The sequence below is a fragment of the Mobula hypostoma genome, chromosome 13, assembly GCF_963921235.1.
Source record: "Mobula hypostoma chromosome 13, sMobHyp1.1, whole genome shotgun sequence".
NCBI classification, from domain to species: domain Eukaryota; kingdom Metazoa; phylum Chordata; class Chondrichthyes; order Myliobatiformes; family Myliobatidae; genus Mobula; species Mobula hypostoma.
The window spans coordinates 67,222,210-68,375,642 of record NC_086109.1 but is presented as its reverse complement, the minus strand read 5'-3'; the positions used below and the strand labels follow the sequence as shown (position 1 = coordinate 68,375,642).

The 1,153,433-nt window shown below is 42.8% G+C and overlaps 4 protein-coding genes and 1 long non-coding RNA gene across 18 annotated transcripts; 2 read left to right on the top strand and 3 right to left on the bottom strand.

Moving 5' to 3' along the window:
• Positions 1-171,176: 171,176 nt before the first annotated feature.
• Positions 171,177-397,230, top strand: fkbp16 (FKBP prolyl isomerase 16). The gene is made up of 7 exons (XM_063065903.1): positions 171,177-171,207; positions 188,509-188,597; positions 357,243-357,460; positions 365,671-365,843; positions 380,254-380,331; positions 395,859-396,014; positions 396,099-397,230. The coding sequence occupies exons 1-7, from the start codon at positions 171,205-171,207 to the stop codon at positions 396,183-396,185; spliced, it is 804 nt and encodes a 267-aa protein (XP_062921973.1). The 5' UTR covers positions 171,177-171,204; the 3' UTR covers positions 396,186-397,230.
• Positions 268,318-280,062, bottom strand: LOC134355658 (uncharacterized). The gene is made up of 3 exons (XR_010020143.1): positions 279,894-280,062; positions 271,369-271,460; positions 268,318-268,523 (listed from the first exon to the last, which is right to left on the bottom strand). It is a non-coding gene; the product is annotated as an uncharacterized LOC134355658 (long non-coding RNA).
• A 23,651-nt stretch (positions 397,231-420,881) lies between the features above and the next one.
• serf2a (small EDRK-rich factor 2a) lies at positions 420,882-430,631 on the top strand. Its single transcript, XM_063065904.1, has 3 exons — positions 420,882-420,994; positions 426,194-426,302; positions 426,835-430,631. The coding sequence occupies exons 1-3, from the start codon at positions 420,988-420,990 to the stop codon at positions 426,911-426,913; spliced, it is 195 nt and encodes a 64-aa protein (XP_062921974.1). The 5' UTR covers positions 420,882-420,987; the 3' UTR covers positions 426,914-430,631.
• A 12,065-nt stretch (positions 430,632-442,696) lies between these two features.
• Positions 442,697-534,150, bottom strand: rasef2 (RAS and EF-hand domain containing 2). The gene is made up of 17 exons (XM_063066526.1): positions 533,763-534,150; positions 494,144-494,293; positions 482,061-482,151; positions 480,915-481,004; positions 479,495-479,572; positions 476,449-476,564; positions 470,449-470,517; positions 468,841-468,922; positions 467,762-467,826; positions 466,232-466,451; positions 463,662-463,781; positions 455,558-455,702; positions 454,383-454,464; positions 448,265-448,379; positions 444,338-444,457; positions 443,967-444,043; positions 442,697-443,141 (listed from the first exon to the last, which is right to left on the bottom strand). The coding sequence occupies exons 1-17, from the start codon at positions 534,074-534,076 to the stop codon at positions 443,045-443,047; spliced, it is 2,031 nt and encodes a 676-aa protein (XP_062922596.1). The 5' UTR covers positions 534,077-534,150; the 3' UTR covers positions 442,697-443,044.
• A 100,046-nt stretch (positions 534,151-634,196) lies between these two features.
• On the bottom strand, positions 634,197-1,096,948 carry sema4ba (sema domain, immunoglobulin domain (Ig), transmembrane domain (TM) and short cytoplasmic domain, (semaphorin) 4Ba). 14 transcript variants are annotated; one of them, XM_063065887.1, is made up of 19 exons: positions 1,096,745-1,096,948; positions 934,369-934,477; positions 893,873-894,323; positions 826,987-827,183; positions 778,349-778,474; positions 760,622-760,938; positions 690,784-690,944; positions 688,150-688,212; positions 687,968-688,066; positions 687,765-687,876; positions 683,885-684,001; positions 682,700-682,842; positions 673,218-673,399; positions 664,609-664,759; positions 654,383-654,593; positions 652,267-652,382; positions 650,948-651,105; positions 647,017-647,111; positions 634,197-640,787 (listed from the first exon to the last, which is right to left on the bottom strand). In XM_063065887.1, the coding sequence occupies exons 6-19, from the start codon at positions 760,737-760,739 to the stop codon at positions 639,985-639,987; spliced, it is 2,529 nt and encodes an 842-aa protein (XP_062921957.1). In that variant the 5' UTR covers positions 760,740-760,938; positions 778,349-778,474; positions 826,987-827,183; positions 893,873-894,323; positions 934,369-934,477; positions 1,096,745-1,096,948; the 3' UTR covers positions 634,197-639,984. The 14 variants fall into 14 exon arrangements, with proteins under 14 accessions (XP_062921957.1, XP_062921960.1, XP_062921958.1 ...); XM_063065890.1 differs by lacking the exon at positions 778,349-778,474; XM_063065888.1 differs by lacking the exon at positions 893,873-894,323 and having other exon boundaries at positions 826,987-827,186.
• Between the last annotated feature and the right edge of the window lie 56,485 nt (positions 1,096,949-1,153,433).

Here is a 1,153,433-nt window from a genome sequence, read left to right as displayed (position 1 = left end):
ATACATCACTTGATAAAACTAACCAACTTGCCAGACAGCACCAGCTGATCCAGTAGGAGTTTTCCAACCACTCTTCAGTTTGAGTTAAGCATTCTTGTTCACCAAAGAACATGAACAACAGTATGGGGCCTGCATGTTTTCCTTTCCTCTGTGCACGCTGTTGCCTTGGGTTATTAGGAAACAGGAGCAGGAGTAAGCCAATCAGCTCTTCCAGTCTGTCGCACCATTCAGTAATATCACAGACTAAGCTTCAACCCTACTTTCCCATTCCTTTCCTATGTTCCTCAACTCCTTTGTAGTTTAAATATCCGTCAGTCTCCACTTTTAATATATTCAATACCTTTGTTTCCACAGCACTCTGAGTACAGAATTCCAGGGTTTTGACAACCACAGAGAAGAAATTCCACCTCATCTCTGTCTTAAATGGATGACCCCCTTATTCAGAAAATGTGCCCCTGTGTTCTGGATACCCTTTGAGTATCTGCGTTGTTAATCCGCTTAGTCATAGTGTCACCAAGTGCAACAATACAGAAATGGGCCTTTTAGCCCATTTAGTCCATGCACCTGATCTTCTACCTAGCCCTATCTACTTTGAGATGGACCATATCCCTCCAAACACTTCCCAACCATATACCTATCCAAATCGCTCTTAAATGTTACAATTGAATCCACATCTATGACTTCCTCTAGCAGTTTGTTCCACATTTACAGTAGTATAGGTCCTACCCTGGCGTTTATACATATCAATAAGATCACCCTGTGTTCATCTAATCAGTAAGGAGAAGTCCAGCCAGCTCAAGTTCGCTGCATACTCCAACCCTTTTATCCCAGATTTCAACCTAATGAACTTTCTTTTCACTGCCTCCAATACGTGAATTGCTCTTAAATATGAAAAGCATAGCTATACACAGAACTTCAAATGTCACCTCAATGAATCCTGTAAAGTTGCTTCTCCATTTTTCTACTCTATGCCCTTTTCAATAAAAGCTAACACACCATTACACTTTCCAAATATTTGCTGTACCTGTAACTACCCAAAGTTCAAAGAAAATTTTATTATTAAAGTACGTATTTGTCACCATATGCAACACTGCGATTTATTTTCCTGTGGGCATACTCAGCAAATCTATAGAATAGTAACTACAAAAGGGTCAATGAAAGATCATTGTGCAGAAAGCAACAAACTGTGCAAATGTAAATATAAATTAGACAACGGGGTGACCCGTTGGGGCACCCTTTGAGAGAAGGGTAGTGCAGACTAATGTGACCAGAATGAACATTAAATTTTCCTGAATGCTATTGGTATCGCTTTGCTTTGGAAACTGAAGTGGAAAACCTCAGTTTATTAAAGAAGAATGATGCGTAGCAAAGCAAATATAGCTCCTCCTCGTTTAACAAAGGACGCTTTTGATGGCATCATTTCTGGTTTATCTGCCACCCTTGTGCCTCTCATTGTCACTCTGGAGAGGTGCACTCCTTTCATCCCCTGTCTCTTCATCTCTTCTGCTGTTTGTTGTTTGTCTCTGATCCTGGAGACGTGCATGCCTCTCCTCCTCTGACCTTTTTTTCTCCCGACTCTTTGATCCTGGAGTCGTGTGGCCCTGGCCTCATCTGATTCTTGTTCTCTCCCTCTCCTTGCCGCTTCCTGACGACATTTGGTGTCATCTCTTGTCTATAATGTCCCCCTTCCCTTTCCACATGACATAACTAGGCTGACCATTTTTTTTACCCTAATGCTAGATAGAAGATACAAAGCAGTAAAATCAAAGGATGCCGATTATTCTTGATGATGTGGTTGGCACTGTCCTAAATGGACGTGATATAGTCACCGCTGTCCTTTGACTGCAGCAAAGGGCTTTATGGGTGTCTCGAAGTACACCATTACAATGAGATTTAATTATCTCTTATTGATGGGTGGCAGTTAGATCTGTCCCAATCCTGCACATGCTGAACTTTGCCTGCATTCTGTAAGTTAGCGCATTTTAATTCGATTTAGCCAAAAAAAGTGCCGCTGTAATGCACCGTTTGCGCTAATTGGAGGCCACAAACAGACAGACAGAGCACGAGAGTTCTAGCAGTATATAGATAAATACCAATAAATAATGAGAACATGAGATAATGAGATAGAATCCTTAAAGAGAGATCATTGGTTGTAGAAATATTTCAATATGAGGCAAGTGAGTGTAGTTACCCCTTTTATTCAAGAGACTGAGGGCTGAGGGGTAGTAACTGTTTTTGAATCTAGTGGTACCAGTCCTCCTGAGGCCGTTATACCTTCTACCTGATGGCATTGGTGAGAAAACGCCATGATCTAGCTGGTGGGGATCTCTGATGATGGATGCTGCTTTGCTACGACAGTGTTTCAGGTTGATGTGCTCAATGGTTGGGAGGGCTTTACCTGTGACATACCGGGCTGAGTCCACTACCTTTTATAGGATTTTCCATTCAAAGGCATTGGCGTTTCCATACCAAGCCTTGATGCAGCCAGTCTATATATTTTCCCCTACACATCTATACAAGTTTGTCAAAGTTTTAGTTGTCATGCGGAATCTCCGCAGACTCCTAAGGAAGTATAGGTTCTTCAGGAGGAGTAGAGACTACCTCAGGAGAAGTAGCCCTTCTGATGTTTATACATATCCTGAAGTCTATAACCTTTTAGTATTATATGGACATGGAGTTAGATTCCTTTTGGGGGCAACAAATTTTAGTCTCACTCCATATAAACTTGCTTTTTCTTCCAATGTGTTTAACCTCACATTTCCTTACATTATACCCCATGTCTCAACTTCATATCCATTCACTTAACTTAAGTATCTCCCTTTGGCCCTTCATCCCTTCTCAGAAACCACCAATCTTTGTAACATCAGTAAATTTGGCTGCAGTGTACTTAGTTCCTTTTTTCAATTATTAACATAGTTCAAAAGTAGTTGCAGAATAATTGTTCAATATACAGTAGATTGTAAATAGTGGTTGACGAATTGCTCAGTTTGTGGCCTGGATGTGTGTCATCCCCCACAAATTAACAGATTTATTTCAGTTTCTCCAGGGTATTTTCCTTTAACTCTGTGAAACCCCTGGACAATTTAGTAGGATTAGCAATGCCACACCCAAGTTTAATGCCTACTCCTGAGTAACCCTCTCTCTCTTGAATTCTGAGCCCTTTTAAAGTCTTCCATTCATAGGCAAAACTCTTCAATAGAAGTGGGTGGGTGGAAACAGTAAACACTACTCCAGAAAAGTTAGTTTTCAACAGCACTCTTGTGCTAAGTATGTAGCTGTTCAATTTGATGCCTCCAGGTAAATTTAACCCATAGTAAGATTTAATAGCCCCCAACCTATTGGCTCAAAACCAGATTAACAAATAGGCAAGTTTAATTAGTGCAGCATCCACCTAGATATTGTTTTCAATCTTTCACCACAATAACCTCAATGGGATTAGACCAATATTTCAAAGTGACAAAAGAACCAAGTTTTTCTAATAGTCTCCATTCTCCCAATTTCTCCACAATTATCTCGTCTTCTGCTGACATGTCTTCCCACACAAGAGCTGCTGTTTTCTTTTCCCTCTGGAATTGCTGACAGGATCTCAGCCACGTTTGCTCTACCTCCTGTCCTTCCCTTTGCTATAGACGGGGTACATGAAGTCTATAATGGATCTCAAAGCATTCCCTTCACCCCCGCTTATTGTCCAGTAACCTATTTTCCCCCTGCATGCTCATCAAATCTCCCCCCAGCTGCTCTGGCACCCACCTCATTATAGGTAATTTAGAGCAGCTCATTAACCAACCACTGAAGAAAGAAACCAAAACATTTGTGAGAAACCCATCTACTCAGAGACAAGAGCGTGCAAATTCCACACAGCCAGGATAAGTTTGTACCTGGATTGCTGGAGATGTGCAGCAACTGTTCTCGCTGATGGGCCTCTCTTCTCTTACCCTTGTTCTAATTGTGCAGAACCTTGATACAGTCGTAGCTAGCTTCCATGTTAAAAATCAAATGAATGAGCACATTGTCGTCAAGATCTTGAGCAATGCACATAAAATGCTGGAGGGACTCAGCAAATCAGGCAGCATCAATGGAGGAGAATATATAGACAATGTTTTGAGTGGAGACCTTTAAGTTGCTTTGTCTCCCAATTAAGTTTAGGATTAATTTGGGGATTGCTGGGCAGTGTGGCTTGAAGGGCTGGAAGGGCCTATTCCGCATTGTATCTTAATAAATAATAAATAAATCTGTACTGTTTCCCCTCTCTCTGCCTTCTTACTTTTGATGACCTTTGACTCATACGAGAAATCGAGGAGGTGATAGGTAGGAGTTACCGGGAGGTAGTCACCATTAAGTTGCAGGAGGCAGGTAACTGAGGGACTGTCAAGGAAAGGGAAGGGAAATCGGCAGCCAGTATAGAGTACTCCCCTCAATAAGTATACCACTTTGGAAGATCTACCAGGGGCGGGGGGAGCTGCGGCAACCGGATCTCTGGTACTGAGTCTGGTGCTGAGGATCATAAGGGAAGAGGGGAGAAGAGGACTGCAATAGTGATAGGGGATTCCATAGTTAAAGGAGTAGGCACGGAATCAGTGGATGCGATAGAGACGCCCAGGTGTTATATTGCCTCCCAGGTGGCAAGTTCATGCCCATCTCGGATTGGGTCCATAACATTCTAAAGGGGAAGGGTATGCAGCCAGAAGTCTTGGTACATATTGGCAGCAATGAAATAGGTAGGAAAGGTGAGGAGGTCCTGAAGAAAGAATTTAGGGAGCAAGGTAGAAAGCTGAAAAGCAGGACCTCCAGGGTAGCAATCTCTGGATTGCTGCCAGTGCCACGCGCTATTGAGGGCAAGAATAGGATGATTTGTCAGATGAATGACTAAGAAACTGGTGCAGAGGGCAGGATTTCAGATTTCTGGATCATTGAGGTCTCTCCTAGGGAAGGTATGACCTGTACAAAAGGGATGGGTTACACCTGAACCCAAAGGAGCCAAATATCCTTGCAAGCAGGTTTGCCCAAGCTGTTGGGGAGGGTTTAAACTAATTCAGCAGAGGGATGGGAACAAGAGTGATAGGGCTGAGGATGCGGCAGCTGGTATATAAACAGAGGCTGTGTGTAGTGAGACTGACAGGAAGGTCAGGCAGATGATGGGGCAAAATTGCAGTCAGTGGGATGAAGAGCAGTGTAAGAGGGGGACAAAACTGAAAAGGGTGTCAGATAGAGGACTGAAGGTATTATACTTGAATGCACACAGTATACAGAATAAGGTAAGTGATCTTGTACTGCAGCTAGAGATTGGCAGGTATATTATGTGTATCACTGAGTCATGGCTGAAGGAAGATTATATTTGGGAGCTTAGCATGCAAGGATACACATTGTATCAAAAGGACAGGCAAGTGGCAGAGGGGTTGTCATGGCTATATTCATAAAAAATGAAATCAAATCCATAGAAAGAGTCGAGATAGGGCAGGAAGATGGAGAATACTTGTGGGTAGGTTTAAGAAACTGCAAGAGTAAAAAGACACTGATGGAAGTTATATACAGTACTTCAAACAGTAGGCTGGATGTGGGCTATAAATTCCAATGGAAGGTAGAAAAATCAAATCAGAAGGGCAACGTTACGATAGTCATTGGAGATTTCGATATGCAAGTAGATTGGGAAAATCAGGTTGGTGCTGGATCCATGGAGAGGGAATTTGTAGAGTGTCTACTAGTTGGCTTTTTAGAGCAGGATGTGGTTGAGCCCCCCAGGGGATCAGCTATTCTGGATTTGCTGTTGTGTAATGAACTGGATTTGATTAGGGAGTTTAAGGTAAAGGAACCTTTAGGACACAGCGATCATAATATCATTAAATTTACCCTACAATTTGAGAGGGAGAAGCTAAAGTCAAATGTATCAGTATTATAATTGAGTGAAGGGAATAACAGAGGCATGAGAGAGGAGTTGCCCAAAGTTGATTGAAAAGGAACACTAGCAAAGATGACAGCAGAGCAGCATTGGCCTGTATTTCTGGGAGCAATATGGAAGGTGCAGGATGGATACATCCCAAAGAACAAGAAGTACTCTGAAGGCAGGATGATGCAACCATGGCTGACAATAGAAGTCAAAGCCAAAATAAAAGCAGAAGAGAGGGCACATAATAGAACAAAAATTAGTAGGAAGTCAAAGGATAGCAAAACTTTTTAAAACCAACAGAAGGCAACGAAAAAAACGTAAGAGGGGAAAAGGTGAAATAGGAAGGTAAGATAGCCAACAATACCAAACAAGATGCGGAAAGTTTTTTTTTCAGATATATAGAGTTAACGGGATGTGAGAGTAGGTATTGGACCATTAGAATATGATGCTACAGAGATAGTAATGAGGGATAAGGAAATGGCGGTTGAACTGAGTGAGTATTTTGCATCAGTCTTTACTGTGGAAGACACTAGCACTATGCCAGAAGTTCAAGAAGTAGAGAGTACGGTTGCTATTACTAGGGAGAAGGTGCTTGGAAACAGAAAGCTCTCAATGTAGATAAGTCACGTAGACCAAATGGACTACACACCATGGATCTGAAAAATATAGCTGAGGAGATTATGAAAGCATTAGTAATGATCTTAAAAGAAACAATAGATTCTGACATGGTTTTGGAGGACTGGAAAATTCCAAATTTCACTCCACTCTTCAAGAAGGGAAGGAGGCTGAAGAAAGGAAATTATAGGCTAGTTAGCTTGACTTCAGTGGTTGGGAAGATGTTGGAGTCAATTGTTAAGGATGTTCTTTGGGGGTATTTGGAGGCACATGATAAAACAGGTCAAAGTCAGCATGTTTTTCTTAAGAGAACATCTTACTTGACAAATCTTTTGGAATTCTTTGAGGAAATAACAAGCAGGATAACCAAAGGAGAATTGGTGGATGTTGTGCACTTGGAGTTTCAGAAGGCATTTGACAAGGTGCCACATAAGAGGCTGTTTAACAAGTTAAGAGCCCATGCTATTACAGGAAAGATATTAGCATGGATAGTGCATTGCTGATTGGCAAGGGGCAAAGAGTGGGAATAAAGGGAGCCTTTTCTGATTGGCTGTCGGTGACTAGTAGTGTTCCACAGGGTTGTGACCGTTTCTTTTTACATTGTATGTCAATGATTTGGATGATGGAATTGATAGCTTTGTGGCCAAGTTTGTAGACAATACAAAGAAAGGTGGAGGGGCAGGTAGTGATGAGGAAGCAGAGAGGCTGCTGAAGGCCTTAGATTAGGAGAATGCCCATAGAAATGGCAAATGGAGCATAGTGTCAGGAAGTGTATGGTCATACCATGGATGTTTATTTATAGTAATTGTGTTATATAATATACTGTGTGATGCGTCTAGTGTGCAGGAGTAGTGGGTACTGCTTGTCACTCTCACTTTCAGCTTCCACCACTGCCTAGCGGCCTTGCAAACAGGAGCGGTGGATTATAAGTCTTTCCCTGCGAGAACATAGCCTCTCCAACAGCAAGCCTCATGTAGTGCCTCCTCGCTGGCAACACACAGAATCTAAACTTCTTTCGGACTCAGGCTGAACTACAGAGGACGGGGAGGAGATCTGGCCCCTATACCCCACATAGCACACAGGCCCACCGGTGTGCGGACACGCCCTGGTGCTCATGAACCAGCTCCCCAGCTATGGGTAAATTGCCCCATTGCTTTGTGGGCAGCCTCGGGGGAGACGAAGGCAAGGAGAGTAAACCCAGACTGCAAATCCAGAGTGGAGCCCTTAAGGCAGCTGGATGTTGCTGCAGCCAAGCTGGTGCCAAATGTATTGCTTCGATATCTTTCCTTTGGACTTACAGTGGTGAGGCTGAGAGGGGGGATCTTGATGACTGAGCATCTCAGGATCTCTAAATCTTCTACCCAGGCTTGTGATCATGATCATCGCACCCATTGTCCTTCAAGACAGACAGATGCCTACCACAGTTGAGATGCTTCCTCTGTTGAGCTGGAGTTTATAGCCAAGCAGGGAGGAGTGTTGTGTGTTTAATATTTCAGTAGTATGTGAATAATCTTGTATATACAGTATATTGTTTGATCAAGCATTCTTTTTTGTTTCAATAATTAATTATGGGTTATATGTAAAATACGTTAATTGCATACTTCATCATGCTACCAAGTGATATGGACATGCCTCACTTAAAATAAAGACAAAGTTACACCTGCATTTTGGACTCCTGTGTCTTCCTTGAATTAGTTGAATATCTTGAAGTTACAAAACAAAATGGAAGGAGCTCAAGTGCAAAATGAAGGCCGGTATGGGTTGGCTGGGCTGAATGGCAAGTTCTTATGTCATATATTATCTTGTCCAGAGAGCTATGGATTCTAAATCATAATGGATATGCAAGCTCAAAATAGATTTCTGATGAATCAAGGGTTACGGGAATTATGGAGTTGACGTCAAAATCAGAGTAGTCATAATCTTACTGAATGGTGCACCAGACTGTATTGCAAAATCTGTTCTTATTTATATTTTTATTATGTTCATACGCTGAATTGAAACGAACTTTCATTTTGACACCACAAACCTTCATTTTCATCGAAGGCAACTTACAGTGCCATGAAAAAGTATTCAGCCCCCAACTAATTGTTAACATAAATGAGTATTTCAGCCATGGAATTTGATCAGTTCAACTGAGAATATTTACTTGTTGATCACAATCTCCTTTTTTTTTCTGCAGTAGAGCCTAAAAAACAGGGAAAATTGTAAAGCAAGAATTCAAAAACTGAAATGTCAGCTGTTCCAAAGTATTCATTTCCCTTTGCTCAGTACTTAGCTGAACCCCTTCTCACAGCTATTACAGCCAGTCGTCTTTTTGGATAAGTGTCTATTAGCTTTGCACAAAGTGACGGAGCAAGATTTGTCCATTCCTCCTTGCAAAATTGCTCAAGCTGTGTCAGGATAGTTGGGGAATGGCAGTGGACGGCAATCCAGAGGCTTTGCCAGAGTTGTTCGATCAGGTCAAGGTCAGGATTCTAAATTGGCCACTCAGGACATCAATTTTCTTCATTTGAAGGCACTCATGGTTGCTCTGGCAGTGTGCTTTCAGTGTGCTGAAAGATGAACTTCCTCCCCAGTTTAAGCTTTCTGGCAGAGGCTAGCAGATTTTTATCCAGGATCTCTCTGTATTTAGCAGCGTTCATCTTTTTGGCTTCAACACTACTGCTTAATGTTGAGGCCAAAGAGTTCCACTTTAGTCTCATCCGACCACAAGATCTTCTTCCACATCTTTACAGTATCTTCTAAGTGACACTTTGCAAAGAAATCCTCGATAAAAACATGCTAGCTTCTGCCAAAAGGACTAAACCAGGGAGGAAGTTTGTCTTTCAGCAGGATAACGATCCAAAGTACTCTGCCAGAGCAATCATGGAGTGTCTTCAAATAAGGAAAATTGATGTCTTTGAGTGGCCCAATCAAACTTCTGACCTTAACACAATCGAACATCTCTGGCAAGACCTCAAGATTGCCATTCATTGCTGTTCCCCAACTAAGCTGGCACAGCTGGAACAACTTTGCAAGGAGGAATAGGCAAATCTTGCCTCATCTTGCAAAGCTAATAGAGATTTATCCAAAAAGACTACTTTCTGTAATAGTTGTGAGAGATGGTTCAACTACGTTCAAAGCGAAGAGGGATGAGTACTTTTGAACTGCTGAAATTTCAGGTTTTGAATTTTTAGTTTCTCATGCTTTACAAGTTTCTCTGATCTTTTGGCTCAAATGTGGAGAAAAAGAGCAGGTGATTCACACACGAAAATTCTCAGTTAAGTTGATCAAATTCCCTGGCTGCAGTACTCATTTATGTGAACCAAGGGTTGGGAGCTGAATACTTTTGCAAGGCACTCTATGTGGTCAGTTTTCTAACAAATTCCAATTATAAATACAAGAAAATCGAGGCTGGGAGTAGAGTTATTCATGCACACTCTGTATGTAGAGGAAAAACCCAAGTCAGTTTATTAAACTAGTTCAGGTGATATAAAATAGTTTAGAGGTTAATACTTCCAACAATTTCTGTTGTAATATCTGATTAGCAGTAACTCCATTTTTTTTTTGATTTTTAAGTCATGCTGTTGTAAACAGGCTATACTTGAACAATCTTCCACATCATCAGGAGGAACCGATGACTTAATTCTCCTGGACCACAGCTAATTTATACAGACCCTGAATCTTTGCAATGTCCATTACTCTCACCAATTTCTTGATCATTGCAGGAAGTGAATTACATTGCCAAATTGCCGTGATGGTGGAGACAACAGGAAGAAGCAAAATTGGATCGTCCATTCATACACCTCAACCAAAGTACACAAACGTGTAAAGGGAGATCTTTTCAGTGAATTTTAAATATATAAATCCATTTATAAAAATGGATTAGAATTTTAGCAATAATTATACATCAAGCTAACTCCCTCATAATATTTTAATTAAATGGTATATGAAAAGAAATGAATATTGTTAATGCAAGAACGTTGATAATGTAAACCCAAATTTGGTCACAAACATAATAGGTAAAAGTAGGCATTTCTGTGCTCTGCAATGAGGGGCTGATAAAGCTCTTATTGTTAAAGTTGCTTTCTTTGGCTAAGGAATGGGACATCAAGTATTGATTATTTTACCGATGTACTGCCATCATTGCAGGCTAGATCGCTTAATTGGTTTAAACCACAAAAAAATCTAGCCTTACGTAACTTCCTTTTCATTTTATTTCCAAAGTCCTTGACTTTCACATGAATGAGAAAAAGCATTCATGAAAATAGCAAGCTCTGCAGTGAGTAGGCAGCATCCAACCTCTTGGCTCTGCGGATAACTGCGGAAAGGTGAGTCATAAGATATTGCTGAATGTACCTGTGGTGACGCAATGAATAACGTAGATGCCTGTACATCAGGAGATTGTGGGTTTAAGTCTCAGACGCAGAATGTAAACTGGGCTTTGTGTAGGATGATGTTTTCATTATAACTCATATATTCTGGATTCATCAGAGAAGTTTGCTCTGCTACAAAAGCAAAACACTGCAGATGATGAAAATCTGAAAAGTAAATTGAAAATTTCAGCAGGTCAGGTGGCTGCATTGAGAAAGAACAGATGTATTGTATTCTCTTTCTTTAGAGTTAGAGATGTTTAGAGATAGTCAAATTTTACAGTGCTGAGGTACATCATGGCCTGGTATGGCGACACCAATTCAGAAATGGAAAAGTCTACAAGAAGTGCTGGCTACAGGCCAGTCCATCACAGGCAAAGGCCTCCCCACCACTGACTACATTTACAAGGAGCACTGCCACAAGAAAAAGAAAGCAGCATTCAACATCAAGGACCCCCACCATCCAGACCATGCTCTCTTTTTGCTACTGCCATCAGGCAGGAGGCACAAGAGCCTGGGGTCCCACCACCAGATTCAGGAACAGTTATCATCAGTCAACCCTTAGTCTGCTGACTCAGTGTGGATTATTTCGCTCACCTCAATGCTGAACTGATTCCACAATCTTTGCCTTCACTTTCAAAGACTCTACACCTCATGTTCTAGTATTATTTACTTATTTCAAAGGTCTAAGGTTCATTTATTATCAAAGCGTACAGTTTTGAAATTATTCTTCTCCAGGTAGCCACGAAACCAAGAAAGAAAAGAACGGCAGCAGGACCATCTACCCCTAAATCCCTCCTTCCCACACAAAAAAATGAACAAAAATAGAACAGGCACATTGACCCCCCAAATCCCCCTCCTCACACACATAGAAAAACAAGAAAGATCAGGCAAAAAACACAGAATACCAAAAAAAAAATCCTAAGACTGAAAAAGTCCAGAATCCCCAAGTCCACATCCAAAACGCAGAAAACCTGGGCAACATTCTCCCTCTCCATAGTGGAGCGATCTCACCAGTGATAAAAAGGCAGTCTCCCTTCTCTGTAGCATAGTGATCTCCCCAGTGATAAAAAAGCAGTCTCCCCTCACCGTAGCAGAGCGAACCCCTAGTGATAAAAAAGCAGTCTCCCCTCACCGTAGCAGAGCGAACCCCCAGTGATAAAAAGGCAGGCAGCCAGCAATTCAATCTCCCTTATTGCTTTAATCAGCAAATAATGGAAGCTTTAACCAGCGAAATGGAGTCAAATATCAGCTCGCAGCCTTCTTGCCCCGAGGTTCCTGGATGCTGCCTCTGACTCCCAGAATCCCCACAGAGACTGCAGAGTGCAGAAACACCAAAGTGATCTTGTGCATATTGGCGTCAGTCTTTGTTTATGGGTGGTTTTTCATCAATTCTATTGTACTTCTTTAGTTTCCTGTAAAAGCCTGCAAAAATGAATCTCATGTTAGTAAATGGTGACGTATACACACTTTGACTTTGACTTTAACCTCTTATCTCTTCTAGCTGCATATAGAGTTTTAACTTGTTTTCTACTTCTCTGCCTTCTTTTCTCTCCACATCAAAACTTGTTAATCTCTGACTTCCATCTCTAATAACTGGCTATTAATTGATTACTCATTTTATCTCTCTCCAGAGATACTTCCTGACCTGCTAAGTATCTGCAAGATTTAAAAAAAAAATTTTGTTGGTGCTCTTTGTTGTTCTCGCCATCAACCAAAATGTTGTGTATGTAGCCTGGTTACACAACAATGCTATTAATAAATACGCTGGAGACAGGAGCTAAGTTACATGGTTCTTTACTGGCATAATCCAAACTCAGCACACACGTACAGATCAGTACGTGCCTAATAGCGCATTCAATGACGTGTTACTAAAACATAAAGTAGTCCCTTATTATAATGTAGGCTACACGGTACACTCCTCCCCTTTTTTTTAATAGTGTATCAACTGTTGTTAAACAAATATATTTACCCTTAACATACAAATGCCTACCATTTGTTTACTTAGTAACTTAATAATATCAAATTGTAACAAAGTAACGTAATAATATCAAATTATAACAAGCCTTCTTTTACTTTTGGTCTAAGACCCATATAACTCAAGTCTCCGGGGTGGGGGGGGGTCTTCTCTGCCTCTCCAGGTAAAGTCAGTCAATAAACTTGTTTGTTTTAATACAGATTTCCATATAAAAGTCATGAAAAGTTGACCTCTGAGCATAGGGAGTTAAGAAGATATGCGCCTCCAACTTGCTAAGAGTACTAGGCAGAAGATCGCCTCCGTATAACGAAGACTCCTCTGTGCAGCTGTCCTAGATATATACACATCTTTGTGCTATCGCTTGTCTTCCTTACCCATATCTCATTTGTTCCAACTGAGCTATTTATACAGCCGATCTTCGTATTCTCCTTAGATTCCAAATAGATGACCTTTATGATACCATCTCTTATTGTAATATAACTTTCCATCTTCTATCCGTGGTTCATATCTTTGTGCTGGTGATTCAGCAGGAGTGCTGGGAAGATGCTCAAGAGAAGACAGAGATGCTAGCCTTTTCGGAGAGTTTGCAGATCTTTCATTATCTGTTCATCTGTTAACAAGTAATTTAACTGCACAGGTGGAGTTACTAAAACATAAAATAGTCCCTTATTATACTGTAGGCTATACAGTACACAAAACAAATTATTTAGTCATTTCTTCTTACAAATCTGCAGCACTTTTTGACATAACATTCATTATACAGTCAAAGTACTTTTTTGGTTTATAGGGGATGTCCTTGGATAACAAAAGAAGCAGTAACAATTGCAACTTCCTTTTTCATGATTAATAGCAAAATGTTTATAAAATTAATGCTCGCTTTAATATGAATTTTGGATTATCTTAAAGCAATGCAATCAGTTGTAGAAATCTTTCAAAGTCAAAGTTCAAGTTTATTATAATATGCACATATATGCGTAGGAGCAATGAAGCTCTTGCTGCATCAACTCATAGACATAGAACCAGATAAGCAGCATTTGCAAGAAAATCAAATTAAACAAAAATTATACTCAATTTTTATAAGGACACAATTCGAACATAAACACGAAGTCCATTTTATTGCAAAGTGGTCAAAGTGATCATGGTGTTATCATGATTAGGAGTATGCTGATTGATTCAAGAACTGAACGGTTGAAAGGAAGCAACGGTTCTTAAACTAGTTGGTGTGGGAATTCAAATTTTTATACCTTCTGCTGCCCAGTGGTAGCTGGGAGAGAAGGACATGGCCCAGATGGTAGGGATATTTTGATGATGGATGTTGTCTTCTTGAGGCAGAACCTCCTGTAGATATTGCAGATGGTGGGCGTAGATATGCCTGTCATGTATTAGACTGAACCTACTACACTCTGCAGTTTCATATTTTCATGAGCATTTGAATTGCCACTACAGGCTATGAAGCAGCCAGTTAAGAAGTGTTCAACAGTATACAGTATCCATAGGTTAGCTGCCTAACTTCTTATCTTCCCTATGCCCCCTCCCACTGTGTAGGTTTCAGTGAAATGAAATGGAAGGAAACAAGGTAAAAAAAATAAAAGCACCATTGGTTTCACTAACGCATGGAGCAGAAATTCAAATTTTGGTCCTGAAGTCAAATATGCTTAAGAGCCAAACCCAGTTTCCTTCTTCCAGAAAGGTTCTATTCCTGGACATATTTCCACCGCTCTCCAGGATCTCATGACAATAGTCATTCTATACTGACGAGCTTGGACACTTAAGGACTGGGACCAGGTTGTCCTCATTGGACCATTCCAGAGACAAGGAGGCATTCAGCATAGAACCCCTCAGTCCACATAGTCCAGATCATCCATCAACCACGCATTTACAGTGAACCTACACAAATCCCATTATTTATTTCCCCCATGTTCTTATGAACTCCCCACAGATTTGGCTGCTCACATGCATACTAATGGTAATTTACAATGGCCAAGTAACCTGCCAATCTGTATCTCCTTGGGGTGATGGAGGAAACTGGAGCGGCCACACTAAACCCATACAGTCACAGGGACATGTGCAAACTACACACAGACAGCTCTGGAGATCAGGATTAAGCCTGGATCTCTGGTGTAGTGAGGCAGTGTCACAGTGCAGACCTGATCATTATTTGGCAATCAACACACCAATTGTCCTCTTCCAAGCCCATGAAGTTATTTTGCAATTTGTGGCCAGTTAGATCCAGTTTGTTTAAGAGGAACTTTTAGTTAAAACTAAACTGTATTAATTTTGAAGTTGTAAGTTATTTGGTTAAGATAGATTATGTGTCAAATTCCAACTAAATATTGTCACAAATGCTGAATATTCTGAGGTTTGCACATCTAGCAGTTGATACTTGTGCATCTGTTAACACCGACAACCCCAAAGACAATTTTTCAATATCGCTTTATATCTTAACATGTACACTTCCATTTTATTAAGCACATCTACATAAAATGCTGTCATGGGAAAGCAGTATCCATCATCAAAGGTCCTCACCACCCAAGCGATGCTCTTTTCTCACTGTTGCCATAAATTAGGAGTTACAAGAGCCTTAGGACTCACACCACCAGGTTGATGAACCCTTCAACCATCAGGCTTTTGAAAAAAAAGAGGATAACTACATTCATCTATTGAGATGTTCCCACAACCAATGATCTCCCGTAAAGGACTTTTATGTTGTTATTTCATGCTCTTGTTATTTAATACTATTTATTTATAATTGCATTTGCACAGTTTGTTGTCTTCTGTGCTCTACTTGATCTTTCTTTGATTCTGTTATAGTTAATATGCTATAGATTGGCTGAGACTGTCCACAGGAAAAATAATCTCATGGTTGTATGTGGTGACATATATGCACTTTGAAGATAAAATTTACTTTGAACTTTTGACTTCTATACCTTTCATATCAGTCTTTGTTGAGTGTAATTAAATATGTCATGCATTTAGCAACAAGGATCTGGAGTTGGTGGCGGGGAATGAACTGGGATATCGATAAGTGAAGGGGACCTCAGGAGGATATAATCAGAGAAGAAAACCATAAACTAGAATAGGAATGAAAATCACTTTTAATCAATGTGGAAAATCCATGCTGAACCTACATTGAATTTAAAGCCTTTTGAGGTTCAAAATCCCAAAGTCTACTCAGTTGCCTCCAAATGCACTGAGGAACACATCAACTGTATGGTAAGATAAATATGATTAATGATTCGAGTCAAAAGCCCTATTAAATGAATGAGGCTGTTAAAATTAATAATGTGACATTTTAAAGCTGTGAGGTAAAGGTTAGAGCTGTTGCAGAGAAGTGAAACTAAAAGGTGAATTTTGGAAGTGATCAGCATATCAGACATTGTCTGTGGAGAGAGAAATGGAACTCATATCAGAGATGAAAAACTTTTCCACAGAACAGCTACAAATCACACCAGTGAGTTACCTGCAACTGTTGAATTCAATGTAGTGTCCCGAAGGGCACAATTTGCCCAGATGGAGGATGAAGTGCTGTTTCTCAAAATTTGGGCCTCATTGAAACAAGGAAGAAGGACACAGAGAGGTCAGAATACAAACGGGCTGGAGCATTAAAATAGCAGGCAACAAGGTCACACTTGCAGACTGAGCGAGTGCTTTCTCCTAACTAGTCATTGAATCTGTAATGTTGAGATCACATTGTGATCACCAAACGTATTGCAGTTCACTAGACTGGAGGAAGTGCAGGTGAATCACTACTTCACCTGAGAGGATTATTGGGACCCTGAATATGGTAGCAGCAGGGGCAAAAGAGTTGGAGTTGAGAAAGTGTAGGGAGGAATTGATCAAGGAGTCATGAATCAATAATGAAGGCCTGTTTTCTCTGTTTGCATCAGAGGTATTTATCCATCTGAAATATTAGCTCATTTTTTCTCCCTTGATGGACAGTGTCTGATGTGCTAGCTACTTCCCTTATTCTGTTGTTGGTTTCATTTATTTGCAGCAGGGGTGTATGGGGTGTCAGGGAGGGGTAGTACCTCTGGTGGGGGAACATGTCGCGTCCTTTTCAAGGTAGTTAGTCCACCTTTTGTCCCCACCTGCACTCTTAGTCCACCTTTGGTCCCCACCTGGCACTCATCTCTCACCTGTGGCTCCCCGTAGCTGTTTGCATGTGACAGTGGCCACACCCCAGGCAACGGCTTCGACAAGCCAGCTAAAGCAGGTGAGGGTAGCCGACGGGTCTCAAACCCTTGGTGAGATAGGGAGTTGTCTATCCCAGCATGTGAAGACAGAGTCCAGCAGATTGAGCAGACGAGACCAATGGAAGGTTCAACGGTCAAGAAGGCAGTCTCTGCAAACGTCGTGGAACGTGTAGAGCAGAACATGACACAGAAGACATCCTGGTCATCTACTGCGCCTAGTCCCATCTCCAGCCATCTTGACTCTGTCTTGCTACTGGATCCAGATGGGAATTGGGAAGAGAGAGTGAGGCTGACACTGCATAACTCTCCCTCACTTACATCCAAATCACGCGCTAGTCTCGACGTCGATGATGGATGAACAATTTGCAGCAATTCATTAATCTATCAATCAGAAGCTTCACAAATAGTATATCAACTCTGGTCTTGTCACATCAGGCACATTACTTCCAGCTATATATCCTTCCCGCACTATCATTGTAACTTAGAGCTCTCTTGTCTTCTCATTTTCCTGCTTCTGAATTCCAAAGAAGGGTCTATGATCTGAAAGATTAACTCTATTTCTTCTTCCTAAATGCATGTCATATTTACTATCTGTTTGAATTCTATCCAACAAAGACTACTATGAAAGGTATAGAAGTCAATTAATGACTGTTTACAACTTTTTCCTGTTTACGTTTCAGATTTTCAGCATCTGTGGTTTAATCATCTTCAACCTCTTTAACAATGTTTCTAGTTGTCTTCTTGCAAGCTTGTTCCCTTACTTCCATATTATTCCTCCCAGACACTCCAGCAACTGCTGCTCTGCCATCGTCCATGCTAGTGTCCCCTTCCAATCAACTTTGGCTAGCTCCTTTCTCATGCCTCTGTAATTTCCTTGACTACATTGTAATACTGATGCATTTGACTTTAGCTTCTCTCTCTCAAATTGCAGGGTGAATTCTATCGTATTACGATCACTGTCTCCTAAGGATTCCTTTACCTTAACCTCCCTAATCAAATCCAGTTCATTACACAACACCCAATCCAGAATAGCTGATTCCCTAGTGGGCTCAAGCACAAGCTGCTCTAAAAAGCCATCTACAAAGCCATCTACGATTTCTACAAATTCTCTCTATTGGGATCCAGCAGAAACCTAATTTTCCTTATTTGAATATTGAAATCCCCCCATGACTATTGTATCGTTCCCCTTTTGATATGGTTTTTCAAACTCCTGTTGTAATTTGTAGCTCACATCCTGGCGACTGGAGGCCTGTGTATGACTCCCATCAGGGTTATCTTACCCTTGCAGTGTCTTAACTCTACCCACAAAGATCCTACATCTTTCAGTCCTATGTCACCTCTTTCTAAGGATTTAATTTCATTTTTTACCAACAGAGCCACACCCTCTGCCTACTTGCCAGTCCTTTTGACAAAATATGTGTTCCTGGATTTTAAGCTCCTAAACATAATCTTCTTTCAGCCGCAACTCGGTGATGCTCACAATGTCATACCTCCCAATCTCAAATACCTTATTCTGTATACTGCAATCAAGTATAATACCTTAAGTCTGTATTTGTTACTCTTTTTGATTTTGTCCCACTGTTACACTGCAACTCAGCCGACTGACTGCCATTTTGCTCTGCTGTCTGCCTATCATTCCTGACAGTCTCACTACATACTGCCTCTGTTTATATACCAACTGCCCCATGCCCAGCCCTGTCACTCAGTTTCCCATCCTCCTGCCAAATTAATTAAAACCCTCCGAACAGTTAATAGCAAACCTGTCCGACAGGATATTGGTCCCCCACGGGTTCAGGTGTACCCTGTCACTTTTGTATAGGGCACACCTTCTCCAGAAGAGATCCCAATGATCCAGAAATCTGAAACCCTTCTCACCTGCACCAGTTCCTCTGCCACATGTTCATCTGCCAAATCATCCTATTCTTACCCTCACTGGCATATGGCACAGGGAGCAATCCAAAGATTACTACCCTGGAGGAACTGCTTTTCAGCTTTCCACCTTGCTCCCAAAACTCTCTCTTCAGGACCTCTTCCCTTTTCCTACCTATTTCATTGCTGCCATTGTTTACCAAGACTTCTGGCTGCTCAAGCTATCCCTTTAAAATGCCATGGACCTGATCCAAGATATCCCTAACTCTTGCACTTGGGAGGCAATATACCATTCTGATGTCTCTATCGCATCTACTCCTCTAACTAAGGAGTCCCCTATCACTACTGCAGTCCTCTTCTCTCCTCTTTCTTCTGAGCCACAGCGTCAGGTTCAATGCAAGAGATGGGGTCACTGTGGCTCCCTCCGGGTAGGTCATCCTCCCCAACAATATCCAAAATGGTATAAGCAAAACACACAAAATGCTGGAGGAACTCAGCAGGCCAGGCGGCATCTAAGGAAAAGAGTATAGTCAACGTTTCGGGCCAAGAGCCTTTGGCAGGGCTGGAGAAAAAATAAGCTGAGGATTAGATGTAAAAGGCAGGAGAGAGAGAAATACAAGGTGATAGGGGAAACCTGAAGGGGGTGGGATGAAGTAAAGGGCTGGGAAGTGATTGCTGAAAGAGACAGAAGGCCATGGAAGAGATAAAAGGAGGGAGGAGCAACAGAGGGAGGTGATGGGTGGGCAAGAAGATAAGGTGAGAGAAGGAAAAGGGGATAGGAAATGGTGAAGGGGGTGGGGGGCATTAGTGGAAGTTTGAGAAATCAGTGTTCATGCCATCAGGTTGGAGGCTACCCAGACGGAATACAACCTAAGAGTGGCCTCATCACAACAGTGGAGGAGACCATGGATAGACATATTGAAATGGGAATGGGAAGTGGAATTAAAATGGGTGGCCACTGGGAGATCCCGCTTCTTCTGGTAGACAGAGTCTACGTGCTTGGCAAAGTGGTCTCCCAATCTACATTGGGTCTCGCCGATATACAAGTGGCCTTACCAGGAGCAGGTGAAGAGACCACAGGCGAAGTGTCACCTCACCTGGAAGGACTGATTAGGGCCCTGAATGGTAGTGAAGGAGGAGGTATGGGGCAGATGGAGCACTTGTTCCGCTTGCAAGGATTAGTGCCAGGAAGGAGATCAGTGTGGAGGGATGAATGGACAAGGGAGTCACATGGGGCGCGATCTCTGCAGAAAGCAGAACACGGCGGGGGTGTGGGGAGGGAAAGACGTGTTTGGCGATGGGATCCTGTTGGAAATGACAGAAGTTTTGGAGAATTATGTACCGGACACAGAATGGTATATTCAAAGTGGTATATTTATTATTGAGGGGGATAAGCCATGGGGGTACTCTACACTGCCTGCCAATTTCACTTCCCTCTCCTGACAGTCACCTAAGAACTTGCCTCCTGCAGCTTAGGGGTGACTAACTCCCTGTCACAGAGATCCCTGGCAACGACTGATCCCAGGTGTAGAGGAATGGTGGACTCCCATGTAGAGAATGAAACAAGAGGTTGTACATAGGAACACCAACAGGACATTGGTGACACGATTGAGCAACACCGCGAGACAATTCATTCTCAACACAGGGACTCTGCAATGAGCCCGAAACAGGAGTCCACATTAAATAATTATAAAAAGCAGAAACCCTGTGCCAATCACAGACAATGTTACGAGATTAATCAGAAAGCACAAGGGCTTAACGACTCTCGTTAAGAAAACAATTAGTAAATACAGGTGCTCGAGAAACCTCAAAGCCAACACTCTACAGTATGCTGTAAAGGCCCACAGGACTCCTGACACTCCCTGTAGCTCCTATCTATCACCTTCTCTGCCGGCGGCGATGGTGGAGTGGATACAATAGGGTCTTCTAAGAGCCTCTTAGATAGGTACATGGAGCTGAGAAAAATGGAAAAGCTATGCGCTAGGAAAATTTTAGGCAGTTCCTAGAGCAGGCTGTATGGTAGGCACAACATTGTGAGCAGAAGGGCCTGCTATGTGCTGTAGATTTCTATGTTCTATGTTCTCTAATTCCTGTATGATCCAAAGGTCATCGAGCTGCAGCTCCAGTTCCCTGATACTTTCTCTGAGGAGCTGCAGCTGGTTCAGCTGGTGCAGATGTGGTGCTGGTAGCTTCCCAGAATTCCCACGTCTCACATACGCAACGCAGACCCTGGAGCCATCCTCATGCTCTATGTGCCAACAGACAGAGAATGAAGAATGAAAAAGCAGAAACTTACCATTTTTACTCAACAGAGGGTTCTCCACCGTCTTATCACTCTTCCCATCGCAACCAACCACCAGCTTTCTTCACACTTACCTTTGCTTTCTCATCCTGAACACTTTCCCCAATCACTGTTATCATCATACCTCCCATCATCTCTCCAATGTTCACTAGCACAGTCATCTTCCCCAGCTCTGTCCCACTTCCTGTTTCCCCTTTCATAGATTTTAATTACCTCTCAATGATTTTATTGCTTTCCTACAACATAACTCTATAATATGAAGGGAAAATTTACCAATAATCAATTCAATTCATATCTTAATGATAATGGTTTTGAGATGACAAAAATGCTATTATCCTGGTGCCCAAGAAAACTAAGGTAACATTCCTTAATGACTACTGCCTGGTGGGTCTGACATCCACTATTAAGAGGTTGGTCAAGGCATACATCAACTCCAGCCACCCAGACAACCTTGACCCACTGCGATTCACCTATCCTTGAAAGAGGGTCTACATTTGACACCATCTTCTGACTCTGCTCTCTGCAGCATCTGGACAGTCAGGCCACGTGTGTTGGACTATTGTTTATTGACTACATCTCTTCCTTTAAAACTATAACTTTAAGCAAATACATCTCAAAAGCCCTAGATCTGGGTCTCAACACCTCCCTTTCCAACTGGATTCCTTGACTTCCTGGCCAACAGACCACAATCAGTAAGGATAGGCCATGATTATCCTCGAAGCTGGTGCCCCACAAGGTTACATCCTCAGCCCCCTACTCTACGTATGACTGCAGAGCCAGTTTCTGCTCAAAAGCCACCTACAAGTTTGTAGATGACACAGCGATAGTGGGACGAATCTCAAATTAAAATGAATCAGAGTACAGAAATGAGATAGAGCTTTGTAACATGGTGACAAAGCAACAGCCTTTCCCTCCATGTCAGCAAAACAAAAAGGGAAGGGGGAATGGTGAACATGCTTCTGTTTACATCATTGATGCTGTGGTCAAGAGCATTCAAGTCTTACATGGACATGACCAATAGTCTGCCTTGGCCGAGTAAGCTCACCAGCTCCTCAGGAGATTAAATAAAATTGACATATTCCCTTTGATCCTCACCAATATGTTATTGATGCCAGAGAAAGCATCCTATCTAGGTACATTACAGTTTGGCACAGCAATTTCTCTGCCCGAGATTGCAAGACAGTGCAGAATTGTGGGCACCTCATGGAAACCAGCCTTTGCTCTGTTTTTACTTCTTGCTGCCTCAGTGAAGTAGCCAGCATAATCAAGGATCCATCCACCCGCTCCAAAAATTCTTTATTCTCCCTCTTCCTTTGGGGAGGAGACAACGAAAGCCTGAAAGCACGTATCACCAGGCTCCAGGGCAACTTCTGTCCCACTGTTATAAGGCGACTGAACAGTCCCCTAATACAATAAAATGGACTTTTAACCTCACAATCAGCCTTGTAATGGCCTTGCAACTTATTGTCAGACTCCACTGCACTTTTTTCTGTAACTGTATCATTTTATTTTGCATTCAGCTATTATTTTCCCTTGTACTACCTCAATGCATTTTTGCAGTAAAATGAGCTGTATCTCGGTACACGTGAATGAATTTATCCACTTACTACATTGCAACAGCTGTCGTGCATCTTCATGTAACATAATACACTGAGCTTCAAGTGTGATTGTAATAGATTTGCAGACCTCAGCTGAAACCATGTTTGGAACACACATAAGAATCAGAATCAAGTTTATTATCACTGTCATGTCGTGGCGTTGGTTGTTTCTGTGGCAGAAGAACAGAGCGAGACATAAAAAAATACAATAAATTACAGGTGAATAAATAGTGCAAAAGTGGAATAGCAAAAAATAAACACAAGAGATTCTGTTGAGTCCTGATGAAGGGTCTCTGTAACTTCAAAACATTAAACTAATTCAAAGGAAGACACAGGAGTCTGAAAATCAGAATGAGGTTTAATATCCCAGCACTTGCCATGAGATTTGATAACTTAGTGGCAGTAGTACAATGCAATACATGATAATACAGAAAAAATAAATAAGTATATCTATTACAGTAAATATATGTACGTATATTAAATAGCTAAATTTAAAATAGTGCAAAAGCAGAAATAATTTAAAAAGTGAGGTAGTGTTCATGGGTTTAATGCCCTTTTAGGGTTGGATGGCAAACAGGACGAAGCTTTTTTCGAATCGCTGAGTGTGTGCCTTCAGGCTTCTGTACCTCCTTCCTGATGGTAACAATGAGAAGAGAGCATGCTCTGGGTGATGGAGGTCCTTAATAATGGATACTGCCTTTCTGATGCACTGCCCCCTTAAGATGTCTTGGATACTATAGAGGTTCGTAGCCAAGATGGAGCTGACTAATTTTACAACTGTTTTGAAAAATTTTTAAATGCAGAACTAACTTTGAGTTTACTTTAAGTGAGGCACACAGGTATCACATGGTAGCATGATGACGTATTCAATTCATGTACGTATTTATACATATAACTCGTAATGAATTATTTAAATGAATAAGAATGCTTAATCAACCAATAAATATATACAAAAGATTACTCAAATATTATTGAAATGTTAAATAAACAACTGCCTTAGCCAGTAAATTTGACCCTTTATTCCCCTCCAAGGATGCAGCCTGAACGGCTGAGTTCCTCCAGCATTTTGTGTATCTTGCAGGGAAATAGCAAGGTAGTGGACACTAATATAAAAATTAGGAGATGACGTGTCATATGCCTTTCTGGTGTTTGCACAGCTCTACATTTTCTGAGGCTCATTAAAGATCCATTGCTGTTGCAGGAGGCTCGTCTAGACCAGTACCTGTTTGTTTCCTCTCCTTTTCATCTCAATGATCTCAGGAGGATATCTCAGAGTCAAAAAAACAGTGGAAAATAACAGGATTTCATTATATATTTTTTCACTAGTGCTTTTAATGATGCCAGAAACATAGATTACCTCATCTCCAGTCATCATCTAAAGCTCTGCCCTTCACCTCCCTCCCTCTTCCTATCTTGTTCCCTCCTCTCCATCATCTTCAATGAAATCCAGTGCCCACAACTATTGGCTCAATTAATCCACACTAAGAATATGGGCTGAACACATGAAATTGGGACTGCTTGGGTCAGCAAAGTGGTTGGTGTAGAATGGTTGGGCCTGTATCTGCGATGTATATGCTCCATGGCTCTCTCTGTGACTCACAGGAGAGTTGTAGTTGCCTGTACTTGGCTTCCCTCTTCACTAACGAGCTACTTAGGAACTCAAAGACGAATTGACAAGAAGCTCAAAATCCAATTGTTCTAAAACTTCAACCATAACTCTTCTGGACCAGCATCACCCCAGTGTATTCCTGCTCTTTGTGATTTACATTAGAATTCTCCCACAAACTCTGATTACCTTGTGCTCAAAACCCAGCATGTAGTGTGCTCAGTATTGTGATATATACCAGGAGGGAACTTCTCTACTGGGGCCACGTGAGTTTGACAGAAGATTTTTTGAATGGTCTCCAAGAAGAACAAGAATCTTTGATGATGATCTAAGAATGATGTAAAACATTTTATCTCACAAGGAATATCAAACTGAGATGCATACCAATACAGTTTCTGCACCACACACAATCACACACACACACACACACACACACACACACACACACACTTTATCCATATCCCCACATTGCCATTTCCTTATTCTGCTCTCTCCACTTCCCATATCAGGTCAGCCATCCAAAGCACTGTAATGAAGAGGTCATTTAGTGTATTTCATTCCCTCTTCTTAGGCTAAGACAGCAGAGAACAGGAGAGAAGCCAACAACATAGGAGGAACGCACCATTAATTTCAGTGTCCTGCCATTGTTATAGGGAAACTGAGGCATACACCCACTTCGCAAGAAGAGGCAATGCAAGATATGGCTGGTATACTCATTTGCACTATATTATTGACCCCACTACATTTCTAATATCGACATCACTAATACTCTATGCATTGTTGCATCACCATTAGGGTGATTTGGGGGCAGCTTTTAAATGCAATTATCTTCTGTAGTGTTTTTCCAAGGTATGAAGTGAGGGATCCTCTTTCCCCCTTACTAGAATGTGCGCGGCCGTTCCGAATGAATATCGATTATGTGTAACTAGGGGGCTGTGCACAATCTGGATTTGTTGGAGACAGCCATGAGAAGCGCAAAGGAACATCTGGCGTAACTTCTGAAATGCCTGCTTCGCTGCCGCTGCTACTGTGCGATCGGGAATCTCCGGAGACGAAGTTCCCAAATCCTCGGCTTTGTGTATCGCCTGTTACCGGGTCTGGGGTCGAAGCACTTGGCAGAGATGGTGCTCCGTGCTTGGTGTTGAAGAGGTGGTCGGAGGCTTGGAGTTTTCAGACGGACTCGGAGTCAGACTGTGTTCAGATGCTTCCAGGATGCTGCATCAGCAAGTTGGCAGCGCTGGAGGTTTACCGTCTGCGTGAGATGATGGGACTTTCAAGAGACTTTGAGACTTTTACTGTGCCATGGTCTGTTCTTATCAAATTATGGTATTGCTTTGCACTGTTGTAACTATATGTTATAATTATGTGGTTTTTGTTAGTTTTTAAGTCGGTTTGTCATGTGTCTTAATGATATTATTCTGGAAAAACATTGTATCATTTCATAATGCATGCATTACTAAATGACAATAAAAGGGGACTGTGTGTCCTCATAATCATAATCATACCATTATGCAGGAAAAGCTGAAGACAGGAGAGGCATATGGATAGGTTGTGGGGCACAGGAGGAAGGCTAGAGGGAGAGGAGGAATGGGGGCATTGATAACTAAGAAAGTAAATCATGGTGTCGAACATTCACAGCACAAGTACAGAGATTGGAACTGCGAATGCTGGAGGGGTGGTGATTGACGGGTTTGAAGATTGTATTTATACAGTAAGTTAGACTGGTAAAAACCTTGGGGAGATACACCATTCACTGGCAGGCTGTAGTATGGGACGGATCATGGAGATTTCAGTGAAGAAGTTCACCAGCGGAGCAGGTAAGAGTGCCCATGCATCTATACCCACCGGAGGGGTCCTTCTCCAAGTTATTGCAGGAGTGGTGCAGAAGGGATGAGGGGTGAACAATGTCTTTATGCTTCCATGAAATCTTATCTTCGGGCAGCCAGAGGGCTCATCTCTGCCACACAGAAGCAGCTTGAAGCTCCTCACCATTCGTGTTACAGTGGCACAGTGGTTAGCACAACGCTTCACAGTATCAGCAAGCCAGGTTCAACTCACGCTGCTGTAAAGAGTTTGTACATTCTCCCCATGACCGCGTAGGTTTCCACTAGGTGCTCTGCTTTCTTCTCACAGTGTAAAGGCATACCGGTTTGTAGGTTAATTGGTCATTGTAAATGGTCCTGTGATTAGATGAGGATTATAAGCATAAGACCAGAGCATATAGCAGCACAATTAGGCAATTTGGCACAGCTGACCGGGCGATGTGGATCAAAGGGCCAGAAAGGCCTATTCCGTGCTGTACTTCAATAAACAAACAAACAAACAGATAAATAAATAAATGATCAGGAAGGAACAGATGTCACTGAGCAGAGAGATACCACTCTTCAGCAGATCATTGGATATTGGACAGTGAAATGCCACTCTCAACTAATCAGGGATGCAGTCCACGAGTGGCTCACTGCTCTCCTACATCGATGGTGATGTGATGTTTGGGAAGTCATCTGTCCTCTGACTAATATGTGCAGTTTTCATTTATACGGTGTGTGCAGCAACATGGTTTGTGTGACCAGTGTAGTCATGGGCGCAAACCTGACACCGGAAAAAGGTCAGAAACAGTAGTGCAGATAACATGTGGTAACGTCCAGTCCAATTTCACAATTTCAACAACAAAATCACCTTTAAACAATCAGTAATACAGTACACTCAGGGGAAAATGGATTTTTGGATTAATCAGCCCCACATAATCTAATTCCCAACATTTAGCATAACCATTGAACAAGTTCACAATTTGAAGCAGCAATATTGCAATTATTTTTATTTCATGAAATATTTCTATTTTAGTTGTGTTGAAAATAGAAGCAATTGGTATTTATCAAAATGATTACATAAACAGTTTAGTAAACATCTCATAAACACGAGAGATTCTGCAAATCATGGAAATCCAGAGTAATTCATAAAAGTGCTCAAGGAACTCAGCAGGTCAGGCAGATCAGGAGCATCTATGGAGAGGAATAATCACTCAACATTTTGGACCGAGACTGTTCATCAGGATACTTCATTGCTACTCCTGATGAAGGTTCTTGTCCCAAAATGTCGAATGTTTATTTCCCTCCATAAATGCTCTTGATCTGCTGCGTTCCTCCAGCACTTTTTGTATGTTACTTTAGCAAACATCTTACCTGGTTTTTGACACTATCTATACAGAAGATTGTAGTTGTATGTCACCAGGTAATAATTTTTCTTCTCTTGAGAATTCAGTGGAATGCTAATTACCTCTAGGGATCAATTATCAAGGAACTGGTAATCCCTTGTGGTTTCAGGTAGTTTAACCATTCCTTAAAACCATTTGCGTCCACATAATTTTAAATGCATCACTTTCTCTACATGTGTCCTTGTACACAAGTCTCGTCCTTATCTAAGTTCAGTCCAAATCTCCCTCTTACCTAAGTTCCCTCAAAATGTCCCTTTTATTTTACTTATTCCTATATCCCCTTCTTGACTATAAAAGTTCATGCTAAATCTTCCACTTAACTGAGTTCCTTCTATATCTCTGTCTCACCCAAGTTCACTCTAAATGGCCCTCTTATCTGTTCTCCTTAAATTTCCCTTTTCCTAAATTGACCATAAACCTGCCTCTTATTTAAATTCACTCTACTCCAAATTCAAACTTATTTAACTCAAGTTAGTTTACCGCCTCTTTGTAAAGATTTGCCCTGATGCTGCATAATTCAGTCTATCTATTTATGTATTTATTGAGATATAGTGCAGAGTAGTTCCTGCAACCTCTCAATTTAATCCTGGCCTAATCATGGAACAATTAATGATGACTAATTAACCTACCAACTGGTATGTCCTCGGACTGTGGGAGGAAACTGAAGCCCCCAGAGGAAGTCGACATGGTCATGGGGAGAATGTACACGGTCCTTACAGTCTGCAGCGGGAAATGAACCTGGGTCACTGATACTGTAAAGCATGTGCTACCATGCTGCCCTGACTTACTGGGTTAAGTTAAATGATTTTAGTGTGTAAACAGCTTTGCATTGCCCAAAAGTTGGTTCGATTTGAGTCTTTCTTTCTGGCCTTTTGTACTCTTTTGATTAAATCTCTATTCTGCCTTATAAGTAAAAATGATCTAACCGATTGCATCACCGTCTGGTGCGTCCGGTGTGGAGGGTAACTGCACAGGATCAGTAAAAGCTGTAGAAAGTTGCATACTCAGCCAGCTCCATCGTGATCAATAGCTTCCCCAGCATCGAGGACATTTTCAAAATGCCATGCCTCAAAAAGGCGGCATCAATCATTAAGGACCCCCATCACCCAAGACATGCCCTCTTCTCATTGCTACCATCAAGGAGGAGGTACAGGAGCCTAAAGACACACACTCAATGCTTTAGGAACAGCTGCTTCCCCTCTGCCATCAAAATGCTGAATGGAAAATGAGCTCAATATATTTTTTGCTCTCTTTTTTCACCACTTAATTAATTATTTTTTTAAAAAATTATCTTTCTTATTAGAATTTTTTTTATTATTGTGTAAGAATTTATGTCAATGATATTAAACCTCATTTGGATTTGCTTGAGTCTTTTGATCTCACTCAAATAAATCTAAGGTAGGTATTTTTGTTTCACCGAAATATCACCGTATCTAAAGGGACTTCATTTATTTTCTTTGTCATAAAATCAAGGTATGTGTGGGTGTTGTGTGACATTATACAAGCCAATAGTTACACTGAAATAACTTATCTTTCCCAAATGGAGTTGTTTAAATCTACTTGACTTCAAATGTCAGTTGAACTCTTCAAATGGTTCAGATTTACAGCAATCATGCAGGTAAAGGCAGAAATGTGAGGAGGCAATACCCAGATCAAGTTTTCAAAAATTCAAGATCCAAAGGACATTTATTATCAAAGTATGTATGCAGTATACAGCCCTGAGATTCGTCTTCACAATCATGAAACAAAGAAAAAAATGAGTGAAAACCACAGAATATAAAATGCCAAACCACAAATAATTGAACCAGTCCAGGCATATTCAGTTCAGCTCATTTCAGTTCAATCTAGCTCTGCATTGTTCATTAACTTCAGGCCACAGGGCCTGTTCTGTCCCGATCAAAATTGCACAAGATAGCAACAAAAAAGGAGCGACTAGAAATTAGAAACACATTATAACGTGAAGTACAGAGTCCAATCCACAAACTGTGTCGGTGAATCTGTTGGTTATTTGTGCCACTAAATTAAAAATATAAACATAGTAGTCTTGACAGATAGATCATTGACAACAGACTAAGCAGACTTGGGCAGATCAACCTCTGAACTATAAATGAAATTCCTGGACTGCCAACATATATAGGCAGCAACTGGTAATAGTGGGTTAATGAATTATCTTGCAGTAAACTTGAAAGTTGATTATAATTTAAAAGCAGCTTGCAATTTACAACAGAGTAGACATTGCTGGAAATAAAGGTTGTTGAACATGTTGTGATGACTGGCCAATAATGATCAGAATCCAGGCTGACAGTATAATGTAGTAATGAGGGAGTGTTGCACAGATGGGGATGCCGCATTGTGGACAGGAGCTTTAGCAGAGGTGTTACGGTGGTGTCTGGAATCCTGGCATGTTGGGCATTTAGCAAAAGCATTTGTGGAACTGTGCTAACTACAAATGTAGCTGTGATGTCATTCTGATTTCCTGGGATTACTAGGATGAATTCCACTTCCCTTGGTTCTTTTGAGTCACCATCTTCAAAGAGCAACTCCAAACTGGCTTTCATATATTCCTGTTGTGCATTGAGAGTATATGAGTATATGCCTCAAGATTGATGGCTTCCTTCAGCAGGAAGCTCTCAAATGGAATTGAACCATCACTGGTTGCCCGTGCAAGAACATTTTGGCATTAATGCATCTAGCGGATGTACCTTTCACAGAACTGACTTCTTTTCTCACCAGTATATTATGTCAACTGGCACTCTGACCCTGCCATTGGCTCTCCAAAGCTCACCTAATCCACTCCAAGAGTTCTTGATGCCCTCTTCATTATGCTGTATTTGTAGAAATAGTGTACATTTTCTCCCCCCAACACAAGTCATGTTTTTCAGAGTGGCTCATGTTGCTGTCTACAATACCCTTCCCTTCTTTGTCATTTGTGTGACACTTCACCACATATATTTTCTGCTGTTGGCCATCCAGTATTTCCAGTGGCTTTAGACAGGTCCACAGCTTTGCATGAACCTTGTGCATTCTTGGAGATTTAACTCTGTCAGTTCTTCATGCTGGTCGCCCAGGTACCAGAAGCACACTTCCAATGGGAAATATTTCCAAATTTGCAAAACTGCAATTACCTCAGCAACTTTAGTTCCACTAAGCAGTTGTTAAATATTTCTCCCTACCCATGATTACAAGTAATGAACTGGCAACAGTCAATAATTTTATATCCAGACTGACTTCTGCGTGTTGGCATTGCATCTAATGTATTCTCCAAGGTTTGATATGAGGCTGTTATATAATGATACAGTTCTCTATCCCTCTATTTGTATCTTGTATTTGCATGACCAACTCAACATTTATTACTTAGAGGTACAGCAAGGAGTAGGCCCTTTCAGCCCCTCAATCTACACCACCATCAACCCACTAATTTAACCCTAGCATACTCAAGGGACAATTTACAATAAGCATTAACCTACATCTTTGGACTGTGGGAGGAAACCAGAGCACCCGCAGGAAACGCACACATTCACGGGAAGGACACGCAAACTCCTTACAGATGATGACGGAAATGAACTCTGAACTCTGACACCCTGAGCTGCGATAACATTGTGCTTCACCACTACACTACCATGTTGTGCAACAGTGCAACGATTTTTCTCTGGCACCTCTGTTCTTTTGGCAGGTTTCTTGCCTGCGGATTCAGCAGATCAGGCATCTCAGCATGCCTCATGGCATGGTATCTCACTTGAAACACACACACGTTATCTTAATGGGAGGGATTCCACCCAGTGCTTAGAATTTGGATTCAGGCATGGTGTCATCATTTCGTGGTATTATCAACTAGCATATGCCATTATCACTCTCTAAGATACTAAAGCAGATCAAACCAGCAAAATGCCATAATAAAGACCAAACCAATACCCAGAGAAGCATATTGGAGCTTGCTTAATCAACACCAATAATAGGTGTGGTGCAGTGCTCCGGCAAGTGGATCCAATCCATAGATGACCAGCATGCCAGAGATTCAGGTTCAAGCCTAACCTTGGATGTTACCTTTGTGGAGTCTGCACACTCTCTCTGTGACTGCATGAGTTTCCTACAATGAATACAGAACAGAGAACAACACTGGGCAGGAACAGGCCCTTCAGCCCATCATGTCTGTGCTGATCATCAAGCCAAATTAAACTAATCCCGTATGCCTCCAGTCCATGCATGTTCATGCGCCTATCTGAATGCCTCTTAAACAGCACTATCAAGACTGCTTCCACTGTTAATTTCCTTGTACATCCCAAAGACATGCAGGTTGGCAGGTTATTTGGCTATTGTAAATTACAACATTGAACATAGAACCGAAAAGCACATATGGACCCTTCGGACCACAATGTTAGAGCTGACCTTTGAGCCTACACCAAGATACATCCAACCCTTCCCTTCTACACAGCTCTTAAATGTCCCTGATGTATCACATTCTACTGAGGGTGTGCATTCCTACCACTATATAAAAAAAACTTATTCTGAAGAGTTCCCTAACTTTCCTCCAATCACCTTAAAAGGATGTTCTCTGGTATTAGCCATTGCCACTCTGGAAAAAATGTACTGGCTTTGCTTGTAATCTTGTACACCTTCACCAAGTCGCTGCTCATCCTCCGTTATTCCAAAGAGAAAAGCCCTGGCTCAACTCAACCTGTCTTCATAAAATACATTCTCTAATCCAGGCAGCATCCTAGCCAATCTCCTCTGCATCCATTTTAAAGCTTCCACATCCATCCTGGTATGAGGTAACCAGAGCTGAACATAATACTTCAGGTATGGTCTAACCAGAGTCTCACAGGGCTGCAGCATTAGCTTGTGGTAAATTGTCCTTATTATTGGGATGACTGGTAGAATCTGAGAGGATTTGATGAGAATGTAGAATTAATGTAGCGGAGTAATCAGTGGTCGATTGTTGGTATGGAGTCAGTGCAACAAATAGCTCATGTCCATACAGTATTTATCTTTGACCTTATGAAACTAATATAATAATAGGAACCTAGAAACAGTTGGTCATGCAGTACAATTCTTAAAGGGGCGACCACTCAATATATATAAATCCCGTAACTTACACTTATCTTCTTCTGAGTTATAGCGGAGTAGCCTGCAGAGATCACAGCACATATCAGGTTTATTTGGAGTCTTCAGACTTCAGTCATGAGTGCATAGGCTGCACTTCTTGAACGTCCAACCAGCAAACTTCTGAATTTCTTTCTAATTCCTCATGGAGTTGATGAAGTCACGTATTCTTTTCTACTTTGTCTCCAAAGCATGGAAATGGATTGCCAAGCTGCTCAGCATGGAGGTCAGACCGCTTCTCCATGATGTCAGTCATCAGAAACTTCTTGCCCCAGTCAGTGAAACTGGATTAAACTTTTTGTATTTCGGGAAGTATTGTCAGTATTAGTGCATTCTAAATCCGACGACATTTTGGCAATTACATTGGTTAAGTGCTTGTTTGCTGATTGAAGAATATAAGAGAAACATGATTGCAAAGTCATGAGTGAGTTATGAAGACATTTCTCATGGATAGGATATGGTGAAAGCAGGTAGAAACCAAGTTTTTTAGTACAACACTGGATAGTGGTAAAACAAATTAAGAGATATTGAAAATGTAAACCATTTTTTCAAAAAGATAGCAAAACATACTAAGGAGAATACAACTAACCTGAATTAAGGTTATATTTGAAACTGCTATAACTTGGAATTTGTACCTTAATGTTTTCCACTCATGTGACTAGGCTTTCATCCCTTTACAGAAAAGTTTGGCAATACTTTTGATAATCCCCTAAGCAGCGATTTAGTTTAAATCATTCAACCCATTTGTGTTCTCCGGTGGTTACAGAGCCACTGAAATTAGTCAGTCAATTAAAATTGAATTCAATGTAACTGGCTCTGCTTCCAGCTTAGAATGTAGATAGACTGCCGAAATCTGTTCCAGAGTTATGAGCAAGAACAAGTTGGCATTACCACATAGATCTTTTGGCAGGTGTTGGAGTTCAGATAGAGTAACATCTTACCTGAATCCAATATATGGGAGGAAGGTGAACATGCAAAAGTGTGGTCAAACACCAATGTAGTTTGTGGACATTGCTGTGTATGGAGACATTGCCACTTTACAAGAATGATTACAATTCATAAGTGCACAAGGGATATAATAGTTCTTTGAGTGGAAGTTGATAAAGTCATACTATATTTTCATTTTTAGGGAGAATAACATCAAAAGCAGAAACAGAAGGTTATCAGCTGGGCTCCAGCAGCACTCAGTTAGAGTGTAATTGCAACATTTTGGCCAGTCCTATCCATGTTGGTATATACTTTTGATATCAACAGGGGTTCTGTCATTTCTCTTCCTTCCTATTCCACCCCACCTAATCTCCAATGACCTTTGATAAGCATTTCTTCTAATACAAAATGCCAACCTTCCACTGGAGAATCACAGATAGGGAAGCTGACTTCATTTAATTCTTTAATAAATTCTTTAATAAATTAATGACTTAATTCCTTGGTATTAACAGACAAAAAGTAAACAGTTTACTGCAGTTTAGTGAGAAAGTTACAAATGGAAGTCCCACAGTAAATAAGACCATAAGATATAGGAACAGAATTAGGCCATTTTGTCCTTCGGGTCTGCTCTGCCATTCAATCGTGGCTGATCCTTTTTTCCATACTCAGTCCCACTGCCGAGTCTTCTCCCCATACTTTTTGATGCCATGTCTAAACAAGAACCAATCAAGCTCTGCCTTAAATACACCCAACAACCTGGCCTCCACAGCTGCCTGTGATAATAAATTCCACAAATTCACCACCCTTTGGCTAAAAAAACGCATCTTTGTTTTAAATGGACGCCCCTCTATCCTGAGGCTTTGCCCTCTTGTCCTAGACTCCTCCACCATGGGAAACATCCTTTCAACATCTACTCTGTCTAGGCCTTTCAGCATTTGAAAGGTTTCAATGAGATCTCCGCTCATCCTTCTAAATTCCAACAGGTACAGAACCAGAGCCATTAAACATTTCTCGTATGATGGCACTTTCATTCCCAGAATCATACTTGTGAACCTCCTCTGAACCCTCTCCAATGCCAGCACATCTTTTCTTAGATGAGGAGCCCAAAACCATTCACAATACTCAAGGCGAGGCCTCTTCAGTGCCTTATAAAACCTCAGCATCGCATCCCTTCTCTTGTGTTCTAGACCTCTTGGAATTAATGGTAACATTGCATTTGCCTTCCTCACCACTGAATGTATCTGCATGTTAACCTCTAGGGTGTTCTGCACAAGGACTCCCAAATCCCTTTGCATCTGAGATTTTTGGATCTTCTCCATGTTTAGAAAATAGTCTACACATTTATTTTTTCTACCAAAGTTAATGACCATGCATTCTCCAGCATTGTATTTCATTTGCCACTTTCTTGCTCATTCTCCTAATCTGTCTAAGTCCTTCTGCAGTCTTCCTGTTTCCTCAACACTACCTGCCCCTCCACCAATCTTTGTATCATCTGCAAACTTGGCAACAAAGCTATCTATTCCATCATCTAAATCATTGATATATAGCATAGAAAGAAGCGGTCCCAACGCCAACCCCTGCAGAACACCACCGGTCACTGGCGGCCAACCAGAAAAGATCCCTTTATTCCCACTCACCACCTCCAACCAATCCGCCAATGCTCTAAGTATGCCAGTAATTTTCCTGTAATACCATGGGCTCTTAAGTAGCCTCATATGTGGCACCTTGTCTAGTGCCTTCTACGTTTGTAGAAGAACAAATATACAACATCCATTGCATCCTCTTTATCTATCCAATTTGTAATCTCCTCAAAGAATTCCAACATGTTTGTCAGGCAAGATTTCCCCTTAAGAAAACCATGCTGACTTTGTCCTATCTTGTCCTGTGTCACCAATTACTCATAAACTCATCCTTAACAATTGACTCCAACATCTTCCCAACCACTAAGGTCAGGCTAACTGGTCTATAATTTCCTTTCTGCTGCCTTCCTCCTTTCTTAAAGAGCGGAGTGACATTTGCAATTTTCCAGTCCTCTGGTACCATGCCAGAGTTCAATGATTTTTGAAAGATCATTACTACTGCCCCCACAATCTCTACTGCTACCTCTTTCAGATCCCTTGGGTGTAGTTCATCTGGCCCGGGTGATTTATGTACCTTTAGGTTTTCCAGCTTTTTGAGCACCTTCTCCCTTGTAATAGTAAATTACACTCACTTCTCTTCCCTCACACCCTTCAATATCTGACAGACTGCTAGTGTCTTCCACAGTGAAGACTGATGCAAAATACTCACTTACTTCACCTGCCACCTCCTTGGCCAGGGTTATTATTTCTCCAGCCTCATTTTCCAGTGGTCCTATATCCACTCACATTTTTATATACCTATATTTTTTATGTTTTATATACTTGAAGAAGCCTTTACTATCCACGTTGATATTGTTTGCTAGCTTGCTTTCATATTTCATCTTTTTCCTCCTTCTTTTAGTTGCTCTCTGTAGGGTTTTAAAAGCTTTCCAGTCCTCTGGCTTCCCACTAATTTTGGCTTTGCTGTATGCCCTCTCTTTTGCTTTGACTTCCCTTGTCAGCCACGGTTGTAATATTTTGTCATTTGAGTATTTCTTTGTTTTTGGAATACATCTGTCCTGCACCTTCCTCATTTTCCCCAGAAACTTATGCAATTGCTGCTCTGTTGTCATCCCTGCCAGCGTGTCTTTCCAATTTACTTTGGCCAACTCCTCTCTCATACCACTGTAATTTTCTTCACTCCACTGAAATACTACTATGTCAGACTTCACTTTCTCCCTATCAAATTTCAAGTTGAACAATCATATTCTGATCACTGCCTAACACAGTCTTCAAGGAGCTGCAGCTGGATGCACTTCACACAGACATAGTTCCATGAGAGACTTTGGGCCTCCCATGATTCCAACATCCAGCATGAAGAACACACAAAGCTATTAACTACACTAGGTACAGTTAGATATAAAAAGGAACCGTAACAGAAGCTTACCCAGAGGCAATGCCTCTTTCAAGTCAAAGCCTCCTTTGAGCCAAAACCTGACACTTTTACTCTCACCACTGGCCTACTCCCAACAATGGCTGCCCCGCTGGTCCCTTCCGTACTTTTAAACAAGCGTCATCAACCTACCATGAACCTTATCGATGTGACCTGCTCCTGCCTCTGATTGGACCATCGGAGTAATGTAGGAGACCAAGAATTATTTGGAATTGGAATTGGAATTTGTTTATTATTGTCACATGCACTGTTGGTACAGTGAAAAGCTTGACTTGCATACTGTTCATACATATAAAATCATTACATAGTTTATTAAGGTAGTACAAGGTAAAGCAATAACAAAATGCAGAATAAAGTGCAACGGCTATAAAGAATGTGCACATTTCCTACATGTGCACCTGATACTGCATAGGGGGTCAGAGATTTTCAGTACTAATGCTTATCCTAAAACAGCAAGGAAAGGAATTTCACACATACAGATTAAGCTCTGGCAGTCTTAAGAGGGAAATTAAAACTGAACTTGCATCTATGTTGTGCCTTTTCCTGCTGAGTAGGATGTTGTGAAAGAGAAGCCTGTTGTGACTGTCAATGAAAGCCACTGGAGAGGCACACTGCTGGTAGTATAGAAGTCTTTATTCAGTACACACAAGCTTACAGTATTTGGAATCATTCTGGAGGGAGGCTCCCTGACCCGACATTACATCACACTTTTATATGCTAAAGATTGCAGGACACTTTCTATAGTTATAATGTGTTCATAATGCTTCCTTTGAGTAACATATAATTTTCAAGCAACACACACAAAATGCTGGTGGAACGCAGCAGGTCAGGCAGCATCCTTAGGAAGAAGCACAGTCGACGTTTCAGGCCGAGATCCTTCGTGTTTTGTGTGTGTTGATTGAATTTCCAGCATCTGGAGATTTCCTTGTGTTTGCGTTGTATAATTTTCAAGCACCTAGATATCCACACCAACACACCCAAAGTGAAAGTTAATCACTGCTGTCTCTGAGCTGTATTCATGCGTACGCAGACATCTTAGGCTACGTTCACACTACGCCGGATAATTTTGAAAACAAAGCCTTTTCTCTTCGTTTTGACCCTCTGTCCACACTAAAACGGCATTTTCATCCCCCGAAAATGGAGATTTTCAGAAACAGTCTCCAGAGTGAATAAATCTGAAAACGCCTAATATCCGTTGTAGTGTATATGGGGTAAACGGAGAGATTTAAAAACGCTGTCATGACAACACCACAACAACAATGCTTTTTCTGCTTCTGCTTGGTACTGCGCAAGCACTGCCGAGCGGCTGTTATAACGCGCAGTCGGTGTGAACGGCGTGAGAGTTAAATTGTAAAGTGAGCTTCTTTGACTATTTAAAAACGCTGTCATGACGTGTCGGAACAGATGGCCGCAGCGCGGCATTTCGTTGTTTTCTTGAACGCAACCCCCCCCATATAACCTAACAATTTCAGAACAGACGGCAACAAGACTGAAGCCAGAAGAGTTAGAAATGTACTCACCAAATACTTTGACCCATAGCTTACTGAATAAATAAGTATACTCACTTTGCCCTGTTTTCTGTCCTTGCTTGTATGAAGGTGGTTTGCCTATTTATGCAAGTACTTCTCTGACAATAGATGTGTAGCAGCGTAATGTAACATTGTATGGAAATACAAGATAACACTGGTGCAGGCATGTTTTATACATTTAACAAGGTGCTTTATTAATGCAACAGAGTTAGTCAGTTTTTCAATGTTCGTCGTCAGCCGGGTCATACTGTCCATGAACTCCCTGTCGGTTGCCTCCATACGCTCCAGTATTTGTTTTTTTTTAATTTTAAGTCCTCCTGCGCGAGAGCCAAGAACAATTCCTTTGAAGTTTTTCTACTCTGTAACTGGACAAACGCGCACCAAGTATACCGTTTCCTCTTCGCTTGTTTTCTGTGTGTCCTGCGCGTGCCCAGTAGAGGAGATTCGCCCAAATATCCGTGTTAGTGTGGACAGAGATACTTAGTGTGTACGCTTGTCATTTTTACTCGAAACCAGCATTTTCAAAATTATCCGGTGTAGTGTGGACATAGCCTTAGGTGAATGGGGTGCTTATTGCATTTATGCATTGGCAGACATCTCAGATCAATGGCGTGTTTCCTGGTTTGAAATCAATCCCAGTCTGCAGCTCCAGAAAGACCATTGTTCTGAGCAGTATTTAAAATTCAATCTACAATCCACATTCAGATCTGAAGACTGGTTACTGTTGAAATTAGTAATTGCCATATTTCATATCTCCAGAATACACCCTAACAAAGCTCAATACAATCAATTAGTTATTTTTTAACTTTAAATCTTTTGCATGATGGCAATCGATTCTGTCTGATGGCAACAGGTACAGGAGCCCACAGGCCCACACTTCAAAGTTGATCGACATCTACCCCACTGCTATCAGGTTTTTGAACAAACCTGAAAAACCTTAACACTATCATGGATTATCTATTTTTCCTCTCTCTCAATCTTGTCATGTTTGTATTTTTGCTTACTTTGCATGTCATTTGTGTATAATCTATCTATCTATCTATACATTACTAAAATTCTTATTCTGTCTATCTGTTTGTGCCCTCAAATTAACCCAAATGGTGCATTAAAGTGGCACTTTTTCACGAAGTGGACTTAAAATGCGCTAACTTACAGAATGCATGCAAAGGTCAGGGTTATATATGTATAAAATTGCTCACTTGTCAACAGGCCCCGCTTTCCACACCCGATTCCAGCTTTCATGGAAACCACGACGCGACACCATGACGCATGCGGATGGCCAGCCTCAGCAGCGCCTCACAATGCTTACAGCAGTGACACCAACTGCAGCAAAAGGGCAGGGCAATTCTATTTCGAGCAATCACATTCTGCTAATCACCATGGCACAGATCAAACTGTGACCCATCAATAAGAGATAATTAAATCTTATTGTAATGAAGTACTTCGAAACATCTATCAAACCCTTTGCTGCAAAGGACAGCAGTGATTATATCACGTCCATTTAGAAGAGCATCAACCACATCATCAAGAGAAATCAGCTTCCTGGAGGCTTTGGTGTTACTGCTTCCTATCTTCTATTCAGCATTAAGGGAAAAAAAATGGCCAGCCTATTTATGCCACGTGGAAAGAGAAGGGGGACATTATGGTCAAGAAATTATGCCAAACGTCATCGGGAAGCGGCAAGGAGAGGGAGAGAACAAGAATCGGATGAGGCCAGGGCCGCACGACTTCAGGATCAAAGAGTCAGGCCAAAAAAGATGAGAGAAGAAGAGACAATGGAGGAGAAGCATGCACATCTCCAAAATGACAACAATAGGCACAGAAGGAGGACAGAACAAGAATATGATTAGGCCAGGGCCACACGACTCCAGGATCAGACAGAAAGAACAAATGGTAGAAGAGATGAAGAGACGACAGATGAAAGGGCTGTGCGTCTCCAGAATGACAAAAACAGGCACAGAAGGAGGAGAGAGGAAGAGACAGAGGAGAAAAGGAAAGATTGACTCGAGAATATGCAGCAAAGAGTAATTATTACGAGAGTTGCTGAAGACAACAATGCCCGCTTTCAACAACAATACCTCGACGTAGAAAGAGCAAGGCAAAATGCACGACTCGCATGCCGTAACATTTCTGCTGATGTTGGTATGATGACCAGAGTATGCCCTCACTGTCGTGCCTTCCTATTCACTGGAGAAGCTGCAAATTTCTGCTGTATGAAGGGAAAGGTCAGGATAGGCAATTTACAACCTCTACCCAATGAACTCCTCAATTTATACAGCAATGATGAACCCATTGCAAACAAGTTCAGGAAGAACATCAAACAATACAATTGTCTCTTCCAAATGACATCCTTTGGTGCCAAAGAGGTCCTTCCAACAAGGAATGGATGGAATCCTTCTGTGATTATTCAAGGCCAAATCCATCATTACATCGGACATTTAATGCCAGACCCAAACAAGCAAGACTGATTCCTTCAAATTTACTTCATGGATCCTCAAGACTGCGTAGAATTGAGAATGGGGATACTACAGAATGATGGAATTCAACGTGAGATTGTTGAATTATTGGAAAACCTACTATGACAACGAAACCCATACATTGCGTCCCTTCGACTTGCAAAAGAACAAATTCAAGGCATGCCAGAGGCGTCCATTGTCATTGATCCTGACCAGAGACCAGCATTTGAACATGACAGTGCGACTACAAGAGAAGATTTAATGCACAAATTTCCAATGAAGTCGTCGTCATTATACCGAGCAGCACCGAACCTGAAGCAAGATCACAGCACATTGTGTTGAAAGAACGAGGAGTTGATTTGCAAATAATTTCAGAGTCCCATCGCTCATATGACAGCTTTCAATATGTACTTTTCTTTCCACTTGGAGACGATGGCAGGCATCATCAACTCCGAATGATAAACAACAAGAAACAGATGGCAATGCGTTCTTATGCGTATTGAATAATGAACCATGAGAATGAGTTTGATAACCTTCTCAGAGGAGGACATCTACTCCTGCTATACTTGGTCGATATGGCTGCTAAGATTGAAGGTGAGAGGCTGAGCTACATCCGAATGAATCAAGCAACCTTGAGATCAATAACATACAGAGGCCTGACTGATGCATTGAATGATGACGATGATATCAGAGACATTGGAATGCACATCATCCTCTCCTCAACATTTGTCGGTGGACCGAGATACATGATGGAACGATGTCAGGACGCCATGATGTATATACAGAAGTATGGTAACGCCTCATTGCTCATTACAATGATATGCAGTTCAAACTGGTCTGAAATCTGACAGCAACTTTTTCTGCATCAGCAACCAAATGATAGGCCGGAGTTAATCGCGAGAGTGTTTGACTTGAAGAGGAAGTTGTTCATGAAGTACCTCACTGGAACAGATGGTCTCTTTGGTAGGTGTATCGCTTACATTGTAAGTGTGGCATACCAATAGCGGAGTCTGCCTCACTTGCACTGTCTGCTGTGGCTCAATGAGGCATCCAAGCCGAGACCACAAGATTCTGATAGATTCGTGCAAGCAGAAATACCAGACCCAAATGAAGATCCCGAGCTACGTGAATTGGTCTTGAAGCACATGATGCATGGTCCGTATTGCACCACTAAATCACTATGTTGGCAAAATGGTAGATGCAGTAAGAGGTACCCGAAGCCATTCATTGAGCATACAAGGTATTGGGAAGATTCATATCCTGCGTATAGGAGACGGTCTGTGGAAATGGGAGGATTCGTAGGTTATCAAGTAGGACGACAAAGTTGAACTATAACTTCTATAATGCCCAACTATTGAGGCTGTTCAATTGTCATCTAAATGTAGAAATATGTTCATCCGTCAAGTCCATCAAATACGTGATCAAGTGTACCATGAAGGGGAGTGATCGGGCAATTTCTGGGGTGAATAGAGAAGACAAGATCACACAGTGTTTGACAGGCAGATATATCGGGCCTTCTGAAGCTGCCCGATCGATACTTGGGTTTCCAATTCATGAGAGTTGTTTGCCTTCAAGTGCACCTTCCCCAACAGCATCAAGTATTCTTTCGAGATAATGCTGCTGTGCAACTGAATAATGATATGGCAAAAACCACTTTAACGGAATTCATGGACCTTTGCACTCACAATCCATTTGCAAGAGCCCTGTACTATCCGGATATCCCCAGATTCTACACTTGGACTAATAAGAGATGGGAAAGAAGGAGAATGAGGAAAAGAGTGGAGGAGTACTCTGGGATTTTTGAAGCAAATGTTCTGGGTCAATGGTATACCATTTCTCCATGAAGTGGTGACCTGTACTATTTGAGACTTCTTCTTCATCGCATAAAGGGGCCAGTATCTTTCAAATCATTGAAAACACATGATGGAGATATCCTTCCATCATTCAAAGACATCTGCAGAGGGAGAGGATTGTTGCAAGCTGACCATTATTGGCAACAAACTATGGAAGAGGCTGAGGGAACAAGAATGCCCAGAGCAATGAGAGGTTTGTTTGTCATCTTGCTAACAAACACTGAAATCAACGATCCATACCAATTATGGAACCGGTTCAAGAATGCAATGTCTGAAGATTTCTTACAAATGGAGAGGAGAACTATCAATGATCCTAATATCATGATCGGTGAGAGGCATCATGGACAAGCTCTTCTGTATTTCCAAGAGAAATTCAAGGACTTGGGAAAAACACTTGAAGAATATAACTTGCCGACACCAGGAAACAGTACAATTACTCAAAGTACTGGCAATCTGGAATTATTGCGTGAACTGCAATACAACAGAGATGAACAGCAGGAATTTGTTTCACAGAAGGAGCTCCTATTGAATAATGAGCAAAGAGAAGTATATGAATATGAGTGCGACTGCTTGGAAAGGAATCTCTCTTCAATGATTTTCAGTGATGCACCAGAAGGAACGGGCAAGATATTTATCATCAACTTGATCCACACTAAAGTTAGGGGAGATAGAGGTGTTGCTGTTGCTGTAACATCATCCGGTATTGCAGCAACATTGATGCCTGGTGGTAGGACAGCACATTCAAGATTCAAGATACTCCTCGAAGTCAATGAAGATGCCCTTTGTAACATTGATAAAAACACCAATACTGCAAATTTACTCTGAAATGCAAGGCTTATTGTCTGGGATGAGTGCCCCATGATTAGGAGGGAGAGCTTCAAAGTCATGGATGGAACTCTTCTTGATGTATGCAGCAAGGATAAGGCCTTCGGAGGTATTTTAACTATTTGCTGTGGTGATTTCCATCAGCTTCTAGCAGTTGTGAAATGAGGAAATGATGCTGATGTGGAGAATTCATGCATAAAAAAATCCTACTTATGGAGAAGCTTCATCAAGTTTCAGTTGAAGAGAAACATAAGACTGAGTGAGGGAGAAGGACGATATTCTGAGTTCTTATTGGATGTTGGAGAAGACAAGATTGAGAAAAATGAAAATGATGAAATTGAATTACCTGAAGATATGATTCTGCCAGCAAAAACTATGGAAGAATGTATTGATTTCATCTATCTGACAATCAACAATCCTGCAGAACTGTTCTCGAGGAATTCTATCTTGGTTCCTCTCAATGAAATGATGCAAAAAATAAACTTCACATGCATTAGGCGCTTCCCTGGAATCATGAAAGAATACTGTTCCTTCAATGCCGTAAGTGAAGGAGCTAACACCACTCATTTTCCAACAGAATTCCTTGATCTGTTCGAACTTTCTGGATTGCCACCACATAAACTGGGACTGAAGAGGGGATCTCCCATCATTTCAATGAGGAACTTGGATCCACCAAGGCTTGGCAATGGAACGCGAATGATGGTGGAAGAACTACACAACAATCTGATCGTAGCCAAGATAAACATTGCTGCGTTCAAAAATGACATTGTCATGATCCCAAGAATTACTCTCAGTTTATCAGAAGGGGAAGATGTCCCTCTTCAGTGGAGCCAGTTCCCGATACAGTCATGCTTTGCTATGACTATACATAAGGCGCAAGGCCAATCCATGGAGAATGTCTTGATTTATCTGGAGAAACCGGAATTCCAGCATGGTCAGCTGTAAGTGGCTTTAAGCTGGGGAGAAAGAAATGGAAACGCTAGAATATTCTTGAAGGGTGGCAGATCAACCAGAAATTTTGTCATCAAAAAGTGTCCTTTGTTAAACAAGGAGGAGCTATATTTGTCTTGCTACGCATCTTTCTTCTTTAATAAACTGAGTTTTTCATCTTTATTTTCCAAAGCAAGGTGATAGCAATAGCATTCAGGGTAATTTAATATTCACTCTGGTCACATCAGACTGCACTGCCTTTCTCTCAAAGGGTGCCCCAATGGGTCACCCGGTTGTCTAGTTTATATTAATTTTAACTTTTCAGGATCAAAGAGACATACAAGACATAAATGGGCTCTTCAGCCTAATTGGCCCATAACAAACAAGATTCCGATCAAAGGTATCTCCATTGCCCTCTTTTGGCCCATAGCCTTCTAAACTTTTCTTAATAATTTTCCAAGAATCTGTAAAGTTAATTTATATTGATCCTCTTCTTGTAATGTACTGCGCTGTTGCTGAAAATAGCTAAGTTTCATGGCATTCATGCCCTCTGTATGAATGCCTATAGCAGCAACAAATATGAACTTGATGCAGATTTGTAACTTGAACTCGATGTGCTGGTGTCCAGTGATGACAACAAATAAATAACCCATACTCAGGATAAATATTGGTTAGGTCACAGCAGAATCCTCTTCTACAAATGTTAATATGGGATTATTTAATATTCACATGACAGGGCTTGGATGTGAACTCAGCTTATCCTCTTATCCAAGCAATGACATGTTAGTTACTACAGTATTCACTGAGCAATGCATTGTAACATTGGCCCAATCTATGTGTTTAAATCTCTAGTGTTTGAAATTATAGAGCTTAAAGCAACAAAGATTCAGCCTTCATAAAATATAAGAAAATAGGAGCAGGAGAAGGCCATTCAGCTCCTCAAGTCTGACCTGCCATCCAATGTGATAATAGATAATCTGCTCCAACACTAGTTCCCCCAAAACTGCAATTCTCTGATCTTTCAATATCTTTACCTCCTCTTCAAATACCCTTAACGATCCAGCCTCTACAACTTTTGAGGAAGAGAATTCCGGAGATTTGCCACCCTCTGTGAGAAGAAGTTCCAACACACCTCAGCTTCGAGTGACTGCCCCTAATCTTGCAACTCTTTTCCCTCAGTTAAGGTGTTCCCAGCTACTTTCTCATCTCCACTAAGGGTCTTATACCTTTTTGATAAAATCACCACTTTTCTTCTAACCCCAAAGAGTATACACTTAGTAACCATTTGTATTAGGTACTTCCTGTATCTAATAAAGTGGCTACTGAGTATGTGTTTGTAGTCTTCTGTTGCTGTAGCCCATCCACTTCAAGGTTCAACATGTTATGTGTTCAGAGATGCTCTTCTGCTGTTGTAATGCATGGTTATTTAAGTTACTGTTGCCTTCTTGTCAACTTGAACCTGTCTGGCCATTTCCCTCTGACTTTTCTCATGTTTTTGCCCACAGAATTACTGCTCACTCGGGTTTTTTTTTTGTTTTTCGCATCATTCTCTGTAACCTCTAGAGACTGTTGTGCATGAAAATCCCAGGAGATAAGCAATTTCTGAGTTACTCAAACTACCTCATCAGGCACCAACAATCATTCCAGGGTCAAAGTCACTTAGATCGCTTTTCTTCCCCATTCTGATGTTGCTGAACAACACCTGAATCTATTGACCATGTCTGCATGCTTTTATGCATTGAGTTGCTGTCACATGATTGGCTAATTAGATATTTACATTAATAAGAAGGTGTATAGTTGCACAGTACTATGCAAAAGTCTGAGGCACATGTAAAATATTCTGTAAAGTGAATTCGCTTTTAAAAATAATGAATTGAAAAGTTTCTAAATATCAAAAAATTACAATAAAGAGTAGTAAACAGTAAAAAGAACTAAATCAAATCAATATTTGGTGTGACTACCCTTTGCCTTTAAAACTGCTTCAATTTTCTTAGGTACACTGCCATGCAGTTTTATAAGAAAATCAGCTGGTAGGTTGTTCCAAGTGTCTCGGAGAAATTGCCACAATTCAGACTTCAAACTTCCTGCATTTTCACCCAAAGAGTTGAACTGCACATGCATGTAGCAAGGGCTGTATATCTCATCTCCTTCTACCTTAGGACTTTGGCTCTTTCACTTGCTTCTGTCTCTCCAGGTAATCCCAGAAAGCCTTGATGATGTAGAGAACAGGGGTTTGTGGAGGCCATACCATCTAAAACCATAGCAACAATCTAATGTGCATAAGACTTTCACGCAGACCTCTACCTAATAAAGTAGCCACTGAATACTTTTGGCCTCTTATCATAGGAGACCTTTCATTTCATTTAACAATTTTGCCTCTAAAGTTCACCTATTTATTAATCCCTGTTGAATGAAATTTCAAAGAAATGGGTCAAGGCTTTATTCAGGGAAAGAACACACTTGATATAGTCCCGGTTACAGTGCCACAGGTTCAAAGAATTTCATCACTGCTTCAGCCATAAAAAAATTCAAGTCTTCTGAATTTCTTATCTCAGCCATTGGTTTCCTTGACCTGTAAATAGGAACTGAAGCTTTGTTTTCTCCTCTTGAATGAACCAGGAGTTTGATGCCTGAAGTTGAGTGGAAATCAAACTGTTGTTCTTCCATTGTTCATTGATTATTCTATGGTTTCCTGCTGACAGGATGTTGAACATGCAACTTCCCAAAAATGACCAAACTCACTATGATGATTCACTAACTCTGTTCTTCTGTATGTGTATGTAATCCTGACAACGAGGGTTGCGACGGGATGCAGGATACTTTAAGTTTTGAGGGAACTTCCTTCAGCTAATACAATTTATTCATGAGAGTGATTGATTGTATCTGCCATTATTGAAAATCAGAAATTTAAAAAAAATCTCATTATTGTCCTCTCAATTCCAAAGTCAAAGCACAAATCACTAATAGTCCACCAAAAATATAGTCACGATTATGATGTCAGGCAATTCATTCTGTTAGATACACAACACTGACACAAGTGTAATTCATATTTTGCCAGTGATAATCCACTATTAAATAGTCAGAGCTTCTGTATTTGCGATCAGTTGCCATCTGGTTTCCTTCAGGGTGTCAAAAAGCAACTAGGGGAGTGTAATGATTGCCAGCATATCAACAATACTTCTATAGATGTCTTGTCAATGACTGCAGTAGTACAAGGAATGATTGATAAGTTCGTGGCCTAAGGTAAGAGTTGATTTTAGAAAACCTAGAACATTTATTTTTCCTACATTTACACACTTAGCCCAGTGGTCGTGAAGCATACGGATCCCTTCTTTGTAGAAGTCAGTGTCTTGGACTCCCAGAAGTGGTCCACAGCAGGGGTGATTGATAAGTTTGTGGCCTAAGGTAGAAGGAGATGAGTTATTAACTTCAAACTTTCTGCATTTTCACCCAAAGAGTTGAACTGCACATGCATGTAGCAAGGGCTGTATACCTCATCTCCTTCTACCTTAGGCCACGAACTTATCAATCACCCCTGCTGTGGACCACTTCTACAAAGAAGGGATCTGTATGCTTCACGACCGCTGGACTAAGTGTGTACATGCAGGAGGGGACTATGTTGAAAAATAAATGTGCTAGGTTTTCTAAAATTGACTACTTCTACCTTAGGCCACGAACTTATCAATCACCCCTTGTAGAAAGATAGGCCATCTTGAGAGAAATAGATCGTGTCCACAGAGAGTATGCTTTTGGGTCTAAGAGAGTCGAGCACTGCTTCATCTGTTTGCTGAGAGAGATTTGTATGCTCTGTGGAAAACAACAACTTTGGAAGAGTAGCGTTAAATTGAAGGAACTGGAATGTTCTTTGTGATCTGTTGGTAAGTCCTTCTGTCAAAAGAAGTTCTCTGAAACTTCGTACAGAAATAAAGAATAAGTTGTTAGAACTCTCCACTTAGTTCAGAAATGACACTGACCACCCCCCCCCCCGCAGATCTGTCTCATCAAATCAATTACTTACACCTCAAGGGTAGTTTGGCTTCTGAGCTGGTGTAAAGTATTTCAAAGTGAGTTCTGACAGAAGGTCTCTACTGTAAAAAGTTAACTTTAATTCTCTTTATGTAGATGCTGTCTGACATATTGAGTTCTTCCAATATTTTCTATTTTATTTGATAGTTAATTTTATTTGTTTTTCTTTTTTTATCTGACATTCAGTTCTAATAGCCGGAAGTCTCTTGACCTGAAGCGCCAACTCTCTAACTTGCTCCATTGATGCTGCCTGACCTGCTGATTTTTTTTCAGCAGTTTGGTTTTTCTTTTGCTCCAAATTCCAGCATCTGGATCTCTTGTATCTCCTTTTTTAATAGTTGGTAACTTGTGCACCACCTGACAATGTAAGGGCATAATCTCATGGATTCCCACGTAATAAAGGAAAGATGGAGGTTTTTTCTAATAACTTAGAAGCATTGTTAGCTGGCTGAAGGGTCAAACTAGATGCAACAGCAGACACAGAGCAGACTGTGACAACTGCAGCAAACTGCCCCTTGTTGAGGGATCATTGCCACCACTGGCTGGACATACCCCTTGAGGTTTCATCAAATAATGTCCTGCCTCACATCACTGGGACACCACAATCTCATCATTGATCATCTGACAAACCACACTAATTAGAAATACATTCATTGCCCAGTTAAATGTTTATTGACCATTTGTTAAAGAGTCTTTGCACTTATCTCTGTATTTTATATAATTAACCAACAAGGGTGTTCAAAGCAAATGAAAATACTGAAATGAAATCTTAACCTGATGTGCTCAAAACAATTTACAAGTAATTATAATTCAGGGAGATTCTGAAAATTCTAGAGGGTGTTAAACAAAGACTGTACCACACACCTTTTGTTCAATATGTTTACACACATCTAAGCATGATTAGAAGCATTCTAAATACTTTAATTTCATTGTAACTTTATACATTTAATCAGAATATTCACTCAAAAAAGTGATGCACAGCTGCACCTGGGGGACGGGGGGAAAGCCATGTTTTCATAAATGCACAATATGTCCTTTCATATGTCTACAGGCTGTGGGTAGAGACTAAAGTGAACCTTAAGTCTTTTTTTCTCTCTCTCTCTCTGTTTCATGGTCTTGCAGAACTAGGTAAACCCGTTTCTATTCAAGCATTCCCAACCCTTTCTTGCAATTGTATACTCAGAGAAGTGATTGCTTTAAGGCAGCCAGATGCTAATCAATGTGTTTTCCAGGCACATACGTCTGGCTGCCAGTCAGTAACTGTATGCAAGCAAGTTTGTCAGCAGTTTTGTGTTGCATATTTTTCTTGGCCAGGTTCTCTGGTAGGTAAATGGCCCTTTTTTTCCCCAGAATATTTCGTGAGAGCAGCTCATACAGCATTTATGAGAAAAACCATGATTAACAACAGCTCCTGCCCAACCTGCAGTGTTTTATGTGTTGAGTTGGCAGCAAATCTAGATAAAATTAATATCTGGTTGTATGATGGAGTTAATTTCTAACTGCTTTTGTATAACAGAATTATTGCATAGTTTCTATTTTCATATGTTCTCTAAGATGATTGAAATGTGCACATTGACTTTGACAACACTATCAATTCCATAGCCATATAATTTTAATTGTGATAACACTGGACAACAAATTTTTCCAAAAGTGTTGCTTCCTCAGAATTTTTTATTTGTTTATAATAGACTGCTTGAAGATGAACACAAATATAATTTCAGACTACTTGTATCACGTAGGAATTTGGAGAAACAACAAATTAACTTTTATTGAATATGTGTTTAATTGCATAATAGTGCTGATGCTTTGCAATAGTTCAACTAAATTAAACATATTTTGTTAATGATTTTCATTTATATCAGTGTTTGAGGCTTCTCGCTTAAGTGTCCAACAATAATTCACCAGCATTGATGGATTCCAGTTGCCCTGGTATCTTTTCTCCATGACCACAATGTCCTGGTGAAACCTTTCACCATGCTCGTCACTAACAGCACCAAGATTTGCAGGGGAGAAGTCTAAATGGGAATGCAGAAAATAAATCTTTAGTGACATGTTGCATTTCATGGTTTTATATGCTTCAAACATGCTTTCAAACAGCTGCATGTAGTTTGGTGCTCTGTAGATGCCGAGAAAAATTTCAACAACTTCCTTGAATGCCTTCCATGTGATTTTCTCCGGTCCCAGTAGAAATTCTTCAAATTGCCTGTCATTTGAAATTGGCCTGTTTGATTTGTGGACCAACAAAAATGCTTTCCTTAATCTTGGAATCAGTTATTCTGGGAAGCATCTGTCTCAAATATCAAAATCCTTCATAAAAATTTTTGTGCCTGGAGATAGCAAATTCCATCCTTATAGTCCTGATGATTTTCATGATCAGTAGCTAAAATTCACAAGATACACCTAAAGGTATTCAGGAAGCAAAATCTTTGTTGTCCTGTGTAATTTAGGATAGGTTTCTAAAAAACATGGGAACAAAAATTAAAATTCATCAATGCATTCTTGGAAACATGACCTAATTTTCTGAGCATCAAGTTACGTTTCGATAGTAGTTTAAATTTAATAAAACATTCCAAAGCACGCATAAGATAAATTAATTAAAGGGAGATTAAGTGATCAAATGAGGTAGGATTCTGATGATATCCTAAAGGTAGAAAGAGAAAGAGGTTAAAGGAAGGAACTTCACAATTCCAAATCTAGGTCCCTGACAAAGTAAGCTTCTCAGAGGGTTGTGGGAATGGATGCTAAACACATGCAGAGCAATGAAGTGATTTGTATATAAAGATCATATTTACATCAGTCTTCAATATACTTAATGATTTAGCAACCACAGCTCTGTAGGATAATTAGAAAGATTCGTAACCTTCTGACAGAAGAAATTCTGCCTCAGCTCCTTATAAACAGACTGTATTTATGCTGAGTCAGTACTGCCTAGGATGAGTTTATCCCTCAATCCTCTCAAGTCGCCCATTACCTACATGATTTCCTCTCATTCTTCTCAATTCCAAGAATGTAAGCCCAATCTACTCAGTCTTTTCTCTCAAAATAATCTCTTCACTCCAGGAATCTATGGCATAAAACTTCCCTAGACTGCCTATAGTGCAAGTAAAACTTTCATTAAATACGGAGAGTAAAAATGTATTTGGCAATCCAGGTGTGATCTCTTTAAAGACTTATTCAACTGTAGCAAAGTTTCCCCAGATTTCTATTCTACCAGTATTGCAACAAAAGGATTAGGGTAACAGTTACTTCAGAATTATCATACCATGATAAATTCGATGTTTGGTTTTGAAATTAAGAATGTTAATAAAATTATTCGGTTATGTGATAAAATTTAATGGGATGAAGCATAGAATAATGTCAGTAAACTAGTCAAAATATTATTGGTTATAACTATAGGTGACAGGAGAAGGGTTCCAAGAAAAATCTGTCTTAACCCGAGGCTGATTTATATCCTGAAGTGGAAAGAGCTTAAACTTAGCAGATAATAAAACACCGATGACAAACAAGGTAAGAAAGGAAATAAAATGAAAGGAAAGAACAAAAAAAAACAGAAATGGTGGGAGTGATTCTAGGGGAATGGACGGATATAAAGAATAAGGATGTAAGAAGTATCAAAGGAAATAAAAATAGTAAAGGAAGATAAGCACAGGAAGAGAACATGAAAAGAAACAAGAAAGATAACAAGAGTAACAAAAATAATTTTTTACATTTTAAGGGTAGCCATAGATATTTTGAACCTCCTTAAAAACTAACAATTGTAGGTAATATTAAGAGAAAATACAGTCTTAATGAGTTATTACTGTTTTCTGTCTTTATAGTAAAACATGATAAAATCTCAATTTCATAAGAAATTAGTGAAGAATCAAGAGCTAAAATTCATTATTATTAAGGTGAACAAAATAGCATTAGTAAAATTAATAGTAACAAGGTCTGATATATCTTCAGGATCTTTTGGCCTCAAGATAGCACTGAGGAAATTGCAAATATTTAAGTCATTACTTTTTAATGTGCTCCAAATTTGGATTTGTCCCTTTAGATTGGAAAACTTAAGGGAGAGAAACTGAGAAATTATGGGCCCATTAATCTAGCATCTGTTGTAGGAAAGCCAGTGAAATGTACAATTAAGGACAGATTTCTTGAGTGCTCAGAGGAATTTAAATTGATTTACGAAGGAAAAGTGACTTTTATATGCCTTGTTGAATTTCCTTGAGCCAGTAACTAAAGTAATGGATAGAATAAGGTTTAAAATTGGAAAGTATAGAATGTGGACATTGGAAAGTATTCAATAATTTTCCATATAACATGCCACTAAAATTGGAAATTGATGGAACTAGGGGAAAATTATTAAACTGTATGAGACAGTAGAAGGAAAATATCAGAAATATTTGGTAGATACTGAAATTGAAAGAATGTGACCATGCTAACTGTGTTGGACCTTTAGATGATGGAAAAGAGAAGTGAGCAGTATATCCAAGTTTGGCAATGATAAAGAGATTGTTAACAATATAACAGATGTAGATTGGAGCATAAGGTAACAAAAAGGCATTATTTTAAGTGAATGGATGCAACTTTGGCAGATAACCCTCAGTGCAGCAAAATAGATCAAAATATGATGGATCTGAATGCTAGTTAAGTGGTAAAAAATCAGAATGATCACTTTTCAAGAGATTCAGAAGGCATTTACACAGATCATTACAGTATAGAGTGAGATGCATACCATCCAATGACAACTCAAAATGGCTTGTAGAGTGTTTGTCTTTATAGGTCAAGAACTACAACTACAGTTTAGATTACATGTGGAGAATTGAACATGTTCTTGCACAATACTACCGAGAAAGTAACTTTTCTAGTCAGAATGTGGCCTTGATTCAAAATAATATTACGTTGTCACAAAGAACTAGATTATAAATGGATAGTGCATAAATTAGGCTTGTATTCTCTGGAACATGGAAAGGCAATATGAATGCATCTTTAATTAAAAAGGGTGGATAGAGAGGAGCTTTTTTCATTAGGTGGAAGCATCAAGAACAAAAAATATCTTGAAATCTGAGAGAAGTTTTGAAAGATTTCCTTCTGTGAAAGTTGGATCTTCCTCGCTCAAAAACATTTATTGTAGAATTAATCATTTTAAATTTCAGATCAGTAGATTTATGCTTGCTAAGAGTATAAAAAGACTTAAAACCAATACAGGTGATGATGTTAAAGTACAGATCAGACATTATAGCACTGAATGGTGGACCAAGAATTGGGAAATTGAACACCTTTTCCAATATTCCAAATGTCTCTCATTGTAATTCTGTTTAACATTCACTGTTTAGAGAAGAACAATGCAAATTTCTCTGAGTTCTTCAAAACTCAAGTCACACAATATATGTAAATGCTTCCTGCATGAAGTTGATGACTTTCTAATCCAGGTTTAGTGTAGTTGTAGAGAAATGGCATTACTGCAACTATTCAAAGTATAGAAGCAGTTGCATTTTTTCTTTCAATTAAATCTAGTCAAATCTGATCTGATGGAAGCTTTGGAGGTAAATTGATGCATTCATATTGCCTCTCCATGTTCCAGAGAATACAAGCCTAATTTATGCACTTATTTTATCTGGCTTGTTCATAGCGAGGTGCTGGTTAATTGCACTGTCTGTGCATTAGAATGTGGACGCATTGAACAAACTGCACGCCAGATGTTGATGTACTGAGTCCAAGCCAGAGTACATGATAAGGAACAGGATGCAGTGGGTGTCTAACCCTAAGCTTTAGCAGGGCTAGGCATTGTGACAACATTCATTTGAATGGACAGAACGGTAGCGTAGTGGTTAACACAACACTTTACAGCACAGGCGACTAGGGTTCAATGCCTGTAAGGAGTTTGTATGTTCTCCCCATGACTGTGTGGGTTTTCTCCAGGTGCTCTAGCTTCCTCCCACAGTCCAATGACATACCAGTTGGTAGGCTGATTTGTCATTGTTTAGGCGAGGGTTAAATCGGGGGATTGCCAGGCAGTGCTGCTTGAAGGCCCAGAAAGGTCTACTCTGCACTGTATTTCAATAAATAATAAAAAATAAATTACTAATTAATTGACCTTTAGATTAGATTAGATTATGAGGACACACAGTCCTCTTTTATTGTCATTTAGTAATGCATGCATTAAGAAATGATACAATTTGTTCCTTCAGAATGATATCACAGAAATACAAGACAAACCTAGACTAAAAAAAATGACAAAAACCGCATAATTATAACATATAGTTACAACAGTGCAAAGCAGTACCGTAATTTGATGAAGAACAGACCATGGGCACGGTAAAAAAAAGTCTCAAAGTCTCTCGAAAGTCCCTTCATCTCACGCAGATGATTGAAGGGAGAAACTCTCCCTGCCATGAGCTTCCAGCGCCGCAAACTTGCCAATGCAGCATCCTGGAAGCACCCCGATCACAGTCCGACTCTGAGTCCGTACGAAAACTTCGAGCCCCTGACCACCCGTCCGACACCGAGCACCGAGCACCGAGCACCATCTCTGCCGAACACTTCGACCTCGGCCCTGGCAATAGGGAATAGGCAAAGCTGAGGATTTGGGGCCTTCCCCTCCAGAGATTCTCGATCACACAGTAGCAGTGGCAGCGACACAGGCATTTCAGAAGTTTCTCCAGATGTTCCTCCGTGCTTCTCACATCCATCTCCATCAAATCAGGATGGTGCACGGCCCCTATTTAACAAATACGATATCAATTCGGAGCAGCCGCGCGCACTGCATTGCGCCGCCATCTTCTCCTCCCCCGCCCCTCCTTTATTGTAAAGATAAAAAGTACACAGGTAAGTTTTATTTACTTAATCTTTTTTAAATCAAAAAAATTCTAATACTTAAGACTGTTTTAGATTGCAAACAACAGGAATTCTGCAGATGCTGGAAATTCAAGGAACACACATAAAAGTTGCTGGTGAACGCAGCAGGCCAGGCAGCATCTCTGGCCTGCTGCGTTCACCAGCAACTTTTATGTGTGTTGCACTGTTTTAGATTGGATCTCTTTTTAAAATTTTAATATCTTCGAACAATTCTAAATGCTTTGTGTCATTAGAAGTTTAAGAATTGCTCAGACCTTTTACAGAAATGAATTGACGATACATTTGCAGTATGGTCTGGTGTAGGGTCTCCAGGTCTACCAGATGAGGCCTAGTTGGTATGAACGGATGCCTCTGCCAGACATATGTCTGCAGCAGCCGGGTCTCGGGGAGACTGGACTCATGGGGCCACAAGGAGTTAGAGCAGCCAAAGCAAATGCGTGGAGGGTGGTTGAGCAAACACGGGCAGAAGGATGGATCAAATACGACCTGGCTGATTGTCTTCTTTGAAATATCACTTTGGTACTTTTATGTTCAATTGCATAGAAATCTAGATCCAAGTATACAGATTGTTATTATAATTGTCCTCTAAATACAGAGAGACAAATCAGAGCCATAAGAACAATAAAGCACATTTCACCATCTGTGTCAACTGAATAGGTTTGCACTGTTTCACTCGTGTTATGTAGGCAATGAAACCAGTGCACAGCAAGTTCCTAGTGCAACCATATGATACTGTTCAAATAATCTCTTTGATAATGGTTGGCAAGTTCAGACAGCACGTCTCAGACAACAGCACTTGCTTCTGTAAAGGTCTGATAAGTAAAAGACGCAGCACACAGACCTTTGAAGTAATGCCATGGGATTTGTTATGTCCTGAAAACTTAGGTCAGGTCTTGCTTTAGTATCTCATCTACATGAAGTGCACTCTGACTGTACAATGCTCTGCTTAGTACATTACCATCTTGAATGCTCTCAAAACTCCAACTTGAAACTCATACCACCGATCCTTTGCCTTGGAGGTGAGAATCTAACACAGAGCCAACGTTCTGACTTGATTTCAGTTACCCAGGATATAGAAAATAAGGTTAGATTTTAAAATGTAATAAGCTTAGAAATTAATAAATTTCACAGCAGATAATGTGAGGTGTTTGTTCTAGAAATAACTGCATTAATTAGTGAATAAGTTAGAAAAAGCTACATTAAATATGACTGAGTACAAAGGAATTTCAGACTTTAATCCAGACAGTTACAAACTGCTGATTGTGATTATTGAATGCCAACGTATTGTTGTCAGCCACTGAAATCTTTTGACATTATCGAAGCAACTTCTTTCCGTTCTCTCTTGGATACTGATGATCATTCTCTCTTATTGCATTCTCCTTTTAAAGTTGGAAGGACAAACTCCGAGGTAGAGTACAAAGTAAATGGCAGGATACTTGGTAGTGTGGAGGAGCAGAGGGATCCACAGATCCCTGAAAGTTGCCTCACAGGTGGATAGGGTAGTTAAGAAAGCTTATGGGATGATAGCTTTCATAAGTCGAGGGATAGAGTTTAAGAGTCGTGATGTAATGATGCAGCTCTATAAAACCCTGGTTAGGCCACACTTGGAGTACTGTGTCCATTTCCGGTCGATTCACTATAGGAAGGATGTGGAAGCATTGGAAAGGGTACAGAGGAGATTTACCAGGATGCTGCCTGGTTTAGAGAGTATGCATTATGATCAGAGATTAAGGGAGCTAGGGCTTTACTCTTTGGAGAGAAAGAGGATGAGAGGAGACATGATAGAGGTGTACAAGATAATAAGAGGAATAGATAGAGTGTATAGCCAGCACCTCTTCCCCAGGGCACCACTGCTCAATACAAGAGGACATGGCTTTAAGGTAAGGGGTGGGAAGTTCAAGGGGGATATTAGAGGAAGGTTTTTTACTCAGAGTGGTTGGTGCGTAGAATACATTGCCTGAGTCAGTGGTGGAGGCAGATACACTAGTGAAGTATAAGAGACTACTAGACAGGTATATGGAGGAATTTAAGGTGGGGGCTTATATGGGAGGCAGGGTTTGAGGGTTGGCACAACATTGTGGGCTGAAGGGCCTGTACTGTGCTGTACTATTCTATGTTCTATGTAATTTGTGAGAAATTTTGATGGAATAGATGAGGCAAAACACTGACAGAAGGATCAGTGACAAAAGGGCAGGAGTTTTATATAATGGGCAAACAAAAAGGAAAATACTTTGCTGCAACAAGCTGCTTTGATTTGGGTTCCACTGTCTGAAGCGGTGATGGAAGATGATTCTCTTGTACTGTTCAAAGGGAAATTTATTTATATATGAAGAGGGGAGCCATTGCAGGACTGCGGAGTCAGGGCAGGGAAGTGAGACTTTATTGATAGCAACACACATAATGCTGGAGGAACTCAGCAAGTCAGGCAACATCAATGGAGGGAAATGACCAGTCAATATTTCGTGCAGAGACTCTTCATCAGGACTGGAAAGGAAGGGAGAAAAAGCCAGAATAAGAAGTGGGGGCTGCGGGGGGCGGGGAGTACAAGCTGGCAGATGGTAGGTGAGACCAGATGAAGGGGAAGGTGGGTGGATAGGGGAGTGGAGGATGAAGTGAGAAGCTGGGAGGTGATAGGTGGAAATGATAAAGGGCTGAAGAAGAAGGAATCTGATAGGAGAAAAGAGTGGAGCATTGGAGAAATTGAAGGAGGAGGGGCACCAGAGTGAGGTGATGGGCACATGAGGAGAAGAGAATGGGTAAGAGAGGAGCCAGAATGGTGAATTGAAAAGGAGAGAAGTGGGAGTGGGAAAAATTACCAGAAGCTAGAGGAATCAATGTTCGTGCCATCAAGTTGAGGGCTACCCAGACGGAATATCAGATGTTGCTCCTCCAGCCTGAGTGTGGCCCCATTGTGGTAGTACAGGAGGCCATGGATCAACATATCAGAATGAGAATGGGAAGAAGAATTAAAATGGGTGGGCAGTGGGAAATTCTCCCTGTCATGGCAGACTGAGCAAAGGGGCTTGACAAAGCGGTCCCCCGATCTACGTCAGATCTCACAAATGTACTGTAACGGAGGCTGCACCAGGAGCTTTGGACACAATGGATGACCCCGACAGACTTGCAGGTGAAGTGTTGTCTCACCTGGCAAGACTACTTGGGGGCTGGAATAGTGGAGGAGGTAAAGGGGCAGGTGTAACACTTGTCCCGCTTGCAGAGAGAAATGACAGTGGGGAGGGATGCATGGACAGGAGCGTTATGGAGAGCACAATCCCTGCAGTAAGCAGAGAAGTGGAGAGAGGAAAGGTTGCCTTTAGTAGTTAGGATCCCATTGAAGATGGCAGATATTTTACATCATTGATAACTTTTTCAAAGAGCCAATATAAACAGAATAGGATGAATAACCTCCTTATGTGAAATATGATCCATTCATTTTATGATTAAGCTGTGAAATAGGAGATACTGCCATCCTGAAATAAATGCCACCACTGTTATTGGGTAAACATGTGCAGAGCAGCAAGGAGCATAAATTCTGCTGAACCATAAGCAGTTTTCAGTGAAGCCTAAATGCATTCTAGGAAAAACAGAACTAAAACTTGCAGCAAGCAATATTTAAGTAATTACAGGCTAACCAATAAATCATGGCAATGAAAAAAATAAAGCTGAGCGCGCAAAACATAATAAAGTGGGGATAATGGATTCGTTCTCTGCTGCAGAGTTCTATACAGGCACTTGACTAAGTATGTAGCTCATTTAGAGAGCCAATATACTGTAGGTGACAGGGCCTAAATGCCTTTCTTTCATGATGGAAACCTCTATAAATCCATGAGCCTGAGTCGTGGAAAATAAAATGCTCTGATGTATTTAGATGTCCAGAAATTGGACGCTTTCATTAGTACCTTTTTCCCATGAAAGTGGTTTGATTATGCCAGCGATCATTTCTGGGTGAAACGGTGTCGATTAGAATAGATCCATGTGCAACTCACCTCAGTGTGTCTGAGGGTTTCCTAGGATTAGTCAGGCACCCGATGACACCACAGGTTGCACGATGTACAATTTCTCCATTGCCAACATAAACTGAACTCTTTGGGCGTAACCCTCAAACTTTGCTGAGCAGTCACAGCAAATCCACAAGAACATTGACCATAGATTGACAGTGAGGCATTGGTTTTGACATCAAAGTGTTTGGCATACAAAATCTGTCATCAACAGTAATCTGCAGGAGGAACTCGGCAGTTCAAGCAGCAGTTTGGGGGAGAAAGGAACTGTTAACGTTTAGCTTTGAGCTCTTTCAGTCCTGCTGCAGGGTCTCAACTGACAATTCCTTTCCTCAGACAGATGCTGACTGGCACACCGGGCTCCTTCCACAGATTGTTTGTTGCTCCAGATTTCAGCATCTTCAGTCTCTTTTGTCAGCGTCAGGCAGCCTCAGTTTTCAGCGTTCAGGATAATGGAAACAGCGTCATCGGTTTTACTGCTGGCAACCTTTTTGGTTCACTCACATCAGAGCTGTGTGATTGGTTCACACTTGCCCCTTGATTATCATGCATACCACAGTGGTATGAGGCCTCAGAAGCGTAATACTCACCTCAAGCAATTCATTACAGGGGGTTGCCCCCTGATAACGGATATTCCTGGATGCTCCCCTCCCCATGTTTCCCTTCACTTCTGTGAAATGTGCTAATCTCCATGCATCAGAGCTTGTCTTCCAGTCCCTTTGACCATCTTGCCACTGGCACAAGCTGAGCTTTCATGTTCATCTGATACCCCATGTGCAATGACTATTACTTGTTAAAACCATCCATGCAAGGACAAACTCAGTTAATCCATATGAAGTCCCCTCTGTGGATTCTGTTGTACTTCTTGCTGCATCAATAAAGCAGCCAGCATAATCAAAGGCCCCACCCACCCTGCACATTCTCTCTTCTCCTCCCTTCCACCGGGCAGAAGATATGAAAGCCTGAAGGCTTTTGTACAAGTTCAAGGACAGCTTCTACCACTGTTACAAGATCTCCAGTTCTCCAGTACAATAATTTTTTAAAATTTTATTGATGTAACCAGGTGACTGTTGGATCTTACTCAGTATTGTTAACAGTGTACTTAGGCATCCATCCGGGTAATGCTAGAATAATTGTCTGTGCCTTTAAGGGAGACGGTTATTACACACATGCAGGATAGTGGGGAGACCATTTTGTTTCTGCTGAAGACGCTGGTGGGGCGTTGGAATTGAGTTCCTCCCATAGACTGGGCATGGTGAGGAAAGGTGAGCATTAATTGACAATATCCATGTGAATTCGTTTATGTTTGTTGGCGGATCGAGAATATCGGTAATTTGACATGCTTTACATGTGGATGCTTTAGATTTTCACGAGTAAAGGCGTCGACACTGGATCGCGTGGCTTATGCAAAGTTCCTCACCATCCAAGTAGGTCAGACTTCCTGTAATTTAACTACCAGGCAATACCTTGTAAAAATTGTGCCAAAGTGTACCTTTTGTCTAACTTTATTGTATTGGGACTGATTGTGCATGTAACTGCGTAACATGAATGTTTAGTCTCTGTTCGGAAGTTCAGCACATGTGTACATCTTAGTGAGATGGACTCACTTACAGTTTTTGCTGTTATGTATAAGATGCAGGGTGGGTGGGATTCTAATGTTGTTTGTATTGTGTTCCTTCAGGATTGCCACTACCGTATTAGTATTGTATTAGTTCTGGTATTTTTATACTGCATACGCAATTTCGTTCATGCACAAGGGTGTGGATGGAAAGTTAAACTGAGATTGTAACAGCAAGAACTGGTTGTAAATTCATTCGCTTTGTTATGTGACCCTCTTCTAGCACTTAAACATCTAAAACAGATAAAGGAATTAAAACCCGAAAAAGTATTTGTTGTCCTGAGTGTGTTCTTTTCCCCAGGCTACATTGAGATGCAGAATAGGCCCTTCCAGCACTTTGAGCCACACCGCCCAGCAGTCCCCTGACTTAATCCTAGCTTAACCACAGGACAATTTACAAAGACCCATTAACCTACCAACCGTAGGTCTATGGACTGTAGGAGGAAACCGGAGCATGTGGAGGAAACCCACGCGGTCACAGGGAAAACATACAAACTCCTTACAGGCGGTGGCAGGAACTGAACCAGGGTCACCTGTACTATAAAGCATTGTGCTAACCACTACACTACTGTGCTGCCCTCTTGATCTCTTGATCACACAATCTATCTGTCATAAGGTGGTGGCTGGGACCGGACCCATGTGCAAGACACAGACACTGAAGCCAAGGCAAGGCTTCAGGCAATGCAAGGCGAGATGAGAACTTCAGGCGAGGCGAGAGTTACCGGCAAGACAAGGCAGGGCATCAGGCCGGGAAACAGAAGGCAGAGGAAGGGATACAAGGAGTATAGACAAGAACAATCCAGCAGCCACGCCCTGGTCTCTGAAGATATTTATGCAGCCTGCCCCAACGAGCATCAGCTACCTCAATTAGAGCTCAACAAGAACAGAAACAGGGTAGACAGGAAAACTTGGAGCAAGGGTCGATGGACCGGACCGTGAACTGGAATATGGACTTCACGGACCGGACCATGACACTATCTCTTTATGGTCTTGCACCTTATTATTTACCCGAGCTGGACTTTCTCTGTAGCTGTTACATTTTATTCTGCAATGTTATTGCTCTAACCTCATTGCACTGTGTAACGATCTAACCTGTATGAACAGTGTGCCAGGAAAGCTTTTCACTGTATCTCGGTATGTGTGACAATAATAAATCAACTTCAATTCCGAACTGGATTGTAAGAACCACAGTAGAAAACTGTAAAAGTGATAGACTTGGAGATTTCTCCACTACCAAATCTTGGGATTTCGCATCATCAGACATTGACATCTTGCCCTGAGTGAAACACAGAAGGTGGGAAACTCAAAGAATAAAAAAGGGGTAAACATTGTTTTCCATTTTTCATTTGATAATGACATAGTAGGTCATTTGGTCCATTGTATCTATACAGGCTCTCAGAAGTATTCCATTCCTGTCCATTCTCTCATACATGCTTATCAGCAAAAATTCTCTCAAAAGCCACCTACATTTGAGGCAATTTACAATTTGCCTATCAGCCAGCACATTTTTCGGATATGAGGTGAAACAGTAACCCTCAGAGGAAAACCACTGGGAGAATGTGCGGACAATAGACAGAAAACATCTGAGATCAGGATTGAAATGCTTGGAGCGTAGCCTTGTTGAAACCAACATCCTATTTCATTAGAGGGATGAGCTATTTTATGACATCATTATTTGAAGAAGAAGCAACAAGACTGGACTCAAAACAACAGCAGCATCAGAAACATTACCAGGAATATCGATGCTGGGGTTCTCAAGTACTCCACAGTGAAAGCTCACTTGGAAAAAAGCATCACAAACAGCTTGATGTCTATCAATCGCCAAGACCAACAGAATGCCCATAACTCCTGACTGCCTGGGTACACAGCAGTATTATGTAGCACCAGTAAGGAGACTCTTGGCTTCTCCATCAACAAACGTCAGGAATGATTGGATGAGAATGATCAGGAGATACTGCAAATGTGAGGTGTTCTCAGAAGGAAGAATTCCAACATGCCAGAAGAAATAAGCAGATCTACAGGCAGCTGAAAACCGAAGTCGAAGTCAGAGGCAAGTTTATTGTCGTATGTACAAGTACATGAAAAAAATGGAGGGCTATGTGTGAGGGAGTGATTAGATTGATCTTGGATTAGATTAAGGAGTTGGCGTAACATTGTGGGCTGAAGGTTGTGTACTGTGCTGTATTGTTTTATATACGTGCAATGAAAAACTCACTTGCAACAGCATCAAAGGCACATCATATTGTATAAGCAGTTTTCACAAGAAGATCCAAAATTAAACATAAATTATACAAGAAAGAATACAATGACAAAAGGAGTCAATTTTGTTGCAAAATGATCATCTTGCTGCTACACTGTGGTGTTTGATAGAAAACACATGACCTAAAGAGCAAGTGGTGGATGGAGAGGCTACAGAAAGTCCAGTAACCTGCTGATAACTATGATAACTATTCTTCATGGCCAGGCCTGCAAGAATCCACCCTGTTAGAGCCAAGAATGGCTGTGAACATCAAGAACAGAGGCAGTCAGCAGTCTTTGGAATGTCTCTGGCAGGAGCGTGAGATTGTGGTTTGTGACAGGAGTTCGCCCTACAACTTGGCATGAAAGAACTCCTGTCGCAAACCACAATCTCACTTCCCATGTTGAGGTACAGAAGGACATGCCAGGGGACTTCAGAGGCACTGTTTTCAGGGCCATCTTTGGGAAAGGAAACAAATCCAGCTGTGACGACCACAGAGGAAACTCCCTGCTGTCTTCCATGAAATAAGTCACTGGCAGAGCCCTCCTCCCAGTGTGGATTTTATCCATCTGGCGGAACAATGGACATAACATTCAATGAGGGGCATGGGGCATTACTTTATTAAAGACGAGAAAGTCTTTGAGCCTATTAATCACAAACAACAGGAATTCTGCAGATGCTGGAAATTCAAGCAACACACATCAAAGTTGCTGGTGAACGCAGCAGGCCAAGCAGCATCTATAGGAAGAGGCGCAGTCGACGTTTCAGGCCGAGACCCTTCGTCAGGACTAACTGAAGGAAGAGTGAGTAAGGGATTTGAAAGCTGGAGGGGGAGGGGGAGATGCAAAATGATAGGAGAAGACAGGAGGGGGAGGGATAGAGCCGAGAGCTGGACAGGTGATAGGCAAAAGGGGATACGAGAGGATCATGGGACAGGAGGTCCGGGAAGAAAGACGGGGGGGGGGGTGACCCAGAGGATGGGCAAGAGGTATATTCAGAGGGACAGAGGGAGAAAAAGGAGAGTGAGAGAAAGAATGTGTGCATAAAAATGAGTAACAGATGGGGTACGAGGGGGAGGTGGGGCCTAGCGGAAATTAGAGAAGTCAATGTTCATGCCATCAGGTTGGAGGCTACCCAGACGGAATATAAGGTGTTGTTCCTCCAACCTGAGTGTGGCTTCATCTTTACAGTAGAGGAGGCCGTGGATAGACATGTCAGAATGGGAATGGGATGTGGAATTAAAATGTGTGGCCACTGGGAGATCCTGCTTTCTCTGGCGGACAGAGCATAGATGTTCAGCAAAGCGGTCTCCCAGTTTGCGTCGGGTCTCACCAATATATAAAAGGCCACATCGGGAGCACCGGACGCAGTATATCACCCCAGTCGACTCACAGGTGAAGTGATGCCTCACCTGGAAGGACTGTTTGGGGCCCTGAATGGTGGTGAGGGAGGAAGTGTAAGGGCATGTGTAGCACTTGTTCTGCTTACACGGATAAGTGCCAGGAGGGAGATCAGTGGGGAGGGATGGGGGGGACGAATGGACAAGGGAGTTGTGTAGGGAGCGATCCCTGCGGAATGCAGGGGGGGGGGAGGGAAAGATGTGCTTAGTGGTGGGATCCCGTTGGAGGTGGCGGAAGTTACGGAGAATAATATGTTGGACCCGGAGGCTGGTGGGGTGGTAGGTGAGGACCAGGGGAACCCTATTCCTAGTGGGGTGGCGGGAGGATGGAGTGAGAGCAGATGTACGTGAAATGGGGGAGATGCGTTTAAGAGCAGAGTTGATAGTGGAGGAAGGGAAGCCCCTTTCTTTAAAAAATGAAGACATCTCCCTCGTCCTAGAATGAAAAGCCTCATCCTGAGAGCAGATGCGGCGGAGACGGAGGAATTGCGAGAAGGGGATGGCGTTTTTGCAAGAGACAGGGTGAGAAGAGGAATAGTCCAAATAGCTGTGAGAGTCAGTAGGCTTATAGTAGACATCAATGGATAAGCTGTCTCCAGAGACAGAGACAGAAAGATCTAGAAAGGGGAGGGAGGTGTCAGAAATGGACCATGTAAACTTGAGGGCAGGGTGAAAGCCTATTAATCAGTCAATTTGGAGAATCTTCATGTGACTGCCCTCAGATTTTTATCTCTATCTTATGCCAGCTACTCTGCAGCATGCAGGCTGTGATTTTATCTGTTGACTCCTAAATAGATGAAGCATAAATAGACATTATCGTCTGTATAATGAAGGTCCTCTGCCAAAATCCTCCACTGTACAACACCACTCTTTTGCAATAATGGTTCACAATCAGTCCTTGAAAAACATAGACCATCTCCTGTTTCTTGGGAGCCACCTCTCAACAAAATCTTTCTTCACACTAGCACAGGTTGAGGAAAAGAATACATGATGATCAAAGTTCAGGGCTTTCAAAGCATGCTTGCCTACCTGTGATTCCCACTCTCCTGCTTGAACTTCCTGCAGAAGAAGTGTTGAGGAAATCATAGTGAAGTGATGGTGATGCCTGGTTTTCCATTCCAGAACATTCACCAATGGCAACTCCACAAGTAAGAAGCATAAACACTCATGAAACAACAGAATAATCAACAGAGTGTGAAATGATTTAGTTTTGAAAAAATTTAGCTCCTTGCCATCAGTGGCATTCCTGAATGACCTAAGTCTTCCCTTACATAGCAACTACATTATATTGCATACTTCCTGTCAGGAAAATTACACAATGCCAATATCAAACATTTATGAAGATGTCACCAGAACCAGGAGGGTTACTTTGTATAAACTGGTAGCATAAACTTGATGGCTGAACTATTTAATGCGTTAAAAGAATTTGAAAGAGTCAACATAGAGAAAGCAATTCCCTTGGTGGGAAGCTAATGGGGACATTAGAACTGGTAGCTCAGAAGTGAAGTCAGGAAGCATATTGTCACACTGTAAGAAATCTGGAGCAGTCTCTCCTTAAAAAAACGCTGTGAGTACAAGACCAATTAGAGAGGTTAAGGATAAAATAGCTTTTATGTCAATTAAAACTATGAAGCATTTTGAAGCTAAGATGGTTAATAGAGCTTGGTTGCAGATCTGCCATACTCTATTTGGATAGAGCAGCAGCTTCAACAATAGAATGGCCTATTCCAATCCCTACTTTGCAACACCAATGGCAGTGCAGTGGGTAAGAGGATTTTTGTTCATATTTTATGGTATTAATTTCTGAACTGTAAATTAATCTCTGCCCAGATGACTGAAAACCAACACTATCTGTTAATGGTAATATCACCGATTTCCTCATGTATGCCAATGAATCATTATTCCTCTTAGGTAATATGGGTTCAATCCTGAAATTGGGTGCTGTCTGTGTGGAGATCTTATGTTCTCCCCATTTCCTCCCGGTGCTCTGATTTCTACCCACATCCCAATGATGTGCCAGTTTGTAGGATAATTGACCCCTGTAGTGTAGGGGTGTGGTAGAATCTAAAGGCAATTAATGAGGATGAAGGCAGAATTAAAACTGGGATGAATGTAGGATTAGTGTAAATGCGTGTTTCACGGTCAGTGGGCTTAAAGGTTTGTAACTTCTACAATTCTGTTTTGTATTTGAAAGCAGGTATATTATACCCTCTACTGTGCCCTACTGTCTTGTTTATTATTTATTGTAGTGCCTGCACTGTTTTGGGCACTTTATGCAGTCCTGGATAGGTCTGTAGTCTAGTGTAGTTTTTGTGTTTTTTCTTACGTAGTTCAGTGTAGTTTTTGTATTGTTTCATGTAGCACCATGGTCCTGGAAAATGTTGTCTCAATCTTACTATGTTCTGTATCAGCAGTTATGGTTGAAATGACAATAAAAAGTGACTTGACTTGACTTGTATTACATCTTCAGTCAGCATCTTAACTTCTATTTCTCAGCGTATACAAAGCAGGAGTGCCTACACAGTCTAGATTTAAGATTAGCAATCAACTGGTGCATAAAGCACCTATGAAATCCTCAAATACTGCATCCAATGATCTGCAAGAACAGCAACATGTCACCAACAAGTGCTGCTCCTGAAGACTGAAGAGAAAACCTGGAGATGCTGGAAATCCAAGCAACACACACACACACACAGTGCAGGAACTCAGCAGGCCGGGCAGCATCTGTGGAGAAGAGTAAACAGTTGATGTTTTGGGCTGAGACCCTTCATCAGGACTGGAGAATAAAAGATGTGAAGTCAAAGTAAGAAGGCGGGGGAAAGGGAGGAAGAAATACAAGGTAGTAGATGATAGGTGGAACCAGAAGAGTGGGAGGGGTGAAGTAAAGAACTGGGAAGTTGATTGGTGAAAGAGATAAAGGACTGCAAAAGGGGGCATCTGATAGGAGAGGACAGAAGGTCATGTTAGAAAGGGAAGAGACAGGAGACCCGGAGGGAGGTAATGGGCAAGTAAAGCGGTAAGAAAAGAGAGGGAAATGGGAATGGGGAAAGGTGAAGTGGGGGGTGGCACTACCGGAAGTTCGAGAAATCAATGCTCATCCCATCAGGTTGGAGGCTATCTAAACGGAATACAAGGTCTTGCTTCTCCTACCTGAGTGTTACCTCATTGTGGCAGTAGAGGACCATGGACTGACCTGTGGGAATGGGAATGGGAAGTAGAATTAAAATGGGTGGCCACTAACAGATCCTGCTTTTTCTGGCAGACGGAGCATAGGTGGTTAGCGAAGCAGTCTCCCAACCTACTTCGGATCTCAACAATATACGGGAGGCCACACTGGGAGTACTGGATGCAGTCAATGACCCCAACAGCCTCATGGATGAAGTGAAAAGGGAAAGAACTGGCTAGTGTCTAACTTGAAAGACCGTTCGAAGATCAGCCATACTCTGACGGACTGAATGGCCCTCTCCTTTATTTTCTGTTTTCAAGATGCATTTAAACTCAATGCAACATTGTGAAAGCTATGTCACTGGGGGAGTTTGTCAATGGAAGTAGAGTCATCATTGAAAAATCAGGGTATTGAGGGCTATGAGGAACTGGCACAGGATGTGAGGCCTGGTCAGATCAGCCAGAACAAATATGGAAAGTTGGAACAGATTTCACAGACCAATGGCCTACTCCTGCTCATAATTTCTTCGATAACAATGTATTCTGGCATAATAGTACAGCTGAAGTCAGAAGTTTACATACACCTTAGCCAAATACATTTAACCTCAGTTTTTCACAATTCCTGACATTTAATCCTAGAAAACATTCCCTGTCTTAGGTCAGTTAGGATCACTATTTTAAGAATGTGAAATGTCAGAATAATACTAGAGAGAATGATTGATTTCAGCTTTTATTTCTTTCATCACTTTCCCAGTGGGTCAGAAGTTTGCATGCAGGTTGTTAGTATTTGGTAGCATTGCCTTTAAATTGCTTAACTTGCGTCAAACGTTTTGGATAGCCTTCCACAAGCTTCTCACAGTAAGTTGCTGGAATTTTGTTCCATTCCTCCAGACAGAACTGGTGTAACTGAGTCAGGTTTGTGGGCCTCCTTGTTCGCACACGCTTTTTCAGTTCTGTCCACAAATTTTCTATCGGATTGAGGTCAGGGCTTTGTGATGGCCACACCAATACTTTGACTTTGTTGTCCTTAAGCAATTTTGTCACAACTTTGGAGGTATGCTTGGGGTCATTGTCCATCTGGAAGACCCATTTGTGACCAAACTTTAACTTCCTGACTGATGTCTTGAGATGTTGTTTCAATATATCCACATAATTTTCCTTCCTCATGATGCCATCTATTTTGTGAAGTGCACCAGTCCCTCCTGCAGCAAAGCACCCCCACAACATGATGCTGCCACCCCCATGCTTCACAGTTGGGATGGTGTTCTTCGGCTTGCAAGCCTCACCTTTTTTCCTCCAAATATAACGATGGTCATTATGGGCAAACAGTTAAATTTCTGTTTCATCAGACCAGAGGACATTTCTCCAAGGAGTAAAATCTTTGTCCCCATGTGCACTTGCAAACGGTAGTCTGTTTTTTTAATGGCGGTTTTGGAGCAGTGGTTTCTGCCTTGCTGAGCAGCCTTTCAGGTTATGTTGATATAGGACACGTTTTACTATGGATATATATACCTGTCTACCTGCTTCCTCCAGCATCTTCACAAGGTCCTTTGCTGTTGTTCTGGGATTGATTTGCACTTTTCACGCCAAAGTACGTTCATCACTAGGAGACAGAATGAGTCTCCTTCCTGAGCGGTATGATGGCTGCGTGGTCCCATGGTGTTTATACTTGCGTACTATTGTTTGTACAGATGAACGTGGTACCTTCAGGCGTTTGGAAATTGCTCCCAAGGATGAACCAGTTTTGGTATCATTTTCTGACCTCAATCCGATAGAATATTCTTGGGCAGAACTGAAGAAGCATGTGTGAGCAAGGAGGCCTACAAACCTGACTCAGTTACACCAGTTCTGCCTGGATGAATGGAACAAAATTCCAGCAACTTACTGTGAGAAGCTTGTGGAAGGTTATTCTAAATGTTTGACCCAAGTTAAACAATTTAGAGGCAATTCTACCAAATACTAACAAAGTGTATGTAAACTTCTGACCCACTGGAAAAGTGATGAAAGAAATAAAAGCTGAAATAAATCATTCTCTCTACTATTATTCTGAGATTTCACTTTCTTAAAATAGTGATCTGAACTGACCTAAGACAGGGAATATTTTCTAGGATAAAATGTCAGGAATTGTGGAAAAACTAAGTTTAAATGTATTTGGATAAGATGTATGTAAACTTCTGACTTCAACTGTACAATTAACCTGGCCCTTTAAGACCAGTGAGTTTAATTGCTGTAGGCAGTCACTGAAGGTAAATTGCAGGGTGTTTTCATACACAATTATAGATGGTACTCGTTTACTGGTAGATTCCCTGTTTATTCCCGGCTTGTTTTTATCAAGTTGCAGTTTTGATGCATTTACATTTCTATGTTTAACCCGGTGATGCAGGGAATAGAACTCAAACACTGGTGCCTGATGATGTAGGGCCCAAGAACTTACCGTGCAAAGCTATTTTCAGAATTTACTCCTAATTAGAAGCTTTGTTGTTATTCCTCTCCGTGCCTTGTGGCTCATTGGGTGGCAGCTTTGCCATTTGTTTAGCATTCTGTTTTTTACGAGACCGAGTTGCTCGCTCACCGCTCGAACCTAGCACAGATGGAAAGCATGCAAGGAGTGGCTGGATTCGAACCCTGGACCACTCACTTTGAAGACCAGTTCTCATGCCACTACACCACTGGCCAAACTATGAGAGACTCTAATGGGGCGTTACTTCTCAGCCCTGAAGTACCAGTCCTTAGCCAAGAGTTCAGGGACAAAGGATGACAGAAGTGGCTATTCCCCATGGAGATGGGCTGTAGAGAGTTCCCAGCAAGGTCAGCATGGAGGTTGCTGTCTGCGCTAGGCTTTGACGAAAAGAGCAAGAACCAAACAGCTCGCAAGATGGGGGAGGAAGTAGAAAGAGCCTCCTGCCGGGTATGGAGTAGGCGAGAGGAGTTGAGCTGGAAGTCAGGAGCAGATGGGCAGTAACTTGCCTACCGCTGATGACCTGCCAACTGGAGAGTGTAGTGGTTAAGGGTTGAAACACTCTATGAAGTTTGGGCACCACCTGACAACATCTGCCCCGGCCAAAGGCTACGTATACCTCATCAGGTAACGGTAGAGAGCACCCCAGAGTATGATGCAAGCAAATACAGCTGGGTTACAGTTCATCCTGGTTCTGTACAGAATTATGTTAAAGCTAAACTTAGACAAACCTGTGTTATTATAGCCTCCAACACTAATATTAGTAAGATACTTCTCAAATCAAAAACCGAGGTTAATTTATTGTCATAGCACAAGTACATGTATGCACCACATACATGCAGAGGATCAACATTCACAAAGAAAACAAATTAAATGTAAATTACACAAAATTATGCAAGCAAGATCTTCTATCTATCTCTTGAATACAACTAGAACAAGCAAAAAGAGTCCATTGTAGTGTAGCGTAGTCAGAGTGTTGCTAAGGTACTGATTAGGATTGCCCAGGTTAGCTCAGAAACTGAAGAGTTGAAGAAAAGTAGCTCTTCAAAGTTTGTCCTCCATTTACCTGTCTTCAAACATTTTCAGACTCAGAAAAGTTATGCCTTTTAATCCCCATCTAGCAATAAATATCCTTGGTGGTATTCTCTGCAGTCCTGTTCGTGAACTGTGATAGCCCCCAGGAGGCACATTCTCCAGAGTACAGTTATAACTCGTTTACCTCATTTACGATGGGTGTGTGTGCGTATTCCCAGGACTGAGCTGAAGCTACTATTTTTAGGTCTATGTTCTGTGTTACCTGGTGCCATTAACTACCTGCAGTATAAACTGTATGCAGCAATTACCCTGCTCCCTCCAAATTAATCACAATATATACAGGACAATGACTTACAGATGAGCTCACGGCTGAAAATAACCTGACGGAGTTGATAATCCTGCCGTTTGTTTATCATACGCATCAGTGCCGGCACTGGGTATGAAAATATCATGGCAATGGAAAAAAAACACACAGCTAACAAAATTGAATACACTATAGATAATATTGGAAAGCTCTCTGTGAATTAAAGTTATTTTATCACAGTCACAGAACTTAGGCAGGTGCTTGTAAGCTGTTGTGTTTTGTTTAGGATGATTTTTGAAACTCCATTAATTTAAAAATAAATGGCTCTGATTTTCCAGTTAATTATTTATTTTTTTTATTAAAGGAAAACACCCACATTTGCATAGGCAGGTTGCTGAGGGATTCAGCCCCGCTGTTCTCTGATACCCCTTCTCCGTACCTCAATGATTGGGACCAAGCTAGCATTTCCATGGAGTGGCTTGTATCCCCTTCACTCCACAAGCTTGCTGGGAGATGGGGTGGGGTCTGCTGGCTGGTGGAGCAGGTAAGGAGAACATAGACATTTCGGATTGCTTTCTCCAGAGGGAAGATCTGATAGAAGTTTGTAAAATTAGGAGAGACATAGACAATCAGAAACTCTTTCCCAGGGTAGTAATGCTAAATTCTCGAGGGCATAGCTTTAAGGTAAGAGAGAGAAAACTGAAGGGAGATGCCAGCGAGCTTTCTTTTAAACACCGATAGTGGCAGGTGCAGTGGTGGAAGTAGATATGAAAAAGGTGTATAAGAAGTACATAGACAATCACATGGATATGAAGGGAATAGAGAGATATGGATCACATTCAGGCAAATGGGATAGTTTTATTTGGCATCATGGTCAGTCAACCCAGATATTATAGGCTGAAGGGTCTGTTCCTGTGATGTAACGTTCAGATATTTCAGGATGAATGCAGAACATAATTAACTTCATGAAGGAGATTTGTTCTTCAAGATTGGCTGCCTTGCAGCATTGCTGCTAACCAGTATCCAAATTGGAATTCCCAAATCAGAAACCCGGAAGTCGAGGCCCATTGGGGGGAACCGGAGGCTGCGAATCTCTGCGGGACAGCTGAGGAAGTTGAAGCCCAATATCTGCGAGCTCGAGTCCACTGGAAGTTGGAGACCTATCTTGGGGTTAGAGGACTATGAATGTACATGGATGGGAGTGAGGAAAAGGTCTTGTTTTGCCGTTGTTGTTTAGTTGCTTGTTGCAGTCTGTTTTGTTGTGCTCTGTGGCCTGCTCCCGACCCAGCCTCAGCTGTGTTGGTTGTTAATGCAAAAGGTGCGTTTCGCTGCATGTGTCGATGTACAGGTGATAAATAAACTTCGAATCTTGAATCAAGAATCTGTTGGCAGTGAATATTTTAAATCAACCTGTCTTAAGGAACCAATCATTCCGAAATGCGATGAGCCCCACACCCACCACATGCAGCATGCAGACAGTGTTAGCATAAGAGATGGGAGTGGTGTCAATCCTGATGATGTCCTAGCACACTCTTATCCATAGTTTATAAAAAACTGCACAACCTCCACAGAAGAGTTCAGAGTCTGTCACGTACAATCAAGGTTTCAAGCAGTAACATACTACAACCAATTTACCTCAGTATCTACAGTAGCTACCTTGTCAGAACATTGCAAAATCAGCAAGTCTATCTTGGTAGGTCTGTCACAGTGATTCACCCTCCAGACAATTCCACCTTTCAACTCAGCACCGTCAGCAGTTGCTACATTTTTTGCTAGCTTCAGGGATCTGTCGAATTCATGTATACACTTCCCTCTGCTTCTGCCAGCATATACTCTGAGTTGCTTGTCACCCTGCCTGTACCCAGTGACAGAGTATCTTGATTTATAATTTAAAATATACTTTTTTCATAAATATATACAGGAAATACAATTGGTACACATCTTTCTCTACATTCATTGTCTAACAAATCATTACATTCTCTGACAATATGTCAAAAATGCTTCTGTTTCTTCCTTAAACAACACATCCATGAACTGTCTGAGAGACCCTTAGACAAGACCCAGTCCCGCAGTGTCCAATGAGGTTGTTCACCCTTCCACACTGAACTTTTGTAGTAGCTGTATGAAGATTTAGTGTGGCCCTCAGCTCATTCTCCTACACCTTGGAACAAGATTGCTGGCACCATTTGCTTGCAGACATCTACGTCACTGGAAAACCAGTGAGTTTCAGGCAGACCAAAGGGCATCTTTTGCCGAGCTGATGATCTTCCAACATTAGCTGATGTTTGTCTAGGTTTACATCCCTGGCAAAACCCATAGAACACAGAGTCCTCTGTTACACAGCTGCTTGAGATGAATGTCAGCAAGTTCAGGAAATCTTTATCCATCCCTATGCTTTTCTCTCAATGTTCATTTAACCAGTATTTATTGTTCCGTTCCTAGTTGGGTCAAGGCGGTTTTGATGAGCCATTATGAACAGCTCCAGCCTGCATAGTTGGAATGTTCCTGCAGTACTAGAAGGACAATAATGTATCAAAGGAAAAATATTTACAATCACAAAATGGTCTAGAAAAAAGGAAAAACTAAGTGTATAATATTAAAATAAAAAGCATTACCTGTATAAACAAGAGAAAATGTACAGATGCTGGAAATCCAAGCAACACACACAAAATGCTGGAGGAACTTTGCAGGCCAGGCAGCATCTATGGAAAAGAGTACTGTTGACGTTTTGGGTTGAGACCCTTCACCACTGTGCTTTTTTACATGGATGTTGCCTGGCCTGCTGAGTTCCTCCAGCATTTTGTGAGCATTATCTGTATAACAGTGTTCTTTGATTCAGTCAGCATTTTTTTTTCTGCCTGTTACGCAAGACAGCAATGGCGGTCCTCCGTCTCTGAATTTCCTTGGCCATCTTAGCGGTGTTCAGGGCTTCTTTCATCGTGCCAGAAGCTTCTTCTCATGGCTGACAGTCAGACATGCAAGTCCCGTGTGGAGACTCGGGAATACAGTTGCACACAGATATAGAAGGATTCTTCATTGCTGTTTCCTTAGCAGATTTGTTTGACCTGTCAGGGTCGTTAGTCCTGAGGTAAACCTCCAAACTTGGAGGATGAATAGAGTAGTTTTAGTCTGACCTCTACCCTTTGACCTGTTGGGCATGGCTGACCCTACCAAGAGCCAAAGCATAAAGCCCTGACTTCAGCCAGCATAGCTCTCTGGATCATTGAGGTATGCAAGCCTCCAAACCTCTTGGGGAGTCACAAATTTGGGTCTTGCTAATTCTACTAATTGCTGTCAGGAAACATGTGGTGAGCTTCTGCTGTGAGCTGTTGCCATGTTGCTGATTTACATACAGCCAAGCTATATTCCACCTAGCTTACACACAGTGATTTACAAGTTACCCAGTTTAACTACTGCCCTATGAACACTCATCCCTATTCATATTTCACCTGATTTACATTCTTCTTGATTTTACTCTCAATGAATATGCCACTGTTCTTTCTCTGCTCATAGAAACAGAAAAATAGGTGCAGCAAGACATAAATCAGCCCTTCGAGTCTGCTTCACTCTCCAATACATTCATGGCCAATTCTCAATCTCAATTCTCAATTCTCAATCTCCATTCTCTCCCATGTCCTTCATGTTCCTTGTGACTAGAAATCTACCCATCTTCTTACCTATATTTGGCAATATGGTTCTCTACAACTAGAAACACTACAGGTTTAAAAATTCCTGCAGGGTAATATTCCCTCACCAACCTGAATAACATTTTTCCACATTATGCTGCAATTGCCATGTATCTGTCCATTCACTCTGTTGTTATGCTAACCCTAACCCTACAGCTAGGGGGAAATGTCCCCTGCTTCCAGTCTGTCAAACTCTGTCAAAACTTCATAGATTTCAGAGATACCCCTTGCATTTCCAATCTCCGGTGAATATAGGCCAAATTGACCAAAATTTCTCCTCATGACAGTCCAACTATCCTAGGAATCAATTTACTGTTCTCTTGCTACACTCCTTCTATGGCACGTATATCCTGTCTTAGATTAGGAGACCAAGTTGCACACAATGCTCTATGTGTGGTACCACCAAGACTTCACGCAGTTGTAGCTAGACATCCTTGGTCCTTTGCAATAATGGCCAGTATACTGTTTGTCTTCTTAACTACCTGCTGCACCAGAAATTATTGGGTTACAGAGACTAGAGCATAACCCAGATCTATTTAAACGTGAACATTTCCAATTTTGCTACCATTTGTAAATGATACTGAGTCTTTCTAGGATTGTAGTCCAACCAGCCTGAATAATATTTATCCACCGTGTGCTGCACCTGCCAGGTAATATTCTGCTTACTCAACTATTTGACCAAATTTATTTTCTATCTGTTTCAATCCCTGCTGATTTGCATCCTCTGCAATGCAACTTCTTGATATGTATACCCACCCATTTAACAAATGCACCCAGTTAACACCCTTCTTGATTTTACTCTGCACTGAGGTTAAGCAGAAGTGAAATATGATCCTGTTTAAACTGGTCTGTCAAACCTGTCATTTATTTTGTGATTAAGGCTGTTCAGGTTTAAAATTACTCCCTTCACCCCATATCTCCATTGTGGATTAGCTCTTGTCTGTCTGCCTTTAATAAGTTATCAAGTCAATGGTATTAAATCAGATGCTTTCTGGATGGAGTTTGCATTTTCTTCCTTCGGATGCTCTGGTTTCATTCCACATTGTGAAGAAATGAGGGTTGATATGTAAGTTGCTCATTGTATGAGGGTGAATGGTGGAATCTGAGGGGAGTTGTGAGTGTGAGAGAGTAAACTGGGAGTAGTGTATGGTCAGCGTAAGTTGATGTATTTTTCATGTCCATAAGATGATAAGACATAGGAGCGAGTCTGCTCCGCCATTCAATTATGGCTGATCCTTTTTTTTTCTCCTCCTCAATCACAGTTCCCAGCCTTCTCCACGAAACCTTTGATGCCATGTCCAGTCAAGAACCTATCAATCTCTGCCTTAAATACATGTCCTGTGACTCTGAGTGTCTAAAATGCTTTTCACCCACAAAGAGTGGGATGTGTTCAGGAGGCTTACTCATTGGCTAATTGGTTAAGTGGTGTAGGTTGGTGGCAGCGAATGGAGGAGGTCAATGGACATGATAAGAACTATACAGGAAACAGGATTGATGGAATTGCTTTGAGATTCAGTATTGTTTTGATAGCCCAAATATCCTCCCTCTGTTTGGCGTTCTAAACCTAGGGTGCATGGACCCTTACTTAATGGTATTAGTCAATGGCATAAAAAAACTTTGTAAGTTCTCGCTTAAGTAACACAAAATTATTTGAAGACACCAGGCTGTAGCACTGAATGACAACCATCTCCATCTAGATCCCCTCCCTACCTGTCCACTGAAGCCTGTCTATTGTAACAGCGAGGTAACACAATGAATCCCGTTTAGACATACTGCAGGTTAGCCCCGTTTTCTGCTCTCTTTCTGTACCTCCCAAAGTTCCAATTCAAGCATCTGCTTTGAAAATATACACTGATAAAACCTCAATGGTAGCCCATGGTAGAGAATTCCAATGGTCATATTTATCAACCCACCCCCAACAACCGAACCCCCTCCTCATTTCTACTTTAAGTGGGTGAACACTTATCAGAAACTAAGCCCTCCAATTCTAGATAATCAGAACTGGAAGCTCAGTAGGTCATGACCTGATAACAGGACTTGCCCGAAACGCTGACTGTTTATTTCCCTGCATAGATGCTACCTGATCTGTTGAGTTCCTCTACCATTTTGTATGTGTTACTCTGGATTTCCACCTTCTGCAGAATCTCTTGTGTTAAGGAGCAAAGTGCTTTCAGACAAGCTCATGTATAAAAACAAAACATTTCGGAATTAGCCTTTGCTTCTAGCTCCATTTAACCTCCAAACAACTGAGAAACTCACTCTTGTCATAACATGATTTCATGTGGACTCTCAAATGGCAAGAAGCAAGTGCTAACTTATTTAGCTTCTGTAAGAAAATATGGGTAGAATTATGCTTGCTACCGTTTAGAGTTATAGTCATACAGTACTACAACTCAAAAACAGACCCTTTGGCTCATCTAGTCGCTAAACCGGTCTTCTGCCTCTCAGTGAAGAAGTGATTTAATGATTTGAAACAATATGGGTCTGACTGACTCCATTTGTGTGAAAGTCATGTAAAAATCTATTTCTTGAGCAGTGCTGTTAGGTTTCCCCGACATTTTCAGTTTCAGCACAAGCTCACAGTTCCAGTAGTTAGTCCTGTAGGTGTGAGATTTGTAACCAGCTCCTAAAGTGACACACGACAGTACCAACAACTCCCTTTTAGTTAAATAGAAGGACTGATACTGAATGAATTGACTATGCTTGGAGCTGGGAGAGAGATTCTGAGGTCAGAGGGATTTGGTCAGGCTACTGAAGAGCAGAGCCTGCACAAGCAATAATCTTTATATGGACTTGAGGGGGCAGGGGGTAAGAGATGTTGGTGGGCACAGACATCATTCTGTGTTACAACCGGGTGTTCTTCAAATTATTGCTTATAACGTGGGAGGCTTTTTGGGCTCACTCTCAAAGCAATCCTCATTTTATTTTAACTTTTGGAGATACGGCACAGCACCAGGCCCTCCTAGACCAAAGAACCTATGGTGCTCTTGCACCCATGTGACCAATCAATTACTAATCTGTACATCATAGGAATGTGGGAGGAAACCAGAGCACCCAGGAGAAACCCACATGGTCACGGACAGAATGTATAAACTCTTTACAGACATCGGCGGGAATTGAACCACAGTCACGGGTGATGTAATGGCATTACACTAAATGCCATGTTATCGCTCTCACTTCCATCAACTTTGCCCATTTTCTGCCATCCACCTGCACTGTGGGTCATTTGCAGTAGTTATTGAACCGACCCACCAACAGGCATGTGGGATCTGTGAGGAAAGTGGATCATATGGAGGAAAATCCACATAGTAACATGGAGAACATGAAGCTCTACCAGAGGCCACTGGAAATGATAAATGAGCCAGGTTTGATGGAGCAGTGAGGTAGTTAACACAACAGGCTGCAATACTATGCCAACCACAGGCTAGAGGCTACTAATGAAGATATGGTATGAATGCCTACACTCTGTTGAAGCTTGAAATGCAATCAAATATGACAAGAGTTCAGAGCAGGCCCAAGCGCTGAGGGAGAGATACGGACAGGCAATGAACAGTTCACAGGGCTTTAATAAGAACTGTGCTGAACTGAGGAAAATAATAAATGGCAGACCAACAGGGCCGCTAATTAAAAACTCTCAAGCTAACCAAAAACTATGCTGTCACTGCAGCTCAAAGACAGTAACCTAGACTGAAATTAATACCACTTCTTTAACAGTGTCTATCTAAATCACCAATTTCCTTTCCAGAAATGTGGACTGAGGTAAGTAAGGAGTGTTGTCATCGCTGTGCTTCTTTCTTTTTCTTTTTAAATCTTTTTATTGAGTAAGTATACAAAAAAGGTAAGCCATATAAACATTAATACAATGTTAAAGTATAATAAAATTCCAAAAGATAACAATACCAAAAAGAAAATACTACAAACAATGTAATTTAAGCATAAGAAACCAAGATAACATAATAGTATACTAGATTTTATATATATCAATGGAAAAAAAAAGAAAAAAAAAACCCCAAAAAAAAAACCCACCGTGCAACTAACTAAAAGCAAAGCAAAGCAATGGGCTAACTTGAAACCAAACAGAGTTAAACTTAAAATCACGTCCTCAATCCCGACCTCCATTAAAACAGTGAAGAAAAAACAAGAAGGGTAAATATTACATTAAATGAAAATATCGAATAAAAGGTCCCCAAATCTGTTCAAATTTAAATGAAGAATCATAAAGGTTACTTCTAATTTTCTCCAGATTCAAACATAAAATCGTCTGAGAAAACCAAAAAAAGGTAGTTGGAGCATTAAGCTCTTTCCAATGTTGTAAAATACATCTTTTCGCCATTAAAGTAAGAAATGCAATCATTCTACGGGCTGAAGGGGAAAGATTACTAGAAATTTTAGGTAGTCCAAAGATAGCAGTAATAGGGTGAGGAGAGATATCTATATTTAATACCTTAGAAATAATATTGAAAATATCTCTCCGTCATCGCTGTGCTTCAATTAAGATTTGACAAGACTGAACCCAAAACGTAGAGAGTCAAATCCAATTACAAAGAAGCCCTAATTGGCTGGAATGTGTATAATCTTAGTTGTGCAAATGACATTTTTTTTCGGCTGCCCACCTGCGAGAGCGCCCAGACTCCATGGCCGTATGCACGTTTGTGATAGGGCTCCCCTCTCTAGGTGCAGCTCCCAAGGTGCCCAAGGCCTGGGCCTGCTGGAAGTTGTGAATGAGAAGCTTGACCGGTATGTTTCGAGCTGGAACCCAAGAATGTTCCTCCAGGCCACGCTCCTCCCAATCAATGAGGTACTGGACATTACTCTGCACCCAGTGAGATGCCAGGATGCACTACGCTGCACCCATTCACCAAGTGGGGAGGACTGGGGGTGGTATGGTTGACTGGAGAAAGGGGGAAGGAAGTCACCTGATTGAGCTGGGAAACAAGGAACAATGGATGAACCTTCATGGATGATGGTAGGTTCTGCTGGCAGCCTTCTCCACTACGAAAGGTCCAATGTAGAAGGGGGCAAGCTTGTGGTTCTCTACTCTTAATGGAAGATCTCCAGACGTCAACCAGAATTTTCCCCCTGGCTTGAGAAGCCTCACCTGCCAGTAGAGCTGATCGGCCTGCTGGGTGTACTGTTTCTGGGTATGCAGCAGAGAAGCCCTGGTCCGTCTCCACATGTGCTTGTAACGTTGGACCAACTGTTCAGCAGCAGAGACTCCTGCATCAATCTCCTGGTGAGGAAAGAGTGATGGCTGGAACCCCTTTTAGCATCAAAGGGGGACATGCCAGTGGAGGAAGACGAGCTGACTTTGGACTGTCTCTGCCGAAACCATTTGGGAGCTCCAGGTTGTGATTTTGGAAGAGACAAGGCAGTGCGCAGCTGTCTCCAGTCCCTGATTCAGTCTCTCAGTCTGGTTGCTGGGTTTAGGGTGGAAAATGACAAGAGGGTGGCTGTGGCTCTGAAAAGAGAACAGAAAGCTTTACAAAAATGGGGCAAGAACTGCGGTTCTTGATCAGGCGCTATGTGCTGAGGAAAGGCGTGCAGCCTGAGCATGTGCTAAACCATGAGGGTGGCCATCTCGTGAGACGATGGGAGCTAGGAGAGCGCAATAAAGTGGGCTGCTTTGGAGAACTAGGCCACAACTACCTGATTGTTTGTGTTCTCTTGTGATGGAGGCAGACCAGTGATGAAATCCATTGAGAGGTGGGGCCAAGGTGGTGAGACACAGGCAGCGGGGAGAGAAGACCAGCAAGGCACTGATGTGACGTTTTGTTCAGAGCACAAGTGGGACATCTTGGAAAATAGACTACTGCCAAAATCATCTCCTTATAAATTCCAGGGTCTGTTGAAGCCCCTAATGGCCAAACAGATGGGAAGAGTGACCCCGTTCCAACACACTGGGGAGCAGAGTAACAGATTCAAACCGTTGGTTGGAAGGCCCCCCAACCGGACCAGGATCCACTGTTTGGAAGCCTTCAGCTCTGTTTCTACTCCCCAAATCTCCAAAGCAGCCATGCTTGTCAGGAGAAGGATGGCCTCTGGATTGGTCTTAGAGAGTTGAAATGGTGGGAGAAGGCATCAGCTTTAGTATTCTTACTGCCAGGATGGTAGACGAGGGTGAAATTAAACTGGGTGAAGAAGAGAGCCCAAGGGGCTTGACAGGAGTTGAGCCTCTTAGCATCCTGAATGTAAAAACGGCTCTTGTGACTTGTCCATATCAGAAAGGGGTGCTTTGCTTCCTCCAGCCCATGTCACCATGCCCGTGGACCTCCTTGGCAGCCAGAAGTTCTTGGTTCCTGAGAGCACAGTTACACTCTGCAGGACTTAGATAACGGGAAAGAAAAGTACAGAGGTGCAGGAGATCATCTACTGAAGAGTGCTAGGAGAGTACAGCCCAATGCCGACATCAGATTCATTAACCATGACGAAGAATAGATGTGATGTGTCTCTGGATGTTGCAAACTGTGGGAGTGGTGAACCATTGCTTTAGCTCTGAGAAAGTTTGGTCTGCTTCACTTGTCCACTGTAATCCTGAAGAGGTCTTCTTAGTGAGTGCATTTATGGAAGCCACATTGGAACTGAAGTTTCTGATGAAGCGGCAATAAAAGTTTGCAAATCCCATGAAGTGCCTCACCTGTTTGACCATTGATGGTTTGTGCCACTTTGTGACTGCCTGAACTTTGCAAAGGTCCATTTAAATACTGGAAAGTGTGAGGAGGTAGCCTAAGAAGGACACCTGCTCTCTGTGGAACTCAGACTTCTCTGGCTTGGCATAACGTTTGTTCTTGAAGAGCCATCTGAGAACCCTCTGGACATGCTACATGAGTTCCTGGCGAGAGCGGGAATGGATCAGAATGTCATCCAAATACACAAAAACAAATCGATTCAACATGTACCGGAACATTGTTGTTGACCAGGGCTTGAGAAACTGCAGGGGCATTGACCAGGCATAATGGCTAGTGGGGCTGTTGAATGTTGTCTTCCACTTGTCTCCTTCTCAGATGCAAACCAGGTTATAAGCATTGTGCAGATCTCTCTTAGAGAATATGATTGCTCCCTGGAGATGTTTAAATGCAGAGGCAAGCAGGGGAATATGATAACAGTTCTTCACCGTGATGCTGCTGAGGGGCCACAATGCAGGGACAGAGCACACTACCCCTCTTGCTCATAAAAAGGAAGCCTGCACAGGCTGGTGAGGTGGATGGACAGATAAACTCTAAGGCCAAAGCCTCCATGCTGTATTCTTTCATAGCCTCCATTTCAGGACGAATCAGGGAAAAGAGCTGGCCCCAAGGAGGACTAGAACCAGGTAAGAGGTCAATGGCGCCGTCATACAGCCATTGGGGAAGCAGGGAGGTGGTTCCCTTCCTAGTGAAGTCCTCAAGAAGGTCAGCATATTCAGCTGAAACACCAGAAAAGCCCGCACTAGAAGTTAGCTCAGAAGAAAATACACTGACAGGGGCTAGAGCTGGACCCAGATAGGCAGACAGGCATGCCGCTCCCCACTCTTGGGGAGTGCTTTCAGGGACCAATCGATCTGTGCGTTGTGTCAAGAGAGCCAGGGAAGGCCAAACACCAGTGGTTAAATCAACAAGCTAGAAGGAGAGCTGTTCCCTATGTTTGCCCTCTAGCAAAATTTGGAGTTGTACTTAGGAAAAGTGGATCTTGCCGGTGCCTAGAGACCAACCACCCAGAGCCTTGACATCAATATTCTCTCTGAATTGTAGAGCGGGAACTCCCTATCTTTGAGCCTCAGAGATATCCGTGAGGTCCCCAGTTGCCCCAGAGTCAATAAATGCCAGAAGCTCACGGTAGGGAAGCTAGGAGAATTATTCGATTATGGAAAGATTCTTGCAGGGAGAATCAACCTATCAGAATTACTCTTCTTACTGACAGGTCTTCCTCTTTTATTGGACACTTGGGACATGATGGCCCAGACATGTCCTGCACGTCCTGGAGAGCCACAGTAGAAGCAGTAGAATCTGCGATGATCTTGTTCCTCCTGAGATAAGTGCAGACCACGCCCCCCCCCCCCCCCACCTGCATGGGCTCCTCCACAGACTGTGTACTGGGTGTTGAGAGAGTGGGTGAAGGCTGATGAGTAGGAGGCTCGGTACCTTCTCCCTCTGTGCCTCCCAGCTGCCCAGTTTTCTATTTGATTGGCCAGATTTATTAAGTGATCCAAATTGTCCTGGTCATCACCCCCTGTGATCTCATGCCAGACCTCTGTGCTCGGCCCACATTGGAAAGCAGTGATGACGATTTCTCATTTCACCCTGTCTCAGCTGCAAAGTGTGCAGAACTTTACTGTGCAGTCTCTCACTGACCCTCTTCCTTGGCGCATGTCCAGGAGTCAGTGGGCAGCCTCCTGACCCCATAATGGAAGGTCAATCACTCCCTTAAACTCAACTACAAATTGCTGGAAGAACTGGGTTGCAGGGGAACCTTGTTCACAATTGGCATTGAACAGGCTGAACGGGGGTCCATCTAAGAGATTCACTATGAGCATCATCATTGAACCAACCTGGCTGTGCTTAGAAAATCAGCTCACTCTGGGTAATAAAGTTTCTGCAACCACTGGGCTCACCAGAGTATCAGCCTGGTGGAGGAATGCTTGGTTCAGATTTGGAAACAGCCAAGGGAATCGGGGCCTGAGTGGCTAAGGCTGGTGAGACGGCAATAGAGGGAGATGGAGGAGGTGCCATAACTGGAAGTGGGGCTGTCCTGGCAGAGAGCCACTGAATAGCAGCAGGGAGAGCAGTAATGGCTGCCACTTGATTCTGGCTGTATTTTGTGAGCTGCTGAACAGTCTTTGTAAGTGCTACTGCTTGTTCCTCCAGCTCGGACTGGGTTTGATGCTCTGAGAGTAACACCACGAGAGCCAAACCAGCCCAGTTGACAAGCAAAATCTCTCCGCTGGGTCCATTCTGACGGTGAAGTCTTTCTGACAGGAGTTCAGTGGTGGCCCAAGTGCTAAGGGACATGGAATGAACAGTCACTGGGCTTTAATAAGAACTGTACTGAACTAAGTGAGTAATTCTTGAAGTTTTGTTTGTGAGTCAGCTATTAGTACGATGTCATCAGCATATCTGATGTTATTTATATTATGGCCTGCAAGTGTGAATCCTTTGATGTCTTTGATACTTCTTAAGATATTTTCACTATACTGGTTGAATAAGTCTGGCGAAAAGGCACAACCTTGCCTGACTCCTCTCATGATATTCACATACTCACTCATTTCTCCTTCTATTCTGATGGATGCTGTCTGGTCCCAGTATAAGTTTCTTAAGAAACGTATATCTTTCCCACCTATATCAAGATCTTGAAGCATTTCCAGAAGATCTTGCTGGAACCTAGAGGTAGACCTCAGCTTATGTACATCAAAAGCACAACCAGGTGGCTACACATCGAGGAAATGGAAGTCATCCAAAAAACGAAGCCTTAGATCTATATGGAAAACCATGGTCACCAAAGTCCGCATTGGATACAGTACCTAGACAGAGAGACACACTGAACTAAGGAAAATAATAAGTGCTCGGCCAACAGGGTCGCTGACTAAAAGCTCTCAAACTAACTGAAACCTACGTCATCATTGCAGCTCAAAAGCAGTATCCTAGAACTAATTTAATACCGCTCCTTTAACAATGTCTATCGAAATCACTATTCTCTTTTTCCAGAATGTGGACAAAGGTAAGCAGGAAGCATTATCATCACTGTGCTTCAATCAAGACTTGACAAGACTGAACCAAAAGGAAGAGAGTGGGATGTTTGCATTCTCACGTGTGTGATTGCCGTCTTCTTCCTGCAAAAGTGCTCAGACTCAGCGGCAGTTATCCCATAATGATCATGCCTGCTCCCGTGGGCTAACGGAAAAACAGCTAAGGACTTCCCACCCTGCCCTGTGGGTGGAGTTCAGGTGACCTCCTTAACACAGCAACATGGAGAAAGCAAGTGTGGTGTAGCAGAGATCAGCACAGTCAACCTGTAAGGTCCGGACGCAAGAGGCATATCCTTGACCTTCATTGGCAAATTGCTCAAGGTACACATAGGCAAGGTTGAGACTGAGATAGCAGGAGGTGACAGCTCTCAGTGAGGACAGAGAGTGCAAATTGAATGTTGTTCCTGTATGCTGCATGGTTTCAGGGTTCTGTGTACTCAAAGAGAAACTGGTCTTTCAAACTGGACAGGAGATGAATGGAGATGAATTTTCCATGGACTGATTCTTTTAAGAGCTGTTATACTGGACAGAACGTGCTGGTTGAAGTCAAAATCCTGTTGCAAATTGAGCCGAGTTTCCCACCAGGTACAATGACACCTGGAGAGGTGTACAGTACCGTTCTACTTCAGGCTGAGTCAATTTCAAACTGCGCACAGCTTTTACTGGTGTTGTGTGAAAGAAATCCTAGGTGTCTATGCTAAAATATGTTATTTATGGAAATATTTTGTTCATTTGAGATTAAGATGCACTGCGACCTACTGTGACCATTAGCTTGAACGGTCATGCAGCTGCACGACTGGGTCTAATCCTGGGTGGAACCAGCGTTCATATGATTTCCCAAGAAAGCCAAGAAAAGCAAGCAAAATCAGGAATCCCCATTGATTTCCCCCTCCATAGCCCAAGGGTGAAGAACACATGGAACACCTGCACTGCCGCACGTCACCAGGGCTCAGCAAAGAAAACACGAGCAGCAGCTGAGTCCTTTTGCTGTCTCTATCTCAAATGATCAGGGCCCAGAGGAAACTGTTGCAATAATTAAATGTCCAACCAACAGGTGCCAGAAAGGGTTGCAGATTCAGTGTTTGTTGTTCAGCAGACATTACTGGCACCAGAATGCAAATTTGATTGATGCTGCGTTACACCATTAAGGACTCTTGAAACGGCAGTGCCCTGACAAGGTGGCATCCATCACCATCTGGGACATGCCCTCCTTTCATTACTACCATCAATGGAGGAGGAACAGGAGCCTGAAGACGCGCACTCAATGCTTTAGGAACATTCTTCTCCCTCTCCTGTCTAATTTCTTAACAATGCAAGAACCCTACCTCACTTTTCTTCTTTTGCACCAGTTTTTATTTCTTATTGTATCTTACAGATACTTTTATTTAATGCACTGTACTACTGCCACAAATCAACAGATTTCCCAACATAAATCAATGATAATAAACCTGACATTGATTCTGCAACGCAATTCGGGCACTAGGGATGTAATTTCTCACTTTGCATCATTAGCATGTGCCAGACCATTGCTTCTCCACTCTCATTTACTCTCATTTAGCAGGCTGAATACTGTTGGAAGGTATTGGACTCATGGTCACTACTTAAAAACAGGCACTTGCCCATTCACGGTCAAGTGAAATTACTTGCTCTCGGAGTTGAGTCTTTGGAATTCTCTTCCTTCAAGAGCAATGGAAATGGAGCTTTTGAATGCTTCTAAGGCAGAGGTAGCCAGGTTCAGAGTCGTGTAATGTTACTGGAGGGTAGCAGGGCAGGCTCAAGAAGCTGAGACACCTACTCCTAACTTACATGCTAGTTTGTAAAGAATTACATAGATCTTAGTACAGCTCTCGTTTTCTATTACAGTTCAGAATTATCCAGTGCAACAGTATTACGACATCAGTACTACCCGGGTAGTTGTACGTATACAAGAGTCTTTGGGAACCAACATGACAGCAAGTGCTGCCTAGTGTCAGTGAATCAGGATAATCAAGATGTAATGAATGGTGGAGCAGCCTGTGGTCCTCTGCTCCTTTCTAACTGATATTAGTGTGTACAAATGTTTGCATATTCATGGACTGTATGTACAAACGTTTATACTTAAGCTTATAGTGCATCATAGAAAACTATAGCATAGAAACATCCCCTTCAACTCATCTAGATTGTGCGAGCCTGATTTTCAGCCTAGTCTCATCTACCTGCACTCGGATCGTATCCCCCTTATCCATGTACCTATCTAAAAGGCTACAATTGAACCCACATCTATCACTTCCATTGACAGCTTGTTCTATACTCACATCACCTAGTCTCAATTAACCTGAGGGCAAGAAGTCTACATACACTCACTCTTTCTATACCACTCATAATTCTGTATACCTCTATAAACTCTAAGCTTGTGTCCACATACAGGTATGTATGCAAGTATGCATGTATGTATGTGTGGGCATATGTTTATATGCACTCTATGTATTTTTTATTTTATTTTATTGAGATACAGTGCCGAATAGGCCCATCCGACCCTTCGAGCCGTGCTGCCAGCAATCCCCCTACTATTAATCCTAGCCTAATCACGAGACAATTTACCTCCCATCCGCTACATCTTTGGACTCTGAGAGGAAACCGGAGCACCCGGAGGAAACCCATGCGGTCACGGGAGAACGTACAAACTCCTTACAGGCAGCGACAGGAATTGAACCCTGGTCGCTGTAAGGCATTGTGTCAACCACTATGCCACCGTGACGCCCTAAGTTTGTAAGAGTCCATTAGTATACATATCTATAAAAATAAATCAAACACATTTTAAGAGTCTGCGGAAAATTCACTCTTGGGTTAAATGACACTAGACACTCAGATCTCCCATATCTCCCATATAGCGTTAAACAGTGTTATTTGGGGGGGGATTGCCTATACCGGAAATTATGTTCTCAAAAGTCACCTCTTGGGTGCACTTGTTCTTACAGAAGACCATCTCAAAAACACCATGGCAAGAGGAGGCCAGTTTTAGATTTAATGGTTGTTGGGTAAATGAAGAATAATTGGGGGGAGGGGGGAGGGGGAGGTTCCATTTGGAAGAGTGGTGGAGCAAAGCACAGTCTAAAAGCACTCTGCGAAACAAGACCGTATTTAGCACATCTTGCTCATCTCAGGTTATATAGAGGAATGGTTGAGTAGGAAAAAGGCCAAAATTTATCAACCCTGACAATATCTTAGCTGTTATGGTGAAGATTTGTCTTCCAAAACCAGCTGCAGTTCTCACAAACATCCACTTGATGAAGTATTAAGTTGCGCAGTTATGTTCCCTCTACAGTGTCAAGTTACTGGCCTTAACTGTACGGACTTCAATATCATGCCTGACAAATATCTGTGGACATTGGTCTTGATCCAATGTTCACAACCCCTTGGAGGAAACAGTTCTAGATTTCTATCATTTTTTGAATGGAAAAATCTTTCCCGAGTTCCTCCAAAATGGTTCTAATTTCTGGATTCTGTACTTAGGTCTTGATTTAGGTCGTCAAAAGAAATACTTCCAGATGTTAGATTGATTGATGCCTAATAACTCTGTAATGTGATCCATTTTCTGTGAACAATGCATCACTAGTGAAAATCAGAGACTGCGTATTCTGGGAGTTTTGTTCAAGGTTCTGCTATGCATCTACATAACACAGAGGATATTAATGTACTCCACGACCACCAACAATGTGCAAAGCCTCTCCAGGCACCACTTCAGTAGTGGCTGTTTGCACAGTACTCGCGCAGTAGCAAACTTCCAACTCAGATTTATTGCTTTCTGCATTGTGACTTTAACGTGTCTAAGCAGGTCTCAGGTACGTGCCGGAATTCAGAATCAGAAAGGCTGTTTTTAAAATACTGACTCTCTAGTTTTCCCTTAGGTCACCAACCATCAGAGCAGTCGATAGTCATCCCAACTTTCTTCCCTCCCTCTGGAGTTTTTGCCTCCTGCATGTAAGAGATCTGACCTAGGGTCGAAGGGAGAAGATATAATGTGTTTCTGGTTTCTGGTTACTCTTTTTTTTTGTTTTTGTCTTGTGTGATTTTGAATTGGGGAGGCCTGCATATTATGAACACTGAGCTGATCTGAATACGCTGGACTCTTTCGATCTTATGTCTTTATATTTTGTGCTTTTTACTCGTTTTTTTTGCTGCCATTTATGCGATTTTTTTCCACAAGTGGGGGGTTGACGTTTCTCTTTAGATGGTTCATCGTTATTTTTTGTTTCATGGCTGTCTGTGGGGTATATGAATCTCAGGGTTGTACACTGCAAACGTACTTTGATAATAAATGATCTTTGAATTTTGATTTCTTTTCTGTGTTCTATACTGGCAGAGTATATGGGCCCACCTCACTTCAATTGTTTAACATGATGGTGCTGATCCTGTCAATTGGCTAGGCTGTAAGCTTTTTGGCTCCACCCCACCAAATCACTGTTAAAATTCCTTAAACAAATCCATTTTCAGTTCAGCTGAAGGGTCTCAAGTAGAGACTCGAGTCTCAAGAAAAGTTGACTCTCTCTTCCCTCCACAGCTACTGGATAACCTACTGAGTTCCTCCTGCAGCTCATATTTTGCTCCACCTCTCTGTCTTCCATTCTCAGTGCATACAATGCAATATGACTCAAAATGATCAATGGTATTCTATTGATTTTTAGAGTATATCTATCTTGTATGCTAGCAACTGTTTCAGTCTCCGAAGAGCACACTGGCACTGCCCCTTTAATAGCATACAGTCACAAGAATAGGAGAAGACATGAGATTAAAAGCAGGAGCTGGCTAATGTTCCCTTCAAGCCTGCCCCAGCATTCAATGTGATCATTGCTGTTGCACCCCAAACCTCAGCTCCACTCCTGTGGCTGATCCCCTTAGCCCTCAGTTCCTTGGTCTTTGAACAATTGACACACCTCCACCTTCACTACATCAACCTCGATAACACTAAACACCTTGTCAAAACCATTCTAAAATGTTGTTTAATTTTTTTGCTTTCAAATGGAAGTCGGAGCCCAGAGTAAGGAGAATTATCAAAGAATGGTTACAACAGAGAAAGAGCATCGTGTCCACAACAGTTCTCAATGAAATCTAGTTGCACCCATTGGTCTTCTGTACAAACAGACATATGAGCAGCTATGCAAATAAATAAGATTCTTATTGATCTCAATTTGAACCTGAAAATTGTCAGTTTTTTTTTACTTCTGCTTGTCCTAAGCCCTACGTAGCTTTTACCAAAAGCACCTGTGCCCTACAATGAAGTGATAATACAGATATATAGCACATGAATGTGGAAAATAATCTTGTTTTTGTTCATTCCTGTGTCGAAAATAAAAACTCAACACTAATCTGCAGACAGGCTGAGTCATCTCTTACTAAATTCTTGGGATGTAGATATATGTTTAAGTTCAGAAACCTCAGACAACACTCAGCATCAAAACCTGGCAATTCAGAAAAGATTTTTAAATGCCATTTGGGTCCTTGTATTTAAGTTTAATTCCTTTGACTCTAAGCCGATCAACATCGTTTTGAATATCTGTTGAAAAAAAATGCGTGTGCCAGTACATATTCATTGCAGTTCATATCATGGGCCCTTTTTACTAATGGAGAAATTCATGGAACTGACACTTACTTTACGCAGAAAAATGTAAGAAGTTGGCTGGCCTAACGCAGCAGAAGGTGGAGGTAAGAGTGCTAATGTATTCTTACTTTGTATACTTTGGCCTTCGGTTTTGTTCTATAAATAACTTACTGCAGTTGTGGCAAGGAGAAGTCGAGAATTCTCACGAAAGCAGCAATTGGTTGTTTTCTTTTTAAATCGCATAGAGAGAACAAATACTTTGCTTGCAGGCAAACTTCCTTGCCAGCACCCAATTAATAAAAGGGAGACCATTAAATTATCTCAGTTGGTGGTAGGGCAAATTCTTGCACCCAATTTTAGGGCTGAAGCTAATAAAGCAGCATTGTAAGTCATCCTAATGTTGTTTATAAAAAGCATCAGAATCAATGCAATATTCTGCTACATGGTGTCCAGAATGGTTTTGATGGGGTTCTTTCTATAATGCTGCACTTCATTACATTCAGTGCTACTGTTGGTATCTTAAGTTCCCACAGTTGCCAGTATTTAGCCTGGTAGCTGTGACCTCAGGAGGCATCACCTCCAGCCACAGCAGAGGCGAATGTAGACGGCAATAATAGGAAATCGGGTTTGGTGGTGGTGGGATTGAGACAGCAGGAGTGTGTGGTAGGAGAATGAACTCAGAATCAGAATCAGGTTTATTATCACTGGTATATGGCATGGATATATTCCAGGGTATCAAAGTTCTCTGGATATATTTATGAGATACAGTGCCCCTGAAAGTAGGTTCCTTGTGAAAGGGATTCTCCAAGGTCACATATTGGCATTCCTAATATGAGATACCCTTGGAGGATATTTTAAGAATTAAAGTTATACAATATCTATAGGCATCCGTTAGTCTCATGAGACCATGGATTTGCACCTTGGAAGGTTTCCAGGGTGCAGGCCTGGGCAAAGTTGTGTGGAAGACCGGCAGTTGCCCATGCTGCAAGTCTCCCCTCTCCACGCCACTGATGTTGTCCAAGGGAAGGGCACTAGGGCCGATACAGCTTGGCACCAGTGTCGTCGCAGAGCAATGTGTGGTTAAGTGCCGTGCTCAAGGACACAACACGCTGCCTCAGCTGAGGCTCGATCTAGCAACCTTCAGATCACTAGACCAACACCTTAACCACTTGGTTGCACATTAGGGAAACCTACAACAGAGAATCAACACACACAAAATGCTGGAGGAACTCAGCAACCAGGCAACATCTATGGAAAAGAGTAAACAGTCTACGATTCGGGTCAAGACCCTTCTTCAGGACTGAGAAGGAAGAGGGAAGGTGTCAGAATCAAAAGGTGAGGGTATGGGAAAGAGGCCAACTAGAAGGTGAAGGGTAAAGCCAGGTAGGTCAGAAAGGTCAAGGGCTGGGGAAGAAAAAATCTGACAGGAGAGGAGAGTGGACAAGAGGAAAAAGGAAACGAAGCAATCCAAGGGGATGTAATAGGCAGGTGAGTGGATGTGAAAGGTCAGACTGAGGAACAGAGAAAGGGTGTGGGGAAATTTTTTCACCGGAAGGAGAAATCACGCCATCAGGTTGGAAGATACCCAGATGGAATATAAGGTGTTGCTCCCCCGCCCTGAGGGTGGCCTCATCTTGACCACATAGAGGCAAATACTCAGTGCCCACACTGCCTCCTCCTGTGTGATGAAGGAAAGGTAGGTGATATCTGAGCATGGATCTTGATGGCTCCCAGAATACAGCAGTGAGGACAAACTGTGACACTTGGCAAAGATCAGCATCAGAAGCCTGGATCCTGAGGCCAGGAAGCCACGAATGACAGTGACCATGACCCTGACCTAAATGAGGAAAGTCCTCAAGCAAGAGATGTGAATTTGTATTTGACGAACAGGAAGTCACATATTTCTGTGAAATTGAAATAATTGCTTTGATAAAGGGCACAGTTTCAAGTGTGAAGCAAATATTATTTGTTCTGTGGGTTAATAAAACTTAAGATAAAAATATATTTAACAATTCAGATCAATAATCTGTCATCAGAATTGATGAAGGCCGTAGATATAAATTATAACTACTTCTTTGCAGATGCTGCCTGATCTGCTGAATATCTGCAGCATTTTCCATTTTTAGTTCAAATTTCCAGCATTTTCAGTTTTTTGAGACTGAAAAAAGAAGTTGAAAATCATACATGAGATGACATTTGGTCATTGTCCGGTAACGTCATTTGGTGAAGTTTCCTCTGAAAAAAAAAATTTCTAGCGCTAGTTAGGATTGAATCTCTCAGTTTTGCGCTAAACCAGATTTAGCTCATTTTAAACAGGATGGCATATTTTTTTTTTGCTTGGAACTTTGAAAAGGGCTACTTTTATTTTAGCAGCTTGCTAGCAGGTGGAAATCAAGCTGCAATAGTAACGTACAACTAAAGTGTAGTTACAAAATATATTAAATGAAATAATGACCTTTTGGCAATTGATCAGAATTAGAATCAGAATCAGAATCAGATCTATTATCAATGACTTAGATAATGTGAAATTTGTTGCTGTTTAGTGGCAACAGTACAATGCAAAGACGTAAAATTACAATACATTAAAAAGATAACTGGGTGATGCTCTTGAGTTCATAGGCCGTTCAGAAATCTGACAGCAGGGGGAAGGAGCAGTTTCTGAATCACTGAATATAGGTTTTCTGGCTCCTGTTAGTATTAACGAGAAAAACGTATGTCCCAGATGACGAGAGTGCCTAATGACAAAGAAGGCAGCCTTCTCAAGAGACTGCCTCTTGAAGATATCATCCATGGTGAGGAGGCTAGTGCCTGTGATGGACCTGCCTGGGTCTATGATCCTCTGCAGCCTCTTGCCATCCTATGCACTGGAGCCTCTATACCAGGCTGCAATGCAAATAGTCAGGATGCTCTCCACTATATCTATAGAAATTCAAAAGCACCTTGGTGGTGACATATCAAATCTCCTGAACCGCTGGCATGCCTTCTTCATGATGAAAGCAATGTTTTGGGCCCAGGGCAGATGTACATAGAAATATTAAAAGTTAAAAGAACCAGGGTGCTGCTCACATCTGAGTTTGTAAGCTGGTCCAAATGAGGAGTTTTGTGAAGGTCTTTAAAAGTGAAGGAGAGGACCAGGGAGGGCAAAAGAGGTCAGATATCAAGACCTTAGTAAGGTCTACGGCAAGCTAGCTGCAGAAAGCTATGAGACCCAACTGCAGAGTGAACATTTTGACCCATCATCATGGTATGTGAATGGGAAAAGGAACTTACTGTGAAGCACGAATATGATAAAATGAAAAAAAAGCAAAATGGAATTTATTCTTCAAGAAGGTAGTAGAGAGAAGTGAACTTTGTGCCAAAAAATATTGTACTTTGGCAGAAAGCTGAATTTTGAAGCGGTGCAGCTCTTGATTTACCTTAAATTCCCTTCGCAGATTGTGGCTTGATGCACTGTATGTATGTATGTGATACCTTAAAATTAATATTGTGAATGAGAGATTGTGAATGAGAGATTGTGCATGAAAATATAAATGGTTATTTTATTTCTATCTTAGAAGTAAATTGTACTTGTCTTTCAATGAATAAAGATTTATACAAAAGATATACATTTTGTAGATTAATTAGGTTGTTAGCATTTGACCTTTGAGCTAGAATTTCATTGGATGAAGGCTGACTGAGGAGAACACACATTCACTGAGGGAGTGCTGCTTTGTACTGGTTTGTAGTTGAGCTGTTTAACCAAGGCCCAGTCTGTCAGCTCAGATGGATATAAACTACCATGTGGCACCAATTCAATGAAACTGTGCATTCCTGCATTTTTAAAACACCTCCATTACAGAGAGAAGGGTATAGGTAGGATGGGTGATGAGGTCCTGCGAAGTGAGTTCAGGGAGTCAGGTGCTAAATGAAAGGACAGAGCCTCCAGGGTTGTGACCTCAGGATTGCTACCCATGCCATGTGCTAGTGTGACCAGAAATAGGAAACTCATCTAGTTTTACACATGGCTAAAAAATTGGGGCAGGAGAGAGGGCTTCAGATTTTTGGACCATTGGGCTCTCGTCCGGGAAAGATGGGAACTGTACTGAAATGATGGTTTGCACCTGAACTAGAGGGGGACTAATATCCTAGTAGGAAGGTTTGCAAGTTCCTCATCGGGGTGGGGGGGAAGGAGGGTGGTGAGGGTAAGTTACAGTTGTAGGGGGACGGGAACTAGAGCTTCAGAACAGATAGTGGAGTAGTTGTAGAGAAAGATGTTGTTAAGCTTATGTACAAAATCAAGAATCAGAAGGTCTAGCGTGTTGGGACCAATGTTTTGAGCTGTGTACATTTCAATGCAAGGAGTATTGTAGGAAAGAAGATGAACTTAGGGCATGAATCAGCACGTGGAATCGTGACATTGTAGCCATTAGTGAAACTTAGTTGTAGGAAGGGCAGGACTGGCAGCTCAGTGTTCTGGGGTTCCGTTGTTTATGACGTGATAGAAAAGGAGAGATTGAGGGGGTAAAGGTGGCATTACTAATTAGGGAAAATGTCATAGCAGTGCTCAGTCAGGACAGACTGGAGAGTTTATCCCGTGAGGCTTTATGAGTAGAACTGAGGAATAAAAATGTATGACCACATTAATGGGATTATATTATAGACCATCCAACAGTCTGCAGGATTTTGAGGAGCAAATTTGTTGAGAGGTCGCTGGTTGTAGCAAGAAACATAATATTGTGATAGGAGGTGATTTTATCTTTCCACGTATTGACTGGGACTCCATACTGTAAAAGTGCTGGATGGGAAAGAGTTTCTCAAATGTATTCAGGAAGGTTTCTTTAATCAGTCCATAGAATTCCCAACTAGAGGGAGTGCAATACTAGATCTCCTGTTTGGGAACGAGACAGGGCAGATGACAGAGGTTTGTCATCTTTACATCTAGTGATCATAATGCTATTTGTTTCAAGTTAATTATGGAAAAGGATATGTCTGGTCCTTGGGTTAAGATTCTAAATTGGAGAAGGGCCAATTTTGGAGGTATCAGAAAGGATCTGGCAAGTGTGGATTGGGACAGGTTGTTTTCTGCCAAAGGTGTACTTGTTAAGTGGGAGGCCTTCGAAAGTGAGATCTTGAGAGTACAGAGTTTCTATGTTCTTGTCAGAATAAAAGGCAAGGATAACAGGATTAGGAACCTTGGTTTTCAAGAAATATTGAAGCTTTGGTTAAGAAGAAGAAAGAGGTGCATAGCAGGTATAGGCAGGCAGGAACAAGTGAGGTACTTGAGTATAAGAAGTACAAGAGAACACTTAAGAAGAAAATTAGGCAGGCTAAAAGAAGATAAGAAGTTGCTCCAGTAGACAAGGTGAAGGAGAATCCTAAGGGTTTCTACAGATATATTAACAGCAAAAGGATAGCAAAGGACAAAATTGGTCCAATGGGAGATCAGAGTGGTAATCTATGCATGGAGCTGAAACAGATGGGGGAGATGTTGAATGGGTATTTTGCATCTGTATTTACTTGGAAGATGGACGCAGAATCTACAGATGTGAGGGAATATAGCGGGGAGGTCCTGGGCCCTATACAAAGTACAGAGGAGGAGGTATTTACAGTTTTGAGCTAAATTAGGGTGGATAAATCCCCACAGACTGACAATGTGTTCCCTCAGACCACGAGAGAGACTAATGCAGAAATTGCAGGGGCCCAAGCAGGGATATTTAAAGTGTCCTTCGCAACGGATAAGGTGTCAGTTAATGTTGCTCTGTTGTTTAAGTAAGGCTCTGAGAATAAGTTAGAAAATTATAGGCTGGTGAGCCAGACATCAGCAGTGGGCAAGTTATTGGAAGGTATGCTAGGGGACGGGATACTGTATATAAGTATTTGGATAGACGGGCGCTGATTAGGAATCGTCAACAAGGCTTTGTGCATGGTAATTCATGTCTAACCAATCTTATAGAGTTTTTTGAGGAAGTTACCAGCAAACTTGATGAAGGCAAGGTAGTTGATATGTTGCCTACATGGGCTTTAACAAGGCATTTGACAAGATCTCGCATGGGAGGTTGGTCAAGAAGGTTCAGTTGCTTGGCTGGAAGGTAGAAAATTAGATCAGCCTTTGGCATCATGAAAGAAACCAGAGAGTGGTCGTAGATGGTTGCCTGTCTGACTGGAGGCCTATGGGTAGTGGTATGCCGTACATATCGGTGCTGGGTCCATTGTTGTTCGTCATCTATAACAATGATCTGCATGTTAATGTAGTTAACTGGATCAGGAAATTTGCAGATGACACCAAGATTGGAGGTGTATTGGACAGAGAGGAAGACTATCAAAGTTTGCAGTCGGTTTGGATCAGCTGGAAAAATGGACTGAAAACTGGCAGATGGAATTTAATGTAGACAAATGTGAGTGTTAAACTTTGGGAGAACCAACCCAGGGTAGGTTTTACACAGTGAGTGGTAGGGCACGGAGGATTGTCATAGAAAAAAGGCATCTGGGTATACAGGTCCATAATTCATTGAAAGTGGAGAGAAAGAAAGCTTTTGGCACATAGGCCTTCATAAATTAAAGTACTGAATACAGGAAATGGGATGTTATGTTGAAGTTGTATAAGATGTCAGAGAGGCTTAATTTTCAGAATCAGAATCAGATTTAATATCACCAGCATATGCTGTGAAAGTTGTTAACTTTATGGCAGCAGTACAATGAAAAACATGGTAAATAAATATAGAGAGAAATAAAAACTGAGTAAATATATATTAATATATATAAATATATATTAAATACTTAATTAAAATAAGTAGTGCAAAACAACAGAAATAAAAAAGTAATGTGATAGTGTTCATGGGTTCAATGTCCATTTAGAAACTGGATGGCAGAGGGGAAGAAGCTGTTTCTGAATCGGTGAGTGTGTGTCTTCAGGCTTCTGTATCTCCTTCCTGAAGGTAACAGTGTGAAGAGGGCATGCCCTGAGTGGTAGGGATCTTTAATGATGGATGCCGCCTTCCTAAGGCACTGCTCCTTGAAGATGTCTTAGATACTATGGAGGCTGGTCCCCATGATAGAGCGGACTAATTTTACAAGTTTCTGCAACTTTTTTTGATCTTGTGCAGTAGCGTTCCCCTACCCCTACCCCCATACCCGACCATGATGGAGTATTGTTTGCAGTTTCAGTCACCTACTTACAGAAATAGTCAACGACCTGGACCAACTCAGTGCTATCCATGTTGGAATGGCTGTGGACAAGATGCCAGACGAAGATCAGTCCAACCCCAGCTCCTGAGTGGACAGAATCATGTCTCCCCCTCCCAGGCCACACTTCAGTCAGAAGTTTGAATGCCGTACAAAACAACAACCTGTAGGAATGATGTAAATAATGTTGAAAGAGAATGGAGAAAATTTACAGGGATATTGCTGGGACTTGTGGACCTGAGTTATAGGGAAAGGCTGGCTAGGTTAGGACTTTATTCCTTAGAACGTAGAAGATTAAAGGGAAATTTGATAGAGGTATACAAAATAATGAAGGTAAATGCAAGCAGGCTTTTTCCACTGAGGCTGGTTGAGCCGAGGACTAGAGGTGATGGGCTTAGGGTGAAAGGTGAAAAGATTAAGAGGAACATGAGGGGAAACTTCTTCACTAAGGAGGTCATGAGAATGTGGAGAAAGCTGCCAGTGCAAGTGGTACATGCTAGCTTGATTTCTATGTTCAAGAGAAGTTTAGATGGGTACATTGATGGCAGGGGTAGGGAGGGTTATGGTCTGGATGCAGGTCAAGGGAATGAAGCAGTTTAAATGGTTTGCCAAGGACTAGATGGGCTGAAGGGCCTGTTTCTGTACTGTACTATGACACTATAAAGTAGAAGATTGAGGGGAAATTTGTTAAAGGTAAACAAAAGGATATAGAAAGGGGTAAATGGAAGGAGACCTTTTCTACTGAGGTTGGGTGAGACTACAACAATAAATCTTTGGTTAAGGATGAAAGGTGAAATGTTTAAAAGGAATTTAAGGGGAAACTTCTGCACTTTGAGCGTGGTGAGAGTCGAAGGAGCTGTCAGCACAAGTGGTAGATATGAGGTCAATTTCAAATGTAAGAGAAATGTGGATAGGTAGATGGGAGAAGTATGAAGGGCTATGGTCTGGGGACAGGTCAATGGGACTACGCAGGTTAATAGTTTGGCACAGACTAGATGGGCTGAAGGGCCTGTTTCTGTGCTGTGGTGTTCAATGACTATGATTCTGTGATGGAAATTCACTCACAACTATAAAAAATCAGCTGTTGCAAAGCAGCCTATTTCTGAGTAGAACATTTCCGGCTGCCCTTGTTGTGAAATATGTACCTCATTGTTAGACAGGATTTTAGTTGACTCTGGCCTTTTCTATCCCTGCCAAGTAATACTGATTCTTGATTAACATTCTAAATTTATCTGCAATAAAATTTTGTGAAAAACATGTTATTTGCTCAGAGAAGCAACCTCATTTTCCCTGAAACCATGCATGACAAAAGGCAATGCCCAAATTGCACTCTCGAGTCTCTCTAAGATTTGCGAATTCATATGACCACCAATACAACCTTGTCAGTATTGTGCCATGACTACTTTTGCGAATCAAGTCAGGGTCTAAATTACTCTGAGGGTCCTCACTCCACATCGCTGTTTCTGATCTCTGCCACACCTCAGAGTTTGCTGCCTGTTGTTGCCTTAGGGAAGGTCACACAAACTCCACATTCTAGGAGAGGAGATATTATCTACATTTCCACTAGCCTACAGGAGCTGGCAGAGCAGGCTCAGAGAACTGCCTACTCTGCAGATTCCTCCAAAGCAGAGCACGCGGAAACAGCATTCATGCACTTACTGAGGCCCCCTGACAACCTCTTGCCAAACATACCTGCTTGTAACACTGGATGGTCTCCATGGTTCCCTTATATAAAGAATGTGCCTCTAATGAGTCCTGTTTGTCATCAAGCTGTCTAAATTTTCCTGACCCTGGAAGGCCTCTTCCAGCAACCACACCCAAGTGACACTGCCATCTAGACTTTGAAATGCATCACCATTCTTTCAGCTTCACTGGGACTGAATCCTGGAATTTCATGTACAACAGCGCTGTGAAAGACTGTAGCAGTCAAGTACGTGATCTTCCAACATAATTTCAGGAGCATCCAGGGGTAGTGTCATAGGATCTTACAGCACAGAAACAGACCATTCAATTCAAAAAGCTAGACCCATTTGGCTGCATTTGGCCCATATTTATCTAAATCTTTCCTATCCACACACTTGTGCAAGTGCCTTTTAAATGTTATTTAATATACCTGTCTCAAGTACTTCCTCTGGCTGCTCATTCCATATACAGACTACCCCCGGGGGGGGGGGAGAAAACATGTGCATTCACCATATCTATACCCTTATGATTTTATACATCTCAGTAAGATCATCCTGTATTCTCCTATGCTCTAATGAATAAAGACCTGATCTGCTCCATCTCTCTACAATTCAGTCCTCCGTCACATAGCAGCATCCATATATTCTTTTCTACACTATTTCCAGCTGATTTGCATACTTCTTACAGCATGGTGACCAAAACTGAACACGATATTCCAAATGTAGCCTCAATAATGTCTTGTACAACTTGTAACGTAACATCCCAACTTCTACACTCAGTGATCTGACTGATGAAGATCAGTGTGCATAAGTCTTCTTCATCATGCTATCTACCCAAGACACTAGTTTCAAGGAAACTGTGTTTTTGTGCTCTTAAATGCTGCTGTAATGCAACACCCCCCAGGGCTCTGCCAATCACTGTGAAAGTCCTACCCTGACTTCCCAAAATGCAGCACCTGCCTTGGTGGCCTTGCCAAAAATGCCCAGGTCCTGAAACATATATAATCAAAAGCTAGCAGCAACACTCACTGATATTCTGAAAATTTGTATTGTGAGCCTGCCCCTCAAAGATAACAGCAACTGAGCTAAGTGTTGTCAACAGTGAGAATATGAAACATGTCAACAAGTTATGTTGCACTGAAGTGAACATTGGTTCCACTGCTGTGTTCAACACAACAGCACTGCTCTGCGAACATCATAATTAAGATCACACTCTTGATGCAACTATCTCAAATAACATTCAGTGACTTGTCATATTGCAAGAAATTGTGTTGTTCAATTTCTAGGTCAGTCTCCTAAAACTAGGTAGCAATTTTTATTCACCAGAGTTTATAGTTAATTTGATTTTCTTCCTGATGATAAAATGTATGGCTATTCATAAAGCAGTGACTAATACAGGAATTGTTAATGTTTATTTGTGATTAAGGTAAGCCATGCTTGACCACAGTCAAATAAGTGATGAAATAGAATCAGGAAGCTTCTGCCAATATTCAATGGGTTACAGAGCAAATGTAGCAAGAGAGATAGAGTGAATGTGTCAAGTTGATAGCATTTTGTCAAACTCAGTTGGAGATTGTACACCGTTTAAGTAATTGGGAAAACAAGAACAGTACTACCTCCTGTGACATGGTGGGTTGTAGGAATGGCTAAGTAAAACAGGATTTAGGATTTAAGCTAAATACAAGTTAACAATGGAATCTCAAGAGAAAAGAAGATGGATCTAGGTTTAGTCTTAAGGGTAATGGCAGAGGGGGGAGATACAGATGAGAAACCTGGAGCAGAGACACTTAGTGTTCTTCAGGATATGGTGAAAAGATCCCACAGGTACAGAGCGCTTCTCTGGTATAAAATCCTGTTAATTGGATTTGGTGCATATTCTATATTATCAATTTCCAGCAACTTGTACATGAATGCTTGATCTTATCTCCAAGGGTGAAAGATCTTTTTCCCTAAAAGTTTAGGAAGTCCTCTCCGCATCTATAGACTCTAAATCTAAGTGACACAAGACACAGCAGATGCTGAAATCTGGAGTGGCACACAAAGCGTTGGGGGACTCAACAGCTCTGACAGCATCTATGGACAGAAATGGACAATTGACATTTCGGGTTCAGACCCTTCATCTGGATCATCTCTTCCCTGGGACTAATGGAGGAAGACTCTTGCCCTGTCAAATAGCATGGATTAGAGAAAAAGCTGACAGATTTTTTTTCTATCAGCTTACTGATACACATAATTTATTCCTGTCCACTTACATGGTGACTCAAATTTACTCAGAAATTCATACCAGAATTTAAGTTAGGCAAGACCTTTGTGGATGTAAAATCAGTCAGGGCCTTTGACAAATTTGAAATCAGACAGAATCTTTGAGGAATATTAAGGAAACATGAAATGGGAAATCATGGGGCTTAAAAGTATCCTGAAATATCTTTAGCAAGAAGGATTAAAGAGAATTCAAAGGCATTATATACATGCATCAAAAACAAGAGGATGAATCAGAAGAGGGTAGGACCACTTGAGGACAAAAGAAGCCATTTATACCTGGAGCCAGTGGAAGAGGTAAAGTACTTAATAAGATTTAGGAGTGCAGCAGTAGTCGGAGCACACCCAGCACATCTTTAAGAAAAGAGCCAAAATAAACAAGCTAATTAATTACGTGCCACCCGGCATGTAAATGTCAGCCTAGATCAGAGGCGACTGCCGATTTCACTTGCTGTACGCGATGTTCACTCCTCTTTCCAGGGCGCTGGAGCCTTTACCTGTTCCATTGTTTGGTCAATTTAAACGCCAGCCCAGACAGGCTGAAAAGACAGGGCTGTCAGGATCGAGGTGACATGCTGAATCTACACAAACTTCTAATAAAGTATAGGCGATGCCGTGCTCTCTTTGTAATGACAGTTACGTGCTGGTCCCAGGACAGATCCTCTGACACTTTTCAGAGAGAAAAATGTTGATCCTTAATGCCGAAGAATTTAAAGTTATTGACTCGCTCCACCTCAGTTCCTCTAATGAAGACCGGCTTCTGGGCGGCACCTAATTAATTAGCTTGTTTATTTTGGCTTTCTTCTTAAAGATGTGCTGGGTGCGCTCCAGCTACCACTGCACCCCTGAGAATCAAGATTCAAGATTCAAAATTGTTTATTGTCATTCTTCAGTACATGAATGTAAAGGAGGATGTAATAATTGTTACTCTGGGTCTGATGCAGCATAAAAAAACACAATAAGCATAAATAACATAATAAAATACAAAAAAGTGCCCAATGCAAATAAATATAAAAGCAATAAGTATGAAATACAAATAGTATATATAAATAAAGTGCACATGTGGGAATTCACCAAGAAGAACATGGATGATAGCAAGATCAGGGTTGATCTTACTGGTATTCTAGGGCATTGTAGCGGTGTGCTACACACAGCGCTAGAATAACGACACGTAGTCGGTGAGTTGGAGTTGCGATAAAAGAGATTTATTCAAACTTTGCGGCCTCCTTTAAAGCCTTCCCATTCCCGCCCTCCCTGGGCAGGACTGCTGTGGGGAATGCATATTCGCAGACTTTTACCGCGTGCGGGATTTTTCCCCTGCTGGTAAAGATGGCCTGGCGCCCTTTTTGGGGCCGGCCTCTCTGCCAGCACGCACCGGTTCGTGTGTGCTAGAAAGTGGGTCACCACATAACTCCACCCCCGCCCCCAGAACCGGCGATACATCCACCAATGTCCACAGTCTGGATCGGCCTCTGTTTGGGAGGTCTGCCCCTGCGCCGCGGTGCCTGAGCCTGGACTGGCTGCGCCAAGTCCACATGGGTTGGTTTGAGTCGGTCCACCGTGAAAACCTCCCCTCTCCCCCTCTATGTCCAGCACGAACGTGGACCCGTTGTTCCTGATCACCTTAAATGGCCCCTCGTAGGGCCGCTGTAGCGGTGCCCGGTGTCCGCCCCGTCGTACAAAAAGAAACTTACAGTTCTGCAGGTCTTTGGGTACGCAGATCAGGCTCTGTGCGTGCTGTGAAGTGGGTATGGGGGCCAGGTTACCAAGCCGCTCACGTAGTTTGGGGCTGGTATGAACTCTCCTGGGACGACCAGGGGTGCGCCGTACACCAACTCAACCGACAAGGTGTGCAGATCCTCCTTGGGCGCCGTGCGGATTCCGGGCAGGACCCAGTGAAGTTCGTCCACCCAGTTAGGCCCTCCAGGCAGGCCATGAGAGCCGACTTCAGGTGACGGTGGAAACGCTCCACTAGTCCGTTCGACTGTGGGTGGTAGGCAGTTGTGTGGTGTAGCTGTGATCCTAAAAGGTTGGCCATAGCTGACCACAGGCTGGAGGTGAACTGGGTGCCCCTGTCGGAGGTAATGTGGGCTGGTACCCCGAAGCTTGCTACCCAGGTTGCGATCAGTGCTCGGGCACAGGATTCGGAGGTGGTGTCGGTGAGTGGGACTGCCTCTGGCCATCTGGTGAACCGGTCTATCATAGTTAGGAGGTACCGTGCTCCTTGTGACACTGGCAGGGGCCCCACGATATCCACATGGATGTGGTCGAACCTCTGGCGGGTGGGTTCGAACTGCTGCGGCGGAGCCTTGGTGTGCCGCTGCACCTTGGCCGTTTGGCACTACATGCACGTTTTGGCCCATTCACTGACCTGTTTACGCAGTCCATGCCACACGAACCTGTTGGCGACCAGCCGGACGGTTGTCCTGATGGAGGGGTGCGCTAAGTTGTGAATGGAGTCGAAAACCCGCCGGCGCCAGGCTGCTGGGACGACGGGGCGGGGTTGGCCAGTAGCTACGTCACACTGTAGGGTCCTCTCACCTGGGCCTACGGGGAGGTCTTGGAGCTGCAAACCGGAGACCACAGTTCTGTAACTGGGGATCTCAGCGTCTGCCTGCTGTGCCTCTGCCAGCGCTGCATAGTCCACCCCCCTGGGACAGGGCCTGTATGGTCGGTCTGGAGAGTGCGTCCGCCACGACATTGTCCTTTCCCGAGACATGCCGGATGTCCGTCATGTATTCGGAGATGTAGGACGGATGTCACTGCTGGCGGGATGACCAGGGGTCGAACAACTTAGTGAACGCAAAGGTAAGTGGTTTGTGGTCCGTGAACGCTGTGAAGGGCCTACCTTCTAAGAAGTACGTGAAATGCCGGATTGCCAGGTATAGTGCCAATAGCTCCCGGTCGAAAGCACTGTATTTGAGTTCGGGTGGTCGTAGGTTTTTGCTGAAGAACGCCAGGGGTTGCCAGCGACCCTCGATGAGTTGTTCCAGCACTCCACCGACCGCTGTGTTGGATGTGTCCAGTGTGAGGGCAGTAGGAACATCCGTTCTGGGGTGCACTAGCATCGCAGCGTATGCCAAGGGTTCTTTGGTTTTAACGAAAGTGGCTGCAGCCTCTTCGTCCCAGGTAATGTCCTTGCCCTTACCCGACATCAGGGTGAACATGATTCGGGCTGCTGAGGGGAGGAAACGGTGGTAGAAATTCACCATACCCACAAATTCCTGCAGGCCTTTGATTGTGTTGGGTCGGGGGAAGTGGCGGACCGCGTCTACCTTGGCGGGCAGCAGGGTTGCACGGTCTTTAGTAATCCTGTGGCCCAGGAAGTCGATGGTGTCGAGTTCGAACTGGCATTTAGCCGGGTTGATTGTAAGGCCGAATTCGCTCACTCGGGAGTAGAGTTGACGGAGGTGGGACAGATGCTCCTGACGACTACTGCTGGCTATGAGGATGTCGTCCAAATAGATGAATGCAAAGTCCAGGTCACATCCCACCGCGTCCATTAGCTGCTGGAACGTCTATGTGGCATTCGGAGGAATTCGAAAAGGCCGAACGGGGTGATGAGCACTGTTTTGGGGATGTCTTCTGGATGTACCGGGATTTGATGGTATCCGCGGATGAGGTCTACCTTGGAAAAGATCCTTGCGCTGTGTAGGTTTGCTGCGAAGTCTTGAATGTGCGGCACAGGGTAGCAGTCTGGAGTTGTAGCCTCGTTCAGTCTGCGGTAGTCACTGCATGGTCTCCAGCCCCCCGTTGCTTTGGGCACCATGTGCAAGGGGGAGGCCCATGGGCTGTCGGACCGTCGTATGATCCCCAATTCCTCCATCTTCTTGAACTCCTCCTTCGCCAGTCGGAACTTGTCCAGGGGAAGCCTTCGAGCACAGGCGTGGCGGGGTGGTCCCTGGGTCTGGATGTGGTGCTGTACTCCATTTCTGGGCATGACTGCCGTGAACTGTGGTGTCAGAACTGATGGGAAATCCGCCAGGACCCTGGTGAATTTGTCGTCGGACAGCGTGATGGAGTCCAGGTGTGGGGCTGGCAACTTTGCTTCACCCAGGGAGAACGTTTGAAAAGTCTTGGTGCGGACTAATCGCTTCCCTTGCAGGTCGACCAGCAGGCTGTGGGCTCGCAGAAAATCTGCCCCCAGGAGTGGTTGGGCCACGGTGGCTAGTGTGAAGTCCCACGTGAACCAGCTGGAGCAGAACTGTTGCCGCACCGTGCGGGTGCCGTAGATCCGTATTGTGCTGCCATTTACGGCCCTCAGGGTGGGTCCCGGTTCTCTGTTGCGGGTGTCGTAACTCGTTGGAGGTAAAACGCTGATCTCTGCTCCAGTGTCGACCGAAGGGGCGTCCCGACTGCTTGTCCCAGACATACAGGATGCTGTCCTGATGGCCAGCCGCCGTAGCCATCAGCGGCGGCTGGTCCTGGCGTATCCCGAGAATTTGCAGGGTGGTCTACAGCGGCGGGCCTCTGTGCCCCACCGCTGGTGGTAGAAGCACCATTGTTCGTTGGGCTCCTCACTCCTGTCGCCAGGTTTTGTAGGCGCTGCTGCAGGGCTTGGTCTGATCTGCCGTTGGGCACACAGCTTGGTGATCTGTGCGACGGACGCCCCTCTCTCCTTCCTGGTATCCACAGCACATCTGCCCGGGCCGCCACCTCCCGGGGGTTGCTGAAATCTGCGTCGGACAGCAGCAGGCCTATGTCCTCGGGCAGTTGCTCTAGGAACGCCTGCTCAAACATGAGGCAGGGTTTGTGTCCTTCAGCCAGGGCCAGCATTTCGCTCATTAATGCCGACGGCGGCCTGTCTCCCAAACCATCCAGGTGCATTAAGCGGTGTGCTCGTTCGCGCCGTGGGAGTCCAAAAGTCCTTATGAGCAGGGCTTTGAATGCTGTGTATTTGCCGTCCTCCGGGGGCGACTGTATAAACTCCTCAACTTGTGCAGCTGTCTCCTGGTCGAGTGAGCTCAGCACGTAGTAGTAGCAAGTGGACTCCGAGGTTATCTGCCAAATGTGGAATTGGGCTTCTGCTTGTTTGAACCATAAGCGGAGTTGCAGCGTCCAGAAGCTTGGCAGTTTTAATGAAACTGCGTGAACAAATGCAGCGTCGGTCATCTCTGGTCCGAATATTGTTTGGGCCGTCGGGGTCACCAGTTGTAGCGGTGTGCTACACAGACTGCTAGAATAATGACACATAGTCGGTGAGTTGGAGTTGCGATAAGAGATTTATTCGAACTTCGCGCCCTCCTTTAAAGCCTTCCCGTTCCCGGCCTCTCTGGGTGGGACTGCTGTGGGGAATGCATATTCGCAGACCCTTACCGTGCAGGGGATTTTCCCCCTGCTGGTGAAGATGGCCTGGCGCCCTTTTTGGGGCCGGCCCTCTGCCGGCACACACTGGTTCGTGTGTGCTAGAAAGTGGGTCGCCACAGCATGTTGATATCAAGAAGAAAGCTCTTGTAGAACATTAAAGTGGATAAGTTCCCAGGGCTTCACAAGATCTATTTCAGATTATTGAGAGATGCAAGGAAGGAGATTGTTGGACCCTTCACTGGGATCTCTTATCCTATTTGGATACAGCCAAGTCTCAGTGGACTGAAGAATACCCAGTTGCCCTTTAAGAAGGGGAATAAAGGAGAACCAAATACTACAGGCTGATGAAACTTATTTCAATGTACATAAATTATTAGAGAAGATTCTTAGGGATAGAATCCACTCACATCTGGAAAAGTATAGATTTATTATGGATAATGTACACAGATTTGTGCAGGGGAGGTCATGTGTTCCATCTTAGTTGAGTTTTTTTGAGGAGGTCACGAAGCTGATTGATGGGGAAGGACAGTGGATGTTGTGTACATAGACTTCAGTAAAGCTTTTAACAAGATTCCTCATTGTAGGCTGATCCAGAAGATTAAGGCACGTAAGATCCAAAGAGACCTAGATTCAAAATTCACTTGGCCTTAGAAGACAGAGGGTAGTGTGCAGGGGTGTCATTCTGTCTGGTGACTCTACGAAAACCAGTACTGGGACTTTTTTTTTTGATATTTATTGGTATCTGCATGAAAGTGTCAATTTGACTATCAGTAAGTTTGCAGATGACACAAAAACAGTTGGAATTGTAGCTAGTACAGAAGGTTATCAAAGATTTTATCAGCATAGACTAGACCAGTTGGAAGAGGGGGAAGAGAAATGGCAGATGGAATTTAATCTGGGCAAGTATGAGGTGTGGTACTTTGGGAGGTCAAATGCTAGAGGAAATGGCAAGACCCTTAAGCGCATTGATGCGCAAAGGGATCTCAGGATGCTCCATGAAAGTAGCAACACAGGTGAATAAGGTGGTAAAGAGGCTTATGAATGCATGCCTTCATTTGCCAGGTTGAGTGTAAAGGTCAAAAAGTCACGATGCATTCGTAAAATACTTTGTATTCACTACATTTGAAGTACTTTGTGCAGTTCTGGTCACCATATTACTGGAAAAATGTGAAGGCCCTGGAGTGGTTAACCAGGATGTCACATGAATTAGAGTATTTGCTATATGGAAAGGATGGACACACTTGGATTGTTTTCTCTGGAGCATCAGAAACTGAGGGATGACCTGATGGAAGAACAGTATATAAAACGAGAGACACAGATAGTACAGACTGTCAGAATCTTTTCTCCCGAGGTAGAAATATCAACTGACCCATGACATAGCTTGGGAGGGGGAATGTTTGAAGGAGAAATATGAGGCAAGTTTTTTTTGTACAGTATGTGGTAGGTGTCTAGAACTTACTACCTGAAGAAGTGATGGAAGTAGGTACAAGAGCAATGTTTAAGAGCCATTTGGACAGACACATGAACAGTTAGGCACGTAGGGATGTAGACAATGTACAGTCAGATGGGGTTAGTTTGGACTGGATTCAGGATTGGCATAGACATTTTGGGCTGAAGGGCTTGTTCCTTTGCTGTACTATTCTATGTTCCATGAATCCAAAACCTAGATTAAATCTCCCCTCTTTCTTGTCCACCCCCACCTTAAGAGTTTTTGAAAAGCCATGACTGGCAAATGGAGGAGGATGATTCCTGATGATTCATGATTCCCTCTGATACTGAGATTAATTCATAAGTTGATCTTGTTATATTTGCCTGAGTCAGTGATGGAAGCAGATACACTAGTGAAATTTAAGTGACTACTAGACAGGTATATGGAGGAATTTAAGGTGAGTGGTTATATGAGAAGCAGGGTTTAAGGGTCGGCACAACATTGTGGGCTGAAGGGCCTGTACTGTGCTGTACTATTCTATGTCCTATGTTCTATGTTCTAAAGATTAGTTGCTTGGAACATCAACTTTTTATGTTGCATCCTCTATACCATAGACCAACCAGCCATGCATTGGTTTTAAAGTTCTCATCCTTGTGTTTAATTTCGTTCATTCCCTCATCCCCCACCACAGTTCTAACAACACTCTGTCCTCCCCTAATTCTGTTCTCTTGTGATTCTTAAGATGCTTCCTATCCAACCTCTCTGATCTCCTCTAGCATACTGCTGAGAAGCAAGTCTTCGACTGCGTTCTTAATGATAATAAGTACTTCATTAATCCCAAGTGGGAAATTCTTTCGTTGCAGCAGCAACATTTAAAAACACACTTAGCAGTGTTCAGACTTAACTATTAATAATGTACAGAATAATAACATACTCGATAATAATGTACCAGTGTGCAATAATGTGTAATAATAATGTACAAAATAATAAAGCAGAGACTACTGTACTATGATGTGTTTTCTCCAGCTGCACAGAGATGAACTGTTGTATATGCTTACTGTATTTAGTAGGAAAGATTTTCTTAACAATCTTTGTGACAGTGGAGCTGAATGAGACTGTTGGAAAGGTCTCATATTCATAGGTCATGGAGAGGATGTGCCAGATTGTTTATAATGAACAACAGAATCAGAATCAGGTTTATTATTACTGGCATGTATCATGAAATTTGTTAACTTAGCAGCAGCAGTTCAATGAAATACATAATATAGGAGAAGAAGGAAAATAAACAAATAAATAAATAAATAAATAACTGTATATGTATATTGAATAGATTAAACATCATGCAAAAAGCAGAAATACTATGCAGGTGCCCCCGCTTTTCGAACATTCGCTTTATGAAACCTCACTGTTACGAAAGACCTACATTAGTACCCTGTTTTCGCTTTCAGAAGGTGTTTTCACTGTTACGAAAAAAATTCAGCGCGTGATAAAAAAATCAGCGCGCGAAAAATATCAGCACGCAATAAAAGGCAGCACGCGATAAAAAGCAGCACACACCCCAAGCAGCCGCTGTCCCCCGGATTCGGAACGGCATTGCTTAAACACGTGCCTGTGAGCAGCCATTTGCAAGATGAGTTCTAAGGTATCGGAAAAGTCTAAAAGAGCTTGTAAGGGTGTTACACTTAGCGTAAAACTAGACATAATTAAGCGTTTTGATCGTGGTGAACATGAAGAGCTGATGCAATTGGAAGAGGAAAGGATAACAATCGAAACCGAATGAGTAATGATAAAGTACGACTTTAATTTTGAAAGGCTACGTCGGTTTAGGGGATATTTGCAGGATGGTTTCAGTCCTTACAAAGAACTGTATGATAGAAAAAAGTGCGAGGCTTAGCAGTCAAGCAAGCCTTCCACATCAGCCACAGCAGACGACGAACCTCGACCTTCGACATCGAGGCGGGCAGTCATAGGAGAAGATGAGCTGCCTGCTCTAATGGAAACAGATGATGAGATGACACCCCAGTGTCCCACCACCCCAACACTCAGGCCGCGGACAGATACTGTACCGATTCGCGGAGAATGCAGCAGTAGCCAGGAGGCACACAGCACATCTTTAAGAAAAAAGCCGAAATGAACATGCTAATTAATTAGGTGCCACCCCACACGTAAATGTCGGCCCAGATCAAAGGCGATGCAATCAGCAATCGGCACTGATCTGGGCCGACAATTACGTGCCGGGCAGCACCTAATTAATTAGCATGTTTATTTCGGCTTTTTTCTTAAAGATGTGCTGTGTGCCTCTCAGCTACCGCTGGACCCCTGCGTGCTCCGCGGCAATGTATCGCTCGGTGGCATGGAGGGTGGGGGCCACTGCCCCACCCAACCTGCGACTCAGCCTAACACACCACCATCCGTGCGCTCGGCGCTGTCTCGATTCCGGTAAGTGATACTGCACTGTACATACATTATTTCTACTCTATATCGGCTGTGTAGTTTTACGTGTTATTTGCTGTGATTTGGCAGCTTCATAGCTTAAAGGTTACTGGAGAGTGCTTGCGCGTGTTTTTGCCAACAGCGCTTGCGTGAGATTTTCGCTTCGGCGAACAGTGCGGTAATGATTGTGGAAAAGTATTTCTACTTTATATAGGCTGTGTATTTATCATATCATTCCTGCTTTTACTATATCTTACTGTTATTTTAGGTTTTATATGTTATTTACATGATTTGGTAGGTTATTTTTGGGTCTGCGAACGCTCACAACATTTTCCCATATAAATAAATGGTAATTGTTTCTTCGCTTTACGACATTTTGGCTTACGAATCGTTTCATAGGAATGCTCTACCTTCGGATGGGGGGAAGCCTGTATATTTAAAAAGTGAGGTAGTGTTCACGGGTTCAATGTCCATTTAGGAATCGGATGACAGAGGTGAGGAAGCTATTCCTGAATCGCTGAGTGTGTGCTTTCAGGCTTCTGTACCTCCTACCTGATGGGTAACAGTGAGAAAAGGACATGCCCTGGGTGCTGAAGATCCTTAATAATGGATGGTGCCTTTCTGAGACACCGCTCCTTGAAGATATCCTGGGTACTTTGAAGACACTCTCTCGTCTCCATTGGAGTTTGTTTAGTGACCTCCTCTCCACCACTAACTCAAAGGAGTCCAGATTGTAGCCAAGGATGGATCCAGCCTTTTTGATGAGTTTATTTAGTCTTTTTGCATCACTATCTCCGATCTTGCTCCACCAAGGTAAAGCAGCAAAGAAGACTGCACTCGGTGCAACAGGCTAGTAAAAGATCTCCAATATCCTGCTGCACACATTAAAGGATCTCAGCTTCCTTAGAAAATAGAGTCTGATCTTGTAAACAGCCATGGTGTTGGTTTTCCAGTCAAGTCTGTGGTCAAGGTGAACACCCAAGTATTTGTGCTCCTCCACCACCACAACCACTTCTTTGTCTCCTAATATCTTATGACAACCCTTAATGTCACTTCTTTGACTCATGAGATGTTTTAAAGGTGCTATATAATTGCAAACCATTATACTTGTCATCAAAAAAGTCTATTTATTATCTTTAAAAATCTTCCATTAATAATTCCATTATTGTGATATTTATGATTTATTATTATATTTTTGTATTTGCATAGTTTGTTGGCTTTTGCACATTGGTTGTTTGTCTATCCTGCGAGGTGCCATCTTTCATTGATTCTATTGTGTTTCTTGTATTTTTCTGTGAATGACTACAAGTAAATGAATCTCTGGGTTGTGTATAGTGACATATACAGCATGTACTTTGATAATAATTTTCATTTGAATTTTGAACTTTGAACTTAGTCTCAAGCATTCAATATCCAGGACAAGTACCTGGGGGAAACAACATTTCAAAGGATACTCTCTTTAGAAATTGGTGTTACAGTCAATATTTGGCCAAGGAACAAATGCAACATTAACCAATCAAGGAATAGGAATGTCCTATGAGGACATAGGAGCCTTTACTGTATTGGAGGGATGCGGTCTGATAGCTAACTCAAGTGCTGGTCTAAAACAGGCATTATTAGGCACTTTGCTTCAGCCAGTGCATTGTGCAAAGGAGACACGGGGAGGACAGTTGTAGTTATCATAGGGAAATGCCAATGTAGGTACCTCTTTAAGAATATGTTTTCTGATTAATGGGTTGGTGCTTGCTGTATGAGAACCAGCAATTCACTATAGAAGTCAATACCAGCATGACCAATGCCAAAACGTGACTAACTTCAGCCTGTTGAAAGGCTCCTGGTTAGGAAGCAGGTCATGCCATAGAAATAAGACAGTGATGTAGAAGGTCACTGCTTAAAAATAAAGTGTCATCCACGTAAGACAGTGATGAGGAGAACATTTTCCCTCTCACAGTATCATTGGTTTCTCCTCAAAGAGAAGTGAAAACTGAGTCTTTGAATATTTTTAAGGTGAGGGAAATAGATATTTGATAAGCAAGGGGTGGAAGGTGACCTGAGGTAGACGGGATATAGGGTTGCAGCTCCAATCAGATCAGTTAAGATCTTGTTAAAGAGAGAAATAGGCTTGCAAGACTAAGTGCCCTCCTCACTCTCCTAACTATACGTTTGCTTGCTTATTTAGAACTGTGTAAAGGGCTATAAATCTATAGACCTCCGTATTGCTCCTGTGTTCTCATACAGAGAAAAAGAACCTGAAAAACAGTCAACTAGCATTAGTAATGGGGCAGCTGTAAGTACACAATAGCCTTCAGGAATAAGAATTGCAGGAAAGTAACATTCATTTCAGAGCATTAGAGGCGCGGAATAAAATGGCAAATATCAAAGAAACAACTGGGCTCAATCTCCAGGTCCTTGTCAGTGATAGAAACTTCGCATTTATTTTTAGAGAAAATTGTTCTTTTAAAATTGAAAGGAATCATGGGAAGCCTGACATAATTAGCTTTGACTGACACTTTCTGGATAGGATTTTCCCATTCTAATCCGCAGAGATAATCTCCGCAGATGCCTTACTGACATTGTTTGGTGGACTTGTAACACCATTTCAGCTCTTCACAGTATATCCCTGTGTATGATTGTTTTGCTGCAGAAGTGTTGGACTGTCCGTTAAACTAGTTCACCCCTGTATTACGTCTTATGGTATTAAGTTTATAAGCAGAAGACTAATTGATTGATGTCCTCCGAGAGACTCTCCAACTGAACATTATCTTCCAAATCTCAACAAATCAGGAACAGTTTACTGAAACTGGGAAGAAATAGGTTAATTGGATGAAATGTTCTTGCACTGTGTGCATCCATCAGCCTGTACAGATGGTGAGGCCTTGGTAGAAGAGGATAAAAAGCTGTCAGATAATTGGGCAGATGTGGAAGAGGCTCAGCACTGTACACAACCAAAGGTCTGTCCAGATGGCAAGGCTATGGTTGTTGAAATGGATAAACAGCACTTAATGCTTACAGCAGAAAGGCTGGAAGGACGAGAAGCCATCAACGATGCAGCTTTGAAAACTATTAAAGAGCCCAACATGGGATCTGAGCGACTTAAAGAGGCAGAACAAACAAAAGTGGACAAAGTTCCAAGCTTTATTAAAGCAGTTAGGTTCCAGCTGCCTCCCAGGACGATAAGAGCTTCTGAAGCTGATGATTCACAGGCCCCATTTTTTGAGATCGATGGCCTTGGAGAATGTTGCCTCAGCACTTTTAGGACTACTTGTCACTCTGAGAATTGGATTGGCATCACAGGCAAGTACTGACCCCCTGACCTCGAGTGATTAACTCGGCTTTAATCTATGTTAGATGTTAGAAACAGTCATTCCATTAGCAATAAACAGAACATATGTATATAAATATCTGATTCAAATGCATGCAGTAAATGATACTTTTGTTTTAATTGTTTAAAAAATTTTATTTAGAGAACTAAATCCCAATACATGAATGCATAAGTGAAAAAAGATGTTCTCTTACCATCATTACAATTTTTTCAAAAAAATCTTTATTTTGCAAATGATTACTTTTCTAGACCCACACAAGTAGATATGAATTCAATTATTTTAATGGCCAACATAAAAACTGAGGCTCTTCAAATGTAGAACAAGTGTCTAAACGTAAATATTTCACGTTTAATACTGACTTTGGATCACACATTTTATTTAATTACAAAACACTTAGATTTGTATGACTTTATATTTCACTGGAAGCTGGTTAAATGATTTTAGTTGAGTATTTGAAACAGTGTATTATTAACAATTCTGCCACTAAACACTTCATAATGTATTGTTTCCAAACAGCTGTGATTGTTGTAAAAGTAGCACATTACCTTAAGCCTGATAATGTGGGGATTAAAATTAAAGTTAAATTGAGGTGTACCTTTGGCTGATGTGTTGTTGCACACAGGCACCAACTATCAGCATAATGGCCAATAGACCATTGTGCTGATAGTCTGGCTCTTAGGGCTCGCTGATGGAAAAGGACTATCTCAGGACAACCACTGTCCAAAGGGCTGATGCAGGGTTGTGGCACAAAATACTGCCAATTCCTTCCCCCACAGAAGCTGCTCAACCTGCTGAGTTCCTCCAACAGCTTACGTTTTAATAAAGTGACGATCTTTAGAATCAGAATCAGATTTATTACCACCAACTTTTGTCATGAAATGTGTTGTTTTGCGGCTGTAGTACAGTGCAAGGCATTAAAAAATACCATAAATTACAATAATTAATTAATTAACTAACAAACAAGCAAGCAAATGAATAATTAAACTATGCAAAAAGAGGAATACTGAGGTAATGTTCATGAGTTCATGGACTTTTCAGAAATCTGAGGGAAGAAGCTGTTCCTAGAACATTCAATGTGGGTTTTCAGGCTCCTCTACCACCTCCTTGATGGTAATAATGAGACGAGGGTGTGTCCCAGGTGATGAGGGTCCTTAACAATGGATGCCATGTTCTTGAAGCATCACCTTTTAAGACGTCCTCAATGGTGGGGAAGCTTGTGCCCGTGATCTTGCATTTTCTGGGGATTTTTTTATACATCTTACTGCACCAGGAAGATTAAGGTAGTAAACTCTCCTCCCCACATCACCCCTACAATGTCTGCCTCAGTCACATTGGAGTCTAGTGGAGCAAACTTGGCAATGTGCAATATTTCTGCTCAGTTGCTTCAATTAAGCAACAAAAGCATATTTTGCAGACTATAGTTCAAGTTCAAGTTTCTTGTCATTCAACCATATACAGTACATGTATACCGCCAATCGAAACAATGTTCCTCAGACCAAGATGTACAGAACAGTGCATGTAATTCATACACAACACATGAAGTAATATAAACAAATAATAAGGTGCATTTGCAACCACAAGTTAAAAAGCAAGCAGTATAATGCTACTGGCACTTCATACGTAATGAGACCAGGGTGTTTGTAGGGAGTTCAGGCATCTCACGTCCTAGGGGAAGAAGCTTTTTTCTATCCTAGCAGCCCTGCATATGCAGTACTCTTGATAACACTTTTTGATGGATGGAAGAGAGACTTTGACGACCCTCTCAAAAATCCTCACAATCTTTTGTGGGGACCTGCAGTCAGATGCCTTGTACCAGATGGTGATGCAGCTTGTCACCCTCTTGAGCACCAGGATGATGGCTGCTGCCTTGAAGCCTCAAGGAACAGTAGACTGTTCCAGGCAAATGTTAAAGATGTCTGTTAGAACCTCTGTTAACTTGGAAGTAGTCTCTCAGCACCCAACCGGGTATGTTACCAGGCCCACAGCTTTACATGAGTTGACCCTGGCTAGGGTCTCCCTCACAATAGGGTCTTCCTCTTACTCTAAAATCTACCCTCGGCCATGCTGCAAGAAAGACAGGGTTTCCTGGCCTCCATTAATGATCATTCTGACAGAATTGTGATTAATAGTTAATTTAGGTGAAAAGAATGAGTCTATGGGGCAATTTTATCCCCAGGAGGTGGAAGGTTATTAACAGCAGTCAGGGTATCTGTTTTCATTGACATGAATGGAATGCAAAATTAGTCAGATTACAAAACTCGTTTCCTATCAGGTAGGTTGGATTGAAGTTGCCCCCAAGTTTCTTGAATTTACAATTTTAAAAAGCTGGCCTACTTTATAGCTTAACCCATTGAACTGCAGCCAAAGAATAAGGGCTTAAAACAGATAAAATGCTGATGAATTTAGAGCAGCCCAGCAACCACAAAGATCCAAAGATATACATCTTATTGAGCAAAGATATCTGATCAAGTCCTAACGATCTGATCTCACACATTAGACTGAAGGCTGTTTCTTCTTGTTCCCAGTGACCTACAGAACAACAAGCGTTCATTTTCTTTCAACACCTTTACATCCAGCAGAGTATGCTTTGGACCATTTTTGAACTTAAACTCATTTTTTACATCTGCAGATTGGTGACTTGCCTCTGATTTCCTTGTCTAGACAGATAACGGCTAGTGCTTTGTTTTTTTTACATCCTGCTCCCTCCCATTCTGATTGGATGCCAAACCCGTTTCTAAAGACTGGTCCTTTGATTTCCCGTTCTTCCCAGCTCCAGAATAAGGAAATTACCCCACCTCTACTCCCAACAGAAAATATTCTCAAAGTGAGCTAAAGGTAAGAGTCTCTAGGCTTTTGCTTCAGTGACCCTGCCTTTTGGTCACTCTTGGGACTAGATGTAGATGCTATCCAAATAATAATGTCCTGGTTGGAAGTGTTCAAGGTTGGAATTTGGATCAGTCATTAGTGGGTCATTTCAAACATCTGAATGGCTGTAGGTTTTTTTGTTAAGATAGGTTGCATTTTATTCAGTCTGCTACAGACCTACTCCTCATTCACAGAAAGTAAGCATGTTGTCCATAGTGTCTGACAATGACAGGAAACCTGTGCGGAAGAGTTGTTAAAGTGGAAAAGCCACTGCACTGGGGCAGTTCCACTCTATTGACCTCAGAAGTCCAGGTCCAGCGGTACAAACAAGCATCAAAACTTGGGTCTTCCTTGATTCCAGTGGACGACTATGATATCTTCTGTGCTGAGTCATGCCCTTTGCTCACCACAGGGCATCGCAGTTCTGCCTTCTTGGCTGCTGGAACTCACTGTAGATCTCATCAGTCCAGTCCGCCAGAGATAACTTCACACGCTAGCGCAGACTGGTCCCTATCTCACCGGAATATGAGGCCGCAGGCAATTCCTCACCTGGTTTAGTCCACCTGTCGAAGTGGTGTATCGGGATGCGGCAACTGGATCACACAAACAGCTACTTGGAACCACAAGTGTGAGCTGAGTGCCCGATGGGGACCAAAGATGAATCAGCTGCCCCAGAATGGACACGACAAACCTTCACCGGAGGTGCTACCCCTTAAATGCCATTAAGTAGGAAATTTTGTCTCATTTACTGCAATAACAACAATGTGCAATGACTGGAAGCTGTAATATAGGCTCTTATTATATAGCACCCGTGACTAAAATAAGAACATAAGAAATCAGAGCAGGAGTCGGCCTCTGGCAAGTCAAGCCGGCTCTGCCTTTCAATAAAATCATGGCTGATCTGGCCATGGATTCAGTTCCACGTACCTGCCTTTTCCCCATAACTCTTAATACTCTGCAAAATCTACCTAACTATGTCTTCAATATATTAATCTTAGATAATGCTTTTTAATTCAGACAAAAGATCGTGGTCCTAAATATCCCTTTTGCCAATCACCTGTCCAGCTCTTGGCTCCATCCCTCCCCCTCCTGTCTTCTCCTATCATTTTGGATCTCCCCCTCCCCCTCCCACTTTCAAATCTCTTACTAGCTCTTCTTTCAGTTAGTCCTGACGAAGGGTCTCGGCCCGAAACGTCGACTGTACCTCTTCCTATAGATGCTGCCTGGCCTGCTGCGTTCACCAGCAACTTTTATGTGTGTTGCTTGAAATTCCAGCATCTGCAGAATTCCTCGTGTTTGTGGTCCTAAAATGTTAGCTCTGTTTCCGCAGAAGCTGCCTTCCAATCTGAGCATTTCCAGTGTTTTCTGCTTTTTATTTTTGTGGTCTTGCAGTTTGGGGAGTATTGCTATACAGTCAGTAAAGAATTTAACTCGTCTTCCAATAAGGAGATATCCCCATGGATATCCACCAGGGCCCCACTTTAAATAAAGCACATACAATAATTCTATTAGTTATATTTGTTTGGAAACTAGAAGAAGGTTTTCAAGCAGAATTTATTCAAGCAGAATGGCATTTTAGGTAGAATGACTTAGTTTTAAAATATTAAGGCTCAAATTTTCCTGAGAATTGCTGACAGTTAGACATGTAACTGCTTGCATTTCCTTTGTAATTTTCAGGAAGTTCGGGGGAAACCGCAGAAACCAAATGCAGAAGTCTCAAACTTCCTGACTGCTATCATCTTTGTCATTCTGACTGAAATGTAGGGATGGGAGCTAACTTTATATGGCTTCCTGGCAGTTACAGTGAGAGATCTGACCCATGAACCTCTGCCAGATTAGACTTGGTGCTTGTAAAACAACTTCCATTTCAACGGGGAAGAATAGCTTGGCAGGAGAAAGGCAAGTTTCAGCTCCCTTCCATTTCAGTCAATTTAAATGTAGTCAATATATTTAATGGTTTTTGCATTTAAACTTTTTACATTTTAGTTGTTTTGGACAGTTTTGACAGCCATTTCAGTCTATGGGCATGACTTATGTCACTGCCAATGCACTTAGGTGGAATTTCTTGGTCAGATGCCTTTCACTGCACAGAGCCTTGCCAACCAAGTTAGAATGGACTTCACTCAGGAAGTTCTTGGTGGAGGGGATCCCCTCAGACTAAATCTGTATTTAGTGAGGACAGGTGTGGTGAGCTTAGGCCATTTGTAATTCTGAGGAAATTCCAGTCCATTCATTTTGTTAATAAATTGACAGTAGTCCTTGCTCGACTGGCAGTGAGAGTGGCCTTCTCAGTCAGATCCTCCCTGCATGCCTGGAGCCTCACTCCCACCATGGATTGCCTGTGGGTGACTGTCATGGGGAAGAGACGGTAGCTCACATCTTTGTGGACTGTGGGTTCCACACACACACACATATCAAGTGCTGCTGGCAGATCATCAACTGGGTGAAAGATACTTTTTGGTCTGTCCGAAACTTGTTCGTGTGCCAGCACATCAAGATGTCCATGGAGGAAAACTGCCATTCTAGGCACAAAACAGCACATTCCAGACTGCAGGAGTACACGCCGAGGAATGCACTGAAGCTCGGAGTTGCCAGCAGGAGGGCTCAGTGGAGAAGGACCACAGTGTAGTGTTCTTCTCTGACTGGAGAGGTAGGGGCCAGTTGAGCAAGGAAGTCTCTTGATTACTGTAGTGGTATACCACCCAGGGAGCCCCATGAGTGGCAGGAGTGCTATTGATGTGTGTGAATGTAATTAAACAGTATGCAAAGCTTTGACTATGAATGTTTCTTTCATGATTAGAATAAAGTTTATTTTGTTTTAAGAAGATTGTAATCCAATAACTATAGTAAAAGCTTGTATATAATTTTTTAAAAACTATTTTAAAATCAGATTACTATGGACATACAGGAGCGAGGTATACCAACTAGCTGAGTGGGGCTGTAGGAACAACCTTGCACTCAGCAGCTGAAAGACCAAAGAGCTGATTGTGAACTTCAGAAAGGGTAAGATAAGGGAACACAAACCAATCCTCAGTGGAGAGAGTGAGCAATTTCAAGTTCCTGTGTGTTAATACCTCTGAGGATCTACTGGGGTCCCAACATATTGATGCAGCTATAAAAAAGACAAGATAGCATCTATATTTCATTCGGAGTTTGAGGAAAGCATTCTAAGAGATTGCATCGTCATCTGGTATGTGGGGTGAGGTGGCGGGGAGGCTACTGAACAGGATGGAAAGAAGCTACAGAAAGTTGTAAAATTAGTCAGGTCTATCATGGGTATTAGCCTCCAAGACTTCAAGAAGCGGTGGCTCAGAAAGACAGCGTCCATTATTAAGGACCCCCATCGCCCAGGACATGCCCTCTTCTCATTGTCACCATAAGGAAGGAGGTAAAAAAGCCTAAAGTCACACACTCAGTGATTCAGGAACAGCTTCTTCCCTTCTGCCATTTGATTTCTAAATGGACATTGAACCCATGAACACTACGTCACTTTTTAAAAAAATTATTTCTATTTTGCACTACTATTTTTAATGTAACCATCAACCAAACTTCCAAATAGCCAACCCGAGCTATCAATATTCCATAATATTTCAAACCTCACACTTGTCTACATTAAATTCCATCTGCCATTTTTCAGCCAGTTTTTCCATCTGGTCTAGATCCCACTGCAAGGTTTGATTAGCCTTCCTCGCTGTCTACTATGCCCCCAGTCTTAGTGTTATCTGCAAATTTTCTGATCCAGTTTAATGCATTATTGTCCAGACCCCAGATCATTGATATAGGTGATATACAACAATGGAGCCAGCACCAATACCTGTAGCACATCACTTGTCATAAGTCTCCAGTCAGAGGCAAGCATCTATTAACACTGCCTGGCGTCTCCCACAAAGTCAAAGCCTATTCCAATTTACTACCTCTTCTGAATGCTGTGCATCAGGTCCTTCTTAACCAACCTCCCATGCAGGACCTTATGAAAGGCCTTACTAAAGTCCATGTAGACGACATACACTGTCTTGCCTTTATCAACTTTACTGGTAACTTCCTTGAAAAACTATTAAATTTGTTAAACATGACCTATCATGCACAAAGCTAGATTGACTATCCCTAAATCAGTCCAAGTCTATCCAAATACTATATATCCACTCCATTAGAATAACTTTCAATAGCTTATCCATTACTGATGTCAGGCTTACTGGCCTATAATTTTCTGGCTTATTTTTAAAGCCTTTCTTAAACAATGGAACAACATTATCTATCCTCTAATCCTCCGGCACTTCACTTGTGGCTAAGAATGTTTTAAATATCTCTGCTAGGACTCCTGCAATTTCTGCACCAGCCTCCCACAGGTCTGAGGTAGCATCTTGTCAAGCCCTGGGGACTTATCCACCATAATTTGCCACAAGATAGCAAACATCCCCTCTCTGGTATTCTGTATGTAGTCCATGATCTCACTGCTGTATTGCCTCACTTGTATAGACACTGTGCATGTCTCCTAAATAAATACAGATGCAAAAATTCCATTTAAGATCTCCCCCATCTCTTTCAGCTCCATGCAGAGATTACTACTCTTATCTTCCACAAGACCAATTTTATTCCTTACTATCCTTTTACTCTTAGTATATCTGTAGAAACCTTCAGGGTTTTCCTTCACCTTGTCTGCTACAGCAACCTCATGCCTTCTTTTAGCCCTCCTGATTTCCTTTTTAAGTGTTCTCTTGCATTTCTTATCCTCCTCAAAAATCTCATTTTTTCTTTCCTGCTATGTACCTCTTTCACTTCTTAACCAGGCCCTCAATATCACTCAAAAACGAAGGTTCCCTACGCTAGTTATCTTTGTCATTTATTCTGACAGAAACATATAAAAACCATGTACTTCCAGATTTCACTTTTGAAGCCATCCCAGTTAGCAAGCACACTTTTGCCTGAAAATAACTTGTCTCAATCACATTTGCCAGATTCTTTCTGATACCATCAAAATGAGCCTTTCTCCAACTTAGAATTTCAACCTGAAGACCAGAACTATCCTTCTCTATAATTACCTTGAAACAAGTGGCATTATGATCTAGATGCAGTGTTGCACTGCATTGTGTTGGGCACGTGGCCAAGTGGTTAAGGCGTTTGTCTAGTGATCTGAAGGTTGCTAGTTCGAGCCTCAGCTGTGGCAGCGTGTTTGTGTCCTTGAGCAAGGCACTTAACCATACCACACATTGCTCTAGTGTCTGTGCGAGGAGTGGCGCCCCACACAGATTTCCAATCTGTGCCTTGTAAGGCATGAAAATGCCCGACGCAGGCCTCTCATGGCCTGAGTCGATGTTCCCTCCCCCCTCCGCTCCCACCAAATGAACTTCTGTCATTTCAATTTCTGTCAATGAGATCTGCGCCATCTCATTCCCTATCACACTCCCTCTTGTTGGAATTTCTCTGTATTAATTATGAGAAATTGTATTAATTAATTGACACACTTGACAAACTCTATCCCATCCAGTACATTTTACAGTATGGGAGTCTCTTGCAACAGTCTGAAATCTCTCTATAAATTTTCTCATCTAAATCCCATTGATAATTGGGTGATCTATAATATAATTCCATTAACATAGTCATCCCTTCCTTATTCCTCAGTTCCACCTATATAGCCTCAGTAGATGAGCCCTCTCATCTGTTCTGTCTGAGCGCTTCTGTGTTATTTTCCTGAATAGTAATGCCACCTCACCCCCTTTAATCCCTTCCGTTCTATCACGTCTACGACAACAGCTCCCCGCAACATGGCGATTAGCACGACGCTATTACAGCTCTGAATGTTGGGGTCCAGAGTTCAATTCTAGCATCCTTTGTAGGGAGTTTGTACGTAACCCCCCCACCACCCCCGTGGAATGCATGGGTTTTCTCCGGGTGCTCTGGTTTCCTCCACTGTCCAAAGAGGAACAGGTTAGTGGGTTAATTGGTCATTGTGAATTGTCCCGTGATTACATCAGGGTTAAATCGGGAGTTGTCAGGGTTGCTGGGCGGAGCAGCTCGAAGGGCTCAAAAGCCCTGTACCACACTGTACTTCTAAATAAAAATAAATTTAAAAACTGAACTGCCAATCCTATCCCTCCTGCAAGTAAGTCTCATATGACTACTATATCATAATTCCACATGCCAATCTGTGCCCTTAGCTCATCTTCCTTTCCTACAATACTCCTTGCATTGAAATAAACATGACTCAGAACGTTAGTCCCACTACGCTCAACCTTTGAAATCCTGGTTTTGTACGTAGGCTTAACAACACCTTTACTCACAAGCACTCCACTATCTGCTCTGGCGCTCTGGTTCCCATCCCTGCAACTTCAGTTTAAATCCGTACTTCCCCACCGCCTTCCCTCACCCCTGCAGCACTAGCAAACCTTCCTGCAAGGTTATTAGTCCCCCTCCAGTTCAGGTGCAAACTGTCCCAACTATACAGGTCCCACCTTCCCAGGAAGAGAGCCCAATAATCAAAAAATCTGAAGAACCCCCCCCCCGCCCGCACCATCTCCTTAGTCATGTGTTAAAATGTATTATCTTCCATTATCTTCCTATTCCAGGCCTCACTAGCACAGGAAACAATCCTGAGATCTCAAGCCTGGAGGTACTTATGATACATAATACTTAAGCATTCTTGTATATGTATATATATACACACACACACGCATACATACATACGAGGGGTGATTGATAAGTTTGTGGCCTAAGGTAGAAGGAGTCAATTCTAGAAAACCTAACGCATTTATTTTTCAACATAGTCCCCTCCTACTTTTACACAGTCCAGCGGTCGTGGAGCATACGGATCTTGGACCTCTAGAAAGCGTCCACAGCAGGGGTGATTGATAAGTTCGTGGCCTAAGGTAGAAGGAGATGAATTGTACAGCTCTCGTTACATGCACATGCAGGTCAATGCTTTGAGTGATTATGCAGAAAGTTTGAAGTTATTAACTCAACTCCTTCTACTTTAGGCCACGAACTTATCAATCACTGCTGAGGAGTTATTAATTGATGAATTATAAGTTCTGTGAGATTCTTGGGTTGTCTTGCATGCACTGCTCTTTTGAGGTCTATCCACAGATTTTCGATGATGTTTAGGTCAGGGGACTGTGAGGGCCATGGCAAAACCTTCAGCTTGCGCCTCTTGAGGTAGTCCATTGTGGATTTTGAGGTGTGTTTAGGATCATTATCCTGTTGTAGAAGCCATCCTCTTTTCATCTTCAGCTTTTTTTTTACGGATGGTGTGATGTTTGCTTCCAGAATTTGCTAGTATCTAATTGAATTCTGGACTGGGTATTGAGCAATGAGGAAGGGTTAATTAGCAATCTTGTCGTGAGAGGCCCCTTGGGTAAGAGTGACTATAATATGGTGGAATTCTTCATTAAGGTGGAGAGTGACATAGTTAATTCAGAAACAAAGGTTCTGAACTTAAAGAAGGGTAACTTTGAAGGTATGAGACGTGAATTAGCTAAGACAGACTGGCAAATGACACTTAAAGGGTTGACGGTGGATATGCAATGGCAAGCATTTAAAGATCGCATGGATGAACTACAACAATTGTTCATCCCAGTTGGCAAAAGAATAAATCAAGGAAGGTAGTGCACCCGTGGCTGACAAGGGAAATTAGAGATAGTATCAATTCCAAAGAAGAAGCATACAAATTAGCCAGAAAAAGTGGCTCACCTGAGAACTGGGAGAAAGTCAGAGTTCAGCAGAGGAGGACAAAGGGCTTAATTAGGAAGGGGAGAAAAGATTATGAGAGAAAACTGGCAGGGAACATAAAAACTGACTGTAAGAGCTTTTATAGATATGTGAAAAGAAAAAGATTGGTTAAGACAAATGTAGGTCCCCTACAGACAGAAACAGGTGAATTGATTATGGGGAGCAAGGACATGGCAGACCAATTGAATAATTACTTTGGTTCTGTCTTCACTAAGGAGGACATAAATAATCTTCCGGAAATAGTAGGGAACAGAGGGTCCAGTGAGATGGAGGAACTGAGGGAAATACATGTTAGTAGGGAAGTGGTGTTAGGTAAATTGAAGGGATTAAAGGTAGATAAATCCCCAGGGCCAGATGGTCTGCATCCCAGAGTGCTTAAGGAAGTAGCCCAAGAAATAGTGGATGCATTAGTGATAATTTTTCAAAACTCTTTAGATTCTGGACTAGTTCCTGAGGATTGGAGGGTGGCTAATGTAACCCCACTTTTTAAAAAAGGAGGGAGAGAGAAACCAGGGAATTATAGACTGGTTAACCTAACATCAGTGGTGGGGAAACTGCTAGAGTCAGTTATCAAAGATGTGATAACAGCACATTTGGAAAGCGGTGATATCATCGGAAAAAGTCAGCATGGATTTGTGAAAGGAAAATCTTGTCTGACGAAATCTCGTAGAATTTTTTGAGGATGTAACTAGTGGAGTGGATAGGGGAGAACCAGTGGATGTGGTATATTTGGATTTTCAAAAGGCTTTTGACAAGGTCCCACACAGGAGATTAGTGTGCAAACTTAAAGCACACGGTATTGGGCTTAAGGTATTGATCTGGATAGAGAGTTGGTTGGCAGACAGGAAGCAAAGAGTGGGAATAAACGGGACCTTTTCAGAATGGTTGGCAGTGACTAGTGGGGTACCGCAAGGCTCAGTGCTGGGACCCCAGTTGTTTACAATATATATTAATGACTTGAATGAGGGAATTAAAAGCAGTATCTCTAAGTTTGCGGATGACATGAAGCTGAGCGGCAGTGTTAGCTGTGAGGAGGATGCTAAGAGGATGCAGGGTGACTTGGATAGTTTAGGTGAGTGGGCAAATTCATGGCAGATGCAATTTAATGTGGATAAATGTGAAGTTATCCACTTTGGTGGCAAAAACAGGAAAACAGATTATTATCTGAATAGTGGCTGATTAGGAAAAGGGGAGGTGCAACGAGACCTGGGTGTCATTATACACTAGTCATTGAAAGTGGGCATGCAGGTACAGCAGGCGGTGAAAAAGGCAAATGGTATGCTGGCATTTATAGCAAGAGGATTCGAGTACAGGAGCAGGGAGGTACTACTGCAGCTGTACAAGGCCTTGGTGAGACCACACCTGGAGTATTGTGTGCAGTTTTGGTCCCCTAATCTGAGGAAAGACATCCTTGCCATAGAGGGAGTACAAAGAAGGTTCACCAGATTGATTCCTGGGATGGCAGGACTTTCATATGATGAAAGATTGGATGAACTAGGCTTATACTCGTTGGAATTTAGAAGATTGAGGGGGGATCTGATTGAAACATATAAAATCCTAAAGGGATTGGACAGGCTAGATGCACGAAGATTGTTCCCGATGTCGGGGAAGTCCAGAACGAGGGGTCACAGTTTGAGGATAAAGGGGAAGCCTTTTAGGACCGAGATTAGGAAAAACTTCGTCACACAGAGAGTGGTGAATCTGTGGAATTCTCTGCCACAGGAAACAGTTGAGGCCAGTTCATTGGCTATATTTAAGAGGGAGTTAGATATGGCCCTTGTGGCTAAAGGGATCAGGGGGTATGGAGGGAAGGCTGGTGCAGGGTTCTGAGTTGGATGATCAGCCATGATCATACTGAATGGCGGTGCAGGCTTGAAGGGCCGAATGGCCTACTCCTGCACCTATTTTCTATGTTTCTATGTTTCTATGAATTCATTCTTCCCTCTACCAGTGAAATGTTCCCCGTGTCACTGGCTGCAACACAAACCCAAAGCATAATCGATCCACCCCCGTGCTTAACAGTTGGAGAGGTGTTCTTTTCATGAAATTCTGCACCGCTTTTTCTCCAAACATACCTTTGCTCATTGCGGCCAAAAAGTTCTACTTTAACTTCATCAGTCCACAGGATTTGTTTCCAAAATGCATCAGGCTTGTTTAGATGTTCCTTTGCAAACTTCTGACGCTGAATTTTGTGGTGAGTATGTAGGAAAGGTTTTCTTCTGATGACTCTTCCATGAAGGTCATATTTGTGCAGGTGTCATTGCACAGTAGAACAGTGCACCACCACTCCAAAGTCTGCTAAATCTTCCTTAAGGTCTTTTGCAGTCAAACGGGATTTTGATTTGCCTTTCTAGCAATCCTACGAGCAGTTCTCTCAGAAAGTTTTCTTGACCTGAACTTGATCTCCCCCGTTCCTGTTAACTGCCATTTCTTAATTACATTACGAACTGAGGAAACGGCTATCTGAAAACGCTTTGCTATCTTCTTATAGCCTTCTCCTGATTTGTGGGCATCATTTATTTTAGTTTTCAGAGTGCTAAGCAGCTGCTTAGAGGAGCACACGGCTGCTGATTGTTGGGACAAGGTTTGAGGAGTCAGAGTATTTATAAAGCTTTGAAATTTGCATCACCTGGCCTTTCCTAACGACGATTGTGAACAAGCCATCGCTCTAACATGCTAATTAAGGTCTGAGACTTGGTAAAAGTTATCTGAGAGCGCAAATCTCTTGGGGTGCCCAAACTTTTACAAGGTGCTCCTTCCCTTTTTTTCGCTCTAAAATTGTACAAAACAAAAATAATACACTAATCCTGCTTAAAATATTGAAAAGAATGTTTCATCTTTAACTTTATTACTTTTGGAGATCAGTTCATCTTCTACTCACTTAACTATTCACGGTAACAGAAATGTTGACCGGGGTGCCCAAACTTTTGCATGCCGCTGTATATAAGATGGACAACTGAAGAGAAGAAGAAAACTGTATATAGGTGGTTTAAGCTTTCCAGTTTGTTTAAATAATTAATTTTGGGTTTATATTTAAAAATACAGTTAGCGTGCCTCACTAAAAATAAGGATAAGCCAGACCCACATTCCCAGACTCTCGTATATTTCTTTGAATTAGTTTTAATTAGTTGAAGTTACAGAACCTAGCATTGCCAATAAGATATTTATAAAACAAATGCAACACGGCTATCGACCTGTTGCAGTGAGACTTTTGAAACAAAAGAAAACACAGTGAGACCAACATTGAAATAGAGTAGTACGTATTCTTTGGAAGGGAAGACATGATCAAGTTTTTTTTTAAAGCCTTAACCGGAGAATTCAGGGTTTTTGAATTGAATTGACTTTATTTCTTACAACCTTCACATACATGAGGAGTAAAAATCTTTACGTTACATTTCCATCTAAATATGCAATGTGCAATCATAGTAATTTATAATAATTTATAATAAATAGAACAGTCAACATAACATAGAAATGCATTCAAATCAGTGTGAGTTAATCAGTCTGATGGCCTGGTGGAAGAAGCCGTCTTGGAGACTGTTGGTCCTGGCTTTTATGCTGCGGTACCGTTTCCCGGATGGTAGCGGCTGGAACAGATTGTGGTTGGGGTGATTCGGGTCCCCAAAGATCCTTCAGGCCTTTTTTTCACACCTGTCTTTGTAAATGTCCTGAATCATGGGAAGTTCACATCTACAGATGCGCTGGGCTGTCTGCTCCACTCTCTGCAGAATCCTGCGATTGAGGGAAGTACAGTTCCCAAACCAGCCAGTGATGCAGCCAGTTAGGATGCTCTCAATTGTGTCCCTGTGGAAAGTTCTTAGGTTTTGGGGGTTCATAAAGAGTGAGTACTGGGTGATAATAATCATTAAAAAACAACAGAAATGGTGACAAGTTGACAAGTTTGATTACGCAATGGTAATTGGCTCATGTATACTGAACAGTACGATGAAGCAAATGAAATAGCCAGTCAGAGGTGAGTGCCAATTTTTGCTAAGTACATTGGATTTAAGGGCATACTGTTTGCTTTGAAATTTGACTGCTCTAACCAACTATCTGAAATAAGCTTTTCTGATATTGTCAGAGCGATGCAGGAACACTTAGAACCAAATCCATTGCTGATTGCAGAGCACTTTAGGTTTCATAAGCAGAAGCAAAAGGAAGTAGAATCCACTTCAGTGTGCATGGCTGAATTGAAGAGATTGTCTGACCATTGTCAGTTTGGTAATTGGCTTAATGATGCACTAAAAGATTGTTTAGTTTGTGGAATCTTAAAAGAATGCATTCAAAATGGCTCCTAACTAAAGCACAACTTATATTCAAATGAGCGGTGGAAATCATTGTTTCAATGGAAATCGCAGACACAGACACAATTGAGTTGCAGTCAGGAATGAAAGTGAGCATGAAGTAAATTGCAACATCTTAACAGGAGTCGGCCTGGCCAGACAAATTGTATTAACTATTATAGTAGGGTAGCCGGCTGGTGACATAGTGGCATCTGCGCCGGACTTCGGAGAGAAGGCTTCCGAGTTTGAATCCAGCTGGCCCCCTTGCACGCTTTCCATCCGCACTGGGTTGAGCGTCGAGCTAGCAACTCGGCCTCATAAAAATAAGAAAGCCCACTAAAAAAACACCATCATGACGGCGTCTCGATGACTCCACTCAGAGTTAAGGGCTTTCTTCTTCTTCTTCTTCTTCTTCTTCTATTATAGTAGGGGCTCACGAACACCAAACAAATATAGATTTAAAAACAAAACTAGCAGAAAATGCAACAAAGTAGGACACAAACAAAAAGCATGTCAGGCAGACAAAAATAAATGGACTGCATAGGGAAGAAAAAAAGACAAAAAGTCATTTTTCATTTTCAAAAAGCGCACCAATCCGCATGCTTTTGAGGAAATATCTGATAATGATGAGAGTGATACAGGACTGTACAGATTTGAAACTTACAGTGTGAAAATTAATAATAGACAAACCATGTGACTTATACCAGTCATTTCAGTCATTCCACAAAATGAGTTTGAATGACTTTTCAAAGATACCAAACTGAAGCCTGCAGATATTCAACTAGGAACCTCTAGTGGAGAAAAGTTAACTCCTGTGGGAATGATATTCGTACCTGTGAAATACAATAACCAACAAGCCACATTGAGCTTGTATGTGGTGAAGACAGAAGGATCAGCATTGTGGGGCTGTGATCGCCTGAAACAACTACAACTTGATTGGAGATCCGTCCACCACTTTCGTGCTACATCCCCTGCAATTAAGCCATATGAAAGAGAATTAAGAAAGATACTAGATGATGCCACAGGACAAACAGGTGTTGGTGCCAATCTTTGTGTATTTGGTCGGATAGCATATTAAACCAACAAAGGACTATGCTGCTCAGAGGAATTGTGAAAGTGTAAAAAGCAGAGGTCCAATTACAACAGTTTTTGTAGCCAATATATCTGAAAAAGCTTCTGATATGTTAATCAGGCAGTTACTTGTAAAATGTGGCTTGGTTTCAAGCTGGAAGAGAGTTACGGAGCTTCAGGGAAGTTGCAAGCATTCAGCTTTTGTGAGTATAAACATGCATTGAAGTCATTGTATGAACTGCAAGTGGTAGACAAAAAACTGCTTGTAAAGTGGATGCAAAGACCAAAGCCCAGCTGGATGAATGGAAGGTCAAAATGAAAAGAGTCAGTGGAGACACAAAAACAGAGAATCTGTCACTTGATATTGTACATGAGGAAACCAAGAGGAGAGATCAAATTGTAAAGGGAACAATAGAAGGATTAATAAGGGAATACTCCAGTGAACTAAATCCACTTTCCCAAGATCAAGATGCACAGACTAGAGGAATAAAAAAGGAGGGAGGAGATGGAAAGGAAGAATGTGAATGAGAAAGAGAAAGGTGTGAAAGAGAGAAGGAACATGAGAAAGAAAATGAAAGGAAATAAAGTAGGTACAGAGAGAGAAAAAGAGAATAAAGGTGCCCAGAGCTGTCAAAACCACTTCCTGCCATCTCAGAGTAAACTCCTACAGCCAGCATGAAGGACGCCCCAGAACATGAGATTGGTTTCACAGCCGCATGCTTCACCTGCCAAGCAAAGTGATCCCCCTTGTCAGGAAAGATTTTATCCCACAAGAGTAAGAAATCCTCCCCAGTGATTAAATCTTTAAGCCTGAATGGGACAATTTAAAAAAATTGTCTATTAGTGGGCACCTGTATATAGTAGTTGTATTATATAATATACTGTGTATATAGTTGAAATGCATTCTACATTGTATTGAGTTTATAGCTAAGCAGGGAGGAGTGTTGAGTATTTAATATTTCAATCATTTTTGAGTAATTTGTTGTTGATTAAGCTTTCCTGTTTATTTAAATAATGCATCACGGGTTATAAGTAAAAAGACACTCAATGGATACGTCATCACGCTATGACATGATATGTAAGCACCTCACTAAAAGTAAAGACAAGCCAGACCCACATTCTTGGAATTTCATGAATTTCTTTGAATTAGTTTTAATTAGTTGAAGTTACAAAACATTGCAGTCCTGTCCTTTAACTTAACACCTAACTCCCTGAACTCACTTTGCAGAACCTCATCACCCTTCCTACCCATGACATTAGTACCAACAGGAACCACGATCTCTGGCTGCTCATACTCCCGCTTAGTAATGCTGTGGACTCAATTGTAGATGTCCCTGACCTTGGCACCTAGGAGGCATCATACCATCCAGGAATTACGTTCTTATCCACAGAACCTCCTCTTTGTTCCTCTAACCACTGAGTACTCTAATATCACAACCCATTTCTTCTCCCCTTCCCTTCTGAGCCACAGAGCCAGATTCAGTGACAGAGACCTGGCCACTGTGTGTTCTTTTTGCTAGATCATCCCCGCAGCAGTATCCAAAGTTGTATAGCTGTTATTGAAGGGAACACCCACAGGGATACTCTTCCCTGGCTGCCTATCCCCTTTCCCCCCTCCTGACAATTACCCAATTATCTGTGTCCTGCACCTTGGGGGTAACTACTTCCCTGTATGTCCAGTCAATCAACCCCTCAGCCTCTTGAATGACCCAGAGTTCATCTAGCTCCAGCTCCAATTCCTGAACACGGTCTACAAGAAGCTGCAGCTGGATGCACTTCTTGCAGGCGTAGGCGTCAGGAGCACTGGATGTCTCCATGCCTTTCCACATCCTGCAAGAGGAGTATTCCATTACCCTGCCTGGCATCCTTGCTGCTCTAACAGTGCAAAAAGAAAGAAGGAATGAAAGAAAGAAACAAACAAACAAACAAAAAAAAATCTACCTAAATCCTTTGCCTCTCCTCGCCAGAGCATCAATGAGACAAAGCTTGAATTCATCACTCTAAAACTGACCCACTCACATAATGACCACTCTGTTTAAACCTAACTTCTTGTTATTGGACCTCATCAAGTGCCTAGTTATGCACACTCTGCCTTCTAGTGAGGTGCGATGCACAGAATTTCTTGACTGCCCCGCACACTTCTTTTGAAATTTCTTATATTCACAAAATCCAAGTACTTTTTCAGACTTAACTGAACAAATATCCTACTTAATGCAAGTTGTAAAATTAATGTCCTAAGGTGCAACTCAATACCACTGATACAAAAGATATTTTATATTTGTGGTTACTCAAATATAAGTGAAAGTTGAACTAAGGCTTCACTTCGGATAGTGAGAGCAATTTGGGCCAAGATCAAAAAAGCAGAAATTCATATCTGCTGAACATCTGAAAGCACCTCTCAACCCAGGAAGGATATTTAAAATACAATCCCTGTTTTGATGTTGGCAAAAGAAACCACAAGTACATTCATAGGAAGAGCTTATTAAACACCAATGAGATAAAAGACCAGATAATCTGCTGCTGGGTGACAGATAATGGCTAGGGCCCAAGGAAATTCCCCTATGCCTTTTCAGATTATTCACATCCAATTTAAGCTATAGAGTTTGTGTAATATCACTTTCAGAGCACAACTCATTCTGCAATGGCAGCCTCATTTATAATTTACTCAAGTTCCTGATGTATGGCATGAACCATTGATCTGACCCGGGGTTATTCCACTGAGGCAACGCTGACACCACCTCTTTTTTCCATCTATTTATTCCATGTTCTGAAATTGGTTTCCAAGCCAAAGACATGCTCCATGATCTCTGAGCTCACAAATGGTAAAGCTAACCTGCCTCATGTGGGGAGGCGTTGCGACTCCTCCAGTAGAACTTACATATCAGGCTGCGCATTTATCTTTAAGCCATGTACAGCAGGATTGAAATAAAATCATCCTCTTGATTGGGTTCATGATGGAATTAACAAATCACAGGCAGAGAAACATGAACAAGAACAAGAAGTTACCTGTGGCACCAATTGATATGGTTGACGTATCTTCAGATCTTGTCATCTTAGGCACACCTAGTCCATTGGTCCCAGGCACAGTAACCTGGAAAAGACAGCATGTTGAGAGCTTCGCATTGCCTTTAGCCAGCGCCAAGAATGTGAATGGTGTACAATTTGCTGCAGTAGTTTTCCTCTATGCTTTTATTTTACAGACGTATGAAATATACCCACCTTATTACTAAGGGATGAGTTCGTACTCATACTTACCTACTACAATGAAAGAGCTAAGTTCTACTGGATTTCCTCACAATGGCACTTGCAAAATATTTCAGGACTGAGCCAAGCAAATCTCCCTGAGCAAAGTCATCCTACAGATAAATGTCTGAAACTAAAGTCATTATCTGCAGCCCACTCTACTAACTATAAACATGGCCACCCTGCCTCGAGGTTAAATTAAACCTGGCAGTCATCATTGCCTTGCGTGACCTTCAGATAAGATTGGCTCCCTTATCTGCTCTATCACTGAGACAGCATCTTTCTTCTCTGTGCTTGTTTCCAATCTGTCTCAGCGCATCTGGTGCTGAAACCATCACCCATGGAAGACCGATCTCGGCCACAGCTTCACTCTGCTGCCTGAATCCTTTAACCACCAAACTCCAAAATATCCATGTCTTTACCTTAAATTTATTCAGTGACTCTGCCTACATTGCTGTCTGGGATACAGAATTCCAAAGATCCAGTTGACTCTCAGAGTGGGATCTCCTCCTCATTTCCATCTTAAATGGGCATCTCTTTATTCTGAAAGCATACCCCGCAGATCTGGAATCCTACATGCTGGGCAACTTCTCAGCAACCACCCTGTCAGAGCCTCTCACAATTATACATGCTTTAAGAAAATCCTTTCTCATTTTTCTAAATTCTGATAAGTACAGGCCCAGGCTGTTCTGAATCCAAGCACTTCATACCAGCAATTAACCTTGTGAACCCGTCAGTACTGTTTTTAATGAAACATATCCCTTCTGGATATGGGAACCAACCTTGTAACACTGTATTGCATGTGTTTGCTAACTAAGGCTCATGCTTTTAAAAAATATTTTTATAATCAATCCCTTTTCAATAAAGTTCAGGATTGCAATTAGCTTACAACTTCTTCCTGTATCTGTGTGGACAATTTTGAGGATCGGGCTGTACTACATCATCCTAAATTGCTGAAAGAAAGAAGAAAATAAAGAAATAGGATGGCTGGGTGGAGGGAAGAAGGAAATAGAACAGGAGGAAGGAAGTGAGGGAGAGGTAGGGACAGGAGGAGGGAGAAAGACTGGAAGTGAGCCCTTGTGATGACCTCAGAACACTGCATAGATCAAGTACTTTAAAATGTAGCTGGTGCTTTTATTTACGGAAATGCAGCCGCCAGTCAGCACACAGACAGCTCCTGTAATCAGCAAATGCAGCAAAATTTGGATAATCTGTTTTATATAACTGTTGTATTACAAGTTTGCAGCTAATTTCTTAGAGATTTTAACAGCACATTTATAACTTTTTTTTCAAAGTTAAGAGAACGCACCCTCCAGTATGGTGAAAAGTTGGCCTTCAAGGTTGCATTGGCTCTTTTGCTGCTGTTTTCAGGGCAATTTGCAGTCAGCAGTATAAACTGGGTTGGTCTGTGGAGTTTTGCAATCCTGATTACCTCTAGTGCAGCTTTTTTTTTATCTGGGGTGGGCACCAATATAATGGTTCAATCATATTGAATTTTCAGATGATTGGCTAATTCAGAAACAAATTCTGAAAGAAGGACAAGGCAAAGTTACCAGACCTGATGTTGGTCAAGAAGTCACCATAAAGCTGCTGGGAGTGCTGGAAGATGGTACAATTATAGACCGCGACCCAAAGCTTACTTTTCTCCTTGGTGATGGTGACGTTATTCAGGTCAGTCTTATTTCTAATTATTTATATCACTGTAAATATGCTGTCTTTATTGTGCTACTTCTTATCATTGCCACATGTCGTTGCATCCATTAGATTGCAGCCTTGTTACAACTGATTAAGGAAATGAAAATCGGCCTGGAAAATGAGGGATAGTTAAAGTAAACCCTGAAACTGCTACATAATTAAAGAAAGTCCATGAACTCTGAAAGGGAATAGGGGATTAACATTTTTGGAAGGATTTTGTTGCAAGATCCCAGATTAACTTGGTTGGTTTCTAGCAATTTTTCCTACTAATGCGATTGACTGTTCGTTATTCATTTATAAAATTTACTTCTTCATAGAAGTGGAAATTAATGCATTGAACTATATTAGTAATGTCTCTGGTTTATCTTTCAAATGTTGACTTCATTTATCACACATTCTTTATTTAGAATGACAGAACAGTCAGAACATGGAACTGAAGGCTTCCTTGTAGGTGGTTGCTATGTTTGAACAAAATATTACTTTATACTATTAGATGAGGAAGATTTAGAATCTGAAGCTGTGAAAAATCAAATCTGACAAAGAATTGACAAGGGCATTATACTATTCATGTTCTCAGGGCAGGCAAACTATTTTCTAGGCTATCAGTTTCATATGATAACATAGCTTTTTACAAGATTGAAACTGGTCATTGGGTGCAGCAAGAGTGAATTGTCCATATACTCCTCTGCCCTACTTCAGCTCAATATGATCTACAATCTCTTTCTCTGAGGAATACCCACTTCAATGCACAGGGTTTAACAGGTAAGGTAGACAAACTCGGAGTGTGGATTGGCTCTGAGAACTGGGATGTTATAGCCAAATCTGAAACATGGTGGAGAACAGGGCAGAACTGGCAGTTCAATATTCCAGGATACGTATCTACAGATGTGACAGAGATAATGGTAAACGAGGGGGCTGATTACTGCCATTTTTTATTCTAGAGGGCATTGTTGGGGAATTGTCTACTGAGGCCTTAGAACCTTGAAATAAAAAGAGCAAGGTCACTTTAGAGGGGTTATGTTATGACCCCCAGTAGCTAGTGGGAATTTGAGGAGCATGTGTGAAGAAGAAATGAAGAAGTAATTGTAAGAATAATAGTGTTTGGTTAGTGAGAAATTTGACTGGACTATCCATAATGTTAAGAACTTGGATAGGGTGGATTTTGTATAACATATATCACAAATATTTCCTGAGTTAATATATAGAAAGCCCTACTCAGAAGGGTGCAATACTGGACCTTCTCTGAGGGTATGAGGTAGGGTATGTAATAGAAGAATTGTCAGGAGCTCTTAGTCACTAGTAACCATATTTCTATTAGTTTTAAGATAGTGATAGAAAAGGATAGGACAGATCTGCAGACATAAGGCCATACAGCCATAAGACATAGGAGCAGAGTTAGGTCTTTTGGACCATCAAGTCTGCTCCACCACTCTTTCTTGGCTGATTTACTGTCCCTCTCATTCTCATTCTCCTGCCTTCTCCCTGTAATTTTTATGCACTGACTAATTAAGAACCTATCAACTTTTACTTTAAATATACCTAATGACTTGGCCTGCACCTTCGTTTGTGGCTATGAATTCCCCAGATTCAATTGAGATATCCCTCTGTTCTGAGGCTCAGCCATCTGGTCCTAGTTAAAGTTAAAGTCTGTCCCGAGCCTTTGTGGCCCATCAGGCCGGTGCTTATGATGGTTTCTGTGGCATGAAGCGACTGAGAGTACGAGACTCCACCCCCTCCCCCCGGATAGGACGCCAGTCTGTCACGAGGTTAACCCCCGGCATTTTGCTGGTACCCATCTTCAGCTGGGTGGACCAGAGCAGTGTGTGGTTAAGTGCCTTGCTCAAAGACACAACACACTGCCTTGGCCGAGACTCGAACCCACGACCTTCAGATCGTGAGCCCAATGCCCTAATCACTTGGCCACGCGCCACACCATCTGGTCCTAGACTCACCCACAATTGGAAGCATACTCTCCACATCTACTCTATCCAGGCCTTTCAATATTCGATAGGTTTCAATGAGATCCGATCTCATTCTTCAGAAGTCCAGCAAGGACAGACCCAGAACCATCAAATACTCCTCATAGGTTGAACCTTTCATTCCGGAATCATTTTCGTGAAACTCCTCTAGAGCCACTCCTATGCCAGCGCATCTTTTTATCTTTTTTTTAGATAAGGGGCCTAAAACTGCTTACAAGACATCAAGTGTAGTCCGACTACTGTATAATAAAATTTTAGCATTACATCCTTGCTCTTACATTCTAGTCCTCTCGAAGTGAATGCTAGCATTGTGTTTGCCTTCCCTACCAACCATTCAAACTGCAAGTTAGACTTCAGAGAATCCTGCACAAAGACTCCCAAGCCCCTTTGCACTTCCAATATTTGAAATTTTGCCTCATTAGAAAATAATCTACACCTTTATTGGCTGCCAGTGACTAGTGGTGTTTTGCAGGGGTCGGTGTTGGAACCACTTCTTTTTATGCTGTATATCAATGATTTAGATGATGAAATAGATGGCTTTGTTGCCAAGTTTGTAGATGATACAAAGATTAGTGGAGGTGCAAGTAGCATTGAGGAAACAGGTAGGATGCAGAAGGACTTAGACAGATTAGGAGAATGGGCAAGAAAGTGGCAAATGAAATACAATGTTGGAAAATGCATGGTCATGCACTTTGGTAGTGGAGATAAATGTGCGGGCTATTTTCTAAACGGGGAGAAGATCAAAAAATCTGGGACACAAAGGGACTTGGGAGTCCTTGTGCAGAACATCCTAAAGGTTAACTTGCAGGTCAAGTCAGTGGTGAGGAAGGCAAGTGCCATGTTAGCATTCATTTCAAGAAGTCTAGAATACAAGAGCAAAGGTATGATGCTGAGGCTTTATAAGGCACTGGTGAGGCATCACCTTGAGTATTGTGAACAGTTTTGGGCCCCTCATCTTAGAAAAGATGTGCTGGCATTGGAGAGGGTCCAGAGGAGGTTCGCAAGGATGATTCCAGGAATGAATAAGAGATACATTTGATGACCCTATGTCTGTACTCACTGGAATTCAGAAGGATGAAGGGGATCTCATTGAAACCTTTTGAATGTTGAAAGGCCTAGATAGAGCAGACGTGGAAAGGATGTTTCCCATGGCAGGTGAGTCTAGGACAGGAGGGCACAGCCTCAGGATAGAGGGGCGCCCTTTCAAAACAGAGATGTGGAGGAATTTCTTTAGCCAAACAGTGGTGAATTCATGGAATTTATTGCCATGTACGACTGTGGAGGCTAGGTCGTTGGGTGTGTTTAAGGCAGGGACTGATAGGTTCTTGATTGGACATGGCATTGAACGTTATGGAGAGAAGGCCGGGAAATGGGGTTGAGGAGGAGAAAAAAAAGGATCAGGCATGATTGAATGGCAGAGCAGACTCAATGGGCCAGATGGCCTAATTCTGCTCCTATGTCTTATGGTCTTATGTTCCATCAAAGTGCATGATCACACACTTCGTTACACTATGTTCCACCTGCCACTTCTTTGCCCATTCTCCAAACTTATTCAAGTCTTCTGCCAACTCCCTGCGTCATCAATACTACCTGCCTCTGCACCTATCTTTATATAATTTGCAAACTAGGCCACAAAGCCATCAATTCTGTCAACCAAATCGTTGATGTATAATGTGAAAAGAAGCAGTCCCAATATTGACCCCTGCAGAACATCCACTGACTCTCCTTTATCTATGCTGCCTGTTATTTCTTCAAATTTCAACAGATTTCCCTTTAGGAAAGCATGTTGACTTTGGCCTTCTTTATGATGTGCCTCCAACACCCTGAAAAATCACGCTAATAATGGACTCCAACAATTTCCCAATCACTGAAGTCCGGCTAAATGGCCTATAATTTACTTTCGTCTGTGTCCCTCCATTCTTAAAGAGTGGAGTCCTCCAGTCCCCCAGAACTATTCCAGAATCTAGTGGTCTTGAAAGATCATTACTAATGCTCTTACCATAATCTCTTCAGCTACTTCTTTCAGTACCTTGGTGTTTAGTCCATCTAGTCAAGGTGATTTATCAACCTTCAGACCTTTCAGCTTCCCAAGCACCTTCTCCTGAGTAATAGTAGCTGTATTCACTTCTGCCACTTGAAACTTATGAATTTCTGGCATACTGCTAGAGATTTTCACAGTAAAGACTGATGCAAAGTACTTATTAAATTAGTCTGCAGTTCCATTGTTCTCCAAGACTACATCTCCAGTGTCATTTTCCAGAGGTCCGATTTCTGCTCTCTCCTCTTTTTTACTATTCGTATATCTGAAGAAGCTTTTGGTACTGTTTTTTATATCATTGGCTAGCTTACATTCATATTTCATCTTTTCTCTCCTCATGGATATTTAGTTCCCTTCTGTTGGTTTTTAAAAGCATCCCAATTTTCTAACTTCCCACCTTATCCCCCCTTGTTCAATCCCTTCCTACCTATGTTCATGACACTTCTCACGCTCTTAAACTTTTCGATGATTTTAAGTTCCCTGGCCCCCACCGCTTTATTTTCACCATGGATGTCCAGTCCCTATATACTTCCATCCCCCATCAGGAAGGTCTCAAAGCTCTCCGCTTCTTTTTGGATTCCAGACCTAATCAATTCCCCTCTACCACCACTCTGCTCCGTCTAGCGGAATTAGTCCTTACTCTTAATAATTTCACCTTTGGCTCCTCCCACTTCCTCCAAACTAAAGGTGTAGCTATGGGCACCCGTATGGGTCCGAGCTATGCCTGCCTTTTTGTTGGCTTTGTGGAACAATCTATGTTCCGTGCCTATTCTGGTATCTGTCCCCCACTTTTCCTTCGCTACATCGACGACTGCATTGGCACTGCTTCCTGCACGCATGCAGAGCTCGTTGACTTTATTAACTTTGCCTCCAACTTTCACCTTGCCCTCAAGTTTACCTGGTCCATTTCCGACACCTCCCTCCCCTTTCTAGATCTTTCTGTCTCTGTCTCTGGAGACAGCTTATCCACTGATGTCTACTATAAGCCTACTGACTCTCACAGCTATCTGGACTATTCCTCTTCTCACCCTGTCTCTTGCAAAAATGCCATCTCCTTCTCGCAATTCCTCCGTCTCTGCCGCATCTGCTCTCAGGATGAGGCTTTTCATTCTAGGACGAGGGAGATGTCTTCCTTTTTTAAAGAAAGGGGCTTCCCTTCCTCCACTATCAACTCTGCTCTTAAACGCATCTCCCCCATTTCACGTACATCTGCTCTCACTCCATCCTCCCGCCACCCCACTAGGAATAGGGTTCCCCTGGTCCTCACCTACCACCCCACCAGCCTCCGGGTCCAACATATTATTCTCCGTAACTTCCGCCACCTCCAACGGGATCCCACCACTAAGCACATCTTTCCCTTCCCCCCCCTCTCTGCATTCCGCAGGGATTGCTCCCTATGCGATTCCCTTGTCCATTCGTCCCCCCCATCCCTCCCCACTGATCTCCCTCCTGGCACTTATCCGTGTAAGCGGAACAAGTGCTACACATGCCCTTACACTTCCTCCCTTACCACCATTCAGGGCCCCAAACAGTCCTTCCAGGTGAGGCAACACTTCACCTATGAGTCGGCTGGGGTGATATACTGCATCCGGTGCTCCCGATGTGGCCTTTTATATATTGGTGAGACCTGATGCAGGCTGGGAGACAGCTTTGCTGACCACCTATGCTCTGTCCGCCAGAGAAAGCAGGATCTCCCAGTGGCCACACATTTTAATTCCACATCCCATTCCCATTCTAACATGTCTATCCACGGCCTCCTCTACTGTAAAGATGAAGCCACACTCAGGTTGGAGGAACAACACCTTATATTCCGTCTGGGTAGCCTCCAACCTGATGGCATGAACATCGACTACTCTAACTTCCGCTAATGCCCCACTTCCCCCTCTTACCCCAACTGTTACTTATTTTTATATACACATTCTTTCTCTCACTCTCCTTTTTCTCCCTCTGTCCCTCTGAATATACCCCTTGCCCATCCTCTGGTTCCCCCCCGCCCTTGTCTTTCTTCCCGGACCTCCTGTCCCATGATCCTCTCGTATCCCTTTTGCCAATCACCTGTCCAGCTCTTGGCTCCATCCCTCCCCCTCCTGTCTTCTCCTATCATTTTGGATCTCCCCCTCCCCATTTCAAATCTCTTACTCACTCTTCCTTCAGTTAGTCCTGACGAAGGGACTCGGCCTGAAACGTCGACTGCACCTCTTCCTAGAGATGCTGCCTGGTCTGCTGTGTTCACCAGCAACTTTTATGTATCTTTCTAACTTCCCTCTAATTTTTGCTCTATTTCAGTATATGCCCTCACTTTACATATAATATTATATGCCCTCACAGGTTAGGGTCCTAAATTGGAACAGGTCTAATTTTAGGAGAATTAGGCAGGATCTAGCAGAGGGTAACTGTGGACAAAATGAATGGATAGCAAGTGGAAGGCTTTTATGAGTATGCTATCAACAGTCCAGATGCAGCTTTCTTCTGCTAGACTGAAGGGTGAATTTGGGAAATTTAAGGAACCTGGACTGATGAGTGACATTGTTCAAGAGAAACGAGGAAGGAAACATTTATTTTTATATATTTAAGAGAGACAGTGCAGAACAGGCCCTTTAAGCCTCATTGAGCCATGCTACCCAGTAACCCACCTATTCGACCCTAGCCTAATCACAGGACCATTTACAATGACCAGTTAACTTACCAACCAGTACATGTGTGGAGTGTTAGCGGAAACGGGAGCACCTGCAGGAAACCTACACGCACATGGAAAGAAAGTACAAACTTTCTGAAGAGGACGCTGGAATTGAACTCCAAATTCTAATGCCCTAAACTACAATAGCATCATGCTAACTACTATATTGGTTTAAGTGTTGGGGATGATGAATCACTTGATAACACTCACTTCTGGGGACTCTGCAGTTCATGTTCTATGTATTATTTGTTTACTTTTTTTACTGTTTGCACAATTTGCTCTTTTTTTGCACATTGGATGTTTGATGGTATTTGCTGTGTGGGTTTTTCTTTGTGGATGCTATTACGTTTCTTTGTCTTTTGGTTGCCTGCAAGAAGTTGAATCTCAAGGTTGCATATGGTTTAATAATAAATGTACTTCTAACTCTGACTATAAACATGATTAAGAACACTCTTAAGAGGGAAATTAGGAGGGAAAAGAGTATAACAGGGATCTGGCAGGTAAGGTTAAGAAAAATCCAAAAGGTTGTATAACTATATTAAGAGTAAAATGGTAGCTGGGAAGAGAGTAGTTAGTGACCATCAGATCTACCTGCGTCTTGAACTGCAAGAAATGGTGGGATTTTTAATAAATATTTCTTCTTGCTGTTGATCAAGAGATAAAGGAAACAAGTGGTGGTGTATTGGAGTATGTTTGTATAACTGGAGAGGAGGAATTTGAAGCCTTACAGCACATTAAAGTGGATAAGTACCCGGAGCCTGACCAAGTGCAAGTTCTAATGTAATGGGCAGCTAAAGAAGAAACTGCAGCAGCTCTTGTGGTGATATTTGCCATTGGTGAAACTTCCAAGGACTGGAAGGTGGCTAACTTTGTTCAGTTCTTTAAGAACGGTAGTGAGGACAAGCCATTTTACTCTTAATGAACTATAAGACAGTCAGCCAATCATTAGTCATGGCGAAGTTACTGGAGGAAATTCTGAATGACATGATCTACCAATAGTTGAATAGACAGAGTCTGATTTAGAGGAGTCAGCATTGCTTTGTCTGTGGGACATTATGCTTGACAAACCTTTTAGAGTTTTTTGAAGAGGTAATGAAAAAGATAGATCAGTGTAGGGCAGTGGATATTGACTACTTGGACCTTGGCTAGGTCTTTGACAATGTCCCACACTGTAGGCTGGTCTGGATGGTCAGTTCCCATCCAAAGTGCCACAAGAATTGGTATTGGGACCCTTGTTAATCATCATTTACATGAATAATTTGGATGTCAATGCATAAGGATTAATTAGTAGGTTTATAGATGATACAAAATTAGGAGATGCTGTTAATAGTGAAGAAGGTTTTTGTAGATTACAAGGGGATCTTGATCGGTTAGGGACTAGCCAAGGAATAGGAAGTGGATATCAATACAGACAAGTGTGAGGTGATGCAATTTGGAAAGTCAAACCAGAGCAGGATTTATGATAAAACATTAGGAAGTGTAATGGAACAAAGGGATCTAGAAGTACAAGTGCATAGTTTGCTACAAGCTGCATCACAGGTGGATAAAGGCAGTTAACCTACTGGACTTCATCAATCAGGGTACTGAGTGTAGGAAATGGGTTATTATGTTACAGTTGAATGTATAAGCAATGGTGAGGCTGCACTGGGAATGCTGTATTCAATTTTGGTCACCTTGTTATTGGAAAGATGAGGCTAAGGTGGAAAGGAAAGAGTGCAAAAAAGATTAGTAAGGGTATTGCCAGGACTAGAGGACTCGAGTTGTAGGGGGAGTTGGTCAGGCTCAGTCATTATTCTTTGAAAGTAGGAGAATGAGGGACAACCTTATGGAAATGTTTAGAATTATGAGAGGCAGAGGTAAGGTGGATAGTAACTGTCTTGCCCCACCCCCACACCCTGCGTAGGGGAGTCCAAAACTAGGAGGGATAGATTTAGAGTGTGAGGGGAAATATTTGAAAGGGACCTGAGGGGCGACATTTTCATGCAGAGGGTAGTGAGTATTCTGAATGAGCTGTCTATGGATATGGTTGAGGCAGTAAAATGGTATCATGTGTGACGAAAAACCAAGTTATCAGAAGATTGATGCTAATGAGAGAGATAAGTGAGACAATGGAGAAACATTCACAATGTTAATGAGAGAGGAGAGAGAGATAACGGAAAGAGACACCAGTCTGAGTATTGACAGACCGATTGCTTTGAACCTGAACTGTTTGAAGTTTGATGGACAGGCGATACCCCAGCAGGGGGATAAAAGGAACAGGTTTGCTAAGGCAACACACACCACGAGATCACGAGATAATGAGACCCTGGAAAAGCGGTGTGCCCCCACAAGTTGGTGGAAGTTTGGAGGTCTGGTCGCGGGAACCGACCATAGACGCATAGGGTGAAAAGGTACGATTGGCGGGAACCTGGTGTGTGTGTCTGCCCTTGCCTGGGTGCCGGGTTCACCGCGGAAGAATGGTCGTATCCAGAATGGAGGGGTCACAGTCAGTGACCACAGAAGACATTAAAAGGGTTCGCCCGAAAGCTAACTGCGAAGGACAAAGGTCTGTCTGAATCAGATTTGCATATTCTCCCTCACTCCAATGGCACAACAGTGATTACTGCGAACTGTACTAAGCTGAACTGAACTCTGCGTCACTTGAGACTGATCATTTTACCCCTAGACTGCGATAGAGCTTGTTTGATTCCTATTACCCTAGTTCTGTGTACATGTGTGTTTTATCATTGCTAATCTGTTGCATTCATATCCTTACGATTAGAGTACTGTGTTACTTATTTCTTTAATAAAACTTTCTTAGTTCCAGTAATCCAGACTCCAACTAAGTGGTCCATTACTGCTGGTTTGGCAACCCAGTTACGGGGTACGTAACACATGTAAGAAGTACTTGGATGGGTACATGCAGGGGAGGGACCTAGAGGGATATGGGTTGAACGCAGGAAATTGGGACCAGCTGGATAGGCACTATGGTCAGCATGGACCTGTTGGGCTGAGGAAGGGTCTGTATCCATGCTGATTTGCTCTGTGACTCTGTGATTCTCTTGTGTGCCTAGATACCCGTAGTCTGTCCATGTAATAGTGACTTACACGTTCTTACCAGAGTAAAGAAGTTTCACTTGATTTCAGTTTTGATGAATTCAGATCTTTAGTTCTTTATTTTGGACTTGCCATATTAAACCCCTCCATGATTTTCAAGTTCTCAAACCAGCTTTTAATGCTGAAGAAGAGTGAAATGCAGTGATGGGTGAATTCAGTTCCTTGTGGCTGATCTAACACTAATTACATTTGCCTATCACCTTGATTCCTTAGCATGCTTAACTGGTATTTAACAAAGCTCTGTCTAAGTATGTTGTGAGGTTTTATTGGTACTGGAAGTGAAATTGGTTTATTATTGTCACACATACTGATATACATAAAAAACTTGTCTTACATACTGTTCATACACATGGAGTCATTAAAGGTGGGAGGAGAAGATGGCAGCGCGACGCAGCTTGCAGCGGCCACTCCGGTGAATGATATCTATTATCTGTCAAGTAGGGTGCCGTGCACAATCCTGATTTGATGGAGACAGACGTGAGAGCACAGAGGAACATCTGGTGAAACTTCTGAAATGCCTGTTTCGCTGCCACTGCTACTGTGTGGTCCAGAATCTCCAGAGGGGAAGGCCTCAAGTCCTCGATGTTACTTGTTGCTCGGCGGCCGGGGCAGAGTCAAAGCGCTCGGCAGAGATGGTGCTCGGTGCTCGGTGTCAGAGGGCTGGTCGGAGGCTCGAAGTTTTCGGACGGACTCAGAGTTGGCTACAATCAGGTGCTCCCAATGTATCGGCAAGTTTGTGGCGCTTGGAGTTTATGGCAGGGAGAGTTTCTCCCTTCTGCTGCCTGCGTTAGATGATGGGGCTATCAGGACTTGAGACTTTTTTTTACCATACCCATGGTCTGCTCTTTATCAAATTACGGTATCGCTTTGCACTGTTGTAACTATATGTTATAATTATGTGGTTTTGTCAGTTTTAGTCTTGGTCTGTCCTGTGTTTCTGTGATATCTTTCTGGAGGAACATTGTATCGTTTTTTAATGCTTGCATTTTTAAATGATAATAAACGAGGACTGAGTGTCTTCATAATCTAACAGTGCATTAAGGTACGACAAGGTAAAACAATCACAGAATACAGTAAAGTGTAGCAGATACAGAAAAAGAGCAGAGCAGGTAAATAATGAAGTGCAAGATCACAACAAGTTAGTTTGTGCGGCCAAGAATCCATCTGTCCTTGAAGATGTCCTTGAACCTGGTGGTATATGCTTTCAGGCTTTTGTATCTTCTGCCCAATGGGAGGAGGGAGAAGAGAGAATGTCTGGGCGGGTGGGTCTTTGATTATGTTGACTGCTTTATTGAAGCAGTCAGAAAAACAGACAGAGTCCATGGAAAGGAAGTTGGTTTCCGTGATGTGCCAAGCTGTGTCCGCAGTTCTTGCAGTCACAGGCAGAGCAGTTGCCATACCAAGCTGTGTTGCATCCAGACAGGATGCTTTCTAAGGTGCATTGATAAAATGTGCTGAATTTATTTAGCAGCACACACAAAATGCTGGAGGAGCTCAGCAGGCCAAGCAGCATCTAGGAAATAAACAGTCAATGTTTCGGGCCAAGACCCTTCAGCCACATGTTGAACACAGGATGAAGGGTCTCGGCCCAACACGTGAACTGTTTTCTCTTTTCCATGGATGCTGCCTTGTCTGCTGAGGTCCTCCAGCATTTTTGTGTGCTGCTTGGATTTCCAGCATCTGCAGATTGTCTCTTGTTTCCAAACTTCTTTAGCATTGTGAGGAAGTAGAGACGTTGACGACCTTTCTTGGCTGTGATGTCTATATAGTCTAGCCTTTTTCTAGCTTTTGAGGGGATGAATTGTAGATTTCTCCTACTTTTTGTGTGTAAATGTGCTTCTTGACAGCACTTCTCATGTCCTGCCCTTCATTTCAAGGTTACAATCCCTTGTTTCTGATACTATCTGTGTCTCATCCTGAAAAAATATGTTACTCCAACTACCCTAGCAAATCCTTGACTGACCTTACAGCATTTTACATCATTCCTTGGCTTGCATGTGTGTTTCAGTGAATACATTAGCATATGGATGCTATCTTCAACATGTAATATTTTCTTTGAAAATTTTTCTCCTTTCTTCAGAATTCCTCTTGAAGGGTAATTCCATAGTTCTGTAAGCAGCCATACAAGCTAATTTTCACCAGCAGTATCCTACAAAATGCAGTGGTGTAAATATCCAGAGGGTATGTTTGTTTCTAGTCAGAAAATACACAGAATGTAGCACACACTGTGAATGCCTTATACTGTACAATATTTTGCATTCAGTTGAAAAGGCAGGTGGAGCTTGTTAAATACTTTATCCCAAAAATAGCATTTCCACATTCCTCAGATTCTTTAATACTGCATTAAGGTGCCGAACAAAATCACATAAAGTTGTGCAGTTGGATTTAAGCCACTTGGACTTTGGACTTAGGGGCTATCACTATAATAAGTGTATGGCCGGTGGCATATTGGTACTGCAGACACTGTTGCTGCAACATTTGATGCACTGAATAAACTGTGAGGGTTTTGAATGCCTGAGCAGGCTTTAGTCGTAAAAGAAAGGCTGGTGCCAAAGTTAAAGGTTGGCCACAAATGAACCATTGAAACTCACAGCAGAACATTCACAGCTCATCCCAGTGTCTTTCATGCTGCAAAGAAAACATTCTCCTTTCTTTTGGCGGATGCCTTGCATTATCATCTGATGCAGTGTCAACCACCTTAGAGAAGATAGTAACGCCAATGCAAAACGTTGATCAGTATTCAGGATCTGAAGTTTAGTAGGTTTGCAAACATAGGAATGAAGTCTAGGATTCTTGTGACTACTCTTTTTGTACAGTAAGTCCAGTTACAGATGCACATAAATAATGAATACAAGAAATTCTGTAAATGCTGGACACCCAGAACAACATAGAAAAAAATGCTGGAGGAACTCAGCAGGCCAGATAGCATCTATGGAGAAGAATAAACAGTTGTCGTTTCAGGCCTCATCCTGACTGAAATTTGACTGTTTATTCCTCTCTATAGATGCTGCTGGATCTGCCAAGTTTCTTCAGCATTTTGTGATTGTTGCACTTAAGTGATCTTTTAGAATTCTCAAGCTTTATTTGCAAATATCATGAGTTGGGTGATTCTCTGCCTGAAGTTCTGATGCTGTTATGATTTTGCTGTATATGAGATAATAAAGTTTGTGCTGCACTAAAATAAAGTTCAACATGTTTGAATCAACATATCACATGGTGAGAGAAGATTTGATATCAGACTTCTTTTGAGAGTGACATGCCAGTTTCCTCTCAGAGCCATCAGACATCTGTCGAGTAGAGACAGGGGGACTGGACAGAAGAAGAAAGGATATTTGGCAGTGATTTCACCTTAGAATACCACTCAGTAATCTGTAGCTCGGTGACCATACACAGAGACATTGGAAAATTCATGGAGTTGAACCCATTCTTTCAATGGTATCCAGAGACTAAACTTGGAAAGGCTTTAAGGAAAGGAAAGACAATAGAATTTGTATCTTTTGTAAATACAGCTGATCTACTCTTTACTCTCTTTTCTTTCTACACCCATGACTGTGTGGCTAGGCACAGCTCAAACAGCTTCTATAAATTTGCCAATGGCACCACTGTTGGCAGAATCTCAGATGGCGATGTTGACATATTAAGAAGTGAGCTGGGTCAGTTGGTTGAGTGCACTCAATGTCAGCACGACCAGGGAGCTGATTGCAGAGTTCAGGAACAGGAACTCTGCAATCAAACTGAGCGGTGTGTGGTGAAAAGGGTGAGCAGCTTCAAGTTCCTGGGCATCAACATCTCAGAGGATGTATCCTGGGCCCAACACATTGATGCAACCATGAAGGAGGCACGCCAGTAGGTGCTATTCAGGTGTTTGAGGAGATTTAGTACATCACCGAAGGCTCTTGCAAATTTCTAGGAATGCACTGAGCATTCTGACTGGTTGCATCGTAGCCTGGTGTGAAGACTCTAGTGCACAGGATTGTAAGACATTGCACGAGGTTGTAGACTTAGCCAGTTCCATCACAGGCACAACCCTCCCCACCAGTGAAGATACCTTCAAAAGATGGTGCCTCAAGAAGGTGAAATCCATCACAAAGGACCCTAAACATCCAGGACATGCCCTCTTTTCATTACTACCATCGGAAGGGAGGTACAGAAGCCTAAACAGCCACACTCAATGTTTTAGAAACAGCTTCTTCCCCTCCACCATCAGACTTCTGAATGGTCCATGAAACCTTGAACACTACCTATTATTCCTCTTCTGCAATTTTTTTTTAAACTTAAGATCATTTGTTGGTCTTGTACTGTGATGATGATGGTCGGTTCTTCACTTGCGAAGATCAGGAGGGAAGAAGAGTCCCCAGGAGCGACGGCATGATCGTTGGTGACGTTAGAGGCCAATTCTGGATCTGCAGACTCTGGAGCAGTAGGGACACGGGAACAGCTGGGATGCAGGTGCTTGGGTAGTAGGATCCTTCCTGTGTCTCCTCTTCTCTTCTGGATTCCTCAAAATTCTTGGCTGCTCTGTGGGTAAGCGATCTCCAGCGGTCTCTGTACAAGCCAGCTTCTGCCACTCATTGACCTCAATATTTGCCTGAGAGAGATGCTGCTTAAGTTGGTCTTTGTACCTCTTGTGCGGGGCACCACGATCTCTCCTGCCCTGAGAGAGATCTCTGTAGAGTACTACTCTTGGTAACCTGGAGCTGTCCAGGTGAAACACAAGGCCTGACCAGCGGAGCTGCTTGACCAGCAAAGTGGCTTCAATGGTTAGAATTTGAGCCTTCTCCAGGACCTCGTTGTTGGAGACACGATCCTGCCAGCCAATACCCATGATGGAGCAGAGGCAGCGCTGATGGAAGCACTCAAGCAACTGGATTTGCTTGCGGTACAGGACCCAGGCTTTAGAGCCGTATAGCAGTGTTGTGACGATGGCAGCCCTGTACACCTGGATTTTTTGTGGACAGATGAAGCTGGTGATTCTTCCAAACATGTTTCTGGAGTCACCCGAAGGCACTGCTGGCTCTGGTGAGTCGCTTGTCAATGTTGCTTACTAAAATAGTGTTGTTGGAGATGACACTGCCCAGGTAGGTAAACTGCTCAACCATGGTGAGAGGGTGGGACGTCAATGGTGATCCGAGGTGGGTTGTAAACGCCACGAGGGGGCTTCTGATGGGGCATCATTGTTTTATTTAGACTGACCTTTAACCCGAAAGCCCTCACAGTCTTGGCAAACTGAGTGACTGCAGCCTGTAGTGTGTCCTCTGTGTGCGCGAGAAGATCCGCATATAGTAGCTCAAGAATAGGCTCTTGCATGATTTTTGTTTGGGCGAGAAGGCGGCGGAGGTTGAAGATTATTTCCGTCAGTGCAGAACCAAATGTAGGTCCCCTTTCACTTCCCAGAGCATCATGCTGAAAAAGAGGGCAAAGAGCGTTGATGGCAAAACATAGCCTTATTTCACATCTGTACTGATAGGGAGGGGCAGGTATCCGGTGCTCAACCAGGGGCCGTGGTCGAGTGGTCGGCAACTTGACCGGCTCCGCCACTGGACTTAGTCTGGTGAGGAGGGTGTAAGGACACCCAGCAGGGCTAAAAAAAACAAGACCTGACAAAGGGCGGACGAGCTCCTTGTGAGCCATCGGCCATCTTCCGTGGAAGAGATTAAAGCCTCACCACGTATCTATGAATCATATGCTATGCGCCTAGTTAGAAGAGACACGATGAACTTGGGCGCTGCACCGTGTGCCTGGACCTGCTCAAGGCCTCCGCCTAAGGAAGGGCCGAGCTCGAAGAAGTGGCTGCGGCTGGAGGCTGACACGGCCTCGGGCTCGAGCTCAGCAGGTGGGGCGGCGGGTGGTGCCAAGGCGGCCAGCGAGAGCAAGGTGGAGAAGCTGTACTCGGTGCTGTCGTAAGATCGAAGAAGATGGAGGTGCATAGCCACCAACCCCGGATTCGGGATGGCACCCACTGACTGACTGACTGACTGATAGGGAATGGGTCAGACATGTCACCGTTGTGTTTAACCTGACCTCTTTGGCCTTCATGAAGCTATTGCAGGATGGTGAGGAATTTCAGGGGACATAGTGTGAACGGGTTTGAGAGTTTGCTGCGGAGAACGTCTCCACTCTTTTTGTACACTTCCGCAGGGATCCCACCAACGCCATCAATCTTGTACTGTACTGCTGCAGCAAAACAACAAATTTTCACAACATAGGTCTGCCATAATAAACCTGACTCTGATTCTGATTTTGTCCTTATGTCCTTGAGGACTCACACTCGGATGGTGCTGTAATGGGTCACATTTTAGTTTTGTGTGATGCCACAGTGAAAGGCATACAAGAAACACATGTATAAAAGCATATTCTCCAACCATGTTGGGAATACTTAAAATGGTATTTTTCACCAGGAGCTGCAACAAATCATAGGCTTACTTTGAGTGCTGGGAGACAAAGTACCATCAGATGTGATGATCAGCAGATAGACACATACCCCCAAAGGGGTAAGTTTTACTTTCAGAATTGAAGGAAAAGAGTTCCAAAATTAACTCCAATGGTTTCATTAACTTACAGGGATGCAAGCCTTTACAAACCGTTCAAACATTCAAGATCAAATCAGGTGAATAATCATAGAAACATAGAAACATAGAAATCTACAGCACATTACAAGCCCGTCGGCCCACAATGTTGTACTGACCATGTAACCTACTCTAGAAACTGCCTAGAAATTCCCTAACATGTAGCCTCTACTTTTCTAAGCTCCATGTACCTATCCAAGAGTCTCTTAAAATACTCTATTGTATCCCCTATCATGGGAAATTGTTGTGTACATACATCTATTGATGCTTCTGGACACATCTTCAGTGATGTTCCTGGAATCATCAGGTGTTTCGGGTCTTTCAATATCATACAGCCTTCTCCAGGTGACCCAGCCGGGGCTGATCATACCCCAGCTTGTGTCCAGATGGCTAGCTACTTATGACTCCATGGCTCCCCTCTTTTGAGCCACAGCCATCTTGAGGCCCTCTCTGCCGCATCGATGGTACTGCGGATGGCTCTCCTCTTCCTCTCTCCCTCGATGCCCAAAATGCTGAAGGCCCTAACTAAAGAATGGGCTATGAATCCCCTACAACCAACCTCCACTGGGAGACACCTCACTCTCCATCCAGCCTGCTGACAGTTGCTGACCACTCCTGCGTACTTGGAGAGCTTCCTTTCAAAGGCCTCCTCCAAGCTATCTTCCCATGGGACTGTCAGCTCTAGCAGCACCACTTGCTTAGTTGACTCAGACACTAGGACAATGTCTGGTCGCAGGGCGGTGGCTGCGATATGGTTGGCGAACTTCAGCTGCCCTTCGAGGTCCACCAACAGCTGCCAGTCCCTTGCAGAGGTCAGAATGCCTGCAGATGTTCTTTTGGCAAGTATTGGCTGCTCCCCAGCTCTGACAAAGGCAATGATCTGCTTGGAGGGTCGGGACCGCTTCGCCCACTCAACTCCTGCGCTGACGGCTTCAGCGATGGTCTTCAGGACCTGATCATGCCTCCACCTGTACCGTCCCTCACCAAGTGCCCTTGCACAGCCACTGAGGATGTGCTCCAGGGTTCCTTACTTGGAGCACAGTGGGCACGCAGATGACTCTGCCTTGTCCCATGTGTGCAGGTTTGATGGGCTTGGAAGCACATCGTACACTGCCTGGATGAGAAATTGGATGTGGTGTGGTTCGGCTTTCCAAAGATCAGCCCAGGTCACTTTCCTCTCAACCGCATTCTCCCACTTTGTCCAAGCTCCCTGTTGCTTCATTCCCACCGCTTTGCAGGCTCTCATCTCCTCCACTACTGCTCTCACCTCCTCCTGAACTAGACAGCGCCTTTCCTTCCTTCTGGTGTCCATTTGGGGAGTTGGAAAGGATCCTAGCCCAGCTCGGCCTCGTGTGATCACTCCCACCAGCCTCCTGTGACGCAGTCTCACCTCTGCCTCCTGAACAGCTTCCTCTGCCCTCCACTTCCTGCCAGTACTTACTTGGATCCCTGCTCTAGCCACCTTCGGGTCACTTGAGTCCCTATAAGAAAGAATTAACATATGAAAAATGTTTGATGGCTCTGAGCCTATACTCACTGGAGTTTAGAAGAATGGGCGGGGGGGGGGGCATTTCATTGAAACCTAATGAATAATGAAAGGCCTAGATAGAATGGACATAGGGAGGCTGTTTCCTATGGTGAGGGAGTACAGGACCAGAGATCACACCCTCAGAAACCAAGAACATCCCTTCAGAACAAAGATAAGGAGGAATTTCTTTAGCCAGAGGGCAGTGAAACTGTGGAATTCATTGTCATAGACTGCCGTGAAGGTCGTCATTGGGTATCTTTAAAACAGAGGTTGGTAGGTTTTTGATCAGTAAGGGCATCAAAGGAAACAGGGAGATGGTAGGAGAATTGGGTTCAGGAGGTTAATAAATCAGCCATGATGGAACAGCGGTGCAGACTCGATGGGTCGAATGGTCTAATTCTGCTCCTGTGAGTTATGATTTTATGGAATTCTAGTCCGGCTTCTTCAGTCAGTGCCACAAAATATTGAAAGTGCATAGCACAAGGTTTAACATAAGACGTCCACTTTAAATACACCGATGACTTAGCCTTCACGGCCACTTGTGGTAATGAATTCCATAGATTCACTACCCTCTGGCTAAAGGAATTTCTCCTCATCTCAGTTCTAGATGGTTGTCCCTCTATTCTGAGGCTGTGTCCACAGGTCCTAGCTCTTCTACTATAGGAAACATCATCTCCACATCTACTCTGTCTAGGCCTTTTAATATTTGATAGGTCTCAATAAAATCCCCCCCTCATTCTTCTAATCTCCAGTGAGTTCAGGCCCCGAGGCATCAAATGCTCCTCATATGTTAACCCTTTCATTCCCGGAAACATTTTCGTGACCCTCCTATGGACGATCTCCAATGCTAGCTCATCTTTTCTAATTATGGTCTTTTATGTTCTAGTCCTCTTGAAATGAATGCTGACATTACATTTTCCCTCCTTACTATTGACTAAGTAGGCAAGTTAACCTTTAAGGAATCTTGCATGAGAACTCTCAAGTCTCTTTGCACCTCTGATTTTTGAATTTTCTCCACATTTTGAAAATAGTCTGTGCCTTTATTCCTTCTACCGAAGTGCATGGCAATATATCTCCCTACACTATACTCCATATGTCACTTATTTGCCCATTCTCCTGTCTAAGTTCTTCTGCAGACTCCCTGCTACCTCAACACTCGCTACACCTCCACTTATCAACATATTGTTTGCACACTTGGCCACAAAGCTATCAATTCCATCATCCAAATCATTGACATATAATGAGAAAAGAAGCAGTCCTAATACCAAACTCTGAGGAACACTACTAGCTACTGGCAACCAGAAAAGACCCCCTTTATTTCCACTCTTTGTCTCCTTCCAGTCAGCCAATCTTCTATCTATGCTGTAATTGTTCCTGTAATACCATAGGCATACCATAGAGTTTGATGTGCAGTCCATCTGGTCCAGGTGACTTATCTACCTTCAGATCTTTCAGTTTCCCAAGCACCTTCTCCTTAGTAATAGCAACTCCATTCACTTCTACCCCATGACACTCGAATTTCTAGCATACTGCTAGTGTATCTCACAATAAAAACTGATAGAAAATACTTATTAAATTATTCCGCTATTTCTTTGTCCCCCATTACTACCTCTCCGACATCATTTTCCAGCGGCCTAATATCCACTCTTGCCTCACTTTTACTCTTTGTATATCTGAAAAATCTTTTGGTATCCTCTTTTATATTATTGACCAGATGACCTTCATATTTCACCTTTTCTCTCCTTATCGCTTTTTTAGTTGCCTTCTGTTGGTTTTTAAAAGCTTCCCAATCCTCGAACTTCCCACTAATTTTTACTATATTATACGCCCTTTTTTTTGCTGTTATGCTGTCTTTGACAACGCTTGTAAGCTGCAGTTGCCTCATCTTCTATTTATAATACTTCTCCTTTGGGATGAATCTATCCCATGCTTTCCAAATTGCTCCCAGAAACTCCAGCCATTGCTGCTCTGTCATTATCCCTGCTAGCGTCCTCTTCCAATCAACTTTGGCCAGCTCCTCTCTCATGCCTCTGTAATTTTCTTTACTCCATAGTAATGCTGATACATCTGATTTTAGCGTCTTCCTCTCAAACTGCAGGGTGAATTCTTTCATATTATGACCACTGTTCCCTAACAGTTCCTTTACTTTAAGCTCTCTAATTAAATCAGGTTCATTACTCAACACTCAGCCCAGAATAGCTGACCCCCAAGTAGGCTCAACCACAAGCTGCTCCTAAAAGCCATACTGTAAGTATCTTTACAAACTACATCTCTTGGGATCCAGCACCAACCCAACTTTACCAATCTACCTTTATGTTGAAATTCCCCATGACTATCATAGCATTGCTCTTTTTACATGCTTTTTCTATCTCCCATTGTAATTTATACCCCATATCCTGGCAACTCTTCGGAGGCCTGTATATAACACCTATTGGGGTATTCTTACCCTCAAAGTTTCTTAACTATATCCATAAAATTCTACATCTGCCAATCCTATGTCATCTCTTTTGAAAGATTTGATTTCATTTTTTTACTAACAGAGCCACCCCAACCTGCCTCCCTCCCGCCTACCTGCCTGTCCTTTCAATACAATGTGTATCCTTGGACAGTAAGTTCCCAGCTATGATGTTTTTTCAGCCATGACTCGGTGATACCCACAACTTCATACCTGCCAATCTCTAACTGTTCTACATGATCATCTGCTTTATTCCGTATACTACATGCATTGAAATACAACACTTAACCTGTATTCATCACCCTTTTCAAATTTGCTCCCATGTTACACTCAACTCATCCCACTGACTACAATTTTGCCCTATCATCTGCCTGTCCTTTTTCACAGTGTCACTACAAACTGTATCTACTTGTGTGACAACTGTCCATTCCTCAGTCCTATCACTCTGGTTCCCAAACTTCTGCCAAGTTAGTTTAAACCCTCCCCAACAGCTCTAGCAAACCTGCCCACCAGGATATTGGTCACCCTCGGATTCAGGTGTAATCTGTCTTTTTCCCCAGAAGTGAACCAATGTTCCAGAAATCTGAAACCCTGCTCTCAGCACCAATTCCTCAGCCGTGCATTCATCTGTCAGATCATCCTCTTCTACCCTCACTGGTGCATGGCACAGGCAGCAATCCAGAGATTCGGCTTTTTGGTTTTCTACCTAATTCCCTATATTCTCTTTTCAGGACCTCCTCTGTTTTCCTACCTTTGTCATTGGTACAATATGCACCGTAACTTCGGGCTGCTGACTCTTACCTGTTAAAATGCTATGAACATGATCCGAGACATCCTGTCCCTGGCAGCTGAGAGCAACGTAACGCCTGAGTGTCTTTTTCACATCCACAGCATCTCCTGTCTGCTCCTGTACAATGGAATCCCCTGCTGCTACTGCATTCCGCTTCTCTCCCTTCCCCTTCTGAGCTACAGGGCAAGACTCAGTGCCGGAGACCTGACTGCCATGACGTTCCTCTGCTAGGTCACCCCCTCAACAGTATGCAAAGCTGTATACTTGTTGCTGGGAACAGGCACATGGGTGCTCTGCACTAGTTGCCTATCTCCTTTCCCTCTCCCGATGGTCATCCACTCCATCACCACTGTGTGTACAGCAGTTTCTATGCCTAAGTGCAGCATACACAAGAAAGTCTCTGGTAGAAGTTACCCTATATACATGCGAGAATAATTTGCTTTTAACAATCAAGTTTCTAAATTGATATATTGTTCAAAAGCATGATGAAAGTTCTCAAATTATTGAGATAATTTTCTCCTATTTATACAGTCTTCTTTGTGAAACTTTGTGGAACAGATCTTCAGGTCTTTTGCTACAAAATTTTAACCAGATGTTTGTATGCAAATATTGGCATAATCAGGGAACTAGGATTTAGATGATGTATCTTTTGTTGAGTATCCAAACTATATTCCTTTGACACTCTGAGTTATTAGTGTTGTAATTGGACCCTATTAAACAAGCTTTATATGAACAGCACCTGCATTAAACTGGATTTTCCTGATCTAGATCTTAGGGTTGAATTTACAAGCATCAACAGTTGGCCACAACATCTCCAAGCGTGGTTCATCATAGTGCAACTGAAGTTGGGTTAGTAGATATGTTGCAGTTAGATTTCTCGAATGCTTTTAATATGTTGCCTCATAAAAATTTATTGTGGAAGCTAATTCCCATGGTGACAGAGGTAATGTACTGGCAACCATTGAAGACCGGCTGACAATATGCAAAATACACCACAGGGATTAGTTCTGCATACTCAATGTTTTACAATTTATGTCAATGAGATGGATAGTGGCTGCAAAAATACAGTTGCTAAATTTGCATATAATGTATGATAAGTAGGAAAAAGAATCTTAAAGAGAACATAGTCACGAGTAAAAGGGATACAGATATGATAAGTGATTGGGCTAACAGATCAGGCAAACTGAGTGGGAATAAAAAGGGATCTAGTGCTTTCCTGGCGTTTATGATGAATAAACTCTCCTCAGGCTTCCAGCTGGGTACAGGTCTTGATTATAACTGGCGTTTCGATGACGAACTCTGCTATCTTCATCCCTGATCCCTGATGAAGATGGCAGAGTTTGTCATCGAAAAATAGGCTATAATCAATACCTGTACCCTGCTGGAAGCTGGAGAAGAGTGGGAATACATAAAATTATAGTTTATGGCAATTCAAAAAGAAATGATGAATAATATCTGAATGATGAGAGAATACAGAGTTCCAAGATGCAATGGGAACTTGGTGTTCTGGTGCATGAGTTGCAAGAGACTAATATAGAGCTACAAAAAACAAGTTGGGAGAACTACATGTATGTTATTTTTTATTGTGAGAGGAAATTAATACAAAAATAAGGTTATGTTTAATTTCTGTAGGATATTCTGTGAAAGCATATATGAATTATTGTTTAGTATTGACCTCCTTAGCTCAAAAATGATGTTAACATATTAGAAGCAGTTCTGTGGTGGTCTGTCAGCCGAATTCATGAATTGAGCAGATTGTCTTATGAGGAAAGGTTGGGCAAGCTGGGCTTAGAAGAATAACAGGAGATTTGATTAGGAATGGCAGGGTGAATATAGAGAGGATACTTCTTCTCATGGAAGAATCTAGAACTAGTGGGTCACTGTTCAAAAAAAAGGAATCATCGATTTGAGGCAGAATTGAAGACAGTTTTTTTAATCTCAGAGTTTCAAGAATTTTTGGAACTCCTCTCTGCTAGAGCTGGTGGACGAAGGATCTTTGAATATTTTTTAGCACTGAAGACAGTTTCTTGCTAAGCAATGAAGTGGAAGAATACTGTGGATAGACTGCAATCATTCCTCACTTCTATCAGGTTCCTAAACTGACCAGAATACACCCTAATTCTACTTTCAACTTTATTTTCCTAAACTTTCTTAAAATGTTTATTTTTGTTTATTTTGTTATATAAGTTTTGTATAATTTATGTTCAATTAAGAATTACTTATGGTTGTGATGTGTGTAAAAAATAGTGCGCTGCTATAAAAAGCTCATTTTCATGGTATTTATACCCTGGGTATTTATGCCTATGACAATTAACTTGAACCTGAACTTCAAAATCAGAATTAAATTTATTATTACTGTCTTATAAGAAGTGAAATTGCTGTTTTTGTAGAACAGTACAGTGAAAAGACATAAAATTACAAATAAATAAATAGTGCAAAGGAAACAAATTAATGAGGTATTGTTCAAAGTACATTTATTATCGAAGTATGTATACATTATACAACCTTGAGATTCATCTCCTAACAGGCAGCCATGAAAGAAAGAAACCCTAAAGAACGCATTTTTAAAAAGACCATCAAATACCCAATGTACAGAGAAAAAAATCAAATCATGCAAACAATAAAAGCAAGCAAATATAGTTCTGAACTGAAGTCCACAAATCATCTGTCCACAGCTTCTTATTTCAACGCAGGGCAGAACATCGAGCCAAACCAATCCATCCCTCGCCTCGGGCCCCGACGTCTGATCTTTTCAATCTGGCCCATATCATCCAAACATTGGATTACATCACTTCAACATGCCTCGATTTGGCCTATGCCCAACCTTCCTGACTCAGCAAGGCACTTAAGTCATCGTCGTCCAAACTTTTGGTTTAGATGCTTCAATACACTCTGAGGCCTGGGCCCTGCCACCTTGATTCGGCTTGTACCTGACCTTTCCAATTGCTAATGGGTTCACAGACCATTTCTTGCTTTGTAGTATAGAACTGAGGCAGCCATGATGTTTTTGAATGGTACATGGGAATTGAGGTTGGCTGGCCTATTCCTGCTCAAATTTTTACATTTAATGTTTTCCTGGTGTCAGCCATGCACCTATGACCTTGTGTAGTACTCACTTCCTTCACTGCAATAAGTCGCATAAGGTGCAGGCTTTGACCCATAATCATCACTGAAAAGTAATGAAGAAAATCAGAAGCAAATAGCGTTGGGATTGGCAGTGAGATGCCAATGAAACTGATTGTACTGAAACATCAATTTCTTGCACACAATTGCCTGACTTGGCTTTCGGTGCGCAGGATAGTTGAAACATTGCACTTTGCCCCTGAGGTAAGCAGTTCATGGATTTTGAGAGAAATCAGATCTGAACTGCCTGCTGCCCCCACTGTCCCCTTGATCAGCCTGTGTCTCAACAGGTAGGGCCCCTTAGCCTTGAAATTCCATTGTATCAGGCCACCAGGTTGTGGGGGGAGGGCACCTAATCACCCAGAGCACTCCCACTTGCCAGAACCCCAGTGTATTTCCCCAGTTCTGTGGCAGTTTCTCTGCAATGGTCCTGTGGCTATCGAAGGAAGCATCTTTAGGATCTCATAAACTTCCCAATGATTAGTGTGACTCCACATGCAGCTCAAGACGGGACGTCCCAGGTCCTGATAAGTGCAACCCACTATGATGTTGTCCTAGCAAATATCTGGCTGAATGCACACTATCTTCCAGTGATTGAGTAACAAGAATGAAACACACAGTTGCATTGTGAGAAGTGATAATACATCAAAGTTATTTTGTCACGCTCACAGGAAACCATCAAACAACCTGGCCTCCCTGACCCCTCAGATCAAGGGCTTCCAGTACGGCCTCACTGCTGTGATACCGTCAATTCATTAGGCACAGCATCAATACATCTGGCGCAAATTTGAGCATGATGTGAGCACCGAGCTCATTCTCATTGCCAAGTTGGCTCTTTCATCTCGCTTTGCCAAGGCTTCGTTTAAAAAGCTCTTTGATTTTTTATATCAGCTAGCTCTTAGCATTGCATCTTTGTTCTCTTGCTTTTTATACAGTGGGAAGTCATTCAAAGTCCATGAAACAAAAAGCCAAGAGCAATGGCAGTAATGGCAGCTGGCCAAACACATTGAAAGTAATGAAAGAAAAATATGTGCTAAACATCCTTTCAAAGAGTAAATTTCTTCATGTAATTCATCTCATGCACGCTTCATAGTTTGTCAACAATCCTGTATTTGAATGGAGAGTATATAAAATAAGTTGGGTTAAATACAAATTGTAATGAAAAATCCAAGTTAGTTGGCTCAGTTTTGTTGGTTCTCCGATACACTGTTTCTGTTCTCGGAGTGAATTCCAGCTCCAAAAGTTGAAAGCCATCCAGTACTATTTACTGCACATGGAACTTCCTTATTAAGAGAGTATCTATCACTAATTAATACATATTGAGGTGGGCTTTGGTGAGGTGAACTTTGTGCTTGATGCCCTGTACCTTTGTGATATCCAGGCTTGAGATCACGATGCATGTTTCCGGTTTATCTCATCACATATTCTCCTTGGATCTCTTTCCTTTTCTCTTAGAGAATTACATGGCTTGAGGGGGAAGGGGCTAGAGCAAAAACAACTTATATTACCACAAAGAAAAAGAAACTGTGGATTTTGGAAATGCCGGAAATGCTCATCAAATCAGTCAACATCTTTGGAAAGCGAAGCTGTTGATATTTCTGATCAAAGACATTTGATCTGATGTTTTGATTCCTGGTTGGGATGAACATGTGGATAGTCATTTGGTACTATTGACCTCTGATTTTTTTCTTCTGTAATTCATGATGCTTCAACCCTCATGGTGTGTTGGGCAGGTTTAACGAAATAGCTGGTCTGTTCCTGCATGCCAATCTTCTACGTTCCTGTTCAGCCACCATACTTTTAGATCATGACAACCCCACCACCCCTGGTTTGGAACATAATGAAAAAAAATCTATAACCTCATTTCTGAAAAGGTTAAATGACCCAACCTCACCAAATACTTAGAAACCTTAAGGCCTTATGATATAGGAGCATCAGTATATTCAGCCCATCAAATCTGCTCCACCATTCAATCATGGCTGTTTTTATCAACCTGTTTTCTGGTCTTCTCCCTAAAAATTGTAACCCCTTTATCAATCAATAATGTATCAATCTCTGCCTTAAATACACCCAGTGATAGCTCTTTGTGGCAACAATTTCCACATATTCAACACCCTGTGGTTGAAGAAATTCCTCCTCATCTCAACCTTAAAGGGACATTCCTTTAGTCTGAGTCTGTGTCCACAGATCTTGGACTCTCCTAGCAATAGAATCCTTCTTACAAAATGCCTGAGCAACTCAGCAGGCCAGACATCATCTATGGAAAAGTCGACATTTCAGGCTATGACCCTTCAGCAGGATGAAGGATCTCGGCCTGAAATGTCAATGGTAGTCTTTTCCATAGAAGCTGCTTGGCCTACTGAGTTCCTCCAGAATGTGTGTGTGTTGCTTGGATTTCCAGCATCTGCAGATTTTCTCTTGTTTGTGAATGGAAGCATCATCTCTATTTCCACTCTATCCAGGTCTGTCAGTATCCAGCAGATTCAAAGATATCACCACGACTCCTTCATCTTTCTGAACTCCATTAATTACAGGCCTGGAGACATTAGCATTCCTCATATGTTAAGTCTTTCATTCCTCGGGTAATTCCTCCGGACTCTCTCCCAAGATAGCACATCCTTCCTTAGATACAAATCCAAGATTGCTCACGATGTATAAATGCTTTCGGAAGCATTCAGAAGGTAGGTGCATTACAGCTGAATTTTTATTTTAAAATGCTGGTTGCTAATAGCCTAACTTGGTGTACAAGTGTAAGTATGGTATAAGAATTTAATCTACCATGTGATGTGACTTCCAATACACTGTTGTAGCAGCCATTGGTGTTTCTTGAGAGTTTGTTGCCTTCAATAAAGAGAACTCTGATGGTTGCATTACTTCTATTACAGCACAGGGCCGGCCCTTCAGCCCATCAAGTCCATGTCAACCATAAGGTATCCATTCACACTAATCCTACATTAGCCATTTTATTTTCGCCATATACCCATCAACTGCCCCTAAAACGTGACCCACCCACACAGAAGGGGTAATTTACAATGGTTAGTTAACCTACAAATCTGCATGGCTTTGTAATGTGGAAGCAAACTGAAGACAATAGACAATAGGTGCAGGAGTAGGCCATTCGACCCTTCAAGCCAGCACCACCATTCACTGTGGTCATGGCTGATCATCCACAATCAGTATCCAGTTCCTGCCTTATCCCCATATCCCTTCACTCCGCTATCCTTAAGAGCTCTATCTAACTCTTTTTTGAAAGAATCCAGTGGGAACTCACATAGTAACAGTGAGAATGTGCAGGCTCCATCCCGACCGCACTGGAGACCGGGGTTGAACCCAGTCTGCTAGCTGCTCCACAGTGCTGCCTTGTTAGTGTCTTAATAATCAGCAATACTGAACATCCTATAGACATTACAAACCTCAGTGAAGTAAAAATCTTATTGGAGGAGGAGCCCAAAGCCACACACTCAACATTGGTCTAATCAGAGGAGATGACGAGACGGCTACAGGGACGAGGTCCAGCACCTGGCTGCGTGGTGTGCCGACAACAATCTGGCCCTTAACACCCAGAAGACCAAGAAGATTATTGTGGACTTCAGGCATGCCAGGAGTCACACTGACATCCCCATCTACCTCAACGGAACTGCAGTGGAGCGTGCATCAAGCTTCAAATTCCTCGGTGTCCACAATTCCGAGGATCTCACCTGGTCCCTGAACTCCTCTATCCTGATCAAAAAGGCGCAACAGAGCCTTTATTTCCTGCGGAGAATGAAGAAAGCTAACCTCTGTCCCAGGATATTGACGAACTTTTACTGCTGTACCATTGAGAGCATACTCTCCAGCTGCATCTCAGTATGGTATGGCAATTAGATTAGATTAGATTATGAGGACACGCAGTCCTCTTTTATTGTCATTTAGTAATGCATGCATTAAGAAATGATACAATATTCCTCTGGTGTGATATCACAAAAACACAGGACAGACCAAGACTGAAAAACTAACAAAACCACATAATTATAACATATAGTTACAACAGTGCAACAATACCATAACTTGATGAAGAACAGTCCATGGCACAGTAAAAAAAGTTCAAAGTTTCTCGAAAGTCCCACATCTCACACAGACGGGAGAAGGAAGAAAACTCTCCCTGCCATGCCCGACCACAGTCCGACTCTGAGTCGTCTGAAAACTTTGAGCTCTGATCAGCCCTCCAACACCGAGTACCGAGCACCATCTCTATCCGAACGCTTCGACCTCGGCCTCAGTCACCAGCAGCAGGCAAAGCCGGGGATTTTGGGGCCTACCCTTCGGAGATTCTCGATCACACAGAAACAACAGCAGTGAACCAGGCATTTCAGAAATTTCTCCAAATGTTCCTCTGCTTCTCACGTCTGTCTCCATCAAATCAGAATTGTCCACAGCCCCTATTTAACAGATACGATATCATTTCACTGGAGAGCTGCGTGCACTGCGTCATGTTGCCATCTTCTCCTCTCGCCCAATTGTCCCGTATTGGACCGCAAAGCACTCCAGCATGTGGTGAAAACTGCCCAGCAGATTATCGGCACCCAATCATGGTAGATGAGAACATCTGCCATAAATGCTGCCTGGGCAGGGTGAAAAGCATTATCAAGGATGCATCTCACCCTAACCATGGACTTTTTACTCTCCTCCCATCCGGTAGGCACTACAGGAGCCTCCGCTCCTGCACCAGCAGGCACAGGAAGAGCTTCTTCCCTGAGGCTGTGACACTGCTGAACCTCTCATCACAGCGCTAAGCAGTATTGCATCTGTGTTGTACTGTCTCAGTACTTTTATATTTGTGTGCTGTAGCACTTTTTTTATTCACAGTTATTTTGTAAATAATGCTATTCTTTGCATTTCTGGTCAGATGCTAAATGCATTTCATTTGCTTTATATCTGTACTCGGCACAATGACAATAAAGTTGAATCTAATCTAATCTAATCTAATCTAATCTAATTTTAGGAACAGCTTCTTCCCTTCCACCATCAGATTTCTAAATGGTGAAAAACATGAACTAAATATGAACACTACCTCACTATTCCACTTTTGCGGTATTTCATTATTCATTGTAACTTACATCAATATTTATGTCTTGCACTGTACTGCTGCCAGAAAGCAGCCCATTTCACGCCATATGTCAGTAAATATAAACCCGGTTATGATTCTTCTGATTCTGATTCTTTTGCAATATGGCATGACTTGCGTTCCTAGAAAAGGAACCACATCGAAATTTTCCATAGTCCGAGGCCGCATCATCTGCATGTGTCAAGAAATATGAAAGAGAAGTCTGTGTTTTTCACATAATTTCTATTACTCCATATCTCTATATTTTGTGTAGTGTTGTTAAATTCTGTCAGGGTGAATTTCTGTTGTTATGTACCCGGTAACTGGGTTGCCAAACCAGCAGAAATGGACCACTTAGTTGGAGTCTGGATTACTGGAACTAAGAAAGTTTTATTAAAGAAACAAGTAACACAGTAGTCTAATCGCGAGGATATAAATGCAACAGGTTAGCAATGATAAAACACACATGTACACAGACCTAGGATAATAGGAATCAATCAAGCTCTATCGCAGTCTAGGGGTAAAATGATCAGTCTCAAGTGACGCAGAGTTCAGTTCAGCTTAGTACAGTTCGCAGCAATCGCTGTTGTGCCATTGGAGAGAGAGAGAGAGAGAGAGAGAGAGAGAGAGAGAGAGCGAATGATGATATGCAAATCGGATTCAAACAGACCATTGATATTCCTTGCAGTTAGCTTTCGGGCGAGCCCTTTTTAATGTCTTCTGGGGTCACCGACTGTGACCCCTCCATTCCAGATACAATCGTTCTTCCGTGGTGAACCCGGCACCCAGGCAAGGGCAGACACACACACCAGGTTCCCGCCAATCGTACCTTTTCACCCTGTGCGTCTATGGTCGGTCCCGCGACCAGACCTCCAAGCTCCCACCAACTTGTGGGGGCACACCGCACTTCCAGGGTCTCGTTATCTCGTGATCTCGTGGTGTCTGTCTTGCCTTAGCGAACCTGTTCCTTTTATCCCCCTGCTGGGGTATCGCCTGTCCATCAAACTTCAAACAGTTCAGGTTTAAAGCAACCGGTCTGTCAATACTCGGAACTGTGTCTCTTTTCGTTAATCTCTCTTGTCTCTCATTAACATTTTGAACGCTTCTCCCTTTGTCTCTCTTATCTCTCTCATCAGCATCAATCTTCTGATAACTTGGTTTTTCGTCACACTGTCACCTGACAGCTGCAATGCAGTGGTCATCTGTATATAAAGTTTCTCACTCATCTTATGAAAATGTGGAAGTTTATATCCTGACTATGGTTATAATTCAGAGAAATATTGAAGTTAGATTAACATTAACTGGAAAAGCACGGACTGCTTTCTGCTGAATGCTATCACCTGAAGACCACAAAGCCAAGAAGATGGTTGGAGAGGCAATATGTCAGGCTCACAAACCCTCTTTGGAAAGCTGATAGGATGAGTTAACAAAGAATGTCCAATGGATATACAGCATTTAAAAAAGAATTTAATCACTTTCATCTGATTCTACTGAAAAAGCCACAGAGATACTTGGGATTAATAACAATGTAGCTACATTGTCCAGACACACATCTAAAGATAATGATTAAAGGATGGTCTGGTGTCATGATAATCGCCTAGAAATTGGATTATGTAGGTGTACTGTATTTTTTAGTCACTAATTGCTCATGATTTGACTTTACCTGTGTAACCTCTTTAACCCCACCTGACTCCCGTTGTCTAGAGTGAATAGCCGTCAACCCCCATCAAACAGTGTAAATGCTTGGTGCGGATACGGTGTAAGACCCCCACATATCAGCAGCGACACCTATATCAAACAATAGACAAAGTGCAAGTAACGAAATATACTTTATAGCAATTCGTAATGATAGGTTAGTAGAAACAACTTAAAGAAAAGGTGCCAAATAAGTAAATTTATCAGTTTTGTGTACATAATATTTTAATACAATAGACAATAGACAATAGGTGAAGGAGTAGGCCATTCGGCTCTTCAAGCCAGCACCGGCATTCACTGTGATCATGGCTGATTAACGTAAATACGTTAGAGCTCACGCCTCTGATTCCATCCACAACATCCTTTCGAGACTTCGGCCACCATCCGAACCCCCGAGGGCCAGTATCTGCTGCCCTGGAACCGCGGTCCATTCCCGCACATCCGTCCTCTCCACTCACATCTCGAAAAAGCCCCTGATCCTCAGCTCAGCACACACATACAAGATAGCATAACATGACTTCCATTGGCTAGCAAACAAATACAATTTCCATTATCACTAATTATAACCCAAACATGCTACCACAGAGAACCTCTTAAAAGTAAGTAAAGGCATCCATTAGTCTTGCGAGACCATGGATCTGCGCTCAGAAAGTCTTCACGCTCCAGGGTGCAGCCCGGGGCAAGGTTGTATGGAAGACCAGCAGTTGCCCATGCTGCAAATCTCCCCTCTCCACGACACCAATGTTGTCCAAGGGCAGGGCATTAGGACCCATACAGCTTGGCACCAGTGTCGTCGCAGAGCAATGTGTGGTTAAGTGCCTTGCTCAAGGACACAACACGTCCCCTCAGCTGGGGCTCGAACTCACGACCTTCAGGTAGCTAGTCCAATGCCTTAACCACTTGGCCACATGCCCACTCTACAGAGGACCCCTTACTCAGCCGTTAACAGTACAAGAAGCCAGTTTATTTTAACAGTTCAGAGAAGCCATTTTGTAATAAGCAATTAACAGGTAATAGTCCATCTAATATTACTGAGAACCCTACACGTAGTGCAGAGCTTGTTGCCAATCATTTCCAAGTGTCCTCTCTCTGCACTTAATGTCATTCTTTGTGTGGTACGCATTTTCATCCTAGAGCTGGTGGCTCCTTACAATGACTATCAATGAACAATTCAGTAGAAGCACCATGGCCTAGTTTGTTCCATTTCTTGCAACTTAAAGGAACGTTGTATTGACATTAAGATACTGACTAGTCACATTCAGTATCAATTGCAGGAGTTTCAGGTCTGTCCCAATATTCACAGAGTGTGCTTTCCTAATTTTTAGCTACTGAGATACTTTGCTCAAGGGTGCTTCAGTGGTGAGACCAAATCTCCACTCTGTTACTGGAGACTTGGCTATGACCATGGCTGGTAGATTCCAGAAGGCCCTTCAGAGCAGTAGGTGGAGGTACACTTACCAGCAAAGTGTGCACTCCCAGAGAATCTTCAGAGTTACCACATCCTACCTGGACCTATAATAGCCTTCCAAGGTTATCAGCACTGAGGTGCATGACATTTTACAGGAAGTCATTTGGCCACTGTCTCATGCCTGAATCTTTCTCTTCATGGAATTCAACACCATGGTCACTCTGAGCTTCCTCACGGTGAGATCATTCCAAACATATTCCTGATCTCATGTCGGGATTCACAAATAATTCACACTGATTTCAGTAGGACTTGGGGTTGTCAGCATTGCTGGCTTCACAGAGTGCACCCGGACACCGTCTATGGTACTCGTGATGAATCTGCCCCTTTTCATCAATTCAGGAAGTTTCACTGTCTCAACACAAACTTCATTTTGGACTGTGAGAGGGTTATCTCCTCCCAAAGCATGCCGCCTTATCTCAATGAAATGCACATGATGTCATGTGTGGCGCCAAGCAGAGCTACCAGACGGATGATGCTAATGAGAGATAACGGAAGACAATGGAGAAACATTCAAAATGCTAATAAGAGAGAAGAGAGAGATTAACGAGAAAGAAACATAATTCAGATATTGGCAGACCGTTTGCTTTGAACCTGAACTGTTTGAAGTTTGATGGACGGGTGATACCCCAGCAGGGGGATAAAAAGAGCAGGTTTGCTAAGGCACGAGACACCACGAGACCCTGGAAAGAGCAGTGCGCCCCCACAAGTTGGTGGGAGTTTGGAGGACTGGTTAGCGGGAAATTGGTCAGAGGCTCACAGGGTGTAAAGGTACGATCGGTGGGAACCTGGTGTGTGTGTCCACCCTTGCCTGAGTGCAGGGTTCACTATGGAAGAACGATCGTATCCGGAACGGAGGGATCACAGTCGATGACTACAGCAGGATCAGAAGACATCGAAAGGTCTGCCCGAAACCAACTGCATCTCTCACTCTCTCTCTCTCTCTTTCTCTCTCTCTCTCTCTGTCTCTCTCTCTCCAACGGTACAACAGCGATTACTTCGAACTGCACTAAACTGAACTGAACTCTGCTTCACTTAAGACTGATCATTTTACCCCTAGACTGCGATAGAGCTTGGTTGATTCCTATTAGCCTATTTCTGGGTATATGTGTGTATTATCATTGCTAACCTGTTACATTTATATCCTCGCGATTAGTGTACTGTATTATTTATTTCTTTAATAAAACTTTATTAGTTCCTAGTAATCACAGACTCCAACGAGCGTTCCATTTCTGCTGGTTTGGCAACCCAGTTACAGGGTACATAACAATGACTACTGGACTTCCAGCACCGATATTTGGCAGGCATCAATATCCTGGGAACAAAGGCTACTTTATACTTCGAGACCCCAGAGATTGCAGATGCTGAGATCCAGGGCAATAACCAATCTGCTGGAGAATCTCAATGGGTGAAGCAGCACCTGTTGAGGGAACTAATTCCAGATGAAGTGTCGCAAAACATCAGCTATTTTCTTCTACAGATGCTATCTAATGCGCTGAATTCCTTCAGTGGATCAATTGCCTTTACTGTTACTTTCTTGGCTGCTCACACCAAACAGAGAAGATAGGTGCAGATGGAATAAGAGCTGTGGAAGTTTCTGGTGCCCTTCTAATGGCTTTAGACATCCCTGGTATCCTTCCTCTTGTTCCTGATGATTTTAGGAACCTGCCTTATGATCGTCCACTACTGGTCCTCTTCTTGCTGCACAACCCTGGCACAGGCTGGTGTCTCATGTTTGAAAGGTTGTCCAGGATGGTGTGAAGTCTTCATGTGGTACTGAGAATTTCCAACATTTTCCCTTTTTATTCCAGATTTCTGGAAACTGCAGATTTTAACTTCATTTACGGTGGGTCTTATGGAGCTGGGATGGCTGGGTGGAGATACATCTCTACCAATGGAAATGTAAGGCGCTCTTTTCCTCTGCTAGCCTGCAGGTCACCCTTGGGCAAGGTGTGGTACCTGCTTAGCCCTCCGTGAAGTCATGAGAGCAGGTGGTGGATGGTCGTATGAGCAGCTGGTGTATATCACAAGTCCTGGTTTTCTGGTTATGCGACCACTAACGCCAGGCAAACAATCTCTGAAGAGTATTGATAATGGCTGGGGTCACCTGTCTTGAAAAAAATCACTTTTCAGAAGAAGAGAATGCCAAAACAATCATGGTCAAGGAAAGACCATGGTCACCCACGTCGCACAACATGGTCCATAACAAACAAATGTATGGAGCTGCATTTAAAGAGAATGGGCAGTAGTTAATTGGGATTTGGTCACTCGAGGCTGAGCTTTTGATGCCTGCACCATTGCCAAGCTACCCTGCAGTACAGACCCAGCAAGCATATAGACTTCTTCAGCACAGGCTTCATAAGGCACCAACACACTAACCTAAAACACCCACTTGGAGCACAGGGAAGTCCTGGAGCCTATGGGTGTTGAGACAGAGCTTGAAGAACAGTAGCAGCAAAGGGAAATGGAGTGAGGGGAGAGTGCCAGGGAACACCACTGTTCAGTTTTCACAGCCTCATCTCCCTCACTGAGCAGAGGAAGGAAATAGTGCTAGCAAGCTCTATGAGGGACTCCAGGGGCATTTTTCCGAAGAATCTTGCCAGATCATTAAATTTGATAACCCATTCGTTTCCAGCAAAAATATTGCTGTTCCATCACCATCATTGGGTCAAAATCCCAGACTCACATCCTCAAAAATCAGTGGGATAGTCTTTACCTCAAGGATTGTGGCAACTTAAGAAGAGTACTCACCACCATCTCCTCAAGGGTAATTAAGATGACTGTCAGATCATAAGTAGGAACAATAATAAGCCATCCAGCCTCTTGAAACTGTTCCTCCACTCAATGAGATGATGGATGTTTTGACATTTCGTAGGTCTTCTACCTCTATAACCCGTGATTTCTATAACAAATGCAATTTTATTTAGATCAGCCTTACGTATGCCCAAAACTCTGCAGCCACAGCTCTCAAAGGCAAAGAGGTTTCAAAGACAAAACCATCTGAGACCAAATAATTCCCCCTCAATGATGACATGTTATTCTGAGATAGTGCCCTTTGCTTCTCAACTCCCATATGGAAAGAAACATCCTCTCAGTCCTTCTCCAGAGTATTCCTGGAAAACCATCTATCTCACATCATCATCAACTCTCTTTGATTTTCCCACCACCCATCTACAGGTACACCAGGGATAATTTACAATTGGTGGTTAACATACCAGCATGTCTTTGGGATGTGAGAGTAAACTAGAATATCAGGGTGAACCCAGTTACAAGGAGGACATGCAAATTCCACGCAGACATCACTGAGAGCATGGGACACTTGGGAGGCAGCTGCATCAAGTACTATGCAACCAGTCCTCACTGAGCACGTGGTGAAGCTAACTGATTCCAGACTAATCTGGAAATGAAAGTCATTCTATGAACTTCATCTTTGGCTTGGCTGTGTGAAAAAAGAGAAGTTTCTGCATTAATGTAAAGACCACAGGATGAGCATAACAGATGAGAATGATGAGAACTCTGAGCAGTATCAGAACAAATCTCAATCAGGCAAGTGGAAAACACTTCTGACATGTGCATTGCTGGTGGGGAAAGTCTTTGACAGATCAGAAGAGCTACTCACTGCAGGATATCCAGACTCCAAAGTACTCTTGCAACTGCAGTATTTTTATGACTGACAGTGACGTTTCTGGAAAATACTACACTATTTGTGTAGTATTCATTGACGGCAATGTCATGACTCTCACAGGGATTTGACTATACTCTTCCTTATTGGAGATAGTCACCGCTTGAGTCTTGTACTTGCTAATTATTAGCCCAAGCTAGTGTGATGTCCTGATTTTGACACGTTTTAGCATTGAAGGCTTCACAAACAGCATAATGGAATTGTGGAGCCCACTCCTAAAAAACAGGCTAGAAAAGCTTTAAACACTGAAATGGTAAGTGTTTTGTTTTTGTTATTATTAAAGGTGATAAAAGAAAATAGTTTAATGTAGATAAGATGGCAACCTGCGATAATCTGACTGAAGGGCAGAATAGCTCATGGTTCTCTCCTGTTGTTTTGTTCCTTGTCACTTAGTGTAAATGTTCCTCCCAACTTTTGTTAAGTCCTCAATAAGTCACCTACACATTTATGTTATCCTTAGAAATTGAAATTGTGCTCTTCTGCCTCAAAATAGAGGCATTTATTGCATTCAGAGCAGTCCTAAAGGAGAGCTTATCTTGAGTGGAGATACGAGGGGTGATTGATAAGTTTGTGGTGTAAGGTAGAAGCAGATAAGTTATACAGCTCTGGTTATATGCACATGCAGTTCAACTCTTTGAGTGATTATGCAGAAAGTTTGAAGTTAATAACTCATCAGGGGTGATTGATAAGTTCATGGCCTAAGGTAGAAGGAGATGAGTTATTAACTTCAAACTTTCTGCATAATCACTCAAAGCATTGAACTGCATGTGCATGTAACAAGAGCTGTATAATTCATCTCCTTCTACCTTAGGCCACGAACTTATCAATCACCTCTGCTGTGGATACTTTCTGGAGAACCAAGATCCGTATGCTCCACGATTGTTGGACTAAGTATGTAAATGTAGGAGGGGACTATGTTGAAAAATAAATGTGCTAGGTTTTCTAAAATTGACTCCTTCTACCTTAGGCCATGAACTTCTCAATCACTCCTCGTAAGGGTAAAGGATTGGCTAAGGTCCAAAATGAGCTGGCTGGCTGATCCATGAGGGATAGCAGGATAAAAGCGTCTATGACAGACATACTTGTGCTGACTAATACTTCATACTTGTCAATGATCATCAATCATTCACAAATCTTTCAACAAACACAACTTTGGCTTTGTCTTCCACAAGATATCTAGTGTTCACATTTGTCAAGACTTCATCATTTGGAGTGTTAATGTAAACTCCATGTGATGAACAGCCTTGACAAATTTCTCTCTTTGAACACTGAAGCCAAAAATAAAGCTAGTCATTTCTAAATTATCTCCACTGTGGCTTTGGAGCCATTTATTTATTTATTATTTAATGAGATACAGCACAGAATAGGCTCTTCTGGCCCTTCGAAGCATGCTGCCCAGCATAGCTAACCATAGCCTAAACACAGGACAATTTACAATAACCAATTAACCTACCACTGGTAGGTCTTTGGACTGTGGGAGGAAACTGGAGCACCTGAAGGAAATACATGCACTCGCAGGGAGAATATACAAACTCATTAGAAGCTGCAGCAGGAATTGAACCCAGCTGCCTGTATTGTAATGCACTGTGCCATGTTACTACTACATTACCATGTTGCCTCATACATTCTCCATGTGATCCTAAAGAACTTCAATACAAAACAAAAATTCAGTAGTTACAGTTGAACATAGCTAACAATTTGCTACCAGTCAAAATAGGTGTGTTGTTCATTGGAGGTGCAAGGGAATCAGAATGACGTTTGACATCACTGGCATATATCATGAAATTTGCTGTCTTTGCAGCAGCAGTAAAATGCAATATATAATAATAAGAGAAGCATATAATAGTTAAATTAAATAATTATTGCAAAATAGAAATAAAATGTAGTGACAGATTCTTGAGGGAAAGAAGTTGTTCCTGAATCATTGAGTGTGTGCCTTCAGGTTCGTGTACCTCCTTCCTGATGGTAGCAATGAGAACAAGGAATGACTTGGGTGACGGGTGTTGTTAATGATGGGCTCTGCCTTTTTGAGGCATCACTATCTTGGATACTATGGAGTCTAGTGCCCATGATGGAGCTTACTGAGTTCGGAACAGTCTGCAGCTTATTTTGATCCTGCGCAGTAGCCTCTCCCCCATGCCAGACAGTGAAGTAGCCAGTTAGAATGCTCTCCACGGTACATCTGTAAAGAATTTCAGGTGTTTTTGGTGACGTCCTAAATCTCCTCAAACTCCTAATGAAATGTAGCCACTGTCATGCCTTCTTAGTAGCTGCAACAATATGTTGGGTCCAGGTCAGGGGTTCCAACCTCTTGGACTGAATCCATTGAATGTCCATTGAAGGCAGTTTGGATGAATTTTATTGAGCTGGAAACAATTTTGCTTTGACTTTCTTTGACTCCTAGAGTCATTGAGAATTTTGTGCTGAAGACAAAATCTACAAGGTGTTGCCAAATATGTTGATAATTCACGCACAAGTTTTCATTTTCATCTTTTAGCCACATGAATGATCACTTCAACAAAGCTTGAATGTTCTTAACAAACCAGAGCATAACTCGTAACAGTGAAATTTCATAAGGAAACGGTTGTTATGGTGTTCTTCTAAGTGAGACCAGATTCTGGAATGTTATAGATGAGAAATTATTTAACCTGGATAATGACAAGTTTATAGATTATTTGTTCTGCAGCTGTAGGTAATCATGGCAACCCTGGTTGCCATGAGAACGTGGAGTCAACCTTTGACTTGACACATTGCCATCTTTCTGACAAAGTAACTCCCTACATTTTTGTTAGAAAATTACAACATTTTGACCCAGTGGCAGCACTATGGCATCCATATCAACTTACTGTGCAACAGTGATCCAAGTCTTTATAAAGCTGCCAAACCCAAGCAATGCAGAACTAAACAGGCGAAATTATTCAGACTTTGGGTTCAGCCTTAAAAAAAAATCCCACCTGGTTGCAACTTTAACTGTTGCAGAATTATCAACAGTCTGTAAATATTTTCTATAAGCAGTACAGTATATTACCACAGTTTAGGCAGAAAAAATGATTCCATTCAATTGTTGACGAGTGCCCTAGCCTTTCTGTAATAGTAGAAATATTACTCCATTCCTGCACTGATCTAAACAGCTTTTCCAATATGTTGGATAGGAGTGATAGGAGAGATTCAGACAGTTCAACTTAGTAAGTATTTATTATGGTCAAGAAAAATCAGTATTTATCTGAGTACCAGAGATCCAAGTCCATAGACACTGCCCAAATTGTCATTTTTATTCCATCATTAGTCAAGCAGTGATTGTTTCTGACATCAAACCCTGAATTCAAGTCCTTGATAAATATATATTAGATTATGAGGACACCCAGTCCTCGTTTATTGTCATTTAGCAATGCATGTATTAAAAAATGATACAACATTCCTCCAAAATGATATCACAAGAAAAACATAGGACAAACCAAGACTAAAACTGACAAAACCACAAAATTATAACGTATATTTACAACAGTGCAAAACAATACCATAATTTGATAAAGAGCAGACCATGGGCACGGTAAAAAAAAAGTCTCAAAGTCCCGATAGCCTCATCATCTCATGCAGGTGGCAGAAGGGATAAACTCTCCCTGCCATGAACCTCCAAGTGCCGCCAACTTGCCGATGCAGCACCATTGGAAACACCCGACCGCAGCGGACTCTGAGTCCGTCCAAAAACTTCGAGCCTCCGACCAGCCCCTCCAACAAAGCCCCTCTGAGCACCATCTTCTGCCAAGCGCTTCGACCCCACCTCAGCCGCCAAGCAACAAGCAAAGCCGAGGACTCGGGGCCTTCTCCTCCGGAGATTCTGGACCACACAGTGGCAGCAGCAGCGAATCAGGCATTTCAGAAGTTTCATCAGATGTTCCTCTGTGCTCTCAAGTCCATCTCCATCAGATCAGGATTGTGCACGGCACCCTACTTGACAAATAACAGACATCACCACCAGAGTGGCTGCCGCAAGCTCTGTGGCACCGCCATCTTCTCCTCCCACAGCTAAGTCCCAGCTGCTAAGATCTCTCTGGGCCTCAACATGAGAATCTGGCTTCTTTTGGTTCCATTCTAACCCCTGTCGTGCTTTCTCCTAATTCATCCTGTGTAGGATATCCACATTATACTTGCTTTTTCCTGCTTCAACAAAATTGTTCATCATCCATTTTTTTTCAGGTTTTACATCTTCCATACCTCACCTCAAACTTTTCCAACCCCAAACTATTGTTTCATCGCTCACTGTTATCCTATCCAAAGCCCTTGAATATATTACCTCCCAAATCTGTGCCCCATGTCTTCTTCCTTTACATTTGCATCCCTTGAATCAGATTTCTTGCCCTTTTGAAACAGATATAATCTAAGTTTCAAACAATACTTTCTGTAGAAAACCATTTCTCTTCATTTGATAGTGGAGTTGGCCATCCCATCTTCCTCTGACAGCTGTTCTGAGTTGGCTAACTAACTGGTTTTTCCTTCCATTTACATTTGTGGTCATAGCCCATCTATTACCTCTAGTGGTTTTCTTCCCACTCTCACATAGTCATAGTCATAGTCACAGTCAGAGTCATAGTCATAGTCATACTTTATTGATCCCGGGGGAAATTGGTTTCCGTTACAGTTGCACCATAAATAATAAATAGTAATAGAACCATAAATAGTTAAATAGTAATATGTAAATTGTGCCAGTAAATTATGAAATAAGTCCAGGACCAGCCTATTGGCTCAGGGTGTCTGACCACGGGGTTCCACTAGAAATCTGTCTTTCACTCATTTCTATATCCCATGTGCCTGGTGGTGGTGGTTCTCCATTGTGTCTGATGATGATTGGAGACCTGTGTAGGAGAGTTTTTTTTGTTTTTTTTTTGGCGTGCGGGCCTGCACATGTGCGTCTGTGTGTGCGTGCGTGCGCATCTGTGCCTGTGTCCGTGTGTGCATCCATGCTGATGGATTTTTCATGGCTTTTTACAAGGCGTGGAGTGAGAGGGAGAGACTGTGTGGCCAGCCACTCCTCACACAGACATTTTTGCAGTATTTTTCCCTTCATTTTACGAGGTCGAGTTGCGATCTCGGAACTCAACCCGGCATGGATGGAAAGCGTACTCGGGGGCGGACCTGACTAGTTTCGAACCGGGGAACCTCTGCTCCCGGGTCCGGCACCGATGTCGTTGCACCACCGGCCGGTCCCTGTGTAGGAGAGTTTTAAAAGTGAAAAGCCATTGCACTGGGGCAGTTTCATTCCCTTGACCTCAGAAGTCCAGGTCCAGTGGTACGAACAAGTGTCACAAACTGGGATCTTCCTTGGTTGCCGTGGATGACCATGACACCTTCTGTGCCTTGTCATGTCCTTCGCTTTCCATGGAGCATAGCAGAACTGCCTTCTGGTCTTCCTAGCTGTAGGTCTTATCCACCCAGTCTGCCAGAACTTACTTTGTGTGCCTACTACTTCATGTGCCGACTGCTCCATCAATGTGGCATTCGAAGACAAAATAACAACTAGCTGGTAAGCTGGTAAATTGGTTCAGCTTCCAAGCTAATGGTGATGCCATTCAGCTTAATGTTTCTGACACTCACCCAGGATCCCCAGTTTTTGCAGCTCCCATTCAATACTGCAAAGCCAGCCATTTTCTACAACTGTGTATGTGGAAGAATGAAGCCAATGTATTTGGTATTCCCACAAACCCAGCTCCCTGGCAATATTCCAAGGAAATATCTGCACTAGAGCCAAGCCAGTTCTTCTGCCATCTTTTCACTTTGTTGACACAGCTGAGTTTTCATCCAGATTCTTGTTCCAACATGACTGCTCATTTCCATCTTTATTATTCCCAAATCTCTACCCCTGCCTCAGCTCATCTGCTACTGGAACTTTCCACCAGTCCTTTCCAGATCTGACTATTACAATATCTTATTGGTCAGCTTCCCACCCTGTCCCCTGCAAAAACACACCCATCCAGGCTGACTTCTCTTTCTGAATTAAAGCATACACAATAACCACATTCTACCGTGGCCTGATAACTCCTTAACTTTTCAAGTTATCACCTTGATCTTCACGATTTTCCCATGATCAGAAACTCTGCCACTACACTCCACCCCTGTTATCTCCAACAATCTCTGCAGCCACTTCCATCTCTGAATCTCTGAACTCTTCTCATTCCAAAGCATTTTGCTCACTCTTGAATTTAGTTACTCCAGTTGTGTATTCAGCTGTCTTGGCTGTAGACTTTGGAATTTCCCCCATAACATGCTCACATCTTAACCTCGTTCTCTTGAATTTCTTTCCTAAAACCTACCTCATGACAAAAGCTCTGCTCATCTGTCCTAATGAGTCATTCTGTGGCTTGACGAGCTTTTGCTCTTGGTTTATATAATTTCTCTAGAGGCCCTTGATAAATCCAAGGGGTTGCTTCTCATCTGAGCTCTTGGCAAGGAATAATACCGCATCATGATCTAACCTTATAAAACCCAACACAGAAAGCTCCTTGCTTTGAGCTTGATGCAAATGAAACAGATGTTAGGAATTCAGGTGTGGAATACAGCGGCAAAGATAGGGAAAATAATTACTTCAGCTCAGTGCTACTAAATATACAACAGAGCAAAACCTGCACAACATGCTCCACTTCCCAAATTCATTTTTATTTAATTTCAACAAAACTTTAACGTTACTGATAAACATTCTGCAGGTCTTGGAAATCCAGACTAACAGGCACAAGATGCTGGAGGAACTTAGTCCTGATGAAGGATCTCAGCTTAAAACGTCGACTGTTATTCTTTTCCATTGATACTGCCTGATCTGCTGTTCCTCCAGCAACTTGTGTGTTTAATGTTACCGTTCCAAGGACAATTTTATTCAGCTTTATATTGCTTAAGTCAGGCTGAAAATTAGATCCGTTGCGACCTTAATGTTATTGCTATGAGGATACATTTCTCAGCTTGCCATGCCTTAATTCGGTCTGAGAAAAAGAACCATGGCCCCTCTGTTCCACCCACCAAGCATCCATCTATACTAATCTAACTTACCTTGCTCAACCTTTTGTGTCAAGGCATTGAAAGTGCTCACCCAAATACTTCTTAAATTCTGAGAGACTACCTACTTCCACCAATCCCCACATTGTGCATTTCAGATTTCAACCACCTTCCTCAAATACACTCTAAATCTTCTACCCTAATCATCAAACTGTTTCCTCTGGTTATAGGCACATCTGCAAAGAGGAATCATTTTGCACTATCTACTCTGCCTATGTCCCTCATAATTATGCATACATCATTCATGTTTCCCTGCAGCCTGTTCTGGTCCAATGAAAACAAACCAATCCTATCCAGCATCCTTTTTTTTAGGGAACATTCACCTCTTTGAGAAGTGCTCATGGTGGTTTTTATGGCAGGATATTGAATGATAGACACTGTGAATTCCTAGTGTAGAATTGCTCCACCATTTCCCACTCCAGATGGTAAGTGGTGGGTGGAGACTCCAAACCTCTTAAGGCAGCCTGAAAATTAGCAGGCCTGCCTGGCCTTTGGGTCACATCTAAATTCTGGTCAACCTTTTTCCTATTTTTTTGGAATACCTGAATGATAGCATAATGTCAGATGAGCTGGGTAGGTTTAACTCAATAAACTACTGGTTACTTTGTCCCCAATTTATTTCTCCATGCTTTTCATAGCATTGTACAAAATAAAGTGCTGTACTTTGTAATGTAAATTATGTGAAGAGAAATACTGAGAAAGCTGGAAGTGAGAAGCTTCCTCAAGGGCAAAAAAATCCCACTGGGATAAATATATATCAGAAGGAGGTCTATCCACTTAGGCTGCACAAGACCCTAAAGATGTCAGGATCTAAACTTCCTGGAATTAATGTCGATATCCCTGAAAATAGACACAGATCTTGAGGAGAGTGTTCGGTCAGCTTGGCAAATAGAGTAATTATCAACTTGTACTTCCTGACCTCTTCAACAATCGCAGTGGGTCAGGCTGATTCTGTGGAGAGAAATGAACAGGGAACTTTCAGCTTGACACCTAGGACTAGACTCAAGATGAAGGATCTCGACCCACAACATTGACTGGCATTTCCTTCCATGGATGGGGCCTGATGCGTTGAGATCATCTGGATGCAAATTTTTAGCTTGAGGCCACATTGTGTCCTATTTTGATACTTCAAACAAGACTTTGGGCAAGCATTCATTTTCACCAATCCAGCATTCAATGGGATTTGCTTTACAAATCAATGTACATGCCTTGGGAACAGCTTTCATGGTCAAAGAGCACACTGATCTAAGTTTTGTGGCAGCTGTCTCCAGCCTCTTTTACAATCACTCAATCACTACATTGAGCTGGCTGGTGGTGTAGTGGCATCCACACCGGATGTCGAGGTCCTAGATTCAAATTCTGCTGGCTCCTTGCAAGTTTCCATTCTGTGCAGGGTTGAGTGTTGAGCTAATAACTCGGCCTTGTAGAAAGCAGACAAAAACACTTTAAGAAAAAGCAGGGCTGCCGCCCGATGCATCACAAGGCGCAGAAGGGAACAGCAGTATTCACGACATTAGTCACTTTGCCACCCGAAATTCTGAAATTACTTGCAAAGTAGTGACTTCATTACCCAATCAGAAAAAGAAGCCAACCATTTTATCCCATTTTCAGTAATTTCATAATTATTTGATATATGTGTTCCAACAATTTAAGGTCTCCACCGCCTAACAGCCTCGTATGGAAGACCAAACATATTTGCTGGAAATTCCTACAAAGGTTTACGAATCTTACTTTGCAGATAACAAAGGAAATTAGGCTCAAGGTTGATAAACTTACACTTTTTGTTATTTCTTACAACTGAAGGACATCCCAAAGAGCTTTGATATGAATCAAATACTTTTGATGTAGTTAATGCAGGAAGTATTGCAGCCAGTTTGGGCACAAGATTACACCAACAAATAGTGATAAGATGCTCTTTTTCTAGATGTCATTTGAGGTAAAATTGTTGCCAAGAACACAGGAAGAACTCTCCCTCTTTTCTTCAAATTGTGACATGGAATATTTTTGCCCAATTTTGGATAACTCCATGTCCATGATGATGAATAAAATTATAGCTCCTTCTCAGACTAAACCAATACTGAAGAAGTACAATGAATTTGAAACTGTTCCAAAAATAATACAAGGATCCAAAACACTATTGATGTAGGACAAAGAAGTGAAATTGAATTCCACATTTCCTCTGCTAAAACATTTATTTGGAACAAATGAAGTGTTAAAGATTTCATGCTAATGCAAAAAGAAATGGATAAGTTCCTCTCTACTGAAACGAATCCAACATATGCAAAGACCCTGTGAGGTTCTATGACCAGCTTTATTCCCATATTGCAAACCTGAGTGAAGGATGCTTTTGTTCAGACAAATTTATCAGCCATTAAATTGCTGCTCTTGGAATTTTTTTGTAATCAGAGAAGGTGCATTTAGTGCTGGAGGTGAGGGGAAACACTATGTGCAGATGAGGTGTGCTGACTTCTGATTTAGCCCATTATCCTGCTAACCTTTGGATGACTGATGAATGTGGATTTGTGTCTGCTAAGTTGAATAGCAGATACCAGAGGTTTTCTGAAACCATTGTATTGATTTACACAATGCATTGCTTTCATTTTCCTGACATCAAAATATACACAGTACACCAAATAACTCTGAACTGTGTTCGCACATCTCGAAGTTTGAGGCTTCAGCAAAGGTCAGCCTTCATCAGCTGTGCCAGCCATACATATAAGTTGTGTTCTAGTCAAATTGGAAGCTTGATACTAAGTTGTGAGTAGCTCACAACAGGAATCCTCCTCACCATCTGTAAGGAACAAGTCAAAAAACTGGGGAATTGTCTCTATTTGCCTCAATGGATGGAGTTGTTTGGTAACTGGGACGAAGCAGGTTCCTTGGTCAACAGCTTACCTACATTCATGCCATCCTTTGTTAGTCTACTTTGGCTGCAGTATTTATCTCCTATAGGATGCAGTTCCTAAACTGAAAATCTTTACAGCCTTGAAAGGCAGAAGTAGCATGTACGTGGGATCACCATCAATCTCCCTTCCAACAACACCATCCTCATCCTGGATACATACCACCATTCCTTCTTCCTCAGAGAGTCTGTGGTCTCTCCACCTAACAGCACTCATGGAATAATAGATTATACAGTGTGAAAACAGGCCATTGAGTCCAATTCATCCATTCTCACTAAGGTGCACTATGGAAGTTCCTTCATTATGTGAGATGCAATGGGTCAATGATTACCCACTATTCAAGAGAAACTACTGATTGATAATGAATGTAGGCTGTGCCAACAACGTATGGCATCTATAGAAATTGTTTTAACAACAGCTTTATTGCATTACGACATGAATTATATTGTATATTCTTATCTTCTCTATATTTACATATCCATTCAATAGTTATACAGAATTTTAAAGTCTTAAAATCAAGTCTAGGATGGTATGAGTCTTCAGGTTGTTGGAAGATTTTGCACAAAATATCTTGTGCTGTGCCAATCACTTGGCATTACTGAATAACCCATAGTCAATGGCTTATTCATGGTTTAGTAATCATCAACTATTTATTCTTCATTTCCATATGAGGGTAATGAGATAGTCTACTGATAGACAAATCTCTCTCCAATAGTAATCAGTGGTTATTTGATGTAGGTCAGAGTTTTCTTTGCTCTGCAGCTACTTTTCTCTGTATCACAGAAATGCATGATAAAATAATCATCTGACAACTATTGGACTGGTATTCTAGAGGCCAAACTTCATGGCTCAGAAGCCACTAACAAAGCTGGAGGTATTAAACCCTATTCATTGAATAGAATTGGAGCTAAAAGCCTAATACAAATAATAAGACATAAAACTATAAGATATAGGAGCAGAATTAGGCCATTTGGCCCTCAGGTCTGCTCCACCATTTCATCATGGCTGATCCAATATTCCTCTCAGCTCCCACCTCCTGCCTTTTCCCCATATACCTTCATGCTCTGACCAATCAAGAATCTGTCAACCTCTGCCTTAAATATACATGAAGACCTGCCCTCCACAACTGCCTGTGGCAAACAATTCCACAGATTCATCACTCTCTGTCTGAAGAAATTCCTCTTCACCTCCTTTCAAAAAGGACACCCCTCTATTCTGAGGCTGTGTCCTCTGGTCTTAGACTGTTCCATCATAGAAAACATGCTCTCCATGTCCACTCTGTCTAGGCCTTTCATCATTCAATAGGATTCAATGAGGTCATCCCTTATTCTTCTAAATTCTGGTGAATACAGGCCCAGAGCCATCAAATGTTCTTTATATGGCAAGCCATTCAATCCTGGAATCATTTTCATGAACTTCCTTTGAAACCTCTCCAGTTTCAGCACGTTCTTTCTAAGATAAGGAGCTCAAAGCTGCTCACAATACTCCAAGTGAGACCTCACCAGTGCTTTATAAAGTCTCAACAATACATCCTTGCTGTTATATTCTAGTCCTCTTGAAATGAATGCTAATATCGCATTTGCCTTCCTCACCACAGACTCAACCTGCAAATTAACCTTTAAGAAATCCTGCACAAGGACTCAAAATTCTCTTTGCATCCCATTTTTTAAAAATTTTCTCTCCATTTAGAAAATAGTTAACCCTTTCATTACTTCTACCAAAGTGCATGACCATACACTTCCCGACACTATATTCCATCTGCCCATTCTCTTAATCTGTTTAAGTCCTTCTGTAGCCACTCTACTGACTCAAAACTACCTGCCCCCCTACATGTCTTCATATTGCCTGAAAACTTTGCAACAAAGCCATCAATTCCACTATCTAAATCACTGATATATAATATAAAAAGAATTGGTCCCAACTCAGATCCGTGTGGAGAACCACTAGTCACTGGAAGCCAACCAGAAAAGGCACTCTTTATTCTCACTCTTTGCTTCCTTCCAATCAGCCACTGCTTTATCCATGCTAGTCTCTTTCCTGTAATACCATGGGCTTGTAGTTGTTAAGCAGCCTCATATGTGACACTTTTTCAAAGGCCTTCTGACATAAGTACACAAAATCAACCGATTCTCCTTTGTCTGTCCTTCTTGCTATTTCTTCAAAGAATACCAACAAATTTATCAGGCAAGGTTTTCTTTTAGGAAACTATGCTGACCTCGGCCTATTTTATCATGTGCCTCCAAGTACCCAGAGACCACATTGCTAATAATCGACTCCAATGTCTTCCCAATCACTGAGATCAGACTAACTGGCCTTTAGTTTCCTTTCTTCTGCCTCTCTCCCTTTTTGAAGAGTGGAGTGACATTTGCATTTTTCCACTCTTCAGGATCTATTCCAGAACTTAGTAATTCTTGAAAGATCATTACTAATGCCTCCACAGTCTCTTCATCCATCTCTTTCAGAGCCCTTGGTGTACACCATCTGGTCCAGGTCACTTATTTACCTTCAGACCTTTCAGTTTCCCAAAAACTTTTGCTCTAGTAATGGTAACCACACACTTCATGACCCCTGACATCTGAAACTTCTACCATACTGCTAGTATCTTCCACAGTGAAAACTGATGCAAAATACTTGTTCAGTTCATTGGCCATTTCCTTGTTCCTCATTACTACCTCTCCAGAATCATTTTTCAGCAGTCTGATATGCACTCTTGCCTCTCTTTTACATTTTATGTATCTGAAGAAACTTTTGGTATCCTCTTTAATAAAATTGGCTAGTTTACTTTCATATTCCATCTTTTCCTTTTTAATGACTTTTTAGTTGTCTTCTGTTGGTTTTGAAAAGCTTCCCAAAATTCTAACTTCCACTTAATTTTGCTCTATTACATGCCCTCTCTTTAGCTTTTATGTTGGCTTTAAGTTCTCTTGTCAACACAGTTGTGTCATCTTGCCTTTACAACACTTCTTACTTTTTGTGATGTATATATCCTGTGCCTTCCAAATTGCTTCCAGAAGTTCCAGCCACTGCTGCTCTGCCATCATCCCTGCCAGTGTTCTTTTCCAATTAATTCTGGCCAACTCTTCTCTCATGCCTCTATAAATCCCCTTACTCTACTGCAATACAGATACATCTGGTTTTACCTTCTCCTTCTCAATTGTCAGGGTGAATTTGATAATATTATGATCACCTGTCTCTAAGGGTTCCATTACCCTAAGGTCTCTGGTGATTTTGAGGCTGCTTCACTATCAGACAAACCCATCTGTTTGACTTTGGGAAGGAAATCTTCGGGTCTCATCTGTTTGGATGATTAACTGTATACTCCGATCCACAGCGATATGTTCAATTGCAGACAGACAGCATCATAGAGGGATACAGAAAGAGGGCCTTCGGTCCACCACCACCCATGTCCACACTGACCATCAAACTCCCATTTACTTGATACTTAATAATCCCATGAAATGGTCTAGTATGCCATTCAATTCAAAGATATCTATGGATGGAGAATAACTACTGACCTTGCCAGTAATGTTCTCTAAAATAGTAAATAAAACATGGTAATTAGGGATTAGTTTATTATTTTCTCATGTACTGAGGTACAGTGAAAAACTGTTGTTTTGCTGTCTATCCATGATGTTCACTTCGTTACATCAGTACATTGAGGTAATGCAAAAAAATACGCAATTACAGAATGCAGAATACAATGGATTATTGGGCCACTGGCTAATCGGGGAATCTGCCTATTTCGGACAAGTCTTAAAGAACAAAATCAAATCAACAAAATAGCCAGGATTCCCTTTGTTTATTTGGGACACTATGCCACTTCATTGGGATAGGAGGTAATCAATCATGTGCACTTGTGTGGTCATTAGGCACTTCACCAGGTTTAGAGTGAACAGTTGTGTGTGCATTGTTATCTTATCAGTTTAGGCCAATGGGTGTCAATTCAAAAAGCAGTAATTTTTGATAATTTGTCTTTTTTTAAATTTTGACTTTAAAATGTGTTTGAGACCCTTGCCACAAGAAGATTTGACACTAGCTCAAAAAAATACCTTATTGGACCAAATTAAAAGCCTTCCGCCTAACACCACTGTCAGATGGCAGAGATAACTGGAGAGCCAAAATCTACACTTGCATGCTTGACACATCTGCAAGATAAACGGCGAAAAGAATGGGCATTACACGAGGGACAACAGAGAACATCCCAAAAACAAAGTGTGAAGGTACGCATCCAGATGTTGAAGCTGCCCTCAGTCAATGGCTTTTCATTTGAATTGGTTGAGGTGTGTGTGTCAGTGGACCAATGTTACAAAGCAAGTCAGAGAGCTAACTAAGAAGTTAGGTCACAAAGATGTTAAAGGAACAGATGGTTGGTTGTCTTAATGGAAATATAGGCACCATATTAAATTCAAGAAAGCACACTGCAGGAAAGGTCGTGCTGAAGCTGTTAAGTGTAGAAACATGGAAATCTACAAAACTCCCTGACTTGCTTCAAAAATGTTGTGCAGATGATATCTACAATGCAAATGAAACAGACCTTTTTTGTCCTGCTATGCTGGACAATTCCTTTTGCTACAAACATGCAAGACTATCAAGTTCAAAGAAAGCAAAGGATCGCATAACTGTGTTGGGACTGATAAAAAGAAACTGTTATTAATTGTGGAATGTGTTAATGAATGGAGAGCTTACCAATCAAATGTATGCTAGTATGCTCTGATGAACTCCACTGTCGGTAAACATTACGAACTAATACACAGTTTTATCATACTGCATTATATTGGTAGTATTCGAATTAGTTCTGTATTTCATCTAAGTACATAATTTGTTATTCAGTTAAACAATAGTTTGTCTTTTTATACCTTTTTAACTACTTCCATTAAACTTCAGATAATTGTAGCCATCACTTAATTGAGTCAAAACGGACTGGCCCGACGTATCCCAATTAATCAGAATTCACAGTACAGTGTTGCATTTACAGACAATATCGTGTAAGGCCATGACGAGGTAGATTGTGAGGTCAAGAGTGCATCTAATTGTACAAGTGGTCCATTCATTAGTCTTCTAACTGTAGGATCAAAGCTGTTCTTGAGCCTGCTGGTACCTCTATTCAGATTTTCACCACTTCTGATACAGCCGTTGATTCAAAGTGGAATATTTGTGCCAGTAATATTTTACTCAATTAGATTTTCTCCATGATATGAACTGTTATTGAATCTCCATGTCAGTATGTATCATGTTGACCATGAGTAATGTGAGAGAGCACCTTCGTTAAACTCATTGGGCTAGGTAGTTATGAACCACCATGCCTGTCACTATCCTGTGAGACAAACATGGAGTTATTGGTGTTGCCCAAAGCAGTTTTAATCCAAACTTTGAGATCTTTGGAAATTTTGAACATTAATGTGGGTGGGTAGGCCAGAACAAAAAGAAGAAAACTTTGACATCTGGCAAAATCATGTCCCATGGGCTTAGTCTATTGTCAAGTCTGTTAAGAACTATTTATGCTTCTGAATGTTCCTGTCAAAAGCAATTAAATTCATTAAAATCTTAAAGGAATTTAGAATGTATTAAGAACCTTTACAACATTAAGCATTAAAAACCACTTTTAGACATTTAAAAGCATTTATGCAAAATTAATTAATTGCAAAACATAAATTAAATTTCCATTTGCCTTGCTTCTTCACACTGCATTCTGAGCCAGCAAAAGTGTGCAGGTGAATGTTCTTGCATATCTGCTGATGAACCATAGCAAAGTCACACTACATTATTCAGTTCAGTAAGAAGTGCAATATCAAAGCACTACTGGAAAACTGCTATCCATGGCCAGCGGGGATTTCCTACTCACATAGGGACTGCTCGCATTTCCCAACAAATTCTGGTCCAATATGTTGTTCGTGGATTTGCATTTATAAAGCACCCTTCTCTCCTGTCCTTTCTGACGCTCTGAGTCAAACAATAATTTTAAAAGGGTTATCCTTGTTTTTGAACCTCTCTACAGTGGCACTTCCCTCTGTTTTTGTAACAAAACATTCTTAGTCCCCAATTCAGGGGTAAAAATATGTCAAGAAGACATTTTGAGAAGTCATTGGAAGGTCTGGGAAAGGAAGCCATAAAGTTTATAGATCAGCTGGTTGAGTCATGTCACAGCATGAACCTTGCACTCAACAATAATAAGATCAAGGGATTGATTGCGGACGTCAGGAAGGAGAAATCAGGAGACAACACATCAGTCCTCATCGAGGGGGTCAGCAGTGGAAAGAGGGAGGATCAGCATCTTCGTATTGCAATCCTAAAGAAGGCACAGATACATGCGGCTATGCTTCATCATGGATTTGAGGAGATTTACTACATCAGCAAAGATCCTAGCAAATTTCCACACATGCACCATGGAGAGCATTCTGACTGGTTGCGTCACCACCAGGAATGGAGGCTCCGCTACACAGGATCGAAATTGACTACAGAAGTTTCTAGACTCAGCCAACTCCAGGGGCATGTCTCCACTGTTGAGAACATGTTTCAGGATGTGTTGCCTCAAGATCCATCACTAAGGATCAGCAATATCTGGGACATGCTCAATAGTACCATCAGGGTCGAGGTACAGGAACCTGAAGAAGCACCATCTTCCACTGCCATCAGATTTCTGAATGGTCCCCGAACCCGTGAATACTATCTCATTATTCACCTTTTGCAATATTTATTTATTTTAATTCTTATTGTAACTTAGAGTGCTACTTATGTCTTGCACTATACTGCTGCCACAAAATAATAAACTTCATGATGTACTGTATGCCAGTGATAATAAGCCTGATTCTGATTGTGGTGGACAGTCCAAGACTGTGGGAATGAGACACCAGCATCTCACATTGAAGGAGGTCAGAGTGGTAAGAGTGGTAAGTGGAGGCACATACTCATGTAAGATTGCCAAGCTTGGGAGACAGAAGGCATTATTACAGGAGATGCATTTGATTGTGAGAATGTGCTGAGAAATGGCAGATTGATATGTACCAGACCAAAAGTACAATGATAGCAAAGATGGGCAAATTTGAATTTATGCACGGTGGCATTTAGGAGGCTGAGGGGGAGACTATTGGTAAGATCAGATCTGGCCATAACGACGACAGCGATGAGTGCTGAATGACAGTGCCATGAACTTAAGGAGCCAGGATATATTTCAAAAGTAGAAAGGGTGGAAATGGATAGGATTGAACGCTTGAGTATTAAAACAAATACTGAAGTTAAGGGTTGTTAAACTCAGCCCAAATGAGCAATCGTAAACGTAAATGAAATGAGTTGCTATGGTTCAGGTTCTTTGGAGATCGTTCTGTGGCATATGAAACAGTTGAGCAAGACTGAGTCAGCCAATATGGAAAACGCACTTAATGATTCTTTGCTTGACAATGAGCAAGAACTGAGGGCAGTCATGTCAAAGATAATAGGGCAAATTCCTTTTGTAATTTACACCAAATTCATACTCGTTATTTAAAGAATATCTTGACATTCAAAAGCCAATTAATATGTTGTCCAAGAATCAATATTATAACACTTTGACAACTTGGAATTGATTGTAGCTTGTTCAATCAAATAACACATTTATATTTTCACATTATCCGCAGGCACTTGAATACTGTGCATTCTCAATGCAATTGGATGAAGTTGCTCTTGTGATTTCTGATGGAATGTATGCCTATGGTCACATTGGGAGGTAAGATTAAGTTTCATTCCTAGATCTGTGCTCTGAGAGCAAAAGGGAACTGGATATCAGGACAAGTAAAAGTTATGGAGAAGAAATTGTGAACGAAGATTAAATTGCTCATCTGCAGTTGAATGTAATATGCCTCAGATATGGGAAGGAACCCTTTCTTGCAACATGTGTTTTATTGTATTAAAACTTTGAGAAAAAAGGGAGCAGGCAAATTGCTTATAGAGATAGCAAAGGTAGCTTATTATTTAATTAAATTGACCGTTTACTGAGTAAGTAGCTGTTCATTGACAAATGCAACAAAGTGCTGCTATTTCTAAAACTTCGGTTAATGCAGTTTAGAAATACTTCATTTATTAATGTTAAATAGTCATCCACCAACAGGAAGCTGCAGATGTATCTTCCAGTTGATCAGCATTCTTGGTTCTATCAGATGAGATATTTTACATAAACTACAAGGAAATCTTTTGCAATGCATGCGTAATGTGGAAATAGATTAAGTTTGTGGTTCGGAGCTAATCTTATACATAAAGACTGTTTATAACTGATCACATGCAGTATGTGTTTGCATTTGTGACTTTGCTGACTGTTTATTTGTACCCCTGTGCTTGCTGCCCATCAAGGGCTTCCAATTTTGCTTTTATTCCTTCAAAGCCCTTGCCTGGAGGCTTACCAGACTGATTTCTGGGAAGATGGGATTGCTATATGAGGAAAGGTTGGAACAACCAAGTCATTATTTGCTGCAGTTTACAAAAATGAGAGGAGATCATGTTAAAACAAAAATCCCGACAGCGCAAGAGAGACTGGGTGTGGGGAAGGTGCTCCCCCACCCCAGGCAGAGTGTCTAGAATGAGAAAACACAATCTCAGATTACAATGCAAGAGCCTTAAAACTGAGATAATGGGAAATTACTGCACTTGGTAGGTGATGAATAGGGGATGATCTCTGCATAGAAGCTGTAGAGGCCTAATCCCTGAATATATTTAAGGAAGAAAAAGGATGTATTTCTGTATACAAAAGGCATCACAAGATATGGAAAGGGAGTGTGAACATGATATTGAGGTTAATCACTGCATTGAAAAGACTGGATGTGCTAAATGGCCTGTTCCTCATCTTGTGTTCTATATTTCTAAGTCTCTGACTGCCTCTGTCTGTTCCACCAAGATCTTTTGTGAACTTCCTATTCTATTTTTCATGTACATCTCTGATTTCCAGAACTCAACCAGACAGTACAGTGCCTTCAACTACCCAGGTAACAAAGCATCTACCCAGACACTAAACCAGCAACCTGGGCACAAAACCAGCCACCCAGGTGCTAAGCTAGCAACCTGAACACCAAGCCAGCTATCCAGACATGAAACCAGTGACAAGGGGCATTACACCAGTGATCTCCACAGTAAACCAATCAACCAAGCAATAAATTTAGTCAACTGTGCACTAAACCCAGGAAGTTAACTCCTGATTTCCCACTTCTTAAGGAGGTTCCAAAAATGTTTGCCCTTAATATCTGCTTTTCTAGCTCTGAGTTAAATTCTGTTTGATTACACTCCTGAGAAGGTTTGTGAAATAGTGTGCTCCATAAAATTTAGTTGTTGTTACAACCATTGATCGAACTCCAATCTGTTTAATGGTGTAATAGAGCAATGCAGTAGTCTCCTGGTTGACTTTTGAAATAGCCAGCAAGACAATAGACAGAAAAATATAACTGGCATCATTCCAGATATGAACATAGCCATCAAACTCAATCATGGCAGAGATGTACACAATTCAGAAAAACTCTCAACACTAATATTTTAGGACTTAGGTTTAAATTGTGAGAACTGTCCCACAGATTGGTTGGCAATGTCATTTGTCATACTCAAAGTGTCAGATCTCCAAGCCAGTGTCCCACACTTGGCCATTATCATTCACGGGTAGGTTCAATCTCGCCAGTAGAACAGACCTTCCAGAGAGCGCAGCAGAAAGTTCATATACTGGTGGGATGGTGAGGATCCGGACACAACATCATTGGCTCCAGAATCACTAAAGTCACATAGTACCAGCTCAAACGTGGGCAAAATAGAACTCACATGTCCCCTCATGTTCCATTCCAGAGCGCCAAGTTAGCCAAGGATGAGGAGGAATTTCTTTAGCCACAGGGTGGTGAATCTGTGGAATTCATTGCTACAGACTGCTGTGGAGGCCAAGTCATTGAAAGTATTTAATGCGGAGGTTGATAGGTTCTTGTTTAGTACAGCTGTCAGTGGTAAGAGTACCTTGAATGTTGACAGGGGTGATGAATTTAGTCTAGAAGAAAAAAGAAAAAGTATGTAAAGCTTAGAAGCTAGACTCAAACAGAGCCCTTGAGGACTTATAAAGAGGCCAAAAAAGAACTCAAGAAGGAAATTAGGAGATCCAGGAGGGGCCACGAAAAATCCTTGGCAAATAGGATTAAAGAAAATCCCAAGGCATTCTATGCATAAATCATGAGCAAGAGGATAACGGCGGGGCGGGGGGGGGGGGCTCCACTCAAGGATAAAGGGGGGAACATTTGCTTGGAGGTGGAGGATGTGGGTGAGGTCCTTAATGAGTACTTTAGATCACTATTTACCAAGGAGAAGCATGTGCAGAATAGAGAGATCAGTGCAGATGGTATTGATACACTGGGACATTTTGTGGTAACGGAGAAGGTACTGTTGGGTGTCTTAAAGAGCATTGGGGTGGATAAGTCCCCAGGACCTGATGGGATATACCCCGGGTTATTGAGAGAGGCAAGAGAAGTGATTGCTGGGGCCTTTATCAATATCTTTGTGTCCTCTCTAGCTATAGGTGAAGTCCCAGAGGACTGGTGAGTGGTTAATGTTGGTCCATTATTTAAGAAGGGAACCGGGGGTAATCCTGGAAACTATAGACTGGTGAGTCTCATGCCATTGGTTGGGAAGTTACTGAAAAGAATTCATAGGGATAGGATTTATGAGTGTCTGGAAAACCATATTAAGGAGAGCCAGCATGGCTTTGTGCTGGGCAAGTCGTGTTTTATTAACTTGATAGAGTTTTTTTGATGACATGACAAGGGTGATTGATGAAGGTACAGCTATGGATGTTGTCCCTATGGACTTTAGTAAGGAGTTTGATAAAGTTCCTACGGGAAGCTCATACAGAAGGTGAAGACGCATGGGGTCCATGGTGAATAGACCATTTGGATTCAGAACTGGCTTGCCCATAGAAGACAGAGGATAGTGGTTGATGAGACGTATTCTAGATGGAGGTCTGTCTGTGATTAGTAATGTTCCATTGAGATTTGTACTGAGACCCATGCTGCTTGTGATGTACGTATATAAATGACGTGGATGAAAATGTGAACAGGATGTTTTTTTTGGTGAGGGAGTTTAGATCCAAAGGGCACAGCCTCAAAATGGAGGGACACCCATTTAGAACAGAGATAAGGAGGAATTGATTTAGCCAGTGGGTGGTGAGCCAGTGGAATTCATTGCCACAGGCGTCTGTGGAAGCCAAGTCATTGGGAGAATTTAAGGCAGAGGTTGTCAGTTTCTTGATTAGTCAGGGTGTGAAAGGTTATGGAGAGAAAGCAGGAGAATGGGGTTGAGAGGGAAATGGATCAGCCATGATGAAATTACAGAGCAGACTCAATGGGCCGAATGGCCTAATTCTGCTTCCATGTCTTTTAGTTTTATGGTCTAAAATGTAGATGGTGTGTTAGTAAATTTGCAGATGATATCAAGATTGGTGGTGTTGTGGATAGCATAGCAGCCTGGCAAAGAATATAGCAGGATTATAGATCAGTTGCAGATAAGGGTAGAGAAATGATAGATAGAGCTTAATCCAGCCAAGTGTGTTTCACCTTGGTAGTTCAAATGCAAAGAGTCAATGCACTGCTTAGTGTAAGATCCTTAACAGTATTGATGAGCAGAGGGATCCTGGGATCCAAGTCATAGCTCCCTGAAAGTGGGTAGTTAAGAAGGCATATGATATTCTTGGTTTTATTATTCAAGACATTGAGTTCAAAAGTCAGGAAGTTATGCAGCATCTTTTTAAACTCTAGTTAAGCTGCATCTGGAATATTGCATACAGTTCTGGTCGCCTCCTTATAGGAAAGATGTTGAGGTTTTGGAGAGAGTGTGGAAGAAGTTTACCAGGATGTTCCCTGGATTAGAAGGTATGTGCTATAACAAGAGGTTGGACAAACTTAGGATGTTTTTTTTGCAGCGTTGGAGGCTGACAAAAATCTGATAGAGGTTTATAAGATTATGCAAGGCATAGATAGAGTAAGGAGACAGTATCTTCCCCACCCCCCCGCACCCCCGGGTTGAAATGTCTAATACAAGAGGGCATGCATTTGAGGTGCAAGAGGGTAATTTCCAAGGAGATGTGAGGGACAAGTTTCTTACACAGGGAATGCACAGCATGGAATGATGCTAGAGGCACAAACATCAGAATATTTTGAGACTTTTAGATAGACACATGAATGTGAAGATAATGGAAGAATATAGGCAGAAAGGAATAAATTAGTTAGTCAGTTGAATACTAATTTAATTGGTTCAGCACAATTTAATCGGTTCCTGTGCTGTATTGTTCTATGTTTTATGTTGTTCTACTTTGTGGGGAGAAGGCAGGAGAATAGATTGGAGAGGGATAATAAATCAGCCATGATGGACTGTTAGTACACATACAATTGGCCAATTGGCCTAATTCTGCCCCAATATATTATGATGTTACAGCTGGTTAATGGGGGTTGGTGAAAGAAAATCACCACCAGGGAAGAATAACAGGCTGGTCGGCCATCACCAATCAGCATATTACAGATTCGTTCCTGCTCGGTAGCACTGAGTAGAGCGACCAACATACAAATCCAAAATTTCATCTTTGCACTGATATTCTCTGTTTTCTACTGAGCCAAGTGGGATTGTTTCGGATGCAATCCAGCAACTCCAAACTGTCTTTTGATGAGGCACTGTGAGGCAGTAGCAGTTGCAGAATTATATTCCATTATCATCTCTAATCTCAGGTCTCTGACGTCACCATGAAATAAGGTCATTACATTGTATTGGAGATGGTCTGTGAGTCACTATCACAGAGCAAATGAGTATTGCATTTAAATTCTCCAAGGACAAAATCAGCTTCGGAATATGTGTTAACCTATATGTCATTACCTCACATGCACAAGTGATTTATTTACAAATTCACATCAAGATTTGTCATACTGCTTTCCTCCTTGACAGAGTGTGTCACACTACAGAGCAATTACTGATTCTGTCTATTAATTGCTTTTCTCCGACACTTGAGCTTTCTGCTCTGCATCAACCAGGTGTCATTTCGTACTGCAGACTTACCAGTGTCACCACCATCTCATCTCCGTGTGCTGTATTTGTTCATCAGCCTCAGTACTCCCATTTTTCTCTGTTGCTTAACCCGCTTCCCTTTTCTTCCTCCTAATGGGTTCTAAAGGATACAAATAATGATCTTGCTTTTGCTTCACCAGCCTCCCTCCACTCTCTCCTCTTGTGCTGTGGCAAACCGGGGAAATTTTGAAGTCCGCAGCACGTAAGTAGCTCTGAAGCATAGGTTTGTGCACAGTGAATTCTAGAATAGAAAATGATCTAAATGATAATTTATGCTTAGACTTCACCATCCTTGGAAAAACAGTTGGTTTAAAGCTCCAATCTTCTGTCCTTGGACTCACTTTACACTGCACACTGTCGGAGCAGTGCTGCCAGGATAATCAAGGACACGACCCACCCAGCCAACACACTTTTCATCCCTCTTCCCTCAGGGAAAAGGCTCAGGAGCTTGAAGACTCGTACGGCCAGATTTGGGAACAGCTTCTTTCCAACTGTGATAAGACTGCTGAACGGATCCTGACCCGGATCTGGGCCGTATCCTCCATATCCGGACCTGCCTCTCGGTTTTTTTTGCACTACCTTATTTCCCATTTTTCTATTTTCTACTTATGATTTATAATTTAAATTTTTAATATATACTAATTTTTACTATTTTAAATATTTTTAATATTTAATATTTGGTAATCAGGGAGCGCAGAATCGAATATTGCTGTGATGATTTACGTTCTAGTATCAATTGTTTGGCGACAATAAAGCATAAGGTAAGAGTCCATGCAGATCTTTCAGCAGCACTCCTTGAGGCTGGATGGTTGTGTAATTCTGGATACATAACCCTTTCTAGATGGTACCATGTCATCATGCTCCTCCAATTTCTGAATCTTTATTTATTTAGTGACACATTGCGGAGATGGCCCTTCCTGCCCTTTGAGCTACGCTGCTGCAGCAAGCCCTGACAAACCTGATTAACTCTAACCTAACCACAGGACAATTTACAAACCCACCCGGTACGTCTTCGGATTACAAGAGGAAATTGGATGACCTGGGAAAAACCCACGCATTCCACGAGGAGGGGGCACAGAGGCTCTTTACAGGATGGCACTGGAATTGAACTCTGAACTCTGAACAGCTGAGCTGTAGTAGCATCGTGTTAACCACAACGCCACCGTAGCACCCTGCCCTAAATCATCCTTATTCCTTGGGGAGCTTTCAAATTGAATCCTCTGTTTGATTTTCATCGCTGAGGCCCTTTGCACTTCCTTTATCCTACTCTTTAATAACAAGTTTTTGCCCACCTCTTTCCAATCTCTCCCATAACTATTCAGACTAGTTTATTTCTCACCATACTTTATACTTTATCATCGCCAGACAATTGGTACTAGAACGTACAATCATCACAGCGATATATTTGATTCTGCGCTTCACACTCCCTGGATTACAAATATTAAATATTAAAAATAGTTAAAATTAGTACATATTAAAAATTTTAATTATAAATCATAAATAGAAAATAGAAAAATGGGAAGTAAGGTAGTGCAAAAAAACCGAGAGGCAGGTCCGGATATTTGGAGGATACAGCCCAGATCCGGGTCAGGATCCGTTCAGCAGTCTTATCACAGTTGGAAAGAAGCTGTTTCCAAATCTGGCCGTACTAGTCTTCAAGCTCCTGAGCCTTCTCCTGGAGCAAACTGGGACGAAAAGTGTGTTGGCTGGGTGGGTTGTGTATGCACCATCCCTTGAGTGACATACACTGTTATCATTATACTTTTGACTAAATGTAATTATGCCATTTCTCTTTAACTTGCTAAATTTCCCTCAACCAGAATCAGATTTCAACTCCACATCTCTTCACTATTTAGATGAAACTATAACATATAGTCCAAATTATTAAATTCATTAGGTCACAGGTCCAAGCCCAATTCAGAAAGGTCCCTTGCAATAGAACAACTTCCTCTTTCCCTAGTACTGGTGCCAGTGCCCCTTGAATAAACCCCATTCCGCAAATCTTTGAGCCACATATTCAACTGTGTAATCTTATTGAATTAAATTGAATTGTCTTTATTACTTACATCCTTCATAGACACGAGGAGTAAAAATCTTTATGCAACGTCTCTGTCTGAATGTGCAATGTGAAAATTATAGTAATTTATAATAAATAGTAGGTACAACAGGATAGTCAATATAACATGGAAATATAGTTGTGTCAGTCTGATGACCTGGTGGAAGAAGCTGTCCCGGAGCCTGTTGGTCCTGGCTTTTATGCTGCTGTACCATTTCCTGAATGGTAGCAGCTGGAACAGTTTGTGGTTGGGGTGACTTGGGTCCCCAATGATCCTTCGGGCCCTTTTTACACACCTGTCTTTGTCAATTTCCTCAATAGTGAGAAGTGCACATTTACAGATGCGCTGGGCTGTCCGCACCACTCTCTGCAGAGTCCTGCGATTGAGGGAAGTAAAGTTCCCATACCAGGCGGTGTTGCAGCCAGTCGGGATGTTCTTAATTGTGCCCCTATAGTAAATTCTTAGGATCTGGGGACCCACGCCCAACTTCTTCAACTGTCTGAGGTGAAAGGCGTGGTTGTACCTTTTTCAACACACAGCCGGTATGTACAGATCACGTGAGATTCTCGGTGATGATTATGCCGAGGAACTTAAAGCTGTTCACCCTCTCAACCCCAAATCCACTGATGTCTATAGGGGTTAGTCTGTCTCCATTCCTCCCGTAGTCCACAACCAGCTCCTTTGTTTCTGCGACATTGAGGGAGAGGTTGTTTCTTGACACCACTGTGTCAGGGTGAGGACTTCTTTGTAGGCTGCCTCAATATTGTTTGAGATTAGGCTAATCAGTGTAGTGTCATCAGCAAATTTAATTAGCAAATTGGAGCTGTGAGTGGTGATACAGTCATGGGTGTACAGAGAGTAAAGGAGGGGGCTTAGTACACAGCCCTGACGGGCACCTGTGTTGAGAGTCAGTTGGGCAGAGGTGAGGGAGCCCACTCTTACCACCTGCAGGTGATCTGACAGGAAATCCAGGATCCAGCTACACGAGGCAGGGTGAAGGTTGACGTCTCTGAGCTTCTTGTCGAGCCTGGAGGGAATTGTGGTGTTGAATGCTGAACTGTAGTCCAAGAACAGCATTCTCACATAAGCATCCTTCTTCTTCAGATGTGTAAGAATGGTATGTAGAGCCCTGGCTATTGCATCATCTGTCGGTTGGTTGTGTCGATAGGCGAACTGTAGGGGGTCCAACGTGGGTGGTAGCATGCTGCAGATGCAGTTCTTGACCAATCTCACAAAATATTTGCTCGTTATTGAGGTGAGTGCAACAGGATGCCAGTCATTCAGACATATTAGCTTGGTCTTTTTAAGTACCAATGGTGGATGTTTTGAAGTAGGAGGGCACTCTACACTGGGAGAGGGAAAGGTTAAAAATGTCTGTAAGCATACCTGCCATTTGCACCGTGCTCATCCTGAGTCCCCATCCTGGGATGCCGTCCAGTCCCGCAGCCTTGCGACTGTCCACTCGTCGGAAACACCTGTGCACTTCAGCCTCAGAGATGACTAAGTTGCCAGTCGCATTATCTACAAGCCTCCTCAGGGGCTCAGTACTGGTGACATCGAATCAAGCGTAAAAAAGATTTAGCTCATCTGGGAGAGAGGCAGCGATGTTGGAAACTCCACTGTGTTTAGCTTTGAAGTCTGCGATGGTGTGCAGACCTTGCCATAGGCTGCGTGCGTTGTTGGTGGAAAGTTGTGTCTGAATCTTGTCCCTGTATTGTTGTTTCGCTGCCTTCAAGGACTGATGCTATTCCAGTGCTACTTACTAGCTCCCTATATTTCACTTATAATCATTCCTTTGAGCAACCCTTTCTACAGAATTTAATCCCTTGCTCAAACGCTTCTGGCTATATTGTCAATGATATGCTGAGCCAGATATGCTGAGGATGTTCTACGAGTCTGTGGTGGCCAGTGTGATCATGTTTGCTGTTGTGTGCTGGGGCAGCAGGCTGAGGGTAGCAGACACCAACAGAATCAACAAACTCATTCGTAAGGCCAGTGATGTTGTGGGGATGGAACTGGACTCTCTGACGGTGGTGTCTGAAAAGAGGATGCTGTCCAAGTTGCATGCCATCTTGGACAATGTCTCCCATCCACTACATAATGTACTGGGTGGGCACAGGAGTACATTCAGCCAGAGACTCATTCCACCGAGATGTAACACAGAGCGTCATAGGAAGTCATTCCTGCCTGTGGCCATCAAACTTTACAACTCCTCCCTTGGAGGGTCAGACACCCTGAGCCGATAGGCTGGTCCTGGACTTATTTCCTGGTGTAATTTGCATATCACTATTTAGCTATTTATGGTTTTATTACTATTTAATTATTTATGGTGCAACTGTAATGAAAACCAATTTCCCCCGGGATCAATGAAGTATGACTATGACCATGACTATGACTACTAATGACCTTCCTACTGTCATAAAGACAGAAACGGGAATGTTTTCTGATGTTCACAGTGTTCAGTTCTATTTGCAACTCAATAGATAATGAAGCCACCCATGTCGCAAGACCAGGATATCAGTCAGCCAAAACTGATAATCATTGACAATGTTCAACAAGAGAAAGTCTAATCAGCTCCCATTAACGTTCAATGACATTATCTTCTTCTGATTTCCCATCAGCACTGTGGGGAGTAGAAAGGGTTAAGGAATGGGTCATCACTGAATGGAAAGTTATATTTATGGATAAATACTTATGCTACATGGGTAAGTCAAGGATGGTTATTCTGTGGCCAGTGACTCACCTCCTAAGTCCACCAGAACAGCAAGGCAAAAGTTGGAACTGTCTAGGTGAGTGGAGCTCTAACATTACTCAGGATCCTTGATACCGAAAAGCAGCATATTTCATTGGCACCCATTCTTTCCTTTGGGAATCGTCTGTGGGGAGCTTACACATTTTCTCCAAGACCTTGTGGGTTTCCTCTGGGTCCCCTGGTTTCATCCCACATTGTTGGTTAATGAGTCATGGTAACTTGGTTCCAGTGTGCCTGTGATCGGTAGAACCTGGAAGGAGTTGATGAGAATGTGGAAGAATAAGAAATGGGATGAATGCAGGGTTAGTGCAAATGGGGAACTGATGGCCAGCATGAACATGATGGGTTGAAGGGCCTGTTACCATACCTCTCTATAACTCCCTCTGTGTTGCCTGGATGATGCAGCTGCGGCTTGTACTATTTACAAGATGTGTCACAGCTCACCTAGGGTTATTATAGCAACACCTCCCAAACTCTCAATCTTGACCACCAACAAGAATAAGAGGAGCAAGCAAATGAGAGGAGCACCTTCTGCAAACTCTCTTGAAAATCCCCAATATGCAGCTGGGATAAATACCTGGAGCTTGGGTCCCACTCTGCACAGGAGCACCTTCACCAGATGGCATGTAGTGGCTCACGAGGGTAGTGCTTCATCTATTTCTCAGCGGATGTGGAAAAGTATTGATCTTAGCAACACTGCCAACACCTTGTAAAGGATCTTGATTTAAATTTACTGCATTTTCTTCAGATTTGTAAGTGAGATTCTGCCATGATGGGGTTAACATTCTTGCTGAGTGACCGTGACCCTTTGGAACCTTTCAGACCTGTATATGATTTCCAGGTGCTGGTTAGCTAATCTTTGATCATTATACCATTCTGTTAATGCTCTCAAGTTAAATCTATTTCATTTAAAGAAATTTTAAACAGTTCTTAAATAAATGTTGAAGGTAGCATTTCAGAGGAAAACATACAGTCGATTACCACTGACCCAAAAACATTCCTTCAAAGCTGAAAGTAAACTTTGTACTGGTGAATGTGTTAGACTTGAAGCAAGGCCAATATTAAAGAACAAAGAAATGAGTCTTTCTACATAACAGGCAGACAACTGGAAAGAAGCAAACAATAATTGTCTCATTTGACTACTTCCAGTAAAAATCTTAGTTCAATGCTTTTTGGCTTGTGCTGCCTATCCTCAACAGTGGAACAACTAGTAATTGGCTAACATCATAGGCAAAGAGTGATTTATTGTGAGAAGAATGTTATAAGTGGGAGGTGGGGGGGAGGATTCAGCTCCTTCTTGTTGCTCTAGTACTCAGAAAGATAATGGCAGTGTATGGCTGATGAGGGTGACAATGCAAAGAGACAATCAATAACAGGAAGTCCGCATTGCTGTGGAAGGCTCAGCACTATTCTGAGTTCCAATTGTGACCAGTGATGTTGAAATTCTCTTCATGTTGATGACCCTATACTGATATTAATACATCTTTTCATTTCCCAATCCACTCAAAGGTAATAAATATTTTTATGAAGTCGCCTACTTTCATGCTCTAATACATTCACTCCGAGCTATTTCGTAGCACTTTTACCTGACCGCTGAGCCATTTGACCTTTTCTCTTTCTTGGATCTTTTCTATCGAGGCAGTCCTATTGTAAGTACACTGGCTGGAGTTAAGTTGACGAACCTTGTAGGAAAGGGTAGGCCTTTGTGTCACAAGGTCAGGTTGATGCCAATGAGCTGGGAGATGTGCCGCACTAGAAGTATAACTTTACACTGTACATGACGTTAGTTCATGGGAGGTCAGGATCACAAAGTGGGTTCGGACAGCCAGTGAGCTCACGGGAGTGCTGTCTGGGAATCTTCATTCTGCTTTTGGCAGCCTTTCCTTGAAAGCTTGGCAGTAGTTAAAGGTTACAAAAATGTCTTTTAAAGTTACACTGCATAACAAAGAAACTGTTAAAAACAGATAATGCACTGAAAGAGGTATTTGATTTACATAAAGAGAAAGCTCAAAGATAATCTTCAAACAGAGACACAAGAAAATGCAGATGCTGGAATCTGGAGGTAAAACAAACTGCTGGAGGAACTCAGTAGGTCAGAGTCAATAGGACAGTCAATGTTTCCTGAATATTAAATCTTAAAATGCTTACACAAATGGGATTTGACTGCTACTTTGCACAATTTCACACTCATTTAGCACAGGAGATAGCCATTTGAACAAAAATGCCTGAAATGATTCTTTAAACAATGAGAACTTCAATGGTACATTATGATGACCCTTTAAATCAGTCAAGATTAATAGTAATAGCTGTGTGGATTGGTGATAACATATCCTCCTCGCTGATAATCAACACTGGCTCACCTCAAGGGTGTGTGCTTAGCCCACTGCTCTACTCTCTGTATACACCTGTGTGTGGCTAGGCATAGCTCAAATACGATCTATAAATTTGCTGATGATACAACCAGTGTTAGTAGAATCTCAGGTGGTGACGAGAGGGTATACAAGAGTGACATATGCCAACTAGTGGACTGGTGCCACAGCAACAACCTGGCACTCAACGTCAGTAAGACAGAAGAGCTGATTGTGGAGTTCAGGAAGGGTAAGACGAAGGAACACATACCAATCCTCGTAGAGGGATCAGAAGTGGAGAGAGTGAGCAGTTTCAAGTTCTTGGGTATCAAGATCTCTGACGATCTAACCTGGTCCCAACATATCGATATAGTTATAAAGAAAGCAAAACAGCTTTCTTACTTTATTAGGAGGTCCTCCTATACTTTATTAGGAATTTGAAGATATTTGGCATGTCAACAAATACACTCAAAAACTTCTATAGTTGTACCGTGGAGAGCATTCTGACAGGCTGCATCACTGTCTGGTATGGAGCGGCTACAGCACAGGACTGAAAGAAGCTGCAGGGTATTATAAATCTAGTCAGCTCCATCTTGGGTACAAGCCTACAAAGTACCCAGGACATCTTTGGGGAACAGTGTCTCAGAAAGGCAGTGTCCATTATTAAGGACTTCCAGCACCCAGGGCATGATCTTTTCTCACTTTTACCATCAGGTAGGAGGTACAGAAGCCTGAAGGCACACACTCAGCGATTCAGGAACAGCTTCTTCCCCTCTGCCATCCGATTCCTAAATGGACATTGAACCCTTGGATACTACCTCACTTTTTTTAATATACAGTATTTCTGTTTTTTGCACTTTTAAAAATCTATTCAATATAGATTTATTTAGTTTATTTTTTTTTCTCTTCTATATTATGTATTGCATTGAACTGCAGCAGCTAAGTTAACAAATTTCACATCACATACCGGTGATAATAAACCTGATTCTGATTCTGATTCTGAAACACTTAGTTGCAACAAAACATATCAGATAGCTACACATATCAAAGTTGCTGATGAACGCAGCAGGCCATGCAGCATCTCTAGGAAGATGTAACTATTTACTTGTGAAAGTTTTAACATTTACTACTAACCATCAGTCTTATGCCATCAGTATGTTTTCTCTGAATGACAGCTGTCCCCTCCACATCAGCTCAGCTAAGTGCAGTGGATTCTAATTAATTGGGAGACATTGGGACCATTACATTTTGGCCCAATTAAGTGGCTGCCCCAATTAGCCAAAGTTTAATGGAAACACTCAAAAACATACTGTGTAAAAAAGACAAACTGAGAAACAAATTATGTATTTCAAAGGATGTCAGAGTATACTTATTATCAAATAATGTATAAATTACACAGCCTTGAGATTTGGTTGCCAACGGGCAGCCACAAAGCAAGAAACTCAAAAGAACCAACTTTAAAAAAAATGCAAGTCCAATGTGCAGAGAAAGGGAAAAACCACACAAGTTATGCAGACATTATAAACGAGCAACAATATTCTGAATCAAAATGAGTCCTTGGATCCATACTCCGGAGAAACCCAGAGCAAGCCCAAACCTCGGTATCAATCCATTATACTACCTGGCATGGACCACAGCAGCTGTGGGCAATCTTCATAGCCATGCAGAGAGGCGTGAACTTCGCGGGAGAATGAGAGAAATCAGCTCTCGTCTCCAATCCCAATGCCCTGTCTTTCCAGTTTATCGTTTAAATTGTCCAAATGACATATCATACCTCACACTAGGACTTGGGCATCATTGCAGCAAAATTCTCAATTGCGCAGTAACAACAGCAGCGAACTGGCGTTTCAGAAATGTTTCCAGATGTTCCTCTGTGCTTTCACGTCTGTCTCCATCAAATCAGAATTGTCCACGGCCCCTATTTAACAGAAACGATATTTCACCGGAGAGTTGCACACGCTGCGTCGCGCCGCCATCTTCTCCTCCCGCCCGACAGTATAGCATTGTGTGGACAAGTCATGTCTTACTAAGTTGATTGAGCTTTTCGACAAGGTAGTGACGATGACTGATTAAATGGAGCTGTGGATGTTGTACATATGGATTTTAGTAAGACATTTGAAATTACGCCAAAAATCAAGAAGTTACATTGCAGCTTTATAAATAATTAGGTCATATCAGGATATGGCATACAGTTCTGGTTGCCTTATTATAGGAAGGATGTTGAGGCTTTGGAGAGAGTGCATAAGAGGTTTACCTGGATGTTGCTTGGATTAGAGGGCATGTGCTATAATAAGAGGCTGGATACACTTGTGTTGTTTCCTCTGGAGCGATGGAGGCTGAGGGGAGATCTGATAGAGTTTCATAAGATTATGAGCAGCAGAGACAAAGTAGACAGACAGTATCTTTTTCCTAGGGTTGAAAGATCTAATAGAAGAGGCATTCATTTAAGCTGAGAGGGGGTAATTTCAAATGAGATGCGAGAGGCATGTTTTTTACAGAGACCGTGGTTGATGTCTGGAATGCACTGCCTGGGATGGTTGTAGAGACAGATACATTAGGGACTTTTAAGGGACATTTTGATAGGCTCATGAAATGAATGGATGCAAACGTTGTGTAGCAGAAGGAATTAGTTTACTTGGCCATTTGATTACTCATTTAATTGGTTCAGCACAACACTGTGGGCCAAAGGCCTGTTCCTGTGCTGTAATGCTTTATGTTCTATAGTCTATGAATCTCACTGAGAAAAGAGTGTGCATGGTAATAGTATCTACAGAATTGAGTGCAAAAAACAGCAGAATGGTGTAAACGTCACACTGCAATCTGAATTAGTGCCACAATGAACAAATCTGAAATGACAATAGCAGAATAGTTGAGAGGTATGTGTGAAAGAGGTGATCGTCTCAGAGTCTGAGGAATAAACTGTTCTTATGTCTGGACATCTGACTTTGAAGCTCCTACATCTTCTCCTGGAAGACAGCAGAAAGAAGTAGGGAGTGGCCACGATGGTTCACTTGCTTGACTGTAACATTAGGCTTCATAAGGCAACATGCCATGAAAGTGGATGGTAGGAAGAGATGAACCTGTGATGGGCAGGCTGTGTTTTCACTCTCTGCAGTTTCGGATGGACAAGAGCAGGGCAGTGGTCATACCAGACTGAGGTACAACCTGTCTGAATACTTTCTATAGCAAATCTGTAGAAGTTCAAAAGAGTTCTCATGAGCATCCCTAATTTTTTTGAGATGCCTCAGAAATTAAATACATTGATGCTGTTTCTTAATCATCACAGCAGAATAGGGCAACCAGGAGAGGTTGTTTTTGATATGGATGCCAAGAAGTTGTTAACTATCTCCACAGCAGCTCCATTGATGCGAATGTGTATGTGTTCATGGGTATATTGCATTAAAATTTGTGCTAAATCAAAAACCTTAGTATCTTAGCAGTAGCTTCATAGCTGAGAATTACTGAACGAAGATTATTGGTACCTTTACCTTTAGAAACATGTTAAGAATCATTTGTTTGATGACTGACAAATGAAAGCATTTAGCACAATATGACTGCATTAATTAATTTAATTGGCAAATCACCATGGCAGGTTGCAGCTGGCCTCCACAATTGCTTTCTTAAAAATTATGCAGAAGTTTACTGCTTCTCAATTTTCACTGGATGTAATTGATGCTTATGCAATTACATCCAGTAATCGTCAATCAGCCCCCATGAAGGATCTTGGCCTAAAATTTTGATTGTTCGTTTCCCTTCATAGATGCTACCTGACCTGCTGAGCTGCTCAAGCATTTTGAAAACGCAAACACGAGGAATTCTGCAGGTGCTGGAAATTCAAGCAACACACATCAAATTTGCTGGTGAACGCAGCAGGCCAGGCAGCATCTCTAGGAAGAGGTACAGTCGACGTTTCGGGCCGAGACCCTTCGTCAGGACTAACTGAAGGAAGAGCTAGTAAGAGATTTGAAAGTGGGAGGGGGAGGGGGAGGTCCAAAATGATAGGAGAAGACAGGAGGGGGAGAGATGGAGCCAAGAGCCGAACAGGTGATAGGCAAAAGGGATATGAGAGGATCATGGGACAGGAGGCCAAGGGAGAAGAAAAGGGGGGGGGGAACCCAAAGGATAGGCAAGGGGTATAGTCAGAGGGACAGAGGGAGAAAAAGGAGAGTGCGAGAAAGAATGTGTGTACATAAATAAATAACGGATGAGGTACAAGGGGGAGGTGGGGCATTAGCAGAAGTTAGAGAAGTCAATGTTCATGCCATCAGGTTGGAGGCTACCCAGGCGGAATATAAGGTGTTGTTCCTCCAACCTGAGTGTGGCTTCATCTTTACAGTAGAGGAGGCCGTGGATAGACGTGTCAGAATGGGAATGGGATGTGGAATTAAAGTGTGTGGCCACTGGGAGATCCTGCTTTCTCTGGCGGGCAGAGCATAGGTGTTCAGCAAAACGATCTCCCAGTCTGCATCAGGTCTCACCAATATATAGAAGGCCACATTGGGAGAACTGGACGCAGTATATCACCCCGGCCGACTCACAGGTTAAGTGTCGCCTCACCTGGAAGGACTGTCTGGTGCCCTGAATGGTGGTAAGGGAGGAAGTGTAAGGGCATGTGTAGCACCTGTTCCGCTTACAAGGGTAAGTGCCAGGAGGGAGATCAGTGGGGAGGGATAGGGGGGAACGAATGGACAAGGAAGTCGCGTATGGAGAAATCCCTGCGGAAAGCAGAGAGAGGGGGGAGGGAAAGATGTGCTTAGTGTTGGTGGTCCCAGCTATGCCTGCTTTTTTGTTGGCTTTGTGGAACAATCTATGTTCCAAACCTATTCTGGTATCTGTCCCCCACTTTTCCTTCGCTACATCGACGACTGCATTGGTGCTGCTTCCTGCACGCATGCTGAGCTCCTTGACTTCGTTAACTTTGCCTCCAACTTTCACCCTACCCTCAAATTTACCTGGTCCATTTCTGACACCTCCCTCCCCTTTCTAGATCTTTCTATCTCTATCTCTGGAGACAGCTTATCTACTGATGTCTACTATAAGCCTACTGACTCACAGCTATCTGGACTATTCCTCTTCTCACCCTGTCTCTTGCAAAAATGCCATCCCCTTCTCGCAATTCCTCCGTCTCCGCCGTATCTGCTCTCAGGATGAGGCTTTTCATTCCAGGACGAGGGAGATGCCCTCCTTTTTTAAAGAAAAGGGCTTCCCTTCCTCCACCATCAACTCTGCTCTCAAACGCATCTCTCCCATTTCACGCACATCTGCTCTCACTCCATCCTCCCGCCACCCCACTAGGAATAGGGTTCGTCTGGTCCTCACTTACCACCCCACCAGCCTCTGAGTCCAACATATTATTCTCCATAACTTCCGCCACCTCCAACGGGATCCCACCACTAAGCACATCATTCGCTTCCCGCCCCCCCCCAGCTGCTTTCTGCATGGATCGCTCCCTATGTGACTCCCTTGTCCATTCGTCCCCCCCATCCCTCCCCATTGATCTCCCTCCTGGCACTTACTCTTGTAAGCGGAACAAGTGCTACACATGCGCTTACACTTCCTCCCTTACCACCATTCAGGGCCCCAAACAGTCCTTCCAGGTGAGGCGACACTTCACCTGTGAGTCGGCTGGGGTGATATACTGCATCCGATGTGGCCTTCTATATATTGGCGAGACCCGACGCAGACTGGGAGATCGTTTTGCTGAACACCTGCGCTCTGTCCGCCAGAGAAAGCAGGATCTCCCAGTGGCCACACACTTTAATTCCACATCCCATTCCCATTCTGATATGCCTATCCACGGCCTCCTCTACTGTAAAGATGAAGCAACACTCAGGTTGGAGGAACAACACCTTATATTCCTCCTGGGTAGCCTCCAACCTGATGGCAGGAACATTGACTTCTCTAACTTCTGCTAATGCCCCACCTCCTCCTTGTACCCCATCTATTATTTATTTATGTACACACATTCTTTCTCGCACTCTCCTTTTTCTCCCTCTGTCCCTCTGACTATACCCCTTGCCCATCCTCTGGGTTTTCACCCCCCTTCCCCTTTTCCTTCTCCCTGGGCCTCCTGTCCCATGATCCTCTCATATCCCTTTTGCCAATCACCTGTCCAGCTCTTGGCTCCATCCCTCCCCCTCCCGTCTTCTCCTATCATTTTGGATCTCCCCCTCCCCCTCCCACTTTCAAATCTCTTACTAGCTCTTCCTTCAGTTAGTCCTGACGAAGGGTCTCAGCCTGAAACGTCGACTGTACCTCTTCCTAGAGATGCTGCCTGGCCTGCTGCGTTCACCAGAAACTTTGATGTGTGTTGTTCAAGCATTTTGTGTGTGTTACTTAAAATTGCTCAACAAGTTGTGCAAACTTCAGGCAATTGCATAGTGTTTATTACCATGTTTCTGAGAATGTTGAAGCCACGCTATTTGAGCTAAAATATCAGTCGAACAGATTAATTTGTTTTATCCATTTTCAGACAAATATTTTTCTGTTGACTCTTTCTAATGCAGAATTTGTCCTCAATCCAAATGCATCAAGAATTAATGACTGTTGCCCAGACAATGGGTTTCTGCAAAACCACAAGTTTAAACAGTGATAAATTGCCTCTAAGTATGAATCAGGTATTAGACATCGATCACAGATTTGGTTCTTCAGCATAATTCCAAGCGGCATCATTCTTTCTGTTCCCTTTCTATCAATTCTACCACTTGGAACTTCGTCCTCTCTAATGCCCTGTTCAGGTTAGAGAATATTTTGAACTAGCTGTTCTGGGGAAAAACAAGTGTTGGAGCTGAATCCACATACATAAACTGCACAGACTCACCGCGTGGCCTGGCGTTTTGATGTCTTCTGGTGCGGCCTAAACAGTGTGAGCTTTCAGGGTGTGGCCCCACGCGTGACCTGGCTTCTTGCTGATGTCGTCGACTGAAACATTGCAGGAGACTGAAAGAAACCGAGACAGCGGGCAGTGTGCGCTGCTGTTGGAAGAACGCCCTTGCACTCGAGTAATCCCTCTCTCTTTCTCCCTCTTTGGTGGTGGGTGAGAACCTATTGGTCCTCGAGACAGGGACTTAGAGAAGTGATGCTGCAGATTATGACGTTGAAATGGTGAGCCGCTGGTCCCCAACTCTCGTTTGTGGCAGGAGCAATATCTCCTCTCCTTCGCTAGTGATTGAGAGCCTGTCTGAGATGTTGAGGTGTTGGGATGAACTGTAGTTTTTGATGAACTCTAGATCAAGGTCTCTTTGGGGGGATATGCTATTGCAAAGTGGGGGGTGGAGGGGTCAGTGCTTTTGCTGGAGAAAGTGGCGGGAGGGGGAGGAGGGGCTTTGGGGTTCTAACATATTCTGTCATTCATTCTTTGGGGTTTTCTGTGTCGTGGATGTTTACAAAAAGTAAGAATTTCAGGTTGTATACTGTATACATTCTCTGATATTAAATTGAACTACTCATCTATTGAAGTATGATTTCAAGGAACTGATGGCAATGAAATTTGAAAGGTTTCTAAATTGGCTAAATGCTTCAGAACAAGAAAACTGACCAGATACCAAGTATAAGATCAACCACATTGGGTCCTTATTTGTACATTGTTCTATTGGTGTCAATTGTAAATCATCCATATATTCTATTGCCATGGCTGTAACGTGTAGTACTTCCAGAATACACTGCAGTAATTCACCATGCTTCTTCAGCACATCCCCCAAACTCTGTGACCAGCACTATCTAAGAAAGGTATTGGCAGTAGGCCTACGCATGTACCTGTGCAGCCAAGTTCCACTCACTCCTGAATGATATGGCTCTGTTTTTAAGATTATTTCCCTTGATTTCATTTGTCAGCTTTGGAAGACATGATTGCCTTGAAAATCCTCCCTGGTCAATAGATCTAAACACATTTGATTGTAATGACGCTGCATTTTGTTATGCTTTGAACTCTGTTCCATTGACTTCAGTAGAACTATTACAGAGGCAACATACAATGCACTTTTGTTACTTTGTATGATCTGATGAGGAATGAACTTCTAAGCAAGGTGCTCTGTACTTTTCCTATCCATTTAATCACATAGAATAGTACAGCACATTACAGGCCCTTCGGCCCACAATGTCATGCCGACCCTCAAACCCTGCCTCCCATATAAGCCCCCACCTTAAATTCCTCCATATACCTGTCTAGTAGTCTCTTAAACTTCACTACTGTATCTGCCTCCACCACTGACTCAGGCAGTGCATTCCACGCACCAACCACTCTCTGAGTAAAAAACCTTCCTCTAATATCCCCCTTGAACTTCCCACCCCTTACTTTAAAGCCATGTCCTCTTGTATTGAGCAGTGGTGCCCTGGGGAAGAGGTGCTGGCTATCCATTCTATCTATTCGTCCTATTATCTTGTACACCTCTATCATGTCTCCTCTCATCCTCCTTCTCTCCAAAGCGTAAAGCCCTAGCTCCCTTAATCTCTGATCATAATCCATACTCTCTAAACCAGGCAGCATCCTGGTAAATCTCCTCTGTACCCTTTCCAATGCTTCCACATCTTTCCTACAGTGAGGTGACCAGAACTGGACACAGTCCTCCAAGTGTGGCCTAACCAGAGTTTTACAGAGCTCATCACCTGAAACAGATTAGCCTTTATTCAAGGTTGAAAGGACCTACCGAAGATATTTCTGCAGCAAGGACATGGCTGTTTCCGTAATAGGTGGGAAGGTGGCACAGCACTTCATCCTGTTGCCACATACCTTCAGTAACACAGGTTCCATATGGATTTGGGAGGTGTCCACGTGGAGTTTGCAGGTTCTTTCAAACTGTGTGCTCCAGTTCTCACCCACATCACAAACATGCTGGCAGGTAGATGAACTGGCTGCTGTAAATTGCTCTGCGAATAGGTGATTGGTAGGAGCACTGGTAGTGGATTATCTGCAATTGGTCAGTTTGTAGTTGATTGGTGTCTTTTTGAGAGACATTCCCAGCGAGAAAACTTATGCAGAACTTGTCACAGTTCCAGAAGTCTGCTGTTGTGTCAGGAATTAGCATCATATCTTCACCTCTAAATTTCAACTAAACTTTAATATTCTCAGTCAAGAGAGACCAATTGGGTTGATCTTCAATAAAATCCAGCCCACGTTTTTGGGACATGGGAGGAAACCTACATAGAGAGAATGTTGAAATTCTGTGTAGAGGCCTTGCTTACTTGTTCTACCATTTGCTCCACAAGGTATTGACTAATCCAACACATTCTCAGCCATGTTCATCAAAATTCAGCAAGTAATCACTTCAGAAAATACACTAAAAATTCTTCTTGTGCGAGTTACATTTGAAAGTACCTGAGGCCTAAACCTAATCGCATTGTTTCAAAGCAAATTTTTAATTTGTATAGAAGGATGAATTAGATGAAAAAACATTTATTTGTGCCAGCATAATTTTGAGTTTAATCTTATACCCAGTGCACTTATTATGCAAGGCACTTAGTGTTATTAAGGATCCCACCCATCCATCCAGCATCCTTTTTGACAGACTATGGTGAATGAAAACAAGAATGGTCAGGATGAGAAACAGATTCTACCCTCAGGCTATCAGGCTTCTGAACTCCCTGCTGCATCTTATCAAAGAGTCACTGGTTAATCCGTTCCAGTACAATATTTAATATTAATGCACTTTAGTTTGTTATTTATGTGTGATTCATCTGTAGATTTTATCCTTACCCTCATAAGTTATTGTGTGTTATGTTTACTACTTTTTTTTCACTCTGCTTTGAAGAAACATTACCTTGTTTCTATATACATTATATGGTTATATACGTTATATACACATATATAGTTAAACTTGACTTGATTTGATACTTTACCTTCAAGAGTATTCAACAGCTGAACAATTGAAAACATTTACAGAAGGCAGTTAATGTTAAACGTCTATTGACAAAACATACTCTGTTCTATGTCAAGTATAAAATGGCTAACTATTAGAAAGAAATAGAATAAATATGCTGGGAATTTTAAATAAAAGTAAAAATGTTGGCAAAAGGGAACCTGAATCTGTCAGCAGAAAAGACAAAATAAGATTTCTAGGCTACTTTTTGTTATACTGGGAGTGAAGAAACAAAAGTTAAATAGAAAAATTAATGAGCTAGTTACAACTCTCTCAGTGAACTACGAGCCTCCTCTAAACAGCACGTTATGACCAGTGCCAAAAATAACATAACTTTGGATGAACAGCAGATGCTCAAATGCGAGTTTAATCACTTTTTCTCATCTATAATAGACGCTCCAAAAGGGATCTGTGGTTCCTTTTTTCTAAAGTACAGTGAATGCGCAAATAGAAATTTTGCACAAACTTAATTCATAACAGGGCTTTGACTTAGAATAATGGAGACATCTGTTTCCTGCCTCCATCAGTTCCTCCACCAACTATCAAACAGAACTTTCATTAGGATGATATTTCACATTGGTTCAGCAAAAAATAAGTAAGTTAAATATTTAAGAAGAAGTTTACAGGAAAAAAAATGCATTCAAGCTCTGTTTATATATTCCTGGTAACTTTTACAAGGACCTGAAATTCTAGTGGAATTAGACTGTGATGAATGGGAAAAAGTGTGCGATCTGGAGTGGGTATCTACAATTTTAGGTGGAGGAGAGGGTGAGCTGCCTTTACTGTTCCCTGATTTGGTGGTCATGATAGTTAGGGTGTATCCTGGAGAGATGTGAATATGGCAGATATTAATTCAAGCAACAGCAGTCTCCTGTTCTTACTGTAAATGTAAGTAAGTTCAGGAAGCTTGGAATTAGCCTTAAATTCTCATTGTAAATTGGAAGCAGAAATTTGAAGTTAAACTGGCCCACAGACTAAGAGATCTCATACATATCGACCAAACATTAAGACAATGGGGTTATGTCAATCGGTTTGCATCAAACCAGGCAACATGGTTAAGTTTTTTGCGCTACTGTGACTGATTTCAAGCAAACAGACCACTTAGCATATCAGATACAATCACAAGTACATTTGCAGACAATCGCAGATCTATTGTTCACTCTGGCATCTGGCTCTCTGCCTTCAGAAGCTTTTAGAATATCATTGTCAACGGGGGTGTTTAAACATTCAGAGGTGTCTCCCACTGTAAATACATAATTCAGAAAAAGCATTATCAACCCAAAATATTGAAGTAAACGATGTCATCAGAAATACTGAGATAGTTCTGAATCACCTGCTGTTACCTGTGAACTTAAAGGTATTACAATGTGATGTTGTTTTGGGATAGTGAGCCTCTACCCAAAGTGTCTCCATGAAAATGCCTGCTTGTTGATCACCAGCTTCAGTATTTCTCTCTGGTGACGTCGATCACAGTCACAACAATGCTGAGGTATTTGAGTCCTTTGAATATTTCTCTCACTACACCAGTTATAGGATCAATACACACTGTAGCTACTGAAGGCTTGGATGGTTCTACATTAGACCTGTAGTACTTGCTGTCAAAGATCAGTGAAAACTAATAACAGATAAATAACTTTCAGATTCTTCACTGAGTTTTCCATCAGAGGAGATGAGAAATGAGAATTTTACTAAAGCCCATGGAGTGAGTTGAGTATTGTTGTTAGAGCAACCTGATACTGCCATGAGCTTTTGACCAGGTAGAAACTTCTATTACACCTGAAGAGACATAATCACCTGTCCCCAAGTATGGAAATGATTATTGCTCTTCATCAACCCATCTTTTTTTGAGTTGGCATTTCACCAAATTAATCTGTCAGCAGAGTAGGCAATGGCATTTCTAGATTTTTTTTGTTTAAATTTGTAGTAGTGAGGAAGTAGTAAAGTTAATGAGTTTAACGTGGCTCTCACTAAGATGGTAACTTTGACCATTATATTACCAGTGTCAAAAGTAACACCACCCCTCTACTCTTAACTCCTACTTTTCCTTTAATAAGTGCATTGCATTGATATCAGGGATTAGCATTCATTACCCAGTGTGATGGGGCTTATTTCTATTTGCTTCTCTAACTAGAACAATACAAGACAGAAAATGAACATGGCACAGCATAAAAAGGAGGCCTCTTTTCTTTCTGGAGCTAATTCTGGCTTTCCAGGTCTAAATTCAGTTCAAGTCCAAGCAAAGGTTCAGGTCCGGATCTAGGACCAGGAGCAGAACCAGAACTAGATCTAGATCCATGTTCAAGTCAAGCCTAGACCCAGACCCAGAGTCAGGTTCATGTTTAGGTCCAGGGACACACAATGATGACCCTTCAGTCAAAGGTGTAAATTTGCTAACCATGCATGTAGAAGCCAGAAATGTTGATGGAGTTATAGGATTTCTCACCTGGCCTAGTCAGGCCTATCTAGTGTGTATCAGTATATGCATCATGATGTGCCAACTATTGTATCATATCAGACTCCAGACTGCTTCCAGGGAACTCAGTCCACCCATCTCTCTCTTAATGAGCAAATTCACAAACAGTCCATTCCACTAAATTGAGAATGCATAGTCATTGAACAAGATGAGGAACATGATTACAGAGACTACCTCTGTCCCATTTAGGAACAAAGTCTCCTTTTAATGACCATGACTTAACCTGCATCTGTATTTTCTAAATATTTTTTGTGCAATAAGAAGGATATTCAGTAAAATCATACCTGACTGGACTGAATTTTACCGATTAATTTCTGTCACTGTGAAAATATCCATTCCAGTGGGATAGAACAATGAACACACTAACTGTCACACAACAGGAGAATTGTTCCCCAGTCTGTTTTTAAACTTAAATGAAATCATACTAATTATTTTTAAGCTTTAATGATTTTAATTAGCTGCTGTACTCCTAATGGTGATGGCAATAATTCAATGAAAATATAATTAATTTTGTATGAAATGCTTTGGGATGTTTGGAAATGTAGTTCGAGAACATATAAATGCAAGTCATTGTAATGACAGGGCAATTATTATATGTCCAATATTCATCTGCAGTCTGTTTTGCAGTCGTATTAAATAAGTCTGAACAATCACACTATAAATAACATAGAAGCTGTTTAAGATCCCAAATGATTTGCTTGCTGCAGGGAAGGAAAGCTGTATTCACTATCCAATCTAGCCTGCAAAATTACTCAAAGCAAGTTACAAAGGGATTGGTTTGTAATGCCCTCAATGAGATATGCAGCCTTTTCCTCTTAATCCAGTTCTGAAAAAAAAATCAATCTACACTGAAGGAATTGTAAAGTCCAAATTAAAACAGATAAATAGCTGTCTATGTTGGAGTTATTTGTAGCAATGAGGAAGGACTGCAACTGTTATTTGCAGAAGTCGATTTACTTCTCTCTTCTTGGGATCTGTACACCAAAATGCAACGTTGGTACATGCTGTCCAATATGAAGATGAGCAACTTTTCCCGAAGGCATTTTAGCCTATTGTATACACTGCCGTCAGGTGATAATCCCAGGATGTTAACAGGAAACACCAGATGACCAGGTAAATATGCCCTGATGGTGATTTGGAGAGGAACCTGGAATGATGTGTTCTTGTGCCCTAGTTGCCCTCACCCTTGTTAGTACTGGTTTGGAAGGAGTTTCTGAAGAAGGCCTGGCCACTTACCTGACTATACTAAGGCAATAGACTGACATGGGACAACTTCTTTCCCTGCCCATGGTTCACCATTTCCTTAAAAAATCATGTTTGGAAGACTTCAATCGGAAATGCCTACTCTCTATTTTTAGATTATGAAGACACGCAGTCCTCTTTTATTGTCATTTAGTAATGCATGCATTAAGAAATGATACAATATTTCCTCTGGTGTGATATCACAAAACACAGGACAGATCAAGACTGAAAAACTAACAGAACCACATAATTATAACATATTGTTATAACAGTGCAACAATACCATAACTTGATGAAGAAGTCCATGAGCACAGTAAAAAGTTCAAAGTCTCTCAAATGTCCCACATCTCACGCAGATGGGAGAAGGAAGAAAAACTCTCCCTGCCATGCCCGACCACAGTCCGAATCTGAGTCATCCGAAAACTTCGAGCCTCCGATCAGCTCTCCGACACCGAGTACTTGAGCGCCATCTCTGTCCGAACGATTCGGCCTCAATCTCGGTCGCCAACAGCAGGCAAAGCCAGGGATTTTGAGGCCTTCCCTCCAGAAGATTCCCGACCGTGCATTAACAATAGCAGCGAACTTGCGTTTCAGAAGTTTCTCCAGATGTTCCTCTGTGCTTTCACATCCGTCTCTATCAAATCAGTATTGTCCACGGCCCCTATTTAACAGATACAATATCATTTTTCACTGGAGGGCTGCGCATGCACAGCGCACTGCTCTCTCTCCTCCCACTCTTCTTTCAGTTAGTCCTGACGAAGGGTCTCGGCCCGAAACGTCAACTGTACCTCTTCCTAGAGATGCTGCCTGGCCTGCTGCGTTCACCAGCAACTTTTATGTGTGTTGCTTGAAATTCCAGCATCTGCAGATTTCCTTGTGTTTGTGTCATATTGAACTTCTTATCTGCCTAAGTGGATGCTGTATTGTGCAAGGTTTGTTACCCCATGATCGATGTGGTGTTGATCTGAATTTCAAGTGTGTCTGTTGGCTTACATGCTGAATTTTCTTGGCTTTGGTCATGCTTACATAAACGTGGATCATCTGTACTGCAGAGAAGCTCTGGAAGATATGCACACATTGGTAGTCCAAGAATGAGTACATCCAGCAATATTCCAGCTTTTGAATATGAGGTTAATCGGTAGTATCATATGAAGCAGGGGAGTCCGGCCTTCCACAAGAAGTGCAGATACTTCCTTTAATATTGAGAGTTCCTCTTTATGTTTGTTTGTGACCAGAGGGATATGTTTTTTTGAAGTGTGAAAGCTAGGTAGTCTGCAAGCTTTCTGAAGGTGGTGCTGTATGTTGCTATGCTTCTATAAAAACATCACTTTGGAATAGTTCATTCGGCAATCTGTCAACTATCCTCACTGTTTGTACACAGCAAAGAGCACAATGACATTATCAAGTTGTGATATAATAGTTTTTGAAATGTAGAAGCAACAGTTTCTACATCAAAAAAAAATTACGATAACCACCACCAAGCAAGTGTCTCACCAGTGTCGAAATGCAAAATTAAGAACAATTTTGTCCGGTGGTCATTTGGATACTTTGATGTATATCTAGTTCTTGAAGGTTTTATGTCATAGTTGTTTGAATGCTGGCTATTTGTTGAATCTGTGATCTATTACTTTAATTACTTTACCCGAGCTGAGCTACCAATGTGTTTCCAGTCTTCACTGAATACAATCAAGATGAAAATAACATAAATTTCTCTCACATAAATTCACTTGACCTGGAACAGTCATAGACCTATTCATTAGCAGCTAGACATTGATTTTAATGTGCAGGTCTCTGCATATTGTGAATTACTGTCAGAATTTCTAAGGTTGATTGATGGGAGGCAGACACAGATACCAGTTTGTTCCAACTATTCTTTTTTCAGACCTCAATTCTTTGAATGCAGTAAAACTCTAAAAATCTGGCACCCTTGGGGCTTTAGTAGTGCACGTTTCCAGGACTATTAAACATTACTCATATTGACATCTAAACACACTTTTATTTCAGGTTTTATTTCACATTTTATATCTCAGCTCTGCTCAAAGACTTACATATATTCCTGCTGTTCCAGATCTCCAAGTGTAGCTCTAGCAGCACAACTAACTCCCATCCCCAGCCACTCTCCAGACCCTGACAGCCCTCCAGACTTCTCGTTCACACACCAACCTACTGAGTGAATCCAATGCTGAAACATCAGGATTTCCAAACTATCAGAGTTTTACTTCACTGGTAATTCAAAGGCAGTAAGGCTTGAGTTACTGAAAGGCTACTGGATCAGTCATGAGTAATCAATGGTATGCTGGCATGAGATAAATACCTCATAGGAACCCTTCTCGATATGCCTTATTCTGTTTATAATCACAATTTGTACTGATTTATTTCCAAATAATAATACAATCCTTTGATCTCAGGGGAATTTTTTCTCTTCACTACTCTCATGGAAATAACATATTTTACTGCAACTTCAGATCGCTCTGTTCATGTAAAGAAGACACTATATGTTTTGCTTGCTAGGCCCCTTTGAAAAAAAACATGACCATTGACTAACTGAACTGAAAACAGAGGATCTGGTCATTATCCTGTTGTGACACCTTGTAAAATGTTTTCAGTATTTTGAAGGTTACAAGTGCTGCGATGTTTTAAAAGCATTAAGCAGTACCTGAAGCACTTTGGAAGTTTCTGAGGTCACAAAAGACCCATGAGAATTAAAGTTCTTGCCTTTATCAATTAGTTTTGCCCATAGTTGTATAACATGAACCTAGAAGGTCAGTCTAGGATAGGACCTGTGCTGATGGACGCAGCATTCTTTGCTCACTGGAAGTATAGTTGTATTAGAGTTCAAAGTTCAAAGTACATTTATTATCAAAGTATGTATACATTATACAATCTTGAAATTTGTCTCTGCACAGGCAGCCACAAAACAAAGAAACCCAAAAGAATCCATGAAATAAAGAAGATTGTGAAATACCCAACCTGCAGAGAGAGAAAGCAAACAAATCATACAAACAATATAAGTAAGCGAACAGAATTCAGAGCAAAAGTGAGTCCATAGATACAAAGCCCTGAGCGGATAAAGCAGGCCACAGGCTCAGCCTCAGTTCAGTGCAGAGCCGAGCAAACACAGAGCCCTCAGACATGGAGCCCTGAGCAGGCAGAGCAGGCCACAGCCTCAGCCTCAGTTCAGTGCAGAGCCAAGCAAACACCGCAGAGCCCTCAGACATGGAGCCCTGAGCAAACGGAGCAGGCCACAGCCTTAGTTCAGCGCACAGCGGGTAAATGTCACAGAGCTTTTGCCTAGTGTAGTGACCATGAAGATTGAGTGCTAACTTTTTAGTATCAGAAGTGATTAAACATGTTAATATTCCATAGAATGGAAATGAAAAGCAGGCTGGTTTCTAGAACAGGCAGCTGATGACCAATGTCTGTCTTGCGCAGCTGAAAATTGATTTTCTCATTCTATTTCATAACAATCATCTAAAAGATAAGGTGAGAACTGCATAAATTGTCTACAGTTTATAAATGATATAACATTAGGATTTGGCCATCAATTATCAAGGAGCACTCTGCTGTCGGGTTCTAAGGTTGTCAAGCCAAGGAGTGGTAGTGGGGACAAGCTCCCACGACCTAAAAGTGCTCCTCATGGCATGCGCCCAAATAGCCTCTGACAACCAAGTCCAATCCCTGGTCTTCTCGTGTAGCTAAGCTTCTCAGCCCGGCGGAACTGTTTCTACTGACAGAAGGGGCGAAGGCGGGTCCTGGTGTCTTAAAACCAGTGCTTCGGGTAGATGGAACTCGTCAGCCTGGGAAGGCAGTCCATCTAAGAGAGGGAAAACGCTGATTTCAAACCTCCGCTGCCTTGAGGCCATAACCACTCACGGGAAAGGCTTTGGGAGTAAACCCTGAAGACAAATCCGGAGCTGGAGTCCATAAGGCAGTCCGAAGTTGCCTTCAACTTCGTTCTGGCAACTTGTGTAACAACACTGGTGTCAAGCTGTATCGGCCCTTGCCCTTCCCTTGGACAACATTGGTGTCGTGGAGAGGGGAGACTTGCAGCATGGGCAACTGCCGGTCTTCTGTACAACCTTGCGCAGGCCTGCGCCCTGGAGAGGACACTCCAGTAGACTTTCCAGATGCAGATCCATGGTCTCACGAGACTAACGGATGCCACCACCACCACTCTGATGATTAAAGCACAGAAAAGGGTTGGATTCCTGCTATTCTCTCCAAAAGATCATTGAAAAATGAAATAGACAAGTTTCCTTTGGTACAAAATACTTAGCTTTTGTTAATACAGTAGCTTAGAACCTCCTGTGAGCCTGAGTGAGATATAAGACCAGAAGACCATTAGTCTAGGCCCAGAATTAGACTATTCAGCCCATTGTGTCTGCTCTGCCCTTCCATCATGGCTGATTTATTATCCCTCTCCACCTCATTCTCCTGCCTTTTCCCCGTAACGTTTGACATTCTGACTAATCAAGACCCTATCCACCTCTGCTTTAAATATGCCAATAACTTGGACCTACAGCTGTATGGCAATGAATTCCACAGATTCACCACCCTCTGGTTAGAGAAATTCCTTGTCTCCTCTGTTCCGAAGGGACGTATTTCTGTTCTGCTAGTTGGCCTCTAGTCCTGGACTCCCCTACTGTATGAAACACTCTATATCCATTCTATCAAAGCCTTTCAATATTCTATAGGATTCAATGAGATCTCCCCTCATTTTTCTAAACGCCAGTGAGTACAGGCTCAGAGCTATCAAATGTTCTTCATGCATTAACCCTTTCATTCCCAGATACATTTTAGTGAATATCATTTGGACCCTCTCCGATGCCAGCTCATTTTTTCTTAGCTAAGGGGCTCAAAACTGCTCACAATACTCCAAGTGCAGCCTGACCAATGCCTTATAAGGCCACAGCATTATATCCTTGGTTTTATAGTCTAGACCTCTTGAAATGAATGCTAACATTCTGTTTCCCTTCCTTACCACCGACTCAACCTGCAAGTTAACCTTGAGGGAACTATGCTGCTATGTCTTAACCCCTAAAAAGGGGTTTGAGATGCCAATGTACTGTTCCCTTACATCTGTCAATAGCAGTACAGAGAGTTTGATCAATTTCTACTGCTTACTCAGCATGATTGATAAGTGCATCAAGTCTGGTACACTATAGCTCAAGCAGGTGCTACGCTGCGATATTCTTGAGTGTAACACAAACATAGCAGGGGGTAGACCTCATGGTTTATGGGCACTGCACTGGAAACCTCAGTTGATGTGATACACTACACAAGAGATGGCCAGGATTGTTGCTTGAGAAAAACAATGGGAGCAGGCATAAACAGTAGTCTCTGTCAGCAGTCAAGCTCCAAGCACCTGGGTATAGAGCTGCAATATTCATTGAACTCAGACCATTGCCAAGGGTGAATGGATCTCTCAACGCCATGTCTGTCCAACTACAACACCAGTTTTTCAGCAGTTTCTTCAGCAAAGGCCTCCCAACAACCTCCATAAATCAGGACTTGTGCTTGACCTTCGCACGCACCACTGCGTCTTCGTTTTATATTTCTGTAAGCCTCAGATTCACTCAGCACAGCTTGAACCATTGCTGGTGTTGCACTACCAGAAGTAAATGATTTTTACAATGTTTATACAGTATATAGACAGCTTTCCCGCACAGTACAAGATGGCTTCACCACCATACCCGACAGAGACTATGATCAGCACAGTGGAGTGAGAAATTACTGGGACTGTGGCCAATGGTCATTAAAGAATGATAGTCTCCTCAAACTGATTCCTTCCCTCATGTTCCACTTCCATCCTGCTCTAATATTTCCTTCCAGCTCACAAGCAGCAAGCTGTGTGAGTACATATCTTTTGCAGACGTCTCGCTTCCCTCACCATCTTCGCATTACCACAATCCAACCCTTTCAAAGAGCTAGGAATTACAATCTAGCCAGGAAGAAGGACTCAGAGTCATTCTTCTTAACATGGCTGAACGGATGCAGGCAGCCAAAATGATTAAGGGTCACTTTGGAAGGAGGTCTGAGCTTGTGGAAAGGGATAGTGGATATGTACGCTCCTTGGAGGGCAAGATTTGACCCATGTTCTTCTGCAAAGGAGGATATTGTTAGTAGAAAGGAAGGTAGGGGTGCACAGTGAATTGGAAAGGCTCCCTGGTACAACAGAAAGGTACATTGTCAAAGAACATGTAGGAGACCAGCAACAATCTTGCTCCAGGCTTTACGTGGAACTTTGAAGACATTGTTTCCAACTTACGATTGATTGACAACTCTGCTAACACTCAGGGAATTAACAATAAAGTTGTGTCAAATGGCTGATATCTGAGTTTCCATTGCAGCATGAGCAGGAGCCTCCCAACATCTGGGTGCTAAAGGCAAGCTCAGATACTTATCATATAAACCCAGATTACACAGCTGTGTCTACAGAAGCAGTTGAACATCAGCCTCCTCTCTATGGACTCTGTCTATACATCTCGCTGCCTCATTAAAGCAGCCAGCATAATCAAAGACCCCAACCACCTAGACATTCTCTCTTCTCCTCTCTCACACCGGGCATAAGATAAAAAACCTGAAAGCACGTACCACCAGGCTCAAGGACAACTTCTAACCCACTGTTACCATGCTCTTAACGAACCTGTTATGTGATAAAATGAACTTCTAACCTCACAGTTTGCCTTGTTATGATCTTGCAGTGTATCGTTTATCTGCAAATCACGTTCTCCGTAGCTATTACACTTTATTCTGTATTGTTATTGTTTGTGTTGTGTAACTGTTTGTTGATTTGAGCTACTCTCAGTGGCCACTTTATTAGGTACAAAATGTTTGTGATCTGCTGCTGTAGATCATCCACTTCGAGGTTTGGTGTGTTGTACATTCAGAGATGCTCTCCTGCACACTACTGTTGTAATGCGTGATTATCTGATTTACTGTCACCTTCCTGTCAGCTTGACCCTAGCTGGCCATTTTCCTCTGACCTCACTCATTCAAACAGGCAGTTTTTGCACACAGAACTGCCACTCACGAGGTGCTTTCTTTTGTTTTTCCACCATTCTTTGTAAACTCTAGATTCTGTTGTGCATGAAAATACCAGATCAGCAGTTTCTGAGAGACTCAAACCACCCCGCTGACTGGCCGTGGCAACTTTTCCACAGTTAAAGTCACTTAGATCTCATTTCTTTGTCATTCTTATGTTTGGTCTGAACAGCAACTGAATCACTTGACCACGTCTGCATGTCTTTATGCATTGAGTTGCTGCGACACGAGTGGTTGATTGGATATTTGCATTAACGAGCAGGTGTACAGGTGTACCTAATAAAGTGGCCACTGATTGTATATAAATAGTATGCAAGAAAAGCTTTTTTGCTGTACACGTGACAATAATAATTGAAGATCATCGCATTCAGTATTCTGAGTTGCATATGGCCTGTCTGAGAGACAGTAGCTCCATGGATCTGCTGTAATTTCTCACACTGACAGAAAATGCAGTCTAACCTCTTTAAATTACCAATGTCTCTGCTACTACCTCTCAGCCAGCCAGACCAGATCTTTGCAGATGATGTCAAGAGGTAGGAGGCAAAGCCCTCTGTTGACACTTTAGTGCAGTTTGGCATATTTTGCTTTTCTGTGTTTGCTTTGACCTGTTTGCTTTATGATGGCTTTTAGCTTTGCTTTGTGGTTGTGGAGGCTGTGATAGTCAGTGGTGAGAGGTTAACCTCTGGATATGTGAGTGAAAGGGGAATTGGCACTCCATTTACTGGAAACATAACAGATGAGGTGTTTACAAACAGACGAGGTACAGAGTGCTTGCCTCTCTAGTTTTCATGTTCTTTACTTCTCGTTCTCTGGCTCCACATGAGGAAACTCCTGATCGCAGGCTGTAGAGGATATAGCAGAATGCCCACTCTGCAGAACGTGCAGGGTGTACTCACCAGGTCAAGCAACAACTGTGGAGGAAAAGAAGAACACTTGGCACCCTAGATTTTTAAACAAGTGGCTTTTCAAAAGTCAATGATGACCTTTAATTAGTACTGGGAAAACTTGCCTCAAATATCAACAAATTTTAAGATGGCAGAAAAATGGAAAAGGACTTTATAGAAAGGTCATAAATAGCACGGAGGGAATAAGAGATGAATTAACTTAAAGGTGAAGTGCCAGGTGAAAGAATGATAAGACATAAGTGAAGAAAATAGAAATGGCTGGAGGAGATTAAATAGGGTGACATGAATGATTGTCTGTGATTAGTAGGAGAATGAAACTCTGAATCTACCATCAAGGAGGAGGTCCATGGTCCATGAGTCCAGAACTAGGTAGCCTTCCCAGTTGAAATCATGGAATCATAGGACAGAGCATGGAAACAGGACAGGGAGGGCAGAATGGGAGCTGGGTGGAGAACTGAGATGTTAGGGCTTAGTTCATCAATAAATAATAATATATTTTCTGTTTGGGCCTTCCACACTTCATCTGCCACCATTGCTTTCGTTCTATGCAGTCGTTGTGATGTATGTGGGTTATGCATTTAGCAATCAGGAGATAGACCACGTTTGCCAGAAGACTTTGGCTTCCTGTGGTAACTCACATGCAGGTGACACGGGTCTTGAGCACAGATTGAAGGAACCATGGCTTTACCCACTGATCAGTATTCAGTTTGTTCATTTATAAGCTTTTTGGCATCTCTGGCATTTACTGTCCATTGTTAATTGCCTTTGAGATGGTGGTGGTGAGGCACCTTCTCAAAGCTTTCAGATAAAGGTGCTCCCACACTGTGCTGTGCACAAAGATCCAAGATTTAACTTCAAACACGATGAGGCAATGGTGACATATTTCAAACTGAGGATAGGGTTGGACTTGTAAGGGAACCTGCAGATGATGATGTCAGATGCGTGAAGCTCTTGACCTTCTTAGTGGTTTGGAATATGCCATGAACACTACCTTGCTCTCTCACAGTGGCACTTCTTATTTATTATTTTATTGTAATTTATATTAATTTGTTCTGCCTGCCCTGTACTGCCGCCCCAAAACAACAAATGACTACATAAAAACAAAAAATTCTGCAGATGCTGGAAATCCAGAGTAACACACACAGAATACTGGAAGAGCTCAGCAAGCCAGGCAGCATCTAGGGAGGAGGAATAAATCATGGACATTTTGGGCCAATACTTTTCATCAGGACTAGAAAGGAAGGGGGAAGAGGCCAGAATGTTGGGGCGGGGGGAAGAGTACAAGCAGGCGGGTAGGTTGACAGAGGTGAGATGAAATGAGAAGCTGGGATGCGATAGGTGGAAGAGGTAAAGGGCTGACAAGAAAAGAACCTGATAGGAGAGGACAGTGGATCATGGGAGAAAGAGGAGGAGGAAGGGCAGGAGAAAGGATAAGAGAAGAGCCAGAATGGGGAATGCAAAAAGAGGGAAGGGGGAAGGGCAAAAATTTAATGACTAATGTCGATGACAATAAAGTTGATTTTGATTCTGGAGTAAGCAAGTATAAAAGTTAATCTTACAGACAATATGTGGGGAGAAGATTAGGGTGACAGATGAAGCATGAGTCAAACGGATTGCTTTGTCCTGGATGGTGCTGAAGTATGTGAGTGCATTCATCAGGCAAGCGGAGGAAATTTCTTCAAACTCCTGACTTGATCCTTGAGTTCTAAGGAGGTGAGTCACCCTCACAGAACACTTCCCTCGGTCCCTGTACTTAAAGCAAATACCTGCTGATGCTGGAAGCCTGAAAAGAAAGTAGATAATGCCAGAAACACTTAGCAGCTTCAGGTCAGTGGAGGCCCCAGGATCCTTACTGTGGGAAACTCATTGATGGTAATGCAGTTGAATGTAAAGGGCAGGTTGTTAGGTTCTCTCTCCTTAGTGATGGCCATTGCCTAGCACCTCTGTGGTACATGTATCACTGTCATGTGGTAAACAGAGCTCTGGTAAACAGAGGCTTATAATGGTCTAATAGTAAGGGGGGGGCGGAGTCATCACTTCCCTGGCTATAGGTTGACTCATTATAGAGCCTAATGGCCGAGGGTAAGAATAACCTCATATAGTGCTCTTTGGAGCAGCGCAGTTGTCTTACCCTATTACTGAAAGTGCTCCTCTGTTCAGCCAAAGTGGCATGCAGAGGGTGAGAAACATGGTCCAGAATTGCCTGGATTTTCCGTAGGGTCCTCCACAACCTCTAGTGTGTCCAGTATGATTCCTGGGACGGAGCCAGCCTTTCTAATCAGTTTATTGAGCCTGTTGGCATCACCCATGTTGATGCCATTGCCCCAGCACACCACCGCATAGAAGAATGTACTGGTGACAACAGACTGGTAGAACATGTGAAGAGAGAGCCCATGGAGAGGAGGTTGGTTTCCATATTATGCTCAGCTGTGATCCAGCCATTTGAATGTTTTCCTCCTGATTTCACTCCTCTTAGTTTTACTACAGCACTTTGTCACACTCATTTAATTTCCATATTGTTGGGCAGATCCTGCTGTTGTTCTCAAGCAATGATGTAGTCAAGTTTGATTTCAGTGCACTGGCGGCTCTGTTAGTTTTGGTGCATACATTTCCCCTGATGTCCCTCACTGATTTATACCGATGCACTGTAGAAAGCATCCTATCTGGATGCATCACAGCTTGCTAAGGCAACTGCTCTGCCCCTGACTGCAAGAAATTTAAAAGCTGTGAACGCAATCCAGCACATAATGCAAACCAGCCTCCCCTCCATGGATCCTGTCTATATTTCCTGCTGCTTCGGGAAAGAAGCCAACATAAGAAAGGAGCCCATCAAGCAAAAGGTACAAAAGCCTGAAAACAGACTCAAGGACAGCTTCTTTCCTGAAGATATCAAATTGTTGAATGGAATCTCATGCAGCAAAAGATGAAAATTTAAACTCTTGATCTTCCAATCATGCTTTGCTCCTTGCATTTTATTTTTTTTCTACCTGCACTGCACTTTCTCTGCAACAGCAACACTATATTTTGCATTTGTTTTCCTTTTACTACCTTGTTGTAATTACTATATGTATGTCATGATCTGTCTGGATGGCATGCAAACAACATCTTTTCACTGTATCTCGGTACATGTGACAATTATTTATTTATTTACTGAGCGACAGGGCAGAATAGGGCCTTATGGCACTTCAAGCTGTGCGGCTCAACAAACCCCCCGTTTAATCTAGCCTCATCCCGGGACAATTTACAATGACCAATTAACCTACCAACCAGTACGTCTTTGAATTGTGGGAGGAAACCCATGTGGTCAAAGGGAAAACACACAAACTCCTTGCAGGCAGTGGCAAGAATTGAGCCCAGGTCGCAGGTACTGAATTGAATTGAATTGACTTTATTTCTTACATCCTTCACATACATGAGGAGTAAAAATCTTTGTCTCCGTCTAAATGTGCAAACGTGGGGCTGAAATGTCGACTGTACTTTTCTCCATAAATGCTGCCTGGCCTGCTGAGTCCCTCCAGCATTTTCTGTATGTCGCTCAGATTTCTAGCATCTGCAGATTTTTCTCTTGTTTATGCTACTGTGTCACCCCAGTTTATTAAATAATAAACCGATGACTAATACCAACATGCCTGCTCCCAAGGAAACCCATCAGTCCCATTCCACAGCTTCTTTCTCTATAATGTATTCTCTCTCACATGCTCATCGAGTGCCCCAAACTTTCTATTTTCTATTACCCATCTACACCAGGGGTAATGTGTAGTAACCTGTTATCTCAAAAGTCTTTGGTATGTGGGAAGAAACTGGAGAACAATAGCAAAACATGCGCACGCACGTACACTCATGCACACACACACATACACGCACACACACACACACACACACACACACTCACACACACACACACACACACACACACACACACACATGCACACACAATATGGAAACATCTCGCAGACAGTACTTAAGGTTAGGAACTAACCTAGGATACTGGTGTTGTGAGACAGCAGCTCTACCTACTGCACTATTGCCCCGTCCATAGCAGAGTGAAAACATAAGGTTCCAAGCTTTGGTAAATTGCTAATGACATTTTGAGCCATTTGATTGGTTGACAAGAGTTTGCACAAATTGCCAAAGACTTCTCCAATGTAGTTTAAGTGGACTTGACCGTATCATGTGGTAAACCAGAAGCAAGTGCCCAACTCTGACATTCCTCTCCCTTTAGTATTTCTATTGGGGTCATTAACCACAGCAAATATGTCAGTATTGCAATCTTAAATAATTGTCTGTTCCTTACGAACGTCAGCATTCACCCACTGTGGAACAAATTAAACTGACCTGACGTGTGAAACTACCACACAGTCCATCTATTATATGAACAGTGAAACCAAGACCCCCCTTGAAAAGTCAGCCTGACTCACATCTGGTTTGGTCCACAGACCCAGCTCTGTTGCTATAATCGGTACTGAATAGTTGAGTTACTTTTCAAGAGGCTTATAGAATGGCATTGGGGGCAAGGTATCAAGTGAGAAACTACACCACAAAAATCCTACATTCTTTGTTTCAAATTATTATCTCAGCACTCTGCTCAGGATCTCAAATCAACCTCTCAAAGGAAATAATTGGAGAAGGTATTTCAGTTTGCTCCATTTTATAATAAAAAATAAGCATAAAACATGCTGAAAAGATTGAAATTCATCTGAAGTTCTGTTGTGTAAACATCACTCTGTTTATTGACTGAGAATGCCTTGATTCCAAACTTGTGTAGTTTCTACCGAATACAGCTGGGTTATATTAAGTATTTTAAATAAATTTAATTGAAAAATTATAGTTTTATTTGAAAAGCACCATAACCCTGAGATTTTCTATGAATCACAGAGCCTCCTTCATCTAAACAAAAGCTTAGTGATTTGAAAAAGGCAAGTAGGTTATTGCCTGAAAACCTGATCTCATCACATTGGAGTGAAGAAAAGACACAAGGCTATTTTTCTCAGACATGCTGTGTTAACAGAGAGACTTTGCAGAACACACTAATGTATTTTTGATTCTTTGTTTGTATTTTTTTGTCACTGATGCATCCATCATCAAATATCCCCACCATCTGGGCTATGCCATCTTCTCACAGCTACCAACAGGCAGGGGATACAGAGGCCTGAGGTCACAGATTTGAGGACAGCTATTTCCCTTCAACCATTCGGTTCCTGAACTAACCCTGCATAACCTTATCACTATAACCACTTTAATAATTTTGTTTTTTTTTTGTTTTAATGGTGTTCTTTCTTGTAAAAATTCTGTATAATTTCTGCTTAATTTATGCTTTCTTGTGAATGCTGCTGATATGATGTATATGTATACGTACATGCATACTTTGACAATAAAACTGAACCTTTGATGCTTTGTAACACAAACATGCCTGAATGCTTGGATTTCCAGCATCTGCAGATCTTCTCTTGTTTGTGCTTCGATGCTATGTGTCTGTGATACCGCTGCAAGAAGTTTTTAGTGTCACCTTTGCATAAATGTATTTGTGCATATGACAATAAACTAGATTTTGATTTTGCCTTTGAAAGACTGCTGATCCCTGGATAGGAGCCTTGAGAAAAAGGTAGTAGAATATGAACACAATGTAATTGCTTCTGCTGTCTTATTAGGTCAGTAGCTCTGAATTGTTCGGACAGAAACAGTGAGAGACACACGAAAAAGCTCCACATCTGAGCCAGCAACTTGGAGGTGGTGTTGCTCTGATAACATTGTGGCTTTCACCTTTCCTTATGGTGAAAAGTGCTCTTTGAATAATTCCTACTGAGTTGCTGTCACATGCCAGCATGGTGGAGCAACTGTCAGCTGAACTGCCTAGCACTCCAGTTTCTCATCTCATTTTTCTAGAAATGTCCATGCATGGAGTTTCCCCTGAGAACGTGTGTCTTTCCCCCAGATGCTCTGGTTTCATAGAGTTGTACAGCATAGAAACAGGCCCTTCGGTCCATCATGTTCATGCAGACCTTTATACTCAACTGTGCTAATTTTAATTGCCTGCATGAGTTCTGTTGCCGTGTGGGACTGCCAACATCCCAAAAGCATGCCATTCGGTAGGTTAGTTGGCTGCTGTAAATTGCCTCTGGTGTATAGATGAGGGGCAAATCTGGGAGGAATGTGGTGAATATAGAAAGGAATTAGTGTCACATAAATAATTGATCATGTTCATTCAGTTACGTTTATTTATTTATTTATTTATTTATTGAGCTACAGCGTGGAATTGGCCCCTCGAGGCACGCTGCCTAGCAATTCCCTCATTTTAACCCTAGCCGAATCACAGATCAATTTACAATGACCAATTAACCGACCAGCTGGTGCATCTTTGGACTGTGGGAGTAAACCTTCACAGTCACAGGGAGAACGTACAAACTCCTTATAGCCAGCGACAAGATTGAAGGCTTAGTTTAATAGATGAGCCTTAAATGTAACAGATTGAACATGAACCCAGAGAACTAGGCTAAAGGCATTATAATTGATGACATGGAATGGGCTTGTTGGACAGGAGGGCCTATTACTATGCTGGGTGATTCTGTGAAATCCTGTAGGTAATGAATCCTGCAGCTAATGTAGACAAGCAAATGGATTTAAGGAAATCATTTACAGCAGGCTCACGCTGGTTTCTCTGAACAGAATGCATTGAGATACCTTAATATTCTCACAGCTACATCCATGAAAATGGTGAGATTTGCATCAAGCAAGTATCTTCAAACATGATGGATGGGTTAAGAGTCAATCGCAGCTTTGATCTTGCAGTGCATGTGGAAGTCCATCATATGAAGGACAATGTATGCACTTTCTCACCACTTCCACTTTCTCCTTTATACTAGCCTTTTCTCTGCACCACTCTCAGTTCTGATGCAGGAGTTCATAAGAAAATAAGAAACATGAGCAGGAGTAGGCCATCTGGCCTGTCGAGCCTGCTCTGCCATTCAATAAGATCACGGCTGGTCTGGCCATAGACTCATCCCTACCTACCTGCCTTTGCCCCATAACCCTTAATTCCCCTACTATGCTAAAACCTATCTAACCTTGTGTTAAATATATTTATTGAGATAGTCTCCACTGCATCTTTTGGCAGAGAATTCTACGGATTCACCACCATCTTGGAAAAGCTGTTCCACCTCATCTCCATCCTAAACCTACTCTGCTGAATCTTGAGGCTACATCCCCTAGTTCTAGTCCCACCTACCAGTGGAAACAACTTTCCTGCCTCCATCTTATCTACCCCTTTCATAATTTTATATGTTTCTATAAGATCTCCTCATCTCTGGAATCAACCTGGTGAAACTCCTTGGCACAGCCTCCAAAGCTAGTATATCCTTCCTCAAGTAAGGAGACTAGACTGCACACAGTACTCCAGGTGCAGCCTCACCAGTACCCTGTACAGTTGCAGCATAACCTCCTTGCTCTTAAATTCAATCCCTCTAGCAATGAAGGCTAAACATCCTATTAGCTTTTTTGATACCCTACTGCACCTGCAAACCAACCTTTTGTGATTCATGCACAAGCACTCCCAAACCCCTCTGCACAGCAGTATGCTGCAATTTTTTTAACCATTTAAATAATAATCTGCTCTTTCATTTTTCCTTCCAAAGTGGATGACCTCACATTTACCAACATTGTACTCCATCTGCGAGACACTTGCCCACTCACTTAACCTATCTATATCTCTCTGCAGTCTCTCCGCATCTTCTGCACAATTTGCTTTTCCACTCAATTTAGTATCAACAGCAAACTTAGATACACGACACTCCCTTCTTCCAGATCATTAATTTATTTCGTGAATAGTTGTGGACCCAGCACTGACCCCATGCGACACACCGCTCACCACTGATTGCCAACCAGAGTAAAACCCATGTATCCCAACCCTCTGCTTTCTATTTATCTTATGGATTAGCCTTTTATGCGGTACCTTATCGAACACCTTCTGGAAATCCAAGTAACCAATATCCATCTTTTCCCCTCTATCCACTGAGCTTGTTATATCCTCAAAGAACGCTAGTGTTTGTCAAACAGGACCTGCCTTTGCTGAATGCATGCTGCGTCTGCCTAATGTCTTTCCAGATGCCTCACTATTTCTTCTTTAATGATAGCTTCAAGCATTTTCCAAACTACAAATGTTAAACTAACTGGCCTATAGTTACCTGCCTTTTGCCTACATCCTTTTTTGAACAGTGGCATGACATTCTCCATCTGCCAATCCGCTGGGACCTGCCCAGAGCCCAGAGAATTTTGCTAAATTATCACCAAAGCCTCTACTATAACTTCTGCCACTTCTTTCAATACCCTGGGATGCACTCCATCAGGACCAGGGGACTTATCTATCTTCAGGCCCACAAATTTGCTCAGCACTACCTCTTTATTGACAGCTATTGTATCGAGGTCCTCACCTCCCTTCATATCCATTACATCTCTCTTTGGCATGTTAGACATGTCCTCCACCATGACTGACACAAAATAATCATTCAAAACTTCTGCCATTTTCTCATTACCCAATATCAATTCCCCCTTCTCATCCTCTAAGGGACCTACATTCACTTTAGCCACCCTTTTCCACTTTATATCATTATTAAAAACTTTTACTATCCGTTTTATATTTTGCGCTAGTTTATTTTCATAACCTAGCATCCCTTTCTTTATTGCTTGCTTAGTGGTTCTTCGTTGCTTTTTAAAGTTTTCGCAATCTTCCTAAACAACCCAAAATGTGAATAATTCTTTTCTTCTCATGGATGTTGTTCGACCTGATGATTTCCTCGAGCAGATTGTTTATTGCTCTAGATTCCAGCATCTGCAGTCTCTTAAGACCTCTTAATGGATGAGCTGATTACATAAGTTCTTGTCATTGCCGATCAGCAATAAGGCATTAACTATGCCTTCTGTTATCTTGATATCAAGCTGTGTTACAGATTGAAATGGTTGGCTTCAATATCAGTCAATTTGTGAAAGAAAATCAAATCAAAAGCATTGAAGATGCAGGAAATCTGAAGTAAACCCAGAAAATGCTCAAGACACTCAGCAGAGTGGGCAGTATCTGTGGAAAGAGAAACGGCGTTAATGTTTCAGGTTGAAATCTGCATTATAAAGAGCTTCTTTGACCTGAATGTGAACTGTTTTATCTTTCCACTGCCTGACCTGTTGAGTGCTTCAAGCACTTCTTTGCTTTACTTCAGAGTTGTAATTCAAACTTGACAATGGGGTGACCAGTTGGGGCACCCTTTGAGAGAAGGGTAGTGCAGTTTGATGTGACCAGAATGAACATTAAATTTTCCTGAATGCTATTGGTATTGCTTTGCTTTGGAAACTGAAGTAGAAAACCTCAGTTTATTAAAGAAGAATGACGCATAGCAAAGCAAATATAGTTCCTCTTCATTTAATGAAGGACACTTTTGATGGCATCATTTCTGGTTTATCTGCCACCCTTGTGCCTCTCGTTGTCATTCTGGAGACGTGCAGTCCTTTCATCCCCCGTCTCTTCGTCTCTTCCACTGCTTGTTCTTTGTCTCTGATCCTGGAGACGTGCATTTCTCAGCTCCTTTGTCTCTTCCTCTCTCCTCCTTCTGTGCCTGTCTTTGTCATTCTGGAGACGTGCAGCCCTTTCATTCCCCATCTCTTCATCTCTTCTGCTGTTTGTTGTTTGTCTCTGATCCTGGAGACGTGCATGACTCTCCTCCTCTGTCTCTCCTTCTCTCATCTTTTTTTGTCCTGACTATTTGATCCTGGAGTCGTGCGGCCCTGGCCTCATCTGATTCTTGTTCTCTCCCTCTCCTTGTTGCTTCCCGACGACGTTTGGCGTCATCTCTTGGCCATAATGTCCCCCTTCCCTTTCCATGCGGCATAATTAGGCTGACCATTTTTTTACCCTAATGCTGGATAGAAGATATGAAGCAGTAACACCAAAGAATGCTGATTATTCTTGATGAAGTGGTTGGCGCTCTCCTAAATGGTTGTGATATAGTCACCGCTGTCCTTTGACTGCAGCAAAGGGTTTGACGGGTGTCTCCAAGTATGTCATTACAATAAGATTTAATTATCTCTTATTGATGGGTGGCAGTTAGATCTGTCCCAACCCTACACATGCTGATGGTGATTAGCAGAATGTGACCCCTCGAAATCAAGCTGCCCTGCCTTTTTGCTCTGGTAGGTGTCGCTGCAGAGGCTGGCCATGTGCATGCGTCGAGCTGTCGTGTCCCAATTTCCATGATGGTGGATCAGCTCTCGGGTGAAAGCGGGCCTGTTGATTTTAGCGAATGAGCAATTTTATACGAATATATAACCTTGAACTTTGCCTGCATTCTGTAAGTTAGTGCATTTTAAATTGATTTAGCGAAAAAGATGCCGCTGTAATGCACCATTTGCGCTAATTGGAGGTCACAAACAGACAGACAGAGCATGAGAGTTTTAGTAGTACAGGTTTCCTCCGCCGTCCGAAGGTAGAGAGTTCCTATGAAATGGTTCGTAAGCCGAAATGTCGTAAAGCGAAGAAACAATTACCATTTATTTATATGGGAAAATTTTGTGAGCGTTCGCAGACCCAAAAATAACCTACCAAATCATGCCAAACAGCACATAAAACCTAAAATAACAGTAACACATAGTAAAAGCAGGAATGATATGATAAATACATACCCTATATAAAGTAGAAATACTTTTCCACAATCCTTACTGCACTGTTCTCCGTAGCGAAAATCGCACGCAAGCATCGTCGGCAGAAAATCTCACGCAAGCGCTGTTGGTAAAAACACGGCACAAGTGCTCTCCAGTAACCTTTAAGCTAGGAAGCTGCCAAATCATAGGAAATAACACGTAAAAATACACAGCCGGTATAAAGTAGAAATAATGTATGTACAGTGTAGTATCACTTACTGGAATTGGGAAAACAGCGCCGAGCACACTGATGATGGTGTGTCAGACTGAGTCGTCGCAGGTTGGCTGGTGCAGTGGCCCCCACCCTCCAGGCCGCCGACCGATACATTGCCGCAAAGCACGCAGGGGTCCCGCGGTAGCCGGGAGGTACACAGCACATCTTTAAGAAAAAAGCCAAAACAAGCATGCTAATTAATTAGGTGCCGCCAACAGGTAATTAATTAGCATGTTTATTTCGGCTTTTTTCTTAAAGATGTGCTGTGTGCCTCCCGGCTACCTTTGCATTCTCCGCGAATCGGTACAGTATCTGTCCGTGGCCTGGGTGTTGCGGTGGTGGGACACTGGGGTGTCATCTCGTCGCCTGTTTCCATTAGAGCAGGCAGCTCATCTTCTTCTATCTCTGCCTGCCTCGATGTCGAAGGTCGAGGTTCGTTGTCTGCTGTGGCTGATGTGGAAGGTCTGCTTGACTGCTAAGCCTCCCGCATTTTTCTATCACACAGTTCTTTATTAAGAACTCAAACCATCCTGCAAATATCCCCTAAACCGATGTACCCTTTCAAAATTAAAGTCATACTTTATCATTACTCATTCGGTTTTGATTGTTATCCTTTTTTCTTCCAATTGCATCAGCTCTTCATCTGTCAGTTCTTGGTGATGGGATGCCAAAACCTCTTCAACATCATGTTCGTCAGCTTCCACAAGCCAAACTCACATTGTCCTTATTTCGTTCACCACGATCAAAACGCTTAATTATGTCTAGTTTTATGCTAAGTGTAACACCCTTACGAGCTCTTTCAGGCTTTTCCAATACCATAGAACTCAGCTTGCAAACGGCTGCTCACAGGCACGTGTTAAAGCAATGCCGTTCCGAATCCGGGGGAGAGCGGCTGTTCGGGGCACGCTGCCTTTTATCGCGCGCTGAATTTTTTTTCGTAACAGTGAAAACACCTTCTGAAAGCGAAAATAGGGTACTAATATAGGTCTTTCGTAACAGTGAGGTTTCGTAAAGCGAACGTTCGAAAAGCGGGGGAACTTGTATGTAGATTGGATTTGACAAAGTAATTCCTGGCATTGTGAAAGAGGAAAGGGAAAACATAGTGAAGGTGGACGTTGTCCTGATGATCTCCTGCAGTTCAGGATTAGAAATATTAGCCTCCAGTGATGACCATATTTCTCTTTTGTGTCACTAGGATGGCTTCCTCCTTCAACAATTGTTGACCAGCATTTTACCTGGGCAAAGCACACAAAATGCTGGAAGAACTCAGCAGGCCAGGCAGCATCTATGGAAAAGAGTAAACAGTCAACGTTTTGGGTCAAAACCCTTCATCAGAACTGCCTGAAGGGTCTCAGCCCAAAATGTCAACTGTTTACTCTTTTCCATAGATGCTACCTGGCCTGCTGGGTTCCTTCAGTATTTTGTATTTTGTCTTGGATTTCCAGCATATGCAGATTTTCTTGCATTAACATTTTACCTGGACCTTTTCCATACCTTCTTCAAGACACATGATCTGTTGCCAGGGGGTACATGCAGTGGAATGCAGGCAGGGTTGGTAGGCAATCAAACAGACCAATTTGTCAGTGGCTCAAGCATCTTAGGAAGACATCCTTAAGTCATGCAGAACCTTCCTTCAGAGAAGTGGGGCCTTTATAATGAAAAGGAACTCGGTGAAGTTGTCCGTGTGAGGTGATCCAGATCCATACGGCATCAGTTTAACTAAAAATTCTTCTTTAACAGTTTCCATATTGTTTTACTTCCTTGTTACAGTATATTATTAGAACTTCAAATGTAATTGATGCATTTTTCGTCCTGACTGAAAGCTGAAATGTTACAATCAATATATTAAACTTGACTGCAAATACTCACAATAATATTGCAATGTCTGAGGAAATTAGGAATTTAGAACCCAAAGCTGCAAAAATTTTCATTGCTTGACTCCACACTTCTTTCGACATATGCCTAAATGAATGCCTTGCAAATAATTATGAAACTTGGACTAAAATACTTCAGAAAATATGCTATGATGGTTTAGAGCAAGAACCATATGCGAGAAAGGGACTTGCAAGTTTCTGCAGCTCGAGTAGTGTGGCTGGAAGCTTTTACTGATGCGGCAATCAAAGATGGTTGTCATCTCCTTAAGGTGTATGCTCACAGATGCAGCATAGTGGAATGCTTGTGGAGGAGGGAAAGGCTCCAGGAGAGAGAGCGAGGCCTCCATGTTTAATTCAGAGGGACATCGGAGTCTCGGTAACTGAGACAATAAGTAACCCAACCTGAAGGGGCTCTGAATGCAGTGGGGGTCCAAGAGAGGCCACCAATGAAATAACATGGCCAGGGATGACACAAGGAGTCTACATGGGTGAGAATCCTCCCAGTAATGTAGCAGATCAGAGGAAATTTTATGATCTCTCAGGATATATCAAGGCGAGCTTATTATCAATGGAAATAATGTACTATCATTCTGTCACTAATGGTCCATACTGCACCATTATACACTACCTCACATGTGACATTCATCCCTCAAGAAAACTGAAGTGTCCTAAGATAGCATATTGACAAAAAATACTCAATGTCTCTCAATGCATCCACTTGGAGTTTAACAGCAAGTGGTACAAGCGAGGTCATCTTGCACATGTAGTGCCCCTACATCTGCAAGAGACTGTCCCACATCTTATGAGCAGAAGGACCATTAAGTCCCAACTACCTCTGCATTGAGGGCAAAAAGCTTATGAGCATTTTGATCATATCTGCTTTGACTATCTTAAAACTTAGGAGTGAAAGTTAATTTCACCTTTATTTTCTGTTTTGTCTTTACACTGTGTTGGGATAAGCCCTTCCCAGAAGAGAAGATGGAAAAGGAGGGAGGCCAGGAGTGTGGTGAAAGTGATGTTGATAAAGTTCACAGTGCACATTACATCTGATAATCCAGAGAACCTCCTCAGGAAATGGAACTGTAAGGGGTGGGCAGGTAAAGTTAGTGAGATACATTTCACAGGGAGATACAACTTTAACACTGGGAAATATGATGCAGGAGATCCAATAGGTTTCAATAGGTGCATTTAGTGTCAGAGAAATGTATACACATACACACATGTGACATTCATCCCTCAAGAAAACTGAAGTGTCCTAAGATAGGATATTGACAAAAAATACTCAATGTCCCTCAATGCATCCACTTGGAGTTTAACAGCAAAAAAGCAACAGCACCCTCCACTGAGCACTCAAACGTGCAGCAAAGCATCAATAAAGAGACAGACTTGCAGTACCCCAAAGACTACTCGTTCACCTGATAATACGACATGCCACAGGCTCTCCTTCTCTCCCTGATAAAGGGGTGTCCCCGTTTCACAATGGGGGGGGGGAGGAGACATAACAAACAACTCGCTGATTTACGATGTTAAAAGTCTGTTGGGTCCCTTTTTCCAAGCTCCACCCAGCCACACTGGCCAGAGAATGACCATGAGGAGTCTGAAGATGAAATCTTTATGACAAGACTAGTGTGGATGCACACACGGATCATGAACACAGTTCGGTCTAGGTGAGGAGGTGAGGGAATCCATTTCCAAGCTCTTCCAGGATCTAATAAGACCCAGGAAGTCATATGATCTTGCTGCTTTTATGCAGTCTCACCTGATAGATGCAACCAGGTTGAAGTCTGCCCTCTACCACAGAACTTGAAGTTCAGGAGCAATATGCCACCAGCAAGCAGATGGTGTCTCAATGTGCAAAGAATTGTTTCCATTGAGCAGCTTGTGGTGCCACAGAAGCAAAGGAATTCATGAAGAAGATGTTGCCTTGCACAAGCAGAGTGATGCCACTTGCAAGCAGAACACAGTCCTACAGAAAGAGAGGAACAGTACAGTACAAGCTCATGCATCTCTCACCTGCCTTGACTGCACATGATGCTGAGGGAGGGCTGCCAGTGGTATCACAACTGTGACTTCTATGGAATGGGTATTGCGACTAAATGTAGAAGAAAGCATTCACTGTCAGTTTCAGCACACTCTGCAAAATCTGAAAGATGCCTGAGCATTGTGTTAGTCTTAGAGGTGACCTGTCAGATTTCCCAATAATTTCAACATGGCGCCAAGCTGCCGTCTCCATTGAGACTGTGGCTCAGGCTTAGTTGATCTTGGGGCCAGAGAGGGGAGTTGGCAGTCAGGTTAGAGTTCAGAGACAGCGGAATTGGGGATGTTAGAGGTCAGATTAAAGTATAGGGACAGGGATATGGAGAAATTAGAGGTCAGACTTGAGGAGGCACAAGAGGCAGTCAGTTGGTACGCCCAAAGTTTGAGCCTGGATTTCAGGATCCCATCACTGGTTCGTCCAGGAGTCAATACTGAAGATCAGATCCCGGAAGTTGATCGGAAGTCTGGAAGTGGATACTCAATGGCTGGAGGCTTTTCCTAGAGATGAAGGACTATCTGTGTGTGTGGGTGGCTGGGAGGGAGGACAGGGTCTTATTTTGCTGTTGTTGTTTTGTTGCTTGCTGTGTTCTGTTTTGCCATGTGCTCCCTTGTTCTACCAAGTATTTTTGGCATACAATATTGGTGCCAAATTGTGTGGCTACACTTGTAGGCTGCCCCCAGCACATCCCTAGATTGTGTTGCTTGTTAATACAAATGATGCATATCACTGAATGTTTTGATGTACATGATAAATAAATCTGAATCTGAGCATTGCTTTCATATACACCATTACAAGAAAGCCCTAGTCACACAGTGAGTGTTTAAAGAAAGCAACAAATTACAATCAAAAGTCCCACTTTATAATAGCAAGGTGGAATCATGTAGTGTGAAACCGTCAATGTCATTGGTTTATGAAGGATTCCAGGAAAACATTAGTACTAACATGAAATATACACAGATGTAACATGGGTTCATCTTCAAGTTGGGTTACAATCTAACTCAAGGGAATAGTATTTAGGTGGAATTTGTGCACAAAAATAAATGGCAATGAGTGTAATTAGAGTAGAACAGAGTAGTTGGCAAGGGTTCAGTCTAGTGGGTGCTGCTGGCCATCATGGGTGGACTCTCCACTGTCAGTAGGTGTCTAATCCTATTGCTAGGAGGCTTGGTGTTTTAGATAAAATTCACCGAAAAAAAAAAGTGGTACAAGAGAGCTTATTGTAGGCTCTAGACTTTATATTGCTGTCAATGATCACAAGAAATTGCAGAGAGTTGTGGACCCAGCTCAGCATACCACGGAAACCAGCTTCTCCCCATGGACTCTGGAAGTACTTTCCACTGCCGCTGTACAGCAGCCAGCATAATCAAAGACCCCTCCCATCTCGGACATTCTCTCTTCTCTCTTCTGTTGAGCAGAAGAAACAAAAGCCTGAAAGCAAGTATCACCAGGCTCAAAGAACTGTTAAAGGACTATTAAATGGTTCCCTAGTATGATAAAATGTTTTCTTGACCTCACAATCTACCTCATTATGATCTGGCACTTTCTCTGTTGCTTTTGCACTCTATTCAAAGATAATCTTTGAATAAAGTGTAAAAGCAACAGATCACAACTGGACTTTGATTTTGCAATCCACCTCGTTATGATCCGATACTTTATTGTTTACCTGCACTACACTTCCTCTTCTAAAAGTTTACACTTTATTCTGCATTGTTATTGTTTTACCTTGATCTACCTTGTGATGACAAACCAAGTTATCAGAAGATTGATGCTGATGAGAGAGATAAGGGAGACAATGGAGAAACATTCAAAATGCTAATAAGAGAGAAGAGAGAAGAAACACATTTCCGAGTATTAACAGACTGGTTGCTTTGAACCTGAACTGTTTGAAGTTTGATGGACAGGCGATACCCCAGCAGGGGGATAAAAAGAACAGGTACGCTAAGGCACGACACACACCACGAGATCACGAGATAACGAGACCCTGGAAGAGCGGTGTGCCCCCACAAGTTGGTGAGAGTTTGGAGGTCTGGTCGTGGGAACCGACCATAGACGCACGGGGTGGAAAGGGACAATCGGTGAGAACCTGGTGTGTGTGTCCGCCCTTGCCTGGGTGCCGGGTTCACCGCAGAAGAACGGTCGTATCCGGAACGGAGGGGTCACAGTCGGTGACCAGAGAAGATATAAGAGGGTTCGCCCGAAAGCTAACTGCGAAGAACATCAAAGGTCTGTTTGAATCAAAATTTACATTCTCTCTCTCTCTCCAACGGCACAACAGCGATTACTGCGAACTGTACTAAGCTGAACTGAACTCTGCGTCACTTGAGACTGATCATTTTACCCCTAGACTACAAAAGAGCTTGATTGATTCCTATTACCCTAGTTCTGTGTACATGTGTGTTTTATTATTGCTAACCTGTTGCATTTATATCCTTACGATTAGAGTACTGTGTTACTTATTTCTTTAATAAAACTTCATTAGTTTCTAGTAAACCAGACTCCAACTAAGTGGTCCATTTCTGCTGGTTTGGCAACCCAGTTACGGGGTATGTAACAACCTCAATGCAACCTGATGTGTATGAGTGGTATGCGAGACAAACTTTACACTGTATTTTGGCACATGTGACAATAATAACCCAATTCTAATTCCAATTCCAATTCACACCAGCTTATGTTTAAGCTTCACATGAGTCTTTGTTCATTCTTTTTTTTTTATCCAACAGTATCAATATACCCTTCATTCCATTCTCCCTTCTTCACATTCCCTTTATTGTTTAATGGAGCCAACATGTGTTTAAATTACTTCATGTGGTGGTGAATTTCAAATCTACTGAATTCCTTTCCAGATTTATTAGTGATGATCTTATGCTTATGGTCTCCATACTGGGGGAAAATCTAAATCTAAGTCTATTGGAACTGGTAAAATGATTTAGCTGTGGGCTTCAACCATGGCTGTTAATTCCTTATGAGTAAGTAAAACATTAGAAAAATAGGGCTCTGTAAAATCAATATCAGAACAAAAAAAAATCAAAGTTTCAGTGCCTTAATTATTCCGGTTATAAATGTACACATATGTATGATTTCCAAAGCCCCAGTGAATTACCTTTTCGTGGTAACCAATTGTAAATATGACTTACTTTTCAAGTTATGCTCTTGAACTCCTCCTACGCTGGTACACTGGTGTAGAAGAAAATGTTGCAGACTGAGGGCTTTGTGTTCAAGTATTCAAGCAATATTAATTTCACAAGGGCATCCTACTGGAGTTTGATGTGGCTGCATTTTCTTTATAGTACTGGCTAAAATTTGCTTGTGTGCATTCTTTGGTGGTTTTACTATTCTTATTCCACAAATTTTCTTCAAATGAATAGATAAGACCAGAGAGTGGTCTTTCTCTCGATGGTGGGAAGAGTTTGCTACTGATTCTTGAGTTGGAGAATCTCAGAATAAAAAGCGTTGTGGCAGATTAAAATGTAACATCATAACAGCGACTGTTTGTTAGTCTTCTCTTTTGCTGTGAAATGGATGACTCCTCCCTGTTACTTGTTAGGGAGGGAGAGAGCCTGTGGCATGTCGAACTGTCGGGTAAACAATAGTTTTTGTTAACTGCAGATCATGGTCTGTCTTTGGGGGCTTTGCTTTTGCTTGGTGGGCAGTGGGCTCTGATGTTTTCTGCTGTAATTGGTAAGAGGGAGAGAGGGAGGTTGATGTAATGCAGTTGCTTGTGTGTGGGGTGGGGGAAGAGGGGCTTTGGAGTTCCAGTATTTTTCTGTGGTTCATTCTTTGGGAATTTCTTCTGTTTTCATGGATGTCTGCAAAGAGTAAAAAGTTCTGGTTGTATACTATATAGATTCCCTGATATTAAAATGGAACCATTTGATGAAATAACATTGAAACTAACAAATTCTTGCAGAAAGTAAAATTAACATGTTAACATGTTAACAAAATTACATGTACAATACTACTTATTTTTGTGAAGGATGTATTGTTATTTGATTGCAATATTTACTGACCCATAAGATAAAAGTCCACTGTTGTGACCAATGATTTTGATATGTACTGGATGTCTTTCAGTCAAGATGGATGGAATTGCTGAGAAGCTTGCAGTACAGAAAGAGACAATTGGTCAATTGTTCTACAGCAATGTCTATTCTAATCCTATGCCTCCTCACATGATTGTCCACCTACTACTGCCTACGTATCTCTTCCTCTCTCAGTTATTAGCTAATTGCAGCAAATACATCAGAGTTTACCATGTAAAATTAAAGAGTAGGGGTCTGGGGACAAGGTGCTGACGTGGACAGAATCTTGGTTGGTCAACAGGATCCAAACAGTAGGAATAAATAGATCCTTTACTGAGTGGCCAGCAGTGACTAGTGGGGTACAACAGATATAGAACCCCAACTATTCATGATATAGAGTATATTAATGACTTGACAAGGGAGTCAAGTGAAATGTATCCAATTTTAGATTAGATTAGATTACATTCAACTTGATTGTCATTGTGCCGAGTACAGATGCAAAGCAAATGAAATGCATTTAGCATCTGACCAGAACTGCAAAGACTAGTGTTATTTACAAAATAACTGCGAATAAAAAAAGTGCTACAGCACACAAATATAAAAGTACTGAGACAGTACAATACGGATGCAATTTTGTAAATGACATAGAACAGGACAGCAGAGTGAGTTTGAGGAGAAAGAGTAAATTAGGACAGAGGTTGAGGGAGTGGTTAGTTACACAGTATATGTAGTATGATGTGGGGTATTTCATTTTGATGATAATGGCAGGAAGGAAGATTATCAACTGAATGGTAACAGTTTAAAAAAGGGGGACTGCAATGAGACCTGGGAGCTTTCATCTACCTGTTGCCGGAGGTAAGTATGTATAGTGGGCAACTAAAAAGGCAAATTGTACTTTGGCCTTCATAGCAAGAAGGTTTGAATAGAGGAGCAATTGTGTCCTGGTGCACTTATAAAGGGCTTTAGTGAGACCACACTGTGAGTATCATGGAGAGTTTTGCTTGCCTTATATGAGGAATAATGTTCTCACTATTGAGAGTGCAGCAGAGGTTTACCAGACTGATTCCAGGGATGGCAGGGTGTACATATGAAAAGAAATTGGGTCATTTAGGCTTGTGTTCGATCAAGTTAACTCGAATTAGAGGGGATCTCAAGTAAGCCTACAACATTCTAATATGAACAAGCTAATCAAAATGTAGGAAGAATGTTCCTGGTGGTGCAAAGTCCAGGTAAGGGTTAACATCTAAGGATATTGGCTAAGTGATGTAAGCCAGAGGAGAAACTTCTTCTCCCAGAAGGTGGTGAAGCTGTGGAATTCTCTACCATGGAAAGTAATGGAAGCAAATCATTAAATATCGTCAGGAAGGAGTTAGATTTTTTTAAAGATGAGAGGGATCAAAGGATTGAGGGAGAATGCTAGAATAGACCATTGAATGTAAATGATCATCAAGGGTTGAATATACTACTGGTTCCATGTTCTTTTTAATTATTTGTTGTTCTTTTCTGTGCCTGGGGGCGCATCAGGTGGCACCTCAGATGGCAACCTTGCCTTTTCTTTAGCATCTTTCTGTTTTTTACAAGGCTGTGTTGCTAGCTCGACACTCAGCCCAGCACAGATCGAACGTGTACAAAGGAGCTGGCCAGATTCGAACCCATGACAACTCACCTCAAAGTCTGGTGCTGATGCCACTACACCGCCGGCCAGCATCTTGCTTCTTGGCCTTTCGGCTAAGATCAAGTGCAGTAATTATTGATGGCTATAAAAATACTTGGAATTCAAAGATATTACATCATCTGGTTCCTATGGTTCACAATTGTAGTAACATTTTCAAATTAATTTGTCAGTTCAATTTCTCATTAATAATCTCATCTTCAGTGACAGATTCTAATATCTTCCCAATGACGTTTGTTAGGGTAATTCCACTGTAGTCAGTTGTCTCAATGGGCGTTTATTGGAAATGGAAAGAAATGTTTTAAAGGTAGCAAGGAGATAAATGTTCTAACGCATATTTAAAAGTTAATTCCATCAAATTCTATAGTGATTCCCACTGAACTGATGCACAAGTTCATCAAGCCTAAATATCATGTGCCTGTGTTCCAATTTCTGAGCTTAAATCACAGCCTGTTACAGCTGTGACCAATCTGTTTTCAATGGGGCCTGTGGTTGCCAGCACCTACACTGCATTACAGAGCCAAGTAAAACATCATTACACTTGGTGCAATAGTCAAGAAGGCTCATTCTGCCAGAGACTATTTGCAGTAGAACCAAAATAAATCCTGCACATTGATTCACCTACTTTAACAACGGCAGTGACAAACATTACCTTGGACCAAATTCATAAATTCTGCCATTGGCGAAGTACCAGATGAAAGCTAGTGATGAAAAAATTAATACTTTAGCTGTCTATTGATTCAACAGTTCAAGACAGCTCATCACCAAATTCTTGAGAGCAAATAGAGATGAATGATAAATGCTGGTCTTGCCAGCACTACCCATTTCCTGTAATTTTTTTTTCTAAAAATAACAGTGCTTAATTAATATTACTGTTTGATTTTCCAAGAGGAAACAGGGAACTATAGGTGAAGTTTCCTAACATCCACCATGAGGTTGATGTTGGAATCCTTAATTAAGAAATAGTCAATAGGAGTCAGGTGAACTTGATATGGCCTTTTGAAAGCAAAATTGAATTTGGCATACATTCAGTTGAGTTTATTGAATATGTAACTGGATGTACATTATCAATAATGGAAAACTAGTAGATATAGTGGACTTAAATTTCCAGAATCTATTTAATAAGCTATCACATAGGTCACTGTTACACAGGGGCACATATTATTGAGCCTCTTATATTAACATGATGGAAAGCAGAGATTATGAATTAAGAGGTAAATTTAAGCTTAGCAAAAATAAACCTGTGAACTGTCATACAGGTCATTTCAGGGCTTCAACATTTTACAATCTAATATTATCTTTTAGATGAAAAAATATTAAAGCTTTCTGATGACACACTGATAGGTGGGAAAGTTGTAAGGACACATATGGTCTACAAAGGGATATAGACAGGTTAACTAAGCAGGCAAACTTATAGCAGATGGAGTATACTGTGAATAACTGTTTTGTCTACCTTGCTAGGAAGAATAAAGATAATAGCATTTAAATAACCTATAATATTGAATTATGGTGTTTATAGAAAGTCTGATGTCCTTGTACAAAAACACTGGAAGTTAGCATGCAGATAGAATGAGAACAATCACCACGTTGGCTTTTATTATAAGAGGAATGGAAATAAAAAAGTAAGGTAGTTTTGCCTTTGGGCTTTGATGTGACTATACCTGGAGTACAATGTATAGTCTTTGTCAAAACTTTAATCCCTTTGCATTCTGCACCACTTTAATTTTTTAATATATCTATAAACTATCTTGTAGTGATTTCTACATTTCAAGCTCTAACTCTCCTAGTCATGACATAGCCATTAAAAATTACTGTTTTAATAGTTTTTGGTCAGAGCACCCTGAGGAAATACATGTGGTCATGGGGAGGATGTACAAACTCCTTACAGACAACTGTGGAATTGAACACGGGACTCTGGCACTGTAATAGAGCATTCTGCTAACTGCTGCACTACCAGAGTGTTGTCAGAAAGCTAAGACATATGAGCCAAAGACCCTGGAGCTGAGTTCAGCTTCCTGCTCTTAAAATTGCCTGTTTGGAGACTGGACTGCAATGCAATGACATTCAAATCAGATCTCACTATTCCAGAAATTGATAAGAGCACCTTCAATCACAAAATACTCTTGCAGGGATGATGCACTTTCTGTGTCAAATATGTGTAGACTCTTAACCTTCTCATTCAGAATATTACTGTGGGTTTTAGGAAATGATCTGCAGTGCATATGTCATTGGGCAATTTCACAACAAAAGGCCAGACATGCACTAAGGCAGGTTCTTTTAATAATTTTTCTCCTTTCCCCTACATTGGCATCATGGTAGCACAGTGATTAGTACAAAGCCCTACAAGTACAGGCGACCCAGGTTCAATTCCCGCCACTGCCTGCAAGGAGTTTGTACGTTCTCCCCGTGACAGTGTGGGTTTCCTACGGGTGCTCCCATTTCAGCCCACAGTGCAAAGACCCACCAGTTGGTAGGTTAATTAGTCATTGTAAATTGTCCCATGTTTCGGCTAGGGTTAAATCGGGGGTTGCTTAGTGGCACCTGAAGTACCTATTCCATGCTGTATCTCAATAAATTAAAAAAAGCTATATAATGGTATCTATCCCCTTCACCCTACCCAACTCATACCCATGTTCTCCAATTGCTTGATACACTGATTCCTACAAATCTCCATTTGTCTTAACTCTACCCCTAAATTTCTGAACGTTCCATGAACCCATGGACACTACCCTGTTACTCTTTATTTTTAATTTCACGGTTTAGTCATTTATTTTTATAAGTTATTGTAATTAATGATCTTTGCACTGTATTTGTGTGCACAAAGTAACACATTTCACATCATATGTCAGTTATAATGAATCTGATTCTAATATGACAATTATAAACCAATATAGCATTTAATTTGCTGATCAGTCTGTCAACTCCCCAAATACGTATATGCTTGTATGTGATCACAGTCAGAAATCAGCTTATTTCATGCTTCCTAAAGTCACAGAAATTAAATCTATTGACTTTATGTTTAACCTCATGAAAAAAATGTGCATAAGTGAATATAAACCATACCACCAGATTTTTTTTGTAATTTATTCTTTATTGAATTTCATCATCAAACAAAAATTTCCATAAGATGTATTTCAGATACTGTACATATATATCACATAATCATATTTGTCACAAATCACATAATATTTATCTGAGGTGTACACTTACAGAAAGGAGAGGAAAGAAAGAATAATTGAAAGAAGAAAACTATGTACAGAGTAGGGAGTGATTTTTTTTACAACATATTCATTGACTTGTGAGAATAAAATCAGGCCTATGAGGTGTTATATAGTTAAACCATTTTTCCAGTATGAATAAAATTGTTCCAACTTATGATTAACAGATGCTGTTATCTTCTCCATTTTGTAAATGTCCATTGTAATTTCCATCCATACATTTAAAGTTGGGTTCTCCTGAGATAACCATTTCCTGGTAAGGGTCTTTTTACCAGCCACCAGCAGTACATTCATTAAATATTTATCTATTTTCAACCATTCTTGAGGTATATACCCAAAATATATGGTCTTACTCTCTAAGGGTATTTCACATTTAAAGATGTCTTGTAGGGCATTATGTATCCCACTCCAATAATCTTTGATAACGGGGCATTCCCAGAAAATATGATAATCATTTGCATTTTGATTTCCACAATTTCTCCAGCAAGCAGGGGAGTTACTACTATAATGGGATTTCTGAGAGGGTGTAATAAAATATCTTATTAAGTTTTTCCACCCAAACTCCCTCCATTTCTGTGAACTGGTACACTTCCATTGATACCTCCATATTATTGTCCAGTCTTCCTCAGATATTATTATCCCTCCTTCCTTCTCCCATTTTGTTTTAATGTATGAAGTCGAATGTGTTTTAAGATTTGACAAAGCCTTATAAACACTTGAAATTATTCTACTACCGTTGTCTGAATTATAGAGCTATTATTTTCTAAATAGCTCTATCAGGCATGTACTTGCCTTGGTTACATTTTTAACCATTCTATTAACATACCATTACATCTGTAAATAGTGGTAAAAGTCTTGTTTTTCTAATAAGTGTTTCTCTTTGAGCATTTCAAAACTGAACAGTGTTGCTTCTTTCATTATATTGCAAATAGCTGTTATTCCTTTAGCTGTCCAGTCCTTAAATCTAGCATCCAGTTTATTCGGCGTAAAATCTGAGTCATATGCACACCATTTAAGAATTGCAATGTCTCTCTCTCGTTTATATTCTTTTGTAATAGTTTTCCATATTTTAAGAGTCCATTTCACCCACGGGTTGTCAATATTATTTATGTTGTAGGTTGTTATCAGCCAAAATTGCTTGTATGGGATGGAAGGTATCCTCTCCTCAATGTTTTTCCATTGAGCGCCACATGATGGGTTGCACCAGCATATCACGGCTCTCAACTGTGCTGAAAAATAATCATCTCTAAGAGAAGGTAGGCCCCACCCCCCCCTTTTCCTTGGCTAATTGCAAAGTTTTGAGACAAACCCTAGGCCTTTTACCTTGCCATATATAGCTTGATAGCATCTTATTCCATTCATTGAATTGATTTTGATTAATCTCTATTGGTAGGGTCTGAAAGAGATATAGTAGTCTGGGCAGTATATTCATTTTAATAGATTCAATCCTTGAACTGAGACCAAGAAAAGGAATTAGGTTCCATCTTGTTATATCTTCCTTAATTTTTTTATATATATGCTGATAGTTGCACTCTGATAATTTTGCCAAATCTTTTGGCATCATGATGCCCCAATATTTGATGGATTCTGTTTGCCATGCCCAAGGATATCTACTTTCAATTTCTCTTGGTGGCCTATAGTTATATGAAAGTAGTTGGGTTTTATCTATGTTGATCTTATATCCTGATAATTGGCCATATTGTTCAGAGTTGCATCAATTTAGGTAAACAGTATGTTGGTTGCCCTAGACAGATCAAAGTGTCATCCGCGTAACAGGCTAATTAATGCTCTGTCCCTTTAATAGTAATTCCCCTGATATTTTCATTTTGTCTGATGTATTGAGCTAATGGTTCCAGATATAATGCGAAGAGTAGCAGTGGCCATGCACAGCCCTGTCTCGTGCCCCTTTCTAGGGTAAAACTATTAGATAAATATCCATTGATTTTAATCTTGGCAGTAGTATTATCATATAGTGCCTGTATAGTTTTAATAATTGTCATGTAGACCAAACCTATATAAAATTCTGTAAAGAAAATTCCAGTTAACCGAACCAAATGCCTTTTCAGTGTCCACACTTATCACTATTGCTTCAATTTCATTTTTTTAATATGATCCATAATGTGAAGTGTCCTTCGTATATTGTCTCGTGTTTGGCGTTGTTGTATAAAACCTGTCTGGTCATTATGTAACACATATCAAAGTTGCTGGTGAACACAGCAGGCCAGGCAGCATCTCTAGGAATAGGTACAGTCGACGTTTCAGGCCGATACCCTTCGTCAGGACTAACTGAAGGAAGAGTTAGTAAGGAATTTGAAAGTGGGAGGGGGAGGGGGAGATCCAAAATAATAGGAGAAGACAGGAGGGGGAGGGATGGAGCCAAGAGCTGGACAGGTGATTGGCAAAGGGGATACGAGAGGATCATGGGACAGGAGGCCCGAGGAGAAAGACGGGGGAGGGGAACCCAGAGGATGGGCAAGGGGTGCAGTCAGAGGGACAGAGGGAGAAAAAGGAGAGTGAGAGAAAGAACGTGTGTATAAAAATAAATAATGGATGGGGTACGAGGGGGAGGCGGGGCATTAGCGGAAGTTAAAGAAGTCGATGTTCATGCCATCAGGTTGGAGGCTACCCAGACGGAATATAAGGTGTTGTTCCTCCAACCTGAGTGTGGCTTCATCTTTACAGCAGAGGAGGCCGTGGATAGACATGTCAGAATGGGAATGGGATGTAGAATTGAAACGTGTGGCCACTGGGAGATCCTGCTTTCTCTGGCGGACAGAGCTTTCAAGTCTCTTACTAACTCTTCCTTCAGTTAGTCCTGACGAAGGGTCTCAGCCTGAAACGTCGACTGTACCTCTTCCTAGAGATGCTGCCTGGCCTGCTGCGTTCACCAGCAACTTTGATGTGTGCTGCTTGAATTTCCAGCATCTGCAGAATTCCTGTTGTTTGTGATCATTATGTATCAGTGTGGGTAGAAACCCTTCTAATCATTTGGTCATGATGGAAGTAAATATTTTGTAATCCACATTAAGAACAGATATTGGTCTAAATGACCCACCTTCCATTTTATCTTTGCCTTGTTTCGGTATAGCTGAGATTATCGCCTCCTTCCAGCTGGGTGGCATTTGCGCCCTTCTCAGGGCCCAGTTCAGTGTGGGGAGTAAAACAGGAATTAACTCACTTCTAAACTCTTTATACCACTCTGTCGTATATCCATCTGATCCTGGTGACTTGCTTAATTTAAGCCTACTAATTGCAGTTTTTAGTTCAGCTTCAGTTATGTCAGCAGTCATCGTTCTATTTTGTTCCTTGTTTAAAGTGGGTAACTCTAAAGAATTCAGGAAGGTGTCAATTTGGGTTATGCTTCCCCCTGGAACTTTGGAATATAAAGTTTTGTGAAACATTTCAAAACCTTCTTGAATTTCACTTAGCTTATTTTTTATCACTTCTGTTCTTGGATCCCTTATTCTATGAATTGTATTTTCTGCTATCTTTTTTTTAGTTTCCACGCCAGTATTTTCATAGATTTAGATCCACTTTCATAGTGTCTCTGTTTCAGAAACATTAATTTTTTTCTAATTTCTTGTGTTGCCAAACTATTAATTTCATTCCTATTTTTTAAAATTTCCTCTAGTGTATCCTGTGCCAAACTCAATTTGTGTCTTTTTTCTAGTCCCTTCAGCTTATTTTGTAATTCCTCTAATGTTCTATTCCTTATTTTTTTCTTATATGAAGATATCACTATGATTTTCCCTCTTAAGGCAGCTTTCAGAGTATCCCATAGAATGGGAGGTGAAACCTCTCCATTATCATTGAATTCTAAGTAAAGACCAATTTCTTTTTTAATTTGTTCCTTAAAATAGGGATCATTGAGTCGACTTGAATTTAGTTCCCAAATAGTATTCTTTGGCTGTAGGTCAAAATCAACAGATAAATATATAGTTGCATAGTCACTTACATCTATTGTCCCAATTCCAAAGGTGATTATCTTGTCTCTAGCTTTTCCAAATGTTATGAAATAGTCTATTCTTGTATATACGGAATGGGGGGCAGAATAATGAGTGTAATCCCTTCTGTCGGGGAAAAGGTTCCTCCATATGTCATGCAAAAACATCCTCAAAAAGAGCGTTAACTTTCTTATGTAAGGACTTTGTTTCATAAGTTTTTCTATTGGAAGAGACTAACCTTGGTTGTAATTGTAAATTTAACTCTCCCCCACATATCAAGAGACCTTCAGTTTCTGTTACCATAATATTAGTACTTTTTTGGAGGAAACTAATATCACCTCCTGGGTGTGCATATATATTTAATAAAGTAACTGGATTTCCATCTATATTTCCCCTTACCAGAATATATCTGCCCTCCTTATCTCCCATTTCGAATACTTTTTCAAAATTTAGCTTACTTGAGATGAGAATAACAACTCCTCTTCTATGTCCTGATTTATATGAGGAGAAAAACAGATTAGTGAAGTCCATTCTCTTCAATTTTCCATGCTCATTATCACTTAAGTGAGTTTCCTGTAAATATACTACTTGGGCTTGTTCTTTTTTCATTTTTGATAGAATTTTACTGCGCTTGACTGGATTCAACAGCCCATTAACATTAAAAGAAATTAATTTTACTTTGTACTTTGCCATGTGTATTTATCTGTTAGTATATCATTGAAATTTGCAGAATATAACTTAATCGAGGTACTCCCTCAACAAATAAGAGCCAAGAAATGCGAATAATTTTTAAAAAGGTAACGAAGGTGTAATTCCAAGGCTGGGGTCTCTAGATGACCCTGGGATAGGCTAGAAGAAAAATCTAGCCGTGGGGGTTAGCCCCTTCTACCTGTGGGTTGAGGGCCCCCGTTGCAGTACCTATAAAAGTAAGTAAAAGAAACAATGTCCATTACACAGAAATTATTTCTGTGTATTCCTCCCATGTATATATTCTCATTTAGGTGGGGAAAAAGGAATGAATAAATGAATTTTTAAAAATTGAGTAATATAAAATCCACATTATAACACGTATTTCTCGAGATAGGCATATCACTGTCTATTTTTGCTTGTTTAGTTTATCAGCACTTTTAAAGTTAGCCAAATCTTATGGCTCTTCTGGAGGAGGTGAGGGCTGCCCTCGGAGAACTGACAGTCTCTTCCTAATATCCTTCTCTCGCCCTGCTCCCGTCCCCTGCTTCTAGGTTCTCTTACTATTTCCCAAGCAGCTCGGGACAACTGCTCAGCCAGACTTTCCCTTGGTTTGACCACACTAATGGACAGTCCTCTGTTGTTCATGTCTGTAGTCGCCTCCTCCACCATCTTGTACAGTCACATCCCTTCTTGGTAAAATACCCTCAGTTTAGCAGGGTACGGGGTCTGGAATTTAATCTTTTCTTGCTTTAATATTCGTTTCGCTTGGGAATATTCCTTCCGTTTCTGTAGGACCGCCGGGGGGGTGGGGGGGGGGGAAGTAATCATGATCAAAGTATATTAACATCCTGTTCCAAAAAACCCTCTACTTACCCCAGGCCCCTCATAGAATCTCCGCCTTGCTCTTGAATCAAAGGAACTTAAGTACTATTGAGTGTGGTTTACTTTGTCCGTCTCCGGGAGGCCGCTGGACGAGCTAACGATGTGCCCTCTCAACTTCAATCTCCGTAGTCTGGGGAATCTCCAGCGCTTCCCGCAGCAGCTTGTCTACAAAGTCCATCATCGACAGTCCCTCCGCTCCTTCGGGAACATTATAAATCCTGAAATTTTTCCGTCGCGATCTTCCCTCCTGGTCAAACAATTTACTTTCCTGTTGATTTAATAATTTTATCGTCTTACTTAGTATTTGTTCCACGTTTTGCACGCAATCTTCCACCTTCTCAATTCGAGTCTCTGCCACCGCTATTTTCTGATTGACGGTGGCGAGCTCTGACTTTATATCATTGAGTTGCTGTTTTATATCTTTTTGGACTTCCCTTACCTCTTCCAGAATCCTTATCATATTTGCCGCTTCACCCGCGCGAGGCCCGGCGTCAGCATCGCCGCCAAGCGCACGTGTAGGAGAGCCGCGCGTTGCCCCCCTCTCTTCCACAGGCTCAGCAGTGGTGCTTTCTTATTTCCATTCTTGCCCCCTTTATCAATTCAGATATTTTCGAAAGATCTTATACTTGATGGATTAACGGGGTAAAATATGCGTTTTTCCGGAGGAGCAGTTGATTTAAGCTGCCGTTCTGAACGATGACATTATCGGAACCATACCACCAGATTTTAAAAGTATTTTTCTCTTCTTAACCAGACTCCTTAGCATTATCATGTATTTGGCAGTCATTATCTTCAGTCCTGAGTTGTATATGCTAAACTTTTAACTCTGGAATAAAATCAGAATATTTTGGACTCTACAGGAGGAGTGTGCACAGTACTGATTCCCTTGCTCAAGAAAGGAGCGTTGGAAGCAGGCCAGTAGAGATTCAACAGATTAATTCCTGGAAAGAGAGAATTTTCCTATCAAGAGAGATTGGACTGATTGGGTCAGTAGTCAGTTTTCTTTAAAATTTAGAAGACTGATAGGTGATAGCTGGCAGGTAATCATTAGGTAAGCATATAAGACCATAAGGAGGCATGAAAGGGTAGATATTGTGATGTTTTTATTAGTAGGAGAGCCTCGAACATAAGGATATAGTTACCAGTCAAGGGAGTAGTCATTTAAAACTGGATGTGGTTTTGAGTTACTTGGAGGAACACAATAAAATAGGCCAAAGTCAGGATGGTCTTCTTAAAGAGACATGTTTCCTGACATATTTGTTGGATTTTATTGAAGAAATAACAGGCAAGATAGACAAAGGAAGGACTGTGAGGTTTACAAGAATGTTCCTGGGAATGAAAGGGTTAATGTACGAGCTGTGTTTGATGGCTTTCAGCCTGTACTCTCTGGAGTTTGGAAGAAGAGTGCTCATTGAACCCTACCAAAAATTGAAAGACCTAAATAGAGGATGTTTCCAGTAATGGGAGAGTCTAGGACCAAAGGATACAGCCTCAGAACAGCAGGATATCCTTTGAGAAAAGAGATGAGGAGGAATTTCATTAGCCAGAGGGTGGTGAATATGTGGGCTTCATTGCCACATATGGCTGGAAGCCAAATCATTGGGTATATTTAAAGCACAGGTAGATAGAAGTACATTTAAAGCAAAGGTTGACAAGTTATTGATAGTAGGAATTTCACAGGGAGAAAGTAGGAGGACGGAGATAGGAGGGAAAATAAATCTGACCTGATCTTAGGGTAGAGCAGACTCAATGGGTTGAATGTTCTAATTCTGTTCCTACGTCTTATGGTCTTACAACTAAAACTGAGGTATATAGAAATTCCTTCTTACAAACGGTGGTGAGTCTCTGAAACTTCTTACCCCAGAGGGTGGTAAACGCTAGATCATTAGAATTATTTAACGTGGAAGTAGATAATAATTTTTGAAACAGCAAGGATTTAAGGGCTGGCAGAAAAGGAGGGATTGAAGCCTGAGGCAGATCGAACATGGTTGTATTGAATGACAGAACAGGCTCACGGAGCCAGCTGACTCTTCCTGCTCCTATTTGCTTGTGTTCTTATGTGCTCAGCAGGTGAGATAACATCTGTGAAGAGAGAAACGGTGTTTGCATTTCAATTTGATGACTTTTTGTCAGTAAGGTGAAAAATGCAATATCAGTAACTTAAAGTTCTGATCACATTACATAATTTGAGCCTCTTGCTAAAGGTATGATGACCCTTGGTGCATAGCCGACTTACAGTATCTCTACTGATGTCTTTAATTTGTCTTCAGGTCCTTGTATTTGAATACCTGATGTTAAAATATTTTGCATCTGTTTCAAAGATGAATAGATAAATGGTGTGAGAACCGGTTTCACAAATCCGCAAAAGCATTCAACCTTGTAATGTTGGGTAAATGAACTTTAAAAGGTATGTGTCTGTCATTGCCGAATCGGTTCTTTCATTGATGTATACATGCTTGGACAAAAGAACCTGAAATATAGTCATCAGTAGGGCTGTGCATTAGTCAGAGATGTGCATGCCCCCAGTACACTTTCCAATGGGTTTCTGTGACGTCATTGCACAAGACACTCACTCTGAAATTGCCATTTGTTCCGCTTGTCAACTAATCAGAAGCAGACAGCAGGTGCTGTGTGGGAGAGCTTAAGAGTCAGCAGTAATTGAATCTCTGCTTTTTTGACCTGATTTATGATGTTGCCAGGTAGAACATTGCAACAGGGCTGACTACAAATGTCACAAGAGAAAAACCTGCGTCAGTCTGAATTGTTCTCCCTAGCAAGGTCAGTGGGCTCAGCTTGTTATGACCGCCTCTGTGAATCTAGTAAATCCTAATCACACCAACCAGGAAGCTCACTACCCTGCAACCAAGGTTTTACTAACATGCTTTTTATGACCTTTTGGAAGAATTATGCCTTCATTTGTGTTAGAGAATAAATTCTCTTCTACAGCACAAAATGGTGGTTGGGGCTAATAATTTGATGTATACAAATACTTTCAATTCATATTTTCAGATTTACATATCAGTTTTTGATCAGTATTCTTTGCATATGGTTTTATAAGAATTACCCTATTTGACCAGAGTATTGACTGTACATAATTACAGTGGGTCTTTATTCGGGCACATGCTTGTTAATCTCACCAATAAGATTTCCACCCCATCAACGTACCAAAAGGCTCCTATCAAAGTCTTTCACTATAACCTTGGTGAAATGGATCCCTTTATCCACCTCAGCAACTACAATGTTTGACGTGATTGAGTACACAAGCTGTCTTTAAGGCCTCTTTTTCATTATTCAAAAGTTAGCCGACAGTTACAACTTAGAAGATTGCAGGTTCACTCAGGAGACTTGAAATATAATCTAAATTTAGTGCTGTACTGAAATTATCATAAATAAGTTATATGATAATTTTTATAAAACTTGCTACTAGATTTGGGTAACATATGCAAGACCACCATTATTACTTATCTCTTGTGGTTCTGGCTCTAAGAAAGTTTTACATGTGAATGGCTCTTTTGGCTATGTAATTTGGTGGCAGTCTGGAGGCATACTCAAATCAGCCCTGGCAAGATTAGCAAATTCATCTCTTTTAAGGGCATAAAGAAATCAATTGAGCACATCTGTTGATTCCCTGGCAGCATCGCTGTCACTTTTCACGGTTCACTGGACAAAAATCTGTAGATGTTATAAATCTGAAATAAACACAGAAAATACTGGGAATACACAAAAGGTCAGGTAGCATCTGTTCAGGCAGAAAAAAAAAACAAATATTTCAAGTTGATGACCATGTACCAGAGCTGGAAAAAGTTAGAAATCAAATGTATTTTAAGTTGCAAAGATGGGCAGGAGCTGGAGAAAAGCAAATGTCTACAGAGATCAAGAGTGACTGAATGATTCAAGTGGTAGTAATGCCTGCTGTGAGGAGACTATTGAACTTTTTTTTAAAGTCTTTTGGGCAATGAAGAATATACTGTGATAAAAGCAGGCAATGTTTTTTTAATAAAATATGAAATGTTGTGCCTTGTATGGCAGAAAATGTAATAAGACAGAAACATTGTAACTTGCACTACATTAGCCCTGGGCTTTCATTAAACAACTATATTGTCGCTGGGTGTGGTTGTTGGATCTAAAATACATGGCCAACATCCAGCTTACTATATGGTGTCTCTGAAGCAATTATAAAGTCAGTAAAATTATTTCTCTCATCCTCAGCTCAGTCTCCTTGTCATAAACTGTGTTCATTTGAACTGGTTTTACCATCAGCACCTGGATCCCAGCCACAAGTTGGAACTGAATGCAGAAGTCACCCCATGATGCAGAGGCTCCACCCAATAATTACAGATAAAAGCCTCAGGCCTTGGCGCTATCATGGAGGGGGACCTTTATCTGAGATAATTACCTCTAGTTCTGTGGAAGGCTGCATGTTCACAGCTTGTATGCTTTTTAAAACTGGAACAGCAAATATAAATGAAAGTTTTAAAAAATGGAGATTCTTGAAGCTTGAAGTAGAGCAGAAAATTCTGGAAACTCTCAGCAGGTGAAGATTACTTGGTCAAAGGTTTAATGGGCAACTTTAGAAAGAGTGAGAGAGAGAGAGAGAGAGAGAGGGAGAAAGAAAATGAACAGAATCTATTGGGGGGGCAGTTAGAGAGAAAGAATAGAAGTATTATGAATTTCGGAGCTTTTCGACTTGTTCAGCATATTGCGCTAATGGAACAGTCAATGTAAATTTGAGCCACCTCATCTAGAATCCCCATGCTTTGGTCTCAGTTAAATGATAAGAATATTGTCCACAATGTTTGAAGTTAATAGTTTGGAAGTTCCAGTCAGTAGCAAGCCGCCCCCAGATATTTGCCATTGCCATCCACATTACGTTTGTAGTTACTATATCAGTGGAGGATCTTCTGGTGCAAAATCCTGAATGAAGCCAGCACCAATCTGGTTCTAATTAAATGGTATTGGACAAAAAAGGTTAACACAGTATCTCAATCACTTCAGATGCTTCCTGACATGTTGAGTCTCTCTGAATCTGTGGTGGTTGGAGATATTCAAAGGAATTCTATGCAGCACTGTCTTGCGGAGCTGTACCTGGCAGTCCAAAGCGCCAGAGAATCGGACAGTTAGCTAAGACACATCCCTGGGCAGAGCCAGCTATCAAAATTATCAGAGTTTGAATGCATGTGAATGTCTCCACTTGGAATTACCCAAAGGATCTCGACTCGAAGTATTGACCATCCGTTTCCCTCCATAGGTGCTGCCTGGCTCACTGAGTCCCTTCAGGGTTTTTACATGCCACTTAATTTTTTTTATTGGCCACTTTCCTTGGTACTGTGAATGACATCATTCAGTGGAAAATCCACCCCCCCCCCCGCCAACACCTTTGCTCGTGACGGAATAGTTTTAGTGAGTCACATTTGGTCAAATATTGCCTTATGTTTGGGGAAGTCACTCCCACCTCTGGAATTCTGCTGAAACGAATGGGTGAACACAAGAACAGATCATTCAAGTTAGAAATATGAGTCACAGGAAGTGTATGCAGAGATTATAACGAGGGCCCTTACATTTTATGGAGTGAGTGTTCGGAGCAGTTAATTCTGGAGCGTTTGTAGATCTGGGGGGACGCCCAGCTTCTCCTGACCACAAGAAGATCGATGAAGGAAGTTACCTCTTCCATATTTCTGTCCTCAAGCCCATTTAGCTGCTGGGATCTTCAAGACTAGAATATTCAACCAGCTAATGGTAAAGATGGAAAAGAGATTAAATCAAATGTTTAGAGAGCCTCAAATGTTTAAATGAGCAACTCAGGGAACATAGTATCCATTAACCTGCTGTGCAGTCTCCATGAAATGTGGAAATATGCAGATTTAAGTTGGATTGGGCATGGGTTGAGTACTATTTAAATCTTTACACCTACCTAGACACAAACACTCCCATTTCATAGATGATTAAAATGACTCAAGGGCAAGTTTGTAGGGAATACAATAATTAAAGTAAATGAAAAGATGAAGGGGCAATTTTTTTTTACAATTTAATTGCAAGAGTACTTGGGCTCATTTTGCTAAAATGGAAAATTTAGAACTAGTGTTGGAATGCTTCTTCTCCCTTCTTTAGCAGTCCTGATGAAGGGTTGCAGCCCGAAACATCAACTGTTTATTCCTTTCTGTAGATGCTACCTGACTTGCTGAGCTCCTCCAGCATTTAGTGAGTGTTGCTCTGGATTTACATCATCTGCAGAATTTCTTGTGTTTGGAATGAGTGTGTGGTGGGGATGGAATGCATGATGCAGAAAAATGACTGTGGAGAGCAGAGTTGTGTCTGGGCAGCTAACAAAACCAGAAAGAAATTTTACATATTTTAAGAATAAGTGCCTCCATTTAAAAAAAAGACTTGTTTACATCAAGTGAGAGGGCAGGAGACCAAAACAAATCCTAATTATAATGATTAAGAGCTAAACATTTAGTTTATATCTGGACTGGGATAGATATAAATTACATCTTCCATGATTTGATAGGCTCTTCCATGGAATAACTTTAGTTGAAACCACTTCTGCATCGCCTGAATCTGTACTAGGACTAGGTGTGTGGATGTTTTTACTTTGATGTGAAGCTAAAATAAATAACCATCAGTTATCGTGGAGGGTTTGGCACACATTAGCTATGAATCCCATCCAGGTGAGGAACAAAAACAATGAAGTAAGCCTTAGGTTTCTGTTCTACAATTCCACAGACATCTGTATTTTTAATATCTGGGCAATGATAGGATTAGCAGGGTATAATATAGCCAACTTTAACCCAACTCAATAATAAACATTGGCAGTTAAAATAGTCATGTCCTCTTACACCTCCCACTGCTGCCCTCCTCTGGCTTGTAATGCCAACCTTCTCTTTGAAAGGTTCTTGTTTAAATATGCAAATCAGTACTTTGACATCATTAGGACCTGTTTGGAATGGTGATCATGGGTTGTCCACACTCAAATCTGCTGATAGGAGAGCCCCAGAAGTTATGTTATTGTCTTTGCTTTCCTTGTGGGCTATATGTAGCAATAATCTTAGAAAGCAACCTTCATGCCAAGGGCATCTCTCCCTCTCAGTCCTTCGCCTTCCTGCTGAAAACACTTACCTGTGTTCGGTGAATCTATGGGCTCCTGCTAATAGAAACAGTTTCTCTCTTTCAAAATCTTTCAGCATATTGAACTTTGTAAAATCACCTCATGACCTTCTCTGCCCTGTTATCAATCACAGCTCTGCTAGTCACTCCACCAAATTGAAATCATTCATGCTTGGTTTTATCCCGCTGCTCATGTACTTTCTCCAAGACCGTAACATAAAGTTAGAGATGAGGTTTTAATTAGTGAATTAATCAGTATATGGCTAGCATAACTTTGTTGCTTTTATGCTTCTTTTTAATAAAGCTAAGAATCTCATTCATTACTTTAGCAGTGTTATCAATGCGTCTTACTGCAGCCAAAGACTTCTGCATGAAAACTGCCAACTTTCTCTGTTCCCGGAACCCTTTCGAAAGCATAATATTCATATTATCCTTCTTCAGTGCTCTTTCCAAAATACATTACGATTCAGCTATTCTTTCATTTTGTTTTGTTTCAGTTGAATGCTTTTCTATCTTATATCTTCCCTCTCCTGAAGGCATTTACTCAGGCTGAGAAACAGTGAAACGTGCCTCGGCCAACTGATCCCGATTCACATTTGAGCCTTGTCAGAGAGTGCTTACATGCCATTCAAAAGGGGAGAATGGATCTGGGTTCTGTCACCACCCAAAAGGGATAGATGCAGATGTTTAAGCAGAAGGAATGCTGGGGCTGCTTTTTGAGTCTACAGAATAGGAATCTGAAACTCTTTTCCACTGACACTATTTTGTTTCAGCAACAGATTCATAGTGTCTGTATTCCAAACTCCTCCAGATAAGCCACTGACAGTTGTTAAGTCTGACCTCACACTTTGAGAGAGCGCTAGTGCTGGGAGGTGAAGACTGCAAGACAGACAGCGAGGTTGACACTTGAAGGAAAGCCCAGCAACAAAGCATTATGCGGACAGAGATGCAGGGAGTTAGAACATCTGGGTTAACGGGCGTTGGATCTGGAGATTATATCATGCAGAAAGTTCTTCTGTAGTCAAGAATGAGACATAAATTCTGTGGTTACAGCCATTTTATTAGAGGTTCATAACTAAGAAATAACAGTAACCTACTCAGGCGCCTGTAAGAAAGGAGCAAAGAAAGAACAAAGGAGAAACAAAGAGCCTTGCCTTGTAGTCATCTTTATACGGAAAACCAGCTGACATTGGACAGATAAGAAAATTCTTTCGATAAGAACAGCTTAGGAGACAGTTCGAGCTATGCTGGCACGCTGCAGGCTTACAAAGGAACTACTAAAAATATAGAACCAGTTATATTACAAGTTACTGAAAATCCACAGAACATTTACAGACAAGCAGGTTATTAAGTTACAAGGAAAATGGAAATTTCGATGCTAATCCAACACTTAAGATACAGGAATCCTGACATAAACTATTTTGTGATGGAGTACACAGCCCAGAATCCACTGTCAATTTCGTTTGAGGCCCAATCAGTGCATGCACCAAATCCATATCCTCAAAGATCCTGGAGATCTGGATGTAAGCAGGGTTCATACACAAGGACCATGCTCCATATGAATGCACTTCTGCCTAGATTAGACAGATTAGATTATGAAGACACCCAGTCCTCTTTTGTTGTCATTTAGTAATGCATGCATTAAGAAATGATACAATATTTCCTCTGGTGTGATATCACAAAACACAGGACAGACCAAGACTGAAAAAACTAACAAAACCATATAGTTATAACATATAGTTACAACAGTGCAACAATACCATAACTTGATGAAGAAGTCCATGAGCACAGTAAAAAGTTCAAAGTCTCTCACATGTCCCAAATCTCATGCAGACGGAAGAAAAACTCTCCCTGCCATGCCCAACCACAGTCCAAATCTGAGTCATCCGAAAACTTCGAGCCTCCGATCAGCTCTCCGACACCGAATACTGAGTGCCATCTCTGTCTGAAAGATTCGACCTCAATCTCGGTCGCCAATGGCAGGCAAAGCCGGGGATTTTGAGGCCTTCCCTCTGAAAGATTCCCGACTGCGCAGTAACAACAGCAGCGAATTGGCATTTCAGAAATTTGTTCAGATGTTCCTCTGTGCTTTCACGTCTATCTCCATCAAATCAGAATTGTCCATGGCCCCTATTTAACAGATACAATATCATTTTTCACCGGAGGGCTGCGCACGCCTAGCTTCATTTTGTTGCCTGAAGGTGATATAATCTAGACATCCCCTTCCAGATATAGAAGCAAAGCTCGCATTTCCTGCACTTGCAGTTGCTTCAAGCATCTCCTCAAAATGAAGCCAGAGTTTGCGACAAAATTATTCCTGCATGCTTAGAAGGAAGGCTGCTCCTGCAGAAGGTATCGCAGTACTGCAGCACTGTGAACTAATGTTCACAGGAAATTTAACAGTGAACATAGACCATGGAAATCATAGAGTCCAGGGCCAAACTGAGATCATGTCCAGGTGATCATCATAGAAAGTCACTGAGAGTGGAAAAGAGAGGGACTTGAATTAGGCCAATGAGTGGAGGAGTTAGGGTGTGCTGATTAGGCCACGATTTGGGGAAGTGGGTAATTGAGGGCAGTCAGATGTACAGCTTGGCAGTCTGCATTTGAGAAGAATGGGCCTGTGGTCTACATAGAAGAATGAACACAAGAGGAAGCCTGTGCCATCCCTTTGAAAAAGACATCCAAATTAATTCAACACTTTCAGTTCTTTCTCCTAATCTCCACAAACGTTCTAAACAGTTCCCTTTTGAAAGTTACTATTACTGTATATATATGTCTATTTTAAAGCAATATGTTCCAGGAATGATAAGACATTCTTTTGACTATGGACACAAAACCAATTGGGCACAAATTACTTAAATGTCAGTGAACTGAAAACATTCAGCTCCCTGGCCCAGAAAGACCCAATCCAAGCAATCAGGACTAATGAAGGGTCTCTGCCTGAAACGTTGACTGTAATCTTTTCCATAGATGTTGCCTGGCCTGCTGAGTTCCTCCAGCATTTTGTGTGTGTTGCTCAGATTTCAGCATCTGCAGATGGTTTGTGATCAGACCCAAGCCAAACCTTGCTTGTCCTTGCTTACAGGGTGCTGCCACTGAATTGAACTAGACACTATTTAAATGCAGAGTATAATTATATAGTAAACATACTACACATAAGTGTACATAAATAAGTACACACACAAACACACACACACACACACACACACACACACACTGGTACTGTTGACTGTATTTACACCTTCCTTACTCTGAACTTCATATTAAGAATTGCTTTTAGAATTCAGGAAATGTTTGATGCAACAAGAGATGTGTAGGGATAGGTGACTGGTGTGTAAGTACATTGGATCAGTCCTCGATTCGATTTTGAGAGAAAATGGGTCTCTTTTGCCAAATATTATCATTTAATTTGAATTAATTTATATGGTTTCCTTCCAATCTTATTTTATATAAATGTGAATTGGCAGTAGATGATTTTTCTTCTTTATTTATATAGATGAATGCAAGTCGTATTGCTTCGGGAGTTGGTTCCTAATGGTTTTTTCTACTCTCTTTTTTCTTCTTTTTTTTTCCTTTTCTTTCTCTTGTAGTTACTGGGTTTTTTTTTCTCTTTCGGTAGTTGGGGTTCTCTTTTTCCTTCTTTTATATTTTTTCATTATCATATTATTCTTTTTTGATAAGTTTTTTCTTCAGCTTTATTAACTGTATATATGTTAATTTGCTGTAATCTTGTACCATTTTAAAGCTGTAGAAGATTATGTATCAATAAAAAGATTTTTAAAATGAAAAATGGATCAGAGGGTTAGAAGCTAGGGAGGATTAAGTAACTTGTGAGTTCAGGGTGGATGAGGTTCAAATGTGTAGGTGTTTAGAGAGAATGGTTAGTTAGCATGCGTCTCAAAACTAAATAGATTATTTAAAGGGAACCCACCTTAAACTGGTTCCCAGTATCTGGTCAAGATGGTTCAACACTCCTTCGATCACATCTCCTGGATTTATCATGGAACTATATGTTTCACTTTTTTTATGTATTTTACTTTTGTTTTCATCTTGGATGTGATTCTGGAACTGTTGGAGCGTGTGATTTGCTGTTTGGAGATCATTTGTGTGTTCCAGTTCTCTGCAGTCTCGGAGAGGATTCTGGGAGGCAGAGGCAGCATGTGGGAACCTCATAGCAGGCAGGTTGCAAGCTGATATTTGACTCCATTTCGCTGATTAAATGTTCCATTGTTCGTGGATTAAAGCGACGAGGGAGATTGAAACATTGAGGCAAATTCAGAAGCTTGAAAATCATTTGGGTGCTTCAGTGCTCCGCAGTCTCCAAGAGACAGAGACAGGTATGAGAGACTCGTAGTGAGAAGCCTGTGGGATGAAGTTTAAGCTGTTGCTCGACCCCCTTTCACCAATCAAAGCTTCCGAGGTTCATCTATTAAAGTGAGAGAAATTGAGGCATCAAAGCAAGTGCGGAGGGTGATGGCTGCCTGTCTTTTGATCACTCTGCTATGGAGAGGGAAAGGTCTGCTACTGGGACCAAAGAGTGTTGCCCAGCATTTCTGCGTTTTGGATGTGGACTTGGACTACAGACTTTTTTTTCAGTCTTATAGTTTTTATATTCTATGTTTTTTGCCTGCTTTTTCTTGGATTTTTTTTTTGTGCAGGAAGAGGGATTTGCGGGTTCCGATTTGTCCGTATTTTTATGCAGGAGGAGGAACGTAGGGGATGGTGTGCCTGTTCTGTCTTGTTCATCTTTTTTGTGCAGGGAGGGGAATTTGGTGGTTGATGTACCTGTTCCATTTTCCTCATTTTTTTGGTGCAGGAGGAGGGATTTGGGGGGGCGGGGTTCTTGCTCCATTTTGCTTTTTTGTGTGGGAGGAGGGATTGAGAGGGGTTGATGTGCCTGTTCCATTTTTGTTCATTTTTGTGCAGGTAGGGGGGATTTTGGGGTTTGATGATCTTGCTACTATTCTTTTCTTTCTTGGTTTCATGGCTACCCAGAGAAGAATTATTTCAGAATTGTATACTTTGATAATAAATGAACCTTTGAACCTTTTGATAGTCCTGGGTATGACTCTAAACTGCAACTGGTGATGAGGCTCTGATTGGGAACTTTCAGAGCTTTGGGGAAAGTGGAGGTACCCCTTAGTCATTCATTGCTCCCAGGGCCGCTCTGACCCGGAACAGTAGCACCTACAAGGGTTCCTGCTCAGGATACGAGCGAAGGCCAATGGCGGATCCGGAAGGTTCAGTAACTGAACTTATGATGGAGAAGGCGGATGAGCTAGGACCTCAAATATCAACAGCTATAGTACAGGCGGATGAACATTTGGGAAGAGAAATAGTGATTTCTTTAGTTCGCCTAACGGAAGGCAATAGCAAACCACCGCTGCTAGATACTAGGTTTCCTAGAATCTATTTGCTAAGAAAACCATGGTCAAACTCACAAAATGTATTGCACAACAACAGCATCAAGTGGATCTTCAAGACAATTTTGAAGATGCTTCGTTCAGTAGGGTTGATTCTGGACAGCAGGGGATCCCCAATCATCATCAAGCTACTGCTTATAAAATTCAAATAACACAAAAGAAAATTATTGCCACTTGGAATGTAAGAACCCTATATCAAGCAGGAAGATTGGACAATATGATAAATGAAATGGAAAGACTAAAGATTAACATCAAGGGAATTAGCGAAGTTCATTGGACAGGTGCTCGAACATGTCAGAATAGAAATAAAACACTAATTTATTCTTGTGGAACATTCCATACAAATGGAGTAGGAATTCTTATGGATGAAAATATGGTCAAAGTGTTTTAGGACATTGGGCAATATCAGAAAGAGTGCTCCTTTTTAGATTTAGAGGAGAACCATTTGATTGGATTATGAGGACACACAGTCCTCTTTTATTGTCATTTAGTAATGTATGCATTAAGAAATGATACAGTGTTTTTCCAGAATGATATCACGAAAACACAAGACAAACCAATTTAAAAACTGACAAAAACCACATAATTATAACATATAGTTACAACAGTGCCAAGCAATACCGTAATTTGATAAGAACAGACCATGGGCATGGTAAAAGTCTCAAAGTCTCTCGAAAGCCCCATCATCTCACGCAGATGGTGAACCTCCAGCACCGCAAACTTGCCGATGCAGCATCCGACCACAGTCCGACTCTGAGTCCGTCCGAAAACTCCGTGCCTCCGTCCAGCTCTCCGACACCGAGCACCGAGCACCATCTCTGCTGAGCGCTTCGACCCCGGCTCCAGCAACAGGCACTAGGCAAAGCCGAGGATTTGGGGCCTTCCCCTCCGGAGATTCTCAATCGCACAGTAGCAGCGGCAGCGAAGCAGGCATTTCAGAAGTTTCTCCAGGTGTTCCTCCGTGCTTCTCCCGGCTGTCTCCATCAAATCAGGATTGTGCACAGCCCCCTAGCTAATACATATCGATATCATTCGGAACGGCCGCGCGCGCTGCGTCGCACCGCTGTCTTCTGTATAGCAATTATACAGGTATATGCACCAACAACAGATGGAACAAATGAGGATATAGATAAATTCCATGAAGAGCTTGAACAAGCAAAAAATGGATGCAAATCTCAAGATATTGTTATTGTTATGGGAGATCTAAATGCTAAAGTAGGACAAGGTGCTGATGGAAATACCAGAGAAAAATTTGGACTGGGAAAGGAAATAAAAGAGGTGAGAAATGGGTAGAATGGTGCAAGATGAATAATCAGGTCATTATGAATACCTACTTTAAAAACCATCCAAGACGCTTGTGGACCTGGAAAAGTCCAGGTGAAAACACCAGAAATCAAATTGACTTTATTACTATAAACCAAAGATTTAGAAACTCAGTTACTCAATGCAAAACATATCCAGGTGCAGACTGTAATGGTGACCATAACCCATAATATATCAGGTAAAAGTAAAACTTAAAAAACTAAAGAAGCAAAAACCTGAACAATTCCTTGACTACTTGCAATCAATTAAAGAAGAATACTTAAGACAAAAATTTACAATTGAAGTAAGGAATAGATTTCAAAGTCTAGAAATAGAATCTGTTGAAGATGATAGCAATCATGTAGAAAAGAAGTTTAACTCTCTAAAGAATGCCTTGGTAGAATCAGCAAAGTCAGTGATTCCTAAAAAATGAAAAAAGCACGAAGAATAAATGGATGACAGATGAAATCAAAAATCTAATAGAATTAGATAAATCCTATAGAATATAAGTCCTTAGATAAAAAAGTTAAAAGCTTATGTGAAAAAGCCAAAAAAGAATGGTTAAACCAGGAATGTGAGCAATTCGAGAGAATCCCTATTACTGATCCAAAAAGGTTACATCAACAAATCAAGAATATCACTGGTAAAAAGCTCCTCTGTTCTTCAGGTGGATGTTTGAAAGCAGAGGATGGTACCATTATCATGGAGAAAAATGAGATTATGAACAGATGGACTGAGTATATTCAGGAATTGTATAAAGATGATCCAGGTGAAAAACCAGAAATCAAGAAGAAAATTGAAGGTCCAAGTATTTTAAAATCTGAAGTTTGTGATGCAATAAATAAGATGAAGAAAGGAAAGGCAGCAGGTCCTGATGAATTAGTAATAGAATAAATTATCGCCCTTGAAGATTATGGAATTGAAAAACTTACTGATTTAATCAATGACATTTATGAGACTGGAATAATACCAGAAGAGATGAAAAATCAGTATTTATCACTCTTCCTAAGAAACCTGGAGCAATAGAATGTGAATTACATAGGACCATAAGTTTAATGAGTCATATCACTAAGAAACTTCTAAGAATTTTGATGACAAGAGCTAAAAGTAAGATACAAGCTGAAATAGATAAAGAACAATGTGGTATTGTGCAAGACGAAGGTACTAGAAATGCGATATTGATGTCAAGGATACTATCAGAACGAGCTAGTCAAGTGCAAAAAGATTGTTTGTTTTATCGACTACACAAAAGCATTTGATAAAGTGAAGCACGATAAGTTATTCAAAATATTACAGGAAACTCTAGATCTAGATTCAAAAGACCTCCGCCTAATCAGAAATCTGTACTGGGAACAAACTGCCTCTGTAAGAATAGATGGAGAAGTGAGTCAGTTTACAAAAATCAAGAGGGGCGTTAGACAGGGGTGGGTTTTCTCCCCTGATTTGTTTAATGTGTACAGTGAAACAATATTACAAAAATTAAGAGACATCTTGGGAATCAGAATTGGCAGTGAAAACATCAATAATTTCAGATATGCGGATGACACTGTGTTAATTGCAAGTACAGAGGAAGAACTGCAAAACTTAATTGATATAGTTGTTGAAGAAAGTGCAAAAATGGGTCTATCTATCAGCAAAAAGACAGAATGTATGGTGATATCCAAAAAGAAGGAGAATCCTACCTGCAGGCTGAGAATAAACGGGGAAGACATAAAACAAGTACAGAACTTTCGCTACTTAGGAAGCTGGGTGACATCAGATGGCAGGTGCAACTTGGACATCAAAAGAAGAATAGGGATGGCAAAAGACACCTTTACGCGAATGAAGAGTATACTGACCAACACTAAACTAGGCATGACAACCTGCCTCAGAGTACTGAAATGTTACGCTTATCCAGTTATGTTATATGGCTCAGATTGTTGGACAATATCTAGTAACATGAGGAAACGAATTGTAGCAGTAGAAATGTGGTTTTTGAGGAGGATGCAAAGAATATCATGTACAAAACGAATATCTAATGAGGATGTCATGAACAGAGCAAACACAAAAAGAGTAAGAATGTATGAGATCATGAAAAGGCAATGTGACTTCATTGGACATGTGATTAGGAAAGAGGAGTTAGAATGCACAGTAATTATGGGAAAGATTGAAGGGAAGAAAGCAAGAGGAAGACAAAGACAAATGATGATGGAGACAACAGCCAGAGAACTGGAAATGAATACCAATGAATTGATCCACTTGACCCGAAACAGGAGTGTGTGGGCCATGGCAGTCAAAGCTCAGACTGGGCATGGCACCTGATGATGATGAGGAACCTTTTGAACCTTTGAGTATTGGACTAGGACTTGCCCAGGAAGGTCCTCCTTATGTTGTGCATGGAGATATTCCACAAGAACACTCTAAACAAATCTCAGAAACAGAACCCAGTAAAACATTGAACCAAGTATATATCCAAGATCTTTTATCAGTTCGATGTATCAAGGACCCCAGAACAATTGCCGACTTTAATACAATCAATGTACATTATTATTGTTAATGTTTAATTTTCATGGAAATTGAATCACGTAAAGCGCGAATGAATAACACTTCATATTTCACTTCCAGGCAATGATGTTTTACCAACATGATTTGTTAGTTTTCAAAATGATATATCTTCAATGACACTTTTGATTTCCTTGGATGGATGATAATAGCATAACTAAATGAAATTTAAAATTGAAAAACTCACTTGCAGGTTTGTAAACATCTTATGCCTTTTTTTTTGCGGAGATGGGAGATTAATGGGGTGGCCCACTGGTGGATGAAACCACTGCCGCACAGCTCCAGTGATGTAAGTTTGATCTGGATCTCAGTGGTACCTGTGTAGAGTTTGCATGTTCTCTATTAGATCATGTAGGCTTCTATGGGTGCTCTGGTTTCCTCTGCATTTCAAAGGCAGAACAGTTGAGTATTCTGTAAATTGACCCTGGTGTAGGCGGGTGGCAGGAGATTGGGATGGGGGGGGGTAACTGGAGGTGTATGGAGGGGGTATAAATTACAGGGAAATAATGGGGCAACGTGATGAATTGTTCTCAAAGCCAGCATAGATTCCATAATGAACAGCCTGCTATGTCTTAAGAAAAGACATGAAATAAAGATATAATTTTTCTTCCATAAAATATATGAAGCTAGAAAGTTGGACCACATGGCAAAGTCATTTTATCTAAAGTAAATTGAATTAACAATAACTTCAAGTGAATTTGCATCAATTGCAAATTTAGACAAAACAATTCCTCTCACATCAAGTCATGCACCACATGAATCCACATATATAAACATAAATTGGAATTCAGAGCTGCACACAAATCTCATGGAACAGTCTCTCACAGAGCTCATTGAGCTACATTCTTGCTTTCCATGCTACTTAAAGAGACCCTGCTGCTGATCTCCTGACATGTGAGGACAGCTTCAGAAGTGATTACAAGCTTCTCAAACACCATACAAAGTCTATAGTTTTAATGATATAACTAACAGCATTTAGATGTTGAGATCCTCATTCAATGGGAGCCTCAGTGTGACAATGCTGGCAGCACCCCATTACTGGAGGCTTCAGAATAGGCTTGGCAGATCACTCACAGGATCTGGGACCTTGGGTTCGGAGCTGAAGACATGTTGATTTGTGAACAGCCTATCATGTAATCAAAAGATGCCACATCCTACCCAGATCTAACTTACCAAAAATATATTCACTGGCTTTGTCTTCAAAGACTGCTGTCACAGAGATATGTGACATCCTGAAAGGACAGCCATCAGCCACAAATGAATGGCTGTCTCCATGACGACAAGCTGAAGCTGACTCTCAGTTCCCTGGCCCTTGGATCATTCCAGTTATCAGAAACAGATCTATTCCATTTCTCTCAATTTTCAACACTCTACTGTATCACAGAGGTCATCCAGACTCTTCACTCAAGGACAGCTTCTATCTCACTATTATTAGACTCCAGAGTTGAAGATAAATTCCTGTACTCTTGATCTTTTAATCTATTTCATCATGGCCCTTGCATGTTACTTCTCTAGCTGCACTACACACCTTCACTGAAGTTACAATATTACACTCAGTGGCCTTTAGGTACACCTGCTTGTTAATGCAGAAATCTAATCAGCCAGACCTGTGGCAGCAACTCAATGCATAAAAGCATGCAGGCGTTGTCAAGTGGTTCAGTTGTTATTCAGACCAAACATTAGAAAGGAGAAGAAATGTCATCTTAGTGACTTTATTGAATGCTATTTAAGTAACTTTGACCATGGAATGATTATTGGTCCCAGATGGGGTGGTTTGAGTGTCTCAGAAATTGCTGATCTCCTGGGATTTTCATGCACCACAGCCTCCAGATTTTAAAGAGAATGGTGCAAAAACAAAAAAAAATCCAGTGAGTAACAGTTGTGTGGGTGAAAACACCCTGAGAAGTCAGAGGGGAATGGTCAAACTGCTTGAAGCCTATAGGAACGTGACAGCAACTCAAGTAACTATGCATTACAACAATGACATGCAGAAGAGAATCTCTGAATACACAACATGCCAAACCTTGAAGTGGATAATCTACACAGCAAGAGGTACCTAATAAAGTGGCCACTGAGTATACATTCTGCATTCTGTTTTTTTACCACTTCATTTTACTTACGTATGTGATCTGTCTGGAGGCACGCAAAACCATATCTTAGACAATGTGTCAATAGCAAACCTAGGCAACACACACAAAACACTGGAGGAAGTCAGCAGGCCAGGCAGCATCTACAGAAAAGAGTACAGTTGACTGCTGAAGGGTCTCAGTCCAAAATGCCGACTGTACTCTTTTCCATAGATGCTCGCTAGCCTGCTGAGTTCCTCCAGCATTTTATGTGTTTTGCTTGGATTTCCAGCATCTGCAGATTTTCTCAATAATAATAGACCTATATCAATTCCCAAGTAGGAAAAATCACATTGTTTTGGATTTTTGTGAGGGCACTGGGATTACATTGTCCAATGCAAGCAGCAATGCTCAAAAATATGCAACTCCATTAATTGTCCAGACTTTAGATCAACTTAAAGGATTTGCACTCCCTCAATGGTTGTCTTTTTTGAAGTTGAATATTTCTCTTCTTTGTGGAACTTTAAGAAGATTTTTGAATCTTATTGTCTGGAAATCTTTTCCCATGACAGAGTTCAGAACAAGGTGTCTGTCTAGTGAATCGCGAGTCAGGCGGACAAACAAAATGGCCTCCCATTGCAGCCAACTAAGTGGCTCAATGGTGCAGACATTAGTCTAGTGTGGTCTCTGGTATTGATTCACTTTGCCTACCAATGAATTTGAAGTTCATATGGAAACAACACAAGCAATACCCCTCCTGTGGTTTGGGGTGACTGCTGTGAGTGGCCCAGGTGACGGAAGCATACAAGAAGGTAGGATTCACTGCTGGCTGGTAACTATCTATTTTGTCCCAGGTTTGAGATTTTGGTCTTCAAACACTCCGCTCTTCAGACAGCCGCAGGCTGTGCTGGAGTACTGAAGCTTTAGTAAATCTCATCATCAGTGCCTGACTTCACTGAGAGGTGGTTCCTGGGGTATGACTCATGGACCTTTTCCAGATAACAGTATTGTAGAGCAGGGAAAGGTCATGGTCTCTTGGTTCCACACTCTCTGTCATCTCCTTTATTTGGCCAGGCAGGACGAACAACATGCTCACCTTTCCTGTATACATCTGCCTTCCATCTCTCCCTCCCTCCCTCCATTCTTCCCTCCTTCTCCTCCTGGATTTAGGTGAGATGATAAGGGAATCTGCAAAGACAAAACAGAAGATAGTTGCACATAAAACTCGCCCTGAAAATCCATACAAAAATGCAGTAACGTCTGCAGTAATAAAGTTGTCTACTCTGGATCAACTAAAAGATGTTGCAGTCATGATGAATGCTTGATGTCTGGAAAACCTAATTTGGCTATGAGGTGGTTTATGTCTTAATGCAAGAGGAGAAGGTTCATCTTGTCCAATTAGTGAGGAACCAACTTCAAAGACAGCATTCCCTTCATCACTGACATGCAGGTGACCTACCTCCTTACATTTTTTAATGCATAGATTATACATTTGAGGGCATGACTTAAATGGGTGGGGGGAATGTGATGTAGGAAAAAATGGGGTGTGTAGAGTGTGAATGGAGTACACGTGTATGTGCATATATGCACGTATGTGCGTATGTACAGATGTGTATATAAGGAAGAGAGAAGTATTATTTTGACATTTCTCATGAGATTAATTAGTTACCGCATTGCTTCATTGTGCAGGGATTCTTGTTCTTATGGGAGACCATTCAACCCACCTCCTGCCTAACTCTTCATTTGGTGACAATGGACTCATTGGTATACAGGACCTCCTTCCTGACATGCATCTCAGTTATAAGAATTTTATGTCTTTCATCTAAACCTAAGAGTCTCTCCCGCATTCCTGCAGGTTCTTTCTCCTCCTTGGCAGCCGTCATATTTGATACTGACATCTGGTTGCAATGAGGAGAGTGTGTTCCAGGGGTGGTGCTTTTGCTTGATTGTCATACATCAATTGTCACACCACCACAGGGAACTGTAAGTTTTATGCACAATTCAAGTATTAGTGCTTCATTCTAGATGTGAACCACCCTAACCCTGTTTCAAACTTGCCCCAACCCCCTTTTCTCAATCCTTCAAGCTAATTTTTACCCATTTTAATTTTGGGTATATTCCAATGATTGCAAATTTGAGCAAATATTGACATTGACAAATACAGTGCAATGTTGGGGTGATTTTGAATATTCAAACCCAGGGATCACTATTGGCAATTTACAATTCTAATCACCACCATTGCATGGAAACTAATTCCACTAAAATTAAAGATATTCTCTCTCATTCTCTCTCTCCGTCTCTCTCTCTCTCTCTCTCTCTCTCTCTCTCCCTCTCTCTCTCCTACACTTTAGTGCGCAGATCCACTTAGGATAGATAGAAGTATTGCTGAACAGTAATGACTCTTTTATTACGTAAATCTTTTCAGTGTATCATCAATTAATCATTACTTCAGGTTTTCAAAAACATTGTTTTATTTGATGAATCACGTAGGATGCTATTTTCAGTACAAAGATTTTATAATTACTTTTCATGTCTTACTCCACCTTTTAAACTGTGCAGTATGAAATTGAAATCAGTTAATCATAAACATTTTAAACAACGCATTACAATGCTGTTCTGAAAATATTAAGCTCCATTATTAATCAAAAGTTGTTACGTGCCAGCTGTCTAGGTGGTATGCAAGCCAGAGCAGTACCATGTGGAGAGCAAGCTGTTGCCTATGCAGTAGGCTCCCCCTCTCCACACAGATGATGAATCCAAAGGAATGGCAGACACTGCTACAGTTTGGCACCAGCAGTGTCGAAGGAGTTGCCAATGAGTGTTGAACTCAACATAGGACTGCCTTAGAGATTCCAGCTCTGGATTTTTCTTCGGGGTTTACTCCCAAAGCCTTCTCCATGAGTGGGTATAGCTGCAAGGCAGCAGAGATTATAGATCAAAGTTTTGCTTCTCCTGGAGGAGCTGCCAACTATAGCTGATGAGTCCCATCTGCCTGAAGTCATTGGTTTTAAGGTGCCGGTAACCCACCTTTGCCCCTTCTCCTGTCAGTAGATATGGTTCCACCAGGCTTAGTAGCTAAGCCACACGTGAAGGCTAGGAGTTGAACTTGGTTATCAGGTCTATTTGAGGCAAAAGCCATTGGGAGCGTTTATCCTCACTACCTTCCCCAGCTACGAAAACCTTTAGGAACCTTTCTAATTCTTCTAAGTCTTGGTTAATGAAAACAAGTTTCCAATGTACCTTCACCACTTTATCTACTTGTGGTGCTGCCTTCAAGGATCTTGAACATCTCAACTAAAGCCTCTCCATTGCCAATGGGCCTTAGTACTCAAAAATAAATGTTTTAATTGCTCAGTTGGCACATTTAGGTAATTATGCTTCAGATAAGGAAGCATTCCAGAGGTCATAGTTTTATTTTTCTGTGGTTGTGGGAATCATAATCATTAGCATAAAGCACATGTTGCTTTACTACACTTTAGGGTTCAATAGATAGAACAGCATTTTGGAGTACATTACTGCCCATCTAGCCCAAGCCATTTTGAGGTTAAGACCTTATCTAGCCACCAATATTCTTGTGCAAGACTAGTGGACCATGGTAATTCCCACTTCGGAAAGGGCAGGACACTGTCTGTCTTCTACACAGAGCCAGCCTTGAGCTTACAGCAACAGAGCCAGGTGTAGGATTGCTGAGAAACATTGATAGGTTTGAGATGGGGAGGGATTAGAAGTGTAATTCTGGATATTGATCACATAGGTATTCAAATAAATCAGTTTTGTGAGGGGCCCAGGAGAACACTCCTACCCTTTATGATCCCACCTAAATACAAATTAACATTTATTTTTTGCTTCAGTTCAATGGAGATGAAAATCAGCTGGGAGAAATGATATCTAGTTGATCTGCAAAACTGGGAGCTTGCTCAAAGTGCAGCAATGTGGGTAAGCCTGAGTAAGCTTGTTGGTTTTCACAAATAAAACAGCGGAGGTGTCTTATGGTTAAGGAAAAACATAGCAACTCATTTATTGAATGCCAAAAAAGCTGAACACCAAGTGTGGTAAAATTCCTTCACATAATTACCTCATCACGTCAGACCAGCCTCTTAAAGTGAACCCCAGCTCAATGTTGGTGATTGTGAATTCTGTACATTTCCACAAATCACATTGCCCCACACAGCCCCCCCCCCACCCACCCAGAATTCACTAAGACAGGCATTGTGAGCCTGTCTGGAGCTCAGTCCAGTCGTCCAGCTTAGGTCCTATGTTCCATGGGTGGAGGAACAACAGGTGCCTCTGGCTTATCCAGAACTGTGTTGACACACTCTTGGCCATGTCGTGACAGCATGGGCATTGTAGTGGAATCCTCCACGTCTTGGTGGGCTGGTTTAAGGCAATCTACCAAAACACATTCAGGTTTACCCCTCTTATGTATGATAAAAGCCTTTTCTTTTCATTCCAAAACACAGAACAGGCCACTGTAAGAGAGCCTAAGGGGATGTCGGTGTGTTTTATGATGGACAAAAACAAATGAGGCAAGATATAGGTCAACAGTAACCCAAGAGTTTTGTATGCCACGTTGTGAGGTAGGAGTAAGTGTAAAGGAATTGAATTTACAGAGGAGGGTGGAATGCTGTTGAGAGGCCGGCCAGGTGGCCATGGCATCTGGAATAAAATCACCCGACACTTGTAATGGCTGTCCGTACACCTACTCAGACATGAGCGACTGCAGGTTCTCATGTAGAGCTGTCTGAGCCTCAGCAGGACCCACAGAAGATGATCATGTCAACAGGGAAGCTTCAGAGCAGCCTTTAAGAAGCAGTTAAACCACTCTTATAGACCATTGGACTGAAGGTGATATGCTGTGGTGTGATGTAGCTTAATGCCAAGGTTCTAGGCCATCGCACCCCAGTGGTCTGATATGAATTGGGGACCACCCTCAGAGGGAATATCAGATGGGGTTGTGAATCATGCAGTCCAGGTGCTGATGAATATCCGAGGCACATTTGTGGCCATCTTTGATGATAGGGGTTCGACCTCTGTCCACCTGGGAAGGAGGTGTGTGAAACTACGGGAGGAGGGAAGAGGACCAACAAGGTCCACATTGACATGATTAAACCATCGCTCAGGGACCTCAAAAGGTGCCAATGGCATCTGGACATGACGGTTAATTTTTGCACAACGGCACTCCACACAACTGCAGTCCAATCACACACGTCCTTTCTTAGGCAGTGCAACCAGTTTCTGTGAGGTTATGTAGGCCATTTGGTGTTGCTGCCGTGCAGACCAAGAGTCTGATATTTTGGTCATCGCATGCACGAGGGGCTTGTGGTCAAGGAACGCTGTGAAATGGCGACCCTTTAGAAGAAAATGAAAACAATGGACAGCTAGATAGAGATGAAGAAGCTCATGATTGAACGTGCTGTATTTCCTTTTGAGGGATGGAGCTGCCGGCTGAAGAAGGCAAGTAGCTGCCACATGCCTCTGATCAACTATTCATGCACAGCACTCACAGCATAGTCTGAAGCGTCAGTAGTAATGGCTATAGGTGTGTTGGGGAGGGGATGCGCCATTGGGTCGCATTGGAAAAAGTTTGTTTGGTATCATCAAATGCATTGCTCATGTCCGTTAAGCAGTCAAGCACTTGCCTATAACCACACTATACAGGGGAAGCATTATTTCAGCAGCTCTTGGAATGAAGCGGTGATAGAAATTCACCATGCCTAAAAACTCCTGTAGTTTTTTAGTAGTGCAGGGCAATGGGAAATCCATAATAGCAGCTCCTTTTGATGGAAGGAGCTTTGCACATTCTGCGGAGATGCGATGCCAAGACAGTCAATGGATGATAACCCAAACTGGCATTTAGCAGGGTTAATAATCACTCCATGGTGGCTTAAGCACTCAAAAAATATGGGGAGATGAGAGTCATGTTCAGATTTGGATGCACTGGTGACAAGTATGTCATCTGGGTAAACAAAAAGAAAATCTGTCTTTTAATACAGAATCTATCAGCCATTAGAAAGTATGTGCTGCATTTTTCAGTCCAAATGGCACACACATAAACTCAAAGAGGCCAATACAGGGCAAACAAAATTAATTTTCCGGCTAAACCTGCCAATTAGTCTTGGATGTTTGGGACCAGGTAACGGTCGGGGAGCGGTGGCCTTGTTGAAGTGTTGGTAATCGCCATATGGGCAGCAACCACCATTGGACTTAGGAACCATATGGAGGGGCAAAGCTCAGGGGCTATTTTCCAAGTCACCCATCGTGCCCTGTAAGTCTGGATCCAGCTGCCATTGGCAGCCTCCAGCGAGGTTTCATCGTTCTTTGCCTTCTCATCAATAGGTGACGCTGGCAGCACAGTCACCTGAGCACCCATGTCACACAGGAAGCATCGCCCTGAATGGATGTCCATAATGAACAGTAGATAACCTTGGCAGCTGGAACCCATGGTGTTCACAGACCTCTGATTTCCTGATGCACTGGCACTGTCAAAGCTGCAAGGTGGTCAGCACTTCCTAGTGTTCATACCAAAATAAACATTGTAAAAACACAGGCCTGGAATTGTATGTTTTGCTGCCACAAGTATCCTCATGTTGGGAGCTTTTCTGACCAGGCTTTTTGAGGTACAGAAAGGAGGAGGAATGATGCACCACTGCCTAGCTAACTATAGACTATTAGCTATTTTAGCAAGCTCCATATAGTCCTGCATGGGTGAATTAGCAAGGACTATGCAAACTTGATTGGGCATTTGCTGAATGAATAGTTCTTTAAAAATAAAACAAGGATGGTGATTTCCCAGGAGAGAGAGCACATGGTCCAAGCTTCAAAGGCCTAGCAACTCCAAGACCAGACAAAGAGAGCAGCTGTTTGGCGCTCTCAGACTCCAAAGGTCCAGAAGTGTGTAAAAGGTGAGCTTTCAGCTATCGGCATTATCGTGCTCAGGTGGGTGTTCCAGCACACTCGCTACTCCTACAGCCATAGAGTTGCTGAGCCAAGCTGCCACGTAGAAATATTTGGCGCTGTTGGCTGAGATTTCTCACAGCGCGAATTGGATCTTGGCCTGCACAAGCCAAGCAATGGCATTTTGCTCCCAAATCTCCAGCAATTAAAAAGTGACTGCATTGGCTGATATGTTCAATATCTCTGAAATCATCCTGGAGCATCCTGTTTGCGAAAACACGAAGGCATTTTACGATTAAGAAGAAACGTAGCAATTCGTTTATTGAACATTAAAACACTGAACACCAAGCATTGTAAAAGTCCTTTACGTAATTACCTCATCACATCAGACCTGTCTCTTAAAGTGAACACAACCCATAGTTAGTGGTTGTGAATTCTGCATGTTTCCATTAACTACATTACCCTACAGGCTAAATGCTTCACTATATCCATCAGGGGCACTGTGACACACTTGGACCTTGGCAATTAGTCCACAATAGACCAGGACTGAGTATCACATTGTTCTAACTTGATCAATGGACAGCAATTAGTTATGTACACAGTTCATCTGGAGAGTTGGTGATGGGCAATTTTTTCCAATAGTTTTGAACCTCTTGGTTCATTATCTTCATTTGAGCAATCCCAAAGCCAATTGCTTCAGTGATGACACTTACAAAGTCATAGATGACTTATACTGTGCAGTAGTTAAAGTTCAAACACATGCAGTTTGCAAGTTTTTTTTTACCGTGTGTTTGATCTTGGATAGAACAATGGAGTCTTCCATTCCATTTTCAAACTTAAGTGCTGAAAGGTTTGAAGTACTCAACACAGAAGAAGGCTATTCAGTCCTTTAAAGCTATTCTAACTCTTCGAAAGATTGACCCAATTAGCCTTACTCCCTGACTCTTTCTGTATAGCGGTTGCAAACTTTTCCCTTTCAAGTACCCTGCTGAATTACTAAATATGCTTTGGCCAGAGTACTCAAGACTAAGATTTTATGTGCAATATCCTTATATTGCTTGCTGCTGAAAAATAACTCAACATGAGTGATTAAATACAGAACTCAGTGAAAAAAATGCTAGATTAGCTCGAACATGTTTCTGTACTGAAAAGTCATGTTCTTGGAATCATTCCCATGCTTTGCATGAAGTGTAACTAAGCACCTTTTTCCCTGTTAATGGCTCTGTTGGGTATGGAACATGATAACGTAACTAATAATCCTTATATAAATTTCCCTCAACTGTATCTACAATAATAGATAGCTATATGTGCAGGCAGAACAACATTAGAGAAGTTGACTTGAACAATGGAGCTCTGAAGCAAGCCCTTCCAGCTTGAGATAACCATTCATATGCTGAAAGTGTGCAAACATAATCTGTTGTTATCAGAATACTCTTTCAGACATTGCCTTGCATCTCTGTTCTAAACCAAAGTAAAATTGGCATCAGATTAATTGTGGCAATAATGACGAGTTTGCATGCCCATTAAAACACATGAAAGTTGAATTAATTCTAAGTGCCATTATTATAAGCAAATATAGTTGACACCTTGCCTGTTGTCCCTAGAGCACACTGCTAGAGAACACACAATGCTGTTGATGGGACAACACATGATTGATTATCATATCCTTGGTGTAAACTTAAATGTTCCAGATTGTTGTTAATTGGGGTTTGAAAGATTATTCTTCCAGTCTTTCGGGTGCCATTGCCCAAACCCAGATCACCATAAATTCAATTATTTTCTCTCTCATTGAATGGTGAATGTAGACTAAGTACAGCAGAAAATATTTATCATGAAACTTCCATGGGGAGAGACCAGATAACTCTGTTGGCACTGGGACTTATATTCATACATTTGGTCAAAGATATTTGAATACCGTGTTTACTGTAAGCACAAGAGATTCTACAAATGCTGGAAATCCAGAGCAACTCATACAAAATGCTGATGAAACTCAGCAGGTCAGGTAGCAGCTACTGTGTTATAATGGAATGATGCCAACCAGGTAAAAGGATTAAACAATGATAATCTCCTAACAAAATGCTTAACTGTTTCTGAAGATTACCAAGAAATATAACCCTGTTTTATCTTTGAAGTTCTCCTTCTATACTTAATTACTAGGAGATTTTATGGTAGAAAAGCAAACTTTTTATGCATGGATAAGTTATCCATCTAAAAACTTAATGCCAACATGACCGGTTCAACAAAAGAACTTTAAACCTTCCCTCAAAGCTTAACAACGCAACTTTATCCAACTATAGAATATCAACAAGATACTGCAAGTTCAGACCTACAATGTGACATCAAACTCTCCAAAGTTTCCAGAGCCACACAAGATTATCAGCAGCATATCAATGAGATCAAAAAAATGTGACAATGAAAATGGCCAGTAAACAATGAGTCCAATTCACAAAACCAACCAAAGTGGAGAATCAGCACTATGACAGCTTTATGAAAAATATTTCAATATTCTCAGCAGAGGAGACAGAACTCTACAAGTTTAAAACTGACAAATTTTTATAGATTTTTTCCATATCAGTGAAGTAATTTGAAAGTGCTGCTTACAAGTTAATATCTTACTTAATCTCTATAATATCACCTAACATATTCAAAAGAAGAAAGCCCAAACTTATTTCTGATATTTACAATGAATAATTTATTTCATATCTCCATGGTAGTTGCTGTACTTACCCTGAACTTCCACCATGTGTTTATTCAGAAATTATTTGCACAAAAAATTCCCTTCCAGTTTCCAAGAATTGAACAGTTTCCCAATTCCATGTATCTGGGAGGGTGGGGCGTTAGCAATGACCAGAGTCCACACCTTGTCGATCACATGTAAGGCAACTTACAATGTCATTTTTCATGGAGCAAACTTGGAAACTTGGAAATAACTAAATACAGAGAGAGTAGAGAGCACACCAACCTCTAAAGAATGTTTCTGTCTTTCACAACCACGGATTCTGCTGCAAGGTCGACATGACCCATAGGTGGGCTGCACAGCAGATTTGGCAATGGTGTTTGGGAATATGCATATTCCATCTAATTACTGTTTTATTATGGCGGTATTTAACTCCCTCCTTTTTGTTGTAGCCTTGTGAAAACTTGAGAAAGCACAGCAACATTACACTCCCTGCATTCCTTCACCCTTGTCTGAGAAAGAGGAGTATCGCGCTGACTGATGCTGGAGGCGAGCGGTATTCATTTAGTATTTAGATATTGGGTTCAGCCGCAGTGTTGGCATCCAGTTTTAAGTTTGAGAGTTTTAGTCAACAGCCCTGTTAGCCTAGCATTTATTGTTTTCCTTTCCCTTAAAATCCTGCAGAGTTCGCGTTGAAATCTATGAACTGTTGACTCACTTCAGTGTCTCTCTGTCTTGGCCCTTCGGTCATATTCAAATGCCTTGCTACTGACCTTTGAGATCCTCCATGGAATTCTCTCATCAATAGGAGGAAATTACCTTCTCCTTCATAAGTTTATTGATTCTACTCATTCTCCAACTGAGCACCATCTATCTGCATAACATATTTGTTCTACATTGCTTTGTTCCCTTTATCTAGACCAGGGGTTCCCAACCTAGGGTCCACAGACCCCTCCGATAAATTTATTTTATCCATGGCATAAAAGAAATTGGGTCTAGACATTGCTTGGCTGTTCATTCATTAAAAGTTCAAAGTTCAAAATAATTTTATTATCAAAGTACATATAAATCACCGTATACAACCCCTGAGTTTCATTTTCTTGTGGACATACTCAATAATTCCAATAACCATAATAGAATCAATGAAAGACCTCACCAACTGAGCATACAACCAATATGCAAAAGACAATAAACTGTGCAAATACAAAAAGAAAGGAATAACAGTAATTAATAAATAACTATCAAGAACATGAGATGAAGAGTCTTTTAAAGTGAGTCCATCAGTTGTGGGAACATTTCAGTGATGGAGCAAGTGAACTTCAGTGTCACTTTCCCCTTTGGTTCAAGAGGCTGATGATTGAGGGTTAATAGCTGTTCCTGAACCTAGTGGTGTGAGTCCTGATGCTCCTGTACCTTCTTCCTGATGGCAGCAGTGAGAAGAGAGCATGACCTATGTGGTGGGGATCTCTGATGATGGATGGGATGGCATCACACATTACACTCTGTGATGCCGCCACATTTCCAACCTGTTTCAATCAAGTCCTACAAACCATCTTTGCAAAGATTCATTGGTTCTCTGTTTGAAATGGCATCCACTGAGAGAAACCTTGCTACCTCTTAAGTAGACCTTCACATTGAGGATCGCCCTTTAATTCTGTGGATTCTTATTGGCTGGTGAGGCTACTGTGGGAGCCTACTGTCTGCCATAGGTAGGGCAGAGGTGTTTAATAGGATGAATAGTTTGGGTAGTGATGGATTTCTTTTGCCTTATTCTTTTGTTTCACGGGTGTTCCTAATGAGTAGACTGCAGGTTTTCTATTTCTTTAGCAGTAATGAGGCAGTGATATTCAGAGGTCATTCCTGTAAAATCGGAAATGATCCACATTTTCCATTGACTTGTTGTGAACCCTGCCTGTACATTAAGTTTTGTGGATGTTAAGAATAAGGCCCATTTTCATATGAATGGGTCAGCAACGACTTGAATTTGGCCTCTGCACATTTGCAATTGCAGTCTGGACACTGCAGGTTGAAGACCAACAATCTTCAGTTCCATCACTTGAGAAGGACTGTGGACCATGTTTCTCATACTTGCTACCTGCAGAAATGTGCCCTTAACTTATATCTGTTGTATGAGTTCAAACAATCTGTGATGTTAACCATTGAGTACACAGCAGATCCAAACATTGTTTACCTAGAACCTTCAGCACAAAAATAAACCTTTAGATACTACCTAATTTCCTACTTAACAGAAGCTTCAAGTTCCAAGCAACCTGTTTCAAGAACAGTAACTTCCCTTTAACCATTTGGTTCTTTAAACCAGTCTGCACAATCCTGATCACTACCTCTGTAAAGCAACACAATGACCACTTTGGTAATATTGCACGGCAATGGACTTTGCCTTATTCTGTCCTAATTGTGTTCTTGCCTGTATAATTTGTGTTTAATTTGTGTTTTTTTTTTGGTGAACATTACGTATCTGATTCTATGTGATGCTACTGCAAGTAAGTTTTTCATTGCGTCTGTGCATATATGTACTTGTGCATGACAATAAACTCAACTTTGACTTTTTCAAATTTGCCTTATTCTAATCATCCTATTCATGTTGCCTCCATACTCCATTCTCTAATAAATGTATCATACCAACTGCTTTGTTCATGTTCCACAGTCCATACTCTGCCCGTCAATCACTGGAACAAAAGAAAACATTTGGAAATGCAAATAAGTACGGCAACATGGCACAGCAGATAGAGCTGCTGCCCTGTAGCTCCAAAGACCTGGATTCAACCCAACCACTGATGAACTTGCTGCGTTCTTTCTGTGACCATGGAGGTACCCCCTCCGGCACTGCTGTTTCCACCCATTGAAGCGTCGAGTAATCCAGCATGGAAACGCCCTTCAGCCAAACTCGTCCTTGCCAACCATGGTGCCCACCTACTTGCCTGCGTTTTGGCCCATATCACTCTAAACCCCTTCTATTCATGTACTTATGTAAATGTCTTCTATTATTGAACCTGACTCAGCCATTTCATCTGGCAGCTCATTCCACCCTCAAATCCCTTATATATCTTTCACCTCTTAAACCTATGCCTTCTAGTTTTTAGTTCCCCTTCCTTGGAAGAAAGACGATGTGAATTCAACCTATCTATACCTATCCTGACTTTATACAATCTCTGTAAGGTCTCCTAAATTCCAAGAAATAAAATCCTAGCCTGCCCAGTCTCTCCCGCAACTCCGTCCCTCGATTCCGGGCTGCATCCTCATCAATCTTCTCCGCACTTATTCAAGTTTAATGATGCCTTTTCCACAACATGTTGACCAAAATAATACTGAATACTCCAGGTGCAGTCTTACTGATGCCTGGAATATCTGCCATATAATGTCCCAAGTTCTATACAGAAGGTGAGCATGTCAAATGTCTTCTTCACCACCCGATCTATAGTACCTGTAATGTCACTTGCAGCAAATCATATACTTGTTCTCCTGGGACACTCTATTTCGTGGCATTCTTATGTTCCAAACACATTCTGGTAAATTAGCCAATTACTGTAAGCAATAAAGAATCAAAGGGGAGTTGGAGAACATGTGTGAGAGAGAATAACTAAGGTGAGCTAGCAGAGGGTGAATAGGACTGATGAGATTTCTCCCCTGAACCCAACAAGACCCCCTACTATGTTGTTAAAAGGTTATGGTTGGAGGGAGGACAAGATGGCGGCACGACGCAGCGTGCGCGGCCTCTCCGGTAAAATGATATCGTATTTGTTAAATAGGGGCCATGCACAATCCTGATTTGATGGAGACAGATGTGAAGAAGCACGGAGGAACATCTGGAGAAACTTCTGAAATGCCTGCTTCGCTGCCACTGTTACTATGTGATCGAGAATCTCCGGAGGGAAAGGCCCCAAATCCTTGGCTTTGCCTGCTGCTGGTGGCCCGGGATGGGATCGAAGCGCTTGGCAGAGATGGTGCTTGGTGCTCAGTGCTCGGTGTCGGAGGGCCAGTCAGAGGCTCGAAGTTTTCGGACTGTGGTCGGGTGCTTCCAGGATGCTGCATCGGCAAGTTTGCGGTGCTGGAAGCTCATGGCAGGGAGTTTTCTTCCTTCTACCGTCTGCGTGAGATGTTGGGACCTTCGAGAGACTTTGAGACTTTTTTTACCGTGCCCATGGTCTGTTCTTCTATCAAATTACGGTATTGCTTGCACTGTTGTAACTATATGTTATAATTATGTGGTTTTTGTCAGTTTTTCAGTCTTGGTCTGTCTTGTGTTTCTGTGATATCACACTGGAGGAACATTGTATCATTTCTTAATGCATGCATTACTAAATGACAATAAAAGAGGACTGCGTGTCCTCATAATCTAATCTAATCTAATGTTTCCCACACATTGGTGAGGAGGGTGGTGAGAAACATTCAGTGGCACCATATGCCTGATTGTCTGAGCCCTAGAACAGAGGCAGAAGTTCTGATTTCTTGGTAAACTTGATGACAGTTCCATTGGACAAAAAATGGTGTGCAAGCTTCTCGAAAAAGCAGGGGTACATTTTAAAATTACGCACTGGCCTATTAATTAATAAATCTGTGAGAATTTTCATTCCATCCCAAAATTTTTCATTTACTCAAACCCCTCCTACAATTTTTAGCCTGCTAAGAGCAATTAGGCCCAACTGAGAAGGATTCTTGGGGCTGGGCCTAGCAGGAAGCTTGCTTTCATTGCCATCCTTGCTGTTCTCAAGACCTGCAACTTTTACGTCAGATCCACAAAATATCACTTCGATATGAAAAGAAAAACACATAATTACTCAGCTGGTTTGTTATTTTTCTGCCTTTTTAATCAACTGAAAGCAGCGTACTTTGGAGCTCATCATTAAAATGGTGCACACAAGGTGGTTGGAGAGCATGTGGAAAGTTTTATTATGTTTTGAATAGCCTTATTAGTTATCAGTCTGTTTTTATGAGGAGACGGCTGGAGCATAATCATTAGTGGAGTACAGTAAATATTCATAGTGTATCAAAACCATGAGGGGTCAATCCTGATGGAAACATTCTATCCAGATGTCTCACTATTTCTTTCTTAATGATAGCTTCAAGCATTTTCTTGACTACTAACATTAGCTAACTCAGATTCAACTTTAGATTTACTGTACACATGTACATCAAAACATACAGTAAAATGTATCCATTGCTTTACCAACCAACACACCTCACAATGTGCTGAGGGCAGACTGCAAGTATTGCCACACGTTCCATCACCATGCTTGGCAGAACAAAACAGAACATACCAAGAGACAAAGCAACAACAGCAAAACAAACCCCGTTCCTCCCTCCAAACCACCCAAGCACATACACAGTTCTCTAACTCCAGGACAAGGAACTTGTCTACACTATGCTTAGTAACTCCAAAATATAGAACTGATTGAAAGAAAAAGATGGGAGCCCACAGATGCATGTCCCAGCTTTGCCTTTATTTTAGTGAGGTACACACTTATGGTGTGGTGGTGTAATGACGTGTAACGCTCAGGTATATTGGCTCGTATATGTCTAGGGGAAATCCCACCCAGCGCCTGCCTCGACGCTTCCCACGGAGTCGGTTGCCGCCCGAATCAATCCCAAACATCAATCATCAGCCAGCACACCTAGTACGTTTTACCAAGTACACTTTATAGATATTACTAAGTCTATGACATTAATGTAAATTCGATACAGAAAAGAAAGTAATGAAAAAAAGGCGCCAAGACTTATCAAAGTCCAAGTTCTTCGCACGCAACCGTTGGAGCTCAATCGATTCCTGATGACCACCCGGATCCTGTTGACTCACAGCTCAGGACCACCCGAAGTGATAGACCGGAGCCTTTCCGCACGTCCACCATCCTTACCGTCTCCCCTCCGACTCCCTGCCAAAAACCCCCGCACGTCCACCGTCCTCCTCGTCTCTCCTCCGACTCCCTGTCAAAAGCCCCCGTCCACCGTCCTCCCCATCTCTCCTCCGACTCCCTGCCAAAAACCCCCGCACGTCCACCGTCCTCCTCGTCTCTCCTCCGATTCCCTGCCAAAAACCCTGTCCACAGTCATATGAGACAGCATTATCATCCGAAAACAAAACGATACATGAACACCCATTGGCTAATAGCACCCTGCTGTCTGTATTAACCCAAGCAAATGTCTAGCTGGCGACTTTCTCAGCATTTAACATAACAAAGAGGCCATTTTAAATTTAACATACAAAAAAAAGAAAGACCCCATACAGACATATGCCATTATTGTTCTTTTACATAAAAACCCAGAACAAATTATGTAAACCACAAAGAATATTTATTCAAACAATATTTTTACATTACTCAAATATTACTGAAATATTAAATGCACAATGCTCCTCCCGCTTAACTATAAGCTCCAACTCAATTTAAAATGCAACTCAATTCAAATATGTAATGTTTTACTCTCTAGTCATCTACTTTATATATACACACACACAGTACTGTGCAAAAGTCTTATGCACACTAGATTGTTTGTATAGTTTCAGATGGTATGACCTCCACAGAGCCCTGATCTCAACATCGTCGACACTGTCTGGGATTAGCTGAAGAGACGGAAACAAGGAAGACAGCCAATGTCTGCAGAAGAACTGTAACAAGTTCTCCAAGATGCTTGGAACAATCTACCAGCCGATTTTCTTATAAAACTGCGAAGGCCGTGTACCCAAGGGATTGATGCAGTTTTAAAGCTAAAAGGTGGTCACGCCAAATTTGATTAGTTTTTTACTGTTTACTGCTCCTTATCTTTTTGATATTTAGAATCTTTACAATTCATTATTTCTGAAAGCATCGTTGCTTTACAGAATTTTTACATTGCCAAAGATATTGCACAGTACTATATATACACCATATACTATATAACATAGCTACTTTATAGACATCCACAGTAAATTTTAAATTGTCCTCTCCAGGACTAAGGATTTAATCACTGTGGAGGATTTCTTTCTCTTGTGGGATAACACCTCTTCTGACAAAGTTTGGTGGTGGGAGGTCACTCTGGTAACTGAGACTTGTAGCTGTGAAACCATCCAACACTTCAGCTCTCAGCTTGGATGGTACAACAACCCTCAATCCCCACATAAAGGAACCCCCGTCAAGGGCAAGTTCATCCCAGTGCTGGTAAAAATGAGGGAACTGGTGTTTCTGAGGAATGTCCTCTTTTGTAAATTTTTCAGGTATTTCCTTTTCGAAGGGTAAATAGGACAATCCACCAGCTTCTCCATAATTAGATGTCAATCTTGAATTTGATCTTGTAATTGTGTCCTTAAAGGAACAAAGCTCATCTCTGCATTTGTGCTGTTGGTGTGGATGGAACACCCTTCTGTCGATTGAAAATTAACACTATAGACAACAGACAATAGGTGCAGGGGTAGGCCATTTGGCCCTTCGAGCCAGCACTGCCATTCACTGTGATCATGTCTGATCATCCACAATCAGTACTCCGTTCCTGCCTTCTCCCCATATCCCTTGACACCACTATCTTTAAGAGCTCTATCTAACTCTTTCTTGAAAGCATCCAGAGAATTGGCCTCCACTGCCTTCTGAGCATTCCACAGATCCACAACTCTCTGGGTGAAAAAGTTCTTCCTCAACTCCGTTCTAAATGGCCTACCCCTTATTCTTAAACTGTGACCTCTGGTTCTGGACTCCCCCAACATCGGGAACATGTTTCCTGCCTCTAGCGTGTCCAATCCCTTAATAATCTTATATGTTTCAGTCAGATCCCCTCTCATCCTTCTAAATTCCAGTGCATACAAGCCCAGTCACTCCAATCTTTCAACATATGATGGTCCCGCCATCCCGGGAATTAACCTTGTGAACCTAGGCTGCACTCCCTCAATAGCAAGAATGTCCTTCCTCAAATTTGGAAACCAAAACTGCACACAGTACTCCAGGTGTGGTCTCACCAGGGCCCTGTACAACTGCAGAAGGACCTCTTTGCTCCTGTACTCAACTCTCCATGCTATGAAGGCCAGCATGCCATTAGCTTTCTTCACTGCCTGCTGTACCTGCAGTGGTTGATGATTGGTAATGAGAGTCAACTCTCTCCCGTACAAGTACTGGTTGAAATGTTTTACACCACAAACAAGACTCAAGGCCTCTCTGTCAATCTGTTTGTAATTTTTCTCTACAGCGGTAAGGGAGCGTGATGGGGTGTTCATTTCTGTCACTCATAACATGTGACATGACTGTACATATACCATAAAATGAGGCATCACGGGCAAGCTTCACTGGACGATGTGGATCAGAATATGTGAATACAAGTGTCTAACATCACCATTTCCTTTACCTTTTGGAAAGCCACCTCACACTGCATTGTTCATTGCCATTTCTTTCCAATTTGTAGCAATAAGTTCAAAGGGTGAAGTACTATAGCCAGTTTTGAAAGGAACCTGTTATAGTAATTGACAAATCCTAAAACGGACTACAACTGTGACATGTTTTTATCCTGGGGTATCTACCACTACTTGAATTTTCTCAGCAGATTTGTGCAGTCTTTGTGTGTCAATGGTGTGACCACAGTAAGTGATGCTTGGTTTAACAAATTCACATTTGTTGCATCATGCTCTGAGCCCATAATCTTCAAATCTTTTTAAGGATGCCTTGAGCTTTTGGTAATGTTCCTTCTCATCCTTACTGATAATAATGATATCATCCAGGTAACACTGACTACCTGGGCAGCCTTGCAGCAACTCATCCATAGCTTTCTGCCAGAGTGCAGCTGCCCCAAGTATATCCGTATTATATTGATGAAGTCCTTTGTGAGTGTTTATGGTGACCCATCTCTATCTGCTTATTCCATCTCCATCTGTAGGTAGGCCTTAGTTAAGTCCACTTTGCTGAAGTGTTTTCCTCCAGAAAGATTTTCAAAGATATCCAATATCCTGGGCAGAGGGTATTGATCTACCTTTAGTGCTAGGTAGTGCTACCTTAACCCCACCATAGATCCTGACAGTCCAATTCTTCTTGCTACTGGGACCACTGGTGTTGTCAATGGGTTCCACTCAATCTTGTAAATAATTCTTTTAGCATCCATGAAATCTAGTACATTGGCTACCTTATAGCAGATTGTATAAGTAAGTAGATGGGCTTTGTAAAACTTGGATGTGGCATTTCCCTTTAACACTAATTTACCATTCATATGTTTGACTTTTCCAAACCCATCCTCATCACCACTGTTATGTTTTGTAATTTCGAAACATAAAATTAATTTAAAGAAAAATAGAGCAGCTCAGTGATACGTGTCCCAGTTTCGTCTTTACAAAAGACAAGCAAGCAGTTATAGTGTGGTGGCGTGATGATGTAGTCATTCACGTACTTTTACATATAACCTGCAATGATTTGTATAAGCAGCAAAGAATGCTTAATCAAACAATATATTTACAATATTACTCAAATATTATAGAAATATTGAATACACAACAGTCTACTTTTAGGCCTGCTAGTTTGCTTATCATTATCTCTTTTGTGACAGCGATTGTATTGAAGTCTTCACGTCCCATTCATCCATAACATCTCTCTTTTGGCATGTTATGTCATCTCAAACCATCCCAAAATACTTCACCTCAAAAGAAAAGCTGATCTGGATAAGCCAATGTGGCAGTCAATTTTCCATCTGTGAGGATCTGATTGATTCCAGATTAAGTAACTAGTTGACCAGCAATGTTTGAGGGCAGGAGATTAATCAGGACACTGCAAACCACAACAACCCACACACCCTCCATGGTGTTGTGTGTTATCAAATAATCCTTCAATCTTCAATCTTCAATCTTCAATCAGCCCACCTCAAATTAACCCCTGACTTGAAAAGAAGAGAAATGCAATATGAGAAAGGAAATTAAGGGGATATTGCTGAAAAGAGGTTTGTAACAAGAAAGGTGAGTCTCTGATGAAGTCGCTTTTATTCCGGAGTAATTTACCATGGGTGAAAAAGAGAGCTTATGCAACTCTTGATGAAACCTATTAATGTAGGCTTCGAACAGCTATCAATGACTTTACCTCAGTTTTATCCTTTCCAGATCTACTTATTCAAGTTTGAACTTTCATCTCACAATAAAGGCTATAAACCAGAAAACAACCAGTGATGTTATATTATATTTTTATTACCAGTAGCAACACATGCCTTACAACTTGAAACCTTAACGTTGCCCCTGGGCAAAACACTACTGTAGCTGACAAAATGTAGCCAAATTTACTCCAATCTATGAAAATCCTATACAAATTGAAAATTAACTTCAGATGCGGGATTGAAATGAAACAGAAGTGAACTCCATTTTGAAGGAATACCATCTTAAAATGTTTGAATGATATTGCAATGGCAAGAAGTTCATTTAAAGTTTACAAGTCACTTTTAAGAAGAAGGGGACAATTATTCAAAGACTTTTGTCCAGATCTTCATGAACCCCAAGTCATATTTACTTACTATTCTTCCTTAAGCTGTTCTGGATGCCATTACACATTTAAAATTCTCTTCTTTGAATTCAAGTTCCTCAAATGTCCCTGACTCTATAATTCATTTATTCTTGCAATCCTTCGAGATTTCTGAATCCCCAGTTCAGGTTTTATGTGTATTATTTATTTCCTTCCAGTCTAACTTGCTTTTGGCCTTCTACTATCTCTCCTCTCAATTAATGTTCTTAGAACTGCATAGTTATTTGCTTAATCAGTCGTAGTATCTGTTTATGTGACTTCATGCCAAATTTTCTTTACTAAGATTGTTGTGAAGTAACTTGGATGTTTTACACGTTGTTAATGCAGTTATCCTTTTACAGTGAGGTCTGTTCAATTACATCTAACTACTTTGACATTTTATTAAACGAGCATTTTTTAATCAATTGTAAAGTCCATGCCTTCTTACTTTACATTGGCTTCCAATAAATCACTTTGTGTTGTTTAGGTATCGTGCTGTAAAGGTCAGTACCTGCCTCTGATTTCGTCTTATTAAAGAGTAATATACTGACATTAATAACAGTAATAAGCCAGCCAACAAAGTTCTTTTATCCATCAATGCTTTATATGCATAATCATTCTCCAAATGTAGTCTTACACAATCTCTTCCTGCAGACAATGAGTTCCTGTATTTCCAAAGTCTAAGCTGATATATTCAGAGTTACAAGTAATATTTTATGTTTACTTGTAGCTAACAGCTTTCATGATGTCATTTTGATTTAGAGTCACATTTAAACAATTCTTGCTTTATTCTAGAAAAGAAAGGTATAAAGGGTAAAATATGTGAACTAGCAATCAGAAACTAAAAAGAACAAAAATTCAAAAAAAAACTGCAGATACTAGAAATCTATGCTCGGTGGCCATTTTATAAGAGAGGATACCAAAGTATTCTCAGATATATAAACAGTAAGGGAGAGACAGGAGTGGATATCAGACCGGGGAAAATGATACAGGAGAGGTAGTAATGGAGGACAAAGAAATGACGCACAAAGTTATTAGGTATTTTGCAAGTGGATGGCACATGCAGAAGGCCAGAAATGCAAGGGTGTCAGTGGGCAGAAGTGAATGTAGTTGCTATTACCTGGGAACCTAAATGGTCTGAAGATAGATAAGTCACCTGGACCAGATGGACTACACCTCAGGGTTCTGAAAAAGGTAGCTGAAGAGATTCTAGAGGCATTAGTAATGACCCTTCAAGAACCACTAGATTCTGAAATAGTTCTGGAGGACAAGATGTCAATCCACTCTTTAAGAATTGAGGCAGGCACAAGAAAAGAAATTTTAGGCCAGTTAGCCTGATTTCAGTGGTTGGGTAGATGCTGAGTCCATTATTAAGGATGAGGTTTCAGGGTACTTGGAGGCACGAGAAAAAGTAGGCCAAGTCAGCATGGTTTCCTTAAGGGGAAATCTTGCCTGACAAATCTGTTGGAATTCTTTGAGGCAGGATAGATAAAGGAGAGTTAGTGGATGTTGTATCCTTGAATTTGCAGAAGGCCTTTGACAAGGTGCCACAAATGAGGCTGCCTAACAAGATGAGAGCCCATGGTATGTTACAGGAAAGATACTAGTATGGATAGAAGATTAGCTGACTGTCAGGAGGCAAAGAGTGGGGATAAAGGGGGCCTATTCTGGTTGGCTGCCGGAGACTAGTGGTGTTCTGCAGGGGTCAGTGTTAAGACGACTTCTTTTCATGTTTGGATAATGGAATTGATGGCTTTGTGGCCATGTTTGCGGATGATGTAAAGATAGGTGAAGAGACAGGCAGTGTTAAGAAAGCAGGGAGTCAGCAAAAGAACTTTGATTGATTGAGACAATGGGCAAAGAAGTAGCAGGTGGAATAGAGTGTAGGGAAGTGTTTGGTCATGCAATTTGGTAGAAGGATTAAAGGAGTAGACTACTTTTTAAATGGGGAGAAAAATCAGAATTCAGAGGTGCAAGGGAACTTGAGAGTCATCATGTAAGATTCCCTAAAGTTTAGCTTGCAAGTTAAATCAGTGGTAAGGAAGGTAAATCGAATGTTAGCATTCATTTCGAGAGGTCTAGAATATAAGAACGAGAATGTAATGCTAAGGTTTTATAAGGCATTGATCAGTCTGCACTTGGAGTATTGTGAGCAATTTTGGGCCCCTTATCAAGAAAAAATTGTGCTGCATTGGAGAGGAATGAATGAATTGGCATATGAGGAGCATTTGATGGCTCTGGGCTTGTACTCGCTGGAGTTTAGAAGAGTGAGGGAGGAATTTCATTGAAACCTAGTGAATATTGAAAGGTATGGATAGAGTGGATGGGGAGAGGACATTTCTTATAGTGAGAGAGTCTAGCACCAGAGGGAAATGCCTCAGAGTAGAGGGCTGTCCACTTGCAACTGAGATTAGGAGGAATTTCTTTAGGCAGGGTTAGTGAATCTGTGGAATTCATTGCCACAGACAACTGTGGAGGCTGAGTCATTGAGTATACATAAAGTAGAGGTTGATACATTCTTCATTAGTCGGGGTGTCAGAAGTTACTGGGAGAAGGCAGGAGGATGGCATTCAGAGGGATAATAAGACAGTCATGGTGGAATGATGGGGCAGACTTAATGGGCTGAATGGCCTAATTATGCTCCTCTGTCTTATGGTCTCATTAGTTACACCTGTTAGTGCAAATATCTAATCAGTCAATCATCTGGCAGCAGCTCAATGCATTAAAGCAGGCAAATATGGTCAAGAGGTTCAATTGTTGTTCAGACCAGACATCAGAATGGGGAAGAAATGTGATTTAAGTGATTTTGACCATGGATTAATTGTTGTTGCCAGGCAGTGTGCTTTGACTATCTCAGAAATTGCCAATCTCCTGGGATTTTCACACACAACAGTCTCTAGCAATTACAGAGAATGGTGCGAGTAATGAAAAAACATCCAGTGACTGGAATTTCTATGGGTGAAAATGCCTGCTAATTAGAGAGGTCAGAGGGGAATGGCCAGTCTGGCTCCAGCTGCCAGGAAAGCCACATTACCTCAAATAACCATGCATTAGAACAGTGGCGTGCAGAAGGGCAGCTCTGAACACACATCATGTTGAACCTTGAAGTGGAAGGGCTACAGCAGTAGAAGACCATGAACATGCACTCAGTGGCCACTTTTATTAGGTACTGTAGAAACATAGAAACATAGAAAATAGGTGCAGGAGTAGGCCATTCGGCCCTTCAAGCCTGCACCACCATTTATTATGATCATGGCTGATCATCCAACTCAGAACCCCGCCCCAGCCTTCCCTCCATACCCCCTGACCCCCGTAGCCACAAGGGCCATATCTAACTCCCTCTTAAATATAGCCAATGAACTGGCCTCAACTGTTTCCTGTGGCAGAGAATTCCACAGATTCACCACTCTCTGTGTGAAGAAGTTTTTCCTAATCTCGGTCCTAAAAGGCTTCCCCTCTATCCTCAAACTGTGGCCCCTCGTTCTGGACTTCCCCAACATCGGGAACAATCTTCCTGCATCTAGCCTGTCCAATCCCTTTAGGATTTTATACATTTCAATCAGATCCCCCCTCAATCTTCTAAATTCCAACGAGTACAAGCCCAGTTCATCCAGTCTTTCTTCATATGAAAGTCCTGCCATCCCAGGAATCAATCTGGTGAACCTTCTTTGTACTCCCTCTATGGCAAGGATGTCTTTCCTCAGATTAGGGAACCAAAACTGCACACAATACTCCAGGTGTGGTCTCACCAAGGCCTTGTACAACTGCAGTAGTACCTCCCTGCTCCTGTACTCGAATCCTCTCGCTATAAATGCCAGCATACCATTCGCCTTTTTCACCGCCTGCTGTACCTGCATGCCCACTTTCAATGACTGGTGTATAATGACACTCAGGTCTCGTTGCACCTCCCCTTTTCCTAATCGGCCACCATTCAGATAATAATCTGTTTTCCTATTTTTGCCACCAAAGTGGATAACTTCACATTTATCCACATTAATTTGCATCTGCCATGAATTTGCCCACTCACCCAACCTATCCAAGTCACCCTGCATCCTCTTAGCATCCTCCTCACAGCTAACACTGCCACCCATCTTCGTGTCATCCGCAAACTTGGAGATGCTGCATTTAATTCCCTCATCCAAGTCATTAATATATATTGTAAACAACTGGGGTCCCAGCACTGAGCCTTGCGGTACCCCAGTAGTCACTGCCTGCCATTCTGAAAATGTTCCGTTTATTCCCACTCTTTGCTTCCTGTCTGCTAACCAATTCTCCACCCACACCAATACCTTACCCCCAATACCGTGTGCTTTAATTTTGCACACTAATCTCCTGTGTGGGACCTTGTCAAAAGCCTTTTGAAAATCCAAATATACCACATCCACTGGTTCTCCCCTATCCACTCTACTAGTTACATCCTCAAAAAATTCTATGAGATTCGTCAGACATGATTTTCCTTTCACAAATCCATGCTGACTTTGTCCGATCATTTCACTGCTTTCCAAATGTGCTGTTATCACATCCTTGATAACTGACTCCAGCAGTTTCCCCACCACCGACGTTAGGCTAACCAGTCTATAATTCCCCGGTTTCTCTCTCCCTCCTTTTTTAAAAAGTGGAGTTACATTAGCCACCCTCCAATCCTCAGGAACTAGTCCAGAATCTAACGAGTTTTGAAAAATTATCACTAATGCATCCACTATTTCTTGGGCTACTTCCTTAAGCACTCTAGGATGCAGACCATCCGGCCCTGGGGATTTATCTGCCTTCAATCCCTTCAATTTACCTAACACCACTTCCCTACTAACATGTATTTCGCTCAGTTCCTCCATCTCACTGGACCCTCTGTCCCCTACTATTTCTGGAAGATTATTTATGTCCTCCTTAGTGAAGACAGAACCAAAGTAATTATTCAATTGGTCTGCCATGTCCTTGCTCCCCATAATCAATTCACCTGTTTCTGTCTGCAGGGGACCTACATTTGTCTTTACCAGTCTTTTCCTTTCTACATATCTATAAAAGCTTTTACAGTCCGTTTTTATGTTCCCTGCCAGTTTTCTCTCATAATCTTTTTTCCCCTTCCTAATTAAGCCCTTTGTCCTCCTCTGCTGAACTCCGAATTTCTCCCAGTCCTCAGGTGAGCCACTTTCTCTGGCTAATTTGTATGCTTCTTCTTTGGAATTGATACTATCCCTAATTTCTCTTGTCAGCCATGGGTGCACTACCTTCCTTGATTTATTCTTTTGCCAAACTGGGATGAACAATTGTTGTAGTTCATCCATGCAATCTTTAAATGCTTGCCATTGCATATCCACCGTCAATCCTATCTATCTTACCAGTCTATTTGCCAATCTATCTTAGCTAATTCACGTCTCATACCTTCAAAGTTACCCCTCTTTAAGTTCAGAACCTTTGTTTCTGAATTAACTATGTCACCCTCCATCTTAATGAAGAATTCCACCATATTATGGTCACTCTTACCCAAGGGGCCTCTCACGACAAGATCGCTAATTAACCCTTCCTCATTGCTCAAAACCCAGTCCAGAATAGCCTGCTCTCTAGTTGGTTCCTCGACATGTTGGTTCAAAAAACCATCCCGCATACATTCCAAGAAATCCTCTTCCTCAGCACCTTTACCAATTTGGTTTACCCAATCTACATGTAGATTGAAGTCACCCATTATAACTGCTGTTCCTTTATTGCACACATTTCTAATTTCCTGTTTAGTACCATCTCCAACCTCACTACTACTGTTAGGTGGCCTGTACACAACTCCCACCAGCGTCTTCTGCCCCTTAGTGTTACGCAGCTCTACCCATATCGATTCCACATCTTCCCGGCTTATGTCCTTCCTTTCTATTGTGTTAATCTCTTCTTTAACCAGCAATGCCACCCCACCTGCCCTTCCTTCATGTCTATCCCTCCTGAGTATTGAATATCCCTGAATGTTGAGCTCCCATCCCTGATCACCCTGGAGCCATGTCTCTGTGATCCCAACTATATCATAATCATTAATAACAATCTGCACCTTCAATTCATCCACCTTATTACGAATGCTCCTTTCATTGACATACAAAGCCTTCAGGCGCTCTTTTACGACTCTCTTAGCCCTTATACAATTATGTTGAAAGGTGGCCCTTTTTAATGCTTGCCCTGGATTTGTCGGCCTGCCACTTTTACTTTTCTCCTTAGTACTTTTTGCTTCTACCCTCACTTTACACCCCTCTGTCTCTCTGCACTGGTTCCCATCCCCCTGTTGTGAACTAACCTCCTCACGCCTAGCCTCTTTAATTTGATTCCCACCCCCCAACCATTCTAGTTTAAAGCCACCTCAGTAGCCCCTGCTAATCTCCCTGCCAGGATATTGGTCCCCCTAGGATTCAAGTGTAACCCGTCCTTTTGGTACAGGTCACGCCTGCGCCAAAAGAGGTCCCAATGCTCCAAAAACTTGAATCCCTGCCCCCTGCTCCAATCCCTCAGCCACGCATTTATCCTCCACCTCATCGCATTCCTACTCTCACTGTCGCGTGGCACAGGCAGTAATCCCGAGATTACTACCTTTGCGGTCCTTTTTCTCAACTCCCTTCCTAGCTCCCTATGTTCTCCTTTCAGGACCTCATCCCTTTTTTTACCTATGTCATTGGTACCTATATGTACCACGACCTCTGGCTCCTCACCCTCCCACTTCAAGATATCTTGGACACGATCAGAAATATCCCGGACCCTGGCAGCAGGGAGGCAAACTACCATCGGGTCTCTGGACTGCGTCCACAGAATCGCCTATCTGACCCCCTTACTATCGAGTCCCCTATCACGACTGCCCTCCTCTTCCTTGTACCTATGTTTTATGTATTATTTCTTCAGTCTTCTGCACCATTCAGTAAAATCGTGGCAGATCTGATCCTATTCTCTGCTCCATTCTTCCCCTATTCCCAATTTCCATTTGCTTCCATATTACCAAAATGTATCTCAGCTTTGACTATATTCAGTAACTTAGCCTTTTCTCGGGGATAGAGGATTCCATTGATTTGTGACCTTCTTCTCTACCTCATTTTTTAATGGGACCACCTCATTCAGAAACAATTACCTTGGTTCTAGGTTTCCAGACAAAGAAAATATCTCTTCCCATTGTCTTCTTCGTTATGCTTTGTCATTCTTAATTGTTTCACTGAAATCAACACTTCTCTTCAAAACTCCAATGAGTGGTCCAATAGAGACACAAGAGACTGTGGCTGTTCTTCACCTCTGCATTCTCCTCTAATGGTTTCCATTCTAACCAGCACTGGTTTCTGCTTCTCTCTCTCCCAATCTTCACGCTCCCATCCACTCACCCCCACACCTTGCTCCATCTGTTGTTTATTCCTTTCTTTGTTTATTTCCTCTCCCTCTTTGTCCCCATCTATCAGTCACCTGGCACAGTCTTGCACCTCTACCCCACTCACTTCCTAGACCGTCATCTTACGTTTCTCCTCAGTCCACCAATCACCTCAGAGTCATTTCTTATCATTCCCTTTTCCTCTCTGTGCTGGCCATCTCACCTCTCCACATTCAGCTCAGACATTGACCGTTTCTTTCCTCTGGCTGATGCTGCTCGACCCACTGAGTTCTCCCAACAGATTGTGTGTCGCTCCAATGAGTGGACAATGGTCTCTCTCCTCATCACTCTCTCACTCCTGCAGTCAATCCAGTGAACCTTCTCTGACCTGTCTTGAACATAACTCTCTTAAAGAGGATTACAAATCACTACTTGTGTCTCCAGTTGATGTCTCACAAGCAGATTCAACTGAGAATATTTGAAAAAAGTAATTTGTGGTCAGTGAAAGTACAGAGGGATTTGGAAATCCCCATGTACAGCTTGTCAGCACAAAATAATGAGGTAAACAATTGATCAAGAAGTACAATGAATTAATAACAGTTTTTAAAGTAGACAGCTAGAATAAAATAGGACAAAGCTTGTTGCAGATCTACAACTCCCTGGTCTGGCCCTGTCTGGTGTACTGCATATAAATCTGGGCACTGCTTCTTAGAGATCCTTCAAATGAGTTCAGGACAGTTCCAACAGGAAGTTACCAAGACTGTAAGGGTTAGATTACGTGAATACATAAACTATTCCTGTATTTACTGAAAAATAAATGGTTCTGTGAGGTTTTGGCTGAGACTCTCAAAAATTTGTAAACAACTGATCAGATGGGTAGAGACAATCTACTTCCTTTGATAAAGAGCTTTGGAACAAGGGCCAAACTTTTTCCTTCATTCAAGATGCTATTTTAAAACCTAACTATTTGGTTATATCTCTGCCCTATTTTCTCCTTATGAGGTTATGTGTTAATCTTTGCTTCATAATTCCTCCTGCGCAGCACTGCAGCATTCTATTATGTTAAAGGCAGATTATAACACAAACTATTTTGTATCAATAAATTAGAGTCAGATGACTCTAATTAGAGAGAGGTTGTTTTGAGTAAGATATGAAAAAGAATGTAATATTTTTATTTATCACAAAACAGAGAAGGGGGTAAACTAGTTCAGAAGTTTAAGCAGGACAATCAATTCCCCACCAACTTTCACCCCATTCCTATCAACTGCTCCCAGGTTCTAGACATTAGGGGCAATTAACAGTGGCCAATTAACATTCTGACCACCATATATTTGAGATATGGGAGGAAATCTGAGTATCCAGGGGAATCCCACCCAGTCATAGGGAGAACACTAACAGATGGGATAAATCCCCGTTACTGGAGCTGTGGTACCAGTGCCATTGAGCTGTGTCCTTGGTCCAAGAACATCATTCCCTTTAAACACAAATTTTGAGAAGTCGGTGAGTTCCTCAATAAGAAGCATTCAGTTAGACAAATCCTGAATTATTATCACCTGAAGCCATGTCATAGTTCTTCAACAGATCCTACCCACAATATGAGGAACAGTTCTACACACTTGCCCCGTACTCTTTCGTACTGGAAGTACAAGTGAATTTTCCACATTTACAGTGGTTCAAAATTGGTATTAAGTCAGTTTTACATACACCAGGAAGCACAGATTTATTATAATCTATAGAGGGATTTTTTTTCATTTCATTCTCACTGATATCTCTATGTATTTTGTGTTTTGTTAAATTTTGTAGTGTAAGACTAAGTAATGTTTTTTTTAAAAAAAAGCTTATTTGGATCATTCAAATGATTGCCTGTTTTCATTCCATTTACAGGCTTCTTTGTTTCAAATTTTGTTTGCCCGTTTTTGTACTTGTCAATGTGGTTGTGCTGTGGTTGGAGCCTGAGATAAAGAAAGGCTAATGTCCAGGATTAGGAGAGTGGAAATAGTCCGGGCCAATCAGTGTGAGGGATCTCAGACAGAATGCAGCGTCTGAACCCAATTAGGTCTGTGGTTAGGCTGACGATCAGGGGAAACTGAGAAACGTGATCTGGAGAGAGCTGGATGGATTAGAGATGGGGTTTACATAATGGGTGGCATAGGGGCAGGGCTAGTACAGCTGCTGCCTCATAGCACCAGAGAACCGAGCTTAATCATGCTGTCTGTTTAGGGTTAGCTGCATCCTTTATTTTTAGACAAACAAAGCCAGGTGTAGATTAGGTGTTAAGAAATGTTCTTTAGCCACTGTTGTAGGACATCCTGAATATTCCGCTGCTCATGCATTGGGTATCAATTTGATCAATGGCTGGGAAGTTGATTGCATCTTTGTACAATTTATTAAAGTAATGCAGCAATGTGCATTAGAACTTGGTCTGGAATAAGCCAACGATTAAGTTTTCTTCATGAACTTATAAGTTTTTTTTCTTGTGTAGTCCTTAATATTTTCAGAACAAGTTACATAAATTCCTCTCTTATAATAAGCAATCAAGATTTATTAAAAAGAGATTTCAACTCTAGTTTTTTTAAAAAGTAAAGCTGCTGCATTAAATTCAGGAGGTAAACATTTACAGACTGCACCCAGGAACTTCCATTTGACTTGTGGTTAATGTTGTCATCTAGGTCTATAATCAGCGACTCATTAAATCAGCTGTATGATTATAGTTATTATATACTTCTTTGGAGATTCTGGACAGCTCATAGAACCACTGGGGTTTATCATTTCAGTACAGTTCACAATTGTTCTTCAGCAGATAGTTCAGCAACATTAAGTTGATCAGTGCTGCTCCTGTGATACATTGGAGTTGTACACCAAAGCCATCAGCTGTACACTATAGCTCCTCAGACCCTCTATTATACATTCCTGCACCCCAGTTACATTGGCCAGGGAACATCATTCTTACTCTATCAGCAGGCACAGTCCCTGATGTGGTTTATCATTTTTGTTATCATACTCTTATCTCTGCTTCCTGTCCATTAATGCACAAGAGTCCTCCTCATCAGAATACTGAGGTTTAAGTCGGATGGGGTGCCTTATGATCCAGTAGTTTCGGCTCAGGTCCAATTCCCCTTTCTTTACTTTGTGTGTTGCACCTGATCTAAAGGCTATTCTTAACCAGACTTCATCTCATAATATGACAAGCCTCTTCGCAGACTTGACAGCATTCTCAGTTTTACCACCACATTGTGGATGATGTCACTTGTCTGAAGCTCCATGTCTCAACAAGTATAGCTAATTCTTCAAATAAATTATGATCAATCACAGGTAAATAGGATGTCTCATATTTCCTACCTAGCTACTTGTACTTGAAGTCAATCTCACCACTCCAGTAAAGTTAGTACGAGTGTGATCACTTGAGTTGATTATGATGTTTCCTTAGGGGTTGTCTATTGGTAGGTCCTCAGGGGGATGTAGAGGCCGATTCGAAATGCACATATTCTGGTACGATGTCGGCAAGAACACATAGTGGCTGTAGTTAGTGACTGGGTGTTCTGGGTGCAAGAGCACGTGGTGCTGTAGTTAGTGACTGGGTGTTCAGGTGGCAAGAGCACGTGGTGGCTGTAGTTAGTGGCTGGGTGTTCAGGATACAAGAACACGTGGTGGCTGTAGTTAGTGACTGGGTGTACTGGGTACAAGAACACATAGTGGCTGCAGTTAGTGACTGTGTGTTCAGGTGGCAAGAACACGTGGTGGCTGTAGTTAGTGACGGGATATTCAGGATACAAGAACACGTGGTGGCTGTAGTTCGTGACGGGGTGTTCAGGATACAAGAACACGTGGTGGCTGTAGTTAGTGACTGGGTGTTCAGGATACAAGAACACGTGGTGGCTGTAGTTCGTGACGGGGTGTTCAGGATGCAAGAACACGTGGTGGCTGTAGTTCGTGACTGGGTGTTCAGGATACAAGAACACGTGGTGGCTGTAGTTAGTGACTGGGTGTTCAGGATACAAGAACACGTGGTGGCTGTAGTTAGTGACTGGGTGTTCAGGATACAAGAACACGTGGTGGCTGTAGTTAGTGACTGGGTGTTCAGGATACAAGAACACGTGGTGGCTGTAGTTAGTGACTGGGTGTTCAGGATACAAGAACACGTGGTGGCTGTAGTTCGTGACTGGGTGTTCAGGATACAAGAACACGTGGTGGCTGTAGTTCGTGACGGGGTGTTCAGGATACAAGAACACGTGGTGGCTGTAGTTAGTGACTGGGTGTTCAGGATACAAGAACACGTGGTGGCTGTAGTTAGTGACTGGGTGTTCAGGATACAAGAACACGTGGTGGCTGTAGTTAGTGACTGGGTGTTCAGGATACAAGAACACGTGGTGGCTGTAGTTAGTGACGGGGTGTTCAGGATACAAGAACACGTGGTGGCTGTAGTTCGTGACTGGGTGTTCAGGATACAAGAACACGTGGTGGCTGTAGTTAGTGACTGGGTGTTCAGGATACAAGAACACGTGGTGGCTGTAGTTAGTGACTGGGTGTTCAGGATACAAGAACACGTGGTGGCTGTAGTTCGTGACTGGGTGTTCAGGATACAAGAACACGTGGTGGCTGTAGTTCGTGACTGGGTGTTCAGGATACAAGAACACGTGGTGGCTGTAGTTAGTGACTGGGTGTTCAGGATACAAGAACACGTGGTGGCTGTAGTTAGTGACTGGGTGTTCAGGATACAAGAACACGTGGTGGCTGTAGTTAGTGACTGGGTGTTCAGGATACAAGAACACGTGGTGGCTGTAGTTCGTGACTGGGTGTTCAGGATACAAGAACACGTGGTGGCTGTAGTTCGTGACGGGGTGTTCAGGATACAAGAACACGTGGTGGCTGTAGTTAGTGACTGGGTGTTCAGGATGCAAGAACACGTGGTGGCTGTAGTTAGTGACTGGGTGTTCAGGTGGAAAGAACACGTGGTGGCTGTAGTTAGTGACGGGGTGTTCAGGATACAAGAACACGTGGTGGCTGTAGTTAGTGACGGGGTGTTCAGGATACAAGGACACGTGGTGGCTGTAGTTCGTGACGGGGTGTTCAGGATACAAGAACACGTGGTGGCTGTAGTTAGTGACTGGGTGTTCAGGATACAAGAACACGTGGTGGCTGTAGTTCGTGACGGGGTGTTCAGGATACAAGAACACGTGGTGGCTGTAGTTCGTGACTGGGTGTTCAGGATACAAGAACACGTGGTGGCTGTAGTTAGTGACTGGGTGTTCAGGATACAAGAACACGTGGTGGCTGTAGTTAGTGACTGGGTGTTCAGGATACAAGAACACGTGGTGGCTGTAGTTAGTGACGGGGTGTTCAGGATACAAGAACACGTGGTGGCTGTAGTTCGTGACTGGGTGTTCAGGATACAAGAACACGTGGTGGCTGTAGTTAGTGACTGGGTGTTCAGGATACAAGAACACGTGGTGGCTGTAGTTCGTGACGGGGTGTTCAGCATACAAGAACACGTGGTGGCTGTAGTTCGTGACTGGGTGTTCAGGATACAAGAACACGTGGTGGCTGTAGTTAGTGACTGGGTGTTCAGGATACAAGTACACGTGGTGGCTGTAGTTAGTGACTGGGTGTTCAGGATACAAGAACACGTGGTGGCTGTAGTTCGTGACTGGGTCTTCAGGATACAAGAACACGTGGTGGCTGTAGTTCGTGACGGGGTGTTCAGGATACAAGAACACGTGGTGGCTGTAGTTAGTGACTGGGTTTTCAGGATACAAGAACACGTGGTGGCTGTAGTTCGTGACTGGGTGTTCAGGATACAAGAACACGTGGTGGCTGTAGTTAGTGACTGGGTGTTCAGGATGCAAGAACACGTGGTGGCTGTAGTTAGTGACTGGGTGTTCAGGTGGAAAGAACACGTGGTGGCTGTAGTTAGTGACGGGGTGTTCAGGATACAAGAACACGTGGTGGCTGTAGTTAGTGACGGGGTGTTCAGGATACAAGAACACGTGGTGGCTGTAGTTCGTGACTGGGTGTTCAGGATACAAGAACACGTGGTGGCTGTAGTTAGTGACTGGGTGTTCAGGATACAAGAACACGTGGTGGCTGTAGTTCGTGACGGGGTGTTCAGGATACAAGGACACGTGGTGGCTGTAGTTCGTGACTGGGTGTTCAGGATACAAGAACACGTGGTGGCTGTAGTTAGTGACTGGGTGTTCAGGATACAAGAACACGTGGTGGCTGTAGTTAGTGACTGGGTGTTCAGGATACAAGAACACGTGGTGGCTGTAGTTAGTGACTGGGTGTTCAGGATACAAGAACACGTGGTGGCTGTAGTTCGTGACTGGGTGTTCAGGATACAAGAACACGTGGTGGCTGTAGTTAGTGACGGGGTGTTCAGGATACAAGAACACGTGGTGGCTGTAGTTCGTGACGGGGTGTTCAGGATACAAGAACACGTGGTGGCTGTAGTTAGTGACTGGGTGTTCAGGATACAAGAACACGTGGTGGCTGTAGTTAGTGACTGGGTGTTCAGGATACAAGAACACGTGGTGGCTGTAGTTAGTGACTGGGTGTTCAGGATACAAGAACACGTGGTGGCTGTAGTTAGTGACTGGGTGTTCAGGATACAAGAACACGTGGTGGCTGTAGTTCGTGACGGGGTGTTCAGGATACAAGAACACGTGGTGGCTGTAGTTAGTGACTGGGTGTTCAGGATACAAGAACACGTGGTGGCTGTAGTTAGTGACTGGGTGTTCAGGATACAAGAACACGTGGTGGCTGTAGTTCGTGACTGGGTGTTCAGGTGGCAAGAACACGTGGTGGCTGTAGTTAGTGACGGGGTATTCAGGATACAAGAACACGTGGTGGCTGTAGTTCGTGACTGGGTGTTCAGGATACAAGAACACGTGGTGGCTGTAGTTAGTGACGGGGTGTTCAGGATACAAGAACACGTGGTGGCTGTAGTTCGTGACTGGGTGTTCAGGATACAAGAACACGTGGTGGCTGTAGTTAGTGACTGGGTGTTCAGGATACAAGAACACGTGGTGGCTGTAGTTCGTGACGGGGTGTTCAGGATACAAGAACACGTGGTGGCTGTAGTTCGTGACGGGGTGTTCAGGATACAAGAACACGTGGTGGCTGTAGTTAGTGACTGGGTGTTCAGGATACAAGAACACGTGGTGGCTGTAGTTAGTGACTGGGTGTTCAGGATACAAGAACACGTGGTGGCTGTAGTTCGTGACTGGGTGTTCAGGTGGCAAGAACACGTGGTGGCTGTAGTTAGTGACGGGGTATTCAGGATACAAGAACACGTGGTGGCTGTAGTTCGTGACTGGGTGTTCAGGATACAAGAACACGTGGTGGCTGTAGTTAGTGACTGGGTGTTCAGGATACAAGAACACGTGGTGGCTGTAGTTAGTGACGGGGTGTTCAGGATACAAGAACACGTGGTGGCTGTAGTTCGTGACGGGGTGTTCAGGATACAAGAACACGTGGTGGCTGTAGTTAGTGACTGGGTGTTCAGGATACAAGAACACGTGGTGGCTGTAGTTCGTGACTGGGTGTTCAGGATACAAGAACACGTGGTGGCTGTAGTTAGTGACTGGGTGTTCAGGATACAAGAACACGTGGTGGCTGTAGTTAGTGACTGGGTGTTCAGGATACAAGTACACGTGGTGGCTGTAGTTAGTGACTGGGTGTTCAGGATACAAGAACACGTGGTGGCTGTAGTTCGTGACTGGGTCTTCAGGATACAAGAACACGTGGTGGCTGTAGTTCGTGACGGGGTGTTCAGGATACAAGAACACGTGGTGGCTGTAGTTAGTGACTGGGTGTTCAGGATGCAAGAACACGTGGTGGCTGTAGTTAGTGACTGGGTGTTCAGGTGGAAAGAACACGTGGTGGCTGTAGTTAGTGACGGGGTGTTCAGGATACAAGAACACGTGGTGGCTGTAGTTAGTGACGGGGTGTTCAGGATACAAGGACACGTGGTGGCTGTAGTTCGTGACGGGGTGTTCAGGATACAAGAACACGTGGTGGCTGTAGTTAGTGACTGGGTGTTCAGGATACAAGAACACGTGGTGGCTGTAGTTCGTGACTGGGTGTTCAGGATACAAGAACACGTGGTGGCTGTAGTTCGTGACTGGGTGTTCAGGATACAAGAACACGTGGTGGGTGTAGTTAGTGACTGGGTGTTCAGGATACAAGAACACGTGGTGGCTGTAGTTAGTGACTGGGTGTTCAGGATACAAGAACACGTGGTGGCTGTAGTTCGTGACTGGGTGTTCAGGATACAAGAACACGTGGTGGCTGTAGTTAGTGACTGGGTGTTCAGGATACAAGTACACGTGGTGGCTGTAGTTAGTGACTGGGTGTTCAGGATACAAGAACACGTGGTGGCTGTAGTTCGTGACTGGGTGTTCAGGATACAAGAACACGTGGTGGCTGTAGTTCGTGACGGGGTGTTCAGGATACAAGAACACGTGGTGGCTGTAGTTAGTGACTGGGTTTTCAGGATACAAGAACACGTGGTGGCTGTAGTTCGTGACTGGGTGTTCAGGATACAAGAACACGTGGTGGCTGTAGTTAGTGACTGGGTGTTCAGGATACAAGAACACGTGGTGGCTGTAGTTAGTGACTGGGTGTTCAGGTGGAAAGAACACGTGGTGGCTGTAGTTAGTGACGGGGTGTTCAGGATACAAGAACACGTGGTGGCTGTAGTTAGTGACGGGGTGTTCAGGATACAAGAACACGTGGTGGCTGTAGTTCGTGACTGGGTGTTCAGGATACAAGAACACGTGGTGGCTGTAGTTAGTGACTGGGTGTTCAGGATACAAGAACACGTGGTGGCTGTAGTTCGTGACGGGGTGTTCAGGATACAAGGACACGTGGTGGCTGTAGTTCGTGACTGGGTGTTCAGGATACAAGAACACGTGGTGGCTGTAGTTAGTGACTGGGTGTTCAGGATACAAGAACACGTGGTGGCTGTAGTTAGTGACTGGGTGTTCAGGATACAAGAACACGTGGTGGCTGTAGTTAGTGACTGGGTGTTCAGGATACAAGAACACGTGGTGGCTGTAGTTAGTGACTGGGTGTTCAGGTGGCAAGAACACGTGGTGGCTGTAGTTAGTGACGGGGTATTCAGGATACAAGAACACGTGGTGGCTGTAGTTAGTGACGGGGTGTTCAGGATACAAGAACACGTGGTGGCTGTAGTTCGTGACTGGGTGTTCAGGATACAAGAACACGTGGTGGCTGTAGTTAGTGACTGGGTGTTCAGGATACAAGAACACGTGGTGGCTGTAGTTCGTGACTGGGTGTTCAGGTGGCAAGAACACGTGGTGGCTGTAGTTAGTGACGGGGTATTCAGGATACAAGAACACGTGGTGGCTGTAGTTCGTGACTGGGTGTTCAGGATACAAGAACACGTGGTGGCTGTAGTTAGTGACGGGGTGTTCAGGATACAAGGACACGTGGTGGCTGTAGTTCGTGATGGGGTGTTCAGGATACAAGAACACGTGGTGGCTGTAGTTAGTGACTGGGTGTTCAGGATACAAGAACACGTGGTGGCTGTAGTTAGTGACTGGGTGTTCAGGATACAAGAACACGTGGTGGCTGTAGTTAGTGACTGGGTGTTCAGGATACAAGAACACGTGGTGGCTGTAGTTCGTGACTGGGTGTTCAGGTGGCAAGAACACGTGGTGGCTGTAGTTAGTGACGGGGTATTCAGGATACAAGAACACGTGGTGGCTGTAGTTCGTGACTGGGTGTTCAGGATACAAGAACACGTGGTGGCTGTAGTTAGTGACTGGGTGTTCAGGATACAAGAACACGTGGTGGCTGTAGTTAGTGACTGGGTGTTCAGGATACAAGAACACGTGGTGGCTGTAGTTCGTGACTGGGTCTTCAGGATACAAGAACACGTGGTGGCTGTAGTTCGTGACGGGGTGTTCAGGATACAAGAACACGTGGTGGCTGTAGTTAGTGACTGGGTGTTCAGGATGCAAGAACACGTGGTGGCTGTAGTTAGTGACTGGGTGTTCAGGTGGAAAGAACACGTGGTGGCTGTAGTTAGTGACTGGGTGTTCAGGATACAAGAACACGTGGTGGCTGTAGTTAGTGACTGGGTGTTCAGGATACAAGAACACGTGGTGGCTGTAGTTAGTGACTGGGTGTTCAGGATACAAGAACACGTGGTGGCTGTAGTTCGTGACTGGGTGTTCAGGTGGCAAGAACACGTGGTGGCTGTAGTTAGTGACGGGGTATTCAGGATACAAGAACACGTGGTGGCTGTAGTTCGTGACGGGGTGTTCAGGATACAAGAACACGTGGTGGCTGTAGTTAGTGACTGGGTGTTCAGGATACAAGAACACGTGGTGGCTGTAGTTAGTGACTGGGTGTTCAGGATACAAGAACACGTGGTGGCTGTAGTTCGTGACTGGGTGTTCAGGTGGCAAGAACACGTGGTGGCTGTAGTTAGTGACGGGGTATTCAGGATACAAGAACACGTGGTGGCTGTAGTTCGTGACTGGGTGTTCAGGATACAAGAACACGTGGTGGCTGTAGTTAGTGACGGGGTGTTCAGGATACAAGGACACGTGGTGGCTGTAGTTCGTGACTGGGTGTTCAGGATACAAGAACACGTGGTGGGTGTAGTTAGTGACTGGGTGTTCAGGATACAAGAACACGTGGTGGCTGTAGTTAGTGACTGGGTGTTCAGGATACAAGAACACGTGGTGGCTGTAGTTAGTGACTGGGTGTTCAGGATACAAGAACACGTGGTGGCTGTAGTTAGTGACTGGGTGTTCAGGATACAAGAACACGTGGTGGCTGTAGTTAGTGACTGGGTGTTCAGGATACAAGAACACGTGGTGGCTGTAGTTAGTGACTGGGTGTTCAGGATACAAGAACACGTGGTGGCTGTAGTTAGTGACTGGGTGTTCAGGATACAAGAACACGTGGTGGCTGTAGTTAGTGACTGGGTGTTCAGGATACAAGAACACGTGGTGGCTGTAGTTAGTGACTGGGTGTTCAGGATACAAGAACACGTGGTGGCTGTAGTTAGTGACTGGGTGTTCAGGATACAAGAACACGTGGTGGCTGTAGTTCGTGACGGGGTGTTCAGGATACAAGAACACGTGGTGGCTGTAGTTAGTGACTGGGTGTTCAGGATACAAGAACACGTGGTGGCTGTAGTTAGTGACTGGGTGTTCAGGATACAAGAACACGTGGTGGCTGTAGTTCGTGACTGGGTGTTCAGGATAGAAGAACACGTGGTGGCTGTAGTTAGTGACGGGATGTTCAGCATACAAGAACACGTGGTGGCTGTAGTTCGTGACTGGGTGTTCAGGATAAAAGAACACGTGGTGGCTGTAGTTAGTGACGGGGTGTTCAGGATACAAGGACACGTGGTGGCTGTAGTTCGTGATGGGGTGTTCAGGATACAAGAACACGTGGTGGCTGTAGTTAGTGACTGGGTGTTCAGGATACAAGAACACGTGGTGGCTGTAGTTCGTGACGGGGTGTTCAGGATACAAGGACACGTGGTGGCTGTAGTTCGTGACTGGGTATTCAGGATACAAGAACACGTGGTGGGTGTAGTTAGTGACTGGGTGTTCAGGATACAAGAACACGTGGTGGCTGTAGTTAGTGACTGGGTGTTCAGGATACAAGAACACGTGGTGGCTGTATTTAGTGACTGGGTGTTCAGGATACAAGTACACGTGGTGGCTGTAGTTAGTGACTGGGTGTTCAGGATACAAGAACACGTGGTGGCTGTAGTTCGTGACTGGGTCTTCAGGATACAAGAACACGTGGTGGCTGTAGTTCGTGACGGGGTGTTCAGGATACAAGAACACGTGGTGGCTGTAGTTAGTGACTGGGTTTTCAGGATACAAGAACACGTGGTGGCTGTAGTTCGTGACTGGGTGTTCAGGATACAAGAACACGTGGTGGCTGTAGTTAGTGACTGGGTGTTCAGGTGGAAAGAACACGTGGTGGCTGTAGTTAGTGACGGGGTGTTCAGGATACAAGAACACGTGGTGGCTGTAGTTAGTGACGGGGTGTTCAGGATACAAGGACACGTGGTGGCTGTAGTTCGTGACGGGGTGTTCAGGATAAAAGGACACGAGGTGGCTGTAGTTTGTGACTGGGTGTTCAGGATACAAGAACACGTGGTGGGTGTAGTTAGTGACTGGGTGTTCAGGATACAAGAACACGTGGTGGCTGTAGTTAGTGACTGGGTGTTCAGGATACAAGAACACGTGGTGGCTGTAGTTAGTGACTGGGTGTTCAGGATACAAGAACACGTGGTGGCTGTAGTTAGTGACTGGGTGTTCAGGATACAAGAACACGTGGTGGCTGTAGTTCGTGACTGGGTGTTCAGGATACAAGAATACGTGGTGGCTATAGTTAGTGACTGGGTGTTCAGGATGCAAGAACACTTGGTGGCTGTAGTTAGTGACTGGGTGTTCAGGTGGAAAGAACACGTGGTGGCTGTAGTTAGTGACGGGGTGTTCAGGATACAACAACACGTGGTGGCTGTAATTAGTGACGGGGTGTTCAGGATACAAGGACACGTGGTGGCTGTAGTTCGTGACTGGGTGTTCAGGATACAAGAACACGTGGTGGGTGTAGTTAGTGACTGGGTGTTCAGGATACAAGAACACGTGGTGGCTGTAGTTAGTGACTGGGTGTTCAGGATACAAGAACACGTGGTGGCTGTAGTTAGTGACTGGGTGTTCAGGATACAAGAACACGTGGTGGCTGTAGTTCGTGACTGGGTGTTCAGGATACAAGGATACGTGGTGGCTGTAGTTCGTGATGGGGTGTTCAGGATACAAGAACACGTGGTGGCTGTAGTTAGTGACTGGGTGTTCAGGATACAAGAACACGTGGTGGCTGTAGTTAGTGACTGGGTGTTCAGGATACAAGAACACGTGGTGGCTGTAGTTCGTGACTGGGTGTTCAGGATAGAAGAACACGTGGTGGCTGTAGTTAGTGACGGGATGTTCAGCATACAAGAACACGTAGTGGCTGTAGTTCGTGACTGGGTGTTCAGGATAAAAGAACACGTGGTGGCTGTAGTTAGTGACTGGGTGTTCAGGATACAAGAACACGTGGTGGGTGTAGTTAGTGACGGGGTGTTCAGGATACAAGAACACGTGGTGGCTGTAGTTCGTGACGGGGTGTTCAGGATACAAGAACACGTGGTGGCTGTAGTTAGTGACTGGGTGTTCAGGATACAAGAACACGTGGTGGCTGTAGTTCGTGACTGGGTGTTCAGGATACAAGAACACGTGGTGGCTGTAGTTAGTGACTGGGTGTTCAGGATACAAGAACACGTGGTGGCTGTAGTTAGTGACTGGGTGTTCAGGATACAAGAACACGTGGTGGCTGTAGTTAGTGACTGGGTGTTCAGGATACAAGAACACGTGGTGGCTGTAGTTCGTGACTGGGTGTTCAGGATACAAGAACACGTGGTGGCTGTAGTTCGTGACGGGGTGTTCAGGATACAAGAACACGTGGTGGCTGTAGTTAGTGACTGGGTGTTCAGGATACAAGAACACGTGGTGGCTGTAGTTAGTGACTGGGTGTTCAGGATACAAGAACACGTGGTGGCTGTAGTTAGTGACGGGGTGTTCAGGATACAAGAACACGTGGTGGCTGTAGTTAGTGACGGGGTGTTCAGGATACAAGAACACGTGGTGGCTGTAGTTAGTGACTGGGTGTTCAGGATACAAGAACACGTGGTGGCTGTAGTTAGTGACTGGGTGTTCAGGATACAAGAACACGTGGTGGCTGTAGTTAGTGACGGGGTGTTCAGGATACAAGGACACGTGGTGGCTGTAGTTCGTGACTGGGTGTTCAGGATACAAGAACACGTGGTGGGTGTAGTTAGTGACTGGGTGTTCAGGATACAAGAACACGTGGTGGCTGTAGTTAGTGACTGGGTGTTCAGGATACAAGAACACGTGGTGGCTGTAGTTAGTGACTGGGTGTTCAGGATACAAGAACACGTGGTGGCTGTAGTTCGTGACTGGGTGTTCAGGATACAAGAACACGTGGTGGCTGTAGTTCGTGACGGGGTGTTCAGGATACAAGAACACGTGGTGGCTGTAGTTAGTGACTGGGTGTTCAGGATACAAGAACACGTGGTGGCTGTAGTTAGTGACTGGGTGTTCAGGATACAAGAACACGTGGTGGCTGTAGTTCGTGACTGGGTGTTCAGGATACAAGAACACGTGGTGGCTGTAGTTAGTGACGGGGTATTCAGGATACAAGAACACGTGGTGGCTGTAGTTCGTGACTGGGTGTTCAGGATACAAGAACACGTGGTGGCTGTAGTTAGTGACTGGGTGTTCAGGATACAAGAACACGTGGTGGCTGTAGTTAGTGACGGGGTGTTCAGGATACAAGAACACGTGGTGGCTGTAGTTCGTGATGGGGTGTTCAGGATACAAGAACACGTGGTGGCTGTAGTTAGTGACTGGGTGTTCAGGATACAAGAACACGTGGTGGCTGTAGTTCGTGACTGGGTGTTCAGGATACAAGAACACGTGGTGGCTGTAGTTAGTGACTGGGTGTTCAGGATACAAGAACACGTGGTGGCTGTAGTTAGTGACTGGGTGTTCAGGATACAAGTACACGTGGTGGCTGTAGTTAGTGACTGGGTGTTCAGGATACAAGAACACGTGGTGGCTGTAGTTAGTGACTGGGTGTTCAGGATACAAGAACACGTGGTGGCTGTAGTTCGTGACGGGGTGTTCAGGATACAAGAACACGTGGTGGCTGTAGTTAGTGACTGGGTGTTCAGGATACAAGAACACGTGGTGGCTGTAGTTAGTGACTGGGTGTTCAGGTGGAAAGAACACGTGGTGGCTGTAGTTAGTGACGGGGTGTTCAGGATACAAGAACACGTGGTGGCTGTAGTTAGTGACGGGGTGTTCAGGATACAAGAACACGTGGTGGCTGTAGTTCGTGACGGGGTGTTCAGGATACAAGAACACGTGGTGGCTGTAGTTAGTGACTGGGTGTTCAGGATACAAGAACACGTGGTGGCTGTAGTTCGTGACGGGGTGTTCAGGATACAAGGACACGTGGTGGCTGTAGTTCGTGACTGGGTGTTCAGGATACAAGAACACGTGGTGGCTGTAGTTAGTGACTGGGTGTTCAGGATACAAGAACACGTGGTGGCTGTAGTTAGTGACTGGGTGTTCAGGATACAAGAACACGTGGTGGCTGTAGTTCGTGACTGGGTGTTCAGGATACAAGAACACGTGGTGGCTGTAGTTAGTGACTGGGTGTTCAGGATACAAGAACACGTGGTGGCTGTAGTTCGTGATGGGGTGTTCAGGATACAAGAACACGTGGTGGCTGTAGTTAGTGACTGGGTGTTCAGGATACAAGAACACGTGGTGGCTGCAGTTAGTGACGAGGTGTTCAGGATACAAGAACACGTGGTGGCTGTAGTTCGTGACTGGGTGTTCAGGATAGAAGAACACGTGGTGGCTGTAGTTAGTGACTGGGTGTTCAGGATACAAGAACACGTGGTGGCTGTAGTTAGTGACTGGGTGTTCAGGATACAAGAACACGTGGTGGCTGTAGTTCGTGACTGGGTGTTCAGGATACAAGAACACGTGGTGGCTGTAGTTAGTGACTGGGTGTTCAGGATACAAGAACACGTGGTGGCTGTAGTTAGTGACTGGGTGTTCAGGATACAAGAACACGTGGTGGCTGTAGTTCGTGACTGGGTGTTCAGGATACAAGAACACGTGGTGGCTGTAGTTAGTGACGGGGTGTTCAGGATACAAGAACACGTGGTGGCTGTAGTTCGTGACGGGGTGTTCAGGATACAAGGACACGTGGTGGCTGTAGTTCGTGACTGGGTGTTCAGGATACAAGAACACGTGGTGGCTGTAGTTAGTGACTGGGTGTTCAGGATACAAGAACACGTGGTGGCTGTAGTTAGTGACTGGGTGTTCAGGATACAAGAACACGTGGTGGCTGTAGTTAGTGACTGGGTGTTCAGGATACAAGAACACGTGGTGGCTGTAGTTCGTGACTGGGTGTTCAGGATAGAAGAACACGTGGTGGCTGTAGTTAGTGACGGGATGTTCAGCATACAAGAACACGTGGTGGCTGTAGTTCGTGACTGGGTGTTCAGGATACAAGAACACGTGGTGGCTGTAGTTAGTGACTGGGTGTTCAGGATACAAGTACACGTGGTGGCTGTAGTTAGTGACTGGGTGTTCAGGATACAAGAACACGTGGTGGCTGTAGTTCGTGACTGGGTCTTCAGGATACAAGAACACGTGGTGGCTGTAGTTCGTGACGGGGTGTTCAGGATACAAGAACACGTGGTGGCTGTAGTTAGTGACTGGGTGTTCAGGATACAAGAACACGTGGTGGCTGTAGTTAGTGACTGGGTGTTCAGGTGAAGAACACGTGGTGGCTGTAGTTAGTGACTGGGTGTTCAGGATACAAGAACACGTGGTGGCTGTAGTTAGTGACTGGGTGTTCAGGATACAAGAACACGTGGTGGCTGTAGTTAGTGACTGGGTGTTCAGGATACAAGAACACGTGGTGGCTGTAGTTAGTGACGGGGTGTTCAGGATACAAGAACACGTGGTGGCTGTAGTTCGTGACGGGGTGTTCAGGATACAAGAACACGTGGTGGCTGTAGTTAGTGACTGGGTGTTCAGGATACAAGAACACGTGGTGGCTGTAGTTAGTGACTGGGTGTTCAGGATACAAGAACACGTGGTGGCTGTAGTTCGTGACTGGGTGTTCAGGATAGAAGAACACGTGGTGGCTGTAGTTAGTGACGGGGTGTTCAGGATACAAGAACACGTGGTGGCTGTAGTTCGTGACTGGGTGTTCAGGATACAAGAACACGTGGTGGCTGTAGTTAGTGACGGGGTGTTCAGGATACAAGGACACGTGGTGGCTGTAGTTCGTGATGGGGTGTTCAGGATACAAGAACACGTGGTGGCTGTAGTTAGTGACTGGGTGTTCAGGATACAAGAACACGTGGTGGCTGTAGTTCGTGACGGGGTGTTCAGGATACAAGGACACGTGGTGGCTGTAGTTCGTGACTGGGTGTTCAGGATGCAAGAACACGTGGTGGCTGTAGTTAGTGACTGGGTGTTCAGGATACAAGAACACGTGGTGGCTGTAGTTAGTGACTGGGTGTTCAGGATACAAGAACACGTGGTGGCTGTAGTTAGTGACTGGGTGTTCAGGATACAAGAACACGTGGTGGCTGTAGTTAGTGACTGGGTGTTCAGGATACAAGAACACGTGGTGGCTGTAGTTCGTGACTGGGTGTTCAGGATACAAGAACACGTGGTGGCTGTAGTTAGTGACTGGGTGTTCAGGATACAAGAACACGTGGTGGCTGTAGTTAGTGACGGGTTTCAGGATACAAGAACACGTGGTGGCTGTAGTTCGTGACTGGGTGTTCAGGATACAAGAACACGTGGTGGCTGTAGTTAGTGACTGGGTGTTCAGGATACAAGAACACGTGGTGGCTGTAGTTAGTGACGGGGTGTTCAGGATACAAGAACACGTGGTGGCTGTAGTTCGTGATGGGGTGTTCAGGATACAAGAACACGTGGTGGCTGTAGTTAGTGACTGGGTGTTCAGGATACAAGAACACGTGGTGGCTGTAGTTCGTGACTGGGTGTTCAGGATACAAGAACACGTGGTGGCTGTAGTTAGTGACTGGGTGTTCAGGATACAAGAACACGTGGTGGCTGTAGTTAGTGACTGGGTGTTCAGGATACAAGAACACGTGGTGGCTGTAGTTAGTGACTGGGTGTTCAGGATACAAGAACACGTGGTGGCTGTAGTTAGTGACTGGGTGTTCAGGATACAAGAACACGTGGTGGCTGTAGTTCGTGACTGGGTGTTCAGGATAGAAGAACACGTGGTGGCTGTAGTTAGTGACGGGATGTTCAGCATACAAGAACACGTAGTGGCTGTAGTTCGTGACTGGGTGTTCAGGATAAAAGAACACGTGGTGGCTGTAGTTAGTGACTGGGTGTTCAGGATACAAGAACACGTGGTGGCTGTAGTTAGTGACTGGGTGTTCAGGATACAAGAACACGTGGTGGCTGTAGTTCGTGACTGGGTGTTCAGGATACAAGAACACGTGGTGGCTGTAGTTCGTGACGGGGTGTTCAGGATACAAGAACACGTGGTGGCTGTAGTTAGTGACTGGGTGTTCAGGATACAAGAACACGTGGTGGCTGTAGTTAGTGACTGGGTGTTCAGGATACAAGAACACGTGGTGGCTGTAGTTAGTGACTGGGTGTTCAGGATACAAGAACACGTGGTGGCTGTAGTTAGTGACTGGGTGTTCAGGATACAAGAACACGTGGTGGCTGTAGTTCGTGACTGGGTGTTCAGGATACAAGAACACGTGGTGGCTGTAGTTCGTGACGGGGTGTTCAGGATACAAGAACACGTGGTGGCTGTAGTTCGTGACGGGGTGTTCAGGATACAAGAACACGTGGTGGCTGTAGTTAGTGACTGGGTGTTCAGGATACAAGAACAGTGGTGGCTGTAGTTAGTGACTGGGTGTTCAGGATACAAGAACACGTGGTGGCTGTAGTTCGTGACTGGGTGTTCAGGATACAAGAACACGTGGTGGCTGTAGTTAGTGACGGGGTGTTCAGGATACAAGAACACGTGGTGGCTGTAGTTCGTGACTGGGTGTTCAGGATACAAGAACACGTGGTGGCTGTAGTTAGTGACGGGGTGTTCAGGATACAAGGACACGTGGTGGCTGTAGTTCGTGACTGGGTGTTCAGGATACAAGAACACGTGGTGGCTGTAGTTAGTGACTGGGTGTTCAGGATACAAGAACACGTGGTGGCTGTAGTTAGTGACTGGGTGTTCAGGATACAAGAACACGTGGTGGCTGTAGTTAGTGACTGGGTGTTCAGGATACAAGAACACGTGGTGGCTGTAGTTAGTGACTGGGTGTTCAGGATACAAGACACGTGGTGGCTGTAGTTGTGACTGGGTGTTCAGGATACAAGAACACGTGGTGGCTGTAGTTGTGACTGGGTGTTCAGGATACAAGAACACGTGGTGGCTGTAGTTAGTGACTGGGTGTTCAGGATACAAGAACACGTGGTGGCTGTAGTTAGTGACTGGGTGTTCAGGATACAAGAACACGTGGTGGCTGTAGTTAGTGACTGGGTGTTCAGGATACAAGAACACGTGGTGGCTGTAGTTCGTGACGGGGTGTTCAGGATACAAGAACACGTGGTGGCTGTAGTTAGTGACTGGGTGTTCAGGATACAAGAACACGTGGTGGCTGTAGTTAGTGACTGGGTGTTCAGGATACAAGAACACTGGTGGCTGTAGTTCGTGACTGGGTGTTCAGGATACAAGAACACGTGGCAAGAACACGTGGTGGCTGTAGTTAGTGACGGGGTATTCAGGATACAAGAACACGTGGTGGCTGTAGTTCGTGACTGGGTGTTCAGGATACAAGAACACGTGGTGGCTGTAGTTAGTGACGGGGTGTTCAGGATACAAGGACACGTGGTGGCTGTAGTTCGTGATGGGGTGTTCAGGATACAAGAACACGTGGTGGCTGTAGTTAGTGACTGGGTGTTCAGGATACAAGAACACGTGGTGGCTGTAGTTCGTGACGGGGTGTTCAGGATACAAGGACACGTGGTGGCTGTAGTTCGTGACTGGGTGTTCAGGATACAAGAACACGTGGTGGGTGTAGTTAGTGACTGGGTGTTCAGGATACAAGAACACGTGGTGGCTGTAGTTAGTGACTGGGTGTTCAGGATACAAGAACACGTGGTGGCTGTAGTTAGTGACTGGGTGTTCAGGATACAAGTACACGTGGTGGCTGTAGTTAGTGACTGGGTGTTCAGGATACAAGAACACGTGGTGGCTGTAGTTCGTGACTGGGTGTTCAGGATACAAGAACACGTGGTGGCTGTAGTTCGTGACGGGGTGTTCAGGATACAAGAACACGTGGTGGCTGTAGTTAGTGACTGGGTTTTCAGGATACAAGAACACGTGGTGGCTGTAGTTCGTGACTGGGTGTTCAGGATACAAGAACACGTGGTGGCTGTAGTTAGTGACTGGGTGTTCAGGTGGAAAGAACACGTGGTGGCTGTAGTTAGTGACGGGGTGTTCAGGATACAAGAACACGTGGTGGCTGTAGTTAGTGACGGGGTGTTCAGGATACAAGAACACGTGGTGGCTGTAGTTCGTGACGGGGTGTTCAGGATACAAGAACACGTGGTGGCTGTAGTTAGTGACTGGGTGTTCAGGATACAAGAACACGTGGTGGCTGTAGTTAGTGACTGGGTGTTCAGGATACAAGAACACGTGGTGGCTGTAGTTAGTGACTGGGTGTTCAGGATACAAGAACACGTGGTGGCTGTAGTTCGTGACTGGGTGTTCAGGATACAAGAACACGTGGTGGCTGTAGTTAGTGACTGGGTGTTCAGGATACAAGAACACGTGGTGGCTGTAGTTAGTGACTGGGTGTTCAGGATACAAGAACACGTGGTGGCTGTAGTTCGTGACTGGGTGTTCAGGATAGAAGAACACGTGGTGGCTGTAGTTAGTGACGGGATGTTCAGCATACAAGAACACGTGGTGGCTGTAGTTCGTGACTGGGTGTTCAGGATACAAGAACACGTGGTGGCTGTAGTTAGTGACGGGGTGTTCAGGATACAAGGACACGTGGTGGCTGTAGTTCGTGACTGGGTGTTCAGGATACAAGGACACGTGGTGGCTGTAGTTAGTGACTGGGTGTTCAGGATACAAGAACACGTGGTGGCTGTAGTTCGTGACGGGGTGTTCAGGATACAAGAACACGTGGTGGCTGTAGTTCGTGACTGGGTGTTCAGGATACAAGAACACGTGGTGGCTGTAGTTAGTGACTGGGTGTTCAGGATACAAGAACACGTGGTGGCTGTAGTTAGTGACTGGGTGTTCAGGATACAAGAACACGTGGTGGCTGTAGTTAGTGACTGGGTGTTCAGGATACAAGACACGTGGTGGCTGTAGTTAGTGACTGGGTGTTCAGGATACAAGAACACGTGGTGGCTGTAGTTAGTGACTGGGTGTTCAGGATACAAGAACACGTGGTGGCTGTAGTTAGTGACTGGGTGTTCAGGATACAAGAACACGTGGTGGCTGTAGTTACTGACTGGGTGTTCAGGATACAAGAACACGTGGTGGCTGTAGTTCGTGACTGGGTGTTCAGGATACAAGAACACGTGGTGGCTGTAGTTAGTGACTGGGTGTTCAGGATACAAGAACACGTGGTGGCTGTAGTTAGTGACGGGGTGTTCAGGATACAAGAACACGTGGTGGCTGTAGTTCGTGACGGGGTGTTCAGGATACAAGAACACGTGGTGGCTGTAGTTAGTGACTGGGTGTTCAGGATACAAGAACACGTGGTGGCTGTAGTTCGTGACTGGGTGTTCAGGATACAAGAACACGTGGTGGCTGTAGTTAGTGACTGGGTGTTCAGGATACAAGAACACGTGGTGGCTGTAGTTAGTGACTGGGTGTTCAGGATACAAGAACACGTGGTGGCTGTAGTTAGTGACTGGGTGTTCAGGATACAAGAACACGTGGTGGCTGTAGTTAGTGACTGGGTGTTCAGGATACAAGAACACGTGGTGGCTGTAGTTCGTGACTGGGTGTTCAGGATACAAGAACACGTGGTGGCTGTAGTTAGTGACGGGGTGTTCAGGATACAAGAACACGTGGTGGCTGTAGTTAGTGACTGGGTGTTCAGGATACAAGAACACGTGGTGGCTGTAGTTAGTGACTGGGTGTTCAGGATACAAGAACACGTGGTGGCTGTAGTTAGTGACTGGGTGTTCAGGATACAAGAACACGTGGTGGCTGTAGTTAGTGACTGGGTGTTCAGGATACAAGAACACGTGGTGGCTGTAGTTAGTGACGGGGTGTTCAGGATACAAGAACACGTGGTGGCTGTAGTTCGTGACTGGGTGTTCAGGATACAAGAACACGTGGTGGCTGTAGTTAGTGACTGGGTGTTCAGGATACAAGAACACGTGGTGGCTGTAGTTAGTGACGGGGTGTTCAGGATACAAGAACACGTGGTGGCTGTAGTTCGTGACTGGGTGTTCAGGATACAAGAACACGTGGTGGCTGTAGTTAGTGACTGGGTGTTCAGGATACAAGAACACGTGGTGGCTGTAGTTCGTGACTGGGTGTTCAGGATACAAGAACACGTGGTGGCTGTAGTTAGTGACTGGGTGTTCAGGATACAAGAACACGTGGTGGCTGTAGTTAGTGACTGGGTGTTCAGGATACAAGAACACGTGGTGGCTGTAGTTAGTGACTGGGTGTTCAGGATACAAGAACACGTGGTGGCTGTAGTTAGTGACTGGGTGTTCAGGATACAAGAACACGTGGTGGCTGTAGTTCGTGACTGGGTGTTCAGGATACAAGAACACGTGGTGGCTGTAGTTAGTGACGGGGTATTCAGGATACAAGAACACGTGGTGGCTGTAGTTAGTGACTGGGTGTTCAGGATACAAGAACACGTGGTGGCTGTAGTTAGTGACTGGGTGTTCAGGATACAAGAACACGTGGTGGCTGTAGTTAGTGACTGGGTGTTCAGGATACAAGAACACGTGGTGGCTGTAGTTCGTGACTGGGTCTTCAGGATACAAGAACACGTGGTGGCTGTAGTTCGTGACGGGGTGTTCAGGATACAAGAACACGTGGTGGCTGTAGTTAGTGACTGGGTGTTCAGGATACAAGAACACGTGGTGGCTGTAGTTAGTGACTGGGTGTTCAGGATACAAGAACACGTGGTGGCTGTAGTTAGTGACTGGGTGTTCAGGATACAAGAACACGTGGTGGCTGTAGTTAGTGACTGGGTGTTCAGGATACAAGAACACGTGGTGGCTGTAGTTCGTGACTGGGTGTTCAGGTGGCAAGAACACGTGGTGGCTGTAGTTAGTGACGGGGTATTCAGGATACAAGAACACGTGGTGGCTGTAGTTCGTGACGGGGTGTTCAGGATACAAGAACACGTGGTGGCTGTAGTTAGTGACTGGGTGTTCAGGATACAAGAACACGTGGTGGCTGTAGTTAGTGACTGGGTGTTCAGGATACAAGAACACGTGGTGGCTGTAGTTCGTGACTGGGTGTTCAGGATAGAAGAACACGTGGTGGCTGTAGTTAGTGACGGGATGTTCAGCATACAAGAACACGTGGTGGCTGTAGTTCGTGACTGGGTGTTCAGGATACAAGAACACGTGGTGGCTGTAGTTAGTGACGGGGTATTCAGGATACAAGAACACGTGGTGGCTGTAGTTCGTGACTGGGTGTTCAGGATACAAGAACACGTGGTGGCTGTAGTTAGTGACTGGGTGTTCAGGATACAAGAACACGTGGTGGCTGTAGTTAGTGACTGGGTGTTCAGGATACAAGAACACGTGGTGGCTGTAGTTAGTGACTGGGTGTTCAGGATACAAGAACACGTGGTGGCTGTAGTTAGTGACTGGGTGTTCAGGATACAAGAACACGTGGTGGCTGTAGTTAGTGACTGGGTGTTCAGGATACAAGAACACGTGGTGGCTGTAGTTAGTGACTGGGTGTTCAGGATACAAGAACACGTGGTGGCTGTAGTTAGTGACTGGGTGTTCAGGATACAAGAACACGTGGTGGCTGTAGTTAGTGACTGGGTGTTCAGGATACAAGAACACGTGGTGGCTGTAGTTAGTGACTGGGTGTTCAGGATACAAGAACACGTGGTGGCTGTAGTTAGTGACTGGGTGTTCAGGATACAAGAACACGTGGTGGCTGTAGTTAGTGACTGGGTGTTCAGGATACAAGAACACGTGGTGGCTGTAGTTAGTGACTGGGTGTTCAGGATACAAGAACACGTGGTGGCTGTAGTTAGTGACTGGGTGTTCAGGATACAAGAACACGTGGTGGCTGTAGTTCGTGACTGGGTGTTCAGGATACAAGAACACGTGGTGGCTGTAGTTAGTGACGGGGTGTTCAGGATACAAGAACACGTGGTGGCTGTAGTTCGTGACTGGGTGTTCAGGATACAAGAACACGTGGTGGCTGTAGTTAGTGACGGGGTGTTCAGGATACAAGGACACGTGGTGGCTGTAGTTCGTGATGGGGTGTTCAGGATACAAGAACACGTGGTGGCTGTAGTTAGTGACTGGGTGTTCAGGATACAAGAACACGTGGTGGCTGTAGTTCGTGACGGGGTGTTCAGGATACAAGGACACGTGGTGGCTGTAGTTCGTGACTGGGTGTTCAGGATACAAGAACACGTGGTGGGTGTAGTTAGTGACTGGGTGTTCAGGATACAAGAACACGTGGTGGCTGTAGTTAGTGACTGGGTGTTCAGGATACAAGAACACGTGGTGGCTGTAGTTAGTGACTGGGTGTTCAGGATACAAGTACACGTGGTGGCTGTAGTTAGTGACTGGGTGTTCAGGATACAAGAACACGTGGTGGCTGTAGTTCGTGACTGGGTGTTCAGGATACAAGAACACGTGGTGGCTGTAGTTCGTGACGGGGTGTTCAGGATACAAGAACACGTGGTGGCTGTAGTTAGTGACTGGGTTTTCAGGATACAAGAACACGTGGTGGCTGTAGTTCGTGACTGGGTGTTCAGGATACAAGAACACGTGGTGGCTGTGGTTAGTGACTGGGTGTTCAGGTGGAAAGAACACGTGGTGGCTGTAGTTAGTGACGGGGTGTTCAGGATACAAGAACACGTGGTGGCTGTAGTTAGTGACGGGGTGTTCAGGATACAAGGACACGTGGTGGCTGTAGTTCGTGACGGGGTGTTCAGGATACAAGGACACGTGGTGGCTGTAGTTCGTGACTGGGTGTTCAGGATACAAGAACACGTGGTGGGTGTAGTTAGTGACTGGGTGTTCAGGATACAAGAACACGTGGTGGCTGTAGTTAGTGACTGGGTGTTCAGGATACAAGAACACGTGGTGGCTGTAGTTAGTGACTGGGTGTTCAGGATACAAGAACACGTGGTGGCTGTAGTTAGTGACTGGGTGTTCAGGATACAAGAACACGTGGTGGCTGTAGTTCGTGACTGGGTGTTCAGGATACAAGAACACGTGGTGGCTGTAGTTAGTGACTGGGTGTTCAGGATACAAGAACACGTGGTGGCTGTAGTTAGTGACTGGGTGTTCAGGTGGAAAGAACACGTGGTGGCTGTAGTTAGTGACGGGGTGTTCAGGATACAAGAACACGTGGTGGCTGTATTAGTGACGGGGTGTTCAGGATACAAGGACACGTGGTGGCTGTAGTTCGTGACTGGGTGTTCAGGATACAAGAACACGTGGTGGCTGTAGTTAGTGACTGGGTGTTCAGGATACAAGAACACGTGGTGGCTGTAGTTAGTGACTGGGTGTTCAGGATACAAGAACACGTGGTGGCTGTAGTTAGTGACTGGGTGTTCAGGATACAAGAACACGTGGTGGCTGTAGTTCGTGACTGGGTGTTCAGGATACAAGAACACGTGGTGGCTGTAGTTCGTGACGGGGTGTTCAGGATACAAGAACATGTGGTGGCTGTAGTTAGTGACTGGATGTTCAGGATACAAGAACACGTGGTGGCTGTAGTTAGTGACTGGGTGTTCAGGATACAAGAACACGTGGTGGCTGTAGTTCGTGACTGGGTGTTCAGGTGGCAAGAACACGTGGTGGCTGTAGTTAGTGACGGGGTATTCAGGATACAAGAACACGTGGTGGCTGTAGTTCGTGACTGGGTGTTCAGGATACAAGAACACGTGGTGGCTGTAGTTAGTGACTGGGTGTTCAGGATACAAGAACACGTGGTGGCTGTAGTTAGTGACGGGGTGTTCAGGATACAAGGACACGTGGTGGCTGTAGTTCGTGATGGGGTGTTCAGGATACAAGAACACGTGGTGGCTGTATTTAGTGACTGGGTGTTCAGGATACAAGGACACGTGGTGGCTGTAGTTCGTGACTGGGTGTTCAGGATACAAGAACACGTGGTGGGTGTAGTTAGTGACTGGGTGTTCAGGATACAAGAACACGTGGTGGCTGTAGTTAGTGACTGGGTGTTCAGGATACAAGAACACGTGGTGGCTGTAGTTAGTGACTGGGTGTTCAGGATACAAGAACACGTGGTGGCTGTAGTTCGTGACTGGGTGTTCAGGATACAAGAACACGTGGTGGCTGTAGTTCGTGACGGGGTGTTCAGGATACAAGAACACGTGGTGGCTGTAGTTAGTGACTGGGTGTTCAGGATACAAGAACACGTGGTGGCTGTAGTTAGTGACTGGGTGTTCAGGATACAAGAACACGTGGTGGCTGTAGTTAGTGACGGGGTGTTCAGGATACAAGAACACGTGGTGGCTGTAGTTCGTGACGGGGTGTTCAGGATACAAGAACACGTGGTGGCTGTAGTTAGTGACTGGGTGTTCAGGATACAAGAACACGTGGTGGCTGTAGTTAGTGACTGGGGTGTTCAGGATACAAGAACACGTGGTGGCTGTAGTTAGTGACTGGGTGTTCAGGATACAAGAACACGTGGTGGCTGTAGTTCGTGACTGGGTGTTCAGGATACAAGAACACGTGGTGGCTGTAGTTAGTGACTGGGTGTTCAGGATACAAGAACACGTGGTGGCTGTAGTTCGTGACGGGGTGTTCAGGATACAAGAACACGTGGTGGCTGTAGTTAGTGACTGGGTGTTCAGGATACAAGAACACGTGGTGGCTGTAGTTAGTGACGGGGTGTTCAGGATACAAGAACACGTGGTGGCTGTAGTTCGTGACTGGGTGTTCAGGATACAAGAACACGTGGTGGCTGTAGTTAGTGACTGGGTGTTCAGGATACAAGAACACGTGGTGGCTGTAGTTAGTGACTGGGTGTTCAGGATACAAGAACACGTGGTGGCTGTAGTTCGTGACTGGGTCTTCAGGATACAAGAACACGTGGTGGCTGTAGTTCGTGACGGGGTGTTCAGGATACAAGAACACGTGGTGGCTGTAGTTAGTGACTGGGTTTTCAGGATACAAGAACACGTGGTGGCTGTAGTTCGTGACTGGGTGTTCAGGATACAAGAACACGTGGTGGCTGTAGTTAGTGACTGGGTGTTCAGGATGCAAGAACACGTGGTGGCTGTAGTTAGTGACTGGGTGTTCAGGTGGAAAGAACACGTGGTGGCTGTAGTTAGTGACGGGGTGTTCAGGATACAAGAACACGTGGTGGCTGTAGTTAGTGACGGGGTGTTCAGGATACAAGAACACGTGGTGGCTGTAGTTCGTGACTGGGTGTTCAGGATACAAGAACACGTGGTGGCTGTAGTTAGTGACTGGGTGTTCAGGATACAAGAACACGTGGTGGCTGTAGTTCGTGACGGGGTGTTCAGGATACAAGGACACGTGGTGGCTGTAGTTCGTGACTGGGTGTTCAGGATACAAGAACACGTGGTGGGTGTAGTTAGTGACTGGGTGTTCAGGATACAAGAACACGTGGTGGCTGTAGTTAGTGACTGGGTGTTCAGGATACAAGAACACGTGGTGGCTGTAGTTAGTGACTGGGTGTTCAGGATACAAGAACACGTGGTGGCTGTAGTTCGTGACTGGGTGTTCAGGTGGCAAGAACACGTGGTGGCTGTAGTTAGTGACGGGGTATTCAGGATACAAGAACACGTGGTGGCTGTAGTTCGTGACTGGGTGTTCAGGATACAAGAACACGTGGTGGCTGTAGTTAGTGACTGGGTGTTCAGGATACAAGAACACGTGGTGGCTGTAGTTAGTGACTGGGTGTTCAGGATACAAGAACACGTGGTGGCTGTAGTTCGTGACTGGGTGTTCAGGTGGCAAGAACACGTGGTGGCTGTAGTTAGTGACGGGGTATTCAGGATACAAGAACACGTGGTGGCTGTAGTTCGTGACTGGGTGTTCAGGATACAAGAACACGTGGTGGCTGTAGTTAGTGACGGGGTGTTCAGGATACAAGGACACGTGGTGGCTGTAGTTCGTGACTGGGTGTTCAGGATACAAGAACACGTGGTGGCTGTAGTTAGTGACTGGGTGTTCAGGATACAAGAACACGTGGTGGCTGTAGTTCGTGACGGGGTGTTCAGGATACAAGAACACGTGGTGGCTGTAGTTCGTGACTGGGTGTTCAGGATACAAGAACACGTGGTGGCTGTAGTTAGTGACTGGGTGTTCAGGATACAAGAACACGTGGTGGCTGTAGTTCGTGACTGGGTGTTCAGGATACAAGAACACGTGGTGGCTGTAGTTCGTGACGGGGTGTTCAGGATACAAGAACACGTGGTGGCTGTAGTTAGTGACTGGGTGTTCAGGATACAAGAACACGTGGTGGCTGTAGTTCGTGACTGGGTGTTCAGGATACAAGAACACGTGGTGGCTGTAGTTAGTGACTGGGTGTTCAGGTGGAAAGAACACGTGGTGGCTGTAGTTAGTGACGGGGTGTTCAGGATACAAGAACACGTGGTGGCTGTAGTTCGTGACGGGGTGTTCAGGATACAAGAACACGTGGTGGCTGTAGTTCGTGACAGGGTGTTCAGGATACAAGGACACGTGGTGGCTGTAGTTCGTGACTGGGTGTTCAGGATACAAGAACACGTGGTGGGTGTAGTTAGTGACTGGGTGTTCAGGATACAAGAACACGTGGTGGCTGTAGTTCGTGACTGGGTGTTCAGGATACAAGAACACGTGGTGGCTGTAGTTAGTGACTGGGTGTTCAGGATACAAGAACACGTGGTGGCTGTAGTTCGTGACTGGGTGTTCAGGATACAAGAACACGTGGTGGCTGTAGTTAGTGACTGGGTGTTCAGGATACAAGAACACGTGGTGGCTGTAGTTAGTGACTGGGTGTTCAGGATACAAGAACACGTGGTGGCTGTAGTTCGTGACTGGGTGTTCAGGATACAAGAACACGTGGTGGCTGTAGTTAGTGACTGGGTGTTCAGGATACAAGAACACGTGGTGGCTGTAGTTAGTGACTGGGTGTTCAGGATAAAGAACACGTGGTGGCTGTAGTTAGTGACGGGGTGTTCAGGATACAAGAACACGTGGTGGCTGTAGTTAGTGACGGGATGTTCAGCATACAAGAACACGTGGTGGCTGTAGTTCGTGACTGGGTGTTCAGGATACAAGAACACGTGGTGGCTGTAGTTAGTGACTGGGTGTTCAGGATACAAGAACACGTGGTGGCTGTAGTTAGTGACTGGGTGTTCAGGATACAAGAACACGTGGTGGCTGTAGTTCGTGACTGGGTGTTCAGGATACAAGAACACGTGGTGGCTGTAGTTCGTGACGGGGTGTTCAGGATACAAGAACACGTGGTGGCTGTAGTTAGTGACTGGGTTTTCAGGATACAAGAACACGTGGTGGCTGTAGTTCGTGACTGGGTGTTCAGGATACAAGAACACGTGGTGGCTGTAGTTAGTGACTGGGTGTTCAGGATGCAAGAACACGTGGTGGCTGTAGTTCGTGACTGGGTGTTCAGGTGGAAAGAACACGTGGTGGCTGTAGTTAGTGACGGGGTGTTCAGGATACAAGAACACGTGGTGGCTGTAGTTAGTGATAGGGTGTTCAGGATACAAGGACACGTGGTGGCTGTAGTTCGTGACTGGGTGTTCAGGATACAAGAACACGTGGTGGCTGTAGTTAGTGACTGGGTGTTCAGGATACAAGAACACGTGGTGGCTGTAGTTAGTGACTGGGTGTTCAGGATACAAGAACACGTGGTGGCTGTAGTTAGTGACTGGGTGTTCAGGATACAAGAACACGTGGTGGCTGTAGTTCGTGACTGGGTGTTCAGGATACAAGAACACGTGGTGGCTGTAGTTCATGACTGGGTGTTCAGGATACAAGAACACGTGGTGGCTGTAGTTAGTGACTGGGTGTTCAGGATGCAAGAACACGTGGTGGCTGTAGTTAGTGACTGGGTGTTCAGGTGGAAAGAACACGTGGTGGCTGTAGTTAGTGACGGGGTGTTCAGGATACAAAAATACATGGTGGCTTTATTTCGTGACGGGGTGTTCAGGATACAAGAACACGTGGTGGCTGTATTTAGTGACTGGGTGTTCAGGATACAAGAACACGTGGTGGCTGTAGTTAGTGACGGGGTGTTCAGGATACAAGAACACGTGGTGGCTGTAGTTCGTGATGGGGTGTTCAGGATACAAGAACACGTGGTGGCTGTAGTTAGTGACTGGGTGTTCAGGATACAAGAACACGTGGTGGCTGTAGTTCGTGACGGGGTGTTCAGGATACAAGAACACGTGGTGGCTGTAGTTAGTGACTGGGTGTTCAGGATACAAGAACACGTGGTGGCTGTAGTTCGTGACTGGGTGTTCAGGATACAAGAACACGTGGTGGCTGTAGTTAGTGACGGGGTGTTCAGGATACAAGAACACGTGGTGGCTGTAGTTCGTGACTGGGTGTTCAGGATACAAGAACACGTGGTGGCTGTAGTTAGTGACGGGGTGTTCAGGATACAAGAACACGTGGTGGCTGTAGTTCGTGATGGGGTGTTCAGGATACAAGAACACGTGGTGGCTGTAGTTAGTGACTGGGTGTTCAGGATACAAGAACACGTGGTGGCTGTAGTTCGTGACGGGGTGTTCAGGATACAAGGACACGTGGTGGCTGTAGTTCGTGACTGGGTGTTCAGGATACAAGAACACGTGGTGGCTGTAGTTAGTGACTGGGTGTTCAGGATACAAGAACACGTGGTGGCTGTAGTTAGTGACTGGGTGTTCAGGATACAAGAACACGTGGTGGCTGTAGTTAGTGACTGGGTGTTCAGGATACAAGTACACGTGGTGGCTGTAGTTAGTGACTGGGTGTTCAGGATACAAGAACACGTGGTGGCTGTAGTTCGTGACTGGGTGTTCAGGATACAAGAACACGTGGTGGCTGTAGTTCGTGACGGGGTGTTCAGGATACAAGAACACGTGGTGGCTGTAGTTAGTGACTGGGTGTTCAGGATACAAGAACACGTGGTGGCTGTAGTTCGTGACTGGGTGTTCAGGATACAAGAACACGTGGTGGCTGTAGTTAGTGACTGGGTGTTCAGGTGGAAAGAACACGTGGTGGCTGTAGTTAGTGACGGGGTGTTCAGGATACAAGAACACGTGGTGGCTGTAGTTCGTGACGGGGTGTTCAGGATACAAGAACACGTGGTGGCTGTAGTTCGTGACAGGGTGTTCAGGATACAAGGACACGTGGTGGCTGTAGTTCTTGACTGGGTGTTCAGGATACAAGAACACGTGGTGGCTGTAGTTAGTGACTGGGTGTTCAGGATACAAGAACACGTGGTGGCTGTAGTTAGTGACTGGGTGTTCAGGATACAAGAACACGTGGTGGCTGTAGTTAGTGACTGGGTGTTCAGGATACAAGAACACGTGGTGGCTGTAGTTAGTGACTGGGTGTTCAGGATACAAGAACACGTGGTGGCTGTAGTTAGTGACTGGGTGTTCAGGATACAAGAACACGTGGTGGCTGTAGTTAGTGACTGGGTGTTCAGGATACAAGAACACGTGGTGGCTGTAGTTAGTGACTGGGTGTTCAGGATACAAGAACACGTGGTGGCTGTAGTTAGTGACTGGGTGTTCAGGATACAAGAACACGTGGTGGCTGTAGTTAGTGACTGGGTGTTCAGGATACAAGAACACGTGGTGGCTGTAGTTAGTGACTGGGTGTTCAGGATACAAGAACACGTGGTGGCTGTAGTTCGTGACGGGGTGTTCAGGATACAAGAACACGTGGTGGCTGTAGTTAGTGACTGGGTGTTCAGGATACAAGAACACGTGGTGGCTGTAGTTAGTGACTGGGTGTTCAGGATACAAGAACACGTGGTGGCTGTAGTTCGTGACTGGGTGTTCAGGTGGCAAGAACACGTGGTGGCTGTAGTTAGTGACGGGGTATTCAGGATACAAGAACACGTGGTGGCTGTAGTTCGTGACTGGGTGTTCAGGATACAAGAACACGTGGTGGCTGTAGTTAGTGACGGGGTGTTCAGGATACAAGGACACGTGGTGGCTGTAGTTCGTGATGGGGTGTTCAGGATACAAGAACACGTGGTGGCTGTAGTTAGTGACTGGGTGTTCAGGATACAAGAACACGTGGTGGCTGTAGTTCGTGACGGGGTGTTCAGGATACAAGGACACGTGGTGGCTGTAGTTCGTGACTGGGTGTTCAGGATACAAGAACACGTGGTGGCTGTAGTTAGTGACTGGGTGTTCAGGATACAAGAACACGTGGTGGCTGTAGTTAGTGACTGGGTGTTCAGGATACAAGAACACGTGGTGGCTGTAGTTAGTGACTGGGTGTTCAGGATACAAGTACACGTGGTGGCTGTAGTTAGTGACTGGGTGTTCAGGATACAAGAACACGTGGTGGCTGTAGTTCGTGACTGGGTGTTCAGGATACAAGAACACGTGGTGGCTGTAGTTCGTGACGGGGTGTTCAGGATACAAGAACACGTGGTGGCTGTAGTTAGTGACTGGGTTTTCAGGATACAAGAACACGTGGTGGCTGTAGTTCGTGACTGGGTGTTCAGGATACAAGAACACGTGGTGGCTGTAGTTAGTGACTGGGTGTTCAGGTGGAAAGAACACGTGGTGGCTGTAGTTAGTGACGGGGTGTTCAGGATACAAGAACACGTGGTGGCTGTAGTTAGTGACGGGGTGTTCAGGATACAAGAACACGTGGTGGCTGTAGTTCGTGACGGGGTGTTCAGGATACAAGAACACGTGGTGGCTGTAGTTCGTGACTGGGTGTTCAGGATACAAGAACACGTGGTGGCTGTAGTTAGTGACTGGGTGTTCAGGATACAAGAACACGTGGTGGCTGTAGTTAGTGACTGGGTGTTCAGGATACAAGAACACGTGGTGGCTGTAGTTAGTGACTGGGTGTTCAGGATACAAGAACACGTGGTGGCTGTAGTTAGTGACTGGGTGTTCAGGATACAAGAACACGTGGTGGCTGTAGTTCGTGACTGGGTGTTCAGGATACAAGAACACGTGGTGGCTGTAGTTAGTGACTGGGTTTTCAGGATACAAGAACACGTGGTGGCTGTAGTTAGTGACTGGGTGTTCAGGTGGAAAGAACACGTGGTGGCTGTAGTTAGTGACGGGGTGTTCAGGATACAAGAACACGTGGTGGCTGTAGTTAGTGACGGGGTGTTCAGGATACAAGGACACGTGGTGGCTGTAGTTCGTGACTGGGTGTTCAGGATACAAGAACACGTGGTGGGTGTAGTTAGTGACTGGGTGTTCAGGATACAAGAACACGTGGTGGCTGTATTTAGTGACTGGGTGTTCAGGATACAAGAACACGTGGTGGCTGTAGTTAGTGACTGGGTGTTCAGGATACAAGAACACGTGGTGGCTGTAGTTCGTGACTGGGTGTTCAGGATACAAGAACACGTGGTGGCTGTAGTTCGTGACGGGGTGTTCAGGATACAAGAACACGTGGTGGCTGTAGTTAGTGACTGGATGTTCAGGATACAAGAACACGTGGTGGCTGTAGTTAGTGACTGGGTGTTCAGGATACAAGAACACGTGGTGGCTGTAGTTCGTGACTGGGTGTTCAGGTGGCAAGAACACGTGGTGGCTGTAGTTAGTGACGGGGTATTCAGGATACAAGAACACGTGGTGGCTGTAGTTCGTGACTGGGTGTTCAGGATACAAGAACACGTGGTGGCTGTAGTTAGTGACTGGGTGTTCAGGATACAAGAACACGTGGTGGCTGTAGTTAGTGACGGGGTGTTCAGGATACAAGGACACGTGGTGGCTGTAGTTCGTGACTGGGTGTTCAGGATACAAGAACACGTGGTGGGTGTAGTTAGTGACTGGGTGTTCAGGATACAAGAACACGTGGTGGCTGTATTTAGTGACTGGGTGTTCAGGATACAAGAACACGTGGTGGCTGTAGTTAGTGACTGGGTGTTCAGGATACAAGTACACGTGGTGGCTGTAGTTAGTGACTGGGTGTTCAGGATACAAGAACACGTGGTGGCTGTAGTTCGTAACTGGGTCTTCAGGATACAAGAACACGTGGTGGCTGTAGTTCGTGACGGGGTGTTCAGGATACAAGAACACGTGGTGGCTGTAGTTAGTGACTGGGTGTTCAGGATACAAGAACACGTGGTGGCTGTAGTTCGTGACTGGGTGTTCAGGATACAAGAACACGTGGTGGCTGTAGTTAGTGACTGGGTGTTCAGGATGCAAGAACACGTGGTGACTGTAGTTAGTGACTGGGTGTTCAGGTGGAAAGAACACGTGGTGGCTGTTATTGGTGACGGGGTGTTCAGGATACAAGAACACGTGGTGGCTGTAGTAAGTGACTGGGTGTTCAGGATACAAGAACACGTGGTGGCTGTAGTTCCTGACTGGGTGTTCAGGATACAAGAACACGTGGTGGCTGTAGTTAGTGACGGGGTGTTCAGGATACAAGAACACGTGGTGGCTGTAGTTCGTGACTGGGTGTTCAGGATACAAGAACACGTGGTGGCTGTAGTTAGTGACTGGGTGTTCAGGATACAAGAACACGTGGTGGCTGTAGTTAGTGACTGGGTGTTCAGGATACAAGAACACGTGGTGGCTGTAGTTCGTGACTGGGTGTTCAGGATAGAAGAACACGTGGTGGCTGTAGTTAGTGACGGGATGTTCAGCATACAAGAACACGTGGTGGCTGTAGTTCGTGACTGGGTGTTCAGGATACAAGAACACGTGGTGGCTGTAGTTAGTGACGGGGTGTTCAGGATACAAGGACACGTGGTGGCTGTAGTTCGTGATGGGGTGTTCAGGATACAAGAACACGTGGTGGCTGTAGTTAGTGACTGGGTGTTCAGGATACAAGAACACGTGGTGGCTGTAGTTCGTGACGGGGTGTTCAGGATACAAGGACACGTGGTGGCTGTAGTTCGTGACTGGGTGTTCAGGATACAAGAACACGTGGTGGGTGTAGTTAGTGACTGGGTGTTCAGGATACAAGAACACGTGGTGGCTGTAGTTAGTGACTGGGTGTTCAGGATACAAGAACACGTGGTGGCTGTAGTTAGTGACTGGGTGTTCAGGATACAAGTACACGTGGTGGCTGTAGTTAGTGACTGGGTGTTCAGGATACAAGAACACGTGGTGGCTGTAGTTCGTGACTGGGTCTTCAGGATACAAGAACACGTGGTGGCTGTAGTTCGTGACGGGGTGTTCAGGATACAAGAACACGTGGTGGCTGTAGTTAGTGACTGGGTTTTCAGGATACAAGAACACGTGGTGGCTGTAGTTCGTGACTGGGTGTTCAGGATACAAGAACACGTGGTGGCTGTAGTTAGTGACTGGGTGTTCAGGTGGAAAGAACACGTGGTGGCTGTAGTTAGTGACGGGGTGTTCAGGATACAAGAACACGTGGTGGCTGTAGTTCGTGACGGGGTGTTCAGGATACAAGAACACGTGGTGGCTGTAGTTCGTGACAGGGTGTTCAGGATACAAGGACACGTGGTGGCTGTAGTTCTTGACTGGGTGTTCAGGATACAAGAACACGTGGTGGGTGTAGTTAGTGACTGGGTGTTCAGGATACAAGAACACGTGGTGGCTGTAGTTAGTGACTGGGTGTTCAGGATACAAGAACACGTGGTGGCTGTAGTTAGTGACTGGGTGTTCAGGATACAAGTACACGTGGTGGCTGTAGTTAGTGACTGGGTGTTCAGGATACAAGAACACGTGGTGGCTGTAGTTCGTGACTGGGTGTTCAGGATACAAGAACACGTGGTGGCTGTAGTTAGTGACTGGGTGTTCAGGATACAAGAACACGTGGTGGCTGTAGTTAGTGACTGGGTGTTCAGGATACAAGAACACGTGGTGGCTGTAGTTCGTGACTGGGTGTTCAGGATACAAGAACACGTGGTGGCTGTAGTTAGTGACTGGGTGTTCAGGATGCAAGAACACGTGGTGGCTGTAGTTAGTGACTGGGTGTTCAGGTGGAAAGAACACGTGGTGGCTGTAGTTAGTGACGGGGTGTTCAGGATACAAGAACACGTGGTGGCTGTAGTTAGTGACGGGGTGTTCAGGATACAAGAACACGTGGTGGCTGTAGTTCGTGACTGGGTGTTCAGGATACAAGAACACGTGGTGGCTGTAGTTAGTGACTGGGTGTTCAGGATACAAGTACACGTGGTGGCTGTAGTTAGTGACTGGGTGTTCAGGATACAAGAACACGTGGTGGCTGTAGTTCGTGACTGGGTCTTCAGGATACAAGAACACGTGGTGGCTGTAGTTCGTGACGGGGTGTTCAGGATACAAGAACACGTGGTGGCTGTAGTTAGTGACTGGGTGTTCAGGATACAAGAACACGTGGTGGCTGTAGTTCGTGACTGGGTGTTCAGGATACAAGAACACGTGGTGGCTGTAGTTAGTGACTGGGTGTTCAGGATACAAGAACACGTGGTGGCTGTAGTTAGTGACGGGGTGTTCAGGATACAAGAACACGTGGTGGCTGTAGTTCGTGACTGGGTGTTCAGGATACAAGAACACGTGGTGGCTGTAGTTAGTGACTGGGTGTTCAGGATACAAGAACACGTGGTGGCTGTAGTTAGTGACTGGGTGTTCAGGATACAAGAACACGTGGTGGCTGTAGTTAGTGACGGGGTGTTCAGGATACAAAAATACATGGTGGCTTTATTTCGTGACGGGGTGTTCAGGATACAAGAACACGTGGTGGCTGTAGTTAGTGACTGGGTGTTCAGTATACAAGAACACGTGGTGGCTGTAGTTAGTGACGGGGTGTTCAGGATACAAGAACACGTGGTGGCTGTAGTTCGTGATGGGGTGTTCAGGATACAAGAACACGTGGTGGCTGTAGTTAGTGACTGGGTGTTCAGGATACAAGAACACGTGGTGGCTGTAGTTCGTGACGGGGTGTTCAGGATGCAAGAACACGTGGTGGCTGTAGTTCGTGACTGGGTGTTCAGGATACAAGAACACGTGGTGGCTGTAGTTAGTGACTGGGTGTTCAGGATACAAGAACACGTGGTGGCTGTAGTTAGTGACTGGGTGTTCAGGATACAAGAACACGTGGTGGCTGTAGTTAGTGACTGGGTGTTCAGGATACAAGAACACGTGGTGGCTGTAGTTAGTGACTGGGTGTTCAGGATACAAGAACACGTGGTGGCTGTAGTTCGTGACTGGGTGTTCAGGATACAAGAACACGTGGTGGCTGTAGTTCGTGACGGGGTGTTCAGGATACAAGAACACGTGGTGGCTGTAGTTAGTGACTGGGTTTTCAGGATACAAGAACACGTGGTGGCTGTAGTTCGTGACTGGGTGTTCAGGATACAAGAACACGTGGTGGCTGTAGTTAGTGACTGGGTGTTCAGGATGCAAGAACACGTGGTGGCTGTAGTTAGTGACTGGGTGTTCAGGTGGAAAGAACACGTGGTGGCTGTAGTTAGTGACGGGGTGTTCAGGATACAAGAACACGTGGTGGCTGTAGTTAGTGACTGGGTGTTCAGGATACAAGAACACGTGGTGGCTGTAGTTAGTGACGGGGTGTTCAGGATACAAGGACACGTGGTGGCTGTAGTTCGTGATGGGGTGTTCAGGATACAAGAACACGTGGTGGCTGTAGTTAGTGACTGGGTGTTCAGGATACAAGAACACGTGGTGGCTGTAGTTCGTGACGGGGTGTTCAGGATACAAGGACACGTGGTGGCTGTAGTTCGTGACTGGGTGTTCAGGATACAAGAACACGTGGTGGCTGTAGTTAGTGACTGGGTGTTCAGGATACAAGAACACGTGGTGGCTGTAGTTAGTGACTGGGTGTTCAGGATACAAGAACACGTGGTGGCTGTAGTTAGTGACTGGGTGTTCAGGATACAAGAACACGTGGTGGCTGTAGTTAGTGACTGGGTGTTCAGGATACAAGAACACGTGGTGGCTGTAGTTCGTGACTGGGTGTTCAGGATACAAGAACACGTGGTGGCTGTAGTTCGTGACGGGGTGTTCAGGATACAAGAACACGTGGTGGCTGTAGTTAGTGACTGGGTGTTCAGGATACAAGAACACGTGGTGGCTGTAGTTCGTGACTGGGTGTTCAGGATACAAGAACACGTGGTGGCTGTAGTTAGTGACTGGGTGTTCAGGATACAAGAACACGTGGTGGCTGTAGTTAGTGACTGGGTGTTCAGGTGGAAAGAACACGTGGTGGCTGTAGTTAGTGACGGGGTGTTCAGGATACAAGAACACGTGGTGGCTGTAGTTAGTGACTGGGTGTTCAGGATACAAGAACACGTGGTGGCTGTAGTTAGTGACTGGGTGTTCAGGATACAAGAACACGTGGTGGCTGTAGTTCGTGACTGGGTGTTCAGGATACAAGAACACGTGGTGGCTGTAGTTCGTGACGGGGTGTTCAGGATACAAGAACACGTGGTGGCTGTAGTTAGTGACTGGGTGTTCAGGATACAAGAACACGTGGTGGCTGTAGTTCGTGACTGGGTGTTCAGGATACAAGAACACGTGGTGGCTGTAGTTAGTGACTGGGTGTTCAGGATGCAAGAACACGTGGTGGCTGTAGTTAGTGACTGGGTGTTCAGGTGGAAAGAACACGTGGTGGCTGTAGTTAGTGACGGGGTGTTCAGGATACAAGAACACGTGGTGGCTGTAGTTCGTGACGGGGTGTTCAGGATACAAGAACACGTGGTGGCTGTAGTTAGTGACTGGGTGTTCAGGATACAAGAACACGTGGTGGCTGTAGTTCGTGACGGGGTGTTCAGGATACAAGAACACGTGGTGGCTGTAGTTAGTGACTGGGTGTTCAGGATACAAGAACACGTGGTGGCTGTAGTTCGTGACTGGGTGTTCAGGATACAAGAACACGTGGTGGCTGTAGTTAGTGACTGGGTGTTCAGGATACAAGAACACGTGGTGGCTGTAGTTAGTGACTGGGTGTTCAGGATACAAGAACACGTGGTGGCTGTAGTTAGTGACTGGGTGTTCAGGATACAAGAACACGTGGTGGCTGTAGTTCGTGACTGGGTGTTCAGGATACAAGAACACGTGGTGGCTGTAGTTCGTGACTGGGTGTTCAGGATGCAAGAACACGTGGTGGCTGTAGTTGGTGACGGGGTGTTCAGGATACAAGAACACGTGGTGGCTGTAGTTAGTGACTGGGTGTTCAGGATACAAGAACACGTGGTGGCTGTAGTTAGTGACTGGGTGTTCAGGATACAAGAACACGTGGTGGCTGTAGTTAGTGACTGGGTGTTCAGGATACAAGAACACGTGGTGGCTGTAGTTCGTGACGGGGTGTTCAGGATGCAAGAACACGTGGTGGCTGTAGTTAGTGACTGGGTGTTCAGGATACAAGAACACGTGGTGGCTGTAGTTCGTGACGGGGTGTTCAGGATGCAAGAACACGTGGTGGCTGTAGTTAGTGACTGGGTGTTCAGGATACAAGAACACGTGGTGGCTGTAGTTAGTGACTGGGTGTTCAGGATACAAGAACACGTGGTGGCTGTAGTTCGTGACTGGGTGTTCAGGATACAAGAACACGTGGTGGCTGTAGTTAGTGACTGGGTGTTCAGGATACAAGAACACGTGGTGGCTGTAGTTAGTGACGGGGTGTTCAGGATACAAGAACACGTGGTGGCTGTAGTTAGTGACTGGGTGTTCAGGATACAAGAACACGTGGTGGCTGTAGTTCGTGACTGGGTGTTCAGGATACAAGAACACGTGGTGGCTGTAGTTAGTGACTGGGTGTTCAGGATACAAGAACACGTGGTGGCTGTAGTTAGTGACTGGGTGTTCAGGATACAAGAACACGTGGTGGCTGTAGTTAGTGACGGGGTGTTCAGGATACAAGAACACGTGGTGGCTGTAGTTAGTGACTGGGTGTTCAGGATACAAGAACACGTGGTGGCTGTAGTTCTTGACTGGGTGTTCAGGTGGCAAGAACACGTGGTGGTTGTAGTTAGTGACTGAGTGCTCAGGTGGCAAGAACACGTAGTGGCTGTAGTTAGTGACTGGTTGTTCAGGTGGCAAGAAAACGTTGTGGCTGTAGTTCGTGACTGGGTGTTCAGGATGCAAGAACACGTGGTGGCTGTAGTTCGTGACTGGGTGTTCAGGATGCAAGAACACGTGGTGGCTGTAGTTAGTGACTGGGTGTTCAGGATACAAGAACACGTGGTGGCTGTAGTTAGTGACGGGGTGTTCAGGATACAAGGACACGTGGTGGCTGTAGTTCGTGATGGGGTGTTCAGGATACAAGAACACGTGGTGGCTGTAGTTAGTGACTGGGTGTTCAGGATACAAGAACACGTGGTGGCTGTAGTTCGTGACGGGGTGTTCAGGATGCAAGAACACGTGGTGGCTGTAGTTCGTGACTGGGTGTTCAGGATACAAGAACACGTGGTGGGTGTAGTTAGTGACTGGGTGTTCAGGATACAAGAACACGTGGTGGCTGTAGTTAGTGACTGGGTGTTCAGGATACAAGAACACGTGGTGGCTGTAGTTAGTGACTGGGTGTTCAGGATACAAGAACACGTGGTGGCTGTAGTTCGTGACTGGGTGTTCAGGATACAAGAACACGTGGTGGCTGTAGTTCGTGACGGGGTGTTCAGGATACAAGAACACGTGGTGGCTGTAGTTAGTGACTGGGTGTTCAGGATACAAGAACACGTGGTGGCTGTAGTTCGTGACTGGGTGTTCAGGATACAAGAACACGTGGTGGCTGTAGTTAGTGACTGGGTGTTCAGGATGCAATAACACGTGGTGGCTGTAGTTAGTGACTGGGTATTCTGGATACAAGAACACGTGGTGGCTGTAGTTCGTGACTGGGTGTTCAGGATACAAGAACACGTGGTGGCTGTAGTTAGTGACGGGGTGTTCAGGATACAAGAACACGTGGTGGCTGTAGTTAGTGACGGGGTGTTCAGGATGCAAGAACACGTGGTGGCTGTAGTTAGTGACTGGGTGTACTGGTTGCTCAATCTCTCCTGTCACAGCTGCCACTTCTTTTCTGTGGCAGAGCAGAAATCGCTCTCATGTCGTGCAGCCCCCTCTTGAACAGATTTCCTCGAGGTATATCTATTGAGTGTAAAGTCTTCACAGGTTTTAGATGTGATGTTGAATTTCTTCTGGCTGTTTTTGATATTATCTTTGAAGCACTTCCCTTGCCTACCAGGGGCCTGCTGGCCTTCCTTCAAATGGGAGTAAAGGATCTATCTCAAGAGCCTTTACCCACACCTGAATTACGTTGCCATGCCAATGATTCCTTGGTACAGTTGTAACTAACAATTAACAATTAATACATTCATTCGTCCAGGTGTTGTCTTGAACCAATAAAAACAATCTCAACCCCATGAATACAACCTTCTATGCTTGTACGCGTTGAATGAGTAACCACTGCTATCCTATTTACTCACTGTCCCTTATATATTAGATTTTCTCGTGCAGTTAATTCCTCAAAGAGTGAACAGAGCTTAGACCATCCTCACTAAAATGTTTGCACACAGTTATTATTAAGCTATTCTTAACACAAACAAGAGAAAATTTGATGATGCTCGAAATCTAAGCATATTCTTAATGTGTTATGTCTAACCAGAGCTGCATTATGGTGATTAGTTGCTTCCAGCTGAGATGTAACATCGCAGGTATTAACCACAGGTAGGTATGTCCTGCTCAGTGCACCTGTTAGTAGCATTGTGTTTTATATTTTATTTACTCAGCATTCGGGACGTGTCATTGCTGGTAAGGGCAGCGTTTATTGCCCATCCCTGATTACTTTTGAACTGAATGATTTTCTCGGACATTTTAGATTCCATATTAGGTCTGGAGTCACTCATTGACTAAACTGGTAATGATGGCAGAATCTCTATCTGGAAGAACATGGATGAGTCAGATAGGTTTTTACACCTGTGACCATTCCTAAGTCATTCCGATTTCCCCTATTTGAAGAAACTAGCCTTAGCTTTAGCTGCCATGATGGGATTTGAACTCAGGTCTCCAGATTATAAAACAGCCCTGACTCAGATTCAGATGAGTTAATTGTCATATACCCCAGGGTACAATGAAATTTCTTGCTCTCTAATGTAAAATACACAGACCATTTATAGATGGACCATAAATCGTGGATTGCCAGCAACACTTAAATCTTGATAATTAAGTGGTATTAATAAATCCGGTAAGATGGCAGTAGGTTTATGCCATTAGCAAGTTGCTTCTTGGTGGAGAAACTGAAGGAGTTGGACTTGGAGCGAACTATGATACTGTCTTGCAACAGAGAGGTGTCATTGCGTGAAGATGTGCAGTCTAACAGCGAGCAATAATCTTAAGCGCTTTTCTTGTGATTGCAAGACCCTGATAGACATTGGTGTTCTGCAATGCTGCAAGTCCAATTTATTGGTGAATGGAAAGAGCGGATGGCGGGGAAGCTGCATGGCCTTAGTCATAGTAAGAGCTGGGCCCCAAGCCACAGTGCCACATGTTTGCAGCCGTCCAGGGGAATGCATCAGAGTTGGGCACTCCACCAAAGTGCTGGAGGAAGTGTGGCGTGGCAATCCTGCTGGAGCCAGTGCTGCCCCCCAGTGTTTGACTGCAGACTGCTGCAACATTCATATACTCAGGGATTGGACTATATTTTTTGTGTGACTGTTTTACTGCTATCTTATAAATGCTTGCTATTTTATCTGTGCTATCTATGATTGCTGGTAGAGCAATTTGCACCTTGGCCCTGGAGTAATGCTGTTTCATTTGGCTGTATTCATGGGAATTCATCTATGGTCAAACAACAATTAAATTTGAACTTGAACTGACATACAACAATAAATATAAGATAAAGATTAATTTTATTTGTCATATGTATATCAAAATGTACAGTGAAATGCATCATTTGACTCAAATCAAATCAGTGAGGATTGGACAGCACACAAGTGTCGTCGCACTTTCGACGCCAACATAGCATGCCCACAACTCACTAACCCTCACTGTACCTCTTTGGAATGTAGGAAGAAATCAGCAAACCCAGAGGAAACTCAGACAGCCACAGGGAGAACATTCATACTCCTTGCAGTCAGCGGTGAGAATTGAACCCCAATCGTGATCATTGGTTCTTGTAAAGTGATGTGTTAACTACTGCGCTACCGGCCACCCAATGACAAGCACAGAACAGGAGAACGGTGCAAAGGTGGCAATGCAGACCTGAAGTAGTGCAAAAAGAAATACTAAGCCGTCTGTAACAGAATAACAGAGAGAGGTAAAATTAATAGTGTGAGCTGGGTTAATTAATAGGTAGTAACTTAACTATTGTACCACTAACATGCTCCATATCAGGGCTGAGTTCTAATGAAGGGTCTTGACCCAAAACATGGACTGCTTATTCAATAAGTTTCAATAGGTACATTTAATGTAAGAGAAATGTATACAATATACATCCTGAAATTCTTTTTCATCACAAACATGCACATAAAACGGAGGCATGCCCCAAAGAATGAATGACAGTAAAAAGCTAGAACCCCAAAGCCCCCCTCAGCTCCCACACACAAGCAGCAGCAAGGTAACAACTCACCCCCACCAGCAAAAATAGCATCAATGCCCTCCACCGAGCACTCAAGCGTGCAGCAAGCATCAATAAAGACACAGTCTTGCATCACCCGGTAATTCGACATGCCACAGGTGCCATCTCTCCCTAATAAGGTTCGTTCTCTCCCCATTTCACAGTGAGAGGGGAGACATAACAAACAGCTCACTGATTTATGATGTTAAAAGTCTGTTACATCACTTTTTCTGAGCTCCGTGCCCAGTAAGTCGGACCCAGAAAGGCTCAGTTCTCTGGACCCACAGCCCGCTGCTCCCGATGTTCCGTGTTCTCTCGCGACACCTCAGTCAGTGGCACCGGCCTAGAATCAGCACGTCTCCAGAGCCATGAAAATCCAGCACCCTGGAGCCACGCTAGTCTTCCAGGCCGTGTCCTTAGGATATCAAAAAGCAGCCGGTTGTTAGGCCCTGAGAGCGGATCCCACTCCCGTAATGAACCAAAGTCAGAGTGAAACTCCAGGACAAGGTCTTCAAAAGAACCGTGAAAAGGAAAAAAGAGATATCAAAGATAGAAATAGAGCTGTTTCTGAAGATGCAAGCAAAGAAGTCATTGTTTAGCGCCATTTTGACTTTGCTCCGACCCTCCAAGTCCATAGATTCCGTCCCATAGATGCAGCATGACTCTGAACTGTGTTTTACAGGAGCACCATTGAGGGCATCCTGACATGTTCCATCTCCATCTGGTGTGGGAGCAGATGAGCATCAAATCTGAAGCCCCTACAAAGGACTGGAACAGCTGATAGGATCATAGGGGCCTCCCTACCATACATCAGGGACAGTTAGGACCGCCGCATATACAGGGCCCTTAGTATTATCAAGGATCCCACCCATCCATCCAGCATCCTCTTTGACTTTCTACAGGAGACTCCGATGCAAAAAACAAGAACAGCTAGGACGCTCCTCCCTCAGGCCATTAGGCTTCTGAACTCCCTGCCGCATCGTATTCGAAGTCTCACTGGTTAATCTGTTCCGCACCTTACAATATTTAATTTGTGCACTTTAGTTTGTTATTTACGTGTGATTCATCTGTAGATTTTATTCTTACCTTCGTAAGTTATTGCGTGTTGAGTGAACTACTGTGCACTCTGGTTCAGAGAAACTTTGCACCTTTTTCTTTACACCCTGGTTCAGAGAAACTTTGCCTCATTTCTATATACATTGTATGATTATATACATTATGTGCATGTATATAGTTAAATTACAATCAACTTGTCTTGACTTGACCTGCTGAGTTCCTCCAGTACTTTGTGTTTGTTGCTCCATTTTTCTTTATGGTTTACCACGAATTGTTTTGTACATGAACACTTTGTCTAAAGGCACCAATATCTTTTATTTAGCAGCTTTTTGAACAGTTATATCTAGGGTCGATGAATTGTTTCAACTCACAGTACATCAGTTCGCCCCACAATGATAGGTCAAACATGTCATAGCAAACACAATGGCAAAGCATTGCAGCTATTATCAGATTGAAGACAGCCAGCAGCATTAATTACCCCAGCAGCGATTCCATTGGTTCCACTGTTTGATAATAGTCTAGAAACATGCCAAAATAAACTCCAAATAGAGGCAGAAATAGATAGCGAGATATTGTGATTTCCTGTTGAGTTCCCAGCTGTTCTGGACAATTCCGGTCCACAAAAAGAAAAGCCTGTGTGTTTTTAAATCAAGCCTCTGATCAACAGAAGAAAGAACTTGCATTTCTGTAATGCCATTTGTGACCCCACCAGTGAGGCACTTCTGTGGAGCAACTTGTTCTGCAGACACAAGCTCCATCTTTCTCCCTGGCGTCATTCCAATGAATCTCAATATCTTTCCTATCATTTAGGCTGTCTAGTCCTATCTTTGTAACACATCCAGAACAGTAGATTCCAACTCTGCTCTATTGGCAAAAGTATTACATGATACTTTTTTATTAATTTAATTTTCATGATCTGGGTGTTACTGGCAAGGCCACCATTTACTGCTCAACGACAATCCCGGTGCCGAAGAAGAGCAAGGTGGCATGCCTGAATGACTATCGACCTGTGGCTCTGACATCAATTGCTATGAAGTGCTTCGAGAGATTGGTTATGGCACACATCAACCACAGCCTACTGGTCAACAACGACGCTTTGCAATTCGCCTACGGGAGCAACAGATCAACGGCAGATGCCATCTCTCTGGCCCTACATTCCTCCTCAGAACACCTGGAGAATAAGGATGCATACGTAAGGCTCCTTTTCATTGACTACAGCTCTGCCTTTAATACCATCATTCCAAATAAACTGATTCCTAAGCTCCGGAACCTGGGCCTTAGCACTCAGATCTGCAGCTGGATCTTCAACTTCCTCACAGACAGGACCCAGGCTGTAAAAACAGGGGACAAGCTCTCCTCTACAATCACTCTGAGCACCGGTGCCCCACAAGGCTGTGTACTCAGCCCCCTGCTGTACTCACTGTACACCCATGATTGTGTAGCCAAGTTTCCATCAAACTCAATATATAAGTTTGCTGATGACACAACAATTGTAGGCCGTATCTTGGGTAATGATGAGTTTGAGTACAGAGAGGAAATTAAGATCCTGGTGGCATGGTATGAAGACAATAACCTATCCCTCAACGTCAGCAAGACGAAGGAATTAGTTGTTGACTTCAGAAGGAGTAGCGGACCGCACGACCCAATTTACATCGGTGGTGCGCAAGTGGAACAGGTCAAAAGCTTTGCGTTCCTCGGGGTCAATACCAAGCAGAGTTCACTGCCAAGAAGGCCCACCAGCACCTTTACTTCCTGAGAAAACTGAAGAAATTTGGCCTGTCCCCTAAAACCCTCACTAATTTTTATAGAGGCACCGTAGAAAGCATTATTCTAGGGTGCATCACAACCTGGTATGGAAGCTGTCCTGTCCAAGACCGAAAGAAGCTGCAGAAGATCGTGAACATGGCACAGCACATCACACAAACCAATCTTCCGTCCGTGGACTCACTTTACACCGCACGCTGTCGGAGCAGTGCTGCCGGGATAATCAAGGACACGACCCACCCAGCCAACACACCTTTCATCCCTCTTCCCTCCGGGAGAAGGCTCAGGAGCTTGAAGACTCGTACGGCCAGATTTGGGAACAGATTCTTTCCAACTGTGATAAGACTGCTGAACGGATCCTGACCCGGATCTGGGCCGTACCCTCCAAATATCCGGACCTGCCTCTCGGTTTTTTTTTGCACTACCTTACTTCCCATTTTTCTATTTTCTATTTATGATTTATAATTTAAATTTTTAATATTTACTAATTTTAACTATTTTTAATATTTTTAATGTTTAACATTTGTAATCCAGGGAGTGGGAAGCGCAGAATCAAATATCGTTGTGATGATTGTATGTTCTAGTACCAATTGCTTGGCGACAATAAAGTATAAAGTATAAAGTATCCCTAAATGTCCTTGAACATATGGAAGCACTGTAGCATAGCAGTTGGTATAATGCTATTACAGTATCAGAGGCAGTACCGCTTTCTGTAAGGAGTTTGTACATTCTCCCTATGACTGTGCAGATTTCCTTCCACATTCCAAAGACATATGGTTTAGTAGGTTAATTTGCCACATGGGTTTATTTGGATGGTGCGGGTTCATTTGGCCAGAAGGGCCTTTTACCATACTATAGCTCTGAATCAATAAAATAAATAAATGCATTGATGGTGATATACCTTCTTGAATCACTGCCATCCTTCTGGTAGATGCGCTTCCAACAGATTGGGGAAGAAGTTCCAGGATTTGCACCCACAGCTGTGAAGGACTGGTGACATAAACTCAGTGGCTTCCTTATAATATATAGGGGGTACTTAGTAAAGTGGCCATTGAGTGGATCCTCATGGTCTTCTGCTGCTGTAGCCCATCCACTTCAAGGTTTGATGTTCTGTGCATTCAGAAATGATCTTGTGTACACTGCTTTTGTAATGCATGGTTATCTGAGTTACTGTCACCTTCCTGTCAGCATGAACCAGTCTGGCCATTCTCTTCTGAACTCTCTCATTAACAAGACCTCTCTCATTTTCACCCACAGAACTGCCACTCACTAGATTTTTTTTTAAAAATTTTCAATGTCCTCTGTAAACTTTTGAGACTTGCGCTTGAAAATCCTAGGAAATCATCAGTTTCTGAGATACTCAAACCACCTTGTCTGGTACCCTGCAATATCTCCACAGTCAAAGTCACTTAGATCACATATCTTCCCCTTTTTGGTGTTTGGCCTGAACAACAACTGAACCCCTCGACCATGTTTGCATGCTTTCATGCAAGGTGCTGCTGCCACATGATTGGCTGATTGGATATTTACATAAATGAACAGGTGTACAGGTGTATCTGATAAGGTGGCCACTGAGTGTCGTTTGGGATGATGTGCTTTTTGAGGGGGAACATGTAGGTGCTTGTGTTTCCAGGCACCCATTTCCCTTGTACTTTATGGTGAAGGTCACTGGTTTGGGAAGTTTTGTTGGGATGGAGTTAATTCTGCCAATAATACACATTACAGCCATTGGTGGTGGAGGAAATGAGCATTTAGGGTGGTAAATGGTCTGGCAACCAAATGGGCAGCTTTGGCCTGGGTGGTGTTGAGCATCTTGAGAGTGATTGGAAGGGCTCTCAACCACATAAGTGGAAGGTGTTCCATCATACTCCCGACTTATCCCTTTTAACTGGTGAAAGACTTGGAATATCAAGAAGTGAGTAACCTTCCACAGGTAACTTTGACCTGCTCCTGTAGCCATGACATTTTATGTTTGGTCCAGTTGGGTTTCTGTCAGCGATAAGTTTTCACAATATTATGGTGGGGCATCCAACAAGAGTAATCCCATTGGATCTCAAGAACAGCTAGTTAGATTCTCTCAAGTTGGAGAAGGCATTTCTATGATGCAATGAATAGTTTGCTTGACTGTTGTCTAAGCTTCTCTGCATGCAACTATGCAGTGCTTTGTTGAGTAGGGTGATTCAAATGGAATTAAACATCAGTGAACATCCCTCTTTCTGTTCATAAGATGGAAAGATGGTCATTGCTGAAGCTGCTGAAGGTGCTTCTGACCGGCCTTCCTGGTCTACACTTCACAAATTCAACATTATCCAACACCAATGTGACCTAATTCACAGCCACCCTTCTTCAACATTACTCCATTGGTTAGATCACCATGCTAGGGCATCAGAGAGAACTCTGGCTTTATTCATATCTGAGAAACCACACAGGTCTAGTGACCCATCTTCAGTAGTGCACTGAAAAGTCGGCCAAGGTTTTGGTCCCTTGTGATGTTAGAAACTTGAAATCTATTCTAGGTGATGAAACTCCTTTCATCTGTTTAAGTTGCAGTTTAGTCTTGATTTTCGTGCTGCAAAACTTGAATTAATAACTGATATAGAAATATAGTAAGTAAATGCTTAGGAAATGGATTGCCAAATCATTTTTATCAAATAATTTATATCACCATGTGAATAACCAGATAAAATAACACATACAGAAAACAAGTTCAAATGGGGCCATTAAGCTTAACTCAGAGGGTTGTTGACTTCTACTAACTTTACATGATAGAGTTCCATTAAAGACATTCTAGATAGGACCAGTGTTGATAATATGATGTTAAGGAGCCATATTGCATGACACCACAATTCACTGTGCAACGTAATTCAATTTCAATCATACATGAAACATACAAAGAAATTGGGAGTCATGGTAAGTTGAGCAACGCTGGTGATTTTCCTTCTGGACCTTCCACCACGTATGAGCTTGCTAATGCACAGAGGAAGATAAGTGTATACAGTGGTAACAAACACTAAATGCCGGAGGAACTCAGCAGGACATCTGTAGATGCTGCCTGGCCTGCTGAGTTCCTCCAGCATTTTGTGGGTCTTGCTTGGATTTTCAGCATCTACAGATTATTTGTATACGGTGGTTTTCAACAGTATGCATTTCAGGCCTGGATGGCATTTTATGGATCTTCACCCATGCCCATGAATGGTTTGCACTGCCTTTGTGGGATTCATCTCAGTGTTACTTAAAAGGGAACTAGCTAGGCAGGTCCTAGCCGGTAGACTTGACTCTGGGAAAATGTGACAAGTAGGTCCTCCTTAAGGAATATATAGAAACATAGAAAATAGGTGCAGGAGTAGGCCATTCGGCCCTTCAAGCCTGCACCGCCATTTATTATGATCATGGCTGATCATCCAACTCAGAACCCCACCCCAGCCTTCCCTCCATACCCCCTGACCCCCATAGCCACAAGGGCCATATCTAACTCCCTCTTAAATATAGCCAATGAACTGGCCTCAACTGTTTCCTGTGGCAGAGAATTCCACAGATTCACCACTCTCTGTGTGAAGAAGTTTTTCCTAATCTCGGTCCTAAAAGGCTTCCCCTTTATCCTCAAACTGTGACCCCTTGTTCTGGACTTCCCCAACATCGGGAACAATCTTCCTGCATCTAGCCTGTCCAATCCCTTTAGGATTTTATACGTTTCAATCAGATCTCCCCTCAATCTTCTAAATTCCAACGAGTACAAGCCCAGTTCATCCAGTCTTTCTACATATGAAAGTCCTGCCATCCCAGGAATCAATCTGGTGAACCTTCTTTGTACTCCCTCTATGGCAAGGATGTCTTTCCTCAGATTAGGGGACCAAAACTGCACACAATACTCCAGGTGTGGTCTCACCAAGGCCTTGTACAACTGCAGTAGTACCTCCCTGCTCCTGTACTCGAATCCTCTCGCTATAAATGCCAGCATACCATTCGCCTTTTTCACCGCCTGCTGTACCTGCATGCCCACTTTCAATGACTGGTGTATAATGACACCCAGGTCTCGTTGCACCTCCCCTTTTCCTAATCGGCCACCATTCAGATAATAATCTGTTTTCCTATTTTTGCCACCAAAGTGGATAACTTCACATTTATCCACATTAAATTGCAACTGCCATGAATTTGCCCACTCACCCAACCTATCCAAATCACCCTGCATCCTCTTAGCATCCTCCTCACAGCTAACACTGCCACCCAGCTTCGTGTCATCCGCAAACTTGGAGATGCTGCATTTAATTCCCTCATCTAAGTCGTTAATACATATTGTAAACAACTGGGGTCCCAGCACTGAGCCTTGCGGTACCCCACTAGTCACCGCCTGCCATTCTGAAAAGGTCCCGTTTATTCCCACTCTTTGCTTCCTGTCTGCTAACCAATTCTCCATCCACATCAATACCTTACCCCCAATACCGTGTGCTTTAAGTTTGCACACTAATCTCCTGTGTGGGACCTTGTCAAAAGCCTTTTGAAAATCCAAATATACCACATCCACTGGTTCTCCCCTATCCACTCTACTAGTTACATCCTCAAAAAATTCTATGAGATTCGTCAGACATGATTTTCCTTTCACAAATCCATGCTGACTTTGTCCGATGATTCCACCGCTTTCCAAATGTGCTGTTATCACATCTTTGATAACTGACTCCAGCCGTTTCCCCACCACCGACGTTAGGCTAACCGGTCTATAATTCCCCGGTTTCTCTCTCCCTCCTTTTTTAAAAAGTGGGGTTACATTAGCCACCCTCCAATCCTCAGGAACTAGTCCAGAATCTAACGCGTTTTGAAAAATTATCACTAATGCATCCACTATTTCTTGGGCTACTTCCTTAAGCACTCTAGGATGCAGACCATCCGGCCCTGGGGATTTATCTGCCTTCAATCCCTTCAATTTACTTAACACCACTTCCCTACTAACATGTATTTCGCTCAGTTCCTCCATCTCACTGGACCCTCTGTCCCCTACTATTTCTGGAAGATTATTTATGTCCTCCTTAGTGAAGACAGAACCAAAGTAATTATTCAATTGGTCTGCCATGTCCTTGCTCCCCATAATCAATTCACCTGTTTCTGTCTGTAGGGGACCTACATTTGTCTTTACCAGTCTTTTCCTTTTTACATACCTATAAAAGCTTTTACAGTCAGTTTTTATGTTCCATGCCAGTTTTCTCTCATAATCTTTTTTCCCCTTCCTAATTAAGCCCTTTGTCCTCCTCTGCTGAACTCTGAATTTCTCCCAGTCCTCAGGTGAGCCACTTTCTCTGGCTAATTTGTATGCTTCTTCTTTGGAATTGATATTATCCCTAATTTCCCTTGTCAGCCACGGGTGCACTACCTTCCTTGATTTATTCTTTTGCCAAACTGGGATGAACAATTGTTGTAGTTCATCCATGCAACCTTTAAATGCTTGCCATTGCATATCCACCATCAATCCTTTAAGTGTCATTTGCCAGTCTATCTTAGATAATTCACGTCTCATACCTTCAAAGTTACCCTCTTTAAGTTCAGAACCTTTGTTTCTGAATTAACTATGTCACTCTCCATGTTAATGAAGAATTCCACCATATTATGGTCACTCTTACCCAAGGGGCCTCTCATGACAAGATTGCTAATTAACCCTTCCTCATTGCTCAAAACCCAGTCCAGAATAGCCTGCTGTCTAGTTGGTTCCTCGACATGTTGGTTCAAAAAACCATCCCTCATACATTCCAAGAAATCCTCTTCCTCAGCACCTTTACCAATTTGGTTCACCCAATCTACATGTAGATTGAAGTCACCCATTATAACTGCTGTTCCTTTATTGCACACATTTCTAATTTCCTGTTTAATACCATCTCCGACCTCACTACTACAGTTAGGTGGCCTGTACACAACTCCCACCAGCGTCTTCTGCCCCTTAGTGTTACGCAGCTCTACCCATATCGATTCCACATCTTCCCGGCTTATGTCCTTCCTTTCTATTTCGTTAATCTCTTCTTTAACCAGCAACGCCACCCCACCTCCCCTTCCTTCATGTCTATCCCTCCTGAATATTGAATATCCCTGAACGTTGAGCTCCCATCCTTGGTCACCCTGGAGCCATGTCTCTGTGATCCCAACCATATCATAATCATTAATAACAATCTGCACTTTCAATTCATCCACCTTATTACGAATGCTCCTTGCATTGACACACAAAGCCTTCAGGCACTCTTTTACAACTCTCTTATAATAGATTATTTACTGTATATATTATGAATAAGATGTTTCTTTGAAATAAAAAATACAGCTTTCTTCAACTCCATTTGGTACTCCATAACTCCCAATGAGTTCACAATCGTAGTCTATTCACACCATTGATGAACTGTTTAACCAGTCTCACAACCTACTCTCACCAACACCAATCTACCAAACTGCTGGCCTCACCCATTCACCAACCTCTTGGCTTGATCATTCTCCTTCCCACCACTAACTCAACACCACAGTTCCTTTCCCTTTACCCCACAAGATCATTACCTCCTCCACATTAGCAACAGCCTCAGGCCTCTCTCACCTTTGCGCAATACAAGCACCTCAAACCTTGCTTCCTGGTCTTCTGCCTTTCCAGGTTCTACAATGGCAAAGCATGTAAAGGACAGGCCTTTTGTGTGTAAAGTCCATTCAGTAACGTACAGTTGCTCAGGCATTAAGTGTTAATTATTGGCCCTGAAAAATCTTTCCCCAGGTGCGTTTTGTCCCAAAGAATGTTTCCAGTATTTTCTGATTTTATCTTTTGACCTTCTATGCAGAGAAGAACATATGAAATAGAAGCACAATTTGGCCATTCACCAACCAACCCCGCCATTTCTATTATTGAGGCTGATCTTTTATCTTAGCGCCACTTTCCAGTAATAACTTCATATTTCTTGCTTCTCTTTTTATGTAAAAATATATCAGTTTCTTGTTAAAATACTCAGTGGCTGAGCCTCCAGAGCACCCTGGGGGAGAGTATTTCAAAGCCTCGGTATCATGTGACTGGTGATTTTTTTCTTTTCTATCTCCTGAATGGCTGATGTTGCTCCTGGTTCTGCAGACCTTAGGCAGGGGAAACAATGTCAGTTTATAAGACCATAAGATATAGGAGCAGAAACAAGCTATTTGGCCCATCGGGTCTCCTCCACCATTCAATCATGGGGTGATCCAATTCTTCCAGTCATCCCCACTCCCCTGCCTTCTCCCCATACCCTTTGATGCCTTGGCTAATCAAGAACCTATCTATCTCTGCCTTAATTGCACCCAATGACTTGGCCTCCACAGCCACTCATGGAAACAAATTCCACAGATTTACCACCCTCTGACTAAAGTAATTTCTCTGCATCTCTGTTCTAAGTGGATGTCCTTCAATCCTGAAGTTGTGCCCTCTTGTCCTAGACTCCCCTACCATGGAAAATAACTTTGCCATATCTAATCTGTTCAGGCCTTTTAACATTTGGGATGTTTCTATGAGATCACTCCTCATTCTCCTGAACTCCAGGGAATACAGCCCAAGATCTGCCAGCTGTTCCTCATATGGTAACCCTTTCATTCCTGGAATCATTCTCATGGATCTTCTCTGAACCCTCTCCAATGTCAGTATATCCTTTCTAAAATAAGGAGCCCAAAACTGCACGCAATACTCCAAGTGTGGTCTCACGAGTGCTTTATAGAGCCTAAACATCACATCCCTGCTCTTATATTCTATGCCTCTAGAAATGAATGCCAACATTGTATTCACCTTCTTCACAAGCGACTCAGTCTGGAGGTTAACCTTTAGGGTATCTTGCACAAGGACTCCCAAGTCCCTTTGCATCTCTGCATTTTGAATTCTCTCCCCATCTAAATAATAGTCTGCCAGTTTATTTCTTCCACCAAAGTGCATGACCATACACTTTCCAACATTGTATTTCATTTGCCTCTTCTTTGCCCATTCCCCTAAACTATCTAAGTCTCTCTGCAGGCTCTCTATTTCCTCAGCACTACCCGCTCCTCCACCTATCTTTGCATCATTGGCAAATTTAGCCACAAATCCATGAATCCCATAGTCCAAATCATTGACATACAATGTAAGAAACAGCGGTCCCAACACCGACCCTGTGGAACTCCACTGGTAACTGACAGCCAGCCAGAACAGGATCCCTTTATTCCCAGTCTGTTTTCTGCTGATCAGCCAATGCTCCACTGATGCTAGTAACTCCCCTGTAATTCCATGCACTCTTATCTTGCTAAGCAGCCTCATGTGTGGCATCTTGTCAAAGGCCTTCTGAAAATCCAAGTACACCACATCTACTCCATCTCCTTTGTCTAATCCAAGTACACCACATCTACTGCATCGCTTTTGTCTAATCCAAGTACACCATATCTACTGCATCGCTTTTGTCTTTATCATCCTTTATCAACCATGTCAAGTCCCATAAGGAATTTGTGTCTTTCAATGAAATCAACTCTCATGATTCTAAATTGTAGACTATATGACCAGTCTACTTCATCTTTCCTTAAAGGAACAGATCTGTATTTCAAGGGACAATCTGGTACACTGTCTAACACAAGTATATCCTTCCTTGAGAAGAGCAACTGGACCTGTTAACAAGATTATGTGGCCCTAAGTAACCGCTCAATAACCAAAATTCAACGTTTATTGGCATATGCACAAGAACATGTATACACAGATGCAATCCAAATCTTATTTTCAGCAGCATCACAGGCACATAGCAAGTAAGTTTTTCACTGCACCTGTGCACACATGTACTTGTGCATGTGACAATCAATGACTTTTGGTACTTTGAGCAGTTTAGACAGGAAACATTCAATTTCCAAACCAGGTAAGTTCGAAAGATCAAATGGGTAATTCTGCAACTTGACTCACATCCTCATTTTATGATATCTCTGAACCCTTTTGCTACATACAAGGCAGAAGCCAGGATGGTGATGGAATCCTCTCCAATTGTCAGGATGAGTAGATAAAAAATAGGAGCAGGAGTGGACTGTTCTTCCCTCTGGGCCTCCCCTCACATTCCTTTTTTTCAATGCTATATTCCCATTCTCTCCCCATATTCTTTGATGCCTTTGTGACTACAAATCAGTCTATCTTCTTTTTGAATATATTCAGCATCTTGGCCTCTACAGTTTCCATGGTGGAGTATTCCTCAGGTTCACCACCCTCTGAGTAAAAAAATTGCTCCTCATCTCAGACCAAATGGTTATTTCCCCGTATGCCATGAATGTGATCCCTTGTTCCGGACCTCCATCCTCTCCAAATCTATCCTGTGAAATCCTGTCAGAGCTGTGTACGTTTGAATGAGATCTCCTCTCATTTTCCTAAATTGTAGTGAACATGAGCCCTGTCAATCCAATCTCTCTTCAGATAGTAGTTCCATTGAACCAGTCCAGCGAACTTTCTTTTCTTCAATAAGAAGACAAACCCGTGCACAGTATTCTTGCCCAAGTCCTGTATAATTCTATCAAGACAATCTTGTTTCTGTAATATTACATAATAGCTGCGTTCAAAATGCTTCACACTTATATTGATAAGGCACTTGGTTTGATTGGTATCCATCCATCACATTAGGTACCCATTGGCACAGCATGGATGTTTCTGGGGTGGTCCACATGAGTGAGTGAGGCTTCCATCATTCAGAGCTGACTATGGATGTTGCATCCTCACTGTCTAGATACACAAGCTTGGGCAGTACAATATGGAGAACAAGCTGTCCCATGTAGCAGGCTTCCCCTCTCCATGCATCTGATGAACCCAAAGGAACAGCCGAGACAGATATAGTTTGGTACCAGCAGCATTGCTAGCGTTGCCAGTCAGTGTTGAAAATGTTGGGCTGTCTGAGGGAATTCGGCTCCGGAATTTTCTCTCAGGATTTACACCCGAAGCCTTCCCCATGAGTGGGTATAGCCACGAGGCAGAAGAGGTTAGAAATCAGACTTTTCCTCATCCTAGATGAGCTGTCAACCGTGGCTGACGAGCCCCCGCCTGCCCGAAGTGACTAGTTTTAAGGTGCCAGAAACTGTTCTGCTGAGCTTAATAGCTAAGCCACACATGACGGCCAGGAGCGGGATTTGGGTGTCAGAAGCTAATTAAGGTGCAGACCATTGGGAGCATTTAATAAGTAGAGAGAGCTTATCCCCATTACAACCCCCCCCCCCCACCCCCGGTTATAACAATCTTAAGGAACCGCATGATTGACTTCAAAATTGTACTTTTATAACATTACCTAAACCTCCAGCACCTAGGTGGACCTGCATGGGAACATCATGACTTGCAGATGGACTGCCACTACCTAATTATCCATAGCATCAGATAAGTCTGTTCCCCTGCTCACTGGGCATGGATGAACTTGGCTGTGACCTACCATTTTGAATAGTCTGTTGACATTCCATTCCACCTCACCTATGGAGATTGGTTAAGCCTGACAAAGTATCAGAGCTCCGCAGATCTACTGAAAATAAAAGGCAGCTTAAGGCACCTCTTCAAAGACCGGAATATTATTCTTGTCCAGTGAATAGAACAATAGCATTGGCTTGTCTCCAGTCTTTTTGGCAGCCTGCTCCTTGTGGATTATTTTCTGCACTTTAGAGAACCTTTCATAACAACAAAACATTGCCGATAAATACTTTATACAAATACCCACACCTCATTCAAAGGCAAAGTACGTAAATAAACACTGTAAAGAGTTAACATTCTGTAGAAGCAAATAGGACACAGATTGTTAACTTACAATGAACTTTTTATATCCTGTGATATTGCTATCATTGATTGTACACACACACACACACACACACACACATATGTTTGTATGTGTGTGCGTGTACAATCAATATATATGTGTGTGTCTATACATATATATACACACACACATACACATGCATGTGCACATAAGCAAAAACACTTGCTGATATTGGGTGATGCAGAATGTCTTTATGTCTTTCTGCATTTTGCATTGAAGGAATATCAGAGTTATAATTTGGATTTTAGCATTTCAAAAAATATGCTGTTTTTTCACAAACTACAACTTCATAATACTCTGAAGAATGTGTCAGCCAGGAAAGAACTCCTGAAGTATGGCTGCTGTTGTAATATTGGAAACTTTAACCAAAATGTTTGGATCAGTTAGTGTACTCTGTGTCAGACGCTTTGAGTTATGTTGAGGTTAAGTACAATGATTTATTTCAGGACATGGTGAATTGCAGTTGTTATCAACATGCCATAACTTTTCACCCAACAGCATCCTGAAGGGCTGGAAGGGCCTGTTCTGTGCTGTATCTCAATAAAATAAAATATAAGTAAGTAAAAAAAAATTATCAGCAATAGATCCACTTGTGGCCCAAGTAATCAGGCCCTCGTTTTGCGCACAATGTCATTACACCAACTTAAATTAAATAGTTTGGGTTACAGCTGGCTCGGTAAGGCATGAGGGGAAAAAGTCCAAGAGAGTGAGGGGCTACAGATCATGAACTGAGAAAGAGGTTTGAGTGGGGATCCCCTTCCAGTGAACATAGTACGATAAAGAAATGTTATGGTCGGAGAATTGGGTGTGGAAGAAGATAGATTTTGGTTTCAAATAATTAATTGGTCGAGAGAAATTCAGATAACCAATGGGATGAAAAAGTTGCTTTGTAGTTATAGACTTTAATAAGATCTGCTGTAGCACTATAATAGACTGAATTTTGAATGTTTGAGAGTTTGAATGTTTTGGAACCATGGGAGTTTGATGGTGGAGATGGGGAGTGTGGCAGGGAGGGGAGGTAGACCTGAAGAAGAACAAGTGAAGAAATATGTCAATAGCTGCCCATCTGAATCTAGTTTGGAGCTTCAGACTGAGAGCTGATTTCTCATAAACCATGCAGGATTAAGCCCTATTCTCTGCAGGAGTGGCCTGTGGAGTCCAGATCAATCCTGGAAGTGGTGTCGAGATGTGTGATGCATGTTGTTAGAAATGACTGTGCAGGTCTAGAATCCTCTTGTGGTTTATGCATTAGGAACATGGAGCATCCGGCAATGAGAGTCACTAACTTCACAGAACATCCTGTGATTCTAGTTGGTTTTTTTGCAATATTTCATGGGAAATGGAGATCGTAACGCACAGAAACAAGGTGTTATGCAAATTTAGTCTCTCGCCATTCACGTCTGAAAGCTCCTGTCAGATCATGCCATAATGCTACAACAGATCTTATCAAAGTCTATGAACAGAAGACAGTTTATCTCTTCCCACCACTTTGGAACTACCTTCAGCCTTGATGTGGCGAAGTATACCTTCCTCATCCAACAGCTAGATTGGACCCCATGTACAATTCTAATTTAATTGATCATGGTAGTGAAAAAGCCTTCCCTCAAGGATCTATCCTTAGAGGATCCTATTTCATATCAACATTCTGTCCTTTAGCATACTATCAAAAAACATTTCACGTTCATATTGACTCCTGCTCAATGTTTCTAATTGTCATTCTAATTGTCCCACAGCAGCTGATCATAAATTACTTCCAGTTGAATATTCAGAAGACCAAAACCATTTTCTACAGTTTCTACCTCTAACTCGCTCCCAAGTCATTGATCTGTCCCTGGCTTTTGTATAAGGCTGAGTCAAAATGGCTATAATCTTAGTGCTTGACGCTGAAATGCCCTTCTTACTCTATATCTTGCTGTTACTAAGACCCTCTATTTCACTTTCTATTAAACTGCACAATTGCACAGATGCTAAGAAACTGTTGTCATTGCCTTTAGTATCTCTGGACTCAGGACATTCCTCAGCAGACTTTCTCTTCATTACTGGGTTGTCCAAAATAGAATAGACACCAGCATGTGAAAGGTGACTGCCCTCCATCCTGGAATAGACAATAGACAATAAGTGCAGGAGTAGGCCATTTGGCCCTTCGAGCCAGCACCACCATTATGGCTGATCATCCACAATCAGTATCCAGTTCTTGATCTTCCTGCAGCTAATGACAGCTACATGGGTTCTAGATTCTGGAGTCCATTTCGTAAAGTTTTTCCACCTCTCTTTCCTTCTTTAGGGTCTTTAAAATGTTATCACAAATCGCTCTCTGTGTCTCAGTGGCCAGTTCTGGTGGATAACTCTATTAGGAATCACCATGTACTGTTTTATACTGGTCAAGGTGTTAGGTAAATATAAGCCACTGCTGACTTCATAGCTTAGCCCCTTGACAGTAGATTTCCAGCTTTCTGCAAAACACATGACCACTGGGTGAAAAACGATTACTATTGTTTCCCTTTCATTTTAGGGCTCCTGATATCCCTCCGGATGCAACAGTGATCTATGAAATCCAGCTGCTTGATGTTAGAAATGCTCCAAACCCAAAACAGCTGTCACCTTCAGACTGCATACGGATCTGTAAGCAGAAACGAGAGCGTGGAAACTACCACTTCCAGAGAGGTGACTACCATGGCGCTGTAAAGTCATACAACCTTGCACTGGACATCCTGAATGTTTCCACAGAACGTAAGGCACAAGCATTAATAATCTTTTGTTACCATATTTTGTATTGTTTTGTTCTCATTCTCCTTTCCCTGTTTAAACTTCCTCTGCTGGCCTTCTGCCCACCACTCTACTGACAGGTGTTACTGGTGACTCAGTCAATAGCACTCTTGAATCAGAGTCAGAAGATCGTGAGTTCAAAGTCCCCTGTAGCAACTTGAGTATAAGATTTAGGCTGATACTCTAGTGTTGTAGTGAAGCTATATTACATGGCTGGAGGTAATTTCATTCAGAAGAGGACTTGACCTACTTTCTGTCTGTTCTTTCACGCTATTTGAAAGAAAAGCACAGAAGTTCCTTATACTTGTCATCTAAGAAATGGGTTATCAGTTCATTATCACGTTGATAGTTGTGGGATAAATTCTGAGAATCATAGAGTCACAGAATGTCATACAGCAAGGAAACAGATTCTTCAACCCATTGAGTCCACACTGAACTTCGACCACCTATTTACCGCACTCCCACTTTATTCTCCCCATGTTCCCATCAACTCTTCAAAAATAGACACAGTAGCATAGTAGTTAGCACAATGCTTTGCAGTACCAGTGACCCAGGAGTTTATACATTCTCCCTATGACCATGTGGATTTCCTCCAAGTGCTCCGGTTTCCTCCCACATTCCAAAGATGTATCTGGTTGATAGGTGAATTGGTCTTTGTAAATTGTCCCGTGATTAGGCTAGGATTAAGTCGGGGGATTGGTAGGTGCTACACCACCTAGCAATAAATAAATAAAATCCCACCACTTGCCTACACTCTAGTGGCAATTTCCAAAGAAGCCAACTACCTAACTACCTGTTTTGTGATGTGGGAGGTCATGGGGAGAACGTAAGACTCCTCACCAACAGCACTGGAAGTCAGGATTGAACTTGGATCACCAAACTTGTGATGTAGCAGCTTTGCCAGGCACATCACTGTGCCAACCTAAGGACTGTACATGTTATTTTCAGGTTATCTCCCATCCAGGATTATGCAGGTCTGAGATAATTCAATGTAATGTTCTGGTTAAGATTTCTACTGCTATGCTATGAGGTATTTCATTTTAGTAGTTTTCTGTAAAAGCAGTGTGTCCTGCTGGTAGAATGTTTTGCTTTTGGATAAAGATAAGGAGCCATGTTATTCAACTTAGGAATGTTGTGTCAGCCAATCAGGATGGTGGGATCGGGAGAAGGTTCTAGAAAGAGCTGGGCAGAGATAAATTTGTCGCCGGCGTGCTGAGGTTTGTGGTCTTTTGGCGGGAGATACGGAGAAGAGAAGATCAGGAATATGCTATTGCAAAGAATGCTTCGCGAGATTAAGGAGTCCAAAATGAGAAGTTCTATCAGTGATTAGTGATGAGAATTCAGTGCCGTGAATAATGGCTATACCCAGCTTTTGGAAGAGATGAGCTTCAACAGTCATATGAACATTTTAAATGCTGGTGGAACGCAGCAGGCCAGGCAGCATCTGTAGGAAGAAGTACAGTCGACGTATCGGGCCGAGACCCTTCGTCAAGACTAACCGTGACTAATCCTATCGATGCTGCCTGGTCTGCTGCATTCCACCAGCATTTTGTGTGTGTTGCTTGAATTTCCAGCATCTGCAGATTTTCTCATGTTTGCATGTGCACATTTTGACTGGTCTAACTGTAATGGGCCCTTTTATTTTCTTTCTTTCTTTTCTTTCTCTTAATAGCTATTAGATGAAGCCGAAATTGATAAATATACTTTATAAATTTATGCTGGTGTATGATTTGTCATTTCCTGGCAGCCGGTAATTCTGCATGGGTAGTATTTACACAGCATTAATCGGAACATCCCAACTTTCCTGTTTGGTTGAAACCCAGATCATACTGACCCTAGAGGTGTATTGTTATAAGAGTGGCCTTCTCACCGCTGAGGCACAGAGCTGTTAGCAGAGTTAGCTACTGAGCCAAGATTGCATATGAGCCCAATGAGAAGATTACGTTAGCTTCTGAGGTCAGGAAGGAATCAGGCACTTTCAAGGCATGTTTAGACATGGACCTGAATCAAACCGGACACATTGATACTGTCAATCTAGAACTTCACAAACTCTAACCCTATGCAACAAGGTCAAGAATAGCAAGATTTAATTTCACAATGAAAAAGCATTATAGGAGAGGCCGTGAGCACGTACCTGCCTGGAACTGTTGGCTTTTTGAGACAGTGGCAGGAAATTTAGGGAGTAAATATAAATACTGGGCTTCCTAGTCACACCCATGTTGTAAGAGTGACTTAAAAATTAGAAAGCATAATTCATACACTGACCTGTTACAGAATAAATGACATGGCCATCACATATTGTATATTCATGCAATCAAATCTCATTCACTGACAAGAAAACATAAGGTTATTGCAGGAATGCAGGTTATTAAAATAAATAGACTGAAATTTAGCCAATCTTCTCTGACAATGCTGTGTTCTTAGGGTGCCAAGTTACAAAGGAAAAATTTTCCAGGTGGGTCTCATGGCTTTTGCCAAAACCCAAAGAGAAACAGGGTGCCCTAATGGAAGAATATTAAGAACGGGTGTAAGCTATTAAATTGCTTGAGCTTGCTCCACTATTCAATTTGTGGATGAACTAAACCTTGGGTAAACTATATCTACTTTTCCTGTCCACCCCTTAATAAGTTTAACTGAAACAAAATCTAACAATATCAGCCCTGCAAGTTCTAATTGCCACATCACCTATGGTCTTCTGCAACAGGGAGTCCAAATTGCTATTGTATTTTGTGTGGGAAAAGAATTTTTCACTTCGTGCTGACTGCTATTTTGAGATCTCTCTCCGTCTGAGAAGAAAACCACAGGTGTAGGACTAATGGAGCTGAGTGTTATACAAAACAAGATTTTACACTTGTTTGTTGCACTCCGGATGTCAATGAAAAATTGGGAGAAATATCCTATGCTACACCAGGCCTTCCAGCACTTCCTATAGCCTTTGATCAAATCAACCTTCGGTCTCCTATTTCAATTATCCTGTCTGCCAGGAGTCTTGCCACAGCTACAGCAGGAGAACAGGATAATCCCCCAATTATGTGCAAACCTTTGAAATGCCTTGAACACACACACATGAAATGCTGGAGGAAATCAGCAAGCTAGGCAGCATCTATGGAGGGGAATAACCAGTCAACACTTTGAGTTGCGAGCCTTCATCTGTACTGGAAAAGGGGTTGTAGGTGTAGAAAGAACCCTAGCCCACTTGGATTCCTAAATTCAGATATTTGAATATTGTAGGAAGGGACCCACATTCAGTTAATGGAAATGAAAGCAATACCATGCATTTACTCTTTAGCATCCAAAGGGTCTGAATGTTAAAGCACATAACCAAATTAATGGATTTAATTGCTCCAAGTTTGTGTACTTTTGCACTTAATTTCATTTTTTAAAAATTCATGTGCAAAGGAAAATTGTGAGATTAGGTTTATTTCCATGAAGCCCATGATATTTCTTCCACTTCCCCAGTGCGTCTGACATGTCAGCTGGGAGGATCTAATATTCACAACATTTAAAGGTCCGCAATGTACCTGACACAGTCATCATTCACATCTTATACCCAATAAAAGCTTCAAATGGAACCTCCTCCCCTTCAATTTTACTTTGCCCTCACTATTGCATATAGTTCACCAAACTCAGCACATCACTGCAGCAATTATTCTTGAGAAGCAACTTTAAAACAGAACATACTGGAAATACTCAGCAAATCATGCAATAGTTGTGGAGAGAGAAGGAGAATTGATGCTTTGGGTCAATTATCCTTCATCAGTTTCACAGCTTTCCAATGCCTGCAATTTTCTTGCCTTTCTGATTCCTAAGAAGCTATTATTCAATAAAATCATAAGATATAGGAGCAGGATTAGGCTATTTGGCCCATTGAGTTTGCTCCGCTATTTCATCATGGCCGATCCATTTTTCCTCTCAGCCCCAATCTCCTGCCTTCTCGCCATATCCCTTCTTGCCTCGACTAAACAAGAATCTATCAACATCTGCCTTAAATATACCCAATGACTTCGCCTCCACAGCCATCTGTGGCAACAAATTCCACAGATTCACTACTTAACAGTATGGACCCCCTGCTAACTGGCCTGGTAATCTCACAATGTCAATTATATTTTCTGATACTCCCATGTATCTATTATCATGTGTAATTAACCTGTGTTGCTTCTACTACAGGGAGCTTACCCATAGTTTAAACTTTAATGGATAAAAACAAATGAAAAACGAGGCCTACAAAAATCTAAAACATTGGAAAGGTTGATTTGAATAGTTGCTTTCATTCTGCACCAATGTCAAATGTTGGTGATGACAGGCTGCTGTTGTGTGGCTCCTGTACGGCCAGCTACAATCAGAAAATAAACACCCAGGATCCACCTGGGGCTTCACTCATATGGGCCACCACAGATCCTGCCAGGTTTCCTATCAGTGTGTGACTTGAAGACTTGCAGCTGCTAGATCCTATCTCAACTCAATTATCAAGAGGAACCAATGATCCTTGACATAATGATTCATGGTCTCCGGACAGCCCGACTACTGGTAGCCCACCTTCTACCTACCTGTAACCTATATCTTTGAATAGAAATAAGAAATAATGTCAAAAGGGAAGAGATTGGAAGAGAGTAATGTAAAACTAACAATCATCATATTCATCTGAGCACAAATTTTATGCCAATGGAACCATCAGCTGATAACTTTGCTTTAGATTGTGCTGCTCATTGCTGAACCACTTCAGCAGGGCAACAGTTTCAGTGATAACTTTATTAGGTACCTCCTGCACCTAATAAAGTGGCCACCAATGTCTTCTGCTGCTGTGGCCTCTCCACTTTATTGTTCAACATGTTGTGCATTCAGAGATGCTCTTCTGCACACCACTGTTGTAATGTGCGTTTATTTGAGTTACTTTCTAGTCAACTTGAATCAGTCTGGCCATTCTCCTCTGACAAGGTATTTTCACCTACTGGACTGCTGCTCACTGGATGTTTTTATTTTGTTTTCATGCCATTTTCCTTTAGAGCAGGGGTTCCCTACCTTTTTTTATGGCATGGACCAATACCACAAAGTAAGAGGTCCATAGACCCCAGGTTGGGAACCCCTGCTCATGAATGTTGTGCATGAAAATCCCAGAGGTCAGCAGTTTCGGAGATACTCAAACCACCCTGTCTGGCACCAACAATCATTTCACGGTCAAAGTCACTCAGATCACAATTCCTCCCCATTCTAATGTTAGGCCTGAACAACAACTGAACCTCTTGATCATGCCTGCATGCTTTTATGCATTCAGCTGCTTTCATACATTTGTATTAATGAGCAGGTGTACAGGTGTGCCTAATAAAGTGACCCACTGAATGTATGTTCATCTGTCTGTGTCTTTGAGTCATACAGCCCAGTAAGAAGCCATTCTGTCCACTAAGTCTGCCCGTAAAGCAAACCTCCTTCCACCCTACCCATTTTATTCTCCCAATTTTCCCATCAAACCCTTCCCCCAACACACCTCTCCCCAGATTAATCCATTCACCTGCACACCAGGGGCTACAGTGGTCTCTTGACCTTCTAATCCAAGTATCCATGTGTTTTACGAACGTCAGGGGTAACTGGTGCTCCCAGGAGAATCACAAACAAGAGAAAATCTATAGATGCTGCAAATCACAGTAATGCACACAAAATGCTGGAGGAACTCAGCAGGCCAGGCAGATTCTATGAAAAAGAGTAAACAGTCAGCGTTTCGGGCTGAGATCCTTCATCGGGACTGGAAAGAAAAAGAGATTATAAGTCAGAATAAGAAGGGGGTAGAAGAGGAAGAAGTACGAGATAGTAGGTGATAGGTGAAACTGGAAGGGGGAAGGGGTGAAGTAAAGAGCAGGGAAGCTGAGTGGTGAAAGAGATAGAGGACTGGAGAAAGGGGAATCTGATAGGAGAGGGTAGAAGACCATAGAAGAAAGGGGAGGTGGAGGAGCACCAGCAACCAGAGAGAGGTATTAGGCAGGTAAGGAGATAAGGTGAGAAAGGGAAATGGGAATCGTGAATAGTCAAGCAGAAATGGGAGGGTGGGTGGAAACGGCAATTGCTGGAAGTTCGAGAAATCAATGTTCATGCCATCAGTTTGAAGGCTACCAGAAAGAATATAAGGTGTTATTCCTCCAATTTGTGGCTCCCTGGAGGAGCCCACATGGTCACAGGGCTAACACTCCAGCTCCACCATTGAAACTGCTCACTAATGCTATACATCAGAGGTTCTACCAGAATCAAGTTTATTTTCCCTGACATATGCCATGAAATTTATTGTTTGGTGGCAGCAGTACTGTGCAAGACAAAAAATTACTATGAATGTAAGAAAGTGTAAATAAATAAATTGAGCAAAAGAGGAATAGTAATGAGCCCCTCTGCCACCCTGAAAGGTGCTTAGGTCGAATATGTTTCCAGTTCTGATCTACCAGGCACGTATGGAACTTTTGAAGCTTGGAAGCAATGTGGGGAGGTAACAGTCCTAGTCCCTTGGATTTGACGTCTTGATCATTGAAATGAGTGAATGAACAGAATCTTTTCGACTCATATGTGGAATAGAGAAGTAAATTCTGGGCACTTAAATAGGACTGCAGAACAAAAGGTCACGGGCATGAACTGGTAGTAGGCAGGTTCAGGGCATAATACACATAGAACCCTTTGTGTCCCCACAATAGTTTAAAGCACTTCATGTTCAGTGAACAGACCATCTTGTGCTATTAGAATTGTTGTGTAGGAAAGCATGACAGAAATCTGCACACTATTATGAGACAAATGACTATTTCTGGTGTCTTGACAAAATGATAAATATTTATCAGAACAGTCTGTAAACTCTGTGGCTCTTTGAGCAATGCCTGCAGTTTTTAACATTTTCCAAACAAGGACACAGATTTAGCAGCTTAGATTACACAGCCCTCTTTAGATACCACATCAAAACATCAACCACAAGTATTTACTTAAATCCTGCACTGGGGCAAGAGCCCACAACCATCTAACTGAGGAAGAGTGGTACTATTATGTCAAGCAACGTCCTGTCTACGAACATCATTTCCTAGAGATCAATGTACAGAATGAGCAAGAGGATAAGGTAGGAGTGGGATATTCAGAAGTCACCTGATCACAATGCTACCATTGTTGTAACCTCCTCCATTTCTACCATATTCCCTGCTTCATCTCCACAGGGCTCTCTCATCTACTGACTGACCTGCCTTCATATCTCAGCCTTGCACTCTGGAGATCCCTCCTCACACTTCTTCACAAGTCCAGTGTCGGAGACCTCGGTCCAACCCTGACCTCAGATACTGTCCGTGTGGGGTTTGTACATTTTCCCTGTGAGCACTTAGGTTTCCTCCCCCAGCACAAAGACGTAGGTTAATTGATTCCTGTAAATCGCCACTGGTGTGTAGATGAATGGTAAAATCTGGGAGAGTTTGTAGAATGTAAGGAGATTGGTATTAGTGTAGGACTAGCGCAAGTGTGTGGTGATGGTTGGTGTGGACCCGGTACAGGTGTGTTCCAATGCTGTATCTCCCTATGAATCTAAAACCTTAAGACTTGAAGAAATTTCTTTATTTCACACTTCCCATTTCATCCTAATCGCAATTTGTAAAGCCAACTGTTACTGACTTTGCATTGAACATAATTAGCAGAAATATTGTTTGAAGTATTTTAGGTATGATGTACTTAATTGACTATTGACTATTAAGTATTGACTATTTTCTTCCTTCTTTGGATCTGTGGTCTTGTACATGGAAACTAAAACCAAGTGAAGCAAAGGAAAAATGCAAATATAACATTGACTGTTTTCTATTTTAATATTACCTTCGTACTTCTACATAATGGATGAATTGAATATTAATATTTAAACCTGAATGGTAGAACTTACTGCACATTGGGAAACAACTTGGTTTCACTGTCTTTGAGACTGAGAAATTGACAGATAAATCAAATCTCCACATCTATCAGAAGGAAGTGTGACATTAACATCGGCAGCTTTCAGTTTAAATATGAAACAGGAATTTATGCTGGGAAATGTGAACATAAAAATTTGACAAAGACATGGCAACAGCAAGGAAATGCAACTTATTCAGCAGGAAATGGATAAAGATCAAATGAAGTTTTAATGCTGGACAAGTTTAAATTTTGAATATGTTCTTAATATCTGTGTTTGTTTCATGTTCCAGTTAAACCCAGTGCTCAGGAAGCAGAAGAGCTCCAGGAAGATGGGCTAAAGTGTCTCAATAACTTGGCAGCTGCCCAACTTAAGTTGAATCTCCATGAAGAGGTGATTGCTTCCAGCAATGCTGTGCTGCACCTAGATCCCAACAACGTGAAAGCATTGTTCAGGAAAGGAAAGGTTCAGTATTTCATAAACAGAATTCCCCTTAACTCGGCGCTTGTGCCAGAAAAAGATGACTGTAAGAATTGCTTTTTTGTCTTTAATGTAATGAAAACATTAACCCATTAACTTTAAATGGGTTTATTTCTCCTGGACAGCAGAATGGGAAATCACACTTAATACATTTGAAATATTGTCACTAATATTCATCCAGAAATATTCCTGCTGCAAGGGTTAGAAATGTTTTGAGAAAATATTTAATTACTCAGGTTTATTTTTAGTTTGGATACAAAATCAATCAAACATTTTCAAGCCCACGGAGATAACATCTTACTCAAGTTTAATTGTTTTCTTTTGGTTGTAAAATTATACCCAATTTCACATCACAAAAGGGCAATTGAATGGAATTTATTCTACTGGTCAATTTTTTTTCTCCTTAAGATCCTAAAACCTCACTTTTCCTGATCCAAACCAGGGCTTACACTGAAGAGTTCTGGTGTTTAGGCAAGACTGGTGGGATTGGACAACCATGTCTCTAGATCAAATTAAGCTATTGAGCATGTTTACAAATAACAATTACAGTCTGTGAATCAGACTGCAGTTAATTTATACGTGGAAGAGGAGAAGCTGGTTCTACATTGACTATCATACTGGGACAAAATGGATACTGCAATGTCCTCATAGAATCAATGAGCATAGAAACAGGTCCTTCAGTACATCAAATTTGCACATTATGTCAAGTAGCCATTTACACTAATTCTACTATTTTTCTGTTCATGTTACCAACATCTCTCCCTGATTCTACCACTTACCTACACATAGAGATAACTTGAAATGGGAGTAAGTTAGAGGACCCAGAGATAATCCACACAATTGAAGGAAAAACATGCAAACTCCACACAGACAGTACCTGATGTTAGTACAGGCAGTAGGCAGCATCTATGGAAAAGAGTAAACAGCTGACATTTCAGGCCGAGATCTTTCATCAGGACTGGAAAGAATGAGGAGAAGTCAAAGTAAGAAGGTACGGCTCCTCCCACTTCCTGCAAACCAAAAGTATAGCCATGGGCACTCGCATGGGTCCCAGCTATGCCTACCTTTTTGTTGACTACGTGGAACAGTCCATGTTCCAAGCCTACACTGGTATCACTTCCCAACTCTTCCTACGCTACATCAATGACTGCACTGGTGCTGTTTCCTGCACCCACACTGAGCTCATCAACGTCATTATCTGTGACTCCAACTTCCATCTTGCCCTCAAATGTACTTGGTCCATTTCCAACACCTTCCTCCCCCTTGCCTGGTCTCTCTGTCTCCATCAGAAGGTGATGGCATTTTTACAAGTGACAGGGTGGGAAGAGGTATAGTCCAGGTACCTGTGAGAATCAGTGAGTTTATAAAAGATATCGGTAGATAGACTATCTCCAGAGATCAGGTTGGAGGAGCAACACCTTATATTCCATCTGGATATCCTCCAACGATAGCATGAACATCAATTTCTCATACTTCTGGTAATGGCTCCCCACCCATCACTATTCCCCATTCCTGTTTCCCTCTCTCACCTTACCTCCTTACCTGCCCATCCCCTCCATTTGGTGCTCCCCTCCTCCTTCCCTTTCTTCCATAGTATTCTATCCTCACCTAACAGATTCCTCCTTCTCCAGCCCTTTATCTCTTTCACCAAACTCCAACCCCTGCCCCTCTCCTGGTTTCACCTATCACCTGCTCCCCCGTACTTCTTCCTCCCCTCCCCTCCCCCCACCTTCTTACTCTGACTTCTCCTCTTTCTTTCTAGTCCTGATGATGTGTCTTGGCCTAAAACATTGACTCTTTCCTCTTTTGCTGCCTGGCCTGCTGAGTTCCTCCAGCATTTTGTGTGTGTTGCTTTGGATTTCAGCACATGCATATTTTCTCAAGTTAGTGTTAAATCCAGATTGCTGGAGCTGTGAGATGGCAATTCTACCAGCGACACCACTGTCTGCCCTTACTACTGAAACAATACAAGCCTATAAATTGGGTCAGGGCAGAGTCATAGAGTCATAAAGTACTACAGCACAGACACAGGTCCTTCGGCCCATCCAGTCCATTCTAACCTGATCTTCTGCCTAGTCCTATCTACTTGTACAAGGGCTGCAATGTTCCATACCCCTCATATCCATGTACCTAGCCAAACTTCTCTTAAATGTTACAAATTGAATTCACATCCACCACATTTTAACAGTTTTTGGATCTACACACCCTACATCCCATCTCAGAAGCATATCTTCTCTGGTCCAAAAAGTACCTACTGTCAACATCTCCATTATCTTGAATGTATTGCTTCATAAAAAGAAAGCTGACAATGGAGACTCCTTAGATAATTGTGAACAAAAAGCCCAATTTTATACCATCCTCAAGATCTCTGGATTACACATGTGTTGAATACATTGTCAAAATGAGACAAAGACTACTTAAAAATTGACCCTTAACATCTTTTACTTTGTTTAAAAGCTCGTGCCAGTAACCAATGAGGAATTTATGCATATGAGAATAATGCCTTTGCAAGATGTTAAGAACAATAGCATTCAGAATGAATGTCTCACATGTTGAAAAACTACTAAATGAACTTATGGGAACGATTGAAGGGAAGAAAGCAAAAGGAAGGCAAAGACAAATGATGATGGAGACAGCAGCCAGAGAACTGGAAATGAATACCAATGAATTGATCCACTTGACCCGAAACAGAAGTGTGTGGGCCATGGCAGTCAAAGCTCAAACTGGGCACGGTACCTGATGATGATGATGATGATGAAATGAACTTAGTCGGGGTCAGGCAGCTTCTGTGAATGGAAATGGACAGCCAATGTTCCCTTTTCTAGTATTTTTTTTGCTCCAGATTCCAGCATCAGTAGTCTCTTATGTCTTTAAAATCTCGCAGGCTTTTCTTAAAGAGGGTGTTAGCATGGAAAATTATTTTCACCTTGGATTGACCTCCATGGTTTCAGAATACTCCATGAAATTTGCTATTGTGCTGTCTTCTCAGCCCATATAACAAACTCCACTCCATTTCAAAATGAATTACAAGCAACAGGAGTGGAGAGTCTGATCCTGTAATTTTTTTTATTTCCTACTTGGAATAATATCCCAACTAATATTCTATCGCTGCACTTTACAGGCAAAGTTCTCGAATGACAGGGCTGGGCAACCACGGCTGACAAGGGAAGTTAAGGACTGCATAAAAGCCAAGGAAAGGGCCTATCAGGTCATAACAATGGGAAGTTGGATGATTGGGAAGCTCTTAAAATCCAACAAAAGGCAACTAAAAAAAACTATAAGAAAGGAAAAGATGAACTATGAGGGCAAACTAGCCGATAATATAAAGTAGAATGCCAGAAGGTTTTTCAGTTATATAAAGAATAAAAGGGATGTGGGAGTTGATATTGGACCACTGGAAAATGATGCTGGCGAGGTAGCAATGGGGGACAAAGAACTGGCAGATGAACTTAATAAGTACTTTGCTTCAATCTTTACTGTGGAAGACTCTCGCTGTATGCCAGAGGTCCGTGAGTATCAGGGAGCAGGAGTGAGTGTCATTGCTATTACAAAGGAAAAATTGCTAGGCAAACTGAAAGATCATAAGCTGGATAAGTCACCTGGGCCGGATGGACTACATCCCAGAATCCTGAAAGGGGTTGCTGAAGAGATAACAGAAGCATTGGTCATGATTTTTCAAAAATCACTTGATTCTGGCATGATCCTGGAGGACTGGAAAAGTGCAAATGCACTCCACTCTTTAAGAAGAGAAGAAGACAAAAGAAAGGAAATTATAGGCCAGTTAGCCTAAACTCAGTGGTTGGGAAAGTGTTGGAGTCCATTATTAAGGATGAGGTTTCAGGGTACTTGGAGACTTATGATAAAATATGGCAAAGTCAGCATGGTTTCTGTAGAGGGAAACCTTGCCTGAGAAATCTGTTAGAGTTCTTCAAGGAAGTAACAAGCAGGGTGGACAAAGGAGAGGCATGGATGCCATTTACTTAGATTTTCAGAGGGTATTTAATAAGGTGCCTCACATGAGACTGCTGAACAAGATAAAATCCTATGGTGTTACAGGAAATATATTGGCATGGATAGAGGAATGGCTGACAGGCAGGAGGCAGTGAGTGGGAATAAAAGGGGCCTTTTCTGGTTGGCTGCCTGTGACCAGTGGTGTTCCTCGGGGGTCAGTATTGGAACAACTACTTTTCACATTGTTTGTCAGTGATTTAGATAGTGGAGTTGATGGCTTTGTGGCAAAGTCTGTGGATAATACGAAGATTGGTGGAAATGTAGGTAGTGCTGAGGAATCAATGCAATTGCAGCAGGACTTTGACAGATTGGAAGAATGGGCAAAAAAATTGACAAATGGAATGCAGTGTTGGAAAATGTATGATAATCCATTTTGGGAAAAGGAAAAATAGTGCAGCCTATTATCTAAATGGGGAGAAAATTCAAACATCAAAGGTGCAAAGGGACTTAGGAGTTCTCGTGCAAGACTCCCAGAAGGTTAATTCACAGGTTGAGTCTGTGATAAAGAAGACAAATGCAATGTTGGCATTTATTTCAAGGGGAATAGAATATAAAAGCACGGAGATAACGCTGAAGCTTTATCAGGCCACACTTGCAGTATTGTCAACAATTTTGGGCCTCTTATCTCAGAAAGGATGTTTTGTCATTAAAGAGGAGGTTCACGTGGATTATTCTGGGAATGAAGGGGTTAACATCTGAGGAGCATTTGGCAGCTTTGGGCCTGTTCCCACTGGAATTTAGAAGAATGCGTGGAGATCTCATTGAAACCTACCGAATGTTGGGAGGACTAAATAAGGTGGATGTGGAGAGGATGCTTCCTCTGGTGGGGGTGTCCAGAACTACAGGGTACAGCCTCAAAACTGAGGGGCAACCTTTTAGAACAGAAGTAAGGCGGAATTTTTTCAGCCAAAGAGTGGTGAATCTGTGGAATGCTCTGCCGATGACTGTGGTGGAGGCCAATTCCATGGGCACATTTAAAGCGAAAGTTGGTAAGATTCCTGATTGGTCGGGGCACCAAGGGATATGGTAAGAGGGCAAGAGTATGGTGTTGAATGGGATCTGGGATCAGCCATGATGAAATGGTGGAGCAGACTCAATGGGCTGAATGGCCTAATTCTGCTCCTATGTCTTAAGGTGTTATTACATTCATCTTTTTTTATTTGATATGAGAATGTATGCAATCTCCTACATTGAGTTATCTATTTCTCTCTCAGCATTCCCTGCCTGACAGTTTGTATTTCACAGAGTCCGAGAAGCTTTAAGAATGGGATGTTTAATAGTGAAGGCTAATAAAGAGTTTGCCTGGGGTGGTGGGATTACCAGTACAATGCTTCCCAGAATAAATAACTTGGCCTCTCACTGTGACTAAATACCAGGCATGCACCAATAAGCACAATTATCCTAAAACACAAAAAGCCCTCTTTCCCCATCCTGTGAACACACCTTAAAGAATAATAGCTTCTAACAGATATTGCCAAAACATTTATCTCAAATCCTTGCACAACACAACTGGGTCAGGGTAATAAGCCCCATGTACAAACTTAAATTAGATAGGACAGATGCTCACGCTCTATAAAGTGCACATTAGCCTACATATTAACCATTCATAATTCTCGGTTGCTTGGAGCTAGTTGCCATGTAGATTTTCTGCCAGTACACATCAGCTTAAAATGACATATGGTTGTGAGGCAAATTGCAGCTTATTGAACTGCTTATCCCTCAGTCTTGATTTCTTATCTCTGACTTATACGAGCACTCTGACAAATTGATTTGCTTTTGATGAGCACTTATCTTCTATGTTAATCAGAAACAGATGCCTTTCTGGTGCTGATCTAACTGCATTGACAGTTCTTTAATAATTTACAGATTTGCAGTCACAGCTAGTTGATGGCAAAAGGGCACCATAGATTCAATATAATTTTATGAAGGTGTGTTCAAGTTGCATATAGTACAACACACAAGGGCGTCAACCGTGCGGTGACGGAGAAAGATCATGACCTCCAATGCATGTGATGTCATCAAAATGAACAGTCATGGAAAATAAGCAGAACTGATCAAGGACAATGATTGCAGTCCTGTAAGAAACCAACAATTTCCATCTCACATTTCCAGTGGTGTGTGGTAGACAGGAACTCAGAGGATTACAACATAATAATAATTGAAGATGATTCAACACATTTATCCAAATGAACCTGCATACCCCTTCACTCATGGACTGTTTCAATTGGAGTCATTGAAACAAGCCCTTTGGAACCTGAATCAGAATAGATATTGACACATAAGAGCAATTGTGGAGAAAGCACGGCAGCACCTCTACTTTCTCAGAAGTTTGCGGAGATTTGGCACGACATCTAAAACTTTGACAAACTTCAACAGAGTATATTGACTGGCTGCGTCATAGCCTAGTAGGAAACACCAATGCCTTTGACTGGAAAATCCTACAAAACAGTAATGGATGAAATAGATTCGGCCCTTTTCATCGCAGGTAAAGCCCTCCCAACCACTGAGCACATCTACATGAAACGCTGTCATAGGAAAGCAGCGTCCCACCACCTCTCTTCTCGCTGCTGCCACCAGGTAGAAAGTACATGAGCCCCAGTACTTTGACATTAAATTTACTTTGAACTTTGAACTCTGAGGTACAGTGACCACAGCCATTACCAATACTCTCCGGAGATTGTCTGCCTGACGTCAGTGGTCACATAACCAGGACTAGTGATCTGCACCAGCTGCTCCTAAGACCATCCACAACCTGCTCGCATGGCTTCACATGACCCTGATCGGATGGGAGTGGGGGGGTGGAGTGTGGCTAAGCAGGTACGACACTTTTCCCAAAGATAACCTGCAGGGTAGTGAAGGGAAGAAGCGCCTTTCACCTGCTTTGGCAGGGATGTATCTCCACCCTGCCACCCAGGACTATGTGGAAGGGAAGGATTAGATTGGTCTTAGAGTAGGTTAAAAAGAGAGCACAACATTATGGGCTGAAGGGCCTGTACTGTGCTGTACTCTTCTATGTTCTATATTATTATACTGGGGAACTATTTATTAATAGTCTTATATCAGTGGAGTAGAAACTATCCTTAAGCCTGCTGGAATGCGCTTTCAGGCTTTTGTATGTTTTGCCAATGGAAGAGGTAGGTGACTGCTTTACTAAGGTAGTGAGAAGTACTGTGATGTGTCGTGTCCACAATTCTCTACAGTTTCTTGAGGTCACATGCAGAGCAGTTGCCATATCAAGTTGTTCTTCATCCAAGTAGGATACTTTCTATGTTGCATCAATAAAAATTTGTAAGGGTTGACAGGAACATGCCAATTTTTTTGCCTCTTGAGGAAGTAGGAACATTGGTGAGTTTTTTTTAGCCATTTCTTTGGAACCTCATGACTGCTGACCATCAATTACCTATCCTTGCCAATTCCATTACCAGCACTTAGGACATGGCCTTCCACACATTGCTGATTCAAGTGTTTGGTAAATGTTGTTTAGTAAAAATGTTGTTAAATGTTGCGAGAGTACCTGCCTCCATGCTATGCTGTCCAGTTTCATTATATGCCCTGTGGTTCAATTCAGATTCTGACTTATTTTTCATATGTACATCGAAATATACAGTGAAACATGTCATTTGCATTAACAATCAACACACCCAAAGATGTGCTGGGGCAGACCATATGTGTCGCGACATATTCCGGTGCCGAGATAATACTTCCTCAACGTTCAGCAGAACACAAGCAGCAACAACAACAGCAAAACAAGCCCCTTTCTCAGCCCTAACTCACACACATAGACAAGCCTCCAAATCCAGGACAGGCCGCCTCTGGACCGGCAGATGTCAGGCCTCCAACTTCCAGACCCTGGCCTGGACTTGCAGACTCATAGACATCAGAGCTTTGCCCTCTGGGCTTGCTGGCTTCACTCTTCGACATTTGGGCTTCTACCACCAGACTCCGGATTTCGACCATCAGCTTTGTCCTCCAGACTTCTGGGTATGGACCCCAGAATTTACTGATCTCATGTTTGACCTTCAGGCCTCGACCCCAGGACTTGCCATTCAGAGGTTTGACCTTTGGGCCTCTGATTATGGGTTTGACCTTCAGACCTTAATTGCTGGACCCTCACAAACCTCCAACGCTGGTGTCATCAGCTCTGGTGACTTCTGCCCATAAGGCTCTCAAACCCCAACTCACTGACCTAGCACTATGTTAGCCAGGCTAAGCATTAAGGAGACAACTACATCAAGTGGTCACGACGAATCCTCAAACTACATAGAGTTGTCCACATATTCTGCAGTGTTTTGGAGTCTGGTAGTTGAGTTGTTGGGTTGGTCACAAGATTTGTCACGGTATGGTCTCCCCAAACTTTCCCCAGGATTCGCCAGTGCTATGGAGAAGGAAGGAGCTGAATTCATGGTATAAAAGAGGTTTTGTACTGTGTGTTTATACAGGAGGTTTTGAGGTGAGTGGAAAAGTCTGGTTGCTGGTTACATGAACTACTTCTTAATATATTGCTGTCTCTCTTCCAGTGGAAGGAAGGGCATTATTTAAAAAAGCCTGGCAACCACAAACTCTGGGAGAGTATTTCAAAACATCACATGCAACCGCATGTAGACGTTTTTCCTGTCCATTGTTTAAATCCCTCTTCACTCTGTGTGTACCTCTTTCTGGATCCTCTGATTTTTGGATTCATTGGCCCAGAAACTGATATGAGCTGGATGGTATATTGCATAATGCATCAGCTGTTGTTTCAGATGCAAACTGGAGCAGCACCCAAGATCCAGGTCCATGCTCAGGTCAAGAAATCATAGATTCCATTAGCTTTCTCCTGGCTTCAGCCATCTCTTTGAAACTGATCTGACATTCAACTTCACAATATTCACCATAGAAGTATTTAGTTTACCCAGTGTATAGCATTGCACATTCACTAAACTCCTCGATAAAAAGAAAAAGGGTAATTTTTTTCTCCATTTCATCGCCTAATTAATATCCCCTTCATACCTTCTTTGAATTTCAGCATTATTTATTAATCTTCCAATCTTAATTTCACAGGTAAATAAAAGACACAATTCTGCAGATGCTGGGAATCTCACACAAAATGCTGAAGGATCTCAGCAGGTCTACTACTACTACGTCGATTCAGGCCTAGGGGGCCAGCGTCGGGCACGATGACGGACTCTCCACTTCTCCCTCTCCCTCATCAGTGTGTTCAGTTCATCTACATTCTAGGAGCTGTCTTCTAGGAGCATGTTGACCATAGTCTTGGGAGGGCGCCCAGGGTTCATCCTCCCGTGCTTGGGCTCCCATACGATGACTAGGCTAGCAGGTAGCTCGGGGTGGCGTATACAGTGCCCCACTAGTTGCAGTCTTCTCACCTTGATTTTAGTGGAGAGCATCGGTAGATTGTTATAGAGCTCGACGTTCATCATGTGCTGTTGCCAACTCATGTCAAGAGCCATCCGGAGCATTCGCGTATAGCAACCATCCAGAAACTTTCACATCGTCTTGGTGAGTGTCCACGTCTTGCATCCGCACGTGAGAATGGACTCTATGACTGCGATGAAAATCCTCTTTTTAAGCCCTCTGGTCAGGTTCGACTTCCAGATTTCCTTCATGTCATTCATAGCCCTCCACGCCAGCGCCTTCCGTATCTTTATGTCCTTCTCCAAACTCATCATTCTTGACCTGAGGTACTTGTAGTCAAAGACTTTCTAATGGTATCATTCTCTACAGTCTTGAGAGTACCTTCATCGCAGTTAAATGCCATGTACTTTGTCTTTTTAGCGTTTAGGTGAAGTCCAACTTTATTGCACTAAATTTCCACTTTTGTCAGTAGCTGCTGTGCTTCCTCCATCTGGTCAGACAGCAGGACTATGTCATCTGCAAAATCGAGATCTGTGAGCGTAACTGGTCTGACCCTTTTGGGTCGCCCTGGTTTTATGGTAAAACCAAGCTTGTCATGATCTTTCGTGGCTTGACGTAGAGCGTAATCAAGGACGATTATAAAGATGTAGGGTGCCAGAGTGTCTCCTTGCAGCACACCAGCTAGGAGCTCGAACACTGCTGTTTCTCCGTCTGGTGATACAACTTTCGCCATGGTTTTGGTACAGCTGGACTCTATCGCTCTCAGTAGATGGTCTGGCACTCCGCAAGCTTTCAGGATCTTCAGCATTATACCTCGGTGAATGGAGTCAAAAGCTTTGCGAAAATCGATGTAAGTAAGCACGGCTGGTAGGTTGTTCTTATTGACTTCCTCGATGGTCCTACGGAGAACAAGTATTTGCATTACTGTTGTGCACTTCTGCTGAAAACCATTCTGATTGAATCTTAGCTTAGGGTCAATGGCGGTGCGAATCCTGTTCAAGATCATCTGATTGTATAACTTTGCTAAGATGCAGGTCAAGCTGATACCGCGGTAGTTATCTGTCTTTATGAGAGATCCTGACTTGGGGACTGGGATAATGTTTGAGAGTAACCACTGTTCTGGTTTGTCGCCTTTCATCAGTGCTGTATTACATATGTCCAGCAAGATGTCGTCCAGGTCGCAGTTCTTCAGGACATCTGGTGGTATCCCATCTGGTCCAACACTCCTGCCCTGTTTGAGTGCATATTTGGCCTTCTTCAGTTCCTCAATGGAGAATGGGCCGTCATCGATGTCAACTTGCGTTAGTATCGTGGGTATGTCCTCTTCTTCTTCCATGATCGTTGAGGGCTTCCCAGCAGGCTCTTAAAGTGGGTAAACCATGTCAGGACATGATCCTCTGCTGTTTTACCACTTATTTGACCTGATGGGGACTTCTTCCGTCTACTGATCTCATTGACTAGGCGCCATGCTTCTCCATGCTGCTTGTCTTCATTAGCAGCCTCTACCTCTCTAATCCTCTCAACTAGTTCCTCTTCCTTCAGTCGGTCGTAGGTGGCAAAGAGATTCTTCTTTGCTGTCTTGAACTTGTCCCTTAGCTCTTCTGTTTTGCTCCTTCTAAGGTCGGCATGACAAGCATTGACCACACTTCTTGCTGCGATGACCTCAGGATGTTTCGAGATCCGGCTCTTCCTGATTCACTTCACAGTAGGCAAACTCTTTGTTGCATCTGTGTGTGGTCTATGAGCCGTTGATAGCAGTCAGTGGCAGCCTCTTCCTCCTCCCTTTCCAGTGGGCCGAAGCGATTTCTCACCTCCATTGTGTACTGGGCTTGAAGAATAGGTTGTGAGCAGAATGCCTTCCAGTCTACCTTCTCCTTGCGACCTGTGGCTTTGGGTTGCCTCAGGCTCAGCCTCACTTGCATTGACACTACTCTGTGGTCAGAACTGACTGAGTTGAAGGTGCTGTAGGCTTCTGTGTTGATCACACTATTACGCCATTTTGTTCTTACGAGGATGTAGTTGAGCTGTTTCCTGTAGATGGAGGCTCTGTTTTCGTATGTCCACAGTTTACCAGCTCGCTTCTTGAATTGTGTGTTGGCAGCAATGAGACTGTGTTCCTGGATGAAATCAACTAGATATTGTCCATTTCTGTTGGTAAAGTCTTGGTATGAGTATGGAACATCTTCCGGTCTGACCTGGGCATTAAAATCGCCGAGCACAGCCAGGAAGTTATGTGCTGGTATTGAAGTGACAGCTTCGTGAAGTTTACTGTAGAAGGCCTTCACCTCCTTCTCTTCGCTGCAGTTGTGCGGGGAGTAACAGCTGATGACAGAGGTCACCGGGTTTCCATCAAATTCCACAGTAAGGATTCTGTCACTGACTGAGACTACTCCCCTCAGTGCCTTCTTCGCCTTGCTGTTCAACATCAGCCCTACTCCACCTTGTGCTGACATCGTCATCGGCTCTCTCCGTGCAGACGAGGTGATGAGGTGCATCCCCTCTACCTCTGTGAACCTTATCTCTTCATCAGGGTGTACATGACGGTGTTCTTGGATCCCCAGGGTGGAGATCTCGTAGCTGCTTGCCTGTAAAGCCAACTCTGTGCGTCGAGGCAAGAGGCAGATGGTGTTTGCATTGAAGGTTGAGATGATTGTTTTTACCTTACAACATAAAAGAGGCGCAGTTCGCTCAGCCCCCTTGTCGGACTCAACCCTCCCGGTGGGGTTTGAAATTGCATCTTCATACTGCCTGTCTCAGCCAGGGGCTGGGCGTTCCACAGAGTTCCTGAGCACTCCCGGCTCTGGAAGTATAGGGTTTGTTGGCTTGTCTGTCATCATAATGCCTTACAAGGCACGAAATGAAAGGCCGTGTGGCGCGCCACTCCTCACACAGACAGTAGGTGGCCGTTGACTCACAAGGAGTTCATCCGTCTTTTGACAGGTTTTGTTTTTAGTCCTGCTGGGTGCCTACACACCCTCCTCCCTGGTTAACCGAAGTGCACCGGGGACGTGCCGGATGAGTCGCCGACAGCCCAACCCGATACAGGTGGTACTGGGCTACGTGGTACCAGTAGCAAAGCACCATGCCTTGCCTTGCTTGCCTTGTTCAGCAGGTCATAAGACCATAAAACATACAGTAGGAGCAGCAATTAGGCTAGTCAGCCTATCGAGTCTGCTTCACCATTCCATCGTGGCGGATTTACTATCTCTCTCAACCCCATTCTCCTGCCTTCTCCCTGTAACATCTGACAATCTTACAAATCAAGAACTTGTCAACCTCCGCTTTTAATAGACCAAATGACTTTGCCCCACAGCCAAATGCGGCAATAAATTACACAGATTTACCACCCTCTGATAAGAAATTCCTCCTCATCTCTGTTCTGAAAGGATGTATTTCTATTCTGAGGCTTTGCTCTGTAATCCTAGACTCCCCCACTATAGGAAATATCCTCTCCATGTCCACTCTATCTAAGCAATTCAATATTCGATAGATTTCAGTGAGATCCCCCTTATTCTTCTAAACTCCAGCGAGTATAAGCCCAGAGTCATCAAACACACCTCAAATATTAATCCTTTCATTTCCAGGATTGTTCTTGTGAACCTCCTCTGGATCCTTTCCAATACCAGTACATTATTTCTTAGATAAGAGGCTTAAAAATGCTCACAATACTTCAAGTGAGGCCTCACCAGTGAATTATAAAGCCTCAGCATTTCTTCCTTGCTTTTCTTCCTTGAAATGAATGCTGACATTGCATTTGTCTTCCTTACCACCAACTCAACCTGCAAGTTAACCTTTAGGAAATTGTGCACGAGGACTCCGAAGTCTGATTTCCGAGTTTTCTCCCCATTTAGAAAATAGTAGTTTCTTTTTATCCTTCTACCAAAAAGCATGACCACACACTTCCCTGCTCTATATGCCATCTGCTATTTCTTTGACTATTCAGGGGTTCCCAACTTGGGGTCCACGGACCACTCAGTTAATGGTAAGAGTCTGTAGCGTAAAATGATTGGAAAGCCCTGTTCTAAATCCTTCTGCAGACTACCTGCTTCCACAACATTATCTACCCCTCCACCTGTTAGGTCAGGCAACGTCGATGGAGTAAAATAAATAGTCATCATTTCGGGCCAAGACCCTTCATCGACACTATTCAATTCCCTCCACAGATTCTGCCTAACCTGTTGCGTTCTTCCAGCACATTGTGTGTGTTGTTCTCTGCTAAATGGCAACATCTCTTCCTCTTCAATTCTGTATCCAGATCTGTAATTCCAGTCACTGATGCCACAGTGATTAGCAACAATTCCCCATTTCCAATCACTGAAAGAGCCACCAGTGGTATCCTGCTTCCTACATTGGTGCCCAAAGTTGTGCCACTTAACGTTCTCCAGTAGTGTCTTGTTAAGGTCATTGAAAATGTATGTACACCACTCCTACCGCTTTTCTCCTTCCCATAACTGCCGACTCCTCAAAGAACTTCATTCAGATAATGAAGCATTTTCTTCCTCAGTGTAATCCACTTAGTCAGCTTCAGGTGATTTTATTTTTAAGTAAATAATAAATTCATCAATATTTCACTGGTGTCTCCCACCCACCATTGGGCCATGCCTATAGTCCACACTTTGGTTTTCCAGTGCACGCTACTGGTATCAATGACAACCTCTGATCCCAATTCTGAACTACCTCCTGTTGCTTTCCACTTCCCTTAACTTGCTCTTTAAGCAGTTTCTGTATTAATCATAAATAATGATACACATTTAAAGGAAAAGAGAGGATTGCAGTGACTTGCCTCATAATTTGAATAGCCAACAAACCAGAAAATAACTCAAGCTAACCTTTAGCTAACCCTAATCATGGTTGTATTACACATCATTGTGCTTCAGGGTATCTTGTGGAACTATTAAAACTTACTTCTCCAGTTAAATTTCCACAGATTCTTAAACAGACAATTTGTTTAACCATCACAAAATAAAAGGAAAGGCAATTCTATTCAGGTTTGGTTCTTCATGTGAACTTCTCTTTTTGCGTTGTATTGTAGTTATTATCAGAACAGGGTGACTACGAGGGAGCAATGGAGACACTCAAGAGAGCGCTGAAACTTGAACCCGGCACGAAGGTAAAGAAATGTTTAATCTTCATTTTAATCTTTACTCAGATGCGTGAGAAATCAGTGTGCACCTTCACAGGGGATTAGAGATGGCATTTTTTCAGGGTACAGTTCTAATGCAAACATGATCTTGAGCAATGATTGAGAAAGTACCGTATATTAGTATAGTCAGATTTAATTACGTCAAGACTCCCATTACTCTGGGTAATGATCCACTGACCCAAATCCTCGTCTCTCCAGAGTAGGGAACAAAACTTATTTAGCCATCGGAGCTGAAGAACCTAAACTGTACCAAAACATTACTGTAAGAAAAGTAACCCTCTTCTCATTTTGTGAACCTTTGTGACCTTTGAGTGTCAAATATTCTTTGCAGCTTACAAAAGACACCTTATATCCCTATTCAGGATTTGCAAATACAGAATGGTTCGGCTTCAAGCAATCTATGAACAAACTAAATACACTGAACTGCTGTATTATGATGCACACACAGCACTCTTAAATAGAGAGTATACAAAATGATTCAAGATTATCCACATCAATTTTACTGAGCACTTTAATATACTCTGAGGCGTGTTACTACAAGTATCACATGGCACCCTGTGCAACATCTCTGCTCAAGAACCAGAGAGCAAAGAGAATATGAATCATGAATCAATTATTCCACGTTCATATTGGATCAGTTTGAAAGCATTGTGACAATAGGTGCAGTGGTTATTGTCAGACAAACTCTTACCAGTCATCGCAGATCTTATGAAAGCCCCTGCATTTTCAGGCAATAATACCTCTAGGCTTATTGCGTAGACAGTCTGGCATCAGGCCTGCTGTGCTCACCAGACTGTTTCAGGCACTGAGTTCAGACCAAAAACTTCTGCCTGAAGCAGGAAATAAGCATGTTGCTTATTTTATCCTCACTTCTCCCAATCAGATTTTGTTAGAAAGTATGCACTCCCCACTGGTTTCTCACACCCAACTCTCTATATTACTGTTGCCTTCAAAAATAAGGCGCACATTGTGGGAGTGGGCTTCGTGGCTTCAACAGAAAGGCTTCCCTCCACATTTCCTGGAAGTTCTCACGGGGGAATCATGCTGAGAATTGTCTCAGTTTATCTCAGAGGTCAGTAACCAGCTGCTTTCTTCTGACCTCAAAGTCCCAAGCCTTTCTGGCCGAAATTATTCAGCATGGAACCTGATTAGGACTTAAACTTTACAAACGTAGAAAACCTACAACACAATATAGGCCCTTTGGCGCACAAAGCTGTGCCGAACATGTCCTTACCTTAGAAATTACTTGGGGTAACCCACAGCCCTCTATTTTTCTAAGCTCCATGTACCTGACCAGGAGTCTCTTAAAACACCCTCTCGTATCCGCCTCCACCAGCGTCGCCAGCAGCCCATTCCATGCACTTACCACTCTCTGCCTAAAAAAACTTACCCCTGACATCTCCTCTGTACCTAAAGTGGTTCTTGAGTAGAGATGTTGCATAGGGTGCCATATGATATTGTACAGGGTAGAAAATTTCATATTGAAATACTGGGTGTCCCATCTGATATGGAACGATTCAATGTTTTAATCCTCCTCTCCTTGGCTTCCCTTTCTTCTTCTCACCTCTCCTGTGTTCTTTCCTCTTCTCCCCCTCCGTTCCATCTTCACTTTTCTTGTTCCATTCCATTCTGCTTCTAATTTTTTTCCCTCCTTCCTCATTTCCTCCCTCTATTCCTGCTTCTCCTGCTCTGCTCCTAATGCAGCCGCAGCCGGAATGCCGGTAAATGGCAGGTTGTGGTTTGGTTGAGCTATAGCTTAGCTGTATGTCCTCTGGATGTCACTGGCTTGTCAAGAACTCCTCCCTATACTTCTCAGATGATCTCATTCAGACTCTCTCCCGCTTGCCCACCAACCACTTACACACTATCTATCACTTGCAAACTCACCACTTATAAACAACCTGTCACTTGCACACCCATTGCTTACACAATACCTGCCACTTGCACACAACCAGAAACTTGCACACCCATCACTTGATTGTCCATCGTCGTTGTCGATGAAGACCTCGACACCATTGATGGCGTCGAGACTAGCGCATGATTTGGATTTAAGTGAGGGAGAGTTGCGCAGCATCACCCTCACCCTCTCTTCCCAATTCCCATCTGGATCCAGTGGCAAGACAGAGTTGAGATGGCTGGAGATGGGACTAGGCTCAGTGGATGACCAGGACGTCTTATGTGTCTTGTCCTGCTCTACACATTCCACGACGCTTGCAGAGACCGCCTTCTTGACCTTTGGACCTTCCATTGGTCTTGTCCGCTCAATCCACCGGAGTCTGTCTTCACATGCTGGGATAGACAACTCCCTATCTCACCGAGGGTTTGAGACCCGTCGGCTACTCTCACCTGGTTTAGCCGGCTTGTCGAAGCCGTTGCCCGGGGTGTGGCCACTGTTGCAAATACTTATTACCCATCACTTATACTAACTGTCACTTACACACCCACCACTTATACACTACTTGCCATTTGCAGACTTCCTATCACCTATACAGTCCCGATCACACACCCATTACATACACATTCCTTGCTATCTACACACTCCCCTTGCCCACCATATTGATAAGCAGTCCTGATCACTTACACACTCTGGGTGTACTCAACAGCATTCAGACACTTCCACTGCTTATGGAATGTCCAAAATCAAATTGCCTCTCTGTTTACACTCCCGGCATTTGCTACCTACGATCAGTCAAGTAATCCCACCATTTACACTTCCCTCCCAGGAATGTGATGGAATGTTTTCCATTTGTGTGGCTGAACATTTGACATCACCTTGGTCAAAGTATATCGATTGATCTGCATTTCACCCACAAGCCTAGATCCCAGCCACCAACTGGCGATATGGCCGCTTGTGATATTCTTCGTGTATGTTGCGGTGACTGGCATTTGGCTTCCTGAGCCAAACCTTCCAGGCTGACAACCACCGGCAACTGGAGGGGCAAAGGAAGCAGCTGTAAAGGAATGCACTTTTCCTAGTCTCTCTCTCTCTCTCTCTCTCTCACACACACACACACACACACACACACACACACACACACACACACACACGGACATCAAGTGCTGCTGGCAGATCATCAGCTTGGTGATAGAGGCCCTTTGGTATGCCAGCACATCCCGATGTCCGTGCACACTGGCACATTCCAGGCTGCAGGAGCACGCGCTGAAGGGAAGCACTTCAATCTGGCACAGCCAATGCAAAGGAGCAGTTGGGAAGGTCCACAATATAGGATTCTTCCACTACTGGTCAGTTAGGGTCCACTGTGAATGAGGAAGCCCCTTAATTATTGTAGTAACGTCCTACCCCAGGGGGCTACTGGTTGCAACAGTGCTACTGGTTTTAAGAAATGTAATAGAACACTACTTAATGGATTATCTATGAATAATAATAAAAAGGCATTGCACTTTATTCTTGTAAACATTTTTTCATTATGAATAAAGTCTATCTTGGTTCATAAAAATGCATGGAAATGCCATCTCATAGCACACCAACGAGTATACCAGTTGTTTCCTCTGTGGTGCTAAGTAAAAGTCCTGCAGATTCCTGCCCAAAAGCATTGCAGGAATTTCTTCCAATAAGGATAGTGGAAACTCAGCAAGAAGAGTCAATAGTAAAGTGTGATCAGATGTGAGTTATAAATAACGCAGGAGCATAGTTTCTGATACTGCTTCAATGGGACACAGTGCACCGAGCAGTCGTCCATGTGGTGTATGTAATTTGAGGAGTCCTCCTCCTTCCTCTCCTGCTGTAACCTCCTCCTCAACCAATCCCCCAATAACCACCCAACACCATCAGAGAATCAAAGTACTACAGACAGAAGCAGCTCCTTCAGTCCATGCCAACCTGATCTTCTGCCTAATCCCATCTACCTGCAGTCAGGCCGTATCCCTCCAAACCCTTCCCAGCAATGTACCTATCCAAACCCCTCTTAAATGTCATGGCTGAACCTGCATCTACCTCTTCCACTGGCAGCTCACTCCACACCCGCATCACCCTCTGAGTTTAGAATTTCCCCCTCAGCTTCCGCTTAGGTATTTCACCTTTCACCCTAAACCTATGACCTCTAGTTCTAATCTGACCCAACCTGAGGAGGAAAAAAAGCCTGCATCTATTTACCCAATTTATAGTCCTCATAAATAGAGCCATCACCTCAAGCATCTGAAAACAGGGAGGGTTAGATGGTTGGGCTAGACAGTCACATGCTCAGGACTCAAAACAACTTTTCAGTATAAAAGGCTTGACTTGGGTTGGAGCCCAGGGGTCTTCTCAATTTACCAGAGGCTCTGGGTCAAACCTGAAGAGTTCTGAGAATATTCCTGATAGCTCCACGTCTTGAAAAATGGAGATGCTTTCAGGAACGATACCTGCACAGGGTCACAGAACATGCTCTGGTCACCAGAGGAAAATGGGAGGCTCATTGGACATCAGCCTATAGTAAACATCAGGTTTGACAGTAAGGCACTATCCAATGTCACAGCTACTCACTCCTGACGGCCAGTGCTTTCTGTGTGGAGGTTGCACGTTCGTCCAATCACTATGTAGGTTTCCTCCCGGTGCTCCATTTCCTTCCCACATCCCAAGGATGTGCAGATTGATTGGTTAATTGACCTCTATAAATTGCCCTTGTGTGTAGATCAGTAGTGGGAATCACTGGGAGTTGATGGAACTGCAGAGAAAACAAATTGCAGGGACAATCTGTGAAAAATAGTTTCAGCTGTCAACCAGGATAAAACTGACAGGCTGAATAGCCTCCTTCTATGTCATTGTGAAGCACAAAGCAGAGATTAAATGAAAAAATATTGATTTTGGTGAGAATTGTGAGAATATTCTTCTCCTGCATAAGGCTTCATGATCATCTCATTTCTGTAGAATTTATGGAGCTTTGTTCCTCAGTCCCTCTTCTCCACACCTTCAAGTCCAGTGGGCTGCAAAACATCACCAGGATTTGTAATGCTTCCGGATGCCAGTTGCATCCCAACTTTATCTTTACCTGGAACACAGGAAGGTCCTGATCCCACAGAACCACAAAGAAAGGACCGTAAAGAAAATCCATACTGCTCCTTCCACAAGAAAGAGCAGCAATTTTTACATTTGTGTTTTTTTGGTGTGAGGTAATTGCGAGATAATCTGACGTTATTATCTATTCCTGTTCACTCTCTCTGGAGGGTGCAAACCTTTTCCTTGAAGCTTACTCTCAAGTATTTACATCAACATCTCATTCCTGACCTCTGCACTGCAGCATATCAGTGTGGAACACATTGAGAGGCACACTGCAGTGGAGCATTTGTTCTTCCTGGAACCACAAGCTAACTTTTGCTATAAGCCGGTTCAATCTTCCATGTCACAAGTCCCTAAAATTCAGTAGTGAACATTCGCAACACAGGGAATAGGAAGTAGAGCTGGAAACTCATCAGGAAACTTTCTTTAAAAAACACATACATTTTGCAATTTCAAACACTGGGATGCAGCCTGCTTAAATTATAGGATGCAGATAACACACTATCCTTGATAATATTAAATACAGCTATCTTCTATCAGCCCAAATAGACTGGTTACCCAGAGGTGCCATATTTGAATCTATACCAGGTATTAAAATTCTAAGAATAATCATTAGCCTGAAGATTTCTAATTATTACAGATGTGTAAACAGAAGTATTTCTTCTAATGCATGCTTATATCTTTGAGACAGTGTTTCTGTAGGTATGGTTAAAAATTGTGACTGTGCTTATAATAATTTCCACACCATTCATTAGCTGCGTAAAATTCATGATGCTGAGAAAATCTGCAGATGCTGGAAATCTGAAGTAACACACTCAAATTTGGCCAGATTTGGGAACAGCTTCTTTCCATCTGTGATAAGACTGCTGAACGGATCTTGACCCAGATCCTCCAAATATCCGGACCTGTCTCTCAGTTTTTTTGCACTACCTTACTTTCCATTTTTCTATTTTCTATTTATGATTTATCATTTACATTTTTAATATTTACTATCGATTTGTAATCCAGGGAGTGGGAAGCACAGAATCAAATATCGCTGTGATGATTGTACGTTCTAGTATCAATTGTTTGGCGACAATAAAGTATAAAGTATAAAATGCTGGAGGAACTTAGCAGGTCAGGCAGCTTCTATGGGAAAGAGTTAGCAGTCTACTTTTTCCAGCCGAGACCCTTCTTCAGGACTGAGAGGGAAGGGCGAATATTCCTGAATTTAAAAGCTGAGGGAGCGGGGTAAGAGGCTAGCTGGAAAGTGATAGGTGAAGACGGGTGGGTGGGAAAGGTCAAGGGCTGGAGAAGGAAGAATCTAATAGGAAAGGAGAGTAGTCAATAGCCTGAAGGAGGAGGAGACCCGAGGCAAGTAATAGGCAGATGAGAAGAAGTAAAAGGTCAGAGTGGGGAACAGAGGAAGGAGGGAATGAAATTTGTTCACCGGAAAGCGAAATGAATATTCACACCATCAGGTTGGACGATACATAGACGGGATATAAGGTGTTGCTCCTCCACCCTGAGGGTCACCTCATTTTGACACAAGAGAAGGCCATGGATTGACATGTTGGAATGGGAATTAAAATGTTTAGCTACCACCTGTGGCAGATGATGCGGAATTTCTCGACGCAGCAATCCCCCAATTTACGACAGGTCTCGCCAATGTAGAGGAGCCTGCTTTGGGAGAAGGTGGTGGATGGTGCTTAGGTGCTCGATGAAGCGGTCCCCCAATTTAGAATGGATCGCACTAATGTAGAGGAGGTTACGTCAGGAGCGGGATTTCCTGGTGGCCAAACATTTTAATTCCCATTCCTCCTTCGCTAATCAAGAACCTATCAACCTCCACTTTAGATATACCCAATGACCCAGCCTCCAGACATCTGTGGCAATTAATTCTACATATTCACCGCCTTCTGACCTGGGGAAATTTCTCCTCATCTCTGTTCTAAAGGGAAGTCCTTTATGCCTAAGGATAGAATAAAAAAAAAGGATCTTCACACCTCTTTTCTGCTTTTGCAAAGAGGAAGGGTGCAGGTTTTCATTTTGAGAAGAAACATCAAAAAGATATCCAGATTATGAAGCAACGTTGTAAAATGGATTGGTAAAAATGTATGCTTCGGTTTGTGAATAGACAGTGTTTCTATGCATAAATTGAACAGGGGAATGAGGAAAGAAAGAATAATCATCATCATCATCAGGTGCTGTGCCCAGATTCAGCTTTGACTACCATGGCCCACACACTCCTGTTTCGGGTCAAGTGGATCAATTCACTGGTATTCATTTCAAATTCTCTGGCTGCTGTCTCCATCATCATTTGTCTTTGCCTTCCTCTTGCTTTCTTCCCTTCAATCTTTCCCATAATTACCATGCATTCTAACTCCTCTTTCCTAATCACATGTCCAGTGAAGTTACATTGCCTTTTCATGATCTCATACATTATTTCTCTTTTTGTGTTTGCTCTGTTCATGACATCCTTGTTAGATATTCATTTCATCCATGATATTCTTTGCATCCTCCTCAAAAACCACATCTCTGCTGCTTCAATTTGTTTCCTCATGTTACAACATATTGTCCAACATTCTGATCCATATAACATAACTGGATAAACATAACATTTCAGTACTCTGAGGCGGGTTGTCATGCCTAGTTTAGTGTTGGTCAGTACACTCTTCATTCTTGTAAAGGTGTCTTTTGCCATCCCTATTCTTCTTTTGGTGTCCATGTCACACCTGCCATCTGATGTCACCCAGCTTCCTAAGTAGCAAAAGTTCTGTACTTGTTTTATGTCTTCCCCGTTTATTCTCAGCCTGCAGATAGGATCCTCCTTCTTTTTGGATATCACCATACATTCTGTCTTTTTGCGATTGATAGATAGACCCATTTTTGCACTTTCTTCAACAACTGTATCAATTAAGTTTTGTAGTTCTTCCTCCATACTTGTAATTAACACAGTGTCATCCGCATATCTGAAATTATTGATATTTTCACTGCCAACTTTGATTCCCAAGATGTCTCTTATTTTTTGTAATATTGTTTCACTGTACACATTAAACAAATCAGGGGAGAAAACACACCCTTGTCTAACACCTCTCTTGATTTTCATAAACTGACTCACTTCTCCATCTATTCTTACATTGGCAGTTTGTTCCTAGTGCAGATTTCTGATTAGGCGGAGGTCTTTCGAATCTATATCTAGATACATGAACAATAATTAATTATAATTTCATTATAATGGACTGTAGTCAATTTTAACATTGGAAACACAGCAAGTGATTTGCACAAAGCAAGAACCCACAATCTCACAACAAAAACCAAATAATCTACTTGGAATGATATTAGGTAGGGAATAAAATATTGGCCAATTTTCCCCAGCCCACAAGGGAACAAAGATAACACCTCCTTTTAAAGGCTTGCCTGAATGTAGGTACTTCTAACAAAGGAAGGATTTCTGCAGTAATGCTGTAAAAAGCCAGGCTCAGGTCTCTGCAGAATGAATTGAACCTATGGCCTATGGACTCAATGTCCAGCACGCTGCCCTCTGAGCAAGGGCTGACCATTAATAGCAAATGGCAATCAAGCTCTTGAAAGAAAGAGAAAGTAGGTGGAGAATAGGGTGTGGAATTGAACCGACCATGTTTAGGTTCAACTTGGAAGACTAGAGAGTGATAGGAATGTGCTCAGAATCACGGTGTCATACCTTAGGAAAGCAGCCTATTCAACCCAACCACCAAGTTGTGTATTTAATATTTCAGTAATATTGTAAATGGGTTGTTTGATTAAGCATTCTTTGTTGTTTAAATAATTCATTATGGATTATATATAAAAGTACATGAATGCCATCACATCACATGTGTGCATCATTATTCCACCATATTATATACGCACACCTTGCTAAAAGTGAAAATGAAGAATACACACGTTATTCCTGGATCCCTATTTTTCCTTTGATCAGTTTTATGCTTTGAAGTTACGGAACAGCACAGTGGTGACGAGTAAGATTTAAAATGAACCCAAGGTGACTACCTGCCTGTTGAAGTGCAGAACGTAGTTTTCTTTGCAAAGGGAAAAGGGATGTTTGTGAGTTTAAAAAAAAACGCAGCGTCTTTTTTTTTCCCAGAAAAAGAAAGAAGACTGAATTAAAATAAAGGCAGAACACATATGAAATTCATAGGTTTATAAACAGTGAGTACAGGGTGATAATAATCATAAGTTTAAAAAAGCAGATATTACTGACTACATTGGAAAGACAGACACAATCAACTGCACACGAGATAACTGGATGTTGTATACAGAGTGAATTGAGCTGTATTTTGAAGCAAATGAAAAACCGAGTGCCAGTTTTGTTTAATGCATTGGGTGAATCAGAGACGCAGTGTCTATATACGTCTATGCCAAAGGAGGTTCAAGGTACTCCTTCCCTCTGCTGGCCTACAGTTCACCCTTGGGCGAGGTGTAGCACCTGCTTGCCTCCTATCAGGATCACATGAAGCTAGGAAAGAAGGTGGTGGATGGTTGTATGCTGGTGCGTATCACAAGTCCTGGTTATATGACGAATGAATCTCTGAAGAGTATTGATAATGGCTGGGGTCACCTGTCTTGTAAAGACGCTGCCCAGAAAAAGGCAATAGAAAACCACTTCTGTAGAAAAATTTACCAAGAACAGTCATAGTCAACAGAATCTCTTGGTTTGAGATCTTTCGCTGTCTGACATCTGCTGAAAATTATTGGTCGACACTGACCCCTAGTGGAAGTTCTAAAAACTGCATCTTGCTCTTGCAGTAACCATAGTTTATCTAAACACTACATTACACGGGATTATCTCAAAGCAAGAACCTTATATTACTTTCAGCTACCAAATCATCAAGCAATAAACATTGCAATTAATATATTTGTCCAATCTTTGTGCAATAAATATGATATTGAACACTCAAAGGAGTCCAATGAATATGAAGAGACTTTTCAACCACTTGAAACTGATCTTCCATTTATTTTTTCATGGCTCGTTGATGTGTCAAGGCTTGTCCACCTTTGTTTTGCATGAAGATATTAGCAACTGGAATCTTCATAACAAGACAATTAGATGTCATCTCTGTTTGAGGTGGATGTGAATATTACAAAAAGATAATTTAACAAAAATCAGTGTCAATTTTAACAAGGTTGTACCCTAGGCTAAATAATGTGCAAGTTAAAGCACATCGTGGAAACCGCATGAAGAGAATAGATCAAAGTTCAAAGTAACGTTATTATCGAAGTACATATATGTTACCATATACGACCCTGAGATTCACTTTCTTGCAGGAATTCACAGTAAATACAAAGGAACATTATGTCGCAATCAATGATGCTAGGCAAATATGATGAAAATTAATTTTCTCAACTTTTATCTTGAACCCCCTGCAAGGCCTCATTCTTTCTTTCTCTGCAAGAAGGATGTGGATAGGTCTTGTGGTTGGTGAGACCAAAGTGGAGCTTTTTTGCCTAAACACTAAGTGGTACATGAGGCGTAAATTTAATATTGTGCATCAGCCAAGTAACACTATCCCTACTGTGAAGTATGGTGGAGTTAGCGTCATGCTAGAGGGATGCTTTTCAGCAGGAGGGACTGGAAACCTGGTCAGGATTGATGAGAAGATGAATGCCGCTGAACACCAAGAGATTCTCCCCCAGGAGGGGGGAGAAGATGGCGGCGCGACAGCAGCGCCCGCGGCCACTTCGGTGATGAACATCTGTTATCTGCCAAGTAGGGGACCGTGCAAAATCCTGATTTGATGGAGACAGACGTGAGAGCACAGCAGAACACCTGGAAAACTTCTGAAATGCCGCTTTGCTACCGCTGCTACTGTGTGGTAACCGGAATCTCCGGAGCAGAAGGCCTCGAAATCCTCGGCTTTGTATGCTTCAGCGGCCGGGGAGAGGTCGAAGGCGCTCGGCAGAGGATGGTGCTCGGGAGGCTGTATCGGAGAGGCTGGTCGGAAGCTCGGAGTTTTCGGACGGATGGACTCAGGGTGGGCTGGGGTCGGCTGCTTCCAAGGTATCGGCAAGTTGACGGTGCCTGGAGGTTTATGGCAGGGAGTTTCTCCCTTTTGCTGCCGCTATCGGGGACTCGGGAGTCGATCGACTTGGGACTTTTAGAGCTTTTATTTACCGTGCCCCTGGTCTGTTCTTCATCAAATTATGGTATTGCTTTGCACTGCTGTAACTATATATTATAATTATGTGGTTCTGTCAGTGTTAGTCTTTGGTCTGTCTTGTTTCTGTGATATCACTCCGGAGAAACATTGTATCATTTCTTAATGCATGTATGCATTTCTAACTGACAATAAAAGAGGACTGAGTGTTCTCATAATCTAAATCTGAAATACTGGATAAAAACCTGCTCTCCTCTGCCACAAAGCTTAAACTGTGGAGGAAGATTGTCTTACAGCAGGACAATGACCCAAAGCACACTGTCAGAGCAACCATGGAGTGGCTTCAAATGAAGAAATTTGATGTCCTTGAGTGGCCCACAATCGGAGTCCTGACCTTGACCTGATCAAACATCTCTGGCAAGACCTCAAGTTTGCTGTCCACCGCCACTCCCTAACTAACCTGACAGCTTGAGCAATTTTGCAAGGAGGAATCTTGCTCCATTACGTTGTGCAAAGCTAATAGAGACTTATCCAAAATGACTTCTGGCTGTAATAGCTGTGAGGGGTGGCTCAACTAAGTACTGAGCAAGGGGAGGGTGAATACATTTGAACCGCTGACATTTCAGGCTTTTTTTTTATTTTTCATGCTTTAAATTTTTCCCTGTTTTTTGGGGCTAAAATGTGAAAAAAGAGCATGTGCTTCATAAATAAAGAGTCTTTGTTAAAGTGATCAAAATTCCTGGTTGTAATACTTACTTATGTGAACAAAGGGTTAGGGGCTGAATACTTTTACAAGGTAGTAATATATCCAGTTATTCATCATATCTACTTTATGAGGAACTCCCAACGCACTCCACTAAATATATGGGCAGCAGGAACATGGGAACACCACCACTTGCAGACCCTTCTCTTAGGTTATACAATACCCTGAGCTGGAAAATAGATCACCGCATTAATATTGCTGTGGTTCATTTCTGTATGATTTCCTATTCAACAATATAAGAACATAAGAAATGAATGCAAGGGTAGACTGCAATCTAGCCCCTTGAGCTTACTGCACTCTTGTTTAAGATCATTGCTGATCTTTCACCTCAATATCATTATCCCTCATTATGCCTATAGTACTGTGCACGTGTAAAAAAAATTCTGTAAAGCAAAGAAGCTTTCAAAAATAATGAAAAGAAAAGTTTCTAAATATCAATAAAAAAGTTATAAAGAGCAGTAAACAGTAAAAACCTAGATCAAATCAATATTTGGTGTGACAACCCTTTGTCTTTAAAACAGCATCAATTCTCTTAGGTGTACTGTTATGCAGTTTTATCTGAAAATTGGCTAATAGGTTGTTCCAAGCATTGTGGAGAACTTGCCACAGTTCTCCTGCTAACTCTGGCTGTCTCACTTGATTCTATCTCTCCAGGTAATCCCAAACAGCAGCAATGATGTTGAGATCAAGGCTCTGTGGAGGTCATACCATCTGTGGCAGAATTAATTGTTCTTCTTTTCATTGGTGATAGTTTTTTTATGATCTTGGTCGCACGTTGGGGTCATTGTCCTGCTGCAGAATGAAGCTGGGAACCACCAGACACCTCCCTGATGGTATTGTGTGATGGACGAGAACCTCCATTGAGAATTCCATTATCTCTGACCAAATCACCAACTCTACTGGCAGTAATGCAGCCCAAAACCTGCAGGAAACCTCTGCCGTACATCATTGCTGGCTACAGCTGCTGATCTGTGTAGAACTCTCCAGCTCTTCTGGCCAAACTCGCCTCCTATTTGAGCCAAAAATGTCAGTCCAGAGTACTTACTGCCCTTGTTCATCACTTCAGCCCTTGTGTTTATGTGCGTAGGTGAGTCTCTTGGCTTCGTTTCCATTTCAGAAGAATGGCTTTTTGGCAGCAATTCTTCCATGAAGACCGCTTCTGACAAGACTTCTCCGCACTGTAGAGCAGTGTACTTGTGCTCCAGTGGTTTCTGTGAGCTCAGACCTGATAGAGTGCTGGACTTCTTCTGACTGAGAAGGGACATGAGTTTGATGTATCTCTCGTCAGCTGCACTCAGCTTCTGTGCCCAACCATTGCGATCCTGGTCCTCAACCTTGCCCATTTCTTTGTGTATCTACAGAAAAGCTTGAACAGCATATCTTGAAACCCCTGTCTGCTGCAAAATGTTTGCTTGGGAGAGACTTTGCTGAAGCAGGAGGACTACCTTGTGTCTTGTTGCTATGCTCACTCTTGCCATGGTGTAAGAATTGATGATTTGAAGGTTAAACTTCCACATCTACCACACCCTCACCTTTTAGTCTGACTGTCCTTCACTCACTTTGATTCCATCTACACCCGTTTCTGTCTCAGCTAAACAGTTGTGTTCATTCAACTCATTCTGTCAGTGATCTCTTTGTTATCTTTGTTTAATCATGCACTGGGATTTATACCTACAAAGTAATCACTTTCTTTTTAAAAAATGGTCGATTACTTGATGTGCCATTTACTATAGTGAAATAGAAAAATTCTCTAACATTTTTTTGGAAAATGAGTGCTTGGAAATCTAAAATTTGCTCTTTTCTACTGACACATTGATGCCGAAGACAAAAAATAAATATCTAAAACAAAATAATCATTAAAAATCGAGGCTGCCTAAAGCTTTTGCACCGTGTTGTATGTCGCTTGATTCCCTCAATGTCTGTTTTTCTGAATGAACATAACAGCTTCCACAGTCCCAAAGGTTCACTACTCTCTGATTACAGAAACTTTGCCTCATTTCAGTCTTGATTTTCATTTATAGCTTTGTACGCCTTGACAATTCAAATGCTCTCCTAGATGTTTCTTAAATTCCAAATTCCAAGCCTCCGGGTGAAGTAAAATCTTCCTACTATCCTCTCCAAACCACTTACTCCTTACACTTACGTCCTCTGGTTATAGATACACCAGCCCTGGGGGAAAGTTTTCTACTGTCAACCCTATCAACAGCCATTATAATTTTTACACCTCTGGTATCCTGACCCCAGTCTCCTCCATGAGAGCTTGCATTCAGCCTGTTAAGTCCTTTAAGGATTTTATTACTCTCTTCTCATTTTTCTAAACTCTAAATAATATACAAGTAGTCTACTCAATGTTTCCTTACACTGGAACAACTCTAGTAAATTTTCACCATGCTCCCTTTATAGCAACAACATCCTTTCTTCAGTAAGGAAATCAAAACTGCACCAAATATTTTGGGTAAGTCACCCTATGTAATTGCAAAAGTCTTCTTTCACATAACCCTACTGATATTCATTTTAGTATTTTTGAATATTTCCATTTGAAGTTTTAAATGTGTCTGATTGGCAGGAGGTTGAACTAATCCACTCTCCCTTACTAAGTCTGGGACTCAACAACAATGTGTATTTACATACATCCTTTAACGAAGTATGTCATGGTGCATAGCAGCATTGTTATTCAACAAGATAATTAACACTGAGGTCAAAGAGAAATATAATTCCACAGGTGAATAAAAACTTGTTCAAAGTGGTTAAGGACTGACTGAAAACAGATAGACAGAGAGAGAGATTGAAATTTGAGAGCTGAATGTACAATCAGCAAGGACAGATTGATTGAAGTCACTGACGTAAAAGGAGCTACAGTGACGATACGAAGTGTTCAAGGAATTGTACAGATGAATAAGTTTAAAGCTCTGGAGATACAAGGTCATAAAGGGACTGAGTTATTTTAAGTTAAATTGAGTTGTTGGACTCCTCCAAGAAGACCACAAGCTTGTCATGGTTTGGAGGCTTGTGTGCCTCAATGAACAGGAGACCTGTGTTGGCTGGAGTCAGGCTCTTGGTAGGGTCACCCATGCCAAACAGGTCAAAGGGAAGAGGACAGACTAAGAGTTGTCCAGTAGTCCTCCTGGTTCAAGGGTTCAGCAGGGCTAACAACCCCGACTGGTAAAACAACATTGTTATGGAAACAGCAAAGAATAACCCTTCTACATCTGAGTGCGATGGTGTTCCGAAGTCTCCACCTGGGACTTACATGACTGACAGTAGTGAAAACTGAGAGGAAGCTACTGACATGATGAAGGAAACTCTGAACACCACCAGAAATGGAGGACCTTCATTACTGCCCTAAACGCCAGTGGCATAACAGGCAGTAAGTAAGAGTTGCCAGCTTAGGTCGGCAAGAACTGTCGGGAAAGACTGAGATAGAACTGGATCTTTCTAAATTTGAAGCTGTTTGAGAACTGAACAGAATCTAGTTGGTAATTACAAACCTCTTTAGCCAATTATGGTTAATAGTCTCTGAGAAGAAGTGCAAATCTATTTCTCTGATCACTTCAGAAAGTTTATTTTTGTTCAGAATGATTGGTGAAACATGTTCCATGTAATATTCTAACAATGATAATAGATGTCTATTCATTACCAGGCCATTCATGCAGAACTTTCCAAACTAGTTAAGAAACGGACTGCCCAGACACAATCCCCAAAGGAAAAAGTCAGTAATTGGCGGAAAAGAGCGGCGAAGCCCTTCACATCTCTTCTTACTGCACGAGAGTCTTCCTCGGTATGGATCCTGACTAAATAAAAATAAAAAGAGCATTTTATAACATCCCTGCTTTCTGGCACTAATGTCCACATTGTGTTTCAGGCTGTCCCATGGAAATGGCTTTTTGGATCTGTGGTGGTAGCCATTGGATGCGTGGTCACCACGGTTGTGCTGGCAGCAAGAAACTAATCAACAGCAGATGGACAAGGACACACAATGGCCAGAGAACTATAAGTGTCCAATTCTGATGAGTTTGTTCTAGGACATACCAACGTGTATACATTTTTCTTGACAGAAAGAGGTAAAATATGTCAAGAAATGGAGTTGAGGAATGGTGGGGTTCAGCAATGGTAAAACTACATTTTCAAATCTCAATGCAGATTATGATCGATTAGAGCAAGGGTTTGTAAATAGCTCCTAACTACAATGGTGAGGCTACTTCATGTGTTTTGTTTACCTATCAGCAATCAGTACAATCTATTAAAACGTCAATGATATTAAACAGAAATTATTTATTAGATTACTGCATTCTGCATAGCGCAAGTCAAATTACACAAATGTTTAAAAAACACCAAGAGTCAATTTTAACAATGACCTCTATTGGATACCTGTCTATTAAAATAGGTATTTAGAGCCACTGGAAATTTTCAAGCGTACAGTGTGTGATTGCTTTGAGAGGTCCCAATCATTCTACATTTAATAGGACTTACGGTTAAGAAACCTTAGAGTTATTTTCTAATGCTGTAGGCTAGAAAGGCTCTTTTAGAATGTAAGATTCCATGAGCACATTTTGTTGAGATGTTTTCAATGTTATCCTTGTTCAAACAAGAAAGTCACATGCCAATAATCTTGGGCAATTGTAGCATTTTATTCTGCAGTCGGTGGGGGTGGAGGAGGAATTGTGTAAAGGAACCATTTATTCATGAATCTCATGCTTGTTCTCTGCGCCTATTTCATGTTTTCAGGTACAGAAGGCCAAATGTTAATGTAATAATTGGCACTCTGCAATTTTAAAATGTGGTAGAGTAGGCAGACAAGGAGATAATCAGTCCCCCTGCAGACCTTCTTTCCACTGGACACTTTAACACATAATTGATGTATCCATTAAACAGCGGAAAATAAAAGAGCTTTTATCTAATTTGTGTAATTGCATTTAATATCAGGGTTTCAAAAACCTATTTTATTTGGGCCAGTATGTTTTGTTTATTTTCATTAAATGCACAGCTAGATGAGATTAAGTAAGTAAGGATGACTAAATAAGGTGTGTGAGTGCGTGGTGGAGGCGGATTCTCTCTCAGCATTTAAGAATTATCTAGTCAAGCACTTGAATCACAAAGGCACAGAAGGCTCTGGAACAAGTACTGGATTAATATAGATGGATGCTTGATGATAAGCAAAGGCACGGTGGGCCAAGAGGCTTGTTTCTGCTCTGTATGGCTTAATGATTCCATAGAGTTTTGATTAATATTAACAAACAAAATCAGAATATTAATCATACAAACATATGAGACAACCTTTGGGTACATACTCACAATTTTGCAAAAACACCAAGGTTGCAACAGGAAATATTCAATGTACAAGATCTATTTCAGTTCCTATCCCCCATTTTCCAAAGCAACATCAGTGATAGACAGTTGTGGAAAGAGAGAGTTGTACTCGTGATTTCCTAACACAACTGAGAAACTGTTGTCATTAAAACTTGGTTGGCATCATTACTGGTCTACCTTTTCTGATTTAATTTCATGAAGCTTATATTTCTGTCAATTGTTTGAACAATCCTTTTAGCATCAATGATTGCAATTAAAAAACATCTATGTAAATATTTTCAAAATCATTTCCATATTTAAACACATGCCTGCCAAATTTTTCAGCTGTAGCTTTAATGATGATACTCTTGCCTCCTTGAAGTCTACAGCTTCTAATCACTCTCAAGTGATGCAGCTGGTAAAACACTTACCTCCAGGCTCCAGCAGTCCAGATACATTTCTGACTTTAGGTGCTGTCTATGGGGAGTTTGCATGTTCTTCCTGTGACTGTGTGAATGTCTTCTAGATCTTCCAGTTTCGTCCTTCAGACTTGTGGGTCAGTAGTTAATTGGACACTGTAAGTTACTCTAGTGTGTAGTTGAGCAGTGGAATCTTGGAGGAGATAATGTATTTACAGGGAGATTAATGTTGGATTAGAATAAATATGCTTGATGGTTGGGCAGGGATTCTGTGCTCTGTACCTCTGAGCTTAAGCACAATATTCTACATTGTTGGAGGTAATGTGGACCCTCAGATGCCTTTTTCAACGGAAGAGTCACAAAACCTCTGAAGAGAAATGGGGTGAATTACACTGGGTGTGCTGGCCAGTATTTACCCTTCAGCAAAAATCAGTCAAATTTGAATTCTCCATCCCACTCACATTCTGATGACCCCATCTTACCCTGCGGTTTTATGGCGCAAATGGTACTTGCCTTTTATCAGCCCATGGCTGAATGTTGTCTGTACCTTGTTGCAAATTGAATGAGGTTGGTTTATTTGCAATTGAATATTGTTGCAACTGTCAGAAAACATTCTGAGGGAGTGCTGCTATTGCAAGTAATGGCTAGAAATTCCTTTGCTCAACTGCAAAACAGTGCAGAGTGGTTAAAAATTGTTTTAACCTAGACTGGAGAAATTCTGCATCCCTTTCTGGGTGAGTAAGGTCATGACATTTCAGCTAAAACTTTGTTGCCCGAGCACCTTGTTATTGGTGTAAATCCTTGGGTGTTGCACGTGAACGGCATGGCGGGTTATGGACCAAATGCGGTAGGTGGAATTAGCATAGATGGGTGCAACAGTTGGCAGAAATGAGGTGGGTAAAAGTGCCTGTTCCCCTGTGGTATGACTTCTTGAAGGAACCAACAAAACTAATCTTCCAACCTCCCATTAAAGTTCTCAGTGTTTAAGATTTAAACACACTGTTTTAAAACCATTCATTTCTAGCCTATCAAACAACCGGATGGGGAACTCAGCAGGTTGAGCAGCAACTGTAGGGAAAGAACTTGTCAATATTTCAGGTCCAAGCCCTGCTTCGGGACCAAGAGTGGAGAGGGGAAGTAGTCAGTATAAACAGAAGTGAGGGAGTGGTGGGACAGGGGCCGGGTTAACTGGAGGACCAATGTGGAGAGGGGAAGGACGACTAGAAAATCGAGCAAGGTAGAGGATGGGGGAGGGATGGAAATGGAGGGCAGAGGCAGAGGACGAGTATCATTCATTTCCAGCCCACTATCCGCCAGCTGTAAACCTGAGGCCCTATATAGTCTCACGAGATGCAGAAATGATTCTGAGGCACTGCATCAAATTTTAAAAGGGGGAATTTGTCTCAATCAAAACAGAAGTTTGTTATTTCAAACCCCACAGCTACCTTTCTGACCTACAGGTAGATCTGTGACCATATTTCACCAAGTCCTTCATCAAAATGCCCTAATTCCCAAAAGGTGCAGTAAGAATGAGATCCTGTCTGGCTCTATGACTTCAATGGTCATTTCAAAATTATTTTTCATGCTGGCCCAGAGGAGCTGAAGGTCCTGTTTCCATGTTGTATAACTCTATGTGGGCCTTGTTGATAAGGTCAGCAATTACCTAATTAAGCCGGAGATGGTGGTGGTTCGCTGCCTTCGTTGGCATGTAGGCACGACAGATGTGCCACTGTCCCATAGCCCCAGACCTGGATTGATCCTGACCTCTGATGCTGTCAGTGTTGAATTTGCACATTTTCCCCAAGAAAACGGGACATGTTGGTAAGCTAATCGGATACTGTAAATTATTCCCAATGTGGTGTATCTAGGTGGGGGAGAAGCTGAAGCATACATGAGGGGAGTTAGGAAATAAGCGGGGGAAAGAAAATAATAAACACAAGAAATTCGGCAGATGCTAGAGACCCAAAGCAGCAACACACAAAATGCTGGAGGAACTCAGCAGGTCAGGCAGCATCTATGGAAATGAACAAACAGTCAAAGTTTTGGGCTGAGGCCCGTCTTCAGGACCTGCCTGACCTGCTGAGTCCCCCCAGCATTTTGAGTATGTTGCAGGGGAAAGAAAGTAACAGGGAGTGCACTTCAATCCATATTAGATTCATGGACTGAATGGTAATCCTCCATGTCATGAGAAAAATAGTAGTCCTTCTTATGAACGTACTCCTGCAGTGTTGTTCAGTTGGAGTTCCAAGACTTGGAACCAGTGATGGAGAAGGTATGGAAATTGGATGAGTACCGATGCATCATAAAAAGCACCCTGTCCAGATGCATCACAGCTTGGTACGGCAGCAGCTCTGCTCAAGACTAAAAGAAAATTGCAGAGTTATGAACATAAGGAGGAGGAGAAGATGGCAGCGTGACGCAGCACGCGCGGCCTCTCCAGTGATGATATCTGTTATCCGTCAAGTAGGATGCCGTACACAATTCTGATTTGATGGAGGCAGACGTGAGAGCACGGAGGAACATCTAGTGAAACTTCTGAAATGCCTGCTTCGCTGCCGCCACTACTGTGTAATCCGAAATCTCCGGAGGGGAAGGCCCCGAATCCTCGGCTTTGCTTGTTGCTCGGCGGCCAGGGCGGGGTTGAAGCGCTCGGCAGAAATGGTGCTCGGTGCTCGGTGTCGGAGGTCTGGTCGGAGGCTCAAAGTTTTCGGACGGACTCAGAGTCGGACTGTGGTCGGGTGCTTCCAGGGTGCTGCATCGGTAAGTTTGCGGCGCTGGAAGCTCATGGCAGGGAGAGTTTCTCCCTTCTACCATCTGTGTGAGATATTGGGGCTATCGGGACTTTGAGACTTTTTTTTTTACCGTGCCCATGGTCTGCTCTTTATCAAATTACGGTATTGCTTTGCACTGTTGTAACTATATGTTATAATTATGTGGTTTTTGTCAGTTTTAGTCTTGGTCTGTCTTGTGTTTCTGTGATATCATACTGGAGGAACATTGTATCATTTTTTAATGCATGCATTTCTAAATGACAATAAACGAGAACTGAGTGTCCTCATAATCTAATCTAATCTAATCTAATCTAATCTAACCCAGTCTATTTCATAAACAAGTCTTGGCTCCATTGACTCCCCCTCAGCTTCCAGCTATGGTATTTCAGGGAAGAAGCCAACACAATCAAGAACTCCTCTCACCCTGGTTATTCAGTCTTCTCCAACTGGGAAAATGGTCTAAAAATGGTATTTGGGATTTAATGAAGTCAAGTGCGAGGTTAGGAGTTCAAACCAGGGTAAAACTTGCACAATGAATGCTAAGGCACTGTGGCACCAATGGTAGAACAAAGGACCCTGAGAATATAGTACCATAACTCCTTGAAAGTGGCACCACAGGTAGATAGAGTCGTAAAGACGGCCTTTGACATATTGGCCTTTATAAATCAGGGCATTGAGTCCACAAGTTGGGATGTTATTTTGAGGTTTTACAAGCCGTTGATGAAGCCAGATTTGGAGTATTATGTGAAGTACTGGTCACCTGCTTACAGGAAAGATATCAATAAGATTGAAAGAGTGCAGGGAAAATTTGGAAGGATTTTGCTGGGACTTGAGGACCTGAGTTATAGGAAAGGTTGAATAGGTTACGACCTTATTCACTGGAGCAGGAAAATGAGGGGAGATCATATAGAGGTGTACAACATTATGAGGAGTATAGATAGGATAAGTGCTTGTAGGCTTTTCCCCTCAAGTTGGGTGAACCTCGAAATAAAGTTCATAAGTTTAGGGTGAAAGATGAAATATTTAGGAGGAACCTGTGAGGGAGCTTCTTCACTCAAAGTGTAGTGCAAGTGTGGAATGTGGGTTCAACTGTAATATTTAAGAGAAATTTGGATAGGTACATGGATGAGAGAAGCATAGAGGACTATGGTCCAGGTGTAGGTAGATAAGACTAGGCAGGAGACTAGATGGGCCGATGGGCCTGTTTCTGTGCTGTGGGTCTCTATCACTATGAATCCGAATCCTCTCTCCCATCAGGCAGATATAAAAGCTTAAGACTACAGACTACCAGACCCAAGGACAGCTTCGATCTTAAACACGAGGAATTCTGCAGATGCTGGAAATTCAAGCAACACACATCAAAGTTGCTGGTGAATTCAGCAGGCCAGGCAGCATCTCTAGGAAGGGGTACAGTCTACGTTTCGGGCCGAGACTGACGAAGGGTCTCGGCCCGAAACGTCGACTGTACCTCTTCCTAGAGATGCTGCCTGGCCTGCTGCGTTCACCAGCAACTTTGATGTGTGTTGACAGCTTCTATCTCACTGTTTTCAGATTCTTGAATGGACCACTCATTTGCTGACGATGGATTCTTGATCTCTCAATCTACCTCATAATTGTTCTCACACTTTATTTGGGACACTTGTTCCACTGCCTTTGAAATCCGCTTCTCTTCCTCACAGATCCGTACTTCTGCCTGTATCATGTCTCGCCTGTTCCTTAGGCTTGCGTTTCCCCACTTCTGGAACTGAACTGAGCCGAGGCCTTGCCACCCGACGCAGGGGTTGCCGATGATATCTCACAGCTTCAGAGAACACACTGCCTCCTCCACAGCCGCATTGGCTGCCCACTTGTGCCCAGATCTGGTTGTAACGCCTGCTTGCTTTACCAAGACATCATTGGAATCTCTCAAGCTTAATAAAGTTCTGCATTTTGCCACCTTGAATTCCTCCACAACAGATGACAGGGGAAGCTGCAGTTGCCCAGAACGAATGTAGAGGCCCACTGAAGAGAAGCTTGGGGCAACTCCCAACCATCTCCGCAGGTATTTGTTGGTTTTCCTCTCGATGCCCTCTACGACAGTCATGGGGAACTCATAAAGTGTGAAGAGCCAGAGAAGCCTGGGCAGAATGCCGTATTGGTACAGCCAGGTCTTGAATTTACCCGGAAGTCCAGATTTGTCAATCTTCTTCAGCCATTCGTCTGTCTGCTTCACAGCATTGGTGACATTGGCCCCATCTGTCAGTGACACATTAAACCACTTCCCCAAGCATCTTATCCGGTTATCTTCGATGGGAGGGATGACCTCACCCTGAACTTGGAGGCTAAACTTGCTTGAAACTTTGCCCTTTCTGATCACTATGCACCTGGACTTCTTGGCCTTGAAGGACATCCTCGAAAAATATTCATAATAGTGAATATTTTTCTTAAATTCTTAGATTATCAAAACTTACAATAGAGAAAGTTTGTGTTAGGTAGGTAAAGACCCATCATCAACCCGTCAGTGATTGATGGAAAGATGGAATCAAAAATAGTAACAGGAATTAGAGAGAGGTGTGAAGCAAAGAATGGGAGATTAGGGATTTCAGACAGTGAATGAAGTAAGGGATTAAAGAGAGTTTTAAAAAGAAGGGAATTAAATCATGAATGAGAAAGATCAGATAAGAAATGTCAAAAAAAAACGATGGAGGAGACAAGTGTTACGTAACCGGCGACAATGAATATCAATCGAGACAAGTTATACAAAAACAACCAAACATTTATTAAACACGGATAAACAACAAAAAACAAACAAAAACCTTAACCAGGAGTTAACCGCTATACGGCCGTTCAACAAGCCATCACTTGCTACTGGTTCTTAAAGCGTTAAATGTGAAAACAGTTCTTAAAGTGGTAAAGTCAGATACAGTTCTTAAAATGGTAAATTCGAAGTCCAACAGATTTATACATTCAATTGGGAGAGATTTCTCTGGAGAAGGATTCCTTCATAAACACGACTTTCCTGTTGGTTCTGTCCAAAGGATTCACGATGCAGGAAATAAACGGCTTAAAACAACTGACTTTAATTTCTAGAGGGCAAACCTTGCATGAACTTCCTTTCTCTTTTGGCAAGAGTTATCTCCGATGCAGGTCGCTACTTCTTCAACGAAGACTCAATAAGGTCAATCCTTTATTAAACTGCCGAACGATACCAACTTCTCTTAATCCTTCGGGTCCTGTACTTTGAAAAAGTCTTCACTCTCCAGTACTGCTGGAAAATGGTACATCAACACATCTAGCAAAAATTGCCAATCCAGCACTATTGTACCTTGCAACAGAACGTAACACTCTGTTTTAAAAATGAAACTGCGTCTTAAAATAAATACGCAACAGAATCAGAGACACACTAACGTTCGAGCTGTAAAACTAAAAACTAGAAACCTAACTGCGTCGCCTGAGATCTTCTCTTTATACCCATGGTGAACATGTCCTCACGTGACCTCACAGCGGCAGGAAAATTACATCAGGTGACCTCCAAAAGACCATTACATCATTCTCACAAAAAAAATCACAAGATCTCCTTGAGGTATGTAACACAAGAGTGGGAGATAATGAAAGGAAGGGAGATGTTAAAGAAACCCAAGAGATAGAAAGAGGGAAACTGCAGGAGTGGGCCGATTATGAGAAAAAGGAACATAAGTGTGAAGAATAGTTCAGAGAAACAAAGGGAATGGGAGATCCAGATTTAATGAATTGGAATAAAGTGCCCATTGAACGTACATGTGTGGTCTTCTGCTGCTGTTTCCCATCCACATAGAGGTTCAACATGTCGTGCATTCAGGACACATGGTTATTTGAGTTACTGTTGTTTTCCAGACAGCTTGAATCAATCTGGCTATCCTCCTCTGACTTCTCTCATTAACAAGGCATTTTTGCCCACAGATCTGTAAACACTGGATGTGTTTTGTTTTTCTCTCCATCCTTTGTAAACTCTAGCGACTGGTGTGCATGAAAATACCAGGAGACTAGCAGTTTCTAAGATGCCCAAACCACCCTGTCTGGCACCAACAATCATTCCATGGTCAAAGTCAATTGAATCACGTTTCTTCCCCATTCTGATATTTGGTTTCAACAACAAATGAACCTCTTCTTCTTCTTCTTCTAGTAATGTTCAATGGCCATTCTTGTTTTTACAAGGCTGAGTTGCTAGCTCGATGCTCAACCCAACTTGGATTCAAACTCGGGAACCTTTGCTCCGGAGTCCGGTGCTGACATTATTGTGCCACCAAGCGGGACAGCGAATCATTCAAGCACACCAAATATTTTTCTTCCAGAAAGTCTTCCTCCACCATCCCTTTCTCATTTGTGTCACTAAAACCCCACATAGTACTATGAACATTAAAATCCCCTGACCATTAGCTAACAAACTTCTAGCATTCCCTTGTAAAAAAAGAAAAAGGAAAACTAAGAAAGCAAAGAAAAAAAAATAAAAAACATGAACAACCTTTCTTTGAAGTCTGAATGTTATTTACCCCCCCCATAAAGCACCTTCAATAACTTCCAGAGTAAAGTCTTTTATCTCTAGATGTTTTTCTGATGCTTTTAACATAATTTTATTTTTTTTCTGTCCTACTTTTAGCTTGTGCTGTACTATTTACCACATCTGCCATGAAACTAACAAATGTTAGTTTATCAACAATTAACGAATCCTTTGTTATAAAATCATAGCCTTTACACAGTGACTTTAATCTATCTGTATTCTGGATTTTCTGAAGTGTCTCTGTGTATGATATGCCAATTTCTACCCGAACACACTGAACTTCCAAAGCTTTCTTATATACAGGACAACCTGCATAAGCAGAGCGATGTTCCCTTCCACAGTTGCTAAATGTTGTCCTAATGCCCTCTCCATGATTACCATAATCATGTTCTCCACCACATCTACAATACTGCTTTTTACCCCTGCACACCAATGCCACATGATCAAACTTCTGGCACTGAAAACATCTCAGAGGGAGTGGTACATAGACTTGAAACATATAAGTCATATAGCCTAGACTAACTTTATATAGCAACTTTTTTCCATCAAATTTAATCAACACTGATATGCTATCTGTTCTCATTCCACCAAAAAACTCTTTTAAATGTTTAGCGTCAACAACTTATCCCTCAACAAAATTATTTTAACTTGATCCATGGTTACATCTAAAGGCACTCCTGCAATTACTCCCCAAAGCCACTGTCATTCAATATAATTCCTTGGTGTTGCTTTCCTTCCTCCCACAACTTTTAACCCTAAAGTTTTCTCATGTTGCTTATTACCTTTACAAAAAACACCAAGAGCACTTCATCTCTTAAAGTTCTTGTGCCCACAGTATCGCCTAACGCTTTTTTTTTCCAAGTACCCAATCTAATCTAATCAGAGACAGGTCCATATTCAAAACTCAGTATGCTTTAAACCCTTCCTGTCTTCTTATATTTCAATCCTGTCTACTGCATTCATCACTGGTCAATAAGCCACTACAATCCTCAGTTTGCCTAATTTTTCCTTTCCCCAGAAACATGCCATTCGCCTTCCTCCATACAACTCCTATCATCCATGCCATCTCCCGTTCACTACTTCAGTTTTCTTCATCAACTTCCAGACATCCCTACCCCATAATCCTCGACTGGAATCCTCTCTCCAACTCCACACTTGATGCTCCACTAACCAAACAGACCCTCTTGACCACGTTTGCATGCTTTTATGCATTGAGTTGCTGCCAATTAATTGGCTGATTATTTGCAATATTGAGCAGGTGTACAGGTGTATCTAATAAAGTGGCCACTGAGTGTACATTGTGCTGGCTGGCACTCATGTTCTTTCCACTTCTTGAGTTTCAGAAGTTTGGTCACTCCAGTTTAGTTGGTCACCCACAGTTTTAATATCTGCAGTGAAAATATTCACTGGACTGTGTTTATATTGTCACTGGTTTAATATCAACATTCTGGGTTAACACACTAGTTTTTTTTAGATTAGATTATGAGGACTCTCAGTCCTCATTTAATGTAATTTAGAAATGCATGCATTAAAAAATGATACAATGTTCCTCCAGTATGATATCACAAGAAAACAGAGGACAAACCAAGACTAAAACTGACAAAACCACATAATTATAACATAGAGTTACAACAGTGCAAAGCAATACCGTAATTTGATAAAGAGCAGACCATGGGCACAGTAAAGAAAAGTCTCAAAGTCCCAATAGACTCATCATCTCACGCAGGCGGCAGAAGGGAGAAACTCTCCCTGCCATGAACCTCCAAGTTCCGCAAACTTGCCGATGCAGCACCACTGGAAGCACCCGACCGCAGCGGACTCTGAGTCCATCCGAAAACTTTGAGCCTCTGACCAGCCCCTCCAACACAGCCAATCCGAGCACCACCCTCTGCCAAACACCCCGCCCCGGCCACCAAGCAACAAGCAAAGCTGAGGACTCAGGGCCTTCCCCTCCAGAGATTCTGGACCACACAGTAGCAGCAGCAGCGAAGCAGCATTTCAGAAGTTTCACCAGATGTTCCTCTGTGCTCTCACGTCCATCTCCATCAAATCAGGATTGTGCACGGCACCCTACTTGACAAATAACAGACATCACCACCGGAGTGGCCGCTGCGAGCTGCGTCGCGCCACCATCTTCTCCTCCCACAGGTTTTCTCTAGTTTAATATGATTGGGGAACTAGTGTCACATTAGGCTGTGCCATTACCTCAACCCTTTACTCAATGGTTAATGCCACAGTGTTGCACCTCATTTCCACTGAGTTTCCCTGCAGGGTGGTGTTAATCAACAGAACAAATGAGAAATGCCTCAGCCTACGATGTCCCTGCACCTGAACCAAGGTAACGCCAAAGCAACACACAAAATGCTGGAGGAACACAGCAGGTCAGGCAGCACCTATGGAAGTGGATAGACAGTCGACGCTTCACACCGTGACCCTTCATCAGGACTGAGAAGGAAGGGGGAAGATGCCAGAATAAAAAGGTTGGGGGAGAGGAAAGGAGGCTACCTGGAAGGTGATAGGTGAAGCCAGGTGAGAGGATAAGGTGTCAAGGGCTGGAGAAGAAGGAATCTGATAGGAGAAGATAGTACACCATAGGAGAAATGGAAGGAGGAGGGGGCTCAGGTGGAAGTGATAGGTAAGTGAGAAGAGGTAAAAGGTCAGAGTGGGGAGTGGGCAATTTGTTTACCAGAAGGAAAAATCGATATTCATACTATCAGGTTGGAGGCTACCCAGACAGAATACAAGGTGCTGCTCCTCCACCCTAACGGTGGCCTCATCATAGTACAAGAGGAGACCATGGATAGATATATCGGAACAGGCATGGGGATCGGAACACCAATCCCAGACATAAAGGTTCAGTATAGAGAAATACTTGCATATTTGCACATTTGAAGACCCAGCTCTAATTCGACTTCGACTCACTCGCTAAAGTTTACAAAGGGTTGGCTTTACACAAAATACGCTGAAAACAAAAGCCCTCTACCAACCTGGCCCACAGTAGACCATCAACCCCATGATAAATGTCTACACAGAAACCCAGGAAAATATTCAGTAGAGGACTTCCCATAGGTCAAGAGTCACCTCCCAAATAAGGCAGGTATCGATGATGAAATTCATGAATGTTCCAGCACGTTGGACATCTGAGGAAAAGGATATTTTAAAAAGAGTGTGCTAACTCAATATAAAATTGATGGTCCACAGGGCAGTGGTGATCCCTGCCCTTCTGCACATTTCAAAGATATAGACCACCTATAACAGACACCTCAAAGCACTGGTGAGATAACACCAATGATATGTTTTTGAATCCTCCAAAGACATTAGCAGGATAAGCAAACAATATCAGCATCCCTGCCCCAGTCAATATCTCCAGCACTGAAATGCTAATTGAATTACATTTTGTAATACATAGGTCACGCAACACAGGCATTCTACTCCAAACATTGTCATGGGAAGAGGAAAAGATTCAAGGTGTTCTCAAAGCTTCCCCGTGATGGTATGAAATAGAGAAGAATACTCAGAATGATGTTAGGATCTTCAAGTCTCTTTTTTTTGGTGGGGGGGGAACACAGAGACCCAATTTAAATGGTGGTATAAATGAACCACCTCCAGAACCACCCATCCACAACCATGTCAAGCACCTTCTGTGGTTTTAGGAGGACATGTAGCTCCCTCATTGGACTCATCACCCACTTAGAGCTCACAAGAGTGGAGTGGAACCAAATGGCTATTGAACAAGGATAATGATTAATAGTAACAACTGTCATTTATATGTGATTCCAATGAGGACCACATAATCGCAAGTATCAAGAACAAAATCTGAGTTATTCAAAGTTCAAAATGGACACCATGGTAGTGTAGTGGTCAGCACAGTGCTCTGCTGTACCAGGGACCTGAGTTCAATTCCCACCGCGGCCTATAAGGTGTTTGTACATTCTCCCCCATGACTGCGTGAGTTCACTCCAGGTCCTCCGGTTTCTCCAAAGATGAACCAGTTGGTAAGTTAATTTGGCCATTGTAAATTGTCCCGTGATTCGGCTAGGGTTAAATGGGGGGATTGCCGGGCAGCATGGCTCAAAGGGCCAGAAGGGCCTATTATTCCACGCTGTATCTCAATAAATAAGTGTAGTTTAAATAAATTTATTATCACGTACGTTCATGTCACCCTGAGATTCAGGCATTCACAGTTGATTCAAAGAAACACAATAGAACCAATGAAGAATTACACACAAAGGAAGACTGTGAAATAACCAACGTGCAAAAGACGACAAACTGTGCAAATACAAAAAAAGAGAAAACGAATAATAATAAAATAGATAGATATACGATTGAATTAATAAATAATATTAAGGACGAGTTGTAGAGCTCTCGAAAGCCCATAGGTTGTGAAATCAGTGTTGAGGTGAGTGAAGTTACCCGGAGAGAAGTATTCAGTAGTCAAAATACTAAAATAGTCGGGGATTTCAGCTACCCTTAGACAGCACCTGTATTAAGCTTAATAATGGAACAGACTTATTGAACTAATGGAAAATAATGTTTTAAGTGAGTTAGCAGGTAAATTGGTCACATAGGTGTAGTTCTACGACATGGGTTTGTTGGGCAGATAGGACCTTTTACCGTACTATATCTCTAAATAAAAACAATAAACCAATAAATGCTAGAGGAAGAGCAGTTTAAAGCAATTAATGCATTGAAGTGGAAAGGATGACAGTGGGAGGGCATTTTAGAGGTCGTAATCATGATTCATTTAAACTGAGTATTGCAAACAACTCTGGAAGTGCCGTAAATCTGTGAAAATTAGAAAGTGTTAAGCATAGTAACAGATTAAGCAGCATCTGTTGAGAGAAAAACTGAATTAACATTTCAGATCAATGACTCTTTTCCTGAAATGGAAAAAATGAGAAAGCAAATATATTTTAGGTTGCAAAGGAAGTGGGAGGGGGGATAGCTGAATGGAGAGAGATAAGGTGCAGGCCAAGATTGTACAGGTTACACAAGTGCTTCTGATACATAGCAATTAGTGTGATCCTATCAGACCTCAGGGTGTTGGAGTTTGGAGTTCAATTCCAGAGTCCCCTGTAAGAAAGTGTGTACATCCTTGTCGTGAGCACATAGTTTCCTCCAGGTGCTCTGGTTTCCTCCCACAGTCCAAAGACATACCAGTTAGTAGGTTAATTGGTCATTGTAAATTGTCCTGTGATGAGGCAAGAGTTAAATATGTGGATTGCTGGGTGGTGTGGCTCCTCGGGTCAGAAGGGCTTGCTCCACACTGTACCTCTACATAAAATGAAATAAAGAGTCATATGAGTGCTAATCAATCACATCTGATCTGGGATAGAAAGGATCACTAGTAAACTCAAGTGCAGGAATCATTGGGCAATTAGTCATAGTCATACTTTATTGATCCCGGGGGAAATTGGTTTTCGTTACAGTTGCACCATAAATAATAAATAGTAATAGAACCATAAATAGTTAAATAGTAATATGTAAATTATGCCAGTAAATTATGAAATAAGTCCAGGACCAGCCTATCGGCTCAGGGTGTCTGACCCTCCAAGGGAGGAGTTGTAAAGTTTGATGGCCACCGGCAGGAATGACTTCCTATGACGCTCTGTGCTACATCTCAGAGGAATCAGTCTCTGGCTGAATGTACTCCTGTGCCCACCCAGTACATTATGTAGTGGATGGGAGACATTGACCAAGATGGCATGCAACTTAGACAGCAACCTCTTTTCAGACACCACCGTGAGAGAGTCCAGTTCCATCCCCACAACATCACTGGCCTTACGAATGAGTTTGTTGATTCTGTTGGTGTCTGCTACCCTCAACCTGCTACCCCAGCACACAACAGCAAACATGATAGCACTGGCCACCACAGACTCGTAGAACATCCTCAGCATTGTCCGGCAGATGTTAAAGGACCTCAGTCTCCTCAGGAAATAGAGACGGCTCTGACCCTTCTTGTAGACAGCCTCAGTGTTCTTAGACCAGTCCAGTTTATTGTCAATTTGTATCCCCAGGTATTTGTAATCCTCCACCATGTCCACACTGACCCCCTGGATGGAAACAGGGGTCACCGGTACCTTAGCTCTCCTCAGGTCTACCACCAGCTCCTTAGTCTTTTTCACATTAAGCTGCAGATAATTCTGCTAACACCATGCGACAAAGTTTCCTACCTTAGCCCTGTACTCAACCTCATCTCCCTTGCTGATGCATCCAACTATGGCAGAGTCATCCGAAAACTTCTGAAGATGACAAGACTCTATGCAGTAGTTGAAGTCCGAGGTGTAAATGGTGAAGAGGAAGGGAGACAAGACAGTCCCCTGTGGAGCCCCACTGCTGCTGATCACTCTGTCGGACACACAGTGTTGCAAGCACACGTATTGTGGTCTGCCAGTCAGGTAATCAAGAATCCATGATACCAGGGAAGCATCTACCTGCATCACTGTCAGCTTCTCCCCCAGCAGAGCAGGGCGGATGGTGTTGAACACACTGGAGAAGTCAAAAAACATGACCCTCACAGTGCTCGCTGGCTTGTCCAGGTGGGCATAGACACGGTTCAGCAGGTAGACGATGGCATCCTCAACTCCTAGTCGGGGCTGGTAGGCAAACTGGAGGGGATCTAAGTGTGGCCTGACCATAGGCCGGAGCAGCTCCAGAACAAGTCTCTCCAGGGTCTTCATGATGTGGGAGGTCAATGCCACCGGTCTGTAGTCATTGAGGACGCTGGGGCACGGCGTCTTCGGCACAGGGACGAGGCAGGATGTCTTCCACAGTACAGGAACCCTCCAGAGCCTCAGGTTCAGGTTGAATACAGGGCGAAGTACTCCACATAGCTGAGGGGCACAGGCTTTGAGCACCCTGGTACTGACACCATCCGGTCCTGTAGCGTTGTTTGGGCTGAGACGTTTCAGCTGTCTTCTCATTTGTCAATTCAAACAAAGCCAAAGATTTTTCACATAAATTAACAAAAAAAACTAACAGGAGCTCAGACAAACTGTACAGAATCTTCATGAATAGAAATCACTCCTGATACACAGAAGAACTTGATCTGAGTTTCACCTGACAAGGAACCACAATGGGTCAACAGGGAGAGGTTGGCATGCTCCCCTGATATACATCCTGGAGCACGTCAGACATCGAAAATAATGTGCTAATTAAATTATCCCAAATTAAAGAAAAGTGATAAATACGAAGAATTTAACAATCCCCATCATCCCAAATGAGACGCTTGCAAAACAAAGTGAGAAATCAGGGCTAGTGCAAAGTCAAACAATCAGACACAAAAGATAAACAATCCAAGGACAGCACATATCCACGAGCTGACATTGAGTAAATACAGACCTCGTAGTAACTGACATAAAAATCTTTTTTTAAATCGACCCCTGGCTGTGAGAGGAATATACTGTAGATTAGTGGTCGCCAACCTTTTTAAGCCTAAGATCCCCTACCTCGGCCTTAGTGAAAGGCAAGATCTACCCACTAAATCGTTTAGAGAAAAAAACAACTCAGATTGTATTTCCAACTTGAGGCCTTTTATTTGGGGTAATTGTATTTGAATTACATAAAATGCTTTTGTCAAACTTTCAAATTAATTCAACCAAGAAAACACTGTAACTAGCATATCAAACAGGCCATAGGTGTCTTTCTTTAAGAATATTACAATACTTCATACCTTTTGTAGTAACTTCTACTTCGAAAAAGGACCACTCGACAACTTCATGTCCAAAGGAACAACTTTATCTAGGACGGCAAAACCAATGCGGTGGAAGGGCTTATACATACATGCGCAGAAAAGAACGAAAGTAAAACCACGCAACCCTGGAAACAACCTCTGTTTACAAACAGCTTTCCATAGCGGGAGTATTGTTATATTACCATTATCCTAATTCCTATTAACTTATCTTTATAATGCTCACATTACAACACTTCTCCCCCTTTAAATTCCAACATTCCCCAAATGTAAAAGAACTGGGAAACAAAAAACAGTGTGTCATTATCTTGAGTACCTCTGAAACTTATACTAGTGTCTATTGGTAATAGCTTACCAATACAAAACACCTGAAAAACGTAGCAGATTCAACATTCAGTCTAACAAAGGAAACTGTCCATTCAAATATTCAGTCTGTCAGGAGGTTTGCGAGGGCGCTGTGCTGTAACAGATGAAAATTATGAAATCTAAGTACAGGCACTTCACAGACTGTCTCAGACTGGCTGTCTGTAGTTATGAACCAAATTTCAGGGAACTAGCAGAAAGTATTCAGCCCCAGTCATCACACTGACTGCAACAGTCAATTTTTATTCACAAACAACAGGAATTCTGCAGATGCTGGAAATTCAAGCAACACACATCAAAGTTGCTGGTGAACGCAGCAGGCCAGGCAGCATCGGTAGGAAGAGGTGCAGTCGACGTTTCAGGCCGAGACCCTTCGTCAGGACTAACTGAAGGAAGATTGAGTAAGGAGTACAGTCAATATTTTGGGCCAAGACCCTTCAGCAGGACAGGACAAAAAAGGTGAGGAGCAGGATTAGAAGCATGTGAAGCATGGTAGTGGCTGCATCATGCTGTGGGGATGCCTCACTGCAGCAGGCCCTGGAAGGCTTGTGAAGGTAGAGGGTAAATGAATGGAGCAAAGTACAGGGAAATCCTGGAGGAAAACCTGATGCAGTCTCCAAGAGAACAGTGATTTGGGAGAAGATTTGTTTTCCAGCAAGACAATGACCCTAAGCATAAAGCACAGGAATAGCTTAAAAACAACAAAGTTAATGTCCTGGAGTGGCCAATTCAAAGTCCAGACCTCAATCCAATGGAGTATTTGTGGATGGAGTTGAAAAGAGCTGTTTACTCATGATCCCCATGCAATGTGATGGAGCTTGAGCAGTTTTGTAAAGAAGGATGGAGAAAAAATTGTGGAGTGTCTAGATGTGTAAAGCTGATAGAGACCTATCCACACAGACTTAAAGCTGTAATTGCTGCCAAAGGCGCATCTACTAAATACTGACTTGAAGAGGGTGAGTAATTACGCAATCAATTAACAGGGAGGAGAAGATGGCGGCGCGATGCAGCTCGCAGCGGCCACTCTGGTGAATGATAACTCTTATCTGTCAAGTAGAGTGCCGTGCACAATCCTGATCTGATGGAGATAGACGTGAGAGAACGGAGGAACATCTGGTGAAACTTCTGAAATGCCTGTTTCGCTGCCACTGCTACTGTGTGATCCAAAATCTCCGGAGGGGAAGGCCCCGAGTCCTCGCTTTGCTTGCTGCTCGGCGGCCGGGACAGGGTCAAAGCGCTCGGCAGAGATGGTGCTCGGAGAGGCTGTGTCGGAGGGGCTGGTCGAAGACTCGAAGTTTTTGGACAGACTCAAGAGTCCACTGCGGTTGGGTGCTTCCAATGCATCGGCAAGTTTGTGGCGCTTCCGTCTGCGTGAGATGATGGGGCTATCGGGACTTGAGACTTTTTTCTACCATGCCCATGGTCTGCTCTTTATCAAATTACGGTATTGCTTTGCACTGTTGTAACAATATGTTATAATTATGGGGTTTTGTCAATTTTAGTCTTGGTTTATCCTGTGTTTCTGTGATATTTTTATGGAGGAACATTGTATCATTTTTTAATGCATGCATTTCTAAATGACAATAAATGAGGACTGAGTGTCCTCATAATCTAATTACATTGTGTTTAATAATTGTAATAAATTAATAAATTTAAACTAATTTGTTTTCACTTTGACAGGAAAGAGTCTCTGTTGATCAATGTTAAAAAAGTCAAATTAAATCCATTGTGATTCAATGTTGTAAAACAATAAAACATGAAAATTTCCAAGGAAGGTGAATACATTTTATAGACACTTTATATAGAGTTAAAATGTCAAATATAAATACAAAAATAGAAAACAGTCATGAGGTAGTTTTCATGAGTTCAATGTCAGAAATCTAATGGCGGAGGGGAGCTAACTATTCCTGAATCATTGAGTGTGTGCCTTTAGGCTTTTGTACCTCCTGTATGTTGGTAGTAAAGAGAAGAGGGCATGTTCTGGGAGATGGAAGTTCTTAATGATGGACGCCACTTTTTGAGACATCACTCCTTGAAGATGCCCAGGATGCTATGGAGGCTGGTTCCCATGCTGGAGCTGACTGAGTTTACAACTTTCTCAAGCTTATTTTGACTCTGTACAGTACCCCCACACCCATACCAGATGGTGATGCAGCCAGTTGGAATGCTTTCCACAGTACATCTGTAGAAATTTGTGTTTTTGGTGACATACCAAATCTCCTCGAACTCCTAATGAAATATAGCCACTGTCATGCGTTCTTTGTAACTGCATCGTAATATGTTGGGCCCAGGATAGATCCTGAGAGATGTTGACACCCAGGAACTTGAAATTGCTCACCTTTTCCACTTCTGATCCTCCAACGAGGACTGGTGTGTGCTCCCATTCAACCAGCTGATCTACCTCACTCCTGTATGGCAGCTTATCAGCATCTAAAATTCTGCCAACAATAGTTGTCGTCAGCAAATTTACAGATGGCACTTGAGATGTGCCCATCCATACAGTTATAGATGAGGAGAGAGTAGAGCAGCAGGCTAAACATACATCTTGAGGTGTGCCAGTGTTGATTATCAGCGAGGTAGAGATGTTATTTGCGATCCGCGTAGACTGTGGCCTTCCGGTGAGGACGTCGAGGATCCAGTTGCAGAAGAAGGTGCAGCAGCCCAGGTTTTGGAGCTTTTTGATCAGACCTGTAGGAATGATGATGTTAAGTGCTGAGCTGTAGTCGATAAACAGTCGTCTGATGTAAGTACCAGTATTATCCAGGTGACCCAAGGCTGTGTGAAGCATCAATGAGATCGCATCCGCTGTAGACCTAGTCATAGTTATTGAAAAGTACAGCACAGAGACAGACCCTTGGTCCCATCTAATCCATGCCAAAACCATTTAAACTGCCTACTCCCATTGACCTGCACTGGGACCATAGACCTCCATGCCCCTACCATCCATGTACCTATCCAAACTTTGCTTAAACGTTGAAATTGAGCTTGTATGCACTACTATGCAGAAGCTCATTCCACAATCTCACAACCCTCTGAATGAAGAAGTTTCCCCTCGTGTTCTCCTTAAACTTTTCACTTTCATTCTTAACCCATGATCCCCACCCAACCTCAGTGGACAGAGTCTGCTTGCATTTACCTTATCTATATCCCTCATAATTTTGTATACCTCTATAAAATCTCCTCTCAATCTTCTATGTACTGAGGAATAAAGTCCTAACCTATTCAATCTTTCCTTATTGCTCAGGCCTTCCAGACCCGCCAATATCTGTGTAAATTTTCTGTCTACTCTTTCAACATAATTTACATCTTCCCTGTAGGTAGGTGATCAAAGCTGCACACAATACTCCAAATTAGGCCTCACCAACATCTTGTACAACTTCAGAATAACATCCCATCTCCAGCAAAATGCTGGAGGAACTCAGCAAGCCAGGCAGCATCTAGGAAAAGAGTACAGTTGACGTTTCAGGCTGAAACCTTTCGGCAGAACTCTTTTTCCCTAGATGCTGCCTAGCCTGTTGAGTTCCTCCAGCATTTTGTGTGTGTTGTTCTGATTTCCAGCATCTGTAGAGTTTATTTTGTTTGTGATCCAATCTCCTGCACTTAACACATTGATTTATGAAGGGCAATGTGCCAGAAGTTTTCTTTACAATCCTATCTACCTGTGACACCACTTTCAACAAATTATAGACCTGTATTCTTAGATCCCTTTGTTCTACCACATTACTCATTGCCCTACCCTTCACTGTGAAAGACCTACCCGAGTTGGTCTAACCGAAGTGCAACACCTCACCCTTGCCTGAACATACTAGGAAATAGGAGCAGGAGTAGGCCATCTGGCCCGTCAAGTCTGCTCCTCCATTCAATAAGATCATGGCTGATCTGGCCATGGACTCATCTCCACCTACCTGCTTTTTTTCCCATAACCCCTAATTCCCCTACTATGCAAAAATCTATCCAACCTTGTCTTGAATATACTTATTGAGGTAGCCTCCACTGCTTCATTGGGTAGAGAATTCCACAGATTCGCCATTCTCTGGGAAAAACAGTTCCTCATCTCCATCCTAAATCTATTCCCCCCGAATCTGGAGGCCATGTCCCCTAGTTTTCGTCTCACCTACCAGTGGAAACAACTTTCCTGCCTCTATCTTGTCTATCCTTTTCATAATTTTATGTTTCTATAAGATCTCCTCTCATTCTTCTGAATTCCAGCGAGAAGACTCCCAGGCAACTCAATCTGTCCTCATAGTCTAACCCCTTCATCTCTGGGATCAACCTGGTGAACTTCCTCCACACCACCTCCAAAGCCAGTATATCCTTCCTCAAGTAAGGAGACCAGAACTACATGCAGCCTCACCAGTACCCTGTACAGTTGCTGCATAACCTCCCTGCTCTTAAATTCAATCCCTCAGCAATGGAGACCAACACCCCATTTGTCTTCTTGATAGCCTACTGCACCTGATTGGTTCTCCCAAAGTGTAACACTCACATTTGTCTGCATTAAATTCCACCTGCCATTTCTCCAGCTAATCCAAAACCTGCTGCAAGCCGTGATAGCCTTCCTCACCGTCAACTACAACCCCGATCTTGGTGTCGTCCACAAATCTGCTCACGCATTTGACCACATTATCATCCAGATCGTTGATACAGATGACAAACAACAATGGACTCAGCACCAAACCCTGCAGCACCCCACTAGTCACAGGCCTCCAGTCAGAGAGGCAACCATCTACTATCTCTCTCTTGCTTCTCCCACAAAGTTAATGTCGAATCCAATTTACTAGCTCATCTTGAATGCCAAGCAACTGAACCTTCTTAACCAACCTCCCATTCAGGACCTCGTCAAATATCTTGCTGAAGTCCATGTAGACAACATCCATTGCCTTGCCTTCATTCATTTACCTGATAACTTCCTCAGAAAAAATCTATCAGATTGTTCAGGTATGAGCTTCCACACATGAAGCTACGCTGACTATCCTTAATCAGTTAATATCTATCCAAATACTTATATATCCAGTCCTTTAGAATACCTTCCAATAACTTTCCCACAACTGATGGCAGGCTTATGGGCCTATACTTTCCTGGTTTATGTTTAGAGCCTTTCTCAATCAGCAGAACAACATTGGCTTTCCTCCAATCCTCTTGTCATTAAGGACTCTAATACCTCTCCTGTCACTAAGGAGAGGCAAGGTACCAGAGTCCTATTGTGGCAATAGACAGATTGCAGTGGATCCAGGTCCTTGCTTAGACAGAAGTTGACTCTAGCCATAGCCAATCTCTCAAAGCACTTCATCACCATAGATGTGAGTGCTACTGGACAATTGTTAGCTTCCTTCAGTGCTTCAACAACATTATTGTCTTTGTAACAAGGGAGACCAGCTGTAACTGTGCAAAGTTATATAAGGACTAAAAAGGTATCAGTAATGACCTATTACCCTTAGCAGAGGATCATTTCCAGGGATTAAGTATACACTTAATTTGATCGGTAGAAGGATTAGAGGGAAGTACAGTAGAAGAAAAATAATTCCTGCATGGTCTAAGCACACTTTGTGACATGTTGCTGAAGTCAGATAGTCCTAGCACATTTAAAGCATACCTGAACATTCAAATACAATATTCCCTGAATCGATACAAAAGCATTTAATAATAGATTCAAATTACTATCAATTAATATCCAAGCACAGCTGCACACATTTAAATTTGTGGACAAATAGGTTTCAGTACCCATGAAATGTTTCCATCCAACTTTAAGAACATTAGGTTCCTATTCTACTAAATCAAATTTAGCTGTAGAGTTCCTGTACTGCCCTTTGTAAGATTGGAGCACAAGAACATTCTCAGATATCCCACCCTGCAAAAACTCATTTCAAGGAGATAGCACCCCCGCCCCCCGCAACCCCATATCCCACCCCAACCCCCGTCGACCTCCAAGGGTGTAATACTTTGTTTAGTGATTTTGTCTAATCTATAAACCAAATTGAGTATATGCAGAAAATGTGACATTAAAGTATATACTTATATTATACTATATTATCATGTTTATTCTATTACAACTTTAAGCAAGTCTACAGGGAGTTTGGCCTCATCACGTAGGACATCAATAGCGTAGTTCCTTAGCAGCCAGCCAGCTAGTTTAAATAACGTTAGCTATGCTAATGAAAGAATGACACCTGTTAAACTCACCTCAACATATCTTTTACGTTTTAACCCACCATGGGCAATAGGTTGCAAACAGTTGCAAACAGTGCAGCGAGCAACACTGTCATTATTTTTGAGGTCAACTGTAAAGCCCGCCCACAGAGAAAACTGATAGGTCTACTTAGCAGGGGTCCCCAAACTTTTTTGCACCGCGGACCAGTTTAATATTGACAAAATTCTTGCGGACCAGCCAACTGGGGGCAGGGGTGTAAATCACGACTGGAATATAGGTGATAAGTCAACTATAAGTCAGTTATAAGTGGTTAATACACTCAATTTCATTTCTAAAAGGGTTTATCTAATGAATTTAATATTAAACACACAGCGCATATTTTCTTCGTATGAACATATAAAATCATTGCAACACACCAGTATCGCTGAATCAGTGGGAGCCCTGGGCTTGTTTTCCTGCAACAAGACGGTGCCATCGAGGGGTGATGGGAGACAGCGATACTCGAAGGGGGTTCCTTGTGTCCAGTCTATTCCGCAATTTAGTTTTCGTTGCATTCATTGCAGAAAATTCCGCTTCGCAGAGATATGTTGGAAATGGAAGCAACGTTTTCAGTGCTTCTGTGGCTATCTCAGGATATTCAGCCTTGACTTTGATCCAGAATGCCAGCAGAGATGTTATGTCAAACATACCTTTCAGCCCATTATTTGCAAGCTCGAGGAGTTGATCTTCCCATGCTGACATGGATGATGCGTGCGTAATGACCTCACGTGCGTTCAAGTTCAACAGTGGGCGTGACAGGGAATGAGGAAAGGTGCAGCTGACTCATATTGTTTTATATCACCGCCAAATCATATAGTTTCCTCGCGGCCCGGTGGTTGGGGGCCACTCTTAGCCCAAGAGAGACCAATCAGGATGCTCACTCTCCCTCTCAAAAAAATCGATTTCCGGGCGTTAGGGAGCCACTATCAATATGTGGGAGACTCCTGCAACTTCCAGGAGAGGTGGGATGTCTGCATTCTTAACCTCTCTCATCCCATTCCCTTGCTCTTCTACCCTTCCCCTTTCTTTCCATTTCCTTTTACCCTCCTCCTTCTCCCTTCCTTCCAGGATAGATGCAAGGATGTTTCCCAAATGTCTAGAGTCAATAGTTAGTCTCTAAATAAAGAGAGAGCAGCTATATAGAGAGAAATGGGGACATTTCCCTTCATCCAGCGGGCAGTGATTGGCAATCGCTGAGAATATTACACACAGAGATGCATTGATTTACGATGTTTAGAGAATAGAGAGAATATGCCACGATAAGCAGACGCAAAGGGGCCGAACGACCAAAACAGGCATCCATTCCCGACGTCCCTCCGCACTCCACCGGCGTCGCGTGACATCATTTGATTGACGTCGAACTGGGCCACAGAGAACGCCGATAGTGGCAGCGGCACCCAATCAGAATGCGGAGGAAGAGGCGGGTGGTTTGTGTCCGCTAGTTTGCGGGGAGCTGGGTGCTCAGGGCGTGTGCCGAGCGGAGCCGAGCCGAACCGGCGGTCGGGCGAAGGAGTGAACGATGACCCGTGAGTGGCGGAAGAAAGGCTCTCGACGGGTGGTGGGGGGCGGGCAGCGGCAGTCCTGGGTATTCAGTCATGGCCATGGTCTCCTTACTAGGCGTTGGCCCCGGTGGAACAGCTGATTCTGCAGGGCCGAGACCGGGGGTGATGATTAACGGGCTTCCGCGGGAGGGAGTAGGGGAGGCCTTGTCGAGTGCCGTTTCGACGTCGGCCTTTGGCGCCTCCCGCTGCCACGTAAACACAACTCGAACCCACCGAAGAGCATACATTAGGAGGGAAGAGGGGTGGGAGCTAAGTAAAGAAGAGGGACTGTGCGCCTGAAGGCTGTAGGTCAGATGGAGCTCACTGTCCTTCCAAAAGCCAGTCGTTTACCTGTGACTGGGCCTGGACTCAGTTAAGCTGTCACATTGTCAGTGTGGGGCGTAATTAGCTTGCACCAAGTTGGTGATGACCGTTCCTACAACAGAGCATTATAGCACAGTAATGCTCAATTGCAGTTGCATCACTATGTATTGTCTATTGGTCTTGGTTTGGGTTACCTACAATTGTCCTGGTATGGTAGATTCCTCTTCTTCCATGCCCCCTTGCCTGAAGTTGCCCAACTCTTAAAGTTTGTTGAACCAGAGAGACAAAGTTGCAACCCTCATCATTAAACCCTGTGAGCAGATCAAATAAATATAGAATATAAATCCAGCTGTTAAAATGTTCTCAACTATAATTTGTACTCCTAAATTTCAAACACATTATTTACATTTGAAAGGTGGATTCTGTTTGGGTGGTTTCTTTTGCCATAGCTGCTGCCTTTTGCTCAGGGGTAGACTAATGGATGAATCTTCCACACTCTGAATTCTTGTTGGTTAGTAGGTTAATTGGTCATTGTAAAATTTTAGTCACTTATCGTTTTTTTAAAAAAAACTATGGACTTTGGAATTGAAATGAGGTTTGTTGTAAATATATAACCTGTAACAGATCAGTTGGGAGATACAATTTTATAATTTACATCTTCTTATCCAGTATTGATAAACATTCCAAATTTTACTGTAGATTGTTAATGGTGTTTATATTGATAGAGTTAAATTTACTAGTGCTGAATTAAATTGTCAAATGCCATGCTTCTGTAAAAATACTAGATAAATGTAAATTAACCACTTCAAGCACAGACAGTGCTTAGTTTAATTCCAACATAAGCCACGGTAGCATCACGTTTAACACAATGCTATTACGGCTCAAATTCTGGCAACCTCTAAGAAAGTTTATACATTCTTCCCGTGAGCATGTGGGTGCTCCAATTTCCAAAGGCATATGGGTTAGTAGGTTAATTGGTTGTAAATAGTCTGGTGGTTAGGCTAGGGTTAAATCAGTGGGTTGCTGGGCGAGAAGGCCTGCTCTGCACTGCATCTCCAAAATAAAAAAAATTAAAGCGAAGCAGTTTTATAGTGATGAAGTACTTGAAATATTGTACTGTGCTTTTCTAAACAAAGCAATCAGTGGAATTTGTGTATAACTTATCTCAAAAGTGGTGAATACATTGATTCCAAATGGAAGTACTGATGTTAGTGAAAGTATAAAAGGAGCATCTTTCTTTGTGTAGGATAACAGTTGAAAGTTGAACTATATGATTTTGTTTATGAATCTGAATCTGCACCTATTCAAATAACACCAAATGTAAAATAAAAAGCAGTGTTGCAGTTGGAATTTCACTTTATCTGCTACCTGATTCAGTTTTGTGCAATATTTATTTTATTTGATATCAGGACAGTCAATTTCAAGTGACTAAGGTCCCCAGCACTTACTAGAAAAGTTTGTCCATGTTTACTCTGAAGCCACTTGAATGATCCATTTCCGGGAAGGGAAAGAACTTTCTGTCACTCTGTTCTTGAATATAAATGAGTTCTGTTTTCAATCGTTAACAATTTGAAATAATTGTAGAATGGTCTATATGCAGCCAGTAAGCTGATTTCAGGGTCCCTTGCCTGCTGAAATGTTTGAATGTATGCTCAGCTCTAGGCCATTATAACTTCAAGCATTAAATGTAGGCTGTATTCAAGCTCATTACTCAATGCTTGACCTTTTGGGGCATTTTGAAAACATAAGTGGTGTATACACTATAAATTGTTTAATTCTGGGATGAAAATATTGTCACAGTTTTAATCTGATTCATTTAAAGCTCTAGTGTTAAGCTTTATTTCAGTTTCAGAAGTTTTGATTTTTGCATTCAATATTCCTCAAATAGCAGCTTAAGTCAATGTAAGGAGGATTGAAATAGTAGATGATGGGTACATTGAATATTAAATTGAGTCAATCTTGCTATTCTAAGAACTTGTTCCTAATTGCCTTAAATTCATCTTGAACCTTCTACACCAATGCATTCTAGTTTACTTCCATTGAATCCTATTTCTGCATTTGGAGTACTTGGTTGGTTTTCTGATCTTTTCCATATCCTATGCTAAATCTATGTTTTTTATGATCCCTGCAATGGTTCATCTCTCAAACTATGTCCACTACTTCTGGGCTTCAATGTGCTTTTTGAAAAGTTCTCTTGATAACTATTACTTTTTTTGTTACTAAGTTCAGTAGTTTGAGGTGCATACTTGACATGTGGAATTTTGTACAAATGGTCAACTTGAAAACTACATTCAAAAATCTGTGCATAAAATATACCAGCATTGGGTCATAATCTGTCTTGAGTATGCACGATAATTCAGCTAAAATCATCGATTGCATGCCTCAATTCTGTTTCCCTGCCAGATCCCTATGAATCTTGCTTCCAGTAATCCATAGATCTTACCCTTGAATGTACTGTGGGCTTCCACTGACTCCTGGTGTACAATAAATCAATGAGATTTAGTAGAAACAATATGCCCTGTTTTCCTTGATATCGAACTTTGTGGCTCCACTTTTAGATCTATTACTTTTATTATTAGGCTTATAGAGGGACTGTTCATTCCAACTCATTCATGCTGCCAAGTTGCCTAGCTGAGTTAATCAGAGGGCTTCTTCCCTTTCCAGTGCTGGTGAGTGGCCTGGGCCTGAAATGTCAACTCTTTATTCTTTTCCATAGATTTAGCCTGACCTGAGCCTCCAGCATTTTGAGTGTGTTAGTCCAGTCACATTTGTCTGTGTTTGGCCCACATCTCTAAGCCCTTTCTATCCCTGTACCTGTCCAAATGTCATTTAAACATTATACCCATATCTACTACTTCCTCTGGCAGCTCGTTCCACACACAGCCATAATTTTTGGGATGGCTATAGGAGGAGGGGAAAGAAAAATGGGGAAGTGATGAGTCGGAGGGGATTGCAGTAAGTACAGAAGGAACTAAAGATTTGAACTTAATTCAGTTACTACCAATTTTAAAAATCTTTTAAGCTACATAAGGTTTAACTGAATTTCTTGGGTATGTTGAGAGAATCAAAGTTAGCTTGTGTTCATCCTTGATCATGCATGATACTTACAATTAATTTTAAAAGACAAATCTGTTTCTAATAGTTACCTGACCTCACTTGACTGTTCAACACAAGCTCATAGCAAGAAATTACCACATTAGCCTTTGCCAGAAAAATAATGATACTTTATCATAGGTAAGAAATTTTATTTAAACATTGCTTGTTTCTGATGAGAGGCATCTTGGTCAAACCAGCTGTTTTACTTTGGGCAATATATGAAGTAAAAGTGTGCAGTAAATCAGAGTGGAGCTGATCTGCTTCCACTATCTGGGTTCTTCTGAGCTAAAGCTGGGACAAAAATGAACAAAACCTGCTTATGATAGAAACTTTAAAATAGTAAAAAAAAACATTCAGAACTACTGGCCTCCTTTGGTTGTTTTAAGAAGCTGTCTTTGAATCAGTGACTGTCTTCTGGTTTTCTAACATTGATCGTCACTTAATGTAACATCCATTACACACACACACACACACACACAAAATCAGTCCTATATTGACAGGCAGACCAGGCACAGGGAATGAATAGCCTTCATCTGCTTCTGTTTTTATATATATAAAAAACAGAAGCAGATGAAGGTTATTCATTCCCTGTGCCTGGTCTGCCTGTCAATATAGGACTGATCATTTAATTTGCCTCCACTTCTCAGAACTAACCTTAATTCTTTGGTACCTTTTTATCTATAAAAAAATAATATTGGCTTTCTTGAATATACTTGGCAACTGTGTCCACAACCTTCCATGGCAAAGCATTTGAAACTTTCTCTCTCTCTGCCCTCCTGGATATGCTAAGATGAAAATCTTTGATCTAGGTACTCCACACGAGAGGCAGCATCATAGTTGCATCCACCCTGTCGGCTCCATAAAGTTCTTGTATGTTCCAGAAATGTTGCCACCCCCACTTTTAAGTCATTTTTGACGAATGGGGGTGGCCCAGTCAGTTTATTTTTAAAGCGCGCCCCCCCCCCACTTGAGGATCAATCCAGGGATCCTTGATTTTACTGTATTGCAAATAAATCCTCCCTTGGGTAGGAATACCAGAGCTGTACATAATACCACAGGTGTGGTTTTGGATGCCTATGTAATTACAGTAAGATTCCTTGCTCTTGTATTCAAATTTTTTTGTAATAATTCCCTACAGTTCCTGACAAGGCAGAGGTCCTCCTTCAGCCGATTCAGCATATGTTGGCTCTTTTGGAGCACGCCGCATTAGTTCCCTTAACCCCGCCTCCCCCACGGGGTATCTCTGGGATATAGGAGGGAACTAGAGCACTTTGGAATAACTACCACATAGTCACAAGGACAATGTTCTATTTGTTTGGCTTCCTAATTGTACTTGTATGTTAACTTGTAATTTGTATACAAGGACACAAACATCCCTCTAAACATCTCAGTCTCTAAAAATACATAGTCTAATCCTTCTAAAATTGACATGTGAATTTGAATTATTGCTGCAATGTTAGAATCTCAATGCAAATTTTGTGTTGGTGTATGGATGAGGGAAAAGGACAAGGTGGGATTTTGATCCATATACCAAACTAATGTCAGTTCTGGTTTCTGTGCACAGTTTGTAAATGTTCTAAATGTTTTCATCATATTGGGTCATTGTGTCTCTGAAAGCATGGGGAAGAAACTTTTCTATTTGTTGTCCATCCTTCGGCAGAGCTTTTGTGATCTTAATTAAAATCTTAATGTGCAACTGCTATTTTTTAAAATACCTAAGATGATCAAACTTGGGCATTCACCTAGGGCTTTTCCTTTCCTTAGGTGGTAATCAACGCGAACTTGCTCGCCAGAAAAATGCAAAGAAAGCAAGTGAGCAAAATAAGCGGAAAAGAAAGGACGATGGTTTATCTGCTGCAGCTAGAAAGCAGAGGTAAACCAAACATAAATCGAATTTGTTAAAGAGTCAAACATCTGAACTAGAGAGGGATGTTCTTTCTGGCTTTCATAAGTTGGAGGCTGTTCACAAGAACAGAACAATTGAGTAAAATTGCTGCAAATGTATAGCAAGTCTGCTGGTTTTAGCCAGCTTAACATTTTAAATATGAATTAAACATTATACTGATTTTATGGGAAGATTGTATATTGGGCTAATTTAAGGAACCAGTGGAAATACTTACTAGCATGTGAATGGTATCTACCGTTTAAAATGTCTGGATGTGTTCATCACGTATGCAGCATTTGCTGTTATGGCTTAGTTAAATTGGAGTTTGAATTGAACTGTCAAAGTTTTGTGCATTCAGAGACAGGTCTAAATGGGAGCCTATTATCAGTGTTGGGCTTTCTCATTAAGGCACTGTTTATAGCTCATTGTCTTAATCTGTACAATTGCACTGGCACAGTAAAAGATTATTCTAGCATTCTCAATATATCTGAAGAATTTCTTATTATTTGTATTCTTGCAGGGATGCTCAAATAATGCAGCAAAAGCAAAAAGGAAATGATGGAAAAGCTGCCAGAGCTGAAGCAGGAACTTCAAACTAACCTGCATCTGTGATACCCTGCCCAACTTTCAAGGATGGGCGCATCTAACGAGCAATGCGGCTTTGTCTTCAAATATTGAACATAGTTAAAACATTGGGTTCCAGTACTTCAGAAAATTGCATTGTTGTATCTTTACTATTGGGTTATGCCATGTTTGATGCTGAAGGAAAGTGTCTTGCTTACAGAGTTGTTACTTGATACAGTGTTAGACCCTACGCTGTAGAGGAGCATTTTCTTCATGAGCATAATTCACTAGGGGTATTTCCAGTTTAAGCAGAAAAGGTGCTTGCATTTCGATTTGTGACCAGCCTTGTATTTTTGTATCAATGCTAACCCTTTAAATTCTGTTTTAATAAAGACAGCATTTAAGTTGACAAAGCTGGGTTTAAGCTGCTTGTCTTTAAGTTGCCTTTAAAGCTTTGCCATTCTTGAAGCATCTTTATTCTGCCTCAGTGATCCAAAGATGAAAGGAAAGCAGTTCAGGTTTCAGGTTATGTGGTATGATTGGTATTCATATGTTAGATGGTACAAAGAAACGTTTTATATGTTTTGCTTGGAACTCAGATCTTTAGCTGGGGGGGGTGTTATCTTTAGTGAATAGGATTGGAGTAGTGAAGGTTGTAATGGGCAAAATTATTAGTAATGGGAGATTTGCCTTTTCATCTAAACTGCTTTTGGCATTGGGTATTTAGTGTGAGCTATTGCTACATTATACAATTCACTACATCAGTAGAACGGATTGACTGATTTATTATATGGGATTATTTATGGTCTCCAATTTATCCAAATGTAATATATTTAAGTCCAAAGAAGATCTGTAACCTGGAAATGAAGTAGCTGGGTGAGATAAATTGATTCAGATAACATTTCACTGATCTGAACTACAGTTAGGTCAGGTACATTAGAAATAACTTGTAAATTAGTTTGGATCCTGCACTAAAGCGTTAATGCAAAGTGGGTGGGGGGGGATCTCAATGGATGAACTTGGATTGAATAGATTTTACAAAATACTGTTCTGGGATTGATCTCCCTTTTTTATTTTTGCCTACTATTGTGATACACTTGCTTTACTCTAGCAACAGTAAACAGCTTGGCAGTTACTTGCAAATTTCTTGCACTCTGCTGATTTTAGATTTAGCTGCAGTTGAGTTTGCAAATTTAATCCTCTGCCCCTTCCCCTTGAGATAAATCAGTTGCTCAAATAATACCCTGTGTATGCTAAAATTATAAAAGTGAATGCTGCTGGATATGACCAATAGTTTTGTTCTGTATTGTCACATCAACTGAACTGGGTCCATCATGGGATAGGAAACTGTGGTTGTTGTTTTCTTTGCCTCTAAATATGGCTGTTGACTTAAAATTGAGCAGTACTATTGCTCCTTGATTCTTAATGCAGAGTGAGTAAATGGGTCTGCACTGAAATGTGAAGCACATCAAGTAAGTAAGTTGTGCAGTTCAATCACACATCAATCTTTTGATCAAACTGAAGGGGGGAGGGGGTTTAGGGGAAGAGGATGAAAAGGGTGAACGAGAGATTTGGGTTTGACTTGTTTTCCTTGCTGCTCTGTTTTATTGTTACCTGACGAACTTTACTTATTTATAAGTGTATATTAAAAAAAACTTTTCTATATTTTATGCATTTGCTGACTTTAATTCAAGGTACTGTCACCCTTTGGACTGAGAGGTACAAAGTCAGACTAGCAGCCTGCTGGAATTGGCTAAATAGCCTCATGACATACTTGAAAATTGTCTTTGTATAGTGTCCTAATCATTTTTGAAACCTGGATGTTGATGAGTGTCACATGTTCAGTGACTGTTAATGAATTGCTGGATAAACGATCTTCAAAGGATTATTAGACATTGCTCATAAAATGGTACGGAACAACTTTTCGTTCTGTGCCAAGAAGTGTTTCTGCAGCGTGTCTAGCTGACTGACTAAAAATAGAGTTGAAGTGTATCTTCCTTCTCAAAAACAAATGGAGTATGTTCTCTGATTAAAACAGACCATACATCCCTATTAGCAAAACCTCTTGTTGGTTCTAGTGAAGTGTCAATGCCGAAAGAAGAAACAGCTGAAAGCAATTGGTTGGATGATTAATTATCACTTTGCTTCTGACCAGTTATTTTAATCTGCCAGTGAATAACAAGAGTTTTGGCAAATATTCCAAACACCTGATTGTGGTATGTGGCTGATACTAAAGACCAGTGCTGATCAACTGGCTGTAGTGTTCACCAATATTTTTAAACTCTCACTTTGGCAGTCTGGGGTACTCACCTGCTTCAAACAGGTTTCAATTATACTGGTACCTTGGAAGAACACAGACATCCACTGTGATGAAGAGCTTTCAGAGGCTGGTGATGAAACATATCAACTCCTTCCTGAAAAGTGACTTGGATCTGCTAACATTTGCCTACTTGGACAACAGGTCCACAGCCGTTGCCATTTCATTGGCTCTTCACTCAACCCCAAAATATCTGGATAACAAAACTTCTGGACATAAGACTTTTTAATCAACTGCAACTCAGCATTTAACACCATCATCCCTGATCAATAAGCTTCAAGAAAAATACCTTGTGCAGTTGGATCCTCTATTTTCTCGCTTGCAGACCCCAGTCAGTTTGAATCGGCAACAGTATCTCTTCCATAAGCTCCAACAGCACAAGTATACCATAAGGCTGTGTGCTTAGCCACCTGCTCTACTCGCTTTATACTTTTGACTTTGTGATTAAGCACAGCTGCAATGCCATATATAAAGCTTGCTGATGACACTGCTCTTGTAAGCTGAATCAGAGATGACGAATCAGCAGATAGGAGGAAGATTGAAAATCTGGCTGAGCGGTGCCATAACAACCTCTTACTCGATGGCAGCATGACCAAGGAACTGATTATTGATTTCAAGAGGAGGAATCCAGAGGTCCATGAGCAAGACCTCATTAGAGGATCAGAGGTGGCAAGGACAACTTTAAATTCTTCAGTGTTATTTCAGACGACCTACCCTGGACCCAGCACATAAAGTGCAATTACAAAGAAAGCACAATGGTGTTTGTACTTAGAAGTTTGCGACAATTTGGCATGACATCTAAAACTTTGACAAACTTCTATAAATTTGTGTTGAACTGGTATTAACTGGTTGCATCATGGCCTGGTATGGAAACACCAATGCTGTTGAATGGAAGATTGCACAAAATGTAATGGATACAGCACAGCCAATCATAGGTAATGCCCTCCCTACCACTGTGCACATGTATGCAGAGTGCTGTCACAGGAATGCATCATCAGGGACTCCCACCACCCAGGCCATATTCTCCGCTGCCATCAAGAAGGTACAGGAGCCTCAGAGCTGGCAGCATCAAGTACAAAGAACAGTTATTACCCCTCAGCCATCAAGGAATCCGAAGGAATAACTTCACTCAACCTCACTGACCTCATCACTGAACTGTTCCCACAATCTTTGGACTTGCTTTCAAGGACTCCATCTCATGTTCTCAATATTTATTGCTTATTTATTACTGTTTTTTTCTCTTTTGTACTTGCACAGTTGATGTTCTTTGCACATTGTTTGTCCATCCTGTTGGATGTGGTCTTTCATTGATTCTACTGTTTCCTGGATTTACTGTGTATGCTGGCATGAAAACTAATCTCAGGGTTCCATATGGTGACACATGTACTTTGATAATAAATATACTTTGAACTTTCAACACACTTTACTGAACCTTCTAAGTTTGTCCTTTCTGAGAGCAAGACGTGGCAGCTTACTGATCTGCAGAATATTAGAAGGATAATTTTTTTTATTGAAACAAGCTTTAAAATTGAAGCCTGAGTTTTAAATGGTTAATTTGTCAATTGTTAAAACATCCCATCTTCTACATTCCACCATGGGATATTTTTCACAGCATAAAGTGCTAAACAAAAAAAGTTCTTTTACTGTTTTGTAAATCCTAAAATTTCAATTACTGCATTAATTTTGGTTTGCTCATTCTCCCCATTCAGTTGTTTTTGAATAACAGTAATTTAATGTTCATCTGGCATCCCAAATTGACCTGCTGGATATTTGTACTACTTGGTTTTAAACAAGCTTGGTCTAGAAATAGCACTACTGCTGTGATTTCATGTGATGCAAGTACTAAATCAAAAACAAACACTGGAAATAAGTTGCTATTGGAGTTTGATTTAAGCTGTCCAGGATATTGCCCATCTTCTGTTATGTAGAATACTTTTTCCATTCCGGTGAGTTTTTAAAAGTAGAAACTTCCATTTATTCAACATCTTTTGACCTGCTTATCTCAAGTCATTTGAGAGCCACTGTTCAAATCATCTATATACCACTGGAACATAAGGCATGGATTTTAGTGCTGCAATCCCAAATGGGAGTTGGACCCAGTCACTTGTATTACAGCTAACTAAGGAAAAGATCATTAGACATTTTACTGTGAATAAAAATAAATTGGCATCAATCAAGTATGAAAAGTATTAATCTTATCACCCTTGATGTTGATCCTAACTCATAGCTACAGTCTAATGAAATAAATCCATATTGTGTGAACTGAAAATTTGAGGATAAAACCTGACCGGACACATACTTGCAAACAAATTAATTTGTGCTATAATTGGACTTTTACAATAGCATACATGTTCTGGCCAGGTTGGTACTGGTGTATGGGTATGCTTACTTCAATGCTTGGCAGATATGTCACTTGATCTTGCAGTTAATATATTTTTGCCATTGGATAACTCAATCTGTAGTTCATAGTTAAGAGTAAAATGACTAAACAGATTTTCAATGTAGGACTTGTTCCCATTCCTACAAAAATAATTATTTAGACACAGCTCTACATTTAAAAAAAATCATGATTTAAGATGCATCATAATTTTCTATAATTTTTCATATCAACATTTTCTCCTCACTACATTGCACTGTTCCTATCCTGGATTCTGACTATGCTGAAGTGACATGTTAGAGTTGTGACACATTACCTGCTGTGCTTATTAAAATTTATTTAGTCTTTTTAAACTGCCACCTTTACCCTGTCTTCACCAAGTCAATACTCCATAGACTCTGCACTCGCAGGATACTTCTAGTTGGAGCCAAAGAGCTTTAATACATAAGATGCCAGACTTCAGTTAAGCAGTTCTAACTGGCTGCTGAATTACTTGGAAGATGAAGTGGCCAAGAAATTAGTCATCTGGAAAAGCTATGGTGGGAAAGCCAAGAAGGTAAGGGGCTTCAGACATTTTAACTAACGGGAAGGAGCTCAAGCTTCTCAAGGGACTCGCTGGAGCACAGTTGCTTACTGAAACTGAGCTACTGTTATCACTGAGACATGGGCAAAGTATTGAGCAGGCAGGAGAAAGTAAATGTACAAAATTGCAAGTGATAGTGTGTAATTAAGAGTCATACTTATAAAACAGAAATGTTCTTCGGTCTATGACCATTTTGATCTTTAGCCACCTGCACCATCTTTGGTCTAGAGCTGTATCCTCCTTTCTTGTCTATTTAAGTGCCTATCTAAATGTCTCTTAAATATAGTGATTCTATCTGATTCCACCATCACCAAATGCTAGGTATCAATTATCTTGTATAAAGTGATTATCTTAAAAATCCTCTTGCCTGTAAACATATAGTTAGAAGAAAAAGTTCATGAGCCTTTTGAAATTACCTGGTTTTCTGCATTAATTATTTACAAAATGTGGTCAGATCTTCATCTAAGTCACAATAATAGACAAACACAATCTGCCTAATCTGGTGACACACAAGCAATTGTACTTCTCAGTACACTATTTAAATAATCAGTCTAGGTTCAAAAAAGACGTGTGAACCTCTAGGGTAATGCCTTCCACAAAAGCTATTTTGTGTCAGGTGTTCCAAACAATAAGGTGAAATTGGAGGCGTGGGTTAGAGAGGTGCCCTGCCCTGTGAAAAGACACAATGTCAGGTTACTGACAAAGCCTGCTCTTCTCAAGAAGGATCAGTTTACGTGCACCATTCCTTGATCAAAACAACTTTCAGAAGACCTTAGAAGGAAATTTGGAGAGGTGCATGAGGGTGGAAAAGGCTACAAAAGCATTTCTAAAGAGCAGACTTCATCAGTTCACAGTAAAAAAAATTGTCTACAAATGGAGGAAATTTAGTACTCCATAGGAGCAGGCATCCTGCAAAATCACATCAAGAGCCCAATGGGCAAAGCTGAAGGTGAAGAAGAACCCAAGGGTAATAGCAGCAAAAGACCTGCCAGAATCTCTAGAACTTGCTAAAGTCTCTGTTCATGTGCCCACTTAAAGAAAAACACTGAACAAGAATGGTGTTCATGGAAGGGTGCCACAGAGGAAACCACTGTTATCCAAAAAAAAACCATTGCTACAAGTCTCAAGTTTGCATGGATGGGACAAAAGTTGGAACTTTTTGGCAAAAATGCATACCACTATGTTTGGAGGGAAAGGGGCACTGCACACCAACACTAAGACCTCATCCCAACTGTTAAAGTATGGTGGAAGGAGCACCATGCTTTGGGGCTGTTTTGCTGCCTCGGCCTGGACAGCCTGCAGTGTTGAGGAAACAATGAATTCAAAATTGTATCAAGACATTTTACAGAAGAATGTCAGGGTAGTGGTCCGTCACCTGAAGCTTAATAGAAGTTGGATGATGCAAAAAGAATGATCCAAAACACGAGTAAATCAACAACAAAATGTTTTTTTTTAAAAGAAGAAAATTTGTGGTTTGGAATGATCAAGTCAGAGTCCAGACCTTAACTCAATTGAGATGCTGTGGCCTGACCTGAGGAGGGTTGTTCATGCAAGGTATCCCAGAAATATTGATGAACTGAAACTTTTGTATGAAGGAATGGTCTAAAATTCCTCCTCAGTTGTGCAAGTCTGATCAGCGTTTATTGTTGCTAAAGGAAGTTCTACCAGTTATTAAATACAAGGATTCACATACTTTTTTTCAGCCTGGACTGAATGATTAAACAATGTATTCAATAAAGACATGAAAAATATAATTGTTATTAGTTTTGGCAGATTTTTTATCTGTTTTTGTGACTTAGATGAAGATCAGACCACATTTTGAGTAATTAATGCAAAAAAAAGTTAGTTGCAAAGTTTCACAAACTTTTTCTTGTAACTGTATGTCCTGTTTTGATATCCTAGCCATTGGGGAAAATTTTCTACCTGTACTCCTATTACACCTCGGATTTCAACTACTCCACAGAGTCTTGTCATCTTCAGAAGTTTTCTGATGACCCTGCCATAGTTGAATGCATCAGCAAGGGAGATGAGGCTGAGTACAGGGCTACGGTAGGAAACTTTGTCACATGGCGTGAGCAGAATTATCTGCAGCTTAATATGAAAAAGACTAAGGAGCTGGTGGTAGACCTGAGGAGGGCTAAGGCACCAGTGACCCCTGTTTCCATCCAGGGAGTCCGTGTGGACATGGTGGAGGATTACAAATACCTGGGGATACGAATTGACAATAAACTGGACTGGTCAAAGAACACTGAGGCTGTCTACAAGAAGGGTCAGAGCCGTCTCTATTTCCTGAGACTGAGGTCCTTTAACTCTGTCGGACGATGCTGAGGATGTTCTACGAGTCTGTGGTGGCCAGTGCGATCATGTTTGCTGTTGTGTGCTGGGGTAGCAGACACCAACAGAATCAACAAACTCATTCGTAAGGCCAGTGATGTTGTGGGGATGGAACTGGACTCTCTGATGGTGGTGTCTGAAAAGAGGATGCTGTCCAAGTTGCATGCCATCTTGGACAATGTCTCCCATCCACTACATAATGGACTGGTTGGATGCAGGAGTACATTCAGCCAGAGACTCATTCCACCGAAATACAACACTGAGCGTCATAGGAAGTTATTCTTGCCTGTGGCCATCAAACTTTACAACTCCTCCCTTGGAGGGTCAGTCACCCTGCGCCAATAGGCTGGTCCTGGACTTATTTCCTGGCATAATTTACATATTACTATTTAATTATTTATAGTTTTATTACTATTTAATTATTTATGGTGTAACTGTAACAAAAATCAATTCCCCTGGGATCAATAAAGTATGACTATGACTATTATTTTGTATGCCTTTCAGGTTGCCACATAGCCATCTTTTACTCCTGGGAAAACAAGCCCAGTTAATCCACTTACCCCATAATTCTAGTCCTCCAATCCTGGCAACATCTTTTTAACTCTCCTTTGCACTCTCCAGCACAAGTACCAGAACTACAAGCAACTACTCCAAATGTAACCCAAACAGTCTTGTGTAAATATGCAACATTCCAGCTTAATTCTGTACCTGACCTTTGAAAGAAAACATCCATATGTAGTCTTCATCCTGTTGCTACTTTCAGGAAAACATAGACTTCAATCCCAAGACCCCTTAGTTCATTAACTTTCCTTTGTGCCTTACCACTTTCTCGATATCTGACCCCAGTTTGACTCCTGGTGGGATAAAATATAATCATCAAAAGAATCATTACTATCACCTTGCTAATGTTCGATCTAATTAGTTCATCTTTGATCCCATGTGCTTTAATCTTTTGGATCAGCTACCATTTAGGACCTTGGCAAGGTACTTGACAAAGTTCCCATATATTGTCTATTGGCCTGTCCTTGATTTTTTTTAAGTTAACTCAAAAGAAAACATACAAATCAGGCAAGGGTTCCCTTGCATAAAAGCATATTGATAATCCTTGTTCAGCTTCTTCCTTTCCAAATGTACTTAAGGTAAATTATTGGAGAAAATCCTACAAAAGATGAAAGTCTCACCATCCTGTAGTTATCTGCTTTATCCCAGCTTCTCTAAAAGAAATATTAATTATCTAGTCTTGTGTCACCTCACCTGTGCTCATGACAATGTTACAAAAAAAATCTGTAGGTTCCCTTGCTTCTTTAGCAACCTGGAATAGATCTTGGCTGGCTCTAGGATTTATTAATATCTATCACAAATGGGAGACTTCAGGTGTTGGAAATCTGGAACAACACACACAAAAAAAAGGGGAGGAACTCAATAGATCAAAAAGCATCAGATCTTTGAACAGGCAGCTATTTTAATTCTACTTCTCAATCGCAGGTTGAATTCTGTTTATGGCAAAATCTACTCACTCCCTCCCTCCCTCCCATCCATCCTCCCTATGGCCAGGTAAGGATTGGAGGAGGAGCAACTCTTGTTCAATCTTGATGGTCTCCAACCTGACGGCATCAACATCAATTTCTGTAACTTGTACTAACCACCTATTAACCACTCCCTTCTAGCCCTTTAATTTGTCTCTTTCCCCTGCCCTGCCCACTATCTACAGTACTGGTTCCCCATCTTCCCTCTATCCCATGGTCTGTCCTGTCAGATTCTTCCTTGGGCCTTTTGCCTCTTCTACCTATGACCTCCCACCTCTCACATTATTTCGCCTCCCCCACCTTACCTTCTCCCCTCACCTGGATTTACCTGTTGCCCAGCAGTTTGTTCCTCCCCACTTTTTGTACAGAGATCTGCCCTCTTTCTTTCCAATCCTGATAGGGTCTTGGCCCAAAGTGTCAACCTTTAGCTTCCCTCCATAGATGTTGCTTGACCTGCAGAATTCCTGTTTTATTGCTCCATAACATCAAATATGTTTTCTCCTCAATGCTAACTAGCTCCAGATTATCTAAGTACCAGTCTATGAACATAATTTTCCAGGTCTTCCTTTTAGGTGAATTTCATTGCAGTATTCATTTTGGACTTAACATTGCTGAGCTCCACACTAGATTGCCTGTGTGTTCCTAAGGGTAAATAGTCCCTGAGATTGCTAAGAATGGTTTCCAAGAGTACTACACTTGCCCTGGCTACCTAATGTTCCTGATATTTAAACTTGCTTGGAAAGGATTTTCCATAGCTCTCTTTTTTTGCCCTCCTAATTTGTTCTTTTGCACTACATTCCTGGGTATCAAGATCTCCGAGGATCTAACTGGGTCCTAGCATATTGATGTAGTCATAAAGAAGGCAAGACAGCGGCTATACTTCATTAGAGTTTGAAGTGATTTGGCATGTTAACAAATACGCTCAAAAACTTCTATAGTTGCTCTGTGGAGAGCATTCTGACAGGCTGCATATCTGTCTGGTATGGAGGGGCTACTGCACAAGACCGAAAGAAGCTGCAGAAGGTTGTAAATCCAATCAGCTCCATCTTGGGTACTAGCCTACAAGGTATCCAGGATATCTCTAAGGAGCAGTGTCTCAAAGGCAGCGTCCATTGTTAAGGACCTCCAGCACCCAGGGCATGCCCTTTTCTCACTGTTACCATCAGGTAGGAGGTACAGAATCCTGAAAGCACACACTCAGCGATTCAGGAACAGCTTCTTCCCCTCTGCCATCTGATTCCTAAATGGACTTTGAAGCTTTGGACACTACCTCACTTTTTTAATATGCAGTATTTCTGTTTTTGCACATTTTTTAAAAAATAATCTGTTCAATATACGTAATTGATTTGCTTGTTTATTATGTTTTTATTTATTTATTTTTCTCTCTGCTAGATTATGTACTGCATTGAACTGCTGCTGCTAAGTTAACAAATTTCACATCACATGCCGGTGATAATAAATCTGATTCTGACATTCTTCAAGAAACTCCCTTGATCCCACTTGTTTGTATGTGCCACATGTTTTTTAATCTTGCCATCACTGTCTTTCATTACAACCAGAATATTTTGTCCGGGTCCTCTGTTCAGCTGTAGTTTTATCTACACACATTTGCTTCCGTTCTCCTTTCACCAGGTCCCCTCAAGCTATTGAAATAAGTTTTCTCGCAATTCATCTTGTCTCCTGACATAACAATCTAGAAAGTTTCAGAATTATGGTTAGTTCCAGTGTTTCTTCCCCCACCCCACTGACACTTCCATATCCTATTTAATGTTCTAAATTAGAATTGAGTCCTGTCTCCAAGTAGGACTCTCTTTTGTCTCAAATCCTCCTTGGATGCACTGAACAAATTCTGCTGTATCAAAGCCTTTGCACCAGGATAATTCCTGTGAATCTGAGAAAGTTAAAATCCCTGGATATAATAACCAGAATTTTTTGCCTCTTTCTGCATTCTGCTCACATATCTGTTCCTCTAATTCCTGCTGACTGTTGGGAGGTCCAGAGTATAATTCCAGCAAAATAATTGCCCATGTCTTATTCCAAATTTCTACTTGTGTGGCCTCTTTGGGCAACCCTCCATGTTATCCTAAGTTTTGTTATGTTCTCCTTGATCAGTAGTACAACACACCTCATTTTTATATTCCCCTTTGTCATGTCTGAAATTTGTATATCCCAGAACATTAAGCTACTAAAACTACCCTTCCCTCAGCCATGTTTCTGTGAATGCAACAACATCAAACTTCCGAATACCAATCCATGATCTAAGCACATCTCATTTACCTATGAGGCTCTTTGCATAAATTAAGTGCCGTTGAGCCTGTCATCCCTCCCATGCTCCCTGACCTGATTTGCTCTGCTTTGCCCACAGGACTTGCTTGATTTATCCTCTCGCATTTTTCTCCCCATTTGCTGCACTGCTACCATGTTTCCCACTCTGCCAAAGTTGTTTTTACCACCTTGAGTAATGGGTAGCAACTTCCTAACAACAATTGGTCTCCAATTTAGATCATTAGGCAGGTTTTATTTAGTCTAAAAGTGATGCCAATGATCTAGGTATTTAAAGTCCCTGTGCATTACCTCTTATTATATGTTTGTCTATCCATTTTCTCACCTCTTTAGCATAGGGTGTAAGCCTGAGATTATACCTGAGAAGTCCTGCTTTTTTAACTTTCTGCTTAAGTCCCCAAACTCACTTTGCAGGACCTTGTCCCTCTTTCTACTTGTGTTCTGAGTACAACACGTGCTTTGGCCTCTGGCTGCTCTGCTCCTTTCTGAGTGTTCTGTACTTAATTTAAGACATCTGTGGTCCTGGTTCCACGGAGACAAAATGCCATTCTGAGTCTTGCTCTCAGTTGCAGAAGTACCTTTCTATACCCTTAGCTATGAATCTGCCACCACTACTGCTCTCTTTACTTATCCTCCTCCTGCTGTGCATCTGAGGTCAATTACTGTAATTGCTCTCTGAAAGTCCAGTCCCTCAACAGTACCCAAAACGTACACCTGTCTGAGAGGGGAATGGATGTAAGGGACTACCAAAACAGCACAACTGGGGATCACCTCCTGTATTTAGTCAATCAATTATTGATATTTGCAATTTTATTAATTACCTTTCTGTCACTGTGTGGTTTTGGATATTCAAAAATTTTACACCTGTCTCATTGCAAGCTAATCATGGCAATTCACAGACTTAGCATCGCATTGATTGTGAGTTGAGTTTCAGGTATTATCTGTGCAACAGAGACCATCAATGTCCATTCCTGTAATGTAACTTCTGTTCATTTGTTGGTAAAATCCTGTCACATTTTAGTTACCTCTAGATTCAGTTATTCTACTGCACTCTTGTTCATTCTGTAAACATGCGATCATTCAGCTTCACTGCCCAAGTGTCTTTCAACCTGTACTTGTATGCTTGCTGACCAAACTGGACCACAATTTAGCGACTATTTTATTTTAAAGTTTTCATACTTGCTTTAAAATTGTCTTGTTCATTCCTGTTCTCTGTTGGCCCCATAGCAGACTCTCATATCTCGGGGTACTCATCCTGTTTTCTACAGTTCCACCTACCTGCCTTTAGATGCCGAAGACTTGAATTCTGTGATTCCCTTTATGTTAAAAAAAAAATTCTTAATAGTTCAACTTTTGTCAGTTTTCATGTATTGGTTTACTATTGTCACATGTACTGTGATACAGTGAAAAGCTTTTGATTTTTAAAGCCATCAAGGTGGATTGTGTTCTGTGTAATTACACTGAGGACATTTTTTTTTAAAGTACAGAGCATGTTGAAGACAAAGTGCAAGAGCAGCAATACTTAAAATATAATTGTTCTTTAAATGTAAGAGAGGACTGTTCAAGACCCTGCTAACAGTGGGATTGAAGCTGTCCTTGAGTCTGTTGGTAGGCCTTGGGTTTTTACAGTACATCTTCTACCCGGTGGGAGAGGGGAGAAGAGAAAATGATCAGCATGGGAGGGATCCAATGTTGGCTACTCAACAGAGGGGAGGTAAGTTTCCACATGCTGGACTGGATTGCTTCATATCTCATTAGAATTTGTGTGATCTTGGGCAAAGCAGCTGACGTACCAAGCTGTGAAGCATCTGGATATAATGCTTTCGAAGTAAATCTGTAAAAATTGGGAATTGCTGAATTTCTGCACCCTTCTGAGGAAGGCAGAGCATTAGTGGCTCTCTTGGTTGTAGCATTAACATGGCTGGACCAGCACTGAAGGCTCTCAACCAATACGTTGATGCAATCATGAAAGAGGCATGAAATGCCTACTTCATAAGGCGTTTGATGAGATTTGAGATGTCACCAAAGACTCCTGTAAATGTCCATATGTACAGTGGTTGCACCGCAACCTGGTATGGAGGTTCCATTGCACAGGATTACAAGGGGCTGCAGAAGGTTGTGTACTCAGCTAGCTCATTCATGGGCCTCCAAGCTCCCACCCCACCATTAAGGACATCTTGGAGGCAGTGGTTCAAGAAGGTGGCATCCATCACAAAGCACCCTCCCCATCTGGGACATGCCCACTTCTCATTACTACCTTTGTGAAGAAGATACAAGAGCCTGAAGACTCTAATTCAGAAACAGCTTCTTCCTCAGTCAGATTTCCAAACAGTCCATGAATGCTACCTCATCATTCCTTGTTCTTGCACTACTTATTCATTTTGTAATTTATAGTAATTTTGTCTTTGCATTGTATTGCTGCCACAACAAATTTTAGGACAGTGATGATGAACCTCATTCTGATCTCTTCAATCTTCCATCTTCCTCCCATCCTTCCTCCCTCCTTCCTGTCCTCCCTTCCTCCCTCCGATTGCAAAGAATCACATATACTCAACCCAATGTATAATCAACATATTTCATATCCTCCTCACTCTTAAATAGATAAATCTCAATTTTACTATTAAGATGGCATTATTAATACTAATTCTCTCATTTGAATTTGATTTGTATTAGTCTTGTATTGGCTTAATATTATGTATTCAAAAATGGTTATGACCTAGCACTAAGCTAATCCCTGCTGGGTCCAGTTCAATAAATTAACTGTTAGAAGAATTTTCATATTGAATCCTGTATCAAGTCTCCAGAAACTTATTACTTATTTTCTGTCCATCTTTTTGAATGTATGCTGCCCAATATTTTAGGGTGATTTATCTATTCAAGTAACACTATGTGGTTATTTTGATTTCCTTAATCTATTTGGTCTGAACAAAATGATTCCTCACAGTCACACAAGATGTATAATACAGAAACAAATCCTTCCACTTAGTTGGAGCCTGTTAACCTTAGCCCATTATTGTGACCTTCTGTTTCTTTATCTCTGGTGTACTTGAATAAAATGGAAAAAAGTAAACATTTCACTATAGCTAACTATTTTCTATATTCAGAGGATTTGCTTTAGTCCTTGTAATAATTATCCAGCTTCCTTTTATTAGCTGATAGGTTGCATTTCCTTTGCATCTAATATCAAAGATTCACCTGGGTTCTTCCTATTCCTAAGTCTACATGCTTTGTTCGTAAAGCTCCTGAACATACTAGGTGCAGTGACCCTTTTGTGCCAGTAGGTGGAACCAAATCAGCCTATTTTCCTTCATATTTCCTGACATGGGTGTTGGTGATCATTTATTGTCCATTTATCATATGGTAGCAATAAAATTACCTCCCTGAATTCTTCGTGTCCTAAAGTGCTGTTGGATATGGTGTTTATGTTTAGACCTAGAGATGAAGAAGAAATGGGAATATTATTCCAAATCAGTATGGTGTCTGACTTCGAGGGCATCCTGTAGAAGGTGGTGTTCCAATATGCCTGCTGCCCTTTGTTTTGGTGAGAGGTCAGTAGACTGGGTTGTGTGTCAAAGTAGCCTTTGGGTGACGTTACTCATTGCCAGTTACCCAGTCTCTGGCTTGCTTCTATAGCTCTGGTATTTGCAGCTGATCAGATTATGATCTGTTGTGACCCCCCCAGGCCTTTACTAATGGGGGAACTCAGCAATGATAACATTTGAATATCAAGGGTAGGTGGCTAAGATTCTCTAGTTCATAAGGGATGTTGTCATTACCACAGTAGTAATATTCAATTGCCTGGCTCTTGTGCTCAAATATTCTGTGCTTCCTACATGCAGGCTTTGGTTATTTGAGTTGCTGAGGCATCACAAATATGTAAAATTACCCACTCGAAGGGGCCTATTCCACGTTGTTTTTCAATCAAAATCCATCAATTAACTCTCTGTGCCAGATCAGCTAAGTCAGCTGTCTGTTACCAAAAAGCTCTTGTGCTTCGTTATGGTTAGAGGCTTAGAGAACCCATACATGTAACTTGCAGTCAATAAGATCAAACAAGAAGCATCAGGAGCCTTATCCTACATACAAACTTTTGTTAACGTCTTGTTGGAAGATATGGGGCAGAGAAGAATGACATTACAGTTAAAGTCATTGGGGTACTGGTAAAAACTGAGCTGAATGTTCAGCACAATGTTACAGTTCAAAGGGAATACTTGGCTGGGAGTTACTGATTTCTTGGAAGTGATGCTTAAAAATTATGGTTCACAAAGCACATTGAGCACCAGCACCAAGGAGACTCCAAAATCCATTTCATTCCCCTGCTGCTGGAAGTGAAGCTGGAGATTAAAACAGTTTACAAGGTGATTTCAATATTAAATTTAGATTTATTACCATCAGTTTTATTTCAGATTCTAATCAATATTTTGAACAGACCTTGCCATTGCAAACATTCCTTCATTTTACAAAACATATATTTTACTTTTTACATCTGTTTAAAGTGTCAAGTTTTATATTGATACAATACCATCACAAAATAGAAAATAAGTGTGCCTCTGCTTAAATACCTATATCTGTGTACCCTCAAAAATATACATTGTTACGGCCAATATATTGGCAGATAGAGATGCTCTCAAATGAGAGTAAAGGATTTTAAAAAAGGTGATAATATTTTGTGAACACTCATCACAAATCCCAAAGGTAACCCAAGATAGGTCAGTGAAAGACTGCAATCCACTTCTACATGTACACCTAAGTTTTACAGCAATTGTTTGATTTTTTTCCATCTGCTGGCAGTAGTTTCATCAGTGGTTCACTTTTCTTGATGCTTGCCATCTTTTTGGCCTCTCTGCAGAGGGAGAAAAAAATTATGTAACACATTGTGCAGATATATCAATGGAGACAGTCAGATTGCAGTGTGATAGTGCCTGCTGTGGTGGACTGGCACTTCATCTGCGAAACTGTGCAATTAGAAATTCCGGTAGGACTGAGGCAGATACTTCACCCAAACCATATTAGTTTGGCATTGAGATCTGGATTGAAATTTGTATTACTATCACTTGGAAGAATGTATAAATCTGTACTACTTTTATTGGCAAAAGTCTCCAGTCTTGCCTCACAACAAAGCTATCTGTGTCTCATGAAGGAGCTGTGTAAAATATTTTTTCAGCAAATTGGGAGCCACTTCTGACTCCAATTTCTTCTATATATATATCCACATATAGCATTTAGGGAATGGGAATATTGCAAAACTGTAACAAAGAATCATTATTGCTTCTTAGCCAAAGTACCAATATTAACATTTTACCAGTGATTCAATACTTTCGGGCTAATTCAGTTACTTCTGGGAAAGCATAGCTCGATATGATCCCAGTGCCCAGATCATTACAGCACTGAGGATCAATAAACTCTCTTAATACTCAGATCAGCATTCCTCTCATCCCTCACCAGTTTAAGCATTGTTATAACACAGTTAACCAATTAATGTTGACTCCATCTCTGAAAGTCAATGTATGCATATGTGTTCTGGGGAGTCTTGTGCCATTGTTAGGATACTAATACAGTACAAAGTTTTCAAAAGAAACGTGATTCACTGTGCACATATTTACAGCAGTTACAGTAAGTACTGCTGTTTATACACTGCAGATGTGTGTATAGTTAGCAGAAACCTTACCTGGCCAAATGCAGAACTGCTTCCACCACATTGGTCCCATCCTTTGCACTTGTTTCACAAAACAAAGCACCATACGTCTATAGAGAAAAGCAAAGCACATGATTTACAATGATCTATATAAAGGCTGATCTGAATCAGTACATCTAATTAATTAACTCAAGCAATTGTGAAACAAGAATAATCATTCATTGTGAAAGCACAAAAACTATAAAATATATCAACTCTATGATGGTAACTTCTCTTAGGAATAGTGTTTATCTGTAGTGTTTGCTAATCTGTATTAATGAGAAATGGTGACATTTAACTCTACATAGTTATGGAAACAATGAGAAATTGAGTGCATTAATGAAGTGTAGAAAAGAAATTCATACCATAGCTAGCTTCTCTCCGTGGGCAGTCAATACAGCGTTACACTGTGCTTGAGGCATTTCCTTTCTTAGATCTATTTTATTACCAATTAGGATGATTGGTATCGGGTCATCAGTAGAATTCTGAAAAGTATATTATTCATTATTATACCGTAGGGTGTTTTAGCAATAATGTACATTGATATACAAATTACATACATGTTGGTGATTGGCATTAAACGTCTATTCATTGCAGATTTACTGGAAAATCAATAGAGAAAGAAGTTCTTCACCAGCATTGACAAGAGAAAGCTTACAGGAGGTAGAACAACATAAAACAAGAAAACTTGCATACATGCAAGCTGAATAAAGAGCTCCTGATTCCACAAGGTGCTTCATTAAAAGTATTGAGGCTTGCACTGATCTAGTCTAACTGTAAGAAGTAATTAGAACTTCTCAAATTTCATAATGTGCATTTAATTTCAAAGCGTCTTCTATATATTTCATACAATTAGTGTCAGAATTACACAATACGCCCACCATCTTTAGAGGTATAAAATTTGATGAATACAAGCAGGCTTTTTCCACTGAGGTTGTGTGAGACTAGAACTAGGGATCATATGTTCAGGTGAAAGGTGAAGTAGTTAAGGGGATCTGGGGAGGGAAGTTCACTCGGAGGGTGGCGTGAGTGTGGAACAATCTGCCAGCGGGAAGTGTTGGATGCTGGTTCAATTGCAGCATTTTGAGAGAGATGTGGACAGGCACATGGAGAGGGGAGGTTTGGAAGACGATGGTCTAGGTGCAGGTAGACAGGACTAGGCAGGAAAGCAGATTGACACAAACTAGATGGGCTGAAGGGCTGTTTCTGCACTGTGTCTCTATGTTCATTCTGTCCATCAAATATTGTCCATACTAATCCCATGCACCAGCACTTGGTTCACAGCCTTTACAGTTCAAGTACTGTACTCACCTAACTACTACTTGAATGGTACCTAACTCCTCTACCCATTCAGGCAGGGTTTCCAGAATGCAATTACTCCAAATAAGTGTTCTTCTTCAGATGTCCCCTCAAATCTCTCACTGCCTGCTTCAAAGCTATGGCTTCTTACTTAGAGGTACAGCATGTTAACAGTTCCTTCAGCCCATCAAGTCTGTGCTGCTTAGTTACACCATGTGGCCAGTTAACCTACCGACCCATATGATAGGAAAAACGTAGGTATGTGGGAGGAAACCAGAGCACCTGGAAGAAATTCACACGATCTCGGGGGAAAATGTTCAAGCTCCTTACAGGCAGTGTCAGGAACTGAACCCAGGTTACTGGTGCTCTAATGGTGTTACATTAACTACTACACTACCATGTTGCCCTTACCGTATCTTGTTCCTAGATTCTTCTGCTGCGTACCCTATGCCCATCATGATTTTTCCATTGCTGACTTCTCCCTCATCCTCTTCCACTCCAAGGACAAAAAAACCCCACTCTATCCATTCTCTTTTCATAACAGTAGCACTGCATTCCAAATGACATTCCAGCAAATCTTCCACTGCACTCACTCCAGAACAGTCACATCCTTCCTCTGATGGGACAACCAGATTTCTACTCCAGCTTCAGCCTCACCAATGCTTAAACAGTTTTACTTTCACCTCCCAGTGCCCTGACTAACAAAGGCAAGTATTCAATATGATGCCTTCATCACCGTTATCTACCCAAGCTGTCATCTTCAGCAATCCTTGGACTGACACTTCAATGTTTCAATCCTCACAAAGTGCAGGACTGTATACTTCTCAGGATTAAATTCTGTGAGCCATCAGCTTACCCATCTTACGAACAAATATCAACATGGTAGTTATTTGGCTTTATTGCCAAACAGCGTTACTGTCAATATAAAACTCCTCATGGAAATTTCCTCTCATACTGATAAAATCTAATCAATTTTAAATAAAACAGATTTCTAACCATTTTGAAACAAAAAAATTGCAGATGCTGGAAATACTAAGCAGATCGAGCATCAGCTGTAGTCAGAGAAACAGTTAATATTTTAGGTACTTATATTTCATGATAAGCTACATCATTTCCATTAAGGAATAACCATTTCCCTCCCTCATTGATGCCTGACCAGCTGAATATTTCCTGTTTTCCTTTCTTCATTTTGGCATAAGGCTTGTGCTGGTGACATATTCAAGTAAGCAGCCAGACCCTAGGTAACGGGCAAGTGCTCCACAGCGAGCCTCCTGCTGTCAATGTACAAAAACTGGATCTGAAATAAAAGCTGAAAATACTCAGCAGTTGGTGCACATCTACGGTGTTGTTGGTTGGGAGAACAGTGGTGGGTGGGGAGAATATTACCTACCCCGCCTTAACTATTGATCATTTCCAGCATCTTGCTTTTAATTTTATGAAGCACCTTTTAAATCATCAGGACATTTTGCACCCAAGTAGGTTTGTTATATCAACCAACCTGACAGCCAATCTGCGTGGGACAGGTACCACAAACAATAAAATTAATATGTTTATTTAGCATTGACCTTGGATCAGCAGCAAGAGGCCTGAGAGTCAAAAGTCTGCTAATTCAAGAGCCACACCAGGTTAATGCAAAAAAAATGTAATCTGGCGCTGCAGAGGTTCCTTGCCCATGATACAGATCACTAAAGGGAAGGAGGAGAGGCACCAGGGGATTTAGCATGACGCCAAACCAGATCTGCCTATTGGCGAAGACAAAGTGCCTCAGACTATTTGTAGAGCAGCATTCTCGGTGCCTCGCCAACACTCAATCAACATTACTGAAAACTGCTCATTTTGCTATTGTTCAGGACCAATATTCATAAACTTGACTGCATGGCAAATGTAAACCTACTTTCCTTCAAAATTATTTCCAAAATAGTCCAGGATAGACAGTAAAGCAGGCAATGGGCTGAAAGGCCTAATTATGCTCCCATGTCTTAGAGACATACTGAAGCTCTGAAAGACACTGTGGACACTGCAAGTTCTTTCACTCTGATTAGTGCTACACATGGTTTCTTTGTTCTTAAAGGGGAATAAAGTAAGAAGTTATTTATTGATATCCCACTCCATAACCTCAAATGTATTTATTAGCCAGAACTATGCAAGCAAAGCAAGACAAGAGAAATTCTTTCAATTCATTCATTTTGAGGGATCTGAGTTTCTTCAACTAGGCCAACATTTATTGCACATCCACTCAAAATATTTTAGCTAAAGGACATTGTGAAACAGTCTTATTAGCAGCAACTGATGACAAAAGGCCAAGAGAAGACATTATAGGAGGGAAGATAAATCTCCCTAATATAACAGCAGGAGTCAGAGAGCAAGCCAGCAAACCTAGATAGATCACCACCAATATAATTCAAATATAAGATCATGTAAAGTAAAACTGATAATCTACTATCCTTCAGAAATCCCAAATGCTGGCGTAATTTAGCTGTTTACAATGCTCCCTTGAAACTCAATGAGATTCCATTGCCCAAGATCCCTTGAAACACACCAGGTTTACTGGAAAATTTATGATCCAGCTGTGTATTTTTTTATATAAAAAGCTGAATTCAGTGAGGAAACTGAGCCTGTTGAGGAAACTGCCATAGTGGCACCAAGGTCACAAGCATGCCAGATTAAGGGAACATTCCTGAACTTGGACCTGGATGTGTACATTGCCAATCCTGAATCAAGAGTTTGCAATACTGCAAAACCTTGGGGGTTGCACAAAAACTCTGTCATTAATGAGCATTTAATCTTGAACTCCCTACAGAGGGGGCATTGGATCATCAGCTCAGCCAAGGAAGGTGTTAATGGAGAGCTGAGCTGGACAGGACAAGCTATAGTATTCTTCACATAATACATGTCTTCACAAGAGTAGATGGGTTTCAAAAAAACCGGCATGGTCAAAATGCAAAGATATTAGGAACAGAATGAGGTGCGAGGCTGAGCAGTTTAAATTATACCTTAATTTCGTCAATCCATTCGCGGACATTCAAGAAACTAGTCTCCGAGGTCACGTCGTATAGCAACAACACGCCATGAGCTTTTCGGAAGTAAGACTTTGCAATACTACGAAACCTTGGGGTGGGGAGAGAGAAGAGTATACATCACTGACAAACATTTGTAGTGGAATTCTTTTATAAAATTAGTGCCAGATTTCAACCTCAGTACCGGAAGATTAAATCAACCAGAGAGATTTGAGAAATATCAAGTAAAAACTACATTGATGTGATCTGACCTCGCATTAGTTTAAAAAGACATGGCAATGCAAAACGAAATATTCACATAATAGGTGGGGCCTCAGGTCAAATGAGAAACCAATGTAGTTTCCATGAACTGCATCTAAATGGGGCTATTGTTAGATATCTGGACACTAGTAAGTACATTTAAAACCTTTAGCATTTTTTAAATTATCAAGAGTAATGCAAATGAGCTACCTTATTCAAACTGCATCAAATTGCTACTCTAAATATGCTATGAAACACATCTTAAAACAACTTGGTTTTTCAAAAAAAGTACTTTAAGATGCTGTCAAATTGGGCTGTTTCACAGAACATTTTATATCCTATGACATACTAATAATTTAATAAGACTGGCTTTAAAATATGCTTCTCAAAACATATGCAATTGGATCTCAAATTATATCCATGGCAAACTATTCCACACTGTAAAGCTTGTTATTTATTTCTAAAGTACAATTTCTAAGGAAGACAAATTTCTTTGCAAAAATAAAGGACAACTTGGGGCTGGCAATTAGAAGCGCACCACAGACTTGTTAGCACTTATTGTTTTAAGGCAATAAGACCATAAGATATAGGAGTAGAATTAGGCCATTTGGCCCATCAAGTCTGCTCCATCATTTCATCATGACTGATTCATTTTTCCTTTCAGCCCCATTCTCTTGCCTTTCTCCATATCCCTTCATGCCCTGACCAATCAAGAATCTATCACCTTCTGCCTTAAATATACATAAAGACTTGGCCTTCACAGCTGCCTGTGGCAACGAATTCCACGGATTCGCCACTCTCTGGCTGAAGAAATTCCTCTTCATCTCCGTTCTAAAAGGACGCCCCTATATTCTGAGACTGTGTCGTCTGAATTGCAGGACATGAAAGCACTGGACTTCAACATTGAGTCGTGGAAGAAACCTGCAGCTGACTGCACCAAATGGAGAACAGCCTGAAACAACAACTTAAGTCAGGTGACGAAGATTTCCTGAACGCTGCAGAAGATAAATGGGCCCATAGAAAGAAATACTGCATCTGCAGCAGAGCTGAAACCACTTGTAGATGCAACCTTTGCAACAGAGTCTGTCACGCTCATATTGGTCTCATCAGCCACAGACAGTGCTGGACCCAAAACGTAGATAGCCAGGACACAACATTCATAGTTGACTTGACCAATTGAGAGCCACCTAACAAAAGAGAGACGAGAATGGATATCGTACCACTGGAAAATGATGCTGGAAAGGTAGTAACGGGGGACAAAGGAATGGCAGATGAAGTATTTTGCGTCAGTCTTCACCCTGGATGACACTAGCAGAATGAAAGACATGCGAGAGTGTCAGAGGCAGAAATGAGTGCCATTGCTATAACTAAGGAGAAAGTGCTTGGGAAGCTGAAATAACAGAAGGTAGATAAGTCACCTGGACCAGATGGACTACACCCCAGAGTTCTGAAAGAGGTAGCTGAAGAGATTGTGAAGGTATTAGTAATGATCTTTCAAGAACCAGTAGATTATGGAATGCTTCCAGAAGAATGGAAAACTGCAAACTTCATGCCACTCTTCAAGAAAGGAAGGAGGCAGGAGAAAGGAAACTATAGGCCAGTTAGCTTGACTTGTGATTGGAAAGATCTGTTCTCTATTATTAAGGTCATAAGACGTAGGTGCAGAATTAGGCCATTCGGCCTGTCGAGTCTGCTCCGCCATTTCCCTCTCAACCCAATTCTTCTGCCCTCTCCCCATAATCTTTCATGCCCTGACCTACTAAGAATCTATCAACTTCCCCCTTAAATACAAATAATGACCTGGCCTCCACAGCCACCTGTAGCAACAGATTCCACAGATTCACCAACCTTTGGCCAAAGAAATTTCTCCTCATCTCTATTCGAAATGGACGACCCTCTATTGAGAAGTTGTTCCCCCAGTACTAAACTCACCCACCACAGGAATATCCTCTCCACATCCACTCTATCCAGGCCTTTCAACAGCCTTCAGTGAGATCTCCCTCATTTTTCTAAATTCCAGCGAGTACAGGCCCAGAGCCATCAAATGCTCCTCACACATTAACCCTTTCGTTCCCAGAATCATTCTCATGAACCTCCTCTAAACCCTCTCCAATGCAGCACAGTTTTTCTTAGATAAGTGGCCCAAAACTGCTCACAGTACTCCAGGTGCAGTCTGACCAACGTCTTATAAAGCTTCAGCATTATATTCTTGCCCTTATATTCTAGTTCGCTTCAAAAGAATGCTAACATTGTATTTGCCTTCTATACCACCGATTCGCCATGCAAGTTAAATTTTGGGAATCCTGCATGAGGACTCCCAAGTACCTTTGGACCTTGGATTCTTGAACTTTCTCTCCATTTAGAAAATAGTCTATGGTTTTATTCCTTCCTCCAAAGTGAATGACCATACACTGTAATCCAGTGGTCCCCAACCTCTGGGCCGCGGACCGATACATTGCCGCAAAGAATGCAGCGGTACAGCAGTGGTAGGAATGCACCCAGCACATCTTTAAGAAAAAAGCCAAAATAAACAAGCTAATTAATTAGGTGCCGTCCAGCCCGTAAATGCCGGCCCAGATCAGAGGCGATCCATCTGATCCAGGTGACTTATCTACCTTCAGACCTCTCAGGCTCCCAAGCAACTTCTCCCTAGTAATAGTCACTGCACACCTCTGCCCTTGACACTCTCAAACCCCCAGCACATTGCTAGTGTCTTCCACGGTGAAGACTGATGCAAAATACTTAATCAATTTGTCTGCCATTTCCATGTCCCCCATTACTAACTCCCCAGCATCATTTTCCAGTGGTCCAATGTCTACTCTCACCTCTCTGACTCTTTATATATCTGATAAAACTTTCAGTATTTCTTTGATATTATTGGCTAGGTCACCTTCATAATTCATCTTCCTCCTCCCCCATGGCTTTATCAGTTGCCTTCTGATGGTTTTTAAAAGCTTCCCAATCCCCTACCTTCCCACTAATTTTTGTTCTATTTTATGCTCTCTCTTTTGTTTTTATGTTGGCTTTGACTCACGGTTGTGTCATCCTGCCATTAGAATACTTCTTCGAAATGTATCTATCCTGCACCTTTCCAAATTGCTCCCAGAAACTCCAAGTTACAGAAACTCTGCTGTCATCGCTTCTAGTGTTCTCTTCCAATCAACTTTGGCCAGCTCCTTTTTCATGCTTCTGTAACTCCCTTTACTCCACTGTAATAATGATAGATTTGACTTTAGATTCTCCCTTACCTTAAGCTCACTAGTCAAATCCAGTTCATTACATAACACCCAATCCTGAATAGCTGATCCCCTAGTGGGCTCAACGACTAGGTGTTCTAAAAAGCCATCTCATAGGCATTCAACAAACCCTCTCTCTTGGGATCCAAAATCAGCACCAATCTGATTCTCCCTCCATCTACCTGTATATTGAAATCCCCCGGGACTATCATAATATTGCCCATTTGACCTGCATTTTCTATCTCCTGCTGTAATTTGTAAACCACATCCTGGCTTCTGTTTGGAGGCACGTACATAACTCCCATCAGGCTCTTTTTACTCTTGCAGTTTCTTAATTCTACTCACAAAGATTCTACATCTTCTAGATCTATGCACCTCTTTCCAAGGATTTGATTTCATTTTTTGCCATCAGTGCCACGCCACCCCCTCTGTCTAGCTTTCCGATACAATGTGTATCCTTTGATGTTAAATTCCCAACTACAATCTGTGGACCCAACCCAAGTCACCCCTGATTCTGGTACCTGTGAGGCAACACACCATCTGGGTGTCTCTAATCACGTCTATATCCAGATTATCTAACTATGGAATACCCTATCACTATCACATACTTCTTCTCCCCGCCACCACCACTTCCCACTGAGCTACACAGCCAGACTCAGTGCCAGAGAAAAGGAAGCTCCCCCCCCCCCACCCCTGTCAAATAGCATCCAAAACTGTATACTTATTATTGAGGGGAACGGCCACAGAGGTACTCTGTACTAGCTGCCCATTTCTTTTACCTTTTCTGAAAGTCACCCAGGTGCCTGCCTCCTGCAACTTAGGGGTAGCTACCTCCCTGTAGTTCCTATGTTTTATGTCCTCAGTTTCCCATATGAGTAAGGTCAGCTTAGTTCCTGAACACATTCTCTAAGGAGCTGCAGCTCGGTGCATCTGGTGCAGATGTGGTCATCCGGGAGGCTGGAGGACTCCCAGATCTCACACAAAGAACACAACACAGACCCTAGAGCCATCCTCATGCTCTAACTACGTACCAACAGACAAAGAATGAAGAAGAAGATACTTACCAGCTATGTGCTTCACCCAAGCCCGATGAACCAAAGCCTCCCTATTCTAACACTACTGCATTCCAACAATGGCTGCTCCACTTGTCCCTGCCATTTTTTTTTTTTAAATCACCTTGCTAATGAATTGTTATTTGATTGGGCCACTGGGAAATGCCAAAGGTTGGCAAACGCTCCTTTTTAAATTCTCTCTCACGGACCTGTGAGTTGCCTCCTCTCTCCCCTCCCGATTTGATTGGGCTGGTGGAAAAACAGCAGCTGAGGTTTTGGGGCACTTGGAGGCACACGATAATATAGGCCAAAGTCAGCATGATTTCCTTACGGCGAAATCGTGCCTGACAAATCTGTTGAAATTCCTTGAGGAGATAGCAGGCAGGATAGACAGAGAGTCAGTGGATGTTGTTTTCTTGGATTTTCAGAAGGTCTTTGACAAAGTGACACACTTTGTGCTTAACAAGACAAGAGTCCATGATAATACAGGAAAAATACTAACATGGATAGAAAATTGGCCGAATGGCAGGAGGCAAAGAAGGGTCTTTTTCTGATCGGCTGTCAATGACTAGTGGTGTACCGCAGGGGTCTGTGTTGGGACCGCTCTTTTCATGCTGAATGTCAATGATTTGGATGAAGAAATCGATGCCTTTTGCAGATGATATGAAGTTAGGTGGAGGGTCAGGTTGTGTTGACATTTTAGGAGGACTTGGACAGATTGGGAGAATGGGTAAAGAAGTGGCAGATGCAACATAGTGTGGGGAAATTCATGGTCAAGCATGTTGGTAGAAGGAATAAAGCTATAAGACTATTTTCTAAATGGGAATTAAATTCAAAAAAATCTGAGTTGCAAGGAGCCATGAGAGCCCTTGTGCAGGATTCCCTAAGGGTTAACTTGTAGGTTGAGTTGGTGGTAAGGAAGGCAAATTCAATGTTAGCATCACTTTAAGAGGACTACAATTCAAAAGCAAGGATGTAATGCTGAGACTTTATAAAACATTGGTTAGACCCCACTTGGAGTATTGTGAGTACTTGGACCCCTTATCTAAGAGAAGATGCGCTGGTATTGGAGAGAGTCCAGAGGAGGTTCACAAGGATGATCCCAGGAATGAAAAGGTTAACTTATGGGGAGCGTTTGGTGCCTCTTTGTCTGTACTCGCTGGAATTTAGAATAATAAGGGAGGATCTTATTGAAACCTAAAGTATTGAAAAGCCTAGATAGAGTGGATATGGGGATGATGTTTCCTATAGCGGGGGAGTCTAGGACCAGAGAGCAAAGCCTCAGAACAGAAAGATTCCACTTAGAACAGATGACAACACTTCTTTAGCCAGAGTGTGGTGAATCTATGGAATTCATTGCCACAGGCATCTGTGCAGTTCAAGTCATTAGGTATATTAAAGGCAGAGGTTGATAAGTTCTTGATTAATCGGGTTGAGAGGGATAATAAATCAGACATGATAGAATGGCGGAGCAAACTTGATGGGTTGAATGATCTAATTCTGCTCCTATGTCTTATGGTCTTAAACTCAGAGAAAGAAATATTTCCTAGTTTCAGTCTTCATTACCTCTCCTGTCCTGCTGTGTCCCAGATCTGTAATGTGGCACTTTCACCATCAACCAATAGCTTCTTCATTTGGAAATCAACTCCTAGAAACAAATAAATTACATTGAAATCACACGCTCCACTAGGATCAGAACTTTTACCATTTGAAAAGTAAATTTAACTTCTCACATTGCCCCTGTTAGATTCAAATGCACCTCCCCCGCTGAATGAGAAATCAAAACAGTCCAAACTCTTTTTTATCAATAGCAAAACTGGTCCCAAAGTTGTTCAATGTTATTACAAGAGTTTCTCCTGCACCCTTGATGATTACAGAGTGCCAGGCTAGTTTCTGGACTCATTAGGACAGTATACTATGGTTGTGTAGACTTGTTACTGTGGAGGCCAGGCGAGGGTGGAAGAGCAAGGTAAAGAAGATTGACCTTATTTCTCAATGGTATCTCATCTTTTTTTTAAATTGAGTTACAGTGTGGAGTAGGCACATCCGGCTCTTTGGGGTTAAGCCGCCCAGCAATCCTCAATTGACTCCTATCCTGATCAGGGAACAACTTACAATGACCAACTAACCTACCAATGGTACACCTTTGAACTGTGGGAGGAAACCAGAGCACGCGGAGGAAAGCCACCCCGGAAGTCGCGTGGAGAATGTGCCAATTCCAGGCATCGTCAGGAATCGAACCCAGGCTGCCTGTACTGTAAAGCACTGTGATAACAACTATGCTACCGTGCCACCCGATTTTGCGGCCAGGTTGGGAATTCAGCTCCCGTAATTCAGAGACTTGCACGCAAAAAATTAGCTGGTGCTCTACAAAGGGAAGACCACACTGTTGGAGATGCCACCCTTCAAATTAAATGTTAACCAGTAACCTCCTCTCCCTTCTTAGGTCAACATCTCATGCAGCATCCCAAGAACAGTTTCCTCCATTATTCTGCACCATTTTGCTCTTAGTAAACTTCACCAAAACAATACAGTCTCATTCATGGAGAATTGAGATCTTGCTGGGTAAAACTGCTTTATTTCCTATACTGTCAAAGCAATTCATCTATTGAAGAATGCTTTAGAGATAGCGCCAGGTCATGAAATGTTATATCAAATTATTTCAAATAAATAGACTAAAGGCACCCATGGTACCGCACCCATTAAAGGCACAGGGCCAGGTTGCAGAACAGTCAGCTCACCCAGTGTGGTAGGAATGTGTCCTTTGAACTCGTTCATGCACAGCCGCAGCAGAAAGCTTGATTTCCCTGAACCTGCATCCCCTGCGAGAACAAGTCTGTAGAGGGGTCCATCTCCCCGGAAGTCAGGCCCTTTAAAGGTGTCTGTCTGAAAATCAAAACCAAACCTAATTGAGAAAGTACATATTTTATAAAAATAACAAATATCCTCCCTTTTTTGTGCCACTTTCTGTTCAATATAGGTACAAAGATCTTAGACACTCAAGAGATAAACCTTGCTATGCACTGTAGTCTAGAGATTAACTAGAGACTGAAGGTTCGTCTCAATCCCCTCCTTTGTGACCGTATGAAAAACTGGTCAATCCCACAAAGAGAGCATTGACACCATGATATACTGTAGGTCTTTTGAAACAATCTGCCCCTGTGAGCTTCTATCACCCAATCACAGTTAGATTGGGTGTCTCACTTCAATTTTCATTAGACAACGCTCCACAATTGTCACTTAATAAAAATCTGTGGTTCATAGCCTTGGAACTGCTGATTATTCCAAAATCCACAAGCTTGAGAAGATACATTTCAGAAGCCCACTACTAATGCATGGAATCTTATTTCTCAGCTTCTTTTCTAGTCTGACCCAAGGACTCCAGAGGCTGTTGAATTAGTATGTGCAAAAGACAACACAACCAGACACATGCCATTGAGCTTACCTGACCAATCACATAATCAGAATCTTTGAACAAGCTTTTCAATTTACCCCAGTTTTCCCACATTTCCTTCCGTTTAAATTTCTTTCAAATAAGTAACCCAATAGAGTTTTTTTAAAGTTATTACTGAACCAGCCTCTGCTGCCATTCAAGTGATATGTTCTCAATGACTCACATATTGAACACATTTCTCATCTCCCTTCTGATCCTTTTCCAATTGCCAATTAGTTAAAACCCATACAATCCTTGAGATGACAGGGTGCATTGAAGTCTTTAGACACATGACATCAGTAAATCAGCAGCAATATACAATTGCTGTGTTCCTCCAGCATTTTGCATGTGTTGCTTAAGATTTCCAGCATCTGCAAAATCTCTTGTGTTAGTAAATCTGAAACTATGTAGGCAGAATAAATTGTAATGTGTTCAGAATGCATTGGTACAACGTCTAGGTGTGTCCCTAACAGAACGACTGACAGCACAGTTATAGAATTTGCCATTTAAAATACCCTGGCATTTTCAGAAGACCAGTGATTCTCCTGGCCAAAGAGCTGTCTTGCACAATCCTACAGTTGGCACTCCTTCAGCCAGTAAGGAACTCTCCCCCACAAACATCTCACTACAAATTTCAAAAGGCAAAAGAGTACAATTTTCATAGCTTGCTAACTCGCAGAAATAAGTTAATTCAGACGAAACCGTTTTACAGGATGAATTTAATATTTTAAGGAAAGGAGAGAATTATATCTTATATGACATTGCTTCATAAAAATGTGGCATTATGGAGTACAATTCTATTGGACAGGCAGGAAAGATGTGTACAGATAGCAGAGTTCTTTTCCTTGTCCAAGACACTTTACCAATGGATTTTTTGGAAACTACAAGTGAAAAGGTGGGAGGTTATGTGTTTGCAAAAGGCAGGTTGAGGGAGTTACTCCGCCTAAGGATGGTCCAGTGTTACAATCAGAGTCAGAGTCACACAGCATGGAAACAGGCCCTTTGAGCCAACTGGCCCATGATGATTAAAATAACCATCCATCTAGTCCCATTTGCCCACGTTTGTCCTGCATCCCTCCTTTCCTAGCCATATAATTGTCCAAGTACCTTTTCAATGTTGCTAATATACCTGCCTCAACCACTTCCTCTGGCAGCTCATTCCATATGCACAGAATGGGCCAACTTGCTTTGTTATGCAAATACCTAAATGTCATCATCATCAGGTGCCATGCCCAGTTTGAGCTTTGACTGCCATGGCCCACACACTCCTGTTTCGGGTCAAGTGGCTCAATTCATTGGTATTCATTTCCAGTTCTCTGGCTGCTGTATCCATCATCATTTGTCTTTGACTTCCTCTTGCTTCCTTCCCTTCAATCTTTCCCATAATTATCGTGCATTCCAATTCCTCTTTCCTAATCACATGTCCAATGAAGTTATGTTGCCTTTTCATGATCTCATACATTATTTCTCTTTTTGTGTTTGCTCTGTTCATCACATCCTCATTAGATATTCGTTTCATCCATGATATTCTTTGCATCCTCCTCAAAAACCACATCTCTGCTGCTAAAAGTTGTTTCCTCCTGTTACTAGATATTGTCCAACATTCTGAGTCATATAACATAACTGGATAAACGTAACATTTCAGTACTCTGAGGCAGGTTGTCATGCCTAGTTTAGTGTTGGTCAGTATACTCTTCATTCTCGTAAAGGTGTCTTTTGCCATCCCTATTCTTCTTTTGATGTCCAAGTTGCACCTGCCACCTGATGCCACCCAGCTTCCTAAGTAGCAGAAATTCTGTACTTGCTTTATGCCTTCCTGGTTTATTCTCAGCCTGCAGATAGGATTCTCCTCCTTTTTGGATATCACCATACATTGTCTTTTTGCAATTGATAGACAGCACATTTTTGCACTTTCTTCAACAGTTATATCAATTAAGTTTTGTAGTTCTTCCTCCATACTTGCAACTAACACAGTGTCATCTGCATATCTGAAATTATTGATGTTTTCACCATCAACATTGATCCCCAAGATGTCTCTTATTTTTTGTAATATTGTTTCACTGTACACATTAAATAAATCAGGGGAGAAAACATACCCTTGTCTAACACCTCTCTTGATTTTTGTATACTGACTCACTTCTCCATCTATTCTTACATTGGCAGTTTGTTCCCAGTACAGATTTCTGATTAGGTGGAGGTCTTTCGAATCCAGATCTAGAGTTTTCTGTAATATTTCAAATAACTTATTGTGCTTCACTTTATCAAATGCTTTTGTGTAGTCGATAAAACAAACAAATCTTTTTACACTTGAATAGCTCGTTCTGATAGTATCCTTAACATCAAGATTGAGTTTCTTGTACCTTTGTCTTTCACAAAACCACATTGTTCTTTGCCTGTTTCAGCTTGTATCTTACTTTTAGCTCGTCATCAAAATTCTTAGAAGTATCTTGGTGATATGACTCATTAAACTTATGGTCCTATGTAATTCACATTCTATTGCTCCAGGTTTCTTAGGAAGAGGGATAACTACTGATTTTTTCATCTCTTCTGGTATTATTCCAGTCTCATAAATGTTTGATTAAATCAGTAACTTTTTCAACTCCATAATCGTCAAGAGCGATAATTTGTTCTATTACTAATTCATCAGGACCTGCTGCCTTTCCTTTCTTCATCTTAGTTATTGCATTACAAACTTCAGATTTTAAAATACTTGGACCTTCAATGTTCTTCTTAATTTCCGGTTTTTCACCTCAATCGTCTTCAAACAATTCCTGAATATACTCAGTTCATCTGTTCACAATCTCATCTTTTTCCTTGATAATGGTACCGTCCTTTGCTTTCAAACATCCACCTAAAGAACAGAGGAGCTTTTTACCAGTGATATTCTTGATTTGTTGATGTAACCTTTTTGGGTCAGTAAGAGGGATTCTTTCTATTCGCTCACAATCCTGGTTTAACCATTCTTCTTCAGCTTTTTGACATAAGCTTTTAACTTTTTAATCTAAGGACTTATGATCTATAGGATCTGCTTTCTTCTCTCTCCTTTCTTCCATTAGATTTTTTATTTCATCTATCATCCATTTATTCTTCGTGCTTTTTTCTTTTTTATGTACCGGCCTATAATGCAAGAGTTTATCATGTGGATCATGTGGTCCCACTGAGGTACTATAAATATGGTAGGATAAGAGAAGGTGATTAGCATAGATACAATAGTGCATCGGCCAAAGCATGGAGTTGAAGACTGAAAAGAGGGTATGAGGCCAAAAACCAAAGAGTGTAGTAAAGCAGCAAGGCAGTGAATGGGAGTGTAATCTCTTCAAAAGTAGACAGCAGCATTAGCACCAGGTAGAGTTTCAAAGGCAAAAAACATACTGAAAGTATTCTTCAGGAGTCATAGGGCCATGATACACAAAGACAAAATAAATAACTTGACAGTTAACAAAGTGAGGAGAAAAGTTTGTAAATATATACTGCAAAAAGCTCACATACACTCATGGGCCACTTTATTAGGTACAAGTATGAAGCCCAGTGTGGTCTTCTGCTGCAGTAGCCCATCCACTTTATGATTTGATGTAATTTGTGTTCAGAAATTATCTTCGGCACACCACTCACACCACTGTTGTAACGTGTGATTATATTTGAGTTGCTGTCGCCTTCCTGTCAGCGTGAAACAGTCCAGCCATTCTCCTCTGACCTCTCTCATTAACAAGTTTTTTTTGTCCAGAGAACTGCCACTCACTGGATTTCTTCCCCCCACCCCCACACCATTCTCTGTAAACTCTAGAAACTGTTATGCATGAAAATCCCAGGAGATCAGCAGTTTCTGAGATACTCAAACCACCCCGCCTGGCACTCAAACCATCCAGTCCTGAAGAAGGGCCTCAGGCCGAAACGTTGACTATCTATTAATTTCCATTGCTGCTGCTTGACCTGTTGAATCCCTCCAGCATTGAGAGACACAGGGAGAGAGAGACAGAGACAGACAGAGACATATGCAGTGGTATGCAACAGTTTGGGCACCCCGGTCAAAATTTCTGTTACCGTGAATAGTTAAGTGAGTAGAAGATGAACTGATCTCCAAAAGTCATAAAGTTAAAGATGAAACATTCTTTTCAACATTTTAAGCAAGATTAGTGTATTATTTTTGTTTTGTACAATTTTAGAGTGAAAAATAGGAAAGGAGTACCATGCAAAATTTTGGGCACCCCAAGAGATTTGAGCTCTCAGATAACTTTTACCAAGGTCTCAGACCTTAATTAGCTTGTTAGGGCTATGGCTTATTCACAGTCATCATTAGGAAAGGCCAGATGATGCAAATTTCAAAGTTTTATAAATACCCTGACTCCTCAAACCTTGTCCCAACAATCAGCAGCCATGGGCTCCTCTAAGCAGCTGCCTAGCACTCTGAAAATTAAAAAAAAATGACGCCCAAAAAGCAAGAGAAGGCTATAAGAAGATAGCAAAGCGTTTTCAGGTAGCCATTTCCTCAGTTCGTAATATAATTAAGAAATGGCAGTTAACAGGAACGGTGGAGGTCAAGTTGAGGTCTGGAGGACCAAGAAAACTTTCCAAGAGAACTGCTCATAGGATTGCTAGAAAGGCAAATCAGATCCCCCGTTTGACTGCAAAAGACCTTCAGGAAGATTTAGCGGACTCTGGAGTGGTGGTACACTATTCTACTGTGCAGCAACACCTGCACAAATATGACCTTCATGTAAGATCATCAGAATAAAACCTTTCCTGCATCCTCACCACAAAATTCAGCGTCAGAAGTTTGCAAAGGAACATCTAAACAAGCCTGATGCATTTTTGGAAAGCAGTCCTGTGGGCTGATGAAGTTAAAATAGAACCTTTTGGCCGGAATGAGCAACGGTATGTTTGGAGAAAAAAAGGGTGCAGAATTTCATGAAAAGAACAGCTCTCCAACTGTTAAGCACGGGGGTGGATCGATCATGCTTTGGGCTTGTGTTACAGCCAGTGGCACGGGGAACATTTCACTGGTAGAGGGAAGAATGAATTTAATTAAATACCAGCAAATTCTGGAAGCAAACATCACACCGTCTGTAAAAAAGCTGAAGATGAAGAGAGCATGGCTTCTACAATAGGATAATGATCCTAAACACACCTCAAAATCCATAATGGACTACCTCAAGAGGTGCAGGCTGAGGGTTTTGCCATGGCCCTCCCCTCACAGACCCCTGACCTAAACATCATCGAAAATCTGTGGATAGACCTCAGAAGAGCAGTGCATGAAAGACAGCCCAAGAATCTCACAGAACTAGAAGCCTTTTGCAAGGAAGAATGGGCGAAAGTCCTCCAAAAAAGAATTGAAAGACTCTTAGCTGGCTACAGAAAGCGCTTACAAGCTGTGATACTTGCCAAAGGGGGTGTTACTAAGTACTGACCATGCAGGGTGCCCAAACTTTTGCTTTGGGCCTTTTTCCTTTTTTGTTATTTTGAAACTGTAAAAGATGTATATGTATATATATACATATATATATACACATATACATACACGCTTTGGATTTCCAGTACCTGCAGACTTCCTCATGTTTATGAGATTCTCCTGCTATCCTGCTCTAGGAGTAGCCTATGGTGGCTATTAACCCACCAACCTACACATCTTTGGGATGAGGAAGGAAACCAGAGAGTGGTCACGTTCAAGCCAGACGAATGGAGCTGCAAAGTTCTACTACCTGCATCACTATGCTGTACCTTTTTAGTCCAAATACTGTCATTTTGTGAAAATGTTTTAAATAACAATACCTTCCTTTCCAATTCACTATGTGACTCACCAGAAGGTGAGTAATTGGAACACAAGCTAGTGCAGAATGAACCAGTTAACAGCTGCTTGGAGATTTGATATATGACAACATATTCCTTTACTATCGTGCTACACCAGCTGAGAAGTGCTGTCAGAAAACTATTATGCCTGCTTTTGATACATTTACAAATAACTGAAATGCCATGGCAATTTTTCATGAACATACTTAATATTTTCCCGTAGCTTTATTTTAATTTGAAATATTCACAGATTTGATGTGCCACTGTCATATACTGTTGTAGACAGTAGGTGAAAGTCTGATTTTAAAAGCAAATCCTTTGCTATCAGATAAAGGGAGGGAACTGGTCAAGGTTGCTGAGATAATGTTGTCAAGGATTCTTGCACTAATTTACAAAAAGCATCTCAGCCCCATCCACAGATCTGGCAAATTAATCACCACTGGGAGAATCTGTACAGCATTGCACACAAGGGCATACAGGCACGAGATATACCACTTACTTGTCACAGCAACAACCTTGCACTCAAGACCAAAGAGCTGATTGTGGACTTCAGGAAGGGTAAGACAAGGAAACACAAACCAATCCTCAGAGGGATCAGAAGTGGAGGAAGTGAGCAGCTTCAAGTTCCTGGGATGTCAATATCTCTGAGGACCTAACCAGGACACAACAAATAGATGCAGCTATAAGAAGGCAAGACAGGGGCTATATTTCATTAGGAGTATGAGGAGATTTGGTTTGTCAACGTAAACAACTGAAAATTTCCACAGATGTACTGTGGAGAGCATTCTGACTGGCTGCATTACCGTCTAGCATTGGGGCGGGGGAGTGGACAAGATCGAAATAAGTTGCAGAAACTTGTAATCAGCTCCATCATTGGTACTAGCCTCCACAGTATCCAAGACATCTTCAAGGAGTGGTGCCTTAGGAAGGCAGCGTCCATCATTAAGGATCCTCACCACCCAGGACATGCCCTTCTCTCATTTTTACCATTGGGAAACAGAATTTTTACATTGAGATACAGAAGCCTGAAGGCACACACTCAGTGATTCAGGAACAGCTTCTTCCCCACGGCCATCCAATTTCTAAATGGTTATTGAACCCATGAACACAACCTCACTACTGTTTTTTTGCAGTACTTATTTTAACTTAACAATTTGATATTCTTACTGTGTTTCAGTTTTTCCCCTTATATTTACCATGTATTTCATTGTCTCACTGCCTGAAAGTTTACAAATTTCGTGCCATATGCCAGTGATATAAAATCTGATTCTGAGTATTAATTGTTTTCGGTCTTTGAGGAAGCAGCAAAAGTTAAGCCAGTTCTTTACTGGGAGAGGACATCTGGTTTACTTAAAAAAAAATTTGTTACGCCACAATTAACTGTACTCAATTTAGCTAGCAAATGGCCCTACCTAAATCAATTATGAATTCTAGAAAAAAAGTAATCGGAATTGGTAATCTAGACATTAAAACTGTTTATTGTTCTTTTCATGCATTTCCAACGATATTAATGAAAGCACAGCATCTTTAATATCTTCAAAATTGAAAGCAATATAATTGCACTAGCCAAAGGCAAAGCCTGGATGATCCAGAGAACATTTTCCCGATGGTTATTGTTTGGATGTTACCTTGGGTGAAAATGCTGGTAAACGCCTCCGGGAAGATGCCGTGGAGCTACAGCGACTAACCGGCCGCAAGGGTTTCCAGCCTCCAGCTACTCCGTCCACCTCCGTCCTCACCTCCGGAATCTAATAGAAACACAGCCAAATGATAAATTCACCACTGTTCGCCAAGCCCACAGCAAGTGCACGATGTGCATTTGTGTACACATTGTAAATAAAAGGAAATAATTGAAATTTCTCAAAATGATCACTTTTGACAAGCTTTGGGTTTGGGTTTGGGTTTGGGTATTTGATCCTCCGCAATATTCCGCGTGGGAATTTAAACTGGAGGTGGCAGTGGTTTTTTTTAACGAGGTCGAGTTGCGAGCTCGACATCAACCCGGCATGGATGGAGAGCACGCTCAGGAGTGGTCTGTCACTGGATCGAACTCGGGAACCTCCATTCTCGAGCCCGGCGCTGATCTCACTGCGCCACCAGCCTTGAATTAATTTCTAATTTCCTAATGCATCATTTTCTTATCTATTTAAATACAAATACTTCCATAATTTATCAAACATTTATGCTGCATTCCTAATCTAGTAAAATATCACAAAGCACTTCCAAACAGTACTTTCAAATGTCATTATGCATAAAGAAACATTGAGGCTGGTAGAAGTGAGTCTTGTGTAAGGCACAAGATCTTAATACATCAAAACAAGTGTGTTTCCGTCTCTCCATCTCTCCACGTCAGATTGATTTAGCAGGGGCGTTTCAGAGCTTAAAAGCACAGGTAGCAACAGTGGTATAATGAAAATTTGATTCCAGTTGTAGCCAGAATTGAATCAACGGAGAAACAATGAAGAATAACAGGACTAGAGTGAAAAGGATCTGGTGCTTTCCCAGTATATAGTACAAATAAATTCTTCTCGGACATCCAGCCGGGAACAGGGATTGATTATAACCGACATTTCAATGACAAACTCTGCCATCTTCTTCAGGGATGAATGAAAAAGATGGCAGAGTTTGTATTCAAGACGTCGGTTATAATCGACTGTATCCTGCTGGAAGCCTGAGAAGAGTTAATCGGACTGGAGGACTTCACAAAAATGAGGAGTGACAGGCAATGGAGGGACACAAAATGCTGGAGGAACTCAGCAGGCCAGGCAGGATTTATGGAAAAGAGTAACCAGTCAATGTTTCAGTCCAAGTCCCTTCATCAGGACTCTCGGCCTGAAACGCAACTGTTTACTCTTTTCCATAGATGCTTCCTGACCTATTGAGTTCCTCTAACATTTTGTGTGTTTTGCTTGGATTTCCAGCATCTGCAGGTTTTCTTGTATTTGAAAGTAAGGGTAATTCTTAAAATTGTTTAACTGGGAGCTGAAGATGGACATTAGCAAGTGGAAAGCTGACAGAAGAACAGGATAGGTGGAAACTAGGAGCTGGGACACAAGCCAAATTTTGAATAGGCTGGAGTTTATCAAGGATGAAATCCCAGAGAACATTTGGATAATCAAGTCTGGAGGTAATACAAACACAGACTCAGTTTTCAGGATCATAACAGCTGAGGCAAGGGTAAGAATTGACTTTGAAGCCAAACTAGACTGTAAAGTTGATGAACTGACCAGTAGTTTGAAAGCTGCAGGAGAGGTCAAATGGGATATGAAGTTGTAAATATCCATCTTAAACCAAACTACAGCAAGAAGATTAATGATCAGCGAGTAGGCAATGAGGTTTGTACCAGATGCCAAACACAGCAATAGTTTCAAGATTTAATTGAGAACCGCAAGAAGAATCTACATGAATATTCAAATTTCAAAGTAAATTTTATTATCGAAGTACATATATGTCACTATATACAACCCAGAGATTCAATTTCTTATAGCCATACTCAGCAAATCTATAGAATAGTAACTGTAACAGGATCAATGAAAGATCAACCAGAGTGCAGAAGACAACAAACCGTGCAAATGCAAATTTAAATAAATAGCAATAAATAACAAGAACATGAGATAATGAGATAAAGAGTCCTTAAAGTGAGATTATTGGTTGTGGGAGCATCTGAATGATGGGGAAAATGTGTGTATTTATCCCCTTTTATTCAAAAGCCTGATGGTTGAGGGGTAGTAACTGTTCTGGAACCTGGTGGTGGGAGTCCTGAGGCTCCTGTACCTTCCACCCAATGGCAGCTGTGAGAATTACATTCAAAGTAATGAGTCCAATTTAGATATTGGTAGTTCATGTTACTTTCCTGTCCCTCGCCATTTATTTAATCGATGTGGAAATAATATTCCTCATTGCTGGAATATTCTGCAATCAAAACTCAAGATTAGTTGTGACTACACCTTGCATTGCTGACTGCTTTGCAGAACCAATCCACATACCTGTTCTTGCACTATTCATTATAAGTCTGGGTTGCTAGGCTTTGAGGTCAGATCTCTACTGTATAGCTTATATGAAAGGAATGTGGAATAGCAGGTTTATACTAGTAGGACGTGGGAACAGACAGCTGATGGTAAAACAAAAGCATTTATCACACGAATCACTGCAAGCAATTTCAAACCGGAAATGAAAGCCTCCAAGCAGGTTAGCTCACCTCTGCATCTGAAGCCACATACGAGTAACTATAGTGCATTGTTTCATGGGAATCATTACTGCGATCACTGTCATAGTCATCAGAAGAATAATCTGCCACATCCTGAGACGTGGACACACCACTGTCCAAGTATCGATGTGCCCAGTTTGCTACGGCAGATATTCTGTGACTGGATTCATCGTTGTTCAAAATCACAGCGTCAACATCTCCATTGGAAATACTACAAAGGATTATATAGAATGCACAACATAAACTGGTTATTCAGTTCAATTAGTCTGGAGTTCTTACATTCCTTACATCACTACGTTTTCAGGTCTAGATTTATTTTAAAGTAGCACCATGTTGTAATAAGGTTTTCAATCAAACCACTGAGGAAGTGTCTCCTCATTTCCCACATGGACCACTTTACGTGTAACCTGTTCAACTCATTCACAGGACATTACAGGGAATATTATTTTTTGCACTCTCTCCAAGGCTTTCAATGCCCCTTGTAGGATGGAGCCCAGAACCATGTGGAGCACTTTAAGGAAGGTGTTGTCTCTTCCACACTCCCAATCCAGAAAAGCAAACAAAAATTTCAGAAGCAGAAAATCCAAAAATCAAAATCCAGGAAGAGAACATGTTAATGTTTCATGTTGATAACATTGCTGCAGAATACATTGATTCTCTCCCCATTACTACCTGATTTATTCCCTAAACTAATGCAGAATTATATTAGTTTCAGAAATGTTCGCTCCATGTGTAACAAGTGACACTAGGGTTTTCTTATAATCACACAGCGGGATGCACTGTAGATTGAAAGCCTAGACAGAGTAGATATGGAAAGGATATTTCCCATGGTGAGGGAGTCTAGGACAAGAGGGCACAGCCTCAGGATAGAGGGGTATCCACTTAAAACAAAGATGTTGTGAGATTTCTTCAGCCACAGGGTGGTGAACGTGGAACTTATTACCACAGCCAGCTGTGGAGGCCAGGTCATTGGGTGTATTTCAGACAAATTTTGATCGGTTCTTGATTGAACACAGCATTAAAGGTTATGGGGAGAAGGCTGGGCAGTAGGGCTGAGGAGGGGAGAAAAAGATCAGCCGTGATTGAATGCTGTAGCAGACCTGATGGGCCAAGTAGCCTAATTCTGCTCCTATGTCTTATGGTCTAATGTGGTACCTCAAGGAAGTCTGCTGTTTGATGTGAGAAGTTTACAGTTCAACTCTGTTAAGGGGTTTACCAATGATTCTAATACAAGTGACTCTAGCTCAACATAAATTTAAAATCAACCTCAGTTCCACATTTTTAAGTCTTTTCACTGTGCCATCTACATCAAAGGAGACCAACTCACCTCCTGTCTACCATTCTACTTCCTCCATTCCACCCTAGGCCTACTAAACATTTCCAGTCCTGCATTCACAATCCTGGTTCGTTACTTTGTGGGGTTTATTTTCATTATTAATACCTTTATAAGCTACTGATGAATCAGTCCACTTGCAATTCAGGAAGTGCAACATCTGTCAAAAAATGTTTTATTTTGCCTACCTGTTGTAGTTAATGGTATGCAATCTATTTTGTTCTTCTGTCCCATCTGGTTCAATTAAGGAATGCTAGGTACAAGACAAGTAGATCCATAAGAAAATATTGCAAATATAGGTTTCCAAAACCATAGGCAATAACAATTATTCTTCAATCTCAGGCTTCATAGACCTCCTTTCATCAAGGATCAGATGAGTGAATAGGTCAAAATCTGGCAAAAACCCTGACAGTGGTTCAGAACAATTTACCATCCAAAATGAAGACTCCAATCAGTTCATTACTCCTGCCTGATCTGGTGCACATCTTTACCCAGATTTAGCTCTATAGTTCTAACCAATAAATTGATGAATGTTTGGTAACCATCTGGCTTGGTTTTAATCACTTCCAACAATTTACAAGAAATTGAACCTTCGTAACTACTGATTCCTTTTTTGTTTTTGCAATGGCCATCTATTGTTTTGGTCAGCTGCAGGGCACAAAAAGCCCCAGATTCTGGTGCAGCAGCACCAAGGCAAGTACACGAGTAAATAATGCTATCCTTGCTAGCAATGGTCATATTACAAGGAAATATTTTTTTTAAATACTATACGGATTCTAGTACATTTAACCAAAGTTTCTACTTAATTACAGGATATTTAATGTAACTGACTGTAATATAACATTACAGAAGTAGCAAGCATTAGAAAGCGTCCTCCAAACTCCAAACTCCTCCTGGGCAACAAAACATATTTGCCCGTTGGGTACATGATCCCATCATTACAGACTTCATTCCATTGGGAAAAGTGGATACTTTAAAGGTCATACTGTCAATGTTTCTCTAGTTTCTAACTCCCTCGTCTTGGAGAATTCTAAACATTTCTATCCTGAAGTGAAGTTTATATTGATTATAACAGAAACAAAATTAGTATTGTTCAGTTTCTTCAGTGACACTTGTCAGGCAAGTAGATAGGTTGTCATGACATTCCCAACCATCACTTTAGTGGAAAAGCTTTAAGGCAACAGGAAACAAGTCACTTGCTGCAGTGATTTGTGATCTTCACAACCTGGAAACACCCAATTTTCTGGAACATTTTTTTTAAACTTACTTTCTTTTTACTTGCGCTGCGACTCTTTTCCAAAGCACTTCTTAATGAATTATTGCTATCGTAAAGGGCCTTGTTCGCTTCTCTGAAGAAGATAATGCAAGAATAGTGATGGAACATCAAAAACAAACTAACTTATTCAAAACAAAAACCCTTTGTAAAACAGCCTATAGCTGCAACTTACATTTATGCAAATTCTAAATATCATTGGTTCCAAACTCCAAACTGACCCACCAAGTTCTTACAGCATTTTCTATTTTCATTTTGCGTGTACAGTACTGTGCAAAAGTCTTAGGCACTTTAGACTTCTTATATGGTTTCAGATAGCATGGCCTTCATCGAGCTCTGACCTCGACATCACTGACGCCACCTGGGATGACCTGGAGAGACAGAAGCAAGCGAGAGAGCCGAAGTCTGCAGAAGAACTGTGGCAAGCTCTCCAAGATGCTTACAACAACCTACCAGCTGATTTTCTTATAAAACAGTACAACAGTGTACCAAAGAGAATTGCTGCAGTTTTAAAGACAAAGGGTAGTCACACCAAACATTGATTTAATTTTTTTTGCTCTTTACTGCTCTTTATAGTTTTTTTTACATTTAGAAACTTGCCATTATTTTTGAAAGCATCTTCATTTTGCAGATTTTTTTAACATGTGTCAAATACTTTTGCACAGTACTGCATGCAACAATTTCAATTCATTTATTACCAAATAATACTTGGCAGCAAACACCAGGAAAATTGTTACATAGGAAACCTACAGATACTGATGGAATCTGGAGCAAAAGAAAAAAAACTTTAAGGAACTCAGTAGGTCAGGCAGCATAAGCCGGAGAGAGAAATGGACTGGACAAACACAGATCACAAATTTGTTTATATAATTAAAAATATTCTTCAACTTTAAATTTAGTAAAAGCTCCAATGATGATGGACGGGACATTGATAGTATCGAATGACTAGATTTTCCAAAATACTGGATGCTATTTTCCTCCAAGAGGACCTCAACTGTGTCGTAGGGTTAAGTGCTTGCGTGCTTCAATGGCCCGGAGAGCCATGTTGGCTGGAGTCAAGGCCTTGTGCTTTAGTGCTTGGCAGGGTCACCCATGCTGACCGGTCAAAGGGCATAGGCCTGACTAAGAGTGGTCCACTGGTCCTCCAGGTTCGGTGGTTCACCTCAACATTAACAAACGTGACTGGTAAATCAAAACTGTCTTGGAAACAGCAATGAAAAATCCATCTGTATCTGTGTGTAGCAGTATAGACAGACAGAGATAGTGCTGCCAACGGCACAACGGACAGTCAGTCAGGATGTATCCAAACACACTTTTAACTCACATTTAAGATGTTGTAAATAATCACAGCCAATTTTCCAGTGAACCATGCAAGCTTAAAGGGAGTGTGGGAATAGAGGCAGGAACTGTTATCCCATGTGTGGGATGGAAAAACAGTCGATATTAACCAAGCCAGATGTGGCATCATCAGGATCTCTGAATTGTCAGACAGCAGATTATTGGAGTTTTTCTAATTACCCTTGAGTCTTGAATTGACACCCTGTGCACATCTCTATAATAAAATTATAGTTTAATCCTTCAAGACAAGCAAAAATAACATACTGAAGCATCTGTATCTGATTTGTGGAGACTTCATTCTCTTCTGTTAGTTTCTTTATAACTTCTTTTGCCCTGGTTGGGAAACATGGGATTATTAAAAGCTTGTGCATCTTTACCCTGTAAATACATTCACTTCTGCTCTATTGTCACAACTTCTGTTGCGTGACAAATCAATTAAATTCATAAAAGAGTTTTCCAGGAATCTTGCCAGTGACTTTCTAAATACTCATGCAAACAAAATGCATTGTTTAAATTGCTTTTACCTTGGCATCAAAAACACATCCTTTTTTCCAAAAGGACATGTGGAAGGCAAATACAGCTGAAACAAAATACTGTACAACAATTTTAAATCATCCCTAATATAGTAAAATGCCTCAAGCAAGCCGATCAGAAAGTACTGGCACTGAGGCACAGAGGACAACATCTGGAAAGGCAACCAATGGCTTTGTTAAAAGAAGTACAAAGGGACAAGAAACAGATTTGACAAGGAGCAGTGAGACATGAGCGTTCAGATGACAGCAGATTTTGCATCCAACAATCACAGAACAGGAAAAAGCCCTTCAAATAAGCAAGCACATTCATTAAGCAACTAATTACACTAAAACCCACTCTATTCACTCACCCAAGTCTACCACTTATCTACACAGTGAGAAATTTACAGTGGTTAATTATTCTGCCAACCCCGACATCACTGGGGGCATACCAGCGGAAGTTCACACAATTAGGGAACATGGAAGGTCCACATTGACAGCATGGGAGGACAGGGTTGAATCCGTTTTGCTGGAGATGTGAGGCAGCAGTTTCCCCAACTCTGCCACTGCACTGCAGGCAAAGGAAGTTGGAAGTGCACAGAAGGGCAGAATCAAAAAGCAGCCGAATATCACAGGAGGGCTGGAGCAGGTCACAGAGAAGAATTGCAAGGAAATTTAAAGTGGACACACTGTAGAACTAGGACCAAATACAGGATGAAGGGTAAATTGAACAAGGAGAGTTAAGGACACTGGTGACAGTTTCAGGAGAATTCACATACATATAGAATTATGAATTCCCTCAAAGACGGCAGACAAATGAATCACAGATCTTAAATTACTCCAAAATAACCTGTCACCTTTTCTTAGGACATGCCAATTCTATATGGTCCTAGCAAGAACCTTGCAACAGTTGCTAGGCAGAACGACTTTAGTTGCTACCAGGGGTCTTCTTTCAGTATTACAAGAGGCTGGTGTGATCTGGACCACTAGATATTTGTGAATATCTTTGATGTTCAAAGATTCAGTAATACTTGGGACACATTCATGCATCTTATTGAATAGTGGAGGGCTAAACATTCATAGCACTAAATTTGAAGAACATAGGAGGTAACATAAGTAACTACTTTTCTTTCTCCCAGAACCAGACTTCTCCCATTGATCTGAAGAGGCCAGTTGCACAATTCCTTCAATTTTAATCCAGGTTCACTAAGGGTCAGGTTTTCTGGAACAAGGAAGATCCCAGATCTTTCCTGAAGAAACCAGGATCTTTCTTGGTTCAGATATACCGCCCTTAATGAATCTGAATTAAAATTGGACTCCAAAAGAAGTGTAGCAGAACTACATGCAGCTGGCAACCACAGGGAAAGAAAAGCCAATGCCAGATTAGCTCAAGGCCAGTCTTGTAAATGGACATCTATAAGGATAACGGCTCAAGTTCCATTATAAACACTGGCATCAGTTATTGTTAAAAGAGCCCTTTGCCCCAACTGGTTCATGCTGACCAAGATCCCCATCCAAGTTAGTCCCAATTACCTATGTTTGGTCCATATCCCAAACTGCCGGGCCTGTCAGAGTTGGGAGATTACTTGGGTTAGTAATAAAAATAAGTGAGGTTTAAGCAGAGTGGACATCGTCAGAGTGGACCAAGATTAGAGTGGAAAGCTTTGGTTCAACAGGCTTCAGCAGGAACAGGTGCAGGCTAAGGGTGCTGAGTCGTTAGGAATAATTTGTTTGATTGCAGAAGTAAAGCTTAAGAAGTTAGAGCCAAAGGTATAAAAAGCTTGGTAGAAGAAGATGAGTAAGTGACCTAGGTGAGTGTGAAGCTCAAATGTTTCAGAGAGAAGCCACAGGTAAGAACAGATAAGTCTTTTTGTACTGTCTGTAAGTCCTTAGTCCTTAATTCAGTGCAGGCAATATGACAGTTCAGGCAGTGGAATAAGATATGGGATTGCAGGATACCTACAGACTCCCTGATGACGACATCTGCAGAAAGTACACCCAACTTCAGCTCCTGACTGACAAGGTCAAGGAACTGGAGCTGGATATACTCAGGACCATCCAGGAGGCTGAAAACTTCATTGATGAGACTTTTACTGAGTGCAAGTTTCAGATAGTGACCACCAGGAGCCAAGCTAGTGGCACTGTGGCCTGGACTGAAGCTCAACAGGGAAGGGTAAAGTCAAGCAGAGCAATAGTAATAGGGCACTCAATAGTTAGGGGGAATTCAGGAGATACTGTATCTGCAAAAGAGACGCCAGGATTGTATGTTGCCTCCCAGGTGCAATAGTGCAGGATATTTCAGAGTGGCTACAAAATGTTCTCGCGGGGGAATGTGAGCAGCCAGATATCATGGTGCACATTAACACCAATGACTTTGGTAGAAATGGGGAAGAGGTCCTGTAAAGTGAGTATAGGAAGTTAGGCTGAAGAGTAGGGCTTCCAAGGTAATAATCTCTGGATTACTCCTAGTGCCACATTCTAGTCAGAGCAGGAATAGCATAATAATAGCAATGGATGACTACTATTAGGAATTGATGTAGGGGGCAGTGGTTCAGGTTCTTGGATCTTTAGAACCTCTTCTGAGACAGGGGTGACCTGACCTGTACAAGAGGGGTGGGTTGGAACCTAAACTGGAGGGGAACCAATATATTTGTGAAAAAGTTTCTGAGTACTCCTCAGGAGGGTTTAAACTAGTATGGCAGGGGAATGGGAACCAGGTCAGAAAGTGGAGGGGTGGACAGTAAAGTCCATGTCAGAGCCAGTAAAAATCAGACAGGAACAATAGATATAATGGGACAGATAGTTTGAAGTGTGTGTATTTTAATGCCAGGAATATTATGGTAAAGGTGCTGAACTTAGAGCATGGATCAGCACATGAAACCATGATATTGTGGCCATTAAAGGCTTGGTTTAAAGAGGCACAGGAATAGGTGCTTAATGCCCCCAGGGTTTCATTGTTTTAGAAAGGATAGAGAGGGAGTTAAAAAGAGGGAGGAGGTGATTTACACTACAAATCTGGGACAATATCACAGCTGCGCTCAGAGCAGACATAATGGAAGGCTGATTCTATATGGGTAGAACTCAAAAATAGGAAGGGTGCAATCACTCTTACAGGATTGTACTACAGACCCTCTGGTAGCTTCTGGGATGTGGAGGAACAGAAATGCAGGCAGATTAAGGAAAGTTGTTAAAACAATGGGGTTGTTGTTATGGGGGACTTCAGCTTCCCTAACATAAACTGGAACCTTCTGAGTGCAAATGGTTTAAATGGGGCAGAATTTGTGAGGTGCATCCAGCAGGGTTTCTTAAATCAATATGTAGATAGTCCAACAAGAGGACCTGCTGTTGGGTACTGAACCTGGCAAGGTGACCAATCTTTCAATGGGTGATCAATTAAGGAATATTAATCACAACTCCTTAACTTTTAAGACAGCTTTCGATAAGGATAAGCATGGAGCTTGCAGTATTAAATTGGAGCAGGGCAAATTATAAAATCATTTGGCAGGAACGAGGGAGAGTTAATTGAGACCAGCTGTTTTTGGGTAAATCCACATCTGACATGTGGAGTGCATTTAAAAACCAACTACACAGAGTACAGGGCATATGAAGGAAGGACAAGGTAAGAGAAGCTTGTACGTTGAGAGAGGTGATGAATATAATCAAGAAGAAAGGAAAAGTATGTAATGCTTTGGAAGTTAGAATCAAACAGAACTCTTCAGGATTATAAAGAAGCCAAAAAAAAAAGAATGCAAGGTGGGAATTAGGAAAGACAGGAGAGGCCATGAAAAATCCTTGGCAAGTAGGATTAAGAAGAATCCCAATGCATTCTTTACAGACACCAAGAACAAGAGGATAACTAGGGAGAAGGTAGGACCACTCAAGGATAAAAGGGGGAACATTTGCTTGGATATAGAGGATGTGGGCAAGGTCTTTAATGAGTGCTTTATATCTGTATTTACCAAGGAGAAAGATGAAGGATAGGAAGATCAGTGCTGAGAGGATATACAAGGGCATTTTGAAGTAGAGCAGGAGATTGTGTTGGGTCTCTTAAAGAGCATTAAGGTAGCTAAGTCCCCAGGGCCTGATGGGATATTGAGAGAGGCAAGAGGAAAGACTGCTGGAGTCTTGACCAATATCTTTGTGTCCTCTCTAACCAGAGGCAATGTACCAGAGGACTAGCAAGTAGCTAATGTTGTTCCATTATTCAAGGAGGGAACCAGGAATAATCCCAGAAACCATAGACTAATAAGTCTCGCATCAGTGATAGGGAAATTACTGGAGAGAATTCTTAAGGATAGGATTTATAAGCATTTGGTAAACCATGGTCTAATTAGGGATGGCCAGCATGGTTTTGTGTGGGGCAAATCGTGTCTTACTAACTTGAGTTTTTTGAAGAGGTGACAAAGGTGTTTGATGAAGATAGAGCTATGGATGTTGTCTACATGGATTTTAGTAAGGCATTTCACAAGTTCCCCATGGGAGGCTCATCCAGAAGATTAAGATGCATGGAATCAATGGTGAATTGGGCTTTTGGATTCATATCTAGCTTCCCATAGAAGATAGAGGATGGTTATTGAAAGGACTTATTCTAGCTGGAGGTCTGTGATTAGTGGTGTTCTGTACTAGGACCTCTATTGTTCGTGATGTAGATATCTGATCTGGATGAAAATATAGATGGACAGGTTAGTTTACAGATGATGCAAAGATTGGTGGAGTTGTGGATAGTGTAGAAGACTGGCAAAGAATACAGTGGGATCTAGATCGGCGCCATCTGCCATTTAAGCTAGCCAAATATGAAAGGTTGCACCTTGGAAGGTCGAAAGTGAAGAGGCAATACACTGTTGTGGGCAAGACCCTTAACAGTGTTGATGAACAGAGTGATCTTGAGGTCCATGTTCAGAACTCTCCAAAAATGGCTACACAGGTTGATAGGGTGGCTTAGAAGGCATATGGCATGTTTGCCTTTATCATTAAAAGCACTTAGTTCAAATGTCAGGAAGTTGTGTTTCAGCGTTATAAAATTCTATTTAGGCCACATATGGAATATGGCATACAGTTCAGGTCACCTTATTATAGGAAGGATGTCAAGGCTTTGGAGAGGGTGCAGAAGAGGTTTACCAGGAGGCTGCCTGAATTAGAGGACATGTCCTGTAACGAGAGAACAGACAAACTTCTGTTTCCACTGGTCTGGCAGAAGCTGAGGGGAGACCTGATGGAGGTTTATAAGATTATGAGAAACAAAGATAGAGTAGAGAGACGGTATCTCCCCCACCCCCCAAGGTTGAAATATCTCATACCAGAGGGCAAGCATGTAAGGTAAGAGGGGGTAATTTCAAATGAGATGTGAGCGCCTTGATTCTTCTTCTCTATACAAAGGTTGCCGGGTGGCCTGGAATGTGCTGCCTGGAGTGGTGGTGGAGGCAGATAAATAGGGATTTTTAAGAGATGTTTAGACCAGCACATGAATGTGCGGAAAGTGGAAGGATATGGACATCGTGCAGACAGAAGAGATTAGGTTAGTTGGCCATCTGATTGCTAATTTATTTGGTTTGGTGCCACACTGTGTGCCGAAGGGCCTGTTTCAATGCTGTACCGTTCTACGTAAACCTTTTCTATTCATGTACCTGTCCAAGTGGCAGATCTGCCCCATTATAATTACAACAGCTTGAACAACAAATGTAATTAACATACTAAAGTAAAACATACTCCTAACAAAAACTGAAGCTGCAGTGTGTATCTGATGGCTATTTACCGAATGTGATCTTGCTGATGATCAGAAACTTCATTTTTCATTTTGTCCACTGTAGCTTCCAGAATAGAAATATCAGTTTGGCTCTTCAGAAGGGAACTTCTCAAGTGCTCATTTTCCTGCAACAAGCAAACATTCAATTATAGAACAACACTCCACTACTAGTAACAGTTCAAGTCATTTGGAGGTGAAATCAAGCTCCAAATCAAGACTAACGTTTCTATACCACGCTAACGAAGTGTTGCCCTGTTGAATGTGCCACTTTCTAGATGAGGAGGATGGACTCCCTTCTAATAGCATCTGAAAAGGCAGCATCTTCCTTAGTAATTATACCTTGGCCAACATCACAATGCCAGATCATCCAGCTATGCTATATTGCTGTGCACAATGTTGCTTCTCGCAATTTCTTTATTACTAATTTGTAAGAATATTTCAAGGTTTTCTTTAGAATAACTTTGTGCAGAAAACTTAATGCAGAACAAGGATTATTAGAGTATGTGTATGCACTTTAAACTTTCTGCTTGACACATTAAATTTGTATTGGTACTCCAAATCACAAAATCTGATACTCCTTAGCTCATGGGTTTACAAAGAAGCAAGTTTTTTCTAAACCAACAGTCTTACTAACTTCAAATAAGTCACTCAATAAACAAGAAGGTCTGCAAAAAATTACAGGGTTGGATTACTTGAGTTGGGTAGCCAACAGGTGGCAACTTGGACCACCTAGATAGAGTATGAATGTCTTCCTTCTGTGGTTGAAAGGACTTGTTCAAAAACAAAAAAGAAAAATAATAATAAATCAAAATCTGTTAGAATACAAATATTTTGGCATCTAGAGGACAAATGGAAACAGAATAGGCCTTGGCCTCTTCAAACCTCATCTATCATCATATGGAAATGTCAGTCCATTTCTTGACTTCAACTTCACTGTTCTTGATAACCCTTCTCTCTCCTAGACTGAAAATCTGCCCACAGGGGCGAAGAGACATTCAAGCCATAGCTCTTGCAGAAGTTGAAGCATCTACATTTGAGAGAGAATGAAATTCCATCTCAGCACCATCTCAGTTTTAAAAAAAATGCTCCAACAGGAGATTGTGCTAATTTAACATTTTGATCAAAATTATAATTAACCAATTGGTTATACAGTAGACAACCTAACTGCAATGCAGAATTCTTGGATTTATAGAACTTGGAGACAACTAATCAAACAATGATGGACTGGTAAGAAAACTTGAATCCAATAAGGTTGGTTTAATGTATCACTGTTCCACAAATTGTACTACATGATCGCGTATTTCAGACAATACAAGTACGGTCAGACTGCAATTTTCCATCATAGTTGGCTAGCTAAAATACTGATTTCATTGCTAACCCCAAAGTACTAAATACAAAGGCCTCATCATGTCAAAGAGAGGCCATTAAATTCCTGGACTTTACTCCAACAAGATGAGAGCAAGATCAATTTATCCCTTTATATCAATAGAACAGGGGTTCCCACCTAGGGTTCATGGACCCCTTGCTTAATGGTATTGGTTCATGGCATTAAAAAAGTAGTAAACCCTTAGTCTACAAGATAAACAGTTTGCTCAACCCACTCAATTTTTGTGATGGGCTTTAGCAGTATGCAAAGTTGGTATTTAAATAGAAGCACATTCAGACCACCCCTCTCATGTTGGCCCTTTGAAAAGATTCCAGTTCGAGCCACTGACTGATCTTCCACCACATCCTTTCCAGGCACATGTCTAATTCAGTTTTAAAAGTGATCTTAAAATCTGCTAGCACCACCCTTTCAGGCTGAGTGTATCCAAACACAAATCTGATACAATCTGTCCATTCAGCTTCACCACAAATTGTGAAGCAGGAGAAACTAAATTTATTTTGGATTTAAAAACACAAACACAAGGAATTCTGCAGATGCTGGAAATTCAAGCAACACACACAAAATGCAGCTGGAACGCAGCAGGCCAGGCAGCATCTATAGGAAAAAGTACAGTTGACGTTTCGGGCCGAGACCCTTCGTCAGGGCTAACTGAAATAAGAGATAGTAAGAGATTTGAAAGTGGGAGGGTGAGATCCAAAATGATAGGAGAAGACAGGAGAGGGAGGGATAGAGCCAAGAGCTGGAAAGTTGATTTGCAAAAGGGATACAAGACTGGAGAAGGGAGAGGATCATGGGACGGGAGGCCTAGGGAAAAAGAAAGGGGGAAGGGAGCACCAGAGGAAGATGGAGAGAAGGCAAGGAGTTATTGTGAGAGGGACAGAGAGAAGAGAGAAAAAAAAGGGAAATAAATAAATAAGGGATGGGGTAAGAAGGGGAGGAGGGGCATTAACAGAAATTAGAGAAGTCAATATTCATGCCATCAGGTTGGAGGCTACCCAGACGGAATATAAGGTGTTGTTCCTCCAATCTGAGTGTGGCTTCATCTTGACAGTAGAGGAGGCCATGGATAGACATATCAGAATGGGAATGGGACATGGAATTAAAATGTGTGGCCACTGGGAGATCCTGCTTTCTCTGGCGGACAGAGTGTAGGTGTTCAGCGAACACTTTGAAATCTCTTACTATCTCTTCTTCAGTTAGTCCTGACGATGGGTCTCGGCCCGAAACGTCGACTGTACTTCTTCCTATAGATGCTGCCAGGCCTGCTGCGTTCCACCAGCATTTTGTGTGTGTTGCTTATTTTGGATTTAGTTTCTTTTCTTGATTCGCACTCAAATACAAGCTATTCATTTTTGTACAGCTTATCAAATATTGGTTTGTTTTGACCTGGGTGAAAACCTTCCTCAGGAATAACAAACAGCAACAGTTCAAGGCACACCTCTGCTTTCTTGCACAACTTACCACTCGTATTTCCTTAACATTAAGGAATTTCAGAAATCCACAGGGTTTCCAGGACAACCGAAAATCAATACAACCACAATAAAACAATTTTCAATTTCCATCAACTGTGAGGATTCAACAACTGTAGACTGCAAGAAAGTATTGTTTGTATTCTATAGAATGTGGTAAATAGATTAATTATTGCAAAACCAAGACACACGTACATACCCGAGTTAATTCATCCAACTGTAATTTCAGCACGGAGACGTCCCCTTTAGCATTAGAATTCCACAGCTCTTCATTGAGCTAAGGAAAATGGTAACAAAGAACTTTACTGTCTAACAATCTGTCAATTACTCATAGGTATAAAATTGAATAAGCTACAAAATTTCACACTTTAAATTCTGTGCTTCCCTGCTGGGTTTAAATTATTTTCAACAAATGCATTTTTAGTGGTGAAGCAATGGGGGTGGGAAAATCCCTGGAATAACAAAGCTGTCAGTCAGCTAAAAGGCATCCAATTAGTCACACTCTATTGCTCTTTCCCCGAACCCTCCCAAGATTTTCTTCTCCCTTTAAAGTGTACACCCATGGTTATTACTTAATCTTATTTTACTGCCCTTTCAGTTAGGGCCTTCCAAATGATTAACTACAAAGTTAGAAAAACAAGACTTTCATCACTACTACTAGGTTTAAATTTGCTGGCACTGAAAGCCGTCATATAATTAACAAACCTCCCATCAGCCCAAACAAATCTCCATTACTTTATCAAAAAGACTCTTAAGAGTTTTAGTCACCTGTTAGATTCCCCTTACCATCTCTGCTCTAAAATCTCAGCTTCTTTGGTCTCCACATATTAGTCTTTCATGCTTTATACCTTTTGGCTTTTAATGAATGTCCATTCCGCTCTCTCTGTATCCTTATACTGCATTATTTGTGCTACCTTTAAAGGTGGAGTACTTTAACATTAAACTGCTCAGAAAGTAGATAATTTTTCCTCCCTCTTGACTTAAGCCTGCATTCCTAGATTCAAATGCTAAAACTAAGAATAGCAGTTTTAAAAATTAATGAAATTTGAAAATGTTGTTTTCAAGCTGGAGTCAGACATCTACACAGAGCGTTATCACACAAAAGCAGTCAGTATCCATCATCAGAGACCCCCAGCACGCAGGTCATGCTCTCTTCCCGCTGCTGCCATCAGGAAGGTGATACAGGAGCCTCAGGATTCACATCACCAGGTTAAGGAACAATCATTACCCCTCAAACATCAGGCTCTTGAACCGAAGGGGATAACTTCATTCAATTTCACTTTCCCCATCACTGGAATGTTCCCACGACCTATGAGTGTACTTCCAAGGTCTCTTCATCTTGTGTTCTCGATGTTTATTGCTTATTTATTTATTATTATTATTTTTTGTATTGGCACCGTTTGTTGTCTTTGCATGCCCAGTTAGTGTGCTCTTTCATTGATTCTGTTCTGGTAATTGGATTTGAGCATGCCCACAAGAAATTGAAGAGGTTGTATATGGTGGCATAGATGTACATTGATAATAAATTTATTTTAAACTTTGAAACAAAGTTTATTGTAAAGAACAGATGGAGACTAATTGATATATGACACTATTTGAAGCCCAACGTGTTGAAGTACCTTTTTCATCCGGTCAATGACTGCCTGTAGATCAGCAACTTCAGTTTCATGATGCTTCTGCATTTCCGCTGCTTTGAATTTCTGTTGCTCCTGAAAATTGACAAGACTCAAACAGTGAGCTTCTGCAATCAGGAAGAGCACAACCAGAGTTCCTTTTGTCACATTTCACCAGTAAACGAAGACTTTTAAAAACTACAAAGCGACGGAATCAACACAAGAGTGACTTCAAAATGGGCATGTTGCAAGACCAAGATTCACAAAGGTCAATAAATGCTCGTGATATGACTCACCCTATTTTCCAACCTCAAATTGTTTAATTACACAGGAAGTATGTTTTAAGTACACGGTTTTTTTATATTTCAAATTACCCCATAATAAACTAGAAATCAAAGTCACTTCACGCTTGTTCAAGTTTAACATAATACAGGTGAGTGGCATAATGTTAGAGTGCTTGGAAGACAGTCTGTGGGGGGCACATCAGAGGTAGTTGTCTTTTTACACAGAGTGGCAGGTGCATGAAACACATTGTCAGGGGTGGTGGTGGAGACATGTTAAGGATAGGCACATGAATGAAAGAGAAATGAAGGACTATGTAGGAGGAAAGGGTTTGATTGATCTAAGAGGAGGTTAAGAGGTTGGCACAATAATAAGGACCAGATATGCAGAGAAGGGAGAGTGCTCAGGGAAAAGGGATTAATTGGGATTCACTGGTTCGACACAACATCATGAGACAAAGGGCCTGTGCTGTGTTGTTCTACAATGATTCATCCATCTTGTCCCAGTGCAGGTCATGGATATTATGCATCAGATTCATCTTCGATTCCCCTTAGAATTCAATAATGTACATGGTTAGGTGTGCAAAGGAATATTTAGTTACTTATTTACAGTCCGAAGAAAGCTGTCGTTAGCACAATCAAGAGTCAACAAGGCCAAAATTCAGAAAAAAGATGAATTGGGTAAAAAGGTATCATACTCTTCCTTGGAACTGTTCTCCTCCCACAAAATATAATTGGAGCACCAAGACTGTTAATGCAACATCAGTCTTGTCCATTTTCGGGCAGTGAGGCAGTAATTAATAATTACCTCAATCCTTTGCCTAGCCACAATTTAACACAAAATGCACGATTCCCAGCACATGAATCTCACCTCCTCCCGGATTTTCTGCTCCACTTTTGCAGTCTGTTGTTGTAGATCTTCTTCCATTTCTGACAGGCGAACTTCAGCCATTGCTTCGGTCCTAAAATGAGACAGTCGATTGGCATCTGCCATTGCTTACAGGAAATTTCAAACGTCTGTGCCACTCTTTAGTATTGCAAATTCTATCTTTCATTGAGAAGTTATTTGGATGATAGAAGTGATGGCCATGTTTAAAGAATTGCTTAATTATTGTGTGAGATAGCTCCTCAAACCACCATGAAATGCATTACCATTGAAGCTATAGCTACAGCAGTGAAATGTAACACCAACCTGACAAAAGTGAGTCCAAAGACACAAAGCCAAGCCTGCTCCAGGTTTCGTGTCTGTAGACTTACTTTTGTTCTGAATGCTATTTGCTTCCTTCTATTGTTTGTATGACTTGTCTTTTTCTCTCTCTCTGCACATTGGGTGTTTGACAGTCTTTTTTACGTAGGAGTTTCTTTGTTTTGTGGCTGCCTGTCAGGAGATGAATCTCAAGGTTGTATAATGTATACATACTTTGATAATAAATGCACTTTGAACATTTCCCCCCAGCTCCAACAGAAAATTACTGCATGGCTTGGCAGTATTCAAGTGGCAGCTCAGGAACCTCTCCCTTCCACTCCCTTACACCCTTTAAACACAGCTGATTCAGGAGACTTCAACTCGCAAGAATAAATACATTCATAAAGTTTTCAGAATGCCTACGCCCACACAGACAGGTGTGTCAACCCATGGTAAAAATTTTCTTTCCCTACAAAGTCTCATTGTTCTGGTGTCAAAGGTACAGGTGCGCAGGGTATTACCACGGCATGTTACAAATCTCAGCTTTGTTCAAGACAACTTTATGGCTTCAACATCAACTTGAAAGTGGATCCCTGGTAATGTAATTAGAAGTTTACCTTTACAGTTGAGTGTGGCTATGTAGTAGCTTAATCCAAAAGGCTGTAACAAACTGCTCAGTTACACAAACCTGATATTGTAAACTCATACACACTCTCCCAGTCTTTCATGCAGATGGATCAGTACTGCAGTGAAAATAAATCAATCCGCTGAGCTATTTTAATCAATAAAGGACTAAAATATCATTTACAGTAGACTTCATCCTCAACTTAATTGTTGTCCTCTTAATAATAGAGGAAACTAACAAATCCCCTGCGTGTAGCTAAATCCAATCTGTGCGCTTAAACAGGTGAGGGCAACTGTTCACTCCATCAATTCATACCCTACCCATCTTGTTTGTGCTTCCTTTAATCCCCTCAGAGAGTCCAGTCAATCTCCTGAATGGTCAAAGCAACTAATTTAAACACCTACTCTCCCTTTATGTGAGAAGCATTCTCAAATTCGCTTCTGGTTATTAGAAGAGTAACTAAAAGGTCTATTTTTGCACAGCACTGTGGAGCTGGACGTCAGCTACACAAATCATTGGAAAGACCTCCATTTGGAGTTTTGTGTATGGTACTGGCCGCCATACTGCAGGAAGCAAGACAGCATGTGGAAGAAGTTGACCAGGACTTTGCTTGGAATGGAAGGCTTTAATTGTAAAGCGATACTGGATGGGCTAGGTTTATTCTCACTGGGAGGGAGGAGGCTGAGGAATAACCTTAGAAATGTATAAAATAGAGATAAATAATCTTATTCCCAGGAAAAGTGAATCTAGAACGAGGGGGTACAGGGTTAAAATGAGAGGGGATAAATGACTAAATCTGGAATGAGCTGGCAGAGAAAAAGATACAGGCCTAATGCTGGCAAATGGCATTAGCCTAGATAGGCATTGCTATCAGTATGGATGCAATGGCCAAAATGGTTATTTCACTGCTGTACAGTACCCAGCAAAAGCTTTAGTCACGTGTTAAAACGTTTTGTACAGCGAAGATGCCTTCAAAAATAATGAAAAGTTTCTAAATATCAAAAAATTTACTACAAAGAGCAGTCAACAGTTTTAAAAAAAATGAAATCAAATCAATATTTGGTGTGACTACTCTTCACCTTCAAAACTGCATCAGTTCTCTTAGGCACACTGTCGTGCAGTTTTATAAGAAAATCCACTGGTAGGTTGATCCAGGCACCTCTGACAACTTGCCACAGTTCTTCTGCAGATTTTGACAGTCTTGCTAGGCAATCCCAGAAATCCTTGATGTTGAGATCAGGGCTCTGTAGAGGCCATACTATACTTTGCATACTATCTGTTTCATACTACCTTGTTCTTCATTTCACTGAAAATAGTTCTTTACGAGCTTGGTTGTGTGTTTGGGGTCATTGTCCTTCTGCAGATTGAAGTTGGGACCAGTTGACTGCCTGATGGTATTATGTGATGGATGAGAATCTGCTTGTACCTCTCAACATTGAGGATTCCATTAATTCTGACCAGATCACCAACTCCATTTGCAGAAAGGCAGCCCCAAACCTGCAGGGAGCCTCTGCTATACTTCATTGTTGACTGCAGACACACATCGATGTAGCATTTTCCAGCTCTTCCATGGACAAACTGTTTCCTACTTAAGCCATAAATTTCAATTTTTGCCTCGTTAGTCCAGAGCACTTGTTGCCATTGTTCAGCTCCCCTGTCCTGTGTTTGGGTGCATAGGTGAGCCTCTGTTTCCAGTTTGGAGGAACGCTTCCATGAAGACCACTCCTGACAAGACCTCTCAGGACTGTTGAAGAGTGCACTTGGGTACAATGGTTATCTGTGAGTTCAGTGCCAGACGACTTCCAATTTAAAAGGAACATCAGTTTGATGTACCTCTCATCTCTGCATTCAGTTTCTGTGGCCGACCACTGTGTTTCTGGTCATCAACCTTGCCTGTTTCTTTGTGCTTCTTTAGAAGAGCTTGGAGAGCACAGCTTGAAACTCCTGTCTGCCTCAAAAGTTCTGCTTGGGAGCAACCTTGCTGATGCAGGATGACCACCTTATATCTTGTTGCTATACTGTCTTGCCATTGAGTAGGAATTGATGATTTGAGGGTTAAGCTGTCACATCTGCCACACTCTCGCTTTGTTTGTTTGTCCTTCACCCAGTTTGATTCCTTTCACACCTGTTTCTGTTTTAGGTAATCACACTAGTTCATTCAACTCATTATATGTCATTGATAATTAGCATCCAGTTTGTTATCTTTGTTTAATCATGCACTAGGCTTGATCCCTACAAAGTAATGAAGATTTTATTTGAAAGGGGGTCTATTACTTATCATGTTACTTTCTTTAACGAAGTATAAACATTTCTCTAGCATTTAATTTTTTGGAAAATTAACATTTATAAATATAAAATGTGCTCTTTTCTACTGACATACTAATGCAGAGAACAAATATAAATTTTAAAAATCTAGGGTGCCTAAGACACAGTATTGTAACTGTAATCTCAGGTGCTCCTCATGCAGGCAGCACTGTGGTGTAGCGGTTAACACACATGCTTTACAGTGCCAGTGATCACTGATCGAGGTTCGATTCCTGCTGCTTTCTGTAAGGATTTTGTATGCACACATTCATGATTAGAATCAGGTTTTGTAAATTGTGGGCATGCTATGTTGGCATCAGAAACGGTTAAAGTAAAAATGATCAGATACATACAGGTCACCACGTGCAGCTCTTGGAGTTGGTGACTATTTTTGGCTTCAAGCCATTTCTAACGGGAGATCATTGTGGGTGACCTTGACATGGTGATTTGCAGCTGTCAACCACTTCACCAGATTTCAAGTTTCTTTTCCCCGCAAGGAACTTGCAAAACTTTTCAAGCTGCTCCAACACAGGAAAGTGAATAAACAAATAGGGATGGGGAGCGTCACTCTCAAAGTAATTATCACTGTTCTTCTCAATTGATCTTTAAATTGAAGACTATATAAAATCAGGACTATAAGACAAAGCTTCCAGCTTAATACAGTTATTGCAGTCAGTCATAAACCAATTAGGAGACGAACAGGTCTCTTGGCCCAATAAATCAGTTTTACCATTCAGTCAGATCAAATTCAACTGAATGTAATCTCAAACCCACTTTTCTGCCCACCACTGAACTTTTGCATACAACTGTTTTTGTCAGTCTATTTACCACTGACTTAATCTTCAAGACAATTCTTCCACCACCCTTTGAGGAACCAAGTTCCAAAATCTCTCAATCCTCAGAAAAAAGATGTTACATCACCTCAATCTTAACTGAACAGCCCTTTAAAATTTGTTTGTAATTCATAATTCTACATTCTCCAACAAAGTTAAATATCCCCTCCATAATCAACATTGCCAAGACCTATTCTAACATTTCAAAGAAAGTTTATTATCCAAGTACCTATATGTCACCATATACAATCCTGAGATTCATTTTCTTGCAGGCATTTGTTGTAGAACAAAGAAATACAATAGAATCAATGAAAAAGTACATACAAGGACCTTGTAAAACCTTTCAAATTGCTCCATCACAGGAAATAAATATATTCAGAACTACTAGACATACTTCATAGAATCATACAGTATGAGCAAGAAAGTCCTTCAGCCGGCTAAATCCACACTGTCCATCAAGCACCTACTTACAGACAATGTAATTTACAGAACAGATCTATTCTAATTGATTTGGGTGACTACAGCCGAGCGGCTAGTAGCATTCAAAGACACAAGCAACTGCAGAGGCAGGAATCTGGAGCAACAGGAGAGCTGCTAGAGGAACTCAGCAAGTCAGGCAGCATCTGTGGAGGGAAATGGACAGTCCAATATTCCAAAGTGCGACCCATCACCTGGACTGAAATGGCAGCGGGGGAGATTGCTAGTATAAAGAAGTGAACTTTTAGAGTTGCTTTCTTGCAATGGCAGCAATCTGCAATTCCATCGGTGTGGAATTTGCACAATCTCTGCAGAGTTGTGTGTGTTTCCCCTCGAGTTGTCTGGTGTCCTCCCACATACCCTGAGATATGCACTTTGGGTAGTTAATCACACTGTAAATTGGCCGAGGTAAAGATGAGTGGTAAAGCTGGAAGAGTTGATGCGAATGAGAAGAAAAAAGATCAGAAGGGAAATTATTTATTTATTTGTTGACATACAGCACAGAGGTGGCCTTTTGAGCCGAGCCACCCAGTAATCCACCAATTTAATCTTAGCCTAATCATGGGACAATTTACAGTAACCAATTAACCTATCAACCTCTTTAGACAGGGATGAAGCCAGAGCACTCCAAGGAATCCCACACAATTATGGGGAGGATGTAAAATCTTCTAACAGACAGCGGCAGAATTGAAGCTGGGTCACTGGCCCTCTAATAGCATTATGAGAGAAAACCTCAAATATTTTTTTTTAAAAAGATAACTTTCCACAAACATTTACTTTGTTTGATCCAGGGTCTTGGAGCAAAAATTGCCCAGACTCCCCACTTTCCCTCACACCTGGTGGGCAAGCAGCAAGACACAAACAAGTCAGATAATATATGACTGAGTACTGGCCTTGACAGCTCATGGCAGAAAGCCAAGCTGGAAAAAGAGCTTAATCTCTTAGCAAAAAGCAGCCAATCATCATCTCACCATGGTTTTTAAAACTCTTTCAATATTACAGCCATTTAAAATATTTTTTCATTAATTTTTACCCAAAATTAAAATGTATAAATCAATAAAATTATTAAAGTAATAACATTTAAGCTTCTCTTCCATATTCTCCAGGTGGAGAATAATCATTGAAACAACTGGGTTGATGCACCACTCTGCGTAGCATAGGTTCAAAGGAAGGAACTTCCTCGGTAAAAGAAAAGTTATTGACCCAAAATATTAATCCTGTTTCTCCCACCAAAGAAGCTGCTTGCCCTGCTGATTATTTCTAGTGTACTGTATTATTATTATTTCCTAGTATGTTATAGAAGCAAATATTAAAAACAATGCAGATGCTGGTGTAAGCACTCCGTAGGTTAGCAGCTACTGTGCGTAGAGTGCAGATGTGGTGCAGATCTAAAGGGCTGGCTCTGTTTCCCTTTCCACAGTTGCACCCCAGATGCTGAGTGTCTCCAGCATTTGGCTTTGGCAGCATGATTTGGCCCACTGAGATCTAAATGTTATACAGAAAATCAGTCCGGTTAATATATCTACAAGCTCTTTAAAACATTCTCTCACCCAATACCGTCTCATGAGACTTGGTGATAGTTTAAAATGCATGTAATTAATGACATCATTTCCGTTTTGCACATGATGCGCAATACAACCCATGAACACACACTGGTTGTACTGGAGGACAGTAAACCCTTCACTGCCTGATACCAACACTGTAGGGGCCCCCTTTATCTCACTACGACATGCTCATCCTCCTCCTCTCTCTCACTCTGCTACAGAACCAAGAATTCACCATTCCCTGTTATTAATTTACTATCCCATACCACACTGGGCATGTCTGATCTTCACAACTTTGGTTTTCTACAAAGGATCCGACAGGTAATCAGATTTTAACAGAACAGAAAATGTAGCAACTCAGTGAACAGTACTGTACCAGCAGCTTATGGTCAAAATGACAATAAACTTGACTTGACAAATTGAAACATTTCCACTGTAGAACATAACACCACAGGCCTTTCAGCCCACAAAATTGTGCTGACCTCTTAACCTACTCTAAGATCAACCTAATTCTTCCCTCCTACATATCCTTCCATTTTTCTACCATCCATATGCCTATCTCAGAGTTTTTTTAACGTATCTGCCTCTACCACCATCCCTGACAGGGCATTCCATTCACCCACCATTCTCTATGTAAAAAACACTTGCTTCTGACATACCCCCTTATACTTTGCTCCAAATACCTTGGCCAACTTGGTCACCCATCATTAGTCCAGTTACTTGTTTTATCAAAGAGCTGGTAAACATTTCTTCAACAAAGTATCAAGCTTTGATGGAGCCGCTGTCCTACAAGACACCTGGTTAACATAATGTCTAGTGTCACATGAACATAGAACATAGAAATCTACAGCACATTACAGGCCCTTCAGCCAACAATATTGTGCCAACCACGTAACCTACTCTAGAAACTACCTAGAATTTCCCGACTGTGCAGCCCTCTATTTTTCTAAGCTCCATGTATCCATCTAAGAACCTCTTAAAAGACCCTATTGTATCTGCCATTGCTGGCAGTGCATTCCACGTATCCACCACTGCTGTGTGAAAAACTTACCTCTGACAAACCCCTTGTACCTATTTCCAAGCACCTTAAAACTGTGTCCCCTAGTGTTAGACGTTTCAGCCCTGGGAAAAAACATGATCAATGCTTCTCATCATCTTACACACCTCTATCAGGTCACCTCTCACTCTCTGTCGCTCAACCTTTTCTCATAAGTCATGCTCACCAATCCAGGCATCATCCTTGTAAATCTCCTCTACACTCTCTCCATAGTATCCACATCCTTCCTGTGGTAAGGTGACCAGAACTGAAGCTGTGTACATACATCTATTGATGCTTCTGGACACATCTTCAGTGATGTTCCTGGAATCATCGGGTGTTACGGGTCTTTCAACATCATAAAACCTCCTCCAGGTGACCCAGCCGGGGCTGATCAGACCCCAGCTTGTGTCCAGATGGCTAGCTACTTATGACTCTATGGCTCCCCTCTTTTGAGCCACAGCCATCTTGAGGCCCTCTCTGCTGCATCGGTGGTACTGCGGATGGCTCTCCTCTTCTTCTCTCCCTCGATGCCCAAAATGCTGAGGGCTCTAACTAAAGAATGGGCTACAAATCCCCTACAACTAACCTCCACTGGGAGACACCTCACTCTCCATCCAGCCTGCTGACAGTTGCTGACCACTCCTGCGTACTTGGAGAGCTTCCTTTCAAAGGCCTCTTCCAAGCTATCTTCCCATGGGACTGTCAGCTCCAGCAGCACCACTTGCTTAGTAGACTCAGACACTAGGAGAATGTCTGGTCACAGGGTGGTGGCTGCGATATGGTTGGGGAACTTCAGCTGCCCTTCGAGGTCCACCAACAGCTGCCAGTCCTTTGCAGAGGTCAGAATGCCTGCAGATGTTCTTTTGGCAGGTATTGGCTGCTCCCCAGCTCTGACACAGGAAATGGTCTGCTTGGAGGGTCGGGACCGCTTCACCCACTCAACTCCTGCGCTAACGGCTTCAGCGATGGTCTTCAGGACCTGATCATGCCTCCACCTGTACTGTCCCTCACCAAGTGCCCTTGCACAGCCGCTGAGGATGTGCTCCAGGGTTCCTCGCTTGGAGCACAGTGGGCACACAGATGACTCTGCCTTGCCCCATGTGTGCAGGTTTGATGGGCTTGGAAGCACGTCGTACACTGCCTGAATGAGAAATTGGATGCGGTGCGGTTCAGCTTTCCAAAGATCAGCCCAGGTCACTTTCCTCTCAACCGCATTCTCCCATCTTGTCCAAGCTCCCTGTTGCTTCATTCCCACCACCTTGCAGGCTCTCATCTCCTCCACTACTGCTCTCACCTCCTCCTAAACTAGACAACGCCTTTCCTTCCCTCTGGTGTCCATTTGGGGAGTTGGAAAGGATCCTAGCCCAGCTCGGCCTCGTGTGACCACTCCCACCAGCCTCCTGTGACGCAGTCTCACCTCTGCCTCCTGAACAGCTTCCTCTGCCCTCCACTTCCTGCCAGTACTTACTTGGATCCCTGCTCTAGCCACCTTTGGGTCACTTGAGTCCCTGTACTGTAGCACTTCTCTGGCTCTTGTTACCTTGAATTCTTCCTCCAAGGATTTGAAGGGCAGTTGCAGTTTGTTGTGGTATCCATAGAGTGCGATGCTGCTCAGGCTCTTTGGCAGCCCCAGCCATCTCCTGAGGTGGTTGCTAACCCTCCTCTCTAAGGTTTCAACTGTCGAGATCGGAACTGCATAGACGAGGAGGGGCCACAGGATTCTGGGAAGAATGCCATGCTGATAAACCCAGGCTTTAAACTTCCCAGGTAGGCCAGACTTGTCCACAGATTTCAGCCAGCCATCCAACTCGGTGCAGGTTGCCTGAATGGATGTTGTGTCCCTTAAAGAGCTGTCAAAAACTTTGCCTAAGCTCTTGACTGGCTTTTCTGTGATGGTTGGGATGGCTGTGCCTGCGATGCTGAACCGGAAATTGTTCTCCACCTTCCTTTTCCTCAGCACCATCGATCTTGATTTGGCAGGTCTGAAACGCATCCGGGCCCACTCCACCAGCTTTTCAAGCCCTTGCAGAATCCCCCGGCAGCCTGGGACTGATTCTGTGGTGACTGTGAGGTCATCCATGAATGCCCTGATAGGTGGTTGCTGTTGAGCAGAATTCATTCTGAGCCCTCTGCACTCTGGTTCAGCAGACTTAGTGAGCAGACATGTTCATGGCTAGGGAGAACAGTGTCACTGAGATAGTGCACCCTGTGATGATGCTGATCTCCACCTTGTGCCAGGTTGATGTAATTGCTTCTGAAGAGACCCTCATCCTGAAGTTGCTGTAATAATCAGCGATAAGGTCTCTGATTCTGCTGGGGACGTGATATTTGGACAGTGTGAGCTGCACCGGCTTGTGCGGAATGGAGCCATATGCATTTACCAGGTCGAGCCACAACACTGACAGGTTGCCCTTGTTCTCTCTGGCCTCCCTGATGAGCTGTGTCACCACACCGATGTGCTCCAGACAGCCCGGCGTCCCTGAAATGCCACTCTTCTGGATTGATGTGTCAATATAGATGTTCTTTGCTAGGCAGGTGCACAGCCGGTTAGAAACTGCACTGAAGAAGATCTTCGCCTCGACAGACGGCAGGGAGATGATGTGAAACTGATCTGTCTGGGTGGCATTTTCCTCCTTCGGGATCCACACTCCTTCAGCCACTCTCCACTGTTCTGGGATCTTCTCCCTTCTCTAGAAGATTCTTAGGGTCTTCCACAGACACAGCAGGAGTTTGGGGCAGTTCTTGTACACTTTGTACGAGGTGTTGCTTGGTCCTGGAGCCGAGCTTGCCCTTGCTTTGCGGACGACCTCTCTGACTTCCTTTAGCTGCAGCTCTGGCATGTCCAACTGCACATCCGGTTCAGGTGGGTATATTAGGATGTCGCACTCTCCCAACTCCTGCTCTCTTTCAGGATCATTATATATCTTCTTCAGATGTTGGTCTATGTCTTCCTGTGAACAGGCCAGTTTCCCACTGTGCTTCTCCCCCAGCAACTCCTTGGTGAACTTGAAGGGGTTGGTGATAAAGGCAGCATGTTTTCGGGCCCTTTCACGAGGCCGCCTCCGATGCCACTCTGCCCGGCGGAGGACCCTGATCTTCTTTCGTAGTATGCACATCGGCTGGGCCAAGCCAATGCGTTCCTCTTCTCCTGCCTCCTTGTATTGGGACTTCAGCGCTTTCGTCTCCTGCCTGATGTTGTGGATCCTCAATGCTCTTTGGTTCTTCGAGTAAGATGTTTTGGCGCCTTCCTTCTCCTCTTCTCCGAACCGTTCAGCTGCGATACTGACAATAATTGTTGTCATGGCTTGCAGCTTCCTATCAACCCCTCCCTTCACCGTTGCCTCCAGAATTTGGTTAACATCTTCACCAAACTGCTTCCATAGTGAAGTCATGTTAGCTGCAGGCCATTTGATCCGCCTCCTGTTAGACTTCATGTTAGAGGGATTAGTTTGCAACACTTGGAGGTTCCGGGCACTATGGGGTGATTCCGGGCCTGGCCCCTCCTTCGTCTCACCAGGTTGGACGTTGTGCTGCTCCTGCTCCCGCCAAACACTTCATCCTCGCTTGGTGGATCTTCAAGCCATGATCGTTCTTGCAGATTTTGCCACATCCACACTGCTTCCTCATCGTCGTTTGTTCATTGCCTGGGTCTGATGTCGTTGTGTCCATCCGACTGGGGTGCTCATCCTCCCCCCCCCTCTCGGGCACCCCTGGGGGTATCTTTTCCTTAGATTCTTTGTAGCTTTTGTGGGGGTCCTCCTCTCAGAGGACACAGATTGGGTTGCCAGCCTGTTCTGCCCTGGTTGCCGTATCTCCGGGCTGTCACTGACTCTCCAGTTGTCACCACTCTTTTCGCGGTTGTCACCCAGTTTTTCCAAACACAGTACTCCGAGTGGGGTCTGACTACGGTCTTTTATAGCTGTAACATTACCTCATGACTCTTGAACTCAATCCCACGGTTGATGAAGGTCAACGCACCGTATGCCTTCTTAACAACACTGTCAACCTGCGCAGCAGCTTTGAGTATCCTATGGACACGGACCCCAAGATCTCTCAGATCCTCCACACTACCTAGAGTCATACAATTAATATTATATAAGTAGGTTGTTGCCAAATTTAGTAAAAGGAAGCCAAGCGATTTGGGGTTAAAGCTGGGAAATGACACTGAACAACTGTGCACTGAGGATGTCACCTCGGCTGGTGATGAAACATCTACAAGTTAATTACCAAGCTCAGCGAACACGGCAACATCAGAAGCCTCAACCCAAGCTACCTGTATTCACCATCATCCTCAACAACTTTGGGTGAGCAACACTCAAAGAAGCTCGCCACTGGGAGACCTTCACCATGTCGTGAAGCTTCCATGCCAGAGCAATTATATTTTCTCCATGAGTGCTTGAATGACAGTGAAGCTGAAAAATCACAATGACCTTGATGACCGGAGGCCAGAGTGAAGAGAACACATGGCTACCTACCCGGTACCTGTTTCTTTATCTGTTTAGTAACTTGGTACATTCAATGTCATAGGGGCTTTGTTTGTTAGGAAGCCACACACATACTAACATAACCTAATGTACATACACATAGTTTACAAGCCGAGGGAGAATTGACTAAAGACACAAGCCACTGCAGATGTCTGAATCCAAAGCAAAAGGAAAGTTTTGGAGTTCAGCGGGGTAACCAGCGTCCACGGGCACAAATGGACAGTGGACATTTTGGGACAGAACCCTTCATCACTCTAGGAGTCTCCACCTGAAAAGCGGGCTCTTGCCCTCTACAGATGCTGTCTGACCCATAAATACAGTATTTTAAAATCACATTGTAATCACTGCAACTGTAATTCCAGCTCAAGGTAAACCAAACCACCTGCTCATATTCTTGGAAAATTATTTAGTGCTGACGTTCAAACTCACAAAAGTAGAGTTAATCCATCCCCTGCCCCTTACCTTTTGAGTGCCAGTTCCAAATTATCGGTCTCCAGGGTTTGGATCCTACTGTCTTTAATCAACCCGTAAATCAGCTCCTCATAGTGCTCACACAAATCATGGTCGGAAACTGCGCGGATCTGCTGGTGGAAAAGGGCCAGCTTCTCTCGGCTGTAGAGGAGAAAACACAGGGTGAGCGGTTAATCCGAATGAACCTGCAGTCCTTTTAACTGACTGCCGGAAGGATTCCTACCTAAAATTGGAAAACTTGTTTGTTCTAATCGTGGACTTAACCCGGGGGTCGGACTCCCTTTGGTTTATTGCTGATGGACCAACAACTTTTGCAAGTTCCCAGTCTTCGGGAGAAAGTTGCGAGTAATAGGGCACCCAGGGATCGGGGAGCTCCGCGCCGGCGCCGCTGACTGCGCAGAACACCTCTCGCAGTTCGCAGTCGGGTTGAACTTGCTGCGTGCTCTGTGGTCACGCCAGTTTGGGATGACTGCACCGCTCCTCCGCCCGCAGTCACGGCCACTTTAATCATTCGAGATGCCATTACGGTTGGGGTTGAGAGCGAACCTGGAGCGTCTGTTCTCTGCGAATGCGGGCAATTGTCAAGTCTCGGGACCAACGCCCTTTGCCGGACACTGCAATTAGGTATCTCTTTCTTCAGATACGTAATGTACCGAGCTCCCACCTATACCTACAAGAGTTTCCACCCCTATGCATTTAGCGCTGTACCAGATGTGACGATGGGCAGGTCCTTCTGGGGAGGGTGGATGTGTACTACGAGTATATACAAAACGCCCTGAATGTCGGGCCTTTCGTAAGGATTTTTAGTTTACCAAGTGTCGGAATAAGTGTTTTTTTACACCTCAGCAGTGAACATTATCTTGGCAACAATGACAAAAGATTCTGCAGCTACGGGAAAGCCTGAGCACACACAAAACGCTGGAGGGTTTCAGCAAGTCAGGCATCATCGGTGGAGGGGGCTTAACAGTCGATATTTTGGGTCCAGACCCTTCATCAGGTCACAAGAAGTTAAAGAAAAATCAAGTCTCATATAGGAATTCCTTAGGAGTCTGCAGAGATTGGGCATGACATCAAAAAGTTTGACAAACTTCCATAGATGTGTAGTGGGGAGTATATTGACTGGCTGCGTGATAACCTGGTTTGGGAGCACCACTGCTCCTGAATGGAAAATCCTACAAACGGTAATGGATTTGGCGCAGTACATCATGGCTAAAGCTCTGCCAACCACTGAGATTATCTACTTGAAACCCTGTGATAGGAAAGCAGCATGCATCACCGGAGATCCCCACCACCCAGGTCATACTCTTTTCTTGCTGCTGTCATCAGGTAGAAAGTACAAGAGCCTCCGGACTAGCACCACCAGGTTCAAGAACAGTTACTACATCACAACCATCCGCTCTTGAGCAACACACTCACTTGCCCATCCATTGACATGTTCCCACACCAATGAGCTCACTTTAAGCACTCTTCATTTTGTTATCTTATATTCTCAAATCTTATTGCTATTTATTTATATTAGTATTTGCACAGTTTGTTGTCTTCTACACGCTGTATGATCTTTCATTGATCCTGTTAAATGAATCTCAGGGCTGTATATGGTGACAGATATGTCATTTGATAATAAAATTTACTATGCACTTTGAACTCAGCAGATCAAGCAGCATCTATGGAGGAAGAGAACTGTCCATGTTTTGGGTTGAAATGTTGCTCAGGATTCCATTTTAGTCGGACTGTTAGGAACATGGACTTGCCCAACACTGCCTCACAATGCCATCAACATAAACATGTGTTTAGTCGGAGCTTAAATGATGCAGCCAAGTCCCACTCTCGCAAAACTCAGACAAACAGTAACAAACCAATCTCACTGTGTGTTCTATTGAACACTCCTGGGGACCAGAGTGGGCCGTTCAGCTGCAGTTTGCCACATCAGGGCTGATCCTGGCCTTGACTTTATTCAGTTGCCTTGCCCTACCTTGAATAGTCAAAAATCTCTCAATGTAAACGCATTGACTGAACTAGAATCAGTTTCTTTCATTAAGGTTCCACACCCACCGGCTTGTAAGGCAAGATTTCTTCCCTAACCACCTTGAATCTGGAATCCTCCATATTCAAATCACTGACCAATGGAAAATGTTTTGCCCTATCTATCTCTATGCCTTCTTAAAATCCTAACACCAAGATCAAAATATCTTAACATTCTTCACTCCTGAGAATACAAACTGGCAGATTTGCCCAGCTACCAGATATAATTTTTGTTTGAACTTTAACACACTCTGTGGTCCCTGTGCTCCTTTTTGCTTTGGAAACAAAAACAACCTAAATCAGGCACGTCTCCGCATTCTCTCTGTAAAATCTTCTACTTTCTTCAATAGGGTAACTTTAGTCCTCTCTCTCTCTGGCCAGTGAGAGGCTCTATATACACTCAGACATCCCCAACAATGGATCACATTGTCCACATAGTTAACATTAGACTTCTGAACTAGGTACAGCAACAGACATCCTGGAGGACAAAGGAAACTTCAAGGATGCCCTTAGCGTCTCCATAGAGAAGCATCTTCTTTAGATTCAAGTTCAAAGTAAATTCAATATCAAAGTCCATTATATGTCAGCATATTCTACCCTGAGATTCATTTTCTTACAAACATTCACAGTAAGTATAAAGAACTCAGTACAAACAATGAAAAGCTGCACACAAAGATGGACAAACAATCAGTATGCACAAGACAGCAAGTTGTGCAAATACAAAATAAGCAAATTAGTAATCATAAATAAGTAATAAATATTGAGAACATGAGTTGTAGAATCCTTGAAAGTTCAGTCCACAGGTTGTAGAATCTGTTCAGTGTTGGGGTGAGTGAAGTTATTCACTCTTGTTCATGGGAATCCTTGATGCATCATTGTTGAAAATGGCAAACAGCATCTCGGAAGGCTGAGCCCTTTTAGCCTCTATGATAGGAGGATGAAGAGTGGGAGAAGGAGATGTTAACCTCCCAAACAACCCATCTACAACTCCATCAAGTGACTCCTATCCAACCTCTGGCAAATTTTGCAAATCCTGCATAAGCCTTTCCACCACTCTCTGTAAGGACTAAGGATCTCCATGTGATTGTGTGTGTTTCCCCACACATTCCAAAGATGTGTGGGTTAGCAGGTTAATTGGTTACATGGGTTTAGTTGGGTTATGTAGGCTCATTGGGCCACAAGGCTCTGTTACCGTACAGCATCTCTCAATAAAATTAAAATAAAATCTACAGGGTCATCCTTCATCATAAAAGTAAGTACTCCAGAATACATTAATTTACCACTAAGGTGTTGTTCACTTTTAATTATCTGCAAAGTTTTGATTGATAAAATAAATTTTAATACTTCAATTATTTTCTTCTTGACATTTTCAGAACTGCTTTTATATCATGTTAAATGCCACTTCACTGTACAATCTATTAATAACCACGGACTTACAGGGTGATCAGTGTTTTGTGTTATTATTCTGAAGAAACCCTGTTTTCCTGACATTGTTTTTCTCCTTTTGGTCCATTCAAACAAGTATGGACAAGAAATTATTTCAGGCATTATTTCTTACATTAGGCATGGCTGGCAGCCAATCCATTACAAAGCCTTGTGTTAGATGCTTGTTTTCTCATTGCAATACACAACTACCCAAGTGGTGAAACTATTAAATATACACCTTAGTACGGGCTTTTTCAAAAGCCGGTGCTGACAAATAAAACCCCTGCCATAGTAGGTTTACTAAAAGTTGCAGGAAATGTTCCACAAGACATCATTCATGAAGGTTTTGATGGGAGTCGAGCTACAACAATTAGGTATTTAGTTGATTGCGTAATCTAGTTAAGTACGATATGGTGCTTATAATGGTTTACCAGTTTTTTCCAGAACAACTGAAGAATAAACTTGTCTAGCACTTTTTAAACAGTGCTCATGTTCATTGAGTGAAATCCGGTGAGATGAACCAGGCACATCACCTTTTATAAAGCGTTCCTATTCTCCTCCAGTTGATCCTTTAAAAGCCATTTTCTGAATAAAGCACGTTTGTTTCATGTGAATTTCTGGTGGTGTAGCTGGCATTCTGAGAAAATCTGGCAATTCCTTTGTAATCTTAAGAGGGCAAGCCTCCAGATTTTGATAAATACTATTAAGTTAATATTGTGACTGATTTAAATTGGAAAAAACTGATTAGGATTCAAACAACCTAGAGGCAATAGCAACAAAAACACTCCTGCGGAGATTTCCAGTGTGTGATGGGTAGGAGGAATACTTCCTTTTCAGATAAATATGAAAAACAGAATCCCTCTTTAAAGTTCAATAGAGATAAGGAAGGCAACTCCACTGATCAAATCTATTCATAATGAAAATAGATTGACATTCTCTTTCATCAACAGTAAATGCCTTCAGGAAGAACCAATGGCCAGGATTAAACTTACCTTCTCTCAACAGTTCCACAGTGAACCATAGGCTATCCACTATTGTAATTTGACATTTCGAACTTTCACGTAAGAAGCATCAAACCCAGAAGTCTGAGGTGAGCTGGCAGTCAGATGCGAGCTCATCCAACCTTCCACTCTACACTGGCCTGCTAAAGGGCACTGATATTCCGAGAAGGAGTGTCAGATGCAGCGTGCAGCCTTCATTCTCAAGTATCACCTCATTTGTCCCTGATCGCTTTGTCCACAAAGTTCAATATCATGCTCAGCTTTCAAACTTCAGGACCATTCCAGGCTGCTGCTGCCGAGTTTTAGCACAACACACATTTTGCTGTTCATATCTGCAGTAGGGAGATCACCTAAACTCCACACTAATCCTCCTTCAGTCCAACAGAGCAGGTGTAGGCAGTTGACATTACAGACTGAACCATCATCCAGGCATTCATAGAATGCTGTCATAGAGGGAGGAGAAGATGGCGACGCGACGCAGCGTGCGCGGCCTCTCCGGTGAATGATATCAGTACTTGTAAGTAGGATGCCGTGCACAATCCTGATTTGATGGAGACAGACGTGAGAAGCTCGGAGGAACATCTGGAGAAACTTCTGAAATGCCCGGTTCGCTGCCGCTGCTACTGTGCGATCGAGAATCTCCGGAGGGGAAGGCCCCAAATCCTCGGCTCTGCCTGTTGCTGGTGGCCGGGGTTGGGGTCGAAGCGCTCGGCAGAGATGGTACTCAGTGCTCGGTGTCAGAGGGTTGGTCGGAGGCTCGAAGTTTTCGGACGGACTGTGGTCAGGTGCTTCTAGGATGCTGCATCGGCAAGTTTGCGGCACTGGAAGCTCATGGCAGGGAGAGTTTTCTTCCTTCTACCGTCTGCGTGAGATGATGGGACTTTCGAGAGACTTTGAGACTTTTTTTTACCATGCCCATGGTCTGTTCTTCTATCAAATTACAGTAATGCTTTGCACTGTTGTAACTATATGTTATAATTATGTGGTTTTTGTCAGTTTTTCAGTCTTGGTCTGTCTTGTGTTTCTGTGATATCACACTGGAGGAACATTGTATCATTTCTCAATGCATGCATTACTAAATGACAATAAAAGAGGACTGCATGTCCTCATAATCTAATCTAACCTAATCTAATAACCTTGCACAGACTTCCTTGATGATTGCCTGTGAGGAGTGTTTGGCTCTCTTCCTGGAGGGTTCAGATGTCCCCCTTGCATAAATAATCCGTCTTATTCAACAGCCTGTCCAGATCCCCCGACCCCTTAAGGCAGCAGTCCCCAACCACCGGGCCGCGAGGAAACGATACGATTTGGCGATGTGAAACAATATGAGTCAGCTGCACCCTTCCTCATTCCCTGTCACGCACTGTTGAACTTGAACACCCCCCCCCTCCCCGTCAGCCGGTCCGCAAGAATATCGTCAATATTAAACCAGTCCGTAGTGCAAGAAAGGTTGGGGACCCCTGCCTTAAGGTACTTTCTAAATTCCTAACCATCAGTGAAGCGTGCATAAGAAATAGAAGCAGAAATAGGTCATCTGGCCCATTGATCCCGCTCTGCCATTCAGTAAGGCCCTGGCTGATCCGGCCATAGATTCAGCTCCACCTATCTGTCCTTTCCCTATAATCCTTAATACGCCTTCTCTGCAAAAATCTAACTGTGCCATAAATATATGAAATGAGGTATCCTGGACAGAGAATTCCAGACTCGCTGTTCTCTGGGAAAGGGCATGCTACTACTCTCTCCCCATCTCCTTCCTAAATCCACTCCCCAAAATCTTGAGGCTATATTCCCTAGTTCGAGTCTCACTTACAAGTGGAAGCAACTTTCCTGCTTTTATCTCATCCATCCCTCCCCACACCTTTTATTTCTGGCATCTTCCCCCTTCCTTCTTGGTCCTGAAGGAAGGTTTCGGCCCAAAACGTCGACCTGTTTATTCTTTTCCACAAATGCTGCCTGACCTGCTGAGTTCCTCCAGTGTGTTCTCTGTGTCCTGTTGGATTTCCAGCACTTACAAACTCTCTCGTGTTTGATTCTATCATCATCATCAGGTGCCATGCCCAGATTGAGCTTTGACCATCATGGCCCACACACTCCTGTTTCAGGTCAAGTGGATCAATTCACTGGTATTCATTTCCAGTTCTCTGGCTGCTGTCTCCATCATCATTTGTCTTTGCCTTCCTCTTGCTTTCTTCCCTCCAATCTTTCCCATAATTACCGTGCATTCTAACTCCTCTTTCCTAATCACATGTCCAACCAAGTTACGTTGCCTTTTTATGATCTCATACATTATTTCTCCTTTTGTGCTTCCTCTGTTCATGACATTCTCATTAAATATTCGTTTTGTCCATGCTATTCTTTGCATCCTCCTCAAAAACCACATCTCTGCTGCTTCAATTCATTTCCTCATGTTACAAGATATTGTCCAACATTCTGATCCATATAACATAAATGGATAAATGTAACATTTCAGTACTCTGAGGTGGGTTGTCATGCCTAGTTTAGTGTTGGTCATTGTACTCTTCATTCTCATAAAGGTGTCTTTTGCTATCCCTGTTCTTCTTTTGATGTCCATGTCGCACCTGCCATCTGATGTCACCCAGCTTCCTAAGTAGCAGAAATTCTGTACTTGTTTTATGTCTTCCACATTTATTTTCAGTCTGCAGATAGGATTCTCCTTTTTGGATATCACCATACATTCTGTCTTTTTGCGATTGATAGACAGACCCATTTTTGCACTTTCTTCAACAACTGTATCAATTAAGTTTTGTAGTTCTTCCTCCGTACTTGCAATTAACATAATGTCATCCACGCATCTAAAGTTTTTGATGTTTTCACTGCCAACTTTGATTCCCAAGATGTCTCTTATTTTTTGTAATATTGTTTCACTGCACACATTAAACAAATCAGGGGAGAAAACATACCCTTGTCTAACGCCTCTCTTGATTTTCATAAACTGACTCACTTCTCCATCTATTCTTACAGAGGCAGTTTGTTCTCAGTAGATTTCTGATTAGGCGGAGGTCTTTTGAATCTAGATCTAGAGTTTCCTGTAATATTTCAAATAACTTATTGTGCTTCACTTTATCAAATGCTTTTGTGTAGTTGATAAAACAAACAAATCTTTTTGCACTTGATTAGCTCGTTCTGATAGTATCCTTATCATCAATACCTTTGATGTTTTTTGCACCTTTGTCTTTCACAAAACCACATTCTTCTTTACCTGTTTCAGCTTGTATGCAGGAAGATTGTTCCCAATGTTGGGGAAGTCCAGAACAAGGGGTCACAGTTTGAGAATAAAGGGGAAGCCTTTTAGGACCGAGATTAGGAAAAACTTCTTCACACAGAGAGTGGTGAATCTGTGGAATTCTCTGCCACAGGAAACAGTTCAGGCCAGTTCATTGGCTATATTTAAGAGGGAGTTAGATATGGCCCTTGTGGCTACGGGGATCAGGGGGTATGGAGGGAAGGCTGGGGTGGGGTTCTGAGTTGGATGATCAGCCATGATCATAATAAATGGTGGTGCAGGCTAGAAGGGCCGAATGGCCTACTCCTGCACCTATTTTCTATGTTTCTATGTTTCTATGTATCTTACTTTTAGCTCTTGTCATCAAAATTCTTAGAAGTATCTTAGTGATATGACTCATTAAACTTATGGTCCTATGTAATTCACATTCTATTGCTCCAGGTTTCTTAGGAAGAGTGATAAATACTGATTTTTCATTTTTTCTGGTATTATTCCAGTCTCATAAATGTCATTGATTTAATCAGTAAGTTTTTCAATTCCATAATCTTGAAGGGCAATAATTTGTTCTATTACTAATTACTAATTCATCATACCATTGTTTCTATAAGATCCCTTTTCATTCTTCTATATTTCATTTAGTATTGTCAACCACTCCTCATGTTTAGTCCCTTAATTTCTGGAGTTAATCCAGTGAAACTCTTCTACACTGCCTCCAAAGTCAGTATATCTTTCTTCAAGTACTGAGGTCATAAATGGATGCAGTACTTAAGGTACGGCCTCTTCATCCATCATTCAAAAGCAACACTCTCCTGTAGCCTTAAGTGTCCTGTTGTACATCCCTTTAAGAGTTGGGTGTAGAGATTGCATCTGCTGGGTTACATAATGAAAATGCAAGAACTTGCAACATATCATTAGTGAAATTCAAATCTAAACCTGCAGTATCAGTTTCAGTGTGCACAGGAACATCCAGCAAAGTTGGACCTTTATGTCCACAGTCTATGAGAAAGTAAGAACTATCATTATTCCAACCATTGAAACTATTACCATATTCTCTTACTGCAGATGAACTTTGGATGTAATATCAATGTTCAGATCATTTTGGTGGAGGTTTATAGTAGAAATAAAATTGCTAAAGGCTACTACTGAAAATTGAGAAGGGCTTCTCCAAGACACTCAGATATATGCACAAAACTGCCCTACTCCAGATGAAGCCGACTTTCAATAGCAAGTCAACTTTCAATAGTATGCACTTCTAACTCAGTGATGCCCAGCGGGGGTGTTGCTTGTCCTAAGGGGGTGTTAGGGGAACAGAAGACATCGGGGAGGGCATTCAAGATTCTTGGGAGGACAGTAAGCGGCACCCTAACTTGAGGCACGAGACCTGACAGACCATTAATAGAGCAGGTACTTCCAAAAAAAAAAGGATGTGGCATTGGATCACATGAAGAACCACAGCTCTGCAGGCGGTGAGCACTCGTTGTCACAACGTGTCTGAAACTCGGCAACCTCCTCCAACAGTAACAACCAAACAGACATTATTGGGGTTGCATACATTAGCAACAAGGGTGCCCAACGGTTCCCCTTGACTCACTGCGTGGAATGAGTTCATGCAATTTAACAGTTGGTAAGTCAACTAAGTAAAGTTCCATAAGGTCGTTATAGTCAGGGTGGTACTGGGGACGAGCTCCCACTACCTATTGAATGTCCCCAATGGCTTGCGCCTCAAATAGCTTCTGACCACCAAGTTCAGCCCCTGGCCTTCACGCGTGGCTTAGCTACTAAGCATGGTGGATCTGTTTCTACTGACAGGAGAAGGGGCAAAGGTGGGTTACTGGTGCCTTAAAATCAGTTGCTTCGGGCAAATGGGGCTCGTCAGCCGTGGTTGGCAGCTCATCTAGGAGACGGAAAACTCTTATCTCAAATCCCCGCTGCCTCATGGCTATACCCACTCATGGAGAAGGCTTTGGGAGTAAACCCCGAGGGAAATTTTTAAAAAAATCGGAGCTGGAGTCCTACATTAAATTCAATGCAGACTGGCAACTCCTGCAACGCTGCTGATCCCAAACCGTATCGGTCTCTGCAGTTCCTTTGTGTTCACCAGATGCATGGAGAGGGGGAGCTTGCTACATGGGCAACAGCTTGCTCTCCATACTTCCCAGGCTTGCTTTCTCTACAGATCTATAGAAAATGGGTTGTGGAATGATAACAACGCTGGCTGGAACTAAATGGTGAAAAGAGCCAATCAATGAACCTGCTGATCTGAAGGATTCCACTTGAGTGATCTTGGCTTCATATGTACAGTCAAGAACCATCTTTGGGGGTTATGAGACCTTACATAATTTGTCAATCGTGCTAAATGGAATGGTATAAAGGTAAACTCAATCCCGACTGCATTCAGATTCCAATCTGAATCTTTTTCACTGCTCTGGTCGCCTTCAACTTTGCGTGCCACTACCATTGTTCCATCCGTGTCAACTTGCTGCCGTCGTCCACATCTGATAGGCATTCCCAGTTTGTTTTAATTTTTAATTTTAAGTTAGCCCCATTAATGATGGATAAATACGTATGGCGCAATCTCTTTGAGTCTGAAGGTGGTGAAGCCTTGAATTCTAATCCTGCTAAAAAACAGAAACTGCAGGATCTGCGACAATACAATGTTACATACATGCAGTATGGTTTTATTCCATTCCAATCAGATCAGCGACGCCCCATGTGTCCTATTTGTAATATTGTACTGTCTAAAGAAGCCATGAAATCATCAAGATTGCAGAAACACTTCCGTCAAAAGCACCCTGAAAAGGTTACTTATGGTATTACTCTATTCCTGGAGATGAAAAAAAAGCATTTGAAAAGAGTTGCACACTCGTCATTTGCCAAAAAAAAAGCTAAAAATGACCTTGATATTGGTCTCATTTCTTATTATAACATTTCCAAAATGATAGTAAGGTGTGAAAAATCTCATACAATGGTGAAAGATTAATAATGCCTGCTAAATCAGAAGAGCTTACCACTGTTCTCAAAATCAATTCCTCTGAGTAATAATTCTGTAGAGTGACATATTGACGAAATGAGTGAAGACATTGAGGATCAACTAGGAACATAGCTACAAATAAAAACAGAATTTGGGATACATTTGGTTGAGTCAATTGTGTGAGACAATGAGGCATTGGTAATCGCATATATATGGTTTATCAAAAATGGAAAGGTTTATGAAGAGATTCTCTTTTGTAAAAAGTTAAAAACGAATATTAATGGAGAATCAATCTCCGACATGCTCAAAATGTACATTAAGGATTAATGTATTCTGATTAGGAACATGATTTCTTGTGCAACAGATGGAGAACTGTATATGACAGGCTACCATATTGGTTTAGTGGCATTTATGAAAAAAGAAATTCCAAGTCTGTTTGCAATCCATTGTGTAATTCATCGTCAACATCTTGCAGCCAAAATCTTCAGCTAGCAACCTTTTTCAAGCATGACTCTTCTAATATCTACTATCAACAAAATTAAAGCTCATCCATTAAGTAGCAGAATATTTTGCCAGTTATGCCAAGATGCTTGCTTCTTCACACTGAAGTGCATTGGCTGTCAAAAAACTGCTGCTTAAAATGTTTCTTTGATCTTTTTGACCCTCTGGTCGAATTTTTGCTTAAAGTCAACAAGACCTTGGGAAACAAGATTGAACTTTAGAGATGTAGCATACCTAGCCAATCTGAATGACAAAATGAACATTCTAAATAGGAAACTGCGGGATGAGAATTTCAATTGTATCCAGGCAAAAAGTACAGTGGCCACTTTTATCAGTAAATTGGAAATATATTAGCAAGACATTGGGAAAAGAATGTTCTCACAGTTTCCCTGCATGGAAAATATGGCACTCTCTTTTACAGATGGTAATTTGCAAGTGTACTGCTTACACCTGCAGTCATCGAAGAAGGATTTTCAGAATCAATTCAGAACAATCTGGAATTCCAGACTGCATAATTAACCCATTTCTTTGCATGGTAGAAGAACAGGAAGTGAGCTTCCAAGAAGAAATTATTGAAATTCAGAATGATGAAGAAGCAAAAATACTTTTCAAAAATGTCGGCATTTGTGGTATGAGGCATAATAAGTTTGTTGGTCTTTGGAGAAGAGCCAAACTGCTCTTCATTGCGTTTCCATCCTCCTACTTTGTTGAAAGAGGCTCAGCACAGTAAACCACATACTTACAAAAAACATAAACTATTTAGATATTGTGTCCTGTTGAAGGGTTTCTGCCTGAAACGTTGACTGTACTCTTTTCCATAGATGCTGCTGATAAAGTTTAAGGGAAAGGGGGGATTCTCAGATCCCTTTAAACAATGAATTAAGTACTGACGACGTCTGTGACTGCAGTGTGCTTGAATAATGTCTCACGGATGCCTTCTTTAGAGCAAGATAAGGGTTAAATTTCGCCAAGATCCACATAAGATGTCGCTGGGCTTTTCACACCTTTTGATTTTGACAAAAAGCAGTACCTGATGGAAAATAGACAGAACATTCCTTTCTTAATTAAAGTATAAATTTGATGGATGTTCTTATCTTTGTAATTAAGTTGTGGTTCCAGCAAACCAGGTAGGACATTCCTTTCTTTAATTAAGGTGGCTGGAGTGTCTAACCAATTGATTGTACTTTTGTATCAATAGTCCATTGACTTGGCCGGAATGGTTATCAAACTGATTGTTCTTTTGTATCTTTGGCCTTATAACTTCTGACAATTCTGACATCAGGCAGTGAACTTGTAGAACTGCCGGGGAGATGAGAAAGGTTCTCTCCCTGATGTCGGGTCCAAGTTCACTCACCGGCTGAGCTCGAAGAAATTAACGGGTGAAAAGATAAGTAACGACCTTTTTGTGCTGTCATTATTTGATTCAGCAAAGTTACGTTTACACTGCCTGGCCTGCTGAGTTCCTCCAGCATTTTGTGTGTACTACTTGGATATAGTTACGCATGGGCACGAAGGCTTTCGCTGTCACAACATGAACAAGATTATTTTCAACTCTTGCTAAAAACCACTAGCCTGAACGTCACCCTTGGGCAAGGTGCAGCACTTGCTTAGCCCCTCCCCCACCCGATCAGGGTCACATGAAGCCATGAGACCAGGTGGTGGATAGCTCTGTGAGCAGCTGGTGCTTATAAAAAGTCCCGGTTATGCGACCACCGACACTAGTCAGACAATCTCTGAAGAGTATTGAAAATGGATGGGGTCACCTGTCTTCAAAAAGACAATGGCAAACCAATTCTGTAGACAAATTTGCTGAGAACAATCATGGTCATGGAAAGACCATGATCGCCCATGTTACATGACACAGCACATAACAAATGAACAATACAAAATTATGTGGGGTATAGATAGGATAAATGCAAGCAAGTTTTTTTTCCACTGAACATGGCTGAAACTGGAAGTGAATTAAGAATATAAGGGGGGACTTCTACGCTCAGAAGGTGATGAGAGTGTGGAATGACCTGCCAGTGGAAGTGGTGGATTCAGGTTCAATTTCAACATTTAAAAGATAGTTGAATACATACATGAATGGGAGGGTATGGAGGGCTATGGTCCAGGTGCCGGTTGATGGGATTAGGCAGATTGTTTGGCACGGATTAAATGGGCTGAATGGCCTGTTTCTGTGCTGCAGTGTTCTATGACTATGACTTCTATGATTAGAAATATCAGTTCACTAGTGCACAACAAGCATACCTTCTGACCTACACCCTGCAATGTAATTTCAGGCACTGTTTGCTTTGCTGATTGCAGCTGCAGACTGATTTGACAAGAACAAGAGTAGAGAAACTTGTTTACCTAATGATGACTGGATCATGATCATTTGCATTCCACATAAGAATAAATAAGGTGTTTTTTTCTTCACTTTGTACTGGGCATTAATTATGTTCGTTCATTTCAGATCTGATTTCAGACTCTTAAGTCGGACATAGTTGTAGCAGGAACTCGCCTACTCAGTAACTTGATTCAGCTTCACTAATTCAGAATCAGGTTTAATATCACTGGCATGTGTTGAAATTTGTTGTTTTTCTGCAACAGTACATTGCAAAACATAACAATAAAAAGGATAAATATACATAATTAACTGAGTAGTACAAAAATAGAAATTAAAAAGTAGTGAGATAGTGTTCATGGGTTCATTGTCCATTCAGAAATCTGATGGTAGAGGGGAAAAAGCTGTTCCTGAAATGTGAGTGTTTCTTCAGGTTCCTGTACCACCTCCTTGATAGTGGTAATGAGAAGAGGACATGCCCTGGGAGATGGGGTCCTTAATGATGGGTGCTGCTTTAGTGAGTCATTGCCTTTTGAAGGTGTCCTGGATGCTGAGGGAGCTAGTGCTCATGACCTGCTTGAGTTTACAACTTTCTGTTGCTTTCTCCTTCTTGAAAATGAACCAATCTGTCTAACCTCATTCACTTACCACTCCTCACTCCTTTCTTTTATATAAAGAAAGCAATTAGCTTTATTTGTCACATGTACATTGAACTATCGAAACAACAGCGAAATGTATAATCTAGTGTCAAATCAAGTTAGTGAGAATTATGCTGTGGGCAGCCCACAAGTGTTGCCAGTCTTCCAGTGCCAACGTCTCATGCCTACAGCTCAGTAACTCACTGGACGTTGTAGGTCTTTGGAATGTGGGAGGAAACCAGAGCACCCAGAGGAAATCCACATGGTCAAGGGAAGAACACGCGAACTCCCCACAGATACCTGTATATCCACACCGCTAGCAATGGGAATTGAGCCGATTGCTGATCGTTAGCGCTGTAAAGTGATTGTGCTAACTGCCACATTATCGTCTTTCTTCCTCTAATTTGAATCCGTTCTGTGGATTCAAACAAAGAAGCCCCCAAAAGTTAATTGCTCTGATTAGCCAAATACACCTTGATATAGGTTCTGAAGGTCTAACTTTTATTTTTACAACTCAGTTGTTCACAATAATTTCATTTAGGGAACACTGGTGTCATTCAAATACAACACATAGCTGTATGGTGCCAAAGCTTGTAGAGTGGTTACGTCACAGCTCCAGCAACCCAGATTCAATCCTAACTTCCAGAGCTATCTGTTTGGGATTAGCATGTCCTTCTTGTGGGTGGATGTGTTTCCCTGTGTACTTTGGTTTACTCTCACATACACAGATGTACGTACATGGCTGATTAAGTAAGTCTTGACAACAAGATCATTCTACTTCCGCCATAGCGCCCTTGTGTCTCCGGGGGTGAATGAAGGATTTGTCAGGTACATTAACTGGTTGTTCAAGGTTGCCCAGGTGGGTGGTCAAAACTGGAGGAATTGATGGGAATGGGAGGATCAAAAATAAATGTTGTGGTTTATTGTAGCATGGTGACATTGTCACTGGACTAGTAATCCTGAGGGCTGGTTAAATGATCTGAATGTACAGGAACTGGTCTATTTTAAGCAATACATGCAAAATGCTGGAGGAACTCAGCAGGCCAGGCAGCATCTATGGAAAAGAGTATTGTCGATGTTTCGGGCCGAAATCCTTCGGCAGGGGCAGGACTGAAGAAAAAATGCTGAGGAATAGATTTTAAAGGTGGGGGAAGGGAGAGAGAAACACAAGGTGATTGGTGAAACCTGAAGGGGGAGGGATGAAGTAAAGAGCTGGGAAGTTAATTGGTGAAAGAGACAGAAGGCCATGGAAGAAAGAAAGTGGGGAAGGAGCAGCAGAGGAAATTGATGGGTGAGCAAGAGAATAAGGTGAGAGAAGGGAAAGAGGATGGGAATTGGTGAAGGAGAGGAGTGCATGGGAGGCATTACCGGAAGTTCTAGAAATCAATGTTCATGCCAACAGGTTGAAGGCTACCCAAATGGAATATAAGGTGTTGTTCCTCCAACCTAAGTGTGCCCTCATCATGACAGTGGAGGAAGCCATGGATAGACATATCAGAATGGGAATGGGAAATGGAATTAAAATGGGTGGCCACTGGGAGATCCCACTTTTTCAGGCGGACAAAGCGTAGGTGCTCGGTGAAGCAGTCTTCCAATCTACGCTGGGTCTCACCAATATACAGGAGGCCACACCAGAAGCACCGGACACCGTGTATGACCCCAACAGACTCACAGGCAAAGTGTTGTCTCACCTGGAAGGACTGTTTAGGGCCCTGAATGGTAGTGAGGGAGGAGGTGTGGGTGTTGAAAAACTGATGTCATGTTGATGTAATGCAAATAGAATTATGTGGTTGCATTGTGTATGCTGACACATGCTGAGCTGTATATTTACAAACCCTGAAATAATTATCCTGAAATAAAAGAAGATTAGGAATAGATGACAGTAGTGTGAATTTAAAAATGGCTAGTGTGACCAGGAGCAAAATGCAAACAAGCTTTGAACAAATTGGAATATGTGTAGTAACTGGATTTTTTACACTGTGTTTTCTCAGATAGTCACAAGCAAGTGGAGAGGGTCAGTACAGAGAGCTGACTCTTGTCTCCCATAGGCTGATTTAGAAGTGGAAGTATATTAAGCTCATACTAGTTAAATAACCCAGAGAGTTATTTCCACCTACTGAACAACTTCAGTGTTTTCCATAAAGATTCACATCCACTCTTTGTGTGAAGAACGTTTTGCCATTAATCAGTTACTCTGAACCTTCATTCCTTTGACTTGGCTCCCATTTTAGTCTGGAGTAACTTCATTTCCCTATACCATTTAATAAGTTTGTAATCAAAGCAATTTAATTTTAAAGGTCAAAAGCCCACAAGTTAATCCAGTTCTGCTATACCTGTGACACTAGAGAGCAAAGAAAAACCACATTAAGTTATGTTTGAACATCTCCCGTAAGCAATACTTAAAGTAGGAAATAAAAATAAACTGCATGAAATAAAGAAAACTGAATGAAATAAAGAAAACAGAAAATGCTGGAAACATACAGCAGATCAGGCAGCATCTGTGGAAAGACAAAAAAGTTACTGTTTCAGTCAAAGTCCATTCACTAGAAGTGGAAATGTGAGAAAACAAGTTAGTTTAAATCGTTATCAAAACATTGAATCTTGAATTACTCTACCCAACACCTCTTTACCCACTCTTGTACAGGTATGTTAATAAACTTTGACTAGTTTCTGTTCTTTAAATGCTCTATATTCTATTCTCAATGTCTACGTTGATTTGTCACCAATTTGATATGAAAGTTTTCCAGATATTTGCTAAAAACAGACTTAAAGAAGAGTTGACCTTACAAATAGGAAGTATGCAGAGGGATGTGCATGTCAGGGACAGTGCAAAAACAGGCAAGAGAAAAGTAATAGATATGATAGGACGTATAGTTTGAAGTGTGCGTATTTTAATGCTATGAGTATTATGGGTAAAGGTGAAGAATTTAGTGCATGGATCAGCACAGAGACTTGGTTGAGAGAGGCACAGGAATGGGAGGGTTTCAATGTTTTAGAAAAGAGGGAGGTAAGGGGGGGGAGTTGCAGAACTAATCAGGGACAATATTACAGCGGCACTTAGCAGGAACATAGGGTACATCCACACTACGCCGGATAATTTTGAAAACGAAGCTTTTACTCTTCGTTTTGCCCTCCCGTCCACACTGAGCCGGCGTTTTCAGCCCCCGAAAACGGAGATTTTCGAAAACACTCTCCAGAGTGAATAAATCTGAAAACACTAAATATCCGGCGTAGTGTGTACGGGGTAAACAAAGAGATTTTAAAACATTGTCATGACAACACCACAACAACAATGCTTTTTTCTGCTTCTGCTTGGTACTGCGCAGGCTGTTATAACGCGCAGTCGGTGTGAACAGCGTGAGAGTTAAATTGTAAGGTGAGCTTTTTTCACTATTTAAAAACGCTGTCATGACATGCCAGAATAGATCTTCATTGTTTTCTTGAACGCGACCACCTAACAAATTCAGAACAGACGGACTAGACTGAAGCCAGAAGGGTTAGAAATGTACTCACCAAATGCTTTGACCCATAGCTTACTGAATAAGTATACTCACTTCGCCCTGTTTTCTGTCCTTGCTTGTATGAAGGTGGTTCACCTATTTATGCAAGTACTTCTCTGACAATAGATGTGTAACAGCCTAATGTAACATTGTATGGAAATACAAGATAACGCTGATGCAGACGTTTTATACATTTAACAAGGTGCTTTATTAATGCAACAGAGTTAGTCAGTTTTTCAATGTTCGTCGTCAGCTGGGTCATACTGTCCGTGAACTCCCTGTCGGTTGCCTCCATATGCTCCAGTATTTGTTTTTTTTTTCAGTTTTAAGTCCTCCTGCGTGAGAGCCAAGAGCAATTCCTTTAAAGTTTTTCTACTCTGTAACTGGACAAACGCACACTAAGTATATCGATTCCTCTTTGCTTGTTTTCTGTGTGTCCTGCGCATGCCCAGTAGGAGGAGATTCGCCCAAATATCCGCCTAATGTGGACGGAGATATTTTGAAAAACGCTTAGTGTGGACGCCTGTCGTTTTTACTCGAAACCGGCATTTTCAAAATTATCCGGCGTAGTGTGGACGTAGCCATAATGGAAGGCCTATCCACAGTCTAAAAGGGTGTAATCACTCTGATGGAATTGTACTACAGATCCTCCCACCCACCCCCAAAGTCACCAAGACAGTGAGAACAGATATGCGGATTAAGGAAAGGTGTAAAAACAGTAAAGTTGTTATTATGGGGGACTTCAACTTCTCTAATATACTCAGAAGGTTCCAGTTTATAAGTGTTTAGATGGGGCAGAATTTCTTAGGTGCATCCAAGGCGGTTTCTTAAGTCGATATCTAGATAGTTCAACAAGAGGACAGGCAGTACTGGATCTGGTGTTCGGTAATGAGCCTGGCCAGCTGATGGACCTTTCAGTGGGTGAGCAGTTAGGGAAATTGACCACAACTCCTTAACTTTTAAGATAGCTATACATAAAGATAAGCGAGGACCTTGAAGAAGAGAATTAAATTCAAGCACAGCAAATTATGAGAGCAATAGACAGGAACTAGGGTAAGTTAATGGCAACAGCTGTTATTGGGAAAGTCCACATTCAACGTGTGGAGGGTCTTTAAAGACCAACTGCACAGAGTACAGGGCAGGTATGTTCCAGTCAGAAAGAAGGTCAAGGATAGCAAGGTAAGAGAAGCTTTTATGTTGAGAGAGGTGATAAATTTAATCAAGAAGAAAAAAGAAAAGTATGTTAAGCTTAGGAAGCTAAAGTCAAACAGAACCCTTGAGGATGATAAAGAATCCAGAAAAGAACTCAAGAAGGGAATTAGGAAAGCCAGGAAGGTGGGCATAAAAAGCTGTTGTCAAGTAGGATCAAAGAGAATCCCAGGGCATTCTGTGCATACATCAGGAGCAAGAGGGATAGGGTGGAACCACTCAAGCATAAAGGGAGGAACATTTGCTTGAATCCAAAGGATGTGGGCGAGGTCCTTAATGAGTACTTTACATTAGTATTTACCAGGAAGCAGCACATGGAGGATAGGGAGATCAGTGCCAAGAACATTAATATTCGAGGGCATTTTGAAGTAAAGGAGGAGTACTGCTGGATCTCTTAAAGAGCATTATGGTGGATAAATCCCCACAGCACGATGGGATATACCCCAGGCTATTGAGAGAGGCAAGTGAAGAAACTGCCGGGGCATTGACCAATATCTTTTTGTCCTCTCTGGCTACTGGTGATATCCTGGAAAACGTTGTTCCATTATGCAAGGGAACCAGGGATAATCCTGGAAACTATAGACCGGTGAGTCTCACATCAGCAGTAGGGAAGTTACCGGAGAGAATTCTTAGGGATAGAATTTACAAGCATTTGGAAAACCATGGCCTAATTAGGGAGCAACACACATCAAAGTTGCTGGTGAACGCAGCAGGCCAGGCAGCATCTATAGGAAGAGGCGCAGTCGACGTTTCAGGCCGAGACCCTTCGTCAGGACTCCCTGACGAAGGGTCTCGGCCTGAAACGTCGACTGCGCCTCTTCCTATAGATGCTGCCTGGCCTGCTGCGTTCACCAGCAACTTTGATGTGTGTTGCTTGAATTTCCAGCATCTGCAGAATTCCTGTTGTTTGCCTAATTAGGGAGACTTTGTGCGGGGCAAGTCATATCTTCCTAAATTTTTTGAGAGTCTTTACTCAACGTGATGAGGGTGCTCCTGTTTCTGCAGTGGGGCTTGAACCTACAGCTTCCTGATGTCTGGGCACAAATCATACCACCAACTAAAGAAGTGACACTGATGTAATTTTAGTTTGAATTAATAGCAACTTCGATGGTGGAGGTGAACAAGTCCTGACTTGAGGGTAAAGTGGGCAAATATGGAATTGGTAAGTTTCTCAAGATGCCGTGATAAAGTAAGTGAGTGCATATTTGTATCTGAAACCACATGGCTTTCATAATGTTACACCCATCACAAAAGCAGCAGTGGTGAACCATCTGATTGGCCTATCAGAGTTCTCTTTGAGAACCAGGTGACTTGATCAGCATTTCTGATCTGGCTATTGTTCACGATTGCACTTAATAAAATAAAAGCAAAACATACCAAGTTATCAAAAATCTTTAAGACAATGCAAACTCCTCTAATTAGTCATGGTTTCTGAGTTTCTGATCTTTCTGAATGATTCAGTCACATAAAGAAGATATTACATGCATACGATTGAGACATTCCTAGCAGTCGTAGTCACAGCCAGAGAATGCAAGGTTGGTGGTGACACAGGTGTATCGTCAATTTATTGTGGTTATTAATCTACAGGTGGAATCATGTAAGATTCTGTAAAGAACACTGCTGCCCTCTATCATTCAGACACCAGTGATAAAATACTTGAAATCATATTTCCAAAACTGATTTATTTTTTTTCTTTCAAATATTCTTACAACAAAGGAAAGAGGACATCTGGTCCATTGAGTTCCTCAAAGCATTCCCATCACTCCCATTTACATCAACTCTTCATTTATTTCTCATAATTCCATAAATAACCCTAATTCTTCTGCGATCTACCTACAGTAGAAGTTACAGGAGCCAAGTAACTAAAGTCTTTAATAAGTGAGAGGAAACCAGAGCATGTGGTGGAATCCCATGTGGTCAAAGGGAGATGGTGCAAGTTCCACGCAGACATCGTGAGGTCACAACTGAACCTAATACATATGCCACTGCTGTACGTAAATGAACTGCATCTTGAGACATGTTGTTATTGAAGTAACACACACAAAATGCTGGAGGAACTCAGGCAGCATCTATGGAAATTAATAAACAGTTGACGTTTTGGGCTGAGGGCCTTCGTCAGGACTGGAAGGGAAGGGTGAAGGCACCAGAACATAAAAGGTGGGGGGAGGGGAAGGAAGTTAGCTAGAAGGTGATAGGTGAAGCCAGGTGGGTGGGGAAGGTAAAGGGCTGGAGAAGAAGAAATCTGTTAGGAGAGGAGAGTGCACCAAAGGAGAAAGGAGAGGAGGAGGGGACCCAGGGGAAGTGATAGGCAAGTGAGGAGAGGTAAAAGGTCAGAGAAGGAAATAGAAGAAGAAGGGAAGGGAAAGGAAAAATAATTACTGGAAGAGGAAATCAATATAGTAATGCCATCTGGTTGGAGGCTACCAATATGGAATATCAGGTGTTGCTTATCTACCATGAGGGTTCCCTTATCTTGGCCATGGATCAACATGTTGCGATGTGAATGGGAATCTGACTTGAAATGTTTGGCCACCGGTAAGTTCTGCTTTTGGCAAATGGAGCAGAGGTACTTTATGAAGCAATTCCCCCAGTTTACGACAGGTCTTACCTTTGCAGAGGAGGCTGAGTCGGGAGTACCGGACACAAGAGATGACCCCAGTAGATTCCCAAATGAAGTGTTGCCTCAACTGGAAGGACTATCTGAGGCCCTGAATGGAGGTGAGGGAGAGGTGAATGTGCAGGTGTAGCAGTTAGGCCGTCTGCAGGGCTAAGTGCCGGGAGGGATGTTGAATAGATGATCTCTGCGGAAGGCAGAGATGAGGGGTGAAGGTAAAGATGTGTTTAGTGGTAGGATCCCTTAGGAGCTGGCAGAAGTTGCAGAGGGTGATGTGTTAGATGCAGAGGCTCATGGAGTGGTCGATAAGGACAAGAGGAATTCTATCCCTGTTAAGACAGCGGGAAGATGGGGTGAGCACAAATATCTGGGAAATGGAGGAGATGTAGGTGTGGGGCATCATCAGTAGTGGAGGAAGGGGAACCCCCATTCTTTGAAGAAGGAAGACATCTCTGACGTCCCCGAAAGGAAAGCCACATCCTGGGATCAGATGTGGTGGAGGTGAAGAAAGTGAAATAGCATCTTTTTATGTGATAGTGTGGGAAGAGGTATAGTCAAGATAACTGCGGGAATCGGTAAGTTTATAAAAGATGTTGGTTGACAATTTGTCTCCAGAAATGGAGACAGAGGGATCAGGAAAGAGGAAGGAGATATCACATACTCAGTGGATATATTCTAGAAACCGTATTAATAACTAGTAATGTCACTGAGAAGGAATGTCTGTTCAGGAGTAATGGACTGAAAGAGTAAAAGCATTCATACGGTGCAGGAAGACTACATGCACAAACTGAGAAAAAAATGAATATTGAGAATTAATATAATGCAAACCAGGGATCTAATCATATGTGTCTTCAGGCTAAAAACATAAAGGCCCTCTTCACCCACTTCAAGGTGAAAGTAACAAAATTACTGAATCCATTAAAACCTTAATTCATTTAAAGCCAACATAAAACAACAGTTCTGCAACTAAAGTGTTAAGAAATGTTTCAAAATGTTCTTCTAAGTGAGCAATAAATGACAAAAGAGGTAAATATTCCACATTAAAAATAAGCTAATATTAGATTATACTGTGCTAACTGTTCACTACAATTCCTGTTCACGTGAATACAGATTCAGCAACTGCTGAAATTGTTTCAATGAATAATAATTTGAAAGGGAGTCAGAAATTATATGTACTTGTATATTCCTTCTGTACAGCGCAGCCACTCTCAAATACAAAATACCTTAAAACTTTCCTGACCTCCATTCAACTACCTCTATAGGTACAAGTTCATCCCTAGGATTCATCTTTATTGTCCTACATTGACTTCAACTTTAGCCATTACCTATTCTTGGTCTTCTTGATTGTTTCCTTATTCCAGAGATTTTAAATTCTATATCTGTATATTTAGCCTGGCCACCTCTCCCTATTTTAACCACTTATATCCCTACAACCACATGGTCTGATGGTCTGAGTCAAAGTTCCCTCCCTCGACATTCCCCAATCTCCCTGATTCTAATCTTCTCTTTCTTTGCCTTGTTTCTACCCTTATCAAAAGATATGCACTGAGATATCCAAGCTTCCACTGTGTTGCTTCCAGTTCCATCCACCACTTGAAGTTACTTTTAAGAATCACTTTACCGCCTTAATTCCTCCTAACATCCCTTTTGACTCAACAATCCTTTTTGACTGTCTCTGAGGAAATAACTGCAAATGCACTTTTAGTATAAGAAAGTACAACATAAATGCAAATTGTCAACAATGTAATGACACACAAAATGCTGGACGAATTTAGCAGGCCAGGAAGCGTCTATAGATAAGTGTAAACCTTCGACATTTCGGGCCAAGACCCTTCATCAGGACGTCTCGGCCCGAAGCATCAACTGTTTACTCTTTTTCATAGATGTCACCTGGCCTGTTGAGTTCCTCCAGCATCTTGTGTGTGTTGCTTTGGATTTCCAGCATCTGCAGGTTTTCTCGGGTTTGCAATAATGTAATGATTCTGGATTTCTGGAACAGTGCAGTGTTTTGTGAGTGTACAATTGGTTGCTACAACCAGAGAAAACATAAACACAATATATCCTGCAGCTACTGGAAATCCAGAGCAACACACACAAAATGCTGGAGGAACTCAACAAGTCAGGCAGCATCTGTGGAGAGGAATACACAGTCAACGTTTCAGGCCAAGACCCTTCACACGGATAAAGAAACATAATTGGTTTTAACTGCTTCTTAAACGCCCCAGCAAGTCGCTGGTTTCATGCTTTCAAATAGATTCCTATGTTCTACCCATCTCTCCACTGTCTCTGCCACCTAAATCTAAATTGTCTTCTCTCCTTCCTGTTACGAGAATACACATAAAATTAAGATGTTTGCTGGCCTGGGCTAGCATCAGTGGCATCAGCAGTTGGTCTGCCACCTGCCCTCAGGGGAAGGAGAGATAAGGAACAATGGAGCAGCGTCTGGAGATGTGTAATGAAGGGATGTGGGAGGAAGAGCTGTCTGGAGCGGCTCCCCCCCCTTTGAACCCTGAACTGTTTGAAGTGATGGACAGGCGATACCCCAGCAGGGGGATAAAAAGGGACAGGTTCGCTAAGACAGGGACACACGCCACCCGAGGTAACGAGACCCTGGAAGCGGTGCGCTTCTCATGAGTGGGTGAGAAGTCCCAGACAACGACAAGGGTGGAAAGGTACGATCAGCGGGAACCCGGTGTGTGTCCGCCCTTGCCTGGGTGCCGGGTTCACTGCAGAGGATCGACCGCATCTGGAGGAGGGGTCACAGTCGGTGACCTCAGGTGACATCACCAAGGACCTGCCCAAAAGCTGGTTGTGAGCCATCCCGCTGGTCTGTGAGTGAAGCTGTGCTGAATGATGAGTTGTTCTCTCTGTCTCTCTTCCCCCACCTTGTCCATCGCCATGGCAACGATTACTGCGAACTGAACTTTGAGTCATTTTGAAATTGGTCATTTACCCCTAGACAACGATAGAGCTTGATTGATGCTGTTATCTTAATTCTGTGCACATGTGTGGTTATCATTGTTGAATTGTTGCATTTATTATCCTTTCGATTACTGTGTTGCTTGTTTCTTTAATAAAACTTTCTTAGTTCTAGTACTCCAGACTCCAACTGAGTGATCCATTTCTGCTGGTTTGGCAACCCAGTTACGGGGTACGTAACATTCCCAATTCAGATGAAAGGTAGTCGATCTGACATGTTAGGTGTCACACTTCCATCAGCTGCTGCTGACATGCCGAATGTCTTCAGCATTTTCTTTCACATTTCAGAAGCTATGATAAAACTCTTAATTGATTGTATTGATTAAGGTGAAAGGACGGAAGATCAAAAGGGCTAACTACACTCAATTGCCCATCCATTGAGATGTTCCCACAACCAATGATCTTACTTTAAGTACTCGTTACTTTGTTATCTCATGTTTTTGTTATTTATTGCTATTTACATATATTTGCATTTGCACAATTTGTTGTCTTCTGCACTCTAGTTGATCATTCATTGATTCTGTTATCGTTACTGTTCTATAGATTTACTGAGAATGCCCACAAGGAAATGAACCTCAGGGTTGTATATGGTGACAGATATTGTATGTACCTCGATAATAAAACTTACTTTGAACTTTCTATATTACATTGAACTTTAAGGCACCAGTGCCCACTTGAGCAGTTGCTTGTGGGCAAAACATCACATCTACCAGCAGTATCAGACTAAACCAACTGAAGCCAAATTAGGTTGTAATATTTTTGGACATTGAATTCTTTAGATTAAATAAATGACTTTGATACATGACCAAAAATTGAGTGTCATCTATAAATGATATACGAAATAACTGCTGTGTGCAATGTTAAAACCCAATGAGATCTGCCCCCCCCCAAAAATAATAAGGAAATCAGTGAAATATACCTTTAAGAATCATTAGGGTGTTTTCCCATTTTGAAATGCTGAAATGCAATCTGTGCAGTTCCCAAAGGCAGCAAGCTCCAATGATTCACAACAACCACGTCACTGCCCTAGGAGGTCTGTATGTACTCTAAAGCAGCAGTCCCCAACCACCGGGTCGCAAAGCATGTGCTACCGGGCCTTGAGGAAACGATATGAGTCAGCTGCACCTTTCCTCATTTCCTGTCACACACTGTTGAACTTGAACATAGGGTTGCCAACTGTCCCGTATTTGCTGGGACATCCCGTATATTGGGCTAAATTGGTTTGTCCCATACGTGACTGCCCTTGTCCCATATTTCCCCCAGTAAAGCGTTCGTATGAAACCTTTCATGCCGAAATGGCGTAAAGCGAACAAGCAATTACCATTAATTTATACGGGCAAAAATTTTTGAGCGTTTCCAGACCCAAAAAATAACCTACCAAATCATACCAAATAACACCGACATATAGTAAACACAGGAATGATATGATAAATACACAGCCTATATAAAGTAGAAATAATTTATGTACAGCATAGTCGGGAAGATTAAGCCAAAACCGATTTGTGGAAAAAAAATCAGCACATATGGGCAAGCGCATGTTACATATGCACACGTCACGCATGCGCACACAGGTGCACAATCAAGGCTTCATGGTCATGGTAGTCTTTCTTGGGGTAAACACAAGTGTCCCATCAACACACACAAGAGTTGCTGATGAACGCAGCAGGCCAGGCATCATCTATAGGAAGAGGTACAGTTGACGTTTCAGGGCGGGACCCGTCGTCAGGATTTGACTGCTACTTTTGTCTCTTATTTGGGATCGAAAAAGTTGGCAACGCTAACTGTAAAAGACATGTTGAGGTGAATTTAACCCCACTTGAACACCCCCCCCCACACTCCACACCCCGGTCGGCCGGTCCGCAAGAATATTGTCAATATTAAACCCGTCCGCGGTCTAAAAAAGGTTGGGGACCCCTGCTCTAAAGTACCCACTCTAGGGCAATCACAAGTATACAAGAGGCTGCCATGGAAAGGAGAGAAAACTTGCGGGTACAGAGAGTGGACAGGAAAGACTCTTTACCTCTCATCCCCCTGTGAATTTGTCCACACACCTATCCCCTTTTTCTAAGTGGCCCCAAGTTACCATATGATATGAGGTTCACAGATCGGAGCAGTGACATCGGCAAGAAGAAGCTGATGCACGTGTTCAGATGCAGACAACTGATCTGCTCACAGTGGTGTTGGGGATCCTCAGGTTTTGTTTGGGTCTGTTTCATCCCTCTGACGAAAGAGGTTCAGAGTCAGTTGTACATGTCATTTAAAATTTAATATTATCTATTAATGCTAATAGCGTTAATCCCTCAATCATGTTTCAGTCTAGATCATTTAATCTCTAGACAGGGAGCTCAAGCAAACAAGCTTCGTATTCAAAGAGGGAGCTGCCACTGAGACAAGATTGCTAATAGCTAATCTGCAGTGACAGAAGTACAAGCAGTCCTCAGGCTGTGACATGGCCCTGTCTCTGCAAACTAATCATATCTTGAATTATTCCAAATGAGAACTGAACATTGTGTGGGAGAGGATCACAGAAACAGTTGTGATAGGAAAGTGAACAAGGACAGGAAGAGCCTCACTGACTCATTGAGGGAGTCTACTCAGTACTTTTGAAACATGCAGTTTCGCATGCCGCAGTCAGTTTCTACTTTACCTTTCTAGCCCCATTAAATTCCCCCTCCCAAATAATATCTCCTCCAACTCTGAGTAATCCTCAGTCACAATGGTGGTGGCATCATTAAGAAATTTTCTTAACGACGTCTTTAGCTCACTGTTACCTAATTCTAGCAAACTTCCATGGCTCTCCAACAAGGCACGGGGAGAGGGCGCAAGCAAAGATCATGTTCAAGTCATACCTTATCTTAATTTGGAAATATTGATACTTATTATTTATGGGTTAAAATCCAGGAACACCAGAACAACGATCAAAAGCCCAGAAGCAGGGATTTATAATATGGATTTGGTAGTGGTTTTAAAGTGGGAGGGAGTGTTGGGGAAAGAGGTTTATTTCACCGAGAAGGAGGTGAGAGTCTGGAACTTATAACTTGATAGATCAGTAGCAGCATAAAGTTCTTGTCACATTTAAACAGCACATGGACGTGTGTATAAAGAGCTGTTTCTACAGGACGATAGCCAAAAGCTAGAAGGTGTGTTCAGATTAGATTGCTCTTTTCCAGTCGTGCACACAATGAATATGATCATGGCTGATCTATGCTGGTCTCAATTCCTCCTCTATGTTAGTCCCTTAATTCATCAAACCTTTTAGGTATTTATCTATCTCCACCTTAAATAGGTCTGATGATCTGTCAGATCATCTGACCCACCCCTCTTTCTACCAAGCCTCCACAATTCTCTTTCCCCAGTAAGCTGATCCTGTGTTCAACTACTGATTATATTTTACAAATACATAATATGTTAGAAGCACTCAGCAACTGAAACAGCAGTAGTCAGGAGTAAAACGGCCTTCAGGATCACCGTACCTGAAACACTGACTTTGTTTCTCTCCCCATTGATGCTGTTTGACCTGCTAAGTGTTCCCACGAATCTCTGCTTTTTTCCTGGATTTCGAACATCTGCAAGTTTTTGTTCCAATTACAGTATTACTCATTCTTGCCTCCCCGCACCATGCGTCTGTAAATGTTGCATTGTACACCACTTTTCTTCTGAGTCCGTTTTCCCAATCATAGATAACATTACGGACGTGCATTCTAGAAATTGGTTCCTTGCTTTCACTTTCCAAAAGCTTTCTAAATTCTCTCTCTGAATATCCCTTAAACTGCCCCATTTAATTTTCTCTCAGTTGCTGCTTAAAATTTGCTCTCGTCCTTGATAAAATGTCTTCAAATGTTTTACTTTTGCTCATGGTGTTGTAGTTAAAGCTTTAGTTTAAGTCCTCCTGAGGGGATTAAAGAAATTGAATTCAGTTTTATTAAACATAAAGCTGGTGTCAGTAGAACTGAGAGATTAGCTTTAGTTGTCACATGTACATCGAAACATACAGTGAAATGTGTTGAAGGCAGGTGAATGGTGTTGAGAGGGATAATAAGTCGGCCATGATGGAATGCAGAGCAGACTCAATGGGCTGAGTGGCCTAAATCTGCTCCTGTGGTCTTATGGTTTGTGTCAAATCAAATAGGTGAAGATTGTGATGGGCAGCCCACCAGTGGTGATACACATCTGGGGCTGACATAACGTGCCCACAACTCACTGACCCTAAGCATAGGTCTTTTTGGAAATTGAGAGGAAACTGGAGAACCCGGAGGAAACCCATGAAGTTAGAGAGAGAATGGACAGATTTCTTACAGATAGCGGCGAGAGTCACACCCCAATCTTACAGCTAGTACTGTAATAGCATTATGCTGATTATTGTACTACTATGCTGCCCCAGGAGCTGTTGGATTGTCTTTTAAAAAAAACTCGTTCACTTTTGTACTTTAGGAACAGGAACCCATTCTAATCCAGACTGACTAACATGATTATTCACAAATAGAAATCTCGCATTTAAAAAAACAACATAAATTCTGCTTTTGTCAGCAATTCCCACACCCAAGGAATGAATAATCTATACAGGTTGTTGTTTCACACACATTACCTCACTCTTAATGGATAACATGTTTCAACGATGTGGTTGAATGTTACAGCCCAAAACGACAACTATTTATTCCTCTCCACAGTTGTTGCCTGATCTGCTGAGTTCCTCCTGCATTTGTGAGTGATGCTCCAGATTTCCAGCATTTGCAGAATCTTTTGCTTGTAGTTTGAAATGAAGAATGTTAACTAGGACTATTGTAGCTTGATTTTAGATGAAGTACTGTGCAATTGGAAAGGTGTAATTAAAAGCGTGGTGGTGAAACACCATTAAGTGAGCAGTGCATATTTCAGGAGTTTATATAAAGGATTGGAAATTATTTAATTCAATATGAAATGAGGGTTTAAAATCTAAAGGGTGGCACAGTGGCTTAATAGAACCACTTGTAGAGCTTCTGCCTCAAACTCGAAGGATCTGGGTTCAATCTGGTCTCACATCTCAAAAATGTGAGAGGTCGATAGGCTAATTAGCCCTGTTGTGTGTTGGATTCTGAAGTTTTAACCCAGAAGTCAGGAAAGAGGCACAAAACCTTTGGCTTCACGATTGTTTTAGTAAGCATTACTAGAACCAAGCAAAATTGAAATGCACAGTAACAGGAGCAGAAGCAAGTAGCAGGAGACAGAACAAAGACAAAGAGACTAAGATAGTGCTGCCTTGTGATCAGCTATTTTTATACTCCATCGAGAAGAAAAAATCCATTCAAATTGGTAGATAAGAGTCAACTAATGAGAAAACTCCTATTCAAATAATGCAGCACCAAAAGAAGCTTCTGAATTTTCCAGAATTATATCAATGTAACCATTCAGGAACACACTGAACAATTATATACACACAACTAAGAAACATACTAAACTGTTACATGTATATAAGAACTACTTAAAATACAAGCAGATATTTGTTATTTGTGAAGTAAATAACAATGAAACAACCAGATCCAACATGTATATGTGGTGCAGGCATGTGGTAGAATCTGGCGGGTGAGGGACTACTACTACTACGTCGACTGAGGCCTAGGGGGCCGGCGTCGGGCACGATGACGGACTCTCCACTTCTCCCTCTCCCTCATCAGTGTGTTCAGTTCATCTACAATAGCCACACCGCTGTCTTCTAGGGGCGTGTTGACCATAGTCTTGGGAGGGCGCCCAGGGTTCATCCTCCCGTGCTTGGGCTCCCATATGATGACTAGGCTGGCAGGTAGCTCAGGGTGGCGTATACAGTGCCCCGCTAGTTGCAGTCTTCTCACCTCAATTTTAGCGGAGAGCATCGGTAGGTTGTTATAGAGCTTGATGTTCGTCATGTGCTGTTGCCAACTCACGTCAAGAGCCAGCCGGAGCATTCGTGTATAGCAACCATCTGGAGACTTTTGCATAGTCTTAGTGAGTGTCCACGTCTCGCATCCGTATGTGAGAATGGATGCGGGTGAGGAAAATTAATGTAAATGCAGAGAAAGTAAAATGAATTTAGTGTAAGATTAGTGAAAATCAATGTTTTAAGTTCAAAATGATGAGTGAGGTCCCAGTTGTTCCCAATCTATACAAATGATTTAGAAGAGAGGACAGAAGTGTTTGGTGATAATATACAGCTGGGTGGCAGTGTAAGATCTGCAGAGGAAACAGAGAGGCTCCAGGCTAAATGATTAGGCAAGGCCATGCAGATGTAATATAATGTGGTAAAGTGATAGACAAAATATGAAAGTAAGTATTTTTTAAAATGATGAGACGTTGAAAGATATTGGTGCTCAGGGGGATGTGTTTATCCTTGTACATGAATCACTGGAAGGTAGTGTGCAAGCACAGCTAACAATTAGAATGACAAGTGGTAAGCTGGTCTTTTTTTGTGGATTTAAGTACAACAATAATTACGTACTATAGAACTTGTATAGGCCCCTTATGTAGAATATCATGTAAAAGGAAACATGCAGGATTTGTTTGAGATTATTGTAGGTCAATGCCTGACAGGCAACACTGATGTAGTGGGCTGTTGAATGACTCAATGATATTGACCAGATCCAGAATATTCCTGAGGGGAGGCAGCAATAAGTACATTTATACCAAAAACTTAGTTAGTTAACTCTCAAAATTAGAAACCCCAGCCCATTCCCAGTTGGCTTGGGATGAAGAGACTAAACCTCTTGAAGTATTACAGCAATTCCAAGGTACATATGCAAATAGCCATATTAGTTTGTTAAAGGCCAATACGGGGTAAATTTAGTAGGCTTCCTTCCCCCAAATTATATCAATGAATCATTTGAGCTTTAAAGACAATCTAACTGGTCCCAAGTTTCACTGCCAGAAGTACTTCAATAAGAATGTGAGCTATTTCCTGAAATATACTTTAGGTATATTGAATAGTTCAGTATACCTGTAGTTCACTTACAGAGACCAGGTTTATTTATATGCCTACCTTCCTCAAGAATCCCCACATCTGCACCATGCCTTCTTCTTGCTGTTCCCATCAGGCAGGAAGTACAAAAGGCTGAAGTCCCACCTCAACAGTTTCAGGAATAGCAACTTTAATACTACCACCGGGTTTTGGAAAAGAGCTACACTTTCCTAATCCTACCTCCACGACAAAATACTACAGACCACTTCTTGAACTACAATGGACACAAACAAAATGCTGGTGGAACGCAGCAGGCCAGGCACCATCTCTAGGAAGAGGTACGGATCATGTTTCGGGCTGAGACCCCTCGTCAGGACTAACTGAAAGAAGGGATGGTAAGAGATTTGAAAGGGCTGGTTTCTGATGGTGTTATTTTTGCACTAATGCCTTGTTCTGCACAATGCTTTTCTCGCTGTCTTTTATAAGTTAGGATTAATTTATATGACAATAAACTCAACTTGATGACTTGATATACCACAATAATAGTTAAAAACAAACTTCTAGAGCAGGGGTTCCCAACCTATTCTATATTATGAACCCCTACCATTAACCGACAGGTCCGTAAATCCCAGTTTGGGAACCCCTGCTCTAGAAATTTGTCTTTTAGAGGAATTTCTGGAGGAATTCAGCAGGTCCAACAGTATCTTTAGAGGGAGAGGAATGTTTCCATATCAGTTTGACTATGCTGTTGTTGGTTGACTACACCGTAGCATGTCTTCACTAATAAATGGATATCTTTTTTTGTGAACAACACACTGTGTCTTTCTCAATAAGCCACAAAGATCAAATGTAGTTATTTTTATGCAACATATCTAACAGTAAAGCACCAACGCTCGAGGACCTTTTGGCATGAAGTTTCTCCTGGAAGGATCGAATATCAGTATGGAAGTCAATTGTCTGAATAATGAATGGTAAGATTCTGGTAAAGAATGGTAGTCAACATTAAAGAATCAAGACTGTATTAAACACTCTTCCCAAAGACTAAATGAATCAGGAAACAAGGTGCAGTGTCCAGTGACTGAAATACCCACAAATGACTGTTATCCATCACAATTTAAAATCACATATTACCCAGTGTTTCACCCGCTACCATGTGTAATAATAAAGCTAATGTTTGCATTTGCTTCTCTAACCTGTGCCTCCATTCAAGTTAAAGATTGCAACCATTAAGGTTAACACTATTACTAGTTTCTTCAGTCTGACGGCAAAATCCCTTTAGGTATGCACTATGTAAGCATTACTGCTCTCTGCAAGGTCCTTACATAACTACTGAAAGCTCCATTTTCATTAGTTCAATAAATAGCACCTTTCAAGTCTGTGCCCCGAGAGATTCAGAGAAGACTCCTATTCTTGTGAATGAAACTTATTCTGTCAAGGAAGCATAGCCAGGGGTCAGAGGTTAAGGAATTATTTTTCCTAAACTAACAAAGAAAAACAGTTTCTTTCTCAGTCACTGCTGAAGGAGCACTCAGTTAAAGAAATGTGCTGTTTTCCATCTCACTTCTTCTCAGTCCAGTAGGTTTTTATACACTGCTGCATTAACTCCCTGTGCACCTTTAAAACTGAGATGTACCAGCTCTTGGATGGTACAAGGATCACATTGTACTGAAGATGTAAATCAATAATTAACACCAGTATAGTCAATGTGATTTCATATCCTGCCTTTGATTGCGTGAGTTGAAGGAACAATTTCACTCGCATTCACCCCACATCGCTCCACCAACTATGGGACCACAGTGGTTATATTAATGGACTAACAATCTGGAGACATGGACTAATGATGCAGAGAAATTGCTTTAAATGCACCAAAGCATTTAAATTAAATTCAAATTTAGTTCAATATGATGATCATGAAACTGAGAAGCTGCAAAACCCAACTGGTCCATTGGTATTGTCACCAGACTTGCCCAGAATCCCACTCCAATACAGTTGACCATTGGGCATTGCAAATGGAAGAACGGTTAACGATAGGAACAAATTCTGGCCTTTGCATTGGTGTCTATACACGATGAAGGAATAACCAGAGAGAAAAAAAATCATTCCATCATGGAATTTCAGTTTGCTTAGATTTGAGATGACTTGCTCACGACTTCTTTGTGTGTGGACATCAAGTGCCTGGGCCAGACATGGCATATCAGAAGGCCTTTTAATACTGTGCTATGTGATGATGCAACCTCTCTGGAACATCAGAGTTAATTCGGGCTTTATACAACTGTAAAACTAGGAAGAGAGAAAATAGCCAATAAGGGATGACTGTGTTTCTCAAGAGAGGAATAAATTGAAGAATTACCAAAATAATGGATTGAAAAATGCTTCTGTATATCTTGCATTTTACTGATAGAAACATAGAAACATAGAAAATAGGTGCAGGAGTAGGCCATTTGGCCCTTCGAGCCTGCACCGCCATTTATCATGATCATGACTGATCATCCAACTCAGAACCCCGCCCCAGCCTTCCCTCCATACCCCCTGACCCCCGTAGCCACAAGGGCCATATCTAACTCCCTCTTAAATATAGCCAATGAACTGGCCTCAACAGTTTCCTGTGGCAGAGAATTCCACAGATTCACCACTCTCTGTGTGAAGAAGTTTTTCCTAATCTCGGTCCTAAAAGGCTTCCCCTCTATCCTCAAACTGTGACCCCTCGTTCTGGACTTCCCCAACATCGGGAACAATCTTCCTGCATCTAGCCTGTCCAATCCCTTTAGGATCTTATACGTTTCAATCAGATCCCCCCTCAATCTTCTAAATTCCAACAAGTACAAGCCCAATTCATCCAGTCTTTCTTCATATGAAAGTCCCGCCATCCCAGGAATCAATCTGGTGAACCTTCTTTGTACTCCCTCTATGGCAAAGATGTCTTTCCTGAGATTAGGGGACCAAAACTGCACACAATACTCCAGGTGTGGTCTCACCAAGGCCTTGTACAACTGCAGTAGTACGTCCCTGCTCCTGTACTCGAATCCTCTCGCTATAAATGCCAGCATACCATTCGCCTTTTTCACCGCCTGCTGTACCTGCATGCCCACTTTCAATGACTGGTGTATAATGACACCCAGGTCTCGTTGCACCTCCCCTTTTCCTAATCGGCCACCATTCAGATAATAATCTGTTTTCCTATTTTTGCCACCAAAGTGGATAACTTCACATTTATCCACATTAAATTGCAACTGCCATGAATTTGCCCACTCACCCAACCTATCCAAGTCACCCTGCATCCTCTTAGCATCCTCCTCACTGCTAACACTGCCACCCAGCTTCGTGTCATCTGCAAACTTGGAGATGCTGCATTTAATTCCCTCATCCAAATCATTAATATATATTGTAAACAACTGGGGTCCCAGCACTGAGCCTTGCGGTACCCCACTAGTCACCGCCTGCCATTCTGAAAAGGTCCCGTTTATTCCCACTCTTTGCTTCCTGTCTGCTAACCAATTCTCCACCCACACCAATACCTTACCCCCAATACCGTGTGCTTTAAGTTTGCACACTAATCTCCTGTGTGGGACCTTGTCAAAAGCCTTTTGAAAATCCAAATGATGGAGAACATAATCCTTCAAAAGGGACAAGAAAAAAAATTAATATAAAATTAATATATTGTTAGAAACAGGATTAACTCCATTAATGTCTATTCTTATTTATTCATTCCGACATAGAGGCATTGCTGATGAGGGCAGAATTTATTACCATCTATAATTGTGCTTCAGGAGTTAGAGATGGTGTAGTTCCTCTGGTGAAGGTGCTCCTACTGGGTTCAGGGAGGGAATCTCCAGGATTCAGACCCTGTGATGAAGAATGAATAGTAATATACACTGTGGGTATGTTTGTAGTCTTCTGACACTGTAACCCATCCATTTCGAGGTTTGATATGTTGCGCATTCAGAGATGCTCTTCTGCACACCACTTCTGTAACCTGTGGTTATTTGATTTAGTGTCACCTTCATGTCAGCTAGAACCAGTCTGGCCATTTTGCTCTGACCTCTCTCATCAACAAGGCAGTTTTTCCCCACAGAATTGCTTCTCACTTGATTTTTCTTTATTTTTCCACACCATTCTCTGTAAAGTCCAGAGACTGTTGTGTGACAGAATTCCAGGAGATCAGCAATTTCTGAGATACTCAAACCATCCTGTGTGGCACCAACAATCATTCCACAGTCAAGGTCACTCAGATCATATTTTTTCGCCATTCAGCTGTTTGGTCTAAACAACAATTGAACCTCTTGACCATGTCTGCACGTTTTTATGCATTGAGTTGCTGCCACAGGATTGGCTGATTAGATATTTGCATTAACAAGCAGGTGTATCTAATAAATTGGCCATTGAGTGTACTTCCAAATACGGCTTGGTGTGCAATTCCAAGAGGAACCTGTATGTGGTTGTATTCCATTTACTTGAAGCCTTTGTCTACCCTGGTGGTAGAGGCTACAGGTTTAGCAGATGCTGTCAAAGTAGCTCAGACAATTGATTGCGATGTAGTTTGGAGATGCAACAATTCTATACTGGTGACAGAAGGGTTGAAAGTTTAAGGTGATGGATTAGGTAGAATACCTTTCCCTGGATGACATCAAGCTTCTTGCATATTGGAGTTAATTTAAAGTCACATTTTGATCAGATTTTATTACTGATTTAAGGGTCTGCCATTGTAAGCCAGTGTTAGAACAGTGGCAGAAAAAAAGTGAAATGTTTTAATCATTGTGTGCATTCTCGCCCACATAAAACAAAATTGATAATCAGCATAATTAATTTCTGGTCACACCGCACCAATCAGATCCTCCGTTTCCCCTATTTTAAAGGCAAGTCTATCACAATTTAATGGGAATAAAACATTTTACATAAGAGCTCAATTTCTTGAAATTTATCTTCCTCAGAAAGCTACAATCCCATCATAAAAGAAAGGCAGTCTTTATCATTAAAAATGTCATGAGTTTATATCTAGGCTGTATCTTTCTGCTTACCTTGATGCTTTGCTCTTTCCCACACACTAAAGTTGTCAAATATCCATTGGACTCATCACTAGTAATTATGCATTTGAAGTGGTAAGTCTATTATTGTAATATTGAGCTCCACTCAACACTTTCAAAGTAAAAATTTATTATCAGAGTACATACATGGCACCACATACAACCCTGAGGTTCTTGCAGGGATACTTAGCAAGTCTATAGAAGAGTAACTGTAAACAGGATCAATGAACAACAAACTGTGCAAATGCAAATATAAATAAATAGCAATAAATAATGAGTATAATATAACATGAAATGAAAGGACATGAAATAACAAGATAAAGAGCCCTTAAAGTGAGACCCTTGGTTGTGGGAACACCAGAAATCGAATGAGTGTAGTTATCCCCTTGCTCAGGAGCCTGATAGTTGAGAGGTAATAACTGTTCTTGAACCTGGAGGTTCAGGTCCCAAGGCACTTGTACCTTCTACCTGATGAGCAGTGAGAAAAGAGACTTGGTGGTGAGGATCTTTGATGATGGATGCTGCTTTTCTATGGCAACTTTCCATGTAGGTGTGCTCAATAGTTGGGAGGGCTTTACCCAAGATGTCCTGGGCCGACTCCTCTACCATTTGTTTCATTTTCCACTCGAAGGCATTGGTATTCCCAAACCAGGCCGTCATGCAGCCAGTCAATACACTTTCCACTACTCATCTATAGAAGTTTGTCAAAGTTTTTGATGATGTGCCAAATCTCCGCAGACTCTTGAGCAAGTAGAGGCACTGTCATGCTTTCTTTGAAATTATATTTATATGATGGGTCGAGGACACTTCCTCTGAGATAATGACACCCAGGAATTTAAAGTTACTGACCCTCTCCACCTCTGATGAGTACTGGCTTATGGAGCTTTGGTTTCCCCATACATTGACTGAGATTTACCAAATTGCACAATGAGAAACAACAATTAATTGTTGACTTTGATATTATTGGGCTTTGGTCATCTCTTCAGGTCATGTTCATCAGTTTGAACATACATATATGTAGGTGCATATGATGATAAACTTGACATTGACTTTTTAAGAGGACCACAACCTCATTGCAGTTTGGAGGCTTGTGTGCCTCATTGACCCAGAGATCAATATGGCTGGAGTTAGGGCTTTGTGTTTTGGTTCTTGGCAGGTCACCCATGCCAAACAGGTCAAAGGGTAGAGGTCAGATTAAGAGTGGTCCACCAGTCCTCCAGGTTCAGGGATTCAACTCAAGGCTAACAACACTGATTGGTAAAACAAAATTGTTACAGAAACAGCAGTGAAGAGTGTCCTTCTACACCTGTGTATGACAGTATTGCTAAGTCTCCACCCAGGACCTGCATGGCTGATAGTAGTGAAAACCAAGCTACTGACATGATGAAGGAAGCCCTGAACAACACCAGAGATGGAGCACTGCCAGCAGCATTATGGACAGTGGAGAGAATCTGGTATCCAGTTATTCGGAAATCAGGTGGTTCAGCACCAGGTTCACTCATTAATCTGAAACATGAGCAGGTGTCCAGAACGTAACCAGTGGTGGGGTCAGGTCTGGGACCCAGGCGCCTGGCAGAACCAGTGTATGGAGTGCTTTAGGTTCACTGGAAAATGTGTTAAACTATAGGTCCTCTCCATTTTACCAAAGCCTGACTTCTGGACAGCCTGTACATACCAACAAGCATTCAGAGTCCATCTGGTGGTTGCTGCAGAGCAACAAGAGATGGTTCTTGACATGACCAGAATCTTGGCACACCGAAACCAAGAAGAATGCATTCTAGTTAACACGCTGATGTCAATTTAGCAAATCCTATCCACAGCTACTTTGTCTGGGATAGCAGCAGTGTCCTTTTCAAAACTGTCAATAGCATTTAAAACTGTTTCTGCATTAAAATATTTTAAAAGAATACCTGTGACAGGCTCAAGCCAAATTTGTTAATATCAGTATTATTATTAAGAATGGCAAATCAAGATTTAAAATGCTTCTCCAGTCAGTGGTATTTGTGAATTGCTCAGGTTATGAGCAGTTCTCAGGAAAAGAACCTGCCATAACCTGGGTGGACCTGTACTGTGTAACATGCCTTAGAAAGTGAAATAACACCATGTTTTGACATTAGTAGGAATAATATCTGATGGTTCAGAATCTCAATCACTCTCCAGATCACCACCAACATCTCAAAAGTACGAAATTATATGAGGTTTGGAGTCTATCTTCTTCCCCTGGGGTGAAGGAATCATGCAAGGTTCTTTTTAGAACTAGATGATAAACCAAATTCCCAATTGCCATCTCAGGAGGATGTAAAAGATCACAAAAAAGGAAACTGCATGCCACTTGTCCATCCACTGGCACCCATAAACCAGTTAAAACATTTATTTAACTGTCCTTTAAAGGACCTTGCTGCATGTAAATCACTTTTTTTTAACTTTACAGCAACGAATACACTTACAAAATATTTGGAACCCTGAGCTTGTGAAGGACACTATAGGAATGCAATTTATTTGTACAGGAAAGAAGGAACATTGGAGAGCCAATCCACTACGTCCTGTGCTGCCATGGACAGCTCTAGTCTACTGCAAAACAAGAACACCCAAGGTAAAAGAATGACCTCAAATGCAAAAGAAAGTACAATAAGAGAAATTTCTCTTTCATTAGTTTCCCGCACGACGCCAGCACTGGGCAGTTTGTGTTCCTGCCTGTCTGTCAATAGATCAGCGTGGCAAGCACACGCTGAGCACCAGTTCTCTGTTCCAGACACTAATAAATATCATATAACAGGGCCCACTTTTCCATCCCCCACCCCAAATAGATGGCAATGTCTATTTACAATATAACAGCGAACAGAAATGAGAGAGAAAGGAATATGGGGGTGGGGGTCGGGACGAAGAGGAGAACGGAAGAGAGCAAGGTTTGAGGGAATAAAGAGGAGCAATGAGGACGGGATGGGAGATGAAGAACGGAGAGAGGTGAGGGGGTGAGGTGAAGGCGAGAGAGGAGGTGAGGCGATAAGGAGATGGGGTGGTGAAAGAAGCAGGTGAGGGGACGAGGAGAGGGTGGTGAAGGAGAGAGGTGAGGGAGATATGGAGGGGCGAGGACAAGGAGAGAGATGAGGAGAGGGTTAAGGTGATCAAGAAATGAAGTAAAGTGGAGGAGGAAGATGAGGGGATGAGAAGAAGGGGTGATGAAGGGTGGAGGTGAGGAATGGAGGGGTGAGGTGAGGGCGCGAGGAGGTGGTGAGAGCCAGTGGAAACTCTTACCTCCGCAGGTACTGCACCCCATCCCCGAATCGCTCCTCAAACTCGTCCCAGGCCATTTTCTGCGCCACTTGCGAGCCATCGGAGCCGAACGAGGACAGGTCGAGGACCTCGGAAACTTCCTCGAAGCCGGAGGTGAAGTCATTGAAGTTTATGGAGCCGTCGTTGTCCACGTCCAGCTTGTGGAAGAGGGGGGAGACCTGGCAACTGGAGACGCCGAGCTCCCGGCAAACGCCGCAAAAATCCTCCAACTCTATCAGCCCCGAGCGGTTCAGATCGCACGCCGAGAAAAGCCTCCTGAGGTCGTGCCGGCTCATGGCTACGGACTCGGGACGTCCCAGTGCACTGCACGCTCCGCAGTCCGACAGTAAGGATCCTGTGTTCTGTGCTGGGGTGTAGCCGGCCTCCTGACGTCAACCCACCTCTTAGCGTCACCCAAAAGTATCGGTGACCCTGGTACACCAGGTCCTGCGGCAATATGGTCATGCAACAGGCAGCAGCAGACAGAGTACTTTCCCACAGAAACCAGATTGTCAGGATTCAGGCTGGAACGATCTGCATTGATTTGCATTACCTAGTAAACACAAGGCAGCACAGGGCTTTTTAGTTTAATATGTCACAAAGTTGTGCAAACCCTTCCTGCTTCCTGTCACAGGTTAGTCTTTCCAATTGTTTGCATCGCTCGAAGCAACACCGCGGGAAATCTGCTAATGCAATTCCTAAAAAATCTCAAGCAGTCTTTGATGTTTAATTTGCTTTGCCAATGTCCCTTGCTCAGGTGATTTCAGGTGCTTTTGAGTCAGCTGGTTTTGGGTGAGTCGGAAGGATTCACGTTCAGTTTGGGCAGGGAATTAGGTTAAAGCACCCTTGAGTTATTAAGGGAATGCCGCGTTGTCAGAAATGCCATTTTACTTCACGACATTCAGTCGGGACCACTAGGCTGTCTGGGTGGATATAAAAGAGTAGAAAAACTGGGTAGAACCCATTTGCCCACAAGTCACTCGGAGGCTTGCACAAAATATCTTGAGCCCCTTCGGGAAAAGATGATATAAACTGTTGGATGGTTTCCAAGCAGAAGACAAAGTCATTTCTTAAAGTGCTTGTTGAACTTTCAAACAAGCACCGACACCTTGCTTGTTTGATGGTCAGAAGTGCTTGCCCCCCGCCATCAGATTCTTCATTACTTCGTGAAGGATCTCAGGCCTAGACGACTGTTCATTTCCCTCCTGACCCGTTGAATTTCTCCAGTATTTTGTGTGCTGCTCAAAACTTACACCATCCGCAGAATCCCTTGTGTCGTTCGGTCCGTGATACTTTTTTTTTGCCGATCCTGATGCCGATTTATACCAAATGTCCTTCTCCTGTGCATCATTCCAATCCCTCCATCCCCTTCATATCCATGTCTCTTTCCAGAAGCTTTTTAAACTTCGTCAAACTGCCAGTTCTACTCCACCGCGTGGTAACCCATTCCAGACACCTACCGCTTTCTGCATTTAAAAAATTGCCCCTTATAGGTTCCCCTCTAACTTCAAAAGCATGTCCTCTGGTGTTTGACATTTCTATTCTGGGGAAAAGATTCTGACGCAATCCTATCTATGCCTCTTAGAATTTTAAAAAAATTCATTCGTGTCTCTGATGCTCCAGATCAGGGGCTCCTAGCCTGGGGTCCACGGACGCCTCAGTTAATGGTAAGGCTCCATGGCATAAAAAAAGGTTGCGAACCCCTGCCCTAAGGAGAACAGACCAAGTTTGTCCAACCTTTCCTTCTAGCTCATAACTTCCAATCCAAGCAGCATCTTGGTAAACCTCTGCACGGTCTCCACATCATTCCTCTAATGGGACAACCAGAACTGTACATAATAATTCCCAAGTGTGCTGCGACTAAAGTTTTGTACACTCAGTGGCCACTTTATCAGATACCCCCTGTACCTAATGAAGTGGACGGTGAGTGTATGTTCATGGTCTTCTGCCGCTGTAGCCCATCCACGTCAAGATTCGACGTGTTGTGCATTCAGAGATGCTCTTCTGCCCACTACTGTTGTAATGCGTGGTTAATTGAGCTCTGTCACCTTTCTGCTGAAGGGTTTCAGCCCGAAACGTCGACTGTACTTTTTTTTCTGTAGACGCTGGCTGGCCTGCTGAGTTCCTCCAGCATTTTGTGTGTGTTGCTCGGATTTCCAGCATCTGCAGATTTTCTCATGTCCATCACCTCTCTGTCAGCTTGAACTAGTCTGGCATTTTCTTCTGACCTCTCTCATGAACAAAGCATTTTTGCCCACAGAACTTCAACTCAATGGGTGTTTTTTTTTGTTTGTTTTTCACACCATTCTCTGTAAACTGTTTTCTGTGAAAATCCCAGGAGATCAGTTTCTGAGGTACTCAAACCACCCTGTCTGGCACCAACAATCATTCCACGATCAAAGTTTCTTAGATCACATTTCTTCCCCATTATGCTGTTTGGTCTGAACAACAACTAAACCTCTTGACCATGTCCCCATGCTTTAATGCATTGCGTTGCTGCTACATATTCGGCTGATTAGATATTTGCATTAACGAGCCAGTGTACAGGAGGACGTAATAAAGTGGCCACTGAGTGTTCATCACAAACAACAGAGACCCCCAGCACTGACACTTGCCAGAATAATGGCTATCCACACCTACTTTCTGTCTTCTATGAGTAAACCAGTTCTGGCTGAAAACTTGCAATTCACTCTGGATCCTGTGTATTTTTATTTTTTGTATCAACCGACCCTGAGGGACCTTATCAAATGCCTTAATAAAGTACAGGTAAATGACGTCCACTGCCTTACCCTCATTAAGTTCCTTTGTCACTTTCACAGAAAACCTAATCAACCGTCTCTCATCTCTTTTTGCAGCTTTCTCTTGCCAAGGTTTTTCAAAAAAAGATTACTGTCTTTGATGAGGTTCATCCATGCAGTGGTGTAACTGTCTCCATAGGCTGTTACCAGGGTTACTCAAAAACTACTGCAGGAAGGCCATTAACACAATGAAGGATGCACTTTGACTTGCCGAAAACCTGCTGGTTTTCTTGTGTATGGTGCACTCCAGGGTCCAGGAGAATGTACACTGAGGGGCACGAGCTATTTCAGAAAAGGCTATATTTTAGGGCCCTCTTGAAATTGCACATTAAGAGGCTGCAACTCATGTGAAATCCAGTCAGGCACATCAACCATGGAAAGAGTGTGAAACCAAAATTATCTGAAGCTGCTATGATTTAAATCTTGTCAGCAAATTGAACAATATGTCATGTCTCCTGTTTGCTGATATATGAATGTCATGTTTTTACATACATTCAAACCTTATGAATTAATTATTAAAATCCCCTGGTGTTATTCCACAATGGAGCCACATGAAATACCCAACAATTCTGGTGAATGTGTATGCATTACTGAGCACTTGAAGCACATTATCTGAGTGAAACTTCAGGAACCTAGCTGGGTTCAGTTCAGTTCTGTCTATCTTACTTCAGAAGTAGTTCTTAACCGTGAGGCTCTGAGGTCATACTATAAGTTTCTCTCTCTCGTTGGTTTTGCTGAGAAGTAGTTATTAAAATAGTACTGTTGTTGCAGGAAAGTTTGGTCATTTTTCAGATACATCACAGTGTTCTTGCTTCTATTGCCACGTACCTATACTGAGGGGTCATTTACAGTAACCAGTTAACCTGTCAGCAAGCCTTTGGGATGCGGCAGGATATTGGACCATCTAGAAGTAACCATGTGATCACAAGACGAATCATGCAAACTCCACACGGAAAGCAGCTGTGGACAGCATCAAACCTGGATCACTGGAGCGGCACTAACTGCTGCATCACCGTGCTGACCAGTTCAGTGACAGGCCCCTTGGCATTGGACACATAAGGTGTACAGAATTTCTGTGGTAGAAAGTGAACTGCTTGTGGGAGTTTATAGAAAATACATGCCTATTGAAACTCATAAAATCTTGAGAGCAATAAAGTCAATTTCAAAAGCCAAAGTTGAGTTTATTGTCATATGTATGCAGAGATGAAAAAAACTTACAGCAGCTTCATAGGCATATTGTATCAGGTACACAACATTTGCAATGAAATAAGTGCAAATTATACACAGTTTTTACAAGAGAAAACATAATTAGAACTAAAAATAGTCCCTCGCGGTGCAAAGTGGTCTTAGCATTGCCATAATGAGGTAGTGATTTGAGTTGTTGAGGTTGGAACCAAATGGTTGAAGGAAAGTAGCTTTCTTGAACCAGGCAGTGAGGGACTTCAGGCCTCTGTATCTCCTACGTGATGACAGTTGTGAGAAGATGGAGGGGAATCTTTGATGATAGATGTTGCCTTCTTTGCGGAACTTACAAAACCATTATAATTACAGTGAAATATTTACCAAATTGATACATTAGGTAAATTATAAATATGTATCCCAAATGTCCAAACACATTATCAAATCTTTGTAACATATAGAACCTTCAGCCCACAGAGAATGCATCAATCATTACACACCAATTTACACTAATCCTACTCCGATCCCATTTTATTCTACCCACTTCACATTAACTCCCCCCCCTCCCGCCCACCAGATTCTACTATTCACCTACACTCCAGGGGTCATTTACAGTGGCCAATTATGCTAGCAACCGGTGCATTTAGATTTCGATAGATAGATATTTCATTGATTCCGAAGGAAATTACAGTGTCACAGTAGCATTACAAGTGCACAGATATACAAACGTTAGAAGAGAAGTAAGAAAGAATAAAAAAATAAAAAGGATAAGAATAAGAGGACACCAGACCACCCAGAGGAAACACACACATTCTCAGGACAAAACTCAAAGTACACAGATGACATCAGAGGTCAGGATTGAAACTAGCAACACTCACAACACGCTGGAGGAACTCAGCAGGTCGGTCAGCATTCGTGGAAACAATGAGTCGACGTTTCGGGCTGGAACCCTTCGTCAGGACCGAAGAGGGAAGGGGCAGAGGCCCTATAAAGAAGGTGGGGGGAGGGTGGGAAGGAGAAGGCTGGTAGGTTCCAGGTGAAAAACCAGTAAGGGGAAATATAAAGGGGTGGGGGAGGGGAAGCAGGGAGGTGGTAGGCAGGAAAGGTGAAGAAGGATAGGGGAAAACACAATGGGTAGTAGAAGGAGGTGGAACCATGAGGGAGGTGATAGGCAGCTGGGGGAGGGGGTAGAGTGAAATAGGGATAGGGGAAGGGAGGGGGAGGGAATTACAGGAAGTTGGAGAATTCTGCGTTCATACCAAGGGGCTGGAGACTACCTAGACGGTATATCAGGTGTTGTTCCTCCAACCTGAATTGAAAAGGATTGAAACCAGGTTGCTGGAGGTGTGAGGCAGTACTGACAAAAATATTTCACTGCAATTGACTATTAAAACAAACTTATAGGGTCTGTATAGGGGAACATAGCAGCTAACTTTCATCACAGCACAATAAATAAGATGATTGGAATACTAACAACAGGAATTCTGCAGATGCTGGAAATTCAAGCAACATACATCAAAGTTGCTGGTGAATGCAGCAGGCCAGGCAGCATCTATAGGAAGAGGCGCAGTCGACGTTTCAGGCCGAGACCCTTCGTCAGGACTAACTGAAGGAAGAGTGAGTAAGGGATTAGAAAGCTGGAGGGGGAGGGGGAGATGCAAAATGATAGAAGACAGGAGGGGGAGGGATGGAGCCGAGAGCTGGACAGGTGATAGGCAGAAGGGGATACGAGAGGATCATGGGACAGGAGGTCCGGGAAGAAAGACGGGGGGGGTGACCCAGAGGATGGGCAAGAGGTATATTCAGAGGGACAGAGGGAGAAAAAGGAGAGTGAGAGAAAGAATGTGTGCATTAAAAAGAGTAACAGATGGGGTACGAGGGGGAGGTGGGGCCTAGCGGAAGTTAGAGAAGTCAATGTTCATGCCATCAGGTTGGAGGCTACCCAGACGGAATATAAGGTGTTGTTCCTCCAACCTGAGTGTGGCTTCATCTTTACAGTAGAGGAGGCCGTGGATAGACATGTCAGAATGGGAATGGGATGTGGAATTAAAATGTGTGGCCACTGGGAGATCCTGCTTTCTCTGGCGGACAGAGCGTAGATGTTCAGCAAAGCGGTCTCCCAGTCTGCGTCGGGTCTCACCAATATATAAAAGGCCACATCGGGAGCACCGGACGCAGTATATCACCCCAGTCGACTCACAGGTGAAGTGATGCCTCACCTGGAAGGACTGTTTGGGGCCCTGAATGGTGGTAAGGGAGGAAGTGTAAGGGCATGTGTAGCACTTGTTCCACTTACACGGATAAGTGCCAGGAGGGAGATCAGTGGGGAGGGATGGGGGGGACGAATGGACAAGGGAGTTGTGTAGGGAGCGATCCCTGCGGAATGCAGAGAGAGGCGGGGAGGGAAAGATATGCTTAGTGGTGGGATCCCGTTGGAGGTGGCGGAAGTTACGGAGAATAATATGTTGGACCCGGAGGCTGGTGGGGTGGTAGGTGAGGACCAGGGGAACCCTATTCCTAGTGGGGTGGTGGGAGGATGGAGTGAGAGCAGATGTACGTGAAATGGGGGAGATGCGTTTAAGAGCAGAGTTGATAGTGGAGGAAGGGAAGCCCCTTTCTTTAAAAAATGAAGACATCTCCCTCGTCCTAGAATGAAAAGCCGCGCCAATGCCGTCGTCGATGTAGCGAAGGAAAAGTGGGGGACAGATACCAGAATAGGCACGGAACATAGATTGTTCCACAAACCCAACAAAAAGGCAGGCATAGCTAGGACCCATACGGGTGCCCATAACTACACCTTTAGTTTGGAGGAAATGGGAGGAGCAAAAGGAGAAATTATTAAGAGTAAGGACTAATTCTGCTAGACGGAGCAGAGTGGTGGTAGAGGGGAACTGATTAGGTCTGGAATCCAAAAAGAAGCGTAGAGCTTTGAGACCTTCCTGATGGGGGATGGAAGTATATAGGGACTGGACATCCATGGTGAAAATAAAGTGGTGGGGGCCAGGGAACTTAAAATCATCGAAAAGTTTAAGAGCGTGAGAAGTGTCACGAACATAGGTCGGAAGGGATTGAACAAGGGGTGATAAAACAGTGTCGAGGTATGCAGAAACGAGTTCGGTGGGGCAGGAGCAAGCTGAGACAATAGTTCGGCCAGGACAGGCAGGTTTGTGGATCTTGGGTAGGAGGTAGAAACGGGAAGTGCGGGGTGTGGGAACTATAAGGTTGGTAGCAGTGGATGGGAGATCCCCTGAGCGGATAAAGTCGTTGATAGTGTGGGAGACAATGGCCTGGTGCTCCTTCCTGCACGCATGCTGAGCTCGTTGACTTTGTTAACTTTGCCTCCAACTTTCACCCTGCCCTCAAGTTTACCTGGTCCATTTCCGACACCTCCTTCCCCTTTCTAGATCTTTCTGTCTCTGTCTCTGGAGACAGCTTATCCACTGATGTCTACTATAAGCCTACTGACTCTCACAGCTATCTGGACTATTCCTCTTCTCACCCTGTCTCTTGCAAAAACGCCATCCCCTTCTCGCAATTCCTCCGTCTCCGCCGCATCTGCTCTCAGGATGAGGCTTTTCATTCTAGGACGAGGGAGATGTCTTCATTTTTTAAAGAAAGGGGCTTCCCTTCCTCCACTATCAACTCTGCTCTTAAACGCATCTCCCCCATTTCACGTACATCTGCTCTCACTCCATCCTCCCACCACCCCACTAGGAATAGGGTTCCCCTGGTCCTCACCTACCACCCCACCAGCCTCCGGGTCCAACATATTATTCTCCGTAACTTCCGCCACCTCCAACGGGATCCCACCACTAAGCATATCTTTCCCTCCCCGCCTCTCTCTGCATTCCGCAGGGATCGCTCCCTACACAACTCCCTTGTCCATTCGTCCCCCCCATCCCTCCCCACTGATCTCCCTCCTGGCACTTATCCGTGTAAGCGGAACAAGTGCTACACATGCCCTTACACTTCCTCCCTTACCACCATTCAGGGCCCCAAACAGTCCTTCCAGGTGAGGCATCACTTCACCTGTGAGTCGACTGGGGTGATATACTGCGTCCGGTGCTCCCGATGTGGCCTTTTATATATTGGTGAGACCCGACGCAGACTGGGAGACCGCTTTGCTGAACATCTACGCTCTGTCCGCCAGAGAAAGCAGGATCTCCCAGTGGCCACACATTTTAATTCCACATCCCATTCCCATTCTGACATGTCTATCCACGGCCTCCTCTACTGTAAAGATGAAGCCACACTCAGGTTGGAGGAACAACACCTTATATTCCGTCTGGGTAGCCTCCAACCTGATGGCATGAACATTGACTTCTCTAACTTCCGCTAGGCCCCACCTCCCCCTCGTACCCCATCTGTTACTCTTTTTAATGCACACATTCTTTCTCTCACTCTCCTTTTTCTCCCTCTGTCCCTCTGAATATACCTCTTGCCCATCCTCTGGGTCACCCCCCCAGTCTTTCTTCCCGGACCTCCTGTCCCATGATCCTCTCGTATCCCCTTCTGCCTCTCGGCTCCATCCCTCCCCCTCCTGTCTTCTATCATTTTGCATCTCCCCCTCCCCCTCCAGCTTTCAAATCCCTTACTCACTCTTCCTTCAGTTAGTCCTGACGAAGGGTCTCGGCCTGAAACGTCGACTGCGCCTCTTCCTATAGATGCTGCCTGGTCTGCTGCGTTCACCAGCAACTTTGATGTATGTTGATTGGAATACTAAGATGTTTTTCTGGTGGTGTTTATTGTGAGGGAAATGCATTGTTAAATTTGTATCTCCAGGTTCTGGTCTCTTGTTTCTGCCTCTTAAGTGATTCCAAGGTTCTGGGGTCTTTGTATGAAGAATTATTTCATTAATGGAAGATTTATTGTTTGAACCTATGCCTTCCTGTCTTGCCCTCACTGCTCTATAAAATTGTCTCTCGATTCTCTCCCTGCTGAGCTTAAATGTATAAGTGCTTCTAATTGTTTCTTGTAAAGACAGCTCAATGGTTCCATGGTTCAGACTTAGGGTTCTTCGCTGCATTGTCTCACATGGTTTCCTGCTGTTTGAGACAACCACAACTGGAAATAGTATAGGTTAATCATTCTGAACAGACACCATATGGCTTCATTATCATCTCCACTGACATATATTCTGTACTTCTGGAAACATGGTTGGATATAATTTAGTATAGATTTTGTAATTATTGCTCATATTGTTAGATGTGTTAACTTTCTTTTAGCATCATAATGTAGTTATTTCAACATACAGCAGAGTATATATTTTTTTATCTTTCCTGTGCATAACATTTTATACTCATTTGCACTAAGTTATTTGCAGCAACTAAGGAGGCCCTACGTTACTGTGGTTGACTACGGAGGTTGCGTCCTTGCTGTCAAAGAGCCGTCGAGACGCAACCCAGGGCGGTACGATACGGAGAGCAAGCTGTTGCTCGAGCCACAGGCTTCCCCTCTCCACACAGCTGATGAATCCAAAGGAACGGCAGAAATCAATACAGTTTGTCACTGCCAATGTAACCGGAGTTGTCAATCAGCGTTGAACTGAACATACGACTGCCTCAGGGACTCCAGCTCCTGATTTTTTTTGTCGGAGTTTACTCCCAACACCTTTTTTATGACAAAGAAGTGGAGGTTGAAATAAGAGTTTTCCTTTTCCCAGGTGAGCGGCCAATCACAGCTGACAGGCCCCATCTGCCCACAGCAGCTGGTTTTAAGGGGTCTGTTACCCACCTTTGCCCCTTCTGCTGTCAGTAGAAATGATTCCGCTGGGCTTAGTAGCTAAACCACATATGAAAGCCAGGAGCTGAACTTGGTTGTTAGATGCCATTTGAGAGGCACAGCAACAGGAGCTTTTATTAGGTAGTGAGAGCTTATTCCCACTATCCCTACCCATTCCCAGCTATGACAACCTAGGAACCAATAGAGCAATACAACCAAGGCAGCAATACGTCTTTCATTTTTGAGCTGCTTTGTTTGATTCTACCTCTTATTTCAGCTTAATGTTCTTAACAAATCTGTCCATTTTGCACTGAGTTAGTAAATCCAGGTCCTTATAATCAAGTAGTACTGTGATGGTCCCCACAACAAACTGTATGGTACCCTACCATAACACATTCACCATTTGCTTATTTCCATCTGAAGAGAATTCTGATGATCAGTTCATTAAAGATTGCTGTGTGTGAGAATTGGTTATCTACAAATTGGCAGGCCAATTTCCTACTACTCCATTGTCTGATGATGTTATGACATCTTCATGGTCAGAAGGAAGAGTTGGAGAACCTTTTCAATATGTCAAATACCATAAATAATTCATCAAATAAAAATTTTCGTATGATGCACATACCAGCTGCATACTGCATGGTTAAATAACATGTCTTTCTTCTTTAATAACCTGACACCCACTCACTACAAATTGAGGAAACCCAAGGAACCACCAGCCACACCTGAGCAGCACCTGTTCCACCTCCCACTGGAATCATTACTAAACTAGGACTTGACGCTCAGCAACAGGATGAGGAATCAACTTGAGGCACCAAGGGGCGGTAAGAAAATTGATCAATGATAAGCCAGCTAGTACAAGATGTAAGTTTGCAATTCTGTTCTTAATTTGCTCTTGGAACAGGGGCAATCCAGTTTTCCCCATGTCCCCAAAGAAACTTCCTGCATCCTTTTCACAACTCACGTTGTCACTCAGTTTTGTATTAGTTTTATATCATTATCAAACTTGGATGTATTGCACTTGGTCTCTTCAGCCTAATTATTGAGATATAATGTGAAAACCTGGTCCTAGTGGCCACAGCATTTCAACACGTACTCGCTCACTTTCTGTTTTCTGTCCGTTAATTAAAACAGAAATCTATTCCACCTCTGTGCATTACCTCTCCAGCCTATAACTGAGGTGCAGAATCTGGAGGGATAAGGGGGAGTATATGGTAATATAGGGAGATCAGATTACAGGGAAAATTAGTGTGGGAATGGGAATACTCTGAGATCCAGCATACAGGTGGCACAGTAGTTTAGCGGTTAATGCAATCACACTAATGCACCAGCAATCACAGATCGGGGTTTGATTTCTTCTGCTGTCTGTAAGGAGTTTCTACATTCTCCCCGTGACTGCATGGGTTTGCTCCGGGTGTTCCAGCTTCCACCCACGTTCCAATTATGTACTTTTAGTGTTTGTAAGTTGTGGGCATGCTATGTTGGATGCATGGTGATACTTGCGGGCTGCCCCTGCACAATCCTCACTGATTTGATTTGATGTGAATGATGCATTCCACCATATGTTTCAACGTATATATGACAAATTAAGCTAATCTTTTTCTTCTGTCCCCTATAGTAAATGGTCCAAATGGCCTCCATTTATTTCATAAGGAATACCCCAATCCTATGAGATCTAATAGTGTTTAATAATGCATTATATAGCACCTCATCAAGGACCTATTAAATCCACTACGCTATTAATTCCTTGTTTATTGTGCTAGTTGAACCTCAGAAAACCTGAGTACATTTCCCAAACATGATTTCTTTTCTATATATTCATTCTGACTCAGCTCAATCCTATTTTAGTTTCTTAAGCGCCCACTTTCTTGCTCGAAGCTATTGTTTCATCCCCAATTTTCTTTCCCCTCCTATCTTAAATACTGGAAGTACATTTGCCACTGTCTAATCAATGGGAATGCCGTAGGAGCTCAAGCTTACTATATTTTCATAGTGGGGCCATTCACACCATAAGGCTTATGCTAGCTCTTGGAGCAATCCCATTATTTCGCTGTAACCTAGTTTCTCTCACGTGGCCATCAACTCCACTTATACTTGGGTTAATTTACAGTAGCTGGTTAACCTACCAAACAAACCTTTGCTGAGATGCAGGACAAAGCCAGAGTATCTCAGAGAAGCTCAAGGATCCGCAAGGAAAAATTTCAAAATCCACCCAGACAGCACTGAAGGGCAGGATTGAACCCTGTGACCACCATACTACATATAATATGGCTGTAATATTATCTGCTTTGCAATGCCAATCTTAATTATTATTTTTTTAATTTCTTGCATTTTACCCTTTCCTTTCCAAAGTGTCTTGCTGCATTCCACATGTCATAGACCGTGCATATTTTGCTAAAGCAGGGAATTGGATGGCTTCGGAAATGAATGAGCTCCCAACAGCTGCAGGAAAAAAAGGGGTCTTCTGGAATTGCTGGTGATTCTTTGAGAGCTAGTTTAGATGCAGGAAGTGGTGCTCTGCAGCAATGTTAAACTGTTTGGTGGCACTAACCTTACACAAGTAAATTACCTATAGCCAATACACAGAGGTGGCACGTGCACAAGCACGGCAGAAAAGCAGTCACTCATTTACTGAAAACAGGATAAAAACTAGTCTTCACTGTTATTCTTTGCAATCCAGAATTAACTTGCAAGAAATGAAATCAGTTGTTCACAAGTCTTGCATGAAAGTAGAGGACTAGTCTTGTCTCCCTCCTATTGCCCCGAATGTTCTTGCAATGATCATGGCATTTTACTATTGTTCCCACTGGTGATCCCTTGCTCTACCCAGTTTTTGAATTGTTACAGACTTTGTCAAAATGAATTGCAGCTGAGATGCATGAGCTACCCTTTTCCTCAACATGATTTTCTGCCTTTTGCGTTTCTCCACTTTGTAATGTCTGGAAATAGATTCTATATAAGATCAAGATAAGAAAACTCAAAGTTGATATTTACCACTCTACATATTCTTAATGTTCATTTACCCCAGGCCTGATAGTTTACAGAAAAACAACCTCTGAGCATACCTCCACAGAATGTCAGTCTAATTACACCATTGTGTGTGCAACCTGTCTCAAATGTTCTTAAAGAGCAGACTTTGATGGATCATGGTGAATTAAAGCATTATTCCAGCACTTTTCGAACACAGCTGGTCCTCTCCACAGTGTAATTAATCTTGTAACTGAGTATTTTTGTCGGCAGTTGGAAAATGGGCTGTGCAAATGTAGGGCAATTCTGCTGCATTGTGCCTTATTTAATAAAACTGAAATTTCTTGGTTCTTTCTTATTGAATGAATGACATTACAAAATGAGGATTCCTAAGCCATGTTTAATTTCTTCTGCATAGTTTTACTGTCCCTCATTAGGCATTATAACTGTGACTTCCCTCCACTTATCCCATAATAATACAGCTATTACACATGTATCAATAAAGTACCTACTGTATTCAAGAAAATCACATGAGTGTCAAGTCTCTCCTTATCAATGGACTTTTTGCTGCACACAAATGAAACAGAACTGTTTCAGGAAAATTGCTAGTTGATCAATAAACGTTGTGTCAACATAGAAGCTTGATCCTGGGAACTCAAACATTAGATCAATATTGAGAGAAATTCTTCAAAAGTTCCTTCTCTGTCATATTCTACTGATAATAACATATTAACAGAAGCTCTGTTTTAAAACATACCATTGGAGAAAACAACCATTAATACCACCGTGATACAGCCAAATCCCACAATTTTGAATTGTTTGAACCCAGTGGCTTTACCAATGATGTTGTAGAGAATAAATATTAAGATTACAAAATCTCATAGTGGGATATTACAATCTTGTTATAAAATCTCCATACCAGCACAAGATTTCATTTTTGTTATTCACAGGGTAGGTCCAGTAATGTGGAATATTAGTAATATATTTGTTTTAGCAGCCTGCTTAGCCTGTAAATTCCCTTTAATTCAATTTATTTACACTCTGGGAGAGATACACAGTTTGCTGACTCATTGCCCTGTATTTGTTGAAAATTGCATTATTAATGGACAGTGAAGTGAAGTATAGTCAACTTAAATACAAGAGTCAATTCAATATTATTGCAGACCAAAGCCCCCCACAGTAATTGGTCCCCTGTGGCAACTGTTTGAAGGTATGCTTCTATAACCTGGCAGTAACCTGAAAGTTACCATTGTTCTCCCAGATGAATTTTATATCCAATAACCCTGCCCATTTAATTTGGAATCTATGAAAAACAGCAGTCTTGTTCTTGAAAATTGATAAAGACAATATTCATACAAAATTTCCGTCTTGTATGCTCCTGAAAAAAATAATCACGTGCTTGTGATATTAGTGACAATTTTCCACTGATTGGATTTGGTAAAGGACTTGTATTTCAGTTGGTGGCTTTAAAAACAATGTGTAACCTCATGATTTTTAACCATGATACATGAGCAACAGGTTGTTAAATCGCCACAATTAAAAAGCATTTCAACAACCGTAAAGAATTTTAAAGCATCAGTAAAAAAAGAACTCGTATTTATGCAAAACTTTCTCATCTTCTGGACATCATTCAAATAGCTTAAAACCAATAAATTTATCTTGAATCCTAGCTAATTTTGCAATGTAGGAAACAGTGTACCTAAATTGCACATTGCAAGCTCTGTGAAAAGCAATGAGGTAAGTGAATTGTTGCTTTGTTTCAGTAGTATTAGGCGAAGGATAAATATCGAACAAGATAATAGGAATTAGCTATTCCTCAGATAGTGCAATGGACTCCTTTAGATCTATCTGAGCAGGGTTTCAGCTAAAGGTGCTATCCAAATGTTGGACCACTCCAGTGTAGCATTCCCTTGACACTGCACTTGCTAGGAGATTGGGAAAGTCACTGCTGTTACATACTTTCAAAGACTAACTCCGTTAACCTGCTCAGAATATACAGGTGATCTTATCATAGAGTTAGGCGCCACAGGAAACATAAAACCATATTACCATACTATTGGATCTGTCTGATAGAATTGCTGAGCCCATTTGGTCTACCTGTAATTTTCCATTTATAAACATCTCACTGATGAAATTAGAAACTGAAAGGGACCCACTCCAGTGAGAAACAACATGGTGGTGCATTAGGTAGAGCTGTTGGCTACAGCTTCAAGGACCTGAGCTCAATTGATCCTGATCTCAACTGCATCCATGTGGAGTTTCCACATCTTTCAAGTAGCTGCACAGATTTCATTTGGTACTCTGGTACTTTGGAGCATTCCCATGTTCAAACGATGTCCAGGCGACCATAATGTATTGGCTACTCTGAGTTTCCCACTAAGTACATAAATAGCAAAGGGATCAAAGGGGAAGTTGACAGGTCTGAGAGAGACAGAATATGATTTAAATCTGCAGGGCTTGAACAGCAATGGGATCAATGGGGCTGCTCTGCTGACACAGACACAATTGGCCAAATGGCCTCCTGCATCGTATTAAGAAAGCTGAGCAAAATAACTTGCATTTATGTACACCCATAAAATGGAAAAAGGGCAAGGCAATGCAACATTGTTATCAAACAAATTTTTTCACTGAAGCATACAGTGGAGTATTAGGGCAGTTCACTAAATCTTTAACACAGGAGATTTTGCAGACGCTGGAAGTCCAGAGGAACACACACAAAATGCTGGAGGAACTTTGTAGATCAGGCAGCATCAATGGAGAGGAATAAAGAGCCAAGGTTTCGGGCTGAGACCCTTCAGAAATGGGCTTTGAAGAGCAACTTAAAGGAGGAGAGAGGGGTGGAAATCTAGTAGTATGGTTTATGTTAAAAAATTCCACAGAGATGCAGAAAGAACAATTAGAATTAGTGAAGCGCAGGAGTTGGAATTAGAAAAGCACAAATGATTCAGTCAGATAAAGAACAATGGATTGGGTGTGCCTGGTTGCTGACTCATGATTAAAATATTCACCTTGATATTTACTCAATATTAATAGAGAGGGTTGTGTTGTCTCTGTATGTGAAAGGAAGAATTATAAAGGAAATATGAATAATTAAGATGCCCGTGGGCTTCTGATATACCAAATCTGGTTGTAAAAACCAACTAACAAGACAACTCAAATATTAAAAAGGAAAGTTTCATTAATCAAGTTCAGGATAGCACTACTTATCCTAGATTATGCCAATCTGGACATAAGTACTGGCAGCATCTCTAGTAAGAGGTACAGTCGACGTTTCAAGTCAAGACCCTTCGTCAGACGCCAGTCCTGACGAAGAGTCTCGGCCTGAAACGTCGAATGTACCTGTTCCTAGAGATGCTGCCTGTCCTGCTGCGTTCACCAGCAACTTTGATGTGTGTTGCTTGAATTTCCAGCATCTGCAGAATTCCTGTCGTTTGGACATAAGTACTTGCAGTCTGACTATGTTTTAACTATACACATTCCGAGAATTTGAACAGACTTCAGTACACAATTAAACAAAGCATGAGTTGAGTTTTCTGCCTGATTGTAAGTATTCACGTTGTGCTCCCATCTGGAAGGCAGTAAATAAAAGGATGAAAAGATTTCATCTTTAGACCACCTTTTCTAAACATAGCAGATGTCAAAGTATAGCCGATAAAGTTATTTACTGAAAAGTTATCGGTGCTGTGATTTAGGAAGCTGGACAGCAAAGGCCCACAAAGATGAATGCCAGATCCTTGTTACTACAAGGCATGTCATATTTACTCTCTATTTGAATTATACCCAACAATATGAAGGTACAGAAGTTCAGAAGTTCAAAGTTCAAAGTAAATTTTATTATTAAAGTACATATATGTCATGATATACAACTTTGAGATTCATTTTCTTGTGGGCATACTCAATAAATCTATAGAATAATAACCATAACAGCATCAATGAAAGAACGTTTAACTAAGGTGTTCTACCAGAGTGCAGGAGACAACAAACTGCAAATATAGAAAGAAGAATTAATAATAAATAAGCAAGAGATAGTGATGAGCAAACTAGAGGGCCTAAAGGTAGGTAAGTCCCTTGGTTCTGATGGGATGCATCCCGGGGTGCTGAGGGAATTGGCGGAGGTTATAGTAGACACGTTGGTAATCATTTACCAAAATTCTCTAGACTCTGGGCAGGTCCCGGCGGACTGGAAGACAGCAAATGTCACGCCACTTTTTAAAAAAGGATGTAGGCAAAATACGGGCAACTATAGGCCAGTTAGCTTAACATCTGTAGTCGGGAAAATGCTTGAAGGTGTCATTAAGGAAGAAATAGTGAAACATTTAGAAAGGAGTGGTTCCATTAGGCAGACGCAGCATGGATTCAGAAAGGGCAGGCCCTGTTTGACAATTTTACTGGAGTTCTTTGAGGACATCATGAGTGCAGTGGATAGGGGGGAACAGGTGGATGTCGTATACTTGGATTTCCAGAAGGCATTCGATAAGGTGCCACACAAGAGACTTATAAATAAGATACGGATGCATGGAGTCAGAGGAAGTGTATTGGCATAGATAGTGGATTGGTTAACCAACAGAAGGCAGAGAGTTGGTATAAATGGGTGTTTCTTCGGTTGGCAGTCAGTGGTGAGTGGGGTACCGCAGGGGTCGGTGCTGGGCCTGCAGCTGTTTACCATTTACAATGATGATTTGGAAGAGGGGACTGAGTGTAGCGTAGCAGAATTTGCTGATGATACTAAACTGAGTGGAAAAGCAAATTGTACAGAGGATGTGCAGAGTCTGCAGAGGGATATAGATAGGTTAAGTGAGTGGGCCAAGGTCTGGCAGATGGAATACAACGTTGGTAAATGTGAGATCATCCACTTTGGAAGGAATAATAGAAGAGCAGATTATTATTTAAATGGTGAAAGATTGCAGCATGCTATTGTGCAGAGGGACTTGGGAGTGCTTGTGCATGAATCACAAAAAGCTGGGCTTGCAGGTGCAGTAGGTTATTAAGAAGGCAAACGGAATGTTGGCCTTCATTGCTAGAAGGATTGAATTCAAGAGCAGGGAGGTCATGCTGCAACTATACAGGGTACTGGTGAGGCCGCACCTGGAGTACTGTGTGCAGTTCTGGTCTCCATACTTGAGGAAGGATATCTACGCTCTGTCCGCCAGAGAAAGCAGGATCTCCCAGTGGCCACACATTTTAATTCCACATCCCATTCCCATTCTGACATGTCTATCCACGGCCTCCTCTGCTGTAAAGATGAAGCCACACTCAGGTTGGAGGAACAACACCTTATATTCCGTCTGGGTAGCCTCCAACCTGATGGCATGAACATCGATTTCTCTAACTTTCGCTAAGGCCCCACTTCCCCCTCGTACCCCATCTGTTACTCATTTTTATGCACACATTCTTTCTCTCACTCTCCTTTTTCTCCCTCTGTCCCTCTGAATATACCTCTTGCCCATCCTCTGGGTCACCCCCCCCTTGTCTTTCTTCCCGGACCTCCTGTCCCATGATCCTCTCATATCCCTTTTGCCTATCACCTGTCCAGCTCTCGGCTCTATCCCTCCCCCTCCTGTCTTCTCCTATCATTTTGCATCTCCCCCTCCCCCTCCAGCTTTCAAATCCCTTACTCACTCTTCCTTCAGTTAGTCCTGACGAAGGGTCTCGGCCTGAAACGTCGACTGCACCTCTTCCTATAGATGCTGCTTGGCCTGCTGCGTTCACCAGCAACTTTGATGTATGTTGCTTGAGGAAGGATATACTGGCTTTGGAGGCAGTGCAGACGAAGTTCACCAGGTTGATTCCAGCGATGAAGGGGTTAACCTATGAGGAGAAATTGAGTCGCCTGGGACTATACACTCTGGAATTCAGAAGAATGAGAGGGGATCTTATAGAAACATACAAAATTTTTAAAGGAATAGATAAGATAGAAGTAGGAAAGTTGTTTCCATTGGTAGGTGAGACTAGAACTAGGGGACATTGCCTCAAGATTCTGGGGAGAAGATTTAGGACAGAGAAGAGGAGAAACTGCTTTTCCCAGAGAGTGGTGAATCTGCAAAATTCTCTGCCCAGGGAAGCAGTTGAGGCTTCTTCACTAAATATATTTAAGATACAGTTAGATAGATTTTTACATAGTAGGGGAATTAAGGGTTATGGGGAAAAGGCAGATAGATGGAGTTGAGTTTACGAACAGATCAGCCATGATTTATTGAATGCCGGGGCAGGCTCAATGGGCAGGATGGCCTACACCTGCTACTATTTCTTATGTTCTTATGTAAGCGAAGATACTAAGAACATGAGATGAAGAGTCCTTGAAAGTAAGTCCATTGGTTGTGGGAACATTTCAATGCTGGGGCAAATGAAGTAGAGTAAGTTCAAGAGCCTGATGGTTGAGGGGTAGTAACTTTCCTGAACCTGGTGGTGTAAGTCCTGAGGTTCTTGTACCTTCATCCTGATGACAGCAGCAAGAAGAGAGCATGGCCTGGGCGGGGGGAGTCCCTGATAATGGATGCTGCTTTCCTGTGTCCACTACTTTTTGTAGGATCTTCCATTCAAGGGCATTGAATAAATATTGAACAAGGCACAACATGGGAAGGAAGCCATCCAGCTCTTCTTCAAAGTGATGCCATGGAATTTTACATGTCCACTTTGGAAACTGCGCTTAAAATCAAATCCAGAGTTCAGAGTCCTTCCCCAGGGCTGCAGTCCCTGATGAAATTATAGAAGCATTTGCTTGATCATCTCATAGGATTAACAGTTCTGTCTGCAAAATATACAAACCATGTGAGAATATGTATGATATGAATGTTATTTGCAAAAAAGCTTCCTCTCAAGAATCCAGAATTTTTAAAAGCATTTATTAAGATTCTGTGTTTTCTCACACTGCTGTTTTGTTAGTTCATTGTCTTCTCCATAACCTCTGTATCTAGCCTTGTCCTGATTATCTCCATTCTTTCCCAATCTCTTGCACACCACACTTCTACAATCTTCACTCATCATATGGTGGCTGTGTTTGGGAGAAGTATGTTTAGTAGAAAATCAGGCCAGGCTCCTTAACATGAAAGTATGGGTCAACTCTCCAGGTAAGACTTACTTCAATACTCAAGCCGTAGTATCTTTTGCAGGTTCCAAATGGCAATACATTTTTATTATGGTGACATCAAAACAAACTTCGTCCACTTTTAACATCAGGAGGATTAAAATATCCTACTGCATAACTCATAAAAACCATTGTAGAATTTCTCAGTCAATGTAATTTAGTAAATAATACTAATATAAAACAATATTACTTCAATTTACTAATTTACGTTGGCCTGGAAAGTGTCATATTAGATACTCAATCACAAGTAATTAAAATATTCATCTTCAGTACAGCAGAAAATAGGAACAGATTAATTGGAAAATCAAAGTGGAAGTTAACCACAGGATAAAGAATTTAGACAGCCAGAAGTGTGCTGGTATCTTCCTTTGAAACACCTGGTATTGAATTAGTGATGTTAAGTGGGTGTTCTCAAAAAAGCCTGTTTAGTTAGTAACCACTCCCAAGTTGTAGTCATGGTTAAATTGATAAACAGAAAAAAGCATTGAGGCGTGTCTCCATCAGATATCCTGTGTAACTGGTTCATGTTTTCAAACTAAATGAAAAATGATACTGTCATACACCAATACGTCACAACAGAATATGCATAAAGCCGATATTTCTGAAAATTAAGGCATGTTGGTTAGTTTTGAGTTGTCATTGGTATCACAGTGTATACAGATCTGTCACATGATAACAGCTTGCATTGGGCATTATGTAATTTAGATAACAAGCTTGATCCAGTGAAGTGGGCTGTGGTTTGTCTTTTTCCTGCAAGGACACTTGTCCTTGTCACAAGGGGGAAGACTGGAACTCCACTGTCCCTGGCCAGTTTGAAAGCACTTGAGAAGCAGTCAGCCACATGTGACCAGTTAACTCCTGGTCATGCCCGTTATGCCAGAAATGACATAACAATCTATAAGAACGTTTCCCATCCACACTCTGTTCCATGGATTTGTTGTGGAAACTTCAGAGAGAGCCAGGAGGGAAAGTTTCCACATTGGAGTTCTGGAAAATGAAACTGGAGGAATCAAAGGCTCACATAACACAGAAGGAGAATGAGATGCTATTCCTGTGCTGACTCTTTGAATTAATTTCAGTTCTTCTCAAACCTTGCATTAATTTTGCTGTACAATATTGGCATCTTCCAAGTTACCAGAAGAACACAAGGCATAGGAGCAGAATTAGGCCATTCAACCCATCGAGTCTGTTCAGCCATTTCATCATGGCTGATTTATTATCCCTCTCAGCCCCATTCTCCTGCCTTCACCCCATAACCTTTGACCCCTTTAGTAATCAAGAACCCATCAACTTTGTCTCCACAGCCTTCTGTGATAATGAATTCTACAGATTCATCACCCTCTGGCCAAAGACATTTCTCCTTATTTCTGTTCTAAAGGGACATCCTTGTGTCTGAGGCTGTGCCTTCTGCTCCTAGACTCCCTGATGATAGGAAACATTCTCTCCACATTCACTCTATCTAGGCCTTTCAATATTCAATAGATTTCAATGAGATCCCCTCTCATTCTTCTCAATTCCAGCGACTACAGGCCAAGAGCAATTAAACTCTCCTCATACATTAACCCTTTCATTCCTGGGATCATTCTCATAAACCTCCTTTGGACCCTATCCAATGCCAGCACGTCCTTTCTTCGATAAGGGACCCGCGACTGCTCATGATAGTCCAAGTGCAGTCTGACTAATACACTATAAATCCTCAGCACCACATCCTTGCATTTACAGTTTATCTCTCTCAAAATCAGCGCTAACATTGAAGTTGTTTTCCTTACCATCCACTCAACCTGCAACTTACCTTTAGGGAATCCTGCACAAGGTTTCCCAAGTCACTTTGCATCTCTGATTTCTGAATTTGTTCTCCATTTAGAAAATAGTCTATGCTTTTATTCCTTTACCAAAGTGCATGAACATACACTTCACTACATTGAATTCCATCTGCCGCTTCTTGTCCATTCTCCCAATCTATCCAAGTCCTTCTGTCTGCAGACTCCTTGCTTCCTCAACACCACCAGCCCCTCCACCTATCTTTGTATTGTCCGCAACTTGGCCACAAAGCCATCAATTCTGTCATCCAAATCATTGACATACAACAGGGAAAAAAAAAACCATCCCAATGCTGGCCCCTGCTTAACACCAGATCACCTGCAGCCAACCAGAAAAGGCCCCCTTTATTCCCACTTTGTGCCTCCTGCCAGTCAGCTAATATTCTGTCCATGCTCCTATCTTTCCTGTAACACCATGGGCTCTTGTTAAGTAGCCTTATGTGTGGCACCTGTCAAAGCCCTTCTGAAAGTCCAAGAAAATAGCATTCATTGACTCCCCCTTGTCTATCCAGCCTGTTATTTCCTCAAAGACTTCCAACAGATTTGTCAGGCAAGATATCCCCTTAAGGAAACCGTGCAGACATTGACTATGTTATCATGCACCTTCATGTACCCCAAAGCCTCATCCTTTATAATGGACTAACATCCATCTTCCCAACCACTGAAATCAGGCTAACTGGCCGTCAATTTCCTTTCTTTCTGCCTACCTCCCTTCTTAATGAGTGGAGTGACATTTGTAATTTTCCACTGCTGCAGAACTATTCCAGAATATAGAGATTCTTGAACGATAATTTCTAATGCCTCCATAATTTCATTAGCTACTTCTTTCAGAACCCTGGGCTGTAATCCATCTGGTCCAGGTAACTTATCTGCCTTCAGATCTTTCAGGTTCTCAAGCACCTCTTCCTTAGTAATAGCAACTACACCCACATCTGCCCTTAACACTTGAATTTCTGGCATACTGCTAGTGTCTTCCACAGCGAAGACTGATGTAAAATATTTATTAAGTTTGTCCAACTATTCCTTTGTCCCCCATTCCTTTTTTACACTTGGTTTGATATCACTAATGCTGAGCCTCGAGGAGAGCCACCAAAATGACCTGCACCTTGGTCATCTCTGAGGCTGAAGTACGTAGGTGTTTCCAATGAGCGGACAGTCGCAAGGCTGTGGGACCAGACAGCATCCCAGGGCAGGTATTCCGGATGTGCGCGGCACAACTGGCAGGTGTGTTTACAGACATTTTTAATCTCTCCCTCTCCCAGTGTAGAGTGTCCTGCTTCAAAACATCCACCATTGTTCCTGTACCCAAAAAGACCAAGGTAACCTGTCTGAACAACTGGTGTCCTGTCACACTCACCTCAATGATAAGCAAATGTTTTGAGAGGCTGGTCAAGGATTACATCTGCAGCTTGTTACCTTACACACTGGACCTCCTATAATTCATCCAATGGACAGATGATGCAATTCCACAGCTCCACACACAGTCCTTGCACATCTGGAGAAGAAGGATGCTTATGTGAGAATGCTTTTCTTGCACTCCAATTCAGCATTCAACACCATAACTCCCTCCAGGATTAACAAGAAGTTTAGAGACCTCGACTTTCACCCTGCCTTGTGCAGTTGGATCCTGGACTTCCTGTCAGATCTCCATCAAAGTGGGCTCTCTCACCTCTGCCCCTCTGACCCTCATCACAGGTGCCCATCAGGGCTGTGTCCTAAGCCCCCTCCTTTACTCTCTGTATACCCATGACTGTGTCACTACCTACAGTTCCAATCTGCTAATTAAATTTGCTGATGACACTACACTGATTGGCCTAATCTCAAATAATAACGAGGCAGCCTACAGAGAAGAAGTCGTCACCTTGACACAGTGGTGTCAAGAAAACAATCTCTCTCTGAATGTCGCAACAACAAAGGAGCTGGTTGTGGACTACAGGAGAAACAGAGACAGACTAACCCCTATTGACATCAATGGGGTTGAGAGGGTGAACAGCTTTAACTTCCTCCTCATACACATCACCAAGGATCTCACGTGGTCTGTGCATACTGGTTGTGGTGAGAAAAAGCACAACGGCACCTCTTTCACCTTGGATGGTTGAAGAAGCTTGGTATGAGTCCCCAAATCCTAAGGACTTTCTACAGGGGCACAACTGAGGGCATCCTGACTGGCTGCATCACTGCCTGGTATGGGAACTGTACTTCCCTCAATCACAGGACTCTGCAGAGAGTGGTGTGGACAGCCCAGTGCATCGTGTAGTGGTGTGAATTTTCCACTATACAGGACGTTTACAGAGACAGGTACGTGAAGATAGCCTGCAGGATCATTGGGGACACAAGTCACCCCAACCACAAACTGTTCCAGCTGCTACCATCCGGGAAACAATATCGCAGCATTAAAGCCAGGACCAACAATCTCTCTGACAGCTTCTTCCACCAGGCCATCAGACTGATTAATTCACGCAGATACAATTGTATTTCTATGGTATATTTCTGTTGTACATACTATTTATTACAAATGACTATAAATTGCATATTGCACATTTAGATGGAGACATAATGTAAAGATTTTTACTCCTCATGTATGTGAAGGATGTAAGTAATAAAGTCAATTCATGATTGCTTATTCATTCATTCAATTCATTACTAACTCTCTAGTGTCATTTCCAGTCTCACCTCTCTTTTATTCTTTATATAAAAAATCTGAAAAAATGTGTATTTCATTTTATATTTTTAGCTAGTTTCGCTTCATATCTTTTCTTTCTTTATTGCTTTTTCAGTTCTCTCCTGTTGGTTTTTAAAACATTCCCAATTCTCCAGTTTCCCATTAATTTTTGCTGTTTTGTATGCCCTCTCTTTTGCTTTTATACTGTCTTTGACTTCCCTTGTCAGTCACGGTTGCCCTATCCTTTTCTTCTTTGGGATGTATCTATCCTGTGTCTTCTGAATTGCTCTGAGAAACTCCGGCCATTGGTATTCTGCTATCATCCCTGCCAGTGTTCCCTTACCATCAATTTTGGCCAGCTCCTTTCTCATGCCTCTGTAATTACCTTTACTCCACTGTAATACTGATACATCTGATTTTAGCTTCTCCCTCTCAAACTGAAGGGTGAATTTCTATCATATTATGATCACTGCCTCCTAAACATTCCTTTACCTAATCTCCCTAATGAAATATGATTCATTACACAACACCCAATGCAGAATTGACTTTTGCCTATTGGGCTCAACCACAAGTTGTCTCATAGGCATTCTACAGATTACTTCTCTTGGGATCCAGCATCAAACTGATTTATTCCAATCTACCTGCATATTGCTTTTCAAATGTGTTTACTGTCTCTAGTTGTAATTTGTACCCCACATCCTGGCTACTGTTCAGAGGACTATATGTAACTCTTATCAGGGTCTTTTTATCTTAGCAGTTTCTTAACTCTACTACAATGATTCTACATCTTCTGATCCTATGCCATCCCTTTCTCAGGATCTGATTTCATTTTTTACCAACAGAGCCATCCCACCCTCTCTGCCTGTCCTTTCAATAGAATGTGTGTTCTTTTTTGTTAAACTCCTAACTATGATCTTCTTTCAGCTAGGGCTCAGTTATGCCCACAATGTCATACCTGCCAATTTCAAACTGCACAAGATCAACTACCTTATTCAGTATATCTCATGCATTCATCAAATGTAACACCTTCAGTCCTGTGTTCATCACCCTTTTCAATTTTAGCACCTTGTTACTGGAAGTTAGATACTTATCCCTTTCCAAACTTTTTGATTTTTTATTTGTTCTGGAGATTTAAGCAACTTCTCCCTTACTCTCCTTCCCTATTACTTAATCCTCACTTTTCAAACTGTTGAACCTATTATTTAGCTTGAAGATACACTTATACACATTCTCACTACACATAGAATCAAATTGCATATCAACTGCCCCATCCTCTCCCCTATCATTCTGGTTCCCATCCCCTTGCCAAATTAGTTTAAACCCTCCCCAACAGCTCTGGTAAACCTGCCCACAAGTATATTCCGCGCCCCCCGCCCCCAAGTTCAGGTGTAACCTGTCCTTTTTGTACAGTTCATACATTCCCCAGAAGAGATCTCAATGATCCAGAAATCTGAAACCCTGTCCCCTACATCAGTTCCTCAGCCACACAGTATCTGCCAAACATTTCAATTCTTATCTTCAGTGGCAACAATCCAGAGATTACTACTCTTGAGTTCCTGTTTCTCAGCTCTCTACCAAACTCCAGATATTCTCTCTTCAGAACCTCGTCCCTTTTCCTACCTATGTCGTTTGTACATCTGGATGCTCACCCTCCTCTTTTTAGAATGCTGTGGACCTGAACCAAGATCTCCCTGACCCTGGTACCTGAGAGGTAACATACAATCCAGATGTCTCACATCCACAGAATCTCCCGTCTGCTCCTCTAACTATGGATTCTTCTATCACTACCACACTCCTCCTCTTCCCTTTCCCATTCTGAGCCAAAGAGCCAGACTCAGTGCTAGTAACCTGGTCACTGCAGGTTTTCCCTGGTAGGTCATCCCCCACAACAGAGACACAGCCACAGAGCACCCTGCACTGTCTACCTATTCTCTTTTCCTCTCCTGACAGTCACCCAGCGACCTGCCTCCTGCAATTTAGGCCTGACTATCTCCCTTTAGCTCCTACCTATCACCTGCTCATTCTTCCAAATGAGCTGAAGATCAACCAGCTGCTCCTACTAAGGTTATTGAAACCAGTCATCATGTGTCAGATATTTTAACAGTGCACCAGGGGAAGACAATAGATGAACGCTTATGTTAATTGGTGGTCATTGAGAACTGCAGGGAGGTATTCAGTGGCCATCTCCTGTGTTAACATATTGTTAAAGGCATGTTCCTGCCTCTTAATACATGGTTCAGGATATGTCTTGTTAGGTCACTTAATATTCTGGATAGTCATATATTCCAGGAGCCATCCTCAACCATGGGGCATAGAAGGTATACTTTGGGAGTATGGAGTTTGTATTTGGAAGCACTTGGACCAGCTACTAGTATTTGAGTATTCAATGGGTTTCTGCTAGTTGGGGTGCTCTGCTAATGGGAAATATGTTATACGTCACAACATGACCTGTCTACGTACCAAATCAAGTTTAAGCTCAGTTTATTGTCCTTCAATCATACACGTGTAAACAGCCAAACAAAATAATGTTCCTCTGAAGCGCACAACACAATACATATAACTCACACACATAACATGAAGTAATATTGCCACTAGTAAATTTACAAATGATAAGGTGCATTTACAACACAAGTTAAAAAGTAAACAGCTAATAACAGTTAACATGCTAAAGTTAGAGAGGTGATTGAGCCATCGAAACTTCGTTGTTCTCTTTGCGTTCAAAAAGTATAAAACACTACATGAGGATGAGTCAGAGTGCAGGAAGGAGAAAGGGAGATTACGGCCGTGGTGACATGACAACAACCATTCCCTCAACGTCAACAAAAGGGTTGGTCATTGACTTCAGAAAGGGGGCGGTGCCCATTCTGCTGTCTACATCAATGGTGTTGAGGATGAGACCCTCAAGTCTCTTGGTGTGAATATCACCCACAGCTGTTCCTGGTTCAATCACGTTAATGTCACAGCCAAAAAAGCTCACCAACACCTCGACCTCCTCAGGAGGGTAAAGAAATTCACCATGTCCCAGTTGACTCTTACCAATTTTTATCGATACATTCTGTCTGGATGTCCAGTATAATGGTTTGGTATGGCAACCGCTCTGCAAATGACTGCAAGGAACTGCAGAGAATTGTGGACACAGCTCAGCACATGACAGGAACTAGCCTTCTCTATATGGACTCTGTTTATACTTCTCGCTGCCTCAGTAAAGCAGCCAGCATAATTAAAGACCCGACCCCAGCCATTCTCTGTCAGGCGGAAGATACGAAAGCACATACCATCAGGCTCAAGTACAGCTTCTATCCCACTGTTAACAGACTCTTGAATGATAAAATGGTCTCTTGGACTCACACTCTACCCTGTTACAACCTTACACTTTGTTTACCTGCATTGCACTTTTTCAGTAACTTTTACACTTTTTCTATATTGTTACTGTTTTACCTTATTCTACTTCAATGCACTGTGTAATGATTTGGTCTGCATAAACAGTATGCAAGGCAAGCTTCTCACTGTATCATGGTACTTGTGACAATAATAAAGCAATTCCAAGTAACAGATGAGTGATTTATTCTTGTTGGTGTAAATATGGGCTTCCAAAGGGCACTTAATAAGATGCCACATAACAAACATCATCAAAATGGCAAGCCATGTAATTAAAGGGGTTGTAGCAGCCTGCACAGGAAGTTACTGAAATAGTCAGAAGCAGGAGTAGTCAAGAAAGGCTGTTTCTTACAGTAGGTGGAAATAAAGAGTAGAGTTTTTCGAGGATTGATTCTAACAACACTACTTTTCTTAACAGATGTGGTGATTTGGGTATAGGGGGCACAATTTTCAAATATGCAGATAAAGCAATACTCAATAGGTATCGAACTATGAGGAGACTTCAGGGATTCAGACAAGCAGCTGGAGTGAGTATATGTATTTATATTTAATAATATGAAATTAATACTGGTATATTTTAGTTGTAATAGTAATAAGAAACGATGTAAACCAGAGGGTACAAATTTAAACAGAGGTATTAGAAGAGAGAGACCTGAGACATGCTTACCTCCTGGGCTCCTGGGCTTCATAAGGCAGCATAGAGTAGAAGAGCAGGGAAACAATGAAGAACATCGATTCTACAAGTTTGTAGTTCAGCCACAACTGGAGAATCATGCACAATTCCAGGGACCAATTTTCAGGAAGGTTAAAAGAGAATGCAGAGGCAAATTGCCAAAAAGATTTCTGGGATGAGGGGTTTCAGTTACAGTATGTGGACAGATTGGAAAAGCTGTGGTAGTTCTCCTTGTAATAGAAGAGTCAGTAAGAAAACCAAATTGAAATACAGTGGATTCCAGTTAATTGGGCTATTTGTTAATTGGGACAGCCACTTATTTGGTACAATTCTTAAAAAACAAAAACTAATTGAGAAAATAGCCAGGACTCCCTTTGTTTATTTGGGATACTGTACTTTGTTGCTTACTTGGGACGAGAGACTGTTACCAACAGTTTCTAGGTGTAGTCACGTGCACTTACGTGGCCATTAAACATAACACCGTGCATCGACTGAACAGTTTTTAAATTGCACCAGTTGTGTGTGCATGTGTTCAAAAAGCAGCAATTTTTGTTCTTGATAGTTTGCGAGAAATAAGTAGTAAGACAATTCTGAACTGTTTTGCTTACCGTTGTTTTAAGCTTTCAGGATTGGAGATGACAGAAACAACCGGGAGTGAAAATGAAACAATTTCACTACTTCAACAAGTTAGAAACAACAGAGAATTTGAAGGTATGTACTGACGATCATCTTGAATGTTGCGAAGGAGATGAAGATTTGGAGGATGTGATTATCAACAGCATTGTATGAAGGCAGCCCATTATCCACACTGGGTGGCTGTGTGGATTTTGTTAGTATATAGTCAAAAGAACACGATGCAGATGAATTCTTCTGTCAATAAATATTAGGAATTAATACACAGTTGTATAATACTGCAGTTGTATCGGTAGTGTTTTAATTTGTTCTGCATTTCATTTAAATATTAGTGGGGCGGCATGGTAGCATAGTGGTCAGCACAATGCTTCACAGTACCAGTGACTGGGTTCAATTCCCACCGCTGCCTGCAAGGAGTTTGTACGTTCTACCCATGACTGTGTGCATTTCCTCCGGGTGCTCCAGTTTCTTCCCACGTTCCAAAGATGTACTGGTGGGTAGGTTAATTGTTCATTGTAAATGGTCCCATGATTAGGCTCAGTTTAAAGCGACGGATTGCGGACAGTGTGGCTCAAAGGGCTGGAAGGGGCTATCCCATGCTGTATCACAACAAATAAATAAACAAGAAGAATTAAATACATAATTTGCCTTTTTAATATCTTCTCAACTGTTTCCAAGAAACTTTGGCTAATTGGAGTAGCTGCTTAACTGGGCCAAAATGTACTGGTCCTGATGTGTCCTTATGACTGGAATCAACTGTGTTTAAAATAATGAAGGTATAACCAGACTAGATTGAGTGAAAACATTCCCATTAATGGATGGGACAAGAACTATGGGATGTAGAATGTAAGTGGTTAGCAAGAGAACCAAAAATAACAAGGGGAAAAATTACTTTTCATGGACTAACTGGTTAGGGGCTTGGTTATATTGCTGGAGTATGGTAGAGGCAGATTTGATTAAAGGGAACTGGAGAAATATCTGAACAGAAAGAATTTCAGAGAGGGTGGGTGAATTATTTGTACCTAAAGCCCCTTTGGAATCAACAGGCCAAAAGGGCTTCTGTTCTACAACCATTCTGTGATTCTGTAAAGAATCTGCACACACGTTCAGAGGAGATTTACAAGGATGTTGACTGCATTGGGGAGCATGCCTTATGAGAATAAGTTGAATGAACTCGGTCTTTTCTCCTTGGAGGGGCGGAAGATGAGAGGTGACCTGATAGAGGTGTATAAGATGATGAGAGGCATTGATTGTGTGGATGGTCAGAGGCTTTTTCCCAGGGCTGAAATGCCTAACACGAGAGGGCACAGTTTTAAGGTGCTTGGAAGAAGGTACAGAGGAGATGTCAAGGGTAAGTTTTTTACGCAGAGAATGGTGAGTGCATGGAATGGGCTGCCAGTGACGGTGGTGGAGGCGGATACTATAGGATCTTTCAAGAGACTGTCATGGTCCGGATCGGGGTCTCTTTAAATTTGTGTTGTTTATGTTACAATCCAGACTCCCTGTTTTCCCTTGTCCCTTGGCCTTGGTGATTAGAGGCAATTTACTCTCAGCTGAACCGGTAGTTTATAGTCTCCAGCTTTCAGCTGTTCGGCGCGAGAGCACCTGCAAAGTCACCAAAGGTACGGCGTGCCGATGTCATCTGGCCGAAGCAAGCCTAGTCTCCGCCCAAAGTGAGTGCCGGTAATTCGCCTTTCCTCACTGGAGCAACCCTGTCAAGTTACCTCGCCAAAGCAAGCCTGCAAAGTTTTCACACCGAGGTGGGTCCGTCAGTTAACCTGCCGGAGGGAATCAAGAACTGCTGTCAACTGTTCCTGGGCCGAGTCGAGAGCTCGGCACTACTCAAGTCAAGTCCTGGCTCCGGGGACATTCAAGTACCAAATCAAGTCCTGGCCCTGGCAGCATCCAAGTACCGAGTCAAGTCCCGGCCCTGACGGGACCGAATTTCCGAGTCAAGTCCCGTCCCTGGCGGCATCCAAGTTCTGAGTCAAGTCCGGGCCCTGGCGGCATCCAAGTACCGAGTCAAGTCCTGGCCCTGGTGGTCTGTGATTCCTGTCCTACCCCCCTGTCTGAATCCCTTCTCTGCCCCTCTCGCCTCTAGCCCTCGTCTGCAGCCCTCGCCTGCACTTCGGTCTAGTTCTGTCGCCGGAGCTAGATTGGTACTGTCTGGTGTTCTTTGGTGTTGGTCTTGTCTTGTCCTCGCCTCCATGGGGTAAGTCAGGCCGTCTTGCGGTTGGCTCACGGGGGGTCATGATTCCCGGCCCTATGTCCTGTACCCAAGGAGGGGTCCCGGCTTTCTGTTCTGTGTGTGAGTCCCGGCCCTATGTCCTGTACCCAAGGAGGGGTCCCGACTCTGTGTACTGTGTATGTGTCCATGGTTCCATGTACCAGCCCCCCGAGACCGAGGGTTTGTGTTCCTATGTTCCTCCTCTCCCCAGCCCATGTCATGTCCTTGCCTGGTTCTGGGGTCCGAGCCCCGAGGCAAGACCCAGGTACTGGGTCCTTGCCCAGTCCCTGGCTCGGAGTCCATACTGTAGCCTCTTCATTTCGCCTCTAGTTCTGGAAACCTATTCCGAGTCCAAGCCCAGACCCTTGTCCCAGCCTAGTCGTAGTCCTGAGTCCTTGTCCAGTTCGCTATTCCTGCTCCTGCTTTGCTCTCCTGGTATCAAACAATAAACTCAATTTAATTAACCTCAAGATGTGTCTTGCATTTGGGTCCACCCTTGCTCCCAATGCCCCACCATTGTGACAGAGACTCCTGAGTAGGTACATGGAGCCTAGAAAAATAGAGAGCTACGGGTATCCTTAAGTAATTTCTAAGTAAGTACATGTTCAGCACAGCATTGTGGGCCAATGGGCCTGTATTGTGCTGTAGGTTTTCTATGTTTCTATGTTTCTACATGTAAGTTGCTGGTATTTATAGGGATATGCAAATTTTAGTTTTACCCACAGAAAAATTGATGTGTTCACGATTACTGAATGATTCATAGATATCTATCACTGTTTTAATGTAGAAATACATGCTAACCTACCTGCACACATCAAGACGTTGCTGACAACAATGATCAGATACTCTTTTGTAAAGTATTTGGTCGAGGAAGAAACCTTATGCTATTATTCTTCCCCAAGAGCCCTATGCAAGAGAGCAGCCAGAGGCAACATCATTTTGCTTAGAAAGGTGAAGAGTGGGAGACTGCAGCAAGAGGAGAGGAGAAGATGGCGGTGCGACACAGCGCACACGGCCGCTCTGAATTGATATCATATTCGTGAAGTAGGATGCCATGCACAATCCTGATTTGATGGAGACAGCCGTGAGAAGCACGGAGGAACGTCTGGAGAAACTTCTGAAATGCCTGCTTCACTGCCGCTGCTACTGTGTGATCGAGAATCTCTGGAGGGGAAGCTCCCAAATTCTTGGCTTTGCCTATTGCCCGTTGCCGGGGCTGGGGTCGAAGCGCTCGGCAGAGATGGTGCTCGGTGCTCGGTGTCGGAGGGCTGGTCGGAGGCTCGAAGTTTTTGGACAGACTCAAGAGTCAGCTGTGGTCGGGTGCTTCCAGGGTGCTGCATCGGCAAGTTTGCGGTGCTGGAGGTTCATGGCAGGGAGAGTTTCTCTTCCTTCTACCATCTGCATGAGATGATGGGACTTCCGAGAGACTTTGAGACTTTTTTTTACCGTGCCCATGGTCTGTTCCTCATCAAATTACGGTATTGCTCTGCACTGTTGAAACTATATGTCATAATTATGTGGTTTTTGTCAGTTTTTTTAGTCTTGGTCTGTCTTGTGTTTCTGTGATATCATACTGGAGGAACATTGTATCATTTCTTAATGCATGCATTACTAAATGACAATAAAAGAGGGCTGCGTGTCCTCATAATCTAAACAAAAAGGTAACTTCCTTCACGTCTCTTTGTCACTGCAATATTAGTTATAAGGAGCAACTGCTGAAATACTGAAGTGCCAAATAACATTGTAGGTGGTGGAATATTTTATAGAAGTTGTTATAAATGACAGCAAATTTTAGCCTCTAGTGCTTGATAATATGATCAAGAAATGTAGTTCTTGTAATGTGTTAGACACACCAAGTCATACAGCACAAATACATTTCTGACCTAAATAACTATTAACAATGTAGTGCACTTCAGGTTCATTTAAGTTGCTTAATCTGATCATTTTTTCCTTCACTGGCAGTGCATTCCACGCACCCATCACCCTCTGAGTGAAAAACTTACCTCTGACGTCCCCCTTATACCTACTTCCAAATTCCTTAAAACTATGCCCCCTCGTGTTAGCCATTTCAACCCTGGGAAAAAGCCTCTGGCTATCCACACAATCAATGCCTCTCAGCATCTTATACACCTCTTTCAAGTCACCTCTCATCCTCTATCGCTCCAAGGAAAAAAGGCCTAGTTCACCCAATCTATTCTCATAAGGCCTGCTCCCCAATCCAGGCAACAATATTGTAAATCTCCTCTGCAGTCTCTCTATATCGACATCCTTCCTGTAGTGAAGAGACCAGAAATGTACACAGTACTCCAAGTGGGGTCTAACCAAGGTCTTATATAGCTGTAATATTACCTCACAGCTCTTGAACTCAATTCCATGGTTGATGAAGGCCAACACACCATATGCCTTCTTAACAACACTGTCAACCTTCGCAGCAGCTTTTAAGCAGCTATGGACACGGACCCCAAAATCTTGCTGATCCTCCACACTGCCAAGAGTCTTACCATTAATATTATATTCTGTCTTCAAATTTCACCTACCGAAATGAACAACTTCACACTTACGTAGGTCAAATTCCATCTGCCACTTCTCAGCCTAGTTCTGCATCCTATCAATGTCCCGCTGTAACCTCTGAAAATCCTTCAGACTATCTACAACACCCCCAATTTTTGTGTCATCAGCAAACTTACTAATCTACCCTTCAACTTCCTCAAACAAGTCATTTCTAAAAATCACAAAGGGGAGGGGTCCCAGAGCAGATCCCTGCAGAACACCATTAGTCACCAACCTCCATGCAGAATACGAACCATCTACAACCACCCTTTGTCTTCTGTGGGCAAGCCAATTCTGGATCCACAAAGCAAGGTCTCCTTGGATCCCATGCCTCTTTACTTTCTGAATGAGCTTCACATGGGGAACCTTATCAAATGCCTTGCTGAAATCCATATATACTACACTCACTGCTTTACCTTCATCAATGTGTTTTGTTACATCCTCAAAGAATTCAATCAAGTTCGTAAGGCATAACCTGCCCTTGACATGGCCATGCTGACTATCCCTAATCAGATTATGTCTCTACAAATGTTCATAAATCGTGTCTCTCAGTATCTTCTCCAACAACTTGCCCACCACTGAAGTAAAGCTCACTGGTCTATAATTTCTTGGATTATCTCTGTTCCCTTTCTTGAACAAGGAAAAAATGTTCACAACCTCCAATCCTCTGGCACTTTACCTGTCCCTATTGATGATGCAAAGATCATTGCCAAAGGCTCAGCAATCTCCTCTGTTGCTTCCCACAGTAGCCTGGGGTATACCTCGTCTGGTCCCAATGACTTATCTAAATTAATACCTTTCAAAAACTCTAGCTTTTGGAATTGGGCAATGAACACTGTTCCTGCCAACAATGTTTAAATCTTATGAATTCATTAAAAAAGACTCCAGTACATGCAAAAATAACAATATGCAATATGGAAGGGTTCTGCATAACCTCAAAGTACAAAGTAAATTTATTATTAAAGTACATACATATCACCATATACAACCCCGAGATTCGTTTATTTATAGGCATACTCAATAAATCCAGTAACTATAATAGAATCAATGATTGACCACACCCAACAGGGTGGACACCAGTGTGCAAATGGTAATAAACTTCACAAATACAAAAGAAAAGAAAGAAAGAATTATAATAATAAATAAGCAATAAATATCAAGAACATGAGATGAAGGGTCCTTGAAAGTGAGTCCATATGTTGTGGGAACAGTTTTGTGATGGGGCAAGTGAAGATGAGAGAAATTGTCCCCTCTAATTCAAGAGCCTGATGTTTGATGGCTAATAACCATTCATGAACCTGGTGGTGTAAATCCTACCTTCTTCCTGATGACAACAGTGAGCCTGACCTGGGTGATGGGGTTCCCTGATGATGGAGGCTGCTTCCTTCTAACAATGCTCAGTGGGAAAGACTTTATCTGTGATTGACTGGGCCATATCCACTACCTTTTGTAGGATTTTCCATTCAAGGGCATGGGTGATTCCATACCAGGTTGTGATGCTCCACACAACTCTCCACCACACATTTATAGAAGTCTGTCAAAGTTTTAGATGTCATCCTGAATCTTCACAAGCTTCTTAGGAAGTAGAGGCTCTTCGGTTTCGCTGACATTAAGGGTTTTTCTGTCTCTCTCTAATATGCTGATTCATCATTACCTTTGATCCAGCCATTGACAGTGAAGTCAGCAACCTTAAATATGGCATGGGAGATGTACTTAGCCACACAGTCACAGGTGTAAAGCGAGTAAAGCAGGGTCCAAGCACACAGCCTTGCAGTGCACCTGCGCTGATGGAGATTGTGGAGAATATGCTGTTGCCAACCTGAACTAACTGGGGTCTGCAAGTGAGGAAATCGAGGATTCAATTGCACAATGTTGTATTGAGGCCAAGGTCTTGAAGCTTATTGATTAGGTTTGAGGGTATGATAGTGGTGAATGCTGAGCTATACTCAATAAAGAGCATTCTAATATATGCATCTTTGCTGTCCAGGTGTTCTGGGGTTGAGAGTAGAGCCAATGAAATAGTCTTTGCTGTGGACCTGTTGTGCTGGTAGGCAAATTGGAGCGGATCCAAGTTGCTTCTCTGGCAGGAGTTGGTATGTTTCCTCACGAACCTCTCAAAACACTTCATCACTGTGTATGCAAGTCATTGAGGTAGATTACCATGTTCTCCTTAAGTATGGATATAATTGAAATAAATATTGATTTCATCTTCCAATAATCAATTTTTCCCACTTTCCTCTATTCCCCACTCTGACCCTTTACATCTATCTATTACTTCCTCCTGGGTTCCCTCCTCCTTCCTTTTCTCCTGTGGTCCACTCTCCTCTCCTATCAGATTCCTTCTTCTCCCAGCCTTGACCTTCCCACCAACCTGGCTTCACCTCTCATTTTCCAGCTAGCCTCCTTACCATCACCCCACCTTTTTCATTCTGGCATCTTCCCCCTTCCTTCTCAGTCCTGATGCAGGGTCTCAGCAACTATCTATTCACTTCCACAGGTGCTGCCTGACTTGCTGAGTTCCACCAGCGTTTGAAGCAGGTGGGTACCCCAGACTGCCGAAGTGAGAGGTTAAAGATCTTAGTAAACACTCCAATCAGTTAATCAGCACAGGTCTTTAGCACTCGGCCATGTTCCCCTATCTAGGCCGGGTGCTTTTTCAAGGGTTCACCTCATGAAGGATGATGTCATCCTCAGAGACTGAAATCACAGGCCATCATTAGCTGAGGGAGGTTGTGATGGTTCCTCCATATTTTGGTGCTCAAAATGAGCACAGAAGGCATTGAGCTCATCTGGAAGCAAAGCCCTATTGTTGGTTAGATTGTATGATTTCACTTTGTAAGAGGTTATAGCATTCAAATCCTGCCTCAGCTGTCGAGCATCCTTCATTGGTTCAAGTTTAGTCTGCAATTGCCCCTGCCTATGATATGGCTTTTCTAAGATCGTACCTGGACCTCCTGTAACTTTCTCCATCGCCATACTTGAATGCCTCTGATCCTGCCCTCAGCAGATTGTGACTCTCATGGTTCATCCTGGTTGGGGACGATTCTGAACGATTTTGTGGGGACACACTCTTCTACAACTGTTTTTATAAAGTCTGTGATAACCGTACTGTATTCCTTCAGGTCCACCGATGAGTCCTTGAACATGGCCCAGTATATCAACACAAAGCAATACCATAGGCATTCCTTTGCCTCATGCAATCACGTCTTTATTATCCTAACCTCTGGAGCCTTGTTCGTTAGACTTTACCTGTATACAAACCAAAGAAAGACAGCCAAGTGATCAAATTTCCCAAAATGCGGTCTAGGCATGAAACGGTAGGCATTCCTTATTTTAGTATAGCAGTGCTCGAGTGTGTTGGGACCCCTGGAGCTACACGTTTTATGCTGATGGGAATTGGGCAGGGGTTTCTTCAAAATCCCCTACTATGATTAGAAATATGTCGGGGTGGACTATTTCTTGTTACCTTCTCCTTACAGGGATCTTCTCCTCTCCCATTATAGGGATCTCTTCCTCTCTCCAAACATTTGGTGATTATGCATTCATTGCCATAAAATGTAACCACAGACAGGAAACCTGGTAGTGTATAAGGATTGGCCATTGTGGCTACCATCTGCTTTGTACCCATAGAAATTATGAAATTAACCCATGTGCATTGGAATCCCTTTTTACCTGTGTGGGTGCTATACTACTATATATGAAGAGACTTCAATAACCAGACGTGCGGCGGCGTAGTGGAACTGCTTATAGAACATGTTCATAAAGTCATGGAGTCATGCAGCACAGAAATAGGCCTTTCGGCCTATCAAGCCCTATACTACTTCCATCTCATTCTCTCCACGTTCCCATCAAGTTCCATAGGTTCTACCTACCCATGAGAGAAAGTACAGTGGCCAATTACCAAATAACTCACACATTTTTGAGCTGGGATAAAGTAGAGAACTTGAGTGATGATACAATGCGTGCGTTCACAGCATGGTGCAAATTCCACTCAGTCAGCGTGTGAGGTAAGGACTGAACCTGAGTCACTAGAGCTGCCAGGCATTTGCTTTGCTGGCTCTGCTTGACTATGTCAGATTCCGAAGTTACTGCCTACAAATAGCCATGGTTGTGGAAAAGTTCAAGGGAATAAAGGACCTCCTCAGGGTTGATCAGTGATCTTCCAAGAGCTTTGAAACAGAGTAATTCTACAACTTATGAGAGAAGTTTAGTTGCAGATTTTTCCTCCCACGCTATCGATTCTGTTCAAGTTTAAGTTGAAGTTCAAGTTTATAGTCATTCAACCACATACGTGTTTATAGTTAAACGAAACAACATTCCCCAGGGACCAAGGTGAAAAACACACATATATCCAATACAGCACATAGAATAATATTAACACAACAGATAAAAAAAGTTTTGAACTTATTACAAAGTGATTTTTTGCTAAAAAATAGCATACATTCTCCATGTGCTTGAATCCACCACTCCAAAATAATCATAGTGCAGTTTGTTCAGCATCAACAATTTTAAAAATTCCATATATGGAGATGTTTTTCAGGAATGATCCAGGAATATCCTGGTTTAAGATGGTGCTAGTGAAGCTCAGCGGCAAAAAAAACAAAAGATACAACTAAGTATCTTATTAATCACACTTCTTCTGGTAAATGTTCGCCGCATCAATAGCCTGAAACATCCCTTTTGAAACTGAGCTTTTAAACTACCCGTACGACCTGGCATTTTTGCCGTGTGAACTGAAGTCTCGACAGTTGCGATGCGCCAAGTCACGGCGACAGGGCACGGGCTGGAGAGCAGGGAATGAGCCAAGATTCGGCCATTGTTGGAGCGGACTTGAAGGCAATTCGATGTGGCAGAACTGAGGCAAGGTGAGCAGAGGCAAGGTGGAGCCAGGACCCAAGGGCGAGGGAAGAAACGAGGTTTCATCGATTTAAGCGTCAGGCCGAATTGGGAAGATTGGGCGCAGGCTGAATCGAGAATGTATCAAAGCGGCAGGGCCCAGGTCTGAGACTGAAGAATAGCCTGAGGTTTGGACTATTTGAGCGCGGGGCCAGATTGAAAATGTCAGAGTGTTGGGACCAGAGGTGAGGGACAGGTCGATCCTGCTCACTACTTTGTGACGTTTACTCGGCTCTGCTCTGAACTGGGGCTGTGGCCTGCTGTGGCTGCAGTGACACCTGGCTTTGTGTTTGTGGATTCACTTTCGTAAACTTCGGTTCTGAATTCTGCTTGCTTACTTTTTTTGCTTGCACAATTTGGTTTTTTTCTTTCTGCACATCCGGTGTTTGACGGACTTCCTTTTTTAAAATGCATTCTGTTGAGTTTCTTTGTTTTGTGCCTGTCTGTTAGGAGATGAATCTTGAGGTTGTATAAAGTGTACATACTTCAATAGTAAATGCACTTTGAACTTTGATTTTCTTGCACCAAGGAACGGCTGTAAAGATCTCCCTCAATATTGTGGCAACTTCTGCTTTGAAAAAGGCACACTCGACAACTTCATGCCAAAGAAACAACTTTATCTCCAACTTCAAAACCACTATGTATATACAGAGGCTTTCACAACCCGTACGGCATGGTAGGCACACTATATACAAAGCCCACCGGAAGTAAAAAGAACTGAAGTAAAGCCCCCCATTATCCTAATTAGTATTATCTTACTTCTAGTAATGCTCACATTACAACACTTCTCCCCCTTTAAAATCCAACATCCCCAAATGTAAAAAAACTAGGAAATAAAAGCAGTGGTGTTATTAACTCGCGTACCCCTGAAAAATTATACTAGTATCTCAGCAACAGTTTATCAATACAAAACATCTGGAAAACATGACAGATTCAACATTCAATCTAACAACAACAAAAAAGAACTGTGCCATCAAAGATTCAGTCTGTCAGGAGGTTTACGAGTGCGCTGTGACCTGCTCACTACCCCGGTGACCCAGCAAGCACTGCTGGTGAGGGTGTTTTGGGTGGATCTGGTGTTGGGGGCATGAGAGGGGTCTGTGTGTCTGCGTGAGAATGTCCATCCTCCTCAGGGGACCCCGACCCCTCTGCCAGCGTCTCGCCCTCTGGCAAAGTCACTGGTGGACATGCTTCCACCGTAGTCTGACTCACAAATGGAAACTCCATGGAACTGTCTGCCTCTGAGCCGGTATCATGATGCAGGCGCACATGGTCCTGATGTCTGTGGAAAACACGCCCATCAGTCAGCTTAACAACATAGGAGACGGGACCACTCTGCTTAAGAATAACCCCAGGCAGCTATTGCTGATTGTTTTTCACATAGACATTGTCATCCGGTTTTAACTGTCTCTCTCGTGCATGTTGATCATGTCCTTCCTTCTGCTTTTCCTGCTTTCTCTCCACTTTCGCCTTCATGTCCGTGTGCAGCAGGTCCAATCTTGACTTGGCCCTACGCCCCATCAGTATCTCTGCTGGAGTGCGGGCAGTTGTAGTCTGTGGCGTGAAGCGGTATTTAAACAGGAAACGTGAAAGCCGCATGCTAAGAGAGTCCTCTGACATCGGCTTCAGGCCTTCCTTCACTGTCTGAACAGCCCGCTCAGCCAAACCATCGGAGACTGGGTGGAAAGGGGCCGTCTGGATGTGACGAATGCCATTCTGCTGCATGAATTCACTGAACATCTCACTGGTGAACGTCGGGCCATTATCAGTGACCAGAGTGTCAGGCAACCCGTGGACTGCAAACACTTGCCTGAGTTTGACTATGGTTGAGGGGGCTGTGACGTTGCTCATGGTGTGAGCTTCAATCCATTTAGAATGCGCATCTACCATTACAAGAAACATCTGCCCCATAAAAGGGCCAGCAAGGTCCAAATGTAGCCTAGACCAGGGGTGGTCTGGCCACTCCCATGTGTGCAAAGGAGCTGGCGGTGGCATATTCTGATTAGTCTGACATTGCGTGCATGATTTTACCTTGTTCTCCAGATCCTGATCTATTCCTGGCCACCAAACATAGGATCTTGCAAGGCTTTTCATTCGAGACACTCCTGGGTGAGTCTCATGAATTTCCTCCACAATCTGTGAATGGCCAGGGGGAGGCACGATGACCCTCGCCCCCCAGAAAATGCAGCCGTCCTGCAGACTCAGTTCTGTCTTGTGTTTGGCATAAGGCCTCAGTTCCTCTCCTTCCACAACTCTGGGCCAACCTTGTAAAAGAAAAGTCTTGACTTGGGACAGGACTGGGTCCCTCTCTGTCCACTGCCTGATCTGGGTCGCCTTTACAGGTGTCTCTGACAGCCTCTCCAATGAAAACACAGTCTCTGGAGGCACATATGTAGTAGCAGGTGTCTCAGGTAAAGGTAGTCGACTCAGTGCATCAGCATTTACTTTATCCCCAACAGCTCTGTACACTATAGTATACCAGTAGGCTGACAATGTAAGAGTCCAACGCTGTATTCTGGCTGAGGCTAGCGGTGGGATGCATCTCGTCTCACTGAACAGGTTCATCAGTGGTTTATGGTCCGTATAAATTGTAAATACGTGTCCATAAAGGTACTGATGAAAGTGTTTGACCGCAAAAATAATGGCTAGACCTTCTTTGTCTAGCTGTGAATATCCCTTCTCAGCAGCTGTCAGGGTACATGAAGCAAAACCAATAGGCTTCTCTGGACGGGTCTCCATTACATGTGAGAGAACTGTCCCAACTCCATAGGGCGAGGCATCGCATGCAAGGGTGATCTCCTTGTCTGGGTCATAGTGAACAAGCAGCTTCGCTGAGTGGAGGAGTTCTTTCACTTCCTTGAGAGCTTTCTCCTGCTCTTCACCCCACTGCTACTTAGTGTCATTGTGAAGCAGCTTAAACAGTGGGGTCAAAACCCTTGAGCGGTCAGGAAGAAACTTGCCATAATAATTCATCATGCTCAAAAATGATCTGAGTTCGGTGACGGTCTTAGGTCTTGGGGCCTCCCTAATAGCTCTCATTTTTGTCCTCCACAGGAAAATGCCCTCAACTGTGGTTTTCAACTTCGATAATAAATGCACTTTGAACTTTGATTTTCTTGCACCAAGGAATGGCTGTAAAGATCCCCCTCAATATTGTGGTAACTTCTGCTTTGAAAAAGGCACACTCGACAACTTCGTGCAAAAGAAACAACTTTATCTCGAACTTCAAAACCATTATGTATATACAGAGGCTTTCACAACCCATACTGCATGGCAGGCACACTATATACAAAGCCCACCGGAAGTAAAAAGAACTGAAGTAAAACCCCCCATTATCCTCACTAGTATTAACTTACTTTTAATAATGCTTACATTACAACAAATATGTATCTATAAGTGGGTCATTGGCTGGAGCCTGTTGTAGCATGGGTGATGTAATCTCCTCTATAACTCTTGATTTACTAGGTTCCTGCTCACTCAGTTCCCTTCAACAGATGCAGTGTCTGTCAGCTGTTCCTGGTCTCACTAAAGATAGCGCCAACAGAGTAATCGTCAGAGAGTTTACACCCTGAGTAATTGGCCACAGCCCAACCTACTTTCTTGAAATTCTCACCTGATTACTTAACTCTCGGTAAATAAAATTTCTTGAACTCCAGGCCCTTTCTTTACTTCTATATAAACAATGGAAATTCCAGCAGGAGTTGCAGCCACCTTCTTCCCCATTTACACATTGAGTCATGACCATGCCACATTTGAATATACACATTATATTTTAAGCAATTCACGGAAAGAGAAATAACTTAATCTTAGCTAAATCACCATCAAATAATCAAGAAAATATGTAAGGAACTAACGCTAGCTATTTGCAGTCACAAAGGTCAGCCTTGTCTGTCAGGTGCAGTGAATAGTTTGGACATCTTTGGTGTATTGAGGTGTACCACAGTATCACTCATCAGCCAAGCCAATTACTCCTAGCATGAGAGCCATCAGATAAGGTGAATTATCCAGCTGCAAGTGGAAGAGTTGGTTCTGATTCAGCAAAGTGCAGATGGTCAACAAGTGGGAATTCAAGCTCAGTTGAATGAGATCATGTGCCACATATTCAGGAAGAACTGCCACTGTCTTGACTATGAAAGGGTGCATTCCTAGAAAATGCTTTATTAAGAGTAACTTTGTAAATCGTTCTGAGCAAAATGCTTGGTGAGTATATTTTCATGATGTATTCCAATTCACAGAGAGCAGGGGAAGGGGTGGGGGGAGAGGAGGTGGGGTGTAGTGGAGATGAAAATCAACTAAAATAAGCATTTAATATGTTTCTCTGCTTCAGTTTCAGTGTCACCCCTTCTTATCAATGCAGGTTTGCTGTTTCAAAATATTTCCATCGCAGCTAATAACTAACCAATCAGTTTCTGAACAATCAAATAATATCCGACGATACACCAGGCAGGATGAGTTGGAAGGGATTTGGTTTGTCAACTAAAACACTCAAAAAATTTTACAAGTGTACTGTGGAGAGCATTCTGCCTGGCTGCATCACCATCTGGTATGGGGGTGTTGGCTACTGCACAAGATCGAAGTAAGTTGCAGAAACTTGTAAAATTAGTCATCTCCATCATGGGTACCAACTTCCGTAGTGTAGTCATACTTTATTGATCCCGGGGGAAATTGGTTTTCGTTACAGTTGCACCATAAATAATTAAATAGTAATATGTAAATTATGCCAGGAAGTAAGTCCAGGACCAGCCTATTGGCTCAGGGTGTCTGACCGTCCAAGGGAGGAATTGTAAAGTTTGATGGCCACAGGCAGGAATGACTTTCTATGACGCTCTGTGTTGCATCTCGGTGGAATGAGTCTCTGGCTGAATGTACTCCTGTGCTCACCCAGTACATTATGTAGTGGATGGCCAATCAGTCCATTATCTAGCATCCAAGACATCTTCAAGGAGCAGTGCCTTAGGAAGGTAGTGTCCATCATTAAGGACCCCCACCACCCAGGACATGCCCTCTTCACATTGTTACCATCAGGTAGGAGATACAGAAGTCTGAAGACACACTGTCATCAATTCAGGAACAGCTTCTTCCCCTCTGCCATCCAATTTCTAAATGGACATTGAATCCATGAACACTACCTCACTAACCTTTTTATTTCTTTTATTTGCACTTTTAATTTTAACTTAATTTTATATATATATATATATATATATATACACTAATTCAGTTTTTCCCTCTATATTTATTTACCACGTATTTCATTGTACTGCTGCCATAAATTTAATGAATTTCATGACATATGCTGGTGATATTAAATCTGATTCTGATTCTGATGATATCTGCTGGAGGTTCCCATGTTGCTTCTGTTTAAGAAAGAGATGTAAAAGGCATCAAAGAGGACCAGAGGAGAGAGGGGGAATGTGGAGTTTAAGTAAAGAATTAGATGTGATCATGTAGTTTCGAAGACTTTCGTACGATGGTTGAACTCTTGACCTCATAGCCTACCTTGGTATGATCTTGCACCTCAATGTTTATCTGCACTGCACTTTCTCTGTAGCTGTTACACTTCACTTGCATTATTTTTTTATGTTGCTCTGCCTCAATGTAGTGTAATGTAAATATGCAAGAAAAGCTTTTCACTATTTATTGATCTAGATATTTATTGTTTGATTGATTGATTTATTGAGATACAGCATGGAATAGTCCCTTCTGGCCCTTCAGGCTACACTACCCAGTGTCCCCCGATTTAACCCTGGCCTAATCACGGGACAGTTTACAATGACCAATTAACCTACTAACCAGCACATCTTTTGACCGTAGGAGGAAACTGGAGCACCCGGAGGAAACCCAGATTGTCATGGGGAAGAAAGTACAAACTCCTGACAGGCAGCGGCAGGAAATAGACCCAGGTTGCCTGAACTATAAAAGGTTGTGCTAACCTCTATGTTACCGTACCCCATCTTGGTACACATGACAATAATAAGCCAATTCCAAAGGGCTGAATGACCTCCTTCAACTCCCAGTTACTCTATGTTTCTGCTACGATGCTGCTTTAAGCATTCATAGAAGGAAGTTTAAAATAAGGAATTTATGTATTATAGTACAAACCTACCCTTCTCCTTGCCTTCTCCTCTTCTGCGTCCTGTGTTACTATTGGAAAGGATATGGCATTTGGAAAGTCATGGCCTATTTAAGGACAGTCAGTATGGCTTTATGAGGGCAGGTCATGCCTTACAAACTTGATCGAGTGGTTTGGGGAGGTGGCAAACAATTTTAACGCAGGTAAGGCAGCGTAGCGGTTAGCACGATGCTATTACAGCTTGGGGTGTCAGAGTTCAGAGTTCATTTCCAGTGCTGTCCGTAAGGAGTTTGTACGTTCTCCCCTTGACCACGTGGGCTTGCTCAGGGTGCTCTGGTTTCCCCCCACAGTCCAAAGACGTACTGATTAGTAGGATAATTGGTCAGTGTAAACTGTCCCGTGATTAGGCTAGGGTTAAATTTGTGGGTTGCTGAGCACAGCAGCTCATTGGTCTGGAAGAGCCTATTCCGCACTGTATCTCTTAATAAATAAATAAGGCATTAGAAAAGGTTCCTCTTGGGTGATTGATTCAGAAGATAGAGATGAATGTGATCCAGGACAAACTGCAAGTTTGTTTTCAGAACTGGCTTTCCCATAGAGATGGAAGGCTGTTATTATGGCTGGAGGTCCATGATTTGGAAGAAAATGTAGATGGGTGCATTATCAAGTATGTAGAGCCCAATCAGTTTGGATTGGCAAAAACATCTCCTCCACAATCTCTATCAGGGATGCACAGCAGCACCATGGGGATGTGTACGTAGCCCCCCACTCTACTCACTTTACACCTATGACTGTGCGGCTGAGTACAGATCCAACACCGTATACAAGTTTGCTGATGACACCACTGCTGTGGGCTGTATCAAAGGTGGTGATGAATCAGCATACAGGAGGAAGATTGAAAATTTGGCTGAATGGTGCAATAACAACAACCTCTCAATGTCAATAAGACCAAGGAACTGATAGTAGACTTCAGGAGAGGGTAATCAGAGGTCCATGTGTCAATAATCATCAGAGGATCAGAGGTGGAGAAGGTCAGTAACTTTAAATTCCTGGGTGTCACTATCTCAGAGGACCTGTCCCGGACTCATCATATACGTATAATTGCGAAGAATGTACAACAGCGCCTTTACTTCCTCAGGAATCTGCAGAGGATTGGCACGTCATCAAAAATTTTGGCAAACTTCCATATTTGTGTGGTAGAAAGTATGCTGACTGGCTGCATTACGGCCTGGTATGGGAACACCAATGCCTTTGAGCAGAAAATCCTACAAAGGGTAGTGGATTAGGCCCAGTATATCACAGGTAAAACCCTCCCAAACATTGAGCACATCTACAGGAAACGTTACTGCAGAAAAGCAGCATCCATCATCAAAGATCCCCACCACCCAAGCCGTGCTCTTTTCTCCCTGCTTTCATCAGGTAGAAGGTACAAGAGCCTCAGGACTCACATCACCAGGTTCAAGAACAATTACTAGCCCTCAACCATAAGGCTCTTGAACAAAAGGGGATAACTACACTCAGTCTTTTTTACCTTGTTATTTTACCTTATTTATTGCTATTTATTATCTGCATTTTCACAGCTTGTTTACAGTTTACAATTCCTGATGTTTCCAGTCTACAGATCCTGTTTACAGTTACTATTCTATAGATTGGCTGAGTATGCCCGCAGAATAAAAGGATTTCAGGGTTGTATGTGGTGACATATAAGTACTCTGATAATAAATTTTGCTTTCAACTTTGAACTTTGAACTTTGCAAATGACACTAAGACTGGTGGAGTTAAGGGCAAAGTAATGAACTATCAAAAACATAACAGAATGTGGATCAGATACAGACATGGGCACAAGGAGTGGCCGTTGGAGTATTGCCTGTACTTGAAGTATTGCATGTAGTTCTGGTCACCCCATTATAGGAAGAATGTGGAGACTGTGGAGAGGGTACAGAAGAGATTTACTAAGGTGTTGCCTGGATTAGAGGTCATGGCTGGACAGACTGGGTTACTCTCCCTAGAGCTGCGGGGAAACATGATAAATGTATGTGAAAGGCACAGAGAGAACACACAATCAGGATCTTCTCCTCAGAGTAGAAATGTCCAAGCGTTAGAAGATATGCTTTTAAGTTGGGGCTTGGGGTGGAATTTTCACAGCCAACAAGAGGGGCAAAGTTGTTACAGTAGGTGCATGGAATAAGTTACCAGGAGTAGTTGTGGAATCAGGCTGTCTGGTGGAGTTTAAGAGGATTTTAGATAATGAATGTGAAGGAAATGGAGGGATAAAGAAGATACACAGGAGGAAGTCATTTAGTATAAATTAGCGCCAAGATCAACAAAACATCATGCACCAAATGGTCTGTCCAATCCTGTACTGTTCTATGTTCCTCTTTTAATCCCTCTTCACCCTCTCATTCCTCCTTCTCCCTCCCCTTCTCTCTCTCTCCCTCAGCCTCCTCCTCCACCTCTGACTTGTCAATTGTCACTGCGGAAAACACATCAAAATGTAGCAAAAGAAGGGAAACAAAGGTTTAGCGACAGCAAGGATCGGAAACTGAATCTCTAAAACGGGGAATGAAGAGGACAGAACCTGGTTAAATCAACAGGTCATAGTCCCCCGTATCCCAGGGCTCTGAATGTGGTGGCTGAAAGAATAGAGGATTTCTAAATCTTCCATAGTTCCCTAAATTTAGAATAGTCACGGATACCAATTCAAAAGAGGAAACAGAGGGAAAATCAAGAGCAAGAATCCATTCAGTCTGAAATTGGTTGTCAGCAAAATACTGTATATAGTCAGTTAGTAATGACAGGGAATTAGAGGACTTGGAGAACCAGGATCACGCAGAACCTCTCCAGCTCATCAGAAGAGAATTTAGGTCAGACTTTATTTGCTTTTGAAGGATGTAACTAACAGTAGAAGAGAAAGAGGATATTGTGATATATGCAGGATGTGATTTATCTGGATTTTCAAAAGGAGTTTGATATAGTATTCAGCAAAGGTTGCTACCTTTGGTAACACAGTGTCAAGGGTAACAGATAAGTGTGGTTATTATCACGCAGGAGCTGTACAGCGTAGGGCGGTAAATTGCCACAAATTACAAAAACAAACAAATAGTAAAAAAAAGGTATTGTTCATGGGTTCATGGATCATTCGGAAATATAGTTATAGAGTTATAGAGCACTCCAGCACACAACTGGAGACATGTTTTGAACCTGGCTGGGCATCCAGGGGTGTCTCGCACCCTAGAGATCATCAAGAAATGTTACCAATGGCCAGACATGACTAATTGTATCCTAGCACATGATATCTGCGCACAAACTAAAGAACCCCAAACGGGCACAATTGAGAGCATCCTGACTGGCTACTTCACTGCCAGGTATGGGAACTGTACCTGCCTTAATCGTAGGATTCTGCAGAGAGTGGTGCGGACAGCCCAGTGCATCTGTAGATGTGAACTTCCCATAATTCAGAACATATACAAAGACAGGTGTGAAAAGGGGCCCAAAGGATCAGTGGGGACCCAAGTCACCCCAACCACAATCTATTCCAGCCGCTACCATCCAGGAAATGGTACCACAGCATAAAAGCCAGGACCAGCATGCTCCAGGACAGCTTCTTCCACCAGGCCATCGGACTGATTAACTCACGCTGATTTGAGTGGATTTCTATGTTACATTGACTGTTCTATTTATTATAAATTACTATGATTGCACATTGCACATTTAGATGAAGATGTAAAGTAAATATTTCTTTCTTTTCCAATATTTTTATTAATTTATATATATAAGAATACAGAATACAGGAATATATATATATATGTCAATACATTAAACTAAATCGCACGTAAAGACTCCTTACCCTATATTCGTACAAGTCAATTAGTTCGTAACATTGAAAAATAATAAAGTAAATATTTTTACTCCTCATGTATGTGAAGGATGTCAGAAATAAAGTCAATTCAATTCAATTCATTTCACTGCCTCAAGATCTGCTTCAGCCTCTCCCCATTCCTACTTGCCCTTGCTCCCACATTTCTATGGACTTGGTCACTGGTCTTTGAGCATCTTGGGGTAATACAGTAACCATGGTGGTGATACAATGACTCTCTAAGGCCTGCCACTTCATACCCCTTCCCAGACTAGATACTAGTTACGCAGGTCTTCAGGATTCATGGTTTCCTCTGATATCCCAGTTTCCCTCCAGGTTTTGGAAGGCCTTTTGTGAGCTGACTTGGGCCTCTGCCAGCCTGTTGTCTGGGTTCCATCTGCAGATCAAGGGGCAAATGGAGAGGGTCAACCAGGACATAGAGAGGACTCTCAGGTGTCTAGCCTTGGGGAACTGTGCTCAGAACAGGAAGCAGAGGTGGGGGTTCCATCAACGGACTAGAGATGTCACTAGAAATGGGTTAAAGCGAAAGAGACACTGTTAGCCAATTCTCGACAAGACCAGGCCAACCACTGGAGAAGACAGGAACTAGCACTTCTTCCCATTTAGCGGGTCTGGCTCTCAACTAGAGATCTCCCCACGCGAGCTGAATCCTGAAACTCAGACCCTCATTGCATGGGTCCTTTCAAAATCCTGCAATGCGTCAACCCAGGTACCTATCGTCTCCAACTCCTGAGCAGCATGCAGACTCATCCCAAATTCCACATATCCCACCTCAAGCCCTTGAGTGGCAGCCCCTTGTCTCTGACTCCCAATCCTCATCGAACTCCAGAATTGTTATGGGACAACCCACCTACACAGTCTGGTGACTTCTGGACACCCGCATCGTCCGAGGTAAAAGGTAGTACTTTGTGGATTGGGAGGGGTTTGGCCCAGAAGAAAGAAACTGGATTCCTTCACCGGACATCCTGGACTCTACCTTGATAGAGGACTTTCACCAGCACCATCCTGATCTCCCTAGGCTGTCAGCACCTGACCATAGGGGAATGGGCATTGGGTTCTGTCATGCTCCTGACTAAACAGTGGCAGACATCCAAGTTTTAGGACTCCATTTCCCTGGAGTATGGTTAGCTGCTACTATCCCTTTAAGACTCAGACTGCCAATTATTGCCTGCCACATTCCGCCATGGAAAGTCTGTACTTAAAGGACCCATGCTGAGCACTCAGTGTCCAATCCTGGGAGTTCTATATCTAGTACTTCTGTTTTTGCCTTTGGACTTTATAAAGTCTGAATATATTCTAGGCCTAACTATGTACTTGGGCTCACCACCATTCATAGCTTTCTTGTTACAAAGATGGGTTAAATGGCTTCCTTCTGTGACATCAATTTTTGACAACTTTGTGATCTTACTAATATTTTGAGCCTTGTATGTGTAGCTAACTTCCCTATAATTGTTTCTCTGTATTTCTCTGTTGTGATATTGCTCACAATCCAAGCTTTACACAAAGGCAGTAACTTATCCAGAGGGCAATGGAACTCATTGTAGTTCCATTGCATGTTGGACAAGTTACTTCCTCCCCTTTGTATGGCTTGGCTTGTGCAGCTGGTATTTTTTTACTGTTGTTAGTTACAGATTGGATTGTGATCGCTATACTGTGCAGTTAGCAATTTCCTGCATTCTTTCAATGTCAGTGATTTGTCATAAGCATCAAAAAATTATTGAGTAGCAAGGTGATGAAGTTGGAGAATGCACAGGTCCTGCTGATTGTTTTTTTTCCACATGTTTTGCCTGCCCCTCCTGTCTATTATTTTCAGAATTGCCTACAGCTGGCAAGGATTGTTCTATTCTGCTTGGTCATTGCAAATGCTCAGGTAACGTGAGCTTCTCTTGGTCCTAGTGAATCATCTGATTGCTCATTTATGGCTCATGCAGTCAGAGGCATTACATATTTCTAAAGTATATACAATGAGCACTAGAAATACCCTGGGGGGCCAGGGAGTGAAACAATATTTAAGCACCTTTATTTATCTGAGTGATGAAGCTAAATTTGAGACAGCTTTCCCTGCCTGCCTGCTGTGAAATCTGTCACTAGGAATCATATTCAAACTATTTTTGTAGTCGTTGTTAGGTCGCATCTGGAATTTCCAGTTGGCGGGTGATTTCCCTCCGCACCGCTCTGATATATTGGGAAATCATGTACGTAGCAGGTTACAGCAGTGGTTTGCCTTCTGCTGGGTGAGTTTAAAGAGGTCACCACCTCTTGCAGTGGATGACCAGGATGTCTAAGTGCCTTGTCGTGCTCTTAACGCTCCACCAACACCTGCTGGCCTGCCTTCTTGACTGTTGGACCATTAATAGGTCTCTTCTGCTCAATCCGCCATGGCCAGACTTCACACGCTGGGATAGGCAGATCTCCTACCTCACCGAGGGTCAAAGACCCATCGGCTACCCTCACCTGGTCTGCCGAGGCGGTTTACTGGGGTGTGGCCGCTGCACATGTTATAGCTACGTGGAGCCACAGGTGAGAGCTGAGTACCAGGTGGGGACCAAAGGTGGACAAGCTGCCCTGAAAAAGGGCATGGCAGGCCTCCCTACCAGAGGTGCTACCCCTCCATAGACACTGCATACACCCCAAACTATTTTACCAATGGGAAAAATTGCTGCATCAACATCTTGTATTGTTATGATCTGAAACTGGCAGGAAACTTTCTAATTTGAATTTTAGCTAGATTCTTGAAGTTCATCTTTGTGGAACAATGTGGAAGACATATAGGGAATAGAATAATATTCAAAAAGACCTGGCTGAGGTGTGAGGGGGAGAAACAATCATTGTTGTTAGCTTCTGAGATTCAATACTTTGAAACATCACTCCACAGACATCAGCCTGCCTGTAGGTGGTAAATGCAGAGTTAATATTAAGAGTCGAATACAACTGCTTCTGAAATTTGTCATTAATTAATTGGTAATGAATGGGAAGTCAAATTGAAATGGGTAGCCACTGAGAAATCCTGCGTTGTGTGGCAGTCAGAGCAAAGGTGCTTACCAGTCTATATGCTGACGTAGGAGGCCACACTGAGAAGCACCAGATAATGCTATTGATGCACTGCACCTATGGAGAAATAAATTATTTCAGCCGTGAGGCTGCTGCCTAACCTCACCAGAGACTGGGGTTCAATCCTGACCTTGGGCCCTGCCTGTGTAGCGTTGGCACGTTCTCCCCGTATCTACACGGGTTTCCTGTGTGTTGTCTGGTTTTCTCCCACATCTCAAAGACGCGTGGATCAATTGCCACCCTGAAGTGTAGGTGAGTGGTGGAATTTGGAGGAGGCTGATTGGGGAGTGAAGCACCTTCAATTAATAACTCCAAAAGACTGAAGTTAGGCAAAATACTGAAAGGCTTTTATTCGCTGTACAATACGACCTCCATAGTGAGTGTCTGCCCCGGACTGAGGGGGAGGGGCAAGGCAAAACACCTTTATACAGGACTCTGTCGGAGGAGCCACAGGGGCAGTCAGCAGAGGGGTGTGTCCAGACAGTTAACCCAGTTACAACATATATATGGTTTACCACATTCACCCCTCCTTTTTTTTTCAAAGGAGTCCCGCGGGGTGAAGTGGCTAACAATATTTACAAGAAGTATCTACGTAGCACCGGCGGTGATTGCACCGGCGATGGCGGTTGTGCTGGCTCTGGCCTGACTTCAGGTGCCAGCACGTTAGGTGTTGTTAATCCCTCGTGCGTGTGTGTCGCGCCTGGTATGGGAGTGTCGTGTGGTGTCTGTATAGGGTTTGGGGTGCGCGGTGTCTCGTGGGTACATACATCGGTGGGTACGCAGTCAATAGTCACCACAGAGTGTTCAGGGTAGGGGCCCAGTGCTCCTGCGGGCGCCAGGTTGTGGATGGAGACCGTGTCATCCGCCCATCAGGTAAAACCATGTAGGCATACTGAGGGTTCGCATGAAGTAAGTGAACCCTCTCGACCATCGGGGAGTATTTATTGCTCCTCGCATGTTTCCGGAGCAGCGCTGGCCCCGGGGACGTCAGCCAAGTTGGTAGGGTGGTCCCAGTGGTCAACTTACTGGGAAAAGAAAAGAGCCGCTCATGAGGGGTGGCATTGGTGGCCGTGCATAACAGGGAGCGGATGGAGTGGAGTGCCTCGGGAAGGACCTCCTGCCAGCGGGAGACCGGCAGTCCCTTTGACCTGAGGGCTAAGAGTGTGGCTTTCCACACTGTGCCATTCTCCTTCTCTACCTGTCCATTCCCCCGGGGATTATAGCTCGTGGTCCTACTGGTTGCAATTCCCCTAGCCAGCAGGTATTGGCGCAGCTCGTCACTCATAAACGAGGACCCTCTGTCACTGTGGATATAGCATGGGTATCCGAACAGAGTGAAGAGCTTGCGCGGGGCTTTTACAACTGACGTGGTAGTGGTGTCGGGGCAGGGGATGGCGAAGGGGAACCGCGAGTACTCGTCAATTACATTAAGAAAGTACACATTGCGGTCGGTGGAGGGAAGGGGGCCCTTAAAGTCAACACTCAGTCGCTCAAAGGGGCGGGTGTCCTTGATGAGTTGTGCCTTTTCGGGTCGGTAGAAGTGCAGTTTGCACTCTGCGCAGACTTGGCAGTCCCTGGTCATCATCCTGATCTCCTCAAGGGAGTAAGGCAGGTTCCGGGCTTTCACGAAATGCAAAAGCCGGGTGACTCCCAGGTGGCAAAGATCTACATGTAGGGCGTATAGCCGGTCGATCTGCGCGCTGGTGCATGTTCCCCGGGATAGGGCATCGGAGGGCTCGTTGAGCTTCCCAGGCCTGTACATGATGTCATAGTTGTAGGTGGAGAGTTTGATTCTCCACCTCAGAATTTTATCATTTTTGATTTTGCCCCACTGTTGGTTATTAAACATGAATGCGACTGAGCGCTGGTCAGTTAGCAGAGTGAACCTTTTGCTGGAGAGATAGTGCCTCCAGTGCCTAATAGCTTCCACTACGGCCTGCGTTTCTTTCTCCACCGCGGAGTGCCGAATTTCAGGGCCTTGAAGGGTATGGGAGAAGAACGCCACTGGTCTTCCTGCCTGGTTGAGGGTAGCAGTCAGCGCAAAGTCGGAGGCGTCACTCCCTACATGGAAGGAAATGGACTCATCCGCTGCATGCATTGCTGCTTTGGCAATGTCCCCTTTTATGCAGCTGAAGGCCGCGTGGGCCTCGGCTGAGAGGGGGAATGTGGTGGAATTGACCAGGGGTGGGCCTCGTCTGCGTAGTTAGAGACCCATTGGGCGTAATATGAAAAGAAGCCCAGGCACCTTTTGAGGACTCTGAGGGCGTTGGGAAGAGGGAGTTCCAACAGGGGGCGCATACGGTCGGGGTCAGGGCCAATGACTCCATTCTCCACAACACACCCAAGGATAGCAAGTCGGGTGGTTCCGAACACACATTTGTCCTTGTTATAGGTGAGATTGAAAGCTTTGGCCGCTTGGAGAAATTTTTGGAGGTTGTTGTCGTAATCCTGCCGGTCGTGACCGCAGATGGTGATGTTATCCAGATATGGGAACATGGCCTTCAGTTGGCACTGGTCCACCATCCAGTCCAGTGCCCTCTGGAAGACAGATACACCATTCGTGACACCGAAGGGGACGCGCAGGAATTGATAAAGCCTGCCGTCCGCCTCGAAGGCAGTGTAAGGGCGGTCCTCCCGGTGGATGGGGAGCTGATGGTAAGCGGATTTTAGGTCTATGGTCAAGTACACCTTATACTGTGCTATCTGATTGACCATATCCGCGATGTGCGGTAGAGGGTACGCGTCGAGCTGCGTGAACCTATTGATGGTCTGGCTATAGTCCACGACCATCCTATTCTTCTCCCCGTTCTGAACAACGACCACCTGCGCCCTCCAAGGACTTGTGCTTGCTTCGATGACCCCCTCCCTGAGCAGCCGCTGCACCTCCGACTTAATGAAAGCTCTGTCCCCCGCGCTGTACCTCCTGCTTTTAGTTGCCGCAGGTTTACAGTCAGGGGTCAGGCTGGCAAACAGCGGTGGGGGAGGGATCTTGAGGGTGGAGAGGCCGCAAGTGGTGTCGGTAGTGCGGCTGTTGGCATGATGTTGGGTGGGATGCGCGGGTCGGTGTGTGTGTGTGGTCAGTAGTGGGGTATGTGACGTATCCCTACAAAACTGGGGATTTACAACAGTAATTGGTGGGAGGGGCCCATCATACTTCACTGTAATGCTTTTCAGGTGGCTCTGGAAGTCGGGCCCCAATAGCATAGGGGCACACAGTTGAGGCATAACCAGTAACGTAAAGTCTCGATATTCTGTGCCCTGCACCACTAGCGTTGCTACATAACCCCCCTGGATGTCTGTTGTATGTGACCCGGAAGCCATGGTGACCCTCTGACTTACGGCTGTATCATGAGTCCGCAATGCTGCACCGTGTCCAGGTGGGTAAAACTCTCTGTGCTGCCTGTGTCAAACAGGCAGCTTGTCCTGTGCCCCTCCACCAGGATGTCCATCATTGACCTTGCGAGCTGGTGGGGAGCATTTTGGTCGAGGGTCACGGAGGTCAGAGTGGAGTCACTGTCTTGATCCGGTGTGGTGGGGTGCCCCATGAGCACCCGTTGGTCGTAGGTGGTGAGAGGGGGCGTCGACCAAGATGGCCGCCCCCATGTCTCGCACGTGGAGGCAGTGTGCAGGGAAGATGGCGACAGGCAAGATGGCGACCCCCACGTCTTGCACACGGCGCTGCTCGATCCCGCTCTCGGTTTGGACTTAAAGACCTTGGCGAAGTGGCCCTTCTTTCCGCAGCTGGAGCAGGTAGCTTGTCGGGCCGCACAGTGTTTCCGGGGGTGCTTCTCCAGTCCGCAGAAGTAGCACTTCGTGGACTTGTGACTGGTGGCAGCCGAGGTCGATTCGCCGGCGGGTTGCGGGGTCTGCGGCGCCCACAAGGCCATCGGGGGATCGCGTGCCTGGAGAGCCTCAGAGTTATGCAGAGCAGCCTCCAGTATGTTGGCCAGCTCGATCGCCGAACTTAAGGTAAGATCAGCTTTTTCCAGCAGCCGCTGGCGCACATACACTGACCTGGTCCCCGTGACGAAGGCGTCTCTCACTAGGAGTTCTGCATGCTGCGCCGCCGTCAGCTCCTGGCAATTGCAGGCTCGCACGAGCGTCCGTAGGGCCTGGACGAACTCAGCACTTGATTCCCCGGGGCGTTGTTGCCGTGTCGCTAAGCGATGCCGAGCATAGACGCTGTTTATCGGCAGCAGGTATTGTCTTTTGAGTGCGTTCATCGCGCCGTCGTAGTTCGGCTGGTCTCTGATCAGCGAATAGACCCGTGGACTGACCCTGGAGAGTAGAACTCTGCGCTTCGCTACGGGGTCGGTCGCTTTAATCTCCTCTAGGTACGCTTCGAAGCAGGCCAGCCAGAGTTCGAAAGCGTTTCCAGCTTCAGGCGTTTGCGGATCGAGGTCTAACTTGTCGGGTCTCAGCGTGTGTTCCATGCTTTAAAATGTACAGCAAATAAAATTGAAGCACCTTCAATTAATAACTCCAAAAGACTGAAGTTGGGTAAAATACTGAAAGGCTTTTATTCGCAGTACCATACGACCTCCATGGTGAGTGTCTGGCCATGGACTGAGGGGGAGGGGCAAGGCGAAATCACCTTTATACAGGATTCTGTGGGAGGAGCCACAGGGGCAGTCAGCAGAGGGGCGTGTCCGGACAGTTAACCCAGTTACAACATATATATGGTTTACCACAGGGAGGACTTAACATGGGATGAGTGTAGGGTTGGTACACATGGGTAGGTAATATTGATAATGTTCAGTGTGGTTTCAATGGGCCCAAGACTCTCTTTCTGCCTGGTCTCTATCTGTGAATGTATGACTCTAATGGCTCTTCGATAAACTGGAAAAGTGAGAAAACAATCACAAGTTTTAGAGAGGACCGCAGCTGGAAAGAACAAAGGAAAGGCTGTGATATGGCAGAGAGCAAGGTTGCCAAGGCGACACAGCTGCTTTCAGTATCATCCAATTAGTGTATGGATGAGAACAGCGAGCGAGAATTTCAAGAAGTATATACTGTGAGATGCAGAATGGAGTAGCTGTTGGAAATCCGAAACAAAGGAGAATGATCAAAGTATCCAGAGGTCAGGTGGCATCTGCAGAGTATCTCCCTGGAATGGACTTGCAGAGGTCAAGGCTGAGCTCCTTCTTGAAGAGAGTCAGCATCTTCTTCCATCTGTGTCTGACATGATAAGTGTGCTTTCTGGCAGACACCTCTACTTTAGAGTGAAAGCAGGTAGTTCTGTAATGCAAAAGCATCACCGCTAACCTGCCTGAAATTCAGCAGCGCTGCGAATACCAAAAATTGAAGTGGCCTTTCACTGTTAATGCGTGGTCTGATAGTGGAAATGCAAAGTGGCTTGACGTTGCTCGGCATGTCATATGATCAACGCCTGGGTTTTACGTGATCAAGGCAATTGGTTTGCAGGGTTCTCGCATCCACTGGCAGGGCACCCTCTTCTGGTAGCAATGTGAAAGATTGCACCCTTCAGTACATCCATTATTTTTGAATGTACAATGCTATAAGAAAGAAGATTTGCATTTGCCCAGCATTTTTCACAATTTTGAGACATTCTAAAATTGCAGCCAAACAGCAAGGATTTGACAAATGAAGCAAATTGGATTTATGCATTGACTGAAAGCTAAAGATTGGCCAAGGTATATACAGCTCATTACCCTTCTATGAATAGTGTCACAAGCTTTTTGATACCCATATCAAAGACCAGCCATCATCATTCAGATGATGTCTCCAACAATACATTACTCCCTTAGGAATGCAATGCAGTACCAGTCTGGATCATATATCATCTTTTGCAAATTTACTTATTTTTTGTAACTTGGAGTAACGTTTGTCTTGTATAGTACTGCTGCTGCAAAATGACAGATTTCATGACACATGTCAGTGGTGATAAACCTGATTCTGTATATTCGATTGAATTAACAGATGAATGTCTCTGCAGCAGGAGTAGGAAAGGTTTTTAGGCATACACTCAGTGGCCACTTTATTAGAATCACTTTATTGCCAGTATGTGAAACATACCAGAATTGATTCTGGTTCAGTGCCAAGCATAAAGCACAGGACAATACCATAACAGGCAACACAATAGCAACCAACAAGGTAAAGGACTGCACCCTTAAAAAGTCGAACATGGTGTGGCCGTTTGCTGCTGTTGCTGGTCCATTTCAAGTTTCGACATGTTGTGCTTTCAGAGATACTCTTCTGCCCACCACTGATGCAATGCATGGTTATCTGAGTTACTGTCACCTTCCTGTAAGGGAGAACCAATCAGACCACTCTCTTCCGACCTCTCTCATCAACGAAACCTTTTTGCCCACAGAACTATCGCTCAATGGATGTGGTTTTGGTTTTTTTTTGCTGCATTCTTTGTAAACTTTAGACTGCCGTTCATGAAAGTCCCAAGAGATCAGCGGTTTCTGAGATATGCAAACCCTGTCTGGCACCAACTATCATTCCACAATCAAAGTCATTTAGATCACATTTCTTCCCCATTGTACACAGTCCTGTGCGCCTCTCATTCAGTATCAGATTTTTCATCAACAGCATGCAGAATAGTGCACTTTATGAAACGCAACTTGACTTTTTATCTTTTTCTCTTCCCCAGGCACTCCATTTATTTTTGACTGCCTGACATGCTCTTTGTATGTGTCCTACTTTGTTACATTTTCTGCAAGCTTCATCTTTAAACCTTCATTGGTCTGGTGTATGTGCGACCCTGCCACAATGGTAACACAATTTGCTCAGCCAGCCTGCTTTCAGTTTAGATATTGAAATTTTGTTCATGCGCACTTTCATTCCTGACATCACCCTCAGCTGTGTCTCCATCTGCTGTTTCCATTGTTGTAACAATTTCAACTGCTCTGTTAAATGTAACTTGTGTTTCAGTCATGGGCCATTTTTGAATGTTTTCTTGTAAGATTTCACAAACTAAATGGTCTCTCAGTGCATCAATAAGCCCATTACTGAACTGACAATGCCCAGACAACGTCATTAATTCAGCCACTTACACTGAAATGAACTCCCCTCCCTTTTGATTCCACTTATGGAACCTAAAGCATTCGGCAATCAACAATGGTTTTGGTTCTAAATGTTCCAGCATTACTTTCATCTTATCATCAAAGCTTATTTCGGCTAGTTTGGTTGGAGCTGTCAAACTTCCGAGCAAACTGTATGCCTTTAAACCAAATGCACTCCACCTAAGGTGGTACTTGTTTCTCATTGGGTATTTCATTTGCTTTAAAATACAGCTCAATTTGCTCAGTACACATAAGCCAGTTATCTATTGTGGAATCAAATGTGTCTTTCATTCTGAAGTAGCCAGCCATTTCTGCTTTTATAAAATTGATGATTATTATCAGTGTTTATGAACCCATGAATTTGTCCATTTTCTGTCCCTTTTTTAAACTCAAATGTCTCTTCTTTGTTCCAAGAACATTTGCTCATGTAAACAATTTTTTTTCCAAAAGTGTCACATCCTCAGAATTTTCCTTTGTTTATGATAGACCACCTGAAGCAGAACAGAAATATAATTTCAGACTGCTTGTATCACTAGAGATTTGGAGAAACGGGAAATTAACTTTTATTGGCTACAATGCATTTAATTGCTAAATGGTGCTGATGCCTTGCAATAGTTCACCCAAGCTAAAAAATTTTTGTTGATGGTTTTCATTTGTACTCAGTATCTCAGGCTTCTCGCTTAAGTGTCCAACAATAATCAGCCCGCATTGATGGATTCCAGTTGCCCTGATACAGATTCTCCATGACCACAATGTCCTGGTGAAACCTTTTACTATGCTCGTCATTGTGCCAAGATTTGCAGGGAAGAAGTCTAAATGGGAATGCAGAAAATGAATCTTTAATGACATGGTGCACTTTCATGGTTTTGTATGATTTCAGTATGTTGTCAACCAGCTGCATGTAGTTTGGTGCTCTGTAGTTGTAATTTTCAGCAACATCCTTGAATGCTTTCAATGCGGATTTCTCTGGACCCAATAGGATTTCTTCAAATTGCCCGTCATTGATGACCTGTTTGATTTGCAGACCAACAAAAATGTCTTACTTGGTCTTGGCATCAGTTACTTTGACTTGAATTATGAATTGAAATAACAAATAGGTGAGTTTTACAAAAAGGTGTGTGATAGGGAAATATCATTGTGATTTTCATGATTAGCAGCCCAAAATCCATAAGTACTCAGGAGGCATAATCTTTGGTGTCCCGTTGTGGCGACCCACTTTCTGGCACCCACGAACTGGCTCACAACAACGCGCGCAGGCAGAGGACCGGCCCCAAAAAGGGCGCCAGGCCATCTTCACCAGCAGGGGGAAAATCCCGCGCGCGGAAAGGGTCTGGGAATATGCATTCCCCACGGCAGTCCCGCCCCAGGGAGGGCGGGAACGGGAAGGCTTTAAAGCAGGCCGCGAAGTTTGAATAAATCTCTTTCATCGCAACTCTAACTCACCGACTCCGTGTGGTTATTCTAGCGCTGTGTGTAGCACACCGCGACAATTGGTGACCCCGACGGCCCAAACGATATCTGGACCAGAGATGACCAACGCTGCATCTGTTCACGCAGTTTCGTTAAAACTGCCAAGCTTCTGGACGCTGCGACCCCAATTATGGTTCGAACAAGCAGAAGCACAATTCCACATTCGGCAGATAACCTCGGAGTCCACTCGCTACTGCTACGTGCTGAGCTCACTCGACCAGGAGACAGCTGCACAAGTTGAGGAGTTTATACAGTCGCCCCCGGAGGACGGCAAATACACAGCATTCAAAGCCCTGCTCATAAGGACTTTCGGACTCTCACGGAGCGAACGAGCATGCCGCTTAATGCACCTGGATGGTTTGGGAGACAGGCCGCCATCAGCATTAATGAACGAGATGCTGGCCCTGGCTGAAGGACACAAACCCTGCCTCATGTTTGAGCAGGCGTTCCTAGAGCAACTGCCCGAGGACATAGGCCTGCTGCTGTCCGACGCAGATTTCAGCAACCCCCGGGAGGTGGCGGCCTGAGCAGATGTGCTGTGGAATGCCAGGAAAGAGAGAGGGGCATCCGTCACACAGATCACCAAGCCGCGTGCCCAACGACAGACCAGACCAGGCCCAGCAGCAGAGCCTACAAAACCCGGCGACGGGAGTGAGGAGCCCAACGAACATTGGTGTTTCTACCACCAGCGGTGGGGCACAGAGGCCCACCACTGCAGACCACCCTGCAAATTCCCAGGAAACACCAGGGCCAGCCGCCGCTGATGGCTGCGGCAGCTGGCCATCAGGACAGCCTCCTGTACATCTGGGACAAGCAGTCAAGACGCCGCTTTTTGGTCAACACCGGAGCGGAGATCAGCGTCTTACCTCCAACGAGTTACGACACCCGCAACAGAGAACCAGGACCCACCTTGAGGGCCGCAAATGGCAGCACAATACGAACCTACGGCACCCGCATGGTGCGGCTACAGTTCCGCTCCAGCCGGTTCACGTAGGACTTGACACTGGCCACCGTGGCCCAACCACTCCTGGGGGCGGATTTTCTACGAGCCCACAGCATGCTGGTCGACCTGCAAGGGAAGCGATTAGTCCGCACCAAGACTTTTCAAACATTCTCCCTGGGTGAAGCACAGTTGCCAGCCCCACACCTGGACTCCATCACGCTGTCTGACGACGAATTCACCAGGGTCCTGGCGGATTTCCCATCAGTACTGACACCGCAGTTCATGGCAGCCATGCCCAGATACGGAGTACAGCACCACATCCCGACCCAGGGACCACCCCTCCACGCTCGTGCTCGAAGGCTTCCCCCAGACAAGCTCCGACTGGCGAAGGAGGAGTTCAAGAAGATGGAGGAATTGGGGATCATACGATGGTCCGACAGCCCATGGGCCTCCCCCCTTCACATGGTGCCCAAGGCAATGGGGGACTGGAGACCATGCGGTGACTACCACAGACTGAACGAGGCTACAACGCCAGACCGCTACCCTGTGCCGCACATTCAAGACTTCGCAGCAAACCTACACGGCGCAAGGATCTTTTCCGAGGTAGACCTCATCCGGGGATACCATCAAATCCCTGTACATCCGGACAACATCCCCAAAACAGCACTTATCATCCCGTTCGGAATTTTCGAATTCCTCCGAATGCCGTTTGGTCTAAAGAATGCCGCACAGACTTTCCAGCGGCTAATGGACACGGTGGGACGCGACCTGGACTTTGCATTCATCTATTTGGACGACATCCTCATAGCCAGCAGTAGTCGGCAGGAGCATCTGTCCCACCTCCGCCAGCTCTACTCTCGCCTGAGCGAATTCGACCTTACAATCAACCCAGCCAAATGCCAGTTCGGACTCGACACCATCGACTTCCTGGGCCACAGGATTACTAAAGACGGGGCAACCCCGCTGCCCGCCAAGGTAGACGCAGTCCGCAACTTCCCCCGACCCAACACAATCAAAGGCCTGCAGGAATTCGTGGGTATGGTGAATTTCTACCACCGTTTCCTCCCCTCAGCAGCTCGAACCATGCGACCCCTGTTCACTCTAATGTCGGGTAAGGGCAAGGACATTACCTGGGACGAAGAGGCTGCAACCGCTTTCGTTAAAACCAAAGAAGCCTTGGCAAACGCCGCGATGCTAGTGCATCCCAGAATGGACGTTCCTACTGCCCTCACGGTGGACGCATCCAACACAGCGATCGGTGGAGTGCTGGAACAACTCATCAAGGGCCGCTGGCAACCCCTGGCGTTCTTCAGCAAACACCTACGACCACCTGAACTCAAATACAGTGCTTTCGACCGGGAGCTATTGGCACTATACCTGGCAATCCGGCATTTCAGGTACTTCGTAGAAGGTAGGCCCTTCACCGCGTTCACGGACCACAAACCGCTTACCTTTGCGTTCATGAAGGTGTCCGACCCCTGGTCGTCCCGCCAGCAGCGACATCTGTCATCACCGAGTACACGACGGACATCCGGCATGTCTCTGGAAAGGACAACGTCGTGGCGGACGCACTTGCCAGACCTACCGTACAGGCCCTGTCCCAGGGGGTGGACTATGCAGCGCTGGCAGAGACACAGCAGGCAGACACTGAGATCCCCAGTTACAGAACTGCAGTCTCCGGTTTGCAGCTCCAAGACCTCCCCATAGGCCCAGGTGAGAGGACCCTACAGTGTGACGTAGCTACCGGCCAACCCCGCCCCGTCGTCCCGGCAGCCTGGTGTCGGCGGGTTTTCGATTCCATTCACAACTTAGCGCACCCCTCCATCAGGACAACTGTCCGGCTGGTTGCCAACAGGTTCGTGTGGCATGGACTGCGTAAACAGGTCAGTGAATGGGCCAAAACGTGCATGCAGTGCCAAACGGCCAAGGTGCAGCGGCACACCAAGGCTCCGCCGCAGCGGTTCGAACCCACCCGCCGGAGGTTCGACCACATCCATGTGGATATCGTGGGGCCCCTGCCAGTGTCACGAGGAGCGCGGTACCTCCTAACTATGATAGACCGGTTCACCAGATGGCCAGAGGCAGTCCCGCTCAGCGACACCACCTCCGAATCCTACGCCCGAGCACTGATCGCAACCTGGGTAGCCCGCTTCGGGGTACCAGCCCACATTACCTCCGACAGGGGTGCCCAGTTCACCTCCAGCCTGTGGTCGGCTATGGCCAGACTTTTAGGAACACAGCTACACCACACAACTGCCTACCACCCACAGTCGAACGGACTAGTGGAGCGCTTCTACCGTCACCTGAAATCGGCTCTCATGGCCCGCCTGGAGGGGCCTAACTGGGTGGGCGAACTTCCCTGGGTCCTGCTCGGAATCCGCACGGCGCCCAAAGAGGATCTGCACACCTCGTCGGCCGAGTTGGTGTACGGCGCGCCCCTGGTCGTCCCAGGAGAGTTCATACCAGACCCAAGGGGGCAAGAGGAAGAACCCACAGCAGTCCTGGACAGACTACGGGAGAGGCTCGGTAACCTGGCCCCCATCTCCACTTCACAGCATGGACAGAGCCCGACCTGCGTACCCAAAGACCTGCAGAACTGTAAGTTTCTTTTTGTACGACGGGGCGGACACCGGGCACCGCTACAGCGGCCCTACGAGGGGCCGTTTAAGGTGATCAGGAACAACAGGTCCACATTCGTGCTGGACATTGGGGGGAGAGAGGAGGTTTTCACGGTGGACCGACTCAAACTGGCCCATGTGGACTTGGCGCAGCCGGTCCAGGCTCAGGCACCGCGGCGCAGGGGCAGACCTCCCAAACAGAGGCCGATCCAGACTGTGGACATTGGGGGAAGTATCGCCGGTTCTGGGGGGGGTTATGTGGCGACCCACTTTCTGGCACCCACGAACCGGCTCACAACAGCGCGCGCAGGCAGAGGGCCGGCCCCAAAAAAGGGCGCCAGGCCATCTTCACCAGCAGGGGGAAAATCCCACGCGCAGAAAGGGTCTGGGAGTATGCATTCCCCACAGCAGTCCCGCCCAGGGAGGGCGGGAACGGGAAGGCTTTAAAGCAGGCCGCGAAGTTTGAATAAATCTCTTTCATCGCAACTCTAACTCACCGACTCGGTGTGGTTATTCTAGCGCTGTGTGTAGCACACCGCTACACTGTGTTCTTTTTAAACTCCAATGTCTCACTGTGCTTCAACTGGTAGGTAGTCATCTCAGGTTTGTTTAAAACATCCTTGTCACCACTGTTACATTTTGTAACTCCGAAACATAAAACTAATTCAAAGAAAACATGGAGCCAGAAATAACATGTATATTCTAGTTGTTTTTTATTTTAAGTGAGTGGTTTAATAATGTATGCCATTCACATACTTATATAAACAGATAAAACTTGATCAAACAATATATTTAAAATATTACTCAAATGTTACTGAAATATTAAATACACAACATTTATGAGCAGATGTACCTGTGGTGTCCACTGAGTATATATTTTAACTGTATTCCACAGCAACATTTTGGTGCCAAAGGTTTGCTGCCGTTACTACTTAATGAATGGTATGATTTGCCTGGATGGCGTGCAAACAAGATTTTTCGTTGTTTCTTGATACATATGATAGTAATAATACCAATAATAATAATAACAAATGCACTAATCACCTAAGAGGTACAGATATGATGTGAATTAATGCATATCAGTTTTTTACCTGGTGCTCAGAATTCATGAAATTACATGCAGTTAGCACGTGCTAATAAGGAAACCTAAGTGCCCATGGGCTCACTTTACTTTTGAACATCACACACCAGTTATACCAAAGGAACCACATCCTCCACACAGGGCATCTTGGCCCTTATGTTCTCCAAGACAGCGAATCATTGACAAATGCATCAAATTTAGATCAAGTAGTAGTGGAAGAAGTCAGATTGGCGCAGACTGCAGAGAGATAAAGGATCAGATGCTGACGAACACTGGGTACATGATTTAGACATAGGGCAGAAGGGCTGACAGCTGCTGAGCAATTCTCCCGATGGTCTCCAACCTGTTCACAAAGGAAAACAAAGACTTCCTCTCTGGTGCCACACTCCTAATATCTATATTAATGAAGTTAAAATTCTGAAAAATTGTTAAGGATATGAGAGCAGTAGCTCACAATTAAACACTTTTTTAAAAATTTGGTAAATATTCACACATGAAGATGAGGCTGCATGAGAGCTCTGACGGTGGTGTCTGAAAAGAGGATGCTGTCCAAGTTGCATGCCATCTTGGACAATATCTCCCATCCACTACATAATGTACTGGTTGGGCACAGGAGTACATTCAGCCAGAGACTCATTCCACCGAGATGCAACGCAGAGCGTCATAGGAAGTCATTCCTGCCTGTGGCCATCAAACTTTACAACTCCTCCCTTGGCGGGTCAGACACCCTGAGCCGATAGGCTGGTCCTGGACTTATTTCCTGGCATAATTTACATATTACTATTTAATTATTTATGGTTTTATCACTATTTAATTACTTAAGGTGTAACTGTAACGAAAACCAGTTTCCCCCGTGTTCAATAAAGCACGACTATGACTATGACTAGGAGCTGCTGAAGTGTAATGTTAACAGTACTGTAAGTACTAATACATGTTTGATCGCAGCGGCTTCTATGTGGTCAACAAAGGGCGCTATCGTCCTTCTTAAACATTTTTTACAATCGCAAGATTCTGCTGGACATGAAGAACTTAAAGTACTGCAGGTTAACCGCATCAGCGAGTTAATTGTTGGCAGAAAAACTGGAGGAGCTGTACTTAGGGCAGACCGTGCGGCTGCTTGCGTCAGTGAGGCTTCGGAGGAATCGATGCGCTTAAAGCCTGGTTTATACTTCTGCGTTAACTGGACACCGTAACCTACGCGTGACTTACGCGCGTTCTGAGCGTTTATACTTGTACACTGGTGTGTCTGCGTCGTTCTGCAATTCACGCACATCACGCATGCGCACACACCTGCCTGTGCAAGGCTTCATGGTCACGGTAGTCTTTCTCGGGGTAAACAAGAGCGTTTTTTTTTCGTAAAAGCGAAATGTGTCCTCCATAATTTCGGAGGTCTGTAAAGCTTTATGGAAAGCATTGCAGCCAGAGTTCCTTCCCTGCCCTTCAGTCGCCCAATGGGAAGCTACTGCAGCGTAGGACGACCTGCGCTGCTACCAAGCGGACCAATCACAGCTGTTGCAGTCTGCGTTGCTGCGACACGCGGTTACATTTTGGGAGAGGTGCATGTCACAGAAAAGCAGGCTCTCGCATAGGGTTCTGCGTCGGTTTTGCGTAGGGTTTGTGGTGATGCAGTACTTACGGCGTCGCGTTAACGCAGAAGTATAAATCAGGCTTAAGGCTGATTTATACTTGTGCATACTAGCTTATGCAAGTGGGCTACACCATTGTGAGCATCTATATTTGTGCATAAGTGTGTCTGCAATTCACTGCCAAAACACTAGTTGGCGGTGGGGTTTCTATGCCACTGTGTTGAATTTCTTCGTGTTGAAACTCAACATGAAGAAACTCAAACTTCAAACAACAGCGACTGAAACTGAAGGAGGGTGAATTTTCTGTGCTTGTCCGGCCACTGGGAGACATGGACGAGGAAATGCATTTCAAATATTTTCGGATGTTGGCAGGTAGATTTGACGATTTGGTTCATCGTCTCCAACCATTTATTTCGCATCAGTGTACGGACAGTATACTCAGAGACTGGCAATCACCATTCGAGTTTTAGCTTCAGGTGGAAGTCAACAGGCTGTAGCAGATAGCTACAAACTGATATCAAGCGCAGAGTCCTCCACAATTTCGGAGTTCTGTAAAGCTTTATGGAAAGCACTGCAGCCAGAGTTCCTTCCCTGCCCTTCAGTTGCCCAATCGGAAACTATTGCAGCGTAGGAGGAAATATGATGCTACCAAGCGGACCAATCACAGTTGTTCAGTCTGCGTCACCGCGACACATAGTTACGTTTTGGGAGAGGTGCGTATTAGGCTACTGCGTAGAGTACGGCGTAGGGTACGCGGCTACGCCGTACCTGAGGCGTACATTTGGCGCACAAATATAAATCAGCCTTTAGTCGCTTTTCTTCTGATTGCAAGACTCTTTTGGACACTTGTAATGTGGAATGTTGCAAGTCCAATTCTTTGATTTATTGGTGACGATGGGGGAGCTGCGTAGCCTTGGCCAGAGCGAGGTGCTCAAGCCATGGTGTCGCCTTTTACAGCCACCAGGAGAGGGGAATCAAAGCCTTTGTTCTCCAACAGGGGAGGTGTTGTGCAGAGTGAGTCAGAGCGGCCCTCCAATCCCCCCAGTATTCGCTCAGCAGATGACAAGCTGTATTGTAGTTGCCGGGAGATTTCTGTGACATTCATAGTCTCTGGCTCTGGACTATTTTGTTTTTGTGGCTGTATTTTACTGATATCTTACAAGTGCTTGCTATCGTTTATGTGCTATGTGTGACTGTTGGCTCTGTTTTTTAGCACCTTGGCCCCAGAGTAACACTGTCTCGTTTGGCTGTATTCGTGGATATTCATGTATGGTTGAATGACAATTAAACTTGAACTTGAATTGAATATGTACAGCTGGCAGTACCACAGTAATTTTAAGCACAAAGTGATATGTTAGTCACTTTTGATGTGGCTGTAGATTCAGATCAAAATTTCTAGGTTGACATATATGTTGGGGATGCAGCTAACAGAGTGCTCTTTCACAGTGCTACAAACCTGTCTATGTGGGGTATAAATGTTTGCACTGACACTATGTGGGTTTTCTCCACATGATGGGCTTCCCCCTACTTCCCAAAAAACTGCTGGTTGGTAGAAAAGTTGGTCACTGCCAATTGCCACTTGTTTAGAAGAAGAAGAATCTGGTGGGAGTCAATAGGAACATGGGAAAAATAGTGACTCTGTGATACTGCACAGTTTCAATGGACCAAATGGCCTCCTTCTATTTTGTTATGCAATATTAGTATATTAATGCATTCAAAGTCAGCAAGACCAAGGAATTGATTGTGGACATCGGGATGAAATGGAGAGAACACACAGCAGGATTCAGTGGTGGAAAGGATGAGCAGCTTCCAGTTCCTAGCTGTCATCATCCCAAAGGATCTATCTAGGCCCCCAACACGCTGATGAAATCACAAAGAAAGCACAGCAAACAGGTCTGCTTATTTAGGACCTTGAAGAGATTTGGTGGATTCAAAGTACATTTATTATCAAAGTACGTATGCAGTTGTTCTTTCCATCTCCAGAATACAAACCCCATCCCTACACAGCTGTCGTCAAGTGGTACGGTCAGCAGCAACCTCCTCCAGGTCCTCGGGTCTGATCTTGCGCTTCCTTAAAGCATTCTTCATCTGATCCCTATAGTGCTTCTTCAGCCTTCCAGCTGAGCGTCAACCATGATGTAGCCGGCCGTATAACACTCTGCGGGGTAGCCGACATGGGGGCATCCTTATCACGTGCCCCAGCCACTACAGCTGACGCTGGGTGATCATGGCCTCAATACATCTCAATACTGGAGATGGAACGAACAACCAGAAGACAGCAGAGGAGAGCCAGGGGAAATGCTGCCAAGGTTGCCACCACTACCACATATACATGTCCCATCTGCAATAGAGCTTGTGGGTCCAGGATAGGACTGTATAGTCATCAAAGATCTCACCGTTAAAGGAGTGGACGTTGTCATCGGATTTCGATGGACAACCGAAGAAGATGTATGCAGTATACAACTCTAAGATTTGTCTTCCCCACAGAGGAAACAATGGAACCCAGAGAAACATCAAACCCCCCAGACAAGCAAAATAAAAATCACACAAACATCAACAATAAAAATGAGCAAAAAAACACAGAATATAAAGAACAAAATTGAAAGAGTCCAGTCATATTCAGTTCAACTCAATGTTCACTATCTGCGGGCTGCCCCATTTCAGAAATCAGAACTACATCATAATGTGAACCACAGAGACCAGCCCACAAACTGTATTGATTAAACCTTGCCCAAGACCCAGTATGTGAAAACACTTACAATTTTTATACATATATGATGGACAGCATTTGGACAGGTTGCATAACAGCCTATTATGGAGGCTCCAATGAAAAGGATCAGAAGAGGCTGCAGAGGGTTGTAGAATCCATTGTGAGCACAACCCACGCCGGCATCAAGGACACCTTCAACAGGCGTTGCCTCAAGTAGACGGCAACCATCACGAAGGACCGTCACCATCCAAAAATGCCCTCTTTATGGCAGAAAGTACACGAGTCTGAAAACCCATTCTCGACAATTCAGAAATAGCTTCTTCACCTCCGAATCACATTTCTGAATGATCCATGAACCTACAAACATGACTGCTTTGATCTTTTTCTTGCACTATCTCTTAATTTTTACAATTTATACTGATTTTATATCTTTGTGTTGTATTGTTGTTACAAAACAATAAACTCCTCGTCATTTAAATCAGTGATAATACATTTGATTCTGATTCAGATTAACTTGATAGAGAAATAAGCTTTGAGGGGAATCTATAGGAAGAGGCGCAGTCGACGTTTCAGGCCGAGACCCTTCGACAGGACTAACTGAAGGAAGAGTGAGTAAGGGATTTGAAAGCTGGAGGGGAAGGGGGAGATGCAAAATGATAGGAGAAGACAGGAGGGGGAGGGATAGAGCCGAGAGCTGGACAGGTGATAGGCAAAAGGGGATACGAGAGGATCATGGGACAGGAGGTCCGGGAAGAAAGACGGGGGGGGGGTGACCCAGAGGATGGGCAAGAGGTATATTCAGAGGGACAGAGGGAGAAAAAGGAGAGTGAGAGAAAGAATGTGTGCATAAAAATGAGTAACAGATGGGGTACGAGGGGGAGGTGGGGCCTAGCGGAAGTTAGAGAAGTCAATGTTCGTGCCATCAGGTTGGAGGCTACCCAGACGGAATATAAGGTGTTGTTCCTCCAACCTGAGTGTGGCTTCATCTTTACAGTAGAGGAGGCCGTGGATAGACATGTCAGAATGGGAATGGGATGTGGAATTAAAATATGTGGCCACTGGGAGATCCTGCTTTCTCTGGCGGACAGAGCGTAGATGTTCAGCAAAGCGGTCTCCCAGTCTGCGTCGGGTCTCGCCAATATATAAAAGGCCACATCGGGAGCACCGGACACAGTATATCACCCCAGTCGACTCACAGGTGAAGTGATGCCTCACCTGGAAGGACTGTTTGGGGCCCTGAATGGTGGTAAGGGAGGAAGTGTAAGGGCATGTGTAGCACTTGTTCCGCTTACACGGATAAGTGCCAGGAGGAGTCCCCCCATCCCTCCCCACTGATCTCCCTCCTGGCACTTATCCTTGTAAGCGGAACAAGTGCTACACATGCCCTTACACTTCCTCCCTTACCACCATTCAGGGCCCCAAACAGTCCTTCCAGGTGAGGCATCACTTCACCTGTGAGTCGACTGAGGTGATATACTGCGTCCGGTGCTCCCGATGTGGCCTTTTATATATTGGCGAGACCTGACGCAGACTGGGAGACCGCTTTGCTGAACATCTACGCTCTGTCCGCCAGAGAAAGCAGGATCTCCCAGTGGCCACACATTTTAATTCCACATCCCATTCCCATTCTGACATGTCTATCCACGGCCTCCTCTACTGTAAAGATGAAGCCACACTCAGGTTGGAGGAACAACACCTTATATTCTGTCTGGGTAGCCTCCAACCTGATGGCATGAACATTGACTTCTCTAACTTCCGCTAGGCCCCACCTCCCCCTCGTACCCCAGCTGTTACTCATTTTTATGCACACATTCTTTCTCTCACTCTCCTTTTTCTCCCTCTGTCCCTCTGAATATACCTCTTGCCCATCCTCTGGGTCACCCCCCTCCGTCTTTCTTCCCGGACCTCCTGTCCCATGATCCTCTCGTATCCCCTTTTGCCTATCACCTGTCCAGCTCTCGGCTCTATCCCTCCCCCTCCTGTCTTCTCCTATCATTTTGCATCTCCCCCTCCCCCTCCAGCTTTCAAATCCCTTACTCACTCTTCCTTCAGTTAGTCCTGACGAAGGGTCTCGGCCTGAAACGTCGACTGCGCCTCTTCCTATAGATGCTGCCTGGCCTGCTGCGTTCACCAGCAACTTTGATGTGTGTTGCTTGAATTTCCAGCATCTGCAGAATTCCTGTTGTTTGAGGGGAATCGTTTGCATGCAATGTTCATATTTAGCCACTTGGTGGGGAGTTTGAGCCATATTGCAGGGGATCTTTCTAAAAAATAACCTTTTTTCAGGTTGTTGGAAACAGGAATACTTATATACAGGTAATCATCTCCAAAACAGTGGTAATTGAAGTGAATAGAGATGAAAATCAGTGGGGGGGGGGGGGGGAGGCTAATGGCAGCTGAATTGTCCGGCTTGTTTATAGACTGAAAGTTAAAATGAGCCTTCTCCCGCAATTGGAAGGACTCACGTGCCGTGTGCACGGGTTTTCTCAAGCATCAACAGCAGCAGTGTGCTGTACAAATACATTAACATAATGTCCTCTTCCTTATGTACCAATCTGTATAGGCTATTATATACAAATACCCAAACTTACATATGTTTGACTATTTCTCCCATTCTCTCTGACTCTTCACACAACATCCCCAGGTGAATAGCCTGCTAGGATTGTGCGTGGTGACATGTATGAACTCTGATAATAAGTTTTACTTTTGAGTTTTGCTTTGATGACTTAGCAGAAAGGTCCCACTCCTTCACAATTCCCCTTTCCAGTGAACCCCTCTCACCTTATATCCTTACCTGCCCATCACCCCCCTCTGGTGCTCCTCTCCCTTCCCTTTCTTCTATGGTATTCTACCCTCTCCTATCAGATTCCCCCTCCTCCAGCCCTTTATCTCTTTCACCTACCAACTTTCCAGCTCCTTACCTTACCCCTCCCCCTCTCCCAGTTTCACCTATCATCTATCACTTTGTCCTTCTTCCTCCCCCTCCCCACCTTCTTATTCTGACTCCCCATTTTTTTTCCCAATCCTGATGAAGTGCCTCAGCCTGAAACATCGACTATTTTCTCTTTTCTGTAGAGGCTGCCGGGCCTGCTGAGTTCCTCCAGCACTTTGTGTGCATTGCTTGGATTTCCAGCATCTGCAGGTTTTCTTGAGCTTTTGATGACAAAGTCCAGGTTCAGGATTTCAGCCAAAAACATCAAGGATCCCTCTCTGCCTCAACGGATTCTGTTTGGCCCTCCAAGTTCCCCCAGTGGTTTGTTTGGGCCTGGCCTGCTTTTCGGTCTACATTTCTTTGCTTATCTGAAATTAAAAATAATGGCCGAAGAAACCATAAAGGCTTCTTAATGGATTGCAACTAAACGTTCAAAAGTTTGCCCAACCTCAGACACTAAACCATTGCAATCAGTAGCAAGTGGGATGTAGTATTCTCTCAGGGTGACCAGTTCTAACCTACGCAGCTGCAGCAGTTTTCCATCAGAGACGTAAGACTGCAGGGGTTGGAATCTGAAGGGACACACAAAATGCTAGAGGAACTCAGCAGGTCAGCTAACATCTATTGATCCAGAGAAAGAATCTCAACCCTTTCAGTTGTCCATTTCATTCTGTAGCTGCTGCTTGACTGACTGAGTTTTGTTTTATTTTTCATCTTATTGAGATACAACATACATGGGATATTTCAGGCCATTCGAACCGCACCACCCAGTGATCACTCAATTTAATCCTAGCCTAATCATGGTATGGACTGCCTTCCCAGGCTGACAAGCTCCATCTACCCGAAACATTGGTTTTAAGGCACCAGGACCAACTTCGCCTCTTCTCCTGTCAGTAGAAACAGTTCCACCAGGCTTAGAGTCTAAGCCACAGAAGAAGGCCAAGAGTTGGCCTTGGTTGTCAGAGGCTATTTGAGGTGCATGCCGTGAGGAGCACTTTTAGGTAGTGGGAGCTTGTCCCACTAAGACAACCTTAGGAACCAATCCAGGCAGTCCATCTAAGAGAGAGGGAAAACTCTGATTTCAAACCTCCGCTGCCTTGCGGCCATACCCACTCATGAGAAAGGCTTCGGGATTAAACCCTGAGGACAAATCCGGAGCTGAAGTCCCTAAGACAATCCGATGTAGTCTTCAACCTCGTTCTGGCAACTCCTGCGACGACACTAGTGCCAAGCTGTATCGGCCCTTGCCCTTCCCTTGGACAACACCAGTGGCGTGGAGAGGGGAGACTTGCAGCATGAGCAACCGCTGGTCTTCCATACAACCTTGCCCAAGCCTGCGCCCTGGAGCCAGGCACAGATCCATGGTCTCGTGAGACTAACGGATGCCACATATAATCATGGGACAAATTACAATGACCAATTAACCTTTGGACTATGGTAGGAAACTGGAGCACCAGGAGGAGACCCACAAGGTCACGGGGAGAATGTACAAACTCCTTACAGGCAGCGACCGGAATTGAACTCAGGTTGCTTGTACTGTAAAGCATTGTGCTAACCACTACACTACTGAGCTTTGTGTGTTGCAATCATTCTCTTTTCTCCAGTACTGTCTGCCTTTGTAAAGCTGTCGTCTCTCCCCTCCCAAACCACTAACCTATCTGCCAACTTGATTTCCTTTCCAAACTCCTTGCAGGTGTTGTATCCTGCTCATCTCTCAGTTAAGGCAGATTTTGATGGGTTAAGAATCATGAGGAGAAGGCAGAAGAATGGGGTTGGAAAAAAATCAGCTGTGATTGTATAGTGGAGCAGATTCAATGGGTTAAATAGCCTAATTCCGCTCCTGTATCATATGATTTTGCCCTAGCCCAGCCAGCAAATCCCTCCAATGGTTTCTCTTCCCTTGTCCACATGGTTTTCATTGGTGTCCATTGTGAGTTAACCTTGCTTGCTCCCTTTATCTCACTCACATCTTTGTCCTCAACAGCATCATCCAAAGAATACACATTTGTTTCCAGTCTATGTGGATCATTTACTCTATTGAGAACACTGAATTCTAATTCACTGCCATGTCTTTGTTCCTCAGTTGTCTTTAATTTGTCTTATTACTTGTCCCAAATCCAATGCTGGATGAGATTTATTCCATCTCAACTTTGGAAGCCCAATATCTTTCTCATCAGTCCTAACCTAAACCCTATTCTGTCGACACTAGTCCCATCCTTCCCTTGGACATCAGACTATTTGTAACTGTGGTGCAGTGTTAAATCTCAGAGATTATCTATAGGTCAAACATTACTGTCATTATGACATCTATTTTGACCTCCATAATAGCAACCATCTCATTAAACTGCTGCTGAAAGACTCGTCTACATTGTTGCTGCCTCCAGACCTGTCCAGTCTCTTACACTTCCAGTTTGGCCTTTCACTCCCTCTTCCCAGTAAACTTAAGATCATCTAACACAGCCAGCTATGCCCTAACTCTCATCATGACCCATTCAACCATCACCACAGTGTTTTCTGATTTACATAAACACAATAGATTCTGCAGATGCTGGAAATCCAGAGTAACACACACAAAATATTGGAGGAACTTAGCAGGTCAGGCAGCATTCACAGAGAGGAATAAATAGGGCCAAGACCCTTCTCAGGACCTTGATGAAGTTCTTCCAACATTTAGTGTGTGTTGCTGATTTACATTGTTTCTTAGTTAAACAGTAATTTGATTTTAAAATGTTCATCCTTTTGAAGTCCACCCTGATGTCCATAATCTCCTTCAGCTTTACAACTCTTTGAGGTATCTCAATTTTACCAACCTTGGCCTCTTGACCATTCCTGAACTTAATCACTTCATTCCAGAGGCTACAATTTCAGCTGCTAAGGCCTAAACTGGAGTTGTCTCCCTAAATCACGACAGTAGGCGGAGCTAAGATGTTGCCAGAGGGCAGCTTCTTCGAGTTCATCTGCGAAAACAGCTTACTTTTTTCCCTTTAATGTCTCATTTTTCCTTTTCATGGAGGTTGGAGTTCTGTCGGAATCCATGATCTACAGCAACATTCAAACTGTGGTTCTTTATGTGATGGTTCCCGCTCCCAGGGCTCACCAACCGACTGTTTTTTGATATCCAGAGGATGCTACCTGGAAGATGTGCTCACTTTCGGAGTGAGGCCCCTGTAGCCCAATGGACGGGCAGATTCCATGCTGGTGTCGCTGACTAAAGTCTCACAGGAGAAACAGAGCATTGCGAACAGTGGAATGGCTATTGGAGGCTCTGTACTCGAGCAATCATGCTCTCTCGAAAGTGGAGGAGAGTTTGCCACCAATCCTTGAATTGGAGAACTTGGAATACAAGTGACACAGCAGACTGTAACATCGCAATTCAGCAAATTGTTTAGTTTTGTTGGTCTCCCCTCTCACTGTGGTAAGGGTGACACCTCTCTGTGCCTTGTTGGGGGTGGAGAGAGAAGGAAGGAGGGTGAGAGAGAGAGAGAGAGAGAGAGAGGAGCGAAGGAAAGAGAGAGAGAGAGGAAAGAAGGAAAGAGAAAGAGAGAAGGGAGAGAGAGAGGAGAGAGAGAAGGAAGGAGAGAGGAGGGAAGGAAGGAGAGAGAGAGAAGGGAGGAGAGAGAGAAAGAAGGAAAGAGAGAGAGAGAGGAAAGAAGGAAAGAGAAAGAGAGAAGGGAGAGAGAGAGAGAGGAGAGAGAGAAGGAAGGAGAGAGAGGAGGGAAGGAAGGAGAGATAAAGAAGGGAGGAGAGAGAGAAGGGTGTGGGAGTGGGGAGAAGGGAATTTTGGGGTTCTGACTTTTTAACTGTTACTCCTTCTTTAGGGTACTCTTCTGTTTTTGTGGATGTCTATGAAGAGCAAGAATTTTAGGTTGTATACTATATACATTCTCTGATATTAAATGGAACCATTTGAACCTCTTGCCTCATTCAAGACACGCCTTTAAAATCTTAACAGGTCATCTGCTTTTTTAATCTCCTTATGTATCATGGAGATTTTATTTGTTAAAACTCTTGTGAAACATCTTGAGACAAATGGCACATTAGAAATTCCGTTGTTGTTCTACCTCTGAACCAGTGAGTAAGTTTTGTTGTGTAACTTACCCTGACAGCTTGGCTGAGAAAGAGAATTTGATTTCAATATAGATCTATGTTTGGTCACACGTTTATAGGTGTTCCAATATATTATGCCTCTTTGGGGAGAACCTAAACTGTCTTGAAAAATGCAAATCAGATTTCATGATGTTCCTTCCTCAGAGTGGCAATACTTGGACTGATTGTTGGAAACAGCTTTCAGAGTTGAAAACAGCTTCCAAAAATTCATTCATCCTAACAGTTCAAAACTCCGTTGGTGGAGAAATTATAAGACCACAATACATAGGAGCAGAATTAGGCCATTCAGCTCATTGAGTCTGCCTTGCCGTTCCATCATGGCTCATATATTATTGCTTTTGACTCCATTCTCCTGCCTTCTCCCCGTAACATTTCACACTCTCACTAATCAAGAACCTACCAACCTCTGTTTTAAATGTACCCAAATGTCCCCACAGGTGTCTGTGGCAATGAATTCCACAGATTCACCACCCTTTGGCTAAAGAAATTCCTCCTCATCTCTGTACTAAAGGGATGTCACTCTATTCTGAGGCTGTGCCCTCTGGTCTTATGCTCCCCCAGTATAGGAAACAGCCTCTCCGCATCCTCTCTATCTTTCAATATTCAATATGATCTTTTTAACAAACACTGTAACAGATTGGCCAACAACTTGTCATAAAGCCAAATGACAAGTTGATGCCATTTATCAAAGCGATTTATTGTCAGGGTGGGATTGCATGTGAGAGGTTTGAAAAGAAGTGTGGGGGAATGAAGGATTTTGCAGAATGAAAATTAACATTTAAAAGCAGTGGTGACAGGGCTCCAGAAAATATTCTATGAAGCCCGCAGGAGAAGGGGATTAATGTCTATGGATTGAGCTGACTGAATTGCTTTACAATTCATACTTGCTGCATTGTTAAAAAGAAAGCCAACTGCAGTTACCTTCTGTGAACATTTACATTATACAAAATTTGAATGAAGTCAATGCAATGTCAGCAGGGTCCTTTGCAATTAGTTGGCTGCTATGAGTGAAATAGGAGTTTTAATAAATCGGAAAGATATCTGAGACTGAAGCAGCTACAAGATTAATGGTACTCCATGCTTGCTTTAAGAAACCATTTTAATTGAGTTTTTCTTTGAGGAATGAGCTTTTAAAGTGAATGATACTGAACATCAGCTGCAGCACTGAACTGCAGTTAGCAATGTACAGATGTCACTTATTCTACCCAAGTCTGGCAAGACAGTTAATATAATATTTATGATTTATCCATCAATTTATTTATAAATCTGCCTGTCTCACTAGGCACCCATCCATTCATCAATCAGCCTGTATACCTATGCACCCATTTGTCAGTCTATTTATCTGTCTGTGTACCTGCATACTGTTTATTTATTGAAAATGATTCAATGGTTCAATTTAACATCAGAGAATATATACAGTATACAACCTGAAATTCTTACTCACAGACATCCGCGGAACAGAAGAACAACCCCAAAGGAAGAATGACTGACAATTTTAGAACCCCAAAGTCCGCCCACATCCTCCCACTCACAAACAACAGCAAAAACATCATCACCACCACCCACCATCCCAGCAAGCAATAGCAAGGCCCCCAGAGACCATGATCTAGAGTCCATCAAAAACTACTGTCCATCCCAACACTTTGACATCTCACAGGCTCTCTCTCTCTCGCTAACAAAGGAGAGAGAGGTATCGTTCTGCCACAGCGAGAGGCAACACTGTTTCGATGTGACAATCCGCAGCGTTGCTTATTTTGACAGCAGTGTGCACTGCTGTCTCGATGTTCCGAACTCCCATGATGCTTCAGTCAGCGACACCAGTGAGGAAAGTGGTAGCTTTTGCACATATTGAGAAATAAAACTATTTTCTGTTTGTCCGTTGATGTATCTAACCCATCTATTTGTGAAGTCTACGTCCTTTCTGTTTATTTAATCATCCATCTACCCAGCTTATCTATCTGTTCAAATTGATCAATTTGAACAACATTATTCCAATGGAGGAATAGTCAGGCCTATATCAAGTATTATAGACCAGCTCAAATAAATCAGGATGGGTAGCAACAGCAACTTAATTATCTATAATTGGTTTAAAGAAGAGATGTCAGAGAGAAAGAAAACCTTACACTATACTAGGATTTGGCTTTGGCAGAGACATCAGGATCATCATCAATGTTAAGCTTACAGACTAATCAATGAAGGCAATGCATTGTGGCTGCAGTCCCAGACAATGTTGTTGGTGGCTTTGATTAAAGATGTCTCAGAGTGGAAGTAGGATAAATGGGCTTAAATAGAAACTGCTGGCAAAATGAGTACGGGGCAGAAGTGGTGAAAAGCTCAAAGATTCTGGGCAGGAAGCAAACTACCAGCTGAAGCTGAATATGGACATTTTTCAGCAAGAGCTTATTGACAGTGTTGAAGTGGAAAAAATGATGGACATTAACATAGTTGGTGAGCCACTGTAGGCAGCAAATTTGTGAGATGGGAACAAGGATCAAGGCGAGTATTTTTGTGTAGACAAGTGAGAGCTATTTCTAAACAATTGGATGTTGGCATGAAAGTGTAACACGTGATCCAAGTGAGTGTGTCCTCTTAATCCTGTTGTGAAGAAATACATGAGCTTCATTCGGGGACTTGAGATAGATGGTCCATCACAGAGATTATTCCTGGTCTCAACTACCATAGTAGAAGAATTAAGAACATAGAGTATAATGAAGGGAATACATGAATTGTCCGAGACAAATTTGGCAGTGGCAAGTTCACCATGTCCACTGAGATATCTGGACTAACTTAATAAGCAGATATTTGTCCCTTTTCCCAGGCACTGGGAGTGGTCAAAACAGTGGGCTTTAGGCTGAAGAGGACTGGACTCCCAGGGGAACATTATCATGGTGTGTAAGATGGATCAGAGAAGGGGAATTAGTCAAGGGTTTTTGGGTAAAAGATTTGAAGTTGGGTAGAGGTAGTGGATGAAATGAGGAATGACTCAGAGGAGGCGATATTGTTAGATAGATAGATACATTATTGATCCCAAAGGAAATTACAGTGTCACAGTAGCTTTACAAGTGCACAGATATATAAATATTAGTAGAGAAGAAAGAATGAAAAATGAGTTATCTCAAAAAGTCTAACAGGAGGGGAGGGAGGGGTCATCACCTCCACAGCTAGAGGTTGACTCATTATAAAGCCTGATGGCCGAGGGTAAGAACGACCTCATATGGCGCTCTTTGGAGCAGTGTCTTACTTGAGATTTTGGAGTTAATGCGGTATCACAAAATGACCAAAGATTTTGAAAGAATTTGATTGATAGATGAAGGGCAAGAGGCAGAAATAAGTAGAGAAACTAGATGGAAGAGCTGGATGTGTCAATGAGCGGAGAACTGTTGGGTGCACAGATCATCCCTTGGAGATCAGGCCTCTGGAAAAAGTACTGAGGTCAATTTCCACTGAAATCCTGAGCAGCATTACCATTCTGTCTTCTGCCGATGCAAAGTGCTTTGAGGAGAAACTGTCTGAGGAGCAACTGAAGCAAAACACAAGAAATTTGAACAGGATGAAGCAGAGCCTGAGGCACTCTGAGGTGATGAGACAGATGAAGAGAGGCCAAGGCAGCAGATGGTAGAGCATTGCACAGGACCCACACAGAGAAATGCTATCTTGCGTTCTGACAAGTTTCAAATAAAGCAATATTATAAACCCTGAGCTTATGCAAGCCTTGTGATTTTCTGTCAGTCATTAAATATACTTGGTTCCTTAAGATTGTCATAGCCGGGGTGGTAGTGGAGATAAGCTCCCACTAGCAATTAAATGCTCCCAATGGTGTATGCCTCAAATAGTCTCTGACAACCAAATCCTGCTCCTGGCCTTCACATATACCTTAGCTACTAAGCTAAGGTGGAACTGTTTCCACAGAGAGGAGAGGGGCGAAGGTGGATATTGGTGTCTTAAAACTACAAACTTTGTAGTTGCTTCAGGCAGATGGAGCTCTTCAGGCATGGTTGGCAGCGCACCGAGGAGAAGGAGAACTCTGATCTCAAACCTCCTCTGTCTTGCTGCTAAACCCACTCATGGGGAAGACTTCAGGAGCAAACCCCAAGGGAAAATCCAGAGCTTGAGTCCCTAAGGCAGCTTTATATTGAGTTCTATGTTGACCGGCAACTCCTGCTATGCTGCTGGTGCCAAACGGTATCGGTCTCTGCCATTCCTTTGGGTTCATCAGATGCGTGGAGAGGGGAAACTTGCTACATGGACAACAGCTTGCTCTCCATATTGAACTGCCCAGGCTTGCATATCTACGGCCGAGATCAAGAAGAATTTTTAAAAGATCTTTGCTCATAAATAAATGGGTGTGACCAGCGTAACGTAATAACAGGTATCCTAAAACTTTAAGAGCTATAAGAAAAACAGGCTGGCGGTTTGTAACTTCATCACAGTCTGGAGCATGAAACATTTGCAATGTTGAAGAGCCATGTTTTATGCTTATTTGTCTTTGAAGTTAAGTTACAAAGCATGCCACTGCCTATTAAAACCAATACTGAAAAAGAGCCTCTTCAGTTATTTGTATCTATTCAAATTTCAACCAAACAATGGCTTGCTAACAAAAATGTTAGGTGTTGAGGGAGCAGAGTTATTGGTTCCACCTATATGGAAAGATGAAGATATGTTTCCTTGATGTCTAATATAGGGTTATAATGAAATGCAGTATCTTTGAAGTCCTTGCTTCATAAGCAGCCACCGTAGAATGGAAAGCAGCTACTGTTTCAGATCTGGGACTCTTCACTGGAATGGAGAAAAACAGAAACAGGTTAGTCAAGGCAGCAGAGAAGGGCAATAGGTGGGGCGAAGAGGATTTCACTGACACACTTGAAGAAGAGGCATTTAAGAGGCAGTTAATATCAGACCTCACACAAATTTCTGTAGACATTACATGGAAAGCTTTCTGGCTGGCTGCATCTCCGTCTGGTACAGGGGAGGCTGCTGCACAAGATTAAAATAACATACAGAAAGTTGTAAACTCAGTAGCTCCATCATGGGCACTAGCCCCTCCATTACCCAGGGCACCTTCAAGGAGCGATGCTTCAAAAAGACGGTATCAATCACTAAGGATCCCCATTAACCAGGATATGGCCTCTTCTCAATGCTATCAGAAAGGAGGTACAGCAGCCTAAAGGCACACACTCAATGATCCAGGAAAAGCTTGTTCATCTCTGCCACCAGATCTCTGAATGGATGTTGAACCCATGAATACTCTCTTTTTGCACTACTTATATAATTTAACTTTATCTAATATACTGTAATTCACAGTTTTTAATATTATGTACTGCAATGTGCTACCGCCACATAGCAAATACATTTCATGACATATTGCCTGTGATATTAAGCCCGATTCTGATTCAGATTAAGATTGTTGCAGAATAGGGAGAAAGGGTAATGGGTGTTTATACGGATCTGAAGTATAGGGTGTTTACACAGATGTGAATTGTAAAGTGTTTCTCGTTCCACAGACACTGCCTGACTTGCTGAGTTTTGACAGCATTTTACTCCTTTTAATCCAAATTGACTAGTGTGTTCTGGCTCCTCCCCCCCACCCCCACCCCCCAATGTCTTAGAAAAAGTATCTAATTCCTTCTTAAATATGATTATTTTTCTATGGTAGAGACTTCTAAGGGTTCACTGCTCTCTGGGAAGAAATTTCTCCTCATCTCAGTCCTAAGTGGCCTAGTCCTTATCCTTACACTGGTTTTCCGTATTGGTTAGTTATGGGATTTTATTCCTGACCAAACATCTGAGCTCCATGAGTGTGCTAGAAATTACACTGGCCACCTCTAGCCCTTCATCCTGTAGGTCTTCGAAGAAGCTCGCCTGAAAGTTCCAGCCAATCACCTGTTGGATGCTGAGCAATCTATTCTAAGAAGTGTAAAACATGAACCACAGTAGATTGATCCTTAACAGATAAAATTGAAGTCTGACACCATATTTTCAGTGGGCTTAAGAACCTAAGTACTCACGCTCACTGCTCCCTCATGGGCATTGTGCTCCATGAACCTACTGTAAATTGAAAGCAAGCAATAATAAGGTAGCTGTTGTCAGGCTGTTAGGCAGTTGAAAGACAATTGATAACTTGCACATCCCCACATCCCGATTTTCATTGCAATATAATTTCCTGTCACACACCCTCTGCCCGATCAAAGAGACCACTTAATGGGAATAAATCTGAGACAGATAAGTAGATCGGGGTTCTCACCACTTGTATCTGTCAGTTGCTGTCCATTCACTTTGGAGTGCTGCTGGTTTGAGAACAGAGAAAGAAAATACTCCTACCACCTCAATTATCACTAATGAGTGGATTGTATTTAGGGTTTCATATGTTTTAAATAACATATTTATAAGACTAACAGAACAGGCAGTTTACTTTTGTCACTTCAGATCTCCAAGCTGTGAGCTTTGTCTGTGTCATTAAAGCAATGTTTGAGATGAAGTCAGATGCAATGGAAGCTATGACTGGCCTATCTATCATTCACTTTGTGCTGCTGAATAAAAGTAGGTTTACAGTTTGTTCTCCCAAGTCTACAAGAGACCAGCTGTGCCACATTGCTCATAGGCGGAACAGGAAATGACTTGTGCCTCTTCAGCGAGCCCTATCTTTACCTTCTCAGCACAATTACAGGCAACCATTGAATGATAGGAAACCAAACCCTACCCATCAACAAAATAAAGGCAAACTGTTATTAAATTCTGTTGCACAATCCAAAACCATTTCTATCCAAATTAGTGCAGCCTCTTTAAGCTGCAATTACAGCAAAGATATATTGTGTACAGTGCCTTCTTCTCCCAAAGTGTTTCCAAGCTATTGGTGCATTATTTTGGGGAGTGTTTTCTATTGTAATATGGCTAACAGGATAGCAAGCTCAACTTCGGCAACATATAGAACATAGAACATAGAATAGTACAACACAGTACAGGCCCTTCAGCCCACAATGTTGTGCCGACCCTCAAACCCTGCCTCCCATATAAGCCCCTACCTTAAATTCCTCCATATACCTGTCTAGTAGTCTCTTAAACTTCACTAGTGTATCTGCCTCCACCACTAGCTCAGGCAGTGCATTCCACACACCGACCACTCTCTGAGTAAAAAACCTTCCTCTAATATCCCCCTTGAACTTCCCACCCCTTACCTTAAAGCCATGTCCTCTTGTATTGAGCAGTGGTGCCCTGGGGAAGAGGCGCTGGCTATCCACTCTATCTATTCCTCTTATTATCTTGTACACATCCAACAGACACCAATAAAGCTATGACCAGAAAATCAGGTTTTACTTAGTAGTTAAATGAGGGACAGGAATGGAAATGATCTCCCCACTTTTGCCAATGGTGCCATAGGAAACCATGCGTCCGGGGCAAAAAGCAAATGTGATCTTAGTTTAGCATTTAATCTGGCAGTAGTTCTGACGGTGCAACCTTCGTTCCAGACATCACACATTGAAATGCCAGCGAGATTTTGTAAAAGGTGCATGTCAAAAGTGAAGTCTGTTCAAAATTTGATGCATTTTCAGCTTTTACTTAATAACTTTCATAGAATCTTGCCTGGTATATTTAGCAAAAGTTTGTGTGTTGACTCCTGACATTCCAAGCAATGAAATTGGATGTTAGGATGCAAGTACGCTGGACCGCCAATATTCTCACACATGGTTAGTGCTAATGGCCTGAAGCAAATTCTCCTTTCCATAATTCTTCTAAACAATATTGAGTAACTCAATTTAGTAATTCCATTAACAACAAGCTCTGGTAGCATTAATGTATTGGATCATATAGTTCAATAGTTTTTATAAAGGTCACAATGCCCTCAGGTCTCACAGTTTTTTAAAAAATTATCAGGGATATATAAATAAAATATTAAAGTCGACTAAAACTACATGGAAGTTCCAATGGATTCTTGTTGAAGTACAAAATAACCAAAATTATGTCTCTTGTTTTGATAGAAGAACAACAAATAACAATGAAAGAAAACCGAATTAATGCAATTACACTTTTTAAAACATGCTTTTGCCTGACAGAGACTATTTGTCAGTAAACTCAGTTGTACTGGCCCAAGTTTTATGGTTAGCTGTGAACGTCTAAACAAATACCTCTTCTTCCAATAAGAAAGCAAGCTAATTTGAAGTAAAGCAGTTCATTCTGAAATCAAACAAAACCAAACTAATTCTTGAAGTGAAAATTTGCTTTACTTTATTGTCACCAAACAATTGATACTAGAGCGTACAATCATCACAGCAATATTTGATTCTGCGCTTTGCACTCCCTTGACCATTCCTTTAAACTTGCCCACACTCAACTCAAATGCATATTCTTTAGTTTTTGACATTTCTTACTCACTGCTCATTACGCCACTGGCATTTAAGACAGCAGTGAAGGTCCTCCACCTCTAGGGTCAGTGTTTCATTCATCACGTCAGTAGCTTCCTCTCAGTTTTCACTTCACGTGTCGCAGGTGGAAACGCAGGAATACTGTCACACTTCGATGTAGAAGGATCCTTCATTGCTACTTCTATAACAACTTTCTTTTATCATTCAGAGTTGTTAGCCATGAGCTGAACTCCCAAACCTGGAGCACTGGTGGACCACTCTTCATCTGGCTTCTACCCTTTGACTTGTTTTGCATGGGTGACCCTACCAAAAGCCAAAGCATAAAGCCCTGACTCCAGCCAACATAGCTCTCTGGATCATTGAGGCATGCAACCCTCCAAACCCAGTAACAAGGTTGTGGTCCTCTTGGAGGTTTTGACATTTCTACCCTGGGAAAACGATTCTGACAGTATACCCTGTTCATGCCTCTCATAATTATATAAACTTCTTTCAAGTCTTGCCACAACCTACAGCACTACATAGAAAACAGCCCAAGTTTGTCCAATCAACATACACAAAAAATGCTGGTGAATGCAGCAGGCCAGGCAGCATCTATAGGAAGAGGTACAGTTGACGTTTTGGGCCAAGACCCTTCGTCTGGACTGACTGAAACCCTCCCACTTTCAAATCTCTTACTATCTCTTCTTTCAGTTAGTCCTGACGAAGGGTCTCGGCCCAAAACGCCGACTGTACCTCTTCCTATAGATGCTGCCCGGCCTGCTGCGTTCACCAGCACTTTTTGTGTGTGTTGCTTGAATTTCCAGTATCTGTAGATTTCCTCATGTTCAACTTTGTCCAATCTTTCCTTATAACTCATACCCTCTAACACAGGAAGCATCCTTGAATTTGCTTTGCAATTACTCACATTACTCAAATTTAAATTCACCAGCTACCCTTGAGTAATAACCTTAACCTCTGAATTATTTCAAGGAAGTTACCAGGAAAGTGGATGAAGGCAAGGCCATGGATGTTGTCTACATGGACCTTGGTAAGACATTTGACAAGGTCCTGCATGGGAGGCTGGTCAGTCAGAAACAGAATCAGGTTTAACATCACCAGCATATGTCATGAAATCTGTTAACTTTGTGGCAGCAGTACAATGGTGATATAGGGAAAAATATAAATAAGATAATAGAGAGAAGAAAAGTAAATCAATTACAGTAATTCTATATATGTATATTAAATAATTAAAAACAGTGCAAAAACAGAAAACATAAAAAATTTTTAAAAGTGAGGTAGTGTTCATGGGTTCAATGTCCGTTTAAGAAGGTTTAGTTGCTGAACATTCTGGATGAGGTAATAATTTGGATTAGACATTGGCTTTGTGGGAGGAGCTGGAGAGTGATAGTAGAGGGTTGCCTCTCTGACTGGAGGCCTGTGACTAATGGTGTGCCACAGGGATTGGTGTGGGTCCTTTGTTGTTTGTCATCAATATCAATATCAACAATCTGGATGATAATGTGGTTAACTGGATCAGTAACTTTGTGGATGACACCAAGATTGGGAATGTAGTGGACAGTGAGAAAGGCTATCAGGGTTTACTGCAGCGGCTGGAAAAATGGGCTGAAAAATGGCGGATGGAATTTAATGCAGAATGCAAGGTTTTGCACTTTGGTAGGACCAACCAGGGTAGATCATACACAGTGAATGGTAGGGCACTGAGGAGTGTGGTAGAACAAAGGGATCTGCGAATACCGGTCCATAGTACATTGAAAGTGGCATCACAGGGTAACAAAGCTTTTGGCACATTGGCCGTCATAAATCAATATATTGAGTATAGGAGATGGAATGTTATGTTGAAGTTGTTTAAGATGTTAGTGAGGCCTAATTTGGAGTATTGTGTGCAGTTTTGGTCACTTATCTACAGGAAAGATGTAAACAAGGTTGAAAGAATGCAGAGAAAATTCACAAGGATGTTGCCCACTCTGGAGGACCTGAGTTATAAGAAAATATTGAATAAGTTAGGACTGTATTCATTAGAACATAAAAGATTGAGAAGAGATTTGATAGAGGTATACAAAGTTAAGAGGGGTATAGATAGGGTAAATGTAAGCAGGCTTTTTCCACTGAGGTTGGGTGTGACTACAACCAAAGATTACGTCTTTAAGGGTGAAAGATGAAAAGTTTAAGGGAATATGAGGGGAAACTTCTTCACTCAGAGGATTGTGAGAGTGTTTTTATGAGCTGCCAGCAAAAGTGGTGCATTCAAGTTTAATTTCAACGTTTAAAAGAAGTTTTGATAGGTACCTGGATAGTAGGGATATGGAGGACTATAGTCCCAGTGCAGGTCGATGGGAGTTGGCAGTATGGATGGTTTTGGCATGGACTAGATGGGCTGAAGGGCCTGTTTTTGTGCTGTACTTCTATAAGACCCTAGGACTCCAATGTAGTAGAAATTTATCCAGGGCAATAGTATAAAACAGGCACAATCAGGTTTGTAGCATGTTGTATATTTCATTGACAGATTCAGAGTGACTGGACTGCTATATTTTTAAGCCTCCACCTAATATATTCTGATATTACCACTGAAAATAATGTATAGTTTCTATTCCTGGAAACATTGGAGAAGAACGATAACATTACCCTATTATGGACTCCCTAAAGGAACAGCTTTTCTTTACAAACCTAAGTAATCTCTGTGACCTTGCAGCACAACAGACAGGCAGTTCCTGAACAGCCCAGAGCATACCTTTCCTTCATTGTTTGCATTATGCAAACATACACCAGGTATTCTCCACAAGTATACCACAAACTTGTGCCAAACCTTACTCCTACTTAATGACACACATCAAAGTTGCTGGTGAACGCAGCAGGCCAGGCAGCATCTCTAGGAAGAGGTACAGTCGACGTTTCAGGCTGAGACCAGCAACTTTCACCAGCAGCTTTTGTGTGTGTGCTTGAAATTCCAGCATCTGCAGATTTCCTCGTGTTCCAGTTTAATGATGACCTGTTCTTGTCTTAAATTCCGAGTTTTTGCACAACTTGTGTATGATCTCACCAAAGGCAGCCGGAGGTTCTGTGCTATGCAGTCTGTCCAAAGATGGAAACAGTGAACTTTATTTCCTGCCCACATCGTGTTGGTTCTTTAATCTACAAAGAATGCCTGAATAATACTAGGTTGAATACAATCATTTCTCCTATCTGTTTTGATATAGTGGGAGCACATTGAAGGGGTAGGCAATTTCTTTCTTTATGCAAACTGATTATTTCTTATGGTTGTAGAATCTGTCTCCCCAAACAAAATATATTCTTAATCAATACTGTGGGTGGGGGGGGGGGGTGGAGTAGATGCCATTTTTGACCTGCATTAACAACTATTTTTATGCCATGGAGCAATATCATTAAGAAAGGGGTGTGTGGACTCCAGGTTGGGAACCCCTGAAATAAACCATGAACACACTCATAAAGAGAATTATTATTTTGTTGTACTGTGATTTGGAGACTATGCAACGCTCATTCCCTTGGAGACAGAGGAGTGTAGATACAACAGTCAGGATAATAAAAACTGCCGGAGGACTCAATGGGTCAGGCAGCATCTGTTGAGGCAAAAGCATCTTCAGCCTCTTGTTCCTCCACATTACCTTTCTGCCTCCACCCTCCACTCCTCAAGTGACTCCATTTGCACTTTTCTTCCTCTCTCCTTCCCTGGCTCTACCTGGCACCCACCAGTCACTGTCACTCCAGCTCGAATCCGCTCCTTCTCACATCTGACTCCATCGTCCCCCCACCCCACCATCAGCTGGTTCCATCTGTCACCTGCCAGTCCTTACCTCAATCCAAAGCAACAAATACCAAATGCTCAAGGAACTCAGCAGGTCATGCAGAGGGATAAACAAACAACATTTCAAGCCAAGACCCTTCATCAGGACTGGAAAGGAAAGGAAAGAAGCCAAAACAAGAAGGTGGGGAAAGGGGAGGGAGTACAAGCTGGCAAATGATTATAGCTGAAACCAGGTCAGGGGAAAGTTTGGAGGACGAAATCAGAAGCTAGGAAGTGATAGGTGGGAGAGGCAAAGGGCTGAAGAAGAAAGAGTCTAATAGGAGAGGAGAGTGAATCATGGGATAAAGGGAAGGAGGATGAGCACCAGAGGGAGGTAATGGGCAGGTGAGGAGACAAGGTAAGAGAGGAGCTGGAATGGGAAACAGAAAAAGAGAGGGGGGGGTGGAATTATTGGAAATTAGAGAGATCAATGTTTATGCCATCAAGTTGGAGGCTACCAGATGGAATGTGAGGTATTGCTTCTCCAACCTGAGAATGGCGTCACCATGGCAACAGAGGAGGCCATGGGCCGACATGTCAGAATGGGAATAGAAAATAGAATTAAAATGGGTGGTCACCAGAAAAGCTTGCCCTTTGTGATAGATGGAGCATAGGTGCTTGATAAAGCGGTTCTCCAATCTCCGTTGGGTCTCAACAGCCCTCCTCTTTATCTCTTTATACTGGTTCTCTCTCCTCTAAACTCTCAGTCCTGATGCAGGTGTTGGAAACCACTGTTTTTTAATACTTTTTATAAGATACCACATGAATCAATGTAAGACTAAAGTTGTAGCTTAGTCATTAGTACTCACGTCCGTCCCTACTTAGCGGCAGAAAATGGTCTGGCAGTTAAACTAGCAGTTTATCACTTTTCTCATTTTTCATTGGCTAAGTATTAGCACATTGCCCATGTGATGCAATAGAGCAACCAGTGATTGGTTTATTTTATCTAAAAGGTATTTTCTTTTATCGCGAGTTAAAGGTGATGTTTCGGAGGTGCCATCTCTTATATTTCTCTTTTTATCTTTACCTCTTTTGCTGTTCATTCATCCTGCTTTGTTTCCCAGTTCTTTACATGGTTTGCTTAATATTTAAATGTTTTTAGATACTTTAAAATAAATACTCATTAAGAATTAAGACTACATGCTATTCTTGACTCCCAGAAGAACCCTAAGGACCAGCAAGGCCTCCAACACAGGGTCCCGACCTAAAATGTTAACCATTCCTCTTTCTCCAAGGATCCTGCCTATCCTGTCAAGTTCTTCCAGCAATTTGCTTTTAGAAACTTTTTTTCCTTTCTGCTTCTCATGACAAATTCTCAGTCCAACCCTAGCTCAGCATATGTTTACTAAATTTTAAAAGCTTCCAACAAATTACACCCTGTGAAATTTCTGAATGTCAGAAATCTCTTTTCTTGAGATAGAAATCTTCTCACCCTTGAGCACATAAAGCTGCATGTCTAAGAACTTCCATAAATTATAATCCCTGTGATTTTTACAGCAGAGGAACTCAAATGAGCAATGGCACTGCCACTTACCTCCTGCTTCTCCAATTGTGCAGATAGATTTGGCTCCTAAGAACTTCCCAACAGCCATTTTGCTGCGAGATCTTCCCTAATCACACACGTCAACCATGAATTATTCTGCTGCAGTTCAATATCTGCTTCCAGGTGAAAAGCTATGGTTAATGCCTTCAGGATATTTAACTTTGCAAGTCCCATGGTCCACCAGGTATGCAACACCAAAATTCTCCTCTTGGTTTCTTGCATTGTCAGGACTTGAGTAGATCCACCCACCAAGTTGCAAATGGCCAAAACCTCCGTCAAGTTGAGGAAATTAGGAGGAGTAGGCCACTAAGCCTCCACACCATTCAACGTGATCAGGGCTGAACTGTCCGTGGCCCGTGAAGAACCTTAGGAAGTTTTACTAGTCAGAGGTGCTACATAAATGCAAGCTGTTGTAATCAGATTAGTTATGTAAAAAGTATGGCTGAAAATCTGCAAACAGCAAGCTCTCATGAACACAGCAATGTGATTATGACCTGATAAGCCATTTTGTTCAATGCTATTAGAATCTAGTGCAATTTTTGTACATAAATTGAGCAATTCCTTATTCAGTATTAATTATCAAAGTATTCACTGACAGGCTCAAGATGTCAGATATGATTCAACAGTTGAATTAGCAGGAACCTGACCCTGTGAGATTATGTGATTCAAATCATTACTACGTAGTCCTGATTAGAAGCTTCATTGCCACAATCAAGAATAAGGTCCAAATTGTTAATATATGGAGGGACTGTCAGCTGTAGATATATTCAATTCAGATTTTGATCCACCATTCATAATGACTGATAGGATTGGCTTGAGGGATCAGATAGCCTGCTCCTATTTTTATGTTCTAACAATCAACGTTGGGAGGACTTTCACAGTTCCTTCACTACATTGTGCATGTTCAGTCATCAAATTAGAAAACTGAAGAGGGGATGAAAAGAAAGATACTGTCCTTCATTGATCAGCATTTTCTGCTATTCAATAACCTCTCACTTTGAGAAAATGAGCTTGATAATGTTGACAGAAATTACAGATTGTGTGTGTGCATTCATCTCTGGAGAACCAAAAACCAATCATTATTGATATAAAAAAATTCAATTAGTAGAAGCACGTTTAAATTTGTCATTAATCTGAGATGACAAAGGCATTTTTCGACTCACCCAGCAGGTCTTAACCTAAGCGATCAAAAGTGAACCGAGCAGAAATTCAGTAATGAATTTCATTTGTAAAGGTCGAAGTCTAGGGCATGAATCTATCCCACAGAGCACATACACATGTCTTAACACAGGCTAGCTTTGCACTTCCTTTGCAAGGACACTGCCAAGCAAAAATAAAATGCCCTTCAACCACCATGTAAACAATATCTCCAACATGCACAAGGACAGAGAAATAAAATAACATCCTTCAACCACTACGTAAACAATATCTCCCAACATATACAAGGACAAATGTAGATGATTGGTTTAGATCAATATGATGTCTTTTGCCTTGTGTCCTTCTGAATATGTAGAAAACAGTAGTGAGTTCAGACAATAGAAAACATGAAATGCAGCCAGATTACTGAATCTATCATTTAGCATAAGATGAGATGTTTTGTTGATTCTGTAGGTATGACAACATGGTTAATTCTTGTTCTCTTCTATATTACAAGCTTACATTTGGGCACCTGGCATATTAACCTTCACATACAGGAAATAAATGCAAATGTTCAATTTCAATCTTGTTTATAGTAGCCTGGTATTGTAATAACTAAAAATTCAAATCCCTTCACATTAGGTCATGATGGAATTGAAGTCCATAAAAACACACATTTACAATGGGACTTTCATCGTTTCCTGGTAACTAAAGAGCATTATAGCCAAGGGAGTAATGATCCCTTGGGATCAATAAAGTATGACTATGACTATGAAGTGTAGGAACCATTGTCCGAGAGTAAATGATGCTAATTAGTACACAACAAGAAACAATCTGCCGGAGAAACTCAGTCGGTCTAGCAGCAACCAAGTGTGGAAAGAAATTGACAGCATTATAACACAAGCTCTGAGGAGCAGCAGTGTGATGCCGAACCAGATCAGCACTTGCACCAATGTGTTGATAACTAGTTAATTTGCCTTAGGTGTTCATTGGATGAAAATTGGACAAGTCTCCATTAGTACCAGATGACCTTTCACGTACAAGGAAGACTGAAGTAGGAGCCTGATTTTAATAACTTACCTGATAAACAATATGCACGATGACTCTCCATTCCCTCACTATAGCACCGAAGTGTCGGCTTAAATTTTCCTGCTCAAGTCCATGCTGTGAGACTGTCTCTGGTAAGATACAGATTGGAGGTGACAGTCAAACCGATGGAGATACAGGGTTTTGTCATTGTAAGATATGGAAGCAAATGGAATTTTAGGTTACTTACAACAATGATATAAAAAATAATATGCCTTGCGTTACATAGCATTACAGTGAAACGCAGGGCCTTAAACCTAACTACAACTAGGTTGTTGAGGCTGCGGGTACGCCCGGGTGGCCATCGCTGTGGGTAGATGCTGTGTAGCGGCCTGATGGTGGAAAATGAACCTGTGGTTGGCTCCATTGCTCCGCGCCAATTAAAGTGTCGAACTTGATTAAAATCGCTGAGGACGAGAGCAGAAAATGAACCATTTGCTTACATCTGACTGGATTCCTTCTCTTCTTCACTCTACCGTCAGGCAGGAGGCGCAGAAGTCTTGGGTCCCATACCGCTCAGGTTGGAAGCAGTTGTTGCCCTGCAGCCATCGAGCTCCTGGATGGGCTTCATTCGCCTCAGCGCTGAATGGGCTCCGTAGCTTTGGCCTCATGTTCCAGGTGTTTTGTTTACTTTTTTTTAACTATTTGTAAGATTAGATCAAGGACGAAGGATGAACCGGTGTACAGCTCACTACTCTGCGAGATTTATTCGCTTCAGCGCCGAATTGACTCTGGTGGCGGCTATGGCCTGCAACCATGGTGCTCGCATCAACGCCTAATTGACTCGGTGGTTACGGCCTGCAGCTATTGGGCTCCTGGACCAGCTTCACTGGCTTCAGTACGGAATTGCTCCCATGGCTGGGGACTCTACGGTTAATATTCTCTGAGTGTTATTTGTTAACTTTTTTATTGTTTACACGATTTCTTATATTTGTTTGCACATTGGGTCTTTGACCGGTTTTGCTGTGTGTGCTTTTTTTTAATGGACTTTACTGTGTGTTTTTTTTGTTTTGTGACTGTCTGGAAGAAGAAAAACCTCAAAATTGCTTTTATTTATTGATTGATTAACATACAGCACGAAATCAGTGCTTTGAGCCACACCATCCAGCAATCCTCTAATTTAATCCTAGCTTAATCACAGGACAATTTACAATGAACTTGCCAACCGGTAGGTCTTTGGAATGTGGAGGGAAACCGGAACACCCGGAGGAAACCCACATGGTCACAGGGAGAACATACACCCTACAGACAGTGGCGGGATACAGTATACATACTTCAATAATAAATGTACTTTGAAATCTGAAAATTTCTTAAAGTGGTATAATTGTTTTTAATTTATCGGTTTCTGCATTTTTTACACTCCATTTCCACAACACAGATGCTACCAGCAAGATGAGCATTCATTGTCCATTCCTGGTTTTGTATTTGTTTGTCAGAGTCATAGACATAGTCATACTTTATTGATCCCGGGGGAAATTGGTTTTCGTTACAGTTGCACCATAAATAATTAAATAGTAATAAAACCATAAATAGTTAAATAGTAATATGTAAATTATGCCAATAAATTATGAAATAAGTCCAGGACCAGCCTATCGGCTCAGGGTGTCTGACTCTCCAAGGGAGGAGTTGTAAAGTTTGATGGCCACAGGCAGGAATGACTTCCTATGACGCTCTGTGCTGCATCTCGGAGGAATGAGTCTCTGACTGAATGTACTCCTATGCCCACCCAGTACATTATGTAGTGGATGGGAGACATTGTCCAAGATGGCATGCAACTTAGACAGCATCCTCTTTTCAGACACCACCGTCAGAGAGTCCAGTTCCATCCCCACAACATCACTGGCCTTACGAATGAGTTTGTTGATTCTGTTGGTGTCTGCTACCCTCAGCCTGCTGCCCCAGCACACAACAGCAAACATGATCACACTGGCCACCACAGACTCGTAGAACACCCTCAGCATCGTCCGGCAGATGTTAAAGGACCTCAGTCTCCTTAGGAAATAGAGACGGCTCTGGCCCTTCTTGTAGACCGCCTCAGTGTTCTTTGAGCAGTCCAGTTTATTGTCAATTTGTATCCCCAGGTATATGTAATCCTCCACTATGTCCATCCTGACCCCCTGGATGGAAACAGGGGTCACCGGTACCTTAGCTCTCCTCAGGTCTACCCCACCAGCTCCTTAGTCTTTTTCACATTAAGCTGCAGATAATTCTGCTCACACCATGTGACAAAGTTTCCTACCGTAGCCCTGTGCTCAGCCTCATCTCCCTTGCTGATGCATCCAACTATGGCAGAGTCATCCGAAAACTTCTGAAGATGACAAGACTCTGTGCAGTAGTTGAAGTCCGAGGTGTAAATGGTGAAGAGAAAGGGAGACAAGACAGTCCCTGTGGAGCCCCAGTGCTGCTGATCATTCTGTCGGACACATAATGTTGCAAGCACACGTACTGTGGTCTGCCAGTCAGGTAATCAAGAATCCATGACACCAGGGAAGCATCCACCTGCATCGCTGTCAGCTTCTCCCCCAGCAGAGCAGGGTGGATGGTGCTGAACGCACTGGAGAAGTCAAAAAACATGACCCTCACAGTGCTCGCTGGCTTGTCCAGGTGGGCGTAGACACGGTTCAGCAGGTAAACGATGGCATCCTCTAAGCAATTGGGTTTGCTTGTGTATTTCAGGGTGAATGACAGCTAGTTATGGAGAGCAATGGTAAAAGGGCAAAAATGTAGAAAATAGGACAGGCCTGATGAAAAGGCACTATCCATATTTAAGAGGAATAAGGGAATATTTACCTGAAGGTCCTGTGTAGAAGATATTATTGTAAGAGCAGATGTGAGGGCATATGCAAAAATGGAATAGTTGGTTCAAATAAGTAGGTGGAAGGATATCAAAAGAGATGTGGGAGGTCTTGTGTTATCAGCCTATCTACAGAAATGGTAATGGAGAAATTAAGAAATAAGATGGTTTGGAGAGGGATCACAGTGAGAAGCTGAAAGTGAAATGAAATTTGGAAGCAATTTTACGAGTTTAGGAGCATCGGTACCAGTTTGAGTGTCGGATGGGGATACATCTCTACCAAAGGAGGTGTGAGGTGCTCCATCACTCCACTACGCTGCAGGTCACCCTTGGGCAAGTTGTAGCACCTACTTAGTCCCCACTCTGATCAGGATCACGTGAAGCCCTGGGAGCAGGTGGTGCATGGTCATATGAACAGCTGGTGCATATCAGAAGTTTTGGTTACGTGACCACTGACGCCAGGCAGAAGATCTCTGAAGAGTACAGATAATGGCTGAGTCACCCATTTTGTAAAGACACAGTCCAGAAGATGACAATGGCATACCACTCCTGTAGAAAAATCTGCCAACAACAATCATAGTCAAGTTCCATGAATGCCCACATCATACGACACAGCACATAACGATGATGATAAGGAGAATTACCAGGAAAGGTTAATTTAGTAATTTAGAGCTAAGCCATGTATTGACAACAAACATCAATTCAACATTTCAGAAATCCATAATAATATTACACAAAAATAATATTTAAATTGTGGAGAAAAAATGGCAATTAAATGTGTAACTATAATGAAATTAAGATTCACATAAGTGACATCAACCTCTCTTACAACAATATCCTTGCGCCATTTAGTATCCAGATAGTCTGAGATTGGGAAAATGAGAAATGAAAAATTGGAGACAACTCTATATAGAAACAGGAAAGAGAAATTGAAAGACTGTGTCTTATGCACAGAAACACTGCATTATTGGTTGTTACTTAGTTGGTCCAACTTCTGTATGTTTCTGTCAATGTATGTGAAATATAACTTAGTGAATTTGAAAATCAAAGGACAAATGCAACATTAAGTTTTAATGAGCTTTTTAATGCTTTAGGATGGTGAAATATTTGAGCTATTTTAGTTAACCACTAATCCAATTATTTCAAAAGTAAACAATGCAAAGCTCTACCTTTAATGTTCATACTGTGAGCTGTCACTTCTTTCCACAATAGCAGTGAGTGCACAGTAGCAGCTGTAATTGTGGACAAGTCTTATCATTTTTAATGTGTGGCTGCTGCAATGTCAGTGTGATAGATTGCACAACATGGAAGTAAGGCAAAGAAAGGAACTACTGTTAAAAGTGTTTGTGCATTTTTGAAGCTGGTTATTTGCAACCTTGCTCTGACTCGGACGAATGGGTGAACTCAAGCAGAGAAATGGAGCAGGAAAAGGTCAGCAGAAAGGGGCTTTGTCCATCATTCTTCCAGAGAGCTAAATCACACACTCCTGACAACAATCCTTCCCACTATGCTGAAAAATTCTGAGCCTAATACACTAAATCTGTCAGGGCTGCTTCCCTGTTTTAAGTTGTATCCAGAAGGATATTGCTTTGTGGATCCAGAACTGGCTTGCCCACAGAAGGCAAAGAGTGGTTGTGGACGGGTCATATTCTGCATGGAGGTCGGTGACCAGTGGTGTGCCTCAGGGATCTGTTCTGGGACCCTTTCCCTTCGTGATTTTTATAAATGACCTGGATGAGGAAGTGGAGGGATGAGTTAGTAAATTTGCTGATGACACAAAGGTTGGGGGTGTTGTGGATAGTGTGGATGGCTGTCAGAGGTTACAGCGGTTCATTGACAGGATGCAAAACTGGGCTGAGAAGTGGCAGATGGAGTTCAACCCAGATAAGCGTGAGGTGGTTCATTTCGGTAGGTCAAATATGATGGCAGAATATAGTATTAATGGTAAGCCTCTTGGCAGTGTGAAGGATCAGAGGGATCTTGGGGTCTGAGACCATAGGACACTCAAATCTGCTGCGCAGGTTGACTGTGTATAAGAAAGCATATGGTGCATTGGCCTTCATCAATTGTGGGATTGCGTTTAGGAGCCGAGAGGTAATGTTGCAGCTATATAGGACCCGGGTCAGACCCCACTTGCAGTACTGTGCTCAGTTCTGGTTACCTCGCTACAGGAAGGATGTGCAAACCATGGAAAGGGTGCAGAGGAGATTTACAAGGATGTTGCCTAGTTTGGGAAGCATGTCTTATGAGAATAGGTTGAGTGAACTTAGCCTTTTCTCCTTGGAACAACAGAGGATGAGAGGTGACCTGATAGAGTTGTACAAGATGATGAGAGGCATTGATTGTATGGATCGTCAGAGGCTTTTTCCCAGGGCTGAAATGGATAACACGAGAGGGCACAGTTTTAAGGTGCTCGGAAGCAGGTACAGAGGAGATGTCAGATGTAAGTTTTTATGCAGAGAGTAGCGAGAGCGTGGAATGGGCTGCTGGCGACAGTGGTGGAGGTGGAAACAATAGGGTCTTTTAAAAGACTCCTGCAATTGTACATGGAGCTTAGAAAAGTAGAGGGCTATGGGTAACCCTAGGTAACTTCTAAGGTAAGGACATGTTCACCACAGCTTTGTGGGCTGAAAGGCCTGTATTGTGCTGTAGGTTTTCTATGTTTCTAGAAGCAGAATTGGGTTTATTATCACCAGCATGTGTCGTGAAATTAATTAACTTAGCAGCAGCAGTTCAATGCAATACATAATATAGAAGAAAAAAATCAATCAATAAATAAATCAATTGTAGTATATGTATATTGAATAGTTTAAAAATTGTGCAAAAACAAATAATATATATTAAAAAAGTGAGGTAGTGTTCACGGGTTCAATGTTCATTTAGGAATTGGATGGCAGAAGGAAAGCAGCTTTTCCTGAATTGCTGAGTGTGTGCCTTCAGGCTTCTGTACGTCCTACCTGATGGTAACAGTGAGAAAAGGGCATGCCCTAGGTGCTGGGGATTTTTAATAATGGACTCTGCCTTTCTGAGACACCGTTCCTTGAAGATGTCCTGGGTACTTCGTAGGCTAGTACCCAAGATGGGGTTGACTAAATTTATGACCCACTGCAGTTTCTTTTCGTCCTTTGTAGTAGCCCCCTTGTCAGAATGCTCTCCATGGTCAATCTATAGAAGTTTTTGAGTGTCTTTGTTGACATACCAAATCTTTTCAAACTCCTAATGAAAGTACAGTCACTGTCTTGCATTCTTTATAGCTGCATCGATATGTTGGATATCCAGTGGTGCATTTCTCATCAGATGAGTTTCTAATTTAATATTGTCAGATTACTAAATATTGAGAGGATACAATGCATTTTTCTTCTGTAAATACTCTGTTTTTATTATGGTTACATGAATGTTAAAATAAATGCTTGATGGTTGGCATGGATTTTTTTGGAGGAAGGATGTATTTCCTTGCTGTATTCCCTTAGAGACTATCACTGCAAGCTGTTAGGGTGTATTCTGGAGTTAGGGTATTAACTTCAGCAACCAATCTTTAGATCTGAATGTGGATTGTAGATTAAATTTAAAATGCAGACCTGGACAAGTTTCCTGGAGTTGTGGATACCCAGTTAATTGAAAACCAGGCAAGCTAATTAACATTAATTTTGTGTGCCTGGATGCAAAGAAGGTGGTGCGAAAATGATAATGTAATTCAAAGGAAGCATTGTAGATACATTGTAAGTGTAGAATTGTCCTGCTGCTACCTTTGATCTTTAGCATATAAAATGTCGTGTAATATTGGGTCTCTTCCTCCAGAATTTTGTTGAATAAAACAACACTAGCTTCAGTCTCTCTAGTGACTTTGTTCATGTAAACAGTGTCCTTGCTCCAAACATTCAACTAGTTCCAGGGATGCAGTGTGAAGACAGCTTGAAGAATGAAAGGAGACCTTAGGCTCAACAGCTGGAAGGGTGCGTCTCAAGACTGCAGAGGATGGTGTTGCTGAATTAGAGGTAGGCCATTTAGGACTGAAATGTGGACAAATTTCTTCACTCACTCAATGTTTAGCCTCTACCTCAATGCTGCAATAGTTAAGGAATTAATTCAAAATAATCACTGATGGATTTCTGAATATTTGGAAGTAATGCAGGAAAAATAGTGTTGAAGTAGAATAGCTGTAATCTTGATGAACCATGGAGCAGGAGTGAGGAAGCAAAAGCTTACCCCTGCTTTTATTTATTATGTTCTTAATTATTTTGAAGTGCTTTATTAATGATGGTTATCAACAGAGGGGTAACACCAGGCATAATGCTTAGTTTTATTCACAAATAAAGCAGACTGTCTTTGCAAACAGCAGGTTTTAGACACCATTCAGACAGGGGTGATAACATTAATACTTATACAACAGAGTTGCCAGTAATTGACCATCTTCAACAAGAGAGAATCTAACCATCAATTCTTGACACTGAATGACATTACTAACACCACACATAAATGTCCTGGGCAAGGTGGTGGGTGGTGGGTGGGTGTCAGCATTGACAAGAAAGTAAACTGGACCAGCCACACAAATAGTGTGGAATCTTGTTCCAGGAAGAGACTGAGTACCCTGCAATGACTGATTCCATTTCCCACAAGGCATAACTCAGACATGTAATGAAATATTCTTTACTTTCCTGGGTGAATGCAGCTCCACTAACTCTCCAGAAGTTCAGTGCCATCCAGGACAAAGCAGAGACACAAGAGGCTGCAGACGCTGGAATCTGAAGCAACACAAAACATTTGAGGAACTCAGTGGGTCAGGCAGCATCTATGGAAGGAAATGGTCTGTCGCTATTTCAGGATCACATCCTTCATTATTCAGTCCAGATGAAGGGTCCTAACCCAGAACCTCACATGTCTATTTCCCCATTTCCCTCTATAGAGGCTGCCTGACTTGCTGAGCACCTCCAGTACTTAGTGCTTTGTTCTACGACCAACAACCTGCTTGATTGGTTTACCATTCACATTTCTAAACAGTTAATTCCTCTGCCACAAATATTTCTAATATGCACCATGTGGCTCTGCAATAACTCACCTAATCTTCTCTAACAACAAATGCCAAAAGCACATATTCCTCCAGAGGACTATGGCCACCATCCTCAGGAGGAAGAAGTGCTTCAAGCATATAGGATGATGACATCTGTGGGTACTCCAAGTTTAGTGCATTCCTCACTTGGAGATATGTCACTGTTCATTCATTGGCACGGGGTTAAAATCCTGGGGCTTCTAGCATCCAGAACTGCTGCAGTCCTTCTGCTGAAGTACTGGTGGGTCTGGAGTGCTAGAACGACAATTCCCATGTTATTAATTGTAGAGGCTCATCAACACCTTTCCAAAGGCAATTATGCATAGATAGTAAACATCAGCTTTGCTAATGACACTGAAAGCTGAACTAATAAATAAATAGCATCACATCAGGCATTGAAGAGAAGGGAAATTCAACTTCAGCCTGGAAGTAATCCACTTTCATTTCATAGTTAACCCAAAACCCAGCCATTTCATGTTTGGTGCTCCTATTGTATTAGAATTTCTCCCCCATTCTTGTGCATAACTAGGTCCACTGTACATGAACTTCATTACCAAAACGCAAGGCCAAATTCATTCACAAATGTCGGTACCAAAATACAGGATTTTTATTGTTTTATTACAAATAAAAGGAAATAAAGTGCTTTTTTAATAATACAATACAGTTACAAGATTAACATACAAAACACTAAACAAGCACAATTTTTGATTTAGTGCTATCTAGAAGGCTTGGCAGCCCTGACAATGTGTTTTGATAGAGACTCCAAAAGTGTCGACTGTCATTTGTATCAGATGCTTTAAAAAGGCAAATTTCACCTATTTGTTTATATTTCCATTTTACTAACAATAAGACGATTCATTCCGGAGGATTCACACATAATCCACGTTTAAGTGCTGGCCTAAACCCCCAGCACAATCCCGTGGACTAGTTCAGTGGTTTCTATTAAGATAATTGTAACTGCCAGTGTTAATATTGTTCAATAATTAGAACACCCTAATCACCTGAATCCAAGGTTGCGAATATGTACACATTGGTCACATTATTATTAATAATAAGTAACTTTGGTATACCATACTGAAATAATGCTTTTTAAGAAGCTACATTTATACACCATCTTATAAAGTTCACAGGAGATCTCAAAGTGCTTTATGACCAATGGATTATCTTTGAAGTATCCTTACCTATTACAGATAATTGTTGAAGGTTGCACACTTGGAATGCTTTGCAACATGCCCCATATCAATGTTCTTTAGTGTTCTTAATCAATCTGTTTATCTCTAAATATATCCTCAGCAACTTAAACTAATTGTTTCCCTTCTTGAACCATGGTTAACAAATACCATCATAACAGTCACTTCGTAGTACTCGATACTAAAAATGTTTTTCAATTTAAAATTAGCCACCGGAGGCTTCACAAGTATAAAGGACAATGATATCTTCAGCCCAACTGTAGAAAACTTCAGAAAAATAACATCTGAAAATACATTTTATGTTTGGTCATTCCTTTCTGATAGTATTTAATTGTAAAAACAGACACACAAGAGCAAAGAGCTATTTAGATTGATTTCCTCAGCTTTCATTAATTAAGACTGCCAAGCCTACACCTAACACAATGAAAATGCCAAATGCTAACACAATTCTCAGTTGGAATTCTTACACTACATTAGCAATTTACAAAAGGCAAATGAACATTTGTAAACTTAATAGTTTAAGAAATCTGTCCGCAAAGGTGGAGGGATGATGGGAAACATCTTTATCACAATTTACAGAAAATACACAAACACAATCAATACAATATTTACAGCATATGTGCAAAAGCCCAAACTTAAATGGCATTGTGCAGCCACTGGTACCCAACAGAAAGATTTTGTACATAGTGCATAGGAAATCAGAAAACAACAGTTACCAGTTGGAGATTGGTGGTTTATGTCTAATTGATTAATACCATATTGAGCGTTATAGCATACAAGTGTACCTTTGTAAAACTTTGCTCGAGTTCTCTCATAAAATTATACTTTAATTAGCAACTTATAATGCTGTTACATTTGTTTAAAAAAAATTATTTTCTCAAAATATTCACTAAAAAAGCAGTAATATGGAACACTGCATGCTCACTGAGTTGAAAGGTACTCAGATCAGACTTTGTTCTCAAGTGGAGATTTGTGCCACAGTGGTAATAGAATCTGTCAGTTAAAACTCAGATGCCTTTTTGATGTGCTTTTCACATCTCTCAAATTGCTCTTGGGAGGAAATGATGAGACGGCTCTTCATCCTGGAAGTTAGCGGCAACCAAATTTGAAATGTTGAATTATCAGGGTCAGCTGGAGTGGATGGGGGAAGGGCAAAAGGAGGAGGATGAGAAATCTGAAAACAGTGGCATGGCGGGGGGGCGCGGAACAAGGGAAGATGAAGCAGGAGGAAAGGATTAAAAGGAAATTCTTCTAATGCTTCTTAAAGGAGAGAAAAAGGAAGGCTGGCTTGTAGAGTCATTACCTACTGGTGTGGACCTGTTGACCTAAGAAAGTAGAGGCAGTAAAAGTATGTATTGTCTAGCTAACAAACAGAACAGACTTGAGAGGCTGAATGGTCTGTTTCTATCGTTACATTTCTGTGCTTTAAATTGCTTTGGAAGTTACATTATGCTGTCAATAGGATAACATGTTATCAGCTCTTCTACATAAGCAGGCAACAGGCTTCATACCACAGTTTTAAATATGATCCATAAAGGAGTGTCCCGTTACAATACAGGGCCATCCACTGCATTTACACTAAATTCTGGCTTCACAACTTAATAATTTTCAATAAATGTGAAATTGGGTAAAATCAAATCAAATTTAGACTTAAGACATATTTTTCATACTTAACACGCTAGTTACATTGTTATTTATGCATCCCTGCCTGAATATGTGAACTGTGAAAACACTTGCATGAGAAATCAGGTTAATTACGAAGAAAGCAGAAATTGTGAATCTAAGTGTAATATCAGGAAGGAGATGAAAGCTGGAGAATGATGATTATATTATGCGCTGTTAATTATCTTCTCATGGGATTACTTCTGAGAAGCCGAACAGATACTTGCATGTACCTCCCTGACAGAAACAGTTGTACTTATAAAAACCTATTACATGTGATGGCTGCTCCTATCACTACATCCGGACTCCTGAGGTCAAGAGAGTGGAAATGCTCCAGTACAATCGCTTTTCCACTTCAACAACTCTACCTCAGCTTCCTGTCATTATTGGATATGATGGAGGGCAGTGTTTACTAGCTCTGGTATTGACTGTATGGAGTCACACGTTCTCCCTGTGACTGGTTCGTCTTCCTCTGATTATTCTGGTTTCATCCCACATGCCAGACACATGGGATTTGGTTGGTTAAATGGCCATTGATAATTGTTCCTTTTGCGCAGGTGAGTGAAGTATTAGTGGTGAATCTGGGGAGAAATTGATGGGAACTTGGGCGGGGGGAGGGAACGTCAACTCAGACCATGAGAGGCCTGCGTTGGGCATTTTCATGCCTTACAAGGTGCAGATTGGAAGTCTGTGTGGGGCGCCACTCCTCGCACAGACTAGAGCGATGTGTGATTAAGTGCCTTGCTCAAGGGCACAAACACGCTGCCACAGCTGAGGCTCGAACTAGCAACCTTGAGGTAACTAGATGAACGCCTTAACCACTTGGCCATGTGCCCAACACTTGGGGAGAGTGAAATGGAATTGGTGTAAATGTAAATTTAAATCCCATACAAAGTTTGTTCTAAAAGGAAATATAAAGTAATTGGGCTTTTTCATTATGTACTTAATGACGTCCCCAGAAATTGGACCCAAATGCTCTTGTTTCAGCATAAATTACGCAGGAGAAGTACCTTATGCACATGTTGACTTGTTTGGGCCCACTTTTTGTTGAAGTCCCATCCACTAGGAAATAGGGACTTTCTCCAGGTGTTATTTCATTGGCTAAGACTGATGTTGAGTAATTTTACATTATTCATCTTAACAAAGGTTTTGTTTCCCTGTTATATTTCTCATACATTACTTCATTTTAATTACTTGAGGATAGAAATTAGATCAAAAAATCATAATTTACAAATTATACTGAATGAAGAATGAATACTCATTCATGCAATTAATGATTTTTCTATGTAAAAAGTATTCTATAGCTTTGTTCAAATTAGGGGCTCTGTGAATTGCTAATTGCAAGTCATAAACACCTCAGTCTGTGGAACAACACCCATAAATTGCTGGAGGAACTCAGGAGGCCAGGCAGCATCTATGGAAAAGAGTAAACATTTCGAGCCGAGACCCTTCATCAGGACTGGAAAGGAGTCCTAAGAAGGTGGGGGGGGGGAGGGGAGGAAGAAGTACAAGGTGGTAGGTGATGGGTGAAACCGGGAGAGGGGGAGGGGTGAAGTAAAGAGCTGGCAAGTTGATTGGTGGAAGAGATAAAGGGCTGGAGAAGGGGGAATCTGATGGGAGAGGACAGAAGACCACGGAAGAGAGGGAAGGGGAGGAGCACCAATCTGCGGAATGAACCCAATGCTAATAGAAAGGGAGGAGGGCTACTCAGTATCACTGGGGGTCCATTTCACAGTTAGAGGAAGGGATGATTTACGTTGTAAAGACCAATGTACCTTCACTCTCTCCCTACTCTGAAGTAATCCCTCTTAGTCGCCATCTTCCACAATCCATTCTTATACTTAACGTAGCCATCTTTTCAAAAGTGCTGACCTACGTCAACAGTTCATAAAATGTCTGTTGGGTTGCAGCTACTGCGATATTTAGGTTGACTTTCAAAGTTCTTAAAAGGGGGAAAACCACAATGATGATTTCTTAAAACAAAGATGTCCCAAATTCACCTTTTCCTTGCAGTCTCCGATTTAGTTTAAAGCTCCTACTTACCACCCAAAAAATGCACAAAGGCCAATTTCAAAGCAATAGCCTTAGCCAAAGAAATGTTAGGACCTTAACAAACTGGCTCAGGATCTAACTTTTGTTCTTTATTAGGGCTACATGCTCAGCTATTTAAAAATGGAATCACTCTGGTCGCCACTTAGAAGGAAAGTTTTAATTTTCTGTCATCCAGAAAATCTTTCCCATCTCTATCTTTAACCACATTAACATTTCACATTTATACTGACTGATACACCTAGGGAAGTAGTCTCGTGCTCATGGTACACAAAGGATCAAGTGTCCATCTAGTTAAACAAGTCTTTGACTGCCACTTCCCTCTCCATTGTTCAGCTTCTTCATTCTGAAATGTTTTTGGACTTTTTTCTACATTCAAGATCCTATAAAGATGCAAACTGCCCATAGCAGCCAAAGAACCTTCCCAAAGTATCCTCAACTCAAGGACACATTTGTCTTTTCAACATGATGGACAGACTAATATGCTTCACATTCACGAACCATTATAATTTTAGTGGCTTAACTAAGAACCCAAGTTGTCATCAGGCAAGGTTGTTAGCTATCAGCAATATACTCATTCAAAAAGGTATGTGAACGCACGACATATACATGACCCATTCATATACCACAGCTTACTTAGCCAAATACATGTGTGCCCACCAACTGCTGTAATTGCCTACAAAAGTGAGAACGTACCACATTACTAGTCCTTTATCTCAGTTCCTTTTTCAATAAAAAACGCTGTCATATTTCAAAGGAATCACAAGTAGAATCTTCAATTGACCTTTTTTTGAAACCACATTATTTTTGTCATATCTTCCTCCACTTGCAAGTTGGTATGAATCAGAGAAATGTATTCTAGTTCTGCATGCTACATGATAATTTTCATCCATAGTAAGTCATCAGTCTGTGTATTTCACATAATGGGAAAGGATTTTAGGCAGACTTCCTGCATTTACAAGTTCATCAGAGGATACACTGAATGAAACAGTCAACATAGTGCCCAATAACTGTAGTAAAATAACTTTATGTGATGCTTGGTTGTGTCTCATACCACAAACTACATATCTACTTCCAGCAAGTCCTGTTGCTCTCAATGCAAGCTCCAGTTCATTTGACACAGGGCACCGTTTTATTTCCACCCAGAAAAGACTTAGGATCACTCTCCACCTCACCATAAAAAGTCATGAACCTTGAGCCCATACTTGCAAATCAAATTGGGAAAGTTGTAATTCATGCGCTGCTCCATGCGGTTTGGCTGATGATAACGGACACACATTTACTAAAGCGTGACTGACACACCAATAACCATCCATGCATGTCGTTTACATACTGAAGGGGTAGACAAAATGGCACAATACAGAGGTTTCAGACTTTTCAGCTGCCAAGCCTTATGCTTTCCAATTCTGTGTGGTTGGTCCCTTTTTCCCAAGGCCACGTTGGCACAGGTGCTACCTCACTCCACCCTTTGATGTTTCACACCACTGAGTCTTTGATTTCAGGGCCAATCCTCACCCGGGGCTGCAGGCAATGTGCCGAAATCTCCACGTACAAGTTTTTTTGGTTGGTTTGGTTGCTTGGTGACTGGGTATACCCAGAGTCCTTGGCACTAAGAGTGTTTTCCAGCACTGGGGTACTGCAGATATGTTTGTCATTCAGGCTTTGGTAACCTTTGTGATGCTCAGATGCTGCTACTTGAACCGGGTTTCCATTTAGAGGGAAGCTTTCATGCTGGATCTCAATTTTCCTCTGTTTCTTCTGCGGTATACTTGAACACTCACCATCCTTAATCAACGACTTCACTCGATTTCTGTTCCGGTACAGAATCACCAGAATTGAGACAGCCACCGTTATTCCGAAGACCACGCTTACAGTCACAAATTCAGTCCAGTAGTTCTTCCCATTGGTGTGCTGTGAAAACCGGCTCTCCCTGCTGACAGGATTTATTATGATCCTGTTCTCTTGCATTCCAGACCCTTTATTAAATACTGCAATAGACTTTCTGGATGCATGCAAGGTTGTGGCTTCAGAAGAAAGGTCCAACCTCACGCAGTAATTTGCAACCAGCAGCTGGAAGCCTTCTTCGATGGCCCAGCACTCGAACACACCCAGAGGTTCTGCTGTAGCAATAATTTCACCATCAGGAAGTATCGTGAATGCAGCATCTGCCATTGTCCCATTGTGCACCCACTTCCTCGTAGCAAGGTTCGACTTCACGCTGCATGGAAGCACCTTAAAACTATTGGGTGGCACGATGACAGGCTTACAGGGGGCAGCACCTGTTGACAAGAGAAACAGAATTAATGATAGTAAAGCACAGTGAGATTGGGGGGGGGGCTTATAAATAGTTCAATTTTGATAACTGGTACTTGGTTTATTATTGTCACATGTAATGAGATACATGTGACAATAATAAACGTGGCCAAGTGGTTAAGGCATTGTACTAGCGACCTGAAGGTTGTGAGTTCAAGCCCTAGCCGAGGGAACGTGTTGTGTCCTTGAGCAAGGCACTTAATCACACATTGCTCTGCGACGACACTGGTGCCAAGCTGTATGGGTCCTAATGCCCTTCCCTTGGACAACATTGGTGTCATGGAGAGGGAAGACTTGCAACATGGGCAACTGCTGGTCTTCCATACAACCTTGCCCAGGCCTGCGCCCTGGAGAGTGAAGACTTTCCAGGCACAGATCCATGGTCTCGCAAGACTAACGGATGCCTTTACTTTACTTAATGAGATACAGTGAAAAGCTTTTGTTTGCAAGCCATCCAGACAGATCATTCTGTTGATCCCAAATATTTAGGCAGTACAAAAGTAAATAAAATCAGAATGCAGAAGGTAGTTGCATAGAACATGCAGTCTATGCAGACACAGAGTGCAAGGGCCATGACAAGATAGACTGAAGACTAAAAGTTCCTCTTTAGCACTCAAGAGGTCTGTTCAAAACTATTATAGCAGCAAGATATAAGCTGTCCTTGCGCCTGGTTGTTCATGCCCTCAAGCTTTCATATCTTCTGCCCAATGGGTGAGGGAGAAGAGAGAATAACCAAGGTGAGAAAGGTGCTTGATCATGTTGGCAGCTTTCCCAAGGCTGTAAGAATTGCTGAGAGAGTTGATGGAGGGGAAGCTGGTTTGTGTGATAGATTGGGTTATGTTCACATTTCTCTGCAATTGCCTGCGGTCTTTGGCAAAGCAGTTGCCATTCCAAGTTGTGATGTTTCTACCTACTTTAATAAAAATACACCTCAACAGCACTGATAAGTGTGGTCCTTTGATGATATGCAGCCATGAAAGGGCCTTTATAAATATGAAAGCTCCTTCACTACTAAGCAGCCAAAGATATCTGACAAAGCACCACTATGTCTATCTTGATTACAGAAGATTTGCTTGTGTTGAAACTTATTCACATATTGAAGTGTCAATTTAATTATCTTGAGGCTACATTTGGATTTATTATAGATCAACAAACTAACAGGTTAGCACCTGAGAGCACATTGGACAAGTGTGCATCAAACGGACTTTGTGCTGTGATCCACCAATATCGAAACAATGGACACAAGTCTGTAGGCAGTTGCTTGTTACAGTCCAATGTACGTGGGCAGTGGGTGGAGCTCTCTACTGGAAGTGTGCATTTGGGAATCTGACCTTGTAGTTCGCAAGTCTGAGTGTTGGATTTCAGAATCAATGTTTGCATAGCAGCTGTAATTATTAGGAAAGGCTGAACAGGCGGGGCAATTTTCCTTCGCAAAGGGAGGGCTGAAAACTGACCTAAAGGAGGTCTTTAAAATGATAAAAGGACTTGATGGGGTTAATGAAGTGAGCCTGTTTCTACTTATAGGGGAGACTGTTAAAGTTTTGTAACTCCGAAACATAAAATGAAATGAAAGAAGAACGCAGGGCTGGGAGATAGCATATATTTTGTTTATACTTTTAGTGAGGTGCACACTCATGATGTGGTGGCGTGATGATGTATGCTATTCACGTACTTTTACATCTAACCAATAATGAATTATGTAAAGAGCAGAAAATGCTTGAACAAACAATATATTTACAATGTTACTGAAATATTAAATACACAACACTTCTCCCTGCTCAGCTATAAATTCCAACTATATAGTGCATCTCAACTATATGACAGTATACTATATAGACATCTACAGCATAGTGAATTTTAAATGGTCCTGCTCAGACCCAGAGACTTAATCAGTGCAGAGAATTTCTTACGAATGTGGGATAATGTCTTTTCTGACAAGGTAGTTCACTCTGCTTGGCAGGTGAGAACTCTGGCTGTGAAACTATCTCAGGTTATGGGTCCTCCTCCATGGTGGCAGTAGTAGGAGTTTACTCTGGGACCACAGGAAAATGATTCTGAGAGCTCTGGACACTTTTCTTCTCCAACAATTGACTGTTCTCCTCAACTGATCGATGACAGCAGATGCAACTTCTACTGGTCCAGTCCTGTCCCTAATCTTTCCAATGATCCACTTTTGGTGACCTCTGTAGTCCCTTGCCAGGACTGCTTGCCTAGGAGTGAAACATCAAACTTCCTTGTTTGGGGAGCCCTCAATTTATCTCAGCTGTTTGTCCTGCATACCCCTCCAGAGACTGGTTAGAGGAGATCCAAGCGTGAGCATAAGGGACGACCCAGGAACAGCACAGCTGGTGAGTTGTTGGTTGTGGAGTGTGCTGCCCTTCTGTGGATTGAAAATGGACATCTGAGTGGTTGATGATCAGTAATGAGGGTACAAGTACTGGTTGAAATGTTTTACACCCCAAACCAGACTCAGGGTCTCTCTGTCAATCTATGCATAATGTTTTCTCTGCAAGAGTAAAAGAGAATGTGATGCGAAGGCTACGGGGCGTTCATTTCCATCATTCATAACACCTGACAGCAGTATAGCATAAGACGAGGTGTCGTAGGCAAGGTTCACTGGATTATCTGCAAGCTTCAGTTCGGTGTCTTTGAAATGCCGTTCAAACTCATTTTGTGGAATGACTGAAACAGCTGAGCCAGTCTCCAACTGTATTTTAATTAAATTGCAGTTCACTTCTGTAAGCCATATTGCTTGTATATTGTTAGTTTTCACGTTGTACATCTCAAGGCTCTATGGTCCTGTTTCACTTTCATCACTATCAGATTTTTCATCTGCAGCATGCAGAAGAACGGTAACTTGACTTCTTATCTTCTCTGTCCAGTCCATTTATTTTTTGTCTGCCCGACAAGCTCTTTGTATGTGTCCTACATTGTTGCATTTTCTGCAAGTTTTGCCTTTAAACCTGCTTTGGTGTATGTGAGCCCCTGCCAAAACTGTATCACAGTTTGTTCAGCCGGTTTCTGTTTAGACGTTGCAATTTTGTTCCTTCTCACTTTTATTCCTGACTAAATGAATTACGTCTCTGGCTGCTGTTTCCATCTGGCTGCGATTTCAATGGCTCTTTCAAAAGTGAGTTGTGCTTTAGTTAGGAGCCATTTCTGAATGTTTTCTTGTAAGATTCCACAAACTAATCAATCTCTCAATGCATCATTAAGCCCATCGCTGAACTGAGAATGCTCAGACAATTTCTTCAGTCAGCCACATAAACTGAAATGGATTCCCCTTCCTTTTGATTCCACTTACAATTGTTACGAGAATACACATAAAATTAAGATGTTTGCTGGCCTGGGCTAGCATCAGTGGCATCAGCAGTTGGTCTGCCACCTGCCCTCAGGGGAAGGAGAGATAAGGAACAATGGAGCAGCGTCTGGAGATGTGTAATGAAGGGACGTGGGAGAGAGAGCTGTCTGGAGCGGCTCCCCCCTTTGAACCCTGAACTGTTTGAAGTGATGGACAGGCGATACCCCAGCAGGGGGATAAAAAGGGACAGGTTCGCTAAGACAGGGACACACGCCACCCGAGGTAACGAGACCCTGGAAGCGGTACGCTTCTCACGAGTGGGTGAGAAGTATCAGACAACGACCAGGGTGGAAAGGTACGATCAGCGGGAACCCGGTGTGTGTCCGCCCTTGCCTGGGTGCCGGGTTCACTGCAGAGGATCGACCGCATCTGGAGGAGGGGTCACAGTCGGTGACCTCAGGTGACATCACCAAGGACCCGCCCAAATGCTGTTTGTGAGCCATCCCGCTGGTCTGTGAGTGAAGCAGTGTTCTGAATGATCAGTTGTTCCTATTCTGTCTCTCTTCCCCCACGTTGTCCATCGCCATGGCAACGATTACTGCGAACTGAACTACAAACTGGACTGAACTTTGAGTCATTTTGAAATTGGTCATTTACCCCTAGACAACGATAGAGCTTGATTGATGCTGTTATCTTAATTCTGTGCACATGTGTGGTTATCATTGTTGAATTGTTGCATTTATTATCCTTTCGATTACTGTGTTGCTTGTTTCTTTAATAAAACTTTCTTAGTTCTAGTACTCCAGACTCCAACTGAGTGATCCATTTCTGCTGGTTTGGCAACCCAGTTACGGGGTACGTAACACAATCAACAGTGGTTTCGGTTTTAAATCTTCTTGCATTACTTTCAGCTCATTTCAGGTGGTTTGGTTGGAGCAGTTAAACTTCTAAGCAAACTGTACGCTCTTCCACCAATTGCACTCAGCACTTGTTTCTCATTGGCAATTTCATTTGCTTCAAACTACCATTCAAATTTTCTCAGTATACATCTGCCAGTTATCCGTGCATCTATCTTTGCAAAGTAGCTAGCCATTTCTGCTAATTTTTTATGATTATTATCACCTGGTATTCACTGCTTATGAACCCGTGAATTTCGTCCATTTTCTGCCTTTGTTTTTTTTTAACTTGACTGTCTTCTCATTCAAAGAAAAAATCATGTTGTGCTTTTTTTAAAACTTGAACATCTCTCTGCGCTTTAACAAGTAGATAGTTGTCTCAGGTTCATTTTAAAACTTACTTGTCACTTCTGTTATATTTTTTAACTCCAAAACATAAAACTAATTCAAAGAAAACCACTGAGCTGAGAGATCGTGTATGTTTTGTTGATACTTTTAGTGAGTCACACACTCATGTCATGGTGCCGTGATGATGTATGTCATTCTCGTACTTTTACATATTTCATTATGGGTTATATGTAAATGAAGAATACTTAATCAAGCTATATATTTACAATATTATTCAAACATTACAGAAATAGTAAATAAACAGAGACCAAGACCATCAAACTGAGATGGTCACTAATAAATCCAACAGAATTCTAAAGAAAATTTTGACTAAGATGAAGAGAACATACTTTCACACTGAGTAGATGAGATGATTCACAAAGAAGTATCCAAAGAGAAACTGTTCAGTTACATAAGGGTGAAGTGGATAGGAGGACATGTTAATTGTATAAAAGCTGATTGGGAGAAAGTGCATGGGAGGACCTGCTGGGCTTCTGAGCTGCAACTTTTATGTATATTAAAATATGTTGAATACTACACATCTAACTAATAGATGGGTTTTCCATGTAACCTTTGCTATTGATGCCATGTACCCGAAATGTGAGCAAGATCCATGCATATTTAGTACCAGCCATTAAACCATTGAAATGTGGTTCAGTGCAAATAATATCTTGAAGTATGTATTCAAATTGACTTGTTTACTTTACTCCCATGGGAAGGTTCCAGCAGAGGTCTGGTGCATGCATGAAAATGTAATTTACATATATTGCTTAATATGGGCAAACAGGCAAAAAAGGACAGATAGCCGAAGGCAGAATCTTTTGCTGCATATATGCTATACAAGAAAAATAATGCTGTCTATGTAAAATGTCCCAAGATAGTTCAAGATAGCATCAGCAGGCAACAACTAACCTCTGAATGGGACCAAAAGCTTAGGCAAACCAGCATGTTGTGAGCATCAGCTAAAGGAGAGAGGGTGACAGAGAAATGCTGCTATAGATATTTCATTCAGGGCTTGAGGGACAAAAGTACATCCATCACTCACAGGGGCAAGGGCAAGCAAGGGTGCAAGTTGGAGAAGCACAACATTTTGGAATATTGCAAGGATGGAGCTGCAGACAGGAGCAAGCACATAAAGGGATTTGAACAGGGCGCTGAGAACGTTAACATTCATTGACAGGTTAATCGGGAGATATCACAGGAATATAACTGGACAAAGTTTGACTTTGAACCACATTGGGACATTCGTGTAAATGAATGTTTGATTAACCAATGAATAAGGTTTTAAGAAACATCTTAAAGAAGGAGAAAGAGAGAGAGAGAGAGATTTATGATAGAAGTTTAGAGTTTTGGGTCTTGGCAGGTGAAGGCCAGTGTTGCCAGTGATGGATCAGGCTGAAGTGCAGTATCCAAGGTGCGAACTATTCTAGTCAGAAGCCCATTTTAAACATTCAGAACTTCTTGCTGGAATGTTTAAAAATCTTAGTAAGTAAATACAAAACCCATCCCTGTGCTGATTATGAAAGAAGTGCAATATATAAAACAGTTGCAAGAGTACATAATAGAGCATAAGTAACTGTCTTCCAGAGCAGAGGTGCAGGAAACACTTACGATGTGGTCGCAAACCCCTGGGTTCCAACAACGAATCATTTGGCTGCCTGCAGTGTTGTCCTGGCCTGCCATTCTCAATGTCTTGTGTCCAAAGTCTGTAAACAAGACATCCTGTGTTAGCAACAGTGAAGGGGTAGGGGCAAAGGCTGGGGAAGTGGTGTTGTGGCCAAGACTGGATCAGGCATGATTATAACAAAGAGCAGGTTACACTCAGGGGGCCAATTGTGCTCTTACGTAGAATCCAACATTGTTTAATCAATCAATAACAATCCTCTTTCTATTTACCCATGTGTTAATATTTAGAATAGGACTAATACAAATTATTTGCAGAAATAAGGCATGCAGCAAACACAACAATTGTAACATCGATGTAGAAAGTAGAATGCCTGTCACTAAACTTGACTACTTAATCCACTTAAATCAGAGCACAGACAATCACAATGGTGCATGAACCCAGTAATGCTGCTCCTGGGCCTACCATGAACTGATGACTCATCAATTCCTGAAGTTCTTTCTTTTATTAAAAAAAGTTAGTATTGATAGAAGTTCAAATTATATTTTTCTTTTCAAGCCAGGGTTTAATAATATTGACGCTTTATAGTTTGCCTCAGTAAATAAATAAATCTGGGAAGTGATTCACACTTCTCTCCAGAATTAGGAGAAACTGTATGGCTTTGACAGTGGGTGCCAGACTTCCACTGCATTGCTCCAAGATCAGAAAAAAAACACTCTTCAGGTGCACAACAGAAAGCTTCTTGATAATCCCAAAAAATTTTGGGAAGACAGCAATAGGAATTGTTTAACCTTTTTAACTGGATATGAATATATCTTCTGTTTCATTGGCCATATCACCGTACATCAGTGTCATCCATAATTCAAGCAGGCAAAAATGGGTTCCCACTTGAGGTGTGAGAATGTAATTCAGCTGATCCTTTACTGCAGTTCTGCTTGGCCTGACCTGTTACCCCCTCAGATGGGCTATTGAGCCAATGCCCTTACAGGGTACCATTTCAAAGAGTATTGGATCTCCTTTCAGCGTAATGGCCAGTTTTTATCCTCCAGTTAACATAATTAAAACACACTGTCTGCATGTTGTCAATTTTCTACTAATTAGATGCGTTTTTGAACATACAGCATTACAGTACAGGTCATTCGACCCACAATGTTGTGCTGCCTTTTTAACCTACTCAGTATAAATTATTCTCTCCTAAATAGCCCTCCATTTTTTTTTATCAACCATGAGCCTATCTGAGAGTTTCTTTAGTGTCCTGAATGTATCTGCCTCTACCACTACCCTTGGCAGAGCGTTCCACGCACCCACCATTCTCTGTGTAAAACACTTACCATAAGACCATAAGTCATAGCAGCAGAATTAGGCCATTTGTCCCATTGAGTCTGCTCTGCCAATTCATCATGGTTGATCTAATTTTCCCTCTCAGCCTCAATCTCCTGTCTTCTCCCCGCATCCCTTCATGCCCTGACCAATTAAGAATCTGTTTACCTCTACCAATATACATACAGACTTGGCCTCCACAGCTGCTTGTGGCAAAGAATTCCACAGACTCACCACTCTCTGGCTAAAGAAATTCCTCCTCATCTCCGTTCTAAAAGGATGTCCCACTATTTTGAGGCTGTGTCCTTTGGTCATAGACTCTGCCACCATAGGAAACATCCTTTTCACATCCACTCTGATGAGGCCTTTCATCATTCGATGGGTTTCAATGAGGTCACCCCTCATTTTTCTGAATTCCAGTGAATACAGGCCCAGAACCATCAAATGCTCTTCATATGATGGGCCATTCAAACCTGGAATCATTTTCATGTACCTCCTTTGAACCCTCTCCAGTTTCAGCACATCCTTTCTAAGATAAGGGGCCCAAAGCTGCTCACAATACTCCAAGTGAGGCCTCTGACCTCCACCATACCTCTGACATCCCCCCTATACTTTCTTCCAATCACTTTAAAATTATGCTCCCCTGTATTAGACATTTCTGCCCTGGGAAAAATTTTCTGCCTATCCACTTGATCTATGCCTCTTATCATCTTGCACACTTCTATCAAGTCATCTCTCATCCTCCCTTACTCCAAGGGGAAAAGCTCACTCAATCTATCTTTGTAAAAACATACTCTCTAATCCAGAGAATCTCTTCAGCACCTTCTCTAAAGCTTCCACATCCTTCCTAAAATGAGGTGACCAGCACTGAACATGATATTCCAAGTGTGGTCTAACCAGGGTTTTATAGAGGTGTTGTGACATCTCCACAACAATCGTACTGCACAAATATGCTGCTGGCTGCAACATGCTGTGTAGTTAGGAAAGTTTGCTATAAAATGCAAGATCCTTTGTATACAAGTTGTTTGGTGCACGTTTCATAAGAAAAGTGCCCTTATATAGTTCAGCATCTATTATTTTGCTGTCAAAATGTGTCCGTGCTCTTCAAACGCTGCACCAAACTTGACTATTTATATGCTATTTAAATAAGCACTAAGCAAGGTCATTTAGAGATTAATTACACTGGCAGAGATTATTTACAGAACAGAAGGTGACTACAGATTTCAAGAGGTCAGAAAGGACAATTGCTTTGGAAGACCAGCAGCCACAGTTATTCTGACACCTGAGCTAACAAGATATCTTCCTTTCCTCCAGACATTTCTCTAGGTACTGCATGTAATTAATTTCTTTTCTTCATCTTTTTTCTGCATACAATGCTGAACTTCACAAACTACAACTGTTATTCAATAGACTTCTTACTTCATCCCCCTCCCCCATGCACCTCGCTTCACCTACCAGCTTTTAGCTGGTCCCCCTTCCCCTCCCACCACCTATTACTCTGGCAGCTTCCCCCTTCCTTTTCAGTACTGATGAAGGGTCTCGTCCCAAAATGTCAGCTGTTTATTCATTTCCATAGAATGCTGCCTGGCCTGCTGCGTTCCTCCAGCGATTTGTTGGTGTTGCTCTGGATTTCCAGCAACTGCATGATCTTATGTTTATGAATAGTTAGTTATTTGGAAGTAGGCATAACTCTCTCCTTATGTTTATTGGTTTGGAAGGTTCTGAGGATCTACAGCATCCAACACACAAAAATATTAACATAGACCAGTGTGAATTAGCTTCAAAACAAAAGCAAACTGCTTTGAAGCTGGACTCTGAAATAAAAATGGGAATTGCCGGGAATACTCAGTAGCTAATGTGCTCTTCATGGTGAGTGAAACAGACTTAACATTTTAATCCCCAAAACAGAGTGGAAAAAGGAAGTTCAGGGTTCAAGGACAGGTTAAAAATAAACTGCATCTATCATGGCAACCAAGTGCTTCTCAATCCAACCTACTTTTAGTTTTATTGGAGATATGATTTGTGGGAGAGAAACCTATCGAATCCAGGATATGCTCAGGTTCTTTTAAGGGGCTGTATATCTCTATATCAACATGATAGTTACTGTTTTATGTGTGTTGTCTGGCTTTTCCTAGACATGTCAAATTAATGGTAACAGAAAGACTGGATGGATAAAGTAAAGGTGTATCAGGATACATCTCTAAGAGCAGCAGTGGATTGGCCAAGATCTGTAAACAAATCTTCAAGTGCCTCTTAGCTCCATGGTTTCCCCCTAATATGTCAAAGTTTGGATAACCACTGCATTGTAACTACCAAAATTCTGTGATCATTCCCCTACCTTAAGTCTTCTCCCCACCTTGTTCTCTCCTTCCACTCCTTCTTACTGCTGGTCAACCTCCCACTTCTCTCATGTCTCCCGTATCTCTGCCTCTACTCTCAGCATCCCATCCAGCCCTGATTTTGGCCATCCATCTCTCTAAGTCTGTTTGTGAATCAAACATAACTCTTCCACATTTTTCTGCACCCTGCTCAAGTAAATATCATGACCACCGTCCCTCCTTCGGAGATTTGGATGCTTTCATAGGTAAAACCACTTACTGGTCTATTTGTAGTCCTCGTATGTCCCTGCATCTGTTTGTGTCCCAAGCACAGTATGGGTCCCTGGCCAGGATACACTCTCCACAGCTCTGGTAAATGGTGCAATTAGAGACGGATAGCTGAACCACTCCTGTGTATGAAGATGCATATAACATGCCCTGTAGGTTGAGAAAAACATTCTTAGCTTGTTTCCGGGACAGCAGATTGATGAATACTCATTCACAATTTGCAGAGTGACTAAGCTATTCACGACAATGGAACTATCCATTTTGAGTGTAACATTGAATGTTGCCAACGAATCAATATTGTAAATCCATACAATGCTTTGATTCAACATCTAAACATAAGATTGAATTCTCATTCACAGAGTGACTAAGCAATGGAAGTGTATATCTGAGTATAACATTAAACATTGACGATGAATTGATTTTAACAATTGTAAATCCATACTATGCTTGCATCGAACATTTAAACATAGGGGTTGAAGCAACATCAAAACTAGAAATCAATCCAAATGTGAGCCTTTTATTATGGTAGCATTTCCGTTTCAAGTCTAGAAAGCTTCAGGTTGGAACCCGTTACCAGGCATTCCTGACGACTGTTTCTGAATTCAAGAATAGCATGTGGTTTGTTACGATTGTGCTCCCTTGCCTCTGTGCTGAGATACCGGCTAAGATCTCTTGACAGTGAAGCTGAGAAACACAGCACAGAAGGAGCCTCACAAGGGTACCATCCAATTGATTAGCACAAAGGAAAGGAGGGTTGACATGGCAGCCAGCCATACTGTCAATCAACTGCAATCACTCCCACTGCCTGACATAGTTTCAACAGGATGAGGGTGAAGTTACCAAAACTGCAACCTAGAATTTCTGATTTCTCCATCAATTTCCTATTCCTTTCCACATTCTCCACTGCTCTCTATTTATTAAGCCCACAAATTCTGGGTGGACCACACGCAAAACGCTGGAGGAACTCAGCAGCGTCTAGGAAGAGAGTACAGTTGACAGATGTCCTGCCGAAGAGTTTCGGTCCAAAATGTCAACTGTACTCTTTTCCGAGATGCTGCTGAGTTCCTCCAGCATTTTGTGCGTGTTGCTCGGATTTCCAGCATCTGCAGATTTTCTCTTGTTTGAAATTCTGTGTGGAAGAGCTTAGTAATCTTACTGTGATTGATAGTTGGGGAGAAAATGAAATTAAATCAAGTAGCTTTTCAGAGGAATGAGCCATGTCTCAGCATATATTACGGTGTTGCCTGAGATGAAAAAAGTTTATTTAGCCTCCTTGCCGAATCAGGAAGTCACCCTTAATAAAATCTGTACCTGTTTTGAATCCAGAATCAGGTTCTGCACTGGTTGTGGTTCAGCAAACAGAGCAATTTCCTCAATAATATGTACCTTGTGATTCACATTTATGGCTTTGTGCAACATTCCAGTATCTGTCAATAAACAAGAAATAATATTGCTGTAAATTTTAAAAGGTGAAAAGATCTAGTGGCAATATTTTCAAACAACATCAATATATTTCATCTTAAATGTATGCAATAGCAATTTATTATTAAGATGTCATGGCTCATGGTGGGTTTGACAATACCCGAGGATCTCTCATAAGCTATCTTGAAGCACTAATTTTTTTCATCTGTTCAGCATTTTTACCCACTAGCATTGAATTGCTAGCCTTGTAAGACTGGTTTTAGTGTAAGTCAGCAGATGGTTAAGAACTGTGATCCATAATTTCTGCAGACAGTGATCTGAGACAGCCACATTCACAGGGAGCGCGCTCTCCCGAAGCAAGGCCATTTCTCCTCTCATTTATTGGTGACTCTTTATATCAGCTATATTTTTGTGCTCAGCTGAACAGAAATTTAGTGAAGTAATTATAAAAATAATGGAAATAATGTATTTCATCCAAGAACAAAATAACATTACCCCTTCACCTCCTCTTTATGCAGCTCATTTTAATTTACAAAGGTGATAATGGAAATAACCTTTGATATGTCAGGCCTGCAGCTATGCAGTGTTTCTTTCGGTCAGGTACCAACCAGGAGATCAAGAACACTTCAGTCTGTTGCTGATCTGGGGCACTGTGCACAGATTCTGTCTCCCCACGGATGGAGCAGTACCGCTTTCTACCTGTGATGTCTCTGCACATGGATAATGAAGCAAGACTGTTGAAACACTGGACGCAACTGTGCAGCTCGAAGAGTTGCTGCCTCACAGCTTCAGTAACCCAGGTTCAATCCTGGTTTCAGGCGCTATCTGGTTGGGGTTTGCACATTCTTCTTGTGACCTCCTGTGTTTGCGTTCTCTCTGGGTGCCCTGGTTGGCTCACACATCCAAATAAAAAACAAGTATGAGTCATCTAAAGCACGAGAAATTCTGCAGATGCTGGAGGTCCAAAGCAATGCTCACAAAATGCTGGAGCATCTATAGAAAGCAGTAAACGTTTCAGGCAGAGACCTGTCTTCAGGAATGAGAAAGAAGGGGGACGATGCCAGAATAAAAAGGTGGGAAGAGGGGAAAGAGGCTAGCTGGAAGGTGATAGGTGAAGCCAGGTGGGTGGGAAAAGTCAAGAGCAGGAGAAGAAAGAATCTGATGGGAGAGGAGTGGACAATAAGAGAAAGGGAAGGAGGAGGGGACTCAAGGGGAAGTACAGGCAGGTTACAGGTGAAAGGTCAGAGTGGAGAATAGAGGAAGTGGAGGGGGAATGAGTTATATAAATTTGAAGAATTTGAAATTGAGTAGTGCTGGCTACATTGTACCTAAACAAAAGATAAGGTGCTGTACTTCAAGTCTGCCTTTGGCCTTGTGACATTACAGAAGGCCACAAACAGAAAGGTCTCAGAATTATAGCGGCAGGCAATTGGAGACTTTGGGTCACTCCTGCAGACTGAATGTGAGTGGTCTACAAAGCGATCACACAAACTGGGTTTGATTTCTCCAACGTAAAAGAGATGTGAACACTGAAAGAACGCACTAGTTTGGAAGCAGTCTAGGTGAATTGCTACCTCACCCTCTCTATTACTGATTGGTTTCTGCTCCCGTTACAGGAAGGAATAACAGAAGATGTAGGAGCACTGCACACCAGTGAATGCCACAAAGCAAGGCAGCTTTTTAACGAAGTGTTTAATTTCTGGATTATCCCTCTGAAGAAATGCAAGTACAGGCTGTCCATAAATTGATTTTGTCTGAAAATACACATAAATAACTTAATATGAAAACAGTCCTTCCATATTCATTGTGTGAATGGCATCAAGAGCACATAAGACTGATGAGAAAGACAATTTACTAAAAGTGAAAATTGAGAGGCTCTGGCACTCTGGACTTCAAATGTAATAATATTATAGGAGCTTTTTCATATTTAAGGGTGTCTATAGATCAAGTGTTTGTTACCCAGGAGCGACCTGTAGTGAGATGCTGTCCGATTAACTCTCCATACCTGTGCCCAGAAACAGAACGTCATATTGCCCCCGAGTGGCTTGGACTCTGTCCACAGCGAGCTGGGTGTACTTTACGTGCTTCTTCGTCAGAACGAGTTTACTCTTGACACTCTTTTCCATTAGAAAATGGTCCTTTGCAAAATTCAATACTTTGTCTGGCATTTGGAATGAAGAAGTTATGTTCATGGCTCTTACACTGTCTGTAATGCACTGAGAGAGATAACAAAAGGTGAATTTGCATTAATTAACATGTACATTGACCCTTTAACCAAGCATCTGTCAAAAGGACCATTTGTTGGCTTCTTCCTCAACATTAATGGCTACAATGTGCACAGCTCAGCAAACCTCGCCAATTCTACTGGACTCACAAAGGAGTATGTTAACACCCTGCTCACCAGAAATCTCACAACACACCAGCCTTATCATCATGTGCGGGAGATGATGATAGTGGCTGTTCTCATGCAAACTGATGAAGTGGCGTGAAGGTGCCCCTCTCAGGAAAACAGGCATTTGAAGTCAAATCCTGCTCTTGTCTCTTAGAGCCAGCTGAGTGTGGGTGATTATTTGCATACTGAATGCTTAATACAGTGGACATGAATGGATATCAACGTCCCCACAGAACATAAGTAGATAATTCTTTGGATATTTGTTACTAACTTAACTTTGAATTGAGTGATTCTTCAGCATTGCCAGACATGGAATGGTACAGCATGGGAACAGGTCCTTCAGCCCATGATATTGTGCCAAACTAATTAAACGCCTAACTAAAATAATACCTATTGCCCACACAATGCCCATAACTAAAAAAATTTCCTATTGCCTGCACAACATTCATCCTCCATTTTCTGCATATTCATGTTCCTAGCTAAGAGCCTCATAAAAGCTTCCATTGTATCAGCCTCCACCATGAAGCCTATTCTAGGAACCCATCAACTTCCATGTAAAATCTTGAACGGCACATCTCCTTTGAACTTGCCCTCTCTCATCTTAAATACATGTTCTCTAGTATATTTAGATTGTTTTATAATTATACCAAGTAAATACAGTATTTCCCTGAATCACTCAATGCAATGAAGAACATCAAACACCCAGCCAATAAAAAGTCCCTCAATTTCACAAGAGCTGTTTCTTGCTTGGTTGCAGTTAAAACTGAGCTTTTAACTAAAGCTTAGCTGTTTATTGGGGCCTGCTCATTCAGACCAAGGACTAAACAGTGTTTTATCTGCAGACTGTCCCATTTATCAGTAACTGATAATAGGCAGCAGTATTAGGAATGTGCAGAGCAGTCTGCAGGGAAATTTCAAACAGTAAATGAAATGGTACAGAGATCATGGACCAATACTTCAACCCCGTAACGCAGGCAGAACACTGGAGGAACTTTGCAGATGAGGCAGCGTCTATGGAAATGAATAAAGAGTCAACATTTTGGGCTGAGACCCTTCTACAGGACTGGAAAGTAATGGGGAAGATGCCAGAATAGAAAGCTGAGGGGAGGGGAAGGAGGACTAGCTAGGAGGTGATAGGTGAAGCCAGGTGGGTGAGAATAAGTAATCTGATAGGAGAGGAGAGTGGACCATGGGAGAAAGGGAAAAGTGAGGGGAACCAGGGGGAGGTGATAGGTAGGTGAGGAGGAGAAGTAAGAGGCCAGAGTGGGGAATAGAAGAAGAGGGAATGTGGGGGTGGGGGGAGAAAAAAATGAAAAAAAAAATATTGGAAGGAGAAATCAATGTTCATGTTATTAGATTGGAGTCATTAAACTGAGTATGAGGTGTTGCTCCTCCGCACTGAGAGTGGCCTCATTGTGGCAAAAAAGAGAGGCCATGGACCGCCATATCAGAGCGAGAATGGGGATAGTAATTAAAGTGGTTGGCCACCAGTAATTTCCACTTTTGGGAGTTGGAGTGGAGGTGCTTGGCAAGGTAGTCCCACAATTTAGGTCGAGTCTCACCAATGTATAACTCCTCACAGAATCATGGAGTCACACAGTGTGAAAACAGGCTCTTCACATTAGAGTTTGTGTTAAGTTACATCAATTCCAAGTTAAAGACCATAAATTTGTGAAACTCCAAACCAGGTGATAACTCCCATTCAAACCTGAGAACTTGTCAATGAGGACCAGCTACCTGTGCTTCCATTTTCGAAGCCAAACAGGCAACTTGTGTTCCATCCTCCACTTTATGGTTGAGATGAGCCAGACCCAAGCAGAAAATCACTTTTCAACAAGACCTTCAGTGTGCCAATTAAAATTTATCGTACACTTGAAAAGAATAGCCTTTAGAAGATTTTGGCATTCATATATACCAGCTGTATTGTATTACGTTATGCTCTCCCAGTCTCTCAAATGTTTGCAAATAAGGAGCAAGCCACTTAAATGGACGCCAAATCATCAGGCACTCAGGAGTGGAGTGGAATGGACAGAGAGTACTCCACTGATCAATCTCTCATTCAAGGGTGTAGATATTTACTAACATTCTCAAATGTTTGCAAAAATAGACCTGAGCTTTTCTCAAGTACATGAATGAATTTCAAGCGCTTCAAAGGTGATTTTTTAAATTGTCTTGCATCAACGTTCTACCTAGAGATCAACAAAAAAATTCATATTTTAATTGTCAGCTTCAATTACTATGAATTTTCTGAAAACAACAAAAACAACTTGTTAGTTCATAAGGCATAGGAGCAGAATTAGGCCATTTGGCCGATTGAGTCTGCTCTTCTCTTCCATCATGGCTGATTTATTATCCCTCTCAACCTGATTCTCCTGCCTTCTCTCTGAAACTGTTGATGCCCTGACAAATCAAGAACCTATCAACCTCCACTTTGAAAAAACCAAATGACATCTATGGCATTGAATTTCACATTCACCACTCTCTGGCTAAAGAAATTCCTCCGCATCTCTGTTCTAAGATGACGTCCTTATATTTTGAGGCTGTTTCCTTCGGTCCTAGAATCTTCCACTATAAGAAACACCACCTCTATGTTCACTCCAACTAGGCCTTTCAATATTCAAGTTTTCAATAAAATCCTCTCTCATTCTTCCAAACTACAGTGAGTACAGGCCCAGAGCCATCAAACACCCCTCATTAACCCTTTCATTCCTGGAATCATTCTCCTGAACCTCCTCTGGACCCTCCCCAATGCCAGCACATCTTTTCTTAGATAAGGGGCCCAAAACTGCTCACAATATTCCAAGTGTGGTCTTGCCAATGCTTTATAAAATCTCAGTATTACATCCTTGCTTTTATATTCTAGTCCTCCTAAAATTAATGCTAATATCAAATTTACCTTCCTCAACCAGCAAGTTAACATTTAGGGAATCCTACACAAGCACTGCCAAATCCCTTTGCACCTCTGATCTCTGAATTTGCTCCCCATTTAGAAAAAAGTCTATGCCTTTATTCCTTCAACCAAATTGCCGTACACTTTCTGTTACTGTATTCCACCCGCCACTTCTTTACCCATTTTCCTGATCTAAGTGCTTCTGCAGACTCCCAGCTTCCTCAACGCTACCTGTCCTTCTACCTATCTTCATATCATTGGCAAACTTGGCCACAAAGCCATCAATACTGTCATCCAAACCACTGGCAATTACTGTGAAAAGAAGCAGTCTCAACACCGATCAGTGTGGATTACCACTAGTCACCAGCAGCCAACAAGAAAAGATCTCCTTTATTCCCACTCTTGACTCCTGTCAGTCAGCCAGTCTTCTGTCTATGCTAGTATCTTTCCTGTAATACCATGGGCTCTTATCTTGTTTAGCAGTCTCGTGTGTGACACCTTGTCAAAGACCTTTGGAAATTCCAAGTAAACAACATCTACTGACTCTCTTTTATCTATCCTGCCTGTTATTTCCTCAAATGATTGCAACAGATTTGTTAGGCAAGATTTCCCCTTAAGGAAACCATGCTAACTTCTGCCAATTTTATCATGTGCCTCCAGGTATCCCGGAACTTCATTCTTAATATTGGATTCCAACATCTTCCCAACCAAAAGTCAGGTGAACTGGCCGATAATTTCCTGCTTTTTATCTCCCTCCCTTCTTAGAGTGGTGTGACATTTGCAATCTAACAGCGTTGTACTTTGTCTGAGCATGGTTTTCTCACTAACAGCAGAAACACCATCAAAATTTATGTTTATGTTCTTTGTTTATCCAGTTACAGCAGCAATTTGAACAGGTAGAGTTTAGCTGACCCATTTCTCACTGCTATCTTGGACAATGTTTATCCCTCTACCTTCCACAGCCACACAGTTGGTTATCCTTGTATTCCAATTTGTAGGAATCAACAACTGAAGGTAAAATTAACTGTCATATTTCTTACAATGCAGCACCATCTATGCTACAAATATGTTGCATTTGGCTTTAAAATGAGGCTTTAAAAGTTCATTCCTTCTCTGGTTGTTGCTAAGCGAGGACAGCACAAAGCTTAGATAAATAGCACATTGCCACTTAATAGAATTCATCACAATGTTCCGTAACTTGTCTTCACAATCGGTAATCTGCAGAATGTTTCCAGCGTTTGAAACAAGCAGTCGCTTGTATGGCTGAGGTGACGCAAAGTTTGAAAAGAACTCAGGGGTTTTTTGGATTTTTTGGCGCGCTGCAATCGTAACAATCTGGTCGGCACTTGGCAAGGGCCAATAAAAAGAAATGAAGCGGAAGTGGAGTAGCCATCGTAGGAGTGGCAATTTTGTGAGTGGACAGTCTTAGAGTGGTCAGGCTTTGGCACACCAGGCTTAGGCCAGAACTGGAGGAGGCGCTATGTAAATTTCTAATAAGATTTTTTTTTCTCTTTTTTTTGTTTATTAGTACATAGCTACTGCTGTGAGAATGGGTCCAAGATTGGTGGTATGTTCTTTGAGTGAGATGTGGGAAACTCTGGGAGACATCCACTCTACTGATAGTTACATCTGCATGAAGTACATCGACTTGCAGTTTATTAGAGACGATGTTAAGGAACTGGAGGTGAAGCTCGATGACTCTTGATTCATATGGGAGAACGAGGAGGTGATAGATACGAGCTACAGGGAGGCAGTTCACCCCTAAGTTGCAGGACATGTACAACTGGGTGACTGTTGAGGTGGGAATAGACAACCAGTGCAGAGTACTCCTGTGTCCATACCTCTCAATAATAAGTATGCCACTTTCAATACTATTGGGGAGGGGGAACAACCTATCAAGGGGAAAGCACAGTGACCAGGTCTATGAAACTGAGTATGACTTCTGTGTCTCAGAAGGGAAAGGGGGAGAAAAGTGTTCAAGTTCAATTATTCAGTTCACGAATAAAGCCCAATGAAACAGCGTTCCTCTAGAGCTAGGATGTAAACACACTATCAACAGTCATACAGTTGTGCGGAAGAGTGCAGTAGTGTTAGGGGATTCATTTTCACAGTTAGAGGAGATTCTGTGGGCATGAAAGAGATACCAAGATGGTATCTTGTCTCCTGGGTGCCAGGGTCAGGGATGTCTCCACAGCATTTTAAAGGGGGAGAGTGAGCAGCCGGAAATCATGGTACATTCTGGTACCATCAACATAGGTAGTAAAAGGGAGGATATCCTGAAGAGAGAATATAGGGAGTTATATTGGAAAACAGGACCTTCAGAGTCGCAATCTCTGGATTGCTCCCAGAGACATGTGCCAGTGAATTAGATGATTTGACAGATGAATACACGATTGAGGAACTGGTGCAGGGGGCCGAGTTTTAGATTTCTAGATCACTGGGATCTTTTCTGAGTAAGGTACAACCTGTACAAAAAGGATGGGTTACACCTGAACCCTATAGGGACCAATATTCTTGCAGCTAGGTTTGCTAGAGCTGTTGGGGAGGGTTTTACAACTGATCTGGCGGGGGAAGAGAAGCGGTGTGATAGGGTTGAGGATGGCTCTGTTGGTATACTAGTAGATGCAGTGTGTAGCGAGAGTGTGAGGACGAACAGGCAGAATGCGCACAGTATAAGGAATAAGGTAGATGATCTTGTAGCGCAGTTAAGAGACTGGCAGGTAAAGGAGCCCTTAGTAGGTAGTGATCATAAAATGATACAATTCACCCTGAAGTTTGAGAGCTAGAAGCTAAAGTCATATATACATCAGTATTACAGTGGAGTAAAGGGAATTATAGAGGCATGAGAGAGGAGGTGGCCAAAAGTGATGAGAAGGGATGATGGTAGAACAGCAATGGCTGGAGTTTCTAGGAGCAATTCGGAAGGCACAGCATAAAGAGATATTCTGAATGGAGAATGACGTAACTACGGCTGGCAAAGGAAGTCAAAGAAAGCATAAAATCAAAAAAGAGGGCATTTAATTTAGCAAAAAGTAGTGGGAAGTCAGAGGATTGGCAGGCTTTTGAAAACCACCAGAGGGCAACCAAATAAGCTATAAGGAGAGAAAAGATGAAATATGAAGATAACCTAGCCAATATATAAAAGAGGATATGAAAAATACTTTTATATTAAGAGAAAAAGAGAGCCGAGAGCAGATATCAGACTGCTGGAGAGTTAATAATGAGGGTCAATGAAATGGGGGGTGAACTTAATAAGTATTTTGCATCAGTCTTTACTGTGGAAGGCATTTGCAGTATACCAGAAATTTGAGAGTGTCAGGGGGCAGAAATGAGTATAATTGCTATTACTGAGGAGAAGGTGCTTGGAAAACTGAAAGATCTGAAGGTAGATATGTCACCTGGACCAGATGGACTACACCCCAGGGTTCTGAAAGAGGCAGTTGAAGAGATTGTGGGTCTTTATTCTGGAATGGTTCTGGAGAACTAGAAGTGCTCTATGTCATCATGAAGACAGTAAGTACATAATAAAAGCGCAGTACTCACAGAAATAACTTAAACACATTTGCTCTGGTTTTTCTACTACTGCTGAGACACTTGGCTGCAAATTTTAATAATTAACCAGCTGTCTGGACTCTGGAAGCTGAAGTGTGGAAAGCAGTAACTTGTTCCATCTACTCAAAGAGCTGAGTAAAAGGGTTCCCACAAACAACACGACTCACAATGGGAATTAGCAATGTTGTTAAATTTAACTACTATTTCATAGAGCAGATTATCCCTTTTTAATTGTGACATTAATGTGAATGTTTTCCCACCTGGAGCTAATGGACCACTCTCCCTTCTCTATGTCTTGGAGGAAGAGCTGTCCATTAAATCAGTGGTCCCCAACCTCCGGGCCGCGGACTGATACCGGGCCGCAAAGCATGCAGGGATGCAGCGGTAGCTGGAGCGCACCCAGCACATCTTTAAGAAAAAAGCCAAAATAAACAAGCTGATTAATTAGGTGCCGCCCAGAAGCCAGTCTTCATTACAGGAATTGAGGTGGAGTGGGTCAAAAACTTTAAATTCTTCGGCATAAAGGATCGATGTTTCTCTCTCTGAAAAGTGTCAGAGCATCTGTCCTGGGACCAGCACGTAACTGTCATTACAAAGAAAGCACAGCAGCGCCTATACTTTATTAGAAATTTGTGTAGATTCAACATGTCACCTTGATCCTGACAGCCCTGTCTTTTCAGCCTGTCTGGGCTGGCGTTTAAATTGACCAAACAATGGAACAGCTAACGGCTCCAGCACCCTGGAAAGAGGAGTGAACATCGCGTAGAGCAAGTGAAATCAGCAATCGTCTCTGATCTGGGCCGACATTTACATGCCGGGCAGCACCTAATTAATTAGCTTGTTTATTTCAGTTTTTTTCTTAAAGATGTGCTGGGTGCGCTCCAGCTACCGCTGCACCCCTGCATGCTTCGCGACCCGGTATCGGTCCGCGGCTCGGAGATTGGGGACCACTGCATTGAATAGCTCCTACAATCTTGGAACTGACAGACAGAGAAGCCGTGACTGAATTGATCAACGAACCAGGCCTGAAGGATTGAATGATTTACTCAGGCTACAATGTTTCTGAGGAGTAATGCAATTTTCTCTAAGAAATCACTGATGTTCTGAGGTAAATCCATTTTTGCTGCTCTGGCAACAGCACCCAAGCTGTGGGTGTATAAATTGTGACAAGATCTCAGGTTATGTTTTTTTTTGTTTTTCCCTTGTAGTCAGTGAAAATCAGGGGTAAGAGCCATTTCTCCAGCTAGTCATTACATGCTCCATGAGTTTATCAATAGGAAGTGACAGGACGTGGACAGTTATAACACATTCTCTACACACACCCTTCAAGCAGCTAATGAGCCTCTTAGGTAAAGAATAGCTCATTTATCCAGATATGGCCCTGTCAAAACATCATAGTGCGGACAGTATCAAACTGCACAAACATGCATCACTGATCCCCATGGGGAAGGGGGTGCTTGTCATTCATATCATGGGAACAGAGAAATTTTTTTTTGGTCAGATATTGCCCAATACATACATCGAGAGGTTTGAGCGGGAAAGGAAGCTGGAATGGGATAGGAAAGCAGCTTCCCAAACTGAGAAAGAACAAGAAGACAGGAACCACACCGCAGAGGATGAACACACATTTTCAACAATGGTCTTTTCTTCAGGACTGCAGTGGCACAATGAAGGTCAATCACAATGATTACTGGACTGCGCTGTGACTAAGAGTGTGCACCCTACATGGGGAGATTAAGCAGACCTGGGTATAGAAGAGAGGTGAACTCACAACGGAAAGTACACTTTTTTTAAATGGGACTTGACACGGTAGAAGAAACGATGACACCACTGACTGGGGCACCCAGAACGAATAGTGTAGGTTTCAAAATAAGCAATTGGCCATTCAGTCTAAGGTGTGAAATTTCTTCACCTAGTAGGAATGAACCTTTGGAATTCTCTGCAAGGAGGATTTATGGAGGCCCAGAGTATTTGTAAAGCAGGGATCAAATAGATGGTTATAAATCATGTACAAGAGGAAAGTTATCCAGCTCCAATTACATACAGCCCTGATGACACTCTGGAAAACTCTGCACAAGTCAGTTCCCCCTATCCGTAGAAGGATATACTTCTAATAGAAAGATTGCAGGGAAAGTTCAACTGATTGGTCTTTGGGATGGTGGGTTTATCTATTCAGTTCGTAAGAACAGGACTTCTCACTGAACTATATAATATTCTTAAGGGATGTTGTGGAGTAGGTGCAGAGTTCACATATATTTCCCCTCATTGAGCGATTCAGAACCAGAGATGACAGTCTCGAGGTCAGAATGTGGCCCTTCAGGGTAGAGATAAGAACAAGTTACTGTGGGGTAGCACAATAGTGTAGTGGTTAGTGTAATGCTTTACAGTTCCAGTGACCCAGGTTCAAGTCCTATGTTGTCCTTAAGGAGGTTGTATGTTCCTCCAGGTGCTCCATTTTCATTCTGCATTCCCAAGACAGAAGGATTAGTAAGTTATGGGCATACTATTTTGCCCCTGGAAGCATAGCGACACATGCGGGCTGCCCCCAGCACATCCTTGGACTGTGTTGGTCATTGACGCAAATGACGACGACAAACTATATGTTCTGATGTTTCGATGTAAGTGTGACAATAAAGCCAATCTCTAGAAAAAAAAGGTTCACAGAATTGAGGAGTTTATAAAATGATGAGAGGTATAGAGTAAACAGATGATATCTCATACTAAAGACCATGCCTTTAACGTGAAAGGGGAAAGTTCAAAATAGATGGGCCAGCTTTTTTTTTTATACACAGAATGTGGTGGGTCCCTGGAATGCACTGCCAGGAATGATGGTGGTGAAGACAGAAACAGTAGGGATGTTTAAGAATTTCTTAGATAGACACATAAATATGCAGAGAATGGAAGGATATGGACCATGTTCAGGCAGAAGGAATTTGTTTTATTGGATATCAGTAGTTTAGTTAGTTCAACACAATGTCAGGGGCTGAAGAACCTGTTTCTGTGCTAGACTGCTCTATGTAAAGTTCTTTGCAGTCTTTATCAACAATGTCTCAGTCATTGAGTACACTGTAGACAGACTGCTAGATTTTTGGTTATTAAGGAAATCAAAATATGTGGGGTTAGCGCAGGGAAGTGGCACTGAGGTGAAAGATCAGCAATAATCTTATTCAAAGGAAGGACAGGCAGAACAGCCCCCTTCTGCTTTTGGTTCTCGTGATCAATGTCAGCAGTGTGAACTGGAAGTGGCTGCTTTTCGCAAGAACTTTATAAGTGAACAGCAAATTAACAAATATTCCAAATTGAAATTGGAGCTAAGACCGTGGCAAAACAAGAAAGTTTTTCAGTTATTAAAAAGCCAACGTACTCCTCTAAAGACGCTGTCACGAGTGATACTTACAGCACCTGGTCTTGGCTCTGGGGGGTTCTGGTTATATGGATACCAGTGCTGTGTTTCACGGTTCACCTCCATGTACCTTCCAGCAAAGGCCCTCGTGACATCAGCCATGGAGAAAGCACAAACGGCGGAAGAGGCTGCACCACCTTTATACCTGAGAGGAGAACCAGCAGATCAGTCCAGTGTTTAAGCATGCAATTCTTTCCCCACTTCTGACAATCTAATCCTGCTCTGGTGAACGTGTGTGTTTCCTCCGGGTGCTCTGGTTTCCTCCTATATTCCAAAGATGTACAGTGAGAGTTTGCAAGTTTTGTGGTTATGCTATGTTAGCTCTGGACTTGTGAAAACCTCGCTGATTTGGTTCTACGCAAATAACACATTTCACTGGATGTTTTGATATACATATGACAAATAAAGCTAATCTCTCTCCAATGGTATATATGTTATTGCACTGAATAGAAAGCTCTAATCAAGTCACAGCGTTAAATACAAAGTCTAAACCAGCAAAATGATAGAAACAACTACTAATTTTACAAGATGCAAGGAGTGTCATTTCTCTCCTGCCCCTTTGTATTTTTAAAGAAAGTATTGCTTAAGCTCAATAGACTCAGAATTACAATCAGAATCAGGCTTAATATCACTGGCATATTGTTGTTTTGAGGCAGCAATACATTGCAATACTGACTAACAAAAACTATAATTTACAATATAATGTACATGTACATATAAATATACGAGGGGTGATTGATAAGTTCGTGGCCTAAGGTAGACGGCGTCAATTTTAGAAAACCTAGCACATTTATTTTTCAGCATAGTCCCCTCCTACATTTACACACTTAGTCCAGCGGTCATGGAGCATGCGGCTCCCTTCTTTGTAGAAGTCAGCGTCTTGGACCTCTAGAAAGTGGTCTACAGCAGAGGTGATTGATAAGTTCGTGGCCTAGGGTAGAAGGACATGAGTTATACAGCTCTCGTTACATGCACGTGCAGTTCAACTCTTTCAGTGATTATGCAGAAAGTTAATAACTCATCTCCACCCTCAGACTAAACACCAAAGAAAACTAACCCCAAAGCCTTGGTAACCTGAGGCTTATAACTGCTAAGCCCCTCCCCCTAGACCAACCAAAAGCTAATTAACTCAATTATCCAATTAAAGATGGTATCCTCCACCATCAGCACACCTGTGCAGGTTGCTGCTGCCTCTCTGAGACAGCTCCATGCAGCAGCTCTGGTTCAGACCCAGTCACTATTACTGCTGGGGATGAGTGTTTTACCGAGTGCACCATTTGCTGTCCGCAGTTAGTGACGGGCCTTCGTCACAGCTAGGTTTTCTAAAATTGACTCCTTCTACTTTAGGTCACGAACTTATCAATCACCCCTTGTATAATTTGTGTGCAATATATATATAATTGTTTTTTGCACCCCTTACGGGTGGTGCATATGTGTATTTTTCCCCTCAATCTCTGGTCCTCTGCCAGAGGCCTGGGAACTTGAGGGCTCGGTGCAACATCCTTGCTGTTCTTCTGGACGGAGATCTCAGATGTTGTTCCCGGGATCTGTTGCAGCCACTCTACCAGTTCAGGTGTCTCAGCTCCAAGTGCTCCTAAAGCCAGATTACTCTGGCTTTAACCTTACACATCCTTTCTATCCTCTCTTTCAAGTCCTGGTATTTCTCCAGCTTCTCATATTTTCTTCCTGATGTTATTGTCATTCAGGATTGCCACACCTATTACCATTGCTTTCTTCTGTTCCTTTTGCAGTATTACCATGTCTGGCTGGTTGGCCAGTACCTACTTATCAGTCTGTATTTGGAAGTCCCACAGGATCTCAGCTCTGTCATTCTCCCTTAGCTTTTGGGTGTTTCCCATTTGGATTTGGGAATGTCCAATCCATAGTAAGTGCAGATGTTCCTGTACACAATTCCTGCAACTTGGTTGTGCCACTCAGTGTATGCTAATTTATATATATACACACACATTAAATAAGTAATGCAAAAAAGAGAGGAAAAAATACTGAGGTAGTGTTCATAGGTTTATTGTTCATTCAGAAATCTGAAGGTAGAGGGGAAGAATCTGCTTTTGAAATATTGAACGTGTATCTTCAGGCTCCTGTACCTCCTCCTTGATGGTAGCAATAAGAAGTGGGCATGTCCTGGGTGATTTGGGGCGGGGTGGGGAGTGGAGTTCTTAATGATGAATGCTGCCTTTTTGAGGCATCAGCTTTTTAAGGTGTTCTGGATGCTGGGGAGGTTAGTGCCCCAGATGGAGCTGGCAGAGTTTACAACATTCTGCAGACTTTTCCAATTCTATGCGGTGGCCCCTCCATGCTATGTGGTGATGCAACCAGTTAGAATGCTCTCCACAGTACATCTGTAGAAATTTGTGAGTATCTGTGGATACATACAAACTATCCTCTAACTCTTTATGAAATAAGAATTTCTTTGTATTTGCATCAATATGTTGGGCTCACGATAGATCCTCAGAGGTGCTGGCAGCCAGGAACTTCAAGCTGCTCACCCCTTCCACCTTTGATTTCTCGATGTGTGTTCCTTCAACTTCTCCTTCCTGAAATCCACAAGCAGTTCCTTGGTCTTACTGACACTGAGTGCAAGGTTGTTGCTGCGACACACTCAGGCAGCTGATCTGTCATGCTCCTGTACACTTCCTCATCAGCATTTGAAATTTTGCCAATAGATGTGTCGTCAGCAAATTTATGGATGGTCTTTAAATTGTGTCTAGGCTAGGCATACAATCATGGGTGCAGAGAGAGAAGAGCTGTGGGCTAAGCATGCATTCATGTGGTTTGTCAGCAAGGAGGAGATACAATTTATGATCTGCACACACTGTGGTCTCGTGATGAGGAAGTCAAGGATCCAGTGGCGGGGGTGGGGACGACGACAGAGGCCCAGTTTTGGAGCTCTTTGATTAGGACTGAGGGTATGATTGTTGGTGTGAACTGTAGGTAATAAACAGCAGCCTGACATAGGTATTACTATCGTCCAGGTCATCCAAGTCCGAGCGGACAGCCAGCGAGATTGCATTTGCTGTAGGCTGATTATGGCGATAGGCAAATTGCAGTGGGTCCAGGTCCTTGCTTATGCAGAGTTGATAATAGCCATGACCAACCTCTGAAAGCACTTCATCACAGTAGATGTGCATGCCACTGGGCAATAGTTGTTGAGGCAACTCACCTTGCTCTTCTTGGACACTGGTATGATTATCACCCTTTGAAGCAGGAGGGAACATCTGACTGCACTGGTGAGAAATTGAAGATGTCCTTGAGCACTCCCCCCAACTAGTTGGCACAGCTTTCAGAGCCCTCCAATGGCACCATCAGGACCTAACATCTTGTGAGGGTTCACACTCTTGAAAGATATTCTGTCATCGGCCCCCAAGACAGAGGTCACTGGGTCATTAGGTGCTGTATGGATTCACACAGATGTAGTTTTTTTCTCCCTTTCAAACTATTCATTAAAGCTGTTGAGTTCATCTGGGAGTGAAGCATCACAGCTATACATGATGTTAGGTCTCGCTTTGTAGGAACTAATGGCCTGTAAACACTGCCAGAGCTGAAGTGCATCCAATTCTATCTCTACCCTCAACTGGAATTGTTTTTTAGCCCTTAAAATAGCCTTCATTAGTTCATACCCAGACTTCTTGGGTAGTTCTGGATCACCAGTGTTCAATGCCACAGATCTAGCCCTCAGCATACTCTGAATCTCCTGGTTCATCCAAAGTTTTTGGTTTGTGTATGTCCAGTATGTTCTCAAAGGTACACACCAATCCACACAGTCTGAGGAACCTACCTTTTTTACGCAGGCTTCAATTATACCGGTGCCTAGGAAGAATGTGGTAACCTGCCTTAACGATTATCATTCAGAAGCACTTACACCCACTGTGATGAAGTGTTTTGAGAGTTTGGTGATGATGAAACTTATCAACTCCTGCAATTTGCCTAACAGCACAACAGGTCCACAGCAGGTGCCACTTCATTGGCTGCTCACTCAACTCTGGAAACATCGTTTGTTTAAATTATTTTTTTTAATTGGGTTCTTTCTGGTTTCTTGCTTTGTGGCTACCTGTAAGTAAACAAATCTCACGGTTGTATAATGTATACATTCACTGATAATAAAGGTGCTTTGAAATTTTGAAACATCTAAACAGCAAAGATGCATACATCAGGATGCTCTTTACCAACTACAGCTCAGCATCCAATAATATTATCCCCTCAAAACTAATTAATAAGCTTCACGGCCCGGGCCTCAATAACTCCTTGTGCAATTGGATCCTCAATTTCCTCACTTGCAGACCACAATCAGTTCAGATTGGCAAAAACATCTCCTCCACAATGTTGACCAGCAAAGGTGCACTACAAGGCTGTGTGCTTATCGCCCCCCTGTTCTTCTTGCTTTATACTTATGGCTGTGAGGCTAAGCACAGTTCCAATGCCATATTTAAGTTTGCTGAACCAAAGGTGGTGATGAATCAGTGATGTCATAACAACAACCTTTCACTCAATGTCAGCAAGGCCAGCAGTTTGGTTATTAACTTCAGGAGAAGGAAACTGAAGATCCATGAGCCAGTACTCATTGGGGGATTACAGGTGGAGAGGGTTTTCAATTTTAAATTCCTTAGTGTTACTATTTTAGAGGATCTGTTCTGGGCCCAGCACATAAGTGCAATTATGGAGAAAGCATGGCAGTGCCTCTACTTCCTCAGAAGTTTGCAAAGATTCAACATGACAAACTTCTGTAGATGTGTAGTGGACAGTATATTGAATCTTTGCATCACAGACTGGTATAGAAACACAAACGTGCTCGAATAGAAAATCCTATAAAAATTAGTGGGTACATCCCAGTCCGTCACGGGTAAAGACCTCTCCACCATTCAGCACAACGACATGGAGCATTGTTGCAAGAAAGCAGCATCCATCATCAGCCACCCACACCACCCAGGTCATGCTGTCTTCTTGCTGCTACCATCAGGAATAAGATACAAGAGCCTCAGGACTCACACCACCAGGTTCAGGAACAATTATTACCCCTCAGCCATCAGGCTCTTGAACCAGATAAGATAATTTCTTTCAACTTCACTTGCCCCATCACTGAACTGTTACCGTAACCTATATACTTTCAAGGACTCTTCATCTCATGTTCTTTATATTTTGTTGCTTATTTATTATCATTCCTATTTTTTGTTTACATTTGCACAGTTTGTTGACTTCTTTCCAATTTGTTGTTTGTCCGTCCTTTTGGGTGCAGTTTTTCATTGATTCTATCATGTTTCTTGGATTTAATGAGTATGAGTACAAGAAAATGAATCTCAGGGTTGTTAATGGTTACATATACAGTATGGACTTTGATAATAACTTTACTTTGAATTTTGAACTTTGATAAAATCAATGAGAATTGTGGCATATTCATTCTGACTTGAAGGTGAATTCCTGAATATTGTCCAGTTCACCAACTCAAAGTAGTCTTGTAAGCTTTTCGCCACCTCCCTTAACCATACCTTCTTGGTCCTCACCACTGGTGCTGCAGTCTTTACTCTCTGCCTATACACTGGATGTAGAAATGCAGCCAGGCTGTTGGACTTCCTGAAGTGCGGGCGTGGGATGGTACAAGTAAGCGTTCTTGGTAGTATAACAGTGGTCAAGCGTGTCGGCTCCTCTGGTTCCACAGATGATATGTTATTGGTAGTTGTTCAGCGACTTCAAGCTAATTGAAATCTCCCACAATTATAGAGAAGGCATCAGAGTGTGCAGTTTCATCCCTGCTGATTATGTTGCTCAGCTCCTCCAGTACCTGCCTGACGTTGGCCTGTGGTGGAATGTACACTTCTACCAGGATGATGGCAGAAAACATGGATGACATTTGACCGCTAATACTCTAGGTCAGGTGAGCAGAACTGCCACAACTGTGCATCACAATGGGTTAATCATAAAGCGTAATTCCTCCTCCTCTGCCTTTAAAAGACAGAGCTGTCCTGTCTTTGTGGAGAATGCTGAAGCAATGGGGCTGCAGCACTGCGTCCAAAATTACAGGTGTGAGACATATTTCCATGAAGTAAAGTACACAGCAGTCCCTGATGTCCCTCTAGTACAGCAATCTTCTTCTCAGGTCTTCAGTTTTATTTTCCAGAGATTGTACGTGCAATAGATTTTGTAAACCTATTAAAACAACACTGTTTACTGAAGCAGCCATGGCTGTGACTGCAGATTTTAGCCGTAGTAGTTGTAATGGGATTATTTGATGATTCCCACTAGAGCTGCACATAATGAGTCACCACATAATGGCGCCATTTTACTGGATTAACTAGGCTGGAAAATAGCTTTAAAGGTTAAATTATTTATTCATTTTAATTATGTATGCATTTTAAAAATATGTACTTTTAAATAATAAAAGTATTATATTTACAGTCAGAAGAGCTATAAGATAATGGAAGTGGTATCCTGGTCTTGGACTGCACTCCATTGGAGGTCACTACATTGCACGGTTGCTCTGCACACAGCATGCCAGAAGCCTGGGCAATCCGAGAGGGAAAATCACAAACCATGTGAAACTTGCAGTTCACTCTCCATGTAGTGCACAATTAGGTGGCATTATGTGATTACATGATCCAAATTCTTGGTACAAGTATCCTGTACCTAATAAAGTGGCCACAGGGTGTATGCTGGCCATTCTCCTCTGACTTCTCTCATTAACAAGGTGCTTTCACCCACAGAACTTCTGCTCAATGGATTTTATTTTGTTTTCTACATCATTCTCTACAAATCATAGAGATTATTGTGCATGAAAATCCCAGGAGATCAGCAGATTCTTCAATAATCAAACCATTCCATGATCAAAGTCACTTAGATCACATTTTTCCCCATTCTGACATTTGGTCTGAACAACAACTGAACCTCTTTCTTTTCTTCTGTCTTTTAAGTTCAGCCCAACTTAAAGGTACATTACCTTTCTTAATATCATTTTCCAAACATAAAACTGAATCCAGTATCATTAAATGCTCCAAGAACTTATCACACTTTAAAGTAGTACTGAACCAAGAGGATGTCCTGGAATTAATTCCTTGACAGCCTGAGAACAGCAGCAACAACTGAAGTGTGGTCTCCTCCCCTCCAAGTTACCAGCCAAGTCATTTGCTGCAATTCATAATCAAGATGCTGTCGACAAAAAAGCGTTGCAGAGGGTGGTTAGGGGAGCAGAGAAGGTTATTGGGGTCTCCCTACCTTCTGTCCAAGACCTCTTTCAGAGTCGATGCCTCCAGAAGACACGGTACATCATTAAAGACCCCTCACACCCTCTCCATGAACTGTTTGTTCTTCTGCCATTAGGAAAACGTTGCAGGAGCATCAAAACTAAAACCACAAGGCTACTAAACAGCTTCCTCCCACAGGCAGTCAGACTGCTAAATAGCTGCTCTACCTGACTCTGCTTTGGACACTTTTAACTTGCACTGGACACTTATAACTTGATTTTAACTGACATGTGGCTGTTGTATTTTACTATTTATTGTTATGTTTATTATTTAGTGTTGCGTTTGTTATGTTATGATTGCACTGCTCCTGAGAAACGCTGTCTCATTCTGCCCGGTAGAGCTGATGTACGGTTAGGATGACAATAACGTTTTTTGAATCTTGAAAGATAATCCAAAATGAAGAATTAAACAATGGGGATATGGCACAAAATATCCTGATGTGCTGGAAACCACCTGTAGCCAAAAACATGTGTCATTCACTCGTTATCTGCCGCTCACTTTAAACAACGTGTCGCTCCCTCCTTGGTGTCCATTTCAGACTAGCCAATAGGGTCTTTCAGTTACATCATCTCTCCCTTCCTCTTCAGCCAAAAGTAACTCAAAAAGGTTGACTCTACTTCATAGCTTGTCCCACCCTCCCAACTCAACTGAACCTCTTGACCACGTCTGCATCCTTTTATGCATTGAATTGCTGCCACATGACTGATTGATTAAATTTTGCATTGACAAGCGGGTGTACCTAATAAAGTGGCCACTGAGTACATGTGACAATAGTTAACCAATTTACCAATTTTACCTTGATACAGTATCAAGGAAGAGGTATTGGGGCCCTTTAACAACATTAAAGTGGATAAAAACCCCATGGTCTGATGGGATCCATCTTAGGTTATTGAGACAGCCAAGAGAGGAAGTAAATGGGGGTTTAAAGGAGATTGTTGCATCATCTTTAGTCACAGGTGAAGTCCCAGAAGACAGAACAGAAAATGTTATAAACACAAGAGATTCTGCAGATTTTGGAAATCTTGAGCAACTCAAATGCTGGAGAAACTCAGCAAGTCAGGCAGCATCTATGGACGGAATTAACCGCTGATGTTTCAGGGCACTGAGTGTATATACCAATGAGGTACTCCTGGTGTTATCTCTCTAACTGCTATGTGTGAGAATTAGGGAAGTTGTAGAGATAATACATATTCACTGAAGTTCAAATCTAAAGTCAAGACCTTAAGATTGTAATAATCAAAGGAATGCTTTGAAAATCAGAATTTTATCAAAAAACAACATAAATTCAGGAGGTCCTGATCTGATCGGAGAGCTGAGCGCAAACAATTTGAATTTTCGTACAATTTCACATACCACTGGGAAGTAAATGCTCCGTAGAAGGTTGCGTTTTTCCAATTTCCTTTTCCTGGAGACAGAACAAACATATCCTGGATAACATTAAATGGGAATCCGTCATCTGGGAGTGAGCAGAACAGCTGGGCTTTGAGGAATGTTGTCCACCTTTTCTGGAGTACGCGCTCACCTCCTATATCCCCCTGTGGAAAGATTTTATTGATGGTGCTTATACAACAGAGATTTCAACAGAATATAACACTGCTGACCATCACAACACAGCTGAGCAAAGATTTAGAAATACAATATTCTCAGATACTTTGCAACACCATCTTAAAAATAGAACACCCTTCAACAGCTGGGACCTCACTTGCAATCTAACCAGGCAACGGGCTTGCCCTCTAGACTGATTGACTCCAGTAACACAAACCAAGATCAGTTACACAAATAATTGGCAAAGAGATAAGAGTTTGTACAATAGTGCAGCTAGTTGAACTGCTGCCTGACAGCACCAATAATGACCCAGGTTCAGTCCTGGCCTTGAGTCTTATCTGTGTGGAGTTTGCACATGCTCCCTGTGACCAGATGGATTTCCTCCGTGTATTCCTCCAGATTTTCCCCACATTCCAAAGATGTGTGGTTTGGTTGGTTAACTTGCCCCTGGTGCTCTGGTGAGTGGTAGGATCATGGGGAGATGAAGAATTAACATATGGTAGCATTCCATCACTCATACAAACAATAAGAGAAAGACAACTCAGATTCCTAGGTCCCATCATGCAGAAAGATGAATTAGAAAAACTCATACTCTCTGGAAAGATTGAGGGGAGTAAACCTAGAGGAAGACCTCGGCTTATGTACATCAAAAGCATAGCCAGGTGGCTACACATCGAGAAAATGGAAGTCATCCAAAAAACGAAGGATAGATCTATATGGAAAACCATGGTCACCAAAGTCCGCATCGGATATGGTACCTAGACAGACAGCATTAGTGTAATGGGTCGTTAATTGTCAGCATGGACTCAATGGCTGAGTGGCCTACTTCTATGTTTTTCTTCTTCCTGTGACTAAAAGTTGAACAGTAAACATGTATGATGACAAACATGGAGTCAAAAAAGAAGTAAAGCTCAGAAACAGGCCCTTTGGACCATCCAGTCCATGCTGAACCACTTAAACTGCCTTCTCCCATCGACCTGCACTGGGACCATAGCCCTCTATATCCCTACCATCCATGTACCGATCCAAACTTCCTTTAAATGTTGAAATTGAGCTCGCATGCACTACTTGCGTAAATGAGCTGAAACACAAATTTTATTTGCATCAAAACTCGTTACTTTGGAATACTGGAACTGAAGTAGATGAATTTGCTGCCACAGCTGATTGGTGACCTAACTTTAACAGAGGCGTTTCCTCTGTTTACCATATTAATCTTGGCTAACAAAAGACGTCCAATTTAAAATTAAGAATGGGCCCAGCAACAATGAACCTCTGTGAAGGTACCAAACAACTGCCCAGCTGTGCATGTAGAAAAATTGCCTGAATTAAAACAGAATGTTCTAGAAAACACTTCAGCAGGTCAGGCAGCATCAGCCAAGACTTTCACTTGGCTCACGGTTCGGAAACACGTCAAGAAACAAAATACTGCAGACAGCAACAATGGAGACAGAAAAACAGTGAAACGTTTCAGGTCGAGCAATCTTCCTGAAGCACAATTTCCAACCATTACTCTGCCTTCTTCCATTTTGTACTTTGCAAAATAATGATTCTCCGTAACCAGACCATCACCTCCTCCATCCCCAAACCAGATTATCATTTATTTTCATTAAGAACAGGATGATGCTGTAAATGTTAATGCAGCTCAGGGAAAAAAAAATCAATGGTGGCAATTTAAGCAATGGCAATTTGTCACTGACGAGCTCCTGTGATTATTACATCAATGTATAATGGCGCCTCATGCTAAGCATGAATTTTTTTTAGTTAGCTATTATTTTGATCAATAATGCCAATGAAAATGACAAAGCTTTCTGAGGTAGCGAACAGCAACTAATGAGAGTGACAGAGTCCGGCTGATTGATCCACCAGATAAATTACTTCTCTCTGATTCTTACTGCCTACCAGGTGAGATATGCTGTAGAACAGCATAATTAAATAAGACAGTGCAACTCAGTCACTTAGATAACACGTTTACTGTGAATATTACAAGGTCATGGCAACTGGAAAAGTAAAACAGGGACCAAAGCTTTTTGATCTAATCTTCAACTTCAACTACAGAATAATGGAGAAGACTAATGATAACATCAAGCCCTTCTTCGAAATGCGCAAATTATCCTCCGAGTTTGGGAATGGAAGACTGAGCCATAGATTGGATTAGAATGACTGAGCAGAAGAAGGCTATGGTCTGGTGACCAGTGGTGAAAACGGCCAGGCCAATAAACATTCCCAAAGGTTGGGAGATAACTAGTGGGGAAGGGACGTTAGCAGAATCAATAGACAATAGACAATAGGTGCAGGAGTAGGCCATTCGGCCCTTTGAGCCAGCACCGCCATTCACTGTGATCATGGCTGACCATCCACTATCAGTATCCAGTTCCTGCCTTATCCCCATAACCTTCGATTCCACTATCTTAAAGAGCTCTATCCATCTCTTTCTTGAAAGCATCCAGAGACTTGGCCTCCACAGCCTTCTGGGGCAGAGCATTCCATATATCCACCACTCTCTGGGTGAAAAAGTTTTTCCTCAACTCCGTTCTAAATGGCCTACCCCTAATCCTTAAACTGTGGCCTCTGGTTCTGGACTCACCCATCAGCGGGAACATGTTTCCTGCCTGCAGCGTGTCCAATCCCTTAATAATCTTTTATGTTTCAATAAGATCCCCTTTCAGCCTTCTAAATTCCAGAGTATAATCCAATGAGTAGTGAGAGAATAAAGGTGACGCAGCAGAGGCAGTCACATTGCAGGAGTACTGTGGAACTCCATCATGGACAGTTCAGAACTTCACTGCTGTGATATCCACAATTTCAGAATGGCTTTTGTAGAGTGGGAAATGTTCTGGTAAGTACCCTACCCTGAAAGGCACAAACAGAGCTGCTACTTGCACATCAGCAGGCCTTAAAAAGATAGCTAAGTTCTTCTTATATGTTATTAGGAAGAAACCAACTTTAGAGTTGGCCAGTGGCCAGTGAAGCAATCTTCTTCTAGGTTGTTCTTCTTTAAGCTTCACAGCATTTGTTCCTACTGTCTATATCGGGGTAGGCAACCTTAAGCACAATTGATTTTCTAGCATGCGTTATTCATTACTTTGAGGCAAAACATAACTAGATGTATTTAAATGGATAATTCCCATACTTCAAGATTTTTTTTGGCATTTATCTGGCCCACCATCTGCTCATTAATACGCGATCCAGCCCACAGAGGCAAAAAGGTTGCCTACCCCGGTCTATATTCAACATTTTAGCATCAAGACCAATCCTGAAGCACTTACAAATATAATTTAGAAGATATGTAGCATGGGAGGTTGATAGTTGGGTTGAGTTGTTCTCCAATGTTGGCAATTTACTTGAAAACATTTTGTCACCATGTGAGGAGACATCATCAGTGCGCTGCTGATGTCTCTTCCAATGGTGACGAAACGTTTGCAAGTAAATTGCCAAGATCGGAAAACAACTTAACCCAACCATTTATAAATGTCTCCCAGAACATCTTCAGGTGCTTCCAGGTTAATCTACTGTAGGGTCCCTTTTCATATGAAGAGTTTTTTAAAATTAAAACTCTTCACTGAGGATCTTTTAACAGAGAAGGACTAATGGGAACATTTTTTGTTTTTCTTTCATATTTCGAAAACCTGCTGATTCTTGGCTTTTGAGGGTTAAAGGAGATTTTAAGACTTTCCTAGACTCTCTTACTAATGGAAACCTACTAGCCAGTGAAAGACTTGGAGAGAGTGGATGTGGAGAGGTAGTTTCCATTAGTAGGAGAGCCTAGGATATGAGGGCACAGCTTTAGAATACAGGGATATCCCTTTAATACTAAGATGTGAAGGAATTTCTTCAGCCAGATGGTGGTAAATCTATGGAATTTGTTGTCACAGAGGCCTGCGGAGGCCAAGTCATTAGGAATATTTAAAGCAGAAATGGGTGGGTTCTTCAGTGGTAAGAAGATTAATGGTTTTGGGGAGGAGATTGGAGAATGGAGTTGAAAAAAATCAGCCTTGATTGAATGGTAGAGAAAACTCGTTGGACTGAGTGGCCTAATTCTGCTCTTTATCTTATGTCTTATGGTCTTAATTTCCCTTTATGAGATGTGAAAGCTAGGTTAGTATATCTTTATTTTGAATTATTGAATTAACTTCTCTAAATGTATTCTGGATTTGGAACAACGAAACTTAAACTGACAACTAACTGACACACTCAATCTAAAGTACACAGCAACCTATAAAGTTTCTACAAACTTTGCTCCCTGTCCTTTCCATTTTTTACATGGATGATTAAATATTCCCATGGATGATAAAATAAGAGCCACTATTTGTTTGAATTGCTCACTGTGCAATCTGCCGCTGTTTGTAATTAGTCCCAGTTTCATCAGAAAGGATGCCCACAGCACATTGCTCCTGTGCCATTTCTAGCCTCCTATTGGGCAAATCTACTTTTACTCTATCTCCCCAGTCTTCACCAATCTGCTTTACCCTTTCTTTCCCCGGTTATAGACCTAATTCACTGTTGCTAAAACTGAATAATACTGCCCAATCTCATTCTAGCAACTGAATACCTTCTTGAATGACTTCTCACCAAATTGTTTTTATAGAGAGTTACTGTTATTTTAACTTCCTGCAGTGACAATTTCTAAATGATATAATTAGTTCTTCATTAGATTTTTATAACGAGATTAACTGATACTTAGAAAATAAAGCTGAGAAATTGAACAATCCAAACCTAATGTCTTAACTCTTTGAATGTTAACTTTTAGCTGGGTTATCATTAGGAATATCCTCACAGAAAACCTGTTCACTACATGACTCCCTTTTCCACTTATCCCTCCTAACTGATCTCCCTCTTGGTGCTTATCCCTGCAAGTGAGACAAGTGCTCCCCTTGCTCCTACACCTCCTTCTTCACAACAATTTTGCCCCCCAAACAGTTCTTCCAGGTGAGGCGACACGTCACTTGCGAGTCTGTTGGGTTTGTCTACTGTGGCCAGCAGCACAGCCTCCTCTGCATCAGGAAGACCTGATGTAGATTAGGGAACATCTTCATCAAGCATCATTGCTCCAATCACCACGAAAGGTGGGATTTCCCAGTGACCATCTATTGTAATTCTACATTCCATTCCCATTCCGACATGTTGGTCTATGGACTTCTCTATGGTCACGATGAGGCCACCCTTAGGCTGGAGAAGCAACACCTTTTATTTGTCTGGGTAGCCCCCAACCTGATTGCTGGAACATCAATTTCACTCATGTCTGGTCATTTCTCACTCGTCCTCTTCTCTCTTTTTCCATTCCCCATTCTGCCTCCCCTCTTACCCCTTCTCATCAGTCCATCACTTCCTTCTGGTGCCCCTCCTCCTTCTCTTTCTTCCAATGTCCACTGTCCCCTCCTATCAGAGTCCTTCTTCTTCAGCCCTTTACATCTTCCACCTATTACTTCCCAGCTTCTTACTTCGTCTGCCCTCCCCCACCCACCCACCTTCCCCATTACCTGGTTTCACCTATCACCTGCCAGCTTGTACTCCTTCCTCTTCCCCCACCTTCTTATTCTGGTTTCTTCCCCGCTCCTTTCCAATCCTGATGAAGAGTCTTGGTCTGAAACATGGACTGTGACCTCCTACCAGACCTGCAAAGTTCCAACAGTATTTTGTGTGTGTAGCCCCTATTTTCTTATTCTGTTTCTGTCACTCCAAGCTCAACAGTCACACGTTGGGTGGGTGGCCAGGCGCTAGCTCTGTTATAACTGGGAGGGGCTAGTTGAGTTCTTGTTCAGAATGTTGGTGCTTCAATCACTGTTACAACATATAAGGGAGATCAACTACACTGACTTGGGTCTTCCTATCTCTGCTGACAATCTCCAACACACTGAATACTTCCCATTGCTTTCAGTCTTGATTTCTGACTTATCACATTTAATATGGGTCCATTGTACACAGAACGTGGAACACTACAGCACAATACAGGATGTTTGGCCCACAATCAATCTAAACCTTCCCTCTTATATAGCACTCCAATTTTCTATCATCCACCCGCCTATCTTAGGCTACGTCCACACTACACCGGATAATTTTGAAAACGAAGCTTTTTCTCTTCGTTTTGACCCTCCATCCACATTGAAACGGCATTTTCATCCCCCGAAAACGAAGCTTTTCTAAAACACTCTCCAGAGTGTGTAAGTTTGAAAACGATTGTTGCGCGTTGTACTGTGGGCGGGGTAAACAGAGATATTTAAGAACGCTGTCACGACAACATCACAACAACAATGTTTTCTCTGCTTCTGCTTGGTACTGCGCAAGCACTGCCAGACGGCTGTTATAACGCGCAGTCGGTGTGAACGGCGTGAGAGTTAAATTGTAAAATTATCTTTTTTAACTAGATCCCCTAAATTGATTTGATTGAGTCTATCTTTAAAAATATTAATGTCAGAAATACTGCGCAGGTCTGGCGGCAGAAGATTCCACTCTCTTGTTGATCTTGGGTAGAGGACGGCTTCATGCATGTGTTGTTTACTTTATTGTCTACGTTAATAGCTTGTTTGGAGTTAAACATCTCCATATTCTCCACTGCTTTGCTGACTTTGTAGTCATTTGTAACTCGCAGAAACAGCTCGACTTCATTGTCTGTCTAAACTAAGAGGTCGGTCTGCTTTTTCCAGTGGAGGTTTTCTTTGTATTCCTCGAAGACATTGTTAAAAACTTTCTTTCCCTGTTGTTGTTGGTACTCTAGTTTTTGACCAATGGAAATAGCACAACGCCGCCGCGGAAACATAAATATTATACCGTTTCCTCTTCACTTGTTTTCTGTAGATGTGTCTGTGCATGCCCAGTAGGAGTAGATTCGCCCAAATATCCATGCTAATGTGGACAGAGATATTTTGAAAAATGCCTAGTATGGACGCCTGTCGTTTTTACTCGAAACCGACGTTTTCAAAATTATCCGGTCTAGTGTGGACGTAGCCTAAGAATCTCTTAAATGCCCCTAACGTATCTACCTCTACCACCACCTCTGGCAGTGCATTCCATGCACCCAGCGCTCCCCATGTAAAAACCCTACCTCTGACATTCCCCCAGCTCACCATCCCCACAACCTTTGGACTCACTTTCAAGGACTCTACATTTCTTTTTCTCAACATTAATTCCTTATTTTTTTCCCTCTTTTGGCTTTGTACCGTTTGTTGTCTTTTGCAGTTTGGTTCTCTGACTGTCCGCTTGGGGACAGTCTTTTATTAAATTCACTGTGAATGCCCACAAGAAAATGAATCTCAGGGTTGTGTATGGTGTCATGTATATACTTCAATAATATACTTTGAACTATACATTCCTCCAGTCACCTTAAAATTATGACTCCTTGTATTAATGAGTAATTATACATCTAGTAATCACAGCAAGAATTGGTAACAGAAATATACCTCAGGACCTGTACACCACTCACTGTGTAGTTGAAGATATTGCTATGACTTACATCAATTTAGCCATCAATCAACCAATCAATCAGAAACTGTCTCTAATTAGAGGCTATCTACAGATCTACATCACTGAACACGATCTTCTGAGGATTAAGATTGCCTTTTACTCCCATTAAAGTGTCATCTACTTGTAGTTCTGATCCCCATCAGTTCACCTTCAACAATTATAAATTCATCTCTTTCTATTCCCTCTCTGGGAACACTGTTAGAAGTCAATAAAACTCCCTATTTATTCAGATCCATTAACTTTTGCTTTCAATATCTCACAGCTCTAATGAAAGATTTGCTGGGGTTGTTGAACAGTCTAAAAGCCGCATCTTCCCAGATGCTCTCAAACCTGATCATTGAATTAGAGAACTTCCAATGGTAATTAACCATATATTTGAAGTTACACCATTTGGTAAATGTGCATGCTTCTATAGAGTGTATTTTGTCTCTAATTTCTCAGGCCTTGCTTCCAGAGGAATACCTCTGATTGTTTAGTGTAGGTCTGGGAGAAGTTGATAGGAATGGTCCATGTTTCTGTCCCTTTGGCCCACTGTGTCTGGCACCCATTTGCACTAATCCTACATAAATCTAGTGTGGGAGGGGTTGATAGGAATAGTCCATATTCCTGTCAAATCCTCCGAAATTAAATTGATGTAGGATTAGTGCAAATGGGTGCCAGACACAGTGGGTCAAAGGGCCTGTTTCTACGCTGTGGTAGTAGTAGCATGATCACTCGAGTCGAGTACAACGTTCTTCTGAGGGGTTGTCTATTGGTGGGTTCTCAGGAGGCTGCAGGGGCCAGTCTGGGACTCACATATACAGGTAGGGAGGATTCCCTCAATGGAGAACGCCCGTGCATGACTTTGTTTAATGTGGGGAGGCTGATGCACGGGCAGTCACCAGATGGTCCTTGAGAGATTGGTTTGGGGGCCCAGTGACAAGGGATGCACCACGGCTGGTGACCCTGCACTGCCACTGATGCAGCCTTCCTCCACTTTCGCAGCCATTGTGCTGTGTCATCATCTTCTGCCAGCTCCGCCACTGAGTACTTGATTAGATCGCTCCTTGTCCGGAACCTCCCCCTTGACCTTTCTGCTGTGGGTAACCCAGGAGCTAAGTGCCAGATGGCTAAACTTCAGGTGGCATCGCTCTTGGTATCTCAGGAACTCACAAGTCTCTCCACCTTGACAAGGTGGAGATCCTCGAAGAAGATTCCAATGCTGTATGACTTGATGTAAAGCACACACTTGATATGGTGCAAAGCATCTAACAGCTGATGATGTGGGAACCTTGGTTTGGTCAGGCTGGTTATCTCTCTGACTTCATCACGGGCAACTAACAAAGAATTAGCTTCATTTGTCACATGCACGTCGAAGCATCCAAACATGCAGTGAAATGTTTTGCTTGCATGAACTCAAATCAGCAAGCATTGTGCTGGGGGTAGCCCACAAGATTCACCACGCTTCTGGTGCCAACAGAGCATGCCCACTAATTACTAACCTTAACTGAACATCTTTGGAATGTGGAAGGAAACCACAGCACCCAGAGGAGACCAACATACAAACTCCTTAAAGATAATGGGATGATCTGAACCCCAATTGGTGATCACTGGCACTGTAAAACCATTGTGCTAACAGCTAAACTACCATGCCCCCATACTGCTGACCCATACCTGTCACATCTTGACATAAGAAGATCTTTATACAATTGGCACAAGTTAGAAGAGAATCATACAATTCTCAAGGCTTTAATAACAACAAAGGGTCATTACATAAAACATATTTTTTTACCAAACATCAGAAATAAGAAGACACTACTCCCTACCCACCATCAACACCTGAATGAGCCTACCTTACAGATTCGGGCTATCCGTGAAACAATTGTAGTATCAAAAAAGTCAAATTCTTTGCCAGTTTCACTGAAGAAGAAATAGATTTTTCCATCATCCTTCCCAGGATTCTCCTGGATGAACTTCGAGCCCACAAATGCTGGATCTGTAAGTCAGTTAAGTAAATTAATGGCTTTAAAAGAAACGCTCTTGTTCATGAATTATGTACAAAACTTCAAATGAAGTTAACATTTAAAGTTACAATTCTTTCCACAGTTCAATCTTTGACATTTCTTCGCTGAAGCACAAAGTCCATCCACAAAACTGACTGAGATGGGCTTTTGTTTTTTTTAAGAGATTTGCTTAAACGTCAAACAGCAGACGTGTAGATTTCCATGGAATATTTCACCCCAGTTGGAGTTCAATAGCCTATAATCTTCTACACACTAAAGGGATCGGGTTTAAAGTTCCTGAATGAAACTGGAACTGCAATAGATCTGTACACATCTAGGGAAACCTGCTCCAATTAACACCGAGCTTGACTCGTAGATCCAGGACATGCAGAAACATAATGATGATTTCTGTATTATTAGAACAATAATGCATCCAAAGGGGAAATGCAGGAGCACTTGCTGCAGTGATCAGAGCCTACTGCCCCTGAATTCCAACTGTTTGCGAGAACTGGAACCAGTGAGTTATTGCATTATCCAATTAATTGAGTGAATGCAACTATGATACGGAGCACCCTTTCATTATTTTCATGTAAACCTAGTTTAAAATAACTCCATTGTTTGTCTAGAGGCAGATTATTGCATTAGGTTGATCAGCTGAACACAGTGAAACCTCCAGTAAATTTTATGATAATTGAACCCAAGAAATAAACTTGAAACTTCCTGAAATTACAAACATATATAAATCTTTAACATTCATCTGTTGAAACATATTTGAATTTTGATACTTATTTGAATACTTGAATACGTATTTGAATTTTGGGGGTGGATTCGGAAGGTGGAAGGTTAATGAGAAGGAATGTTTGGTGAACAAAGATTCTTTTCTCTACGCAGAGAATTACAATGCTCCAACATCCCATTGCTCTGTGCCAACTCTCTCTCCAACTGCACTGCTGTAAAATATCTCTATGAATTGGGATTTTACTTCAGCGTTCATCTTTATCATCAGCATCTCAATGTTTGTTGTCTGTAACTTACCCTGAAGCCAATTAAGAGAATTCTCTGTTTTTAAGGGTGGTTTATTTCCCAGACTCCTGGAAATGATTGGTTCGTTGCCTTGAAAATTGCTGACTGTTCCTGCATATAACTCCTCCTCTAGAGAAAGTGAAGACAAATGAATATTAAAGATGCTACTCATATTATTCAATACTCCATCAATGATCTTGTCATACCTGAAGAGTCCACATTATCCATCCAATGTGTAAAATATAATGACCCATCTTCCCTACACTACATTCCATCTGCCAATTCTTTGCCCATTCTTCTAATCTGTCCAAGCCCTTCTGCAGACTCCCTGCTTCCTGAACACTACCCACCCCTCCAACTATCTTTGTATCATCTGCAAACTTGGCCACAAAACCGTCAATTCCCACTTGTTTTGTTTGTTTTGTTACCCCTACCAAAGGATAAAGAGCTGATTATCTAACCTATCTATGCCTCATAGTAAAGACTTAGTAGGTCAGACTGGATCTGTGAGAAGAGAAAGAGAGTTAACAATTCAAGCTGATGGATCTTAATCAGGTCACCCTTCAGCATCCTTCACTCCAAGGCAAAAAAAAACCACAGCCTATCTAATGACTGCCCCAAAAGTCCTCCAATCCAGGCAACATCTGGTGGACACCCTCTGCATTCTCTCTGGTGCAACCACATCCTTCCTATAACGTGGCAACCAGAACTGTACACAATGCTTCACATACAATTGAAACAATGTTTTGTAAAGTCACAACATAACATCTCAACACTTATATTCCATGCCCTGACCTATGAAGGCCTTCTTCATACCCTATCTACCAGTTTCAGGGAAGTATAGATTTGAACCCCAGGGTTCCTTTGTTTATCAGCATTCCTTAACACCCTACCATTTACTCTATATGTCGACTTACACAATTGATACATCACCTCACACTCGTTCAAGTTCCTCATCATTCAACCATACTCACGTATACAGCTAAACAAAACAATGTTCCTCTGGGGCCAAGGAGCAAAGTGGTCACACACAGCACATGTAGTTACGATCGAGAGCATACAGTCACAAAATAATATTAGCACAAGTCTCTGGATAGGATGGCCTGAAGACTGACAAGGTGGACATAAATGGCCAAGTGCATGTTTATGTAAGACAGTTGAATGTTGCCAGCACTGTTATAATAAAGCAAGCAGTCATATAAATATGTGAAGCAGCAGCGATAAAAGATGAGAACTGACCAGAGCAGGATGAGAATCTGAGTTTGAGAGTGAGTTGGAGAGTGGATGGGGTGGTATGCTGCGTGGCCGCGCACTCACACGGGGTGTACGTGAGTGCTGGGTGGAAGCAGGGTGCTATGAAGTCTTCAGCCGGGGGAAGGAGCTGTTACCTAGTCTGATGGTTCTGGTTCTTATGCTATGACACCTTCTGCCTGATGGCAGGAGATCAAAGAGATTGTGCCAAGGACGGGAGGGCTCTTTGATAATGCTGAAGGCAATGCGTACATGGCACTTCTGATATACTGTATGTCCTGAATGGAGGGAGGGAGACCCTGATGACATTTTCATCTCGTCCACGTTGAGGCCCAGATTGTCGGGTGTTTATCAGTTCACAAGCTTCACTACCTCCTCCCTCGATACTGTTTCATCATTGTTGCTGATAAGGCCAACCACTGTTGTGTCGTCTGCAAACTTAATGATGTGTTTCGATCTGGACTTGGCACTACAGTCATGTAAGAGCAGTGTGATCAGCGACATGCCGAGCAGGCAGCCCTGGGGGTACGTGTTGGGGGGGGTGGGGGGGTGGATGCCCATACTCAGCGTGATGAGCCAGAAATGTTGCTGCTAATACGAACTGTCTGTGGTCTCTTCCTCAGGAAGTCCAAGATCCAGTTACAGATTAAGGTGTTGAGACCCAACATGGACAGTTTCCCCACCAGCTTCTGGGGAATGATTATGTTGACAGTAGAACTGAAATCAACAAACAGCATTCTGACATGGGATACGCCACGGTCCAGGTGGGACAGGACTGTGTAAAGGACAGATGACTATAGCATCATTGATGTACCTTTGTGCAATGCGCAAATTGGAAGGGGTCTAATTTGTTGGGACTGCGAGATTTAATTTAATTTGTCGGTACTAAGTTCCATCTACCAGTGCTCTGCTTAGCTTTCCTTCTGATCCATATTCTGCTGTGGCCTTCGGAAACCTTCTCCTCGCTCCGCAACACCACCAACTTTCTTATCCACATAGTAATATTTCCTCCACTCACACTCAAGTCATTGATGTATATCACATCAAACAAGGGCACCAGCAACAATCCCCAAGATATACTGTTGGTCACAAACTTCTGACCTGAAAAGCAACCTTCCAGCACTATATTTCGTCTCCTACCACCAAGCTAACGTTAGGTCCAGTTAGCTAGCCAGCTTGCTTTGGATCCCAAATGACTTAACCTTTGGTTGCAGCCTACCATGCCTTCATTAGTCTTCTTAGACTGAAAAACTTGATTCAATCGAGTGAGATGGGATTTGCCCCACACAGAGCCATGGTGATTATTCCTGGACATAAACTCTGTCCCTGAGGAGTTTCTCCAATAATTGCCCTGTGACTGATATAAGGTTCACTGGCTTCTTCTTGCTACCCTTCTTAAATAAAGAAACAAGATTAACTATCCTCCAGTCTTCTGGCGCTTCACCTGTGGTCAACAAAAATGCAAAAATCTCCATCACAACTGCAGCTATCTCCTTCCTTGCCTTCCATAATACAGTGGGATGAATCTCATCTGAGCCTGGAGATCTATCAATCCTTATTCGTTCCCTAACAACCAATGCCTCCACTTTCTTAATATTGACCTGGTCAGGTTACTTGTGTACCCCCTCCCTGAACTCACTACCTTCCATATACTTTTTCTTGGTGAATACAGATAAGAAGTATTCATTGAGAACTTCTCCCACATTGCCAGACTCCACATAAGTTGTTTTTGTTTAAGAGGACCCACTCTTTCACAGGCCATTCTCTTGCTCTAGATATACTCCTTAATCTTACTTGCCAATGACATTTCAAGGCCCCCCCTTATGCCCTTCTAATTTCTTGATTAAGTTATCTCTTAGCCATTCCATATCTATTATGAGACACCCTTCATCCAGTTGCTTGTACCTGCCACTTGTTTCTTTTTTACCCAAGATCAAATCTTTGATGGAGGTGCCATGGATAACCCCTGGATTCACAGACAAAACCTTTAAAAAATAATGCAACATATCTATCATTTCCCTGGCTCAGTACATGGTTGTGCTGCCTACTTCAGATTGGAGGATTTCACAGGATTAGCAGTTTCGTCCTTCAGTTCTAAATGGTTAGATACCACCAATGTGTACTCCCAACCATTGTTACCTTTCAGTCAAATTAATCTGGTGTCCTCAGTCCTGAAAAATGTAATTGACCCAATCAAGAGAAGGGAATTCCAGATTTCTGCCTTTTGTGTGAGAAAGTGTGTGGTGTATGGTTTGCACTGGAGGCCCCTGTTCTGATCTATCTTAATCAAACAAAATGATTTCTCCACATCAGCTATGTTAAATTCCCATTTGAGCGAAAGAAATTCCATTAGAAAGCTCTTCAAGTGGAGAGGCTTGAATAAAGTTGCAACATTTGAATGATGACTAATCTCTACTCTGGCCCCCAAACCCTGCATAAGTCACAGGCAGATATAACCAGAGGTACTGGGCAGGGAAGGGGGAGAGAGAACTTAGGGGTTCTAACATTTTTCTGTCATTCATTGTTTGGGGTTTTTCTCCTGTTTATGGATCTCTGTGAAGAGTAAGAATTTCTGGTTCTATTCTGTACTCATTCTCAGATTGAACTATGCAACATCTACTTAAAACCTGCTTCTACTCACCAACCATAATTGCAGTTGACCTATAGGTCGGATTAAAGGGACATCGACCTTTTCCATCCTCCATGAGAAGGTTACCGTTGGGGCCTTTTGCAAGAGAGAAGTCTGCAATTTGCTATGAATAAAAGATAATGCATTACCCTGTCTGTAATTATATGGTAATGTTTTATCACCCAATATTTGATGGCAACAGTGTTAACACTTACAATGTAGGCACAAGTAGGGCTGAAAGCATAAGTCCCACAAATATATACGTGTGTGCTATTCAGCTGGAGGAGGATCTTGATGTAATTGAAGCAGTCACTCTGCAAATGGACAAATATCAAACTTATTGCGAATGGACTTGGACATAGCTGAACAGTTTACTTTCACAAACAAGAATGCTTACCGATAGGCTCTTCCCCTTAAAGTGACATTCCTTCCTCTTCTGTTGTGGGGCTTCCCAAATCACCTGGAAAGAGATTAGGAATACGATCACCTGTCATTCAGCAACATCTCAGGTGGGATTATATTCACACTAGAAATTTATATTGCCTCGGACTCCTCACCTTCACCAGCTTTCAAACATGAGGAATATTGACAGGTGAATGAGAGATGGACGGTCGCTGGCTGGTCCATCTAGTGGCATCAGCGCTGGACTTCGGGGCAACAGGTCCCGCGTTCGAATCCAGCCGACTCCTTTGCACGCTTTCCATCCGTGCAGGGTTGAGTGTCAAGCTAGCAACTCGACCTCGTAAAACAAAACCTGGGATAGGCTCCTCCAGGTTTCAGATGCTAAAGAAATGCCACATGATGAGCAATCACCAAAAAGATCGGTGCAAAAAGCTTGTCATGATGGCGCCCTGATGACTCCACCAGGAGTTAAGGGCATTTAAAAAAAAAGAGATGGAGGCAGAGAAACCAATGAGGGGTAGATAGAGAAAGACTGGGGGGGGGGTGCGGGGATGGTGCAAAGATTGGAGATAGCTGCTGGAGGGAGATATACAAGTGCACAAGGGGCTACCAATTCCAGACTCTCATAAGTAAAGGCCGTAACAATGCAACCATTAAGGAAGAGGTGAATGGCAAATGGAACCAGAATCAGATCGGTAAGGGGGAGTGGGGAAGGAAGCCTACAGATGAACTGTGTGTGAAGTGAGTAAGTGAAACCAGTAAGGGGAGGGGGATGAATTTGGGTGCTGGGGTGCAGGGGGAATTAGACTGGGTGTAGTTCCCTTCAATGGGATGACTGCATGAATGCCAGGCCTTGACTGAGCACTGAGCAGAAGAAACCAATGACCATGTCAGAGATCTCCCTTTTCATCAGCTGCTGTCATTAATCGCTGGGGTGCCCATAATCACACAATTTACTCCTTCAGGCATTGGATACTGTGAAAACTAGTGATAATCCAGCTTATCCAAAATAATTTCATAATCATATCAGTGTTCCAATGCATTGTGTTCAATAATTTATTTCTAAATTACCATAAACTATCTTTATATCTTCACCTACAATTAACAGATTAATTAAAGGAGAACTATACCCTGACAGATTAAAGAAAATGATGGTACATGAAACACCTGCTGTACACTGAATCTTTCATTCCTCTATAAAATTCTACTGAACAGCCAGAGAAGTTGAGCAGAGTGCCCCTAAGATCCTACTGGTGCCCCACCCTATACTGTATTTCAGTGACACAATAGAACTATCATAAGAAGCAATTTCTATTTTTTTCAGAGTAATAGAAATTGTCAAACAGCTCATTAGCTTTAATGTTTCCATCAAAACGAAGCTACAGTGACAAAGCTCCCTGCGTAGTAAAACTCCTATAATTCATCATCCAATTGTTCGGAAATCTTGATGCTTCGGCATCTGACTCACTGAGTGCTGGTACTGTGGCCCCTTTAAACTCATCAAGTTCACTGGAAAGTTTGTTATACTATTGTGTCATATTTATTTTGGTTAGCATAGACATGTTGGACCAAAGGGCCTTTCTTGCGTGCTGTGTTGACCAGTTCTGTGTAGTGTTGTGACCTTATTAGGAAATTAAAAGTGTAAACACAATAGATTGGCCAAACTCTGTAAATCCAGATCAACACACAAAATGCTGGAGGAATGTTTCATGCGGAGTATGAAAGGTCTCGGCCCAAAATGTCGACTGTTTATTTCCTTCCATAGTTGCTGCCTGACTGGCTGAGTTCCTCCAGCATTTTGGGCATTCCTCTAAATTAAAAGTCTGTTAGTGAGGATGGAGAGAGCAGAAGACATCTTAACACTTTAATAGTCAGGAAAATCAGCCCGCCCATCATCACCAGAGTCCCGAGAGCGTTGGATTATTGGAATTTTGCTGTTCTTTGTAAGCATTTTTTGAAACGAGTCAGTCAGTTGAAGAGACAAATACCTCATGTTTGACTTTGGTAAAATTCAGATACAGAATTAAATCAGCCATGAGATTTATTCAAATTTCTAGCAAAGTAGTCCCATGAAATTTATATAATATTTTAGGATTTTTAACTGGTCATGCTTCACTGATTAACTCAACCCAGGCATCCAGCTAACCTCAAAAACAATTGGATCTGCTCTGTCAAGTCTGGCTGAGATATTCGAGTATTCTTCAGATTGGGACACAACGAGGATTAGAATTCACATCTTTAGAGATTCTGGGCTCTTGTTGGTTCTGCAATCACATAATTGTGAAAGAAGAAACTATCCTGTCAGTCATTCCCGCTGCCGGAGGGCATCTAATGACAGGGGAAGGTGAGGGTGATTTGATGAAGTGCTTTGACTGAATAATATTCCTATGACCCTCTGCCCTGTGTCTGGGTGTACAGCTCTGACAGCTGACAGAAGCCTCTAACTAAAATGCAAATCTAGCTTGCAAAGTATTTGAGTCTGCAGCCTAAGGACCTTTTTGCTTCTGAAAATGTCCTACTCTCCAAAACATTATACAAAAATAAGCAAAGGAAAAATCTCCAATGGAGATGTTTGTTCATTGTCTGCCAGGATAATAGTCTTTCATCTTTCAGATAAATGAGAATATACCTCATTCTTGAACTTGTTGGGAGCAATATCTGAAACATTCAAGGAGAAAATAGCATCCCTTGCGCCAACGTAGAGAGATTGTCCATCAGCACCCAGCAGCAGCTTCGTATAGTTTTGCACTCCATCCCTGTAGAAGTGTTTGACGACTCTGTCTGTGTCATCTGAAAAATAAGCGCTTGGGTTAGATGGCGCAACAGACCCCTTCCAGTGAAGAAAGGCAGGGAGCTGAGCGCAGCTTCTTACAGCAAGGTCTGCTTAGCTTGGCAAGATGGGAAATTGACATTCAACCAGCAGGGGTTCTTCATGGTTTAAACAATCAAAACTCAATTGGTTGCAGTAAGTTTTATTCTTCTTGCCCAAAGGATTTAAGAACATGCCCAATCACTGAAGAATTTGAAATTACCCGTGGAGTCATAGAGCGCAGAGTCACATTGGTGTTTGTCATTTGCACACTGGCATGTGTCAGTCTTTGTTTATGTATAACTTTCATAAATTCTATTGCATTGTTTGAAAACGATCTCAAGGTAGTATACGGTAACATATACAGAGCTGTGCAAAAGTCTTATGTGTATATATAGAGCTAGGATGCCTAAGACTTTTGCACAGTACTGTAGTAATTTTATGTATTGCACTGTACTGCTGCCACAAAAAAAATTCAAGACATATGTGAGTGATGATAAACCTGATTCTGATATGGGTTTCTATTGAGGATTGAGAGTGGGAAGGAGGCAGGAAGAAGGGAATTGTGGTTGGGAAAGAGGGAAGGGAGAGGGGAGGGAGTGGGAAGCACTGGAGAGCTAATTCTGTAATAATCAGTGAACCAATTATTTGAAGTCAAATGACCTGCCCGGCGGTCTCAGGGCTGGGTACATCTTCACTCCTGCCACCCTGCGCCCCCTGGAACTCCTTTTCTGCCACCTTTCCCACAGCCCTCCCGTGGCATTTCACCCTTGCCAATCCCAACATCCTTTGCTCCCACCAGATCTATAGGTTTGCTCTCTGCTCCACATTGACACAAGCAGTACTGTGCAAAAGTCTTAGGCACCCGAGCTGTGTATACACATATGCTTAAGACTTTTGCACAGTACTGCATTCACTTTGATAATAAATCTGACTTTGACATTGAATTTGACTTTGAATCAGGCCTGTCAGTCCACCGAGCAGCAACTAGTTTGAGGACCCATTTTCACTTATCCCACATTTATCTCATTTCATTCTTCAAACAGCTTTTTCCAGATTCTATCATTCACCTACACAGTAGGGGCAATTAATCATTGCTAAGTGATATACAAATCCATGTCTTTGGAACATGGAAGGAAATCAGAACACCTGAAGGAACATGGTCCCAGTGAGAATATGCAAACTACACAAAGGCAACTCCTTTATCTCTCAGAAACAGAATGTATTACACTATTAAATCTGTTCTTTTACATACATTCCTGGATTTTTGCATATATAATTAATGCAAATTTTAGATTATGTACATGCTCTAATCCTATCTGTCCCTTTACCCCTTTACACTCCTACAAGACTGTTCTTAAAACTTACTACTTTGACAGAACTTTGCTAATCTTTCCTAAATACATTACAGAAAAAGCCCTCCCAACCATTGAGTACATCTACATGGAACGTTGCCGTAGAAAAGCAGCATCTATCATCAAAGATCCTCACCACCCAGGCCATGCTCTTTCCTCGCTGCTGCCATCAGGTAGAGGTACAGGGTCAAGAGCAGCTACTACCCCTCAACCATCAGGCTTTTGAACAAAAGGGGATAACTATACTTATTCTGTCTCTGGTGTTCCCACAACTGATAATGGTCTTGCATTAAGGACTCTTTATCTTGTCACTTCATGCTCTTGTCATTTATTGCTATTAACTTATATTTGCATTTGTCCATTGGTCCTGTTTGCAGTTACTGGTCTATAGATTTGCTAGGTATGTGTGGTAAACCATATATATATGTTGTAACTGGGTTACCTGTCTGGACACACCCCTCTGCTGACTGCTACTGTGGCTCCTCCCACAGACCCCTGAATAAAGGCGATTGTGCCACTGCTCCTCCCTCAGTCCAGGGCAGATACTCAGCATGGACGTTGGACCATTTACTGTTAATAAAAGCCCTTCAGTATTTACTCTACTTTCAGTCTTTTGGAGTAATTGATAGTGTATTAGTATGCCCCAGGAAAAAGAAACTCAGGGTTGTATGTGGTGACACGTTTGCACTCTGGTCATAAATTTTACTTTGAACTTTGACTTTATGTTCTCACTGTGTGTCTCACTGTCATTTTATTTATAAATGGGGGTGTCAGGATGGAACCTCTTTTGCTGGAGCTGTGATTCTAATTACTGCCACTGCCAATTCCATAAGGGTTAATTTAGTGAACGTGTGTAACAGGACAACTGGCCTCACAGATTATTGTACTGGAAACACATGATCGTTCTTCTGTTTCACACCTACATCAGGTGATTTACAACAGCGCACTTATATGATGTCCTTGATGCAATGACCTGTCTTGAAATGTATCACAATCTCATTAATAAATTAAATGGCAATTAGACACATGGTGAGAACTTAAGAAAGGTTAGCAAAGTTCTGTCAAGGTGGTAAGATCTAAGAATAGTCTTAGAGGAGCATAGAGGAATAAAGGAATGAAGAGGATTAGCATAAGTACCGCATCTAACATTTAGATTAATTATATTTTGTGAAATAAAATCCAGGAATTTATGTAAAAGGGCACAGCTAATAGTTTAATACGTTCCTCTTCAGCGAGATAAAGGAATGGAATTAGAAAGATATGCATCAATACGGGACCCACACGCCAAAGCATTTCACAAGTAATCTATATTTCCACATGCCCTATCACTGTAAATAACTGATTTGCAGGCCGGTTTCTGCTGGCTTTGGTTGACGGAATAACATTGGCTCAGTTGCTTGGAGCAACACACACAAAATGCTGGAGGAACTCAGCAGGTCAGGCAGCATCTATGGGAAAGAGTAAAGAGTCGATGATTCGAGCCAAGGCCCTTCATCAGTCCTAAATGGAATTATTCATTTCCACAGATGATGCCCGACCTGCTGAGTTCTTCCTTTATTCTGCATGTGTTGCTTTGGATTTCCAGCATCTGTAGATTTTCTTTGTCAGTTGTTTGGAAGCTACCTACCTCTTTCAAGAATGTCACTGGAACTTCTGTATCACATTGGTTGCTGGAGTTTTAATTTAACAACCATGTGTAGAATGGCACCTACCAACAATGCAGATGGTGCATCCAGTTGAGCTAATGTGCCCTGGTTAATGATGGGCCTGAATTTCTAGTAATCTGATTCACAGTGTCACAATCGCTAACAAGGTGAGTGGTGTGCTGAGCGGCTCAAATTTCAAATGGCGGCTAAATTACTTCTGTAAATGAGGCTAGTTCTTAACAAAACAAGTAAACTGTGACCCTTGGGTCACATGTTACTGACTGTAATGGAAACATAAATTAGTCATTCATTGGACTGAATATTGATGGCATGGTGCATATCATCAGTAACATGCCAGCAATATTCTGTCCAAAGAACTGCTAACTTATGATTCCATTACCGTTTGAGTGGACAGAGCAGCAGGTAAGGTGTTTCAGAGTATTGTTCATTTTTCATTGGGTCTGCCAAAATAAAGTCTCTGTCCAATAGGAAAAGGTTCAACTTTTTCATTCTAAAGACAATTGCAAATGCCTCTTTCTAATTCCAGATTTTTTAAAATTTTTTGTCAATATTCATGGTGCAAAAACCTTTGCTGTTTTCTTGAGTTCATGTTGACAATAAAGGCTGATTTATACTTGTGCGTTAAATGGACGCCGTAACCTACACAAGTGGCCTATGCGTATTGTGAGCATTTATACTTGTGCATTGATGTGTCTGCGTCGCTCTGCAATTCACGCACGTCGCGCATGTGAACACATCTGCCCTTGCAAGGCTTCATGGTCATTGTAGTCTTTCTCGGGGTAAACAGGTTTAAAGGGAGCGTCTTTTTTCGTAAAAGTGAAATGTGTCCTCCATAATTTTGGAGGTCTGTAAAGCTTTATGGAAAGCATTGCAGCCAGAATTCCTTCCCTGCCCTTCAGTCGGCCAATGGGAAGCTATTGCAGCCTAGGAGGAAATGCGATGCTACCAGGCGGACCAATCACAGCTGTTGCAGTCTGTGTTGCTGCGACGCGTAGTTACATTTTGGGAAAGCTGCGCGTCAGGCTACAGCGTTGGGATCCGTGTAGGCTCTGCGTAGAGCTATCCCTACGGCGTTGAGTTGATGCACAAGTATAAATCAGCCTTTACTCACTTACTGCCCGTTATGCTGCTGGCATTTAGGGCAGCAATGAAGGTCCTCCATCCCTATCTGTAGAGATTGCTGTTTCTGTAACAATTGCTTTTTGGCCACTCTGGGTTGTTAGCCCTGAGCTGAACCCCCAAACCTGGAGGCATGGTGGACCACTCTTAGTTTCGCCTCTACCCTTTGACCTGTTTGGCATAGGTGACCCTAGGAAGAGCCAAAGCACAGGGTCCTGCCTCCAGCCAACATAGCTCTCCAGATCATTGAGGCAAGTGGGTCTTCAAACCCTACGACAAGGTTATGGTCCTCTTGGAAGTCATGTTGACTACTTAACCATAATTTTTTGTCTTGATATATACCAACACATTCTCGGGCTTAGCTTCTGCTATAGACAATGATGTTTACAATGATTCAAACTATCACAGTGATCACCAACATTGTTGGCTCACAGGTTCGCCTACTGGCTTCACATAGAGTCCATTTATTCTCTTGACACGAACTCCAGTCTTTACATATTGATGGCCCACTTATGTGTAAAAGTTCTTATTCAAATGGCATGAATTATGTGAATCACTAACAGACAAGAACAATTGGTAAGACAGGTGCATTTTCTTTTTTTCTACTCTTTCCAACAATGAGGAATATATATATCATACATATATCAGATATTTATATATATTGTAAGCAGAATAATGCTTGCACTTTATGGAACTGGAGCAACTTACTGCACAGAAGACAACCATTTTGCTCCTTGTGTTCATGCCAATCGAAAGAAGATAATTTAGATGATCTTCTTTTGACTTAAATTTGCTTCCCCTCCCCCCACCTTTTTATTCTGGCAACTTCCCCCCTCCTTTCTCAGTCCTGAAGAAGGGTCTTGGCCTGAAATGTTGACCGTTTATTCATTTCCATAGACACTGCTGACTTCCTTCACCACTTTGTGTGCATGACTTTGAATTTCAGGCATCTGCAGAATTTTTCATGTTTATAATTTCCGTTAATCCCATTTGCTAACTTCTGGTCCACAAGCAGTCATCCAGGCGTATTTTACAGGCAGTGAAAGTTTCTGCCTCCCACGCTTTAAGAAGAGAGTTTCACACGCTATAACTTGTTAGATAAAAATAATATACCTCATCTCCCCTGTAATCTTCCAACTAACTCAATCGTCTCTGCTGAGAGAAATGTCCTTCCCGCTCCCCCGTCTAGATCTCTTATTTTATATACCTCATTTAAATCTCCCCTTAGTCTTCTTTGTTCAAAGAAAATTATCCCAACCGATGCAGCCTCTCCTCTTAATTAAAATTCACCAGCCCAGCAACATCTTTGTGCATCTTTTCCACAACTTGTCTTGGACAACCACAATTTGCCAGTGGTATGATAATCACAACTATACAAAGTAGTCTAGCTGGACAGTTTCAGGCATGGCCTCTGTTCCTGCCCCCTCACCAATAATAGCCAGTAAACCATATGTCTTATCAACATGTACTTTTATTTCTGAGACACCTCTGGCCACCTTTAGTTAACCAATAAGCAGCAGCAATGAGCACAGCCCCCCTTTCCCCTTGAATTTAGCATAGACAGGATTAAATTAGGATGGTTTGAGGATAGAAAACACAAAGAAATTACTATAAATTAACCTCAGTATAACAGGAAGCACACTTTGACTGGGAACGTGTACACGCTGCCCGCTTGCTATTTTGGAGCTGAAGAAAGTCAGCCTACCAGCATTCAATCGACCTTGATTAGCTGCTATTAAACAACATGTTATCATCCGTACACATAGTAATGAGTTAAAATATATAACCTAGGCTTATGATCTCTGGGTAACTAAATTTACAGGTTGTATTTTTGCAACACTGCACAAAACAATTTAATACAAAGTTGACATAAAGACTAACTCACTAGAAAAGCAGCTGGATTCTTGATAAAAAAAAACAGAATCTACTCAGTAGCCCAGGCCACATCTGTGGGAGGAGAAACAGAATTAATGTATCAGGTCGAGGACACTTGGTCGGGACAGGCAAGGAGGCAAAAGAAGTTTGTTGAGCCACAGAGAGGATGGGGAGGGCTGATGTCTCTGAGAGAATAAAACCAAGGTGACCATGGGGAAACACTGTAAACCAGGTAATCTGGTCAGTGAGTCAATGGGAACAGTTAGAGAGTGAGAACATGGACAAAAGAACATAGTCAAAGGAATGTAGCACTGGCAAAGTGCAGAGCAGTAGACTGGGATTGATGTGCACTCCCAAAGGAAAGAAAAAGAAGGAAGCATCTTCCAACATTTTCAGAGTTTAGAGTTCCAGTATCTGCAGTCATGCTTACTTCCTCCTGCTGTAATGAATTGGAGTGGCTAGCGGAGATGTCGAATGACACATTGCCAATTCTCTGAGAGCAACAGGAGCTTTGGCTTCAACCTGGGTGCATACCACTTGTGGTTTTGTGGTGCTGAACTGCTCCTGTGGTTACAGATCAGAATCTCAAAGTGGCTTTCCTTTAGGCTGCTCTGCCAGCCAAGCAAACGTTTAATTGAGGAAACGTAAAACTACACTGGGAGATTGAGTGTGTCCACGTCACCAAGAAGCAGCCAGCAACCTCAGGAAAGGTTACACTATGCAAGCTCTGTTTTCTTTCAGCTGGTTGAATACTGATCATCCTCCAACATAACCTTTGGTACCCACGCAGCAAATACTGCCTGACTTGCATTTTCTTTTATTGAGTATTCCAGCATCTGCTATAGAACATACTGTAAATCTGTACAGCATAGGAACAGGGGCTTTGACCTCTGATGTTTGGACTAAATAAAATTTTGAGATAAAGCGGTTGCTATCCACCTGAACCTAAATGTTCCCAACCAAATCACAAATACTCTGTATTTTAGCACTCTGGAGAAGAATTAAATTATATATGTGCCTGTGGGTTATAGGTAAATTAGTTGCTTGGTTGATTATTGTCGCATGTACGATTGAGCAGGAGTTACAGAAACTTCAGGTCCTACAGGTTCAGGAATATTTATTATCAGGCAACCATCAGGCTCCTCACCGCTATGGGGAGCTCCACTTACCATAAGCCTGAACTGACTCCACAATCTGCAGACTCTACAGCTCGTCTCAGTACTATTTTTTATTGGCACAATTTCTCTTATTGTGCACATTGGTTGTTTGTCAGTTTCTGTTTCCATATGTATAGTTTTTCATAGATACTATTATATTTATTTTTCCATAAATGCTTGCAAAAATGAACCTCAGGACAGTACATGGTTACATATGTGTACTTTGGTAATAAATTTACTTTGATTTTGACTTAAAAGCTTTATTTGCATGTCCTCCATGCAGATCATTTCATTACAACAGTACATTGAGGTAGTACAAGGGTAAATAATAACAGAATGCAGAATAAAGTTTTACAGTTACAGAGAAAGTCTGAGATTATTTGCGATTCCCACTTTCCCCAGGAAATAACACTGAGCTATAGAACAGAGAGAGGTACAGCAGAGAAACAGACTTTTCAGCCCTACATCTAAATCTAACCAAACTAAATCTCTTCACGATCTATATCCCTCCATTCCACTCAGATCCGCGTGTCTATCTTACAACCACCATCCATTGTGCATTCCTGTGGCACAATGTGGTAGTGGGGCCCACATGGAAAATAGTGAATCTTCTACCGAAACTTTTCAAAGTAGCCCTCTTTGTAAAACAATAATTAAGAACAATATGAGTTGCACTTTCAACTCATGGACAATTTCAGTGCAAGTACCTGTGCAGGTGACCCATATTTGTTGACAGATGTATCAGCACTGTAGGAGAACAACATCACAAAATCTACAGAAAGCTCGGATGTGCAGAGTATTTCTACCTATGACCTCATTATCGTTAATGGAATTGTGGGAATTATCGTCTGCAGTAACGGTGGGCCATTCAGCCTCATGAGCCTGTTCTGTGACACACAGTGAGCACAGTTGTTTTGTATCTTGGCTCCATATCCCATTATGCCTGAGGTATACCGCTGTATTTCTTGAAGAGGTGGGCGACCCTTTCCAACCACACTTGTAAACGTGTTGGTTGTAGTGACCACCCAAGAGGGACCAACGACGCCGTTGCTGCAGACGATGTAAAACCCTTCCCACAATTCCATTCATGAATACGAGACAGATCGCCATTGGCAGAATTCTAGCAATTGACAGAAAACCCCTGCCACACATTGGCTGAAATCCCCCGCAATCTGGGCTTTCAGCCTCACAGATCTTCTGATGTTTTTAACAGTGCTGATGTATCTATCAACAAATATGGATCGAGTACTTGCACTGATATTGTCCATGTGTTGAGCTGTAACTTCATACGGTCAAGGCTCGGAATGTGTCATGCTCTGACACACAGTTACATTTTTCTTTTACCGGGTACTACAGCAGCAATACTCAGTGATATTGAGTAGAGTGTTTTCGTAAAGCATTTCAAAATTAGGCACTTCCTTCCAGCGTGTTCCTCCATACTTGAATAACACAGCAAACCTTTCACATAAATTTTCTGCTTTCTGTGTGAGATATCAAAGGGAATGCAGTGGCTGAAAACACCTGGAATGCACTCCGCGAAAAAAAAGAACAAGATTTATCAAATGCTTAACTTATACTCCAGGGAAGAAGCTTAACTCAGAGACAGAGAATAATGTGGTGATTATATTAGCTATGCTTTCCTTGGAAGAGCCAGAGAGATTCTTACACTTGCAATGCCATGAAAGGAGAATATTGAACCATGTAATCCCTTTAGTCTTCTTTCATTGTTTTTGCCAATAAGCAGTTATTTAAAGTAGTCAAACATTTGAAATATTTCCTCAATTTTTTATAATTCATTTTCTAGGATAAATAAGCTTTCAAATACAAATGTAGTCCAAAATATTTTGAGTAGTGTGGGCGAAGGTGATACTATTGCACACTGAAAGATTCTGCTGATAACACTGAATAAAAACAATCAACATAGCTTCTTTCCAACATCAGGGTTGCATTCCAAAACAGCAACCACTCAATGTCAGAAAAGCAAAGAGCTGATTATTGAATAGAAGAGGAGGAAAATGGAAGCCCATGAGCCAGTTCTCATCAGAGGATTAGAGATGGAGAAGGTCAGCATTATCGTTTCAGAGGAGCAGGCTACCAAGCACTGAAGCTTGGTCCGTGCGTGTGTGTGTGTGTGTTTATGCCGCATATTATTTGTTACCTCCATGCCTGCACAAGACCACCCTGTATTTACTCAGACCACCTGATGACAGCACGGTAGTGTAGCGGTTAGCAGAATGTTAATATATCGCTCGCGACCATGGTTCAGTTCCAGCACTGCCTGCAAAAAGTTTGTACATTCCCCCGTTTAATACGTGTGGATTTTCTCCTGGTGCTCTGGTTTCCTCCCACATTCTGAAGGCATATGGATTAGTAGGGTAATTAGTCACATGCACTTAGTTGGATGGCAATGGGCTCGTTGGGCAGAAAGGGCCTGTTGCTGGGTTGTATCTCTAAATAAATAAAAATAAGAATAAATAACTATGAGATTGTGGTCACTTATTGGCAAGGTGAGGTAAATGAGCTGAGTATTACTCCCAAGACAATACTAACAAACCAGCTAGGATGCTACATGAACAGGCAGAATAAACAGACTGGAGTTATCTGCTCGACATAATAAATAAATAGATGTAGACTGCTCTCCATGGAAAATATAAAATACAACCCTCCCCACAAGCTGCACACAAAGTACTGCTCACTCATGGTTTCAACTCTTAACTGAAATGCCATCTTCATACAGCGCTTCAGGGCAGAACTCTGAAACATTTCAATTTCCAGCTCTTCAACAAGTGGCCACTTTCTCCCCACATCAAGAAGACCCAAAGGCCAGTACTGTGCCCTGGAATTCCTCACAAGGAAACCACTCTGACGTGCTCCCTTATCTTAGTGGGAAAACCTTTCAACTACCGGAGCTGTCCTCAAGCCAATGCCTGCAAATCCTTCTGTCCCATTACACTGTCCACATGAACCTGTCAGATGCTTGGACCACATCAGCAGCTCCTGCAAATGTAGTATTATCCCTATCAAACTTGCTTTGGTAAACAACATAGGCTTCGCACATGGGCCAGATAGATTTTGCAATCGTTTCTGAATTTCTGATGCTCATCACACAGTTTCATCAATACATCTAATCTGCTTTATCTGTACCTTTACCCTGCAGCTAACAATCATTTGTTCAGCAACTGAACCTGAAATTTCTTCGATAGGAAAGCGAGCTTCGCAGACGCAGAATCTCCGACTGCTTTGTGTGGGACGAACTGGTCTCAAGTTCGAATCAGATAAGAGATGGAACAAGGAAGAACTCTTTGTTCTTTCCAGTGAGTGCTGTCATTATCATGAAGCAGCCCTTAGCTTGCCTGTCTTTAATTATTACCCAATCTCACTTGGGCCCGAGCATGTTCGGGTGCACAGGGGAGTGTTCTTTCCAGGGAGTCACAGATGACAAATGGCAGTGGTGTGTGGATGATTCAGGCAAGGTTCAGCCAGGCTGAGTCACTGCTTACTCTGCTCTGAGACACTGGGTCAGCCTGACATCCAGCAGACGCATGGTGAATCAGAATCAGAATTCTATGTCATGAAACTTGTTGTCATATGGCAGCAGTACATTGCAATACATAATAAAAACTGTAAGTTACAGAGATATATATATATTAACCATGTTAAATTAAGTATTACTGCAAAAAGAAATAACGTAGTGAGGTAGTTCAATGTCCATTCGGAAATCTGATGGCCAGAGGGAAAGAAGCTTTTCCTGGATTGTTCAGTGTGTGTCTTCAGACTCCTGTACCTCTTCCCTGATGGTAGCAATAATTAATCGATTTTGATTAATAGACCTGCCAATCTCTTCTGGTTGGTTCAGTACCATGCAAAGATCTTGGGCACATATATATGTAGCTGGAGACTCTAAGTCTTTTGCACAGTACTACAGTAATTTTATGTATTGCACTGGACTGCTGCAAAAAAAACACGAACCCTACAACATATGTGAGCAACACACATCAAAGTTGCTGGTGAACGCAGCAGGCCAGGCAGCATCTATAAGAAGAGGGACAGTCGACGTTTCGGGCTGAGACCCTTCGTCAGGACTAACTGAAGGAAGAGCTAGCATCTACAGGAAGAGGTACAGTCGACGTTTCGACTTATGTGAGGGAAGACAAACCTGACTGATACGGGTCTCTATTGTGGACTGAGAGTGGGAATGGGGCAGAGAGAAGGGAGTCATGGTTGGGAAAAGGGGAAGGGAGCAGGAAGCACCAGAGAGACATCCTGTAATGATCAATAAACCAATTGTTTGAAATCAGAATCAGGTTTAACATCACCGGTGTATGCTGTGAAATTCGCTATCTGAGCTACAAATCATTTTCTTTCTGATTTGTGAGAAGAGGGTGCCTATGATCTTTGAGAGACCCAGATGTTTTAATGGGCTCCAGACACAAGAGGGTGAACCTTGCAGTCCCAGCCAGTTAGGTTCAACCTTGACCTCTGTTGCTGTCTGTGTCGAGATTGCACCATCCTAAGACCACACAGGCAATTGGCTGGCTGACAATCTGCTGGATGAACTCAGCAGCATCTGTGTGTGTGTGTGGCTTGGGGTGGGGGCGGGGGGTGCCAGGGTAGGAATTGTCAACGTTTTGGGCCAAGACCCTGCATCAAGACTGGTGCTAAGTTTTGATGCCACACGTTGACAATCCCTGTCCTCCTATAGATGCTGTTCAACCCACTGAGCTCCTCCAGCAGATTGTTTCTTGCTCCAGATACCAGCATCTGCAGTCTCTTATGTCTCCTTTGACCCACTGAGTCCAGCTCGAGCAAAGACCACCCACTTTTATGCTAATCACACCTTAGCCCATTGGCTTTCCCCACTTTCTCATCAATTCCTTCCTGGATTCACTTATCTCACATTCAGAATTTACAGTGGCCAATTAAACTGCTAATCCACACGTTATTGAGATGTGGGAGAAACTGCAAACTGGAAAACCTGCTCAGTCACAAGAAGAACATGCAAACTCCACACAGACAGCAACAGAAGTCAAGACTGAATCTGACTGGCTGGGACTGTGAGGTACCCACTTGTGACACCCACCTGTGCCTGGATCGTTCAAAGTCATTGACATCCTGTCCTCACAAATCAGGAAGAAAATCATTTGCGGCTCATGCTTTCCATTGTTTAAGTGAATGGTATGCAATGGTGAGGCTGAGGCCCAATGACTCATCAATTTTTATAGAAAGCAACCTGTTCAGATATATCACTATTTTATATGCCTACAGCTCTGTCCAAAACTGTAAGCAATTGTGGAGAGCTGTGAATGCAGCCCAGTCCATCGCACAAACCACCCTCCCCTCCGCCGTCTGTCTACACTACCTGCTCCTTTGGAAAGTGGCCAATATTATCAAGGACCCCTCCCCCCTCCGCCACCCTGGTCATTCTCTCCTTTCCCATCAGGCAGGAGATATAAAAACTTGAAAGCACAACCAGACTCAAGGGTAGCTTCTATCTTACTGACTACAGTCTCTCATACACTAAAGATGAACCTCTGATCTCCGAATCTACCTTGCTGTGTCCCTTGCACTGAATTTGTCTACATGCACTGAACTGGCTCTGTAGCTGTAACTCTGTATTCTGTTTTCTTTTTACTCCTTCAATGCATGACATGCCCAAATGGGTATATAAGCAAAAGCTTTTTACTGTAAATCAGTACACCTGACAATGATAAACCAATAAAATAAACCAATGCAAATTAGTAATCTGACAGTAAGTGATGGACAGGTTTGGGAACTGGACTTACTCATGGCTTGTATCTCATGCCTTGGCTCGATATTCAGAAACATTTCAACTTGAAATTGAAAGCTGGATAGTAAAGTTCAAACCACAGGCATGCGCGTGCATCTGTGCGTTCTTCAGTGGTTTGAGTAGCAAGGAGACTCAGTAATAGATGTAAAAATAATCTAGGCCTCATTTGAGGTTGTGTTAGGCCATCTCAGCCAGGGACAACAAAATATGCAGCCAATTCCTGCTTATTCCATTTACGATACCTGCCTGGGTGCACACATTGTATCCAACGACACTGCTGGGAGTCTGTGTCGGACTGAGTGCAGAAAGGCACAGCACAGAGAGTGAAAAATGAGTTCATTCGGTCTGTGCCAGATCATTGAAAAAGCTCTCACATTAGTCCCAACCTTCTGTTCTTTGCCAGTAACTCTGATCTTTACAGTGTTTATTCCAATTCCACTTTGAAAGTTTCTGTTGAATCTGTCTCGAGAATCCTTTCAGGTACCGAATTCCATATCATAACAACCAAAAAGCGCTCAGTTGTAATTCCTCTTACATTGGAACAACCTGACAGTGTTATGGCATTGGCTCATGTTTGGGGAAATGTGCCAAAGCACTGCATGCGAAGTTCACATTGAGCATGTGAAGTTAGGAGACAAACAGGAGATATAAAACCATAGGACATAGGAGCACAATTAGGTCATTCAGCCCATCTGATCTGCTCCACCATTTGATCACGGCTTAATTAGTCTTCTCTCTCTTTGGAACAAACCAAAGCAAACCCACCCAAGCACCTCACAAGGCAGCAAAGATGGGAGACCAGACTATTTTACCGTAAGGTACAAAATTGATTTTCTAGTTACTTTAATCTACTAAGACTGTTAATAAGTAAAAATGGCTGATTTATAGAAAGAAAATGGTTGAAAGCCACAAGTATAACAAAATGTAATACCAGGAGGGAGATCTAGATATTGAATTTGGCATGTCAAACAATAAGATTGAATGTTAAATCAGTCATGATGCAACTCAGTCTGACAGCAGCAATCCTGTCAAAATCATCAGCAATATAAGACCAGTAATTATTATTGTTTTAACCTTTCGCAGGTTGAATATACCTTTGACTAATCTAGAAAGTAAGGACAGGTACCTATGTACATACTTGAGTTTGTTCTGCTTTTCGTGAGAGCCTGTTAACTGCAAACTGGCTGCTACGCTTTCTTCACGAGAACAATCCCTGTACTTCAAAAATTGGGCAAACAGTGCTGGATGGGTCACCTTGAGAGAGAGGGCATCATATTTAAAAAGAGTGCTTGTTATTTGATGATAGCTGATTGCACCTTAACACGATGATGCAACAGTATGTGTGGCATCTCACAGCTCCTGGTTGACCATCTCCTCGAGCGCTATACGTACTGAGTTTGTGTTTTTTCCCTTAGACCACATGCACTTCCTCCTACTGTTCTGGGTTCTTCCCACATTGCAAAAACAAGCTGGTAGGTTAATTCTGACATGTCTATCCACGGCCTCCTCTACTGTAAAGATGAAGCCACAGTCAGGTTGGAGGAACAACACCTTATATTCCGTCTGGGTAGCCTCCAACCTGATGGCATGAACATCGACTTCTCTAACTTCCGCTAATGCCCCATCTCCCCCTCGTACCCCATCTGTTACTTATTTTTATACACACATTCTTTCTCTCACTCTCCTTTTTCTCCCTCTGTCCCCCTGAATATACCCCTTGCCCATCCTCTGGGTCCCCCCCTCCGTCTTTCTTTCCGGACCTCCTGTCCATTGATCCTCTCGTATCCCTTTTGCCTATCACCTGTCCAGCTCTTGGCTCCATCCCTCCCCCTCCTGTCTTCTCCTATCATTTTGGATCTCCCCCTCCCCCTCCAACTTTCAAATCTCTTACTCACTCTTCCTTCAGTTACTCCTGACGAAGGGTCTCGGCCTGAAACGTTGACTGCACCTCTTCCTAGAGATGCTGCCTGGCCTGCTGCGTTCACCAGCAACTTTTATGTGTGTTGCTTGAATTTCCAGCATCTGCAGAATTCCTGTTGTTCTGGTAGGTTAATTGGCTGTTGTCAATTGTCCCTTAGAGTACGTCAGAGTGAAAAAGAATCAAAGGGAAATTGGAGGGCATGTGTGAGAGAGATTAAGTTACAAGGCTATGAGAAACAAGGAGGGGGGAAACGGGCCTGATGGGATTTCTCTGTTGTGAGCCGGCACAACTTTGCTTTGCTGTAATAAGTACTAGACTTGCTCCCTACTCATTAATATCCTTATGTAGCAGAAATCTACCAATGTGAGTTTTGGAATTCTTCAGCTGACCCAGCCTTTAAGTGGGGAGGTGGGAGCTTCAGATTTTCCACAACCACAGAGATACACTCCAATCATTGTACTTTGGATAAGTCCCTAACCGGCCATCCACGATTTTAACCTGCTCCTTCTCTGCAAGCCAGTGAATGGGAGGAGGATCTTTCTGCACATGGAATGGGAAGGATGCAAAAGGCCCCCAGTGGCATATGGTACATGGGTGGTAATGTAGCATCTCTACATTACAATCTACTTCTGGAAGGCTATCAATAGATGCAAACCTTGGAAATGGATTGCTATGTCATGTACTGCATTGAGTACTCAGTGCAGTTACCAAGTAGGCACTTCCATCAGCTAATGGACTTCTGTTAGGGATGGATCTACTGTCCAACTGAAGGCTCACCCATCTCCTGGTGCTGCAATCACCAAACAAGAACCAGATTATGGAAAGGGATGACCGTGAGAGATATCTTCCACGCATTCCAACTTTCCCTTCACTGGACCTTTTCTACAGAAAGCAAACCTAGGCACGGTGGCGCATCCTCATTGTTCCAGTGATCCATTTTAATTCCTGACCTCCGATGCAGTCTGTGTGGGATCTGCCTGCTCTCCCTGTGGCCCTAGATGCTCTGGGTACCTCTCACATTCCAAAGATGTGCGGCTCGGTTGGTCAATGGGTCACTGCAGATTGCCTGTGGTGCAGCCTAGTGGCAGAATGTGGGGAGAAATGGCTAGAAATCAGTCGGAGAATGGGATTTCTCTGAGAGCTAGCATAGACTTGATGGGCCAAAGTGCCTTCTTCTACGTCATAAGGAAATCTTGCCCATATCAGTGAGTGTACCACTTCACCCTGGCCAGAGTCACATGATTTACACACCCAATCAAACGTTGACATTCCTTCTCTACACACTGCACAGAGCAGTAGCCTTTAGCTGTTGTCACTCAGCTAATCAGGAGAAGCAGCTGCAAGCAGAAGTCCTCCTGATCCCTTCTAATGAAGGCGCGGGCGTCCTGTCAATGCGGGGCTGCAGCTGGTGACAAGCAGGTCACAAAACATTAGACATCAATCAGCCAGCAGTGACAACTGTCGCCTGGAGTCTTCCTTGCAAACGGCTATGAGATGAAAGTCTTTTTTAATTTTCAGGCTTGTCTTGAAGACCACAGCAATGATAATAAAAAAAGTGTCTCCACAGCGAGGCTGGTGTCATGGATAACTGTCTACTTGTAATAACCGTTAGAATGGGGCCAATTATTCACCAGACTTCACTACACTATACAAAGGGAAACATTATGATAAAAACATAAGAATAGTTTATTAATTTGCACCTTCAAATCTGTCTCAAGTTAGCTCAAGGAAACACAAAACCAAACCAGGCGTAGGTGGTGAAGGAGGAGAGAGACGGAGCTATTGGTGATAGGGGCTGTTACATTGATAGAAAGGAGTGAAGCTGTTGAAGATTTAAATACAACGTGTATTGATCAATAGTGATATAATATACAAATATACAAAGTGGATTCTGGTTAATTGGGGCGGGCACATCAGGACCAGTACATTTTGGCCCAATTCAAGTGGCCATCCCAATTAGCCGAAAAGAGGCAAAAATGGTGACAGACAGACAATTTTCTTGCTGAAATACCCAATATTGAGTCTCTTGCCATTTATTTACATTCCTTTTTGGTGTATTTTTCTCCGGAACCAAGTTTTCAACAAGCTAAAGATGTTCCTGCAATCAAGTGGAACTTTTTTTGAAACACACTGTGTATTATTCAACTCCAATAAAGAACAAGAGAGCATTAAACCACCTGACTCTGCTCCAATAATGTAGCTCAGCATGGTCTCAAATGCGCTTCCATTTCCTTAACAACCTCCAAGTGTGAGTACTGTACAAACTTAATCACAAATTGGGGACTGTCAGAGGTATTCAGAGCAATCTGCAAACTGCTTAGCTCATTTCAGTTAAGTTTCTTACCACCAGCTGGGAGAGGAGAGCTGTAGTCCTCCTGTTCTATCTCAGTTTGTAGGTCAATCAGCTTCCTACCACAATCAACAAATTCAAAACTTAGCCTGAGGCAGCAGTGCTTTTAGAAATGGCATCACTATTGTATAAACTCTTGTTTGCTGTGGTTGTTCCTTTTTGTGCCTTGTGGCACATTAGGCAGCATTTTTCCATTTCCTTAGCATTTGTTATTTTTTATGAGGCCAAGTTGCTAGCTTGACGCTCAATCCAGCACGGATGGAAAGCGTGCAAGGAGGCGGCTGGTTTCGAACTGGGACCAATGGCCTCAAAATTTGGTGCTGCTGCCAGTACACCACCGGCCGGCATCAACTCTGTTTACCTGATAGAAAACGATGTCTGATGAAGGGGGTTGTGACTGATCGAAGTCACCAGAGTCATCAAAGTCACATAGACAGATACAAGTTTTTATTCAGCAAAACAAGCAGGCATCATACTGGGCACACTCTTGGAAGAGGCCTCCCAAACTCAAAGTATATCACATCTTTATACCCTTAAGATCAATGTTAGCTGAGTACAGTTTCAATAGTTACAATTACATTGTTACTTCAATACCTTGAGTTGACAATGCTTCCCTTGAGTTACATATAGTTGTCAAACACCTAGATCTTCCCACCAACACTTCAGACACCCTCAACTGAATGTTAATCACCACTGTCTCATGCATATGCAGACATCTCAGATCAATGGGGTTTGCAATCGACCCCAGTCTGCAGCTCCAGCAAGACCATTGTTCTGAGTTACATTTTAAATTCAATCTGCAATCCACATTCAGATCTGAACACCAGATGTTGTTGTAATTAACACTTGCTGTATTCCATGACTCCAGAATATGTTCTAACAAAGTGTTTTTGATTTGAAATGCTAACTGTTCCTTGTTCTACACATGCTGCCTGATCTGCTGAGTATTTCCAGTATTTTCTGTTTTATATTAGATCTATTTCTGCTTAGCTTAATTTACTAAACAAAATATGTGCTCATATTTATAGTTCACTGATTTACTGAATTGCATCATGTTTATACAGTAAACCATTTTATTTTGATAATTACACTTCAATCTGAAAAATAACATACTTTAATGAAGAAAGTACAAAAGGACCAACATAACATGCTTTAGCAAAAATAGAAATTTACAAATAAAGCATTGGTAACAATTTCTACAGCCAGTTGATTTAAATGAGAAGAGGAATAGGGCATTCAGCCCAAGGGTATATTCTGCCATTCAGTTTGTTCATGGCTGCAGTGCACCTCAACTTCATTTATCTGCCTTAGTTCCATTGGCCACGCTTAGGCTGGAGGAGCAACACCTTATATTCCATCTGGGTAGCCTCCAACCTGATGACATGAACATCAACTTCTCAAACTTCCAGTAATGCCCCCTCCAACTCCTTCACCATTCTCCATTCCCATTTCCCTCCCTCACCTTATCTCCTTACCTGCCCATCACCTCGCTCTGGTGCTCCTCCCCCTTTCCTTTCTTCCACGTCCTTTAGCCCTCTCCAATCACCAATCAACTTCCCAGCTTTTTACTTCACCAGCCACCACCCCCTCCCCCCCCCCCGCCGGTTTTACCTATCACCTTGTGTTTTTTCCTCCCCTCCCCAACTTCTTACTCTGACTCCTCATCTCTTCGTTTCTCCAGTCCTGATGAAGGATCTCGGCCCGAAACATTGACAGTAGTCTTTTCCACAGATACTGCCTGTGTCCTTTTACTCTTACCTTTTAAAAATCCATTTCATCTTGCTGCAAACTATCCCCGCATTCTGAAACAAAGCCATTACAAGATGACAACAGATTTGCTCAGGCTTCAGTAACACACATCACACTGTCAAAACCATCCCCTGACAGCTGATGTTGTAGAACGTAATGGGCAGTCTTGGTGTTTACAATGTTACTTGTAGACTAAATGAATATTGTGGTAATAAGAAGTAAGATTGTGAATGTTACTGTTAGCAATAAGTATATATCTTTATCAGATTATACTAAATTTGAATATTCTCACAAGAACAAAAGTAATTTAAACTAAATACAGTACAGAAGATTTTGCGACTGATGCCAATTGTTTTGTATCCAACAAAGCAGTTGCAGAAAAGTTTTTAAAAAATAACCATTTATCCATTGTACAGTACTGTTAATTCTGCCCAGTATTCTTAGCTGCTTTTATTTCATAACTTAACTTGTCTCCTGCTACAGAATGATAGAAAAATACATTTAAAATATTTAAATGAATGATAATGATCTGTAAATTGTGCTCCGGAAATCAATTGATCCAAACATGTAAGCAGCTTGAGCAGTAAAACTCCTGGACAAGGACGTCAAAAATCATTGATGCAATGGAGAATCTCTCAGCAAAGTAAACTTTACATGCCTATACTCTAAGTGGCTGCATGTGGTCTAATGTACAGCGAATCTTGGGAAGAGTTACTGCTCTTTCTCAAGCAGTGTTTGTCAATTCCAGGAATCATTTATCACATTGAAGACTAACATACAATGAACAATCTCTCTCCACGGTGCCACTAGAAAGCAGAAATCCCAGAAGCTTTCTGCTAAATGTTTACACACACTAAAACTGTGATTATTGCAAGAATGGCCCATAAATTGCAAATGCTATCTTAATGCATCATGGACCTGTCTGTATTGTTGAATTCCTGCTCAAATCCAGTATCAATTTACGGAGTGGTTGTTTTTTTTAATAGATGGCAAAATGGCAAGTTGGACTAATAATCTTTAGACTTCCCTATTGCTTAATTAGGGACATTGTGGGCATGCTGGACATGTCAATCCCTGGCCTCCTCTGCTGTGATGAGGCCACACTCAGGCTGGAGCAGCAACACCTTATATTCCATCTGGGTAGCTCCCAATCTGATGGCATGAACATCGATTTCTCTAGTTCCTGCCCAACACTTCACCATTCCCATTCCCGTTCCAGTTTCCCTCTCACCTCATCTCTTTACCTGCCCTTCTCCTCCTTCCCTTTCTTCCATGGTCTTCAACCCTTTCCCATCAGATTCCCCCTTCTCTAGCCCTTTATCTCTTCCATCTATCAGCTTCCCAGCTCTTTACTTCACCCCTCCACCTCTCTCAGTTTTACCTATCACCTTGTACTTCTTCCTTCCCTGCCCTCACCTTCCTGATCTGACTCTTCATCTTTTTGCCCAGTCCTGATGATGGATCTTGGCCCTAAACATTGACTATTTAATCTTTTCCATAGATGCTGCCTGCTGACTTCCTCCAGCATTTTGTGTGTGTTGTTGTATACATGCTCTGTTGGCACCAGAAAGTATAGTGACACTTGTGGACTTCCCCCAGCACACATTTGGGGGTGCTGGTTGTTAGCACATCAACATATTTCACTGTATATTTTGATGCACACATGATAAATACAATTGAATATTGAATCTTGACTAGGTATGTGAACTGTCGCAACATATCCTAAATTCAGAGATTTAACAGTGTATAGATAAAAATCTGATTGAATTGTTAGTCTGAGTCTTGAAGTTCCTACTGCACACACTGGATAAGTGGTTATTTAATCTTTACTGAGCATCCTGGTGCAAGAAACAAGCAATAACTTGAAATTTTATTGAAGCTAGAATTCAAGAGTGATCTCTAACTTGCATTTGTATTTAAGTAACAATACTCATTCATTAAGTCTCCATCGGTTTTGCTCTTTCATTCATAGGATATAGAAGTCACTGGCATGGAGGTATTTTATTGATCATCCCTAATTTCCCTGTAACGTTGTCTTCTTGAGCTGCTGGCACAACTGACTGTGTGAGGGACTTTACGAAGTCACTGGCGCTGTGGGCCTAGAGGCAAAAGACGTGAAGGACAATAAACTCCATCCCCAAAGTACATTAAATAATCCAGTGAATCCTTATAGCCATCCAGTTGGTTCACATCCACTATTATAGACCATGGCATTTTATTTTAGATAATTTATTTAATTAAATTTTAAATCATTCAGTCAGAGTCTCTGGTTGCCGTTCCAAAAACAATACCACCTGTTCTTCAACTAGGTTGGGTTCTGTTCCCTAAATGAAAATGATGCGCTTAAAGGGCAGTGCAGCACGAAATTCTAATCAAACTTGGCCTAACAAGAATAATGTAGGCTTTCCCCTTGTTCTTTAGTATGTTTCTCCACTATTGTTTAGCTGGCTGGGGAGACATCTGCCTGTGATTTATCCAACCATAAGAGAATTGCCGGAAGTGGCTTCTCGTTGCATGTTAGAGGTAGGTTTTTTACACAGAGAATGGTGGGCACCTGAAATGCACTGATATGAGTGGTGGTAGAGGCAAAGACATCCAGGACATTTAAGAAACTTGTCGATAGACATATGGATGAAGGAAAAATGGAGGGCAGAAGATTAAATTGATCTTGGAGTAGATAGTAGGCTGAAGGGCCTGTACTGTGCTGATATGTTCAATACTCTAGTTCATGACTGCACCATTAGCTCTAGTATTCTCAATAGCTACATCCCTGCTATTTCTCATTGTAGATCATAAGACATGGGAGCAGAATTAGGCCACTCAGCCCATCAAGTCTCCTCCACCATTCATGGCCAATTTATTAACCCTCTCAACACCATTCTCCTGCCTTCCCATAACTTCGATGCCATGACTAACCAAGAACCTAACAACTATAGTTTTAAATATACTCAATGACTTAGCTTCCACAGATATTCATGGTAATGAACTGCATGGTTATACCACACTCTGAATAAAGAAGTTCTTTCTCATCGTGGTTCTAAATGGGCATCTCCCACTTTCTGAAGCTGTGCCCGCTGATCCTAGACTCACACATTATAGGAACACTGTTCCCTCCAAGCTGTGCGGATGCACGGCCATGCAGCAACCGAAATGCTCCCAAGCACAGTCTTTGTTGCTGCACAACTGGAGCTGGACACAGCTAGAATAAGTTTATGAAATGTGATAAATTTTCTTTGTTGTACTGCTTTTCATTGTACCCTTCAATTAATAATTAAAATCAAAAGTATGTGATTTTTTTTCAATTTTCATTCTAAATATTCATAGTATTCATATTGCAAAGTGCCATGCAGTTTTCAGGCCATTAAAAAATATCTTGCTTAGAGCAATGGTTGGTCCATGCAGCTACATCTATCTTATTCTATATACTGCATGCATTCAAATATAACACCTTCATCACCCTTCTTCATTTTACCCTATGTTACACTTCAACTCATTCCACTGCCTGTCCTTTCTCACAGTCTCAATACACACTGCATCTACTTATATAACAACTGCCCCATCCACAGCCCTATCACTTCCCCCTTTCTACCTATGGCATTGATGCCAACGTGCATCGAGACGTCTGGCAGCTCCCCTTCCCTCTTGAGAATCTTCTGCAGCCACCCTGAGACATTCTGGACCCTAGCACCTGGAACAGAACACACCATCCTAGCTTCTGTTTTACAGCCACAGAATCTGCTGTCTGTCTCTCTAACTATTGAGTCTCCTATCACTACTGCCCTGCCTAAGTTTACCCTTCCCTGATGTGTCTCATAGTCAGCCACAGTGCTACTGGGCTAGCTGCTGCTGCTGGACTCTGATATGTCATTCCCCTCAACAGTATCCAAAGAGGTTGCTGAGGGGAATGGCCACAGGGAAACCCTCCACTAACTGCTTCATCTTCATGCTTCTCCTCGGCAATGTTCCGTGAAGATATGGAGTATATTCTCATATAGGCCAGTGGAAAACTGCTCCACCTCAGCTGGCCCTCTGCAGTCTCGCTGAACTCTCAGACAGCTTTATCCAGGGCTGGCCCAACATAAACCTCCTTCAGTTAAATACTGAGGAACTCAGGCCATGTTACAGACAGCATCCCCATGCTACTGAAATGATTGGAACTGAAAGAGCTTGTTTACAACGTTGACTCTGAGTTGGGGATTGCTTGGACATCATAACCACGAGCGTTGGAAGTACCATGTGACACTGCCCCTGTCTTGCCCTCCATCACCTATTCTGCAGCTGAAATCCTCATTCCTGCCCTTGTTATCTTTAGTGGTGATTATACCAAAGTACCCCTGGCAGGCCGCCTTCATTCCACCCCTGTTGAACTTGAAGTTCTTCACAATTCTGCAGTGTGTGCCCTATTCCTGCCAAGCCCCAACACCCCTGCACTTGTGTCCCTCCAACTCTGGCCTCTTGGTCAAGGATTAAAACACTCCATAATGTTGAGATCATTTAATGCAAAAGTTGGCTTGAGAAGTGAAGATATACTCAGCATGCTAACAGCCACAGGAATGGAGCAGTTTGCAGACACTGGGAATCCCAGGAACAGTGCGAACACAAGTGGAACAGGCCCAAAACATTATCAGACATTCGTGGGTGCATTTAACCGAGTACAAACACATGGGGCTTTCTTGAACCACTGTTCTCCTACTTGAGGTCATCAACAGAACCAGTGGTCGAAATCAACCATTGCACCAGAAGCCCCAGACTGACAGGTTATCCAACATATTGGCCTTAAGGGTAACAGAATGAAGCTGGCACTAGAAAGGCTGCCAACTTAATAATATACATCAAAGTTGCTGGTGAACGCAGCAGGCCAGGCAGCATCTATAGGAAGAGGCGCAGTCGACGTTTCAGGCCGAGACCCTTCGTCAGGACTAACTGAAGGAAGAGTGAGTAAGGGATTTGAAAGCTGGAGGGGGAGGGGGAGATGCAAAATGATAGGAGAAGACAGGAGGGGGAGGGATGGAGCCGAGAACTGGACAGGTGATAGGCAGAAGGGGATACGAGAGGATCATGGGACAGGAGGTCCGGGAAGAAAGACGGGGGGGGGGGTGACCCAGAGGATGGGCAAGAGGTATATTCAGAGGGACAGAGGGAGAAAAAAGAGAGTGAGAGAAAGAATGTGTGCATTAAAAAGAGTAACAGATGGGGTACGAGGGGGAGGTGGGGCCTAGCGGAAGTTAGAGAAGTCAATGTTCATGCCATCAGGTTGGAGGCTACCCAGACGGAATATAAGGTGTTGTTCCTCCAACCTGAGTGCGGCTTCATCTTTACAGTAGAGGAGGCCGTGGATAGACATGTCAGAATGGGAATGGGATGTGGAATTAAAATGTGTGGCCACTGGGAGATCCTGCTTTCTCTGGCGGACAGAGCGTAGATGTTCAGCAAAGCGGTCTCCCAGTCTGCGTCGGGTCTCACCAATATATAAAAGGCCACATCGGGAGCACCGGACGCAGTATATCACCCCAGTCGACTCACAGGTGAAGTGATGCCTCACCTGGAAGGACTGTTTGGGGCCCTGAATGGTGGTAAGGGAGGAAGTGTAAGGGCATGTGTAGCACTTGTTCCGCTTACACGGATAAGTGCCAGGAGGGAGATCAGTGGGGAGGGATGGTAGCAGGCATGAACTTTCGGTTGCGGCCCCTGCCGTTGGTCTCGGCGGCTCCAACACCTCAGGACATATTCAAAACCCGGACTCCAGCAACGACCATGGAGACATTCAAAGCGATCGTGCAACCACCAACTGCGGCTCCAGCCTTGAACTCCAGGCCGGGTCTTTATGTGCTGCTGTTGTGACTCCCGTCTCCCCTTCCCCCACCACCACTCCGCAGCCCCGTCTTCCTCAGATCCCACCGTCAGCTCCTGGGCCCTCAGAGGCTCCATCTTCCTCTCACCCCAACCCTCCCCTCTCCATTGACACCCCCAGCCTCCCCCCTCCCCCCTCTGATCCCAGCTCTCATCCGTGCCGGGTCTTTACCATCCCCTCCGACCTTCAACTGTCGGAGGCAGAACGCTCTGTTCTCAGTAAGGGCCTCACCTTTGTCCCCCTTCGCCCACACCTCAGCGAGTTCCGTTTTCGCCATGATGCGGAACTTTTCTTCCGCCGTCTCCGTCTCCGTCTCCGAGCCTACTTCTTCGGCAAGGACTCTTCCACCCCCACCGATGACCCCTTCTCCCGTCTTCAACCCTCCTCTTCTTCATGGACACCCCGCTCTGGTCTTCTGCCTGCTCTGGATCTCTTTATTGCCAACTGCCGACGGGACATCAACCGTCTCGACTTCACCGCACCCTGTCCCCATTTCCAACCTCACTCCTTCGGAACGCTCTGCTCTCCACTCCCTCCACACTAATCCTAACCTTATTATTAAACCCGCTGATAAGGGGGGTGCTGTTGTAGTCTGGCGTACTGACCTCTACCTTGCCGAGGCACAGCGACAACTCGCGGATACCTCCTCTTATTTACCCCTTGATCGTGACCCCACTAAGGAGCACCAGGCCATTGTCTCCCACACTATCAACGACTTTATCCGCTCAGGGGATCTCCCATCCACTGCTACCAACCTTATAGTTCCCACACCCCGCACTTCCCGTTTCTACCTCCTACCCAAGATCCACAAACCTGCCTGTCCTGGCCGACCTATTGTCTCAGCTTGCTCCTGCCCCACCGAACTCGTTTCTGCATACCTCGACACTGTTTTATCACCCCTTGTTCAATCCCTTCTGACCTATGTTCGTGACACTTCTCACGCTCTTAAACTTTTCGATGATTTTAAGTTCCCTGGCCCCCACCGCTTTATTTTCACCTTGGATGTCCAGTCCCTATATACTTCCATCCCCCATCAGGAAGGTCTCAAAGCTCTACGCTTCTTTTTGGATTCCAGACCTAATCAGTTCCCCTCTACCACCACTCTGCTCCGTCTAGCAGAATTAGTCCTTACTCTTAATAATTTCTCCTTTTGCTCCTCCCATTTCCTCCAAACTAAAGGTGTAGCTATGGGCACCCGTATGGGTCCTAGCTATGCCTGCCTTTTTGTTGGGTTTGTGGAACAATCTATGTTCCGAGCCTATTCTGGTATCTGTCCCCCACTTTTCCTTCGCTACATCGACGACTGCATTGGCGCTGCTTCCTGCACGCATGCAGAACTCGTTGACTTTATTAACTTTGCCTCCAACTTTCACCCTGCCCTCAAGTTTACCTGGTCCATTTCTGACACCTCCCTCCCCTTTCTAGATCTTTCTGTCTCTGTCTCTGGAGACAGCTTATCCACTGATGTCTACTAAGCCTACTGACTCTCACAACTATCTGGACTATTCCTCTTCTCACCCTGTCTCTTGCAAAAATGCCATCCCCTTCTCGCAATTCCTCCGTCTCCGCCGCATCTGCTCTCAGGATGAGGCTTTTCATTCTAGGACGAGGGAGATGTCTTCATTTTTTAAAGAAAGGGGCTTCCCTTCCTCCACTATCAACTCTGCTCTTAAACGCATCTCCCCCATTTCACGTACATCTGCTCTCACTCCATCCTCCCACCACCCCACTAGGAATAGGGTTCCCCTGGTCCTCACCTACCACCCCACCAGCCTTCGGGTCCAACATATTATTCTCCGTAACTTCCGCCACCTCCAATGGGATCCCACCACTAAGCATATCTTTCTCTCCCCGCCTCTCTCTGCATTCCGCAGGGATCGCTCCCTACACAACTCCCTTGTCCATTCGTCCCCCCCATCCCTCCCCACTGATCTCCCTCCTGGCACTTATCCGTGTAAGCGGAACAAGTGCTACACATGCCCTTACACTTCCTCCCTTACCACCATTCAGGGCCCCAAACAGTCCTTCCAGGTGAGGCATCACTTCACCTGTGAGTCGACTGGGGTGATATACTGCGTCCGGTGCTCCCGATGTGGCCTTTTATATATTGGTGAGACCCGACGCAGACTGGGAGACCGCTTTGCTGAACATCTACGCTCTGTCCGCCAGAGAAAGCAGGATCTCCCAGTGGCCACACATTTTAATTCCACATCCCATTCCCATTCTGACATGTCTATCCACGGCCTCCTCTACTGTAAAGATGAAGCCGCACTCAGGTTGGAGGAACAACACCTTATATTCCGTCTGGGTAGCCTCCAACCTGATGGCATGAACATTGACTTCTCTAACTTCCGCTAAGGCCCCACCTCCCCCTCGTACCCCATCTGTTACTCTTTTTAATGCACACATTCTTTCTCTCACTCTCCTTTTTCTCCCTCTGTCCCTCTGAATATACCTCTTGCCCATCCTCTGGGTCACCCCCCCCCCCGTCTTTCTTCCCGGACCTCCTGTCCCATGATCCTCTCGTATCCCCTTCTGCCTATCACCTGTCCAGCTCTCGGCTCTATCCCTCCCCCTCCTGTCTTCTCCTATCATTTTGCATCTCCCCCTCCCCCTCCAACTTTCAAATCCCTTACTCACTCTTCCTTCAGTTAGTCCTGACGAAGGGTCTCGGCCTGAAACGTCGACTGCGCCTCTTCCTATAGATGCTGCCTGGCCTGCTGCGTTCACCAGCAACTTTGATGTATGTTGCTTGAATTTCCAGCATCTGCAGAATTCCTGTTGTTTGCAACTTAATAATATACTTTGTACAAAGTCTAGTTACACTTCAACAACATCCTGCATTTACATAGTACCATTACCGTAAGTTTCTTTATAGGAGCATTGTGTACAAAAGCTCTGACCATTCTACAGGAAAGATCTGTGCTTCAATTTTAGTGCAACTATGACACAATTAAGTCTTCTAAATAAATGTCCATCTGGGGATATTCATTATGTGTCTGCTCTATTTGAAATTATTGCCTAATTAAATTCTGGTGTTATTCTGTAAATGAGATTGAACTGCCAGAGTGAGTCATTTAATGTCAAGCAGGTTTGGTAAACTTAGTCAGGCTTACTCAGGCTTCCTGATATGACTCATTGCTTATCAGAGATGAACTGGCCTTGCTGCCTGTTAAGTAGCCACAGCAATTGGACCTGGGCCCAGTGCAGAAATCTGCCTTTGTGTGCCGGTGTTATATGAGTTGGAGAGTACAGACAGCCATTTTGTTTCCCCTCCCAACTTTCAGTTCCACTGGTCAGAAGTCTTGCTCAGCCCCAAGCGTCCAGTTCCCTCCTTCCTTTGTCTTCTAAATTGATGGTGGAACTGAAGACAGAGAGGAAACCAACTCTGTGATTTATTTTGAAAAGGAAAAGATTGTGGCGGATATCTAAAGTCAGTTTAGGTCAAGTTTTATGAAAAGGCAAATGCAAGTCTAGGATAGTAAGGAAGGGGAAAGTGGGGGAGGGGAGCAAGGACAAGCAGTGAAAGGTTTCACAGTTTTAAAACAATATTTACAACCTGAGGATGCACCAAGAAGCTTCAGAGCCTACAAGGTGATCTTCTTGAAATTGAGTGACTGTTGTAATGTAGAAATGTAGAAGCCAATTTCTGCACAGCAAGCTCCCACAACCGATAGTGAAGTATTGACCTAGCAAGCCACTGGTTGACGATGAACACACACAAAACGCTAGAGGAACTCAGCAGGCCAGGCAGCATCTATGGAAAAGAGCACAGTCGATGTTTCAGCCTGAAACGTTGACTGTACTCTTTTCCATAGATGCTGCCTGGCCTGCTGAGTTCCTCCAGCGTTTTGTGTGTGCTGCTTGGATTTCCAGCATCTGCAGAATTTCTCTTGTTTGTGATTGGTTAACAATATATACTAGTCAACACACTGGGTAGATCCCTGCTTCATTTTGAATGTTATCATGTGATCTCTCATGGCTAAAGCAGTATGGCTTTGTGTTTAGTACAGGCGACACAACAATGCAGGAGGCACCTGTCATGAACTTAGGTGCGTAACTCCAGATGTCAAACATTAAATGCTATTGATCAACTCATTCTGTCCAGTGTGTAGCCTTATTAGTAAGTATGTAACTCACAAATTTCAAGCCTATGGTTTGCATTTTGTAAAGCACACACCGGACTCCAAAATGCCAGGATGTGATTTGGTTATATTTACATATGTATTAATAGGACAGGGTGTTCCTTGCAGCCAATTCTGATGAAATGACACCCACATAAAATGTCCACTTCATTTTCTTCTCCAGACACTGCCTAACCTGCTGAATATTTTCAGATTTTTCTGTTTTTATTGCAGGCAGAGAGCTGTTTGGGTTTCATTATTATGAGCATCTGTGCCCTGCAAAAGGTATCTCTTGTTTCCGGTTCAATATTGTTTCAGCTCCCTCTCTCATTCCCACACCCAACTGTCTGTCCCTGGCCTTCTGTGATACTCTGGAAAGCACAAACACAAGTTGAAAAAAAATCTCATATTAGACCATAAGACATTGGAGTAGAATAAGGCCATTCAGTTCAGTGAGTATGTTCCACCATTCGATTATGGATAGCTGATTTATTTTCCCTCCCAACCCCATTCTCCTGCATTCTCCCTGTGACCTTTGACATCCTTGCTAATCAAGAATCTTATCAAACTCCACTTTAAATATACACAATGACGTGGCCTCCACACCCATCTGTAGCAATAAATTCCACAGATTCACCACTCTAGGACTATAGAAATTGCTCCCCATCTCTTTTCTGAAGCGACATTTTTCTATTCCGAGGCTGTGGACTCTGGTCCTAGACTCTGCATTATTGGAACCATCCTCTACATGCGCACTCTATCTAGGCCTTTCAGTAATCAGTACGTTTCAATGAGATCCCTCCTCATTCTTCTAAACTCCAGTGAGTACAAGCCCAGAGCCACCAAACTCTCCTCTTAAATTCTACTTTAACCTCTTCATTCCTGGGATTATTGTTGTAAACCTCCTCTGGGCCCTCTCCAATGCAAATACTGTTCATGTTCTGCTTGGGTGATTTACAATCCAACGTTGTGAACTCTAATCATCCCCAGTGCTCTCTTTCCATACACAGTCTCCTATCCATCAAGTTTTACTTACTTTATTTAAAGATACAGCATGGCCTAACAAGCCCCTGCTACCCAACTATGTCCATGTGACCAACTAACCTACCAACTTGTACGCCTTTGGAATGAGGAAGAAAACTGGAGCACCCAGTAAAAAAACCTGTGCAGTCACAGGGAAGACGTACAAACGCCTTGCAAACAGTGGCTGAATTGAACCTGGGTTGCCAGCGCTACTTTTCTTCATCTTCCCCAACCCCTCCCGCCCACCTATTTCCATCTGCCCATCATCCCCTCCCTATCTGGATCCACCTATCACCTACAAGCCTGAAGCCACGTCCCCATCCCCCTCCCTAACCCACGCGCTATGTAATGGCGACCTTTCCTGTTCCTCTCAGTCATGATGCAGTCTTGTGACCCAAAATGAGTTATACTTTTTGCCTCCACAGATGCTGCTTGGCCCATTGAGTTCTTCCAGCCTTCTTTTTGCTTCTGGGCTCCAACACCTGCCATCTTATGAGTGAATTATTTGCTTCAGTACCGTGTCACGTGTAATGATAAGTTTATAACTGAATTGAACCTCTGCCTTCCAGCAATCTCAATTTTAGTACAGTTTGTGCTTTTTTTTTCTCTCCTAGCTCTGCATAACTGGCAATATAGCAGGGTCCATAATTAGATTTTAAGCCTAGGAGCTCAATACACTGTACGGCAGAAATCTGCAATTCTTGTCCCCATGTGCCGTGGATCATGGGAGACTACAGAGGCTTTTAAAACTGAGACAGGTTTTTCTCAGTCTCAGCATCAAGGTATAAGGAACTAAGGCAGAGAGACAGGAGCTGGAGCTAAAGTTAGGTATGATCTGACTGAGTGATGGGGTAGGCCTGAGGGTCTTCTCTTATTACTAATGTTCCCATGGTAGACTGATGGCAGGCTGTGTCAATATTTGGGAGATGTTTCAGTGTTCCTGGTTGTACAGTGAATGATTAGAGGAATATCAGAGGAAAGCCTTCATGCTCTGAGGCGACAGGCTGTGCTATATTCTATTTTAGACTTCTTTTTTAAACTCAACTCATGATTTCAGATAAAAGAAAGATTTTATTTTTGCAACACTGCTGAGGATTTACTTAAAAGCTGTCAAAAATATAAAATATGTGATCAGTTAACTTTTCAAACTGGAAATCGTTGGCTTCTATCGTTATACAATAAACTAGAGATTACATTTTCTAGAATAGAATAACTGACAAGTTTTAAACAATCAGAGTTTGAGGAAGTTGAGGAACTAACTCCACACTCCATCATTAAGTCCCTCTTTATATCCAAAATTTAAAGTCTGAAACTGTGGAAATTGGACCTTTGTTGCACACTCCTATGTGTATACAGCAAAACCTGCCCCAATTGAAAGAATTTTTTCCGTTAGTCCTGACGAAGGGTCTCGACCCGAAATGTCGACTGTACTTCTTCCTATAGATGCTACCTGGCCTGCTGTGTTCCACCAGCATTTTGTGTGTGTTGCTCCAATTCAAAGAAACATCAGTCTCACAACAAAAAAAACAGTAAAGGAGGGAAATCCCTGTACTTTTTCCCCTGAACACTGCCCTTACATCGGTGCAGAGTTTGAATAATGTTTTAGGCCATTGACTCCTCTTGCCACCACCTGACCAGGTGATGTTTCCAGAAGTTTCCTGTTTTCATTTCCGGCATGAACAATGTTTTACCCCTCAGACAGTGGAGTTGTTGCCAAGTGGGAGAAGTATGGAGGACGCAAGACTGCACAAACGCCACTGCCGAAAACAGTCTTTCTCAATCTGGGTGGCTACATTTGGGTCATCCTTAAAACACTTCAAGCCTATAGAGTTTCTGCCTCACATCCCCAGCAACCCATGTTCAATCCTGACCTCTAGGGCTGCCTGTATTGAGTTTGTATGTTCTCTCTGTCTGTGAATATGTGTATTTCCTCCAGGGGCTCCACATCTCCCAAATACACTGTGAGATGGTAAGTGAATTGTCCTCTGCAGGTTGTCACTAGTGTGTAGATGAGTAACAGAATCCAGAGGGAAACTGATGGGAACATGGGGAAAGTACAATGGACTACTTAGGAAAAGGCCAGTTCATGGTGATTATAGACTCATTAGGCTGAAGAGTCTGCTTCCGTGCCACATCTCTTATGACTCAATGTCAGTCCTTTTAATTAAGACACACCAATCTACAAGCAGCCACTCTACAGTAGACAGCTCATATCCCTGACTTTGGTTGGTTAGCCCAACGAGTAGGGTGATTTTGTCACATGATTACAGCAGTACCTTAATCACATTTTTGCAGAAATTCCAGCTTTTGTAATATTTATCATCTTCGCAAAAGCTAAACCTTGCACAGCCAAGACTTTCAGATCTCGCAGAGCTAATCCCTCTGCTCCAAGACAGCCAAAGAGCAAAATAGGTCATTCAACTCGAGAGCAGCAAAGGTTCTTCTTATTTACTTAAACACACCTTCAGTTTCACTTATCTTGAAGGAATGGGCAGTCACTCTCAAAATATCTAAGGAATCAGAGGATATCTGAAAATAAAAAAAATCACAAAACCACATGGAAGTACAGTGCTTTCATAATTAGAGAAGTGCTGGATATATGCAACATTTCTTTCAAAATCCATGTGTGGTGAAAAGATTAAAAACCTAGTGAGGTACAACTCGTGTCTCAGAACACCAATGTAGCATGCACAAAATGCTGGAGGGAACTCAGCAGGTCAGGCAGCATCTGTGGAAATGAATAACAGACAATGTTTCGGCTGTTTATTCATTTCCATAGATGCCTACTCTGTTGAGTTCCTTCAGCATTTTGTGTGTGTGTTGCTTTGGATTTCCAGCATCTCAACCTGACCTAAGTAAAACAATTTTACAAAGCGAATAAGTGAGCAGTTAATAGGATCTGACACACTGCTTGTTATCTGGTTGCTCTTTCCTAATTGCTGGCCTATTACAGTTAAAGCTTCACTGAAGAGATTATTTTCAATGCTTGCACGGGAGACGCCTTACCCTTACCTTCTAAGTACAGTTGTATAGAGCGCAAAATGGAAGAGCCATATCTTTGTGAAAGTGTTGTGACCTTATAGATGTACAGAAAGTGAAGAAACCTTTCCAAGAATTAGAAGTAAAAATCACTTCTGTTTAATTCACAACAGCATATTGAGGAGAAACGACATACTCTGGTTACACACTTGGGAATACATTTTGGGAATTGATTATAACATTGTAGAGCAAAATCCATATTCTTAACAAGGAAACTGTACAGTTGCTTAAAACGGAGCATTATAGGATATGGAAGCAAAGCAGTGAGGAAAGTGTGATTTGCAGGAAAAAATGCCACAGGTAGACCAAGTGGATTGTTGATATACTGAAATATTTTAGAATTCAATGCATAAAGGACATGAAGAACACCATTGTTAGCTCACTACGGGAAATGCGGGCTGTTTTAAACTCAGGTCAAGTTGCAATAAGCTCATGCAGAAGACAATTGATACCTAACAATGCGCTACAAGAGCGCCTACAAAAATGGGATTTTTTTTTATATAGGTGCTTGCAAAAATTTCTCAACAACTATCCACCTACTTTGTCAGTAGGTAACTCAGGTCATTATGTGAACAGTTTCATTGCCTCTCAGCACGTAGTGGCAGCATCAACATGGTTTGTTAATCTTGGTGTTAGATTCAATTGAAAGAGTAAGAAAGATACAGTGAGCAGGATGCTGTGGAAGGTTTTTGATTTCTTTTACCATTTTTTGCTTCAATTTGATGTCCATATTTCAGGCCAATCTCAGAATTTAGATGAAGCTAAATAAACCGAAGCAGTTTCATCTTTGCAAATACCTCACTCAGTTGTGACAGAAGTAAAGGACAGAAGATTCAGAAAATAAGAGTATTTACCCCTGAGGACAAGTCCACCATTTAATGTGATCATGAGCGATCAGCAACATATCTTTCCATGGGACTGGGCAGATGGTTGATGGTCAATGGGACTGGGCAGATGGATGATGGTCAATGGGACTGGGCAGATGGTTGATGGTCAATGGGACTGGGCAGATGGATGATGGTCAATGGGACTAGGCAGATGGATGATGGTCAATGGGACTAGGCAGATGGTTGATGGTCAATGGGACTGGGCAAATGGATGATGGTCAATGGGACTAGGCAGATGGATGATGGTCAATGGGACTAGGCAGATGGTTGATGGTCAATGGGACTGGGCAGATGGATGATGGTCAATGGGACTAGGCAGATGGATGATGGTCAATGGGACTAGGCAGATGGTTGATGGTTAATGGGACTGGGCAGATTAGAAGTAGGCCAAAGGGCCTGTTACTCTGCTGTAGTGTTCTATTCTGTGATTCATAGGAACCTTCATGTGATCCTTCTTGCTGCTGAAGGAGGTAGACTAACACCAAGTCATAATGAGACTTCAATTATCAAACTTACCTACTAAACAATACTGGAGAAAACAAGTTGAAACAAGTTATCTTGTCTTATCAGTATATCTTAAACTCAGCTAGATCTTGAAGTATGAAATAGTTCACAATATCTGCAGCTAAGTTAACAAGCATAGATCTCTGCACTTACTCACTTACTCCTGAAGTGTCTTGCTTGATTGTGCAAAACAGCAGGCAAAGAAAAGTGAATGATATAAGATGGGTCTGACCGGAAAAGTGCTTGGTCCCATTTTCACTGTTCCCTGCACTGGACCTCGTCCAGCCTCTGACAGGACTGTGCTGGTTAAATAAAAATGGCTACTAACCGTGTGGTAAGTATCAGAAATGTGAAATGCACCATGTAAATTTAAACAGCCGTCTTTTACATTGAACAAGTGGCCTATCAAATTCAAATCACACAATATTTCACATTAACACTGAGCACTTTGGCTGTTCCCTTAGGCAACTGTTGGCCTCTAATGTGCTGAAGTATCACAGATTTATCGAGTTAATATGGGACAAGTTTGCTGTAGGTGAAGGGGTTTTTAATCATCTTTGTGTTCAGTCACAGGACTAAAGTACCCAATGTCAAGAGAAATGTTAAAAAGAAAATACTTTTATTTTGACATATTACCAGTATTATTGCTAGTTTCTTTTTCTGGCATCAGCTATGGCTCAGCGGGTGGAAAACTCAGGTGAACCTCTGTTCAGGTCATGTTCCGGAAAACTGAGAACAGGGACCTATGCTGTGAATTCAGTACAGCACGTGGCAGAGCTGCAGGGTCAAAGGTGCCATCATTTGGATTAGACGCCTACTAAAGACCCATATGCTCTTGTAAAGGATTCCAAAATATTATCTTGAGGAAGACCACAGGGTTTTGTAGAGAGTGAGAAAAACATACAACCAAAAACAGGGTGTCCTGCTCACCAAGTCCACACCAACTGTTAAACACCATTTTGCACTAATCCCATTTTTCTCACCACCTTCCCATCAACTCTTGCAAATATCAAATGTAGTACGCAGGTTAGAAGCGCAAATGAATTCAAGCTTCACCTTGACAGTTAGCAGGAGAGAACAAGGTAAACTTCCAGCAGTTTACTTTGTGCTTTGATTCCAGTGTCTGCCTCCATAGTGAAAGGAAAATGTCTTGATATCTTGTAGTTGCATGGGAAATGGGGGAAATGCCCTAAGATAAGGAGCTGTTGGTGGAAAAGGGAAGTGATCCCTTTGAAATGCTGAAAGGGGTCGGAAGGGCAATGTGTGCGCAATGATGAAATTGTGATGGAGCTGTTGGAAACTGTGAAGAGATGTTGGATCAGTGACTCTTGAGTGAGATGGATGAGGAAAACTGTGATTTGGCTTTGTCTAGGTGGAAACAGGGCGAGAGCAGATGTGTAATGAGTGCAATTTTCATCTTCAGTGGCTTCTCCAAATTCAACCATAAAGTAGTGCTGAATTCAGCCGTGCATTTTGGAATGTCTCCACAAGCTGGTAAATATTTAAACCGTAAACAAGTGCACCTGTAAGGCATATTCTGCAAACATAACACAATCAAGACTTTTTTTTTGAGGTTTGAAGTGGTCAAAAATGAACAAAAGTTTTTTGGTTCCTGACACTAACTTCTTTCCCGCTTCCCCTTACTATCATCCCCACTTATTGTTCATTAAAGCACCTTGTTAATTGTAGTTAACTCCCTTTTCCTTTGCTCCATTCCGATAAAGTCAGTCCAGAACTGCCTTTAAACACACCTCAAATCGAAATGTTGGACATCTTCCAATGCTTAATTTGTTTAACTAATCTGTTTACCATGGTAAAACATCTTGTGGACTTTCCTTACTGAAAATTCATCTCTTTCTGTTCATTATGAGTGTGTGAGTGTGTGTGTGTGTGTGTGTGTGTGTGTGTGTGTGGTGTGTGTGTATGTGTGTGTGTGTGTGTGTGTGTGTGTGTGTGGTGTGTGTGTGTGTGTGTGTGTGTGTGTGTGGGGGGGGTATGTGTATGTGTGTGGTGTGTGTGTGTGTGTGTGTGTGTGTGTGTGTGTGTGTGGTGTGTGTGTGTGGCGTGTTTGGTGTGTGTGTGTGGTGAGTGTGGTGTGTGTGGCGTGAGTGTGTGTGGTGTGTGTGTGTGTGTGTGTGTGTGTGTGGTGTGTGGTGTGTGTGTGTGGCGTGTGTGTGTGTGTGTGTATGTGTGTGGTGTGTGTGTGTGGTGTGTGTGTATGTGTGTGGTGTGTGTGGCGTGTGTGTGTGGTGTGTGTGGCGTGTGTGTGTGTGGTGTGTGTGTGTGTGTGTGTGTGTGTGTGTGGTGTGTGTGTGTGTGTGTGTGTGTGTGTGTGTGTGTGTGTATTATATATATATTTAAATAAGTAGTACAAAAGGAGAGGAAAAAAATTCTCAGTGGGTTCATGGGTTCATTGTTCATTCAGAGATCTGAAGGCAGAGGGGAAAATCTGTTCCTGTAAAGTTGTTTGTGTCTTCAGGCTCCTGTACCTCTTCCTTGATGGTAGCAATGAGAAGAGGGCACGTCCTGGGTGATAGGGGTCCTTAATGATGGATGTTGCCTTTATGAGGCATTTTGGAGGTGTCCTTGATGATGGGGGACAGCAGGTGGCATCAGTGCTGGACTGCGGGGTGGACTTCAAATCCAGCCAGCTCCACCACCCCCCCCCCCGCCCCCGGCAGGCTTTCCACCCGGGAGTTAAGAGCTGGTGATCTCTTTGAAAAAAAACTCACCCGGCAGAAGGCAATGGCAAACCACTGCTGTAACTTGCCTCGTACACAAATTCCAACTACGTCAGAACGGCGTGGGAGGAAGTCGTCCGCTACCTGGAAAAATTCCAGATGCGACCTACATTTTTATTATTGATGATGGGACGCTGGGGAGGCCAGTGCTCATGATGGGGCTGGCAAAGTTACAACTTTCTGCAGCTTTTTCTGATCCTGTGCAGTGGCCCCTCCGTACCAGACAGTGAGGCAACCAGTTGGAGTGCTCTCCAAGGTTCACCTGTAGAAATTTGCAAGTGTCTCTGGTGACACTTGATCAGACACATGTACACCGCCAAACAAGACAACACTCCACCGGAACAGCACAGTACATATAACTCATACACATAACACATAAAGCAATATTACCACAACTAACAAACAAATAATAAGGTGGATATATGATACAGGTTAAAAAAATAAACAGTATATTGCTACTGGCACGTCAAAGGCGGGAGCAGCGCGCCGCACGTGCTCAGCCCTCCGGTGAAAAATGATATCGTATCCGTTAAATAGGGACCGTGGACAATTCTGATTTCATGGAGTTGGACGTGAAAGCACAAAGGAACAACTGAAAAAAATTTCTGAGACGCTCGTTCCCTGCTGCCGTTACTGTGCGGTCGGGAATCTTTTGGAGGGAAGGCCTCAAAATTCCCGGCTTTGCCTGCTGTTGGCGACCAAGATGGAGGTCGAATTGTTTGGATAGAGATGGCGCTCGGTAATCGGTGTCGGAGAGCTGATCAGAGCTCGAAGTTTTCGGATGACTCAGAGTCGGACCGTGGTCAGGTATGGCAGGGAGAGTTTTTCTTCCTTCTCCCATCTGCGTGAGATGTGGAACACTTGAGAGACTTTGAACTTTTACTGTGCTCACGGACTTCTTCATCGAGTTATGGTATTGTTGCACTGTTGTAACTATATGTTATAATTATGTGGTTCTGTTAGTTTTTTTCAGGCTTGGTCTGTCCTGTGTTTTGTGATATCACACCGGAGGAAATATTGTATCATTTCTTAATGCATGCATTACCAAATGACAATAAAAGAGGACTGTGTGTCTTCATAATCTAATATGTTATGAGACAGGGCGGTAGCAGGGAGTTCAGTAGTCTTACAGCCTGGGGAATAAAGTTGTTTCCTATCCTAACAGTTCTTTTCTAATGTTATGGTACCTCCTGCAGATGGTAGGGGGTCTAAGGGATTGTTGGATGGATGGGACAATGCAAAGGGCCCTGCGTATGTAGCTCTCCTAATGGGTGGATGATCCTCTCAGCAGTCCTCGCAATCGTTCGTAGGGACTTACAGTCAGACACCTTGCAATTCCCACACCAGACAGTGATGCAACTGGTCAAGACACTCTTGATGGTGGTCCTGTAAAAGCAGGAGGAGCTGTGTATGTGCAGTGAGGAATGGTCAGCCTGCACCTTCTTAAAGTCCAAAATTACCTCTTTGGTCTTTTCCACGTTGAGACTCAAGTTGTGCCCGTGGCATTATACCAGACCCTCTACCTCCTCTCTGTATGCCACCTTGTTGTCGTTATTAATAAGGCCCACGGCTGTTGTGTCACCGGTGAAGTTGATGATTCGGTTTGAACTGGATGTAGCAGTGCAGCCGTGCGTCAGCAGGCTGAGCATGCAGCCCTGGGGAGCGCCAGTGATGGAGCTAGAGATGTTTCTGCCAACACAGACTGACTGTGGCATTTCTGCCAAGATCTCCAGGATCCAGTACATAGAGAACTGTTGAGATCCAACAAGGACAGTTCACCCACCAGCTTCTGTGGTATGATCATATTGAATGCTGAGCTAGTCAATAAACAGTATCATAGCATATTCAAAGATTCAAGATTCATAGCACATTTATTATCAAAGAATGTATAAATTATACAACCTTGAGATTTGTCTGCTTTCAGGCAGCTGCAAAGCAAGGAACCAGAAAGAACCAACATGAGTTTAAAAGGCATTCAGTCTATCAGGAAGAGACATGTCACAGCTGTTGACGCGTAGGGTGGACTCCTACTCCATTATCGTCTGAATGCCCCGCTACATGCGCCTTGTGTCTCTGGTGAGACAGAAATGACTGTATATTCTGTGTGACTAGTCCAGTTTTACCTTCCTGATGGCTTGGAAAAGTGCAGCTCTTTCTGACGTGAGAGCTGTCTTATCCCCTGATCTGAAAGCAGCACCCTGATCTCTCAGTTCTGTTCAAACCTCTGCCGTCAACTATGGCTTCTAATTTGCCCTCACACAGAAGTATTTAGTAACAGTGACATCCTCAGTGCGTCTCTCCATGTCGTCACAGATCCTGAATATTAATCAATGTTAATGTGATGCTCGTGGATAGCTGTCTCCCTAAGTATGTTCCAGTCTGTGGTTTCTAAACAGTACTGTAACACTGAGGTTGCTCTTTCTGGTCAGGCCTTTATCTCCCTTTGAACCGTTTTGACAAACAGTGGGGCATACGCAGGATTAGCATAACAAGTAAGTGGTCAGGGAATCTGATATGGGGAGCAGCTTTGTATGCACGAGGGATGATATCCTGGAGCCACGTTCCTGTCAGAACGAGTGGGAAGCCGCTCTTCACCTTGCGCTGATTCAGTCTTAGATGCAGGTAATCTAGTTTATTTTCTAGTGATCGGATGTTTGAAAGCAGAATCGATGGGGGAAGCAGGCCTGAAGGGTTTCACCTTCACATGAATATCACGCTCCTTCTTCTCTTTTGCTCCCTTACACACCGCTTCTGACAGCGTCTCCCCTGGGTGTCTAGAGCAGGCGACAACATGGAACGCAATAAGCCCAGGCTGCAGAGCTCAGCTGCTGTCCAACAGCTCACTACTGATGGAGACTTGTAGGACTCGGTGTTCCTAATATCCAGCAGCGTCTTGCAATCATAAGAACGAGATAAAAGATGAAGCATTACACCGTTAGTTGGAGCCAGAGTAGCCATCTGGATGCACCACACCTTTCCAAGATCTTTCAGAGATGTTAACAGCCAGGAACTTGAAATTGCTCATCCTTTGCACTGTTGATCCCTCAACGAGGACTGATGTGTGTTCCCTCGACTTCCCCTTCCTGAAGTCCACAATCAGTTCCTTGTTTTACTGACCTTGAGTGTAAGGTTGCTGTTGCGACACCACTCAAGCAGCTGATCTGTCATGCTCCTGTGCACTTCCTCGTCACCATCTGATATTCTGCCAACAACTGTTGTGTCATCGGCAAATTTTATTTATTTTTTTACTTATTGAGATACAATGTGAAATAGGCACTTCCAGCCCTCCGAGCTGCGCCACCCCGCAATAATCAGTTTTAATCTGAGCCTAATCACAGGATAATTTACAATAACTAGTTAACCTATCAACTGGTAAGGATTTGGACTGTGGGAGGAAACCGGAGCACCTGGAGGAAACCCATGCGGTCACAGGGAGATCATATAAATTCGTCACAGGCAGTGGCAGGAATTGAACCCGGGTCGTCTGTACTGTAAAATGTTGCACTAACCGCTATGATACCATGCCACCTGGTGTTTGATCTGTGTCCAGCCAAACAACAGTGGGTGCAGTAGGCTGAGCACGCACCCTTCAGGAGACGTTGATGTTGAACCAGTGTTGATTGTCAGCGAGGAGAAGATGTTACTTCCAATCTGCACAGTCAGAAGTCAAGGATACAACTGCAGAGGAAGGTACAGAAGCCCGAATTTTGGAACTTGTTGATTGATACTGAGGGTACGATTGTGTTGAACGGTGAGCAGTAATCAATAAACAGAACTCTGATGCAGGAATTACAATTGTCCAGGTGATCCAAGGCTGGACGGCGAGCCAATGAGATTGCAGCCGCTATAGACTTGGTTTTGTGATAAACAAATGGCAGTGGGTCCAGGTCCTTGCTTTGGCAGGAGTCCATTCTAGCCGTGACCAACCTCCTAAAGCACTTCATCACGGTGGATGTTAGTGCCACTGGGACACAGCTCACCCTGCTCTTCTCGAGCACTGGCATGATTGCCACTGTATTGAAGCAGATGGAAACCTCCGACTGCAGCAGGGAGAATTAAGACCATAAGATTGTAGATGTTCTTGACCCTTTCGCTAGTTGGTTGGCATAGCTTTTCAGGGCCCTACTAGGTAGACTATCAGGGCCTGATGCCTTGCAAGAGTTCACCCTCTTGATAGATATTCTGATGTTAGCCTCCAAGAGAGAGATCCCGGTCTACTGTAGCCCATTCGCTTCAAAGTTCAATGTATTGTGCCTGCAGTGATGTTCTTCTGCACACCACTGCTATAACGCGTGGTTATTTGAATTACTATCAGCTTGAACCAGTCTGGCCATTCTCCTCTGACCGCTCTCATTAACAAGGCGCTTTTCACCCACATTGGATTTTTTTTTGTTTTTTGCATCATTCTCTGTAAACTCTAGAGACAGTTGTGTACAAAAATCCTAGGAGATCAGGTGTTTCTGAGATACTCAAACCACCTCATCTGGCACCAACAATTATTCCATGGTCAAAGTCACATAGATCACTTTTCTTCTGACATTGGTCTGAACAACTAAACCTCATGACCATGCCTTTTTGGCACAAAGGTCTATGGCTAAGAAGAGTAAGCAGAGTCATCAGTTTTAATGCAGAATTGTTTGCAAAACTCTTCTAACCTTGTCCTGACCTTCCACAGACTTATCCAACCTGACTCCAGGCTTCTGATATCTCTGAATTTCTTCTGATTGCCCCAAGTTGGCCCTGAGCTTTCCAATGGTCATTATCACTATATGAGCATAGGTGCATAAGTGCAAAGGGCAAAGGGCACTATTGTCCCACAACACTTCCAGAGAGAAGAGACGGGAGAAATAACTTGACAGGGTAATGGTAACAAAATGGAAAAAAAGAACATACTGAAACCAATTGACCTTGTGCAGGCTGATCAATTAGAATGAAAACCCATACACCAAAACTTCCTCCTAACTTCTAAATTGGGATTTGTGTTTCCCAATGTGGATGAAAGAAAAGTTTAGAAAAAGCATGGTCATTAATATAAACACGAGGAAATCTGCAGATGCTGGAAATTCAAGCAACACACACAAAATGCTGGTGGAATGCAGCAGGCCAGACAGCACCTATAGGAAGAAGCACAGTCGACGTTTCAGGCTGAGACACTTCGTCAGGACTGGTCTGATGAAGGGTCTTGGCCTGAAGCGTCGACTGTGCTTCTTCCTATAGATGCTGTCTAGCCTGCTGCGTTCCACCAGCATCTTGTATGTGTCATTAATATAATATTATACAAAGGGAAAACAGGTGAGTTCAACATTTAGAAATTATTCAACATCTATGTACCATTAAAGATCTTGTGTAGAGTACACATTTAGTCACCATATACTTTTTGATACTTATTTCTTAGTCATATTGTCCCTCTCCAAATTTACCAGTGAAGTTCATTCATCATCATCAGGTGCCGTGCCCAGTTTGTGCTTTGAATGCTATGGCCCACACACTCCTATTTCGGGTCAAGTGGATCAATTCATTGGTATTAATTTCCAGTTCTCTGGCTACTGTCTCCATCATCATTTGTCTTTGTCTTCCTCTTGCTTTCTTCTCTTTAATCTTTCCCATAATTATCATGCATGCTAACTCCTCTTTCCTAATCACATATCCAATGAAATTATGTTGCCTTTTCATGATCTCATACATTATTTCTCTTTTTGTGCTTGCTCTGTTCATGACATCCTCATTAGATATTCATTTCGTCCATGATATTCTTTGCATCCTCCTTAAAAACCACATCTCTGCTGCTTCAATTCGTTTCCTCACATTACTAGATATTGTCCAACATTCTGAGCCATATAACATAAATGGATAAATGTAACATTTCAGTACTCTGAGGCAGGTTGTCATGCCTAGCTTAGTGTTGGTCAGTACACTCTTCATTCTCGTAAAGGTGTCTTTTGCCATCCCTATTCCTCTTTTGATGTCCATGTCACACCTGCCATCTGATGTCACCCAGCTTCCTAAGCAGCAAAAGTTCTGTACTTGTTTTATGTCTTTCCCGTTTATTCTCAGCCTGCAGATAGGATTCTCCTTCTTTTTGGATATCACCATACATTCTGTCTTTTTGCAATTGATAGATAGACCCATTTTTGCACTTTCTTCAACAACTATATCAAATAACTTTTGTAGTTCTTCCTCCGTACTTGCAATGAACAGTGTCATCCACATTTCTGAAATTATTGAAGTTTTCACTGCCAACTTTGATTCCCAAGATATCTCTTATTTTTTTAATATTGTTTCACTGTACACATTAAATAAACCAGGGGGGAAAACACATCCTTGTCCTCTTGATTTTCATAAACTGACTCTCTTCTCCATCTATTCTTACAGCAGCAGTTTGTTCCCAGTACAGATTTCTGATTAGGCGGAGGTCTTTCAAATCTAGATCTAGAGTTTTCTGTAATATTTCAAATAAAGTACTGTGTTTCACTTTATCAAATGCTTTTGTGTAGTCGATAAAACAAACAAATCTTTCTGCACTTGAATAGCTCATTCTGATAGTATCCTTAACATCAATATTGTGTTTCTTCTACCTTTGTCTTTCACAAAACCACATTCTTCTTTACCTATTTCAGCTTGTATCTTCCTCTTAGCTCTTGTCATCAAAATTCTTAGAAGTATCTTGGTGATATGACTCATTAAACTTATGGTCCTATGTAATTCACATTCTATTGCTCCAGGTTTCTTAGGAAGAGTGATAAATACTGATTTTTTATCTCTTCTGGTATTATTCCAGTCTCATAAATGTCATTGATTAAATCAGTAAGTTTTTCAATTCCATAATCTTCAAGGGCGATAATTTGTTTTATTACTAATTCATCAGGACCTGCTGCCTTTCCTTTCTTCATCTTATTTATTGCATTACAAACTTCAGATATTAAAATACTTGGACCTTCAATGTTTTTCTTAATTTCTGGTTTTTCGCCTTGATCGTCTTCAAACAATTCCTGATTATACTCAGTCCATCTGTTCATAATCTCATCTTTTTCCATGATAATGGTACCATCCTCTGCTTTCAAACATCCACCTGAAGAACAGAGGAGCTTTTTACCAGTGATATTCTTGATTTGTTGATGTAACCTTTTTGGATCAGTAAGTTCATTGCACATGAAAATTTGATGTTGAGGTACATCCTGGGATGCAGTGGGACACTTCATCAGTGATGTAACCTGGGTTTTGGATGGTTCAACATCAGACACCCTTGCCCAGATGACCCAGCCAGGGTTGATCAGGCCCTGAGTTGTGTTCCAGCGGCATTGGTCTATGGGTCACACCTCTTGATCCACAGCCATTGGGAGGCTCGATCAGCAGCCTCTGTGAAGGTCTTGATCGCTCTTATCTTTGCAGCCTCCGTAATGCCAAGAGAGAAAGTAGGTTCTGCAAAGCAAGTAGCCGGCAAAACCCCTACACCCAACCTCTTCAGATTCAACCTTGTGAAGTGACTTTCACATTTTGTTTTTGCCAGCCACTGTCAAATGAACTCAGTTCTCTCTCTGAAATTCACCCATTTCTTGAAAAAGATCAAATGAAAGTGGGTATTTTTGCAAAGAGTGTACTTACAACCAGTAAGCAGTGAAAAAACAAGTTTAGAGTTGAACTGCTCCAATGGTCCTCAAAAGGGTAATAGTTTTGACTTGAGCTGAGTTTGAATCTTGTGAGAAGAGGCAATAAGTAAATGCTTTGCATTCTGCTTTACGGATCGCTGACTCAACCAGACATTCTGTAATCTAATGCCTTTCTTGCCATTTTAGATATTTTCTACAAAATAATGCTGCATTGTGTGAATAGATAGGAATTCTCATAAATTAAAACTCCAGCAAAATTTTATGCTGAATGCATTAATGGGTTTTCAATTTGACTATCGCTAGGGGAGACATCCAGTAAAAGACAAAGAATGAGAAGAACAAAAAAACGAAAGAGGAGTAACAAAGAAAACATCAATGCAATCTGATTTAACCTTTGTGGAATGTACTCCAGATTTTTATTCTCTAAAGAGCTCTAGTATCCAGTTTGGATCTCCCACTATTAAACAGGCACACAAATGAGGTACAGCATGGGACACAGTAGCTTGCACCTTCCTCTTAGTGAACTTATGGGTTGCAGGACCGAAGTTTACACCTTGGCAGATACTTTAGTAAAGTATCAATATGGAGCTGTATCACTGGGGGCGGGGGGGATTATTTTATTAAATGAGATCTTAAACCAGCACTGTTTGAGGAAGAATAAGGCTACTTCATCAACATCTATACAATTAACATGTTTCATCTATATCAGATCTGGCTTCCCAGTCCTAATGAAGGACCTTGGTCTGAAATCACCTCTTTATTCCTTTCCATTGATCAGGGGTGGCCAACCTTTTACATTCCATACGTCAATTTTTTCACGTACGAGTTCAGATGCGATTTTTTTTCATGCACGAGTTCTATATTAACATATTTTTACAAGAATTGAATGGGGGTACAAGATTTGCATGGTGCATCTGAACTCGTGAGTGAAAAAACTGATCCATGGAAAGTAAAAGGTTGGCCACCCCTGCCCTAGATACTGCCTGTGCTGCTGAGTTCCTCCAGCATTTTGTACGTTTTACTACAGATCAGTATCTCCGTGCTGTTCGTGAGCCCCACAATATGCAAACTGTCTTATCTGTCTCCAGCATACTAACCACACTTCAAAGATTTTAATTTGATGAAAAGTACTTAAGTGCCTTAAAGATCTCAGTCTATTTACCCTTCACTTGCCTATGATGTCTGGGAAAAGGAAGTCACAGCCATTAGCAAAAGAAGCACCAACAATGAAAATAAACTATAGAATATTATAAGTCAACTGAAAAAGGCTCATCATGAGCACCAGCAATATAAACATCAGCAAGAAAGCCAGATGGTGATTATTGGTTTAGCTGACAATCTCTAAATGGATAAAGCAACAAAAAAAATCTGCTGGAGAAACTTGGCAGTTTGAGCTGCAATTGCAGGAGGAAAGGATTTATTGATGTTTCACATCAAAGCTCTGCATAACAATTGTAAGAGAAGTCTTACAATTGTTCAGGGTAAGAATAAATTCTGCCAGGCAGATGAGAATGTTGGAGGAGGGGAACTATTTGGATCTTTGGTTCACAGAAAGAAAGGGGAGGGGTGCTTTAACACCTTCTTGATGGGGGATGGAAGTGTACAGTGACTGGGGCAGAGTTTCCTTTTCTTCCTACAGTGGGGCTTGACCTGCTTAGTTCCTCTCGATTGTTCGTTGCTGCAGGTTCTAACATCTGCTTTTTTTGTGTGTCTCCATCAGAATGGATAAAAACTCAGAACTTTGAGAGCAGTTTTAACATTGTACAAGATTTAAGGGAATTAGACATTATATAACATTTACAATGCACTGACAGATGAGTGAACACTTCTCCGCCATGCATTTGATGTTTTTCTCTCACCTTTCCTCATTTGTATTTCTCAAGGTTTTTTTAATGCTGGTCTTTATCCACACGCTCTTCAAATACACGGATGGCATTTGTCTGACTATTCAAGGGGAACAAGGGAGGAACTTGCTGATGTCCTGAAGGAGATCTCTTGCTAGCTCTTCTTTCAGTTAGTCCTGACAAAGGGTCTCGGCCCGAAACGTCGACAGTACGTACCTCTTCCTAGAGATGCTGCCTGGCCTGCTGCGTTCACCAGCAACTTTGATGTGTGTTGCAAGATTTTTTATATCCTTGTTTGCCACGGATAAGGTACCAATGGACTAGAGGACAAATGGTGTTCTTTCTTTATTTAAGAAAAGCAAAAGGGTTAAGATACGTGGTGCTAGTGGTAGGGAAATTCTTGGAGGAAATATATAGGAAGGACGTGGAAACCATAGAAAGGGTGCAGAGGTGATTTACAAGGATGTTGCTTGGACTGGGGAGCATGCCTTATGAGAATAGGTTGAGTGAACTTGGTCTTTTCTCCTTGGAGCGACGGAGGATGAAAGGTGACTTAATAAGAGGTATACAAGATAATAAAAGGCATTGATCATGTGGATAGTGAGAGGCTTTTCCCCAGGGCTGAAATGGCTAGTATGAGAGGGTATAGTTTTAAGGTGTTTCGAAGTAGGTACAGAGGAGATGTCAGGGGTAAGTTTTTTTACACAGAGAGTGGTGAGTGCATGGAATGGGCTGCCGGCGGTGGTGGAGGCGGAAATGATAGGGTCTTTTAAGAGACTCCTGGATGGCTACATGGAGCTTAGAAAAATAGAGGGCTATGGGTAAAGCCTAGGTAGTTCTAAGGTAGGGACAAGTTCAGCACAGCTTTGTGGGCCGGAGGGCGTGTGTTGTGCTGTATATTTTTCTATGTTTCTATGAAATGTTGAAAGACTGGTTTCATGTACATTTTGAAAAACAGGGACCAATTACTGATAGTCAGCATGTCTTTTTACAGGGGAGGTCCAGTGTCACTAATTTGAGCTACCGAGGAGATAACAAAGGAGATTGACAGGGGAGTAAATGGATCTAAGCAAGGATTTTGACAAGGCCCTTCATCTGAGGCAGTTCCAGTAGATCAAGGCACATGGAATCCAAGGTGAGCTGGCTAAATGGATCCAAGACTGGCTTGGTGATAGGAGGTACCTGGGCCCGTTTCAGTATTGTATGACTCAATGACACTGTTCCAGGTGACAGTAGGTTCCACATTTTCACCATACTTTAGGAAACAGGTTTTTGATTTCCTGCTGACTTTTATTGATGGAGTTGTTTACTATGCCTATTATATTTGTGCAACCTGCTACTGCTTTTATGGCAATTGATTTTAGCCTCCTCCATAAGTGGAAATATTTTGCAAAACCATTCTTTTAAACTCTTTTATAATCTTATGTTTCTCCACCCGGCAGCTCCTTAGCCTTCTCTGTCTAGGCAAAAGAGCAGTGAGCCTGATGGTTATGAACTCATGGTTCCAATACCATACATGCAAATATTTTTCTGGACGTTTCCACCTGCTTTTTCTAACTCAGGGATTGAAACTGTGAGCACTCTGCTAGAACAACAATGGTTCTACTGTCAACCCCAACGTGGGGGCTCTCCAGCCTTGGGTTGGAAGTTACATACAGAGCTCAATTCTGACAATTCAACGCCAGAAGCACAGGTACCCACTTCACACTTGAGATCTATTCAGTTTTGCAATGCAGCACCTCTCCCAGTGCGTGACATCAATCAGTATAAATCTCCTACAGACAAGTGCGGAAAACAGGCCACATGAGCCTGTCACTGGAAATGCAAGTCTCAGACTCAGCTGTGCAATGCAGGAAAACTGGTATCAAACAAATTAAAATCGAGTTTACCAAAGTGTTACTGTTTTAACACAGGTCATTAACATCATAGCGTCTTTTAGTGCAAAATACTGCCGGTATCTAACTCTCTAAATGACATACTCAATACTATAATGCTCAGTGTGAAATTTCCAACCACAATGATCTGAGTCAGCTAACTCACTTTCTCTACTATCTGTACTATTCCACTCAGTGGCCACTGAGTGTGTACTCCAGCTGCAAACTGAAACGATCTGATGAAGGGTCTTGGCCTGAAATGTTGACTATCTATTCATTTTCATGGATGATGTCTGACCTTCTGGGCTCCCCCAGCATTTTGTGTGTGTTGCACTAGATTTCCAGCACCTGCAGAATCTCTTGTATTTATACTTTTCCGAGATGTTGCCTGATCTGCCAAGAGTTTGCAGCATTCAACCCTTGACCAACAAACCTCATATAGACTGGAAATCATTTACTATTGAATTCACCACTGCTTCTAATCCAGGACCTTCAACCTTGAAGAACTTCACTGTTCTGACTAATGTTCTGGGTTTCTTTGGTTAAGTCGGTCTCATTTTTCTCGCACTGAACTTGACTCCATTCTGTTCCTCTTCGTTCAGTCTCTTCCCATCTCCAAACTCAAGGGGAAGTCGTGGGCACTCACACGGGCCCCAGCAAAGCCTGTATTTTTGTTGGTTATGTAAAACAGTCCACGTTCCAAGCCTTCCCTGGTAATACTCCTCAATTCTCTCTGCACTACTTTGCTGCTTCATGCACCCATGGTGAGCTTGTCAATTTCATCATCTTTGCCTCCAACTTCTGCTCAGCCCATAAATTCACTTGGTCCATTTCTGACAGCTCTCTCCCCTTTCTTGATCTCACTGTCTCCGTCTCTGGAGACAATAGTGTACTAACATCTTTTATAAACCTACCGATTCCCACGGCTATCTTGACCATACTTCCTACCAGCTGTCCCCCTGTAAAAATGATATTCCCTTTTCTTAGTTCCTTTGTCCCTTACACATCTGTTCCCAGAATGAGGCTTTCCTTTCCAGCACATCAGAAATGTCCTCTTTCTTCACAAAACAGCATTTCCCTTCATCCACCAATGATGCTACCCTCACCTGCATCTCCTCCACTTCCATAACATCCGCACTCACCCCATCTTCCCCACCCCCGCCTAACAGGGAGAGAGTTCCTCCTGTCTTCACCTAGCACTCCATGAGCCTCTGCATCCAACTCTTCATTCTCCAAAACTTCCATCATCTTCTACCATCAAACTCATTTTTACTTCCCCACCCCCCAACTCTCTGCTTTCAACAAGGATCACTCCCTATGTGAATCCCTTGTCCATTCATCTCTCCCCACCAATCTCCCTCCTGGCACATATCCCTGCACGGGACAGAAATGCTACAACTACCCGCTCACCCTCTCCCTCATCTCCATTCAGGGCCACAAACAGTCCTTCCAGTTGAGGCAACACTTAACATGAGAATCTGTTGGGGTTATCTTTTGTATCCCATTCTCCAGATGTGGCCTCCTATACATTGGTGAGACTTGATGTAGGGATTGCTTAGTTGAACAGCTTTACTCCATCTGCCAAAAGCAAACATTTTAATTCCCATCCTCATTCCCATTCTGACATGTTGATCCATGGCCTCCTCTTCTGCCATGATGAGGCCATTCTCAGACTGGAGGAACAACACGTCATATTCTGTCTTGGTAGCCTCTAACCTGTTGGCATGATCATGATTTTCTCCTTTCCGGTCATTTTTTTTCTCTTCTTTTCTTTTCCTCTCCCCCTTCCCTCTTCTTCTATTCCTTACTCTGCCTTCCTATCTCTTCTCCTCGTCTGCCTATCACTTCCCCCAATGCCTCTCCTTTTTCCCTTTCTCCCATGGTCCACTCTCCTCTCCTATCAGATTCTTTCTTCTCCAGTCCTTTACCTTTCCCACCCACCTGGTTTCACCTGTCACCTTCTAGCTTAGGCTCCTTCCCCCTCCCCTCACCTTTTTATTCTGGCATCTTCCCCTTTCTTTTCATTCCTGTTGAAGGGTCTTGGCCTGAAATGTCGAGTGTTTATTCATTTTCATAAATTGTGCCTGACCTGCTGAGTTCTTCCAGCACTTTGAGTGTGTAGCTCTGGATTTCCAGTATCCGTAAAATCTCTTGTGTTTATACTTTTCCTAGGTGTTGCCTAACCTGCGAAGTGTTTGCAGCATTTACTGTTTTTATTTCAGATTTGCAGTATCTGAAGACTTCTTTTATATTTTGGCTTCATCAGGTTTATCCTTAAAAATTAAATGACTGAACTGAAGAAACTCCTCATCTGATCAGCAAGAGATTTGACAAAAGGAGGGAATGTGCATTGGAAAATGGTTCCCCATCTCTTCTCACAGCTCAGATCCTGGCCAGGGCACTCTTTCAGCTAATGGAGAGTATTGGTAAGGAATGAGTACATGCCCAGTGTTGGGAGTGGATGGATGAGATCTTCCAGGAGGCAGGGAGCCTGCACAGGCTTCTGAGTTGGTGGAAAGGGATTTCTTGAGCAAATGGCTCTCTCAGAGTCATACAGCACAGAAAGAGTTCTTAGGCCCACCACATCCATGTACATGTGGCCACCAACTTCATCATCAAATTTGCAGATGACACCACAAATAACAAATAACAACAAAACATAAGAGGAGGTGCAGAAACTATCTGAATGGTGCAATAACCCTAACCTTTTGCTCAACATTAAAAAAACAAAGAAATGATTAACAACTTCACAAAATCAAGAAGATATGAATAAGCTCCATTACCTATAAACAATGAAGTAATGGAAAGGGTCTCCAGCTTTATGGTTTTGGGAGCTCTCTTGGACCACCAACGCCTCCTTGATAGTAGGGAAGGCTCAGCAATGTCTATACTATCTTAGGAGTTTAAAGAGAGAAAACCTGCCCCTAGAGCTGCTGGTAAACCAGTGTGCCACTGATCTACTACATGACGGTAAGGTACACTAGCTGCAACAAGATCAATCAGAACTCAACAAGTGATCAGGACAGCACAGAACATTACAAACATGAGAAAATCCGCAGACGCTGGAGATCCAAAGCAACACACACACAAAATGCTGGAGGAACTCATCGTGCCAGGCAGCATCTGTGATAAAGAGTAGAGAGTCGACGTTTCAGGCCGAGATGTTGACTGTTTATTCTTTTCCATAGATGCTGCCTGGCCTGCTGAATTCCTTCAGCATTTTGTGCGTGCTACACAGAAACACAACTACCAGATAAGGAAACCACCTACAACTCACACTCAATGGCAGGCTTGCAACGTCGCGATGGACTCACCCCGTCCCAGTAATCACCTGTTCAACCTCATGCTGTGAAAAGTTGTCAGAATGTCATACATAGACTACAGAAGGAGACACTCTGCACGGACATCCAGACGGAAAAACAGCATTTTCCACCAGGGCTGTCACGCAAATGAATTAACAAACCCAGTCACCCATAGCCCACAAGCACAATGGACGATCTCTAAGTGTAGTACATGGTCATGGGGCATTTAAACCCAAATATTGATTTCAGAGCTCTTTGTTTTTTTTAAGTTTCAGCTTTAGTTCTTGATGTTATTTTAAAATTTAATCATTGTATTTTATAACATGGACACGTGCAATACTTGAGTGGGGCAGCCACTGTTGCTTTAAATTTTAGAGCTGAAAGTTTTTAATTCAGCTGTGACTTAGATGTCCTCCTGAATAAGTCAGACATTATTTTTCATTTCGTCATTGTGTTTTAGTAATTGAATTGTCAGAATGGAGCAGCCCTGCAATCTCATTGTCCTCAGCAATGACAGTAAAGCTCCAACTAACTAACTAACCACGTGGCAGAAGACCAGAGCACCCAGAGCAGAACCATACAGTCACAGATAGAACGTGCAATGTTCGCATAGACAGCACCGGAGAACAGGATCGAACCCAGGTCTGGACAATGTGAGGCAGTGGCTGCGCTATTCCTCCCCCAGATGATGATCAGCTGTTAACTTTTTTAAAAAATTATTGAGATACAGTGCAGTGTAGGCTCTTACGACCCTTCGAGCCTCGCTGTCTAGTGATTTAATCCCAGCCTAATCATGGGACAATTTACAATGACCAATTAATCTACCAGCCAGTACGTCTTTGGACTGTGGGAAGAAACCAGAGCACCCGGAGGAAACCCACGTGGTCATGGGGAGAAGGTACAAAGTCCTTACAGGCTGCAGCGGGAACTGAACCTTGGGTTGGCTGTACTGTAAAGCGTTGTGCTAACCACTATGCTACTGTGCCGCCCCTAATGAATGGCAAAGCAGGCTAAATATCCCACTTCTGCTCATGTTTGTGTGATAGGGAAATACTTTCTGTGGTCCATGCGTTGCATTCTGACAGTTTTCGCAGAATCTCTTTTCTGAAGACAGGCTGCAAGTGTCGGCTGAAAAGAACTGAAATGCTGGTAATCTGAAATAAAATCAGAAAATGCTCCTCAGCAAGACAGACGATGGAGATAGGTCAAAGAGGGTAAAACCAGTTACAGGTTAATGTTTTGTGTCAGAGCCTTTATGTCTCTTTGTTTCCTTCCCATTTCTGACACATAATCACTAACTCTGTCTCTCATTCCATAAATTCTGCCTGATTCTCTGATCGTTTCCAGCATTTCCCATGTTTACTGCAATTTACCTGAAGTATTGGGTTACAAAAAGTGTTGTTAACTCGACATTTGCATTCCTCATCTATACCACAACCATCGCACTGGTCTTAAAGGCACTCAGTGACCGGCTGACAACCTTCAAAAAAAAATATAGAATCTATCGCAGTGTGTGGTTTTGATATATAAACACACATGGCTGATTATACAAAGTGCCTTAGGGTGTTCCAAGGTACAGTTTGTTTACTGACAATGAACAACCACCCTCTAGTACTAAAACATTATTACCTGCTGAGCAAATAATGCTTGTACATCTGAGAGGCAATCATTCTCAGGCAAACATGCACACAATACTAAGTAATATAGTCGTATTTTAGACTAAATGTGGAACATTAAGCAAGAAATCACACACCAACGCAGACATATATGAAGGGGCAAAAACAACAGAGGGACACCTCTGCACGATGCATGCAGATAGCACCCCACCCCTGAAAACTAAATAAAAAGATTATGCAATACTTTGACTCAATGGTAAATGTGTAGAGTTCAGGAATGAAGGAACTTGGAGCCAATGGTGCTCCTATAACATTGCTGCTAGCAGCCTCCTTTTATTAGATACCTGGGAGTACATGAGATGCCGATACAAAGCGGGTAGTGACAATTTGGAAGAGGGGAGGAGAGGGATAAAATTCTAGCAGGAACTGGAATGCTACCTCCTCGATCTGCGAAGCAAAGAGGCCCACTGCCCCCAAAAACAAACAGAAACTGCTGAACACTTTCCTGGTGCATCCAACAACACCTTACTGCAACTCTCTGCCAATCCAGTGCACAGCCACAGTTATGCTTAACTGTGTAACATACCAGTTTGAGTACTGTAATTTCAAAGCTGAACTTAGTAGCGAGCTCGTTCAACCCACATTGTTACCCCCACAATCTAGTTATGTTGCTCGGGTGTGGTGAAAGACAAAAGTGCTGCCATGCTTTACTTCAGCCCTATGCTAGCGAACTTCGATTTTTGCTGGGATGGAATGCGAATTGTATTACTTCTCAGCTGAATCGTGTAGAAGCCGGTTACAAGTCATGCGCTTGTCAACGACACGATTTAAGAAGACAAAAGCAAGAGTAGGTCATTTTGCCCCGTGTGTCTGCTCCATCATTCCATTAGATCATGGAGCCTATTGGCATTAATCTGTATGAGTCACACCGGGTAAGTCAATTTATGCAGAAAATGGAATACATGTAAATGAAAACTGCAGCAACTTGTCCCAATACGAGGAAGTAAATTTCCTGGTAAATTGTGTTATGTAGACAATGCCTACATTGAAATTGTGTGCATAAAATTAATCAGAGATGCTACCAGGCTTGATTGACAGGGAAATGAACAATCATCTTAATCATGGTCTTCTTTGGCTGTGTATGACCAGACAACAGGCAGAGATTCCCTCTCTGAAACGCAGAAAGGAATGGCTGATCTTCTAGAGATTTTTAGGGTTGGAAACTTTGCAAGATGATACAGAATAGAGATGCTTCTACTTGTAGGCAAGCTTAAAACCACAGGGCCTGAATATAAGTCACTCATCGATCCAATTTAGCATTCAAAAAAATGTTTCTCTTAAAAAGTGTTAAAAATAAAGAATATACTCCCACATAGAGCAGCTGAGACAAACTACACTGATGCAAAGGACGAAGAGGATTGAGGGAACATGAGGACCACCAATGGTCTTTGACCTGAACCATTAAACTGGACACAAAGATCTTGCTTCCTGAATACTTTTGCGCACATCTTATAGATTTTGGGCTGCTTATCATGCAAATCACCATGAAATTTCCCTATCACACAACTGTTTTTTGAAATTGCCTATATTTGTTATTTCAATTCATAATTCCAGTCAGAATAACTGATGTCAGGATTAAGGAAGGCATTTTTGTTAGTCCACAAATCAAGCAGGTTATCAATAACAGGCAATTCGAAGAACTTCTAGTGGGACCGGAGAAAATTGCATGGAAGGCATTCAAGCATGTTCTTGAAAACCTTCTAGGCAACTACAGAGCACCAAACTACATGCAGCTGGTTGACAGCATGCTTCAAACATACAAAACCATAAAGTGCAAAGTGTCACGAAAGATTCATTTTTTGCATTCCCACTTAGACTTCTTCCTTGCAAATCTTGGCGTTGTCAGTGACAAGCATGGATATTGAAATCATGGAGAAACAGTATCAGGGTAACTGGAATACATCAATGCTGGCTGATTATTGTTGGACATTTAAGGGAGAAGCCTCAGACACTGAGTACAAATGAAAATCATCAACAAAACATTTTCAGCTTAGTTGAACTATTGCAGTGTCAGCATTGTTATGCAATTAAACTCATTATATTCAATAAAAGTTAATTTCTTGCTTCTTCAAACTCATAGAAGTAATACAAGTAGTCTGAAATTATATTTGTGTTCAGCTTCAAGCAGTCTATCACAAACAAAATAAAAATACTGAGGAAGCAACACTTCTGAAACAATTTGTCATCCAGTGTTAATTCTGTTTCTCTTTACACAGATGCTGCCTGATCTGTGGTGTGCTTCGAACACTTGATGTCCTAATTTCAGAATTTTTCATACTTTCTCCCTGTTGGTCCTAATTAACTGAATTCGACAGCATTAAGATTTTGTTTTCTGAGTGAATCCCGCAGCTTCACTCTGCATAAAATTGGGGATCTTTACTCTATGGACTAAGCATTTGTTGATGGTGGCAAATATACATTTGAGAAATGGCCACCAATGTTACTCCATTTTGGAAATTTCCACCAGCTTCAAATGAACTGTACTTCAGAAGGTATGATGCACAATCTAGATGAAGGGTCTCAATACGAAACACTGACTTATCTGTTTACCTCCACAGGAGCAGCCTGACCCGACGAGTTCCTCCGTGAATTTTGTTACTCGCTCTGTGGTATAATACACAGCTAGGTAATAATTTGCACATTCTGTGTCAATCTCAAACCTCTCTTGAACATAAAAAAGTCTCCCAACCAAAGGACAGAAGAGACTATTGACTCTGCACAATGGTGATACCACACCTACGTGATCCACAACGTGCTTGGATGGTTTTGATGTAAATGCCAATGGGAAAGAAATTCAGCAAAGAACGACACTGTTTGGCCCTATTTAATGAGCTGGTTTCTTTTGCTCTGACCTGTACGTCAGGAAACTAATTACGAACAGCTGTGAGAAGCATCAGCCTTGACGATAGGGTGTTTATTTATAACTTTGAATAGACACCCTGCCAAAATTTTAAAACTAGATACTCATCAATTCAGAAGAGCACAATGGTCCCAGTTTCTTGCCTTGTACAAATATTACAGACATAAAAGAAAGCACAAATGGTCTTAAAATAGCATCTATCACAACTTTTCGGATGTCCCAAAACACATTATATTAAAATGAACTTTATAAATGTAATTACAACTTCGATGTTGCAAACATGGCAGCCAATTTACATGCTTCTGCAGAAACAGGAATGCGATAATGACCAGATAATCAGTTTGTTGATGATGAGGGTTGAAGGATAAATGTTGGACGCTGGGGAAACTGTTGCCATGGCAGTTGACTGCCCGCTTGCGAAGGAACGCAGAGCCACAGCTTAACTGTTCTGACGTTTGACAAGTCTGGGAATGCTGTGCACCGTCCACTGAGATTTCGTTGCTCAAGTTTCTGATGTAGTATTTAAACTCATAACCTTCAGAGGCATATGAGCCAAGATGGATATTAGATAAGTTTGGACTTTGAGCAATTATGTGTTTTCAACGTAAATATTTCTAACATTATTTACAGAATTGCAGCAAGGTCACAGTACAAAAAAGTCTATTTGGCCTTTATACCAGCTCGACATAAGCACAATTGAACTAGTCCCACTCTCCCTCTTCTCCCCAAACTCTTGCAGATGTCCCTTTCAGATACATATCTGTCTCCCTTTTGAATCCCTGGCATTTGACAGGTAAAAACATGGCAGGGCATGCATGGGAATTGCAAGGCATCTGACTGCAAGTCCCTATAAAGGATTTCGATGACTACTGAATGGATCATTGGGGTCTCTCTTCTACTTGTTAGAGATAATTATCAGGAGCACTGCACAGGCAGGGCTCTTAGCATCGTCAATGATCCCTCTAATCCATCTAGCAATCTCTTTGACTCCTTTACATCAGGCAGGAGGTACCATAGCAACAACTGTTAGGATGGGAAACAGCTTCTTCCCCCAGGCCATAAGACTACTGAGCTCCCTGCCACCTCCCAGGTCTCATCACATATGAAGCGGCAGTAGCATTATACAGTTTACTTATCTTGTGTCGAAAATATAACTTATCATTTGTTAATTTATTTATGGTAACAGTACTCTGTGTTATGTGTATGAGCTATATGCACTGTGTTGTGTCCCTTGGTCCAAAGGAACGTTGTTTTGTTTGGCGGTATACACACATACAATTGAATGACCATTAAACTTGAACTTGTTTCCTCATGTTACCTCCATCAACAGGAACTGTTTCTCTCAAACTATTCTGTTGACGCCTTTCATAACTTTAAGCACCTCTGTTTCAAAGAGGATCATACCAGCCTCTCCTGTTCATCCAGTTCCTTACCTTGAAATCATCATGGTAAATCTCTCTTACACCCTCTCTAAAGCCCTTACATCTTTTCTTAGGGGTGAATGCAATACTCCAGTCACGACTGAACCAGTTAAGCATAAAATGTTTATTGACTTTTCTTTGCTCAGTGGTGAGTGTCCCGAAGTTCAAAGTAAGTTTATTATCAAAGTACATTTGTGTTACCACATACTACCTTGAGATTCCTTTTCTTGCAGGCATTTACAGGAAAATGAAACAAATCAATAGAATTTACGAACAACTATAGATAAACAAAAGACTGGCAAATGACCAATATGCAAAGGAAGACAATTTGCCCAAATAATAAACAAGATAATACTCAGTAGTCACTGAAAGTGAGTCTGTAGGGTGTAAAATAAGTTTATTGCTGTAAGTGAAGATACCCATACCAGTTCAGGAGCCTGATGGTTGCAGGGTAATAACTATTCTGGAACCTGGCGGTGTGGGACCTGATGCTTCTGTACACCCTACCCGATTATAGGAGTGAGAAAAGAGCACGGGCTGGATGGTGGGCAGCTTTAATGATGGATGCTGCTTTCCAGTGGCAGCCCTCCGTGTAAATGTACTCAATGGTGGGAAGGGCTGTGCCACAGGGTTGGACTGGGCTGTGTCCACCACCTTCTGTAGTCTTTCCCATTCCTGGGCACTGGTGTTTCCATGCTAGACCGTGATGCAAGCTGTCAGGATATTCTCCACTGTACATCTATAGAATCCTTGCGTGCGCACTGTACGTTAGATTTTAATGAAGCTCAGGATCCTTTATATTGCTTTAACCACTTTCGCAACCTGCCCGGCAACTTTCAGTACATGTTGTTATGTACACCCTCAGATATTCATGTTCTGGCAGCCCTTGTGGAATTATGTCCTCTTTAGGAAGCACACATGCACCACGCCCACCATATTTCTTTCATCACCCCTCTTTGTTGCTTCAACAATAAACTATCATTAGAGAGGCACAATTTTCCTTTTAACACATCAATGCCAGCTTCCTTTAAATAACCCACACTTAAAAACATTGGAAAAAAAGGATCAAGAGTAGTGACAAGAAACTGCAGATACTAAAATCTGGATGAATAATCTACCGGAGCAGCTCAGTGGGGAAAAGGAATTGCCAATGTTTTTTTTCTTAGAAACGGAGTAGACCGATCATCTCCGTGCCATCCGATACAATTGCGGCTCACCTTTTATCTCCATACCACATTCCCATTTTTCTCAATACTCTTTAATGCCTTTTCCTGTCATGAAACCTATCTATACTCTATTTAAATATCTTCTGTGTCTTGATTTCCATGGCCTTCCGTGGTAGAGAAGGTGAAAGAATGAAAAAAAAATTCTCCATGTTCTAGATTTTATTTAGAGATACGGCATGGTAACTGGCCCCCTCAGCCCAAAAAGCCTGTGCAGTGTTGTGATTAATTGAACTACTGACCAGTATACCTTTGGAATGAGAGAGGAAACAGGAGCACCTGGGGAAACCTACACCCTCAGGGGGAGAACAAACAAATTCCTTACAGACAGTTGAGGAATTGAACCCAGGTTGTTCATGCTGTAATAGTGTTATGCTAGTTCTAATAGTTCAAAGTGTTTTATCCCACATGCTGAAATCTTTTATCCCTGGTTCTAGATCCTTTACTCCCTGGCCAGGAGTAAATAGTCATAATCCACTACATTGAGAAATTTCCATTTATTCCAATTCCCTGTTTCCTGCCTGTCAAGCAATCTTCAACCCATCCTCAACATACCAAGCTCTTTAATTTGTGTCCATTAAGCTCTTATATCAGACTTTATGAAAAGCTTCTCAGAACCTAAATATACTACATCCTCTGGTCCTCCCTTATCTAACCTGCAAACTACATCCTCAAAAAACTCCACTATGTATGCCAAAAATATTTTCCATTTTCATTAACCTGTCTTGACTCTGTCTGATCCCATTAGTATTATCTATATCTGTTCTCAAGTCCTTTATGATAGATTCCAGCATTTTCCCCACAACCGATAAAGTCTACAGTTCCATGGATTTCTTTCCCCACAACCACACACCCACCTCACCCCACCCCACTCTCCAATCTCCAGCAACCATTTAACCTATTCTAACCTATAGAATATTGGAAGATGGCAACCAATTATTCACCACTTCCATTGCTTCCTCTTTTTGTGCTTTAGAATGTGGATACTCAGGTCCTGGGCATTTGTTAGCTTTCAGTTCCATTAATTTCTCCTGTTCTGCTTTTTCACACTAAGACATTTCTTTATTGTTCTTTACCATGAGACTTCTGCTTCCCTGAGCATCCTAGGAAGCTACCTGTGCTCTTTTCCAAGATGAAAGAACCAAAGTATTTACTTGATTGCCTAGTAGAAATTCTCTCATTTTCAATCATAAGGGACCTACATTTGTTTCCACCAACTTTTGTCTTTGCACAAATTTGTAGAAGACTTTAGACCATAAGATACAGGAGCAGAATTAGGCCTTGTGGCAATCAAGTATGCTCCACCATTTCATCATGGCTGTTCCATTTCCCTCAGCCCCAATCTCTGCCTTCTCCCTGTATCCCTTCATGCCCTGACTAATTAAGAACCTACCAACGTATGCCTTAAACAAACCTGATGATTTAGCCTCCACAGCCTCCTGTGGCAACCAATACCACAGATTCACCACTCTCTGGCTAAAGAAATTCCTCCTCATCTTCATTCTAAATGGACGTCCTTCTATTCTGAGGCTGTGTCCTCTGGACTTAGATTCCCCCACCATAGGAGATATACTCTCCACAACCACTCCATCGAGACCTTTCAACTTGATAGGATGAGATACCCCCTCATTCTTTTGAGCTCCAGTGAGTACAGGCCCAGAGCCATTAAACGCTCTTAATACGACAAGCCTTTCAATCCCGGAATCATTTTCATGAACCTCCTTTGAACCTTTCCAATGTCAGTACATCCTTTCTTAGATAAGGGGCCCAAAACTGCTCACAATGCTCCAAGTGAGGCCTCACCAGTGTTTTACAAAGCCTCAACATTACATCCCTGCTACCTTATTCTGCTTTTGTATTCTTTGCAGGTATTTTTACACACTCTAGTTTGTGCTCTTAATCAATTTTTGTTTATTTTTCCTGACTTCTAAATTGCTCCTAATCCTCAGGCTTGCCACCTTTTCTGGCAACTTTACATGCCTTGATTTTCAATCCAATGCTATCCTTCAGTCTTGGGTCATGCTTAGGTTCCTTTTCTTTTTGTATTTTCGTCCACAATTTCCACGCTTTGTTCCTGTTAACTGTTTTGTGAACCTCTGCCACCAATAAGGTTAAACCAACTAGTGTGTGGTCACTGGGTTCAACCCTATAGCCACTTCTCAGCAAGGGTGGAGCACTTACAGTTTTGCAATACTGGGATCATCTTTAACCTGCTGGCAGATCAGTGAGCTGCAACACAGCAGTAAACAAGTGATGCACCTCCCTGAATGGGAGCAAGCATTTACTGAGCTTTTTTTGTGTGAGTATCACAACATCTTGTCAAAAATACGGTCTATGCTTCTTCCTGCCTCAGTAAAGCAGCCAGCGTAGTCAAAAGCCCTATTCACACTGGAAATTTTCTCTTCTTCACTCTCCCATCAGGCAAAAGATACAAAAGCCTGCAAGCACATACCAGCAGGCTCAAGGATAACTTCAATCTTACTGTTATCCAACTCTTGAATGGACTTCTTTTACAATAAGATGGACTCTTGACTTCATAGTCTACATCATAATGATTTTGACCTTTATCGTTTACATGCAGTGTATTTTTTTTGTTAGCTCTTATTCTTTTGCATTATTATTGTTTTACTATACTCTAATTCAATGAACTGTGTAATGATTTGAATTGCAAGGCGTTTTCACTAGATCTTGGTACATGGGACAACAATAAACCAATAACAATTCTGAGTCATTTCTTTCCAGAAATGAGAGCTGGAATCATGGAAACCTGAGAGGAAAGGTTAAGGGGTAAAGTAACAATGCTATTATGCTTATTTCTGAATTGGTTCTAGAGAGTGGAATGTTTTGTCACAGGCTGTCCCACCTTTCATGATCAGGTTGGTGTAACTCAGTGTTGCGGTGACATCGTGCAATTATGAACAATAACCTAATTAGAAAAGACCACTTATTGTCTCTTGATTGATCTTGCAAGGTTTAAGTGAGTGAGGTAAGGTTCTTTGCTATGTATTGTTCCGGTGGAATATTCTGCATTCATATCAGCTAGTGGTTTTCTCAGTTGAGTCTGAAGATTTTGGGTTGGAGCCCCATTCTAGGTAAGTTAGCACAAAATCACTTCAACTCAGTATGTTTTGCCCAGAGAAACCTTTAACCTTGCTGTCCTCTTGAGGATGGAATAAAGTCTGTGTTTAACAACTTATCAGAATATTAGCAAGGTAGTTACATGAGACAATAATCTACATCAGGGTCTAAATTCAAGAGGTGAGAGATTTGACATTGCAGGTGGGCTAGAAGGAGAATTACCAGTTGAGCTTTAAACTATGTTTAGGGTTATCATCAAATATGTTTAAATTCTGAGATCTTTCACCCAGAAACATCACCTTCCAACCAACAAAAACCTCAGCCCAAAGTTACAAACTGCATCTGAAGCTTAAGTAACCAGCACCTACTTCGTCAATCTCTTTTTTTTACTTTCCATTCCCACCATCTCTTTTCTTTATATTTCTCCTTTCTGAAGATCAAAGGGTCTCTTGTCAATGTAATGCAGATCTTGCAACATGCATAGCCTTCTACTGAGCTATAGGCAGACCTGAGAATAGTTTGTCAGGACTCTATGAAACTCTCTCATACATCAACATGAGAATGTTAGACAGGTAGGCTAGAAGAATTTACACAGCACTGCACCTCTCATTACTTCAAAATATCCAGCAGTGAAATAGTTCTGAAGTATAAATCAGGAGATTAGAAATAAAACTGAAACTATTAAAAACACTAAACTTGTTTTTTTTTCTTTCTGACCTGCTAATTGTCATGGAGAGACAGAACTGTTTCTGTTTCATTTCTGAGTGTAGTGATTACAGTAATGTACATAACACAGCAGTTAATTTAAATGAGTAAAGCTCCCAAATAGAGATAAGCTGCTGTCTCTACTTCATGGCCTTTCTTGCACCAGAATGGGTGTTATGTGCTACCTCTCAGTCTTGCTAGACAGGACTGAATCTTAGAAAACCAGAGATATGTTCCTCAAGAACATGCACTGGCAAACGTAGTTTTCTGTCATGTATTCTGTATACATGTGCTATTTCCCACCAGGTCACTGCATTCCCAAAGCAGCACTTGCAAATAACCAGCACTCCTCCACTAGAGTGCAAGGACAGTCATTCCCTTTTAAAAAAAATTTGAATCTGACTGGTTGTTCATTCAGACCAAATTGCAGTGTTCTGAAGTATTTGTGGGGTCAAAGTGAAGCACAGAAGCTTAGATACAAAACCTTGACCGAGAGACCAATAAGGTACTGTGGGAGTGCTGTCTTATCAGATGTTACATTAAACTTAGTCATCTATCCCTGATAATTCTACATACCTCAATCATGACTTCTCCTAAACTCTTCCACTCCAGGGAGAAAAGACCTAGCTTTTCCAGTCTTCCTCGTAACTGAAATGCTCTATTCCAGGTAACATCCTGAAAAATCTCCTCTGCACCCTCTCTAGTGCTGTCACATCTTCCTATACCTTGTCGACCAGAAGAGCACACAGTATTCCAGCTTTTATAAAGTTGGAGTATAACTTCCCTTCTTCTGTATCCCATTTTCTTTCTTAACCACTTGTCTACCCATATTGTCATCTTCAAGGATGTGTGGACTTGTTCCTCTGTTCCTCAATACTTTCTGTATGAGGCTATCATTAATGGGGTTTGTCTGAGCTTCATTAGTGGTTCCAAACTGCATCAGCTCATATTTGTCTGGATTAAACTCCATCTGCATTTTCAGCCCATTTCACCATCACATTGACATCTTTCCATGGTGTAAGACTACATTTCACACTATCAACAACTCCATTCATTTGTGACACCAACAAAATTACTGATCTTGCCTAATACTTCCACATCCAACTCACTAACAGTTAATAAAAATAACAAGGCTCCCAACACTGATCTTTGTGTGACACCTTTAGTCACAGGCATCCAACGACACAAACAACTCTCTGCCATCACACTCTGTCTTCTACTAACATGCCAATTTTAGATCCAGTTTGCCTACTTCCACTGGATCGCATGTTCCCTAAGCTTTCGAACCAGCCTCCTATGTGGGACCTTGTCAAAGGCTTCACCAAGCTCCACATAATCACATCTACTGCTCTACTCTCAACAATGCACTTTCTTACCTCTTCAAAAAATTCCATCAAATTGATCAGACAGGATCTACCCTTGTCAAAGCCATATTGGCTGTCTCTGATTAGTCCTTGCTTTTCCAAGTAATTATTCATCCTATCCCTCAGAATGTTTTCCAAAATCTTTCTTACCACTATGTTAGGGTCCCAAGTCTATCATTATCGGGCTTTTTCTTACTGCCTTTTTTGAAAAGAGGGACCTCATTTATTGGCCTCCAGTAACTTGTGCCCGGCAAACATCGTAAAATCTCAGCTAAAGCCCCAGCAATCACTTCCCTCTCTTTCCACAGCAGCCTGGGATGAATCCCATCCAGTCCTGGGATTTATCCATCATTAAACCTACCAAGGGACAAAGGATATCCTTCTTTATTTATGGATCTTGCTGCACAGATGTCTCTCGTATTTCAACAGCGATGGTAGATGAATAAACTCTTCTCGGGCTTCCAGCCTCATCAGAGTTTGTCATTGAAACATAAGTTAAAATCAATACCTGTACCCAGCTGGAAGCCCGAAAAGAGTTTATTTGTCATATACGCCGGGACAGCACTAGATCCCTTTTTTCAATGATGGCGGGTGTCTTGCAATTGAGTGACGAACTTCAGAGTGAAGTTCGGAGTGAACAATGAAACAGATAGGTCTGAGTCTGGAGTCACCTCTAGGTTAGAGCAGTTGCCATGCTTTGTGATAGGTTTACAGTTTCATTGCCATCGTCAGTACTGCCAGTATAAAATATGCTTTCCACATTAAATTGATTCAAATTTTTATATTTGTCATGGCGTGATTTGTACCTTGATTAGAAGATTGGTGTAGAGTGGTAATCCACTAACATAACTATAAGACCATTGTTTGTTACATATTTTGGTTCCATCTGAAGTCTTCATGTGTTACACATATACAAGCTGTTTGACTAAGTTCCATGAAACATGTTGATTTCTGTTCTGGGCAGCAAACTGTGCCAAAGTTGAATATCTATTTATCTAAAATCATTGTGTTACATCTGTTCTGTGCCAAGAGTTTGCACAGACATGCAGTGAGAATTACTCACCGTTTGGTGCACCTTAAAACAATCAAAGTTCCTCTTATCTCCCCCACAGAAGCTGGCTACAATTACTCATCGGATTTTGCACGCAGGTGAGGTGGTGATATCATTGCCCCAGATTCAGATTAACCCCTCCACCTTTACTCACTCTTCAGTGAATTTGCCAACAAACAAGATCTGGAATGCAATGTTGAATGGAAAGGGAAATGGATTTAATAACAACCTCCTGAAAGAGAATAAATATTTGAAAAGGAGGAAAAAAACTGTCTATGAGGAAAACACAGGCCTTGTGAGGTTCTTTGGCCTAGAAAGAAGAGGCGGAATGGTCTTATTCCAGACACTAAAATGTCTGGCTAGTTGCACTCTTCATCAGGAAAGGTCATCCTATTGATCGCAATCAAAGCAATAGTCATTACTGCATTATCGTCATGTTAGTGTAGAGGTTAGCACTAAGCTATTACAGCTCAACATGTTGGAGTTCGGAGCTCAGTTCCAGCACCATCTGTAAGAAGTCTGTTCTTCCTCCCTGTGAGCTGCGTGGGTTGTCTCCGGGTGCTCTGGTTTCCTCCCACAGTCCAAAGACACACTGGTTGGTCATTGTAAATGATCTCATCATGAGGCTAGGATTAAATTGTGGGTTGCTGGGGCAGCACGGATGAAGGGCAGGAAGGTCTACTCCATCCACACTGTATCACTAAATAAAATACTCCTGCAAGTGATTATCATCCGTTCTAGAGTCAAGTTGCATTCTTGTGGTCAGGGACATAAAATCTATATGCTTATGGTGGGAGTGTTGCACTGTCAGAGGTAATGTACCTTAAATCGAGGAAGTGACTGCTCTCTTAGAACAGGGTGGTATTGCCAGATCTTATCTCTCAGTGAAAGAGAGTATCTGGTCAATTAGCACAAAGTTGTTAGTAGAAGTATGCTATGTGCCAGCATTACAACAGTGACCATATTTCAACAATACTTCAATGCATTAAAGCATATGAATGGGGTATACTGAAATCAACATGAAATGTGCTACATGAATGTAAAACAACATACTGCAGATTCTGAAAACCTGAAATAAAATATAAATGCTGCAAATGCTTGACAGATCACACAGCTTTTCTGGGGAGAGAAAAAGAGAGTTCACTTTTCAAGCCAATAACTTATCATCAGAACTTTCTGTCTGATGAAAGATTGTCAACCTGCTACATTAAGTTGAGCTTCTCCCTTCACAGAAACTCTCTAACCTGCTGAATACTCCCAGAACTCAAGAGAATTTGCAGATTCTGTAAATCTAGAGCAACACACACAAAAGGCTGAGGGAACTTAGCATGTTAGACAGCATCTATGGAGAGGAATAAACAAAATTCCTGTTCAGGGTCTCGGCCCTAAATATTGACTGTTAATTCCTGTCCAGAGACGATGGTTGACTACAGAGTTCCTCCAGCTTTGTGGGTGCTTTGTTCTGAATACTTCCAGCGTTCGCTATTTTTAAGAAATAATGCAAGTCTTCTTTTTGTTCATAAAAGCAGGTTAAAACTATCCCAGATATTCACACCTTAGACAACACAAAGCTCGCTGAATGTAGTTCATGAAGCCTCTCAGTTCACGTGAGGCTAAGTCCAACTCCAATGCCATATTTAAGTTTGCTGACAACACCGCTGACGTTGGCAAATTCAAAGGTGGTGATGAATCAACACAGAGGAGGGAGATTGAAAAACAGGTTGAACGGTGCCACAACAACCTCTCACTCAATGTCAGCAAAAGAAGAAAGCTCACCTCTGTCCCAGGATACTGACGGACTTTTACCGCTGTACCATTGAGAGCATACTCACCAACTGCATCTCAGTGTGATATGGCAATTGTCCCTTATTGGACCGCAAAGCACTCCAGCGTGTGGTGAAAACTGCCCAGCGGATTATCGGCACCCAATCGGCCCACCATTGAGAACATCTACCATAAACGCTGCCTGGGCAGGGCGAAAAGCATTATCAGGGATGCATCTCACCCTAACCATGGACTTTTCACTCTCCTCCCATCCGTTAGGCGCTACAGGAGCCTCCGCTCCCGCACCAGCACGCACAGGAAGAGCTTCTTCCCTGAGGCTGTGACACTGCTGAACCTCTCATCACAGCGCTAAGCAGTATGGCATCCGTATTATACTGTCTCAGTACTTCCATATTTGTGTGCTGTAGCACTTTTTTTATTTGCAGTTATTTTGTAACACTATCCTTTGCATTTCTGGTCAGATGCTAAATGCATTTCATTGGCTTTGTATCTGTACTCGGCACAATGACAATAAAGTTGAATCTAATCTAATCTAACCAAAGAACTAATTATTGATTACAGAAGGAGAAAAGTGGAAGCCCGTGAAGCATCCTCATTAGGGAAGCAGAGGTGGAGAGGGTCATTAAGTTTAAATTCTTTGCCGATACCATTTCAGATATTCCATCCTGGGACCAGCACACAACTGGCATTACACAGAAGGCATAGCAGCACCTCTATTTTCTTACAAGTTTGCACAAATTCAACATGACAAACTTTGACAAACTTCTATAGATGCACAACGGAGAGTATCCTGACTGGTTGTACCATGAACTGATATAGAAACACTAATGCACAAGAATGGAAAAACCTACTAAAGTAGTGGATACAGCCAATTCTGAGGAATTTCTTTCCCTACCATTGAGCACATCTACAAGGAGCACTGCCACAAGAAAGCAGCATCCATCATCAAGGACTGCACCACTCAGGCCTGCTCTCTTCTCACTGCTGCCATTGGGGAGGGGGTACTCACACCACCAGGTTCAGGAACAGTTACAACTATCAGGCTCCTAAACCAGCGTGGATAACTTCACACACATCAACACTGAACTGACTGCACATCCAACAGACTAATTTCAATGACTTTACTACTCCTGTTCGTTCGTTCATTCATTCATTTGCTTGTCAATCTATCTAAGTATTTCTTTCTTTATTGAGATACAGCATGAGGTAATCCCTTCTGGCCCTTTAAGCCATGGCACCCAGCAACTCCCAGTTTAACCCTAACCTAATCCTGGGACAGTTTACAATGACCAATTAACTTATCAACCGGTATGTCTTTGGACTGTGGGAGGAAACTGGTGCACCTGGAGGAAACCCACGCAGTCACGGGGAGAACGTACAAACTCCTTACAGGCAGCAGCAGGAATTGAACCCGGGTTGTTTGTTTGTTTGTTTATTTATCATTTTTATTTGCACCTTTTTGGCTTTTTCCTTTTCAATATTTTTATTAATATTATACAAATACAAAATTAATATGGATACAATTAAGTAATACAAATTGCATTGCACTTAAATCACAGTAATATGATTACAGTATCCCATATATCAGATCAATCACGTAGAAAAAATATTGAATTATGAAATGAAATAATGTAAGATAATTGTATTTTGTTTTAAAAAAATCTACTCCCACTACCAAAATGAGCTGGTTGTTAAAAAAAAAGAAAAAAAAAGAAATAGCTTACCATATAATATTATATTAATAATGGCTCAGATCCATACTTTAATAACAGTTCAAAGATTATGAAAATAACTCAGAAAGGGTCCCCATAACATTAGAAAATCATGTTTTCTACACATTGGTTGGTTCTCAGACTTTGTTGGTAGTTTTTCTTTGATTCTACTGTATTTCTCTATTCTACTGTGCAAACCTGCAAGGAAATGAATCTAGGGGCAGTATCTGGTGACATATGGTGATAATAGATTTATTTTGAACTTTGAATTATGTTTTGGTTTAGCTTGCATGCATGAACTCCTGATTCAGAGGGGACAGTCCTGTTACTAAGCTCCAGTCCGTATTTTAATCACATAAGTTTGCAGTCGTCCCTCTCTATTTCAGAGCTTTTCCTTTGACTGTGCAGTGTGTGCATTCCCTTCAGTAATTTCCAGTGTCCTTCTGAGAAAAGGTGATGAGATTCTCTACTCTTCTTATAATGTCACAAGATTTCTGCTACCGGACAGCCTGCCTGTGATCCATGAAGGTTACCGGAGTGAGATAGTTGGGAGCAATGAATTTTGAGCAATTACGTTGGGAACTTTGAACTTCTGAACTGGGAAAGCTGTGGCCAGCTGGAGACGCTGCCTGAGCTGCTGAGCTGTTACAGCATTTTGTGTTTCAAATTAAAATGACGCGGTGTTGATTTTTCAGAGCAGTTCATGATTATCTGTGGAAAGCTTTCTGAATTGGCATACGTTATTAGAGAGAGAGGTGATCACCCACTCGATCTTTCCATTCTCATTACTGGTTGTCCTCATCTTGTATGAGGAGCAGTAGCAGACATACATAAAGCAGATGAATGGGAAGAGGATCAGATGTCAAGGCAATCAGTTTCTGACCCTCTTGTCCTCACTTTAATATCCTTGCATGTGTTAAACAGTTATCACTTTCAGAATCAAATAAGACTTATCCAAAGCAATCTTAACATGTCACTTTTTCAGTGAGCAAGCGGGCACACTTACTGTAGGCAAAGGCAATCCTTGGAATCGGATCATACTCCCTGCTTGTGGGCTGATTGAACGCGGCGGTGTATAGAGTAGTTGCTGTCAGCACCAGGTAACGCAGGCTGCCCAGGTTCATGGTGGCTACAGAAAGGCAGCAGCTGCCACCCCACCCGGTCTAATCCGCAAAGGGTTTGAAATCGGCTTATTCACAGTAAGAGACCGGGGTGGGTACAGCAAACAGCAACACGACTCTCAGCCAGTGCTGTCGCTCCCCCAAACCTGTTCCTACAGGTCAGACGAAATCCAAGCAGGCTTGCTATTTCCCGAAGCTGAACCTGCAACAGAAGCAGCAAGCAAGGAAAGGTTAGTGACAGATCAGTTACAGGAGCAACATAATCATGTGTTAACAACAAAGATCGCATGAACTACTCACAAGCTGGCTTGGTGTCTGGAAGCTACCACATTTCATAGTGTGTGAACTCTCTTCTGTCAGAACTATTACTGCATCATCCTCTGCTTGGTGTGATTATATTTGCCTGGTTCTCTCCCACCTATCCAGCCTTGGCCAGTGATTCAATGACTTCCCTCTCTATTCCTGGATGATCACCTACAGGACTCCCCCAGATAATTGATCTGTGGCCCCTTCCATTTCCATCTGACTTGCTGTTGTTGAATGAGATCTCTCCAGTAACAAACATGTCATATTAGTTGTCATCTTCCAACTCTCCCCATACTGCTTCTTTAGAATGTTCTTCTAACTTAAATCTACCACATTGTGGCTTTTTATTCGGTAATTGAGAACACAAAATCTCCTTCAGGCCTGTATTTGGAAGCCTGAACCAAGTAGTCCTGGCCTCCGTCACATGTTTCATACACAGCCCCAGACTCCATCCTTGTACTTGGCACTACCAACTATCTACCAACCTGGTGCCCTATACCACCATGAAATAATCTTCTGATCTCCCAATCCCATTTCTGTTCCATCACCATGACGGCTCAGTAACATTGCCCACCCTCATCCTCTCTCAGTTCCCTTGCTGCTGGAATTCTCACCCTTGCCTTTGTTACCTCAAGATCCTAATGCTCTATTGGCTATGCTCCTATCTCCAGTCATCCATAAGCATCAATTCACCCTGTACTCTGCTACCCCCACCCAGCTCTCCCCAGTCTATACACTTATCATATTCTGCCTGGTGGCATTCAATGACACCTGGTGTCAACACCCCTCAATGTCAGTAACTGATTCCATATCCCTCCATATCCTTGGTGCACCAGGTCATGTTACACCTGCAGATTCATAAGTCGCTGAGAACTCCTCAAGGTCTGGCATTGTGCAGATCCCCATTGTCTTCAAGCCAAAATTTGGTTTCCAAGGGATTGATGGGGCTCAGGCAGATTTCTATAATCTTCACGGGCTATGTGAGGACCATGAAAATGCATTATCAAGGACATATATAGGAAAGGTAGCAGAGGAATATAAAACTATAAGTGTAGAATAATTGGTAGGAGGTTTAAAAGAGATCTGAGGAAGAGGCATTTCACCCATAGAGTGGCTGGAATCTTGGATGCACTTGCCAGAGTGGGTGGTGGAGGGAGATATGCTCAGAACATTTAAGAAGCATTTAGACAAGCAATTGAACTGCCAGTGTGTTAAAGGTCATGTGCTGATAAATGGAATTGGTTTGGATAGGTTCCTGATGATCACTATGGACGTGGTGGGCCAAAGATCCTGTTTCTGGACTGCATGCTTTTATGACTATTGATGATTATGGCTACGGCTGTTTCCATCCAAGGTTCTTGTGCTTTATCCCTACCCCTCTCCCCTCACCTTGAATACACTCCTTAAAAGTTACTCTTCTTTCGTCTGTAATGTCTTGCTCAAGTGCAATAATGTGGAACATATTCAAAGAAACTAAAAAATATATAAATTCTCATTTTTATGGACTTACTCCAAATAAATGTTTGACAATTTTATAAAAACAGAGTATTTAAGAAGATAGAACACTGATTGTGACATTTGTAAATGAGACAAATGGGACAGAAAATGCCAGCTCAGTCCCTTGTGTGGACCTCTAGCCCCATTTCTAAATCTATTCCTCCAGTAGGTGTCCACCACAACAAACAGGCCAACCACTGATGATTGAGAAGGCCACAATCAGTTCTCCAGCAACTTTGATCTATCCAGCAGTTGCATTAAGAGCACACAACTACAGTGCATATTCTGCGTGACAGGCGCCCAAGGAAAAGGTCTGTGCAAGATAACTGCAGCCTAACTGATGTTCTTATCGATGTTCCCCTACTTCTTCTCATGATAAATAATTGTTGACAGTTACAGGCCAGGAAACCAGTCACCATGCAGATTTATTGGACTGCAAGTTACAATAAAGTATTTTAGTTCAGATGTTTTAGTGTATAAAATATTTTAGTTCAGCACCACACAGTGGCTTCAGTCAGATGAAGAAAGGTCTCTGACTTTAACAGCAAGAACTAGCAGCTTTGACTTACTGGAGACTGAGACAGGAAAAGCATAAAAATGATGCAACTCTGGGTGAAATCTAATTACCTGTAGGAACGCCAGAAGTAAGATAAATCTATATTCAATTGTTAACCTAGATTGGACATTAATAAAATTGCTAAAATTAAGAAAATCTAATTCTATGTTTGTGATTATTTGATGCATTAAGTTTCCCTATATGCAGTCATCTTTCCTTTGATAATATCTAAAAATTAAATATTAATAAATCCACAATTAATTATAATTCTTAATTTTAATATTAGACAAAGCTTGCACTTGCTCTGTTAATGTGCATTTTTAATATGAGCACTCAATTTTAACCTCAAACTTGCTTGCAACTTGGACTGTTTAAAACTGTCACAACCAGTACAAAACAGAAATTCAATGCAAACTAAATGACGTGCTAAATTAAATCACTTAAGGGAGTAAGTCCCATTGGATTTCAAGGTTTTCTATGCCTCAGCCATTTGCACCATTTCTGAACCTTGTATTCACCAAGCAACACATATATAAAATACATAATTCACTCATATAAACTGCTCATTAAGTTGCTTACAGTGCCTTAGATTGCATTATGATGCATTATGCCGCAGGTGTTGCATTGTATAATATTATTCTAAGGTCAATGCTATAAAGGCATCCGTTAGTCTTGCAAGACCATGGATCTGCGCCTGGAAAGTCTTCACTCTCCAGGGCGCAGGCCTGGGCAAGGTTGTATGGAAGACCAGCAGTTTCCCATGCTGCAAGTCTCCCCTCTCCACGACACCAATGTTGTCCAAGGGAAGGGCATTAGGAGCCATACAGCTTGGCGCCAGTGTTGTCGCAGAGCAATGTGTGATTAAATGCCTTGCTCAAGGACACAACACGTTGCCTCGGCTAGGGCTTGAACTCACGACCTTCAGGTCGCTAGTCCAATGCAACCACTTGGCCACGTGCCCACACATTGCTAATATACTACCATTAATTTTATCAAAATATTATAATCCATACTAAACTTCATGCTGCGTATGTTGTATTATGCTGCCCTACCACACTGTAAAAACCATTTTTAACACCGTCTGCTGCTTTATAGTGTCAGCTAGAACTGGAGCTTTGGTCAATGGTAGCCCATGAGATGATGATGGTGGGACATGCAGAGATGATAATGTTATTGAACATTAAAGGTAGCTGATTAGATTCTATTTGGCACTTTCGACAACTTACCACTTGTCAGCTCATTTCTGAATCTGTTCAGGTACTGTACTTGACTGTGTGCAGTCACCAGAGAGAATCCCAACTTCCAACCTACTGATGGTATTGGCTGACGACGCTAGCCTGGAGAAGCCCTGCAGCAAACTCCAGAGGCAAGGGGCGGCGGTCACTGATCTCTGGCAATCACATCTTCTCCCTTTGGGAAGAACCGCTGGCGTGTTTTCCTCTTTGATGTCCATTGACTTCGGTTTTGCTGGTTCTTTTTCATGCCACATTTGGCCAAACTGTTGTCCTGTTGTCACTCACACCTCCCCTCTGAAATTCAACCCTTCAATCTGCGTTCAGACCAAGGCTGCGATGAGGTCGAGAGCCAGGTGGCTCCGCAGACCCTACTTCAGTGAGCGAGTTATTGATGTGTAACCTTTTCCATCACTGGGACTATTCCCTTCCACCTTTGTACCACTGTCGCCCCAGCTCTGCTGGGTTTGTCCTACCACTGGGACTGGGTCTTGCCAGAGACTGTATTGGAGAAGTCCAACGAGTTGCACGCAAGGTTAGATTCAGTGAGTCCCACTGCTAAGAATCCACTTACATTCTATTATATGAAAATATTGTATCATATCACAACGTTATGTTACAAACACTGCACTGAACCACTGTATTCAACCACATGCATCTCAGTGAATCACATAGACTGCAATGTACTGCTCTAAATTAAACTTAACATTGCATTAAATGTCATACATTGCACTAAATGACATAATACACTAAATCCAATATACTTATTGAAAAATTGCATTATAACACACACTGCAATATCTCTGTATGAAAGTAGGTACACTTTAAACTATATGCATCTCATTAACCTGTATATATTGCACGATAAATTATATTATACACTATTATACACCCTGCATTACCCCACTATTCTGCACTCTACAGTCCATATACCCCTTGCACTGCTTCAATCAGAACTGTGCACACCATTATGCTGCATTTTGCTGTGTGAAATGACACGGGTTGCATTTACACTGCATACTCTGCACACATGTCCAGGTACACTGCATTGCATATACTGCAATCTGCTACTTACAGATTGTCCTCCCAAAAGGATTATATTGAATTGGAAGAGCTTGTGAACATTCAGCACTTTACACTGCACAAATAACCTGCATTTAGTGGTACTTAAGATTTAATTTTTCACCTAAATTCATGAATTGAGAAAGAAACTACTGGCTTCATACTGCAGCGCAGGTGTGACTTCCACTGTGCTTAAATATCTCCCATCCCCATTTACAACTCATTGCTGAATAAACTTTAATCTGCAATCTTTAATCCCCTTCTCAGCACTAGTGAAAGCATCCAAAAAAATTGCTACAGTTACTCAACTGAGCAATCCATCTCCCCACTGTAAATTCCTGTCATCACTCAAACAATAATAACCTCACACTACAACGACAGACAGTGTTAAAAATTAATAGCTATAATAATAAAATGAAAATGAATTTGGATGGACATTAACTCACAAATCAACATTCACAATGCAAGTCACCATCACCATTAAGTAAAGTGAATTCAATCTACAGTACTCAGATATCAAAGATTCAAAAGGATGACTCCATGAACCACCTTTCCCAACAGAAGTCCATTAGCCAAGATCTTCCAAAGTATATTCCTGCTGTGTGTGAGCGAATTTCACATTTGCACGCTGAACATTAAAGAGAAATTCAAAGGAAGTGTGACATTACCTGAACAGTTGATGAGTGCGAGACACAAAAGGAAATTGGGAATATAAACTCTGTGACTATTACTGCACAATCTTGTAACCAACCTAGTTTAAGTGATTGGCAGTTTCAAGAAATCACTCAGTCGACTTCAGCAAATGGAAAAACTTGGAGTAATTTCACAGATTGACTGTCCCTGACGATGGTGAGTAAACCTGACTAATCCAGAAAGTAGCAGCGATACTTGATAATAAACATTTGGTGCAGTGTATAGACTCAAAGATAGGTGTGGTTCTCTGTCAGACTAAAGAAAGCTGACGAGAGCTGATTTGCTTAATCAGGGTGTGTTCGAAGTGAAAACTTTGTCCATTTTTCTCCCTCTTTAAAGTATGTTGTCAGCCTTAATAAGGGACTTGGCTAAATTGGTCAAAGAGAAATCTGGCAGATTGTGGAGAAAAAGCAAAAATGCTGGATTAATTGGATTTAAATACGGAAAGAACGGGCCAAATGATCTCCTGTTTGTAACACTATGTGGCATTTTGTGTTTTACATGAAGCCAGATCCAACGTGACAGATGGCAGATAACAAACACTTGACCTATTACAGAACGCAGAATCAGAATCGGGTTTATTATCACCGACATATGTCGTGAAATTTATTGTTTTGTGGCAGCAGAGCAATACATAAAAAGTTATTATGAGAAATATATAGAAAATAAAGTTCAAAAAGAAAGCAAAATGTTAAGGTATTATTCATGGGTTCATGCCCAGTTCAGAAATCTGATGGCAGAGGGGAAGAAGCTGTTGGTAAAATGTTGACCATGCATCTTGAGCTTTCCGTACTTCCTCCCTGATGGCACTATTGAGAAGAGGGCATGATGAGAGTCCTTCATGACAGGTGCTGCCTTCCTGAGGCACGTCCTTTTTAAGATGCCCTTCATGGAGATGGCTGAGTCTACAGCCCTCTGCAGTATTTTACTTTGATCCTGTGCATCAGAGCCTCCACGCCAGGCCATGTCGTAACCACGCAGAATGTCACGCTACATCTGCAGAGATTTGCTTAGAATCTTTGGTGATGTCAAAATCTCCTCAAACTTCGAATGAAGTATCGCTGGCTTCTTTGTGATTGCATGAGTATGTTGGGCCAGGACAGATTCTCTGAGAAGAAATTTTTCGAGCGACCTGTCCTATCCAATGAACATAAATACATATCCGTGCACACGCACTCACCCCCACAAGCGCAAGACACATACATATATAGATGCATCCATATAGCAATGCATACATATGTAAATAGATAATAGACAATAGGTGCAGGAGTAGGCCACTCAGCTCTTCCAGCCAGCACCACCATTCACTGTGATCATGGCCGATCATCCACAATCAGTACCCTTTTCCTGCCTTCTCCCCATATCCCTTCACTCCCCTTTCTTTAAGAGCTCTAACTAACGCTTTTTGAAAGAATCCAGAGAATTGGCCTCCACTGCCTTCTGAGGCAGAGCATTCCATAAAACCACAACCCTCTGTGTGAAGAAGTTTTTCCTCAACTCCGTTCCAAATTGTTTACCCCTTATCCTTAAACTGTGGCCTCTGGTTCTGGACTCCCCCAACATCGGGAACATGTTTCTTGCCTCTAGCATGTCCAATCCCTTAATAATCTTCTATGTTTCAATCAGATCCCCTCTCATTCTTCTAAATTCCAGTGTATACAACCCCAGTTGCTCCAATCTTTCAACAAGTGACAGTCCCACCATCCCAGGAATTAACCTTGTGAACCTACGCTGCACATGGAGGTATATACAACACAGAGTACAACTAAACCATTATTGCAATTCATTTGGTCTTTCTAGTTTCTATATTCATGATGTTGAAGCAGGCTATCCCACTGCAGAGATCCAGGCAATATCTAGGCTTGGGTGGGCGAGCAGCAAGGATGTGTCAGTCAAGGTTCTATCAAACAACGCACACAGAATGCTGGAGGAACTCAGCAAGCCAGGCAGCATCTACAGAAAAGAGTACAGTCGCCATTTTGGGACGAGACTGTTCAGCATGACTGGAAGTTCTATCAACCCCAGTGGCAGAGTCTAACTAGCCTCTACTGACACTCAATGGCATTACTATCATTAAGTTCCCCACTGTTAAGATCCCACAGTCACCTCTCACTGAAAATTGGACCAGCTATATTAATAATGGTTACAATGGTTGCTGGGTCTGTAGGACCCAATAAATAGGTTAAGACTTTACTTCATTGAGTGTAGAAGGTTGAGAGATTTGACTGAGGTATACAAAGTTATGAGGGGTATAAACAGAGTAAATGCAAGCAGGCTTTTTCCACTGAGGTCGGGTGGGACTACAACCAGAAGTTGCGGGTTAAGGGTGAAAGGTGAAAAGTTTAAGGGGAATATGAGGGAAAACCATTTCACTCAGAGGGTTGTTAGAGTGTGGAACGAGCCACCAGCACAAGTTGTGCATGTAAGCTCGATTTCACTGTTTAGGAGAAGTTTGGATAGGTACATGGATGGTAGGTGTATGGAGGTCTATGGTCCCGGCTCAGGTCAATGGGAGTAGGGAGCTTAAATGGTTCGGCATAGACAATAAGGGCCAAAGGGCCTGTTTCTATACTGTACTTTCCTATGGCTCTATAAAGGTTAGGTATTTCATGGGGTGTTAGTCACTTAATTTCCCAAAGTCTTTCCATAAGGCACACGTTATGAGTATAATTCAGTATCTTGCACTTGCCGGGATGAGTTCAGTTCGAACAGCATTCAGGAAACTCAGCACAGACTAGGAGAAAGCCCATCTGATTGACAACCCAACTCCATCCCTCTCTCCAACAGTAGCTCACTCACTTTGTTTGTAATGGACAGAGTATGAGAGTTCCTGAGCAAAATCTTGGAACAGCTTGTAATAGCAGTATGAGAACTTTAATTGGAAGGGTTGCTGTGGTTCAAGAATGCAGTTTGCCACCACTTATTGAGTGCATTTAGGGATGTGAATAAATTCTCATTTTGCCCAAATCTGTCAGAATTTGTGATTAAGTGAAATAAATATTCAGTCCTCATTTAGTGCTATTACGTGGGCAATAGCCCAAAATTTCCAGTCAATTTTTTTCTCTGACAGGTTTTGACAACCAATTTTAATTGAAGTATTCTGTGTAAACCTTTCACCAGGCGTAAGCGAGTGGCTAAAATTGTAACTGATAAAGGTGGGAATCTTCAAGACACCCAGTTCCAATGGGATAATGCAAATTTTAATGAGGTGTTGGAATCTCATCATGGCTATTACTTATTTTACTGTCAAGCTGATCAGCTAGAATTTCTTCAGCATTATGCAACTCAAAATCAATTCCACTCCAGAATGGCATCTGAGATCAGCCACTTCCAATCTCACTGGATGTTTCTATGTCGCACACCTTGCATCCTGACACTGTTCCCATAGTAGTCACCCTGGCAGGCACCATTTCCCATGCTGCGCTCCTTTTTTAGGCATTGCAGGGAAATGAGACTGGGACTGGGTGGTCCAGGAGTGCTGGGGTTCAGTCAGTAATCAGGTCTTCACACCATGATACTGGGTTGGGACCTCACTAAGTTAGGTCCTTTGTTCACCCTTCCAAGCCTCTGGCCTCAACTCAATCTTCACAACCGATGACCTCCTATTCCATCCTGTACCCCACCATATACCAGTTGCCATTCTCAACCAGCTTTCATGATGAAAATAAAATAAAAGATAATGCAGATGACAGAAATCTGAAACAAAAACAGAAAACGCTGGAAAAGCTCAGCCAGGCGGGTAGCATCTGCGGAAGGGGAAGCCGTCAACATTTCAGGTCTGAGAGCGTTCATCTATGGCTGTAATCCTCAGTTTTTTTTTCCTTTACTCCTGAATTCTAAGCTGTAAGGAGCATAAATCACATACTCCCGACACCAGCACCTACCCCAATCATTCACTAACAACCCCCCCAAACCCCACCCTCACCCAACTATCTCCAACCACAGCGCAAATCCAGTTCAAATCTCACCACTTCCCCCTGAACCTTCCCCTCACCCAACAGCAATCATCCTAACCTCTAGATGTAGTCTGCCTGACCCCTAATTTAAATCCTGATAGTCTTCGTCCCTGACCCACTGAATCCTGCCACTCTGACCTGCCATCCCAATCCTGCCACAGCACAGCTCCCTGATCTTTCGAACCCAGCCCGGCTACCGGTTCGGGGGAAACCTGTTCAAGCACATCTTCCTCAGCTTGGGAATGAAATAGCTTGAAATGTCCAGCCATTCTCCACACCAAGTAAATGACCTTGACCCTGACCAAGTAAGAGAAACTTGGAGTTTTTTAATACCCATGGACTATACTGACTGACAACTGAATTTTGTTAGCAAACTATAGGAAAAATGCCTAGCTAATTTGACATATACATTTCCTTGCGGCCTATCAAGTCTCTTATTGTTCACTGAGCAATTCTATTCCCCAACTAGTTTTCCTAACCTGTTCTCCCCATCAACTCCCTTAGACTTTGTTACCTACGTACACAATACAGATAATCTGGCCTTTTATCTTACCAGCCCTGACACCTTTGGGATGTAGGTGGAAACTGGAGGACCCAGAGGAAACCCACATAGTTACAAGGAGAACAAACAGAGAGGGCACCCATAGTCAGAATCAAAGCTGGATCCCTGAAACTGTGAGGCAGCAGCTCTGAATTCATTAATAACCTTAAGCTTATAAAGGTAGCTACAATATTCTGAGGAGGGAAGAACTGTGTCTTTGTTTAAATTGAACCAATCCGATAAAACTGCCTTGCCTTTGAATTTTCCCAGTTGCACCACTTCACACTTCCCAGTTTGGCGTTTCACTTCTCTTCTCTGGCTAATTCCCCAGACTCTTTATCCTAACGCCAATGTGTCTGACCTTCCTTCCTACTGCTTTCTATATTTCCAAGTTTGGTTGTAGCCTTTAACAGTTTGACCTAATCCTAGCTGTAATTTCCAGTGAACAACTACGTTAGCCCCCAGGGCTAAATGCTTGCGTCCATTTGGTTCCTCAGGACCTCCGAGCATTGCTGTTGTAACCCTTCTGTGTGGCTGACCACACGCTGTCAGAATGCAAAGCCGTGCCCCTGACAGCTTCAACCTGTTCCGGTTTCTAAAGCGATATTCTAATATACAACTATCCAGCTCATCAAGGCCCCATTTCACAAGCTCCCTTGAAAGAATGGGGTTCCATTTCTGTGAAACTCAGTGAAACTATTCCCTGTGCTCGCGCAGTACTCACTGACACTGTCCCCTGTACTCCCCCAGAACTCACTGAGACTGTCCCCTGTACTCCCTCAGAGCTCAGTGAGACTGTCCCCTGTACTCCCCCAGAACTCAGTGAGATTGTCCCCTGTACTCCCCCAGAACTCAGTGAGACTGTCCCCTGTACTCTCTCAGAACTCAGTGAGACTGTCCCCTGTGCTCTCTCAGAACTCACTGAGACCGTTCCCTGTACTCCCTCAGAACTCAGTGAACTGTCCCCTGTACTCCCTCAGAACTCAGTGAGACTGTCCCCTGTACTCCCTCAGAACTCAGTGAGATTGTCCCCTGTGTTCCCCCAGAACTCACTGAGACTGTCCCCTGTACTCCCTCAGAACTCACTGAGACTGTCCCCTGTGTTCCCCCAGAACTCAGTGAGGCTGTCCCCTGTACTCCCCCAGGATTCAGTGAGACTGTCCCCTGTGCTCCCCCAGAATTCACTGGAGCCCTGTCCTTTACCCTATTGAGCTCTCTGGAGCTCCATTTCTGTGCTCCCTTGAAATAAGTGTAAAACTGAATAAATCACAAAGGAATTAAACTAGGCGGAGGGCTGCTGTAGTGTTGACAATGTCTGATTTATTATCAGCTGATTGTCCCAGTATGATAAATGGTTTATCTTGGCACAGTGTACAAAACACTAATAATTAATTGACTAAAATCGTCATATTCAGCAATTGTGTGTATGCACGTATTACTGAAATGGTAGTAAGATATCTGACTGAAGACCAAACAACCCCTCTTCATGACCATGACAGTCTTTCCTAACAGGCTTGACAAACTGCCTGTGAGTAACACAGCCTTCCACGGTGCTGGAATATAAAAACTTAAAACCTGTCATCACTTAAAATCACATGGTTTTGGTGAGGTCATTTCGATCTGGGGGAGGGAGGTGGTAATTTCCTAATTGTAACCTCCCAGAGTAGGCTGCATTCTGAAACCTGATAATGTTATTTTGCAAATCCAATTACTATTCATGTATCGGATCTAATCCAGGTGGTGCAGCAGACATGGCTTTGAATGATTTTGCATGTCAGTAAACTACAACATGAACAGGCAGCCATTTACTTTAATAACAAACAGTACAAAAAAGAACTGAAGCCAAATAGACATGCTTATCCTAAACTGGCCATTCTTTCTTTCAGCTGAGGTGTTCTATGCTTTCAGTCTTTTAAAATACAACAGCTCTGTTCCCGATTACACATACTTGTGATGTTGATTCCAATCACCGGCCTGCCTGCACTAGATACCAACATCTGCTGGTGCTGATTTATGGCTAGATTAGGAGTATAGCTCTATCAAAATCTTCAATTTTTTTTCAGCCCAATCTCAGAAAGAACATGTTTTTTTGGACAATGTGTGCTAACAAAATCAGATCTCCCAGGGCTACAGTCTGTAAACATTGTAAATAATTTATTCTTCAGCTATCATTTGTGACTGCGTCTTGTGAATTGCACTGTTCATCCTCATTATAACATGTCTAAAGACTGCCAGGGTATGGAAATAAACATTGGTCAAAGTGTCTGTGAAAACCCGAATGATTTAATTATGGCTTTTGAGTGTTTAAGGGGTTGCAGACAATCTCTTTGAACCATTGAGCAGCCTGATGGCGCAGACAGGAGACCCGCTGCCTCACTGCACCAGAGATGTGTTCAATCCTCACACAAAATTCTGGAGGAACTCAGCAGATCAGGCAGCATCTACAGAAATGAATAAACAGTTTATGTTTCGGGCCAAGTCCCTTCTTCTGGACTGAGAAGGAAGGCGGAAGATGCCAGAATAAAGTAAAATTTATTATCAGAGTACGTACATGTCACCACATACAACCCTGAGATTCTTTTTCTGCGGGCATACTTAGCAAATCTATAGGATAGTAACTGTAAGAAATAAGGAACTATAAACTGCAAACGAACCGTGCAAATGTAGGTATAAATCAGTAGTAATAAATAACCAGCAAGAAATAACAAGATAAAAGAGCCCTTAAATGAGTGTCATTATCCCCTTTTGTTCAAGGGCCTGATGGTTGAGGTGTAGAAACTGCTCTTGAACCTGGTGGTGCGAGTCCTGAGGTACCTCTACCTTCTACCTGATGGCAGCAGCGAGAAAAGAGCATGGCCTGGGGTGGTGAGGACCTCTGATGATGGATGTTTGATTTTCTATGGCAACGTTTCATGTATATGTATTCAGTGGTTGGGAGGGCTTTACACGTGATTCACTGAGCCGAATCCACTAGCTTTTGTAGGGTTTTCCGCTCAAAGGTATTGGTGTTCCCATACCAGGCCGTAATGCAACCAGTCAGCACACTTTCCACAACATACCTATAGAAGTTTGCCGAGGTTTTCGATGACAAGCCTAATCTCCACAGACTCCTGAGGAAGTAGAGGCACTGAGTGTTTTCTTTGCAAACATATTTATATGATGGGTCTAGGACAGGTCCTCTGAGATAGTGACACCCAGGAATTTACAGTTAAAAAGTTAAACTTAAAAAGCTGGGGGGAGGGGAAGGAGGTTGGCTGGAGAAAAGGAATCTGGTAGGAGAGGAGAATGTACCGTAGGAGAAAGGGAAGGAGGGAGGAACCCAGGGGGACCAGCTAGCCTCCTTTCCCTCCCCCCAGCATTTTATTCTGGCATCATCCCCCTTCCTTCTGAAGAAAGGTTGCTACCCGAAACATCAATTGTTTACTCGTTTCTGTAGATGCTGCCTGATCTGCTGAGTTCCTCCTGCATTTTGCAGGTGTTGCTTTGAAGTTCCAGCATCTGCAGACTTTCTCATGGTTATGTGTGCAATCCTGGCTTTGGGTGCTCTATGTGTGGAGTTTGCATGTTCTTCCTGGGTGCTCCAGTTTCCTCCTACATCCCAAAGATGTGAAGGTTAGTAGGTTAAATAGTTAGTGTATCAACAATTAGTAGTGGAATTCAAGGGGAGATGAAACAATGATGTAGGATTATGTTGGGCTAAAGATCTGTCAATGTACTGTATGATTGCTTCCATTGACCCAAACACCGCCATCATGTGTGGCTCTGGGTACCATGACTTTCTCCATCAAGGAGTCTATGGAGGCAGGAGGAGCAAAGTGGATAGTCTGGCAACAAAAGATGTTGAAAAGAGATGATAAAGCATCCCTTTGCATCAATTTGGCATTGCTCAGCCAGTCTTCTGAAATGCTTGAGGGATTTTCAGCAAGACAGGAAATGGGGGTGGGGGCTGCTGGTGATAGAGACAGATACATAAGGGACACTTAAGATACTTTTAAAAGTCAAAGGCTCATTTTATTGTCAAAGTATGCATGTACAATGCAACTCTGATATTCATCTTCTCCAGGTAGCCATGAAATACAAAAAAAAGAATCGCTGAAAGAAATGACATCACAACCCACCCTCCCCTGCAAGTAATGGAATACATAGGGGCGTGGCTGAAATAAAAATAGAGGGTTATGTAGTAGGGATGAGTTAGAATGTCCTTAGAGAACGTTAAAACTTTGGCACAATTGTAGGCCAAAGGCCCTGTACTGTTCTACATTAATTCCCAATCCAATCCAAATTTATAGAAATTTCAATCAAGATACCTGTATCTTGCAATGAAGAGAGCAGGATTTCATTGTTTATTATTTATTTATTGAGATACAGTGTGGGCCCTTCCAGCCATGTCGACCAGCAAACCTCGATTTAATTCTAACACGGGACAATTTACAATGACCAATTAACCTGCCAATTGCTACGTCTTTGGACTGTGGGAGGAAACCAAAGCACCCGGAGGAAACCCACACAGTTATGGGGAGAGCCTACAAGCTCCTTACAGGCAGTGTCGGGAATTGAACCCAGGTCTCAGGTACTGTAAAACATTGTGCTTATTACTACGCTACCATGCCATATTTAAAAGCAGATTGCTTTAATGCCTCTGCCTTAATCACTTCATTGATTCTGTGCCAATATCAAGAAAGAACATCCTGTTCTTGGAGATGATTTATTGATACGTGTATTTGGCATGTTAGCAACCACTCTCAGTGTGCTTTCAGACCATTGCTACCATTTTCAACACCCTTTTATCATGAATTTCAAGGTAGCCGCTTGTTGTGGTAAATCTCTGGTGAATAGGCCCTTCTGGTCCTTCAACCCGTGCCACCCAGTACAGTAATCCCCCATTTAATCCTTTACAATTTACAATGACCGATTAACCTGCCAACCGGTACATCTTTGGACTGTGGGAGGAACCAAAGCACCTGGAGTAAACCACACGGTCACGGGGAGAACGTACAAACTCCTTGCAGGCAGCTGCAGGAATTGAACCTGGGTCGCTGGTACTGTAAAATGTTGTGTGAACCGCGACATTGTTATTACTTCCCAGCAAAATGCTCAGCAGAACTGCATACCCATCCGCATACCAGCTTCACTTCCCTCGTCATGAAACAGATGTGGACATTTTTTTCTGTTCTGGGAAATCAAACTGTGGCTCTCTGATGGACTCCTACAGTGATAATCAACATATTCTCATTTGTTCCCACTGAGTCACAGGAAATATGACAGCCAGAGTTTAGGAAGTGGTACATTGGGAAAGATGTCAAGGTCACATCAATATGATTCACAGAGATGCCAGCTCGGCGTGAGAGTTTAATTGTGATGAGAGCATCAAGAAAATAGGGTACTTCATGCCAGATAAGAGGAGAACTAAGAAAGCTGTTCAGAGTTCTTTGAGATTGGGTACTTGGACAAGAGCAGAGAGCATTCCCGTAGCTTGGTGAGAAGCTACTAAAAAGATACAAGTTTAAGATTAATGCAAGAAGAAAGAGGAAAGAATTAGCAGAATCTTGATCTTTGGGCTTTGGAAAACAAACGGATGAATGGATGGATTAAATGGACATAAATGGATGATTCTTGCAGAGATAGAATGGATGTTAAAGGCTGAATAACCACCATCCATACAATCCGCAAATGTCGAATCACAACCTGTGGCCATTAACTGGTAGTACCCACCTTCCTGCAACTATTTTGAAAGAATCCAGCAGTTTAACTAAAACTGAACTGAAACATACAGTGTCCCCCATTTCATCGAGTTCTCCACCCCTGAAATTGCAGCAAGCAATGTATTTTTCGATATAAAAGATTCTCCTGTAACAGTTACTTTTCTAAAAATGCTGTGCTGCAAATTTTGTTAAAGAATGTTCCATGAATTACACCGTTTCTCTGTCCATGTAATTGAGTGGCAATATCTGATCAAACAGACACATAATTGTCCGCAGGATTTAAACTGCTTATGTAACTTAATGCTGTAATCATCACTAAATGTTCAACTTTCTCGACACAAATACATGACAGCACAAATTGTTGCGACTTTATTTCCTTAGGATCTAGGCATTTGCTAGAGCACTCCAATCCAGCACTCGAAATACCTTCATAATGGTACATGATCAGGACAGCAGTACACATCACAGTAAGAAGCAAAGCTGACAAGCTGATAATCATGTCAGAAAGAACAGAAAATTAAAACTAACTTCTGATTTTTGGCTTAAGATGAAAATGAGAATATTTATAGCTGTAATAAAGTACAGACTACAAATTCCCAATCACTGAAGCAATGGAATCAATTTGGATGCAGAAATATCAGTTCTACAAGTAAGTACCTATTCCTATAGCACCACAGTGACGTGCATTTACTTTGGAGTTTAGTTTGCAAGTACTATGTATTACATTGAACATTCTGACATAAATCTCTCTTTCAGAATCCATGGCATCTAAAGTTACAGAAAAACTAAGCATTTGATGAAGCATTTAATGTTTAATGCATTGGTGTATCAAAAATATCCTTCTTAGACAAGGAGGAGGCATCATTAAAGGATGCAACAAAAGTGCCTTCAATTAACTTTCTGCTGAGCACCTGGTGCTATTCAGATGCTTTGTGGTAATGGGAATATTAAGTTAGCAATGCACATTCTCTCTCTTTATCCATTGAAAATTAAGATGTGGATCCCTCTCTCATCCATCCGTAAGTAATTTTGAAGAATGACTTTATTGGAGGCTCATGGACATTCAGGCTGGGTGGTACAGAAGGACCAGAGGACACCAGGGGGAAATAATTTTTAAAAAATTCTTTCCCTAATGCTTTTCAAATCATGTCAAAACAAAGCAGGCAAAGTTATCTGCACATTCACAGAAGTTCACAGTGTTTATGACAGTAAATGTGTGCAGAAGTCTAGGTTTTCTCTGCAACTCTCGTCAAAGTCTTCTGTTGCTGCAAGGTGGTCTTCCAGCTTCTCTGGAGATCTAGGATCAATATTCCTGCCTATCCCCCACTCCCAGAACTGCCTCTCTCCACCTTAGTTCTAGACCGGGAGGCAAGCATTTGTATGTTACAAGGAAAGAGGCCACTTTGCTGCCTGGATGCACGTATATCAGTTCTGTGGAGACCCTTGATGCATGTAGAGCTCTGTCAGGCACTCCTCTCTCTGAGCATTCTTCCAGAGCCAGAGCATGAAGCCCAGTCTTTAACCATGGCAGTGCTAGGTTAACACATGAAAGATTAGAAGTACCTCAGAAAATGTGTAACTCGGGAGGTTGATGGTTGGGCTGAGTTTTCTCTGATCTTGGCAATCCATTTGCAAACATTTTGTCACCATATGTGGAGACATTCAGTGGGCTGTTCACTTGTGGTGTGTCCTCCAAATGCTTGGCCTTTATATACTTAACCATTAGATGATTGGTCGCGATGACGAAACCCAATTGTCTCAGCTATAAGCCAATGCGGGAAAAATTCAAGACAACACACAAAGATCGCCACGCAATCAATTAGCAATGAGATCCCCTCCCTACATCACTACTGTGTTTCCGTAATGATGACCAATCGATTGATTGATAAGTAGATAAAGGCCAAGCATTTGGAGGGCATACCACAGGTGAACAGCGCATTGACGATGTCTCATCATATGGTGATGAAAAGTTTGCAAATGGATTGCCAAGATCGGAGAGTAACTCAACCCGACCACATGACAAGTTTTCTGGAAGCAGCCCAAGACAACATAAAATGAAATGCCAACCTTTTGTTACACCAGTATCTTACTGAAAATTGGCCCTATCCGGTTTTTTACATTCTTCTGTACTTTGTGCTTGGTTTTCCTTTTGGTTTCTTGCACTTGAACAGTTCCTGGCTCCCGTCTGCCAACCTAAGGAAATACAGGTTTACCATCAGGAAGACTTGTACCATCTCAAACTGCAAGGCTTTGTACAAGTGTGGATATGTAGTTTACAGAACCAAGCTGAAAACACTCAGCAGGTCAGGTAGATCTATGGGAAAAGTGAGGTGCAGTTTCTGGTCAAAGACCCCTTGTCTGAAACATTAACTCTGACGAAAGGAGCTTTGATCTGAACATTTACACTGTTACTCTTTCTGCAGATGCTGCCTGCCTTTCTGCGTGTTTCCAGCTGTTTATGCTTGATTCACATTTCCAGCATCAACAGATTATGTTTTTCGGAAATCTAGTTGTTACAGTATCTTTCAGAGACAAAGTGATTTAATGTAACCAAAATTGGTTTACCTCAACTTGACTAAAACAAAAAGGGTGTTTGTGGGTTACTGCCACAGACGAGGAAAATTGCTAAATCAAATTTTGGGGGGAAAAGAAAACAGCCATCCTAATCCTACCCAGCCGCATGTATGACACACCTCATTAAGTAATTGACTCTTAATTTCCTCAGGCAAATGAAGGAAGAGTAATCTCTTGCTGGTCTTGGCTGAATCCCAAGATATCTTAAAAAAGCTGTGTGACATTCGCAAATTAGTTCTGTTGACAGGAAGTGAAAAGCAATACTATCTGTGCTAAGATGCAAGAATAATATTGGAATTTTGAAATCCTATTAAAAAAGATGACAAGTTGGCAGTCATGTGAGTTCTGATGCCTATTAGAAATCAGAAAGAGTGTGAGGCTCTGTGATAAAAGAGTTGCCAAGTACCCAGCAGATTGGAAAGTAGCAAGCGTAATACTGCTTTTTGAGAAAGCAGGGAGCCATAACTATATTCTGTTGTAGAGAAAATGCTCGACAAGATCATTGAGGACATATGGTGAATTTCCCATTAATCCACTCCTTGACTATTCGTAAACCCTAATGGTTTGGAGTCAGAACCAGAACCAGGCTTATTATCACTGACATATGGCGTGAAATTAGTTGCTTTCGAGGCAACAGTACAGTGCAAGTCATAAAAAATCACTATAAATTTAAATTAAAAATGAAATTCATAAAAAGAGGAATACTGAGTTAGTGTTCATGGGCCATTCAGAAATCCGATGACGGAGGGGAATAAGCTGCTCCTGAAATATTGGGTGTGTGTCTCCAGATTCCTGTACGTACCTCCTTCCTGATGGTAGTAATGGGAAGAGAGCCTGTTCCGGATGGCGTGGGTCCTCAGCGAAGTCTTGGCACCTGGGCCACCAGTTGATGGTTGCCGCACTCACTTTCCACTCTCTGGGGTCATCCTCCCCCCACGTTCCCTTGCTCCCTTTTGCAGACTCCCTTCCCACTCACCAGGGCACCAGCTTCTGCGCCAGGTGGGGCTCCAGTTTCTGCGCTCTTCTTAAACCTGTCCGCTTCACTGAAATGTTATACCACTGTCTAATACCTGGAAAAAAATGTGAACCACAAGTGTTCTGGGATATTAACAGGAATAGCATCCAAAAGTGTGGAAAAGCAGCCAGAACAGCCCAGAAATCTCAAGCATGCTGGATTACTGGAGTGTTTTCCTGCAGAGGAAGAAGCTGAAAAGTTAGATTGTCCCACAATTTTAAAGTGTTAAACAAGAGCTACATTTAGCTCTAATGTGAAGTGGGCTGCCTCCAAAAATCATGAGAGTGGGGAATTTTAACTTTGTGTTTGCCGGTTTTCAGCCTGGTTCCTGATGATAGATGCCTGCAATGATTGTAGCTGTAGCACTTTTTCTATAAAGGAAGGGAGGTCATTGATCCAAGGAAGTGTTCCTGAGTATTGTAACTAATACAGCAGCATTCCCAGTTGCCATAGAAGAGAAGGAGAGCAAGGTCTGGGAGTATGGGCACTTGGGGAATGCAGCAAAATATGATAAGGCCACCTTCCCCACTTCTTCACCCAACTATCATTGAAACAGATTGAGTTCCGTGCTTCACATTGCTATGTTTTGTAACCTCAAAACATTAAACTGATTCAAAAGAAGACACGAGAGTCGAAATGAAGGTCTAACTTCGAGTTTACTGTCAGCGAGGCGCGCATGTATCACATGGTAGTGTGATGACGCAGGTAATTCACGTATTTATACATATAACCTGTAATGAATTACTTAAGTGAACAAGAATGCTGAATCAAACAATATTTACTCAAATATTATTGAAATGTTAAATACACAACCCATGGCACTGTAGTGCATTATTCTGTAGGGAGTAGAGCATGTTAATTTGCCGGGCAGAGTTGAAACACTATAAAATCTAGCATTATAAGCTTATGTAGCCAATTTTACAGCAACTCATCGGGATCCTTGTCAGAAGTCTTTCATTCGTACTTTTTTTTTGCTGGCAGTTTGGTGTTTATCTTTAGAAGCTTTATGTATGACGCATAGCTCTGGGGTTGAACACCTAATGGGGTTTTTCTTTTTTCCCCACTTTTCTTGCTTAGAAGAGTTTTTTTTCATCACAAAGTTTTTTCAATGTTTTTCGTTCTTGAGACATTGTAAGTGTTGTTCTCTTCGATGTACTCGACTCGTGTTTATTTTGGATAAAAGTAATAAAAAGATTTGAAAAGGAGTTTTTCATTCATATTGTTTGGCCAGCTTGCTGTGGACTTTGCTCCATGCTTGACTCAAAGTTACAAACGAAAGTCATAGGCTGCACTTAACTGCTCCACTCACTTTTGGTCAGATGGATAATGTACTGACGCCATCATTATGTGCACAAATAGCATCTAATAAACACCAGTCATGCTAAAGTGAATCATACCTGTTATTGCTTGGCCTAATTTGCTCATAGGTGGGACTTCTGCCAAACCTAGTCGCAATTGCATTAAGACACACTATGGGAATATTAAAAAAAAAGACACAAATAGCTCCACTTTCTAGAACATAGAACATTACCGTCAATGTGATTTTGAAAAACAGCAATGTCTTTTAACAAATCTAATGGCGTACATTGAAGACCTAATGAGCAAGGTAGATAAGGGGGTACAGCAGATGCTGTAAAGTTGAATTTCAAAGATATCTGGCAAGAAATTATATAAATAGTTGCGACGTAAATTAGAATTTACATTATTAATCTCAACAAATATGCATATGGAAATTAAGGTAATTGAGGGATATGGGTTCCTGGAGGAAAACTGCACTCAGGATTAGTCACAATCTTGCTGACTGGCGATGCATCGGTAATGGAGTCCTGCTGCTGTTTCTTGTATATATAAGTTCTTGCGATGAGTAGAGGATTGGTTAAAGGACAGAAAAGAGCAGGATTAAATGGCTCATTTTCAAATTGTCTGACTGTTACTCATGGGTTGACCCAGGATCCCTATATATTCACAATTTACGTTAATGGCTTAGAAGAAAAGCTTCATTATATCCAAATATAGTGATGTTACAAAGCTAAATGGAAGAGTAATCTGTGAGGGGGGTCTAAAATATCTGTGAAGAGATATAAACACATTTTGTGAGTGTTCAGAAAGCAGCCAGGTGGAATATAATATGGACTGTATCTCTGTTTAATCACCTTTTAAGACGTGGACATCACTGCTAATTTGACACCCCTTTTCATTACTCCTGAACACAACGGGTAACTAGGTCTCTCCACAGTGAACATTTAACAGTGGCAACATTGCTGTAGCAAACAGGAGAAAATCTGCAGATGCTGGAAATCCGAGCAACACACACAAAATGCTGGAGGAACTCAGCAGCCCAGGCAGCATCTATGGGAAAGAGTATAGTCGACGTTTCAGGCTGAGACCCTTCACCAGGCCTGGAGAAAAAAAGATGAGGAGTGGGTTTAAAAGGTGATGGAGGGGAGAGAGAAAAACACAAGGTGATAGGTGAGACTGGGAGGGGGAGGGATGAAGTAAAGAGCTGGGAAGTTGATTGGTGAAAGAGATACAGGGCTAGAGAAGGGGGAGTCTGATAGGAGAGGACAGAAGGCCATGGAAGAAAATGGGGGAGGAGCACCAGAGGGATGTGATGGGCAAGCAAGGGGATAAGGTGAGAGAGGAAAAAGGGATGGGGAATGGTGAAGACCAGGGCGGGTGGGGGGGGGGGCATTACCGGAAGTTTGAGAAATCGATGTTCATGTCATCAGGTTAGAGGCTACCCAGGCGGAATATAAGGTGTGGTTCCTCCAACCTGAGTGTGGCTTCACCAAGACAGCAGAGGAGGCCATGGATTGATATATTGGAATGGGAATGGGAAGTGAAATTAAAATGGGTGGCCACTGGGAGATCCCACTTCTCCTGGCAGACAGAGCGTAGGTGCTTGGCGAAGCGGTTTCCCAATCTACATTGGGTCTCACCAATATACAGGAGGCCAGACTGGGAGCACCAGACACAGTATTTGACCCCAACAGACTTCGAGGTGAAGTGTTGCCTCACTTGGAAGGAATGTTTGGGGCCTGAGTGGTAGTGAGGGAGGAGGTGTAGGGGCAGGTGTAGCACTTGTTCTGTTTGCAAGGATAAGTGCGGAGGGACGAATGGGCAAGGGAGTCACATAGGCAGCGATCCCTGTGGAAAGCAAAAAGTGCGGGGGGGGGGAAGAGGGAAAGATGCTCTTGGTCGTGAGATCCCATTGGAAATGCAGGAATTTCCGGGGGATTATATGTTGGAATAAGTGCTGCAACATTGCTGTGAGTCAGGTGACACACAAACGCCCAATGAGGCAAGGATGACAGATTTCCTCCCCAGAAACACGGCTGTTTTTACTACAATCTGGTAATTTTGTGATCATCGTTATGACATTTTGTTAACTTCAACGTTATTAACTGAATTAAATTTCACAATTGCCATAGTAGGATTTGAACTTGTGCCCCTGAATTGTAAGTTTGGGCCTCCACATTGTAAGACCAGTAACTTATGAGCTACACCACCTCTCTGGTCAAATGATGGATCCTCTTGATTGGTTCATGAGAAAGTCACAACAAGCATTTCAGAAGGCAAATGGCTTCTGTTGCATAATGGTGGGAATATAACTTCAAGCCAAGCTTGCTGATACTGTATGGGACATCGACAAGACCTCATACGGCCTCTGCATTTACAGAGGGAGATACAATACCTAACCTGAATCTGTATACTCGCTTAAATGATGCCTGGGATTAGGTAGTTATCCTTTCAGGAGAAGTAGGATTTTACTGTGCTCAATAGCATTTAGAAAAATGAGCGATTTTCTCATTGAGAGAAATAAGGCTCCTTTTGGGTTTGATAGTGTTGTAGCAATGTGGACACATGGCCAAGTGGTTAAGGCATTCGACTAGCGATCTGAAGGTCGTGAGTTCGAGCCCCAACCGAGGCAGTGTGTTATGTCCTTGAGCAAGGTGCTTAATCACACATTGCTCTGCAACGACACTGGTGCCAAGCTGTATGGGTCCTAATGCGCTTCCCTTGGACAACATCGGTCGTGGAGAGGGGAGAATTGCAGCATGGGCAACTGCTAGTCTTCTATACAACCTTGCCCAGGCCTGCGCCCTGGAGAGTGAAGAATTTCCAGGCGCAGATCCATGGTCTCGCAAGGCTAACGGATGCCTTAAGCAATGTGGACATTCCCCTAGTTGGAAAGTCACTTGATCAGAGTTGGCCTTGTACGACTAAGAAGAGAGATTCTTTACACGAGAACATGCAATTCACTAGAATTCTCTGATGCAACTGTTCGCTCAATGTCAGCAAAACTAAAGAGCTGATTATTGAGTCTAAATCATCCTGAATCGTCCCTGTAATCTCAACTAATTTAGTCATCAGAAAATTTGAAATATTACATTTTATTTTCTCATTTAAACCATTGATATATATTGTGAATTCCTGGGGCCCAAGCACTAAACTCTTTGGTATTCCTCCGATTAAAAGCTGCCACCCTGGCATCATCTGTCTTTCAATAACTTTTAAATATGCTCTTTTATGAGATTTTACCAAAGGCTTTTGGGAAATCCAATTACATCATATTTTCAGGCTCTTCTTTATCTAATTTAACATACATATTCTTAAAAAAGGATGGTTTTCAAACATAATTTCACTTTCATAAATCCACATTGACTTTCTCTAATCCTACCAATATTTTCTAAGTAGTCTGTGATCGCATTTTTAAAAATGTAGCCTCGTATTTTCCCCAGTTACTAGCACTAGGCAAATCGGTCTGCAGATCCCGGTTTTCTCCTTCCCGTTTTTTTTAAAAATACATGGATCACATTTATCACTTTCCAATCTCCAAGGACCATTCCACCATCTATACGGTTTTGAAAGATCCATCACTATTTCCATGGCAACTTCCGTCTGTGTGCTGGTCTGTAGATAATCAGGCCATGGGGATTTATCAGCTTTCAGTTCCATTTATTTCTCCAACATTGTTTCCCTCACTGAAACTAATTTTCTTTTCATTAGATTCCTGTTTTGCCAGTATTTCTACGATGCTATTTGTTTTCTTGTCTGTAAGGTCAGAACCAAACTATCTGTTTCATTTCCATGCTTTTGTTCTCCCAATACAATTACTCCTGATTCTCACTGAATCTACATTTTTCTTCACTAACCCTTTTCTTCTTACATACTTGAAAAAGTTTTTATAGCCCACTTTTATGGTCTTCGTAACTTTATTCTGGTACTTTTTTAATCTCACAAACTAACTCTTTTTTTTGCTCAACTCTAAATGGTTCCAAATCTTACAACTTGCTATTTTTTCTAGCAATGTTTAATGCATGCCGTTAGTTTCTAATACTATCTTTAATTTGCCCCGATAGCTGTGGTTGGATCACTTTTCCTTTTGTGTTTTCATTCCAGAAAAGCAGCATCCATCATCATCAGAGACTGACACCCACCCAGGACATGATCTCTCCTCACTGCTGCCATCAGGAAGAAGATACAAGAGACTTAGAACCTGCACCACCAGGTTCAGGAACAGCTATCACCCCTCAATCATCAGGCTCTTGAAGAAAGGTGATAACTTCATTTGCCCCATCAGAGAAAAGTTCCCAGAAACAATGGACTCACTTGCAAGGACACTTCATCTCACGTTCTTGATATTTGTTGCTTATTTATTTACATTATTGTTTCTTCATTTTGCATTTGTACGGTTTGTTGTCTTCTGCACTCTGGGTGAGAACCCTCGTTTAGTGGTCATTCATTGACTCTTTTACAGTTACTGTTCTATAAATTTGTTGAGTATACTCTCAGGAAAATAAATCTTAGGGTTGTATATGGTGACATATATGTACTTTGATAATAAAATTTACTTTGTACTTTGAATTCATAACTGTTGCAATTCCCACATTTATTCCTTCAGTGCTAGGTGTTGCCTATCCAGTGTCATACCTTTTAAGGAAGCTTCTCATTCTATCACAGCTGACTCAATCGTTAAACCTTTATTGTCCACTCTGTCTAAATTTAAGACATGCACTGAAATACTTCTACTTCCATCTTAATTATATTCCATCATGGTTCCCAAACAGACCCAGCAAAACAAGATTAACTAAACCCTTCTTGTTGAGCAATACCAAACTAGAATAACAATTTCCTTGTTGACTTTTCAACATAGTGCACTAAGTAAAATCTTGTACATAGTCCAAAAGTTCATCCTTCACAATATTATTGCTCATTTGTTTTGCATTGTCTATACGTAGATTAAAGTCACCTGGTAATACTGAGTTATCTTTGTCCCTGAGTTACTTGATTTTCTGTTTGATGCCATTCCTCAACTTGCTATTATTGGCTGGAGGCCCATAAACAACTCCTCCAAAATTTTCTTCCTCTGGTGATTCTTAGCTCAAGCCAAACTGATTATTTAATATTTTTCTAAATTAATATCCTGCTTTCATCCTTCACTCACTCAGCACAACCCACATGACACTTAAAATATCAAATAGCATAGGTAGAGAGTCATACAGTACATGAACAGGCCCCTCAGCCCATTAAACCCATACAAACCATCAATCACCTGCCTAAAAAGCCTCCCGGGAGGGGGGAGAAGATGGTGGCGCGACGGCAGCGTGCGCGGCCACTTCGGTGATGATGTCTGTTATCTGTCAAGTAGGGGACCGTGCACAATTCTGATTTGATGGAGACAGACGTGAGAGCACAGCGGAACATCTGGAAAACTTCTGAAATGCCCGCTTTGCTGCCACTGCTACTGTGTGGTAACCGGAATCTCCAGAGCAGAAGGCCCTGAAATCCTCGGCTTTGCTTGTTTAAGCAGCCGGGGAGAGGTCGAAGGTGCTCGGCAGAGGATGGTGCTCGGGAGGCTGTATCGGAGAGGTTGGTCGGAAGCTTGAAGTTTTCGGACGGATGGACTCGGTGGGCTGGGGTCAGCTGCTTCCAAGGTATCAGCAAGTTGATGATGCCTGGAGGTTTATGGCAGGGAGTTTCTCCCTTTTGCTGCCTGCTATCGGGGACTTGGGGACTTTGAGACTTTTTTTTTACTGTGCCCATGGTCTGTTCTTTATCAAATTATGGTATTGCTTTGTTATAATTATGTGGTTCTGTCAGTGTTAGTCTTTGGTCTGTCCTGTTTTCTGTGATAGCACTCTGGAGAAACATTGTATCATTTCTTAATGCATGTATGCATTTCTAAATGACACTAAAAGAGGACTGAGTGTTCTCATAATCTAAATCCTAATTCCCTCTCGCATCCCCCCTCAACTTTGTCCCCGCCCCCCCCATTTTTCCTGCAGCCCATTTACACACTCCGGGCAATTTATAATAGCCAGTCATTCTACCAGCCTGAGAGGAAACAGAGCATCCGGGGAAACTCATGTGGCCACAGGAAGAACTCGCAAAGTTCAGGTTTGAACATTCAGCACCCAGGATCGGAATTGAACCATGGAACCACAATGTACTGTGCCACTATGCCACCCTGTCTCTGAGGCCTAATCCTGCTCTTGAACAATCACCCGGTAGCCACATTTCTATAATGGGAATTGTACTGCATCCATTTATATCTATCAGCATTAGTATTGCAAGGTAAGGCTGAAGGAATTATTTAAGTGTTTGTTGTTGTGGAGAAGCAATTAAGAAACAATCTTACTGCTGAACCAGGTGAACAGATCAAAGAATTCAATTAATCAATCATTAATTGCTCTTAGGAAATACATTTAGCCTTTCTTGATTAATCCAACCTTTGTAAATGTGCAAACCACTAGCAGAAAGTAAATCAAGGGAGATTTTGCAGCTATTTAACAATTCAGTTCCAATATACTCTGATTTAAGGTCATTGATCACCTGAAAGGGTAATGTGAATTCTTTCTTCAGACCTGTTGCCTTACCTGCTAAATGTTATCGATCTTGGTCCATAATCCATTCCAGATTGGAATAAAAATAGAAAATGCTGGAAACTTAGCAAGTCAAATAGCATCATTCCTGACAAAGGATCCTCAACCTGAAAACAATAACCCTGTTTCTCTTTCTACAAATGCTACCAACCTGCTGAATCGTAAATGCTATTTCGAACATACTGGGTCAATTGGCTAGCTTTGAAAATTACAACTGATCTGGAGTTTCACTCAACTTCAGACAGCACAGTTCCCCCACTATTGCAAGTTGCACTTAGCACAGCTCGAGCTTCTGCAGTCTTTCAAAGAACAGCTACATTCTGTTACAACACCGTAACTAAAGTTAGAGCATAGGTTTTCAGCCTGGGGTCCACAGATCCCTTAGTTCAGCAGTCCCCAACCACCGGGCCGCAGAGCATGTGCTACCGGGCCGTGAGGAAATGATATGAGTCAGCTGCACCTTTCCTCATTCCCTGTCACGCACTATTGAACTTGAACATAGGGTTGCCAACTGTCCTGTATATGCCGGGACATCCTGTAAACTGGGCTAAATTGGTTTGTCTCGTATTTCCCCCGCTAAGGTAGAGCGTTCCTATGAAACCTTTCGTGCCGAAATGGCGTGAAGCGAAGAAGCAATTACCATTAATTTATATGGGAAAAATTTTTGAGCGTTCCCAGACCCAAAAAATAACCTAACAAATCATACCAAATAACACATAAAATCGAAAATAAATAACACTAACATAGAGTAAAATCAGGAATGATATGATAAATACACAACCTATATAAAGTAGAAATAATGTACGTACAGTATAGTCGGGAAGATGAAGGCAAAACCGATTTGTGGGGGAAAAAAATCGGCACGTACGCACATGAGCACATCACATGCGCACGTCACACATGCGTACACAGGTGCCCGCGCAAGGCTTCATGGTCATGGTAGTCTTTTAGGGGGTAAAGTGTCCCAGGATTTGACTGCTAATTTTGTCCCTTATTTGAGAGTGAGAAAGTTGGCAACCCTAACTGTAAAAGACATGTTGAGGTGAGTTTAACCCTACTTGAACACCACCTCCCCCCCAGTCGGCCAGTCCGCAAGAATATTGTCAATATTAAACCGGTCCGCAGTACAAAGAAGGTTGGGGACCCCTGCCTTAGTTAATGGTAAGAGTCCCTGGCATAAAAAAGGTCGTGAACTGGAGCAATGACTGTGTAATTCCTCTGTCATTTGCCTGGTGGCCACACTGCTGTAAGTGGATAACACTGATACTATGCACAATATTTACATATAACTATCCTCCACTCACTGCATTTCCTCACTTTTATTTGGAGAAATTGCTGTTGATTCCGTTTCCTCGGTGCTTTGAACAGATTTTGTTTGCTGAGCAAATGACATTGTGGTTCAATAAACGGTTGTTTTTGTCACAAACCTCTACTGACAGCAGTGCATCTGTCAATGAAAAAAAATACTATAAAGAAATGCCAGAAGTAGACTTTATCCATAACACTGGCTGCAATCCCAGGGTGCATTAATTACCACTGTAAATTTCCCTAATTGCATGAATTTACTGACATTCAAGCGAGCTATAAGCATTGAAGCAAAGCTTTGGATTTGAATCAATAGATTTTGAAAGTATTTTTAAATTGTTAGGGAATACACCATCTAGCTAGAAAAAAGTTTTGCATATTTTCATTGGAACTCAAATAGTAGATTGAGACAGAGACTTAAGATGATTATTGCTTACATTCTCAGTTGGATAAATCAGACATTAAGAGTCATTCTCAAAGAAATTACAAAATATTTTTAACAGCAAGTTGGCATTTTAGAAATTGAAGTTTTAAAATGCTACACAACTATCTCAGACAGCACTATTTCATGAGGGAAAACTTCATTCAGAGGGTCGTGAGAGTGTGGAACAAGCTGACAGTCCAAGTGGTGCATGTGAGCTCGATTTCAATGTTTAAGAGAAGTCTGGATACATACATGGATCGTAAGGGTATAGATGGCCATGGTCCTGGTGCAGGTGGATGGGAGCAGGCAGTTTAAGTGGTTCACAACAGACTTGACGGGCCAATGGGCTGAAGGGCCTATTTCTGTGCAGTACTCTATTTAATTAAATTTATAATTGGAAATACATTTTAAAAAATCAAGTTGTCAAAACAATTAGAATTTTGGTTGCAATCAATACCAAAGTAGAATCTATACCCTTTCAGATTAATGCACCACATCTGTGGTTCTTCACCAACTGGTGTGTGTCACATGGCTGGTCAGTCACACGAAAAGGCAGTGGTCATTTAAACTTAGGTGTACAAAAAAAGGATTCTTTTGTCACAGGTGGTGAATCTCTGGAGGATTGTTCACGCTTGGCCACTGAAGGCATTAAAGAGGAGGTGGATAACCTTTTGTAAGGTCGATGAATTGAAGTAAGGTTGGAGAACTAAAGTATGGTCAGAGTCTTGGGCATAACAATCATGAAGGGGCAGACATGAGAGGCCAGGCAAACTACCCCTGCTCTAACTTTCTGTGTGCTCCTGCTCCATAGCACTTCATAGTAATAAGTGGTTCCAGGAGGTAAATAAAACTGGAACCACTCCATAGCACTTCATAGTAATAAGTGGTTCCAGGAGGTAAATAAAACAATTCCCCCTAGGTTAGGGCCTTTCTTTACATGGATGAAGAGCTCCTAGAACAGAGCGTCGAAGTGTATGCATACTGGGAGCCCCCTCATAATGGTCAGGTCCACAGACCAACGGCTCGTCATCAACTCCCTCCACGTTCTTAACCACAACTGAGATTCATTCACAGAAAACAAAGACAAGGCACTGGGCCAAACGAGTGCTGCCATCACAAGGACCAAACAATCAACTAACGTTAGAAAGCAAAACTAGTTAATCAGATATATAACAATAGGCATCTGTTAGTCTCGTGAGACCATGGATTTGCGCCTTGGAAGGTTTCCAGGGTGCAGGCCTGCCGAAGGTTGTATGGAAGACATGCAGTTGCACATGCTGCAAGTCTCCCCTCTCCACGCCACCAATGTTGTCCAAGGGAAGGGCACTAGGGCTGATACAGCTTGGCACCGGTGTCCTTGCAGAGCAATGTGTGGTTAAGGACACAACACGCTGCCTCAGTTGAGGCTCAAACTAGCGACCTTCAGATCACTAGACCAACGCCTTAACCACTTGGTCACGCGCCAACACAGATATATAACAAATACCAATAGAATCCTCAGTGCAATTAAGATGATCAGTAACAAATCCAGTTAAGACTTCAGGAGCACAGAAAGGATGTGATTGTCCCGGAGAGGGAGCAGAGAAGCTTTCACCAGGATTTTACCTGGGATGGAGTACCTCAGTTACCAGGAGAGCTTTAGGAAGGCCACAAGGAGGAATTCTTCCACCCAGAGGATGGCTGGAGCTTGGAAGATGATGGTGGAGGTAACGCCACTTAATATGTTTGTAAAAAATATAGAGGAGCATTTGAATTACTAACATGGTCCAGGTGCTGTGTATGAGCTGAGTATGGATGGTATTTCATGGGAGACGTGGACAAAGTGAGCCAGCTTCTGTGCTATATGACTTGATGAAGTGGACTAGCAATTACTTCCTGATTTATTACAGAAACTGTATCAATGCAAATGATTTAAAAATATACATTTTGGTTCAGAGAAGCTACAGAATCTAAGACTCTTGCAAATCTCGGTTTGCTCACCTACCAAGTGATAATCAAGCACCTTGTTTTCGGATTACGGAATTAGCTGCTTTAGTCGGGTTCAAAGGTAGACCTATCACCAGCTGTTTTGCTTGAATCATTTAAAAAAAATTAGCATTCCCTCTTTCTTGTTAATATCCATCTGCTCTACTAATGTGTTCCATCACAGAAAAGCCTCCAGCTCAACACACGGACAAAATAAAGGAGGAACTCAGCAAGTCAGCCTCTAGTTCTCTTTGAATGCTACACCATGTAAAAAGATGTAAAGTGCATAGTCCAAATGGCTGATAATGGATATTAACATGTCCAAATATTGTACCTCAACTTGCTAATGAATGCACTAGGGGCATGTGTTAATTTTAATCAAGTGTATAAAATCATGAGGGGCATAGATAGGATGTGTAGACTCAATCTTTTCCCCTGAGATAGGGGGATCATACCCAAAGGTTTAAAGAAAGAGGGGAAAGATTTAATAGGAATTAAGGGGTAAATATTTTTTACACAAAGGGCGGTATGCATATTGAATGAGCTGCCACAAGAAGTGGTTGAAGCAAGTAGAATAACAATATTTAAAAGACATTTGGATAGGCAGATTGGTAGGAATGGTTTAGAAGGTTATGGGTCCAACAATGGCAAGTGGAACTAGTTTGGATGGGATATCTTGTCAGCATGGACCAGATGGAGCAAGGGTCCTTTTTGCACGCTGTATAACTTTCTGACTCTCTGGTTCTAAGTGCCTGCTTTGCTTTTATCTTTTGATGAGAAGGAAAGTTGTTGTCATTTGGACAGCACCATTAAGTTCAGGACATCCCAGAGCTTTTGCCATCCAATGTATTGTTTTACAAAATACAGAATGGCTGCAGCCGTTTTCAGTTAAGTGGCAGAGTCAGGTCACAATACTGCCGGAATTGTCTTGTGCTGTGCAGCAGATTCTTGATTACAACAGAGAAGGCCAGATCTACTGGGACCCCCATCTGCAAACGGCTGTGGGAGTGGCGAGTAACTGAGGCAGTGGAGTGACCCAGCGTCAACCTGCAGGGACATGGCTGGTATGGATCAACTGGAAGGTCCTACAGGGCATCCACGGGCTGGTAAAGATGATGAAAACTGGACTGGGGAGGTTCATGTGAATCATAAATGCTGTAATGAACTTGTGGGCTCAAATAGGTAGCTTTAAAAATTACAACTGATCTGAAGCTTTGCACAACTGCAGACTCTCTCAGAGCAATTCCCCACTATTGCAAGTTGTATTTAGCAAAGTTTGAGCTTTTGAAATCTTTTATTCCGGTTTAAAGATGACAGTACCAGCCTGTGATCAGTTGCTATCTGACACCACTTCCTTGGGTGGTGTTCCTTCTACCATGCCTGACAAGATCATCCATCTTTCCTTAATTCATTTTTGGGAATCGTCATCACTGGCAAGCCCAACATTTATTGTTCATCCCTCTATGCCCTTGTACATTACAAGGATTAAGGAATATGGAAAGAGAACAGGAACACACTATTGAGATAAAGAATCAGCAAGGATTATAATGAGTGGCAGTGCAGGCGCAAAGGACTGAATGCCCCACTCGTGTTCCTATTTTCTATGTTTCCATCTGTCAAAATACTGACACTTCCTGGGATTACTATTAACCAAAAACTTAACTCAACCAGCCACATGAGTAGTGTGACTACAAGTACAGGCAGATTCTAGACGACCTGCATTGAAGGACTGACCTCTTGATACTCCCAAGTTTTTCCACCTTCTACAAGTCACAGGTCAAGAGTGTGATGGAACAACTTCCATTTGCCTGGATGAGTGCATTCCCAACAGCAAGGACAAAATCTGGTCAAAGCAGCCTGCCTGACTGTTGCCCCATTAATAGCCCAAAATATTCACTCCCTCCACTACTGATGCACAATAACTGTAATGTGCATTATTTCCCCAAAATCCACTAACATCACCTCACAAACCAACAATTCTGACCACAAATAAAGACAATGGCTTCAACTGAGTGGGAATTCCGCCAACTGCAGGTCCTCCTTCAAGAGCACACCGTCCTAACTTGGGAATTACAAAAAAAAACAAGAAATAAATAAAGAAAATACAGGTATCCCCTGCTTTTCAAAAGTTCGCTTTACGCCACTTCGCTTTTACGAAAGACCTACATTAGTACCTGTTTTCGCTAACCGAAAGAAATCCGAAGGATTTTCACTTTTACGAAAAAAGGCGAAAAGCGAAAATAGCGTTCAGCGTTTATTTTGCAGCGAGTCATTACAGAGGAAGCGCACACCCCAAGCAGCAAGACTGGCGAAAAGCGAAATTAGCGTTCAGTGTTCGTTTTGCAGCAAGCCGTTACAGAGGCAGCGCACACCCCAAGCAGCAAGAGTGGCGAAAAGCGAAATTAGCGTTCAGTGTTCGTTTTGCAGCAAGCCGTTATAGAGGCAGCGCGCACCCCAAGCAGCGAGAGTGGCGAAAAGCGAAAATAGCATTCAGCGTTCGTTTTGCAGCGAGTCGTTACAGAGGCAGCGCACACCCCAAGCAGCAAGAGTGGCGAAAAGCGAAATTAGCGTTGTGTTCGTTTTGCAGCGAGTCGTTACAGAGGCAGCACGCACGCCATAGCTTTGAACTGCGTGAGATTTTCGCCACCATTTCACAGTGCTGCAATGATTGCAGAAAAGTATTACTTTATTTTGAAAGAGCACATAGGTTTAGGGCAGGTTTGCAGGATGTTTTGAGTGCTTACAAAGAACTGTATGATAGAAAAATGCGTGAACCTTCCAGTGTGCTCGCTGTCTTCCCGATTCTGGTAAGTGAAACTACACCGTACATACATTATTTCTACTTTATATAGGCTGTGTATTTATCATATCATTCCTACTTTTACTATATGTTAGTGTTATTTTAGGTTTTATGTGTTATTTGATGTGATTTGGTAGATTTTTTGGGTCTGGGAACACTCAAAAAAAATTTTCCCATATAAATTAATGGTAATTGCTTCTTCGCTTTACGCCATTTCGGCTTATGAAAGGTTTCATAGGAACGCTCCACCTTCGGATAGCGGGGGGAAACCTGTAAATAGAACAAAATAATTTAAGAATCTATATACAAATAAATACATAGTGCAATTTGGTGCAGACCAACTCTAGCCAGGTTAGCTTGAAAATCTACCGTGAGTACAGATCGTTCCTGAGATCGATTTGTAATCCAAACAGCTCGCAAGTTAGAAATATGAAATCAAGCAGTAGAATCTGCCCGCCATCGTGCAGCAACTGTAAATCAATACTGCTGGCTTTCCAAACACTCGTTCAGATGGAAAATCTGCTCCTATATCTTACGGTCTTGGCAGGGGAAGGCGGGAGATTGGGGCTGAGAGAAAAAATGGATCAGCCACGATGGGCCAAATGGCCGAATTCTATTCCTATGTCTTGTGGTCCTATGGGTAAAGGCTGTTGAGCGTTTGTAAGCTGAGGAGGGAGGACCTGTACCTGGATCAATTCCACTTACAGCTGGATATCTGTGCAATTTATGCAAACAACACAGGGAAATTAATCAAGTAAATAAAGCAACTTCTTTCAAATCATGTAAGGTGATTCAAAGTTCTTTTCATTTGTGCTACAATAGTCAATGAAGTCCAATACACCCTGCCAACACTCTAGCAATAGGAAAGATACAGTTGCTACTGCTGTGCAATGTTACATCTCCCGAGGCCTCTGAAAATGATAGACACAAACCCAATCTGACAATGCTGTCTCCCCGCTACAACCATACCCCAAAAACAAGCTTCAAACTAAAAAGCCCTACTTGTGTGGCCCATTTCATCAAACACAAATAAACACCATTCAACTTGTGGTTGAGTGGAAGTCAGAACATTGAAGATAAAAGCAGGGCCGATCCCTCCTCAATTTGAAAAAGCTGGTCTGCAGTCTCCAAACTCCATACGAACTGAAGTCGCAAATAAATCAGGGGTTGTTATTAAAAGAACCGCAACATGTACACAGCAGGAAGCACACTCAAAACAGAGTTTCTATTTCATTGCATACCATTTATAAAACTTGTCCTCAATTGCTGGGCAGCAGCCAACCGCACAGCTCGCTAACCTAAGCGTGCAATGAGCTTACATGTTTGGCTATTGATTTTATTTCTTAATTTGGAATTCAATGATAAACACAATGCGGCGCAGATCACAGAAAGTACGGGGTTTTAGAAAAGCATTCTGTGTTAAACAGGCAAGCCAAGGGTGTACTCATTATAATTGAATCAACCTCCAGTGCTTTTTAAAGCCACAACTTAATGAGACATATTGAAAATCTGAGCTCTTTATGCTTGTTAACTCTAATACAATACTAAGACAGTCTTACTTGGTAACGGTAACTTACCAGCTCAGCAATAAATCTGTGGGTGTAAATCCTCTGCCAGCATATAGTATGTTCACTGAGTAACGATAATGTTGGCTTCAACAGTGCGCCACACATTACACAACAGAGCCTGTGAGTCTCAAATAAATCTACATTATTCAAACTGATAAAGAATCAGATGGGCACGGAGTCAAGTTCTTGCTTTGGTATTTTCACTGGTGACTGGCAATTCCTAAACAGTCTTAGAAGTACAACAAGAGAAAAGTAAACCAAGCTAACTACTCTCGTGTCTCAAATGATCCTTGGCAATATGATTGAGAGATGCTTTTAGAATTGTTTTTGTGTCAAAGTTTACAAGCCCAAAGATAGCAGAAATGATACAACAGTGAACTGTGGGACTTCTGCTGCTCAGCGACAGTGCCTTTTTAGTGGAAAGGCTGGAAAAGACTGTAGATCTTCTTACAAATTAAACGCTACTTACAAACATCAGGCTTTTAACTGTTCGCACAAATAAAGCGATTTACGCTAGCAGATATGAGTGATGATGCATTAAAAGAAAATACTCATGATTATCATCGTTCAATCATTCAAGGCACAATGATGAAGCAATAACTAGATCTAGATACAAATTTAAAATTTTACTGAATACTTACATAATTTATGAATCTTTCTGTTTTCTTTAGAAAAGGTAGGATAAATGTCAAGAGAGATGAACTGAGGAATCTCTTTTCTGCTGCTTTTGAAACAATCTCTCCCCAAGGAACTAAAGCAATACACGTAAAAACCTACCAGAAAATGCCAGCATTTTAGGGGCTGGGTCTGATGGAATGTTTACTATAGACATAGTGTGTGCAAGACGGCTGAAGTATTTGTTTAATCTTCATAACAGCAGCCAAAGAACACACCCAAGCAAAACGAGTGTAACTTTAATTGTTGCAACAAACTAAGAAACAAACTAGCAGAGTAATTCTCTTTACAACTTCCCTTATAACTCTATTTCAACAACAACCTGTACCCTATGGCACCTTTCGCACATCTCCAGAAAATGTCATGCCTGTGTGACTATATGCTTGTAACCATTGATCTGGAGATGTGCTCTAAGCTCAGTACAACAGCTAGAGAGTTGAAATTTAACTACAAGAACACAGGAAATGAAAGGAGTGGGATATTTGTAACTTAAGGCTCTTCCACGAGTCAATTATCTTTTACCCCAGTGCCACTTTTCTGCAGAAACCCCAGATGCCAAATTGAGAAGATCTGTCAATTATAAGTTGGAACAATTTGATTCATACTGGGAAAAATGGTTTAACTACATAATACCTCATAGACCTGATTTTATTCTCACAAGTCAATATGTTGTAAAAAAAAGATCACTCCCTACTTTGTACATAGTTTTCTTCTTTCGATTGTTCTTTCTTTCCTTTCCTTTCTGGATAAATATTATGTGGAGATTTGTGACAAATAAGATTATATGATAATGTGTACAGTATCTGAAATGCATCTTATGGAAATGTTTGTTTGATGATGAATTTCAATAAAAAATAAATTACAAAAAAAGAGAAAGGCTATCAACTGCTCTCCTGAATACACTCCATGTATGAGCTTCTATACCCTCCTGGGAACTGAAAGCCAAAGAATCTCTGCCTGTGAGGTAAAGAAAATACTTCTCATCCCTCCATGAAAGATCGACTCCTTGAGACTCTGACCTCTGGTTCTGGACACCACAGGAAGGGAAACATTACAACGGTATCTCAAACACTACAATAGAGTTGTATATTTAAAAGAGATCTCCTCTCATCCTTCTAAATTCTGAACAGTAGAGGTCTCATTTGCACAATCTCCACTCTTAGAAATCTCGTATCGCATGAATCAACTTGGTGAACGCTTTTTTTTAACCCATCCTTTGGTAAGGAGACCTAACACAGCTAAGGAAGTAAATCAGGTCTAAAAAGTTAGCCCTTGTTATCCATAAGGAATAGAGGCATGGACTTTCGTCGTGGGTAACAAGAAGATGCAACTATCACTAATGCCCCACCCTCTGTATATAGACATGGAAGGAAGGAACTCACAAGAGAGCATCGGCCATCAACTTTTTGCTGTTCATGTTTCTGTAGCAGGCAATTTCTTTTTTAAGAGGTCAAGTTGCTAGCTCGACACTCAACCCAGCACGCGTGGAAAGCGTGCCTGGGGAGCCAGCTGGGTTTGAATTCCGGAGCCTTCGCTCCGAAGTCCGGCGCTGATGCCACTACGCCACCAGCCGGCCTTGTATATAGACATACTTGTTTGAAAATTTGAGGTGGGGCTAAATCCACAAGCATATAGATCTGTACACACAAAACATTAAATCAGCCATGATGGTGATGAAACCAATGGAATGTCCCGAACAACATTTAGGGAAAATAAACTCAACCATTGCTGTCCATACCAGTCAGGTCGTAAGGTTGCTCTGTTTCTTATGCAACTCACACAAAATGCTGGAGGAACTCAGCAGATCAGGCAGCACACCCAGAAGGTGATCATTGTGGACTTCAGGCATGCCAGGAGTCACACTCATGTCCCCATCTACATCAACTGAACTGTAGTGGAGTGTGTATCAAGCTTCAAGTTCCTTGGTGTCCACATTTCCGAGGATCTCACCTGGTCCCTGAACTCCTCCATCCTGATCAAAAAGGCGCAACAGCACCTTTATTTCCTGCGGAGCATCAAGAAAGCTCACCTCTGTCCCAGGATACTGACGGACTTTTACCGCTGTACCATTGAGAGCATACTCACCAACTGCATCTCAGTGTGGTATGGCAATTGTCCCATATCGGACTGCAAAGCACTCCAGCGTGTGGTGAAAAATGCCCAGCGGATTATCGGCACCCAATTGCCCACCATTGAGAACATCCGCCGTAAACGCTGCCTGGGCAGGGCAAAAAGCATTATCAGGGATGCATCTCACCCTAACCATGAACATTTTACTCTCCTCCCATCCGGTAGGCGCTACAGGAGCCTCCGCTCCTGCACCAGCAGGCACAGGAAGAGCTTCTTCCCTGAGGCTGTGACTCTGCTTTACCTCTTATCACAGCGCTAAGCAGTATTGCACCCATATTGTACTGTCTCAGTACTTCTATATTTGTGTGCTGTAGCACTTACTTTTTATTCGCAGTTATTTTGTAAATAACACTATTCTTTGCATTTCTGGTCAGATGCTAAGTACATTTCATTGGCTTTGTATCTGTACTCGGCACAATGACACTAAAGTTGAATCTCATCTAGTCTATGGTAGTTAATAATAGATAATTGACATTTTGGGCCAAGCCCTTCTTCAGGATTGAGAAGGAAGGGGGTAGATACCAGAATAAAAAGATGGGGGGAGGGGAAGGAGGCTAACTGGAAAGTGATGGGTGAGTCCAGGTGGGTGACAAAGGTCAAGGACTAGAGAAGAAGGAATCTGATAGGAGAGGAGAGTGGACCATAGGAGAAAGGGACTGAGGAGGGGACCCAGGTGAGAAGAGGTAAAACATCAGAGTGGGGAATAGAGGAAGGTGGGGGAACTTCCTGCTTTTTAATACTTAGGAGTCTAATGTTTGTTCAATAAAGCTTAGTAGGTAAATCACACCAGTGTGCAGCAGTTAGCAGGACAGTTAGCATTTTGTGCACCACCTGCGCTCCCCTGTCTCTTATGGGCATCGATCCTTCAGCCTCCTAACAGCCCGGTGCCAGTCTCAGAGCCTTGACACATTCATCTCTACCTACGAACCAAATTATTGCTGATGGAAGTGAAACGTGAAACTGCTCCTCCTCGACGGAACATACTTTAGTCCCACCATTTCCTTTCTTCCCAAGGCTTCCACACCAGGAGCAGTCAACAGCTGTCTCCCACCTCCCCACCCAAACCCCCAAACAGCCCAGGAGTGTATGTAACGGCTCCGATTCCTTAGCCATTTTATGAACAGTATGCAAGACAATTTTTTTTACTGTATCTCGCTACCCAAGACCAATTCCAAACTATCCCTTCTTCCCTTTCTCCTCCCTTTCCTTAGCCCACCAACTCCCTTCCCACCCTCTCAAATTCAGTCTGAAGATGAACCCATCTTCTTGGCTCTGTTCCTGCTTCCTCCCTCCTCTTTTCTGGCAGCATCTCATTCCGAAAAAAATGTTATTGTGTAAGCCCGGCAGTAAGGGACTGTAACTGAGGTTGCCAGTGGGGGACTGAAGTATAACAGAAATTCACAAAAGGCCAAAGTTGGAGGAATACCGGGAATAGGACAGGAGGAGGATACATAGAGGGAGTATGCTCAGAGACACTTGATAATGATGGGAATCTTAAATTATGTTAAAGCAAATGATTATTTCAAGACAAGGTATTTTCTGACAATTAAAGAAAGACTATTTCCATTGGACAGTTCAAAACCATTGGCATGCTATGAAATGAAATATCTTTATTGTCATTGCATAGTACAATTTGTCATGCACCAATACAGCGAAAATGAGTTTGTAACTCTCATACTCAGTGCTATAAAACATCAAATAAAATAAATAAAATCAAGTAACCAGACAGTACAAGCCATGTCCAGCAGTACAAAAGCGCAACTCAGATGCATGACAGCCATAAAAACAAAATTAAAAGCAGCAATAAACAAATTTATGGATGATGCTTGATCAATTGGTTCAGAGCAATTATAGCTGTGGGGGAAAAGCTATTTTTTAGTTTGGAAGTGCAGGCGTAGAAAATCTTATAACGTCTGCCAGATGGAAGAAGTTCAACCAGATGATTGCATGGGTGTGTATTGTCCTTACAGACGCTTGTAGCTTTCCTTAGGCAGCTTAAGCTGTAGGTGTCCTCCAGGGCTGGGAGCTGTGTCCCGATGATATTCTCGATTAACAATGCAATTACAAACACGATTAACTCACAACTCCAGTGGTCCCCAATTGCCAATTGCGTTGCCTCTGATCTGGGCCAACATTTACATGCCGGGTGGCACCTAATTAATTAGCTTGTTTATTTCGGCTTTTTTCTTAAAGATGTGCTGGGTGCATCCTGGCCATCGCTGTACCGCTGCATTCTTCGCGGCAATGTATCAGTCCGTGGCCCGGAGGTTGGGGACCACTGCACAAATCAACTTAGTGGCTGCTCCTCAATAATTAAGAGTTATAGGGCAGTAGCCATTATTACAAACCAGAACCAGTCTTCAAATATCTTCAAATGAAACTTGCACATTGTAATTGGTCTTGAAATAATGTAGTACTGGCTCCCTACGGGACCGTGATACATTGGCCATACATACAGCCAATAGGACTACATTAATAGCCTGCATCACCAGGCATCAGATATTTTGAGCTGAAATACTTTGCATCATTGTGACAGAGATCAAGGAAGAATCCAGACTGGCTATTTTGCCACTAAGTACATGAAACATGGCCACTGTCATCTGGATCGAGGTTCTCAGGCCAATGATGTGAACTACATTGTCCTGACAAAGGTGTTCAAATTGTAAAACTATATTTCTACATAATAATTTCTCCACACCTAAACACTGAAGTAAGCTTGACAATTATAACCATAGAAATTGACCCCAACCACATGCTGTTATCTTTGTGCATAAAGAGTATAAGGAACTCAATATAGTTTGAATTGAAAGAGATACTACCAAGAGATTCTCCCAGCAGGTCTCCCCTCCAACAAATGTCTTTGCTGAATAAAGACCTTTTACATTGAGAGCTCTGGCCTCCTTGTAGCTCATTCTAAGTCACAACAATTGGAGTAAACCTCAGGATATGTCCGTGGCCCATTAAGTGGCCAGCAACCACACACTGCAACCAGCTGAGTATAGTGGATTCTGGTTAATTGGACCATCAGTTAATCAGGGTGGGCACTTATCTGGGATAACTCTTAAGGAAAAAAAATCTAATTGGGAAAATCGCTGAGACTCCCTTCATTTATTCAGAACACTATGCCACCTAACTGGGGTCAATATCACAAATGACCTGACTTGGTCCAACCAAGCAGAGTCCACTGCCAAGAAGGCCCACCAGCGCCTTTACTTCCTGAGAAAACTAAAGAAATTTGGCCTGTTCCCTAAAACCCTCACTAATTTTTATCGATGCACTGTAGAAAGCATTCTTCTAGGGTGCATCACAACCTGGTATGGCAGTTGTCCTGTCCAAGACCGGAAGAAGCTGCAGAAGATCGTGAACACGGCACAGTACATCACACAAACCAATCTTCCGTCCTTGGACTCACTTTACACCGCACGCAGTAGGAGCAGTGCTGCCAGGATAATCAAGGACACGACCCACCCAGCCAATGCACTTTTCGTCCCTCTTTCCTCCGGGAGAAGGCTCAGGAGCTTGAAGACTCATGCGGCCAGATTTGGGAACAGTTTCTTTCCAACTGTGATAAGACTGCTGAACGGATCCTGACCCGGATCTGGGCTGTACCCTCCAAATATCTGGACCTGCAACACACATCAAAGTTGCTGGTGAACGCAGCAGGCCAGGCAGCATCTCTAGGAAGAGGTACAGTCGACGTTTCAGGCTGAGACCCTTCATCGGGACTAACTGAAGGAAGAGCTAGTAAGAGATTTGAAAGTGGGAGGGGGAGGGGGAGATCCAAAATGATAGGAGAAGACAGGAAGGGGAGGGATGGAGCCAAGAGCTGGACAGGTGATTGGCAAAAGGGATATGAGAGGATCATGGGACAGGAGGCCCAGGGAGAAGGAAAAGTGGGGGGGGGGGGAACCCAGAGGATGGGCAAGGGGTATAGTCAGAGGGACAGAGGGAGAAAAAGGAGAGTGAAAGAAAGAATGTGTGTATATAAATAACGGAAGGGGTACGAGGGGGAGGTGGGGCATTAGCGGAAGTTAGAGAAGTCGATGTTCATGCCATCAGGTTGGAGGCTACCCAGACAGAATATAAGGTGTTGTTCCTCCAACCTGAGTGTGGCTTCATCTGGACAGTAGGGGAGGCCGTGGATAGACATGTCAGAATGGGAATGGGATGTGGAATTAAAATGTGTGGCCACTGGGAGATCCTGCTTTCTCTGGCGGACAGAGCGTAGGTGTTCAGCAAAACGAACTCCCAGTCTGTGTCGGGTCTCACCAATATATAGAAGGCCACATCGGGAGCACCGGACGCAGTATATCACCCCAGCCGACTCACAGGTGAAGTGTCGCCTCACCTGGAAGGACTGTCTGGGGCCCTGAATGATGGTAAGGGAGGAAGTGTAAGGTCATGTGTCGCACTCGTTCTGTTTGATGTGTGTTGCTTGAATTTCCAGCATCTGCAGAATTCCTCGTGATCTGGACCTGCATCTCGGTTTTTTTTTTGCACTACCTTACTTTCCATTTTTCTATTTTCTATTTATGATTTATAATTTAAATTTTTAATATTTACTATCAATTTGTAATCCAGGGAGCAGGAAGCGCAGAATCAACTATCACTGTGATGATTGTACGCTCTAGTATCAATTGTTTGGTGACAATAAAGTATAAAGTATAAAGGAGACTTGCTAAGCAGGTTCTAACTTGCAAACACGAGAAAATCTGCAGATGCTGGAAAAGCAACACACACAAAGTGCTGGTGGAACGCAGCAGGCCAGGCAGCATCTATAGGAAGAGGTACAGTCGACGTTTCGGGCTGAGACCCTTTGTCAGGACTAACTGAAAGAAGAGATAGTGAGAGATTTGAAAGTGGGAGGGGGAGGGGAGGGGGAGATCCGAAATGATGGGAGAAGACAGGAGGGGGAGGGATGGAGCTAAGAGCTGGAAAGTTGATTGGCAAGAGGGATGCAGAGTTGGAGAAGGGAGAGGATCATGGGACAGGAGGCCCAGGGACAAAGAAAGGAGGAGGGGCGCCCAGAGGAAGATGGAGAGCAGGCAAGGAGTGATTGTGAGAGGGACAGAGAGAGAAGAAAAAAAGAGGGGAGATAAAAATAAATAAGGGATGGGGTAAGAAGGGAAGGAGGGGCATTAACGAAAGTTAGAGAAATCAATGTTCATGCCATCAGGTTGGAGGCTACCCAGACAGAATGCAAGGTGTTGTTCCTCCAACCTGAGTGTGGCTTCATCTTGACAGTAGAGGAGGCCATGGATTGACATATCAGAATGGGAATGGGACATGGAATTAAAATGTGTGGCCACTGGGAGATCCTGTTTTCTCTGGCGGACAGAGCATAGGTGTTCAGCAAAATGGTCTCCCAGTCTGTGTCAGGTTTCACCAATGGAAAGCCACACCGGGAGCAGCAGACGCAGTATATCACACCAAACTTGCGTCAATTGCATGCACTTGTGTGGGCATTAGACACTACATGGTGCTTACTGCAGACAGTTTTTAAATAGCATAGTTGTGTGTGTTAATGTTCAAAAAACAGTGATTTTTGTCACTAATAATTGGCAGGAAATAAGCAATAAGACAATTCTGAACTGTTTTGCTCACTGTAGTTTCAAGCATTCAGGCCAGGAGTGAAAATGAAAAGATTTCACTACTTCAATAAATTAAGAACTATGAAGAATTTGAAGATATTGACACTTATCTTGAATGTGACAATTACAATGAAGATTTGGAGGACACAATCGCTGACTGCACTGTGTGAAGACAGTCCATTATCTGCACTGATTTTGTTCCTTGACTGAATTCCTCTGTTCATAACTATTAGGATCTAATACACAGTTTTAAAGTACAGAAATACAATTGATAGTGTTCTAATTTGTTTTGTATTTATTATAAATACCTAATTTGTTACTCAGTTTGTCTTTTCTTTATATCTTTTTAACTATTTCCATCAAATTTCAGCTAATTGGGGCAACCACTTTTGAGCCAAAATGTGTCCCAATTACAGTCAGCCCTCCTTATCCGCGAGGGATTGGTTCTAGGACCCCTCGCAGATACCAAAAAACGCAGATGCTAAAGTCCTTTATTCAACCTGTCTCAATGCAGTGGACCTTAGTACCCAGCGGAACCCCGGACCTTATTTAACCTGTCTCAGCGCGGTGGGCATTAGGACCCGGCGGCGGAGCTCTGAATCCGCAGTGTTTCTGTTCACGAAAACAATCATGATCACGACTGAAAATAAAGTGGAAATAACAAAGCGATCGGAAAGAGGTGAAATACCATCGGTCATTGGAAAAGCGTTAGGCTACTGTCGGTCAACGATTGGAACCAATTTAAAGGATAAAGTGAGAAAAGCCCTGCCCCAATGAAAGCTACAATTATTACCAAGCAACGCAGTGGTTTAATTATTGGGTTTTGGGGTTTTGATCCTCCACATCAACCCGACAGGGATGGACAACGCATTTGGGAGCCATCTGTCACTGGATCAAACTCGGGAACTTCCATTCCCAAGCCCAGCGCTGAAACATACGTTTCTTAAGTATTTTGTATGCATAGAAAGGTAAAATATATACTATATACTAACATTTGACTAACTGACACTAACTAGTATCGGATGTACCTGTTCCAACTTACTTAGTAAGAGAACTTCTGGTTTTTTTCGATCCCGATCCACGATAATCTACGCACATCCTCCCGTATAATTTAAATCATTTCTAGATTACTTATAATACCTAATACATGTAAATGCTATGTAAAATAGTTGTAATACTGCATTGTTTAGGGAATAATGACAAGAAAATAAAGTCCGTACATGTTCGAACAACAAGTGCTGGAAGAGCACTTCCGGGTTTTCTCGATTCGTGGTTGGTTGAATTCGCGCACGCGGATCTCGCGGATAAGGAGGGCCAACTGTAACCGGAATCCACTGGATTTATAAAATGAAGCACCCCACAGTTATATTTGTTTGGGCCAATGACCACGTTAACAATGTATCGATTAAAAAAGATTGGAGAGCTGGTTTTTAAACTTTGCTAAGGTGTTTGCCTCAATACTATTTCTGGCAGCTCATTCAAAATACACCAGTCTCTTTGCATTAAGAAGCTGCCCCCACGTCCCTTGTAAATCTCTCACTTCTGATCTTAAACATGTTACGTTTTGCAACTTCAAAACTTTAAACCAATTCAAATGAAGATGCACAAAGTCTGAAATACGGGTCTAGTTCGAATTTAGTTTAAGCGAGGCATGCACATATCACGTGGCTGTGTGATGGCGTATGCCATTCATGTATTTATACATATAACCCATAATTAATTATTTAAACAAACAAGGATGCTTAATCAAACAATATAGATACAAGATTAGTCAAATATTACTCTAATATTAAATACAAAACATATAGCCTCTTGCTTTCAGCATCTCTTCCCTGGTGCTTTTATCCTATCTATGCCCCTCATGATCCTATATACCTCTATCAAGTCACCCCAATCTCCTACGTTCCACGGAATAAACTCCTAGACTATGTAACCTCTTCTTGTAACTCATGTCCCCAAGTCCCCAAGTCCAGGTAAAATCCTGATAAATACGTTCTGTACTCTTTCTAGCTTAATAACATCTTTCTTATAACATATGTGGAAGGAAGAGGGTGAAATAAAGGATGTAAGGAGTTATTTTAATTGCTGTATATTGGGATACATTGCACAGGACTGTAGTACAAACAGGCTTTATAATCTGAACACCACACACAAAATGCTGGTGGAACGCAGCAGGCCAGACAGCATCAATAGGAAGAGGCACAGTCGACGTTTTGGGCCGAGACCCTTCGTCAGGACCAACTGAAAGAAGAGATAGTAAGAGATTTGAAAGTGGGAGGGGGAGGGGAGATCTGAACTGACAGGAGAAGACAGGAGGGGGAGGGATGGAGCCAAGAGCCAGACAGTTGATTGGTAAGAAGATACAAGGCTGGAGAAGGGAAAGGATCATGGGACAGGAGGCCTAGGGCGAAAGAAAGGGCGAGGGGAGCGAGACCCGATGCAGACTTGCAGACTGTTTCACTGAACACCTACGCTCTGTCCGCCAGAGAAAGCAGGATCTCCCAGTGGCCACACATTTCAATTCCACGTCCCATTCTCATTCTGATATGTCCATCCATGGCCTCCTCTACTGTCAAGATGAAGCCACACTCAGGTTGGAGGAACAACACCTTATATTCTGCCTGGGTAGCCTCCAACCTGATGGCATGAACATTGACTTCTCTAACTTCCATTAATGCCCCTCCCCACTTTCTTACCCCATTTCTTATTTATTTATTTTTATTTTTTTTCCCTTTCTTTCTCTCTCTTTATTCTCCCTCTATCTCCCTCACTATATCTTCCTCTGATGCTCCCCTCCCTTTTTCTTTCTCCCTGGGCCTTCTGTTCCATGATCCTCTCCCTTCTCCAGCCTCGTATCCCTTTTGCCAATCAACTTTCCAGCTCTTAGTTCCATCCCTCCCCCTCCTGTCTTCTCCTATCATTTCGGATCTCCCCCTCCTCCTTCCACTTTCAAATCTCTTACTATCTCTTCTTTCAGTTAGTCCTGACGAGGGTCTCGGCCTGAAACGTCGACTGTACCTCTTCCTATTGATGCTGCCTGGCCTGTTGCGTTCACCAGCATTTAGTGTGTGTTGCTTGAACTGCCAGCATCTGCAGATCTCCTTGTGTTTGCGTTTATAATCTGAATCCTATTATAGATCAGAGGTTGGAATGTGAGAATGCTTGGAAGTTAATGTTTTGGCTGATGAGGAGACATTTGAATGTTTCCATATTCATCACCAATTATTTCCAGCTTTCTTTTGATTTAAAGCATTAAGGTCTCCTTAAGGTGTGTATGTTTGTATTTTTAGCTCATCTGTTAACCACTTAACTCTCAAAAATAAGCTATTTTCTGAACTGGTTTAAAGTTTGTGCAATAAAGTTTTTCACTGCACAAATTAACTATTCGTTCTAAGTTTTTCAGTTATTTCAAAATGTTCTAAAAGTCCTAGTCACAGAATGAGGTACATTAACCTGGTCTCTGCTTGAATATGTAGACACAATCTTTGAAAGATATATATAGCACTGGACTCCAGCAGAGTTACTTCGACCCAACATCAAACTGATGTCCATAAAGTAATTTCAGATTGTGTACATATGCTCTCTGACCGTCATATGGACTGGTTTCAGAATGCCATATACAGAGCAACAACTGAAATTTGGAAATAAGAAAATGAACATTACTTCTTCACCCGCATATTTTATCTACAAGCACTGCATGTTACCAATTTTGAAATCCCTTTCTACAAATTCTTCACCTGTCACATATAGTACTGAGTAACTGAAATGGGGTTTGCTTTGTATCTTCAACAAGGTAAACTAAATTACTATACAGAATTACACAGGATTTTGGACTTCCGGCTCAAGAACCCAGTTGCTGTGAATAATTGACGGTGTGAACACAATCTGATTGATTGAACAAAATGATCATTGTCCACTGAATAAATGAAATAGTTCTAGCACTGTAATATAGTTACAAATTATATTAAAAATACTAATTTTTTGGAAACATGTTATGGTTTATATACATTGTGATTACGTTCCTAAAATGACGAGACTCAATCTTGTGAGAAGTGTTTGGTAGATTGTACAGAACTTTTCCCCATAGCAGAAGTGTCAAAAATGAGAGGACATAAGTTTAGGGTAAGGAGCAACTGTTATGTATTTAATATTACTGTAATATTTGAATAATATATTGTATATATATATATTGATTAATAAAGTATTCTTTGTTTACATAATTCATTAAGAGTTATATGTAAAAGTACATGAATGGCATAAGTCACAACGTCACCACATCATATGTGTGCACCTCACTAAAGTAAAAGGAAGTAGACATGATTTCTCGGGCTCCTGTGCTTCTCTTTCGATTAATTTCTGGATCAACAAACCATAACATCAACAGGCTTAGAGGGAATCCAAGGAAGAGTTTTATTCCCTGAGAGGTGTGTTTAGAATCTAGAATGCACTGTCATGGGAAACAAGATATTCTTACGACATTTGTTGTTCCGCTCCGCGCCTTGTGGCGCATCGGGCTGCAACCTTGCCGTTTCTTTAGCATTTGTCTGTTTTTTTATATAAGGCTGAGTTGCTAGCGCAACGGTCAACACAGTACGGATGGAAAAGGTGCAAGGAGCCGGCCGGATTCGAACCCGGGACCACTCGCCTCGAAGTCCGGTGCAGATGCCACTACACCACCGGCTGGCATTACATTTAAGAAGTTCCGAAGTAATCATCCAAATCCCCAACGCAAAGAAGACTGCAGACCTACTGTTGGAAAAGAGGATCAACAGAGAGTTTTTTTTTGGAGGAATAGAGAGCATGTTTGGAGGGTTAGTACTTTGCTCTGGGTGTCAGATGTGGGAATCCTGGGAATATTCCAGTCTCCCCAGATGGCCAGATCTATGCCAGGTGAACCGAGATGCAGCTCCTGAGAGAGTGTGTTAGGGATCTGGAGCTGCCGCTTATTGAGCTACAGCTTATTAGGGAAAGTGAGCAGGAGATAGATAGGAGCTACAGGGAGTTAGTCACCCTGAGGCTGCAGGAGTTAGATAAGTGGGTGATTGTCAGGAAAGGGATGGGAAGAGTTCAGATAGTAAAAAGCACCCCTGTGGCCATCTCTCTCAGTAATCATTAAATTGTTTGGATGCTGTTGAGGGAAGTGACCTGACAGAGGATGACCATGGTGATCGGGTCTCTGGCACTGAGCTTGGTTCCGTCGTGCAGAAGGGAAAGAGGAAGATGAGGAATGCGGTAGTCATAGGGGGTTCCACAGTGAGGGGAACAGACTGGAGGTTCTGTCAGCCTGATAGAGATACCCGCATGGTGTGTTGCCTCCCAGGTGCCAGAGTACAGGATGTCTCGGATCGGGTGCAGAGTATTCTGAAGCGAGAGGGTGAACAGCAAGAAGTCTTGGTACCAATGGCATAGGTAGAAAAAAGGAGGAGGTCCTGAAGAGAGAATTCAGGGAGTTGGGTAGGAAGCTGAAAAGAGGGACCTCTAGGGTAGTAATCTCAAGATTGCTGTCTGTGCCACGTGCTAACAAGCGCAAAAATAGCATGATCAGGCATATTAATGTGTGGCTGAGAGACTATGTGTTCCTGGATCATTGGGCACTCTTCTGGGGAAGGTACAAACTATACGAAAAGGACGGGTTACACCTGAACCCAAAGGGGTCCAATATCTTAGCAGGCAGGTTTAATAGAGTTGTCAGAGAGGGTTTAAACTAATTTGGCAGGAGGGTGGGAACCGGAGTGGTAGGGCTGAGGAAGGGGAAAACAGAAAAAAATCAAAGGTAACATGCAACAGAGATGATAGACAGGACAGGCAGGAAATGAGGCATAATCACAGCCAGTGGGATGAGTTACGGGGCCATAGAGGCATTGTGCAGTTAAAACAGAAAGCAACAAAGACTGGACTGTAAGTGTTATATTTGAATGCATGCAGCATAAGGGGTAGTGTGGCCCTGTGTATAAGAAATAATATTAAATCATTAGAAAGGGATGACATAGGATTGGAAGGTGTAGAGTCTCTATAGGTTGAGTTAAGAAATGGCAAGGGTAAAAGGACCCTAATGGCAGTTGCTCTAAACAGCAGCCGGGATGTAGATTACAAATTACAGCAGGAGATAGAAAAGGTGTGTTAGAAGGGCAATGTCATGACAATCGTTGGGGATTTTAACATGAAAGTTGATTGGGAAAACTGGATCAGTACTGGACCTCAAGGGAGAGAATTTGTAGAATGTCTAGGGATGGCTTTTTAGAACAGCTTGTTGTTGAGACCACTAGGGGATTGGATGTGCTGGATTGGGTGTTGTGCAATGATCCGGAGGTGAGAAGAGAGCTTAAGGTTAAGGAACCCTTGGGGAACAGTGATCACAATATGATCGAGTTCACTTTGAAATTTGAAAAGGAGAAACTAAATTCCAATGTGTCAGTATCTCAGTGGCATTAAGGAAGTTACAATGGCATGAGAGGGGAACTGGCCAAGGTTGTCTGGAAAGAGACACTAGCAGAAAGGACAGCAGAGCAGCAATGGCTGGAGTTTCTGTGAAAAATAAGGGAAGTACAAGACAGATATATTCCAAGTAAGAAGAAATTTTCAAATGGAAGAAGGACACTACCATGGCTGACAAGAAAAGTCAAAGCCAAAGTAAAAGCAAAAGAGAAGGCATACAAAGGAAGCCAAAGCTAGTGGGAAGATAGAAGATTGGGAAGCTTTTAAAAACTTGCAAAAGGAAACTAAGAAGGTCATTAGAAAGAAAAAGATGAGTTATGAAAGGAAGCTGGTGACCAATATCAAAGAAGATACTAGAAGCTTTTTTAAGTATATTAAGGGTAAAAGAGAGTTGAAGGTAGATATAAGACCAATAGAAAATGATGCTGGAGATATTTTATTGAGAGATGCAGAGATGGCAGAGGAACTGAATGCATATTTTGCATCAGTCTTCACAGTGGAAGACATCTGCAGTATACTGGACATTCAAGAGTGTCAGGGAAGTGAAGTAGTTCAGTGAAAATTATGACTGAGAAGGTGCTCAGGAAGCTTAATGGTCTGAGGGTGGATAAATCTCCTGGACCTGATGGAATGTACCTCGGGTTCTGAAGGAAGCAGCTGGAGATATTGCGAAGGCATTAACAATGATCTTTCAAGAATCAATAGATTCTGGCATTGTACTGGATGACTGGAAAATTGCAAATGTTACTCTGTTATTTAAGAAGGGCACGAGGCAGCAGAAAGGAAACTATAGACCGGTTAGCCTGACATCAGCGGTTGGGAAGTTGTTGGAATCGATTGATAGGGATGAGATTATGGAGTACCTGGAGCCACATGACAAGATAGGCCAAAGCCAGCATGGTTTCCTGAAAGGAAAATCCTGCCTGACTAACCTACTGCAATTTTTTGAGGAAATTGCAAGCAGGGTAGACAAAGAAGATGCAGTAGAGGTGGTGTACTTGGATTTTCAGAAGGCTTTTGACAAGGTCCCACACATGAGGCTGCTTAGCAAGATAAGAGCCCACGGAATTACAGGGGAGTTACTAGCATGGGTGGAGCATTGGGTGATCAACAGAAAACAGAGAGTGAGAATAAAGGGATCCTATTCTGGCTGGCTGCTGGTTATTAGTGGAGTTCCACAAGGGTCGGTGTTGAGACCGATGTTTTTTTACGATACTTGGACTAGGGGATTAATGGATTTGGGGCTAAATTTGCCAATAATACAAAGATACGTGGAGGAGCGGGTAGTGTTGAGGAAACAGCCAGCCTGCAGAAAGACTTAGGTAGTTTAGGGCAATGGGCAAAGAAGTGGTAAATTAAATACAATGCTGGAAAGTGAATGGTCATGCACTTTGGTGGAAGAAATAAATGGGCAGACTATTATTTAGATGGGGACAGAATTCAAAATGCAGAGGTGCAAAGGGACTTGGGAGTCCTTGTGCAAGATACCCTAAACGTTAACCTCCAGGTTGAGTCGGTGGTGAAGAAAGCGAATGCAATGTTGGCACTCATTTCTAGAGGTATAGAATATAACAGCAGGGATGTGATGTTGAGGCTCTATAAGGCACTCGTGGGACCACACTTGGAGTATTGTGTGCAGTTCTGTGCTCCTTATTTTAGAACAGATATAGTGACATTGAAAAGGGTTCAGAGAAGATTCATGAGAATGATTCCAGAAATGAAAGGGTTACCGTATGAGGACCATCTGGCAGCTCTTGGGCTGTATTCCCTGGAGTTCAGGAGAATGAGGGAGGGATCTCATAGAAACATTCCAAATGTTAAAAGGCCTGAACAGATTAGATATGGCAACGTTATTTCCCATGGTAGGGGAATCTAGGACAAGAGGGCACAACTTCAGGATTGAAGGACATCCATTTAGAACAGAGATGTGGAGAAATTACTTTAGCCAGAGGGTGGTAAATCTGTGGAATTTGTTGCCATGAGCGGCCATGGAGGTCAAGTCACTGGATGCATTTAAGATAGAGATAGATAGGTTCTTGATTAGCCAGGGCATCAAAGGGTATGGAGAAGGCAGTGGAGTGGGGATGACTGGAAGAATTGGATTAGCCCATGATTGAATGGTGGAGCAGACTTGATGGGCTGAATGGCCTACTTCTGCTCCTATATCTTATGGTCATTATGTACATAATGGTTTACTGGGTGTGGTGGGCAGGAGGGTTTATTTCAGAGCTGCATGACTCGATAAATCTGAAACACTGCAAAAGCTGGATTTTGTAATCTTTTAGCTCTGGAATAATCCATTTAGAATAAACCACACTATAAAAGGCATTAAGTATCAAGCCTCTACCTTATGAAGGACCTGGTCCTCTGAATTTTCCTCTCTTAAGTAACTTCACTCTAGATTTGTTGTCACCTTCTAACAGGTGAATGTATCCCCAACTGTCAAAACCTTGAACCACAAGATTTGTCAAAACTAGCCGAGTTGATACCTATCAGTTCAAGAGCAGGGAACATGCATACACTTGATTAAAAGTACTTACAAATATAGGGAATTACTGCGAGTTTAAACAGGATGCTGTGTTGGGAAAGCAATCTAATACTGCAGCGTGTGTTGTTTCACAGAATCTTTTCAAGAAGTCCACAAAAATGGCTTAAGGCAATTAAAGAATCAACATTCACAAACAAGTTGTACTCTGACTTAACCTTTGTGAGTCTGCCAGTTATGATGAAACCTTTCCAACAGAGGAGCTGCCTTGCAATCAGAGTTGTTTACATTTCCTTTACTCCGCCCATATAACTTTTTTCACAAACTCGCTTCTGGTTAACCTTTAACAAGGCCTCAAAAAGTCCTTGGAAAATAACATGATTGCACAAAACAGTAAAGATGAAGTGAGGTTTTGTAATCCAAAAAGGATTCGAGTTGTTCTAGCTTTGCTGTTCAAAAAGCAGTTATCGCTTTTTTTGTGCTTGTCTTAGGAACATTGAAAATAGAACGCTACAGTACAGGCCTTTCTGTGCACTACGTCGTGTCAACCTTTTAACCTGCTCTCAGGTCAATCTAACCCTTCCCTCCCACATAGTTTTATTGGTTTTATTCTATCAAAGTAAGTGGTGATAAACTTATTTCATCTCTATATTACTGCCTATAAACTCGAACAGCAATGCATAATTAAATTTAGATGTAACTCACCTGATGCCTAATATTTCTATTTCAGAGTCAATTTAAATATTGGAGCATCATTCATTTCAACACTGCACATTCTTTTCAATTGTTTAATTAAAACAAAAAAATTGCTGGGACTAGTAAGCATAATATAACAGGCCTTAGACCGTAGAACAGTCAGCACAGGAACATGCCTTTCAACCCAAATTACTCTCCCACACTATTAAGCTAATGGTGCTGGCTGGTGGTGTAGTGGCATCAGCACTGGACTTCAAGGCAGATGGTCATGAGTTCAAACCCAGCTGGGTCCCAACCTGGAGCAGTATCTGCGTGGAAGAAACTCCTGGCAATCTACTTCCATATCTTGCCATAAAAACCCTATGGACCCTATGGTCCATGAGCTCACGGACTTGACTTAACGACTGAACAACAACAAGCCAAACTAAACTAATTCCTTCTGCCTGGATATCATTCTCTGTCATATGTGCCTCCACATTCTGTCCCTTCAAATTTCAAACATGGTTGCTTACCCATTTTTTCCATTCTGACGGAAAATCTTCTGTTCTTCTCTGATGACTTCCTCAATACAAATGATGCGTGACCTGCTGAGTGCTTCCAGTACTCCAATTCCATATTTAAATTTGTTGACAGCACGCCACTGTCGTTGGCCAAGTCTAAGGTGGTGACAAATCAGCATATAGGAGGGAGATTAAAAATCAGCCTGAGTGGTGCCACAACAACCACCTCTCACTCAATGTCAGCAAGACTGAGGAGCCGATTATTGACCTCAGGAGGAGGAAGCCGGAGGTCCATGAGCCAGTCCTCTTCAGGGGATCAGAAATATAGAAGGTCAGCAACTTTAAATTCCTCAGTGTTATCATTTCCGAGGACCTATCCTGGGCTTAGCACATAAGTGCAATTATGAAGAAAGCATACTGCCTTAGAAGCTTGCAAAGATTCAGTGTGACATCTAAAACTTTGACAAACTTCTATAGCTGTGAGTTGGAGAGTATATTAGACAATAGACAATAGGTGCGGGAGTAGGCCATTCAGCCGTTCGAGCCAGCACCATCACTCACTGTGATCATGGCTGATCATCTACAATCAGTACCCTTTTCCCGCCTTCTCCCCATATCCCTTCACTCCACTATCTTTAAGAGCTCTATCTAACTCTTTTTTGAAAGAATCCAGAGAATTGGCCTCCACTGCCTTCTGAGGCAGAGCATTCCACAGAACCACAAACCTCTGTGTGAAAAAGTTTTTCCTCAACTCCGTTCTAAATTGTCTACCCCTTATTCTTAAACTGTGGCCTCTGGTTCTGGACTCCCCCAACATCGGGAACATGTTTCCTGCCTCTAGCGCGTCCAATCCCTTAATAATCTTATATGTTTCAATCAGATCCCCTCTCATCCTTCTAAATTCCAGTGTATACAACCCCAGTTGCTCCAATCTTTCAACATATGACAGTCCCGCCATCCTGGGAATTAACCTCGTGACCCAACGCTGCACTCCCTCAATAGCTAGAATGTCCTTCTTCAAATTTGGAGACCAAAACTGTACACAATATTCCAGGTGTGGTCTCACCAGGCCCCTGTACAACTGCAGAAGGACCTCTTTGCTCCTATACTCAATTCCCCTTGTTATGAAGGCCTATATTGATAGGTTGCATCACAGCCTGGTATGGAAACAACAATGCCCTTGAATAGAAAATCCCACAAAAAGTAGTGGATACAGCCAAGTCCATCATGGGTAAAGCCCTCCCCACCATAGAGCACATCCACAAGGAGTGCTGTCACAGGAAAGCAGCATTGTGTGTCGAAGCAGAGACCCCACCACCCAAGTGTGCCCTCGTCTCACTGCTGCCATCAGAAACAGCCTCAGGACCCACAGCGTCAGGGTCAGGAACAGTTATTACCCCTCAACCATTGAGCTCTTGAAACAGTGGGGGTAACTTCACTCTCCCCATCACTGAACTGCTCTCACAGCTATAGACTCAATGTCAAGGACCTCTCATCTCATTTTCTTGATATTTATTGCAAATTTATTTATTATTATTTCTTTTGTATTTGCAGAGTTTGCACACTGGTTGTTTGTCAGCCCTTTTGGGTGTGGTCTTTCATTGATTCTATTGTGTTTCTTAAACTTACTGACTATGCCTGCATGAAAACAAATCTCAGGGTTGTATATGATGACATATCTGGTACTTTGATTATAAGTTTACTTTGAACTTATTGGCTGTTAATTTTACTTCAGATTTTCACCATCTGCTTTTTTTTGTTTTCCTTTACATTTCTTTAATTTGTTTTTTTTAAGGATAACCAGAGTTAGGATTGAAATAAAAATTTGCAGTTCTGAACTGTCTTTCACAAGCACAGTATCTCCCAAAGTGTTTGACAGTCAATTAAGGATATTTGAACTGTAACCACTCTTGTAATAAAAGACATGTGACAGGTAACCTACAGAAGGTGAACTCCAAAAGGCCTCAATGCGACAAATCATCTGATCATCTTTATTTAAAATCATTTTGATGAGGAAATTCACCAAGACATCATGAATTACTTCCTTGTACTTTTTCAGAATATCACCATTGGATCCATTTCAAACAGCAATAGGAACGCCGGCATGTAAGCTCATCTGAAGTGTGGTACCACTGACAGGGAAATTCATCCACTGGCATATCAGCCACCATCCCAAAGTATAATTTTTAAAGAGCTGTTTTTGGTTCTTTGCGGGAATGGGACCCACTCTCGGGGTTTCATAACTGGCTGCTGTTCGGCATGCCAAGGGCTCGGCCTAAGAGTCTGGCTCCGATTTGGAAGCCGAGGATCTCAGGGCTCTGGAGACGGGCAGATTGAGGGTTCGCTGTCATAGCAGGAGACCCGTGTGTCATTGGGGGAGTCCAAATGTCTACGGCTATGTAGCCGGAGACCCAAGATTAATGAGATCTTCAGGCATAGAGCTCGAAAAAAGCGACATAAAGGACTTTTAGCATCATAAACCAGCGAGTTGTTTGTTTTGCCTCCCTGCTTGCTAGGAAAACGGAGAACCTCCTTCTCCCTTATTAGGGGGAGAGAGGGAGAGAGGGGGGGAGGGGGAGAGGGGGAAGAGGGGAGGGGGGAGGGGGGAAGAGGGGTGAGGGGAGAGAGGTGAGGGATGAGAGAGGATAGAGGAGAGAGAGAGAGAGAGAGAGAGACTGAGACTGAGACTGAGACTGACTCTGTGGTATGTCATACACCGGGTGAAACGCAAAGCCACTGGGGTAACTGCAAGTCTGTGCTATTGCTTGATGCATGGTTGAGTGCTTGGTGGTGGGTGCCGATGCTTTTATTTGAGGGGGGGAGGGGGGATTGTTGCTTACGTGTGGGAGGGAGGGGAACGGTGGGGGGGACTTTGGGGTTCTAACATTTAACTGGGCACTCCTCTGTTTTCGTGGATGGTTGTGAAGAAAAAGCATTTCAGGATGTATATTGTATACATTTCTCTTACATTAAATTGTACCTTTGAACCTTTGAGAAACTTCAGTTAAATATAATCAATACTTATTGCTGAAAACATAATCTAAAACAAGATTATCTATATTTTATCACATTAATATTTTTAGGACATTGCTATACACAAACCAGGTGTCTATTCTTCAAAAAGACTTGACTCTGTACAGCAGTGTGGGATACCCAAGGGTCACTAAGGACCTAGAACATACAGAACATTACAGCACAGTACAGGTGCTTCGACACACAATGTTGCTTCGACCTTTTGACCTGCTCTAAGATCAATCTAACCCTTCCCTCCTACGTAGCCTTCCATTTTTCTATTATCTATATGTCTATCTGAGAATTTCTTAAATGCCTGTAATGTATCTGCCACTGGCAGGGCATTCTACACATCCAGTACGCTCTGTGTAAAAAGTATCACCTCTGACATCCCCTATAGTTTCCTTCAATCACCCTAAGATTGTGCCCTATTGTATTAGCCATTTCCAACCTGGGAAAAAGCCTATGGTTATCCACTCAATCCATGCCTCTCATAATATTGTAGACCTCTTTTGTCACCTCCCATCCTCCTTTGCTCCAAAGAAAAAAGTCCCAGCTTGCTCAATCTTTCTTCATAAGACATGCCCTCTAGTCTAGGCAGCATCTGGATACATATTCTCTGCACCTCCTGACGCTTCCATGACCTTCCAGTAACAAGGTGACAAGAACTGAACAGAATGTTCCAAGTGTGATCTAACCAGGGTTTTATAGAGCTGCACCTTGTGGCTCTTGACCTCAATCCCCAATTAATAAAGGCTAACTTACATATGACTTCTTAACAACCCTATCAACTTGCTCAGCAACTTTAAGCGATCTATGGACTTGGACACCAAGATCCCTCTGTTCCTTCACACTGCCAAGAATCCTGGTATTAATTCTATATCCTACCTTCAAATTCAACCTTCCAAAATTAATCACTTCACAATTTTATAGGCTGAACTTCTGCCACTTCTAAGCCCAGCTCTGCAACCTGTTAATATCCCACTGCAACCTACAGCAATCCTCCACACCATCCACAGCCCCACCAACCTTCATGTTATCGGATAACTTACTTCCACTTCCTCACCCAAGTTGTTTATAAACATTGCGAAGAGTGGGATCCTGGAACAAATCTCTGCAGAACACCTCTGGTCATCAACCTCCAGGCAAAATATGCTCCATCTACTACAACCTCTGCCTTCTGTGGACACACCAATTTTGTATCCACACAACCATTTTTCCCAGGATCTCATGCCTCTTGACTTTCTGAAGGAGCCTACCATGGAGAATCTTATCAAAAGAATCTTATTGCCTTACTAAAATCCATTTACACTACATCCACTACTCTACCTTCATCAATGTGCTTTGTCATATCCTCAAAGAATTCAATCAGGCTCCTGAGGCACCTGCCCCTCACAAGTCATGTTGACATAATCAAACCATGCCTCTCCAAATACTCACAAATCTTGTCTCTAAGAATCTTCTTCAATAAATTGTCTACCATTGAACAAGACTCACAGGTCTATAGTTCCTAGGGTTATCCCTACTCCCTTTCTTGAACAAAGAAACAACATTTGCCAACCTTCAATAATCTAGTACTACTCCAGGGCCAGTGAGGACATAAACATCATCGCCAAAGGCGCAGCAAATTGCTTCCCTCTTTTCCCTTAGCAACCTGGGGCATGTCCAGTCTTATATTTCTATCCTATTGCTTTTCAGAAGTTGTAGCATACCCTTTTTCTTAACATTAACATGCTCAAGCACATCAGCCTTTTTTATGCTGTCCTCGCAAACTTCAAGGTCTCTCACTGGTGAATACTGAAGCAAACTATTAAGAACCTCCACTACCTCCTACAATTCCAGGCTAATGTTCCCTCTACTATACTCTGATTGTCCTACTGTCATCATCCTGTTCTTCATACATCTATGCATAGAATACTTTACAGATTTCCTCAATCCTTCTCGCCAAGGCCTTCTCCCACCTTCTAGTTCTCCTAAGTCCATTCTTCAGCTCCTTCTTGGCTACCGTGTAAGTCTCTAAAGCCCTATTTTACCTTGCTTCCAAAACATTAAGTAGGCTTCTTTCTTCCTCTTGACTACATGTTCTGCATCTTTTTTCAATCATAGTTCCTTTACCGTACCATTCTTTCCCTGCTTCAAAGGGACAAACCGATCCAAAAACCCATACAAGTGCGCCCTAAACAACCTCCACAACTTTTTACTTTATTTTATTTTACTGATATACAGTGCAGATTAGGCCCTTCAAGCCTTGCCACCCAGAACCCCCCCCCCCATAATTTAATCCTACCCTAATCAAGGAACAATTTACAATGGCCAATTAACCTGCCAACCAATACGCCTTTGGATGGTGGGAGGAAAGCAGGGCACCCGGAGGAAACCCACACAGTTATGGGTAAAACATACAAACTTTTTACAGACAGTAGTGGGAATTGAACCTGGGGTCTCCTGTAAGCTCTGTGTTAACCACTGTGCTACCGTGCCTCATTTCACTTTTGTGCATTTTCCCTGAGTACGTCTGCTCCCCAGTTCCTGCCTAATTGCATCATAATTCTTCCTCCTCCGGTTAACTACTTCCCCATACCCTGTTCCAGTTCCCCTCTAAGGTTATAGTAAAGATCAGGGAGTTGTGATCACTGTCTCAGAAAATGCTCTCCCACTGAGACCTGACCTGTTGCCTTGCCTAGCACCATATCCAATATGGACTCTCCTCTAATCATCCTGTCTAAATACTGAGTCAGGATTCCATCCTGGGCACACCTAACACAAGCTGCCCTATCCAATCCTTTTGTACTAAGGAGGTGCCAACCATTATCAGGGAAATAAAAGTCCCCCCTGAAAACAACCCTATTAATTTTTGCACTTTTCCAAAATAGGCCTCCTGATCAGTTCCTCTGTGTCTCTGTTCCTATTAGAAGGTCTACAGAATACTCCCAATAGTGATTGTTCCCCTCCTATTTGTGAATCCACCCACACTGACCGATTAGTCAATCTCTCCACGATGTCCTCCCTTTCGGCAGTTTGATACAGTCCCTGATTAGCAATGCAACTGCCCCAACTCTTTTACCTCCCTCTCTGTCCCTTTTGAAACATTCAAACCCAGAACATTCAGCAGCCAATCCTGCCCTTGTAACCGCCAAGTATCTGTAATGGCTACAGCTTCATAGTCCCATGTACTGACCCAGTACAGCTCTAAGTTCATCACCCTTGTTTCTGCTATTTCTTGCATTCAAATAGACACACTTGAACCTATCCCACTGACTGAAAATTTGCCCCATCAACTGTCTATCCTTCCTCACAGACACTCTACCTGCTGCACCTACCTGTACACCAACTGCCCCACCCTCCAACATATCATGCTGGTTCCCACCCCCCACCAAACTAGTTTAAACCCTCCCCAACAGCTCTGGTAAATATATTCACAAGGATATTGGTCTCCCTCAAGTCCAGGCGTAACCCCTCCTTTTTGTACAGGTCATATCTTCCCCGGAAGAAATCCCGATGAATCAGAAATCTGTCACCCTGTAGCCTGCACCAATTCCACAGCGATATCATCGTACTCTTACTTTCACTGGCACGTGGCACAGGCAGCAATCCAGAGATTACACCCCTGGAGATCCTGCTTTTCAGCTTTCTCCCCAGTTCCCTCTATTTTTTCTTCAGGAGACTGATAAAACATTAGACTAAGATTTAGCAGCAAATGAAGAGGTGATTCAATTTCCTTTCTATAACAAAGATAGCAACTAGTTTACACGTTGTATAAGAAGAATTTCAAGTTGTATACTTTGATAATAAAGGAACCTTTGAACACATTGTTTCAAAGGTTTCTCAGTGATACTCTACTTCATTAAGCACATTAGCAATGAAATATCGTTCCTCTCCTTAGAGGGATTGTTGAGCAGAAACGGAGATGAGGGTGTTTAATTGTGGTAAGTTCAAACAAGCAAATTGAGAAAACCTGAGAATTGTAGATGATGCATTCGTAGTATCCACATTCAAGGCTTATCCAGTAAGAGCACAACATTCTCCCGAGGATCGTCACCTTGTTGAACGTGGTTAGGCCTGTGAGTTACCGAGATCCTGAGATTGATGCTGTCCGGAGCTTAGCTCTTGGAAAGGTTAAGGTCAAGGGGGATGTTCCAGATATAGAGCGATCCAACCAAGACCTCATCGGTGGTAAAGGATGATACATCACAACGGCAGTGACAGTGGAGGGTGGCTGCAGCACTGAAGGGTCCCCAGTTGTCTTGCATGCCAATGAATTCTGACCCTGATCTGTCTAGGACCGTGTGGTAGCTGCTGGCTGCCCGCGCATCAGCTCCCCAAGTTGAACAAAGTCATGCAAAGGCATTCTCCAAGAAGAGACTAACCCCCTTGGGAGGACGTCATACCCGACTCAAGTGATCGCACTACTACTAGCATCTATGGACATCTTTTCTCCCTTTCCCAGCTTTGACAGAGGGTCTTCGACATAAAATGTTAACTCAGCATTTTTAAAATATTTTCAAGCTTGTGCAGGTTTTATTTTAAGAGGTCCATTGATCTGAAAATGAAAAGTGTAAAATATAGACTTTTTTTTCTTTCCACAAATGCTGCTTGACTGGCTGAATGTTTCCAGTAACTTCCCGTTTCTATTTTAGTTCAATCCTCCTACTTTCCCCGTTGACCTACAGGTTTATTTCTCTTGGTAAGCTTATGGTTGCTGCAGGACTTGATTTGGTTCCTTCAATAAGGACAATCAGAATAGTGATCAAATGCCGGGTGGGTTAAGCAAGACAAGTTGTGTAATGAACGTTGCTCCTAGAGAGAGGAGAGAATAGGTTGTATTGTTACGATTTATACTTCTTACATTTAGACAGAGACAGAGATATGCGGGGGATAGGGATAGTGAGAGAGAGAGAGAGAGAGTGAGAGAGAGGGAGTAAAAGAGAGGGATTGAGAGAGAGAGAGTGAGAGAGGGAGTAAGAGAGAGGGATTGAGAGAGAGAGAGAGAGAGAGTGAGAGAGAGAGTGAGAGAGAGAGAGTGAGAGAGAGGGAGTGAGAGAGAGGGATTGAGAGAGAGAGAGTGAGAGAGAGGGAGTGAGAGAGAGGGATTGAGAGAGAGAGAGTGAGAGAGAGAGAGAAGGGAGGAAGAGGGGGAAACAGGGGGAAGGAGAGGGGAGGGGAGGAGGTGAGAGGGGAAGGGGATAAGGGGGATGGGTGAGAGGGGACGGGGAGAGAGAGATATAGACAGGGAGGAAGGGGTAGGGACAGGGAGAGATTGGGAGGGAGAGAAATAGGGAGGAAGAGAGATAGGGAGGGAGAGAAAGGGAGGGAAAGAGAGAGAGATTGAGAATGTATACAAGATACAGTGATACTTTATTATTGACAACTGTGCTTTGTCTAATGAACGAGGAACAGACTGATTTGATATCTCAAGCAGACGTGAAGCTCTTTAAACATTTTTGAAAATTTCCATGGTTTAATGCGGTTGTCTGGTTGGAGGAGTGAGTGAGACCGATAAAAAACATTGGACTAAGATTATGAAACGTAGTGGCAATTGAGGAAGTCATTAAATTTCCTTTTCAACACGGAGATAATAACTAGATTACACCTGGCATTTTTTCAGAGGTGCATTGCTTCAGAAAGTAATCTGGTGATGAAATGTTGTTCATGCGCCTTCAGGAGTCTGTTGGGCAGAAGCTGAGACGTGGATGTTTAATTATTGTAAATTCAAATAAGCAAATTATAGAAACTCAGGAATAGTGCATGTTAGCAGATCTAAGTCATTCTGAATTTGGAAGAATAAGGAATGATCTTATCAAACAACAATAAATGCTGGAGGAACTCAGCAAGTCAGGTAGCATTGACGGAGGGAAATAAACAGTCGATGATTTAGGCCGAGAGCCTTCATTGGCACTGGGAGCCAGAATAAGAAGGTGAGGGGAGAAAAAGGAGTACAAGCTGGTAGGTGATGGGTGAAATCAGGTGAGGGGAAGGTGGAGAGGGGAAGGTGGATAGGTGAGGGAGGGGAGATGAAGTAAGAAGCCGGGGGAGGATAGATGGACGAGGTAAAAGTCTGAGGAAAACATTGAAACTGGGACATGACAAAACTTTTCATTGCCAACATGTTTCCACTGGTGGGAGAATTAAGTGAACACAGCTACAGGGTTATGGAATGGTCATTTAAAACTGAAGTGTATTTTAATATTTTCTTGACGAAGGTGGTGAATCACTGGAACTCTCTGTCCCAGGGGGTTGTAAAGGTAAGGTCCTTGGGAGTATCTAGAGATAAAGCACATAGGGTTTTGAAATATCAAGGATTGAAAGTCATGGGGAACTGACGTTGAACAGGAGATACAGACCGGGAGAGATTAGCCATGATGATATTAATGGTGGGGTAGGCTTGAGGGGATGGACGGCTCGCTCCTCATCCCATTATCTTATACGTTGATGATTGTAAAACAGGTCAATAGCATGCACTTGTCTTGGGAGGTTCACAACATATTGAAGGAGAGCATTTCTATACACAGTAACTAGGCCCCCCACCCCCAGGCTTTGAGCTTAAGAAACCTACAGCATAACCTTTCCTCATACTCGTTGACAGAGTGACTCAACTCACAGAATGATGCAGCCCACTGGACACTGCTCTCCCCAATGTAACTACAAATCAATCTAAAAGCAATTCAGTTAGTCCTCTCCCACTTCCTTTCCTAACCCTTATTTTCTTCCCCTATTCCATTCCAGTTTGAGAGCTGTTTTTGAACATCTATCCATAATCCTTTCAGAGCATAATTACACACAACTTAAAATACTGTAAATCTTGTAAATTTCTGTCCTCTCAGTATTAACCTCTGAGCCACTATGAACAGTTTTTCTTAAGTAACTTCACTTTAAATCCTCTTGCTTGTTTCTCTAGGGATTCATCATTGTGTATCACACAAATACATTTTTCAAAAATATATTCATATTCTCTGATTACATGGAAGGAAGCTACTTGGCTCATCATGACCAATCACATCAAATGATTTTCTCCATGTATTTCCCTACAACTAGTGGATTGGTGTCACAGCAATAACCTGGCACTCAACGCCAGTAAGACGAAGGAGCTGATTGTGGACTTCAGGAAAAGTAAGACGAAGGAACACATACCAATCCTCATAGAGGGATCAGAAGTGGAGAAAGTGAGCAGTTTCAAGTTCCTGGTTGTCAAGATCTCTGAGGACCTAACCTGGTCCCAACATATTGATGCAGTTATACTTTCATTATAACTGCATCGACTATACTTTCATTAGGAGTTTGAAGAGAGTTGGTATGTCAACAAAAACATTCAAAAACTTCAGTAGATGTACCGTGGAGAGCATTCTGACAGGCTGCATCACTGTCTGGTATTGAGGGGGGGGGGGGGGCTACTGCACAGGACCAAAAGAAGCTGCAGAAGGTTGTAAATTTAGTCCGCCCCATCTTGGGCACTAGCCGACAAAGTTCCCAGGATATCTTCAAGGAGCGGTGTCTCAGAAAGGCCGCGTCCATTATTAAGGACCTCCAGCACCCAGGGCATGCTCTTTTCTCACTGTTACCATCAGGTAGGAGATACAGAAGCCTGAAGGCACACACTCAGCGATTCAGGAACAGCTTCTTCCCCTCTGCAATCCGATTTCTAAATGGACATTGAACCCATGAACAATACCTCACTTTTTTAATATATATTATTTCCATTTTTGCTCGATATTTGATCTGTTCAATATACGTATACTGTAACACACATCAAAGTTGCTGGTGAACGCAACAGGTCAGGCAGCATCTCTGGGAAGAGGTACAGTCGATGTTTCAGGCCGAGACCCTTCGTCAGGACTAACTGAAGGAAGAGCTAGTAAGAGATTTAAAAGTGCGAGGGGGAGGGGGAGATCCAAAATGATAGGAGAAGACAGGAGGGGGAGGGATGGAGCCAAGAGCTGGACAGTTGATTGGCAAAAGGGATATGAGAGAATCATGGGACAGGAGGCCCAGGAAGAAGGAAAAAGGAGGGGGGGGGAAAAAGCCCAGAGGATGGGCAAGGGGTATAGTCAGAGGGACAGAGGGAGAAAAAGGAGAGAGAGAGAAAGAATGTGTGTATATAAATAAATAACGGATGGGGTATGAGGGGGAGGTGGGGCATTAGCGGAAGTTAGAGAAGTCAATGTTCATGCCATCAGGTTGGAGGCTACCCAGACGGAATACAAGGTGTTGTTCCTCCAACCTGAGTGTGGCTTCATCTTTACAGTAGAGGAGGCCGTGGATAGACATGTCAGGATGGGAATGGGATGTGGAATTAAAATGTGTGGCCACTGAGAGATATTGCTTTCTCTGGCGGACAGAGCGTAGGTGTTCAGCAAAACGATCTCCCAGTCTGCGTCAGGTCTCGCCAATATATAAAAGGCCACATCGGGAGCACCGGACGCAGTATATCACCCCAGCCGACTCACAGGTGAAGTGTTGCCTCACCTGGAAGGACTGTCTGGGGCCCTGAATGGTGGTAAGGGAGGAAGTGTAAGGGCATGTGTAGCACTTGTTCCGCTTACAAGGATAAGTGCCAGGAGGGAGATCAGTGGGGAGGGATGGGGGGGACGAATGGACAAGGGAGTTGCATAGGAAGCAATCCTTGTGGAAAGCCGGGGGGATGGGAGGGAAAGATGTGCTTAGTGGTGGGATCCTGTTGGAGGTGGCAGAAGTTACAGAGAATAATATGTTGGACCCGGAGGCTGGTGGGGTGGTAGGTGAGGACAAGGGGAACCCTATTCCTAGTGGGGTGGCGGGAGGACGGAGTGCGAGCAGATGTACGTGAAATGGGGGAGATGCGTTTGAGAGCAAAGTTGATGGTGAAGGAAGGGAAGCCCCTTTCTTTGAAAAAGGAGGACATCTCCCTCGTCCTGGAATGAAAAGCCTCATCCTGAGAGCAGATGCAGTGGAGACGGAGGAATTGCGAGAAGGGGATGGTATTTTTGCAAGAGACAGGGTGAGAAGAGGAATAGTCCAGATAGCTGTGAGAGTCAGTAGGCTTATAGTAGACATCAGCAGATAAGCTGTCTCCAGAGATAGAGACAGAAAGATCTAGAAAGGGGAGGTAGGTGTTGGAAATGGACCAGGTAAACTTGAGGGCAGGGTGAAAGTTGGAGGCAAAGTTAATAAAGTCAACGAGCTCTGCATGCGTGCAGGAAGCAGCGCCAATGCAGTCGTCGATGTAGCGAAGGAAAAGTGGGGGACAGATACCAGAATAGGTATGGAACATAGATTGTTCCACAAAGCCAACAAAAAGGCAGGCATAGCTTGGACCCATACGGGTGCCCATAGCTACACCTTTAGTTTGGAGGAAGTGGGAGGAGCCAAAGGAGAAATTGCTAAGAGTAAGGACTAATTCCGCTAGATGGAGCAGAGTGGTTGTTGAAGGGAACTGATTAGGTCAATTACGTATACTGTAATTGATTTACTTGTTCATTTATTTATTATTATTATTATCTTTTTTTTCCATCTTCTTCTTCATTGAGCTGCTGCTAACACATGCCGGTGATAATAAACCTGATTCCGATTCTGACAACCCATTTCCCTCACATGCTCATCAACTCTGGTGTGTCATACCACCTCCCTCCACCAGGGGTGATTTACAGTGACCAAAGAACCCACCAACTCACCTCTTCTGGATGTGGATGTGAGACGAAATTTGCACCACTCAGGAGATCCCGCACAGTCATACGTGGAACGTGCAAACTGCACGAACAGCAGCACAGCCCAGGTTTGAGCCTGGTCACTGGAGCTGTGGAGCTGTGGAGCTGTGGAGCTGTGGAACAGTGGCTCTACCTTTTGTCTGCCCACACAAGTTGAGAAGAGACTGCTGGTGAAGGAATGAACCAAAAGGTTATCGGCATCCATACTGTTTCAAGGGAAACTGAATCTAATGACAATATTATGAAGGATCTCGACCCCAAATGAAAGCTGCCCATTTCTTTCCACAGATGCTGCCTGACCTGCTGAGTTCTTCCAATTTTTAATGCGCTGTTCCAGACTTCAGCACCTGTCGTTCCTTGTGCTTCCTAAATACAGTTCTCTGATACTATCTGGAACTCACAAGTTTTGCTGAAGAGAACCTGCTGAGTGACTGACTGAAGTATCTACATTTTGATCTCAATTCCCAAGTATGTTAATTAAGTTTGCTAATTATGCAAACATTACTAATCAGGCTACTCCTAACTGCTGCAGTAATGCCCATGTCAACAACAAACTGATTGCTAATGGCATGTCATTAGATAAATTATGATGGGAGCATGGAACTTGTGGCAAAATACTGAAATGCTAAATACTATTTATCAAATAACCTTTTGGATATGTCTAAATTAACCCCCCGACCTGCTGGCATTTATTAATTGATTAATTCATTTTAAAACAAATAATCAAATCTGTAGGTAAATAAAATTAATCAGATGGAGCATTTACAGCAAATCACAGCAAATAAACAGAATACTGTTATTCATAATGTTCATTTGGAAAGATCACCTTGTGCTTTTATTGCATCAAACCAGAACAGTAGAGGACAACCCCATAGGTTGTGGGATGGAAGACTGTCAAGAGTCTGGTGTTTATTGTGGTCTGAGTACTGTTATTGTAACGCATCCTACTGCCGACAAGCTATGAGAACTCAGTATGTATGTATACAAACATCTGCTTATGGACATACAGCACAGAATAGGCCCCTTTGGTCCTTCAAGCTACCGATTTTAACCCTAGCCTAATCATAGGACAATTTACAGTGACCAATTAACCTACCAACCAGTATGTCTTTGGATTGTGGGAGGAAACCAGAGCACCCGGAGGAAACCCATGCGGTCACGGGGAGAACATTCAAACCCTTACAGGCAGTGGCGGGAAATGAACCCAGGCACCGAAAAGCATTATGCTAGCCACTAAGCCCCTGTGCTGCCTCTGATTGCTTGCAAAAAATATCTATACAGGACCACCATTTTACCTAAGTAAATGATATTTCATTAAGGAACAAGCCACTAGATCCTACATATTTTGCAATATATATTTTAGTAAGCTGTTTGTTCCCTTTGTCAAGTGTCGACATAAATCACAGACGCAAGTTACTGCAAGTTGAGCCATTCTGACAAAATCAAAACCAGCCTTTACTGTCAGTGGTCACACGCAAAAGTAAGGGGAAAAGTTAATCCCCTATTTATAACTTTCCCAGAAAGATCAGATCAGCACATTGTGGAATATACATTTTTTCAGTGCAAATTGTCTGGAGGAATTCATGCCTCTATAATTTAAACAGTGCTCCATGAACAGATGGAACTGATGTCTGGAGCAGGAAAGGGTGGAAAAGTTAGGTGATGCCTCAGCCCAGAGTGTATTGAGACTGAGAAAACTTAGCAGATACCTAAATGCAGCCGTTAATCTGACTTTTTTTGTGGTAATACAGGATGTGACCCTGTTCGAATCAACAATTTGCACTTCGGTAGTTCTGTTAGTTAGAAAACTGGCTCAAAATAATTGTTTGGATGTCATAGTAGATCTCTGAAAACACAGAACAGGCCAAAATGGGAGGAGGACAGTGATTTTGTTTACTTGTTGGACTGCAGCGAGTTACCAGAATAAGGAGGGTCCAGGTCATGAAGGAACTTGAAAGCAAGGATTTTAAAAACAAGGCACTGTCAGGAACTAAGTACAGGAGCACAGGGTGACAAATGAACGAGTGATCATCCAGGATAGAAAATAGACAACAACCATTTAAATGAGCTCATGTTTATGCTGCTTGAAAATACGAGACTAACCAGGGCAGCATTGGAATCATCATGTAGAGTCCATCTTCAAATTGTATTTTCATCCTGTGACACCTAACTGATAATCTCTCATGCAACATTATATAGAACTTCCATAAAAGCATTTACTTCACACAAGATTACTGGATTAACAACCATTGTAGGAAAAGGCCTAACATGGATTTTGCAAGAATTCATTAATGTTCATCCAAAATAAAGCAAAGCCAGCATGGACCAATAAGGTGAAAATAATAAAAAATGAGACTATACTGTCTCCACAAAATCAACCAAATCCACTGGAAGGGTAAATGAACCAAAATCAATGACCTCTCACAAGTCAACATCTCCAGTACAGAGACTCTAAATTCATTAAGTTGGCTTTGTTGGGCAGACCACAGCACTTACTTGCTCAAGAGCAGAGACCTCAGACACTCTTATTCTAAGCTCCGTTAAGGGAAAAGATTACCAGACACGCAGAGAGATGTATTCCTCCAAGAGAACCACAGCCTTGTCATTGGGTTTGCAGGCTTGCATGCCTCAATGACCCGGAGAGCTATGTTGGAAGAAGTCAGGGCTTTATGCTCTGGCTCTTGGTAGGGTCACCTATATCCAGCTGGTCAAACGGTAGAGGTCAGACTAAGAGTGGTCCACTGGTCCTCCAGGTTCAGGGATTCAGCTCAGAGATTAACAACCATGATTGGTAAAACAAAGTTGTGATGGAAATAGCAATGAAGACTCTTTCTACATCTGTGTGTGATGGTATTCCTGAACCTCCACCTGGGACTTGCATGAGTGACAGTAGTGAAAACCTAGAAGAAGCTACTGACATGATGAAGGAAGCCACGGACACTGCCAGAAATGGAGGACCTTCATTGCTGCCTTAAACACCGGTGGCCTAACAAGCGGTAACTAAATAAAAGAGAAATGTATTAAGAATATTGACAAAGATGCTACCTCAATTAGAAGGCCAGAGTTATAAGGAAAGATTGGCCACACTGGATCTTTATTCCTTGGGGCATATGAGAGTGAGGGAATGACCTCATAGAAATCTATAAAACCATGAAGGATATGGGTAAGGTAGATAATCATAGTACTTTTTTTCCCCCAGAGTTGATGCGTCCAAATTAGAGGGCACAGACAAGTGAAGTGAGAATTAAAAAAGACCTGAGAAGTAACTTACTTGCACAGAGGGTAGTGAGTACCTGGGATAAGCTGCCTAGAGAATGTGGTTGAGTTGGGTACAATTGCAACATTAAAAAGGCATTTGGATAGGTACAAGAAGGGAGGTTTATAGGCCAAATGTGGGCAACTGGGACTATCAGGGACAGTGCTGTGGTCAGTTGGGCAAAAGGATCTGTTTCAGTGCCTTATTACCCTATGACTATGATGTTCTCCAAGTCTATGGTGACTGGCTCAATGTAGAGGAGGATCTGGGATGGCATTGATTGTCTCAAGTCCATAAATTTGGCATCCACAGATGTCTTGTATAAATGGGGGATGGAGCACACTACCTCACAAGGTAACCACCCACCTGCCCTGTCAGACACCTCCTTTCCCATCTGTGCATCTGCTGTTCATAAACTGGTCTCATCAATCACCTTGGTACCAGAGTGGAAGCAATGAAGCTTTAATCCTGAGAATTTCAGAATAACTCTCAACTGTACGATACCCTAGTCCTTATACAACCCAAAACAGCTTTTTAACCTGTTATGGGCTGATACTTTTTGGTTCGAATTTCCAAATAGTCAATGGAGACAATACAGTAAAGAAACCCACTATTATATCACTGCAGGATAATTATCTTTGATATTCCTGGCTGATACTTGGTTCTCAACTAAAATCATTAAAGCAGTAAATGACTCAGTACTAATCATAGCATTAATATTTATGAGAACCTGTAATGGGACCAATTTGAAGAGGAATTAATTGGCTGTAAAGTGTTTTGGGACATCCTAGGCCTTGAAAGGTGCTGTAGAAAAGCAAGCTCTTCCTTACTTCCAAGGAGTAATCATAAATAGTCTCAATCCTGGAGATATTGGCCTGAGAGATTGTAGTGTTCTCGTGCAGTGTATTGAAACTCTGACTAAACACCAAGTTAAACCGGAGCCAATGAAGACAGAGTCGTAGTAAGGTTAACCATTTACTGTTCACTCTTCCACATTAACATCATATGGTGAAAACTGTTGATAAAAAAATACGAACATATACAGCGTCTGTTTCATTCTGGAGACCACGCGCTCTCTTCTTTTAGCGAGTGTCTCCAGCCGCCCCGAGTAGCAGGTGAGGGGGGGGTCGCCTCAAACTGCCATCAGGCTCGAGCCAACCCCGCGTTTGAAATTGAAAAGCCGGCCCGCACGCCACCCGAACCACTGCTTCCTTAACAGAAACCGTGTTAATACTTTTTACTTCAAATACATTCTTATGAACTTACGGCATTGCTTCTATAATGTTTCTTTGTGGGTAGAAACAGAGCTCTTCACAATCATGCTGCACGCATGGCACCCACCTTTCCACCTTCTCCGAACCGGAGGTTACACATAAGATGCGGCGAAACCGGAGGTGACACCATCACATGCCGCGATATACCATAGACAATGAATTTACCTTTGTTATACTGTAACTTAATTATCAACCTTTAGCTTTAACTAGAAAATAGTTACAAACAAATAATTTAAAACGTAGACCCAACGAAGTCAAATAAATGCCTTAAGGGCAACACAGAGATTATATTGATGCTGAAATGGAAATAAACCAACATTCATATCGTATAGGTGATTTGCATTATAAAGCTAGAAAATAAGACCAAAAGATATAGGAGCAGACTGGCCATTTGGCCCATCATGTCTCCTCCACCATTTCATCATTGTTGATCCATTTCCCCCTCAGCCCCAATCTTCTGTCTTCTCCCTGTATTGCTTCATGCCCTGACTAATGAAGAATCATTCAACCTCTGCCTTAACTATACTCAATGACTTAGCTTCTACAGCTGCCTGTGGCAACAAATTCCACAGATTCACCACTCTCCGGCTAAAGAAATTCCTCCTCATCTCCGTTCCAAATGGTTGTCCTATTCTAAGGCCGTGTCCTCTGGTCTTAGAATCCCCCGCTATAGAAAATATCCTCTCCACATCCACTCTATCGAAAATTTTCAACATTTGATAGGTTTTAATGAGAGCCCCCCCCCCCTTCTGAGTTCCAGTGAGTACAGGCCCAGAGTCATCAAACGCTCCTCACGTGACATGCCTTTCAATGTCAGCAACAAACAACAGGAATTCTGCAGATGCTGGAAATTCAAGCAACACACATCAAAGTTGCTGGTGAACGCAGCAGGCCAAGCAGCATCTATAGGAAGAGGCGCAGTCGACGTTTCAGGCCGAGACCCTTTGTCAGGACTAACTGAAGGAAGGGTGAGTAAGGGATTTGAAAGCTGGAGGGGGAGGGGGACATGCAAAATGATAGGAGAAGACAGGAGGGGGAGGGATAGAGCCGAGAGCTGGACAGGTGATAGGCAAAAGGGGATACGAGAGGATCATGGGACAGGAGGTCCGGGAAGAAAGACGGGGGGGGGTGACCCAGAGGATGGGCAAGAGGTATATTCAGAGGGACAGAGGGAGAAAAAGGAGAGTGAGAGAAAGAATGTGTGCATAAAAATGAGTAACAGATGGGGTACAAGGGGGAGGTGGGGCCTAGCGGAAGTTAGAGAAGTCAATGTTCATGCCATCAGGTTGGAGGCTACCCAGATGGAATATAAGGTGTTGTTCCTCCAACCTGAGTGTGGCTTCATCTTTACAGTAGAGGAGGCCGTGGATAGACATGTCAGAATGGGAATGGGATGTGGAATTAAAATGTGTGGCCACTGGGAGATCCTGCTTTCTCTGGCGGACAGAGCGTAGATGTTCAGCAAAGCGGTCTCCCAGTCTGCGTCGGGTCTCACCAATATATAAAAGGCCACATCGGGAGCACCGGACGCAGTATATCACCCCAGTCGACTCACAGGTGAAGTGATGCCTCACCTGGAAGGACTGTTTGGGGCCCTGAATGGTGGTAAGGGAGGAAGTGTAAGAGCCTCTTCCTATAGATGCTGCTTGGCCTGCTGCGTTCACCAGCAACTTTGATGTATGTTGCTTTCAATGTCAGAATCATTTTTGTGAATATCCTTTGAACCCCCTCTAATGTCAGCACATCCTTTCTTAGATAAGGGGCCCAAAACTGCTCACAATACTCCAGGTGAGGCCTCCCCAGTGTTTTATAAAGGCTCAACATTACGTCCTTGCAAAGGATTAAATTTCCTAACATTTGCAACTTTTAACAGTGCAATAGCCATCAATAAAAGTACAGCCTGTACCCAGATAATGAACATTTTAGATGTCCATAAATGATTTTGTCCATTTGTTGGAATATACACAGCAATCAATGGCTATCATAACGAAATCTCTTCAGCATCAAGAGTTGCATCAAAAACACATAAGATTAACAAGAAAAAACAAGAAAAAAAAGTGGAAAAGAGGGAAGTAATTTTGCTGTTTGCAAGAACAAATGTATGTACATATGTCACACTTTTGAATTTAATAATACTATGGGAGTTCATTAGTGTAAGGGTATCCATAAGTCAGGGGTTCTTAAGCCTGTGAAATGGATCACTGCCTTCACAATACTCCAGTACAGTAAAACTCCAATAATCCAGGATCCGATTATTTAGAGACTCTGATGCTCTGGCATCTGGCTCACTCATTATAAACACAAGAGATTCTGCAGATGCTGGAGATCCAGAGCAACACATACAAAATGCTAGAGGTCAGGCAGCCTCTATGCAGGGGAATAAACGGGCGATATCTTGAGTTGAGTCCCTTGACAGGACTTTATTTCCCTCCATGGCGCTCTGTGTGTGTGTGTGTGTGTGTGTGTGTGTGATGAGTATGAGTGTGTGTGTGAGTGAGTGAGTGTCAGTGTATAAGAGTGTGTGTGTGACTGTGTGTAAGTGTGTGAGAGAGTGTGTGTGTGTGAGAGAGAGAGAGAGGGAGAGAGAGGGAGAGAGGGAGAGAGGGGGAGAGAGAGAGAGAGAGAGAGAGAGAGAGAGAGAGAGAGAGAGTGAGTGTGTGTGTGTGGCACATGACCAAGTGGTTAAGGCGTCGGTCTAGTGATCTGCCGGTCTTCCATTCAACCTTGCCCAGGCCTCAGTCATCATCGAAAATCGATGGACAGCCGAATAAGAGGAAGAGTGTGTGTGTGTGTGTGTGTCCCTCTCTCTCTCCCTCTGCCTCTCACTCATCAGTTCAGAATGTGAACCAGGAGTCCACAGAAGTGAAGTGTGTGGCTGGAACCAAGGGTCCAGACTGCAGGGTGGGTGTGTGGACGAAGCCAGCATTGGGACCTGGAACACCAGGGTTAGGAGTTTGGATGGGTTTGTAGCCGAAGCTAGAGGCCAAAGTGTTTATATATTTCCTGCTCATTTTATACTCAGCAGGTCCACTGGAAAATTTATTATAGTACTGTGTAAAATGTAAAGAAAAGAAAAATTAACATATGTATATATAGTAAATGGAGAAACATCCAATAGTCCAGAAGTTCTGCCAGCCCAGCACCACCAGAGACCAAAAGGGGCCAGATTATCAGAGTTTTAAAATTTTAAAAGATTTACTTCTAATATTACAGTCCATTTGAGTTGAGGATGCAATTACTAGCTATTAAAGTGACCTGTATTGGTTTTCAGAGCAAGTTTTGGGTCAGGAAATTTAACTTCCAGGGTGGCTATATCTCATGAAATCCTTTAAATAGACTATTGCCAGCAGCACAAACCCATTTGTTTTCTTAAACAGTACTTTGCTTTCCATCAAGACTGCAGATAGACTGAGAAGGTCTCATGCCTTATTTGGTTGCTGCAAATGATTAGTTATCAATATCAGCAACTTGGAATTTAAACACAGCCCTGTACAAGGTTAAAGAACATTTTCCAGTGGTGAAATATTGACAATGGGGGAAAGGTCACTCTGCTTCCCACTTTGTGCCAATTTTAGGACACTTTCTGCGCCAGAAGGCTTTTCACAAGGGAAAATTTCAACTTGCAGACAAAAATGGAATTGCCACAATCCTCAGAAATAATAAAGAATGACTTGTGTATGGCAAGGATTTAAACTTGCTGCTTTTAGGGCCCACCAGAAACCAACATTATTGTACTGGACAGCAGCCAGAACTGGAATCCATTCCCATGTCCTGCTATCACATCTCACAGAAAGAATAAACTGTGCTTTCTAAAATAACAAAATAAACTAACAGTGTCAATATGCTCCATTGTTAATAGAAAAGAAGCACTGGAACTTGTTTGTTACAGTTTATTAACTTTAATTAATTTTGGTCTATATGAATCCAATCAGATAACATCAGTTGTTAACTGAGAATTATCCACGCAAATGGGGCTGAAAAGCTTTCTTGGACAAATATTGTTTTGACAATTTAACTTTTGACTGTTTGCAAGTGGCTTCAGGATCACAAATGGATGTTCAGCAACTCCCTAAGACCACACACATCATCTCCCTGGTGAGGCTAAAAACAGAAACACCGAGGGCTAATATGTGGCATGAAAAAGACCCTGAAAAATTACCTTTCAAACCTTCAGACATCAGGTAATCAAAATCAGTTCAGAACACCACATAGAGCAAGTGCTATCTAAGGTCAAGCTTTTATCTGGGATTTCCACATTATCCAATCCCACACAATGCTTGGCCTCCGACAATATTTCTTTGCTGACTCTCACATGGCTGCAAGTCCATTTTAACCGGACATAACAATGATTAATTTTTACCATGGCAGTTAACAACAAAACTACACTTATTTTCTGTTTTACAAGTGCAGCATAAGTTTGGAATATACCGTGCCTTGCCTCTAAGGGTTAGGGCAGGGGTTCCCAACCTTTCTCATGCCACGGACCCCTAACATTAACTGAGGGATCTGTGAACCCCAGGTTGGTACTGCTTCACTGAAACATTCTTATCCCTCGTGTTCTACCTGCACTTGACAAACATCTTGCAATAGGTAGCGATGGTAGACAACAATCAGAAAAACTACTGTTTTCAGTCAATGAAAGAAAAGGAATTGGATTTATTAAGTAACGTTCATAATTCATGCAGAACTCTCTATCACAGGGGTCCACAACCTTTTTTGCACTGCGGACCCAGTTTAATATTGACAATATTCTTGCGGACCGGCCGACCGGGGTGGGGAGGGGGGTGCGGTTGTTGTTGTCGGGTTGCCAATGGACAAAAGTGGCAGTCAAATACGTTGTGTTTACCCCAAGAAAGACTACAATGACCATGATGCCTTGCGCGGGCACCTGTGTGCGCATGTGTGTATGTGCCGATTTTTTTTCTACAAATCGTTTTTGGCGATTCTGTTTGGGGGGGTTGTTAATCACGACTGGAATATAGGTGATAAGTGGCTAATACGCTCAATTTCGTTTCTAAAAGGGTTTATCTAATGAATTTAATATTAAACACACAGTGCATATTTTCCTTGCATGAATATAGAGATAAGTCAATTATCAGGGGAGGACAGGGGAGCTTGAAGTAAGTATTGAATGAACTTCCAGTAGAAGTGGTAGAGGCAGGTTCAATATTATCATTTAAAGAAAAATTGGATAGGTTTATGGACAGGAGAGGAATGGAGGGTTGTGGGCTGAGTGCAGGTTGGTGGGACTAGGTGAGAGTAAGAGTTCGGCATGGACTAGAAGGGCCGAGATTGCCTGTTTCCATGCTGTATTTGTTACATGGTTAAATGGTTATATAAGTCACTTATAAGTCAATAGCATCATAATTTCCACGTATGAACATGTAAAATCATTGCAACACACCAATATCGCTGAATCAGTGCGAGCCCTGAGCTTGTTTCCCTGCAACAAGATGTGCCATCGAGGGGTGTTGGGAGACAGCGATACTCGAAGGGAGTTCCTTATGTCCAGTCTATTCCGCAATTTAGTTTTCGTTGCATTCATTGCAGAGATATGTTGGAAATGGAAGCAACGTTTCAGTGCTTTCGTGGCTATCTCAGGATATTCAGCCCTGACTTCGATCCAGAATGCTGGCAGAGACGTTATGTCAAATATACTTTCCAGCCTGCCGTCATTTGCAAGCTCAAGGAGTTGATCTCCTTCCCGCGCTAACGTGGATGACGTGCGGGTAATGACCTCGCGTGCATTCAAGCTCAACAGTGGGCATGACAGGGAATGAGGAAAGGTGCAGCTGACTCCTATCACCAAATCATATCGTTTCCTCGTGGCCTGGTAGCACGTCTTGCGGCCAGGTGGTTGGGGACTGCTGCTTTATCACATCCAGTAAAGTATTTCACAAATATGATTACTGCCACATTGCTGGAGAATTTACACACTATAAGCTCTCACAAACAGGATTGAGGTAAGTGATGAGATCTTGCTTTTATCTATGGTTGATGAAGTACATATTTATTTTGGTCGAAGTTCAAAGTACATTTATTTTCAAAGTATGTATACATTATACAACCTTGAGATTCATCTCCTAACAGGCAGGCACAAAAAAAAGAAACCCAAAAGAACCCATCTAAAAAAACATTGAACACCCAATGTCAGAGAGGAAAGAAAAACACATCACGCCCATGAAAAAGGAACCCATAAAAATAAAGAAGACTGTCGAACACCTATGTGCAGAGAAAAAGAACACATCATGCAAACAAGAACTGCAAGTGGGCAGGAACTGTTTGACAGGGAAGGTGGGTAGTAAAGTCATTCTGCCGTTTCTGTTGAGGTTTCACTCACTCCTGATGAGGAAATTTGAAGCTCTCAATCCAATCCCAGATGATTCTTCTTCATCTGGAGAAGTTAAGGACAGGTATTTCCAGAGATCACTGGGGATGTTACATTTTCCAAGCAGGCTTTGGAAATATCCTTAAGGAATTTCCTCTGTACACCTGGTAATCTCTTGGAACACTACAGTTTGGAGTAGAGTTAAAAGCAGAAAATACTGGAAACATTTTCCGATTCTGAAAGCTATCTCCAACCTGAGGCATTGATTCTGTTTCTATTCCAGCTCCTTGACTTGCTGAGTATTTCCTGCATTCTATGTTTTTGTTCCTGGTTCCTAGCATCTGCAAAGTTTCTTTTTTAACTTTCACTTACTTGAAGAACCCTGTTTTGGGACTTCAGTCCAATGCATGAGTCACCTCTACACTAAATGGAGGTGCGAGGGTATGACAGGAGCATGACATTTCCTGAGAGGAAATGATGACCTCCCTTTACCCTGCCAGCAGATTTGAAGGACTTTGTATTGACAGTAAGTCTCCAGTATCTGAGGTACCTGATGAAGGTTGTTGCCTCTCAGAGACGTGCAAGGAGACAGGATTCACTGTTGCCTGCTTTGTGCTGAGTCTGAAGTCCCATATTTCTGCGTAATACTGGAGACAATCAGATTTAGGTTTTGGATCAATCTCATTAATTCTATTCCCAAATTCACACACACTCCCACTAACCTCCCACCACTAACGAGAGCGCCTTGGACGTCCAGGTGGTCCACAGCAGGGGTGATTAATAAGTTTGTGGCCTAAGGTAGAAGGAGATGAGTTATACAGCTCTCGTTACATGCACGTGCAGTTCAATTCCTTGAGTGAAAATGCAGAAAATTTGAAGTTAATAACTCATTTCCTTCTACCTTAGGCCATGAACTTATCAATCACCCCTGCTGTGGACCACTTTCTGGAGGTTCAAGATGCCGACTTCTACAAAGAAGGGATCCGTATGCTCCACGACCACTGGACTAAGCATGTAAATGTAGGAAAAATAAATGTGCTAGGTTTTCTAAAATTGACTCCTTCTAACCCAGGCCACGAACTTATCAATCACCCCTCGTACACCCCTGAGATATGGGAAGAAATTGGAGCATTAAGGGGAAACCCAGGTGGCCACAGGGAGCTTGTGAAACCCAGTACCTTCACCATCAAAATCAAATGCTTAAGCTGTGAGGAAAATAAACCTTCCAACAATATTCTCCTCCAAAGGCACTCAATAGGACAAAGGAGGTGGTGGTGAATTTCGTCATTAGCATCTCACCTGAAAAGTGGCTCCAAACGTATGGGAAGCCTTCCATGTTTTCTAGCAATTTATCTGGCATCCATGCTATTCCTCCTCAATGTAAGGGCACATGAATGATAGAAATATGGAGGGCTATGTAGGAGCGAAGGGTTAGATTGATCTGCGAGTAGATTAAAAGGTCAGCACAGCATCTTGGGCTGAAGGACCTGTACTGTGCCTTAATGTTCTATGTTAATGTCAGGTTACAGCCAAGGACAGGGCACTGGTGGTTAAGAGCGGCAGTCAGTGGACTAATAACACTTCGTTGCCTTGTTTCAATTTTAAAAAGCACATTTCAATCAATAAAACCTATCAAGTGATGGTAAACCACATTTTTTTAAAAATGCAAATGCTGGAAATCCAAAATGAAAGGAAAAATGCCTTTAAATTTATCAGGTCAGGCAGCAAAAGAAAAGAGAAACAGTCCAAGTGTTAAGTTTCTCATGCTTCATCAGAACTGGGAAAGAGATGCAAGTTAGTTTCAGTAAGAGAGAAGGTGGGCGAGGGATGTGAAGAACAAAAGGAGTTTCTCCCTAAAGCGAGAAAGGGTGTAGGAAAGACTTACAGGGGCATGCCAAGACTAGAGGGTTTGAGCTATTAAAGGCTGGGGTGGTTTTCCCCGAGAGATGTCCTTATAAATGTTTATAAAATCACAGAAAAAGCAGTAGGCAAGTTTTCTTCTAAGGGTAGTGAAATTTAAAACTAGAGGGCATAGGTTTAAAAAATGACAGGGTGGAGACTTAAAGGAGACTTGGAGATTTAATGGAGTTTGGTGGACGTATGGAATGAGCTACCAGAAGAGGTGGTAAAGGCAGGTACAGTTACAATATTTAAAAGGCACCTGGATAGGTACAAGGATAGGAAATGTTTAGAAAGACGCAGGCCAATGCGATTCGCTCAGGTAAGCACCCGGTCAGCATGAACAAGTTGAGCTGAAGAGTTTATTTCTATGCTGCATAACTGTGTGATTCCTGTATGGAAATACTCCCATAGTTTTAAAGATTAGGCAACCCTCGGTCCTCTCCTCTGTACAAACTACTATCACACTATACACCCTTTAAAAAATCATGCAAAGTAACATTGGGATTGATATGGATTTGAATGTATTCAAGAAATGAAATCTGGTTCATAGTTTCCAAATCACTTTCATTTAGGTTGGCCAACCCTTTCCATTCCATGTGTCAATTTTTTCACGCACAAGTTCAGATGCGCCATACAACTCTTGTACCCCAATTCAATTCTTGTAAACATATGTTAATATAGACATATTTAGCATTTTTACATGATATATTGATTTAATATAAAAACAAGATAAACATTACTTACCTTAATGAGACTTTTAACAAATATATTTTGTCTTCTTTTGATTTCTTCCTTTTTCTTAATCACACATTTTTTCCGTAACTCAGATCCAAGCACTAGCTTCAGTCTTCCTTCCATTTCAGTCTGATGTTACGTTTTAAAGTGTCCATTAAGATCATCTCTTCTTCTATTTTTTTTTTGGTGTGTGTCTGCGTGCGTCCATGGTGATGTCTTTTTCATGGCTTTTTACAAGGCGCGGAGTGAGAGAGAGACTGTGTGGCGAGCCACTCCTCACATAGACATTTTTGCAGTCTTTTTCCCTTTATTTTACGAGGTCGAGTTGCGATCTCGACACTCAACCCGGCATGGACGGAAAGCGTACTGGGGAGCAGATCCGACTGGTTTCGAACCCAGGAACCTCCGCTCTACCAGCTGGCCCAAGATTATGTCTTCTATTATGTGAGAAACTGTTTTCACAAACAATGCACAACAGTTTTCCCGACGGACCTGCTATAAGTAAGAACTCATTTTCCACTGTTCATTGAATTCATGCTTTCTATCACCTTCTGCTTTTCTTTTGCTCATTTTCTTTTGCACTGTGATGGGTAACTGAATGTAAAAACAAGGCTCAATTTCCAAAAAAGTACGAAACTGCAAATGTTCACAAAGGACGAACAAAGCACAACTCCGAAGTGCACGACTGTCAATTGCAAACTGACTGGCAAAAACCTGTGACGCACCGCTGGTTCAGACGCCTGGCGCCTCAGGATCAAACAAGTATCAAACGTGTATTGAACAGTTATGGAACAACTGCAGAACAAAAGTTCTTCTTTCCTAGTTTGATTCATTGAACATTTGTTTTTTAATTGAAAACAGGTTAATGTGAAAGAAGATAACATTCGCCAAAAGATGTGTACGAAATAATAAAATCGCTAAAAATAATTGCTAAGTTTTAGATTTATTCTCAGTAAAACCCATTTCTAGCTCTAAGCTACTTGAATTCCTGTTATAGATTTTTTTTCTACAGATCAGTTTTTGGTTAATACTTTTTGCATGAGTAGGCTTACTTTTTTATTATTATCACTGGGGTGCAACGCGCCACTTCGAATCATCCAATGTGCCACTTTTGGCACAAGCGCCATAGGTTGGCCATCCCTGATTTAGACACTCATAAACTGAAGAAGTGCAAACTCTCAAGTGACTGGACTGTGCGTGGCTAATTCAGCAAGCAAGAGGTTTAATATGATGCAGTCTCTTGTTCTTGCGATGAATCTAATTACCCAGTTTATCAAATACTACAGCCCACTTGCAACACGCAGAGTCAGGCAGCAGCAGTCTTCCCTGAGAAGTCACGCTTTGTTGCGAACTGTATATAAAAACCAAAGAAACTACCTTGGTTCTTCAACTCCCAGAATTCTAGGAAATGGAGGCTGACTCCCCAAGTCCTTTCCGCAAGCAATCCAAGACGTATATCCCTAATTTTAGTTCTTTGAAAATTTTGCTTCAAATATAAAAATGTTAGATTATGGGGGCACTGAAGGAAACTGACTAATGATCACGAATTGTCCTTTCAGACAGTGAGGATTCCATTCTCCACCTGCCATGGGGAAGCTGTATCTATGGAGTTGTACTTGCTGGATAGCCAGTGGCTTGAGCCTAACAGGGGAAGGGGAGAAGACTAGAGAGGATTGAGGTCATGTGATCAAACCTTGACAATCTATCCAATCACTGTTATCAATCCTACTGGCTCATAAATTTCAGGTTTCAGAATTGATGAGCTACTTAATGCCCACAAATTACCTCCCTGGTTCGCAGGCAGCTGCATTTAGCTCAAGGACTAATGGGAGTCGTGGCTGTATGCCGGTCTGATAAATTTATAGCTAAATGTCAAAACATGTCACTAACTAAACGTGAGCAGCACTACAGAAGGATCATTAGTGTTCACCTGCTGCTGCATCATCTCTGCTTTCTGCACCTGGTCATCTATTACAGTCAAGTGAATCACATTCACATTTTCTTTCAAAAGAACTCTTCATTGCGAGGAGGCTCATGAATTGATAAAGCCAGTCAAAGTCCAACTTCTTACTAAATCACAATAGTGACTGAACCATAACAGATCCACATTGTTTTAGTTATAAAGTTCATGTCATTGTCTACAAATCTTTAGCTATTCCCTCATGATTTTATAATGTCATACCTCAGCTTCCTATGCTCCAAGGAAAACAGCCCCTGTGTCGTGTCTGCACAGGCAACAGCTCCCAATCTCCACGCAGCTAACAGAAGTTATTTGTCACTCGTCTCCACTTCATCACCGGCAACCTATTTAAACCCAGCTCTCACCCACAGTCCTTGTTCATTCATCGAACCAGTGCTCCTAGTCTTCAGATACCTTGTTGCTTTGTTGTGTTCAGTATCCATTCCCTCTGGCTTTGTGGCCCCTCTTGGCTCATTATTTTACAGTTTACTATTAAAATTAGCACTCAAGTCTAAGTCATCTCCAATACTCTGCTTTTGGATCAAACCTCTGCTACATTTCCTGACAGGATAAGAGAAACCACAATTGACCCAACAGTTTGCTTGCCCAAAGTAAGTTGGCTATCAACATGAGCACATGATCCAAAAGCAACAGGAAACCAATGACACAATGACTAGCTGCTTGACACTCTCAACCAACTATCTGTCTCGATACAACAACCCCAGCCCAGTCAGCCTCCTCCCTCAGAGCCCCAGGTTCTGGTCCCTGAATGCTTCAAAAGATCCCCAACTTGATGCTGTAAATTCTTGTCCCAGTGTGTCTTACACTTCAAGCTCTGGCCATCGTTGTATTTTACAGACCGAGCCAAGACTGCCTTCATCATCTCTCTCCTGACTGGGCGAGCTCTAACCCAGGCCACCACTAAATGGGACAATAAGGCCTTCATTTGCAACAAATATGAGGATTTCACCACTCACCACCCAGGAAGTAGAAGGGAGGAAGAGAATCGGATACATCGTCTGTGTCAAGGCTCACGCTCTGTGCAGCATTACACCATGGAATTCAGGACCCTCACAGTGGAGCGTGGCCGGAATGCAGAAGTGGTGCTGGCCCATTACCATCACAGTCTCTCAGAGCACCTAAAAGATGAGCTTTCTACCCAGGAGATGCCCACTGACCTCAAAAACCTCATCACTCTGGCCCTCCATAATGACGTGCATCTTATACAAGAACCCTCCAGATCATCAGTCAGAACCCCAGTTCCAGTCTCAGAACCATTTCAGACTGCAGGACCCTCATCACAACACTTCCAGAACTCGTACTATTAGGGAGAGCTCCCTTAACCCCTAATAGCGTGAGCGTAGGTGACGAAATAACTGGTGTGCTTACTGCGGAGCAGCTGATCACCCGCTCATCAAATGCCCACTGCATCTGGGAAATGGAACCACCAGGCAGAAACAGGCGGCCTTCTAACTGATAAGCTTCTTCCGATCCCTTATTCTAGCACCACTGCCCGGCACACTCTCTTTGTCCTCCTCCACACCCCAAAGGCTATACGTTCACAGGAGGCTCTGGGGGGATTCCACCGCAGCAAATAACTTTCTGGACCAGACTCTTTGCAGTTTGGACTCCCTGCTGAGCCTACCTCTCACCCCTTCTGCATCACAGCCGTCCCTTGGGGTCTAGGATGGTCAGAGTACGCACATGGCTTGTGCACATGAGCATTGGAGGGCAGCAAAGTTCATCCAGTTCCTCCTGATCAACTCACCCAACACTCCTCTCATCTTGGGCTATCCCCAACTCTCAAAACACGACCTTCACTTTGCCTGGTCATTTGGTTCATTTCTGAGTTGGGGACCCTCCTGTCAGACCACCTACCTGCAGCCAACCCATAAAACCGTGGAGATGGAGGTAACTCGAGACCTCACCAAACATCCGCAGGAATACCACGACTTAGCCTCGCCTTCAGTAAAAGGAAAGTCTCACAGACCACATCACTGTGCAATTAACCTCCTTCTGGGCACTACCCCTCCCCAAGGTTGTCTGCACTCCCTATCCCCTCCTGAGACGCAGCCATGAATGACGAAATTGCCAAAATGCTACAGCATAGCTTTATTCGAATATCCCTATCCCCAGCCAGTGCAGAATTCTTCTTTGTCAAAAAGAAAGATGAGGGGTCTTTGTCACTGCATTGTCTACTGTGTACCATTAGGAACTGCCACCTCTCCCTTTCACGATAGCGCATTTGAAATATTCCGTGGGGGCCAGATTTTCACCATACAGGATCTAAAGAGCGCATACAACCTGCAACAGGGGGATGAGTGGAGAACAACATTGTAATACCCACTGGCCACTACGCATACTTGATGACGCCTTTTGGACTTTCCAACAGTCCAGCCATTTTCCAAGCTGTCATTAATGAGATCCCCGGAGACATGCTACAGAGGTAAATCCTTGCCCACATGTATCATCTGCAATGTCTAAACAGAAATCTGACTGGGTGAACAAAATTGTGTTACTGTTTTGGTAGGGGCTCACATACACCAGACCAATGCAAAATTAAAGGCAAAACTTGCAGAAAATGTCATAAAGTACGACACGTACAAGGAATATGTCGGACAGACAAAAATAAATGGATTGCAGAAGGAAGAGATAAAGATAAAAAGTCAAGCTGCAGTTTCAAACGGACACTAATCTGCATGCTGATGAAAAATCTGATAATGATGAGAGTGATACAGGACTGAATAGCCTTGAGATTTACAAAGTGAAAATTAACATGAGACAAGCAATATGGCTTACACCAGAAGTGAACAACAAATTAATTAAGATGGAATTGGACACTGGCTCAGCTGTTTCAGTCATTCCACAAAATGGGTTTCAATGGCATTTCAAATATACTAATCTGAAGCCCGCACATATCCAGCTAAGAACATTTACCGGAAAAAAGATCATTCTAGTGGGAATGAGATATATAACAGTGAAATATAACAAGCAACAAGCTATATTGGGCCGGTTAAGGTGTAAATAGAGGAGGGACAGCACTGTAGGGGTGTGAGTAGGTAAAACATCTACAAATTGATTGATTGGAGATCCATTTGCAACTTGCATGACATATTCCCAGCTATACAGTCAACTGAATTAAGAAAGATATTGGATGATGCCACAGCAGTGTTCAAGGATGGTATTGCAAAACTCAAACATATCGAGAGTTAAATAGTGTTAAATGAAAATGCCGTATTCAAGCTTTACAAACCTTGTCCAGTTACTTACACCATCCATGATAAATCAGCCAGTGAGCTAGATTGTGCGGAGGCTTGAAAGAATTCTTTCCAAGGTTGATTGGAACTCTTGGGCAATGTCGGTGGTCCCAGTAGCCAAGAAGAATGGGTCTGTCAGGTTCTGTGGTGATTTTAAGGTCACCGTCCATCCAGTACTGAAAGTAAATAAGTACCCTCTGCCCAGGATAGAGGATATCTTTGCAAACCTTTATGAAGCAAAGTAGATTTAGCTGTGGCCTATCCACAAATGGAGATGGAAGAAGAGTCCAAACTGTTTCTCACCATAAACACTCCCAAAGGGTTTTATTGCCATAATAGGCTTACTTCTGGAGTAACACCTGCACCGGCACTCTGGCAGAATGCGATGGACCAGGTGCTGCAAAGCTGTCCAGGCACTCAGTGGTACCTGGATGATGTTATTGCTGTCAGTAAGGATGACAAGGAACATCTCCAAAATCTCATGGCAGTGTTAAAAAGATTAGAAGATTTTGGGCTCAGAACATGATGCACCAAGTGTGAATTCTTTAAACCAAGCATCACTTACTGTGGCCATACCATTGATGTACAAGAATTACACAAGTGTACAGAGAAAATTCTAGCAGTGGTGGGAGCTCAAAGGCCAAAGGACGTGTCACAGTTGCGGTCCTTTTGAGGACTTGTTATTTATTATAACAGGCTCCTGCCAAATCTGGCTACTGTGCTCTACCACTTGAGCTCATTTCTACAGATCAGGAAGAAAATGGCAATGGACAAACCAGCGTGAAGTGGCTTTCAAAAAGGTAAAGGAAATGGTAACATCGGACACTGTACTCACACATTATGATCTACGTTGTCCAGTGAAGCTTTCCTGTGATGCCTCACCTTAGGATATGCTCACAAGAATACCAGGGTTGTATCTAACGACTTATATGTACTTTGACAATAAATTTACTTTGAACGTTGAGGTGCAGTCATGTCACGTTCTGAATGATGGAAGTGAATGCCCCACAGCCTTTGCATCACATTCCCTTTCCATTGCAGAGAAAAGTTACACAGATTGAGAGAAAGGTCTTGCGTCTTGTTAGGGATGTAAAGTCTTTCAATCTACACTTATATGGGAGAGAGTTTACCCTCGTTACTGATCCTCAACAGCTAGCATCCATTTTCAATCCACAGAAAGGTGATCCACTACCAGCAGCAGAACAAATGCAGACTGGGGCTCTGTTTCTTGGAGGACACAATTACAAGATTGAATTAAAGAGGATCCTGCTCTGGACTTATTCCCCCAAATGCAAAGTCTCCGTATTACAGCAGTGAAGATCCAAAGGGAAACCAGAAAAGACCCCACACTGTCTCAGGTCTACATGTCAATAGAAAATGGCTGGAATGTGCAGCAGAAATTCCAGTTCCCCATTTTTGCCAGTGCCAGGATGAACTTGCCCTTGAAGAAGTTTGCCTTATGTGGGGATTGAGAGTTGTTGTACCATCCAAGCTGAGAGCTAAAGCATTGGAGGATCTACACGCTGGTTGTCTTGGCGTAGTTAAAATTAAGGCATTGGCTTGAAGCTTTGTCTGGTGGCCTGGGATAGATCTGCAAATTGAACAACTTGCCGCGCACTGTTCGGATTGTCAATACATCCAGAGAGGTGTCCAAAGCTGTCGGAACCACTTCCTGCAGTCAACTCCTACAATCACCACAGAGGAGATTGTTCCACAGCCACAAGTCTCTGCCAGGCAGAGTGATCCTCCTTATCAGGAAAGACGTCCCACAAGAATAAGAAAGCCACCACAGCAATTAAATCTTTTGGCCTGAAAGGGACAATATGAAATTTACTATGCTGTGGATGTCTATATAGTCATCAGCATCATTATGTACCAACCATCCTAGCTACATTATCATCCAAATCATTAACATGAATGATGAACAACAGTGCAGCAGCACTAACCTCGACAGCACACAAGCCTCCAATATGAAACACAACCCTCTACTACCAACCTCAGACTCCAATTACTATACTAATTTGGTTTCCATATTTCCCATATTCCAACAGTGACTTTGACACAAGTCCCAGCTATGTAAAATGTGCTAAATATATTAAATTTTTTTAGTACATTTAGGTGCTAAGATTTGAAATTTCTTCTTAAACCCTTCCATCTCTTTTTCCTCCTTCAGAGAGTCATAGAAAAGCACAGCACAGAAACAGGTCCCCTGGCCCATCTAGTCTGTGCCGAACAAAAAAACTGCCTACTCCGATTGATCTGCACCGCGACCATCTCCTTCCAAACCCCGACCATCCATGAACCTATCCAAACTTCTCTTACACATTAAAATCAAGCTCGCATGCACCACTTGAGCTGGCGGCTCTCAGGACGCTCTGAGTAAAGAAGTTTCCCCTCATGTTCCCCTTAAACTTTTCACCTTTCACCCTTAACCCATGGCCACCGATTGCAGTCCCACCCAACTTCAGTGGAAAAAGCCTGCTTGTATTTACCCTATCTATTCCCCTCATAATTTTGTATACTTCTATCAAATCTCCTCTCAATCTTCTACATTCCAAGGAATGAAGTTCTAACTTGTTCAATCTTTCCATATAACTCAGGTCCTCCAAGCCTGGCAACATTCTTGTACATTTTCTTTGTATTCTTTCAACAATATTTACATCTTTCCTGTAGTTAGGTGACCAATTAGAGCATATCCCTTTCCCTGCATGCTTGCACACCTATCCCCTGATATTCTTTTACAGCTAGTATATATATTTTTACCTGATTATGCCTCTATGAAATGCCATGTCGCCCTAGCAAAAGGTGCTATAGAAACGGTCTATGCACTAAGGAAGCAGCCACTGGATCACAGAGCCTAGTGAGATTTTCCCTTCCTAATCCAAGGCGTGTTGAAGCAGAATTGCAGCACAGTTGGGCTCACTGACTCACAGAGCCGTCCCTGCTCATTTCTTCACCGAGTCTCACTCCTCAACACTTGTTACACTGAATTTTAAATGGGTCTCAGCTCAGTAATAAGGAATACTTCACTTTACACTGTCTAATAAAAATGTTTTTGCATTCTACAACTCAATCACCAGGTAATCAATTGATAATTTTTTTACATATAAAGTAGTAATTCATTGAAATTAAATGCAAGCTGTTAAGATTCAATTTAACTTCGTATTGAGAGCTTGGGAACGCACAAACCATTAAGAGAGACAATGATGAATCACGGTTTACCCTACTGGTAGCATAGCTGCTGGGGTAACACTCTTCAGAGCCACCGATCGGGGTTCAATTCCTGGCGCTGTCTGTGAAGAGTTTGCACATTTTCCCCGTGACTATGTGGGTTTCCACTAAGTACTCCTGTTTCCTCCCATATTCCTTTTTTTTGGCATGTGCGTGTGTGTGCGTGTGCGATGTTGGCGGGACGATGTCTTTTTCACGCCTTGACAAGGCGCACAGAGAGAGAGAGACTGTGTGGTGCACCACTCCTCACACAGACATTTCACAGTATTTTTCCCTTTATTTTCCGAGGTCGAGTTGTGATCTCAACACTCAACCCAGCACAGATGGAAAGCGTACTCGGAAGCGGCCCCGACTAGATTTGAACCGAGGAACCTTTGTTCCGGAGTCCGGCGCTGATGTCACTGCACCACCAGCTGGCCCTTCCTCCCATATTTCAACAACATTCAGGTAAGGCTTTAAATTTGGTCATGCTCTGTTGCTGCCGGATGCACGTTGACACTTCAAGGGTGCCCCCAGAACATCCTCGGAGTATTGGCCATTGAGGCAAATTAACATATTCACTCCCACTTCCTCCAAACTAAAGGTGTAGCTATGGGCACCCGTATGGGTCCGAGCTATGCCTGCCTTTTTGTTGGCTTTATGGAACAATCTATGTTCCGTGCCTATTCTGGTATCTGTCCCCCACTTTTCCTTCGCTACATCGACGACTGCATTGGCGCTGCTTCCTGCACGCATGCTGAGCTCGTTGACTTTGTTAACTTTGCCTCCAACTTTCACCCTGCCCTCAAGTTTACCTGGTCCATTTCCGACACCTCCTTCCCCTTTCTAGATCTTTCTGTCTCTGTCTCTGGAGACAGCTTATCCACTGATGTCTACTATAAGCCTACTGACTCTCACAGCTATCTGGACTATTCCTCTTCTCACCCTCTCTCTTGCAAAAACGCCATCCCCTTCTCGCAATTCCTCCGTCTCTGCCGCATGTGCTCTCAGGATGAGGCTTTTCATTCTAGGACGAGGGAGATGTCTTCCGTTTTTAAAGAAAGGGGCTTCCCTTCCTCCACTATCAACTCTGCTCTTAAACGCATCTCCCCCCTTTCACGTACATCTGCTCTCCTCCATCCTCCCACCACCCCACTAGGAATAGGGTTCCCCTGGTCCTCACCTACCACCCCACCAGCCTCCGGGTCCAACATATTATTCTCCGTAACTCCCTACGCGACTCCCTTGTCCATTCGTCCCCCCCATCCCTCCCCACTGATCTCCCTCCTGGCACTTATCCGTGTAAGCAGAACAAGTGCTACACATGCCCTTACACTTCCTCCCTTACCACCATTCAGGGCCCCAAACATTCCTTCCAGGTGAGGCAACACTTCACCTGTGAGTCGGCTGGGGTGATATACAGCGTCCGGTGCTCCCGATGTGGCCTTTTATATATTGTCGAGACCCGACGTAGACTGGGAGACCGCTTTGCTGAACACCTACGCTCTGTCCGCCAGAGAAAGCAGGATCTCCCAGTGGCCACACATTTTAATTCTACATCCCATTCCCATTCTGACATGTCTATCCACGGCCTCCTCTACTGTAAAGATGAAGCCACACTCAGGTTGGAGGAACAACACCTTATATTCTGTCTGGGTAGCCTCCAACCTGATGGCATGAACATCGACTTCTCTAACTTCCGCTAATGCCCCACCTCCCCCTCGTACCCCATCTGTTACTTATTTTTATACACACATTCTTTCTCTCACTCTCCTTTTTCTCCCTCTGTCCCTCTGAATATACCCCTTGCCCATCCTCTGGGTCCCCCCCCCCTTGTCTTTCTTCCCGGACCTCCTGTCCCATGATCCTCTCGTATCCCTTTTGCCTATCACCTGTCCAGCTCTTGGCTCTATCCCTCCCCCTCCTGTCTTCTCCTATCATTTTGGATCTCCCCCTCCCACTTTAAAATCCCTTACTCACTCTTCCTTCAGTTAGTCCCGACAAAGGGTCTCGGCCTGAAACGTCGACTGCACCTCTTCCTAGAGATGCTGCCTGGCCTGCTGCATTCACCAGCAACTTTTATGTGTGTTGCTTGAAATTCCAGCATCTGCAGAATTCCTGTTGTTAACATATTCACTGTCTGATTTGAAGTTTCAATGTTAAAATGTGACAAATAAAGCTAATTGGTAATCTTTCTCTTTCTCTGATTCAGTTCTAATTTACAAGTTTAAAATAAGAACAAACTGCGATGTTAATGTCGCACTTGTGTAACAAGAAGGCTCATGCTTGTGCAGTATTTGCCATGCATTCAAATCACCCACAGCAATTTGTAATCAATTAAGTTCTTTTGTATGTAACGTGGCAACCAATTTGCATAGAGTAATGAGGCAAAAAAACAGATGATCAGTTTCAGATCTGGACCAATAATGAATTGTGTCCAAGACACGGGTAGAAATTCACCAACTGTTCTTTGAGGAGTGTGCTGGGCTGTTTCATTTTGCCGAAGAGACAGAACTTAGTTTGATGTTCATCCTGAGGCAGGACATCTTACACCACAACATGCTCCATAATACATTTATTATGGACTGTAGGTACAGAGGTAATCAATTGAATGGATTTGAATCCTCAGGGTTGGGGATCTGGTTCTTGATAAGCTTCTGTCCATGTGAGCTAATAGATATTCACATTACAAATTTTGTAAGGCCATAACACCGCATATCCTTTGATGTCTAAATAAGATGATTCTGGAAAGGATGAGTCCCGCCATAAGTGCCACTGGAAGAGGCATCGACCTGTGAAACAGGGTGTTTAATGGTCCTGCAGACTTGCTCATTGATCTGGTACCCGCTGTGAAGCCGTTGAATGCTTTGATCTTCATGGTGGTGCATGCCTCTTCCCACCAAAGCTCTTCAGCTAGAGTATCCTCTCATAATGATTAATGCTGAAGGCCTTCATATCCCTTTTATGGACATCCTTACAATAGGGGTTTCAGTGGTCTATTGGACTTTTAACTCAGGGCACCTCCCACATCCTTGAGCTAAAGCCAGCAAAGGCCTCCTTTATAAGATCTGACCAACAGTTAACTGACCATTCAATTCAATCAATACTCAGTATATTTTGCACGTTTTCTGCCTCGTTGGCAATTTAGACCTTCAGTCAAGGTAGAAGGATGTGAGTTCATGATTCAGTACTGACCTGAACACATAATCTAGGCATGCATATTATTGCCAAAAGGATATACTATCTTACTATAAACACTGCTCGCTGAACAAAATATTAACCAGACTGTCTTTCAAAGTGGAGGCACATAATTTCATGGTAATGTTTAAACACAAACAAAGAAATCGTCCAAGGCTCTGTACAACTTTTGTTTCTCAAACAACCCTGTCATAAACAGATATGGAAACCTCTTCTCACAGAGGACAGTAAGTTCCTGGATTCCTCTTTTCCAGAAAACTGTAGAGACTAAATCTTTAGAAGTATAGAAAATGGGTGTTCATAAAGTTTAGAAATGATCGGAGGATTTACAGCTTATGGGAATTTGGCACATGAAAGAAGATTTGAGACATGGGGTAAATCGTCTGTTATCATATTTGGACCGGCTGGAAAAATGGGCTGAGAAATGGCAGATGGAGTTTAATACAGACAAGTGTGAGGTATTGCACTTTGGAAGGACAAACCAAGGTAGAACATACAGGGTAAATGGTAAGGAACTGAGGAGTGCAGTGGAACAGAGGGATCTGGGAATATAGATATAAAATTCCCTAAAAGTGGTGTCACAGGTAGATAGGGTCGTAAAGAGAGCTTTTGGTACATTGGCTTTTATTAATCAAAGTACTGAGTATAAGAGCTGGAATGTTATGATGAGGTTGTATAAGGCACTGGTGAGGCCGAATCTGGAGTATTGTGTTCAGTTTTGGTCACCAAATTACAGGAAGGATATAAATAAGGTTGAAAGAGTGCAGAGAAGGTTTACAAGGATGTTGCCGGGGCTTGAGAAACTCAGTTACAGAGAAAGGTTGAATAGGTTAGGACTTTATTCCCTGGAGCGTAGAAGAATGAGGGGAGATTTGATAGAGGTATATAAAATTATGATGGGTATAGATAGAGTGAATGCAAGCAGGCTTTTTCCACTGAGGCAAGGGGAGAAAAAAACCAGAGGACATGGGTTAGGGGTGAAGGCAGAAAAGTTTAAAGGGAACATTGGGGGGGGGGGTTTCTTCACACACAGAGTGGTGGGAGTGTGGAATGAGCTGCCAGACAAGGTGGTAAATGTGGGTTCTTTTTTAAAATTTAAGAATAAATTGGACAGATATATGGATGGGAGGTGTATGGAGGGACATGGTCTGTGTGCAGGTCAGTGGGACTAGGCAGAAAATGGTTTGGCACAGCCAGGAAGGGCCAAAAGGCCTGTTTCTGTGTTGTAGTTTTTCTATGGTTTCTATATTGGCTGGCGGGGCGAGCTTGAGGAGCCATTTGGCTTCCCCTTACTGCTGTTTTCAGACTTCTTGTACACGGCACTGATTGGATGCTGTGCTTGTCTATTTAAGCATAATGCAGTTCTGAAGCAATTCATTGGCTGAGCAGTAATAATGGAATGTTCCTAGGGAGCTGTTTAAATGCAGTCTTTCAATTTAGATAAGAGAGCTAAATTATACTCATGATTTAATTTGGCATGGACCAGATGGGTCAGGGGGCCTCTTTCTGTGCTGTAGTGTTCATGACTCTATGTTTCTGGAGCAAATATCAGATTTAATGAGAATTAATATTCCTATCACTTTGGCACTGCAATTTATCAACTGAGAAGGCAAGTCCCACTGAGGACGCTCCACCTGTAGGTGCAGTATCTGGAATTAAACTCATTCCAGATCAACGGACGTCAATATGCAGATTGCTACTGACAAGATGTGAGCTTTGGCTCCTCATTATCTCCCTACCAGATCCTTCCCAGAACCCTGGAAAGTGAAGAGTGTGTGAATAAATAGTAATCAGTAAGTGAAGATCAAAAGGCAGGATGGAGATGAGGAGGCTCTATTTCCTTTCCTTGAAGTGTATTATTTATTGGATTGCTCTGTCTGAAGTGTGGCTAGAAACACGCTGAACAGTAATGTTAATGGAAAAGCAAGGAAAGTAACCCCAGCACAGACACAGTGACCTCTTCTTCTGCATTATATGATTTGAAAGCAGATATAGATTGTGAGTAAATATTTGATGTGCCCATACAAGTGCAAGACAGATGTGTTATAATGGTGGAAATTAAAGTAGCTAAATAAAGGTAGGTGCTTCCGTGCAAGATACTTAAGACGAAGTACAAAACATGCACCATCATTTGGGCCTGAGCTTGAACATGTTCCCCTTGCACACCATATACGGCTGGGACGCAGGTGATGTAATCGTTAACTTACAGCAGCACATGAATACATTTCTGGTTTTACTTCTGTGAATCCCACAGGCAAAATTACTGAAGGCTCAATCAAGCAAAGAGAGCAGTTTCCTTACTTCATAAATATTGAAGACTGCCTCCCTCCAGGCTACAGATGCATTAACAGAGGGAAAAAATTGCTACCTTATCCTGAGGCACCCCCGACCCCCACCAAAGTTCTGATTGCTTACATCATCTTTCTGAGGTTTATGCTAACCTCTAATTATTGTGGAGAGGTTGGAGAATCCCAGTCAAATTCAAATGCATTTCCTATTCCATCATTATTTCATTATAGTATTTCTTTAGAAATGTTACCTACACTGAAGCTAAGAACAAAGGATTAGCTGAGATGTCAGAATGAAAAGGTGGGGGAAAGAGGAGGAGGATAGCTGAAAGGTAATAGGTGAAGCCAAGTGGATAAGAAAGGGAACGGACTAGAGAGAAAGGAAAGGAATCTCATAGGAGAGGAGAGTGGACCACAGGAGAAAGGGAAGGAGGAAGGGACCTAGAGGGAGGTGATAGGAAGGTGAGAAGAGGTAAGAGGCCAAAGTGGGGGAAAAGAAGAAGAGGGGAGAGGGAGGGAAATTTTTTTTTACCAGAAGGAGAAATCAATATTCATGCCATCAGGTTGGAGGCTACCCAAATGGAATATAAGATGTTGCTCCTCCACCCTGAGGGTTGCATCATCGTGGCACTGGAGGACACCATGGACTGACATGTCGGAACAGGAATGGAAATGGGAATTAAAACGTTTGGCTACTGGGAAGTTCCACTTTTGGCAAATAGAGCTGAGGTGCTCGATGAAGCAGTTCCCCAGTTTATGAGGAGCATTACCAGTACAGAGGAAGCTGCCTCGGGAGCACCAGACACATCAGACAACCCCATCAGATTCACAGGTATTGGGTTGCCTCACCTGGAAGGACTGTTTGGGACCCTGAATTGAAGTGAGTGAGGAGGTAAGTGGGCAGCTGTAGCACTTTGGCCGCTTGTAGGGTTCAGTGCCAGGAGGGAGATCAATGGGGAGGGACAAATGGAGAAGGGATTCAAGGAGGGAGCAGTCCCTGCAGAAAGTGGAAAGAGTGGGAGAGCTAAGATGTGCTTGGTGGTAGAATCCCTTTAGAGATGGCAGAAGTTGCAGATAATGTGTTGGATGCGGAGGCTCACGGGGTGGTAGATAAGGACAAGAGAAACTCTATCACTGTTACGGTGGTGGGAAAATTCAAGAGAGTAGATACTTTGTACTTTATTGTTGCCAACCAATTGATACTAGAACGTACAATCATCACAGCAATATTTGATTCTGCGCTTCCCGCTCCCTGGATTACAAATCGATAGTAAATATTAAAAATTAAAATTATAAATCATAAATCATAAATAGAAAATAGAAAAATGGAAAGTAAGGTAGTGCAAAAAAACCGAAAGGCAGGTCCAGATATTTGAAGGGTACAGCCCAGATACACTCAATTTATTGAGAGGGAAGAAGTAAAAGGAGAACAAAATCTTTAAGTTACGGCATCACCCAGATGTTGTTCTGGTTATATCTCTGTGGAGAAACTCTTTAGAGATTTTTTTAAAGGTGCTATATAAATGAAAACAAACAGAAAATGCTGGAAAAGCTCCACAAGTCAGGCAGCATTTTAGAGAAGAAAACTGTCGATGCTTCAGCACAGTGGGAACGAGAAAGATACTGAAATCCTTCTGCTGGAGGTACTCTCACTGTGTATTAAGAGTAGAAAGTTCCTGATTTAGACTTTGCCACATTGAAGGACCAGTGATACGTTTCCAGGCCTTGAAATACATGCATGACCAGAAGCTGCATTCCCAGTAATGACTCCTGAGGCATGTCACTGCCTCTCATCCTCCAGTTTTAAAGTGTTCACTACTGCTACCCTCAACCCTTAAGCCATGCTACTATGGTCCATTAATTCCAAGCACCCCAGATTTACCAACCAGTCTTTTGTATGGGAATTTATCACTGCAGAAACTTCCAATTAAAGTTACTAACAACTACCTGCCAGCATTCTTCAACTTCTAAGTCAACACCCCACTCTCCATTGGTTCTCCTCATGAACAGTTCTAAGGTCTAAGGAGATCAAGTACAGTACGCACTTTACTGACTGCATAAACTGGAAAATGGTGGAAAATAATGCTGAACATTCATACTGATTGCAACCATACCGTTACAAGTAGGCTACATGTTACAAGATTATCACTACTTTATGAGATTTCAAGCGTCTCAAGTTTGATCAGCCTCATTAAGGAATGTGGTTCAGAGAGCCGAGATTTCCAATTCCACTGGGATATTTTGTCAACAGTCAGCCCAGTTGTTTGAATTTCTTGGCGTAATATTCAAAATTTTGGTTTGGTGCCTCATAAAGTTCCAAAAAACAAATCTCCCCTTAGTTTGTTTACAATAACTGTTTTGATTTTCACATTTGACATGATGCAAAGTGATATAATGGGTCAGGTCCCCATCTATTACATGGAGAGAAACATCTGGGAGGGAAGATCATGCCCCATTAATGGAATCCAATGAATTTTTCACCATTAAGTGTAAAACCAGCCAGACCCTGTCAATCGAAGTAACACACAAAAAGTTGCAGGAACTCAGCGGTCAGGCAGCATCTATGGAGGGAATTGGATAGTAGACTTTTTGGGTCAGGACTCTCCATATGGACCTGAAATGTTGACTGACCATTTCACTCCATTGATACTGCCTGACCCGCTGAATTTCTCCAACATTTTGTGAGTTGCTCCAGATTCCAGAATCTGCAGTCTCTTGTACCTCCTGTTAATCCAAGGCTTACTAGAAATTGTGTATTGACTGGCTGCATCAGGGCCTTTTATTGAAACACCAATGACATTGAATGGAAAATCCTACAAAAGGTAGTGGATTTGGCCCAGTACGTCACGAGTAAAGCCCTTCCAACCATTGAGCACAACTACGAGAAATGCTGTGGTCGGAAAGCAGCATCCATCATCAGAGATTGCCACCACCCGGGCCATGCTCTTTTCTTGCTTCTGCCATCAGGTAGAGGGTACAAGAGCTTCAGGACTCACACCACCAGATTCAAGAACAGTTACTACCCCTCAGCCATCAGGCTCTTGAATAAAAGAAGATAACTATAATCACTTGCCCAACTACTGAGATGTTACCATATCCAATGATCTCACTTTGAGGACTCTTTATCTCATGTTCTCATTATTTATTGCTATTTATTTATATTTGCATTTGCACAGTTTGGTATCTTCTGCACTCTGGTTGATCTTTCATTGATCCCGTTATAGTTACTATTCTACAGGTTTACTGAGTATGCCCGCAAGAAAATGAATCTCAAGGTTGTTTATGGTGCTATATATATATAGGCATCCGTTAGTATCGTGAGACCATGGATCCGCGCCTTGAAAGGTTTCTATAGCGCAGGCCTGGGCAAGGTTGTATGGAAGACCGGCAGTTGCCCATGCTGCAAGTCTCCCCTCTCCATGCCACCGATGTTGTCCAAGGGAAGGGCATTAGGACCCATACAGCTTGGCACTGGTGTCGGCGCAGAGCAATGTGTGGTTAAGTGCCTTGCTTAAGGACACACACGCCGCCTCAGCCAAGGCTCAAACTAGCGACCTTCAAATCACTAGACGAACACCTTAACCACCTGGCCACGAAACAACACAATGTTATATAAGTACTTTGATAATAATACATTTACTTTACCCTTACTTTGCCTCTGCTTAAACAATGCGTAAAGATGAGTAAGTGCAAAAGTAGAGTCACACAGTGATTAAGTTACTTGCTAGCATATGGGGGCTTTTACTGTGACCCTTGATCCAGGGATACATTAGAATCCCACCACAGCAAATGGGAAACAAATGTTAAATAATTAAGTAAGCTTAAATAAACCTAATACTCGCACTGGGAGCCATGAAACCGGACTTCCTGTTTATTTTCACTTGGGATTGCCAGGCCACCGTTGAAACCCTCAATTCCCCAGACAAAGGAGAATTCATTATGAAGATGAATCCTGAAGTATAGGACAGAGTTTAAGCAAACTTCATAACTATACTGAAGTAAAGATAAATTTGAACCCTTTTCTCACTGGACATGTCATCCTTGGGTTACAGGTATACAGAGAAGTGTGCCGTTTATAACCTTTTTTCTATGAGAAGTCTCCTCTAAGCAATCCTTGTGATATCTGGGAGTGAGTGCAGAGACTTGACCTATTGATGAAAAGTCGATACATCGTCAAGATGACACAGTGTATGAGCTGATGATAAAGCTATTCCTATGACACTGTTGCTTGTTATGCACATGATTCTTCTGAATTGATATCAATGGGGAATTAGCCTGCTTAATGGTAACAGGTTAACATTATGTTTACATTTAACACTGGGGAATGCCACACAAACAATTAGCATATGCCTAACCCAAACCACACACAGCAGTTCAACTCACTGTAGCTACAAATTAACTGCATTTTTTTTTGTCATGTGTGTTGACCCCAAACTTAATTTTGTGCTTGACACCGCGCCCTATGCTTCAATTTATTCAGCACCACAACATGTAAGCATGTGAATATTTCAGAAGTAATTTAAACGTATTTCCAGAGTTGGTGTGGATGATTCAGCACTCAGTTCCACAGGGACACAACAGTAAGGCAAAAGAAAGGCTTTGCTGTTTCATGACTGTGCTGGGGTATAAGAGAATTGAAATTCTGCTCAGCCTTCTCATGTTGGCAGGAAAGCCAATGAATGTTTCTGAACCTGGCATTTATAGGGAGAATTCAAATGTCAGATGAAGATTGTATTGGCCTTGAGATTAAAAGCTGAACTGACTGAATCTGCCCCGTTGCTGATAACTGCATGCACAGATTTTGCCTGGCAAAGACCCTCTAACATGTCAGTCCCAGATCCTGGCATTCATAAATCAAAGTATTGAGTATAGGAGTTGGGATGTTATGGTGAGATTGTGTAAAACATTGGTGAGGCCAAGTTTGGAGTAATGTGTTTAGTTCTGGTCACCTAACTATAGGAAGGATATCAGTAAGATTAAAAGAGTGCAGAGAAGATTTACTAGGATGTCGCCGAGTCTTCCATACAACCTTGCCCAGGCCTGCACCCTGGAAACCTTCCAAGGCGCAAATCCATGGCCTCACGAGACTAACGGATGCCTATAATGCCGGGTCTTCAGGAGTTGAGTTACAGGGAAAGATTGAACAGGTTAGGACTTTATTCCTTGGAGCACAGAAGAATGAGGGGGGATTTGATAAGAGGTTTACAAAATTATGAGGTGTATAGACAGAGTAAATGCAAGTAGGCTCTTTCCACCTAGATTAGGAAAGATAAATCCGAGAGGACATGACTTTAGGGTGAAAGGGGAAAGGTTTAGGGGGAACTTCTTCACTTAGAGAGTGGTGGGAATGTGGAACAAGCTGCCATCTGACGTGGTAAATGCAGGCTCACTCTTAAGTCTTAAGAATAAATTGGATAGATACATGGGTGGGAGAGGTCTGGAGGGTTATGGACTGGGTGCAGGTCAATGGGACTAGCGGAATAAAGTTTGGCACAGACTAGAAGGGCTGAATGGCCTGTTTTCTATTCTGTAGTGTTCTATCAAAGTTCAAAAGCTCAAAGTAAAATTAAAATTTATTACCAGAGTACATACATGTCACCACATACAACCCTGAGATTCTTTTTCTGCAGGCATGCTTAGCAAATCTATAGAACAGTAACTGTAAACAACCGACAACAAATTTTGCAAATGCAGACACAAAAAAAGCAATAAATAACAAGCATGAAATAATAAGATAAAAGAGTCCTATCCCCTTTTGTTCAAGACCCTGATGGTTAAGAGGTAGTAACTGTTCTTGAACCTGGTGGTGTGCATCCTGAGGCACTTGTATCTTCCACCTGATGGCAGCAGGGAGAAAAGAGCATGGCCTGGGTGGTGATGGACGCCGCTTTTCTACGGCAACATTTCATATAGATGTGCTCAATGGTTGGGAGGGTTTTATCCGTGATATACTGGGCCGAATCCACTACCTTTCGTAGGATTTTCTGCTCAAAGGCATTGGTGTAGATTGACAGATGGGGCTGGGTTCTCAGCTTGCCAGCAGGTGCTTCCCTCTCCAGCATCTCCGCCCAGCTCATCCTTTTTGCCATCATCCAGTCCCACGTCCACCAATAGTGGATGAAGCAGAGAATCAGTCTTATCCTCACACTGTCCACCTTCATTTCACTGGCCTGACAAGTCCCTCTGTCCACAAATACTGCCTGATCTGCTAAGTATTCCCAATGTGAATGCCAGACCTGAATATTTTGGTTAATTTTCAATTCATTCTTGCCCATCACATGATAGAAAATTTGTGGGCAGAACTGAAAAAGCGTGTGCGAGCAAGGAGGCCTATAAACGTGACTCAGTTGCACCAGTTCTGTCTGGAGGAATGGAACAAAATTCCAGCAACTTACTGTGAGAAGCTTGTGGAAGGCGATCCAAAACGTTGGGCCCAAGTTAAACAATTTAAAGGCAATGCTACCAAATACTAACAAAGTGTATGTAAACTTCTGACCCACTGGGAAAGTGATGAAAGAAATAAAAGCTGAAATAAATCATTCCATTATTATTATTCTACTATTATTCTGACATTTCACATTCTTAAAATAGTGATCCTAACTGACCTAAAACAGGGAATGTCCTGCGAAGGGTCTCGGCCTGAAACGTCGACTGCGCCTCTTCCTATAGATGCTGCTTGGCCTGCTGCGTTCACCAGCAACTTTGATGTATGTTGCTTGAATTTCCAGCATCTGCAGAATTCCTGTTGTTAATGTTTTCTAGGATTAAATGTCAGGAATTGTGAAAAACTGAGTTTAATTGTATTTGGCTAAGGGGTATGCAAACTTCTGACTTCAATTCTATCTATGCCTCTTGTAACTTTAAAAACCTCTATCAGGTCTCCCTTCAGCTTCCAGTGCTCTAGGGAGAACAACCGAAATGTGTTTATCCTACCACTCCTTATGATTCATATCTTTAATCCAGGCAGCATCCACTTCTGCACCCTCTCGACAGTCTCCACATCCTTCCTACAATGAAGTGACCTGAACTGCACTCAATACTCCAAATGCAGTCTGACTTATTCAAAGGTTACCTCAGAATTGTCTAAAGGAGAGGGTAGTCCTTCCCACTATCTGGGGCAACAAATGTTCTTAATCATTGTTACTACAACAAATAACTGTTTCAATTATCCACTTCAGTTTGTCAGACTCCACAGTGTGAAAATTAGCTGCCACTTTTTCCTGCCAGAGTCTGAATATCATTGGCTCTGATGTTTTATTGGATCTACTGATGAGAGTGAAATATACTTTAAAAATGCAACTCTATTCCAGGTACATGGGGCTTGGGTCATTCCCTTCATCCTACACTCTTTTAGGAAGATATCCAACTCCCACCCCATTGGGGGTTGGGAGCTTGCCGATGGAATTGAAGCAACTTCAGCATTTAGTTTGCTACTGCTGCTAAACAAAATTATCCCTTCATCCCCTTCCAGTGTGACCCCGAACCCTCGCTACAACCTCTACCTCCCACATTCCTACCGCAATTGTCATAATATTAGTCTGAAATGATTAATGTACTGAGGCAGGATGCAGTCAGGTGTGCTTTCTTTTCACTGCTGATTTACTGTAGAATTTCAAAGACATCAAGAGAACATGTGGCCACATAACAGAGCTATTGCTTCTTTGAAAGGCCGTAACAAAAAATGGCATTGTCATACGCTTTATAATCATCTTTCTTGCTAGCACATTTGTTGTACAAAGCCACAGCATTCTCTACAACGTCGAATCAGCACGCCATTCAACCCCTGTCACTCCTCCTAATGATGAGAAATGGCCTCTTACTCAATGGGAACAATTGTTTCTGATAAAAACCACATGCAGCTCAGCTCAACTACCATCCGTTTAACTTAAATAAATATTTGCTTCTTGAATCTTTGGTGGAATGTCTTCAGACTGATTGAAGCTAATACACTGATGTCTTGCTAAACCAGCCCTTCACCTCTCCATCACCTCCCTACTGCTCTCCTCCTTCAAACCATGCTGAAAAATCAAAACGTTTTGTTACTCTTCTTATCCTGAGTCATTTTCAAAGCTTTACTGTTTACTGGTCTTTTATTATGCTTGTTGTACAGGTTCCAGACAGAATATCACCATGAAAGCAATAAGCAGTTCTGCCTGTTGGGCATTCCCATGGGACTGAGGGTGATTTACTTTCATTCCAATTTTATAGACTCTGAGGTGGATAATTAAGCCCATATAGAAATCACAGATACTTCCACAGAAGAGGCAGGAGGTGGCTGAACGGAACAGGCTGATCGGTGGGTCGTCTGTAAGGCAGTGTGCTTCTTGTACCATTTACACAAGGTCTGTATACTTATAACGCATGTCCTCAAGGTTTTCAATATATCCCTAATTCTCCTTTCCTACTTTGAGCAGTCATGGATTAGAGTTCCAATGAGTCAGTGGGGATGTTGCATTTCTTCAACTTTCAACGCACCTCGAATCTTTTCTTCAAAGTAATTTTCTCCATTGCCAGAGACTGGATATCAGCAATGTGAATAAAATAGCTTAAATAACATAACTTGATGAAGGACAATACATCAGTGCTGGGGGAGCTGACTTGGGAGAGGACACTATCATTAGTTTTCTTATCCTTCCAGTAAATTTGAAGAATTCTACAGAAACTGATTTGGTGATATTTTTCCAGTACATGGAGTCAATCTCTTTAGGTAGTCAAGGTCACAAAAGCACAGGGGAGGGCAGTGCTGACAGCTGCTTGATATATCCATGGTTTAGTACCAGGTTTCACATCATGATCTTCAAGTTCCCTCTTCCCCAATTAACCAATGGCCTGGTGTGTTGAAAATGGTGGCAATTTTCAACACGGACACCTGCTTTTTCCGGGGGGGATGGCTCCCAAGATGTGTGAGGTAGTCCACGGGGAGGGGATTTGGGGGCTGATGTTCTTGTTGCATTTCGTGAGAGGGAGTGGGCTTGGGGGGTGGTGGGGTTTGATGATCATGTTGCCCTTCTTGTTTTGTGCGGGGGGTGGGGATTGCTGTTTCTCTTTGAACTTGCTTCCATGGTTTTTCTTTGTTTCATGGCTATCTGGAGAACAAGAATCTCAGCATTGTACATTGCATGAACCGTTGAAGATCTCACAGTGAACCTATAATGTCACAGAGTATTGGGGGCAGGTTGACAGAAAACCTAGTCTTGCAAATGTCAAGTAGAGAGCCTATCATCACATATGCTTTGTTGAATGAATTGATCTCCTACTGAGGCTCAGGTACTCAGCTCTAGAGCATAGTTATCACAGGTTGAGCAGTTTCTCATTAGTTAAGAAGATTAGCTCCACTTCCACCCACACTATTGCATTAGCGTGTATTATTGTTGCTATTTGCAATTAAGACCAACACTTCAAAAATGCATCCTCCAGCATAAGGAAAATGAGCCAAAAGTTGTTATGATCCGCAAGACATCACTTAAAAAGGATGAGAGAAATCGGGCTGGATAGTAACTTTCAAAAGGGAGCTTGACGTAAAATGGGAATACATGCAAGATGACTGAGAAAAAGCAGGGAGCCACCACAGCACTGCTGAGCCAAATGTTCTCCTGCTGTGATGTCTAATGCTGCGGTTAGAATTTTAGGACATTAACTCTGTTTAATTTTTCATTGTTCCTCAATCCAGGTTCATATTCATGTCAACACACAAAATGCTCCTTCTTGGGGGAGGGTCTTGGCCCGAAACATCGACTGTTTACTCTTTTCCATAGATACTGCCTGGGCGGTTGAGTTCCTCCAGCATTTTGTGTCTGTTGCTTTGGATTTCCAGCATCTGCAGATTTTTTCATGTTCATGTCATTTATGGTTCTGGTTGAGTATAAAAGACTTTTTGTAGCATGTCCCACAGGAATCCTTTAAGCCAGTGGCACAACAGCTAGTGGAGCTGCCTCATAGTCCCAGCGACCAGAGATCAATTCTGTCCGTGTGGGGTCTGCATTCTGCCTGTGACCACAGGAGTTTCCCACAAGCTCTATGGCTTCATCGCACATCGCAAAGACATACCAGTCTTTGCCTAGAACATAATGACTTTTTTAGGTACCTTCAAATACGAAACTATGTTAACCAGAGTTGTAGATATACAGACCTATCAACAGTAGAATTAGAATTTTTCAAGATTCTGAATTCGGCTTGCAGTTTAATACCTAGTAAATCAGTTTCTCGCCTATTTAATGCACTCTCCCATGCTAAAGATGTAAATACACTGTATATTAAAGAGAAGTGGGAGAAAGAAGCGGGGTTGGTACTTTCAGAGGAGGCTTGGGGGAAAATCTGCAGCTTTCAATGGTCCTCGACTAATTCTTTGACCTGGAGAGAACATTGTTGGAAAAACATAAGATACTTCAAGACCCCATATCAGGAAAAATATAAAGATACAAATGTGATGTGTTGGAGAAGGTGCGGCTCCAAGGAGGCAAATCATTTTCATATTTTCTGGGATTGCCCTAAATTAAGTCTATATTGGGAAGGTATTCATAGAACATTAGTTAAGGTACTTAGGTCCCAGATACCTCTGAACTTTGAGACGCTCTATTTGGGGCATGTATTGTTCCTTGAACAAAAGGAAGATATAAAGTTGCTGCAGGCCCTCTTAGCGGCAAGAAAGAAATCAATCACTAGAAAATGGCTAAATCCAATACCACCTACATTAGAAGATTGGTACGAAATTATCTTGGAAATATTTAAAATGGAAAAGTTGACCTACTCCCTGAGAACTCAAAAAGAAACATTTTATCAAATCTGGAATAAATGGATTGAATATATAACCCCAATGCAAGCAGACTTTAGATGACTCTCCTAATGATTTATATTGCTCTTCTCATCAACACAGTAATATTGCTAACGTAAGCACCCCTAGTCTAAATGTTTGTTGTTTTTTTTTGGAAAATAGAGAATTATCACAAGTAAAGGGAAAGATTTGGGAAAGGGATAAAAAAAAATGAAAAAATTAAGTAAATAAGTACATAGGGATTGGATAATTATGTCTGCGGGCAGGAACAAGCACGAACAAATTGGGATATAACCACCTACAATGGTTGGTATATAGGCTTGTATGCAACATTTTGGACCAGTGGAAATGGTCCAGAAGGGTTGTATGGAAACTATTATTACCATTTTTCTTAACAACTAATTTCATTACTTAGCCTAATAAGTTAGATTTACCACAGTACATAATTATCTATTTAAATGTTTATTTTGCTTTTATATCATCTCAATGTGTACTTAAGAATGTATAAATAATTGTAGTTTTATACATATAAAAAAATGGAAAAGGTTATATGTGTGAAAAAAGTACATGATAATTGTGAACTCCTTATCCAAATAAAAATAAAATTAAAAAAAAAGTTAACCTAGTATAGACGGGTGGTGGGATTATTGGGTAGAATTGATAGGAGAATGAGAGATGGAAACATGGGTATGGAATTGATGGTAAGGGTTCGAGTTTGCACAGCCTGGACGGGCTGAAGGTTCTTCTTTTGCATTATAAGAAAACAGGAATATATGAGTGAATTAACATACAGTTAGCCTGCATTGGCTTTTATTTGTTTCACAGGTGGGATGAATGTGGAGTCTCCCCAACTATTCACAACTCCTCAAATGATGAAGCAGCCCGCATCTGAATGCAGGAAAACCTGGACAACATCCAGGCCTGGACCGGCAAGTGGAAAGCTACATTCACATCACACCAGAGCCAGGCAGTGACAATAGCCAGCAAGAGAAAATCTAGCTCTCACCTCCTGACATTCAATGGCACTTCCACTATTGAATCCTCCACTGTCAGTACCCCACAGGTACCACAGTCCACAAAATGCAGTAGCCATATACTCAACAGTAAGAATACTGTGGCAAGTAACTCACTTCCTAACTCTGCAAGTGCATCTACAGGAGGGCAAGGGAATGCTCTTCAGTGACTAGGCAAGGGAATGTTCTTTGGTGACTGGATGACTGCAGCTTCAACAGCACCCACAAAGCTTGAGCGCACCCAGGACAGAGCAGCCTGACTGATGGGCACCCCATCCACAACATTCACGTACTCTATCACAGACGCACAGCAGCAGAAATTTGCACATTCTACAGGATGCAGAACAGTAATTCGCCAAGACTGCTGAGACAGCACTTTCCATATCAGCTAGAAAGGCTAAAGCACTTGGAAGTGGCCCTCCAAACCACACACCATGCCAGCTTGGAAATATACAGATATCACCAATTCTCCCCTGTTGCTGGGTAAAATCCTGGAACTCTCTCCCTAATACCTACACCTCAAGGTCTGCAGCAGTTCAAGGAGACAACTCACCACCACCTTAGCTGGGGATGGTCATTTAAATGCTGGCTCAGCCTGCGAAACACACATACCTTGAATTAATGTCAAAAAGCAATGGAAACTCAACAATGTGCTTCAGTGGAACCAGACTCTCGTATTCTGGAGCAAACTGAATTGATATCAGTTTTATTGAGCATGGTGCTTACATTTGCTCTGATCTTCCACTGAGTCCAATGTCTCTGTCTGCATTTTCAACTCACTCTTGTTCAATTCATTCCGAAGAATGCCCATTTTTAATTAAGCAACTGCAACACCCTTCCTACTTTAATATTAGGCATCCGTTAGTCTTGTGAGACCATGGATCTGCACCTGGAAAGTCTTCACTCTCCAGGGCGCAGGCCTGGGCAAGGTTGTATGGAAGACCAGCAGTTGCCCATGCTGCAAGTCTCCCCTCTCCACGACACCAATGTTGTCCAAGGGAAGGGCATTAGGACCCATATAGCTTGGCATCAGTGTCGTCGCAGAGCAATGTGTGATTAAGTGCCTTGCTCAAGGACACAACACATTCCCTCGGCTGGGGCTCAAACTCACAACCTTCAGGTCGCTAGTCCAATGCCTTAACCACTCGGCCACGTGCCCACTTTAATATACTGGAATACAATTACTATACAGCAGTACAGGAAACAGACAGAATGCATGAAGATTAACCATTCCTTTCATCCTCATGAACAACTGAGACATGACAATTTGCTTTACTCTGTGAGTTCCTGTTAAGTGCCTATGGAAGTCATACTAAACAATGGTAGTTAATGTGAACCCTTGTACTTAAGTCATTGGCAGGAGTGGTACAGTTGACTCAGATTTTCCTGAGGGCTTTAAGTTCAAATGCACCAGAAAATTGTAGGGTGATGAAATTTATACCAGGTAATGCAAAAACAAGTACCACAGAAGCAATGCAATTAAGTGCAGAGAACAAAATGGGTGCCACCCTGACCTGCCTCAACCTGTTTTTAAATTGGTCAATAAGTTCAGTGTCAAATTCTCCAACCTTGTGTAACTAACTCTTTCTGTCTATAGTATGTAAGAAAAGGGCTTTAGTGCATGGTTCTATTTTCCTTATGCTGGGCATGTCCACAGTCTTACTGTTGACAGCACTTTACAAAGACAAGATGGATAATGTGTTTGTAACTACCTCACTAATCCAGTAGTTTTCAACCTATCAGAGATATTCCCTCTGTTCTTCTTTATCCTTCTCCCCTTCTTCGGCTTCTTAGAACTCTAATCTCTCTACCTTTCTTTCTCAGTTCTGAAGAAAGGGTCCAGGGCAGCTTAAACATAACTCTGTTCCTCTTTCTACAGAGAGTGCCTGGCCTGCTGAGTGTTTATAGTGTTTCCTGTTTTTATTTCAGAGTTCCTGCTTTTTGATTTTCATTTACACTCAATTCATCAATCCTTCCCAATAATGGATGAATGAATTGTTAAACAGAGCAACACACACAAAACGCTGGAGGAACTCAGCAGGCCAGGCAGCATCAATGGAAAAGAGTACAGTCGACGTTGATCGGATTTCCAGCATCTGCAGACTTCCTCTTGTTTACTATTTGTTAAACACCAGATTATGTGGGGAAGAACTGCACCCAGTGGAAGCCATGCATAGACATGCACGCAGTGCTTGGCGTAGAAGTACTTGGGTTCCACATGACTTCAACCCTTCAGTTAATGCAGTTCTGGGAGTTAGACAGGTGTCAGTGTCAGGCATGAGAGAGCAAAGAAAGTTGGAAGCTCAGTTGGATCTTAGGTTATTGTCAACATCCGAGAGCGCATCGAGGTTATGCGAAGGAGGGTCCTGACATCAGTACCTCATCTGGGCCTGGTCTTTGAGTGTGGGGGAGAGGAATGGTCATTGTGCTTGAGATTACTGCTTAACGTGAGGAAACAAACACTGCAAACTTCAGATCAGCTCACTTCAGCTGAGTTACTCTATGGGCAATGAATCAGCAGTCAACAAGCATAATTTCTTCATCTCCTGGGTTTGCCACCATTTTTAATGAAATTGACTCTTGTATTTTTCGGTTCTATTTGTGGATTAACACAATCTTTGCTATTTTTCATTTAGGTGGGTCATCTGTGCTTCACAACCTTATTTGAAATGAATAAATCACAGAACTGTCAACTTCTTAACCATCTTAATCATTTTTTCAATCAGGCTTGACAGTATTTAATCTTTTTGTGACGATCATCCTGATTCCGAGCTGAATTAAAATAAACAGGAACTGATTATAGACTTCAGGGGAAGGAATCCAGAGATCCATGAGCCAGTCCTCACTGGAGGATCAGAGGTGGAGAGGGTTTAACTTTAAATTCCCAGGTGTTACTATTTCAGAGTACTTGTCCTGGGCCCAGCATGCAATTACAAATACAAGGAGAGCATGGCAGCACCTCTACTTCCTGAGCACTTTGTGGAGATTTGGCATGACATGGTATTAAACAGCTGAAACTCCAGAAGCAAGCCTGTGCACATTTCATGGTCTTTAGTGACCTCTATGTAAAATCACTAAGAAAAAAATACCTGAATTAAACATAAAATTTACAAGTACTCAACATTACATACAGCATGTCATAGAGTCATACAGCTCTATGGCCCATCTGGTCAATACTGACCAAGGTCCCCATCTAAGATCATCTGATTTGCCCAAGTTTGATCAATATCCTTCTGAACCTTTCCTAACCTTTAATGAGGGGAGGAGAAGATGGCGGCGCGACGCAGCGCACGCTCCGAAATGATATCGTATTTGTTAAGTAGGGGCCGTGCACAATCCTGATTTGATGGAGACAGACGTGAGAAGCATGGAGGAACATCTGGAAAAACTTCTGAAATGCCTGCTTCACTGCCGCTGCTACTGTGTGATTGAGAATCTCTGGAGGGGTAGGCCCCAAATCCTCGGCTTTGCCTACTGCCAGGGCCGGGGTTGAAGCGCTTGGCAGAGATGGTGCTCGGTGTCGGAGGGCTGGTCGGAAGCTCGAAGTTTTCGGACAGACTCAAGAGTCAGCTGTGGTCGGGTGCTGCATCGGCAAGTTTGTGGTGCTGGAGGTTCATGGCAGGGAGAGTTTCTCCCTTCTACCGTCTGCGTGAGATGATGGGGCTTTCGAGAGACTTTGAGACTTTTTTTTTAACCATGCCCATTATCAAATTACGGTATTACTTTGCACTGTTGTAACTATATGTTATAATTATGTGCTTTTTGTCAGTTTTTTTAGTCTTTGTTTGTCTTGTGTTTCTGTGATATCATTCTGGAGGAACATTGTATCATTTCTTAATGCATGCATTACTAAATGACAATAAAAGAGGACTGTGTGTCCTCATAATCTAATCTAATCTGTGTACCTGTCTAAGCAACTTTTATAAACTATTAATGTATCTACCTCAACCACTTCCTCTGACAGCTCATTCCATATACTGACTGCTGTCTGGGTGAAAAAGTTCTATGATTCTTTGGTTTGGGTTTCTCTCACTTCTCACCTTAAATCTATGCCCTCTTGACTCCTCAAATCTGGGAAAATGACAACACGCATTCAGTTTATGTGTGAGCGAGAATCAGAGGTGACATTTCAGTTCAATGCTCTTTCCTCAAAGGGTTAATGCCCTCTAATGTAAACTCTGTTTCTCTCTCTCAGCACTTTGTATCCTCCTTTCAGAATTAAAGGTAGAACTTCTCTGTTGAAGGGCAGGAGCTGGCTAAGGGCCTTTTGACAGTCTCGTTCAAAGGGTGTGAGCTCCCTATTAAAGGGCAGGTGCCCACTGTCACAGTGCTCCCTGTTGAAGGAATTACATTTACTATAGGAGGAGCAGGGCACTTCCTTTGAAGGGTGACCACTCCATGTTTAAGGATGGGCACTCTCTGTTGGAGGGCAGCACTGTCTATTGAAGGTGTCGTCTGCCTATACCGGGCATCCCTGGCCCCATTGTTTTAAGTGGAGTAAACATGTTAATAGAGATTACGACACAGAGTGAAATGTTTCTTGTAGGTGTCACGGCTTTTGAACATGGCATGGAGGCCAAGACTCCAGCCTGTCCTCAAACTCCTCATGTCCCAGTCCCTAAATCTAAAGATGACCCCTAACTCCCCTCTCTGTCCCCAAAACTATCCCTACGAACCTAAAAAAACCCTAAAAGATAACTAAGTCTGAGTTGCAACGGAGACCGTAGCTTGGCACCATCTTGATTCACTTTGAAAAATGAATCTTTAAGTCTTGGAAAAGGGAGTTTGGCGGCTAAGGAACCTTTCATTTTTCTCGAATGTGAATGTGAAATAATTTTAAATAATATTTCAAGATCTGAAACATGTATTAACTTATAAACCATTTCCTTTTTTACAGAACAACAAATTGTTCTCAGAAGGGCCCAAAGATTTAAACAAGGTTGAAAAGGTGCAGAGAAAATTTACAAAGATGCTGCTGGGTCTGGAGGACCTGAGTTATAAGGAAAGATTGAATAGGTTAGGACTGTATTCTTTAGAACGTAGAAGATTGAGTGGAGATTTGATAGAGGTATACAAAATTATAACAGGTATAGATAGGGTAAGTGCAAGAACGTTGTTTCCACTGTGGTTGGGTGTGACTACAACCAGAGTCCATGGCTTGAGGTTGAAAGGTAAGAAATTTACCATAAGGAGAAACTTCTTCACTCAGACAGTCGTGAGAGTATGGAATGAGCTGCCAGCATGTGATCCATGCAAGCTCGATTTCAACGTTTAGAAGAAGTTTTTTTTTGTGATATCACTCTGGAGGAACATTGTATCATTTCTTAATGCATGCATGCATTTCTAAATGACAATAAACAAGGACTGCATGTCCGCATAACCTAAAAAAAAAGTTTGGATAGGTACGTAAACACGAGGAATTCTCCAGATGCTGGAAATTCAAGCAACACACATCAAAGTTGCTGGTGAACGCAGCAGGCCAGGCAGTATCTCTAGGAAGAGGTACAGTCGACGTTTCAGGCCGAGACCCTTCGTCAGGACTAACTGAAGGAAGAGCTAGTAAGAGATTTGAAGGTGGGAGGGGGAAGGGGAGATCCAAAATAATAGGAGAAGACAGGAGGGGGAGGGATGGAGCCAAGAGCTGGACAGGTGATTGGCAAAAGGGATATGAGAGGATCATGGGACAGGAGGCCCGGGGAGAAGGAAAAGGGGGAGGGGGGAAAAACCCAGAGGATGGGCAAGGGGTATAGTCAGAAGGACAGAGGGAGAAAAAGGAGAGAGAGAGAGAGAGAAAGAATGTGTGTATATAAATAAGTAACGAATGGGGTACGAGGGGGAGGTGGGGCATTAGTGGAAGTTAGAGAAGTGAATGTTCATGCCATCAGGTTGGAGGCTACCCAGACGGAACATAAGGTGTTCCTCCAACCTGAGTGTGGCTTCATCTTTACAGTAGAGGAGGCCGTGGATAGACATATCAGAATGGGAATGGGATGTGGAATTAAAATGTGTGGCCACTGGGAGACCCTGCTTTCTCTGGCGAAGAGAAGATTTAAGATTTAACCACCCCACCAGCCTCCGGTCCACATATTATTCTCCGTAACTTCCGCCACCTCCAACAGGATCCCACCACTAAGCACATCTTTCCCTCCCATTCCCCCCGCTTTCCGCAGGGATCGCTCCCGACGCGACTCCCTTGTCCATTCGTGCCCCCCCCCCATCCCTCCCCACTGATCTCCCTCCTGGCACTTATCCTTGTAAGCGGAACAAGTGCTACACATGCCCTTACACTTCCTCCCTCACCACCATTCAGGGCCCCAGACAGTCCTTCCAGGTGAGGCGACACTTCACCTGTGAGTCGACTGGGGTGATATACTGCGTCCGGTGCTCCCGATGTGACCTTCTATATATTGGCGAGACCCGACGCAGACTGGGAGATCGTTTTGCTGAACACCTACGCTCTGTCTGCCAGAGAAAGCAGGACCTCCCAGTGGCCACACCTTTTAATTCCACATCCCATTCCCATTCTGATATGTCTATCCACAGCCTCCTCTACTGTAAAGATGAAGCCACACTCAGGTTGGAGGAACAACACCTTATATTCCGTCTGGGTAGCCTCCAACCTGATGGCATGAACATTGACTTCTCTAACTTCCGCTGGTGCCCCACCTCCCCCTCGTACCCCATCCGTTATTTATTTATATACACACACTCTTTTTCTCTCTATCCTTTTTCTTTCTCTGTCCCTCTGACTATACCTCTTGCCCATCCTCTGGGTTTCCCCCCCCCTCCTTTTCCTTCTCCCTGGGCCTCCTGTCCCATGATCCTCTCATACCTCTTTTGCCAATCACTTGACCAGCTCTTGACTCCATCCCTCCCCCTCCTGTCTTCTCCTATCATTTTGGATCTCCCCCTCCCCCTCCCACTTTCAAATCTCTTACTAGCTCTTCCTTCAGTTAGTCCTGACGAAGGGTCTCGGCCCGAAACGTCGACTTTACCTCTTCCTAGAGATGCTGCCTGGCCTGCTGCGTTCACCAGCAACTTTGAAATGTGTTGGATAGGTACACATGGATAGTAGGGAGATGGAGGGCTATGGTCCTGGCACAGGCCATTAGGAGAAGGCAGTTTAAATGGTTTTAGCATGGACTAGATGGGCTGAAGTGCCTGTTTCTGTGCTGTACTTCTCTATGACTTTAAGTATTTAATAAATATTTAAACTGTGATTCAAATATGGTTCACTATACACGGGAGAAAACCAGACCAGACTGAGCAGCAGATAACCCCATCGAGCTATAAGGGTCGCCTTGAACTTCCAGTTGCCTGTCACTTTAATTCCCCAACCCACTCACACTCTGAACTCTCCATTTCAACCTTCCACATTGCTCCAACAACGTCTAATATAAGCTCAAGGAACTGCACCTCATCTGGGCATGGTGCAGCCCTCAGGGACTTAACAATTTTTGGTAACCTTTTCCTTTTCATCTCGCTCCCTTTCTCTCACTACTTATATGTTTGCACCTTTCTGTTTCAATTTCTTTCTATTTTTATTTCTGCCTGAATTTTAAGGTAATTGTTATCTTGACAACTCTGGTCCTCACCCATTATAATCCTAGAGCTCAAAAACAGGCCTTTCGGCCTAACATATATGCCAGCCAAGGTACCCATCTAAGCCAGACTTATTTGCCAGTGCTTGACCCATATCCCCCTAAACTTTATCTGTCCATGTATCCATCCAAATAACCCTTAAATGTTGTTAATGTAGCTATCTCAACCATTTCCTCTGGAAGCTCATTCAATATACGTACCTTGCTCAGTGCGAAAAACAGCAAATATTTCCCCTTTGATCTTGAATCTTTGCCCTCTCATTCTTGATTCAACAACCCTGGGAAAGAGACTGAAACCTTGTTTCAGGGCCAGGGGCTGATGACCGGCCCAGTGTCTGAGGGATGCATCCGACGGCCGAGACCTAAGGAACGGAAAAAAGCCCAAAGCTAGAGGGCAGCAGACAGGGACTCCCGCCTACCCTGGAAGGAGAACCAGCAAAAATGGCTGGGAACTCAAAGTGCCTCACACTGTTATTGGTGATGATGGAGACAACGGTAAAGAAGAAATTCGCCCTATCTATGCACCTTGTGACTTTATATATCTATAAGATCACTCCTCAGTCTTCTGTACTCCAAGGAATAAAGTCCTAGCCTGCACAAAATCTCCCTATTGTTCAGTCCCTCCAGTCCTGGCAACATCCTTGTAAGTCTTGTATTAAAGATACAACAGAATATTACAGATATTCCCCCCCCCCTTCTCCCCATGCCTCTAATTTCCAAATAAACACGCTTGTTCTCTCTTTTTCCAGTTCTGTTGAGGGCTATGGACCTGAAATGTTGACAGTTTTCTCTTCACATCTGTTGTGTGGTTCCAACATTTTCTCTTTCAGTCAACATGGAAATTATATGGTTTCTAACAGCAAAAATATAGAGGGAAGTTTTTTTTTATTGCAAACAAGAGAAAATCTGCAGATGCTGGAAATCCAAGCAACGCACACAAAATGCTGGAGGCATACAGCAGGCCGGGCAGCATCTATGGAAAAGAGTATAGTCCACATTTCAGGCCGAGACCTTTCAGCAGGACCGGAGAAAAACAAAATGAGGGGAAGAGTTAAAAAGTGGGGGGGAAGGAGGGAGAAACACAAGATGATAGGTGAAACCGAGAGAGGGAGGGGTGAAGTAAAGAGCTGGGAAGTTGATTGGTGAAAGAGATACAGGGCAGGAGAAGGGGGAGCCTGATAGGAGAGTACAGAAGGCCACGGAAGAAAGAAAAGCGAGGAGGAGCACCAGAGGAAGGCAGTGGGCAGGCAAAGAGAGGAGGTGAGAAAGGGAAAAGGGAATGGGGAATGGGGAATGGTGAGGGTGGGGGGGCGGACCATTATGGGAAGTTCAAGAAATCGATGTTCGTGCTTTCAGGTTGGAAGCTACACAGACAGAATACGAGGTGTTGTTCCTCCAACCTGAGTACGGCCTCATCACAACAGTGGAGAAGGTCATGAATAGACATATCAGAAAGGGAGTGGGAAGTGGAATTAAAATAGGTGGCTAATGGGAGATCTCGCTTTTTCTGGCAGATGGAGCGTAGCTGCTCGGCGAAGTGATCTCCCAATCTACGTCAGGTTTCACTGATACACAGGAGGCCACGCCGGGAGCACCAGACATAGTATATAACCTTAACAGATTCACAAGTGAAGTGTCGCCTCACCTAGGGAAGGGCTGTTTGGGGCCCTGAATGGTAGTGAGGGAGGAGGTGTAGGGGCAGGTGCAGCACTTGTTCTGTTTGCAAGGATGAGTGTCAGGAGAGAGATCAGTAGGGATGGGTGAATGGACAAGGGAGTCGCGTAGGGAGCGATCCCTGCAGAAAGTAGGGGGGCGAGAAAGATGTGCCTGGTGGTGGGATTTGTTGGAGATTGCGGAAGTTGCAGAGAATTATGTGCTGGACGCGGAGGCTGGTGGGGTGGGAGGTGAGGACAAGACAATTCCTCTCCCTGGTAGGGTGGCAGGAGGATGAGGTGAGAGCAGACGTGTATGAAATGGAAGAGATGCGGTTCAGAGCAGCGTTGATGGTGGAGGAAGGGAAGCCCCTTTCTTTGAAGAAGGAGAACATCTCCTTTATTCTGGAATGAAAAGCCTCATCCTGAGAGCAGATGCAGCAGAGCTGATGGAACTGAGAAAAGGGGATGGTGTTTTTGCAAGTGACAGGGTAGGAGCAGGTGCAGTCCAGTTAGCTGTGAGAGTCCGTGGGTTTGTAATGGTCATCAGTAGTTAAGCTGTCTCCAGAGGTGGACACACAGAGATCGAGAATGGGGAGGGAGGTGTCGGAAATGGACAGGTAAATTTGAGGGCAAGGTGGAAGTTGGAGGTAAAGTGGATGAAGTCGATGAGTTCTGCATGGGTGCAGGTAGCAGCACCAATGCAGTTGTCAATGTAGCATAGACAAAGTCCGGGACGGCCACCAGTGTAGGCTTAGAACATAGACTGTTCCACGTAGCCGACAAACAGGCAGGCTTAGCTGGGATCCATGTGAGTGCCCATGGCTACACCTTTTGTTTGAAGGAAGTGGGAGGAACCAAAGGAGAAATTATTAAGAGTGAGGACAAGTTCCGCTAGGTGGATGAGAGTTGGTTGGGTCTGGTGTCCAGAATGAAATGGAGAGCTTTGAGGCCTTCCTGGTGGGGGATGGAAGGTGTATGGGGACTGGAAATCCATAGTGAAAATAAGATGATGGGGGCCAGGGAACCTGAAATCATTGAAAAGATCCAGAGTATGTGCAGTGTCATGGATGTAGGTAGTAAGTCGAGGTATCTCCTGTGGCCTCCTGTATTTCGGTGAATCCCGACATAGATTGGGAGATCGCTTTGCTGAGCACCTATGCTCCGTCTGCCAGAAAAAGTGAAATCTCTCAGTGGCCACCCATTTTAATTCCACTTCCCAATCCCATTCCAGTATGTCTATTCATGGTCTCCTCCACTGTCGTGATGATGCCACACTCAGGTTGGAGGAACAACACCTCATATTCTGTCTAGGTAGCCTCCAATCTGACGGCATGATCATTGATTTCTCAAACTTCCGGTAATGGCCCACACCCCTCCGCTTTCACCATTACCCCATCCCCTTTTTCCTCTCTCACCTTCTCTCCTTGCCTGCCCACTGCCTTCCTCTGGTGTTCCTCCTCCACTTTACTTTCTTCCATGGGCTTCTGTCTGCTCCTATCAGGCTCCCCCTTCTCCTGCCCTGTATCTCCTTCACCAATCAACTTCTCCCCTCCCCCTCCCGGTTTCACCTATCACCTTGAGTTTCTCTCTCCCTTCCCCCCACCTTTTAATTCTACCCCTCATCTTTTTTTCTCCAGTCCTGTTGAAAGGTCTCAGCCCAAAACGTCGACTGCACTCTTTTCCATCGATGTTGCCTACTTTTTTTATTGGTAGTGTTTTTGTCCAACGGAAACTGGAGCATATCAAATTCTTCTCCAATATTTCCAATTGGCTTCTATAAAAGGAAGCTAATTCTAAAGGAAGAGACAACTGATTATTTAGTGAAGAATAAACATAGATACAAGTAAAACCAAGTCACGAGAGGAGCAAAGGGGAGATAATTACAATGTTTAACACAGTAGTAAACATTGGCAACTTAAGTAAAGGGATGTTTAATTTTCAACATGGCTGTATTTTAAAATCCATCATGAAATGCTGTAAGGTTCAAAAATCCAAGATTCAAAAATGACATCCAGCAAGTAATGTTGTCGAACAGATAAAAGCAACAGCCACAGCCCTCTGCATTTTAACAAGGAAAACATCACCAGCTTCTCGTCGTTTGCCAGCAACACAAATATATAACAGGCTGGAAATAAACTTTAAAACTTGGGATCTTCATCCATACAAATGTTGGTGACTGATTATGTGTGGTTAAAGCTAAACATGTTTTATGTGGTTCGTTCCCAGGTTCAAATTTCCAAAGTAGCCCGCTCTGCACAGATTTTAGCTGTACGTGCTGAGAACAGACTGTGAACTTATTGTTTCTTCTGAGCCAGGAAGTGCCTGTGGTCCTGGACAGGAGCACCATCCTGATATACTCAAGTCTGTGGAAGCATCTCAACCCTCGACCTTCTCACTTAAAGAAACTGTGATATACTGACCCGCAGTTAAGATTCCTATGGAGGTGAGAAAGGAAAACAGCAAGCCAAATGAAAAATTGGGTCTGTATACAAGGTTTCTCAAAATGCAATGAAACCAAGTTGCATATATAAGCACAAACAACAGGAATTCTGCAGATGCTGGAAATTCAAGCAACATACATCAAAGTTGCTGGTGAACGCAGCAGGCCAAGCAGCATCTATAGGAAGAGGCGCAGTCGACGTTTCAGGCCGAGACCCTTCGTCAGGACTAACTGAAGGAAGAGTGAGTAAGGGATTTGAAAGCTGGAGGGGGAGGGGGAGATGCAAAATGATAGGAGAAGACAGGAGGGGGAGGGATAGAGCCGAGAGCTGGACAGGTGATAGGCAAAAGGGGATACGAGAGGATCATGGGACAGGAGGTCCGGGAAGAAAGACAAGGGGGGGGGGTGACCCAGAGGATGGGCAAGAGGTATATTCAGAGGGACAGAGGGAGAAAAAGGAGAGTGAGAGAAAGAATGTGTGCATAAAAATGAGTAACAGATGGGGTACGAGGGGGAGGTGGGGCCTTAGCGGAAGTTAGAGAAGTCGATGTTCATGCCATCAGGTTGGAGGCTACCCAGACGGAATATAAGGTGTTGTTCCTCCAACCTGAGTGTGGCAACACATTTTAATTCCACATCCCATTCCCATTCTGACATGTTTATCCACGGCCTCCTCTACTGTAAAGATGAAGCCACACTCAGGTTGGAGGAACAACACCTTATATTCCGTCTGGGTAGCCTCCAACCTGATGGCATGAACATCGACTTCTCTAACTCCCGCTAAGGCCCCACCTCCCCCTCGTACCCCATCTGTTACTCATTTTTATGCACACATTCTTTCTCTCACTCTCCTTTTTCTCCCTCTGTCCCTCTGAATATACCTCTTGCCCATCCTCTGGGTCCCCCCACCCCTTGTCTTTCTTCCTGGACCTCCTGTCCCATGATCCTCTCGTATCCCTTTTGCCTATCACCTGTCCAGCTCTTGGCTCCATCCCTCCCCCTCCTGTCTTCTCCTATCATTTTGCATCTCCCCCTCCCCCTCCAACTTTCAAATCCCTTACTCACTCTTCCTTCAGTTAGTCCTGACGATGGGTCTCGGGCCTGAAACGTCGACTGCACCTCTTCCTACAGATGCTGCCTGGCCTGCTGCGTTCACCAGCAACTTTGATGTCTGTTGCTAAATATATAAGCTTGTCTACGAGAACAGATTAAATATACTGAGCCTTTGCTCTCTAAAGCACTGATCTTTGAAATCCATATGGGGAGAGGTTCATGGATAATGTTTCCCCTGGTTGGGGGGGTCAGCATTCAGGACAGAGATGAGAAGAAAGTGTCTCATCCTGGTGGAAGTTAACTTTGGAATTCTCTCCCCTACAGGCTTACTTTCTGATTATAGATTGTCCCTGAGTTAGGTACTGCTCCATTCCTGTGAACCGTTTGTCATGTGGAAGTCGGAAATGGAATCTGAGACTGAATTCCTGGATGGCAGAAGATGTCTGCAGATCCATAGCAGTGGCAAATCCATCCCATCGTTTCCCAAATATTTGTCTGTATGTACGGGCATTCATAATCTGGGAAGAAGTATATATTAAAGATGGAGATGGACAGATTTATGGACTGGAAGAAAATCATGGGACATGGGTTAATGCCAGAAAGTGCCACTGAGGTAAAAGAGCAGTTGTGACCCTGTTGAATGGCAAAGCCCTCACAAGAGAACAAATTGTTTCTATTTCTTGTGTCTGTAACTACAGCAGGATGAAAAAACAATAAAAGTAAAGGAGGAATCTTGAGTCTGTACGGGATGTAGTGACTGGAATGTTCAGTCTTGTTGAAATTGTGTTTAAGCTACCCAGCAGCTGCTTTTCTCAAGTGGTAGAGACAGGTTTGATGTAATGACAGATCCACTATTCTGATGTATTTCCTTCATGAGTCTAACGTAACGTTTTCTCTATTCAACCTGATTTTGAACCAAGTGAGCTGCTGATCAGATTCAGATCATCGTACGGAAAATCATTATAAGGGTACTCTGTACAACAAATAATTATTCTTGGCTTACAGACAAATTATAGCCTATTTAAACATTAGAACAGAGAAAATTTACTCATGGACAAATGTCCAATTCAGTGCAACAGATATCATTCTGAAAGCCCACAATTTAGAACTGAAATATAAAAGATAAAATATTATGTACTTACATGCACAGAGAGCTAAATATAATTTCTACACGTTGCTGCTATCAATACAGAGCAGCTCACGTTATACAGCCCACCTTGGTAAATTTAGGGACTATATGCACTGTATATAAAGTAAAATGAAATGACAATCTAGCTGATGCTAACACTGTGGAAATTTGCTTGTGTATGGAAGGGATAAGCTTAAGAGCCAGTAGCATACAATGGAGAGAATTCAGCTGCTCTGTAATTCAGAACGTCATTGTGTGGTACAGAAGCTGCAAGGCACCAGACTGCAAGACAGTAATAACCGCCGAGAGGATCACTGGGGTCTCCCTCACCCCTCTTTGTGACATTTACCGGGAGTGTTGCAGACGAAAAGCCCAAAGCATTGTTGAGAGTCCCTACCACCCATCCCACAATCTCTTTGACCCACTATCATCAGGAAGGAGGCACAAGAGCACCGGGACTAGGACTGCCAGACTGGGTAACAGCTTCTTCCCTCAGGCTGTGAGACTAACAAATACCCTGCCACCACTAAAATCTCATCACTACGACAGTGAGCCGTTCACTGCACTGTTTCCTTTTAACTTGTGCTGTGCTTTACTACATGCATTTTGAATTATACTTCATTAACTTATTTATAATATAACATTTTGGTTTATGTGCTGTGTTTGAGATATGTTATGTGGGTGCATCATGGTCTAAAGTAACATGGTTTCATTTGGGTTGTATAATTGCACAGTTAGATGACAATAAACTTGAACTTGAACCATCTCATTGGTACTTGCAGGTGCTATCACCCCAATTCACACCCTACCCAGTATACAATCTTCCATACATATCTCCAGGACTGAAGCAACAAGCTGTCTCTATAGCTGTCCGGTGTAGTGGCAACTGTGACCAGCAATTACAAGCCCGCTATCAGATTTTTACCACAAAATATAGTACGGTGTGTGCTGGTAATCTGGAAGAAGTGCTGTTAAACCATGCTGGAATAAATAAATTATACACCACTAAATATACTTGATGAATTCCACATTTATACAGTGGGTAATTGAAAAGTTATAATTTTCAGATGATTAAATATTCAGTTTAAATATAAATTGTAACTTGCTCCTTCTGCATTACTGTCCCAGCTCATAAATCTTAGAATCTGTGAGTGACTCAGACAGCAACAGCTTAAACCACCTTACTCCATCTTGGAAAATCATTTTTAACAAAGCAAGAAAGCACTGGATTTTCTTTTCCCAAGAGATCATAAGATCGTAAAATATACCAGAATTAGACAATTTGAACCATGAAGTCTGCTCTACAATTTAATCTTGGCTGATATTTTTCCCAACCCCATTCTCACCATTACTCTTACCTCCTGTGCCAATCAAGAACCTATCAATCTCTGCCACAGATACACCCAGTGACTTGGCTTCCACAGTCCTGGTTAATCTGTGCTAACAAATCCTATTTATTCCTTCTCATTCAGTTTTAAAGGGATATCCCTCTATTCTGAGGCTATGCCTTTGGATTCTAGACCCTCCCACTAAATGAAACGCCCTCTCCACACCCATTCCATCCAATTCAATTCCAGTAGACTTCAATAAGATCCCCATCATTCTTTGAACTCCATCGAATACAAGCCCAGGGGCATCAAAATGCTCTTCATACATTAAGCCAAAGATGAATGCCAATATTGCACTTACCTTCTTTATTATCAACAAAAAGGCTCAGTTTGTCTTGTTGCTACCAATTATTAGTTCACCTACTCTAATTCCACTGGTGTCAAATGCGATCCAATAGGTTGTACTCCCTGCTTTGGGTGCAGGTCACATCCCAGGGACTTGAGCACAGAACTTAGGCTGGGATTGGACTGTAGAGAAGAGAAGAAAGCCCTTAACTCCCAGTGGAGTCATCGGGACGCCATCATGACGGCGTTTTTTTAAGCAGGCTTTCTTATTTTTACGATGCCGAATTGCTAGCTCGACGCTCAACCCAGCACGGATGGAAAGCATGTAAGAGAGCCGGCTGGATTCGAACTTGGAAGCCTTCACTCCGAAGTCCAGCACTGATGCCACTATGCCACCAGCCGGCCGGGAATGGACTGTAGTACTGAGTAAATGTTGCACTGAAAGAGAAGTACTGCTCTGGATTAAGAATGTAAACTTGCCCTCTTGAATGAATGTACAAGATTCTATGGCACTATTTTGAGAGGAGCAATTGGATGTTGCCCCAGTATCTTGAGGTGCTAATCATAATCGCATCACACTTTAAGGTGGAATAATTATGTTTCGTCTAAGAGAGTCACTCTGGGTCAAGGATTATTTGTGTCGGTCTAAGTCTAAGGCAGCTGTGAGACTAGTGTGGGATCAGAGAATTTGAAGACCAATGTAGTGAGCAGAGCTTGGCTTGATGGGATGTGCTCACTTGACTCCTTCTCATCTCAGATGTAATGGGACATCCCTTTATTCTGAGACCATGCCCTATGATCCTACATTCTCCTACTAATGGAAACATTCTCTCCACCTCCTCTGCATGTTCTTGAATTCAGTGGCTGCAAGAAATTGCAGGGAGGGACAGAGCTCAGCACATCACAGAAACCAGTGTCCCTTCAATTGACTTTGTCCATACTTCACTCTGCCTCTGTAAAGCAAGCCAGTATAATCAATGACCCCACCCACACCAGACATTCTCTGTCCTCCCCTGTACTATCAGACAGAGGATATAAAAGCCCGAAAGCACATATCATCAGACTCAAGGACAACTTCTCCACCACTGTTATCAGACTCTTCAATGGATCTCTTGTACAATAAGATGGACTCTTCAAAGTTCAAAGTAAACTTATTATCAAAATACATATCTGTTACCATATACAATCCCGAGATTCATTTTCTTGTGGGCATACTCAGTAAATCCAAGAAACATAATAGAATCAATGAAAGACTGCACCCAAGAGAATAGACAATATGCAACCAATATGCAAAAGACAACAAACCGTGCAAATACAAAAAAAAATAAGAATAAATGGAAAAAAGAAAGGTACATCGCGTCTGGAGTTTCTCCGATTAGCAGACGATTTTCCTCCACGCCTCTCTGACGTAGTGGGGAACCGCGTACGAGGCAAGTTACAGCAGTGGTTTGCCATTACCTTCTGCCGGGTGAGTTTCCAAAGAGATCGTAACCCAGCACGGATGGAAAGCGTGCAGGGGAGCCGGCTGGATTCGAACTCAGGACCTTTCGTCCCAAAGTCCGGCACTGATGCCACTACGCCACCAGCTGGGTCAACAATAAATGAATAGGCAATAAATATCAAGAACATGAGATGAAGAGTTCCTGAAAGTGAGTCCAAGGGTTGTGGGAAAAGTTCAGTGATGGAGTGAGTGAAGTTATCCCCCACTGGTTTAAGAGCCTGATGGCTGAGGGGTAATAACTGTTCCTGAACGCGGTGGTGTGGGACCTGAGGCTCCCTCATAATCTGCCTTGTGTACCTGCACTCTCTCTTTCAGTAGCTTTTACACTTTATTCGGCATGGTTATTGTTTACTTTATTATAGCTCAATGCCATCTGTGATGAGTTGATCTGTACAAACAGTAAGTTTTTCGCTCTATTTTGGTACATGTGACATTAATAAACCAATTCCAATACCAACACCTGAGTTGCTCAGTGCCCTAAATTTCCTACCCTAACCAATCACAGGCTGGGGGGTGGGGGGTGAGCACAAAGTGGTTCCATGAGTAATGAAGGAAGTCTCATTTTTCAGGAAGATCTTGACAATGTGTGAAACAATTCTTCAGTCCACCTAGAATTAAATCCCTTGCTATAACATAGCTCAGAGTAGAGGCTCCCTGTGTCAAGCATGTGTTAGGTATGGTTAGGACTACTAAGTCTGGTACCTCAACACTGGAGATGTTACTCTGGGAGAAGATAGAGAAATTTATTTGCCATGAATTTGGAGGACTTTGCATAGGCAGTACTGGTAGTACTTCTGTGCCCATGAGCACATGACTCAGAAGGCAGAGATCACTGCTGCTCAGGAGCTTGGTGCCAAGTTTGAAGAACTGATTTTCAAACACCTTGTTTCCTCAATAGGCTAAAGATTCTGCTGTCTCCCTGAAGGTGGTGATGAATTTCATTATCGGCATTGGTTTCGCTGATCATTGGCTCCTAGGATATGGATTATGATTCACGTTTTCAGGATCCTTATGAACCTTGCTAATTGGGATTCAATATTATAACAGTAGATGTAAGTTGGTAGAGGGAGCCTGTCTTCCAAATGTTATACAAAACACATTGGCTCATAAGTTTCTTTGAATGAATCAACAATGAGTTTGAGATGGGACTCAGAGTACACACGTGTGCCGATGGCACCTCGTATGAAAAACCCATGACCGAAGAAGGAATTAATCTTAGTCCTGAGTGGAAATGACAAAGATTGAACAGTTTCCTTTTCATTCCATTGGAGATGAGGTGAAGTCCTGTAGGAAAGAAGATTGAGGAGGGAGTTGGTGCAATCTCACAGTCCTGCTTGATCCCGGAGTACACTGGGATTGGGATTCAGGTTGGCACATTGTTTGGAGCATAGCTGTCATATTATTATGACTTGGATTGGTAACACGTTTTTGACGGCAGCCAAATTGTAAAGGATTCCCTGTAATCCTTCTCAGCTGAAGGCTATTTGTGAATTTCAAAAAGGCCATGTCTCATAGCTAATGCTGCCCAGAACATTTTGTTTGCTTTGGTCCTGAGGTGAAGGCCATATCCATTGTACAGAGCCAAGACAGAATCTAGATCAAGGCTCTGGGTGTCACAACCGTGGACTCTGCCAGGGGGTCAATGTGCCTTGGCAGGTTGGCTGCGGAATGGGTTCAGCAATCACGCCCATGGTTATGTACATTCCAGTTACATAGCCTTTCATTGCGATGGTATTTAACTCCCTGCTTCTCGTTCCAGTCTTGTTGTGACTTGATCAATAGCAGAGCTACATGAACACCCCAAATTTGCTATTGCCCTGGTTCTGGGAAAGAATACTCAGGTTTAGCCTGATGTTGCGAGGGAGCAGTATTTATTTAGTATTAATTTACTACGGCCGAACCGCTGTATCTGCGTTAGCTTTAATTTCAACGCTCTAGTTAACAAAACTGCTGGCCTGGCATTTATTGTATTTTTATTTCAGGACAATTCCCATTAAAGTCAGTGACCTGTTGATCCACTTCAGTCTCCCTCTCTCCGCATTTGAGCCACAACCGCAAGTTCTGTCACTGGGAGCAACTCCAGAGCCATTGTCAAGGACACAGTAGGTTAAGCAAACTCCATCTGTGTCCTTCACCTGATAAAATTCTTGGAACGTGGCTTTCCTGTAATCAACAGCCTCCTCCTTCAGAGAAGGCTAAATGGTGCATCTCATTCTAACCACCCAGTGAGGACCACATAGTTGTCCCCATCACCTGCTCTATGAGAGGTACTGACAACTGCTGGACTGACCACACCAAATTTGGTCTCTCATTTCCATCGATCAGGGGCCTCTTGGAGTGGCAGCAATGGAGACAAAGCTGCAGTTAATTCGGTATCAAAGGGCGAAAAAGACCTTCGGAAGAAAGTCCCTTACTGTTGTGACTCTCAGTCAAGCCAATGACTCCCAATCATTGGGATCTGTAGAGACTCCACAGTGCATGGTCTGCCCTGAAATTCATCACAACTTGTAACTGCACCAGAAAACACCAGGCCTTCTTTAACTTAAAACTAACTAACAAGGCTCGTCCTCACAATTTACCTCCCACCATGGCCTTACACCTTATTATTTACCTGCACTGCATTTTCTCTGTACTCTGTCAATGCTTTTTCCTTGTGTGACTCCAGTGTACTGATGTTGAAAAATTAACTGTATGGATTGACATGCAAAACAAATTTTTTTCCCACTGTACCTCAATACCAATTACAACCAGCAGTATAGCTTGGTAACTTAGTAACAGGCTTCAGTTCAGAAAGTAGGAGAATGAATATAAAAGGTTATTAATCACAGTGGAAGAGAATGGTTCATGATGTTCCCATAACGTCCTGTACTGGGACTACTATGATTCACAATTTGCAGTACTAATTTAGACTTAGACTCAAAAATAACACCATTTCTAAATCTGTGGATGAGAGCACATTAGCGGGAGAGGTCAACGAGGACTACAATAGGGAACAAGAGGGCATTAATAAATCTGGATAGTGAGCAAATAACTGTCAAGTGAAGTTCAACACAGAGATATACAAAAGAGCACTTCTGGTAGAAAGACTGAGGAGGCAATTTGTAACTTGGAAGGCACAGACCTGGATAGAATACAGGAACAAAGAAATCTCTAGTACAAAAATGCAGTTCACTAAAGGTAGATCCACAGGTTAGCAAAACTATTGAGAAAACAAGCCAGATATTTGAGTTTATTCTCAGATAGGATGGAAAAGAAGGGTAGTTGGGCTAAACTTGTATTCAACCTTGGTAAGACCACACATGGAGTATTATGTACTATTAGAATGTTTACCATATGAGAAAATGATGGAGAAGATTTGCTAAGATTTATAAGGATGATAACAGAAATGCAAAGGGGATACATATTAGGAAGAAATACACATTCTTCTGAGGTCTTCAAAATTATGGTTTTGATAGAATGGAAGCAGGGAAAATGATTCCCTATGGGGAAAAGCAGAACAAGACCCTATCATTACCAGCAACACACATCAAAGTTGCTGGTGAACGCAGCAGGCCAGGCAGCATCTGTAAGAAGAGGTGCAGTCGACGTTTCAGGCTGAGACCCTTCGTCAGGACTTTGAACGATCCAGGCACAGGTGGGTATCACAAGTGGGTACCTCACAATCCCAGCCAGTCAGATTCAGTCTTGACTTCTGTTGCTGTCTGTGTGGAGTTTGCATGTTCTTCTTGTGACTGAGCAGGTTTTCCAGTTTGCAGTTTCTCCCACATCTCAATAACGTATGGATTAGCAGTTTAATTGGCCACTGTAAATTCTGAATGTGAGATAAGTGAATCCAGGAAGGAATTGATGAGAAAGTGGGGAAAGCCAATGGGCTAAGGTGTGATTAGCATAAAAGTGGGTGGTCTTTGCTCGAGCTGGACTCAGTGGGTCAAAGGAGACATAAGAGACTGCAGATGCTGGTATCTGGAGCAAGAAACAATCTGCTGGAGGAGCTCAGTGGGTTGAACAGCATCTATAGGAGGACAGGAATTGTCAACGTGTGGCATCAAAACTTAGCACCAGTCTTGATGCAGGGTCTTGGCCCAAAACGTTGACAACTACTACCCCGGCACACACACACACACACACACACACACACACACACAGATGCTGCTGAGTTCATCCAGCAGATTGTCAGCCAGCCAATTGCCTGTGTGGTCTTAGGATGGTGCAAACTCGACACAGACAGCAACAGAGGTCAAGGTTGAACCTAACTGGCTGGGACTGCAAGGTTCACCTTCCTGTGTCTGGAACCCATTAAAACATTTGGGTCTTTCAAAGATCATAGGCACCCTCTTCTCACAAATCAGAAAGAAAATGATTTGTAGCTCAGATAGCGAATTTCACAGCATACACCGGTGATGTTAAACCTGATTCTGATTTCAAACAATTGGTTTATTGGTTAGTCCTGACGAAGGGTCTCGGCCTGAAACGTCGACTGCACCTCTTCCTACAGATGCTGCCTGGCCTGCTGTGTTCACCAGCAACTTTGATGTGTGTTGCTTGAATTTCCAGCATCTGCAGAATTCCTGTTGTTTGCCCTATCATTACCAGACAGTCACTAAGAAATCCCATTGAGAATGCAAAGAAAGCCTCTTGGTGGTGAGAATATGGAACTTGCCACATGTGGGAATGACTGAGCTGAATAGCACATTGAATGGGAGGCTGGAGAGGCAGTGAGGAAGAAGAGAATAGAGTTAAACTAACAGAGATAAATGAAAAAAAAAGATGAATATATAAAATATATTTATCATATATATAAAACATATATATCATTAGCACAAGAAAGTCTACAGATGCTGGAAATCCAAAGCGACACCCTCAAATGTGAAGAGGGTTTGTGCCTCCACTTCTCTTTCAGGCAGTAAAGACCAGACCATACTCCCATTCTCATCCCATGCTCCAAGTTAAAAAAAAATTTCTCTCCTCTCCACTCAACAATTCTTTTAAATCTATGTTCCCTATCCCAGTTTCTAACCTCTGTGCTGACAGAAAAAGATCCTACCTATTTACTCTGTCTACATCCCTCATGTATTTTATACACCTCAACTGAGTACTTGCTCAGGCTTCACTGTTCCAAAGAGAAGAATTCCAGCCAATCCATTATGTTGTCGTGGGTAAATTTTTCAGCTCTTTACAGCATCTTCATAAATCTCCTCAGTGCCCTCTCTGGTAAAATGGTGACCAAACCTGTAATCATTACTGAACCTGTGACAGAAATATTGTTGGTACACATTTCCAGCATAACTCGGTGTTCTAATGTCTCAATTAACAAAGGAAAGCCTCGAATCTGCTTGTTTAATAACTTTGTTGATCTGTATCTCTACCTTCGTGGATTAGTGGTCACATATTCAACATTTGTTGTACTTTTCCTTGCCTTTTTGATTCTCCCCAAAAGCTTAATCCACCACAATTCTCTGGATTATATTCAATTGGCCCTTTTTCCACTAAATGACCAGACCATCTTTATCTGAACAGTCACTGCACAAAGTCAGAATCGTCACATCACCAAGAATACACTGACCATCAACCCCCTCAAATTAATCCCATTTCATTCCCGCCTCATTCCTGTCCACTCCCTGCAGTATCTGTCATTCAGCTAGATACCAGAGGCAATTTGTCATGGATAATTAACCAGGCAACCAGCAGGTTGATGAGAGTAGGCAGTTTAAATGGTTCATCGCAGACTAGACGGGCCAAAGAGCCTGTTTCAGCGCTGTACCTTTCTATGACTCTATGTTTTTGAGAAGTGTGAGAAAACTGGAGCACCTGGAAGAAAACTCAAATCATGGAAAGAACATACAAACTCCTGGCAGACAGCGCCAAACACCAGGACTGAACCAGATCGCTGGAGCTGAGAGTCAGTAGCTCCAATGACCTTGCAATTGCACTGTTCTATCTTCATGCAATCTGAAGTTTTCACGTTCACTGTCAAGTACGTGGTCACTGTTTGCATCATTTACAAATCATCTTATCATGCCCCTATATTCAGGTTGAAATCGTTAATATAAATTACAAAAAGCATTAAACTGAGTAGTGAGTCCAGAGGAATCCTACAGGCATCCAGCCACTCAACCATCACTCTTTACTATCTGCCATTGAGACCATTTTGGATCTGATTTGCCACTCTCCTTAGGATTCTGTCAGCCTTCACTTTTCCATCCAGCCTGCCAAGACTATCTTGTCCAAACACACCGTCCTGATTGAACATCCCTGTCACTTCCTTAAAGTATTTATTTGAGTGATATGATCTTCCATTAACAAATTCATGCTAAATCTCCCTGATTAGTATGTACATTTCTAAATGTAGATTCATGCTATCCTTTTGAATGGATTCCAATACTTTCCTCACCACTGAAGTTAAACTAGCAGGTAATTGCTTAGTTTATCCCATTCCTGCCCCTGCAGCCAGAAAGGACTGCAAAGTCAAAGTCTACCTGGTAATCTCTTGTCATGACCGAGCTCAGAATAGAGTGCCTATTTCACGGGTCTGGTGACAGCCGTGTGAATGACATGGCCTGTCCACTGGAGCTAGCTGAGCATTACAAGGGTCTCAATGTTGGTCTTTCCTACATTGGACTTCTAGTTTGGGTGGCAGGGTGGAGATTTGTCTCTACCAAAGGAGGTTTAAGGCACTCCTTTTCCTCCACTAGCCTGCCTTGGGCAAAGTGTAGCAGCTGCTTAGCCCAGACCAGGGTCAGGTAAAGGCATGGGAGTAGGTGATGGATGGTTGTATGAGCAGCTGGAGCATACCACAAGTCCTGGTTATGCATCCACTAATGCCAGGGAGACAATCTCTGAAGAGTACTGATGATAGCTGGGATCATCCGTCTTGTAAAGACACTGCCCAGAAGGCGGCAATGGTAAACCACTTCTGCAGAGAAATTTGCTAAGAACAGTCATGGTCATAGAAAAACCATGATCGCCCAAGTCAGACAACATGGCACATTATGAATGAATAAATACTTCTGTGGTCAGTTAGGAACCCAAACATGCAATACCACTTTCTAATTAGTTATAAAAGAATAATAAGCACTATAATTGGTCGTGGTATCTTGATATGCACTCAGATGGTATGTGGATATGAACTTAAACTTTGTATACATTAGTTATCGAAACAATTTTTTTTTGAGTGTGTTAATACTCTGATTATTGAATTGCAGTAGATACTAGTACATCAGTGTGTAAATTAGACTTAGCTGAATTACATTAACCTGAGTGTATGCAGGGTGGTTCCCACCAAAAGAAGTGGGTTAATTTGATTAAAATAATCTTGCCGTAGCCCAAATCTGTGGCTGGTCGGAATATCTCTTTGGGGACAACACAGCCACACCAGAACATAATACAATAGCAGAGTTTTCCCACGCTGTATCCAAGCTGCCCAATCATCCGTTCTCCAAACACATTTTGTATTTCCTAGAAGTTTTGTCTTGAATATTCCATCAACGATGCAAACTCAGAGCTGTGAAAGCTTCGTCTCCTATTTTGCAATTTTTTGTTTAAACCATGGTCCTGGCAGCCATCAGTAATACATCGTCTCTACCTTTCCTGTTGGGGCCAGAGCCCAGATTGCAAATGAAAGCATTGAGCAAGAAAAGTTTACTGGTTGATGGAGATTTCAGTCAATTCTATCTCCTGCCAAGTGTTGTCCCAAAATGACTAATTACTTCCTCGACACTGGCTTGAGGGTGAAGTAAACTGGTTGATTCTCTCAGAAGAGGGAAACAACAACCTATAAATGATAGCATCAAATGAGCTGCTGGAGGAATTCAGTGGGTGAAGATGCTTTGGATAAAAACCTTTTATCCAGTTCAGTTGCTCCTGACCCACTCTGTTCCTTTTGTTTCAGATTCAAGCACCTACAATCTCTTATGTCTCCAGTCTATAAACCATAGTCCTTCACAAAGTGCACAATTCTATCTACATCCAAACGCCTGAAGCAAAAGTTCAAAATGCCATCTCTGAACTGGAGGAGTGTCAAATCATAAACACAAGTCTGCAGATGCTGGAAATCCAAAGCAACACAGACAAAGTGTTGGAGAAACTCAGCAGGTCAGGCAGCATCTGTGGAAATGAATCAAACGTCGATGTTTTAGGCCGAGAGCCTTCTTCAGGACTGAGAAGGCATGGGGAAGACATCAGAATAAAAAGGTGGGGGGAGGAAAAGGAGGTTAGCTGGAAGGTGATAGATGAAGACAGATGGGTGGCAAAAGTCAAGGGCTAGAGAAGAAAGAATCTGATAGGAGAGGAGAGTGGATCATAGGAGAAAGGGAAGGAGGGAAGGAGGAGGTGACCCAGGGGTAAATGATAGGCAGGTGAGAAGAGTTAAAAGGTCAGCGGGGAATAGTGAAGGGGGGGGGGATTTTTTTTTACCAGAAGGAGAAATCGATATTCATGCCATCAGGTTGGAGGCTACCCCAGGTGGAACATAAGGTGTTGCTCCTCCACCCTGAGGATGGCCTCATCTTGGCACAAGAGGAGGCCACGGTCCGACATGTTGGAATGGGAATGGGAATCAGAATGGTAACGTTTGGCCACTGGGAGGTTCAGCTTGTTGTCGTTGGAGCAGGTGTCTCAGTGAAGTGGTCCCCTAATTAACGACAGGTCTCACCAACATAGAGGAGGCCACATCTGGAGCACCGGACACAACAGACAACCCCAGCAGATTCGCTGGTGAGTGTTGCCTCACCTGGAAGTACTGTTTTGGGCCCTAATGGAGATGAGGTGAACGTGAATATGGAGGTGTAGCATTTGGGCTGCTTGCAGGGACACGTGCCGGGTGGGAGATTAGTGGGGAGGGACGAATGAACAAGGGAATCGTGGAGGGAGCAGTCGCTGCTGAAAGCGTATTACATCACTCTTCTAATTAATAAATGTCGTAGTGTAAGCAGGTCAGCTCTTATTAAAAATAATGCACTGTTGCAGAAATTAAGGTGCTGTGACACCAGAGGTTAGTGACAGATTGAAGACACCAATAGCCTTCCTGGGGGCCAGTACAATACCGTGGTCTTAGTATTCTTCAACTGAATGGTTCACCACTGGAAATTGCCCAACTGGATGGCACAGAGGCAATGGAGAAGTCAATTAGATTTTTTTTAGATTATGAGGACACCCAGTCCTCGTTTATTGTCATTTAGAAATGCATGCATTAAGAAATGATACAATGTTCCTCCAGTATATCACAGAAACACAGTACAGACCAAGACTAAAACTGACAAAAACCACATAATTATAACATATAGTTACAACAGTGCAAAGCAATACCGTAATTTGATAAAGAGCAGGGAATTAAGGGAAGGCCATTGTGACACTGAGTTTCACAAGAGTGTCTCAGAACCATAATTATACTTCAAGGAAAATGACCCTAGGATAGCTTGCAGTGAGGAAGTGGGTAGACCAAGGAACAGTTCTTGCAATACTGCTGAGGTAATGTTTGTGAAGGAAAAGAAACTGAGAAGCCGATAGCATTTCAGAAAAAGGGTAGGTTGGTCAAGGAAGGAACCATGTCACAGAGGGCTGAAAGCTGAATACAGAATGCACATGAATCTCAAATATTAAACTGTATGTTTAGCTCATCATGGCAAAACCCTTGTCACAACTGTAGAATCCCCCATTGTCTGGCCTTTGCACGCACATCTTCATTTCACTGCTGTTCTCCAGTGCCCCAGAGCGGCTGGCTGCATGGGTGCGGGAGGACTGCTCCTTGCAGTGCAGCAGGCCACAGGGGCCTTGCCGGATGGCCTCAAGCAACTCTGCACTTGCCAGCTATCAGCACTGGGCCATACGCCTTGCCTCAGCGTGGTGACAGCTCAGCTGGCTGACAGACTGGCACAGAAGGAGCAGAGTAGTAAAAGTGTTAACTCAATCATCCCGTGTCCTGACAGTGGAGCCAATGTCACACCCATGAGACCCCACTTCAGGAGCTCTTGCATCTCACTGGAGTTCAGTTCAGAATATGGCTGGTAAGAAACTAGGTAGATTTTAACTACCTCCTTTTACAACAAGTTATATTAACAGAGGTCCAGTGGTCAGCAGAAGACAGTGACAGACTGCAGCACAATTTACCAGTGTTTAGCAGGAGCACCAGCAGATGATCGGTGCTTTGTTAATCAACGGGCAATGACAACAACAACGTTCCTGATAGTTCTGCCTGCTAAGTACCTGGGCATGACTTTGTCCCCACACTATTCCCACTGAAGTTCTGACCCACAACTCAGCTGAACTATGATCTTGTCAGGGATAACCATGTCCTGAGTTAATGAGAATGGACTAGCATAAGTGTAAGGTGAACATCATGGCTGATCATGGGTTTTGTTGATAAGCAAAGCATCAGATAAACACACCACCTTGAGTGAACGCAACAGCCACAAAATGCTGGAGGAACTCAGCAGGCCAGGCAGCAACTATGGAAAAGAGTACAGTCGACACGTCGGCCCGAGACCCCTTGGCAGAACTGATTTGGCAACAGTCAAACTTGACTTTTGGCGTTACTATTTAATTTTAGTTACTTCAGAATAAAAGGCCGAAAGCCAGTTTGGCTGCTTTTCACTAGTAAATAATACAGACCCACCTATCAGTTAGACAGATAATTGTTTTCATTCAGCAGTACTTGCACTGTATTCCAGTAACAGCAACAAATCCCACACTGCGCATGCAATCTTTCAGGAATAAAAAAATCCCACCGATACAGCATGACAGTGGCAATATTTCATTAGGAGTTTGAGGAGCTTTGGGATGTCACCAAAAACAACTGCAAATTGTTACAGATGTGCCGTGGAGAACATTCTAACTGACTGCTTCGCTGTCTGGTATGGGGGAGATGGTGGGGGCTACTGCACAGGATCGAAGTAAGCTGCAGAGAGTTGTAAACAGTCAGCTCCATCATGAGCACTAGCTTCTGTAGCATCCAAGACATCTTCAAGGGGTAATGCTTCAAAAAGGCGGAATCCATCATTAAGGACTGCCATCACCCGGGACATGCCTTGTTCTCATTGTTTCCATCAGGAAGGAGGTACAGAAGCCTGAAAGCACAAAGTCAATGATTCAAGAACAGCTTCTCTCCCTCTGCCATGCGATTTGTAAATGGACATTGAACCCATGACCACTACCTCACAAATGTTTTATTTCTATTTTTGTACATATTAAATAAATATTTATTTAACTATTTCATATATATGTATATTTTTGTAGCTTACGGGATTTTTTTTCTATTATCATGTATTGCATTGTACTGCTGCTGCACAGTTAACAAGTTTCACAACATACGCAGGCGATATTAAACCTGATTCTGATTCCGAGCTATTCAGTAAAAGGTACCACTTGTTGGATCTCAGTGTTGTAGCTGTAACACTGATTCCGAAGTTCAGCCTCAGAGAATCATAGAGAGATACAGAACAAAAGTAGGCCCTTCAGCCCACTTGCTAGCACCTGGTGTTGGAAATGAGAGAATCCACTCGAACGAGGAAGAGGACGGGGAACCAAAGCAGCTCGGCAAAGGATTTGCAAATCATAAACAGAAGAAAGTCTGCAGATACATGCAGAACGCTGGAGGAACTCAGCAGGCCAGGCAGTATCTACAGAAAAGAGTACAGTCGATGTTTCAGGCCGAAACCCTTCATCGGATTTTCTCTTGTCTGTGAAAGCCTGCAGATGCTGGAAAATTAAAGCAACCACACACAAAATGCTGGAGGACCTCAGCAGGTCAGGCAGCATCTACGCAAGTGAATAAACAGTAGATGTTTCAGGCCAAGACCCTTCTTCAGGACTCGGGAAAGGAGCTGCTGACTTCCTGCACAGTGCTGCTGCTCAGCTCTCATCGTGACCATCTACTGCGCTGACTATCGTTTATTTGGTGAGTCAAGTGGCCATGGGCAAAGTAATTTGTTGGAGCTTCTAGGTACTGGCAATACATGGCAGCACTGAGGAAGCACGAAATGTCAAGAGATAGTCCTTTGATTAAAAATTTCAGCCGGAAAAGGGAGAAGTCAACCAATGAGCTGGTCCAAACTCCATGTCCAACATACACTCCCCATGAGCACAGTGCTGATTGCAATGCCCTTGCACACTGAATGAGAAGTTATTGCCTGAAAGTTCAACTGTTCTTCTCTCTACAGTTGCTGCTTGACCTGTTGAGAACATAGAACATAGAACAAGTACACACACGTGACCCAAAATGTTGTGTTGAAATAATAAACTAGCAACTTATCCCTTCTGCCTAAACAATGTCCATATCCCTCCATTCCATGGACATTCATGTACCTACCTAGGACCCTCTTATTTGCCTCAACCAGATTTACCTCCACACCACTCCTGGTAGCCCACTCCAGGTCCTCACATTACCATTGACTCCTCTCAACTTAAAATGTATGCCCTCTGGTATAGGCATGTCCTGTCTATCTATCATGACCTGAATATTTCCAAAGTTTTCTGTTTTTATTTCAGATTTCTAAAATCTTCAGCAGTTTTTCGCTTCTTTGAAGCAAAATATCTAGTAGTCGTCAAATGCAGTCTGATAGCCTGACCACCTGCATATTAGCTCCGTTACAGAAATTCAACACTTCAGAAGTTTAATCCACTTTTGAAGAGGTTGTGGACTATCCCAGGAAGCCGTTTGGCGTTCACACTGAAGATAGGTCAGCAGGAACAGTAATTGTACTTAGCTTCCGTACACCATCCTCACTGGAAGAACAAGGTTAAAATCCCAGCACAGTGTGAAATACTCATGAATTATAGAGTCATAGAACACTACAGCACAAAAACAGGCCCCTTGGCCCATCTAGTTCATGCCAAACTATTAACCTTCCTAGACCCATTGACCTGCACCCTGACTAAAGCTCTCGATATCCGTCCTTCCATGTACCTATCGAAATTTGTCTTAATTTTGAAGTCAAACCCGACTCCACCACTTGCAGTAGTAGCTCATTCCACACTCTCCATCCTCTGCATGAAGAAATCCCTCCCTCATATTTCCTTTAAATATTTCAGCTTTCACCCTTAACCTATGACCTCTAGTTCCAGTCTCACCCAACCTCAGTGCAAAAAACCTGCATGCATTTATCCTATCCACGCCTTTCATAATTTTGCATAGCTCTATGAAATCTTCCTTCATGCTCCTACGCTAGATGTACTGGAGTCTGAAAGAAGAGGTAGGCTGTCCTAACACTATACAACAGGAATTCTGCAGATGCTGGAAATTCAAGTAACATACATCAAAGTTGCTGGTGAACGCAGCAGGCCAAGCAGCATCTGTAGGAAGAGGTGCAGTCGACGTTTCAGGCCGAGACCCTTCGTCAGGACTAACTGAAGGAAGAGTGAGTAAGGGATTTGAAAGTTGGAGGGGGAGGGGGAGATCCAAAATGATAGGAGAAGACAGGAGGGGGAGGGATAGAGCCGAGAGCTGGACAGGTGATAGGCAAAAGGGATACGAGAGGATCATGGGACAGGAGGTCTGGGAAGAAAGACAAGGGGGGGGGACCCAGAGGATGGGCAAGAGGTATATTCAGAGGGACAGAGGGAGAAAAAGGAGAGTGAGAGAAAGAATGTGTGCATAAAAATGAGTAACAGATGGGGTACGAGGAGGAGGTGGGGCCTTAGCGGAAGTTAGAGAAGTCGATGTTCATGCCATCAGGTTGGAGGCTACCCAGACGGAATATAAGGCGTCCGGTGCTCCCGATGTGGCCTTTTATATACTGGCGAGACCCGACGCAGACTGGGAGACCGCTTTGCTGAACATCTACGCTCTGTCCGCCAGAGAAAGCAGGAACTCCCAGTGGCCACACATTTTAATTCCACATCCCATTCCCATTCTGACATGTCTATCCACGGCCTCCTCTACTGTAAAGACGAAGCCACACTCAGGTTGGAGGAACAACACCTTATATTTCATCTGGGTAGCCTCCAACCTGATGGCATGAACATCGACTTCTCTAACTACCGCTAAGGCCCCACCTCCCCCTCGTACCCCATCTGTTACTCATTTTTATGCACACATTCTTTCTCTCACTCTCCTTTTTCTCCCTCTGTCCCTCTGAATATACCTCTTGCCCATCCTCTGGGTCCCCCCCCACCTTGTCTTTCTTCCCGGACCTCCTGTCCCATGATCCTCTCGTATCCCCTTTTGCCTATCACCTGTCCAGCTCTTGGCTCTATCCCTCCCCCTCCTGTCTTCTCCTATCATTTTGGATCTCCCCCTCCCCCTCCAACTTTCAAATCCCTTACTCACTCTTCCTTCAGTTAGTCCTGACGAAGGGTCTCAGCCTGAAACGTCAACTGCACCTCTTCCTACAGATGCTGCTTGGCCTGCTGCGTTCACCAGCAACTTTGATGTATGTTGTCCTAACACTATGTGCAGTTCAGTGAAAGCGAAGTGAGAGAAAGGTCATGGGAGGTGGGGATAGACGGGGGGAGAAAGCAAGGGGAGGGAGAAGGGGATGGAGGGAAGTGAAAGAAAGGGTGGAAGGAACAGGAGAGAAAAAGACGGAGAAAGAATAGCGAGATAGAGGAAGCAGGGAAATGGAGAGAAGAGAGGTAGTGGAAGGGAGAAATATGGAGTGGGTGGGAAGAGGGTTGAAAGAGAGGGAGAGAAGTGAGAAAGAGAGGGGAGAAAGAGAAGTGAGAAAGAGAGGGGAGAAAGAAGGTGGGAAGGATGGGGAAGAGTTTGGGAGAAAGTGGGAGGAAGGGATGTCAGAGTCAGTGAGAAAGAGTGAGGGGGTGAGAAACAAAAAAGATAATGGAAAAGACAGAGAAAGGAGGGGGAGAGGGAGGGGAGGGGGAGAGGAAAGGGTGGGGGAGAGGGAGGGGAGGGGAGAGGGAGTGGAGGGGGAGAGGGAGAGGAAGGGGAGGGGAGAGGGTGAGGGAGAGGGAGGGAGAGAGGGAGAGGGAGAAAGAGGGGGAGGGGAAGGGGAGGGGGAGAGGGAGGGGGAGGGGAAAGAAGTGAGATAACTGGAGCCCTGGCAAGAGTTTTGTGAATGGCTAGATATATCAACAAGTGAGTGGATCCAGGGGGATGTTGTAGGGACTTTGTTGGAGATGAGGTTGGAGCATCAGAGCCCAACTCTTTGATTCTGGCAGCAGAGGACTCCAAACTTCACGGTTATAATACTCTTGCTCTAATGAAATTATGATCGGTTTCAATGAAATCTTTGTTCTAATCCTCCGCTGTTTAGTCTGAAAGGCACAAACAGCATATATCTCCCAGATGAACCCCTCAAATCATTAAGCTCTTAACTTAACATTTAGGATCAAGATTTCTACTGTCTGCAATTTAATAACCTAAAAACAGTAAGGCTCAGCTGGGAGAAGCTCTCTAAATTTCAAAAGAACTATGGTTCATCCTTTCCCATTAAGTAAGGGGATTCAGACCCAGACCCACCCACTGAGGAACTGGAGGGCAGATTAAATTAAATTACATTTTAATTAAAGCCACAGTAATATCCTGCCTGAGTCAGCCTGTTACCATCCCTGTTCTGAATCAGCTGCCCTTGCACTGCCACTCAAATTGCTAACAGATAGGGGCTAGCGACATCAGTTTTCACTTTGTTTAAACAACTGTCATCTCATGATACACTTCCTGTATTCCTCCCTACACCTCCCAAAGAATATTCACAATGAAAAGACTGGAAATACAGGCACATTTAACACAGAGAGCATCATACCCCTCACTCTGTCAGGTATACATAGGGCAGACTGCAGGAAACCTTTCCCTATGTCAGAGGTAGATAAAATTAGAGGACGCAAACAACAGGAATTCTGCAGATGCTGGAAATTCAAGCAACACACATCAAAGTTGCAGGTGAACGCAGCAGGCCAGGCAGCATCTCTAGGAAGAGGTACAGTCGACATTTCAGGCCGAGACCCTTCGTCAGGACTAACTGAAGGAAGAGTTAGTAAGAGATTTGAAAGTGGAAGGGGCAGGGGGAGATCCAAAATGATAGGAGAAGACAGGAGGGGGAGGGACCTCCAACGGGATCCCACCACTAAGCACATCTTTCCCTCCGCGCCCCCCCCCCGCTTTCCGCAGGGATCACTCCCTACGCGACTCCCTTGTCCATTTGTCCCCCCCATCCCTCCCCACTGATCTCCCTCCTGGCACTTATCCTTGTAAGCGGAGCAAGTGCTACACATGCCCTTACACTTCCTCCCTCACCACCATTCAGGGCCCCCGACAGTCCTTCCAGGTGACGCGACACTTCACCTGTGAGTCGGCTGGGGTGATGTACTGCGTCCGGTGCTCCCGATGTGGCCTTCTATATATTGGCGAGACCCGACGCAGACTGGGAGACCATTTCGCTGAACACCTACGCTCTGTCCACCAGAGAAAGCAGGATCTCCCAGTGGCCACACATTTTAATTCCACATCCCATTCCCATTCTGACATGTCTACCCACGACCTCCTCTACTGTAAAGATGAAGCCACACTCAGGTTGGAGGAACAACACCTTATGTTCCGTCTGGGTAGCCTCCAACCTGATGGCATGAACATCGACTTCTCTAACTTCCGCTAGTGCCCCACCTCCCCCTCGTACTCCATCCGTTATTTATTTTTATACACACATTCTTTCTCTCACTCTCCTTTTTCTCCCTCTGTCCCTCTGACTGTACCCCTTGCCCATCCTCTGGGTCCCCCCCCGCCCCGCTTGTCTTTCTCCCTGGGCCTCCTGTCCCATGATCCTCTCATATCCCCTTTGCCAATCACCTGTCCAGCTCTTGGCTCCATCCCTCCCCCTCCTGTCTTCTCCTATCATTTTGGATCTCCCCCTCCCCCTCCCACTTTCAAATCTCTTACTACCTCTTCCTTCAGTTAGTCCTGACGAAGGGTCTCGGCCTGAAACGTCGACTGTCCCTCTTCGTAGAGATGCTGCCTGGCCTGCTGCATTCACCAGCAACTTTGATGTGTGTTGCTAAAATTAGAGGATGTAGGTTTAAGGTAAAGGGTGAGGGATTTAGAGGGGATCTGAAAGCAACCTTTTTCACCCAGAGATCTTTCAATCCACAGGAGGGGAAATGCCTTTGGTAACACACACAAAATACTGGAGGAGCTGATGAAGGATCTCGGCCCAAGCGTCAACTGTTTACTCTTTCTCATAGATGCTGCCTGGCCTGATGAGCTCCTCCAGCATTTTGTGTGCGTTGCTTTGGATTTCCAGCATCTGAAGATGTTTTTGTGTTGGAAAAAAGCTCCTGCTCGCTCAGCCTTTTCACATAAGACATGTTTTCTAATCCGATTAATGAAAACCAACACACCTTATGCCTTCTAAACTGTCCTATCAACTTGCCTGACAACCTTGAGAGATCCATGCACTCTCTCTCTACACTACTAAGTTGTGGAAGAAGTCATTGACAGCATTTAGTAAGTATTAGATAAGCATTTGAATTGTCCCTGCATAGGAGACCAAGTGCTGGAGATTAGTATGGATAAGTGCCCACTGGTCAGTATTGACATGGGAGGCTGAATGGCCTGTTTTCATGCTGTGACTCCTAACCATTGGGGCACATACTGTATTTCCTTTATCACAGTTGGGTCATAATGTGAGAAGTTTCTACCTAACTGCACTCTCAAGCAAAACCAGCAACAAATTGGAACTGTTCAGGAAGCACCCTCCATTTGTTGCCAAGAGTAACCGGGGTAGGTCATAAATGACAACCTCATCAAGTCTCCCCACTTCCTGGGTCAACAATGGACAGAGACTCCACTGGCCCAGCCACATAAATGCTGTAGAAACAGGCTGGAGCTGCTGAAGCAAACTCCTTACAGTAGTGATTAATACAGAATGAAGTTAAAGGATATGGAGTGTGGAAATCAGAAGGAAAGGGGCAAAGCTGGGTGGTGGTCATGGGGAGTAGAAAGAGAGACAAAGGGTTGAATAGAGGGTGTGAGTGGATGCACAATGCAGCTCCCTCACAACAGAGGGAAACCAGTGCAGAGGACTCGGTGTGGTGAAGGTCCAAGTTCCGACAGAGGACCTGTTAAACCACGTGTGCACCCCCTCATTGTTGCTTGATTTACTTTGTATGACCCAGGACCCTTGCTCTTTACTGAGTGAAAAGCAAGAGTCATATATCCCAGCTCTTCGAATGAAGTTTCATGCACATTAGCAAAAATGCACCTCACACTTGACTGACATCAAGGTGCAAACATTTTAAAGCATGTGCAAAATATCTTTTATTTACGAGTCACAGATAAAAATAAGTATAACTTTTAAATCTGAGTTTTGGGATTTAATATTTTCTCTGCCTCCTCATTTCCCAGTCTAAGGCGTGGCAAATCCATGTTCCTGTCAGATTTCTTGAGTCAGGCATTGACATGAGAATAGAGAAAGTAATTTTGCAAACAAAGCCTCCACAAACCACACTTTCTTGCCTCTCAACGTACAAATCCTCACGGAGCTGGTGTGGAAAAATGTCAAAGATGAGTTCATTGTCATATACACAAGTAGAAAAATGCATAGGTACATTGAAAATCTTGCTTACACCAGCACGATAGGCACAAAGTATCAGATGCAAAACTTTCACAACAAAAACATGAATTGTATAAATTTATACAAGGAAGAACAGAATTAGAACAACATAAAACAAGGCCCATTCTAGTGAAAAGTGGTCATAATGTTACTACCATGGGGTAGTGATTAGGGTCGTGTAAGTTGCTTCAGGAATTAAACAGCTGAAGGAAAGTGGCTGTTCTTGAACCTGGTGGTGTGGGACTTCAGGCTTCTGTACCTCTTGCCTGAAGGTAACTGCAAGAAGATGACACAGGCCAGATGGTGAGGATCTATGATGATAGATGTTGCCTCAGATGTGGATTTGCTGCAAATGGAATGACGTGTGGCAACCTGCTCCAACACATGACATCAAAAGATCATGCATTGCCTATATTCCAATTCATCTCCATAGATGACAATATACTTGTCGTAAACAGCAGCTGTATCCCTATACGCAACATGGCCCCCACTTGTTAAACATCACCACCCCAAACAAATTCTTGTATGTATGAAACCCTCACCAACATCCACTGACGAGGAGCTTCCAAGTTGTTTTACTTATTATTTTAAACCTTTTCCATTAACAGTTTTAAATATTGTGCAGCTTCTACATGGCCCTCAAGGAGCAAGTAAATTTAGTGTCAATCTAAATTAATTACAGTCAGCACTGTGGCTCAAAACACTAATGTGTGATTATATACTACATGGATCTATGTTGATTTTTCTCCTGCCTTACTTCATTAGAGCACAAGAAAATAGGAGTAGGCCACTCGGCCCCTCAAGCCTGAGCCATTGTAAAATATATACAAATTCAATTCCGCTTTTGTGCCGGATCCCCAGAACCCACAATTCCTCAATCTCTCCAATATTTATCCACCTTAAATATATGCAGTGATCCAGCCTCCACCACCCTCTAGGGCAGAGAAGTGCAGGCACTCACCACACTTTGCAAGAAGACGTTTCTACACACTTTAGTTTGAAATGACTGTTCCCTTATTTTGCAGCTTTGTCCCCTTGTTTGGGACTCTCCCACCCAGTGAAAACACCTCAACATCTACCTTGTCAGGCTATCACAGAATGCCATATGCTTGCATACGGTCGTGGTTCTTCTGAATTCCCAGAAATGTAGTTTCTAGCCTCTCTTGGTAGAACTATTCATTTCACTTGCATGTTTGAGGATGCACCTTCCACGCTTGTAATTTTATTAATATTCATTCTGGAGTTCACCAAAGAGACCAACACGTATTGCTCACCCTAATACTCCTTGAGAAGGTGATGGTATCAGCTTTCTTGACTTGTCCTCTTCTAAAATGCACCCATATTATTCAGCCCTTTGTTCCGTTCTTATGATCAAGCACTCTCCATGCAAAGCACACAATCAGAAAGGATATTTCACGTACATTTCACTTTTCCCCTCATGTTTGCTTATAACTTCAGAGGCATTTCTGCCCATTGAGTCTAAAGCCAGATATATCACACAGCAATCCCCTTCTTCCCTGATTTTGCCCTGTAACTTAATCTCACCATATTCCCATCAGCTCTCCCTGATGCCTCTGTTCACCTACACACGAAGGGAAAATCACAATGGCCAAGCAACCTACCAACCTTTACGTCTTTGGTACATCAGAAGAAACTGGAGTACCCGGAGAAAACCTGCTCGGAATGGAGAAAACGTGAAAACTCTACACGGCCAACAAGCAGAGGTCAGAATTGAACCAGGATCACAAGAGCTCTGAGGGCAGCAGCACTCTGCCACCCCAGAAGGCAGTCTTGGATGTGCAGTTAGTGAAACCCGAAGCAAGCACGAAGGAAGACCTGGGACAAACTGCCTGTTCCTCCCAGAACAATCCTTTTCGGTTCCAGCCACAATGATGCCACTCTGTGGCAGACAGAAGAATTAGTGCTGATTACTCTTAGGCTACATGCACAGTGAATTGAAAATAAGGCATTAAAAGCCTAGCGATTTCCTTGTAAATGCCAGACAACTAAGAGCCAGCCAAGTTATTGTTCATACGTAGGAGCAATGTATGAGTACATTTTTTCCCCACAAAGCTTCTACGGAATAGAAAATTCTCAGGAATCTGTGACAGGTAGCTGAATGGATTGGAAAAATTCTCTATAGTAAAGCCTGCTGGACATCTCCTCTCACCCCACCCACCTAACTCACAGATTTACAAAATACATCTTTTTAGCATTGATGAATACTCACAATTAATAGCCTGATTTCCATCACAGTTACAATAGAGGAAGGCTGTCTATCAGAATAATCCAACTTCACTTGAAGCAGTTGCAGACACACAAAACGTTGGGTTATTAATGAGAGCAGCTTGATAATTCCACATGCTGACAGGACAAGAGGAAATCCTTCTTATCATTCGTTAGCAATTGGTGGAACCCTGCTTTCACCATGGTTACAGCACCTTACTACAGCAGCAGGCGATCCACTTTATCGCCATGGCATCCAGAAAGGCTGCAGCAAACCTCATTCAAGGGAGCAACAACAGCGAGCAAGTGCTCACACCCGTAAGCATTTGTAACATCTGTGATCAAAGCACCGGCTGGCCGCTCGGAGAGCACACACTTACCGAAAGCTAGTGTGGCTGGAGCTGGACGTGGTCTGGGACTCCCTCTGGACAGTCTGATGAAAGCAGGCTGCCACTAGAAGCAAGAGCTGAAAAGGGCTGTTCCTGGGAACATTGCCTCGAAGAGCCTTCACTGAAATTACAAGCGGGGGTCGCACTCTGTAGCCTGCCAATGGTATCTCACTGTCGTATCCCAGAGGAGTGGTAATGGGTTTGGAGCTACAGCAAATAACAGACACTCTTGACACTGCGATCCTTGCTCTAAGGCCAGTTTCATCTGATGGATTTGCAGAGCAAAATGTAATTTACATAGCCATTAATTTCATATTATCCCCTCCATCGCTGAGCTCTTTTATCCAATTCATTCTATTACAATTGTGTTACTTATTAAGCCGAGAATTGATGTTTGTAATTAATTTTCAGGATTTCACTTATTGGCCAGTTCCTTTCATTCAGACAGGCGGAGACATATTTTTGTTTCACCCTTCCAGCTTCCTATGAGGACAATAAATTGTGATGTATTGTCTACTACCTCGCAATCTATCCCTTTTAAATCACGCCACAGTCGGCAGTCCAGTGCTGGTTTCATAAATTATAACCCATTAGGGTATCGACATGCACAGTTCAATGCCGATTATATTGCAGGAGAGCCTGATATTTCTGAATGATCCACTTTGCTTTTCGCATTTAACCTGTCAGTTACAAGACATGACCCAGGTTTGCAATGATTTTTCAAAATACAGTGGATTCCGGTTAATTGGGCTATCGGTTAATCAGGGTAGCTGCTTATTTGGGACAACTCTGAAAGAACAAAAACTAATCGAGAAAATTGTGGGATTCCCTTCGTTTATTTGGTACACTATGCTGCTCCACTGGGACTGGAGACTGGTGCCGAACATGTTCTAACTAGCGTCCATCGCGCATGCTTGTGAGGCATTTGGACGCTACACCGTGTTTGGAGCAAACAGTTTTTAAATAGCCTCAGTTGCGTGTATTGGTGTTCAAAAAGCCATGAGTTTTGTCGCTGATAGTTGGTGAGAAATAAGCAGCAAGACAATTCAGAACTGTTTTGCTCGCTGCGGTTTCAAGCATTCAGGCTTGGAGATGCCAGGAAGGGCCAGGAGTGAAGATGAAACAATTTCACTACTTCAACAAGATAGGAACTATGAAGAATTTGAAGGTATCAACAGTCACCTTGAATGTCGCAATGAAAATGAAGATCTGGAAAATGTAATCATTGATAGCACTGTATGAAGCTGGTCCACCATCCAAACTAGGTGCTGATTTTGTTCATTGCATACACTGGATGAATTCCTCTGAAACTAATGCACAGTTTTATAGTACTGCAGTAATAGTGGTAGTGTTCTAACTTGCTCTGTATTTCATTTAAATATATCATTTGTTACTCAGTTTGTCTTTTTCATACCTTTTAAACTATTTCCGTGAAATTTTGGCTGATTGCGGCTGCTGCTTAATTGGGCCAAAACGTACTGGTCCCAATGTGTCCCAATTAACTGGAGTCCCACTGTAGTTGATCTCACAAATTCCACTAATGCACAGTGCAGGCAATATTTACACAATTCTCCAAGATATTATGTGCTAATGATGGAGGTTTAGTTAATTATGAGGACATGCAAGGTGAGGACAGAGGGGGAAGTGGAGAGAGCAAACTTGCAGGATCCCACCCCACACCCCATAATCACTTAGCAAGGTTAGGATCAGAATCAGAATGAGGTTTAATACCACCAGCATATTCCGTGAAATTTGTAAATGCAGCAACAGTACAATGCAATACATAATAAACTGTGAATTACAGTATATATACAATCATCATCATCATCATCATCAGGTACCGTGCCCAGTTTGAGCTTTGACTGCCATGGCCCACACACTCCTGTTTCGGATCAAGTGGATCAATTCATTGGTATTCATTTCAAATTCTCTGGCTGCTGTCTCCATCATCATTTGTCTTTGTCTTCCTCTTGCTTTCTTCCCTTCAATCTTTCCCATAATTATCATGCATTATAACTCCTCTTTCCTAATCACATGTCCAATGATATATAATAGTTAAATTAAATAAGTGGTGCAAAAAAACAGAAATAATAATTGTAAGTTAGTGTTCATGGGTTCAATATCCATTTAGAAATCAAATGGCAGAGGGGAGGATGTTGTTCCTGAATCATTGAGCGTTATGTCTTCAGGCTTCCGTATCACTTCCTGATGGTAGCAATGAGAAGAGTATATGTAGTTATGTTCATTATAAGAATTTGTTTAATGCATCACTCGAATACAGTCAAACTTAAAACCCTGCTCAAGAAATACTTATTCAATCTTTTGTAAATAGCAAAGGTTTTTGGGAGAAATTCACATGCATTTTATCAACAAAGAGAGAGAGAGAGAGAGACAAACAAGGAGAGAGAGATAAAGAAATAATCCAAGTTGGAACTTGAATTAGATCGCTCTTGGACGTTCCAAAGACTTTCAGAACCAGGTTGTCTGCTTTTTCAGTTCAGGAGATGAAGACAAATAAACACCCAGAATCAGATTCAGATTCAGCATAGGAAATAACAAAGTAGTGAGGTAGTGTTCATGGGTTCAATGTCCGTTCAGAAATTGGAAGGCAGAGCGGAAGAAAGTGTTCCTGAATCGTTGAGTGTGTGCAGTAAGGTCTCACAGCACACTGTTTGTAGGTAATGTGTTTCAAAAATGGCGCAAACAAACAATGTGACCAACGGAGAGGTCTTGTTGACAGGTCACAAATCTACTTCTTTTACTACTTCTTCTTTCAAAAATGATTCTGCTACTAATCTGCGTGCGATTGGAACCTGTGATTTCCATTTTGATGGTGTGTTTTCAGGCCAGTTGAGTGGACTGGTGCTTTGCTGCCTCCAAGGGAATTTGATGAGGTTAGGAGCGGAATCTGCATCCTGGAGGCCTGGTGGCCTGTGAGCCTACCATCGACTCCATTGCTTCTATTTGACTGAGGCATCAAGCAAGATTGCAGTCGACAAGGATGAGAGCAAAGGACTGGCATGTGTGCAGCGCCGTCTGCCTGCGTTTGACCAGTCTTCTTCTCTCTCTCACTAGCTACTGTTGGAGGAAAGTGCAGACGTCTTGGGATTCACATTGCAAGGACTGATCGGCAAAGCTGTGGACTCGTTTTGGTGGGGGCGGGGCGGGTCTTTGAGGTTCATGTTTCCATGTGTTCCTGGATTCTGGTTACTCCTCTTTTTTGCTGCTTTTGAGCAGTTTGATTGGGGTGATCGATAAGGACCGGGTGCTTCAGCGAAGAATGGCCTTGTATATAAGAACAGCATTGGCTAGGGGCACGGCGCTGAATTGAATACAACTGGTTTGAAGTTTGATATTCTCTGTGTTATTCGCTCGCTTTTTGCCATTTGCACAATTTGTTCTTTTATTTTGCACTTTGGGTGTCTGATGTTTTTCTTGGAACAGGTTCCGTGGTATTTCTGTTTCGTGGCTGCCTGCGGGACAGCGAATCTCAGAGATGCACTCTGTATGCAGACTTTGATAATAAATTACTTTGAATCATTGAATCTTGTTCTAACTGAGGGTTAAATATTGGCCCAACACTGGGGGATATCTCCACAGCTCTGATATTCATCTGAGAGGACAGTTGGGTGTTAACTTCAGCAGTTATTTCAAAGGGCGCAGCCCTCCCAATGCATCCCACTGAACTGTCAGTCAGATTTTGGACTCTTCCATTAGTCCATAGCAAATATCCACAGACACCCAAAAGCAAAATAATGCAGCTACTGGACACCTGAAACAAACAGAAAATACTAGATACAATCAGGCAGTATCTATGGAAAGGGAAACAGCAGACATTATTGATGACACTAGCTCTGTTTCTCTATTCACAGACGCTGTCTTGCCTGTTGAATCTTTTGTCATATTTGCTGTCATATCAGGTTGCCAAATGATCCAAAATCAGTTCTGGCACAATATTTGTTTGTTTGTTTATTTATTTATTTATTTGAGTTGCGTTGACGCATGGCCAAGTGGTTAAGGCGTCGGTCTAGTGATCTGAAGGTCGCTAGTTCGAGCCTCAGCTGAGGCAACGTGTTGTGTCCTTGAGCAAGGCACTTAACCACACATTACTCTGCGACGACACCGGTGCCAAGCTGTATCGGCCCTAGTGCCCTTCCCTTGGACAACATCAGTGGCGTGGAGAGGGGAGACTTGCAGCATGGGCAACTGCCGGTCTTCCATACAACCTTGCCAGGCCTGCACCCCGGAAACCTTACAAGGTGCAAATCCATGGTCTCATGAGATTAACAGATGCCTATAAATATATATTTATTTGAGATACAGCGCAGAATAGGTCCTTCTGGCCCTTCGAGTCACACTGCCCAACAACCCCGAATTTAACCCCAGCCTAATCATGGGACAATTTACAATGTCCACTTAACCTACCAGCTGGTATGTATTTGAACTGTGGGAGGAAACCCACACGGTCAAGAGAAAACGTACAAACTTACCGGCAGCAAGGGGAATAAAACCCAGGTTGCTGGTACTGTAAATATCTCCCCAAGTAACTTCAACCTCTTGGTTATACAACCAAGGCAGCTTTAACTGTCTTATCTCCACTCTTTGCCACTCTCAGGACTTCCGGTCAAGATGGTGCCTGCATACAACTTTCCTTTGATTGACATCTTCTGGATAGAATGAAATCATATATCTCATTTCTTTTACATCTTTTATGTTTCTTTTTCATCTTGAATGTGATTCTGGAACTGTTGGAGCTGGTGATTTGCAGTTTGGTGATCGTTTGGCTGTTCCAGCGGTCTGCAGCTCCGAGAGGATTCCAGGTGGCGACCACAGGCAGTCTGTGGGACAGGGCATCAGCTGATGTTCGATTCCATTTCGCCAATTAAAGCTTCCATCATTCACTTACTAAAGCACAGAGGGAGATTGAAACCTCGAGGCAAATACTGTAGTTTGGAGACTGTTCGGGTGTTTCAGCACTCTGCAGTCTCCGAGAGGATTCTGGGAGGCAGAGGCAGCGTGTGCAAACTTCATGGTGAGAAGGCCGCGGGACAGCTGCAAGGTGTTGTTTGGCTTCATTTCGCCAATTAAAGCTTCCATTGTTCACCGATCAAAGCGACAAGGGAGATTGAAACATCAAGGCAAATGTGGAAGGTGAGCATCGACTGTCTGCGTTTTGATCACTGGGGATCAATCTGCGACATGAAAGGGAAGGGCCTGCCGCTGTGCCCAGAAAATGTTACCCAGGTTTTCTGTGTTTTGGATATGGACTTGGACTGTAGACTTTTTTTTTCAGTCTTACAGCTTTTTATATTCTACGTTTTTCACCTGATCTTTCTCATTTTTTTGTGCGCAGGGCTAGGGGATCTGGGGGGGGGGGCAATGTGCCTGTTCGTTTTTTTTTGTGTGGGTGGGTGGGGATTTGTGGGTAGATGATTGTGCTGCAATTCTTTCTCTTTCTTGGTTTCATGGCTATCCGGAGAAAAAGAATTTTAGTGCTGTACACTTTGATAAAAATGAACCTTTGAACCTTTGAAATTCCATACCATAAGAAGCTTCATGTCATGATCTATCCTATAACCAAACTTCTCTCATCTAACTCAGCACCATTTCCCTTTATTTTAATAAAACAACTTGGAACAGATCTACATATTAAAAGCCATTGGACAAATACAAGCCCTCTGAAGTGTCATGTCTATCATACAGGCAAACATACTGCAAACAGCCAATTCAAGTTACATCCTATGAATAGTCTCTTAGAGTAATTATTGTCTTAAGGTTGAGGTTTAAATTATATGAGATCAACTGTACAAGAGATGGAGCGAGACTTCGTGGTACAGGGATGAACAGATATTGCACAGCAATTGATTAGTAAAGCAGTCATTAGCAAGTGCTGAGACTTCCACCAGAAATCACAGACAGCAGCATTGTTTCCTATTGCAGCGAAGGTAGCCAAGTGTACTTTGCAACATTATTAATTTGCGTTCTGTTTCTTCCTTACGCTCTCTAAAGGGGCAGGAAGGGCACACGTTAGCTCTCTCACGTAACTATTCTAATTAATTGAAATTAATGTACCAGCAAAGGTCTACCTCTGCATTAGTCATACGCCACCGCTCTGTAGTAAAGGTGAAGAAGTCCTTCTCATGATTATATCAAGGGCATTAGCCTTTGGCTGAACTCTTGCATATTTAATTACACTTATCCCAGATGACCCACCTCACAATCAATCCTTCCATAGCAATTTCATTGTAAGATTCCATCATAAATGAAATCAGTTTCAAGGCTGTATATCCAAATTCACAGAGACATAGAAGCAGAGACACACAAACAAGCATACACTCATACATACAAATACTCACACATACAGTAACTCATCACTTCAAGGTTCAACATATTCTGCATTCAGAAATGCCCTTCTGCACCCTGTCACCTTCCTAATTCAAGTTCAAATTTGGATTCTTTCTTTATCCCCCTCTCTATTTGTCTTTCTCTCTCTGTTCCCCTCGCTCTCTCTGTTGATAAAGTGCATGCGAACTTCTTTCAAAAACATTTGATAATTGAGATACTGACACCTTCCTATCACCTTAAACCAGCCTGACCATTCTCCTCTGACCTCTCTCATTAATAAGACATTTTCCTCCCCATTCCCCCCACCCTGTCTGGCACCAACAAGCATTCTTCAGTCAAAGTCACTTAGATCACATTTCTTCCCCACTCTGATGTTTGGTTTGAACAACAACAGAATTTATTGACCACATCTGCATACTTTTATGCACTAAGTTACTGTCACATGATTGATTGATTGATTGATTACATATTTGCATTAATGAGCAGGTGTACCTAACACAGTAGCCTCAACATATACACAAACACACACACACACATACTCACACTCACACTCTACACTCAAAGTAAATTCCATCTCCAGGACTCTCTTGTAAATATCACCTGGGAGATTTTCTATTGGAGCGTTAAAATACTGGGGTGTACTTTTTATTTCCTTTGGAAGTTTTGATTACTAATCATAAAAGTATCTGGAAAATATCTGCTGGACCCTTAGCAAGGGGAGATTTGATGTGGCTTCCAAGAGTGCAAGCAAGTGTAGAACCATGATTTACAACGAACAATAGATACAAATCACTCTGAGTGCTTGGAGCACACGGCAGGTCCCCAATTTAAAAATCCGAGTTAATTGTATAATCAATACAGTTGGTAATCCACTGGATATCTAGTTAGCATTCAGGAGTTATGGTCAGTCTGGTGTGTCCTTCAAACGATGCTGCGACTCCCCTCCAGTGGAAGCGGAAGAGAGAATACCATTGAAGATCTTTGTGCTCCTCCAAATTTTCAAACACTCCAAGCATGGCACCGACTGCCTTAACTTTCTCACAATGAAATGGTTAACTACTGTTTAACTTTTGGATTTTCTTTACCAGACCCCTCCACCACTACCCTCTAAAACCTCTTTAACAAGTTTTTGACTCCTTGTACCAGTATCTCTCTCTGTTCCAATGATGGGTTCAGGGTCTGAAATTTGAACTGTTTCTCTTTCCACAGATGTTGCCCAACCTGCTGAGTGTGTGCAACATTTGCTGATTATACCTCTTGTAGTTTGGAATCTATTTATTCTTAACACTTATGAAGCTTCTTGGGACAATTTTCCACATTAAGAGTGCAGCACAGATTTCATTGAAAGCAAATGGCAAGATTGGGAATAAAAGCAATACTGAGGATACTCAAATGATTAGGCAGTATCTGTGAAGAGCAATAAATAGTGTTAATATTTCCTATTTCCAGTATCTGCAGGACTTACTTTTGGTTTTCAACTCAAAATGAGGCTTTGCACGCCAAAGTAATTCTTGCATTCAGCTAAAGTCACACACATCTGTTGGAATTATGCTACAGACATTTTGGAATCCTATCATTTTAAAGTCTATTATTGTTCTCTCTGTAATTCTGGTCAATCAGCATTGGGAAATGCTGCACTTGTTTACTGTGCTTTGAAAATATTGTACTCTCATTACTTCAGGCTAAAGACTACAATGGCCTTATCTTACAAAGTTATTACTGTCATAATCTGATGAGCATCACAGCCTTACTATAATGATGGTACAGTACCATAAGAAGCATAACTTGCAAAGTATATTGCAACAAAAATAGACATAAAGGGGCATATAAGTGGAGGCTATAGCAATCAGATCAAAAGAACTGCAAATTATAAACACAAGAGATTCTGCAGATGCTGGAAATCCTGAGCGACACACACAAAACATGGAAGAACTCAGCAGGTCAGGCAGCATCTATGGAGAGAAATAAACAATCAACACTTCAGGCCGAGACCCTGAGGGCTGGAAGGGAAGTTAGACTAAGAAGATGGGGGGAATGGAAAGGAGTACAAGATGGCATAGGATAGGTGAAACCAGGTGAAGAGGAAAATGGGTCAGGAGGGAGATGAGGGATGAAGTCATAAAATCGGTGGAAGAGGTAAAGGACTGAAGAAGGAGGAGTCTGATAGGAGGGAACAGTGGATCATGGAATAAAGGGAAGTAGGAAGGACAGAGGTGGGAAGTGATGGGCAGGTGAGGAGGAGAGAAGGGGTGAGAAGAGAACCAGAATGGGGGATGAAGAAATAGAGAGATAGGGGAAGAGGGAGAAATTATTGCAAGTTGGAGAATTTGATGTTCATACCATCAGAATGAGGTTACCAAGAATCAATATGAGGTGTTACTCCTAGCAGTAGAGGACACCATGGTCTGATATGTGGGAATACGAATGGGAAGTCGAAAAGTAGCCAAAAAAAAAAGGGTGGGGCTGTGGATAGGTAATTTGGACATGAAGCCTTAACACCATTAGTTCTAGGGTGATAGAGACATAGGGCACTATAGAAACAGGCCTTTTGGACCATCTAATTCATGCTAAACTGTTATTCTGCCTGCCCAGCAATCTGGTCCATACCCCTCCCATCCATGTACTTATCAAAACTTTTCGTAATGGTTCCAATTAAGTTCACCTTCACCACTCCTGCTGTCAGCTCGTTCCACACTTGCATCACCATCTGAGTGAAGAAGTACCTTATCAGGGACCCTGCAATTTCCGTCCTAGCCTCCCACAAGGTCCAAAAGAACACCTTGTCAGGCCCCAATCCACCCTAATTTGCCTCAAGATAGCAAACATCTCTTCTTCTGTAATAGTCCATGACCTCACTGCTGCTTTGCCTCAGTTCTATAGACTCTGTGTCTGTCTCCTGAGTAAATACAGATGCAAAGAATGCCATTTTAGATCTGCCTCATCTCTCTTGGCTCCATGCATACATGACCATGCTGATCTTCCAAGTGGACCAACTTTGTCTCTTGCTAACCCTTTGTTCTTAATATATCTGTAGAAGCCCTTGAGATTATCCTTCACCGTGTCTGCCTTATTTTAGTTAACCTGATTTTCCTCTTAAGTGTTCCCTTACATTTATTATACTCACTCAAGTGCCTCATTTGTCCCTTGCTATCTATGCCTGTTCCTCCTTCTTCTTCTTAGCAGGGCATCAATATCCTGTGAAAACCAAGGTTCCCTAAACTTGTCAGCTTTGCCATTTATTCTAACAGGTACGTGCAAATTTTGTACTCTCAGTATTGCAGTTTTGAAGGCCTCCCAACTACCAAGCATGTCTTTGTCAGAAAACAACTTATTCCAATCAACATCTGCCAGATCCTTTCTGATACCATCAAAATTGGTCTTTCTCTAATTTAGAATCTCAACCAGACCATTTTGTTCCATAGTTATCTTGAAACTAATGGAATTATGTTCACTATCCAAAGTGCTCCCCTAAACATACTTCTGCTACCTGCCCCATTTCATTTCATTATTCGCACTCTCTTTAATTGGGACCTCTATATATATTGATTAGGAAAACTTTCCTGAACACCTTTGACAAATTCTATCCAATTCTCTCCATTTATACTATGAGAGTCCCAGTCAATATATGGGAAGTTAAAATCACCAATTATCATAATGTTATTTTTCTTGCAACCGTCTGCTATCTCTGTACAAATTTGCTGCTCTAATTCCCGCTGATCAGTGGGTAGTCTATAATATAATACCAATAATATGGTATTCTTATTTCTTATTCCTTAGTTCCACCCATATAGCTTCAGTGGACAAGTCATCCAGTCTCCACGCCTCCCCCTTAACAATGCAATGGACTCGATCCAAGATTTCCCTGTCCCTGGCACATGGGAGGCAACATACCATCCGGGAATCTCATTCTCATCCACAGAATATTCTGTCTGTTCCCCTAACCAATGGATTCCCTATCACTGCTGTTCATCTCTTCTTCCCCTTCCCTTCTAAATCACAGAGCCAAGCTTAGTGTCAGCGACCTCGCTGCTGTAGATTTCTTCTGCTAGGTCATTGCCCTCAACAGTATCCAAGACAATATATATGTTATTGAGGGAAATGGCCACAGCAGTTTCCTGCACTGGCTGCCTAACCCCCTTCCCTCTCGTGAAGGTCATCCAATCACCTGCACCTTACCCACCTTCATGTGTCTCCTGTAAATCAGCTCCAACTGCATCTTCAGTTCCCTAATGCTGTCTTTAAGAAGCAGCAGATGGATGCACTTCCTGCAGATGTGGTTGCCAGGCACACCGGAGTTGCACACAGTCTTACAAATCCCACAATAGGAGCATTCCACCATCCTGACTGTGATTTCCACTGCTCTAATTCTGTAGTAAGAAAGAAACTTACCAGAAGCTTACCTTAGCTTCTGCCTCTCCTCGCCAACCTCCCCACTCTAACCTTATCCACTCCAACAATGGCTGCTCCTGCAATGGCCACTCTGCTTAAAACTAACATTTTTATTGGACCTTACCAATTTCCTAATAAATCAAACAATCTTAAGCCTGCTGAAAGTCCTGACAGGCCCCGTTTGTCTTTTTCAATCTTATGCTCACTCACCACAAGCAATGTCTTGTGTGATCTCAAGCCCCAGAAGAGATGTGGAATTTTAAATTCGTTCACCCCGCCACTAGCGACTGTCTGTTCAATTTTTATGCCCCAGGCTCTGAGATTCCCTCTGAAGGACTCCTACTAATCTCTCTTCTATCCAAATGATACTTAAAATCTTCCCCTTTCACCAACTGTTGTCCCATTCACCCCAGAATTGTTCCAGGCTTTTGCTGTCTTTCTAAAGTGCATGGCTCTCATAAACAATTAAATTCTATGCAGGGAAGACCAGTTCATTACTTTCCCCTTGTATAATTTAAGGAGCCTCTTAGCTTAAGCTTACTGAAGTTAATGCTGTCTGACTCTGGGTCTTTAGTGAATAAGTAATATACCCAAGCAGTAGATAAAGAATATGATATTCCTTCAGGTCATTGGGTTATGGAACACCAAGGAGCACAAAAAGTGGTTACTGACGTTTACATAACAATCACCACATAAATGAGAGAAACACCCATGAAAGTTGCTGGTGAATGCAGCAGGCCAGGCAGCATTTCTAGGAAGAGGTACAGTCGACGTTTCAGGCCGAGACCCTTCGTCAGGACTAACTGAAAGAAGAGCTAGTAAGAGATTTGAAAGTGGGAGGGGGAGGGGGAGATCCAAAATGATAGGAGAAGACAGGAGGGGGAGGGATGGAGCCAAGAGCTGGACAGATGATTGGCAAAAGGAATATGAGAGGATCATGGGACAGGAGGCCTAGGGAGAAAGAAAAGGGGGAAGGGAGGAAAAACCAGAGGATGGGCAAGGGGTATAGTGAGGGGGACAGAGGGAGAAAAAGGAGAGAGAGAAAAAGAATGTGTGTATATAAATAAATAACAGATGGGGTACAAGGGGGAGGTGGGGCCTTAGCGGAAGTTTGAGAAGTCAATGTTCATGCCATCAGTTTGGAGGCTACCCAGACGGAATATAAGGTGTTGTTCCTCCAACCTGAGAATGGCTTCATCTTCACAGTAGAGGAGGCTGTGGATAGACATATAAGAATGGGAATGCGACGTGGAATTAAAATGTGTGGCAGAGATATGACAGACATTGAAATTTAACTGCTCCTCGATTTACCATGCTCCGAATCATGTTAGTGTGAGGCGATGTAGTTTGGGAGGTCAAGTATGGGTAAGACATACACTATGAATAGAAGGGCACTGGGAAGTATTAAGTAACAAGGGATACTGCAGTACCAGTTCAAACATCTCTTACTGTTGCATCACAGATAGGTAAAGTGATGAAGACGGCATTAGGGATATTGATCTTCGTTAGATGGGGCACAGGATACGAAGAGCTTGGAGGTTATGGTACAACTTGAGAAACTTTGATTAGACCACAACGGGAGTACCATGTGCAAGTCTAGTCACCACAGCATAGAGAAGATTTGACTGCAATGGAAATGGACCAGACACTGAAATGGAGACATCTAATACCAGATGGTATAGTCTTAAGGTGACAAGTTAGAAGGCTAGAGGAAACCTGGGGACTTCTTTTCACTCAAAAATGCGGGAGGGGGGGGCAGGGAAACTTATCTGAGAGGGTGGTAGAAATAGACACATATCATTTAGAAATATCTGGAGTACTTGAATCAGAATCAGAGTTTGCATATCATTGACAAATATCTGGAGTATTTTGAATCATCAAAGCATAGAAGGTGACCAAGTGGTGGTCGACAGATTAGTACAGGTAATTGATGGTTGGCATGGACACAGCGGGCCGAAGGGCCTGTTTGCATGCATTTTGCCACTATGACTCCATGGCCATCTATGCAGGCACTCTGTGCTCTTGCCTGATCTCCTTAGTTGGAATTCCTCAGAGAGAAGTAGCCTTGGGATGAGATCAGCTTAAGAGAGACAAGACAGTGGGTTGGGGCAGGGGCTGAATAATAACGATGGAGATTGGGGAAAAACTCGGATGTGGTGGCTAAAGAAAATGATGGGAAAGGCTCAAGATTATGAAATGCTACAGACCAACACTGCTATCCAGGAGCTTAACAGGAGAATGAATTCCCAGTGTTTAGAACTACAGTAAAGTGACCTTTGGTTTCCTTTGTCCTTACTATACTTTTACATCGTATATTATAAAATGATTATACACCCAGTGACCACTTTATCAAGTATCTCCTGTACCTAATAAAGTGACCACTGAGTGTATGTTTGTGGTCTTCTACTGTTGTAGCCAATCCACTTCAAGGTTCGATGTGTTGTGCATTCAGGGATGCATTGCTGCACACCACTGTTGTAATGTATGGTAACCTGAGTTACTGTCACCTTCCTGTCAGCTTGAATCAGTCTGGCCGTTCTCCTCTGACCTCTCTCACTAACAAGGTGTTTTCGCCCACAGAGCTGTCACTCACTGGATTTTTTTTGTTTCTGCACCATTCTCTGTAAACCCTGGAGGACGTTGAGTGTGAAAATCCCAGGAGATCAGCAGTCTCTGAGATATTCAAACCATTCTGTCTGGCATCAGTAATCACTTAAATCACATTTCTTCCCCATTCTGATGGTTAGTCTGAACAACAGCTGAACCTCTTGACCATGGCTACATGTGTTTATGCATTGAATTGCTGCCACATAATTGGCTGATGAGATTTTACATTAATGTGCACGTGTACATGTGTATCTCCTAAAGTGGTCAATGACTGCATGATGTATTCTGTCTAGTTATGGTACAGTGGTATTCATGATCATATTTAATAATTTTAGTGTAATATCAGTCTTCACAAGAATTCCACAGCTCTGAAACATCAATTCCTATTCCATGCCATAATTCCCTGCCCACCTGCACCACCCCTCCTTCAGCCATTCCACAGATGCTCCAGCACCCATGAATCACACAAGTAAAAGAGAAAACAGATTAGTAGAATGAGGTTAATTCTAAGAGGAGGGGAATCAGTGCAGGTAATACAAGCAAAGTTCAGGAGAGATTGCTATCAGCCATGGAATTCATGGGTTAACTTTATTCCCCAGGATATTAATGCAATTGTGCGTGACTCTGGCAGAAGACAGTGACACCTGGCCAGCCAAACCTGACTAATGCCTGCATGCCTGTTCTTATCAAATCTCATCTATTGATATCTGTTCATTTTGTAGGGTGGACACTCTGAGCCATGCCAGCATTTATTTCCCATCCCTGATTGCCCTTAAGTAGCTGGCGGTGGGGGGGAGGGTGGAATGAGTCGTATTCTAGAACCTCTGCTCTCCTTGTATTGAAAGTGCTCCAGCAGTTACTGCTAGAATGGAAGAGAGTTCCAGGATTTAGATGCATCAACAATGAAGAAAAGACGATAATTTCTCAGTTTTAATGCAAGTGCCAATCTCTGTTGCAATGCCAACTGCCAGTATCATTGGCAATCAGCATACCATTATTTAATATGTTGATCGTGTCTAGGTGGAAGCCTTTACTAAAGCAAAATTAAGGACTCAATTTCCAGAAATTCAGCATGGCTATTTATCAAGATTGCAGCATTTTTAATCTTAATATTCAACAGCAGATTGCATATGATTTGCATATAGCATCTGTGTTACTGCAGAGCAGATATTGAATTTTAACATGCAAATATAATTTTCCTGTAATCTACCTGGATATTACTGCGAGTAAGCTGCATGAGTAAATCTTTTCGATAGTTTCAGCATTAGTTGTTGTACATGTAACACATTCAAAAAGTGTTTGCATGGATTTCAATTGGAATTGGTGTACTTAAGTGGGGTGTCTGTGATTTAACATTTAACATACACGTATTAACTTTGAAACTCTAAGCCTTGGAGAACAATGCCTCACATGAGCAAATCTACAGATGCTGGAATTTCAAGCAACACACATAAAAGTTGCTGGTGAACGCAGCAGGCCAGGCAGCATCTCTAGGAAGAGGTACAGTCGACGTTTCGGGCCGAGACCAATGCCTCGCTTACATCAAGCAGACTTGCAATAGCTGGCCCAGGGAATGCACCAGAATCTTTTAATGGGGCAGTGGGAGACCTTTGATTATCTTGATATGGTGATATTTTTTGTCATGATAGGTTACTAAAGCCAGACATCAGATATCCAAGTACTTTACACCAGATCCATGCCATGAGTTTATGGACAACCCTTCCAGCCCTCCCAGCTAAAGACCTGAAGGTAAGGCAGATATTGAAGTTCAGCCCTCCAACAGACGGAGGACTAGCGTGGCCTAGAATGGGTCTCTGGTACTCCTGTTCCCATATTTACTGGAATGACTGGCACATTTCCTAGGCACTTTTTTCAAAGAGTATTAGCCTGTTTAAATTTTACATGGCAGCAGCTATATCCTGTGACATCAGCACAAGGAAATCTGAATTGATGATATTCATCTTTCCTGTTCACCACTACAGCACCATACACCTTCTTCTGTTCGGTTAGTCTGTCATACTCAGTTTATCTTGGACCTTGATTTCCGACATACACTGCCCATCAGACTGGAGTAACTTGGGACCAGCTGACACCTGGGAGAGAGGTATAGGTATCTCTGCTCTGGTTAAATCAGCTCCATGACTACCCAATGTCATTACTTTGCACTAATACAAGTATATATAAAAAAACACAGAAGCCATTCACCCCTTTACACCCATGTTAGCTTTTCAAAAGGAAAATCCAGTTAGCCTGCACTTTTCCCATAAACCGGCACATTCCACAAGGGATTTGCTTGGATATAAAATTAAATCCTCAGCTAACTATGGACATTCTGAACCTCACCCAAGTTTGAGGACATCAAATGTTTTTGTTACCCAATCCAACCAGAGACATCCAGAATCCCAACCCATCCCACTTGGGGCATGCAGACTGGGCACTCTGGGATGCATCTATATTAAATAATGCATATATATATATATATATATATATATATATTCTTGAGCATTAAAGCATTTACTTATAAAATTCCAATCCGGTCCAATCCAAACAAATCCAAGGATTTAAAATATTCTCAAAGATGACTTAAGTCGATTAGCTAGGCAACTGAGTCCCAGGGGGTTTGAACACACATATAACAGCATGTCACATCATAAGGGTTCCCATCCCCCCTCAGTTCTTTGGCTAAATCTGTTTCATCCTATCACAGATATAACTTCTCCTCACATCTCCACAAAAAATGTATTTTATACTTCAATTAAATTAACCCTTAGGATTCTTGCCAGGTAACAAACAGGTCCCAGTTTTACAAGTTTCCATGAGTTGATTTTGTCCCTAAGTCGCACAATAGGGCAACGTCCTAGGGGGACCAATATCCTGGCAGGGAGATTAGCGGGGGCTACTGAGGTGACTTTAAACTAGAATGGTTGGGGGGTGGGAATCAAATTAAAGAGGCTAGGTGTGAGGAGGTTAGTTCACAACAGAGGGATGGGAACCAGTGCAGAGAGACAGAGGGGTGTAAAGTGAGCGTAGAAGCAAAAAGTACAAGGGGAAAAGTAAAAGTGGCAGGCCGACAAATCCAGGGCAAGCATTAAAAAGGGCTAAGAGAGTTGTAAAAGAGCGCCTGAAGGCTTTATGTGTCAATGCAAGGAGCATTCGTAATAAGGTGGATGAATTGAAAGTGCAGATTGTTATTAATGATTATGATATAGTTGGGATCACAGAGACATGGCTCCAGGGTGACCAGGGATGGGAGCTCAACGTTCTGGGATATTCAATATTCAGGAGGGATAGACATGAAGGAAGGGGAGGTGGGGTGGCGTTGCTGGTTAAAAAAGAGATTAACGCAATAGAAAGGAAGGACATAAGCCGGGAAGATGTGGAATCGATATGGGTAGAGCTGCGTAACACTAAGGGGCAGAAGACGCTGGTGGGAGTTGTGTACAGGCCACCTAACAGTAGTAGTGAGGTCGGAGATGGTATTAAACAGGAAATTAGAAATGTGTGCAATAAAGGAACAGCAGTTATAATGGGTGACTTCAATCTACATGTAGATTGGGTGAACCAAATTGGTAAAGGTGCTGAGGAAGAGTATTTCTTGGAATGTATGCGGGATGGTTTTTTGAACCAACATGTCGAGGAACCGACTAGAGAGCAGGCTATTCTGGACTGGGTTTTGAGCAATGAGGAAGGGTTAATTAGCGATCTTGTCGTGAGAGGCCCCTTGGGTAAGAGTGACCATAATATGGTGGAATTCTTCATTAACATGGAGAGTGACATAGTTAATTCAGAAACAAAGGTTCTGAACTTAAAGAGGGGTAACTTTGAAGGTATGAGTCGTGAATTAGCTAAGATAGACTGGCAAATGACACTTAAAGGATTGACGGTGGATATGCAATGGCAGGCATTTAAAGGTTGCATGGATGAACTACAACAATTGTTCATCCCAGTTTGGCAAAAGAATAAATCAAGGAAGGTAGTGCACCCGTGGCTGACAAGAGAAATTAGGGATAGTATCAATTCCAAAGAAGTAGCATACAAATTAGCCAGAGAAAGTGGCTCACCTGAGGACTGGGAGAAATTCAGAGTTCAGCAGAGGAGGACAAAGGGCTTAATTAGGAAGGGGAAAAAAGATTATGAGAGAAAACTGGCAGAGAACATAAAAACGGACTGTAAAAGCTTTTATAGATATGTAAAAAGGAAAAGACTGATAAAGACAAATGTAGGTCCCCTGCAGACAGAAACAGGTGAATTGATTATGGGGAGCAAGGACATGGCAGACCAATTGAATAATTATTTTGGTTCTGTCTTCACTAAGGAGGACATAAATAATCTTCCAGAAATAGTAAGGGACAGAGGGTCCAGTGAGATGGAGGAACTGAGTGAAATACATGTTAGTAGGGAAGTGGTGTTAGGTAAATTGAAGGGATTGAAGGCAGATAAATCCCCAGGGCCAGATGGTCTGCATCCCAGAGTGCTTAAGGAAGTAGCCCAAGAAATAGTGGATGCATTAGTGATAATTTTTCAAAACTCGTTAGATTCTGGACTAGTTCCTGAGGATTGGAGGGTGGCTAATGTAACCCCACTTTTTAAAAAAGGAGGGAGAGAGAAACCGGGGAATTATAGGCCCGTTAGCCTAACGTCGGTGGTGGGGAAACTGCTGGAGTCAGTTATCAAGGATGTGATAACAGCACATTTGGAAAGCGGTGAAATGATCGGACAAAGTCAGCATGGATTTGTGAAAGGAAAATCATGTCTGACGAATCTCATAGAATTTTTTGAGGTTGTAACTAGTAGAGTGGATAGGGGAGAAGCAGTGGATGTGGTATATTTGGATTTTCAAAAGGCTTTTGACAAGGTCCCACACAGGAGATTAGTGTGCAAACTTAATGCACACGGTATTGGGGGTAAGGTATTGGTGTGGGTGGAGAATTGGTTAGCAGACAGGAAGCAAAGAGTGGGAATAAACGGGACCTTTTCAGAATGGCAGGCGGTGACTAGTGGGGTACCGCAAGGCTCAGTGCTGGGACCCCAGTTGTTTACAATATATATTAATGACTTGGATGAGGGAATTAAATGCAGCATCTCCAAGTTTGCAGATGACACGAAGCTGGGTGGCAGTGTTAGCGGTGAGGAGGATGCTAAGAGGATGCAGGGTGACTTGGATAGGTTGGGTGAGTGGGCAAACTCATGGCAGATGCAATTTAATGTGGATAAATGTGAAGTTATCCACTTTGGTGGCAAAAATAGGAAAACAGATTATTATCTGAATGGTGGCCGATTAGGAAAAGGGGAGGTGCAACGAGACCTGGGTGTCATTATACACCAGTCATTGAAAGTGGGCATGCAGGTACAGCAGGCGGTGAAAAAGGCGAACGGTATGCTGGCATTTATAGCGAGAGGATTCGAGTACAGGAGCAGGGAGGTACTACTGCAGTTGTACAAGGCCTTGGTGAGACCACACCTGGAGTATTGTGTGCAGTTTTGGTCCCCTAATCTGAGGAAAGACATCTTTGCCATAGAGGGAGTACAAAGAAAGTTCACCAGATTGATTCCTGGGATGGCAGGTCTTTCATATGAAGAAAGACTGGATGAACTGGGCTTGTACTCGTTGGAATTTAGAAGATTGAGGGGGGATCTGATTGAAACGTATAAGATCCTAAAGGGATTGGACAGGCTAGATGCGGGAAGATTGTTCCCGATGTTGGGGAGGTCCAGAACGAGGGGTCACAGTTTGAGGATAGAGGGGAAGCCTTTTAGGACCGAGATTAGGAAAAACTTCTTCACACAGAGAGTGGTGAATCTGTGGAATTCTCTGCCACAGCAAACTGTTGAGGCCAGTTCATTAGCTATGTTTAAAAGGAAGTTAGATATGGCCCTTGTGGCTACAGGGGTCAGGGGGTATGGAGGGAAGGCTGGGTTCTGAGTTGGATGATCAGCCATGATCATAATAAATGGCGGTGCAGGCTCGAAGGGCCGAATGGCCTACTCCTGCACCTATTTTCTATGTTTCTATGTAATTAGAATGTATGGCATCAAAACATACAGTACTGACAAGAAAGAACAACTTCTAAAGTGGAGAATGAGAAGAAACTAGTTCTGCCACTTGTAGGAATGAACATCCATGCACATTGAACTTCTGTATTGTATGGGAGCTCGTTCATATGTAGGGGTCCATAAGTTGGACGTTCACAACCTATAACTGAATAACAAAAGAGCACATTTTAAAAATTTCACAATCAGTTAACCCATCTCAACTGGAATCTAATTTGCTTTCCACTCTTGTTATAGACTTCTTTTAAAGGATTTAAAAGCATCCAAGAAACTATCTGTTAGAATTGCCTATAGGTTTTAAGGTGCTTGGAGGTAGGTACAGAGGAGATGTCAGGGGTAAATTTTTTACGCAGAGAGTGGTGAGTGCGTGGAATGGGCTGCCGACAGCGGTGGTGGAGGCGAAAACGATAGGGTCTTTTAAGAGACTCCTGGATGGATACATGGAGCTTAGAAAAATAGAGGGCTATGGGTAAGCCAAGGTAGTTCTAAGGTAAGGACATGTTTGGCACAGCTTTGTGGGCCAAAGGGCCTGTATTGTGCTGTAGGTTTTCTATGTTTCTATAATGCTAGATTTATTCAATGTCTTGGTGGGTTCACACCTGGAGTACGTGTGTGCTATTCTGGTTACCTTCCCTAAGCAGAATACACCCAAAACAGGAGGTCTGCATCAAAGGTTCATGTGACTTATTCCTGAGAGAGTAGGATTGTCAAATGAGAGATTAATTGACCAGGCTTCTATACACTTGAGTTCAGGAGAATGAGAACGGATTTCACTGAAAAAGAGCAAGAGGCCTCGTTGCTGAATATATTTAAGGAGGAGATGGGCTTCTTGCTACACAAATTATCAAGAAATATGAGTAAAAAGCAGGAACACGGTATTGAACCATGATTGTATTAAATGGTGGATCAGTTCGATGGACTAAATGACCGACTGCTGCCTCTATTATTTATGTCTCTATGTGTCTCATATGGGAAACGTCTTCTGATACATCCCTTCCAGTGAAAGCTGGCACTTCACTGGGACAGTTTATGTAAAGCATTCACTGGGCCTTCTAATTCCCAAACTGAGAATCACCGATTACAAGCACGTTCCAACACTATCGTCATCAGAGTTTCAAAGGACATATTGGTCCATCTGAAAGCTGAGTCCTTTGAAGCCCTCAGACTCCAACTGAACAGAATAGACATCAACAGTAAATTTCACCATAGCATTCAGTACACCACGAACTGAAAAAAAAAAGGAATTTAAAGACCAGGACGTCGGACTTTGCCCAAAACTAATGGCTTACCAGTAGTGGTGATCTCTGCCCGGCTCTGAAGTCTGGAAAACCTGCAAACACTGGAAAGATAACGCTAATGTTTTCTTCACAAAATTCGTTAGAAATATCATCAAAAATGTGTAAATGTCCTGTTCCCAAGGCAATATTCCCAGCACTCAGGTCCTCATTAAGCTTAGCAGGCTGTATCAGGTAGGCTGCATCATTGGCACCTTCTCTATCATGGTATGAGAATAGCGGACAGAGGAAGAAGTTCAAGAACATTGTCATTGGGGATAAGAATTGACAATAAACTGGACTGGCCAAAGAACACTGGGGCTGTCTACAAGAAGGGTCAGAGCCGTCTCTATTTCCTGAGGAGACTGAGGTCCTTTAACATCTGCCAGACGATGCTGAGGATGTTCTACGAGTCTGTGGTGGCCAGTGCTATCATGTTTGCTGTTGTGTGCTGGGGCAGCAGGCTGAGGGTAGCACACACCAACAGAATCAACAAACTCATTCGTAAGGCCAGTGATGTTGTGGGGATGGAACTGGACTCTCTGACGGTGGTGTCTGAAAAGAGGATGCTGTCCAAGTTGCATGCCATCTTGGACAATGTCTCCCATCCACTACATAATGTACTGGGTGGGCACAGGAGTACATTCAGCCAGAGACTCATTCCACCGAGATGCTACACAGAGCGTCATAGGAAGTCATTCCTGCCTGTGGCCATCAAACTTTACAACTTCTCCCTTAGAGGGTCAGACACCCTGAGACAATAGACTGGTCCTGGACTTATTTCATAATTTACTGGCATAATTTACATATTACTATTTAACTATTTATGGTTTTATTATTATTTATTATTTATGGTGCAACTGTAATGAAAACCAGTTTCCCCCAGGATCAATAAAGTATGACTATGACTATGACTATCATCATCTCAAAAAGCTGTAACATCCCCACTAGTTCCTGGGAATTGCTAGCTCTTGACCTCCCAAGTGCGGATGGAGTTTCAGGGAAGCTAGGGGTCATGAACTGGGAGCACTGAGACCCTGGGTAAGGAACAAAAGTTCATCACCACACAGATAACCACCACCCCATCTCCTCATTCAGCTCTGTGAATGAGCCTACCTTTATAACATCGGCTTCATCAGCCACCTCAGAACCCACAGAACCTGAAGGGAAGCAGATCATTCTTGGTCCTGAGGGACTGCCTATTAAGAAGACATCCGAATGTACTTTGCAGCCAATGTTTGAAGTGCAGGAAATGCACCAATTTATCATCATTCAGTAAAATTCCACAAACCACAATGCAATGAAAAACTCAGCTGATCTGTCTTAGTTATGCTGGCTGTGGAACAAATATTTATCTTGGCACTGTCATTCTGTGAATTAATACCCTTGGATCCATTCTGTCCATTTGAGAGGGTAATCTGAAAGTCAATGCCCCAAACAGTACCTTGCTCTAAGGAGACAGACTGGATTAGGTGTCTAACACGGTTCTTTCAATAGCACCTGGTATCTTCATCCTATGCCCTTAAATGTTCTACCCAATTGCATTTCTGTCAAAAAATGCAATAACCAAAGAGTTAAAGAAAAACTCCACAAATATTTATCAGCTTCAAAGCTGGCGGTGTTTACCTTGAAGCTTCTTAGTCATAAGTAAACATTAGATAAATTCTGGCAGACTCTTAGCAGACCATATCCAGAAACGTGTATGTTACAAATGAATTATTCATGTTGGGATCAATTTAAGGACAGCTAAAGTTCAGCAATGGTGAATAAATAAAATGCACGAACATTCCTCAGATAAACTAAATTTAATGATTTCTTTCAAGGTGAAATCCCTGCAGCATGTAAAATATATTCTCAATACTTTCTGAACGGTCACACAACAGTTAAAAGTTGTAAGTTATCTACTCCAATGACACCACAGGTTACACAGTTGTAGTAACAGACAAATCACTACTGAAAAAGATTTTGTACAATTTACATTAAACTTGTTGAGAAGTATAATTAATTTATTTTTGCACTTTTTTCCAAGTGTACAAGGTTTAAATGGAAACGGAATAGCATTAAATGCCATGATACACATCACTGTATTATATCCCATGAGCTCTTTTCAGAGTTGTTGGTAATGACATGCTAACAGTACTTCTAATTAGCAAGATAATAGTTTGTTAGGTACACCTGTACACTGGCTCATTGATGGAAATGTCCCACTGGCTGCATCACCGTCTGGTATGGGGGGACTATTGCACAAGATCGAAGTAAGTTGCAGAAACTTGTAAAATTAGTCAGCTCCATCACGGGGAACAGCCTCCGCAGTATTCAAGACATCTTCAAGGAGTGGTGCCTTAGGAAGGTGGCATCCATTATTAAGGGCCCCCACCACCCAGGACATGCTCTCTTCACACTGTTACCATTAGGAAGGAGGTACAGAAGCCTGAAGGCACACACTCAGCAATTCAGGAACAGCCAACCACTTTCTACATAGGCACTGAACCCATGAATACTACCTCAGTATTTTTTATTCTGTTTTTTTTCTTTGCACTACTTATTTTACTTAACAATTTAATAAACATACAATATATGCACTTATTGTAATTCAGCTTTTGTTCTCTATATTTATTTATCGTGTATTTCATTGTTCTGCTGCCATAAAGTTAACAAATTTCACGACATATGCCGGAGATATTGAATCTGATTCTGATTCCAATATCTAACTAATCATGTGGCAGCAACTCAATGTATAAAAGCATGCAGGCGGGGTCAAGAGGTCCAGTTGCTGTTCAGACCAAATATCAGAATAGGGAAGGAATGTGATCTAAGTGACTTTGACCGTGGAATGGGAGTTGGTACCAGATGGGATGGATTGAGTACATCTGAAACTGCTGTTCACTCGGGATTTTCATGCACGGCAGTCTAGAGTTTACAGAGAATGGCACGACACACAAAAAAACATCCAGTGGACAGCAGTTCTGTGGGTGAAAGTACCTTGTTAAGAGAGAGGTCAGAGGAGAATGGCCAGACTGGTTCAAGCTGACAGGAAGATAACAGTAACTCAAATAACCATGTGGTACACAGTGATGTGCAGGACAGCATCCCTGAACAAACCACACATCGAACCTCGAAGTAGATGAGCTACAGCAGCAGTAGAAGACCATGAAAGTACACTCAGTGGCCACTATGTTTGGTAAATGAGGTAAATTATAAAATGGCCACTGGGTGTATATAGTCGGAACTTGTCTTGACAATGACAGACATTGATTGCTTTATTTTGCAAACTAAAATGAAGGATTAATGCTTAATATATTTTTATGTTTATTTATTCCTGAATGTGGGTATGTTGCCAAGGCAGCACTCCCTGGCCACCCCCATTGTTTGTCAATAAAGTTGTAAGGGGGTTTCGATTTTTATGTTACTGCGGAGGCTAATTAAAATGGCGTCTTTGTTATGTTAATCTGGGGAATGCGGCTTTGTTGTGTTAAACACTGAGAAAGTTTGCGCTATCAGTTTGTTTTTGCTTTAGAGTCTGATAAGAGAGTGCTATTAACCAATTGGGATAGTTGTTATGGTTTTGGTGTATTTGAAGATGCTGTTTGCGAGGGGGTTTTGGGGGAGAAGGCGGGAGAGCGAGACAGAGGATGGACGAGGTGCTGTGAGTCCGCTAACGGGGTCGGACCCCGAGCGGGACGTTCGGCGAGGAGACGGAGACGGAGACGGACTCGTGTGGAGCGTCTGGTCGACCACCGTTGTTGGTCCCAGGCGGCCGGTCGAGGTGGTCCGAGGGGGTCGCAGGGTGAAGAAGAAGGTCCTTGAGCTCCAACGGTTTTGTGCACGAAGAGATTGAACTTTGATAAGTGTGGCGCCTTTTATTTTCCTTTTATATTTTATTCTCTTTTAATTATATAGTTCCAGTAATATCTATGAACTGTAAATCATTTAATTGCATCTGGTGTATTGTCTGTTATTTGGGCGGGGTGGGGTACCTCACACAGCATCCACACAAACGAATTATCCAGTTTGGCGAGGCCGAGGCTGTTTCCCTAGACGACAGGGAGCCGAGCGACCCTGAGGGTGGCCAGTGGGGGCTACAAAGTAAATGGGATTGGCGTTTCATGAGCCAGACAGTGGAGGGACCAGTAGCTTCCTATCCCTGAATGATAGCAACTTTTACAATAATCATTGCATAACATTTTACAGCCCAACTGACTATTTATCTGTCACGTTTCTACTCAATTGTTAGAAAAGCTTGCCCTACTCTAACCAGACCCTGCTCTTTCCCAAAGGGCCTGTCTTTTCTTCCCTCCTTCGAGTATTGATCTAATTCACTTTCTAACATTAGTATTGAGCCAACTTGCTCCACCTATTGCAGCAATACATTCTAGATTACCGCAGTTAGGGAAATTAATCTCCCCTTCACCTCCTAACCTGAAACGTCCCTCGATTGATTTTTGCCTGTCCTGCTGAGATCCTCAAGCATTTTGTGTATCGCTCCAGATTCCCAACATCTGTCTTGTGTCTCCTCATCTCTTCTCTTACTCTTTCACCTATTACCATATTCTTACTAACCCCACTTCAGAAAACAATTTCTTCTGTTCATGCCGAATAATCTACATAACAGTAAACACCATTGTTAAATCCCATCACCCCACCACCCCCCTTGGCAAGAAGGATAACAAAGTCAGTTTCTCCAGCCTTTCTAGAGAACCACAGTTCCACATCTGAGGTACCAGCCCCTCAAATCCACTTCACACCTTCAAACAAAGCCTTAACATCATTCTTAAATGCAATGCTCGGTATTGAACACCGAACTCCTGCTAAGGTTTAGCAATGCAGATTAAGCAAACAATCAATAATGAGTTCTCTAGCCTGTTCTGTAATCTTCAAATCTTCTGTCTCAGGTCAAGAATGATCCAGTTTTGATGACTCTTAAAACAAAGATTATTTAAATACGTGCAGTAAAATATTGCATCGGGAGGATTTATGGTAAATAGGCTGTGTTCCACAGCAATTAACCTCCCCTTCATTCCTTGTCTTTCAGTGACTACTGCATCTTTAAATCTGTAATAAAGTCTGAAGTTGACAGCTGGGAATTTTTAAGCTTGGTTGGGTGGAGGGGTGTGGTAGAAGTACAATTATTTTGTGCTTGTTTACAGAAAAATTCTCACTGTAATATTCCAAGTGAGTTAGTTGGATCTTTCCCTTCCCCCATATTCACGGTTCATTCCTGTTAATTGTGGAAATTAGCCTTCTTAGCATTGGGAGTGGAAGGAGACAGAGAACAGGTTGCCTGGGTGGTGGGGGTGGGAGTATGGAGACCAGCAGCAGAAATCCGTGACTCAATTCTCCCTCTCCACCTGCCACCACATGAATTTAAAACATCTCTTTGTAGAGGGATATCTGTATGTAGCAGCCTACAGGAATGCATGTGAGGCCAAGCTGGAGTGACATGCTCTGTTTCCCCTTTCATGCCAGTGAGCTGAATGCAGCAGACATCATTATAATATGCACTTAGAGAGAACTGAGATACTCGGAATCTCTGGAGACTGCAAATGTACAACATCCTGATGGAGAAGGGAACAGGGGAAAGCCACTCAGCCCCTCAAATTGGACACCTTCACAGCGATTGCGCAACCACCAACTGCGACGCCAGCCTTGAACTCCAGGCCGGGTCTTCAAGTGCTGCTGTTGTGACTCCCGTCTCCCCTTCCCCCACCACCACTCCGCAGCCCCGTCTTCCTCAGATCCCACCGTCAACTCCTGGGCCCTCAGAGGCTCCATCTTCTTCTCACCCCAACCCTCCCCTCTCCATTGACACCCCCAGCCCCTCTGCTCCCGCCTCTGATCCCAGCTCTCAAGATTCCAGCCTTGAACTCCAGGCTGGGTCTTTATGTGCTGCTGTTGTGACTCCCGTCTCCCCTTCTCCCACCACCACTCCGCAGCCCCGTCTCCCTCAGATCCCACCGTCAGCTCCTGGGCCCTCAGAGGCTCCATCTTCTTCTCACCCCAACCCTCCCTTCTCCATTGACACCCCCAGCCTCCCCCCTCCCTCCTCTGATCCCAGCTCTCATCCGTGCCGGGTCTTTACCATCCCCCCCGACCTTCAACTGTCGGAGGCAAAAAGCTCTGTTCTCAGTAAGGGCCTCACCTTTGTCCCCCTTCGCCCACACCTCAGCGAGTTCCGTGTTCGCCACGATGCGGAACTTTTCTTCCGCCGTCTCCGTCTCCGAGCCTACTTCTTCGGCAAGGACTCTTCCACCCCCACCGATGACCCCTTCTCCCGTCTTCAACCCTCCTCTTCTTCATGGACACCCCGCTCTGGTCTTCTGCCTGCTCTGGATCTCTTTATTGCTAACTGCCGACGGGACATCAACCGTCTCGACTTCACCGCACCTTGTCCCCATTCCAACCTCACTCCTTCGGAACGCTCTGCTCTCCACTCCCTCCGCACTAATCCTAACCTTATTATTAAACCCGCCGATAAGGGGGGGTGCTGTTGTAGTCTGGCGTACTGACCTCTACCTTGCCGAGGCACAGCGACAACTCGCGGATACCTCCTCTTATTTACCCCTCGATCGTGACCCCACTAAGGAGCACCAGGCCATTGTCTCCCACACCATCACCGACTTTATCTGCCCATCCACTGCTACCAACCTTATACTTCCCACACCCCGCACTTCCCGTTTCTACCTCCTACCCAAGATCCACAAACCTGCCTGTCCTGGCCGACCCATTGTCTCAGCTTGCTCCTGCCCCACTGAACTCATTTCTGCATACCTCGACACTGTTTTATCACCCCTTGTTCAATCCCTTCCGACCCATGTTCGTGACATTTCTCACGCTCTTAAACTTTTCGATGATTTTATGTTCCCTGGCCCCCACCGCTTTATTTTCACCATGGATGTCCAGACCTTATATACTTCCATCCCCCATCAGGAAGGTCTCAAAGCTCTACGCTTCTTTTTGGATTCCAGACCTAATCAGTTCCCCTCTACCACCACTCTGCTCCGTCTAGCGGAATTAGTCCTTACTCTTAATAACTTCTCCTTTGGCTCCTCCCACTTCCTCCAAACTAAAGGTGTAGCTATGGGCACCCGTATGGGTCCTAGCTATGCCTGCCTTTTTGTTGGCTTTGTGGAACAATCTATGTTCCGTGCCTATTCTGGTATCTGTCCCCCACTTTTCCTTCGCTGCATCGACGACTGCGTTGGCGCTGCTTCCTGCACGCATGCAGAACTCGTTGACTTTATTCACTTTGCCTCCAACTTTCACCCTGCCCTCAAGCTTACCTGGTCCATTTCTGACACCTCCCTCCCCTTTCTAGATCTTTCTGTCTCTGTCTCTGGAGACAGCTTATCCACTGATGTCTACTATAAGCCTACTGACTCTCACAGCTATCTGGACTATTCCTCTTCTCACCCTGTCTCCTGCAAAAACGCCATCCCCTTCTCGCAATTCCTCCGTCTCCGCCGCATCTGCTCTCAGGATGAGGCTTTTCATTCTAGGACGAGGGAGATGTCTTCCTTTTTTAAAGAAAGGGGCTTCCCTTCCTCCACTGTCAACTCTGCCCTTAAACGCATCTCCCCCATTTCACATACATCTGCTGTCCCTCCATCCTCCCGCCACCCCACTAGGAATAGGATTCCCCTGGTCCTCACCTACCGCCCCACCAGCCTCTGGGTCCAACATATTATTCTCCGTAACTTCCACCACCTCCAACGGGATCCCACCACTAAGCACATCTTTCCCTCCCCGCCTCTCTCTGCATTCCACAGGGATCGCTCCCTACACAACTCCTTTGTCCATTCGTCCCCCCCCATCCCTCCCCACTGATCTCCCTCCTGGCACTTATCCGTGTAAGCGGAACAAGTGCTACACATGCCCTTACACTTCCTCCCTTACCACCATTCAGGGCCCCAAACAGTCCTTCCAGGTGAGGCATCACTTCACCTGTGAGTCGACTGGGGTGATATACTGCGTCCGGTGCTCCCGATGTGGCCTTTTATATATTGGTGAGACCCGACGCAGACTGGGAGACCGCTTTGCTGAACATCTACGCTCTGTCCGCCAGAGAAAGCAGGATCTCCCAGTGGCCACACATTTTAATTCCACATCCCATTCCCATTCTGACATGTCTATCCACGGCCTCCTCTACTGTAAAGATGAAGCCACACTCAGGTTGGAGGAACAACACCTTATATTCCGTCTGGGTAGCCTCCAACCTGATGGCATGAACATCGACTTCTCTAACTTCTGCTAAGGCCCCACCTCCCCCTCGTACCCCATCTGTTACTCATTTTTATGCACACATTCTTTCTCTCACTCTCCTTTTTCTCCCTCTGTCCCTCTGAATATACCTCTTGCCCATCCTCTGGGTCCCCCCCCCTTGTCTTTCTTCCCGGACCTCCTGTCCCATGATCCTCTCGTATCCCCTTTTGCCTATCACCTGTCCAGCTCTTGGCTCTATCCCTCCCCCTCCTGTCTTCTCCTATCATTTTGGATCTCCCCCTCCCCCTCCAACTTTCAAATCCCTTACTCACTCTTCCTTCAGTTAGTCCTGACGAAGGGTCTCGGCCTGAAACGTCGACTGCACCTCTTCCTACAGATGCTGCTTGGCCTGCTGCGTTCACCAGCAACTTTGATGTGTGTTCCTCAAATTGACTCACCAGTCAATCAAGTCAATGACCTAATCCCATATATCCCTATCCCTCCGTACCCTTGTCCAACAAATACTTATCAGTATAATATTTAAAATATAATATTTATCAACTTCAGACCTAAGAGCTCCAAATGACCCACCCGTATTTCTCCTCCTGGAGAACTGATTTCCACATATCTGAAACCCACTTTGTTGAAGACGAATGTTCCTCCTGATTTTATGATGATATCTCTTCATTTTTGACTCCTCGATAAAAAGAAAGAAGTATCTAATCTGTTAGATCTTGGAATTCATCCTCTGGGGCGGAATGCTACGCTTTTCCAGCATTTCTGTCGACTCTTTTTGGAGCAAATTATCAAAGTGGAAATGATAAAAAAGTATAAACAACCCTATCAGATTACAAGTTCAATCTTCTATTAGCCAGACTGCTCACAGGTCAAGTTTATGCTGGTCATCAACATCAGTCTGATTCTTCCTGTCCAGTTGTTCATCTGCCACGATTTTGACCTCATAAATGCTGATGTTATCACAGAATGAATCTAAGCAAAAGTTCTAACAGTGATTTGTGATCATTCCAATCTACGAAAGAGTCAGAGAATGAGTATTTCTTGTACAGCTTCAGTGAATTTTCTGTATGAGAAAACAATACAATTTCATTGCAGCAAAACCAAAACACTTACCCAAGTCACTCAGTAAACAGGTCTTCTCAGCTCCAGATATTGCTCCAAGTTCTCCTCAGCCTTCTTCCCTTTGATCAGGCCAGATGAATACAGGATGTGAACATTAACCCTTCAGGTGGAAAAGCAAAAACACAAATCAAACTTTAAATGAATGTCCTTGATGTTCTGTAGGGTGATGACAAGCACCACCTCTTTCCACATGAACAGCTGGAAGCTGCACTTTGTTCCCATTCATAGCGGACTAACTCATCCGTGATCGGAGCATCATTCTGATCCAATCACAGTGATCCTAAATCTGCTCCCATTGTCCAGGGATCTTAACCAAACACAAGCTAAATCTAAACAGAATATTTTCAGGCAAGCCAATGATGGTGTTTATCAGCCTTTAGTGCCAGTGAATCTTCTATGACAAACTGCAGTGCAGTTTGTTCAAAAATAACAGACCTTTATAAAAACCCCTTCAACATATTAAAGCAGTGGTGCAAAACTTTATTACAGCATCAGACAATCTGAATCATTTATAGAGGTTCTCACATGAAATATGCTTCATCCAACATATGCAGATACCAGTATCTAGTGTGATATAAATGAAAACACAAAGCCTGGTTTTATTAACTGCTGAATATTTCTAATGTAATTTCTAGCCTTGATCAGTGCTGGAGATTTAATAATATTCTGGGACTACATCCAAACAGTATATGATCACCAATGTTAAAATACTTGTTGCTTTACAAGTACTTTAGTAATTAAAATGCAACTCATTGTTCTTCCTCTTACCAAAGCGCATACTTGTCATTAATTTAGATTTCAGAGCAGTTGACTTTGCCCTCAGAACCTCTACAGTTACCAAATCAGGCTATGGAGAATTTTCCAATCTTCTGTTTGCTCTGGATACACAGAAGGTGCTGGAAGAATTCAGCAAGTCAGGCAGCATCTTTGGAGGGGAATAAACAGTTGAAGTTTTGGGCTATGTTGCTGGCTTTATGTGTGTTGCTCAAGCATTTTGTGTGTGTGCATTGTTCTAGATTTTTAGCATATACAGAATCTCTTCTTGCGTCTTCCATTTGCTCTGCACTCTACACATCAGCCTAGAATATATATTCATGAGCACGTGGTTTTTAGAATTTACAGTACCTATAGCACGACTATCACTACCATCAGGGAAGAGGTACAGAAACCTGAAGACATACATTCAATGTTTTAGGAACAATTTCTTCCACTCTGCCATCAAAGTTCTGAACTGTCCATAAACCCATAAACACTGCTTCACTATTCCTCTTTTATTACTGCCCTTCAAGCTGCACCATGCAGCAACCCCTGATTTAACTGTAGCCTAACCACGGAACAATTTACAATGACAAACTAACCTACCAACCAGAGGGAGGGATGAACCCAGAGCAAACCCACTCAGGCACAGGGAGAGTGTACAAACTCCTTACAGGCAGTGGCGGGAATTGAACCCTGGTTGCCTGTACTGTAAACCATTGTGCTAACCACTATGCTACCTTGCCACCCTATTGTAACTTATGGTAATGTTTCATGACTTACAATGTACTGCTGCCAAATAACAACAAATTGCATGGCATATGTCAGTGATTGATCCGGAATCAATCCGAATGATCACCATATCAATTGTTTCTGATTGTTGTGGAACCCATGCACTGTATCTTGGCACCAAATTTCTAGCATCTAATATTCCTACAGCCCTGCTAGAGATTTTCAATCGTTGTTGAACAGTTTCATGACAAACATAATTTTGTGTTGCACAATGGTGTAGCTAATCATACTGCTGCCCTACACCACCAGAAATTCAGGTTCAATCCTAACCTCCACTGCTGTCTGAGTGAAGTTTTCAAGTCCTCCCTGTGGCAGTACGAGTTTACATTGGCAACCTAAAGACATACAGACCAGTAGGCAAATTGTTCGGTGAGTACCAATTTGTCTACCAGCCTGTATGTCTTCAGTGGTCGAATCTGGGGGGTGGGAATTGATGATAGTGTGGGGAGAATAAAATAAGATTAAAGTAGGATTAGTGCGAACAGCTGTCATGGTGCCATGGTCTTGGGGGATGACGGGCCTGATTTCATTGGTGTATGAGTCTATGACCAGATACAGACTGCTCAATTTTATCACATTTTACATAAGTACCATGCTAACATTGAGAAATCAAATTCAAGGTCCAGAGAGTTTACAAGAGGAGGCAGGAAGTGCTTTCTCCGGCAGTTAAATGTTGAGTTCTATGGGTGTATTCATGGTGACAAGGCTGTTTAATCCCTCAACCCCCACACATCTGTGGGTACCCATAATACATCCCAGACATTCCGTCTTCTCAACTTTCCCACTGGGCAGAAAATACAAAAGCTTGAAAGAACACAAGTACGGTAAAATGGAATATTGTCCTTACAATCTACCTCATTACAAGCTTGCACTTCACTGTCCACCTTCTCTGTAGCTGTTACACTTTATCGAGCATTGCTGTTGTTTCATGTGTTCTACTTCAGTTGGCTGTGAAATGATTCAATCTGTATGCACAGCGTGCAAGACTAGTTTTCACTGTATCTCAGTAAATGTGACAATAATAACACCATTAATGCCAAATGGGGAATTCAGAGAACGTCAAGACAAGGGGCAACAACATGTTCATCTGCAAACAAGCTACCACCAGACTTTTCAGGGACATCATATCCTTCCAACACATCTTGGATAAACAATATATAGTACTTCTGCCTCAGGGTTTCCAAGGGTAATTCTATGGAGATATGTGACATTCTGAAAGAAGATATTCAGCCATAATAAAGTTAGCTCTCTCAATGAAAATCAGGGCCATGTTGAGTCCTACCAATGGTCCAGATCCTCTTGTCAATTGGTTAAAGATTTCTGTTAGTGCTTAGGAGGCCATGATTCAATAATAAAATCCCTGGAGGTGAATATCTTAGTTCCAAGAAAATATCATCCCCACTGCCATCAGATATCTGAAAGGACATTGAACCCATGAACACTATGTCACTACTTTCCCATTGCACTGATTATTTCATTTCAAGGTTGTATAATTTATACATTCTTTGATAATAAATGCAATTTGAACTTACTCTTTTATCTATTTATCTAAATATATATATGAGACAGAGATCTATATAGATAGATTAAATATCACCAGCGTATGTCATGAAATTTGTTGATATGTGGCAGCAGTACATTGTAATACACAATAATAAAAACTGAGTTCAATAAGTAAATCTATCTATCTATATAGATTTACTTATTGAATACACAGTTTGCCACATATCAACAAATTTCATGGCATGTGCCAGTGATATTAAACCTGATTCTGATTCTGAGGCGACTGAGCTGTCAAACATCTTCCCTATCTGCAGAGATGGATTCAGGAGATGGGTAAAGACCACGTCTCAACTTGTCTGGCTCCCAAAGCCAACTAATAGTCCCATCAGAGCTATAGAGCTCTGCTATAGTCGGAGCAGTACAAGCCCCATTAGCATTGTAAAAACACACCACCGGGGCTTTTACGAGTAAGATGTGGGACCTTGCATCATTCTGAGGGAGTTGTCTGGTGCAGACTGGTGTAGAGATTTCACCGTGCCATGCTCCAGACTGTGGCCGACGCTGGAGGAAGAGCAACCAGGAGAACGAGATCCCAAAGGAGCAAGAGGAGCAGAAAAACAAGAGGGGGGAAATCTGGCAGGACACCATCTCCCTTCAACCCCAGGAAGCAACACAAAGGTGGCACTGACAATATGTCCCGTCAAGAACTCCCTGATATAGAGATGCTTTGCAAAAGAACTCTGCTAAGTCATTACCCCCAGTCCAGACAGTGACACTCTTCACACTCCAGCCCTTAATGGCCACACCCTTCACCCTGAGTTGGCTGGCAAAGAATAGAAATTTTTAACCAATTGGCAAGAGGATCTGGATCATTGATAGGAGTCAATATGGCCCCGATTTTCACTGACTGAGCTAACTTTATTATGGCTGAATGTCTTCTTGCAGAATGTCACATATCTCCATGGCATTAGCCTTGAGAACCCTGTGGCAGAAATACTGTATAGACATTAATACTTACATACCTCCTATACAGGACCTTCTGCACCAACTATAACACAACAATGAGCAAATCCCCGGTCCAGGTACTTAAAGTAGCTCTCTTCAGCAATATCTTGTGAGGTCATGAAATGTTATCTATACATTACTTAAAACAATGAGAATTCTCACATCGGGACTCACTTCCTGCCCAGATCTTCATGTGGTGGCTCTGCACATTCTCCTCACGCCCAGCTCAAAGGATCTCCCTCTGACGTGGCTGCCTCAGGACTTCCATGACACCTTCTAGGAGCTCCCTCCTTACTGTCCTCCCTGCCATGACATTCATTATATGTTGCTGCTACCTGGTTACCACAAGGAGTGTGGGTGTGAAGGCTGATTTATACTTCTGCGTACTAGCTTACAAGTGGCCTACGCCGTTGTGAGCATTTATACGTGAGCATTGGTGTGTCTGCGTCGCTCTGCAATTTACCCCCAAAACGCTAGTTGGCGGTGGGGTTTCTATGCCACTGTGTTGAGTTTCTTCACGTTGAAACTCAACACGAAGAAACTCAAACTTCAAACAATGGCGACTGAAACTGAAGGAGGGTGAACTTTCTGTGCTTGTCCGGCCACTGAGAGACATGGACGAAGAAATGCATTTCAAATATTTTCGGATGTTGGCAGGTAGGTTTGACGATTTGGTTCATCGTCTCCAACCATTTATTTCGCATCAGTGTACGCACAGTGTACTCAGAGACTGGCAATCACCATTCGAGCTTTAGCTTCAGGTGGAAGTCAACAGGCTGTAGCAGCTAGCTACAAACTGGCGTCAAGCACAGGGTCCTCCATAATTCCGGAGGTCTGTAAAGCTTTATGGAAAGCATTGCAGCCAGAGTTCCTTCAGTCGCCCAATGGGAAGCTATTGCAGCGTAGGAGGAAATGCGATGCTACCAAGTGGACCAAACACAGTTGTTGCGGTCTGCGTCGCCGCGACGTATAGTTACATTTTTGAGGAGGTGCGCGTCAGGCTATGGCGTAGGGTTTGGCATAGGGTACGCGGCTAGGCCGTGCCTACGGTGTCGATTTGATGCAGAAGTATAAATTGGCCTTGAGTCTAATGCCTCCCTGTTGGAATGTCAGAAGCTGCTTCCAAGTGAACCTGATCCCATCGGGAAGCATGCAGCTTCTGTCTTAGTGCATGCCTCTGAACGTAATTAGTTTCTTCAGTCTTTTTAGCTAACTTAATTTCTCTGATGCGATACATAAAGTGGATTTCACACACAATGAGGTGAAATCTAAAGTCTGTGCAGTTATCTCCTCAACCCCAAGAGATCAGTCAGAGTCTTGTCTCCCTTTCTCTTCACCATTTACACCTCGGACTTCAACTACTGCACAGAGTCTTGTCATCTTCAGAAGTTTTCGGATGACTCTACCATAGTTGGATGCATCAGCAAGGGAGATGAGGTTGCGTACAGGTCTACGGTAGGAAACTTTGTCACATGGCGTGAGTAGAGTTATCTGCAGCTTAATGTGGAAAAGACTAAGGAGCTGGTGGTAGACCTGAGGAGAGCTAAGGTACCGGTGACCCCTGTTTCCATCCAAGGGGTGAGTGTGGACATGGTGGAGGATTACACATACCTGAGGATACAAATTGACAATAAACTGGACTGGTCTAAGAACACTGAGGCTGTCTACAAGAAGGGTCAGAACCGTCTCTATTTCCTGAGGGGACTGAGGTCCTTTAACATCTGCCGGACGATGCTGAGGATGTTCTACCAGTCTGGGGTGGCCAGTGCTATCATGTTTGCTGTTGTGTGCTGGGGCAGCAGGCTGAGGGTAGCAGACACCAACAGAATCAACAAACTCATTTGTAAGGCCAGTGGTGTTGTGGGGATGGAACTGGACTCTCTCACGGTGGTGTCTGAAAAGAGGATGCTGTCTAAGTTGCATGCCATCTTGGTCAATGTCTCCCATCCACTACAGAATGTACTGGGTGGGCACAGGAGTACATTCAGCCAGAGACTCATTCCTCCAAGATGCAGCACAGAGCGTCATAGGAAGTCATTCCTGCCTGTGGCCATCAAACTTTACAACTCCTCCCTGGGAGGGTCAGACACCCTGAGCCGATAGGCTGGTCCTGGATTTATTTCGTCATTTACTAGTATAATTTACATATTACTATTTAACTATTTATGGTTCTATTACTATTTATTATTTATGGTACAACTGTAATGAAAACCAATTTCCCCCGGGATCAATAAAGTATGACTATGACTATGTATAAAATTTAAACCTCACCCATATGCATCCTGTCCACAATCAATCTGAACCAAACCCAAGATGGAGTTGATCTGAACCCAACACATCGTGCTGGTAGTCAGGCTCTGCTCCCCCAAAGCTTCACTCCTCACAAACCATGTTTCTGAACTTACCCAGCCAATTTAAATAAAAGTTGTACCACTTGTAGAGTTGCTATCCTCAGAGCTGGTGACCCCAGTTCGAAACTGATCTCCGGGGCACTGTCTGTGCAAAGTCTGTGACCATGTGGATTTCCTGCAGGCACACTGGTTTCCCCTCACACCCCAAAGATGTGCAGATTAATGGGTCAATGTAAATTGTCCCTAGTATATGAGTGGGCAGTAGAATCGTTGGGGGTGGGAGGAGGCAGTTAATGTGAATGCTGGAAGAGTAGATGTGAGGGAAAATTAATTTTCTCAGAGCTTAATGGATCAAATGGCCTTTGATGTTGCAAGCAAATATGGAAATATAAAAGAATTGGGGATCATCAAACAATCAAAGGGCTGCCACTGTTGTCAAAGTTCAAAGTAAATTTTTTTTAATCAAATATGTTACCAGATTCTGCTTCGAGATTCACTTCTTGCAGGCATTTACAGGGGAAAAATACAATAGGATTTTATAAAAAAAAGAACTAACTAAATAAACACAAACACATTATTTAGAACACATCTATAAACTTGCAATATCATGCCACGGGGTGGACATTTTGCAAGACAAAAAGCTAACAATGTAAAATCAAAGACATGACCAAGCACACGTTTGTAAACTCGCAGGTGTGGATGAGGGCTGTCAAATTGGAAGCAGGTGACACACCTTTCACTGAAAGAGCCTAGTTTTCCCAGAGTTCCCTGCAGGGCGACAATGTTTGTGCAGACACCTCCAGGTCTAGTTCTGCCAGCCTCCTCCTCCTCTCCTGCTCCACTTCTCCCTCCCTTGCCCACAGAAATTTACAGTAACAGCACTAACTCTGTGCTGCAGGATGGGACAGGGCCGTCCCAAATCAACCAGTTACAAAAGGCAATTATGTAAATCTGGAACTACACTGCTGGCAGAGGTAAACTTGCGTTAATCTCAATTTTGCTTTAACACCCTCACACATGCAATCTTCCAGTAGCCTATCCACATGCTGAGACTCCGATCAATAGCACGAATATGTAATCAGCATTCACATAAGCATGTCTGATTGAGGAGGCAGGAGATTTCTCGAACTCTACCTGTGCCTCTCTGGAAACTGCTCTGACCAGCTGTGCAGTCAGCAAACCTGCAATGTCTTGTTCTTTGCTTGGACAAAGTGTTAGACCCCTGTTTAACAGTAAGCAGAGCTTCTACTGTTTAAGTTATAGCTGTTGATTTCAGGACATTACTCTGAGATGCAAAACCAGCTCAGGACATCAGCTAACGATGCAAAGCTGAATTGTCAACAATGATCTTAGACCTTCTAACCTACCACAGGGTGAGGGAAATCTAAATAGAAATTAGATTTAACCCTTTCTTTTAATAAGCAAAACTCTCAGAGTTAAATGGGTGGTAAAAAAAAATGTAAAGTTAACAACAGGTAGTTGATGGTCAGCAGGGATTCAATAGGCTGAAGAGCATGGTTCATGACTCTACTTGTGGTCCAAGACCCTTCATCAGATCTCTGGGTTTTGAGTTCAGGATTCTGAGGGCCCCATACCTGAATCACTAATTGGTCAGTATTAAAATAATTTTTTTCTGCAGATGCTGCCATATTACTGTCTTATTATTGCAGATTTCCAGCATGTGCAGATTTTCGATTTTCAATGGGGTAAGCTCCAGAGCCCAAGTAGAGTGGTTTGATTCAAGTGTGTAGCATCAGCAATTAACCCATGTTGAATTTCTAAACACAAAACAGCTTCCCTAGGAATGACCCTATGCGTACCTGAAGATTCATCACAATTCTTTACCGGGACATGCTAATTTAATTAAAAAGAGCACATCTCACATATTGCTCCAATACTGTCTAACACATGTACCTGACACCAGTACAAAAATGCACGAGAGGCAAAAGTAAGCATATTGTGCAAAGTCACAGAACAGATTTCACTTCTCGTAGTTCAAAGTTTAGTGAAAATACTGTGAATGATTACCAGCACTGTGGATGTGGGTTAGCCAGCACATAACCAGCACACAAACACTGAACATCAACCAATCTCAAAAGAGCAAACAACTACAAGTTCCTGCAGACTGCTTCAAAAGGCTTAACGAGATGTTTGAATTATCTATACGACCTTGCTTTCAAGTGGTATAATATTCCACAGCTCCTTAGCAACAAACCTTAAAGTTCACTTTGAATAAACTATCCATTGTTTATGCACGCACTTCAAAAGTCTGCTGGCAGAAAGAATAATATTATAGTGCTGTATATAGTAATATTTTGCTCCAACTCATACCCCACAATCATAGTCATAAAATCACAGTCATAAAGTTGTATGGCTTAGAACAGGCTCTTCCACATCCATGCCCACAATGACATTCAAGTAACTATTTATACTAATCCTATTTTCCAACATTTGCATCCATAGCTTTCTATGTCTAAACAATTCAACGGCTCAATGTTCAATTTAATATCAGAGAATATATACAGTATACAACCTGAAATTCTTACTCTTTGCGAACATCTGCAAAACAGAGGAACACCCCCAAAGAACGTTAGAACCCCCAAGTCCCGCCCTCCCCACTCCTGTGCACGAGCAGCAGCCAAGGAATCAACCCTCCCCCCCCAATTGTTCCAGAAAAAGCATCAACCCCCCACCACCCACCACGTGGTCGATATGTCATAAATATTCAATGCCCACGTAGACGTGTCGTAAATGTTGTGAGAGTCCCTGTCTCTACTTACCACTCAGAGGCGGAGGAGTCCAGGTTCCAACCTCCTCTCAGTAAAAACCTTCCTCAGATCACCTCTAAATCTCTTACCTCCTCCCTCCCACTGCCCCACCACCACCTAAACCTCTAGTTTTAGATATTTCTGCTGCCAGCCATTTTCGTTTGAGAGAGACCAACTTTATGCCTCTCAAAGTTTTGCAAACTTCTACCAGCTACCTCCCTGATCCTCTTCTGCTCCAAGGAAAAGAAACACAGCCTCCCTAGTCTTTCTATGCTTGGTAACATCCAAAAATCACTTCTGCATCAGCTCCTGTATAACTGCATCCTTCCTAAATTATGCAACAACTGCACTCCAGCTGTATTTCAACAAAGTTTTACAATTTAATCCAGAATTTTGAAATATGGATTTGAAAGGGGGTGTCTGCATCCTCTTATCCAATATTTTATCAAGCTGTACATAATATCCTACAGATGGCAACATATTAAACCGCACAACATGCCCACAACCCATTAAACTTTTAGGGTTAATGAGTTGTGGGTATGTTATGTTGGCGCAAGAAGTGTTGTCACACTTGTGGGCTGACCAGCATAATCCACACTGATTCGACTTGATGCAAACAGTGCAGTTCATCGTGCATTTTGACGTATATACGATAAATAAAGCTAATCTTTATCTTTAGATGGTTTCCAAACAGGAATGTGTCAGAAACTGATCCAAACGTGCTATGCCGTGTGTAAGCACACTGGCCAAGATTTATCACAATGCAGCTTATCTCGATATTGACAGATCCTTTGGAATCCGATGCAAAACAAGTTTAGATAATCAGGCACATGAACAATAATCATTGCTGGATCGAGAGTTGATAGTGACCTGGATGAGTTTCTACAGCAGACAGAGTTATGTATATGTTGAGAGGATGATGCTCCAGAGGTGAAAGCAGGTGACTTTGGTGATGGACAGAGTAGAATCAGAAGCATGAGAGTTGATGGTTAGTGTACACAGCTTGCTACGAGGACCTACACTGATAGAAGTTGGTCCAGCCAATACATATTTTTGACATAAAAGGATGCTGCTCACAGAGCAACCCTTTGCCCACACTCACTTTCCCTGTAACTGTTCTTACAGGATCTTCTTATGGAGATCTTATCAAGGTATACAAAATTACAAGGGGTATAGATATGGTGAGTGCATGCAAGCCTTCTCCTCTCAGCTTGCGTGAGACTAGAGTGAGAGGTCATGAGTTCAGGGTGTAAAGTGAAATATTTAAGGGGAACCTGAGGGGGTGGTGTGAGTGTGGAACAAGCTGCCAGCAGAAGTGGTAGATGTAGGTTGAATTACAACATTTAAGAGAAGTTTGGATAGGTACACTGCAGTGCAAAATTATTGGGCACATATAGCTAGGGTGCCTAAGACTTTTGCACAGGACAGAATTTGTCAAAGCGGAACGGAAAGCGAATTTGTAAATCTGGTGGGAGCAAAGGATATCGGGAATAGAGCGCGTGGGAGAGTTGTGGGACAAGCAGCAGAGGAGGGGTGCCAGGGGCAGGCGGGTGGGCAGACACACCCAGCCCTGAGACAACAGGCAAGGTCATTTGATTCCAAACAATTGGTTTATTGATCATTACAGACTGTCTCTTTGGTGCTTCCCACTCCCTTCACGTTTCCCTAACCATGATTCCCTCTCCCCGCCCTCTTCCCACTCTCAGTACACAATAGAGACCCATATCGGAATCAGGTTTGTCATCACTCACATATGTCATGGAATTTGTTGTTTTGCAGCAACCGAACAGTGCAATACATAAAATTATTTTCACAAGTGCTTTCCCCGATGCTCCGATCTGATGGCATCATTAGATCAGATTATTTGGTCATTTATCACTTAGTGTTTATGGACTTTGTTGTAGACAAATTCACTGACTCGTTTTCTCCACTACAACAGTGATTACATTCTCACACCCAATACTTGAATTTACACTTCAAATATGCACTGGAAAGGCAAGTGGATAATTAGCCTGTTATTTGCCAGTATATTTTCATATACTGATTCGAAGAAGGAGTCTGAGAGTCTGAGTGGGAGTGCTGAGAAAGAGATTCTTGAAATTTTCGTTATTTTTTTTCTCCAACGGCTTTCTGAGAGGCGGGACTGCGCAGGGGTGTGACGTCGGGCAGTGCAGCGCGGCAGATTTAAAAGGAACAAAGCCTCATAGAGTGGGCAGCATAGTTTGCGGGCGGTGGAGTGAGCCGGGAGCAGAGTGAAGACTTAAGGGCTTCGGCTCACCGGGCTTAGGCGGAAGCGGGCGAGGCGAGGAAGGTTTGACATTCATTTTCTGTTGCTATTTGAGGAGAGGGGCATTATGAGTGTGAGGGCAGTTTGCTGTTCTCGGTGTCGGATGTGGGAGGCCCTGGAGTCTCCAAGCCTCCCGGACGTCTACATCTGCGCCAAGTGCATCGAGATGCAGCTCCTAAGGGACCGTGTTACGGAACTGGAGCTGCAGCTCGATGACCTTCATCTGGTCAGGGAGAGCGAGGAGGTGATAGAGAGGAGTGGAAGGCAGGTGGTCACGCCGGGGCCACGGGAGGCAGACAAGTGGGTCACGGTTAGGAGGGGGAAGGGGAAAAGTCAGGTGATGGGGAGTACCCCGGTGGCTGTGCCCCTTACAACAGGTACTCCTGTTTGAGTACTGTTGGAGGGGACAGCTTACCCGGGGGAAGCGACAGTGGCCGTGCCTCCGGCACAGAGTCTGGCCCTGTAGCTCAGAAGGGTAGGGCAAGGAAGAGGAGGGCAGTTGTGATAGGGGACTCGATAGTAAGGGGGTCAGATAGGCGATTCTGTGGACGCAGTCCAGAGACCTGGATGGTAGTTTGCCTCCCTGGTGTCAGGGTCCGGGATATTTCTGATCGTGTCCAAGATATCCTGAAGTGGGAGGGTGAGGAGCCAGAGGTCGTGGTACATATAGGTACCAATGACATAGGTAGGAAAAGGGATGAGGTCCTGAAAGGAGAATATAGGGAGCTAGGAAGGGAGTTGAGAAAAAGGACCGCAAAGGTAGTAATCTCGGGATTACTGCCTGTGCCACGCGACAGTGAGAGTGGGAATGCGATGAGGTGGAGGATAAATGCGTGGCTGAGGGATTGGAGCAGGGGGCAGGGATTCAAGTTTTTGGATCATTGGGACCTCTTTTGGCACAGGTGTGACCTGTACAAAAAGGACGGGTTACACTTGAATCCTAGGGGGACCAATATCCTGGCGGGGAGATTAGCGGGGGCTACTGAGGTGACTTTAAACTAGAATGGTTGGGGGGTGGGAATCAAATTAAAGAGGCTAGCCGTGAGGAGGTTAGCTCACAACGGAGGGATGGGAACCAGTGCAGAGAGACAGAGGGGTGTAAAGTGAGCATAGAAGCAAAAAGTACAAAGGAGAAAAGTAAAAGTGGCAGGCCGACAAATCCAGGGCAAGCATTAAAAAGGGCCACTTTTCAACATAATTGTACAAGGGCTAAGAGAGTTGTAAAAGAGCGCCTGAAGGCTTTATGTGTCAATGCAAGGCGCATTCGTAATAAGGTGGATGAATTGAAAGTGCAGATTGTTATTAATGATTATGATATAGTTGGGATCACAGAGACATGGCTCCAGGGTGACCAGGGATGGGAGCTCAACGTTCAGGGATATTCAATATTCAGGAGGGATAGACATGAAGGAAGGGGAGGTGGGATGGCGTTGCTGGTTAAAGAAGAGATTAACGCAATAGAAAGGAAGGACATAAGCCGGGAACATGTGGAATCGATATGGGTAGAGCTGCGTAACACTAAGGGGCAGAAGACGCTGGTGGGAGTTGTGTACAGGCCACCTAACAGTAGTAGTGAGGTCGGAGATGGTATTAAATGTGTGCAATAAAGGAACAGCAGTTATAAGGGGTGACTTCAATCTACATGTAGACTGGGTGAACCAAATTGGTAAAGGTGCTGAGGAAGAGGATTTCTTGGAATGTATGCGGGATGGTTTTTTGAACCAACATGTCGAGGAACCAACTAGAGAGCAGGCTATTCTGGACTGCGTTTTGAGCAATGAGGAAGGGTTAATTAGCGATCTTGTCGTGAGAGGCCCCTTGGGTAAGAGTGACCATAATATGGTGGAATTCTTCATTAATATGGAGAGTGACATAGTTAATTCAGAAACAAAGGTTCTGAACTTAAAGAAGGGGAACTTTGAAGGTATGAGACGTGAATTAGCTAAGATAGACTGGCAAATGACACTTAAAGGATTGACGGTGGATATGCAATGGCAAGCATTTATAGGTTGCATGGATGAACTACAACAATTGTTCATCCCAGTTTGGCAAAAGAATAAATCAAGGAAGGTAGTGCACCCGTGGCTGACAAGAGAAATTAGGGATAGTATCAGTTCCAAAGAAGTAGCATACAAATTAGCCAAAGAAAGTGGCTCACCTGAGGACAGGGAGGAATTCAGAGTTCAGCAGAGGAGGACAAAGGGCTTAATTAGGAAGGGGAAAAAAGATTATGAGAGAAAACTGGCAGAGAACATAAAAACGGACTGTAAAAGCTTTTATAGATATGTAAAAAGGAAAAGACTGGTAAAGACAAATGTAGGTCCCCTGCAGACAGAAACAGGTGAATTGATTATGGGGAGCAAGGACATGGCAGACCAATTGAATAATTACTTTGGTTCTGTCTTCACTAAGGAGGACATAAATAATCTTCCAGAAATAGTAAGGAACAGAGGGTCCAGTGAGATGGAGGAACTGAGTGAAATACATGTTAGTAGGGAAGTGGTGTTAGGTAAATTGAAGGGATTGAAGACAGATAAATCCCCAGGGCCAGATGGTCTGCGTCCTAGAGTGCTTAAGGAAGTAGCCCAAGAAATAGTGGATGCATTAGTGATAATTTTTCAAAACTCGTTAGATTCTGGACTAGTTCCTGAGGATTGGAGGGTGGCTAATGTAACCCCAATTTTTAAAAAAGGAGGGAGAGAGAAACCGGGGAATTATAGACCGGTTAGCCTAACGTTGGTGGTGGGGAAACTGCTGGAGTCAGTTATCAAGGATGTGATAACAGCACATTTGGAAAGCGGAGAAATGATCGGACAAAGTCAGCATGGATTTGTGAAAGGAAAATCATGTCTGACGAATCTCATAGAATTTTTTGAGGATGTAACTAGTAGAGTGGATAGGGGAGAACCAGTGGATGTGGTATATTTGGATTTTCAAAAGGCTTTTGACAAGGTCCCACACAGGAGATTAGTGTGCAAACTTAAAGCACACGGTATTGGGGGTAAGGTATTGGTGTGGGTGGAGAATTGGTTAGCAGACAGGAAGCAAAGAGTGGGAATAAACGGGACCTTTTCAGAATGGCAGGCGGTGACTGGTGGGGTACCGCAAGGCTCAGTGCTGGGACCCCAGTTGTTTACAATATATATTAATGACTTGGATGAGGGAATTAAATGCAGCATCTCCAAGTTTGCGGATGACACGAAGCTTGGCGGCAGTGTTAGCAGTGAGGAGGATGCTAAGAGGATGCAGGGTGACTTGGATAGGTTGGGTGAGTGGGCAAACTCATGGCAGATGCAATTTAATGTGGATAAATGTGAAGTTATCCACTTTGGTGGCAAAAATAGGAAAACAGATTATTATCTGAATGGTGGCCGATTAGGAAAAGGGGAGGTGCAACGAGACCTGGGTGTCATTATACACCAGTCATGCAGGTACAGCAGGCCGTGAAAAAGGCGAATGGTATGCTGGCATTTATAGCGAGAGGATTCGAGTACAGGAGCAGGGAGGTACTACTGCAGTTGTACAAGGCCTTGGTGAGACCACACCTGGAGTATTGTGTGCAGTTTTGGTCCCCTAATCTGAGGAAAGACATCTTTGCCATAGAGGGAGTACAAAGAAGGTTCACTAGATTGATTCCTGGGATGGCAGGACTTTCATATGAAGAAAGACTGGATGAACTGGGCTTGTACTCGTTGGAATTTAGAAGATTGAGGGGGGATCTGATTGAAACGTATAAGATCCTAAAGGGATTGGACAGGCTAGATGCAGGAAGATTGTTCCCGATGTTGGGGAAGTCCAGAACGAGGGGTCACAGTTTGAGGATGGAGGGGAAGCCTTTTAGGACCGAGATTAGGAAAAACTTCTTCACACAGAGAGTGGTGAATCTGTGGAATTCTCTGCCACAGCAAACTGTTGAGGCCAGTTCATTGGCTATGTTTAAGAGGGAGTTAGATATGGCCCTTGTGGCTACAGGGGTCAGGGGGTATGGAGGGAAGGCTGGGGCGGGGTTCTGAGTTGGATGATCAGCCATGATCATAATAAATGGCGGTGCAGGCTCGAAGGGCCGAATGGCCTACTCCTGCACCTATTTTCTATGTTTCTATGTTTCTATAAATCTGGCAACTGACTTGACTATTACAATTTTTAAATTAAGTTTCATTTTCACTTTACATGGATGAACGAGGTATGAAGGGCTATGATACACGTGCAGGTAGATGGGACTAGGCAGAAAAGCAAACCAGCACAGACTAGATGGGCTGAAGAACATGCTTCTATGTGTAAGACTCGATGGCTCTCCATGTTTATCCCCACATTCCCGACCACATGCCTGATTCTACCACGTACACGTGCAACAAGGATAAATTCCTCCAAGAGGCCACAACCTTGTCGCCGGGTTTGGAAGCTTGTGTGCCCCAGTGACCCGGAGAGCTATGTTGGCTGGAGTCAGGGCTCTGTGCTTTGGCTCTTTGTAGGATCACCCATGCCAAACACTTCAAAGGGTAGAGGCCAGACTAAGAGTGGTCCACTGGTCCTCCGGGTTCGGGGGTTTATCTCAGGACTAACAACCCTGACTAGTCAAGCAGAACTGTTATAGAAACAGCTTTGAAGAACCCTTCTACTTCGGAATGTGACGGTATTCCGGAGTCTCCACCCAGGACTGACAGCAGTGAAAACTGAACCAATGACACCATGAAGGATGCTTTGAGTAGCGCCAGAGATGGAGGACCTTCATTATGGCCCTAAACACCAATGGCATAACGGGCAGTAGGTAGGGACAAATTTGTGGTAAACCATATATATATGTTGTAACTGGGTTACCTGTCTGGACACGCCCCTCTGCTGACTGCTCCTGTGGCTCCTCCCACAGACCCCTGAATAAAGGCGATTGTGCCACTGCTCCTCCCTCAGTCCATGGGCAGATACTCAGCATGGTCAAGGTCACATTTTACTGCTAATAAAAGCCTTTCAGTATTTACTCTACTTCCAGTCTTTTGGAGTAATTGATAGTGCATCAAAATTACACTGGCTAATTAACCTAACAACCTACATATTTTTAGAGCGTTTGAGGAAACGGAAAAATCCAGAGGAAAGTCACTTCCAATTACAGGGGAGAACATGCAGACTCCACACAGACAGTGCTAGAGGTCACTGGACCTGTGAGGCAGCTACAACTCTTGTGCCATCTTTTCACTTCTTTTGAGAACCATACTGTCAATGAAAGATTTTCTTTCAGAATTTTGAGGGATGGATTTGATAGGAGGACACTGCAACCTATCAGAGATACAGTAACAGTATCAGGTGTCGACATCAGCCATTCAAGCTGTTCCATCATTCAATAAAATATTGGCTGGTTCTCTATCTTAACTGTGCATTCTGATTCTCTCCCCATGTCCCTTGACACTCTATTTGAGATGTGAGCAAACAGTCCAACAATTCAGAAGCAGTGGAGTGTGATAATGGCTTCAAAATACAGCACCTCATTCACATGCAAATACCCTTTTAATCCTAAAGTATTATATTTACATAAACAGATCCAAGCCATGCAGAATGGATGATTTTGCTACTTATTTGAACTGAGTGCACAGTGTTCCGTGCTCCAGGAACTTCCGGATCGGTCTGTTAAATCTGAATCTTTATAGAAATCCCCTCCTACTGCAGATAATTGCTTTGAGATGCCACAAGGCTACAGCAACTAATAGCCACTGTTGTCTCTATACTAATGGTGTTTTCTTAAACTGAATTGGCAAACTAGAGGCGTGCTGTTTGTGTGAAGTTTGCATGCGCTCCCTGAGTTCACATGGGTGTCCCCCGTTTCATTTTCCTTCCACGTCCCATACAACCCGTGGGCTAGTTGGTTAATCAGACACTGTGAAAGGCGTCAGGAGGAGAATGAAATAGGGTGGGTAGGATTAATCCAAAAATGGTTCTTTTATCATTAGCACAGACTCAATGGAGTGAAGAGTGAAGTTTTTAACTGAAAATTCAGGCAGCTAATGTTCATAAATAGAAGTAAACTATGAGCTATAATAAAGCAATATTCTCAGATGAAACGTGCTTCTTTCTGTAAATTAACCTTTTGTTTGTCCTATCAGACCAGGGATTCCCTACATGGGGTCCACAGAGCACCTGCTTGACGATATTGGTCTATGACATAAATTTTTTTTAATGTGCGAGGCCCTGTGTTCAACCATTTTAAATAACTCTAAGATATCCTAAAAACTCAAATACCTGATGATCATGTCACATCAAATTATAAGAGTAGTTGGCAAATATGGAGAAAAGTTTTCTTAGGAAATTACAGAAAAAGGGGACATAACATGATTAGGTAGAATTAAGTCAGATTTAATAAAGGGAAAATTAAAAATAAAATAGAAAATAAATCGAAATAAATAGAAAATAGGTCAGGGAGAGAAGAATAGAGCTCTTTTTTTTAAGTCAATGACCCTTCAACTACTGAGTTCATGTTCTGGTCATTATCTCATTGTGGTCATGTGTGAAGCATCACGTTATTTATGATAGTATTGGATGGCTGCCTACACTTCAAAACTCATTTTCTGGAATGGAAGAAATGCAAGCACACAGAAGTCACGTTCCATTGTATGATGTGGAGATAGCAAGATCTTGATGTGGAAACAGCACTTCAAATAGCGTACATCTGCCTCGGAACTGATGCGACACTAACTGCTTTGAGTGACAGCAGAGCAAGAGAGTTGAATTGAGAGGACAGGTTGCATAGATTACACAGGTATTCCTTGAGTATGAAAGGTGAATGAGTTATTTAATGGAGAAAGTTAATTAACACTGATGGGGATAAGGATAATTATACCTGATGGTGACTTATCGAGAACACGTGGCAGTAACAGAAAATTGGAGTCAGGATGATGCCAGGAACCAGTCCTTCAAAATGGAGTAGGAATCTGGAATAAAATGTTAAGGGTACCAATCAGAAATTTCACCACCAAGACTGGGCAATCCTTATGAGATAAAGGTTTATGGGTTTGACAGCTATGGCAGACGGAGGAAGATTTTTTTTTTAGCGTGTCGCACCAGACAGTCAGCCATTCTTGTCTGGTGTATGGTGTCAGGATTGGTCCCCTTTTGGATTAACCAGGTCACAATATGAACGTTCCTGACTCGACCCTTTTTTTAAGTGGCTAGCTCGACGCTCAATTCTGCACGGATGGAAAGCGTGCTCGTGGGGTGGCCGGACTTGGATTCGAACTCAGGAGCCTTCACTTGAGAGTCCGGCGCTGATGCCATTGTACCACCAGCCGGCCTGAGGGAAGATACTGTGATGTAAGGTGGTGCTTTAGTTGAATAGTAGAATAGGTTGCTGGCTGAATGGCCAACTCCAACTCTATGTTTCCTTGACTAAATGCAAGTTCCTTTTACATATTTGAAAGAGGCATTGGAAATAACATGTAAAGGAAAAAAACTTCTCATTTCAGATTTCAAACAGAGCCACAAAGTGATCCAAATTCCACAGGGAATTACAAGGCACTCTGGTGAAGGAAATGACTGGTTAAATGCAGGGTTAGCAGCAGTGTAGGGATTTCACATTCTTCTGAGAAAATCCCAGTCCCAAAGTTAAACAATAACCTGTAGACAGACCATAATTTTCATAGTAACTATTATTTTGCTTTTCCCCATTAATGCAGACCACAACATCCAACTCTTTTCTGTACATGTAGATTAGATGGCTGTAATTTTTGGAAGTAATAAACCAAAATTCCTGCTTACAATGTGTTTTTAAATGCTAGTGTTTTGTGTTAATTGTGACTTTGAAATTGTGTATTTAACTTACTCCAACTTTTACTGTGATTGTATCAGTGCCCAACACATGCGGTGGCTCTTAAATAAACTATCTTCCAGGCAGGACATCTGTGACTAGGTTGCATCTGAACATGCTTACATACTTTAGATGACTAACTTTCACTTTCCTATTGGATCAAACACTGCAACTGTTGTTTTAAAAGTTGAAAGTTTTCTCATAGCTTTGCAATCATAACAGAAATTAATATTACATAATGCAGCTCATTCTTTAAACCAAATTCAGAATCTCTTTTTCAATAATTCATCTTCTTGGTCTGTGCTTTCAGTAATAACGTGAGCAATGAACAGTTTTCCAAACACCGCATTAACACTGAGATGTCAACTGGACTACAGAGATTTGTGTTACAGGGAAAAGGAGAACATCTTTACGACTGACAGATTAATGCATCTAAATGGGTTTACTAGGATATTCCAGGGTTCAGAATTAACCACAGAGCCCAGTGGGTTTGTAGTCACATTTGAGCCAGAATGGGTTAGGATGGCAGATAATCCTCTGCTAAAGAACATTAACCAACCGGATATGCTTTGCCAGTGACCCAGGAGTTACCAATACTAAGACTGTTGCATTCGGTTCCAGATTATTTGTTTCACAGAATTCAAAGTCAAGACCTGCTGCTGTGTTGCATTTGAACTCATGCCCTTTGATAATTATCTGATAATTGAACCAACACGCTACCAAGCTCCAGAGGGTTCCCCACCAAGTCTCCCAAAAAGTCACACCACACCCAGAATGGAAGCTGCGATATCCTTTCTTCATCGCTGTTGGATCTCATTCCTGAAACTCCCAAAACGACACTATGAGAGCATCTTCATCAAAAGGGCTGTAATGGTCATGATGCTATTGCAGAAAAGGTTGGCCTCCTCAGCAACACCAACATCCCAAAATTGAATTAAAATGTGTCTTCTCAGAACATTTTAGTCAATGAAATACTTCAGAAATGTAGTCACTGTAATCATGTAGAAAATGCAGCAGCCCATTTACACACAGCAGGGAACCTGTATTAGAAATGTTGACGATGGAATAAATATTGGGTAAAACACCAGGGATAATCTCCTCAGAATTCTGAAATATTTCATGATTTTTCGCTTCACCTGAGGCTGATATACTATCCTAAAGGCAGCACCCCTCAGCGACTTAAAACACACATGCTCAAATCACAAGAAGTAAGAGCAGGAGTAGGCCTCCAGGTCCCTCATGCCTGCCCTGCCATTCAATATGACTGTGGCTGATAAACTGGCCTCATCGCCTCTTCTGTCTGCCATAACCTCAATCCCCTTACCTTACAAAAACTATCTACCTCCACTGTTAAGTGCTTCTACTGAGCCAATCTCTACAACCCTCTCGGACAGAGAAATCCAAAGTACCACCACAATCTGCAAAAAGAAGTTTCTACACAAGTCCGTTTTTCACGACTGTCCCTTATCTTACAACTGTGTCTCCTTAATTGAGACTCCCCCCTTTGAAAACATCTTAACATCTATCCAGTCATATCCCTTTGGGATCTTATATGTCTCCATCAAGTCACCTCTCAATCTTCTAAACTTGAAAGAACACAGGCCAAACGTGCTTTTTCGTTTGTTATGTGCCACGTTGTACAATGTGAGCAATCACAATCTTTCCATGACCATGATCGTTCTTGGCAAATTTTTCTACAGAAGTGGTTCGCAGAAAGTTGGCATGAATCGCAGAAAGTTGGCTTGCAGGTACAATAGGTTATTAAGACGGCAAACGGAATGTTGGCCTTCATTGCTAGAGGGATTGAATTCAAGAGCAGGGAGATCATGCTGCAACTATACAGGGTACTGGTGAGGCCGCACCTGGAGTACTGTGTACAGTTCCGGTCTCCATACTTGAGGAAGGATATACTGGCTTTGGAAGCAGTGCAGAGGAGGTTCACCAGGTTGATTCCAGAGATGAAGGGGTTAACCTATGAGGAGAGATTGAGTCGCCTGGGACTAAACTCTCTTGAATTCAGAAGAATGAGAGGGGATCTTAAAGAAACATGCAAAATTTTGAAAGGGAAGGTAAGCTAGAAGTAGGAAAGTTGTTTCCATTGGTAGGTGAGACTAGAACTAGGGGACATTGCCTCAAGATTCAGGGGAGAAGATTTAGGATGGAGATGAGGAGAAACTTTTTCCCAGAGAGTGGTGAATCTGTGGAATTCTCTGCCCAGGGAAGCAGTTGAGGCTTCTTCACTAAATATATTCAAGATACAGTTAGATGGGTTTTTACATAGTAAGGGAACTAAGGGTTATGGGGAAAAGGCAGGTAGATGGAGCTGAGTTTACGGACAGATCAGCCATAATTTTATTGAATGGTGGGGCAGGCTCGATGGGCCGGATGGCCTACTCCTGCTCTTATTTCTTATGTTCTTATGCCATTGCCTTCTTCTGGGCAGCAATGTTTACAATCGGCTGATCCCAGACATTACCAATACTCTTCTGAGATTGTCTGCCTGGCGTCAGTGGTCACATAACCAGGGACTTGAGAAATGCACCAGCTGCTCATACAACCATCTACCACCTGCTCTCATGGCTTCATGTGACTTTGATCGGGGTTGCTAAGCAAGTGCTACACGTTACCCAAGGGTGGCCAGCAGGCTAGCAGGGGGAAGGAGCACCTTACACTTCCTTTGGTAGAGAAGTATCTCCAACTTGCTTTGCCTCTCTTAATCAGGCGATTGACCCATCGCGGGAATCAGCATGGTGAATCTTCTCTGGATATTTCTAATATTACTCTATCGATTTTGAGATAAGATGACCAAAACTGCGTGTCGTGTTCCAGGAATGGTCTCACTAGCACCCTTCATGACTGAAACAAAGCCTCCCCATTTCCAAACTCCAATCTCTTTTCCATAGAGGTCAACGCACCACTTGCTTTCCTAACTACTTGCTGCACCTGTCTGCTATTTTTTTGTAACTTACGCACTACGTACAAGTGAGGTGGGGTTAAACTGGGAACCTTTGGAGTCAGAGAGGAGTGCTCTACTCAATAAGGCACAGGCGAGATCGATAGCCACCTCCCCCGGACCCAATCGTCGAGTTAAGGCAGGCGTTCTTGTGGCACTTATTTTCACTTCAAATCGAAAGAACAATTGCGATTTGTACAAAGGGATGTGGTTCAAATGATTAAAATGAAGATTTGCCACAGACAACATGAAACTTTCACAATTACTGAATAAAATACAGAACTAGTAATGCCTATATTAGCTGCCACTTTGTTAATATACTTCAATTAATATAAATATTTTAGGACCTGAAATAGGGGGAAAGTGCTACTAAATGCAAGATTTTCAAGCTTGGAGAGAACAGATATAGTGTGTCTCTGCAGAGCCTACAGCCACTTAATCATTCTCAACAAGCCTGGAAGTGATGCAACAAGTTAGCTTTTCTTATTCATAGAAATCAAATTCTTCCAACAGCAACCAACCAGGTCAGAAGATGAAACCAGCAATGCCCACAAGCCCACCCACCCTCCACGACATTAATACTCTGATACAGGTACTTCCACAAGAGTGCACCAACATTAGTAGAAAACCTCAACCCTCAAAGGGTGTGCTGTAACAGCAAAATCATGATCAGGTTAGTAATCGCAAAGCAGTGAACACTCCCTCACCATTCCTCTTTTGCACTATAATTTTTGTAGCTTATCGCAATTTGTATACTACACTGCTGCCACAAAACAACAAATCTCACAACTGATGTCAGCCGCAATAAACCGGATTCTGATTCTCGCATGGTCCACTTGGTAACATTGCAGAAATACGTAAGATTGATAAGTAGCTTTGAACACATTCTAAATTGGCACGCGATAACATAGCAAGGAAGAAGAGATGCAAGTACTGGGAAATCAGTAGCCAACAGGTAACATCCATCTCTTCCCGCAATGAAATAGAAGTTTCAGCCATGTGGTTATGAGTTCAAGTCCCACTCTTGAGACTGAAGTATAAAATCGAGACTTATGTGGATGTGCTGCACTGTCAGAAATGCCAGCTTTCTCATGGCACACTAAACTGTGTTCTCCTCTGCCGCTCAGCATGATTTGAAGGAGGGCTGGGGTTCTAACCAATGCTCATCCTTCAGTAACCATCATTAGTTAAATCAAAGATGATCTGATCATTGTCATCTAGCTGTGAGGAATTGGTTGCCATGATACAGAAATACCATATTGGCTTCAGGCGGCCTTAGAATTTCCTCAAGCTAAGAACCGGGGTACATAATTGCAGCAAAAAAGTTGCAAGATTGACTGATTTTGCACTGATTTGAACTCCTGCAAGATATAATGCTCACTGCAACCATCATATGGGGCCAGTACTTGTCTAGTTGCTCACTAGGAGCAAGTAGGAGGTGACAAAGTAGCCCGTGCTGCTTCAAGGCTCCAATGATCTGGGATCCAATCCTGACCTGTGGTGGGCTCTGTAACTGTACAGACTAGGCATCTTCTCCCTGCGACCAGGTCATCTCTCCCACCCCCACCCCCCCCCCCCAGGTGCTCCACCTTCTGCTCACTGGTCACTCTTAATTGCCTCTGGTGTAGGAGGTGTATGGCAGGAGTTCAAGTTCAAGTTTAATTATTATCCAACCATACATGAATATAGACAAACAGAACAGTGTTCCTTTGGGGTTGAGGTGCAAAACACATTACCAACTGCATACAGCGCACTGCAAATAGCACAAAGCATAAATGGCAGATATGGTTATGGTTTTTCTGATTTCAGAAAAACATACAGTCACAAAAAATATACAGTCCAAGTCCCTGAGTGGCATAACTGTAGAAATAATAGTAAGTTGTCCTGGCTCAGTTTGTTCTTCCACTGAGTGAACACCAGAGGGCAGAACTGAGCAAACACTGAAGCCCAGAACCGAGTGAACAGCAGAGGGCAGCACCGAGCAAACACCAGAGAGCAGCACCGAGTGAACACCGGACAGCAGCACCAAGCAAACACTGGAGGGCAGCACCGAGCGAACACCGGAGAGCAGCACCGAGCGAACACTGGAGGGCAGCACCGAGCGAACACCAGAGAGCAGCACCGAGCGAACACCAGAGGGCAGCACTGATGGGAGGGACCAATCCTCAGCCTAAGTACAGATTCCAGCACACCCCGCAGGGGATCTCCCACACCGCCTCAGTCTCTCGTCACCTGGTCAACTGCAACAGGCAACTCAGTGGCCCCGGTCTAGTCCTCGCCACATCAGCTCCTCCGCCATCGGCCTCGCTAATGAACCAGACTTGCAGTATTCTCAGTTACCAATGTCTAATGAGGTCTTGAGATCACAATAAAAATGTCCAAGACAATCACTCACACTGTTCCAATCAAGAGATTTGTATGGAATCAATGTGCTTATCAGAGATTAAGATTACAGGGAAAGATGGCAGAGAAATGGAACTAATGAGATTTGCTCAGAGTTGGCATAAACTAGATGGGAAGAATGGCCTGAAACATATGAACTATAAAACAAAATGTGAAAAATGAACACACAGTGGGCTGATGAGCGCATTCATGTGCTCTACAACTCCAGGGCTCAGTGAGTCCAAATCCCACCATTAAATTTTGCATCTGTCACAAAATTACAAAACTTGCAAACCATGAAAGGAACCATTACCACTGAGGTGGCTCCAATTTATCTCTCACTTTGTTATGCTACTCACAGAAATGAAAACATTAAGGCAATATTTACCAAGCAAATTCCAATCACAGAATGCATTTCAAGGAAGCAGAAAGTACCAGTAGGTCAGCCTGTAAAAAGGTTATCCTCCCAAATTCATATCCTTTACAGATGACAGATGAACACATAATTTCCCTCCACAGAATTAACTATTTGCAAGCATCTTGCACAGTCTGCAACATCAGTCACCTGTTTGCCTTACAAGACTTGATTTCAGGAATTTCTGAGCATTTCATATATTGTCGACACAGCCTTTTCTCTGAAGATATGCTGAAATAGTAAATTCAATGCTAGCTGTCAGATAAAAGAAATTACAGTGGAGATGCTGAAAAAGCAATAATTTCTGCCTGATCAGTCTCCCTGTTGATGCACTTGCCCCTGGTGCAGCCCCTCTACATCATTCTCCAAACACACTTCGGTCCAGAACAATTCAGTGAATACTACAAAATGGTCAGAATTAGAATCAGGTCTAATATCACCCATGATGTGTCATCAAATGTCTTAACTTCGCAGCAGCATTGCACTGCAATACATGATAATAGAGAGAAAAATAAAAACTGAAAAAAACAAATTACAGTCTATATATAGGTAAATTAAATAAGAAGAGCAAAACAAAAGCAGTGAGGTAGTGTTTATGGGTTCAATGTCCATTCAGAAATCGCATGGCAGAGGGGAAGAAGCCGTTCCTGAATCGTTGAGTGTGTGCCTTCAGGCTTCTGTACCTCCTTCCTGACCGCAGCAATGGAAACAAGGCGCGACCTAGGTGATGCTGGTCCTTAATGATGGGCGCCGCCTCTTTGAGACATCGCCCCTCAAAGATATCCTGTATACTAAGGAGGCCAGTGAACAACTCTCTGCTGCTTACTTCAGTCCTGTGCAGTAGCACCCCCTCCACCCACCCTCATACCAGACGGTGATGCAGCCAGTTAGAATGCTCTCCACAGTACGAGTAGGAACCTGCGAGTGCTTTTGGAAGCCTATCAAATCTCCTCAAACTCCTAATGACATATAGCCGCTGTCTTGCCTTCTTTATAGCTGCATCGATATGTTGGGACCAGTTTAGGTTCTCAATTCACTGCTATTTTCTTCTGCATCTTTGTTTTTTTGCCCTGTGCATGCGTGCGTGTGCGATGTTGGCGGGACGATGTCTTTTTCATGCCTTTACAAGGCGCAGAGCAAGAGAGAGAGAGAGAGACTGTGTGGCGCGCCACTCCCCAAAACAGACATTTCACAGTATTTTTCCCTTTTTTAAAATTTTACGAGGTCGAGTTGCAATCTCGACACTCAACCCGGCAGAGATGGAAAGCGTACTCGGGAGCGGATCCGACTGGGTTCGAACCCGGGAACCTCCGTTCCAGATTCCGGACCTGATGTCATTGTGCCACCAGCCGGCCCTTTCTTCTGCATCTTAGAGTCATGAATGAATACAAGGAGGAAAGAGGCCTTTTGGCCCACGATCTGCACTGGCCCTTGACCCCCCATTTACAATAATCCTACATTAACACCCTCCGTTTTAAATTCTCCCCATATTCTTATCAACTCTCCCCAGATTCCACCACTCACCTACAACTAGGGACAAATTTTCAGAGGTCCGCTAACCTACCACTGCACATCTCTGGGATGTAGAAGGGATCCAGAGCACCCAGAGAGAACATACAAACACCACACTCTCTGCACCTTAAATCAGCAGTGAATCGGTTCTCAGTGCGAGGCGATGGATTTACTAACTACACTGCTATACCATCTTCTCTTCCTCTTAAATAGGAATGAATTATTTAAAAGAAGATTGGGTAGATTTAATTGGCTTTTGAAAGCAAGGAGGAATTTTTTTTGGATTTCCCAGACCCCCAGCTCCTCTCTTCACCCCCAATTCCCACTTCATCAGCAGCCACTTTACCTCACTGTGAAGTCCATCATGGGTAAAGCCCTCCCCACCATTGAACAAATCTACATGAAGCGCGGTCAGAGGAAAGCAGCATCCAGTATCATGGACCCCCTCCACCCATGACATGCTTCTTCTCACTGCTGCCATCAGGAGGAAGATACAGGAGCCTCAGGACTCACACCACCAGGTTCAGGAACAGTTATTACCCCTTAACCGTCAGGCTCTTAAATCAAACGGGATAACTTTACTCAACTTCACTTGCCCCATCATTGAAATGTTCCCATGATCTATGGACTCACTTTCAAGGACTATTCATCTCATGTTCTCGATATTTATTGCTTATTTATTTATTATTATTATTTCTTTCTTTTTGTGTTTACACAGCTTGTTGTCTTTTAAACACTGGCTGAATGCCCAAGTTGATGAGGTCTTTCATTGATACGATTATTGTTATTATTCTATTTTGGATTTATTTTAGATATTTTAGATATCGATACGGAACTAACTCAATAGTTTTTTAAAGAGAAAACACAGCCAAGATGGACATCAGCCAAGTGTAAAAGAGAAGCGAGAGTGTACAGCAGACTGCTGGAAAACAATGCTGGAGAGGTAGCAATGGGGGACAAGGAAATGGCGGACAAACTGAATAAGTATTTTGCATCAGCCTTCACGGCGAAGGACACAAGAAAATAAATCTCAAGGTTGCATATGGTGACATATATGATAATAAAGTTACTTTGAACTTTTAATTTTATTCAACTTTCCTCACCAAGATCGCCCACTCCCTGGCAGCTGGGATCAACTGACAGAATGATACCAATCGCAGTGGCTATCATCTTGTTCATCTCCTAGCCATAAACCAACCCACAGTTCCCTACCCAATTATTTTACCCTTCGTCACTGGGGGCCAGGAGATAAAATGTAGTTAGTGGTTTGTTTGTTTTGTTTGCTACGGACAAGTAGTTCGCTATGCTTCACCAGCATCGTCTTAAAATGGAAGACATGCATCAGAATTACACTGGAGATGGAGTTCAGCCAGCAAAATCAGGATTGTGTTGCAAGAGAATTAATCGGCTATGTACAAAGCACTGCTGAACTTGATCATATCAACAGACAGCATTTATATATACTAACCATTGTCAAAGAATTAATTGCACATACTTTACAGATCGATATGGAACTAATTCAATAGTTTTTTAAAGAGAAAACACAGCCAAGATGGACATCAGCCAAGTGTAAAAGAGAGGCGAGACTGTACAGCAGGAAAATTATGCTGGAGAGATAGTAATGGAGGACAAGGAAATGGCAGACTAACTGAATAAGTATTTTGCATCAGCCTTCACGGTGAAGGACACTAGCAGTATGGTGGAAATTCCAGGTGTCAGGGGTCATGAAGTGTGTGAAGTTACCATAACTAGACAGAAGGGTCTTGAGAAACAGAAAGGTCTGAAGGTAGGTAAGTCACCTGGACCAGATGGTGTACACCCTAGAGTTCTGAAAGAGATGGCTGGCGAGATCGTGCAGGCATTAGTAAAGATCTTTCGAGAATCACTAGATTATGGATTGGTTCTGGAAGATTTGAAAATTGCAAATGTCACTCCACTCTTCAAGAAGAGAGAGAGGCAGAAGAATGGAAACAATAGGCCAGTTAGTCTGAGCTCAGTGGTTGGGAAGACGTTGGAGATGATTATTAAAGATGAGGTCTCTGAGTACTGGGAGGCACATGACAAAATAGGCCGTAGTCAGCGTGGTTTCCTCAAGGTGAAAACCTTGCCTAACAAATCTACTGGAATTCTTTGAAGTAATAACAAGCAGGATAGGCAAAAGAGAATCAGTTGATGTTCTGAACTTGGATTTTCAGAAGGACTTTGAAAAGGTGCTACATGAGGCTGTTTAACAAACTACGAGCCCATGGTATTACAGGAAGAACTCTAGCACGGATAAGGCAGTAGTTGACTGGCAGAAGGCAAAGAGTGGGAATAAAGGGAGCCTTTTCTGGCCGGCTGACGGGGACTAGTTGTGTTCCACAAGGGTCTGGGTTGGGAATGATTTTTTTTATGTTATATGTCAATGATTTGGATGATGGAATTGATGGCCTTGTTGCAAAATTTGCAGACAATATGAAGATATGTGGAGGGGCAGGTAGTTTTGAAGAAGTACAGAAGGACTTCGACAGATTAGGAGAATGGGCAAAGAAACGGCAGATGGAAAACAGTGTCGGAATTGTAGGGTCATGCACTTTGGTAGAAGAAATGAAAGAGTTCATTTTTTTCTAAATCGAGAGAAAATATAAAAAAAACTGAGGTGCAAAGGGACAAGGGAGTCTTTGTGTAGGATTCTTTAAAGGTTTATTTGTAGGTTCAGTCAGTGGTGAGGAAGGCAAATGCAATGTTAACATTCATTTCAAGAGGACCAGAATATAAAACCAAGTATGCAATGCTGAGGCTTTATAAAGCACCGGGGAGGCCTCACTGTAGTACTATGAGGAGCTCTGGGCCCTTTATCTTAGAAAGGATGTGCTGAAACTGGAGAGGATTCAAAGGAGGCTCACAAAAATGATTGCAGGATTGAAAGGCTTGTCTTTTGAAGAGTATTTGATGAGTCTGAGCCTGTATTCACTGGAATTCAGAAGAATGAGGGGTGACCTCATCGAAACCGATCGTATGGTGAAAGGCCTTGATAGCGTGGATGTGGAGAGAATGCTTCCTATGGTGGGAGAGTCTAAGACCAGAGGACACAGGCTCAGAACAGAGGGGCGTCCTTTTAAAATGGTCAGAAGGAATTTCTTTACACTCCTCAAGAGAGTGGTGAATCTGTGGAATTCTTTGTCACAGGCAGCTGTGGAGGCCAATTCTTTATGGATATTTAAGGCAGAGGTCTATAGATTCTTGACTGGTCAGGGCATGAAGGGATACAGGGAGAAGGCCAGGAGATTGAGGCTGAGAGGAAAAGTGGATCAGCCATGATGAATTGGTGGATCATTCTCATGGGCCAAATGGCTAGTTCTGCTCCTAGATCTTATGGTCATATAATGGCTTCGCTCTTGCTGTATTCCTCCTTGATAATTGACCAGACTGAAACTTCTAAGACAAATCTAATTAAAGGTAAAAAAAATGAGAATAAACAAAATTTCTCATTTAAATGAAGAACCGAACAGTGTCCTGCTTAAATTTTGAAGTCAGCAGTGGAATGAGAACCTCAGGATTTGAACACTTTCAAGTTGCTAATTCCCAGTTTCTGTGATTTTCACCTTTTTGCTTTTGAAAGTGTTCATTGTGGTAACTTCAACATTTATAGAACATGGAAGAGTACAACACAATACAGATCCCTGGGCCCATAATATTGTACCATCTTTTAACCTTCTCTACAATCAATCTAATCCTTTCCTCCTACAGAGCCAATAACCCTCCATTTTACTTTCATCCAAGAGTCTCTAATATGACTCTGTGGTATCAGCCTCAGCTACCACCACTCCCAGCATGGCATTCCAGCCACTAACCACTCTGTGTAAAAAAAAAACTACTTCTGATATCTCCCCTAAACTTTCCTCGAATCACCTGAAAAGGGTGTCCTCTGGTGTTAGCCAATGCTGCCCTGGAAAAATGGCACTGGCTGTTCACTCCAACTTTGGCTCTCATAATCGTATACAGCTCCGCCACCTCTCACCCTCCCTTGCTCCAAACAGAAAGGCCCAAGCCCTAGCTCCTCATCCTTTCCACATAAGTTATGTTCTTTAATCCTGATAGCATCCTGGTAAGTCACCCCTACACCCTCCCTAAAGCTTCCACATCCTTTCGATAATGAGGTGACCAGAACTGAATAAAATACTTCAACTGTGATCTATCCAGTTTCATTCATTCATTATGAGCCGTGTCGCATGGACATGGGCGATCATGGTGTTTCCATGACCGTGAAAGTTCTTAGCAAATTCTCCAGCAGAAGTGGTTTGCCATTGCTGCCTTCTGGGCAGTGTCTTTACAAAATGACTGAGCCAAGCCATTATCAATACTCTTCAGAGATTGTCTGCCTGGTGTTAGTGGTCACATAACCAGGACTTGTGATACCCACCAGCTGCTCATACACCATTCACCACCTGCTCCCACGGCTTTACATGACCCTGAACAGGGGCTAAGCAGGTTCAACACCTTTACCAAGTGTGACCTGCAGGCTAGCAGATGAAAGGAGCGCTTTACACCTCCTTTGGTAGAGACGTGTCTCCACCTTGTCACCTCTGTGATAGAGCCTTACTATCCACTCATACCAACTTTTCTTTCAACCAAGACTGAACCTTCTATTTTGTGACTCTAAGTCTTTAGTTCCGTGCAGATAAGAAACCTCTGCTCCTTCCATCCCAACAGCCCCCATACTGGGACATCTGATCGTGAGTTCCCGCCAAGCATCAATGCTTCTGTAAGTCATGCAAGAAACCAATAGCCCTGGACTTCAAACACAGGGAGGCTAGCATTCGAGAAGAATACCTCCATTTAAAGCTTCTCCAAGCCCTCGATAAGGTTAAGTGGACATCACAGCAGAAGTCAGCACTTGCAAGCAACCCGCACTGCACAAGCATAAGATTTTATCTATCCACTGGAGTCCAAACAGTAAACAGAAGATGCTATCTAGACCAACTTTGCACGAATTCAGATTTTTTAAATAACAGTTCATCTGAAAAATGTGACAGTGACTGTGTTACACTGAACATTGTGAAGGTACAAGTGCCAAACCTATCAAACTATCTTTAACATCTGTTCAAGTGAAATAGAGTAATGAGCAATTTGACAGACAACTTCTGTGATGAATCACTGAATGGTAATATCAGCAATGCAGGAAACCAGATGAAATCTCCTGTAGCTTTTCAGCGTTGTTGTGAAGCATCTCATTTCCACTAAATCATCATCTCCAGTTCTTCAAAAATTCCTCCAACAACGGCCCACTAGTGCCAATCTAACCCATTCTCACCCCTCCCTCTTTCAGAGAAGAGGCAGATTTGCGTCTCTTTCCTTTTCTGCAGAGGTCAGGTAAGAAGGGAGCCTTATTCAGTAGAGACCTGTAAGGTTCCTGTCTGCTGTGTCAATGGAAGCTGATGTCCGTTTCCAAGACATGACATATTCACCGACTTCGCCCCTAAAGGCGAGATCTCAACAACTACCTCCTTGTGCAGGACTCACCCATTACTGCAACTATAGTCCCGGTGAGACTGCATGGTGAACAATCTGCATGAGTGTAGCTTCCCTAGCAAGGAAGGATATACTCGACACAAGGGAGTAAAATGAAGATCATTTATTATTCATCAGAACGCCGAAGAAAGTAGACTTAATCCCTTTAGCCACTCATGAAAGGACAACCTCAGAGCTGAAAGTAAGTTTAGTATCAAAGTACGTCTATGTCACCCTATAAAACCCTGAGAATAATTTTCTTGTGGGCATACTTAATAAATCCATAATAGAATCAATGAAAGAATACACCACCATCTTGGACGTTCAACCAGTGTACAAGAGACAACACACTGTGCAAATAAAATAAAGAAAGAAAGAATAATAATAAATAAATAAGCAATAAATATTGAGAACATAAGATGAAAAGTCCTTGAAAGTGAGTCCATAGGTTGTGGGAACATTGCAATGGTGGGGCAAGTGAAGTTGAATGGCTTTCCCCTGACGGTTGATGGGTATTAACTGTTCCAGAACCTGGTGGTGTGAATCCAGAGGCTCCTGTATCTTCTTCCTGATGGCAGCAGTGACAAGAGAGCACATCCTGAATGGTGGGCGTCCCTGATGATGGATGCTGCTTTCCTGTGACAACACTCCATGTAGATGTGCTCAGTGGTGGGGAGGGCTTACCTGTGATGGACTGAGCCACATCCATTACGTTTCGTAGGGTTTTCCATTCAAGGGCAAACCAGTCTCTAAACCTGTCAGTGTACTTTCCACAACATACCTATAGAAGTTCGTCAAAGTTTTAGATGCCATGCTGAATATCCGCGAACTCCCCAGTGGCCAAACATTTTAATTCCAGTTCCAATTCCCCGTTCCAACTTGTCGGTCCAAGGCCTCCTCTTGTACCAAGATGAGGCCATGCTCAGAGTGGAAGATCAACACCTTACATTCCGTCTGGGTAGCCTCCAACCTGACGGCATGAATATTGATTTCTCCTTCTGGTAAAAAAAAATTTCCCTCCCCGCCCCTCTTCTTCTACTCAGCACTCTAGCCACTTACCTCTTCTGATCTGCCTATCCTCCTTCAACCCGCACCCCCCCACCGACAACTTTTTAAGTCTGATATCTTCCCCCTTGCTTCCCAGTCCTGAAGAAGGGTCTTGGCCCAAAATATTTCCATGGATGCCGCCTACCCTGCTGAGTTCCATCGGCATTTTGTTTGCATTGTTTTGTATTTCCAGCATTTGCAGACTTTCTCGTGTTTATCTTTCTTTAATTCCTTAAAGATCATCTCCCTAAATTCATCCTTCCCATTAACTTGGATAATGACATATGAATGCTCTTTCTTCATCTTTTCATTCAAATATTTTGCCATATAAATGCTTGAAGGAAAGGTGCCATTCTAAGGTCAATTATGATGCATCTAAGTCACTCTTTTACAAGTGGAGACCTGATTAATTGCACAGTCCGACAAAGATACTTGGGTAGAACAGATTTATACACAATCAAGCCCTTTAATTACCTAACCAGTAAATCTTCCTGTTGTGAAGCTAGAATGCTATTACCTCATGTCAGAAAACTGTTCTCCCAACTGGTACAAATCCAGCTCTGGAACCCAACCATCAGGCTCTGAGCAAGTGAACAGCAGCCTGGGAACAAACCTTGTTCAATGAAACGTGAAGACAACTGAGTTCACCATTTTAGCCAAACACACACGCACACACACACACAATGCTGGAGGAACTCAGGTAGCATTTATGGAAATGAGTAAACAGTCGATGTTTCGGGATAAGATCCTTCTTCAGGACCGAGAAGGAAGAGGGAAGATGACGGAATAAGAAGGTGAGAGGATGGGAAGGAAGGTGATAGATGAAGCCAGGTGAGTGGGAAAGGTCAAAGGCCAGAGAAGAAAGAATCTGATAGGAGAGGAGAGGTGAGACCACACCTGGAGTATTGTGTGCAGTTTTGGTCCCCTAATCAGAGGAAAGACATCTTTGCCATAGAGGGAGTACAAAGAAGGTTCACCAGATTGATTCCTGGGATGGCAGGTCTTTCATATGAAGAAAGACTGGATGAACTGGGCTTGTACTCGTTGGAATTTAGAAGATTGAGGGGGGATCTGATTGAAACGTATAAGATCCTAAAGGGATTGGACAGGCTAGATGCAGGAAGATTGTTCCCGATGTTGGGGAGGTCTAGAACGAGGGGTCACAGTTTGAGGATAGAGGGGAAGCCTTTTAGGACCGAGGTTAGGAAAAACTTCTTCACACAGAGAGTGGTGAATCTGTGGAATTCTCTGCCACAGCAAACTGTTGAGGCCAGTTCATTAGCTATGTTTAAAAGGAAGTTAGATATGGCCCTTGTGGCTACAGGGGTCAGGGGGTATGGAGGGAAGGCTGGGTTCTGAGTTGGATGATCAGCCATGATCATAATAAATGGCGGTGCAGGCTCGAAGGGCCGAATGGCCTACTCCTGCACCTATTTTCTATGTTTCTATGTTTCTATGAGAGTGGACCATAGGAGAAAAGGAAGGAGGAGGGGACGCAGGGGGAAGTAATAAGCAGGTGAGAAGAAGTAAAAAGTCAGAGCGGGGAATAGAGGAAGCAAATTTATTTACTGAAAGGAGTAATTGATATTCATGCCATCAGGTCAGAGGGTACCCAGACGGAATATAAGATGTTGCTCCTCCACTCTGAGGGTGGCCTCATCTTGGCACAAGAGGATGTCATGGACCAACACGTCAGAACATGAATGGGAATCGGAATTAAAGTGTTTGGCCTCGGAATGGGAATCGGAATTAAGTCCCGCTTGAGGTGGGTGGAAGAGAGGCGCTTGACAAGGTGGTCCCCCAATACACAATGAGTCTCACCAATGTTGAGGAGGCCACATTGGGAGCACCAGACACATTAGATGACTCCAGCAGATTCAGAGGTGAAGTACCTGGAAGGACTGCATGGGGCCCTGAATGGAGGTGAGAGAGGAGGTGTATGGGCAGGTGTAGCACTTTTAGTCTCACCATTTTAGTCTCTATTTTAAAAAACTTTGAAAAATAAATCATTTACCATTCTCTCCCACAATCCTTGATTCTGCTTTGGGGGAAAACAGCACTCTTGTCAGGACTTTGGGCCTTTAAAACTTTTTCCTCCCTTCCTTCAAGAAATGATCCACCAGACTCCAGAAACAACAGTGCAATGAGGAACTGATATGAATACCATTCATTCCGCAACTTCAACACATTGAAATGTGAAAATCTGAAGTTAATACTCTCTGGGGGGGCAGGATGTCACTACACTGAAGCTAAATGAACAAAACTCATGGAAAATGGGGAGAGGAGATGGACATGGCATCTTCAAACATACCCCATCACTCATCAAGACCATGATTGATTTTCTATCTCAATGCTATTTTCCTGCACTACCCCTACAGTATATCCCTTGATCCCCTTAATGCTCTGACACAGATCGATGTCTGGTTTGAATTAAAATCAGTCTCCGCAGTAATCCACCAGTACATGCTCCACAGACTCCTGAATACAATCGCCTGAGAGAGAAAAGAAGAAACTTTCAAACCTTATTTTTTGATTGGCCCATAGCTCTGGGGAGATGTTATCTTGTCATAACGTTTTGATATCAGACAATGCGGGGGCAAACCTGATGGAGAGAGAATCTTTTTCTACCTCATTGCATGAATGTACAACTTGCAAATTCAAAACTCACCTGATAATCAGTGACTCACAAGCATGCAATAAGACACTAGTCTTACACCCCCAGAAGTTCTAGGGTAATGCAATGTTAAAGGCAGTCCCTTTCTAATCAACAAATAGATGGTCAATAATGCTTGTATATTATTTTGAAAGGATTGCTAGAGGTCAGATGTAAGTGTTAGCATCATTGAAGTTAGCTCCCACACGCATCATCCACTTACAGTCACATCAAGCAACACACATCAAAGTTGCTGGTGAACGCAGCAGGCCAGGCAGCATCTCTAGGAAGAGGGACAGTCGACGTTTCGAGCCGAAATCCTTCGTCAGGACTAACTGAAGGAAGAGTTAGTAAGAGATTTGAAAGTGGGATGGGGAGGGGGAGGGGGAGGGGGAGATCCGAAATGATAGGAGAAGACAGGAGGGGGAGGGATGGAGCCAAGAGCTGGACAGGTGATAGGCAAAAGGGATATGAGAGGATCATGGGATGGGAGGCCCAGGGAGAAGGAAAAGGGGGAGGGGGGGAAATAAAACCCAGAGGATGGGCAAGGGGTATAGTGAGAGGGACAGAGGAAGAAAAAGAGAGAGAGAGTAAGAATGTGTGTATATAAATAACCAATGGATGGGGTACGAGGGGGAGGTGGGGCATTAATGGAAGTTTGAGAAGTCAATGTTCATGCCATCAGGTTGGAGGCTACCCAGACGGAATATAAGGTGTTGTTCCTCCAACCTGAGTGTGGCTTCATCTTTACCCTAGAGAAGGCCATGGATAGACATATCAGAATGGGAATGGGACGTGGAATTAAAATGTGTGGCCACTGGGAGATCCTGCTCACACCTATAAGGATTTAAAATGTTGTAGATATACAGTGGGGTGGATGGGGTGTCTTGGGAGAGGTAGCTCCTCTGGTGAAGGGGCTTGTCTTGTCCATTCCAGGGCAGCTCACTCACATTTGGTTTGCATATGACTGCAGGCACACCCTGGTACACCGTTTCGACAGGTGGGTTAAACCAGGTGAGGGTAGCCGGCGGCCTCATACCCCGGGTGAGTTAGGGACATGCCTGTCCTAGCATGCAAAACCAGCTCCAGCAGACTGGTGATCTAATGGCCAGGAAGGCAACGCTCCATGGAAAGCGAAGGGCATGACAAGGTACAGAGATATTATGGTCATCGAATGCAACCAAGGAACACACCGGTTTGTGACACTTACCTGGACCTGGACTTCTGAGGTCAAGAGAGTGGAACTGCCCCAGTGCCGTGACTTCTCCGGTTTAAAAACTCTCCTGTCATCGTCAGACATGATGGACATCCAACAGGTACAATATTTTTCTGTCAGGTACCCGTCAGCGTCACGTTTGTATTGTTGAACTTTACCACCCCCATTAAAGACAAAGTAAGCTCCCCTCAGGTGAGTGCAAAACCTCCCATGTTACAATTCCAAGAAAGATCTGGATAATTTTGCCAATGTTCATTGTTCATCCCTGACCATCTACTTATTGACAGATCGCGTTTGTGGAATCTTCATTTCAGTAATATGGCTACCGTATATCTTACATTATATCAGTGTCTATAGCTCAAAACCACATCATGTTTAGCAGAGTTAAGAATGGTGCTGTGTAAAAATGACAGTTTTTAATTCCTTCTCCTGCTTAATATTTAACTTCCCCAGTGCTTCGGTAGCTTAATTCATTCACTGACACAAACTGTGGTTTCGACTTTCAACGTGACAAAAACTGGTCACTTCATAATGTCATGCATTTGAACAGCTTTCCATTCCATTCATGCTCTCCTTTCATGAAAATGTGACCGAAAGATCATTAGGTTGACGGCAGTGGGGAGAGTGAAATGTTACCATATTTTAAATATGTAGTGAGACAGAGTAGATAGAAGTACCACAGAGTAAATCTCCGAACAGGAGAACACCTCTGTGTAGATAACTAAGCAGCAATCCTGGTACCTCAACATCAATTGAATAGCACACAGCCCACCAGTGACTCTCAGAACTGGTATTGTCAAGGATACTTACTATTTTGACCATACCCTTTTCTCTCTTCTACCTTCCTCGAAAGGATACAGGAGCTTGGAAGCCTAGGTGGTCAAATTCAAGAACAGCTTTGACTCCTCTGCCATTAGACTTTTGAACCAATCACGTCTTTCACGTCCTCTTCCATTGACTACTGTCTCCTATCAGCTTCTTCAGCCTCCTGTCACTTCCACCTTTCATCTCCCAGCTTCCTTCATCATTCTCAATCTCTCCCTCCTCCACCTGCCTATCATTCCCCCCCCTCACCCCCTCCATCTGGTTTCACATATCACCTGCCAGCTCTTGCTCCACCCCCTCCCCAACATATTATATGGCCCATCTTCCATCTTTCTTTTCATTATTGATAAAGGATCTTGCCCTGAACGTCAACTATTCATTTGACCCACTGAGTTCCTCCAGCATTTTGTGCGTCATATACTTCACATCCCCTTCCTGATGGTGCTGCCACATTCTCAAACCCTTAAATCTACCTCTTCCATTATCTTTATGTACTTCATCAGTTCACACTCGTTTATTTTGATTCATTCCACTGCTTTCGTATGGTCACTGCATTTATTGTCCTAGTCATCGTTAACATGAATGCTGTTTTCTCTGCGAGCTTCATCTAAGCAAGGGACTTCTTTGCACCTTGGTGTATGTGACTATAAACTAGTTTGAACCTGCAAGTTATCCTACAGGCCACACTCATAGGAAGAGAGATCCGAGACTCACAGTCAAGGTAAATGCCCAACCCAATCAGGAGATGGCAACAGGAAAGCCATCACCTCATCGTTCCCCAGCAGTGTAGGCTGGTGGATGTGGTAGTGGATAAGATGGTGAGTATTAATCACTCCTTAGGAAGGAGTGGATAACAGCAGAAGAACCATGTCACAGCCAATCACCTTGAAATTTGATCACGAATAAAACATACTAGGGAGATTCAAATCATCTACCGGAGGAACAGCGGTTTAAGCAGCATCTATCACAATAGGGAGATATATCCGAATAAAAACGAGATAGCTTATCCTTAGTCATGTGGGTCCTATGGACCACTTTAAATTGTAGGGAGTGGCGGGCACATAGCGATGAAGTGTTAACCAATTTAAAAATTTCATTCCAAGTTTCCTCAGAAATTAATGTCTGTAAATCTTGTTCCCAGAGATTCTTAATTTTGTCGAAAGGAGCATTTCTCATGCCTAGCAACATGCCATCAATATTGGATATTGAACCATTATGAAAAGGTTTCAAATTAGAAATTACATCTAATAATAGAGAAGCTTCACTAATTCATATGTTTTGGACATACCCGAGTCTTGAAAAATACTGGAAGGAAGTATTCCAAACTTTCTCTGTACTTTTCAAAGTAAATTTTAAGCCTAACCCTTTGACTGCCTTATTCGGTATTGTTGGAGGAAAAGATATTATTTAGAAGATATCTGATTTGCACATTTTGGCTTTTATTTCTCTTATAGCTAGGAGGGTGCTCTTGCTTAAATGGAAGGATGTTGTTCCGCCTACTCATGTCAATGGTTACGTGATGTTATGTCATGCTTAAATTTAGAGAAGATTCGTTGTTCAATTTCTGAATCTAGCGAAGCCTTTCAAACATTGTGGGGACCATTTTTGAACTATTTTCAAAACCCTTGATTTGCTGTTAAAGTACAGATGTTGGCTGATAACATATTTCACTATATGATAAGTTTTTTTTCCTTTCTTCTTTCTTTACCAAACAGCTTCAATCTTGGTAGTGAGCTTAGGTTCTCTTTTTTTGTATAATAAATTATCATATTTCAATATTACGATTTAATTTAATTTACATGAATATAGGGTAATGAGATCACAAGCGTGATTCAAATATAATGTATTTTTTGATTTATAATATATATCTTCTTGTACTCTGTATTCTTCTATGTAGAAATTAACAAAAAATATTGAAAAAGAAAAGCAGCATCTGAGGGAAGAAAGGAACTGCTGACATTTCAGGTCGAAACCCTGCATCAAGACCTGTAAACCTATGGAGATCTGTTACAGGTTTTGACTGGAAATGTCAAGAGTTCCCTTCCTTCCACAGATGCTGCTCAACCCACTGAGTCCTCCAGCAGATAGTTTGTTATTCCAGCATCTGTAGTCTCTTACGTTGCCACATTGAGGAGATAATTTGTTCAAACATTTGTGAAAATCGAACAACTGCTTCAGTATTAGTGGGAATCATTAGAAGATGGATGTGTATTTGAGTTCTTGAATTGATTGCACTGCATTGATTCTTCAAGAACTGAGCAAGTAATTACACTTACATAAGTGTTATTTAATGGAGGCCTTAACCCACTTCAAACTACACAGGGAGATGCATTGAATTGTAGTCTGAACACAAACCTTATTCTACCGCAGATGCAATGCATTAAAGCAAGGGCAGTTATATTTTGCGGCTGCCGGGGTGGAGATCAGCAGGTGAAAGGTGCCCGTTCCTTCCACTAGCCTACAGGTCACCCTTGGGCAAGGTGTGGCAACTGCCTGGCCCCCAACCCCCAGATCAGGGTTATGTGAAGTCATAACAGCAGGTGGTGGATGATCGTATGAGCAGCTGATGCATACCACAAGTCCCGGCTATGCAACCACTGACACCAGTCTCTGAAGAGTATTGATAATGGCTAGAGTCACCTGTCTTGTAAGGACATTGCCCAGATGGTGACAATGACAAACCACTTCTGTAGAAAAATATGCCAAGAATAATCATGGTCATGTAGTCCACGATCGCTCACGTCATACAACAGTACATGATGATGATATATATTTTACCTGATACTTAGTTCAGCATGCAAGAAAGCAATTTGACACACAAGCTACCGGGGAAGTAATCCCATTACTCCCATTTCCCTTCCTTATTTCCCTGGACACTACAATTTATCCACTCTTACAAAAAACTATCAGCTCCCCATTCATTTTTCTTGCCTACATTAATTTTGCCTACACTATTATAAGGAATAACTCATAATAGCCAATTAATCCACATCTCTTTGGGGTGTGGGAGAAATCAAAGCATCTGCGAGGAACCCAGATGGTCACGGAGAGTGTGAAAAATTTTCCTACACAGCTGAGGTTGGGATTGAATTTCATTGCTGGAAATGTGAAAGAGCAGCCTGCTGCCCCACTCTACAACCTGTATTTCATCTCACGTGAACCACCAAATAGGTCACAAACTACTATACTGTCTTAATTCCACTGTCAAAGTGTCATCTTTATTTGCTGTCAGGTTTCCAGTATTGTCCAGCTCAATTTTAACCTTGCTGTCCAGCTGGGGTGACTTAGCAGTGTTTTTACCCGTGTAATTCACACTCTACCCAGAACCACGGAACAAGGAAAAACTGGAGACTACATGTTGTTGATAGGGGGTAAAAACCTTGCGTCATGACAGGCTCAGATTAAATGCACAGTAACACCAAGAGGAAGCTTGTTAGGGAGTATTCTGGAGTTACATGAATATAGCAGGTATTAATTCACGCAAGACGTAGTCATCAGATCTTATTGTACATTTGTAAATTGAAAGCAGTAAATTTAAGTTATACTGTCCACAGACTGAGAGATACCTCTGTGAAATAATGGTACGTTTGCATATACGGTACTTCAGCCAAACATTAAGACAGCGGGGCTGCCCGAAATGTCGGCTGTACTCTTTTCCATAGATGCTGCCTGACCTGCTGAGTTCCTCCAGCATTTTGTGTGTATTGCTTGGATTTCCAGTATCTGCAGCTTTTCTCTTGTTTGGAGTTGTGTTACTTGCCCTGCAGCAATCCAGCCAACTATGGGTTTAAGTAATTTGCACCACTGTATATAAGTTCAGGGAAGTTTGCAATTAGCAAAGGTTTTTGAACATTCAGAGGCGTCTCCCACTGTGGATATGCAATTCAAAGGAAGCAAATTCCTGAAGTGAATTACATTATGGTAACTATTGAAACTACAGTATAGGGTATAAAAATGTTATCAAGCAACACACACAAAAAATGCTGGTGAACACAGCAGGCCAGGCAGCATCTATAGGAAGAGGTACAGTCGACGTTTCGAGCCAAGACCCTTTGTCAGGACTAACTGAAAGAAGAGATAGAGAGAGGTTTGAAAATGAGAGGGGGAGGGGGAGATCCAAAATGATAGGAGAAGACAGGAGAGGGAGGGATGGAGCTAACAGCTGGACAGTTGATTGGCAAAAGGGATACGAGGCTGGAGAAGGGAGAGGATCATGGGACGGGAGGCCGAGGGAGAAAGAAAGGGGGAGGGGAGCCCAGAGGATGGGCAAGTAGTGAGAGGGTCAGAGAGAGAAAAAAACCCATAATAAATAAATAAATAAATAACGGATGGGCTACGAGGGAGAAGAGGGGCATTAACGGAAGTCTGAGAAGTCAATGTTCATGCCATCAGGTTGGAGGCTACCCAGACAGAACATAAGGTGTTGTTCCTCCAACCTGAGTGTGGCTTCATCTTGACAGTAGAGGAGGCCATGGATTGACATATCAGAATGGGAATGGGATGTGGAATTAAAATTTGTGGCCACTGGGAGATCCTGCTTTCTCTGGCGGACAGAGCGTAGGTGTTCAGCGAAACGGTCTCCCAGTCTGCGTCGGGTCTCACCAATATAAAGAAGGTCACATCGGGAGCACCGGACGCAGTATATCGCACCAGCCGACTTACAGATGAAGTGTCGCCTCACCTGGAAGGACTGTCTGGGACTCTGAATGGTGGTAAGGGAGGAAGTGTAAGGGCATGTGTAGCACTTGTTCCACTTACAAGGATAAGTGCCGGGAGGGAGATCGGTGGGAAGGGATGGGGGGGACGAATGGACAGGGGAGTCCCGTAGGGAGCGATCCCTGTGGAAAGCAGAAAGGGGGGGAGGGAAAGATGTGCTAAGTGGTGGGATCCCGTTGGAGGTGGCAATGTGATGTACTTTTGAGTTTGTGAATCTCTACCGAGAACGTATCCAGAAAGATGCCTGTTTGTTGTGATGAATAAAGACTTCTATATCACCAGCTTCAGTGCCTCTCTGGCGACTTTGATCACAGTCACAACAGCTGAGACAAGCTTGCCAACAACTAATGGCCCACCCCAGTCAATGGAGGCACCCTGCATCAGCACAAGTCTATCAACAAGGCAGAACATGCATCTTTGCTACCAATGAGGCCATAACTACACATCCTCTCCCTCTTTTGCGGGCTGAAGCTCCCAAATCTGATTTAATTCCACAGCACTAACTATACAGTTACAATTAAGTAAAATAGCTCTGCCTATTAAGATTTACAGTGGGGAGTAAAAACAATGGGCGACACTGTTAGTTTATGCTACTACTGCACCAGCAACCCAGGTGCAATCCTACCACAGTCTTTCAAGAGTTTGTACCTTCTCAACTGGCTTATTATTAGTTTAGTTTTCTATTAGTTTTAAGATGGTAATGGAAAAGGATAGGACAGGTCCGTAAGTCAGTCTAACCTGGAGTAGGGCTAATTTTGGGGAAATTAGACAGGATCAAGCAGAGGTCAGCCCGTTTGAAGGAAAAGGAATGAACAGGAAGTGCAAGTCTTTTGGAAGCCGTATCAAAAGGGCAGTGTGGTAGCATACCAGTAGGTGGAAGGATCTGCAGCTCCAGCAACCTGGGTTCAATTTCTGCCACTGTCTTGAAGGAGTTTATACTTCCTCCCCGTGCCCGCATGGGTTTCCTTCGGGTGCTCCGGTTTGCTTCCTTTCCAAAAGACACACAGTTTATTAAGTTAATTGGTTATATGGGTGTAATTGGGCAGAAGGGCCTGTTACTATACTGAATCATTAAATAAAGGAGTCTAGGAGCAGAAGGCTTCTGTTAAAGTGAAGGGTAAACCTGGCAAGTTTCGCAAACCCTGGTCGACAAAGAATATCGAGTCTTTGGAAAAGAAAAAGGAAGTGTACGTTAGGATTAGCAGGTCAGGGACGAGTGAATCCCTTGAGTATAAAAATCTGAAGGGGGAAATCAAGGGGGCAAAAAGGATATGAGATAGATTTGGTACCTAAGATTAAAGAAATCCCTAGATTCTATAGCTATATTAAGAGTAAAAGGCTAGCTACGGAGAGAGTAAGTCCCCTTGGATATCAGTAGAACCACTAATTTTTCGAGACACTGGAGATAGGTGAATGGGTGAGATTTTTAACAAATATTTCTCCTGTGTTTACTGAGTAGAAAATCGTAGTTGCTTAAGAGATGAGGAAAACAAATGGTGGTATTTAGTTTTTATCAGGAAGCTTCAAGGTGGATAAATCCCCAGGGACCAACAGTACATTTGCAGACTTTGTGGAAGGCTGGAGAAGAAATTGTAGTGGTCCTTGCAGACAGTATTTGTTCCATCATTAGCCCATGGTGTAAATTTCTGCCTAATGTTCTTTCAGTGTTTATGAAGGCTAGTGAGGACAAGCCAATGAACTACAGGCCAGTCAACCTGACATCAGTAACAGGGAAGTTACAGGAATGAATCCTGAGGGACAGGATCCACCAGCACTTGGACAGGCAGTCTGATCGGGTGGGGGGGGGGGGGAGGAGGAGTCCGCATAGTTGTGTGTGTGGAAATATATACTGATGAACCTTTTCAATCTTTTGAATCGGTAACCAAAAGAGTGAACGAAGGTAGGGCAGTAGATGTTAATCTACTTGGATTTTAGCAAGATCTTTGACAAGCTTATTTATTTATTTAGAGATACAGCACGGGCTTGTTTTAATTCAAATAAACAACATCTGGATGTTTGCAAGTGGAGGATTCAACATTTGCTCAGAGGTAGAAAGGAGAGGGTGATGGTTGAAGGTTGTTTTTCAGAATGGAGGTTGGGGACTACAGGTGTGCTACAGGGGTTTGTGCTGGGATCCTTGCGTCTTATTTATTTCAATGATTTGGATGAAAAATGTGCAAGGCTTGATCAGCAAGTTTATAGATGACATGAAATTAGCTGTTGCTAGTAAAGAAGGTTACTGTAAATTACAGGAGGATCTTGATCAAATTGGGAAGTAGGCTGAGGAGGGGCAAATGATTCACAATAGGCAAGTCTGAGATGATGCACTTGGGAAAGTCATACCAATGTAGGACTTGTATAATGAATGGTAGTGTACATGTGTATATTATAAATATACTTAATATGCGTGGGTGGTGGGTGTTGTTTAGCTAATAATAACATAGCTTTCTTTGTGTGATTAATCCCATTGTTATTTTGAGACATTATGTGAAGATTAGGGGCCTCAGCAGCCTAAACTGTTAACAGACAACAATGACCCAAGAGGCATTACTGGTACCTTTTGAACAAAGACAGAGAGTAAGCTCGCTGCAGGATAACCAGCTCCACTGGCTTTGGCTGCTGGGGAACAACTGAAGCTGTCAAGGCAGTTGATGGATTCCTATTGGTTTGGGATTGTAAGGTCGTGGAAATACAGGTACATGGAGCTGTTGAATCAGCCACAATCCAACTGAATGGCAGAGCAGCGAAACAGCCTTTGCATGACACGAGTTCTTCCACTGAGGCAAGTTACAATATATTGCAGAATGAATTTCCTTATTAATACTGAATGTAATTTGTGATATTATGTTTAAGAAAACAGTCAATACAGATGGAGCCTAGCAAACCTGCAAAATATATAAGAACAAGTATTATATTAACTGAGATCATGGTCTGCTTTGAACAATATATCTACCCACATATACCCTTGATATGAACTGCCAGAAATATGGTTTGAGGCTGAATTCCTGCAAACCAATGGAGACGTGGTAGCGTGTATGGTTTCAACCTTAAACAATGCAAAGCTTATGGAGTTGAATAAAGCGCAGAATGGAGCTGCCTGGAGTACCTGCAATTAGTCTCACCGTCATTCCACCTATAATTATTATTTTTGCTGGGTAATAACGTTACAGCCAAACTACATTCAATTCAAGCTTCAGGGAGATTATTTCAATCCATCTCATGTAATCTCATTTAAGCATCTAAATGCAACCGTAATCCTCCAAGGAAAATCTCATTTGTTCAGATAATTCATGCAGATGGGAATTTGCCGCTTTGCAACAATCACCAGCAGATATCACATCGCACTTTGGACGGATGGTTATTAATATCACAACTGCTAGAAGCAGAGGGAGAATAAAACGCTTGCAGTCCCCAGGTTAGGTAAGGGTCATACTCCTGAGAAATGTCCAAATTCAAGTTCGAGTATAATTGACATTCAATCATACATGAATACAGCCAAGTGAAACAGTGTTACTCTGGGGCCAAGAAGCAAAACACAATACCAACAGTCACACACACCACAAACAACATACAGCACATATAAGATATCAGAGAAATACAGTTACACAAAAATATTTGTATGCTGTTTCTTACAATGCCTGTTGTATATATCTAACAATTTGTATCCCTTTACAAACATTTGCTATAATTTATTTCATTTAATTAAATAATCATCTTTGCACCACCCTGAATTAACGAATAGGATATGTACTGGATCCAGTGGGCTTTGAATGCTATTTTACAGTTAACAGCTTCAAAGATGCTTTAGAAACGCATGAGAATTTGCACAAAGTTGGACTTCCATAAGTAGGTCATTTGCAACCCAGGGAGCCTCTGTATCCTGCCTATCACACATGAGCAATACTGCGTTTTTTCAAAGGTGCAAATATTTTATATTCACAAAAAAAAAAGTGGGACTGGAGGTGATCGCTGGGTCGATTTCATTTCCTCTCCCGTAATGGTCATTCCTCTCTCCGCGGCGACAAGGCTGTGAACTGCTCCAACTGTTGCGCTTCTCGTCTACGGGCTTGGCGGCGATTTGATGAACCGAGACCGAGGCCTGGCCCACCCTGGCTGCTCCGGGGAATCAGATCAATGGACTCAGTTTGGTTTGGAATGCTGCTGTTTGCTTCTGTTGTTTGCATGGTTTGTGTTCTCTCTCCTCTTTCTCTGCACAGTGGGTGTTGGTCTCTTTTTTAAAATTGGGGTTTTTCAGGTTCCTTGCTTTGTGATTGTCTGTAAGCAGACAAATCTCAAGGTGTGCAATTTATACAATAAATGTACTTTGAATCTTTGAAAATATATCAGCTTAATTCACTGTGCCATTTTTCCATCAGCCATCTTATACAATTATGCCTAATTCAGTCGGCTCCATCTTGGGTACTCGACTACAAAGTACCCAGGACATCTTCAAGCAGCTGTGTCTCAGAAGCCAGTGTCCATTATTAAGGACCTCCAGCACCCAGGGCATGCCCTTTTCTCACTGTTACCATCAGGTAGGAGGTACAGAAGCCTGAAGGCACACACTCAGTGATTCAGGAACAGCTTCTTCCCCTCTGCCATCCGATTCCTAAATCAACATTGAACCCTTGAACACTACATCACTTTTTAAAATATACATTATTTCTGTTTTTTGCACAATTTTTAATCTATTCAGTATAAGTACACTGTAATTAATTTACTTATTTACTACTTTTTTTCTTCTATCTTATCTATTACATTGAACTGCTGCTGCTAAGTTAACAAATTTCATTACACATACCAGTGATAATAAACCTGATTCTGATAATGATTAAAAAAGACTGTCTGATAGGAATGATCCTATCTTAATGTCATTGGCAGTGACTGATCTACTTAGAGGAGGGTGTGTATGTGAGTAAATAACTAGATAGTTGACTATACACAAGAGTCCATGTCAGACAATGCCTCTACGAGAGATTGGATCTATATAAGTGCAGTGGACTGTAGGTAGGAATTTGTGAGTGGGTTGCATTCATGTGTGTGGGCATGTCTGCAAGCAAATGCATGTATACATGTGTATGCACATCTGTGTGGAATGTGCGACTACATGCAAGTGTGATGGGGCCATAATGAGGTGATGGTTAGTTGCTGATTCAGTAGAGAATGCTAGCAGTTTTAGTGTGTGCCCAAGCACTGCAGCATGTAAGTATGGAATACACTGGATTAGACTCGGGCATATCTGACCCTCACTCAAACCCAAGACTCATCACCAAATCCAGGCTATTCCATAATTTATTCCATAATTTAGACGAAGGGTCTCGGCCTGAAATGTCGACTGTACCTCTTCCTAGAGACGCTGCCTGGCCTGCTGCATTCACCAGCAATTTTGATGTGTGTTGTTTGAATTTCCAGCATCTGCAGAATTCCTGTTGTTTCCATAATTTACCAGCCTTGGGTTCAGGTATACTTTTAATCTGTCCTCTCAGTTTTACACCAACTCTATTCACTTCATCAGGACTGCTAACTTTCATAAGAAGGATGGGTTTACCTCTTTCGTTTTCCTTTGTTTAAATATTTATGCAATTAGCAGCCATTTAATGTTCTTAAATACATTTTAAAACCATCTACATCAATTTTGGTTGTTTTTGAATGTCTCTAATTACCATGTTTTATAAACAGTAAGGCATGCTTGCAACGTAGGCTGTCACAGGCAGGACAGAGGCTGAGGGTACATCGAGGCCTGGTCGACGCTGCTTAAGTAGCTAAAACCTTCAGTTTGCTGCAGGTTATTGTGGTTGTGGGGCTAACACGCGGTGGGGGTGGGAGCAGGAAGCTGGATTAAACATGATTTCGCCTGAAGCACGCACTGTTTTTGTGCTTAATGCCAATACCGCTACCTCACAGCTGAGCAGTCAGGCACATCTGACTGCAGGTCGCTGTGATGAAAAGGCTTGTCCAGGACAGCACCACGCCAATATGCCTCACGTATTCTGGTCAAAATCAATGAGTTAGCAATTAGAATTCTCTTCAAGTAGAAGGGATTCTTGTTATGCAGCATGTAACAAACCCTTAACATGAGGTCAGTAACTGCCAAATTAAACACTGAGAAAGAAAAGATCCGTCATTCGATTTTGCACATTTCCTACAAGAGTCTTTATCGGCACAGCACAATATTGGAGGAAACAAACTGACTCAGACTCAGGGAAAAAAAATTGCTTCCATAATCACTGAGGGATGGCAACAAGTTAGGGGGAAGGGATGAAAACATGTCTGACAATAAAAGGCATTTGCGTTGTCCATCAACACTGTATTAAGCCTGCAGAATTCAATAAAAAAATACAATGGAATTGCAAGAAGTGACTGGTATTACTCTGACTGACATTCTGTCCAGATGCAGTACTCCCAAAAGAGAGACAACACTTAAAGTGCTTTAAAGCAGCAAGATGGAACTGCATCTATTATGTATAAAACAGTAGCTACTGCCTTTTGAAAAGAATGCAAACACTGACCTCCTGAGCAATTGATACTGAAATGTCTTGGCAAGTGAAAATCAACCTTAATTTTAAAAGAATGTAATAGTCAAGTCAGCTGCCAGTTTTATGTAAATATACTGGCAATTAACGGGCTAATTATCCACTCGCCTTTCCAGTGCATATTTGAAGTGTAAATTCAAGTAGTGGGTGTGAGAATGTAATCGCTGTCGTAGTGGAGAAAACGCGTCAGTAGATTTGCTACAACAAAGTCGATAAACATTAAGTGATAAATGATGAAATAACCTGATCTACTATGTCATCAGATCGGAGATGTAATAGTGGCCAGAGGACCTAGGGTAACAGAGGAACTGAAGGAAATTCACATTAGGCAGAAAATGGTGTTGGGTAGACTGATGGGACTGAAGGCTGATAAATCCCCAGGACCTGATGGTCTGCATCCCAGGGTACTTAAGGAGGTGGCTCTAGAAATCGTGGATGCATTGGTAATCATTTTCCAATGTTCTATAGATTCAGGATCAGTTCCTGAGGACTGGAGGGTAGCTGATGTTATCCCACTTTTTAAGAAAGGAGTGAGAGAGAAAACAGGGAATTATAGACCAGTTAGCCTGACATCAGTGGTGGGGAAGATGCTGGAGTCAATTATAAAGGATGAAATAGCGGCACATTTGGATAGCAGTAACAGGATCGGTCCAAGTCAGCATGGATTTACGAAGGGGAAATCATGCTTGACTAATCTTCTGGAATTTTTTGAGGATGTAACTAAAGGGAGAGCCAGTGGATGTAGCGTACCTGGACTTTCAGAAAGCCTTTGATAAGGTTCCACATAGGAGATTAGTGGGCAAAATTAGAGCAGATGGTATTGGGAGTAGGGTACTGACATGGATAGAAAATTGGTTGGCAGACAGGAAACAAAGAGTAGGGATTAACGGGTCCTTTTCAGAATGGCAGGCAGTGACTAGTGTGGTACTACAAGGCTCGGAGCTGGGACCGCCGCTATTTACAATATACATTAATGATTTAGGAGAAAGGATTAATAGTAACATCAGCAAATTTGCATATGACACAAAGCTGGGTGGCAGTGTGAAATGTGAGGAGGATGTTATAAGAATGCAGGATGACTTGGACAGGTTGGGTGAGTGGGCAGATGCATGGCAGATACAGTTTAATGTGGATAAATAAGAAGTTATGCACTTTGGTGGCAAGAGCGGGAAGGCAGATTACTATCGGAATGGTGTCAAGTTAGGAAAAGGGGAAGTATAACGAGATCTAGGTGTCCTTGTTCATCAGTCACTGAAAGTAAGCATGCAGGTCCAGCAGGCAGTGAAGAAAGTTAATGGCATGTTGGCCTTCATAACAAGGAGAGTTGAGTACAGGAGTAAAGAGGTCCTTCTGCAGTTGTACAGGGCCCTGGTGAGACCACACCTGGAGTACTGTGTGCAGTTTTGGTCTCCAAATTTGAGGAAGGACATTCTAGCTATTGAGAGAGTACAGCAGAGGTTCACAAGGTTAATTCCCGGGATGGCGGGACTGTCATATGTTGAAAGATTGGAGCGACTGGGCTTGTATACACTGGAATTTAGAAGGATGAGAGGGGATCTGATTGAAACATATAAGATTATTAAGGGATTGGACACGTTAGAGGCAGGAAACATGTTCTCAATGTTGGGGGAGTCCAGAACCAGAGGCCACAGTTTGAGAATAAGGGGTAGGCCATTTAGAACGGAGTTGAGGAAAAACTTTTTCACCCAGAGAGTTGTGGAATGCTCTGCCTCAGAAGGCAGTGGAGGCCAATTCTCTGGATGCTTTCAAGAAAGAGTTAGATAGAGCTCTTAAAGATAGCGGAGTCAAGGGATATGGGGAGAAGGCAGGAACGGGGTACTGATTGTGGATGATCAGCCATGATCACAGTTGATGGCGGCGCTGGCTCGAAGGGCCGAATGGCCTACTCCTGCACCTATTGTCTATTGGAGCATCAGGGAAAGCACTTGTGAAAGTAATGTCATGGTATCGTTTACATCCATGTGAGATTATACAGTAAATTAGATTAGATTAGATTATGAGGACACGCAGTCCTCTTTTATCGTCATTTAGTAATGCATGCATTAAGAAATGATACAATGTTCCTCCAGAATGACATCACAGAAACACAAGACAAACCAAGACTAAAAAAACTGACAAAAACCACGTAATTATAACATATAGTTACAACAGTGCAAAGCAATACCATAATTTGATAAAGAACAGACCATGGACATGGTAAAAAAAAGTCTCAAAGTCTCTCCAAAGTCCCATCATCTCATGCAGATGGTAGAAGGAAGAGAAATTCTCTTCCTGCCATGAACCTCCAGCGCCGCAAAGTTGCCGATGCAGCACCCTGCAAGCACCCGACCACAGCCAATTCTTGAGTCCGTCCAAAAACTTCGAGCCTCTGACCACCCCTCTGGCACCGAGCACCATCTCTGCTGAGCGCTTCGACCCCGGCCCCAGCAACAGGCAATAGGCAAAGCTGAGGATTTGGGGCCTTCCCCTTCGGAGATTCTCGATCGCACAGTAGCAGTGGCAGTGAAGCAGGCATTTCAGAAGTTTCTCCAGATGTTAATCTGTGCTTCTCACGTCTGTCTCCATCAAATCAGGATTGTGCACGGTACCTACTTAACAAATACGATATCATTTCGGCGCGGCCACACATGCTGCATCGCGCCGCCATCTTTTCCTCCCCTCCCCTCCCAAATGGGGATGTGTATGTAACACCCTGGGAAAGGCTTCACTGGTCTTTCTGTAGAAGCAGTGTTTGGGTTATAGTTAGAGATAATGGGTGCTTTGGGATGTGAGCTGTCCAGTGACGGGAGGGTGTTTTTTGTGTTTTGTGCCTGACGCCGGTGGGAGCTGGGTCTTTGGTTCGGCGGGAAATGAAGGGAGAAGACGCCAAAGAGAAGAGGTTGTAGGACTCGACCCTGAGCAAGGCCATGATTCGACGAAGCCCAGGGAGATCGAAGGAGGAGTGGTGAAGGGGAAAACAATGAGCTCCAACTTGTGCATATTAAACTGTTCCATTTTTTGTTTTTTCTTTACCAACCCTTTAATCAAATTAAGAATTATAAAGCTAAATTGTTCCATTGTATGCGGTGTTTTGTCTGTTATTTCATGGCATTTATTTGTAACGGTAACGAATCACGCAGCATCCACACAAATCGGGGGTTTCAGGGTGGGCTCGCACCTCAATCTCACACGTTTGGCAGGGCCGGAGATTGTCTTCCCTCAATGTATGCAGCCAATGGAACCGGAGTGTTTCATGTGTATGCAAAATGGATGGTGTCTTTTCCCCAGGGTAGGGGAGACTAAAACTAGGAGGCACAGATTTAGGGTGAGAGGGGAAAGATCTAAAATGGGGTCCAGGGCCAACCTCTTCATACAGAGGGTGCTGAACAGATGGAATGAGCTGGCAGACTAAGTTCTTGAGGCAAATACACTAGTATCATTTAAGAAGCTGTTGTATAGGTATGAGGAGGGGTGTGGCTTAAAGTTCAAAGTAAAATTATTATCGAAGGACATCTATGTCACTATATACAACCCTGAGATTCACTGACTTGTGGGCATACTCAATAAATCCATAACAGAACCAATGAAAATACGTACTACCTTGGGTGCTCAACCAGTGCGCAAAAGACAACAAACTATGGAAGAAGAAAAATAAATAAATAATAATAATAAACAAACAATAAATGACAAGAACATGAGATGAAGAGTTTGTGAAAGTGAGTCCAGAGCTTGTGGGAATATTTCAATGATGGGGGCAGGTGAAGTTGTGTGAAGTTGTCCCCTTTGGTTCAAGAGGCTGATGGTTAAGGGGTAGAACCTATTCCCGAACCAGGTGGTGTGAGTTCTGAAGCTGCTGTACCTTCTTCCTGATGGCAGCAGTGAGAAGACAGCATGGCCTGGGTGGTGGGAGTCACTGATGATGGATGCTGCTTTCCTGCAACAGCGCTCCCTGTAGGTGTGCTCAATGGTGGGGAGGGCTTTACCCATGACGGACTGGGCCATATCCACTACTGTTTGTACGATTTTCATTGGTGTTTCGTGCCAGGCTATGATGCAGCCGGTCCATATATTCTCCACTACACATATATAGGTTTGTCAAAGATTTAGAAGTCATGTTGAATCTTCCCAAACTCCTACAGAAATAGAGGCACAGCCATGTTTTCTTCATAATTGCTCTTATGTCCTGAGCTCAGGAGTCCTCCGAAACAATAATGTGGAGGAATTTAAAGTTGCTGAGCCTCTCCACTTCTGACACTCTGACGAGGACTGGCCCATGGGCCTCTGATTTCCTCCTCCTGAAGTCATTAAACAGCTTCTTGGTCTTAATTTTCAATCTCCCTCCAATACGTTGACACATCACCACCTTTGATTTGCCCTACAACAATGGTGTCATCAGCAAACTTGAATATGGCATTGGAGCTGTGCTTAGACACACAGTCATAAATGTAAAGCTACTAGAGTGGGGGGCTAAGCACACAGCCTTGTGGTGCACCTGTGCTGATGGTGACTGTGGAGGAGATGCTGTTGCCAATCCAAACTGACTGGGGTCTGCAAGTGAGGAAATCGAGGATCCAATTAACAAGGAGGTATTGAGGCCAAGATCTTAGAGCTTACTCATTAGTTTTGAGGGATGATGGCATTGAATGCCAAGCTGCAGTCAATAAAGAGCATCCTGATGTATGTTCCTTTGCTGTCCAGATAGTCCAGGGTTGAGTGAAGAGAATGAGATGGCATCTACTACGGACCTGTTGTTCCGGTAGGCAATTTGCAGCAGATCCAAGTTACTTGTCAGGCAGAAGTTGGTAATGTTTCATCACTAACCTCTTAAAGCACACCAGTGAGGCAGGTTGCCAGGCTCTTCTTAGACACCGATATCAATGAAGTCCACTTGAAGAAGGTGTGTATCTCAGACTGCCGAAGCGAGAGGGTAAAGATCTGTGAACATTCCAGGCAGTTGATCAGTTCAGGTCTTCAGTACTTCGCCAGGGACTTCATCTGGAACGGGTGATTTTCGTGGGTTCATCCTCCAGAATGCTGCTCGTATATCGGCCTCAGAGACCGAACTCACAGATCACTGGAAGCTGTGGGAGTTTGTGACTGTTCTTCCATGCTTTGACGATCAAAGCAAGCAGGGAAGGCATGGAGCTCATCTGGAAGTGAAGCACTATGATTGCCTATGTTGCTTGATTTTACTTTATGAGAGGTGATAGCATTCAAGCCATAGAACCATAGAACCTACAGCACAGAAACAGGCCCTTTGGCCCTTCTTGGCTGTGCCGAACCATTTTCTGCCTAGTCCCACTGACCTGCACACGGACCATATCCCTCCATACACCTCCTATCCATGTATCTGTCCAATTTATTCTTAAATGTTAAAAAAGAACCCGCATTTACCACCTCGTCTGGCAGCTCATTCCATACTCCCTGCCACAACTGTCAAACATCCTTCACTGATTCAAGCTTAGCTTGGAATTGCCACTTCCCTCTTGAGATGGCTTTTTGGAGATTGCACCTGGATCTCTTGTAGCTTTCTTGGTCACCAGACTTGAATGCCTCTGATCTGGCCCTCAGCAAATTGTGGATTTCATGATTCATCCAGGCAGGGCTTCTGATTGGAGAAGACTCTGAACGATTTTGTGCGGACACGCTCATCTACAACTGTTTTAATAAAGTCTGTGACTACCATGGTGCAATAATTTGGAACCATATTCGAGTCCCTGAACACGGCCCAGTCCACCAACTCGAAGGAATCCCGTAGCCGCTCTCTACCTCCCACGACCACCTTTTTGTTGGCCTAATGTCTGGAGCTTTGTTCTTTAGCCTCTGCCTGCATACAGGTAAGAGAAGGACAGACAGATGATCAGATTTACTGAAGTGCAGTCTGGGCATGGAAACGGTAGGCATTCCTTATCTTAGTATAACATTGGTCTAGTGTGTTGGGACTTCCTGTGCTGCAAGTTACAGGCTGACGCTAACTGGGCAGGGTTTTTTTCAAACAAGCTTGGTTAAAGTCCCCGACTAGGATTTGCAATGCATTGGGATGGACTGTTTCTTGCTTGGAGATGGCATCTCAAGCAGTATTTCAACAGATTATATTCGGCCATTGGTAGTATGTAACTGCGGCCAGGATTATGGAGCAGAACTCCCCATGTGAATAGAACAGACGTCATTTAACTATTAGATGTTTAAGGTCAGGGGAACGCGAGGTGAACAAAACTGCCACATTGGAACACCACACAGAGTTTATCATGAAACACACACCTCCACCTTTTGCCTTTTCTGAATCAGCAGTTCCATCCACCCTGTGAATTGAGAAGCCTTCCAATCCGATGGCTGCATCTGGTGTAAGCCACATGTCGGCCAAACTCAGAACGCAGCAATCTTTCATTTCCCTAAAATCCTTTATTTTGCTCTCATATTTGACTGCATATTTGCTAACAAGATGCTGAGTAAAGGTGGTCTCACCCCGCTGTATTTCAGCCTGTCGGAGCTCCCGCCCCCCCCCCCCACCTCGCTTTCCTGAATACAGGAAACTGGGACTAGCTGGGTGGGCACTGAGGTCAGCAATGGACTTGTTGGGTTGAGAGGCCTGTATCGTTCCATACCAATCTATGACTCTCGTTTAACATCTCATCTAAATGAAGTGCAACATTTCATCAGCACTAGTGAGTCTCTGAAGTAAACCTAACACTTTGATTAGACTCAGGCGTGCAATTATAGAGCTGTAGCTGACACCCTAACCATGTGCAAAGAAATAAAAGCAGGAGTCAACCTTTCAAACTTGTTCAAACCTTCCGATTAAAGTCATGGTTGATCTGACTGCGACCTCTACTCCACTTTCCCAACTAAAATGCAAACAAATTCAGGAGATATACATCTGTGGAAAGAGGGAGGTAGCTTTAAGTTGCAGAGGAAGTGAGGAGAGATAGATAAGTCAAAGGGGCTACCTCAAGAAGGAGGCTCTGAAATGGCTCTCTTTCCATAGCTTGACCTGCTGAGTTTTTCTAACATTTCTTTCTATTCGGATTTTCAGCAGCTGCAGTTTGTTTTGATGTCCACTCCCCCGCTGTTTCCGAAAACTTAACTCCCCTATAATCCATCCATTGCTACCTTCATTATATTCAGTGATTCCGACTCCACAACTCTCTGCAGTCAAGAATTCCAAATATTCTCAACTCTAACAGGATCATCTGCATCTGAAACTGCTGCCTCGGATCTAAATATTACCACAAGAGGAAACTCTCCACACTTACTATCAAGCTTCCTCAGAATCTTACGTAGTTCAATTCATAACTTTTCATTCTTCTGAACTCCAAGTTGTTCGATCTTTCTTCAGCTCGTTCATTCAAAGTTCAAAGTAATATTTATTATCAGAGTGCCAATATGTCACCACATACAACCCTGAGATTCTTTGTCCTGTGGGCATACTCAGCAAATCGACAGAACCATAACTGTAAACAGGATCAATGAAAGAGCAAGAGCATAGAAGCCAACAAACTGTGCAAATGCAAATATAAATAAATAATGAGAGCAGGAAGTAAGAAGATAAAGAGTCCTTAAAGTAAGATCATAGGTTGTGGAAGCATCTCTATAGATGAGCGTAGTTACCCTCTTTTGTTCAAGAGCCTGCTCGGTGAGGGGTAATGCTTGTTCTTGAACCTGGTGGCACGAGTCCTGAGGCCCTTGTACCTTCTTCTTGATGGCAGCAACGAGAAAAGAGCATGGCTTGAATGGTGAAGATCTTTGATGATGGATGCTGCTTTCCTACGACAGCGTTTCATGTACAGTAGGTGTGCTCAGTAGTTGGAAGGGCTTTACTGATGATGTGCTGGGCCAAATCGACTACCTTTTGTAGGATTTTCCACTCAAGAGCATTGGTGTTCCCATACCAGGCCATAACGCAGCCAGCCAATACACTTTGCACTACGCATTTCTCGAAGTTCGTCAAGGTTTTTGATGTCATGCCAAATCTCCGCAGACTCCAATAACCAACATAGAGAATTTTCAGTGAAATGTCTCCCATGTAAGTAAGACGATCAGAAGTACTCCAGAAGCAGTCTCACCATCAGCCTGTTTAACTGTAGGAAAACTACCCTATTTTTATCTCCCTTCCCCTTGCAATAAAGGCCAACATTTCACCTCCCTTAAGTTAAGAAACTGGTATTGATGCTTGTATACTTAACACTTCTTGCAAGCAGCAAAATTAAAAATGGGCCAATACGTACATAACATACTAAGTCAAAGTCAAAGCATATTTATTATCAAAGAGTGTATATGACATTTGTCTCCTTACAGGCAGCCACGAAAACAAGGAAACCTAATAGAACCCATTAAAAAGCACCCGATGTGCAGAAAAAAAACAAATCTTGCAAACAACAAAAGCAATAAAAGTGAGTCCTTAGTCACCAAGTCAGTCATCACTTAATCTTAGTTCAGCTCAAGAGCCAAGTAAATTACTAAGTAGTAATTAGAAAGAAAAAATGCAGATATATTCAGATTTTGCTTCATTCACTCATACTAATTATGTAAAACCTGACATTAATATGGAAACTCAGGGTTAGCATGATATAGCAGGCAAATCTCACCAAGGCAGCATCTTGCTGGTGATTTGTACAGGGGTTTCATTTTCATGTCTATTAGATACAGAATATTTCGGGCAGAGTGGTAGATGCAAAGATGCAAGGTGTAGAAATTTATAGACGGTACAATGGGAGAACTCATTACAGGTTTCCCCCGCCATCCGAAGGTAGAGCGTTCCTATGAAATGCTTCATAAGCCAAAATGTCGTAAAGCGAAGAAGCAATTACCATTTATTTATATGGGAAAATTTTGTGAGCGTTCGCAGACCCAAAAATAACCTACCAAATCATGCCAAATAACACATAAAACCTAAAATAACAGTAACATATAGTAAAAGCGGGAATGATATGATGAATACACAGCCTATATAAAGTAGAAATACTTCTCCACAATCATTACTGAACTGTTCTCCGTAGCAAAAATCTCACACAAGCACCATCGGCAGAAAATCTCACGCAAGCGCTGTTGGCAAAAACACCCTCTCCAGTAACCTTTAAGCTATGAAGCTGCCAAATCATACCAAATAACACATAAAAATACACAGCCGATATAAAGTAGAAATAATGTATGTACAGTGTAGTATCACTTACAGGAATTGGGAAGACAGCGCCGAGCGCACTGATGATGGAGTGTTAGGCTAAGTCGGAGTTTGGGTGTTGTAGTGGCCTCCACCCTCCAGGCCGCCAACCGATACATTGCCGCGAAGCATGCAGGGGTCCAGCAGTAGCCAGGAAGCACACAGCACATCTTTAAGAAAAAAGCCGGAACAAACATGCTAATTAATTAGGTGCCGCCCAGCACGTAATTGTCGGCTCAGATCAGTGCCGATTTCCGATTGCGTCGTCTCTGATCTGGGCCGACAATTACGTGTTGGCGGCACCTAATTAATTAGCATTTTTATTTTGGCTTTTTTCTTAAAGATGTGCTGTGTGCCTCCCGGCTACCGTTGCATTCTCCGTGAATTGGTATCTGTCCGTGGCCTGGGGGTTGGGGTGGTGGGACACTGGGGTGTCATCTCGTCATCGTCTGTTTCCATTAGGGCAGGCAGGTCATCTTCGATCTCTGCCCGCATCGATGTCGAAGGTCGAGGTTCGTCGTCTACTATGGCTGATGTGGAAGGCTTGCTTGACTGCTGAGCCTCGCGCATTTTTCTATAACACAGTTCTTTGTAAGGACTCAAACCATCCTGCAAATATACCCAAAACCGACGTACCCTTTCAAAATTAAAGTTGTACTTTATCATTACTCATTCGGTTTTGATTGTTATCCTTTCCTCTTCCAATTGCATCAGCTCTTATCTGTTAGTTCTTGGTCATGGGATGCCAAAACCTCTTCAACATCATCTTCGTCAGCTTCCACAAGCCAAACTCACTTTGTCCTTACTTCGTTCACCATGATCGAAACGCTTAATTATGTCTAGTTTTACGCTAAGTGTAACACTCTTACAAGCTCTTTTAGGGTTTTCCAATACCATAGAACTCATCTCGCTAACGGCTGCTCACAGGCACGTGTTTAAGCAATGCTGTTCCGAATCCGGGGGAAAGCGGCTGCTCAGGGCGCGCACTGATTTTTTATCGCGCGCCGCTTCTTTTTTTCGTAACAGTGAAAACACCTTCTGAAAGCAAAAACAGGGTACTAATGTAGGTCTTTCGTAAAGCGAACGTTCGAAAAGCGGGGGACACCTGTACCACACTGAAATTACGTCACAACAAAATATCATCTCTTTATATCTCAGAAACTGTTACTCATTTTCAGGATGAGAGTGTTTCCTGTGATGCCAATATTATTCATCAGGTTAACCTTGCATCATTTCCTTGAGTTACTTTAAAGGACAGTTTTGATAGTACCAGAGCTACAAGGCAGCTGTAACAAGTAAGGACATAATAATGAATCTTAGTAAATTAGCACCCCTTACACAAAAGCAGGGGTTCCCAACTTTTCATGCCATAGACCCCCACCCATTAACCGAAGGGTCCATGAACCCCAGGTTGGAAACCCCTGCACTAAAGAAACATACAAGGACTCAGCATCTGTAGTTTCTACTCAGTTTTACACTGCTAGTGATACTTCAATTCAGGTTCTTTGCAAATGAAGACAAAGTTCAAAGTATATTTATTATCAAAGTATGTATACTATATCTGCCGGCTGATGGCATAGTGGCATCAGCGCTGGACTTCGGAGCAAAGGCTCCCGAGTTCGAGTCCAGCCGGCTCCCTTGCACGCTTTCCATCCGTGCTAGGTTGAGCGTCGAGCTAGCAACTCAGCCTCATAAAAATAAGAAAGCCCGCTAAAAAAACGCCGTCATGATGGCGTCCTGATGACTCCACTCGGGGTTAAGGCCTTTAGTCTTCTTCTTCATGTATACTATATTCTTCCTTCCTTCCTTGCGCCCTTAACTCCTGGTGGAGTCATCGAGGTGCCATCAACACAACCTTTGCAGCAGTCTGTTCCATCTGTCGCGGTGGTGTGCCAGAGCCTGGGTCACCACAAATGTTTTTCCTGTCCATTCTTCAATGTTGTCCATCCATCTTTTCCTCTGTCTACCTCTCCTTCTTTTCCCCTCCACAGTTCCTTGTAGAACGGTCTTTGCAAGGCCACTGGATCTTGTTATGGGGCCGTACCATCTCAGCTTTCTTTTCTTCACCGTTGTGAGAAGGTTTTCATGGGGGCCAATATGGTGCTGGATGGTCTTGCGGACCTGCTCGTTTGTGATGTGGTCCAAGTATGAGATGCCCATGATGATGCGATAGCATCTCATTTCCAATGCCTGTATCTTCCTCTGTAGCTCTGCTGTGAGGGTCCGTGTCTCACATGCGTACAGGAAGATGGAGAATACCAATGCACGCAGGAGTCTGATCTTGTACTTCATGGTGGTGTTGCTGTCTCTCCATATTGTCTTGAGTTTGGATAGTGCAGTCATTGTCTGTGCCATTCTTGCCAGGACTTCTAATCTTGATCCTTCATCACGGATGATTACCCCCAGGTATATGAACTGCTACACTGTCTCAAGTTTCTGACCACGGACTGAGATGTCTGTTGTAATGGCACCGTTGGCATTTGCCATGAGCTTGGTTTTCTCGGCATTTATTTCCATTCCAATCTTTGCGGAGGCTCTGTCAAGATGGTTGACCAGGTTAGCCAGTCTGTCCTCTTTTCCTGCAAGTCCATCAATGTCGTCAGCAAATCTTAGGTTTGTGATGTTCCTCCCTCCGATGCTGACTGTGCCCACATGATTTTCAAGGGCAACACGCATGATTCATTCCAGGAGGACAATGAAGAGAGTGGGGGAGAGGAGGCAGCCCCGACAGACTCCTACAGAGGTATGGAACCGCTCCCCGATGGTGCCCTGAGCGAGCACTGCACTGGTTGCCATGGCATAGAGCTGATGAATTGTATGAATCAGCTTCTGCCCCATGTTGAATTTCTTCATGGTGGCCCGTAAAGCATCATGCCAGACTCTGTCAAATGCCTTCTTGAAATCTATGAAGACATGGTAGAACTCTCTCTGGTGCTGAAGGTGTTTCTCACAGAGGGTGCGGAGGTTGAAAATCTGCTCAGTGGTGCTTCTGCCCTTACGGAAGCCTGCTTGTTCCTCGGCAATGATGTCTTCTGCCTGAGGTCTCAGTCTGTTCAAGATGATTCTGAGCATTACCTTGCTTACATGGCTGATCAAACTGATGGTACGGTAATTCTGGCAAAGTTGGAGATTGCCTTTCTCGGGAAGCAAAGTGATCAGCGACTGAGTCCAAGGTGTCGGCCATTCACCTGTCTGCCAGATCTTATTGCAGATGGTGGTGAGCACGTCTATTGTGGCCTCTCCTCCATGTTTCAGCAGTTCAGCAGGGATGTCATCAACTCCTGGTGACTTCCCGCTTTTCAACTAATTGCGGCTTCAACTTCTTCACGCATGATTGGATAGTCATCCTCACTGGAAGATTCCTGTACATTCAGCATACTATATACAACCTTAAAATTTGTCTCCTCACAGGCAGCCTCAAAAATAAAGAAACCCAACAGAACCTACTAAAAAAGGCCGTCAAACACACAATGTACGAGAAAAATGAACAGACCGTGAAAACAATAAAAAGTAAACAAATAACACTTAGAACTAAAGTTCACGAAAGTGAGTTCACAGGCACGGAGTCTGTTATCGCTGCAGCCAGTCCAGGAGCCCGTAAGTCACAGACCACAGGCTACAGGCTCAGTTCAGGGCAGTGATGAGTAATTCTCATGAAGCAGCAAGCGTACCTCGTCGCCGGCCCCAGCACCCTGACCTTTTTAATCTAGCCCTGCCCTTAAGTCAGCCAAACGTCCCTCAGCCGGGCCCTGCTACTACAATTCGACCGTGTCCACTCCAGAAATAGTCTTGATTCAGCCCGTACCTGACCTTTTCAAACCAGCCTAGACTTAAACCAGGCACACACTACATTTTTGGATTATTAATCCAAAATATGAACCACTTTAGATGTGATCAATGAAAGTCCTAGCCCAAAAAGCAATGTAAACAAGACAAATGGGACCAATAAATGCAGTAAATGTAAACTTTCAGTTGCTGAAGGACAATACTTGAAGTAATCAGCTTGCAGTTCCACTGCACTGGATTAATAACAACACTTTAAGGCATTGGATTGACATCCAAGAACATCTCATTTTCCTATAATATATTCAAGCTTGTAAAATATTATTCTTCTGTTCTGTACAACTAGTCGGACAAACACTGGGAGTGCTTGATTGAGGGTCACTACAAACAATCATTCAAGTACAAACAAATGCATTGAAATAACTAACGCCAATATACACAGGTGTGAAGGACAGGGATCCTAATTCCTCACTTTGTCTCTTTTCCTTAAATGAAAATTATCTGCATACATTTCCAAATGAAAAGTGATATAAGTAGTGTTGAAATGGGATTCCTACACTCACTAACCCCCTGAAACACTCCGGTTCTGTTGGCTGTGCAAGCCTAGAGGAGACAATCTCTGGCCCCGCCAAAGGTGTGAGATTGACGTACGAGCCCATCCCAAGACCCAGTTTGTGTGGATGCTGCGTGATTCGTTACCCTGTTACAAGTACCATGAAATAACAGGCAGTACACTGCATACAATTAAACGATTTAGCTTTACAATACTTAATTTGACTAAAAGGTTAGTAAAGAAAAAGAAAAAAAAGAAAAGGGCCTATTTTAATGAACCAGTCTAATGTGCACAAGTTGGAGCTCACGGTTTCCCCTTCGCCATTCCTCCTTCGATCTCCCCGGGGCTTCGTCGGATCATGGCCCCGCTCCAGGTTGAGTCCGACGACCTCTTCTCTCCGGTGTCTTCTCCCTTCATCTCCCGTTGAACCAAAGACCCAGCTCCCACCGGTGTCAAGCACATGACACGAAAAGCAAACTCCCTTCACTGGACAGCTCACATTTCAAAGCACCCGTTATCTCTAACCATAATCCAAACACTGCTTCTACAGAAAGACAGTTACGTTAGGAGTGAAACCTTTCCCAGGGTGTTACACTCCTTTATAGGTGTGACATCATGTTGAGTTGCACCAGCGTGCTTTCCATAGGCTTCCAGACCTTACATCCTTGCTGTTACCACTGTCAAAATACCTGGCGTTAACATACGTGAAACACCAACTATCCTGTAGAAATCATGAACAGAATGACTTCTCAGTGGCATGAACCTGCTATATCATACACAACTACAAATATTCAGTCCTCTGACGTCATCATTGAACTAGCCTTTTTTTTGCAACTTATAACTCCTTTGATACTCAGTCACTTTTGAAACACTGAAAAATTGATTTTTATATCTATACTGATGATGCTAAGAAACCACATTTTAAATGGACTCATTAGTTGATTGCTCAGTTATACTGGACAGCAAACTTTTTCAAAAGTGTTGCTTCCTCATAATTTTTTTCTTCATGACAAGAATTGAAAATACACTTGGACTAAGATGTTAACTGTCCCGTGCTATCACAGTGGGATCATCAGTTGATTTGCCACCTGTCTTCAGGAGTTTTGGCCGCTTATGATCAAGACTCATAAGCGGGCCAAAGGCAGGATACTTGGTAGTGTGGAGGAGCAGGGGGATCTCGGAGTACATGTCCACAGATCCCTGAAAGTTGCCTCACAGGTGGATAGCGTAGTAAAGAAAGCTTATGGGGTGTTAGCTTTCATAAGTCGAGGGACAGAGTTTAAGAGTCGCGATGTAATGATGCAGCTCTATAAAACTCTGGTTAGGCCACACTTGGAATACTGTGTCCAGTTCTGGTCACCTTACTATAGGAAGGATGTGGAAGCATTGGAAAGGGTACAAAGGAGATTTACCAGGATGCTGCCTGGTTTAGAAAGTATGCATTATGATCAGAGATTAAGGGAGCTAGGGCTTTACTCTTTGGAGAGAAAGAGGATGACAGGAGACATGATAGAGGTGTACAAGATAATAAGAGGAATAGATAGAGTGGATAGCCAGCACCTCTTCCCCAGGGCACCACTGCTCAATACAAGAGGACATGGCTTTAAGGTAAGGGGTGGGAAGTTCAAGGGGGATATTAGAGGAATGTTTTTTTTTTACTCAGAGAGTGGTTGGTGCGTGGAATGCATTGCCTGAGTCAGTGGTGGAGGCAGATACACTAGTGAAGTTTAAGAGACTACTAGACAGGTATATGGAGGAATTTAAGGTGGGGGCTTATATGGGAGGCAGGGTTTGAGGGTCGGCACAACATTGTGGGCCGAAGGGCCTGTACTGTGCTGTACTATTCTATGTTCTATGTTCTAAGACTCCCTTGAGGTGGTGAGCCAGCAGTGCTAAAGCATATTGCATGAAGCTGAACACAAATACAATTTCAGACTACTTGAATCATGTAGGAATTTTATGAAACAAGAAATAAGTCTTTATTGACTATAATGTGTTTAATTGCATAATGCTGCTGACGCTTTGCAAAAGTTCAACTAACCTAAAAATGTTTTGTTGATGATTTTGGTTTATACTCGGTGTCCAAGGTTTCTTGCTTAAGTGTCCAACAATAATCAGCCAGCATTGATGGATTCCAGTTGCCCTTATACCGTTTCTCTATGAATGCAATGTCCTGGTGAAACCTTTCACCATGCTCGTCACTGGCAGTGCCAAGATTTGCAGGTGAGAAAGTCTACACGGGAATGCAGAAAATGTCATGTTGCACTTCATGGTTTTGTATGCTTGAAGCATGTTGTCAACCAGCTGCACGTAGTTTGTGCTCTGTGGTTGCCTAGAGAATTTTCAACAACATCCTTGAATGCCTTCCATGCGATTTTCTCCAGTCTCACTAGAAGTTCTTTGAATTGTCTGTGATTGATGAACTGCTTGATTTGTGGACCAAAGAAAAAGGCCTTTCTTAAACTTGGCATCAGTTATTCTGACCTGAATCATGATTTGAAATAACATACATAAGTGATTTTAAAAAATGGTGCATCACATGGAAATTTCATGATGATTTTCATGATCAGCAGCCCATAAGATACACCCAAAAGTATTCAGGAAGCAAAATCTTTGTTGTGCCGTGTTATCTATTAGTTATAAAACTTTGTATCTCCAAGAGTGTGTTGTAACTAAATCTAATAAATCTGGGTGACTATGGAAAAAGAAATGAAATCAATCTCTCATTTTACATTAAATAAAACTAGTACAAAATCATTGCGGTAGCAAGAGTGAATCCTGTGACTGCAGCAGTATGGATGGAGAGGAAGTTGGCCATGAGATCAAAAGCAGAGAGCCAAATGAAAACTGATCTGATGAGAGATTTATGCAGTGATGGTTTCACTTGTCTGTGATGTGGCTCTGAGTACAAAGACTCTGAGTTCAATGGCAAAGAGAAAGGAATAGGGATCAGTCAAATGATCCTTCTCACCTGATCTGCCATCTCACATGGTGTTGAATGGTTGCTGGTGAACGCAGCAGGCCAGGCCGCATCTCTAGGAAGAGGTACAGTTGACGTTTCGGGCAGAGATCCTTCGTCAGGATTAACTGAAGGAAGAGCTAGTAAGAGATTTGAAAGTGGGAGGGGGTGGGGGAGATCTGAAATGATAGGAGAAGACAGGAGGGGGAGGGATGGAGCCAAGAGCTGGACAGGTGATTGGCAAAAGGGATATGAAAGGATCATGGGACACTTGATTGGCAAAAGGAATATGAGAGGATCATGGGCAATCCCCCTCCTGTCTTCTCCCATCATTTTGGACAGCTCTTGGCTCCATCTCTCCGCCTCCTGTCTTCTCCTATCATTTCAGATCTCCCCCTCCCCCTCCCCCTCCCACTTTCAAATCTCTTACTAGCTCATCTTTCAGTTAGTCTTGACGAAGGGTCTCGGCCCGAAACATCGACTGTACCTCTTCCTAGAGATGCTGCCTGCCCTGCTGCGTTCACCAGCAACTTTTTTGTGTGTTGCTTGAAATTCCAGCATCTGCAGATTTCCTCGTATTGGTGTTGAACGGTCCTCACTAAAATGCAAAGTTGAGAAGGGTGGTAAATTGTCAGGAGGATGGTAACAGGCTTCAGGCAAATGGAGACAGTCGAGTATACCTCAAATGGGACTGAACGCAAGCAGCTCAGAAAGAAAATATAAAGGGGTTATATAAATGAAATGGTTTTATTTTGAAAGTTATCTAGGACCAGAGACATCCTGAAAATCTTTGAAGAAGGCAGTATTTAATATTTTATTACACAGGCTCTAAAATAGACTGATAAGCACAAGGGATTCTAGTTGGGTTGAGTTATTCTCCAATCTTGACAATTTATTTGCAAACGTTTCGTCACCAGATCAGAGAACAACTCAATCCAACCATTGACCACCCAAGCTATACACTTTCTGAATTATTTCCAGCAAGAGAATCTGCTGGTATTGGAAATCTAGTGCATCACACACAAGATACTAGATGAACTCAGCAGGTCAGGCAGCATCTATGGAGGGAAATGAACAAACAATGTTTTGGGCCAAGACCCTTTATCGGGACTGAAAAGGGGAAGAAGCCAGAATAGGAAAAAAAGAGTAAAATCTGCAGATGCTGGAAATCCGAGCAATGCACACAAAATAATGGAGAAATTCAGCAGGCCAGGCAGCATCTATGGAAAAGAGTACAGTCGACGTTTCGGGCTGAAATCCTTTGGCAGGACTGGAGAAAAAAAGCTGAGGAGTAGATTTAAAAGGTGGGGTAAGGGGAAAGAGAAACACAAGGTGATAAGGTGATAGGTGAAACCTGAAAGGAGAGGGATGAAGTAAAGAGCTAGGAAATTGATTGGTGAAAGGGACAGAAGGCCATGGAAGAAAGAAAAGGTAGGCAATGGGTGGGCAAGGAGATAAAGCGAGAGAGGGAAAAGGAGGTGGGAAATGGTGAAGGGGTTGGGGGGGCATTACCAGATGTTTGAGAAATCGATGTCATGCCACCAGGCTGGAGGCTACCCAAGCGAAATATAAGGTGTTGTTCCTCCAACCTAAGTGTGGCCTCATTGCAACAGTGGAGGAGGCTGTGGATGGACATATCAGAATGACATTGGGAAGTGGAATTAAAATGGGTGGCCAGTGGGAGATTCCGCTTTTTCTGGTGAATGGAGTGTGGATTCTCGGCGAAGCGTTCTCCCAATCTACATCGGGTCATACCGATATACAGGAGGCCACACTGGGAGCACCGGATACAGTATATAACCCCAACAGACTCGCAGGTGAAGTGTTGCCTCACGTGGAATGGTAGTGAGGGACGAGGTGTAGGGGTAGGTGGGATCGCTCCCTACGTGTCTCCCTTGTCCATTCACCCCTCTCCCTCTTTCCTCCAGCATTTTGTGTGGGTGATTGCCTGAATAAGGTGGTGGGGAAAGGGGAAGGAGTACAAGCTAGAAGGTGATAGGTGAAGTCAGGTGGGAGGGGGAGGGGGAACAAAGTAAGAAGCTGAGAGGTGATAGGTGGAAAATGTAAAGGCTGGAGAAGAAGGAATCTGATAGGATAGGAGAGTGGACCATGGGAGAAAAGAAAGACGGGGCACCAGGGAGAGGTGATAAGCAGGTCAGGAGAAGAAAAGAGGTAAGATGGGGGCCAGCATGTGGAATTGAAGGATAGAAGAGCAGGAGAGGAAAAATAACTACAAGTTGGAGCAATTGATGTTCATGCAAACAGTTTGGAGGCTACGCAGGTAGAATATGAGGTGATGCTCCTCCAACCTGTGAGTGGCCTCATCAGGATGTTAGAACGGGAATACGGATTGGAATAAAAATAGTCAACCACCAGGAAATCCTGCTTTTTGCAGATGGAGCAAAAGTGCTCAACAAAGCAGTCCCCTAATCTACATCGGGTCTAAAATGGACTTTAGTTCTAATTATGTTTTCTTGTCAAAATTACATATAATTTGTGTTTGCCTTGTGTTTTTCTTGTGAGTTCTGCTTTTATGATGCTATGTGCCTGTGGTGAATTGCACCTATGCATACATGTGCATATGACAATAAACTCGATTCATTGGAAAGCTTAAGTCTGCTGAAAACTCAACTTTGAAATAGTGTTTATAAATAGCAGCATGCAGAATAACTTTACAAATTTCAGACAAAACTTTAGGCCTCAGCTGAACTACTGTGACCAGTTTTGGACATCACATTTTCGGAAGGCCGACATAGGGGTAGAGTGTAGAGCAGATTTACCATAAAGATACCAGCAGTGATAGGTTTCGGTGATACGCAGAGAACAGAGACCCTCTCCAGAGAGGATTAGGTGATGATATCAAAAGTAGGAAAACTTCAAATCTGGAAATCTGAAAAAAATAGAAAATTTGGGAAACAATCATCTAGTGAAGCAGCACCCGTAGGGTAGGAAACAGAGTGGAACAGTTGCTGCCTGATTTGTTGCATATTTCAAGCACATTCCATTCTATCTAAGAGGGGTTATGATAGTTATGTTCAAAATTATGAGCTGCTTTGACAGACTGGGCATAACTGTACAGTAAAGGCCCCTTAGTTAGCAAATGTTAGACCTGACAGATGTCTGCTTATCAATTATATTGGACAGCCAAGAATGCTATTATCCTATAATTACAATATACTCTAATAAAATAGATTATATAATAAGAACAGTGACTTGGATAGAGGGAAACAAGAAAGGAGAGATCCTGTTAGCACATATCTGTGACACCTGCAATTGCACTCAAGAAGGCCAACACAGCAGCTAGGGTTGATTGCTCCAATATAAAACCCATCACTGGAGAATAGTTACCTGTATTTTTATTTAGAGAGTACAGTACAGAATAGGCTCTTCCAGCCCTTCACACCATGCCATCAGCAACCCCAGATTTAACCCCAGCCTAATCACAGTGCATTTGCAATGACCTACTAATTAACCTACTAACCAGCACGTCTTTGGACTGTAGTGGGAGACCACAGGACCCAGAGGAAACTCTCGCACTCAACGTGGAGGGCATACAAATTCTTTTAGAGGACGCCAAGACTCAACCCCAAACTCTGACATTCTGAGTGAAATAGCACTGTGCAGGGTATTCAAGTCTTTTGTATATCTATTGTATATCCATTGGGAGGCTCAGTAACCAGAGAACACACACTCAATAAATGTCCAAAAAAAATCTAAACTGGAGGAGTGGAAGAGGAGAATGTTTTATGTACACTAAGTTAGAATCATCTTTGATAAGCTGTAGGGAAAGGGTTTTGGGTCGGTACTCAAAATGGAGAAACTTGTAAGGCTGAGGGAAGATGTGTAGCAAATCAGAAAGAGGTTTCAACGAGGCAGCACAGGCAGCATGGTTTAACTGTACAGTGTGCGAAGAGTAACTGAAACCCCACAGAGGATAGCAAATAGCTTTCAACAACTAAAAAACCCACTGAGTGTGTAGATGATAGGTGACCAGTAATTCATAAAGTTTCATCATAACTTTCTTGATACAGGTGCACATTCCTTTATCTGGAATTCTGAAATCCAAAAAGCTCCAAAAACCGAAGTTTTTTTCGCCAACAGCTGACGTCACTCAGGTGTGACGTGGCAGCACTAGCAGAGGCTGCCAGACGTCAGTTGTGGCTCAGCGCTCCAACTGGTTACACGTGCATTTGCTGTTCGTTGATATTGTGTGTTCACTGTTGACTTTGTGTTTAATTTCACTGTGAAAATGTCAAAAAGAGCTGCAGATACCCCTATGGATAGCAATGAGAAAAAGAGAAGGAATCTTCTCTATCAATAACGCAGAAAGTAAAATTATTGCAGAAGTTTGATCGTGTTGTGTCTGTGCGGCATCTTACTGAAGAAAATAGTGTCGGAACTACCACTGTATATGATTTAAATAAACAGAAAGACAAGTTACTGAAGTTTTATAGTGACAGTGACAGTGATGTTCTACATTTATTCCAGTAAGTCATTTACCCATGTGTTTGATTCGGTTCGTTTGAAGCTGTACATTTTTATGTTTTATTGAATGTTTTTGTTGGAAATAAAATTTCTTCTTGTCATTATTCCCTAAACAATACAGTATAATAATTATTTAGATAGGTTTGGTGTGCCGCTGGGTCTTAAAGTCCACCGCACTGAGACAGGTTAAACAAGGGACTTTAGCATACGTGATTATTGGTATCGGGGTGGGGGCGGGTCTGAAATCTGAAAGATTCTGAATTCCAAAATGCAACTGGCCCCAAGGATTTCTGATAAGGAATTGTGGACCTGTACTCTATGTTTGAAACTACTGGAGGTGTCATTGACTTCTGTTGCTCATTCATGACCATTGAGAAGATCAGGTTTATTACTGTGAACTTTGTTGTTTTGTGGTAGCAGTGTGGTGGTTGTCCATCGTGTCCGATGATGACAGGAAGTCTGCATGAGAGGGTTTTAAAGTGGAAAAGCTGTCACACAGGGGCGGTTCCACTCTCTCGGCCTTGGAAGTCAGCGTCCAGAGATACTATCAAGCATCATGAACTGGGGTCTTCCTTGGTTGCAGTGGATGGCCATGACATCTTCTGTGCCTTCTCATGCCCTTCGCTCTCCACTGGAGTGTTGCAGTACCACCATTAGATGTCACAGGAGATCTCATCCACCAAGACCACCAGAGCTGATTTCACATGCTAGGATAGGCATGTCCCTATCTCACTGGAGTATGAGGCCGCCAGCTACTCTCATTTGGTTTAGCCTGTCTGTCAAAGCGGTGTACCGGGGTATGGCTGCTGTCGCATGCAAACAGCAGTATAAAAATACTGTAAATTACAATAAGAAATATGTATTAAAATAAGAATATTTAAATAGTGCCAAAAGAGAGCAACAACAGTGAGGTTTATGGGTTGCTCAGAAATCTGATGGTGGAGAGGAAGAAGCTGCTTCTGAAACATTGAATACACGACTTCTGATGGTAGTATTGAAAAGAGAGCATGCCCTGGGTGATGGGGGTCCTTAATGATGGACGCTGCCTTTTTGAGGCAGTGCCTTTTGAAAATGTCCTCAGTGCTGGGGAGGTAAGTGCCCACGATGGAGCAGGCTGAATTTGCAACCCTCTGCAGCTTTTTCTGATCCTGTGCAGTGAACCCTCCCTTACCAGATGGTGATGCAATCACTTAGAATGCTCTCCATGGTGTATCTGTAGAAATTTACCTGAGCCTTTGGTATACCAAATCACCTCAAACTCCTGATGAAACATAGCTACAGGGATACCTTCCTCATAACTGAATCAATATATTGAACCAGGACAGATTTGCAGAGATGTTGACACCCAAGAACTTGAAAATGCTCTCCCTTTCCATGGCTGAAACCTCGATGGAGGCTGGTCTATATTGCCTCAACTTCCCTCTCCTGAAGTACACAATCACTCTCTTGGTCTTACTGACCATAAGGCACACAAGCAGAATTAGAGCATTCAGCCCATTAAGTCTGATGTCAAGTGCAAGCTTGTGAAGATCCCAGGAGGGGGGAGAAGATGGCGGTGCGACGGTAGTGCGCGCGGCCACTTCGGTGATGTCTGTTATCTGTCAAGTAGGGGACCGTGCACAATCCTGATTTGATGGAGACGGATGTGAGAGTACGGAGGAACATCTGGAAAACTTCTGAAATGCCCGCTTCGTTGCCGCTGCTACTGTGTGGTAACCGGAATCTCCGGAGCAGAAGGCCCCGAAATCTTCGGCTTTGCGTGTTTCAGCGGCCGGGGAGAGGTCGAAGGCGCTTGGCAGAGGATGGCGCTCAGGAGTCTGTATCGGAGGGGCTGGTCGGAGGCTCGAAGTTTTCGGATGGATGGAATCAGTATCGGCTGTGGTCGGCTGCTTCCAAGGTATCAGCAAGTTGACGGTGCCTGGAGGTTTATGGCAGGGAGTTTCTCCCTTTTGCCGCCTACTATCGGGGACTCGGGAGTCGATCGACTTGGGACTTTGAGACTTTTTTTTACTGTGCCCATGGTCTGTTCTTCATCAAATTATGGTATTGCTTTGCACTGCTGTAACTATATGTTATAATTATGTGATTCTGTCAGTGTTAGTCTTTGGTCTGTCCTGTTTTCTGTGGTAATACTCCGGAGAAACATTGTATCATTTCTTAATGCATGTATGCATTTCTAAATGACAATAAAAGAGGACTGAGTGTTCTCATAATCTAATGCGGCACCATTCAACTAGCCAATCTATCTCACTTCCGTCAGCCTCCTTGTCACATTCTGAGATTCTGCCAACAACAGTGGTGTCACTGGCGAATTTATAGATGACGTTTGAGCTGTGCCTAGCCACACAGTCATGGGTGTAGAGAGAGAAGATGGTGGTAAGTTACCTCCTTGAACAACAGCCTTTGTACTTTCCGCTCCTAGTAACTAGGGATTTGAGACGTTTGGGTAAAGAAGCATCGGAGAGTTGCTGCAGTGAGCTTTACGGATGGTGATATACTACAGTGCAACCTAGATGAAAAAAACCAAATGGCTATGGAGTAGTTGGGGTTACAATGGAGTGTTTTACCCTGGATGGTATTGAGTTGCTGTAACTGTAATCATCTAGGCAAGCGGGAACAATTCCATCACTATCAGGACATGTACCTTGTAGAAGGGGAAAGGCTTTGGGCTGTCAGGAGGTGAGTCTTTTTCCACAGGGCTCTCAAACTCTTAACCATTCTTTACCCACAGTGTTATGATGTGAAGCTCAGCCTCACGTACAGCCCTACGCACCTTCAGGTAAAGGTCCTATCCAACCACTTTTGTTCCTCGTTTTCTTTACAGATCCTGTTGGGAACTCTTCAGGAAATGAGCAGTGCCACCATCCCAATCACCTACTATGAGAGAACAGTCCAAACAAGATGTGAGGACATTCAGTAAACCACGGATTTAGTGTTCTACTAAAATACAGTATAATTTTCAAATGCTCAAATTATAATGACGTTTATATAGCCTACGGGTGTCAATCCACTCATGTCCTGCTTCTAATAATGCCAGACAGAGGGAATTATTGTGCAAGCTTCATTTTCCCGAGAAATATTCAGTGCTTCGCCCATATGAACAACAGTTCCTTTTGTTGGAAGTTGGTCAATTTGATACAGCTGAACCACAAAACTACTTTTTTTAGATGCATCTTCCAGTGACAGTTTTCTTCACAAACAACACTTCCAGTCATTGACTTACAGATATAATTCCAGGGGCAATCTTTATCTCGTGCCTTTAAATCCGAATTCCTCCTTTTGTCTTCCTCTAGATTACCACATAAGGAAGGAATTGCCAGTGTACGACGAATGTTGCTGTCAAAACTGTAAAGTACAATGCTTCACAAGTAGCAAAATTTACTCAAGTCGTCCAGAGCTGGCAACAATTATCATACTTGATGAATATAATAATCTTCTGCTTCTATAGAGAGGCAGAGAGACGCCCTCTCCCAGGACAATTATCTTTCCACAAGCCCAGCATGGGGAGATGTCTAAGCAAATGGCATATCTCTTGCAAGGAAGCTGGTTAAGTAGAGCTATGAAAATTTTAATAGTATTAGCAACACACATCAAAGTTGCTGGTGAACGCAGCAGGCCAAGCAGCATCTATAGGAAGGGTCTCAGCCTGAAACGTCGACTGCACCTCTTCCTATAGATGCTGCTTGGCCTGCTGCGTTCACCAGCAACTTTGATGTGTGTTGCTTGAATTTCCAGCATCTGCAGAATTCCTGTTGTTTGCGTTTAATAGTATTAGTATTGGTTTTAGACCAGTCTAAAAACCAATTGGAGGTGATACACAGTGGTATTAGAGTTAATGAATGATGAATTTCACCTTAATTTTTTGGGCCTCCATTCTGTTGGCATTGACTCACCAGGAATATCTTTGCTACATTTTTACACTGCATGTTAATGTCACTTTTGCCCCCTTTTAAAATTGCTTTAATCCACATGTATGCATAAAGATGGCTTAGTAGTTGGAATAAGTGTTTTAAGCAGCCATAAATCAGTGAGTTTAAAAACGCAGACACGAGGAAATCTGCAGTTGTTGGAATTCAAGCAAGACACACAAAAAATGCTGGTGAACGCAGCAGGCCAGGCAGCATCTAGAGGAAGAGGTATAGTCGACGTTTTGGGCCGGGATCCTTCGTCAGGACTAACTGATGAAGAGTCCCAGCCCGAAACGTCGACTGTACCTCTTCCTATAGATGCTGCCTGGTCTGCTGCATTCACCAGCATTTTTTGTGTGTGTTGCATAAATCAGTGAGATCAGGCCTAGACTGGACGACTACTTTGTCAAGTACCTGCGTTTTGTCCGCAATGGCCTTTGTGACCTTTCAGTTACAAGCCCTTTCAAATTCTCTCCACGGTCCCACATGGACCTCAGCCTCCTCCGCTGCTAGGATTAGTCCAAATGCAAACCAGAGCAAAATCTCCTCATATTCTGCCTGGGTGGTCCAAATCCCACTGGCATGAACATTGAACTTTCCAATTTCAAGGAATCCACATTCCCTCTGTTCCCTTCCTCTCCTCCTTATTCATAGCAATCCTCTCACACACTCGGTTCTTTCCAACCAGCGAACCCTCAGCCCCACCCAGCCCACTGATACCCAGTTTCTTTCTCCTCCCCATTTGGTTCCACTTACCATCACCCACACACTCAACCCATTCAGTGCCCTAACCCCTCTTCTCCCCCCACCACTGATCCAATCTGCAAAACATCCTTCCTTTAACCGTATCCACTCACTGACTTCCTTCTCAGTCACTACAATCTGCAGCCCACTATTGTCTCCACTAATCACTTCTCCAGCCTCTGTTACCACCCCTCCACCCCTCCTTACCACACCTAGTTATACAGTACTGTGCAAAAGTCTTAGGCACATATAAAGAGCTAGGGTGCCAAAAACTTTTGCACAGTGCAGTGTCTGTCAACGTGGAGAGCGAGTTTGTAAATCTGGTAGGAGCAAAGAATGGCAAGGGTGGGGTGCCGCGGGAGGGGCGAGGGACAGGTGGCAGAGAAGGCGTGCCAGGGGTGAAGGTTGCGGAATACAGGCACACCCAGCTCTGAGACCAGGCAAGGTCATTTGATTCCATACGATTAGTTTATTGATCATCACAGAGCATCGCTTTAGTGCTTCCCACTCCCTCCACTCTTCCTTCCCCTTTTACCAACCATGACTCCCCCCCCTCCCTGGCCCCTTCCTACTCTCAGTCCACAATAGACGCCCATATCCGAATCAGGTTTATCATCATATATGTCATGAAATCTCTTTTTTTTCCTGCAGCAGCAGTACAGTGTACTACATAAACTTACTACAGTACTGTGTAAAAGTCTTAGGCACCCTAATGCTATATACCTATGTCTTTCGCACAGTACTGTAGCTGCCCAGTAACCACTCCTTGCCTAGAAGCACTCATTATTTGCCAGCTCATGCCACACCTTCCCCTTTGTATTTTTTTATCTACTGGACATCTCTCCTTTACCTCCACAGACGCTGCCAGATACACTTATTTGTCCATTCACCAGATTCCAGCATATGCAGCCTCCACTTTAAAACGACATACTGCCCAACCAAGTGTACTTTTATTGTTCACTATTTGGAAGGTATAAGACAAAACCGCCTTGTTCCGGCTCTCAACTGAGCAGATAGCAGGATTAAACATTTCTACATATTCCTAACCTTCTTAAATTTAATGCACTCTTGATCTTGCTTCTACTTCCCATTTCTTCCCTCACAATAAGCATATGAGAAGAGGAAGAGAGAGATTTTCACATTAAGAAAACATAATTCTGTAACCATGGTTTCAGTCAAAAGACCCTTTCAGCAACAACTGACTAAGTGTCATCCCTACCCATCAAATTACAAGTGTTGTGCAAGGCGGTCTTTCTCGGCATCCCGCATTCTAGAAGGCTTTTGCCTTTCAATGCATACATTGCCATTATTAGCACAGACAGCAACTTCTCTTCTGGGTCTTAATGACATGGAATTCTAAGTGTAATACTGAATATTTTTAACATTCGTTATTTGCATATCAGAAATATATTGCTATTTGGAAGAAAAAACTGAAGAGAGAACGGGATATGCATGTATTTCTGCAAATGGTTGCTTTTCTTATTTCATTTGTTAACAGTCCCTCTGAAATGTTTTGTGATGTTTCATGCAGCGCTTAAAAAGCTTTGCAAATAGAAGTTGTTGATTGAAGAGATGGCAAAAGCAGACCCAAGGTGCTACAGCACCACCACTGGTAGAAATTAGAACTGCAGCACAAAAAGTATATACATGTGGACTGAAAAACTTTCAAAAAGGAAGGGAGTGATGGGGAAACTAACACCAAAATGTAATAAAAATAGTGAAGAAAGTACTGTTTGATGAACAAAAACATGAGCAAAATTCTTTAATGGTTCATAATAAAGGAGGAATCTCTTTAGCCACAGGGTGCTGAATCTGTGGAATTTATTGCCAGACAGCTGTGAAGGCCAAGTCATTGGGTATATTTAAAGCAGAGGTTGATAAGTTCTTGATTAGTAAGGTTCTCAAAGGTTATGGGAGAAGGCAGGAGAATGGGATTGCGAGGGAAAATGAATCAGCCATCATGAAATGGTGGAGCAGAATCCATGGGTGAAATGCCTAATTCTGCTCCTGTGACTTTTGGTCTAATAACTATATTTTCAATTCTTTTTACAGTATACTACAATACCAAAGTAGTCATACTGCATAAAATTTGCTCTTTGGTCCTGCAGGTCTGTGCTGACCATCAAGCACACACCTGCATTAAACTTGTTTTATTTTCCCACATTCCCAACATTCCTCAGTTCTACCACTTACCTACATACCAGGGACAATTTACAGTAGCCAAATAAATGCCAATCCACATGTCTTTGGGAGAGAGTGAGAGAGTCACAGAGAGGAACAGAATGAAAGCAGACTCTTGGACTCACAGGGTCTGTGGCAACCATCAAACACCCATCTACAAAGATTCTACATTAACACCATTTTCTATTCCCCCACATTCTCATCAGCTCCTCTCAGTTTTCACCCTGCACTTACCTACTAGGGGCAATTTATAGTGGCCAATTAATCCATCAACCCACACGACTTTAAAGCGTGGAATGAAATCCGACCATCCAGAGGAAGCCTACATAGTCATGGGGAGAATGTCTAAATTCACTCAAGTTGGAAGAGCTGTCAGTCCAAGAAACCAGGGCCTAATATCTTGTTGGAGACTCACAGAGACTGCAGATGTTAGAATATGGACCAGCCAACAAGACATTGTGATGAAGGGTCTCGATACAAAATGTCGACGTCCATTTCCCTCCACAGATGCCCCCTGAGTCATCGAGTTTCTCCAGCACCTTGCTCGTTGCTTCGACTCCCTGGTATCTGAGTACGTGCAAGAGGGTTTGAAAAAGACAGCTAAGGCTGTGGACTCAGAAAGTGCTTGGATTTGCTGTAGTTGGGCACGGTCAGATTGGTGATGATGGGCAGGGGATTCAGATTGGGGCTGGTTCAAGTTGGCCATGGGCTTGGTCTGACTACGGCTGGGGTGGATTTAGACATACTGTGTTAGGATTGGGTTCAATTTTACATGATTACGGCAGGGTCAGATTGGGAGTACATACAGGAGGTGCTGCCTCAAGGAAGCAACAACCATCATCACAGATCCCCCACCATTTTGGCCATGTCATGTAAACAAGCAGGGGGTATAGAAGGCAGAAGTCCCATACAATTAAGTTCAAGAGCCAAATTGTTGAACTCCCCGTCTGCGTTTGTGAACCAGCAGCAAAACACTAATCACTACAGTTTAGCACACTATGACCACTTTGCACTAGTTCAAAGTAAATTTATTATCGAAGAACGTATATGCCACCATATACAACCCTGAGATTTGTTTTCTTGCGGGCATACTCAATATATCTAAAAAATGTATAAGCAAGGAGAGGCTGATGATAGGGTGAAATTGCAGTCAACAGGATGAGTTGCAAGTAAAAGGTGGACACAATCGAAAAGGGTGAATACAGGACTGAAGATGGTACATTTGAATGTGTGCCTTATATGGAATAAGGTAGATGAACTTGTAGCACAGTTACAGATTGGCATGAATCATGTTATAGGCATCACTAAATCATGGCTGAAGGAAGATTATAGCTGGGAGCTTAATGTCCAAGAACACACATTGTATCGAAGGGACAGGCAGGAAGGCAGAGGGGGCAGTGTTGTTCTGTTAGTAAAACACAAAATCAAATCATTATAGAGAAGTGACATAGGGTTGCAAGGTGTTGAATCTTTGTGGATAGAGCTAAGGAACTGCAAGGAAAAGAGATCCTTGTGGGACTTATATACAGACCCTCAAACAGCAGTAATGATGTGGTCTACAAATTACAATGGGAGATAGAAAATGCATGCCAAAAGGGCAATGTTGCAATAGTCATGGGGATTTCAATACACAGGTAGATTGGGAAAATCAGGTTGGTGATGGATTACAGGAGGGGGTGTTTCTAGAGAGCCAACAGGTTGGCTTTTTAGAGCAGCTCATGGTTGAGTCCATTAGGGGATCAGCTTTTCTGGATTGGGTGTTGTGCAATGAACCAGAATTGATTAGAGAGCTTAAGGTGAAAGAACCCTTAGGGGAGTGTGATCATAGCATGATCAAATTCATCTTGAATTTTGAGGAAAAGCTAAAGTCAAGTGTATCAGTATTACAGTGGAATAAAGTGAATTACGGAGGCCTGGGAGAGGAGTTGGCTGAATTAATTGGAAAAGAACACTGGCAGGGAAGATGACAAAGCAGCAATGGCTGGAATTTCTGGAAGCAATTTGGAAGGCACAGGATATATACATCCCAAAGAGGAAATAGTATTCTAAAGGCAAGATGACACAACTGTGGCTGACAAGAGACATCAGAGCCAACATAAAGCCAAGGAGGGAGTATATAGTACAGCAAACATTAGTAGGAAGTTAAAAGATTGGGAAGAGTTCAAGTACCAACAGAAGACAACTGAAAAAGTCAATTAAGAAGGTAAAGATGGAATACGAAAGTAAGTTAGCCAATAATATTAAAGAGGATTCCAAAAGTTTCTTCAGATACATAAAGTGTAAAAGAGAGGCAAATGTGGATCTCAGACCACTGGAAAACGATGTTGCAGAGGTAGTAATGGGGGACAAGGAAATGGCAGAAGAACTAAGTAAGTATTTTGCATCAGTCTTCACTGCGGAAGACACCAGCAGTATGGTAGAAGTTCCAGGTGTCAGGAGTCTTGAAGTGTGTGAAGTTACCATTACTATGGAGAAGGTTATTGGTAAACTGAAAGGCCTGAAGGTAGGTAAGTCACCAGGACTGAATGGTGTACACCCCAGGGTTTTGAAAGAAGAGACTGAAGAGAATATGGCGGCATTAGTAATGATCTTTCAAGAATCACTAGATTCTGGAATGGTTCCGGATGACTGGAAAATTACAAATGTCACTCCACTCTTCGAGAAGGAAGAGAGTCAGAAGAAAGGAAATTATAGGAAATAATATATAATAATTTAAAAATATAGGAAAGGAAATTTTTCTGACCTCTGGTTGGGAAGATGGTGGAGTTGGTTGTTAAGGATGTGGTTTCGGGGTTCTTGGAGGCACATGATAAAATAGGTTGTAGTCAGCATGATTTCGTCAAGGGAAAATCTTGCCTGACAAATCTGTTGGAATTCTTTGAAGAAATAACAAGCAGGATAGACAAAGGAGAGTCGGTTGATATTGTGTCCTTGGATTTTCAGAAGGCCTTTGACAAGGTGCCACATGTGAGGCTGCTTAACAAGCTACGAGCCCATGGTTTTCCAGGAAAGATTCTAACATGGATAAAGCAGTGGCTGATTGGCAGAAGGCAAAGTGTGGGAATAAAGGGAGCCTTTTCTGGTTGGCTGCCGGTGGCTAGTGGTGTTCCACAGAGGTCTGTGTTAGGACCGATTCTTTTCATGTTATATGTTAATGACTTGGATGATGGAATTGATGGCTTTGTTGCAAAATTTGCAAATGATACAAAGATAGGTGGAGGGGCAGGTAGTTTTGAGAAAGTAGAGAACTACAGGATTTACACAGATTAGGAGGATGGGCAAAGAAGTGGCAGATGGAATACAGTGTCGTTAAGTGTATGGTCATGCACTTTGGTAGAAGAAATGAAAGAGTTGATTTTTTTCTAAATGGAGAAGAAATATAAACATTTGAGGGCCAACGGGACTTGGGTGTCCTTGCGCAGGATTCCCTAAAGGTTAATATGCAGGTTGAATCTACAGTGAGGAAGACAAATGCAAAGTTAGAATTCATTTCAAGAGGACATGAATATAAAAGCAAGGATGTAATGTTGAGATTTATAAAGCACTGGTGAGGCCTCACTTGGAGTATTGTGAGCAGTTTTGTGCCACTTATCTTCAAAAGAATGTGCTGAAACTGGACAGGGTTCAAAGGAGGTTCACGAAAATGATTCCAGATTTGAACAGCTTGTCATATGAAGAGTGTTTGATGGCTCTGGGTCTGTATTCAATGGAATTCAGAAGAATGAATGGTGATCTCATTGAAACCTATTGAATGGTGAAAGGCCTTGATAGAGTGGCTGTGGAGAGGATGTTTCCTATGCTGGGAGAGTCTAAGACCAGAGGACAGAGCCTCAGAAAAGAGGGGAATCTTTGTAGAACAGAGATGAGGAAGAATTTCTAGCGCTGAGAGTGGTGAATTTGTGGAATTCTTTGCCACAGGCAGCTATGGAGGCCAAGTCTTTATGTATATTTAAGGCAGAAGTTGATAGATTCTTGTTTGGTCAGGGCATGAAGGGATACAGGGAGAAGGCAGGAGATTGGGACCGAAAGGGAAAATGATAAAATGACAGAGCTGACTCGATGGGCCAAATGGCCTAATTCAGCTCCTATGTCTTATGGCCTTATATGATGCTCTGTGCCTGTGATGCTGCAGCAAGTAAATGTTTCACTGCTCTTGTGCATATTTCAACAAACTCAACTTCGACTTTGCCAGTTTGGCTACAATTGGGACAGTTATGGACTGGCCACGGTTAGACTGGGTTCAATTTGGACAGGACGGCAGCAGGTTTAGGGTGGATTCAGAGTGACTGCGTTCAGAGCTGAGTGAGCAACTTCTCATCTTCCATCATTTTCCCACATCTATGGCATCGCCTGAACACTGTGGCCCATTTTCAATCCTTGACCTTGACAACAGCCAACAAAGTTCTTCTCTCTGAGGGCTCCAGCCAAAGGAGCAAAGATGGCACTGACACAGTGCAAGGATTAGGAAAAGCAGAGAACCATGGACTGTGGGAGCCCTGCGCAGATACCTGAAACTTGGGCAGATAGTTGGTATTACATGCGTAACTGGATGTCACCATAGATACATTTGGACAGGGTCTTAATTGTGTCCTTTTGTTTGTCTTGAAGTTACAAAGTACCCAGATAAACACACCTTGATGGATATTGCTTGAAGTGCTCAGGAAGTGTAAAAGACCATTAGACACAGGAGCAGAATTAGGCCATTCGGCCCATCGAGTCTGCTCCTTCATTCCATCATGGCTGATTTATTAGCCCTCTCAACCCCATTCTCCTGCCTTCCCCCCATAATCTTTGACACTCTAGTTAATCAAGAACCTATTAACCTCCACTTTAAATATACTCAATGATTTGGCCTCCAGAGCTGTCTGTGGCATTGAATTCCACAGATTCACCAGCCTCAGGCTCCAGAAATTCCTCCTAATTTCTGTTTTACAGGGACATCCTTCTATTCCGAGGGTGTGCCCACTATCGAAAGCATCCTCTCAATATCCACTCTATTTAGGCCTTTCCATATTCCATAGGTTTCAATAAGATACCCACTCATTCTTCTAAACTGCAACAAGTACAGGTCCAATGTCATCAAATGCTCCTGTGTTAACTCTTTCATTCCTGGGATCCTTCTCTGGACACTATCCAATGACAGCACATCCTTTCTTAGATAAGGGACCCAAAACTGTGCACAATTCTACAGCAACAGAAGTATGAAAGCCAGAAAACTCAACTACAAAGTCTGTTTTACAAATTCAGTTTGAGACTCAAAATGCTCCTTATTAAATTATGTGAGGTTAAGAATTCACCAGGGTGAATCAGAACATTGAATTGACTGGATTTGAAAACCGATGGTTGAAATAATGTAGACTACGCCCAAACAGCTAGCAAATTGAAATAGATTTCCCCCGAACTAATGGCATAAAGGAAAGCTATGGTATTTGTATTTTAAATAAATCTTATCTTCAATCTGTATTCTTTGTTGTGTGATCTTCAGATAAGAACATCTAATATTTGACACATATTTGTGGATTTGCTTGCTACCATGAGTTGCTATAGAAATGAAAATGGTCAATATTATGGTCAAATTGATCTGGTACTAACACTTGAACCGGAATCTGAAAACAAATGAGGCAATTGTCCAGTCTCGAATTCTTTTTGTCTTGGTGCACTAATGAGACAAAACAAAGCATGCCCAATCATCTGCCTTGCTGCTTTTCAATCTGACAGCATTAAGGCTTTCCCGCTGTTGATATCTGTGATTTCCAAGCGGCAGGCTCCGCTGAGAAATGGAAAGATTAAGCTCAATAATCCTAAAGGAATGTTCCGATAATCAGACTGTTTTGAAGTCCCAAAGGTTTGGCATTTGGCAGCTGGGCACTGCTTCTCACACCTTTCTTATCATGTCAGGACCCTGGTTCCAAAGTTTCCTACAACACCCTGGAGTCCCAGTTCCCACACTCCCTTTAACCGACAGGGACGCCAGTCCCTGGCATCATTACAATAGATAGCCCAACCTTTGGTCTTGGGCTCTCTATAACACTGGTGCACCTTGGTTCCTGGGCTTCCTTTAACACTGTGGGATCCCAGTTCCTTTTAACTCATTGCGCCCCAGTCCCTGTAAAATCACCTGGTTATATTTTCCATGTTCCCATGAAACTTACTAGGACCATGTTTCTAAGTTCACTCGAAAACTTACTATTGTAGTGTGTGATATCTTTTTTTTAAAAAAACTGAGAATTACTAGAGATTCCGCAAATGCTGGGAAGTTTCAGCAACATATACAAAATGCTGGAGGAACGCAGCAGGTCAGGCAGCATCCATGGAGGGAAATAAGCAGTCAATATTTCGGGGCTAAGGCCCTTTGTCAGGACTGAAAAGGAAGAAGGCAGAAGCCAGAAATGTTGACTGTTTATAGACCCTTCAGGGATGCTGCTTGAGCTGCTGAGTTCCTCCAGCAATTTGTGAATTAAAAGCATTTAGAATTAAGAATTCTATCTAATAGTCTGGAAAATCTGCTGGTCTGGCATCACCAAAGCCAACAGTGTGATGATAAATGCTTTTTCATTCCTCCCCCCCAGGCTTTTTTTTTTGAGCTGATAATCACATGAAATGTAAAGGTGACAAGGTGTTCACGTCTCACTGAACAGACTGAGGAGAATAATCAAATTAAGCAATTATTTTCATTGTTGTACAACTCCTAGCATCTGATTTGAGTGGCAGAGTGACATAGCAGTTTCAACCCTGACCTTGGCTGCTGACAGAAGTTTGTATGTCCCCCCACCCCAAAGTAACCACACGAGCTTTCCAGCTTCTTCCAGGTACTCCACTTTCCTCCCAGGTGAAGGTGCGTGGGATTGCAGGTGTTGGCATCTGGAGCAGAATACATTGCTGGAGGGATTGAGTGGGTCAGGCAGCCTCTGTGAAGGCAAAGGGATAGTCAACAAGGGGCTGAGACGCTGTGTGGGTCCCTTTGCCTTCGTTCATGCTGATTGATGGGCTGAATTCCTCCAGCAGCTTGTTCTCAGCTCAAGGCATGTGGGTTGGTGGGTTAATTGGCCATTGCAAATTGCCCCAAGGTAGGTGCTGGGGGAACTGGAGTGAATTAACAGGCTCTTGAGGGAGAAATAATTACAGGGAAATAAGTGAGAGAATGGAGGGCCAGCATGGATCAGATGGGCTGAAGAACCTCCTTCCATGTTGCTAGAAAATACGAAGGAAATAGGAAATAATTTTATTAAATTGACTACTTCTGCTTTTAGAACTGGAATGCAGCACAGTGTTGGACAAGCTCTATAAATAATTTAGAGTATTACGTGTAGCAAATATGAATTGTGTTAAAATAATCTGCAACAGTGTGAACATAATTGAAAGACTGAACCAAGGTGTAATGGGTTGATTATGGAAGGTAATATAACAACCAATGTTTGCTGCTCAGCGTCGGAGTGGGTGAGTTTGCTTTGTAAAGTTGACTGGCAACTAATCTTTCTGATCACCCTACCATATTTCCTAAGAAATGAACAAGACAAAGACCATGTAAAGCCCTGAAATACAAGATACCGAAGCAGAAAAATGAAGTTTTAGAATTTTATCACATTATGATTAATCACAGTGATTTCCCAATTTTGATGGCATTTATACTGTATACTGGGCATGTATGCCCACCTCAATCAACTTGAGTTTGTTTTGATGAACGTGTTAAACTTATGTTACATAATGAAGAAATAAAACTGTTCACGAATATTTAACCTTGCTACATATTATTTAAATAAATTAATACAAATAGAAGTAATTGAACTGTAAATGGGATTTATTCATATTAACATTTAATTCCAATAAACCCCTCTGGTGCAGATTTCTATTACAGGTTTCACTTGAATGGAGCAAAAATACAAACTCCGGGAAGAACTCAGTGGGTCAGGCGGCATCTGTGGTGGGAAATGGGCAGTTGACATTTTGAGTCAAAACCTTCATTATCAGTCCAGATGATGAAGGGTCTTGACCCAAAATGTCAACTGTGTTCTTCCAGCAGTTTGTTTTTTTGCTTCAGATTCCAACATCTGCGGTCTCTTATATCTTCGTCTCATATACATAGATTGGCTGGTGTTACTTCACCCACGAGTGGAAACAGATTCTCTCAATTCAAGAGCACTACCCACTGTCCTTTCCTGCAGTACACACAGACTTCCCAACACAAAGCGGGCATGAGACTGACTCTCCTGCAATGAGTCATTCCAAAATTCACCCTCTTCTGCAATATTGGGAGTAAACAATATCCAAGACAGTTTGTTAAACACTGATCAGCCCAGCCACTTCTTTTTAACACTGATATGATTTTATTACAGGTGTATTAAAAATCATTAAAAGCACCTCATTATCATTTTCTGGTGATCAGCTTCCTCAGCAAAGCCCATTCCTAACCCTATGTCAACTAGCCTGTCCCCACCTGCCCCCATCCCCAACACACAAGCCCTTCCCTTTCATTTGTCTCTACCCCTTCACTCATCTCTACCACAAAAGTCGCCCCAACACAAACCCGCACTTCTTCAATCACCTCCTCCACCAAGCTGCCCAACTCCAAAACACGCAAGCCCCAAATGTAAGCGCACACAAATTCCCGGTGGTCTCTCATTGTTGGAGGAGGCAGCCCCCTGGTGGCTGGAGGCCATAAGTGTTGACTCCCAGCGACAGAACAGCTTTGCTGTTGGGTGAGGCAGTCAGATCACTGACCACTGAGGACCTCTGCCAATCTGGAAACAGGGAAGAATACAGCCAGGCTCAGTGGGTCAGACATAACAGCTTATATCCCCCCCATCTGTCACCAGATGCTCACTCACACCCCTATATCGCACCGTCCCGACTTTCCTGTCCAATTTCACGTCTGAAATCAATTCAAACTCTAAATATGCATCTAATTCATTAATATAGATTGTGAAGATCCAAAGACCCAACACATTTCCTGTAGTATCCTACAAATATAGCCTGAACCTCAGAAAACTACCTGTTTATTCTTTCTCTCAATTCTTTACCCTTTGCTAACGTGTTATCCCAACTGTGGGAAAGTTAATTTTTTTTTGTAACTTCATCCCCTTCATTTTTTGATGTTACCATTCTCGGAAAAACTATCGGATTTATCTAGAGCAACACACAGAAAAAGCTGGAGGAACTCAGCAAGTCAGGTAGCATCCATGGGAAATGTTGACTGTTCATTTGCATAGATTCTGCCCAACCTGCTGAGTTCCCCTGGCATTTTGTGTGTGTTGTTTTGGATTTCCAGCATCTGCAGAATCTCTTGCATTTAGATTTAGAAAAAAAAGGCGGGAGGAGAAGATGGCAGTGCGACGCAGTGCGCACAGCTCTCCAGTGAAATGATCTTGTATCTGTTAAATAGGGGCTGTGGACAATTCTGATTTGATGGAGACAGATGTGAGAAGCACAGAGGAACATCTGGAGAAATTTCTGAAATGCCTGGTTCGCTGCCGCTGCTACTGTGCGATCCAGAATCTCCGGAGGGAAGGCCCCAAAATCCCCAGCTTTGCCTGCTGCTGGCGACCGAGGCTGAGGTCGAAGCATTCGGATAGAGATGGTGCTTGGTACTCAGTGTCGGAGGGCTGATCAGAGCTCGAAGTTTTCAGACGACTCAGAGTCGGACTGTGGTCGGGCATGGCAGAGAGAGTTTTCTTCCTTCTCCCGTCTGCGTGAGATGTGGGACTTTCGAGAGACTTTTTACTTTTTTACGGTGCCATGGCCTGTTCCTCATCGAGTTATGGTATTGTTGCACTGTTGTAACTATATGTTATAATTATGTGGTTTTTGTTAGTTTTTCAGTCTTGGTCTGTCCTGTGTTTCTGTGATATCACACCGGAGGAATATTGTAACATTTTTTAATGCATGCATTACTAAATGACAATAAAAGAGGACTACCTGTCCTCATAATCTAAATCTAATATTATTTTCCTTTCATAAAACCATGTTAACTCTGATTGGTTAACATTTTCTAACTGCCTTATGCACCACATCATGACTAAAAGACTCCATGCTGGCTCACAGACCATTGTCATCAGTCCCACTCCCCCCCTAATTCCCTGTAACCTCTTTCCTCTTACATATTGAACAACTCCAACCTGAATCTCTCAGCATCCAGCCTATAACAGGAATAATTTACTAGAACCTATTAACCTCCCTGCACCTGGGGTCGCAGGAAGAACTTGCACACTCCACATAGACAGCACTGGAAGTCAAGAATGAACCCAAGCCACTGAAGCTGTGAGGCATCAGCTGACTGCTGCATAATAGCTCCACTCACAACCCCCATTTCAAGGAGGCAATTGGACCCAACAAGTCTATGCCTGCCTTCAGCACCAAGAAATGCCTGAAATATGACCTGTTTCTTCCTCCACAGATGCTGTCTAACCTGCAGAGTATTTCCATCACTTCTTGTATATAATTCAGACTCTATTTTATTATAATTGTTTTAATATGCTGTACTTTTCCTATTTTCCCTCTCCCTGGTGATGTTAAACTTACCATCTGTTGGAATTTTCCCAGAATCCGGGGAGCTTTGGAAGATCACAACTAGTGCATGAACTATCTCTGCATAAACAACAGGAATTCTGCAGATGCTGGAAATTCAAGCAACATACATCAAAGTTGCTGGTGAACACAGCAGGCCAAGCAGCATCTATAGGAAGAGGCGCAGTCGACGTTTCAGGCCGAGACCCTTCGTCAGGACTATCTCTGCATCTACTTTTTACAAAACCCAAGAATGATCCTTCAAAAAGAACAAATATTTCAGGCTTGAAATCTCTCTGTTTGATCATTTTGCTTTATTTTAAATGCCGGGGAGTTCATTTCAATTCACAGCCCAACTAATTATCTAGCTGTCTTCAGCATGCTCTGATGACAGAGGCTAATTTGAAATCAATGATTCAATTATTCCATTTAATATCACAGAATGCATACAATATACAACCTGAAATTCTTATTCTTTGCAGATTTCCACAAAACTGAAGAAAAACATCAAAGAATGAATGACAGAAAAAAGTTAGAACCCCAAAGCCCCCCTCCACACACAAGCAATAGCGAAGCATCAACCCTCCCTGCTCTCCCTCCCACCATCTGCCTCAGCCACCACATCAGCAACCACCCCCACCACCATGTAAGCAACAGCAAAGCTCCTATCATAAATGCTCCTATGTTTTATTCCTTTATCAACAAATTCATTAATTGTGTCAGTCGATGTCCAAAGGATAATGATGCTGGTGAATGGAACATTCAATTTCCTTCTACAGTGCATGTGGCTCTGCGGTCATTCGGGTTATGAAAGTTTGCCCTTACAGAATTCTCAAATCACTACCCAAAAAATTTGAGATATGCAATAAAATTCCCTGTCATGAGATTTATATGAAGAAAAGTTAATAAACTTTTTTCCCCAACTTGCACTTCTTGATGCATGCATTCTTGACACTGCTTTGCATTTTGGAAAATCACCAGGCAAATCATTTCCTACAAACACAGCACACCCGCACCTCCCCCACCCCCCACTGTAACGTGGGGATCACCTGTACTCAATTGTTAGTGAATAAAATATAATTAAACTATATGATGTACAATTCCCAAAGTATGCCCTATTCTAACTCCCTGTGCTCTTCTGCCTTCTGAAAATAACCAAGTACCTTACTGAAATATAATCTCTACTCATAAAAGCACCAATAATTAATTCTGTGTCTCTTTCCACAAATACAGCCTTATCTACTGACGGTTTTCCATTTTAATTTCAGGTTACCAGCTTCTGAAGATTTTAAATTATCAGTTATATTGATAAAGTGAAGACATAACATGGTGGAAAAAAGAAACATAAGCTCCAACATGGTCAAATGGCAAAAATTTTCACCATGATATCATTCTAACAGAAATATCTTTTGTATTGACATTTTGGGGGTTTGGAATTGCTGGTAAACAAGTGCCTTGAATGAAGACTCTCTTGGATCAGCACTTTCATCCTCCTCACTCATACTAATCAGCTTTACAAGTTCAAATTTCACACTTAACAGGCTCTATTACGGAGATTAACTTACTACAGTAAAGCCTTGCTCTCCTGCTGTCAGTACAAGATAATAATCAGTCAAACAAACACTGGAACTTGCAGTCCAAGCTCTGTAACTCTGGAGCTCTCAATCAACAACATATCAATGTTGTCTGCCTTTCATCAAAGCAACATCCTCTGGGCTTCTCAATGATACTGCGTCTGAACCTTGTCATATTATCAGAGCAGAAAGAAAATGAGACGGCAGTTAATGATTACTCAAATTAGGATCCACATTTAAGGTTACAAGGTCATTGTAATACAGTGAAGTACACAGTCACACTGGCGCTCTTTACAGATGAGGCATTATCTGTCCAATATCCAACTATGTCATTGCTATTTATCTGCAAGTTACTACAAATAATCTAATCCCTTCATAACTTCACTTCAAACCCTTCCACAATTCTTAGAGACTTTTATTTCGGAGATGTACATTCCATTCATATGGAAGAATGAATTCAATATTAATCATGTTCATCTGAACCGAATTTGATCTCTCAGTTTTATACACTCTGTGGTCTCTCAACACAGTCCATGCTGATGACTCAAGGCATATGCAGTTCCGGATATAACGAGAGAGCAAAACAACATGCAGAAGACGACAAACAGTGCAAATAGAAGTAATACCACGAAAATGAGCTGTAAAGAGTCCTTGAAAGTTGTAAGTCATAGTCATAGTTCAGAATCGTAGTGAATGAAGTTATCCACACAGGTTCAAGAGCCTGATGATTGTAGTGTCATACTGTTCCTGATTCTCGCGCTGCAGTCTTTCATTGACTCTATTTTGGTAATTCGATTTGCTGAATAAGTCCGGAAGAAAATGAAATTCAAGGTTATATATAGTGACATATATGCATGGTACTTTAATGATAAATTTACTTTGAACTTTGAAATAGTCATTTGTGAGGTTTTGTGCAAACTAACTACTACCTTGCCAATCTTCATCCTAAGCAGTCCTTCAGAATCAAGGATAACTTGCTTCCTCTCCGGTTTTGTGCGTTGGAAAGTGACTGATGAGAGCAAGATGGGAAGCTAAAACTCTTTCATTGTTGGGGCAGGATGTGGTTGATGGAGTGCGTGGATAGTTTGTGAGGTGAAAAGCTCCATCCGTCAGTGACACGTGCTCCCAATGTGCAGATAGCCTAAAAGGTTTTCCCTACCATGCCAAATGATACTTTTCCACTTGGAACAGATATGGACCAGAATTCCCAAACTTTAGAGACTTCTTTTGAAGGAGATTTTGAACACAGTTTCCCATAAAAGAGCTCAGAGTCGAGCACATCAGTGGCTGTGAAAACCAAAGGCTAAGAATGGTGGTAAATCAATGCATCATCTTTCTCTACTGTTATTACCACTGTTAATGCTTCAAACTGGAACACAACTGTCAGAAAGGATGACAAAAAACAAATTCTAGAGTAACTTACTGAAGAAGATTGCATAAATAGTACAAGGAAGGAATACAAGATTGGGACTAATTAGAAATGCTCTTCTGAATTGTTGGTATTAGCACAATGGAGTAACAGTCTTTAAAGCCCGTCTACGTTTCTACAATGGTTTAATGCATGTGATACATCTGAATTATTTCTGCCTGTCAGGGTGACAGCTTATTCAATAACAGCTAGATACCACAGTTCCTGGTACCTAATAACGAGTAGGAATAAGGTGTCAACATGAACCTTCACTCATTCTCCACAGGAATTTTCCAGTATTGGTGCAGGAATGCCAGTGTAGGGAATGGGATGTGTTGGTAATGGACCAATGCTTGATACAGCTTCCAATACTAGGTAGTTGAGATAATCAGATTGCGAAGAACTCAAGGTTGATATTCTGTCTGGACAGTATTTCCTTTTTTACCAAGCCATGGAAGTTATGTTAAATTGCACTGAAAACATTCCATCCTCCCCAGGCAGGGGCCAATGGCCTAATACTTTTCCTTCCATGAAAAGCAATTAAGTGGCATCTTCCTCTACAGAGAGTTAACAGCCCACCATCCATTAAAATCATCTTCACCTCTTTTACTGAAACTGCTGCTCACTTTATTATCCCCAGCCCAATCAGCCTCCCACCTTGCTCTCCATCCTCATCCTTTGCCTTCTGTCTTGTATCCCAAGAGTTTCAGAGACCACTGTCCTTCAAGCACCAAGTGCAGACCTGCCTTGCTCCCCTGAGAATGCAATGAATGCAGAGGCGGGGCAGTATTTAACAAAACAACTGACTAAAATACCCCCACGCCCCTGCACAGCACACTAACAGGTTGAAAGAACATGTCAACGTTTTAGATTAATAACTAGCTTTAACAAAAAGTCCATGACCTCAAATATTAGCTCGCTGCTCTCTTCATAGATCCTACCTTACCAACAGTTTTGTCATTTCTTTCCATACCAATGTACACTAATCCTATTTTACTATCCCTGCATTCCAAACAATAATCTCCAGGTTGGACCACTCACCTACACATTAGGGGTAATTTACAATGGCTAATTAACCAACCAGGCTACACATCCTTAGGATGTGGGAGGACCAGCGTACCCAGGAGAAACTCAATGATCACAGGAGAACGTGCAAACTCCACACTGACAACACCAGGTATCAGGATTGGACATAAGTCATTGGAGCCAAAGTAGCAGCTCTACCAGCTGTGTCACAAAGACCATCTGAGGGGAATAACATTCTAAGTTCAAAACAGAAATACAAAGAAACATTTGATGTACAAAACTTACATTTACAATTCCTAGCCAATAGACATATTCAGCATCATGCTGGAGGGGAAAAATAGTAGATCTCAGTGTTGTTAATATTCCGCCTCCAGACAGCTGAAAGGCCCCCTCCCTTAGGCAACCTTGGACATCTGTTTCAACTCAGCTCACCTTGACCTTGTGCAAACCCAAATAGTCACCCCTTCTCAGAAAACCTTAGACATCATCATTCACCCAGGCACCATCCAGATTTAAATCATTCTCAACATACCTACAAACACACAAATTAAGGGCAGGTTTGGGACACTCACTCCTTGAACATGTTCTGATATTCAATTAGATCATGGATGATCTGACTGTACTTTCATCTTCACACTCCCACCTTGCCTCCATAACTTTTCATCCCTCTACTTAACAAAAAGCTCACTACTTCTGCCGTAAGAATATTCAGACACCCTGCTCCCATCAACCATTGAGAAGGAAAGTTTCAAAGACTCCAACCAACTGAGAGAAATCAGTTTCCCTACCATCGCAATAAGACCACACTCGGGTTGGAGGAACAACACCTTATACGCCATCTGGGTAGCCTCCAACCTGATGGAAAGAACATCGATTTCTATGACTTCCAGTAATGGATGCCCTTCCCCCATTTTTCACCTTTCCCCATCCCCTTTTCCCTCTCTCACCCTCTCTCCTTGCCTGCCCATCGCCTCCCTCTAGTGCTCCTCCCCCCTTACTTTCTTCCATGGCCTTCTGTCCTCTGCTATTACATTCCCACTTCTGCAGCCCTTTCACTTATCAACTTCCCAACTCTTTACTTCACCCCTCCCCCTCCCAGTTCCACCTGTGTTTCTCCCTCCCCTCCCCCCACCTTTTAACTCTACTCCTCATCCTTTTCTCCCCAGTCCTGCTGAAGGGTCCCGGCCTGAAACGTTGAATGTACTCTTTCCCATAGATGCTGCCTGGCCTGCTGAGTTCCTCCAGCATTGTGTGTGTGTTCCAGCCTATGCATTCTCTCCCTACAAGTGAAACGCTCCATTCCATGCTACACCCTGGTGAATCTCATCTGTATACCCTCCAGAATAAAATCATCTTTCATTCTTTAGCATTATCACAAAGTAACTCAGTGAACTCTGATTAATTGGGACAAATCGGGGCCAGCATATTTTGGCCCAGTTAAGCAGCTGCCTCAATTAACCTGAAGTTTCATGGAAATAGATAAAAAGGTATAAAAAAAGACAAACCTAGTGACAAATTATTCAGAAGTTCAGAGATTCAAAGTGCATTTATTATCAAAAGTATGTGTACACAATTCAATTCTGTTTTGTGGCTGTCAGTGAGAGGACAAATTTCAAAGAAACACCATGGAACCTGTTCAAAGAAAACATCAAACACCCAATGCACAAAAAAAAACAAATAGCACAAATGGCAAAAGGCAAACAACACATGGAATATCAAACATCAAATCTGGAGTATTGAGTTCAGTTTAGTTCAGTTCAGTGCCACTAGCCGATTGCAGGTCACAAAGCCAGTCTTCACCAAAGTGCCCCAGCCAGCATCGACTGCCCCAAGCAAACCACTCAAAAAAAACGAGTAACCAGAATCCAGAAATACATGCAACATGAACCTCAAAGTTCCCACAGTGAGTCCACAGTCAAGAGCCTCACAGATCAATCTCTGCAATGTGGAAACCAGACTCCTACACCGTCCTCTGACCACAGCTAATGAGAGGGAGAGGAAGACCCATCCAACACAGGCAGTTCGCACCAAACACCCGCCTGTCTTCTGCTCTCATTTTCATCAACTTCAACCTTGCTCATCATCGCAAAGAGAAGCAATGGAGCCGATCACGGGCTTGCAGCCCTCCGGCTCCCAAACTCCCCAAACCCCCTTGGAGACAGCGAAGCACTAAGATCGCTCAATCGGCCCTAACACACACAATGAAATTGTAAATCACACACAGTTTAATAATAGATTAAATTATGTATTTAAATGAAATACAGAACAAATTAGAACACTACTACAGTGCTATAAAAATGTATTACTTCCTAATAGATATCAATGGTGGAATTCATCCGGCGTACACTGCTGTGTTGTTTTGCTTGACTATAAATGAACAAAATCAGCGCAGATACCAAGTGCAGATAATAGACTGCCTCAAACAATGCTTTTGATGACGGCATCCTCCAAATCTTTATTTTCATTGTAAAACTCAAGATGATTGTCAATACCTTCAAGTTCTTCGCAGTTCCTAACTTGCTGAAGTAGTGAAATCGTTTCATTTTCACTCCTGGCAACTCCAAGCCTGAAGACTTAAAATCGCAGTGAGCAAAATAATTCTGAGTTGTCTTAATGCTTATTTCTCGTCAACTATCAGTGATAAAAATCAATGTCCCTATTAACCGGAATCCACTGTAATCTAAAATGGGATTTCTTTTGTACTATTATGAAGCTTATTGGTACATTCATCAGTCCGAACCACACCAAACAATAAATATACAATAATTGGAAACAATAAGCCACCAGTGGTGTAGTGGAATCTGCACTTGATTTCGAGGCGAGTGGCCCCAAGTTCAAATCCGGACGGCTCCTTGCACCCTTTCCTTCATGCTGGGTTGAGCGTCAAGCTAGTAACTCACCCTCTGAAAAAAAACAAATGCTAAAGAAACTGCAAAGTTGCTGCCTGATGCAACACAAGTCGCAAAGAGGTATAATAATAATTTGGATAGAATAGTACATTCAGGATATATTAGCCCAGGTTCTGCAATGGATCAACATGACCCTATCCATGTTGACTAAAATAAACTGTTTTGAAGAAACGTACAGTTGAAAATGACATACAAAATGAAATGCACAAGCTCATCCCAATGAATGTGCAGCTCTAAGAGATGAGTATATAACTGCTTATCAGTTCTGTAGTTTGGGGAGAAAAGAACATGGCTGATAATCTAGGGAAATACTGAGTGTGTGTCACATTCTCTCAGTTTTACTTTTTGGATCAGATTCCAAATCGAGCCCAGTCTATAGCATTATTCTGAAGGACACTGGAGTTCTCTGCAGTGCACTTGACCAGTGTTTATCCCAACCACCAACAACAATCTGCTCATTTTCCTATTGCTGTTTCTGGGAAATAGCTGTTAGCCAATTGGCTGCCATCTTTCTATCATTCAAACAATGACTTGATTTCAAAATGAAAATAACTTGTGTGTTATAAAGTTCTTTGGGTCACCCAGAGGTAATGAAAGATGCATGATATTTTGCAAGCTTTTCTTCCTATGGTTTTTGTGCCAATACCATCCACTAACATTCAGGTTAGAGGAATCTAATTGTGCTCTGTTTAAATCTAATCCCTGCTATTTTGAAATATTTTAGATGACACTCAACTGATTTTTTAATCTCTGCACATATGGGGACAACGATGTCCATTTGATGGAGATAATTGGTCCCAAACTTCCAGCTGTGGAAGGTATACTTTCCCATCTGTTTTATTAATGAACTGTAGCAAAAAAAAACAGAATCAAATTACCTCTCTGCTACTTAGAGAGCAAAATAACTTCACAGGCATGAACACCCAACAGGACTATTAAGGTGATGCACACATGGGTAGGCAATCAGGCTTTCTTGTGTAACTGCTGTGTTAATCCATTCCTAATCACTTTACCACCATTTTCTACAGCTTCATAAACAAACCACACAGAAAGACAAGCTCAATGCAATGCTTTGTAACTCCCAACTTCATCTGCTTTCTAAAGAAATCCTTTCAGAACTTTCAACAAATGAAGCGTCAGAAGTTACATATGAATTCAGTGGTCATTTTATTAGGTACATGAGCAGAACTTGGTGTGGTCTTCTGCTGCAGTAGCCTATCCACTTCAATGTCTGACATGTTGTGTGCTCACAGATGGTCTCCTGCATACCGCTGTTATAACTTGTGGTTATACAAGTTACTGTTGCCTACCCGCCAGCTTGAACGGATCTGGCTATTCTCCTCTGACCTCTCAGTAACAAGGCATTTTTGCCCACAAATTTGCTGCTTACTGGATTTTTTTTTGTTTTTTTTTGCACTGTTCTCTGTAAACTCTAGAGAATGTTGTGCATGAAAATCCCAGGAGATCAGCAGTTTTTGAGATACTCAAACTACCATGTATGGCACCAACAATCATTCTACGGTCAAAGTCACTTTGATCACTTTTCTTCCCCATTCTGATGTTTGGTCCGAACAAGAACAGAACCTCTTGACCATGTCTGTATGCTTTTATGCATTAAGGTGCTGCCAGATGATTGGCTGATTGCGTTAACGAGCAGATTTACAGGTGTACCTAACAAAGTGGCAACGAGTGTATATGAAATGAACGGAAGTTAATGAGAAATAGAAAAACACTGCATAAAGCGAAAAATGAAGCTCTCGATCGTGTATCGTCAGCATTGGAGTGAACACATGCTGCTTAGCAGTATGCTGATCATGAAGCAAGCAAAGATCTAACATAACTCAGAAAGGCAGCGTCCATTATTAAGGACCTCCAGCACCCAGGGCATGCCCTTTTCTCACTGTTACCATCAGGTAGGAGATACACCGAAGACACACACTCAGCGATTCAGGAACAGCTTCTTCCCCTCTGCCATCCGACATTGAAGCTTTGGACACTACCTCACTTTCTTTAATATACAGTATTTCTGTTTTTGCACATTTTAAAAAATCAATTCAATATACATAATTGATTTACTTGTTTATTTACTATTATGTTTTATTTTATTTATTATTTTTTTCTCTCCCTGCTGGATTATGTAGTTCCTTGAACTGCTGCTGCTAAGTTAACAAATTTCACGTCACATGCCGGTGATAATAAACCTGATTCTGATTCTGACTAACCGAAAGTTGAAGGTAATTGTGAATATTCAGCAGGCTGGTTGCAGAAATTTAAGAAGAGGCAAGGCATTAAATTTTTAAAGCAACTACTGATCACAAAGATCTAGCACCAGAACAAGTCTATGATGCTGTTTGCTTTTATACCTTACATAACAGCATAAAATTTTTAAGGGTTGTTGATGAAAATCTAACACCAGAACAAGTTTACAATGCTGGATTGCCAACCTGCATATTTTCTTTGGTCTGAGGATGTTATCAGATGAAAGATTTGTCACGTGTGTGAACAGATAAGTTTGTTTTGTCTATTTCAACATTAAATTTTGGCGGGTGTCGTCAATGGAGTAGTTCTCTCAGATTTTGATGTAGCATCGTACATCAAGCACAGAACACCCTGTTCATGGTTATTAATTTACCTCTGTTTATTTTGGTACAAAAACACGCAGTTTTTCCCCCTTCATCTTTTTTTCAGAACCTGACTGCTGCTGCTAAACTATAATCATTCAGCCTACCCCTGGCAACAAAGGGAAGTTAACAATAATTTAAGGAGAGAGCTCAATTATTTCCTCATCCTTTGGTACTGTGCTAGCTCTCTGGAATATAATCGCACTTGATGTCACATTGCTGTGCACTAACAGATTCATACACATTCCTCCATCCATCACGGCTTGGGTAAGTACTTCCAGGTCCAGGCACAGCCACAGAATAGAACAGCAGGGGGATTTGTTATATTTTGTAACTTCAAAACAATTAAAGTAATTCAAACAAAGACACAGGAATCCGAAATGCAGGTCTGACTTCGAGTTGACTTTAAGCAAGGCGCGCACGTATCACGTGGCGGCATGACGACGTATGCAATTCACTCATTTATAAATGTAGCCTGCAATGAATAATTTTAAACCAACAAGAATGCTCAAGCAATATATTTACAGATTACTCAAACATTACTTAAATATTAAATTCACCACAGTGATCAAGTTAATGGAAAGGGTGCAGCTCAATGAAGAAGTGGCATTTAAAGGAATAGGTCGTATCTAATCAATTGTGGGCAGACCGGGAGGGAGATCCAACTACTCCATTTCTTTAGGAAAGTCACCACAACTATCAACAGTCTTAATCATGTTCATGGGGTAATTAGCCAAAGCAGAGAATAGAGATCAGATAAGGCTGGATGCGGGGCAGGCACCAGGGGCTTAATGTCCATCTCCCTCCTCCTATTTTCTTGTGTTCTTGTTCTCTTCAACTTCTTCCCTCTGCAGGCATTCATCCACCACTTTCTCCTTCTGCAGTCTTCAGTGTGGTTGCCCACAGACACCCCAAAACCAAATATGTTGCTACAAGTCTCCTCCAGGAAAGGATGACCTCATTTTGTTTCCCTACACCTCTTCCGCATTTCCGCGCAACAGTAAAGCTGCAAAGCAAAACTCTGGGGCAAAGTGACCCCTACCGCCCAGGGCTAGCTGCTGTGGCGTACCGTACAATGCACCAGCGGCACAAAAGAACGGTGGGAGAATGTTCACTTCCCTGTCTTTTACAGGCACAGCTCACCAAGTTCATACACAAAAAAATAGGTCGAAAAGATTCATTGTTAAAGTTGCAGCTCAGGTTAAAATGGATCTGAGCTCAAGTACAAAAGGAAAAAGGAATGTGAAAGAGTTGCTGTGTAATTAATAGGCCTGACATTTCATTTCAAGTTCACGCTCATTGTCATTCAACCATACACGAATATCCAATAATACAAACAAACAGCATTCCCTTCAGGGCCGAGGTGCAAAACACAGTCATACACAACACAAGGCACGTATAGAACATATACAACTGCAGTAAGTATACCGTCACACAAAAATATATTTATAGCCCAAGCCCGAGTGACATGTTTGGTAAACTGATGGTGTACGGGTGTTGCCGGCAAGAACAAGCTCGCAGCGTCCGCAGATGAATGCTAAGCACACACACCATCCAGCTTGTCCTCCACCCAGCGGACACTAGAGGGCAGCACCGAGGAGAGGGGCCAATCCCTAATCCAGCATGGACACCACGCCACACCACCTCCAGAGTCTTCCCCTCCTGGACTGCCTCGAACAGCAAGCCTGCAATGTGAGACCCAGTCCTTGCCACAACCAGGTCCACGCAGCTCCCCTGCTCTCGGTCTCACCAATAAACCTGTGAACCAGACTTGCAGTATTTTCCATTACCAATTTCCACAGGGTCTTGTGATCGAAAGAAATGAGTACAAGATAATTCCTCCCTTTAGATTGCATACTGACTACAATGTTTTTCTGTAACAGGTAGCAGAAGAGTCCAGCTCCTCCATCAACAAGCAATTCGCTGACCATATAGACCTGCAATAATATTCAACGTTATCTTGCAATCGTAAAAATGGTGCTTAGAAAAGACAAAAACACTTTGGTGGACTCCGTGAGGCTGCCGTGTCCAAGCACGCCGCCGTCTTACCAGAGGTCAAGGTGCTTTTTACAACCACAGCGATATTAATTAAGAGAATATGTGAAATCTGGACACATCCAACAGATGCAAGTGTCAATCACCAATTAGTTTATTCCATAAGACAGAAGTTTTTCAGAAGCATCAGTATCTGGGAAAAAAAACATAACATGGGTCTATTTCATCTGTCAGGTTGTGTTTAGGTTTAAGTCTGGTAATCATTAGCAGGAAATTAATTTGAAGCTACTGTAGCAGCTCCCAGTTTATACTGTCTGATCACACTGCATGGGTCGAAGCAAAGTTCACGTCAAATAATGGGTGGCTTCATTACAATGGATGCCATTATCATCTGCTGCTGGAATGCCAATACATTTCATGTGATCCGCCCCTTTAAAGCTCCAAACTTCCATTCCATTAAGGCTGGCAGGCAATCACTGTCTGGTGAGGGAGCTTTGCAAAAACTGTGGGATGAGGAAAATAAAACAGAACAAACTATAAATAGAAAATGCTAGAAACACTCAGTCAGTTGGCATCTGTGGAAGGAGAAGTGGTTAGTGTTTCAGGCCACGGACTCATCATCAGAATTAGGAAAGAAAGAAAAAAAAACAAGTTAGTTTTCTGTGGCAGACGCAGGCAAAGGTGGGATGAGTTGAACATAGGGAATATCTCTTCTGGGGTGAATTAAAATAGTTCTTTGTCTCCATATATAGCAACATAGTGGGATATGCCCACTAGACCAGAGCATACACTGAACATGGCCAACAGCTCACTATATACCACATGTTACACCGAAATCTGCTGGTGAATGTCCCCTCACAATTTTGTAAACTGCGCGCAGGTCCCCACTTTGCTCCATCCCAGGCAACATCCTGATGAATCTCCTCTACATTTTCTGCAGAGCAATCGCATCCTTTCTATAATGTGGCAACCAAAACTGCACACAATATTCCACTTCTAAGAATTAAATTCATTCTACCATTGCTCTGCTCAATTTAGCAGCTGATTGCTATCTTTATGTAGATTCAGATTATTGTCAGTATACAAAGGTAACTTTTGTTCAACCTATCCTTCCCCCAAACCTCTCAGTTACTTCCACCATTATAAATATCTACAAGAGGTGCTGCCTCAGGAAGATAACATCTATCACAAAGGAGTCCCACCATCCGGGCCATGCCATCAACTCAAGAGGCAGGAAGTAAAGATGCCTGATATCCCACACCACCAGCTCCAAGAACAGCTACTTCTTTTCAAACTTCAGTTCTTGAACCAACCTGCCTGACCCTAATCAGCACAGTTTAGCAACACGATGACCACTTGAACCACTCTGTATTGCAATACATTTTGAACTTGTGTTTAAATTAGATTGTGAAAACACTCAGTCCTCGTTTATTGTTATTTAGAAATGCATGCATGCATTAAGAAATGATACAATGTTCCTCCAGAGTGATATCATAGAAAAACAGGACAAACCAAATGCTAACACTGACAGAACCACATAATTATAACATATAGTTACAGCAGTGCAAAGCAATACCGTAATTTGATGAAGAGCAGACCATGGGCATGGTAAAAAAAAAGTCTCGAAGTCCCAATCGACTCCCGAGTCCCCGATAGCAGGCGGCAAAAGGGAGAAAGTCCCTGACATAAACCTCCAGGCACCGACAACTGCCGATGCATTGGAAGCAGCTGACAACAATTATGTTTTGCTATGTGCCTGTGATATTGCTACAAGTTTTTCACTGCACCTGTGCATACATGTACTTATGCACATGACAATAAGTTCAACTTTAACTACTAAAAGTTATCTTGCATTTTTTCCTAATTCTGATGAAGGGTCTTTCACCAAAAACATTAGCTAATTTTCTTTCCACAGATGCTGCCTGACCTAATGAGTGTTTCCTGCATTTTCTGCTTTTAATTCAGATTTCCATCACTGCAGTTTTTTTAATACATTTCAATGAACAAATTATTGGACTTTTGTTCAACAGACTTTTGAAACTCTTCAGTGGAATATTTGACAAGTCATGCATGCTACCTGCTCATGAGGCAACCCATTACACTGAGAGGTTGCTCAATTATGCAGTAGTTGTGAGTTGTATGTAGGACAGAAGCCCACGTCTCCAGTTCACAACAGCAGATGGTAATCTGTAAAAAGTCTGCACAGGAAAATGCTGTCTTTTAGGGCAGGTCCAAATATTTCAGTGGGAACCCATTAAGCATCCTTGTGTGACATGTTGCAATCTGCTATGGGACATGAACAGCAAGCCAAACCATATACCAATGTCAGGTTTATCATGTAGAAATCATTACACAAAGAAGTCTAATTTGCTGGTAACAGTCTTCACAAACCAAGCTGGACTCACCCTATCATAGATACTTCCAAACAAATACTGTGTGCCTTATCATTGGTAAAGAAGAACAGGACTAAAAGAAGAGCAAACAGACACAGCAGGGGCTAGCAAGAAGAATGTCACAGGTGGCAACTACATGCTCAATGTCCAGAGGGTCACAGTACAATGGACATCGGCATACGTTAATCCATTAGCTCAATTAATTGAAGCTCCATCAATTCCTGACTACAGAAGGGCCAAAGGAAAACAAACTCATGATGATATCAGTGAATGGAAATCGGAGATTGAAAATCTGGTTGCATGGTGTCACAACAGCAACCTCTCACAATGCCAGCAACATCAAAGAGCTGATTATTGACTACAGGTGCAAGAAGCCGGACATTACTCATTAGGAGATCAAAGGTGGAGAGGGTTGATAACTTTAAATTTCTTGACATTGTCATATCTGATGATCTGCCCGGCGTGCAGCAAGAAGTGCCATCACAAAGTGCTTTCTTAGAAGTTTGCACAGGCTTGGCATGTCATCTAAAACTTAAGACAAACTTCTCTGGTTGCACAGTGGAGAGTATCCTGACTGGTTGCATCATGGTCTGGTATGGAAAGACCAATGCCCAAGAACTGGTCTACAAAAAGTGGTGAATACAGCCCAGCGCATCACAGGCAAAGCCCTCCCCCACTAATGAGCAGTGCCAAAAGAAAGTAGCATCCATTATCAAGGACTCCCGTCATCCAGGCAATGCTCTCTTCTTGCTGCTAACATTGGGAATGAGGTACAGGAGATTAAGGTCCTACACCACCAGATTAAAAAGCTGTTATTACCCTTCAACCACCAGGCTCCTGAACCTGCGTGGATAACTGCACTCACCTCAACTCTGAACTGACTCCATACCTATGGACTCACTTTCATATTCTCAATATTATTTATTTATTTAAAATATTTTATGTGCACAGTTTGTTTTCCTTTCCATATTAGTTGTTTGTTTGAAAGTGAAGGTTGTATGTGGTGACATATATGTAGCTCGATAATACATTTACTTTCAACTTTGAATGGAGAACTAAACTGACACACTGGAACTTGTGTGACTGTAGAGAAGGCATATAACTTGGGAGACTCCACATATGCTGATCAACAGATAATGAAGTGAAGAACATTCAATTTATTACTGTTTGTGCTATGAAGATAAGAAAGCTTGAATACTTGTAGTGCATTTCATTCAAGGAAACATTCATCACGACGTTTTGTTTTCAATATCTACTCAGCTCTGCAAACTATACAATTTCTAATCATGATAGTTCAGGTCTGCGTTGAGCTAGCTGAATAGCTTTCTGCTGACTGCCATTTCCATATATTAGCAGGAAAGATGAAGCACTATCATCTAGTGAAATCAAGAATTAAAACATGTTTAGGATTCAGTCTGGCCTGTTTCCTTAGTAAACAGGAGGATTTTAGGAGAAAGAATGTGGGAATAACCCTGAGTCTGTTTCACCTTTCAGTCACATCATGACTGCTTTGTCACATTCACCCATGGTAGCCTCTTGACCTTAGCTGAAGAAAGAAATATTATTCCCACTCTTGAAACCTCAACATGCAGCCTTTTGGACTCCAAATTTATTCTGTCCTTCATGGTGTCAAACTGCTTGCTGATATCCCTGCTAAATGGCAAACGCAGGTACCTCCTGTACCTAACAAAGTGGCTACTGAGTGTATGTTTGTTGTCTTTAGCTCTATAGCTCATCCACTTTAATGTTCGATGTGTTGTGCGTTCAGAGATGCTCTTCTGCTGACCACTGTTACAACACAGATTTGCATCGATTTCCTGTCACCTTGAGCCAATCTGGCCATTCTCCTCTGACCTCTCTCACTAACAAGGCATTTTTCCCTACAGACTGCTACTCACTGAATTTTTTTTTGTGTTTTTTGCACCATTCTCTGTAAACTCTAGAGCAAGGGTTCCCAACCTTAATGGTATGGGTCCATGGAATAAAAAAAAGGCTGGGAGCTCCTACTCTAGAGACTGTTGTGCATGAAAATCCAAAGAGATCAGCATTTTCTGAGATACTCAAACCACCCCATCTGGCACCAACATTCACGCCACAGTCAAAAGTCACTTCAATCACATTTCTTGCCCATTCTGTCATTGTCATAGTCATAGTCATACTTTATTGATCCCGGGGGAAATTGGTTTTCGTTACAGTTGCACCATAAATAATTAAATAGTAATTAAACCATAAATAATTAAATAGTAATATGTAAATTATGCCAGGAAATAAGTCCAGGACCAGCCTACTGACTCAGGGTGTCTGACCCTCCAAGGGAGGAGTTGTAAAGTTTGATGGCCACAGGCAGGAATGACTTCCTGTGACGCTCTGTGTGGCATCTCGGTGGAATGAGTCTCTGGCTGAATGTACTCCTGTGCCCACCCAGTACATTATGTAGTGGATGGGAGACATTGTCCAAGATGGCATGCAACTTGGACAGCATCCTCTTTTCAGACACCACCGTCAGAGAGTCCAGTTCCACCCCCACAGCATCACTGGCCTTACAAATGAGTTTGTTGATTCTGTTGGTGTCTACTACCCTCAGCCTGCTGCCCCAGGACACAACAGCAAACATGATAGCACTGGCCACCACAGACTCGTAGAACATCCTCAGCATCGACCGGCAGATGTTAAAGGACCTCAGTCTCCTCAGGAAATAGAGACGGCTCTGACCCTTCTTGTAGACAGCCTCAGTGTTCTTTGACCAGTCCAGTTTATTGTCTGATGCTTGGTCTGAACACAACTGAACCTCTTGACCATGTCTGCATGCGATTATGCATTGAGTTGCTGCCACATAATACTAGCATTAACAAGCAGGTGTGCAAGTGTACCTAATAAAGTGGGCACAGAGAGCACGTTCCTAGTTCTTGATTTTTACATAACCAAAAGATTTTTTTTTCCCCTATATCGACAACACGAGATCCCTTTAAATCAGGGGTTCCCAACCTGGGCTCTACAGACTCTTTGCTTAATGGTATTGGTCCATGGCATAAAAAAGATTGGGAACCCCTGCTTTAAATCATGCCATAACATTTTCTTCTCATAAGTATGCAAATTATGCTTAGCTGAGTCATAAGTGGCAAGTAAGCAAGCGGTAATTGGGATGGACAACTGAGGAATATGGATATTTCCAATGTTGTCCACACCCCTCAACATATATGTTTGTTGCAATACCATGATGTCTGTGCTGCATTCTACCCACCACCATCCATCTCTATCTACCTCCCGACCAAACCCCAGCCAATGGCTAATGAGATATGGTGCCCAATACGGAGCTCAATGCAGCACAAAGACCTTGACCAGGACTCCGTGCAACTTAAATATCATTTCCCTTTAGAAATGAAGATCAGTAAAAACATCTTCTTTCTGAGAATCAACACAGACCCACCTCAAGGACGAACAATTAGCCCAATGCTCTACTCTCTCCACACTCATGACTGTGTGGCTAAGCTCAGCGTGAATATCATTCGCCTGTGACACGCCTGCTGTTGGTAGTGTCACAGATGTGACGAGGGGGTGAATGGGAATGAGACAGATCGGCTCTTTGAGTGATTTTGCAATAACAACCTCGCACTCAACATCAGCAAGGCCAAGAAACAGTGTGGACAACTTACTAACACTAATCCATATGCCTTTGGAATGTGGAAAGAAACCAGAGCACTTGAGGAAGTTATGGGGGGGAGGAGGGGTGAAACATACACTTTACAGACAATGGCAGAAAGTTCGTAGGAATGGTTTTGGGGACAGTGCAGAGAGTTAGGGGTTATCTTAGGGTTTAGAGAAGCGGGGTGGGGATGTTACAGTTCAGGTCAGAGTTCAGGTCAAAGTGCTCCAATCCCCGTAGATGGGTGTTGGGTCAACAAGCACCCCAGATGAAGACCAGCACTCCCCATGGTTAATGACTGAAGTTAGTGGGCCCTGTGGACAAGGCCTCGTGCTTCTTGCCTGCATGGACCTCTGACACTGGGACCAGACAGCCTGCGGGGGTGGGGGGCTGCTTAGTGAACTGGGGCTCACCAAACCTTGTCCACAGGGAGCAGGTGAGCCCCAGTTCACTAAGCAGCCCCCCACCCCCGCAGGCTGTCTGGTCCCAGTGTCAGAGGTCCATGCAGGCAAGAAGCACGAGGGCTAGTAGCTGTCCCAATCAGTCAGTCCCAGGGTTGAAGATTTGCAGCAGTCTGGAGCTCGAGGCTTGGGGTTCAGGGTTCCATGATTGGCGAGTTCTGGGATCAATATCGAAGACTGAATCCCAAAGTTCAAACACTGAAGTTGGCAAGTCGGGAAGTTGTGGTCCGATGGTCGAAACCCTGGGTCATTGTGTCTGGAAGTCAGAGACCCAATGTCTCTGAGTCCACGAGTCCACTGGAGGCCTGGAGGCGACCTGTCCTGGGGCTCGAGTAGGTGGGAGGGAAGAAAGGGGCTTGAATAGCCGATGTTGTTTTGTTTGATTGCGATTGTTGTGTTGCTGTTGCTTGTGTTGCTCTTCTGAATACTGTGGGCACGCAGAACGTGTGCCAGCACTTGCTGGCTGCCCTCAGCACATCCTCAGGCTGCGTTAGCTGTTAACACAAATGATACATTTCACAGTAAGTTTCGATGTACGTGTGATAAATAACGTATGCAATCTGAAGACAATCCTCAAAAAATGCTGTCAAGGAGAATCAATTATGGAACTTATTAAAGATAGAGGCTAGAAAGAGAATAGCACAGCTGAAAATAGCAAAATAAATTGCAGAAGGAAGTAAAGGTTTAACAGCACTCAAAATAACAAGAGAATTACAAAAATAATGTAAACCACTGGAATAAATATTACTAGTATTTTAGGGAAGAGATTAATAAAATAAATTTCTCAGCATTTTTGTGAAAATGAAGATATAGATGACTGTCAAAGAAACAAATTAAACTGCATGTATGTGGAAATTAGCTTAAGTATGTGATTAATAATTACTTTAGTAAGTTTGTGCTACCTACAGAAGTGCATTCATCAATCCCCCAAACAATAAACCCACTTCTACTCTGCTCCCGTGAAAGGAGGCCACGTCTTTGGGTGCCGTTCACAAAGGCTCTATTGTTATTTCATGACTGAAGTTCAGAATCCTGAATGAATTCCAAGTTCTGCCTGAACACAGCCCATCAAGAACATGCTCTGAAATGGTGTAATTTTGTAATTCTTCAGTGATATCAATGTTTCAAATCCAGAACCTCTGCGCTGAGACCCAAACGAAGCTGAGAGGGGCATTAACGGCAAAGATGAGAAATGAAGGGAGAACTGTACGCCAGGGAATGAGAGGTGAAAATTAAGGTTATAATTCGGTCAAGGCCCCTTGTAGAGAGACCTGGATTAACCAGCAGTTAATGCATAAACCTAAAACACATCAATAAATTTCAATATCTGACATTCTCAAGGCTGTAACCCCAAGCTGAATGCTGACAGCAGCCACATAGCTCGGAACCAAACTCTGATATGAAGAGGCAACCATGGGCAAGGATAACATGAAGACTGGCAAAGTGGAGCAGCAGGAGGAGCTGTGAGTTCACAGCTCCAGCAGACCAGGTTCAGTCCTGACCTCTGGAGCAGGAGGAGCTGCGAGTTCACAGCTCCAGCAGACCGGGCTCAATCCTGACCTCTGGAGCCGCCTGTGTGGAGTTTGCAACGTCTCTTTTCAAACAAAGGTTTCTCCCAGGTGCTTCGCTTTCCTCCCACATCCCAATCATGTGCGGGTTTGCAGGCTGTACCCTGGTGTGTTGGTGAGCAGAAGGATCTGGGGAAGCTGTTTAAAATGTGGTGGGGGGGTGGGAGGGGTGCGCTCGAATACAGGGAAGGCTTAAAGAATGATATTGCTCTGAGACCTGGCGTAGACTCTGTGGGTTGAATGGCCTCCCAAGACACGTAGGATAAAAACAAGGATACATACTGAGATAATAATGACGACTTGGAATACTTAGTACCTTTAACAGAGAAAGGTATCCCAAGTCCTATTGACCTACTGACCTACCAGTCAGTACATCTTTCGACTGGGGAGGAAACTGGATTACCCAGAGGAAACCCACATGGTCACAGGGAGAAAGCATAAACTCCTTACAGGCAGTGATGGGAACTGAACCTGGGTTGTCTGTACTGTAAAGCATTGTGCTAACCTCTATGCTACCATGCCAACGCCAAGTCACCCACATGAAATTATATGGTTGGACAAGAAAACAAAAATTTTGTCAGAGATAGAGGACAAGGAACATCCCATTGAAGGCATCCAAGATCTAGTGAAGGAATTCAACATCTTAGATCTTCCAGATGTGAAGGCAAGGGCACTGATGGAGGGGAGGAACAAGTGTAAAAGTGCAAGAAATCCAGATCAGAGGAGCCCAGAATTCCCAGAGGACTTTGTAGAGAATGGCAAGGCTAAGACCATGAATCCTTGACATAAAACTTTCCAGTTGTCAGTAGTAGAGATCAGTTTTTTCCATTATTGGGAACTGCCAAACATGCCTTCCCAAAAAAATGAAACTTACAGTGCCAGTACTTCAAACAGGATCATAGCTCTCAGAGATCAGCTCCAACCTCAAAAGAGATGCTACAAATGTACTAAGTGCTGGAGGAACTCAACAGATCAAACAGCATCTATGGAGGGAAATGGAAAGTCATCATTTTGGGCCGAGACCCTTCATCTGGACTTGCTCCATCTAGAGGGGTGTACACACTTAAGCACAGGTCTATCTTGACCCAAAACGTCAACTGCCCATTTCCCTCAGATGCTAGTTGACCCATGGAGTTCCTCCAGCACTTCGTGTGTTGCTCCAGTGTCCAGATTCTCCATTTTGCTCTAGTTGATTACTATTTTAACAAGCAAACCAACACACAACTAAAACTCTTCCTTCTTCTGCAATCTTCATCATGGAGATTCGGAGGATTAATGGCGCCTAATGGTGACTTCTTTGCTTGCACCTTCAGAAACAGCTCTATTTCCATCTTTAATATCTCTATTTTTTCCTTTCAGGGTTCTTTTGTAGACCCTGTCCTGGAGTTACACACTGACTACGGTTCTTTGCAGGAATGAGACCCGTTCTCGGGGTTTCACGACTGGCCGTTATTCGGCACGCCAAGGGCCCGGCCTAAGAGTTTTGCTCGCCTTTCGAGGACCAAGATTTCGTGGCTCTGGAGACGGGCAGATTGAAGGTCGGTGTCCAGGTAGGTTGGTGTGGCGTGGGAGATGGAAGATCTAAGGCTGTGTGCCCAGAAATCCAAGATCTTTGGGCACAGAGCTCGGTAAAAGCGACTCAACGGACTTTTAACATCATAAACCAGCGAGTTGCTTGCTATGTCTCCCCTCTCACTGTGAAATGGAGATGCCTCTTTCTCCCTTATTAGTGGGGGTAGAGAGAGCCTGTGGTATGTCGAATACCTGGTGAACAAGTAGTCTTTGGAGTACTACAAGTCTGTGTCTTTTCTGTTGCTTTGGTCACGCCTCAGTGCTCGGTGGTGGGTGCCAAAGCTACTTTTTGCCAGTGGGTTGAGGGGGGGTCATTGCTTGCTGCCACTTACGCGTGGGAGGGAGGGGAGCTGGGGGAGGGAATTTGGAGTTCTAACATTTACCTGCCATTCATTCTTTGGGGCACTCTCTGTTTTTGTGGATGGTTGCGAAGAAAAAGCATTTCAGGATGTATATTGTATACATTTCTCTGACATTAAATGTACCTTTGAAACAAGAAACATTTCACTCTGCGTCATGACCTCTATTACCATGTTTATTCCACTCAAAACAATGGGACCAGGGATGTCCAGTATAGGCAGATGACACCTTCAATAGACAGTGCTGCCCTCCAACAGAGAGTGCCCATCCTTAAACATGGAGTGGTCACCCTTCAAAGGAAGTGCCCTCCTCCTCCTATAGTAAATGTCATTCCTTCAACAGGGAGCACTGTGACAGTGGGCACCCGTCCTTTAATAGAGAGTTCACACCCTTTGAAAGAGATTATACTTTATACTTTATTGTCGCCAAACAATTGATACTAGAACGTACAATTATCACAGCGATATTTGATTCTGCGCTTCCCGCTCCCTGGATTACAAATTGACAGTAAATATTAAAAATTTAAATTATAAATCATAAATTAGAAAATAGAAAAATGGAAAGTAAGGTAGCGCAAAAAAACCAAGAGGCAGGATATTTGGAGGTTACGGCCCAGATCTGGCTCAGGATCTGTTCAGCAGACTTAGCACAGTTGGAAAGAAGCCGTTCCCAAATCTGGCTCAGGTTGTCAAAAGGTCCTCAGCCAGCTCCTGCCCTTCAACAGTGAGGTTCTACCTTTCAATCAGAGGCATGTGGTCTTTGACCAGGAGCCCCCATTCTTCTGTAAAGAACCCCACCCTTTGATACACAGCCCCCACCCTGCACTTGGAAGTGCACAATTTTTTACACAGAGCAAACAGCATCAGCAAACTGCAGTTCTGGTTATCTGACATTAAAACTCAGTAACAGAGGCAGAATCGATGACTCTTCATCACAACTGAATCAGTGTGAAGATAAGTTGGAAGCGTCAGGAGTGGTAGAGACTGTGAGCGTTGCTGGGAAAGTGGAGAGAATAGGTTGGAGGGAAACTGAATGGAGAGTGGGATTGTTCCATGAGCCTGCATAAATCTGACGGGTTGAAATGGCCTCCTTCTATGGAACGGGGCAGCACACTGGCACAGCTAGTAGAAGCTGCCTCACCAGCGCCAGAGGCCCAGGTTTATTCCTGGCCTCAGGTCTTGCCAATATGGAGTTTGTATAATCTTTCTGCATCCATGTGGGTTTCATGTGGGCAGTCCAGTTCCCTCCAACATTCCAAAGGCAGGCTGGTTTGGAGGGTAATTGGCCACTGTAAATTGCCCCTCGTGCACTGTTGAGGGGCAAACGTGGAGGGAGGTGGTGAGATGAGTGTAGGGTTAGTGTGAGTGGGTGATTGATGGTTGGTCTGCATGCAGTGAACTGAAGACCCTGTTCAGTGTTGTGTCTCTCAGTTACTCTATAGAAGATGGAACAACCCTAACTAATTGACAGTTATGGGTTTTACGATTTAGCTTTACCTCTTTTTCCAGCAGTTTCCTGACTGCAACAAAACGTCCAACTCAGCATGGCTTTGTCATATCTGTAATGTTGGAGGTATTTTGCACCAACATCCCTTCATGATTCTTACCGCCTGATGCAGCAACTTTGCTGAACAGCTGCATGACTTTATTAGGAATTAGTTTCCTTTGCTCCACATTCTTCCAATAGTTAACAACAATGGGACGCCACTGAAACTGGAATGGTACTGTAGCAATGGAAACTGATTTATTGTCCAAACAATTCTTTCACATTGGATTTCCATATAGTTTTTCAGGCAGAGATGGAGATTTGCACTTACATAGTGCCTTCCAGGACTTCTGGGCGACTCAGTCCCTTTGTAGCTAATAGAGGACTCTTGAAATGCATTCGCAGTTATAGTGACCAATTTGTACAGAACAAATGCTAAAGTAAGAAACAATTCAGCTATGTTAGTAGTAAGACCACACGACATAGGAGCGGAAATAGGCCATTCAGCCCATCTAGTCCAATCTGCAAGTCCATCATGGTTGATTTATTATCCAGCTCAATCCCATTCTCCTGCCTTCTCCACGTAAACTTTGATGCCCTGACTAATCAAGAACCTGTCGACCTCAGCTTTAAAAACACCCAATGAATTAGCCTCCACAGCCATCTGCAGCAATGAATTTCACAGATTCACTACCCTCTGGCTAAAGCTATTCCACTTTACCTCTGTTCTAAGGGGACGTACTTCTATTCTGAGGCTGTGCCTCCCCCACTGTAGGACACATACTCTCCACATCCACTCTATCTAGGCCTTTCAACATTCAATAAGTTTCAATGAGATCCCCCTCATCCTTCTAAACTCCAGTGAGTACAGGCCCAGAGCCATCAAACGTTCCTCATACATTCACTCTTTCATTCCTGGGGTCATTCTTGTGAACTTCCTCTGGATCCTCTCCGATGCCAGCACACCTTTTCTTCGATAAAGGCCCCAACACTGCTCACAGTACCCCAAGTGCAGGCTGACCAATTCCTTGTAAAGCCTCAGCATTACATCCTTCTTCTTATAAACTAGTCCTCTTGAAATGAGTGCTAACTTTGCATTTACCATCCTTACCACCAACTCAATCTGCAAGTTAACCTTTGGGGATTCCTGCACGAGGACTCCCAAGTCCCTTTGAACCTCTGATTTCTGAATTTGTGCCCCATTTAGAAAATATCTACACCTTTATTCCTTCTACCAAAATGCATTACTGTACACTTCCGTACACTGTACTGCATCTGCCACTTCTTTGCCCATTCTCATTATCCTCAACACTACCTGCCCCTCACCGATCTTTGTATCATCCCCAAACATACAAACTAACCCATCAATTCCATCAACCAAATCACTGACCTATAACATGAAAAGCGGTCCCAATACTGACCCATGTAGAACACCTCTAGTCACCAGCAGCCAACCAGAAAAGGTCCCCTTTATTTCCACATTTTGCATCCTCCCAGTCAGCCTATCTTCAATCCATGCCAGCTAGTACCTTCTGTGTAACAGCATAGGCTGTAATCTTGCTTAGCAGCCTTATGTGCGGCACCTGGTAAAAGGCCTTCTAAAAATCCAAGTAAACAACATCCGCTAATTGTCCTTTGTCTTTTTTTTTTGGTGCGTGCCTGTGTGTGTGCGTCTGCGATGATGTCTTTTTCATGGCTTTTACAAGGTGTGGAGCGAGAGAGAGACTGTGTGGCCAGCCACTCCTCACACAGACATTTTCGCAGTATTTTCCTTTTATTTTACATGGTCGAGTTGCGATCTCGACACTCAACCCGGCACAGATGGAAAGCGGGCCTGACTGGTTTCGAACCGGGGAACCTCCACTCCCGGGTCCAGCACCAATGTCATTGCGCCACCAGCCGGCCCAATTGTCCTTTGTTTAATGCTGCTAGAGATACACATAGTGGCCACTTTATTAGACACATCTGCTCGCTAATGCACATATCTCATCAGCCAAACATGTGGCAACAACTCAATACATTGCAGACGTGGTCAAGAGGTTCAGTTGTTGCTCAGACGAAATATCAGAATGAGGAAGAAATGTGATCTAAGTGACTTTTAACTATGGAATAAATGTTGGTTCCAGATGGGGTGGTTTTAAGTATCTCAGAAAATGCTGATCTCCTGGGATCTTCACATGCAACGGTCTCTAAGAGATTACAGAGAATGGTGTGTAAAACAAAAAAGAATATCCAGCAGGCAGCAGTTCTGTGGGCAAAAACACCTTGATAATGAGAGAGGTCAGAGGAGAATGGCCAGACTGGTTCAAGCTGACAGGAAGGCAAGAGTAACTCAAATAACCATGCCTCACAACAGTGGTGTGGCGAAGAGCATCTCTGAACACACAATACTTTGAACCTTTAAGTGGATGGGCTACAGCAGCAGAAGACCACGGACATACTGGAGTACACTCAGTGGCCAATTTATTAGGACCCTCCTTGACACAAAAAAGTGGCCACTGAGTGTAAATATTGGCCTCAACGCCTGAGGCAGCTCCCCTGCTGTTTTTCAAAATGCAGCCTGCGAAATGACATATGAGGTAGGGAGGCAGGAGCCCAGTTTACCAACTCATCTACTGTCCTTTGACATTGCAACACTCCATCACTGCCCAGGTTAGAAAGGAAGTAGAAGAACAGTAAAATAAGCAATGCTGTAAAAATACAGTCACTCAGCATAGGCACTAAGCCACCTCTACTTCCAGTCTTCACTTTCACGCCTGACAACTCGAATGGGTTCTTTAGCACAGGCTTGGGTGGTCTGGTAAATGGCTGAGGTGCCAAGATTGCAGTTTCATAATGAACCCTGATCCAAAGTACATCTCACAGCACAAGTACCACAGTTGGCCTACACCAGGTGAGCATCACTACCATGGTGTCAATTACTGCTTATTTTGCCCCATTTTGATCCCAATACTGAATGTGAAGATAATGGTTTTCTTGATTTAAAATTGATCAGCCAGGGTCCAAATTCCATCCAGTTTGCCTGGATTACAGTGGCATACACGCACAATGTATTAAGAGTGAGAGAAGACCCGGTGTTTGGACGACTTAAACACAAAGCCAGATGGATTGAAAGGCAGGGTGCTGGGACCGGGGGCAAGGACATATATACACACACACACATACACACTACTACTACGTCGACTCAGGTCTAGGGGGCCAGCATGGGCACGATATATATACACACTTTGATAATAAATGTTCTTTGAACTTTGAAATGCAAAGGTGTCATTACATTTTTAATTGGCAAAGCTGGTACACTGAAGCTAATAAAATGAAAGAGAGGATCTGGATTTACATGGATTAGATGTCCCAAAAGTTTTCAAGCCACTGATGTGGACACTCTTGCACTGTTGAAAATGCAAGTCAATTTAGACTCTGCGATTATCACTACCACTGAAAAATACAAAGGAGCCTTTCTTAAAGTCAAAGTCCAGAACTACACAAGAGCATTAGCCAGGATTCTGTGCCCCTGCGGATTCGTGACTCAAAGGCCAGAGAGCCATGTCAGAGAATTAGCTGCAAAGGAAGACAAGATGAAGGATACAGTCAGTGAATGAATGTATTCCTGTACATAGCTTTTTACATTAGAAAGCAAAATATTCTGGTCTGCATCTCATCCGAATCTGGAGAGAGTTTTTATTTAGAATTTTCTGTTTCCTTAGAAAATCATTCTCACGCCATTTGACCTTCCTGTGAGACAGGCAGGGTGAGAATTCACTCCCAGACAATTTCATTCGACTCTTTAGCCAGCTGTGGGGCATGTAAGCAAAGAGGGTTCTGCGGTAACAGGCCCCTGGATTTTCCCATGAGGAATGCTGCACTCCCCAAGGAACAGTACCATCAAATGAATGTTCATAATGCCATAGGATTGCTAAATATACATCCTTCCTTTTAGAGCAGGGGTTCCCAACCTGGGTCCTCAACTCCTTGCTGAACGGTATTGGTCCGTGGCATGAAAAAGGTTGCAAACCCCTGTTTCAGAGCCACGGAGTAATAAAGCACCGAAATGGGCCCTTCAGCCCAACTCATGCATGCTGACCAAAATGTCCATTCTAGTCCCTCTCATTTGCCTCATATTCCTCAATTTTTTTCCTGTCCATGTACCTCCCCACCTGTCTTTTAAATGTTGTTATTGTACCTGTCTCAACCACGTCCTCTGATAGTTCAATCTACATACACAAGCAAATAGTGTGAAAGAAATTGTCCCCTCGCATATTAAATCTTTGCTCTCTAGGTTTTCCTTCCCCTTTCCTGCAATAAAAAAGACTCTGAATTCACTCCGTGCATACCCCTCATGGTTTTATACACCTTTATAGCATTGTCCCCTTAGTCTCCTACATTATATGGAAGGAAGTCCCAACCTGCCCAACCTCTTCATACAATTCAGATGCTCAAGTCTTGGCAGTATTCTGATAAATAAGGAATGACTTCGGAATAAGTAAGGGCGAGAGTGCACATCAAGGCTTTCAGAGGGAGCTCATGCGAAGTGACTCTCATTTTAACTAGAAGTTTGCTTAAGTCACCAGTCCAAAATTGGCAGGTTGAATGACAAAGCCAGTGAGAGAGGGCTGGAAATCAGGTCACATTTTCCAACTCCATCTCCGGCAAAATGCTCACTGCAGGAGACTTAAAAATCAAATACACTTTAAATGAAATCTGGTTCCGACTGAAAACCATGAGTGGGATCCACTGCAGCACTGTGTATCGTGCCCCAATTCTTGAGCAACCAAAGGACTAATGTTCTGATGTTAATTCATTTATTGATGAGCTTTCATCTATTAGCATTTGACCTGAGCCGGGTAGATGGACATAAATTGTTGACAATCTGACAAAGGCAAGTCTAAAAGAAGGCTTTAAGCAGTTTTCCTTATCGTTTGGGTTGGGGAGAAATTAACTTTTAATTAACCCGCCATGTTTGGAACCTACCACTCCATTGAGATTTATGCACACAAAAAAAATCAGCAATACATTTATAGATAACACCAACAAAAATCTAATTTAATCTATTCTTGTTGCAGAAATTGTATAAAGCAATCGTTAAATTCAGAAAAGAACAAACCCAGATACAACACACACAAAATACTGGAGGGGCTCAGCAGGTCAGGCAGCATCTATGGAAATAGATAAACAGTCAGCATTTTGGGCTGAGATTCTTCCTCTGGACTCCTTCAGATACAAAACGTGCTCGGCACATTCCATTGAATAATAGCTAACAAAGTATCACTGCCATCCGATTTCCGAACGGACAATGACACGACCTCTATTTTTTTGCTCTCTCTTTGCTCTAAGTATTTAATTTTCAAATATATATATATATATATATATATATATATATCTTATTGTAATTTATAGTATTCTTATGTATCACATTGTATTGCAGCTGCAAAACAACAAATTTCAGGACGTATGTCAGTGTTAATAAACTTGATGCTGATTCTAAGCACTTTCTGAAGTGGGATCAATGCCATCAAGGTGGAGTAACATGCAAGCTCTCACCAACAACGATGAGACAAAAGAACAGGTATTCTGGCTTCTGCTGATGCTTTTCGAGGAATAGATGCCAGTTATGTTACCAGGGGTAACACCACATTGTCACTGGCTCTTTCACGTTCCTTTCAGAAGTGAGAGGAGGCCTTAATTAAACGCTGCATTCAAAACTGGAGACCCTCACACTGTGCAGCCCTCCCGCAGCACAGCACTGAAGCACCTATCCAGATGACATGAAGTTCCAGAACATAGCTTGACTCTCAGGCTTAAATATGAGGTGAGAGTGCTCTCCACTGATGGCTAAAATACCTTGTGTACATGTGTTAACAGTTACAAAGGGAGTAAAAGGTAATCCATTAAAACTGAAGACAGTGTGTCTTCTTATAAGAACTGGGACTTGTTTCACAGAGAAGAGCTGCTACTGTACTCACTGAGGGGAAAAAAACTGTAAAGGTTTCTACTCCTAAGTAAATGCCCAAGGACAGTGGAAATTTGAGCAGTTTGCCTTTGGTCCCCAGCTGTGTGAGAGGACGACTGAATTAGGATGGCACAGTGGTGCAGTTGTTCAAGTTACTGCCTCACGGATGCGGCAGTCCCGATTCAATCCTGACCTCCGGTGCCGTCTGTGTGGAGTTTAAACATCCTTCCTGTGACTGCCCGGGGTTCCCTTGGGTACTAATGTTTTCCTGTGCTTCTCACATCTCAAAAATCTGTGGACCGATAAGTTAACTGACCACTGTACGTTGCCCCTAGTGTGCACTTGAGTGGGAGAATCTGGGAAGAGTTGATAGGAATGTGGGAAAAGTTATTTGCTCTAAATTCCTTAACATGACTTACAGCCCAATCACTCTCTGTCTATCTAGAATTTATCTTGCCTCTAATTATTGTCTCCAGTAATTCTCTTACTGTTGACATAAAACTTTCAGGGACTTAATCCTTTCCTCCCCTTCCCCCCTCTTTTTTTGGAACAGAATTGTGATACTTTCCCTCGAGTCTTCTGGCAAAGTTCCCATCTCAAAGGAATTGAGAAACAAGACTGTATATTCCTTTGCTGCTGCCTTAGTTCTCACTAAATGTGCTCAATTCCTTTCATTCTCATAACTAGTGACCACAATGAGTATCCAGGAATATGACAAGACAATGATTAATATTTATCCAAATACAGAGAAATAATAATGCATTGATTATTTCCTACTTTTGATTCCTTAGTTCATCTGTTAAGCATGCATACTTGGATTTGTAAATAACTATACTGATTTAATCTTTTATCACAGCTTAAGTAATTTTTATTAAGTATACAGTGGTTTATGTTAATATTACTTAATTTATTTCAAGTTGGCATTCTAAAATCCATAAATGAAATATTCTTAGCAGGATAGCTGAATTGTGCAAAAATGGCTGTGATATTTAGCAAAACATTGATTATGGATACATTTCTTAATTTTTGTGTGGGTCAGATTGAAGTTATTGCCGCACTGAGTATATGGTGTGCACAGAAAATGAAAAGACTTGGATTTCTTTACTGCATTCATAATTTGAGACTGTCCTCACACTCTTCTCAGCCTATGAGGTAGCCACCATTTTAGTGAGGGAAACGTTGCTGCCAGTTGGCACAACCAGCAGTGTGATCTGTTTAAGAGGCAGTTTTTACTCTAGGCAACTGACTTCCCTGCAGATGACAAAAGACTGCCCACTTACACAAATTCTCCTGTATCTTGCAATGGGTCTTGATCCAAATGCATCAAGTACTGACTGGCACTGAAATGCAGCAAATATTTTCCGCTGAGATTTAATATCTTAATCCTCCAATACTCCACATACACTGTAATTTTAGTGACTGCATTAGCCCATAAGATCATGAGTCATCATATCAGAATTAGGCCATTAGTCCATCTAGTCTTCTCTACCATTCATCATGACTAATGTATCCCTCTCAAACCCATTCTCCTGCGTTCTCCCTTCGACAGCCTGACTAATCAAGAACCGATCAACCTCTGCTTTAAATATACTCAATAATGTGGCCTCTAAAGCCATCCACGGCAATGAATTCCACAGATTCATCGCTCTCTGGCTAAAAAAGTCCTCCTCATCTCTGTTCGAAGTCCCTCTATGGAGGACATCCCTCTAATCTGAGTCTGTGCCCTCTGGTTCTAAACCCCTTCACTATAGGAAACATCCTCTCCACATCCATTCTGTCTAGGGCTTTCAATGTTCAAAATGTTTCAATGAGATCTCACCTCATTCTTCTAATCTCCAGTGAGTACAGGCCCAGAGCTTTCAAATGCTCCTCATACAATAACCCTTTGATTCATGGAATCATTCTTGTGGACCCTCTCCAGTGCCAGCACATCTTTTCTTAGATAAGAGGCCCAAAACTGCTCACAATACTCCAAGTGTGGTCTGACCAACACCTTACAAAGCCTCGGCATTACATTCTTGCTCTTATATCCTAGTCCAATTTCTTTCAACCTTTTTCTGCTTGTGGCCCACTTGTGATTTTCATTTACCTCTGTGGCCCCCACCCTCCATAGTCTCCGTTGCTAAAGTTTTATTTTCACTCATTTATACCAATTATTCTAATATACTCAGGCCTCATGGTCTGAGTCGACATTCCCCTCCCCCCATATACTGTCAATATTTATGCTTTAACAGATTATAGGCATTATTACATGTTAAATAAAATGTTACAGGTGTATATGAAAAATATAACTATTTTAAAGCTCTGGATAGGATATTTTATTCATAATATTCTTCCAAACAGCAATGAAAAAGCCCTGAATATTGTTACTTTGGATATTTAATGAGATCATTGCGACTGATGTGAACTAGCAAGTTTTTGAATATCTGGTTGCAACTTGGTTAAAGATAATTGAAGATCACCTCTTCACAACATCAAGATGGTTATGAGCTTTTGAGCTTCTCTGTGAAAAGTGACTTGAACTACCTTCCAAAATATAAGTATCAGGGATTTAATGTAAGTTGTAGTGGTAGACAGTGAGGCAGTGATAGGCTTCACGCATTCTCGCCTCTCTGCAGGTCAGCATTTCTGGCAGACATCCCCACTGCAGTAACTGCAGCCTTCACGTCGTGTAAGTATTGTAACACGCACAAGTCAGTGGACCGCAAACAGAACCAGCCCCCTGGGGCCGACTCGCTGACTGGTCTTGCCGCAGAAAGCTCCACCCAATCCGCAGTTTGTGACTTGGGGATGGATATGGAACGAGGCTCAGTGGCCGCCCTGAACGGTGATGCGTGTGTGTGCGGCCAAGCGGGAGCAGATATAACGACTGACATGTTGCACCACCCTCCTCCACATACACACAGGCTAAGCTGTTTTGCTGCCTCATTTACATCATTTAACATTAATTTCATTCAGGGTTCCAATTTAATTACAGATTATCATTTATTTTTTATTATATATTTTAATAATATTTCATTAAAACAGTGAACTTATCATAGCCCATTCAGAAACTCCAGTGGACCTCAATTTCTTGTTTTTCACTTGTGCCCCCTACGAAATCCAGCATGCCTTCCACCTTCCCCCCCCCCCCAACCATTGAGAACAACTGTTCTACTCCTCTCAAAATGAAAGCCATCCTTACCACACACTCAACCTGCAAGTTAACCTTTAGGAAATCCTGCACAAGGACACTCAAGCCCTTTTACACCTCTGATTTTTGAATTTTATCCCACTTAAAAAATAGCTTTGCACTTATTCCTTCTACTGAAGTATGTTCCCTACGGCAGCACACACAAAATGCTGGAGGAACTCAGCAGGCCAGGCAGCATCTATGGAGAAGAGTAGTCGACGTTTCGGGCCGAGACCCTTCGGCAGGACTGGAGAAAAAAAGCTGAAGAGTAGATTTGAAAGGTGGGGGGAGGGGAGACAGAAAGGCCAGGTGATAGGTGAAACTTGGAGGGATGAAGTAAAGAGCTAGGAAGTTGATTGGTGCAAGAGATGAAAGGCCATGGAAGAAGGAAGAAAGGGGGGAGGAGCACCAGAGGGAGGCAATAGACCAGCAAGAAGGTAACAACAGAGAGGGACAAGGGGATGGGAAATGGTGAAGGGGGGGGAATGGAGCCATTACTGGAAGTTTGAGAAATCGATATTCATGTCATCATGTTGGAGACTACCCAAACAAAATTTAAGGTGTTGTTCCTCCAACCTAAGTGTGGCCTTATCCCAGTAATGGAGGAGGCCGTGGATGGACATATCAAAATGGGAACAATACCTTATATTCTGTTTGGATTCTATTATATCATGATCGCTGCCTCCTAAGGATTCCTTTACCTTAAGCTCCCTAATCAATTCTGGTTCAGTACACAACACCCAATCCAGGATTGCCTTTCTCCTAGTGGACTCAGCCACAAGCTGCCATCAAATTTCTGAACAGTCCATGAACTCTACCTCACCATTCCTCTTTCTCGCTACTTATTTATTTGTTTGTTTATTTATTTCTGTGATTTGTTGTGATTTTTATAAACTGCACTGCACTGTTGCCAAAAAACAACAAACATCATTACATAAACACTCAGAGATTTTTGATTATTTATTCACAGGATGTGGGCAAGCCCGACATTGGTTAACCACATGAGCAGAAGCCAGCTGTTTGAACCACTCCAGTCCATGGAATAATTTGGCTTTATAGTGAAACTTGATTTTTATTTCTCCAAGAAAGAGCTTACATTTATTGTCCACCTTTCATCATATCAGAACATCCCAAATAATTTTACTGCCAATAGAGAATTCCTGCTGTCATCATTATCATTATGTGCCTTGTCGTATGAATTAGGCGATCATGATCCCATGACCATAATTGTTCTTGATTGTCCATGGGAAGATGAATTTCCCCATATATATATTTCGATACTAAATGTACTTTGAACTTAAATAATGAGCTGCTGGAAGAACTCATGCAGCGTTTCGACTGAAATGTCAAGCATTCCTTTACTCCACAGATGCTGCCTGACTTGCTGAGTTCATCCACCAGTTTGTTTGTTTGCTTCAGATTCCTGCATCTGGAATCTCCTTGTCTCTAGTGACAGGAATAGCCCTTTTCATCCTGTTGTGTCTGCACAGCCATTCAACAAGACCGGAGCTGATCCTTCACTTCAGCTCCCTCTCTCACCCTAAAATAACATCAACTGCAAAACTTGACTGAGCACTTGCAATCACTATGTAGGTTGGCATGTTTCCCTTTATCCCAGCAGCAACTTAAGTTTGCTTCACCAACACGTTTTCTCCAGAACTTAGTTTGGGCACACTCATGCCTCAGTGATGACACCACTGGCCGCACTTGGTTACTGCAGAAATCGTGGCCTGTTTGGCCACCCGGGGCAGGGAGCAGTGACATACCCATCTACTGCTAGACGGTCTTACAGAGACCATATCCTACAAAGACCACTCTGATGAACAATGTATTTCCAGGTTCAGCATTCCCATATCTCTGTGAGATATGTAAATGCTGCTGACTTAATTTAATTAATAGTGCAGAACAAAGTAAAGAAATAGTGAGGTAGTGTACGTGGGTTCATTGTCCATTGAGATATCTGATGGTGGGAGGGAAGAAACTGTTCCTCAAATGTGTGTCTTTGGGCTCCGGTATCTCCTTGATGGTAGCAATGAGAAGAGGGCCTATGTTGAGTGATGGGAGACCTTAATGACAGATGCCGCCTTTTAAGGGCATCACCTTTTGGAGATGTCCTGATGCTGGGGAGGCTAGTGACATGATTGAGCCAGCAGAGTTTGCAACTTCCTGCCGTTTTTTTCCAATCCTGTGCAGTGGCCCCTCGATACCAGACGGTGATGCAACCAGTTAGAATGCTCTCCAGGGTACATGTGTAGAAATTTGCGAGAGTCTTTGGCAACATTCCAAGTCTCCTCAAACTCCTGACAAAATATGGCCGCTATCGTGCCTTCTTTGTCACTGCATCAATATATTGGGACCCAGACAGTTGTTCAGAGACACCCAGAATCTAGAAACTGCAAAACACTTTCCACTGCTGATCCCTTGATGAGGTCTGGTGCATGCTCCCTCGACTACTTCCTCCTGAAATACACAATCAATTCCTTGTTCTTACTGACATTGAGTGCGAGGTTGTTGTTGTGACAGTATTCAGCAAGCTGATCTATCTCACTCCTGTATGCCTCTTCGTCACCATCTGAAATTCTGTCAACAATAGTTCTGTCATCAGCAAATTTACAGATCGCATTTGAACTGTGCCTAGCCACAAAATCGTCATTGTCGAGCGAGTAGAGTAGTGGGCCAAGCACACATCCTTGAGTTGAGCCAGTGTTGACTGTCATGAGGAGGGAACGTTATTTCTGATCTGCACAGACTGTAATCGCCTGATGAGGAAGACAAGGATCCCGTTGCAGAGGGAGGTACAGTGGCCCAGGTTTTGGACATTGTTGATTAGAACTGAGTATGATGGTGTTGAACACTGAGCTGCAATCAATAAACCACAGCCTGACGTAGGTATTGCTATTGTCTAGGTGATCCAAGGCCAAGCGGAATGCCAGTAAGATTGTATCCGCTGTCCCTGCTTAGGCAGGAGTTGATTCTGGCCATGACCAACCTCTCAAAGCACTTCTTCGCAGTAGATGTGAGTACAACTGGGTGATTGTCACTGAGGAAGCTCACCCTGCTCTTCAGTCACTGGAATGATTGTCGCACTTTGGAAGTGGCAGTGAAAGATCCTGGACAGCTCTCTCCAATGAGGTCAAGGTTATGCTCGGCTTTCTTATGGCAAGATCTTCTGAGCAGCCACAACAGATCTCTGCAATTCCTTCCTATTTGTTGCCCACCACTGTATCAGAGGGGTTAACAGGGACCAAATCACAAAGAAATGTCAAAATGGACAGTTTCACCTTTCCCCACATTATACATTTGAAGATGTTTGTCCATTCTTTGAACCTATCTATATCCTTCAAGTTTAAATCTATTTTCAAAGTCATACAGACCCAACTATCAATGGCCTTGAAAAATCAGCTTTTTGCACAGCAGCACAGTACATTACAAACATGACAACTATAAACTACATAAACTCTAATTTGCACATAATTTAAATGACAAAATAATCAAAATTAACAGCAACAGCTTAGTGCAAGTTGAGGGAAATATAGTCCACAGTATGATTATGGTTTTTCAGATCAGTTTAAGAGCCTGATGGCAGCGGGGAAGAAGCTGTTGTTGAACCTTGAGGTGTGGGTCTTCAGGCTCCTGCACTGTCAGGATGCTTTGTAGCTTCAAAACATTAAACTGGTTTAAAGAGAAACAAGAGAGCTGAGAAATGAGAGTCTTGGTTTGTTCGATAAGTCAGGTGTGTGCACATCACATGGTAGCATCATGGTGTATGCAGTTCATGTATTTTGATGAATTATATAAACAAGGGTGCTTACTCAAACAATACATTTACAAGATTACTCTAGTATTACTGAAATACTACAGACACAACCTGTACCTGATGGCAGCAATGAGAAGAGGGCATGGCCGAATGACAAGAATCCTTCATGGAGGAAATTGCCTTCCTGAGAAATCACCTCTTGTAGAGGTTCACAATGGTGGGGAGATCTATAGCCTTGTTGTGTTCTCTTCGCAAATCAGCTCCCTACTCACCTTTCTATCATCAGAAAATTTAGCAAACATACTGGGCGCCACAAAAACATTTTACAAAATCTCCCCTGCATCCTCTCCAAGGCCTCTACATTCTTTCAAGAGGAAGTACCCAGAAGAGTACATTCAATGACCAAATTAACAGAACCGGAAAACAGAGCTGCTGCTGTTTCCCTGAATTTTAACCCACGATGCAATATTCAAGCCTTGACTGGACTGACATTTGTGTGTTTAATTTCAGCTCGCTGTTGTTTGACGTCTAGGTTAGTTAATATTAGCCACTATTTAGGTGACCTTTGCCAATATTGAATTCTGTTTGCTTAAGATTCAACAATGTTGACATTACGCATCCTCAATATTTGTACTAATGTAAAAATTATCATTGTTTTCACTGTAATGAATGAAACTAAATCAAATATATACAACCAGGTGATAAAAATAGCTTATCTACACATTTCATATTTAACTTCAATCTAACAGAAATTACTGACGAGGATTGGAAGTTAATCAATTCTGATCTAAAATCAGTCATTTGAAATCAGAATCAGGTTTAATATCACCTGTATAAGTCGTGAAATTTGTTAACTTTGTGGTAGCAATACAATGCAACCCATAACAACAAAGAGGAAAAAGCAGAATTATAGTATGAATATATATATAATTATTAAGTTAAATAAGTAGTGCAAAAAAACAGAAATTTAAAAAAAAGGACTGAAGTAGTGTTCATGGGTTTAAAATCCATTCAGAATTCGGATGGCAGAAGGGAAGAAGTTGTTCCTGAATCATTGAGTGTGTGCCTTCAGGCTCCTGTACTTCTTTCCTGAAGGTAGCAATGAGAAACAGGTGATGGGAGTCCTTAATGGTGGACACCACCGTTCTGAGGCACCGGCTCTTGAAAGTGTCCTGGATATTACAAAGGCTAGTTTTCTTCATGGCGCTGACTAATTTTACAACACTGCCGCCTACCTCAATCCATGCAGTAGCCCCTCCCCCATACCAGACAGTGACGCAGCCAACAAGAATGTATTTGTAGAAATTTGCAACTGTTTTAGGTGATATACCAAATCTCCTCAAACTCCTAATGAAAAATAGCCACTGTCTTGCCTTCTTCTTGGCTGCATTGATATATTGGGACTGCCCTAATTCTATGCTTAGCATAATTTGATAACTTATTATTATTTTTGAGGTGGCCAGGAGTTTGGAGAGGAATGGGAAGGCTGGTAGTGGGGAAGGAAAAATACATTCCATTCAGCTCTGAGATCTGCTACCATAAAGCATCAGATTAACATCTGTGTTGGCCAAGACACGATTGTGTTAAGTTACAAAATTAGATCCAGAGTAGCAGATTCTTTACATCCTGTTCCCCCTCCACATTTAATCAATAGACTTGTTACACTCAAATGCTGCACATTTTGTCCTCTATGTTCCTGGAAAAGAAGGGAGGGTTGAATTTGAAACAAAGACTTTTGTACAGTGCAAAGCACTTCACTGCCTGTGAAAGAGGCCTATGCAACAGGAAACTTAATGAGACCAGATACAGTAAACTCCCCCGGTGTGTGATGGCTTATCATTTTTAAAATGAAAGAATTAATGAGGAAGAATTAGTGTATTGTTTTAAATCAACACACATCAAAGTTGCTGGTGAACGCAGCAGGCCAAGCAGCATCTATAGGGAGAGGCGCAGTCGACGTTTCAGGCCGAGACCCTTCGTCAGGACAGTCCTGACGAAGGGTCTCGGCCTGAAACGTCGACTGCGCCTCTTCCTATAGATGCTGCTTGGCCTACTGCGTTCACCAGCAACTTTGATGTGTGTTGCTTGAATTTCCAGCATCTGCAGAATTCCTGTTGTTATTGTTTTAAATCACCAGGTTAAGAATTTGAATACTTCTTCTTCAGGTCAAGCAAAGGCAATATTAATGTTATTCACTCACAACTTGCCTCAGCCCAATCACAGAAGGAATCAAACCTCAGGTATCTTATCAACGGCATACGATTTGTTTTGTTTTGCGGCAGCAGTACAGTGCAAGACATAAAATATTACTACAGGTTGAAAAAAAAGTGCCGTGGAGGAATAGTGAGGTACTGTTCATAGATTCATGGACTGTTCCGAAATCTGACGGCGGAGGAAAATTAACTGTTCTAAAAACTTGAGTTCCTGCTGCCCCTCCTCGATGATAGCAATGAGAAGAGGGTGGTGAGAGTCCTGCTTTCTTGATGCACCACCTTTTGAAGATGTCCTTGATGGTTGGGAGGCTTGTGCCCGTGATGGAACTGGCTGAGTCTATAACTGTCGGCTGCCTCTTGCAACCCTGTGCGTTGGAGCCTCCATGCTTGGAGGTAATGCAGCCTGCGTTGGAGTCTCCACACTAGAATGCAACCAGTCCAAATACTCTCCACACACCTGCAAGAGTATTGGGTGACATATCCAATCTCCTCACACGCCTAATGAAGTATAGCCACTGACATGCCTTCTTTGCGACTGTTTCAATGTGCACCTCACACAATATTGTGGCCTTGCTGAGTGAGACTTCCAATTAGTATTAATCACTGGGATGTATTTATAATGCGTTTAACTAAGCACAAGAGACTTCATTACCACACGTCTATGATGGATTTTAAACTTGGGTCTCAAGGATGGAGATGCAGTTCCCAATTCACTATTCAACTATAATAATAGCAACAAAAACAAAAATGAATATTTACATTACAGAAGTCCAGACTCTCTCACTGGAATGTGATGATTAACAACAACGTTTTTCACTAAATTTTCCCCAGTGACCATAACTACGGACTGATTTCCTTACAGGAGACTTCCACAGATACCCTGAATTATCATGTAATGAGGGCTCTTGGGTTAATGCTGAGAAATCCCCAAAGCAATCTTTGAATTTCCCATTTGCTTCCCTCATCCATGGCAATCCGGTAAGACAATGACAAAAAAAAGACTAGCGGTTTATCAGACACGTTGTATTTCCTCACACTGGACCAGAGAGATTGAAGCCACAACGGTTCCACTGACTGAGTCCAGAGGAGGAAAGGACCACAACAGTTTTTGTAAATGAACATCTGTAAAGCAAAACCACCAGACAAGATCATGTACAGCACTGGTTTTACACCCCACTCAATTTTACTTTCCTTCATCACGAAAACAGTGATCATTGGTGGATTATAAAACCATATTAACATGATCCCATGGATTTTCTGCTCTGCAGATCAAGCCAAAATTAATCTAATTTCTTCTGTAAAGCACATCAATACTGGCTGCATTGCTTCTATCTTGTATTATAAGTAAATCTAATAAATCTAATAAGGATAGCAAAAGACTGTTAATTTAAGATATTAGATTCTGTGCTGAGCTCATGTTTTACTGCACATACCAGTGTGTGCTTTTTTCAGACACACCGGTGCTGGACTCCAAAGATTTTTTAATAGTTCTTCCATCTTGAAATTCTATTGTTTTCCTCACTGGTTCTCTTACCCCCAATATCCTCACTTTTAAAACTCTATTATCAGTAGTAATTAAGACAGTCAGTACATTTTTCATCATGATATTACGTGCCTCCCAGGGGAAGCTGTGAGCTGTGTCCTTTTTCATCAGCTGAGCTCACGGGGTTGGGAGGTACCATTGAAGAATCCTCGGCAGACTGCCAGAGTGCAATTTCAGATAATGTACACTGCGGCCTCTATGTGCCAATGATGGATGGTGCGAAATTTTAAATCGATGTTAGGTTGCCAACCAAGTTGCAGGCTTTGTTCTGGAGTGTTTTGAGCTACTTGAGTGTTGCTCTTATCCAGGGAAGCAAAGCATATTCCATCACATGAATGACAGATACTTTGAAAATCATGGCGAGTCACTTGGCTCAGCCTGCAGTGGGTGGCGCAGTTACCTTTCTAGTCAATACTGATAACCTGGATGTTAATATTTGAGTATTTTACAACGTTCATGCAATTGACTATCAAAAATTAGTTGTGGGGTTCGGTCTTTTTTTTTTGGGAAATGGCAATTTCCTGGGAGTGCAAATGTTATTTTCCATTTATCAGCCCAAGTATGAATATAGTTTAGGTCTTGTTACAAGTGGGCATAGATAAGGAGGCACAAACTCCTTCTGACAAAATGCAAATTGAATTGAATATTGCTGCCTTGATCAAAAACACCTGCAATGTTTGCTCCTGATTCTACCAATTTTAATAGCACTTTTTGCTGTCTCTTTCTGCAAGTCCTGACAATGTCAATGACAGTTAACTTCCACCACCTTCCACAGCTGAGTGAAACTAGAAGCCAAAGTCATGACCAGCAAGCAGGTAACAGTTGAGAAACTGCTCCTCGATAGTACTGTGGACTACACCTCTTGCCACAGTGTGGATAAATGGATTGAAGTAAGTTGTAAAATCAGTCAGCTCATCGTGGGCACTAGCCTCCACAGTATCCAGGACCCCCATCACCACGAACATGCCATCCTCTCATTGCTACTGTCATGAAAGAAGCCTGAATGTACACAGCCAATGATTCAGGAACAGCTTCTTGGCATTTGCCACCAATTTCTAAATGGACATTGAACCCATGAACACTACTTCACTACTTTTTATTTCTATTTTTTCACTACTTATTTAATTATATACTATATACTTACTGTAATTTGTAGTATTTTTTCTCTCCATTATCATGTATTACATTGTACTGCTGCCACTAAGTTAACAAATTTCACGACATATGACGGTGATATTAAACCTGATTCTGATTCTGAAGTAAGTGGGCTGGTGATTGGCCCGAGTAGGTAGCATTCACCTGGACAACTTTCCTCAGCTACTGTCAGCTCTATTCAGTCTCTGGCTTTGGTCCAAACAATGTGGTGAATTCAAGAGATAGGTGCAACTGCCTTGACATCAAGGCTGAATTTGACTAGGTGTGGCAGCAAGGAGGCCTGGTAAAACAGATGTTGATGAGAAAATACTGTAGCGATTGGAATCATTCATCACACACAAAGAAAAGCTTTCGTGGTTATTTGAGTTGTATCAACCCAGCCCCAGGAAAACACTGTAAGAGTTCTTCAAGTCCATGTCTTAGACACAACATTCAGTTACTTCAATAATGACATTACATCCAGAATAAGGTCAGAAGTGAGAATGCTTACTGATGATCAGATAATATTAAATTCTATCTCCATCTCCTACACATTTGTTTGTTGTTTGTTGTTTGTCCATCGATGACATCGATGAGGATCTCGACACCATTATGATGATGTCGAGACTACTGCTTGATTTAGATTTAAGTGAGCGAGAGTTTCAGCCTCACTCTCTCTTCCCAATTCCCATCTGGATCCAGAGGCAAGACAGAGTCAAGACGGCTGGAGATGGGACTAGGCGCAGTGGATGACCAGGACATCTTCTGTGTCTTGCCCTGCTCTACACATTCCACGACACTTGCAGAGACCGCTTTCTTGACCGTTGGACCTTCCATTGGTCTCGTCCGCTCAATCCACCGGAGTCTGTCTTCACATGCTGGGATAGACAACTCCCTATCTCACTGAGTGTTTGAGACTCCTCGTCTACCCTCACCTGGTTTAGCCGGCTTGTCGAAGTCGTTGCCCGGGGTGTGGCCACTGTTGCATGCAAACAGTTACGGGGAGCCACAGGTGAGAGCTGAGTGCCAGGTGGGGACCAAAGGCGGACTAACTGCCTTGAAAAGGACGCGACATGTTCTCCCACATGTTCTGCTACCTCTCCCTGACACCCCATACAGTCAAAAAGATATTGTGGCTACAAAAGCAAGGTAGGCGTTGGGTATTCTGCCACGAGCAACTCCCCTCCTGACACCCCAGAGCTTTCCAACATCCACAAAGTAGATCGAGCATCAGATAAAATGCTCTCCGTTTACATGGATGAAAGCAGCTCCAATTCCATATTCTGGCTTCTGCTCTCTTTCTTTCCAGTCCTGATGACAGGGCCAAAAACTTGACTGTTCATTTCTAAATCTGACCTGCTGAGATCTTCTCGCTTTGTGCGTGTGGAAGGCAAGATCACACTTGACTGGCACCTCTCAACCACTACAGAGATTGATTCTCTCCACCATCTCCACCATCAGCACACAATACAAGGTGCCTCATCTATACAATGTCCTGCTGTTACTCGAGCAGGCTATCCTGACCAAATTTCTCCATCCTGTGACCTCTACCACCAGTACAAACAAAGGCAATAGGTGCACGGGCATACCACCATCCACACATCCTCCTCCAAGTTGAACAACATCAGGATTTGGAAGGATTACTCCTGCCTTCACTGTGACTACATCTAAATCCTGGAACTCTTCACCCAACAGTTCACCATTTACCTTCGCAAGTAAACATTGTCCATAAATGTTGGCCTTGCTATTGACTCCCGTAACCCAGAAGACAGATGAGTGAAAATAAAACTATACTATCAAGAGCTTTTGAAGCTACCTCACAGAGTAGTCATAGCATAGTCACAGAGCTACTGAGCCTCTGAACCTTGGCACAAATAGAATCGAAAGGCCTGACCTCAGAATCTGTCTGACCGGTGAAGCAGAAAATTGGCAACAAGCTGGCATAAATACAATAATGCAAAGTTCTGACCTCATTTGCTGCAGCATGTAAATTCACAGTTGATGCATCCAGCCGGTGGGTTAACACTTTCTGCCTCATGAGCTCAACCTTTGCAGTCCCAAGTCTGATACTTACTAAACCCCTGAGCAGTTCTGAGTACCAAACTTTCACCATCCATTTGAAACTGTGCATTTGCAATGCCAGGTTCATCAGAAGAATAGTAAATTATTCAGCAAAAAGGGTTTATCACAATTTGGAAAAATTGAACGCCAAAAACAGAGTCAGAGATTGCAATCTTTGTGATCTCTCTCACAATACATGCAGCAAACATCATTGGCATAGGGGCAGGGGAGCAAATTAATAAGGCTATTTAGAAAGCATATGCCTCCAGGTACTCCATAATCTCAGCCCTCACAATCGATTCCAACAACTTCCCAACCACTGATGTCGGGCTAACAGGTCTATAGTTTCCTTTCTGCTGCCTCCCACCCTTCTTAAGTAGCGGAGTAACATTTGCAATTTTCTAGTCATACAGTACAATGCCAGAATCTATCGATTCTTGAATGCCTCCACAGTCTCTCCAGCCACTTACTTCAGAACCCGAGGGTGCATTCCATCAGGTCCAGGAGATTTATCCACCTTGAGACCATTAAGCTTCCTGAGCACCTTCTCAGTCGTAATTTTCACTGCACATACTTACTTCCCTGACACTCTTGAATGTCCGGTGAGGATGTGTAGTTTAATCAACCTTTCAGATAGTGGTTGTTCATCTTCCTTCTACATGCATGTCCCCTGATTATTGACCCCTCAATAAAAGAAAATAGGTCCCTGTTGTTTTACTTAGATCCTCAAATCAAATCAGGTAGACAATCTCTGAAGAGAATTGACTGGGGTCATCCATCTTGTGAAGACACTGCTCAGAAAAATTTGCAACAATCATGGTCATAGAAAGACCATTATTGCCCATATCATACGACACAGCTGATAATGAACAAGCAAATGTACCACATATTTACTGAGTTTCCTCAGCCTTCCCTAATCCAAAAAGAACAATTTTTTTTCCCTCCTGCTTGCTTTCCAGTGTAATCACATCTTTTCAGCAATGGGCTAACCTAATCTGTATGTAATACTTAGTTTTGGATACCATTCTAGTATAACTTCCTTGTTCTTGTGTTCTATGCATTAGATAGTTAAGGAAAGTCCACTCAAATGCTTTTTTAACAAATGCCTTATTTGCCTCTCCTACTCTCTTTGAGTCTCTGGATATGTACTAAGGTCCCTTTATCCCTCCAGCCTCTTCAATACCTTCGCATTTATCGTATACTCCCTCTCCTTATTGACTACCACGAGCACGTTACCCCACACTTCTCATCAAAAGCTGAAGAACAGTAAAGTCATGATTCAAAGAGGATTATCACCAAAGCAGGCCAACATCAGAACACCAAACAGACTAACTACCCTGAGCTCTACAATGTAAAGTGATTACTATATGACAGAGCACTAGATTCAAAGATACTATATCTTTGAGCACACAGACTTCCAATGTGAGAGGCAAAAGGAGCAGACCATCACACAATCTACCACCCATGGACCTCCGACGACACTTGCAGAAGAGACTGATTCCAGGTAGCGTAGCAGTTAGTGTGACACTTGTTATGTTTTGTAACTTCAAACCAGTAAACTAATTTAAAGGAAGACACAGGGGTTCGAAATATGGGGCTAATTTCGAGTTTACTTTAAGTGAGTCGCGCACATCTCATGTGGGAGCCTGATGATGTATGTAATTCACATATTTATATATACAACCCGTAATATTAAATATGCAACAATGCTACCTATTACAGCTCAGGGTGTGCTGGAGTTTGCAGTCATATATATAAAAAACACTTGCAACCAAAGGCAAACGTATATAATAATGCAGTAAAATATCCACAGAATACACAACAGAGATTAGGTCATTTTGTTTTTCTGTTACATGCTGGTGTTTATGTTCATATTAGCATCCTCTATCATTTAATCCTACCACAACAGTTTTGCCAAGAGTAATTAACAAATAATTACAGACTGCACTAACACACACATTTCTGATCTTATCCTTGATAATTATTACAACAGGTGAGACTCCGAATCCATGGGAATTCTTTTTCTCCCTTGGTGACACTGCTTCCCTGTAGTGTGAAAACATTAAGCCAAAAGCTTGTGGGAAAATCACATTAATAAAACAGGTATTCCTCGCTCTTTCTTTCTCTCTCTCTCTCTCACACACACACACACACACACACACACACAGGTACACAAAGGCAGAGAGGAAATGGAGTTTAAAGGAACATGAAGGCTGGATAAATAAAGCAGGTAGGACACAATTGGCTCTCAAAGGTGAGTGAGAAAGGATATCATTGCATCATTGACCACGTTCATCTGTTGGCTTAGGTGCCCATTAATGTAAATAAGTGATTAAATTAAGTACACTGCTTGCAGAACTCTGGGAAATTTCTAGGGCCCTCCTCAAATAAACAGAGGGAAAAACAGCAGTGGCCTAACATTTCTTGCCAAGGTCAAGGTTGAATTTTGAGTGAGAACTTTCATAAAACTACTGCACAGGCTTTCTTCTTCCACCTTTAAGCAAGATCAAGTACTACACCATAGATACTTCACTGAGGGCTAACAGTATCATTAAGGAGAATACACTACAGACATCTGTCAAAATTTTGTTGCAATATTTTCTCCTATGTTTTACTAATAAACAGTGCATTCAGAATTGTTTATAGAATCTACAACATTAAGTTTTAGTATTATTGTTTCCCAATTTTCTGCTAATACCACAAAGTCACATTTCCCCATCCAATAGATACATTACAGCACTTGAACTTGGTATATATGCTTAACCTGTTCAACAGATATGTAACTAATCTTAATGCAAAATTGTTTAATTTCATTCGGACACAAAATAATAGCCTTATTGGCCTTCATACAACTAACAAAACTTGCACACAACCTTGAGATAATCCTATCAGAAAACATAGCTCATGTACACTGATAGATACAGAACATTCCCTAGGCCTGCTAATTCTGATTAAGGTTGAATTTGCATTTATCTAGCATCTCAACAGCATCGCAGAACCAAGAAGCTATTTTGCAAATATCACTTCTATTGCAGCAGTCAATTCACCATTCAATGATTGGAGAAATGACCAGTTAATATGTCTTTAAGGTCATATTTCCTTGCAAAATATGAGAACATTTAGCCAATATAGTCTGTGTCAGCTCTCAACCATTCCTAATCCACTTCTACTTTGCCCTGTGATGTAGGAGGGAAACAGAACACTTGGAAGAAATGAGGTGCTCTGTCAGCAAGACAGAGGAGATGGTATCGACTTCAGCAGAACTCGCATCACTCACACCCTTCTTTATATCAGCAGCATAGCAGTGGGAACTGACAGCAGTTTCAAACTCTTGGGAGTGCACATCTCCCACAACCTCTTACGGTCTCCGAGCACATTCTGCACAAACATGAAAATTCACCACTGTCTCTACTTTCTGAGAAGGCTGAAGAAAGCTGGACTGTGCACATCAGTTATCATGTCCTTTTGCAATAGAGAGCATCCTAGCATGCTGTATCACTGTTAGGGAGCATTCTGGAACTATTTGAATATAGTAGATAATCATTCAAACAAGAACCACCTTCAGTTTTTATTGTAAATTGCATGCAGCAAACTGAAGTTAAACAGATTAACTAATATGATTTGCAAAATGGCAACAAAGAGAAGTCTGCATATGCATGAGCCAAATTTTAAGACAATGGGGTTGTGTTAATTGGCCTGCAGCAAACCAGGCAACATGGGCTAATTTATTTGCACCATTGTGATTTGAGTTCAAGCTGGCAGGCTGACCAGACTGATATGTCACTTAACATATCAAATATTGTCACAGGTATAGGTAGTTATAGTTTTGTGTACTCAAGATATTTGTGCACTCAGAGACAGCCTTGAAAACATTAATTCTGGCTCTCTGTCATCAGAAGTTTTTAGAATATCTATGTTAATTATTTTCTCCCAACAAAGGCATTTGAAACTTCAAAAGTGTATTATCGATTACTACAACTAAATACGTATCTCAAAGGGACCATTTGTCAACCCAAAGTATTGACATTAGTGTCATTGTAACTATTGAAATTGAATTGAGTCATCTACGGTTACCTTTGATCTTAACGGTATAAATATGTGATGTACTTTTGGGTTTGTGAGCCTGTACAAAGAGTGTCTCCATGAGAAAGCCTGCTCGATGTGCTGAATAAATCTGTATCACCAGCTTCAGAGTGGGCGGTAAAAACTGCCCAACGCATCACTGCCACCAGTCTACTCACCATCAAGGACATGCATAGAGAAATGTGCCGGAAAAAGGCCAGCAACATCATGAAGAATCCCACAAATCCTGCTCAGAGACTGTTTGTCCCAATCCCATCAGGGGTAGACTACGTAGCATCCATGTCAGGACCAATAGAGTCAAAAACAGTTCCTTTCCTCAAGAAGTAAGGCTGATCAGCACCTCCACCCACTAACCGATCCCACCACACCCCCAACATCATTACTTTATCATTTCCTGTCAGAGTCACCTTGTGTACTGACATTCCTGTGCCTTGTGTCACTCTATGTACAGCATATACAATCAATGTATATAAGCTATCTTATGTATATTTATTGTGTTTTTATTATTATTGTGTTCTTTATCTTACTGTGTTTTTCCTTGTGCTGCATCAGATCCAGAGTAACAATTATTTTGTTCTCCTTTACATTTGTGCACAGGAAATAATGCCAAACAATCCTGACTCTTTGAACATGGTCATCAGGAGAACTCCACACAGAAAATGTTGCAAGGTCAGGATTCAACCCCAGTTGTTGGAGACCTGAGGCAGCAGCTCTTCTAGCAGCACCAATGTGTCATCGTGTTGGTTGTGACAGACAATTGGTCAACTCACTGAGCCTCTAAGCAATGAAAATGGTGATAATTTGCCAGTAATGCAATATTACTAGGTGTACTTGCCAATCTCCCCAAAACTGCACCTCCACCACTAGGCCGCAGTGGCTGCAATTGTGTACAACCTGCACATAATAACAGTAGACGACAGCATGTATGACTGGAATCCACTCAGCCACCTTAGCAATAGGTTCCAGACCTGCAACCTCCTTCACAGAAAAGTAGGTGTGCGGAAGCAAAATTAGCTTTCCTTCCAAACTATACGCTGATCCTTGATCATACATATCCATCTTAGGGTTTTTTTAAAGATCATCTTCATTTGTCACATGTGTACAAAAACAGAGTGAAATGCGGCATTTGCATCAAATCAAATCAGTGAGAATTGTGCTGGGCAGCCCACAACTGTCATCACACTTCCAGCACCACGTATATTCAGTGGCCATTTTATTAGGTACTGTTGAAGAGTGGAACCTGGTGTGGTTTTCGGCTGCTGTTGTCTTTCCACTTCAAGGCTCGATGTGTTGTGTGTTCAAAGATGCTATTCTGCACACCACAGCTGTAATGTGTGGTTATTCGAGTTACTGTCGCATTCCTGTCAGCTTGAACCAGTCTGGCCATTCTCCTCTGACCTCTCACATTAATAAGGCATTTTCACCCACAGAACTGCCACTCATGGAATGTTTTTTTTATGTTTTCCCACCATTCTTGTACACTCTAGAGACGGCTATGCATGAAAGTCCCAGGAGAACAGCAATTTCTGAGATACTCAAATCATTTTTTGTTTGGCACCAACCATCATTCCTCAGTCAAAGTCACTGAGATTCCATTTCTTCTCCATTCTGATGCTTGGTATGAAAAATAACTGAACCTCATGACCATATTTGCATGCTTTCATGCATTCAGTTGCTGCCTTATGATTGGCTGATTAGATATTTGCATTAATGAGCAGGTGTACAATTGTACCTAGTGTAGTAGGCTCACAACTTACTAACCCCAACCATATGTCTTTGGAATGTGATAGGATATCAAGACTGCCCAGAGGAAATCCACACGTTTATAGGGAGAACTTACAGGCAGTGACAGGAATTGAACCCAAATCTTGCAGCTGGCTCCCCAGTAGCATTATATTAACCATTATGTTACTGTGTTGCCCGCAGATATCCGCATTGTTTCATCTAACCAAGCCAAAATGTTGGACCTCCCAACTTCTGGCAATGTGGGAGCTGTGTTTGTCGTGGATTAGGATAAAGGCCTGCTGCCACTTCTCAAAGGCACCTAGAGACGGACAATAACTGCTACATTTGCAAGCAGTGGCCACATCCTATAAATGACTGCACTAACAATGTCCCTCAGCAACACATTAGCCATCTAATTAGAAATTCCTTCATGTGCTATGCATTAGTTAATGAGATAGTTATATATAGCTATAAACAAATTGGCATTTAAATAGAATACAACAGCATATTGCTAATCTTGCATTGTGTAGAATCATTAAAAGGTCATTTCAATTTATAGGTTGAATCACAAATTACTCCACAATATACATGCAGATTGGGAAAATCCATTAAAAGTTTGGTGCAACTCAAGTTATAATAAGCAACACACATCAAAGTTGCTGGTGAACGCAGCAGGCCAAGCAGCATCTGTAGGAAGAGGTGCAGTCGACGTTTCAGCCCGAGACCCTTCGTCAGGACTAACTGAAGGAAGAGTGAGTAAGGGATTTGAAAGTTGGAGGGGGAGGGGGAGATCCAAAATGATAGGAGAAGACAGGAGGGGGAGGGATAGAGCCAAGAGCTGGACAGGTGATAGGCAAAAGGGGATACGAGAGGATCATGGGACAGGAGGTCCGGGAAGAAAGACAAGGGGGGGGGACCCAGAGGATGGGCAAGAGGTATATTCAGAGGGACAGAGGGAGAAAAAGGAGAGTGAGAGAAAGAATGTGTGCATAAAGATGAGTAACAGATGGGGTACGAGGGGGAGGTGGGGCCTTAGCGGAAGTCAGAGAAGTCGATGTTCATGCCATCAGGTTGGAGGCTACCCAGACGGAATATAAGGTGTTGTTCCTCCAACCTGAGTGTGGCTTCATCTTTACAGTAGAGGAGGCCGTGGATAGACATGTCAGAATGAGAATGGGATGTGGAATTAAAATGTGTGGCCACTGGGAGATCCTGCTTTCTCTGGCGGACAGAGCGTAGATGTTCAGCAAAGCGGTCTCCCAGTCTGCGTCGGGTCTCGCCAATATATAAAAGGCCACATCGGGAGCACCGGACACAGTATATCACCCCAGTCAGATGAAGCCACACTCAGGTTGGAGGAACAACACCTTATATTCTGTCTGGGTAGCCTCCAACCTGATGGCATGAACATCGACTTCTCTAACTTCCGCTAAGGCCCCACCTCCCCCTCGTACCCCATCTGTTACTCATCTTTATGCACACATTCTTTCTCTCACTCTCCTTTTTCTCCCTCTGTCCCTCTGAATATACCTCTTGCCCATCCTCTGGGTCCCCCCCCACCTTGTCTTTCTTCCCGGACCTCCTGTCCCATGATCCTCTCGTATCCCCTTTTGCCTATCACCTGTCCACCTCTTGGCTCCATCCCTCCCCCTCATGTCTTCTCCTATCATTTTGGATCTCCCCCTCCCCCTCCAACTTTCAAATCCCTTACTCACTCTTCCTTCAGTTAGTCCTGATGAAGGGTCTCGGCCTGAAACGTCGACTGCACCTCTTCCTACAGATGCTGCTTGGCCTGCTGCATTCACCAGCAACTTTGATGTGTGTTGCTTGAATTTCCAGCATCTGCAGAATTCCTGTTGTTCAAGTTATAAGTTTCTTTTTTGACCTAGAGATACAGCATGGTACCAGGCCCTTCTAATCCAACAAGTCCGCACTGCCCAAATACACCCATGTGGCAATTAACCTTCTGACCTGCATGACAATCTTTCATAAAGCAGTCTGTCTCCAAACAGCACTTATAGCCAAGTGGTAGAACCATGATGTGCAGTACCTGCTTCACAACTGACAGACACAGTTATAACACCCTTCCGATTCTTGCCCTAAGGTTCACCAGTATTTCAAAGGAACCCAAGAATGGTACCCTCTTGAGTTTACTTCAGATTTGAGAAGCCAGTTAAGAGTGAACATTCCAGGCCCCAGTTTACTTCGAGCTTTGTGGATTAGCATTGACGCACATTGTCAACATGTCCCATCTAGGATAAGAAGCAGCTACATCCTACTTGAGCAGAGTCGTGAGCTGCAGAAAGTTTTGCGTTGCTCTGTAGCTGAAATGAATCATTTTTCATTGTAAATCACTCTTGGCTTTGCTGCCACTGATGGTAAGTGATCATCCATTCTTTGGATGTCTAGCAATGGCAGCAGATCAGCAGCAAATATTACTGGTGAGCAATCTGTCACCCTGGGCTTCTCTGCTCAAGTGGATTACTGTACAATCCATGGACACCTCAATTTCTTTGAAGCTAGGAAAAGGCCAAATGGGAATTCAGTTGAAGCAGGCAGTCATGTCATAAGGTACAAATAAAAAGCTGCTGTTATGTTGTATGTATCATTCAAAAACAGGCCATTCAAAAGGTAGGCTATGCTGGCACTAATACTCTTATTCTCTAACCTGATCAGCACAACTTCCGTTTCTTCCTCCAATTTACTAGTCAATCACACCACTCCACATGGCAAAGCAACTCGCACTCCTACCATTTTCCAGCTAAAAAACCTTTGACTGTATCTCCCATTGGAGATAATAAAGTCATATGACTTCTAGTTTTGGAGTCCCCCACAAGGATATATTTTCTCCAGATCTAATACTTTAAGGAACTCTACTAGATCATCCTTCAGTATTCTCCCTTAGATATTGTCCCAGAATGGGTCTGGAAAAGCAGTTCAGCCTTTCCTAACAGATATATCCTGTCACTTCTCATCAATTTTATGGACTTTTTCCTGCATCTTCCCCACTGCCTCTATAACCCTTTAATAATAAATCAAATCAAATTTAATTATCATTCAACCATACATGGATGCAGCCAAACGAAACAGCGTTCCTCTGGAGCCAAAGGTGCAATACAAACACAGCACATTCAAAATAGCGAGCAAACACAGTCACGCAGAAAAACACATCTCCAAGACCCTGAGTGATATGTCCCTCAAGTTGATGGTACAGTTCCCAGCAATCCAGCCTGTTATTCCACAGATTGAACACTGGAGGGCAGCACCAGCAGGAGCTGCCAGTCTCCACACTGAGCGCAGACATCACACTACACTGCCTCCGGCATCTTCTCACCTGGACTGCAGCAGCAGGCAAACTCCCAGCTTGAGGCCTATTCCTCGCTGCCACTGAGGCCACACACACCATCTCTCTCTCACCACCAAACAAGAAAAACAGGCCTGCAGCATCTTACTTGATCAATGTCCAACAAGGTCTTGCGATCACAAGAGAATGTCCAAGACAATCACCCACGGCATCCAAGATAATCACCCAGAAGAAAATTAAAGATCTGAACAAAACATCTATCATTCAGAGCACAAGGTAAATTTAACATTATACTTTCCCTCCTTCAGGAAGGAAGCCCCAGAGCTGGGTTTGCTCTTTCTCTGCCCTGCATTGTCTCTTCAAACCCCCTACCTCTGCCACTTATTCCCCAAGTAGCATATGACTTATTCTTCCTATCAAAGTCCAGTTTTCACCATTAATCCATATTGAAATCATTTGTCAGTTTTAAATTTATTTTGCAAGTTTATTAAGAAAAATCCTCCTGTGTTCTGTCATGTTCTGCCTCTCCATATCTACCCTTTCCAATTTGTTGGGGTCCACAAATAGTGAAATGTATTTTCAATTCTCTGACTACAGTGAAACTCCACATCCTACCATCTGCCAGCCTCAGAGTTAGCTAGGTGCTGTTTCGCAGCCAGCTACCAATCCCAACACTGTTCTTCGAGAGATGCACAGTGGATCGTGTACTAAGTGGTTGCATTATTTCAATATTTCACTGTCATTATCTTAGAATTTACCCTATGTATTTTTAATGGCAGCCAGCCAGCCAGCCAGTGGTGTAGTGACATCTGCACCAGACTTTGAGGTGAGTCGTCCCGGGTTCGAATCTGGACCGCTCCTTGCATGCTTCCCATCCGGGCTGGGTTGAGTGTCAAGCTAGCAAATTGGCCTTGAAAAACAGACAAACGCTAAAGAAACGGCAAGGTTGCCACCTGATATGCCAGTGTGGCATGGGAGGATGTTTACCAAATTTTAACGGCACCATCATAACTTTTTTTAATTATGCATCTCCAAAATAATTTACTAACTTGTTTAATATTCCTTGGTAACTTAGATTTTCCGTTTTTAAAACTACTTTCCTCAGCTGTTCATATTTCCTTTTGTTACCCCTCCACCACCACTTTATAATATTGTACATAGTGCCCTGCTTTCATCTTCTCTTTCCATTTTATCCCAAACCCATTATTCATCCATGCTACTTATCAGTTGATTCATACTTCAAACATTTATACTTCTTGATATACTGTTTGATATTTTAAATATTTTCCACTATTAATCTATCTCATTTTTTATTAAGTTTATTTAGCCTGTTTGCACTTTTTTTTTCAAATTAACTTATTTTCAAACTGATTACAATTCAATAAAAGCAGAAAATATTATTGAACCAATATCCTGAATTGGGAAATTTTGACTCCACAAACATGCCAAACCAGTGAATGGTCACAATTCAGCTTTTCAACAGGCCAGAGTTTATGGGCAGCTAAAATTGTTCAAATCTGGGCACAATTCATCCTTTCACAAGTTCAAACAATAGTTTTGAAAGTCTTCACAGTGTTCTCCATTGCCTATACAAAGTATTCATAAATCATTCCACTGATCTTGCCCCAGTTTTAATGTGGAAAAGAATTTCTCGTGATCTGCCCTTACTGACTTTCTACTAGTTTCAACATGACTCTGACTTCTCCAGCATCTTAACTAAAAGTGATATCTTCAGATTTATCTTTCATATCTTTTGGCCTTCACAAAGTAATTGCTTGCAAAGCTGTCAATGGACTCTATTCTTTGTTGTTAACTTTGACCCCTGAGATAATGGGTCTGCATTGCAGACAACACAGGGAAGAGCAGTATTGTTGTAACACCTTTAGGAAATAACACCTGTACCCAGGACTCAATTCACTGACTGCTGTTTCATCTCAATTTCTTCCAGTTTATATTCTGCAGCTTTTGACTTTGTCATACATTTTATTGACTTTGTAGTTTGCTGTTCTGTATCATTTCGGGCATGAGACGCCTTTAGTTTTAATTTTCAAACTGTTTTTATTTCTATCTGGTTTAAACAATCAGTAGGTATGTGCTTGTAGTGCACTGTGGGCAAGCTGTCTCTAGAATCAAATCATGCTGAAAGCATTACTGATTCTGCATGTTGAACGAGCAGTCTAATTAATCACGTGGCTTAACTCTTACCCAATTCATATGATTATTCTTCTTCCAACTATGTAATCTCTATCCACTGCCCTACAAAGCTGCACCTTTCAACTCTAAAGCACTGAATACACATGCCACCTGTGGCTCTGATTCATTTACCAGGTTAGGTATTCTTCCTATCTTCAAGTGAAATTCCCTTGTATATCATAGAAACATAGAAAACCTACAGCACAATACAGGCCCTTTGGCCCACAATTGTGCCAAATGTGCACTTACTTTAGAAATTACCTAAGGTTACCCACAGCCCCCTATTTTTCTGAGCTCCATGTACCTATCCAGGAGTCTCTTAACAGATCCTATTGTATCCGCCTCCACCACCGCCGCCGGTAGCCCATTCCACCCACTCACCACTCTGTGTAAAAAAACTTACCCCTGATATCTCCTCTGTACCTACTTCCAAGCACCTTAAACCTGTGCCCTCTTGTGTTAGGCATTTCAGCCCTGGGAAAAAGCCACTGACTATCCACACGATCAATGCCTCTCATCATCTTATACACCTCTATCAGGTCATCCCTCATCCTCCGTTGCTCCAAGGAGAAAAGGCCATGTTCAATCAACCTATTCTCATAAGGCATGCTCCCCAGTCCAGGCAACATCCTTGTAAATCTCCTCTGCACCCCTTCTATAGTTTTGAACAATTTTAGCTGCCCATAAACTCTGGCCTGTTGAAGAACTGAATTGTGACCATTCACTGGTTTGGCATGCTTGTAGAGTCAAAATTTCCCAATTCAAGTTATTGGTTCAATATTATTTTCTGCTTTTAATGAATTGTAGCTTTTTAGTCCACTGTAAGTTATCCCTACAATCACCAAGGTTCTTTTCTGTAGTGAATACTGAAGCATTAAGTACCTCCAATATCTCCTCCAGTTCCATATACACTTTTCCACTGTCATACTTGATTGGTCCTATTCTCTCACATCTCATCCTCTTGCTTTTCATATACTTGTAGAATGCCTTGGGATTTTCCTTAATTCTGCTTGCCAAGGCCTTATCATGGCCCCTTCTGGCTCTCCTAATCTCATTCTTACGCTCCTTCCTGCTAGCCTTATAATTTTGTTAGATCTCTATCATTGCCTAGTTTTTAGAATCTTTCATAACCTTTTCTTTTCTTCCTGACTAGATTTTCAACAGCCTTTGCACACCATGGTTCCTGTACCCTACCATCCTTTCCCTGTCTCATTGGAACAAACCTTTGCAGAACACCCTGCAAATATCCCCTGATCATTTGCCACATTTCTGCTGTACATTTCCTTGAGAATATCTGTTCCCAACTTATGCTTCCAAGTTTCTGCCCGATAGCTTCATATTTCCCCTTACTCCAATTAAACGGTTTCCTAACTTGTCCGTTCCTATCCTTCTCCAATGCTATGGTAAAGCAGATAGAATTGTGATCGCTATCTCCAAAATGCTCTCCCACTGAGAGGTCTGACACCTGACCAGATTCATTTCCCAATACCAGATCAAGTACAAACTCTCCTCTTTTAGGCTTATCGACATACCGTGTCAGGAAACCTTTCTGCACACACCTAACAAACTCCACCCCATCTAAACCCCCTGCTCAAGGGAGATGCTAATCAATATTGTGGAAATTAAAATCTCCCATCATGACAACCCTGTTATTATTGCACCATTCCAGAATCTGTCTCCCTACCTGCTCCTCGATGTCCCTGTTGCTATTGAGTGGTCTATAAAAAACACCCAGTAGAGTTATTGACCCCTTCCTGTTTCTAACTTCCATCCACAGAAACTAAATAGGCAATCCCTCGATTACTTCCTCCTTTTCTGCAGCCGTGACACTATCTCTGATCAGTAGTGTCATGCCTCCACCTCTTCTGCCTCCATCCCTGTCCTTTCTGAAACATCTATTCTAAAGCCTGACACTCTAAGTAGCCATCCCTGCCCCTGAGCCATCCAAGTCTCTGTAATGACCACAACATCATAGCTCCAAGAACTGATCCACACTCTAAGCTCATCCGCTTTGTTCATGATACTCCTTGCATTAAAATAGACACATCTCAAACCATCAGTCTGAGCGCATCTCTTCTCTATCACCTGCCTATTCTCCTTCTCACACTGTCTACAAGCTTTCTTTTTTGTGAGCCAACCGCCCCTTCCTCCGTCTCTTCAGTTCTGTTCTCACCCTCCAGCAATTCTAGTTTAAACTCTCCCCAACAGCCTTAGCAAACCTCCCTGCCAGGATATTGATCCCCTTCAGATTCAAGTGCAACCCATCCTTTTTGTACAGGTCACGCCTGCCCCAAAAGAAGACCCAGTGATCCAGAAATCAGAATCCCTGCCACCTACTCCAATCCCTCAGCCACGCATTTATCCTCCACGTCATTCTATTCCTATACTCACTGTCTCGTGGCACAGGCAGTAATCCCGAGATCAGTACCTTTGAGGTCCTGCTTCTCAACTCTCTTCCTAACGCCCTGTAGTCTGTCTTCAGGACCTCCTCCCTTTTCCTACCTATGTCGTTGGTACCAATATGTACCACAATCACTGGCTGTTCACCTTCCCACTTCAGGACATAGTGGACGCAATCAGAAACATCCCGGACCCTGGCACCTGGGAGGCAAACTACCATCCATGTTTCTTTCCTGTGTCAACAGAATCGACTGTCTGACCCCCTAACTATACAGTCCCCTATCAATGCTATCATCCTCTTCCTTTCCCTACTCTTCTGAGCCACAGGGCCAGACTCTGTGCCAGAGGCACGGCCACTGTTGCTTCCCCCAGGTAGGCCGTTTGCCCCAACAGGAGTACTTACTGCTAATGGGGGCAACCACAGGGGTACTCTCTAATATCTGACTCTTGCCCTTCCCTCTCCTGACTGTTAGCCACTTATCTGTCTCCAGAGACCCCAATCACTTGGAGATCTTGCCTCTTGCAAGTTCAGTTCAGGATGCCTTTAAGTTACCTTTACCTGGAAATGTCATCATTTCCATTCAGAGTGTACAATGCATCACTCTGATGACAGGTTAGTGAGCCGAAACATTAGCTCTATTTCTCTCCAACATATCCTGCCTTACATCGTAGCATGGCGTGGTGAGTTTCCTATTGCATGCAAAAAAAGTTTAATTAGCAATTGCAAATTATCCCTAGTGTGTAGCTGAGTGCAGTCTTAGGTACAGAGTCTGGAAAAAGCTGATGGGAATACAGGTTTCCCCCGCCATCCGAAGGTAGAACGTTCCTATGAAACGGTTCGTAAGCCATAATGTCGTAAAGCGAAGAAGCAATTACCATTTATTTATATGGGAAAATTTTGCGAGCGTTCGCAGACCCAAAAATAACCTACCAAATCATGCCAAATAACACATAAAACCTAAAATAACAGTTACACATAGTAAAAGCAGGAATGATATGATAAATACACAGCCTATATAAAGTAGAAATACTTTTCCACAATCATTACTGCACTGTTCTCCGGAGCGAAAATCTCACGCAAGCGCTGTCGGCAGAAAATCTCGTGTAAGCGCTGTTGGCAAAAACACAGCGCAAGTGCTCTCCAGTAACTTTTGTTACGTACCCCGTAACTGGGTTGCCAAACCAGCAGAAATAGACCACTTAGTTGGGGTCTGGATTACTGGAACTAAGAAAGTTTTATTAAAGAAATAAGTAACACAGTACTCTAATCGTAAGGATATAAATGCAACAGATTAGCAATGATAAAAACACACATGTACACAGAACTAGGATAATAGGAATCAATCAAGCTCTATCGCAGTCTAGGGGTAAAATGATCAGTCTCAAGTGACGCAGAGTTCAGTTCAGCTGAGTACAGTTTGCAGTAATCACTGTTGTGCCGTTGGAAAGAGAGAGAGCGAATGCAAATTTTGATTCAAACAGACCTTTGATGTTCCTCGCAGTTAGCTTTCGGGCGAGCTCTTTTAATGTCTTCTGAGGTCACCGACTGTGACCCCTCCGTTCCGGATACGACCGTTCTTCCGCGGTGAACCCGGCACCCAGGCAAGGGCGGACACACACACCAGGTTCCCGCCGATCGTACCTTTTCACCCTGTGCATCTATGGTCGGTCCCACGACCAGACCTCCAAACTCTCACCAACTTGTGGGGGCACATCGCTTTTCCAGGTTCTCATTATCTCGCGATCCCGTGGTGTCTGTCGTGCCTTAGCGAACCTGTTCCTTTTATCCCCCTGCTGGGGTATCGCCTGTCCATCAAACTTCAAACAGTTCAGGTTCAAAGCAACCGGTCTGTCAATACTCGGAACTCTGTCTCTTTTCGTTAATCTCTCTCCTCTCTCATTTACATTTTGAAGGCTTCTCCCTTTGTCTCTCTTATCTCTCTCATCAGCATCAATCTTCTGATAACTTGGATTTTCGTCACACCTTTAAGCTAAGAAGCTGCCAAATCATACCAAATAACACGTAAAAACACACAGCCTATATAAAGTAGAAATAATGTATGTACAGTGTAGTATCACTTACGGGAATTAGGACAGCGCCGAGCACACTGATGTTGGTGTGTTAGGCTGAGTCGTCGCAGATTGGCTGGTGCAGTGGCCCCCACCCTCCAGGCCGCTGACCGATACATTGCCGCGAAACACGCAGGGGTCCAGCGGTAGCTGGGAGGTACACAGCACATCTTTAAGAAAAAAGCAGAAATAAACATGCTAATTAATTAGGTGCCGCCCGGCACGTAATTGTCGGCCCAGATCAGTGCCAATTGCTTATTTCAGTTTTTTTCTTAAAAATGTGCTGTGTGCCTCCCGGCTACTGCTGCATTCCCCGCGAATTGGTACAGTATCTGTCCGCAGCCTGGGTGTTGGAGTGGTGGGACACTGGGGTGTCATCTCGTCATCTGTTTCCATTAGAGCAGGCAGCTCATATTCTCCTATGACTGCCCGCCTCGATGTCGAAGGTCGAGGTTTGTCGTCTGCTGTGGCTGATGTGGAAGGCTTGCTTGACTGCTGAGCCTCGCGCATTTTTCTATCGTACAGTTCTTTGTAAGGACTCAAACCATCTTGCAAATATCCCCTAAACCTTCGTACCCTTTCAAAATTAAAGTCGTACTTTATCATTGCAGCGAAAATCTCACACAGTTGCTTCATTTTCGCCACTGCATTTGGTTTCGATTGTTATCCTTTCCTCTTCCAATTGCATCAGTTCTTCACCTCTCAGTTCTTGGTCATGGGATGCCAAAACCTCTTCAAAATCATCTTCGTCAGCTTCCACAAGCCAAACTCACTTAGTCCTTACTTCGTTCACCACGATCGAAACACTTAATTATGTCTAGTTTTACGCTAAGTGTAACACCCTTACGAGCTCTTTCAGGCTTTTCCAACACCATAGAACTCAACTTGCAAACGGCTGCTCACAGGTACGTGTTTAAGCAATGCCGTTCCGAATCCGGGGGAGAGCTGCTGCTTGGGGCGCACGCTGCCTTTTATCGCGCGCTGATCTTTTTCGCGCGCTGCTTTTTTTTTGTAACAGTGAAAACACCTTCTTAAAGCGAAAACAGGGTACTAATGCAGGTCTTTCGTAACAGTGAAGTTTTGTAAAGCGAACGTTTGAAAAGTGGGGGACACCTGTATAGGAAAAAAATCTAAATAAGCATAAAATGGGATTAACGTAAATAGGTGTCTGATTATCGGCAAAAGGCTCAGTGGAGCAACGGGTTTGGTTCGATGATGTATAATGTTGCCACCTGCTGAATGTTTCCAATAAAATATTTGTTTTTCAGGAAGTTAATCCTTTCCACATCACTAGCACAATGGATCAGGAACCGATTATGCTTTCTAAATGACTTGGACATTCACAGTTTAGCTGGTTGAGTATGAAACATACACAGTATTCTTGTCTCTCCATGAATACTCTTTTCTATGGGGTGCAAAAGTTGCTCAGAGCAAAGTTTAACAAAGGCATGTCTGGCATTACAGCATAACACAGAGAATGCTACACTACCCTTTAGGTGCGTTGATAAACCAAGACCAGACTGGCTCTTTCTGATGGATGTAAAACAGCAAAACCTCATCATTAAGCCACAAACAGCATCACTAAAACTACCTGGCCATTAATTTATGACTGCTTGTGGAAACGTGGTGTGCAAAATGGCTGCCCAATTTTCTGCGTTACAGACATTGCCTGTGAAGTCCAGTGACATGAAAGGAACTATCAATCTAAGCTTTTCTCTCAGCATTAAAACCACAACTCTTTTCACATTAATTTCCTATTAAATTAATTGGGTTGTTAGTTTCAGTTTTCAAACAGCTAATGATAGGAAACTCAATAAAAATTCACGAAGCCAATTCATTTACATGAGGTCCACGATTTTTGTCATTTTAGTGTGAGAAAATAAAGCACTAACAATACTTTGGTAACAAAACTCTATTCAGATAACTTGTTCCATATTCATTACAATCATGATCAATGAGATTAAAAGCTGAAGCTCACAAAGCAAACAGCCCAGTAACCCTGCTCACTGCTCAAATATCTTATCTGTCAGGGAAGGAGTGGGGACATCTTAATTTGTGTTATCGCTCTACCGGAGACTATTAGGTAAGGCTCATGTCTGGGATTCTGTACAATAGCTCCTACTAGGAAGGAAGGCAGGATTAGGGTTGGCTGCAACGACTAAACAGCCTATGTATTCCTCTGCTCCGGGCCATAAATGAAGTTGTACGCCACAGGAATCTGTACACAGCGGTGTTAAGATGATTGAATGAATTAAGATAAAATTACAGGTTTAAAACATGCTCAACTTTTGAACTTTCCAGCTTACTAATGTTATCTTCTGGTAACTTGCAGTTTAAAGCTATTGAAACAAGTGCTGGAATCTTGAAGAGAATCCCACACATTTCCAGATTTTCAATCATTGTGCACTTTATTGCTCAAATTTCACAATAAAATGAAAAGGAGCAAAGGGACAAGGTCCAAATGGATCTCAAAGCCACTTAATGTCTTCTCCTCTTAGCTGGTATTTCTATCGTTCCTGCTCTGATTCTCCTGTAATCATTTACACCTCCTGAACCACCATTTGCTTCTTGTCCTATTCTCAGCCCATTTTGCAATGCTCCAAATTTCCTCTTGCAATTTAACAGCATTCTTCTTTATCTTTATCATACAACTTCCATTTTGTTCTTTACCTCTCTGACACTCATCCTCTCCCCTATTCCCCACCAACATCTTTTCTTTGGTTCCACATACACTCTCAACTATACACCTCTAATCTTCCACTTCTGAATAAAGGTCACCAGCCTGAAACACTAAATCTATTTCTCTCACCATCAACACTGTCTGGTTTGCTCATCATTTCTGGCATTCCCTGATTTTATTCCGGGCACCCACAGTATTCTGCTTTTCCCATATATAGGCCAAAGCAATTCCTGCAGATGATAATACGGCCTTCTCCAAAGCCTCAGGACTCGCACCACCAGGTTTAAGAACAGTTACCACCCCACAACCATCAGGCTCTTGAGAAAAGGGCCTCACTACACTCACTTGCCCATCCGTTGAGATGTTCCCACAACCAATTATCTCAATTTAAGGACTCTCTATCTTGTTATTTAATGTTCTCATTGTTTATTGCTATTCATTTATTTATATTTGCATTTGCAGTGCTTGTTGTCTTCTGCACTTTAGTTGATCTTTCATTGATCCCATTATGGTCACTATTCTATAGATTTGCTGAGTATGCCTGCAGGAAAATGAATCTCAGGGTTATACATGGTGACTTTGATAATAACATTTATTTTGAACTTTTAAACTTTGAAGACAATACACTGAATCTTGCCATTATGTTCTGAACTATGCTGGGTGCTGGACTAGCAAGTGTCCCAGAGTCCTGGATATTACCTTCTTCCTTACTTCCTCAACAAATCTCAAATTTTTTGGGGGGGGGGATGTCACACAGTATCGAAGTAAACCCTCCATCGAACTTGGCAAGTTTTGGGTGTACCGTACATGTGTAGAAGCTGTGACCTCCACGAGTCCCGGGGGAACATGGACACCAGTGAATCTTGGAGGTGCTATTCAGGGGAGCACGGGAAACACTTACCTGGTGAGCCAGATGCCAAACTGTCAGGATATCCAAATGGTTGGACAGCAAGTTATTGGAATGTTACTCTGTAATACATGGGGACAGCCGAAGATTCACTGAGCTCTAATACACATCTCTGCTCATACATTATCACTGCCTCTGGCTTAGCCAATTCACACTGACAACAACACTGTCAGATTCAAACTCAGCTATCAAAGACAGTTAAAACCAGCAAAGAGAAACTAGGATTAAGTATTATGTGGTATAAAATCTAAGAATAATTGAGAAAAATACTTGTCAATGATCCAATTCAGTTTAATTTACATTGTTGGGCTAGATCTTGAATAAAATCAAATTAAAATATAAATGCATTTCAACTGATATTGAATTTTCTGCTTTACTGAGATATCTTGCTTTTTTCTAATTTATTAAACTAGCTGCATAATAATTGCTTTGCTCACACACTACTCTAAGCCCACAAACACTAACTGTCCATCAAACTTCAAAGATCAACGCCTAAAAACAAGTAGGACTAGACGTACTGTACATTATTAACAACACTGGTCATTAAGAAAGAGGGAAACATAGAAAATAGGTGCAGGAGCAGGCCAATTGGCCCTTCGAGCCTGCACCGCCATTCAGTATGATCATGGTTGATCATCCAACTCAGAACCCTGTACCAACCTTCCCTCCATACCACCGATCCCTTTAGCCACAAAGCCACAACTCCCTCTTAAATATAGCCAATGAACTGGCCTCAACTGTTTCCTGTGGCAGAGAATTCCACAGATTCACCACTCTCTGTGTGAAGAAGTTTTTCCTCATCTCGGTCCTAAAAGGCTTCCGCTTTATCCTTAAACTGTGACCCCTCGTTCTGGACTTCCCCAACATTGGGGACAATCTTCATGCATCTAGCCTGTCCAATCCCTTTAGAATTTTATACGTTTCATTAAGATCCACCCTCAATCTTCTAAATTCCAGTGAGTATAAGCCTAGTCGATCCAGTCTTTCATCATATGACAGTCCTGCCATCCCAGGAATCAATTGGGTGAACCTTCTTTGTACTCCCTCTATGGCAAGAATGTCTTTCCTCACATTAGGAGGAAAGGATAACAAGGAAGAAGGAAGAGCAGGGAGAAATCAAAATGTGTTTGACGAAGTTTGTGTTTGGGGCACCATGTTAGCTCAATGGTTGGCATAACGCATCAACGACCCAGGTCCAATCCCTATCACTGTCTGTAAGGAGTTTGTATGTTCGCTCTTTGACCACGTCGGTCCCACATTCCAAAGGATTGCGGGTCAGTCGGTCAACTGGTCACGTGGGTGTAACTGGGTGTCACGGGCCTGTTACCATGCTGTATCTCCAAATGAACAAAAATTGCTGCACAATAAGCTTATCAGCGAGATCAAAGGCAACAGAATATAAAGAGCTGCAGCAGCACGGATGGAAAACTGACTGAGTGCAAGGAAACAATAAATAGTTTTACATTTCCCACTAGTGCTCGCACCTCCGCTTTTCTTAATCCACATGCCCACAGTTCTAGTCAGCACACCGGAGGAAAGGTATTAGTGCATTGGAGATTCACCCATACGTTGCATGGGGCAGAGTATCTCGCTTATGAGTAGAGACTGCGAAGGCTGGAATGTTTATCTGGAGTGAGGGATATTCAGAGAGGACATGATTGAGGTACAGAAAGGGAGATTGCAGGAAACCTCTCCTCATATACAAGAACAAAGCTGGAGGACTTGGTAAGAGATAGAGAATTTAGAGGGGCCCTTTATTATCCAGAGTAGTGAGTATCTGGATCACACTGCTGGATAGCGCTGGTGGACACAGAGCTGCTGACGGCAGTGTCCAGACAAGCACTTAGATCACCTAAGCAAGTCCATGAAGATGGGATTAGTATGGATGGGTGTGAACGTGATGGGCTGAATAGCCTGTTTCCATGCTGTATGACTCAAAGACTCTATACTCATCACCATCATGAGCTGTGTTGTACAACATAGGCTATCATGGTCTTGACCATGATCGTACCAGGCAAATTTTTTCTACAGTAGTGGTTTGCCATTGCCTTCTTCTGGGCAGTGTTTTTACAAGACGGGTGACCCCAGCCATCTTCAGAGATTGTCCTCCTGGCTCCAGTGGTTACATAACCAGGACTTGTGATATTCACCAGCTACTCATACAACCATCCATCACCTGCTGCCAAGGCTTCATGTGACTCTGATCCGGGAGTTAAGCAGATGCTACACCTTGCCCGAGGATGACCTGCAGGCTAGCCGAGGGAAAGAGCACCTTTATACAAATGACTGCATAAACAGGGCACAATTTGCAGATCTGCAGTCAAATCAAAACTTAGAAATGAACTACTAGGGAAATGGATGAGTGGATATCTAGATTAATTGCATGTGGACACAATTCTAAAGGAGGTACTGGAGCAGAGGGATCCAGGAGAATCTCTAAAGAATTCATTAAGAGTGGCAGAAAATTAACTAACAAAAAACAGCATACTGGATCCTAGACTTTATAAATATGCATGGAGTCAAAGATTAAGAAAGTCATGGTGAATGCGTACAAAATAACAGTTTAGCTCCAACTGGATCATTGAGTCTACACATGGCTTCATACTTTGAGAAATATGTGAAGATTTTAAGAGCGGATGCAAGGGATTTACTAACATGCTTTCAGGATTGAGATTCTTTTGAAGGACTGGAGAACCTAAGGTTGTTTTTGATTTTTCATTTACTTTATTTTATTCAGTGATACTATGCAGAGTAGGCCCTCCTGACCCTTCTGGCCATGCTGCCCCAGCAACTCCTGACAACCCCGATTAATCTAATCACCGGACAACTTACAATGTCTAGTTAACCTACCCAGTACACCTCCGGACAGTGGGAGGACACCTGAGCACCTGGGGAAAACCCAGGCATTCCACAGGAAGGACGTACAGACTCCCTACAAATGACATCAGAATTGAACTCTGAACTCCGGCACCCCGAGTAGTAACAGCACTACGCAAACCATGGCGCCCAATAGATGGTAGAAAGTCTTTGGTACCAGGCAGTGATTCAAGCATTCTGAATATTTCCAAACATCCCAAGATTCAGAAACATTTAAGAACTATTAAAAATTAAATAAGCCATTAAAGAAACATTAAACATTAAAAGATTTATTTAAATCACAAAGATTTCCAAATAATTAAGCAATTATTACTGTAAATTACCTTATACATATTCTTTTCGCAAACAGGTGCACCTGAAATAAAGATACAAACCCTCCCATTCCAATACAGGCATCCCGTGACTCTTCAGGAGGCCTAACCTAGTTCAGAAAAAGGCCACAGAGGATTCCCAAGCACATGTGCTGGAAAATTCAGGAATTTCCCATCCCCTCTGGAACTAATCTGGAGGCTAGTGCTGAGTGCGGTCTGGAAACGTCCCGTGAAGCTTAGCCAGCAAGTTCAGTACATGCACGATGCCACAAATGTTCTGAATTTGCCAATTCTAACATGGGGCAATCGTCACAATTCTGTATGGGTAATGCAGTGCTGGGGCTGGGTGATTTGAATGGAACCATTTAAGGAACAATCAAGCCTTTAAGAAATCTAACAGACGTATTAGGACAAGATGACACAGAAGCACTGCAGATGGTGCAAACATCTCACTGCCCTAGTGACCAGGGTTCAATCCTCACCTCTGATGCTGTCTGTGTAGAGTTTCCATGTCCTTTCCGAGTTGTAAGAGAATCCAGGAGAGTTGAGGAGAATGCAAAAGAGAAAAGGTTACAGTGTGATAAGTGGAGAATGACTTTACTCTGGGAGCTGCATAGCCTCAGTAGACCGAATAGCCTCTTTCTATAAGAAAATAAAAGGAACATTAAAAAAAGACCTAGGGGGCCATTCCACCTACTGAAATCATGCTGTCTCCAAACACGTCAATATGAGACGAGGTCAAAAACTATCACTTCCAATTCCCCTGTAACCTTAAACCTATTCCCTCTCACACGTCCATCAACTCTCCCCTCACCCACCTTCTGACTCATTCGAAACCTTAAATTATGTAGAAGTGTCCATTAGAGATTTTGTTTGGCATTTCATTTCCTTTCTGATTAACTTACAGCCATGAAAATCTAACACAAAATTAGAAATTCTTTCCCCAAGCCCTTGGTTAAGTAGTCACCTTGCAGGCAATCAGCTGTAGCTTAAAATCTCTTAGATTTCAATGACTGACAGATGCTTCACCAGTTTATCAGAATTTTCACCTATCACAAGTTATGAAAGGATAATAATTGTTACAGAAGTCTTCCATCTTGGGTTCAAATACAATACTTCAGTATATTTTTATTTAGTTCAAATATTGGCATGTCAATTATTTTATTAAATATTTATATGTCATCAATTATTTAGCCTTTTTAATCCAAAAGTACTGTGCAATTAAGTTGATCTGAAATATAGGTACAAACACTTCATAATGTTTTGACTAAAATTTCATTGACCTAATTCCAACCATGCTATAAATTTCCGATTTCTGAAGATTCTTGTACATTTATATAACATAGCCTCCAGCACTTCTATATGAAGAAATATTGTGAAATTTATTCAGTCTTCCAATGACAGGAAAATTGTTGGCTGGTTGACTGCACAGTCTCACAGGGTCCATACATTGATCAATATTTCTATTTTATAGAACTTCCAAAAGACCATTTAATTGAAGTATAAAGATTAATCACCCTTGCCAGGAAGAACTTCTGTTTGTCATGAGATTTTCTACATGGAGGAGGATGAGACCTGATAGAGGTGTAAAAGATGATGAGAGGCATTGATTGCGTGGACAGCCAGAGGCTTTTGTCAGGGCTGAAATGGCTAACATGAGGGGGCACAGTTTTAAGGTACTTGGAAGTAAGTACAAGGGGGATCTCAGAGGTAAGTTTTTTTACACATCAGGGTGGTGGGTGTGTTGAATGCACTGCCAGCACAGTGTTAAAGGTGGATACAATAAGGTCTTCTAAGAGTCTCTTAGATAGGTACGTGGAACTTAGGCAGAAAAATAGAGGGCTATGTGGTAAGGTAATTCTTGGCAGTTTCTCGAGTAAGTTAATGGTCGGCACAACATTGTGGGCCAAAGGGCATGTAATGTGTGATTGATTTCTATGTCCTTGAATGGAGACACTGAACCTCAATTTATGATCTCAACTAGAAGGTGACGCCTTAAACAGTACAGATTTCCAACAACAGAATTATATGTACTACATTGAAACAAGCCCTTTGGTCTAACTCCTCCATGCCGACCAAGTAATCTAGCTGCATATGGTCCAATTCTGCTAAACCTTTTCCATCCATGTACCTGTCTAAATTTCTTAAACATTGTAATTCTACCTGCTTCTATCACTTCTGCTGGCAGCATGTTCCATATACTGACCACTCTCTGTGTGAAAAAAATCCCCCCAAATCTTTCTTAAATCTTTCCTCTTTCATCTTAAACCTATGCTCTCAAGTTTTAGAGTCACCTATCACGCAAAAGAAATATTGTTAGGGTGTATTCTGGAGTTAGGGTGTATAGCAAATCGATGCATATCAATACAGTTATAAAGAAGGAAAGACAGGAACTACACTGCATTAAGAGTTTGAAGAGATTTGGCATGTCAATAAACCACTCAAAGACTTCTATAGATGTACTGTGGACAGCATTCCGACAGGCTGTATCACTGTCTGGTTTGGGGGTGTTACTGAACAGGACCAAAAGAAGCTGCAGAGAGTTGTAAATTTAGTCAGCTCCATCTTGGGTACTAGCCTTCAAAGTATCCAGGACATCTTTAGGGAGCGGTGTCTCAGAAAGGCAGCGTCCATTATTAAGGACCTCCAGCACCCAAGGCATGCCCTTTTCTCACTGTTACCATCAGGTAGGAGGTACAGAAGCCTCAGTGATTCAGGAACAGCTTCTTCCACTCTGCCATCCGACTCCTAAACGGGCATTGAACCCGTAAACACTACCTCACATTTTTTAATATATACTATTGCTGTTTTTGCATGATTTTTAATCTATTCAATGTACATATACTGTGATTGATTTATTAATTTATTATTTTTTCCTTCTTTTATATTATGTACTGTATTGAACTGCTGCTAAGTTAACAAATTTCACAACGTATGCCAGCGATAATAAACCTGATTCTGAATCTGAAATACTCGTTTCACCAGCAACCAATCTTCAGATTTGAATATGGATTGCAAATTGAATTTAAAACACAACTCAGAACAATTACACCACAGGTACCTGCATTTGCATGAATGCAGCCTAGAGTGAGTGGCAATTAACATTCACTTTGGGTGTCTGGAGTATGGGTGTGAAGGAGGTGGTGTTTGAAAACTATATGTAATTCAAAGGAAGCATTGTAGATGCATTGTATCTATAGAATTGTCCTGCTGTTTACCTTTGATCTTGGCATATAAAAACATCATGTAATATTGGGTCAATGCTCGTCTTCCAGGAGTGTCTCAATATGATGCCTGTTGCTTGTTTTTGTTGAATAAACACTTCTATATCCATTAAGTTCAGTGTCTCTCCAGTGACCTTATTCATGTCACGACAATATGCTCCTCATAATTTTTATATAAGGTATCCCTTAGCTTCCAAGACTCTAGGGCAGGGGTTCCCAACCTATTTTACGCCATGGACCAACACCATTAAGCAAGGGATCCATGGACTCCAGTTTGGGAACCTTTGCTTCGGGGGGAGACGTCCTGGCATATCCAGCCTCTCCTTTAACTCAAACTCTCCAATAACAGTAACATGCTCATGAATCTTCTCTGCATACTTTCCATTGAAGGTGAGGTAACCATCTTAAAACCAGTCTACTGTGAAGATGCTACTAAATTATGGAAAAGCTGCCCTGGAAAGACGTCAGCCATCATCATCGTTCAATGGGCCTTAACTGAGTTGACGTGTATTGCTGCATTGAATACACCGGGGTGGCGGGCGGGGGGAAGATTGCAGATAGCAGAACAGAACATTAAAATAAAAATCAAACTATCATTTAGGAATGTGTCAAACTCAGTTTTAACTTGAGATCTATTAAATTTCTAAGTCTGACAGTATCACAGCCTTTAATTAGGCCCAGGAATGACAGAGACAGAAGCTTATCCTGGCCACACACACTGAATGTGATACAATAGTGCACACGCGTTGTAGGCAAAACAGAAATTGAAGGAAAATTTGTACCTCAAACTCATTCTAAAGTGAGGGTGGGAAGGGTGCTGGGACCAGGATTCAGACGTTTTATTCCACTCCCACCATTTTGTTCCCCAACTTTCCCCATTCCTAGTAAAACCATGACTTCACTGACAAAGACATTTTAATTTGTTGTCTCGACTCAGCAATAGAGTGTCAACGCCAGGAATAACCTGAAGTAAAGCTGCAATGTGCAGTGACTGACTACATCTACTCAGCAGCTACCAAATAAAATTCTCAAGGGCTTCACTCTTACCATCTTACTGCCCTTAGCACAGTGATTGTTTTCATACAGCAGCACAGTAATTGCAATATTGCTCCTATAACTGCAGACCAAGTGATTCAGAAAGGTTTCCTTTCCTCCATCATTGATGCTGCCCTCACCCGTATCTCCTCCATTTCCCAGACATCTGCCCTCACCCCATTTTCCCATAACGACAGTTCCTCTTGTCCTTACCCAACACCCCATGAGCCTCCACATCCAAAACACCATTCTCCGCAACCTCTGTCACAGGCGGTACAGCAGCATAGCGGTTAACACGACGCTTTACAATAGCAGTGACCTGGGTTCAATTCCCACCGCTGCCTGTAAGGAGTTCATACGTTCTCCCCGCGACTGCGTGGGCTTCCTCCGGATGCTCCGGCTTCCTTACACAGTCCAGAGACGTACCAGTTAGTAGGTTCACTGGTCATTGTAAATTGTCCCATAATTAAGCTAGGGTTAAATTGGGGGATTGCTGGAAGGTGCAGTTCGAAGGGCCAGAAGGGCCTACTAGACAGATAAATAAACCTTCAACTGATTCCTTCACCAAACACATTTTTACCTCCCCCCTCCCTCCACCTTCTGTTGAGATTGCTCTGTCTGTGATTCTCTCGTCTACTCATCCAATCTCCCTGTTGGGCACTCATCCTTGCAAGCAGAAGAAGTGCTTCACCTGCTCATCCACCTCCATTCAGGGCCCCAAACAGTCTTTCCAGATGAGGCAACACCTCACCCGCGAATCTGTTGGAGTTGTCTACCGTCTCTGGAGCTCGCGATGCCGCCTCTACAGTGAGACCCGACGAAGACTGGGGGATTTGTCCAGCAACTTCACTCCATCCACAACAAGTAGGAGCTCCCAGAGGCCAACCATTTCAATTCTAATCCCCATTTTCATTCCAACATATCAGTCCATGGCCTCCTCTACTGCCATGATGAAGCTACTCTCAGGTTGGAGGAGTGACACCTCATATTCTCTCAGAGTAGCCTCCAACCTGATTTCATGAATGTCATTTTTGCTAACAAGATAAATTCTTCCCCCATTCCCTCTTCTTCTATTCCCCACTCTGACTCCCCTCTTGCCTCATCTCTTACACTGTTGCTAAAGCAGCACAGTGCAAACCTAGGCAAAACTTTGCTGTAGAAAACTCCCACTCCCACCTCCTTCACCAAAAATCGGAATCTCACTCTAAAGTTAACTCAAATCCTCACTGCAAACTTCTGCTGCTCCTTGTTATAAAACCAAAATCACAGTTGCAATGTAAAACTACTGAAGGTCAAAACTTAGATCAAAGTTCAAAGTAAACTTATTATCAAAGTACAGAAATGTCAAAAAATCTTTTTTCTCCGTTATCCAAAAAAATCTTCAAAGTTGCAGGATAACGCAATATAAATTGATAACTGTGATCCCATACGACTTTTTTTCACTGGATTAAATTTCTTCCTTCTCTTCAAAAGCTCATAACTTACGTCAGGGTAGAAAAAAATTTTGCTCCCTTCTATCATCAATGGCCCTTTTCTATTCTTGGCAGCTTGGGCAGCCAACTGTAGAATCCTTCCCTTGTCTTGAAATCTTAAACATTTTATTAAAATTGGTCGTGGATATTGGTCATCTTGTGGTTTTGGTCTTAGAGCTCTATGTGCCCGCTCAATTTCAATTGATTGGTCTCCCTCTTTCACTTGCCAAGTTTCCGGGATCCATCTTTGAAAAAATTTTATTGGATTGTCTCCCTCTGTGCCTTCTTTAAGACCAACAATTTCAATATTATTTCGTGTATTAAAATTCTCCAACACGTCCACTTTTTCAAACAGTCGATTTCTTTCCGTTTTCCAGACAAGCATATCATTTTCTGTTTTTTCCACTCTGTCGTTAATATGTTCCATTGTTCTTTCCAACTTTTGAAGTTTCTTATCCGTTTTCTCGTCTTTTCATAGCTTTATCATACCTCATCTTCATGTCTCTAAGCTCTATTTTTAATCCTTCTAATTCAATCATTACTTTCAATAAAGCCCCTCTTATGTCTCCATCTCATCCTTTACTTTCAGTCTCTTCTAGTTCTTCCTCCTTTTCTTCATCTGTGTTCTCTGCGGAATCCAATTCTGACCTGAGTCACTTTCACTTGCAGTGGCCGTCGGTTTTTGTAGTTTGAGTTGTATCCAGTTGCGCATGCTTACTTCTTTGCGCATGCGCAATTCCGGCATCTTCTTCCCAGGGACCGCTACCGCTGCCATTGCTCCCTGTTCCTCTATGCCAGAGATAAAATGTGTCTCCTCCGAAGGAGATCCAACCTGAGTCTGAGGTTCCATCGCTGCAGTAGGCCCTTTTTTCTTCCCATGTCGCAGCGACTTCACAACAACAGGCTTCTTCTGTTGCGGTTTACGAGGCATATCGTAAAATAGTCTTGAGAAGTTTATAAGTAGTTTTCGGAAAGTATTTATTAACTTTGCTTTGTTTAAACGGTACTTTGCTGATTTTTTACGGGAGATCTGGATTTACACGTCTCAATCCCACGTCATCACGTGACGTCGGAATCTCAGTCTAAAGTTAACTCGAATCCTCACTCCAAACTTCTGCTGCTCCTTCCTTGTTATGAAACCAAAATCACAGTTGCAATGTAAAACTATTGAAGGTCAAAACATAGATCAAAGTTCAAAGTAAACTTATTATCAAAGTACAGAAATGTCACCATATACTACCCTGACATTCATTTTCTTGCAGGCATACTCATTAAGTCCATTATATACCGCAACAACTTGGGCGGTCAATCAGCTCGCAGTTGCAGACAGACATCAGGATACTCGGGAGTTTGATCAAGGCATCAAGTGTGAGGAGAGAATAGAGACAGTCAAATTGTCCCTCAGAGATTTAGGAAAGATGTTTAAAGTTGTGAAACATTTTTAGAGTAGATAAAGAGAAAGTGATTTAACCAACAGGTTTTGATATCACTGGCAGTATGAATCAAAACACCTTTAAAAATAAAAACCCGTATTATGGTGCACAAAAGGGAGCCGGATCCATATTCAATAATAATATTCAGGATTCCAATGTGCAAGTTAAGGAAATGGTTCATGTTCAACTCAGAAATTTCTCTCAAAGGGATTTGTGTTGGAGATTTCAGCAGCATTTTCTGCTCCTCAAAGTCAACCCTCACACACCATAGTGGTGGTCTGGTGTCCACAACAATCATGTATGGACTATGAACAAAAGCTAGGCAATCACTTTTTCTCTCCACCCCTGCCCCCCCCAAAACTGTTTCTTGTTCCAACTGTAAGATCCTTTAGCTGTGAATACTAACACACTGTGCAACACCCTTTGAGTGAAAGTTTTAAACAGTTAACAACGCTGACAGGGTACCAAGGATTAAGCATTCACATGCTTTTCCCATGGAATAACATCAAGATCAGTTTTTGGATATCCTCATACTTATGGAAAAGCGACAAACTGCACACAGCAATCAGCAACATCAAAAGGTAAGCTTGTTAAACACGAGAATACAAAGCAACACACACAAGATGCTGGAGGAACTCAGCAGGTCGGGCAGCATCGATAGAAATGAGTAGATAGTCGACGTTTCGGGCTGAGACCCTCTTTCAGGACTGAGAAGGAAGGGGGAAGATGCCAGAATAAGGGGGTGGGGGGGTGGGAGAAAGAGGCTAGCTGGAAGGTGATAGGTCAAGCCAGGTGGGTGGGAAAGGTGCAAGGGCTTGAGATTCCTTCTTCCCCAGCATTTTGCGTGTGTCGTCTTAAGTAAACTCCTCGGTGGATTATGGGATGTCAATCTCCAGGAAGTCCTTGAGGTAAAGCCTGTGAAACAGTGGAGAGTTGTGCTGGATCTGTCATAAGAGGCAGTCAGTCCTATCCCATCCACACACACACTACGGAGCACCGAGTCTCATGGATTACAGCGAAGGAGAAGCAAAGTTCTTCCCACAGGGAAAGAACCAAAGATCAGCCTTTAAGGCTGTGCCAAGATGGTGTCACCTAGCCTCCTAACAGTTGGTTTTCCGAGAGCCAAGGATAGGAAGCCGCTGGGGGATGCAAAATCTGAGCAAGATGAACTATTGGGAAAAGAGAGAGGTATCATTTCAAATCAACAACCCTGTGTCAACATTTCATTTCCGTATTTCAGATGACCAATATCTGCAATTGTTTTCATTTAACAAATGAAAGCTCACAGCTTTACTATAAAGGGAAAGGTTTTACATTTATAGAATGCCTTTCAGGACCACAGGCCCTTGACAAGCAATGGAGAACTTTGGTAGTGTTGTATGTTGTGACACGGTAGCCTAGTGGCCAGCGCAACACTGTGACCACCGCACGGTCTCCCCGTGACCACGTGGGTTTCCTCCTACAGTCTAAAGATGTACCGGTTGGTTGACAGATTGCTGGCCATTGTAAATTGTCCCGTGATTGGGCTAGGGTTAAATCAGGGGGGTTGGGGGTGTTCTCGCAGCTCGAGTGTCTATTCCGCGTTGTCTCTCAATATATAAAAGATAAATACAACAGCAAGATCCAAATCGAGAATCTGTTGATCTATTTCGGTTGTTTGATGAGCGATTGAATTTGATGTGAGTACTATGGCGGGACCCACGTCTCGCCCTCCTGTGGTGCCAGATCCTCCACAGAGCAACACCTCCGACATGAGAGCACCCTCCCATGCTTCAGGCAAGACCGTGTGCTGAAATCTTTAGACTGGGAACCAAAACTCGTTCACTTCCAACTTCTGATGTGAACGTGCTTCCCAATGAGACTAAAGGGTTTAGCTCTATAATCGTGAGAGACGCGCCTCTACGATTCAACGCCTCTATCCAGTCGAGATTAATGAAGCGATTTTCAATATGTGCAGGTCTTAGTAACTGTGGACGTGGGTATAAAGGTGACAAAGCACACTCTCTATTGCCGGACGATGTTGGAGCTCGATGATGTATGTGATTTCATTGTATGATGCTTGTACTGCCCTGTTTAATCCAACGACGGGGAGGTCCGAGAGGTGCCTCTCAATACACCCCCGGATTAACACCAGAGACAATATTTAAAGAAAATTTTACCCGTTTCTCTTTGCATTTAAGTCAAACCCCGTCGACCCCATTATCTTTGCGGCTCCTTTGACCGCAAATTATTGTTCTTATGCTAAAATATAAATGTCGACTTTGCAACTAGGTGCAGTTAGGGAGAGAGCGGTGCAATGGTTTCAAGAACAATGAACGCGAACAGCAAAAAGTGGCTCTTAATATAAAATTAAACTACGATTGCTCCTCGGGGAGACAGCGACAGGCACTGGGCGTGTTTCAACCCAGTAACCTGCTTCCACCCTTTCACATTTCCAATTGTCCTTCTTTCTGGGAGGGAGGGGGGCGGAGCGGCACCAGAATTCTCTCAAAAAATAAAACAAGGAGTGTAAATGAAGAACAAAGTTTGCAATTTTTCTTTTGCATACCTCTCGGGTCTTGTAAGAGCGATGTTGCCCTCTTTTTTTTCCCCAGCAGCTGGATGCTGAAGTGCTCTTGCTTTTTTTTCCTCTTTGTACCGGCTCAAGTTCGTTGCAAACGGTCGATCCTAGCTGAGAAATCACCCCACAACATGACAATAGTGATAGGACGAGGCAGGTGAGGATGCGAGCTGAGCACACTGGCCCACCGAGTGTCTGCCCTCCTCAGCTTGTCTGTCCAAACCGCTCGCCCTCCCTCCCTGTCCGGTAACCGCAAGAACTGGAGCTCCCCCTGGCGTCCAGAGCCGGTCTCGGTCTCGCCAGCTGGCTGGTGAAATTCTCAGTCGCTTGATAGACGTTTCAAAATCCACCAGGTTCATCACTTTCGCTCAGCCAAAATCTGGCACCGCACTGGTTAGGAGCGCGGCGCCAAAAAAAAAAGTCTGGGTGGGGAATATAGCCAAAGTTTTTAACAGTTCACATTTTAACTGTTGCACATTAAACTATAAAAGCAAAACAAATTTGCACACAATTACAGTGGAAATAATTCGGTGAGATGGATGTGTTTATGAATCTGCAGTTTAGGAATTACAGGCACCAGTAACACTGAGCAATGTCCTGCCAGGCGGTGACTGCAATGTAAGACCAATCCTGTGACTCAACCCCAGATTCATCCAACATGTCACCTTCTTGATCACCACGGTTTTGGATATATGTGCTTGCACCATTTGATCAATGTGAACCTTGCGTCATTCTTCATACTGTGTCATTCCACACGGTAGGCTTGTTCAGAAAGTCAGAAGGCATGGGATCCAAGGAAGTTTGGCCAGGTTGATTCAGAATTGACTTGCCTGCAGATGGCAGAGAGTCATGGTGGAGGGAGTACATTCAGATTGGAGGGTTGTGACTAATGGTGTCCCACAAGGGTCGGTTCTGGGACCTCTACTTTTCGTGATTTTTATTAATGACCTGGATGTGGTGGTAGAAGAGTGGGTTGGCAAGTTTGCAGACGACGCAAAGGTTGGTGATGTTGTAGATAGTGTAGAGGATTGTCGAAGATTGCAGAGAGACATTGATAGGATGCGGAAGTGGGCTGAGAAGTGGCAGATGGAGTTCAACCCAGAGAAGTGTGAGGTGGTACACTTTGGAAGGACAAACTCCAAGGCAGAGTACAAAGTAAATGGCGGGATACTTGGTAGTGTGGAGGAGCAGAGGGATCTGGGGGTACATGTCCACAAATCCCTGAAAGTTGCCTCACAGGTAGATAGGATAGTTAAGAAAGCTTATGGGGTGTTAACTTTCATAAGTCGAGGGATAGAGTTTAACAGTCGCGAGGTAATGATGCAGCTCTATAAAACTCTGGTTAGGCCACACTTGGAGTACTGTGTCCAGTTCTGGTCGCCTCACTATAGGAAGGATGTAGAAGCAGTGGAAAGGGCACAGAGGAGATTTACCAGGATGCTGCCTGGTTTAGAGAGTATGGATTATGATCGGAGATTAAGGGAGCTAGGGCTTTACTCTTTGGAGAGAAGGAGGATGAGAGGAGACATGATAGAGGTGTACAAGATAATAAGACGAATAGATAGAGTGGATAGCCAGCGCCTCTTCCTCAGGGCACCATTGCTCAATACAAGGGGACCTGGCTTTAAGGTAAGGGGTGGGAAGTTCAAGGGGGATATTAGAGGAAGGTTTTTTACTCAGAGAGTGGTTGGTGCGTGGAATGCACTGCCTGGGTCAGTGGTGGAGGCAAATACACTAGTGAAATTTAAGAGACTACTAGACAGGTATATGGAGGAATTTAAGGTGGGAGGTTCTATGGGAGGCAGGGTTTGAGGGTCGGCACAACATTGTGGGCCGAAGGGCCTGTACTGTGCTGTACTATTCTATGTTCATCTTTATGTTTCCTGAACTTCTCCCTACTCCTTCCACCTGGCAATTCTCTGGGGTCACTGCTTCTGCCAACTTTTCTAGTAATTTTTCCTCCAGCTGCGCCTCCAAGTTGGGCAGCACTGAACTCAGCCATAGCATCATGCAGTGACCCCTAAGCTAACACTGACCTGGAAATTGTCACCCACAGATCATGTTTGGTATGCAGAGGAAAACACCTGTCAGCAAAACAAAATATCCCCAAATTACCACTGTCTTGTTTTAAATCTACAATTAGTTTCTCCCAGTGGAAGAGAGGAAGTTCATTTCATGAAGGGTAACCCACCCAACCTATTGCTGAAAGCAACACGTAACAGTTGCGGTGGTTTCCACTAGGCTGAAAACGTCCAGGAAATATTCAAAGTTCAAAGTAAATTTATTATCAAAGTACATATATGTCACCATATACAGCCCTGAGATAAATTTTCCTGTGGGCATACTCAGCAAATCTATGGAATAGTAACTATACCAGGATCAGTGAAAGATGAACCAGAGTGCAGAAGACAACAAACTGAGCAAGTGCAAGTAGCAATAAATAACGAGAATATCAGATAATGAGACAAAAAGTCCTTAAAGTGAGATCATTGGCTGTGGAAGATGGTGGCGCAGCGCGCGCTGCCTCTCCGGTGATGAGTATCTGTTATCTGTCAAGTAGGGAGCCGTGCACAATTCTGATTTGATGGAGGCAGACGTGAGAGAACAGAGGAACATCTGGTGAAACTTCTGAAATGCCTGTTTTCGCTGCCACCGCTACTGTGTGATCCGAAATCTCCGGAGGGGAAGGCCCCGAATCCTCGGCTTTGCCTGTTGCTTGGCAGCCAGGGCCGGGGTTGAAGTGCTTGGCAGAGATGATGCTCGGCGCTCGGTGTCAGAGGGCTGGTCAGAGGCTCGAAGTTTTCGGACGGACCCAGAGTTGGACTGTGGTCGATGCTTCCAGGGTGCTGCATTGGCAAGTTTGCGGTGTTGGAAGCTCATGGCAGGGGGAGCTTCTCCCTTCTACTGTCTGCGTGAGATGATGAGCTATTGGGACCTTGAGACTTTTTTTTACCGTGCCCATGGTCTGCTCTTGTCAAGTTACGGTATTGCTTTGCACTGTTGTAAATATATGTTATAATTATGTGGTTTTTGTCAGTTTTAGTCTGGGTCTGTCTTGTGTTTCTATGATATCATACTGGAGGAACATTGTATCATTTTTTAATGCATGCATTTCTAAATGACAATAAACGAGGACTGAGTGTCCTCATAATCTAATCTAATCTAATGATGGGGCAAGTGAGAGTAGTTATCCCCTTTTATTCAGGATCCTGATGGTTGAAGGGTTGTAACTGTCCTTGAACCTGGTGGTGTGATAACTGAGCTCTATACCACCTTCCTGATGGCAGCAGTGAGAAAAGATCATGACCTGGGTAATGGGACTCTCTGATAATGCATGCTGCTTTCCTAAGACAACATTTCATGTAAGTGTGCTTAATGGTTGGGGACTTCACCTGTGATGTGCTGGGCTGAATCCACTACCTTTTGTGGGATCTTCCGTTCAATGGCATTAGTGTTTCCATACCAGGCTGTGATGCAGCCAGTCAATATACCTTCCATTACATGCCTAATTAAGTTTGTTAAAGTTCTGCCAAATCTCCGCAGACTCCCAGAGAGGTTGAGGCACTACCGTGTTTTCTTCGTAATTGAACTTTTGTGTTGTGTCCAGGACAGATCCTCCGAAATATTAACACCCAGGATTTCTTCACTAGGGTTTATTCTGTGTGGACTATACATGGTCTATTACTCTTCAGCTCAGAACTAGCACCTCTCCCCCCACCCTTGTGTGATTGGTCGGGAAAGGGGAAGTCAGCGTAATGTCTAAACTCAGTAAAAACTTTACGTGGTACTCAAGCATCCAAAGGAACAGTGAAGGTCTGACCCCTCACATCAATATGAGCAGCTACAGTTACTACCCTACAATCATCAGGCTCCTGAACCACTGTGGATACCTTCACCCACCACAGCTCCTAACCGGTTCCACAACAAACAGACTCACTTTCCAGGACTCGACAACTCATGTTTTCCGTATTTTTATATTTCCACATTTGTCTTCTTTTACAGGTTGGCTGTTTCTCAATCTGTGTTGTGTTTCTTCATATTTCTGCAAATGCCTGCAAGAAAATGAATCCCGAGGTAGTACATAGAAACAAGTATGACCATTGATAATAAGTTTTACTTTGACTTTGAGCAACTTTTCCTGGGCTGATCTCTGCCTTTCTCAATGATTCTGAATGCCACAGAGACAAATTCAGGAAGGTTAAGTACATACTGTACTTGCTGTGTGTCAGATATACATTGCGTTTCTGTAATAACCTGAGTATCTCTCCCAACACTCCAAAATGTACCTGCTCACTCTCTACAGCAATGAGTATACAAGTCTTCCCCTGGTCACGGACACCCAACTTATAGACATCTCGTTCATATTTAGCTATTTTATTTGAGATACAGCACAGAGTAGGCGCTTCTGGTCCTCAAGCCGTGCCACCCAGCAACCCCTTGATTTAACCCTAGCCTCATCACAGGACAATTTACAATGACCAACCAACCTACCAACCAGTATGGCTTTGGACTGTGGGAGGAAACTGGAGCACCCGGGGGAGACCCACGCAGTCACGGAGAGAACATTTAAATTCCTTACAGGCAGTGGCAGGAACTTAACCCAGTTTGCTGCTACTGTAAAGCATTGTGTTAACCACTGCACCACTATGATACCCCATATGAACAAGCATTTGGGAGGTGGATGGGGATGGATTTGCTGGCTACTAGAGGATTGCAGGCATCTTCTGCTGGGCGTGAATGAGGCATTTCCACATGCCCTCTCTCCCTTTCTTTTCCACCTCGAAACCACAACAATTAGGATTGGGTGGAGCTGGGAGCACTAAGGAGACTCGCTCACTGAGTCATAAAAACATAGAAACACAGAAAACCTACAGCACAATACAGGCCCTTAGGCCTACGATGCTGTGCCGAACGTGTACTTACTTTAGAAATTACCTAGGGTTAAACATAGCCCTCTATTTTCCTAAGCTCCATGTACCTATCCAGGAGTCTCTTAAAAGATCCTATCGTATCTGCCTCCACCACCATCGCCGGCAGCCCATTCTCTCACTACTCTCTGCATAAAAAAACTTACCCCTGACATTTCCTCTGTATCTACTTCCAAGCACCTTAAAACTATGCCCTCTTGTGTTAGCCATTTTAGCCCTGGGAAAAAGCCTCTGACTATCCACACGATCAATACCTCTCATCATCTTGTACACCTCTATCAGGTCACCTCTCATCCTCCGACACTCCAAGGAGAAAAGGCCAGGTTCAATCATCCTATTCTCATAAGGCATGCCCTCCAATCCAGGCAACGTCCTTGTAAATCTCCTCTGCACCCTTTCTATAACACATCCTTCCTGTAGTGAGGCGACCAGAACTGAGCACCGGACTCCAAATGGGGTCTGACCAGGGTCCTATATAGCTGCAGTGGGTCTGGCTGGTAGCCATTCTTCCCGTGTCTGCTCAGTGTCCCGTCACAGCTGTTTTTATTATCCCCTCCCAGACATTAATTGTGTCCATTTCTGACTTCCGAACAGTTCAAGTTACCAACAGTTCTCAGGAACAAAGCCCTGTCATAAACTAAGGACAAACCTGAATTGTTTTTTGTGGAGCACTGGGGGCTGAGGGGCAACTTGACAGAGGGGTATAAAATCATGAGAGGCATGTATGGGGTAGATAGTCAGAGCTTTTTCCCAGGGCTGAAATGTCAAATACTGGAGGACATTGACCATGTTGGGGGTGGGGGGGGGAGATGTGTGTTTAAAGGGGATGTGTAGGGTAAGTTCTCTATATAGAGGAGGTCGGTGCATGGAATGTGCTGTCTGGGGAAGTGGCAGAAGCAGCTATAATAATGTTGTTCAAGAGGCATTTAGACAGACATATGAATATACGAGGAATAGGGGGATGCAGACCACGTGCAGCTAGATGGGATTAAATTATATTGGCAATGCGATGGGCTAGAAGGCTTCTTCCTTTGCTATTTTGTAAATATTTTATGCTGCTCTCGAGGCAATCCCACCAATTCTATTTCCCCACTTACTTCCTGTTAAATCATCCTCTGCTGCCTCATAACTATCATGGATCTAAGTTCCGTCCTGATCTCTCGTGTTGTCCGTGTGGAGTCTGCAAGATCCCCCTGTTACGGTGTGGGTTTCTCCCAGATCCTCCACTTTCCTCCCACATTCCAAAGGCACCCTGGCTGGGAGCGTAATGTGAGTTCTCACTAGTGTATGTCCACGGCAGGACAATCAGAAAAGATGGGTGAGAGAGGGAGAAAATTGTCAGGAATGGGATTTCTCTGAAAGATGCCGCAGTCTTGATGGGCTAAGTGTCATCCACCCATGCGGTAAGAAAACATGACAGGTTTAGGTTAGCTTGACAAGACTTGATGCAATTAGGGAGAGGGTATCAGGCATGGAACAAAAGTATCTTTGTCAGTGGGGAGGGGAGGGGGTGTCTGAAAGCTCAGCTGCGCTTCAATTAATTCAAGCAGCCGAACAACTCACAGCGTTATAAAGTTAGGTTGTACTGGGTAATTTTGCAATTTGCAGACCTAGATGTGTCTGTCCTTTGGACAGTGAGAAATGACTGCATCGGGCAGAAAATGCTGACATCCAACTGTGATCTTCAGTCCAGCGGACCCTCTGGTGATCATTCTGAGAGAGATGCAAGTTGTTTAACAGACAGCAGAGTACCTGGCATACAGGGCAGCAAGTTTAAAATTATAATAAGTAGATATCCTGTGCCTGGCAGTCAACAATAAATGTAATTCCTTCTAGGCTTAAATGGAATAAGTAATTTTTATTACTGTTGTGTGGAAAGTCCCATTGAATTATTTTTAGTGTTGGGTGATATTCAGTAATTGGCTAGTGATAAGAGAATTGTACTGTTACGTGATGTGAATTGAATTAGATTCTGGTTGTTAGAGAACAGAGAGCTTCATAAAGCATCTTTGTGTGTTAGTGCTGGTTCAAATTTAAAAAAATTTTTATTTTGAGATACAGCTCAGTAACATGACCTTCCAGTGCAAAGAACCTGCGCTGCACGGTTGCAACCATGTGACCAGTTAAGCTACTTTGGAATGTTGGAGGAAGCTGGAGCACGTGGAAGAAACCAGCTGTCACGGGGAGATTGTACAAACTCCTTACAGGTAGTGGCGGAATTGAACCAGTAATAGAGTTACTCTAACCGCTACACTTGTCACAACCACGGATTCAGCAGTGCAGCAGATACGGCAATTACGCTCATGAATATGCACGTGTCAGCTAATTATTATATCATTGTGATAGTATTTAACTCCATTCGTTCAGCCGTAGTGTTTGTCGAGACTTGTACCCAGCAACACCTCACTACCTGCATTTCCGCCTTGCCTGAGAAATTGGACTGTCAAATCAACTGATTCTGAAAACTAGCAGTATTCATTTTATTTTTAGTTATTCTTTTCAGCCGCAGTGTAGGCTTTGTTTTCCATTTGAGAGTTTTAGTTAACGACCCTGTTTGGCCTAGTGTTTATTGTTTTCTTTTCCCTTTAACACTGTTTGCATTAAAGTCTGTGAACTATCGACCTGCTTCAGTGTCTCTCACTCCGCACCTGGGCCATATCCGAACCGGGTGAAAACACTCCCATGCCACACCCAAATTTACACTCTTGTCTTTGGTCCCAACTCCAGTTTCCAGAGGATATGATTCAGGTGGGTGCTTCAGGACATCTCCGAGGAGCTGCATCGCTGTATCAGGCAGCATTTCCTAAATGACCATAGCTCTGCTACCTTGTAAATGATTCAACATCAATTGTAGAAGAGAAGGAGGCGTTCTCCTGGTTTACTTTATTACAGGGGGATGGCTGATATAGATGCAATTTGCCTATTGGCACAATAGGGCAACGGCAGACGCAATCTCCATATCTCTTCACATGGCTTTAGACCACCTAGGTAACACAAACACCTACACCAGGATGCTGTTCATCGACTATAGCTCAGCATTTAGTACCATCATTCCCACAATCCTGATTGAGAAGTTGCAGAAGTTGGGCCTCTGTACCTCCCTCTGCAATTGGATCCTCGACTACCTAACCGGAAGACCACAGTCTGTGCGGATCGGTGATAACATCTCCTCCTCGCTGATGATCAACACTGGCGCATCTCAGGGGTGTGTGCTTAGCCCACTGCTCTACTCTCTGTATACACATGACTGTGTGGCTAGGCATAGCTCAAATACCATCTACAAATTTGCTGATGATACAACCATTGTTGGTAGAGTCTCAGGTGGTGACAAAAGGGCATACAGGAGATATGCCAACTAGTGGAATGGTGCCGCAGCAACAACCTGGCACTTAACATCAGTAAGCCGAAAGAGCTGCTTGTGGACTTCAGGAAGGGTAAGACAAGGGAACGCATACCAATCCTCATAGAGGTACCAGAAGGGGAGAGAGTGAGCAGCTTCAAATTCCTGGATGTCAGGATCTCTGAGGATCTAACCTGGTCCAACACATTGATGTAGTCATAAGGAAGGCAAGACAGTGGCTATACTCCATTAGGAATGTGAAGAGATTATGCAAGTCAACAAATAGACTCAAAAAAAGTCTATAGTTGTACCGTGGAGAGCATTCTGACAGGCTGTATCACTGCCTGGTATGGAGGGGCTACTGCACAGGACCGAAAGAAGCTGCAGAAGGTTGTAAATCTAGTCAGCTCTATCTTGGACACTAGACTACAAAATACCCAAGGACATCTTTAGGGATCGGTGTCTCAGAAAGGCAGCTTCCATTATTAAGGACATCCAGCACCCAGAGCATGCCCTTTTCTTATGGTTACCATCAGGAAGGAGGTACAGAAGCCTGAAGGCACACACTCAGCAATTCAGGAACAGCTTCTTCCCCTCTGCCATCTGATTCCTAAATGGACTTTGAATCTTTGGACTGTACCTCATTTTTTTAAATGTACAATATTTCTTTTTTTGCACATTTTTAATAATCTATTCAACTTACATAATTGATTTACTTGTTTATTTATTATTATTTTTTATTTTTTTTCTCTCTCTGCTGGATTATGTATTGCATTGAACTGTTGCTGCCAAGTTAACAAATTTCACGTCACATGCCGATGATAACAAACCTGATTCTGATTCTGAAATCAAGTTACATGAAGTTGTAAAATTGAAATTGAGTTGAGAAGTCTATAGATGGCAGCACAGTAGCATAGTGGTTAGCATTACAGCACCATGAGCCGGGCTTAATTCCACTACTGTCTGTTAAGAGTTTTCACATTCTTCCCGTGACCGCATGGGTTTCCTCCAAATGCTGTGATTTCCTCCCGCAATCCAGTAGGTTAATTCATCGCACCATTCCTGAACACTGAATTAACTGGAAGGAAGGAGGAAGAACTGATCCCGCTACAAAATGACTTTAAATGAAGCCAGGGTTCAAAAAATCCCATCAAGACTTTTGGTTGCATAAAGAAATCTCTGAACACTATCTTGCACTGTGGAAAAAGGTAAAGGTGTTCTTTCCAACATCATATTTAGTGGGGCATGGTTTCAGTGCAATTGCCCAATTTCTTTCAAAGCATCAAAATGGACAACAAATCACTGAACACAGGGATCTGAAACTCCTGCTTAGTGCCAGTCAGCCTGATGCTGAGAAACTGTTATCACTGGACCAAGCCCATCCATCTCATTGAAAGGTCAAAAAGCAATGAATTAGTGAATAGTTAGACTGCTATTGTATGCTCTAAAAATTGTTGATGAAACGTGTTTTTACTGTAATTAAATAAAGAAATAATTTTATTTGTAGCTTTAAATCGATTTCAATAATTTTTGCAATTATTTATCATAGCTTTAAATTTGCAGTTCCTATTTTCTTTCAGTGTGTTTCATTAATTAAAGCTCTTCATAGTTTTTATGTAGTGACTGGAAAGGGAGAGGGAGCTGGGAATGTGGACTGGGAGCCAAGGGAAAGAAGTTAGAGAACTACTGATATAGATTATTTCATTACAACGGTGCATTGAGGTTGTAGAATGGAAAACAATAAAGGCATCCATTAGTCTTGCGAGACCATGGACCAGGTCTTCACTCTTCACTCTCCAGGGCGCAGGCCTGAGCAAGGTTGTATCCAATATCGTCCAAGGGAAGGGCATTAAAACCCATACAGCTTGGCACCAGTGTCATCGCAGAGCAATGTGTGATTAAGTGCCTTGCTCAAGGACACAACACGTTCCCTCAGCTGGGGCTCAAACTCACGACCTTAAGGTCACAGTCCAATGCCTTAACCACTTGGCCACGTGCCCACAGAAAACAATAACAGAATGCAAAATAAAGTGTTACAGAAAAAGTGCAGTGCAGGCAGATAGTAAGGTGCGAGGCCAATACAGGGAGATTGTGAGGTCAAGAGTCTATCTTATCTTACTGGCGGTCCATTCAATACTCTTATTACAGTGGTATAGGCCTGGTGGTATGTTTTCTGGTTGGCTGCCAGTGACTTGTGGTGTTCTTTAGGGACTGGAATTGGGATCGCTTCTTTTTGTGTCATATGTCAATAATTTGGATGATGAATTTAATGGCTTTGTGGCCAAGTGTGCAGACGGTACAACGATAGGTGGGGGAGCAAGTAGTGTTGAGGAAGCAGGGAATCTGCAGAAGGACTTGGACAGGTTAGGAGAATGGGCAAAGAAGGGGCAGATGGAATGTAACATAGGGATGTGTGTGGTCATACAATGTGGCGGAAGGAATAAAGGTGGAGACTATTTTCTAAACAGGGAGAAACTTCAGAAATCAGAGATGCAAAGGGACTTGGGAGTCGTCGTGCAGGATTCCCTAAAGGTTAACTTGCAGGTTGAGTTGGTGGTAAGGCAGGTAAATACAATGTTAGCATTCATTTTGAAAGGATGAGAATATAAAAGCAAGAATATAATGCTGAAGCATTATAAGGCATTCCATTAAGATGACCACAACCTTGTCATGGTTTGGAGGCTTGTATGCCTTACTGACCTGGAGAGCTATTTTGACGGAAGTCAAAATTTTATTGATTGGCTCTTGGTAAGGTTATCCATGCCAAACAGGTCAAAGGGTGGAGGCCAGACTAAGAGTGGTCCACCACTCTTCCAGGTTCGGGTGTTCATCTCAGGGCTAACAACCCTGACTGGAAAGTCAAATCAAACTCAAATCAAATCAAGTTTAATTATCACTCAAACCATACATGGATACAGTCAAGTGAAACAGCCTTCCTCTGGGGCCTAGGTGCACAATGTATGTTCAAAATAGCAAGCAAGAAGAAAAAAAAACACACATATATCGTTACGCAAGAAAACACATGTATAGTCAAGTCCCTGAGCGACATGGAAATTGATGGTATAGCTCCTGTCAATCCAGCCTGTCATTCTGCTGGTCGAACACTGGGGGGCAGCACTGGCAGGAGCTCCCAACTGAGCACAAACTCCAATACACCGTCTCAACCTGCTTGAGGCCTAGTCCTTGCTACAACCGAGGTCATTCTGCTACCTCACCACCAAACAAGGGAAAACAGGCCTGCTCACATTATCAATGTCTAACAGGGTCTTGCGATCACAAGAGAAACGTCCAGACAGTCACTCACAGTTACACTGCACGCTGCTTTTGCACACCAACTGCAACGCCTTTGAGTAGGAAGCAGCAGCATAGTCTGCACCAATCAGCTCCTCAAAGTCCTCTCCGGCCTGTCAGCCGACTTCTGCTTCTCCAGGCCGAGCACCGGCTTCTCCTTCTCCAGGCCGAGCACCGGCTTCTCCTTCTCCAGGCCGAGCACCGGCTTCTCCTTCTCCAGGCCGAGCACCGGCTTCTCCTTCTCCAGGCCGAGCACCGGCTTCTCCTTCTCCGGCCTGTCCGCCGACTTCTCCTTCTCTAGGCCGAGCACCAGCTTCTCCTTCTCCAGGCCGAGCACCGGCTTCTCCTTCTCCAGGCCGAGCACCGGCTTCTCCTTCTCCAGGCCGAGAACCGGCATCTCCTTCTCCAGGCCGAGCACCGGCTTCTCCTTCTCCAGGCCGAGCACCGGCTTCTCCTTCTCCAGGCCGAGCACCGGCTTCTCCTTCTCCAGGCCGAGCACCGGCATCTCCTTGTCCCACTCGTCCGTTGGCTCCCAGACCGGCGGCTTCAAACAACAAACTTCAAACACTGATGCAGTAGACCTACTGTACCTGTTGTTCTTGGAGTACAGTATAATCTTACAATCATAAAAAACACATTTTAAAAAAGTGCACCTTTGGTTGACCCCTGAGAGGCCACTACATTCGAATGTGCCGCCATCTTACTGTAAGTCTTACTGGTAAAAAAAGATTGTTACGGAAACGACAATGAAGAATCCTTCTACATCTGAGTATGATGGTATTCCTGAGTCTCCACCCAGGACTTGCGAGACTGAGAGGAGTGCAAACCGAGAAGATGCTACTGACATGATGAAGGAAGCCCTGAACACCGCCAGAATGGAGGGCCTTCACTCCTGCGCTAAGTGCCAGCAGCCTAACTGGTAGCAGGTAAATTATGAGGCATTATTCAGACCGCACTTGGGATATTGTGAGCAGTTTTGGGCCCCTTATCTAAGAAAGGATCTGCTGACATTGGAGAGGGTCCAGTGGAGGTTCATGACAATCCCAGGAATTACATTCAAGAGAAAATCTGTAGATGCTGGAAATATGAGCAACACACACAAAATGCTGGAGGAACTCAACAGGCTTAGCAGCATCTATGGAAAAAAAGTGCACAGTCGACGTTTCAGGCTGAGACCCTTCGAGTTAACATTGATTTTTCAAACTTCAGGAAATTACCCCTTCCCCCCATCTTCACCATTCCCCATCCCCTTTTCCCTCTCTTCCCTTACCTCCTTACCTGCCCGTCGCCTCCCTCTAGTATTCCTCTCCCCCCACTGACTTTTCTTTCTTCCATGGCCTTCCGTCCTCTGCTATCAGATTCCCCCTTCTCCAGCCCTGTATCTCTTTCACCAATCAACTTCCCAGCTCTTTACTTCACCCCTCCTCCCTCTCAGTTTCACCTATCACCTTGAGTTCCTCTCCCCTCCCCCCACCTTTTAAATCTACTCCTCATCCTTTTTTTCTCAGTCCTGCTGAAGGGTCTCAACCCAAAACGTTCACTGTACTTTTTTCCATAGATGCTGCCTGGCTTCTACCAGCATTTCGTATGTGATCCCAGGAATTAAACAGTTAATGTATAAGGAATATTTGATGGCGCTGGGGCTAAACTCACTGGAATTTAGAAGAATGAGAGGAATTTCTTTGAAATCTATTGAATAATGAATATTGAAAGGCCTAGGATGTTTCCTATATTGGGGGAGTCTAGGACCAGAGGGCACAGCCTCAAAATACGAGGAATTTCTTTAGCCAGAGGATGGTGTTTGGCATACCTTCCAATCTTTAACTGCACTACGATAATTAAATAATAATTATTATAAAAACTATAAATTACAAAAATAAGTATACATTAAATTTAAAAAGTAATGCAAAAAAGAGAGGAAGAAACAGTTAGCTACTGTTCATGCATTCATTGTCCATTCAAGAAACCTAATGGAGGAGGAAAAGAAGTTGTTCCTGAAATGTTGAGTGTGTGTCTTCAGGCTCCTGTATCTCATCCTGTATCTCCACCGTCGTCCACTGAGGCGATAGTGTCCTGGACCCAGTACGTATCGTTGTGATGGAACCTGGTGTTTGGACATCGATTTAGCTGCCGGGCCAGATTGGGAAGGTCAAGGTGTCAGGGCCCGAGGTGTGGGATGGGCCGGTTCAGATCACTGCTCTATGTTGAACTATGTGTGGGACTCTTTGCTGAACTATGTTGAACTATGTGTGGGACTCTTCACAGACTTCACTTCGGAACATCATTTGTTTGCACGATGTTTTCTTGCTCTGCACATTGGATGTTTGTTGCTCTTTTTCTTAATGTGTTCTTTTATCTTTTTATGGCTTCTTTTTTGATGGGCATGATGTGTTTTTATTCTCCGCACATCAGGTGTTCGAAGGCCTTTTTTTATATAGGGTTCTTACATAACCTTGAGACTAATCTATACATGCTTTGATAATAATGTACTTTGAAATTTAAGGTGGTCAGTTGCTTTCTAAGTTTTTGAGAGTTATTAAAGCAACATTGATCCAGGTAGATGGAGCGTGTTCCATCACACTCCTGATTTGTGTTTTATTGATATTGGACAGGCTTTGGGTGCCAGAGGTGAGTCCGTTGCTGCAGTATACCCAGCCTCTAACTTCCAGTCATAGCTACGTCATCTATGTGGCTATTTCTGTTGTGTTTCTGGTTAATGATGATCCCCAGGACATCGATGATTTGGGCACTGGAGTCAGTCAGATTTGAACCCGGGACCATTCGGCTCAAAGTCCATTGCTGATACCACTACACCACCTGGCTGTATGTCTAAATTCCTTAGCTGCTTTGTTTGCTAATGAGATGTGAAGGGAATTGAGCATTGTGAAATCCAATATCCTCTTTCTGATTTTGTCATGGAATGAAACAACTGTTGGAAGCAAATAAAGATGGCTGGGTGTAGGATGTTACCTTGAAGATCTTCTTCAGTGATGTTCTGGGTCAGCAAACCAAATATTGTAAGGCCTAGATAGAGTGGATGTGTAGAGGATGTTTCCAATAATAGAAGAATCTAGAACCAGAGGACACAGCCTCTGATAGAAGGAAGTTCCTTAAGAAAGAGATTAGAAGCAATTTCTTTAGCCAAAGTTTATTGATTTTGTGGCATTCATTGCCTCAAATGGCTGTGAAGGCCAAGCCATTGGGTATACACTCAGTGACCCATTTATTGCATACTGTACCTCCTGTACCTAATAAAGTGGCCACTGAACGTATGTTCCTGGTCTTCTGCGGCTGTAGCCCATCCAATTAAATATTCAATGTGCTGTGTGTTCAGAGATGCTCTTCTGTAGATCACAGTTGTAACGTGTGGTTATTTGAGCTACTGTTGCCTTCCTGTCAGCTTGAACCAGTCTGGCTTTTCCCCTCTGACCTCTCTCATTAACAAGGTGTTTTCAAGGTGGGATGATCATATGCAAACATGAACCCATGTGTGCAGTATAACTACTGCCTTTGGAGTGTTTTCCGCCTGATGACTATTGACTCTGGTTTTACTATGGGTTGCTGATGTCAAGAACATTCACTCTCAGTTCATCTCTGGGATTCAGTTCTTTGGTTCTTTTCATAAACATTACCCTTTTTCATCATTTTCTTTACGGTGTCTAGAATTCATGGGATTCCTGCCTCCAGCCAAGAAGCTGCATCTAGTATTCCTTCAAAATTAAACTGTGCAGAAGGTCTCGAAGAATAGTTTCACTTTTAATCGACTATGTTTCTGGCTGGGATTACTGAAAGCTTGAAAAGCACAATACAAGCACTAGAAGGAATATATCAAGATTATTATTTTATTTAATTTGCAAAGAACAAGTTAAATTTCTATATTTTGTAAATAAGTTTTGATGACTGAAATATTAGATTAAAGTTCTGATTGAGAGTAGGGGTATTTGTGTGGTGACTCTTTTTACGGGTGATTTTCTGATGAGTTCTTAACATAAATTCCTGCAGCTGGTTTGCAGAAGATCGGAGGATTTCTCTAAACACTTACACACAGCTAAGTATTCTAAACGTCTGATAGTGCGGTACTGTTAGTAATTTGGTGGCACCAAACCAGTCTAATGAAGGATCCCAACCCAAATCGCTCACTGTCTATTCCCCTCCATAGATGCTGCATCACCTGCTGCATTCGTTCAGCATTTTGTGTGTATTACTCAAGATTTCCAGCGTCACAGAATTGCTTGTGATACTCCTTTTCACATTGCACTACAGTATAAAAAATATTCCAATGGGCCCAGTGATTTCAGACATCCCACCCTGCAAAAACTCATTTCAGGGAGGTAGCACCATCAATTTGCAGGGGACTTCCAGGAGAGGTGGGATGTCTGCAATAGAGTAGCTCCTTAGCAGCCAGCCAGCTAGTTTAAATAACGTTAGCTATGCTAATGAACGAATGACACCTGTTAAACTCACCTCAGCATGTCTTTTACAGTCTTAACCCACCATGGGCAGTAGAAAAGTCACTGTTGCAAACAGCGCAGTGAGCAACACTGTCATTATTTTTGACCCCTATTAGGCAGGGGTACACTTTAGTGTAGTCTGGGCGGTTTCCCTAGACGACAGCGAGCTGAGCGACCCTGAGGGCGGCCAGGGGGCTACATATGTTCTATATTTTCTTTTTTTTCTGGAACACTCTGCCATGGCGCGCTCACGCTCTCGCTCTCTCTCTCTCTCATGGTCGCTCGCGCACTCTCTCGCACCCTCGCTTGCTTGCTCTCGCTCTCTCTCTCTCTCGGTCTCGCTTGCTTTCTCTCGCTCGCTCGCTCTAAAAAAATGGATTTGCGTGATATTGTATATAATTTGCGGGCATCAGGGAGCCACTATTCATATGCGGGAGACTCCCGGAACTTCCGGGAGAAGTGGGATGTCTGTGATTTTAAAGACACACCAGACCCCCGGCTCCACCCTCAAACCTACCCATGGTCATCACCCCTGGTACTTCAGGGTAATACACCTCTTGGATTCAGGATGCTGACTCACATTCAGACCAACGAGGTGCTGGACCATCCGGAGCGGAGAAGGGAACAATCAGATGCTGGATCATCAGAGTTTTAATGCACCTTAAATAGTAAATTTTAATCCAGGGAATTTTATTTTGTTGTAAGTTAATTTGATTTTACTGATACCTCATCCGACTCTGTTTATCTGAATAGTAAGGGAAAATCATTCCTATTTTAAAAATAACGAAAAATATTTATAAAAACCTAGAGAGCACTGGAAACCCAGACTTTAGGAGCTGTTGCACTTCTTCAGCATGTTTCAATTTTTTAAATGCTTCACATCTGACAGGAGAGGAATAATCTTTTTTCCTGTTCAGTCTACATCGACAGAGAGTTCCAATTACATGAAATACAATGCCTTGCTCTGACATTTTCTTCTTGTTTCCATAACAACACCAGGCACAATATCAGATGTGATATGTTCCCCTCCACAATTTAGATGCAAAGAGCATAATAATAGTAAATACAGATTTTATTCCACTGCTGCACATTAAGTACATCAGACTGAATAGTTTGAATGGTTTAAATGGATGTAGTAACTTGTGTTGTATATTTAATATTTCAGTAATATTTGAGTAATATTGTAAATATAGTGTTTGATTAAGCATTCTTTGTTGTTTACGTAATGCATAGTGGGTTATATGTAAAAGTATGTGAATGGCACACATCATCACACCACTATGTCATATGCACCTGCCTCACTAAAGGTAAGATCGAAGTTTATGTGCATCTTCTGGACTCCCTTATTTATCCTTTCAATTAGTTTTATGTTTTTTGGAGTTACTAGTGGGTGACTTGAGTAAGTTTTAAAATGACTACATACCAATACACTGTGAGAATTTCAAGTTTTAAAAAAATTGCAGTGAACCGTTCAAGGTTTTAAAAAACTACACACTTACGTCTGTACATTTAAATATGTGGACATCTGGATGTCCACATGTTAAAGAGTATGTAGTTTTGTGAGGAAGCTGTGGATATTCTTCGCTGTTAGTTTACTTGTTTGTAAGTTTGTGTTAATAAGGCCATAGACCATAAGACATAGAAGCAGAATTAGGCCATTTGGCCCATCGAATCTGCTCCACCATTCAATCACGGCTGATCCTTTCTTTCCCCTTCTCAGCCCCACTCCCCGGACTTCTCCCGGTAACCTTTGATGCCATGTCCAGTCAAGAACCTATTAATCTCTGCCTTAAATACACCCAACAATCCGGCCTCCACCACTGCCTGTGGTAACAAATTCCACAAATTCACCACCCTTTGGATAAAGAAATTTCTCCGCACCTCTGTTCTAAATAGACACCCCTCTATCCTGAGGCTGTGCCCTCTTTTCCTAGACTCACCCACCACGGAAGACATCCTTTCCACAACTACTCTGTCTGGACCTTTCAATATTCAAAAGGTTTCAGTGAGATCGCCCCTTATCCTTCTAAATTCAGTGAGTACAGACCCAGGGCCATCAAACATTCCTCATATGATAACCCTTTCATTCCCAGAATCATCCTTGTGAACTTCCTCTGAACCCTCTTCAATCCCAGCACATCTTTTCTTAGATAAGGAGCCCAAGCCCAAAACTGTTCAAATACTCAAGGTGAGGCCTCACCAGTGCCTTATTAAACTCTTGATATGAATGCTAGCATTGCATTTGCCTTCCACATCACTGACTCAACCTGCAAGTTAATCTTCAGGATGTTCCACACATGGACTCCCTTTGCATCTCAGATTCTTGGATTTTCTCCCCATTTAGAAAATAGTCTGCACATTTATCTCTACTACCAAAGTGTATGACCATGCATTTTCCAACATTGTATTTCATCTGCCATTTTCTTACATATTCATCTAATCTGTCTAAGTCCTTCTGCAGCCTACCTGTTTCCTCAACACTACCTGCCCCTCCAGGTGTTAAAGTGGTTGTTGTGACGCGACTAGTATGGTAATGTAGTGGGTAGTGCTGAATGTGTAAGTCTCTCCCTGACTGTGCATATCCTCTCAAACAGCAAACCTCATGTGTTGCCAACGAGGAGGCACTATATGGAAACTGAACTCCTTCGGACTCGGGCTGAACTACAGAGGGTGGGGAAGAGGTCTGGCCCCTGGACACTTAGCAAAGCAGGCCCACTGCCGTGTGGACACACCCTGGTGCTCGTGAACCAGATCCCCAGTTAGGGGTAAATAGTCCCACTGCCTTGTTGGCAGCCTTCAGAGAGACAAAGGCTACAGGAATAAACCCAGACAGCAAATCTGGAGTGGAGCCCCTAAGGCGGCTGGACGTCATTGAACATCCTTCCGGCAGCTCCTGCAGCCAAGCTGGTGCCAAACATATTGCTTCATAAGCTTTCCTTTGGAATTCACTGGTGAGGCCAAGAGGGGGTCTTGACAACTGGGCATCTCAAGATTTCCAAACCTTCTACCCAAGCTTCATCCAGGAATCATCATGAGGATGATTCCGGGAATGAAGGGGTAACGTATGAGGAGCATTTGGCAGCTTTGGGCCTGTACTCATTGGAACTTAGGAGGATGCGTGGGGATCTCACTGAAACCTATCAAATGTTGGAAGGACCAGATAAAGTGGATTTGGAGAGGATGTTTCCTCTAGTGGAGGTATCCAAAACTAGAGGGTACAGCCTCAAATTTGAGGGGTGACCTTTTTGAACAGAAGTAAGGAGGAATTTTTTTAGCCAAAGAGTGCTGAATCTTTGGAATGCTCTGCCACAGACTGCAGTGGAGGCCAAGCCCGTGGGTATATTCAAAGTGGAAGTCGATAGATTCCTGATTGGTTAGGGCATAAAGGGATATGGTGAGAGAACAGGTGTATGGGTTTGAATGGAATCTGGGATCAGCCATGATGAAATGGCGGAGCAGAGTTGATGGGCTGAGTGGCTTAATTCTGCTCCTTTGTCTTATGGTCCTATGGCTTCTGATGATGATCATCACCCATTGTCCTTTGAGACAGATGGATGCCAACTACCTTCCCCTCCACCAATCTTCATATCATCAGCAAACTTGGCAACAAGGACGTCGAAGTCATTGATATATAGCATAAAAAGAAGCAGTCCCAACACTGACCCTTGTAGAACACTACTAATCGTTGGCACCCAACCAGAAAAGAATCCTTTTATTCCCACTCACTGCCTCCTACCAATCAGCCAATGCTCTAACCGTGCCAGTAACTTTCCTGTAATACTATTGGCTTTTAATTTGGTAAGCAGCCTCATGTGTGGCACCTTGTCAAAGGCCTTCTGAAAGTCCAAACCTACAACATCCACTGCTTCCCTTTTATCTAACCTACTTGTAATCTTCTCCAAGAATTCAACAGGTTTATCAGGCAAGATTTTCCCTTAAGGAAACAATGCTGACTTTGCCCTATCTTGTCCTGTGTCACCAAGCACTCAATAACCTCATCCTTAGCAATTGACTCCAACATCTTCTTAACTGCTGAGATCAGGTTAATTGGTCTATAATTTCCTTTCTGCTGGGTTCATCCTTTCTTAAAAAGTAGAGTGACATTTGCAATTTTCCAGTCCACTGGCACCATGCAAAAGTCCAATGCTTTCTGAAAGATTATTATTAATGCCTCCACAATCTCTACGACTGCCTCTTTCAGAACCCTAGGGTGCAGTTCATCTGGTCCAGGTGACTTATGTACCCTTGGATCTTTCAGCTTTTTGAGCATTTTCTCCCTTGTAATAGTAACTGCACTCACTTCTCTTCCCTCACACCCTTCAACATCTGGCATACTGCCAGTGGCCTCCACAATGAAGACTGTTGCAAAATACTCCTTTAGTTCATCTGCCATCTCCTTGTCCCTTGCTATTACTTCTCCAGCCTGAATTTCTAGAGGTCCTAAATCCACTCCCATCTCTCTTTTATTTTTTACATACCTGAAAAAGCTTTTACTATCCACTTTGATATGGCTAGCATGCTTTCATATTTTATCTTTTCCCTCCTAATGATTCTTTTAGTTGCTCTCTATAGGTTTTTAAAAGCTTCCCAATCCTTTATTTTAGTACTAATTTTTACTTTGTTGTATGCCCTCTCTTTTGCTTTTACATTAGCCTTGACTTCCCTTGTCAGCCACGGTTGTACCATTTTTTTCAAAAGTAAAATCAAAAAATCATTTAGCTCTGAAGATCTAGAGCTTTTTGGTTAAGGGATGATGGTGGCTGATTTGGATCACGTAGTAGCCTGGATGAATGATGTACTGCAGATGTCTGTGAAGATGTCAGTCAGCTGGTGTGCACTCTCGTTGTCCTCAGCTGGGGTTGTTATCAAGGACGGAACCTGATGCTCTGCAGGGTCCTTCTCATGTCTGCTGCTGTTACAGACAGTGGCTGCTCTCCATGGAGTTGGGTAGCTTTGGTTGCTGGCATTGTGTTGCATGCATAAAAGTTATTAAAAGCATCAAGCAGGGTGGCAACACTGGTACAAGTGTTTTCCTTGTGTCGTCAGTAATGCCCTCGATGCCCAGCAACTTGTGCTGGGGTTTATTATTGACAGTTGTTCCTGAATTTTTTGACCCTAGGCAGCCTTACCCTCTTGATGCCTAAGATGAGATTTCTCTTGGCTGCTTGAGGAGCTAATCTTTCACTAAATTTGAAGGCAGCATCCTGGGCTTTTAGTAGAGAAGGCACCCCAGCATTCAGCCAGGGCTCCTGGTTAGGCCGTGAGATGACCATGCTTGAGGTACCAATGTCATTTACACACTTATTGATGTAGCCAGTTTCAGATGAGGTCTATATTCTCCGATTGTGGCAGCTCCTTGAACATCTGCCAGTTAGTCCATTCAAAACAGTCCTGAAGCAGAGAAATTGCCTCATAGGCCAAAAAGTGATGGTCCTCTTGACTGGTTTCTCTGCTTTCAGCAGCAGTCGGAATGCTGGGATTAATATTATGGGATGTGGACAGAGAGTTAAGAAGATGACAGGTGCTCCCCAGGGCTGTGTGCTAAGCCCAATTCTGTACACTCCGCTCACACGTGACTGCAAGGTCAAACACCCGAGTAATCACATTGACAAGTTTGCCAATGGCATGACAGTGGTGGGGCTCATCACCAACAACAACAAGGCCTACAGAGAGGAGGTGGACGAGCTCAAGTCTGGATGCCAGGCAACCTCATCCTCAATGTCAACAAGACAAAGGAGATGGTTATTGACTTCAGGAGAACTTGTACCACTCACAACCCTCTTTACATCAGCAGCACAGTGGTGGAAACTGCAAGTAGTTTCAAACTCCTGGGAGTGCACACTCTGCACACCATCTCATGATCTCAGAACACATTATACACAGTTAGGAAAACTCACCAATGCCTCTACTTTCTGAGGAGGCTGAAGAAGGCTGGTCGTTGCACAGTTATACTCACCTCATTCCACAGATGTGCAGTAGAGAGCATGCTAACAAGACACATCACTGTGTGGTATGGAAACTGCACTGAAACAGAGAGGAAAGCTCTACAACCGGTAGTCAAAACTGCCCAACCCACCACCAGCACACAAGCTTACCCACTAGCAAGGACTTATATACAGAAAGGTACCGGAAAAGGGCCAGTAACGTCATGAAGGATTGCACTCACCCTGCTCATGGACTATTTGTCTCATTCCCTCAGGGAGGAGGCTACACAGCATACGCACCGGGACCACCAGACTCAAAAACAGGTCCTTTCCATAAGCAGTAAGGCTGATCAACGCCTTTTCCCACTAACCCACCCCAACCACTGTTACTTTATCATTTCTTTTCAGTCACCTTATGTACAGATACTCCCTGTGCCAAGCGTCACTTTATGGACATACACTTGTCTTTCTTATTGAGGGATAGTGCAGGGGACACCAGGACCCCAGCATGCAGGATACTCAGATGAACTTTATTGATAACCCTCCCTGTACAGTACTTGAACTCTTTCCATGTGGGCATGGCTAACTGAGTAGCTAGGAATAACACTATTAACTAGCACTATATCTCCCCTTCCTGAAAATCTAGGAATGCACATCTTGTCTATGGAGCTGCATTGAAATCATAGTCACTGAAATTGAGCAATTCAGTTTACCACACCCATAGCACATAACGTATGCTTCTTGCATAAACATAAAAAAGAATTGCCAACATTATAGCAACACACATCAAAGTTGCTGGTGAACGCAGCAGGCCAAGCAGCATCTGTAGGAAGAGGTGCAGTCGACGTTTCAGGCCGAGACCCTTCGTCAGGACTTACTGAAGGAAGAGTGAGTAAGGGATTTGAAAGTTGGAGGGGGAGGGAGAGATCCAAAATGATAGGAGAAGACAGGAGGGGGAGAGATAGAGCCAAGAGCTGGACAGGTGATAGGCAAAAGGGGATACGAGAGGATCATGGGACAGGATATTGAACTTTATCAATAAAGTTCATCTGAGTATCCTGCATGCTGGGGTCCTGGTGTCCCCTGCACTATCCCTCAATAAGAAAGACAAGAGTATGTCCATAAAGTGACTATGATCCTGTCCCATGATCCTCTCGTATCCCCTTTTGCCTATCACCTGTCCAGCTCTTGGCTCTATCCCTCCCCCTCCTGTCTTCTCCTATCATTTTGGATCTCCCCCTCCCCCTCCAACTTTCAAATCCCTTACTCACTCTTCCTTCAGTTAGTCCTGACGAAGGATCTCGGCCTGAAACGTCGACTGCACCTCTTCCTACAGATGCTGCCTGGCCTGCTGCGTTCACCAGCAACTTTGATGTGTGTTGCTTGAATTTCCAGCATCTGCAGAATTCCTGTTGTTTGCCAACATTATAACTGTCTTTCTTTGTTATTAACCCTTTGTCTTCCTCCTTTTTTTCTCCAATTCATTGTTTTAAGAACAATCTCATTTTGTGATATGTCTTCAAGATTAATATTCGTTTAAAAAATACTCAATCTAATGGAGGTCAGGGTAGACTACATGAAGACTCCTACAAAGTGAAAGGATTATTCTGCCTCTTTAGTCACTTGCCCTAAACTATTAGGACATTGTGCATATATCCATGGTGGGACAGATAAACAAACCAATTTGGTATAGGTTCATGGAAGCATTGGAGTGGATGGAAATTTTTGAACAGGTGCATCCACCTCAAGTAAGTGATCCTCAACATAAGGATCTGGCCACTTGGTTTCTTCCTCTAACTTTCATGGACTTTGAAAGCACATGAGTGCATGCCTGTTCCGCCTGATTTCACCTTGCGATGTTCTGATCACAATCAATTGTGGTGCATGCTGCCAGACTATTGTTCCTTTGGTGAATTGGTCTGAAACGCAAACAGATTCACCACTCCTGAGTGGCGACAAAGATTTTGCTCTTTGTCTGAGATCATACATGGTCTTTGTTTTCTCACGCTGTGCTGTCTCAGAATTTCTCACTTTGTCTAAGTCTGATAAATGAGCTTGGAGAAGGGACAGAAGAATGGGCAGGCTTGTTCTCAGGCTCTGCTCCATTGATAGCTCTGATGAAATGTAGCCATTTGCAAGAGGTGTGAAGAGATAGGTTTGTCGGCGTCTTTTGACTTCAGTAGGAGACTCTGCACTGCTCTTTCTGCTTCTGCTTTTTGGCATGCATAGTAGCTGAAATAACAAGCCTGGAGCACTTTAGATTAGATTATGAGGACACTCAGTCCTCGTTTATTGTCATTTAGAAATGCATGCATTAAAAATGATATCACAAGAAACACAGACAAACCAAGACTAAAACTGACAAACCCACATAATTATAACATATAGTTACAACAGTGCAAAGCAATGCCATAATTTGATAAAGAGCAGACCATGAGCATGGTAAAAAAAAAAGGTCTCAAAGTCCCGATAGCCCCATCATCTCACGCAGACGCTAGAAGGGAGAAACTCTCCCCGCCATGAACCTCTAAGTGCCGCAAACTTGCCCATGCCGCACCATTGGAAGCACCCGACCGCAGCAGACTCTGAGTCCGTCCGAAAACTTCGAGCCTCCGACCAGCCCTCCGCCACTGAGCACCGAGCACCATCCTCTTCCGAGTGCTTCGACCCCACCCCGGCCGCCAAGCAACAGGCAAAGCCGAAGTCTCAGGGCCTTCCCCTCCGGAGATTCTGGATCACACAGTAGCAGCAGCAGCGAAGCAGGCATTTCAGAAGTTTCACCAGATGTTCCTCCGTGCTCTCACGTCTGTCTCCATCAAATCAGGATTGTGCACGGCCCCCTACTTGACAGATAACAGACATCACCACCAGAGTGGCAGCTGCGAGCTGCATCGCGCCGCCATCTTCTCCTCCCTTAGCAGCAAACCATCAAGAATGGTGAATGTGTCTCTTTCAAGCCAGTAAGGTTTGAGTTCATGAGCTCCTTCTAGAACAAATGGCCATCCACGTTCACAGAATTGCATGACATTGCTGCAGATTTTGTCCTTTTTCAACTCAGCCCGAATTCCATCCAGTTTACTCTGTAATGAAGGAAAGCTTTCAGGTATCTGAGCTAAGTAAATGTTGGTATCTTCCATGAAGGCGTATTCAGCTTCGGTCTACTCACTTTTGCATAGCATCCTTGACAGAATGTCTAGTGTTGTGAAAGATTTGCTGGGGGCATGTTTAATGTCATAACGGTATTGCACAAGACTCATTTTGAATCTTTGCAAACATACAAGCAAGTCATCGAAGTTTTTCCAGCTGATGAAGCTGAAAGTGGTTTGTGGTCTGTGTCAGGTAGGAACTTAGTGCCTATCAGGTAGCTGCCGAAGTATTCACAAGTCCATACAAGAGCCAGCATCTCCTTTTTGATATGGCTGTAATGGTGTTCAGTTGGAGTCAGTTCTCTTGATGCATAAGCCACCGGTTTCCACACACCACTGCAGTATTGCATGAGCACTCCCCCTATGGCAAAGGAAGAGGCATCTGCTGAGACCTTGGTTGCTTTGTTTGGATCAAAGAGCACCAATGTTGGTGGAGAGATAAGCTCTGCTTTAAGTGATGAGAATGACTACTTCTGTAGTGAGTCCCTGGTCCAAATGTATCTCTGAGAAAGGAGGTCATGTAAAGGCTTTGTTTTCTCTCCTAGCTGGTTTACCATGCCAAGGATACTGCAGATCTCTGCTACATTTCTAGGTTGTTCCTTTCCAAGCTCCTGCTAGTTGGTCTGAATCTGTCTGCACTCCCTTTGAGGACAGTTGGTGGCCTAAGAACATTACCTCCAACACTGCAAATTTCTTTTTGATCAGGGTGATTCCTTGATGCTCTTCTGAAGCCTGAGTGGGATTTGTTTGAAACCTTAAATCTGTCTAAGCCACTTCTCAAATTTCCCTGGTTCAGGGGGCTTTATTAGGAAAGTAGACGTAGGTGTTTCAGGTATTTGCTCCATTTTCCTGTTTCTTTGTTCATTTATTATTTTGTTTATTGGGACTACAAAAGTCTTCACTTCTCTTACTGAGAGTTTGACTGAGTTCTCTGCTGTATCTGTGTCTCTGTGCACTGCCCCAGATTAGTGTCCCAGAGATAATTGCAATGTATCCGCTTTTGGGAGTAGCTTGAAGGTGCTGTCCAGCAACCCTGGTCCTTTCTCAGATCATGTCTCATGGTGCAAATGTTTAGCAAACTACAAACATAGAATAGACAGTTTAGATTGATAAGGCTCTGGATATTTTTCATGGATATATGTGAACAAGTGCAGTCTCATTGTAAATTCTTTCTTGTTGGGGATCTCACTTGGTCCGTAGCACCAATTCATCGACAATCAACCACTTCTGACACCGTGTTGTCTTTGTATTGAGAGACAGTGCAGAGCGCACTAGGATGCCAGCATGCAGGGCACTCAGCTGAACTTTATTAATAACCCTGCTTGTACAGTACGTAAACTCCTCCCATGTGGGAGCGACTAACTGAGTGCCATAGAATAACACTGTTAACTACCACTACGCGTACAATTAACCTATGTACATAAGCTATCTTACGTATTTATATTTATTGTGTTGTTTATTATTATTGTATTCTTTCTGTTGTTATATTATTTTGTGCTGCATTGGATCCAGAATAACAATTATTCTGTTCTCCTTTACACCTGCATTAAACAATCTTGATCTTGAATTTTGAACTATTGTTTGTTTTGATAACACATTCTAAAGTAAGTTGTAATGGTACAAAGTGAAGTCTTTACCCAAAAAAACACCAGAAACTCAACAAACAATCCAAATTTAACCTGGTTAGACAAACAGAAGACACATGAGAGACTGAGGATTCACCCACACTGTTAAGCACTCGGCAAACAGCAGAAGTTAGAAACTTTTTTCTTTTGAACCTGCAGAGGGAGACACTGTTTCTGTAACAGTCTCTGTAACACTGGTGGGCTTTGCTTTACGGAGTGAGTTAGTATTGGAGAGATTGTTTATTCAATAATGCTTTGTAATTAGCTGTAAGTTGACAAGCAAGATAGTGCAATATCTGATCTATCGTTAAGTCATTCTGTATAGAAAATTCTGGTCAACAAACAGGAAACACCTGGATTTGAGAGCTATTACTGTTGAGATGAATGAGATCAGAATCAAGTTTAATATCATTGGCATATGTCGTGAAATTTGTTAACTTTGTGGCAGCAGTACAATACAATACATGATAAACATAGAAAAAAACTGAATTATGGTAAGTATATGTATCTATATTAAATAGTTAAATTAAGATAACTAGTGCAAAAACAGAATTTTTTAAAAAAGTAGTGAGATAATGTTTATAGGTTCAATGTCCATTTAGAAATCAGATGAGAGAGGGGAAGAAGCTGTTCTTGAATCACTGGGTGAGTGCCTTCAGGTGTCCGTACCTCCTTCCTGATGGTAACAATGAGAAACATAGAAACATAGAAAATAGGTGCAGGAGTAGGCCATTCGGCCCTTCGAGCCTGCACCGCCATTTATTATGATCATGGCTGATCATCCAACTCAGAACCCCGCCCCAGCCTTCCCTCCATACCCCTTGACCCCTGTAGCCACAAGGGCCATATCTAACTCCCTCTTAAACATAGCCAATGAACTGACCTCAACAGTTTGCTGTGGCAGAGAATTCCACAGATTCACCACTCTCTGTGTGAAGAAGTTTTTCCTAATCTCGGTCCTAAAAGGCTTCCCCTCTATCCTCAAACTGTGACCCCTCGTTCTGGACTTCCCCAACATCGGGAACAATCTTCCTGCATCTAGCCTGTCCAATCCCTTTAGGATCTTATACGTTTCAATCAGATCCCCCCTCAATCTTCTAAATTCCAACGAGTACAAGCCCAGTTCATCCAGTCTTTCTTCATATGAAAGTCCTGCCATCCCAGGAATCAATCTGGTGAACCTTCTTTGTACTCCCTCTATGGCAAAGATGTCTTTCCTCAGATTAGGGGACCAAAACTGCACACAATACTCCAGGTGTGGTCTCACCAAGGCCTTGTACAACTGCAGTAGTACCTCCCTGCTCCTGTACTCGAATCCTCTCGCTATAAATGCCAGCATACCATTCGCCTTTTTCACCGCCTGCTGTACCTGCATGCCCACTTTCAATGACTGGTGTATAATGACACCCAGGTCTCGTTGCACCTTCCCTTTTCCTAATCGGCCACCATTCAGATAATAATCTGTTTTCCTATTTTTGCCACCAAGAGGGCATGTCCTGGGTGATGAGGGGCCTTGATGATGGATGAGGCTTTTCTGAGGCACCACTCCTTGAAGATGTCTTGGATACTATGGAGGCTAGTACCCAAGATGGAGCTGACTAATTTTACAACTCTCTGCAGCTTACTTCGATCTTGTGCTGTACCCTCCCCCCCCCACCTCGCCCCATACCAGAAAGTGATGCAGCCACTCAGAATGCTCTCCACAGTACATCCGTAGAAGTTTTTTTAAAATGTTTTAGGTAACAAACCAAATCTCTTCAAATTCCTGATGAAATATGGCCACTGTCTTGCCTTTTTTATAGCTGCATCAAATGCTGGGACCAGGTTAGGTCCTCAGAGATCTTGACACCCAGGAACTTGAAATTGCCCACTCTTTCCACTTCTGATCCCACTATGAGGATTGGTTTGTGTTCCCTAGAGTCTACAATCAGCTCTTTGATCTTACTGCTGTTGAGTGCAAGGCTGTGGCTATGACACCACTCAACTAGCTGGTATATCACACTCCTGTACACCCTCTCATCATGCCAGCAATGTTTGTATCATCAGCAAACTCCTAGATTTTCTGATAGCTAAGATACCTATTAGCTATCAAACTGAAATGGTGGCATTGGCTTCTGATGTTGGACAGCATCTCCTGCTCCTCTGATGAGGCTAATGTAGGGTTCTGCGCTGGTGTGCAGCAGGCCCAAGGGATGTGAAGTGGACTTCCCTTCTCAGTCCTGGTAACATCATGAAATCATTTCCTTTTCTGTGGTTCAGTCCTGTGTACGATAATGAAAGTGTAATAAAGCTAAAAGGATGTCCACTTCGGTCTGTTGGCATTGCTATTTACTGTTAGTGTTCTAGTGTTAGTGGTTCTGTATAAAATATTTCAGTAATATTGTAAATACATTATTTCATTGAACAATATTTGTTGTTTACATAAGTCATTTCGGCTCATATGTAAAAGCACATGAATGGCATATGCCATTATACCACCATATCATATGTGTGTGTCTGACTTAAAGTAAAAACAAAACTAAGACACACATCTCCCAGGTTCTTGATGTTCTTTCAATTAGTTTGATGTTTTGGAGTTACAAATCATAAATGATGTAATGAGGAAGTTTTAAATGAACCTGAGACATCTACATACCTGTTGAAGTGCTGCAAGACATTTGAGATTTTAAAAATTGTAGCAAGAAACTGTCAAGTACAAAAACAGCGCAGTACCTGCTTCTTCAGGAAGGTTCAGTATCTTTCGGGTTTTATTTTTAAAAGGCAGAAAATTGTCAAATTCATTGGCTCAGAAACAATGAGTATTGCATGATAATAATCATAAATTTTTAAAAAGCAGAAATTGTTGCCTACACCAGAAAGTTAGATGCGTTTGATTGCATAAGGGATAACTGGGTGTTTTATACTGAGCAAATTGAGCTGTATTTCTGAAGTAACTGAAAAAGCCAATGAGAAACAAGTGTCATTTTTGCTGAGTGTAGTAGGTGGAAGAGCATACAGCTTATTTAGAGGTTTTAACTGTTGCAACCGAACCAGCTGAATTTAGCTTTTCTGCAATTGTGAAAGTAACAATACAGGAACATTTAGAACCGAAACCACTGGTTGCAGAATGCTTTCGGTTTCATAATGTAATCAAAAGGAAGGGGAGGCTATTGCAGTGTACGTGGCTGAATTGAAGAGATTGTGTGAACATTGTCAGTTCAATGATGGGCTTAATAAAGTATTGAAAAATTGTTTAGTTTGTGGAATCTTACAAGAAACACTCAAAAATGGCTCCTATCTGAAGCACAATTCACATTTAAAAGAGCAGTTGAAATTATTGTATCAACGGAAACAGCAGCCAGAGTTACAATGGAGTTGTGGTCAGGAAAGAAAGTGAGCGTGAACAAAATTGCAATGTCTAAAAACCTGGTCTGGTCAAACAAATTGTGTTACTGTTGTGGCAGAGGTACACCTACACCAGACCAATGTAGATTTAAAAGGTGAAACGTGCAGAAATTGCAACAAAGTAATTCACATTTAAAGAACATTTCAGGCAGACAAAACCAGATGGATTGAACAGGAAAGAGAAAAAGATAAAATGTCAAGTTGTATTTTCAAATAGAGTACTAGTCTGCTTGCTGTTGATGAAAAATTGATAATGATGATGCACTTTGTAGACTTGAGATTGGAATCAGAATCAGGTTTAATGTCATTGGCATATGTCATGAAATTTGTTATCTTTGAGGTAGCAGTACAATGCAATACATAATACTAGGGAAAATATCTGTAAATTACAGTAAGTGTATATATATTAGTTAAATTAAATAAGTAATTAAGTAGTGTAAATATAAATATTATAAGAAGTAGTGAGGTAGTGTTCATGGGTTCAATATCAATTCAGAAATCGGATGTTGGAGGGGAAAAGGTTATTGAGTGTGTGCCTTCAGGCTTCTGTACCTCCTTACTGATGGTAGCAATGAGAACAGGGCATGTCCTGGGTGCTGGGGGTCCCTAATGATGGATGTCACATTTTGAGGCATCACTCCTTGAAGATGTCCTGGATACAATGGAGGCTTTTGCCCAGGACGTAGCTGACTATATTTACAACTATCTGTAGCTTATTTCAATCCTGTGCAGTAGCCCCCCCCCCCCCACCCATCCTCCATACCAGATGGTGATGCAGCAGGTTAGAATACTCTCCACAGTACATCTGTAGAAACCTGCAAATATCTTTGGTGACATACCAAATCTCCTCAAACTCCTAATGCAATGTAGCTGCTGTTGTGCCTTTGTAGTTGCATCAAATTGTTTGTTCTAGGATAGATTCTCAGAGATGTTGACACCCAGAAACTTGAAATTGCTCACTCTTTCCACTTCTAATCCTTCTATCAGGGCTGGCATGTGTTCCATTGTCTTAACCTTTCTGAAGTCTACAATCGGTTCTTTGTTCTTACTGACATTGTGTTCAAGGATGTTGCTGTGACACCACTCGATGAGGTGATATACCTCACTCCTGTACACCCTCTCATCACCATCTGAAATTCTGCTAACAAGAATTGTGTCGCCAGCAAATTTATAGATGGCATTTGAGCTATGCCTAGCCACACAGTTATGGGTGTAGAGAGAGTAGAGCAGTGGGCTAAGCACACATCCTTATGGTGTGCCAGTGTTGATCGTCGGCAAGGTGGAAATATTATTTCCGATCCACACAAGTTGTGGTCTTCCATTTAGAAAGTTGAGGATCCAGAGGCCCAGATTTTGGAGCTGAGTTTTCAATCAGAACTGAAGGAATGATTGTGTTAAATGCTGAGTTTCAGTCAATAAACAACATCCTGACCGAAGTATTAATATTATCCAGACGATCCAAGAACACTTGAAGATCTATCGTGGCGAAGGCAAATTGCAGTGGGTCCAGGTCCTTGCTGAGACAGGAGTTAATTCATAACCACCCTCTCAAAGCACTTCATCACCGTAGATGTGAGTGCTACTGGACGATAGTTGTTAAGACAGCTCACCCTGCTCTCTGCTTGGACACTGGTAGGATTGTTGCCCTTTTGAAGCAGGTGGGAACTTCCAACCGTAGTAATGAGAGGTTGAAAATATCTTTGAATACTCCTGCCAGTTGATTGACACAGGTTTGCAGAGCCCTACAAGGTACCCCATTGGGGCCTGCCACCTTGCGAAAGGCATTCTGATGTTGGCCTCCGGGACAGAGATCACAGGGTGACCAGATGCTGCAGGGATCTCCATTGCTGTAGTTTTACTCTCTCTTTCAATGCTTGCATAAAAAAGTTGAGCTCACCTGGAAGTGAAGCATCATTACCATTCATGACATTATGTTTCGCTTTGTAGTTGATGTGCATCCAACTCTGCTTCCAACCCCGTTTGAAATAATTCCTTTGCGCTTGAGATAGCCCTCTGTAAGTTGTACCTGGTTTTCTTGTGTAATCCTGGGTTGCCAGATTTAAATGCCACAGATCCAGCCCTCAGCAAACTAAGATACTCCTGGTTCATCCATGCCTTTTGATCTGGGTATGTACAGTATGTTCTTGTAGATACACACTTATCCGTACCAGTTTTAACCAAGTCAGTGACAATTGTGGCATAGTCATTCAGACTCGAAGATGATGTGAAAACTAACAACAGACAAGCAACATTACGCCAGAAATGAATGGGAAATTGATTAAAATAGAATCGGACACTGGCTCAGCTGTTTCAGTCATTCCATAAAATGAGTTTGAATGGCATTTCAAAGCTACTAAACTGAAGCCTGCAGATATCCCACTACAAATTTATACAAGAAAAAAGATGACTCCTGCAGGAATGACATTCGTAACAGTGAAGTACAATAACCAACGAGCTACGCTGGGCTTGTCCGTGGTAATAACAGGAGGGCGCACATTGAGAGGACATGAGTGGCTGAGACAACTACAGGTACAACTTGATTGGAGATCCATCCACCATTTGCATGCCACATCCCTTGCAACAGAGTCAACTGAGAGTGAATTAAGAAAGGTACTGAATGCTGCACAACTGTGTTCAAGGGTGGCATTGGAAAACTCAAACATATCAAGGGTAAAGCAGTAGTAAATGAAAATGCCGCACCTCTTTTACAAAGCCCATCCAGTTCCTTATAAAATCTGTGATAGAACAGCCAGTGAGCTGGATCACATGGAGGCTGAAGGGATTCTTTCCAAGGTTCAGTCGACCCCATGGGCAACAACCATGGTCCCAGTACCCAGGAAGAATGGGTCTGTCAGGATCTGGGTGACTTTAAGGTAACTATTGTGACGAGAATACACATAGATTAAGATGTTAGCTGTCCTGTGCTAGCACCAATGGGATCAGCAGTTGGTCTGCCACCTGTCTTCAGGAGAGAGAGAGATAAGGAAAACAATGGAGCAGCATTTGGAGATGTTAATGAAGGGACGGGAGAGTTTAACGGAAGGAGAGCTGTCAAGATCGGCTCCCCCTTTGAACCCTGAACTGTTTGAAGTGATGGACAGGCGATACCCCAGCAGGGGGATAAAAAGGGACAGGTTCGCTAAGGCAAGACACACACGACACCCCGAGGTAACGAGACCCTGGAAGCGGTGCGTCTCCCACAAGTCGGTGGGAAGTTTTGGACGTCTGATCGCGGGATCAAGCCATAGACGCACAGAGTGGAAAGGCACGATCGGCGGGAACCTGGCGTGTGTCCACCCTTGCCTGGGTGCCAGATTCACCGCAGAGAAACAATTGTATCTGGAAACGGAGGGGTCATGTTCGGTGACCTCAGATGACATCACAAAGGGCTCGCACGAAAGCTGACTGCGAAGAATATCGAAGGTCTGTGTGGAAGCCGTTTGAATATTCATTCGTTTTGCTCTGTCTCTCCTTCCCCCCACTGTCCATCTCCTACAGCAGCGATTACTGCGAACTGAACTGAACTAAATTGAACTGAACTTTGCATCACTTTGAAACTGGTCATTTACCCCTAGACAACGATAGAGCTTGATTGATCCTGTTATCTTAATTCTGTGTACATGGGTGTTTATCATTGCTGAACTGTTGCATTTATTATCCTTTTGATTAGAGTACTGTGTTGCTTGTTTCTTTAATAAAACTTTCTTAGTTCTAGTAATCCAGACTCCAACTGAGTGATCCATTTCTGCTGGTTTGGCAACCCAGTTACGGGGTACGTAACACTATAAATCCAGGATTGAAAGTAGATCAATAGCCTCTGCCCAGGATGGAGAATATCTTTGCAAACCTTCCTGGGGGAAAACACTTCACCAAAGTGGACTTCGCTGAGGCCTACCTACAGATGGACCTGGAGCAAAAGTTCAAAGTGTTTCTCACCATAAATACTCACAAAGGGCTTTTTTGCTGCAATAGGCTTATTTTGGAGTTGTCTCTGCACCTGCACTCCGGCAGAAAGCCGTAGACTAGGTACTGCAAGGCAATCCAGATACTCAGTGTCACCTGGATGACGCCCCATTAATATATCTCAATGCATGGAGTATATGAAATAAGGTGGATAATCCTGTTACACTATTACAGATTATGATGTTATGGCCATCGCTGAATTGTGGCTGTAGTTAGGAGCTGAATGTCCAAGGTTACATGCTGTATTGAAGAGATAGGAAGGTTGGCAGAGGGGGTGACGTGGCTCTGCTGGCAAAAAATGGCATCAAATCTGTAGAGAGATGTGATATAGGATTGGAAGATGTTGAATCCTTGTGGGTTGAGTTCAGAAACTGCAAGGGTAAAAGGACACTGATGGCAGTTATATACAGGCCTCCCAATAGTAGCTGGGATGTGGACCACAGATTACAACAAGAAACAGGAAAGGCATGTCAAAAGGACAATATTATGATACTCATGGAAGATTTCAACACTTCTGGTCGATTGGGAAAAGATAGTGTACAGTCAGACTGTCAGGAAGGGCAGGCAGATTATAGGACAAAATTGCAACCAGTAGGGTGAGTATCCGTGCACTAGGGATGCAGAATCAAAAAGAGTAGCAAATAGAGTACTCAAAGTGTCAAATCTCAACGCATGGAGTATGAGAAATTAGGTGGATTATCCTGTTGTACTATTACCAATTGTCACGTATGATGTTGTGGCCATCACTGAAAGAAGTGCTTGTTAATAGTGCTATTCCTAAGCCATCAGTTACCCACTTCCACATGGGAGGAGTTTGTACTATACATGGAGGGTTATCAATAAAGTTCATCTGAGCATCCTGCATGCTGGGGTCCTGGTGTGCTCTGCACTCTCCCTCAATAAGACAGACAAGTGTATGTCCATAAAGTGACGCTTGGCACAGGGAGTATCTGTACATAAGGTGACACAAGAAATGATAAAGTAGCTGTGGTTGGGGTGGGTTAGAGGGTTTAGACGTTGATCAGCCTTACTGCTTATGGAAAGGACCTGTTTTTGAGTCTGGTGGTCCCGGTGTGTATGCTGCATAGCCTTCTCCCTGACAGAGTGAGCCAAATAGTCCATGAGCAGGATGGGTGCAATCCTTCATGACGTTACTGGCCCTTTTCCGGTACCTTTCTGTATATAAGTCCTTGCTAGTGGGTAAGCTTGTGTGCTGGTGGTGGGTTGGGCAGTTTTGACTACCGGTTGTAGAGCTTTCCTCTCTGTTTCAGTGCAGTTTCCATACCACACAGTGATGTGTCTTGTTAGCATGCTCTCTACTGCACATCTGTGGAATGAGGTGAGTATAACTGTGCAACGACCAGCCTTCTTCAGCCTCCTCAGAAAGTAGAGGCATTGGTGAGTTTTCCTAACTGTGTATAATGTGTTCTGAGATCATGAGATGGTGTGCAGAGTGTGCACTCCCAGGAGTTTGAAACTACTTGCAGTTTCCACCACTGTGCTGCTGATGTAAAGAGGGTTGTGAGTGGTACAAGTTCTCCTGAAGTCAATAACCATCTCCTTTGTCTTGTTGACATTGAGGATGAGGTTGCCTGGCATCCAGACTTGAGCTCGTCCACCTCCTCTCTGTAGGCCTTGTTGTTGTTGGTGATGAGCCCCACCACTGTCATGCCATTGGCAAACTTGTCAATGTGATTACTCGGGTGTTTGACCTTGCAGTCACGTGTGAGCGGAGTGTACAGAATTGGGCTTAGCACACAGCCCTGGGGAGCACCTGTCATCTTCTTAACTCTCTGTCCACATCCCATAATATTAATCCCAGCATTCCGACTGCTGCTGAAAGCAGAGAAACCAGTCAAGAGGACCATCACTTTTTGGCCTATGAGGCAATTTCTCTGCTTCAGGACTGTTTTGAATGGACTAACTGGCAGATGTTCAAGGAGCTGCCACAATCGGAGAATATAGACCTCATCTGAAACTGGCTACATCAATAAGTGTGTAAATGACATTGGTACCTCAAGCATGGTCATCTCACGGCCTAACCAGGAGCCCTGGCTGAATGCTGGGGTACATTCTCTACTAAAAAGCCCGGGATGCTGCCTTCACATTTAGTGAAAGATTAGCTCTCCAAGCAGCCAGGAGAAACCTCATCTTAGGCATCAAGACGGTAAGGCTGCCTAGGGTCAAAAAATTCAGGAACAACCATCAATAATGAACCACCGCGTATGTGGCTGGGCATCAAGAGCATTACTGACCACACAAGGATAAAAGGCATCGACCGTAACAGTGTTGTCACCCTTTTTAGATGCTTTAAACATATTTTATGTCGGCTTCGAGACATGCCACCAAGGCTACCCCTCTCTCTGGAGAGCAGCCACTGTCTCTAACGGCAGCAGACGTGAGAAGGGCCCCGCAGAGTGTCAAGCTCTATAAAGCAGCTGGGCTTGATAACAACCCTGGCTGAGGACAACGAGAGTGCACACCAGCTGACTGACATGTTCACAGACATCTGCAGTACATCAATCATCCAGGCTACTACATGATCCAAATCAGCCACCATCATCCCTTAACCAAAAAGCTCCACATCGTCAGAACTAAGTGACTTTTTGATTTTAATTTTGAAAAAATGGTACGACCGTGGCTGACAAGGGAAGTCAACGCTAATGTAAAAGCAGAAGAAAGGCCATACAACAAAGCAAAAAATTAGCTGGAAGTTAGGGGATTGAGAAGCTTTTAAAAACCTACAGAGAGCAACTAAAAGATTCATTAGGAGGGAAAAGATGAAATATGAAAGCAAGCTAGCAAGCAATATCAAAGTGGGTAGTAAAAGCTTTTTCAAGTACATAAAAAAATAAAAGAGAGTTGAGAGTGGATATCGGACCACAAAAAATGAGGCTGGACAAATAATAATGGGGACAAGGAGATGGCAAATGAACTAAGTGTGTATTTTGCATCAGGCGTCACTGTGGAAGACACTAGTGGTGTGCCAAAAAGTTGAAAAACCGAAGAGTACATAAGTCACCCAAACCAGATGAACTGCACTCTAGGGTTCTGAAAGAGGTAGCGGTAGAGATTGTGGAGGCATTAGTAATGATCTTTCAAAAATCGGTGGAATCTGGCATGGCATGGAAAATTGCAAATGTCTCTCCATTCTTTAAGAATGAGGAAGGCAGCAGATAAGAAATTATAGACCAGTTAGCCTAACCTCAGTGGTTGGGAAGATGTTGGAGTCAATTGTTAAGGATGAGGTTATGGAATACTTGGATCCATATTTAGATAGATTGTCCTCCCGCCCACCCTCAAATATCGTGTCAGTGCACGTCCTAAATAATTTGATTAGATCTAGGAATTTAGTAGATATTTGGCGAGTTCAACATCCCACCCACAAGGACTATTCTTATTATTCTCATGTACACAAATCTTATAGTAGAACAGACTATTTTTTGGTTGACTCTCATTTAGTATCTCATGTTACCAAAACAAAATATCATAATAGATTAATTTCTGACCATAGCCCCTTGACAATGTCCCTAAATCTCTACCTTTCCAAACGAATCTATTCCTGGTGTTTTAACCCCTCCCTACTCGCCGATAAGAAATTTATAGAATATATCGTCACCAGATTAAAAGATTTTATAGAAATTAACGATAATGGCGAGGTGTCAGATTCCACACTCTGGGAGACGTTAAAAGTTGTAATTCGTGGGTATATAATTTCATATGAATCTGCTGCTAAGAGGGAGAGAGAAGGGCGATTATTAGAAATTCTCCCAACCCTCGAAGTGACATACCAGGCTTCGAAATCCTCTGAAGATTATAATAAAATAATGAAGCTTAAATATGAGTACAATTGTATCTTGGGTAGTCAAATAAATAACCTCCTCTTAAAATGGGGGACAAGCCTGAGGGGTTCTTGGCATGGCAGCTTAGGGGCACCCAGGCCCTAAAGTCAATTCATTGCATTAGATCAAGGGCAGGTACCCTGTTAACTAACCCCAAGGAGATAAATGACTGTTTTAAATAATTTTACAGTGAACTCTACACCTCTAAATGCAATGCCACTCAATCTGATTTGAATGACTTCTTTGATTCTTTTGTAATGCCGAAACTTAGTGACGCTGCTAGGGAGGACTTAGGTTCTGACTTCACATTGGAAGAAGTAACTTTTGCCATTAAGTCATTTCCGTCTGGCAAGGCTGCTGGGCCGGATGGATTTGGCTCTGAATTTTATAAGAAATTCTGTGAGATCCTTGCCCCACTTCTCCTCAGAATGATATCTTGCTCTAAGAGAGATAAAGCCTTGCCTAGAACATTGTACGAGGCTAACATTTCCCTCACTTTAAAGAAAGGTAAAGAGGAAACAGACCCAGCCAGCTATAGGCCCATTGCACTTCAGAATTTCGATAGAAAGGTAATTACTAAAATGCTGGCTAACTGACTAAATAAGTATTTGTCATCTATCATTCACCCTGATCAGACAGGATTTGTCCCGGGTAGGTTCTCTTTTTCCAATGTCAGGTGCCTCCATAGTACTATATATGCTAATCATGGGAAAGCTAATGGGGCAGTAATTTTATCCCTTGATGCACAGAAGGCTTTTGACCAGATTGAGTGGCCTTACATGTTTGAGCCACTGTACAGGTTTGGGTTCGGGGAGTCATTTGTATCTTGGGTAAAACCGATATACGCCAGCCCAATGTGTTCTATGACAACTAATGGTGACAAGTCAACTCTGTTCCCTTACACTGTTCAGTCCAGCAGGGGTGCCTTCTCTCGCCGGCCCTTTTTGCCGTCGTGGTAGAGCCCCTTGCCTTAAAATTAAGAAGTCACCCAAATATTCTGGGTTTGAAAGTGGGAGGTATTGAAGCACTTGTTAGTTTATATACTGATGATGTGATACTTTACGTACAAAACTCAGAAAAGTCAGTCCCTCTTCTAGATTTAATCACCTCTTTTGGCAGACTATCGGGATACGGTGATAAAAGAAGGGGAGAGGAAGATGGCAGCGCGACACAACGCGCACGGCCGCTCCAAAATGGTATCGTATTTGATAAGTAGGTACCGTGCACAATCCTGATTTGATGAAGACAGACATGAGAAGCATAGAGGAACGTCTGGAGAAACTTCTGAAATGCCTGCTTCACTGCCGTTGCTACTGTGTAATCGAGAATCTCCAGAGAGGAAGGCCCCAAATCCTTGGCTTTGCCTATTGCCTGTTGCCAGAGCCGGGGATGAAGCACTCAGCAGAGATGGTGCTTGGTGCTCAGTGTCGGAGGGCTGGTCGGAGGCTTGAAGTTTTCGGACGGACTCAAGAGTCCGCTGCGGTCGGGTGCTTCCAGGGTGCTGCATCAGCAAGTTTGCGGCGCTGGAGGTTCATGGCAGGAAGAGAGTTTCTCTTCCTTCTACTGTCTGCGTGAGATGATGGGACTTTCGAGAGACTTTGAGACTTTTTTTTACCGTGCCCATTGTCTGTTCTTTATCAAATTACGGTATTGCTTTGCACTGTTGTAACTATATGTTATAATTATGTGGTTTTTGTCAGTTTTTTTAGTCTTGGTTTGTCTTGTGTTTCTGTGATATCATTCTGGAGGAACATTGTATCATTTCTTAATGCATGCATTACTAAATGACGATAAAAGAAGATTGCGTGTCCTCATAATCTAATCTAATACTCAATCAATTGGACAAAAAGTGACTTTATGCCCCTCTCCAACGACTACACGCGGGGTTTTTTGGAAAGTGTCCTGTTCAAAGTAGTTAAAGATCACTTTACTTATCTTGGCTTGACAATCCCCAAAGATCCTAAATTAATATTCAAATTAAACTTTGCGGAGTTTATTTCAAAACTTAAACAGAATATAGAAAGTTGGAAAATCCTGCCTCTGTCCATGATTGGTCGTATTGGTCGAAGCAAAGAGTGGGAATAAACGGGACCTTTTCAGAATGGCAGGCGGTGACTAGTGGGGTACCGCAAGGCTCAGTGCTGGGACCCCAGTTGTTTACAATATATATTAATGACTTGGATGAGGGAATTAAATGCAGCATCTCCAAGTTTGCGGATGACACGAAGCTGGGTGGCAGTGTTAGCTGTGAGGAGGATGCTAAGAGGATGCAGAGTGACTTGGATAGGTTGGGTGAGTGGGCAAACTCATGGCAGATGCAATTTAATGTGGATAAATGTGAAGTTATCCACTTTGGTGGCAAAAATAGGAAAACAGATTATTATCTGAATGGTGGCCGATTAGGAAAAGGGGAGGTGCAACGAGACCTGGGTGTCATTATACACCAGTCATTGAAAGTGGGCATGCAGGTACAGCAGGCGGTGAAAAAGGCGAATGGTATGCTGGCATTTATAGCGAGAGGATTCGAGTACAGGAGCAGGGAGGTACTACTGCAGTTGTACAAGGTCTTGGTGAGACCACACCTGGAGTATTGTGTGCAGTTTTGGTCCCCTAATCTGAGGAAAGACACCCTTGCCATAGAGGGAGTACAAAGAAGGTTCACCAGATTGATTCCTGGGATGGCAGGACTTTCATATGAAGAAAGACTGGATGAACTGGGCTTGTACTCGTTGGAATTTAGAAGATTGAGGGGGGATCTGATTGAAACGATTAAAATCCTAAAGGGATTGGACAGGCTAGATGCAGGAAGATTGTTCCCGATGTTGGGGAAGTCCAGAACAAGGGGTCACAGTTTGAGGATAAAGGGGAAGCCTTTTAGGACCGAGATTAGGAAAAACTTCTTCACACAGAGAGTGGTGAATCTGTGGAATTCTCTGCCACAAGAAACAGTTAAGGCCAGTTCATTGGCTATATTTAAGAGGGAGTTAGATATGGCCCTGGTGGCTATGGGGATCAGGGGGTATGGAGGGAAGGCTAGGGCGGGGTTCTGAGTTGGATGATCAGCCATGATCATAATAAATGGCGGTGCAGGCTCAAAGGGCCGAATGGCCTACTCCTGCACCTATTTTCTATGTTTCTATGTATAAATTCAGTTAAAATGGTTTCCCCTCGTAGGTTTCTCTATCTTTGTCAAAATCTCCCCATTTTTCTTACATCAGCTTTCTTTAAAGAATTGGACTCCATAATATTGTCTTATATCTGGAATTATAAGAATCACAGGATTTCGAACATTCATTTACAAAAGCCCAGGTGTGAAGGAGGGCTGGGATTACCTGTATTTGGACACTATTATTGACCTGTCATTGCTAGGGCTTTAATGTTTTGGCAACAGGGGGCTCTGGATAACCAATCCCCTGGGACTCCCTTGTGGCTATGTATGGAGTCCAACTCTGTTGTCAATTCCTCCTTGCCAGCCATGCTGTTCTCTAAATTTGAGAAGCCTGGGACTTCAAAAGGTTTAAGTTTTGTTTTGAAAAATTCTATCAGAATTCTAAATCAGATTAGGAGTGTTCTGAATTTACCAGAGACAAGTACCAATCTGTTTCAATCACTCCTTTCTACCCTTGTGGTCAGATAAAACCTACCATGCTTGGAGGGAGGAGGGTCTAGTTTCTATTGAAGACCTGTACATAAAGGGACGGTTTGCAACATTTAGTCTGCTGAAAGAGAAATCTGAGCTGCCTCATTCACACTTTTTTCGTTACTTACAAATCAGACACTACATTCAATCTAAGATTTGTAATTTTGAAATCCTTCCAGGGAAACATATATTTTTTGATATTTTAAAGAACCCTCCTGACTCCAGGCGTCTTGTTTCTAAGTTGGTACGTTTGTTTGATAATTGCACTGTAGCGTCTACTGTGAAGATTAGAGACGCCTGGAGAGAGGAGTTGGGCATTGACTTATCTGAAGCTGCCTGGGATAAGTGTTCGTCTATAATACAGGCTTGCTCTGTTAACAGCAGGCACCAACTGATCCAGTTTACAGTTATCCACCATCTCCATTACTCTAAACTTAGATTGCACAGGATTTACCCTTCTGTCTCGCCAATGTGTGATAGATACCAAGGGACTGAAGCCACATTGTCACACACCTTTTGGTTTTGCCCATTACTGACTGGATTTTGGTCCAAAATATTCGACTGGTACTCAAAGGCCTATAAAAGACCCTTCCCCTTTGAAGCTGGTCTCGCTATATTTGGCTGCTCGCAATCTACTATTTGTTTCCCTGCAGCCATACAACAATCTCTGATGCTGGGGATGATTGTTGCCAAAAGACTTATCTTGAGAGAATGGAAATCACCTTCTCCCCTTTCCTTTCGGAGACGGATGGCCGCTTTGATCTCAGTCATACAGATGGAGAAACTTAGGTTCTTGAGAACCAACTCAATTTAAAAATTTTCAGCTATCTAGGATTCATTGACTTTAGTTCAGCATTCAATACTGTGATCTCCTCCAAGCTGATCACCAAACTTCGCCAGCTTGGTATCAGCGTATCCCTCTGTAATTGGACCTTAGACTTTCTGACTAACAGACCCCAATCAGTTAAGTTAGACAACCTCTCCTCCTCCACTCTCACCCTGAACACCGGCGTGCCTCAAGGCTGTGTGCTAAACCCTCTTCTGTACTCCCTTTTCACCTATGACTGCGTTCCTGTACATGGTTCTAACTCCATAATCAAGTTCACAGACGACACCATGGTGGTTGGTTTGATCAGAGGGGATGATGAGACGGCTACAGGGACGAGGTCCAGCACCTGGCTGCGTGGAGTGCCGACAACAACCTGGCCCTTAACACCCAGAAGATCAAGGAGATCATTATGGACTTCAGGCATGCCAGGAGTCACACTCACGTCCCATCTACATCAACGGAACTGTAATGGAGCATGTATCAAGCTTCAAATTCCTTGGTGTTCACATTTCTGAGGATTTCACCTGGTCCCTGAACTCCTCCATCCTGATCAAAAAGGCGCAATAGAGCCTTTATTTCCTGCGGAGCATGAAGAAAGCTAACCTCTGTCCCAGGATACTGACGGACTTTTACCGCTGTACCATTGAGAGCATACTCACCAACTGCATCTCAGTGTGGTATAGCAATTGTCCTGTATCAGACCGCAATGCACTCCAGTGTGTGGTGAAAACTGCCCAGCGGGTTATCGGCACCCAATTGCCCACCATTGAAAACATCTACCATAAACGCTGCCTGGGCAGGGTGAAAAGCATTATCAGGGATGCATCTCACCCTAACCATGGACTTTTTACTCTCTTCCCATCCAGTAGGCGCTACAGGAGCCTCCGCTCCCGCACCAGCAGGCACAGGAAGAGCTTCTTCCCTGAGGCTGTGACCCTGCTGAACCTCTCATCACAGCGCTAAGCAGTATTGCATCTGTGTTGTACTGTCTCAGTACTTTTATATTTGTGTGCTGTAGCACTTTTTTATTTGCAGTTATTTTATAAATAACACTATTCTTTGCATTTCTGGTCAGATGCTAAATGCATTTCATTGGCTTTGTATCAGTACTCGGCACAATGACAATAAAGTTGATTCTAATCTAATATAATCCATTTCTTGCCTACCTGGACGAGGCCGGGGGCGGATGAGCAATTACCCCCCAGCTGATCTCTCACGGCCCTCATTTGAGATTTAATGTTTAGTATTTTTGAGCACTTTGTACAATAGGCATCCCTCTAATGTTACGCCTCTCTTTTTTTTTGCTATTTCAATTTTACACATGTCTGAGCTGGTATGTTCTTGTTGATTTCATTGTTCTTTTTTTTGAAAATTTTGAAAATAAAGTATTAAAAAAAGGATGAGGTTATGGAGTACTTGGTGACATAGGACAAGAAAAGACAAAGTCAGCATTGTTTCCTTAAGGGAAAATTTTGCCTGACAAATCTGTTAGAATTCTTTCAGGAGACACAAATAGGATAAATAAAGGGGATACAGTGGATGTTGTATATTTGGACTTTTAAAAAGCTTTTGACAAGGTGCCATACATGAGGTTACTTACCAAGTTGAGAGCCCATCGTTTTACAGAGAAGTTACTGGCATGGTTAAAGCATTGGCTGATTAGTAAGAGGCAGTGAATGAGAATAAATGGATGATTTTCTGGTTAGCTGCCAGTGACTAGTGGTGTTCAGCAGGGGTCAGTGTTGGGACTGCTTCTTTTTATGCTGTATATCAATGATTTAGATGATGGTTTTTTTGCCAAGTTTGCAGATGGTACAATGATTGGTGGAGAGGGAGTTAGTGTTGCAGAAACAGGTAGGCTGCAGAAGGACAGAGACGGATTCGGAGAATGGGCAAATGAAATACAAAGTTGGATAATTCATGGTTTAGCACTTTGGTAGTAGAAATAAACGTGTAGACCAGCAGACCATTTTCTAATCGGGGAGAAAATCTAATAATCTGAGATGCAAATGGACTTGGGAGTCCTTGTGCAGAAGAACAGAAAAGTTAACTTGCAGGTTGAGTCAGTGGTGAGGAAGGCAAATGCAATGTTAGCATTCATTTCAAGAGGTCTGGAATACAAGAGCAGGGATGTGATGCTGAGGCTTTATAAGACACAGGTGAGCCCTCACCTTGAGTATTGTGAACTGTTTTGGGCTCCTCATCCAAGAAAAGATGTGTTGGCACTGGAGAGGGTTCAGAGGAGGTTCACAAGGTTGATTCCAGGAATGAAAGGGATATCACACGAGGAACATTTGATGGCTCTGGGTCTGTACTCACTGGAATTTAGAAAGATGAAGGGTTGGGTGTCTCATTGAAAACTTTCAAACGTTGAAAAGTTTAGACAGAGTAGATGTGGAAAGTATGTTTCCCATGGTGGGCGAGTCTAGGACAAAAAGGCACAGCCTCAGGATTGAGGGGCGTCCATTTAAAATAGAGATGCGGAGAAAATTCTTTAGCCAGAGGGTGGTGAATTTGTGGGTTTTGTTACCACAGTCAGTTGTGGAGGCCAGGTCGTTGGGTATATTTAAGATTGATAGTTTCTTGATTGGACACAGCATCAAAGGTTACGGAGAGAAGGTCGGGGAGTGGGACTAAGGAGCGGAAAAAAGCGGAAAAAATGACTGAAAGGCGGAGCAGTCTTGATGGGCCAAATGGCCTAATTCTGCTCCTATGTCTTATGGTCAATGGTCTATCTCAAGAGAATGTTGAAAAGATTAGAAGATTATTAAAAGCTTGGAGCACAGTGCAGCAAGTGTTAATTACTTAATCACTTACTGTGTCACAACATTGACACACAAGTGTTTTACACAAATGTGTTGAGAAAATGGTGGATGCCCCAAGGCCAAAAGATGTGTCACAGTTGTGGTCCTTTTTAGGATTTGTCAATTACTATAAGAGGTTCCTGCTAAACCTGCCTACTGTGTTCCACCCCTTGAACTCATTTCCAGAAGAAAGGGCATTGGACAAAGTAGGGTGAGGTAGCTTTCAAAAAGGTAAAGGAAATGGTGACATCAGACACTCTACTCACACATTACAATCCACAACATCCAGTGAAGTTTGCCTGTGATGCTTTGCCTTTGGTATAGGTACAGTCATGTCATGTTTTGAGTGATGGAAATGGACACTCCCGTCACGCTCCCTTACCACTGCAGAGAAAAATTACAAACAGATTGACAGAGAGGCCTTGAATTTGGCTTGAGGTGTTAATGTTTCAACAAGTACTTGTGTAGGAGAGAATTTACCCTCATTATTGACCATTATCCACTAGTGCCCATTTTCAATCCACAGAAGGGTGTTTCATTAGCAGCAGCAAAGATGAGCTCTGTTTCTTGGCGGACACAATTACAAGATCAAATACAAAAGTTAATTCATAACGAGGTGTATGTAAGAGTATGTGAATGTCATACGTCATTGGCCACCACATCATACATGTGCGATTCACTAACAAAAATAAGACCTGCATCTCCTGGCTTCTTGTTCTTTGTTCTATTAGTTAGATGTTTTGGAGTTACAAAACATAACGTGAGTGTTATGCCGAGTGTTCAGGGTTTTCATCTAGGGTTCTCATCTGTCGTCTTCTGTAACTCCTGAGGTCGATATGGGTCAAAGCCCAAAAGTCAATCAGAATTCCAGAATTCAAAGCCCAAAGGCCAGAGCCCTGAGTCTGTGAATCTCTGCGAGTCCACTGGGGAAGTCAAGGAACTAATATCTGCAAATCCGCGAGTTCACTGGCGGCTGGAGCTGGAGAATATGGCCTTTTCTGGGGTTAGAGGACTGTGTCTGTGTGTGGTTAGGTGGGAGGGAGGAATAGGGCTTGTTTTGCTGTTGTTGGTTTGCCATGTGTTCTGTCAAGCACAATGGGCATGCTCTGTTGGAGCCAGAATGTATGGCGACACTTGCAGGCTGCCCCCAGCACAACCTTGATGTAGATAATGTATTTCATTGTATGTTTCGATGTACACTGAGACCTGCTTAACGCTTTTCGAAAACACCTCTTTTTGCCTTATTGCTTCACTCCCAGTCAGGGTCATTATCGATGAACATTACTAATTTCAAAGAGGCGCCAACATCCACCTGATGCTCATGAGCTTCCAAACGCCATATCACTTGCAGTTTCATGTCCATGCTAATACTTTTCCTCGACACCTTAGATGTACCACCTTCACTGGAAGTTGCAGGCCATTTTCCAGACATTATGGGTGAAAAAAAATGGAATAAATTGCGGAGGGAGCAAGAACATTTACACACGCGGGGGAGGCAGAGCATGAACTGATAGGTGATTGGCTGTAAAGTAGCTCAGAGCATACGTGAAGCGCTCTCATTGGCTGACTGTAATGTGGCCACTCTTGAGAAGTTTTAAGTGTTGTTTAGATTGTTTTGTCATTTTTAAAAATGTCAATATAGAACTGAATAACCACATTGTAACGAATCAGCACCATGTGGGGAAGTGTTATGCAGGGTCTGAGTGTACATGTGATAAATAAATCTGAATATGAATCTGAATTTAGTGAAGTGGAACTTGGAGCATCAGCTGTGACATCTAATGTCGGGAGGCTGAAAACCACGGAATAGTGCAGGAAGCAGTCATCACTGTTGCATTATGTTTTCAAAGCAGAATTTATTATTGGAAGTGCATATATGTTACCATACACTACCTGGAGATTCATTTTCTTGCAGGCTTTTACAGGAAAATAAAGAAGTACAATAGAATTTATGAAAATCCATACATAAACGAAGACTGGCAAACAGCTAATGTGGAAAATGTCTTTGTACACTAATTTCTCATTATTTGCAAGGCATAAGGACGTTCATTTCCCGTTAATAACCAAAAACACAGATACCATTAAGGCTGTAATGACATATCCATGGAGGGATGGACGCTGTAGAAGTTTCAGCTTGTTTGTTACATCTTACCAAAATAGGATTATCCAATCCTACCTCCAGCTACTCTCCAACCATTGGTATTTCAGTCTTTTCCTGCACAAGTCATCTAATGATGCATTTTCTAGCAAACCAGATTCACCACAGGAAGAACACACCATATTTACCAACACCTTCGGTAATAAATGCCAACTTTATAAGTATGCAGATCTTCAGAGAGTAAATTGCTGGATAATGAGCACTGACTGTTAAATCGCTCACAATGCACTTTTTATTCAACATTATCTGTTTTGGAAAATCAATTTTTTCCAGAACTAAATATATGAGTTTAGAAAATTGAAGCACGTGAGAATGAGAGGGACACGAGGCCTCTGTCGGTCAGGGTTGACCATGGAAGTTGTGTCCCAGCTGCCTCGATGCGCGAGTCTGGGCAGTACGATGAATCAGCATACAGAGAGGAGGTGCTGTGGCTAACGGACTGGTGCAGAGCCAACAACCTGTCTCTGAATGTAAACAAAACAAAAGACATGGTTGTTGACTTCAGGAGGACACGGAGCGACCATTCTCCACTGAACATCGACAACTCCTCCGTAGAGATCGTTAAGAGCACCAAATTTCTTGGTGTTCACCTGGCAGAGAATCTTACCTGGTCCCTCAACACCAGCTCCATAGCAAAGCCCAGCAGCGTCTCTACTTTCTGCGAAGGCTGAGAAAAGTCCATCTCCCACCCCCCAGTCCTCACCACATTCTACAGAGGTTGTATTGAGAGCGTCCCGAGCAGCTGCATCACTGCCTGGTTTGGAAATTGCACCATCTCAGATCGCAAGACCCTGCAGTGGATAGTGAGGTCAGCTGAGAAGGTCATTGGGGTTTCTCCTTCCGCCATCACAGACATTTACACCACACGCTGCATCCGTAAAGCAAACAGCGTTATGAAGGACCCCACGCACCCCTCATATAAACTCTTCTCCCTCCTGCCATCTGGAAAAAGGCACCGAGGCATTCGGGCTCTCATGATCAGACTATGTAACAGTTTCTTCCCCCAAGCCATCAGACTCCTCAATACCCAGAGCCTGGCTTGACACCAACCTACTGCCCTCTACTGTACCTACTGTCTTGTTTATTATTTATTGTAGTGCCTGCACTGTTTTGTACACTTTATGCAGTCTGTAGTCTAGTATAGTTTTTGTGTTTTTTCTTACGTAGTTCAGTGTAGTGTTTGTATTGTTTCATGTAGCACCATGGTCCTGGAAAACATTTTCTCATTTTTACTGTGTTCTGTACCAGCAGTTATGGTTGAAATGACAATAAAAAGTGACTTGACTTGACTTGACTTGACAATATGGAGAGCAACCTGTTGTCCTCGCCACGCATCTGATGAACGCAAATGAATGCAGAGACCAATGCAGTTTGGCACTAGCAGCATCAGTAAAATAGCCAGTTAACGTTGAACCCAACGGATGGCTGCCTTGGGGACTCCACCCTCCGGATTTTTCCCTCGAGTGTTACTCCCGAAGCATGGCTACGGAGGTTTGAGATAAGAATTTTCTTTCTTCTAGATGAGCTGCCCAAAGCAACTGGTTGTAAGATGCCAGTAATCTGCTTTTGCCCCTGCTTCTGTCAGTAGAAACGGTTCTGCTAGGCTTGGAAGCTAAGCTACACGTGAAGGCCAGGAGCTGGACTTGGTTGTCAGAGGCTATTTGAGGCGCATGCCATGGAGAGCCTCTAATAGGTAGTGGGAGCTTGTCCCTGTTACCACCCCCAGCTGTAACAATCTTAACAATGAGAGTAAAATACCAACATCGAGAGAAATTGGCAAACAGGGTGGGAGTAAATGATTCTTTTTTGGATGATAATGGAATTCTACAGGGATAAGAGTTAGGACCTCAGTTATTCACAAGGTACAGATTCTCCCTGGGTTACAAATACCCAACTTATGCACACCCTGTACATTCAATCGAGCAGGTAGGATGGATGGGGATGGATTTGCCTGTTTCTGCAGGACTGCAGGCATCTTCTGCTGGATCAAGCTGAGCAGGGCTGGGAACACTGAACAGCCTCAGCTTGCTTTCCCATCACAGCGGTATCGGTGATCCTGTCCCACACATTATGTTTGTTCATAAGCCCAAGAGATTCTGCAAATAATGGAACACACACAAAATGCTGGAGGAACTCGGCAGGCCCGGCGGCGTCGGTGGAGGAGAATAAACAGTCGATGTTTTGCATCAGGACTGGAAAGGAAGAAGGCAGAAACCAGAATAAGAAGCTGGCGAGAGGTGAGGGATTACAACCTGGCAGATGATTGGTGTTGACTAGGTGAGGAAGGGGGAGACGAAGCAAGAAGCTGGGAGGTGATTGGTGGAAGAGGTAAAGTGCTACCCAAGAAGGAAGCTGATAAAGAGAGCAGGTGGACCATGAGAGAAAGCGAACGACGAGGGGGGTGTTGGTGATGGGCAGGTGAGGAGAAGAGAAGGGGTGAGATGGTATCTAGAATGGGAATAGAAAAGGATAGAAAAAGAGAGGGGGAAAAATTGCCAGAAATTGGAGAAATCAATATTCATGCTATCAGTTTAACTGTTTTTGTTCAGTTCCAACTAATTTCAAACATTTCTCAGGAATGGAAGGAACCTGGGAACTGCCCGTTTATCAGTCATTTGGATAAAGAAACCGAATGTAATATTTCTAAATCTGCTAGTGACATAATTCTGAATAAGGTTGTGAGTTGTGAGGAGACTGCAAAGAGGCTTCAAAGCAGTCAAGAGAAATGAGTGGGCAGATAAACAGCAGACAATGTGCTTTAATGTACAGTTTCCCACTTTGGTAGAAAAAGAAACAGAGAGACTTCTCTAAATAGTGATAGATTGGGGAATGGAGATGTACAGGGAACTGAAAGTCCTTGAACACCAGTCACTGAAAGCAGGTAGTTCAAAAAGCAAAAGGCGTGTCAGTCTTCGATACCCCAACTCCAGCTCCAACCTCTCTGTTTTTGAACTGTTTTAAATCTCTCCAGAAATTCAACCGCACAATTCACCCTTCAAAGTTCAAAGTAAATTTTATTATCTAAGTACATACATGTCACAACGTACAATCCTGAGATCCGTTTCATTGCAGGCATACTCAATAAATCCATCATAGAATCACTGAAAGACCACACCTGCCTGGGCATTCAACCAGTGTGCAAATGGAAACAAACTGTGCAAATACAAAAAGAAAGGTCAAAAATAAAAAAAAATACAATAAATATCAAGAACATGAAATGAAGAGTCCTTGAAAGCGAGTCCATAGATTGTGGGAACATTCCAGTGATGGGGCAGGTGAAGTTATCCCCTTTGGTTCAAGAGCCCAGTTAAGGGGTAATAACTGTTCCTGAACCTGGTGATGTGAGCCCCGAGGCTCCTGCACCTTATTCCTGATGTCAGGAGTGAGAAAAGGCCATGACCTGGGTGGTGGGGTGTCCCCGATGACGGATGCTGTTTTCCTGAGACAACGCTCGATGTAGATGTGCTCAATGGTGGGAAGGACTTTACCATGATGGATTGGACGTATCCATTACTTAGACCATAAGACCATTAGACATTTGAGCAGAATTAGGCCATTTGGCCCATTGAGTCTGCTCCACCATTCAATCATGGCTGATCCTTCCTTAGACCCACTTCCCGTCTTTCTCCCTGTAACCTTTGATACTGTGTCCAAGAACCTATCAACCTCTGCCTTAAATACACCCAACTACCTGGCCTCCACAGCTGCCTATGGTAACAAAATCCACAAATTCACCACCTGCTGTCAAAATAAATTTCTCTGCATCACCGTTTTAAATGGACGCCCCTCTATCCAGAGGCCATGCCTTCTTGTCCCAGACCCCCCATCCTTTCCACATCTACTCTGCCTAGGCCTTTCAATGTTCAAATGGATTCAATGAGATCCCCCCTTATCCTCCTAAGTTCCAGCAAGTAGAGACCCAGAGCCATCAAACGTACCTTGAGTATTAACCCTTTCATTCCCAGAATCATCCTTGCAAACCACCTCTGAAACCTACTGAATGCCACCACATCTTTTCTTAGATGAGGAGACCAAACCTGTTCACCATACTCAGGGTGAGGCCTCAGCAGTGCCTTATAAAACCTCAGCATCACATCACTGCTCTTATATTCTAGACCCCTTGAAATGAATGCTAATATCTCATTTGCGTTCCTCAACACCAACTCAACCTGCAAGTTAACCTTCAGGGTGTTCTGCAGAAAGACTCCCAAGTCCCTTTGCAAATCAGATTTTTGGATTTTCTCCCTGTTTAGAAAATAGTTTGCACATTTATTTCCACTACCAAAGTTTTCCAACATTGCATTTCAATTGCCACTTTCTTGTCCATTCTCCTAATCTGTCTGTGTTCTTCTGCAACACTACCTGCCTCTCCACTAATCTTTATATCATCTGCAAACTTGACAACAAGGCCATCTATTCCATTAACTAAATTATTGATGTACATCATAAAAAGAAGTTGTTCCAACACTGTGCCCTGAGGAATACCACTAGTCACTGGCAGCCAACCAAACAAAGAAACCTTTTATTCCCACTCACTGCCTCCTGCCAATAAGCCAATGCTCTAACCATGTCAGTAACTTACCTGTAATACCATGGGCTCTTAACTTGCTAAGCAGCATCCTTTGTGGCACTTTGTCAAAGGCCTTCTGAAAGTCCAGATCCACAAAGTCCACTGCATCCCCTTTATGATGTCCTATTTGTAATCAAAGAATTCCAACAGGTTCGTCAGACAAGATTTTCCCTTAAGGAAACAATGCTGACTTTGTTCTATCTTGTCCTGTGTCACCAAGTACTCCATAACCTCATCCTTAACAATTGATTCATAAGAACGTAAGAACATAAGAAATAGGAGCAGGAGTAGGCCACGCGTCCCATTGAGCCTGCCTCTCCATGGCTGATCTGTCCGTAAACTCAGCTCCATCTATCAGCCCTTTCCCCAGAACCCTTAATTCCCCTACTATGTAAAAATCTATCTAACTGTATCTTGAATATACAAATGGTGTTTAGTGAAGAGGCCTCAACTGCTTCCCTGGGCAGAGAATTCCACAGATTCATCACTCTCTGGGAAAAACAGTTTCTCTTCATCTCCATCCTAAATCTTCTCCCCTGAATCTTGAGGCAATGTCCCCTAGTTCTAGTCTCACCTACCAATGGAAACAACTTTCCTACTTCTATCTTATCTAGCCCTTTCAAAGTTCTGTATGCTTCTATAAGATCCCCTCTCATTCTTCTGAACTCCAGAGAGCATAGTCCCAGGTGAGTCTTTCTTTTCTTTCTCAATCTTTTTATTAGTTTCATAAAATATAAACATAACATAGCAATAATACAAAATTGTTGGAAATACATTGTTATACTTAAAATGAGTAATTATAAAACCAAAAAGTATAAATTGACAAAACTCCCAATCATGTAGGATAATAATGAATAATACAGGACAAAAAAAAAACTGAAGAAAAATCATGAAAAAGAAAAAAAAAGGAAAAAAAAACAAACCCCACCCCCAAAAAAAACTAAACTAAACAGAATTAGTCAACTAAACTAAAAAGACTTGGGCAATTCTAACAACGTAAAAATGGAAGAGAAGAAAACCTTAGTGTCAATGAGTCCATTCCTCTCAACCAACAGTACAGAGAAGTAAAATAAGTTTGGAAATGGTCAACAGGCGACTCATAGGTTAACCCCTTCATCCCTGGAATCAACCTGGTGAACCTCCTCTGCACTGCCTCCAAAGCCAGTATATCCTTCCTCAAGTATGGAGACCAGAGCTGCACACAGTACTCCAGGTGCGGCCTCACCAGTACCCTGTATAGTTGCAGCATGACCTCCCTGCTCTTGAGTTCAATCCTTCTAGCAATGAAGGCCAACATTCCATTTGCCTTCTTCATAACCTGTTGTACCTGCAAAACAACTTTTTGCAATTCATGCACAAACACTCCCAAGTCCCTCTGCACAACAGCATGCTGCAATCTTTCACCATTTAAATAATAATCTGCTCTTCTTTTATTCCTTCCAAAGTGGATGATCTCGCATGTGCCAACGTTGTATTCCATCTGCCAGACCTTGACCCATTCACTTAACCTATCTATATCCCTCTGCAGACTCTCCACATCCTCTGTACAATTTGCTTTTCCACTCAGTTTAGTATCATCAGCAAATTTTGCTACTCTACACTCAGTCCCCTCTTCCAAATCATCAATGTAAATGGAACAGCTGTGGTCCCAGCACCGACCCCTGCAGCACCCCACTCACCACTGACTGCCAACTGGAGAAACACCCATTATGACTATTGGTTAACCAATCCACTATCCATGCCAATACACTTCCTCCGACTCCATGCATCCGTATCTTACTTATAAGTCTCTTGTGCGGCACCTTAGCGTATGCCTTCTGGAAATCCAAGTATATGACATCCACCTGTTCCCCTCTATCCACTGCACTCATTATGTCCTCAAAGAACTCCAGTAAGTTTGTCAAACAGGACCTGCCCTTTCTGAATCCATACTGCATCTTTCTAATGGAACCACTCCTTTCTAAATGTTTCGTTATTTCTCCCTTAATGACAGCTTCAAGCATTTTCCCGACTACAGATGTTAAGCTAACTGGCCTGTAGTTGCCCGTCTTTTGCCTACATCCTTTTTTAAAAAGTGGAGTGACATTTGCTGTCTTCCAATCCGCCGGGACCTGCCCAGAGTCTAGAGAATTTTGGTAAATGATTACCAACGTATCTACTATAACCTCCGCCAATTCCCTCAGCACCCTGGGATGCATCCCATCAGGACCAGGGGACTTATCTACCTTCAGGCCCTGTAGTTTACTCATCACCATCTCTTTAGTGACAGTGATTTTATCGAGGTCCTCACCTCCCATTTCGTCCATAACATCATTCTTTGGCATATTAGACGTATCCACCACCGTGAAGACTGACTCAAAATAGTTGTTTAATGTCTCAGCTATTTCCTTATCACCTAATATCAATTTCCCCTTATCATCTTTCAAGGGACCTACATTGAGGATTCCAACATCTTCCCAATCACTGATATGCAGCATAAGAAGGAGTGGTTCCAACACCGATCCCTGTAGAACACCAACTAGTCACTGGCAATGAACCAGAAAAGGATCCCTTTATTTTCACTCGCTGCCTCCTACCAATCAGCCAATGCTCTAACCATGCCAATAACTTTCCTGTAATACCATGGGCTCTTAACTTGCTAATCAGACTCATCTGTGGCACCTTGTCAAAAGCCTTCTGAAAGTCCAAATACACAACATCCACTGCATCCCCTTTATCTATCCTACTTGTAATCTCCTCAAAGAATTCCAATAGTTTGTCAGGCAAGATTTTCCCTTAAAGAAACCATGCTAATTTTGTCCTATCTTGTCCTATGTCACCAAGTACTCCATAATCTCTTCATTGACAATTAACTCCAACACTTTCCAACCACTGAGGTGAGGCTATAATTTCCTTTCTGCTGCCTTCCCCCTTTCTTAAAGAGTGGAGTAACATTTGCAGTTTTCCAGTGCTCTGGTCCATGCCAGAGTCCAATGATTTTTTGAAAGATCATTATTAATGCCTCCACAATCTCTACCGCTACCTCGTTCAGAACTCTAGGATGCAGTTCATCAGATCCGGGTGACTTATGTACCCTTAGGTCTTTCAGCTTTTTGAGCACCTTCTCCCTTGTTATACTAACTGCACTCACTTCTCTGCCCGCACACCATTCAACATCTGGAACACTGCTAGTATCTTCCACAGTGAAGGCTGATGCAAAATACTTATTTAGTTCTTCTGCCATCTCCTTATCCCCCGTTATTATTTCTCCAGCCTATACCCACTCTCGTCTCTTTTATTTTTTACATACTTGAAAAAGCTTTTACTATCCACTTTGATATTGTTTGCTAGCTTGCTTTTATATTTCATCTCTTTCCTTCTAATGATACTTCTAGTTGCTTTCTGTAGGTTTTTAAAAGCTTCCCAATCCTTTTATCTTCCTGCTAATTTTTGCTTTGTTGTATGCCCTTTCTTTTGCTTTTACATAAGCGTTGACTTCCCCTGTTAACCACTGTTGTACAATTTTGCCAGTTGAGTAATTATTTGTTTTTGGAATACATCTATCCTACACCTTCCTCATTTTTCCAAGAAACTCACGCCATTGCTGCTCTGCTGTCATCCCTGCCAGCATCTCCTTCTAGTTTACTTTGGCCAACTCCTCTCTCATAGCACTGTAATTCCCTTTACTCCACTTTTACTCAACTTGATGTAAACTCTACACTGTGGTGCAATGGTCCTGTGTCGTCCTGTCACTGGTCAAGACTGGATAACTAGAATCAGAATCAGAATCAGGTTTATTATCACCGGCATGTGATGTGAAATTTGTTAACTTAGCAGCATCAGTTCAATGCAATACATAATCTAGCAGAGAAAATAATAATAATAAATAAACAAGTAAATCAATTGTGTATATTGAATAGATTTTTAAAAAATGTGCAAAAATGTACTCTATATTAAAAAAATGTGAGGTGGTATCCAAAGATTCAATGTCCATTTAGGAATTGGATGGCAGAGGGGAAGAAGCTGTTACTGAATCACTGAGTGTGTGCCTTCAGGCTCCTGTACCTCCTACCTGATGGTAACAGTGAGAAAAGGGCATGCCCCGGGTGCTGGAGGTCCTTAATAATGGACGTGGCCTTTCTGAGACACCGCTCCTTGAAGATGTCCTGGGTACTTTGTAGGCTAGTGCCCAAGATGGAGCTGACTAGATTTACAACCTTCTGCAGCTTCTTTCGGTCCTGTGCAGTAGCCCCTCCATACCAGACAGTGATGCAGCCTGTCAGAATGCTCTCCACAGTACAACTATAGAAGTTTTTGTGTGTATTTGTTGACATGCCAAATCTCTTCAAACTCCTAATAAAAGTATAGCCGCTGTCTTGACTTCTTTATAACTATATCGATATGTTGGGACCAGGTTAGATCCTCAGAGATCTTGACACCCAGGAACTCGAAGCTGCTCACTCTCTCCACTTCTGATCCCTCTATGAAGATTGGTGTGTGTTCCTTCGTCTTACCCTTCCTGAAGTCCCAAATCAGCTCTTTTGTCTTACTGATGTTGAGTGCCAGGTTGTTGCTGTGGCACCACTCCACTAGTTGTCATATCTCACTCCTGTACGCCCTCTCGTCACCACCTGAGATTCTACCAACAATGGTTCTATCATTAGTAAATTTATGGTTGGTATTTGAGCTATGCCTAGCCACACAGTCATGTGTATACAGAGAGTAGAGCAGTGGGCTAAGCACACACCCCTGAGGTGTGCCAGTGTTGATCATCAGCGAGGAGGAGATGTTATCACCAATCTA

Excerpts from the sequence above, each read along its gene's own strand:
- fkbp16 (XM_063065903.1), top strand. Across the intron at positions 188,598-357,242 it reads GCCTATGGTCACATTGGGAG|GGCTCCTGATATCCCTCCGG; the intron begins GTAAGATTAAGT and ends CTTTCATTTTAG. Across the intron at positions 365,844-380,253 it reads CATTGTTCAGGAAAGGAAAG|TTATTATCAGAACAGGGTGA; the intron begins GTTCAGTATTTC and ends GTTGTATTGTAG.
- serf2a (XM_063065904.1), top strand. Across the intron at positions 426,303-426,834 it reads GCTGCAGCTAGAAAGCAGAG|GGATGCTCAAATAATGCAGC; the intron begins GTAAACCAAACA and ends GTATTCTTGCAG.
- rasef2 (XM_063066526.1), bottom strand. The coding sequence starts at position 534,076 with ATGAGCCGGCACGACCTCAGGAGGCTTTTCTCGGCGTGCGATCTGAAC. Across the intron at positions 468,923-470,448 it reads AATCAGATACAGATGCTTCA|AGAAGCGAACAAGGCCCTTT; the intron begins GTATGTTATTTT and ends TATCTTCTTCAG. Across the intron at positions 448,380-454,382 it reads GACACAGCAGGACAGGAGAG|GTTTCGTAGTATTGCAAAGT; the intron begins GTAATGAAGACT and ends CCCCACCCCAAG.
- sema4ba (XM_063065887.1), bottom strand. The coding sequence starts at position 760,739 with ATGAACCTGGGCAGCCTGCGTTACCTGGTGCTGACAGCAACTACTCTA. Across the intron at positions 682,843-683,884 it reads TTCTCTTAATTGGCTTCAGG|ATCCAGCATTTGTGGGCTCG; the intron begins GTAAGTTACAGA and ends ACTGACTTACAG. Across the intron at positions 640,788-647,016 it reads CAGGGGTTTGCGACCACATC|GTGCTGCCCCCTGTAAGCCT; the intron begins GTAAGTGTTTCC and ends TCTTGTCAACAG.